Source organism: Heloderma suspectum, chromosome 3, assembly GCF_057233095.1.
Source record: "Heloderma suspectum isolate Gila_16-S chromosome 3, 16-S_ref, whole genome shotgun sequence".
NCBI classification, from domain to species: Eukaryota; Metazoa; Chordata; class Lepidosauria; order Squamata; family Helodermatidae; genus Heloderma; species Heloderma suspectum.
The window spans coordinates 309,652,634-310,806,066 of record NC_139460.1 but is presented as its reverse complement, the minus strand read 5'-3'; the positions used below and the strand labels follow the sequence as shown (position 1 = coordinate 310,806,066).

General features: G+C 45.5%; 1 protein-coding gene and 1 non-coding gene across 2 annotated transcripts; one reads left to right on the top strand and one right to left on the bottom strand.

The window, feature by feature from the left end:
* Nucleotides 1-200,106: 200,106 nt before the first annotated feature.
* On the bottom strand, nt 200,107-974,301 carry NLGN1 (neuroligin 1). The gene is made up of 6 exons (XM_084847507.1): nt 973,809-974,301; nt 727,102-727,161; nt 702,520-702,672; nt 223,930-224,115; nt 205,816-206,605; nt 200,107-202,871 (listed from the first exon to the last, which is right to left on the bottom strand). Exons 1-6 carry the CDS (start codon nt 974,299-974,301, stop codon nt 202,043-202,045), a joined length of 2,511 nt encoding a protein of 836 aa, XP_084703633.1. The 3' UTR covers nt 200,107-202,042.
* Nucleotides 833,674-833,792, top strand: LOC146351559 (U6atac minor spliceosomal RNA). Its single transcript, XR_014789746.1, has one exon. It is a non-coding gene; the product is annotated as a U6atac minor spliceosomal RNA (small nuclear RNA).
* Nucleotides 974,302-1,153,433: the final 179,132 nt, after the last annotated feature.

Below are 1,153,433 nucleotides of genomic sequence, written 5' to 3'. Positions count from 1 at the left end.
AGCCTGATGGGCGGGAAGGGATACGGAGAGGAAGAAAAGCAGGTGGCATAAAAAGCAGGTGGCTTTGGACTTGCCCATCTCTGGTGTCAGCCCCACCCACTGTCAGCATGCAGCACCTGACAGTTTACCAAGGAGAAAATGCAGCCCTCAGTAGAAAAAAGGTTGGCCATGCTGACAGGGGCTTCTGGGAGCTAAAGTCCAAAATATCTCGAGATCTACCTTCTGCCCACCCCTGCTTGAGATAGCCAGGCCCTAAGGATTGTACTATAAGTCTTTGAAAGCATTATTATACTGTTGACCTCTTCTTTTTTTAAGGGGGAGCAACAAAACCTATAGAATTTTCTGAATCAAAGTTAGTTTATTTCTTTATTATTTATATTCTGCTTTATCTGCTAAAAAGCCACCAAGGTGTTGTACAACAATTTAAAACAATAAAACCTGGCAACAATAAAAAAGTACATTAAAAACATTAAAACATGGGGAGCGCAATCCTCTGGCCACTAGACATTGTCTAGGTGGCCATAGGATTTTTCAGTTTCTGGAAACTGAGATCGGTTTCTGGAAACTGAGATCATCCAACCTCGGTAACCGCTCTCCACAACCCCTCCCCTGCCCCTTCGTAGCTGGCGCGGCGCGGTTCTTTCTGCGCCACTGCCAGCTCTGTGCTTGTAATGGACTGTGGAGAGGGCAAAAATGGACGTGGTCCTGGGGGTGGGGAGAGAACCGCCGAAGCTGCTTTAGACAGCTTCCCATTGGGCCTCCGGGCCCCTTCCCTCCCCCTCCCTGAAAATGTGTATATCTAGCCACAAATAGGGTGGCTGGAGCATGGAGGAGAGGACCCCTCTGAGTTCAGAGGCTGGCATCTATCTTGATAGGATTGCACTTTTAAACATTTAAAGCTGCACATTTTAAAAGGCTAAAAATCTCCACCATTTCTAAAGGCCAAGAGAGCAAGGCTAGTGATGTACGAAAGGCACTTACCTGGTCCCGCAGCTTGCTTCGCGGTGGGGGGGAGGCACTTCGGTTCTCCCCCCGAAGTTCAGGTCGGGGAGGGGAGGCACCCTGCCTCGTCCAGCCGAAATTCAGGTCGGGGGGGAAGCGCCCCGCCCTGCCTCGCCCGGCCGAAATTCAGGCCGGGGAGAAGCGCCCCGTCTCCCCGGCCGCAAAATAAAAAGTGAATGGGAAAAAGAAAAAGAAAACACCCGTGATAGGCTACGTAACGATTAACGTAGCCTATCAAGGCTAGATTTCCAAAGTCAGCCGTGATAGGCTACGTTAATTGTTATGTAGCCTATCACGGGTGTTGTTTTTTTTTTAACTTTATTTTGTAATGGCGGTGGCGGCGGCAGCCGGTCAGAAGACTGGCCGCCGCCCCTGCCCCCAACGAAACGCCGACGAAACGCTGCCGGGACCTGCCGCCGAGAGGGACATTCGCATAAGGTAAGTCCCATCCCGGGGGGGGGGGGTGGAGAGGGCAGAGAATTTCACCAACAATTTCGGGGGGCCGAATGCGTTGGCATTCAGCCTACCCGAGATTTGTGGAGAAATTCACGGCCATCCCTAAGCGAGGCCCAATCATAATTCTTGAGGGAGCACATTCCATAGTTTGGGGGCAACACAGGAGAAAGCCCTTTCACATGTGCCTGACAAACGGGCCTCTGTGGGAATTGGTGTCCTCAACAGGGCCTCTCCTGCAGATCTTAATGCTTCAGCAGGTTCATGGCAAGACAGGCAGTCCATTACTAGAACCTTCTTCTTCCTATGTGGGTGCATAACCCTCACAATTTTATACCATTTACTTTCCCTCTCCAGAACATTCAAGCGACGCACGTTGCGCCTTCAGTACATAAAACAACAGCAGGCAGGTTTTACCATTCCCCAAAAAGTAATTGTATAATTACATGAAGAAATAAAATTAGCTCAAGAAAGGGAAATTGTTCTCTTAGAGATGTGGGTTACATACATACACAATGGCTCACCCACTTTTAAAAGGAAAGAAGAAGAAGAGGAAGAGGAAGAGGAAATGCCTGCTTCATAATAAGAGAGCTCATTTTGCAACCTGACAAAATGTTCCCAAAGATAGCATTCTGAAGAAGATAAAATAAACAAGGCCTATTTGAAGTAGCTGTAAATGTTATTGGCAAACCCAAGAAATAATGCACGTGCACTTGTGTGTGTGGGAGAGAGGGAGGGAGATTTGCAGGGAATGGTATTTCACATACATCACCTACTAATTCAACCTTTCACAACCTGGTGCCCTCCAGATGTTTTGGACTTTGATCCCCATCAATCAGCCTGAGCCCACACATGGGTCAGGACTGCTGGGAGCTGTAGTCTAAAACATCTGGAGGGCACCAGGTTGGGGAAGGCTATAGTATCTGACTCTTTCTTTTTTTTTTCTTTTTTCTTTTTAACGGGAGAGGTTAGGGATGGAACCTGGGAATGCCTGCATGCAACGTATGGGTTCTGCGTTTAGGCTGTGGTCTCATCTCCAGAGGCTGTTGAATTTTGCAACCTAAGTCAGAGAAGAAAGGACATTTTGGAGATTGCTTGCATGGAGAAACAGAAATAAAAAAAATGTGTGTGAACTGTATTAATATGGTTTTATTGATGATCTTTACATTTTAATGTATTTTTTTGTTTTATTTAATTTGTTGTACCTCACCTTGGTGACTCTTGACCAAAGGCAATATAGAAATATTTTAAATAAATAGAATCCTAACCCCCAGGGCTAGCTCACCAGAGGACATTAGGATTAAGTGGAGGAGGTGGGGGCTCTGTGTACGTGGGGGGGGGCTCTGTTAACCATTCTGCCTACTGAAAGCTCCCCAGGTGGAAAACTACTGCCCTAACACACCGCGCTGGATCCAAACCCCCCACAGATTCCCTGAGGGGGGCCATGATAGGGGCCTCTCAGCTACACCAGCCCAGAGCTTCCATACCAAACCCCCTCCCATTGCTTATGGGTAAAAACAACAACAACAACAACAACAACAACCATTCACCACTGTGGGTGGGGGAGAAAAAGAAACCATGTTCCTCAAAGCCAGCAGGGCTTGGCATGAGGCACTGTATCCGCCATACGTCTCCTCCCCAACCATGCTTCGGACTAGATGTTTCCGGGTACCTAATATATGGGAGAAAACGGGGCACTGCTCAACCTGTTTTCTCCCAAATATTGTGTTTTTGGAAACTTTTGAAGTATCATTATATTATATTATATTATATTATATTACAGACCTCCCTTTAGAACAGGCATGGGCAACTTCTGGGGATGCAGGGGCAATCCCCACCCCCCAGAACCCCCACAGTTTACACTCGTGCCACATCATCAAACTGAAGCCCTTAGGGAGAGAAGAGAGACCTTTAAGTTGGCACCTACATATATGAGTCTAAAAGCACTTCTTCATGAACTATGCAGAGCTGGCATGGTGTTGGACTACAAAACAAGGGGATCCATATGGGAACTAGGGATGGGTGAGAAATTCCGTTCGGTTCATTTTTACTAAGAGTTTACTAAAATTTGGCAAATTTCTTCATATTTGGGATAGAAAGAACTTGACATTAAAAAAAATTAAAAGAATGTCAGCAAAAGCAAAAGTGACAGATTTGTCCATCCAGAGGGCTTTGATTGAATCATAGAATCATAGAACAGTAGGGTTGGAAAGGGCCTATAAGACCATCGAGTCCAACCCCCCTAAGATTGCTTAGCTCTCAGAAGTCTGGGTTTGGATCCCTGTATATTCTACCATGTTAGTGCTGAATTAGAGTCGCCACCTCTTTTTTTCTGACAAGCTCCCTATCTCTCACAGCTACCTGGCAGGCAGCTACAACATGGACCTCTCCATGCTGGGAATAGTGGTTTCTATTAAACTTGGTGTGTGCAGACGAATGAAAATTTAAGTTCAGTTCAGATAAGAATGTACTAAAATTCACAACATTCTTCATATTCGGGACAGAAAGAGCTTTACTTAATTTGAATGTGGGAGAAAGTGAAACTGACTGACTTGTCCATCCCTAGTTAAAATGCCCACTCGGCCCTGAAGCTGATCCCGGGTTAGTCACTCATGGCCGGGATTACCTGCCCCACAGGGTCATTCTGAAGATAAGAGGGTATTTGAATAAAACGTGCTATTGTGCGCTATTGGAGCAAGGGTAGCATCTGCACTTTAAAATGCACAAATTACAAAGTGGATGCTAGAGATCAAATAGCTATTTGTTTATTAAAAGTGGAGGCACAGATGGAGATAACAGAACCAACCTACCCTGCACTGAGCACGATAAATGTCTAGCTGGCTTTGTCACTGTTGTTGTTCTATCTGGAAAATAATATATTCAATATTTATTCTGTCCTCTCACAGGTTTTAACAGATCTCTTCTAATGCAAATTGTTCTTTTTAAATTTCAATTATGTGCCTCCACTAGTAGCCAAATCTATAGATATAGTAAGTGTAGATATACAGTGAATGAATAGAAATAAATTAGGTCAATGTTTCTTACTTGTGTTTTTCTTTTCTCTCCCTAAGAATAAGTTGGTACCAGTCCAATTAACTGTATAAAAATAAAAGCAGGTGCAAAATATTTGGTTCACTGGAGATGAGTTTTCCTTTCTTGATGCATGGAGAAGTAAAGTAATTAAATGCTCGTAGTAGGGTAGCATGAAATTTTTGCTTTAAGCACCGTTTACCTTTTTTTTTTTTTTAAGGATCTCAGTGGAGCAAATCATAGTCCCGTTGAAATTCATGGGAGTTCTGCCATTAAGTCATGAACAAAATGTTAAGAATTGTGCCTTAACAAAATCCCAGAGAAAAGCTGGCTGTCTTGCATCAAAGCCATCTAATCCTATCACATTTACTATGGAAGTATTATTCCTGTTGAAATGTACGCACCACGTTCTCTGCCACACCAAATGTTTTATACAACGATCTAAAACAACAGTGTCAGTTGTGAGAAAAACTCAGGTTTAGGCCAGCAACCTACATTTAAAATCCAATCCATAAAAACACAAACCACATACACACCACCGCCCTCCACACCAGCCAGCCAGCCCTCTCTCCCCCTTTCCTTCCTTTTCTTTAACCTAGCAGTGGAACATAGGAACTTAGGAAGCTGCCTTATACTGAGTCAGGGCATGGGTCCATCTAAGCCCAGTATTGCCAACACTGACTGGCAGCAGCTGTCCAGGGTTTCAGGCAGGAGTTTTTTTCCAGCCCTACCTGGAGATGTCAGGGATCCAACCTGGGACCTTGGGCATCCAAAGCAGGTGCCCTACCACTGAGCTACAGACATGCAGCTGGCCAGTGGAGCTTGCAAGCCCCATGTTGTTTGGATTTTAAAACAAAACCATTTTTTAAGTTATGTTTTCAGTAGCAGCCATCTGAACCAATCAGATGCTGCCTTGGTGGTGGTGGGGACACGGTCAATGAGGGTGCAGGAGCAGCAAAGGGGCAGTCTCTTCACCACTCCTGTGTCCTCACTGGCCCTCCTTCCCCAAAGGCAGAATCTGAGTGATTCAGATCACTGCTACTCAATGTTCAAGTTAAAAAAAAAGGCTATTTTAAAATGGCGCACCTCTGGCCTTTCAGGTTTGTCTAGCCAGCTGCTGCAGCACTTCCTTTCACCAGCAGGGCCGGCCAGCAAGCAGACACCAGTGCAGTAGTCTGACCTTGGTAGCAGTTGCAACAGGGTCAAGGCAGGGATGGCGCTTTTGAACACACACACACACCCTTTCCATAGCTGCTGCATCTCCCCACAATGCCGCCTTCAGGCAAGTTTTTCCACAATTGGGCTTATTTCCAGTTGGCTGGAGAGAAAGCGAGGGGTGGAGGTAGGTTAACCACCTTTTCCCCAGCTGTTGGTTACCCCCAGCAAATCCCCTTCCTGCACTGGAATTATTACCTGGCTGACACAGGTCTGGGAACCCTGCATTTGTAGCATGACATGTAGTTCTGGCCCAGAGCGTAACCCTTGCTTTTATTTAAATTATTTATTTAAAACATTTCTTGGCCACCTTTCAGGGCAGAAACCCTCCCAAGGCGCTTACAGCAATACAAATTTTTAAGATTTTCTACTTGCCAAGTACGGATGGACGAATCCATCAAGTATGATTTCACTAATTTTCTTCCGCCCCCCAAAAAAAAGTTAAGTACGTTCCGTTCTGTGTTTTGGCATCAGTATGTGATTTTTTAAAAGTCCACATGAAAATGCATGCGTATTTTCATGCACATTTGCCCAAATGTACACATTTAAGTCTTCAGCAAAGGAGATCGTTACCTTGTCGTGGTGCTGGAGCTTGAGCACCTCAATGATGTCATTAGAGATGTCAGAGAATTTTGCCACGAATCTCGGGGAGGCCGAATGCCAGCGCATTCGGCCCCCCGAAATTGGTGGTGAAACGGTCTGCCCCCCCCCCGGGATGGGACTTACCTTGGACGAGTCCTCCTGGCGGCAGCGGCTCCGGCGGCGGTGGCAGCGGCCGGTCTTCCAACCGGCTGCCACCGCCACCATTTCCAGTAAAAAAAAAAAAAAAAGTGATAGGCTACGTAAAGATTTACATAGCCTATCACAGCTAGATTTTTAAAAAATACCGTGATAGGCTACGTAAATGTTTATGTAGCCAATCACGGCTGATTTAAAGGGGAAAAAAATGCGCATACGCAAATGGCAGCGCCCATGGGCGCTGCCATTTGCGTTCCTTATTTTGACACATCTTAATCTACGTAAACATTTATGTAGACTAAGACGGCGAAAATAAGGGGAATGCAAATAGTGTAGACGCTACGCTATTTGCGTTCTCCTTATTTTTGCCGTAGTCTACGTAAATGTTTACGTAGACTAAGACATGTCAAAATAAGGAACGCAAATGGCGGTGCCCATGGGCGCCGCCATTTGCATACGCACTTTTTTTTTCTTTTAAATCAGCCGTGATAGGCTACGTAAACATTTACGTAGCCTATCACGGCCGACTGCAGGGACGCAAATGGTGGCGGCTACAGCCACCGCCATTTGCGCATCCGGCTGGCCAGGATTTGGGGGGGGAGGGATGGAGTGCCTCCCCCCTGGCCTGAATTTCGGGGGGGGGAGGGATGGAGCTCCTCCCCCCCACCAGAATTTCAGGGGGGAGGGACGGAGCGCCTCCCCCCCACCTTGAATCAAATTTCGTTAAAGGTAAGTCACTTTTGTACATCCCTAGATGTCATGAGCTAAACCGTGAAGGGACACCCAAGACGGGAAGGTCATTGCAGAGAGGTCAGACTAAATACGATCCCTGGGGAAGGAAACAGCAACCCACCCCAGTATTCTTGCCATGAAAACTAAATGGATCAGTACAACCAGAGATATGTCAGTATACCATCAGAAAATGGGACTCCCAGGTCGGAAGATGGTCAAAATGCTACTGGGGAAAAACAGAGGATAAGTTCAACTAGCCCCAGATGTGATGACGCAGCTAGCTCAAAGCTGAAAGGATGGCTAGCAGCCAATGGTGCTGGTGGTGAACGACGAATCCGATGTTCCAAAAATCAACACACCATAGGAACCTGGAATATAAGATCTATGAGCCAGGGCAAATTGGATGTGGTTATTGGGGAAATGTCAAGATTAAATATAGACATTTTGGGTGTCAGTGAACTGAAATGGACTGGAATGGGCCACTTCACATCAAATGACCACCAGATCTACTACTGTGGACAAGAGGACCACAGAAGAAATGGAGTAGCCTTCATAATTAATAATAAAGTGGCTAAAGCAGTGCTTGGATACAATCCAAAAAATGACAGAATGATCTCAATTCAAATTCAGGGTAAGCCATTTAACATCACAGTGATCCAAATATACGCCCCAACCACAGATGCTGAAGAAGCAGAAGTAGATCAGTTCTATGAGGATCTGCAGCACCTACTGGATAGTACGCCAGAAAAAATTGTTATTTTCATTACAGGAGACTGGAATAAGGCGGGCAGTCAAACGACACCTGGATGCATGGTCTGGGAGAACAAAATGAAGAAGGACATAGGCTGATAGAATTTTGCTAAGACAACTCACTGTGCATAACAAACACTCTCTTCCAACAACCTAAGAGACAACTTTATACATGGACTTCACCAGATGGTCAACACCGAAATCAGATTGACTACATCCTTTGTAGCCAAAGGTGGCGGACATCTATGCCGTTGGTAAAAACAAGACCTGGAGCTGATTGTAGTTCAGATCACGAACTTCTTATTGCACAATTTAGAATCAGACTAAAGAGAATAGGGAAGACCCACAGATCAGTTAGATATGAGCTCACGAATATTCCTCATGAATATGCAGTAGAGGTGAAGAATAGATTTAAGGGACTAGATTTAGTAGATAGGGTCCCAGAAGAACTATGGACAGAAGTTCGCAACATTGTTCAGGAGGCGGCAACAAAAAACGTCCCAAAGAAAAAGAAAACCAAGAAGGCAAGATGGCTGTCTGCTGAGACACTGGAAGCAGCCCAAGAAAGAAGGAAACCAAAAGGCAACAGTGATAGGGGGAGATATGCCCAATGAAATGCAAAATTCCAGAGGTTAGCCAGAAGATATAAGGAATTATTTTTAAACAAGCAATGAGCGGAAACGGAAGAAGATAATAGAATAGGACAAGAGACCTCTTCCAGAAAATTAGAAACATGGGAGGTAAATTCCAGGCAAAAATGGGTATGATCAAAAACAAAGATGGCAAGGACCTAACAGAAGCAGAAGAGATCAAGAAAAGGTGGCAAGAATATACGGAAGATCTGTATAGGAAGGATAATAGTATCGGGGATAGATTTGACGGTATGGTCAGTGAGCTAGAGCCAGACATCCTGAAGAGTGAGGTTGAATGGGCCTTAAGAAGCATTGCTAATAACAAGGTAGCAGGAGATGATGGTATCCCAGTTGAGCTGTTTAAAATCTTGCAAGATGATGCGGTCAAGGTGATGCATGCCGTATGCCAGCAAATTTGGAAAACACAAGAATGGCCATTAGATTGGAAAAAATCAACTTATATCCCCATACCAAAAAAGGGAAGCGCCAAAGAATGTTCAAACTATCGAACAGTGGCACTTATTTCACATGCCAGTAAGGTAATGCTCAAGATCTTGCAAGGTAGACTCCAGCAATTCATGGAACGAGAATTGCCAGATGTACAAGCTGGGTTTAGAAAAGGCAGAGGAACTAGAGACCAAATTGCCGATATCCGCTGGATAATGGAGAAAGCCAGGGAGGTTCAGAAAAACATCTATTTCTGTTTTATTGACTATTCTAAAGCCTTTGACTCTGTGGATTATAACAAATTTGGCAAGTTCTTGGTGGTATGGGGATACCAAGTCATCTTGTCTGCCTCCTGAGGAATCTGTATAACGACCAACTAGCAATGGTAAGAACAGACCACGGAACAACGGACTGGTTTAAGACTGGGAAAGGAGTACGGCAGGGCTGTATACTCTCACCCTACCTATTCAACCTGTACACAGAACACATCATGCGACATGCTGGGCTTGATGAAGCCAAGGCTGGAGTTAAAATCGCTGGAAGAAACATTAACAATCTCAGATATGCAGATGATACCACTTTGATGGCTGAAAGAGAGAAGGAGCTGAGGAACCTCATGATGAAGGTGACAGAAGAAAGTGCAAAAGCTGGTTTGCTGTTAAACCTCAAAAAAACCAAGATTATGGCAACCAGCTTGATTGATAACTGGCAAATAGAGGGAGAAAACATGGAGGCAGTGACAGACTTTGTCTTTCTAGGTGCAAAGATTACTGCAGACGCTGACTGCAGCCAGGAAATCAGAAGATGTTTACTTCTTGGGAGGACAGCAATGACAAATCTTGATAAAATAGCGAAGAGCAGAGACATCACACTGACAACATAGGTCCGCATAGTTAAAGCAATGGTATTCCCCGTAGTAACTTATGGCTGCGAGAGCTGGACCATAAGGAAGGCTGAGCGAAGGAAGATAGATGCTTTTGAACTGTGGTGCTGGAGGAAAATTCTGAGTGCCATGGACTGCAAGAAGATCAAACTAGGGACAACAGAGAATTTCTCCCCGAATCTTCGGGGGGCTGAGCACCAACGCATTCGGCCCCCCGAAATCAGCGGTGAAATTCTCCACCACCACCCCCGGGATGGGACTTACCGTAGCTGGATGTCCCTCCCAGCGGCGGGTCCCGGCGGCAGTTTGGCAGGCTTTCGGCAGGGGCGGGGGCAGCAGCCGGTCTTTCGACCGGCTGCTGCTGCCGCCATTACAGCTGAAGTAAAAAGAAACAACAACCCCGTGATAGGCTACGTAACGATTAACGTAGCCTATCACGGCTAGATCTCCAAAGTCAGCCGTCGTGATAGGCTACGTTAATCGTTACGTAGCCTATTACGGGTGACTTTGAAAAAAAAAAAGTGCGTACGCAAATGGCGGCCCCCATGGGGCGCCACCATTTGCGTTCCTTATTTGGTCCCGGTAGTCTACGTAAAGATTTACGTAGACTACGGCGTAGTCTACGTAAATCTTTACGTAGACTACCGGGACCAAATAAGGAACGCAAATGGCGGTGCCCATAGGCCGCCGCCATTTGCGTACGTGCTTTTTTTTTTTCAAAGTCACCCGTGATAGGCTACGTAACGATTAACGTAGCCTATCATGGCTGACTTTGCAGATCTAGCCGTGATAGGCTACGTTAATCATTACGTAGCCTATCACGGGAGGGGGGTTGTTTTTTTTTTTTACACTTTCGCGGCCGGGGAGACGGGGCGCTTCTCCGCGGCCTGAATTTCGGCTGGGCGAGGTGGGAAGCCTCCCCCCCCGGCCTGAATTTCGGCCGGGCGAGGCAGGATGGCTCCCCCCCCTTGCCTGAACTTCGGGGGGAGAAGCGAAGCACCTCCCCCCCACCGCGAAGCACCCCTGTGAAAAGGTAAGTGACTTTCGTACATCCCTAGATCAAACCAGTCCATACTCCAGGAAATAAAGCCAGACTGCTCACTTAAGGGAATGATATTAAAGGCAAAACCGAAGTACTTTGGCCACATAATGAGAAGACAGGAGACCCTGGAGAAGATGCTGATGCTAGGGAAAGTGGAGGGCAAAAGGAAGAGGGGCCGACCAAGGGCAAGATAGATGGATGATATTCTGGAGGTGATGGACTCGACCTTGGGGGAGCTGGGGGTGGCGACGGCCGCCAGGAAGCTCTGGCATTGGCTGGTCCATGAAGTCACGAAGAGTCGGAAGCAACTGACCGAATAAACAACAACAACAACAACAACACATTGAAGTATGTATCACTTTCTTTATGTGTAAACTTTGATTACAAACTTCAGAAAAGCGTGGATATCAAGTTTTAACTGCATTCTAGTTCATGTATGGGTTCAGGCAGTGTGAATTTGGTAGCTTCACATAAAAAGGTAAGTACACTAATTTCTCCTGCATCCCTATTGACAACATAATTTTAATTAATCCGTGGAGCATAACAGAATTTGGCATATCTCTTTCTTGGAAACAGATGCCTTACATTATGTAACAAAGAGAATCACTAAACTCTCTCTCTCTTTCCGTCTCTTTCTCTGCAAGTGTGTATAAAACAACTTTATGAGGATTATGGATCACAAGATGACAGTGTAGAAAAAATATATTTCCACTTTTCAAACAGCAAAGGATCTCTGGGGTTTCTTTGCTCCCAAAGAAATGCATCCACCTGTGATAGCCAGCTGGAAATAAACTCTGGCAAAAATGCAAAGGAATGAAAACAACAACAACCCCACACTCTTCAAGAAACCCTGCCAAAGAAACTTTTTAAAAGGCACAACCCTGGAGGGAAAAAAGTTTATTTTGATTTTTTAAAAAAACACAAAACTTTCATGCCTGTTTTATGTGGCACCAGCACCTCTTCCCTGTGGGAGCAACAACAGGAGGCAAAAATTAAGATTTGGTTGATCTATTTCTTTTCTTTTTTTGAAGTGTGATTTTTAAAGCTGCCAAATATTATCTTTTTCCTGCACAGCCACAAAATATTTGTAAGATTTTCTTTATTACCCTAGTCATAAAAAATTGATGGAATACACATTCAAGGAGAAAGACGTCCGCGACATTATATATTGAAGGGAGTATGTCTTGGTGCTATGTCACTATGGGGTTCATCACACGGAGCTAATTTTATCCTGCTACTGAGATGGCTCTCTCACAGAAGTTTGTGGGCTCTTTAGATGACGCCGTTACCCTCCAGGGTGTCTCCCGCAATTTCCGCCAGCCTATCCTATGTTTTCCCCAAATGCAATGTGGTATTTTTTCCACCCCACGGAACAGGAGCAGCATGACCTCCCCATGAAATTCTCCAGTAGTGGAAGAAACCGCACTATCTGCCTGCTGTGAGCGTTTCTTTTAAGTTGCAGGGGGCACGCACGGTCAGGATGATGAAGGTATTGAGGATGGGAGTGGGCATGCAGGAGCGGATTTGACAGGTGCGAGGGCAAGAATCACCTGTTGATTGTAACTCCTGTCTCCACTCACACCTTGTTGAGGAAGGACTCTCCTCGATTCCCAGATGTCTGCCATGTAAATGCTTGAGCACATTTCTAAGTTGGAGGGAGAAGAGGGTAAAATGCCTCCCTGCAACCAAGGGAGATACATCTGATCCCCTACCCCACCAAGCTCAGAAACAACATCCTCTGTTGATTCAGAGCACCCCATTAAGTTCAAAGGGGCTTACTCCCAAATAAGCGTGCCAAGGGTTGCAGACTTACAGGGTGATCTTAGGTCTACTCAGAAGTAAGTCCCATTGCGTTCAATGGGGTTTACTCCCATGTAAGCATGCCAAGGGTTGCAGACTTACGGCACAATCTTACATTTTATGTCTACTCAGAAGTAAGTCAGAGGTTTCCTGGGGGCTGCGAGAAAAGATGTTAAGCTACGGAAACCAGAACCACCACCCCTACACTCCACCCCACCCACCCCGCTCCTTTGCACACATGCCAGGGAAGGAGGAAGACGCTCCCTCATTTCAAACCACATGTCTGCCATGTAAAGGAGCCCTTCTGTCCGGGTGGAAACTGAGCCTATAGAGCCCCAGAGCAGTTCTGATTCTGAGGAGGAACAGCAATCCGTGGGAGAGGAGCTCACTCATCTCTCACAAGCGCAGCAGCTGGAAGAGATTCCTCCTGCCAGCATTCCTGGGATAGATAGTGACCCTGGCAGTGAGAGAGCGCTGGAGGGGGGCTTGCTGGATGCTTGGCGCAGACGCAGGGAGCGACGACAGATGGAAGGTGCGGAAAGGAGGCGTAGCACTCGTTTGGCGCACAAACAACGGTCGCGTCCCGAGGACCCAAGGGAAAGAGGGAGCATCTCTCCCTAGCCCATAAGTTCAGGGTCTTCCCATGGTTCTCCTTCAAACGGGGACCAACTGCCTTACCTGGAGCTTAGGCTACTCTGCTATCTTTCCCCAGTGCTGTTCCTTGCTTTGTCGTTAGTGATTAGTATCTGAAAGAGTCATAAAGGAATAAAGTCTCAGAAAGAATTGCTTGTCATCTGTGTCCTGAGTTGGCTATTGGTGGGGACTGCAAGAGGCAGCTAGGGCGCTCCTGACACCTTCCTAATCCTGGAAAGAAACCAAAAGCAGAAAGCTCCAGAAAGGATGTGGATTTTTTTTTGTGTGTGTGGGGGGAATGCTTAATGTAGAAACACCCTTAGAGTAGGAGATCTGGTTTTCTGCACTGGACTGGGAGAGAATGATCTGTGGGTAGGGGAGCTAATGGGGACTCCATTGGTATGGGCAGATCATTATCTGACCAGTTTTGACCTCAGGCTACCTGTAACCTCTGCAGGGGTGGGAGACCAAGTTTGATGGTCCACCCCCAGAGGCTGATGAATATTAGTACTCAGGATATTACTACTCAGATCCACTTCATACCTGGGCTGAGAATCGTCTTTGTGTGGAGGAGGAATAAGCATGTACCCTCTTTTTAACATACATATGAAGTATCTTCTCATTTAAGGGCTTCACACAGATAGCTGTATGAATAAAGGCCCAATTCAGGCAGACTTCCCCACCCTGTTTTCAAGGGGAAAGAATCATGCTAACTGGGCCTTTGGCTAAATATGTGGAGCCCTTCTAAACTTTACCATACTGCATATTGTGGCAGTATATATGTGACAATTCCTCCGCCACACAAATACAATTCACAGTCAAGGTTGGTTTACCAACCAGGCCTTAGTCAGTCATAACCTATCTATGATTTTGTACCACACTAGTACTGTACACAAGAAAAACCACCAGGATCTACGCCTGGTTAATCGTTTACAATTCCTTCCAACTCATGAAGGACTGATCACAGATGAGAAATAACGGTGCAGGATGACTGCATGACAGCCCTGAAGGCCATAGATCTCTCTCTCTTTTTGCTGCTGTCCATTAGCAGGCATTCAGTAGCATACTGGCTCTAAACATGGAAATTCCCTATAGCCATCCTGACTAGTAGCCGTTGATAGTCCTATCCTTCATGAACCAACTTGTCAAACTACATCTAATTTGTGACCATCATGATGACACAAAACAGAAGAAAAATATTCTCAGGTGCCTGAAAAAAAACTTTTATTATTATGCCCAACATATTTCAGAAAGGACTCTCCTTCCTCAGGGGCTGCTTACCTTTCTCCAAATATGTCGCACACCTAAGTGCCTTTCTCTCTTGCCGTTTCCTTGACACTTACAATGAGACTATTCTTTTTGAAAAATCACTTTTCGATAATTCATATTCTACTTAGTTGTATAATTGCTATAAGACGCTGTGAACTGATTCAGGTAGATTCGTCACCATAAATTACACATGCAAGGATGTTAGTATGCAGCCATTATACATTTTGTGAACATTTGAAGACATGGCTGACTTTCAGAAGTTAACATTTGTCCCATTTTTGCTGCTTCTTTGTAATCTGCTCTGACATCTAAAATGCCCCACACAGTTTTTAAGTACTTGGGGCTAAGTAAATTTTACAGTATAAGCAAGACATTACCAGTCACCAAATTACACTCAGGTTCTCCTCTGTGGTAGTTCAGTATTTTCAGTTTACTCTTTTAGGAAAGAAATTGACGACGTGACATTTGAAAGGCACTCATTAACAATTCAGCTCTATCACTTTAGCCAGAATTATCCCAAATCTACTAAAAATGACTGTAATACAAGGAAATAAGAGCATTTGGATGACTGATAATTGGATTTAAAAGCTTTTTGTTGGGTCAGTTCATTCTGGCCTAGGCCAATAATGAAGTTATCTGGTTATTACTGACTCATTACACTGTCTGATTATTAGTTTTACATGTAAAGTAAATCGCTGGCCTCATGTACCCAGATTGCAACAACAACAACAAAATACAAATAGTAATAATTCCTTACCTTTGTTTGGCAGACTACAGTGGTTGGGTAGCATGCTGAGGCTTAAATGACTGATCATTATCACTTGAGTATTAGCAGCTAAATGTGTGAACTGTCTCCTATGTTTACAGTGGTAAACATACTGGTGATATGAAAGGTCTGTCTGTGGTACATTTGTGATATTGATGAAGTTACCCAAAGAAAGAACATAAGGTGGACAGTTAGGACTGGTTCTCAGACATGCATGTCCATTGTGAAATGTTGTCTTGAATGTGTGAATGAGCCATCACAGACCTAACATCACAGACAGAACTCTCTGTCTCTATCACCGAGCGTCAACTCCACCATAACGTGCTTCAGTGGAAGCAGTGCACACTCAACTGCTAGTCATTAGGTATAGCCCTTTGCTCTAGGATCTGCGCACGTTCTGCCTGGGGAGTAGAACTGCATCTCCTAGCTCTGGCTTTCCTGTCATACTGTCTCCACTTGTAAATTGGTAAATAACAGATTTGCACTAAGGTACTACACGTGTTCCGTTAAAGGACAACAAGCAACGCCAAAACCGCATGTGCAAAGATTTATCAACACTTAAGAATGGAAAACTGAAACAGAGGTTCTTATATGTGAGATTCTTAACCCAGTACTGCATTTGCCAAGAAAAGTACAAAAGACAAGAGTTAACAGTTTCAGTATTCTTTGTACCAGCTCTGCAAAACAGTCTGCCATAAAGTATTCCTTCTCTAGGGATGGGAGAATCGGGGATGCTCGTCTCACCAAAATTCTCAGAACCTCACTTCAAAGCTTGGTTCTGCTTGCTCCAATTCTCGTTTCTGACCTGTTTTTTTCCCTTTCATTCACAGGGGAAAAGTGCACATTTTTCAAAGGCGCACACTTTCCCCCCATTGACTAAAGCGTGGAAATTCAATGTTTTTAAGTGTGCATTTTTTAAAGTGTGCTTTTCTAAGAAGTGTTCAGTTCTTAAAGTGCGCATTTGTTAAATGCAAATGCAGGTTTGAGAATTTGCAAACATTTTCGGAGAGCATGCACTCCCGCCCATGACTGAGGTTCTACACAGGGCATTTTTGAGTGATTTGCAAACAGAAATGAAATTCTTGTACCTCCCTATTCCAGAACTGGACTGACATCAGTCTAATGAATGGCACAGATACCATCTATAAATTGGTTGCTGTTAATTCACATAAACCTTCTATACTGAAGTAACCAAGGTAATCTTGTAATAGAATTATTCAAAGCACCCCATAATTTACATGAGATTCACAGCAGAAAGTATACACTCTCAGAGGAACATGTATTTACACCCCAAAGGCCTTTTAATTAAGCTTGGCAAAATGGACCAAAGATTCACCTTAGCTTCACTGCTGGGTCTCAGGTTAATTCCAGCTGGGTTCAAATGCAATTTGAAAATGTTATAAAGTTTTTATTGCTTCCTCACAGCTGAACAACAAAATGAGCTCATGCATGGATATTTAAAACAGGAAAGTAAAACTAAATCCCACCTTTGCTAGGACTCTCTCCTTCCTCACAACATTGTTTAACCAATTGGCATCCCCAGTTCTTGTTTATTTCGGGCCACTCACTATACTAGTTCCCTAAAATTAATTATCCCTCTAGAGCCGGGTGGGGTCAGGGAGATGTTAGATCAGGATCTACTGGCAGATTTCCAGGTGATCTGTATCCCAATCCTTTAACAATAATAATAACAAAAGGCCTGTTTCTAATCTAGTTGATTTGGCTTAGATTAACCACTGCCCTGACAGCATAAAAGCATCACTCTATATCTAAAATGGTTGAGCATGCATGCGATAGGAATATGAAAGGTTTGTCAAATGCAAAATAGCTAGAGAGACATGTTGCTCAGGAATCACGCTCATAATTCTTTTCCCCGCTGAAATATGTCAGTTCTACCTCAATTCGTTCTTCCCCCGGAGGAAAGGCTGCAGCTTCATGGAATTGCATATGCCTTGCATGCAGGGAGTCCCAAGTTCAATGTCCGGATAGGGCTGGGAAAGTCCCCTATCTAAGACCCCTGGAGAGCTACTGCATGTAGATGATACTGAGCTAGATGGACCAATGGTCTGACTCAGTATGAGGCATCCCTTCTGTGAACCTATCATGACCATAAGGATGAAGTAGGATGATCAAGGTACCTGGTTCCTAGCCCTTACGTTGGTTTAATAATTTGTGCAGTGTGGAAGGGGTGTGATGAGCCACATCTGGGACTCCTCAAAGTCCCAAGAGGTTCCTGCATCTTCTGCTTGACACCACATTACATAATGCTTTATCCCTCAAAACGATGATCTGCATGATCATTGGGTACTTCCAAGTCCATCAGTCTATGTACTTAAATCCTACTTTGCAGCATCCCTAATCTGATTTTTATGGGCGAGATCTTCCACTCCCAACGCTTCTCATTTGCATGCTTGTATGAACCAGCTATCTCCCACACGTAAGATTTCACTTAAACCTGAACACAAACTCCCTCAACTCTGGGCAATGCTGAGACAGGCAAATCTGCAGGGATTAACAGCTGTTTCCTCTTGCTTCCTACCGTAGCATGTGGTTGGGTCTTTACTTTAAGCAGAATATGGGGATTTTTTTCCCCAGAAGGACATGAAAGAGACCACCAGTACATACGCTTTCGTTCTGATATCTGTTCCCAGATTCCTTTCATGCACACACACTACTTCACACAACAAAACTTGTCAGGTGTCTAACTATTTTAAGCCTAGAACAGACTGAAGAACATTCTAGGTCTAAAGCAGCCTTCCCCAATCTGGTAGCCTCCAGATATTGTGGACTACAACTCCCAGCATTCCTGAACATTGACCATACTGGCCAAGGCTGATGGGAGTTGAAGTCTGAAACATCTGGAGGACTCCAAATTAGGGAAGGCTGGTCTAGGGGCATTCCATCTTTTCTAACAGCAGGGTCATGCAACTACATGGTTTCTTTTAGGTTTTCTGAACTATTTTGCATCACTATTTTGGGACCCACTTCAGAGAAGTGGGAACTCCAGTTTCAAGCCTGTGTAGCCCTTCAACTGGCGGCTGAGGACCCACAAGTGTGTCACACTGTAACTAAGCTGGGACATACCAGTAGCACTACCACCACTACCTGTTGTTGTTTAGAATATATTATTTGAAGAAAAAGAAAAAAGTTAAAAATGAAAAGTGGGTCCCATGTTTCAGGTTGAAGGAGAGTTCCAGGTTAAAGACCAGATAGGCAGAGTGTGCAGAAGGTAGGTTTGGGTCTACTGGTAGATCTCTGACAGATAATTAGGGAGAGGTATTCAAAACAAAAAGGTTCCATAAGGGGTGCCCAGCTGATGCTTTAACATGCTGATCCATCTTGAGATGAGGATGCGTCAGAATTGGACCACCTTCCCCACCCAGTGTTTAGACTGGCCAATTGGAAGGTACTCTTGTGGGCTGCTCAACTAGGGTGGAGACTTGTCAGCCAAGAAGGCATTTGCATGTATCTTATCTAATGTATTATTTGTATCCCACCTTTTTCCCTCTTGCAAGGAACTCAAGGCAGCTTACATGGTCTTCCTCCTCTCCAGTTTATTCTCACAACAACTCTGTGGGATTAGGCTGCAACTCAGTGACTAGCCCAAAGTCACCCAGTGAGCTTCATGGTTGAGAGGGGAGTAGAACCTAGATCTCCTGAGTCCTAGTCCAACAGTCTAACCACAACACCAGCTTTGCATACTGTGGGAGGGCAACTCCTCTTGGATTAAGTTACATCCAAGGACACACCAGCCAATCAACTTCAGTGACAATAAAGGCTGCTAGCCTATCATTCTACCATAGGTATCCTCTTGATTCTAGCTGCCGTGAGACCCTCATCCATGCAGCTTTTCCCAGAACAACAAAAGTCATATTGGACAAGGTGCGAGATGCCCACACAAATACAAAATACGTGTACAAAAGCCATCATGGCTGAGCTTCTGAGTAATAAATCCTAGGCTGGAATCTGATACAGACTTACTTGGGAGTAAGCCCCATGGAACACAGGGGGCTTGTTTCTGAGTAAACATACAATGGATTGTGCTGTCAGTCCAAATTCCTTCAATACAGAATTTTAGCTGCCAGAATGGCCAAGTTTAGTTGGTTGGATGGTTGGTTGGTTGAATTTACTAAATTTGTATGGCCTTCCCATAACACAAGTTCTCTGAGTGGCTCACAAAACAAATACAACAATTAAAATGCAATATAAAATGATGAATAATGATGAAAAACTAACAATACAATTAAAACACAGACTATGTCAGTCAGGAATTTACTTCCAGATATGATTGCTTAGGAGAACAACCAAACATACATATTGTCACTTGAATTATATTTCAGCCAGGATCACTGCCATAAGCCTGTAGAGTTTCATTACATTTGTGTGGTATCTAAAGAGAGAGAGAGAGAGAGAATACCCTATATTATCCTAGAGGATTAATGTATAGCCTTCTAATATTGTCATGCTGAGCTGTGAATTACCATGCAATCAGGAAAAATTAATTCACCCCTCTTTTGAATTAATATGCAATGCTAAAGGATTACATTATGGTTCCTTTTAATTACGTGTGATGCTCTACAGGAAAATAAACAGCTACTACTTTTGAGAAAAATATTGTGTTGCCTTATGGGTCCTTTTAAGGTGCTGCATTGTGGCATCTTTTGAATTGCAGCTTATCGCTTTTTTAAAAAATGAACCCATCACTTTAGAATTGTTTTATTCAAATTCTCCAAAGTAGCAGCCTGTGATTGTATCCCTGTTTAGAACAAGAGCAACCATTTACTGTTTCCACACCAATTCTCCTGAAAATAATTACGTGTGTGTGTTATATTCATGGTTTGCACTGCTGTCATCAGGACCTAGTATTTGCATTCCTTGTATTTTTAATTCTCACCTTATCTTGATTTCTCCAGTATAGCAGGGATGGGGAAACTGTGGCCCACCACATAATGTTGGACTACAAGCCTCATCATTCCTGACCATTGATCATGCTGGCTGGAGGTAATGGGAATTAGAGTCCAACCATATCTGGAGAGCCACCAGTTCCCCACTTCTGCTCTAGATGAGCAACTAGTGACCTCTGAGCTGGATCCAACTTCTACTCTGATTCTTTCTAATACTTGTAATACTGTCTGGGCCAAATGTAAGGCATGAGGGTACTGTTTCTGACATGGCAGATACCTCTTTCAGCTCTGAAGGAGAGGATGGCCTATAGCCCTGCTGATGGTGGATGGACATTCTCCAAAAATGCCGGCATAAAGCGATAGGGATGGAGCCAGGGAAGACTGAGTTGTCAGGTGCTCCTAGAGAAGACGCTGAAAGGTTTAAACTACCTGGCTGTGTTGGATTGTGTTCTTTCAACAGAAGGGAAGCATTATTACAGAAGTCTGCTGGAGCCGACCCACACCTGCAACTTCATTTGTGCCAGGTTGTGGCCTAGATGATTTCTAGTGCACACCACTAAAGTCATAAAAACTTATAAACTTCAACATGTCTTTGCACATGAGAACAACTGTGACAGAAATAATTAGGGCTTCAACTCTCTCTGTTTGGTTGCTTCCTCCAAATCTTCCTGTCCCCCACTGCAACTAAGTGCCATCACACTCTGGTATTTTATGTTTAACCTTCTTGGGCATTATTGAATGCAAGGATGACTAAAGGCAATAACAATGTGCTGATCAGCTAAAGAAGTGCTATCAATTTCTCCTTCCCAACTAACACCTCTAAAAACATCTAGCATTGTAGCAGTGTTCACAACACTGGCTGAACAAGAATAGATTCAGTTGCCCTGTTTCAGTTCACTTGCCACACATGTGGGAGATAACTTATTGGCCCGATAAAGTTGGAATGAACCCCAAGAGGTCATCTAGACTGACCCCCTAGGTTCTACATTTTTTTAAAAAATAAAGCTGACTACTTTTGTTTGTTCTTAGTGTTGCTTTTCTGTTTTTGTTGGTGGTTGAGGTTGTTACTGTGTGCAAGCCTTCCCCAACCTGGTACCCTTCAGAGGTTTCAGACTACAATTCCCATAATTTCCAGACACAGTAATCCTTTTCACATGATCACTGAACATGGAAGCAGAGAGGAAGTAAATAAACAAGTGTTCACAGTAGATTTCTACCTAGTGCTGCTATGGGTGCTTATTAAGAATGGAGGCTTGGAACAACACTACAGTGCTGCACTAAGGTTTCAGATTACACGGCACCTCATGGTGTATGAGGGCTGGTCATCTGGAGCTTAAAAGAGGCACTGATGAAGCAAGCAGGCAGAATGGGATGGGTGGGTGTTCTAAGAGCAGCTTGAATTCTACCCAAAGAATGAGTTCCTTAGCCAGAGGAATCAGGCCAGAGTCAGATGCTTTACCATTAGCCTCTTGTCTTAGCAAGTTTCCAAGTACGCAGAGTTCCCTACTTGTGGATAAGACACCAAGAACTCCTACCTACAAGCCGTTGCATTACAAACGTGGTGTATGAGTAGTGGTTGACAGGGTGCCTTCAGTTTGATCTCAAAGATCACGACTGGACATGGGGGAGAAAGTGGACAGTTGAGAGCAGCCTCAAGTCTTCTGAGACTGTGGTGGGAGTCAGTACAGAAGACAATCTTAGGGAGTTAGGTCCCTGAGCGTTTAGAGCTACACAAGTCAAAACCAAACAGGCTATGAGCTTAGGTAACATTCAATATTGAAATGTACATCAAATGTCAAATCAGCTGTACTAATAGATATTTCAATGTTCTTTAGGTAGACTTTTTGGACATGTTTTGCTGGTGGACCGCAAGGTAAACTTGGAGCTCTATGAGAAAAATGATCCATTTTAGAGAATAAATGTGAGCCCCAAAGTGAGCACCTCACAGGCAAATCTTACATTTATCACTGTAACTGAAACGTGGCAGTCACTTCATAACAATTTTTTTCTGTTTCTTTCAAAATTCAGTTTTGTTCAAGAGGCAATTCTGTAGACATACAGGATACAACAACACTAATTTTATTATCTCCTTTCCCCCTCCGTCTCCATGCTTTCTGCCATTGAACACGGGAAGTTGCATCATATCTGTCAGACTGTTGGTCCTGTCATGTTCTCCAGCTTTGATCCCCCCACATGCTCAAAGGGCAGGGGGGGAAGAGAGGCTCTATCTTGTAACCCATCATCTGCAATTCTGGGACTTTCCAGGCCAGAGGATGTGGCTTTACCAGACTTCTCAGACACAGAAGGAACCCCTCCAATGCAGTTCTCACTGTCTCCCACAACATAGCAGCCAGCAGCTGCAGAATCAGGCCATCACCCTTTAAGAAGCAGACAGGTCCTCAAAGGGAATGGAATTAACTATAGGTCCAGACCTGCCAGGCATCAGAAGGCTTCAGAAGACCTTTGCATGTTGCTGAGACAACTGTTCTTTTTGGGTGAGTTTCAACCAGAGATCTGTCCAAGGTCCTGATAGGCCTCATCTCTTTGGACCTGACCTTGCTATGGCAGACATGATCCAGCCTTTCCAGGCACCACCACCACTGCAACCCAGTCTCCCCTGAGAGCCCTATGCCGAACGAGGACCAGACAGGTCCATCTAACTCAGTATTGTCTACACTGACTGGCAGCAGCTCTCCAGAGTTTGAGGCAGGAGCTTTTTCTAGCCCTACCTGGAGATGTTGAGGATTGAACCTGGGCCCTTCTGCACCTTTTCAGAAAGGAGTCCTTCGGAGAGGATATTTCACCTGAAACCTTTTGCATGCAGCACGTGTACCCTACCGCTGAACCATGGCTCCGTCCTATGCCTGGAACAGCCTCCCTCTCTTTATCAAGCTGCCTTACCTTCCTTTTTTTTTTTTTTTTAAAGCAAAGCCTTCCCTGACCCTGTGTATCTTGGATCTCACCGTCCTATTTTTCTAATAACACCTCCTTGTTGTGAGGTATCTGCAGTCAGCTGCAGAGCTGACTATACATGTGCACAAGGATGTATGGATTGTGCAAAATCCACTTCATCTGTGTTTCACAGATTGTCAGGCACCTTTTGTTCTGTCAACCATTCACAGATGGATTCAAGTTTTTTTTTTGCCATGCAGAAAAATATGCAAATAATTCCATAAGAGGGTTTGCAACTATTTACAGAATTTACCTTATGTACATAACATTTAGAGTATTGCCCCCATTCCATTCATCTTTTCCCTATGTAGATTTACCAGAAATGTGCGTAATATCCTGCGAATAAATATGTGTACATTTCAGGAACATAAAGAAAAAGATCCAGAAGTCCACGGACTACACGCGACCTGAAGAGGTCGCTCCGCAGTTGATTCCACAGGTTGGGTTCTTAGTAACCCAACCTCATCTTGAATTTCTCCAGCATCCCTGCATGTGCAGAGCGGCCACTGGTGACATCCAAGACATCCAGTATGGCCACTGGCGACATCCAAGACATCCAGTATGGCCACTGGTGACACCCAAGGTGGTAGCACTATTAAGACTCTTCCAGCTTTTTTGTTTTACATGCATGGCTGACGTGCACCACTGACAGAAATCAAGTGGCGGTAGGCCTGCCGGAGAATTCTCTTCATCTTGTCAGTCAGCACTTTTATAAGGGTAAGGTGGACAGGATTGCCAGTGGATTATGGTCAGAACCGGAGTCAGATCGGACAGGAATTCAATTACGGCCGCAATAGGATTCCTCAGCCTTGACAACATGGACATGTTTTGAGATGTATAGGGGTCCTGACAAGATGCCCTTTGGATTATACACATAGCTTTCAATTTCGCAATTTTGCTTGAGCAGTGTGTACGTATCCTACAGCCCTTTCACATTGCTTTGGTCACATTTTCCATACCACGAATGAAGACGTTAAACTGTATGCATGGCTGTCATGTATGTATTTTGGGGATGCTGCATTTTCAAAGACACACAGGGAACATACATGGCACATCCCATCTCGTGTGCTGTTTTCTGTGCAAGGGATTCTCTCTTACTATCAAGGGAACCCTCTTTCAGATACTCATTTCAAGCTACCAAAAAGCCTTTTCTGTAGTCCTTTCTAGCTATTAACACTTTATTTGGAGGCCATAATTGGCTGTTAAAATCAAACCGTTGCTGTAAAAACATTTAAAATGTGTTTTATGAGTTATTAAAAATTATACTTGAACAAGCATTTGAAAATGAACATTGACAAAGATCAAATGAGCAAATCTAAACATGCAGCAATTGCAGCACAACTTATATCTTGTCAGAGGGATTCCAAACACAGTTTTGCTCACAAGCAAAATCCCACTTCTCTCAATGGAAGTTCCTCCAAAGCAAGCAGACTTCAGATCATAGCATATGACTTCACTGCTTTGCTCACACTACAAAATCTTTTTCTCCCCTTTGCTAATGGCTCATACACATGGGCATCACTAGGAAGGAGATAATGATAATTACGATGTCTAACATCACAATGGGGAAACCATGTTAGGCTGCTGTAGCAAAAACAACTTACTTCTACATTTATATCCTGACTTTCCTGCAAGACACTCAAGGCTCAGATATATGGTTCTTCGCCCTTCTATTTTAACCTCACAGCATCCCTGTGAGGTAGGTTAGGCCAAGTGGTAGTGACTAACTTCAAGGCTGTGTAGGGATTTGAACCTGGGATTTCGCAATCCTAGTCAGACATTCTAACCACCATGCCAGACTACTGTAGCACCTTAAAGACTAACAAATGTAGTGTGTCATGGCCTTTTGTGGACTAGAGTTGATGACTTTAAGGTGCATCAGATGCACCTGATAAAGCAGACTTTCTAGTCCACAAAACCTTATTATGCCATAATAAACTAATTTTGTCTATTAGGGCAAAATTCTATCGAGATAGGCGGCCACCTCCGAACTTGGAGGTGACCACCTATCCAAAGCAGGGCTGGAGAAGCACAGAGGGGATGGTTCCCTCCACACCTCTCCTGCCCTGCATTTCTGTCTAGACAACCGATTTTGGCTGTCTAGCCGCGGGAGCACAGAGCAGGAAAGGAGGCTACTGTACAACACATAGGATGTACAGGAAGTTACACCCTCCCTGCCCCGGAACGCCCCCAGCCACGCCCCTTTTCAGCCACTCTGCGCTCCTCTTGCAAGCGCGGAGGATGGAGCTGTTCCATGCTGCCTCCGAGGCAGTGTGGAAGTTGGGGGAGGTTGGTTCTCTGGGAACTGACCTCAGAGTGCGGGCTCCGAGGTCAGTTCCCAGAAAACAACATATCCTATGGTCATATAGCCACTGTCTAGCAGCCAGAGGATTGCTCCCTAAGTGTCAGGGTGGGAACTGAGCCCATAGAGTCCTAGAGCAGTTCCGATTCTGAGGAAGAGCAACAACCCGTGGGAGAGGAGCTCGCTCATCGCTCACAGGCACAGTGGCAGGGAGAGATTCCTCCTGCCTGCATTCCTGAGAGAGGTGATGACCCTGGCAGCGAGACAGCGGGGGATGGGGCCTTGCTGGACGCTCAGTGCAGATGCAGGGAGCGGCGCCAAATGGAGGGTGCCGAGAGGAGGCGCTCTGCCCGCTTGGCGCTAAAACAATGGTCGCGTCCCAAGGACCCAAGGGTAAGAAGGAGGACCTCTCCATAGCCCATAAATTCAGAGTTTTCCCGCCCTTCTCCTTCAAACGGGGACCAACTGCCTTACCTGGAACTTAGGCTACTCTGCTAACTACCCCAGTGCAGTTCCTTGCTTAGTCATTGGTGATTAGCATCTGAAAGAGTCATTAAGTGGTAAAAGGAATAAAGCCTTGGAAACAATCCTTTTCAACTGTGTTTTGAGTTGGCTGTTGGAGGGCACTGTAAGAGGCAGCTAGGGTACTCCTGAGTCCTGACACTAAGAGGCTACAAGTGTCTTCATTGTTTTTGCTAACATTTATAGGCACTGGCCAAAAATTAAACAACACAGGCCCTGCCCACAGGCTTACAATCCAACTGATACAATAAAAAGAGAAAGGGTATGGAGAGGAACAAAGATAATTCAAGAGAACCCAGATATGAATTCTCACATGAATATCTTTCTTACATAAATCCATATATAGCTCCTGCAGTAATTCCCAAAACAATTATCCACCTGTTAAGAAATAAATCACATATTGTTGGTATTTTTCTGCTAACATCAATGGCTTTAGGCTCTTCAGAAATTTTAAAATGATAAAATTATGACTATTAAATTAAAGGTATAGCCTGCCCTTCCCCAAAATATGGATGTCACAATAGCCATGGTTTTCTGATCCATGTATTACAAAGGTTAAGGCTTCAGTATATTTTTGTCATATTGATGAAGGAGAGCACCTTAATTCTTCAAAGTGTTGTGCAGTTAAGGGCACTGGCCATGCAATGATTCAGTGTCCATTATACAGCTTTAAAAGTATGTGCTTTTGAACACAGGATGATGCTCAGTTAAGCTAAATGACCATGTGTTACATAACCATCATTTGGAAATTTCCCCATACAAAAAAACGGAGAGGAACACACACAGGTTGGGCCATCTCATGTGCAGGTTGTCATGTGGAACACCAACATCAAATGCTACTTTGGAGTGGGTGGTGGTGGTGGTGAGGGATGTGTGGTGTGCTCACTCCTCCACCAGGCGACTGGTGGCACAATAAAATAGACATTTATGTCTCGCACATGCAATTTTCAGGAAGATGGGTGAAACCCTTTTGATTTTATTAAGGTTATAATTACCCCCCCCACCCCAGTGATTTTCATTTAACATGGCAGAATCCTTTTCTGACTGGTCGCCTTATCTATTGGAGGCACAACTGTGCCTCCAATAGTTAAAGGCTCCTTTCCTTTCCTTTATATCCCAACTTTCTTCTATCATGGTACTCGAGATGGCATACTTGGGCTTCCCATGTGTCCCATACAGGCACTGACAAACCCTAGGCCTCCTTAGCTTCACTCGTGCCTTCAGACCATGCCCTGGCTTGCAGAACGAACTTAAAGGAATGTGCGTATGTGTGAATGAAGTAGCGGATGATCTGCATCTTCCAAAGACACGTTGGCTCATGCTAGCCAGGGCAGGGGTTGTGGGATGGGTTTTGCCACAGGGCAGTCTGGCAAATTGGGGTTTTCCACCCAATTTCCCACCTTCCTCCCATTGGTTTCAATGGGGAGGAAGTTACCTACACTAACCCCAAGTTGGCACAGGTTGGGCAACAAGAGGCTTTGGATCCAGCAGGCCTACTGCTGGTGGAAAGTCTTGTTTCAGGCCTACTGCTAGCGGAAACACCACTGGTGACAAATCGACACCTGGGGAAGGTCATGTCTGCCCCACACTAACACTTTCCAGCCAACAGTTATAGGGGTTGCTGTATTTATTTTGGTTCCTGATTTTTCTTCATGACATGGTACTGCCCACTCTAAGAATGACTATAATGAGTGGAGTAACCTGTAGCTATAACAAAACCACATTACTTGCAAATGCAAATCAATATTACCATTTGCACCTTTCAGTTACCAAATCAGGGGTTTCCTTACTTCACAACAAAAATGCATTAAAATGCACCCCCCCCCGAAAAATGGATATCACCCATTTAAAATTTAAATCCAGCATTATCATTTCAAGCACAGCAGCTGCTACAGACCCCCCCCCCAACTCTGCATGGGTTAATCAAGTGTTTCTTCTGAGTGTGTGTGTGTGTGTGTGTGTGTGTGTTTCTTTTTAGTAAAATAATTTTCCTACATTTGGCTGCTAAAAGCAAAGACAAAAATGAATACGCTCCCTTTTGCACATATAACTTTCTATCGGCTGCAATCCTATACACACTTGCCTCATAGTAAGCCCCACTGAACATAGTGGAACTTACTTCCAAAGGAACGTGCAAAAAAGTTACATTGTTAGTATCCCACGTATTCTGTTTCCTTTAATTATTATTTCACCCGATACCAAGATTGTTATGCATTCTGTTATTTTCAATTTGTTTTTCTTCACAAAGAAAGGAGCTGCTTTGTTGACAATAGAGAGGCACTCTGGTAAACTCTCAGTTGGATTATTGCAATGCATTCTATATGTAAGGTTGCCTGTGAAAAGTGTTCGGAATCTGCTATTGGTCCAGAGCACAGAGAGCAGATTTCTGGCATACATTGCTTCTTCAGGAGCTGTGCTGATTGTTAATTAGTTTCTAAGCTCAATTCAAAGTGCTCGTCCCTAAATCAGGGGTGGGCAACTTGTGACCCTCCAGATGTTTTGGCCTTCAACTCCCTTCATCTCACAAAATTGGCTATGCTGGGAGTTGTCTCCCTTCATCCCACAAGTTGCCCACCCCTGCCCTAAATGGTCTGGCCCCATTAATATCAAAACAATAGCCCTCTATGGTACCTTGAGGTCATCAGGAGAGTCACTACTCAAGGCCTCCCATATCTGCATTTGGGCAATTGGGTTGTCTAGGATCTTCTCTTCCTAGTCAGGTCACTTCAACATTAGAGAAATCATAATTGTCACCTTTATAAGCCAGGTTATCGGAAGGATCATCTCCTCCCATATGTACCTGCCCTAAGATCATCTTCAGCAGTCCTTCCCCGGGAACCCCTGCCAAAGGAAGGGAGGTGGATGGCTACCGAGAACGCCTTTTCTGCTGTGGCACCCCAGTTGCAGAGCAAGCCTCCCCAAGAGGTTCACCTGGCACCTACGTTGTGCTCTTTCCGGTGCCGGGTGAAGGCCTTTTATTTTCCCAGGCATTTTAGTCTTTTATCTCTGTGGTTTTAAATCTGTTACTGTATTTTAAATCTCTGCAATGCTGCTAGGTTTTAATTTGGTTTGTACTTTTTTACTGTAGTTTTAAACTTTTATATTTTATATTGTATTTTATTATGTATTTTGTAGCTTTAATTGTTGTGAACCGCCCAAAGATCTTTGGCTATTGGGCAGTATAGAAATTTAGTAATAAACAAACAAATAACAGAGCAATCCTGTCATTCCAGGCAGGGCAAAAGGTCCACAGGGTGCCACCTCACAGAATCATAGAATAGTAGGGTTAGAAGGGGCCGAGAAGGCCATTGAGTCCAACCCCCTAACCTCCAGGGCTAGTATACTCCCTTGCCCCCCGTCGCCCAGTTCTGACAGCAGGTCAGGGTCTGTCCTGTTTTTGCCATTACTGTCAGGAGAGGTTGCTGTGCCTGCAATGGGAAGACTTGCAAAGACAGACGTCCTTCTCTTCCCATGGACCTTCGTCTCCACAGGTGGAGGGGGAGCTTAGATAAATCCTATGGCCCCTGGGATGCCCTTCCAAGGACTACAGGAATGCAGCCTTAGAAGAATTCTTCATGGTTCATCCAGCACTGTCTGTGTTTCTTGGAGCCGGCCTGAGTCTCTTCTGTCATGCTGTGGCCATTTTATTTTATGGGTTTTTTAATTTATGGATTACATTGGTATTTTTATTTTATGGGTTACATTGGTTTCTAACATTTGCAAGTCACCTTGGGAACTAGTCTGGCTGAAAGGCAGTAAGCATATAATAAATAAATAATAATTATGAAATAATCTATTTTTTTCTTTTCTGATCAAAGAGGTTTTTAATACAGCTTGCCCATCTACATTTTTATGGGGCATACAATGTACAGAACATTTTTTTCTATAGAAAAATGCACCGTAAAAGGATTACCAATAATCAAATTTGAAGAACCTGAATATTACACATTCAGGAATATAAAAGACTGCAATGTGATTTATTTTAACAAACAGCTGCTGCTTGCAATATTCCATAAATAAAACCTCTATTGCTTCAAAATAGGAAAAAAAACACCCGTTATGAAATATTATCATCTTTTGGGTAACATTTTTGCTACAAGAGCTGTCACTCTAAAGTCATTACCGACAATATTGCTTTTCTTTGGTTGATCCCGGAAGAGTCTAGGCCCAGGGAAAGCAGGAGAAAGTCTTCGCAGCAGTCCCAAAATGGTTAATTAGGTAGTAAACAAAAGGTCAGAGACAAAGAACTTACCCAGGTCAAATTTACAAGGTCCAGAACCATCAAAAGCTATTTCCCAATGTCCACCGGAGAAATCTGAAAGTGAAAGTAACAAAGACAGTTTGTGACAAAGCTGACATGCAGTCCTCCAAAAGGAGCAAAATCAATTGTGACATTTTTCATTTATTTGTAAATGCCTCTTTGGCAGGACGCTCACTCAGAACGACAGTTGCCTCTTACGGAATCGAGGAGGTGATGGCAAAATAGAGGAACTCTGGCAGTTGCTTTAATGAGATTCTGCGTTAAGACCACTCTAACACTTTTTTCTCCTCTGCTCATTCACTGTTAGCCTCCCAGCCACCCCTAATTTGGGGGGGGGGGAAGCAACTGATGTACAGAGCCCCCCACCTTGCCCTCTGTCAATTTCCTAGTCCATTGCGCCCTACTCCTGGCTCATCTTGTCTTCCTCTAATAATACTTTAAGAAAACCACAAAGTAGTATTTGTACATTAGTAATGTAAATAGTACAGAACACTGATTATCTTCTGGCACAATTCCACCCATTTTGCCGGTATGTGAGTTATCTTACTCAGTAAGTCATTCTGTTAAAGAAAATGAGATTGCTGGTCTGCAAGGAATGTACAAGCACACCTTGCAGAATAATCAGTGTCTGTGCCTTGTTCTCTCTCTCACTCTCCACTTTGGGTGTTGTCATGATTTTTTTAAGTGCCTGCCAAAACAACTCAGTTATGATTTAGTATGTGTGTTTTCAGTGTTCTGGATTGTTACTGGGGATATTACATTTCCCTTATGGAATTTCCTTTATGAGTGAGTACAGAGCACAAATCCACACAACAAAAATCACATTCAACAAACTGTGATTCCAGTGGTCGATACTTCATCATACACACACACAAATGCTGGTCACTGTGTGGTCAGGTGAATATTCTGTATTATATGTCAGAGTCCTTGCAAGACTAGTGTGGCATGCTTACTATGATGAAGGATCTTGGATTTGCCAGGCAACGAACCTTTGTTGTTGTTTTTGAGATGTGGAAACAGTTCCTTTTAAAAGCAAGCGTATATGAACTTGGAATCTTAGCTCAGAATAATGGAGCTGAGTCAAAACCTTTCATCCCATTCACAAAGGCCTCCCTTTTGAGAATGGGTGGCATGCAGTAGGGCTGAAAATACTTGCCCATTGTGTGGGGCAAGGATCCCAAGTCCTGCAGTGCATTTCTGCACCATACATTAAACTGCCCTCACAGTGCAGGATGGGGACATGGCAACTATCACTCTGTTACCATAGCAGCAAAGGGACACATTTCTCCTCCACCTCCTTGGGTGATGGGCCAGCAATGCTGTTTCATTGCTCAGTGAGAACCAGTTAAGGCTGGTGGCTCTGATTTCTGCAGGACTGTAATTCCCTTGTGGGTTTTAGTCTGAACCAGCCAGAACTCTAAAGGAGCTATCCAAGGTGCTGAACCCATTTTGGGGATAGGGTTCAGCACCTTTGATAGCTCCTTCAGAGTTCTGGCTGGTTCCAACTAAAACCCAGAATGGAATTACAGCCCCACTGAAATTAGAATCACCAGCCTCCACTGGTGAGAACCCTGTATAACCACATCTCATAGAACCATAGAATCATAGATTTGGAAGGGGCCTGCAAGACTATTGAGTCCAACCCCCTGCTCAGTGCAGGAAGCCTGATTCCCAGGCGGTCTCCCATCCAAGTACTAACCAGGGCTGACCCTGGTTAGCTTCCAATACCAGACAAGATCAGGCACATCCAGCCCTTGATCAGCTACGTACCATCATGATGCCATGTCACCCACTATGTGATCTCTGACATGGTAGGATCACACAATGAGTGAGCAAGAAATGTCAGAGAGAAAGAGCAGAAAGGGGAAAACAGACAGGCATGAAAAAGAGTCAGAAAAGAGTGAGGTACATCAAGGGAAAATTCCTTTTTGACCCCAAATGTTTGCAGACAATAGTTCTGTTGGATCAAAACCACATTGCCTTTTATACCAGCATCTTAATTTCAGGGATAATGGTAGAAGTGCACAAAAGCTTATTGCAACAAGGTACATCACCCACAGAATTTGACTTTATACTGCGCCTGCCATCTGGCCTGGATTAAAATATACATATATATATATGTGAAACCATGAACATTTGATATTCCATTATATATGTAGAGTTTTAGCATTGTTACAACCCTGAGTTTTCAGTGGTTTTCAAGCTGTGTTCCTAGGAACCCTGGAGTTCCCCAGAAGCTTATCAAAGCAAAGCTTTTCTCTGAGAGAAAATCAATGTCATGAAACAGCAAACCTTACTATTACTTATTTTTATGTCCGCTTCCCTGAATGACCCAACTTCCCCTCCAATGCCCAGCCACAAGAGTGCATTGGGGATGGTATAATGAATATTCTCACACTGTGCAGAGCAGTGGTGAGGTTTTGCTGTACTGAGAATGCATCTTAGAACATCTCACAGAGCATTCTAAAACATGCCGGGCATTCTCAGCAGATGCACTGGTGGTGGAAAGCTCTCCTGTGAAGACAGGAAGTTTTTAAACCACTGCATATGAAGTTCAAATGTTCAGTCACAATGCTGACTTCCAGCTTGGCTTTAATTACAAGAGTCTTAGACACCAGGTTCCTTCCAAGGACTTTATTTTACACTCCTCAAATAACATTGTTGCTAAAAATGCTGGATACTCCATCCAAAATCACTTGAAACATACAAAGACTATATTCTTCTGATATCATAGGACAGATTCGTTCTCCAAGCAGTTAAATGCTGTTTTATTCACCTTTTTTTATTCTAATAAATCAGTGATAATGCTTCCATGGGTTGCCTTAACATTCCTTTTTTTTCTGCAATAAATTCATAAGCCATCAATCTGAGGCAAGAAGGATGGGTTTTAAATTCTCATTTATTATTACTTTAACTGGTCCACAATTGGTCTTGACTAAGTATTGCACCTACAGGCCACTTATTAACTCAACTTATTTTAAAGGGGTTGGCTTTTGAAAGGAAAAAAAAGCTTTACTTTTGCAGTAACGAGGCCCCATTATAATGGCACTTTGATGTTTTTGTTCTCCCACTACACCCAGGACTATGGCTTGGTCCAAATGTAATGCCAACCCAAGGTTTAATGCTACTGGAATGAGCCCTGTTTCAAACTGGTCTACAAACGTGATTTGGAGAGCAAGTGCAAACCACTGTTTCTTAGTTTGGATGCAACAGCAAACTATGGTTTGCACTGCTGCAAAAAAAAAAAAGTATACTAGGACAGCCTGTGAGAAATAATAAATGCTAGCTACAGCTTAACAATCAATTTTCTTTTAACAGTCTTAAAGCTGGTTATTATAATTGCACATTACAGGGTTTTTTCCCCATGTTTCCTTGCAAGGACTTGCTACCAAATGACAAAGCTGTGTCTTGATTCATGGAAAGGTTGCCTCCAACTCTGAAAGGAGGACCTTGTATATTGCTCAGTAATCAACTGCCATTTGCTTGTATTAAGTTTAGAATTGTTATTTTCTTTAGGAAATCATTTCAAAAAGGAGCAGTTAAAAAAAAAAGACAAACCATGAAATTGAGCAGGCATATAATCAAAGTTTAGACAAGATACACATAATAATAACTTCCCCAAGGGATACAAATGACCTGGTAATTCAAGACTGGCAAAGTCAAAAGCAAGGTATATACTTGCGCTTCTTCCCCACCTCCCTTCTTTTTCTCTTGGCCGGGATAAATATAATTTCTCACGGCAGTGTATGTCTCTCTCTCTTAAGCCTCAGGTGGTTTAACTTAATGAGATTAGTTCCAGCAGGGAGTGAAATCCCATGAGATAGGATTAGTATTTTATCAGTTTTTGCCTCTTCCAGCAAGTTTACTGTAGTCAATCTTGATGATGTTCGGTTATGGTTGGTATTTGGACCTTGTTTGCAAATGTAACACCATCTCCTAACTCTGCCATCAAAAGCTCTGGTGGAATGTAAAGAGCTCGCTTAAAAATGTCTCAGGAGGGAAAGCCAGGACTCTATTATCCTTCCTTCGAAACTGATGATTCCATATTTCTGTACCCGAAAGCTATCCTTAGTGTAAACATCATAAAGCAAAGCAGGCAGGATGCAATGGAATACAAAATATATTGCCTTTCATGTCTGCAAGAATTCCACCCAACCACATTATGGTACTGAGTGCTAAAATACAGTACAAATGCTGGTGGATAACTTTACAAATTAAGACAGCCTTCAAAAATAGTAAAGCTGGTGTCTTTCATGGACTAATGTGATCCAATGATGCTGATGATGACAATTATGGTGATGATGATAATGCATTTACGTAGTGCTTTAGAGTGTTCATGTACTCTCCCTGTTATCCTTACACCACCCCTATAGAGTCGTTTACTGTTCTTATCAGGGCCGGCCCTACCATTAGGTCGCCTCAGGAGGCAGATACTGGGAGGTGGCAGAAAGGTGTTGGAGGAGACAGCTATGTGCCATGCAGCCCGCCCTGTGCCCCAAAGCTAGCCTGCTGCCTTCAGGTGCAGTGGAGTACACTCCCCCTACCACAGTACTGAAGTAAGATTCAACTGCCGGTCCAGTCAGCTTTGTACATGGAATTGGAGGGGGTGCCATCTTGTTCTTCACCTCAGGCAGAAAAATGTCTTGGGCCAGCCCTGCTTATTATCCCTATACTAGCTGATATACCCAGCATTGCCCAGGATGTAATTTTGTCATAGGCACAATTTGTTAGAAACACATTAAGGTAGGTTTACGCTTCTCGGAAAGGCTCCATAAGATAGGTGAAAAGTTGAATCCACCAGACTTGATTAAAAAAGCACAACAATTATAATGAGCAGATTGAATAAAAAATGCTACTAAAAATGCAAGAGACTGAATCTGTAAGCGCTACTACAGTATAATCCACACTGAATCTCATACCACTATTAAAATGTTCAGCAGAGGCTTCCTTGGTGGATAGTGCAGGAACAGGGGAGAGAAACTAAATGCTCTTCACAGTCAGAAAAGAAACCATGAGTAAAGGGGAGGAAACAAACAGCGGCCAGCCAATCCAAAGTGAAGGAAGTCAGAGTGAATGGGAGAGAGATCAATAGAATGAAAGATGGCCAATGGGATGACTGGTAGCTGAAATCAGAAACCTGGCCTGTACCATGATTGAGAGGGTGTACTTGTTAGTAAGGGAAAGTATAAACAAAGTAATAATGTAACCCAGTGACTCCTGTCATACACTCTGGCAAGTGAGAATGTGAAGGAAAAGGGGCAGCAACTGTAGGGCCCAAATGGCAGGCTCAGTGGCCCCTGCAGTGCGATTACACCCAAGGCAGCTCCCCCTTATTCCCTGCATTACAGACGGCCTGCAGCTAGGGGTGGACGAAAGTCACTTACCTGTCGTCGAAGCTTGTTCGCGGTGGGGGGGAGGTGCTTTGTTGCTCCCCCCGCGAAGTTCAGGCCGGGGGGGAGGCTTCCCGCCTCGCCCCGGCCGAAATTCAGGCTGGGGGGAGGCTTCCCGCCTCGCCCCGGCCAAAATTCAGGCTGGGGAGGAGGCTTCCCGCCTTGCCCGGCCGCGAACTCGAAAGTTTAAAAAAAAAAAACAACGCCCCCGTGATAGGCTACGTGACGTTTAACGTAGCCTATCACGGCTAGATCTACAAAGTCAGCCGTGATAGGCTACGTTAATCATCACGTAGCCTATCACGGGCGACTTAAAAAAAAAAAAAAAAAGCGCGTACGCTAATGGCGGCCCCCATAGGGAGCCGCCATTCGCGTTCCTTATTTGGTCGCTGTAGTCTACGTAAATCTTTACGTAGACTACGGCGAAAATAAGGGCAACACAAATAGCGTTGTTTTTATTTTATTATAAAATTTATTTATAATAAAATTTATTATTTTAAATAATAGCGTTGTTATTTACAACGCAAATAGCGTTGTTTTTATTTTATTATAAAACAATAAATTATTTTATTGTGTGCTGTTTGGTTTTAATTTTAATTTTAAAATTAAAACCAAACAGCACACAATAAAATAATTTAAAATATATAGAACATTAAAACCACAATATAACAATACAACCACAATAAAACCTAGTAGCAGTGCAGGAGTTTAAAATACAGATTTAAAACAGCAAAGCTAAAAGTTTAGAAAGCTAAAATGCTAAAATGTCTGGGAAAATAAAAAGGTCTTCACCTCGCGCCGAAAGGAATACAATGTAGGTGCCAGGCAAACCTCACTAGGGAGCTCGTTCCACAGCCGGGGTGCCACAGCAGAAAAAGCCCTCCTCCTAGTAGCCACCCACCTCACTTCCTTTGGCAGGAGCTCACGGAGAAGGACCGCTGACGATGATCTTAAGGTCTGGGCAGGCATATATGGGAGGAGGCGATCCTTCAGGTAACCTGGCCCCAAGCCGTTAAGGGCTTTAAATGTTAATACCAGCACTTTGAATCGGGCCCAGAAATGGACTGGCAGCCAGTGCAGCTGGAAAACTACCGGCGTAATATGAGCTCATTGGCCAGTCCCTGTTAACAATCTTGCTGCCCTATTTTGGACCAGCTGAAGTTTCCGGACCATTTTCAAAGGCATCCCCACGTATAACACATTGCAGTAATCCAGATGAGAAGTTATCAGAGCATGGATAACTGTACCTAGGCTATCTCTGTCCAGATAAGGGCATAGTTGGTATACTAGCCTAAGCTGATAAAAAGTGCTCCATGCCACTGAGTTCACCTGTGCCTCAAGTGATAGTTCTGGGTCCAAGAGCACCCCCAAACTATGAACCTGATCCTTTAGGGGGAGTGCAACCCCCTCCAGAACAGGTTGAATATCACCGAGCTAGGCAGACGAACCACCCACTAATAGTACCTCCATCTTCTCTGGATTGAGTTTCAGTTTATTGGCCCTCATCCAATCCATTACAGTGCCCAGGCCCTGATTCAGAACAGCCACTGCCTCACCTAGGTTTGATGAGAAAGAGAGGTAGAGCTGGGTGTCATCTGCGTATTGATGGCACCTCAGCCCACACCTCCGGATAAACTCCCCCAGTGGTTTCATGTAGACGTTAAACAGCATGGGGGATAAAATAGAGCCCTGTGGAACCCCATGGCACAATTGCCATGTCACAGAGCAATAATCCCCCAGCACCACCTTCTGGAGTCGGCCATCCAAGTAGGACTGGAACCACTGCAGTGCAGTGCCTCCAACTCCCAACCCAGACAACCTATCCAGAAGGATACCATGGTCGATGGTATCGAAAGCCACTGAAAGGTCCAGGAGAATCAACAGGGCCACACTCCCCCTGTCCCTCTCCCTGCAGAGGTCATCCCACAGGGCGACCAAGGCAGTTTCCATTCCAAAACCAGGCCTGAAGCCTGAATGAAATGGATCTAGATAATCCATTTCATTCAACAGTGCCTGGAGCTGTCCCACAACCAGCCACTCAAGCTACACGTTGTTGTTGTTGTTTATTCCGTCAGTCCCTTCCAACTCTTCGTGACTTCATGGACCAGCCCACACCAGAGCTTCCTGTCAGCCGTCACCACCCCCAGCTCCCCCAAGGTCGAGTCCATCACCTCCAGAATATCATCCATCCATCTTGCCCTTGGTCGGCCCCTCTTCCTTTTGCCTTCCACTTTCCCTAGCAGCAGCATCTTCTCCAGGGCATCCTGTCTTCTCATGATGTGGCCAAAGTACTTCAGTTTTGCCTTTAATATCATTCCCTCAAGTGAGCAGTCTGGCTTTATTTCCTGGAGTATGGACTGGTTTGATCTTCTTGCAGTCCAAGGCACTCTCACAATTTTCCTCCAGCACCACAGTTCAAAAGCATCTATCTTCCTTCACTCAGCCTTCCTTATGGTCCAGCTCTCTCAGCAATAGGTTACTATGGGGAATACCATTGCTTTAACTATGCAGACCTTTGTTGTCAGTGTGATGTCTCTGCTCTTAACTATTTTATCAAGATTTGTCATTGCTGTCCTCCCAAGAAGTAAACATCTTCTGATTTCCTGGCTGCAGTCAGCATCTGCAGTAATCTTTGCGCCTAGAAAGACAAAGTCTGTCACTGCCTCCACATTTTCTCCCTCTATTTGCCAGTTATCAATCAAGCTGGTTGCCATAATCTTGGTTTTTTTGAGGTTTAACAGCAACCCAGCTTTTGCACTTTCTTCTTTCACCTTCGTCATGAGGTTCTTCAGCTCCTCCTCACTTTCAGCCATCAAAGTGGTATCATCTGCATATCTGAAATTGTTAATGTTTCTTCCAGCGATTTTAACTCCAGCCTTGGCTTCATCAAGCCCAGCACATCACATGATGTGTTCTGCATACAGGTTGAATAGGTAGGGTGAGAGTATACAGCCCTGCCGTACTCCTTTCCCAATCTTAAACCAGTCCGTTGTTCCATGGTCTGTTCTTACCGTTGCTACTTGGTCGTTATACAGATTCCTCAGGAGGCAGACAAGATGACTTGGTATCCCCATACCACCAAGAACTTGCCACAATTTGTTATGATCCACACAGTCAAAGGCTTTAGAATAGTCAATAAAACAGAAATAGATGTTTTTCTGAACCTCCCTGGCTTTCTCCATTATCCAGCGGATACTGGCAATTTGGTCTCTAGTTCCTCTGCCTTTTCTAAACCCAGCTTGTACATCTGGCAATTCTCATTCCATGAATTGCTGGAGTCTACCTTGAAAGATCTTGATCATTACCTTACTGGCATGTGAAATAAGTGCCACTGTTCAATAGTTTAGCTCATGTCGTCACTGAGGTGCTCAAGGTCCAGCACCACGACAAGGTAACGATCTCCTTTGCTGAAGTCAAGCTACACGTAAAACTCCGCTATTTTGCCCTTCATTTTGCAATTGCCTTCCCAATTCCCCCCAGTTCACTCTTTTATGAATAAAGCCCCAAGTCTCCACTCCACTGTGTCATCCCAGCCCCCCCGACAGGCGAGCACACACTGCACCACATTTCACATTAGTGTTAATCACACCCTACTAACAGATACATCTGGCATTGAAAGGGGTAAAGATATTTAACACTACCTTGCTTGCTCACTGGATATTGCAGGAAGAGGGGAGAGAAACTAAATACTCTGCACAGTCAGAAAAGAAACCATGAGTAAAGGGGAGGGAACAAATGGCGGCCAGCCAATCCAAAGTGAAGGAAGTCAGAGTGAATGGGAGAGAGATCAATAGAATGAAAGATGGCCAATGGGATGACTGGTAGCTGAAATCAGAAACCTGGCCTGTACCATGATTGAGAGGGTGTACTTGTTAGTAAGGGAAAGTATAAACAAAGTAATAATGTAACCCAGTGACTCCTGTCATACACTCTGGCAAGTGAGAATGTGAAGTAAAAGGGGCAGCAACTGTAGGGCCCAAATGGCAGGCTCAGTGGCCCCTGCAGTGCGATTACACCCAGGGCAGCTCGCCCCTATTCCCTGCATTACAGACGGCCCTGCAGCCAGCCACAAACACACAAACCCACACACAATTTTTGACTTTTATATATATAGAAGATTACAGAGGTGTTCAACCTCTTTACTGCCCAGGGGCTGAATTCCATTTCCATGAAGGCGCATTCTGGGGCTGCGTTCCAGTGGTGGGTGGACCAAAGACAAAAGGCACAGGGCCAATATATCAGCAAATTATAGCTTAACACTCTTCCTGCTGGTAACGAAGCCTTAGGAGAGGCATTTCAACCTGTTAGAATAGGGGGGAAAACTGCACAAATGCCCGGAAACCACCAAATGACCCGTTCTCAGGGGAAAGGGGGTGGGGCCAGGGGAAGGAGGATGGCCATCTGAGGAATGCCTGATGTCCAGGTTGGGAACCCAGGAGGGCCATTTTTGCCCCCTGGGCCTGAGGGTCTGCACCCCTGCTATACTGAAAGGGGTCTGGGGATGGGGTGATCACTGGCACTGAGGGAATGGTGCCTTGCCAAAGACTTAATTAATCTGATTTTATGGCAGAGAATTAAGCACCCCTACCCATGTTAGACCAGGGGCTACCACTGACCACCTGGGCTTGCAAACCAATTGGACATATCAGAAAATCATTTCAGCTACCAAGCCTGGAGAAGGTGCTTTCCACCACTTTTGTTTCCACAAATCTGTTGCTTGATGTCCCATTTTCTATTGGACCAGAGTGTTAATTTTGCCATTCCACTGGACTCAGCCCTCTAGATTAGGGAAGTCCAGGAGTCCATCAGGCGTCCCCCCCACCTGCACCCCAAGACCATGCCCACTAAGTCCCTGGCCTTGCTTGCCCCCACTCATGCCCTCCAGGATGCTCCCTGCACTCACCTGGAACCATCTGCGAGCACCCACCATTTTGCTAAGTTTTTTTTAAACAATAAAGTAGCCAATTCAAAATGTGCATATTTAAATACACACACATTTGGGCTGGGAAAGTTTGATCTACCAATTTTAGAGGCATAATGCCTCTAATATTGTGTGGATCAAGCCTTCCCAGCCCAAATGTGCACATATTTAAATATTTGCATTTGAATTAGCTCCCTTTTCCATCAAAAAACCCTCGGCAAAATGGTGGACACTTGCGGATGGGACCCAGGGTGACTGCAGGCAGCTTGCTGAGCTCGTGAGGGCTCAAGCGCAGGTCGGGGGGGGGCTCGAGTGGGGACGGTACTTCACCAGGCACCTGCCAATACCAGGTGGGAGTGGATTTGCACATCCCTACTCTAGACAAGCAATAATATTGGCTTTAATCAAAGCATACTGTACATGCAGAACTGTTAAACTTCAGGGTAACATAACATTCCAAAAGTTATTTGGAAATATTAATTAATTCCTCACATTGTAGCATAGCAGCAACTTAGTATATTTGCATGTTAATAAATAGTAATTGCAGACTTCTGAACAAAGAGCAATTTCATTTAATTGTTAGGAAAGTCATTTTAAGTCATCAATACCCACAAAGAAGACAATGGTAACCATCCCTTCTTCCAAAGACTGCAGAGAGGGGTGCTGAAATTAGTACTTCCTTTATGTAATGTCTTTTGTCTTGGAGGCGAGGCACATGCACAGGAATGGAGATAAAAACCACAAGAGACAAAATCAGGCCAGTCTACATCTTAGTTCTGAATTCCCAAACCTGCTTAGGGGAAGAAGAACAACTCTGGGGATTTGAATAGTTTCAGCCTGTTTAGCTTCTGCACACAAACCCAATACTTGAAAATAAAGTAGCAGCACTGGGGAAATTGGTGGTAATGTCATGGCACAAGAAAGACCAGAGACATTACGGAGGGACAGCAAGGAACACTGAAGTATACAGAGGGGTTGGGTTGGGATCCGAATCAGCACTTACAGGGTGTGGACAAGTGGACCTCCCTTCTCAGTGTTAGAATAGGGGATGGCAAGGGGATGGCACTGGATAAAGGTGCAAGCCAGGAGTTAATGTGTTCCTGGAGTTTTAGGGAGCAATCCTATCGGGATAGGCGGCATCCTCAGAACTTGGAGGCAACCACCTATCCAATGCAGAGCAGGAGAAGTGCAGAGGGGATCATCCCCTCCACTCTTCAGCCACCCTGTATTTGCAGCTAGACAGCTGATTTCTTCTGCTCTTTCTAGTGGTGGGAAGGTGGAACAGGGGGGGCAGATGCCAGCCAATGCATAGGAAGTATCGAAACGGCACTTCTGCTCTCCCCACCCTGGCATGCTCCCAGGAACACCCCATTTTCGCTGCTCCGCGCTCCTCTTCCGAGCGTGGAGCGCGGGGCCATTCCGCGCTGCCTACAAGGCAGCACGGGAGGCAGGGGGAGGTTGGTTCTCCGGGAACTGACCTTGGAGTGTGGGCTCCAAGATCAGTTCCCGGGAACCAACCTATCCTATGGCCGTCTAGTAGCCGCTGACTAGCGGCCATAGGATTGCACGCTTAAAACCATTTTTTTATTATTATTATTATTATTATTATTATTATTATTATTATTATTATTATTATTATTATTTACAACATTTATATACCGCTCCACATCTGAACAGATTCTGGAGCAGTGAACAATAAAAGATAGTTATTAAACTGATTAACACCATTATTTAGTAACCAAGATTACAATGGCTTCTCACAGCGTCCAAGCTGCATGGTGAAGGAGGAAGAGGTAGTGTTAAAAATCTTCTTCTTTCTTGGAATAGAACTAGGGCTAGATACAGTCCTGCTCAGTATATCTTGATGAAAGAACTTCACTGTTGTGGGTAAGAAAGTCTTAAGGGCTTTTAGCTGGTGGGTTGCTCCTTTTGTTGTAAGGGATTTATTTTTTATTCTTTATTGTGGTGTGACAACCTGGGAATTTTTACCAGGCGTTTTGCCTTGTTATGTCTTAGGTACACGAGGAAATGTTTAGACTCCCTTATCCAGCAGACGTACGTACATACCACTTGGTGAGAAGCCAACAATCTTAGTAGTTTAATAACTGTTGGTAAACATACCTTTTATTATCCTTTAGTTATCTTTGAGCTATTTTACTAATTGTGTCAGTGTTAATGCTTTGGATATATTTAAACTTGCTTATTTTTGTTTTACAAGTTTTATGTAGAATCTTTGCCGTTATGAGACAGTATTTGTAATTGGTGATGATATGGGCTGGAACTTGTGTTTATTTCCCCACTGATGAAGACTGTTTAGGCCGAAACGCGTATGGGACGGGGTACTGTAAAATTTGTATAGCCCAGATATAGATACGAATTATTTGAGTACGTATGTAGGGAATATTCGAGGACTGTTTGTAGATCTTTTTAACCTGGTTTGTAATATTTTATTAAAATCTTGTTTTTAATTGTTTATTAGAATTGGCAGTTTCTTATAACCTATATTATTTGGTGGCTTCATATAGATGTTGAACACCATTGGGAACAAGATGGTACCATGAGGAACCCCACAGAGTAATTGCCAAGGGGCTGAGGAATAATCACCCAATGTTACTCTCTAAAACTGACCTGCAGGTTTAAGACTGGAACCCCTGTAACACGGTGCCTCAAATGCCCAACCCATCGAGTTGATCCAGGAAAATACCCTGCTTGATGACATCAAAAGCCAACAAGAGATTGAGCAGAATTAACAGGGTCACACACGCACACACACACACACACACACACCCTTGATAGAGGTCATCCATCAGGGCAACCAAGGCTGATTTGGTCCCAAAACCCATATTGGAATGGGTCTAGATAATCAATATCCTCCGAGAGTACCTGTAGTTGCTCTGCCATAATCCTCTCAAGTACCTTCTCTAAGGGGGTATTCACCATTCAGTCCAGAGTGGGGTTCTTCAGGAGTGGCTCTACTATTGCCCCCTTAAGGGCAGCAGGAACCACCTCTTCACACAAGGATGCATTTTCCATTCCCTGGGCCCACCCTCAGCTAGATTTTATTAGCCAGGAAGGGAAAGGATCAAAAGGGCATGTGGTCAGTTGCATTGCTGCAACCACCTTGTCCTTGTCATCAGGCTGCAGCAATTGAAACTGATCCCACAAAACTGGGCAGATGGTGGCATCAGCCATCTCATCCAGAGCTGCACTGTCTAACAACAGCATCAAGTTCACTGCAGAGCCAAGCCATGTGGTCCTCTAAGTGTGATGCAAAAAGGTCACAGCGAGTCCTTGAAGTGTCCAGGGCTCCATTTAGGGATGGCGGAGAAATCCGCCACGGACTCCAATGAGGCCAGATTCTTTAGAATTCTTTAGAATTCGGGCCCCCGGGGTCCATGGTGGAATGGACTACTCCCCCCTAGGGATGGACGAAAGTCCCTTACCTGTTCTCGAAGCTTGCTTCACGGTGGGGGGGAGGCGCTTTGGTTCTCCCCCCGAAGTTCAGGCGAGGGGGGGGAGGCGCCCCGCCACGCCCGGCCGAAATTCAGGCCGGCGGGGAGGCGCCTCATCCCTCACCGGCGAAATTCAGGCCTGGTAGAAGCGCCCCGTCTACCTGGCCGCGAAAAAAAAAGTAAACACACACACACACCCGTGATAGGCTACGTGTAGGGATGGGGGAGAATTTCTCCCCGAAACTTCGGGGGGCCGAGTGCCAATGCATTCGGCCCCCCGAAATTGGTGGTGAAATTCTCTGCCCCCCCCCCCCGGGATGGGACTTACCTTTCACAAATGTCCCTCCCGGCGGCGGGTCCCGGTGGCGGTTCGTCGGGTCTTTGTCAGGGGCGGGGGCAACAGCCGGTCCTTTGACCGGCTGCCGCCACTGCCATTACAAGGAAAGTAAAAAACAAAACAAAACCCCGTGATAGGCTACGTAACGATTAACGTAGCCTATCACGGCTAGATCTCCAAAGTCAGCTGTGATAGGCTACGTTAATCGTCACGTAGCCTATCACGGGTGACTTTGAAAAAAAAAAGCGTACGCAAATGGCAGCCCCCATAGGGAGCCGCCATTTGCGTTCCTTATTTGGTCCCTGTAGTCTACGTAAAGATTTACATAGACTACAGCGAAAATAAGGGAACGCTATTTGCGTTGCCCTTATTTTCACCGTAGTCTACGTAAATCTTTACGTAGACTACAGGGACCAAATAAGGAACGCAAATGGCGGCTCCCTATGGGGGCCGCCATTTGCGTAGGTGCTTTTTTTTCCCCAAAGTCACCCGTGATAGGCTACGTGACGATTTACGTAGCCTATCACGGCTGATTTTGGAAATCTAGCCATGATAGGCTACGTTAATCGTTACGTAGCCTATCACGGGGGTGGTTTTTTGTTGTTGTTTTTTTCGCGGCCGGGTAGACGGGGTGCTTCTACCCGGCCTAAATTTCGCCGGCGAGGGATGGGGCGCCTCCCCCCCCTCGCATGAACTTCGGGGGGAGAAGCGAAGCGCCTCCCCCCCACTGCGAAGCAAGCTTCGAGGACAGGTAAGGGACTTTCGTCCATCCCTAGCTACGTGACGATTTACATAGCCTATCACGGCTGACTTTGGAAATCTAGCCGTGATAAGCTACGTAAATCGTTACGTAGCCTATCACAGTTGTGTTTGGGTTTTTTTATTTTACTTTTTTTTTGCAGTGGCGGTAGCCGGTCGGAAGACCAGCTGCTGCCCCCGCCCCTGACGAAACGCCGCGAAACGCCGCCGGGACCCGCCGCCGAGAGGGACATTCGGCCACGGTAAGTCCCATCCCGGGGGGGGGGGCCGGCGGAGAATTTCCCCACCAATTTCGGGGGGCTGAATGTGTTGGCATTCGGCCTCCCGAAGATTCGGGGAGAAATTCTCCGCCATCCCTACTCCCCCCCCCGCCACCCCGCAAAGTTCTGTCAGGATGGATCCTACCTGCCGCTGGCTGGGTCCAGGTCCATCCTCTTCAGTCCGCAGCCGTCCGCTGCTGTGCTGCGGACACAACTGGCATCCGGCGTAGCAGACACCATTTGCGTCCCTGCTTTTGCTGTGATAGGCTATGTAAATATTTACGTAGCCTATCACAAAAAGAGCAGGGATGCAAATGGTGTCCGCCACACCGGACGCAATTTGTATCTGCAGCCTGGCAGCGGATGGAAGTCTGGTTGCGTACGGGCCCGGCTGGTGGCTCTGCGGACTCGCCGCAGAGCGGAGCTAGACAGGGAGGATTCCAGGGGGGAGGGATGGATTGCCTCCCCCCCCCCCCCGCGGACGCCCTGAACCGGACCAGCAAGTAGGGTTCGTACACTCCTAGCTCCATTCACTGTAGAGAGTGTTAGAAACCCCCGGACCACTCAAAAGCGTTCCACTGGATGGCTACTTAAGGACACAATGGAGGCAGCAAAGTAGGCCGTCTTTGCTGCACGCACCACCATGCAATAGGCGTGACTATGTGCTCTAGAGTGTGCTCAGTTGTCTTCCCTGCATATCCTCCCATTCCATTCCTTCACTGTTTCTTGGTTTTGCTCTGCCCACATGTATCATATGTAAGTGTGTTTCACTCTCTCAACAACCCACCCCTATATTGCCATAGCCTAAAATGAGAACACAGCTAATAAAAATAAAAGCTGTGACCCAGCTAATAAATAGCTGTTGTCTGTTCTGCCATCTCATAATATGATATATGCCAGGGGTACAGAACTATATTAGGGTGGGGGTCAAATGGTCCCCCATGCCTTTCTCTGGCCTAGGAAAAGATACTCGGTTGACACTGGAGGAATTGTGGCCCCTCCCAGTGCCAGCTGATACCCTGGCTTCTTAGGGTGCAATCCTAGGCAATATTGTCGACACTGACCAGCAGCAGCTCTCCGGGCTTTCAGGCAAGTTACCTTCCTGGCCCTACCTGGAGGTTCCTGGGACTGAGCCTGGAACCTTCTGCATGCAAGGCAGGTGTTCTCCCACTGAGATATGGCCCTTCCCCGCATGGGCCCTCAAGGCAGCTGGCCGCATCAACAATAATAAATCCACCAATACAACCACTAAAAACAAATTATGAACCACCCAAACTAAGCAGCGCAGAATCATGAGAGTGCAATCCTATGCACGTTTAGACAGAAAAAAGGCCTACAGCTCACAGCATGCCCCAGCCAGGTATGCTGGCTGGGACATGCTGGGAGCTGTAGGCCTTTTTTCTGTCTAAATGTGCATAGGATTACAGCCCTACAGATCTTTATCATTAAACTAGACTTAGACTGGACAGCCCATCAAACAGTCAATGCCTTCAAATAGAGGATTGTCCTCTCCTTCAAAAAGAGGACTGTTCTCTGTAATGTGGCTCTATGTAGCCACCATAGTCTAAATCCATATTTCTGTCCACTGCATCACCTTGGCCCTCAAGCACAGTTTGCACAATGCCATGAGTTAAGAACACTGTCCATGTGGGCGAGTGATTATGTCATGGCCTCACTCCCATACTTGAAGACTTGTTTGGCCCCACAGCAGGCTAGTGAAACCTCTTATACACAGAAAGAATGCAAGTTTAACATAATCAATTGTTTTACTTCAAAAATGGGACTGAGCCCATTTATCTTAACAAAGGACACATCTAAGATTCTGACATGCCCATCCACAAGCTATCTCAGAGGAAAAAGTCATGCTTGTATCTGATTTAACTTACACAGCTGACTTTAGCAAAATAAAAATCTGGGTGTTCTTTTCTTCTATTGGTTTTGCATTCATGAATATGCTTAACCTTTTTTCCCTTGACACCATATATTATTCTCTCCTATTAATTCTCACTTCTTCACTCTCTGAAGACTTTTCTGCATCTTAGTCTCAGCGTGCAGTAGCTGAGGGCTCACTGGATGATGTGTTTGATAGACCACAAAGGGAAGAACTTGTTTTGCAGCAGCCTTCACGGAAAACCACCAGAAAGTGAAATTGCCAGAATGTAACCTGTTTGTCAAAAGACTTAGTCTTAGGTGTTCTTGTTATTGTTGTTTTCCTTCTTGGCAAGTGATCCCAAATTTCTCAACCAGTGGGCAAGGAAATTCTTCTATCCATTGACATAAATGGATCTTTGCTGCAGAACATGAGCTGAGAATGCCATTATGTCTAGTAAGCACAAATTAGGGATGTACAAAATGACTCACCTGTTTCGTTTCGTGACATCCGCGGTGGGGGGGAGGCACTCCATCCCTCCCCCTGAAATCCTTGCTGGCCGGCTCCGCTCCGCAGCAACTCCACGGAGCCACCGGCCAGGGCTGCCTGCAGAGACATCTGGCCGCTGCTGGGCTGCGCAGGGACGCAAATGGCGGCTGCCGTAGCTGCCGCCATTTGCGTTCCCTTTTTTTGCTGTGATAAGCTATGTAAATATTTACTTAGCCTATCACGGCCTCTGCAGGGTCGCAAATGGCGTCCCTGTGTTAGCCGTGATAGGCTATGTATTTACGTAGCCTATCACGGCGAAAAATCATGAAGCGAATGGCGGCTGCAGATGCCATTTGCAAAGCAGCGTGAACGGCACCAGGTAGGTGCTCCGTTTCGCACACCTTTCGTGGGGTGGTGGGGCAGGGGGACTTCATTCCGCCATCGATTTCGGGGGGCCAAATGCACTGGCATTCGGCCTCACTGAGATCCGTGGTGGAATTCTCCACCATCCCTAGCACAAATGCCAGTGCTGTCCCTTGCAAGAGCAGATCTTGGAACCTTCACTTTCGAGGGCAAAACCTTTCATCCACTAGACACCTCGGAAGGGCTAGTAAGTGTTGAACGTCGTGATCTTTCCTTACTTGTGCAGGTTCTCACAGGCCTACGTTAGCTAGGTGCCCTTCAGAGTCAGTTCAATCAACCTTGCATGTTTGGGGGCAACGTTCCCCAATCTAGTGCCCTCCACATGTTTTGGACTAAAACTACCACTATCCCAGACCACTAGCTATGCTGGCTGTGACTGATCGGAGTTGTAGTCCAAAACATCTGGAAAGTACCAGGTTAAGAAAGGCTATTTTGGGTAGGGGTGTACGGATTGTACTCACCCTTGTCCGCCTGTGGGTCTGGGGGGGGGAGGCGATCCGGTCCTCCCCCCGGAATCCTCCCTGGCCAGCTCTGCTCTGCAGCGAGTCCACGGAGCTGCCGGCCAGCTCCGGCCACTGCTGGACTTCCAGCTGCGGCCGATCTGCGGCCACAAATGGTATCCGGCGTAGCGGACGCCATTTGCGTCCCTGCCTTTTGCCTTGATAGGCTATGTAAAGATTTACGTAGCCTGTCATGGCAAAGAGCAGGGACACAAATGGCTGGAGCCAGCTGGCACCAGACGGCCGGCGGTAGGTAGGATCCGGCCGGCACGGGTTCCCCCGGGTGGCGGAGGTGAGTCTTTCGTTCCGCGGCAGACTCCGAGGGGCTAGATTCTTAGAATCCGGCCTCATTGGAGTCCGTGGCAGAATTCTCCGCCATCCCTGATTTTGGGGTAACATATGCCCAGTGCTATGCCGAAAATGTCTCCCACATTTTTTCGACCATTCTCATACAATTTGATAGAAGAGAAATTCCATTCAAAAAGAAATTCAATGGGGAAGACATTTCAGAGAAATTCTCCTGGTTTGGGTTTGGGGTTCTTGGACTCACCTTACTTCAGAGGTGGCCAAGGAGTGAGCACAAGTGTCCTGTTTTTCATTGTACAATCAACTCTCTGGCCGCCTGTGGCCTCCTCAGCTTCCTACCCTTCAATTATAGCCCAGTTTAAGGCACCATGAGGTAATTCCTCCCATAGGGCTTTTTCAGATCAAGAAGTGCAGGCAGCCTGGGAGACTTGCTGTGATTAGGTAAGCTCAAAAACACCACAAAAATACATTATAAAACATCCTGAATGAGGAAGACAAGGGAAGCCTCTTTCATGGGGGGAGAAAGCATTCAGGAAATTGGAGGCCAGATTTTGCCAAAGCATTAACTCCACCGCATCCCTGGATCCAGACACAACATGGCCCCCGCCTGCATGGCAGTGGATGCAAACTGGGGGCCAAGACTGTTGATGCTATTGCAGCACAAAACCCCCAAACCCCTGACTAAAAAAGAAAGAAGCTGTGCTACAAGCCCTGCCAATGGGGAGCCCTCCTTGGGAGAAATGGTAGAGAATTTCTCCTCCCCCCTGGAGAAATTTGGTGAAATTGTCTCCCAAATTTCTCTGCCCACAAGTAAGGTGGAGAATTTCAAGAGGCCATTTGCACACAGCCATACCAGAAATCCAGACCTCATGGAGCTGAGAACAGCCAAAGGCAGATCACAGTCTGGACTACTGGGTTTATGCTGCCCTAGAACTGTCTTCCTTAATCTGGGGTATTAGCCCCAGTCAGGGGGAGGATGGAGAGGTAGGGCCTACCTGTGCACAGCCACTGTGAATTTCTATGATGAAAAACCCAAGATGGCAGAAGATTGCCGCGTGCCATTTTCTCTAATTCAATTACAGAAAACGTGTGGGGTTTTTTTAATGTCATGTGTGTGGCTGTCCATTCATGTTCAACATTTTATCCATAGTCCAAGTGGGAGCCTGAGACTTCAGGACTCACTCCCATGGTCCACTGAACATTTAATTTACAGAGTCAACCCCATGTAAACAAGCCTGCAGGAAGACGGGCTTTCTCAGTATTAGAGAAAAGGTGAAGGAGAAGTAGAGATGTACAAATCAGCAAAACTCGAGCTTGCCAAAATTCTTCGAGGTTCATCTCGACGCTCATTCGGACTTAAATCTGTATCAGATTGCGAGATTTGTTTTGTTATTTTCGCATGAAAATCTGTGTGTATTTTTGTGCATGTCTTTCTAAATGTACGCATCAATTGTGCGCCTCTTTGAAATGTACACATTCTTCTCCCATTGATTAAAGGGTATTTGTGTGCATTTTCAAAAGTACAATTTTTTTCATGTGTGTTTTTCATAGGGATGGGTTACTCACCCAAGTCCGCCTTGCGCACCGCTCGCCAGACCCCTGCCAACCGCCTGCCTCTGCTCACCAGGTGCAGCAAGCGGGTGCCCGGCCAGTGGCATGCAGCTGCCTGATCCCTCAGCGAGCTGCCATTTTGCATAAAAATCGCAGCTTGTTCTTTTACGTAAAGGGCCTTTTACGGAAATGGTGGATGTAAAGCAGCAATTCCCTCAAGACTGTAGGTGTAAATGGTCCATTTTCACCTGTAATCTTGCATAAATGGCTACTTTATAGCCACCATTTGCATGAAAGGCCCGTTATGTAAAAGAATGACCTGCCATTTTTACACAAAATAGTAGTTTGGCAGACCAGTGGGGACCGCCATGCTTGCCCAATTCGGCACGTGGACTGGAGTCTGGGAGGCTGAGCAGTGGGGAGTCCATCCGACTCCACCCCCTTCTCAGACTCCCATGACATCCCTAGGTTTTCAAATGTATGCATGCTGTCGTATGCCATGTTTTGGCGTCTGCAAATCACATTTCAAGCTGGGAAATGTATGCATCTGAGTTCAGTCTGTTAGATGCAAGATGGATAAATCCTCATCAAAAATGAACTGAAACAAATTTCTCATGCATCCCTCTAAGGAGAGGTTCAGGATAACACTATGCAGCAAGTATGAGGACTTGATAAACAATCCAGAGTTCAGTTACGAGAGGAAAATCAAAAGAGTACTGACAGGACAGGAAATGAAGTGAGGTTGAACTCTCATATTGTCTTGCCCATTCAGCCTTCCCCCAGTGCCTTGCTGAGTCAGTAGAGATGTGGTCCCATTCTTCCACAAGGGCACAGCTGATTAACCTGGCAAACTAGCAAGGACCATCTTTGGCAAGGAAGAAAGCTGCTGGCATCAAGATGATCTAATGAGCGCAGACAAGTTTTACAAATCTGAAGAATGTAGAAACTTTTAAACTTTTAAGAGACTTTTTTCATCCAAGACAGACAAGGAAAAGATAAAGAGACAAGGAAATGAAATGGACAGAAGTTGTCAAGAGACTATTCTCTATTCCCAATTTTACATACACTTTAATAGATATTGATTGATACATTCACGGTTGCATTGCAGTGCGCATTAGATTAGGGCTGCTGAACTGACTTGATATGCTGTATTATATGACAGCTTGGAAAATTAAAAGCCCTCAAGCTGCGATCTCATCAGATCTCAAAGCCAAACAACCCAAAGCATGTTAGCAATGGAGTGGGAAAGTTACTTTCAGGCTCAAGTGCTACATAAAAGAGAAAGAGCTGGGAGTTCTTCTATGCGCTTCAAACTAGCCATTCAAGTACAAGGTCTACTTGTGATTGTACATATAAGGTGGCATAAGAACACAGAAACTGCCTTATATTGGATCAGACTACAGGTCCAAGTCAGTCCACAGTCCATCTAGCCCAGCACTGTTGATACTGCCTGGCACTGGCTCTCCAGGGTTTCAGACAGGATACTTTCCTAGCCCTACCTGGAGATGCCAAGGATTAAATCTTCACCTTCAGGATGCAAAGCAGGTGCCACTAACCTATGGCATCATATGAAGTGACTCTTCTACCTCTGATCAAATGCATTTCTGAAACTAAGCAGGTACAGGCTTGACCCATACCTGGCTGGAAGACCACCTAGATGCTCCCTGGAGCTGTTTGGAGGAAGAGCTGTATGCACATGCAACCTGAAAATAGGTTCTACCGATAGGCCGTGGTTGTGATTAAGGCCTACTATTATTGTGATTTTAAAAGATACATTTATTATTAAGCAACCACTCTAGCATTTGGAATATTCATGGCCAACACAGTTTATTGGCCATGAATATTGAGATAGGCCCACAGCCCAGTGGGCCTAAATCCAGCTCTCCAAATCTCCAAACTTTTATTTGGTGCCAATAAATCCCAAAGCTGAGCAAGGAGTTCTTCCGCTACTGCTGCTGCTAAAAGGACTTTTAATAACAAAGCAAAACCAAAAACGCCTCTCTCAGCTTTCAGGCACTCAGCAGGCAGCCGCACTAGAAAGCCCCAAGGGAGGAAGTCCTGCCAAAGTCTTCTAGGGGGCTTTCCAAGAAGCTCAAGCAGCCGGAGAGGCTGCAAGGACAGAATGGGGGGAAATGGTGCAAGAAAGAGCACGTGCACACCTTACAGTAAGGTAAGCACTGAAGCACTGCATCCCAAGAAATTTCTCAAAAATCCTCAGCAACCCAATGAAAGAGGTAGAGAAAGAGGTAGAGACATTCTATCCATTCTATCCATATGAAAGAGGTAGAGACATTCTATCCATATGAAAGAGGTAGAGACATTCTATCCATAGTCCAAGTGGGAGCCTGAGACTTCAAGACTCACTCCCATGGTCCTGTCTGTTTTGCAGGAAAACAGAGGCTGCGAAAGGGCAGGTGGGGTTTCAGCACAGCACTAAAACAAAAGACATGGAGAAGGTCCCAGGTTAAGCTGTGTTTTATTGTTGGATTTTTTTAAAAAAAATGTGTTCAGTTCAAAGTTGTTTCTAGTTGTCTGTTGCTTGTCCGTATCTTTTAATGTAAATGGTTTTTAAACCTTGTATATTGTATTTTAATGTTTTAATTTTTGCAAACCGCCCAGAGAGCTTCGGCTATGGGGCGGTATAGAAATGTAATAAATCATCACCATCATCATCATCATCCCTGGAATCTTCAGGAAGGGCTGGGAAAGTCACCTGCCTGAAACCATGCAGAGCTGCTGCCGCTTCATGTAAACAATACTGACCTAGATGGATCAACAGTATGACTTCATATAAGGCACCCACCCATCTTCCTATTGCCAACCCAACCTGTATTTATAAGAAGGGAGTGCAAGTATTTTTCCTCTCTTCAAATCCTACTGTTTACATGGTGCTTTTAGCTCAGCCCCTGAATCCTTAAGTCCTCATCACATATACAGTGAAGCACATGGAATCACTTTTCCTCACATTGGTCCTTTGTTAAAAACAAAACAAAAACACTGCCCATCCCTTCCATTGTTCTTTTGTCTTTCTCCACCTTCCCCATCAAAATTGAGATGGTAAGTTCATTGAGGCAGGTATACTGATGGCAGGTATACTTAGAATCTAAGGCCCTCCTCCAAGTGCCTCCTCCAAGGGAAGCTCGGAAGGCAGCAATGAGGGAGAGGGCCTTCTCAGTGGTGGCCCCCCATCTGTGGAACAAGCTCCCCAATGAGGTCCACCTGGCTCCAACATTATTATCTTTTCGGCACCAGGTTAAGACCTACCTCTTTTCCCAGGCATTTGGCGGCATTTCATGAGTTTTAATCGGTCCTGGATGTGTCTTTAGCTATGTCTGATAGTTCAATGTTGTTTTTAATTATATGTTGTTTGTGTACATTGTTTGTGTGCTTTTTTGTAAATGGCTTTTAAACTTTTTATATTGTATTTAATGTTTTAACTTTTGTAAACTGCCCAGAGAGCTTCAGCTATGGGGCGGTATAGAAATGGAAATAATAATAACAATAACAACAACAACAATAATAATATACCAATAACAATGGACTGGATCCACAAAATCACAAGTAGAACTCTATTCATGCAATGGGGTTTTCATGCCTCCCTGTCTCCCTCTGCAACCCGTCTCCCCTCTCCCAAAAATGCTCCAGAGAGTTTTTCAGGGCCTTCTAGAACAGCAGGCAATGTAGTGAAGAATAACTGCATCAGGAGATGGAAATTGCTGGGAATTGCTGCTTGTGCAAACAGAAGTGTTTTCTTCTTGTGGAAGAGACCCTCTAGATTCTAGCCCACAAATATAACCAGTTTTGCAATATCATGCAGCTGGCTTTTTTCTCATCAAAGACGCTATCAAAATGAAAAGGGGGCCAGTCTGGTAAAGGATATGGTTTAGATATCACAACAAAAGTACACATCCAAATACAATAGTAAATGGAAACAACACATATAGTTTTATTAGCATTCAGTAGAGGAAAATGTCCTCCTGACAAATTTGGCTTGGATATTTCAATAGTCTGTCGCTGTGCGTTAATCTGCAACTAGATTATCACTGTAATCTACCAGTTTGAGTCCCATGCATACAGTTGGGGCTTCTCCATTTCCAGATATGGAATGGCAGTTTAGTTATTTGTTCATTTATTTATTCAAGGCGTTTATACCCCGCCTTCATAGAATTCCCAGGGTAGCTGGGGATTCTCCATGTAATCATGGAAGTTCTCCAAGCAAGGATGGAACTCTTGTCTTCCAGTGCCAACAACAGTTGCTATATGTACCCATAAGGGTCTGACTATGCCCTGTGTTCAACTAACCCTGTTCCCAGAGGAACACATAAAAGCTTCAAGTAAAGCAACAAAAAGCAGCTAAGATAACCCCCTGCTCAAACCTGGCCACATAAATTTGACCAAATAAAGAAGATGTGTTGCCTCCGGAAGAAAATTGGGCTTGGGCTTTCTAAAAAAGGGAAATTCCAAATCTTGGGAGAGACCATCCCAAACCTGCCCAGAACATTGGAGGCTACTACAAAAGACTGGCCTTAGTGACTCTAAGACAGTGAGGAATGAGATCTCCAAGACACACTGAGTCAATGCAAGTTTATAGGCTCATTGCAAGGGTGGGCAACGTGTGGCCCTCAGATGTTTTGGCCTACAATACCCATCAGTCCTAGCCAGGATAGCCAATGGTGGGAGTTCATGGAAGTGACAAGCCAAAATACCTGGGAGAGCCACAAATTGCCTAACCCTGGTTTATAGGGTAAATTAAGCACAATGCATTGTACCTAGAGAATACTGTTGATAGGAAGTGTTGGAGCACTCAAGCTAGCAACAGCCTACTGGTCAACTGGATCATCGCTTTCAGCAGTGGCTGAAGAAGTTGTACTTTCTAAACTAAGCTGTCAGGTATATATTATCTGATGTCCATTGTGAAGGTGAAATATTGCTTTAGAAGACATAATTCAGATATTTCCCTTCTCTCGTTCTCCTTCCCCTCCCGTTCAGATTTTATGTTCCATTGACTTTATCATTACCGTAAAGAATAGCACAGACTTTCCACTTCATTGCTATGAAAAGGATTCTTCTGCCCACTTTTAAGCAAATAAAGCTGGAAGCATCGCTTATTTTAGACATCAGATAACCTTGAGTATTAAAAACTTACCTGCCACTTCTTTGCTCTGGACTTTCCATGGCAAAAATAAATAAAAATAAACACCTATATGTGACCTTGGACAAAAAACAACGCTAAATTGGCCAGCAATTTTTTAGGAGGCATTGCTGTTATTAACTTGCAATTTTTTCATTTCAGCCTGCCACTGATGCTTAGCAGGTTAAAATTTTTCATTTTCACACTCGGATGGAGCTCATTGAAGTAGAGATTATGGAGATAGCGATGGTGAATTTGTACCGAGGGATCTTTCCACCTTTTCATTCTGTCACATCAGGATAAAAATACAGAACAGTTTCTCTTTAAGGAATGGTTCATGAGCTGGGTATTTCAGTATGAAGACTAGAAAACTTAACTGCCCTTTGTGCATTGCTGTAGTAAATGGACTGCTGCAGGTTTCATCCCAAACCTCAAACATCAAGAATGCAGGTAGCGTCCACCAGCTGTCATTCATTCATCAGACAGAAGCAAGCCTCTGAGTAAGATTTTGTGTTGGTTTTCATTAGATTTGAGATTATGGCTGCACATTTACTGGGGGAGTAAGTCCCAGTGAATTCATTGGCAAATATTACTGAGGGCTCTAAACAACACAATATGTTAAATATGTGATTACATTTACTGTGCCTGGATGTTGCTGGCGTGTGTGTGAGTGCTTTGCACCTGGGATAGCTTCTTTAGAGTTCTGTCTGTTTCTGACTGAAACCCAGAGCAGATTCACTGCCCCACTGACATCGGAGCCACCAGCCTCCACTGGTGCATGTGTTGTCCTCCCCCCATCCCCCTCCTTTCCCAAACTTCTATTTGCTGCAGGAGCAATGCTGCTATTGCCTCTTAGTAAGTGCCCTTTCATGGCAAACAGAAGCTTTGACATGGCTTTCATTGGGATCGCAGCATTGCTAGAAAGGGTTAACCTATCCTCCCTGTAGCCCTGATCTTGTTCATGCCCCTCACTCAGCATGGCTATATAGCAAAAAATAAAATAAAATAGCAACAATATCAGGCACATTAAATGCAATCAGGAAATCCCCACCTTGATGCCTTTTTGCAGATTTTATTTATTCATTCATTTCATTTCTATACCGCCCAATAGCCAAAGCTCTCTGATAAGGCAGTATATATAAATGTTAACAAATAAATGAAATTTATCATGTAGTTCGGCCCTTGGTAACAAACTATTCACAGGATCGTGCTGTGATCTACTTGCAATCTTTCACTAATATTCCAGGCAGTGCCCTTTCCTCCTTGCAACAGTGTTGGCTTCTTTATTTACATTCCCCACAGTCGCCACCAGCGATATCACTGAGTAGTCAAATCTTGCTGGCTACGTACTGTTGTGATCCCATTCACCCCATGGACTATGACTGGGTGGAATCACCCATGTCAGTAATTCACAAAGGAACGTGGCCAGATTAAACCACAGGCTAAGGGGGCTGCGGCCCCCAGTGCACCATTTCAGGAGACCCACTAAGCGAGCATAGATTCCCACCTTTCAAATAAAAAACAAAGCGAGTCTGTACTGTAGCCCTTGCAGAACCTGAGATACAAAGCAAAATGTTCAGATGCTATTCTGTCTAATTGCTCCCTAGCCTGCTGCCATAAGTGCAGACTGTTAGGGTATCATGTCAGAAGGAGTCAGTGAGCCAGTCTGTGAACACCTCTACACCAGCCTAAAATCCTGCATTTAAAATGGGGCTTCCTGCTTCCATTTTAAATGCAGGATCATGACAAATGCCCTTTACACGCGCTTACTCCCCCCCTTTCCCTTCCTTTTCCCCCTTATCTGAGTCTTCCATATGTTCCATTATACAGCCGCTAGATGGAGCTGTGGTCTAGCTCCTCTTATTGTGGGTTTTCCTCTTTTCATGAGGGAACTCAAGCAGAACTCAAGCACGGTAATTTGATAGCTCATTATCTCTGATCTTTTAAAAAATGGAATAAAGGTCATTTAGTGCGGGAGACTAACCTGGAGGTTGACGGCAGCATGGAAAGGACCCACAAACTTCTGTGAGTAACCAATCTCAGTAGCAGGATAAAAGTGCCGTGTGAAGAAGCCCTGTATCTCCTTCTGTAGCGTGTGCTAGTGTGTTTCTGAGAGAGTTTCTATGCGTGTTTATGTTTCCTGTGTCTGCGTGATGAAGCTCACCAAAGTCGAGATGATAAGTGGGACCTGCAACAAAAACCTATAGTGTTCAGAGGTGCTGTTCTGGATGTCAGACATTCCATTCTATTCCTCCTGCCAGCCAATCAGCACTCTCTGACCACCAAGTATGCTCAGTCCTGATTGGACTGATTTTGAAATCCCAACCCCTCCCCCTAAATATCATTTGTACTTCCTCTACGCCTGCTGAAACCTCCTCTTTTGGTGTGGGGTGGTGCTGTTTTGGCTATGTAAGCGACGGTACTCAAAGCCTGAACATCAGAAAGATAGTGATTGCAATTTTTTATGGGGGGGGGGGGTTCGTTCCACCTTTCATTTCTGTCACATGAGGATAAACTGCTTATTTCTCACCAATTGTCCCTATTCTAATTAACCTTCTGTCCTCTTCCACACTTTCGCTAAGGCTCTCCAAGAGAAAAACGTATATTCCTCCTTTGTCCCCAATAGTTGCTAAATACCCCATGATGATGCTGTCATTCTGCTGTAAGAGTAACAATTTTCCCACAGGCATGACCTGTAAGCCCCAGCCTGAGAGTAGAGATCCCATGGCACGCTGTGCGGGAGAGGGCTTCATCACTCCACCCCTATCTCTTTAAAACTAGGAGCACATCCATCCGGACTGGATGGATTCCCATTGGTCACTGGGAATAGGCGGAAGGGAATATTTTGTAGGGATGGCGGAGAATTTCTCCACGAATCTCGGGCATTTGGCCCGCCGAAATTGGCGGTGAAATTCTCCGCCACCCCCACCCGGGATGGGACTTACCTCATGCGAATGTCCCTCTCGGCGGCGTTTCGGCGGCGTTTTGGCGGGGGCGGTGGCCGGTCTTCCGACCGGCTGCCGCTGCCGCCATTACAAAGTAAATGTAAAAAAAAACACACACATGTGATAGGCTACGTAACGATTTATGTAGCCTATCACGGCTAGATTTCCAAAGTCATTTCCAAAGTCTGTAGCGTTGCCCTTATTTTCGCCGTAGTCTACATAAATCTTTACGTAGACTGCCCGGGCCCAAATAAGGAACGCAAATGGCGGCGCCCATGGGTGCCGCCATTTGCGTACACGCTTTTTTTTTCCCAAAGTCACCCGTGATAGGCTACGTAACGATTTACGTAGCCTATCACGGCTGACTTTGGAAATCTAGCCGTGAAAGGCTACGTAAATCGTTACGTAGCCTATCACGTGTGTGTGTGTGTGTTTTTTACATTTACTTTTTTATTTCGCGGCCGGGGAGATGGGGTGCTCCTCCCCGGCCTGAATTTCGGCGGCGAGGGATGGGGCGCCTCCCCCCTGGCCTGAATTTTGGCGGGGCGGGGCGCATCCCCCCCCGGTCCGAACTTCAGGGGGAGAACCGAAGCGCCTCCCCCCCACCGCGAAGCAAGCTGTGGGACCAGGTAAGGGACTTTTGTCCATCCTTAATATTTTGTAGAAACAACAGCCAAGGAATACACAGTAACAAAGAACAGAACGCTTGATGATCAACACCTGTCTTTTCACAATGCTTTAGAACGACAGAGGCAAACACCCACCAAGAATCTTCGCTTCGCTCCAGTAACTGTGGCGGGAAGGACAAACCACTTCACACAGCTACCTGAAAAAGGGGGGCTTACTAGGAAAAAGAAGACCATGCCTCAAAAGGACTCCTACACATCCTCTTCTATCTCTTCAAGCTCACCGGGAAATGGGTGTGCAGAACAGCCAAACATCCACAGTGATAGAACGATATGCACCCGCTTCAGTTAGGACTAGGAGTCCTGGCTAAACAGCCCTCCTTCACTCAACAGGAGCCACTGAATAACCCCCTGGAGGTGCCACAGCTCAGTGGTAGTAAAGCACCTGCTGTGCATGCATTAGACTGACGTTTCAGTCTCTGTCATTTCCAGGTAGGGCTGGGAAAACCTCCTGTCTGAAACCCTGAAAAGCTGCTGCTCGTCAGTGCAGTCAAAACTGAGCTAGATGGACCAATAATCGGTCTCAGTGTAAGGCAACAGCTTCCTGTGCAACAGGTTGCAGCAGTTTCCCCCACAGCTGTCCTCCGATTTGTTACTCTCCTTGAGGGATCAGGATCTACATATCTAAACGATACCTGCAGCAATCCTAGCCCCGTTCCCATTTTTTAAATTATTATTATTCACTTATACCCCACTTTTCAACCTCATTTGCATGTATAAATATAAATCGGTGTTTGCCAATTTTATGCACAGGAACATAGGAAGCTGCCTTATACTGAGTCAAACCATTTGTCTATCTAGGCCAATATTGTCGACACCGACCAGCAGCAGCTCTCCAGGCTTTCAGGCAAGTTACCTTCCTGGCCCTACCTGGAGGTGCCTGGGACTGAGCCTGGAACCTTCTGCATGCAAGGTAGGTGCTCTCCTACAGAGATACGGCCCTTCCCTGCATGGGCCCTCAAGGCAGCTGGCCACATCAACAATAATAAATCCACCAATACAATCACTAAAAACAAAATACGAACCACCCAAACTAAGCAGCACAGAATCATAAGCATAAGAGTGCAATCTTATGCACGTTTAGATAGAAAAATGTCCTATGACTCCTGGCTGGGGAATGCTGGGAGTTGTAGGACTTTTTTTCTCTCTAAACGTGCATAGGATTGCATCCTAAAACTTAAAGCTACACCCCAGGAGAATGAACCTGGTGGTATACAGAAGCTTTGACTTGCTTCGAAGCCAACATGGATTTGTCAAAAACAAGTCCTGCCAGACGAATCTGATCTCATTTTTTGATCAAGTCACCTCCCTTGTGGACCGTGGGAATGCTGTAGACATCATATACCTCAACTTCAGCAAAGCTTTCGACAAAGTGCCCCATGATATCCTGAAGAGCAAACTAGCTCAAAGTGGGCTAGATGAAACAACGATCCGGTGGATCCACAGTTGGCTACAGAATCGTACTCAAAGAGAGCTTATCAATGGGACCTTCTCACACTGGGGAGAGGTAACGAGCGGGGTACCGCAGGGCTCAGTCCTGGGCCCAGTGCTCTTCAACATTTTTATTAATGACTTGGAGGAGGAAGTGCAGAGAATGCTGATCAAATTTGCAGATGACACAAAATTGGGCGGGATAGCTAATACTTTGGAAGACAGAAACAAAATTCAAAGTGATCTGGATAGACTGGAGCACTGCGCAGAAAACAACAGAATGACATTTAACAGGGATAAATGCCAAGTTCTGCACCTAGGAAAAGGAAACCAAATGCACAGTTACAAGATGGGGGATACATGGCTCAACAGCGCTACAAGCGAGAAAGATCTTGGAATTGTTGTCGATCACAAGCTGAATATGAGCCAACAATGTGATGTGGCTGCAAAAAAGGCAAATGCTCTTTTGGGCTGCATTCATAGAAGCATAGCTTCCAAATCCCGAGAAGTACTAGTTCCCCTCTACTCAGCACTGGTTAGGCCTCATCTGGAGTACTGTGTCCAGTTCTGGGCACCACACTTTAAGAAGGATGCAGACAAACTGGAGGGGGTTCAGAGGAGGGCAACAAAGATGATCAGGGGACTGGAAACAAAGCCCTATGAAGAGAGACTGAAAGAACTGGGCATGTTTAGCCTTGAGAAGAGAAGACTGAGGGGAGATATGATAGCACTCTTCAAGTACTTGAAAGGTTGTCACAGAGAAGAAGGCCAGGATCTCTTCTTGATCATCCCAGAGTGCAGGACACGGAATAATGGGCTCAAGTTACAGGAAGCCAGATTCTGGCTGAACATCAGGAAAAACTTCCTGACTGTGTTAGAGCAATACGACAATGACACCAATTACCTGGGGAGGTGGTGGGCTCTCCCACACTGGAAGCGTTCAAGACAAGGCTGGACAGCCATCTGTCAGGGATGCTCTGACTTGGATTCCTGGATTGAGCAGGGGGTTGGACTCGATGGCCTTGTAGGCCCCTTCCAACCCTACTATTCTATGATTCTATGATTGTAAGCCAGCAAGGACCCAGCTGGTCCTTCCTGATCCCTTCATTCCAGGGAGGGGGTACTGGAAAGGTCAAAAGAGCAAAATACATGATAATGTGTACAGGCAGAGCAGTCATAATATCATAACCAGTTTACCTTTAAAGGTAGAGTTGGCATGCCTGATGTTGGGCCTTGTATTCTTCAGGTTATAAACCAACCCTCTGCCTCTGTGCTCTCAGTCAGGTGTTTGTAGAAGAAAACATTCATTGTTTCACCCCCTCGGGGGTTTATTTCATTGCCTGGCTAGATAACACTCCTACATCTTATCCTTTCTCAGCAGCTGAACCCTAAATCCAGCTCTCCAAATCTCCAAAATTTTATTTGGTGCCAATAAATCCCGAAGCAAGAACGCGGGAGACAACTTTCACTGCACTAAACAAAAGACGTGCATGACAGAGGGGACTCATTTTTTGATATTCCCAGCATGAACCAAGTGTTATAAAACTGTTAGGATTCTCCAGGGTCTGTTTAAAACTTTGGCATCCATGTTCAGATCAATGAAACCTTTTTTATTATTATTTTTTTAGAGCTAATTGGAAATTATTATGTATGCATGAAATTATCACCAATTCTCCTAGGGAATTCACTTCAGAGGCCAACCTCCCTAGGAAGATTGCTGGCAATGAAATTAGATACAGGGCTCCTTCACGTGGAGCTTTTATCCTGCTACTGTGAGTGGAAGTTTGTGGGCCCTTTAGATGTCGCCGTTAACCTCCAGGGCATCTCCCACACTAAATGTCCTTTATTCTGTTTTTCAGTAATCAAAGATAATGAGCTATCAAATTACCCCACTTGTGTTCTGCTTGAGTTTCCTCCAAGAAAAAGGAAAAGCTGCAAGAAGAGGAGCGAGATCAATGAAACATATGGAAAACTCAGATAAGGGGGAGAAGGAGGGAGAAAGGGGAGGGGGGAAAGGAAGCATTTGTAAAGGTGTCTGTTGTGATCCTGCATTTAAAACGGAAGCAGAAAGCCCCGTTTTAAATGCGGGATTTTAAGGTGGTGTAGAGATGCTCACAGAGCCCGCAATCCAAAACACAACGCCACCGTATTGTTAATAGCATAGGCCAAACTATCAATGGAGAGCAACATTTCTATAGTACTCCTTAGCTCCTAATTTACTAGTCCCAAGTCAACAGGCAAGGAACAAACACCCCCTTTCCCCCCCTCTGCGTTGATCAAGAGGGCAAAACATGTGTGGGGGGGAATGTGGGAACCGTCCATAGAACTTTGCCTAGTTTATCAAAACTTCCTTTGCTTCCCTTGTTAACATGCTGGAGATTTCAGCTGAGCAGGAGTAACATTTGCTTTGCAATAGGGATGGATGAATTAGCCAATTTCTGGTCTGTGTCAATATTCAATTATAAGTTTATTCTGTCCAATTTTCACATCCATCCACATTAAAAAAAAGGCACAAAAATACTTTCATACATAATGTTCCCTAACAACACATTTTGGACACAAATTTCCCTAATATACACATTTTTGTACGTGACGTTTGAGCCAAGGGCTGCACCATAACATTTTGAGAAGTGAGCAGTCCAAAGGATACTTGTGTTCCAAGCCGCATATTAGTCCTGGAAATCTAAATCAGACCAGTTCATTTAAAAATGCAGAGCAAACAAAATTCTCCCCTATCTCTCTTTTGGAAAAGTGTTGTGTTCAGGCACAGTGAATTTAGCGTGCGCTGTCATCCCAACCTGACTTCCAGACTACCCTCTTTGTTTAGATTTAGAGGAGCCCTGCCAGAGGGTTCTATATAACCTAATAAATAAATCAGTGAAGTTACCAACACCTCTGTGGGACCTGATTTTTTTGTTCCTAGTCTTAATAAAACTTTGTTTTCTTTTTTTGCTTCTTGTGAAATTCCACGCCCCCATTTGACTTCCTCATCCAGGCAAGCACTTCCAAATTTGCCTCAAAACTTTGCCTTAAGCAAAATTCTGCGCCAACTCTAAAATAATAATAATTTAAAAGGCATGGCATCCTTCAAGTAAGATGCTGGGAACTCATGAAAATGTGTTCTGAGCAGACCTGGGCAAGGAACTGAACGTTGCCTCAGTGCTTGAAAACAAACCAAACTCGCCTGCAAGACTGTGTAGCCTTTTTTTTAGCAAAAGGCCAGAGTGGCACCCAGGAAGCCAGCATGGCCAGAGGTCAGCGTGGCTGTGGCCACTGCACTTTCTCTCACACACGCCCTTCCTAGCCCCTCTCCTCAGTTGATCTCAAAATGCTGAATCAGCTCCTTCCTCACTTTCAGTTGAGCAATTTTTCAACTGAAGTGAGTTGTGTTCATGCCTAGACCAAAGGCCTCTCAAAACATAGAGACGGGGGAGAAATTTGTTTTGTTCACATTTTCATATGAGCCAACCAAATTTGCACTTCTGAAACTAATTCATGAACTGGAACACAATTGTTCTTTGTTTTTTGCACTTCTCTGAATTTTGCAACGCAGTTCTCTAATTCAGAAATGTGTCCCCAAACGCATACATTAGGAGAAATAGCATATTTTTAAAAAGCATGTATTAGGTAAAATATATGAGAACCCACAGTTTTTATTTATTATTACATTTATATCCTGCCTTTTTACCTCTTGCAAGGAACCCAAGGCAGCTTACATTATCCTCCTCCTCTCCATTTTATCCTCACAACAACCCTGTGAGGTAAGTTAGGCGGAGAGTCAGAAGAGGTAGGTTAGGCTGAGAGGCACGCATCCTCCATCTGCCTCTTTTTAATTCAACTGCTTCATTTGTAGCATTGTGTCCTTCTGTTTTGTCATCTCTCCAGCCTTCAATTTTCCATGTGGTCTTTCAAAATCAGGAGGCTTCCAACTCAACTCTCATCATTACAAAACAGCATGCAGTGCAGATGTGTAGAACTACATAATGGTCATGGTGGCTGAGTTGTAGTCCAACACATCTGGAGGAAACCAGGCAGCTAAAATGATCAGGGGGCTGGAGCAACTCCCTTATGAGGGAAGGTTGCACCTAGGGTGCTGGAGAAATTCGAGACCAACCAGAATGAGCTCAGATTTCTGAGGATCCGACCTGTGGAATCCATTGCAGAGCGACCCCCTCAGGCCATGCAGAGTCTGTGGACTTTCAGCTGTTTGGTGTTTTTTGTTTTTTGTTTTTACTTTCCTGAATTTTTTCACACATTTATTCATAGAAAAATGCAAATTTCTGCTGAGGAAAAGTTGAATGGAATGGGGGACAATACGCTGACTGGTACATACTAAGGTAAATTATGTAAATTGTTACAAAACCTCTTACATAATTATTTGCATATTTTTCCGCATGACCAAAGAAAACAATTCACATCCGTCTGTGAGGGGATGACAACAAATGGCGCCTGACAATCCATAAAAGTGGATTTTATACAGTCCACACATCCAGCATTCTGTTCACACAGTGGCCAACCAGCTGTCAACCAGGAACCCACAAGCAGGGCATGAGTGCAACAGCACCCTCCCGCGAATGTTCCCCAGCAACTAGCATACATAGGCTCACTGCCTCTGGTTCTGAAGGTAGCACATAGCCATCAGGACTAGTAGCCATTGATAGCCTTCTCCTCCAGGAATTTGTCTAACCCCCTTTTAAAGCCATCCAAGTTGGTGACCATCACTACATCCTGTAGTAGTGAGTTCCATAGTTTAACTATGTGCTGTGTGAAGAAGTCCTTCCTTTTATCTGCCCTGAATCTCCCACCAATCAGCTTCCTGGGATGACCCCAGGTTCTAGTATTATGAGAGAGGAAGAAAAATGTCTTCCTATCCACCTTCTCCACACCATGCATGATTTCGTAGACCTCTATCATGTCTCCCTTACCCTCCTGTTTTCCAAGCTAAACAAACTATTACAGGTTAAAGCTCTTATGTAACTAAGCCTTAGGGGAAGTAGGTGAACCTTGAAAATTTGGGGTGGGGGGCAACTGCACAAAAGCTGGGAAAGTACCAACCAATTTGTGGTTGGAGGAAAGAGGGTGTGGCCAAGGGAAGGGAGAAATCTAGGAGGGCAAGATTTTACCCCGAACTGGAGGTTCCACATCCCTGCTTTAAGATATGCATACAGGAACTTTTCAAAACATGAACTTTTTTTTCTATCAGGGTATTCAATATAACAGCTAGATCTTGATAGGGGTGTCAGAGAATTTCTCGCCAAAACTTTGGGGGGGCCGAGTGCCAACGTATTCGGCCCCCCGAAGTAGTTTCGGAGAGAAATTCTCCGCCCCCCCGCACCCCGCACACCCCCCCGGGATGGGACTTACCTTTCCCGAATGTCGCTCCCGGTGGCGGGTCGCGGCGGTGGTTCGGCAGGACTTCGACAGGGGCGGGGGTGGCAGCTGGTCTTTCGACCGGCTGCCGCCGCCGCCATTCCAAGAAAAGTAAAAAAAAAAAATGCCCCCGTGATAGGCTACGTGACGATTTACGTAGCCTATCACGGCTGACTTTGCAGATCTAGCCATTATAGGCTACGTAAATCGTTACGTAGCCTATCACGGGGTGTTGTTGTTTTTTTTACTTTCCTGTTGAAGTTCGCGGCCGGGGAGACGGGGCGCTTCTCCCTGGCCTGAATTTCGGCCGGGGGCGAGGCGGGAAGCCTCCCCCCCGGCCTGACTTTCAGCCGGGCGAGGAGGGAAGACACCCCCCGCTCGCATGAACTTCGGGGGGAGAAGCGAAGCGCCTCCCCCCCACCGCGAAAAAAGCTGCGGGACAAGGTAAGTCCCTTTCGTACATCCCTAGATCTTGATCATGGTAAATGGAACACATATGGGTTATTTATTCAAGTTCTCTCTATAAACACATTTTGAAATCTCTGAAATACAAAAACACCAGCTGTATATCATTCGGAGGGAGGGGGGGTTGACCAAACAAAGAGAAAATAACTTTTTTTAAAACGCAATATATAAGACAATGCTTTGTTTTGCCCTTAAAATCAAATATGCATGTGCACTCTTAATTTAAAACTTTGCATTCCCATGAATGTCTGCTCAGAGATAAACCCCACTTATGCCCAGGGAAATGAGTGTAGGACTTACCATCCTTTCACAGCAACTTTTAAAAAGGGAAATGAGAATATGAGGAGAGAGCCAGTGTGGAGCAGTGGTGAGAGTGCTGGACTGGGAGTCAGGAGATCCGGGTCCTAGTCCCCACTCCGCCATGGAAGCTCACTGGGTGACTTTGGGCCAGCTGCAGACTCTCAACCCAATCTACCTCACAGGGTTGTTGGGAGGATAAAATGGAGGAGGAGGAGGATTATGTACACCACCTTAAGGGTTCCTTAAGGAGGAAAAAAGATATGATATAAATGTACTAGATAATCAATAAATCAAAAAAATAATACTGTGTATAGAAAGTTATCAACGCCCTCCACAGCTCTTGCATCCTTAGGGTTCTAAGGTTGTTACAACCTGTGCCGAACCCTAAGATCATCTTCACCTTCTCCAGGAGCCCCAGCTAAAGAGAGGCAGTGGCTGCCAGGAAGAGGACCTTTTCTGCTGTGGCACCCCAGCTGTGGAATGAGCTCCCTAGAGAGGTTTGCCTGGCACCTACATTGTACTCCTTTCGGTTCCAGGTGAAGACCTTTTTTATTTTCCCAGCATTTTAGCATTCTAGTCTTTTAGCTCTGCTGTTTTAAATCTGTATTCTAAATCTCTGCATTGCTGCTAGGTTTTTTATTCTGGTTATACTTTTATACTGTAGCTTTAAGCTTTTGTATTTTATAGTGTTGTATGTTGTACTTTGTGGTTTTGATTTTTGTGAACCGCCCAGACAGCTTCTGTTTTTGGGTAGTATAAAAATACATACATACATACATACATACATGCATAAATAAATAAACAAACAAACAAACACAACCATCGATTTTCCGTTATGTAAAGTTCATTACCCCCTTCATGGATCACTGCCTTGTTGTGGCGAAGGGGCTTGCGTAACTCAGTGAAGCCATAAGCTATGCCGTGCAGGGCCACCCAAGACGGACAGGTCATGGCAGAGAGTTCTGACAAAATGTGGTCCACTGGAGAAGGAAATGGCAACCCACTCCAGTATTCTTGCCAAGAAAACCCCATGGAACGTATCACAAGGCTAAAAGAGATGACGCCGGAAGATGAGCCCCTCAGGTCGGAAGGTGTCCAATATGCTACTGGGGAAGAGCAGAGGGTATTTCCAAGTAGCGCCAGAAAGAGTGAAGCGGCTGGGCCAAACCCGAAAGGACACTCAGCTGTGGATGTGTCTGGTGGTGAAAAGAAAATCCGATGCTGTAAAGAACAATATTGTTTAGGAACCTGGAATGTCAGATCAATGAATCAAGGTAAGCTGGAGGTGGTCAAACATGAGATGGCAAGATTGAACATCGACATATTGGGAATCAGCGAACTAAAATGGACAGGCATGGGCGAATTTAATTCAGGTGACCATCATATCTACTATTGTGGGCAAGAATCCCTTAGAAGAAATGGAGTAGCGCTCATAGTCAACAAAGGGGTGGGAAAAGCAGTACTGGGGTACAATCTTAAAAATGATAGAATGATCTCAGTACGAACCCAAGGCAAACCATTCAACATCACAGTAATTCAAGTCTATGCCCCAACCACTGAGGCCGAAGAAGCTGAGGTTGATCGGTTCTATGAAGACCTACAACACCTTCTAGAACTAACACCAAAAAAAGATGCCCTCTTCATCATAGGGGATTGGAATGCTAAAGTAGGAAGTCAAGAAATCATCGGGATAACAGGCAGGCATGGCCTTGGTGTACAAAATGAAGCAGGACAAAAGCTAATAGAGTTTTGCCAAGAGAACATGCTGATCATAGCAAACACTCTTTTCCAACAGCACAAGAGGCGACTCTACACATGGACGTCACCAGATGGTCAATATCGAAATCAGACTGATTATGTCCTTTGCAGCCAAAGATGGAGAAGCTCCATACAGTCAGTAAAAACAAGACCTGGAGCTGACTGTGGCTCAGATCATGAGCTGCTTCTTGCAAAATTTCGGCTTAAATTGAAGCATGTAGGGAAAACCACTAAACCGTTCAGGTATGACCTAAATCATATCCCTGATGAATATACAGTGGAGGTGAGGAATAGATTTCAGGGATTAGACCTGATAGACAGAGTGCCTGAGGAACTATGGACGGAGGTCCGTAACATTGTTCAGGAGGCAGCAACTCAATCCATCCCAAAGAAAAAGAAATGCAAGAAAGCCAAGTGGCTGTCTGATGAGGCTTTACAAGTAGCTGAGGAAAGAAGGGAAGTGAAAAGCAAGGGAGAAAGGGGAAGATATACCCAACTGAATGCAGAGTTCCAGAGAATAGCAAGGAGAGACAAGAAGGCCTTCTTAAATGAACAATGCAAAGAAATCGAGGAAAACAACAGAATGGGAAAGACTAGAGATCTCTTCAAGAAAATTGGAGATCTCAAGGGAACGTTTTGTGCAAAGATGGGCATGATAAAGGACAAAGAAGGCAGGGACCTAACAGAAGCAGATGAGATTAAGAAGAGGTGGCAAGAATACACAGAAGAACTATACAGGAAAGATCTGAATGTCCCTGATAGCCATGATAGTGCGGTCACTGAACTTGAGCCGGACATCCTCGAGAGTGAAGTCAAGTGGGCCTTAGGAAGCATTAGTAACAACAAAGCTAGCGGAGATGACAGTATTCCAGCCGAGCTATTTAAAATCCTAAAAGATGATGCTGTTAAAGTGCTGCATTCAATATGCCAACAAATCTGGAACACTCAACAGTGGCCACAAGACTGGAAAAGGTCAGTTTACATTCCAATTCCAAAGAAGGGCAACGCCAAAGAGTGTTCAAACTACCGCACAATTGCGCTCATTTCACATGCCAGCAAGGTGATGCTCAAAATCCTACAAGCTAGGCTCCAGCAGCATGTGAACCGAGAACTACCGGAAGTACAAGCTGGGTTTAGAAGAGGCAGAGGAACTAGAGATCAAATCACCAACATTCGCTGCATCATGGAGAAAGCAAGAGAATTCCAGAAAAACGTCTATTTCTGCTTCATTGACTATGCTAAAGCCTTTGATTGTGTGGATCACAACAAACTGTGGCAAATTCTTAAAGTGATGGGAGTACCAGACCACCTTACCTGTCTCCTGAGAAACCTGTACGAGGGTCAAGAAGCAACAGTAAGAACCAGACATGGAACAACTGATTGGTTCAAAATTGGGAAAGGAGTACGACAAGGCTGCATATTGTCACCCTGCTTATTTAACTTATATGCAGAGTACATCATGAGAAATGCCAGGTTGGATGAATCAGAGGTCGGAATTAAGATTGCCAAGAGAATTATCAACAACCTCCGATATGCAGACGATACCACCCTAATGGCAGAAAGCGAAGAGGATCTAAAGAGCCTCTTGTTGAGGGTGAAAGAGGAGAGTGCAAAAGCTGGTTTGAAACTCAACATTAAAAAAACTAAGATCATGGCATCTGGCCCCATCACTTCCTGGCATATAGAAGGGGAAGAAATGGAAGCAGTGACAGATTTTACTTTCTTGGGCTACAAGATCACCGCAGACGGTGACTGTAGCCATGAAATTAAAAGACGCTTGCTCCTTGGGAGGAAAGCTATGGCCAACCTAGACAGCATAGTAAGAAGCAGAGACATCACCTTGCTGACAAAGGTCCGTCTAATCAAAGCTATGGTTTTCCCAGTAGTAATGTATGGCTGTGAGAGCTGGACTATAAGGAAGGCTGAGCGCCGAAGAATTGATGCTTTCGAACTGTGGTGCTGGAGAAGACTCTTACGAGTCCCCTGGACTGCAAGGAGGTCAAATCAGTCCATCCTAAAGGAAATCAACCCTGACTGCTCATTGGAAGGACAGATACTGAAGCTGAAGCTCCAATATTTTGGCCACCTAATGCGAAGAGAAAACTCCCTGGAAAAGACCCTGATGCTGGGAAAGACTGAAGGCAAAAGGAGAAGGGGATGGCAGAGGATGAGATGGCTAGATAGCATCACCGATGCAATGAATATGAACTTGAGCACGCTCCGGGAGAGAGCGCAGGTCAGGAAGGCCTGGCGTGCTATGGTCCATGGGGTCACGAAGAGTCGGACACGACTGAACGACTGAACAACAACAACAAAAGTTCATTACACTGTGAGAGCCAGTGTAGTGTAGTGGTGACAGTGATGGACTGGGAGCCGGGAGATCCGGGTTCTAGTCCCCGCTTGGCCATGGAAGCTCACTGGGTGACTTTGGGCCCAGCACAGACTCTCAGCCCAACCTACCTCACAGGGTTGTTGTTGTGAGGATAAAACGGAGAGGAGGAGGATAATGTAAGGCACCTTGGGTTTCTTGCAAGAGGAAAAAGGACAGGCTGTAAATGCAATAAATAAATAAATAAATAAATATTTGTGCAAATAAAATAAAAATCCGCTGAAATTAAAGGAAGACTCCCTTATTTCCAGCTGAAAGAATGACTTACTTTACAGGGAAATTTAACTCTGAGGATCTACGTATCTTGACAATTTGCTGTTTTTTAGTCAAGCAATTTGACTGTCTCTCTCAAATTGACTTAGAAAAAAGTATGCCAATGCTACAAAATTTGCAGGGAAACACTAGCCCCCAAATACAGCACACCCTTTGGCACTGTGAAGAATCAGAATTGTTACACACTTCCCACTTCCCTAGACACTGAGAAGTTCCAGCGGTGATGTTTATTACCAGGGCTTGGTTGCCTCTAGAAAGAGAGCACACTGGAGGCTTGTGGTGTTTTTGCAATATTTGGGTTTATTTGCAAATATTCCAGTTGAGCAGAGGTGGAAGCAAGCAGCTTAGGCACTCCTACAAGCAGCAAATCCACTGCCCCCACATCAGAACCTAAGAGAAGCAACCCAGCATCACCCTGAGATGCTAGTGCTCTTTAGATCTTGTGCTGCTGCTGGCGTAAACATTGGTTTTAACCCATTTCAAATGTTTAGATTTTTACAGTATGTTATTTACAGAGGCTTAGGGGGCAGCAACAAGGGAGAGGGCCTTGCTGGTGGTGGCCCCCCATTTATGGAATGATCTTCCTGATGAGGCCCACCTGGCACCAACTTTGTCATCTTTTTGGCACCAGGTTAAAGCTGCCCTCTTCTCTCAGGAATTTGGCCACATATAAGGAGTCTTTTGCTCAGGTCCTAGATTGTCTCTGACTGTATTAAATTGTTTTAGATATATGTAAGGATGTACGAAAATTCCGCCATGGATCTTGGGGAGGCCGAATGCCAGCACATTCGGCCCCCCGAAATCGGTGGTGGAACGGCCCGCCCCCCCTGCCCCCCCCCGGGACGAGACTTACCTTGGGCGGATCTTCCTGGTGGCGGCGGCTCCGGCGGCGGCTCCGGTGGTGGTTCGGCGGCGGCCGGTCTTCCGACCGGCTGCCGCTGCCACCATTTCCAGGTTAAAAAAAAAAAATGTGATAGGCTACGTAAAGATTTACGTAGCCTATCACGGCTAGGTTTTTTAAAAAAAAACGGGATAGACTACGTAAATGTTTACGTAGCCTATCACGGCTGACTTTAAAAAAAAACAAAAACGCGCGTACATTTACGTAGACTAAGACGGCAAAAATAAGGGGAATGCAAATAGCGTAGCGTCCACTCTATTTGCGTTCCCCTTATTTTCGCTGTCTTAGTCTACGTAAATGTTTACGTAGACTAAGATGTGCCAAAATAAGGAACGCAAATGGCGGCGGCCATGGCCGCTGCCATTTGCGTACGCGCAGTTTTTTGTTTTGTTTAAGTCAGCCGTGATAGGCTACGTAAACATTTACGTAGCCTATCACGGCTGACTGCAGGGACACAAATGGCGGCGGCTACAGCCGCCGCCATTTGCGTCTCTGCTAGCCAGCGGCTGGATGTCCAGCTGCTGGTGGAGCCGGCCAGCGGCTCCGCAGAATCGCTGCGGAGCACAGCCGGCCAGCCAGGATTCCGGGGGGGGGGGAGGAATGGAGCGCCTCCCCCCCGGTGAGGATTCCAGGGGGAGGGACGGAATGCCTCCCCCCCAACCATAAACATAATCTGCAAAAGGTATATCCTTAGATATATGTTGTTTGTGCTATCTGTTTTATATCCCAACATGAATGATTTTATAATAGATTTTAATGGTTTTTAATTTTTTTGAACCGCCCAGACAGCTTTGGCTATGGGGCGGTATAGAAATATAATAAATGAAATTAAATGAAATTTTATGTTTTTATATTGTGTGGTTTTCGGTTTTATTTTGTGAACTGTCCAGGGAGCTTTGGCTATTGGGTGGCATGGAAATGGAAGAAATAAACATACTTGCTAATATTTGAGTATTTATTTATCACTTCACTCACATGGCTGGTGTCAGACCTGGGTTCTATTAAACAAGAGTAGGTATCCTAGCCAAGAAGCTTTTATATGGTTAGGGGGATGTCACCTAACCTACTTTGGTCTCTTGCTGAAAGGAAGATTCCTTGAGTGGTGAAATTAATCACCCTGAAGTTCCCTCCTCTGACTGGAGCTGAGGGGTAGTGCGATTGTTGGATAATAGGAACAACTCCACATGCTTCCAGGCAGTAGGGGGCAATAAAGAATGTCCTATAGCTTGATCATTTCCTATTTTCTGCTCCCTCCCCTTCCGCTTCCTTCTCCCTCCTTTTTCCTCTTGCCTGTCAGGTTTCCCAGTCCCTCCACTGCATACACTCAAGCAATCTGACAACGGACACCCCAATCAATGAGGTTTCTTTATTGCAGGAAATCGAATGGCAAAAGCGTAATGGTTACACTCTTCAGAAATCATATAGCTGATGGTCAGTAGCTATAGGCTGTATGTAATTCCAGAACAGTCCAAAGCTAAACACTACTACCGTGACTGAGATCCCCATCAATGTGGTTTCCCCGTTGCCATTTCCACAGTTCTGAACACAAGAGAAGGGACTTGGGATTCCTGGTGTATCTAACCCAGGCAATCCATACATGGGATTCCAACCTGAGAAAGGAATGGGAATGATAACTGGCATGAACCCATCAGGCAATCAGGGGATAAATTCCTGAAAGCCCTAAACAAAACCACACCCATAAAGAGTCCAACTGTGAAACTTTTGTTGATAACTCCAGGCTACATGGTTGAGGCCTATCAAGATCAAGGGAACAGTAAACCCAGACACGCACGGAGTTCCGTGCCACAGCTTTCACATTGGTAACTCCACACTGCATGTGTCCAGGCAGAGGAAAGTCCAAAAGTCCTAGATCAAACCCAGCCTGCCAGTACGCCGAGATGACAACAAACAAAGACACACAATCCACAACAAACGAGAGTTGAAGTCTATGAAAAGCCTCACAGTACTTTTCATAGCAAGTCTTTAGCAATCCAAAGTTCCAATTAAGGGAGAGTCCATGTGCACAGTGCCTCCAAAAGCCCAGACGATGATGGATCCAAACAGAGAAGGCTTCAGGCAAAGAAGACGAGATGTTCCTAGCAAAGGCTCTTCCCCTTTGCATCAGCTTAAAAAGGACGGCGTAACTGTAAGACACCCCCTCCGGATCTCTTGAGAGACAAGGGCCTGTAGCCTTTCAACAAGACCCCTGTCTAAATAGGGCAGCACTGCTCAGCCCTCCAGCAGTGACGCTTCAATCTGGGCGACCCTTCTGCAAACCCCATCCCTCCTCTTTCAGGTTCTCACGGACAGCTTCCAGCCTCCTTGCCTGCCAAGGCCAGACCAGCAGGCGGACAGGGAGTTGGGTGACTCCCCGTGGCTCTGCTGTGAGATCACTGACAGAGATAAGCTCACACAGGCTCTGACATTCCAGAAACTGAATAGGCCCAAGCCCTTCCAGGCTACTTGTAATCCAAACCTGGCTATATCCTACAAGGCCTGCTGCAGTGCTTAAGCTGGGTCCTGACACTGCCTCTCCAACAAGCAGCACCATGCCGCTCTCTTTCTGAAGGAAGCAAGTAACCATACCTCATGCTTTCGCTCACTTACACTCACACACCCAGATTTAGGCAGCGCTTGTAGTTAAACAGTGTTAGACAGCCTTTTCTGATGATGTGCATAAAAGCACTAATAAAGTAACTTGATTTGAACTTCTTTTAAACTGGCTCTAGCCTGCGTTTATTGCCTCCAACACTAAATGCTGTGTTGCCACGCTTTCTCTGTATGAAGCAACTCTCTTGTAAGTCACACCAGGCTTTCCAACATTGACTCTTCCCTGAAATCTTGCAAATCTGGCTCTAGCCTGCGTTTATTGCCTCCAACACTAAATGCTGTGTTGCCACGCTTTCTCTGTATGAAGCAACTCTCTTGTAAGTCACACCAGGCTTTCCAACATTGACTCTTCCCTGAAATCTTGCAAATCAGCAGTTTAAGACTCATTCTACTTTTAAGTCCTGGCAGTCATCCACAACAACAGCACAGTTGTGCATTTAGAATGACTGCATGTACTCAAAGCTATATGGGAAAATAAAATAGGAATGTCAAGTAGTCAGACACACAAATCATATGGGGGGGACCCCAGAGCCAAAGGGTTTTTTACTCTGATGCTCTGATCCAAAAGCTAAATTTATCCACTGCACACAACACAGACTTGTTCAATGCACTGACGGTTACACATATACAATGAGGATACATGCAAAGGGCTGTCTCTGAGGTTGAAATAAACGGTAATGCCCTTTTTGCACAGACATTGTACTTTCAGGTTTGCATAGCCAATTTCCATCCATTTCCCATTTCCCATTTGTGCATTTGTTTTTTTTTTCTTTCATGTGTATCACATTGACTAGAGATAGTGGCTGAATCTACACATAGCAGTTATGCCATTATCATCCCGTTAATCATAACTACTGGTACACATGACACCAATGGGCACTAATAGTTATGAAAGCGGTATGATTACAGTATATCTGTTATGTGTAGATTCAGCCTGCATTGAATGGAATAAGAGCTATGGATCAAAAAGTTTTGTTACTTCAAGGTTTGCTACTTCAGCCCCTCATATTGATTTAATAGTACTGATCTTCCTCAGAGTTGTTGTCAATATTTATTTAATTAATTTAAAATTATTTCTAGGCCACCTTTAAGGAGAGAGCCCTTAACAGAGAAACTGTAGATGAAGGGCCTTGAACATTTACAGATGTTACATAGGTGGCTGTCATGCCCTACCTGGAGGAGGATTCGTCTGAGGAAGAGGAGGGGGAGAGCCAGCACAATGGGCCCCAGCCAGAGCTAAGCAAGGAACAGGAGGCCTTGGCTGACAGTCCTCCCCTGGAAACATTACAAGAGCATCCTGGCTCCTCTCGAACAGTTCCTGAATTCCCTGAAATGCTGGAAGCAGAGCCTGAGATAATCCATCCCTCTGAACGGCGTAGAATCAGACGCGAGCAGCAAAAGAACAAAAGGAAGTCACAGCGCAGGGCCTCCCTTAAAAAATGCTGACCTAATTAGCCAGCTGTGTTGATTAATGACCAGCTATGAATCAGCCCCGCTGATGCCAGTTCTCTGCTGCGAACAACAGCGCCCTAACCTTGGCACTGGATTTCAAGACACTAGACCTTGACAGGCTCCTAGACCCTCGGCTACCCACCTGCACGACACATTCAGACACCCCCAGACCAGGCTTGACGCTTGATAAAGCTGACACTTGTGAACTGACCTTTGGAGTGCTGTGACCTCATCTCTGCCTGTGCCTTCAAAAACCTCCTTGGAATTCCTGTGCATGACCCTGGACTGAACTGGTTGCCCTGTCGCTGCTACTCCTGGGACTCTCTGCGCCTTGCCCAAGGTGCTTGCCAGCACTGAAACAGGACAGTGGCATTATTAACACTGTACATTCAGGCTTGTTGAATGTCATTCTGTTATTATCCTCTGTTTACTCTGATTATTTCTCATTGTAAGTCTTAAATGGCAATATCCAACCGCACTGAATCTGGCAGTGGGTTGTATCCAATGTCAGTCCTACTTAGAGTTGACCCATTGAAATGAATGAGACATAAGCTAGACTAACGCTGAATGCATGGTGACTCCTGTTGAACACCATTGGATACAACTTTCCAATCTTTTATTGGTCCATTTATTATTATGCCTTTGCATATGGCCTTTGCAACTGCATTACAGTGGAACAGGTTGTCATACAGTTGTGTAATCTAGGACACATTTCTCAAGCTTTATTTATTTTATTGCATTTTTGTACTCCCCAATATCGAGAGCTCTCTGGTCTCATAACCAGTTCACAAAACCTAAAACCATAATTACAATAATATAATAAAACATAACACAAAACGCTTTATATGTATAAAACAGAATAAAAACAAAGTAAAAAACAAAGTAAAAAGACGTATAAGTTAGCATTAGTGTAAGATCTAAAAATACATTAAAAATAAAAACTGAAGGATTAAAAGGCCTGGGAAAATAAAAAGGTCTTTGCCTGGTGCTCAAAAGACCACAGTGTACAATGAGAGGTGGGCCTCTCTGCAGAGGGCATCCCACCACTGAAAAGACCCTCTCCTTAGTAGCTACCTGTCTCACCTCATTTGGCAGGGGCATCCAGAGGGCAGCCTCTGCAGGAGGGCATCTTAGGGTCTGGGCACATATATCGGAGAATGTGATATTTCAGGTTACCTCATGCAGCCCCCTCTGTTGGAGAGGCTGTGGGGCAATAGGCACATACTTTCATTTATGGTGGGAATGCCCACAAATACCGGGACTCTGGATGCCGGTACATAGAGAAATAATGGCTATTAGCAGAGAAACGATTGTATACAAACCAGAACTGTTTTTTTTATTATCACTGTATGAAGGATCTAACGGAAGTATTAAATGTAAAGATTTACTATCATTCTTGTTAATTGCCGCTCGCCAGATAATCACAGAGCAGCAGAAAAAATGGATAACCTGAATTTACCCGTATGGTATCGAAAGACATGGTCGGCGATATAAAAACAAACAAACATATGACTTACTTTTGATTCGGGGAAAGACAGAACCACTTGCATTTTATGCTGTATGGTGGAGTTTTATTCAACAGACATCACAACCAGATTTACAACAATATATGCCCGCTTCTGCTCTGAGCATTTAGAAATTGTAACAACTAAATGGAGATTTTACAGCACACTTATAATTAATTTTTTCTCTTTTTCATTGTATTATTTTAGTTTCTTGTAATAGCCCATTGTGACCCAGTTGTTAGGGGACTGTTCCCAGGGGTCTTTACTGTTACGTTGCTTTTGATTTTTTAAAATTTTCCTGATATATAATAAAAAATTGACAAAACCTTTCAGGTTACTTCTTACCAGGAAAGTAAGGATCTCATCAGCTTTCTTACAAGGTAAGTAGGGGTTAAATTAGGCTAAAGGCCTTGCCAAACTTCAGGTATATTATTTAGACTGCCTTCCCCTTGTCTACAAACCTTGGCAATATCCCATGAGTGGCTACGTACGTGATTCCATTGTGCAAGCAGCGCCTACCACTTGCACAATGGAGATTTAGTGCTTCCAGGGGCAACCCGAAATGCGCAAAAATGCTTGTTCCTGGAACAAGGCGGGTTGGCTCTCTCGCAGATGGGTGGCTTTGAATACTGCCTCTTGTTATATCATCAAAGAAGAAAACTAGATAAGGTATCCCTTGATTTCTGAGCATCGAGAGGATTTCTACTTAGAATCATAGAATAGTAAATCATAGAATAGTAGGGTTGGAAGGGGCCTACAAGACCATCGAGTCTGGGGATGTTGGAGAATTCCACCACGGACTCCAGTGAGTTCTAAAGAATCCGGCCCCCTGGAGTCCATGGCACAACGGCCTCCCTCCCCGCCACCCCACCCCACCCCAGAATGGACCTACCTGGTGGCGGATGTGGCCACGGCGGATGCGGCGGCAGATGCGGCAGCAGCTCCGGCTCATCTTCCGGCCGCTGCCGGGGTGCTGCGGCCGCAAATGGTGGCTGTCGTAGTGGCCACCATTTGCGTGCCTGCATTAGGCTGTGATAGGCTACATAAATACTTATGTAGCCTATAACGGCAAAGAGCAGGGGTGCAAATGGTGGCCGCTACGCCATTTGCACCCCCGCTCTTTGCCGTAATAGGCTACGTAAGTAGCGGCCGCCATTTGCGTCCCTGCCTTTTGCCGTGATAGGCTATGTAAATACTTATGTAGCCTATCACGGCCTAATGCAAGGATGCAAATGGAGGCCGCTACGACGGCCGCCATGTGCGGCCACAGCAGCCCGGCATCAGCTGGAAGTCTGGCTGCAGCCAGCCCCGGCCGGCGGCTCCACGGCCTTGCCACAAAGTGGAGCGGAGCTGGCTGGGGAGGATTCCGGCGGGAGGGACGGATCGCCTCCCCTCCACTGCAGATGCCCTGGACCAGAAGAAGGTAAGGGATTCGTACATCCCTAATCGAGTCCAACCTCCACTTACTGCTGTTCTTGCCACTATAAACTCAGCAGAGCACAATAAAGCCATGTTAATTAGGAAGCCAAATCATTTGCCCATATAGTGGCACATTTGGATGTCATAATGAATTATGAAAACCACCCTAGGTGAGTATCGGGCTCACCACCATCACCATTAGATCAGAAGCTTTTGCTTCTAATTTCATTTGTCCACAGTTTAGTATTATGCATTTAGCATTAATTTTAACCAAAGTTAGTTGAAACAAGCCACCTTCATAACCCATGGTTTCAAGGTGGCTTGTTTCAAACAAAGTATAGTTAAGGTAACCACAGTTTGTCAGTTAACTGCAAGCTGCAGTTAATCAAAAACAGAGGCTTCCGAAGTTCTCCTTTAGAAGAAGCAGGGAGTATGTGCGCCTGACTCTTGCCGAGGCACATGATAAACCATTATCATGGTTTATCATGTTATCATGGTTATCATGGTTATCATGGTTATCATGGTTATCATGATAACCATTGTTTATCATGAAGCCCAAATGCAGCCAATCACTCAATAGTAATTTGTACCTCAAGATAAAGAAAACTGAATTAGCAAAGGTGCTTGTCTGAAATGATTCCATAACCTCAAAATATAGATTCTGTTTCAGTTGGAATGATTGCTTACTATTTTAGGTTGGAATGACTAATTACTGAATTAATACCATCTTTTTCTGCTAACATTCATTTCTACTCAACGTTTTCTTAAATCTATCTTAGGAGCATTAGAAGTGCAAAGGGTGTATTAGAAACATGTCTTTTAAAAACCAGCCCCATGTAATATGCATGTGCAAAATTGCTAAGTTTAAATATTCATAACTTCAAAGCTAATGGCCAATTTAATTCAAATTTATATATTTAAAATCTCCATGTAGGACCACAAAGCAAGGCCAAAGTGAAGTGCTTACTTTCCACATTTTTTGAGTTATACAAGCATCTAGATATTACAGAATAGTAGTGGATGCTCTTCAATATTTACAAGGAGCACAAAACTCATTTAAAATACATTTACTCATAAAAATGATTTAAGAAGGAGCATAACAATTTAGAAACAGAAATCCTCAGCCAACATTCTCATGTTTTACAAATGTATCTCCCCCCGCTTTGAGGGACACCAACAAAGAACAGTCAACCAGATTTGTTGTTGAAAAAGTAATGAAAAAATAAAGAACTGTGTCCTAAACAAAGCTGCAGTTCATCTCAAGCAATCAGAGGCAAAGCACTAAAATCTTAATGACGCAGGGCCTCGTTTCTTTGTTGACTTACAAGAATGCTCACATGTACAGCATCTAGTGATGGCGGAGAATTTCTCCCCGAAACTTCGGGGGGCCGAGCGCCAATGTGTTCGGCCCCCCGAAGAAGTTTCGGGGAGAAATTCTCCGCACCCCCCACCCCCCGCACCCCCCCCAGGACGGGACTTACCTTTCCCGAATGTCCCTCCCGGCGGCGGGTCCAGCTGGCGGTTCATCGGGTCCTCGTCAGGGGCGGGAGCGGCAGCCGGTCTTTCGACCGGCTGCCACCGCCGCCATTCCAATAAAAGAAAAAAAAAATGCCCCCGTGATAGGCTACGTGACGATTAACGTAGCCTATCACGGCTAGATTTGCAAAGTCAGCCGTGATAGGCTACGTAAATCGTCACATAGCCTATCACAGGGGCATTTTTTTTTTAACTTTTTATTTCGCGGCCGGGCGAGGCGAGGCGCCTCCTCCCCGGCCTGAATTTCGGCTGGGCGAGGCGGGAAGCCTCCCCCCCCAGCCTGAACTTCGCGGGGAGAGCAGCGAAGCGCCTCCCCCCCACCGCAAAAAGCTGCGAGACCAGGTAAGTGACTTTCGTGCACCCCTAACAGCATCCCTTCAGAGTAACTATCACATGCTCTTTTCCACAGCACAGTGAGTACAAATGTAAATCGTCCCAGTTATGGAGATGACTGTTGAGAACAGGAGAAAGAACAGGACAAAGAATTTAAGCCTGTGGCAAATGTACCAGTACATTTGACCCATCTCAGGGCTTCATATAGATTTCTTCTGTTTCTACCAGAAGAGGTTCCGTAACATGGTCTCCATGCACCATAAGAAACCCTTTCATCTCCCCTACTTGGGTAGAAGACTACACTGTTTCAAGCTGATCCTCTGGTTCTCCGTACCCTGGCAACCAGGGAAATTGCCCCTAATATAAGAACACCAACAACCATTGTTGTCTTAGCACAACAGACATGGCCTGCTCTCAATTTCAGCCTGATAAGCGTTGCAGCAGTGTTCGCTTACCTATGGAAAACGCTTTTTACATACGTGCATGCACATGGCGATTACATTTACATCAACAAAACTGGCAGTGGATTGGCAGACATCAGGAACACCGGGGGGGGGGGTGAGGGGAGGGAGGCAGGAGTTGGGGAAGTGCCACCCAGACAACCAGGCTCCTAAGCTTACCTAGAGTCCTATCCCAGCAGACCAGACACAAATGTCTATGCCTATAAAAGCTCTCTGCCAGTAGCAACCTAGTTCAGACCCATTTGCTCAGCCAGCCTGTACGTGGTGGCCTACTGCTAAGATTGTGGTCCTTCTGGACACAGTTCTCTTTGACAAATCAGTTATTTGAACCAGCCATCAGATCACCATTTGGAGCGAGAGGGAAACACACTTAGCGGAGCATATTAAATATCAGAAGTCGGCTAATTCTAAGAATTTTCAGTGTGGGGTGTTACATTTCAAGATGAGGTGGCATGGGACTCTTCCTTTCTTCTGGTAGTTCCAGTCCTTCCTGGACGCGCAGTCTCGGGTGGTGCTGGCGGACTTCTGTTCCAATCTGTGGCTATTGGCCTATGGCATGCCACAAGGTTCCATCTTGTCCCCCGTGTCCTGGAGGCACCTGAGGCCTAGGGCTTTGTGAGAAATTAAAATGCCAGCTCAAACTACTGACTACTATCAGGTAGGTGTGAGGGCTTGCCCAGCAACGTAACAAGATACCCGCCATAGGACATTTTGCCCAGGGCCCCCTCAAACCTGGAGCTGGCCATGTGCTCAGCAGTTACAAGAACTGGTCCCATTAGCTGGGCCAATTCAAAAAGTGAGAACGAAATAGCCACATGCAGGCATTTGGCCTGCAGATGTGAGGGTTAAAAGGGGGCTGAGGGCACTTGGAGCCTCCAAAGACCTTTGCATGTTTAGCACTAAAGTCTACAGGAAGCACTTGCATTTCCAGATTGTAGGGAAGCTTATAAGCTCTTTCAACTGAACGCGTTCACAAACTACCTACAGAATACAGACCGGTCTGCTCATCATGCTAAGAGCTACAGAGGAGCCAGTGTGTGGAAATGCGGAGGGCGGAGTTTCTGCGAGTGCGCTCCTCCCCATCACGCTTTTAACCCTCACATGTGCAGGCTGGTTGCCTGCATAGGGCTAATGTTAAGACTCTTTTATGAAGGTTGTGGTGTTTTATGGTTGGTGGGCAACCACTTATTTTCTTAGGTAGAGAGCTAGTTAATGGGCAACGGTGGTTGGTTGATGTCTTCTCAATGGGAGCTAATGGTACCGGTAGGAGAAAACTGGGAATCTCTATGTGTGTTCCAGTCAGATACCCCTCGGAGCTTGGGAACGGAAACAAGACCCCATCTCAGCTAAGGGGAGAGGGCAGTGTGTTTATGCCTGTTCAGGCATTATGCCTCAAGAGGGATCAAGCAATGCAAGCACCCTGGGGCAACACACATTTGTCCCTAGTCCCACCCACTCAGACCCCAAGATTCTCATGTTCAGGGGGAATGTCTGAAGTGGACTTCTCACCTTCACTTGAAGGTGAGCAGAAGCCTCCATGCAATTGAGCACTGTGTGTTTTCAGGGCTCCTGATCTACTTGCATTCAAGGAAATGTACACAGAAGCCCCCTTTGGACTCCCTCATTGACACGGAACGGAGAAGGTGGGGGCAGTGCTCACAGAGATGTTGGGTGCAGGGCCGGTGTTCATGCCCACACATAGGGATGTTGGAGAAATCCTCAATGGAATCAAATGAGTTCAGATTTCTATGTATCCAACTCGTGGATTCCGCAGCAGACCCCCTTTTTCCAAGTCGCACAGATGCCTCAGAGTCGCAGACCATTTTTGTTTGTTTGTTTTGTTTTACTTTCCAGAAGTCTGTGCAAAAGTAGTTGTTGAAAACTACATAAAATAAACACCGGCTGAAAATGTGCATTTACCCCATAGGCTCAAGCATGAAAATCTGCATTTGGGGGGGGGGATTGGCACATTTTGGGGGGATCTCTGTAGTACCTGTAGCCTCCTCGGTTTCCCACACTTCAGTTAAAGCCATCATGAGGCAGACACATCATGAGGCAATTCCTCCCACTGGAGTTTTTCAGTTCAGAAAGTGCAGGTGGCCTGGGAGGCTGCAGAGCAATGGAGAAATGTGGAATAGAGAGAGAAAACACACACAGCATTCTCGACCACCTCGCAGTGATTAGGTAAGCTCAAAAATGCCACCAAAAGAAATTCAAAATTCTGCCTCAGAAGAGTGGAAGCCTAAACACGGTTGATTCTGTTGCCACCTACAGAAGCAGTGCAATAAAGCAAAAACCCTTAGGGAAAAGAAAGAACCTTTGCTACATCCTCTGCCAATAGTGAGCCCTATCTGTGAGAAACCATTGGAGAATTTCTCCCCCCCTTTCTCTGCCCACAAATAGGCTGGAGAATTTTGAGAGGCCATTTGTGCACAGCTCTACAAAATACCATAACTCTCCAGTGTTCTCTCATAAAAAGGACTCCAAACACAGACAGTGCTGTCTTGGAACTTCTCACCTCTGGAGGAAGTGGGGAGCACACAGCAATCAGTCATTTAAAAAGATGAACAACTCTCCTAATAAATGCATCAAAAAACCCCAGCAATTCTGACTTTTAACCACAGCATCCATACTGAAATCTCGGTAGCTATTTGCTGAGGGAAAAGGAAAATTTTGAAGAAGGAACAGAAGAGAAACGAGAGAGAAAAAACAACTCAAACAACCCCGAAAGCCAGCATTACAAACCAAGAACATACGTCTCCCATAAAGAAAGGGGAATTCAGGCCGATAATTGCAAACACACATCTGTCATTTATGATATAGAAGCATCACTGTTTCCACTTCCAGCAGAATGATGCAACTTTGCCAACCTACAAACGTTGAAGACTTCTCTACAAGCACCATCTGCTCTCGCTCTCTCCCTCAAATAATATATAAACAGTATATCTTTGGGGGGGGTGTGAAATAATACTCCTCCAGCCTCCTTCTCATCCTGTTTCTAGTGCAACCTTCCCCAACCTGGTGCCTCCATCCATACGTGTTCGACTACAACTCCCAGAATCCCCCAGCCAGGTATGCTGGAGGGTACCAGGTAGAGACGGGTGTTCTAGTGGAAGAGAATTATACACTTTACACAGAATACTGTGAAGACAGAAATATATGGTCAAATAAACTTTCCCTTCCTCCATGGTTAGCAAGCTAGCACACCTTTAAACAAGACCAGCAAGAGGCAGAGAAAATACACTTGACTCCACATGAGAACTGCTAAATACACGTGTGGTTTTTCCTCAAGCCGAAATCCCATTCCTCACTAATTATATTATGTAGATACCTAGTTAGAGTTTTGTCAAAGTAATCCTTTCCGAACCACTAACTATTCTGCAGGGGTTTAAAAATTCATCTTTATAATAGATGCCTTCCACAGCTCCTTTTGCAGTAGGAGAGAGCAAACTTCATCCTAACAGCTAGAATTTTCCCTGCTTTTGATATTATTGCATTACAATATATTATAAGATGCTGATGCTCACTGATTCACTCAAGGGGGTCCTGAAAATGGTAGGGAACATCCCGCTGAACTAGATACCTGAAAACAGGTAAATATATATAACACACAGCAACCTGCATATTAGACAAATCTGAAAATGGGACATTAGCACACCTCTCCCTCAGAAATGAGGGACTCAGGTGCCCCCCAACATAGCAGAGGTGCTTCCAAACCGCCAAAAAGAAGAAGAGTGCTGAAATTTGACACACAATCAAGTCTGAATGAAAAGTCTGAATGGGAGACAAATTTTATCTTTTCTGAGAAATACAGGGCCAGACATATCAAGAGACTGAAAACTTATTTGATTTGATTTGTTATCCTGCCTTTCTATCAAGAAAAATTGCACTCAAGATGGCCAAAATGAGACATGCTCACACCTAATAGTCAAGACTCAAGCAACAAAGTTTGCCTCATAAGCTCAGCTAGGGTTGGAGAATTGGTCTATGTACCAGCTTTTTTTTTTTTTAAGAAACATTATCCTTATTAACAAAATATCCAATACAAAAGGCAAGAAATACAATTGTAAGAAAGAAAATTAGATATTCAGCCATAAGAGACAATCCTTTAGATACTCTGGTCCCAAGCTGTTTAGGGCTCAAAAGTCAATGCTAATACCTTGAATCCAGAGGCCAGATAAATTTGTTCACAAGGTCTTATTTCCCAATGCACTTAGCATCCCTATTCTTTCAGCATAAATTCTTTTCACCTTACTTTTTGAACATTTTGTACCAACTAGCTCTTGCCAGACACATTTGAATAGTCATTCTCTTTGCTCTGTTGGCCATCTTCTGCATAATGTTCCTGTACAATCAGCCCTCTTCAATCACTGCCTGGTAATCTTAAGAGCTCAGAACACAAAAATGTCAGCATCACTTAGCAATCTGGGATGACCCAGGCACATTTCATTTATCTCAATGACCTTCTCCTTCTGCTTTTACTATGGCTGCTAAAGATCCTCTCCAGAGAGAAGGCGAGGAATTCATACGAGACACCTAACAGCTTATCTGACTTCACCTTTCAACTTGATTTCTGCTCCGCTTGTCAAACTTATATGTCAAGAAGCGGTTTGGTGATTCTTATTCATAGCTCTTTCATTTCTCCCTAATGCTGCTTGCATTTCCACCAAGTCAAAGACATTTCTAGTCATCTGCTAGACATATAAAAATGGATAGAGGTGAAAACAGAAGTACATTCCAATAGCTTATTTGCTAAAGTACTGAAAGTGCCTGATTCCATTCGATTTCTGAAGCACTAACAAGTCTGAGCCCTACCTATCACTGGAGTAAAGAATGCCTAGCTCTGGTCATAAGAACACAGGAATCTGGCTTATACCAAGTCAGATTATTTGCCCAGGTTTCACGAACCTTTTTGGACTCATGGATGCATTTGGGATTTGAGATACTGCTGTGGGCACCACCACAAAATGCCTAAACAGGGGATTGCTGCTTTGGCATCTACCTTTCACATCTATGGATCTTAAGCTGTGTCTTATTCAGCAAAAACTTTTGCTTCATGACTGTTGGACACCACAATGTCTCTTTCATAAGGGATTGTGTAATTCAGCTAATTGCTGGCAGTGCAATACAGCGAATGCTTCTTTTAAACATACGTTTTGACAATTCCGGTAGCTGCTTCTTTGGGGGAGGAGGTTATTACACAGATAAATATAACTTTAACTTTAATATTCACTGATGTACAGTCCTGGTCACCACACCTAAAAGATATTGTAGAGCTGGAAAAAGTGCAGAATAGAAAGGGCAACTCAAATGATCAAGGGGCTGGAGCATCTCCCCTGTGAGAGAAGGTTACAACAGCTGGGCTTGTTTACCTTGGAAAAAAAGGGTAAGGGGACACATGATAGAGGTCCACAAAATTTTGCATGGTGTGGAGAATGTGGATAGGGAGACATTTTTCTCCCTCTCTCAAAATACTAGAACCCATGGTCATCTTATGAAGCTGATTGGTGGGAGATTTGGGACAGAGAAAAGGAAGGACTTGTTCACACAGCGCATAGTTAAAACTATGGAATTCGCTACCATGGGATGTAGTGATGGCCACCAATTTGGATGGCTTTAAAAGGGGGTTGGAGATGGCAGCAGTACAGTTCTCTCTGCCCTGGCTATGATGGGGAGGGGAGGAGGTGGCGAGCACAGTTTCCCAGCTACAAGCTCGTAGTTCTATGAGCTCATAGCTGGGAAACCGAAAAATCCTATCTCCCCCAGATGCTGTCTAGGGGACACAGAATTGCTCTCTTAGATACCCAGGATGAACCTATCTGTACACTATGATCAACCTCTTAGGCCCTCCTCTGAGGACCTCCTCCAAGGGAGATTTGAAGGATGGCAACAAGGGAGAGGGCCTTCTCAGAAGTCCCTTCCCGCCCCCGATTGTGGAATGATCTCCCCAGTGAGGTCTGCCTGGTAGCAACATGGTCATTTTTCCATGCCAGTTTAAGACTTTCCTCTACTCCCAGGTGTTTGAAAGCATGATGATGGGGAGCTTTAATGTTAGTTGTTTAATCGGGTCCTGGGAGTTTATTGTTAATAGTTTTTAGCTGTCTTCACATTGCTTTTAATTTATGTATATTAAAGGTTTAATATTTTGATTTATTATGCTGTATTTTAGGGCTTCCTTTTTTGTGAACCATCCATAGAGTTTTGACTACCAGGCAGTACAGAAATGGAATAAATCAATAAATGAAGTGAATGATATAGAACTTCTCCAAGCCCCACCACTTTTAGAAGTGAGGTGGTAACTGGAGTGAGTGTCATTTCAGCGAGGTGCTCTGGCTCTGGAACTTCAGCTTGAGAGATGTCAACCTGTTATCAAGTTTGTTGTCTCATTGGTGTCAAGTGGGGAAACTCTCCCTGCCCCTCCACCCAACCCGACCTTAGACTTCTAGTCTTAATTTGGATTTTATCAAGCCAGGTTGTCATTACATTTTATTAGTGTGGTGAATTTGAAGTTGTATTGTTTGTTCTCTGTACTGGAATCCACTCTGAGGATGTTTTTAATTAAGAACAGAGTATAAACATCTAAATAAACAAATCAAAATAATGGGGATCTTTGGGATCAAAGGCTATACTGGGGATATAACACAAAGGCCAGATCTGGCCTCTGGGCCTCAAATACCTAACCGTACTCCTGGAAACACCATATACAATGTGATGTCCCAAGCTTCTTGAAGGAAAATAAAAAGAATGAGATACACTATTTGCTTGATCTTCCAGTATTGCCAAATACCTACATTGAAATCGATGCTTTGAAACCATTTCCCCTTTCTGTCATGTCTGCTTCTTGATCCAGAGTTACCCAGAACTAATTGTGGAGAACAGGGGTGCAGTGGTGGGGGGTCTCACCAGGATGGAACCTAGGACTTTTTTTGGAGCTGGGTCTCAGCCAGGTCCCTCCCACGCCCAGCCTACCGCTGTGGGGCAGGTGGCTGGAAGAGCATGAGATGCTGTTGCAAGCAGGAGCTGCTGCGAAAGCAGCTGGAGCAGCTCCCTGTGGCCGTGGGCACCAGGTTAGCAGAAGGCTACGAGGCAAGGGAGCCGGGAGCCGTCGGCACTGGGGAAAGGAGGAAGGGAGTTGGGGACTTGCATGGTATGTTTCCCTCCTTCGTCTTGGCTGTCTGCATGGAGAGCGTGCCCAACTTTGTACACTCCCCTTCCTCCATTTCCTTCCTTCCCCTCCTCTTGATCCTGCCTTTCTGAAGAAGCGGGGGGGAGAGGAGGAGGAGTCTCAGAAAGTTCCTGCAGCCTTTCTGTGTTTTTCCTTCTGCATTTTTTCCTGTGTGCTTAGTGGGAGGGAAACTGGGGAAGGTGGGATCTGTGTTGTGCCACTGCACAGTACATGGTCTTGAGGAGGTTTGGGGGCTGCATTAATAGAAGCATAGCTTCCAAATCCCGAGAAGTACTAGTTCCCCTCTACTCAGCACTGGTTTGGCCTCATCTGGAGTGTCCGGTTTTGTGTCCAGGTCTGGGTACCACACCTTAAGGTTGCAGACAAGCTGGAGAGGGTTCAGAGGAGAGCAATGATGATGATCAGGGGACTGGAAACAAAGCCCTATGAGGAGAAACTGAAAGAACTGGTCATGTTTAGCCTTGAGAAGACCGAGGGGAGATAGGATAGCGCTCTTCAAGTACTTGAAAGGTTGCCACACAGAGGAAGGCCAGGATCTCGATCATCCCAGAATGCAGGACACAGAATAATGGGCTCAAGTTACAGGAAACCAGATTCCGGCTGAACATAAGGAAAATCTTCCTGTTAGAGCAATACGACAATGGAACCATTTACCTAGGGAGGTGGTAGGCTCTCCCATGCTGGAGGCATTCAACATGAAGCTGGACAGCCATTTGTCAGGGATGCTTTGACTTAGATGTCTGCACTGAGCAGGGGGTTGGACTCGATGGTCTTATAGGCCCCTTCCAACCCTACTATTTTATGATTCTATGATCCTAGGTTACATTTTTTTTTTAAAAAAAAAAAAAGGCAGGTGCAGGCCCCTAGAAGTTAATGGGGTATAAACACTCATGGATTCCTTACAGGCCACCTTGATTTCTTTATAATAACAAAACAGCCTGTTTGGCTGTTGCAGCTGAAAGAGGCAGACTCAGGTTATGTCTCGTGTGTGTGTGTGTGTATGTGTGTGTGTGTATGAGAGTGCATCAATATGTGTTTATGTTTTCGGTGTCTGTGCACTGTATTTTGTAAAAGGAGAAGCTTGTGTCTGTATCTGAGTTTTCTACCATGGAAGAGATATAAGTCTTTGGCTTCCAGGAAAGCATGGAAGATGATTTCCACTGAAGTATGTAGTGAAAAATGGTTTTGCATTATTATTGTATATTGTTGACTCTGTGTGTGTGTGTGTGTTGTGTGTGAGTTCAGTACTGGGGACAGAGTAGGAGGCTCACTAGGGACAGCTACTCTGGGGCCCACCATGGTGTTGAGTTGGCCCTTGCTGTGTGGCTTTGAGGATATCATCATTAGCAGTGGCAGTAGCCGTTGTTTCTCAAACACAAGAACGTGGGTCCAGAGGAGTGCTTTTGTGTACTATGATTTCCCCAAGCTTGAGACATTGCTTAGAAGGCCACATAAAGGGTTGGATTCAGACTTAGTCTTGCTTGGAGTAAACTCACTGAAATCAGTGGGAAAAGTTAGTCACGACTTATGACTATCCTAAGGTTGTCTGATTTCAGTGAGTCTACTCTAAGCATGACTAAGTCTGGATCCAACTAAAACACCATAAGAGATGACTGAACTATGGATTATGGACTCATGAAAAAAAAAAATCCTATGAAGTCAGTGGTCGCAGAGGCCACTGAAAGAAACCAAAACAGTGATCAACAATCCAGACTGCTGCTCTAGGTAGAATATAACAAGATGTGTTTCTGGCACTGTGGGTGATCAATTGGAACTTCTGGAAGCTATTATTGCCGTCTCCTTGCTGAATCTCTCATCCTGCATGCATCACTCAACAGAACTCCAAAATGAGTGAAAGCTCATTTTTATTGTATAATCTTACAAAGTAGTATAATCTTGGAAGGGGGCGTATCTGCGACTATCATGAAGGGACCCTGCACTTCTGAATTGCCATGACACTACTGGTGGTAAAAGTTCCCATGACCCTTGCTTGTATCAGTCTTTCTATGAATACTGTGTGGGCAGCTACAGCCAAGATGGCAGTGGCCAAAGTTCATAGAGCCACCAACATCCTGGACAAGACTCGAGGACTGTAGTAATTTGCATCAAGTTGCAATGAACAATCTTACAATAGATTCAGGACAATTCTGTGATAATTTGTATTAGACAAAGTAGTCTCAGTGACATGACCTATTCAGGAGATTTCTGCAAGTTTTTACTACTGCTTCGAGTGACCAACGCATGTCAAGATCCCAACCTGCCTTATCTTGGTTCAAACTCACAATATGAAGTTTTTCCAAGATCTGGTGATGTTCTCAATATACATCTTCAAATTCACAAGATCAACTCACCATACCAAAAAGCTGCCACATATCAATGTCACCCTGTAAAATGGGTCACATGAATCAGCACCCATGTGGTCCACGAATGCCACTGTCTTTTCATGGTGTATTAAAATGCTCATCAGTACCTTTAAGGACTTCTAGATTTTATGGGGACTGTTGAACCTCTTGCTAGGTTTTTGTCAACCTCACACAAGGTTGGCTGGCCAATTCTGAGTACTAATTACACCCACAACAATTGCTAAAGTTCAATACATGATCTTGGTTCCTTCTTTTTTAATATCTTTTTCCCCCCTGGGTTCCATCTGGACTGATAGCCAGTGCTCTTTTTTCTCTTATGGGGATCGTATCTGTTTCTTGCCAGTGTTAATTCCTTCATGTCCTATGGCCATGCCTGTCCATCTGTCAGTTCCATAAGAAAACCAGCTCCCTGCTGGCTTGTTTGAAGTTACCTTCTGTGTCTTCCTTTATCTATTGTAATCATTCTGTTTTATCAGGATCTGCAAATGTTGTATTTTAGACAAAGCTCCCCACAGTTCCCTTATTTCTGTCAGCTTCAGTTCATTCTGTTTCAGGCAATAGCTGGCCATTTTCAATATGAGGAAGTTTAATAAGTAATGTCCTCAACACAGCAACATGGATTAGGAGCTGGGAGATCCGGGTTCTAGTCCCCACTCGGCCATGGAAGCTCACTGGGTGACTTTGGGCCAGTCACAGACTCTCAGCCCAACCCACCTCACAGGGTTGTTGTTGTGAGGATAAAATGGAGAGGAGGAGGATAATGTAAGCCGCCTTGGGTTCCTTGCAAGAGGAAAAAAGGTGGGGTATAAATGCAATAAATAAAATAAAAAATAAATTAAAGGAAGACTGAGGAAGAAGGGTAGGAAGGGAAGGGGGAACAAGACTAGCTAACTCCAAATCCAACTCCCAACTGCCTGCACTTCCTGAAGGAATACCTGTTTTAAAAACTAATTGAATAAGTTGGTTGTTTTGTCCATAAACAAGGGGGATCAAAGAGAATCTGGGTGCAAAACAGCATGGGGGCTACAGGCTGCAAATAATGTTGTGCATAAATATTGGCATATAGGTTCCTGTCCTTAATGGCTGTTAACAACTCCCAATGGGGCTATCGATGGTGGTAGCACTTCGTGAATGGAGCACTTTACCTGCCAGGGTTCTGGATTGACCAATTCAGTATGAACTGTGAGTAGCTTGACTTAAGTCAGCAATCAGAAAGACATTTACAAGTTCCAAAGTCCCCATTCCAGCAAGCACAAGTAGTAGTTCTTGTGCCCTCGCTGATCTTAAACCCTCACTTAGCCAGCCTTCCAAGACAAAATTGAGATTTGTAGGGTCAAAGTGCATGCCCAAATAAAAAGGCAACTGGACTTCTTGGTAACATTACGAAGAACCTCTTGACAGTAAAAGCTGTTTGACAATGGAACTGACTGTCCTGGAAGGTGGTTGACTCTTCTTCATTAGAGGTTTTAAAGAAGAGGCTGGATGGCTACCAATCAAGGATGCTAAACTAGAATTTTTTTCCTGCATTGGACCATTGATGTCCCTTCCAACTCTGCTTCTAAGGACCACTTCTTAAATATCTACATTTATTCATAATGCAAGAATACAGCTGCGATCCCATGCATACTTACTTGGGAGTAAGTCCCAACTTCCAAGTGAACATGCATAGGATAGTGCTTCAACACTCTCTCTCTCTCTCTCTCTCTCTATATATATATATATATATATATTTAAAAAAAAAATACCAGAGGTTGCATAATGCAATTTGTTTTAATGAAGAGAGCACCAAATATTGCAGTTGAGTGCCCAGATTCCTGTAAGTGGAAGACATTTACAAGGGCAAAAGATACACAATCTGTCTTGATGCAAGTTAAAGTCTCAATGTAAGATTTTGGTGTTTCTAAAGACCTGTTCCAGTAGACAAGAAGTTACGGGGGGGGGGGCATTTCTTAGGCATTCTGGATAGTATCATGTCTATTAAGGGTGCAATCTTGTGCATGTTTAGACAGAAAAAAAGTCCTACAACTCCCAACATTCACCACCCTAAATCATAAAAAAATAAGTACTAATGATGCTTATGAAATTACACTATGCTCTGTAAACAGCTGAAATCCTATATACACCAACAACAATGGGACTTCTTGGATGAAGCGTATAGTATTTATTATTTATTCTTAGGCCAAACCTAGGCATTCTTAGTCAGAAGTAAAGCCTTGTTTGGGCTTTCAAATAACTGGTGATGAGAACGGAGGAGCACCACATAGCCCCCACTGCCAACATGACCCCTCCAGCTTGTGTCCGTGCACACAGCATGGACGTCTGCAGAGAGAAGGCCTCCACATCAACAGCTGTACCCGTGAAGGTCTCCATGTGAGCTGGTACCCTGCTCTGGAAGTTATGGTCCAGCACATCTGGAGGGCATGGGGTTTCGGAAGGCTGCTTTCAGAAGATGAAAGCCCACTATGAGCAAACAAGATGAAACAGCGGCTGTGAACATCCAAGATGTCCTTTGTAAATGTCACGTGGCTAAGAGCTGAGTCACACAAGCACGCATGTGACCTGATTTCTCTCCGGTACACCTGATGACTGGCATCCAATTAACTAACTCCACCCAAAACACTGTGTTCATGAGAATATAGAAACTGCTTGGAGTGCTGGGTCAGGAAAAAATAATAATTTTTCAGAAGTGGGTCTCTGCCAGAGCCCGGCAGCTGCCCACAGATGCCTGGTGCTGAAGCCAACCCTGATGTTATTAAGGGGCCATGCTCCCTCTGCTACTTTGCAGCTCCCTGGATAAGAAGCCTCAGTATGTTACAAGTACTATATTGGACAAGAGTTGAGAAAGTATTCATAGTTAGCATTGTTCACCTCCTGGAAAGGTCCTCATAAAATGTGATTGGGTTGTTGTTTGGTGGGGGTTGTGGCACGTTACCGAAGACTAAATAAAATCTTAAAAGACAATCATGCTTAAGTGGTGGAAATGTCATAATGATCATTCAGAAGTTTACCCATAAAGCTGCTGCTGCCCTAGTATATAAACACATTAGAATCTAGTAGTTAGAGTAATATTCTAAATAAAAAGGCTGTGGTTAACACTGGCACATGAAAATCCTATTGAACTCACTACTTCTGACTAGACATGCATAGGATTGTGCTGTTACTTTTGCTTTGGGATGTTTGTGATGATGACCATCAAAGAGTTATGAATTTATTATTGCAAATTCTTTTGGCTGCGGCAAAGATTGTCTGGGCTCACAGCCCTGGAAAACAGCATCTACTCCAGCAATTGGGAGTGGTTAATCAGGGTTTGGGAAAAGGCTGAAATGGAAAAACTGACAGATAAAATGCACTGTAGCAATGCTTTGTTTATCCCAGCAAATTTAGCTGAAAATAATATATACTGGAATTGCTATTCTACACATGAGAGCCTGGACATACATTTTTGGTAAGCCATAATTCATATATATTATATATAAAAGGAGTAGAACAAGCCAGACTGACCTCCCTCCCTAACTAAGGATCCTATCTAGGTCTGTGTAGGAAAGCCAGTCTCTGACTGCTCCAAATGTCTAGCTGGATGGATTGTTTTTAAGGGGGCGGGGGTGAATGTTGGGGATATGATTCTGAGCATTACTTTTTTTCCCCTGTAAAACTTCACAGTACATCCCTCCCTGTATACTAATGTCTCTAGGAAATAATTCACATCTGCACTTCTTAGTTCCTTATTAGTATACAGACTAGATGGCTGCAACCAATGATTTGTCTGGTTGTATTTCAAATCAGGCTGTGTACTTAAACTCACGCTGTGAACTCCACCATTCCTCATCTCATCTCACACCATTCCCAGTGTGGGCTGAAGGTAGATCAGGATCTACTGGGAGATCTCTGGGTGATTTTGGAGTATATCAGCAAAGATTTCATTGTTTAATAATAGCAGCAACAAAATTGCTGCCATGTTAAATTATACTCCTAAAATGAAGAACAGTTGGGGTAACCAAGAATGGATTTTTGTAGAGAAGAAGTGTGGGCTCCATTCAGTTCTGGTACTCAAGACAAATTCCTTGGCTCAGAATTCTTTAATTCTAAGTGTACGTCTTACTGCACCGGCCTCTGGTTAGTGGATCTTGGGGTTCCAATAATTAAAAAAGCCAATCCTGCAAGCCTCAAGTTCCCCCATCCTCTACGTACACCACTCCTTCATATTCATTCATTCTTCCATTTCTCCTCCTCCTGGGTTTCTTCTCATTCCTCTGGAATACTCCTTGATCCAATCCATCTTTCCTAGCATTCTCCTTTGCTTTCCTAATTCTGTAATCCTATACATACTTACCTGGGAGTACATCTAAATGAACCTCTGATTTACTTCTGAGTAGACATGCATAGGCTTGCACTGTAAGCTTGCTGCCGTCTTAGGTGCCTGCCTCCTACTTTCCCAGGCTCAAGGTTGATCCATTCCTCTGTCCTCAAGCTCTTCTGCCTACTCTGCCCTCTTATAGGATCTTGGCCATTCACTGCCACAGGCATCACCACCACCAGTAAGACAAAGAAACAAAAAACCTTAGTGCATTACAGTGTAGATGGTCATTATGTTCCCTGTGCCACTAGGATAGGGTGGACTATTAAAGCTGACTGGCGGAAAACAGTGGACAATTTAATTTGTCCACATTCACAGAAAAACTTTCAATTCAAAAAGGCTATATTATCTATTCACCATTAATTGCACATGCATTTAAAAACTACATCCCTGACATGCTGAAAACAAATAATTAAATACCTTTCTGAATGAATAACTGAAGGTGATGAGGTTAAAAAATAAAGCAAAAATCCCTGTGACAATGCCACCAATCATACCAACGTGGAGCCTATTTGCAGATTTCCAGCTACGCTGCAACCATTTAATGAATTCAGGACGGCATTTAAGATCCAGTGAAAAATAAGGAAATCATGCCGAGTTAAAAATAATATGACTTTGTGTAGGATGAATCACCTTTTATTTGCATTATGCAGATAAAAATGTCAGAACAATTAATTTCCAGTTTTATCTGAATCAAATATACCATGCAACAGTGAGAACCAGACAAGCAGTGTGCTGAGTTGGTATAATTGGCAAACAAATTTAGCAGTAAATCGAATCCTGACATGGAAGCTACAAGCAATTATGGGCATGATCCAGACACTTGTAAGGCTGCAATCTTATGCACACCTACTAAGGGGGAATTCCCACTGAACTCAGTCATGCATAGTTACCTTTCTGAGTAAACATGCACAAGATTGGAAAGCTTGCTATTCCTTTTATTTCTTACAAATAGCCAAATTCAACCATCTTTTCAGAGCGTTGCCAAGGCCAACCCCGCTGGGGCCAATCCAAAGACCTCATAAACCCATCCAATCAGTAGCAATACTGGGCAGTTTGTACAGTGGACAGGAATTTAATCAACACAAGCGTATGGTCCGTACTTCATGGGATTTCTTCATTCACAGGGAATAATTGCAATCCTCAAACCCCATCAAAAATGGGGATCAACAAGTTTCCTGTACCAATCAGCACGGAGAGGGGTGTGTGCCTGAATTACATCCCAATCCTGTGCATGTTTACATGGTCTGTCAGGGATGCTTTGATGTGGATTCTTGCATAGAGCAGGGGTTGGACTCAATGGTCTTATAGGCCCCTTCCATCCCTACTAGTCTATGATTCTATGAAACTAAATCCCCTTGATTCCAATGGGTCTCAGTCCTACAGAAGGATGCACTACTGAGTTCAATGGGACTTACATCTTAGTAAGGCTGCAATCCTTTGTACGCTTACTTGGGGGGGGGGCAGTGAGCTCTATAGGCCTTACTTGAGCAACATGCATAGGATCCATCTAGATGCATCCACCGAATTGCACCCTACAATTGCCCAAGCCTCTGCAAATTTGCTCAGAAGTAAGTTCCACCGAGTTCACTGTACTTAGACCCAGAGCGAGAATTACAGTAGCCTTCTCCAACTTGGCACCGCCTCAGATGTGCTGGACCACAACTCCCATCATCGCAGGCAGCTTGGGATGATGGGACTTGTAATCCCACCCTTCTGGAAGGCTGGATACAGCCTCCATCGTTTGTTCATTTTTCTTGGAAAGTTTCTTTCCTGAGGCTGGGAGCCACTGCTCTGCGTCTGTCGCGTTTAAACCTGGAAAACGAACACATATAACCCAAGTCAAAAGATCGCGCTCAGAGAGGGCAATTTGGCGGTGCCAGAAAACTTTGCTCTCTCTTCCCTTTTTTCCCACCACCGGAGGCTGGCGGTTCCGATGTCGGTGGGGCTGCATTATCCGCTCTGGGATTCAGTCAGAACGCTAAGGAAGCTATCCAAGGTGCGGAACCCAATCCCCAGAACAGATTCAGCACCTTGGATGGCACCTTTAGGGTTCTGGCTGGCTACGACTGAAACCCAGAGCGGATTCACAACCCCACTGACATCGGAGCCACCAGCCTCCACTGCCTTCTTCTTCTTCTCCTCCTCCTCCTCCCCACCCCCCGCCCCCGTTATTTCTCTAGCTCTGCCCTACGGTCGCGGCTTGTCTGGAAAGGGAACCCAACTGGCTGAAATCCAAACAGAACTCAGCCGATCCGGCCGTGTGTGCCCTGGACTGGGTTAGAGATGACACAACTGCACACGGCTTGCCAAGAGCTGGGGGGGGGAGAGAAACCGAATGACCGCTCTGGGCTCTGCAGAGGCGCCTTCGAGAGCGCGGCTGGAGAAAGACGCGGCGTGAGCGAGCAGATCTTCCGGAGGGGCAGCCTGGCGACCCTGATATGTGTGTGTCGGGGGGGGGGGACCCCCGCTTCGCCCTTCCTTCGCCCCCGGAGCTCACCGGGGCGCGGCTCCTCGCCGGCTTGGCACTTGCCAACCCGCACCCCACCCACCCAGCCCCACACCTGAAGCCGCTCGGAGCCGCCCTCTCCGCCGCCGCCCCCGCCGCCCGCTCCCAACTTCTTCAGAGCTTCAGCCTCTGCCTCCCCTTGTTGCTTGGAGCAGCCAGGCCGGCCCGTTGGAGACGCTGGGGGACGGGGCGGGAGTGAGGAAGAAGGGAGGCGAAGACCGGGAGAGCGAGGGGAAGCGTTCCCGGGGAGGGAGCGGGGGAGCTCTCCGCGGCGAGCGCGGCAGCTGCGTTGGGACAGCTGCAGGAGCGGCGGCGTTGCGCGCCCGCGCGCGCTCTCCCCTGCCGGGCCGCCGCCTCGGAGGCCGCCGGCGCGCGCCTCGCCTGGAGCCCGCCAGCTTTCCCCCCGCCCGCTCCGCTCCTCCTTTCCCCCCTCCTCACCCTTTGCGGAGAATCCATTTACCTTGGAGAGGAGGGAGAGCCGGGGCGCTGTACGGCGGCGTTGAGCGCTCTCGCGCTCGCTCGCTCTCTCTCTCTCGCGCTCTCTCGGGGGTTTTCAGCAGCCGTAAAGCGGAGAGAAGCGCCGGCCAATTTCTCCTCTCTCTCTCCCCACCCCCGTGTAGCTGTTTGGGGGCTTATTGGAAGGGATCAACTGCCCCGTTGGGCGCTAGGAGGCCAGCCCGGGGGCGCGCGAGGGAGAGCAGGCGTGGGGCGAGATGGCGTCCTCCTTGTCCCGACGGAGCAGGAGCTGTCGAGCCACAGAGGAGGGGGGGAAGCCTGGGAGAGAGGGAGCTAGGAAGGGAACGAGGTTGACCAAAGGCAAGGAATGGGGGGGGGCAGCTAGAAAGCTGGGGGGCTTGGAAAAATGGGGCGGGGAAGAGAGAGGGGAGGAAGGACAAATCGAAGTTTGGTTTGGGTTGCTACTCCGGAGTCTGTAACACAAAGTAGTCAGCTTACCCTGACACAGTGGAGGCTGGGGGCTCCAATACAGTTGTGGCTGGTTCTGACTGAAACCCAGAATGGATCCACAGCCCCACTGAAATCGGAGCCACCAGCCTCCACTGCCCTGACATTATCCTCATAATAACCTTGCAAGGTAGGCTAGGCTTGGACAGTGACTGGCCCAAAGTCTCCCGGTGAACCCCGTCCAGCCAAACCCCAGCCGCCACACCACCCTTTGCCGACTCGCTGTTCTACGACCATCAGCTGACCCTGAGACATTAGGTGGGATCCTCTGTACTGATGCTTGTGGGTGGGGTGAAATAGAGAGGATCAACACAGCTGCCTGCACTTTTGAACTTGTGGGTGGTGGGGGTAGTTATGGACTCTCCTTGGGGCAGAGGGGGCTGTCATGCAGAGCTCCTGCACTACAAAATGTACCGTTGGCTTTCAGCTATGCGGAGATGCAATGATGGGGAAAGTTCCACCAGCTGGACTTGTACTTGCATGCAGTTTATTTATTTATTATATTTACAGCACTTCTTCCCTCCAAGGAAGTTTACAGGGTGGCCCAAGAGGTATATAGTTGTATATAGTTGTTTAGAGTGTTGATGGGAGGGGGGAGAATTTTCAGTCTTCCAGTACTGCTTTAGAATCCACTTTCTTTGTTCTTGACTCAAGTTCGCTGCCATCATTCACAATATCAGTAAAAAAAACAAAAAAAACTAAACAACTACTGTATATCTACTTAAGGACCTCACTCCCCTCACTCTCTACACTTAACTGATTTAACTCACTCCCTGTCACTCACACTTCCCAACTGTCATTCTGACTCCACCCACACATCTTCTACTCACACACTCTCCCCCTCCCATCAACATTCTAAACAACTGTATACCTACTTTTCAGGAAGGCCTGGCGTGCTATGGTCCATGGGGTCACGAAGAGTCAGACACGACTTAACGACTGAACAACAACATACCTACTTTTGGGCCACTGTATATCCAGCTTCAAGATGAAGCTGGACAGTATGCTTTGACTTAGATTCCTGCATTGAGCAGGGGGTTAGACTCGATGGTCCTATAGCTAGGGATGGACGAAAGTCACTTACCTGTCCTCAAAGTTTTTCGCAGTGGGGGGGAGGCGCTTCGCTGCTCCCCCCACGAAGTTCAGGCCGGGGGGGGAGGCTTCCCGCCTCGCCCGGCCGAAATTCAGGCCGGGGAGGAGGCGCCTCGCCCGGCCGCGAACTAAAAAGTTTTTTTTAAAAAAAAAAAACGCCCCCGTGATAGGCTACGTGACGATTAACGTAGCCTATCACGGCTAGATCTGCAAAGTCAGCCGTGATAGGCTACGTTAATCGTCACGTAGCCTATCACGGGTGACTTAAAAAACAACAACAAAAAAAGTGCGTACGCAAATGGCGGCCCCCATAGGGAGCTGCCATTCGCATTCCTTATTTGGTCGCTGTAGTCTACGTAAACCTTTACGTAGACTACGGCGAAAATAAGGGCAACGCAAATAGCGTTGCCCTTATTTTCGCTGTAGTCTATGTAAATCTTTACGTAGACTACAGCAACCAAATAAGGAACGGGAATGGCGGCTCCCTATGCGGGCCGCCATTATCCGTACGCGCTTTTTTTTTAAGTCACCCGTGATAGGCTACGTGACGATTTACGTAGCCTATCACAGCTGACTTTGCAAATCTAGCCGTGATAGGCTACGTAAATCGTCACGTAGCCTATCACGGGGGCGTTTTTTGTTTTTTTTTTCTTTTCTTGGAATGGCGGAGGCAGCAGCTGGTCAAAAGACCGGCCGCTCCCGCCCCGGACGAACACCCGCCGAACTGCCAGCCGGACCCGCCGCCGGGAGGGACATTCGCCAAAGGTAAGTCCCGTCCCGGGGGGGGGGGTGCGGAGAATTTCTCCCCGAAACTTGTTTGGGGGGCCGAACACGTTGGCGCTCAGCCCCCCAAAGTTTCGGGGAGAAATTCTCCTCCAACCCTACCTATAGCCCCCTTCCAACCCTACTATTCTATGATTCTGTGAATCTATGATTCTATATAGTTTTCTGTCCCTTTTATCCTTACCTGTGAGGTAGGTTAGGCAGAGAGATGGGTGACTGGCCCCAGGTCACTGTTGAGCTTATTGGGAAACCTTTGTCTCCCCAGTCTAGTCTAACTGCCACACCTGTTCCTGTTAAAGAAAATTGATCCTTGCCAGAAAAACACACAGACAAAAGATGACAACTCTGCATAAAGCTGAAACAGCATACAACAAAGTCACATTTCTGTTTCTCACTTCCCCCACCCCACTACTACTATGCATTTTTTCACCTCCCTTTCTTTCTTTCTTTCTTTCTTTCTTTCTTTCTTTCTTTCTTTCTACACTTACCAACTGCTACCACCTACACACTCCAAGCTGTTTCTCCTTTAAAGTCTTCCCTTCTTGCACATAATTGTTCAGATTCTGAAGAAAATGTATAATAAAAGGTTGGAAGGCAGCCATCCATAAGGCTTTGAGGCTGCAATCCTTAGCACACTTACTGGCGAGTAAATTTCTTTGAACACAGTGATACTTACTTCTGAGTAAACATGCATAAGATTAGTCTGCAAGTCAGTGGTGATTTATTTTTTAAAAATAAAATTGGGGCTCACTGCTTAATTTACTGGCTCTTACATAGGAAGACGCATCCAACCTGAATTTTTCATTCGGGTCAATGGCTGCCACATTTCTGTTGCTACAATTTGCCAATTTTGGCATTATTCTTATTAAGGGCACCATCCTATGCATGGTTGGACAGAAAAATTACTGTTTAGACTGGCTAGGGAATGCTGAGAGTTGTAGCACCTTTTTCTGTCTGAGCGTGCATAGGGTTGCATCTTAAATAAAGGAACCAGGTCGCTTACAGTCCGATCCTAATACTCCCAAGTAAGTGTATGTACGGTTGCAGTCTTAGGCTGCAGTCCTATGCACACTTACTTAAGAAGCTGCATTGAACACACTGGGAATTCTCAGAAAACGTGCATAGCATTGCACTGTTAAGTTAATACCGAAGGACATTCAGAGTAGATAAGGCAAGCTAAGAGCCATATGCTTGACATAACTAGAACTTATTCTTACTAGTTTGTGTTTTAAAAATACTTTTACTCGTTTCCTCTTTCCTCAAACATTAAGAACGGGGGGGCAAACTTTTTGGACCCGTGAGCACATTTGGGCATTTGAGAAACTGCTGTGGGCACCACCACAAAATGCCTAATCAGCGGACCACTGCTTTGGCACCTACCTGTCCCTTCTATGGATCTTAGGCTCTGTCTTATTCAGCAAATACTTTTGCTTCATGTCTATTGGACACTGCAACATCTCTTTCATAAGGAAATGTTCAATTTGGCTAATTGCTGGTGGTGCAATACCACTAATGCTTCTTTTAAACATATGTTTTGGCAATGTCTGGTAGTTGCTTCTTTTGGGGAGAAGGTTATTACATAGATAAATTTTGTACTGGAACAGTCTTTAATATTCACTGTTGTACACGCTCTTTTCAATTATTTACCTGCTTCATGGAAATTAACAAATGGTCAGCATAAATGGATTCTCCACACCCTGTTGATAGGGGTGCACGAAAGTCACTTACCTGGTCTTGCAGCTTTTCGCGGTGGGGGGGAGGCACTTCGCTGCTCCCCCCGGGAAGTTCAGGCCGGGGGGGGAGGCTTCCCGCCTCGCCCGGCCGAAATTCAGGCCGGGGGGGAGGCGCCTCGCCCGGCCGCGAACTAAAAAGTTTTTTTAAAAAAAAAAACGCCCCCGTGATAGGCTACGTGACGATTAACGTAGCCTATCACGGCTAGATCTGCAAAGTCAGCCGTGATAGGCTACGTTAATCGTCACGTAGCCTATCACGGGTGACTTAAAAAAAAAAAAAAGTGCGTACGCAAATGGCGGCCCCCATAGGGAGCTGCCATTCGCGTTCCTTATTTGGTCGCTGTAGTCTACGTAAACCTTTACGTAGACTACGGCGACCAAATAAGGAACGGGAATGGCGGCTCCCTATGTGGGCCGCCATTATCCGTACGCGCTTTTTTTTTTTTTTAAGTCACCCGTGATAGGCTACGTGACGATTTACGTAGCCTATCACGGCTGACTTTGCAAATCTAGCCGTGATAGGCTACGTAAATCGTCACGTAGCCTATCACGGGGGCGGTTTTTTTTTTTTTTTCTTTTCTTGGAATGGCGGAGGCAGCAGCTGGTCAAAAGACCGGCCGCTCCCGCCCCGGACGAACACCCGCCGAACTGCCAGCCGGACCCACCGCCGGGAGGGACATTCGCCAAAGGTAAGTCCCGTCCCGGGGGGGGGGTGCGGGGGGGTGCGGAGAATTTCTCCCCGAAACTTGTTTGGGGGGCCGAACATGTTGGCGCTCGGCCCCCCAAAGTTTCGGGGAGAAATTCTCCTCCAACCCTACCTATAGCCCCCTTCCAACCCTACTATTCTATGATTCTGTGAATCTATGATCCATAGACTCATAGAATAGTAGGGTTGGAAGGGGCCTACAAGGCCATCGAGTCCAACCCCCTGCTCAATGCAGGACTCCAAGTCAGAGCATCCCTGACAGGTGGCTGTCCAGCCTCGTCTTGAAGGCCTCCAGTGTGGGAGAGCCCACCACCTCCCCAGGTAATTGGTTCCATGGTTGTATTGCTCTAACAGTCAGGAAGTTTTTCCTGATGTTCAGCCGGAATCTGGCTTCCTGTCACTTGAGCCCATGATTCCGTGTCCTGCACTCTGGGATGATCGAGAAGAGATCCTGGCCTTCCTCTCTGTGACAACCTTTCAAGTAGAATCATAGAATCGTAGAATCATAGAATAGTAGGGTTGGAAGGGGCCTACAAGGCCATCGAGTCCAACCCCCTGCTCAATGCAGGAATCCAAGTCAGAGCATCCCTGACAAATGGCTGTCCAGCCTCGTCTTAAAGGCCTCCAGTGTGGGAGAGCCCACCACCTCCCCAGGTAATTGGTTCCATTGCCGTATTGCTCTGACACTCAGGAAGTTTTTCCTGATGTTCAACCGGAATCTGGCTTCCTGTAACTTGAGCCCATTATTCCGTGTCCTGCACTCTGGGATGATCAAGAAGAGATCCTGGCCTTCTTCTCTGTGAACTATCCTATATAGTTTTCTGTCCCTTTTATCCTTACCTGTGAGGTAGGTTAGGCAGAGAGATGGGTGACTGGCCCCAGGTCACTGTTGAGCTTATTGGGAAACCTTTGTCTCCCCAGTCTAGTCTAACTGCCACACCTGTTCCTGTTAAAGAAAATTGATCCTTGCCAGAAAAACACACAGACAAAAGATGACAACTCTGCATAAAGCTGAAACAGCATACAACAAAGTCACATTTCTGTTTCTCACTTCCCCCACCCCACTACTACTATGCATTTTTCACCTCCCTTCCTTCCTTCCTTCCTTCCTTTCTTTCTTTCTTTCTTTCTTTCTTTCTACACTTACCAACTGCTACCACCTACACACTCCAAGCTGTTTCTCCTTTAAAGTCTTCCCTTCTTGCACATAATTGTTCAGATTCTGAAGAAAATGTATAATAAAAGGTTGGAAGGCAGCCATCCATAAGGCTTTGAGGCTGCAATCCTTAGCACACTTACTGGCGAGTAAATTTCTTTGAACACAGTGATACTTACTTCTGAGTAAACATGCATAAGATTAGTCTGCAAGTCAGTGGTGATTTATTTTTTAAAAATAAAATTGGGGCTCACTGCTTAATTTACTGGCTCTTACATAGGAAGACGCATCCAACCTGAATTTTTCATTCGGGTCAATGGCTGCCACATTTCTGTTGCTACAATTTGCCAATTTTGGCATTATTCTTATTAAGGGCACCATCCTATGCATGGTTGGACAGAAAAATTACTGTTTAGACTGGCTAGGGAATGCTGAGAGTTGTAGCACCTTTTTCTGTCTGAGCGTGCATAGGGTTGCATCTTAAATAAAGGAACCAGGTCACTTACAGTCCGATCCTAATACTCCCAAGTAAGTGTATGTACGGTTGCAGTCTTAGGCTGCAGTCCTATGCACACTTACTTAAGAAGCTGCATTGAACACATTGGGAATTCTCAGAAAACGTGCATAGCATTGCACTGTTAAGTTAATACCGAAGGACATTCAGAGTAGATAGGGCAAGCTAAGAGCCATATGCTTGACATAACTAGAACTTATTCTTACTAGTTTGTGTTTTAAAAATACTTTTACTTGTTTCCTCTTTCCTCAAACATTAAGAACGGGGGAGCAAACTTTTTGGACCCGTGAGCACATTTGGGCATTTGAGAAACTGCTGTGGGCACCACCACAAAATGCCTAATCAGCGGACCACTGCTTTGGCACCTACCTGTCCCTTCTATGGATCTTAGGCTCTGTCTTCTTCAGCAAAAACTTTTGCTTCATGTCTATTGGACACTGCAACATCTCTTTCATAAGGAAATGTTCAATTTGGCTAATTGCTGGTGGTGCAATACCACTAATGCTTCTTTTAAACATATGTTTTGGCAATGTCTGGTAGTTGCTTCTTTTGGGGAGAAGGTTATTACATAGATAAATTTTGTACTGGAACAGTCTTTAATATTCACTGTTGTACACGCTCTTTTCAATTATTTACCTGCTTCATGGAAATTAACAAATGGTCAGCATAAATGGATTCTCCACACCCTGTTGATAGGGGTGCACGAAAGTCACTTACCTGGTCTTGCAGCTTTTCGCGGTGGGGGGGAGGCGCTTCGCTGCTCCCCCCGGGAAGTTCAGGCCGGGGGGGGAGGCTTCCCGCCTCGCCCGGCCGAAATTCAGGCCGGGGGGGAGGCGCCTCGCCTCGCCCGGCCACAAAATTAAAAGTAAAAAAAAAAAAAAAACCGTGATAGGCTACGTGATGATTAACGTAGCCTATCACGGCTAGATCTGCAAAGTCAGCCGTGATAGGCTACATAAATCGTCACGTAGCCTATCACGGGGGCGTTTTTTGTTTTTCTTTTATTGGAATAGCGGCGGCGGCAGCCGGTTGAAAGACCGGCTGCCGCTCCCGCCCCGGACGAAAACCCGACGAACCGCCAGCCGGACCCGCCGCCGGGAGGGACATTCGCCAAAGGTAAGTCCCATCCCGGGGGGGGGGAGAATTTCTCCCCGAAACTTGTTTGGGGGGCCGAACACGTTGGCGCTCGGCCCCCCGAAGTTTCGGGGAGAAATTCTACGCCATCCCTACCTGTTGACAGCTAGAAGACCGATATTACAACACTGGAAGATTAAAGACTCACCTCCTATAATGCAATGGATTGAAGACATTGCAACACTCTCAATATTTGAAAGGATGGCATATAGACATCACCTTCAAATGGATACTAGGGATGTACGAAACTTACTTACCTTTTCGCGGATTGATTCACAGTGGGGGGGAGGCACTCCGTCCCTCCCCCCGGAATCCTCGACGGGGGAGGAGGCGATCCGGTCCTTTCCCCTGGAATCCTGCCCGGCCGGCTCCGCTCTGTGGCGGCTCCGCAGAGCAGCTGGCCAGGGCCATCCGCAGCTGGATTTCCGGCCGCGGACGGGCTGGTGCAGACACAAATGGCGGCCGCCATAGCAGCCGCCATTTGCGTCCAGCCAGGCTGCCGTGATATGTTATGTAAGTATTTACGCAGCCTATCATGGCTAACCCCCCCCCAAAAAAAAACCCCAGCGTACACAACGTAAATATTTACATAGGGTATTACAGCGAAAAAAAGGGGGAATGCAAATAGCACCCACTATGCTATTTGCGTTCCCCTTTTTTTCGCCATTCTAGCCTACGTAAATACTTACGTAGGTTAGAACGGCGAAAAATAGGGAACGCAAATGGCAGCCGCTGTAGCCGCCGCCATTTGCTTACACCATTTTGTTTTTTGTTTTTTGATTGGCTTGCCATGATAGGCTACGTAAGTAAATACTTACGTAGCCTATTATGGCAAAGACCAGGACGACAGTGGCGGCCGCAGCAGCCGGTCAAAACACCAGCCGCCGCCGGACCCACCACCATCCAGAACATTGGCCCCAAGTAAGCCTCGTCCCGGGGGGAATCCGCGGGGGGGGCAGACCATTCCGCCATGGATTTCGGGGGGCTGAATGCCAGTGCATGAAATCCATGACAGAATTCTCCGCCATCCCTAATGGATACTCATTTGGATATTTGGTCTGCTTTTGTTGAAATCTGTGTATAACTGCTAGACAGTTGTATGCATTCATTACTATGGATATATACAAATGAATATATGTACAATAAAAAAAACAAAAATAAAATAATGTTATTTCTGGGTGTCTGCAAGTGCTGGATTGGGGAACCCTTTGGTATTGTAAACAATACCAAACTAGATGAACCAATGGTCTAACTCAGAATAAACCAGCTTTCTCTGTAGTATATCTTGCCCACCACCCTAGCTTCTGCCCCCACCTGGCTCTTAAAATAGTCCCTCTTCTCCACATCCCTGTAGAGGGGATGCTTATCGCATTTGCAGATGACATCGAGGTAGGGATGGCGGAGAATTCCTCCACGGATTCCAGTAAGGCCAGATTCTTTAGAATCCAGCCCCCTGAAATCCGTGGCGGAATGGCCTCCTGCCCCCCGCCCCCCGCGGAATCTCCCCGGGACAGCACTTACCTGGGGTGGATTCGGCGGCGGCAGTTGGTCTCCTGGCTGGCCGTGGCAGGGCTGCTGCTGCCGCCATTGCTGTCCTCGCACCGTGATAGGCTACATAAGAATTTATGTAGCCTATCACGGCTAATGTAAAGAAAAATAGCGTAGTGGACACTATTTGCATTCCCCTTTTTTTCGCCATTTTATCTTACGTCAATATTGATGTAAGATAAGTCAGCGAAAAATAGGCCACACAAAATGGTGGCCGCTGTAGCCACCGCCATTTGCGTACGCTGCGTGTTTGTTAGTGGTTTTTTTACGTTTGTTGCGATAGGCTACGTAAATTCTTACGTAGCCTATCACGAGTGTCTAGCTGGAAGCAAATGGCGGCCGCTACAGCGGCCGCCATTTGCATCCGCACCAGGCCGTCCACAGCCAGAAATCCGGCTGCAGACAGCCCTGGCCAGCTGCTCTGCAGCCTGGCCGTCAAGGATTCCGGGTGGGAGGACCGGATTGCCTCCCCCCCCCCGTCGAGGATTCCGCGAGGAGGGACGGAGCAAAGGTAAGTGAGTTTTGTACATCCCTACATCAAGGTGGGATGGATAGCTAACACTATAGAAGACAAAATGAAGGTTCAAAACCAGCTTGACAGGCTGTAAGACTGCATTGAAACCAGCAATACGAAATTTTGAGATAAATGTAAAATCCTGCATTTAGGTACAATTTTTTTTTTAAAAAAATCAAAGAATAGGACTGGGAAGACCTGTCTTGGAAAAGATCTTGGTGTCTTAGGGAATAGGCCTGTGCATGTTTAGACAGGAAAAAAATAATCCTACAACTCCTAGCATTCCCCTGCTAGGCTGCAATCTTAGGCTGCATTTACAGAAGCATCCACATCACAGGAGGAAAGAGTTCCATTCAATCCTGCTCTGGTCAGGCCACATCTGGAGTACTGTGTCCACTTCTGGATGCCACATCAAAGAAGGATGTTGACAGAAAAGCATGCTCGGAGAACACCCAAGATGCCGGTGGGCTCTGGAAACCTACTGCTTTGAGGAATAGTTGAAAGAGCTGGGAGAAGAGAAAATGAAGGCAAGACATGGTAGCAGTCTTCATATATCTTAAGGGCTGTCATGCAGAAGCTGCAGTAGACTTGCTTTTTGCTCCAGAGAGCAGGACGAGAACTAGTGGGTGGAAATTGCAGGAATGGAATATTGCAAGCTGGATGGTTCTGGCAGCAGGATCAGCTTCTTCAGGCAGTACCACTGCTCACACGGGCTGTGGAGAATGGGTCCACTTGCCCAGCTATTGTTCAGTCGTTCAGTCGTGTCCGACTCTTCGTGACCCCATGGACCATAGCACGCCAGGCCTTCCTGTATTGGACACCTTCCGACCTGAGGGGATCATCTTCCGGCGTCATATCTTTTAGCCTTGTGATACGTTCCATGGGGTTTTCTTGGCAAGAATACTGGAGTGGGTTGCCATTTCCTTCTCCAGTGGACCACATTTTGACAGAACTCTCTGCCATGACCTGTCCGTCTTGGGTGGCCCTGCATGGCATAGCTTATGGCTTCACTGAGTTAAGCAAGCCCCTTCGCCACAACAAGGCAGTGATCCATGAACGGGCTGCCCAGCTATACCTCTGGTTTTATTAACCTTGAATTTACTTGACGGCATACAGTCTGTGGAACCAAATAGAGCTCCCAGCTAGGGATGTATGGATTTTGTTAAATCTGTGATTCTCAGGTTGTCAGGCACCTTTCGTTCCATCATCCGCTCATTGACAGCTTCAGATTTTTGTGACCAGGATTTCATTCTACTTGCACTAATTCACCTTAGTGCTAATTTGCATTAACTAATGTGCATTTGTGGACATGTGCATTAGCACTAATGAAAACTAGCACGAATCCCCCCCAGTGAAAAACTGGTCCACAGAATCCACATGACTCAGAAAAAGCCAGTCCACTGTGGAATCTGGATGTTGGATTCATATAAATCCAAACTCATTTGCATCTGTTGTGGATTTCTCCACCAGCCCTACTACCAGGCCATGTGAGTGTAACTGGCTGGTGCCACTGTGTTAATGATGCTTGCTTGTACATGTGTGCACTCTGCAGGCCGAGAGCTTCACTCAGTGCCACCACCACCAAACTGAGCTAGGGATGTACAATAACCTCATGTCTGTTTGCCCCCTTCACACCCCCAAACACAAGCACATTTTGCAGGTTTCCAAGCTTATGATTTCTCTGTGATGGCCCCCACTCTGTGGAACTCCCTCCCTAGGGAACTCTGCCATGCCCCCTCTTTAATGAGTTTCTGCCATGCATTAAAAATGTGGTTGTTCAGGCAGGCATTTGGGGTGGGTTAGGGTATTTTTAGAAATATGATGTTTTAATGTGGAATTTTATTGTTTTTAACTGTTGTATTATTGTCCATCGCCCAGAGTGGCTGGGTGACCGGCCAGATGGGCGATTAAGAAATTTAATAAATAAATAAATAAATAAGCAAGCAAGCTTGTCGGCAGAATGCATACTTTTAGAAAAAAATGCATTTTCACACTTTAGTCAATGTGGGAAGAGTATGCACCGAGGTGTACAATTTTTAATAATATGTACCCAAGTGTGTGCTTAAGAACATAATTGAGCCATGGTGGATCAGACCAAGGCTCCATCTAGTCCAGCATTGTGTTCACATAGTGGCCCACAGGAAACCCACAAGCAGGACATGAGTGCAACAGCTCCTTCTCCCATGTTCCCCAGCAACTGGTGTACATAGCCATACTGCCCCTGATACAGGAGTATGTGTATAGTCATCAGGACTAGTAGCCATTGATAGACTTCTCCAGGAATTTGTTTAACCCCCTTTTAAAGCCATCCAAATTGGTGGCCATCACTACATCTTGTGATAGCAAATTCCATAGTTTAACCATGCACTGTGTGGAGAAGTACTTCCTTTTATCTGTCCCAAAACTGCTTCATGGGATCAGAAAAATGTCTCTTCCCATACTTTTCCCATTTGAACAGGGGTGAGGGAAGCCTAGGAATGGAAACGAGGCAGATGGAGCTTCTAGGAACTCTGGGAACCTTGACCAGTGCGAGCTTTGCTCATTCTGTTGTTAAGCTGAACCACAGAGGTGAGATGCAATGAATAATGGGCTGCAGACAGAAATATGTGAACGAACAAATGCAGATGTAGGGATAAATCAAGGCTTATTTACTCCAATTGTCTATGTCTCTATTAAAAATATGCTTTAAAAAACTTTTTAAAATGTAATGATTCTTAAAAAAGAGAAAAAGCAGCCTTTAGTTTTTGAAACAGGTACTCAGCCTTTTCTTTTTCACCGTAAACATTGCATCAGCCTCCTAAGCAATAAAAGTAGGGATGTACGAAAGTCACTTACCTTTTCGCAGCTTGGATTCGCGGTGGGGGGGAGGCGCTCCGTCCTCCCCCCCGGAATCCTCCCTGGGCCAGCTCTGCTCCGCGGCAGCTCTGCAGAGCCGCCGGCCAGGGCCGTCCGCAGCCAGAATTCCGGCCGTGGACGAGCTGCTGAGGACACAAATGGTGGCCGCCGTAGCGGCCGCCATTTGCATCTAGCGAAGTTGCCGTGATAGGCTACGTAAGTATTTACGTAGCCTATCACGGCAGGCCAAAAAAAACCCAACAACAGCGTACGCAAATGGCGGCGGCTACGGCAGCTGCCATTTGCATTCCCTATTTTTTGCCATTTTAGCCTACGTAAATATTTACGTAGGCTATTATGGCGAAAAAAAGGGAATGCAAATAGGTTAGTGGGCGCTATTTGCGTTCCTTTTTTCCCCCACCGTAATAGCTTACATAAATATTTACGTCGGCTAAAACGGCGAAAAATAGGGAATGCAAATGGCGGCCGCTGTAGCCGCCGCCATTTGCGTATGCTTTTTTTTGTTAGTTTTTTTGGTTTGCCGTGATAGGCTACGTAAATACTTACGTAGCCTATCATGGCTATGATGAAGAAGCAGGGCGGCCGCCATTCGCAAGTCAGTGCAGATGGCAGCAGGTAAGTTCTCCATTTCGCGTGCCTTTCTTGGGTTGGGGGGGCGGGGGCTTCGTTCTGCCATGGATTTTGGGGGGCCGAATGCACTGGCATTCGGCCTCACCGAGATCCGTGGTGGAATTCTCTGACATCCTTAAATAAAAGCAATCTCTGAAATAATCAAATGAAATATTGTCCCACTGGAGAATCGGAGGATAATGTTTAGCTGAGCCAGGTTTTGCTTGGTACTTGACAAAATGACCCATTCTTAGGCAATCATTAAAATCACAGGCTTCAAGCATCTGTCCTCCCAAGTAAATTACATGCTGCAGACTGTGCAGGTCGTCGTCTTTTTAACACACCAAATGGTGCCTTGGTCATCCGGACATTCTAGTCTTTTCCTTAGCACGTCATGCGGTCTTAAAAATAAAATGTTCCCAGGAACAAGATAAAATATATATTTTTAAAAGATACCCAGTTCAGTAGCAAGTCCTTGGACAGCTAGCTTTAGAAGCTATTTCACCTTTGATGCTGGGACTGATGATGACTAGGGCAGGGACCCCCTAGTCCAACTCGGAAATCACTTCATGGCTTCAGAGGTGGGCCTGATTTGGCTCGGGCTGATTCGGGGGCCTCCCGACTCTGCTTGGCCCTGAACCCGAAGCAGGATATGACCATCTGAATCCTACTTCACATGCACCCCCGGACGCCCCTGTGCAAACCCCCAGCTCCTTACAGGGGCCTCCTCCTCCTCCTCCACCACCACCACCACCATTGCTGCCACTGTCATCGCCACCTGCCGCCATCAGCTCCTGAACCCTGGACGCGCATCAGCTCTTGTAGGGAGTCGCCATTTTTAAAATGGTGGTGGTGGTGGTGACAGTGGCAGCAAGAACTCCTGTGAGTCACCTCAGGTAAGGAGCTGGAGGTGCCAGCACAGCTGGGCCAGGGTGCCAAAGCTCCAAAGCACTCCAAGTTCTTCGGAGAGCCCCTGACCCGCTTTGGATCACTTTTTGCCCATGCCACTTCACTTCAGAAGGGGCCCAAAATGGCCCGAAGTAGCCTGCTTTGACTCGGGGTTCAGGCCTTGTGCCGAAGCAGTGCGCAGCCCTAATGACGACCTGCTTTATAGGACCAAGATGACAAATCTTAGCATCAGGACTAGGCAGCCCGAAGACAGATAAAAGCAAAGAACACCAGTTCAGCCTGGGTACATGAATTCAGGACATTCCCAGGGCAGTAAAGAGCTCCTGGTAGGGATGGGCGAGACATTTGGTTCACCTTTGAGTGCAAACATACCAAATTTGCACTTCCCAAACCTGAACATGAGCCAGAACACCTTTTGACATCAAAATCCATATTTTTCTGAAGTACATTCAAAAAAGTGCGCACAAAAAAGTGTACATTTGAAACAGTGTATACAAAAATGCATATATTTGGGGAAATGTGCACAAAATCACTTTATTCAATGGAAAAATCACTTTGCAAAAATGTGCATTTGAACAGGTGCGGACAAAAAGTATTTTTGAAAAAATATGTACAAAACTATGTACGGATTTTTGTGCAAACTAAAAAAAACACTTGCAATGCAATGTGGAAACAGGATGGAATAAACTTCATGGAGAAATGAGAAATTGAGTGAATCAAGCCTGACAGAGTTGCCTGACCCTAGTTCTTGGCCTTTAGAGTAACTCTGCTTCTGGCTCCCCCTGACCAGGAAGTCTTCTGTGTCAGGGTTGTGTTGTGATGCCAGTATTTATTGTGTCTGGCTCTTTGACTTCTGATTGTTGGCTTCCTGTGCCTGTTGATTCATGTTTGCCCATGGGCCATGGTGACAGAGGCCCAGGGAAAGGCTCACAGAGGGGCAGAGACCAGCTAAAAGGCACAGCTAGCCAGCAGTCTCTGAGGGTCCTCTTTCTGAACTTGAGTTACCAGTGTCTTCTTTCTGAACCTGACAGGCAAAGGGTTAGCAGCTGAAGTCTTTCCTGCCATGGAGATAAAGAGCTATGGCTCTCCTTCAGCTGCTTCATTTCAATGTGTCAGGCTGAAGTAAAAAGCATGGGAATGGAACAAATAAGAAACTGGCAACTCTAGAAGTTGTCATAGAAACTTTAGAAGCTGTCTTATACCGAGTCAGAACATTGGTCCATCTAGGCCAATACTGTCGACACTGACTGGCAGTAGCTCTTCAGGGTTTCAGACAGGTAACTCTCCTAACCCTAGCTGGAGATGTTGGAGGATTGAACCTGGGACCTTCTACATGCAAAGCAGATGCTCTACCACTGAGCTACAGCCCCTTCCCTGAATTGCTATGAAATAACCTTAGTGTGAGTAGATGCAGAGGAGGGACAGTGTTCTTTAAGAGTTTCATGTCCGAGATGGTATTTCAGTAGGTGCAGCTTCTTCAGCAGGTGCATGGTAAGCAGAACCTACTACTAGGCAATCATCCAATTATTGACTAGGCTCCTAATGAGTCCTTTCCTCTTCCAGGGGTTGCCACCCAGGGCAGCCACAAAGTTTCATTTCAGGTTGGGTCCACACAGCTCAATTATGACCCAAATGAAATGCAGCACATTGACCACGTGTGGCAGTCCTCCATGGACTCAACAAACCTCCTGTCTTTTCTTGGTGTCCATGGTGTTAGGATGTTTAGCTCAGGGGTAGACCAGAGGCTCAATGGCCTGGGATTATGGGAGTTGCCATCCAAAATATCTGGAGGGCACCAGTTTGCTCTAAACAAATCCACCATTTTCCTGACACCTGCAGTGGGAGACAGAACCTTGATTCTGGGCGAGTCCTCAATGGTTCTCTAAGCCCTGACACCCACACTAACAACTCTTGATGAAACAAAGGAATTATGTAGCCTCCATTTGTACGTTTGCAGTATTTATCTGTTCTTGTTCCAAAACAGCTGGAGAGAAGGCTCCAGCTGCAGAATAGCTAAGTTGAGTTAAGAAATGTTACAACCCCTTTCCCTCCAATAGCTTTGAATGCCTACTGAAAAGGCAATGTTTGTATCTTCATCTGGAACCAATCACCCATCTAATTGTCAATGGGAATAGACATTAAAACAAAAACAAAACCTAGTAATGCTAACAAAGTGAAAGCTACGCTGCCTAATAAGATTATTAGCTGTTAAGATGGATCCTCCAAGATGTCAGTTGATCACTTGCAGTCCAGTTGGTTTTAAATTTTCTTCCTTAGGGTGGAAGATGATGTTGTACTTAAATATTTTATATGAAGAAATACAGGAAACAGTATGTGATGGATTCTCTCTTGTACCCTGATGCAGCAACAGCAATCCCCATGTGCATCAGCTGAGGCTCTGAGGAAAATGGGGAGAAAGTGAGATACTCTTTCAGAGCAAGCAGAGGACACCATGTAGCAAGTGGGATCTACATGTTTGTTCTTCTGTCTTCTACCTATAATAATAAAATAGGATGTGTGTCTGTCTGCACCATAGCTCCAAGGTCATGACGCATAGACGCGTGAAATGCACCATGCATACCAAGGAAACCCTAGGGGTGTGCATCTCTGGGTTATTTGGTTTTTAAAAACTGCATTAATTAATTTTAATGTCTCTGTGTGTTTGAATCCTGTGGTACCATCTTCAGTCACTAGATGACAGACTTCCCTAACCAGCACCTAACTTTGCAGTCAACACAGTTTGAAGACAGTGGGAGGTGGGGAGTAGTCCCAGAAACATGTGACTCTCGCACCTGCTGTGGGGCAGACCCCCTCAGGGGAATGGAGTGGTCAGATCCCTCCCTCTGGGGCCTACAGGTCGCACCATGACAGCAGCCAAACCTAGGCATGCCAGCTGGCCTGGATTCATTCAGATGGGGCAGCACAATGTGTAAAACACTGACAGCTGTGTAACTTTGCTTGAAACCTTCACTATATCAAGCTAAGGGCTAATCCAACCTGTGTGAAGTTAGATACCTTCACTAGTTTACAATAAAGTTAATGGAGGGATGTGATTTGCCCATGGGAGAAGCCAGAAAACAGACCATAGAGACTGTTGAAGGGTTCTTCTGGATCCTACTTCTCACCTGTTTGTAACTTTAAGAACTGGTGTCTGAGAGCTTGTTTTTCTTTCTTCTGCGCTCTCCATCCATTTTTCTTTCTGTATCATGTCATTTAGATTGTAAGCCTGAGTGCAGGGATTGTCTTGCTACTGGTCTTTGTAAGCTGCTCTGGGTGGCTTTTCGACTAAAGAGTGGTGTTAAAAAAAGAAACTTTAAATGAAATAAATAAATAAATGACCTTCAGCTATTGGGCAAATTGAAATGTAAATAAAGTCAAGTCTGAATTTGCTAGAATGCGCATTCACTTTACAAATGTTTCTCTTCCACATTCATTTGCATTAAGATGGATCAAGCAATTCCATACATAGCGGAGAAGAAGCATGTGGAATACTCCATAAGAGCCTTTGTCAGATGAGGTCTCTACAGTAGAGAGGGGGAGAGTTTCCTTTCCTAACCTTTGGCGTGGGGTGGAATAGGGCAGGGAGTTGCTAAGGAGAGGCAGTCATACAGGCGAAGCTTCCGAGGTTCCTGGTTTTAGACTGTCACTTCTCTTGCTAGTTCTCTTGAGTTAAACAATCCTCGCCTAACCATCACTTGAGGCAACAAAATTAAACTGAGCTTTATTTCTCTTTCTTATGGACTGCTGAACTCTGTAGCTAGCATGTTCAATTCAATGACTGGAATGGAGAACAAATTGCAGACTCAGGACAGAGTGAATGACAAAATGCTTTCAAGTAGAACTAAGTCATTAATCTGCCTTGAGGAAATGCTTTTCATACAAGTGGACTGTATTATAATGGAGCTCATTGGATTCAAGATCAAATTTTACGTACTGACATTAAGGGAGTTCTGGCTAAGCAATAAAAATCCAGCTTTCCATAGCATTATAAAGGCATACATAATCCATACAGCCGTGGGTGGCTGGCCAGTCTTATTGTTGACTTAATTAATTACTATTGGTGCATACTAAATTTAAGAGTTTTCAGGAGTTCTTGTGTAGTTGCAGGAACTAGATATGCATATACAGTTGAGGACATCCACAAGAGTGCAGAATTCACTGACAAGGTGTCCAGGCACATAAGGCATCCATCCCATTACATGATATATCAGCAGTCTAAAACCTGGCTCATAATTGATCAGTTCTCCACTTACATCATGAATGCAGGCAGACTGATACTGATTCCCCCATCCAAATTTGTCCCAGAAATAAAATATGGCGGTGGGGGGGGGGATCAAATCTATCAATGTTGACTGTTGACAAATTAATTGTTGTTGTTCAGTCGTGTCCGACTCTTCGTGACCCCATGGACCATAGCACGCCAGGTATTCCTGTCCTGCGCTCTTTCCCGGAGCGTACTCAAGTCCATATTCATTGCATCAGTGATGCTATCTAGCCATCTCATCCTCTGCCATCCCCTTCTCCTTTTGCCTTCAGTCTTTCCCAGCATCAGGGTCTTTTCCAGAGAGTTTTCTCTTCGCATCAGGTGGCCAAAATGTTTGAGCTTCAGCTTCAGTATCTGTCCTTCCAAGGAGCACTCAGGGTTGATTTCCTTTAGGATGGACTGATTTGACCTCCTTGCAGTCCAGGGGACTCGTAAGAGTCTTCTCCAGCACCACAGTTCGAAAGCATCAGTTCTTCGGCGCTCAGCCTTCCTTATAGTCCAGCTCTCACAGCCATGCGTTACTACTGGGAAAACCATAGCTTTGATTAGATGGACCTTTGTCGACAAGGTGATGTCTCTGCTTCTTACTATGCTGTCTAGGTTTGCCATAGCTTTCCTCCCAAGGAGCAAGCATCTTTTAATTTCATGGCTACAGTCACCGTCTGCGGTGATCTTGGAGCCCAAGAAAATAAAATCTGTCACTGCTTCCATTTCTTCCCCTTCCATATGCCAGGAAGTGATGGCGCCAGATGCCATGATCTTCGTTTTTTTAATGTTGAGTTTCAAACCAGCTTTTGCACTCTCCTCTTTCACCCTTAACAAGAGGCTCTTGAGATCCTCTTCGCTTTCTGCCATTAGGGTGGTATCATCTGCGTATCTGAGGTTGTTGATAATTCTTCCAGCAATCTTAATTCCGATCTGTCTGTGATTCATCCAACCCGGCGTTTCTCATGATGTACTCTGCATATAAGTTAAATAAGCAGGGCGACAATATGCAGCCTTGTCGTACTCCTTTCCCAATTTTGAACCAATCGGTTGTTCCATGTCCGGTTCTTACTGTTGCTTCTTGACCCTCGTACAGGTTTCTCAGGAGACAGGTAAGGTGGTCTGGTACCCCCATCTCTTTCAGAATTTGCCACAGTTTGTTGTGATCCACGCAATCAAAGGCTTTAGCATAGTCAATGAAGCAGAAATAGAGGTTTTTCTGGAATTCTCTTGCTTTCTCCATGATCCACAGAAAGTTGGAGATTTGATCTCTAGTTCCTCTGCCTCTTCGAAACCCAGCTTGTGTTTCCGGTAGTTCTCGGTTCGCATACTTCTGAAGCCTACCATGTAGGATTTTGAGCATAACTTTGCTGGCATGTGAAATGAGCGCAATTGTAGGGATGTCAGAGAATTCCGCCACGGATCTCGGTGTGGCGCAACAGCCTGCGTATGCGTTTTGTTTTGTTTTTTGACCCAGATGTGATAGGCTACGTAAGTCTTTACGTAGCCTATCATGGCTGAATACAGGGACGCAAACAGCGGCGGCTATGGCCGCTGCCATTTGCATCCCTGCTAGCCAGCGCCTCCCCCCCCAGCGGAACCCGGCGGAGCCAGGTAAGGGGGGTTTCGTACATCCCTACACAATTGTGCGGTAGTTTAAACACTCTTTGGCATTGCCCTTCTTTGGAATTGGAATGTAAACTGATCTTTTCCAGTCTTGTGGCCACTGTTGAGTGTTCCAAATTTGTTGGCATATTGAGTGCAGCACTTTAACAGCATCATCTTTTAGGATTTTAAATAGCTCAGCTGGAATACTGTCATCTCTGCTAGCTTTGTTGTTCCTAATGCTTCCTAAGGCCCACTTGATTTCACTCTCTAGGATGTCTGGCTCAAGTTCAGTAACCGCACTATCATGGCTATCAGGGACATTAAGATCTTTCCTGTATAGTTCTTCTGTGTATTCTTTCCACCCCTTCTTAATCTCATCTGCTTCTGTTAGGTTCCTGCCTTCTTTGTCCTTTATCACACCCGTCTTTGCACAAAACGTTCCCTTGATATCTTCCATTTTCTTGAAGAGATCTCTAGTCTTTCCCATTCAGTTGTTTTCCTTGATTTCTTTGCATTGTTCGTTTAAGAAGGCCTTCTTGTCTCTCCTTGCTATTCTTTGGAACTCTGCATTCAGTTGGATATATCTTCCCCTTTCTCCCTTGCTTTTCGCTTCCCTTCTTTCCTCAGCTGCTTGTAAAGCCTCATCAGACAGCCACTTTGCTTTCTTGCATTTCTTTGGGATGGGTTGAGTTGCTGCCTCCTGAACAATGTTACGGATAGGGATGTATGAAAGTTCCTCCATGGATCTTGGGGAGGCCGAATACCAGTGCATTCGGCCCCCCAAAATCGGTGGCGGAACGGCCCCCCCACCCCCCCGGGACGGGACTTACCCGGGGCGGATCTTCCTGGCGGCGGCGGCCCTGGCGGCAGTGCGGCGGCCAGTCTTCCGACCGGCTGTCACCACCACCATTTCCAAGTGTTTTTTTTTTAAAAAAAAGTGATAGATTTTAAAAAACACCGTGATAGGCTACGGAAATGTTTACGTAGACTATCACGGCTGAGTAAAAAAAAAACACGCGCGTACGCAAATGGCAGCGCCCATGGGCAGCGCCATTTGCATTCCTTATTTTGGCACGTCTTAGTCTACGTAAACATTTACGTAGACTACGGCGAAAATAAGGGGAACGCAAATAGCATAGACGCCACGCTATTTGCATTCCCCTTATTTTCGCCGTAGTCTACGTAAATGTTTACGTAGTCTAAGATGTGCCAAAATAAGGAACGCAAATGGCGGCGCCCATGGGTGCCGCCACTTGCGTACGAGCATTTTGTTTTTTGTTTTTACCCAGCCGTGATAGGCTACGTAAACATTTACGTAGCCTATCACAGCTGACTGCAGGGATGCGAACGGCGGCAGCTATGGCTGCTGCAATTTGCAACCCTGCTAGCCAGCGGCCAGATGTCTGGCCGCTGGTGGAGCCGGCCGGCAGCTCCGCAGAATCTCTGCGGAGCGGAGCTGGCCGGCCAGGATTCGGGGGGGGGGGGAGGGACGGAGCGCCTCCCCTCCCCGGCCAGAATTTCGGGGGGAGGGACGGGGCGCCTCCCCCCCAGCATCAGCATAAGCCGCGAACAGGTAAGTGACTTTCGTACATCCCTAGTTACGGACCTCCGTCCATAGTTCCTCAGGCACTCTGCCTATCAGGTCTAATCCCTTAAATCTATTCCTCACCTCCACTGTATATTCATAAGGGATATGATTTAGGTCATACCTGAATGGTTTAGTGGTTTTCCCTACGTTCTTCAATTTAAGCCGAAATTTTGCAACAAGAAGCTCATGATCTGAGCCACAGTCAGCTCCAGGTCTTGTTTTTAATGACAGTATAGAGCTTCTCCATCTTTGGCTGCAAAGTACATAATCAATCTGGTTTCGATATTGACCATCTGGTGATGTCCATGTGTAGAGTTGCCTCTTGTGCTGTTGGAAAAGAGTGTTTGCTATGATCAGCGTGTTCTCTTGGCAAAACTCTATTAGCCTTTGTCCTGCTTCATTTTGTACACCAAGGCCATGCTTGCCTGTTATCCCGGTGATTTCTTGACTTCCTACTTTAGCATTCCAATCCCCTAGGATGAAGAGGACATCTTTTTTTGGTGTTAGTTCTAGAAGGTGTGGTAGGTCTTCATAGAACCGATCAACCTCAGCTTCTTCAGCCTCAGTGGTTGGGGCATAGACTTGAATTACTGTGATGTTGAATGGTTTGCCTTGGATTCGTACTGAGATCATTCTATGATTTTTAAGATTGTACCCCAGTACTGCTTTTCCCACCCTTTTGTTGGCTATGAGTGCTACTGCATTTCTTCTAAGGGATTCTTGCCCACAGTAGTAGATATGATGGTCACCTGAATTAAATTCGCCCATGCTTGTCCATTTTAGTTCGCTGATTCCCAAGATGTCGATGTTCAATCTTGCCATCTCATGTTTGACCACCTCCAGCTTACCTTGATTCATTGATCTTACATTCCAGGTTCCTAAACAATATTGTTCTTTACAGCATCGGATTTTCTTTTCCCCACCAGACACATCCACAGCTGAGTGTCCTTTCGGCTTTGGCCCAGCTGCTTCAGTCTTTCTGGCGCTACTTGGAAATACCCTCTGCTCTTCCCCAGTAGTATATTGGACACCTTCCGACCTGAGGGGATCATCTTCCGGCGTCATATCTTTCAACCTTGTGATACATTCCACGGGGTTTCCTTGGCAAGAATACTGGAGTGGGTTGCCATTTCCTTCTCCAGTGGACCACATTTTGTCAGAACTCTCCGCCATGACCTGTCCGTCTTGGGTGGCCCTGCACGGCATAGCTTATGGCTTCACTGAGTTACGCAAGCCCCTTCGCCACAACAAGGCAGTGATCCATGAAGGGGGACAAATTAATTACATAATAATAAATAAATTATTATTACATATAGGTCAATTTTCCAAATACATTATCACCCCATACTTCCTAAGGTCTTTGGGTAGCTAACTATTAATTCAATAATAAAAAAACCTGCTGGTTTAAAGACCAGATGGTAAGACTATCTCACATTGGCCCAACTCCACAAAGTCAGGAAATGGGAAGCTAAGGCTGATGCCTTATCTGACATGCCCCGTTATCAGTCATGATGTTGTGCAATGTCACAAGTTGTGCTTGCTTACTCTCCATGCACCCACACGTTTCCTGAGTCTTTCAGTCCCAAATCCAGATTTGGAGGATGGAGTGCCTGGGTCCAGCAAAAATGAAGTCTGTGAATCCCTGGCCCACACAGAAGGAGAAAACTGAGGCACAAAACATGCAAAGGGTCGGGGGGGGGGGATCACATAACCACACAAAAGTACTCCTTTGCATCCACATTCTCCTGTTCTAGCAGTGACCCCCATTTCACAGAGCCAGGTGACTTTAAGATGATGAATGGGAGCAGAGAGTCCACACAGCCATAATAACAATGATAATAATTAAAATAAGATGTGATACTTTCAGACCCACATAGAAAAGCAGCCTTTGGAACATAGGAACAAGTTCTGAAAGCCTCCCAACATCCATGCTTTTGTTCAGAAAGCATCCAAAAATCCATTACAAAGCATCCCCAGAGCAGGCCTACTCAGAAGCAGCACAGCACAAATTTATTTATTGATAAATTTATTTATTTATTTCTGTATCCCCCAACAGCCAAAGCTCTCCAGATTATGCATATCTTACTTGTACGAAGTAAGGATTGGACTGCTCAGGAGAAAGTATAGGCATCATCCCTTTGTATATAATGATGAGAATGATTATATCCCTTGTAAGCCAGCAGGAACCCTTTGCAATTGCAACCTTCCTCACTTTCACACATACACAAAAACACCCCAAACTATAACGTCACTGATAATGATCATAATTAAAATAACGTGATGTTCTCAGAATCACACAGAAAAATAGCTTTTGGAATACAGGAACAAGTTCACACTCCCGCCTCACCAATCCATGGTGTACAATTGTTTGCCAACCCTGATTAAAAAATAATAGTATTCTGAGGATGTGTAGTTTTATACTTTAAATTCACTTACATTATATCACAACTATGCGTGCAGGAATAAAACAGAGCTTTCTTCTGCTGTCCTGATGCTGAACACATTTACTTCAGAATCAGCACCATTTTCTTGTAGAAAAAGATAATCTGTTTCAAAAATAAAATGTTCATTTAAAAAAAACCTGTCCATTTATATACTTTTGTATTGCTTATCCTGTAAATTCTACCCTTCAAGGCAGCCTAAAATTTCCATTCCAGCAGGCTGTGTTGAGGGAGATGAGAGTGAGAAGCAGCACCATTCCTACTGAAAGTCTGGCTGGGGGATGCTGGGAGTTGTAGAACTGATTTCTGCCTAAATGTGCCTAGGATTGCATCCTATTTTCCCCCTCATCTCTCCCTATTTTTTCCTTGTGTGTCATGTCTTTTTAGATTGTAAGCCTGCAGGCAGGAATTGTCTTCACTTACTGTTATTTGAGTTCAGTGTTCATGTGGCTTGTTGGGTTGTCAACTTGACTTGTCCAAAGCCTTTATCGCATGTTTGATTTGATGATCTTCCTTTTGCATTGTATGCACCATGGCATGTGTAATGAGAAACAGCTACGCCACATGCCTTCTCCATCTTGGCTCTGTGTTTCCTCCTCCCTCCCAATCCTCTTTCCTTTTGTGTTTTGTCTTTTAGAATGTAAGCCTGTGGACAGGGGCTGTCTTATTTCCTATCTTTGTAAGTCACCTTGGGAGACTTTTGAGCTAAAAGGAAGAATAAAATGCAATAAATAGATAGATAAATAGGATTGCATACAATTTCAATCTATATTTCTCACTCAAAAGTGGTTTTGAAAAAGTGTCTGACAGTGCTTCTGTGATAAAAATTAATGAAAATTTCTGAGTGCATGATACGGCATACTTCTGAATCTGATTATGTTGTACAAAGAATCCTGTGTAACTAGGAAGTTTGCACTTTTTGTTTTGAGTCTGCAGAAATTGCCCTGAGAAGATGTGAAATTACTGTCCTTATACAGTATTTGCCTAACTTGACCCAGAAAGTCATGAAGCGGCGGGGGAGGGGGACACTTTAAGAGTATGCTGAAACATCAGTGCCTTGTAGCATTTTCCCATCCCCTCAGCCAAGTCGATTCCTTTCCTAAATACCTTGGAATACATGGAATGTGGCTTTTTTCATGGCAGCTGCACAGTGGTTGACATTGTCACTGAAGTGTCAGCCATAAGCCCAAGATCTCTGTCTTGGTCAGTCACTAGCATACAAGTGAAGCTGGGATTCCCCCCGCCCCCAATGTGCATCACTTTACACTTGCATACATAGAACTGCATTTGCCATTTTGATGTCCATTTTCCCACTATGGAGTGATCCTTTTGGAGCTCTTCACAATCCCTCTTTGTTTTAACTGCCCTAAATAATTTGGTGTAATCAGCAAACTTGGTCATCTTGCTGCTTAGTCCTAGTTCCAGATCATTTATTATTATTACTATTATTATTACTACTACTACTATTATTACATTTGTTATTATTACATTTATATCCTGCCCTTTTCCCTCTTGCAAGTAACCCAAGGCAGCTTCCATGGGCATTCTCCTCCTCACAGCTACCGTGTGAAGTACCTTAGGCTCAGAGTCAGTGAGTGGCCCAAAGCCACCCTGTGAGCTCCATGGCTGAATGGGGACTAGAACCCATATCTCCCAGGTTCCAGTCCAACACTCTAACCACTACACCACACTGTCTTTATGAACAAGTTGAAAAGCATTGGTCCCAATACAGATCCCTGCTATCTAAAAAGCTATCTAAAAGTTCAGTATGTTTGAAGATAGATTTTAAAACTTAAGCAGGAAAACTGTGAATACCCTTTTAAGTTGTTAAACAAATGAAATCATGCCACACAAGAAGTCTTAAGATACAAATGGTGTATAAAGAAAATTAAATGCAGAAGAATATCATATACAGAAGTAAAATGTGAAACATCATGCAATGATTACAAAGAAAATACATGTGTACACTATGCAAAATACACAACAGTGTAACTCTTGCTAAGGCCTTTTTAAAAAAAAAAAAAAAAACAATGTTAGTAGGCCCAGTGTTATTAGGCTCAAAACAGTGTTAGTAGGCCCAAGTAAGCCCAGCAACAGTTTCAGTTATACTTAGTTGTACTTAAACTTCCACCAATCCAAACTAGTTAAATGCAGTGTTTGAAGCTTTCAGCTATATATAGCACTATGGTCCAAACTTAGAGAAAAAGGAAGAGAGTAAGGGACGGGGGAGGGGGGGATTAAAAGGAATGTATAGCTACCCCTGTAGATCCCAAGCAGAAATCTGAAGACCAGGCTTTCGTGGACCCAGATGAAGGTTGAAAGAGACCTCTCCTGGAATCCAGAGTGTAGAACTCAGCAAAGTCCAGGTATGGAAAATTAATCCAGGTAGAGAGTGAAGACAATATTTTAAATTGAAAAGTGTTGTGAAATTCCATTCCACCAACTACAATAGAAAGGGAATAGGAAAACTAGGGATGTCAGAGAATTTTGCCATGAATCTGGGGGAGGCCGAATGCCAGCGCATTCGGCCCCCCAAAATTGGTGGCGAAACGGTCTGCCCCCCCGCCCCCCTGGGACTTTCCTTGGGCGAATCCTCCTGGCGGCGGCGGCTCCAGCGGCGGTATGGCAGCAGTGTGGTGGCGGCGGCAGCAGCAGCCGGTCTTCCGACTGGCTGCTGCTGCCGCCATTTCCAGTAAAAAAAAAAAAAAATGATAGGCTACGTAAAGATTTACGTAGCCTATCACGGCTAGATTTTTAAAAAATACCGTGATAGGCTACGTAAATGTTTACGTAGCCTATCACGGCTGAGTAAAACAAAAACAAAAAAACCGCGCATACGCAAATGGCGGTGCCCATGGGCGCCGCCATTTGCGTTCATTATTTTGGCACGTGTAGTCTACGTAAACATTTATGTAGACTACAGCGAAAATAAGGGGAACGCAAATAGCGTAGCGTCTACGCTATTTGCGTTCCCCTTATTTTCGCCGTAGTCTACGTAAATGTTTACATAGACTACATGTGCCAAAATAAGGAACGCAAATGGCGGCGCCCATGGGCGCCGCCATTTGCGTACGTGCGGGGTTTTTTTGTACTCAGCCGTGATAGGCTATATAAACATTTACGTAGCCTATCTCTGCTGACTGCAGGGACACAAACGGCGGCGGCTACAGCCACCGCCATTTGCGGCCCAGCCGGCCAGAATTCAGGGGTGGAGGGATGGAGCGCCTCCGCCCCAGCCAGAATTTCAGGGGGAGGGACGGAGCGCCTCCCCCCAACCGCGAATCAAATTTCGTTCAAGTTAAGTGACTTTCGTACATCCCTAGAAATTAGCTGCCATCTCGGTGAAGCTCAGCTCCAGGCCTCAAAGTAGTTTTCATTTCACGACTATGGGAAGGCGTCTCCCAGAGGCTTGAAGCATGCATACACACACACACAACACACACACACACACACACACACACACAGGGCTTAGAATCATAGAATAGTAGGGTTGGAAGGGGCCTACAAGGCCATCGAGTCCAACCCCCTGCTCAATGCAGGAATCCAAGTCAGAGCATCCCTGACAAATGGCTGTCCAGCCTCGTCTTGAAAACACAAAGCTTACCAGAGTTTTGTCTTCTGGAGTCTTCGTGGGTGTAACCATCAGCAAAATACATGTGATCCCCCCATCTTGTTTTTGCCAGTTCCCTCCCATATGTTCCATTGATACTGCCAGCAGATGGTGCAGTTTTGCCACATGATTTAGGTTTATTAAGGTGACTTTTAAAATGGCGGATTATCCCTTGAAAACAACGTGAGAGGTATCGGAGGTTTACGACATCATGAGAAGGACCCGTGAACTTCCATGAGTAGGGTTGTTACAGAATTCTGCCACGGACTCCAATGAGGCCAGATTCTTTTGAATCCGACCTCCAGAGTCCATGGCAGAATGGCCCCACCTACCTCCGCCTCCCTCCGGACCCGCGTGGAGCCGGATCCTCCTTGCCGGCCAGCTCCATAGCGCCAGCAATACGGCTGCCATTGCTGTATCGCTGGCTGGGTGATTGACTCCGGATGCAAATGGCGTCCGCTATGCCATTTGCGGCTGGAAAGCAATTAGATTAAGCTAAATGCAGCCATTTATGACTGCATTTAGGCTAATCTACCAGCTTTATGGCCACAAGTGGCGCCCACTACACCACTTGCGTCCAGAGACTTACTTAGGACAGCGATACAGCACGGCAATGGCTGCCAGCCGTATCGACATTAGCCCGTGATGCGGAGCAGGTGGCCGGCTCTGCAGGATCAATGCAGAGACGGATCTGACCCGGACGGATTCCAGGGGGAGGCAGAGGCGGTGAGTGCTCCGTTCCGCCATGGGCCCCAATGGGGCCGGATTCTTGGATCCGGCCTCATTGGGGTCCGTGGCGGATTTCTCCCCCATCCCTAAACTATACACAAAATAGCACCATGAATCGCCCATATATGCAAGATTACAGGTATAAATGGGCTGTTTACGCCTGTAATCTTGTGTATACGGGCGATTCACAGTGCCATTTTGTATGTAGCTCTATGTGCGCATATTCACAATCGACAAGTTTTTCTTCGCAAAATGGCGATCACAATGCCAGAGGATGGGGCCCGGGTGAGTGTGGGTGGTTTGGCGAGCACGGCAGGGGGGTCAAGTGGGGGCAGGGGCTTGGCGAGAATGGTTCGGGGGGGGAGTCCGCTGGACTCCCAGACTGAATTGGGTGCCCGCACCATCCTTAAATGCGCGTTGACTATTGTAGCCTAAAGAAGGCATATATAACTGGATTTTGCTTGGTTCTATTCCAGTGGACCCTAGCCAATCCAGGATGGTGTAAACGATGCTGAAAATGAATTTGGGGGTTCCTGCATGGGTGAACCATCTTAGTAGTTTCAAGAAGTGTCTGCATGATAAGACTGGTGGGACTTCCATTGAGGGGGGAACGTTGTTGCTCTGAGGGCCTCTGCCAATACCAGACTCTCCCTGTGGAAAAGGAGAGGAGAAAGTGTTTTTTTCAATTCACCCATGTCCCCCTTCCAAAACTCAATCAAGCATTACACTTAAAATTCAGTGTGAGAACCAGTGTGGCATAATGGTTAGAGGGCTGGACTGGAACCTGGGAGACTCAAGTTCAAGTCCCCACTTGGCACTGGAGCACTGGGTGACTTTGGGACAGTCACTGACTCTCAGCTTAACCAACCTCACAGGGTTGTTGTGAGGATAAAATGGAGAGGAGGCGGATTATGCAAACCTTGGGTTCCTTGTAGGGAAAAAGTCAGGATACAAATGTAATTAATTAATTAATTAATTGATTATAATTAATATAATAAAAGTGAAGAGGATCTAAAGAGCCTCTTGTTGAGGGTGAAAGTGGAGAGTGCAAAAGCTGGTCTGAAACTCAACATTAAAAAAACGAAGATCATGGCATCTGGCCCCATCACTTCTTGGCATATGGAAGGGGAAGAAATGGAAGCAGTGACAGATTTTATTTTCTTGGGCGCCAAGATCACCTCAGATGGTGACTGGAGCCATGTATTTATTTATTTATTTATTTATTTATTGCATTTATATCCCGCCTTTTTTCATCTTGCAAGGAACCCAAGGCGGCTTACATTATCCTCCTCCTCTTCATTTTATCCTCACAACAACAACCCTGTGAGGTGGGTTGGGCTGAGAGTCTGTGACTGGCCCAAAGTCACCCAGTGAGCTTCCATGGCCGAGTGGGGACTAGAACCCGGATTTCCCAGCTCCTAGTCCAACACTCTTGCCACTACACCACACTGGCTCTTTTAATGAAAATGAAATTTTTAATTTGCTCCTTGGGAGGAAAACTATGGCAAACTAGACAGCATAGTAAGAAGCAGAGATATCACCTTGCCGACAAAGGTCCGTCTAATCAAAGCTATGGTTTTCCCAGTAGTAATGTATGGCTGTGAGAGCTGGACTATAAGAAAGGCTGAGCACCGAAGAATTGATGCTTTCGAACTGTGGTGCTGGAGAAGACTCTTACGAGTCCCCTGGACTGCAAGGAGGTCAAATCAGTCCATCCTAAAGGAAATCAACCCTGAGTGCTCATTGGAAGGACAGATACTGAAGCTGAAGCTCAAACATTTTGGCCACCTAATGCGAAGAGAAAACTCACTGGAAAAGACCCTGATGCTGGGAAAGACTGAAGGCAAAAGGAGAAGGGGATGGCAGAGGATGAGATGGCTAGATAGCATCACCGATGCAATGAATATGAACTTGAGCACACTCTGGGAGAGAGTGGAGGACAGGAAGGCCTGGTATGCTATGGTTCATGGGGTCATGAAGAGTCGGACACGACTTAACGACGGAACAACAACAAAAGTTAAAATTCCAGGTTCACCTGGACAAGGGCCCAACTATTTGTGTAGAAAAAAAATGTAATCATAAGAACATAAGAAGAGCCTTGCTGGATCATACTAAGGGTCCATCCAGTCCAGTATTCCGTTCACACAGTGGCCAACCAGCTGTCAACCAGGAAACCACTAGCAGGACATGAGTGCATCGGCACCTTCCTACCCATCTTCCCCAGCAACTGGTGTACATAGGCGTACCGCCTCAGGTACTGGAGGTACCACATAGCCATCAGGACTAATAGGCTTCTCTGGTCCATCAACTGAACCCTTCTGATTTTGAATGGCCACATGGAAAACTGAAGGCTGGAGAGAGGGCAAAACTTGGAAGAACACAACTCTACAAATGAATCAGTTGAATTAAAAAGAGGCAGAGGGAGGATGCGTGCCTTGGTGAGGGGTTATGCTTTTGGTAACCTCACTGCCAATTGCAAACTGAACCATGTGCAGGAGCAGAGATAATTAAAGAATATCTATAGAATTAAAATGTTCCAGTCCTTCAGGAGCTTAGACCATGTGGGCTGTGTAAACATAATCACAGAAAGCACAGCATTTAATCCCCTTCCATTTCATCCCAGCTGCAATAGAAACTCACTCTTCTGTATTTGTCTAGATTTGTATCTTTTTTTATTGTATTAAAATGTAAGCCCGCAGGTTCCAGTTATTCATGATGGAATAGTTTTCCTCTGCCCCCTCCCCTCTCACACGTGCACTCACACATCCCACACACTTTAACAATAGATATAACAATGGATGCTGAAATTTGCTAATTACTTTGGTTGGATCCAGACTTAGTAATACTTGAAGTCCATGGGAAGTTAGTCATGGCCAACATAAGTCCCACTGATTTCAATGGGTCTACTCTAAGCATGACTAAGTCTGAGCCCAACGCATTGTCTATATTATCCTGATAAACTTGTGGTTGGTTCACACACAGTAACCAGCAAAATCACAGGCTTAGAAGTAAAGATACATTGTTTTTTAAGTGGGATTTACTTCCAAGAAAGTCTCGTTAATAAGATTGGGGTCAGGCTAAATGATCTCTTTCGGTCCCTTCCAACTCTGTGTTTGTAAGAAGAGGCTGCTAAAATGGTCAGACTCGTTGGACAAGTTTAGCCTGGCAGATTCTCTTACATTATAGAGAGTCACCGATGGCTGACCTTATGGCCAGCAAATATTTGAATGGGATGCCTCTTTTCCCCATGCCCTAAGGACTGTGATAATTCATTGTCTGCATAAATGTAAGCAGCTTGAGTCAGTCCAAGGAAATGTCAGAAGCAGGGGGTTGCTTTGGAGCTCTGAAGGTGCTGGGTGTCCCCCTAGAAATCTCATGGGGGAGCATTGTTTGCTGTAGTGGGTTTAAACTGTAAGCCCCCACCTTTGATCAACCTGTATATTTGTAAATATAAAATAAAAATGCAAATGTTGCAAAATGCCTGTATGTCTCCTGTGACCTAATTCAATGGAAATCAAAGCTAGGGTAAGCACTAAACCCCTAAAACCATACCACTCAGAGAATGTGAGTTTTGATTGCAGCTTTAAATATAAGTGATCCTGGGACTGGTTTTGTCTACATAACATTTGCAATGCCTACTCCGAAATGGAATCTCAACTTTGATTTAATCCTGTCGTTATTCCTTTGCAGCTGTAATGCATGAACAGACCTCTTTATTCCCCAAGTGTGAGTTCTCTGATCCTGTCAGTAGCCATTATGATTTTATTTGGGATACAACAAAATCCTCTTTACTGACTAAAGGGTTCAGACACAGATTTTGCATCATACCTAAGTGGATTTTGCCCACTTCTATGTATGTCCTTCTCTTGCAGCAATGAGGAGAAGAAGAGAGGACAGTCCTTATGGAACCACTCAAAGTGGAGATAAGAAGCTACCAGCTAAAAACAGCATGCTACAATTCTTTTGCATGTGGGGGGTGTGAGGCAGGAGGGCCACAAAGAAATATCTACTTTGTCTACAAGACACCAACCCTCTTGGCTTAGTCTTTTGGTGTGTCTGGGACCAGGAATGTACAAGAATTTCATTTTGATTCATTTTTAACTTGCATTTTTTCCCCTTTTGCAACCCCAAATGTGAATGGGAGCACAATTTTCAGAGAAACTTCATGCATTCCAGAGCTTGCGTTTATGTTTACAAAATGCGCACTTTAGAAAAATGCACTTTTTTAAAAAAAAAAGAGAGAGAGAGCTGTTTCACACTTTAGTCTGTAGGGGGGAAGGGCACATTTGAGTGTGCGCTTAAAAAAAAAAGTGTACCAAAATGCACACCATTCTCGTTTGCATCACGTGAAAAAAACAGGTCGTAATTGAAAATGGGAGCAAGGTGAACTGTGTTTCAAGGTGGAGCTTGGAGAATCTCGACAAGCTTGAATGTCAATGATTTCCTCATCCCTATCTGGGACCATTTTTGCATTGCTGCAAGCTATAATTGGGATATTTGTCTGCTTTCAAAGTTGTCATTCATAAGCCAACTGGTTCTGACATCATGTAGCGTGAAGCAAGCAAGCAAGCATCCATTTTGAGTAGAAACATAAAACGCCTGTCCACCCAGGAAACCTTTAGCCAAAGCAGACAATGTGAGATATGCACAATTGGCTTTCACACATCTTGGTTTTAAAAGAAAGAAAGAGCAGGTAGGGGAGCAATCAGGATCAGGAACATAGTGACTGGGTTCAGACAACATGATAACCCACACTCAAGGTTTGAGTGTTGGTTGTCATTGAATTGTGGGTTGCTGTCGAAACGTGGGTTATCATGTTGTCTGAACCCAGCCACACTAACAAACCATGGTTTGTTAACCATGAACAACCCATGAAGAGAACCCATGGTTTGTTGCTGGGTTGTGAACTGTGAGTTGTTCATGCTTAACAAACCATAGTTTGTTATCATGGCTGGGTTCAGACAACACGATAACCCACGTTTCAACAATAACCCACATTTCAATGACAACCCACACTCAATCCTAACTCAAACCTGGAGTGTGGGTTATTATGTTGTCTGAACCCAGCCAGTATACAGGAACCCCATCCCCCACCCCCACATGCACTTTATACATCATCCTCTTCCTCCCACTTGCCAATTTCTCTCAGATAGTGTTCTTCAAGTATCCAGAGGACTGTCACACAGAAGTTGGAACAGGGTTGTTCTCTGTTGCTTGAGAGGACACGACTAGAAACAATAGGTGGAATTTGTAGGGATGCAGATTTCAGCCAAATGTTAGGAGAAACTCCCTAATGGTAAAAATCCTTCCCAGCTCCATGATACTATGATTATAATAACTAGAGGTGAAGGCAGAGAGGATACTTGTGCTCATTCCTCGGCCACCTCCTAAGTAAGGTAAGCCCAAGAAACCCAAACCTAACCCTTGAGAATTTCTCCGAAATGTATACAGTATTGAATTTCTTTTCAGAAGCAATTCCTCTTCTATCAAATTGAATGAGAATGGCTGAAAAAAATGTGGGATAAATTTTTGGTACAGCACTAATATAAACATAATAACAAGGGCTGGCCCTACCATAAGACGGAGTGAGGTGGGCGTCTCAGAAGGCATATGCTGGAGACTCCCCTTGGCTGTTTCCACCTGTTAGATAACAGCGCTGTATGCAGCCTACTCTCAGCCTCCCAAAGTATCCTGTTATCCCCAGGTGTGTGGAGGATGCACTCCCATTGCTAGTATTTGAGTAATATTCAACTCCTAGTCCAATTGGCTTCCATACATGTAATGAGTGGGAGGTAACTTCTAGACTTTCACCTCAGGGAGCAAAAGTTCACTGCCCAGCTCTGATAATAACCAATAATAAAAACTCACTTGTTTTAAATCTGAATCTCCATTAGGGATGTACAGACTGTGTTAAATCTGCTCCGGCTGTGTTTTGCGGATTGTCAGGTGACTTTTGTCCCATCGTCCAGTCCACACACAGACAGATGCAATTTTTTTTTTCATCATGCGGAAAAATGCACAAATAATTACGTAAGTATTTACATATTTACATAATTTACCTTAGTACATAACATTTAGTGTATTGTCCCCCACTCCATTCAATGTTTCCTCAACAGAAACTTACATATTTTCCTATGAATATGCGTAAACTTCAGGAAAGTAAAAAAAATCATCTGAAAGTCCACGGATTCCGTGCTGCCTGAGGGGGTCACTTCGCAGCAGGTTCCTCAGGTCAGATTCTTAGAAATGCAAGTTTATTTTAGTCCATCTCGAATTTCTCCAGCATCCCTAATCTCCATTAACTTCTCCGCTTAGAATGGATAGTGGATCAGGTTCTCCATGAAAGATTCCATTGCAATTTTTCAACAACACCCTAGCCTGAATCAGGCAGAGCTCAGTGGGATCAAAAGATGTTTTTTCAGCTAGAGCCATATTGCCTTGGACTATTTTTGAAAACCATGGACAAGGATACATATTCCTGATAGACAATAGACAGGTTTGATATGAGGATTCCTGTGCCCTCCCCCACCCCCACTTTCTGCAGTTTTCCAGGCTCAAGGTCTTTGTCTTTTGTTCTACCACTCCATTCAGAATAATTTACATGAAACCAACTGCATCATAAGCATTTACAAATTCCTTGGGGGTAAATTGATTGGTTCAACTCACTCTTTTTAAACATCAGCCAGAGATATTTGCATGCATCGGGGAACAAATATTGGCACTTGCATCGTTTATACGGCATGCATAATCACTTCCAGGGAAGGCCTAAGAGGCCAACCTGGTGGAAGTGACTCTAATTCTGTCAACTTTATTAGAGTTGCATCTGTTCGTGTCAGGTCTCAATTTGCTCCCTTCTTTCATCCCCCACCAACACCACCTTCTTTCTCCAGCCAAAATTAAACGGCAGCTTAGCCAGTTTAATCTGTTGGGGTTTTCTTTTCCCTGAACAGTCCTGAGTGTGACTCATTCATCCTAATGCAGTCTAAAGCAATTGAGCTATTATTAAAGCCTTATAATTTCAAACACACTTCTGTGATTGCTATTTAGATGAGAATGCTTGAGTCTGAATCCCTCATGATTTCTTTAGTGCTGGTCTTGGCAGAAAACATACTTTAAAAACCATCAAGATAAATAAATTACTTCCAAAGCTGATGATGAGCTAGAAGAAATGTCTGTTTTTAAGGCGAAGCCCTCTTCGATCTCCTCACCTCCTTTCTTCCCCCCCCCCACTCCAAAATGGTGGTCTTAAATGAGGAATTCTGGGGTTGGTAACTGGACACGTGCTGTGTTTCCAGATGGTGTGAACGAAATTTGAAAATGAGCTGAGATAAACAGAGAAGCAGGAGGTTTTCAAGACAGACCCGTAGGGAGTTAATCTCTTCTCCAAGTCTGATATTGGTTGGTAATGAGGATCATTTAGCAATTTCCAACATCCTCAATTCATTTTGGTTATAGTATTATTTCCTGTGGCTAAGAATACTCCAAAGGTGAACAGGCGAATGAATAGCATTACCACTATACATTAAGAACTGACTCCTTGGTTCCAACAAAAGGTATTTGTAGCTTAATTCATACCTACAGGAAGTCTTTGTGTACTGAAGAGCTTATTAAATTGTTTGATTTATTTACATAATGGGTGAGAGTGCATGCTACAAGATAACTATTATGGAATTAGCTGGTTTTGAAAAGTGGGAGACATATAGTAAGTACATGGAGAATGACGGGAGAACTTTTGATGGATTTCTGAAAATAACTGATGGATTTTAAGATGCATGCACATATCCTTGCAAATATCCAGTTTTCTAAGGCTGCAGTGCTAAAAGTTATGGGAAATAAGCCCCATTGAACACAGTGGGACTTTATTCAGAAGTAAATCCCACTGTGTTCAACATGCATAGAATTGCATTGCAACAGCCTAATCCTGTAGGGGCCGCGGTGGCTTAGTGGTTAAGACACTGAACTGCAGACTGGAAGGTCGGCAGGTCAGCAGTTCGAGACCTGAGTGCTGCGTGAGGGAGTGAGCTCCCGTCTTCAGTCCCAGCTTCTGCCAGCCTAGCAGTTCGAAAGCAAGAAATTGCAAGTAGGTAAATAGGTACCGCCTCGGCGGAAAAGGTAACAGCGTTCCGTGCACCTTGGTGTTCAGTCATGCCAGCCACATGACCATGGAAGCGTCTTCGGACAGCGCTGGCTCTTCGGCTTAGAAACGGGGATGAGCACCGCACCCTAGAGTCGGACATGACTGGTTGGGGACACCTTTACCTTTACTCCTGTATATCTTGAGTTCAATGGGACTTACTTCTGAGGAATCATTAATAGTATTGGGCTGCACAACTGAATCTCCATTAGGCATCCCAGGCAAGCTCCATTGAACATGGAGGGATTTACTTCTCGGTTAACATGTATATACTCAGTCTGCAGTTCTCTGACAACAAAGGAAAAATGAAAGAAATATCAGCTAATCAATCTTTTAACATGACAAAACAGTTCCCTTGTCCTATATTAATTTACAATGTCTGTCAGGGTGGACACTGAGCCCATAGAATCCCAGAGTAGTTCTGATTCTGAGGAAGAGCAGTCGCTCCTGGGAGAGGAGTGCGCTCCTCTTTCCCAGGACCAACAGCTGACGGAGATTCCTCCCACCAGCATTCCTAGTTTAGCTAGCAGTCCAGGGAGTGACCAAGCACAGATAGCAGACTTAGTGGATGCGCGACGCAGACGCAGAGAGTGGCGCCAGATGGAGGGCGCGGAAAGGAGGCGAAGTGCCAGGTTGGCGCGCAAACAACGGCTGCGCCCAGAGGCTTCAAGGGAAAAGGGGAGGAACTCTCCCTAGTCCTTAAGTTCAGGGGTCTGCCAGTAATTCCCTTTCAAACAGGGACCAACTGTTCCAACTTAGGGCATAGGTACTGTGCTGCTCAGATCTAGTTGCAATCGGTATAGTTATTAAGTCGTAAAAGAAGAATAAAGCTTTGAAAAGAATTCCTTTGTCTGTGTCTGGACTTGGCTACTGGTTTAGACTGAGAGAGACCTCCAAGGAGCCCTCGACAATGTATATTCTAGTATTGACTAAAGGGTGCCCATTATTCAAATAAAAAGTTTGTTTTCTGTCTTCCTTAACTGCACATAGTTTGTCAATTTAGACATAATCGCTGTGTCCCATAATTTGATTTACTATTGTTGTAAAGAAGGTATTTTATCTTGCTTCCAGTACAGATTTTTGAGAGAGGCACCAGTTTTCTACTAAGGGATGTGCAAAACCTTTGCTGTAATTTTTACCTGTAGTAGACATTTATCTGCAAGAATGAAGGTGGGATCTTGGAGAAGGCAGGATTTCCAATGTGTTAACTTGCATCCTAACATTGGTTGTTCCCCTTAGGGATGTCAGAGAATTCCGCCACAGACTCCAGTGAGGCTGGATTCCTTAGAATCCGCTCCCCCCCCCCGGAATCCGTGATGGAACGGCCTCCCCCCTCGCCACCCCGCGGAATCCCTCCAGGATGGAACTTACCTTGCAGCGGATGTGGTGGCGGCTTTGGCAGTGGCGGCAGCAGCAGCAGCAGCTCCGGCTGGTCTTCCGGCTACTGCCGGGTTGCTGCAGCCGCAAATGGCGGCCATTGTAGTGGCCGCCATTTGCGTGGCTTCCTTTTGCCGTGATAGGCTATGTAAATACTTATGTAGCCTATCACAGCAAAGAGCAGGGGCGCAAATGGCGGCCGCTACACCATTTGCGCCCCTGCTCTTTTCCGTAATAGGCTACGTAAGTATCTACATAGCATATCACAGCAAAAGGAAGCCAAGCAAATGATGTAGCGGCTGCCATTTGCATGGCTGCCTTTTGCCGTGATAGGCTATGTAAATACTCACGTAGCCTATCACGGCTTGACAGCCACGCAAATGGCAGCCAGCATAGCGGCCGCCATTTGCAGCAGCCCGGCCGTGGACGGAATTCCGGCTACAGACGGGGAGGATTCCATGGGGAGGGACGGAGCACTTCCTCCCCACCACTGATGCCCTGGAACAGATTGGTGAGTGGGATTCGTACATCCCTAGTTCCCCTACCCGCTTCATTTAAAGGCTCATAAAACCTTCTTTATTTCTTATATTCTTGGTTTATTTATTTTACAGAAATCCACATTCATGTGTGCATATTCTTTCCTTGGTAAAGGGGGGGGGGGTTAAACTAGATATGATATTAATTGTGTGAATGCAACTAACATGCACATTTTAAACAATGTAGATAGTAGTTGCTCAGGGCTGGGCGACTGAATGAGTAACATCAGGACCATGGTAGTGAAGAGGGAGAATTTATCTCTCCCCCAGCTGGGGTCCCCCAGCTGCCTGTTGAAAATCACCCCTGGATGCTGTTATGCATTAGGAAGTGTTGGTACCAAAATAGCAAATAGCAGCTTCAGGGGTGCTGGGACCACACCAGCAAGAGAAAGTGTTAAACTTTTCCACCCCATCTATGGCAGCCCTGATGCTGCTTGTGGGGGGCATCTGCTAATTACATTTTTAAAAACATGACTGTTAATTGCATTCACACAATTAGGGCACAATCCTATGCAGGTTAAGAAAGAAAAATGTCCTACAACTCCCAGCATTCCCCAGCCAGCAAAGCTGGCTGGGGAGTGCTGAGAGTTGTAGGATGTTTTTCTGTCTAAACCTGCATAGGATTGTGCCCTTAATGTCATATTGGCTTTGGCCAAAAAATGTCCTGTATTGTGAACAGAAAAGAGGAATGGCTTAATTATGCATAGTTCACTATTTAAAGTGCTGGCTGGCTTATGAGTGCTTATCTCATTCCTCGTTCTATACTCCAGTTGAATTGCTGATGCTCATGCATGACTGCATTCCAAATAGGGGGCAAGTGTCCTACTTTACAGAGAATAGCCCTCTGTTGTGGAGAGCTGGCAGAGAACAGTCCTCTTGTTTGAAGGTGACCTCTATTTGAAGAAGTGTCCAGTCCAAGTCTGGTTTAAAGTCAAGCAACAATAAGAAGGGAGAGCAAAAGGTCCTTGAAGACTAGGTACCAGCAAGCTGATTTATGAGAAAAATGCAAAGTAGTGGGTTTTAAGCAATACCAGTGCCATTAAAGTGAATGGGAAGAAACTGGCTCATCCCACAAAAATGACTTACTCAGAAACAATGTCTAATGAGATCCGTTTTGCTGTCCCAGGAAAGGAAGAAAAAATGTACTTTGTAGAACCAACCTGTACACTTGTGACCTACCAAATGAAACAGAGCCTCTCAGTCAGATATTGTGACCTATGAGATGCTTGTCGCACACCTCTCTACATTTGCAGAACCAGATGGGCACAACAGCAGCAGCAACAACAAAAAACAGGAGGGTTATTGAATCACAAGAGCTGCCCTACATGGTTGGTAGGCTGTTTGTCCTAGTGGATCCAAGAAAACAGAAGGAGGTGAGCGTCCAAAGTAAATCGCAAAGAAGAGAAACAGGTTCCCAGAATGCAAAAAACCAAAAACAAACATCATTGTAGGAAGCCCAATGCGTTTCGGCCTTTTTCATATTTTTAGGCCTTCTTCGGGGGGTAGAGAAAAAAGTCTGCAGAATCTTTTCAGCAAAAGATTGTTTTCTGTCTCAATCTACTAGCGACTGCTTGCCAATAGATTGACACAGGAGACAATCTTTGAAAAAATTCTGCAGACTTTTTTCTCTACCCCCCAAAGAAGGCCTAAAAAATAAAAAGGCCCAAACATGTTGGGCTTCCTACTATATATATATATATATATATATATATATGCATCCTGAGAACCTGTTTCTCTTCTTTGTGATGTCCTAGTGGATCGATCCCACATTGCTAGGGTGGCCACTTATGCATCGCCAAAAAAGAGGACACCGAGAGGTGTATCCGATGTCTTACTTGGAGATTACTCTAAGTAGGACTAACATTGGATACAATCCCAATTTGCAATGCATTTGCGTATGAAAAATTGTATGCATACATACAAATTTAGAATCAATAACTCTAATTTAAATAGAAATACAATACATCTCACCATAAAAGAGAAAACTGGCTTGGTGACCTGTGTGCCCGCTCAGACTACTGTGTCCCAGTGCTAACTGTTGATGATCGACTTGAAGGCCCCTGCTCTCCCTCTTTATGGTTCTTTGACTTTAAACCAGACTTGGACTGGGCAGCTCATCAAATACAGGACACCTTCAAATGGAGAACTGTCTTCTGACAGCTCTTCAAAATAGAGGACTGCCTTCTGTAAAGTAAAACATCTGGTCACCCAAGCAGGTCGACTTTTCATCATGGATGTGAAATTACCAAGGGCAAAGAAAGTCAAGTGGTAACATTTGGACTCATGAGAGCGTCATTTGAGATTTGCCTGGAGGGTAGCCCCAGCAGGCAAGATGTTTGTACTTGGTTTAATAGCATCCACAGCAGGGATAAGGAGACCTAATCGCTTCATTAAAATAACAAAATCATTAGAGGAAGATTTGGGAATGAAGGGAATATTTTTAGAAGAATTCCCTTGGATAACATGATGGCAGCCATCAAGATGAGGAGCAAACCAAAGTTGCAAAGGGCACAACTGTACAAAGCAGGAAAGTTGGCAGAAGGAAGGGAAGTTTTGCAGTACAATTCAGACTGGTATCTGAAGCACAAAGAAAAAAAATATTCCCATTAATATAGGGTGTGTGTGTGCATGTTTAAAAAATAACTTTAGAGGGGGTCCTAATTAGTGCTGATTTGGTTGCACTGAAACATAGCATCTCTTTGAAATGTAAATAGGGTATCAACATAATCTAACCACCAATTGGAGGCCTTACTGAAAAGTAAGTATGTGCTTGGGTTTTGGGGTTTTGTTTTTAGCTTTGTCTGCTGTACTTTTTCCCATGAAAAAAGTTGGGCCAGTAAAAACCCTATTAAATACAGAGCCCGTGGAGATGAGATCTGGTGAAGTAAATGCATATCCAGGTAGAAATGCTGCAAATATAAGCTATTTACAGATTTCTTTGGGAATACCATATATCTGCTTTCATAGATAAATATTTTGGATATATGGCAGCCTCAAGAATATTGTCGTAGTAACTGCAAGGAAAAGGAGAGAAAAAAACAATAATTGCACCTGCAGTTTCATGTGGAACGGAGGGAAACAGTAGTAATAGACTCCTTCCCAAGTGCTCCAGACTCTAAATTTCAAATCATAACATGTGCACTGCATATAGATGGCATTATCCAGTGGGAAACATGATGCACCTTTAAGCCAGTAACATGAACCTATGTTGACAACATGTAGAGATGTGCTACATGGTAGGAAATGTGATGGACATTTAAGCCAATTTCAGCTCAAAATGTGCATCTTATACTGGTAGGTGAGCTTCCCAATGGGAAAAATGATGATAAATCCATGCCTATGTGCTTGTGCATCTAGTTGCTCCTTTAAAATACACACATACACACCACAATTATTTCAATATGCCCTCACAATTCTGATGATTAGGCTGACCATGGAGGTTCAAAGCATCAGACAGCTGTCCAAGGCTAGCATGCAGAATGACTAAAAAATCTACAGAAATAAATACAGTCATCTACAAAAATCAATAAAGTGCAACAGTGCAGCACTTATTGGCATGAAACAGTGTCATCACTGCAGCATCCTTTGCCAAGCCAAAAAATAAAATAAAAATCATGTTATTTGTTTAGTTGATTTACATCCAGCTCTTCTTCACAAAGAGCCCAGATGCCTATATAAAACACAGGGTCTACTTGTGAGGAGAATGACCCAGCTATAGCCAATGAAGAAGTAAATCCAACTGCAAGTGGTGATTCAGGGACAGCAAGTATATAACTCCTCAGTCTTCTCCCAGGATTTTACCGGGTTAACACAGCTTTCACTGAGTTCTCTGCTTCTGCTACTTTGCTCCAGCTGCACTCTTCAAATATTTGAAGAGCTGTCACATAGTTGATGGAGCACATTTGACCCAAACCAATGAGTTGAAATTATAAGAATAGCTTTTTAAAACACACACACACACACACACACACACACTAAACATTAGGAAGAACTTCCTGATAGTACAAGCTGTTGGGCAGTGGAAGGGACTACCTCGAAAGAGAGTGGACTCTTCTTCATTAGAGGATTTCAATAAGAGGCTGGATGGCCACTTATCAAAGGTGCTGTCATAGTGGGTTTCCTGCATTAGCAGTGAGTTGGACACTTGGACTAGACAGCCTTTGAGGTTGTTCCAACTCTATGCTTCTATGTTTAAAGTGCCTGTCAGAGCTTTTAATATATAACATCATGGCAACTTAGACAAAGCTGGCTTAGGGCCAGGAGAGCTTTGGGAGAAAAAGACTGCTCTGTGTGGGCTGAAATTTATCATTAATCTAATCCCTTTCAGTCCATCACTGCAAATCAGCAAGTGTTGTCAGGAGATCACGACCAGCACTGTGCCGTTGAAGCAGTTCAGAAGAAGATGGCAGTGGACAAATGGACAGACAGACCTGTGGGCGAGTGGTACATTATTCTATAGGAACTGTAAGATTGGAGAGCTTGCTCAGGATTTGGGGCTCTCATAAATAGTACCAGCTTTCCAAAGAACTCCACTCAGTTTCAATTTTTCCTCTGCTGAACCTTGAGGGAGTGTATGAAGACAAAGGGAGCATAGAGTTTATGGCGGTATCTACCTGTTGCTTATCCTTGTTCTTCCCTGTGTAATGGGGAATGAAAGCACACATCCCCTCTCTACCAATCCAACATGCCTGCCCTTCCTCCAGCATCCGAACAAGACTCTCCCGTGGTGGTGACCTGCAAGGTGTGTGCAATGTTTGTTTTCTTGCCTGACAACAACATGGCCTACACGTGCAACAAGTGCAAGTTGATCACGCTGCTGGAAGAAAACGTAAGAGGACTGGAGCGGCGACTGTCGACCCTCCAGGGAGTAAGAGAACACAAAGAGTTCTTGGACAGAACGGTGGAACTACAGCAGCAAAGGGAAGACCAGAAGCTTGAAGAGCAACAGCAAGCTGAGGCAGAAGTGGGAAATGCTGAGGTGAGGAAAAATGCAGTAGAGCATACTCCTTGGAACCCCTTCATGGATCACTGCCTTGTTGTGGTGATGGGGCTTGTGTAACTCAGTGAAGCCATAAGATATGCTGTGCAGAGCCACCCAAGACGGACGGGTCATGGCGGAGAGTTCTGACAAAATGTGGTCCACTGGAGAAGGAAATGGCAGCCCACTCCAGTATTCTTGCCAAGAAAACTCCATGGAACGTATCACAAGGCTAAAAGAGATGATGCCGGATGATGAGCCTCTCAGGTCGGAAGGTGTCCAATATACTACTGGGGAAGAGCAGAAGAAATTTCCAAGTAGCGCCAGAAAGAGTGAAGCGGCTGAGCCAAACCCGAAAGGACACTCAGCTGTGGATGTGTCTGGTGGTGAAAAGAAAGTCTGATGCTGTAAAGAACAATATTGTTTAGGAACCTGGAATGTAAGATCAATGAATCAAGGTAAGCTGGAGGTGGTCAAACATGAGATGGCAAGATTGAACATCGACGTCTTGGGAATCAGCGAACTAAAATGGACAAGCATGGGTGAATTTAATTCAGGTGACCATTATATCTACTACTGTGGGCAAGAATCCTTAGAAGAAATGGAATAGCACTCATCGTCAATAAAAGGGTGGGAAAAGCAGTACTGGGGTACAATCTCAAAAACAATAGAAAGATCTCAGTACGAATCCAAGGCAAACCGTTCAACATCACAGTAATTCAAGTCTATGCCCCAACCACTGAGGCTGAAGAAGCTGAGATTGATCGGTTCTATGAAGACCTACAACACCTTCTAGAACTAACACCAAAAAAAAAAATGACTTTTTCATCCTAGGGGATTGGAATGCTAAAGTAGGAAGTCAAGAAATCACCGGGATAACAGGCAAGCATGGCCTTGGTGTACAAAATGAAGCAGGGCAAAGGCTAATAGAGTTTTGCCAAGAGAACACGCTGATCATAGCAAACACTCTTTTCCAACAGCACAAGAGGTGACTCTACACATGGACATCACCAGATGGTTATTATCGAAACCAGATTGATTATGTACTTTGCAGCCAAAGATGGAGAAGCTCTATACAGTCAGTAAAAACAAGCCATGGAGCTGACTGTGGTTCAGATCATGAGCTTCTTATTGCAAAATTTCAGCTTAAATTGAAGAATGTAGGGAAAACCACTAAATCATTCAGGTATGACCTAAATCATATCTAGGGATGTACGAAAATCACTTACCTTTCGCGGATTATGCTGATGGTGGGGGGGAGGCACTCCGTCCCTCCCCCCGGAATCCTGGCCGGCCGGCTGTGCTCCGCAGGGATTCTGTGGAGCCGCCAGCCGGCTCTGCCAGCAGCCGGACATCTGGCCGCTGGCTAGCAGGGACGCAAATGGCAGCGGCCTTAGCCGCCGCCATTTGCGTCGCTGCAGTCAGCCATGATAGGCTACGTAAATGTTTACGTAGCCTAAAACAACAACAACGCGCGTACGCAAATGGCGGTGGCCATGGCCGCCGCCATTTGCGTTCCTTATTTTGGCACGTGTTAGTCTACGTCAAGATTTATGTAGACTAAGTAGGGATGGACGAAAGGGTCTTACCTTGTCCTGCAGCTTGCTTCGCGGTGGGGGGGAGGCGCTTCGGTTCTCCCGCCGAAGTTCAGGAGAGGGGGGGGAGGCGCCCTGCCTCGCCCGGCTGAAATTCAGGCCAGGGGGGAGGCGCCCCATCCCTCGCTGGTGAAATTCAGGCCAGGTAGGAGCGCCCCATCTACCCGGCCGCGAAAAAAAAGTAAAAAACACACACACACAGACACCCATGATAGGCTACGTAACGATTTACGTAGCCTATCATGGCTAGATTTCCAAAGTCAGCCGTGATAGGCTATGTAAATCATCACGTAGCCTATCATGGGTGACTTTGAAGAAAGAAAAAAAAAAGCGCGTACGGAAATGGCGGCTCCCATGGGGACCGTCATTTGCGTTCCTTATTTTGGCACATCTAGTCTACGTAAAGATTTACGTAGACTACAGCGAAAATAAGGGCAACGCAAATAGCGTTCCCTTATTTTCACCGTAGTCTACGTAAATCTTTACGTAGACTAGATGTGCCAAAATAAGGAACACAAATGGTGCCGCCCAATGGGCGCCGCCATTTGCGTATGCATTTTTTTTCCAAAGTCACCCGTGATAGGCTACGTGACGATTTACATAGCCTATCCTGGCTGACTTTGGAAATCTACCTGTGATAGGCTATGTAAATCGTTATGTAGCCTATCACGGGTGTGTGGTTTTTTTTTACTTTACTTTTTTTTTTTTGCAATGGCGCTGGCGGCAGCCGGTCGGGAGACTGGCCGCTGCCCCCGCCCCCGACGAACCGCCGCCGAACCGCCGCCGGGACCCGCCGCTGAGAGGGACATTCGCCAAAGGTAAGTCCCACCCCGGGGGGGGGGCGGGGGGCCGGCGGAGAATTTCCCCAACACTTTCGGAGGGCGAATGCATCGGCGCTCGGCCTCCTGAAGATTCGTGGAGAAATTCTCCGCCATCCCTAAGACTAATACGGCGAAAATAAGGGGAACGCAAATAGCGTAGCGTCCGCTACGCTATTTGCGTTCCCCTTATTTTCGCCATCTTTGTCTACGTAAATGTTTACATAGACTAACACGAGCCAAAACAAGGAACACACGTACGCGTGTTTTTTTTGTTTTTGTTTTTTAAAGTCAGCCGTGCTAGGCTACGTAAACATTTACGTAGCCTATCACGGGTTTTTTTTTAAAACCTAGCCATGATAGGCTACGTAAATCTTTACGTAGCCTATCACATTTTTTTTTTAAAAAAACTGGAAATGGCGGTGGCGGCGGCCGGTCAGGAGACCGGCCACCGCCGCCACCGAACCACCACCAGAGCCACCGCCGCCACCAGGAAGATCCGCCCAAGGTAAGTCTCGCCCCGGAGGGGGCGGGGGGCAAGCCGTTCCGCCACCAATTTCGGGGGGCCGAATGCACTGGCATTCGGCCTCCCTGAGATCCATGGCAGAATTTTCGTACTTTCCTAGCAGTATGTGAACCAAGAACTACCAGAAGTATAAGCTGGGTTTCAAAGAGGCAGAGGAACTAGAGATCAAATCTCCAACTTTCTCTGGATCATGGAGAAAGCAAGAGAATTCCAGAAAAACGTCTATTTCTGCTTCATTGACTATGCTAAAGCCTTTGATTGCGTGGATCACAACAAACTGTGGCAAATTCTGAAAGAGATGGGGGTACCAGACCACCTTACCTGTCTCCTGAGAAACCTGTACGAGGGTCAAGAAGCAACAGTAAGAACCGGACATGGAACAACCGATTGGTTCAAAATTGGGAAAGGAGTACGACAAGGCTGCATATTGTCGCCCTGCTTATTTAACTTATATGCAGAGTACATCATGAGAAACGCCGGGTTGGATGAATCACAGACAGATCGGAATTAAGATTGCCGGGAGAATTATCAACTACCTCAGATACACGATACCACCCTAATGACGATACCACCCTAATGGCAGAAAGTGAAGAGGATCTCAAGAGCCTCTTGTTGAGAGTGAAAGCGGAGAGTGCAAAAGCTGGTTTGAAACTCAACATTAAAAAAACGAAGATCATGGCATCTGGCCCCATCACTTCCTGGCATATAGAAAGGGAAGAAATGGAAGCAGTGACAGATTTTATTTTCTTGGGCGCCAAGATCACCGCAGACGGTGACTGTAGCCAAGAAATTAAAAGACGCTTGCTCCTTGGGAGGAAAGCTATGACAAACCTAGACAGCATAGTAAGAAGCAGAGACATCACCTTGCCGACAAAGGTTCGTATAATCAAAGCTATGGTTTTCCCAATAGCAACATATGGCTGTGAGAGCTGGACTATAAGGAAGGCTGAGCGCCAAAGAATTGATGCTTTCAAACTGTGGTGCTGGAGAAGACTCTTACGAGTCCCCTGGACTGCAAGGAGGTCAAATCAGTCCATCCTAAAGGAAATCAACCCTGAGGGCTCATTGGAAGGACAGATACTGAAGCTGAAGCTCAAATATTTTGGCCACCTAATGCGAAGAGAAAACTCACTGGAAAAGACCCTGATGCTGGGAAAGATTGAAGGCAAAAGGAGAAGGGGACGGCAGAGGATGAGATGGCTAGATAGCATCACCGGTGCAATGAATACGGACTTGAGCACACTCCAGGAGAAAGCGCAGGACAGGAAGGCCTGGCGTGCTATGGTCCATGGGGTCCCGAAGAGTCAGACGCGACTGAACAACTGAACAACAAATACTCCTTGGAAAAGGGTGACAGTTAAGAGCAGAAGAACTAGAAGCCACTCTGCACCAGTGGAAGCAGTGCAGCTATGGAACCAATTCTAGGTACTTGAGGATGAGACTGGAGAACAGCCTGCAAAAGAAGAAATACAGGGGAACCTGCATGAGATCTTTTCAAGAAAATCAGAGATATCAAGGGAACGTTTTGTGCAAAGACGGGCATGATAAAGGACAAAGAAGGCAGGTCCTAACAGAAGCAGATGAGATTAAGAAGAGGTGGAAAGAATTAGGGATGTACAAAAGTCACTTACCTTTTCACAGATTCTGTTCATGGTGGGGGGGAGGCGTTCCACCCCTCCCCCCAGAATCCTCAACGGGGGGGAGGCAATCTGGTCCTCCCCCTTGGAATCCTCGACGGCCGGCTGTGCTCCGCGGCGGCTCCACGGAGCAGCTGGCCAGGCCCAGGCCAGGGCCGTCCGCAGCCAGATTTCTGGCCGCGGACGGCTCTGGGTTAAAAAAAAAAAGTGTATGCAAATGGCGGTGGCTGCGGCCACTGCCATTTGCTTTCCTTATTTTTCACTGTCTTAGTCTACGTAAATATTTACATAGACTAAGATGAAGAAAAGAAAGGGGAACGCAAATAGTGTACTGGGCGTTATTTGCGTTCCCCTTTCTTTTCTTCTTCTTAGACAGTGAAAAATAAGGAACGCAAATGGCGGTGGCCGTAGCCGCTGCCATTTGCGTACGCGTTTTTTTTTTTTTTTTACCCAGATGTGATAGGCTACGTAAGTCTCTACATAGCCTATCACATGTATGGGGGGGGGGAGAAAAAAACACAGACTGCAAATGGCAGCGGCGGCAGCCGGTCGGAAGACCAGCCACTGCCGCCGCCACCGCTGAAGCCGCTGCTGGAGCCACCGCCATCCGAAACATCTGCCCCAGGTAAGTCTCGTCCCGGGGGGGGGGATCCACAGTGGGCGGGGGGGTGGCAGGCCGCTCTGCGATGGATTTCCGTGGGCCAAATGCACTGGCATTTGGCCTCACCGAGAGCTGTCGCGGAATTCTCTGACATACTTCTCTGACATACTCCACCTAATTCTCTGACATACTCCACCTAATGCAAAGAGAAAACTTACTGGAAAAGACCCTGATGCTGGGAAAGATTGAAGGCAAAAGGAGAGGGGGACGGCAGAGGATGAGATGGCTAGATAGCATCACCGATGCAATAAATATGAACTTGAGCACACTCCGGGAGAGAGCGAAGGACAGGAAGGCCTGGCGTGCTATGGTCCATGGGGTCACGAAGAGTCGGACACGACTGAACGACTGAACAACAAATACTCCTTGGAAAAGGGTGACAGTTAGGAGCAGAAGTGGAAGCAATGCAGCTATGGAACCGATTCCAGGTACTTGAGAATGAGACTGGAGGACATCCTGCAAAAGAAGAATTACAGGGGAACCTGCATTACAGAGAGCAAGAGGCTGAAGGTCAGTCAAGCAGAGGCAATGAAACCAAGGCCTACAACAATAAGAGGAGGAGGAGTCTTGGGAGACTCCTTGCTGCATGGGATCGAAACCCAAGTATGTCACGAAGACCCGTGGACTCGCCAGGTATGTTGTCTCCCAGGAGGATGGATTAGAGACATGACTGAAGGGTTGCCTGCACTCATACAGCCCACTGACAGGTATCCCTTTCTTCTCATCCATGTGGGAGCAAATGATACTGCTAAGCGGAGCTACGAAGAAATCACGTCACGTCAGACTTAGGGATGGCGGAGAATTTCTCCACGAATCTTTGGGAGGCCGAGTGCCGACGCATTCGGCCCCCCAAAAGTGTTGGGGAAATTCTCCGCCGGTCCCCCGCCCCCCCTGAGATGGGACTTACCTTTGGCGAATGTCCCTCTCGGCGGCGGGTCCCGGCGGCGGGTCCCGGCGGCGGTTCGGCGGGGGCGGCGGCCGGTCTCCCGCCCAGCTGCCGCCGCCATTACAAAATAAAAAAGTACAGTAAAAAAAACAACACACACCTGTGATAGGCTATGTGACGATTTACGTAGCCTATCACAGCTAGATTTCCAAAGTCAGCCGTGATAGCCTACGTAAATCATCACATAGCCTATCATGGGTGACTTTGGGGGAAAAAAAAAACGTGTATGCAAATGGCGGCGCCCCATGGGCGCCGCCATTTGCGTTCCTTATTTGGATAGGGGAAGTCTACGTAAAGATTTACGTAGACTACGGTGAAAATAAGGGAACGCTATTTGCATTGCCCTTATTTTCGCCGTAGTCTACGTAAATCTTTACATAGACTAGACGTGCCAAAATAAAGAACGCAAATGGCGGCGCCCATGGGGCGCCGCCATTTGCGTATGCGCTTTTTTTCCCCAAAAAGTCACCCGTGATAGGCTACGTGATGATTTACGTAGCCTATCACGGCTTACTTTGGAAATCTAGCCGTGATAGGCTACGCAAATTGTTACGTAGCTAGGAGTGCACGAAAGCCACTTACCTGGTCTCGCAGCTTGCTTCGCGGTGGGGGGGAGGCGCTTCGCTGCTCCCCCCGAAGTTCAGACCAGGGGGAGAGGCTCCCCACCTCGCCCGGCCGAAATTCAGGCCGGGGGGGAGGCGCCTCGCCTCGCCCGGCCGTGAAATAAAAAGTTTAAAAAACAAAACAAAACTCCCCCGTGATAGGCTACGTGACGATTAACGTAGCCTATCACGGCTAGATCTACAAAGTCAGCCGTGATAGGCTACGTTAATCATCACGTAGCCTATCACGGGTGACTTAAAAAAAAAAAGCGCGTACGCAAATGGCGGCCCCCATAGGGAGCCGCCATTTGCGTTCCTTATTTGGTCGCTGTAGTCAACGTAAATCTTTACGTAGACTACGGCAAAAATAAGGGCAACGCAAATAGCGTTGCCCTTATTTTCGCCGTAGTCTACATAATCTTTACGTAGACTACAGCGACCAAATAAGGAACATGAATGCCGGCTCCCTATGGGGATCGCCATTAGCCGTATGCACTTTTTTTTTTTAAAGTCACCCGTGATAGGCTACGTGATGATTTACGTAGCCTATCACGGCTGACTTTGCAAATCTAGCCGTGATAGGCTACGTTAATCGTCACGTAGCCTATCACAGGGGTTTTTTTTTTTTTTTTTTTTTTACTTTTATTGGAATGGGGGCGGTGGCAGCCGGTTGAAAGACCGGCTGCCACCCCCGCCCCTGACAAAGACCTGATGAACCGCCGCCGGGACCTGCCGCCGGGTGGGACATTCGGGAAAGGTAAGTCCCGTCCCGGGGGGGTGAGGGGTGTGTGGAGAATTTCTCCCCGAAACTACTTCGGGGGGCCGAACATGTTGGCACTTGGCCCCCCGAAGTTTCAGGGAGAAATTCTCCCCCATCCCTATACGTAGCCTATCACGGGTGTGTGGGGTTTTTTTACTTTTTTTTTCGCGGCCAGGGAGATGGGGCGCTCCTTCCCAGCCTGAATTTCGCCGGCGAGGGATGTGGCGCCTCCCCCCCGGCCTGAACTTCGGGGCGAGAACCTAAGCGCCTCCCCCCCCACCGCGAAGCAAGCTGCGGGACAAGGTAAGTCCCTTTCGTCCATCCCTAGTCAGACTTCGAAGCTTTGGGAAGGAAACTCAAGAACTTTGGGGCCCAGGTAGTTTTCTCATCCATCCTTCCAGTAGTTAGAAGAGGGATAGAAAGGGAAAGAAAAATACTCTGGGTGAATGACTGGCTATGAATGAAGGTGGTGCCGAAAAGAGAGATATGGATTCTGGGACCACAGGCTATACTTCCTGGAAGATGGACTGCTGGCGGCTCTGTGGAATTGCCATGGAGCGGAGCCGGCCAAAGAGGATTCCGGGGGGAGGAACGGATCGCCTCCCCTCAAGGGTGGATTCCTGACCAGACCAGCAGGTAGGGAATCTGCCCATCCCTAGTTAAAATAAATGGAGCAAAGAATAAAAGGAACATGGTGGTCAGAGTCTACTACCGGACACCCAATCAAGGAGAAGATGAGGATGAAACTTTTGAAAAGCAAATAGCCAATGTTTCAAGGAAGCATGATGTAGTAGTAATGGGGGACTTCAATTTCCCTGATATTTGTTGGGAAACACAATCTGCAAAACATGGCCCCTCCAGGAAATCCCTGATGTGCGTGGCGGATAACTTCCTCCGACAAAAAGTAGAAGAAGGAACTAGAGGATCGACTATCGTTGACTTGATCCTATCCAACAGCGATGACTTAGTGGATAAAGTAGCAGTTACGGGAACTCTGGGGGAAAGCGACCATGTTATACTTGAGTTCTTGGTTCTAAAGGAAGCAAAAGCCGAGTGTAGCCAAATGCGTACCCTGGATTTTAGGGAAGCCAATTTTAATAAATTCAGAACAATGATAAGTAAGGTCCCATGGCAAGCGACTCTGACAAGAAAAGGGGTCCAAGATGGGTGGGAGTTTTTAAAAAAGGGAATTCTCAAAGCACAATTACAAACAATTCCAACAAGAAAAAAAGGTGGAAGACAACAGAAGAAGCCAATGTGGCTTCACAAAAAGCTTAGAGATGACCTGAAAACAAAAAAGCACACATATATGAAGTGGAAGGAAGGCCAAGCTACAAAGGAAGAGTACAGGTAGCACAGAATTGCAGGGATGGTGTCAGGAAGTCTAAAGCTGAGAACGAGCTGAGGTTAGCGAGGGATGCTAAAAGCAACAAAAAAGCTTTCTTCAGCTATGTGCATAGTAAAAGTCAGAGGAAAGAAGTGGTGGTTCAGCCATTAAATAAGGATGGCAAAATGATAACAGATGACAAGGAAAAGGTAGAAATGCTCAATTCCTACTTTGGCTCAGTCTTCTCCCAAAACAGAGTCCATGACGCCCCTGACAAAGGCAAAGTACAGGCTGAAGGGGCAGGATTACAGCTTGAGATTGATAGGCATATGGTCAAGGAACACCTAATTACTTTGAATGAGTTCAAATCTCCAGGGCCAGATGAACTGCATCCTAGAATAATAAAGGAACTGGCAGAAGAACTCTCAGAATCATTGTCTATTCTCGTTGAGAAATCATGGAGGACAGGTGAAGTGCCAGATGACTGGAGGAGAGCTAATGTTGTCTAATGTAAAAAGGAGGAGCCTGGGAAATTCAGACCAGTCAGTCTGACATCAATCCCTGGGAAAATTCTGGAGCAGATGATAAAGCAATCCATCTGTAAGCACCTTGAAAACAATGCAGTGATTACGCAAAGCCAACATGGATTTGTCAAGAACAAATCCTGCCGGACGGACGGATGTCTAAATGCAGTCAATCTGATCTCATTTTTTGATCAAGTAATCTCTTTGTGGACTGTGGGAATTCTGTGGACATAATATACCTTGACTTCAGCAAAGCTTTCTACAAAGTGCCCCATGAAATCCTGATGAGCAAACTAGCTCAAAGAACAGTTATCCTCTGGTCCATCCCCTTGATAGCAATCCACTTTCCTTTCAAGGAAACTGATCCTGCAAAGGCTAACTTGGCAGCGTCAGAGGGGGAGGTGAGATAGGAGGCCCCCTCCATCAGCTTGTTTCAGGGAGAGATGAGACTAGAGGCCCCCTCCATCAGCTTGTTTCAGGGAGAGATGAGACCAGAGGCCCCCTCCATCAGCTTGTTTCAGGGAGAGATGAGACCAGAGGCCCCCTCCATCGACTTGTCCCAGGGAGAGGAGACCAGAGGCCCCCTCCATCAGCTTGTTTCAGGGAAAGATGAGACCAGAGGCCCCCTCCATCGACTTATCCCAGGGAGAGTTGAAACCAGAGGCCCCCTCCATTGGCTTGTCTCAGATGCTGCCATTTAGTTCCTCCTCTCCTAAAACCTAACCAGGAGTGATTCAATCTGGGTGCTTTGAAAGGAGTGGCTCACCTGGGAACACCTGCCATTTGGCTCCTGCTCCTGCCAGAACAATCTCATTCAGTGGCCATGGCACCTGAATTTGCTTATTCTCCTCATTCCTCTCTACCCTTTCCCCCTTTTGTAATGTGTCCGTTAAACTCTATGCCATTATTTTAAACTGTGAACTGCATTGGCACAACCATGATGTCTAAATGCAATCAATCAACAAACCAACCCACAAATTTGAATTGTCCACTGCTGCTTGGGAAAGTGGCAAGTGAGGGTGTGGAGAGACATAGGGTCATTTTCCATATCTGAAAACTGAATGTGAACTCTATAATGGAGCAAAGCCAATTGGGTTTGTTTTATTTAATTTAATTTCCTAACTTCACTCTGAAATCTGTTAAAAGAGAGAGGATGTAATCCAGAATACTTTCTTGGCTAAATCAGAATTATTTGAGGAAGCACTGAATATACAACAAGCCTGGCCTTGCTATAATTTACAGCTGAGGCATTTGTTTACATGTTGATGTTTCTTCTGCTCAGTGAATTTTGCTCTCTGATGTCTTCAAGTAATTTCTCACCATACTGCAAATTATGTTGTTATTTTTGCAGTTAACAATGGCTCACATACACACACAGAGTGGGGAACCAATGCCAGGTTAGTGAGCAAGTAATACAATCATGATGATTTTGCTCCAGTCATCTATGTGGTGGTGGGAGTGGTATTATTTGATCAGCTCTACTAGAATAATATAGATGTCTTTTTGCCTTCTCTGCCTGGTCAATTTCTGTAAAATAAACCCACCTTCCTCCTGATTTTTGCACATGACAGTACTGTTCCAAAGATATTCGTCCAATCTTCTTAATTCTCTTTTTATTCAATGATTCTGTCCTGAAATCCACAGGCAGGCAACATAGCCACATAGGCCTCTGCTGTGTGACATTTCCAAGATGTCTTCATTCTCTTCTGTCACACTGACTGAAAAATGAAAAGAGGGAAATCTAGCCCTTGAATGCAGTAACCATACTTAGCCTCACCCATTTATTATTTATTCGTTTCATTTCTAAACCACCCAATAGCCGAAGTTCTCTGGGTGGCTCACAACAATTAAAACCACAAAATACACCAGAAAATACAATATAAAATTTAAAATCTTAAAACTATAATATAAAAGTACGAACCACAATAAAACTGAGCAGCAATGCAGAGATTTAAAATACAATAACAAATTTAAAACAACAGAGCTAAAAGACTGAAATGCCTGGGAAAAGAATAGTGCAGAAGTAAGGTTCTTGGCACCAGAACCAAATGGCTGACATAATTGCAACAAATTGGCTACTGCCTGTCCCATCTCCCATCCTCCCCACGGGGGAGGGGCTGTGTCCCAGTGGCAGAGCACATGCTTTGCATGCAGGAGATCCCAGGTTCAATCCTGAGCATCTCCAGGTAGGGATGGGAAAGACATGTGATTGAGAACCACTTGACAGTCAGTGCAAACAATACTGAGCTAGATGGACCAATGGCCCAACTTGGTATAAGGCAGTTTCCTACCCTTGGACAACCACCCTTGAGATATCCCTTTGTATCCCACAACTGTGCACAGGATTGCTGGCAAAGCAGCAACATTTCTGCATTAAGTGTAGAAGGGCTTCTCTACATTAAGCAAATATCCCACATCCTTACCAACCTTTCTTCTTCCAGAGTCTTTCTGAGCTGAACATGTGATTTGGAATTGAAAACTTCCCTTCTTAGCAATGTTCTATATGTTCAATGAAACTGCACCATCTACTGTAGGGATGTACGAAAGTCACTTACCTTGAACGAACTTTGATTCGTGGTGGGGGGGAGGCGCTCCGTCCCTCCCCCCGAAATTCTGGCGTGGGGGAGGCGCTCCGTCCCTCCACCCCCGAATCCTGGCCAGCCGGGCCGCAAATGGCGGCGGCCGTAGCTGCCGCCGTTTGCGTCCCTGCAGTCAGCCGTGATAGGCTACATAAATGTTTACACAGCCTATCACGGCTAAGTAAAAAAAAAAACCCACGCGTACGCAAATGGCGGTGCCCATGGCACCGCCATTTGCATTCCTTATTTTGGCACGTCTAGTCTATGTAAACATTTACGTAGACTATGGCGAAAATAAGGGGAATGCAAATAGCGTAGACGCTACGCTATTTGCATTCCCCTTATTTTTGCCGTAGTCTACGTAAATGTTTATGTAGACTAGACGTGCCAAAATAAGGAACGCAAATGGCGGCGCCCATGGGCGCCACCATTTGTGTATGCGCAGTTTTTTTTTTTTTACTCAGCCGTGATAGGCTACGTAAACATTTACGTAGCCTATCACGGTATTTTTTTAAAATCTAGCCATGATAGGCTATGTAAATCTTTACGTAGCCTTAGGGATGTTGGAGAATTTCTCCATGAATCTCCGGGAGGCCGAATGCCAATGCATTCGGCCCCCCAAAATTGGTGGGGAAATTCTCCGCCTCCCGCCCCCCCGGGACGGGACTTACCTCTGTCAAATGTCCCTCTCGGCGGCGGGTCCCGGCAGTGTTTTGGCGGCATTTCAGCAGTGGCAGGGGCGGCGGCCGGTCTTCCGACCGGCTGCCGCCGCCGCCATTTCCCAGTAAAGTAAAAAAAAAAAAAAAGTGATAGGCTACGTAACGATTTACGTAGCCTATCATGGCTAGATTTCAAAGTCAGCCGTGATAGGCTACGTAAATCTTTATGTAGCCTATCATGGCTGACTTTGAAAAAAAAAAAAAAAAAAGCATGTACACAAATGGCGGTGCCCATGGGCACCGCCATTTGCGTTCCTTATTTGGGCACAGGTAGTCTACGTCAAGATTTACATAGACTACGGCAAAAATAAGGGCAATGCTATTTGCGTTGCCCTTATTTTCACTGTAGTCTTCGTAAATCTTTACATAGACTACCCGTGCCCAAATAAGGAATGCACATGGTGGCGCCCATGGGCGCCGCCATATGCGTACGCGCTTTTTTTCCCCAAAGTCAGCCATGATAGGCTACGTAAAGATTTACGTAGCCTATCACGGCTGACTTTGAAAATCTAGCCATGATAGGCTACATAAATTGTTACGTAGCCTATCACTTTTTTTTTTTTTACAATTTACTTTTTTATTTCGTGGCCGGGGAGATGGGGCGCTACCCCCCAGGCCAGAATTTCGGCGGGGAAGGATGGGGCGCCTCCCTCCCAGCCTGAATTTTGGCCGGGAGGGGCGGGGCACCTCCCCCCCACCAAGAATTTCGGGGGGAGAAACGGAGCACTTCCCCCCCACACCGAAAACAGCTGAGGGACCAGGTAAGGGACTTTTGTCCATCCTTACATAGCCTATCACTTTTTTTGAGTTTTTTTTTTCCACTGGAAATGGCGGCGGCAGCAGCCGGTCAGAAGACCGGCCGCCGCAGCCGCTGCCGCTAAACCACCGCCGAACTGCCGCCGAACCGCCGCCGGAGCCGCCACCGCCAGGAGGATTTGCCCAAGGTAAGTCCTGTCCCAGGGGGGCAGAGGGGCAGACCGTTTCGCCACCAATTTCGGGGGGCCAAATGTGCTGGCATTCGGCCTCCCTGAGATTCGTGGCAAAATTCTCTGACATCCCTACCATCTAGTGGCTGAATTATAGTGCTATACCGGCATTACACACTGCCAATATCACGCCATTACCTTTTATTACAACTCATCTCCAATTTTTTTGAAAGCAGGATAAAGGAGGAAAAGTGTGGGAAACATCCTGGAGGTTGAGGTCATGTAAAGGATCCACACACTTCTGTGAGTGACCAATCATGAGTGTGCAATAAATCAGTTGTGTAGAGAACCTCAGAGTCTCTGTTCCCTTTGACCACAGGATAACCCAACAAGATGTTCCCTGATCCTTTGCCTTTTAAAACAAAATAAAAATAAGAAATGGCTTTGCTAAACAACCAGGAAAGTTCAATGTATGCTTATATATGCTGAGAATCTGAATTATTTTGTGCAACTTACCAAATTTTCCATATTACACGATTTATTGAGCTGGCATTACATGAATGGATGCTGGCAGAGAGTTCCCTCCATCTCCATCAGATGGGATGGAACAAGGCCACTTGTTCAGGAGAGCTGTGGCCCGATTCCATATATCATTATGGGCAGCTTTCGATGCTGGTCAAGCTAACAATTTGTTAGGTAATAAAATAAATTTTAATAAAATAAAATAGTATATAAAGCTAACATGGATCACTGTACACACCATTGCATTGTTTTCTACCCTCATAGCATAAAAGAGTTTTAACTCTTTTAACCTGGAGTTTTACTATTTTATCTTGTTGTTCACCATTCCAAAATCTTCTGATGTAGACTGGTATATAAATATTGTAATTAATTAATTAATTCATTCATTAATGTCTGTTTGCAGTTGTGGAACCTGATCCACTAAGATGATGCTAGTTCAGAATGCTGCTTCTGGAGGTGTGGTTCGTTCTTGCTTTACTAGACTAGAAATACACAAATAAATCAGTAAACTACATAAAAAAGCAGCATAACAAGCAAAGCCCAGTTAGAAGAAACAAATTAAAATGTCTGAGAATTAACATTTTTAAAAGTCTTTGCGTTGTGGCACCAAAAATGCATCAAGGCAGGTGCCAGATGAGCCTGTGTGGGGAGACCTTTCCAGAGCCAGGATGCCACCACTGAAAAGGCCCTTCCCCAGTAGCCATTTGCTACACCTCATCTGGTTGGGACACACAGAGAAGGGCCTCAGAAGGAGATCTTAATGTGAGTTGCAAATAAATAAATAACATTCTGCCATTCTAGGCCTCAAAATTCTATTGCTAATAAGAATGACAGCTGTTGAGCTAATAGCTCTAGCTGATGAGGTCTACAATTGTGCAAAATTTCATTTATAATGCCTTTATACCTGGAGTCTACAGTTTGGTGCCTATGGACACCTCTATTAAGAAATCTATTTCTTAAGATATTTATTGTTGTTGTTATTATTATTAAAAGTTGGAGGCTGGCATGCTGCAAAATGAAGTGCTGCCCTCCAACACCATATTTATTTTTGTTCAAAAGAGTGTTCTTGTCTTTTGATGGTCAGACCACTGCCTTGTACTTAGGTTCTTGGCCAAGTTCCTTTTTATTTAGTTAGTTATTTACAATATTTATATACCACTCCACATCAAAGATCTTGGAGTGGCAAATAACAATATAAAACAATAAAACTTTTCTTTCTGTTCTTTTCTTACAGTCTCAACAGTTTCCTTCCTCAGAAATTTGTGATTTTATGAGTGGCCTGTATGCCCTGGCCGTGGGCTGCCAAGATTTAGTGGTGCCAAGAAAGTGATGAGGCAGATCCAGGTTTACTTACAAGGAGACTTTATTGACTACTTACAGCACACACAGCTTACTGATTGGATCAGACAGCTTCTCTGAACCCAGAGCTGTAGTGCACAATGGGTTTTATATCACACATGAGGCAGTATGACAGGAGTAGGAGTTAATTAGGGTTCATCTACAACTTTCCCAGCATAGGCTAACATTGCTTAGTAAAACAAATTTGGCAGAAGCAAAACTATCAGGATTTTCCCTGCACAGACACCTGTAGCTTAGAATAAACATAACTTCACTTCTGAGGCACATCCAAGACTCTGATAAGATAAATGGTACCAGAGCCCGTGAGGTTGATCGGTTCTATGAAGACCTACAAAGCCTTCTAGAACTAACACCAAAAAAAGATGTCCTTTTCATCATAGGGGATTGGAATGCCAAAGTAGGAAGTCAAGAAATAACTGGGATAACAGGAAAGCATGGCCTTGGTGTACAAAATGAAGCAGGACAAAGGCTAATAGAGTTTCGCCAAGAGAACACGCTGATCATAGCAAACACTCTTTTCCAACAGCACAAGAGACGACTCTACACATGGACATCACCAGATGGTCAATATCGAAATCAGATTGATTATGTCATTTGCAGCCAAAGATGGAGAAGCTCTATACAGTCAGTCAAAACAAGACCTGGAGCTGACTGTGGCTCAGATCATGAGCTTCTTGTTGCAAAATTTCGGCTTAAATTGAAGAACATAGGGAAAACCACTAAACCAATCAGGTATGACCTAAATCATATCTCTTATGAATATACAGTGGAGGTGAGGAATAGATTTCAGGGATTAGACCTGATAGTTCCTGCCTGAGGAACTATGGACGGAGGTCCGTAACATTGTTCAGGAGGCAGCAACGAAATCCATCCCAAAGAAAAAGAAATGCAAGAAAGCAAAGTGGCTGTCTGATGAGGCTTTACAAGTAGCTGAGGAAAAAAGGGAAGCGAAAAGCAAGAGAAAAAGGGGAAGATATATCCAACTGAATGCAGATTAGCAAGGAGAGACAAGAAGGCCTTCTTAAATGAACAATGCAAAGAAATTGAGGAAAACAACAGAATGGGAAAGACTAGAGATCTCTTCAAGAAAATTGTAGATCTCAAGGGAACGTTTTGTGCAAAGACGGGCATGATAAAGCACAAAGAAGGCAGGGACCTAACAGAAGCAGATGAGATTAAGAAGAGGTGGCAAGAATACACAGAAGAACTATACAGGAAAGATCTTAATGTCCCTGATAGCCATGATAGTGTGGTCACTGAACATTAGCCGGACATCCTAGAGAGTGAAGTCAACTGGACATTAGGAAGCATTACTAACAACAAAGCTAGCGGAGATGACAGTATTCCAGCTGAGCTATTTAACATCCTAAAAGATGATGCTGTTAAAGTGCTGCAGTCAATATGCCAACAAATTTGGAACACTCAACAGTGGCCACAAGACTGGAAAAGGTCAGTTTACATTCCAATTCCAAAGAAGGGCAATGCCAAAGAGTGTTTAAACTACCGCACAATTGTGTAGGGATGTACGAAACCCCCCTTACCTGGCTCCGCCGGGTTCCGCTGGGGGGGGAGGCGCTGGCTAGCAGGGATGCAAATGGCAGCGGCCATAGCTGCCGCTGTTTGCGTCCCTGTATTCAGCCGTGATAGGCTATGTGATAGGCTACTCAACAGTGGCCACAAGACTGGAAAAGGTCAGTTTTAGGGATGGGGGAGAATTTCTCCCTGAAACTTCAGGGGGCCGAGTGCCGACGCATTCGGTCCTCCGAAGATTGTTCGGGGAGAAATAGCGTTGCCCTTATTTTCGCCGTAGTCTACGTAAATCTTTACATAGACTACAGGGACCAAATAAGGAACGCGAATGGCGGCTCCCTATGGGGGCTGCCATTTGCGTACGTGGGTTTTTTTTTTTCCAAAGTCACCTGTGATAGGCTACGTGACAATTAACGTAGCCTATCATGGCTGACTTTGCAGATCTAGCCGTGATAGGCTACGTAAATCATTATGTAGCCTATCACGGGGGCGTTTTGTTTTTTTTTACTTTTCTTTTGAAGTTCGCGGCCGGGGAGAAGGGGCGCTTCTCCCCGGCCTGATTTTCGGCCGGGCGAGGCAGGAAGCCTCCCCCCCCGGCCTGAACTTCGGGGGGGAGAAGCGAAGCGCCTCCCCCCCACCGCGAAGCAAGCTGCGAGACCAGATAAGTGACTTTCGTACATCCCTAGTCAGTTTACATTCCAATTCCAAAGAAGGGCAATGCCAAAGAGTGTTCAAACTACCGCACAATTGTGTAGGGATGTATGAAACCCCCCTTACCTGGCTCCGCTGGGTTCCGCTGCGGGGGAGGCGCTGGCTAGCAGGGATGCAAATGGCGGCGGCCATAGCCCTCGCTGTTTGCATCCCTGTATTCAGCTGTGATAGGCTTTACGTGATACGTAAAGACTTACGTAGCCTATCACGTCTGGGTTAAAAAAAAAAGCGTACACAAATGGCGGTGGCTATGGCTGCTGCCATTTGCATTCCCTATTTTTGGTTGTCTTAGTCTATGTAAATATTTACGTAGATTAAGACGGTGAAACTAAGGAGGAATGCAAATAGCATAGCGGCCGCTGGAGCCGCTGCCGTCCGGAACATCCACCCCAGGTAAGTCTCGTCCCGGGGGGGAATCCATGGTGGGGGCAGGCCGTTCCGCCACAGGGTTCGGGGGGCCAAATGCACTGGCATTCGGCCTCACCGAGATCCGTGGCGGAATTCTCTGACATCCCTACAATTGCGCTCATTTCACATGCCAGCAAGGTTATGTTCAAAATCCTAAAAGCTAGGCTTCAGCAGCATGTGAACCGAGAACTACTGGAAGTACAAGCTGGGTTTCGAAGAGGCAGAGGAACTAGAGATCAAATCGCCAACATTCGCTGCATCATGGAGAAAGCAAGAGAATTCCAGAAAAACATCTATTTCTGCTTCATTGACTGCGCTAAAGCCTTTGACTGTGTGGATCACAACAAACTGTGGCAAATTCTGAAAGAGATGGGGGTACCAGACCACCTTACCTGTCTCCTGAGAAACCTGTACGAGGGTCAAGAAGCAACAGTAAGAACAGGACATGGAACAACCGATTGGTTCAAAATTGGGGAAGGAGTACGACAAGGCTGTAGTCGCCCTGCTTATTTAACTTATATGCGGAGTACATCATGAGAAACGCCGTGTTGGATGAATCACAGGTCGGAATTAAGATTGCTGGGAGAATTATCACCAACCTCAGATATGCAGACAATACCACCCTAATGGCAGAAAGCAAAGAGGATCTCAAGAGCCTCATGGCATCTGGCCCCATCACTTCCTGGCATATAGAAGGAGAAGAAATGGAAGCAGTGACAGATATTATTTTCTTGGGCTCCAAGATCATGGCAGATGGTGACTGTAGCCATGAAATGAAAAGACGCTTGCTCCTTGGGAGGAAAGCGATAGCAAACCTAGACAGCATAGTAAGAAGCAGAGACATCACCTTGCCAACAAAGTTCCGTATAATCTAGGGATGTCAGAGAATTCTGCGACAGATCTCAGTGAGGCCGAATGCCAGTGCATTCGGCCCCCCAAAATCCATCGCGGAATGAAGCCCCTGCCCCCCTAACCCACAAAAGGCGTGCGGGATGAAGTCCCCACCACCCTCACCCCATGAAAGGCGTGCAAAATGGAGCACTGACCTGCTCCTGTCTGTGCTGCTTTGTGAATGGCAGCCGTCCTGGCCGCCATTTCCTTCCTCCTCTTCCTAGCCATGATAGGCTACATAAATACTTACATAGCCTATCACAGCTAACACAGGGATGCCATTTGCGTCCCTGCGGAGGCTGTGATAGGCTACGTAAGTATTTATGTAGCCTATCATGGCGGGGGAGGGGGAAACCCCAGTGTATGCAAATGGCGGCGGCTACCGCCATTTGCGTACGCTGGGTTTTTTCCCCCCTGCCTTGATTGATTGTACGAATCTCTTACCTGGCTCCGTGCAGGGGCATCCGCGGTGGGGGGAGGCGCTCCATCCCTCCCCCCGGAATCCTTGATGGGGGGGGAGGCACTCCGTATCTCCCCCCGGAATCCAGCCTGGCCAGCTCCGCTCTGCAGCCAAGCCGGGGAGCCGCCGGCCGGCTCCAGCCAGACATCCGGCCACTGGGCAGCCCTGCAGGGACGCAAATGGCGGCTGTCATAGCCGCCGCCATTTGTGTCTCTGTACTGAGCCATGGTAGGGTACGTAAATATTTACGTAGCCTATCACGGCAGGGGGAAAAACCCCAGCGTACACAAATGGCAGCAGCTACGACAGCCGCCATTTGTGTCCCTGCAGGGCTGTCCAGCGGCCAGATGTCCGGCTGTGGGCGGCCGGAGCCAGCTGGTGGCAACCCGGCTTGGCTGTGGAGCGGAGCTGGCTGGGCAGGATTCCGGGGGGAGGGACGGAGTGTCTCCCCCCCATCAAGGATTCTGGGGGGAGGAATGGAGCGCCTCCCCCCCACCGCGGATGCTCCTGCATGGAGCCAGGTAAGGGATTCGTACATCCCTAGTATAATCAAAGCTATGGTTTTCCCAGTAGTAATGTATGGCTGTGAGAGCTGGACTATAAGGAAGGCTGAGCGCCGAATAATTGATGCTTTCGAACTGTGGTGCTGGAGAAGACTCTTACGAGTCCCCTGGACTGCGAGGAGGTCAAATCAGTCAATCCTAAAGGAAATCAACCCTGAGTGCTCATTGGAAGGACAGATACTGAAGCTGAAGCTCAAATATTTTGGCCACCTAATGCGAAGAGAAAACTGCCTGGAAAAGACCCTGATGCTGGGAAAGACTGAAGGCAAAAGGAGACAGGGACGGCAGAGGATGAGATGGCTAGATAGCATCACTGATGAATAGGGATGGACAAAAGGGACTTACCTTGTCCCGCAGCTTGCTTCACGGTGGGGGGGAGGCACTTCAGTTCTCCCCCCAAAGTTCAGGAGAGGGGGGAGGTGCCCCGCCTTGCCCAGCCGAAATTCAGGCCGGGGGGGGAGGCGCCCCATCCCTTGCCGGCGAAATTCAGGCCTGGGAGGAGTGCCCCGTCTCCCTGGCCGCGAAAAAAAAAGTAAGAACAAAACAAAAAACACACAACCGTGATAAGCTACGTAACAATTTGCGTAGCCTATCACAGCTAGATTTCCAAAGTCAGCCGTGATAGGCTACGTAAATCGTCACGTAGCCTATCACGGGTGACTTTGGGGGAAAAAAAAGCGTGTTTTTCCTTATTTTGGCACGTCTAGTCTACGTAAAGATTTACGTAGACTACGGTGAAAATAAGGGCAACGCAAATAGCGTTCCCTTATTTTAGCCGTAGTCTACGTAAATCTTTACGTAGACTACCCCTGTCCAAATAAGGAACGCAAATTGCGCCCATGGGGCGCCGCCATTTACGTACGCGCTTTTTTTTTCTTTTCCCAAAGTCACCCGTGATAGGCTACGTGACGATTTACGTAGCCTATCACGGCTGACTTTAGAAATCTAGCCGTGATAGGCTACGCAAATCGTTACGTAGCCTATCACGGGTGTGTGTGTGTGTGTGTGTTTTACTGTACTTTTTTATTTTGTAATGGTGGTGGTGGCAGCTGGTCGGGAGACCGGCCGCCACCCCCGCCCCCGCCGAACCGCCGCCGGGACCCGCCGCCAAGAGGGACATTCGCCGAAGTTAAGTCCCATTCTGGGGGGGGGGCGGGGGGCCGGCGGAGAATTTCCCCAACACTTTCGGGGGGCCGAATGCATCGGCACTCGGCCTCCCGAAGATTCGTGGAGAAATTCTCCACCATCCCTACTGATGAAATGAATATGAACTTGAGCACACTCCGGGAGAGAGCGGAGGACAGGAAGGCCTGGCGTGCTATGGTCCATGGGGTCACGAAGAGTCAGACACGAGTTAACGACTGAAAAACAACAACAACCGGACCCCGTTAGCATGGAATGTGCTGAGGCGGCCATATCGACCTTTGACTCCTCTTACAAGCCAAGAGGCCCACCTGCAAGAAATCTGCAACTAATAATGAACCAAAGCAGAAAGCATTATGGATCTCTTAGCCTTTCTAAACTACTATTTGCCTGCTTACAGGCCTGGGGCCTTACATGGCCATGCCTACTGTGGCAGCAATTTTATGAATGGGCAAACCCCCTCCCCTGGGACCCATTTTCTGAGTGTGGCCATAGTGGTCTCTCAAAATTCCAAATATGCCCACTAACCCCCAAAATTGGGGAGTCGAGCTTTATATCCGTGGTGCAATCACCATAGAATACTTTGTACAGTTCTGGTTGCTGAATCACAAAAAGGATATGGTTGAGTTGGGAAAGGGCAGCCAAAATGGCCACAGAGGAGGGAGAGGTCCATCCCTCCTCTGTCACCCATTGGGAATTAGGGGCTCTCAAGTACTGTTCGGAACCTTGAACACTCCCCACCCCCATCTGAAGGATTTCAGAGTTTGATTGGAATGATCAAGGAGGCCAATAGCCCGCAGAATCATCTGCAATATGCAGAGTTCCATAACAGACAAGTCCACGTGGGAAGTGTTCCATGATGTTAGAATGTTTGAAAACCACTGTCTTTTTGTGCCATAGTCATCCCAATAATGAGTTTATAACCAAAATCATTACCTTGACGGTGGGGTTATACAGCTGTACAGTGGTGTATGCTGGGGAAATTCAGGATGGGGGAGTAAATAAAAGAGAGAGAGAATGAGAGAGAGAGAGAGCACATAATTTCTTCACCCCAGGAACAAAATTGAAGATCACATGTTTGATGAAGTGAATAATACTTCATCAAAAGAGGCAATTTTCAACCAACCTCTACCCCCTGCAGCAGTTAAAATAAAAGTTAGGTATCTGTTTTGTGAAATGGCTTTGCCCACTCTCACTTGAGCTCTCTGAAAGGCAAATGTAAAGATTTTTTTTTTGCAATTTCCTGTACTCACCAGAAAGTTGCCTATTTTTAGCAAAAGCTATTGTTCCCTCCAAAATAGGCAGCTGACTGATTAATTATCTCCATTGTACGTGCAAAGGGAATGTTCTTTGCTAGGTGAAAATGAAAGGCAGAAATGAGAAAGGAAAGTTATGAAAAATTAGTTGCCGTGCCAAGAAATAGCCAGAGATATTAAGCAGGAGAAAGATACATTTGGGAGAGGGGAGGCCAAAAAAGTTTTTCTTTTAATGATCTGTCATCTGCCTACGTCTTGAGGAATGTCAGTAGAGAATGTTTGGTCAGTAGACACTTGCCTGAGCATCATATATGTACAGTGGCACAGAAAGCTGCTCTCATCCAAAGCTGCTCCTAAACTGACCAGAGGCAAAGGAGAAAAGGCTCCTGTAAGTTTAATAATTGAGAAAAAAATGGGAATTGATTTATTTATTAAATTTATTAATCCCCCATCTAGCTGGTCACCCAGCCACTCTGGGCGATGTACAATGTGTATAATACAACAGTTTAAAACAATAAAATTCTACAGTAAAAACACCATATTTCTAAAAATACCCCAACCCACCCCAAATGCCTGCCTGAACAACCACGTTTTTAATGTGTGGCGGAAGCTCATTAAAGAGGGGGCATGGCGTTCCACAGGGAGAGGGAGTTCCACAGAGTGGGGGCCACCACAGAGAAGGCCCTCTCCATCGTCCCCACCCGTCTAGCTGTCCTGGCTGATGGGACAGAGAGAAGGAAAAAAATGGGAATTCCAGGAATGGGGCATTTTTCACCTTTTCTTTCCATTGGGCACCTCCTCTTTCCCCAGGGCATCCTTCTGACACCTCTCTGTACCAGTGGAGGCTGGTGGCTCCAATGTCAGTGGGGCGGTGAATTCGTTCCAGGTTTCAGTCAGAACCAGTCAGAACTCTAAAGGAGCTACCTAAGGTGTGAATCACTGCCAAGCGCATTGGATAGCTCCTTTAAAGCTGTGACTGGTTCTGCGTGAAAGCCGGAGCAGATTCACTGCCCCACTGACATCAGAGCCACCAGGCTCCACTGCCCTGCAGGTCTTCATTGTTGGGTTGGTTCCTGTTTGTTTTATTTGTTTGTTTGTTTGTTTATTTACTTACAATATTTGTATACCACTCCATATCTGGAACAGATTTTGGAGTGGTGAACACAAGAGATAAAACAATAAAATGATAAAAAGATTAAAACACCATATTAAAATTATGCTGTTTAAAAAAACAGAATACCAGTAGAAACCGTGAGTGGTCAATTAAGGAATACCTCCTGGAACAGCTGTTTTCAGGAGGCTCTGGAAACAGCACGGTGTTGGCGCCTGCCTGACCTCCTGTCACGTTTCTCTCAGGCCCCCCTTTCTTTATGCGCTCACACAAAGAAATAGAGAGGCTTCAGTCTCACGCTTTTAATTCATTATCAACAGGTTCATTATAGATGCAAATCCTCGAAGACTCTCAGGCTGCAAAGGAATGCCTCCAGGGGATTCGAATGGGAACACTGACATTGCCTGCAGTATGAAGTGAGGTTTGCTGGCTACGCTAACTTAGGGAGGGATGTCCCGCCCTTCCAGTCATGCTTCCCTACGTCGCCTCTCATGCATCGCTCACCAGGTCGACCATCTGAGCTCCGCCCCGATGTTTCCCTCTTAGCTCTGCGCCGCAGTCTAGCATCTCTTAGGTCACAGCCCCCACTCTCCTCCTCCTCCTCTTCCTCCTCGCGGCTTCTCACAGAGGGGGGCAAGGGCGGGGGGCTTCAAGCCCAGCCATCTGGGAGTTAGTAACCTGAGAAACATGCTTACCCATATCTGAACTGGCTTGGGAAAATGTATCCCCCGGTTCTGGCTGTTCTTTTTCTGAATCTGAGCTGCTATCTCCCTGTGCTCAGAATCAATCCTGACACCTCCAGGGGCAGGGAATTCCAAGGAATGGGGGCCACCACACTGAAGGCTCTTCTCCTGGTGGACTCCAATTGGGCCATAGGTCCTGTGGAACCACCAGGGGCAAGCCCTCCAATGACCTCAGTGACCGGGCAGTTTAGTAAGGGGGAAGGCGTAGGGATGTACGAATTGTGTACTTTCCATGCTGCTTGACTTCAGCAGTTTGTGGCCAGTGCTCCATACCGTCGTTCACAAGCCCCCAGAATTCTCCTCTTTTTTTTCCGCTCCAAGAATTACGAAGATGAATCCGTACCGGCAGCCGTAATTCTGCATTACTTCCGTAAGAAAGGCTATTTTTCATAGATATTTATGTATTTTTTCCCCTGCCCTGAGATGTGCAGTAATTACTTTCAGCCAAAACACTTCCTCCTCCTCGGGCTTCCCAAAACAAGGCTGCCCTAGGTGTGCCTGAGCGATGCACTCTTTGTTTAAAGCAATGCTGTTTGAAAGAAAGAAAGAAAGAAAGAAAGAAAGAAAGAAAGAAAGAAAGAAAGAAAGAAAGAAACAAAAAACCTTTTAAAATGACCATGCCGGTCTGGAGCCCTGCACGAGGTATTATTCCCCCTGCTAGGCTTTCTGTTTCCACATCCAGCCTTGTTGGTGACGTTGTGAGGCTAAAATGGAGAGGAGAACCAACTCTGTGGATGTCTACTCAGAAGTAAGTCTTATTGAGTTCAATGCGACTTACTCCTGCGCATGTCAGCACCCCACTTCCCCCAGCTCAGCTTTGTATTTCCACATCCAGCTCATTAGCAAACCTGTTAGTTATTTCACTGGGTGACTTTGGGCTGGACTCTAACCACTACATCACACTTCTGTTATATGAAACTCATGAAGAAAAAGAGACAGTATAATGGAAAGTTCTTTCTGAAGCAGTCACACTTGTACAAATGCAGCATGAAGGGAAAGATCAGCAACCTTCTCTTTGTTTGAATAAAAAGCACACTCTGCACATGCTCAGGGAATGGACAAACTGAGGAATAAACATACCAGGGAATATGAAGAACTATATTCTTCCATTATGTGCGTGTGTGTGTGTGTGTGGGGGGGAATCTCCCTCCATCCAGCTGTTCCCTGGGAAAAAAAACCCATTCACCCAAGGGTCTTCTGAGATAACTAACAGGAGGTTTGATAATGAACTGGATGTGGAAATACAAAGCTGAGCAGAGAGGAGAACCAACCCTGTGCATGTCTACTCAGAAGTAAGTCTTACTGAGTTCAGTGCAACTTACTCCTGCGCATGTCAGCACCCCACTTCCCCTAGCTCAGCTTTGTATTTCCACATCCAGCTCATTAGCAAACCTCCTGTTAGTTATCTCACTGGGTGACTTTGGGCTGGACTCTAACCACTACATCACACTTCTGTTATATGAAACTCATGAAGAAAAAGAGACAGTATAATGGAAAGTTCTTTCTGAAGCAGTCACACTTGTACAAATGCAGCATGAAGGGAAAGATCAGCAACCTTCTCTTTGTTTGAATAAAAAGCACACTCTGCACATGCTCAGGGAATGGACAAAATGAGGAATAAACATACCAGGGAATATGAAGAATTATATTCTTCTAGTGTGTGTGTGTGTGTGTGTGTGTATAATCTCCCTCCATCCAGCTGTTCCCTGGAAACCCCCCCCCCCATTCACCCAAGGGTCTTCTGAGATAACTAACAGGAGGTTTGATCATGAGCTGGATGTGGAAATACAAAGCTGAGCTGGGGGCAAGTGGGGTGCTGACATGAGCAGGAGTAAGTTGCATTGAACTCAGTAAGACTTACTTCTGAGTAGACATGCACAGAGTTGGTTCTCCTCTCTGCTCAGCTTTGTATTTCCACATCCAGTTCATTATCAGACCTCCTGTTAGTTATTTCAGAAGACCCTTGGGTGAATGGGGGGGGGGTGTTTTCCAGGGAACAGCTGGATTGAGGGAGATTCCTCCCCCACACACACACACATAATGGAAGAATATAGTTCTTCATATTCCCTGGTATGTTTATTCCTCATTTTGTCCATTCCCTGAGCATGTGCAGAGTGTGCTTTTTATTCAAACAAAGAGAAAGTTGCTGATCTTTCCCTTCATGCTGCATTTGTACAAGTGAAGTGTGACTGCTTCAGAAAGAACTTTCCATTATACTGTCTCTTTTTCTTCATGAGTTTCATAACAGAAGTGTGGTGCAGTGGTGAGAGTCCAGCCCAAAGTCACCCAGTGAGATAACTAACGGGAGGTTTGCTAATGAGCTGGATGTGGAAATACAACACTGAGCTAGGGGACGTGGGGTGCTGACATGCGCAGGAGTAAGTTGCACTGAACTCAGTAAGACTTACTTCTGAGCAGACATGCACAGAGTTGGTTCTCCTCTCCATTTTAGCCTCACAATGTCACCAACAAGGCTGGATGTGGAAACAGAATGCCTAGCAGGGGGAATAATACTCGTGCAGGGCTCTAGACCGGCATGGTCATTTTAAAAGGTTCTTTCTTTCTTTCTTTCTTTCTTTCTTTCTTTCTTTCTTTCTTTCTTTCTTTCAAACAGCGTTGCTTTAAACAAAGAGTGCATCGCTCAGGCACACCTAGGGCAGCCTTGTTTTGGGAAGCCCGGAGGAGGAGGAAGTGTTTTGGCTGAAAGTAAACAGAGACAGAGGATTTCAATTGAAAAAGAACACCCACAAACAAGGCAGTGAGCACAATTCATTAAAAAAAAAAAACACTTACATATTTATTATCGAAATATACTACCTTACGTTTTTATTTATGAAAATTTCGCGACTCTGTGCGGATGACCAAAAAAAAGCCACATGACTGCTGGCTCTGCAGGACCTCATGGTGCCGTTCCGCAGATTCCATCCCATTTCAGTCCGTGGCGGAATTCTCTGACATCCCTAGGAAGGCGCTGTCTCGGGTATCCTGGTCTCAAGTTGTTTAGGGCTTTGCACACTAGTACTAAAACCTTAAAACTGGCCTGGTAGCAAAGAAGGAGCCAATGCAGTTCCCTTAGCAAAGGAGTCACATGCAGAAAAGGAGCAGCTCCTGATAACAGCCGAACTGTTGCATTCTGCACTAGCTCCAGCTTCCAGACCAGCCTCAAGGACAGCCCCACATAGAGTGCATTGCAATAATCCAGTTGGAGCAGTAATTCCAGTTTTGGCAAATGGAAAGTAGGCTGCTGAAGCTGGTCTGTGATGCTTGTGCCCACAACCAGAAAAAAGAGATGAGACATGTACATTGTACTGAACTAGCACCACAGCTGTATTTGTTTTTAAAACAGCAACCCCCCCCCCCCAAAAAAAAAAACCAAAGATAGTTGTGCTGGTCCATGAGATTAAAAAAAAATCCACAATTGGGCAATTCTTTTATTAGGACAAACCAAAATACCACGAAAATGTGCAAGCTTCTGAGTTCTCCAGAACTCTTCATCAGGCTAGGTGGTACAAAAAGCAGGGGGTGGGAGTAGAAACAGAGAAGTCCCAAAATTTAGCCATGAAGTCTGCAGTTTAGATAGCCCCAGTCTATGGACTGGGAGACTTGCAGTCTGAATGAATTAGTCAGTGGCAGGTGTCGCAAGTATCAGATCACACCTAGCAATGCATTTGAGGATAGAGAAGCAATGGCGGAATCCTATTTCTGAAAACACAAAGGCTGGCTGTAACCCTGGCCTGTCTCTTACCTTCGGGAAAACAAGCTTCTGACTCGGCGCAGAGCCAAAATTTATTTACATTTTCCTTGGAGAACCTAACAACATGTGGGAATCAGGCAAGGGGGGGGGGAAAACTCCACCCACGCTACGCCTCATTGCGCATTTAAGGGTGAGCTCTACCTTGCCCACGGGCGAGCACAAATTTACAGTTTCTGCCTTGGCTGGCCCTTTTGACTCACTAACCCAAACTAGGGGTGCACGAAAGTCACTTACCTGGTCTCACAGCTTTTCGCGGTGGGGGGGAGGCGCTTCGCTGCTCTCCCCCCGAAGTTCAGGCCGGGGGGGGGAGGCTTCCTGCCTCGCCTGGCCGAAATTCAGGTCAGGGGGGAGGCTTCCCGCCTCGCCCGGCCGAAATGCAGGCCGGGGAGGAGGCGCCTCGCCTCGCCCGGCCGCGAAATTAAAAGTTAAAAAAAAAAAACACGCCCCCGTGATAGGCTACGTGACGATTAACGTAGCCTATCACAGCTAGATCTGCAAAGTCAGCCGTGATAGGCTACGTAAATCGTCACGTAGCCTATCACGGGGGCTTTTTTTTTTCTTTTATTGGAATGGTGGCAGCGGCAGCCGGTCGAAAGACTGGCTGCCGCTCCCGCCTCGGACGAAGACCTGACGAACCGCCGGCCGGACCCGCCGCCGGGAGGGACATTCGGGAAAGGTAAGTCCCGTCCCGGGGTGGGGGCGGGGGTGGGGGCAGAGAATTTCTCCCCGAAACTTGTTCGGGGGGCCGAACACGTTGGCGCTTGGCCCCCCGAAGTTTCGGGGAGAAATTCTCCGCCATCCCTAACCCAAACCCCCCACCCACAGCACCAAGACTTCAGGTGTGTGTTCTGGGCAGGTCTCAGGGGGATCCTTTGCCTGTCCCCAGGTCCCACAGCCCTAAAGGACAAGTCTATGTCTATGAAAAGTTGTTTCACCATAAAGGTGTTGTAGGGTGCTCTTCAATGATTAATTTATTTATATAACAATATTAGTGCTGTGCCGAAAATGCCTCCTGCATTTTTTTTCGACCATTCTCATTCAATTTGATAGAAATGAAATTGTGTTCCAAAAGAAATTCAAAGGCGAAGAAATTTTGGAGAAATTCTCATGGGTTGGGTTTGGGGCTCTTGCGCTTACCTTACTTGTGAGGCAGCTGCGGAGTGTGCATGAGTGTCTTGTCCATCATCGCACAATAATCTCTCTGGCGGCCTGTAGCCTCCTTGGTTTCCCACACCTCAGGTAAAGCTGTCGTGAGGAAGACATCATGAGGCAATTCTTCCCATGGGGCTTTTTCAGTTCAGGAATGGCAGGTGGCTTGGGAGCTTGCAGAGCAATGGAAAGATGTGTAACAGAGAGAGGGCCCCTTCAATCTGAGCTTTTATCCCGCAATTGAGATTGCTCCTTCATGGAAATTTGCGGGCTCTTTACATGATGCTGTGATCATTCAAAGCGTCTCCTGCACAAAATGCCTTCTGTTCTGTTTTTAAATACATCGCAGATAATGAGCTATCAAATTACCCTGTTGTGTTCTGCTTCAGTTTCCTCTGTGAAAAGATGAAAAGTGGCAAGAAGAGGAGCGATATCAATGGAAGATAATGGAAGACTCAGATATGGGGAGGAGGGGGAAGGGAATAGGGGAAAAGGAAGCATGTGAGAAAGGGAGTCGTCGTGATCCTGCATTTGAAATGGAAGCAGATAGCCCCATTTTAAATGCGGGATTTTAGGCTAGTGTAGAGATGCGCAGAGAGGAAACACACACAGCACTCTTGGGGCCGATCTACATTGCGCCCGCCATCACAATGAATTCGGTGTCCCATCGGGTTAAACGCTCTCGCATTAAAACGTGATTATCCACACTCACCCATTTTCCCCATTGCAGTGCTTCATCGAATGCACAAGCTCAGTTCGCACTCAAGCGCTGTTCTATTTTCCTGCTGTTTTCCTGCGCACGCTTGTCTGATCTCGGATGCTAAGCGGGGTCGGCCCTGGTCAGTAGTTGGATGGGCCATTTCCCTCCTGTCCAATCACAGCTCTCAACGGCCTTATGTCTTCTTCTAGCTACCCATCTCATAGCTTCCTCAGCAGCCCCCGTTTCCTCAGCAACAAGCAAAGGGCTGGATGCGCGCGCATTTGTCTGATCTCGGAAGCTAAGCAGGGTTGGTCCCGGTCAGTGCTTGGATGGGCGACCGCCTGGGAATCAGGCTTCTTGCACTGAGCAGGGGGTTGTTGTATCCCCTCAAATGAGACTAAGTTTTACCCCCTCCTATCCCCCGCTCTGGATGTTTTTTTAAAAAAATTAAGGCATTATCCTCGCAGAATCGGGGCTTCTCCGGGGTGTTTGTTTTTTTTTTCTGATTGAGGCATGATCTTCGAAGCTTCGAAGTTGTGAAGCTTCACAACTTCAAAGCTTCGAAGATCATGCCTCAATTAGGAAAAAAAAAAAACACCCCGGAGAAGCCCCGATTCTGCGAGGATAATGCCTGAATTTTAAAAACACACACATCCAGAGCGGGGGTTAGGAGGGGGTAAAATTTAATCTCATTTGAATGGATACAACAACCCCCTGCTCAATGCAGGAAGCCTGATTCCCAGGCGGTCGCCCATCCAAGCACTGACCGGGACCAACCCTGCTTAGCTTCCGAGATCAGACAAATGCGCACGCATCCAGCCCTTTGCTTGTTGCTGAGGAAACGGGGGCTGCTGAGGAAGCTATGAGATGGGTAGCTGGAAGAAGACATAAGGCCGTTGAGAGCTGTGATTGGACAGGAGGGAAATATAAACACCGCTGCATATGGACAGGCGGGGGAGGGGACTACGACTGGATATGGTAGCGAAAGTGGAAAATCAGAGCACATTAAAGGGAAATACTGGGATATTAGGGTATTGAAGGCGGGAGCACGGAAGTGAGAAATTCCAGTTCCAATTCGAGGCGGCTACTGCGTAGTGTGAAAGGTGGGCGGAGAAACCTCATTGGAAGTGAAAAAAGGTGGTAAGTGTAGATCCAGCCCTGGTCACCTTGCTCACAGTGATTAGGTAAGCTCAAAAACCAAAAGAAATTCAAAATTCTGCCCCAGAAAAGTTGAAGCGCCAACATAGTTGATGCTGTTGCCACTTGTAGGAGCAGTGCAATAAACCAACACCCCTTCGAAAAAAAGATCCTGTGCTACAACCTCTGCCATTAGTGGGCCCTATCTGTGAGAAACTGCTGGAGAATTTCTCCTCCCTTAGGAGAAATATGGTGAAATTGTCCCCCAAATTTCTCTGCCCACATATAAGCTGGAGAATTTTGAGAGGCCATTTGTACACAGCTCTAAACAATATTTATGAATTGCTTATATTATTTTTTTTTCCAAGTGATGTACAAAAGCAAGTCTTCATAGAGGACAAGATTACCTTCCTGGGAATGCCTGCTGGAAAAGCTGTGTTTTCAGTAGGCACCCAAACTTCGGAAAGCTGGTGCCTACCTAATTCATAATAGTAGGGTGTCCCAGAAAGTGGGCACTGTGACACTAAAGGCCCTTTTACCAGCCATCATGGACCAAGTTTCTGAAATCTTGAGTACCACCATGAAGGTATTTTCTGATGAGCACAGCAACTGACCACACCAGATCAGGGGACCGCTTAAGTATCCTGGTCCTGAGTTGTTTAGAGCTTTGTAAACAAGTACCAAAACCTTAAACCTGGCCCTATAGACCAGTGTACCATATAGGTAGCCTGTGTACTTCCCTCAACATAATATGCTGAAGATGCTCCTTTTACTAGCCTAGCTTGTTGATGCTTTGTTGATCTTAATTCTCAATTGCCATAGAGACCAGACTTTTTAAGTCGGCACCCCCTTGGGCCAATTTTCCTCCTATTGGATCAGTGTAGACTATGTGAAAACACTCCCATGGCTAATCAGGTGAACAAACAAACAAAAACCCGACTCTGTCTCCCTGGAGGTGATGCATAATACCTACACTGCCTCACTGAGGGGGAGCCACAAAATCTGGAGTGGGTGAGGGTGGGTGGTTTCATATGGTCCTAAGCCTATATTAGCAGAGAATGTGCTAATGGGGGGAGCCACTCATAGGAACATAGGAAGCTGCCTTATCCTGAGTCCGACCTTGGTCGACCTAGTCCAGTTTTATCTACACTGGCTGGAATTGGAAGTGGTTCTCCAAGGTTTCAGGCTGGATTCTTTCCTAGCCCTACCTGGAAATGCTCAGGATTGAACCTAGGACCTTATGCATGCAAGCTTGTGCTCTCTGCCACAGAGCTTACCCCCCCCACACACACACACACTCATATTTTCCCTCCCCTGAGGAATGGAGAAAAAGCCATACTGTCCTTGATAGTGGGATAGCTGGGGCTGCTTCCAGCAATGGTTTTCACAGAGTAAGTTTGGACAAGGAAAGCCTTTGAGGGGAGCTTGGGGATCTGTGAGATCTTCTGCACAAAGCATACTGTGTACTCATGATCCCTCACTCACAGTAGTTTCTGGGTGCTTTAGACAGCGGCAGCATCCTGGTCCTTTCCAATGCTTTTCAAGCATTTTCAGGGGGGACTGGGGGGTGTCTTGATCCAGGACTTGATCAAAACCGGTATTTTCAGGAATGGCAGAATGAAACACTAGTGTAGCTGCTTGTGAAGGAGCACTGGAACTAGTCCCAACTCCCCTGCATGGTATGACTGGCCAAACCTGGCCTCTGGTTCCCCAAAAGACACCCAGTAGCCACCCTCTTCAGCCCAAAGCCACTGAAATTAGCACTGAAGTTACTCTAAAGGAACCACACAAACCTAGAGGCGGAAAAGGGATGAGAGGGAAGGGAAGAGCGGAGGTAGGAGATTGTACAGAAGGGTACAAAGCTGAAATACTTAAACAAGGAAACATGATACAAAGAGAGCCTTTTAGCTGCACACCCAAGCAAAATAAGAAAACTGGCCAACTTTTCCTTGTACGTACTGAAGAAAGGGCCTCCCAGGATAAAATCCAGCCATTAGCAGGTTCAAAAATCACCACAACAAAGGGAGATGACACACCTCCAGCTCAGCCCCCTTTTAAGGCCCAGCCCTGGCAACCCAGGGCCAATTCCCCTTCACCAGGCACCAGCTCTGCCCCTGGGTTCACCACCTCACCCCCGAAGAGGAAGGATCTTCCCACCAAACCCAGCTGTTATCTCTTTCCTAGTAAACAAGGACTGAGCCTGATCTTGAGCAGCGGGGCCCAGGACCTTCCAGAGAGCCAGTGTAGTGTAGTGTAGTGGTGAGAGTGACGGACTGGGAGCCGGGAGATCCGGGTTCTAGTCCCCACTCGGCCATGGAAGCTCACTGGGTGACTGTGGGCCAGTCACAGACTCTCAGCCCAACCCACCTCACAGGGTTGTTGTTGTGAGGATACAACGGTGAGGAGGAGGATAATGTAAGCCGCCTTGAGTTCCTTGCGAGAGGGAGAAAGGCGGGGTATAAATGCAATAAATAAATAAATAAATAAATAAATAACACCCTCCCAGGTAGTTGCATCAGATGTGACAGCAAGGCCTAGCATCATGGTGGGAAAGCAGGCCCTCGCTCTTGACATTGCACAATTCTGCTATACCACAGCACCATGTAGACATTATATAACAAAACGTATAGAAAGGCAGGGAAGGAAAAAGCCCAGAAGAAAGGGTATAGAGGATTCGATCTTAATCCCACAAAGAATCCCAAAGCAGAAGCCACGATAAAGCGGCAGGTTAAAAGCCTCATCTAGAAAAGCCCTTAGTGTGAGGCTTTAGGGAGCATGATGGAGCACAGCTGCTATTCATGATAGACCCAAACTCTGAGAATTTTTCTCTTGTAAAAAGCTATCCAAGGTAGTGGTCCTTACTACCTCTGGCACTGAGTTCCAGAGGTTTATTGTGCATTGTTTGAAGGACTATATAGCTGGACATTGCACATAGGCCTTTTAACATGGGTGGAAAATGCAGACTTTCGTGCCAATACATTTAATTATAATTCCATTATAAATTTCATTATACTATCAAGGGTGTAGTGGTGGGGGGTCTCTCAGGGACGAAGACCCAGGACTTTTTTAAGAGCCAGGTCTCAGCCAGGTCCCTCTCACTTCCAGCCTACCACTGTGGGCCAGGCAGCCGTCTCCTCCCCTTCCCAGCCGCCAAGTGAGGGTGAAGCTTCCATAGAGTATCATATTTGGAAAACCTAAAATGTTTGTGTTTGAGTGAGTGAGTGAAAAAGATTTTAACACCCCTGCATTTTTTTTCCCAGATGTCCAATTGAAATACCATTGCCTTACTCTCAGCTGCACTGTCTTTGGATCCCAGTTGAAGGTTGTATATCTTACAAGGTTGTGTAATCTTAGAAGGGGGCATGGCTGTGACTGTCATGAAGGGACCCCGCCCTTCTGAATTTGCCACTACACCCCTGTATACTATGCCTAGTAATAAGAAAGGAGGGATGACAAAGACAGATTATTATGTCACACACCTCCACGAGCATTGTAATGTCATCTAATAATAGCTTCTGAAATGATGTGCCATTCACTTTTGAAACCAGACAACAGCAGGTGAAACTGGACAGGATGCTCAAAGGGAGGGCGGAGCCATGCAATTAAAGGAGGTTTCGGGAAGTGCGAAAATGAGGGAACGTGAGCAGTTTTGAATCAGCCCTCCTTAAGATCATAAAAAGAGAAGGTGAGATGGCATTTATGAGTAAAGGAGAGCTACACCACAAAACATGCTCACTACAAAACACGCAGCTCAGAGGTGACTTTTTCTTGAGTGTGTGCAGCCCTGATTCCAAACAGGGATGCTATGCACCAAGAGGAGCGGATTAAACCTCTCCCCCATCATTTGCTTCCTAAAACCCCAGCCCAGTTGACAAAAGTCCCCATTGATGCGAACGGAGGGCTGTTTTTCAAACCTGATTGCCATATGGAGGATTGAAAGGGCGGGGGGGGGGTCTGCAGCACACAGGGCAGGGAGCATTAACCATCTAGATTCAAGATAATGTCGTTGGTGCTCTCCCAACTCTCTAGCCATGAGCCTCAAATGCCAGAATGAGTTATACCGACTATCCTTATAGATTCCCGAGAGGCCGGAGAGCATGGTAGCAGCACCATTTCATTGTTCTGCCTTTACCATCCTCCATTTTCCTCCCGCAATGCTCAAGTAAATCACAAGTAATAGAGTTTATGAAACCCCAAGCAAATGCTGCTATCTGGAAGGGCATCACAATAGTATATGGATTGCAGTAAAATGCAAAAGTGCCCTGGAGTTTCTGTCAATAGAATATAGTAGAGTGCTATGATTAAGAGACAGTTAAGCTGCATCAAACAATGAAGAAAAAGAAAGCCGTATGACATGTTAATGGATCCCAGGGAAGTCTTGTTAATCTAGCAAAAAATGAGAAGCTATTTTCATGCAGTCTTAGGAGGCGGGGTGGGGGAGAAACTCATTCCTCCGTGTTATTTTCATGGCCTACTTTGCAAACAGACAGTACAAGGCAGGAAGACTTCAAATGGTTTTTTCATGAGGCTTCTGTGAGTCACAGACCTTAAGCTGAAGATGTGAAATTTTCACCCTGTTTGAGTTGTTCACTTATGATAGATTTGCAGGTCTGTTCTTTTCCTGATTGCACTCACCTTGGGGTGGTATTAATCCAAAGGTTGGTGATATGCTCTTTTTGCCGGACAACACGTATTTGGGAAATCAAGTCTAGAGTACATGTCTCAAAAAGTTACATTGCAGATTAGAGTTGTTTTCCAGAATCAGTCACTGCATGCTTTCCCTCCCAGCTTTTTAAATTACCAGCTTGTAATTTAAAGACTGTTTCACCAGTTCTTTAAAGCACAAATCATATAAGGTAGAGCTGAGATGAAATTTCTGAGAAGACTTAAAAACAAAACAAAAAAACCCCTCATTTTTCTTTTTCTTCCTTTTACAAAGATGGGTTTGGGGCAGACTTTTCTCCAAATACTGTCTGCCATTTCTCATGGTGGCCACCATTTTACCCCATAACTCCCTAGAATGATGCTAGGAATGTGGAGGATGCAAACACACTTTCAGTGGCAGCAAAACAACAGCAACACCTTTAAGGAAAAAAGAAAGGAGATGTACTACTCTACCACTTCTAATGGTGAGCTTCACTCCCAAGAAACTATTGCAGAGTTCCTTCTCCCCCGGATAGCATTGTTTTTGCCCACAGATAGGATGGAGAGTTTTAAGAAGCCATTTGTGCACAGAGCTAAGGATAGAGATTTATACCCAGGAGTAGTCATATCCTGGGAGATGCCTTTTAGGCCCCAATGGCCTCACCTGCAGACACAAATGTGCCACATTTTTTAGGCATGGCTGCAACAGAGAGGGTGATTCAGGAAAGCCAGTGTCATGTAGTGTGTAGAATGTTGGACTTTGACCATAGAGACCTGGGCTCAAATCCTCACCCAGTCTTGGAGATCTTTGAGTAACCTTGGGGCATCTGCCATGACTCAGTCGAACCTGTCTCACAAGCTTATTGCGAGGATAAATGGGGCAGACGTAGGCACTAGGCTAGTTCTAGATTTGAGTGCTCCCTCCACATGGGCCATCCTCACCCAGTGGGCTTACCTACCAGTGGCACACCTCCAATCAGTGCCAGGCAGTTGCCATTTAAACTTCCCACAATGCACCCTGTGAAGGAATGCTGGAACTAGTCTCAATGTTCCTGCAAGGTAGGACGAGCCGAAAGTGGCCTTAAGTCCCCAGAAATACCCGGTAGCCACCCTCTCTGGACAAGAGGCACTGAACTTTGCACTGAGGTTGCTCAAAAAGGATCTCACCAACTTGGAGTTGGATAAATGTTTATTATAGGGAAGGGGATAGAGGGAAAGGGAGAGTTAGAGGTGATAGGTTGTACAGAGAGTTACAAAGCTGAAATATTTAAAAAAGGAAACCAAAATACATAGAGAGCCTTTGTACCGACTCCCCAAAGCAAAATAACAAAACTAACTAGCCTATTCTTGTACATCCCTAAGTATGGGCCTCCCAAGATAGCATCCAGTTATCAGCAGGTCCAAAAAGCACCAGAATAAAGGGAGATGATACACCTCTACCTCAGCCCCCTTTTAAGGCCCAGCTCTGGCAACCCAGGGCAGATTTCCCTTAGCCAATCATTAGCTCAGCCCCAGTGGACCACCCTCACCCCAGAAGAGGCAGGAGCTTCCCACCAAACCCAGCAGTTATCTCTTTCCCAATTAGCAAGGACTGAGCATGGCCTTGAACAACAGGGCCAAGGATAGGGATGGCAGAGAATTTCTCCCCGAAACTTCGGGGGACCGAGCGCCAACGTGTTCGGCCCCCCGAACAAGTTTTGGGGAGAAATCCTCCGCACCCCCCCGCACCCCGCACCCCCCCCCAGGACGGGACTTACCTTCACCGAATGTCCCTCCCGGTGGCTGGTCCGGCCGGCGGTTCAGCGGGTGTTCAAGCGAGGCGGGAGCGGCAGCCGGTCTTTCGACCGGCTGCCGCCGCCGCCATTGCAATGAAAGAAAAAAAAACAAAACGCCCCCTGATAGGCTACGTGACGATTCACGTAGCCTATCACGGCTAGATTTTCAAAGTCAGCCATGATAGGCTACGTGAATTGTCACGTAGCCTATCACGGGTGACTTTAAAAAAAAAAAGAGTGTACGGATAATGGCGGCCCCCATAGGGAGCCGCCATTCCCGTTCCTTATTTGGTCGCTGTAGTCTACGTAAATGTTTACGTAGACTACGGCGAAAATAAGGGCAACGCTATTTGCGTTGCCCTTATTTTCGCCGTAGTCTATGTAAACATTTACGTAGACTACAGCGACTAAATAAGGAACGCGAATGGCGGCTCCCTATGGGGGCCGCCATTCGTGTACGCACTTTTTTAAAAAAATTTTTAAGTCACCCGTGATAGGCTACGTGACGATTCACGTAGCCTATCACGGCTGACTTTGCAAATCTAGCCGTGATAGGCTATGTGAATCGTCACGTAGCCTATCAGGGGGCGTTTTGTTTTTTTTTTTTTTACTTTCGCGTTCGCGGCCGGGCGAGGCGAGGCGCCTCCTCCCCGGCCTGAATTTCAGCCGGGCGAGGCGGGAAGCCTCCCCCCCGGCCTGAATTTCGGCCGGGCGAGGCGGGAAGCCTCCCCTCCTGGCCTGAACTTCGCGGGGGGAGCAGCGAAGCACCTCCCCCCCACCACGAACGGCCTTCGACGACAGGTAAGTGACTTTCGTCCACCCCTAGCCAAGGAGCTCCTAGATAATGCACAGTTCCAGGTGGTTGCCACGGACATGTCACCCGGGCCTAGCCTTATGGTGGAAAGCAGGCCATCAATGTAGCATCGCTCTAAGGCCCTGTGAGGAATTAAAACCAGAGGCCCATGTGGGAGAAATACAAAAGGAGGACAAAGTCCTGGGGTCCTGGCAGCTGCCTGAGAAGGCTGTGAAGCAACACCGGGCCTATCTCAACTCCTTGGGGAAAGGTGTGAACATTAATACATTCTAATTCAACCAACTGCTGTTTTCTTCCAGTAGGCGTCTTAAGCTGGAGTGTGTACCTGAGACTAACAACATTTTGCGAATGCGCTATTACAGACTCAAAATGAAGCTAAACTGTTCCAACGGGAGCACAGGAAGGAGCGCTTACCATCTGTGACTTGCCTAAAGCAGCGAAGAGAAGAGAGACAACAATACTATAATAGAAGCTTACTACCAAATCGCTCCAAGAAAAATGCTCGTAGCAAGCTTCCCAGACTACTGAGGTCTTTGTTTTTTTTATTTAGGTAAGGAATATGAATTGGTACTAGGACTGCACAATTAAAGCTAGCATTTTACAAAGTTGACCCTGTTTTAATTCATATATTGCTTCTCCAGACTGTGAACATAGCCTTGACTTGGGTTTTAGAAAGGCCATCAACATATTTTAAATAATCATAATATAGAAGAGCCTTCAGTGTGGTGGCCCCCTTTCTTTGGAACTCCCAGCCCCTGAAGGTCAGGCAGATGCCAACACTATGGTGCTTTTGGCGGCTTCTGAAAACAGCTGTTTTTCAGAAAGCATTCCTTAACTAACCAGCCACTTTTTTTTTAAATTGGCATTCTGTTTTTAAAAGAACAATTTTAATAATGGTGTTAATTTTTTTAATCTTTTTACTTTTTTACTTCTTATGTTCACTGCTCCAGAATCTGTTTAGATATGGAACAGTATGCAAATGCTGTAAATAAAAAAAAAAAAAAAATACAATTATATATTTATTTGTTATATTTAATTCCTGCCTTTCCTTCAAGGAACCCAAGGCAGCGTATGTGATCATCCTGTTCTCTATTTTATTGTCACAATGACCCTGTGAGGTAGGTTGGGCTGAGACTCAGCGACTGGCCCAAAGTCACCCGGTGAGCTTCATGGCCAAGTGGGGACTAGAACCTGGGTCTTCCAAGTCTCAGTCTAGCACTCTAACACTACACCACACTGGCTCTCATATTATTGTCCCACACATCTGAAAGTCTGACCATCCACTTTTGAGTTAAAACCATTTTATTTGACCTCTTTTATTTCTCAAATCATTTGATTTCCTTAGATTCTAAGCCTCTTGGGTATAGGATTACTAACATTTAGAAAACAAATGCTATAAGCAGTACTGAGCCCATGGATATAAATCCATGTAGCACATCTTTCGATAGAGCAAGATATAAATCTAATAATAAATAAATAAATCCTCAAAGGTAGGCTACATGCTTTACATGTACACAATCTCTGTTTAAGATTCTGAAATAGAAAGTCTGGCAAAGACCACTGCTTAAGGTTTTATTTCTTTGATTCATTTATTTAAAGTCTTTTTATCCTGCTCTCCAGCCAAAAGGATGCCCCAAAGAGTGACTTGGAAGATCAGAAATATGGCAGTCCCTGCCCACAGGCATACAGTCTAAAAGATGCAACACAAAAGGAAAAGGGATTGGGAGGGAGAAGGGGGGGGAGCAAACCTGGGCACTAGATTTTTAGTTATACATTTCTGTAGGTCATAGAGCTGGATTTAAACTGGTTCGCCAGCTACGGCCTCTCCTGGACAGGGATAGCTTGACCACGGTGGTATAGGCATTAGTAACCTCAAGACTGGATTACTGCAATGCGCTCTATGTGGGGCTGCCCTTAAGGCTGGTCCAGAAGCTGGAGCTAGTGCAGAATGCAGCAGCTCGGCTGTTGTCAGAAGCTGCCCCTTTTCAGTGTGTAACTCCTTTGCTGAGGGAACTGCACTGGCTGCCTATTTGCTACCAGGCCAGGTTTAAGGTATTAGTACTAGTGTACAAAGCCCTAAACAACTTGGGACCAGGATACCTGAGAGAGCGCCTCCTTCCTTACCAACCTGCCCAGTCACTGAGGTCATCAGAGGGCATGTTGCTGGTGGTTCCACATGGACCCTTGGCCCGGTTGAAGTCCACCAGGAAAAGAGCCTTCAGTGTGGTGGCCCCCTTCCTGTGGAACTCCCTGCCTTTGGAGGTCAGGCAGGCACCCACATTATGTTCCTTCCGGTGCCTCCTGAAGACGTTATTTCAAGAGGCCTTCCTTGCGTGACCAGCCGTGGTTTGTTAAATTCTACCTTGTTGGGGTTTGTCTTTTTGTTTTATGTTTTAACACTTTTAACCTGCTGTTTTATTCTTTTCTCATGTTGTTCACCACTCCAAAATCTTCTGATGTGGAGCGGTATATAAATATTGTAAATAAATAAATAAAATAAATAAAGACAGTGGAAGGGCTGCCGCTTCCTCTCCTTCTGATGGTTTCCACAGTGACAGCTGGTAGCTGGAGCTGCAGCCAGGTATGACAGAGGAATGCTAATCAGAGCAGCGAATTCTGGGCTCAAGAGGCCAACGATCTGACAGTAGAATGAACTATGCATCCCTTCACGGTAGCCCTTAGGTGAACCGTTCATTTCTCTCTGCAAAAGAACACAAAGCAAAGGGCTTTGCTTATGGGAATTCTCCCATAAGGCTTTTTCAGATCAGGAAGAATGGGCAGCGAGGGAAGCTGCAGAGAAATGGAGAGATGTGAAATAGAAAGTGGGGGGGGGAACGCACATGCTCAGCACCCTCAGCACCTTTGCAACCATACGGTGAGTTCAAAAACACTGCTGCAAGAAATTCTAGAGCATCCGATGAAAAAGTGGAGAGAAATGGAAGGCTCTTTCACAGGGGGTGGGGGTGGAGGAAATTGAAGGAAGGAAAAGTCAGGCCCACGCCTTTCCCACCAATTACCAGTGAGGTTTGCTGGCATCCACCCTGCCACATAAAGAATAGCCAATGGGAGCTTGACTTGGATCCAGGTATTTAAACCAGAAGGCCTTGGACTGTTATGTTTCTGGGGATTCCCCCCAGAATCCCCAGGGAGGATTCCGGGGGGAGGGACAGATCACCTCCCCCCCGCAGCTGACGCCCCCACCCGGAACGGGGTAAATAATCCGCCCATCCCTACTTGGTTGCTCTGACTGGTGACCTACTCCAGGTGAAAGACAGGGGGAGTGCTACCCTGTTGATCTTCCTGGATCTCTCAGAGGCTTTTGACACCATTGATCATGGTGTCTTACTGGATCGGCTCTGTGGGATGGTAGTTGGGGGCACTGTGCTACAGTGGTTCCGTTTCTACCTGCAGGGCCAATTCCAGAGTGGTATTGGGGGATTCCTGTTTTTCCCCATGGCTATTAAGCCATGGGGTGCCACAGGGTTCTATTCTATATAACCCGAGTTTTGGGGTGGGGTGTCACCAGTATGCTGATGATGCTCAGCTCTATTTCTCCTTGGCATCAGAGTCAGCTGAGGCGGTGAAGGTGCTGGACCAGTGCCTGGAGGCTGCAATGGGCCAATAAACTGAAGCTAAATCCTGACAAGACAGAAGCTCTGTGGATTGGTGGTTCCCGAGTCTGGGAATTGGATAAGCGACCTGTCCTGGACAGGGTTGCACTCCCCCTGAAGGAGCAGGTGTGTATCTTGGGAGCCCTCCTAGATCCATCCCTGTCACTGGAGCCCCAGGAGTTCTTGGGGCCACCTTCGGCTGATCCACCAGCTACGGCCTTTCCTGGGCAGGGATAACCTAGCCACGGTAGTGTGCTGGTAACTTCCCGGTTAGACTACTGCAATGCACTTTACGTGGGGGTGCCCTTAAAGACGACTCGGAAGTTGCAGCTAGTGCAAAATGCAGCAGCTAGACTGCTGACTGGAACATCATGTAAAGATCACATAACACCAATTTTAAAGGGATTGCACTGGCTGCCAAATTGCTTCCAGTCAGAATTCAAGGTTTTAGTGATGACATTTAAAGCCCTTAATGGCTTGGGACCTCGATATTTGAGGGAGCACCTCTCCCTATATATGCCTTTCCAAGGACTGAGATCTGTTGGAGGGGCCCTCCTCTGCATCCCACCAGTGTGAGACATACACTATGGTGGGACGTGTGGGAGAGGGCCATCTCTGCTGTGGCACCCTGGTTGTGGAATGCCTTCCCCTTGGAGGCCTGATTGGCACAGACAGTGCCAAGTAAAAACATGGCTTTTTACCAAAGCCTTTGAAGGCTAAATAATTCCCTAAAGTAGCACACTGTTTCAGCTGTTTTATTGGTTGAGATTTTAAATGGTATTAGCTTGTTTAATCATTTAATATGTTTTTAGGTGTTTAAATTATTTATTTTTTATACTGTTTAAACTGATTTTAGCTGTACGCCGCCGTGAGAGCTTAATGGTATAGGGAGGTATACAAATGTTTTAAATAAATAATAATACATAAACCCAAACCTTATAGGCCTGTTAATGGTGTCTTACCTGAGCCTTCCTCAATATATCTTGTAATGGTTTGATTGGGAGGGCCCAGGAACAGTACTGGCAAATATTTAGGGCATGGTGCAGTACCTCAGGCCCAGGATCCAAATCCTGTGCTCCTGAGCTCCCAATATGGCTCTCCCAGGTGGCCCTGCCCCCTTTCCCCCAACTACCAAACATTCAGTCATTTCCTGGCTTTTGTGCAGTTTTTTCCCCATTCTAAAAGGTTGAAATGCGTCTCTAACGCTTAGTTACTGGCCGTAAGAGCTTTAAGCTAAAATATCATGGTATTCTTAGTATTTTTGCTCCTGCCTCTTTTGCCTTTGTTCTCCTTTCCCTTCAGCTTTGCCTAGGAATGCTGGAGAAATATGAGACAGACTAAAAGGAGCTTGGATTTCCAAGAATCCAACCTGCAGAATCCGTTGTGGAGTTACCCCCTACCCCAGGCTGCTTGGCATCTGTAGACCTTTGGATTTTTTTTTTAATTTACTTTCCCAAAATGTATGCATATTTATTTGTAGGAAAATACTCAGGTTTCTGCTGAGGAAAAGTTGAGTGGAATGGGGGACAATATGCTAACTGTTGCATACTAAGGTAAACTATGTAAATGGTTACGAAACCTATTATGGAATAATTTGCGTATTTTTCCATATGATGGAAAAGATTTTTTTCACATCCGTCTGTGAGCCGACAATGGAACATAAGGCGCCTGACAATCTGTGAAACGCAGATGGAGTGGATTTTACACAGTCCGCACATCCCTAGATCTGCTCATCACTGAAGTGTGGCCCCCAAAAGCTTCTCTGAAATGGAATTCAGTCCTCAGGATGAAAAGGTTCTGCCCCCCTGAGCAGAACCTGAGATGTAGGAATGAAATGGTTAAAGGATGCCTACTACCATGATAGGATAGTACCTGGAATAGAAGATGGAGTTCAGTTAATTATGGTTTGTGTTACCCACTGCAGATCATGTTAATTAATAAAGCTAATGTATCTATGGAATTACATTCCCAGGGTGTAGAGGAAAATGCACCGGAAGACCATTGTATCTTGAGGAGTTAGAGTGACGTGGCACAAACTGTTCCTGCCATGCCTAAATCTCCTGAACGGCCTTAAGAACCAGGCCCCCTTAAGGGTTGTCAAGCCTCTCGGCCTGGCATTTTTTGTCTTTCAAGATTAGAAAGCCGCTTGCTTAGAAAGACACAACTTTGGAATATGGGAGGATCTCTGCATTTATTATGTTGGCTGCTGTCCACTTGTCTCTAGCGTATCTCTTGGGTGGTATGGGAATCATAAGACCTAAAAATCAGACTACCACAGCAGCTGATAGGGTGCTGGCCCAAACTGCACATAGCCAAATGAGATCTTAGGTATATAAGTCCCCAAGGTGTTGTCACCCAGGTGGAGCTTCAGTGCAGACCGGGACCATGGGGGTGCTGCACATCAGCAGACTGTAATCTCTCTGCTGTCGTTATCTGGGGCTCCTGACTGCAGAACGAAGGAGTAAGGTATTTTTTGCTTAGTTTCGCTTTATAACATCATATGCTTAACTGTAATACTCTGCCTGATATAGTTAATAAAGCTTTTTGACTCTTACTCCCTTGTGTAGTCATTGCTCTGAATCCAAGGAAGAACCTCTCTGCCTTTGGCAAAACACAAAGAGATCCACTTGGTGTCCTCACTGAATACGTTTAGATGCCAAGTTAAGACTCCCCCCTTTAGCTAGACATTTAACAGATTAAGGGCGCATTCCTATCAGGATAGGTGGCTGCCTCCTAACTCAGAGGCGACCGCCTATCCAATGCAGGGCAGGAGCAGCGTGGAAGGGATCATCCCCTCCACACTGCATTCACGGCTAGACAGCCGATTTTGGCTGTCTAGCTGCGGGAAGTCAGAGCGGGGGTGGGATGCCAGACGACACATAGGTAGCGTCGGAACGGGACTTCCATCCTCCCCGCCCTGGCACGCCCCTAGGAATGCCCCTTTTTCACCACTCCATGCTCCTCTCCCGAGTGTGGAGCACGGAGCTGTTCCATGCTGCCTATGAGGCAGTGATGGAGGGGGTGGAGGTCAGTTCTGAGGGAACCGACCTCCGAGAGCAGGTTCCGAGGTCAGTTCCAGGGAATCAACCTATCCTATGGCCATCTAGCTGCTGACTAGAAGCCATAGGATTGCACCCCAATTGAATCTATTGCTTTATTAATCTTACTGCTGGGTCCTCAAGATCTTCAATGTTTTTTTAAAATATTTTTAATGTTTAATATTGTATTATTTTGACATTTGTACTGCATTCTTATTCTTATTCTTATTCTTATTTCTTGTTTATTTTGTTGTTGTTGTTGTTTGGTTTTATGATTGCAAACCACCCCAAGGGCACTTGCCAGTTTGGCAGTATGCAAATCTAATAAATAAATAAATAAATAAATAAATAAATAAATATCTCATCTGCACTGGAGGATGGTGTTTCTGACTCCTCATACTTGTCTTTAAGCAAATAATTTCAGTTTAGGCATCTAAGGCAAACTGAGAGAACTTGGGTTTCACATTTAAACATGTAGGTGATTTCATGCACCCGCTTTTCTCCGTGCTTCGCTTTGCAGATGTCATTCCGTTCTTGCCACATCTCTCAAATGATCTCTCCCTCTCTCTGCAAAGAAAAAATCAATTACAAAACAGAATTAACAAAAACCCAACGCAAAAAAGGAACGCATCATGCACCGCTTGTGGTTTATCCGTTGATTCTTCTTGTTATGTTAGCTGAACAATTTATCAAACGTAGCTGATTGTTATCCCCAATTCCAGAGGAGCATCGTGCCAGAATTAAATCCAATCAGAAAATAAATCTGTTTCTACGATATGTGTTTCCCAAGAAGGCAAATTTCTTTGGAGACCACAGAAGGATGGCTAAATGATGTATTTTCATTTCAAGTGAAAGAAGAAATGTAATTCTCACCCACAGCTGCAGCAGAAATCTTGACAATCAAGCAGAAAGAGTGAAATTTAAAAATGTGGGGGGCGGGGGGGGCGTAGGCAGGAAGTGTCTATTCTTTAAAAAATTATTTTGGATTAGTGTGTGTTTAGAGTTATTTTTTTCACAATAATCATACAATTATATAATATGTGCTTATATTAGATAGCAACTGTCTATAACAGCTGATCAGAAAAGTGAAAAAAGGCTAATATTTTGAACTACTTTTGGAGGAGAAACAACGTACAACGAAATATTAAAAATTAAAGTGCCACAATGCTACACATCTTCCAGATATTTCGACATCTGTTGGGCCTTTTCAGGGTAATTCCAGTAAATGTACAGGCAAAACCCAAAGTAATGTCTTTGTTGTGTATTTAAAGCTGTTGCACATTTATTTTAGGGTTTTATTTACTCTCTGTGTGTATTGTGTATGTGCTTATCAGATGTTGAATAAATTACACAAGGAGAATTACACAAATTGGGGACATATGCAGCAACATCTATCAAAGCCTTTCCTCAGGTTATGGAAAATCTTTCCCATAATCTGAGGTTCCAATCCTGTGGTTCCTGGGAGAGCATCCCAGGGACCATAGGATATTTTGAATTCCCCCTCCTGTGGCCATAGATACTGCTATGGCCTCAGGAGGTGGGGGGGGGGATCTGATATTGGATCCCTCCCTCCCCCGCCCCCTCATAGCCATTGTGGACAGAACCACACTGTCTGCTTTTGGATGACCTCATAGAGGTTGGAAAGGGGGCATGGGGGGGCAGATAAAGGAGGGGGAGAGGAGAGTCCAGGATCCACAAAATCATATGGCCTCTCTGTTGCCTGTCACTGCTCGCCACCAGTAAGTGACAGGCTCAGAGACCCCTCTATCTAGGTTTTTTTTTTGGGGGGGGGAGGAAGAATGGGAAGCAAAATCCCCCCTGTCCTCTTCCTGCCCTGTCTTCAACAGCCCAGCAGGGTATAGGATTTTCGGATGCCTCCGAGCTCATATGCTTCCGTCTAACAGGCAGCAATCCCATAGAATTGTACCCTGAGGCTGCAATCCTATGCACACTTGCCAGGGAGTAAACCCCATTGAACACAGTAGGTCTTACTTCTGAGTAAACATGCATAGGATTGAAGTGACAATATAAATTGTTATTATGAAAACCATTAAGTAAACATCCAAGCACCCAATGGATTCCATCCATATCTTTGCTTCTAAAGTAAAAGGGGAAAATATGTTACATGCACTACCCTCTGTCAATTAGACGTAAAATGATATAATTTTCTTTAATTGTTAGTGTGTCTCTGCATTTGAAAAAATAATTTTAAAAAATGGGGAGGGGGATCTCTAAAAAAAAAAAGGTTTGTCAGGTTAGAACCCTCACATTTGCCCTGATTTCATTTTATGCAAAATGTGGTGGTAACTCAATTGCTAACCATGCTCTCCAGCTAAACACTGTATTCCTTTATTTTGGCTCCAAAGCCATCACTCTAGACAGCTACATGGATGGGCAGTATGACACTGAATACCAGCTGCTACAGTGCAACAAAATGGAGAGCCTTCGTCCCCCACTTGTCAGCCTCCTGGAGACATCTGGTTGGCCATTGTGGGACACAGGACGTTGGCCTGGATAGGCCCTTGCTCGGATCCAGCAGGGATCTTCCTGTGTTCTTAGAAGCCTACACAGAGCTTGAGGTGTTTTGAAAGTGTTTCGAGCAAGCCAGTCACTCAGTAGGCAGGCAACTGGGGCAAGTGGCTTTTCCAAGTAAAACAGGGTGGCCAGTTACACATTGCCAAAAAAGAGAAACACGTCACCCAAAAAGTGGACAAAAGAGGGCACGAATTGCATAACACTTGCACATGCCGATCTATACGTATAGGTGCAAATTTAGAAATAATGACTATGATTTCAATAGAAATTAGGATAGGCGAACTTACCATGGTCTGGGTCGCGCTCTGCTCACCGGACCCCTACCGGCCAGCTAGCCCTGCTCACTGGGTGGTCAGCAAGCACCTGCACATGGTGTGCAGCCGCCCAGTCCCTCGCCGAGCTGCCATTTTGCGTAAAAATGGTAGCTCGGCCTTTTTTGTAAAGGCCGGTTTTCTGCAAATTGTGGCCATAAAGCAGCCATTTGTGCAAGACTACAGACTTTTGCATAAAACCCGCCTTCAGAAAAAGGCCGAGCCACCATTTTTCAGCTCAGTGAGAGATCGGGGATCCCCGTGCTTGCCCAACTCAGCTTGCGCCAAGTCAGGCAAACATGGGATCCATGGACTGGAGTCCGGGGGTGCTGCTGAGGCGGCTATTTCTTGCTGGGTCTCTCGAGCTCCAGCGGGATGCCCATGACATCCCTAACAGAAATACAAGACACCTCGCTGTAAAGATGTAGACTGACTACGTGACCTGTGTTCCTGCTTGGTCTGCTGCCCAGGTGCTAACTCTTGGTGAGCAACTTCGAGGCTCCTGCTCTCCCTTCTAATGGATCTTTCTATTTAAACTGTACCTGGACAGGACAGTCCTTCAACTAGAGGACTGCCAGCCCTCCAGAACAGAGGGCCACCCACTATAAAGGAGGACACCTGGCCGCGCTAAATTAAAATCATCTTTTAGCCAGAAGATCTACTGAACCCAAAAGTGATGTCTGGGTGAATAAGTGCTTTACCTTTGCACTTGTCATGGCTCTTTAGGACTGATGGGTTTGGGTGAGGCTGGGGTAGGGGCAGGTAGCAGTTGCAGCAGGCTCTTCACCTGTGGAGTGAACTCAACTGTGCAGCTGGTGATGCAACAAGGAGAATACTGGATCAGCACACCCTCCAATATTTCTAGGGATGTACGAGCCCCTTACCTCTTTTCGCTCCATGGCATCCGCAGTGAGGGGGGCGATCTGACCCTCCCCCCGGAATCCTCCCCAGCCAGCTGCCGGCCACAGCTGGCCACAGCTGGACTTCCAGCCACAGCCGGGCTGCTGTGGCCACAAATGGCGGTCGACCTAGCGACCGCCATTTGCATCCTTGCATTAGGCCATGATAGGCTACCACGGCAAAAGGCAGGGGCGCAAATGGCGTAGCAGCCGCCATTTGCGCCCCTGCCTTTTGCCGTGGTAGCTTTAATGCAGGCACGCAAATGGCGGCCACTATGATGGCTGCCATTTGTGGCTGCACCAGCCGGAAGACGAGCCAGAGCCACGGCCGCCAGGTAAGTCCGTCCCGGGGGGATTTCAGGGGGTGGCAGTGGGAGGGGAGGCCATTCCACCATGGACTTCAGGGGGCCAGATTCCAAAGAATCCAGCCTCACTGGAGTCCATGGCAGATTTCTCCAACATCCCTAAATATTTCTAGGGATGTACGAAAATCACTTACCTGTTCACGGATTATGTTTATGGTGTGGGGGGGCGAGTCGTTCCATCTCTCCCACCGGAATCTTGGATGGGGGAGGAGGCGCTCCATTCCTCCCCCTGGAATCCTGGACGGGGGGGGAGGCACTCTGTTCCTCCCCCCCGGAATCCTCCGCGGCCAGATGTGCTTCGCGGCAGCTCTGTGGAGCAGCCGGCCAGGCCTAGCCAGGCCAGAGCCGTCCGCAGCCGGATTTCTGGCCGCATAGGGCTCTGGGGGGGGGGGAACATGTACGCAAATGGCAGCTATGGCTGCCACCATTTGTGTTCCTTATTTTTGACGTCTTAATCTACGTAAATAATTATGTAGACTAAAACGGCAAAAATAAGGGGAACGCAAATAGCGTAGTGGACGCTATTTGCATTCCCCTTATTTTCGCCATCTTAGTTTATGTAATTATTTACGTAGACTAAAACGGCCCAAAATAAGGAACGCAAATGGCGGCGGCCATAGCCGCCGCCATTTGCGTACACCTTTTTTTTTTAACCCAGTTGTTTTAGGCTATGTAAGTTTTTACGTAGCCTAAAACGTCTGGGTAAAAAAAAAAAAAGGCGTACGCAAATGGCAGCAGCCGTAGCTGCCGCCATTTGCGTACGCCTTTTTTAAAAAAAAGCCCAGACGTTTTAGGCTACGTAAAAACTTACGTAGCCTATCACGTGTGTGTAAAAAAAACCCAAAAACCTGCAAATGGCGGCAGCAGCGGCAGCCGGTCGGAAGACCAGCCGCCGCAGCCACCGCCGCCACCGCCAAAGCTGCCGCTGCAGCCGCCGCCGCCCGGAAGATCCGCCCCAGGTAAGTCTCGTCCTGGGGGGATCCGTGGGGGGTGGCGGGGGGTGGCAGGCCATTCCGCCACAGATTTCAGGGGGCCAAATGCACTGTCATTCGGCCTCCCCGAGATCCGTGGCGGAATTCTCTGCCATCCCTAAATATTTCTCAAAGAAAAACAAGGCATCTTTGCCTACAGATTTGGGGAGCAAGAGTTCCTCTCTTGCAATGGTTCCTCATCCTCCTTACCTCCATTGTTGCTGCTACCAAATTGTTTGCCAGGGAAAGAGGTGATGGATTAGTAGCGGACAGCAGCTCTTTTGTCCTTGCTGCCGCTGCTCACTGGCTCATCCATTCCAGGCCAGAGGGTGCATAAACAAAAAGGTGGTAGCAGCAAGTTGGAGGGCGAAACTTCTTTGTACCACACCTATTCTCACCACGAATCTTTGGCTGTGCACACCCCTCCCTGTATTATTACAGTTCTTCCCCACATGCTGTACACTGCGTCCAGTGCTTCTGTAGTAGCCTTCCCTGTGCTGGCTTATGAAGCAGGTGTAGTTCACTGCCCCCTCCCCTCCGGGGGGGGGGCATTTAGGCCCTCTACAGGGTTTGCAGGTTGGTTTGTTGGTTTGCCTGTTTGTTTTAAACTTCACAATCTTGAACATGAGAACATAAGAAGAGGCCTGTTGGATCAGACCAAAGTCATAGAATCATAGAATCAAAGAATAGTAGGGTTGGAAGGGGCCTATAAGACATCGAGTCCAACCTGCTGCTCAGTGCAGGAATCTAAGTCAAAGCATCCAGCATTCTGTTCACAAAGTGGCCAATCAGAAGCCCACAAGCAGGACATGAATGCAATAAAAAAAATGTTTTAACTCTTTTAACCTGCTGTTTTATTCTTTTACCGTGTTGTTCACCACTCCGAAGTCTTCTGATGTGGAAAGGAAAAAGGAAAGGTTCCTCCTCTGCAAGCACCGAGTCACTGCTGACTCCTAGAGGATGCCGCTTTCGCTGGCATTTTCATGGCAGACTACAGCAGGGTGGTTTGCCATTGCCTTCCCCAGTCGTGACTTCCTTTCCTCCAGCAAGCTGGATACTCATTTCACCGACCTCGGAAGGATGGAAGGCAGAGTCGACCTGAGCCAGCTACCTGGGACCCAGCTTCCGCTGGGATCGAACTCAGGTTGTGGGGAGAGTTTCAGTTGCAGTACTGCCGCCTACCACTCTGCGCTACACAAGGCTCTTATGTGGAGCGGTATATAAATATTGTAAATTTAGTAGCCATTGACAGGCTGATCCTCCATGACTTTGTCTAATCCCTGTTTAATGCTGTACAAGTTGGTAGCCATCGCTACATGTTGTGGAAGTGAATGCCATAGTTTAACTATTAGGGGTGGGCGGACGCCTTACATCCGGGTCCGGGGGGGCATCCGCAGGGGGAAGGCAATCCCTCCCTCCCTCCAGAGTCTGTCCAGGCTGGCTCCGCTCCGCAATTATCCTGCGGAGCTGGCTGCCGGCTCCACAATGCTGGCGATACAGCCGGCTGCTGTTGGCATTCCGTATCGCTATGTTAAGTATCCAGATGCAAATGGTGTATTGGGCGCCATTTGCAGCCATAAAGCTGCAAATTACGGCTGCATTTAGGCTAATCCACCAGCTTTACGGCCACAAATGGCACCCAATATGCCATTTGCGTCAGGATTAGGGATGGTGGAGAATTCCACCACAGACTCCAGGGGGGGCGGATTCTTAGAATCCGCCCCCCCGGAGTCCATGGTGGAACGGACCACCCCACCCTGCCACTCCGCCAAGTCCGACCCAGCCGGATCCTACCTGGCACCACCAGGTCCGGGTCCGGGCGGGTCCATCTGTGGCCAGACTTCGGACGCGAATGGCATCCTGCCTAGCGGATGCCATTTGCATCCCTTCCCCGTCCCGTGATAGGCTATGTAAAGATTTACATAGCCTATCACGGGAAGGGGAAGGGACACAAATGGCGTCTGCTAGGCTGGACACCATTTGCGTCCGAAGACTGGCCGTGGCCTGAAGTCTGGCTGCAGCCAGCCCCGGCCAGCGGTTCCGCAGAGTTGCTGTGGAGAGGAGCCAGCAGGGAGGATTCCGGGTGGGAGACCGGATCGCCTCCCCCCCACACAGAAACCCCAGGAGACTCCAGGTAAGGGGTTTCATACACCCCTAGTCTGGATACTTAACATAGTGATATGGCATGGCAATGGCAGCCGGCCGTAGCACCAGCATTGCGGAGCCGGTGGCCAGCTCTGCAGGATCACTGCAGTGAGGGAGCTGACCTGGATGGATTCCGAGGGGAGCCAGAGGTGAGTGCTCCATTCCACCATGGGCCCCAATGGGGCCAGATTCTTAGAATCCGGCCTCATTGGGGTCTGTGGCGGAATTCTCATAGTTAATCCCTATTAACTATGAACTGCAAAGACAGATACTTTCTTTGGGTCTCAAAATAGGCCTAGCTATAGTGAACAACATAACAACATAAGAAGAGTCCTGCTGAGTCAGGCCAAAGGCTTTCTGTTGCTACAGTGGCCAACCAGATGCCTATGGGAACCCAAAACCAGACCATGTGCACAGTAGTATCCTCCTGCTTGTTTCCTCCAGTGTCTGGTATTTAGAGGCACACTGCCTCTGGTCCAGGAGGTAGGCATATATCTATCATGACTAGTAGCCATAGAAGCCTTATCTTCCACAGGTTTGTCTAATTCCTTTATAAAGCCATTTAGGTTGGTGGCCAACATTATGTGGTAAGAAATTGCATTGTGTAACTATGTGTTGTGTGAAAAAGCCCGTCCTTTTGTCTATCCTGAATTGCATACCATTCAGTTTCATTGGATGACCCCAGGTTTTAGTATTATGTCAGAGAGAGCAAAATGTCTCTCTGTCCACTCTAAAGAACACCACCTCATTGAAGCCTAGCAAGTCTCAGACACATCAGCAACATTTATAAACTGGATAGGCAACCTTTGTAGTGGTGGGGAGGAATGGAAAGGAAGCTAGTGCATTCTCTGGTATACATGTGGGCATGCATGCATGCTAACAAAATGTTTTAAAAAGCATCCCCCAAATCTCCTCCAAAAGCAAAATGAGGGCAGGTACCAGGAAATACCTATTCCCTTCCATCAGTAGGGAGAGTTGGAGCATATGGATCCATGGACTGAGTTAGCCCTTAGCCTTTTTCTTTCCCTTGAGAAACAGGTTGACTCTCTGACTTTTAGAAGTTTATACATATACATAAACACACGTGTTTATGTATATCTTTTTTTAATTTATATCCCGCCTTTTCACCAAAAATGGTGCTTGAGGCGACTAACAATTAAATCCACATTAAAAACAAAATCTTAATTAAAACATCACACAAAAACAAATACATTTTGGGAATGGGGAGGAAGGGTGTGTTGTTGGTGGCATTACAAGCACTAGCCAGTATGCATCCATCACAACAGTAACACAATCTTGCATCAGAGGGGACTTTGCTTTTCTGTTGTTTCAATGTGAAATAAATAATGCAGAAAACCTGCAGATCTCCCTCTCCCCCTAAATCAGGGATAGGTAATTCATGGCAGTGACAAAAACATCGCCAGTTTGCTGCTGGCTTTTTCAGCTGCAAACTGCCAAGGAAATCCTAAAACATCCACATCTTGTTTTCAAGCAAGATTTGGCCATTTTAGGCTTCCTTAGCAGTTTGGGGGCTGGGGCAAACGAGCAAAAAATGTACAGCACCCTATGGAATGTGACCCATAAGGAGAGGGGATCCAGGGGGGCAAAAGTGGCCCCCAGACAGCCCCCCCAAAAGTTGCCCACCAATGCCCTAGAGCTTGCTCCATGACTGGGGGAAAAAAAGTAGTGCAGCAAAGTAGTTAATTGCTTCCACCACTCTTAAAATCTGTCTTTGTTCCTCCATTATTACATTCAGACCTGTGAGAACAATACGATGGACAGAGCAACCCTAGTATCTGCATTTATGGTGGCTGGAGGTGGCTAGATCTTCTGGTGAAGCAACTGCCACCAAATCCATCTTCAGGACAGGTGCCAAGGATGGGCATTCTCAGGCACCTAGCAGGGGCCACTAACAACAGCCCTTTAGAGCGGCTCTCCCTCTTCACCACTGCAACCTGATGGTTCACCTCTAGAGTATTAATAGACACTTTTAAGATTTATATTAATTGATTTTTGCCCAGGGGGCTTATTTTATTTTATGTTACATGCTATATCTTATATTCTTTTTACAACTTATTTTATCACTGTTTGGGGCCAAAAAGAATTGGGTACTGTTCTTACGAGAGTGGGGTAGAGGCAGCTTGGTTTAATTCCAGTGAGGGAAGATGTGGTGACTTATGTCAAGGCACAAAATCAGTCTAGGATTACTGATTTTTGTTGTTGTTAAAAATGAAGCTGACCAGCGAGGGGCTCCAGATAAGGAAGCTCCCGATGGGTCCATGGGTCCTTACTGTTTAATGAAGAATATTGTTATGAGGGAGGCTGGCGATAGTCTGGCCCAGGAAATAGCCTTTGTGGAAGGAGCGATAGGCTTAGATAGCTTAGATTCACATTTCTTTGGTGCTTTGCTCAGTTCTCCACATAGTAAAGACAATGAACCACCTAGCTCCCCTCTGAACATTTCAGAGAAGTTCATGAGTAATAATTTACCCCCATTTTCTCCTTCACATTGTAAGAACTTATCTGCAGCCAAAAAAACCAAGGATGTATACTCCTCCCCCTTTTTAACAGTAAAAGTAATCAGTATGAGCTGAGAAGACAACTGTATACGCTTTGGATAGAGGAATTTTCTCGCTTGTTCACCTGCCTCTCGCTCTGGCCCAGACCATGGTGGTGATGAGACGGAGAAGCAGCAGATGCCACTGTCTGCCTGCTCTCTAGTTCTCTGCCTGTCAAGCAAGGAAATGGTAGCAATGATGACAAAAAGGAGGAGGCACAATTGCAGCTGGTGGCAACGATGGTGAGAAGGTAGATTCACTGACGTAGGGGGGCCATTGAGGGTGTCTGGGCCAAGGGCCTTCAAAAACCTGGAGCCGGCACTGTCCATCACCTTGCCAATCCACTGTGGCCAGGAAGGGAGGTGGGCGGGGGAAGCTTTTTATTTTTCCCTCCCATTGACTGCAGTGGAAGGGAATATACCACACAGCTCCAGAGATAGTTAACAGCTTAGATTCAGGAGAGGAACAGCCAGAACCAGGGGATGCATTTTCCCCCAGCCAGTTCAGATATGGGTAGGTGTGCTTCTCAGGTTACTAACTCCCAGATGGCCGGGCCTGAAGCCCCCCCCTTGCCCCCCTCTGTGGGAAGCCAGGGGGAGGAGGAGCAGGAGGAGAGCGGGGGCTGTGACCTAAGAGATGCTAGACGAGGGCGCACAGCTAAGAGGGAAACATGACACAAAGTGGCTTAGGATGTGAGCTCTCTGCCCCATGCTCCCGACATGCCCCATACATGCCCCAAATCCCCATGGTCCATTGGTAGAACACCGCTGGTGAAACATGGAATAAGTATGATCCCAATGGTGTAACACTGCATGTGCCGGCAGAGTGGTTCTTACAGTCTGCCGTTTCCTGAGTCTCATCAGATAGCTACTGGCTCAGGTTAGGACTGCAGCCCTAATAGTTTTTTTCACTGCCACTAGGGAGTTGGAGAATTCTGCCACAGACTCCAGTGAGGCCGGATTCTAAAGAATCCGGCCCCCCAGAGTCCATGGTGGAATGGGGCAATCCCACCCACCACCCCGCAGAATCCCCCTGGGACGGAGCCTACCTACGGCAGCGGAGGTGGTGGCGGTGGCGGATGCGGCTCTTCTTCCGGCTGCTGCTGGGCTGCTGTGGCCGCAAATGGCGGCCGTGGTAGTGACCACCATTTGCGTGGCTGCCTTTTGCCGTGATAGGCTATGTAAATACTTACGTAGCCTATCACGGCAAAGAGCAGGGGCGCAAATGGCAGCCACTACACCATTTGTGTCTCTGCCTTTTGCCATGATAGGCTATGTAAATACTTACGTAGCCTATCATGGCTTGGCAGGGACGCAAGTGGCGGCCGGCGCAGTGGATGCCATTTGAGGCCGCAGCGGCCCAGCAGCGGCCGGAATCTGGCTGCGGCCTGCCCCGGCCGGCAGCTCTGCCGGGTCACTGTGGAGCGGAGCTGGCCAGGGAGAATTCCAGGGGGAGGGACGGAGCGCCTCCCCCCCACTGCAGAAGCCCCGCCCCCGTAACGGAGCCAGGTAAGGGATTCGTACATCCCAAACTGCCACACTACCGAATCTGTGCACAGGTTATATTTTCAAGATACAATAGGAAGCTGGGTAATATTATATCTTATTGGGAAACAAAAAGGGGGTGATTCCATAGTGTTAACCTTTGTCAAAGGATAACGTATTTTTTTCCTTGAATATGCCCATAAATATATTTACAAATATGCAAAAGCAGTAAACACAAGCTATAGTTTTCAATGAATTCCAAATATTGATGGTAAATATTCTTTGATCACATTGGAAAATATCTTAGTAGAATGATACAAAGAAGAAAATACTGCAACCAAATTAATGTTCTGAAGGTCTATTTTGGGGTGGAAAAACCCAAATATCAATACCTTGGACAGGACATAATCTCCATAAAACATCTGCAAAATAGTTTCATAAGTTTTTTTTACAGTTTTAACTATGTTTCATTTCATTACTTTTTTTTTTTAAAAAAGTACCATTCTTAATCTTGACCTTTTATAATTGTATAAAGTGTGGGAGATTCTTCTACTTTCAGTCTAGCTGCTCTTCAGTTATGGAGCAGCAAGTAAAACAGAGCTGTCCATGGCTTCTGAGGTCTTCCTGTTTCCTTCTATATGAGGGGATTCTCCTCTTGTATACAAGCATCTTGATCCACTGGCTTATAACAAGTTTGGAGAGCTTGTGTGTATAGCTCTTCCACTCACAAAGTCTTCCCCATTCATCACAATGGACAAAGTAGATCTGCAAATTAATCTGCTCTCCCTTCATGAAAATAAACGTGGTGCTTCATACACGCAAGACCTCCATATGTGCACTAGAATGTATGTGGGTCTCTAGAATGGACAAATGGAGCATGACCCTCCATGGAGATAAGAATGAGGAAACCCCTGTCAATGCATCTGAGCAACTGGATTGTACTACCTGTGACTGGTCCTGTGCAGTTATACATACATGTGTTCCATTGCCAACTGCAAGTTCACAGCCACTATCTGTGTCTCCTGGTTTTGTGAACAGGTAACAAGAAAGTTATATAGCTGTATTCATCATTCATAGTTATAATGCAATTATTGACTGTTGCAAATGAGGGGGAAAAGTATAGTGTCATGCTCAGTTTTACCTAAATAATTTATTTTTTAACTAATAGAAGTAACATTAATCAGAGACCATATATAGAGAGAACTATAGTATGATATATGACCACCATGAACCTAGCTTAGAAAGTTATTTCGTGCTGATAATGTTAAGAAACCACATCAAAATTGTTTCCTTTTTTCTTCTTCTTATTTTCAATGTGTAATCTTGGTTTATGGCCATCCATTTATAGTTTTGGGTGTCTTTTATCCTCTTTTGTTTTCATTAATCATATAGTAAAATACAATTTTCTGATTAAACAATAGTTACCCGATGGCAAACAATTCTTTTTATTGGTTTACATTTCGCAGGTCACAGTCACAACCACGTCAGGCAGAAATTGCACATAGACCATCCTGAATTTTGAAGACTTTCCCTGTTTGATCTTCTACGGGAAAAATTCTTTTGATATCTGGATGGGGGCATAACACTATGCTGAATTAACAGTTGTTGTTATTTTAAAAATTAAAAGTAAAGAAAGTGTTAGAAATGGGAAAAAAATGATCTATTTTTCAGTTTCATTTTTAAACTCCATGCTTGATGTGCTAAGAAGAACCGGCTTTATGAATATATATTTGCTGTGTAACCCTTTTTAAGTCATTGTGAAATGTTAATTGAAATAATTGTGTGTGTGTTTTAAACAATTCTTAAGTTGTTTCCAGGATCCACCAACTTTTTGCCAGACATATTGTAAATGTTGGTTGGAAAACATGAAGCCCAATCCTATACATGTTTACTCAGAAGCTAGTCCCACTGTTTTCTGTGGTGCTTACTCCCTTGTAAGTATGCAATGGATTGCAGTTTATGACTTATACGTTCACAATGTGACCATTTTTCAGAAAGATCTCAGTTGTGGGGCTGCAATTCAACAATAGGCAGACTTTTTTTTACCTGTAGAAGGCATACTGAAGTCTTCAAAAGCCAGACTGGCCTCAAGAAAAAACTCTTTATTCTGAGACAGTTACCATTACTTCATTTTTTAAAAAATGACAAAACAGCAATAAACATTTGAGCTCTTTAATGAGCAAATATCAGGTCTCTTAGCATTGGAATAATTATAATATTCATTATCCAGATTAGCTTTATTTTTCACTCAGTGGGGCCAACACGAATGGCCCAGAAGTACAAAGAATTTTTCCCCATCAAGTAGTATACAATTTGCTGTGTGTGTAATAAGCTTTCAATCTTGAAAAAGAGTAACTGAAAACAAACATTTCTGTTACTGCAGTTAGTTTGTCAGAGAAAGTTCTGCGCATTATCTTACAAACTATCAAAATTGCTAGTAATTTGAAAAAATGCAAAATAAAATAAAAATCACATAACTTTACTCTAATAGAAATATAATACAGGAAAAGAGAGGATGTATTCACCAGGGGTGTGCTCTTTAGTCCATCTCATTTTTTTTCTCTTTTTTTTATATAAATGTACATCTGATTACACATACAAACATTTTGTTTTTTAAATGACTGTGACATACCATTTTTTAAAATTCAAAAGTAACAGGGGGCACGGGACAACGGCCTAGTTGTTTTAGGCCACTTCTTTCAAATCAGGACAATGTTAAGTATGATGCAGAACTGAAACCTTTCCAGATGGTGACTTTATTTCTCATATAGCCTCTGTATCAATATTTGTACACTCTGCAGAGATCTCCTTTAAGAACTTTCCAGTGAGCTCACAGAAATGCCAAAGGTACGCAGAGCAAAAAGGAAATACCTTGGAAATACAATAATCACATGCAATATGAGTAGTCAAAAGAATAAACCAAGGCAGTAATTATTGTGATAATCTGTGTGGTGGTGGTGTGGGGGGAGGGCACCTTTACATATTGCAAAACATTCTTTGCAAATAAATCTTTGGACTTTTGTTGTTGTTTTTTTTAAAGAAAAGCATTACTGATATAAACGTAAGAGATTGTAATGGAACCGCATCAGAATGGAAAACACTTAATTGAAAGACTGACATCGAAAGTGCTATTAACTCATCGGTCGGAAAGAAAAGAGAATAATAAAAACATACAGAGATGTCTTTTGTTTTCTTTTGGGATTCCTATCTGCGTGCGTTCACTGGTGGGCACCTGGAGTAAGACTTTTAAGAACTACTGTAAAACCTTCTATTATTAGGAAGCTACTGGGAATTTAAGGGATGTCCAATACGTTTTTTCTCCTTGAAAATAAACCTTCTTTAGGTGGCACCAATTGAGGGAAGAAGCTGCTATTGAGAACTCCAATAGGATGAGAGGAATTTTAATTACGGCTTAATCAGCAGCACAGCCACCAAGCATAATAAATTATCATGCACTCCGTGCTAAAAATATCCAGTTCTCTTTATTCCCACAACGTTTATACTGACAGCACTTATGTGATAATGTTGTACCTGCCAGACTAGAAAACTCTTTTCCTTCTTTACTGGCAAATCTCAGCATATGAGCCCCTTTCTAAGGCCTTTAACAGCATTGGTGCTTTGTATACTTATACAAATACGTAAATATGGCCTACACAAGAAAACACTCCCAAATAAAAACTGGTGAAAATTATCTGACATTCCATTAATGTGTCCCTTGTGCATATTCATAGAACTTTTTTTTTTAATTTCAGTCATAGTTTTTTCCCCCCCACTTCTGTGTTGAACATGCCTAATTCCATTATGTAACTTAAATCCTCAAAAAATTAATACTTGAATGTGAATGTAAAAAGTATCATTCAGGGCAATTGCTTCAAGCAATTGCAAAAAGTTATACTTTTTTTTTTTTTAAGTTCATTTGTATATATGTACAATTCATTTTTTCTCCCAAAATCCCCGAAGTTCTTGATATGTATATTCACATAATATTCCTCCATATTTAAATAGTAAGAGTCTTGTAGGTTGAAAGCCAAGGGAAGTCTTCTGTAATTATAACCCACTATAATCCACCAAAAAATAAAAGTTTGTTTCATCTTGTTTGGCTATACCCTAGTTGTTGAATGTGAATGAGGATGGGGGTGGGGGTGAGGATGGGGCAGAGTGTTATTCTGTCCACCGGTAAAGGTATTAAATGTGTGTAGAGGCTGAATCCCAGGTATAGTGTTGGGAATCATTGTAATGGTGTTGGGGGTCATTAAAGGAATATCATCAGGTGACCGTCTCATAGCTAGTGTGTAGTCTGGGGGGCAGGCGGTCCTAAGAACCACCTCATGTGGATGGATGGATTCACATTCATGACCCAAGTCAGTGTGCTTCATTTGGAGGGACATTATTTCCTCTTCTTGTGCATGGGTAAGATCATTGGTGGTGGTACGCTGTGGGCTACATCTCCGATGGACATCATGTCTCCTCTTGTCCTTTTTGTAATATAGAGCTGCAAAGGCTAAAATGTTCAGGAACAGCAAAGATGCTCCAACAGCAATAGTTACACTCAACTCTGTGGAATAGTCTCTTTGATCTCCTGAAATTAGGCTTGGTGGTTGTTTGGGATCATCTTGCTTGGCTGTAGGAAAGGCTGATGTTACGGGTACCAAATTCTTCCGGGTTGGCCTGAAAGTAATATCAGTTGATGGCACTTTAGTTGTTGTAGAGGTATACTGTGAAATGTCATTAAGATTGTGCAGGTGAGGTACCAGTTCCAACCACAGGTTCACTTTGTTGGCCCTGTAATGTTCTTTCACTCGTGGTTTTAATCCAATGTGAAGGTAAAGTTGATCCTTCTGGGAATATCTGGTCCATGCTACTTCCTCAAAACGATTGGGCTTTGTGTGAATGAACTTAGTATCTTGTGGGACTGGTTGATTTGGATCCCTAGGAGGAAAAAGTGAGTATATTAAACCTTTTGGAAAATTGTTTCAATTTTGAAAAACACATATCAGCATTTACAAAACACGCTATGAAATTGGGCTGTATCCAGACTTAGTCATGATTTGAGTAGACCCACTGAAAACAGTGGGACAAGTTAGTTATGACTAACTTACATCCCACTGATTTCAATGGGACTAATTTAAGTATCACTAGACCTGGATGCAACCCATTGGCTTTTACTAAGCCCCAGAATGCACATGGAGCAAAGCCATGGTGCAAGGGTTCAGCTCTAGTAATTCCATACCCTTCATCACTTGGTAAAATACGTAAAAAATACAAGATGATCCCTGTTGGATCACACCAAGAGTCCATCTAATCCAGCATCCTGCTTCCCATTGTGGCAAATCAGATGCCTCCATCCCCAGGAAGCCCACATGCAGGGTATAAAGCCAATACCCTTTTCCATTCGACCTCCCTCCACCTATATGTATTCAGTGGGATAGTGGGCCAGTTCACATGACACGACAGCCCATGGGTTAAATAACCCACGGGCTGTCGAGGATGAGCAGGAGAGAGCAGATGCACCGCCTGCAGCATGCCTGCCATTTCTGCTCTTACTGAGCAACCCACAAGCGGCTCCTTCGTAGGTTGCTGAGCGTATCGTCTGAACCCAGACTGCTGGTTTGTTTAGGAGTTAAACAACCCAGCGGTCAACCCAACCAGAAACCATAGTTTAAATGCTGGGCTGTTTAGCCCCTAAATTAATTAATTAATTAATTAATTAATTGCATTTATGTCCCGCCTTTTTTCCTCTTGTAAGGAACCCAAGGCAGCGTACATAATCCTCCTCCTCTCCATTTCATCCTCACAACAACAATCCTGTGAAGTAGGCTGGGCTGAGAGCCTGTGACGGGCCCAAAGTCACCCAGCGAACTTCCATGGCTGAGTGGGGACTAGAACCCAGATCTCCCGGCTCGCAGTCTGAACACTCTCACCACTATACCACGCTGGCTCTGGTCTGGGTTCAGCCGACACACTAAGTAACCTATGAAGGAGCCCATCGTGGATTTCCAGAAGCAGAAGTGGTGGGTGTCCTGCAAGCAGTGTGTCCACTTTCTCCCACTTGTCCTCGGCTTGTCCTTGTTTAAGCTATGGGCATTGCAAACCAGGTTCCTGCTCCTGGAGACCGAGATTTCACTTAGCCATCGTGGCTAACAATGAATTAGTCCAAGTCCCCCTTTTAAAGCTGTTTAAGTAATTTTATGTTACGTGCACTCGGGATTCATGTCTTAATAGTGATTGACTTAAATGAACCGACAACTTCCATACTGTTCGTTGGCAATCATCATCTTAATTGATGTAGCACTTTTTGAGTGTTCAAAGCACTTAATATTCATAATCCTTCATAATCCTTACAATTACCCTGAAAAGTAGGGCAGAACTACTCCTATATTGCAGATGGGGAGGGGTGAGGTTGAGAGAGGAGTGGCTTTCCTAAGGCCGCCTAGTGTTTTCATAGCAGAGCTTCGGACATGCCCAGCTGAAGTTGTTTCGAAATGGTCTTCCAAAGATCAATCTCTTATAATTCAGTATAATAAACATGAATGTTTTCTCATCACACACCCTGCTCCCAAGACAGCTAAAATTTTCAAAGTGTGAGAAAACATTTTATTATTCACCAAGGGCAGGATTCATCCTTCCATGGTGCTGCTGTACATGTAGGATGCTCTCACCCTAGCACTCAGTGGGGGTCCTCTTCCAACCTTCCCCCTCCTGGTTGTCCTTTGAGTTTACATGTTAGCCATTACTTACAATAGGATGTCAGTATAATCCTTCCATATAGAGATCCAGCCATCCCCCACCCCACCAGTCTGTAAGATACTCCTCTCTGCCTGATGCAGAAGCCTGGACAGGGGACTGTATTCTTCTTGGTCCCTGTTCCTCTGCCCCAACTTCTGGGAAAGTGCCGAAAGTGCCGAAAGCACAAATACCCTAACCCAGGGGTCCCCAACCCCCAGGCTGCGGACCGGTCCCGGTCCGTGGCCTGTCAGCAACCGGGCCACAGGGGTGTGCGAAACCCCCTCACCTTGGGTCCGCAGGGGGTCTGTGGGGGGGATGTGATCCATCCCTCCCCCCTCCCGGTATCCTTGCCAGCCCCAGCCGGCTCCGCTCCACAGAGAGTCCGCAGAGCTGCCGGCCAGCTCCAGCCACTGGCGGACTTCCAGCTGCTGGGACACAAATGGCGTCCGCTATGCAGATGCCATTTGCATCCCTGTTCTACAAGTAATAGGCTACATAAATCTTTATGTGGCCGATTATGGCAAAGAATAGGGACGCAAATGTCGTCCACGTAGCGGACGCCATTTGCGTCCCAGCGGCTGGAAGTCCGCCAGCAGAACCCCCCCCCCCGTCCTTGGAAAAATTGGACCAGTCCCCAATGCCAAAAAAGTTGGGGACCGCTGCCCTAACCCATCCTTCCCCAACTTGGTGCCCTCCAGATGTTTTGGACTTCAACTCCCATCAGCCCCAGCCAACATGGCCAATGGTCAGGAAAAATGGGACTTGCAGTCCATAACGTATGGAAGATTGGAGAAGGCTGATTTTGTAACAGAATTCTGAGTGTGAGGACTGGATAAAGTAGAATTCTGGTAAGCTGGACTCTTGGTGGGGGAGCCAAGTTCCAGTTATGAACTTGCTGAAAGTGTTTAAGACATCCAAGGTCTCCAGTGTCCCTTCTTGACCATTCCACATGAGTTGCTCTTAGCTGAAGGATGGGTGATGTTTTGAGGTGCAAAAGTTTTACAGAAGACTACAATAACCAATGTCGAAACACTCATTTTTTAAAATATAAATGTTCCTTCTTTGTGCTCTGGGTGCCATGAGAAAGGATAGTCCTTGATTTGATCAAGTTCTTTATTATAAGCCTATGGTCTGATCAAGTACTCACCCGGTTTTTGCAAAGTTTGTCCAGTATGTCATCACCACTGCACTTAGCATGACGTCATTTTTAGAAAAGTTGCAAGGAAACAGTTCAGTAGGACCAATCATTGGGATTCCTAATACATAAGGAACCTCGTCCCCATGAGCAGCATCTGCCCATGCAGGTACCTGATCTGTTTGGCAATGATGGTAGAAGGCATAAAAATATGTGGGTGATCCGAAATTTGAATGAAGATCAGCTGTAGCCACTGCTGGTGCAACCCACTGATGATCGGTAAACAAAGCCAACAGTGTTTTTCTTCTTGTCTCAGGATTATGTCTATCTGCCCAGTCAGTGTACATAAATTTAATAGTTTCTCTCAGTATATCTTTGCCTTCAGGGTATCCATATAAATTATCGACAAAGTTGGAGACGGCAAAGTCAAAGTCACTAGCAGATATGCCATCTTCACTGTCAACGATGTTTTCAACGAATTTCAACCCTTCTCCTTGGTTAACTCCCAACATTATGTCATAGTTGAGAAACTCTCCTTGCTCCATCAATATCTGAGGGTCATCTGGTATCACATCCCCATCAATGACTGGACCAAAGGCTATGTGGTATCGGGCTGGTTGAATATCCTGATCGACAAGCTCTCTATATGGTTTCTTTTGTAGGCACTCTACTAGTTCTACAGTGTCTGACACATTGCAGCCGACTTTTGTAGCCAACATCCTGGCATACTTTGCAGGCTGAAAACTGACTGCCCAGCTGGAGAGAGCCGTTCCACTTTGAGCTATTGCCCTTTGGAAAAGTCCTGTGTGGGAAAGTAGAGGACAAGGTGAGAAGAGAGATACTAAAGCAATATAAGTGGATACGTGCTTAAAATATTTGAATTAAGGGAGGGGAAAAACCTTACCATTACAATATAGTTATTAGGCAATAATAAGGAGGAGGAGGAGGGGCTTATTGGTTGGCAGTTAAATCATATAATGCAGTTGTGTCCAAATATAAACTATGTATAATTTATTGCAGACTAATGAGGAAACAAAGCTACAGTAATCGGCAGTCTACTTATAGGCACCAAACAAAATGCTGATCCTGAAATACTAAACTGGGAAGAAAAAGAAGCATGAGAATTGTGTGCAACTACTTGCAGACCACTGCTCTAGACTCCTGCAGATGGGCCACTTTATTAATTGTTATACAAAACAGTGTGTTATTCTATTATATAGAAGTGTTTGTCTACAGCAGGGCTGGGCAAGATGTGGCCCTCCAGACGTTTTGGCCTACAACTCTTATGAGCCCTAGCCAACATAGCTAAGGGTGAGGGATGATGGGAGTTGTAGGCCAAAACATCTGGACGACCACAAGCTGCCCATCGGAAAACCTAATGAGTTTCTGTTTCAATTATTTAATCGTCCTGTTCATCTTCTCATTTGCTTCCTGACACATTGCTCATCTACTTTTTAAAAAAAAAATCATTAAAACACACACACCATGTATGTAACACAGACACAATCTTTTCACAATTCTGGATTAACACACAGAGCAGAATTGACTGCAATAGCTCTTCAGACACATAGAACACCAACTGCAGACCTTTTCAAGTATTGCAGGGAAAATGCTGAACCTAGTATTTTTCCCGGCATCACATGTGCATCCCTCTCCTTCCTCATGGGGAGAAAGTAATTACCAAAGGGACTGTACCCCATTTATTTGAACAAAGGTACCTGCTTTTAAATATCTACTATTTCAGGGGCACATCAGTCAATTATTATTTATTTACAACTCTCCCTAGAATGCAGCACTTGAAGAAATCTCATGGAAGCGTAACTGAAATGAACTAGATTTCTATAGAGTAATGCAGCCAATATACTTCATATTAATGATACTATTCAATTAATGTGACCTGTTTCAAACACGGCTTTGAATATTGCATTATGATACTGAATATCGCCAGCATCGTACAAATCAATATCTTTCTTTAATGGCATCCACATTCAACTTCTGAATGATTCTCTGAAATTTATTTATATGAATAGATTTGGGCAGGTTTTTTAAAATACATTTTGATAGAATTACACTTGATATGGACTAAGAGCTCTGCTTTGAGACTTGACCATCACTAAGTCAATCAGATCATATGGGGATGTTTTCCCCTCCTTCCTGTAATGGCTTTAGGGATGCATGAAGAATTTGATTTAAATCTGAATTTCAATTGAAAATCTTATTTAAATACATATATTGACAGAAAATACACATGTAAACATATATTGTTAGAGAAAGCGTGCATTTAAGTACACATCTTAAGACTTTAAAAAAAAAGAATCCTGGATGAATGTAAAAATTATGGGTTAACAGAATTATGGCTAAAAACAAGCAGAAGTCACACAGATTGGAAATTGACAGATTCACCCATCCCTAAGTGACTTTGGCAACTTGAGTGGAAAGGCCAGTGTCATTCATGGAAATTTAGAGGATTTCCCTTTCCATGGAGAATGGTCAGCCCAGTAGAACCTTCAGACAAACATATGACACCACTCTTTTCTCACTAGGAAAAAGTAACAAATGATCAATGCTGCACTTAGGTCCCATTTATTTCAGTGGTTCTACTCTGACTAAGTTTGGATCCAACCATTATCTATTTCCATTGATGGCAACAGGACTGGCAGAGTAATCCTTTGGGAGTGGAGGAACAATCTAGGGTGGAGGTACCAACATTTCTTAAGCCTTGGAGACTTGCACTAGATAGGGCTGAAGAAGGGGGAGCATCCTCCTTTTTGATTTTTGATTTCTTCTGTTGGGGAAATGAGGAGTCTCTGAATCCTGTGGATCAATGGCCTGCCCCAATTCACCCCAGAGACCACCAGCATCTAAGCCAATGGACATTTCAGCCAGTGTACTGGGGACTCATGGGGGCTCTTCTGAGGGTTAAAGTGCCATGCTGTTGGTGGTGCTCCTTCACCAGCAGAGCAACACATCTGCAACATCCTATAGACTAGTGGAGGACACAGCTGATGGGTTGTAGATAGGGATGTCGGACAAATCCATTTGAGTTGTGGAGTTCGATGAATTTTCCTAGGTTCAGCCCCCTGGACTTTGTATCATTTCCCGCTGTGGTGCCTGACCCAATATGAAATTCCACAATTTGCACACATTTCTGAGCAAATTTGTACAGATTTCTGAGCAATGTGTGCAACTTTCCACATAGTTGGCTGTAATTTGGGCAAATTGCTCAGAAATTTGCGCTAATTGCACAACCTGCTGGGAAGAAATGCACAAAAATGTTCCTGGAGTTTGGAGAAAAGACTGCAGCTGGGCTTGCAAACAGAAATCGAACTGTACATGTCATCATGAGTCAAAAAAAGGGACAGGATTTCTCAGTGACAGGTATTCCTAGTTGTAGGATTGCAGCCTAAATCAGCTTAAATCTTGGTTACTTCTGCTTTACTTGATGAGACTATAAGGAAAGCCACCTATTCCAAAAGTGCTGACATAAACAGCAGTGCTTGTTAAATGCTCCACTAAAGAGTAGATTGAGTTAAAAGTAGACGAAGTCCTCAAAACATAAAGCTCAATTCAGCTACTTTAAAGAAGAAAGTCTTTTTTTATTGAATGGTGATAGTGAAAAACAGATGAAAGGGATAGAAGTGATGTTCCACTTTACCCCTCAGAGCCACATTCTCTGAAGTTGTTTCATGAAAACCAGGGCACGACTTGAGAGTAAATGGTTTGGGAACAGTAGCCTTTGCACAGGGAGTAACTACGGTTAAAAGTAAAGGGCATGATCCAGCCAGTCTCAAGTGTTTTGAAGTCATTTTACTTTCAGCGGGAGAGTGCTGAAATCGGTGGATGATGAAGCCCAATCTGATGTATGTTTCATTAAAAGTAAGTTCCATTATGCTGAATGGGTTTTATTCTCTAGTACGTGTGTATAGGACTGCTATTTTAGAGGTGCTAAGCTTTGGCTGGATGATGCCCAAACACCAGGAGAATGCGCTGGTGTAAATTCAGGTCTAGATTTGTGGTTGATATTTCTATCATTAAGGGCGCAATCCTATGCATGTTTAGACAGAAAAAAGTCCTAAAACTCCCAGCATGCTGGCTGGGGAATGCTGGGATTTGTAGGACTTTTTTCTAGGAATGTACCATTACCGGCTACATGAGGCATAGGAAACCTATTTTGGTCCAGAGGGCGTATTGCTCCCCTGACCAATGATGCAGGCCAGATGACATCAGGGAGTGAGGCCACGGCACAAGGACCCTCGCATCAGTTGCACCACCCTCCCCCTGACATTATCCAAGCCAATATTTCCAGAACTCAGCTAGAGCTTTCTAGGATGTGGCATTCAGTCATTCCTCTCCAACTGGAGCCCAGGTTTCCAAACCAAATCCCACTTGGCCCAATAAGTTAACTGTGGGGATTGTTCATCAGGATTTTACGTGCACGAGGAACTATCCAACATACACGTTGCATTTTAAAATATTGCCTTCAAGAACTTGATGGCTGAAAAGCAGGATCCAAAAATAAATAATGCCTTCTCACTATACTGAGAGACTAATGACACGACTTTCTGGAAACACAGGTTGCTATGTGATATAGCAGTATACCAGAAGCACTGGAACTAATACAACAACAAAGGGAGTGAAAAGTTGCACAGGATTGTGTGTGACAATCCCTCCACAAGCCATTGTTTGGAGTATAAGGTTGGTTCATACATGCATATTCATCACTAGTTGACTACAGCATGAGGTGGTGAATTGCATGTGTGAATGAGCGATCACAGACCAAACACCACACAATTCCCCATGTCAGCAGTGGAGCCAGGGCCCAGAGGATCAAGCTACTAGGACTTTTCATTAGCACGGACAATGACATCAACAGCCACCTGCTCAAACTTCCCTGTTCCTTCTGAGCTTAGCTGCAGTCATAAGAACATAAAAAGAGCCATCCATCTAGTCCAGCATTCTGTTTACACAGTGGCCAACCAGCTGTTGATCAGGAACCCACAAGCAGGCCATGAGCGCAACAGCACCCTCCCACCCATGTTCCCCAGCAACCGGCATACACAGGCTCACTGCCTCAGGTACTGGAGGTCGCACATAGCCAACAAGACTAGTAGCCATTGATAGCCTTATCCTCTATGAATTTGTCCCATCTCCTTTAAAAGCCATCTAAGTTGGTGGCCATCACTACATCTTGTGATAGTGAATTCCATAGTTTAACTATGTGCTGTGTGACGAAGTCCTTCCTTTTACCAGTCCTGAATTCCCCATCAATCAGCTTCATGGGATGATTCCAGGTTCTAGTATTATGAGAGAGGGAGAAGATCCTTTCAGTAGCTAACGGAAAATGGATTTCCCAGAAATAATATATCGTTGTGAGGTATCCCTCCGAAGTATTTTGGGATGGCTTAGTCTTGAATGGACAATGAAGATACATTAGCTTTACAAAATACCTGCTTCCAGTGGAGATGAAATCTGCTAGAACTGCTTTTTTGATATGGATCAACACAGCTACCTGCATTTTTGGAGGTGGGGCTGAGGTGAAAGAGGGACAGGTGATTGGGAATCTGTGAATTTTGAGAAGTATGGAAACTTAACAGAGTTCTGTCACAGCTCCATTCGTCTGAAAGCCACCATCTCTCCCCCAGCCCCCATGCATGAATCTGACGGGCATTCTTGGAGGAAATTAATGGTGCCACAAAAAATGTGTGCCCCCTCCCCCACACACAGCTGTATGCCATTTTTGTGTGGTGGCTGCCATTTTTTCACAGTATTTCCCTCAGAATGAGGTATTTAGAGGACGAGAGATGGCAGCTACCAGCCCAATGGTGTGGCAAGAAAGCTCCAGTAACTGTCTTCCCCCTCCCCCCAAAATGAGCACCCCATCCTTGAAAAGCTTTCCTTTTCATGGCCTACAAATGTGTTGGGATTTTTGCTCAACTCTGCAATTTGCACTATATATATATATATATATATATATATACACACACACACACACACACACACACACACACACACTAAATGTGTTTACAATATAGGCAGCAACACAACACCTCTCTTAGCTACTTCCAACTCTCTTGAAAACAATTGTCTTTTTCCAGCCTCAGCTGCAAGCAATTGAGGATTAAGTAATTAAGAATTTTTGTAAAAACCCCAAGTGATGTGAATGTGTGCATGAAGTGAGCATATGCCACCCATGCTGTCCCTGCTAATTCTGTAGAATGCATCAACAAAGTCCCCATGTAGCTGGCTGTGCTGAATCAGGATGGTTTACACCCAAGAAATTGTGCATCTCAATATGCCCATCGCTTCTCAAAACATATTGGGAGTCCTATAACGGATTTTAAGAACAGAACATCAATCAATTCCTATCTTCTGCATATCAAACTGAGAATATCAAATGGGAGTGGTGGGTCCTCCATTAAATGGTGGAAGATCCAGGAAGAGGAGAATGGCAAAATCTATATTTATTATTTTAGCAATTTCAATGGAAGACCGCTAGATATGAACACATTCGGCCCATGATTTAGGGCAGGCATGGGGAACCTCAAGTCCTGTGGACCCTTCTAGGGTCCCAATCTGGCCCTCTGCAGTTCCCCAGATGGCAGTGCCCCCTTCATAAAAAATGTAAGAGTCCTGCTGAATCAGACCAAGGTCCATCTAGTCCAGCATTCTGTTCACACAGTGGCCAGCTGGCCGGCCCCATCACCTTTCCTCCAACCACTGGTCCTTTGGTGGTTTCCTGGCTTTTGTGCAGCATTTTCCCCATTCTAAAAGGTTGAAATGCCTCTCTGAAAGCTTAGTCCCTGGTAGTAAAAGCTCTAAGCTACAAAATGCTGGTATTTTGTTTGCATTTTGGCCCCACCGCTTCTGCCTTTGGCCCTGCCCCCTTTGCCTGTGGCCACACCCACCACTGGAATGTAGCCCCTGAGATTAGTGCTAGCCAAAAATTTGTCCCACTTTTTTTTCAACCATTCTCATTCCATTTGATAGAAGAGAAATTTCTTTCAAAAAGAAATTCAATAATGAAGAAATTTTGGAGAAATTCTCAAGGGTTGGGTGTGGGTTTCTTGGGCTTGCCTTACTTAGGAGGTGGCCAAGGAAAAAGTACAAGTCAGTCACCTGTCCTTCATTGTACAATCATCTCTTTGGCAGCCTGTAGCCTCCTCAGCTTCCTACCCTTCAACTGAAACCCAGTGGAAGGCATCATGAGGTAATTCCTCCCACAGGGCTTTTTCAGATCAGGACGTGCAGGCAGCCTAGGAGGCTAGCTGTGATTAGGTACGCTCAAAAACACCACAAAAATAAATTATAAAACACCCTGGGAATGAGGCCGAACAAGAGGAGCCCCTTTCATGGGGGAAGAAAACTTTCTGGAAGTCAGAGGGCAGATTTTGGCAAAGCACCAACTCCCCATCATCCCTGGAGCTTGACACAATACTGCCCCCCACCTCACACCTGCATTGCGGTAACTGCAAAATGGGGGCCAGCCTGCTGACAGAGTTGATGCTGTTGCAGCATGGAAAACCCAAAAACCCTTACCAAAAAAGAAAGAAGCTGTGCTACAAGCTCTGCCAATGGGGAGCCCTACCTGGGAGAAACTGTGGAGAATTTCTCCTTCCCCTGGAGAAATTCGGTGAAATTGTCTGCCAAATTTCTCTGCCCACAAATAAGGTGGAGAATTTTGAGAGGCCATCTGTGCACAGCTTTACCTGAGATCTTTTCCAAAATTGAATTTGGCCCTTGGGCTGAAGGAGGTTCCCCAGCCCTGATTTAGGACATTTTTTTCAAGCTTTCTACCTTAAGAGATCTCTTTCTGCACTGACTCATGTGTGAAGGGAGCCCTGTGCATCAGCCTAGGGAATCCCAGTGAATTGCAGAGATTCTGGGACATGCTTTAGGACATCTACTCTTGTTGAGCCTCCCTCTGGCCTCTCATGAAACAAGAAGTTGAACTCAGAACAACCCCAACACTCTCCTTCAGCCACATTTTGTATGGGTAAATTGGTAATAGTGGATAATTCCCTTTCTTTCAAGGAAGCTTGTCTGCTATTGTATATATTGTTAATGAGGAATCCCTGATAAGCTTCTAAGAAGTGTGGAATACAATTGTAAACAAGCAAACAAACAAATAATAGAAATAATATTCTAAATACTAGAATAAATTACATTAAACACTGGTTTAATAGAAGAGACCATTCAAATTATCTGTCTCAGAGCCTCACTCTTAGGGATGGTGGAGAATTCCCCCATGTATTTCAGTAAGGCCAAATGCACTAGCATTTGGCCCCCCGAAATCCGTGGCAGAACAGCCTGCCCCCCCGCCCCCCGGGGATTCCCCCAAGGACGAGGCTTACCTGGGGCAGATGTTCCGGACGGCGGCAGCTCCGGCGGCAGCTCCGGCGGCAGCGGCAGCTGGTCTTTTGACCGGGTGCCGCGGCCGCCATTTGCAACTTGGTCTTTGCTGTGATAGGCTATGTAAGTATTTACATCGCCTATCATGGCAAGCCAATAAAAAAACGGCGTACGCAAATGGCAGTGGCTATGGCGGCCGCCATTTGCATTCCCTATTTTTCGCCGTTCTAGCCTACGTAAATATTTCTTCCCAAGACCTTGACACACAGATGGCCCAGGCTGAACTGCTCCCCCATTTCTCTACCATGAGAACTACCATGAGAAGTTTCGGAGGGGGAGGGGCATGACTCAAGGGATGCTAGGGTCCATCACAGAGCGAAGCCGGAACAGTTAGGGGCAGAGCTCAGATGCTCTGCCAGGTTGGCCACTCGTGGAAGCCAACGTAGGAGGGGGCCACCCTATGGGAGCGACATCCCTGCAAAGCTAGTCTGGCCATGAAGTTCATGCCCAGAGTGCTGGCAAGTTCTCTAACTTCCACTTTGTCTCCGCTATTGATATTCGTAGATGTGTGTATTAGCTATTTCTTTGCAGTCTGAGAGTTTCCTAGAATCTGCATTTGCAAGAAGCTAGTTGTTAACTAATGAAGTAGTGTTCACCTGAAGTTTTGTTTCCTGGAGTGTTGTTTGCGAAGGGAGAGGACAGAAGAATATGACACACACACCCTTTCCCTGACCATACACGCTTTCCCCCAATGTTTGGGGGTTTGGGGGTTTGGATGGTTTGGGGGTTTCCCAGATTTTGTGCAGTTCTTTCCCCATTCTGAAAGGTTGCAGTGCCTCTCTGAAGGCTTAGCTACTGGCAGGAAGAGCTTTAAGCAAAGATATGCTAGTATGTTGGCCCTTCCCCTTTTGCCTTCAGCCCTGACCACCATTGGAATGCAGCCCACAAAAGCTTCTCCAAAACTGAATTCAGCCCTTGGGCTTAAAGAGGATCCCCAGCCCTACTTTACATGATCTGATTTCTTCCCTGACCATGTTTCAGGCAAACCATAGTTTCCATTATGTTCAAATTGACTAGGGCTGTATGAATTACTTACCTGCCATTCTGGTGTGTGTGGGGTGTCCGGGGGGGGGGCAATCCATCCCTCCTCCTGGAATCCTTGCCGGCCGGCTCTGCTCCACGGCGATTCCAGCTCCGAAGCCCCAGCGATACGGCTGCCATTGCCGTATTGCTGGCTGGACTGACAGACTGCGGACGTAAATGGTGTCCGGCATAGCGGACACCATTTGCGTCCCTGCTCTTTGACATGATAGGCTACGTAAATCTTTATGTAGCCTATCGCGTGAAGGAACAGGGACTCAAAGACGCCATTTGTGTCCCTGTTTTTTCACGCAATAGGCTACGTAAAGATTTACATAGCCTATCATGCCAAAGAGCAGGGACAGAAATGGCGTAGCGGATGCCATTTGTGTCCGCAGTCTGTTACTTCAGCCAGCGATATGGCAATGGCAGCTGTATCGCTGGGGATTTGGAGCCAGCGGCAGGCAGGATCCAGCCGGCAAGGACTTAGCGGGGAGGCGGAGGTAAGAGATCTGATCCTCCATGGAGTTCGGGGGCCCGGATTCAATAGAATCTGGCCTCATTGGGGTCTGTGAAGGATTTCTCCAACATCCCTAAAATTGACACACTAGGGTTTAGGGATGTCACAGAATTTCGCCACAAATTTCGGGGAGGCCGAATGTCAGCGCTTTCAGCCCCCTAAAATCGGTGGCAGAACGGTCTGCCACCCCCCACCCTGGGACGTGGATCTTCCTGGCGTTGGGTGGATCTTCCTGGCGGCGGCAGCTCCGGCAGTGGTTCGGCAGCGGCGGCCAGTCTTCTGACCTGCTGCCGCCGCCGCCATTTCCAGATTAAAAAAAAAAGTGATAGGCTACGTAAAGATTTACGTAGCCTATCATGGCTAGATTTTTAAAAAACACCGTGATAGGCTACGTAAATGTTTACGTAGCCTATCACAGCTGATTTAAAAGGGAAAAAAAACACGCGTATGCAAATGGCGGCGCCCATGGGCGCCGCCATTTGTGTTCCTTATTTTGACATGTCTTAGTCTACGTAAAAATTTACGTAGACTAAGATGGCGAAAATAAGGGGAACGCAAATAGCGTAGACGCTACGCTATTTGCGTTCCCCTTATTTTCACCGTCTTAGTCTACGTAAATGTCTACGTAGACTAAGACGGCGAAAATAAGGGGAATGCAAATAGCGTAGCGTCTACGCTATTTGCGTTCTCCTTATTTTCGCTGTCTTAGTCTACGTAAATGTTTACGTAGACTAAGACATGCCAAAATAAGGAACGCACCGCCATTTGCATACGCACAGTTTTTTTTCTTCTTTTAAATCAGCTGTGATAGGCTACGTAAACATTTACGTAGCCTATCACGGCTGACTGCAGGGACGCAAACGGCGGTGGCTACAGCCACCGCCATTTGCGTCCCTGCTAGCCAGTGGCCGGATGTCCGGCCGCTGGCGGAGCCAGCCGGTGGCTCCGCAGAATCTCTGCGGAGCGGAGCCGGCTGGCCAGAATTTCGGAAGGGAGGGACGGAGCACCTCCCCCCCACCACAAATGTCACCCTTCGAAAAGGTAAATGACTTTCGTACATCCCTACTAGGGTTTGCACTTGACCTCCAAACTGGAATTGGAACAAACCAGCTTCAAGCTGTAGTTTCAAATTCCGGTCTAGAGGTAGGGTGGCCATGCTTCCTCTTTCACAGAGGACCATCCTCTACTTAAAGGGCTACAAGAGAACTGTTTTAAAGGCATCCTCCATCTGAAGGGCTGTCAAGTCCTAGTCTGGTATGAACATAAAGAACCATCAGAAGGAAGAGCTGGACCCTGAAGTTGGCCACTAACAGCACCTGGGCAGCACACTGAGTGAGCACACAGGTCACCTGTTCACAGTCTTACCCACTATGTTGAAATGTGCTGTATTTCTATTTAAATTTTAATAATTATTTCTGAATTTGCATCTATACATATAAATCAGCAGATGCAAATATTATGCAAATAGTGGGTGTCCTCTTTTGCCCTCTTTTTTGGTGATGCATGTCCTCTTTTTTGGCAATTCACAAGTGACCACCCTATCTGGAGGGCAAGTGCCAAGCTAGTTTGCTGATTTGGTTGCAACAAGTTGTGGTTTGCCACAAACCAGGACGTCAGGACAGAATTAGAGTGCAATAGGGGAGGGGAGGAGGGGAAGGGACAGAGAATGGCCTTGAGGCTCACTCATGAAACAAACACTAAAATCTTCTGTGGAGGCCCTTCTGAGCAGCAACAGACAGCTAAGTGAAACAGGGCCTAGTTGTTCCTGGCACCCTGACAGTGGAATCATTTTGGCACTCAGCATCCCCCTTTTTATTTTCCAAAGCTTTCTAATCATTTGTACCTAGCTTTATTTCAGCTGTTATTTTCAATTATGCTGACTGCTTATATACTGCTCTTTCATATTGTGCTGCTTTAATATTCTGGTTTTAACTGAATTTGTTTTAGGGAGCAATCCTACGGCCACTTGACACTGTCTAGAGGGCCAAAGGATATGCTCTTTTCAGGAACTGACCTCGGAGCCCATGCTCCAAGGTCGGTTCCTAGAAATCCAACCTCCCCCCTCGTCCGTGCTGCCTTGGAGGCAGTGCGGGGAAGACCCATCCTCCGCGCTTGGAAGATGAGCTCAGAGCGACTGAAAAGGGGCAGGGCTGTGGGGTGTTCCAGGGCAGGGAGAGTGGAGCTGTGCTTATGACACATCCTATGTGTTGTATGGCAGCTTCCTCTCCCGGTCAGGCCCCCTGCTGCTAGACAGCTGAAAACCGGGCTGTCTAGCGAAAAAAAGCAAGGCAGGAGAGGTGCAGAGGGAATGAGTTACAGGTATATATTTTTGTCTGTGTGTGCATTTTCCTTTCATTTTTAAATAAATGTAAATAGCCAGTTGACTAGTTTTAAATTCTCTCTCTCTCTCTCCCTCCCTCTCTCTCCACCTACCTACCTACCTACCTACCTACCATCTATCTGTTTATCTTTTTGTAACCCACCCTTGGAAACTTTAAAGAGCAGGTTGTAAATAAAATAAATCTAATAAATAAACAAACAAAACAAAACATGGGAATGGAGTCACAGTTACCCTTCCTGAAAATGATGCTGGATGGCATAGGAGGGTGTGGCTAGGGGTGGACGAAAGTCCCTTACCTGTCCTCGAAGGACGTTCGCGGTGGGGGGGAGGCGCTTCGCTGCTCCCCCCGCAAAGTTCAGGCCGGGGGGGAGGCTTCCCGCCTCGCCCCGGCCGAAATTCAGGCTGGGGAGGAGGCTTCCCGCCTCGCCCGGCCGCGAACGCGAAAGTTTTTTTTTAAAAAAAAAACGCCCCCTGATAGGCTACGTGACGATTAACGTAGCCTATCACGGCTAGATCTGCAAAGTCAGCTGTGATAGGCTACGTCAATCGTCACGTAGCCTATCACGGGTGACTTAAAAAAAAAAGCGTGTACGCTAATGGTGGCCCCCATAGGGAGCCGCCATTCGCGTTCCTTATTTAGTCGCTGTAGTCTACGTAAATCTTTACGTAGACTACAGCGACCAAATAAGGAACGGGAATGGCGGCTCCCTATGGGGGCCACCATTATCCATACACACTTTTTTTTTTTTAAAGTCACCCGTGATAGGCTACGTGACGATTGACGTAGCCTATCACGCTGACTTTGCAAATCTAGCCGTGATAGGCTACGTTAATCGTTACGTAGCCTATCAGGGGGCGTTTTTTTTTCTTTTATTGCAATAGCGGCGGCGGCAGCCGGTCGACAGACCGGCTGCCGCTCCCGCCCCGCTCGAACACCCGCTGAACCGCTGGCTGGACCCGCTGCCGGGAGGGACATTCGGTGAAGGTAAGTCCCGTCCCGGGGGGGGTGCGGGGGGCAGGGGGGGGTCGGAGGATTTCTCCCCGAAACTTGTTCGGGGGGCCGAACACGTTGGCGCTCAGCCCCCCGAAGTTTCAGGGAGAAATTCTCCGCCAACCCTAGGTGTGGCTTCCTGCAAATGACAAGGGAGTGCCAAAAAGGGAAGGGAGAAAGTCTGTGTGTCTCAAGAGAGCAATTGCTTGATTTTTCTCTTGCTGCTTGCTTTTTCTACACTAGAGAAGAGAGGTGCTAGTTACAGAGCAGAAAAAGACATACTTGAGTGACCTTGATACTTTGACAATTTTGGATCACACATGCAAAATAACCCCACTCGCTTTTTCCTTGGGTGGCGCTGAGTGAAAAGCATAACAGATTCAGACAAAGGACTTCTGAACCAAGAGCTCATTTTCTTCACAGTTTGCAGCAGTTCTGCCCTTAGCTTTGAAACAGAGAGCTATGTTGTTTGAACTTTCCTCCAGACATTTCTACTCATAAAAAACTAAACAGGCACAAGACGACTGACGAAATAAAGTTGGCTTCATGTATACTGTGAATGTCACTGACTCACTTTCCAAAGAAGGCACCCTTAGGAGATATATATAGATATAGAAATATTAGTGTGTGTGTGTGTGTGTGTGTGTGTGAGAGAGAGAGAGAGAGAGAGAGAGAGAGAATTATACGTTCTGCTATAATGAAGTCTAGAGTACAAGTGTTTCCACCAAGTTCCACAGGAAACAGGAAGGAAGCTACTACAATTTAACATAAGTTGGACCAGACCAAAAACCTGTCTAATCTACCATCGAGTTTGTCACGTACATGGGATATGAGGGCAACAGCCTCTCCTGTTGTTGTTCCCCAGCATACTGCCTCCAGTAGTAGAGGTAGCATATAGCCGTCATGACTAGTAGCCATTGATAGCCTTATCCTTAGGGATGTACGAAACACTTACCTGGTTCCGGTCGGGGCATCTGATGGGGGGGGAGGCACTCCGTCTCTCCCCCTGGAATCCTTGACGGGGGGAGGCGATCCGGTCCTCCTCCCCAGAATCCTGCCTGGCTGGCTTTGCTCCGTGGCGGCTCCGCGGAGCAGCCGGCTAGGGCCGTCTGCAGCCGGACTTCCGGCTGTGGACAGGCTGCTGCAGACGCAAATGGCGGCCGCCGTAGCTAGGGATGTCAGAGAATTCCACCACGGATCTCGGTGAGGCCAAATGCCAGTGCATTCGGCCCCCCGAAATCTGTGGCGGAACGGCCTGCCACCCCTCCGACACCCCACGGATCTCCCCCAGGATGAGACTTACCTGGGGCGGATGTTCCGGGTGGCGAGGCTTCGGCGGTGGCAGCTGCAGCAGCTGGTCTTCCAACCGGCTGCCACCGCTGCCATTTGCAGTCTGGAGGGGTTGTTGTTGTTTTTACAGGGACGTGATAGGCTACATAAAGATTTACGTAGCCTATCATGGCTGGGTTAAAAAAACAACAACCGCATATGCAAATGGCAGCGGCTATGGCCGCCGCCATTTCTGTTCCTTATTTTTTGCCGTCTTAGTCTACGTAAATATTTACGTAGACTATTACAGCGAAAACAAAAGGGAATGCAAATAGCATAGCGGGCACTATTTCTGTTCCTTTTTGATTTGCCGTTTTAGCCTATGTAAATATTTACATAGGCTAACGCAAATAGAGCCCGCTACGCTATTTGCGTTCCCCTTTGTTTTTGCTGTAATAGTCTACGTAAATATTTACATAGACTAAGACGGTGAAAAATAAGGAAAGCAAATGGCGGCGGCTGTAGCCGCCGCCATTTGCATACACGGTTTTGTTTTTGTTATTTTTACCCAGAGCCCTCTGCGGCCGGAAATCCGTCTGTGGATGACTCTGGCCTGGGCTAGGCCTGGCCGGCTGCTCCGCGGAGCTGCCGCGGAGCACAGCCGGCTATCGAGGATTCCGGGGGGGAGGTACGGATCACCTCCCCCCCGTCGAGGATTCCGGGGGGAGGGATGGAACGCCTCCCCCCCCATAAATATAATCCACGGAAAGGTAAGTGACTTTCGTACATCCCTAGCCATAGCAGCTGCCATTTGCATCCTTCCAGGCTGCCGTGATAGGCTACGTATTTACGTAGCCTATCACGGAATACGCAAATGGCATATGCAAATGGCGGCGGCTACGGCGGCCGCCATTTGCATTCCCTATTTTTCGCCATTCTAGCCTACGTAAATATTTACGTAGGCAATTACAGTAAAAAAAGGGAACCGCAAATAGCGTAGTGGGCGCTATTTGTGTTTCTTTTTTTCGCCGTAAAAGCCTACGTAAATATTTATGTAGGCTCGAACGGCGAAAACAAAAGGAACACAAATAGCGCCCACTACACTATTTGCGTTCCCTTTTTTGTCGCTGTAATTGCCTACGTAAATATTTACGTAGGCTAGAACGGTGAAAAATAGGGAACGCAAATGGCAGCCGCCGTAGCCGCCGCCATTTGCATACGCTGGTGTTTTTTTTGGGGGGGGGTTAGCTGTGATAGGCTACGTAAATTCTTACGTAGCCTATCACAGCTGCAAGGATGGCAATGGCAGCCTCAGCAGCCCAGCTGCGGCTGGCCATGAGACCAGCCGCTGCCGCAGCCGGAACTGCCACGGCCGCCGCCGAATCCGCCACATCCACCCCAGGTAAGTTCCATCCTGGGGGGTTCCGTGGGGGGGGAGGCAGGGGGCAGGAGGCCGTTCTGCCACGGATTCCGGGGGGCCGGATTCTACAGAATCTGGCCTCACTGGAATCCGTGGCAGAATTCTCTGCCATCCCTACTTATCCTCCATGAATTTGTCTAATGCCCTTTTAAAACCACCTATGTTGGTAGCTCTCACTGCATCCTGAGGGAGTGCATTCTACTACGGATGTATGAAAGTCACTTACCTGGTCTCACAGCTTGCTTCGCGGTGGGGGGGAGGTGCTTCGCTGCTCCCCCTGAAGTTCAGGCCGGGGGGTGAGGCTTCCCGCCTCACCCGGCCAAAATTCAGGCCGGGGAGAAGCGCCCCGTCTCCCCGGCCGCGAACTTCAAAAGAAAAGTAAAAAAAAAAAAAGCCCCTGTGATAGGCTACGTAACGATTTACGTAGCCTATCATGGCTAGATCTGCAAAGTCAGCCGTGATAGGCTACATTAATCGTCACGTAGCCTATCATGGGTGACTTTGAAAAAAAAAAAGCGCGTACACAAATGGCGGCCCCCATAGGGAGCCGCCATTCGCGTTCCTTATTTGGTCCCTGTAGTCTACGTAAAGATTTACGTAGACTATGGTGAAAATAAGGGCAACGCCCCCGCCCCTGACGAAGACCTGCCGAACCGCCGCTGGGACCTGCCGCCGGGAGGGACATTTGTGAAAGGTAAGTCCCATCCCGGGAGGGGCGGGGGGCGGGGGGGCAGAGAATTTCTCCCCAAACAACCTTCAGAGGACTGAATGCGTTGGCACTCGGCCCCCCAAAGTTTCGGGGAGAAATTCTCCCCCATCCCTACATTCCACAGTTTAACTATGTGCTATGTAAAGAAGTCCTTCCTTTTGTCTGTCCTTAAGCTCTCACCATTCAGCTTCATTGAATGACACTGGGTTCTGTGGTATTATGAGATAGGGAGAAAGATATCTCTTCATTGTTTCATAATAGCAAAGAAGAGCTATTGCGGGTGCAGGGGTGGAGGCAAGCAATGAGTACAACCTGTTCGCAACCTCCTATGCCTATAAAAAGCACTGCAATTCATCAGGGGTCAAGTAGACCACAATTTAGTTATAATTTTGAGCTGAGTTCTGTTTGATAATGACTCCATTTTAATGAAATCAAACAGCCAGGAATGTTATAGCTTATAGGTCAGGGGTATCCAGCATTTGTTACAATGTTAATTCTTATGAGATACCATGCTGATATTTTATTTTTGCATTTATTTTATTTCATAAAACACCTTGAGGGGGCATTCTGCCTGGAAACCTGGTACAGAAATAAATAAATAATCCTTACCTTACATACCTTACTCATATATTTTCCCTTTCAGCTCAAAATATCCTGGAGGTATGAATAAAAATACTGAATGGTTAATACCTCCCTATTTTCACTGCTACAAGTATGGTATTCAGTACTGGAGCCTTTTAGAGCCCCCTTCATAGAATCATAGAATAGTAGGGTTGGAAGGGGCCTACAAGGCCCATCACTCAGTATGTTCAACATGCAGTTGTTCTTTTTCTCCCATTCACATTATTTTGGGTCTAATGTGACTCCAGTGACATTTTTATTAAAACAGGAGTACACAACCCATTGCCCATGGGCCACGTGCAACCTCAAGGCCTTACTCGCACTTCACGCACGCACACAAGTGCCCTGATCCCAGCGCTGCTAAATTCCAGCCCCTCATGATCTTGATATAGATTGCTCTTTCACCTCTCCCACACCCCCAGTGATTCTGATCCAGATTGCTCTTTCCACACTTCTGCTAGCAGCGAGGAAAGAGCGATCTGTAACAGTATCACTGAAATGTGTGTGTGTGCACATATCTATGTGTGCCCCTCAGATTAAAATGTCAAATTTATATCAAGCTCTTTATAGTAGGAGAATATCTGGAGGACAAAGTTGTACAGATTAGTGTGTGGGGTGGGGGTGAACATTTATATTTATGACCCCTAAAGTATAGGACAAGTATGATCGGTTAATTATTGAGTTGACTTTGGCATTCCCTAGACACATCAAGATACATATATACAAGAGCATCACAGAGAAGTCATGGCGGTGGCATGCAGACACCAAAATCGTCAAAATTTGCAACCTGCAATAATACCTTTGGTTGAATTGCTCCAACGGTTACCTTCAGAATAATGGGATAAAGTCAAGAGATTGACACATGAACCGCCAGCTCCAGATCCAAAAACAGTTATTCTCAGCGGGTCGCCCCCAAAGAACCCAATGTTTTCACTAGTCCACCTCAAGGCCTGAATGAGATCAAGGAGGCCATAGTTCCCTTTAGCTGCCTGATCCCCCGTGCTCAAGAAACCTGCAAGTTAAAACAGGAAAGAGAAAAGAAAAGGATTTAGAGTGAGTTATATTTCAGATTATGCTTGTTTTAGGCCGTTATCATTGGACGGCTGCTTTCAAATGTAACAGGAGCTAAGCGCTATGTAAATACATTATGTTCTTTATCCACTTGGCAACAATTTATAAGTGAGACATCATTCCCACTACAAATCCTTCGGTGTTTATTATAATAACTTTATGCATGATAAATGATTGCATACATTATGCAGGCCTTTTTGAGGAAGAAAGGCTGCTTTCAGTACAAAATGGAACACTAAATTCTCCTGCAATCTGTTTTACAGTGTGTGTGGGCCCCACGTCCAAACCCATTAGGCCCCTAAGGATCAGTTACATTATGCAACCGAGGATGGCAGAGAGATCTACCTAGTTTAGCATTTGGGGGTAAGAGTCCAGCAAAGATGATCCACCAAAACTGGTCTGAGGTGCACACAATAGACAAAATCGGATCACTATCTATCCTGTGCCCATCTAGGGATGCTGGAGAAATCTGAGACCAATTAAAATGAACTCGGATTTCTAAGAATCTGACCTGCGGAATCTACTGTGGAGCAACCCCCTCAGGCCGTGCGGAGTCCGTGGACTTTCTGCTGATTTTTTTACTTTCCTGAAATTTATGCATATAAATCCATAGAAAAATACATACATTTCTGCTGAGGAAACGGTGAATGGAATGGGGGACAGTACATTAAATGTTACGTACTGAGGTAAATCATGTAAATATTTATGTAAATATTTACATAATTATTTGCGTATTTTTCCGCACGATGAAAAAGAAATATTCGCATCCGTCTGTGGGCAGATGACGGAATGAAAGGCGCCTGGCAATCTGCGAAACACAGACAGAGTGGATTTTACACAGTCCATACATCCCTATGCCCAGCCCTAATTTAACATATTTATTTCCATCTATAGTGGGGATGGGGTGGGATCAGACAAATAAATAAACAAATACATACATAGGTTGAAATATTGCTGTTAGGAGCATAGGAAGCTGCCTTATGCTGAATGAGACCATTGGTCCATCTAGCCCTGTATTGTCAACATTGGCTGTTCAGTTTGCAGGAATCAGTTCGATTTTTATTTGCTTAAAACCAAAGGTCATCACAAAACAGGAGAGAAGAAAGGGGCAAACCCCCAAACAGACTCTCAATAAAGCATTACTCAATCTCCATCACTTATATATATAATTATACATCATTCCATTTAATTGTAAAAGCAGCTACTGCAAACAATGGAACTTCGTATGTAACATATTTGTTCTGATTAGCTAAAGATCTTCTCAAAATCCAACATCTCAGGACCAGAAAAAAACCCACACATGATAAAAATCTCTCCCTAGGTGCCCTATACAACAGGCAGTACAACAAATAATGACAGATATCTTCTATCTCCTGCTGCCCACAGATGCAGAGACATTTGTCTCATGGAACTATAACGAACCTTCCTTCCAAGTAAGTAGTAGGCATAGTTTGAAAATGCAGCTTGGTAAAAGCCTTTCGCAATAAAGGATATGTAAGCTTATGTAAATACTGCTGCAGGGTATGATTTATATAGAGCTGAGTGCAAATGGCCTCTCAAAATTCTCCACCTTATTTGTGAGCAGAGAAATTTGGGAGACAATTTCACTGAATTTCTCCAGGGGAAGGAGAAATTCACCACAGTTTCTCCCAGGTAGGGCTCCCCATTGTTAGGGCTTGTAGCACAGCTTCTTCTTTTGTGTGTGTAAGGGGTTTGGGGATTTTTGTCAGCAACATCAACTGTGTTGGCAAGCTGGCCCCCATTTTGCATTTACCACAATGCAGGTGTGTGTGGTGGGGCAGTGTTGTGTCTAGCTCCAGGGATGAGGTGGAGTTAGTGCTCTGACAAAATTGGTCTTCCAGTTTCCTGAAAATTTTCTTCCCCCATGCAAGGGACTTCTATTGTTCTACCTCATTCCCAGGGTGTTTTATAATGTATTTTTGTGGTGTTTTTGAGCATACCTAATCACAGCTAGCCTCCCAGGCTGCCTGCATGTCCTGATCTGAAAAAGGCAGCCCAGTGGGAGATATTACCTCATGATGTCTTTCACTGGGCTCTAATTGAAGCGTGGGAAGCTGAAGATGCTACAGAGAGATGGTGGTACAATAAACAAACAAACAACAACAACAAAAAACACAGGGCACTTATGCTCATCCCTAAGTATAAGCCCAAGAAACCCAAACCCCAACCCATGAGAATTTCTCTGAAATTTCTTCACCATTGAATTTCTTTTTGAAAGCAAATTCTCTTCTATCAAACTGAATGAGAATGGTCAGGAAAAAAATGTGGGAGAAATTTTCAGCACACTAGATTTACATGCCTATACCACAAAGAAAACCGGGTGCTTGCTAGATTGTCCATATCCCAGTTGCAGTCTTTGTTGAATACCATATCCTCGATCAATTTTTGAAGCCCTCCAAAATCAATTGTCCACAGTGTCTCAAATGTAAGGTCATACTCCTCAGACAATGCTCCAGTCCTCTCTTTCCAGCATTGTTCGGGGATAAAGCATTGTCATCACTGACTAGTAGCAGCTCTCCAGGGTTTCAGGAAGGAGTTTTTCCAGCCCTCCTTGCCCTACAACTCCAACTGAGAACCCCCTTTTTGCAGCTACCAACTGCCACTTTCAGCCCTACCTGGAGATGCCAGGGATTGGACCTGGGACCTTCTACATGCAGAGCAGGTGATCTACCATTGAGCTATTCTCCCATCATCTCTTGACTCCCTCCTGTGGTTCAAGCTGTGCAACACTGTAGTTTCTCCTACTGCTTTCCTTACTGGCAAAATGCATATAATTAGAGATAGGAGGTGTGTGTGCTTGTGTGTGTGCACAAGGAGGGTTTATAAGAAGATCACAATTATTGATCAATACTACATTTTTTACACACACACACACACACACACGGACCTACAGCTTTTGTTCATGTGAGTGTAGTTTAATATATGTAGGGAAGTGGAGCCAGCCGGGCAGGATTCCGGGGGGGAGGAATATTTACGTAGCCTAAGTATTTACATAGCCTATCATGGCAACCCCCCCAAAAAAAACAGCGTACGAAAATGGCGGCGGCTACGGCGGCCGCCATTTGCGTTCCCTATTTTTTGCCCTTCTAGCCTATGTAAATATTTATGTAGGCTGTTATGGCAAAAAAAGAGAGGAACACAAATAGCGTAGTGGGCGCTATTTGTGTTCCTTTTTTTTTTTTGCCGTTCTAGCCTACGTAAATATTTACATAGGCTAGAACGGCAAAAAAAAAAAGGAACGCAAATAGCGCCCACTATGCTATTTGCATTCCCCTTTTTTTCTCCGTAATAGCTTACATAAATATTTATTTCTTTAGAATCCGGCCTCACTGGAATCCATGGCGGAATTCTCTGCCATCCCTAAATATATGTGTGAATTCCTAGGTGATCCCAAACTTGGGTCCCTGTAGCTGGAAAGCTTCATCTGATAGTATTAGCTAACTTCATTTAAGTGGTGCAGATATAGCTGCGAAAATGGCAAATGTTGATCTTTAACCTTCTGGCTCATCAATCAAAGCCAAGGAGCACTTGGAATAAATTCTTCAACTTTTCCAGAGGGCACCAGTCTGCAGGATACTTTAGAAAGACCAAAAATGTGTAGACCTTTCATTAAGCTAAAATAAAAAAGGTACGGCTGTTCATAACTGGGTTTAATTACAGAAAATGGGGAAACAACCTTTAATTATGATGAGGACTGGACAAAATTCCCATTCCACTCTTTAATCAAAAAGGAGATGGCTTATCTACAGTGCCCTTTTCATAATGGGAGAGAGCAATGGCATCTTATTAACAAATCGTAATAGGGATTCGCTTCTCATTGCAATCAGGGTAAAGGAGAAAGCAGGGGGTGGTGGAAGGGGGGTTGGAAGCAATAGGCAAAAGTGCACACATGGGGAAAAATGGGGACGGAGCAGTAACTCCACAGAAGATTGCTGGGATGTGGCAACTTGGGGTGGGGGAGAGCCTTCAGATGCTGCACTGGAGAACTGGGGATTTTGGTTTCTTCAGGGAAATCTGCATGCATGGGGAAAATTAGTTGCTCTCCATTCATAATGTAGTAGCAGCGGTGTCAGGGTGGACACTGAGCCCATAGAATCCCAGAGTAGTTCTGATTCTGAGGAAGAGCAGTCGCTCCTGGGAGGAGAGCGCGCTCCTCTTTCCCAGGGCAAACAGCTGACGGAGATTCCTCCCACCAGTATTCCTAGCTTAGATAGCAGTCCAGGGAGTGACAGAGCGTGGATAGCAGACTTGGTGGACGCACGACGCCGACGCAGAGAGCGGCGCCAGATGGAGGGCACGGAAAGGAGGCGTAGTGCCCGGTTGGCGCGCAAACAATGGCTGCGCCCAGAGGATCCAAGGGAAAAGGGGAGGGACTCTCCCTAGTCCTTAAAGTTCAGGGGTCTGCCAGTAATTCCCTTTCAAACGGGGACCAACTGTTCCAACTTAGGGCATAGGTACTGTGCTGCTCAGATCTAGTTGCAAACGGTATAGTTGTTAAGTTGTAAAAGAAGAATAAAGCTTTGAAAGGAATCCCTTTGTCTGTGTCTGGACTTGGCTACTGGATTAGACTGAGAGAGGCCTCCAAGGAGCCCTTGACAAGCGGGGAGCCTGGACAGGGGTGGGAAACACGCCTCTCTCATTGAGCAGCCCCTGCCAGTTTGATGACATTTAGTTCTACTCCCCCCACCCCACCTAGAAGTCTGATCGTTTCAAGTGCTGAAAAACAGATTTTAAAGGTACGCTACATTTGGCTTATCTTGCTTCGTGTGTCCCTGATGGACCAAAGCCGATTCCATGAAAATCTGGGTAATATTCCACCGCACTTCTTATTCCGTTGTCGAGAAGATCTCCCCCCCCCAGTTGAAAATTCCTCCTTGAGAGGAGTGGTGGTGGTACCAGCCTCTTTGAAAGAGGCAGTAATCAGTCTGTTCCTGAAGAAATCTGAACTGGACACAGAAGTGAAGGAGAACTCTAGGCCGGTACCTAACTTGCCCTTCCTGGAATAGAAATGTCTGCTGTAAGAGAAAAGAATGGAGATGTCTTCACCAACTGGCGAAAGACACCCAGGCCCCATCTACATGCGCCTTTTACTCTAGGGCGGCTGCAAGTTGAGGTCCCTCGGGACAGATGACACAGTTGCCACTTCGAAACCATCTGTGGTTTTCTCCCAGAAAATGCAGATTTCTGAGGATGCGTTCTGCTGCAATTTTTTGTTTGTTTGCTGTGGGTTTCCCTGCAGTTGCAAGCCATCGGTCCCTTCCCTGAACCAACTTCACATTTTACAGTAGGCCTGCGTAGTGCTTGCATCACTCTGTGACACCCTTTTACTCCCGCCATCCCTTCGCAGCTGCACAGTTACAGAGGCACAGAGGGGCGTTTTCATTTATTTAATCACACTTTTGCCTATTTTTGCAGCTTCGTATCTTTGCAGCTTTGGTTGCTTTTGGACTCTGTGTCCAAGGGCTAGGGGAGGACCAACTTCGCTCCAGCCTCCATTTCGGAGCAATGGGTAGGCACGTACTGCTCACACGAACCATCATGAGAGTCTCAGGCTGGGGAACTGACAAACAGATGACGTGGAAATGAAGGAGCACAGAACACCCACTTTTTACCTAACGAGGGATGGAAAGACACAACAGAACCCCTAAAATACAAAACAGCCACTGCAGTGTCATGGGGCTGCACAGCTGTGCATTAAAGTATAATGGCAAAAAAACGGCATGGCGGAGTCTGTTAGGGAAGCGTGCAGTAAATCACGAGCGTATGCCACCAGAGGTGAATTCGAAGCTGCAATGCTGTGCAGTTGCTATGGGGCGGAGTGTGTGAAAGCGGTGTCATGTAGATGGGGCCCCAGAGAGCTAGACTAGAAGTGATCAGCTAAGTGGTTCAGACTAGGGATGGCGGAGAATTTCTCCCCGAAACTTCGGGGGGCCGAGTGCCAACGTGTTCGGCCCCCCGAACAAGTTTCGGGGAGAAATCCTCCACCCCCCGCCCCCCGCAGCCCCCCCGGGATGGGACTTACCTTCGCCGAATGTCCCTCCCGGCGGCGGGTCTGGCCAGCGGTTCAGCGGGTGTTCGTGCGGGGCGGGAGCGGCAGCCGGTCTTTTGACCGGCTGCCGCTGCCGCCATTCCAATGAAAGAAAAAAAAACAAAAATGCCCCCGTGATAGGCTACGTGACGATTAACGTAGCCTATCACAGCTAGATTTGCAAAGTCAGCCGTGATAGGCTACGTAAATCGTCACGTAGCCTATCATGGCTGACTTAAAAAAAAAAAAGCATGTACGGATAATGGCAGCCCCCATAAGGAGCCGCCATTCCCGTTGCTTATTTGGTCGCTGTAGTCTACGTAAAGATTTACGTAGACTACGGCTACCAAATAAGGAACACGAATGGCGGCTCCCTATGGGGGCCGCCATTAGCGTACGCGCTTTTTTTTTTTAAAGTCACCCGTGATAGGCTACGTGATGATTAACATAGCCTATCACGGCTGACTTTGCAGATCTAGCCGTGATAGGCTACGTTAATCGTCACGTAGCCTATCACGGGGGCGTTTTTTGTTTTTTTTTAAACTTTGGAGTTCGCGGACGGGCGAGGCGGGAAGCCTCCTCCCCGGCCTGAATTTCGGCCGGGCGAGGCGGGAAGCCTCCCCCCCGGCCTGAATTTCGGCCGGGGCGAGAAGCCTCCCCCCCATCCTGAACTTCGCGGGGGGAGCAGCGAAGCGCCTCCCCCCCACCGCGAACAAGCTTCGACGAAAGGTAAGTGACTTTCGTCCACCCCTAGTTCAGACACAACTTAGGGTGCATTCTAAGGGTCCTATTCATGTTTAGAAAAATGTCTAAACATGAATAAGATTGTGCCCTTAGCTGACTTCCCACACTGTTCTTCAGGGTTCCACTCCTGAACAGAAATGAGAGCAGTATAGTTTTGTACATGGAGTTTTATTCTGAAATAAAGTTTTTTTTTTTTTTAAGTCAAGACAGCAAAAAGAAAAAGAAAAAAAGAGCATACAAAATAATATGACAAGAACACTAACATAATAAAGAAACACACTAATTATAATTCTTAGTCTATCAGCAATATCTTTGCAGAACAGTTTTGCACCTGACAGCTCTACCTTCTAATTGCAAGGGGTGGTTTTTAACAGGGCTGTCCAGTGCTTTGGGGCAGGGAAGTGGAAGTAATATATCGCAGGACTCTTTTCTTGTTCTTTCTTCCAGGAGCAGGAAAGTTAAAAGAGTGTCCGTGAAATCTGTGGGGCCTGGGAAGATGTAGCACTGGGTGCTTACTTGGAAAATGCTCAGTGTTCAAGTCCTTCTTCCTCTGCCACTGTATGCTCACATCCATCACCCACCCTTGGCCTGTTGAACTTTCTGTGACTTTGGAGCCAATTCAGCAGAAAACAAACACGTCTTGAACTGTTTCTTTCATCGTACCTCCTTAGGTTCTGCATCTGTTCTTCTGACATTTTGCAGGTTTACTACCTACAGACACTTCTATGATCTCTGCCAGTCTTCCCCAACCTGGTGCCCTTGAGATGTTTTGGACTACAACTCCCAGAATGCCTAACCACTGGCCATACTGGTTAGGGCTGGTGGGAGTTGAAGACCCAAACATCTGGATAGCACCAGACTGGGGAAGGCTGATCTATCCCACTTTCATTCAGGGTTTATTAGGTAGATCGCCCTACTGTGAATATTAAGGCACATATTTCATTCATTACAGAAAGAAGTGCTTCACTTTACTGACTGTGCCACTTGGGAAAAAAAATCCCACCTGCTTGGCATGTCATTAATATATTCCACTAACAGACAAGGGATGAGGCCATGAGTAGGTGCATCTCTACACCAGCCTAAGATCCTGCATTTAAAATGGGGCTTTCTGCTTCCATTTTAAATGCAGGATCGGGACCGACTCCCTTTTCACAAACTACCTTCCCCAACTTTCCCCACTCCTTTCCCCACTTTTCTGAGTCCTCCATATGTTTCATTATACAGCCGCTAGATGGCGCTGTGGTCTAGCTCCTCCTATTGCAGCGTTTCCTCTTTTCATGAGGGAGCTCAAGTGAAACTCAAGCGCTGTAATTTGATAGTTCATTATCTCCAATCTTTAAAAAAATGGAATAAAGGTCATTTAGTGCGGGAGACACCCTGGAAGTTGATGGCGTCATCTAAAGGACCCGCAAACTTCCATGAGTAAACATTCTCAATACCAGGATAAAAGCTCTGTGTGAAGAAGCCCTAGGTATCAAAATGAGGAACCTTATGCACCATTAGGTGCCATATGCACAGTTCCGTAGCCTGACTCTGCAGCCAAGGCTGTGCACACTTTGCATGCACTCAGCGGAATTGGAGAAAGAAAGAAAGAAAGAAAGAAAGAAAGAGAAAAGCCCAACACATCGTTCAAGTTTCCAGTTACTCAACAGAATTGTCTTTGGTATATATCTAATCTCTGAATGGCTTTCAAAGAGAAAAAAATAAGAGACATGCATGGTTCCTTTAAACTGTAGCCTTCGGCTTGGGAGATTTGTATGATCAAAAGCTCAACATAAATCATGCGATTAATTTCAAGGAACACATTTTGTTTCTGCGATGGGCATCTATTGGGAATGTAGACCAACTTCCCCATCAGGGTTTATTAGGCAGATAGCCCAGCTGTGAATATTAAGGCGCACATTATATTCCTAATGGAGAAATGGTGTGCCTCATTTTGCTGACTATGCCACTTGGGGGCTGGGGGGGGAACCACGCTGCTCAGCATGTCTTTAATATATTCCACTAACAGACAAGGGATGGAGCTATGAGTAGGTATCAGAATAATGAAAATACAGGAGGGCATAAAGCACTACCTGCCCTTTCACAGCTAAGTGCGCATTGAAGGCAGCATCCAGTTTTGTTTTAGTTTGGGTGCCTCCAGAGGCCTGTCAGTCAAATCCCTTTCCCTCATCCCATCAGGATCACCTTGAAAAATGCACTAAGGTTACATCCAAGCAATCATTGTTGTTTTGCTTCATTCCATAGAGATGAAAGAGGTCCAGACAAATACCTAGCAAAGGTTAATGCCCACCAAGAGGACAATAGGACAAAACAAAAGAAATAAAATAAACCTTCTATTCGTGCTGTAAAATTCTTATAAAAAGAGGCACAAGCCTTAAAAAAAAAGTAAAGAAGCAGCCGTCTCTTAAAGGTGGTGAGATTTTTTTGCACCTGCACTTAAGAATAAAGAGATGAGACACGGATCATTGAAGTAAACTAGGGCCATGGCTTTATTAAACTTATAATTAAGTTGCAAACAAGAGCTGCAGCAGCCTATCCCGTGCAGGATTTATTCAACTGCAGTAGCCAGAAAGCTGCTAAACCTGCTTAGAGTGAGGGTGAGCCATACTTGGCCCTTCAGGTGATGAGTCTTATTTACTTACTTACTTACTTCATTTATACACCGCTCCAGAGTTGTGAGCAATACAAGATAAAAGGATAGAAAGATAAAAGAAATAAAATACCATATTGAAAACTGTGATATTTAAAAACAGAGTACCGATAAAAACTGTGGCTGGTCAGTCAAGGAATAAGGATGTTTTCAGGGGGCGCCAGAAACAGGACAATGTTGATGCCTGCCTGACTTACAGAGGCAGAGAGTTCCATAGAAAGGGGGCCACCACACCGAAGGCTCTTCTCCGGGTAGACTTCAAGTGGGCCATCGGTCCATGCAGAACAACTAGGAGCATGGACCCAAAGGGGATCCTTATCTCACCCCTGTGCCCCACAGCTCTGAATGGCAAGACTCAGGAATCCCCAATCACCTTAAATGTGCTTTGGCGTGCTCACCTATGTTCTAATGCTCACCTATGTTCTCAGTTCTAATGTCCCTCACACAGCCCTGCTGTTCTAACCAGCCTATGTCCTATTCATCATTCTGCTCCCTTGGCATGATCAGCTATTCCCCCTGATTCACAGTGTAGAGCAGGGGTGGGCAAACATACGCCCTGCCAGATATTTTGGGCTACATCATCCTTCACCATTGTCTATGCTGTCTAGGGCTGATGGCCAAAACTTCTGGAGGGCCACACACTGTCCATCCTCAGTGTAGAACAGGACTGGCAATCGCGGTGGCCCTGGGGCCAATTTCCCTCCTGGAACCCACCAGAGGCCCCACCCCTCTCTACTGAACTGGCCACCATGGTTCCGATGCCACAATTTTCCTTCAAACCAAGGTGCATGGGGAGGAGTCTTCCAGGAGCGCAATTTTACTTTGAAACAGGGGTAGGCAATTTGTGGCTCTCCAGATGTTTTGGCTTACAGTTCACATCTGCCTGACCCAGTGTAGCCAATGGTGAGGAATGATGGGAGATGTCAGCCAAAACATCTGGAGGGCCACAAATTACCCACCCCTGCTTCTAAACAAGGCGCACTCCCCTTCTTTGCTGCTGCTATTGGATTTTGGTCCATTGGCAAAGCAGCTGATTGTTTTTCTGTAGCAAAAATTAGTGGCACAGCAGTGGCAAGGGGTGCTGCCCCCAGTTGGTTTGGAGGAAAATTGGCCCCGGGACTCATTGAACTTGTCTACCCCTGTTCTACACTGAGAGTAGACAACTTGTGGCCCTCCAAATGTTTTGGCCTCCAACTCCCATCAGCTGCAATAAAAGTCAGAAGGTCATGAGGCCTGCAAGACATGTGTTGTCCACCCCTGGTGTAGAATTTGTGTGTGTGTGTTGGGGGGCAGGGACTGGAAACCACAGCCAACTCGTTTACCTGGTAAAAAAGTTTCTACTTGGCCCAGATGCAACCAGCAAAGCCTACCCCATGAATGAAGGGTGGGAGGGCGTGTGCAGTGTAGAGATGTGAAAGCCTGGGGGGGGGGGGAGGAATTTGGACAAAAACACAGTTTTTCCCTGTTCCTCCCCCAAAGGACCGTTTTTGTTTTCCTGTAAAATTGGAAAAATTGAACAGCCTTGGATTATGAAATATTTTCTTTTAGAATTTAAGACAAAGTATGTATATATTGCTACCCAGCATTTACTCCCCCCAAATGATTTCTAAAAACTATTGTAATAAGAACACTTGCATAGAAAGACTAGAGATGTAAAGTATCTGGAAATAATGAAGCCATGGGGGAAAATATTTGTTTTAATCCTCTCTGTAAGATTCCCAGCATAGTTAGTTCTTTCATTCCTTATTAAAATTATTTATCTAAAGTATAGTTTACTGACAGACATTTATGCTCAGTTTCCCAACATGTGAGTAGAGCCACCACTGTGCATTCTTGACAGTAAATGTGTGTTCTTGACAGCTTGGATTTTGTTCTACAGAGTCCTGTGTTTCCAGTGCTGAAGCAGTCGTTCAATGTAGTTCTAATCTAGTCAGACAATAATTACAAATTTACTGAGTTTATTTTTAAAAGTTTTAAAAGACAATGATGATTTTATGCACAAACTGAGTCATATATAAAACAAGTTTAGGAACAGAAAGGCTGCTTTATGTTCCTAAAGCAGCCCTCCCCAACCTGGTGCCTTCTGAATGTTTGGGACTACAGTGTCCAGCATTCCTGACCATTGGACATGCTGCCCGACACTGATGGGAGCTGAAGTCCAAAATATCTGGAAGGCACCAGGGTGGGGAAGGCTATCTTAAAGCAATGCAGTGATTTTAGATCTGTAAAGAGTGATATATATATATATATATATATATATATATAATTTTTTAATTTTTCAAAAATATCCAATTTTCCCGAAATCAGCCAGAAAAAGCCCATTTTTTCCCCCATGACCTCAAAATTTCCAGAAATTTTACATCTCTAGTGCAGTGGTCTAGCCAAGGGCAGTATACCTAATCTGCCCAGCTTCAACCTATATCTGCATGTAATACGATGCTGAGCCTCTTTCCTGATCTCTTTCCTGGCGTAGCAGCAATGTAGAGTGTCCGGAAGTAACTGATACTGCAGTTCTATACATGTCAACTCAGAAGTAAAACCCATTCAGTTCAATAGGGCTTCATTCCAGGTAAGTGGATTTAGGATTTCAGCCTTAGGCATTTGTCCCCATGGGTCAGACCTTTGCATTCGAAAGTTCGGTCCTTACCTGGCAACTCAAACTAAAACACCTCAGGTAGCAGGGCTGCCTCAGTCCCTGGAGAGCTACTGCTAAGTCAGAATAGATCAATATGTAGGAGCTTCTAAATCCATGCAAGTGCATATTTACCAGGGCCAGCCCTCTGTTAAGCAGACTGAGGTGGCTGCCTCAGGGAGCTGGTTTTAGGGGTCACAAAAGGCCAGCAAACCTTTGGTTATTTATGATATTACTATTGCATGTTTACACAAGGCGCTTGTGGGATTTTCTGCATTAAGGTACAACATAACTTGTCCTGCCTGAGGTACTATATACTTTGATTTGGGGCGGGGATGGGGGCAGGATTTGATGCTCCACCTCAGGCAGCAAAATCCCTTGGACCAACCATGATACTTACATCTCTTCCTTTCAGATCCACAGGACCTAAAAGTGCTTGAATCATGTCTAGAATCTCCAAAACAGGCTAGAATGCCCAAGGTCCTCTCTTGAGAACTAATCTCTGTTAAGTAGTTTGACTAATTGACAGCCTGCATGCTCCTTTGCAATCACAAAAATCAAAAGTTGAATACCAATTTCTTTGGGGGGTGGGGGTACTCATTCCTTTCCATGTTGTGGGATTTAAAAACCCAAAGGTCTACCCTACTGCTACTCTCTTAGAAGCAAAGAGAGAAGCATCCCTTCCTGGGATTCTTTCCTAAGGAATCTCCGATTCTCAGAACTAATGTACACTGTGTGTGTTCTTATTATTTCTTTTTGTGCCTCTGCGGCTGTGTAGCCAGCAGTGTAGATACAACAATTCCAAATCACTGGTGGAGACCTGGTGTCCCAATGCAACCTACATCTGTTTCAAAGCAATATCGATCTTGCTCACTTCAGGTGCAGAGGAACCCAGTACAAACAATCTTGCCTTCTTTAAACATTGCACAGGTTCCCTTCCCAGAGGATCTGTTGCCATGTTTTCTGAACAGACTGTTACTCTTCTCCTAAGTGACTTCCATGTGCTGTCTGGACTTAGAGATTTCCCCTGCGACTGGGGGTGGGGGAAGGAAGCTCCCCCCTGCCCTGGTTTATCGAGACAGGTACTAATACATTAACACCACAATTACGGTTAAAATGAAACAAATAAGTGGAAAACTACAGGCTATATTGTATCTGTATCTAACAAAGCCCCAAGGATCCCCTTTCAGTCGGGCTTCAGGACTGGGCATGGGACAGAAACAGCCTTGGTCGCCTTGGTAGATGATATGAGGAGGGCTCTGGATAGGGGTGAATGCTCCTTCCTTGTTCTCCTCGACCTCTCAGCGGCTTTTGATACCGTTGACCACGGTATCCTCCTGGACCGCCTGGAGGGGTTGGGCATTGGGGACACCGTATTGCGGTGGTTCCGGTCCTTCCTCTCCGGCAGGTACCAGAGGGTAGCACTGGGAGAGGAGGTTTTGGACCCGTGGCCACTTACTTGTGGGGTGCCACAGGGTTCCATCCTCTCCCCGATGCTATTTAACATCTATGTGAAGCCGCTGGGGGCTATCATCAGGAGGTTTGGGGTGTAGTGTCATCAATATGCAGATGACATGCAGCTCTACCTCTCGTTTAAATCTTCACCAAGGTTGGCCGTAGAATCCCTGTCCAAATGTCTGGAGATGGTGAGTGGCTGGATGGGGAGGAATAGGCTGAAGCTGAACCCTGACAAGACCGAGGTACTTTTGGTGGGAGACAAGAGGAGGCTGGGGGATGTTGACCTGGTGTTGAATGGGGTACGGCTACCCTTGAAAGACCAGGTCCGCAGCCTGGGGGTCATTTTAGATCCCAGCTGTCCATGGAGGCTCAGGTGTCAGCTGTGAGCCGGACAGCGCTGTATCAACTCCATCTGATACAGCGGCTGCGCCCCTTCCTTCCCGACCATCTGCTCCCATCGGTAGTACATGCCCTGGTCTCCTCTTGTTTAGACTACTGTAATGCGCTATATGTGGGGTTACCCTTGAAGACGGTTCGGAAACTGCAGCTGGTACAGAACGCGGCGGCTCGCCTGATTAAAGGCAGCCGCCGGCGAGATCACATCACTCCAGTGCTGAAGGAGTTGCACTGGTTACCAGTTGTTTTCCGGACCAAATTCAAGGTGTTGGTTTTGACCTTTAAAACCCTATATGGTTCTGGCCCAGCCTATCTTAAGGAGCGCCTCCAGCAGCACCAGACAGGCCGCTTAACAAGATCAGCCTCGGATGACCTTCTCTCTGTCCCATCAGCCAGGACAGCTAGACTGGTGGGGACGAGGGAGAGGGCCTTTTCTGTGGTGGCCCCCACTCTGGGGAACTCCCTCCCTAGGGAACTCCATCATGCCCCCTCTTTAATGAGCTTCCATCGTGCATTAAAAATGCTGTTGTTCAGGCAGGCATTTGGGGTGGGTTAGGGTATTTTAGAAAATGTTTTTATTGTAGAATTTTATTGTTTTAAACTGTTTTTATTGTGTGTTGTACATCGCCCAGAGTGGCTGGGTGACCAGCCAGATGGGCGATTAATAAATTTAATAATAAATAAATAAATAAATAAATAAATTTCTCCCTTGAAAAGTGCCTTCAGGAAGGGACAATTTGCATCAGATATATTGAGTATCTCTACACCAGCCTAAAATCCCACATTTAAAATGGAGCTTTCTGCTTCTGTTTTAAATGCAGGATCACAACAGACTCCCTTTACACGTGCTTCCTTTCCCCCGGCCCTTTCCCTGCTCCTTTCCCCTCTTATCTTCCATATATTTCATTATACAGCCACTAGATGGCACTGTGGTCCAGCTCCTCTTATTGTGTTTTTTCTTCTTTTCATGCAGGGAACTCAAGCGGAACTCATGCGCTGTAATTTGATAGCTCATTATCTCCGTTTTGAAAAAAAAATGGAATAAAGGTCATTTCGTGCGGGAGACACCCCTGTAAGTTAACAACATCATCTAAAGGACCCGCAAACTTCTGTGAGTAACCAATCTCAATAGAAAGATAAAAGATCTATACGAAGAAGCCCATGGAAGTGGGACAGTGTAGTGTAGTGGTGAGAATGACGGACTGGGAGCCGGGAGATCCAGATTATAGTCCCCACTTGGCCATGGAAGCTTACTGGGTGACTTTGGGCCAGCCACAGACTCTCAGCCCAACCTACCTCACAGGGTTGTTGTTGTGAGGATACAACGGAGAGGAGGAGGATAATGTCAGCCGCCTTGGGTTCCTTGCAAGAGGAAAAAAGGCGGGATATAAATGCAATAATAAAATAATAATATTCACCCAGCCTCTCCCAGTTGCTTTCTGTTTGAGCTTAGTGGGCATTTTGTACTTCCTAGTTCAGAAACATAAATTTTGGCAGCTTGTAGCGCTTGTCTCAAGTATGAGGAAAGCATTACAGGCTCTGAAATTTCTTCTCCAGCTTATGTTTCAATACAAGTCAAAGAATAAGCCAACTCCTCTCTCCTGGAATAAATCAGATGATTCCAATCCTGACTGGGGGACTTCCTCCCATCACTACTTGGGTTGCTATTTGGGCACAGATTATTACACCAATAGGGTAGATGTCATCAACTAATGCCCCCTAAGCCAAATCTGCCCCCATCAATGATGTCAATTGGGCCACACCTGCCAAACCAGAATTGGAAGGAAGGTGTGGAGAAAGAGGTGGCTGTGGAAATATGGACGTTTTATGATGTGGGGGTGAAATTTAACTCTGCAGACTTTTTATCTATGTGGCACTCTGACCAAAACCCCACAAAAAAACCTTGGTGCTGAGCAGGGCAACAAATAGTTACTTCTTTTGTCCATTTTTATGGTCTTTTATTTTGTACTAGCATTAAACAGGACCCCTTAAGAAGAGGTAGATTTCAAATATAAATGCATGCGCACTATCCAACTGTACTGTTCAATATAAGTCATTCAAGCTGACATGTGTGTGTTTTCTCAGAGCCATCTGAAATATATTGTGCTATAATGAATGAATATATAGGGATGGGTGGGTTTTGTTTGTTTGTTTGTTTTGCAGAGCAAACCCTTCAGAGAGAATCCATGGTAATATTTCTATCTCTGTGGATTAGAGCACAAACTCTCCTACTTTAAAAAAACAAACAAACTCACTAGCAAATTTGTCTTTTATCAAAAATCTTGCCTTGTTGGCAGTTGCTCTGCTTACGGCTATTTCAGTTTTCACTTAAGGAGAATGGGAATCACTTTTCATAAAGCAAGGGAGTAGATAAAACCTTGATTCAATTTCAGCTTCTCTCATTTTAGAAATAATATATATCAAGGTGAAAGATTCACAGAGCTTCATCGTAAAAAGAAGGCAAGTTAACGGAGGTACTCAAAGCAGAAGCCCAGCTGTGCCATTGCTGTTGTTGGCACAGAGAGGCATTTGAACGTGATCTCAGATCTTTCTCCATTTGAATTTTGAAGGGCTCCTTGATCCCATATTAACTTGCCTATGCCTTGAAACCTTCTTTTGAGGCCCTGTTTGGAGTGCCACCACCTCCTGAGATTAAAAAGGATGTGACTGTGGACGGGGCCTTTCCTCTGGTGGCACCCAGTTTGTAAGAACGTAAGAAGAGCTATGCTGGATCAGATCAAAGGTCCATCTAGTCCAGCATTCAGTTCACACAGTGGCCAACCAGCTGCCCACAGGAAACCTTCAAGCAGAACATGAGTGCAACAGCACCCTCCTGCCTAAAACGCTTATTTGTTTTCCCCCCAGCAGAAAGGAAGGAAAGTTCTAATATCTAAGCTTAAAATTCTGTGCAACTTACCTACTGAACTACCACTGTTCAGTAAATCCCACTGAACTCACTTCTGGACCCACTTGGACTTCTGAGGAGACTTGCATAGGTTTAGGCTATAAACAGCCAACACTGCAAACCTGCACATTGTGAACCGCCCAGAGAGCTTCGCCTATTGGGCAGTATAGAAATGCAATACATACATAATTAAATAATCAGAAGTCTCATTGAGTTCAATAACACTTACTCCCAGGTAAGGGTGTAAATGGATTGCAGCTTCAAAAAAACAAATAAAGGCTCTGTATGTATTGCTTTTCCCAAAGGAGAAACTCTGTGGGCATTTAAATTCCTATGTAGAATTGTGAAGGATTTAACTACCTCTATGGATGAGCAGACTGCTGCTATTCCATTCCTTTATTGTTCCATGGCTTTGCTGTGCCCTGCATCCCACTCCTCCTACATTACTCAAATTAAGTCTGGAACTGGAGCACTTTGCTGCAGATTCTAACTTCTTTAGTTCTTATTGCATCTTTCCCCACTCCTCTAGGGTACTCATGTAAATGCTACACAGCACTGTGGTAAGATACTGCACAAAAATAATCTTAAAACAACCATAACAACTGTGTGTGGGGGTGGGGGGTGGCACTTTCTTCACATTCTTGGTAGTTTGCAGAAATTCTGAAGGACGTATTTCAGGGGCCAGGAGCAATTTTTAGGAGTGATTAGCATTCAGAAGCTTCTCCTTTTTCTCTCCCCCCCCCCCACGTTTCTTGCTTTCTTGTTTTTATTTAAATAGTTTAAATGATCCTCTGCTGGTGTCTTGTGTTGTTGTTTTTAAAGCAGCAAAGCACACAGAATGGAAGGAAGTGACAGCCAAAGGAGATCCTGGGGCTTTGAAGTCCTGAACTTTTTTTTATCTGAGATGCTCGAGGGCTGGGCGGACTAAGGTTGCAAAGGAAATGTGCTCTGCATATGCTCAGAAGCAGCTTTCTCTTTGGTTCTATGCATCTTACTGTCCTCTGCTACTGGAAGAGCTCACCTGGAATCAAAGCATCTCAGCACATTGCTAGCTTTCAAAGGTTTGTAGAACCCAAGCATACAGGCACTAGACATGTGAAGCCTGGGGCAGGGGGGCAGGGGAATGGAAAAAAATAAGAAAAAAACATTTCCCTCAAAAAACATTCTCTGGAGAAAACATAGGGAAATTTATTTTTTTTAAAGAAAAAACGTTGTTTTCTCCATTTTTTCTGTGCCCCGCCCCCAGGCCTCACATCTCTTCCAGACAACCCAGCCTCTAGGCAACACATGGCCCATGGCCTCAATGCAGTCCCTGCAGCCCACCACTGCAATGTTGCCATTCCCAGCAGCAGCAGAAAATTGGCAGCGAGCAAACTGGTACAGAACACTACAGTGACCAAAGTTTAGCCAAATTTTAGATTTTAGCCACCACTACCAAATTCCATGGGACAGCAGGAGTGTGAGCTGTGTGGGGTTGGGGGGACAGAAATGGCCCTCAGACCTCCCAGAATTGTCTATCCCTGATGTACATATGGAAAGACCACTGCTCTGGCGTCATTAAAACTAATGCAGACCATCTACATCACTTCCCCTACCCCTCAAATTTCCTTCTGAGAAAGTGTGGGATTCACCTTCTAGAGCAGGAGTGAATTCAAGACATGTTTGAGCCACAGAGCCTTTCATGTTCAAAATGAAGCTCCATGTGCCTTTAAAAACAGGTGCGGCATTTCCCCAATATGAAAGTGGAAGTGATGGGGAAGCTGAACCTGTTGAATTTCTGCCTGGTACACAGCTGCTGCAGAGCCCCTTTCAGGGAGGAGTGAGGGAAAGTCGACAATCCTATTATGGTAAGTCAGAAGGGTGATCTCCCCCAAAGTCAGAAGTAGAGCTGGGCGCAAATGACCTCTTGAAATTATCCACCTTACTCATGGGCAGACAAATTTGGGGGACAATTTCCTGCATTTCTCCAGGGGGAGGAGAAATTCGCTACAGTTTCTCCCAGATAGGGCTCCCCATTGGCAGGGCTTATAGCACAGCTTCTTTCCTTTTTGGTACGGGTTTCTGGGTTTTTCGTGCTGCAACAGCATCAACTGTGTTGGCAGGCTGGCCCCCTATTTGCATCCACCACAGTGCAGGTGGGGGCAGTGTTGTGCCCAGCTCCAGGGATAAGGGGGAGTTACTATTTTGCCAAAAGTTTGTCCTCCACTTTCCTGAAAGTTTTCTCCATGAATGAGGTTTCCAGTCTTCTGCCTCATTCAGGATGTTTTATAATTTCTTTTTGTGGTGTTTTTGAGCTTACCTAATCACAGCAAGCCTCCCAGGCTGCCTGCACATCCTGATCTGAAAAAGCTGCATGGGAGGAATTACCTCATCGTGCCTTAAACTGGGCTTTAATTGAAGGGTAGAAAGCTGAGGAGGCCACAGGCTGCCAGAGAGTTGATTGTACAATGAAAAACCGGACACTTGTGCTCACTCCTCGGACACCTCCTAAGTAAGGCAAGCCCAAGAAACTCAAACCCAACCCATGAGAATTTCTTTGAAATTTCTTCAGTATTGAATTTCTTTTCGAAAGCAATTTCTCTTCTATCAAACTGAGTGAGAATGGTCGAAAAAAATGTAGGACAAAATTGTCGGCACAGCGCTAGTCAGAAGTGTGATCTTCCCCATCAATTCCTAATTAAATGTAGGGATGGACGAAAGTCCCTTACCTGGTCCCGCAGCTTGCTTTGTGGTGGGGGGGAGGCGCCCCATCCCTCCCCGCCGAAATTCTGGCTGGGGGGGAGGCGCCCTGTACCTCCGGCCGCGAATCCTCCTGGCCGGCCGGGATGCAAATGGCGGCGGCCGTAGCCACCGCCGTTTGCGTCCCTGCAGTCAGCCGTGATAGGCTACGTAAATGTTTACATAGCCTATCACAGCTGACTTTGGGGGGGAAAAAAAGCGCTCGCCGCCATTTGCATTCCTTATTTGGGCATGTGTAGTCTACGTAGACATTTACGTAGACTACGGCGAAAATAAGGGCAACGCAAATAGCGTTGCCCTTATTTTCGCCGTAGTCTACGTAAACGTTTATGTAGACTACACGTGCCCAAATAAGGAACGCAAATGGCGGCGCCCATGGGCACGCCATTTGCGTACGTGCTTCCCCCCCCCCCAAAGTCAGCTGTGATAGGCTACGTAAACATTTACGTAGCCTACCACGGTGTTTTTTGAAAATCTAGCCGTGATAGGCTACGTAAATCTTTACGTAGCCTATCATGTTTGTTGTTGTTGTTGTTTTACTTGGAAATGGCAGCGGCGGCAGCTGGTCGGAAGACCGGCCGCTGCCCCGCCGCCGAACCGCTGCCGGGAGCCGCCGCCTCCAGGGACATTTGCGCAAGGTAAGTCCCATCCCGGGGGGGTGGCGGACCATTTCTCCACCAATTTCGGGGGGCCGAATGCGTTGGCATTCAGCCTCCCGGAGATTCGCGGAGAAATTCTCCGACATCCCTAAAAATGTCTCCAGAAACAACACATCACTGTGGAATATTGCTAATAATACATACATACAATTTATTTGTATATAAATAATACAACTCAGCCAGAATCCATTCATGGAGGTAAAATGTGCCTCTATCACAGCCTGAGTGAGAGTTTCAGCTGCCTAAACCCACATGAAAACAAAAGAAGTAAACATTGACCAGAGTCTATTGCAAAAAGGGGTCAATAACCAGGTGATAATAGTCAGCCTGGACTTGCTAAAAAGTTTCACTGCACCTAAATGCTTAATAAAGATCCAAATTCAAAAGCTGGGGAAGCCAAAGGAAAGAAGGAGACTTGATGGCTACTTTCTCCAAACTTTCTCAATTTCTCCCAGACAAAAGAATCTGACAAAAGATGTAACAAAGATAACATTTAGATTAGTCTTGCCTGCACAACAGTCCTGTCAAGACTGACATTTGTGGTGTTTTAATGTCAAAGAAGGGGAGAGACCCAAAGAAATGGAAAGAACTGAGAAATATGGTAAATTCTACAGCTTAGTGCTCCGTTGAAAATTAAGAATATTTGTTTTTTTAAAAAAATGGAGATGCAGTCTTAATGTAAACAAGGGACAGGTATTTAAGAACTTCAAAATCTGAGTAGGAATGGATGAGGAGTATATCAGAAGGATCCCTATTTCATGTAAAATTGAAAAAGGTATACAGAGACATACACACCAGGGTGGCCACTGATGCATCTCAAAAAGAAGAGGAAATGCATCACCAAAAATAATAAAAAAGAGATGACAGAATGAAGGCACCAATTTGCATAAAATTGGCATGTGTGAATGCAGGGGTGTCCACAGGCACCATTCCAGTCCCAGACACCTTTCTTGGAGCCCACTAAGGTGCCCACCCATTGTCTCCTTTTTAAAATTAACACATTTTCTTAGCAGCAGCTAGGATTGCTGTGAAATAGATATTTGTTGGTGCTGAAAACTGTAGGTTCAAAAGAATTGCTTAGTGCATTAAGGCTAGAGATGCTGGAGAAATTCGGAGTAAAATAAGTTTGGATTTCTTAAGAATCCGATCCTTGGAATCCACTGCGGACTGACCTCCTCAGGCCACACGGAGCCCATGGACTTCCAGATTTGTTTTTTACTTTCCCAATATTTACGCATATTTATTCGTAGGAAAATATGCAAGTTTCTGCTGAGACATACACCATACTGGAAAATATTTGAAGGGAAAAAGTGAATGGAGCGGGGGACAATATGCTAAATGTTACATAACATAAATTAGATAAATTGTTGCAAATCCCCTTACAGAATTATTTGCGTATTTTTTCACATACAAGGAAAAATAATCGAATCCATCTGTGAAAAGATGCTGGAACGAACAACACCGCACAATCTACGAAACACATACAGGGTGGATTTTACAAACTCCGGACATCCCTAGTTGGGGCCCAGGCCCCACCTCTGCACTCAGTACTTGCACTCAGTCTTTTGGGTAGGGCACTTGTCCTTTGCCATGCCTCCCATGGCAGCCATTTTGTGGTGGTACCCAAGACAGTTTCTCAAATTGCCAAATGTGTCCTTGGCCCAAACAGGTTGTCTGCCCCTGTGCTAATTTATGTGTGTAGCTGCACATTTAGAAATCAATAATCAACTTTAAATAGAAATACAATAAACAGAAATACAATACACCTCAAGTGGGGAATTATGACCAGGTGACCTGTGTGCCCGCTCAGCTTGCCATCCAAATGCTAACTGTTGATGGGCAACTTCAGACTCCTTGCTCTCCTTTCTTGTGGTTCTTTAGCTTTAAATTAGACTTGGACTGGGCAGCCCTTCAGATAAAGGATGCTTCCAAATAGAGGACTGTCCTCTGACAGCCCTTCAGATAGAGCATGGTAAAGTAGGATACTTGGCCACTGTAACACACACACATACTATAAGTATTAGATAAGACCAAAGGCTTATCTAGTCCACCATTTTGTTTCTCACAGTCAGCAAATAGATGCCTGAGGGAAGCTCACAAGCTGTACATAAGGGAAATACCCCCCTTCTGTTGTTGTTCCTCAATGACTGGTATTCAGAGGCAGGGCCAGCGTCAAGGGTAGGCCCACACCTTAGCAGGGTCCTACTAACAGCCCCACTGGAGCTGCTCCTCCTCTTCACCCTTGCAACCCACTTGTTCACCTGCCTCTCACTCTGGCCCAGGCGATGGGGGTGGTGAGCAGGAGGAGGAGCAGGAGACACCACTGCCTGCTTGCTCACTGGCTCTCTGCTTGTCAAGCAAGCAAGTGGTGGCAATGATGAGAAAGAGGATGAGGAGCAACTGCAGCCGGTGGCAATGGTGGTGAGAAGGTCAACTCACTGAGGCAGGGGGCCCACTGAGGGTGTCTTGTCCAAGGCTCTCAAAAACCTGGAGCCACTGAGCCAGCACTGTTCAGAGGCATGACACCACCGATCCTGGAGTTCACATATAGCCATAACGACTTGTAGCCAATTATAGCCTTATCCTCCAGGAAACCTGTCTAATCCCATTATAAAGTTATCAACCACACCTATATGAATATACATATCTATATGCACAGCATACACAGCAGCTCCAAAGTACATGTTAATACATCGTAATACAGGGCCTACCGTTATATTTAAAGCACCGTGTTTTGAAACTGACTTTTACTGTGTCCAGACCTCCCTCTTTCTAATTTTCTGTGACCATTTAAATAAATACAAGATGTCAAACAATACTCCCTCATTCAGGGAGGAAGTGAGAGAAAGCAAAATGGGGGGGGGGGAGGTTTCAATTCCATTGCAGTTAATTGAAGCTACAATCATTCCTGCTACGTGTATGAAAATTTCACATTGGTGCACTTCAATTAAAGAATAATAAGAGTGCAAAGTAATTTATACTCACAGATTAGATGTTGTCTGTGAAAAATTACCGATTAACTCAAAGTGGGCCTCTGGAGTACTAGTGAGCTATTTAGTGAGGATCTCAATTTGCTGGTTCCCCTCTCTACTTGATTTTTCTCTATCCCCTCCCCTCCTCTGGGACTACATTCTGATTCCCTCAGAAATCATATCATAATATTACGCTCTCCCAGAGACCATAGGATTGCTCTGCTCAGTACTGAACCCCTAATATAAGATATGATTGGAATTTAGTACATTTGAAATTATTTCCTTAAAAAAATCCTCAAGGTTCTCCTCTGGAAATTCTGATGGCAAATATTCTCCAGATACTCTTATAATTTTTACACATTCTGCAGATGTTGAATATCAGTCTTTGACAGTCTATGATACCGGGTTTCAGAATTTAATATCCAACATTTTGCTGCATTTGATAGTTGACATGCAGTGGTATTTAGTAGGGCTGCAATGTTTATCAGTTTCTCAATACAATTACTTCGTCAATATTCTCGGGATCCATTAAAATTCTAGGTCCAATTCATTTGGCAGTGCACCTGTGCCAGTCCATGAGACAACCTCTCCCTTTGTCAGCCATTGTATTTTTCTCTTGGCATTCCTTACCTTGCCTGTTAATTGGTATAGCTGGAGGAGAGATCCCTTTTCTGAGGCTGATAAATTCACCCAATTGTCAGTAACTACTAGCGGGTGGCTTTGTCAATCTCAACCTTGACAAGTCAAGCCTGTTCCATCACATTTCCACGAGTTTGCTTTAAAAAAAAAAAAAGGGTGCAGCAATGTGCACTTTTTGTTGTGCTTTTCCCTCAATGTACACATTTTTGTGTGCATTTTAAAAACATACATATTTTCCCAAATACTTTATACTGCTGAAATATTTCTTTGTAAACTCTTTTCCAAAATATATGCATCTGTGCACACTCCCATAATATGCATGGCTGTGTGTGTATTTTCCCTGAGATAAGCTCCATTGGAAAGCTTGCAAAAATGCAGGTTTCGAAATGTAACTCTGTCTCATTTCGCCCATCCCTGCTGGTAACTAGTCTTCAAATTGCTGGGAAAGGTCTGTGCCAGGCACACCGAAGAATCACTGACAGTCAGAGTAGTCAGTCGTGGGCTAGATGTTTTGACTCTGTATAAGACAGCTTCATATCTTCACTTTGCTAAATTTTGATAATTTCTTTCAACCAAAGGTAAAATGGGTTTCCTTCAGGATCCTGTCTTAAAGGTACCTTGGCTGTGTACAGGTCGTATTCCATTTGTGCTTATGGCGGTTGCCATCTGAGCACAGGTGAGTATTGATTATGAAAAATGAAATTAATAACTCAAGACCACAACTTCATTGTAAGGACATGGATGTGTCCAGGAAAGGTATAACAATTTGTACTGGGACACTGAGGGACAAAAATGATCTGTGACAAGCATATTGATCTGTAGGGAGGGCACTAGAGATCCAGACAAATTAAGATGCTGGGATTTTCTTCTGCTGTCAGCAGATCTATTTCCATCAGAATCAGTGACCTGAAGCTGCTGCAGCGTTGCCCAGTGGAAAGCATCCTGCATATGACCTATTTTTTATCTATAACGTTTGAAGATCAGCAAAGCCAGGACACCCTAGACACAGAGCAGTGAACACCAACATGAAAGGGGGAAAAATACCACAGGCTGTGACAGCTCAAAACAAACTCTATGTTGTGAATTCCATAGTAGAACTGATGTTTCCAGCATCTGTCAGTCCATGAGATGACCAGAGGCTGCAATAATGTGCTGCACATGGCCTTTGTAAAAACAAGCCAGTGTAGGAGCTAAAGACAAATGATTGCAGATGGCCTTTATTTCCTAACAGATCTGTCCATTTCAAAGCTTTATGTTCTCAGGATACCTAAAATGAAAAGTGCCCACTATTGTGGTGAGGGAAATCTGAACACATATCAAAGCACAGGGTTGTGATGTTTACAGTCAGGGGCTATGGATTTGATCAGAACCTGGGAGCCATCTGCTCCATGGTATTATTAGCTCGATTTGTTCAGCCATCATCGGTCAGAGAACACCAGTGCTTAGCTTCTGACATCCAGACTAGATTACCATAATGCATACTATGCCTTTAAAGATACCTTAGAAACCCCAGCTGGTACAGAATGCAGTTGCCAGGATAGTTATGGGGGCCAGGAATCTGGATCATGTTACAGTTGTGTTTGTTGCCTATCTATTTAATTTAATTGAAGTCTATAGAGGCATGAGGTCTAGGATCTTGCTTTTTAAAAACAAAAATTTGATTATTTGGAACTGAAAACCTGGTATAATTTGTCATTCAAAATCTGGATCAAATACCACACTCCCCACAGAATTCTGCACATAATGAGTAATGAAAAGCAAGCATTCCAAATTAAACATAGTTAGCAGAGATTTTTGCTATCACAACACCTCATTGTTTCAACCGGCAAGATTGCAAATGATGCAGTCTAACCTACAAATTATATTTAAAATGACACCTACCAAAAGGCCCAGTTGTCTGATCATCAAGAAAGATTGCAAGCAGTTAGAGTGACTAAACTGAAAAGCAGCACTATGCCTGCCCACCTTGCAAAAGAAGCCACACAACAACTGCGGGTTTTCTAACGGCGCCAGAAAAGAGAGCTGTGAACAAAATTGCAAATGAAGAACATCTAAGGGTGCAACTACATTGCAGGTTGCAAGCTAGGATTCTGACTCCCATGCCTAGATCAGGGCTGGGGAACCTTTTCCGTACCCCTGCTATAGGTCCCCCCCCCAATATTTTTGTACTCCTGCAGACCTCGAGGTTCCCTCCTGCTGACACCTCCCTCTGGAGTGTGGATGGTGCTATTTTTGATGCATAATGACTGGCACTTGGAGAATGAGTTCCTTATTAGCATGTGGGATGATGCCAACTGCAGATAAGCAACAACAACAAAAATGAAATCGAAGAGGAAAGATGAGAGTGCTGGTTTGTTAAATAACCTTGCATGGGCATGGTTGTTAAAAATTATAGCTGGATCAGTTCTCATCCTACCAATTCCCAGCCTACCAGGATTTCATACAGAAACACTTCCATTGTACTAGAGAAAGAGTTCCCTTTTATAGCTGAAATAGGTCTCAGATGCGATATGCACACCACACCAGTGTAACCCTGTTAACCAAGCCCTCAAGTATCCTGGAGGCTAATAGAGTCTTTGCATTGGCAGGTGAGTGGAAGCAAAATTTCATCTGTTCTAATTGGCCCCAAACAGATGGCACATGAATTACAGTATGCAATGGCTGTTCTACGGGGTCTCTATTTAGTCTCTTCTGAGATTATTTAGATTAATTATCTAGTCTTTAATCCTGCCCTGCTTACCCTAACTGAAGCACAAAACGTGTTTGCAGCAAAGTATGGATCCTTCTGGAGAAATCTTAACTGTCTCATTAAAATAGCTAAGAAAGTATTATCCTGGGACACTCCTCTTTGGACTTTTCAGAGTAACTCAAGGAATGGCACATATCCATTTCAGTTATTACTTAAACTGCAAAAGCAAAATCACTGAACTATTCCGCAACAGCATCCAGTTTTCCCATCTCCTTAAAAATGCTTGTTCAACCCCTTCCCATTCTTAGGGAAAAATCCTATGGCTGCTAGTCAGCAGCTAGACGGCCATCGGATATCTGGTTTTCCGGGAACCAACCTTGGAGCCTGCACTCTGGTGTCGGTTCCTGGAGAACTGACCTTCCCCACTGCATCGCAGGCAGCGTGGAACAGCCCTGAGCTCCACGCTCAGAAGAGGAGTGTGGAGCAGCCAAAATGGGGTGTTCCAGGGTGGGGAAGGCAGAAATGCCAGTACGACACATCCCGTGTGTCATCCGGCAGCTTCCTCCCCTGCTCCACCTTCCTGTGGCTGGATTGCTGGAATCGGCTGTCTAGCTGCAAATACAGGGCAGGAGAAGCACGGAGGGAATGATCCATGAATCGCTTGCTGGTTTCTTAGCATTTGCACAGTTCTTTCCCCACTCTGAAAGTGCAAAATGTGCAAAATGCATCTCCTAAGGGTGGAATGCCTCTCCTAAGGGTGGAAGTAAGAGCTTTAAGCTAATATATGCTGATATTTTAGCCCTACATTTTTATTTTTATTTTGTCTTTGGTCTGACTCCTTTTGCCTTTGGCCCTGCACACCACTGGAACACAACCCCCAAGATCTTCTCTGGAATTTGGCCCCTCGGGCTGAACTTCTGAAAGAGGTTTGATACCCCTGCTATATGGTATTGCTATCCCCCATATTGCAGCTGGGGGTGGGGAGACTGAGGCTGAGAGAGACCTCCTGATTCATAGCTGGTCTCTTTAGCCATGCTGCTACCCAGCACTACAAACCTTACACTGTACCAGTGATATAAATGTTACATTCATGACTAATCTTGTTATAATACACAAAGGACCGGTTCACATGCTTTCATTTTTTTCATGCTGTACTTTGCCAACCTTCTTTTAACATGGGGAGCCATTTGTCAGAAATAGCCCTGTGAGAAGAATGGAAATGTTATCAGCTCAGAGGGAATGTGGGAAATCTTAGCAGTTCCTCCCTCACCACCCTCAAAGATAAAGATGAACTCTGCCACACAGCGAACCCTTAGGTGATGCCTGAAGCTATACAATATTATCATGCCTTACAATGGAAAGAGGACCAAGTTTAAAATTGTTCCCTTGGATTTTATAGCATTGGCATACAGTATAGAAATATTGTCTTAGTTTGTGAAATTCTCAAAAGGGACAAGGTCAGGTTTCCTTGGAAACCTTAACTTCTGACCGGAACAATATGTTTCCTATAATAACCATTGTGGTTAACACATGCTCAGTGGCACAATATTATTATTTTGTGTCATACCCTCACTGAAGGAATCTTCCTCCTGTGAGGAGCTAGAGATTCCAGAGAGAGGTTACGCCATGGAACCACCCATATCAGAAGACCTGGGGGAGCCTGGGCCCTCAGTGGGGAGAACCACAGGACCATCTCTGCAGGAGGAGGAACGTTTTGCTTCAGAGTCAGAGACAGAACAACCACCCAATCCTAGAGATTGTTGTCACCTTAAGAGGCAAATCAGTAGGGCTCATGTAAGAAGAAGCACCTGAGTCCAAAGAAGGACTCCTCAAGAAGAGGGAAATCCTCAGAAGCAAGGTGTGTAATTTACAGCAGCTGAGTCTAGGTGGGGCTCAGGAGGCTCTGGTAACTTGCTCAGTCTAACCTTTGTGGGAAACAACACTGTTGCTACAGTTCCTGTTTCTTGAACCCTGACCTTGACTCTTGTTTAGATCTCTGTGTGATTGACCTTTGGACCTCTGCCTGATGCTGCTTTTTGGAGCTCTGATTATACTTGGCTGCTATCTCATGTGTTTGGCCTTGGCTACATTTCTGACTTCTCTCTAGAAAATCCATGTTTGCCCAATAAACTGTGCTTGACTATTGGCTTGTTTTGACATCTCTATTGCAATTAACTTTGTGTTTGCATAACTAAGAATTGAAGTTAGTCGAGGCAGGCAATTTTTGTTTTTTAATTGTAGGCAGTCTTGACCTTATGGCTGGGTTGGGCAACTTCCCTGGGGTCAAGGGCTGCATAGGGTTGGGTGGATGGATGGGGGGGGGGCCTACCCCCATACACATGTATCCACACACTTATACACATACACACACAAATGCATACACACATCCTACAAAACCGTGGATACATTCACACACACGCATGCATGTGTGTGCACACACACTCCCCCACTCCCCATCCTACTGCAGATCGCAGGGGTGTGGGGGAGGCTTTAGCTTTGCCCCCATCCCAGTCATATTGAGTAGGATCGCTAGAACTGGGGCAAGGTTAAAGCAGGGGAACGTGTGGAGGGCTGCACAAACAGCCATGGAGGGCTGCAGGTGGCCCGCATGCCATGTGTTGGCCACATCTGCCTTAAAGCCTTAGAGGGAGAATATTTATTATTTAAGCGTGCGATCCTATGGGGATAGGTGGCCGCCTCTGAACTCAGAGGCAACCACCTATCCAATGCAGGGCAGGAGAAGCACGGAGGGGATCGTTCCCTCTGAGCTTCTCCTGCCCCGCATTTGCGGCTAGGCAGCCGATTTCGGCTGTCTAGCTGCAGGAAGGCAGAGTAGGGGAGGAGGCTGCTGGATGACACATAGGATGTGTCGTACTGGCATTTCCACCTTACCCACCCCGGAATGCCCTGTTTTGGCTGCTCCGCGCTCCTCTTCTGAGCGCGGAGCACAGGGCCGTTCCGCGTTGCCTGTGAGGCAGTGCAGAAGGGGGGGGGGCAGGTTGGTTCTCTGGGAACCGACCTCCGAGCGCAGGCTCCAAGGTCGGTTTCCGAAAAACCACATATCTTATGGCCATCTAGCCACTGACTAGCCGCTATAGGATTGCTCCCTAAAATGTTTTTATTCTGTCTTTCAACAAAACTTGCAACAGATTAATAAAATAAAACATACAATAATAAAGAATAAACATTTACTTCACTAGCTGTTTTCTCTGAAATGACCATTCTTTGGTTCACATACTTCTAACAAGGAATTAAGAGGATGTCAATGCCAAATAATTGCATTCCACTATTTTCGGTATTGTCCTCTGTGTGTGTATGTGTTTTTTCCCCCAGAGATGATTTGAGGTGATACTTTTTATGCAGTAAAACACAGTTGCAGTGCCAATCTGACACTATCCTTCAGTACAAAGCTTCCTCTTTGCTACTTCACTACTAAATGTTATTACTATTTTTCTATAAAAGAAAGCGAAGAAATAAATAATGGAAGGAAACCAGTAAATAAAGCCCCCTTCCTTCCCAGAATAGGAACAGAATAATTAAGAGTGAATGAAGAGGCTATTCATTAGTAATGTTGCGCTGTGCTGAAAACGAAGCAATAAAAGGTGGGTGGGCGGGTGGGGACCTGCAAGAAAGAAGGTACTAATTAACACTGTAGGGGAACTCTGCTGAACTTGACTTAACTTGTGAGTAAATATTATAGAAAAATCCGTCTCACGGGGAAGGGCATTGCTGGGTAATACAACGTGATATGTGCCACATCACATCAGTCACATTGTTAAATGCACTTCCAGCTGATTATAGAAAAGTAATGTCTCCAAAATGCTAAAGGATCCTAGTGTGAATGTAACCTCTATGGGACCCATTCCTAAGTCTAATCAACTTCGGCTAAAACTAAAACAGATTTTTCCTGTAGTGGTTCACGTTACCTCAGTCGAAACTAGGCTGGCCATGTGCCCTCTTTTTCTAGCAATGGTTGTGGCCAGGGCCAAAAGTGGAAAGAGCTGAAGCCAAAGGGATCAGAGCCAGAATCACACTGATCAGAGCCGAAGCCAAAGTGGGTGAAGTTTGCAAACCTGAAGTTTGAGGCCAAGGTCTGCATGTGGTCTTCGGACTACAGGTTCCCCACTCCTGAACTGCACATTGGTGTGTGTGTGTGTGTGTGTGTGTAAATCATGATAGAGAGCCAGTGTAGTGTAGTGGTGAGAGTGACAGACTGGGAGCCGGGAGATCCAGGTTCTAGTCCCCACTTGGCCATAGAAGCTCACTGGGTGACTTTGGGCCAGTCACAGACTTTCAGCCCAACCTACCTCGCAGGGTTGTTGTTGTGCGGATAAAATGGAGAGAAGGAGGAGGACAATGTCAACCGCCTTGGGTTCCTTGCAAGAGGAAAAAGGGCGGGATATAAATGCAATAAATAAATAAAAATAAAATGATATCTCTCAAAAATCTATCTGGAAATCCAAAATATCATCCAATATTAGTTGTATTGTTATACTGTGGTTTTAATGTTTTTATATTTTAATGTTTTTATATTTTATCTTGTTTTACTGTGCGCTTTTTGGTTTTAATTTTTGTGAACCACCCAGAGAGCTTTGGCTATTGGGCGGTATAGAAATGAAATCAATCAATCAATCCAGGGGATGATAGCAGATAGAAAGAACCACAATAAGATGTCCTTCTTTAGAATAAAATGTGTCTTTTCCATTCCACTGCTATGTTCTACTTAAAATCAGGAATGAGAATTTGTAGTCCTCTGGATGTTTTGGCCTACAGTTCCCATCTTCACTCATCACTGCCTATGCTGGCTAGGGATGATGGGAATCATAGAATCATAGAATAGTAGGGTTGGAAGGGGCCTATGAGACCATCAAGTCCAACCCCCAGACTATCAAGTCCTACCCCCAGGCCATCGAGTCCAACTTTTGGAATTGTAGGCCAAAAGATCTGAAGGGCCACACGTTGTCCACCCCTGCTTTATACAGGGTACTAGTGCAGCCTCCCCCAACTTGGTATTCTCCAGATGTGTTAGATTGCAACTCCCATAATTCCCAGCTAGCATGGTCAATGGCCATGGTGGCTGGGAATTATGGGAGTTGCAGTCCAACGCATCTGGAGAGTGCCAAGTTGGGGAAAGCTGTATGAGTGACTCTGCCCCTCCTTGCACATGAAAGAGAGCATTGGCTATGAAAAACACTGCATTTCTAACATGCTTACTAGGAGGTAAGGGCTACCGGATTCAGCATGCGTAACCACTTCCAGGAAAACAAGTTGGGCTTCAAAAGTCGTTCCCAAAGAAACTGCGTACTTCCTCATAATGCTACAAAGCATCGTTTATAGCACCAATGGATTGCATTCATAATCCCTCTCCATTCTGGTTGCAAATCTGTGTGTAAAACCTTTGCAGCGCCATTCCTTTGGTTGATTTTAATGCGTTCCATACCAATAAAAATGATACTCACTGCTGCATCAAAAAATGTAGAGGCCAGTTTAATTTGCTTTGTATTTCACTGAAGAAATGCATTTTCATGGCTGATAATAAAGGGCAAGGCAGCTACTCTGCCTGTCGGGGACTCTTTAATTTATTAATAAATACTGCTTGCTTTTGAGAAGCCCGAGTTGTCCAGTGAACCCTGTGCCAACTTTCACAGTTTTGCTTGGGGAACTGGGGGGGGGGGAGGAAAGGGGGGCTGGCAGTAAGGATAGATGGATCAGTCTGTTTCCAATCCATATCACTTTCACATACGTTCCCTTATAACTTCATTCTGTCCTATTTCTGAATTTATTTATTTTTTTACAAAAATATATGCATGGATATTTGCATTTAAGTGCTTTTTAAGGTATATTCTCTCAAAATACAAATTTCTAAGGCTGTAATCCTATATATATATACTTACCTCAGAGAAAGATTCATTGAGTTCAGTGGGAGTTATGTCTGAATAGGTATGCATAGGACTCCACTGCATATATATTGCTCTTAAAATATACATTTTAAGGAGCAATCCTATGGCCGCTAGTCAGAGGCTAGTCAGCGATAGGATATGTGGCCTCCACTGGAGACAATCCAGAATTCCCAGTTCAGATGTCATGCTGAACAACCTAGGGATGGCGCATACCTGGGTTGTGTAGCTCTTCCCACTTGCAGTGGGAGTGGTGGAACAGCATGTGCCAGCATGCTCGTTCCCTCCCACTTCATTCACAACAACCCAGAGTTTTTATTAAACAACAACAACAAACACCTGGTTTGTTGTGATTGGCCATTGCCAGTCAGTGTAGACAATACTGAGTTAGATGGACCAATTGTTTGATTCAAAATAAGGCACCTTCCTATGAGATACTGGGCAGATTCGCACCATCATGGAAATATAAGCCATGTTGTCTTATTTTCCCACTGTGATCATGTGAACTTGGTCATTGTGAGGATAGAGTTAATTTTCTGGTTTGAGATTAACAGCAGATTCCCTGAAAGCAGAGTGGATTTTGGCATAGCCGCTAGCTATGCTGAATCCAGCATTTTGGTGCCTTCAGGGCAAAGCACCCTCCATGGGTCCCTTTAACCTGGAAGTGGTAGGGTGTACAAAGTGAGAATTCTTACAGGCTTCCTCTAACCTTCTCAGGTGTCCCCTACAAAGTGAGAATAGTGGCCCTGTTGGGGTGGCAGGCCCTTTGCTGCTCTTGGGATTGTGGCCAATCATGCCACCCTTTGGAGCAAGCTATCATTACCAAAACTTCTGGAACAAAATTCAAGCGTGATGGAATTGTAACATTCAACCCAAATTCTTTTTGTTGTTGATTTTGGCAACAAGTACTTCGTTACAAAAGCCTGACACGAGCTTGTTATTATTGAACCTGATTGCATGATTCACTCTTAGTAGAACTCAGTGTGAGACCAAGGCCTATATTTGGGTCAGGCCAAATTGGAAAAGGTGTAAATAGTTTCAGATGAGGGCCAGAAACACGTTTCCTGCTCAGAAACCAGTGCACCTCCTAATGTTTGCTGTTCCATAAATATTTCTTGAATGTATTTTATACCTAAGCCCTGGAGCAATTTTCTGACGTGATTAATAGATTTAAGAGAGCATTCATTATGAAATGAATCATTTATCACTTCATAGCCAATCCACACTGCATATGTTTACCGTATCAAATTATGCAGTGGTGGTGGTGAGGCGGTGGATTCATCAAGGTAGTGGTCTATTGCATCCATTTTTAAATTACTGTAACAGCTGCCTGTGGTATTGACTATATGTGGGTGTGGGCATAAGAATGAACTTTTCACCCATGGCTCTTTTTGTATTCAAAACATTTAATTTCCCACAAGCCACAGTAAAAGAAAAATCTTGAGGCTTTGCTGCCACTGCAGGTACCTAATAGGGGTTTCAATATAATAAATGCATTTGGGCAAAGCTAATGTACTATAAAATCAAGTCAACTGTATCGTACTTGGAAACAGATATTGGATGTCCTATGGTAGAAAATAAACAGCAATTGTTGCTAATAGAATAATTTTGCTTAGTGGGGAGGGCAACACGTTATTCTGTGGTGGTTAATTTCCAAATAAAACTAGATTCCAGGGCTAAAACTTACTGGGAAACTGTGCCATTTGATCCAGGATATATGGGTTAAGTCATGGTTGCACAATGAAGGAAATAAACTCGTTACATGCTCAGAGCCATACTCTGTTGCTTCTCAAGGTCAAGGGATGAGCCATGGCATTTAAAAAAAGTCACTGGGTATCCATTTCCATGGAATTCCATAAAAGTGGGCCTTGCATAGAAAATGCTTCCTTTGGGCTCACCCAAAAGGGGCATAGAAGAGGATGCTCTCAAAGGGTTGCCGGGTAGCCAGCCAGATGGGTGGCTAATAAATCAAATAAATAAACAAACAAACAAATAAATAGGGTGTTTCCTTGAGGAGGAAACCAGTCTCAGTTTGGTCTGGAAGAGCCATTCCTGAACAAGATGCTTTTAACTGGTGCTGTGTTGAAAATTTCTCTCACATTTTTTTCAACCATTCTCATTCAATTCCTGTTTCGGGGATCAGGGTGGCTGTTATACCAATATCCATTCTGATCTCAATCATCCTGTCCCACTGCACCTTGATTTGGGATAATTTTGTTTTGATGACCCGGTCTAATGAATGCTCTGACACAGAATCAGCTCCGCCATATGCTGGTTTGAGACTCCGAGGGGAAAGTTTTAAGACATTATTAGAGGGTAGGACATGGTTTGTTTTAGTAATAAGTTACATTAGTGATAACTGGAAGCTCTCTTTTATTGGTCTAAACCAGTGCTGTGCCAAAAATTTCTCTCACATTTTTTTCAACCATTCTCATTCAATTCGATAGAAAAGAAATTGCCTTTGAAAAGAAATCTTTTTAGTCTTTTATTTCTGTTGTTTTAAATCTGTTATTGTATTTTAAATCTCTGCATTGCTCCTGGGTTTTATACTGATTTTACTTTTAAACTGTAGTTTGAAACATTTACATTTTACATTGTATTTTATACTGCATTTTGTGGTTTTAATTGACAGCTTCAGCTCTTGGGTGGTATAGAAATGTAATTAAATAAATAAATGAATCTGGAAACACGGCCCTCCATTCTTCACTAGTTCATATAATGTATTGTTTGCTCAGATTTTAGCCAATTTTATAATTTGCTTCCCTATGGATCAGGGCGGGAGTGAAATGGCTTGTCCCAAGGTCACACACTGAAACAAGGCCATTGCCGGATCCAGAACTAACAGCAGTATTGTGAAATCAATCCCCTTGGCAGACATTTTGTCTTCTTATTTTGCTCTTAACATGGCTCAGTTCCGTTGAGCAAAAAAAAAAAACGGGCGGGGGGAGAGCTCATCCTATAAATCCTGGATGCAACCAACGTTTAGGAAGTGGCAAGGAATCCTGAAGGGGATTAGTTGGTTTTGAGAACCAGGGGCTTCTTCACATGGAGCTTTTATCCTGCTATTGAGACTGCTCACTCACGGAAGTTTGCAGGTTCTTTTCATGCTGTCATCAACCTCCAGGGAACATCCAGAAGTATTTCCTGGTTATTCCATCTTATAGAATCATAATAGGACAGTAGAGTTGGAAGGGGCCTACAAGGCCATCGAGTCCAACCCCGTGCTCAATGCAGGAATCCAAGTCAGAGCAGCCCTGACAGATGGCTGTCCAGCCTCATCTTGAATGCCTCTAGTGTGGCATTCTTAAAAAGATCCAGAAATAATGAACTATTTATTTAAGTCAGATCATTATGCTATTAAAACAGCCACTACATGGTGCTGTTTCATTGAGCTCTATGGAAACTTGAAAATTAAAAACTTCCCCTCTCAGCAATCACATGGGCACCGACCGGGAGCCCACTGTAAATGCGGAAAGACTCCACAATGGGAGGACTGCAGTTTTTTTTCTTAAGTGTAAAGGCAGCCCAGAACTTCAGACAAATGCCCCGCCCTCCAGATTACTAAACAAACTGAAGGCCTACTTGTCCATTTCAAAAAAAGTAGAATTTCTCCTCCATGCAACGAAGGAAGGCACTGATGCCAAGACCATGAAAGAGTAAGCAGCGCAATGTGTCTGCCATATTGTGAGGGCGGACTAGCAAGGTGGAGGGATATCGCCAGAAAAACACAGACTTGCAAAAAGTTTAAGTTGCTGAGAAGGCTATTCATCTGTACTGCTGCCCTCACCATTAAGAGCATGAACAGCCTCCCTGCAGTTCTAATTGGATTTTCCTGTGCTGTATGCAACCCATGGGGCTCAAGACAGATAAATCCTACTTTTGCTTCCTATTTATTCTACATGAGTGACTTTTAGATTTATCTGTAAAAAAAGGAAAAAGAAGAAAAAGCAATAGACAAAGTAAACATACAAATGGTCTTCCAGTGCTCTTTGCTTACTCTTACTTTCGCAAAACAAACCCAAGCCATTAACACAATATTGCTTTTTCAGTGGTCACCTGGATGTTTAACAGTGGGCCGAATAAGACAGTACTTTATCTGATCACTCGGCTATGCATGCTGGTGAGCAAGATTGAGAGAGCACTTTGCTTTTCCACCCACTCACCCACTGCCTGCCCTGCCTGGCCACTAGGGTGGCTGTTTACCCATCGCCAAAAAGGAGGAAACACATCCATCACCAAAAAAAGAGGACGCTCAATTGCATGACATTTGCATATGCACACATATATTGGTCAGGCACATTTTAGAAATAATTACAACTTAAATAGAACTGCAATATCTCTCCCTGTAGTGGAGAAGACTGTCTAGGTGGCCTGTGTGCCTTCTCAGTCTGTTCTGTCTAGGTTTCCCCTCCTTATGGTTCTTTGACTTTAAACCAGACTTGGACTGGGCACCCCTTCCAACAGAGCACACCAAATAGAGGGCTGCCCTCTGACTGCTCTGCGAAATAGAGGACTTCCTCTGTAAAGTAGGATCCCTGGCCACCCTGCCTACCACAGATGCCACCAGCCATTCATACATAATTGTGTCATTCCAGTGGGGCCTAATATGTGTACACACTAGCCAATGTGCATTGCCCAATTCATGCAGTTGATTCCTGGACTTTATCTAAGAAATTGGTCATGTGAAATAGACCTACGCTCATTGGCCTGTATCTACGTAGGCCCCATTTGACTATTATGCCCTGCGTGATCAGCCGGTGGTGTTGGAAGCAGGGCACGTGTACTGGCTGAACACTGAGATATGGACACTTGCTCCATATTATGCATAGTGGAGCAATCAGAGAAGTGTTATCCAAGCCACCCCAATAATTTGGACCCAGAATGTAAATGTTACAGAAGAAGGGCATATTATCAAGGAGTTGAGGAGGGGTGAGTTACACTTTTCACCATGACTCAGAGCTTCATCTGCACTTAGGTTGTCACAGAGAGGAAGGCCAGGATCTCTTCTTGATCATCCCAGAGTGCAGGACACGGAATAATGGGCTCAAGTGACAGGAAGCCAGATGCCGGCTGAACATCAGGAAAAACTTCCTGACTGTTAGAGCAGTACGACAATGGAACCAATTCCCTAGGGAGGTGGTGGGCTCTCCCACACTGGAGGCATTCAAGATGAAGCTGGACAGCTATCTGTCAGGGATGCTTTGACTTAGCTTCACAACTTCCAATCTTCAAAGATCATGCTTGAATTAGAAAAAAAAAAAATCACAGAGAAGCCCCGATTCTGTGAGGATAATGCCTTTATTTATTTATTTTTAAACAGGAGTGGGGGATAGGAGGGGGTAAAACTTAGTCTAATTTGAAGGGATAGAACAACCCCTTGCTCAATGCAGGAAGCCTGATTCCCAGGCAGTTGCCCATACTGACCAGGGCAGACCCTGCTTAGTATTCGAGATCAGACAAGCACGCACAGGAAAACAGCACAGCACTCGAGCATGAACCGAGCTCGCGCATTCGATGAAGCACTGCAACGGGGAAAATAGGTGAGTGTGAATAATCACATTTTAATGCAAGAGAGTTTAACCCGGCAGGACACCGAATTCATTGCAATCGCGGGCGCAATGTAGATCGGCCCATCTAGTTAGTGGGGTTTGTTTATAGGATTTTAGAAGGGGTAGAGTAGGTAGGAAAGTTAGGACCAAGTATTAATGAATAATAATAACATATAACTTGCCATGCATGAAATTATTTTTTGTTTTTAAAAATCCAAATTCCCACATGTTGATTGAGTCTAAGGCTTCCTTTATTATAGCTGTTTCCTGGTTACTTCTCCTGTATCGGGTTGAGAGAACCCATTGAACATACTGAGTTTGTCTGGAACCCAGAGAGAGGAAAAGGGCTGAAGCTTGTGGGACAGAGGGTATAGCCATCCCAAAGTGAAAGCAGGCGTTCCTGAGGGGTTTGGTTCCCAGTTTCTGAGGAGGAAACTCGGGGATAAGGTGGAACCCAGACAGGAATGCCAGAGATGGCATTCTAATATGTGTAAGTAGGGGTGTACGGATTCCCCACTGTCTGTTCCAGTGGGGAATCCGTGCGGGGGGGGGAGGCAATCCATTCCTCCCCCCTGGAATCCTCCAGAGCGCCTCCACTCAGTGAGGATTCCGGGGGGGGGGACCGGCTTGGGGCCGCTTACCTTCCTTCCTGGCAGCCAGAACCATTCGCCTCCTCCCTGTCCCTGCCAACTGCCATGTCTGTTCTTAATTTTTTTTTTTAAAAAAAGTGGCCATCGGCAGGATGTGCCCATAGACTTAGATGCAAATAGAGTCATGAATCTTGCATCTAAGTCTATGTGTCCATAGGCTTATATGCAAGATTCGCGGCTCTATTTTGCGTATAAGTCCATGGGCACATCCTGCCGATCACCATTCATAGCTCTATTTTGCGTATACGTCTATGGGCACATCCTGCCGATCACCATTCATGGCTCTATTTTGCATATATGTCTATGGGCACATCCTGCCGATCGCTTTTTTTTTTTTTAAAGAAAAGACATGGAGATTGGCAGGGACAGCTCTGGCTGGCAAGAAGCAGCAGAGTGCCGTTCCGCCTCCAGTCCTCCTGGAGCAAAGGTAAGTGGTCCCGATCTGCTGCAGATTCCTGAGGCAGGATTCCGAAGAATCCAGCCTCATTTGAATCCACAGCAGATTTCTCTGACATCCCTATGTGAACACATATTCTACATGCAGTGCTACCAGAGCTGGGATGGCCATCGTGGGGAAATCTGCCCTTTTTGTGCTCGCTGGATTTCCCTGGAGCTGGGATTTCCACCCCCAAATCTGGGAACTTTCTTGGGGGTGGGGTGTGTGTGTCCCATTAATTTGCCATTTACACAAATTGCAATTTGTGTAATTTGAGCACATTTTGGCCATAATTTGTGTAATTTGAACCAACTGTGGTTGTGATATGCTTAATATTGCACAAATTGCAGCCAAAATTTGCACAAATTATAGCCGGAATTTGCGTAAATCACACAAATTGAGGCTGCAATTTATGTAAATGGTGATTTAAAGCGGGCAGAAATTGAAACTCCATGAAGTAGCAGATCAAGTTGGGCTAGTTTGCGGGTAAGCAAGCCAGAGTCGGGGGGCAGGGAGCTGCTGAAAGCTCAACGAGCTTCACCCCCCAGATGTATTCCTCCAACATTCGAGCACACTCCAGGAAAGAGCGCAGGACAGGAAGGCCTGGCGTGCTATGGTCCATGGGATCACGAAGAGTCGGACATGACTGAATGACTGAACAACAACAACAACAGCCAACTTACAGCACAGGTACCAGAAGAGGCAGAAGCCTCAACTGAGTATTTGTGGCACAACTTCACACAGTGGGTCTGGCCATAGCACAGGATGAGACCTACACCCCTGCCTGCCTCTCTGGCACTGCGATGCACTCAGTACACTAGAGGAAAAACCACTTCAATCCACAGAGAGCTTTTTTTATTTCAAAATAGATATGGTATGCTGTATTTACATTTATTGTTTGAGGGTATATTGTGTACTTATATATCTAGTATAAAATATATTACTGACTGTTGAAGGTTTATTTTGTTTTGTTATTATATAACACTATATTATTATTATTATTATTAATAATAATAATATAGGCTTCTGGGTATGAATTGTAGACCTGTTTCTTTGATATAAGATTGATGATAAGATACTGAAATGTAAGGTTGTTTATTAAATTGTAAGATTGTTAAGGTTATAGATATAGTTTTTAAAATAGAATGACATCGGAGGCCAGGGGGTATTGGAGTTTAAACTTAATTCTTTAAAGGGGAGGGAGAGGGGGAGGGAAGGGGAAAGACTCTTCTTTTTTCTTCACTTCCTTTCCTCCTCCCTTTTCCTCCCCCCCCTTTTTCCTTCTCTTTTTGTTATTGTGGTGTCCTCATCAGAATATTGTACTGTTGGGAAATTGTAGTATTGATCAGGTTGTTGATATTTTTGGTATTGTCTATTTCATTTATAAAGATAAAATAAATAAAAAATATATTAAAAACAAAAACAAGCTGAACGTGAGGCAACAATGTGATGTGGCTGCAAAAAAGGCAAATGCTATTTTGGGCTGCATTAATAGAAGAATAGCTTCCAAATCCCGGGAAGTACTAGTTCCCCTCTCCTCAGCACTGGTTAGGCCTCATCTGGAGTACTGTGTCCACATATTAAAAAACACACACAAAAAACCCACAGAGAGCTTCAGAGGTACTAGAGTGCACAGTAGAGCAGTGCTATCTCACAATTTGGATTTGGCATGTGGCTCACTGGATGAATGATAAGAAGGACAAGAAAGCAGTGAAAAGCATGTTGATGTGAATTGGCACACCATGATCGATGCAGAGGCAAAGTGGACAATGATGAGGGCAGAAAAGAAAAAACAATAACGAAGCACTATTGAGCCAGATCACTGGTTTAGGATTAGGCAACTTGGTGCCTTCAAGATGATTTGTTCAAATTGAACTACAACTATGCCCCCGCCATCATGGTCAATGGTCAGGGTTTATGGGATATGTAATCCAAAAAACTGTCAGGCGAGGACCAGGTTGCTTACCCCTACGTAATACTGTCTAGTACTCTGGCTGGCAATGGATTCCCAGGATCTTTCCCCAGCCCGCTACTTGACTGGAGAGACCAGAGATTGAAACTGGGACCTTCACAGAATCACAGAATAGTAGGGTTGGAAGGGGCCTATAAGACCACTGAATCCAACCCCCTGCTCAATGCAGGAATCCAAGTCAAAGCACCCCTGACAGATGGCTGTCCAGCCTCATCTTGAATGCCTCCAGTGTGGGAGAGCCCACCACCTCCCTAGGTCATTGGTTCCATTGTCGTATTGCTCTAACAGTCAGGAGGTTTTCCTGATGTTCAGCCAGAATCTGGTTTCCTGTAATTTGAGCCCATTTTCCCATGTACTGCACCCTGGGATGATCTAGAAGAGATGCTGGCCTTCCTGTCTGTGACAACCTTTCAAGCAGGTTGCTTGGCCACAAAGCAATCTCCCCCATTCCCTGACCTGAGGTCCCCCACATTTTTGGACCTGTGGGCATATTTGGGAATTCGAGAAACTGCTGTGGACACAACCACAAAATGCCTAATCATTGCATCACTGCTTTGGCGTCTGCATGTTGTATCTTTGGATCTTAGGGATATGCGTCATATTCAGCAAAAAACATTTGTTTCATGTCTCTTTAATAAGGGATTGTCTAATTTCTCTAATTGCTGATGGTGCAATACAGTGAACGCTTCTTTGAAACATATATTTTTGGCAATGTCCAGTAGTTGCTTCTTTTTTGGGAGGAGGTTATTACACAGATAAATTTTGTACTGGAACAGTCTTTAATATTCACTGATGTGCACATTCTTTTAAATTCTTTACCCACTTCATGGAAATTAACAAATTGTCAGCATGAATGGATTCTCCACACTCTTTTGACAGCTAAAATACTGATGTTAGAACATTGGAAGGATAAACATCACCTGCTATAATGCAATGGATTGAGGACCTTACAGTGTTTTCAACACTGGGACAGGTGGCATATAGATGCCATCTTCAAATGGATACTTATTTGGATATTTGGTCTGCTTTTGTTGAAGTCTATCTATAATTATTAGAAAGTTGTATGCATTTCATATGTATTCATTGCTACAGATATATGCAAATCCATGTACATATATTTAAAAAACAGAAAAAAATAAAATTAAAATAACAAAAAAAAAGTTTTGTGGATGCCTGCAGGTGCCACATTGGGGACCCCTTCATGGGTGTAATTGGAAGAACCCATGGGCACTGTCTTGGGGACCCCTGCCCTGACCATTAGTGCTTAACACCCCAAAAGCTGTAGTGTAATGTTCAGATCAATTTCTAAGGTGATGCTGGTATTGGACACTTGGACGCTAAAATATGTTGTATGGGGGATGGGGGAAAGGGTTCTTATTAAACCTGAAAAAGGAAATCATTCATTATTTTCAACGTGTGAGAGGCTCCTTGAGAGCAGCGATATTGAAAGGCACCTAGAGCAGTAATGTTAGACCCCAAACTTGGCACAAAGTTCAATATGTATTGCATACATAACCTTTCCTTACATACCAGCCATGTGTGACAGCAGCTGAAAGACTGGGCAATCCAATCCCTGAGCAAACCATCCGAACTGGACAAGGGGGAAAGAAAATTAAAACAAAAACAAAAAATATAGGGGATGGATAGAAAGGTTATTAGTACAATCTATTGGTTCAGTGAAGAAGATTTCTGGCATGGAGTATCTTAGGTTGAAGGGAGCAAGCACCGTGATTGATCTCCTGTCACTCTGTGGTTTTCTCCTATCATAAAGAACTGCAGGGTGTCTGGGAAAGCATCACTACAGACAGAAGCTGTAGTAACCTATTAGTGTCCTGTGGTCATTTCTGTTAGTGGAAGGCCAACAGGGCGGAACAGAAATGAATAAAACACATTCTCTTCACTTCTTGGTACCCCTGGATTGATGGTTTCACACCATGCGCTGTTTTCAAGATGCACTAGAAGAATTCTGGGGAGGAGACATAATGGGATTTGGTATATGGTGTATTCTTCTTGGTGTACACATTGAATCTTCTACAGACATTTCTCTCCCTCTCTCATAATACTAGAACCTGAGATCATCCCATGAAGCTGATTGGTGGGAGACAGATAAAAGCAAGGACTTCTTCACACAGCACACAGTGAAACTATGGAATTCACTGCCACAAGATGTACTGATGGCCACCAATTTGGATGGCTTTAAAAGGGGGTTAGACAAATTCCTGGAGGAGAAAGCTATCCATGGCTGCAAGTCCTTATGGCTATGTGCTATCTCCAGTATCAAAGACAGTATGCCTAAGTACACCAGTTGTTGGGGAACATGGGTGGGAGGGTGCTGTTGTACTTGTGCCCTGCTTGTACTTGTGTCCCAGTTGACAGCTGGTTCACCACTGTGTGGACAGAATACTGGAATAGATGGATCCTTGGTCTGATCCAGCAAAGCTTTTCTTATGTTCTTAGTGTTGCAGTCTAAGGTAGACTTAGATGTTATGGAATGCATGGAGATGCTTCCAAATATAGCATCCTTGTGTCGTGTAATGTTATCCCCATCCTCTTCCACAAATTATTACTTCATGTTGTTATATGACCTTGTACATTTCCCAATTTTTCCAGCACAAACCAATGATGTGGAGCATGGCTGTAAAAATGTACAACATCACGATGTCATGACATAGAAAGTAGTATCCAATGGGTTGTATCCAATGTTAGTCTGACTGAAGTCCCATTCATTTCAATGGGTGTGCTGTAAGTGGGACTAACATTGGATACAACCCAGAATAAGCAACATGGCATATTATGGAGTGGGAGGGGAGAAGTCAAGATAGAGATGCTATTCAGCAGCAAAATAAGAAGCATCAGCTCTCATCTCTTGGACATGGTAAGTCACAGAGATCACTGTCTGAACTGATGAGCTTGGAGCAGGAAAAACCAGATTCACCTGGAGGGTCGAACACTAGTCATACCACAGAAATGATCTGGGACACCCTGACTGGCAGAAACACTTTTTGACAATGCAGATTTCAAGAGTGGTGATGGGCTTTCAGAAAGAATTGGATATATCCAAGGACAGGTCTATCAGTGGCTATTAGTCATGGCAGCTAAATGGAACCTCCATGTTTAGAAACCATATTACTCTGGAAATGAGTTACTAGAGATAAACAATGGGGGATAGGGTTGGAGGGGTTATTTTCATGCCCTACTTGTGGGTTTCCTGCAGCCACCTGGCTGGCAAATGTCAGAAAGAGAATGATGAGTATATAGATCCTTGCTCTAGGCAGCTGGACTCTTCTTTATTTCTTGTTTGTTTGTTTGAACACTTATGAGTGTGATAAACTTGTGGACTAATTTCTGCTTTTGCTGAGAGCAGTACCCATATGCAAGACTCAAGGATAGGAAGGATACCATTTTGTCCTACAAGAAAAGTACAGAAAGGTCCCTCTTGGCTGTGATCAGGTGGGATAAATAGATGTAGGCCGGACCTACATCTAGAATAATCCCATCATGGTAACGCTATATCCCTCTTATGCATTTATACCTCATAGGACACACAATGACATTTGTTGCGGTATATGGGATAATAAAAAGCAGGAAACAACACTACGATAGTGGTATATCAAATGTGTAATGTGTTCCAACACTTATCAGTGCACTTCAATACTGCTATAAAACAGTAGTGTAGATCTAGCCCAGGTCTCAGGATGGTGAAAAAATATGGTTTTATTCCAAGAACTAGCCCTACATGTTTCAGCCCTGAGTACAGGTCTTCGTCAGGGGTCAGGTTTTATTTTTATAATAAACACCTGTAGAGATTTCTGAAAAAGACAGTCTCCAAGATGAATCCTATGACCCTTTTTCAGAGATCTCTGCAGGTGCCACCAGAAGGATTTTTTTCCTCTGCTTAACTGCATTGCAGGAGGCAATTTTCAAGGGGGATTGCAGCCCATCCAGTTCTTTCTATTTATGAATGAGACTGAGTCATTCACAGACGCAATGCCAAATGGCTTTGTGGCAAATTCTTCATTTATGAGCCATATGCTGCAACACCCCCTTCCCACCCCCACCCCCAAATCTTAGGGGAAAAAACCCTTTTTCTATTTCCTTTCAGATGATCTGGGGCAGGGTGCATATTAACTGAAGAATTTGTTCTATCTGAGACGATTTGGATGAGAGATTAATTGGCTGGATTTGACTCCTGTAATAAATCCTCCCAATTGTTTCTACATTTGTATATGTAGATATAAAGTAGCAAATGTGGATTTGGGTCCTACGGGCCTGGGTCCCAAATCATTTAGGTTCCTAGCAACCAGAGCCCATTGCTAGGCTCCCCATTTCCCCCCTCTTTATGGTTTTCTTTTGCTTTGTTGAAATTTTACAATAAAAAAGTAATTTTATATATACCAATAGTGCCAAGCTGCAGGTTTCGGAGGGCCCTTGAGCAAGACACCCTCATTGGGCCCCCTGCCTCAGCGAGTCTCCCTTCTCACCACCATTGTCACCAGCTGTTTTTGCTCCTCATCCTCTTTCTCATCATTGCTCCCACTTGCTTGCCCGTTAGGCAGAGAGCCAGTGAGCAAGGAGGCTGTGGCACCCACTGCTCCTTCTTCTCGCCAGTGTCGCCACCACCATTGTATGGGCCAGAGCAAGAGGCAGGTCAACCATCAGGTTGCAGTGGTGAAGAGGAGGAGCAGTTCCTTGGGGGGCTCTTGTGAGTGGGCTCCATGGACCCTCAGCAGTTGCCTGACCATGCCTACCCTTGATGCCAGGCCTGCTAGCAACACCCTTGACTGTGGTGGAGTACTTAGGCACAGCTGCAACTTGCCTGGTGCAATGATGGCCTGGGGAATGGGGTGGGAAAGATTCTGCTTCTTAATGGGGAGCCGTTCAATCATCTGCTTTTGGAGTGTGCAAAAGGATGCAAGGGGAGCAGGGTTGCCCCCTTGGGGTGTCTTTGACAGAATGTGGCACCCATGCAGATTGAAACAACCATGATGATTTCTGATTATGAATGAAGCTCATGCCGCCCATCCAGTTCTTTCTATTTATGAATGAGATTGAGTCATTCACAGACGCAATGCCAAATGGCTTTGTTGCAAATTCTTCATTTATGAGCCTTGGGAGCGATGGCTGCAGATCTGTAGCACAATTGAATAGCTTTACTGCCAATTAGCCGGCACTTAAAGAAGTTGTTCTTTGGCATGCAGCCTTTAAGCAGCATCCTCAACAACCCCTTGCACCAAACTGTGAATTGCTGCTGTACCATACAGCACTGGCATTTGTGAGCCACTGTAAGATGTTTTAAAGATAGCTTGCTCTCTGGTAAGTGTGATTGTTTCATTTTTAAAGTTGTATCTTGCCGCAGAAGGCCCCTCTGGTAGAAAGGCAATACATATATATTTTAATAAATACATTACAGAAAAATGCACCCCAACTTTGCTTCCAGTCTTTTGTTTTGCTTTCATTTCACTTAATCGGATGTTCTCTTTGGTCAATACAGGTTGAGTGTGCATATTTTATTCCAGTGATGTGGGGATGGCTGGCTTGTAATCTCACCAACAGCCAATTTGGGCAAGCAGCGAAAGCAAAAAATGAACAGGAAACTGCTGATGCACACAGCTTAGATAGCTGTAAAAAGAGTTCAAAGGCAGAGGCATTATAACTGGTGCTAAGTCTGGACTGGTCACATTTTTACACAACTATTAGCAGTGCTGAAATTTGTGTACCCCTTTTTAGCACTCCTTGTGAAAATGTTCACTTCACTTATTCATTTACATGGCTTTCGCTTGCCCTCACTCTCAATAGTATTCACTTGCCCTCAGAGACATCACCAATCAAATTTGATTGGCTGGCTCTTCACATTATGACATAATCCCACTCATTCTGTGATCTCTAATTGGGTGAGATCACCAATGTAACTAATCCAGTAAAGAGAAAGAAGTGGCAGCTAGGGGGGAAATGGCACCAAAGCAGAAGAAACCAGCAAAAAGAACACAGCTGAATAATATGATTGAATAAAGGTGAACATCTGCACAATATCGATGTGGAGAGGGGGAAATTTCTACCCATTCAAAATCACTATTTTCTACCTGAAAATTGAGAATTCGGAGAATACTTTACACAGTAATAATTGCAACAGTTACAAAGAGGACTGAAGGCTGATCAGCCCCCATAATGTATAGAGGACTTCCAGCAAGGGCTGAAACAAAATGGCCACCCCAATTTGTCACCCATATTTGCGGATAGGGATGTTAGAGAAATCTGCTGTGGATTCAAATGAGGCTGGGTTCTTTGGAACCTGGCCTCCGGAATCTGTGGCGGGACGGCTCCACTTACCTCCGCTCCAGGAGGATTCTGCGTGGAACGGCTCTTGGCTGCTTGCTTAACCGGAGCCGTTCGCTTCTGCGCCAATTGCCATTTTTTTAAAAAAAAAAATATTTATTTTTTAAAATGGCGATCAGCAGGATGTGCCCATAGACTTATACGCAAAATAGAGCCATGAATGGTGATCGGCAAGATGTGCCCATAGACCTATAGGCAAAATAGAGCTATGAATCCTGCGTATAAGTCTATGTGTCCATAGACCTATGTATCCATATGACCTATATGCAAGATTCATGGCTCTATTTTGCCTATAAGTCTATGGGCACATCCTGCTGATCGCCATTTTTTTAAGCAACATGGCAATCGTCACAGAGGCAAACAGGTCCAGGACGGACCAGGTAAGCGGCCCTCAAGCCAGGCGGCTCCACAGAATTCTCGCAGAGCAGAGCCACTCCGGAGGATTCTGGAGGGGGGAGGAATGGATCATCTCCCCCCCCCCAGGCAGATTCTCTACCAGAATGGATGGTGGGGAATCTGTACATCCCTATTTGTGGATAGTGAATAGGGATGGCCATTTCAGTTACACTTTTCCTGTTTCAGGAGGGAGGGGAAATCATACCCAGTTTGGGGGATAAATTCCAAAATTGAGCAAAATAACCCCAGGCCTACTCCCATCAGAGCCTTCAACCCCTAGTATTTTGAATGAAAGACCAGCTTTGGTTGGTCTAGCAGGATGGGTGAGATGTTGATTCTTCTGCTTATAAGCTCAGTGTTCACTAGTTCCAGTGCCAGCGCTGGCCCATTTTTGTCCACCATAGTTGAGTGCTACATGAATCCAGCAAGACAGAACATTGGTTCCGGGGTGAATTAAAAATATAATAAATAAAAGGAGACTTGGGTACATACGTTCCCCACTCCCTTCCCCTTCTGAGGTGTAGCCACAGAGAGAGATTTGAAGCATCCAGTTCCTGTTTTTCACTAATAGTGATTTATCATTACATCTGAAAAGGAGAAACTGTGATTAGTTTAAACTATGGTTTATTGAAACATGCTAAAATAAACAATGGTTTATGATCCTGACTTATTAATAAACCCTAGTTAGACTAACCTAGTTAAACTAACCACACTCTATACCTATCTATATCCAGCTCTCCCTGTGTGTATATATATGCTCACGTGTGTGTGTGTGTGTGTGTATATATATATATATATATATATACACATACATATATATTTTGTAGCAACAAAAATAATGTGCCTAAAGCTTCTGCTACCTGACACTTCACCCAGTCATTTCACACACACACACACACACACACACACACACAGTCTTTCTACAGGAGGCTTTTATTGTGTGCTCCTGATTGCTCACTAATGGTAGTTTGTGGGTCCTTTACACAAAGTTGTCATAGAATCACAGAATAGTAGGGTTGGAAGGGGCCTATAAGACCATCGGGTCCAACCCCCTGCTCAGTGCAGGAATCCAGGTCAAAGCATCCATGACAGATGGCTGTCCAGCTTCATCTTGAATGCCTCCAGTGTGGGAGAATGCTGGAAATTATAGGACTTTTTCCTGTCTAAACTGCATAGGTTTGTACCCTTAAAAGCTTGTGCTGGGCACAGGTCGTCTTTCCATAGCTGAACTCAGGCAAAAGATTAATTTGTTATCAAACTGCAAACACAGCTCTGACTGTGTCTGTCTTGAAGAGCTTCCTGAGCCAATTAGCAAACCAAGTGGTAGAACAATTATTAAAACATATGTAATTCTAAACTTCTCCTTTTTCCAATTTGAAAAACCATAGTGGCGAGGGGGGGGGGGAGAAGCCTTAGATTCACCCTCAGGCTAATTGCAATTTGAAATGGCTTATAGATGATGGGATTGTAGTGAAAAACTCAAGTTGGAATCTCAAGGCGCTCCTTAAAGGAAATCACTGAAGGTTTCTACAATTTAGAGAATAAATTATCAGTGTTTTAATATTATTGTTTCTGGTGTGACTATGAACAAAGCCATAGAACTGCTTGCAAAAGGCCATTAGATGGGTGCTCTGATTTTGTAAACAAAGCTATGATATATGCAGGACTCCCTTGAATTCAAAACAGTTCTGCCGTATCAGATGTGATCATATGGATTATTTTCAAAATGCAATTCCTACTGGCCCTTTCCTCCCTGACACACTCAAATCCTTCCTTAATGAACCCCTACAAGGCTTGGAAATTATGTCCAGGGGCTGGTAATCCTGATGGATTTGAAGAGCAATCTGAAATAAATCTGCTTGAAGTTGAATTAATCTGCATTTTAATAGTTTAAAAGCCTGGAAAAGTCAAGATTTGGAAAGTTGAAGGCAGACTGGTGCCTACTATAACTGAAAGCCTGTAAACTTAAAAAAGAAAAGAAAAAAGGACTGACTTTACAGAAAGAAGCGCTGGCTGCACAAACGTTGTAACTAACGTAGCCCACAATTGTTTTAGAGATCCCAAAGCTAAGAAATTAAAATTATTTGTATTGATCGAGGTATGCATGCAGCTTTTGGGACTTCCTGTTTTCGTATCTATGATTCATGCAGCCCTCCTTTTGACTAGGTTTGCTGGTTCATTGGCAGCTGGCAACCGGAAATCCGATAACTGCAATGGGGTTTGTCAGATGTCATGGAATGTAAGACGCCTTTATATAGCTGATTGGCAATGCAGCAGCCTGCCAGGGGTCCATAAAGGATTCCGTACAGGTGTTTCCCACTGAGGTTCATAAATCCAGCCTTAGTACAGATCAGCTGCTAGGCTTTTAAAATTGCTTTGTGGATGCTCAGGGCTAATGTTGGCCTTTCCCTTTCCATCTGAAGGGCTCAGTACTAAGGATATATGGACTGTATAAAATCCGTTCCGACTGTGTTTCACGGATTGTCAGGCACCTTTCGTTCCATCATCCGCCCACAGACAGATGCGAATATTTTTTTTCGTTATGCGGAAAATTATGGAAATAATTATGTAAATATTCATGTATTTACATAGGTATTTACATAATTTACCTCTTAGTGTATTGTCCTGCATTTCATTCAACGTTTCCTCAGCAGAAACATACGTATTTTCCTACGGATTTATATGTGTAGATTTCAGGAAAGTAAAAAAATAATTCGCAAGTCCATCGACTCCACACTAGGGATGTCAGAGAATTCCGCCACGGATCTCAGTGAGGCCGATTACCAGTGCATTTGGCCCCCTGAAATCCATGGCGGAACGGCCTGCCACCCCCCCTGCCCCCCACGGATCCCCCCTGGGACGAGACTTACCTGGGGCGGATGTTCCGGATGGCAGCGGCTCCAGCGGCAGCGGCGGCTGGTCTTCCAACCAGCTTCCACCGTCACCATTTGCAGTCTGCTCGCTTCTGTTTTTGTTTTTTGTTTTTACATAGATGTGATAGACTACATAAAGACTTATATAGCCTATCACGTCTTTTTTTTAAAAAAAAAAACACGTACGCAAATGGCAGCAGCTACAGCCGCCGCCATTTGCGTTCCTTATTTTTGGCCATCTTAGTCTGCGTAAATATTTACGCAGACTAAGACGGTGAAAATAAAGGGGAACGCAAATAGTGCCCGCTATGCTGTCTTAGTCTACGTAAATATTTACGTAGACTAAGATGACCAAAAATAAGGAACACAAATGGCAGCAGCCGTAGCTGCCACCATTTGGGTTAGGGTTGGCGGAGAATTTCTCCCCGAAACTTCGGGGGGCCGAGCGCCAATGTGTTCGGCCCCCCGAAGAAGTTTTGGGGAGAAATTCTCCGCACCCCCCCGCACCCCGCACCCCCCCCGGGACGGGACTTACCTTTACCGAATGTCCCTCCCGGTGGCGGGTCCCAGCGGCGGTTCGTCGGGTCTTCGTCGGGGGCGGGGGCGGCAGCCGATCTTTCGACCGGCTGCCGCCGCCGCCATTCCAATAAAAGTAAAAAAAAACAAACGCCCCCGTGATAGGCTACGTAACGATTAACGTAGCCTATCATGGCTAGATTTGCAAAGTCAGCCGTGATAGGCTTAGGGATGGCGGAGAATTTCTCCCCGAAACTTCGGGGGGCCGAGCGCCAACGTGTTCGGCCCCCTGAACAAGTTTCGGGGAGAACTCCTCCACACACCCCCGCCCCCCGCACCCCCCCCGGGACGGGACTTACCTTCCCTGAATGTCCCTCCCGGCGGCGGGTCCGGCTGGCGGTTCGTCCGGTGTTCGAGCGGGGCGGGAGCGGCAGCCGGTCTTTCGACCGGCTGCCACCGCCGCCATTGCAATGAAAGAAAAAAAAAAAAAGTCCCCTGATAGGCTACGTGACGATTCACGTAGCCTATCACGGCTAGATTTGCAAAGTCAGCCGTGATAGGCTACGTGAATCGTCACGTAGCCTATCAGGGGGCGTTTGTTTTTTTTTTACTTTCGTGTTCGCGGCCGGGCGAGGTGGGAAGCCTCCTCCCCGGCCTGAATTTCGGCCGGGCGACGCGGGAAGCCTCCCCCCCGGCCTGAATTTCGGCCGGGCGAGGCGGGAAGCCTCCTCCCCCGGCCTGAACTTCGCGGGGGGAGCAGCGAAGCGCTCCCCCCACTGCGAACAAGCTGCGAGAAAAGGTAAGTGACTTTCGTCCACCCCTAGATAGGCTACATAAATCGTCACGTAGCCTATCACGGGTGACTTTAAAAAAAAAAAAGCGCGTACGGCTAATGGCGGCCCCCATAGGGAGCTGCCATTCACGTTCCTTATTTGGTCGCTGTAGTCTACATAAAGATTACGTAGACTACGGCGAAAATAAGGGCAACGCTAAAAAAACAAAAAACCGCCGCCATTTGCGTACACGTGATGTTGTTGTTTTTTTAAGTCAGATGTGATAGGCTATGTAAACATTTACATAGCCTATCACGGCAGACTGCAGGGACGCAAATGGCAGCGGCTACGGCCGCCGCCATTTGTGTCCCTGTTAGCCAGGGGCCGGATGTCCGGCTGCTGGCGGAGCTGGCTGGCGGCTCCACAGAATCCCTGCATAGAACAGCTGGCTGGCCAGGATTCCGGAGGGAGGGACGGAGCGCCTCCCCCCCCCATCAACGTAATCCGCGAAAGGTAAGTGATTTTCGTACATCCATAAATAGCCTACGTAAATATTTACATAGGCTAGAACGGCGAAAAATAGGTCGCCAGGTAAGCTCTGTCCAAGGGGGATTCTGCGGGGTGGGGTGGGCGGCCGTTCTGCCACGGATTCTGGGGGGCCGGATTCTAAAGAATTTCTAAAGAATCCGGCCTCACTGGAGTCCGTGGCAGAATTCTCTAACATCCCTAGCTCATATTCAGCTCGTGATCAACAACAATTCCAAGATCCTTCTCGCTTTTAGTGTTGTTGAGCCATGTATCCCCCATCTTGTAACTGCATTTGGTTTCTTTTTCCTAGGTGCAGAATGTGGCATTTATCCCTATTAAATGTCATTCTGTTGCTTTCTGCCCAGCGCTCTAGTCTGTCATGATCACTTTGAATTTTGTTTCTGTCTTTCAAAGTATTAGCTATCCCGCCCAATTTTGTGTCATCTGCAAATGTTATCAGCATTCCCTGCACCTCCTCCTCCAAGTCATTAATAAAAATGTTGATGAGCACTGGGCCCAGGACTGAGCCCTGCGGCACCCCTCTTGTTACCTCTCCCCAGTTTGAGAAGATCCCATTGATAAGCACTCTTTGAGTCCGATTCTGCAGCCAACTGTGGATCCACCTGATCGTTGTTTCATCTAGCCCACTTGGAGCTAGTTTGCTCATCAGGATATCATGGGGCACTTTGTTGAAAAAGCTTTGCTGAAGTCAAGGTATATTATGTCTACAGCATTCCCACAGTCCACAAGGGAGGTTACTTGATCCAAAAATGAGATCAGATTCATCGGCAGGACTTGTTCTTGACAAATCCATGTTGGCTTGGAGTAATCACTGCATTGTTTTCAAGGTGCTTACAGATGGATTGCTGGATAATCTGCTCCAGAATTTTCCCAGGGATTGATGTCAGACTGACTGGTCTGTAGTTCCCAGGTTCCTCCTTTTTGAAGATAGGGACAACATTAGTAGGGATGTACGAAAGTCACTTACCTTTTTGACTGGGTGATTCGCAGTGGGAGGGAGGCGCTCCCCACCTCCCCCCGAAATCCTAACCCGGCTAGCTCCGCTCAGCGGAGATTCCATGGAGCCGCCGGCCGGGGCCGCCCGCAGCCGGACATCCGGCTGCTGGGCAGCCTGCAGGCAAAAAAAAAACAACAGCATACGCAAATGGCGGCGGCTACAGCGGCTGCCATTTGCGTTCCCTTTTTTTCGCTGTTTTAGCCTACGTAAATATTTACGTAAGCTATTACGGCGAAAAAAAAGGGGAACGCAAATAGACTAGTGGGCGCCATTTGCGTTCCCCTTTTTTTTGCTGTAATAGCTTACGTAAATATTTACGTAGGCTAAAACAGCGGAAAAAAAGGAACGCAAATGGCGGCCGCCGTAGCCGCTGCCATTTGCGTACACTGTTGGTTTTTTTTAAGCTTTCCGTGATAGGCTACGTAAATACTTACGTAGCCTATCACGGCCTCTGCAGGGATGCAGATGGTGTCCCTGCATTAGCCGTGATAGGCTACGTAATTATTTACATAGCCTATCACAGCTATGATGAGGAAGCGAATGGCAGCTGCAGCGCGGCCGCCATTCTCAAGTCAGCGCAGACGGCAGCAGGTAATTGCTCCATTTTGCACGCATTTCATGGGATGGGGGGGCGGGGGCTTCATTCCGCCATGGATTTTGGGGGGCCGAATGCACTGGCATTTGGTCTCACCAAGATCCGTGGCGGAATTCTCTGACATCCCTAAACATTAGCCCTCCTCCAGTCATCTGGCACTTCACCCAGTCGCTGCACTAAGCAGGCAGAGCAAACGAAGGAATTAAGGTGACTAGTAGCTATTGAGAGTCTTATCCTCCATGATTCTTGTCTGATCTATAGCATGATAACTTTGGATGTGGTCACCAGAAGTTGCATTTTTGAGAAGTGTTGCCATGCTGACACGTTTATTTATTACAAAATTGCCTTTCAATTCTAGGTATTCCTAAGGCAGCTCTCAACACTGTTTAAAAAGCCACGATAAAAACAAAGGCAATTTTCTTTAAAAGAGAAAAGTGGAATTACAGCAACAAAAATAATGAAAGATGAAAAACCAAATGAAAACCACCACCACCAACAACAACAACATACAGAAGCAATCGTAGCTGCAGCTAAAATCAATAAGGAAGCCCCCAAAGTCCTCAGTGATGTCTCAGTGGTAGAGTGCATGGTTTGCATGCAAAAGGTCCCAGATTCAATCACTGGCATCTCCAGGTACAGCTGGGAAAGACCCAGTAGAGAGACTGGTGGCTCCAATTTCGGTGAGGCTGTGAATCCACTCTGGGTTTGAGTCAGAACCAGCCAGAACTCTAAAGGAGCTATCCAAGGGGCTGAACCTATTTTGGGGATAGGGTCCATCACCTTGGATAGCTCCTTTAGAGTTCTGGCTGGTTCTGACTGAAACCAGAAGGGATTCACAGCCCCACTGAAATTGGAGCCAGCAAACTCCATTGGAAAGACATCTGCCTTGAACCCTGCAAACCCACTGCCAATCAGTATAGGCAGCGGTCAGTTTGTCTCAGTATAAGGCAGGAAAGGACTATTTTACCTAAAAAAACCAACAGGGAAGGAGCAAGACCAACTTCCCTAGGAACAGAAATCAATAAATGTGGTGCCACTGTTAAGAAGATCCTGTCCCAAGCAACCACCCATCACATGTCCAACACTGGGGACTGAAAATACAAATGGTGCCATCCCATACAAATGCAGATCATCCAAGTGGCAAATTTTAGACCTGGGCTTTTGACCCTCTTTTACCTCAAGGGCTAAAATAAAATTTTGGAGAAGCTCGGGGGGGGGGGCACCACAGGCAGGGCCCAAGATACCAGCGTATTGTAATTTAAAGCTCTTAGTTTTAGTCACTAAGTCTTCAGAGAGGCATTTCAGCCTTTTAGAATGAGGGAAAAAACTGCACAAAAGCCAGGAATCACCTAATGATCCATGGTTAGGAGAAAGGGAGTGGGGCAAAGGGAAGAGAGTATGAACATCTTGGGTATTCAGGAGGGCTGGATTTGGGCCCTGGGCCTGAGATTCAAGGTTTGTAGTTTAGACTAGAGCTATGTGCAATGGGCATCTCAAAATTCTCCAGCCTATTTGTGGGCAGAGAAACTGAGGGAACAATTTCCGTGAATTTCTCCTATGGGAGGAGAAATTCTCAAGCAGTTTCTCACAGACAGGGATCACCATTGGCAGGGGTTGTAGGACAGGTTCTTTCTTTTTTCCTAAGCATTTTTGGTTTATTGCACTGCTCCTGCAAGTGGCAACAGCTAGGGGTGTACGGATTACTTACCCCATTCTGTTGGGGCCGTCTGCTGGGGGGGAGGCGCTCTGTCCCTCCCCCCGAAATCCTCGACGGCTGGCTCCGCTCTGTGGCAACTCCGTGGAGCCGCCAGCCGGGGCAGCCCGCAGCGACATCCGGCCGCTGCTGAGCTGCGCAGGGACACAAATGACGGCAGCCGTAGCCACCGCCATTTGCGTTCCCTTTTTTTTTTGCTGTGATAGGCTAAGTAAATATTTACGTAGCCTATCACTGCCTCTGCAGGGATGCATATGGCGTCCCTGCATTAGCCGTGACAGGCTACGTAAGTCTTTACATAGCCTGTCATGGCTAAAATGGTGAAGCGAATGGCGGCCACAGACGCAGCCGCCATTCGCAGAGCAGCGCAAACGGCAGCAGGTGAGTGATCCGTTTCGCACGCCTTTCGCAGGGTAGGGGGCGGGGGGCTTCGTTCCGCCACGGATTTCGGGGGGCCGAATGCACTGGCATTTGGCCTCACCAAGATCAGTGGTGGAATTCTCTGCCATCCCTAGAATCTAAGGCATCCCATTTGGTTTAACCTCATGGAATAGTGTTATATATGCTGGGATTAATGTGAGTTGTTTGGACAATGTGCATTAAAATTGTGCACATTCATTCATAGGGATGTCAGAGAATTCTGCGACGGATCTCAGTGAGGCCGATTGCCAGTGAATTCGGCCCCCCCAAATCTGTCACAGAACGAAGCCCCCACCCCCCCAACCCACGAAAGGCACGCAAGACAAAGTCCCCGCCGCCCCCACCCCATGAAAGGCGCATGAAACGGAGCACTTACCTGCTCCTGTCTGCGCTGCTTTGCGAATGGTGGCCGTCCTGCGGCCGCCATTCGATTCCTCCTCTCAATAGCCGTGATAGGCTACAAAAATACTTACGTAGCCTATCACGGCTAATGCAGGGATGCCATTTGCGTCCCTGCGGAGGCCGTGATAGGCTACGTAAGTATTTACGTAGCCTATCACGGCGGGGGGGGGGGGAACCCAGCGTACGCAGACAGCGGCAGCTACCGCCATTTTCATATGCTGGTTTCCCCCCCCGCCGTGATAGGCTACATAAATACTCACGTAGCCTATCATGGCAGGGGGGGGGGGGAACCCAGCGTACGCAAATGGCAGCGGCTACCACCATTTGCATATGCTGGGTTTTCCCCCCTGCCGTGATAGGCTATGTAAATATTTACATAGCCTTATCACGGCTCACTATAGGGACACAAATGGCGGTGGTACGACAGCCACCATTTGCGTCCCTGCAGGGCTGCCCAGTGGCCGGATGTCCGGTTGCGGGCGGCCGGAGCCAGCTGGCGGCTCCACGGCTTGGCTGCAGAGCAGAGCCGGCCAGGCAGGATTCTGGGGGGAGGGACAGAGTGCCTCCCCCCGTTGAGGATTCCGGGGGGAGGGACGGAGCACCTTCCCCCCCACCACGGATGCCCCTGCACGGAGCCAAGTAAGGGATTCGTACATCCCTATAATTCATTTATTCATGCATTATATTTCTATACCGCCCCATAGCTGAAGCTCTCTGAGTGGTTCACAAAAATTAAAAACCATTAAATATATATTATATAAAATATAAATACCATTCACATGACAGAAAACAAATAGCACATGCAACAACAACATATATTTAAAACAATTTAAAACAATCAGCCAGAGACAATCAAGAGACTCATTATACACTGCCAAATGTATGTATGCCAAATGTCTTCTCTGACAGAAGGGGGCAGTTTTAACCTGGAGCTGAAAACATTACAATATAAAAGATTACAATAAGGAGAATCTTGGAATCGTTGTAGATCACAAGCTGAATATGAGCCAACAATGTCATGTGGCTGCAAAAAAGGCAAACGCTATTTTGGGTTGCATTAATAGAAGTATAGCTTCCAAATCAAGTGAAGTACTAGTTCCCCTCTACTCAGCACTGGTTAGGCCTCATCTGAAGAACTGTGTCCAGGTCTGCACTTTAAGAAGGATGCAGACAAGCTGGAGAGGGTTCAGAGGAGGGCAACAAAGATGATCAGGGGACTGGAAACAAAGCCCTATGAGGAGAGACTGAAAGAACTGGGCATGTTTCGCCTTGAGAAGAGAAGACTGAGGGGAGACATGATAGTGCTCTTCAAATACTTGAAAGGTTGTCACAGGGAGGAAGGCCAGGATCCCTTCTTGGTCATCCTAGAGTGCAGGACACGGAATAATGGGCTCAAGTTACAGGAAGCCAGATTCCGGCTGAACATCAGGAAAAACCTCCTGACTGTTAGAGCAATACGACAATGGAACCAATTACCTGGGGAGGTGGTGGGCTCTCCCACGCTGGAGGCATTCAAGATGAGGCTGGACAGCCATCTGTCAGGGGTGCTCTGACTTGGATTCCTGCATTGAGCAGGGGGTTGCATTTGATGGTCTTATAGGCCTCTTCCAGCCCTACTATTCTGTGATTCTATGAATGTTGGTGCCAGGCAAGCCTCATCAGGGAGATTATTCCATAAATGGATAGCCTCCACTGAAAATGCCGCCTCCCTTGTTGATGTTGGACATCAAGGAGAATGTGAACATGTAGTGAATGTACAGAGCCTCCAGATGCAAAATATGCATATTGGGTTAAGTGAAATACTCTACCGACACTAAGATCCTCTGCATATTCTCCATTCTCATTTGGAGTCTATGCACACTCACTGGGCAATGGGCACGGTCACATCAGCGCTGCAGATGTACACACATTTCCCATGATGTCCAACAGATGCACATAATGGCTGTTTTTAATGCACATTCTCCACACAACTTGCATTCATCGTAACATATGCACTTAGATTGTAAGAGGGAGAAATGAAAGACCTCCCACTGAGTCATTTTGTAATTTAATTGTAAAATTGAATTATAATTCTGTGATCAGATATGTTGCACCTTTTTGACCCAGACTGTGTCCCAGGAGTTGTTATGTTCTCATTTACTAAATCCCCTTGATATTAAAGTCACCTAGCTGTAAATTGGCTTCTCTCCCAACCTAATAACTTAGAGTCCACCTCTAAAACAAATGTAATATTAAAATACAGACAACTGACCTAAAAATGGTTCTCGAGGGCAGGTCTGCAATTTCCTGTTCTGCACTTTCTTTATTCTCTCATTTGTTAAGCTTTGCAAGATCAATTTTTATACTGTTGCTGTTTTATTCTCTCCAAATGGTTGTTGAATACTAACGAGCTGTCCCCTCTTTGACAAATGAGTTATTGTTTGATGGATTATGATGACGGTGGGATGAGAACAAACTGCTTACAGATTCTAATATTTGTGTTAGTTACATCTGCCTATTATCACTCGATTAGCATTATGACTTAGGGAGGCTCGGTATCACAAAGACTGAAAACACCTTTATTGGGACATTGGTTTTTACCTGGTGGGTTATGAAGCACAACTGGGATAGAATGCAAAATAGAGTGCAATAGCCTTGCACCAGAAAGAGAGGAGGTCTTGTCCCATTATATATGTGGCTGGCTGGGAGGAATCTGGATCATGCCCAATGATCCTGCTCCGAACTCCATAGAGACCTTGCAAGCACACGGGTTGTACGCCTGTAGGTTCTGTTTATGTGGAGTGGAGGGCAAAATGCGGGGTCTGAATTGCATGGAGAGAGCAGCCCTACCCATGTGTTACTCACATGTAGGGCACTCATAGCAACATAGGAGCCAGACCATTGGTCCATCCAGCCCAGCACTGTCAACATTGGCTAGCAGGGGCTCTCTGGAGTTTCAGGAAGGAGATTTTTCCAGGCCTACTCAGAAAGGCCGGGAATTGAATGTGCATACAAAGCATGTGCTCGACTACTCAGCTACGTAGCCACAGGACCAGAGTCATGCTCCTGAGCTAGCTCCACCCCTGACTAGGGATGTCAGAGGAATCTGTCCAGGGCTGTCAAGTCCACTGAGCTTTTGGAGGCTCAGCCCTCTGGACTCTGGCTCGCTTGTCCGCGAGCTGGCCCAACTCGCTCTCTGCTGAGTTGGGTCACGTCGCAGACCTCTGTCACCATTGCTGGCTGCTCTGCACAACTCTGTCGCCAATAGTGGTGGCAGCGACAACAACAGGCGGTGGGCAATTCCAGCGCCAGTTTTCGTGTGCAAAAGTCTCCCTTCTCCCTGCTGGCGCCATGGTTGGGCACCTGCTGAGGACCCACACCCGAGCAGTGCCCACTGACAAGAGCTCCTGGACCTACTCTTCTTCCTCCTCACCACTGCAACCAGATGGTTCACCTGCCTCTCCCTCTGGCCCAGACAATGGTGGCGGTGAGAAGAGGGAGCAGTAGATGCCACTGTCTGCTTGTTATCTGGCTCTCTGGCTGTCAAGCAAGCAAGGGGTAGCAATGGTGAGAAAGAGGATGAGGGGCAATAGTAGCTCGTGGGAAGGTAGATTCACTGAGGGAAGGGGCCCATAGAGGGTGTCTGGCCCAAGGGCCCTCAAAACCTGGATCTGACAGCTCTTGAATTTCAAAATGAGTCATATTGTGGGAGTGGCAAAGTTTGCTTGGAAGTATGAATCAAAATCCTTGCAGGGTGCACTGAATTCATCATGGTTTTCTCTGGATCATGGCTTTTGCCCTTTAAGAATTGTATTTTTGAAGAAGAAGAAGAAGAAGAAGAAGAAGAAGAAGAAGAAGAAGAAGAAGAAAAAGAAGAGATTTTTAAGCTGACGAATGTTTGGAATTCCACACTTGCCCAGTGATTCCCACCAGCAACTCCTGAAATGCTTTTAATGCCACCTTAAACCCTTAGAGCTCAACATCACCGGGATCCCAACAGGTTTGCTATTTTGAAATCACACTTAAACAAAGTATATCGGGAACACATTTCCCCTTGCTAGCTGGTGTTGTGATGAGGCCATACATCATCACGGGAACGGGCCCTCCGATGATGAACTACCACAGTATATCTTCAAAGTGCTATTGTGTGCTGTAATGCATGCTTGCTATGATACATCAACAACGGCATGCTTGGCCAGAATGTGAGTCCAATGAACAGATGTTATACTGTGAGCATTTTTACTAGCCCGCCATGGGATGGCTTTCAGTATAAACCTGAGAAATCCACACCTAACCACCAAGGGCCATAGGGACTGGGAAATATTTTGCTGAAGGCAGAAATTTGCCCTTGGAGAAGAAGTCACATTTTATTCAAATGCTATTTATTTATATATTAGCTGCTACAGACATCCTCTGGCCTGGGTAGAGAGGTATGTATTTTCACTATAAGTAATGAAATCATACACCTGTCTGTACTTCTTTTAGTATTACCTCACCAACATTTCAAGGTATGCTAAAATCCAATTATATTCAATTATGCTAAAGGTCAAAATTAGGTTTGGGTGCAATCCTATGGCCACTAGACAGTGGCTAGACAGCCATAGAATTGGTAGGTTCCTGGAGAACCACCTCCCCACTTGTAGGTGGTGCAGATCGTCCCTGTGCTCCGTGCTCGTAAGAGTGGGGCAAAAGGGGGTGTTCCCAGGGGTGGAGAGTTTGGAAGTGCTGGTACAACACTTCCTATGTGTCATCCGGCCTCCCCACCCCACGCTCCGAAATCAGCCGTCTAGCTGCGAATGCAGGGTTCCTGGAGTGTGGAGGAGATGATCCCCTCCACACTCCTCCCACTATGCACTGGATAGGCCGTGGCCTCAAAGTTTGGAGGCGGCCATCTACCTGCATAGGATTGCTCCCTTAGAGGCTTGAATTAGGATAATGGCTTTTTTTTTTTTTTTTTAAGCACACGACATGTCTTCATTGGCTTACATAGTGCCAATGTGTTATAGTCTGTTATTAGCAACAACTGGACTGTGAATGACCACTATTAATAACATGATTGTCACTTTCTGCTTTTAATTTCCTTCTGACCTTACTGTTCACAATTCTTCCCCTCCAGCTCCCACCATATGTACTGTAGAAACAGCTGGAAATCTCCACAACACTCCATGCATCGGATAGTGGGCTATTTTGTCCACAAAATCTTATGCCAGAATAGATTTGTTAGTCTTTGTTGTTCAAAATTAAATTAATTCAACAGCTTGAAGTATTACTACTGTCTTATTACCGACATCAAACATCCCTGTAGAAAGCCAAGGATGCTAACTAAGGGTTCAGGTGGGAAAGGAGAAGGTCCCTATCTCAGGTCTCCATCACTGGAAGAGCACCCGATACCCGTGCTGGACACTAACTGGCAAGGATCAAATCAATTCTCTATTCCCCCTCCAAAGACACATACAGCATACTCAAATCAGCTTCACACCACTGGATCTTGCTGATGTGAGAACTTAGACTCCTGAACCAGTCATTGATCTAAGAACATAAGAACATAAGAAGAGCCCTACTGGATCAGACCAAGGGCCCATCTAGTCCAGCATTCTGTTCACACAGTGGCCAACCAGCTGTCGACCAGGAAACCACAAGCAGGACATGAGTGCAACAACAACCTCCTGCCCATGTTCCCCAGCAACTGGTGTACATAGGCTCATTGCCTCTGGTTCTGGAGGTAGAACATAGCCACCAGGACTAGTAGCCATCGATAGCCTTCTCCACCATGAATTTGTCCAACCCCCTTTTAAAGTCATCCACACTGGTGGCCATCACTATACCCTGTGGTAGCGAATTCCATAGTTGAACTATGCGCTGCGTGAAGAAGGACTTCCCTTTATCTGTCCTGAATTTACTGAGATGTATGTGTATATTGGATGGGGGGGGGAGGATTTTCAACAGAGGTGTGTGCATATGTGGGACAGATGTACTTAACCCTTCCCCACCCACCATTTCCCCGCTACCCCCTCCCCACTGCAGCTTTCATATATATGTACCTGGATTCTGGAACCCTGAGGAGAGGAATGGAGAAAATGTGGAGCTGCGAGTGCAGCAGAAGTAGAAGTATTGGGTGAGGAAAGCGGTAATTACTCAACACACACACACTTTCTCACTGACTTTCCCCCTTCTGAAGCAGGTTTCCCCCCCCAGGGGGGGGATAGCAATTGTGGTTTAAATGCATATGTTTCTAGGTAGTATGTAGTTTAACAAAGCTGGGATCATGCCATGGGAGAAAGACCAAGCCTGCTAACCATCAATATACTGAATCTGTGTTCAGGCTTAGACAATGAGGGTTGCATAAGGGTAGTTTTAGTTGACTTCCCAGTAACCTCATTCTATAATTTTAGTTTGACATTCCGTATACATGAGCCATCAGTACAGGGCTGGCCTACGCATGAAGCAGGGTGAGGCTCCCGCATCAGGCGGCAGAGCGGGAAGAGCGGTGAATTGCTGCAGGCGGCGAGGGACTTTGCACCAGGCCTGCATAAGCGTAACACCCAGTCATCCCTAATATTTGTCCTGGAAAAGTATCTGACTGACTCACAAAAGCCTCATACACAAAAGCCCCTTTGACACCCCACCCCCGGACAAATGCTCTGCAGCAAACTAACAATCCCCATCCTTCGCTGTTGCTGCCGCTTAAAAAATTCATACCATCAAATGTTCTGCCTCAAAGACAGGAGTCTAGCCTTAAAAATGCCAAATATTGTAGCCTAATAAAATTTTTAAAAGCCTGAGACCTTCTCCCAGGAGGAACTGTCAAACATCTTTTGAAAGAAGAAACACAAACTCCACCCTAGGGTATGAATACTTTTGGCTTTGAAGGGTGGGCGAAATACACAGAAAGGCAGAGAAACGGGGTGGTTTTCATTCTCACTGAAATTTGAGGGAGGAAAATGGAATTCAAAATAAGCTTTTTGATGTGAAAATGTCAGGAATTTCAATCTGCTGTCAAAGATGATGGCTGGCATAGTCATTCAGACTCTGGTATCCCAACAACAACAACAACAAATCACAGAGCAGCTCCATACATATACAATCTTCTTTTTACAAATCCACGGTTTTGCTTGATTGTTCTATAGCGTCCTTCCCAAACTGGGTGCCCTCCAGATGAGTTGGACTACAACTCCCACAATCTCCAGCCAGTATCGACTCGAGGCTGGGATGGTGGAGCTGTAATCCAACACATCTGGTGGGCATCAGGTTGGGAATGGCCATTCTAGAGAACTGTGTAGATATTTTCAGAAAGAAAAGGGAAAACCTGCAGTAACCTGCTTTAAGCTTCCTTTCTCCTGTCAAGTAGCCATGTTTCATTAGGTCTTGGCTGCCCTCGAGAAAGAGCAAGGTTCATTTTAGTTCAGCAACACTTCAGATTCCTCATTCCTTCTAATCAAACCTCACCAGAGAACCTTTATTCTTCCGTGTGTGTTTTTTAAATGTTCCTTGTTGTGCTCAGCACTGGATTAGAGGATATAACGCCCTTTCCTGAACCGTATTCTGTGGTTTCACACCTCATCGACCCCTATGTCACTCTCATTCCCCTCCTCTTTAACATTTATATAACAGTGAAGTACCTGCCACTGTGACAGACTGAATGTATTTATCAACATATTATTTATTTTAGAACTTTTCTATACCGCTTCCCATTTTTAAAATCCTGAAACAGGTTCACAGCATATTACAAACAATACATCATTAAAAGCAGGACAGCATTTAGATAAGTTAATGGTTGGGAAAAGCCAGGGTAAACCAGTTTTTAGTCATCAATGAAAGCACATGATCGCTGGTGGCTGACGTATTGCAGAGGAGAGGTCATTCTAGCGGGAGGTGCCACCACAGAGTATTGTTGCCATACTGTGGAGGTGCCACCACAGAGCCTGTTGCCATATTGTTGCCAGATGTAGGGATGTTAGAGCAATCTGCCACAGACTCCAATGAGGTCAGATTCTTTGGAATCCAGCCTCCGGAGTCTATGGCGGAACAGAGCACTCACCTCCGTCTCCCTCTGGAATCCATGTGAAGCCGGACGGCGACCCCGCTAGGCTAGCCTATCACGGGAAAAACCACAAATGGCGTAGCGGACGCCATTTGTGGCTGTAAAGCCCTTAGTTTAAATTAATTGCAGCCATTTACAGCTGCATTTAGCTTAATCTAAGAGCTTTAAGGCCACAAACGGCATAGTGGACGCCCTTTGCATCCGGATCCAGACCTCACTCAGCCAGCGATACAGCACGGCAATGGCAGCCGGCTGTATCGCCAGCGATACGGAGCCAGCGGCCAGCTCTGCAGGATCAGCACAGAGAAGAGTGTGCTGGCAGAAGAGGATTCCGGGGGGAGGGACGGATCGCTTCCCCCCTGGGCAGATTCCCCACTGGGACGGAAGGTAGAGAATCTGCTCATCCCTAGCCAGATGGGACTCAGCAAGGTGTGGCACAGACAGCAAGGCCTCTCCTGAAGATCATAGTGGTCTAACAGGTCCATATAGGGGGAGAAAATATTTCAGGTAACCTGGTCCTAAGTTGCTTAGGGCTTTATATGTCAACAATCATACCCTGAACCTGGCTCAGTAGCAAACCGGCAGCCAGCACAGCTTTCAGCGCAGGTGTTTTGGGCCCATGACAAGGCACTCCATTCAACAGCCTTGCTGCAACAATCTACACTAACTGCATCTTCTGAGCCAGCCTCAAGGGCAGCCCCACATAGAAAACATTACAGTAGTCCAGTCTTCAAGTTACCAGTGCATGGATCACAGTGGTTAAGCTATCCCTCTCCAGAAACGGGTATAGCTGATGTACCAGCCGAAGTTGCTAAAAGGCGCTCCATGCCACAGAAGTCACTCATGCTTCTAATGACAAAGATGAACCTAGGAGCACCCCCAAACTGTGTACCCATTCTTTCATGGGAAGTGCAACTTTGTCATATAAAAATGAATGGCTTTTATTGAGAGCTATAGGCAAAAGTACAGGGGATACATCCTTTGGTTTTGAAGAGGTTGGGGCAAGGGTAAGAATTGAATGGGCCCTAGTGGGAGAGACTCAGTGCAGAGCCATGGGACTCATGGGATCAGAGGCCGTCCCGGACAAGCCACTCTTGGGGAAGGGGCTGCAGCTCAATAGTAAGACACATGATTTGTATGTGGGAGGTCCCAGGTTCACCTCTCTGGCATCTCCATTTTTAAAAAAGAAGGGTCAGATGGCAAGAAACAAGTAACAGGGAAGCACTCTGCCTGAGACCCTGAAGACCGGCTGTCAGCCAGAGTAGACAATACTGGGTGGTACAGAAATGTAATAAATAAGTAAATAAACAACAGAAGCCCAAGAAGTCTTATTGAGTACAGCTCTAGCTCTCCAGGTGGGTCGGTTTCTGAGCGAGCCCTTGACAAAAGCTTCGGCTATTGGGCGGTATAGAAATGAAATGAATAAATAAATAAATTAATTAATTAATTAAAAAGGCCTGGTCATGGGCTCACCTTGTGCTCAGCCATTGGCCATTTCCCACAACTTTCCCGACAGAGCTTAGCAGACCTGGGCCCACAACGCAGGAGGCAGCACTGCAAGGGGGCATTGGGGCCCAAGCAGCTGCCCAACAATGCCAGAGATGGAGATGGTAAAGATGGAGAGACCAGCATAGGTGCCTCAACCAACAGCACCACTGCTTAGGGAGCTTGGATGCCCCACGCAGCTTGTTAAAAAGATCCAGCAGCCATTCCAAACAGATGGAGCCAGTGAATCCACTCCGGGGTTCAATCAGAACCAGTCAGAACTCTAAAGGAGTTATCCAAGGTGCAAAGTTAGAACTCTGACTGGTTCTGACTGAAACCCAGAGTGGATTTACTGCCTCACTGACATCAGAACCACCAGCCTGCACTGGATGGAGCTGACTGTGTGATTCAAACAGATAGGGCCAGAAAAATCCAGTGCAAGTGTAACCCTTTTCTTCAGGGTCTCTTAAGAGACTCACAGCACAGGCCTTGTACGGGGACAATTATCATATATCATTTTAATTTCTTAATTAAAAACAATAATGCAATGTAAGAATTTTACATGCATAACAATTCACATTTCACCAAAAACAATAAAACAGAGCACAGCCCTCCCAAAGTCCTGTCTTTCAGCTTGAATCCACAACAACAAACAAACAGACAAATAAATAAAACCTCTCTCTGAAGCTTGATTTTTCTGCTGGCCAAAGATGGAAAACAGTCTCTACTCAGTTCACTCCAGCTCCACAGCAATCTTCTCAAAATGGATTGGGATCCAGCAACACAGGAACAACTTGTTAAACAGCCCTGTCTCAAGGCTTCAGGGTCTTACAGAGAGGAGAAAGCAAGCTTCTTCCACGTAGCTGCATTTTGGTAACTGCCTAAAACGATGGCCACTCCCTATCTCACACCTTTACTGAGCATGTGCAGGAATATTCCCACTCAGAATTCTTAAAGAAAAATATACTAGTGGGTTACACAAGGACCTAGCCCTGACACTTAGTAAGAGAGAAATTCTATGGCTGCTAGACAGCGGCTAGACGGACATAGCATATTTTGTTTCCTGGGAACTGACTTCGGAGCCCATGCTCCAAGGTCGGTTCCTGGAGAACCAACCTCCCCCCGCTTCCACGCTGCCTCCAAGGCAGCACAGAACAGCCCTGTCCTCCGCGCTCGCAAGAGAAGTATGGAGCGGCCGAACAGGGACATGTCTGGGGGTGTTCCAGGGTGGGGAGGGCGGAAATGCCTGTATGACACATCCAATGTGTAGAACAGCAGCCTCCTTCCCCACTCAGCCCTCCCGTGGCTAGACAGCTCTGCAGAGCCGCCGGCCAGGGCCATCCGCAGCCAGAGTTCCAGCCATGGCCGGCTGCTGAGGCCGCAAATGGCAGCTGCCATAGCAGCCGCCATTTGCGTCCTGCCAGGCTGCCATGATAGGCTATGTACGTATTTACGTAGCCTATCATGGCAAAGAGCAGGGGTGCAAACGGCGGCTGCTATGCCATTTGTGCCACTGATCTTTCCGTGATAGGCTACGTAAGTATTTGCGTAGCTTATCACGGTAAAGGCAGCTCGCAAATGACGTAGCGGCTGCCATTTGCGTGGTTGCCTTTACCGTGATAGGCTACGTAAATACTTACGTAGCCTATCACGGCAGCCTGGCAGGACGCAAGTGGCGGCCGAGAGACCAGCTGCAGCTGCCAGAGCCGCTGCTGCCGGAACATCCGCCCTAGGTAAGCTTCGTCCCGGGGGGATTCCGTGGGGTGGCAGGAGGCCGTTCCGCCATGGGTTTTGGGGGGCCGAATGCCAGTGCATTCGGCCTCACTGAAATCCGTGGCAGAATTCTCTAATATCCCTAGTTCAGAGGCAGCTGCCTATCTGGATAGGATTGCGCCCTAAATGCACTAAAGAACAGCCTGAATTCTTAGTTTATGCCAGGCAGCGCAGGACCAAGCAAAATCAGTGCAAGAGATTCCTAAAGGACCCAGAAGAAACAAAACAAAAGATGCCTTGGTTTAATGGAGCTCATAATGATGTAGCTTAGAAAGGTGCCTTTTGTGAGAACTGAGTGCATTGGTTTTTTTTTTGGTTTAAAAAAAAATCCAATCCAATCTGTCATGAAGAAAAACCCAACACTTAACCAATACATACACATACAAGCTGATGGAGCCAAACAGTGTCCTCTGTGTTTGTGGTTTCTACATTGCAGTGAGAAAATGACCAATCTCTCATATTTAGCAAAGAATGGGCTGGGGGGGTGGGGTGGGGGAGTTAAATGCAAAGAGAAAGAGAAAGAGAGAGAGAGAGAGAGAGAGAGAGAGAGAGTCTGCAGACCGAGGATAAGATTAGAAAGGACTATTAAAACTAGCATATTTTTGACACAAATGTTGACAATCATATGGCACATTGCACAACAGGCACAGTTATCCTGGAGTTATGACTCAAAAAATGGCTATTTCATACAATGGTGTGATGCAGAAGTTCATTGGCCTCATGCGAGATGCGATTATGGCTTGAACAGACTATATATATATATATATATATATATATGCGCGCGCATTCTGTTTTTTTAATTTGACTGGTTGTTTACGTACACAACATTAAGGCACTGACTAAGCTTCAGTAGTTCAGGGCTTCAATCAAACTGCACACTTCATAGCATGGATGTGCAGAAGAATAACTGTTGAGCCAAAACTAGCGCTGAGTCAAGAACACCTCCCTAATTTCATGCCCCCTTCACAGGCCATGAAAAAGAGGACCCATTTTTGCACATAGCAGGGAGAAGAGAAAAAAAAATGGAGGGGTAAAGGGGGGGGTTACCAGGAAACAAGTGCTTCTTCGTTGTTCATTCTTAAACTAACTGTTCCGTTACCCCAGACAAGTGCCACTACATTGTCTCTGTTGAACGAAGCTACATCATCACATAGTATCATTCTAGAGGCTGTGTGTGTGTGTGTGTGTGTGTGTGTGTGAAAGATGTCTGTTCCCAAGGATAATTTTACCATTCCCTTCCAAACACACACACTCCAGCCCATGAATGTGGAGAACAATTACTTGAACGAATTTTGAGCACAGTACTTAGAAGAATAAAACAGGCATATGTAACGCACAAAAAGCTAAACGTTCACCAGTAAGGGCGAGTCAGTGCTGTGGTTCTTCTCCAGTTTATTGAAACTTCAGTTTATTGAAATGACAAAGCAAGTTTTCACTTGAAGCAGGTCTGGAAAGTTTCGAGATAAGTGATTTGGTGAAGGGCAAAACTAGAAATGAACACCGATGACTGACTGTTGGCTCTCAACTTGATCTGGTGATTTAAAAGAACATGAGAGAAATTTTGAGGGGGAAAATCTCTCAAAGCAACTGTGTGTGTGTGTGTGTGTGTGTGTGTGCGTGCTGGGGCGGGGGAGGAAATGAAATCTATTCCATCCTATTACCAAACACCAATCCTTCAACACAGGTGACTGGAAAGAGCAGCCAATGAACATGGGGCCAGGCCAAAAGCTCAGGTCCCCCTGTTATCTCCAGTCATCAATCAGAGATAACAGGGGTCTCCCCTGACTAAGCACACTGCTCATGCTCCCAATTGGAAAGAGAAGTGGGAGCTAAGTACTTGTTTATTTCATTTCTATACCGCCCAATAGCCAAATCTCTCTGGGTGGTTCACAAAAATTAAAACCACGAAGTACACCATAACCATATAAAATACGAAAGCTTAGAACTACAATATAAAAGTACAACCAGAATAAAACGTAGCAGCAATGCAGAGATTTAAAGTACAGATTTAAAACAGCAGAGCTAAAAGACTAGAATGCTAATATCCTGGGAAAATAAAAAGGTCTTCACCTGTCGCCGAAAGGTAGGATTTCTGGCTGTGGACGGCCTGGTGTGGACGCAAATGGCGGCCGCCATAGCAGCCGCCATTTGCGTCCAGCCAGACAGCCGTGATAGGCTATGTAAGAATTTATGTAGCCTATCACGGCTAACCTCCAAAAAAACAAAAATGCAGCGTACGCAAATGGCGGTGGCTACGGCGGCCACCATTTGCGTTCCCTATTTTTCGCCGATTTATCTTACATAAATATTTACGTAAGATAAAACGGCAAAAAAAAGGGGAATGCAAATAGCGTAGTGGACGCTATTTGCGTTCCTTTATTTTTCGCCGTTCTAGCCTACGTAAATATTTACATAAGATAAATCGGCGAAAAATAGGGAACGCAAATGGCGGCTGCCACATCCACCACTGCCACATCCGCCACATCCACCGCATCCACCCCAGGTAAGAGCCATCCCAGGGGATTCCGCGGGCAGGCAGGGGGGCAGGAGGCCATTCTGCCATGGATTCCGGGGGAATCCATGGCGGAATTCTCCGCCATCCCTACCGAAAGAAGTACAATGTAGGCACCAGGCGAACCTCTCTAGGGAGATCATTCCACAGCCGGGGTGCCACAGTAGAAAAGGCCCTTGTCCTGGTAGTCACTATGGTAGCCACCAGCCTGCACCATGGCTTCCCCATTGGGTGGTGAAGCCAAATAGCAAAGTGTCCCTGGTTGAGGTAGCAGCTGGAATGTTCCACTCACCTCAGTTGGGGCAGCTTCACCCACTCCACATGTTATTCCCTTGGGGAGAACATGGCATAGGCAAAACAGCCAAACTGAGGTGGCAGCTGGAGTGTCCCTCCAGCTGCTTCCTTGGTTGGGGTTGCTTCAGTTCATGTGTGCTTTCCCCAGTTGGAGAAAGCCCAAATGCAGTGAAGCCACTCCCTGGTGAACCACTGGCTGGACTTCTAGGGGCTGGACGGCGTTAGAGATGTGGCCCTGACACACCCTGTCATTATCTCCCCCACAGAGGGCTTGGGGGGTCATTCATCCCCCCCATCCATAATATGTTCCCCACTCCTGAACTAGGGCCAGGAATTAATGTGTTGCAAGGGCCCAATCCAAGGGTGGGTGGAGAGTCATTCTCTGCAGCATTTCTAATCCACTCCTCATTGCTGGCCCTTCCATTACATGGCCTCATACCGCTGCATCAGGCAGCAGAGTGGGAGGAACAGTGAATTGTGCTGCTCTGTCCCCATGACCCTGACTGGAGGGCCTGCTGCCACCTCCAGCAAGTGCTCTTGAGAGCCCGGCCAGCTGCTCTCCCATTGTGGCATTTGCTGCAGAGACAGAATAGCCAGCAGGGCTCTCTGGAGCAGCCGCCTGCCCTACCGGCATGCGCCCCCACTTGCCTGAACTCTCACAAACTCTCGCGAGAGGCCAGGTCTTTTGCGAGACTTCCGGTGAGCTCTCATTAGATGTCACCCAGGTCCTGTGAGACTGCAGCTGGGTCCCACATGAGACTTTGGGCATGCGGGGGCATGTGGTGGGAGGGCAGGTGTCTTCTCCACAGCCAGGAAGGAAGGTGGTGGAGGTGGTGGGCAGGTAATGGCAGCTTTTGCTTCAGGCAGCAAGGTAGGTTAGGCCATGCCACCCACCCCTATTCAGACCAAGGGACCAGCTTCATTCCATTTGTTTATATAAGGACAGGTAAAGACAAGAGGCTTTGGAGTCCTAGGACTGGTTTGGGAAATTACTTGATTTCTTTCTGGATGAACTTGGGGTAATTTCTGAGTTAATCCAAGTAGCATTTCAGATAGGCCACCCATCTCTAGTGAGGTTGGGATTTGGTTCGCCCAGTCTTTAAGCAGGCCAAGGGATCTTGAAAAGAGTTGTTATGATTGGCCTAGAATGACTGAATAATTCAGGTGCCACATGCAGAAATGTCTCACTCCAGTGGTGCGGTGTGATATGGTTCAAAGCTCTCACCTACCCTCCTGCAGGTGCTGTTTCAATGTTCTGGAGAATGTGACAATACTCTAAAATGGCCTGCTTCTGAAATGTGGCAGCATGGGACAAACTCTGGACATTCATGCCGTTCCCCAATAAATGATCTCAGATTGCTTTTTCTGCTTAAAACATTCAAAGCTGAAATGACTGCTGCCAAAAGCGATCCATCTCTTCTTCTCCTTCTTCTAAATAATGGGAGGAGGCCTGCCATTTAGGGGAAATTACTAACTTCAACCCATTTCTAAAGACAGTGGCAGAAGGTTAGGTGTGATCTGCCTATAATCTGCCATAAAGTATGAAGTCTGTCTATAACTCCTCCAAAGACTTATGCCATTGCAAGAATAGGATGAGGAATTCACAGCAAAGTGCCTAATAACTAGTGCTATGCTGAAAAGTTTTCACTTATTTTACCATTCTTATTCAGTTTGATGGGAAAGAAGTTGTTTTAAACATTTTGAAGAATAAATTTCTTGTGGATGGGATGGAGGTTCTTGTGCTTACTTTAGTTATGAGGCGGTCAAGGCGTGTGCATGAATATCCTTTCTTTCACTGGACAATCATCTCTTTGGTGGTCTGCAGCCTCCCTGGCTTCCTGCACTTCAATGAAAATCCAGGGGAAGAGGTCATGAGTTAACTCCTCCCAGGGGGCTTTTTTTCAGATCAGGAAGTGCAGGGAGCTGGGGAGACTGCAAAACGATGAACAGATAGAAAAATACACAAATCACCCTCGACCACCTCGCAACAATAAGGTAATCTCAAAAAATCACCCAAAGAAACTGAGATTTTGGCACAGCACTACATATGTATCAGATTATTTTTAGGGCTGAAATGAAAGTTTTGTCATGAAAATGTTCATCTCAAAATTGGGACGGAGCAACCCCACCTCCATCAAATTTTGGGTGTAGGTTGGAACTCATCAGGAATGGAGTGTTCCTCCAGGTGATTTCTGCCCTGGATTTCATTACCCACAACCCCTTTAGTATAACACTATATGACAATATAGTATCCCTCCACATGATGATATAGTATCTCTCTGATAGGGGCTTCTGGGTAAAAAAAGAAAAGAAAAAAAGGTGCCTGCCAGCTAGCAGCTGCCAGGAGGAACTCCCTTCACCAGTGAATTTCACCTCTCACCCCTGAATTTTGCCAATAACCTCTAAAATCCCTGAAACTTTCCTCAGCAATTCACAACCTGCAAATGCAAATGGGGCCGCAAAAATGAGAGGGAGCATTTCAATCCAGGCTTTTTGTTTTTTTTACAAACTTTTCTGTGTAAGTATTCTAATACTAAAGATATTCAAGCTACAGGTGACTGCAGAGTATGTATTTTGCATCTTTTGGACTGGAAGCTGTAGGTACTGTGGTGGAACAATTCTTTTTAAAAACCACTACCAGCATGCTTGTTTGTATACATCTAACATTGGCCTATGCAAAATTAATAGTCCAGTATTATTGTCTAGTACTTTTCTTCAGAATAAATGGGGCAAGTCTTCTGGCAATGTCATATGTCACTAGTGACCAAGATTGTGCGGAAATCTCCCCATACACAACTTTACTGTGAAATTCTTTGTTTGTTTGACTCAAAATTTATCTTATGTTTTGCCTGTACAGGAGCCTCTAAATTTGCCTTGAAAGCTTGCTTTAGCCAAAATTCTGCGGCAACTCTAGGCCACATCCGAGACCATCTCAAATAGGAGTGGTCCATGCTGTCAATACTTCCTCTGTGTGGCACATCTATAGTAATATAAAAGTCTCTCACTCAGGAATACCTGCATTTAGGGGTGTACGAAAGGTACTTACGTTTCCGTGGATTATGCTGATGCTGGGGGGGAGGCGTCCTGTCCCTCCCCCCGGAATCCTGGCCGGCCGGCTCCGCTCCACAGCTATTCTGCGCAGCCGCCGGCCGGCTCCACCAGCAGCCGGACATCTGGCCGCTGGCTAGCAGGGACGCAAACGGCGGCGGCTGTAGCCGCCGCCGTTTGCGTCCCTGCAGTCAGCCGTGATAGGCTACGTAATGTTTACATAGCCTATCACGGCTGATTAAAAAAACAAAAAAACAAAACGCACATACGCAAATGGCGGTGCCCATGGGCACCACCATTTGCGTTCCTTATTTTGGCATGTCTTAGTCTACGTAAACGTTTACGTAGACTAAGATGGTGAAAATAAGGGCAACGCAAATAGCGTAGATGCTACGCTATTTGCATTCCCCTTATTTTCGCCGTCTTAGTCTACGTAAATGTTTACGTAGACTAAGACATGCCAAAATAAGGAACGTAAATGGCGGCGCCCATGGGCGCCGCCATTTGCATACGTGCGTTTGTGGTTTTTTTAATCAGCCGTGATAGGCTACATAAACATTTACATAGCCTATCATGGTGTTTTTTAAAAATCTAGCTGTGACAGGCTACATAAATCTTTATGTAGCCTATTACTTTTTTTTTTTTTTTAACCTGGAAATGGTGGCGGCGGCAGCTGGTCAGAGGACCGGCCACTGCCGCCGCTGCCGCCGAACCACCACTGGAGCCGCCACTGCCAGGAAGATCCACCTAAGGTAAGTCCCATCCCAGGGGGGGCGGGGGGGCCATTCCACCACTGATTTCAGGGGGCCGAATGCGCTGGCATTCAGCCTCCCCGAGATCCGTGGCGGAACTTTCGTACATCCCTACCTGCATTTATCAGTAATTCATAATCTTTTAGGAGGCTAATGGAAAAGTCTGAACTTTTACCATGTTTACCAAGCTTGTTATGGGTATGTATATTTATGGCTGAGCTGAAAGTAACCAACTGAGAAACTATTGGTCCCTCCGGGTAGAATCCAACTAAAGTCCTATTTAGAGTAGATTCACTTAAAGAAATGGGATTTAAGACAGTCATGACTAAGTCCCATTCATTTCAATGTGTCTACTCTTAGTAAGGCTTTAGTTGGATTCTACTCTCTGTCTCATCCCATTTTAAAGAATCAATTGCTTCTTCTCTTTTCTGTGGATGCTCACGACCTTCTCTTCACTCCGCATTTTGAAATGAACCAGGCTGATCACAGTGGCCTGGTATGCACCAAAGTAACATGCCGATTGGAACACATTTCCCTACCAATTTTACATGTTCTTGAATGTTGCAATACAGTTTCGGGCTTTAAAAAGCTACCAAAATATAAATTGTGTACTTTATGCTTAAATGCACATAAAATATGTATTTTATGCGAACATGCTTTTTTAAAAATGTGTTTTATGATAAAATGCATATGAAATGTGTAATTTATGATAAAATGCATATACAACGTATTTTACAGTGAAATGCAAATAAAATGTGTACAAATGTTCATACAGATTCCCCCCCTAAAATAAACACTGATTACTGAGTAAGTGGATTGGAATGGATTTATGAATTAACATATGCAAAACTGACATGGACTGAACACAGATTCATCCACACATCACTACTCTTTCCCATCTCCTATACAAAAATCAATGACAGTATTGCTTAAAGTGAGGAAATAAGTTATATATTATGGCAACTTGGAAAGACAAAGTAACAACCAGAAAGCAATATGTCTCTCTTGCAAATGACTGGCACTGAATTGGCTAAGATATTTCCTCTCTCAGCATTCACTAAATTTATACTGAAATAGATTTGAGGCAGGACCAGGGTGGGGTGTGTGGGGCTGTCATGATTAGCTTCTCCTGTAATTCCAGTATCATGCACAATTAATTCTAAGTCCTGAAGACTGAATAAAATACATTTTAGAAATTATGAGAAGGATGAAAAGGAATAAGCTACTTGTCAACGTGCTAGCTAGTATTTCAGTAGCACAGGGGATATCCCTATGGTGAAGATGAGTAAACAATTCTTATAGAATTATACTTCAGCTTCTGTTTATTATAAAGCTAGATATTGGTCAGATGCTGAGCTTTGTTGAATACTGACAATCCAGTGGGCTTAGAATGAAGAGTTTTTTTTCTGAGAATGTTCCCTTCCTCAAAGAAAGGCCAGGCACCTGTAAGCAACCATGGAGACAACCTAGATAAAAGTTAAGAGATGACAAAATAGGAACACACCACATATAGATGCTTGATGGACGACTGGTTTTTACCTAATTCCTCATTTCTCCATCCTAGCAGCAACACACAGTTTGCACCCCACCTTGTCCCTAAGTCCTGTGTGAAGTTTTCCCCACCCTCATCTTCCACCTGCTTATTTCATCCACCAAACTGTTGGTCTCTTCCCTCACAAGCTCTTAGTCCCTTTCAGCTCCATCTGCTTCAGCGCTGATGCCCATCACAATACCACCCTGTTGCCACACCGCTACACCCTTCCCTTCCCATCCTGCCCAGCCCCATTTTTATAAGCATGTCCCACCCCGTCACTGCCATCACTGCACTGTCATTGCCTGTCCTGTGGCAGCGAGCCAGAGGGCAAGCTCTCTGAAGAGCCACATCAGCCATTCTGGCTGGCAAGACTCTTTGGTGTGCCTGGCTCTGAGGAAGGACTCCATTTAGGCCTGGCCAGCTTTCTGAAGAGCTACACCCGCCACTTTCTCTGGCTGATGTGGCTGTACAGAGAGCCTGCCTGCCCTCTGGCTCACTCTGAGATTCTCAGAACAAGCCAGAGGGCGGTTGGCTGCTTTGGAGAGCCCTGCTGGCCACTCTCCCATGCCTGCCTGGAAGCACTATAGTGGGTGCTCTGGGTGGCAGCTCCAGAGAGCCCTGCCAGCCATTCCCTCCTGCGGCAGCAAATGCCCCAGCAGCTAGCAGGGCTCTCTGGAGCAAGGCAGCAGTGTGTGGTGGGTGGGTAGGAGCACCCAATTTGCTTCTCCCCACACACTGCTGCCTGAGGTGGGGGATTAACTTTGCCTCATGAGAAGGCTGGCCCTGATCTCCATAGGCCTTGGGTTTTTCTCCCAGTGAATTTGACTTCTTACAGCACCACGGTTTGCCGATGGAATATAACTAACCCTTTGAAGTCACAATGGCTATGGATATCCCAGCCCTGTCTTCAAAACAGCTCAGTCAATGACTGAAGAATGGGGTAGGAACTTCCAGTAAAGGCAACTGGTGATGCTCGAGGATTCTGTTCAGTCTGCATTTTAAAATGAACTGACCTGATTCTCATTTCCCAGACTAATATGTGGGTTCAAATGCAGTTATCCTTCAGTTTTTGTGCTTCTCTGAATTTTTCAATACAGTTCTCAGATCAAAAACTAGCATACCAAAATATGTATAAACTTTTATATTTTAGGTTAAAATGCATACACATATGTTTAATTTACACTGAAATGCATCAAATGTATATTTTGTGTAAACATACATTAAAGTCGTGCGGTTTTTTGTACATTAAAAAAAAACTCAGATCAGTGCAGAATGGAACACCATGGATTTATGAATGAACACATGCAGAACTGACATGAAGGCATGGATGAGTTACCACCTTAAGCCTACTACTCTTGAGTAGGTGAGGCAGCCATGCCTCAGGCTGGGTTCCTGTCCCAGTTCCTCCAAGCCCCATAGCTCTGGTAGACAAGTCTGAGTATTCCCTCTTCACCTTCCAAAGTATGGCCCAGGGTGGTTGCCAATACAGCCATACTCTCTCTGCACCATAACATGCCCTGATGCTGCAAGATGCAACCAACCTGGGTAAATCTGACATACACAATCGACTGAATATGCCAAGGGATACCCTCTGGCATTGCAACGCAGGGCCCACAGCCCACCTTCCATTGTCCCATTCAAACAAGGCAAGAAGAGTCAGCAAGCTCTGCTCCAGTTGCTTGTGTCTTCTCTAGGGCTGTGTGCACAGTTTCCCTCGCCGTCACACCCACTGCACCATGAAGCTGGCAGAAGGTCCAGGATTTCCTACAAACATCGTATGATCCCCGCAGAAAAATGTACCAGGTTTTATGCAGAATACGCTGCCATACAGCAGATATTCTAATGGCCAAGTCATGGAAAAGAGATTCTCCTTCTTCATCTTCATCTTCTTCTTGTTGTTCTTCTCCTTCTTATTCTACTACTACTAAATGCTAGATACAACTGCTTTCATTCATATATAAATAATAGACAGGAATTCACATGCAACATTGATGGCTGAATTGCTGGTGAAATCCAGGCCAATATGCCATGGCACTGACTGCGAAAATCAGGTTTGACAGAAGCTAAGCCCTCTTCAGCCTGATGGTTCAGGGTTCCCTTCATCATGTTGTAAAGCCTGCATGTGCCAAAGCTGGTTCCTTTCAGACTCAAGCCAATCGCGCCCTGGCTCAGGGGCATTTCCAGCATGCAGACATCATCAAGGATGTGGAACCAGCTCTGCATATTCTTACAATCCCTTCATGCAGTCCTAAATGGAATGCCTGAAGAGGGTTGCAGTTTCCACTGATAACCAAGAGTTCTAAACAGCACGGTGGCAGGCCAATGCTTAGCAGAGGCTGATGGCTCCGATTTCAGTGAGGCTGTGAATCCGTTTTGGGTTCCATCAGAACTAGCCAGAACTAAAGAAGCCATCCAATGTGCTGAGCCTATTTTGGGGGGAATATGGTTCAGCACCTTGGATAGCTCCTTTAGAGTTCTAGCTGGTTCTGACAGAAACCTGGAATGGATTCACAGCCCCACTGAAATTGGAGCCACCGGCCTCCACTGCTAATGCCTGCTTTTTGCCTCTGACTGTCAGTAAGAATGAGCTTCATGTCAAGCTGCAAAAGCAAAAATCATGAAAGCCAAAACATCACAGGATGAGTAGCTATGCCAGCGTTAAAAATGACCTCTTGGAGACCCGACCCACCCCAAATAATGAGACCTTGAATGAAAATAATCCTGATAAATGAAACCAATAATAGTCATCATTCCTGTCATAACAAGTTCTGATATCTTGAGATTAAAGGCAATGGCAAACCACCCCGCTATAGTCCGCCATGAAAACACCAGTGTAAGCAGGAATCCCTCTAGGGGTCAGTAATGACCCGGTGCTTGCACAGGAGGAACCTTTCCTTTCCTTTCCTTTCCTTTCCTTTCCTTTCCTTTCCTTTCCTTTCCTTTCCTTTCCTTTCCTACATCCAGTACAGATTCAGATGCTAACTAAAAACTGCAGGTGATTTTCTGACCCTGTCGGATGTTCCCTTAGATTTGTCACTACCTGTGACTATACTGTACGATGGCAGTATTAAAATGGGTTAGTGCACTCTGGTATTTTACAAAGGTTCCTGTCACTTTTTATTTCAGTGTATCACTTTACTGCATGACATAGCACAGTTTGATTATAACATGATGTGGTTTCATATAATATGAGGGCTGAATGTGTGGGGAATTCTTTTTCTTCAATCAAGAAGCCACAACCTGGCATTGCTGCTGTAACCTCTTGTAATCTATAACCTGTTCCATCACCACCACTAGTACTACCCAGAAGTAGGGATGTACAGACTGTGTAAAATCCGTTCCATCTGTAGGGATGGCGGAGAATTCCATCACATACTCCAGTGAGGCCGGATTCTTTAGAATCCAGCCCCCCAGAGTCCATGGCGGAACGGAGCAATCCCCCCCGCCACCCTGCGAAGTCTCCTCGGACTGGATCCTACCTGCCTCTGGCGGTCCGGATCTGGCCGCTGCTGGCTGCTGCTCCGGTGTGTGGCCAGAATGGCGTCCTGCATAGGGGACGCCATTTGCGTAGGGATGTTGGAGAATTTCTCCACGAATCTCCGGGAGGCCGAATGCCAATGCATTCGGACCCCTGAAATTGGTGGAGAAATGGTCCACCCCCCCCCCCCCGGAATGGGACTTACTTTAGCCGAATGTCTCTGGCGCTGGCGGCTCCCGGCGGCGGTTCAGCAGCGGCGCGGCGGCGGCAGGGTGGCGGTGGGGCGGCGGCGGCAGCCGGTCTTCTGACCGGCTGCCACCGCCGCCATTTCCAAGTAAAAAAAACAAAAAACACAAGCAAACGTGATAGGCTACGTAAAGATTTACGTAGCCTATCATGGCTAGATTTTCAAAAAACACCGTGATAGGCTACGTAAATCCTTACGTAGCCTATCACAGCTGACTTTGGGGGGGGGGAAACGCGTATGCAAATGGCGGCGCCCATGGGCACCACCATTTGTGTACGCGCTTCCCCCCCCAAAGTCAGCCGTGATAGGCTACGTAAGGATTTACGTAGCCTATCATGGCTGACTGCAGGGATGCAAACGGCGGCAGCTATGGCCGCCGCCGTTTGCATCCCGGCTGGCCAGGAGGGTTCACGGCCGGAGGGATGTGGCGCCTCCCCCCTGGCCAGAATTTTGGCCGGAGGGATGGGGCGCTTCCCCCCCGGCCAGAATTTCGGCGGGGAGGAACGGAGCGCCTCCCCCCCACCGCGAAGCAAGCTGCGGGACCAGGTAAGTGACTTTCGTCCATCCCTACATTTGCGTGGCTGCTGTAGCTGTGATAGGTTACATAAATATTTACGTAGCCTATCATGGCTAAAGCGGGGACGCAAATGGTGCCCCCTATGCAGGACCCATTTGCGTCCGCAGCAGCCTGGCTGCGGATCGGCCTGGCCGGCAGCTCTGCAGACATGCTGTGGAGCGGAGCCGGCCAAGGAGGATTCTGGGGGGGAGGAACGGATCACCTCCCCCCGTTGAGGATTCCAGGGGGTGGACCGGATCGCCTCCCCCTGCTGCGGATCCCAGCAGAGCAAGGTCCGCTATGCCATTTGCGTCCCTGCTTTAGCCGTGATAGGCTACATAAATATTTATGTAGCCTATCACGGCTACAGCAGCGTCTCAAATGGTGTCCCCTGTGCAGGACGCCATTTGCGTCTGCAGCAGCCTGGCTGCAGATCGGCCTGGCCAGCAGCTCTGCGGACATGCCGTGGAGCGGAGCTGGCCAGGGAGGATTCTAGGGGGGAAGAACGGATCACCTCTCCCCCCCATCGAGGATTCTGGGGGGACGACCAGATCACTTCCCCCCCCGTGGACCCCAGCAGAGCAAGGTAAGTGGGGTTTCGTAAACCCCTATCCATCTGTGTTTTGCGGATTGTCAGGAGCCCTTTGTTCAATCATCCGCCCGCAGACGGATGCGAATATTTTTTTCGTCATGCAAGAAAATGCATAAATAATTATGTTAAGTATTTATGTAAGTATTTACATAATTTACCTCAGTACATAACGTTTAGTGTACTGTCCCCCATTCCATTTGATGTTTCCTCAGAAGAAACATATGTATTTTCCTACAAATTTATATGTGTACATTTGGGGAAAGTAAAAAGATCACCTGAAAGTCCACGGACTCCGCGTGGCCTGAGGGAGTCGCTCTGCAGCGGTTTCCGCAGGTCGGATTCTTAGAAATCTGAGCTCACTTTATTCCATCTCGAATTTCTCCAGCATCCCTACCCAGAAGCATGTGTTTAGTCTTGCATGCTGTGTGTGCTACTCAAAGTAAGGTTGGGCTAGGAATGGGGGAGAAATTCATTCAGTTCACATTTAGTGCCAACCTCCCCAATTTTGCAGAGTGGTTGAAAATTCCTTCAAAATTAACACTTTCTGAATTTTGCAATGCAGTTGTCCAATCTAACAAAAAGTATATATTAGGGGAAAATAATGTTCAAGAATTCATTATGTTAGGAAAACCACTTCCATAAATGTGTATATTAGGCAAAAATGCATAAGCACATGTATGTATTACGAGGAATATGCACAAAAATGCTTATGAATTTTCATGTAAACTTTTTTTTAAAAAATCTCAAAGTTCAGGATGAACCAAAATTAAGACTAGAGAAACTCTCAAAGTTCAAGAGAAACTCAAGATTAGAAACTTAACCTACCGCACATGAATATTGTGAGAATAAAATGGAGAGATGAGGAAGACCATGTAAACCATGTTGGGTCCCTTGCAAGATGAAGAAGGCGGGTTTTAATGTAATAATAAATAAATAAATAAAATGTTGTCACCTCTTCTCTCAAGGATCAGGTGGCCTGAAAGCTTTTATTTCTTTATTGCATTTGTATTTTGTATCTCACCTTCTCTCTGTGGTGTTCAAGGTGGCATATATGGTTCCCACACACATAACACTGTCCTCACAACAACATGTGAGGTAGGTTAGGAAGAGAGGAGAGTGACTGGCCCATGGTTACCCAGTGAGCTTCATGGTTGAATGAGGATTTTAAGTGAGTGGGTCTCCCCGGCCCTAGCTGACACTCGAGCTACTACCGAAAGCCATCTCTATGGAACCAGAAGGCCAAGCCAGATGACACATGGAGCATGGAAAGTGGAAGGAAAGGGAGACACAGAGAGAGTGCCCATTCTCTCTCTACTCTGTCCCATGTGACTTATTTCATCAATAGACACTTATTTTATTGCAGTTACTATAGTTGCATTGTAAGTGTACTTAGCAGCTGTTCTAATAGTAGTGGTTTGCAGACCCTAGAGTCCGGGCAAAGTAGCAGTTTCCCAGCTTCATTACAGCCCCCTCCATCCCAAATACTAGAAACATGGATTCTAGTCTCACTATGCAGAAAATTATATTTCATGGTATTATTTTCATGGACATTTCTACCTTGCCAGAAAGTATAGGTTATATTTGGGATCTTTATCCCTCCAAAAGCAGATACATAACTTTTGCAAGGGTTGGGACTTTACAATGGTTAGTTCACATGTTAATTTTTATCCTAACATAAACGCCTCACTTCCTGTCTAAACTGCTGGCTGGCTAGGTATGGCTCAGCATTTAGGGATGTGAGAACCCATCCCACCTTGGGTTCTCTGGGTGCCAGCTGAGCTCTGCCCCTGCTTGCTGGCCCACTGGGTGCAGTCGAGCCCCCACTCCGTGCTTGGTAAGCAGCCCGCAACTTACCCAGGCCTGTTCGTCTCTGTTCCGATCAACATGTTTTTTAAACATAGATTTGTGTATAAATCTTGCCCATAGATTTATACACAAAATAGCACTGTGAAACAAGGGTATATGGGTGATCCACAGCACTTTTTGTGTATAAGTCTATGGGCAAGCGCTGTGTATAAGTCTGTGGGCACATAGACTTATACACAAAAAGCACTATGGATCACCCATATACCCTAGTTTCACAGCACTATTTTGCGTATAAGTCTATGGGAAGTGCTGCCGATCGCCATGTTTTTTAAAAACATGGTGATCGGGACAGAGACGAAAAGGCCTGGGTAAGTTGCGGGCTGCTTACCGAGTGCGGGGGGGGGGGGGGCTTGACTGCAACCCAGAGGGCCAGTGAGCAGGGGGAGAGGAGCTCAGCAGGTGCAGCTTGGGTGGTGGGGGCACCAGTGGTCCAACAGATTTTGGGACCAAAATGGGCGCCCGCACCATCCCTATCAGCACTGTCCCTCATCAAAGTCCTGATGAGCTAGTGCTGTTTGTCATGGTTCCTCCCCAAATGCTTGCTGATCAAATTGCTGTTGCTTTAGCACCATTCCTTGTCAAAATGATGACTGGCAAGCTATTGTGGCAGTGCTATGCTATTGCCCCAAAGACCAGACTATGGCACTTACTTCTCGAGCTGCCTCCCCACTGCCCCATCATAGAGCTGCAATGTTAGAACACCTATTGCTTTTTTTGGAACACTTACCCCTAGCTCCAAATATATTATTTTCATTTTAGCGGCCTTGTGATTTGCCCTGCTTTATTAAGCTATATATTTTTAAAGTATATTTTATTAGGATTGTTTTTCATTTTGAAGGATTTAGGCAGGATACAAATGTCGTCATAAATAAATAAATACATGTAAAACCTCAGTGCATTCATTTCATCCCTAAGCTTGACTGAGGAGCTTTTTATCAGATGCAGTTTGCCCCATTACTGAAGCTGTACATGTTCAACATCTTTTGTTCCACATAAATATTAAAGCCCCAGAAGCCCCAGTTGAGCCAGGAGTTGGTCATTGTACTATGTGGAGACAAAAATCTGTCACAACACCATTTGTCACAGAAGAGGGAGAGGTAGGGTAGCCAAATGCAAACTAGGATACAGGAACATAAGAAGCTGCCTTGCATATAGGGCTGTCAGAAGAATCCATCCGGGGTTTTTATTAGCTTGACCCCCCCAGACTTCAGCTCATTTCCCTGTAAGCTGCCATGACTCAATCTGCATAGAGTCAGGCCAGCTCTCAGATTTTTCCAGGTTTATAAATTTTACATAAATAGAAATGTGTGCAGATTGTGGGGGTGCAATTTGCATGATTTACGCAAATTTTGGCAGTAATGTGTCACGGCCATAATTTGCGTAAATAACGGCCATAATTTGCATAAATAACACAATCTGCAGCCAAAAATGGTGTAAATCATGCAAATTCCACCCTGCAATTTCCACACATTTCTATTTCTGCAATTAAAAAAAAAACACACACCAGAAAAAGTTCCTGGATTTTGGGAAAAGCCCTGTGGCTCGGCCCACAAATGCGAGCCAAGTCAGATGCTCATCGGGACTCTGTTGAGCCCCAAAAGGGCCGGATTCCAGGGTGACAGACATCCCTACTTAGATGTGGTCCCTGGGGCTGAAAAGGTTGTGCTTCCTGATGCGTTATGTGCTCTACCATTGACCTGTTGTCCCTCCCCAGGATTGGTTTCTGTGCCTTTAATAACTGTGCAGATTTCAGCAGGTGTAGCTTTTCTCATCTCCTTTGCAGATTTCACCACTGTTGAGAGGGGAAATCACAACAAAAGCAAAAGACAACATGAAGTCTTACCATCTTCCAAGTTACCATATTCCTTGGAGCAGCCTGGTAAATCTTACAAGCATTTGTCTTTTTAGCCTGTAAACAGTGATAGTTTTTAATTGGGTCTCCTACAGCACCACATGCATCACCATAATGAAATCATAATGGGCCAGTTGTGCCTTTAATGACACCGGCATAAATCTCGAGCCATTTCATAGACTTCAGAGGGGTTGCTCTAATTTATATCAAAGGAAATGTAATACCATCACCACATTTCAGCATGCATAAATGCAGTTGCTGAAGTTAAGGTTAAATTAGAGAGAAGGAAAAAAAGCCTTCAGCTCTGCCACTAAGCACACATTTGCACTTCATTTCTATTTTGCACAGCAGCACGATGGATCTTAAATGAAGAAATAGCACACAACGTTAAAATCTGTTCACATCGCTGCCAAATTGGCTGTGCACTGTTGGATTTTGTACAGTGTACAGACAACATAATAATGCAGCTTAGCTACCCTTTCGTATCCTTTAATTAGACTGGTGCAGAAAATTCTCCCAATTCCAGTTTTGGCTAGAAGCTAGCAACTTTGGTAGGGTAGAATGTTTCTTGCAAAGCACTTAGGCTGCAATCCTGTGGTCCATGGGAGGTTATCCCAGGCACTGTAGGATGCTTGGGATCTCTCCCTCTCAACGTAGAGAAAGAGATTTGCCCATGGAGGGAGAGACCCAACCTCAGAGCCCATTCCCAGATGCAACAGAAACCACCAGGGCCCTTGCCTCACTAAGGCCGGAGCTCTGATAGCATAGTGGGGATTCTGTGGGGAAGGCTTTCATCTGCAACAAATCTACACCAGCCCTGGACCTGGTATATATTAATCCCCTCCCAGTGGAGTCAATGGGAGGGACTCAGAAGGGGGAATGGAATGAAAAGGGGAGGGGAGGCAAAATGTCGCTTCTCCCTCCATTTGGATATGGTGGGAACTCTGCTTTCAGGCCTTCCCCCAATAGTAGGATTGCTTTAAGATACTTCCACATAGCATAGAATCATAGAATAGTAGTGTTGGAAGGAGCCTACAAGACCATCGAGTCCAAACCCCTGCTCAATGCAGGAATCCAGTTTGTACGTACCAGCTTTCAATCCCATTCATCCCCATTGTCCCATCATCACCACCCCGTACACAAAGCTGATGCTTTGGTGCCATTTTTCTCCTCGCTTCTTCTTTTTCTTGGATTAGTCACAACATATGTATGTGATCCAACCCAATCAGAGATTACACACTGAATGCCATACCATCACAATGCTGTGCAGCCAATCAGAGCTGGCAACATGATAACATAACTGAGGGCAAGTGAGGGGAAATGACAGTGAGAGCAATTGAAATCAATCAACACGATTTTCACAAGGAGCACTGAAAAAATGCCCCCAAAGGGGATGGGGTGGCGATTTTTGGCACTGCTGAAAATATTCCAAAAATGTGAGTAATTTTAACCACCTAACAATTGGAGTACTTTAAAACATGGATTTTTATTTCCCTTTTCCATGCCCACCTGTGGCAGAGGCAGAGATCCTAATCCACATTAGAATTTGAACTGAGATGGCCCAAGGTATCTTGACACATGAGAAATAAAATACAGCCGTTTCCCCACCTCGGGTGGTAAACATGTAATAATCTAAGGGCGCAATCAATATTAATTGTGCTGTTGCTGCTTGGAAGCCCCCAAACTCAGCACCTTCGGAGGTTCCTATGTCCTTCTGGGCAGCAGGGCCAGCAGGCAGAGGTGCACTGGAGGCGATCTCCGCTAACCTGTCCCCCAGTTTTGGTGATTATTACTAGACAGGCTTTTCAGCCCATCTAGTGAGGGTGCTTTGGAGGGGGGAGGGAAGGAGGCTCAGGATAACTCATAGCCTGGCCTCTCTGGTCTCCTCCCCTCCCTGCCCACTGAAATGCCTGCTTTCCTCCTCCTCCTCCTGCAAGGTCACTTTTCCAACCTCAGGGGGCAGCCAGCATGGTTCTCTCCGCACCGGCTGCAAGGGGGAGGGGACGCAGATCTCCAGCTTCCCCTTCTGAGGTCAGAGCACTGTCGGAAGGGTTTTTTCCAAGTGATCCTATGGTGCCCAGGATGTTCTCCCGGGGACTATAGGGTTGCTCTCTCCATAACTGACAGCTTGTTGCCCTTTAATGGCTCCCTTGAGTAATTCAATAGCGGACCTTGCAAAAATAAGGGGGGGGGAAGGGGGGGGTCGGTGCACATTGTGCAGTTGTCAGAATTTGAATTATACATAACATGGTTGTAACTGTAGCTCAGAATAAGAATATGTCTCTATAGTACCCACTTTATAATAAATTTTAAAGTATCAGCTTCTCCTTCTGAAGATGATCTCGCTGAAATATTTCCCCACTTCCTGGTCTTGAATAATTCACTTCCAAGTCAGTAAATATTTCAGAATACACTTCCCTCACACTATGCTTTTACTATTAAAGTAGCATTAATTTTCCCCCTTTTTCCAACCAGATGATTACAGACAAAATTAAGAGACTCTTGCTGGAGCCAAGTGTGATGCTGCGGGCAACATACAATCTGTGGAAAGGTCACTGTCCTTAACATCCCCATTGAGGAATATGCTAGTTCTGGCAATGACCGTACGGCCATTAAAGTGCCAAGTGATTCGGTGAGCACATCCAATTGCCTAGTGCCAAATGATCTTCTCAGATCTTTTCTTGTTTTGTTAATGTAAAAATGAAATTCAGTCACTGGTAGGGTTACTACTTCTTCTCATGCTCAGAGATGGAGTACAAACTCTGCCAGGTTTTAGGTCCAATCCCTGACATCCCCAGATAAAGGATCTCAGGTTGAAGGGCTAGAGAAGATGAGAACTTTGCCTGAGACCATGGAGAACCGGTCAGCAAAGACCCACTTCCCACCAGAAATTTTGGAATTCAACTCCCATCAGCCCAACCACCTTGGCCAATGGTTCGGAATCCTGGGAGTTGTAGTCCAAAACCTTTGGAGGATGCAAGGTTAGGGAAGGCTGATGTAGGCAATATTGAGCTAGGTGGACCATGGACTGACTCAGTATAAAGTAGGGATGTAAGAAAGTGACTTACCTTTCCACGGATTATGTTGATGGGCGGGGGGAGGCGTTCCGTCTCTCCCCCCGGAATCCTGGCCGAGGGAGGGGCGCTCTGTTCCTCCCCCCCGGAATCCTGGCCAGCCGGCTGTGCTCCACAGGGATTCTGTGGAGCCGCTGGCCAGCTCCGCCAGCAGCCGGACATCCGGCCGCTGGCTAGCAGGAATGCAAAGGGCGGCGGCCATAGCCGCCGCCGTTTGCGTCCCTGCAGTCAGCCGTGATAGGCTATGTAAATGTTTACGTAGCCTATCACGGCTGATTTTAAAAACACACAAAAAAATGCGCGTACGCAAATGGCGGCGGCCATGGCCGCCGCCATTTGCGTTCTGTATTTTGGCACGTCTTAGTCTACGTAAACATTTACGTAGACTAAGATGGCGAAAATAAGGGGGACTCAAATAGCGTAGTGTCTACCCACCCCAAATGCCTGCGTGAACAATAACATTTTTAATGCATGACGGAAGCTCATTAAAGAGGCAATGATGCCTCTAGGGCTTATGGACCGGCACTAAGAGCTTTAAGCTAAAATATGCTGTCATTTGTGATATTTTGCTCCACCCCACCTCTTTTGCCCCCCCCCTGCTGGAATGCAGCCCCCAAGAGCTTTTCCTAAATTGAATTTGGCCTTCAGTCTTAAAAAAGGTTCTGCACCCCTGCTCTGTGTGAAGTCATTTGCAATGCACCACTATTTCTCCTCATTTTCCCTCTGTTGCATCAGAACTAAGACGTTTTTGCAGCAGGACCTGTCGTCCAGACTTTTTCATCATGCAGCAATCATGGTTCTTGGTCAGTCTACAGCTGCCTTCTAGCTGTGCTGCTGAGCTGCTCATGTGAATGCTGCTAATAGTCATGGAAGCCAGCACAGATTGGCTTCCAACCTGGCATTGACCAAAATTCAAAAATCTGTGGTTGTGATGATGTGCTAAGACTGTAGACCCTGAGCCTGTTTCTGCCCCTGCCAAACAGGCACTTAAAATGGGGCTGCCAGACGCATTGGAGACGCATGGAGAAGCTAGGGATGGCAGAGAATTCCGCCACGGAACTCGGTGAGGCCGAATACCAGTGCATTCGGCCCCCCGAACTCCATGGCGGAATGGCCTCCCCCCCTGCCCCCCCATGGATCCCCCTCGGGTCAAGACTTACCTGGGGCAGATCTTCCGGGCGGCGGTGGCTCCGGTGGTGGCTTCAGCGGCGGCGGCTGCGGCAGCCGGTCTTCTGACCGGCTGCTGCCGCCGCCGCCATTTCCAGTGTTAAAAAAAAAAAGACGTGATGGGCTACGTAAAGATTTACATAGCCTATCATGGCTAGGTTAAAACAACAACAACAACAACGTGATAGGCTACGTAAATCTTTACGTAGCCTATCACGTCTGACTTAAAAAAACACACATGCGTGTACGCAAATGGCGGCGGCTACGGCTGCCTCCATTTGCGTTCCTTATTTTAGCCCATCTTAGTCTACGTAAATATTTATGTAGACTAAGACGGCGAAAATAAGGGGGAATGCAAATAGCGTCCACTACGCTATTTACGTTCCCCTTATTTTCGCCGTCTTAGTCTACGTAAATATTTACGTAGACTAAGACGGGCCAAAATAAGGAATGCAAATGGCGGCAGCCGTAGCCGCCGCCATTTGCGTACGCGCGTGTGTGTTTTTTTAAGTCAGTCGTGATAGGCTACGTAAAGATTTACGTAGCCTATCACGGCTGACTACAGGGACACAAACGGCGGCGGCTACAGCCGCCACCATTTGCGTCCCTGCTAGCCAGCGGCCGGATGTCTGGCTGCTGGCGGAGCCGGCCAGCGGCTCCACGGAATCCCCGCAGAGCGGAGCTAGCCGGCCAGGATTCTGGGGGGAGGGACGGAACGCCTCCCCCCCCCCCACGGAACCCAGCGGAGCCAGGTAAGGCCAATTTCGTTCATCCCTAGGAGGAGCATATGAAGACCCACCCACCGCCTCTACAGAGATACCAGCAACCAGAGATACTAGCAGCAAATAGCAGCAGTAGAAGGCAGCAGCTTTAAAGACCAGGAAGAAAGGGGCAAACACAGATCTTATCTGCTCCTTCTTAGCTGCTGCTCTCTTTTATAGTCTTTTATACTGTTTTATATTTTACTTCTTAACATTTTAATATGTAGCTGGGAAGTCAATTGAGCAACTAGGGTGTCGGGGAGGTGCCACCATAACTGTGGTCATGGGTAGGGGGAGGTATGGCATTGGGGGATTAACAGGCCAGCTGAGGAGAAGAGGTGCTAGACACCTTATGGTTCTCCCCTCTTTTAGTTCTTCCCCCAACCTGATGGTTCCTGGCGGCCTTTACAGTTTACCCTCAGGTCTGGTGGTGCTGCTGCTGAATGCCAGGTCAGTCCAAAATAAAACTTCCCTCATCCATGACTTGTTTGTGGATGAGGGGGCTGACCTGGTATGTATTACTGAGACCTGGGTGGGGGAACTGGGAGGGGTTATTCTCCCCCAGCTGTGCCCCCATGGGTACTCAGTGCAGCACCAACACCGACTCGAGGGTCAGGGCAGGGGGGGGTTGCAGTGGTCTATAGGAATTCAATCCCCCTCTCTAGGCTTCCTGCTCATTTGAGTGCAGATCTTGAGGGTTTGTACCTTGTGTTGGGTACCCGGGACAGATTAGGGATTCTGTTGGTGTACCGCCCACCCCGTTGCCCATCAGACTCCCTGCCTGAGCTGACATAGGTGGTCTTGGACTTAGTGTTGAGGACCCCTAGGGTGATGGTCCTGGGGGTTCTCAACTTCCATGCCGAGGCCGCCTTAACTGGGGTGGCTCAAGACTTCATGGCTGCCATGACAACCATGGGGCTGTCCCAACATGTCATCAGCCCAAAACATATAGAAGAACACAGACTTGATCTGGTTTTCTTGACTGGGCAGGAGGATGGTGATCTGAAAGTGGAGGAATTAACATCTGTCCCTTTGTCATGGTCACATCACTTCCTGTTGAGGTTTAGACTCCTAGCAGCCTTCCCCCTCTGCAAGGTGGGGGACCTCTTAATATGGTCCACCCCCAGAGGCTAATGGATTCCGATGGATTCCAGAGGGCTCTGGGGGATTTTCCTGCTCGTATGGCTGGTGCTCCTGTCGAAGCCCAGGTTGCTCCGTGGAATGCAGAGATGACTCCGGCGGTTGACACGATCATGCCAAAGCATCCCATCCCCCTAGGCAGAGCCTGGCCAGCTCCTTGGTATACACCTGAGCTGAGGGCAATGAAGCAAGAGGGGAGATGGCTGGAACACAGGTGGAGGAAAATGCATGGCTGAACACAGGTTAGAGGTCATTATCTAGGGTTGTACAAATCCCCTACCTGCCAGTCTGGGGGGGGGGTCCACAGGGTGGGGGGAAGGTGATCCATTCCTCCTCCTTGAATCCTCTTTGGCCAGCTCTGCTTCTCAGCAATTCCATGTAGCCACCAGCCAGCTCTGAAGTGCCAGCAATACAGCCGCAATGCTGTATCACTGGCTGTAAATGGCTGCATTTACCTTAAACTAAAGCCTTTACGGCCATAAATGGCGTCCCGGATGCCATTTGTGTCCGCAGTCAATCCCCCTCAGCCAGCAATACGGCACGGCGGCTGTATCGCTGGCAATCCAGAGCTGGAGGATCCGGCCAAAGACGATTCCGTGCGGAGGCGGGGGTAAGTCTTCCATTCCGCCATGGATTCCAGGGAGGACAGATTCTTTAAAATCCGGCCTCATTGGAGTCCGTGGAGGAATTCTCCACCATCCCTGTCATTATCCAGCCTACTCTGTGGCAGTGAGGGTGGCAAAGAGACAGTTCTTTTCCATCAGCGTTGCATCTTCTCAGTGTCATCCAGTGGAGCTTTTCTGAGTGGTTCGTGGCCTGTTACATTCTAGGCCAAGGAGAGAGACTGTGGAACCCTTGGTAGCACACTGTGATGAGTTTGCATGGCACTTTGAAGACAAAGTTGCTCAGACTCATCATGAATTGGACACTGCGATTAATGCAGTTCCATTGGTAGAGGCGTTCAGAGCACCGTCTGGTCCAGTTTTATTGAATGAGTTTCAGTTATTGAGGCCTGAGGATGCAGACAAGGTGCTTGCCCAGGTCTAGGGATGTCAGAGAATTCCGCCACGGACTGAAGTGGGATTGAATTCCCTTCAGTCCATACCACGGAATCCTCTGTGGAATGGCTCCACAAAGTCCTGCAGAGCCAGCAGTCACGTGGCTTTTTTTTCATCGTCCGCAAAGAGTCGCAAAATTTTCATAAATAAAAATGCAGTGAAGATATTCCAATAATAAATATGTCAGTTCTTTAAAATAAGGAATTGTGCACACCGCCTTGTCTACGGGTGTTCTTTTTTAATTGAAAGCCTCTGTCTCCATGTACTTTCAGCCCAAACACTTCTTTTTCCTAGGCGCTTCCCAAAAGAAAGCTGTCTTAGGTGTGCCTGAGCAATAAACTTTTTATTTAAAGCAATGCTGTTTTAAAGAAAGAAAAATTCTTTTAAAATGACCATGATGCTCCAGGACCAGCATGGTCATTTTAAAAGATTTTTTCTTTCTTTAAAACAGCGTTGCTTTAAACAAAGTGTTTATCACTCAGGCACACCTAAGACAGCCTTCTTTTGGGAAGCCCCTAGGAAGAGGAAGTGTTTGGACTGAAAGTAAATGGAGACGGAGGATTTCAATTTATTTAAAAAAGTAAATATTTACGAAAAATAGTGATTCTTACGGGAGTTATGCAGACTCATGGAGATGGCTGGGCAGCGGAATTACACTTGTCGGTATGGATTTATCCTCATAATTTTCGGAACAGAAACAAAAGAGAACTCCAGGAGCTAGTGAACGGCAGAACGGAGCACTGCCTGCAAACTGCAGAAGTCAAGCGGCACTGAAGGTACACAATTGAGTATGCGCATGTTTTTTTTAAAAAAAGTCAGACGTGATAGGCTACATAAAGATTTACATAGCCTATCACGTTTATTTTTTAAACTTAGCTGTGATAGGCTATGTAAATCTTTACATAGCCTATCACGTCTTTTTTTTATACGGGAAATGGTGGTGGCGGCAGCCGGTCGGAAGACCGGCCGCCGCAGCCACCAAACCGCCGCCGGAGCTGCCACCGGAGCCGCCGCCACCTGGAAGATCCGCCTCAGGTAAGTCTCATCCTGGGGGGATCCGCAGGGGCGGGGGGGGCAGGCCGTTCCGCCACAGATTTTGGGGGGCCAAATGCTCTGGCATTCGGCCTCCCTGAGATCTATGGTGGAATTCTCTGCCATCCCTAGGTAGGATTGGGAAACAGTCCTGTCTGTAGGGGTGAACGAAAGTCACTTACCTTTTCTCGCAGCTTTTTTGCGGTGGCCTTTTTTCAGGCCGGGGGGGGAGGCTTCCCGCCTCGCCCGGCCGAAATTCAGGCCGGGGGGGGAGGCTTCCCGCCTCGCCCGTCCGAAATTCAGGCCGGAGAGGAGGCTTCCCGCCTCACCCGGCTGCGAACACGAAAGTAAAAAAAAAAAACAAAAAACGTCCCCTGATAGGCTACGTGACGATTCACGTAGCCTATCACGGCTAGATCTGGAAAGTCAGCCGTGATAGGCTACGTGAATCGTCACGTAGCCTATCACGGGTGACTTTAAAAAAAAAAAAAAAAAACGCGTACGCAAATGGCGGCCCCCATAGGGAGCAAATAGCGTTGCCCTTATTTTCGCCCTAGTCTATGTAAACATTGACGTAGACTACAGCGACCAAATAAGGAAGGGGAATGGCGGCTCCCTATGGGGGCCGCCATTATCCGTACACACTTTTTTTTTTTTTTTAAAGTCACCCGTGATAGGCTACGTGACGATTCACGTAGCCTATCACGGCTGACTTTGCAGATCTAGCCGTGATAGGCTACGTTAGTTGTCACGTAGCCTATCACGGGGGCGTTTTTTTTAAAAAACTTTTTAGTTCGCGGCCAGGCGAGACGAGGCGCCTCCTCCCCGGCCTGAATTTTGGCCGGGCGAGGCGGGAAGCCTCCCCCCCCCGGCCTGAACTTTGCGGGGGGAGCAGCGAAGCGCCTTCCCCCCACTGCGAAAAGCTTCGAGGACAGGTAAGTGACTTTTGTGCACCCCTACTGGTCAGTGCTTGGAGGGGAGACCACCTGGGAACCACATGTAGCCACCCTGAATTCCCCAGTGGAAGGAAGGTAGGATATAAATGTGATAAATAAATAAATAAATAAATAAATAAATAAATAAATAAATGTGCTGAATCTATTTTGTGGGTTGGGTTCAGCACCTCAGATAGCTCATTTGGCATTCTGACTGGTTCTGATTGAAACCCAGAGCAGATTCACCACCCCACTGACATCAGAACCACCAGCCTCGACTGCTTGTAGTTGAAGCAATGGCATTTTTTCAGTTAGACAACAGTGCTTTAATACTCTTCTTCTCTGATGGTTTTTCTCTGTACACACAGGGAATCAGTAGGACCTGGTTGGATCTTTGTGATCTTCATTTCACGGTGCAAAAAGCACATACTTGCAACTACAGATAAGTGTCCTGAATAATGTAATGGTTCTGAACAATTATCACAGGTCCAGGAAGAAAAGAGGGGGAGAGTGATTTATTGCTCAAGATATTGTACAATTAAACCAATTTCACAGAATGATGAAGTCCAATTTTTTCAGCAACAGCTTGGCACCATGTGAATTCCAAACCAATCAGCATGTATGATGGGAACAAGGTTATGGAATGGCAGCCTAACATTAAAAGAGCAGAGAACTTTTTCAGACAAATTGTCTGTTTCCGTGAAATTAAGGGTGAGAAACATTAAAAAAACAACAACCCAGCATTATGTGGGTTGATAAGAATGGTAGCCGATGTAATGACATTTGGGGGAATAGCATGGATAATCTTAGAATTTTGGCAGAACATTAAATTGCCCTTTCATAATGAAAATGACTAACCAAGTCTCTTCAAAGATAGAACAGGCCAATTAAGCTGGGGAAGAAATGGTTCAGGTTTGCAATTGCATTCGAAAAGATGACTCAGGTAGTGCTGACCAAAATTCCAATAACCGTTCATAGAGCTACAATTCTCTTGCTCTGAGAAGTCCCAGCTTGGTTTCCTGGCTGGAAGTTCCATCTTATTGAATTAAGTTAGCAAAAGTTAAGAGTTTGGTACTGATGGTGGAGTAAGCTACTTGGAAACTGAGTGGGAAAGCCGTGATGGTCCTCTGACCCCTTGCTACTCCCAGCAGCCATTTTTAATTCCCCAGAGCACCCTAGAACAACGATACGCTGTAACATAGTTCTGAGGGGCATTCCCCCAATTTGCCTCATAATGATGCTGCTATACCACTATGTGGCATTATTCTACAACATTCTGGGGTACTAAAAATGCTGGCAGAAGAGGTTCCCCCTCTTCTCAAATTCCTCCCAGGGGGCATGGTTTCACCACCTCTTTCACCACCACACCCCTGCCCCCCAATTTGGGTCAGTCTTTCCCCCTCTCAACAGTTCGACCCAATTCTAGGATGTCTAGGCCAGTCCTTAAAGGAGCAAGAAATTGCAGATCAGACTGAACCCACGGGGAACAAAACATCTTAGTATGTCAGGGCAGGATACAACATCCTTCTCCATTTGAGAAAGTAATAGTTCTTCTGGGGAAAGAACGAAATACCTCATTTTTCATTTTACTGTCCACTTCCTTTGCATTTCAGGTGTATAATTTCCTACCTTCAAACTTGTTTCTGTCTCTCAGCAAAGACACCGTGTTTGAAAGACCGGAGAAGGGAAAGATCAAAATATGTCTATACAATACTTCTCTCTCTCTCTCTCTCTCTCTCTCTCTCTCTCTCTCTGCCCACAGGCCAGGGTAGCAGCACAGAAGCAAAGGTCTGCAGTAAGCTATACCCAGGAGGTCTAATGGAACATTTTTTAAAATTTCTTTATTCCAAGAGTGACCATTTTTAAAGCATAATGGAGCATGGTAAAGGTAAGGCAGGGGCAGAGCACGATAAAATGTCAACTCCACTATGTGTACATGCTAGAGGTGAAGAACTGCCTGTATAGGTAGATATTTACAGTAAAAGGAAGCACCAACTCCCCCTTGCACATGGAAAGAAAAATACTGGCAAAGGCATTTGAGAATTATTATTTTAGCACTACGGTTTGATATCTTGGATGGTAGTCAGCAAGTAAACCTCAGTTTCCCAGTTCAGTTGGAATGGGAAATGCATTTAAGAAACACCTGAAGTTTTCCACTATGCTGTGAGAAGGGAGGGGAGGAGGAAGCACAGGGGTGCAACACTGGTTATGTCTGAACCAGGCTGATATGATTTCCAAGAGGGCAACTTTGGCTATTATAATCCAAGGAGAATTTGGATGTAGGAAGCTGTAGCAGTCTTTCTCTCTTAAATTTTGTAAAGGTATGAAAAATCTGAGATGCTGATTCATTTATTATCTGCTACATGCCTGCTTATAAGCAAAACATGGAAAAACCAATCCTCCCTCAGTTGATAAGAGTATCTGAATGTTTGGGAAATTGACTACATGGTTAAACCCACTAAGGGAGCAATCCTATGTCTGCTAGTCAGAGGCTAGACGGCCATAGGGTATGTAATTTTCTGGGAACCGACCATCCCCCTTTCCGCGCCGTCTTGCAGGCAGCGTGGAATGGCCCCGTGCTCCATGCTCGGAAGAGGAGCACGGGGCAGCCAAAATGGGGTGTTCTGGGAGGCGTTCTGGGGAAGGGAAGGGGAAGTATGACACATCCTATGTGTCGTCGGGTGGCCTCCTCCCCCACTCTGCCTTTCTGAGGCTAGACAGCCGAAATCGGTTGTCTAGCCAAAAATGTAGGGCAGGAGAAGTGTGGTGGGAATGATCCCCTCTGTGCTTCTCCTGCCTTGCATTGGATAGGCGGTCGCCTCATAAGACTGCACCCTAATTGTGAATTTAACCATACAAATGGACCAGTTTATTGAATGGACCAGTCAGATGGACTAGTTTATTGAAAGATGGAGCTTGTTTATAATGTACTTGAATTATAAGGTTTGGATCCACTTCAGCCATATACATGGTTATAATTTCTTCTTCTTTCTGGAAAACCTAAACATGGATTGATGTTATGAAATATTGTGTTACTCTTATTTTGTATGGATGGGGTTTTTTTTTGTAATTTTCATTTTAAAAAATAAACAATGTGCAAATACAGTGCCAATGAAGTATGCACTGTTTTACTTAAGAGCCACCCTAGGTAAGTCACATCACACAACGTCTCTTATGTCCATTGCCTGAAAGGGTGATGCTTTCATCCTGCAGTAGTTCTTAAAACAGGTTTGTGTGAGTGATCTTATTGTCAGGGTGGAAACTGAGCCCTGAGAGCCTCAGAGCAGTTCGGATTCTGAGGTGGAACAGCAATCCATAGGAGGGGAGCCAGCTCATCCCTCACAGGCTCAGCACCTGGCAGAGATTCCTCCTGCCAGCATTCCTAAGATAGATAGTGACCCTGGCAGTGAGGGAGTGCGGGAGGGGGGCTTCTTAGATGCTCGACGCAGACGCAAAGAGCGACGAGCAATGGAGGGCACGGAAAGGAGGCGTAGCACCCGTTTGGCGCGCAAGCAACAGCCGCCTCCCATGGACCCAAGGGAAAGAGGGAGGATCTCTCCCTAGCCCATAAGTTCTGGGTCTTCAAGTGACTCTCTTTCAAATGGGGATCAACTGCCTACTTGAAGCTTAGGCCACTCTGCTGTTCCTTGCTTTAGTCGCTGGTGATTACCATCTGAAAGAGTCATTAAGTTGTAAAAGGATTAAAGCTTTGAAAAGAAATCCTTTCGTCTGTGTCTTGAGTTGGCTATTGGAATCTACTGAGAGAGGCCACCAAGGCACTCCTGACACTTATCAACCAAGTAGGCAAGTGGGTAAATGCCTCACTCTTCACAGTTGTCAGTCACATATTAATCTGTCCTTTGTCCAACACCCTCTGAAAAGCCTTCCAGCTGCTTGACTTTGATTCCTTGGAGTACGTAAAAAAACAAATCTGATTATATACTAAAATATTCAGATGAGAAAAAGGAACATTTAGCAACTTCTCTTTGGCCATGACCTCACCCTGTGTGACAACATGACCTCATATCTGGGTTGTACCCACAACATGATCCATCAACTGTGATGCTGGATTCCAACAATCACAGAATCACTTAATTGGGGTGGAAATCCTACAGAATATAATTTATGAAGACTGATTCTTAATACTAAGGACATAGGTAGTTGTGATACTTAACATTCATTCATTCATTCATTCCATTACATTTTTATACCACCCAGTAGCCAAAGCTCTCTGGGAGATTCACAAACAATAAAACCCTAAAATACTACATAGAAAAGACATAACGTACAATATTTAATACAAAAAAAGTAAAACAGTTTGTAAGAACTAAAAGCAATTAATAAAATCCCAGGACCTGATAAAACAACTAACATTTTAAAGCCCTATCATATACTATCAATGCCTGGGAGTAGAGGAAAGTCTTCACATGGCACTAAAAAGATGACAACTCACAGGGGTAGCATATCAGAACTGAGGAACCACCACCAACAAAGCCTTTTCCCTTGTTTGCATCCTCTGAACCCACCTCAGAGGGCCTCAGATATTGATCATAGTCTACAGGTAGGTTCATACTGGTTCATATAAGGCTTTATAGGTCAAAGTCAGCACCTTAAATTGGGCTTAAATATGGGATGCCTACAGGCAGCCAATACAAGTGAGGCTGCTGTCATTTTCTCCCCCACCCCACTTCTTTCCCCATAATGTTTTGGTAGACTTAGGGTGCAATCGGAGCCCTTAGGGCAAACTCAGAGGCGACTTCCTACCCAATGCAGGGCAGGAGCAGCACGGAGGGGATTATTCCCTCCATACTTCTCCTCCCCTGCATTTTCAGCTAGACAGTCAATTTTGGCTATCGAGCCGTGGGAGGGCAGAGCAGGGGAGGAGGCTGCCAGACAACACATAGGATGTGTCGTACTGGCATTTCCACCCTCCCCACTCTGGAATGCCCTGTTTTGGCCGCTCCGTGCTTCTCTTGTGGGCATGGAGTATGAGGCTGTTCCGCACTGCCTGTGAGGCAGCGTAGAAGAGGGGGGAAGGTCGGTTCTCCAGGAACCAACCTCAGAGCGCGGGCTTCAAGGTTGGTTCCCAGAAAACCAGATATCCTATGGCTGTCTAGCTGCTGACTAGCAGCCATAGGATTGCTCCCTTATCCATGTAATGACAACATCAAAGCATTTGTTTCCCAAATCTTGTTGCTCCACACCATTGGCTTCCATTGACAGGGGAATGTGATTAAGTTTGCTTAGACAGTTCATTCAGGAAGAGGGGGACAACCCTTTAAAAGTAGGACAGCTTCAAAAAGAGGACTGCCCTCTACAAGCTTTCCAAAATAGAGGACTGGCCCTTGGTAAAGTAGGACACCTGGCCACCCTACCTATGTGCCAGTTCAGTGAACATGGCTTCCCCCAAAGAATTATGGCAACTGGAATTTCGCAAAGGTGTTCTTAGAGACAGCTAGTGGCTTCTTCATAGAACTGTGCCTCCCAAGGTTCCCTGGCAAGAGACAGCTGCTATTAACAGATTTTAAAAATTGTGGTTCAGAAGGGCCCTATGCTATGGCATGTGTGTGCTGGAGGATAACTTACAGACCTGTAACACCATTTTCAGGCCACACACACACACACACACACACTTCCACTGCTGTATCTCATCCTTGCTTGTATTAAGCAAATGTCCACACATCCATATTGTTTAATTGAATTTTGTCATACTTTTGAAATACAAAGGAGTTTGGATCACCTATGCCCTATTGCCTTGGGCTTCTCTCAGTGTGAGTATTCTGTGTGCCATTCTTGGTGTGAATGGCTGTGTTCCCGTGTGGAAAGAAAGCAGAGAGTGGGCCTTATTGAACAAAATGGACTCATTTCATGATTCATTACACCTCTTTTTGTCCTCCTGAATAAGCAGACTTCTTTCAGTTCCACACGAGGGACAAACACACAATGGGGGTGCACAGAGCTATAAAGAAGGTTCTGCAAACTCTTGCTCATACAGTAAAAGGCAGGATACATTCTGCATATGATTTTAATATATATACTTTCCCACTTAATTTCCCCCTAATATTCTGGACTACATATCATTCATTTTTTATGAATCAAAATAACAGACCTACTGTATGTATTAAAGATGTTTGGTGCTCTTTACTACTGTTTCATTAACAACGTTTGTCATGAGACTCAACAACAGGAAATGAGCATCCCTAAGATCTTGATCTACCAGATTTCCATGTGTTCTCCAGTGTGCAAACAGGGGTCTCGCACATAGAGCAGCCCTCCTCAACCTGGTGCACTCCAGATATTTTGGACTACAGCTCTCAGGATTCCTGACTATTAGCCATGCTGGCTGGGGCTGATGGGAGTTGAAGTTCAAAACATCTGGAGGGCACCAGGTTGGGAAAGGCTGGTCACTGTGTGATCTGTGAGAAATCTACAGTGCAGTTACTCCCAGTCATTGCAACACTTGTGGTTATTCTCCCACGGTTGTAACAAATCCAACCTCCCTCCCTGCCCCCACTTTTTTCTGGAAAGGCCTCTGAACAGTGACCATGGCCAGACTGCAATAGCCCGCAAATGTACATCTATAAATGTTCCTGGCTGACTCAGCATTATGCTAAGTAGGTACTGTAGAAATCACCTGTTCCTCCCAGGGTACTGAAAGTTTGAATTTCCCTCTCTGGGAACTACCCAGCCCCACAGAAATATTTTTGGTCTTTGAAATTTCCCTTGGTCTTTGCACACAATGCCGTCTTAAGCTATACCAGGAGTCCCAGGTGTGGGCCTCATCCTTCCTCCACCTGAAAGCTGTTTTGGTGAATTATTGTTAGAATCCTGATCAGTGAGTGCCACTGAGCTAGTTTGATGTTTCCTTTATGTTTCAAATCAACTGACTGTGTCAGAACTTCTCTCCACTTGGGTCTTTACCAAATATATCAAATTGCAAGCTGGAGTTGATGCGATTCTCTGGTCTAGTCTGAGGGCTGGTGTCACCCATGCAGAAGACTGCTTGACCAACGTGATAACGAGCTTGCTAAAGAGGTTAAAGGAAACTCTAGAAAGTGGTCTAACTTTCTCCATATAGAAAACCCATAAGTCTGTATTCTCACATGGGCAAGCTAAGGAATATTAATAATACACACTACCTCTGAGCAATATAGACAAAAAGGTGTCTTGCAGCCTATCTCTCAGGATCCTCTTAGCCCCCACTTCACTTCAACACCCAAACAGACAAGAGGCTTCAGTGTACAGCTGATCCTTTACTACACAGGGTCATACAGATGCAAATTCTCAGAGACTCTCTGTCTACAAAGGAATGCCTTCAGGGGATTCAACTGGAATTTATGAGAGTTGCTCGTTTGAAGAAGGAGGTGGTTTTGCTAGCCTAACTTAAGGGGGGGAGGTCTTTCTCTTGTTGTGAAGCCTCTAAGTGCAGCCTTTCATGCAAGGCCAATCAGGTAGACCGTCTAAGTTCTGCCCCTGCCTTCTCTCTCTTTGCTCTGTGCCTGCGCCTGGCATCTATTAGGTCATCCTCCTGTTCGCTGCCTCTCACGGGGGGCAGGGGTGAGGAGGGACCCTCAAGCTCACTCATCTGGATGTTTGAAACCTGAGAAGCAGGCCTAATCCTATCTGGACTAGCCTGGGAAAACACCTCCCCCATGTCTGATGGTTCTCCTTCAGAATCTGAACTGCTATCCCACTACCTGCACTCAGAAACACCGCTGACATCATCTTACTTTGCAGAGTTTGAAGTGCAGACACATCGGTTTGTCACAGTAGCTGTGTGTGTGTGTGTGTTTGCTGAGTACAGGAAAGAGACAATTGGATTATGGCTATGAGATCCCTGCAGAATATATTCCCAGCTACAACTGTGTCAACCCAGAAAAAGGGTACGGAAAGTGTCTTGGAGCTGCCTAGTAATGGCAATGTGTTTGCAGTCACCTCTACCAGCTCTGGGTGTAGCATACTTTTTTGTTGTTGTTTAGTCATTAAGTCATGTCCGACTCTTCGTGACCCCATAGACCATAGCACTCCAGGCCTTCCTGTCCTGAGCTCTCTCCCGGAGTGTGCTCAAGTCCATATTCATTGCATTGGTGATGCTATCTAGCCATCTCATCCTCTGCTGTCCCCTTCTCCTTTTGCCTTCGATCTTTCCCAGCATCAAGGTCTTTTCCAGTGAGTTTTCTCTTCGCATTAGGTGGCCAAAATATTTGAGCTTCAGCTTCTGTATCTGTCCTTCCAATGAGCACTCAGGGTTGATTTTCTTTATGATTGACAGCATACTTTTTACTTATTATTTATTATTACATTTGTATCCCAACTTCTTTCCTCTTGCAAGCAACCCAAGGTGGCTTACATGGTCCTCCCCCTCTCCATTTTATCCTCAGAACAACCCCGTGAGGTAGGTTGCTGTTAGAGTTGCCAGCTTAGAGTTGCTTGGAAACTAGAGGCATATGTTTCAATCCCCCTATGTAAAAGGAAATGAGGGAGGCATAGTTCCTTCTACCATTTCCCTGCCCAGTCTCATGGTCTGCCCCCACTCCCTCAGTAGGATTTCAGTTGCGCCACACTGAAGGCAAGGTTAGGAAGAAGATGACACGACTAGAGAAGAAACAAGCAAATGAAGGCTAGACTCCCACAGTAAAAGGATTTTCAAATATATTACCCTGGTCTCCAGGTTACAAGATGGCCACATTATCTGTGGCATGCTTGAGACACCAACCGACAGCACGTAAATAGAAAAGGAAGAAACCAAGGATATGCTGAAGGTAGCACAAACCCTTACAAGGACAGCTGGTGGTGCTGTACTAAAAAATTCTTCTGACTTTTTTTTAACCATTCTCATTCAATTTGATAGAAAATAAAGTTTTCTTTATTTAAATAAAGTGCTTTTGAAAAGAATTTAAAAGGAGAGGACAATTTGGTTAAATTCTCACAGGTGGGGTGTTAATGTATTTATTTCATTTATATAACACCTTTCTTCTGGAACTCAAGGTGGCTACATGTGGTTCCCAAGTAGTCTCCCCTCCAAGCACTGAGCAGACCTGCTCAACCTCAGCAAGGTGAAAGACACACGTGTTATGGAAAGAAAAATACACATAGCACCCTTGGTCGCCTTGCAACTCAGCTCAAAAGTAATTCAAAAGAAATTCTAAACCACCATAAGAATAACGCAGAAAAATGGAAGCCTCTTTCATGGGGGAAGAAAGCTTTCAGGAAGTTGGAAGACAGATTTTGGCATGCTACTAGGGAGTCACTTCTGGCGCCTCGAATACAAACCCTTTTGTCTGTATGTCTTCCTGAGTGCGTGCAGAGCCAAATATTAAAGGGCTGGCTCAGCATATACTTGAAAGGTTTGGCAACTCAGACTTTAAAATGAGCTGCAATGTAAGTCTGTTTTCCATAGTGCTCTTTTAATAAACATTTGATTGTTGGCTGCAGTCCTGAGGTTTGATCTCATGTGAAACAGAACCGCAGACAAGCTGATATCAAAATGGAATTAACATAATGTATGTCGTTACCAGGATATTCATAGCAATACCCTTTATAAACCTGACACCTGTTCGATGTTTCTTATGAAAATGACTTCTACTGAGTCAGATTATCATCCAGCCAAGTCCTATGACTAGCAGCAGCACTCTAAGGACTTGGTTAGAAAGAGGTCATCATTCCTAGCCAGGGATGAGCAAACAAATCTGTCATGCTCAATTTTACTCAAGCTCTCATTTGCCCACTCCTAAATTCATTCCATCCCATTTCTGCATCGGGGTGTGATTTGTTTGTTTGTTTAGTCTTCATGACAATTCATACATATTTTCATGTGTATTTTTCAAAATATATGTATTTCTGGTGTGCATTTTTTCAAATGAATGCATTTCTGTGCACACATTTTACAAATATTTCCAAATGCTTTTTCCACTGAATAATGTTTTTATGTGCATTTCCCCAAATATATGCATTGTTATGCACTGTTTCAAATGTATGCATTTTATGGGCATTTTTTTCAAATGTACACGTGTGTGTGTGTGTGTGTGTGTGTGTGTGAAGTGCATTGCAAAATTCAGATTTCAACATCTAACAGTATTCCAGGTTCAGGAAGTGCACAATTGGTAGGTTCGCAATGAAATCTGAACCAAACAAATTCCTAACCTGTCCATATTTCCAGCCCTGCTATTCCAGGACCTTTGCTGATGGAGGTGGTGGTGATTGCACCAAAGCACATACATTACTATTGAGGTATGGCCTCTCCCTAAATTTTCTACATGATATCTGAAAGCATGCCAGTTCTAATGATCCCATCTAGTCTGGAATTGCATAATCAAAAAAGGGGCACAAAAGAGGGCATAGATTTGCATACTTGTTGCAAATTCATATAGATGCATATGTGGAGTAACTGATATAGTTTAAATGAAATTCAATAGATCTCACCATAGTAGAGAAAACTGCAACCAGGTGATGGGTGTGTCTGCTTTCCAGGTCCCAACTGTTGATAGTCAACATCAAGGCCCTTGCTTTCCTATCTTATGGTTCTTTAATTTTAAGCTGGACTTGGACTGGACAGCCCTTCAATGAGAGGATGGCTTCAAATGGAGGGCTGTCATCTGTAAAGCAGGACATCTTAGCTGTGAGTGCCATTTGTTGTGATGGTCATGTGAAGGCTGACACTTAAGCACAGAACTTTTCATATAATTAAAAACTTGAGTTCTGTTGGATCTAGTCCACCATCCTGTTTCTGATTGTCACACCAGATGTTTACAGGAAGTCCACAAATAGGGCATCAACACAACAAGTCCTCCATTCCATTATGCCCTCAAACAACTCATATTCTTCAGAGATATACTGCCTCTGAACCTTTAGCTATCATGGCTATATACTGCCTCTGAATAAGGAGGAGGTTCCATTTCATTTTGTTTGACATTATTTAAGCAAGACTTCCCCAATCTAGCACAGCAGGCTGGATTATGGTAGTTATAGTCCAACATAACTGGAGGGCACCAAGTTGGGGAAGAGGAATGGCCATTGCCATATCTTTTGGGCAATGAATACCACAGCTATTTCCCTTTGTCTGTCCTGAACCTGCAGCCAGACTGTTACAGCCATCCTGTTGACTGGGACCAACTCCCCTGTTACAGCAGCTTCACTAGCTACCGGTCTGTTTCTGGGCAGAATTCGAAGTGCTGGTTATGACCTATAAAGCCCTGTATGGATTGAGACCAGGCTACCCGAAAGATCGCCCTCTTCCATATGAGCCTGCCTGGTTCCTAAGATCTTCTGGAGAGGCCTTTCTTTCAAGATTACCACCTTCAGAGGCATGTTTGGTGGCAACCCAAGAGGGCCTTTTCAGTGTCCACTCCTAGGCTGTGGAAATTCCTCCCAAGGGATGGATGCTAAGTTTGCTCCCTCTCTGCTGTCCTTTCACTGGCAAGCAAAGACCACTTTATTCAAGAAGGCCTTTGGCCGTTGGGTTGGGTGCTGTTCTTAAGGTTTTTTTGTAATTATGTTGTTGTTGTTGTTGTTGTTGTTGTTACAACAACAACATCCAGCCTTTTTTCCCCTTGCAAGGCACCCAAGCCAGCTTACATAGTCCTCCTCCTCTCCATTTTATCCTCACAACAACCCTGTGATGTAGGTTAGGCCAAGAGTCAATAACTGGCCCAAAGTCACCCAATGAACTCCGTGGCTGAGTGGGGACTAGAACTCATATCTCCTGAGTCCCAGTTCAACACTCTAATCACTGCACTACACTGGCTCTGTTTGTTATAGAATCATAGAATAGTAGGGATGGAAGGGGCCCACAAGACCCAACTCCCTGCTCAGTGCAGGAATCCAAGTCAAAGGCAAAGCATCCCGGACAGATGGCTGTCCAGCTTCAACTTGAATGTCTCTGGTGTGGGAGAGCCCACCACCTCCCTAGGTAATTGGTTCCATTGTCATATTGCTCTAACAGTCAGGAATTTTTTTTCCTGATGTTCAGCCGGAATCTGGCTTCCTGTAACTTGAGCCCATTATTCCATGTCCTGTGCTCTAGGATGATCAAGAAGAGATCCTGGCCTTCCTCTCCATGACAACCTTTCAAGTACTTGAAGAGCGCTATCACGTCTCCCCTCAACCTTCTCTTCTCAAGGCGAAACATGCCCAGTCCTTTCAGTCTCTCCTCATAGTGCTTTGTTTCCAGCCCCCTGATCATCTTCATTGCCCTCCTCTGAACCCCTTCCAGTTTGTCTGCATCCTTCTTAAAGTGTGGTGCCCAGAACTGGATACAGTACTCTAGATGAGGCCTAACCAGTGCTGAGTAGAGGGGAACTAGTATTTCATATGATTTGGAAGCTATACTTCTATTAATGCAGCCCAAAATAGCATTTGCCTTTTTTGCAGCCACATCACATTGTTAGCTCATATTCAGCTGTGATCTAAACAATTCCAAGATCCTTCTCGCCTGTAGTATTGTTGAGCCCAGTATCACCCATCTTGTAACTGTGCATTTGGTTTCTTTTTCCTAGGTGCAGAACTTATGTTCTCTGTTGTGTTTTTATTATATTTTATTGTATTATTTATTGTTTCAATCAATTTTAATTGTGCCCGTAAGCCCCCTTGAGCACCATTTATGATAGAGAAATCAGAATAAATAAATAAATAAATCTACTGCAAATCGTCTTTATAGGGATGCCTCTGAGTTCTGGTATTATTAGGCAGGGAGAAAAACATCCTCCATTTTTTTTGTTCTTACTTTCACTGTAAGACATGGGCCCAATCTATTTCATTCATATATATATATATATATATATATATATATATACACACACACACACACAGGCCATAGCACATTTGATAGGGTACACTGATAATCAAAACCAATAAATAGGCTATTGCCATGTTGGTTTGCCCCTGGCACTGTGATCACCTGACCTTTTGCATTTCATTCTCTAGGTTCCGTGTTAGAAGATGCTTTTGATTCCAAGTTACCTGTTCAATCTTGGTTTCATTCCATCTCCACTCTGTAGGTTTATTAGCTCTTGTTCTCATTAAGCTAAGTGAAACCCCTCTGTGGCCTTAGCATACTGAATGCCCCGTGGTGTGGTGCATCCTTCCTGGCAGGTTCCTTATAGTTAAAGGAGCAAAACTGTTCTCTTATAATATCAAGGTCATACACTGATCAAGGGCAGCTGATGAAATGTGGTCCTTGTCTCTCTTTTATGAGCATTAATGATCATCCATATGAGAAGTGCAAAAACTACAGGGCTTGCATTGCTTTGGGAGGTCTAGCCCCTTCTAATGGCTTAAAACAAAGTCAACGCTAAGCCTGAAGGACAAATGTGGCACACAATAGTCACGGGGGTATTACAAATTCCACGCCACCCCCCCTCTTTTCCTAGGAGAGGTTATTACTGAGCAAGGCTGCAGGATTATCAACGGGGATGTTAATGGAAAGAAAGAATCACTCCCTTAAGGTTGACAAGAATGAGAAAAACCATACACATTATTCCATCTCTTCGCTTCCATCTGCATGTGAATGAGTCCTAAATCTGGTCAAATTCATATATGAAAAGAAAGGCAAGGGCTGGATGCATATGCACTGGTATATTTTTCTTTAATAATTCTGGGGAATATGCCTGCACATGCTCAGTAAAAGAGTGAGCTAGGGAGTGGCCACCAGTTTAGGCAGTAACCAAAATTGCAGCGTGGAAGAAGCTTGTTTTCTCCTCCCTGGAAGACCCTGAACCTTTAAGACAGGTTTCCTTTTGAGATTTTTTTTTAAGAGTTATGATTTCCCCCACCAAACACTATGAGTTCCTTGTTTGTTTTATGTTCTTCTATACTGTATAAAGGGTTGTTTAATAAAGTTTCCGTGTTGCTGGATCCTGATCCATATTGAGTTGATTGCTGTGGAGCTGGAGTGAGCTGAGTAGAGACTGTTTCCTTCTACGGCCAGCAGAAAAATCAAGCTTCAGAGAAAAATTGTATTTATATTTTTGCTGTGGAGTCAAGCTGAAAAAAAAAATAGAAATTTGGGAGGGCTGTGCTCTGTTTTATTGTTTTGGTGATAAGTGTATGGTTATGCATGTAAAACTATTACATGTGCATTATTATTGTTTTAGTTAAGATATTAAAATATATGTTAATTGTCCCTGTACAAAACCTTTGCTGTGAGTCCCTTTAGAGACCCTGAAGAAAAGTATTACACATACTTAGGCTGCAATTAGGGATGGGTGAAATTATTGCTTCAGTTCAGTTTTGATAAGAATTTACCAAACTTTGCAAATTTCTTCATTTGGGGGATGAGAAGAACTTGAGATTAAAAAAAAAAAGGAGGAGGAAGAAACTGAAATGGACAGAATCCTCCATGCAGGCCCAGACCTTTGAGTGCTTAGTTCTTAAAATCTGTGTTTGAATTCCGCAGGGTGCTGAATCAGGGTTGTCACCTGTTGTTGTTTTTCCGGACAGGCTTCTCATTTTTGAGAGCTACATGGCAGGCAAATTCAACATGGTCCTTTCTGTGCTGGAAATAGCTGTACCTATTTAATTTGGCCAGCACAGATGGATGTGAATTTTATTTCAGTTTGTTTTTTATAAGAATTTACTAACATTCACAAATGTCTTCATATTCAGGAAAGAAAGAACTTGAGATTTAAAAATTTTGAATGACAGAGACAGCAAGACTGGCAGCTTCATACATCCCTGCCTGCAATCATATGCTTACCTACCTGGAACTAAGCCCCATTCAACTCAGTGGGGCTGACTTCTGAGTAGACATGTATAGTAGACTTGTGCTGACAATCACTGCTGAGTAGCTAGATTATGCTGCTAAATCCCATTGAGTTAAATGGGGATTACACCCAAGTAATCCAGTTTAATTCAGGTAAGTGGATATATCCATTGAAATCAATAAATTCAATGTGTGTAACAAACTGAAATCAATTGGGGTAATTTTTCACATTGATTTCCATGGGGCCTGAAGCACAGCTAAGTGCGGTTAGACTCAAACCAACCCAATTGCCCAACTTGCTGTTTTGCAAGAGTCTCAGAGTTGAGAGAAAGGTGTTCACATCTGCCATGGACTGATTATACACTCACTCTGTGGCCTTGGGCAAGTCGTATGATCTCATCCACCACACCAAAATGAAAAAGAGTGGACTAGTTCACAACTTGGTTGTGAGGATCACTGAGTAAGGATTCTAATGAACACCCCAATGGAATGTCAGAATCATTAATTTCTAGAGCAGTTTCTAGATGTTTTGAGTGGGAATTTCACTCAGCATATACCACCTCTTTCATACTCACTGTATGCATATTCCACCTACGTTACCTTGCATGCAGTACTCATGTTGGGTCCCCAGCTTGGTGAGTGTGTGAATTGTCCCTTTGACAGATAAGCAGGAATTCCACTCTCTACATTTTACAAATATCACCAGTGCAGAAGAGAATATTTCAGGATATCTGGGGGGTAAAAATCACAATTCCAATTCCCACCCACACCTGCACACAAAATTGATGTAGGAGTGTCTTAGGACGCATGCTGGCTGGGGAAAGCTGGGACTTGAAAAACTTTTTGCTGTCTAAATACACATCAGATTGTGCCCTTAAAAACTGGATTTTGGGAAATGTCCAAAAGTAAGATGGGGACGTTGTTTTATTTTTCCCTGCCACAGTTCTGCATCTGGTGAAACAGCCTCAGGCAGTCTGACTTTTCAGTTAACCTGTGGGGCAGACTTCAGGGTTGGCTGAATTTATTTTACAAGGAGAAAAGCTGGGATTAATTCTCTGGTACTTCTGAAAATGTCCTTAAGGTTCTGAACTGCTAGTTCCTCTATTAGTCACCCAACAGGCTTCAGTGTCAATCAGTTTATTTTTACAAGGTTGATTGATGCTATACTCTACTCCAGTAACTACCTGGGGAACTATAGTTTCCCTCCCCTTCTTTCTTGCTAGTGAAGTCAGAATGGCATTTAATACTTGACTCTCTCTTTCCTGATACAGCTAGGCTGGTGCCGAGCCACCCTTACCAAGGGTTCCAAGTCTCACATAAAGCTCATACATGTTTGCTGAGATGACATCTTTGAAGTCTCCATAGTAGATTGGAAGGTCAGCTTGGGAAGCTTGGCTCAGTGACAGCTTTAGTCACAAAGGAAGAAAATTCTTCCACAATTACCTATAGCAGGCCTCACAAGTTGTAATCCATCAAGCCCAAAGCACGAGCTGATCACACACAGAGATCTGTTTTTTTCCGATCCCAGCTAGTTAGCAAACAACAGGAGATTTATTGAATCCACGGTGATCGGCCATACATGGCTGGTAAACAGCAGTTGGCTTGGTGAGTAGTCAGAAAGAAAAACAAAACGGCCGGGCCATGTTTGCTTTGGTTTGAAGGGGTCATTGAGATTTCTGATATGATATGACCTGATAGCTCAAGAGGTGAGAACTATCGGAACTTGGCTATCAACCAGATTTTGAACTTCTTTGAACACTGCAATGCAATTCTTGGCAATTTAAATATAAGAAAATGCACATCTGTGTTTTGAGAGCAAGTGCACATTTTCAATTCAAAATTCTGATTAATGTGTACATGGAATGGAATAGAAGTATGGGTAAAACATGGAAAAGTGACACAGAGTGGAAATAGCTGGATTCCTCCATCCCTATTTCGGTTGGTTGGTTGGTTGGTTGGTTTTAGGGGCAGTTTCCAGAAAAACAAGGGGGAACCTTTTATATCTATCTGTCACTGTACACTGCTACGCTTAGTGATGGTGTGGGTGCCTGGTTGGGGCTTGAAGCCCAGTGAGAAATCGCCCGCTCGGTTCCCTGAACGCCAGTCCACAGACCCCAGCGCCTGCCTGGCTCAGTGCACAGCAAGTTGGGCAAATGTCTGCTCCCTCAACGAGTACCATTTTCCATTCCAATGCAGTTAATTTGTTTGTTTTTCAGTTTCTCTCTTTTCTCCCCCCAATCTTAACTTCACTTTGACACATTCCCATATCAGTTTGATCCCCCCCCCCAAAAAAAAAGGTTTGTATGTATTTTTGTATTGGAGAACTCTGTGACCAAATTTGAAGAAATGCAAGTTTGCTGGATCAGGAAGCTTCTGTTCTGGATGAAGAGAACACACTACATCCTATATCTGAAGCCTTTAGATCCAGCAAGCAAAAGTCAGTAAAAAATACACCCCCTGCTGAACTGGAGTCCTTCAGATGCAGGGGTGTTGTTGGCCTGTGCTAGACTCCCTCCCTGTTGCATCAAAAGCTCTCTGATCCACTGGAAAGTGTGCTTTTATTATCTTCCCTTTGCTGAATTGTAGAAGCTAGTCCGGTTCATGCTAGAATTTTGGTGGAGCGGAAGGACATCTTTTCACTCTCCACCAGACTTCAGCAGAGCAGAACCCAGGGGCTTGTCTCATCCCGAGACACAAATTGTGATTGACCAACAGACTTGCCAAAGTACATAATCAAATATTCTAATATCCATGCAAGATCTGGGGAAACAACAAGTATCCCATCTATGCAAATGGGGGCCTTAAAAGGGCAATGTCTGCAACATTACAGGCACGTAGACGGGTTACTTAGAGAAAAGAATGAGCAGCCATTTGAGTGGCAAATGTTACTCAACGAGGGAGTGATTGGCTGTGTGCCACTGCCAAGGACTCCACGAACTGCCCGGCAGCTTGCCCCACACTGCTCACCTGGGTTGGGCAAGTGCTGGGGGTTTGGCGAGTGGCGAGTGCTGCACATGGCAGGCAGAGGGTAGTCCGTCCATCCCTAGCTGAGCTCAACCTATGAACCTACCAAAAACAGTTGGCTCCACCCCCTTACCTAGAGTGTAAAACAAATCCCACTGCCATTGCCCCAGGTCCTTCTATGTTCCCCTTTTTGGTTTTGCATTGTCAATAGTTACTTTTCATGGGCAGGGAAACAGATTTGGTCAGGAACATAGGAAGCTGTTTTCTACTAAATCAGACTACTTGTCCATCTATCCCAGTATTGTCTATTCTGACTAGCAGCAGCTTTCCCGGGTCTAAGGCAAAGGTATTTCCCATCAACTACTACTTGATCCCCCTTTTTTAAAATGGGATATTTATTTATTAAATACCTCATAAAATTAATTCCTCCAAGCATTTTAAAATAACAATAAAAATACAACTGAAATGATAAGAAAACCATCAATATCAAACCTATAAATGTGCCAAAAAAGATAAAGGTAAAGATGTCCCCAACCAGTCGTGTCCGACTCTAGGGTGTGGTGCTCATCTCCATTTCTAAGCTGAAGAGCCAGCGCTGTCTGAAGACGCTTCCGTGGTCATGTGGCCATCATGACTGAACACCGAGGTGCACGGAACGCTGTTACCTTTCCCGTCAAAGTGGTACCTGTTTATCTACTTGCAATTTCTTGCTTTCCAACTGCTAGGTTGGCAGGAGCTGGGACTGAAGACAGGAGCCCACTCCGTCACGCGGCAGTCAGGTCTCGAACTGCTGTTCTGCCGACCTTCCGGTCTGCAGTTCAGCGTCTTAACCACTAAGCCATAGTAGCCCCTATAAATGTGCCAAGCCAACACAGCATCAAATACTATATCACATTGCAGGAACTAGGATAATAAACAACTGTGCAGGGACTAAGATAAGAACACACAAAAATACTAACGTATTTTAAAAGACTTTTGAAGGAAGTTGAAGAAGCCTGGGAGAACAGGATAGTCTTTGCCTGGCACAAGAAGATAATAGGGTGGGCACCAGCCATGCTTCCCTTCAGAGAACAGTTTAGAGGTAGAGGGGGCCACTACAGAAAACGCCCTCTCTCTCGTTGCCACCTGCCAAGTCTGAGAATGAGGGGGCACTGGAAGAAGGGCTTCTGTGGTTGACCTTAAAGGTAGGGATGTCAGAGAATTCTGCCACGGATCTCGGGGAGGCTGAATGCCAGCACATTCGGCCCCCCGAAATCGGTGGCGGAACGGTCTGCCCCCCCGCCCCCCCAGGACGAGACTTACCTGGGGCGGATCTTCCTGGCGGCGGCAGCTCCGGCGGCGGCTCTGGCAGCGGTTCGGCGGTGGTGGCTGCGGTGGCCGGTCTTCTGACCGGCTGCCACCACCGCCATTTCCAGTTTTTTTAAAAAAAAAAACGTGATAGGCTATGTAAATGTTTACGTAGCCTATCACGGCTGACTTAAAAAACAACAACAACAACGCGCGTATGCAAATGGCGGCGGCCACGGCCACCGCCATTTGCGTTCCTTATTTTGGCACGTCTTAGTCTACGTCAAGATTTACGTAGACTAAGACGGCAAAAATAAGGGGAACGTAAATAGCGTAGCGGATGCTACGCTATTTGTGTTCCCCTTATTTTCACCGTCTTAGTCTACATAAATCTTGACGTAGACTAAGACGTGCCAATATAAGGAACGCAAATGGCGGTGGCCGTGGCCGCCGCCATTTGCATACGCGCGTTGTTGTTGTTGTTTTTTAAGTCAGCCGTGATAGGCTATGTAAACATTTACGTAGCCCATCATGGCTGACTGCAGGGACGCAAACGGCGGCGGCTACGGCTGCTGTCATTTGCGTCCCTGCTAGCCAGCGGCCGGATGTCCGGCTGCTGGCGGAGCCGGCCGGTGGCTCCGCAGAATCCCTGTGGAGCACAGCCAGCCAGCCAGGATTCCGGGGGGGGGGGAGGAACGGAGCACTTCCCCCCCATCAACATAATCCGTGAAAGGTAAGTACCTTTCGTACATCCCTACTTAAAGGAGATGACACAGATCGAATCTGGTATCATTTGCATGTAAAACACGTGCTCTACTACTGATCACCAGTCCCTCCCCATGAGGGGCTTCGTAAGAACATAAGAGAGCCCTGCTGGATCAGACCAAGGGTCCATCTAGTCCAGCATTCTGTTCACACAGTGGTCAACCAGCTGTCAACCAGGAACCCACAAGCAGGACACAAGTGAATGAACTTGTCCAATTCATCTGTCCAATGAATTGGACACCACTATTAATGCATTTCCATTGGTAGAGGCGTTCAGAGCACCGTCTGGTCCAGTTTTATTGGATGAGTTTCAGTTACTGAGGCCTGAGCATGTGGACAAGGTGCTTGGCCAAGTCCGATCGACCACTTGTGTGCGTGACCCTTGCCCTTCATGGCTTATTAAATCAAACAAGGAGGGGTTGTCTGGCTGGGTCCAGGAGGTTGTAAATTCCTCCTTGAGAGAGGGAGTGGTGCCTGCTGCTTTAAAAGAGGCAGTAATTAGACCACTCCTGAAAAAGCCTAACCTGGACCCAGAGGATGTTAACAATTATAGGCCAGTGGCCAACATCCCCTTCCTGGGCAAGGTGCTTGAGCGGGTGGTTGTAGGACAGCTCCAGGCACTCTTGAATGAAATGGATTATCTAGATCCATTTCAATCGGGCTTCAGGCCTGGTTTTGGAACGGAAACTGCCTTGGTCGCCCTGTGGGATGACCTCTGCCGGGAGAGGGACAGGGGGAGAGCGACCCTGTTGATTCTCCTGGACCTCTCAGCGGCTTTCGATACCATCGACCATGGTATCCTTCTGGATAGGTTGTCTGGGTTGGGAGTTGGAGGCACTGCACTACAGTGGTTCCGCTCCTACTTGGATGGCCGATTCCAGAAGGAGGTGCTGGGGGATTATTGCTCTGTGCCATGGCAATTGTGCCATGGGGTTCCACAGGGCTCTATTTTATCCCCCATGCTGTTTAACATCTACATGAAACCGCTGGGGGAGGTTATCCGGAGGTGTGGGCTGAGGTGCCATCAATATGCAGATGACACCCAGCTCTACCTCTCTTTCTCATCAAAACCAGGTGAGGCAGTGGCTGTTCTGAATCAGTGCCTGGGCACGGTAATGGACTGGATGAGGGCCAATAAACTGAAACTCAATCCAGACAAGACGGACGTACTGTTAGTGGGTGGTTCGTCTGCCCGGCTAGGTGATATTCAACCTGTTCTGGAGGGGGTTGCACTCCCCCTAAAGGATCAGGTTCGTAGTTTGGGGGTGCTCTTGGATCCAGAACTGTCACTTGAGGCACAGGTGAACTCAGTGGCATGGAGCACTTTTTATCAGCTTAGGCTGGTATACCAACTACGCCCTTATCTGGACAGAGATAGCCTAGCTACAGTTATCCATGCTCTGATAACTTCTCGTCTGGATTACTGCAATGCGTTATATATGGGGCTGCCTTTGAAAACGGTCCGAAAACTTCAGCTGGTCCAAAATAGGGCAGCAAGATTGTTAACAGGGACTGGCCTGCGAGCTCATATTACGCCAGTACTTTTCCAGCTGCACTGGCTGCCAGTCCATTTCCGGGCCCGATTCAAAGTGCTGGTGTTAACATTCAAAGCCCTTAACGGCTTGGGGCCAGGTTACCTGAAGGATCACCACCTCCCATATGTGCCTGCCCGGACCTTAAGATCATCATCAGCGGCCCTTCTCCGTGAGCCCCTGCCAAAGGAAGTGAGGCAGGTGGCTACTAGGAGGAGGGCTTTTTCTGCTGTGGCACCCCAGCTCTGGAATGAGCTCCCTAGTGAGGTTCGCCTGGCGCCTACATTGTATTCCTTTCAGGGCCAGGTGAAGACCTTTTTATTTTCCCAGGCATTTTAGCATTTTAGCTTTCTAAATTTTTATCTTTGCTGTTTTAAATCTGTATTTTAAACTCTTGCACTGCTGCTAGGTTTTATTGTGGTTGTATTGTTATATTGTGGTTTTAATGTTCTATATATTTTAAATTGTTTTATTGTGTGTTGTTTGGTTTTAATTTTTGTGAACCGCCCAGAGAGCTTCGGCTATTGGGCAGTATAGAAATTAAATAAATAAATAAATAAATAAGTGCAACAGCATCCTCCCACCCATGTTCCCCAGCAACTGGTGTACATAGGCATACAGCCTCTAATCCCTCTTCCATATGTTCCTGAAACCTGAAACATGTGCTTAGATTTCCCAGTACAGTTTCAACATCCCCCCCCCCTCCAGCTATCAGGAGCACGTATTGAAGCCAATCAGGCAAATTGACCTATCATCCATGTCTATAAATACTTATTATTGGTGAATAAATGTGCAGGGTTTTAAACAGGAATGGAATAGGGGACTGGATTGGTTTTGGATCCATTTTGCCTAATCAATGGATCAACACCTTGGTGCCTGTATCTGATGCATCTATGGATCTCAGGTTGCACATTAATCAGAAAAAAAATCTGTTTCATGTCTATTGGAGGCCACAAGGTCTCGTTAATAAGAGTTTTGTCTAAGTCGGCCAATTGTTTGAGGTGTTACATGGCTAATGCTTCTTTTAAGCAAGTTTTGGCAATGCCCAGCTGTTGCCCCTTTTTTGGTAGGAGGTCATTATATGGATACATTTTATATTGGAACTAGGGATGCCCATTGCTGTGAAATCTGGCCCTTTGGGGGCTTGACAGACTCCACTGAGCGCCTGACTTGGCTCACATTTGCAGGGTTATTTTCCTGAACTCCAGGAACTTTTTCTGTGCTTCTAAAAATTGGCATAAATAGAAATGTGCGCAAATTGCAGCCACATTTTGCATAATTTATGCAAACAGCGGCCACGATTTGCACAAATTATGGAAATTACCACCAAAATTTGCAATTTGCGCATTTCTATTTATGCAGTTTCTTTTTAAACAATGAAACATCCACAAGCTGGCCCGATCCAGATTGAGTCAGACCAGCTCCTGGGGATGCAAGCTGAAGCCCAAAGGGCTAAGCTGATGAAAACTTTGTGAGTTCCACGCGCTGGACAGATTTCTCCAACATTCCTAATTGGAACACTCCATAATATTTCCTGATATTTTCTTTTAAATCATCTATGTGCTTCCTGGAAATTAACGCATGGTCAACACGAATGGATACTCTGTGCCCTTTGACAGCTAAAAGACTGATAGTGCAACATTGGAAGGATAAACACTCACCTCTATAATGCAGTGGTTTCATGACTTTACAGTGCTTTCAGCATTTGAACAGGTGGCATATAGATACCACCTGTGAATGGATGATTATTTGGATATTTGGCCTGCTTTTGTTGAAGTTTATGTCTAGTCCTTAGGAATCTGTATTTCCATATATATATATATATATATATATATGTATGTGTGTGTGTGTATGTGTGTACACACACACACACACATATATATGCACTGAAACTGATATATTCAAGTCTATGTTGCCACATTTTTCTTCCTTTTTCTTTCCTTCCTTTATCGAAATTTTATAATGCAAAATGAGTTTTAAAAAAAAGATTTCTCAGTTTCTGCCTATTCTGTTACCAGGATAAAATATTAAGAGCTGCAACAAAAAGAACAATGCATCTCATTGACAGAGGTTCGGAACAAAATGTTAGCATGGCAGGAGATGGAGTCTCCCTATGCATTCCCTCTATGTCTTTGATTCCCTTCCCCTGACAAAGGTTCGATCTTAATATGAAAGCAGACACACTGCAGGATAGCCAAGTGGTATGCTGACCTCAATTCATTCTAGTTTGCTAGGTATTCAGCATATTTAGCAGAATGCTAATGCTAGTCACATCAAAGAAATAACACACTCAGTATGATGGACTGGCAGACTTCCAAACATCTAATCCACGATGTGGCTGACAGCAGTTTAGTCCCCAAAGGAGAATGCATTGTTCCTCTAAAACACCATTTTCTTTTTTTCTGTGAAGCTATCTTTGGATTCAATTCAGATTGTATTCTGTTTGAAATAACAGAAGAAGTTATTTTCATTGAATGCTTAAAAAAAAAAGTCCTTGTATTGTTTTCCTGTCTCAAACTGGAAAAGATATACCTATGCTATGAAACATGGGAATTCTCTTTGCAGATTTTTTTTTCCTTCGAAGAAGAAGAATGAATGAATCTTAATTAGCAAGCACTCACATAGAACCAAGTGGGTAAACATTCTATTGCAGGGGCCAAATTCCCTCTGTAATTTAATTAAGCAGTGGTAGAAGACTCGAGCTACAATTGTATACACCAAGGATGGGAAACCTCTCACCTGTGGCAGTTCTCTATCCAGCCCACCAGCTTCCATCTGTCTCCCAGGCCACACCCATCTCCTGTTCAGTACTGGAGAAAAGCAGGTTTGTCTAGCCCTGAGAAGCGACAGGCAGTCCCTTTCTCCATGCAGAGAGGGGCATAATGCAATGAAATGAGGGGCAAAGGCTTTGGGAGGGTTGGAGCCATGCCTTGACATCATCTGGCCTCAGGAGGAGGGTGTCCTAAGAGACAGTCCAGCCCCTGGGCCAGAAAAGCCACCTGCCTGGTATACACACTTACCTGGGAGGAAGGTCCTAGGTTTCAGTGGGATTTACTCATGAATTGACACGCACAGAATGAATCACCTCCATCAGCAAATAATTTTGAAGAGGCTCCATCTAGTTAGGGATGTCTGCGGAATCCGCCGCAGACTCCAATGAGGCTGAATCCCAGTGAATTTGGCCCCTTGAAGTCTGCAGTGGAACGGACGCACTGTGCCTCTCCGGACCGAATATCTGCCCCGGCCGGTTCCATTCCACTGTCTGTGTGGAACCCAGAAGTAAGTGATCGGATGCAAATGGCATCCGCTATGTCGTTCGCATCCCCATTTTTCCTCGCGATCAGCTATGCGTCTCTATTTACATAGGTACTTAGATAGCCTATTGTGAGAAGAAACGGGGACGCAGATGGCATAGCTGACGCCATTTGCATCCGGAGAGCACCATAGGAGCCGGGATGGAGCTGGCCAGCATGGTTTCGGGGGGGGGAGGAACGGATCACCTCCCCCCCATTGAGGATTCCAGGGGGAGGAACGGATTGCTTCCCCCCCGGCAGACCCCCCCTGCAGACACGAGGTAAGGGGATCTGTACATCCCTACATCTAGTCCAGCATTCTGTTAACACAGTGGCCAACCAGCTGCCAATGAGAAACCCACAAGCAGGACATGTGTACGATGGCACCCTTCCCACCCAAGTTCCCCAGCAACTGGTGTACTTAGGCTCACTGCCTCTGGTACCGGAAGTAGCATATAGCCATCAGGACTTCGAGTCATGGTAGGTTCATCTTCCATGAATGGACATTGGCTCCTTGCCATCCTTAATTCACACATAGACAGCAGGCTCTTTAGTCCTCCCTCACAGGGTGAGCAGCAGCAGAGGTTCTGCTGGAAGTCTGTTCTTATGCACCTCAGCTGCTCACTTCCCATACAAGTCCACTCCAGAAGAGAAACCTGCTAGAAGTTAGAACATCTGTTGCAGATTACATTGGGGAGAAAGGAGTTAATGAGGGTGTTTCTTTGCTTATCCAGAGGAATAAAGCGGAAGGGTCAGAGCTGTGACTGACGGCTATGCTGACGCCCAGAAGTGACTCCTATGAAGGCCTGACTGAGCCCCCTGGCTGTCAGCTGCCTATCCCTTAAACGATGGGGTGATAATCTGTTTTACTTTACAGGAGACAGTCCTCTGTTTCAAAGCATCCTCTGTTCAAAGGGCTCTCCGGTCCAAGTCCAGCTTAAAGACTGAGAACCATAAGAAGGCAGAGCAGGGTTCTTGAAGTTGCCCATCCACAGTTAGTATCCGTGCAGCAGACTGAGCAGACGCACAGGTCAGCTGGCACCAGTCTTTCCCACTGCAGTAAGATAGTTTGTATTTCTATAGCAATTATTTATATCTAAATTTGCATCTACACCTGCAGATTAGAACCTGCAAATGTTATGCAAATCTGTGCCCTCTTTTTTTGTGATGCATAAGTAGCCACCCTACTACTATATCAGATGCCTTTTTATACTCCTAAATGGCCTGGAACAGGTTTATCTAAAGGAATGCCTTCTACTGTATAGGACCTACACTAACCATAGTGCCAGATGACTGGAGGGGGGCTAATTTTGTCCCTATCTTCAAAAAAGGGTAAAAAGGAGGAACCTTTTTGTCAAAAAACCTTTTTGCCAGCTATGGCCGCCACCATTTGCGTTCCTTATTTTTGGCCATCTTAGTCTACGTAAATATTTATGGGGGGGTGGCAGGCTGTTCCGCCATGGATTTTGGGGGGCCGAATGCACTGGCATTCGGCCACACCAAGACCCGTGGCGGAATTCTCTGACATCCCTAGCCACCGCTGCTGCCGGAGCCGCTGCCGTCCAGAACATCTGCCCCAGGTAAGTCTCATCCTGGGGGGGATCCGTGGGGGGCGAGGGGGTGGCAGGCCGTTGTGCCATGGATTTCGGGGGGCCGAATGCACTGGCATTCGGCCTCACCAAGATCCATGGTGGAATTCTCTGACATCCCTACTCGATGCCAACATGGATTTGTCAAAAACAAGTCCTGCCAGCCAAGTCTGATCTCATTCTTTGATCAAGTAACCTCCCTTGTGGACCGTGGGAATGCTGTAGACATCATATACCTCGACTTCAGCAAAGCTTTCGACAAAGTGCCCCATGATATCCTGATGAGCAAACTAGCTCCAAGTGGGCTAGATGAAACAACAATCCGGTGGATCCACAGTTGGCTACAGAATCGGACTCAAAGAGTGCTTATCAATGGGACCTTCTCAAACTGGGGAGAGGTAACGAGTGGGGTACCGCAGGGCTCAGTCCTGGGCCCAGTGCTCTTCAACATTTTTATTAAAGACTTGGAGGAGGAGGTGCAGGGAATGCTGATAACATTTGCAGATGACACAAAATTGGGCGGGATAGCTAATACTTTGGAAGACAGAAACAAAATTCAAAGTGATCTGGATAGACTGGAGTGCTGCGCAGAAAACAATAGAATGACATTTAATAGGGATAAATGCCAAGTTCTGCACCTAGGAAAAAGAAACCAAATGCACAATTACAAGATGGGGGATACGTGGCTCAACAACACTACAAATGAGAAGGATCTTGGAATTGTTGTCGATCACGAGTTGAATATGAGCCAACAATGTGATGTGGCTGCAAAAAGGGCAAATGCTCTTTTGGGCTGCATTAATAGAAGCATCGCTTCCAAATCCCGGGAAGTACTAGTTCCCCTCTACTCAGCATTGGTTAGGCCTCATCTGGAGTACTGTGTCCAGTTCTGGGCACCACACTTTCAGAAGGATGCAGACAAACTGGAGAGGGTTCAGAGGAGGGCAACAAAGATGATCAGGGGACTGGAAAAAAAGCCCTATGAGGAGAGACTGAAAGAACTGGGCATGCTTAGCCTTGAGAAGGGAAGACTGAGGGGAGATATGATAGCACTCTTCAAGTACTTGAAAGGTTGTCAAAGAGAGGAAGGCCAGGATCTCTTCTTGATCATCCCAGAGTGCAGGACACAGAATAATGGGCTCAAGTTACAGGAAGCCAGATTCCGGCTGAACATCAAGAAAAACTTCCGGACTGTTAGAGCAATACAACAATGGAACCAATTCCCTAGGGAGGTGGTGGGCTCTCCCAAACTGTAGGCATTCAAGACGAGGCTAGACAGCCATCTGTCAAGGATGCTCTGACTTGGATTCCTGCATTGAGCAGGGGGTTGGACTCGATGGCCTTGTAGGCCCCTTCCAGCCCTACTACTATATGATTCTATGATTCTAACCTGTCCAGTTGCTAAGATCCTTCCCCAAGTGCTTCTGCCATCTCAGGTTCAGGAGGATGGTACTGGAGAAAGAGCCCTTTCTGTGATGGAGCCTAAATTCTTGAACTTCCTAAGTCATGTTCTCCAGGTGCCTTCATTATTATTTATATGCTGCCTTTAGTATTGGAGGCCGTATGCCTATATATACCAGTTCCAGGGGAACCTGCACTATTGCGGGATGGTGCTTTTGCACTCGTGCCCTACTTGTTGGCCACTGTGTGAACTGAATGGTGGCCTAGATGTGTAGTAAATTATTCGAGTTGCGCGATAAGCAGCAGCTAGCATTAGTCATTAAATAGTCCAAGGTCAAGAAGCCAAGAGTATTGGTCTGAAGCCAAGGGAAATAAAACCAGATATAGGGATGCACTGAAGAATAGTTGGAGTCATTCTGGGTTTGTGAATAATCAGAGCTGGGTCCAGGAGGTGGCAGGAACATTTTCTGCTATGGGTGAGCATCAACAATTGCTTCCAGCACCTGAACTGGGCTTGAAGCTTGTCTTTTATGCCAAGGCTGATTGATATGTGAGGCCAGCTGGGTCAAGCTGCAGATGTCTTCCGCCTGCCCATGTGCTGGGCCCGTCCCCAAACACTCTTCTGCTGAGGTGTTGTCCTCCTCCATCCCAAACGGAGGCCCAACAGGATGGATCCTTAGCCTGATCCAGCATGGCTCTTTTAGACGCCTGGCCAAATTTGCCCTCTTCTCACAAGCTATTAAGGACCTTTAGGGCACAATCCTATGCATGCTTTAGACAGAAAGTGTCCTACAACACCCAGCATTCCCCAGCTAACCATGTTGGCTCAGGGAGTTGTCGGGCTTTTTTTTTTTCTGTCTAAAGCATGCATAGGATTGCACCCTTACTTGATTGAATGATTTTGGCACTCCCGCTCCCCACCCTGAATTAGTGTTGACTCTTCTTGGCTGCTTTAAATTCTGTTATTATCTGCTGGTTTTAGTGGGTTTAAAATGTGTATGTGTGTTGGTTTGTTTTATATTTACTATTGTTAGCTGCTTGGAGGCTTTAGCAATAAAGGTGAGACATGCATTGAGAAATGAATGAATGACTAAAATTCTGCTTTCTTCTTTTCCTCCCCAGACACTTGCTAATTTGACGAATGGTTGTACTGGCCCTGAGAGTAATGGAACTAATTTGCCTGAATACCTACTTGGTAGATGCTCCATGTTGTCATCATTCAAATCAATATGAATGTTTGAATTTCTCCTCCTGTTTTGTGCACATTAGATCATCTACTCCAGACCCACTGAATTTCCTTCAAGCTTCCAGTTCTGTGCACTCCTCTAGATCTCCTCTAGCCCATTTTCATAATTCAATGTAGTTTCCAATTATCTGTAGTTTTAGATCTTTTGAAAATATGTTTTAAAAATCAGCACACAATCAGGTTATGGAAAAAGCATTCAATATCTATAGACTTGGGTTTCTGGGGAAAAGAAAGGCTAGCAATCTCCTTCTGTATTCTCAAAGAAAGCATGATTGCTTTAGAAAATAAATGGGTGGGGGGAGAAAAAATGAAGCATGACATGCAAATCTTGTATTTCCAGTACAGAGTTTGAAATGTAATAAACTACTATAAACTAGAGCTTGGAACCAGCAAATTACCTCAAGAGAGTACCCCTGGCCATGTCCTAACTAGTGATGGGTGAACTTACCGCAAATGAATTCATTATTTCATCACAAAGTAACGCATTCTTCTGTGCAATCTCAGACAAGAGTTCTCCTTTAATTTGAGATCTCATTCTGTGTATATGAGTTGCTGCGCATGCACAATATCAAAGTGAGCTGTAGTCTGTGATTGTATAATGTGTCATGATGTCATGCATCACCACATTATGTACCCCTTCACGATTGGTTGTTTCCTTGTGGCCTTCCATAATGTTGGAGAAAGGTTAAACCAACCAACTCAGCACATATGCAGAAATGCCATAATTTTACATACTGTGCATGCTCCAAAGCTTGCAATCCAAATTGCTCCAAAATTAATAACAAACTCATAAGATCATGATCCAAGCTAGATGGTGACCACTATGAACACATATAGGTGAGCATTACAAACACAAGAATTTCAACCAGCAAGCTGACTAACAACGAAGTTCAGTGGTATCTCTGCTTCTAGTAATCAATAGGGCCAAAGTAGATATTTATTATGTCTGCAGTATCGATCCACTAAGAGAGTCTTCTGTACAAGTACTGGGTGCAGTGCTGTTCTTGCACAATGCCCATTTCATTTCAATTCCAGGTAGATTGTGATCTCTGTGTTCAAAGACGTCAAAATTCATACAAGTGTAGCACTAGAATCATAGAATAGTAGGGTTGGAAGGGGCCTACAAGGCCATCGAGTCCAACCCCCTGCTCAATGCAGGAATCCAAGTCAGAGCATCCCTGACAAATGGCTGTCCAGCCTCGTCTTGAAGGCCTCCAGTGTGGGAGAGCCCACCAGCTCCCCAGGTAATTGGTTCCATTGTCATATTGCTCTAAGAGTCAGGAAGTTTTTCCTGATGTTCAGCCGGAATCTGGCTTCCTGTAACTTGAGCCCATGATTCCGTGTCCTGCACTCTGGGATGATCAAGAAGAGATCCTGGCCTTCTTCTCTTTGACAACCTTTCAAGTACTTGAAGAGTGCTATCATATCTCCCCTCAGTCTTCTCTTCTCAAGGCTAAACATGCCCAGTTCTTTCAGTCTCTCTTCATAGGGCTTTGTTTCCAAGGAACATCGTTCCTTGGCATGTCAGTGCTACACTTGTTTTGCATATTGTCTTTCTAACGTCACTCCCACTAATAGGGGGATGTGAGATGGTTAGTGATGATGGGAGTAGAGCCAATCTAGGGCCAAAGAAACAAAAGGGAGGTATCAGCGTGCTTGGGGAAACTGATGTAGAAAAATTCTGGGAGAAAAAACCCCATAAGGGGGCAACACCTCCCAGACTGAGCATGCCCAGTAGTCATGGAATACTGAGTGTCTGCTGGAAAAGAAAACTAGGGAACTGGGATGGTGGTGGGGTGTGTGTGTGTCTGCAACACCTTGCTTTGAAGGAATGCTGGCAGGAGCCCTGAAGAGGAACACTCCATTTGGGAAGGAGGGTATAACACACTGTGTTGCAGGTTCCACTTGCATGTATTTGATAACCAATTCCCAACATTGTATTTTTGTGTCTGGATCTAATGATACTAGTGCTGTGCTGAAAATGTTGACTCTTCCATTTTCAGCATTTTGTGGAAAGGAGAACGAAAACTCTGGCAAAAGAGGCTGGGAGAGGTGAGAATTTCAGAGAATTCTCTCTTGGGGAGAGGAACAGGTTTCCACATACCTAGAATCATAGAATCATAGAATAGTAGGGTTGGAAGGGGCCTACAAGGCCATCGAGTCCAACCCCCTGCTCAATGCAGGAATCCAAGTCACCTTTTTAAGTGTAGGCAATTCTTGAGGGAAATTGCCTACAAATTCAAGAATTGTAAGCAATTCTTTCTTTTTTATTTTTGTAAAAACACCCCCTGCCCTTGGAGGAGCTCAGACCTCTTCTCTAGCCGGGTAGTTCTTCCTGAACTCCTGGGCAACCATGTGACCTCACCCTTTCCAATAGGCATTCAGTAAGAACTCCCAGCTGGTGAAGAGGCCTCAGCTCCTGGAAGTGCAGGGGGTGTTCTTAAAAAAGTAAAGAGTAGACAGAAGTCCCCTCAAGAATCACCTACACTTTAAAAAAAGGTAAGTGGAATCCCTGTCCCCCTCCCCAAGGCAAAAATTCTCTGGAATTCTCACCCTCCCTGCGAAAGAGGCAGAAAAAACAATGCCTCTTTTGTAGGGAGAGAAAAAGTTCCAGAAAATAGGGGGCAGGTTTCAGCACAGCACTAAATGATATACCCCTAGGTTGCTCTCCTATGAGCCTTGTGTGGCGCAGAGTGGTAAGCGGCAGTATTGCAACTGAAACTCTCCCCACGACCTGAGTTCGATCCCAGCGGAAGCCGGGTCTCTCGGGTAGCCAGCTCAGGTCGACTCAGCCTTCCATCCTTTCGAGGTCAGTAAAATGAGTACCCAGCTTGCGGGGGGAAAGGTAGTCACGACTGGGGAAGGCAATGGCAAACCACCCCGCTACAGTCTGCCAAGAAAACGCCAGCGCAAGCGGCGTGCCTTTAGGGGTCAGTAATGACTCGGTGCTTGCACAAGAGGAACCTTTCCTTTTCTGTTCTCCTATACATGGTGGAGAGCGAGACTGTGCCTTCCCCTCACCTCGTCCGTCCACCCCCCAGGGAGTGCACCTGTTCCAGTCCAGTTCTAACTTCACCAGATAGTGAGATGTAGGTGTAATGTTTGAATAGGATGTACATGTGTGTACATGTGTGTGTAGGCCAAAGTGTGTAGGCCTGAACAGCATCCCAGATATAATTCAGGAGGCTATGAATGTCTGATGTTCTGCTCTCCTCCCGGTATCTGGCTGTGTCAGGGCTGGGAGAGGAGGAAGGCGATGTATCAAGCTCAGTTCAGTGGGGGAGACAATACTGTGTATTCCAACCTTCTGGGGGGAAATAATGGCAGGGGGAAGAGGTGGCATTCTCCTACAACCACCCCCCCCCCATGAAATTTTATGAGCTTTTAAACAGTTCATAATAAAGACATTAGACAATATTTGCAATTTAAATTATATTACTCTCATGGTATCATTTTGCCTTCAGTCTTTTCAAATGTACTATCCTGAAGTCAAATTCAAGGTCAGAAGAAAAAGAAAAACCCTTTCCAGAATGGACATGGATTGCTGCCAACCTCCAAGAATGTCGCATATGTACCTGAGCACTAATAAACTGAATTGCATTAGGCATTACCTAAAGAGAATGTTAACTTATAAAGATTTAGCTCAATGCACCACACCTCCTTGTCTGATGCACAGCACGATATATGGCATTCAGTGGCACATGCATTCAGATAAGCATAATGAGATGGAATTTATTATTGTATATGCAAATTGATGAAACTCTTGGATTATTATTTTTAACCATCAGGACACTTTTTATCCTCTTAAAACTTTCCCTCCTATGTGGCTGAAGAACTACAAGTGGAATATAGCCTAAATTTAAGTACCACTATATCTGTTGATGTAACATCCCTGCAATGCTGAAATGATGGTATATTTCAGAATACTGCATTTTGGAACACTGCATTCATAGAACAGTTACAATGCTCCGTAATAAGGCCACAATCCAACCCATAATTAAATAAGCTTCACTGAACTTATAAATAGGCTTAACGTTGTGTTCCATTGTGGACTGTCCGTTTGCACAGAAAGTAAGGTTAGGATCATATCATTACCATTATAATTGTACAATCCACATCAAATCACATTTTATTTGCATTCAACTGGACTTGAATGCCCTGATTCTTGTCAGTAATGGGATCCTGGGCCCTAGATCCCAACTTTATGTTTCAACGACATTTTTATGAGTTTATTTTTTCATGTCAAAAGTTGACATTTTGCCATATAGATTTTTGGTTGAAAAAGCAGGCAATGTCTGGTGCAGACCCACAAAGCTTTGGCACAAAGGGCTGTGAAGTCCCCAGCCAGCTCTGAAAGTTGTGTTCAGTTCTTGGAAGCTCCCCAACCTTGGGAACAGGCTGGCTCAGGAACTTCCTTTTCCAAGGCTTGGAAGTGTCTTTGGACGTATCTCTTGAGCACTCAGCAGGGACTGCAGAAACTTCTGGGCCTATTTCCTTAGGGTAGAGTTGCCACTGAATTTGATTTGAGTGGAAACAAAACGCAAGGTAAATTTAGGACTACCTGAAAACCTGAAGAATTCTGGGCTGCTAAAAGTAGGGATGTATGAGAATTTCATTCCTGTTCACAAACTATGCAAACATTAGCAACCCCAAATGCCAATGTGAGCAGGAATGTACATTTTTGGCAATTTTTTCATGATTTCCAGAATTTGTGCCCAAATGTGTACATATGCATGAGTGCACCCTTCTGAAAATACACATTTGCACACTTTCCAAAAGGTGCACAGATCCCCCCATCTGCATTTTCACGCTTGACTCAATGAGGGAAAATGCACATTTTTTTTTCCCAACTGGAAAAAAGCCCCTTGTTTGGGGGAATGCAAATGAGGTGAAACAATCTGCGGGGAAGAATTCAGAACACCTCAATGAGCTTGAACATCACTTATTCACCTACCCCTAGCTAAAAGAGGTTTGTTAAGACTACTGAAATTTCCTGGGGGAAATGGTTAATACACATGTACTTATGTGACTCACTTGGGAATTCCATGGCTGCATACTAAAATTAATGAATGGGGAGAGGAGAGAGAAAACCAGGAAAAAATAGTTTGCATGAAACCCAAACTGTCAAATATTTTAAACCAGGTATGGCTGAAAGTTTGTGGATAGAGATGGTGAAGGTACAGGTTTGGCAGGAATATTTGCTCCTCTCCTGGAACTCTCCTATGGCTTTTAAAAGCTACAAGGCAGAGGAATGTTAGCAATCTGATGGGAGAAGCTAGGCCTGCTCAAATTTTCTCCAGCTTTTCAGCGATTAAGAAGCACAGAAGCTCACTTTGGGTCAAGAGTTGGTATCCCTCGAGGCTGAGAAGTGTCATAGGCTTTATTGGTTCACTGCAAGTGTGTCCCAGTGCAATATAAAATGACAAATTGTGTAAGGAAAAGAGTCAGGGTTACACAAAGTAGATCAGAGCAAACAACTTCTTAAAAGAGCTACTCATCTCCCAACCTTTCCTCTGAGAACTGGCCTCTGAACCCAGAGAGATTGTCTCTATAAGGAGCAAAGAGCCCCAGTCTGAAGTAAACTCACAATAACATGGTAACATCTTTTAATGCAGGGTGGTTTTTAAGTACAGCCAGTAATGGAAGCAAGTAACAGAATAGATTACATAGTGTCAGAGCAGCAGGGGTTTTGATATGAGAAAAAAGCCAGTGGAACTCTACGTAGAGATAAACCCCAATAAAATACAATGCCCAATGGAATTGAATTTAATAACTTCAAAATAAGGGAGAAGCTCTAGTGAAGGGAAACCTTCCGAGAAAGCATTTGTAGCTTTAAAAAATGAAGTATGAAGACTCTTAGAGATTTACCTGGCCTACAGTTATATAGTCAGGGGCGGGGGGAAGAGCAGTACAATAATAAGTACCCATGTGAATCCAGGGAATGGAAGGAATTTACTGAAAACAGGCACAAAAGGGGAATAGAATATAAGAAATTCTTAACATATTTTTATACATACAGTATTTTTCAACAAGTCTTACAAATATAAGAGATTGCATACACGAATTTTGTTCATTATAATTATGGCACATCCATGAAAAAGTGTTCCTACTTCTATGGAGTCTTCCCTATCTAGTTTCCCAAATACTTTCATTTCCCCCAAACCTCTCAGATTTTGCCCCCGCTATGTATTTCTTTACCTTCACGGGCCACGTTTCTACAAGGGTTGAGCTTCCAATTGAAGCCTCCCAGAAACATATTGGAATAAATAAGGATAATCAACAGTGTTTGAGAGTATCCAAGCGCTTCTCCCAGTCAGTGGTCAGCATTATTAGCCCCCATATTATAGATAAGAATGCTCCAGGAAGCAGGGTTAGAATGAATGGATGGAAATATATAATGAAGAACATTTCAGCACAACTTTAGGTAAGAGCTGCCTGAAGTGGCAAACAAAATGGTGCCTTCTCCCATTCCACATACAAAACCCAACTGGACAAGCAGTTGAATCTTTCTTCAGTAATGGTATTGGGACTGCACCTGAAGGCAGGCCACTTGGCACACTACTCTGTCCTCCAACACCTTGCTGCCAGCTCCCAGCACTGTACATGACCGCGTCACTCTGCCTAATGGTAGGGCCGTCCTTGGACTTTCTGAGTGTTTCATTAGAATGCTAAAAAGGCCCCTATGGTACATGCTGTACTGCTGCCTCCCCCTCCATCCTCCCTCATGGGGCCTCCTCACTGGGAACTCATGGCGATTTTTCCTGCTGGGGATCTTGGGACTTGTGGTCAAGTCTCAGTTGTTTGGCTAGAAAAAAAGATGGTGCTCTACTATAGGAAGAAATGATGGGAATGATTCCAAAATAAATCCCAGCTTTGGAAATGTCCACTGCCACTATCAACATTAAATGCTTTTAACAAGGGATTCATCTAGCTTTCTTTAAGAAAAAGCTGCCTGAAAATGCTCAGTGGGCTATTACAAGATCGCCTGTCTACATGCATTAGGGATGTACAGATTTTGTAAACTCCATTCCATCTGTGTTTCATGGATTGTCAGGTGCCTTTCATTCCATCGTGCACTCATTGACAGACACAGATTTTTCCAAATTCACATCTATGCAAATTTGCACTTGCAAAAATGTGCAAATCTCCCCCAAATGCGTAAATCCCCCCAAATGTGCATTTTTATGCTTTAGTCTATGAGAGAAATGTGCATTTTCATCTGGTTTTTTTTTTTACTTTACCCATCTTTCTATGACTAAATTTGTGTAAAATTCCAGAAAGTAAAAAAGGAGAAGAAAAGAAGAAGAAGAAGAAGCAGTCTGCAAGTCCACAGAATCTATGTGACTTGGGGAAAGCTGGTCTGCTGCAGGATCCACAGGCCAGATTCATAGAAATCTGAACTTATTTGATTCAGATCAGATGTGAGGATGTCTCCAGGATCCCTAACATGCATAAAGAGCCAGTGATGAGAGCCTGTGTGGTGTAGTGGCTAGAGTGTTGAACTGGCAGCCATGAGATCCGGGTTCTAGTCCCCATTTGGCCATGGAAGCTCACTGGGTGACTTTGGGCCCATCACAAACTCTCAGCCCAGCCTAACTCACAGGGTTGTTGATATGAGGATAAAATGGAGAGGAAGAGGATAATATAAGCCACCTTGGGTTCCTTGAAAGAGGAAAAAAGGTGGGATATACAGTCAGGGCCAGAAATATTGGAACAAGGATAACTGTTTTGGCAGTTGGCCTCTGTATACCACCACATTGAAGTTGAAAGGAAACACACCCAGATGGGACCAAAGTCAGGACTTTCAGCTGTAATTCAAGGGGTGAGACAAAAGTGGGGCACTAACCATTCAGGAAGTACAGCCAGTGGCATACACACACACACATCATTGGTGGCTCATAAGTAATGGAATGAATGGCTGACAAGCAGCTGCATGGCCAGGTGTGGCCTGTTTCCTGGGTACCCCATGACCAATCAAGCAGATAAAAGGCCTGGAGGTGGTTCTGAGCATTACATTTGCATTTGGTAGCTGTTCACTGGAACTCCCAACATGAGGTCCAAATAGGTGTCCATGCGAGTGAAGGAGGCCATCATTAGGCTGAGGAAACAAAATAAACCCATCAGAGAGATAGCAAAAACATTGGGAGTGGCCAACACAACAGTTTGGAACATCCTGAAAAAGAAGGAATTAACTAGCAAGCTCAGCAACAGCAAAAGGCCTGGAAGACCACGGAAGACAACTAAAGTGGATGACCGAAGAATTCTGCTCATGGTGAAGAGAAACCCTTTCACAACATCTAGCCAGGTCAAGAATGCTCTTGAGGATGTAGGCATGTCACTATCAACATCTACAGTCAAGAGAGGGCTTTATGAATGTAAATACAGAGGCTTCACAACAAGGTGCAAATCACTGGTAACAGTCAAGAACAGACAGGCCAGATTAGCCTTTGCCAGCAAACACCTAAAAAAGCCTGCCCAGTTCTGGAATAAGATTCTTTGGACTGATGAAACCAAGATGAACTTGTACCAGAATGATGGGAAGAGAAAAGTATGGAGAAGCAAAGGAACAGCTCATGATCCAAAGCATACCACATCATCTGTCAAACATGGTGGAGGCAGTGTTATGGCATAGGCATGTATGGCTGCCAATGGAACGGGGTCACTGGTGTTTATTAATGACCTGACTGCTGATAAAAGCAGCAGGATGAATTCTGAGGTGTATAGGGCTATACTTTCTGCTCGGTTTCAGCCGAATGCTGCCAAACTGTTAGGATGCCGCTTCATATTGCAGATGGATCATGACCCAAAACATACAGCAAAAGCTACCCAAGAGTTTCTCAAGGCAAAGAAGTGGGATGTTCTTCAATGGCCAAGTCAGTCACCTGATCTCCACCCAATAGAGCATGCTTTTCACTTACTGAAGACAAGACTGAAGGCAGAAAGACCCACAAACAAGCAGCAGCTGAAGGCAGCTGCAGTAAAGGCCTGGCAAAGCATCTTGAGGGAGGAAACTCAGCATTTGGTCATGTCCATGGGTTCCAGACTTCAGGCAGTCATTGACTGCAAAAGATTTTCATCCAGGTATTAAAGGCGATCCTTAAGTTTGAAATGATGTTGGTTTGTTCCATTCCTTATGAGCCACCAATGATGGGGGGTGTGTGTATGCCACTGGCTGTCCTTCCTGAATGGTTAGTGTCCCACTTTTGTCACACCCCTTGAATTACAGCTGAAAGTTCTGACTTCGCTCCCATCTGGGTGTGTTCCTTTCAGCTTCAATGTGGTAATGTACAGAGGCCAAGTGCCAAAACAGTTATCCTTGTTCCAATATTTCTGGCCCTGACTGTAAATGCAATAAATACATAATAAAGCTCAGTTATACAGAAGGGTCATGTGGATGTCATTTCATGCATGGAAACCCATACACATCAGAAGTGGTACACTGTTGTAACCTTCAGACTTCTGCAAAGAGGCTAACGTTGTTGCATGAAAGGGCCCTTAAAGCATCTTGAAGGGGGAAACTGCCTTCTCCCATTGCAAAATATACCCTGCTGTTATTTCTAGGGTGACATCAAGCATGTTTTAATGGCAACCAGGCTTTCCAAGTCTATGTCCCCTTCTGTTACCAAGCTTTGGCAATTGGAAACCAATTCTGGAATAAACAACGCTTAATTGTAAATGTTTGTTGGAGGGGGGTGAACATAAAACTCAAGAAACTGTTCAAAACCTCCCAGAGGAAAGCTTAACACCACCAGGTGATTGAACTGCTTTAAACGTTGTTGAACTCTAGAGACCGTGGGTTCATTTGGAAGCACCAAAAGTATTAATATTACCATTAGCCTTGGCCAGTTCATTATTTCTCATCCCATTTCCCCCACCCCAATGGCAAAGTCAGGAAGGAAAAAAAGGAAGAGGAAGTAAGTGAACCTTGTGCTATTGGACTGACTTGCTAGGGTTGTGTGAGAAATTAGTGCTGTGCCAAAAACTTATTCTACATTTTTTTAGCCTATTCTCATTCAATTTGACAGGAAATAAATTGCTTTCAAAAAGACATTCAAAGGAGGAGAAAAATTCAGAGAAATTCTCATGGGCTGGGTTCAGGTTTCTTGTGTTTACCTCACTTATGAGGTGGCCAAGGAGTGTATATGAGTGCCCTGTCTTTCATTATACAATTGTATCTCTGGCAGCTTGTAGCCTCCTTGGCTTCCTGCACTTCAATTAAAGCCCAGGAGAAGCCATCATGAGGTAATTATTCCCAGGGGCTTTTTTCAGATCAGGAAGTGCAGGCACCTGGGAGACTGCAGAGCAATGGAGAGACGTATAGTAGAAAGATAAAATGCATACAGCACCAATGGCCACCTTGCAGCGATTAGGTAAGCCAAAACACCACTCAAATCAATTCAAAATAAATTAGAAAATGCCCTGAGAATGAGGTGGAAAAATTGAAGCCTTTTTTTATGGGGAAGAAAACTTTCAGGAAATTGGAGGGCAGATTTTAGCACCTGTTCCACCTCTTCCCTGGAGCTAGACACAACTCTGCCCAACCCCCATACACCTGCATGAAATGGCAGCCAGCCTGCCAACACAGTTGATGCTGTTGCCACTTGCAGTGGCTGCACCAAAAATCCAAAAACCCTTACCAAAAAAAGAGAAGAAACTGTGCTACAACCCCTGCCAAGGGTGAGCCCTTCCTGTGAGAAACTATTAAAAATTTCTCCTCCCCCTGGAGAAATTCAGTGCATTTGTCCTCCCCCCCATTTCTCTGCCCACAAACAGGGTGAAGAATTTCAAGAGGCCATTTGTGCACAGCTTTATGAGAAATCCACTCCGTCTGATCTACTTTTTCTTTTTGGTGGATTTCTCCAATCCACACCTCCTGGAAACAGATGCAGACTAGAGACAATCTGTGCCTGCAAATCTGTACTTTTCCAGACCTACACAGCATTCTGCAGACCAGGAAACCATATCCCCCAAAATGTGTACATTTGAAAAGTGCACAAAGAAAAATGTTTAAGGGCGCAATCCTATGCATGTTTAGACAGAGAAAAGGCCTACAACTCCCAGCATGCCCCAGCCAGCAAAGCTGGCCAATGCTTAGGAATGTTGGGAGTTGTATCCAACAACATCTGGAGGGCCACCGGTTCCCCACCCCTGTCTTATGGGAAATATTCCTTCCATGTTTCATCCCTCATATTTCAAAATGTTTTTTTTAAAAAACAACAACAACAAGCAACCACTTTGCAGGGCAAATTCTGCATTTGAATGTTCTGAACCACCCTCTGCAGCTGATCTTTGAATGCAAACCAGTGTCCATCTATTCAGAATGTCAGTTCTCCCCATTCAAGATGCCCTGGTCAGTAGTAAGATGAACTGAGAACGCTGTGATACAAGATTTACAGTTACCTTCTCTACGTTTATTTTATAGCTGCCATATGAGATTTTATTTCAGGGAAGAAGCTGCATTGATAAAGAGGTTTAATTGTCTGTCAGTGTGCCTTATGGTGCAGTTGCTTCATTTACTCCAAGACGGAATCTCATTACTAGTTCAATTCTCCAGGCAACCACCCTCCATCTTAAGACTGGTGCTTAATTAGTTCAGCCTGGGCAGTAGGAGGAAATCCAGGGGTCTCCCTCCTTCACTCCCCCTTCCCCTTCTGTCCTCCCTATGAATCTAATAGACCATTGATTTTCCATCGTCAAAGAGATCAGACTTCAGTTCTACCATTCAATCATCATCAGATTAGTTGTCCATTAACTTGAATTCCCCAGCCTGACAGCTTGTTGACACCTCCAAGGCTGCCCAATCAGCCAATCAACACATCGCTAACAACTTCAATTATGTATCTCTCTGAAAACCCAGTAAAGCCCACCCCCTTCATACGTGTGTATATGCTTCTTCCACTGCCTTTCACAAGGAATGTCTGTTCCATCCTTCATCCCCCCCCCCTGCTGTTTAGCATCTGAATGGGCCTTTCATACCTTAACGACTGTACTTGAAAGGAGATATGCTTGTGATTGAAAGCAGGATTGGGTTATCTGTTGGCAAGGCATAATTTTGTGCAAAGCTATTTCTACCTCTTTTCTGCGCCTGTAATGTTTGAAAATAAGCTGACACCATAAACATTTGGTGCCTGTCAAAGCAAACAAATTCATCAAGTTGTAGAAAGTTCTTTATTAATTTCAGTTGTGCAATTTTTCTGCCATGTCAAAAAATAAATACATAATACAGTTTCATTCTCCCCCCCTTTTTTCTTTTTAAAGGGATAAATGGCATAGAATTACGATGCCAGAAGAAAAGAAATGGCAATCGCAGACACTAGCTCTTTCTCACCTTACTTAGGAAGCAGTGTGTGTGTGTGTGTGTGTGTGTGTGTAAAAACAACAGCAAATAAAGGGATGAGGATTGTCCTGACAGCTCTCATTCTGCAAGACATGAAGAGGGCTTATTTACTTGATTTGGATCAAGGACCTTTTTGGGGTATGGATCTTAGGGATGTTGGAGAAATTCGAGATGGACTAAAATGAGCTCAGAGATTTCTAAGAATCTGACCTGAGGAATCTGCTGCGGAGCGACCCCCTCAGGCCACACGGAGTCCATGGACTTTCGGATGATTTCTTTCCCAAGATTTATGCATATAAATTTCTAGGAAAATGCATAAGTTTCTGCTGAGGAAACATTGAATGGAATAGGGGACAATACATTCAATGTTACATACTAAGGTAAATTATGTAAATATTTATGTAATTATTTACGTATTTTTAGGGATGTACGAATTGTGTACCTTCTATGCCGCTTGACTTTTGCAGTTTGCGGCCAGTGCTCCGTTCCACCATTCATAAGCCCCCTGAATTCTCCTCTTACTTTTCCACTCCAAAAATTATGAAGATAAATCCATACCGACAACCATAATTCTGGTGCCCAGCCATCTCTGTGAGTCTGTATAACTTCCATAAGAATCACTATTTTTCGTAAATATTTATGTTTTTTTAAAAAAGGAATTGTGCTCACCACCTTGTTTGTGGGTGTTCTCTTTAAATTGAAATCCTCCATTTACTTTCAGCCAAAACACTTCCTCTTCCTAGGGGCTTCCCCAAAGAAGGCTGTCTTAGGTGTGCCTGAGTGATAAACTCTTTGTTTAAAGCAATGCTGTTTTAAAGAAAGAAAAAAAACTTTTAAAATGACCGTGCCGGTCCTGGAGTGGCATGGTCATTTTAGAAGGTTTTTTCTTTCTTTAAAACAGCATTGCTTTAAACAAAGAGTTTATCTCTCAGGCACACCTAAGACAGCCTTCCTTTGGGAAGCCCCTAGAAAGAGGAAGTGTTTTGGCTGAAAGTAAACGGAGATGAAGGATTTCAATTTAAAAAGAACACCCACAAACAAGGTGGTGAGCACAATTCCTTTTTAAAAAAAACTTATGTATTTATTATTGGAATATACTGCACTGTGTTTTTATTTACTAAAATTTCGCGACTCTTTGCGGACAACGAAAAAGGCCGCATGACTGCTGGCTGGGCAGGACCTCGTGGTGCTGTTCTGCAGAGGATTCCGTGGCATGGACTGAAGGGAATTCAATCCCATTTCAGTCCGTGGTGGAATTCTCTGACATCCCTATGTATTTTTCTGCATGACGAAAAAAAAATTTGCATCCATCTGTGGGCGGACAATTGAACAAAAGGCACCTAAAAATCTGCAAAACACAGGCGGAGCAGATTTTACACAGTCTGTACACCCCCAATGGATATTTGTGCATTTAAGAATAAATTCCCATGCCGTTCCAGCCAACAAAGAAAAAACAATGAGGAAAATGGCCACTAGTGTGATCACTGAATCAAGCTATAGGTTTGGGACCAGTGTTAACAGAAGTGGCTGAACAAAGCCGACTTTGTTCCCTTATGAATCCATAAAATGAAGAGCTTGGCAAACTTTACTGAGTCATAAACAGCCAAGCTGCCAGAAGTATAAAACCACAGAACAAATCAGACCAAGCTTCTAACAGAATGAAACCACCACTACTGCAGAACACATTGAACATGCTAGTCTTCTTATCACCAAAAAACAAAAAAAGCAAAATTAAATCCCAGGCTAAAAAGGAAACTTGTTTGGCTTCATCTGGCTACTAGGCATCACCCCCTCCTGGTTGTGACCCTTCTTTGCACCCAAAGTTCTTTGTAGCCAGACCTGTTAATTAGCTCTGCATCCTGAGTGGCCCTTGTTACTGCATCCTCTATCTGTTTTAAAAACCCTAAGAACATATTAACCCTTAACTTGCACCTTTATATGGTGTGACCTGCTGCCATTGCTGTTCCAACAAGCAATACACTTCATTTGAATATTCTAATTGAAAATTCCAGTCCTCTTGAGATAAGAAAGCTAGGGAACCTACTTCACAAAGGAAGTTTGGGTTGTTTTTGTTTGCAAAGAAAAAGTAGATTGTTGTTAAGATTTTGCATATATTGATATTTAATTATTCAAATAATAGTTATTAATTTTCAGTGCATCACAGTTAGGTATGTTCGAGAAATCCACAATGGATTCAGATGACTTTGGATTTCTATGTATCTGTCCTGCGGATTTCACAGTGGACCAGGTTTTTCCAGGTCACATGGATTTGTGGACTTGGGGATAGGGATGTCAGAGAATTCCGCCATGGATCTCGGGGAGGCCGAATGCCAGCGCATTCGGCCCCCCAAAATCAGTGGCGGAACGGTCTGCCCCCCCGCCCCCCCTGGGACGGGACTTACCTTGGGAGGATCTTCCTGGTGGCGGCGGCTCTGGCGGCGGTTCGGCGGTGGTGGCGGCGGCGGCGGTGGCCGGTCTTCCAACCGGCTGCCGCAACCGCCATTTCCAGTTAAAAAAACAAAAAAACAAAAAAAGTGATAGGCTACGTAAATGTTTATGTAGCCTATCGCGACTGATTTAAAAGAAAAAAAACACACGCGCGAATGCAAATGGGGCAGCCCATGGGCACCGCCATTTGCGTACGCGTGGTTTTTTTCTTTTAAATCAGCCATGATAGGCTATGTAAGCATTTACGTAGCCTATCACAGCTGACTGCAGGGACGCAAACGGCAGCAGCTACGGCTGCCGCCATTTGCATCCCTGCTAGCCAGCGGCCGGATGTCCGGCCACTGGCGGAGCCGGCCGGCGGCTCCGCAGAATCCCTGCGGAGCGGAGCCGGCTGGCCAGGATTCCGGGGGGAGGGATGGAGAGCCTCCCCGCCCCGGCCAGAATTTCGGGGGGAGGGACGGAGTGCCTCCCCCCCCACGAATGTCACCCTTCAAAAAGGTAAGTGACTTTCGTACATCTAGGGGTGCACGAAAGTCCCTTACCTGTACTCGAAGCTTTTCGCGGTGGGGGGGAGGTGCTTCGCTGCTCTCCTGCGAAGTTCAGGCCAGGGGGGTGAGGCTTCCCGCCTCGCCCGGCCAAAATTCAGGCCGGGGAGGAGGCGCCTTGCCTCGCCCGGCCGTGAACTAAAAAGTTAAAAAAAAAAAAAAAAAACGCCCCCGTGATAGGCTATGTGATGATTTACGTAGCCTATCACGGCTGACTTTGCAAATCTAGCCGTGATAGGCTATGTTTTTTTTTTCTTTTCTTTTATTGGAATGGCGGCTGCGGCAGCCGGTCGAAAGACCGGCTGCCGCTCCCGCCCCGGACGAAGACCCGCTGAACCGCCGGCCGGACCCGCCGCCAGGAGGGACATTCGCCAAAGGTAAGTCCCGGCCCGGGGGAGGTGCGGGGGGTTGGGGGTGCGGAGAATTTCTCCCCAAAACTTGTTCGGGGGGCCGAACACGTTGGCGCTCGGCCCCCCGAAGTTTCGGGGAGAAATTCTCCGCCAACCCTACGTACATCCCTACTAGGGATGTCAGAGAATTTCTCCACGAATTTCAGGGAGGCCGAATGCCAGCGCATTCGGCCCCCTGAAATTGGTGGAGAAACAGTCTGCTCCCCTGCCCCCCCCGGGATGGGACTTAACTTGCTCGAATGTCCCTGGCGGCGGCGGCTCCAGCAGCGGTTCGGCAGCGGTTCGGCGGCAGCGGCCGGTCTTCCGACCGGCTGCCACCACCGCCATTTCCAAGTAAAACAAACAAATAGGGATGGGGGAGAATTTCTCCCCGAAACTTTGGGGGGCCGAGTGCCAACGCATTCGGCCTCCCGAAATCAGCGGTGAAATTCTCCGCCCCCCGCCCCCCCCGGGATGGGACTTACCTTTGCCGAATGTCCCTCCCGGCGGCGGGTCCTGGCGGCAGTTCGGCGGGTTTTCATCAGGGGCGGGGGCGAGAGCCGGTCTTTCGACCGGCTGCCGCCGCCGCCATTACAAGTGAAGTAAAAACAAAACAAAAAACCCGTGATAGGCTACATAACAATTAACGTAGCCTATCACGGCTAGATCTCCAAAGTCAGCCGTGATAGGCTACGTAAATCGTCATGTAGCCTATCACGGGTGACTTTGAAAAAAAAAAAAAAGCGCGTACGCAAATGGCAGCGCCCATAGGGAGCCGCCATTCGCGTTCCTTATTTGGTCCCTGTAGTCTACGTAAAGATTTACGTAGACTACGGTGAAAATAAGGGCAACGTAAATAGCGAATCCAGGGAATATGTGGTGGAATTCACTGACATCCCTAGCTTGACCCTTGCCCTTCATGGCTTATTACATCAAAAAAGGAGGGGATGTCTGCCTGGGTCCAGGAGGCTGTAAAGTCCGCCTTGGGGGGGGAGTGGTGCCAGCCTCCTCAAAAGAGGTGGTCATCAGGTAATTCCTGAAAAAGCCTAACCTGGACCCGGAGGATGTTAAAAACTATAGGTCGATGGCCAATATCGCCTTCCTGGGTGGGTGCTTGAATGGGTGATTGCAGGACAACTCCAGGCACTCTTGGATGAAATGGATTATCTAGATCCATTTCAATCAGGTTTCAGGCCTGGTTTTGGAATGGAAACTGCCTTGGTCACCCTATGGGATGACCTCCACCAGGAGAGGGATGGGGGAGTGCAACCCTGTTGATTCTCCTGGACCTCTCAGCGGCTTTCGATACCATCGACCATGGTATCCTTCTGTATAGGTTGTCTGGGTTGGGAGTTGGAGGCACTGCACTGCAGTGGTTCCACTCCTACTTGGATGGCCGACTCCAGAAGGTGGTGATGGGGGATTATTGCTCTGTGACATGGTAATTATGCCATGGGGTTCCACAGGGCTCTATTTTATCCCCCATGCTGTTTAACATCTACATGAAACCACTGGGGGAGGTTATCCAGAGGTGTGGATTGAGGTGCCATCAATATGCAGATGACACCCAGCTTTACCTCTCTTTCTCATCAAACTCAGGTGAGGCAGTGGCTGTTCTGAATCGGTGCCTGGGCATGGTGATGGACTGGAGGGCTGATAAACTGAAACTCAATCCAGACAAGATGGAGGTACTGTTAGTGGGTGGTTTGTCTGCCTGGCTAGGTGATATTCAATCTGTTCTGGAGGGGGTTGCACTCCCCCTAAAGGATCAGGTTCATAGTTTGGGGGTGCTCTTGGACCCAAAACTGTCACTTGAGGCACAGGTGAACTCAGTGGCATGGAACGATTTTTATCAGCTTAGGCTGGTATACCAACTATGCACTTATCTGGACAGACATAGCCTAGCTACAGTTATCCATGCTCTGATAACTTCTCGTCTGGATTACTGTAATTCCTTATACATGGGTCAGTCTTTGAAAACAGTCCAGAAACTTCAGCTTGTCCAAAATAGGGCAACAAGATTGTTAACAGGGACTGGCCTGCGAGATCACATTAAGCCAGTACTTTTCCAGTTGCACTGGCAGTCCATTTCCAGACCTAATTCAAAGTGCTAGTATTAACATTCAAATAGGGATGGCGGAGAATTTCTCCCCGAAACTTCGGGGGGCCGAGCGCCAACGTGTTCGGCCCCCCGAACAAGTTTCGGGGAGAAATCCTCCGCACCCCCCCGCACCCCGCACCCCCCCCCCGGGACGGGACTTACCTTCGCCGAATGTCCCTCCCGGTGGCTGGTCCGGCCGGCGGTTCGGCGGGTGTTCGAGCGAGGCAGGAGCGGCAGCTGGTCTTTCGACCAGCTGCCGCCGCCGCCATTGCAATGAAAGGAAAAAAAAAAAAACTTCCCCTGATAGGCTACGTGACGATTCACGTAGCCTATCACGGCTAGATTTGCAAAGTCAGCCGTGATAGGCTACGTGAATCGTCACGTAGCCTATCACGGGTGACTTTAAAACAAAAAAACAAAAAGAGTGTACGGATAATGGCGGCCCCCATAGGGAGCCGCCATTCCCGTTCCTTATTTGGTCGCTGTAGTCTACGTAAAGATTTATGTAGACTACGGCGAAAATAAGGGCAACGCTATTTGCGTTGCCCTTATTTTCGCTGTAGTCTACGTAAACATTTACGTAGACTACAGCGACTAAATAAGGAACGCGAATGGCAGCTCCCTATGGGGGCCGCCATTCGCGTACGCGCTTTTTTTTTTTTTAAAGTCACCCGTGATAGGCTACGTGACGATTGACGTATCCTATCACGGCTGACTTTGCAGATCTAGCCGTGATAGGCTACGTGAATCGTAACGTAGCCTATCAGGGGGCGTTTTTTTGTTTTTTGTTTTACTTTCGCGTTCGCGGCCGGGCGAGGCGAGGCGCCTCCTCCCCGGCCTGAATTTCGGCCGGGCGAGGCGGGAAGCCTCCCCCCCGGCCTGAATTTCGGCCGGGCGAGGCAGAAAGCCTCCCCCCCAGCCTGAACTTCACGGGGGGACCAGCGAAGCGCCTCCCTCCCACCGCGAACGGCCTTCGACGACAGGTAAGTGACTTTCGTCCACCCCTACATTCAAAGCCCTTAACTGCTTGGGGCCAGGTTATCTGAAGGATTGTCTCCTCCCAGATGTGCCTGTGTGGACCCTAAGATCATCCTCAGCCGTCCTTCTCTGTGAGCCCCTGCCAAAGGAAGTGAGGTGGGTGGCTACTAAGAGGGGGGCCTTTTCTGCTGTGGCACACCGGCTGTGGAATGAGCTCTCTAGAGAGGTTTGCCTGGCACCTGTTGTATTCCTTCTGGCACAAGATTAAGACCTTTTTAATCTGCCAGGAATTTTAGCTTCCTAGTCTTTTAGCTTTGGTGTAGGGATGGGGGAGAATTTCTCCCCGAAACTTCGGGGGGCTGAGTGCCAACATGTTCGGCCCCCCGAAGTAGTTTCGGGGAGAAATTCTCTGCCCCCCCTCCCCCCGCCCCCCCCCCCCGGGATGGGACTTACCTTTCCCGAATGTCCCTCCCGGCGGCGGGTCCCGACGGCGGGTCCCAGCGGCGGTTCGGCAGGTCTTCGACAGGGGCAGAGGCGGCAGCCGGTCTTTTGACCGGCTGCCGCTGCCGCCATTCCAATAAAAGTAAAAAAAAACAACAACGCCCCCGTGATAGGCTACGTGATGATTAATGTAGCCTATCACGGCTGACTTTGCAGATCTAGCCATGATAGGCTACGTTAATCATCACATAGCCTATCACAGGGACTTTTTTTTTCTTTTTTTTTTTACTTTTTATTTCGCGGCCGGGTGAGGCGAGGCGCCTCCTCCCCGGCCTGAATTTCGGCTGGGCGAGGCGGGAAGCCTCCCCCCCGGCCTGAATTTCAGCCGGGCGAGGCAGGAAGCCTCCCCCCCAGGCCTGAAGTTCGGGGGGAGCAGCGAAGCGCCTCCCCCCCACCGCGAAGCAAGCTGCGAGACCAGGTAAGTGGCTTTCGTGCACTCCTACTTTGGTGTTTTAAATCTGTATTTTAAATCTCTTCATTGCTGCTAGGTTTTATTCTGGTTGTATTGTTATATTGTGGTTTTAATGCTTTTATATGTTACATTGTTTTATCCTGCGCTTTTTGGTTTTAATTTTTGTGAACCGCCCAGAGAGCTTCAGCTATTGGGTAGGGATGTCAGAGAATTCCGTGACGGATCTCGGTGAGGCCGAATGCCAGTGCATTCGGCCCCCTGAAATTCATCGTGGAACAAAGACCCCACCCCCCAACCCACGAAAGGCACGCAGGACAAAGTCCCCATTACCCCCAACCCACAAAAGGCGTGCAAAATGGAGCACTTACCTGCTCCCGTCTGCACTACTTTGCGAATGGCGGCCGTCCTGCGGCCGCCATTTGCTTCCTCTTCATAGCCGTGATAGGCTAAGTAAATACTTATGTAGCCTATCACGGCTAATGCAGGGATGCCATTTACAGCCCTGCGGAGGCCGTGATAAGCTACATAAGTATTTACGTAGCCTATCACAGCAGAGGGGAAAAAACCCAGGGTACGCAAATGGTGGCGGCTACCGCCATTTGCATACACTGGGTTTTTTTCCCCCTGCTGTGATAGGCTACGTAAATATTTACGTAGCCTATCATGGCTAAATACAGGGACGCAAATGGCGGCAGCTATGACAGCCGCCATTTGCGTCCCTGCAGGGCTGCCCAGCGGCCAGATGTCTGGCTGCGGGCGGCTGGAGCCAGCCGGTGGCTCCGTGGCTTGGCCGCGGAGCGGAGCCGGCCAGGCAGGATTCCGGGGGGGAGGACCGGATCGCTTCCCCCCTCATCGAGGATTCCAGGGGGAGGGATGGAGCGCCTTCCCCCCCAGGCGGAAACAGAACGGAGTGGAAGGTAAGTGTTCCATCCATCCCTACTATTGGGCGGCATAGAAATAAATAAATAAATAAACAAAATTATTGGCTATTGTTGACTGCCTTGAAGAAGTCTATAAAGGCAGGATATAAATTCAATAACTAACTAAAATCTTATTCCCCTCCCCTTTACCAGTTTACCCACCAATGATATTCAGAGTTTCTCATCCTTTATGAAAACTTTCCACCCCACTCTCTATCCCAAAATGTCATTAGGTACATCTGAGCAGCTGGTTACACCCTTCCATTTCATCTCAGCTCATAATTGTCCCAATGCCACTTCCCTGCCTTCCCTTGCACCACATAGTTATTTAGCTATCGATTTAGGGAACTTAGAAGTAGTACCTGCCCTGTTTGCAAATTGAACTGACTTTCGCATTAGGTTGTCCTTTTGATATAGAATCATAGAATCATAGAATAGTAGGGTTGGAAGGGGCCTACAAGGCCATCGAGTCCAACCCCCTGCTCAAAACTTGCCCAATTCTTTCAGTCTCTCTTCATAGGGCTTTGTTTCCAGTCCCCTGATCATCTTTGTTGCCCTCCTCTGAACCCTCTCCAGTTTGTCTGCATCCTTCTTAAAGTGTGGTGCCCAGAACTGGACACAGCACTCCAGATGAGGCCTAACCAGTGCTGAGTAGAGGGGAACTAGTACTTCCCGGGATTTGGAAGCGATGCTTCTATGAATGCAGCCCAAAAGAGCATTTGCCTTTTTTGCAGCCACATCACATTGTTGGCTCATATTCAGCTTGTGATCGACAACAATTCCAAGATCCTTCTCGCTCGTAGTGTGGTTGAGCCACGTATCCCCCATCTTGTAACTGTGCATTTGGTTTCTTTTTCCTAGGTGCAGAACTTGGCATTTGTCCCTATTAAATGCCATTCTGTTGTTTTCTGCCCAGCGCTCCAGTCTATCCAGATCACTTTGAATTTTGTTTCTGTCTTCCAAAGTATTAGCTATCCCTCCCAATTTTGTGTCATCTGCAAATTTGATCAGCATTCCCTGCACCTCCTCCTCCAAGTCATTCATCAAAATGTTGAAGAGCACTGGGCCCAGGACTGAGCCCTGCGGTACCCCGCTCGTTACCTCTCCCCAGCTTGAGAAGGTCCCATTAATAAGCACTCTTTGAGTCCGATTCTGTAGCCAACTGTGGATCCACCGGATCGTTGTTTCATCTAGCCCACTTCGAGCTAGATTGCTCATCAGGAGATCATGGGGCACTTTGTCGAAAGCTTTGCTGAAGTCGAGGTATATGATGTCTACAGCATTCCCACGGTCTACAAGGGAGGTTACTTGATCAAAAAATGAGATCAGATTTGTCTGGCAGGACTTGTTTTTGACAAATCCATGTTGGCTTCGAGTAATCACGGCATTGTTGTCAAGGTGCTCCCAGATGGATTGCTTTATGATCTGCTCCAGAATTTTCCCAGGGATTGATGTCAGACTGACTGGTCTGTAGTTCCCAGGTTCCTCCTTTTTACCCTTTTTGAAGATAGGGACAACGTTAGCTCTCCTCCAGTCATCTGGCACTTCCCCCGTCCTCCATGATTTCTCAAAGAGAATAGACAGCGGTTCTGAGAGTTCTTCTGCCAGTTCCTTTATGACTCTAGGATGCAGTTGACAGGTAATGTCAACTTGATATGGTAGATTGATATCAGCAGATAATGGAGGGAGCAATTTTATGGCTGCTAGACAGGGGCTAGATGGCAATAGGATATGCTGTTTTCCAGGAACCGACCTCCCTCCACTTCTGCGCTGCCTTGGAGGCAGTGCAGAACAGTCCTGTCCTCCACGCTTGCAAAAGGAGCAAGGAGCAGCTGGAAAGGGGCGTGTCTGGGGGGGCGTTCCGGGGTGGGGAGAGCATAGCTGCCTGTATGACACATCCTATGTCGTACAGCAGCCTCCCTCCCTGCTCCATGCTCCTGTGGCTAGACAGCCGAAAGCGGCTCTCTAGCTGAAAAGGTTGGATAGGTGGTCGCCTCCAAATTTGAATGCAGCCATCTATCTAGATAGGATTGTGCTCTTATACTTCAATGAATTGCACACTCTAAGTCTTCATTCAAAAGAAGATTGCATTATCTATCTTACAGGTAGGTAGTAGTGATGCAACATTTCTACATTAATCATTGTTTGTCCCAGCAAGCATGCTAGATAGATATGTAAATTTTATTTCAGAAACAAAAGCTTGTGATACTGATAGTGTAGGTCTGTCTGAAAAATTGGCTCTGGCTTCTTCTGCACCTATTATTAGGGTTCAGAGGAGGGCAACAAAGATGATCAGGGGACTGGAAACAAAGCCCTATGAAGAACAACTGAAAGAATTGGGCAAGTTTAGCCTTGAGGAGAGAAGACTGAGGGGAGAGATGATAGCGCTTTTCAAGTACTTGAAAGGTTGTCACAGAGGGGAAGGCCAGGATCTCTTCCCAATCGTCCCAGAGTGCAGGACATGGAATAATGGGCTCAAGTTACAGGAAGCCAGATTCCAGCTTAACATCAGGAGAAACATCCTGCGTTAGAGCAATACAACAATGGAACCAATTCCTAGGGAGGTGGTGGGCTCTCCCATGCTGGAGGCATTCAAAATGAGGCTGGACAGCCACTTGTCAGGGATGCTCTGACTTGGATCCCTGCATTGAGCAGGGGGTTGGACTCGATGGTCTTGTAGGCCCCTTCCAACCCTACTATTCTATGATTCTAGGATTCTAGGATCTGCAGTCTCACTTAGATAACAAGTTGGGGCAGAAGGAGGCCCATAGCAGATGCTGACTTCATGGCTCAATATTTTCCGTTGCTTGCAGAGAGGGATGGTAATGAAGTTCTCAGTGTAGAAATTTCTCAGTTCTCCGGGTCTGAATGAACTGATCTTGCTTGTAAAGCAGTGCCACTGAATGAGTGATCCTCAGTTCTTGCATTTTTTAAAATTATTTATTTATTTATTTATTATTATTAAATTTATTAATCGTCCATCTGGCTGGTCACCCAGCCACTCTGGGCAATGTAAAACATACAATAAAACAGTTTAAAACAATAAAATTCTACAATAAAAACATTTTCTAAAATACCCTAACCCACCCCAAATGCCTGCCTGAACAACCACGTTTTTAATGCACGACGGAAGCTCATTAAAGAGGGGGCATGACGGAGTTCCCTAGGGAGGGAGTTCCACAGAGTGGGGGCCACCACAGAAAAGGCCCTCTCCCTCGTCCCCACCAGTCTACCTGTCCTGGCTGATGGGACAGAGAGAAGGCCATCCGAGGCTGATCTTGTTAAGCGGCCTGTCTGGTACTGCTGGAGGCGCTCCTTAAGATAGGCTGGGCCGGAACCATATAGGGTTTTAAAGGTCAAAACCAACACCTTGAATTTGGCCCGGAAAACAACTGGTAACCAGTGCAACTCCTTCAGCACTGGAGTGATGTGATCTTGCCGGCGGCTGCCTTTAATCAGGCGAGCTGCCGCGTTCTGTACCAGCTGCAGTTTCCGAACCGTCTTCAAGGGTAACCCCACGTATAGCGCATTACAGTAGTCTAAACAAGAGGAGACCAGGGCATGTACTACCAATGGGAGCAGATGGTCGGGAAGGAAGGGGCGCAGCTGCTGTATCAGATGGAGTTGATACAGCGCTGTCTGGCTCACAGCTGACACCTGAGCCTCCATGGACAGCTGGGAGTCCAAAATGACCCCCAGGCTGCGGACTTGGTCTTTCAAGGGTAGCCGTACCCCATTCAACACCAGGTCAACATCCCCCAGCCTCCTCTTGTCTCCCACCAAAAGTACCTCGGTCTTGTCAGGGTTCAGCTTCAGCTTATTCCTCCCCATCCAGCCACTCACCGTCTCCAGACATTTGGACAGGGATTCTACAGCCAACCTTGGTGAAGATTTGAATGAGAGGTAGAGCTGCATGTCATCCGCATATTGATGACACTGCACCCCAAACCTCCTGATGATAGCCCCCAGTGGCTTCACATAGATGTTAAATAGCATCGGGGAGAGGATGGAACCCTGTGGCACCCCAGAAGTAAGTGGCCACGGGTCTGAAACTTCCTCTCCCAGTGCTACCCTCTGGTACCTGCCGGAGAGGAAGGACCGGAACCACCGCAATACGGTGTCTCCAATGCCCAACCCCTCCAGGCGGTCCAGGAGGATACCGTGGTCAACGGTATCGAAAGCCGCTGAGAGGTCGAGGAGAACAAGGAAGGAGCATTCACCCCTATCCAGAGCCCTCCTCATATCATCTACCAAGGCGACCAAGGCCGTTTCTGTCCCATGCCCAAGCCTGAAGCCCGACTGAAATGGGTCTAGATAATCAGTTTCTTCCAAGTGTGCCTTCAACTGCACCGCCACCACCCGCTCAATCACCTTGCCCAAAAATGGCAGATTTGAGACTGGGCGAAAGTTGTTCAGAATTTGAGGATCCAAGGAGGGCTTCTTTAAGAGCGGTCTTATCACTGCCTCCTTGAGGGCTGATGGCATCACTCCCTCCTCAAGGGAGGTGTTCACCACCGCCTTGATCCCCTCACCCAGTCTCTCTCTGCAGCCCATAATGAGCCAAGATGGGCAAGGAGCAAGTAAGCAGGTGGTCGGCCATACACATGAAAGCACCTTGTCCACTTCATCAGGAGGAAGAAGCTGGAACCGATCCCACAAAACCGGTTTGCCACAGGCCACCTTTTGCTCACTAACTGTATCCACAGCGTGCAGAGTAACACACCTAATCTGATCAATTTCATCTGCAAAGTGCCTTGCCAAGGCCTCATAGGAGGCCTTAGAATGCTCCAGTGGTTCCAGAGCCACAATTAATATATGTACTTTGTTAGGATCCCTTTGTATGCACAGTTTGGTCCAATTTTCAGATTATACCTTTATTTTTCCTTACAGGTTAGGGATGTACGAAAGTTCCACCACGGATCTCAGGGAGGCCGAATGCCAGCACATTCGGCCCCCTGAAATCGGTGGTGGAATGGCCCGCCACCCCCCCTCCACCCCCCTGGGACGGGACTTACCTTGGGCAGATCTTCCTGGCGGTGGCAGCTCCGGCAGCAGCTCCAGCGGCGGTTCGGCGGCGGTTTGGTGGCAGCGGCGGCCGGTCTTCTGACCGGCTGCTGCCGCCACCACCATTTCCAGTTAAAAAAAAAAAAAGTGATAGGCTACCTAAAGATTTACATAGCCTATCATGGCTAGGTTTTTAAAAAAAAGACGTGATAGGCTACGTAAATGTTTACGTAGCCTATCACGGCTGACTTTAAAAAAACAAACAAATACGCATATGCAAATGGTGGCGGCCATGGCCGCCGCCATTTGCGTTCCTTATTTTGGCACGTCTTAGTCTACATAAACATTTACGTAGACTAAGACGGCGAAAATAAGGGGAACGCAAATAGCGTAGACGCTACGCTATTTGCGTTTCCCTTCTTTTTGCCATCTTAGTCTACGTAAATGTTTACGTAGACTAAGACGTGCCAAAATAAGGAATGCAAATGGCAGTGGCCATGGCTGCCGCCATTTGCATACGCGCATTTTTTTGTTTTTTGTTTAAGTCAGCCGTGATAGGCTACATAAACATTTACGTAGCCTATCACGGCTGACTGCAGGGACGCAAACGGTGGCGGCTACAGCCGCCGCCATTTGTGTCCCTGCTAGCCAGCAGCCGGATGTCCGGCTGCTGGTGGAGCCAGCCGGCGGCTCCGCAGAATCGCTGCGGAGCACAGCCGGCCGGCCAGGATTCCGGGGGGGGGGAGGAACGGAGCACCTCCCCCCCGTCCAGGATTCCGGGGGGAGGGACGGAGCGCCTCCCCCCCACCATCAGCATAATCCGCAAAAGGTAAGTGATTTTCGTACATCCCTATTACAGGTTACAAAGATGTAGGAGCACATAGGATGCCCATTGATTAGAATGGGTGAATGCCATCTCTGGTTCCTTGCAAGAGGGAAAAAGGGGGATAAAAATGTAATTAAAAATAAAATAAATACATGTTTGTGTGTGTGTACACTGATTAAGTCACAGGGGGGAAAAGAATCTTCAAGAGCCATGTGGACACTGAGCAAGCCTACAGAAAATAAAGGGGAAAGACCCAACCTCTATTACATCTTTGTAACATGCTATATCTTGCATTTTGAACAAAGAGCTGTGTAACTGTGGACCTAATGTTATCAGAGAGCAATCCTACAGCCACTAGACACTGTCTAGACGGATATAGGATTTTTCAGTTTCTGGGAGCTGAGGTCGCCTGACCTCGGTTTCCAGAAACTGCGCTCCCTGCTCCCTCCCCCGCCCCCTCGTAGCCAGCGCACCACCTCCATGCTTGTAAATGGAGTGTGGGGAGGGAGAAAAGGGGGTAGTCCTGGGGGCAGGGAAGGGAGGAGATCATGGAAGCCACTTCAGATAGCTTCCTATCAGGTTTCCAGGCCCCTTCCCTTCCCGGAGCCTGTGGCTAGATGGGCAAAAACACATGCCTAGCCACAAATGCAGGGCAGCTGGAGCACAGAGAAGGGGATCTCCTCCATGCTCCATCTGCCCTGAACTGGATAGGAATCAGCCTCGGTGTTTGGAGGCTGACCTCTATCTTGATAGGATTGCACCCTAAATCAGCTATTATGACGTTGTGTTTTGTTTGTTATGATTGGTTGAACAATAAACTACGCTTTAAAAAAAGTTTGCTTTTTGCCTTGTGATTGAATCAGGGCACCTATGGGCTCCTGCACATTGGTAATCAGTATGAGCATGTACCCCTTCATGGATCACTGCCTTGTTGTGGCGAAGGGGCTTGCGTAACTCAGTGAAGCCATAAGCTATGCCATGCAGGGCCACCCAAGACGGACAGGTCATGGCAGAGAGTTCTGACAAAATGTGGTCCACTGGAGAAGGAAATGGCAACCCACTCCAGTATTCCTGCCAAGAAAACCCCATGGAACGTATCACAAGGCTAAAAGATATGAGCTGGAAGATGAGCCCCTCAGGTCGGAAGGTGTCCAATATATTACTGGGGAAGAGCAGAGGACATTTCCAAGTAGCGCCAGAAAGAGTGAAGTGGCTGGGCCAAAGCCGAAAGGACACTCAGCTGTGGATGTGTCTGGTGGTGAAAAGAAAATCCGATGCTGTAAAGAACAATACTGTTTAGGAACCTGGAATGTCAGATCAATGAATCAAGGTAAGCTGGAGGTGGTCAAACATGAGATGGCAAGATTGAACATCGACATCTTGGGAATCAGCGAACTAAAATGGACAAGCATGGGCGAATTTAATTCAGGTGACCATCATATCTACTACTGTGGGCAAGAATCCCTTAGAAGAAATGGAGTAGCGCTCATAGTCAACAAAAGGGTGGGAAAAGCAGTACTGGGGTACAATCTCAAAAACGATAGAATGATCTCAGTATGAATCCAAGGCAAACCATTCAACATCACAGTAATTCAAGTGTATGCCCCAACCACTGAGGCCGAAGAAGCTGAGGTTGATCGGTTCTATGAAGACCTACAACACCTTCTAGAACTAACACCAAAAAAAGACGTCCTTTTCATCCTAGGGGATTGGAATGCTAAAGTAGGAAGTCAAGAAATCACCGGGATAACAGGCAAGCATGGCCTTGGTGTACAAAATGAAGCAGGACAAAGGCTAATAGAGTTTTGTCAAGAGAACACGCTGATCATAGCGAACACTCTTTTCCAACAGCACAAGAGGTGACTCGACACATGGACATCACCAGATGGTCAATATCGAAATCAGATTGATTATGTACTTTGCAGCCAAAGATGGAGAAGCTCTATACAGTCAGTAAAAAGTAAAAACAAGACCTGGAGCTGACTGTGGCTCAGATCATGAGCTTCTTATTGCAAAATTTCGGCTTAAATTGAAGAACATAGGGAAAACCACTACATCATTCAGGTATGACCTAAATTATATCCCTTATGAATATACACTGGAGGTGACAAATAGATTTAAGGGATTAGACCTGATAGACAGAGTGCCTGAGGAACTACGGACGGAGGTCCGTAACATTGTTCAGGAGGCAGCAACTAAATCCATCCCAAAGAAAAAGAAATGGAAGAAAGCAAAGTGGCTGTCTGATGTAGGGATGTACGAAAGTGACTTACCTTTCCACGGATTATGTTGATGGTGGGGGGGAGGCGTTCCGTCCCTCCCCCCGGAATCCTGGCCAGGGGTGGAGGCGCTCCGTTCCTCCCCCTGGAATCCTCAAACGGCCAGCTGTGCTCTGCGGCAGCTCCACAGAGCAGCCGGCCAGGCCTGGCCCGGCCAGGCCAGAGCCGTCTGCAGCCAGATTTCCGGCCGCGGAGGGCCCTGGGTAAAAAAAAAATCTTTACGTAGGCTAAAACGGTGAATGAAAAAGGGATGCAAATAGTGCCTGCTATGCTATTTGCGTTCCCCTTTCTTTTCGCCGTCATAGTCTACGTAAATATTTACATAGATTAAGATGGTAAAAAGAAGGAACGCAAATGGTGGCGGCCGTAGCCGCCGCCATTTGCGTACGCGGTTGTTTTTTTTTAAATCCCACCCAACCATGATAGGCTACATAAAAATTTACGTAGCCTATCATGTCTTTTTTTTCTTTTTTTTAAAACCCAGCCATGATAGGCTACGTAAATCTTTACGTAGCCGATCACGTCTTTTTTTAAAAAAAAATTATACAGAAGCCTGGAAATGGCAGTGGTGGCAGCCGGTCGGAAGACCGTCCGCTGCTGCCACCGAAGCCGCCGCCGGAGCCGCTGCCCGGAAGATCTGCCCCAGGTAAGTCTAGTCCCGGGGGGGATCCACAGGGGGTGGCAGGGGGGTGGCAGGCTGTTCCGACACGGAGTTCGGGGGCCGAATGCACTGCATTCGGCCTCACCGAGATCTGTGGCGGAATTCTCTGACATCCCTAGTATATTACAAGTAGCTGAGGAAAGAAGGGAAGTGAAAAGCAAGGGAGAAAGGGGAAGATATATCCAACTGAATGCAGAGTTCCAGAGAATAGCAAGGAGAGACAAGAAGGCCTTCTTAAATGAACAATGCAAAGAAATCAAGGAAAACAACAGAATGGGAAAGACTAGAGATCTCTTCAAGAAAATCGGAGATATCAAGGGAACGTTTTGGGCAAAGACGGGCATGATAAAGGACAAAGAAGGCAGGGACCTAACAGAAGCAGATGAGATTAAGAAGAGGTGGCAAGAATACACAGAAGAACTCTACAGGAAAGATCTTAATGTCCCTGATAGCCATGATAGTGTGGTCACGGAACTTGAGCCGGACATCCTAGAGAGTGAAGTCAAGTGGGCCTTAGGAAGCATTAGTAACAACAAAGCTAGCGGAGATGACAGTATTCCAGCTGAGCTATTTAAAATCCTAAAAGATGATGCTGTTAAAGTGCTGCACTCAATATGCCAACAAATTTGGAACACTCAACAGTGGCCACAAGACTGGAAAAGGTCAGTTTACATTCCAGTTCCAAAGAAGGGCAAACGCAATGCCAAAGAGTGTTCAAACTACCGTACAATTGCTCTCATTTCACATGCCAGCAAGGTTATGCTCAAAATCCTACAAGCTAGGCTTCAGCAGTATGTGAACCAAGAACTACCGGAAGTACAAGCTGGGTTTCGAAGAGGCAGAGGAACTAGAGATCAAATTGCCAACATTCGCTGGATCATGGAAAAAGCAAGAGAATTCTAGGGATGGGGGAGAATTTCTCCCCGAAACTTCGGGGGGCCGAGTGCCAATGCATTCGGTCCTCCGAAGGTTGTTCGGGGAGAAATTTTCCACCCCCCCGCCCCTCCCCCTGGGATGGGATTTACCTTTCCCGAATGTCCCTCCCGGTGGCGGGTCCCGTCAGCGGTTCGGCAGGTCTTCGGCAGGGGTGGGGGCGGCAGCCGGTCTTTTGACCGGCTGCCGCCACTGCCATTACAAGAAAAGTAAAAAAAAAAAACACGCCCCTGTGATAGGCTACGTAACAATTAACATAGCCTATCACGGCTAGATTTGCAAAGTCAGCCGTGATAGGCTACGTTAATCGTCACGTAGCCTATCATGGGTGACTTTGAAAAAAAAAAAAAAAAGCGCGTACGGCTAATGGCGGCCCCCATAGGGAGCCGCCATTCGCGTTCCTTATTTAGTCACTGTAGTCTACGTAAATGTTTACGTAGACTACGGCGAAAATAAGGGCAACGCAAATAGCGTTGTCCTTATTTTCGCTGTAGTCTACGTAAATCTTTACGTAGACTACAGGGACCAAATAAGGAACGCGAATGGCGGCTCCCTATGGGGGCCACCATTAGCCGTACGCGCTTTTTTTTTTTTTTTCAAAGTACATGCTTTTTTTTTTTTTTAAAGTCACCCGTGATAGGCTACGTGACGATTGACGTAGCCTATCACGGCTGACTTTGCAGATCTAGCCATGATAGGCTACGTGAATCATCACGTAGCCTATCAGGGGGCGTTTTTTGTTTTTTTTTAAACTTCCGCGTTCGCGGCCGGGCGAGGCGGGAAGCCTCCTCCCCGGCCTGAATTTCGGCTGGGGCGAGGCAGGGAGCCTCCCCCCCGGCCTGAATTTCAGCCGGGGCGAGGCGGGAAGACTCCCCCCCGGCCTGAACTTTGCGGGGGGAGCAGCGAAGTGCCTCCCCCCCACCGCGAACGTCCTTCGACGACAGGTAAGGGACTTTCGTCCACCCCTAGGTAAGTGACTTTCGTGCATCCCTAGAGAATTCCCGAAAAATGTCTATTTCTGCTTCATTGACTATGCTAAAGCCTTTGATTGTGTGCATCACAACAAACTGTGGCAAATTCTGAAAGAGATGGGGGTACCAGACCACCTTACCTGTCTCCTGAGAAACCTGTACGAGGGTCAAGAAGCAACAGTAAGAACCAGACATGGAACAACCAATTGGTTCAAAATTGGGAAAGAAGTATGACAAGGCTGCATATTGTCACCATGCTTATTTAATTTATATTCAGAGTACATCATGAGAAACACCGGGTTGGATGAATCACAGGTTGGAATTAAGATTGCTGGGAGAATTATCAACAACCTCAGATACGCAGACGATACCACCCTAATGGCAGAAAGTGAAGAGGATCTCAAGAGCCTCTTGTTGAGGGTGAAAGAGGAGAGTGCAAAAGCTGGGTTGAAACTCAACATTAAAAAAATGAAGATCATGGCATCTGGCCCCATCACTTCCTGGCATATGGAAGGGGAAGAAATGGAAGCAGTGACAGATTTTACTTTCTTGGGCTCCAAGATCACCGCAGACGGTGACTGTAGCCATGAAATTAAAAGACGCTTGCTCCTTGGGAGGAAAGCTATGGCAAACCTAGACAGCATAGTAAGAAGCAGAGACATCACCTTGCCAACAAAGGTCCGTCTAATCAAAGCTATGGTTTTCCCAGTAGTAACGTTTGGCTATGAGAGCTGGACTATAAGGAAGGCTGAGTGCCGAAGAATTGATGCTTTCGAACTGTGGTGCTGGAGAAGACTCTTAGAGTCCCCTGGACTGCAAGGAGGTCCAATCAGTCCATCCTAAAGGAAATCAACCCTGAGTGCTCATTGGAAGGACAGATCCTGAAGCTGAAGCTCCAATATTTTGGCCACCCAATGCAAAGAGAAAACTCCCTGGAAAAGACCCTGATGCTGGGAAAGACTGAAGGCAAAAGGAGAAGGGGACGGCAGAGGATGAGATGGCTAGATAGCATCACCGATGCAATGAATATGGACTTGAGCACGCTCCGGGAGAGTGCGCAGGACAGGAAGGCCTGGCGTGCTATGGTCCATTGGGTCACGAAGAGTCGGACACGGCTGAACGACTGAACAACAACAATGAGCATGTAATGAACACTGTGGGAAACTGTGACATACCATTCCAATCTTCATCTTAGAAATTCCATAAGTTAAAGCATAAGACAGAGAGAGCAGGCTGGAGGGCACCATCACCCTATGGAATAACAATGAAATGGAATGAGAACACCTGCTTCTCCTGTCAGGGCCTGCTAGTACTCAGATTTCACATTCAAGAAGACTTCCTCCTCCTTCTCCTCCAAAGAGGAAGAGCCAGATCCTGTGACATCCCCCAGCATAACATGAGTTTCTGGAGACTCCATGCCCCCTAAGGTACAACCAGAAGGCACTTCCCCATATGATACCCACCCACCTGAGGGAGCTCCAAGAATGGTTACCCCACTGTCCCTTATCAGGACTGCATCCCAGCTCTGAACCCACACACCCTTCATCACCCCTAAGACGTTAAGAGTTATGATGGTGACCTGCCTGGACTGAAGCACAGGTGAAGCAGGGTCTGGTTAACAGCTCACAGACTCCAATCCATTCTAGAAAAGTCTAACACATACTTGGGTCCTGGCCCTGAGCAATTCCAGGAATGGGTGATGCCACCAGGCTGGACATAAGAACCACCCATCCCTGGCTACTCAGTGCTGGTGCAACAGTTCCATGAGGCAGCACCTGACCTAGCCTCATGGCTCAGCTCCACAGACTTACTCTTTGCCTAATGCACTGTGGACCAGCTTCTGCCTGTCTGGGAAGGTGGGGATAGGATATCCACCTTCAGAGCAGCAGGGCTTAATGCTCAAAATGGTGGCTCTTTGGAATCCCTGTTGTATTTCACTGTTATTTTGAAATGCATATGAAGTCTGCTTAAGTCCATGTAAGTGAAACAGGGACTATTTCGGTGCAAACAAGGGCCAAAGTGAGACATCTCAATACTGAAAGAAGCAAAGGGGTAATTAACACTCCCATCTTTTATCTGTAGGGGAGTTTTCATTTCTAAACACTTCTGCACATAATCCTTTTAAGAAAAATCTTATTTGACCATAGGGAAAAACTGCTGGCTATCTTTTAATAAAAAATTATGCTTCTCATTTGCAGACTCTCTGTCTCTTTTAATCACAAGCTATTCCATGTGTTCCCTTCAGAGCTCTTTCTTTAGACCCCTAATTAGCTAGTATTGCTTTCACCAGTCTTGCCAGACTTAGTTTATTATTCTTAATATTAGGACGACTATGTGTGCACTTGATCCATCACCTACAAAGAACCTTCATAGCTTCCCCTTAGAATTTGCACCAGTAATTTCAAGATTAATTTGTCTTTAATGTCATGCTCTGTTCCAACTCCTCTTAAAGCTGCTACCTTTGTACCTTTTGCTAAAGAAGTCAATGTCATTCCTTGATGAACCTACAAATCAATGCTGTATAGCTCACTCCCCTGACTTTTTGATTGTAGGGAATAAGGCAGTACTTAGAAAAATTGCTGGCTAACTACCATCTATTGTTGAAGGGTCTCTGTTTTGCTTTCTGATCTAAATGTTCTGCAGGTATAATGATAACCAGGCTCCTGAACACTTCATGTTATTACATACCTCTGTCCTGATCAGATTATGGTGAATTGGCTTCAGTAGGCATGGGCGGACTGTAGTCTTGTTGAATCTACATTTTTTTCTCCCAACTGGAATGATGGAATCAGGTGCAAAATAGTGGTTCAGGGGGATGGAGCCAGGTGCCAAATGGTGGCTCATACATTTGGATAACATCCAAATGTGTGAAGCATTAATTTGATAATAAAATGTAGGAGCCATACATCTATATCTGAGTTACTACAGATCAGGGATTCTAATGGGCTAATGTTTTATGTGTATTTGTGTTGGGGGGTACGGCATTTTTACTGTTGGTATTGTTAAAAATTAAAAAGCAGAAACTGTTGCCAAACTACTTTGAATCATCCAGTAATCTACTAGTAGATCCTGATCTACATTTTGCCCACCTTTTCCTTACAGCAGGAAGGGGAGCAATCCATAGCTTGACACACAATATGTCAACATACTTGAGGAGGTTCACTAGAACCCAGTGAAGACCAGACGTGTGGCTCTATGTTGATGCATGCTGGAACTCTAACTGTTCCAGAAATGCAGAGGGTTCCCTGTTCTCTGTGCAGTGACAAAACAAAAACAATTGTTTTGTGCAGTGGGAAATTACTATGTACATGCAGGTATTTTCCTTGCATAGAAGAGGCTGTAATGTTCCTACATATGCAAAGTTTGGGTTATTGCTGAATGGTAAGAAATCTGCATTTAGACCTCATCTGAACCTATGCAAGGTGCTCTTTGAAGAGGACAATCAACTCTGCCCAAAAATGTAACTGAAGTTACCACAAAATTTCTACCTGAAGTGAAATTTTGAGATGAACGTGGAAGTTTCTGCTTGGAAGAAATGCCCAAGGAGGTTGTTGTGGTTGTTATGTGTTTAACTGAAGCAAAACAGAGTTTAATTTCCTTGGGCAAGTGCTGTACATCTCAGAGGTGTCCCATTACTTGGAGGTAAGCTCCTTTGAAATCAAGGGGACTAACCCCCAATTAAATTGTGCAGGGTCAGGAAGTTAGATTTTTAAAAATCCTACAGGAAGGTGCTTCATCAAAATAAACCTGCACGGGGATGTGTAAATAAGGACTGGATAAATCTATGTTGAATAGAGGCTCTTAAAGTCAAGTTATCTATTTTATTGCGTAACACTTAACTTCTTTTGCGTTATGGCCTGAAGTTAAATGAATGCCGATCATGCTCTGGGACTAGAGCACCATGAATTTATATTAAAAATGCAGAAAGTACAGTATACACCAAGGTGCAATCTATTGACTATGTCAGTAATAGCAGCTTTTTCATTTTCCCCTTGTAATAGAAGTCATCGCATGCATTCAGAATGGATTCTCAGCTTTTATTAATCTCATCAGAGACGCTGCTGTGGTTTGGAGTGCTATTGATTCTTTTTTAAAGAGACAGTCAGTATTCCTATTCATGAGTCCTCACTGAAGTCTATTTCAAATCTGCATTTTTATTTTTTTTTAAAAAAGAAATGAATCTACAAATAAAGGGCAACTTAACCAACCCTCAGTGATGAATGATGGATTTAGAAGTTTTTGAAAGATTCAGAGTGGGACAAGATGCTACAAGAGATGAGTGACTGCCACAAAAACTAGACCTGTGTCTCTTCTTCCCTTTGCTCCTACAACATCTGGCAAGCAAAAACACATGCAGAAATAGTGAACATGTTTTCTAACCAATGACCGGTGTGTGCGTGTTTTAAAAGGTGTTGAAAAATGTTATATGCTACAAAAACACAAAAATGTGGACAAACTTGGCAAAACAAAATTTTAAATTCTATGGGCAGTATACAGCGGTGTCATTTCACGAACTCAAATAGCACTAGCAGACCTTTGCTGAATCTTTCTGTTGTTGCTAGGGTGTACGAAACCCCGCTTACCTGGCTCCGCCGGGTTCCGCAGGTGGGGGAGGCGATCCGTTCCTCCCCCCGGAATCCTCGACAGCGGGGGAGGTGATCCATTCCTCCCCCCTGGAATCCTGGCTGGCTGGCTCCACTCCGTGGCCAGGCCGCAGAGCCACTGGCTGGGCCAACCCACAGCGGGGCCTCCAGCCGCTGCTGGGCTGGTGCGGACACAAATGGCGTCATACGTAGGGGACGCCAGTTGCATCCCTATGCAAGCCCTTGATAGGCTACGTAAATATTTACATAGCCTATCACGGCTAAAGCGGGAACACAAATGGTGTAGGGGACACCATTTGCATCTTTGCTTTAGCCGTGATAGGCTATGTAAATATATACGTAGCCTATCACGGGCTGGCGTAGGGACGCAAATGGTGGCCACTATGATGGCTGCCATTTGCAGCCACAGCAGCCCGGCAGCACCCGGAGCCGCTGCTGCCGCTGCCGCCACCAGAGCCACAGCCAAGTAGGCTCTGTTTCACGGGGCTTTCTTCGGGTGGTGGGGTGGGGGGCTCCGTTCTGCCACGGATTCTGGAGGGCCGAATTCACTGGAATTTGCCCCCCCCCAGGATCCATGGCGGAATTCTCTAACATAGTTGTTGCAAGTGCTTGTGCATTATGGTTGTGCAGCCGGTTGCCCAAACAGCTGTGCTGGTGGTTGTACAGGTGGATGCAGAATCTATTGCACAACTGGCTGTGCAACTCCAGTTGCACAAACATGACTTTAGCTGGATTCTCCTCTTGCACATAGATCGGAACCTAGTTTCCACTAGTGCAATGTCATTTGTCTTAGTGGAATGACACAGTCGGATATTGCCCTCCATAAAAATATGTTACCGCCCATAATATAACAATGTTCCAAGGGGGCATTGTGGGGAGAAATAATAACTCTGTCACACAAACCAATGTTTTAGAGGAGAAGGGGGGGGGGAGAAAGAAAATGCTACTGCTGTGATTTAGTAAGCTACTGCTCCCCAAATTAATGTAGAACCCCCCCTGTTAAAAATAGCTGAAATGGCTCCTGATGTTCACCACCTCTAACCTGGGGAGTGCAACTGCATGGCCAGTTTCAACTCAGCAGTCCTCAGGAAACTCCAGTTGGTGCAAAAAGTTTCTGCCAGACTACTGTCTGGTGCTCTAAGATCAGAGCATTAAACTCCATACTCATTCCATCCACACTGGTCGCCCATGTGTTGCCATGCTTGATTTAAAGTGTGTTACTGGCATTTAAATCCCTTAAATGGCTTAGAATAGTTTACCACTGCTCAATGATAGAGAAAAGCTTTGCATGCAAAAGTTCCTCAGGTTCGCTCCCCGGGATCTCCAGATAGGACTGGGCCAGTCTCAAACTAGGGATGCTGGAGGAATTCAAGATGGACTAAAATGAGCTTGAATGTCTAAGAATCTGACCTGCGGAATCCATTGTGGAGCACCCCCCTCAGACTGTGCGGAGTCCATGGACTTTCGAATGATTTTTTGTTTACTTTCCCAGAATTTATGCATATAGATTCGTAGGAAAATACATAAGTTTCTGCTGACGACACACTGAATGGTTTGGGAGACAATACACTAAATGTTACGTACTAAGGTAAATTATGTAAACACTTACGTAAATACTTACACAATTATTTGCGTATTTTTCTGCATGATGAAAAAAAATTGCATCCATCTGTGAATGGACGATGGAACAAAAAGCACGAGACAATCTGCGAAACACAGACGGAGGGGATTTTACACAGTCCGTACATCCCTATCTCAAACTCCTCTCTGAAATCCTGGGGTGCCGCTGCCAGTCAGTGTCAACAGTACTGGGCGAGATGGTCTGACTCGATATAAGTTAATTTTCTATGTTTTGTTCCTATGTCACTCAGAATTTGACCTACTCCCATTCCAGACACATCCCAATCTGGCTTTCGACCTGGGTTTGGGATGGAGGTTGCCTTGGTTGCCTTGACTTACACTGAAGAAGGGATGGGGTACCGTGTGACCCTGTTGATTCTCCTAGACCTCGCAGTGACTTTCAGTGCTATCAACCATGGTATTCTTCTGGATCATCTCTTTGGGTTGGGACTTGCGGGCACTGTATCGTAGTGGCTCTGGTACTACTTGGGGGATATGGTCCAGAAGATGGTGCTAGGAAACCTCTGTTCCATCCCTCACCCATTGACTTTTGGGGTATCTCAAGGTTCCATCTTGTCCTCCATGCCTTTTAACATCTACGTGAAACTGCTGGGTGAAATCATCTAGATGTTTGGGCTGAAGTGTCAGCAGTATGTGGATGACACACAGCTCTATGTCTCTTTGCCATCTTCTGATCTCAAGGATGCACTGAAAACCCAAAATAGATGTTTTGGGACAGTTTTAGGATGGATGAGCACAAACAAGCTGATGCTTAATCCAGACAAGACAGATGTGTTGTGAGTCAGGAAAGCTGCTAATCTGGATGTTGGTGTGCAACTAGTCTTGGTTAGGGATGGCGGAGAATTTCTCCCCGAAACTTCGGGGGGCCAAGCGCCAATGTGTTCGGCCCCCCGAACAAGTTTCGGGGATAAATCCTCCGGACCCCCCCGCACCCCGCCCGGGACGGGACTTACCTTCCCTGAATGTCCCTCCCGGCGGCGGGTCCGGCTGGCGGTTCGTCCGGTGTTCGAGCGGAGCGGGAGCGGCAGCCGGTCTTTCGACCGGCTGCCGCCCCCGCCATTGCAATCAAAGAAAAAAAAAATGTCCCCTGATAGGCTACATGACGATTCACGTAGCCTATCACGGCTAGATTTGCAAAGTCAGCCGGGATAGGCTACGTGAATCGTCACGTAGCCTATCACGGGTGACTTTAAAAAAAAAAAAAAAGTGTGTCCGGATAATGGCGGCCCCCATAGGGAGCCGCCATTCCCATTCCTTATTTGGTCGCTGTAGTCTAAGTAAATGTTTACGTAGACTACGGCGAAAATAAGGGCAACGCTATTTGCATTGCCCTTATTTTCGCCGTAGTCTATGTAAACATTTACGTAGACTACAGCAACTAAATAAGGAACGCGAATGGCGGCTCCCTATGGGGGCCGCCATTCGCGTACGCGCTTTTTTTTTTTTTTTTAAGTCACCCGTGATAGGCTACGTGACGATTCACGTAGCCTATCACGGCTGACTTTCCAGATCCAGCCATGATAGGCTATGTGAATCGTCACGTAGACTATCAGGGGACGTTTTTTTGTTGTTTTTTTTTAACTTTCGTGTTCGCGGCCAGGCGAGGCGGGAAGCCTCCTCCCCGGCCTGAATTTCGGCTGGGCGAGGCGGGAAGCCTCCCCCCCGGCCTGAATTTCGGCCGGGCGAGGCGGGAAGCCTCCCCCCCCCGGCCTGAACTTCGCGGGGGGAGCAGCGAAGCGCTCCCCCCCACCGCGAACAAGCTGCGAGAAAAGGTAAGTGACTTTTGTCCACCCCTAGTCTTGGTTGGGATTTCATTCATTTCATTTATTATATTTGTGTATTGCCCCCTGGCTGAAGCTGTCTGGGTGGTTGCCCTTCCCATAAAGGAACAAGTACACAGTTTGGGAGTATTCCTGGAATTGGCACTCTCTGTGGAAGCGGAGGTGTCATCGGTGGCCAGGAATGCTTTTTATCAGCTTTGGCTGGTTCGTCAACGGTGGCCTTATCTAGAGAAGGCAGAGCTCACCTCATGACACATGCATTATTTACATCCAGGCTGGATTACTGTAATGCACTGCCCTTAAAGATGCCTTGGAAGCTTCAACTGGTGCAAAACATAGTAATGCTCATAGGAACCAGGCATTTTGATCACATTACACATATTCTCTGCCAGTTACATTGGCTGTCTATTCATTTCCAAGCCCATTTTAATATGCTGGTATTAACCTTTAAAGCGCTAAACAGCTGCACTCATATGTACCTGTCTGAGCCTTAAGTTTGGCATCTGATTCCCTTCTCTCTAGACCATGAACAAGACCTGTTAGGATGGAGAGTACCAGGGGCAGGGTCTTTTCCATGATGGCCCCATATCTCTGGAATACTCTCCTCAGAGAAATATGTTTGCCCCCTCCTTGTTGCCCTTTAGGTAGGTTCTAAGGACCTTTTCATTCCAGTCAGTTTTTGAATGATTGTGGTGCTGTAACTGTTTCATCTGCTGCCATTATGTTAATTATGCTAATTCTTTTGCTGCAGTTCTTTTTATCTGATTGTTTTATCTGATCTACTGGTGTATGTGGTGGGGTGGTGGTTTTATTGTGTGATTTTATTATGTTTTAATATTTTAATGTTGTTTTGTATGATCTTATTATGTACTTTTTAAAAAATAGTGTAAACTGCCTTGGGAGGATACTCTGTCTTGAAATGCAGTGTAAACTTCCATTAAATAAATAAAATAAACCTGCCCATACTGGCCCTGGAGGCCCTGCTCTATGTTCCTTCCATATGTAAGATCAGGTAGGCAGGTACAAGAAACAGGGCCTTCTCGCTGGTGGCTCTGTGATTATGGAACTCCCTCATACTGGAGATTTGAGAGGATCCACCTCTTTCAATCTTTAGATGGGTAGTAAATACTTTTTAAAATTCAAGCCAGCTATCAATTGGTGGTCTGCTGTTTTATGAAGTGTTAGTATCACTGCCTCTTGATTAGAGTTGTCTGTCTCAGGGAAATCCAGCCCTGGCTTTGGGGGCCTACTGGATCCCTGTGGTTACCCCAACTCGGCTCACATTTGAGAGCCAAGCGACAGGTCAGTTCCCAAAACTCGGGAATTTTATCTTTTTTAAAAAATTGTGGAAGTCGCTATTTGCTCACAATCACAGATGTAAATAGCACAGTTTTAGCAAAATTGTGAGCATAAATGGTCTAATTAGACCATTTATGCCCACAATTTTGTGCAAATTGTGCTATTTACAGCCAGGATTTTGTGCAAATGGCTATTTGCGCAAATATTTACAACTGAGATTTGTGCAAATCGCAGCTTTCACAAATTAAAGACCCCCCCCCCCAAAACCGAGTTGGCCCTACTCATCGTATGCTGAATCAAGCCAGCTTGCAGTTGAGTGAGTCAGAATTCAGGGGGCTGAGCCAGTGAAAACTCACAGAGCTCCACCCTGTAAATCAATTCCTCTGACATCCCTATTCGTGATGTGTTAATTATCTTGACGTTTAAGGCTGCAGCTCTACGGTCTTGTGACAACATCCCAGGGGCTATAGTGCAGATTGGAAATCTCCCTCCAAAGTTGGAGTCAGAGCTCTGATCTCAGAGGAGATCCCTGGCACAGTGGGAAGATGGACCCCGCCCTCTCCAGTGTCATAGCTCTGATATCAGAGAGGGGGCAAAGTGGGAGGATCAGGGGCATGGTGTGGACAGACTGTTGGAGTTTGTGGATCTGCAGCATCTGAAGCCCACCCCACTTTCAACTATACACTTGATTGAGACCAAAAATGACTCTATTTATTTATTTAATTTTATTGCATTTATATCCCACCTTTTTCCTCTTGCAAGGAACCCAAGGCGGCTTACATTTTCCTCCTCCTCTCCATTTTATCCTCACAACAACAACCCTGTGAGGTAGGTTGGGCTGAGAGTTTGTGACTGGCCCAAAGTCACCCAGTGAGCTTCCATGGCTGAGTGGGGACTAGAACCCAGATCTCCCGGCTCCCCGGAACTCACCAAAAAAACTTTCCCTTTCACTGCTTGGTATGGGAGGAAAATGGCTTTTTAAAAACACAAGAACTCAGAAAGAAGAGTGGTGAACGCTGCTTCTCCCTTCCTTCTGGCCAGACAGCAGGAGCCCAGCAAAGTGTTGGATGTATCTAGTTCTCCAACCTTGCAGCACTCCAATGCCATCTACAGTATTGCCCTGTCCTAACACAGCAATAATCATATACCAAAACAATAAACAAAAATAGCTAAACAATAAACCATTGTTCTTTCTTGTCAGTGTATTGTTCTTTTATGTTGTAATACCATATTTTGTTTTTATCATAGCCCACTTTGTTTATATATATGTTAAATATTAACTAAAATAAATGAAAACTAACCTGTAAACCTGAATTAAAAACACAGACATTAAAATCAATAAAATGTTTTTAAAATGTTATTAAATGTTACAAAAGATTACTGTTTCATGCAGTATGGGGTGGGTGGGTTATCACAGTTTATCTTGAATGTTCTGAATATTTCATAAAAATTTGTTTCCAGAAATCAAGGGAGGGATTGGATTGCAGGGGAAAAAAAAAATCCTTCATCATTTATCTCTTAGAAAATAACACAACGTACCAGAAGGTTTCACTCGCTGTTCTTAAATTAATTAGGTTTTGCTGGAAACAAATCTTGACTGATGGGAGATTTGAATCCTCTAAGAGGCATGAATCTATTACAATGAGAAAAAAAGTGCTCCAAAGTGGCTGACAATTAAAGCTCAATAAGCATTTATGCAAAAATCGGTAGCATTATCATAGACGTGATTTCAAAACTGCTAAATATGGCGGTTAACTTCACAGTGTAATCACGGCAATGCCTACCATGTGGATGGCAATAAGGCAAAGACAAAGCAAAGCATGGGGAGTGGCTATCACTCAGTCGTAAAGCTCGCTCGTTCAGTGGTAACTGGTGACTCCATTTCCAGAGGGGCTGTGATTCCATTCAGGGTTTTAGTGACCACCAGCCAAAACTCTAACGGTGCTATCCAAGGTGCTGAAAGGTGCTATCCAAGCTGCTGAACCCTATCCCCAAAATGGGATTGGGTTCCCCTCCCTCCCTCCCTCTTCATCATCTTCCCAAGGTTGGAGTTCACACCTTGGGAGAGGACCTGTTGTGGAGCTTTCCATGGTGGTTGGGAATGGGAGTGGGGGGATCCATGATCAGATCTCCTCTGAGGTCAGAGCTCTTGTCTCCAGCCTCAGAGGAGATCTGCACCATCCTGTGGCCCCTCAGGTGCTGTCTAGGGGGCATAGTATCGCTCTCTTAATTGGTTTGGCAGTATAAACTCTGTTCATGTGGATTAAGTACCACTCTTCTGTATTCTCCCATGCCTTACATTGGTAGAACAATGCTATAGAAGTTTGGTATGCGGTTCTGGCAGTTACAAACTTAGGACCCATCTTCTAGACATTATAAAAATAAAACTCATACATTTGAAAACAAGATTGAGTGGCCTGACAGTTCTGTAGAAGAGGGATGTCTTGGCTGGCCAAGGGAGAAATTAGGCCAGAGGAACAACTTCAGAGACTGCACCATAGACTTACAGTTCCAGAATTTTGTCGACATGAAACAACTCTCCAAAGAAGGCATTTCTGACAGAAAAGCTCAAAAGGTCACTCAGTGCCCAGCGGCAGTTAAAGCCTTCACTGAGTTGGTTTTATCCAGGGTAGTGCCTCGATACCACTGCAATGTGGAAGGAATCAGATACAAGGTAATCTCAGCAGGCATATCCTGTGCAAGGCAAGTCAGAGGTTTTAAAGGCATCTGGGTGAACTGTGCGTTCAAGCAAAGTTATGAATTAATCTCCAGAAAGCAAAGGAAAAAAACTATCACTACTGTGACCTTTGTCAGGGTTGGAGGCCAGGCACCAGGAACAAAAGGTTCAGGGTTGTATTGTGCCAACCCTTCAACTTAGCAGAGAGATCAGAGGCTGGAGAAGAGAAGAGCACCTGGTTGTTTGGGACAGTACATTAACTATGTGCTGGTGGTTGGGTTCCAAAGGATGGCTGCTATAAAGCTGCATGCATCTTAACTATTGTAGAGATACAGTTTCTCATGCAGAATTCACACATCATAAAAAGATGTTTTGCAAACGATGTTCACACCCTGCGAGCAACAATAGGCAATTAATTAACACCCCGTGTTGTGTAGAAATTCGGATTGTTTTTGTCTTCTGCATTTCCCCCCTCCTGGATCAAAGAAGATAATACTGATGAGTAAATACAGCTTGGCTCACATCTTAGCTCTGCTGCCAATTGAAACTATGTCCCATGAATTTTCCATGTCTTCAAGTCTTTTATGGGGAAACTAAAGCCTTCAGTGAGGAGCCTCAGGCTGTGATTCCCTAACAGGCTTGATCCTGTATTTAAATGTACCTTATGCTGTGCAAACTGGCTATCCATTGTTAGATATTCACCCCATTCTAAGCTTCGGCTATCAGGCGGTATAGAAATAAATACATAAATACATAAATACATAAATACATAAATACATAAATAAATTCATTCTAAGGGCAGAGTCATGATTAAGATACACAGAAGACCTTGATCCTCAGTTGGGGTGATCAGTGGAGATAAACTACATCTATTCCACAACTTTTAGGGCACAATCCTATCCAGATAGGTGGCCGCCTCTGGACCCAGAGGCGACTGCCTATGCAATGCAGGACAGGAGAAGCACGGAGGGGATCATTCTCTTCGTGCTCCTCCTGCCCTGCATTTTTGGCTAGACAGTCAGTTGCAGCTGTCTAGCTGCAGGAGGGCTGAGTGGGGGAGGAGGCTGCTGTATGACACATTGGATGTGTTGTACAGGCATTTCCACCCTCCCCGCCCCAGAACTCCCCCTGGGAACACCCCATTTTGGCCACTCTGTGCTCCTCTTGAGAGCAAGGAGCACAGGGCTTTTCCGTGCTGCCTGTGAGGCAGCGCAGAAGTGGGAGAAGGTCAGTTCCCGTAAAACCAGATATCTTATGGCCGTCTAGTGTCTAGTGGCCATAGGATTGCTCCCTCCATGGATCATGGCAGTGAAGCTCAGCTGACTAATATGCACTTGTTCCACTACTAGCCTTTGAGAAGAGACGAAGATCCAGGTGATCCATCCTAGAATCCTTCTCTGTTAACAACCCAACTCTAGGGGTAGGTTTCTGTGCTCACCTGTTCATTGAAATCAATGGGGCTAACTTCTGGGTAAACTGGTTTTAGATTGGTGTGACAGGTTTCTTTTATCAGATCCTAATGTCTCTGGTTCAGGGGTAGATAATCCTTATATATCCATCATTCAAAGCCTTATCCGGAAGCATGTTATGGCCAAACTACGCATGATGTTAAATGGTGCAGATAGAGGATTTCACCGCAAAAGCAAGTACCAGCTTCAGAGGAGTGATAGCCCTCAGGACTGCAGCTGTAGAGGAAAGGATTAAATTCCCCCTCCAAGCCTGATGGGATCCTGATAATTATCAGCCCCTGGCCACAGCTGATAATTCTGGCATTTCTTTCAAAAAACCCTGGAAGTTAAATGCAAAGGCACATTTGACACCATGTGTCATTTGGCCCTCAGTGTCTCTATCATGTATGCCTATTAGAGAGTGTGCCTGTGGGGTATGTGGGCATAGAACATCTAATGGCTGTGCTCTGTATAGTACCTAATACATAGTTGATGGTGGATAAATGCTCAGTAGTAGCAGCATTAAATTAATGCAGTATAAAGACGGTGGAAACACCTTCAGCAATGTGTGATAATAACACTATGAGAGAGTTATGTGACAGGAGAGGTAGCTCAGTCACTTATTATTATGTCTGTGTGTTCTCCCATTTTTATACGTATATACCTTGAAATTAGCATGCCAAGGCAAAATACAGCAAAAGATCTTGATGAGCATATGGCTTGCATCAATGCAGTTCAGTGCTCTTTTTTCCCATGGTGGCTTCTTCTCAGTACCATTTCCCTTTTTCTTCTTTGCCCTCACTGCCTTGGCTTCACTTGTCTACATTGACATTTAATCCAACTGGCTGTGGCTACAAATATATTGGTGTTCGTGATGCTGTTAAATCAGACATCTATTATTATTATTATTATTATTATTATTTGCATTTCTATGCTGCCCAATAACTGAAGTTTTTTGGGCGGTTTACAATGACTAAAAACCATTAAAAATACAGTATACAAAGTTTTTTTAAAAAAACATTTAGATAAAAGCACACAAACACACAGTACACACAGAAACAACATATATCTAAAAGCAGCTTTAAGCAATCAACTATAACCATAAGACAAATCCAGGACCTGATTAAAACTCATCATATGCTGCTAAATGCCTGAGAAAAGATAGGTCTTAACCTGGCACTTAAAAGATAATAATGTTAGTGCCAGGTGGGCCTCATCAGGGAGATCATTCCATAATTTGGGGGTCATCACCTAGGGATGTATGGATTGTGTAAAATCCGTTCTGTCTGTGTTTCACGGATTGTCTGGAGCCTTTCGTTCCATCGTACACCCAGCGCCGGAATCAGATTTTTGGGTTCCTGAATTTGTAGAAATGCAAATTTGCGCAAATATACATTTGCAAATTTCACATGTGTGAAAATGCACATTTTCTCCCTTCAGCTTATGGGGGAAATGCACAGTTTTGGTCAGGGTTTTTTTTTTGGGGGGGTGGCATATTTTTCTATGGGTTGGATTCATGAAAATCTGAACTCATTCAGTTCCATTGTGGATTTCTCCAACTTCCCTACCACCACTGTGAAGGCCCTCTCCGCTGTTGCCACCTTCCGAGCCTCATGACAATTAAGTAGCCACATAACAAATGACATATGACAATCAGCCACATGACAAATCACCACAGCTAATTAGATTAAATAGTGAAGGGAAACCATGAGGCCAAGGAAAACAAGGGTCTAGCTATAGCAGCAAAACGCAACAAAGGGAACAAGATGTTATTTATTTATTTATTTATTTATTTATTTATTTGCTACATTTTTATCCTGCCTTTCCTCCAAGGAGCCACAGATGGCATGCATGGTCTTCTTCCTCTCTACTTTATACTCACAACAACCCTGTTAGGTAGGTTAGGCTGAGAGTGAGTGACTGGTCCAAAGTCACCCAGTGAGCTTCACGGCAGAGTGGAGACTAGAACCCAGGTCTCCCCAGTCTGAGCCCAACACTCTAAGCACTACACCACACTGGCTCTCAAAGCACTGTGAATATGTTCGCTAGTGAGTGTCAACAATTGCCAATTCTGGGAGGTGGTTTTGTCACTTGTGAAAACAACATGAAACAAGGCCAGTACTTTGGCTCTTCCCTACTTCCTACCCAATTCTTTCTATTTTGATCTGTGAAAAGTTGGGAGGCTATGAAAGGAAGAAAATGCACATTTCGAAATGGTCTTATGGCATAACAAACAAACAAACAACCCGGGGCAAAATCCAAAGAGTAGCTGATGGCATGAGGATGGTTCTGAAGTTATTCAACCACAGAACTAGTTATTGGCAATTGTAAATACATAGAGCAAGAAGCAATTTCTGAGCACAATAGCCTTTGAGTGGAGTGAACGTCATATCAAAAGACTTCTCTGAACCATTAGAGTCTGTACAAACGGGGGGGGGGACCACATTCTTGTCTTCTGACAAGCAGCAAGTTTCAAATTAGCTACATGGTGGCATTTCATCAACACCACAGTTGAATTACTTTGTTTATGCCATTACTGCTAACGGCACTTAAGACCGACTGAAAGCTGGTTTACAAGTGGATGAACACTTGTAGCTCTCATTGACCACACTTTTCCATCTGCGGAAATTCTCGCTTTGTTTGATGTGAACCTTCAGGGCATCTTTATGTGCTACAATGGTCTACATGGAGGTTAAACTAGGGATGCTGGAAAAATTCAAGATGGCTTAAAATGAGCTCGGATTTCTAAGTATCCAACCTGCGGAATCTACTGTGGAGGGCCCCCCTCAGGCCGTGCAGAGTCTGTGGACTTTTGGATGATTTTTTAAAAAACTTTCCCTAAATTTACACATATAAATCCATAGAAAAATATGTACATTTCTTAGGGATGTCAGAGAATTCCGCCACAGATCCGTGGCAGAACAAAGCCCTCCACACCCCCACCCCGCGAAAGACACGCGAAACGGAGCACCTACCTGCTGCCATTCGCGCTGCTTTGCGAATGGCGTCTGCGTCTGCAGCCGTCATTTGCTTCTTCATTATTACCATGATAGGCTATGTAAATACTTACGTAGCCTATCACAGCTAATGCACGGACGCCATTTGTGTCCCTGCGGAAGCCATTGACAGAGCCCTTTGCGCCTCTGTCTTTTGCCATAATAGGCTACGTAAATATTTACATAGCCTATCAGGGCAAAAAAAAAAAAAAGGGAACACAAATGGCAGCCGCTGTAGCCGCCGCCATCATTTGCATTCCTTTTTTTTTTTTGCCGTGATAGGCTATGTAAATATATACGTAGCCTATCACAGCAAAATACAGGGACGCAAATGGCAGCGGCTACTGCGGCCGCCATTTGCGTCCCTGTCCAGGCTGCCCAGTGGCCAGATGTCCGGCTGCAGGCGGCCCCAGCTGGTGGCTCTGTGGAGTCACTGTGGAGCAGAGCCGGCCAGGGAGAATTTCGAGGGGAGGGACGGAGCGCCTCCCCCCCACCGCGAATGTCACCCTTCGAAAAGGTAAGTGACTTTCATACATCCCTAACATTTCTGCTGAGGAAACGTTGAATCTAATGGGGGTACATAAATGTTATGTCCTGGGGGAAATTGTGTAAATGCTTACGCAAATATTTATGTAAATATTTATGTAATTATTTCTGTATTTTTCCACATGACAAAATAAAATATTCGCATCCATCTGTGGGCGGATGACAGAACGAAAGGCGTCCGAGAATCCACGAAACACAGATGGAGTGGATTTTACACAGTCCATACATCCCTAGGTTAAACTCCATGTAAGAAAGTGTACATAGATTGTATTTATGAAGTATCACGCAAATGTGTTCTCTTTTTCACCATAAGTACAGAAGTCCAATGTCTGCTATACACAATGGCTGCCTGTTCTGTGAAATTGTGGAGAGGTAGGAGAAAACATTTGCAGCATAATTTATACTTTAAAGCAGGGATGTTAATCAGTAGCATCCAGCCTAGGGTTCCTACTACATTTCAAGCAAGGTGTAGGATGACCATGTGTCTTACTTTACAGAGGACAACCCTTTTTTTACAGGGCTGTCAGAGAACAGGGATCTATTTGAAGGCATCCTCTGTTTCAATGAGGGGGGATAAGTGGTCCTCCAGGTGTTTGTTGGACTACAGTTCCCATCTTCCCCAACTTTTGGCTATGCTGGTTAGAGCTGATGGGAGTTGCAGTCCAGCAACATCTGGAGGACCACACGTTCCCCACTCCTGCTCTATTTGAAGAGCTCTCTAGTCCAAGTCTGGTTCAAAGCAGAGCTGTGTGAAAATGGCCTCTCCAAATATTCTCCAGCCTATTTGTGGGCAGAGAAATTGGGGGGACAATTTCACCAAATTTCTCTGAGGGGAGGAGAAATTCTCTCAATAGTTTCTCACAGATAAGGGTCACTATTGGCAGGGATTGTAGCTAGGGATGGTGCGGGCACCAGATTCCATCCAGGGATCTGCTGGAACCCCCGTGCTGCTTGCACCCCGAGCCATGCTTGCCGAGCCTCTGCCCCTGCTTTCCCCTCCTGCCTCTCAGAAAGCTGTCCACACTCACCCAGGCACTGTTCTCAAGGTCTGCCATCACCTTTGGGGGGGGCGGGAATGGCAAGCGCGAAAATACAAATATTTAGATATCTGCAAACTGGGGCTGCAAAACAGGTCCGTGAACAGCCCATATATGCAAGTTTACGGGTGCCATTTCCCAAAATGGTGATCATGGAGCTCAAGAACCTGCCCCGGGTGAGTTTAGGTGGCTTGCCGAGCAGTGGGGAGCTTGAGCACAGATTCGGGGCTGTGTGCAAGCAGGTGCAGGGGTGGGAGGGCACCTTGAGAACCTGGATGGGGGGTACGCACGTCCATCCCTAGTTGTAGCACAGCTTCTTTCCTTTTTTTCCCTGAATTTTTTGTTCATTGCACTGCTCCTGCAAGTGGCAACAGCATCAACTATGTTGAGAACTCCACTTTTCTGAGGCAGAATTTTGAATTTCTTTTGGGTTTTGAGCTTACTTAATCACCCCGAGGTGGCCGAGGATGCTGTGTGTGTTTTCTCTCTCTATTACACATCTTTCCATTGCTCTGCATCCTCCCAGGACACCTCCCATTCCTGAACTGAGAAAGCCCCATGGGAGGAATATATCCTCATGATATCTTCCTCATGATAGCTTTAATTGAAGTGTGGGAAGCTGAGGAGGCTACAGGCTGCCGTAGAGGCTATTGTATAATGAAAGACAGGACAATCACACACACTTCATGACCACTGCATAAGTAAAGTAAGGACAAGCCCACTCCATGAGAATTTCCCCCAAATGTCTAGGGATGGCGGAGAATTTCTCCCCGAAACTTCAGGGGACTGAGCGCCAATGTGTTCGGCCCCCCGAACAAGTTTCAGGGAGAAATCCTCCGGACCCCCCCCGCCCCCCGCACCCCCCCCGGGACGGGACTTACCTTCGCCGAATGTCCCTCCCGGCGGCGGGTCCGGCCGGCAGTTCGGCGGGTGTTCGAGCGGGGTGGGAGCGGCAGCCGGTCTTTCGACCGGCTGCCACCCCCGCCATTCCAATAAAAGAAAAAAAAACGCCCCCATGATAGGCTACGTGACGATTAACGTAGCCTATCATGGCTGACTTTGCAAATCTAGCCGTGATAGGCTACGTTAATCGTCACGTAGCCTATCACGGGGGCGTTTTTGTTTTGTTTTTTAAACAATGGCATTCGCGGCCGGGCGAGGCGGGAAGCCTCCCCCCCGGCCTGAACTTCGCGTGGGGAGCCGCGAAGCGCCTCCCCCCCACCGTGAACAAGCTTCGACGAAAGGTAAGTGCCTTTTGTCCACCCCTACAAATGTCTTCTCCTTTGAATTTATTTTCTATTAAATTGAATGAGAATGGTTGAAAAAAAATGTGGGAGAAATTTTCAGCACAGCACTAAGGGAAAGGAGTAAGTGCAAAGTCAGGGCATGAAACCTGTTTTGAGCTGGGTTTGTCTCAAAGGGGGTTGGGCCTGACCAGATACTTGACTGGCAGTGGTGGGGAGTCCACATCATGGGCTGTCCCCCAGTTGAAATCTAGCACACTCCCTAGCACGATATGTGGATAATTAGTGACGGTCGAGTTTCCCTGGGCTATGTTCAGAATGAGTTCACCAAAAAAAGGAGATGATTACGTCTCAGTTCAGATCAAGCCCAAATTCATTATTTTATGCTTAGACTCATTCTGAGTTCCAAGTCTTGTTGTGACCCCAGTGGCAGCATGGAAAGCAAGATGAGGCACAGAAGCTGCTCCACTCCTCAAGAATATGCCACTATCTCTTTATTTGGCACAGCACAGCAGTAGTCTAAAGATCAAGATTCTGGCTGAACATCAAGAAAAACGTCCTGACTGTTAGAGCAATACGACAATGGAACCAATTCCCTAGGGAGGTATTGGGCTCTCCCAGACTGGAGGCATTCAAGACGAGGCTGGACAGCCGTCTGTCAGGGATGCTCTGACTTGGATTCCTGCAATGAGCAGGGGGTTGGACTCGATGGCCTTGTAGGCCCCTTCCAACCCCACTATTCTATGATTCTATGATTCTAAGAATCATAAGAAAGGAGAGCAGAGGCCTTGAAGTTGCTCATCAACAATAAGCAAGCACACAGGTCACCTGGTCACAGCCTTCCTCATTATGGCTGGATAACACTGCCTTTCTATTTAAAGTATAGTAATTCTTTCCAAATGTCCACATGCATGCACTTTTATATGCTATACATAGAAATTAGCACATGCAAATTTTATGCAAATCAGCACCCATTCTTGGCCCCCCCTTTTTGGTGCTGATTCTGGGTGATGTGTAAGTGGCCACCCTATTAAGGCACTTACACAAGTGCTTGTGCATGCCATTGTGCAAAGCTGTTGCACAAGCACTTTCACAACTCATTATGAGTTGATTATGCTAAGTGTTGCGTGTACTAGTTCCACGAGAACTTGTGGAACTGGTTGTTGTGGAACAACCCCACCTCTTGTGCTTTTTCGTCTAGTGTGGCATTAGATAAAGCCCTATAGATGTGGTTTATCGACATTATTTGTGTTGGTAGAATAATGCGTCCAAAGAAATTTAGATCAGTCCTGCTTCCTTTAGGCAGGAAAGAACATCAGATGTCTGCATCTTGCCCCCTTCACCATGTTAAAGAGCAATGGTTTGTCTTGTACAAATATAAAGCATAGAGGTGTCATTTTCCAAAAAATATAAATTGCTGTATTGAATACAAGGGGCTGTGGTGACTACTGGACAATAGCAACCTCTTTTCCATCTCCATATTCCATCTCCAGGAGCTGTAGCTCAGTGGTAGAGCACATGCATTTCATGCAAAATGTCCCAGGTTTAATTTCCAGCATCTCCAGGTAGGGCTGGAAAATGTCAGTCAGCACTGCACTGATGCTACTGGGGTAGATGGGCCAGTGGTCTCAATATAGGGCAGTTTCTGATGTTGGTCTACTTAGTAATCCAGTTTTTAAAAATGATTCAGTTTTTACCTTTGTAGTACATGTTTTATTTTTCATTTTTAAACGATACGGCTAGAAATGTCCATGATGCTGCTGACACAGTATGCCCCTTGATGTCCTATTTGTTCTGTCCCATTGACATGGTGAGTAGCAGGGCTGTCCCTAATTTGCGATTTCAAATTATTGCAGCCCTTACATATGGGCTGAGATTAACAATTTACCATGTCTAGATTCTCCAGAAAAAGAAAAAAGACATTGCAGAGAAATTGGCTATCTTTTCATTGGATTAGGTCAAACTGCTGAAAAGTTTTGCTCAGAACTTGCTTGAGTAAACCCACTGAAGACATTGGAATAACTCCAGTGTAAGCAGTTTTGGGGTCACCACTCGGATCACTCAATGTTCCATAACTGATTACCTTACTCTGTTAAAGAAATTGCAGGTTTTAATCAGGGTGCCAGCAGACCATCACTGTGATCTGTTATATCTTACATTGACAAATGGCTTATTTTCTAAGCAATTTGCTACTTAAAAGTTTTATCAGAGAAATCTGTCTTGTTTTTTTCTTTTTTTTCTTTTCTGAAGGCTGCTTGCTTGCCAATTTTGAAAAAAAGAATCCGTTCTGGGTCATCTCACTGCCAAGTTTGCATGCCTCAAATGACTTTTGTGCTTTTCATAGAGTTTTGAATAATTGGTCGCCCGTTAAGTGAACAGCTGCATCATCTTTGTTTATACATTTTTTATAGAAATGTCTGTGGCTGCCTTCCTGAGATCTGTCAGTCAAGGGAAGATGCGAGTGTAATCTATTTGAGAGTGCCTCGAGCGCTGCAAATGAGGTTCTCTCTTTCCTCAGCACTTTCTCTTTGATATCTTCAAGCCTTCAGTGTAAACATAGGTCCTTTGTGTGATAAGTGTGGAAATTTGAGTGATGGGGATAGATATCTTGTCACTGGAACAACAGCTGTGATGTATTTATGGTTGAAAGCCATTTTAATAGTGCGTCACTTTGCATTACATGCGCTAATTCCTTAATGTTAATATGCTGTCTAACTGAGCACTCTTGAAGCAGTCAAATCATCTTAGTTTTGGGCATAGAAGTCTAAATCCTGCAAGGTCAAAGGAACACTCTTCCCCTCCCCCCTTCAAATCTGCACTTACTATATATAAGTAAGATCTATAGAAGTTACAAAATTAACTATGTATGTTGAGGATACTATGACACAAAGTCCAATCGCAAGGCACATCCAGATGGCCCAAATTACCCTTCCCCAAGTTGGCACCCTCCAGAGGTTTTGGACTTCAACTCCCAAAAGCCCCAACTGGTATGGACAATTGTCAGGGGTTGTAGTCTAAAACATCTGGAGGGCACCAGGTTCAGGAAGGCGGCTACAGACCAGAGTTGGGCAGAAAGTCGATGTCCAGATATTTTGGACTTCAACTCCCAACATTCCTCACTATTGTCCATGTTCACAAGGGCTTCTGGGAGTTGAAATCCCAAACATTTGGAGAACTACCTCCCCCCACCCCATCTATAGAACATTGTTCCTGCAAAAGGCCTAGCAGCTGAAATGACACTTTGGATGCTTATAGTCCCTATGTACAGGTTGCTTCAGTCTACAGTGATCTCTCTGAGGGGTCAACACAACTGACAGGGCGATCATTGTGTAGGGATGGGTGAGAATTCTGTTTCAGTTCAGTTTTGATAAGAACTTACCAAAATCTGCAAAGTTCCCTATATTTGGGACAAGAAGATGAGGGTTTTTTTGAATGAATGTGGGAGAAACCCAGACTGTCAGATTCATACTTCCAGGCCTGGGGTTTAGAGTACTTGGCTCTTAAAAGTCTGGCTTTGAATCCCTGTCTGGTCTGGACTCAACCATGTTCGTGCTGAATTAGGGCTGCCAGCTCTTTTCTGACAGGCTTCTCATCCTCAACAGCTATATGGAGGGTAAATACATCATGGTCCCCTCCATGCTGGGAATAGCTGTACCTATTGACTTTGGCTGGTGCAGAGGGGTGAGAATTTCAGTTCAGTTCATTTTTATATATATATTTACCAAAATTTACGTTGATCTTCACATTTGGGAGATGAAAAACTTGAGATTTTAAAAATTCAACTATGGGAGAAAGTGACAGATTCGGTGTCCTGTACTCTGGGATGATCGAGAAGAGATCCTGGCCTTCCCCTCTGTGACAACCTTTCAAGTATTTGAAGAGCGCTATCCTATCTCCCCTCAGTCTTCTCTTCTCAAGGCTAAACATGCCCAGTTCTTTCAGTCTCTCCTCGTAGGGCTTTGTTTCCAGTCCCCTGATCATCTTTGTTGCCCTCCTCTGAACCCCTTCCAGTTTGTCTGCATCCTTCTTAAAGCATCTGTGAACTGTAGCTTATTTTTTCCCCATTGTTTCCTCCAAGAGGGAAATAATAAGAGCATAGATAATATCCACGGCTCCACCAGAAGAACTATGCAGAACAGAGCTTGGGATCATGTGCCACAGGTATTTTATCAGAGCCAAACTCCTGCAAAATTATGTGGTGTAGAAGTTCTTTGAGGAGAAAAGAGATACCAAAATATTGAGAGATTAATTGGTGAGATTAAATCACAAATGACAGATTTGTTCCCTGTAAAATGATGGTTTGATGCTAAACAGCATTTCTGTAAACATCTTATGTAAATGTTTTTTATTCAGGAAATGTATTGATGATAATTTTCAAAACTATAATGTATAGTCTGTGTTCTCCATTTATTGAAATCGGCAGATCCATCACTAAGGCAGGTAGCAAGACTATCTTCCTTGGGATCAAATTCAAATACTTCAGTTTAACAAACCCTTAATATGCTCACTGTTGTCATTACAGAATGTCATGCATGGTTGTTTAAAGGTGGTGAAATGAAGGTGGAAGATTTTAAGTTTGTACTTGTTCAGCTATTTTTGATCGAACTCTTGTTCTTGTGATGATTAGATTTCATAGGGGTAGCCATTTTAGTCTGTTGCAGAGTCTTGTGCAACATCTTGAATGCTAAAATTAACAGTGCAATCCTACACATGTTTACTCAGAAGTAATTTGTATTGTGTTCAATGGGACGCATTCACTCGTGAGAGTGCAACCCTATGGTTGCAGTGGAGCACTCTGAGATCAGAGTACTCTGTTCCTTTCTATGCCCTCCTGGCAAGAGCCAGGCAGGGAAGGGTAAGGATGGAGGTGATTTTGCCTTCAGTTCCTTCAACCCCCCCCCCCACAATTACAAGGAATTCTCCAGCCTCCCTGGCCTCCGTCCCTCCCCCTTCCTGACGCCTAGCTAGATGTGCAAAAAAACCTCTCTAGCTGAAATGGAGAACAGGAGGAATGCAGAGGGAAAGAACCCCCCACTCTGCAGTGGATGGCCATAAGCCTCCAAATTTGGAGGCTTATGGCCAGTCGGCCATTCCCATAGGAGCACACCCTATGTGTGTTTAGGATTGTATTTTGCAGGCTTAATGAAGTACACATTTTCATGCACTGAACTGCATCAGTTGTGTTGTTGTTGTTGTTGTAGTTGTTGTTATTGTTTTTGCCATTTTCCAAAAAACAATGACCCTACCTTCAGAGTGGCTTACAATAAAATAATTGGCCACTTTTAGATTACCAGAAGAGGGAAAGAGCTGCAGAATAACCATCAACTAATGCAGAACAAGCCAATAAAAGAGGAATCAGCCAAAGGCACAAGAAAAACAGGGTTTTCTTTGCCCAATGCCTCCAATGAATATCTAAGTTAAGGGGCACATATGGGAACAGGCAGTCCTTCAGATTCCTCGGACCAGGTAGGGAAGGCAGAGAAATCTGCCGCGGAGAAATCTGTAGCTGGTAAAGGCAGCTACGCAAATGACGTAGTGGCCGCCATTTGCGTGGCTGCCTTTACTGTGATAGGCTACGTAAATACTTACATAGCCTATCACGGAAAGAGCAGCAGCGCAAATGGCGTAGCGGCCACCTTTTGCGCCTCTGCTCTTTTCCATGATAGGCTACATAAATACTTACGTAGCCTATCATGGCAGCCAGAGCTGCCGCCGCTGGAACATCCACCCCAGGTAAGCTTCATCCTGGGGAAGATTCCGCGGGGTGGCGGGGGGTGGGAGGCCGTTCTGCCACAGGTTTTGGGGGGCTGAATGCCAGCACATTCGGCCTCACTGAAATCCGTGGTGGAATTCTCCGCCATCCCTACCGGAATCCTACGGAGCCGGCCTCTCTCTGTGGCAATTCCGCAGAGCTGCAGGCCGTCTCCGTATCACTGGCCTGGCGAATGGATACAGCCACAAATGGCATAGTGGATGCCCCTTGTGGCTGTAAAGCCCCTTAGTTTAACCTAAATGCAATGGCCTGGCGTGCTATGGTCCATGGGGTCACGAAGAGTCGGACACGACTGAACGACTGAACAACAACAAAAGGGCTTTACGGCCACAAGTGGCATCCACTACGACATTTGTGTCTGTGTTCCCCCCCTCCCCGATAGGATAGCCGGCAGGTAGGAAATCCACTCATACCTAGGACCAGGCCATAAAGGATTTTATACGGTAAAACCACCATTTTGAATTGCACTCATAAACAGACTTGAAGTCCAAACAGTCATAATAAATTAGGACACATCACTGTTATCAGCATTTTGAACCTTCTGAACTTTCTGGGTGGTCTTCAAAGTACAATGCATTACAGTAGTCTCACTTAGATGTGACCAGAGCAAGGATAACTTTAGGTGTTCCCTTAAGTGTCTCAATCTACCATAGAGGGAACAGCTGCTCTTCCTCTCTGGACAGCAGAGGATAGGGGAATTCTGGACTCTTTATATTTGTACTTAGTATGACATGAAATGTTCTATAGAAATAATCTCTCATTGATACATTTTTTAAAAGTCTTTTGGTTGAAGAACCTATATAAATTACAATCCAGACATTATGAAACCCAAGAAATACTGCATATTCCAATAGATGCAGATATAAAGGTTCCGCCTAATGTCTGTGTTGATATTTATTCTTTATTACATTTATATCCCACCTTTTTTCCTCCTAAGGAACCCAAGGCAGCGTACATAGTCTTTCTCCATTTTATCATCACAACAACAACCCTGTGAGGTAGGTTGGTCTGAGAGTCTGTGACTGTCCCAAAGTCACCCAATGAGCTTCCATGGCTCAGTGGGGACTAGAACCTGGATCTCCTGACTCCCAGTCCAACACTTTCACCACTACACCACACTGGCTCTGGTATTGTTGAAGAGTGCTGATATCTGTTTTTTGTGCTGTGGTTTTGTGTAGTGGATTCATTGCATGGTGCAGGCGTGGTATTATTTATTTATTTATTTATTTATTTAATTACATTTATATCCCACCTTTCTTCCACCGTGGAACTCAAGCTGGCTACATGTGGTTCCCAGGTGGTCTCCCCTCCAAGCACTGACCAGACCTAGACCTGCTTAGCTTCAGCAAGATGGCTGCCTCATGTGCCTTCAGACCATGCCCATTTTGTTTGTTGGATATGAGGGAAGCTTGGCATAGTGCTGCATTTGTAGTCGTGTTTCCCCTTTTATGAAGAATTAAGTTGCAACTGTTGATAGTTTCATATACATAACAAATTGTGCAGAATTTATTGAGTTTATAAAAGACAATTCCCAAAGTCCTGTCACATAAGTTTAGCCAAAATACAAACTCAAGGTGAAGCTTTGCAGCTGAAGGGATGGAGCTTTTGCTTGATGAAGTGGACTTCAGTCCATCTACGCTTATGCCATAATAAATCCGTTAGTCCTTAATGTGCCACAAGACTCTTTAGCCCTCTTCAGGCATTCACATTGTGCAGGGTTCCCAATCATCTTCAGACTTCCAGTCAAAATGGCAATAGTGGGGGTAGGGGAATTGGGGCCAGAGTGTATGTTTCCATCTTTTCTCCCTGGTTAGGTGGTTTTTTTTAATGCCGGAAGAAGGATCCGCTGTTTATGCAAAGAGAGTAGATTTAACACTCTCTGAGGTGTTGTTCCATCCTCATCACATCACCACCACCACCGCCACCACCACCATTTCTAATCCTATGGGAATAAAGGAGGCTGAGACAAAATTCCTCCACCCCCATTTCACCAACCCAGTTGTTGGTGGCAAAATGGGAGAGAATTTTAGCTGAGTTTTCAGCAGGATAAATTTGGATAAATTTGTCATCTACTAGAGCTTGTCCTTGCAATTACCACCTGGTGAGTGCCACTTCTCCCTTGCCAAGCCCCTGAGAGCAAGGCTGCCATTTCCCCCAGAAATCTGGGTCAGAGTGACACCATGCCATCAGCTAGCAGCCACCAGGAGGATCTCTGGTAGAGGGCAATTAGTTTCATCGCCCTCTAGCCTCCACATTTGCCTCAGGGGGTTCAGCCCCTACTTTAGCTCCCTCACTCACCCCAAAGGTAAAGCACTACATTGGTGAGGAGGTTGTAGTGAGGGCAAAGCCTTCTCTCTGCCCTTGAAACAGGGTGGCCAATCCGTCACTGACAGTTTCAGTTTATTATTATGTAAGATTATTGGCATATTACTGGCATTAATGGCTGTTTTCTTTCAAGATGGTTAACTTTTTATGTGATATTGTTAAGAATGATAGTTTGCAGAAAAGCAGAGTCTCTCTCACACACACACACACACACCTTACACTGTATCAGTTGGTGGCTGTAATACCTTTTTATTTATTTGTTAAATGGAGGGAGCAATCCTATGGCCACTAGACACTATAGAGGGCCATAGGATATGCTGTTTTCTGGGAACCAACCTCGGATCCCGCACTCCATAGTCAGTTCCTGGAAAACTGACTTCCCCCCATGTCCGTGCTGCCACACCAAGCCCCGTCCTCTGCATTCAGAACAAGAGCGTGCAGCGACTGAAAAGGGACGTTCCGGGGGGCGTTCTGGGGTGGGGAGAGCGGAGCTGCTTCTACGACACATCCAATGTGTTGTACAGCAGCCTCCTCTCCCCGTTACCCCCCCCATGGCTGGACAGCTGAAAACAGCTGTCTAATGGAAAATAGCAGGGCAGGAGAGGTGTGGAGGGAATGATCCCCCCCGTGCCTCTCCTGCCTTGCTTTGGATAGGCGGTTGCCTCTGAGTCTGGAGGTGGCTGCCTATCTTGATGGTATTAAGCTCTTATTTATTTGTTACTCAGACAAGCCCAAGGTGGTGTATAAGTCCCTATTTTATCCTCAGAGCAACCCTGCTGAGGCTGAGAGTCAGGGACTGGCTCAAGGTCTCCCAGTGAGCTTCACGGACAAGTGGAGACTTGATCCTGGGTCTCTCATGTCCCAGTGCAACACTCTAACCCTGACACCACTTGTACTTGGGTCTTGTAACTTGTACTTTCCTGTTGTATTGTATTTTTAGGGTGGCTTATTCTCTGTTAAATCACCTGGTGAGTACAACTTATCACAAGGGCACATATATTGTATTTTAAAGGTTTTGATCTTTTGTAAGCCACCCAGACAGCATAGCCTAGAAGGGGATTTAAAAATGTAAATAATTATAATAATAACAACAACAACAAATTAATAAAATGCCCCATCATGATGATAAATAAAATAAATAGAATGACCCATCTTCATGATTAAATAAATAAATGAATGAATAAAATGACCCATCATAATTTTTCTTGAAGAGCAAGTCATAGATTTGTTTTGGCTGTCCAATTTATTTACTCAGACCATTTCAGCTGAGATCAGTGCTGAACTATTTCATTCATCAAGCAATGCTGGCCACTCTGAAGATACCAGCAAGCAACAAGCAACATCCCTCCTGTTTGCCTTGTGTCTCTCTGCCGATGAAGCATTAACCACTTCCAGGGGCTTTCCTGAGAAGTGTAATGACTTTTCCTGTACTCCGGTAAAAATATATCCTCACAAATCAAGAAGAAGCAGACTTCGACTAAGTGGCTGAGAAGATTTACATTCTATTGCTAACCCAGTTATTACTCTGCTGAAAACCCCACAGCATCAATATAATGAATCCCTCAACCTCTGCTGCCAGCTCAATTTTTCTTCCCAACCTCATTGGCTCCCAACTTTCTGCTTGACCTTTTACAATCTGTGTGCGGCAGAACATCATTACAACCTTTTAATGATGCACAAATGGCACACAACACCAAGGTCACAGCAGATCCCGGGCGAGAACTTTTCCAGTACTACTAGAATAGAGAGCAACGAGACTTCATTTAAAGAGCTAGAGAAACCCGATGGAGGAATCATTTATAAAATCATTGCATTTAGCTATGATCCCATGAGCTACTCATGCAAAATGGGAGAGGGAATCTTGAGAATGTCATTGGTTAGCTATCTGTAATTGAAAGAATGTTTTAAGGGAGGGGGAACTGGGATTTCTCATTCTGTCAGGAGCTAATAAATGCAACGGGTCATTTAAGAGAACTATCTGAATGGCAGAAAGATGATAAATCTTGGTATGGGAACATTCAAATCAATGTACATACAAATGAATGTACGAGGTGCTTAAGTTTACATTAATCTTCTAGATTTTACAGTCCTGATTACCAGTTTAGTTTGACAGTGACAGTAAGAAAAGAGCAGGCTTAGGTGAATATAATTATCTGGTGTTTGGGCTCTATGATTCATGTTCAAGAATAGATTTCCTTCACTGATTCAAAATAGGATTTTGGGAACCAAGAAAACTGTTACATTTAAATAATATCTTATTTGAATATGACACTGTGTTCAATAAGTCACTTTGTATGTAATAAATGGTGTGTATGTCATAGTCAAGTGGACAGACATGAGCGCTAGGGATGTATAAACCCCCCACTGTCCAATCGGGGGGGGGGAGGTCTGCTGCAGGGCAATTCAGGCTGCTTGGGGCCTGTGGAGTCCTCCAGAGCCCTGCTGCATCCATCAGAGTTGGCGGAGCAGCTCTCCAGCTTTCTAAAAAATGTGATGCACTAATGGCAGCTTCCATTAGCCTATCATGGGAAAATTACAGCCATAAATGGTATATTTTACCCCATTAGCGGCCGTAAAGCACCTACTTTTACCTAAATTGCAGCTGTTTATGGATGTATTTGGGTAAAAGTAAGTGCTTTATGGATGCAAATGGCATGCAATACTCTATTTACAGCTGTAACTTTCCCACGATAAGCTAATGACAGCTGCCATTAGCGTACCACATTTTTTGGAAGCTGGAGAGTCACCCTGTGGGAACTCCTCCACACCCGGAGGTAAGTACAGCTGGTCCACCATGGACACTGAAGGTTGGATTCTTTGGAATCTGGCCTTATTTGAGACTGCCATGGATTTCTCCAGCATCCCTAATGAGTACACATATTTTCTCCAGCCTGGTAATAGCTGGGTTAAGTTCATAGAATTCTATTACATTCATAGAATTGAACAAAAAAGGAGAATATGCTATATCCCAATCCAGCATGCACTCACTGACCTACTTCTTTAATTTGCATAATTATAAAAGAAAAGGAGGAAAAAATGGAGTGGTGAACTCCACTCAAAAATTCAGAGAAGTATGAATTGCAAAAGTTGTCTGAATTTTGGTTTGCATAGGGGTTTGAAAATGTGAAATTAGGTAAATTCGCATTAAAAGGTCAACTGAACAATTTCCCATCCCTAAAGCACACAACACATTTCTTGTAGCCATCTTGATCTCTGCCACACAAATGCCATACAGAAAGATATTCCACATGGAAGCTGAAGTCAACTGGCTGAGCACAGGAGCTCCTGTCATCAGTATTAAAATTGGTAGTACTTCTGGTCCAGGAGACACAGTTTTCAAACCCATCATCAAATATTTGCCTCACCACAGATTGCAAAACAATTCACTAGTATTCAAGCAGCAGCTGTTTCTGCTGTGGGGATCAGGAGGTTTATCAAATCCCATTCTGCTTTCACATAAAGGAAACTGCTACTGTGATTTGCATAATAGCCTAAATTACTGGATAATATACTGGTGGAGGTTTCTCTGTTGCAAAAAATGCAAACAGTTTGAAACAGCTAAAAAAAATTAACAATAAACTACCCAAAAGGGCCCATACTATTATTATTATTATTATTATTACATTTATATCCCACCTTTTTTTCCTCCTAAGGAACCAAAGGCGGCATACACAATCCTCCTCCTCTCCATTTTATCTTCACAATAACAACCCTGTGAGATAGGTTGGGCTGAGAGTCTGCGACTGGCCCAAAGTCCCCCAGTAAACTTCCATGGCTCAGTGGGGACTAGAACCCGGATCTCCTGACTCCCAGTCCAACACTCTCACCACTACACCACACTGGCTCATATGCCAACAAATGCCTGGGAGTAGAAGCAAGTCTTAACTTGGTGCCAAAAAGTTAACAATGTTGGTAACAGGTGGACCTCACTAGGGAGAACATTCCACAATCCGGAGGCAAACCATCTCTGTTTCGTTGCCATCTTCTGAGCCTTGCTTGGAGGAGGAACTCAGAGAAGGGCCTACATTCTTTTCTCCCACCTCTTGTCTGTCCCTCTGGGTACTTCTAGACAAGGCTTTTTATTATTGAATTTCCCTGCCTCATTTATGGAATTTTAGAGGTGTCCAGGTAATGTCATCTTCCATTCGCAATCCTTCTATGCTTTCCCACCACTTCTTCTGACTTTTCCTTACCACAGAAATTCAATTAAAGAAAAAAAAAAAGTAGGGATGTGTGAATCAGCAAAACCCAAACTTGCCAAAGTTCTCTAAAGTCCATCTTGAAGCTTGTTCTGACTCAAGTCCATATCAGATTGTGAGCTTTGGTCTTTGTTTTTGTTTTGCATGAAAATCCATCCATATTTTCATGTGTATTTTTTCCAAATGTATGCATAAATTGTGCACATCTTTGAAACATATTTTTCTCTCATTGACTTAAGCACGTTCATCTACATTTTTCAGAAGGATGTATTTTTTCATGCACGTTTTTCAAATGTATGGATACAGATGAACGCATCTTTTGGGAGTCAATGAATCACATAGTGTTCAAACTACCGCACAATTGTGCTCATTTCACATGCCAGCAAGGTGATGCTCAAAATCCTACAAGCTAGGCTTCAGCAGTATGCGAACCGAGAACTACTGGAAGTACAAGCTGGGTTTCGAAGAGGCAGAGGAACTAGAGATCAAATCGCCAAAGTTCGCTGGATCATGGAGAAACCAAGAGAATTCCAGAAAAACGTCTATTTCTGCTTCATTGACTACGCTAAAGCCTTTGATTGTGTGGATCACAACAAACTGTGGCAAATTCTGAAAGAGATGGGGGTACCAGACCACCTTACCTGTCTCCTGAGAAACCTGTACGAGGGTCAAGAAGCAACAGTAAGAACCAGACATGGAACAACTGAGTGGTTCAAAATTGGGAAAGGAGTACGACAAGGCTGCATATTGTCACCCTGCTTATTTAACTTATATGCAGAGTACATCATGAGAAACGCTGGGTTGGATGAATCACAGGTCGGAATGAAGATTGCCGGGAGAATTATCAACAACCTCCGATATGCAGACGATATCACCCTAATGGCAGAAAGCGAAGAGGATCTAAAGAGCCTCTTGTTGAGGGCGAAAGAGGAGAGTGCAAAAGCTGGTTTGAAACTCAACATTAAAAAAATGAAGATCATGGCATCTGGCCCCATCACTTCCTGGCATATAGAAGGGGAAGACATGGAAGCAGTGACAGATTTTACTTTCTTGGGCTCCAAGATCACCGCAGACGGTGACTGTAGCCATGAAATTCAAAGACGCTTGCTCCTTGGGAGGAAAGCTATGGCAAACCTAGACAGCATAGTCAGAAGCAGAGACATCACCTTGCCAACAAAGGTCCGTCTAATCAAAGCTATGGTTTTCCCAGTAGTAATGTATGGCTGTGAGAGCTGGACTATAAGGAAGGCTGAGTGCCGAAGAATTGATGCTTTCGAACTGTGGTGCTGGAGAAGACTCTTACGAGTCCCCTGGACTGCAAGGAGGTCAAATCAGTCCATCCTAAAGGAAATCAACCCTGACTGCTCATTGGAAGGACAGATACTGAAGCTGAAGCTCCAATATTTTGGCCACCTAATGCGAAGAGAAAACTCTCTGGAAAAGACCCTAATGCTGGGAAAGACTGAAGGCAAAAGGAGAAGGGGACGGCAGAGGATGAGATGGCTAGATAACATCACTGATGCAATGAATATGAACTTGAGCACGCTCCGGGAGAGAGCGCAGGACAGGAAGGCCTGGCGTGTTATGGTCCATGGGGTCACGAAGAGTCGGACACGACTGAACGACTGAACAAGAACGAATCACATAGCAAGCTTGAAAATGTACTTAACCACAATTTGCATCTGAGTCCATGTTTCTATATCCTATATAAGCCTAGTCAAAATAAGTTCTGTCAAATTCCATGGGGCTTACTCCCAGGTAAGTGGGTATAGAATTGTAGCACTGCAATCTGTATTTCTGACTGTATTTCATTAATTCATCATAGAGAGACAGTGACGGAAAGGAGATATATATATATATATATATATATATATATATATAGTCTGTTGCATGGTTATTAAAGGCATAGGAGCCCTTGGGGGGGGGTGTCTTTAAGTATCCTGCTCATGCTCAGAACTCTGCTGGTGGTCCCTTACACTATAGACAATAGCATTCTTGGGCAGCCTGTAAAAGCCTGTACTGATGTACAATTTTCTGTCCCTCTCTCTTTTTGTTTTTGACCCAACACAGCACAGCCAATTATTCATCATTACTAAATGTCAGATCAACCCGGCTAATTTTGTTGTGAGAAAAAAACAAAACAAGTTATGACTTACTTCACTTCTGTTCTAATTATAATTTAAGACCAATTTAAAACCAATTATGTTCATGGTGGGTTTCCTCTCCATCACTAATAAGCACTAGATTGCAATAAGTGTGTATGTGTATATATATATAATTGTGTGTGTGTGCATGTATACATATATATATATATATATATATATATGTATATATATACACACACACACACATACAGACAGAGAGAGAGAGATACAAGGAAGCCGTTTACAATCACAATGCCTTCAGCAATGTTTTCATGAAATTATAAATTATACATTTTTTACAGAATGATTAAGGGAGCAGTCCTAATGCATGTTAAGGCAGAAAAACAGTCCTACGTCTCCCAGCATGCACCAGCCATCCATGCTAGCTGGGGAATGCTGGGAGTTGTAGGACTTTTTTCTGTCTAAATATGTATGGGTTTGTGCCTTAAGTGTAATTAAGCAAGAGGAAAGTAGAACTAGGCTCAAAATGTCAATCAAGTAATTCATCTTAGTGCATGAAAAAAAAAATTTATTTTTAAAATATTTATTAAACACACATACACACACACACTGATGGAAATCAACCACTGCAGGACAAATTAATTGCTGTTTTGATTTATCTATTTCCATCTTTACCCTGATACAGCCAACATTGTTACAGTGCAATCCAATGGTCCCCAGGACAGCGACTTCAGTTCCCCCTTCCTGGCCCCTGATAATTATTCATCCCCCTTACCTCTCCAGTGTTGCAACTCTAATCTCAGAGAGCAGGGAAAAGAAGTGTGTTGGGGGGGGGAGCTGTTGGGGCTAGGGGTGGACGAAAGTCACTTACCTGTCCTCAAAGGACGTTCGCGGTGGGGGGAGGCGCTTCGCTGGTCCCCCCGCGAAGTTCAGGCCGGGGGGGAGGCTTCCCGCCTCGCCCTGCCGAAATTCAGGCCGGGGAGGAGGCGCCTCGCCTCGCCCGGCCGAAATTCAGGCCGGGGAGGAGGCGCCTCGCCTCGCCCGGCCGCGAACGCGAAAGTTAAAACAAAAAACAAAAACGCCCCCTGATAGGCTACATGACGATTCACGTAGCCTATCACGGTTAGATCTGCAAAGTCAGCCGTGATAGGCTACGTCAATCGTCACGTAGCCTATCACGGGTGACTTTGCAAATCTAGCCGTGATAGGCTACATTAATCGTCACGTAGCCTATCAGGGGGTGTTTTTTTTTCTTCTTTCATTGCAATGGTGGCGGCGGCAGCCGGTCGAAAGACCGGCTGCCGCTCCCGCCTCGCTCGAACACCCGCCGAACAGCCGGCCGGACCAGCCACCGGGAGGGACATTCGGTGAAGGTAAGTCCCGTCCCGGGGGGGGGGGCGGGGGCAGGGGGGGTGCGGAGGATTTCTCCCCGAAACTTGTTCGGGGGGCCGAACACGTTGGCGCTCGGCCCCCCGAAGTTTTGGGGAGAAATTCTCCGCCATCCCTAGTTGGGGGAAGTCTGGAAGAACTGTGGATCCAAAGAACCCATCACTGTCCTGGCTCCTGCTTTGCCTGCAAACCAGCCAGTAATCGACACCAGCCCTGGTTTCAGTGGGAAGGAAGTGGTTACAATAAATTAAAACACTGGCCAGAGAGGAGAAAAGGGGCTGAAAAGCTGCTCTTCCTGCCCTGCCAGCAATTATGTTCAAAAATGCATTATATTAGGAAAATAGTTTGGGGAAAAATGTGTACATTAGCCAAAAAAATCCATGTATTAGGAGAAATGTGTGCAAAAATGTGTACAAATCTTCACGGGAACTTTTTAAAAATTCTCAAAATTCTTGAAATGAAGATCTGAAAAAAGGAGAAACTGGGAGAAACTGAAATTGACAGATTCATCTAGCCCTAGGGCAGAGGTGGCCAACTTCTGGTGGTCTTGGAGCCAATTTCGAGCCCCCAGAGTCACCTGGGAGCTGCAGTGCTTTTGCTGCACTGCCTGCTGTGGCAAACAAACAAACAAACAAACTGGCAAACTAGTACAAAGACTCCAAAGGGTCACATTTAGCTTGAAAATAGTCTACATTTGGCACTTTTGAGTCTACATAGGAGTTTGCTGCTGAATATTTTTGTCACTGTATGGCTGAATTTCAGTAGTGTGGGTGCAACAGCAAGGGTGGGGCACATTTAAGGCCCGCAGGGGCTGCATGTGGTCCCCAGACCATATGCTGCCCACCTGTGTCCTACAGAGAAATTGGAAGAGGAGATGTCTTGCTGTGGCGAAGGAAAGGCACTGAGCCAAAATTTAGAGTGGGGTTAGGCCCAGCTTGTAAATGTCCAGGGATTTAAGAAGTAGGGGAAAACTCCCATTTTCCAGAATTCACCACTATAACTATGGGAAAGAGCTCTGGGCAAGGATAAACTGAGCCCCTTCTTGGATATTGATGGGAGTGGTAGATGTAGATGAGTGTTCAGTGCAGGCAGTGTTCAGTGTGGCCTATTTCTTGGGTGAGCAGAAGATAGATTGGGATCTACAGCTAGATCTCTGGGTAATTTGCAGTAGATCAGCAAAGATTTCAGATTGCACTGGTTTAACAACAGCAAAACCAAAATACCTTTCCCCCCTCTAAATTAGGCTGCTAACATCAGGAAAGCATGGAGGGAGGGGAAGAGACATAGATTTTGTTAATAGCCTCCATTAATAAGCATAATAAAGTAATTATCACTGTCCATACTTTCTGCATGTCATTTCCCTCTGACCTTGCTGTTTACTCCGCACCCACAGGACACTGCATGTTGGAATAACACTTGATGCATCTGATTACGTAGACTCCAGTACACAAAAACTAATGTTGTAATAACTTTTCTTAGTCCTTAAGATGCCACAAGGCTCTTTTGTAGTTTTTCTTGCAGCTGACAATCACGGCTACGCTTCTGTGTTCTGGTACTGAAAACAAATTCCTGGGCCAACCATGTGCTCAGAGGCACCATGTTCCACAATTCTGTGTCCGTCTTCCTGAGCCACTGTTTTGTGCCTCTTTCCAGTTGGTGGATATCAGTAAAAAAACAAAGTAGATCCCACAAGCCTAAAGTCTGACCAGCCCTGGTTTATTTGACCCCACCCCCCATTGCTCCTCAGAGCCCTGTAGACTCTTGTTCCCTCTTAGAGGTGATGTGCTTCAAACAGAGTTTCATAACTGTAAGGCATCCACTGGTCACCTCTCTGTAGACCCCTTGCTATATATAACATGAAAAAGGATGGTATTGCTAAGAGGATTGTCCTCAACGGCTCTTAGAGATCACAATGGCATACAAGTAGACTTGTTGAAAGAATAGAGGAGGTATGGTATTTTTCATGCTAGCGTGCCTAATAACGTGCCCCATATTAGTCTCTGAAACTCTATTCAGTCAGAGGAGGGCAACAAAGATGATCAGGGGACTGGAAACAAAGCCCTATGAAAAAGACTGAAAGAACTGGGCAAGTTTAGCCTTGAGAAGAGAAGACTTTGAAGGTTGTCAAAGTGAGGAAGACCAGGATGCCTTCTTGATCATCCCAGAGTGCAGGACACGGAATAATGGGCTCAAGTTACAGGAAGCCAGATTCCGGCTGAACATCAGGAAAAACTTCCTGACTGTTAGAGCAGTACAACAATGGAACCAATGACCTAGGGAGGTGGTGGGCTGTCCCACACTGGAGGCATTTAAGATGAGGCTGGACAGCCATCTGTCAGGGATGCTCTGACTTGGATTCCTGCATTGAGCAGCGAGTTGGGCTCGATGCTCTTGTAGGCCCCTTCCAACCCTACTATTCTATGATTCTATTATTCTTTTTAGCTCCCCCACCCCCCATCCCTTCATCTTCTCCCAAACCGGAATTGTAAGATGTGTTTTGATACTCTTTTCATCTTCTTCAGAACATTGACCTGTTGTATTCCTCAGCACTTCAATCCTGTCCAAACTTTGCACATTACTCATTTTAAATTACAAATCCATCCCAGGAGCATCTCTTTGTCAAAGAAACTAATAGAAGGAATCCTGTTAACCCTCTAATGAAGTCCCTAGATGGGGCTGTGGTATTCTGAAGAACAAAAGGAGAAACTCTTCTCTATGCTGGTGCACTGTAGCCGGCATGGTGAATTTGTGTCCTGCCCTGTTATAAATGAATGCTTTGGGTAAATTAGCCCTAATCCTGACAGACAAGATAGAAAGGAGCTTTAAATGGCATCCACACTTTACATTTCCCTGCTGGCCCCACCATCAATGCTTTGAAGGAAGCACGGTAATATCTCAGTAAGAGCATGCAGCTGCAAGTCAAAAAGTGAGATTAATAAGCCACTGTGGATCTGCTTGGGTGGGATCCCTCAAGCATCAAGCAGAGTTCATATAGAAAAGGTGTGTGTTTCGAGGTGGGGAAGATACTCTGGCAAGAGAACGGGAGAGTATCAGGCTACCCTTTGTGGCATACTGGCCAGTTGTACACTCACCATGGGCTGACTGCAACCCATATGGGGCCGTGTTCTGACAGTCCCTTTAGCAGCTGTGGGGCTGCTGTGGGGGGGGGGGCTTCTTCCCATGCTGCTCAGAAGTCCGAAGTTGCCTTGGAAGAATCCACACTGTGGCTCTTTCCCAAGCCAGCATTGCTCCAGAATCCAGAAGGAGCACAGATGGGATTGGAAGACGGTGCAGCATTGCACTACCTGGCCCACCAACTGGGACCAGGCCACATTTCGCAAGCCCTCACTAGTCTTGCTCTAAAATTTCAAGAAAAACTGGGAACATCTTGACACCAGCTGAAAATCCCACATTTAAAATTAGTGATGTGCGAAATCATCCCTGTCCGGCTTCTCTGGACTCCTGGCCAGCTCCTGCCCCTTCTCACCAGTCCCCGACTGTGCTCAAGCCCCTCCAACTCTTAGGGATGTCAGAGAATTCTGCCACGGATCTCGGTGAGGCTGAATGCCAGTGCATTTGGCCCCCCAAACTCCGTGGCGGAACGGCCTGCCACCCCCCCACCTCCCCGCGCATCCCCTCCAGGATGAGACTTACCTGGGGCAGATGTTCCGGGCAGCGGCAGCTCCGGCGGTGGCTTTGGCGGCAGCGGTGGCTGGTCTTCCGACCGGCTGCCGCCGCCATTTGCAGTCCTGTCGTTTTGTTTTTTTGTTTTTTACAACACATGATAGGCTACATAAAGATTTACGTAGCCTATCATGGCTGGGTAAAAAAAACAAAACCGTGTACGCAAATGGCGGTGGCTATGGCCGCCGCCATTTGCATTCCTTATTTTTGGCCGTCTTAGTCTACGTAAATATTTACGTAGACTATGACGGCGAAAATAAAGGGGAACGCAAATAGCGTAGCGGGTGCTATTTGCGTCCCCTCTTGATTCGCCGTTTTAGCCTACGTAAATATTTTTTTACGTTAACGTGCAAACGTTACGTGCAAACGCTATTTGCGTCCCCCTTTATTTTCGCCGTCATAGTCTATGTAAATATTTTCGTAGACTAAGACGGCCAAAAATAAGAAACGCAAATGGCGGCGGCTGTAGCCGCCGCCATTTGTGTATGTGTTGTTTTTTGTTTTTGTTTTTACCCAGAGCCCTCCGTGGCCAGAAATCCAGCTGTGGACGGCTCTGGCCTGGGCCTGGCCGGCTGCTCCGTGGAGCTGCCGCGGAGCACAGCCGGCCATGGAGGATTCCGGGGGGGAGGAACGGATCGCCTCCTCCCCTGTCGAGGATTCTGGGAGGAGGGACGGAACGCCTCCCCCCCATCAACATAATCCGCGGAAAGGTAAGTGACTTTCGTACATCCCTACCAACTCTTGGCAAGCAGCCTGCACTCACCCCAGTGGCCTCATCAAGCTCTGCAGTCACTATTTCTAAAAAAATTAAAATGGTAATCACAAAAATGCGCATGTTTTTGTATGCGTGAAAATGTGCATTTTTGGGAATGTACATAATCTCATGTGTGAAATGCGCATTTTTGTGAAGGCATACATTAGTGTGTGTACAAAAATGTGCATTTTTCATAAAATAAGCGTTTTCATGAATACATACACAAATATGTGCATTTGTAATATGCGCATTTTCACGTGTGGGCAAATTTGCACATTTTTGCGATCATCATTTTATCTCACAGAAAATGGAGACCGTGAAACTCGACAAGGCTACTAGGCTGAGTGCAGGCCATTCGCTGAGTGCGGACAGGGGGCAAGCAGGGGCTCGGTGAGTGGGGCTCAGGGGTTCAGGCAGGAGCAGTTCTGCCGGATTCCTGGACTGAATCGGGCACCTGCACCATTCCTATTTTAAATGCAGAATCACCACGGACTCCCTTTACATGTGCTTCCTTTCCTGCGTTATTTGAGTCTTCCATATGTTCCATGAAACAGCTGCTAGGTGGCACTGTGGTCTAGCTCCTCTTATTGCAGCTTTTCCTGTTTTCATGGAGGTAACTCAAATGGAACTCAAACGCTGTAATTTGATAGCTCATTATCCCTGATCATTTAAAAAATGGAATAAAGGACATTTAGTGCAGGAGATGCCCTGGAGGTTGACAACATCATCTAAAGGGCCTACAAACATCTATGAGTAACCAATCTCAATAGCAGGATAAAAGCACCATGTGAAGAAGCCCTGGATATCTGACTTCTCATGAGACCTGGGCTGGGCTGAACTCTCGCATTGGCTGAGAGTACCAGCCAACGCAAAGCTTCCTTTTCCAGCAACTAGGGTTGCTTCCGAAAGCAGTCCAATACGCTAGTGAAGATTCAATGAAGTGCTGCCTCACCTAACCCCCGCTGGAGTGGAGGTTCGGGGGGGCATGTTCCAGTTCCAATGATCCAAACCCATCAGGGGGGTACCAGGTGGAGCTTATTCAACAAGTGATTAGGATGCCACATGCAAGAAGAGGAGTCCACTTGAGAGGCAGTGTGGAATTCCACTTGAAAGCAGGTACAGGAGAACCATTGTGAAGCAGGAAATAAAATCACAGTCAGATACAGTATATCTACAGCACCCGGAGCAATCCTTGGTCAACACATAGCTGCCTCTGACTAGTTCCAGAGGCAGACTGGCCCTTATATCTGCTGCATCGGTCATGCTACCTAGCTAGTCCACACTCCTCCACCACTCTCTGAGATCTTCCAAGGGGCAGCTTCCTAACCTGCACCCTTGCACTCCATCACCATTACATTGTTTCCAGACAAATCCATTTGTGTCTCTGGGAAGAAGGAGCAAGAGATTGTGAGGTTTTATGTGGAGGGTATGATGGCTCCTCTGGACGTCCAGTTCCAGAGGCCTCCAGCAAGATCCTAGCTACAGAGTAAGTATCCATGTCAGAATCTATGCCTCCACAGCCTCCCAGAGCATTCTGATGCCAACTCTTAACAGTCTGTGTCCCATTCATTGCTCAAGGTCAGAGGTCAGGGTGGCATGGGCTCCTCCCATGTCTCTGATGGCCCACTTTACTGAGAGGCATGGGAAGGATCCAAGTTGCACCAGGCCTCATGTTGCTGAAGGTATTATCCAAAACACCCCCTGGTTGTCTGTAGAATCTGGCAAGAGGTCAAGGCAAGTTTTACCACATGTCCACTTTGCCACATCTCAGTTCCATTACAAATGGCACAGTAAAGCTCCCCTCACCTTCTGGCAGGACGCCATAAAGGGAGTAAATAAAAAAACAGGTACCATGCTACAAATAGCATTCATCATATGCAAAATGCTCAAGAGGATTTTGCTGGTCTCATCAAATTCTTTGAGTTTCCCTCAAAATTTCACAGGTGTTTTTGCTCAATGGGAAATCCCCAATTTCCAACTTTGATTTAAATATGGCTTCCCAGATGGACTTTGGTGGTATCTTAAAGATGTGTGAGACCCCCTCACCAGTGAAATTTTGCTCTTTTTATCAAAGGGAGTTTCCCACCTGGGAGGAAACGTGAGAGGACGGAATTACGTCTCTCTCTTGCTTCTGTTCATCAACTCTGGCTCTCACATTGGTTTTTTTGCTTTCTAACTCTATGTTTGATAGATATAAACTTTCCTGTGTGTTTATTTTGCGCTTGAGTATTCATATTACTGCTCGTGGGAGTTACAGGCATGTGCTAGGGTGGCCATGTGGCATCTTTTACAGAGGACAGTCCTCTCTTTCAAGGATTACCAGAGGACCATGATCTCTGTTTGAAGGGCTGTCCTGTCCAAGTCCAGCGTAAAGAGAAAGAACCAAAAGAACTGTTGCCCATCAAATGTGCACACCTGGGCAGAGGACTGAAGAGGCAGGCACACAGCCACTATGGTGACTATGTACTATATTTCTATTTTAATAATTATTATTATTTCTAAATCTGCATCTATACATATAAATTAGTACATGTAAAATTTTATGCTATGTGTGCTCTTTTGGGGTGATTCCTAAGTGGCCACCCTCGCATGGCTTGTGTAAGTATAGGTCATTGGGCCCACACACCCTTTTGTTCTGCTTCTTTCCATGTCATTTTGCACTTCATTTTTCATTCTTGATCTGTTCTGTCTCTCCACCTGTCTCTTTAGTGCTGCAGAGCGAAGCAAAGCCTCGCTTCCACTTTACTTACCTAAAATATTTATGTTTCTCCTTTCCTAGAACCATCATGTGCAATTTAGGCAGCTGGATATCAAAGAATATTCTGTTCCATATGGCTCCATCCTCAGCCCTGACTTCATTTAGCATTTCGTTTCATCAGTGGTGTTTGCCTTGTCTGTTAAACACTGTATTACTCTCCCAGACCATTGCTTATAGTATGCGAGATTATGCATAGTTGTCCACATGTTTATCCCACAGAATGTCAGTGGGATTCATTCATGTAGGGGATGTATGAGAAATTAATTTCAGTTCATTTTTAATCAGGATTTTACCCAGTTTGCATCTCCCAGATCAAATCTGTGGTCAAAGGCTGTAAATTTCTGAGCTTACGATGTGATTTACGGACCAAAAAAGACCCCCCCTCAAAAAATGTGTTCGACTGCATGCATATATTCAAACTAAGTACATTTTTTAAAATGTGCACAAATACGCTTTAAGCATGGGAGAAAAATGCATACATTTAAAAATGCATACACTTCAAAATTAGTGCATTTCCAAAATCAGTACCTTCCAAAATCAGTACATTTCCAAAATTCACATAGTTGGTGCCCGCATCTGGGGAAAATACGCATGGAAATATGCATAGATTTTTATGCAAAAAAACCCCAGCTCGCAATATGATACGGACTTGTGTTGGAACGACCTTCAGGATGGAATTCGGAGAGCTTTGGTGAGCTCGACTTTATGCTGATTTGCACATCCCTAGATTCATGTGGAATATCAGGTTTGGGTACAATCCTATGGCCTCTTGGGAGGGCACTCCTAGCAACCTTCCCCAACATGGCGGCCTCCAGATGGGTTGGACTGAATAGCTGATTGGGGGATTATGGGAAATGAAGTCCAACACACCTGGAGGGGACCAGGTTGTGGAAGGGTGGACTATATGATATTGTGGACCTCCTTCTCTGCAGAGGAGATCTTCCCCCCACCCTCACTGGCCTCCTTGTTGTAGCAGTAGTAACCTCTGCCACCTCCTCTGCCAGTGCTCCAGCAATGGTAGGAGAAAAAGAGGTTCTGGATCTGCAGGATCCAGACCTCTGCCATTCTCTCAGCATGCCCCCCCCCATATTTTTCCCTCTGGCCGCCCCTCCAGCTTCTGGTGTGGCCAGCATGAACTCGGCAGGGCTTTGGAAATGGAAGCTTCTCCACTGCAGATTCTCCCTTGTTCCCTGGCTCTGCCTGGCTGCTGCTTGGATGTGGAAACAGAATCTAGAGGTCATGAGAAAGGAGGTTGCCCCTTGGGGGACAGGGAGGGGAGGCATGATGTAGAGGTTAATCCAGCACTTATCCAGCTCCTAAAAGAATGGAGACATTTGTAGAGACTAGGCTGTGGATGCAAAGCTATACTGCAAACCCCACATGTGATGGCTCCTCTGGGAGCAGAAACCATCTACTCCCAACTGAATTCTGCTCAGCCTTTGAGATCAGCTTCAGAGGGCTCATTTTTGTGCTGCCCATATGTGAATCAGGCAGGCAGACAAAACAGGGCCTTCTCAGTGGTGGGGTCATGATTTTGGAGCTCCCATCCCAGTAGAGATTGCCAGGTACCTTCTTTTTCCATCTACAGATGGCTGGCCAAGATCTTTATGCTCCAGCTGAGTTTTATCCCATGACCTGCTGCTCTGTAGTTTTAATTCTGTTATTTGCTGGCAGTTTTAATACTGTGGCTGTGCTGTTTTTGAATTCTTCTTGTTGTAATCTATTAGCCAATGTGTTGTTTAAATTGTTCATGTTTTACTTGGTCATTTTTTTTTACTACTGTAAATGTGCTTTGTTAATTATTGCAATTGACAAGTGGGATATAAGCAATAAGCAAACTTATTTTAGTGGCACCATGGGCATGGCACTGATGCAAACATGCTCTGTATTTGCAGCATCGTACTTCTGATGGCCCAGTCTGACCAATCACCCTGTTGATGGCCCTCTGGCCTGTCAAACCATTCTCTGCCAGCATGACTGATCTTCTTCCCTTTCGTATCATCATTGCCCCTGCTGTATTCTTCCACGGGCTCCCAAACCTGCACTCCTTGCTTCTACTATAGCTATGCATGCCTTGCAGAAATGACAACCCCAGAGCTATGGGTGTGGCTGGTCTGTCCTGAAGCTTACACCATGCTGCTCCCATGTAGTGATGCACAAAGAAGTTAGTCCTTTCTTTGGATTAAGATACATTACTTTCCTACTACTTCTTAATAGTAAACAGATTCTCATGAAAAATATATCTTCTCGTCTCCTGCATTTAGTTAGTGCTAATGAAAGAATGCTAAGTTTTCTAGGGAATACTGAAATCCAACAGTTGCTGCCAAGTGAGCTTAGTATCAAGAAACGGCTATGTTATAACCTCACACAGAGAGAAGAAAGTATAATGGATTTCTGGGTTCAGCTGGGGGCACAGGATTGTAATGTTCAAAGGGGAGGTTGTACAGGACGGTTGCACAGACTACGGGCAGTATCCAACTGTTTCATTCCATTAGCGCAAATAATGTTGCACTGGTGGAAACTAGATTCTGAACTACGCGCAAGAGAAGAATCCAACTAAAGTTACATTTGCGCAAGCACAGCTGCACAGTTGTGCATTATGCTTGTGCAACCCATTATGCTGTACAATGTGTTGTGCAATCCGTCGTGCAACTAGTTGTGCACTGTGCTTGCACAACTGCTTGTGCAAGCATAATGGGCAACTGGTTGCGCAACGGAAACGTTTGGTGAAACTCTGCTAGCGTTACTTCAGTTTGTGGAATGGCACTGTTGCATACTGCAATCTACAGCCTGTGCAACAACCCTGTGCGACCTTCGGTGGATGGGCTGTAGCTCAGTTACCTATACTACTCCTGACATAGGTTGCCCATGAGCATACATTGACTGTACAATGGCCCAGATGGTCGTAGCAATCCCACCAGGCTCTTGTACTCTAGCGAAGATTCATTTTATAACTAGTTCAATGTTTTGTGTTGGGTGAGGCATAAACAAAGGCAGAGAGCCTTAAATGTTTATCCAAGCATGGACACTTACGCACTCTAATCAGCAATAGTTGTTTTTCCAAGTTTGCCTTGGAAACGCTCTGCTAGCCAGCTGTATTGCAGAAAACCACCGAATGTTCCAGGCATTGTGTTCTTAGCTTGTAACACCTTCAACCATTTTCATAACAGATATGTATATTTTTCAACTGCTGGTTATGAAATTCTTCTAAATGCTTCTGAATATCAAACACACCCAACACAAATTGAATCACTACTTCAGCTTTAATTGTATCATTTATTTTAATGCATTTGAATATCATGCTTCTGCTAGAAATAGAAATCAACCTGGAATAAGAAAGGCCTATTTTTCAGACATACTGAGATCCCACAAGCCTTTTGATAGTCACCTGGAGTTGCAGGTGTTCAGCTTTCTAAAAATTAATGCTTTCTCTTTTTTCAGTCATGCCATGAAAAGAGCTCAACACATTGTCATTGTGCTGCTTATTATTTAGGCAGTTATTGTATATTTTCCCGAAATATCGAATTCCAATGTTAGAGCTCCTGTCTCTAATAGAGGTTTTGTTTGTTTGTTTTTGTTAATCAATTTGAAATCAGGATTTTATATGGCAACAGCAAGCAGCCTTATAATACTGTCATGGTGGAATGACAAACTGCTGAAAGTTTTCTACTGCAATTCCCTCACTTGTAGTAATTAGTAACTAGTGTTTTTGCTGGATAACATTATTTAAACTCCATTGCTCTGCAGGCTGTTGCATTATTAAACCTTCATTCTCCTAGGGATTTCTTTCCATTTCTGGTGCCACTGGCAGAAAACAGCACAATCCACGCTCTCTGCTGTTAAAGGCCCAAACTTGTTGAAGTTCAGATTGGCTGCCAAAGGTCAGTCCACTGAATGGAAAGTCTCTATGTAGTCGCCAGCAGTGCTACGGGGAGTATGGTTAGAGACTGGCTGTTTAGGGACACTGTGGATGGGAAGAGGGGGAAAAAAAACCATGCCACTGATGGTGAGTTCCTTTAAGTGGCATTGCTTAAGGAGGAGAACATATAATGATTAGGGATGTGTGAACCCACCCCTGTCTGGGTTGTCTGAGCACCCACCCAGCCCCTGCTTGCTGGTCCCCAGACTGCACTCAAGCCCCTCCCAGCCTTGGCGAGCAGCCCACACTCACCCCAGTGGCCTTGTTGAGCTCTGCAGTTGCCATTTTTAAAAAAATAAAATGGTGATCGCAAAGAAGCACATTTTTGCGATCACCATTTTATTTTTCAAAAATGGCGACTGCGGAACTCAATGAGGCTACTGGGGTGAGTGCAGGCTGCTTGCTGAGAATGGGGGTGAGCAGGGGTAGGGGCTTGGTGGGTGGGTCTCAGGGGTGTGGGCAGGGGAGGTTCCGCCAGATTCCCGGATGGAATCGGGTGCCCGCACCATCCCTAATAATGATATTTCAGGAGAAGGCAGGAGAAGATTCTTCCACCTCTGTGCTAGACTCAAGAAAGGCAACATCAGTTTCATACAGTCTTCCCCTGGCCCCTCCATAGAATCTACTCCATGGTTGGGCCAAGCTCCAGGTATTGGGGGGGTCCTCCTGACAAGCTGGCCTGTATAGGCCTCCTTGGCAGTCCCTACTCCCCACCACTTGGTGGGCAGACCCTACCACTTACCAGTAGGTGGAGTTCTGGGCTGGGCCAGCATGTCTGTACTAATTGGTACTACCCTCTGAATGCTTCTGCCCCTGGCGTACACACGTTGGGGGCAGCATCATTCAGAGGGTGGTGCCAATGAGCTAAGGTGAACAGCATGGGGTCAGCCACCTACCTGGCTCCTGTGGCCACCCAGCTTAGCCACATGAGTTGCAGTGGTGCCAGTTGCATCTTGGTGGCCCCCTGCATTTGCCAGATGATATATTCTGCATCAGCTGAAATTTCCAAACCATTTTTAAAGACAGCCCCATGTAGAGTGCATTATAGTAGTCCAGCCTGGATGTCACCAGAGCATGAATAGTGGAGGCAAGATCCTCACTCTCCAGATAGGGTTGCAGTTGTTGTATCAGCTAAGCTGGTAAAATGTATTCTTTCAGGGGCAGTGCAATCCCATCTAAGACCGGATATATTCCTCTATCCAGATTGCTCCGGAGAGTCCCCCAACCCCCTGGAGCAGATTTTGGATGTGCTCAGAGGGCTGCAAGATGAAGGGGAATTGTCTCTTCCCCACTTTGCTGATGGGAGCTGTTCAGTCAGCAGGATGAATTAATTGGATTCCTACTCCTGTCCTCACCGTCACAGTGTCAGTATCAGGACCATACTACACCTGTCTTAAAAAAAGACCTGCACTGGTTGCCAGTTGCTTTCTGGACACAATTCAAGGTGTTGGCATTAACCTTCAAAGCCCAAATGGTGTAGGACTTGGTTATCTAATGGACTGCCTGTCTCACTATGAACCTGCCTGAGTAATAAGATCTTCAAGAGAGGCCCTTCTGAAGGCACCATTACCCATGGAGGCCCATTTGTCAGGCATGTGTGAAAGGGCTTTCTCCTGTGCTGCCCAATGGCATGTGCTCCCCCACGAAGTATGATTGGCCTTTCACAGGTTGGGGGGGGGCATTTTCAGTTCCCAGACCTCCCCTGTGGGCCACCACACCACCCTGTGGACTTCTGCCCTAATGTAGCTTAAAAACAAGATAAATTGGGCCACTGGAACATTCTGGAATGGCTTGCCACTGATTTTCGTTGGCAGTTGGGTGATTTTATTTTTTTTTGCCACTGTGATTTTTGGTGGTGTGGCAGCAGTGGTGGGCTACTTTCTCTCTCTCTCTCTCTCTCTCTCTGTCTCCTTCCTCTCATCTTTCACCTTATTTTTATTTTTAGATAATAATCTTTAATAGCTGGGATTTATTTCATTTTTCGAAGCACCACCACACACACAAATGTTGTAATTTCCCAAACAAAGGGTATTATGCATTGCTGAATGGATAATGTGGCAGCCACTAAATGTTTTTTATCCTCAAACAAATAATGTTTTTATAGTAAACCTGGTGTTAAAATACTCTCTCCACATTGGCATGAACATAAAAATTATGTGCATTTTCCTAGCACTTTAAATATAAAACTATGTGCGTGTTTCCCCTTAGCGTTTTGTTCATGAGGAATCAATTAACAATAAAGATAATTGCTACCTATAAAATTGTTAATTGAGTCAAATTACAAGTGATGGCATTTTAATTTGGAGGAATGATTGGCTGAAATGGATACCCCAACGATGTATATAGGATCCTGTATTAGATTTTATGGACTGCGCTCCTGGAAATACATGCATGGGCGCGCACGCATGCGTGCGACATCAGTACTTGTAGATGCTTAACAGGATGTTATTCTGATCAGCTACAAGGAAAAAGTGCAGAACTGTCATGTCAAAAGATTTCCTGAAGGGGAATGCCATGAAGTCATTCATGGCAGAGACAAGACGCTTTCATAGGAAATGTTCAAATCAGTTTTTGAATTCTCCCATGGCTGAGCAATGATGCAAAGCATACCCAACAGTTAAGTCTGTACTGTACTTCTGACACAGAGTGCCTATCACTACCTATTGAACCAGGGGAGGGGGGAGAGTTCAGTGGTAGAGCACATGCTTTGCATGCTAAAAGATCCCAGCTTCAACCCCTGGTATTCCGAGTGAAAAAGACCACTGTCTGAACCCGTGGAGAGCTGCTGCCAGGCGCGTAGATAATACAAAGCCAGATGGACCAAAGGCAGCTTCTTATGTTCCTTCCTTACTGGGAAGGCCTACAGTCAAACCAGTGATCAACCATGATGGATACTGGGTGACCTTTGGTCAAAAGGACCTAGGAGTTTTAGTAGACCAGAAGCTATTAATCAACAGTGTCATGCAGTGGCTAAAGAGTGAAATGCAATTCTAATCTGCATTAACAGAATTACAGTGTTCAGCTCAAGAGAATTACTGGTACCTCTCCATTCTGCTTTGGTCAGACCTCACCTGGAGTACTGTATCCAGTTGTGAGCACCACAGTTTGAGAGAGATATCAACAAACTGGAACATATCCAGAGGAGAGCAACAAAGATGGTGAGGGACCTGAAGCTGGGTGTGTTTGGCCTGGAGAAGAGACAATTAAAAGGTGATATGAAAGCCATCTTCAAATATGATGGAACAAAATTCATTTTCTGTTGCTTCAATGTGAGGGGCCTGATTCCATTGACCAGAAAAGGGATTGCAACTAAACCCTAGGAGGAACTTTCTGATGGAATGAGGTGCTCAAGAAAGATGAAGGTGTCTTTCCTTTGTTAAAGGTTTTTAAGCAGAAGCTGGATGGCCACCTGACAGGGATGCGGTAGGAGAGGTTTTCCTGCAATAGATGGAGTTTGAATTAGATTACCATTGAGGTTCCCTTCCAACTCTATGATTCTATGCTACCTCACAGGGTTGCTGCGAGGACAGAGTGGAATATCATCAGAGTGGAATATCAATTCCTCCTTGGAGGAAGGATGGAATACAAATGTGGGAGAAACTCTGCTCATGTAGGTATACACAACATGTGCATTGGGGAAGTGAGATTGTGGTGCCACAGAGCCTGCCTATTTATTTATTTATTTATTGCATTTATACCCCGCCTTTTTTCCTCTTGCAAGGAACCCAAGGCGGCTTACATTATCCTCCTCCTCTCCATTTCATCCTCACAACAACAACCCTGTGAGGTGGGTTGGGCTGAGAGTCTGTGACTGGCCCAAAGTCACCCAGTGAGCTTCCATGGCCACATGTGTAAAAGTAAATATCTGGAATGAGGAATGGGGGAGAAATTTGTTCACACTTTTGAACCACTATTCAAATCACAACTCAGTTACCCTTCAAGATGCACACTTCTCCAAATTTCACAATGGACTTCTCCAAATAAAAAAAATAAGTGTGCAAAAATGTGTTTATTAGGGAAAATAATGGTTAAAGAATGCATTATATTAGGAAAACTGCTTGCAACAAATGGATATACTGGGCAAAAATACATAGCAAAATGCATGTGTAACCAACTGGTATATTTCCCTTTAAGAATTCTGGAGGGCTGATATTCCTGCACATGCTCAGTAAGGGAGTGAGTTAAGGAGTGGCCACCTAGGGATGGCAGAGAATTCCTCCATGGATTCTAGTGAGGCCGGATTCTTTAGAATCTGGCCCCCTGGAATCTGTTGCGGAACTGCCTCCTGCCCCCCCACCCTCCCCTGCATAATCCCTCCGGGACAGAACTCACCTGGGGCGGATGCGGCAGATTTGGCAGTGGCGGCGGTGGTTTTGGCAGCGGCGGCAGCAGCTCCGGCGGCGGCAGCTCTGGCGGCTGGTCTCCTGGCCAGCCGTGTCTGGGCTGCTGCAGCCGCCATTGCTGGCCTTGCAGTTGTGATAGGCTACGTAAGTATTTACGTAGCCTATCATGGCTAACCCCCCCCCAAGAAAAACAGTGTATGCAAATGGCAGCGGCTATGGCGGCCGCCATTTGCATTCCCTATTTGTCACCATTTTATCCTACGTAAATATTTACATAGGATAAAATGGTGAAAAATAGGGAACGCAAATGGCGGCTGCTGTAGCTGCCACCATTTGCGTACTCTGGGTTTTTTTGTTTTTGTTTTGGGTTGCCATGATAGGCTACGTAAATACTTACATAGCCTATCACAGGAGTCTGGTTGGACCAAATGGCAGCCGCTACGACGGCCGCCATTTGTGTCCGCAGCAGCCTGTCAGCGGCCGGAAATCTGGCTGCAGATGGCCCTGGCTGGCTGCTCTGCACAGCCGCCGTGGAGCGGAGCCGCCTGGGCAGGATTCCGGGGGGGGGAGGACTGGATCGCCTCCCCCCCAATCGAGGATTCTGGGGGGAGGGACGGAGCGCCTCCCCCTCCACCGCGAAAAATTCCACAAAAAGGTAAGTGGGTTTTGTAAATCCCTAAGGCCACCATTGTGGGCAGTTACCTCAATGCATTTTGGAAGAAGTTGGCTTTCTCCTCTTTGTAAGGCCCTGAACCCTTGAGACTAGGGATGGTGGATAAATTTGAGGTGGACTAAAATGAGCTCGGATTTCTAAGAATTTGACCTGTGGAATCTACTGTGGAGCAACCACCTGAGGCCACGCGGAGTCTGTGGACTTTCGGATTATTTTTTTTTTACTTTCCCAAAATTCACGCATATCTATTCATAGGAAAATACTCAAGTTTCTCCTGAGGAAAAGTTGAATGGAATGGGGGACAATACGCTAAAAGTTATGTACTAAGGTAAATTATTTAAATGCTTACAAAACCTCTTCCGTAATTATTTGTGCGTTTTTACACATGATGGAAAAAAACATTGCATCCATCTCTGAGGGGATGATGGAACAAACGCGCCTCACAATCCGTGAAACACAGATGGAGCAGATGTTATACAGTCCATACATCCCTACTTGAGACAGGTTAATAGCGAGGTTTACTTTATTTATTTTTTTAAGTCATGATTTTCATAAACAGTATGAGTTCCTTGTCTGTTTATGTTCTCTTATATTATATAAAAGACTGTTCGTAAAGTTTCTTCCTGTGTTCCTAGATGCTGATCCACTTTGAGAAGATTGCTGAGGAGCTGAGGTGAAATGAGAAGAGACTGTTTTCCCTCTTTGGCCAGCCGAAAACTCAAGCTTCAGGGACAAGTTTCTGTTGTGGATCCAATCTGGAAGACAGGACTTTGGGAGGGCTGTGCCCTGTTTTATTGTTTTGTGATATGTGAATTGTTATTTATGTAAAATTCTTATATCTGTATTATTATTGTTGATAATTAAGAAATTAAATGATACATGTTAATTGTCCCAGTATAAGGCCTTTGCTGTGAGCCCCTTTAGAGTCCCTGTAGAAAGGGATACATGTGTATTAGAAGAAATGTGCATAAAAATGCTTACTGCTTTTTATGTGAATGTTTCTTTTTTAAAAAACCCTCAACGTTTAGGACAAATCCAACTTAACATGGGGAAAATGTGAAACTGAGAGAAACCGAAGCTGACAGATTTGTTCATCACTATCTGGGGCGCAGTGAAACAGCAACGTTCCTGACTGTACATACAGAGCCTATGCACATGAAACTTGAAGGCTCCTAGGCTTTGTACAGAAAATGCAATGAACACATGGAGGCGGGGGGGAGGGATTATCAGCACAATATATGTAAACTGAATTTCAGTGGATGGGAGGGGAAACAGCCAATGGCCTTCTGGATTCACAAGGCTTCTTGTGGTCAAAGGAAGCTTTGATACTTTGAGGGTTCCTACCCCTCCCACTAGGTTACTGTGCAACCCCTCCCTCTGCATATAGTTGGTCTGTAGGGATAATCTTTCTGCCCTTAATGCATAAACTCCTATGCAGACCTTTGCGCGCAGTACGCAACAGTCTCTGAGGTAGCCAGGTGTGTGGGAATGCTTGGGGGAGGGGCATGTGAGGGACATTTAAAACTCTGATGCAAAATTTGGAGAAGTGTGATAGCCAAAGGATAATTATATTCTGATCAGTGTGTTAGTCTGGGAAATGCAAGTCTCATTGGTTCGCTTAAAAATGAGGCTGAAACAAAATCCTCGAGCATCCCTACCATAGATCCAAGGAGATCCCCTCAGTTCACAGTCATGAAGCTATTTTTTCTGCCACCACCACCACCTCCCACAACTTTGCTGCGGGTCCCCCAACAATGTTGGCCCCAACGTTGATGAACCTCATTGACTGTGGCTCTGGCCACAACACCAACTAACTGCTCATGCATCCTGCCTATCAGTGCTTATTTACCCATAGTGCAGAATTTGGACTTCCTGGGTATAGAATTTCAAATATTTTTCAACATGGTGGTCCACATGCTCCAGCTTGGAGGATAAACAAAAGAAAATTTGGAGGATGAACAAAATAAAAGGAGTACATTTATAAGAATAAATTAAAAGACAGGCACTTCCTTTGATAAAAATTGTTCCGGGTTTAATACCCCAGAAGAACAATCAGGGGCTGATATATTAGATCACATACCAATGGAATCACTGCTTAGTATACCTGAAGGACCACCTTCTCCCATATGAGCCTGACCAGCTCTTAAGACCTTCTGGAGAAGGTCTTTCAAGACCACCACCTTCAGAGGTGTGTTTGGTGGCAACATAAACGAGGGCCTTCTCAGTGGCCACTCCTTGGCTGTGCAACTCCCTGTCAAGGGAGGCTAGATTCACTCCCTCTCTGCTATCTTTCCACCAGCAGGCAAATACTGCTTTATTCAAGCAGGCCTTTGGTATGTAAGTGGGTCTGTTGGGCTGGAGGCTGTTTTTACCGCTTCGTAAAAACAGCCTCCATAGCCAAAGTTTTTAGAGGTTCGGCTAATGGGCGGTGTAGAAATGAAATAAATAAATAAATAAATTTTTAATTTGTTATTGTTGTGTTTTTAATTTTGTTTAATGTACTTGTTTTATTATTGTTTTATAAGTGATTGTAATCCACCTTGAGTGCCATTTTTTGTAGAAAGGTGGGGTACAAGTCGAATAAATAGTCTTCTGAATGAATTTAGTATGGTTCTTGCATGAACTGGAAAGTTTGTTCCTGCCATTATTTGCCATTCTTAGAAAGGTTGGTTCAGTCAGCTTGTATTTCTTTTCCTATTTGTCTGAAGACCGTTATTAGGGTTATCTGTGCATATATTTGGACAATTAAATTCCCAGCAGAAACTACAGACTGTGAAGAAACTTCACTGATTCACAGCATTTTTAAACACTTCCTCAATAAGCCCTGGTGGATCAAATTTGCTTCTGCTAGGTAATGTCCAACCGCAGTGCTTGTTACACCAGAAAGAATAAGCAACTGCTTCCAAGTGTTAAGATCTGGGCCAAGTAATCCCATTATTTTGGTCTAGGATAGCTGACACAAAGCCCAGGCTGTCATCTTGTACAACCTGCCCTCATTTTTCCAATAGATCAGAGTTTTAGTAGCCACGCTGATTCTATAAAACAAGTAACACAGAGGAAGAAACATGTTAAAATATTTGTTTATTGGGCCAGCTAATGTTTAAACTACTTAGGGTGCAAACCTATGGATGTTTAGACAGCAAAAAGTTCTACAACTCCCAGCATTCCCCAGCCAGCATGGTGCCTGGGGAATACTAGATGTTGTAGGACCTTTTTCAGTCTAAACATGCATAGGATTGTGCCTGTAGGCTGCAATCATATGCTCACCTATTCAGGAGTAAGCCCTATTGAATTCAATGGGGCTTACTTCTGAGTGGACATGTATAGGACTGCGCTGTTAGCTTTGAGACAAGAGCAACTCTGTTCTTCAAGTATTAATATGCAGAGCGAATATAAATGAATAAATGGAAAACAGTAACACGCATACAGGCGGAACTTAAACTTACTGATTTAGGTGTGCCTTCAAAGAGAAGATAAAGGTTTTATCAAAGTTAGACTAACTGCAGGTAGTCCATTTCTCAGCCTTTCTGCTCCTTTTTTTCCTAAAGTACAATTATCCATATAATCAATTGACTCAACCTATATTTATAAAGTTGTGCTTTGGACATGTATACCAGAAGGTGAAGTCTGTGTAACTGGAAATTCTCCTTCCTTACACATTGGTTAATTTGAAAGTGCTGGTGCTTACTGTCAAATCCCTAAATGGCTTGGGACCTAAATGTCCGCTGGAGCACCTCTTCCCATACCAGCCTGTCCGTGTTTTGTGATCAACTTTTGCTGCAGCCTTCCTTATTGGAAATACAGTATAGGACAACAAAGAAGAGGATGTTTTGGGTGGTGGAGCCTTAAAGCAGTGCATGTAGCATCTACATTACATTCTTTTCAGTGTGAGATTCAACTGTGCCTTGGCTTGATGCATGTATGTTTTTAGTTGCTGCCTCATTTAAGTGTTTATACTATTGTTTTATTGTATATTTTATGATATATTTACTTCCCCACTCTGGAATCTGTTGGATGAAGGGTGGTATACAAATGTTTTAAATGAAATACACAAATATATAAGGCATTTTGGGGCTCAGATTGGGTTTGTGACTCCATTACAACTTTGAACTTCAAATACCCCAGGTTTCTCTGAGCCGAGAAGATTCCACATTATGACACACACAACAGGTTGTGTGCTGGAAAGGCATTCAGCTAACAATGGTAGTAGCTTCCCTGTCCATCCATGAAGCATTCGTTATAATCCCATCAGACTTGGAAAGGAACCTGGAAAGGGCTCTAGTAAATATAATGGATTGCTGAAGGTTTGATGAGAATTCCACAATGGTGGCTGCTGTCTTCAATATGATTAAGGACTGCACTCCTCAGTCTCCCCACCATAAATTCCCACAAGCAACGCTAATTGGAGGGAACACCTGCCATGCTTTGGAGGCAACAGCTGCTACTGGTAATCACAAAACTGTAGAGGTCGAAAGAAGCAAAGGGCATTGATTCCAGTTCCGAATTCTGAGACAGGGTCATCCTTCCAGTCACCCCAACACACATCAGCCTATAAATCCGGAAACGCAGTAGCCATGGGAGAGAAACTGGTTTCTAATTTTACATTTTCAAACCAGTATGTGAACCAAAACTCAGTTATCCTTTGACATTTGCACTTTTCCAAATACTGCGACTGAGTTCTCCAAACAAAAAAGTACAGTATATGATAGGGAAACACACATACAAAGATGTGTACGTTAGTTAAAATAGCAGGCAAAAATGCCTTGTATTAGGAAAATTGTTTGCAGAAAATGCATATGTTACGGAAAATCGTGCATAAAAATGCATGTGTTAGGAGAAATGTCCACAAAAAAGCATCCTATTAAATAAAAAATCTCAAAGTTTGGGATGAACCACATTTAAGATTGGAAAAATTCTCACGTTTTGGGACAAAACTGAACTTGAGATTGGAGAAATGAGAAAGTGAGAGAAATTGAAATGGTCAAATTCATCTACCTTTAGAACACAGCATGCCACAGGTAGGAAAGCTTGAGAATTCTGATACAATCTAACCTGATCCACCCATGGGCCAATGTGAGGATAAGAACAAAGTTATCCTTCAGATTATTTCTCCAAGTTTTGCAATGCAATTCTCAGCTCAAAATATGTATCAGAATGCCTTTAAAAATGTAGTTTCTCTCAAAATATACATTTAGAAATGCACATTTTTAGAGAAAATATGTTTGTAAATGTGTATTTTGAGAGAAAATACATTGGAAAATATGCATATACATATATATTTAAATGTGAATTTTCATGCAGATGGATAATTTTTTATCCATGTATGGTAATCAGTCAGACCTTGAAGATAATCAATCCACCAGCCCTCTTATGGGCCGTTTAATTGGGCATGTCTTCTCCAGTCAAATGCTTAATATCTATAAAACCTGGCTCAGACTCCAGAATGTGCATCTGGAAGGAATGAGACACGAGTATCATTCTGAGTACAGTTCATTAACATTTTTGAATAAAGCTTACATGCATCTGTTATGAACTCAACTCCTATTTCACCTGCATCCGGTTTCCCTGCTAGAAAGATCATGCAGCTGTCTCCAACTGACAGTTCTCTGGCCTCATCCATTGGCTGGAGAACCGAGGGCCACTGGGGGGCTGCACCTCCTGCCTCCCAGGAAGAACATCATCACAGGGGGGAGACCAACCTGGTCCTATACAGTCATTGGTGTATTTGCTTTCCTTCCCCTCCTCCCTCCCAATCCCTTTTCTTTTTGTGTTGTGTCTTTTAGATTGTAAGCCTGAGGGCGGGGACTGTCTTAATGTTCATCTTTGTAAGCCACTCTGGGAGCCTTTTTCTGCTGAAGAGTGGGGTCAAAATGCCACAAATAAATAAATAAATAAAGCAAGCAAGCAAGCGGCAGGACACAGGTATCGGATGAACTACAGCCAAAACTGCATTACCTTATTACATGAAGATCTATAGCAAGCCAACTAGTGTGCAGGAATAGAATGAGGCAGGAGTGTCCTTGCAACCTTGTCCCCACCAGGGTATCACTGCTGAGCCATGCTGCTTCTTGTGCAAGCAGTATCACACCTGTTTATGTCCAGCCAGTCACCTTTTGGTTGAGGGAACCCTCCCCAAGGGAGCTCTCAACTGACCAGCCCCTCGAGCCCCTAAATTAAAACTGGGTGCTCCAAGTAAGCCTCAAAGGGGTTCCTTCCCCCACCTCTGGATCCCACTGCCTTAAGAGCCACAGTTCCCATTAGCCTCAGCTGGCATGGTCAATGGTCAGAAGATTCTAGTATGAATGAAGGCGGCCGATGGGAATTGTAGTCCATAACTACTGCAGGGCACTTGGCTAAGGAAGGCTGCTCTTCTGTGAACCAGTTGCTCCTCAAGAAAGCCCAATTCTTTGGAGGCCTACTTCATGAGATGCTGTAGCTCAGTGTGACAGAGCAGTGCACATGCTTTGCATGCAGAAGGTCCCAGGTTCAATTCCCGGCTTCTCCAAGTAGGGTGAGGAAAGAATCCTGCCTGAAACCCCACAGAGCCACTGCCAGTCAGTGTTGACAATACTGGGCTAGATGGACCCAGGGTCTGACTCAGTATAAGGCAACTTCCTATGTTCTTCCACAAAGCAGAAGATGGATGTTGCAGCAGAGTGCCCAACAGCTCACACTTTATGTTTATCGGAATGTGGAAAGCAATGAGCTCATTTCTCCACTACGGGAAGAGAGTAAGGATGTGTGAACTCCCCCTCGTCTGGGTTCTCTGGACACCCGCCGGTCCCCTGCCCCCTCTCGCCAGTCCCTGGATTGTGCTCAAACCTCTCCCATGCTCAATGTGCAGCCTGCACTCACCCCAGAGGCCTTGTTGAGCTCCAACATTGCCATTTTTTTGAAAAATAAAATGGCGATTACAAAAATGTGCATTTTTATATGCGCAAAAATGCGCATTTTGTGAAAGTGCATATTCTCATGTGTGAAATGCACATTTTGTGAAGACACACATTGGTGTGTGCACAAAAATGCACATTTTTTGGAAAATGCACATTTTTGAGCACACGCAAGTAAGTGCATTCATGACATGCACACTTTCGCATGCACAGTCGCAAAATGCACATGTTTGTGTGTGCGCAAATATGCGCATAATTGCAATCGCCATTTCATTTCTCGAAAAATGGTGATCTAAAGCTTGATGAGGCTGCTGGGGTGGGTGTAGGCCATTCGCTGAGCACAGCAGGGCCTCAGTGAGTGGGGCTTGGGGGTGCGGGCAGGAGCAGGTCTGCCAGATTCCCAGACTGGATCGGGTGCCCACACCATCCCTAGAAGACAGCAACAACCCCTGTGAAGGTATGAATGAAGGATGAATGGTCCATTTCCAACAGTCCATTTCCAGTTATTCATTCCCAGGAGAGCGACCACCTTCATTCATACTAGAATCTTCTGACGTTGGCTGCCTTTCAATGGATCTGGAAAAAGTGCTGTGTAGGTGTGTAAAGGGGAAAGAAGGGGTGATAATGCTCGTTATGTGTTTATAAATATAAATGTCTAGTTTAAAGATAAAGGACCATAGGAGGGAGGATGGGGCACTGAAATTGCTCCTGAGCACTTAGCCCCCGGACAGCAGACGAAACTGGCCATCACACAGATCACCTGGTTACTGCCTTTTCGACTATGGTGAGATGTCTTGTCTTGCTATTTCAATTATAGTTGTTATTTTTAAATGCACATCTACACATATAAATTAGCATATGCATTTTTTTTCTGCAAATCTGTGCCCTCTTTTGTCTTCTTTTTGTTTTGATGATGCACTAGCAGTCAAAAGGTAGAATCATTTCTTTCTGAAAGGGAGATTCAGTGGTCACTTCTGACTTTGTAAAGGGCCATGATTTGAAATGCAAATATGCACAGAAGCACAGAGATCCCAAAATCCAATATGAGAAATCAAAATGGGCCAGTTCATTTCAACTTTATTGACCAGCCTGTATTGATTTGTGCTCCAGAACAGCTCCTCAAACATTTTTTTTAAAATGTCAAAAACTTAATAAGAAGGCATAAAGCTTGCATTCTGTTACAGGCCATTTTTCATGAATAACAAGTGATGGGGGCAACATTCCAGCCCTCTGTAGGAGTGCTGTTATGGACCTTAGAGGAGCAAAACTTTTTTTGTCCCTGCTGTGGTTAATGTGGTCATGGTTTCAAGGGTGATTTGTATTCATTTGAACATATAAACTGGAATAGAAAGAAACACAGGAAGCAGTCTTATCTTGATTCAGAACATTGGGCCATCTAGCTCAGCACTGATAAACCAGCAGGAGCTCCCCAGGATTACCTAGAGATAGCAGTAGGGTGGCCCTGTGTCCCACTTTACAGTGTTTCAATAGCACAGCTGTTCTGACCAGCTTAGGCATCCACAGATCACTGTTTCTCTATGGAACTGGAAACTTCATCATAGTTAAACTGTTAAAGTCCTGATATTGTTTTTGTGGTAACCTCTCCAGGGATGAAAGAAGCTCTAATTTTGCATGTTGATTTTCTTTCGATTCACTCCAGCTTCAGACTTATTCCATTGGATGTGTAAACAAATCAAAGGTTGAACTGAGTTCAGGAGCTGTTCTCCTAGGATACATGATGACATAAACAAGTTCCTACTATATCATCCGAGACTTCAGTATAGATAATGCAGGCATCCTTTAATACAAAAGGAAGCCAGACACATGGGCAACACATAATTAAAACAGTACAGAAGCTGAGATTTAGTAGATACTAATTGATGTGTTTGGTTCTTAATTACTAGACTGACTGACTTGCTTGCTAGCTCTTGATTTCATGTTAGAGATTAGCATAAAAGCCTTTTCATGTACTTTAAGATTTAATCAAGCAAGCAGTTGCCGAAGAAGCTTCTTTCTAGAGCAAAATTCACTACAGTATACTAAGCAACACATCTGTACAGATTGACCAGTTAAAACAATCAGGAATTTGATGTATTTAAAAGTAGTAATCTGGGTCTATCTTGGCCAACCAACACCAGACTTTCTAAAAAACTAAAAAAAGCAGACATGGTCTTAGAAAAAAGAAAAAAATAATAACTTCCACAAGAGGTTCAATAGCTTTGTTAAAGAGCCTTTGTTAGCTGTTGTTAACTCTGCATGCTTTCCTGCATGCTGATTGCTTTCTTGTTGATAAATATTCAACATATCTAAATTTTAACAACATCGAATATTCAGTCTTGTGGGAATAATTGCTCGATGGGTTTATGTAGATACCTCTGTAGAAATGGGTCTCTTCCATAAACCAGGCACTAATGAGCGAGCAGGGGGAGGGGGAATAAAACCTCGAATAACTGAATATTCTTCTTTTATATGATCATTTTGAGCCATGGTCATCAGGAAGTTGCCACATGGGAAAACTGACAAGTTTGTGACCTGCTGCTCCATCTGCTGACCAAATGCTCCTACAGCAGTCATAGGAAAATTGAACAGAAAATCAATCTGAAAAGCTTGCTTAGCTAGTTACAAACAGTATTTAAAATGTGCACTCAAGCAAAATGTGCACTCAAGCACTGCAGCCCAGATCTGGGACAACCTGCCTACCTTAATATAGATGTCATGGCAGAGAAATACAAACAGAAGAGGGTAGAGTATAATGGAGGCCATTGTCAACATTCCAGAAACAAGAGGCTCTCTCAGAGTCTGTTCCATGGTGCTGTATTTCTAAACTATGGGATATCTCCATTATGTCGCAGAGGCTTATTATAATGTAACAGTGCAGCTAAGGGACCAAGCGGTAAACCACAATATCCCTGGTTCAATTGTTGCTGCTTCCATGAATTTGCTCAGCCTTCCATCTGCAATGTGGATAATTAGTGATGGATGAGTTTCCCTGGCATGGCTGGGGATGATGGGAGTTGTAGTCTGCCACATTTGGAGGGTGCCAGCTTGGGGAATGGCCCCCTAGTAGGAAAGGGAAGGGGAAGAGGGGGGCCTCACAAAGTGGACAGGGTGGAGGAAGCCAAATGAAGTACTGGAGTATTCTTGAAGAGTAGAGTGGCTTGTGCGCCTCATCATGTTTTCAATGCTGCCACTGGGATTGCAACAAGACTTGGAACTCAGAATGGGTCTAAGCATAAAATAATGCATTTGGGCTCGATTTAAACTGAGACATAATGATCTCTTATTTTGATGAGCTCATTCTGAACTTAGCCCAGGGAAACTTGACCGTAGGGATGTACGGACTGTGTAAAACCCGCTCCGTCTGTGTTTTGCGAATTGTCAGGCACCTTTCGTTCCATTATCTGCCCACAGACGGATACGAATAATTTTTTTTTCCATCATGCGGAAAAATATGGAAATAATTACGGAAGTATTTACATAATTTACCTCAGTACGTAACATTTAGTGTATTGTTCCCCATCCCAGTCAATGTTTCCTCAGCAGAAACTTATGTATCTTTCTTTGGATTTATATGAGTAAATTTTGGGAAAGTAAAAAAATCATCCAAAAGTCCACGGACTCTGCACAGCCTGAGGGGGTCACTCTGCAGCGGATTCTTAGAAATCCAAGCTCATTTTAATCCATCTTGAATTTCTCCAGTATCCCTACTTGACCGTCGCTAATTATCCACATATTGTGCTAGAGACTGTGCTAGATTTCAACTGTGGGGTGACCTATGATGTGAACTCCACCCTCACCCCCCAATCAAGTATCTGGTCAGGCCCAACACACTTTGAGGCAAACCCAACTCAAAATGTGTTTCTTGTCCTGGCTTTGCACCTACTCCTTTCCATTGGTGCTGTGCCGAAAAATTATCCCGCATCTTTTTCAACCATTCTCATTCGATTTGATAGAAAAGAAATTGCTTTAGAAAACAAATTCAAATGAGAAGACATTTTGGGGAAATTCTAATGGGTTGGGTTTGTCCTTACTTTACTTATGAGGTGTGTGATTGCCCTGTCTTTCATTGTACAATATTCTCTATGGCAGCCTGTAGCCTCCTCAGCTTCCCACACCTCAATTAAAGCTATCATGAGGATAGATTACATCATGAGGTAATTCCCCCCCCCCGGGCTTTTTCAGTTCAGGAATGGGAGGCATCCTGGGAGGCTGCAGAGCAATGGAAAGTTGTGTAGTTGAGAGAGAGAAAAAACACACAACACCTCACCATTATTAGGGAAGTTTAAAAACCAAAATAAATTCAAAATTCTGCCTCAGAAAAGTGGAAACCTCACATAGTTGATGCTGTTGCCACTTGCAGGAGCAATGCAGTAAACCAAAAACCCTTAGGAAAAAAGTAGGGGTGGACGAAAGTCACTTACCTGGCGTTGAATGCCGTTCGCGGTGGGGGGGAGGTGCTTCGCTGCTCCCCCTGCGAAGTTCAGGCCGGGGGGGGAGGCTTCCTGCGTCGCCCGGCCGAAATTCAGGCCGGGGGGGAGGCTTCCTGCCTCGCCCGGCCAAAATTCAGGCCGGGGAGGAGGTGCCTCGCCTCACCCGGCCGCGAACGCGAAAGTAAAAAAAAAACAAAAAAAAAACGCCCCCTGATAGGCTACGTGACGATTGACGTAGCCTATCACGGCTAGATCTGCAAAGTCAGCCATGATAGGCTACGTGAATCGTCACGTAGCCTATCACGGGTGACTTGAAAAAAAAAAAGCGCGTACGCGAATGGCGGCCCCCATAGGGAGCCGCCATTCGCGTTCCTTATTTAGTCGCCGTAGTCTACGTAAATGTTTACGTAGACTACGGCGAAAATAAGGGCAACGCAAATAGCGTTGCCCTTACTTTCGCCGTAGTCTACGTAAACATTTACGTAGACTACGGTGACTAAATAAGGAACGCGAATGGCGGCTCCCTATGGGGGCCGCCATTATCCGTACACTCTTCTTTTTTTTTTTTTAAGTCACCCGTGATAGGCTACATGACGATTCACGTAGCCTATCACGGCTGACTTTGCAAATCTAGCCGTGATAGGCTACGTGAATCGTCACGTAGCCTATCAGGGGAAGTTTTTTTTTTCTTTTCTTTCATTGCAATGGCGGCGGCGGCAGCCGGTTGAAAGACCAGCTGCCGCTCCTGCCTCGCTCGAACACCCGCCGAACCGCCGGCCGGACCAGCCACCGGGAGGGACATTCGGTGAAGGTAAGTCCTGTCCTGGGGGGGGGTGCGGGGTGCGGGGGAGTGCGGAGGATTTCTCCCCGAAACTTGTTCGGGGGGCCGAACACGTTGGCGCTCGGCCCCCCGAAGTTTCGGGGAGAAATTCTCCGCCATCCCTAGAAAAAAGAAAGAAGCTGTGCTACAACCCCTGTGAGCCCTCTCTGTGAGAAACTGTTGGAGAATTTCTTCTCCCCTCAGAGAAATTCAGTGAAATTGTCCCCCCAATTTCTCTGCCCACAAACAGGCTGGAGAACTTTGAGAAGCCTTTTTTGCACAGCTCTCCTTTCCGTAACACTCTCCTTGCCTCTCCAAACCCTAAAAGTCTGAAAAAGGCTACTGCTTGTTAACCCGCACCATTTCCTTGAGGTAAGGCTTTTTTGACCCAGCGAAAGTGGGGGAGGACCAGCAAGGAAGGGGGAAATGGTGGGAAACTGGGTTGTCAAATGTGGGTATTGGATGCACCACAAAGGCCATGAGGTTATCTTGAGCAGTCAGCTGGAGCATTTTTAGAGCCCAATTAATTTTCAGGGTGATCCAGAGTGAGTTAGTACACCCCTGTTCTCTGCTAAATCTTACTTGCAGTGGAGGCTGGTGGCTCCAATGTCGGTGGGGCTGTGAATCCATTCTGGGTTTCATTCAGGACTCTAAAGGAGCTATCCAAGGTACTGAAGCAATTTGGGGGATTGGGCTCAGAACCTTGAATAACTCCTTCTGAGTTCTGATTGTTTCTGACTGCAATGCAGAGCAGATTCAGAGCTCCACTGACATTGGAGCCACCAGCCTCCACTCAGCAATGAGTAGGCCTGCTGCTGTGGTCTATATTAGGCCCTGGATGAGGACCACCACCACAGCATACCAAAAGCTGATACTCATGGGCACTCAATATGCCCCAGTTACAAAGGAAATTCCACTATGCTGTTAAGAACATAAGAATATAAGAAGAGCCATGCTAGATCAGACCAAGATTCCACTTTGTCCAGCATTCTGTTCACACAGTGGCCAACTAGCTGTCAACCAGGAACCCAAAAGCCAGGCATCAGCACAACACCACCCTCCCACCCATGTTCCCCAGCAACTGGTGTACATAGGCATACTGCCTCTGATAGTGAAGGTAGCTTATAGCCATCAGGACTAGTAGCCACTGATAGCCTTGTCCTCCAGGAATTTGTCCAACCCCCTTTTAAAGCCACGCAAATTGGTGGCCATCGCTATGTCTTGTGGTAGCGAATTCCATAGTTTAACTACGCGCTTTGTGAAGGAGTCCTTCCTTTTATCTGTTCTGGATCTTCCAACCATCAGCTTCATAGGCTGACCCCTGGTTCTAGTATTATGAGAGAACATAGAAGCTCACTCAGGTTAACATTGCATGCCTCGTCTCAGTTCTTTTTACAGGAGGCTTGAAAAAACAAATTACATTCTAGAACAATTAGTGGAGTAGGAAGGTAGGAAAGGTGATAGTTTGGTTTGTATTGGAATGCTAAACTTTTTTTCTTAAAAAAGAAAAGTAAAACAATGCTTATACAAATTGACTGAAGAGCTGGTTATCGTGGGGTATTAGAGCCATGCCAATCAATCCAACCTTCATGTATAGTCAATATAGCTCTGGCATACGAGAAGCTGGGACCAAAAGAGCGGGGGGAAGCCATTCCCTCCATGTACTACTTATGATTGCTCAGAGGCAATATGGGTGGCCACCACTGGAAATGGGATACTGGAATCCATGGAATTTCAAACATGGATTTGCCATTCCGAGCCAAGTACAAAATGTCAGGTGAGCAAACATTTCTGGTTTCTTAGCTTCTTTTTCAGAATAGTACTTGACACTGCACAAAATATCATTTAGTACTACTATTAAACGTTCCTGTTAAATATCTCTTTATTCATCCCATTCATTCCAGTAATATCCCTTCAGTGATCTCTGAAGCCTGCAAATGCTGTTTATAACATGAGTCGTACCCCCAGTTAATCATGATTTGGTTGAGCTATATATACACACCCACAATTTCTTATCTTTCTTCATAAGTCACTCTCTCCAGATTCATAATTATGTTAATTGCTCTTCTCTCATTCCCTTCAATTTACCAAGCACTTCATAATAGTAAAGTAAGCAGAAATGAATGCCTTATCCTAGATGTGCAATTATACAAGAGCTGTATTAAGAGGGACTATTGATTTCCCAAATCCTTAATACAATGATTGCCTTTCAAAACCATTGCAGGAGATGCAGTGCACATGGAAAAAAAAAAGTATGCAATGTTCAACACAGGCAAACTTTTGCACTCCAAATATATTTATCTTACTTTTCTTTATGCTTGCTACCAAAGTGAGGCAATTAAAATTAATGGTGATATAGTTTAATGGGACAAAAGGATCTCCAGTCCCTGTGGATAAAGGATTTCTCAGTGCAATTTAGTTTTCCTCCTGTTTCTTGTTAAAATATGTAAATAAGCATAAGACACCCTGCAGTTATTTTCATTAGCTTTTTTGGTGTCACCAGAAATATGTTATCATTGTTATGATGAGTGACCTACATGCAGTATAGAAGTAACCCATCAGTAATTGTGCATCAAAATCTAGAGTGATTGCTACAGCAGTGGGTCAGAACATTAGCAAATAAACAACTATTGTTTATTGCTCAACTCATTAAAGACATGTAAAGTTTGAGGGGGGGGAACTCTTTGCTTTGTTTCAAATAACCTAATGGGAGTCACTGAATATTAAATCAATCTCTGTTTGCATAGCTCCACCCAGGGTTGTGTTCCTATTGAGAAGTGTGTGTGTGTGTGTGTGTGTGTGTGTGATGCTCACGTAAGTGAAGTAAAGGGCTGAAGTATTTAGTATTTATTCTAGCCTCTCTTTTTTAGAGTTGGGGTGTGGTGGCAAAAACTCCCCCAGTGATTGGATTTATTTTCAAGGGGAGGGATGAAATCTAAGGCCTTTCAGGTAGTCATGCTTTATGGGAGAAATGGCTGGCGTAGGGTGGGGGAGCTTTACTGCAACTTCAAGCAGTGGCTTGTCTGCTCATAATCCAGAGGTGTACAAAATTATGCACGGTGAGGAGAATGTGGATAGGGAGACATTTTTCTCCCTCTCTTAATATACTAGAACCTGGGGTCTTCCCATGAAGCAATTGGTGGGAGATTCAGGACAGATAAAAGGAAGGACTTCTTCACACAGTCCTTATGTAGAAACAGTATGGCTCTAAGCAAACTACAGTCACTGGCTATCTCTATCCAGCTTGTGAACTCCTATAGCAGGAATGTGGAACCTCTGGCCTGCAGGCCTAATCTGGCCTGTGGAGGTCCTGCATCCAGCCTGAGGATACTCCTTGGGTTTTTCCCATGGGTGAAGCTTGGCCTCCAAGCCCTGCCTGACCCCTGGAGGAATCTCTCTTGCACCCCCCCCCCCAATGGTTCAGCACTCCTGTTCTAGATCTGTCTTTTGAAAATTTTATGTCACTCTACATGGACATAAGAACATAAGAAGAGTCATGTTGGATCAGACCAAGGCTCCATCTGGTCCAGCTATCTGTTCACACAGTGGCCAACCAGCTGCCCCACAGGAAACCCACAAGCAGGACATGAGTGCAACAGCACCCTCCCACTCATGTTCCCCAGTAACTGGTGTTCTTAGGCATACTCCCTCCAATACTGGAAGTAGCATATAGCCATCAGTACTAGGATGTGCATCAATAGCCTTATCCTCCTTTGGGCCTATCCAGTAAAGCTATTGTTAAAATCATATGTTCCTCATAAGTGTATTCTGCTGTGTAATGGGCATGGATTATGTACCTTAAGGGGGGGGGGGGTTGCCAGCTGTTGTAGCTATGTACCGGTGTTCACTAGCTCTAGTCTGCCCCTCCATTGCATCCTCACTGTCCTCACCTCCTGCCATCCATGTGTTTGCGGAGCGAGGTCTGAAATGGGGCGCTTGCTGTATGTGTGTTGTTTCCATGCACATATTTAGAATCCTGATCATGCAGTGTTCCAAATCATGCAGGGAGTCTATGTGTGCACAGCAGGTGCCCACTTCAGACCTTCCCACCCCATAATGTGTGGATTGGGGGTGGGGAGTGAGGATGCAACAGAGGGAGCAGGGCCAGTGAACCCCCCCCCCTTCTGGTTAGTGAACTCTTGAATAGAGCAAGTATAAGGCAGTGAATTACCGGATAACCAACCAAGATTCTAGGAATTAGAATCAATTGTTAGTATATATGAATCGACGAGCACACATTGTTTAACACTGCGACGACTGTATATTTGCTCTTTATTCAGTAAATCAGGACTTCTAAGGTCATCATGATTTATCATTTAGGTGAAATATGAGGTTCCCTCTACCAGGATGTGCAAAATTATTCTAAATATGGGGACATACTTGCAGTGACATACAAATCAGGTCTAGCATTCCATGTAGAATGCCTCTGTGATGTGAGCACTTGGAATACTTGGAAGTCTTAGCAGCCTAACTGACTGTTTCTTTTTCTTAAAGGTTCAGTGGAGAAGTGCTTGGTTGAAGAAGACTTAATGAGGCATGGCTGGTCTGATTTCTACTTTTAACTTGCTGACCACCTGGCATTTTAACCCCAAGTGCTACTGGTGAAGACACCTTAAAGGATCTCCAAATTCAGTTCATTTGGAAGAATTGCTATGTCATCTGTGGAGCGGTATGTCAGGGCACATATGACATCAATGTGGAAAAATAATCTTCAGACCCTACAAAGCTGGGGTCATTCCTTCGGCAAGGTACCGATGAAATACTTTGATATCCATACCCCAGCGTGATGCCACAAAAGTATAAGGATTTGTAGGTGCAATAATCCTTATGAATTTATGGAGCTGCCTTATGCTGAGTTAGACTATTGGTCCATCTAGCCCCCTTTTTGTCTATTGTGGGTGGTAGGTGGCTCTCCAGAGTCTCAGGCACACTTCTTTTCCTGCCCTTCTACCCAAAATCCTTCTAACTAGAGATGCCAGTGATTAAACCAACACCATATGCATGCAAACCTTTTACTCTACCCCTGAGCTATGGCTCATCCCCATGTGACAAAGTTTCATCTGAATTCAGATGGCAAAGTAGTGTCCATGTTCTACTGGATCACAAAGACTTTCAGTAAGTGAGTGAGTTTATTTCAGCACTGGCATCCATCACACATTGCACCATGTCAATCAGGTGGTTTGTTTCTGGATTTGATTGCAGGACAGAAGAAAGAAACAAAGGAAGGAAATGCTTGTGGAGGATCCAGTTTGTGGCTTGATCCTTTCTTGGCCTAGGCTCAGACTTGGAAGCATAGGTGAACAGCGCATGGTACCACGATCCTGGGGGTTTGCAAATGAATGATTGGGTAATATAGGCCACATTAGTTGTATTAATCCATCTATCCATTTATTTAAATATTTGTTTGTTTTCTATACTGATGTTCCCATACCTACTTTAAAATTAATCTTTTACTACAAATCACAATAATTATGTATGCCTGACCTGATATTGTGGATTAGTGGGAGAGGCAAATCACTGAAGAGGCCCTCTCAAGCGAGTGGGGTAATTTGGAAACTGGTGGGAGTTTAATGTTTTGCATCAACAATCCCCATTAGAAGTAGTTGATCTTCTGATATCAGGAAAGGTATCCCAAGGAATGAAAATATATTCACAGAGCCATCCTATACATGTCTACTCAGATGCAAGCACAAATGAGTTCAATGGCAATTACTCCCATGAAATGCATATAGGATTTCAGCCTCAGATTGGCATACCTTGAAAATAATTCACAAACAAACTGTCAAAAGCCAACTGTGTTATTTGCTAAACATCTATTTACAAAATGTCCTTTGCTTGTTTCCACAAAACAAAATTAATAAAAAAATTGTTGCGGTATGAAATATTCAAGATTACAAACCCATTTTGCGCCAAGCACAGCTATGGAATGTTTACTGATTCCTGTTTCAAATCAAAGTGCCATTATCTCAAGAAGCCTTCTGTATTGTTATGTATCTACCCTGAGAAGTGTGATTAATCAAGTTGCCAACTGCACAGACAATTGCTGTGATATTTGTAGAATCTACTCGCAGCAGACAACCAAGATAAAAAGCATGATTAACATATTTCATTCACTTTCTTATATACAGATATGCCTCTCCACATCCCTCTTAACAGGAAGAGACACACAAAAATAAACAACATTGTCAGAAAGCAGCCTGCAGAGGAAGGAGAGCAACTGGCTCTTGGGAAAAAGTGGACGGTGCCCTTAGTCCAGTAGAACCTGCCTCCTCTTGGATGGAATGGGAGGTCACCCAATCTCAAGACACTGGGTGGCAACAAGTAGGGAGAATTTAACACTTTTACTGATTTTATGTGTCCTCAAGTCATTGTGGTGAATTATACTTAAGAATAAACAAAGAAAACAGCAAATAAAGTCTGAGAATGAGAATTAGACCAGAAAATGCCCTGGCTTTGGCTTCTCGTTCATACGCTAAATCAACATGTTATTGTGATTCATACACGCATGTAAATCACTTCTTGATTAAGGCTGACCTCTGAAATGCATTGTTCTAATAACAATGAACTAATTCTCAAAGTATAAATCCTCACGTAGCCAAAATGGCACCCAACCAAGAGGAAGGTATCAGCAGGCTAAAGGAAATTCCAATGTTTCAGAAATGATAGATGATAGATAGATAGATAGATAGATAGATAGATAGATAGATAGATGATAGATAGATAGATAGATAGATAGATAGATAGATAGATAGATAGATAGGAAAACAAACCCCTCTAAGTCTGAGGGGCAGGGGAGGGGGATGGAGATTCCAAAACAGCTCACTGAATACTGGGTATGCTCAGCTCAGTGGGCACAAAATGCAGACTATCTCTTTGAGAGGGGAAAGCCTGATAACTGAGGGAGGAGAAGTGGATGGACTGGACTGCCCCGGAAAAGGGCATGGTTGGCTGGTTGGCTATGAACAAGAGAACTCCACATTTCAGGATTTTGTTGCATGTCACATTTGTATGACCCTAATACTCAAGACACATACACATGCAGTGCCCAATACAAGAGGGCCCTTGGCCAAGACACCCTCAATGGGCCCCCTGCCTCAGTGAGTCTACCTCCTCACTGCCATTGTCAGCATGTGCTGTTGCCCCTCATCCTCTTTCTCACCATTGCTACCACTTGCTTGCTTGACAGGCAGAGAGCCAGTGAGCAAATAGAGGCAATGGCATCTCCTGCTCCTCCTTTTCACCACCGCTGTTGTCTGCGCCAGAGCGAGGGGCAGGCGAATAAGCAGTTTGCAATGTTGGAAGGCAGCAGCAACTCCATGGGGCTCTTGTCAGTGAGCCCATGCTGGGATGTGGACGCTTGGCAGGTGCCTGACCATGCCTACATGCGTATTTATACAGATATGTATAAATATTTACTAGACTCAGATTTACATGTTGGATACAAAGTGGCGACTATTTGCCATAGATTATAATGTGTTGGTTCCAGATGTAGTCATGCTTGGAGTAGACCCATTAAAATCAGTGAAACTGAAAATAGTCACGACTACCTTAAGTAAGTCCCATTGATATGACTAAATATGGAGCCAACCCAATGTTTAAAAAAGCGCAATGCAGGATTTCCCCCCACCCCCCTCTGCACTGGAAATCTACCCAGGCTCTTCCATCCTACCTACCTACCTACCTACCTATACCTTCCTGGGCTTAAGGTCTATTTGCTACAGGTAGCCAGCATGTAGGGTTGGGCTTTCAGGCCACCTTGAAGTACCATATAGTGGAAAGTCAAGATACTAAATTAACAAATACATGTCAAATAAATCATCCACTTGCCTTCTACCCCATGTTCTGGATAAAGGAAAGACTGAAGGGATGGGATGTATACATTGTGTACATAGTTCCATGGGCACATCTCCTTCTCTATGCGTCTTTTGTCCCTGTGTCCTTTGTAACATTTTTCACAAAAACGGCACTGTTTATCCACTTCCACTGGTGGCAGCTTTCCCTTGAATCATTGCAACAATGCTTACATTCCAAGGCAAGGACAGCAATCCAGCCAGTGGATGGGAAGGCTGGACAATGCAGAAGGCATAAATAAATGTAACAGGAGCTGACTTCAGCTCACACAATGAGATTTCCTTGTCCTCTCCTTCTCCCTGCTTCCACCCTCCGATCTTCTCCAGGGGGTTACCCAAACCTCTGGAGCAAAACTGAGGTTGCACAGAAGTGCGGGGTGGGGTGGGGATCCAATTCAACAGTGCTGCCCATTCTGTTGGCAGACAGACACCACTGGATACAGCCCAAAGTCATTCTATGTCATAATATTACAAAAGATTTGTGTGTGTGTTTCTTTAAGAATCAATATAGTCCCATAGCAACACACTTCTGCATTCTTCATAAAACAGAAGGCGAGGCCTTTTGTTTAAACACTGTAAGAAAGAACTCAAGAAACATACCTTTCAGAAATTATTCTCTTTTAAAACTCTCATGATTGCTGGATCACATTTTTGCTTATTTACCCTTAGGCTCCATAATAGATTTTAACTTGTTTTTCCACAGTTGTAATTACCATATGTTTTCATTAATCTGATTCTGCTAGCTCTCTATGTGCTTAAGTGATCATGGTGTCAATCAATTATTCTGCTAGCCCATGCATCAACCCAATTAGAAGAGCTTTTGGATTCTCTTGCTCAAGTCCTTAATTCTGAAGATTAGTTGTCTGTACGATAATCAGCATCATTAACGGATTTGAGGGATGTTTAAGAGAAAGGAATCACTGTTTTTAAACATTTCGGTGAATATTTAGGTGACTGCAATCACAAGCAAGCTTGTACCATGGGGTTTAGTGGCAGGATCCGTCAGTCTTAGCTGAAATAAATAAATAAATAAATAAATGAATAAATAACAGAATCTATTGATCTCATTGTCACATTTAGGCTGCTCTGCTATACACACTTACTTAGAAAGACTTAGTTCCGAGCAGACATGTATAGGATTGAACCATCAGATATTATAAACCTGTACTTTTTTTTAATTGATGCTCACCTCATTGCTAAAATCTAGGATTTCAATATGAATTAATGTAATCAAGAGATGGAATACCATGGAAAACAAAAATGGCACGGACCAAAGCAAATGAGGTAGCAGGTAAACTGCCTCAATATTAGTAACAAAAGGTAAACACCAGAAAATGGTACTGTATGTGTACTGAAGAACCAGCTGTGTCCCTAATAAATAGAGAATATTGACAGTGTATGCACCAGTGGCTACCTATCTAATTACATGACTATTGTGTCTATACAGATGAAATACTGTATAAGTGCCTATGCCAAACAACTTTTATCCTTAGATTTGCGGTACCAGCAAACAAATCCTTAACATAAAAAGCCACATGCCCCCCTCTGAGCCAGATCATCTTTATAAGCAAGGGTCCTCCTCATTCTGTAATTACAGGCAGTTACACTAACCATTAAACAAATTAATACAATGCACAATCTGCCTTACAATCCTTATTTTATTCATCTTTGCAAGTGCTTTGTCCAGCATTTAGAAAATTTGGGGTGCAATCCTATGCTTCAAGATGGAAAAAAGCCCTACAGCTCCCAGGAATGCTGGAACTTGTAGGACTTTATTCTGTCTAAACATAGGATTGCACCCTTAGGGAGTTTGTAAGTGTTAAATAGCAACCACCACCTTGTGAGGTCATTGACATTCCCATTTTACAACCCAACCCAGAAAACAGGGGTTGTCAATATATAAAGTACTCCTGGAAGTTTTACATCTCCACTGAAGAATACTTGACAAAAATAACTTTCCTTTCTATGAAGGCATGAATAGTACTTCTTTTTATTTAGCACAAATTATTGTGGGGAGGGGAGAGATTTCAGGGAAAAATGGAATTCAGGCCCAGATCTACACCTCATGTCATGGTGATATGATCCCATCATGATGACGCTATATCCCTCTTGAGCATTTATACAATGCAATCTGTCACAGTATTTTGTATAATACGGGATAAAATCACACTGGGCCGAATCACACTGCAGGGGCCACTGAGCCTGCCATTTGGGCCCTACAGTTGCTGCCCCTTTTACTTCACATTCTCACTTGCCAGAGTGTATGACAGGAGTCACTGGGTTACATTATTACTTTGTTTATGCTTTCCCTTACTAACAAGTACACCCTCTCAATCATGGTACAGGCCAGCTTTCTGATTTCAGCTACCCGTCATCCTATTGGCCATCTTTCATTCTATTGGTCTCTCTCCCATTCACTCCGACTTCCTTCACCTTGCATTGGCTGGCCGCCATTTGTTCCCTCCCCTTTACTCATGGTTTCTTTTCTGACTGTGCAGAGCATTTAGTTTCTCTCCCCTGTTCCTGCAATATCCAGCAAGGAAGCCTCTGTTGAATATTTTAATAGTGTTATGAGATTCAGTGTGGATTATATTGTAGTAGTGGTTACAGATTCAGTCTCTTGCATTTTTAGTAGTGTTTTTTTATTCAATCTGCTCATTATAATGGTTGTGCTTTTTTAATCAAGTCTGGTGGATTCAAGATGACTCCAAAAAAACGGAAATACATTTGACAAGTTTCTCCAGAAGCAAAGATATCAAAACTACTTCCTAATATTTAACTTTAGGTCCATAGTTGGCGCCATCGCCGTCATGTCGCCCATCATGCTGCTTGGGAATCTCCATGTTCTTCCCATGTACAGTTATAACTTCCAGAATTAGTTTGTGACAATAAGCAAAAATTGTGTTGTGTCCTCTTTATAAGATTTTTTAAAAATAAATAAATAAACAAACAAACAATCTAAATTTTCCTTTTCACCTTTCTTACAGAGCCTTTCCGAGAAACGTAAACCTACCTTAATGTGTTTCTAACAAATAGTACTTATGACAAAATTACATCCCGGGCAACGCCAGGTATATCAGCTAGTTTCTCTTATAAAGCCTAAACAACCCATTACCGCTGGGTTTTGCAAGCACAAGCATTAGAAAGGAAACACCACTTCAATGGTCTTTGGAAGGCTGCACATGAAATATTGGCAGCCCCAGACAGAAACAAAATTCAAAGTGATTTTGATAGGCTGGAGTGCTGGGCAGAAAAGAACAGAATGAAATGTAGTAGGGATAAATGCCAAGTTCTGCACCTAGGAAAAAGAAACCAAATGCACAGTTACAAGATGGGGAATACATGGCTCAACAATACTATAAGACAGAAGGATCCTGGAATTGTTGTAGATAACAAGCTGAATATGAGCCAACAATGAGATGTGGCTGCAAAAAAGGCAAAGGCTATTTTGGGCTACATTCATAGAAGCATAGCTTCCAAATCCCGGGAAGTACTAGTTCTCCTCTACTCAGCACTGGTTTGGCCTTATCTGGAGTACTGTGTCCAGTTCTGGGCACCACACTTTAAGAAGGATGCAGACCAACTGGAGAGGGTTCAGAGGAGGGCAACGAAGATGATCAGGGGACTGGGAACAAAGCCCTATGAGGAGAGATGGAAAGAACTGGGCATGTTTAGCCTTGAGAAGAGAAGACTGAGGGGACATAGGATAGTGCTCTTCAAGTACTTGAAAAGTTGTCACAGAGAGGAAGGCCAGGATCTCTTCTCGATCATCCCAGAGTGCAGGACACGGAATAATGGGCTCAAGTTATGGGACGCCAGATTCTGACTGAACATCAGGAAAAACGTCCTGACTGTTAGAGCAATATGAAAATAGAACCGAGGGAGGTGGTGGGCTCTCCCACACTGGAGGCATTCAAGACGAGGCTGGACAGCCATATATCAGGGATGCTGTGACCTGGATTCCTGCACTGAGCAGGGGTTGGACTTGATGGTCTTATAGGCCCCTTCCAGCCCTACTATTCTATGATTCTATCTCTCTGCTGTCCCCACCCCTGCTGATCAGCCATGGTCCATGCAGGGGCTCTGACAGAGAGCTCATCAGCAGCATAAATGCTTTGTGCTTCACTGGCACATGACAGTGCCACTTCCCAGGACCGTATTGAAGTCCTGTGCAGGCCTTGGGATTCCACTGTGGTTCCACAACTAAGCAGAAGTTAAGACTGTTAGTGTGTGTGTGTGTGTGTGTGTGTGTGAAAGACAGAAAGACTAACAACAGAGTATCTATCTATCTATCTATCTATCTATCTATCTATCTATCTATCTCTCTCTCTCTGTTGTTAGTCTTTCCATCTTTCTTATACATTTTACCTCAAGACTGGCTGCATCCACAGTGGATCCACAGCCTCCTTGTTGCTTTGCTGTTGTGCTGCTTTACACCATCTTCTCTCTCTCTCTCTCTCTCTCTCTCTCTCTCTCGTGATTTTTTAGGGGCAAAATTCACACTTAATTAATAATAATAATGTAACAGTTACTACTGATTAGCATACATTGCAGAAATGTAGCAAAACAACTTTTGTGTTCAAATGAATAGTCAAAATATTTATTTCTCTATCAGTATCAAGTTATTTCAAGCCTTACGTTAGAAAGAAGCAACTAGAGCACATCAGGTGTGACTGCAACTTCTCACTCGAGATTAGAAACAAAATTATAGATGACACAAAACAGTAAGACTGTACTTGACTCATTTAATATAAGCCAACCGCCCCAGCCCAAAGACTAGCTGGGACAGTAAATAAATGGAAGACATGGGGTATTTCAGTCACTGAATCAGCACACCAACAAATTATGTCCTGTTTGTAATGTGGTGATGGCACTTAGGCTGGTTGAGATGTTTAAAAGAGAGGCATGGAGCTCCTAATGCTAAACAGTCTAAATCCACATAGTCTTTACTAAGGAAAGATTTCGTGGAAGTAAATAGGGCTGCAAATAGGGATGTTGGAGAAATCAGAAACAGATTGAAATGACTTTGAATTGCTATGAATTCAGCCCACGAATTCTGCAGAGGACTGGCATCTTCTGAGTCATTTGAATTGCATGGAATTGCGGCCAGTGTTTTAAAGGTTCCAGAACGGTATGTAAATTTAGTTTATGAAAATATGAAAGTTACTGAAAAATACGCTAATATACATGCCTTAAGAGGAAGCACAAGTTGTTATACTTCTCTGATTGCTCTTCAGCCTCTGCTGTGTAGCTCCCATTTTTTGCACACTCTGCTTATCGATTGCATGCTGAGCTAAGAAAGATATGCAAAGTGTTACATGCCAACAAAAGTTGTGTAAATTGAGGATGACTTTTTGCATACTTTTCCAAAGGGGGGGAAAAAAATCCAATTCCATCAGTGAATGGACAACAGAATGAAAATGCCTGACAATCTTCAACACAGACAGAACAGATGATATTGTGGGCTGCATTAACAGGAGTATAGCTTCCAAATCCTGGGAAGTACTAGTTCCCCTCTACTCAGCACTGGTTAGGCCTCATCTTGAGTACTGTGTCCAGTTCTGGGCACCACACTTTATGAAGGATGCAGACAAACTGGAGAGAGTTCAGAGGAGGGCAACGAAGATTATCAGGGGCCTGGAAACAAAGCCCTATGAAGAGAGACTGAAAGAACTGGGCATGTTTAGCCTTGAGAAGAGAAGACTGAGGGGAGATATGATAGTGCTCTTCAAGTACTTGAAAGGTTGTCACAGAGAGGAAGGCCAGGATCTCTTCTTGATCATCCCAGAGTGCAGGACATGGAATAATGGGCTCAAGTTACAGGAAGCCAGATTCCAGCTGAACATCAGGAAAAACTTCCCGACTGTTAGAGCAATACGACAATGGAACCAATTCCCTAGAGAGGAACCAATTCTCCCACACTGGAGGCATTCAAGACGAGGCTGGACAGCCATCTGTCAGGGATGCTTTTTGACTTAGATTCCTGCATTGAGCAGGGGGTTGGACTCGACGGTCTGTAGGCCCCTTCCAACCCTACTATTCTATGATTCTATGATCCCTCACTACAGTGGAGTAGGGGTGTTCCGCAGGTTGGGGAAGGCAATCCGTTGCTCCCCCTGGAATCCTCAATGGGGGGAGGTGATCTGTTACTCCCCCCAGAAATCCTGCCCGGCCAGCTCCGCTGTACAGCCAGGCCACAAAGCTGCCGGCCGGGCCAACCCGCAGTGGGGCCTCCAGCTGCTGCCAGGCTGCTGTGGCTGCAAATGGCATCCTGCATAGGGGACGCCATTTGCGTCCCTACACAAGCCCATGATAGGCTACATAAATATTTACGTAGCCTATCACGGCTAAAGCGGGAACGCAAATGGCGTAGGGGATGCCATTTGCGTCCCTGCTTTAGCCGTGATAGGCTATCTAAATATATATGTAGGCTATTACGGGCCGGCATAGGGACGCAAATGGCGGCCGCTACGATGGCTGCCATTTGCGGCCGCAGCAGCCTGGCAGCGGTTGGAGCCACCGGTGGAGCTGGAGCCGAAGCCAGGTAGGCTCCGTTTCATGGGGCTTCCGCAGGGTGGTGGGGTGGGGGGCTCCGTCCCTCCACAGATTCTGGGGGGCCTAGTTCACTGGAATTCGGCCGCCCTGGGATCTGTGGCAGAATTCTCCAACATCCCTACAATAGAGTAAAGGCAGACCTGCACAGTAACGCACCAAGCCAAATGCAGCCAACCATCTCACTATAGGTCTGAGGCTGCAAAATGAGGGAGAGATGTGAAAGACCAAGGGGAGGAACACGTGGCACCCTTGACCACCTTGCAATGATAAGGTAAGTTCAAAATCACGATCAAAAGCAAAACAAAAGAAATTCTAAAGCACCCTGAGAACGAGGGAGAAAAACTGAAGCTTCTCTCATGGGGGAAGGAAACCTTTGGGAAACTGGAGGACAGATTTTGGCATATTGCTAGCAGGAACTTCCAATTTGCTTTGAAATTCAAAGAAATTCAAAGAACAGCAACTCTATTCTTTACAACTAGGGATGACGGAGAATGTCTCCATGAATCTCCAGGAGGCCGAATGCCAACACATTCGGCCCCCCGAAATTGGTGGAGAAACGGCAGGAATAACACAAATAGCATAGTCCCCCTCCCATCACCAGTTGGGAAAGGCATTAAGTCCATTCCGTCCTGTGTCCTGAACTCCTGATCAATCTATGATTTGTTTTTAAATCACATTATTCCCCCCTAAAATATGCATTTTTGTATGCATTTTCTTTACAGTATTTTACAGTATTTGTATACCACTTCACATCCAAAGATCTCAGAGTGGTAAACAGCAAACAGGATAAAGAGTAAAAACACCATGTTGAAATAATTTAAAATTATTTTATCCTAACAAGCATTTTTGTAGAAATTTTAACCCAAACCTTTTTGCATGTATTTTAAACTGGAATATTCATTCTTATATGCATTTTGGTAGATTTTTGCGCAAAACCTATATGACAAAATGAATGAATGAAGTTTATTTTGGTCACAAACCAGTATAACAAAAAAGGCAATAAAAACGTATCAGTAAAATACATAACATTGAATGAAATAAATAAAGGAATTGTATTAAACACAACCATCCCAACCTAGATCCAAAATATTATTATTCAATGAAACTGTTCAACATCAATTTCTGTTGACTTATGGCAGCTGCACAAAAGCTGGCCACTTTTAGAGTAACTTGAGGAACATGATTCGACAATAGATACTTTAGATAATATTCATTGGATTTACCAGGGGTTCATTGTAAGATTGGAATAATAAAGGGGCAGTGCAACAGAACATGACCTACCATTTCCACTTCTCCCATCACACAGGGACATACCCTTTCTTGATACTTCCAAACCTTCCATCCAACAGGGCTGAAGGCAGGACATTATATCTGGCCAGAGTGAAAGCTGTCCTAAATTGGGGAATATTCAAATCAGCCAAATAATTTGTGTTCACAAATATCATCCCATTGTCTCTGAATCTGGGATACACTGAAGCCAGACTCAAATAATTTTGTAATTCCACATATATGACAAAATTTGGATAAGTGCCAATAAAGTGATATTTCAAGGTAGATTTCAAGGTTCCCACAGGAGAGAGAAAACTGAGGCTTTTTTTTCAAAGAGAACAAAGAGAATTTCATTATGGTCCTTCTTGAGAGGTTCCTCATGCCCCTCAGAAATGGGTAGTAGCTTCTGAAGATGTGTTTATCTGGACAGGGATACTTCTCTGAAATTGTAGAAACCCATTCCATTTAAAGTAACTCTGGGAAGCGGTAAAGATGTACGAAAGTCACTTACCTGTTCGTGGATTATGTTGATGGTGGGGGGGGAGGCGTTCCGTCCCTCTCCCCGGAATCCTCGCCGGGGGGGAAGGCGCTCCATTCCTCCCCCCCGGAATCCTCTGTGGCCGGCTGTGCTCTGCGGCAGCTCCGTGGAGCAGCCAGCCAGGCCCGGCCAGGCCAGAGCTGTCCGCAGCCGGATTTCCAGCCACTGAGGGCTCTGGGTAAAACAAAAACAAAACACCCCGCGTACGCAAATGGCAGTGGCTACGGCCGCTGCCATTTGTGTTCCTTATTTTTGCCCTCTTAATCTACGTAAATATTTACATAGACTATGATGGCGAAAATAAAGGGGAACGCAAGTAGCGTAGTGGGCGCTATTTGCATCCCTTTTTGATTCCCCGTTTTAGCCTACGTAAATATTTTTACGTAGGCTAAAAATATTAGCCCTGTAGGCTAAAACGGGGAATCAAAAAGGGACACAAATAGTGCCCGCTACGCTATTTGCATTCCCCTTTATTTTTGTCGTCATAGTCTACATAAATATTTACATAGATTAAGAGGGCAAAAATAAGGAACACAAATGGCGGTGGCTGTAGCCGCCACCATTTGTGTACGCAGGTTGTTGTTTTTTTAACCCACCCAGCCATGATAGGCTACGTAAAGATTTACGTAGCCTATCACATCTTTCTTTTTCTTTCTTTCTTTTTTTTTTCAAGAGTGGAAATGGCGGTGACGGCGGCAGCCAGTCGGAAGACCAGCCGCCGCCGCCGCTGCCACCACCACCAAAGCTGCCACCGGAGCTGCCGCCACCCGGAAGGTCCACCCCAGGTGAGTCTCGTCCTGGGGGGGATCCGCGGGGCAGTGGGGGGGTGGCAGGCCGTTCCTCCACGGAGTTCGGGGGGCCGAATGCACTGGCATTCGGCCTCACCGTGATCCATGGTGGAATTCTCTGCCATCCCTAGGAAGCGGATCCTCTCTGTCTTTCACTATAGCCCTCTAGTCATCACTCTTTTTGCAGTCACGAAGTATACAGACAGTTGAGTACTTGAGATAAGTGTTAAATGCTTCACATCCAAATGAACAGAAGATGTTCACTGGGTGCCACTAACTTCCATGGAATCAAGTCTTGAAGTGCTCATGATTAGTGAAGTAGCAACAAAAGCTAATGAAGTGAACACAGAACTGAAAAAGACATAACATAAGTGATGCAGATCAAAGTAGACACACAGGGCTTGCCAGCACTAACACATATTCTTCTGGAATGGTGGGTATGTCTTTTGTCTTTTTAAACATCTGAAGAGAATAGCTAATGGGAGATAAGTATCAATATGCTATTTTGTTCAATAGATCAAGCCCTTTATTTGATAGCATTCAAACATACTAAAAGAAATGTAAAGGCTAGGATTAGGAACGTCAGAGGAGTCCATCGGGGGGTGGGGGGTGGAGCTCACCAAACTTTCATCAGTTTGCTCCTCCTGGACTTCGGCACGCTTCCCTGCCAGCTGGCACCAAACTTTCATCAGTTTGCTCCTCCTGGACTTCGGCACGCTTCCCTGCCAGCTGGCTCGACTCGAGCTGCATGGAGTCAGGCCAGCTCACAGGTTTTCTGGGTTTTTCTTCTACTCGTAAATAGAAAATTGCACAAATTGCACCCACAATTTGTGTACTTTGCGCAAATTCCAACTTTGATTTGTGCCAATTGTGCCAATTGTGGCTGCAATTTGCACAATTTTCTATTTACCGGGGGGGCTGAATAAAGTTCCTGGATTTCAGGAAAAACCCATGGCTTGGCTTGCAAATGTAAGCCGAGCAGGGCTGGCAGAGGGAATCCATCAGGCCCCAAAAGGGCTGAATTTACCAACGACGGACATCTCTAGCTAGGATGCATTTTCCCTGTGAAATATATGAATATTGCTGACATTGTAATTCCAAAACTATGTGGCAGGCATCTTAGTGTGCTACAAGAAATATTTATTTATTACATTTATATCCTGTCTTTCCCCCATGGAGCTGAAGGCAGCGTGCCTGGTCATGTTCCCTGTTTTTTATTCTCACAGCAGCCCCTGAGTTAGGTTAGGCTGAGAGATAGTGATGAGGCCAAGGTCACCAAGTGAGCTTCATGGTAGGGATGTACGAAAATTCCACCACGGATCTCGGGGAGGCCGAATGCCGGCGCATTTGGCCCCCCGAAATCGGTGGCAGAACGGCCTGCCACCCCCCCCACCCCCCCGGGATGAGACTTACCTTGGGCATAACTTCCTGGCGGCGGTGGCGGCTGCGGCGGCAGCTGCGGCGGCGGTTTGGTGGTGGTTTGGCGGCGGTTTGGCGGCGGTTCGGCAGCGGTTCGGCGGCGGCCAGTCTTCCGACCAGCTTCCTCCGCCGCCATTTCCAGTTTTTTTTTAAAAAGTGATAGGCTACATAATGATTTACATAGCCTATCACAGCTAGGGTTTTTTTAAAAGAGGTTGCCCACCCTTGGACTAGACTGACTGACCGAGCCTCTCCACATTTTCAGAGACAGGTATTTTCCAGCCCTACCCAGAGATGCTGGGGATTGAAATTGAGATCTTTTGCTCTCACTGAGCTACAGCACTTCCCCTAAGAGCTCTTTCTCTCGCATACTCTAAAAATAAACCATTTCTGGTGTAAGAGTGAAGTCACAGAATTATAGAACAGTAGGGTTGGAAGGGGCCTATAAGACCATCGAGTCCAACCCCCATTTAAAGTGTGCCTCCCATTTTAATTTTCCTGGCACTGGAAGTTTTGGAAACACCTTGCTACTGATCATGATTTTAAGAGGATACACAGACACTTCTGTAAAGGGGAAATCTGTAGCCAAAACAACAACAACCCATAAGAGAAACAGAACAAAATAGATCTAGTACTTTCTGTTCTTGGCATCTCTTTAATAATAGATCTTTTTCCTCATTTTGTGACCTCTTTCCAAAATGCTGAAAAGTTTTTGCAACTCTGTATTAGGTCTTAGAAATAATAGAAGAATTTCTAGGTCATCATGCTGAATAAAACATGCTCCACTGTAGATTTGACAGGGCTCATTATGCAAGCCACCTAGTCTGACATTAGTGGTAAAAGAAATCGTGAAATTCATAAGCTCACATGTGAGTTGCTCAGGAAGCATTGCTTGCTGTCCCTTTGCATTCCTATACCTTGCATGCCAGGCGCCAGAAGCAAAAGGCATCTCATGCATAAAAGATTCCCCCCCCCCCCGATTCAGGACACCTTAAAAATGTATATGCTCATGGGTAACAATCATAAATTGACATGTCACATCCAGAAGACTGTGGCTGTAGTCTGATATTTACACGAAACCCAAGAATTGCTACAGAAAGGTACTCCAACATGATGTACTGCAATGTAAACAACACACAAACAGTGAAGTTATCACACATGTGTTATTGATGTTGTGTCATGTTTAGTGCTAATAATAGCAGACTGACAGCAATAATCAAAGATGGGAGCAAAGGAGACCACAGAGTTGAACAGAAGACACATTTATTGCAATGTGGTTTGAGAATTAAAACTTTTATTTGAAGGACAACCAAAGCTATCTTCCATGCCATCTCAAAACAGGGTTATTTTTTAGTTGGGTGGGAGTCAACTTTGGTTTCTTTGCAAAGGGGTTTAATACCTGAAGTGTGTTTAGCAATACTTTGTCTTCTGTCCACCTTTGAGGTTTCCTCCCCTTTCATTCTACCATTTGGTGATGCCTTCCCTTTTGTCCTCCATCAATAAACAACAACAATAACATGGGCAAATGGTCCAACATATATCAAATCCTACAGAACAGCTACAGCGCTACACTAATACATTACAATAGTAAAGGGGATTAGGATGCACCTGGCATGACCCCTGGATGTCTGCTGAGCTCTTCAGCTCTAGTTACCAGAGTCCAATCCACAATCAACTGAAAACAGTATTCTCCATGCTCTTGCTTTTTCTAAGGTGGCCACATGTCCTACTTTACAGAGCACAGTTCTCTATTTAAAGGTGTCCTCTATCTGAAAGGCTACTTAGCACATTTTAGAGATTGTTGTTCAGTCGTTCAGTCGTGTCCGACTCTTCGTGACCCCATGGACCATAGCACGCCAGGCAAAAGGGAGAGCAGGGGTCTTGAAGTTGCTTATCAACAGTTAGCATGACAGACTGACAGTTGTATCCAATGGTGTCTTTCCACCAGTAGAATGGATACCGCTGGCAGACTGAATTTCCCCTCCCCACAAATGTGCTCCAGAGTGTTGGGGAGGGGGCTCTAGATCAGATGCAAAGTGTGTGGGGGGTTGCAGGGGGAAGGATGGGAAGGGAAACTCCTATTGCATGAGTGGATGTTCACTTGCATAACATTGTACGTGCACAGGTCAACTAGACTCAGTCTTCCATGCTATTGTGAGATGTAGTGGGCTTCTCTTACATTATAGTATTATCATTATCATCATTATTTGGTCTTGCAGAAGTGGCCAGCCTAACTGTTCACACACAGAGACACACATGCTGGTGTGGATAGAAGAATTCTGTCTCAGACAACCTGTCCACAATTCATGCTGGCTACTAGCCTCCTCAGCCATTGAACTGCAGGACTTTGAACTGGATTTGAATACTGTTTCTTCAGTGCATCTCTGTCAACTGCCTTGCTCCTCCCCAAAACAAAACCAAGGTTCTTGTTGCTCAAGTAGCTTCAGTGGCTCACTGCCTTATTTCACCCCTCCCCATGGAGTTTGGCCACTGCCCTTTCCCAATTTTATACGTACATCCTCTTCCCGTTAGCAGATTTTGGCTGCATCTGCAGCATAATTAAATAGGAATGAGGTGGCACAATTCGGAGATGACAGAATGGATTCTGCCACTTCAGATGGCAGATGAGGCCAGGCGATATCATATTTGAATATCCCTGTATGTAAAAACAACAAACAAACAAACAAACACCTTCCCAAAAGACAGAGGGCTGGCTAGAACCATTCTCCTGTCCTTGGTGAGCTAGTTTTCTTTCCTCACAAAACCTTTTACACCAGGGAGCATTTAAAAATGCTCTCCCCACCTCCTATCTGAAGTGGTGTGGCTCCCTATTCTGTGTGTGTCTGTCGCATTTGCGGACCAGGCCTATGTCCGTGCAACAAAGGTGCACTCCCTGCCTTTTCCTGCTTTGCTCCTTGGCCTTGCTAGCTTTCACCTTGATTGTTATGCCCACCAGAGCTTTTGTTTGTATCCCTCCCTGAAACTGGCCTATGATTTCATCTTGCCCCTTAGTCAGACACTTTGGCTGGACTGCTTGCTGTGCTGGCCCTGTGAACATCCACACCTTTCTCCTCTCTCCCCGAGAGGCAGTGATCCTCTGCAGTGCACAAAACTGTTATGCAGGGTTGCCACATCAAAATCCTTGTGTAACTTAAAGACTGACCTGTCATTCAAATATGTTCTCTACAGATGCGATCTCTCACACTTGTTCTTCACAGCAGATTTGATTGGCAGCTTGGAATATGGAATATAAGCAGAAATGCTTTGCAGCACAGTCAATCTAACTTTGGGCTGTGTGTGAAATGTAACTGATGTACAGTGATGCGTCATGTGGCCAAAAGGAGCTAAGCACGTAAAAAAGTTCCATCTTCTTATGGGTATACACACACACCACTTTTATCCTCAAAGTGGGAAAAGCCATATGTAATGCCACTATGCCAGGGACTGAGGCGACTGTTTACTTTATCTCTTGCTTCCATGTTGCACATCATAAAACACAAAGGGTCTAGGAAGAACTTTCCCAACAGTAAAATGTCTGCTAATGGACCCTCAGGCCTTTCATTCATGGCTGTGTAAGGTGCTACTCACCCCCATGGGAACAACTGGTGCTGGAAGTAGGTAGTTTTAGACCTTGGACATAATGGTGTTGGGGGGTGGGGTGGACTTAATGGTCTTACCCCCCCCCTTTAGATGGTGATGCATATTGCTTCACTTACTTCAAAATGTGATAAGCTAGGCCTGTTGTGTTTGGGGGCCCTCCTGTTCATTCTGGACTTCAGTCCCTAAATCCTGCCCTCAGTACACAACTGGGCATGGCTGCAGTGAGGTAACCCAGGGCCTGAGGCAAAGCTTAGTTATGGGGTGCACCTCTTACACCCCTCCAAATGCTGTCAGTAGATAACATCATTTATTAAAGTACATGGAATATACTTAATGACCTGTACACACCAGTTCAGTGATCAATCTTTCTGTGTTGAGGGGCATGGTCTAACTGGGACTTCTTGCATTGGCTTGAATGTGAGTACCTCGAGTAGAAACCCACATGTGATCAGGAACCTGGCTTTATCAAGGTTGTGTGGAAGCTTCTTCTCACATTCAGGAACCACACTTCAGACCTTCCTGCTCCATGTAGGAAGCTCAGGAACTCAGGGGACAAGTATGGGGACATTGGGGATGGGGTTTGTATGTATGCCCACATCCCCTCCCCACTTTTAGCCCTTACATGAGTAGGCTGAATGCTTGAGTATGGCTACACAGATCCCCCGTACTCCAAGGCATTGGTTTCCAGGACAATGAATAGGCATCAATACCACTTCCACTGCATTTTACGATGTGTGCCTTTCCTGTACTCACCCCTAGCCAACCATCTCATTCATTTTTCTCAGCTAATTTCGATCTCTAATTTAGCCCATGAACCTGAAAACACATCAGAAATCAAGGTGAGTTCAGGGGTTGTTAACCCTGGGCAGTTCACCATGTAAACAGGCCCTGAACCTGTCCAGTTATGAACCGTCCATTTCATTCTGTACAAAGTGGGAGATGCCTTTGAATGGGGACATAGCACTATTCACCCTAATGAAGTTAATGAATGGATGGAGGTAGAGTGGTTTGTGCCTGCAAGAACACCATGTATTGGAAACTTGTCTCCCTTTCCTAGAAAAGTAAAGAACCCCCCCCCCTTTTTTTTCTGCATTAATGGTCATTAACGTTCCACTAGACCTGAATTTGCCAAGGCTGCTCTCAGTCTTTCTTGTATTATTTGATAAATTAATGCACTACTCCTGCCAAGCCTGCATCTATGATCAACAATTTAATTGCAGCACAGTAAATAATATTAAAACCCAGCCTCTTGTTGTTTGTTAGTTAAAAAAAACCCAAACCAAACAAAAACCTTTTGAATGGAACTCAAATAATTACTCATCTTTGAAAGTGTAATCATCTTCATAGCAATTTTGCATTAGCCTCTGTCCCTTTTTTATATTTCTGATTCTGATTGAACCCCCTGGGCGTGTGTGTGTGTGTGTATGCACATGCACAAACAGCAGTTCTGCCTCACTTTTGTCAAGATGAACACTAGAGATGTTTACGATCATGAATAAGATCACATTCCCTTTATACTTCATACTAAAAAGGTCAGAATAACTGCTATTCCTTCCTTGTACAATCTTATGAGACACATGCAGCACAATGAGATGTGCGAGTCCTGACATCTCTCATAGTACACAGACAGGATTGTATGTATCACTGTAGGGTGATGAAGGGGAAGAACATTTTTGGAAGAAGGAAAATTCCCTGCAAAATCAGGGAGATAATTTCTAGCCCAGCCAACTTTGTGAGCGCTGGGCTACATTGCTACTTGCACGGAGTATTTTAGTTTTTGTTTCAGCATATTATAACATTCAGATATAGTCTGGGGAAAGACTACTATAGTCTGGGAAATCTGTAGTGCTCGATTCTACTGAATGCAAATAAATAAACAGATGATAAGAATCTCCCAAGATTTGATAGACTAGAATTTCCCCAAAGCATGCACTGAAATAGTTGGAAAATATCCTTCGCATTGTGAAAACAACAACATGGTTAAAGAGATGTGTTAAGACATGATCAATTAGCATTATGATTCTCAAATGTAGTTCCTAAGAAAGAATATCCATTACTGTAGCAAGTTGAACAAGGCTGCTTGTTTTGTCATTTATTTATTTATTTATTTATTTCTATACTGCCCAATAGCCGAAGCTCTCTGGGCGGTTCACAAAAATTGGCCTTTCTTCACAAACAGCTTTTATCCTGTGATTGAGATTGCTCCTTCGTGGAAGTTTGTGGGCTCTTTACATGATGCTGTGTCCCTCCAGGGTGTCTCCTGCACTAAATGCCCTTTGTTCCATTTTTAAATAGATCACAGATAACAAGCTATCAAATAACCCGCTTGTGTTTTGCTTCAGTTTCTTCCGTGAAAAGAGGAAAAGTGGCAAGAAGAGGAACAAGATCAATGAAAGATAATGCAAGACTCAGATACGGGGAGAAGGAGGGGGAAGGGGTGGGGGGAAAGGAAGCATGTGAAAAAGGGAGTCGTTGTGATCCTGCATTTAAAACAGAAGCAGAAAGCCCTATTTAAATTCAGGATTTTAGGCTGGTGTAGAGATGCTCTCTCTGTGTGTGGGGTGTGTGTGTGTGACCAAGAGGGGTGATAGGGAAGAGGAATGACCGGGGGGCTGCAGTGTATGTCCAGCAGATCAGTGTATGTTAACAACACTTTAAAATACAAACACACACACTTTGTATTCATCCCTCAACCTCAACAGTAATAAAAAGCAGGAAATAAGGATGTTCATGTATTAAAATGACTTTCTGCCACTTTAGCATTGGGAGCTCACATTTCTTTTCACCTCACATTACCAGAACCTGTGAGTCTTCAAAACTAAATTCAAAATGCCAAGGTCAACTATTGGTACTGCTTTTTAAAAAAATTATTTGTCTAAAGTATTAAACAAAATTAGACAGCCATTTATATCTTCCGTTGCCTTCCATTTAATAACCACTGGGTCAAACATCATTTCACATCCCTGTAAATTAAAACCTCCCCACAAATGGATGGCTAACATCCCTCAACAGCAGGAAATAGAATTTATTAGAGTTCTTTCTTAAATGGCATGCTGAGCCAGGTAATTGATGAAGCAATATAACGGATTATTAATGGTGCTGCCTCTGCTAATTCTATTGTATGCACTTTTAAAGACTACAAAGGTAATTTCATTTTTTCTTTGTTTGGGGTTTCCTTTTGTGCGTGTGTGTGCGTGCATACGCCCACACGCACGTGTGATTTCTTTCAATGCTTAATCTGGTAGTTTTCTTTTAAAATGTATCAAGATTAATAGAACCATAGAGCTGCAAGAGTCTCAAGGTTCATGTAGGGGAACTCTCTGCCGACACAGGAAATCCTCCTTCACAACATCTCATCAGTGGCAATTCAGCCTCTGCTTGAAAATCTCCAGTGAAATAGAGTCTACCACTTTTGTGTGTGGTATTTTACCAGCGCACAAGAGAAATGTACATATCGGATTGATAAAACTGGACGTAAAATCACACGAGGGCTGGATCCCAAGATATGGTCTGAAGGCACATGATGCAGTCACCTTGCTGAAGCTAAGCAGGTCTGGGTCTGGTCAGTGTTTGGAGCGGAGACCACCTAGGAACCACATGTAGCCACCTTTAATTCCACAATGGAAGAAAGGTGGGATATAAATGTAATAAATATATTTTTTACAGTGTTTCATCAATACACACACGTGAGGCAGTAATATAGAAGGTAGAAAAAATGTACATGAACTGAAAGCTGCAGCACATTGTGCATGTTCCGATTCCATAATTAATTTTAGGAAATCTCCTGCTGAAATTGGAATTCGGGAGGAAAGGAACAAAGGGAAGACTGAACCCATGGAGCAATGGGTTCCTTGGGTTCATGGAGCATGAACCACCAGAGACATCTGCAGATGGTGGGAGATGGTGGCATGGCAGAAACAAGCATGGTGTCAGCATCCATCATGGGCATACTGGGGTTGACACCAGTCCTGGCAACATTTTTTCCCCCTACCCCTCCTTCATATATTTATAGAGTTTGGGAGCCCAGGGTGTTGTGCCAAGCCCAGGCTCTAGGTGTGCTCACCATCTTCATCTTCAGGAGTATAACAGTATGGATGGCGTAGAAAAAGTGCATAATAGTAATAATATTTATTTATTTATTTACAACATTTGTATATTGCTCCACATCCATACAGATTTTGGAGCAGTGAACAAGAGATAAAAAAGAATGAGATGTGATAGTAAAATTATGCTTTAAAAGAGTGCCAATAAAATCGAGGATGGTTAGCCAAGGAAGGCTTCCTGGAAAAGAGCTCTTTTCAGGAGGGGCTGAAAATAACCCAGTATTGGCGGCTGCCAACAGAGGCAGTGAGCGCCGTAGGATGGAAGCCACCACACTGAAGGCTCTTCGCCAGGTGGACCAGTCAGGCCATTGGTCCATGTGGAACCACTAGTTATCTCATACAACCCAGAGACATTCAATGAAGCTAAATAATGAGAGATTCAAGACAGACCAAGGCAGTACTTCTTCTCAAAGTGCATAGTTAAATTATGGAATTTGTGCCAAAGGATGTAGTGATGGCTTTAAAAGGGGATTAGACAAATTCATGGAGAATTATTACTCGACATATGGCTATATATTACCAACAGTATCAGAAGCAAAGTGCCTCTCGATACTAGTTGAGCAAGAGGGCGCTATTGCCCTCATGTCCTGCTTGGGGGCTTCCCATAGGCATCTGGTTGGCCACTGTGGGAATAGAATGCTTTACTAGAGGGGCATTTGGTCTGATCCAGCATGGCTCTTCTTATGTTTTTATTTCCCAAGAGTAGCTCTGAGCCCACGTGGGGAAATGACAATGGTGGTGCATTTGGAGCCTTTGCATTTCACTGCACAGCACACCCAGCCTCCCAACTCCTCTAAATGTTAAAAAGAGAAAGAAAAAGGAATGTCTTCTGGGCTACCGCTTTCTTTCCTTGCAGCTTTCTTCACCAACCACTGTCCTGGTAAGCTGGGGAGGAGCAGAGATACTAGGACAGTGTTTGGTTGTGAAGAAAGCTGCAAGGAAAGAAAGTGGTAGTGGGGTGTGTGTGTGAGAGAGAGAGAGAGAGAGAGAGAGAGAAGTAGCTGAATAGGGCAGAAACCCAGGCAGGGGGTGGCATTTTGCCCAGGGCCCCCTCAAACCTGACAGCACTCCTGAATGGAGATCTGCTCATGCCTACCCCAAAGTGTTCCGTGTTGCTTGCTTTATAGTAAACCAACCCAAAGCATGGCGGGAGAAGGGTTGAGGTTTTATACTCAACAGAGAGCCAGTAGAGAACATTGAAAGTGCACTTTGTCCCAAACGTATATGTGCTGTTCTTTCACAACATTGCCAGAATTCCTGCAGCAGGCTGGGGGAAACAGTTTCAGCAATGGAGTTTTAAGGTGCTGTCAACCCATTGTGAATTAACCCCTCAGAATCATGAGCTGTGTTAAAGAATCAAAGCTGAACATAACATGATGTAAGTCAGCCTGGTGCCCTGCAGATGTGATGAAGACAGCTGATGGAGGCTTTTGAGTATAAGAACATCCCTGGTGGATCTCCATCTATCCCAGCACCCTGCCCTCAAACAGTGATCTGTCAAATGGGAAGCCTACAAGCAGGATATCAAGGCATTAGCTCTCTCCCATTTGCTTCCCTCTGAACTTGGAGGTTCCATGTAGCTTCCCATCAAACATAGTTTGTTCCCATCCAAACATGGAGGTTCCATATAGCCATCATGGATAACAGTCATTTGCAAAACACTGATTTGTCCACCCATTTGTCTAATCCCCTTTTCAGGCTATCTAAGCCAGCCACCATCTCAGCCACATCCTTTTGCACTCCATTCCATAAATGAAATAATGCATGATTTTAATTGCCCTGTGGATTGTGAGGTTTGGGGCACATGCTTCAACTGCTGTGCATTTAATTCACTGGCCATGTGGGCAGAATCCATTTAGTCTCCCTCTGTAAGCCAATTGTTATGTTCTTAACTCCAACTTGGAGCAGGTTAGGAGTTAGGGCACCGACTGATTTTGACTGTCAGTCAACAGCCATTTAGAGATGCTTGAGACTAATTAAGCATATCAGCCTGGATGCCAGTCTTCAATAAGACAAAGGCTCCCTTAGCTTGATAAGGCGCTGTTAGGAGGGTTTAAAATTAATTCGTAATTTTCTTTTGTGTTTGTCATGTTTTGTGAAAATGGAGTGCCATTCAATTTTTCATAAGCTGTGTGCATGCAGCAGAGGCTTAATTTCAGGCACTGCTCTGACAGGCCTGGGTAGTTTGGTGAACAAATTATGATTACACACAGTGATCGAGTCTTGGATAATTGGAGCGGCACGCTGAACTATCCAGCATGCAAATATTAACTGACATCCCCAAAGTCTCTCTGAATCTGCACGATCAATCAGAGGAAATCTGACTGTCTTATTCAGCTTAACATTCTTATTCAGCTTAACTGTCTTATTCAGTCACCATTTTCCATATAAATAACTTAGAAATTCTGTCCAAATACTCCTTCACCATTAAAGATATCTCCATCTTCCCAAGAATAATTAAAACAGCTGAATGAATGAGATAATAAATTTAGGTTCTGATATTCTGACAGTTCAGAATAACCAGCATATGGTTATGGCACTCATTATCCATAATAATATAACTAGGAAACACACGGTGTTGTATTTTCACATACACACAGGGTGTGTAGTCATTGCAGGTTTGTTATTGCATAGCTGTTATCTGAAGATGGTAAACTTTGTATAGGACTATGTGGTTCTTGGATTATAATTTTTCTATCGGCATTGTTAACCAGGGTGGCGGTGGGGGGATCTACAGTGCAAACCTATGCTTGTCTATAAGAAGTAAGACCCACTGAGTTCTATGGGACTTATTCTGAGATCGTGCATAGCATTGCAGCCGTATTTATTCTAAAACTCCGATTACTCTTAAATTGTCTATTTGTTTTACCTGTACGCACCTCAGAAGGATGTAAGACAAGAATAATAACTGGTCGACACATCCATCAGAATGAGGTGGTAGAATCCTGAGGTGGATGATTTGACTGCACTAGTTCAGAATGGAGGTTGGGTACCATTTTTTGAATATTTCCTTTTGAAAACAAACAAATCTGCAAGTAAAAACTAGCACAACGAGGAGAAAAGAAAGAAAGAAGAGTATAAGAATTACAATGAACTGCAGTATATTATTTTTAAATTAGAGAACCTTTCTCATATGTTAAATTACAGATGGGAAATTACAAAATACTAACTCATATAATATACTAATAAATTATTTATGTAAAATTGCTAATGATTACTGAGATAAAATATAATGATAATGCTAGCACTTAAAAACCACTGTATACTGGTTGTGTTTTACACACTGTATCTCAGTTACCCTTACTGCAGATCTGTAAGTTAAACCAGTTTTATTATCCCAACTAGCAAAATGCCCATATATATGATGGTTAAACTGAACAAATGTCCCAACATTGCTGAGGCAGCTCGGTAATGGACATTCTCACCAGAATCTAAGCGAGCGTCCCACAGTGGAAGCAAAATGGATCATTGTGGCTACAGAATAAACATGGCAGGGAGGGGTACATTGGGAAAGCTGGGAGATTTTGTAGCCCAGAAACCCTCAATTTTGCAAGGTTTTGTGGTTGATACTTTGGCCCAGCTATATACATCCTTTGTTTGTTTTTGTAGCACTAGGCCACTGTGAGTATAGTCTTTAGTGCTGCTATATTCATAGCATTAACCAGCAGGTTAATTAATCACACTGAAATCCGTAGAACTGACTTTAATATCCCAGTCTAAACCACAGTTGGCTTAAGCTGCAGTGAAAATTAATAATGTAGTTGTCACTTTAGAAACTGAAAGAAAACCAAAACGACAACACACAAATGTGATATCCTCTAGGTAACAATGGATGCTATTTTTTGACCATTCATTAGCAAATTGGAAGGGTAGTTTTTGGGGAGACAACAGTGTCTAGATGAACATAGGATTTTTCGGTGTCTGGGGATCGCTCTTGGAGCCAGGGCTCTGCATTTGGTTCCCAGAAACCTCACTCCCCTCCCCCTCATAGGCAGCACAGTTCATCCCCGTCTCTGCGCTTATAAGTGCAGTGCAGAGGCAGTGAAAAGAGGGCATTCCAGCAGGGCGGGAAGGGGAGGAGACTATGAAAGCATCATCACAACATTTCCTACGCGCTGTCAGGGTTGGATCAGAGCCCATAGAGCCCCAAAGCAGCTCTGATTCTGAGGAAGAGATAGAAACTGTGGGAGAGGAACCTGCGCGATGTTCAGAGGCGCTGCCTGAGGGTGAGTCCCTCCCTGCTCACATTCCTGAAAGTGGTAGCGACCCTGGCAGGCAGGGGGAGGGACAACTGGAGCTTCAGGATGCTAGGCACCGGCGCAGGGACAAGCAGGAGATGGAGGGTGCCGAGAGGAAGTGCTCAGCCCGCTTGGTGCGACAACAACAGCTGCACCCCAATGCCCCACAGGAAAGGGGTGGACTTTTGCCTCCTAGCCCTTAAGTTCAGAGGCTTCCCGCCTTTACCCTACAAATGGAGATCAACTGATTCACTAAGGCTAGAACCCCTGAGCAGGCAGCTCTCTTAAGTTTCCCTCATCAGGCTCCTGCAATGAGTAGGGGTGGACGAAAGGCATTTACCTTTCGTCAAAGCTTGTTCGCGGTGGGGGGGGAGGCGCTTTGCGGCTCCCCCCGTGAAGTTCAGGCCGGGGGGGAGGCTTCCCGCCTCGCCCCGGCCGAAATTCAGGCCGGGGGGGAGGCTTCCCGCCTCGCCCGGCCGAAATTCAGGCCGGGGGGGAGGCTTCCCGCCTCGCCCGGCCGAAATTCAGGCCGGGGAGGAGGCTTCCCGCCTCGCCCGGCTGCGAACTCCATTGTTTAAAAAAAAAAAAAAAACGCCCCCGTGATAGGCTACTTGAAGATTAACGTAGCCTATCACGGCTAGATCTGCAAAGTCAGCCGTGATAGGCTACGTTAATCGTCACGTAGCCTATCACGGGTGACTTAAAAAAAAAAAAAAGCACGTACGGATAATGGCGGCCCCCATAGGGAGCCGCCATTCGCGTTCCTTATTTAGTTGCTGTAGTCTACGTAAATGTTTACGTAGACTATGGCGAAAATAAGGGCAACGCAAATAGCGTTGCTTTTTTCTTTTATTGGAATGGCGGCGGCGGCAGCCGTTCGAAAGACCAGCTGCCACTCCCACCCTGCTCGAACACCTGCTGAACCACCGGCCGGACCCACCGCCGGGAGGGACATTCGGCGAAGGTAAGTCCCGTCCCGGGGGGGGGGGTGCGGGGGGCAGGGGGGGTGCGGAGGATTTCTCCCCAAAACTTGTTTGGGGGGCCGAACACGTTGGCGCTCGGCCCCCCGAAGTTTCGGGGAGAAATTCTCCGCCATCCCTAGCAATGAGCATCTCTAAGCGTCATTAGGTTGAATGGAAATAAAGCCTTGGAAAAGAGCCCTATCGTCTGCGTGTTGATTCTGGCTACTTGAGGATTTCAGAAGGCAGCAAGGGTGCTCCTGGCATGCGCAGTCCAGCATCCCCTGCCCCCAAGTCTGATGTGCCCCAGCTAGACAGCTGAAATCGGCTGTCTAGCCACAAATGCAGGGCAGCCAGAGCACGGAGGAGAGGGTCCCCTCTGTGCTCGCCACCTGCATTTGATAGTCGGCCACTATCTCCATAGGATTGCACCCTAAACCACTGGGAATGGTCATCTGGAGAGGTTAAGGGCACAATCCTATGCATATTTCCTTACCTGGAGTCCACTGGGTGGTCTGTGGGGGGGGAGGCAATCCGGTCCTCCCCCTGGAATCCTCCCCGGCTGGTCCACTCCGTGGCACCCCACCCTGCAGTGGGGTCTTTACCATGATAGGCTACGTAAAGATTTACGTAGCCTATCATGGTAAGGGGAAGGGATGCAAATGGTGTCTATTAGGCAGGACGCCATTCGCATCCGAAGACTGGCCACGGATGGACCTGGCTGGACCCGGACCCGGCGGTGACAGGTAGGATCCAGCTGGTTCAGACCTTGCGGGGTGGTGGGGTGGGCTGGTCTGTTCCACCACAGACTCCGGGGGGGCAGATTCTAAGAATCCGCCCCCCCCCGGAGTCTGTGGCAGAATTGTCCGCCATCCCTAATATTTGCACAGAAAAATGTCCTACAACTCCCACCATTCCCCAGCCAGCATAGAGTTGGGTGTTGTAGGACTTTTTTCTGTCAAAACATGGATAGAATTTTGCCCTAACTCATTAGTACACTGACCCACTGCTCTATTTCTCCTTGGCATGTAACAGTGCAGTTCTATGTTTTTACTCAGAAGTAATTCCTATTGATTTCAATGAAGCTTACTTCCAGGTAAGTAAGTATAAGTTTGCAGATATGAGATGGAATAGAAGAGCTGAATCATCATCTGACCTGACAATAAACTGAAAGTCAGTCCCAATAAGATGGAGACACTATGGTTACGTGGTCCTCATCTGGGAAAAGGAAACATTTCCTCTGAAAGATCAGGTTTGCAGCTTGGGAGTACTCCTTGATCCAGCTTTGTCCCTTGGGGCACAGGTATCCTATGTGGCATGGAATTCTTTTTACCAGCTTAAGCTCTAAGTCAACTGTGACCTCTCCTGGACAGGGATGATCTGGCAATGGTGGTGACACATTCTCTGGTAACATCCTGTTTAGACTATTGTGATGCATTGTACACATGGCTCCCCTTGAAGCCTAGGAAACACCTTTTTCTCATACCAATGCCCAAACATTAAGATTTTCCACTTGGCCATTCTCAAAGTGCCACCACCATCGGATATCAACTGGATGGCAAGAGAGAAGAGGGTTTTTTTCATCGTGGAACTCATTCCCCAAGGAGGTTTGGTGGTGTCAGGTTGAAACATTTTAAATCTGTCAGGCATTTTAGGCTGAAATCCTATCCTATACACTCTTAGCATGGAGTTAGTCCCATGGAACTCAGTGGGACTTCCTTCTGAAGAGACACGTATAGAAATGCAGTGTTGATTGGAGTGGGGGTGGTAGGTAACTATTGAAATTATGTATTTTAAACATCGGAAATGAATTTTTCCATTCTGCCATTTTAATTGAAATGTAGTTGTGTGATTGTATTGATTGTAATTGTTTTCTTGTATATGTTGTTGTTGTTGATGTCCTCGTCATTATCCTCCTCCTCCTTCTCGTCTTAGTTTGCATTGTAAATGGTCTTGGGATACATATTTATTAATGGTGATGTATAAATGCCTTCCAATCTATCCATCAATCAAAGTTTTAAAACCACAGCAAGATTAGTAACAGCTTTAAAGGAAAGCTGTCTTTAATGCTACCATGAAGTAAAAGGAAGAAGGAAGGGATAGATTTAACTCCTGCTGTGTGCAGTGGTGGAGCTGACGGGCAGGGGAATAGAGGCTTTACCTGGCAATCAAAAAGGGTGTTTGTTTTCATAACCATTTTCACTCCACTCCACAAAGAAACAACCCTTCTGGTATCTTATCGTTAAGAACTTCACGAGCCCTTGTTATTGATTGCTTCCTGTGGCACCTAGAAACCTCACTGCAATTTTGTGCTACACAGGGAAAAACTGTTGTGTGCAAACAAACAACCACAGGTGATTAGTGATCAATGAATTATTTTAGCTGAGAGGATAAATGCAACCAAACATGAACGCTCATGCAAAGTGCTTCTTGGATTTCCTTCCCTGTAGGGCCTCAAAAGTGGATTGTTTTCCATTAAAGACCGGAAAATAAACCCCCACAATGAATCAATATAGTCTGTTGAGTTCATTTCCGAATGTTAAGCAGAAAGAAGCCTTCATATTTCCATTCACAATTATAATCTTCATACGTGCCTTCAATTCAGATTTGTTTTGTATGGACAGTTACAAGTAAGGCAGCTAAGAAGAGACTCTGCTCTTTCCATTCGTCCTGATGACCATCCTGCAGCTAGCCCAGTAACAACAAATGGAAAATGGATGCTGATGCTGTACTCATACTAAAAGAAACAGTGTGAGGCACTTCTGAGGGATTCTTAAGAAATTCAAGCTTTGTAAATTTAGATACAAATAACCTGATCTTAGACTAACGTGCAGATCAGAACTTAGGTCTCCATTGGATTTTGCACTTCCCTGAATGCTGAGATGCAATTCTCTGCAGTCTAAATGTATTTGTTTTGATTTGCTTTTGAATTTATCCAATTCGCACCTCTTGGACCCAAACATCGACCTGAAAACAATCTGTGGTCTGAAGTCCATACATTATGAGTTTTTGATGCAACTCATGGAACAAAAAAAAAAAAGTGTTGAAAACTGCATACATTTAAAAAATGTGCCTGAAAAATATGGAGATATTTGAAAAATGCACACATTTCCCATGTGAATAGGAGAAAAAGCATAAATTTCAAAAATGGATGTGCGCATCAATTGACGCAGACATTTGGCAAAATCTGCACAAAAATATGCATGAATTTTCATGTAAAAACACACACAAAAACCCCCAAAGCTCATAATCCAATACAGACATGGGTTGAAACAAGCTTTGAGGTGGAAATTGGAGAACCATGATGAGTTCATCCCTGATTACAATATACATGTGAATATGTATTTTGAGAGAAATAACACATTTAGGGTGCAATCCTATGCATGTTTAGGCAGAAAAAAGTCCTACAAATCCCAGCATTCCCCAGCTTAGCCATGCTGGCTAGGGAATGCTGGGAGTTGTTGGACTTTTTTCTGTCTAAACATGCATAGGATTGCACCTTTATTTTTATTTCTTTATGTACTCTACAAATTTCAGAGTTCCCTCAAGCATGCTGACATCTCCTCTCTTTTATTTTTCAATAAGCCAGGTTTTGCATTAATCCTGTTGGTACACACCACCTAAGTTCACTATTAGAAGGAGTGACAGGATCAGCCTGAAATAAATGACTATTCTGAACACTGGATTATTTTATACAAGGAAATCTACATAGACAAGTACTCTCCTTATAATCATTTGGTGCTGAATTATGCAAACATGGATAATATATATTAATAATTTTGAAATAAATCTGATTATGTTACATGCAAACTGTATCATGACAGTGTATTTTTGCATTAAACTCATACCCTCTGGTTCAAAGTGCTGCACAAATGTGATACAAGTGTAAGTATTTCCTGTCAGAGGATTTAAAAACAAAATGGAACAGTTTATTACTTTTGATTAAGGGCATCACCCAGTTAAAGAAACCTTAGTGACTCATCTATTTGGAGTGTAATCCTAATCCTATGCATATTTAGATAGGAAAAAGTCCTACAACTTTTGTAGGACTTTTTTCTGTCTACAGAGGATTGTACCCTTAAAATGCAATTTATTTATTACATTTATATCCCACCTTTCTTTGTCTTGAAGGAACTCCAGGTGGCTTATATGATCCTCTAGCTCTCCATTTTATTCTCACAACAACCTGGTAGAGTAGATTAGGTTGAGAGTCAGTGACTGGCCCAAAGTCACCTAATGAGCTTCATGGCTGGGGACTAGAACCCAGATCTACTGAGTCCCAGTCCAACGCTCTAACCACTACACCACACTGGCTCTCAAGCTGGTGAAGTGGTGGTGTTGTTTTAAACAAATGCAGATACATGTGGAAATGGAACAGAAAGCTTATACCCTATCTATTTCCCTGAAAGGTTGCAAACAGCAATGATAATAGGTTTATAAAACAGCAGTTAACCATACAGGCTATCAGACACTCAAGGCCTATTAAAATTTTGAACCAAATGACTTCTCAAAGAGCCATATGTTTACATACCACCTAAAACAGTGCAAGGTCAAGGCACAACAAATCTCTGTTGGCATTTCAGAAGGTGAGTACAACCACCCAAGAGGCTCTAGAGCAGCCCGCCCCAACCTGGTGCCTTCCAGACATGTTGGGACTGCAACTCCCATCACTCCCCACCAGCATGGCCATGCTGGTGAGGAATGATGGGAATTGCAGTCCAACATGTCTGGAGGGCACCAGGTTGGAAAAGACTGTTCTAGAACTTGTGGCTGCACATTTACAGTAGAATAAAGTCATAAAATAGTGGTAAGGTTGGAAGGGGCCTACAAGGCCATCGAGTCCAACCCCCTGCATAATGCAGGACTCCAAGTCAAAGCATCCTGGATAGCTTGAATGTCTCCAGTGTGGGAGAGCCCACCACCTCCCTAGGTAATTGGTTCCATTGTCGTATTGCTCTAACAGTCAGGAAGTTTTTCCTGATGTTCAGCCAGAATCTGGCTTCCTGTAACTTGAGCCCATTATTCAGTGTCCTGCACACTGGGATGATCGGGAAGAGATCCTGGCCTTCCTCTGACAACCTTTCAAGTACTTGAAGAGTGCTATCCTGTCTCCCCTCAGTCTTCTCTTCTGAAGGCTAAACATGCTGTAAGGCCCCAAGCCTGAACCAAGCTATTAGTAGCTTTAAAGGGGCTTAGATGATTCATAATGCTCTATGACTTTGGTTCAGAAGACTGCTGTTTTCCCTAACAGGCCTCTTGATTTACCAGGATGAGTCAAAGGCCGATAGTGCAGCCTCAAGCACATTCCATGCTAACGAAGGCTAGTATCTTATCAGGGCCTAGTATGTGCCTGGAAAGTAAGGCTATGTTTATGCTAAGCTGCAGGTGTCTATGCTGGGAATGTTTCCTTCTGACCAAGCACCGTTAGTCTATGGTGGGAAAGTTGTAGATGAATGCTAATTATTGCTTGCTGTTGTTGTGCTGCATCACTGCTAACATGTATGGTATAAAACCCATTTTACCTCATGGCTCTGGGTTCAGAGAAGCTGTCTGATCCAACCATTGGGTATGCCTGTGTGCCGATTTTACTCAATAAAGTATCTCCTTGTAAGTAAACCTGGATCTCATTTATCACTATCTTGGCACCTCTAAATTAAGAGTTGGAAGCCTACTACAGGGTCAGTATAATTGGCACAGTGAGCAGGGTGCCAAGAATATTGCTATGTTCAGATTCAAAGGGAAGGAGGATGCGGGTGTCGGCGTGTTAAACCAACTCCCGGGCTGGCCACAGGAGGGGCTGTGGGGTCCAGACGCAAAACAGTTAGAGGTCCTGAGCAGACCGGGAGCATGCCCAGAAGCCAAGAAGGACTGCACGCCATTGGCTCTGGAAACTACATTGGAATCTTTGCAGCTGGAAAAGTGGTCAGCTAAGGAGGTGCAGGGTGCAGGAACTCTGGCATGGCTTGTGCTGACAGCATTGCAAACTGTCAGGCAGAAGGAGTCAGAATGGAGACAGAAAGCAGAAAAGCTCAAGGACGAGCTGGGAAAAGAGCAAGATTTAAGGCTGTTAATTGGAGAAGTGTGTGCAAGACAGCCTGGCCTCCAATGAGGCATGGGAGCATGAGGCTGAAGAAGTAGCCATTAGACTGATACATTGAGCTTGGAAGAATTGCCCAAAGACTGCCAAAGTGTGCAACGTCATCATCACCTCGCCTGATTGGGATGAAATCCCTAAGAAGTGGAAACCGAAGATGAAGAGCAGAGTAAAAGTGAAGAATCAGTGAGCTCAGGGCACAGGCTAGACCCCCTCCTAGAGTGGAAAGTGTGCCAGAGGACAGTCCCAAGGCAGAATGAAGCAGAGTAACCAAGTTGAAGATCTCAGTCACGGTCATAGCATTTAACTTTGAACTGTTCTAGAATTACGTAGAGCCTGTAGCTATTGAGCATTAGCTATATGATTTCTGAAGACTATAACCATTAAGCTTTTGCCATGGGATTCCCTGCAATAAAAGAATCTCACTGATTTGGGTGTCCAGTGTCGGACTGCCTGAGCATGTGCATTGAAGAGATCAAGAAACCAGACAGCATGTTCCTGGCCAAGCCAAGACGCTACTACCATGCTCCTGCAAGCTGCAACAAACTGTGTAAGCTGGGAGACCCAACCTGATTGAGAGAAAAAGAAGATATCGAAGTAGCTGTCTCCAAAAACAGCGAGACCTGTGTAGCCGGCTGGCTGACGCTGTAAGTGATTAAAACTGCACACCTAAGACTGTTTCCCTGTTTGAGAACCCAGTGGAAAAAAAGCTGACCTGAGTTATTTGTCGCCCCTGACAAAGCAAACATTTGGTTGCCCTGTATCTCATCGTGGCTTGTTTCGAACTTGGGATTTACAAATATAAACTGTGAAGCTTTGCTGTCAAGTCCTGCAAATCAACCCGCCACCTCCCAAAGAAGAACGATGGCTGCGTAAAGAGTGCAAGTATAAAGCGACCCCCAACTTTGTTTTTGTGTGCCAGGTTCAAGTTGAGGAAAAAGAAGAAAGGTGTGTGTGTCATGTTGTGAATCCCTGGCTAGCCTGTCCAGTAATTGATAGCCCCGGGAGTTTTTCCCCTCACCCAAGCCTCTGTTTCCTTAGTCCTCATTTGAGAAGTGTTTGAAAGTACAATTGTTGTTCCCTTGCTGTTAAGAGCCGTGCAGTTCAAAAGTTTACTTCTGCAGAAGGGGACGGGATGGGATCATAGCCAATCTCTCCTTTTCTCCTTGCAAAAGAGATGGTTTTGTTGTTTTAATGTGTTTGAAATAACTTAGATTTAGATTTTCAAGTAGACCCATTGAAAGCTCAGAAGCACTGGCAATGTTTTTGCAAGCTCCCTAGTTTAGACAGTTGCTTCGCCTCAGCAATCTCCGAGCCACCAAGCCAAGAAAGTGTGAGGGGAGGGGAGTAAATTTTTAGAGTAAAGAGAGGTTATGAGAGCAAAAATAATGTGAAGGCTCAGCATCAGTAATGCAGTGAGGTCTTGTAAGTTATAACCAAGATTTGATTAGAAGTAGCCTGGAAGCATTTAAGCCTATTCAGTTTTTAGAATGTCAGGTCTGTGTGAGCTTGTCTCTGTCAGTGTTCTCAGAGAGAGGGAGTCACCCAACTCCCTGTCCACTGCTGGTCTAGCCTTGGCGGGCAGGGAGGCTGGAAGATGTCTGTGAGAACCTGACAGAAGCAGAGTGAGATTTGCAGAAGAGTGGGCCAGGTTGAAGCATCATGGCCGGAAAGCTGAGCAGTGCCGTTCTGTTTACACAGAAACCTTGCTGAAAGGCTAAAGGGCCTTGTCTGTCGAGGGATCTTGGAAGGGGTGTATAGTCACACCTTCCCCCTTAAGCTGATGCAGAGGCGGGAAGCCTTTGCTGGAAACATCTCATCTTTGTTGCCCAAAGCCTCCTCTGTTTGGATCCATCATTGTCTGGGCTTTTAGAGGCACTCCGCACATGGACTGGAACTTTGGATTGTTAAAGACTTGCCATGGAAAGTACTGTGAGACTTTTCATAGACTTGAACTTGCATTGCTGTGGATTGTGTGTCTGTGTGTTTGTAGTCAGCTCAGTGTATGGCAGGCTGAGTTTGATCTACAACTTTTGGACTTCCCTCTGCCAGAACTCATGCAGCGTAGAGTTGCCGATGCGAGAGCAGTGGCCTGGAACTCTTTGTATGTGTGAGTATGCCCTTCCTGTGATCTTGATGGGCCCTGACCATGTAACCTGGAGGAGCAGTATAATTGCTAGATCTGCTGCATCAGGCCTCACCAGGCAAGAGGTGTTTTCCAGTCATGGTGTTAGATTTTCAAGAAAGTTTGTTGTGTGCATTTTATGATTTCCTAAATACTACGCGATATTTGCAAACATCTTTACTGTCAGTTGCAACTCCGAATGACACTGAGTGTGGTTCCCAATGATTTGATGTTAGTGCCATCCGGGACAGAGCCTTCAGAGTTAACATGCAGAAGGCAAACAAATCTAAATTAATTAACTCTAAATTAAGAGTTTGAAGCCTACTGCAGGGGCAATACACATGCCCAGTTCTTTCAGTCTCTCCTCATAGGGCTTTGTTTCCAGTCTCCTGATCATCTTCGTTGCCCTGCTCTGAACCCCTTCCAGTTTGTCTGCATCCTTCTTAAAATGTGGTGCCCAGGGAATCTGAAGCACTGTCCCAAATGATGACTGGAGCATGTGGGATGGAACAAGGAGCCAGTCCTTAAGTTATGCAGGACCCAGGCTGTTTAGGGCTTTAAAGGTTAACTAACACCAGCACCTTGAATTAAACAAACCAACAACCAGAGCAACTCAACTAAATGGTCATAACATGGCCAAACTGCCTAGCTCCCACCAGCAACCTACCTGCTGTATTTTGCATCAATTGCAGTTTCTGGGCAATTTTCAAGGGCATCTCTGGAATTAAGGGTAAACACATGCAAAAGTGATACAGACTAGAAATAAGCAGATTTCCCCATTCCTGTTATTTCTGTAGGGACACCATGCCTTAGCTCTGAATGGTTCACAACTGTTTTAAGAACAGGGGTAGATCATGCAGGACTTTTCCCTCAGGAAGCTCACATTCATGGTGAAAACAAGATAGGTATACAGTGTATGAATGGTGGAGGTGATTTTCACTAAGGATGGGGAGACTATGCAAAGGTGAGTTGAAACGTCTTGCAACAGGCTGCACCAGCTTTTTGGTAAGCAGCCTGTTGCAAGACATTTCAACTCTCCTGAACATAGTCTCTCAGATTTATAGATTCTTCCAACAGAACAAACACAAGACACTGCTGTGCTTGACAAAAAGGATAATTTCTGGATCTATAGACTGAGGACTCTTAGTCCAAATGGCCTTAATCTGGAGTACAATTTGTAAGCATTACACCAATCCTACATCTGTTTTTTCTGCTAAGGAACTTCTATCTCCAGGCATTCCTAACTACAACTCCTAATATCCAGTTAACAGCACAGCTGCCAATGAGGGAGGAAGCTGAAACATTTAGTTTAAAAAATATTTTCGAGTACTCTGTTGTTAGTCTTTCTTTCTTGGATGCTTCTACAATAAGCATTTCTAGCAAAATGCCTATTGTTTTGATGATGGTGGTAATGGTGGGGTGTGTGTCTGTATTAAAAGGATTCTCTTCATACAGAGACATATTGCACCCCTCCCTACCCCCCGTGGGATCATTGATAGTGTGGGTTGGGCTATTCACATCTATGTGAAGCAGTAAAGGGTACAGTCGTGAATCCATTGAGGGGGGAAGAGAAAACACCCGCTGCCCCTGGTGATCCCAACCATTGAATCAGGCGTGATTCCATCTGAATAATCCCATCGTACGTGGCGCACCATCAAGCTTTAATGTAATTGTTACAGTCTGCACATTTTGCATTTCATTTCTCTTTGACCTCATTGCTTAAAATCACCCCCTGACACACACAAGACAACTGTGCGTATATATACCTGCAACTTAGGATGCATTTGATGAAGTGGACTGGATATCGGTAGAGGAGGATAGGAAAAACAATATTACCCACTCTTTCCTTCAAGGAGCTTAAGGCAGCATTGATGGTTCTCCCCCCCCCCATTTTTTCATCACAGGAACCTTGTGTGATAGTCTGGGATGAAAGCTAATGATGAGCTCAAGTTTACTTAGGATGTTTCGTGGCTAAGTGAAGATTTGAACCCAGGTCTCCTTGGTCCTATGGTAACCTCTAGCAACTGCCAAGTTAGTTTACTGCAATGTGTTCTATGTGGGGCTGCCTTTAAAGATGGTTCAGAAGCTGCAGCTTGTGCGAAATGTGAGGGCCAAACTGATAGAAGAGACCTGAAGGTCTAAATAGATAACAACAATTTTGGCCTGCTTGTACTGGCTGTCTGTACATTTCAAGGTGCTGTTTTTGATGTATAAAGCCTTGTATGACATGGGACCACAATACCTGATGGAGTGCGTCTCTCAGTATGAATCTACCAGCATACTCCAATCATCATCCGAGGCCTTCCTCCAAGTGTCTCCTCCGAGGGAGGTTCAGAGGATGGCAACAAGGGAGAGGGCTTTCTTGTTGGTGGACCCCAATTATGGAACACTCTCTCCAGTGAGGTCCGCTTGGCTCTGACATTGTCATATTTTCCTCTACCTTTCCCTATTCCTAGGCATCTGACCGCATATAATAAGGTTTTAACGGGTCCTGATTGTTTAAAACTGTTTCATATTTTTGTATGTAAATGATTTTACATTATGTTATTAAATCACATTTTTAGGGTTTTAATCTTGGTAAAGCACCCAGGGAGCTTTGGCTATTGGATGGTATAGAAATGTAATTAATGAAATGAAATACCATACTGACTTTGTACTAGGAATGGGTGAACTCACCATGGTCTGGGTCACGCGCTGCTCACCGGACTCCCACCGACCACCACCCCTGCTTGCTGCATGGTCTGCAAGTGCCCTGAGACCAGCACATGGCTGCCCGATCCCTCACCAAGCCACTATTTTGCATAAAAATGGCAGCTTGGCCTTTTTTTTGTAAGGGGCGATTTTACACAAATGGCGGCCGTAAAGTGGCCATTTATGCAAGATTACAGGTGTGAATGGCCATTTATGCCTATAATCTCATGTAAACTTATTTACAATCAGCTTTTACAAAAAACACTGAGCTGCCATTTTGCATCTTGGCGACAGATTGCGAATCCCTGTGGTTGCCTGAGTAAGCATGCGACTGGCACCTGGGGGCCAAGCTGGCAATTTCTCAGGCCTCGAGCCCCAGATGGACGCCCACAACTGTATACAGTACAATAGGGATGATACAGTATCATCAGTGAACATGGTTATTCATAGAGTAATATATGTAGGGATGTTGGAGAAATTCAAGATGGACTAAAATGAGCTCAGATTTCTAAGAATATGACCTGCGGAATCTGCTGTGGAGTGACCCCCTCAGGCTGTGCGGAGTCCATGGACTTCCAGATGATTTTTTTTTTTACTTTCCCAAAATGTATGCATATACATTCATAGGAAAATATGTAAGTTTTTGCTGAGGAAATGATGAATGGAATGGGGAACAATACACTAAATATTACGTATTAAGGTAAATTATGTAAATACTTATGTAAATACTTACATAAGTATTTGCATATTTTTCCGCACGACAGAAAAAATATATTCGCATCCGTCTGGCGGACAATGGAACAAAAGGCACCTGACAATCCACGAAACACAGATGGAGTGGATTTTACACAGTCCGTACATCCCTAAATATAAGCAACGGTTGCAGGGTGGGGGAAAGAGGTCCCTGACTTCAGGAGCTTACAGTTTAAGTTGCCAGCTCTAAAGATATGATATGTTACAAAATAAAGACATGGGAAGGCCAGGTCATACACAATCTCTTTTTGATTGTGCCTTATGATAGCCTAATTGAGAAGGTGATTTGGCTGTACTGTTCCCTTGGCTTGTTACACCCCCTGGATGCATATTGCAGTCTGTTAGCCTGAAACATTTGTGAACTGCTGATCTAACTTTTTTATTTTTTTTTGCTAGGTGCCTTTGGCAAAAGCCACTTCACTATAACAATTCTTCTCGCTTTTACTAGGCCAAACCCATTCTGACAGCTGTCACCGGAGCAAACACATAGCCTCAGCTCCTTTGGGTACCTTAACAATTTTCACAGGGTGAGTGCTTCAAGTCAGTAGGGCACCTTATACTTTACAAGCCTAAATGAAGCTCATTCTAATGACACCTGCAGTTTAATTACTATAATAAAATAAAATGTAATCAGATTTTTATCCATGTGGCACATGAAATAAACTCAGTTAAATATACTGCAGACGTGTATTTAACTGCACTGTTATTTGTTTTTCTGTGCATACTTTTAAACTTGGGCAAGTAAAAATCTTTTCTTGTATTAATGGCTGGTTGGTTAAGTAAATTCCTTTTTTATTAGCTCCTGCTTTGAAAGTTTGGCAAGTATATTAAGAGGAAGAGTTTCCTGAGCCCAAGGCAATATATTTGCCGATTTAATAGTCAATCCAGTCCTAAAGTTTTGGCTAATAAGTCCAGCTAACAAAATCACCCAATGAATCTAGAAATGTCTTCTTTGGACATTTCAATCACTACTGCAAAGATCTGAGCTACCATCAGTAGAATGGTACTCCTGTGCAAGTCTTGCTGAAATAAATAAAAGTGCTACACCAGAAGACCTTTGTAGATTGCAGCCTTAAACATTTTACTTCTCAAGCAGCTTTACTGATTATTTTTATTCCGAGTTGTAATTTTAGGTTACTGTCACATGCTGAGACTAAAATGTGGGGCCTCATAGGAAAAAAAAGTGGCTATAACTAAATAATAATCTACCGCAATATACTTTACAGCATGGCGCTGATCAATGCTTATATATTGCTTGTACCAACCATGTTATTGTCATAATGCTGGTTAAGATCTCAGACAGTGAAGCAACGATGTAGCTTTCAAGCTAATCCTGTCCTCCTAGAACAGGAATGGACAAAAGGGAGATTGGAATCTATTGGTAGATCTCTGGGTGATTTGCAATAGATCAGCAAAGTCTGACTCCCTATTGTTTTACAGCAGCAGGAAGAGGTGGATTTTGCCCCTAAATTAGGCTGCTGACTGAAATGGAGGAAGCTTAGATGAAAATCAGGACTGAATTTGTGTCTGAAAGGTCTGAAACAGGGATGGGGACCTTCAGGGCTGGGGGCCAAATCCGACCTGCCTGGGGTCCCACTATCCAGATGATTGGGCCCATCCCCTTTCCCCCATCCACTGATAGTTTGGTGCCATTCCAGCTTTTGTATCATTTTTCTCCCCAATTTTAAAAGGTTGAAATGCTTCTCTTAAAGCTTTGTAATTGGCAAGAAGAGCTTTAAGCTACAATATATGTGGGTATTTGTGTTGTTGTATTTTTGGCCACATCTGTTTTGCCTTTGGACCTGCATCCTTTGCTTTTGGTCCCACCAGCCATTAGAATGAAGCCCCCAAGAGCTTCTCTGAAATTGGATATGACCATTGGGCTGAAAAAAGCTCCCCACCCCTGGACTACAAGCTCTTTTCTGATGCTAAAATAAATCCCCGAGCTAAGCAAGTTCTCAGAGTCATCCTGTTCCTTAATTCAAAGTGTACATCCTTCACCCACTCCCAGCCTCCCTAGTCATGTTTTTGCACCTGATGGACCTCAGAGTTCTAGTTAAAATCCCTAGTAGATCTAGCAAGCCCACCTTGCTTCAAAGGACACAAATAGGGACAGCACAGCAAAATCTCCTTTGGCTTAGTATATCAGTACAACACCAGTACAATATTTAACCAAGGTCAACCAAGACCATTGTTTGTGAACTAACTTCAAGTCATGCTTTGACATCTTGGTTGATGGCGAGATCGTAACCATGATTTAGGAATTCAGAGGTTTACACCCAAACAAACCATGGTTAAGCATTATATATGTATAGGGCACATGTGGATCTATCTTTGATTACTTTAGCGGCTAGACAACATCACTGCCTGCCTGAGCCCTTATGGAGGTAGATTACCAAGAGCAGAATTCACCAGTGTGAGCTGATGTACAACAGAGGTTAAGAGCCCATTCTCATTTCATTACCTCAGTAGCAAAGCTTCTTCCTACACTATTCTGGTAATGTCAGTATTGTGAACCTGTGTATTTGAAAGGCTTCACCAATCACCTCAGACCTGAGTTGCCTCAGATTCAGAGGTCTGACTATCTCCAAAATGATTCATGCCTTGTCTGAGGCATTTGCACAACCTAAGTAATCACCTTCCTGAGCTTTCAGAATTGAGTGCACTAGAATCACCAATCGATAAAATATAGTGTCAGTACAATTATAGACTTTTTAAAAAAATTAAGAAAAGTCGATTTTGTTACATAACACATGGTGGTAATAACATAATGCAGTAACGAGTGTACCAATTTCTGGGCTATAACTGCACTGAGGAGAGCAAAGAATCTCTCAAGGCTATAACATCATTACAGGAATGGCATAACAGAACTGTGCACATACCTTAAAGGCCTGCAAGAATGATAGATGCAATGTGCTAATTCCTGACGGCTAAAGAATGTTATTGCAATGTAAAGGTCATTTCTTCAGTCTTGTGGAACATCCTCAGCTGAGAATGGCAATTTAGAAACTTTAGTTACACGCTACGAGGAAAAAAAAAATGTCAAGGACTTGGTATTTTCAAGATTTCTCATCTGCATAAAGGAAGTATTAATTGAAATGATGTTTAAAAGAACAACAAAAAAGCTAATAATGCAATTTATTTATTTATTTATTTATTTTACAAAAAATATCCTTAAGTTGGTTTACACTTTAAAATAAATGCACATTCTACTCACATGAGTGCTAATTCACAATTTGGTATATGAAAAGGCTAGATTAATAAAGGATGGCACTTTATGTGGGCTGTGTGAATTCTCCACTAAAACAAAACAAAACAATAAGAAACAAAACACACAAATCCAAATTCTACACCAAGGTAATTAAACACAGTGACATGGATGAACCATGACGATTACACAAATTCCTATTGTTTTTCTTACTTTGCATAATTCTTTTTCTGGCCATTTGAAGTAACAATGGCCACTTTCCTCAGGTCCAACCCATCAGTATTTAAACAGGGTGCATTCTTCTGAGCTAGCAGTTTGGTGAAGTGCATTTGGAAATGGACCAAGGAACAAGTGGTATTGAATAGGGGCAGGCAAACAGCTTCGTGCTCACCTGAAAATGAATCAGTTTCTTCTGAGCATCCCATTCAAGCACCTGGACCCCTTGAGGGTGGTTTCAAGCATTCAAAACAAAAACAACATACATACTTGACGGGGTGTAATTCTCTTTGTTAATCCATCCCCAAGAGTGTAAATTCTGGAGGGAGTTCCATGAACTTTCTGAAGTTAATTTACGTTACGATCCATGCCATTATGTTATATTCTCACTCTCAGGAAGTCTTCTTTGGAGATTACCTCAGCCTCTACAAAAATCAGTGGGATCGCATGTGCAAGCATTCTGTTTCAGGAATAAAGCCATAGCTAGTCTTTTAGTAACACATACTTCATCCATGTTTATTTCTTTAAATATATTTCCCAGTTTTTCAGAAGAGTGTACCATGTACTTCTTTGCTATGGATGCCACATATTAATTGAGCAGTGGGTATTACCTTGCCTTTGGCATGTGAGGAAGAAACGTAGAGATGGTGGAGAATTTCTCCACGAATCTCGGGGAGGCCAAATGCCAAGGCATTCGGCCCCTCGAAATTGTTGGTGAAATTCTCCCCCCCGCCCCCCCCCCGGGATAGGCCTTACCTCCCTTGAATGTCCCTCTCGGCGGCTGGTCCCGGCGGGAGTTCAGCAGCGTTTCGTCAGGGGTGGGGGCAGCGGCCGGTCTTCCAACCGGCTGCCGCCGCCGCCATTACAAAATAAAGTAAAAAAAAAAACACACACACCCATGATAGGCTACGTAACGATTAACGTAGCCTATCATGGCTAGATTGCCAAAGTCAGCCGTGATAGGCTACGTAAATCGTTACGTAGCCTATCACGGGTGACTTTGAAAAAAAAAAAGCGTGTACGCAAATGGCGGCACCCATGGGCGCCGCCATTTGTATTCCTTATTTGGTCCCGGTAGTTTACGTAAAGATTTACGTAGACTATGGCGAAAATAAGGGCAACGCAAATAGTGTTAACTTTAGCAATCTACGCAAATAGTGTTGACTTTGGCAATCTAGCCGTGATAGGCTACGTTAATCGTTACGTAGCCTATCACGGGTGTGTGGGGTTTTTTTTTTTTTACTTTTGTATTTCGCAGCCGGGGAGACGGGGTGCTTCTCCCCGGCCTGAATTTCGGCCGGGCGAGGCGGGGCACCTCCTCCCCCGGCCTGAACTTCGGGGGGAGAACCGAAGCGCGTCCTCCCCACTGCGAAGCAAGCTGCGGGACCAGGTAAGTCCCTTTCATACATCCCTAAAGAAATGGACCTACTGGATCTGAGCCAACTAGGGATGTCAAAGAATTCCGCCACGGATCTCAGTGAGGCCGAATGCCAGTGCATTCAGCCCCCCGAAATCTGTGGCGGAACAAAGCCCCCACCCCCCCTGACGAAAGGCGCGCGAAACAGAGCACTTACCTGCTGCCATCTGTGCGGCCACCATTCGCTTCCTCATCATAGCTGTGACAGGCTACTTAAATAATTATGTAGCCTATCACGGCTAATGCAGGGATACCATTTGCATCCCTGCGGAGGCCGTGATAGGCTACGTAAGTATTTACGTAGCCTACCACAGTAAGCTAAAAAAACAAAAAACAGCATACGCAAATGGCAGCGGCTACGGTGGCCACCATTTGCATTCCCTTTTTTCCCCGCTGTTTTAGCCGATGTAAATATTTACGTAAGCTATTACGGCGAAAAAAAAGGGGAACGCAAATAGTGTAGTGGGCGCTGTTTGCATTCCTTTTTTTCCCGCCCTAATAGCTTACATAATTTTTTTCGTAGGCTGAAACGGCAGGGAAAAAAGAATGCAAATGGCGCATTTTATAATATAACTATTATATTATAATATAATAGCATATAATTATGCTATTTGCGTTCCCCTTTTTTTCGCTGTAATAGCTTACGTAAATATTTACGTAGGCTAAAACAGCGAAAAAAAGGGAACGCAAATGGTGGCCGCTGTAGCCGCCACCATTTGCGTATGCTGTTGTTGTTTTTTGCCTGCAGGCTGCCCAGTGGCCGGATGTCCAGCTGCAGGCAGCCCCAGCCGGCAGCTCTGCAGATTCTCCGCGGAGCAGAGCCAGCCGGGTTAGGATTTCGAGGGGAGGTGCGGAGTGCCTTCCCCCCACCGCGAATCACCCCGTCAAAAAGGTAAGTGACTTTCGTACATCCGTAGAGCCAACCCACATCAGAAGATTAGGAAAGAGAGAAGTCGAAAGGCTTGCAACTCCCTATTCAGTTGTAAAAAATACTCCAGGGCCTACATTCAGCTAGGAAAAATAGATAAATAACTTTTACATTTGGTGATGTATTCAACTTACATTGGAAATTGTTGCCACATGGCAGTGGTAATCTATGAATAGGGATGTCGGATCGGCAAAACTTGAGCTTGCCAAAGATCTCCAAATTCCATCTCAAAGCTCGTTCTAACTGGAGTCCGAATCAGATTGTGAACTTTGGGGGGGGGGGTGTTGCCTGAAAATCCATATGTACTGTATTTTCATGCATTTTTTTTCCAAATGTACACATCAACTGTGCACCTCTTTGAATGGTACACATTCTTCCATTGATTAAAGCACATTTGTGCACATTTTTCAAAAGTATGCGTTTTCCCATGCACATTTTTCAAATGTACGCATGCTGTCAAACACATACTTTTGGGTCTGCGAATCACACTGCAAGCTTGGGAATGAACGAATTTCAACTGCAAATTGTGTCTGAGTCTGTGTTCGGTCTGGAACGTATGAAATGGGTAGGGATGTACAATTCCCTTACCTTGTGGCGGGGGGGGTTCACCGGGGGGGGAGGTGATCCATTCCTCCCCCCCAGAATCCTCGCTGGCCAGCTCCACTCCGCATTGACTCAGTAGAGCCGCCAGCCGGCTCTGTTCTGCCAGCGATATTGCCATCTGTACTGCTGCGGGGCGGAAACAGGAAGTGATCCAGACACAAAAATGTCCACTATGCCATTTGAGTCCCTGCTTTTTCACGTGATAGGCTACACAACTATCTATGCAAATTCAAATGCGTAGCCTATCATGAGAAAATACAGGGACGCAAATGGCATAGTGGACACCATTTGCGTCCAGTTCACTTCCCGAATGGAGCTACCGGGAGGGAGGATTAAGTCTGTGTGGGTCTGGGAGGCAGAGGTGAGTACATTTGTTCCACCACGGACTCTGGGGGGAAAAATTCCATTGAATTCGGCCTCATTTGAGTCAGTGGCGGATTCCGGGGACATCCCTAGTACTGGGTAAATCCTGTTTAAAAATGAACTGAAATGAATTTTTCAGATATCCCTACCTAAGAATCTTCAGCCTGCCTGGATGAGTTGGTGGCTGGCTGCTCAGGCAGAGCCACAGCTTATGTTGCAGTAGGTGGCCAGCAGGGATGTCACAAGAGTCTGAGAGGACTTGCCCCACTCAGCCTCCCAAATAGGGATGGGATGGGTGTCTGATTCATTCTGGGAATCCAGCAGACCCACTCCTTCCCTCACCCCCAAGCCCCATTTGCCGAGCCTCTGCCCCTGTTTGGCAAATGGCCTGCACTCACCCCGGCAGCCTTGTCAAGCTTGGTTGCCATTTTCTGATAAATGAAATGGTGATCGCAAAAATGTGCAAATTTCCGCATACATGAAAATGCACATTTTTGCAAATGCGCATACTCATGTATGCGCAAAAATGAATTTTACAAAAAATGCACATTTTTGTAAACACACTAATGTGTGCCTTCGCAAAAGTGTGCATTTCACACATGAGAATATGCACATTTGCAAAAATGCACATTTTCACACATACAAAACATGCACATTTTTGCTATTGCCATTTTAGTTTTTTTTAGAAATGGCGACCATAGAGCTTGACGAAGCCACTGGGGTGAGTATAAGCTGCTCATTGAGAGTGAGAGAGGCTCAAGTGCAGTCCAGGGACCAGTGAGCAGGGGCAGGTGCTGGTCAGGAGTCTGGAGAACCTGGACAGGGGTGAGTTCACACATCCCTACTCCCAGATCCCGCTCGCCGAGCTGCCGCACTCACTGGACCCGCTGGTTGAGCCGGCATGGTCCACGAGCACCCGGCAACCACCCATTCCCTCAGTGAGCTACCATTTTGCAAAAAAATGGCGCCTCAGGTTTTTCTGTAAATGTAATCTTAACGTAACGGAGCCTTCCTGGGTCAGTAAGTTAGACTCTAATGGCCGCATCCATAATTGGTTCATTCCAATGGGACCAAACAATGGACCATTTCTCCAGTTTTACATATGCTTTTTATCCATTCTTGAGTCACAAGTAGGGTTGGCGGAGAATTTCTCCATGAATCTTCGGGAGGCCGAGCGCCGATGCATTCGGCCCCCCAAAAGTGTTGGGGAAATTCTCCGCCGGCCCCCCGCCCCCCCCAGGATGGGACTTACCTTCGGCAAATGTCCCTCTCGGCGGCGGGTCCCGGCGGCGGTTCGGCAGCGTTTCGGCGGGGGCGGGGGCGGCGGCCGGTCTCCTGACCGGCCGCCGCCATTGCAAAAAAAAAAGTAAAGTAAAAAAAAAACCACACACACCCGTGATAGGCTGCATAACGATTTACATAGCCTATCACGGCTAGATTTCCAAAGTCAGCCGTGATAGGCTACGTAAATCGTCATGTAGCCTATCACGGGTGACTTTGGGGGAAAAAAAAAGCGCGTACGCAAATGGCGGCACCCATGGGGCGCCGCCATTTGCGCTCCTTATTTTGGCACATCTAGTTTATGTAAACATTTACGTAGACTACGGCGAAAATAAGGGAACGCTATTTGCGTTGCCCTTATTTTCGCCATAGTCTACGTAAATCTTTACGTAGACTAGACGTGTCAAAATAAGGAACGCAAATGGCGGTCCCCATGGGAGCCGCCATTTGCGTATGTGCTTTTTTTTTTTTCAAAGTCACCCGTGTTAGGCTACGTGACGATTTACATAGTCTATCACGGATGACTTTGGAAATCTAGCCATGATAGGCTATGCAAATCGTTACATAGCCTATCACGGGTGTGTGTGTGTGTTTTTCTTTTTACTTTTTTTTCGCAGCCGGGTAGACGGGGCGCTCCTACCTGGCCTGAATTTCACCAGCAAGGGATGGGGCGCCTATCCCCCGGCCTGAATTTCGGCCGGGCGAGGCGGGGCACCTCCCCCCCTCGCCTGAACTTCGGGGGGAGAACCGAAGTGCCTCCCCCCCACCGCGAAGCAAGCTTCGCGAACAGGTAAGGGACTTTCATCCATCCCTAGTCACAAGGGACAAACCTTTCATTCACACAATACTACAGGCATGAATGGTCCATTTAGGCCTGTAATGTTGCTTGAATTGCCCCTTACGGCTGCCACTTATGCAACATTACATTTATGGAAAAACCCGAGCCACCATTTTGTGAAAAAATGGTGGTTCACTGAAGGAATAGGTGGCCACTGGACACTGTCTGGGTACCCGCAGACCTTGCAGCACCTTACACAGTGCAGCGAGCAGGGGCGGACGGCAGGGGTTCAGAGAACAGGTGGCGGCATGGATGGAGGTGAGTCCATGCATCCTAGTTGCCATTTCTAGCCATGCTGCAAAGGAGAGTGATGGGTTATATCTCTGGGAAGGGCTATAGTTCTGTGGCTGAGCACATGCTTTGAATGCAGAATGTCCCAGGTTCTGTCCCTAACATCTCCAGGTGCAGCTTGGACAGACCCCTTTCTGAAAACCCTGGACAGCTGCCAGTGAGTTTAGATTAAGCTAGATAGACCAATGATCTGACCTGTAATAAGGCAGCTTTCTGCGTTCTTAAGCCATGGAACATATGGGACAAGCCCATAATGCCCCATGTCCCCTCCCCATTTGAAATATGGTGGAGGGTTACAAAGTATAGGGCCTTCTTAACAATGGTGCCAAAATTCTCGAATGTCTTCCAGGGGAATTCACCCCTTGCCTGCTGATCTTTTGACACCGAGCAAAGGCTGCAATCTTTATTAATTATTGTTTGTTTTTATGTTTTAATGTATTGCCCAGAAAACTTGGGGTATAGGGCAGTTTAAAAGTGCAATAAATGCACATACATATATACTTCTTTCAAAATGTATTTTGACTTTGAAATTATCTTTGATCTTTGACTTTGAAATTATCTCCTTCCTTGGCTGCTCTGCTGAATTTTTCTTTTCTTTTTTTTTTTGCTGATCCTTGAGACTCCAGTGTGAAATCGCTGAATTAGAACTAATCAAGAAGTTTGGTTCTATCTGCATAGGTTTGGAAAGAGAAAAGGTTTTCCTGGCCCATACAGTTTATAAGTAACATAGCAAAATGGGGATGATTGTGTTATATTATGAATGAGTGCTGTTGCAAATGGTCACAGCTTATTTTAATCTATACACAAAGTTGTCCCAGTCTGTACTTAAAAAAAACAAAAATTCATTGAAATAGCTCATTTCATTTCTTTCTACTTGCATGTGCATCTGTGCTGTTAACAGAAAATACCACTTCATGCATCTTGCTATAATAAAACTGTTATTCTTTAAGGTACTATAAGACTCTTTTTTTTTTTTTTGGTTATTGCTGTTTAGCTTACTGCTGATTAGTGATTGCTTGATTGTTTAGTATTTTCCCCTAACTGTTGTTTTAATGTATATTTTTATTCTAGTGTTGTTAGCCTCCTCTTATATTCTTTTGGTTCAAAAGGTCAGGATGCTGCCATCCAATATGGAGCATGCCTTCTGATTTTACCTTCACAACTTGAGAAGGGGCCATACTGCAGCATCTCTGGCACCATGAATGCCACATGAGAATACATGAGCCCGCAGGATCTGTCCCAAGTTCCATCTAGTCAGGGCCACCTTCAGCATCATTGTTTAGCTGCTGGGGTCCAGGCCACCTAAACAGGACCCACCACTGATGCGTGCCCTGGACTCCATTTCACTTTTTCCCCTAGCCTGCCATTTTGACCAACACCAGGTGGCTGGTTTTAGCCACCATTTAATTTTCCCACAGTGCCCCATGTAGTAGCACTGTGGGGAAATTGGGGGCTAGGTAGGGGTGGACGAAAGTCACTTACCTGTCCTCGAAGATTTCCCACAGTGGGGGGGAGGCGCTTTGTTGCTCCCCACGCGAAGTTCAGGCCGGGGGGGGGAGGCTTCCCGCCTCACCCGGCCGAAATTCAGGCCAGGGGGGAGGCTTCCCGCCTCGCCCGGCCGAAATTCAGGCCGGGGGGGAGGCTTCCCGCCTCGCCCGGCCGAAATTCAGGCCGGGGAGGAGGTGCCTTGCCTCGCCCGGCCGCAAACTAAACAGTTAAAAAAAACAAAAACGCCCCCATGAAAGGTACGTGACGATTAACGTAGCCTATCATGGCTAGATCTGCAAAGTCAGCCGTGATAGGCTACGTAAATCGCCATGTAGCCTATCACGAGTGACTTAAAAAAAACAAAAAAAGCGCGTACGCAAATGGCGGCCCCCATAGGGAGCTGCCATTCGCGTTCCTTATTTGGTCACTGTAGTCTACGTAAATGTTTACGTAGACTATGGCGAAAATAAGGGAACGCTATTTGTGTTGCCCTTATTTTCACCGTAGTCTACGTAAATCTTTACGTAGACTAGACGTGCCAAAATAAGGAACGCAAATGGCGGTCCCCATGGGAGCTGCCATTTGCGTACGCACTTTTTTTTTTTCCAAAGTCACCCGTGATAGGCTACGTGACGATTTACATAGCCTATCACGGCTGACTTTGGAAATCTAGCCATGATAGGCTACGTAAATCATTACGTAGCCTATCACGAGTGTGTGTGTGTGTGTTTTACTTTTTTTTTTCGCGGCCGGGTAGACGGGGCGCTCCTACCCGGCCTGAATTTCGCCGGCAAGGGATGGGGCGCCTCCCCCCCGGCCTGAATTTCGGCCAGGCGAGGTGGGGCGCCTCCCCTCCCTTGCCTGAACTTCGGGGGGAGAAGCAAAGCGCCTCCCCCCCACCACGAAGCAAGCTGCGGGACGAGGTAAGTCCCTTTCGTCCATCCCTACACTGGAGTCCGTGGCAGAATTCACCGCCATCCCTAGTAGGGACCACTGCTAATGCCTGCCCTGACTAGGGATACTGGAGAAATTTGAGGCGGATTAAAATGAGCTCGGATTTCTAAGAATCCAACCTGCAGAATCTACTGTGCAGCGCCCCCTTCAGGCCATGTGGAGTCCATGGACTTTTGGATGATTTTTTTTTTTACTTTCCCGAAATGTATGCATATAAATCCGCAGAGAAATAGAGAAGTTTCTGCTGAGGAAACGTTGAATGGAATAGGGGCCAACACGCTAAATGTTGTGTACTGATGTAAATTATGTAAATTATTGCGTAAATACTTATGTAATTATTTCCGCAATTATTTCCATATTTTTCCGCACGACGGAAAAAAAATTGCATCTGTCTGTGGGAGGATGATGGAACAAAAGGCGCCTGACACTCTGCGAAACACAGACGGAGCAGATTTTACACAGTCCGTAACATCCCTAGCCCTTACTGCTATCAGCATACTTATTATTTTTCTGGCTCTGCATTCCAAGTCATGCCAGGTGACTGGATTTTCCACAGTGCCCCAGGCCTAACATCAGCCTGGGAAATTCAGGGTGGCCAGTCACAGCCACTCAGCACCGCTCGGAGTATGGCCACAAGAGCCATGTTAACTCACTAGGACCCCCTTAGTTTTCACAGTGCCCCCTCAAACCAGGAACTACTTATGTAGAAAGAAGGGCAACCCAAAGATTTCCTTGACTCTAATAAGAGGAGGCATTTAAGTACATGATATATCCGTCTCAGTTCCTTTAACCCTATAATAATGTGAAATTCAGGCTTGCATCTGAAAATGTGACCAATGTTTTTCTCCATCTCCTCTTTGTTTGTCTCCTCCTGAGCCTTCTTTTCCTAGCCTATGTGAAACAGCATTCCACCCACTTTTATTCCATTATTCTAAGTACTTAAATTTCATTTTCAATGAAGCAGGACTTAATGAATATTTATGAATAGGTCCTGCAGCGTTCACTCAATGTGTAGACTTCCCCTCGCAGCGGGCTATGGCTTTACATTATGCCTTTTATTACTAAAATGTTAGCCATACAAATTGATGTCACGAAGAAGAGAATAAGAAAATAACAGCTTCTCCTGTAAGTTTAACACTTTTGTCTGAAGAGTTTCATGCATCACAGGGTCTCAGGCCCTGGAGCGCCACTCAGATTACACTTTTAAAATGTGAGATATTTAACTATTAAAGCAGGGTTTCGAGTTGCAACTTCTGAATAGCATCTTGCAACATGCCATGAAAAGTGATCTAGGAGAAGCCAGTATCTGCTTAAATTTATTCCTAAAAAGTATTTATTTCTGAAGTATACCCTGAAACAAATAGTTAACATTCTCGGATTCCAGGAACAAAATCCTGCCTTTGAATTCTGGAGAAAGGCAGAAGTGGGACAGGCAGAAAGAAACATCTGCCATATGAAAATCACATTTGAAACTTGTACAAAAAGCCCCCCCCCCCACACACACACACCTTCTTATAGAAAATTTAAGAAGATAACTACATGAGCTGGGGGGGGGGGGAATTACTTGATATCAGACAGGTAGATGGGCATATTTGAATATTCTTTCTTTCCATATTCCTATATCAAATAACTGACTGAAGGAGGGAGGGATGGCCAGAAACACGTTGAGACCTTGATCACAATTTTAAGATTAATGCATTTCCCCTGCAACTTTATAATGTTGGCTAGTAACACCATCCACTTTGGTGGCTTGAAATCTGAATTGCTGCAATGGATTAACATTCCTGGAATTAAAAAAACTATTGGTGGATTTCAGCAGCGCAAACATCAGTCTTACTCCCCTTTTCAAATTTGCTCAGGAAAAATAAGGGTATTTGCATGATCTGTAAATGGGGTGACATTCTGGCCTCTAGATCTAGAGAGAGCTGGATTTTTTTTTTCTGCTGCTGAGGGCAGCATTATCTTGGTGAAAACCTGTTGGGGTCAGATTCCAAGAACTTGCAGCCCCAGACTCCAGAATGGGTGGGGCCAGACCCAAAACTGGGTGAAGTAATGAATGTGGCTTTTGCCTTTGCTCAGTACACTAGATTTCAGTCTCTGTCTCAAAAGGTTTATTTAAAATCACAGTTCAAGGTACACATTCCAGCCAGGAAAAGACACAAAGTTTTCTTTCTAGACTTTTCCTGCACCTCTCTTCCCTGCCCTCTCCCAGTTATCATAGTTCAAGGACACATTCCAGCTGAGGAAAGACAAATATATTTTTGGGGTACTTCACTCTGCCCCCTCCTGATGAGCCATACAAGTAGTTTTCTTCAGTGTATCTTCCATCCAGGACCTTCATCTCACCAGCCCACTCCCATTACAGAACAAAGACCACAACTTTTTCAAGGTAGGGATGGACGAAAGTCCCTTACCTGGTCCCGCAGCTTTTTTCAGGGGGGGAGGCGCTCCGGTTCTCCCCGTGAAATTCTTGGCGGGTGGGGAGGCACCCCGCCCCTCCCGGCTAGGGGTGGACGAAAGTCACTTACCTTTTCTCGCAGCTTGTTCGCGGTAGGGGGGAGCGCTTCGCTGCTCCCCCCACGAAGTTCAGGCCGGGGGGGAGGCTTCCCGCCTCGCCTGGCCGAAATTCAGGCCGGGGGGGGAGGCTTCCCGCCTCGCCCGGCCGAAATTCAGGCCGGGGAGGAGGCTTCCCGCCTCGCCCGGCCGCGAACACGAAAGTAAAAAAAAAACAACAAAAAAAAGTCCCCTGATAGGCTACGTGACGATTCACGTAGCCTATCACAGCTAGATCTGGAAAGTCAGCCGTGATAGGCTACGTCAATCGTCACGTAGCCTATCACGGGTGACTTAAAAAAAAAAAAAAGCGCGTACGCGAATGGCGGCCCCCATAGGGAGCCGCCATTCGCGTTCCTTATTTAGTTGCTGTAGTCTACGTCAATGTTTACGTAGACTACGGCGAAAATAAGGGCAACGCAAATAGCGTGCCCTTATTTTCGCCATAGTCTACGTAAACATTTACGTAGACTACAGCGACCAAATAAGGAAGGGGAATGGCGGCTCCCTATGGGGGCCGCCATTATCCGTACACACTTTTTTTTTTTTTTTTAAAGTCACCCGTGATAGGCTACGTGAATCGTCACGTAGCCTATCAGGGGACGGGTTTTTTTTTTTTTCTTTCATTGCAATGGCGGGGGTGGCAGCTGGTCGAAAGACCGGCTGCCGCTCCCGCCCCACTCGAACACCGGACGAACCGCCAGCCGGACCCGCCGCTGGGAGGGACATTCAGGGAAGGTAAGTCCCATCCCGGGGGGTGCGGGGGGCGGGGGGGTGCGGAGGATTTCTCCCCGAAACTTGTTCGGGGGGCCGAACACGTTGGCGCTCGGCCCCCTAAAGTTTCGGGGAGAAATTCTCCGCCATCCCTACTCCCGGACAAAATTCTGGCCAGGGGGGAGGAGCCCTATCTCTCCCCGCCGAAATTCTGGCCGGGGGGGAGCGCTCCGTCTCCCCGACCGTGAAAGAAAAAAGTAAAGTGTAAAAAAAAAAAAAGTGATAGGCTACATAAAGATTTACGTAGCCTATCATGGCTGACTGAAAAAAAAAAAAAAAGCGTGTATGCAAATGGCGGCGCCCATGGGCGCCGCCATTTGCGTTCCTTATTTGGGCACGGGTAGCGTATGTAAAGATTTGCGTTGCCCTTATTTTCGCCGTAGTGTACGTAAATCTTTACGTAGACTACCCATGCCCAAATAAGGAACGCAAATGGCGGCACCCATGTGCGCCGCCATTTGCATACGCGCTTCCCCCCCCCCAAAGTCAGCCGTGATAGGCTACGTAAAGATTTACGTAGCCTATCATGGCTGACTTTGAAAATCTAGCCGTGATAGGCTACGTAAATCTTTACGTAGCCTATCACTTTTTTTTTTTTACACTTTACTTGGAAATGGCGGTGGCAGCAGCCGGTCGGAAGACCAGCCGCTGCAACGCCGCCGCAACGCCGCCGGGACCCGCTGCCACGAGGGACATTCACGCGAGGGAATTCGGCGGGGAGGGATGGGGCGCCCCCCCCGGCCAGAAGTCCCATCCTGGGGGAGGGGTGGGGGGGTTGCCGGAGAATTTCCCCTCCAATTTCAGGGGGCCAAAAGGGTGCATTCGGCCTCCCAGAGATTCGTGGAGAAATTCTCCGACATCCCTATAATGCAAGGTTTTGTTCATAAGGGTGCTAACCACCCTTTCCTCACTGACAGTCCTTGGTTTTTTTGTACTACTTTTCATTTTAGATTAGGGGTGAACGAAAGTCACTTACCTTTTCTCGCAGCTTTTTCGCGGTGGGGGGGAGTGCTTCGCTGCTCCCCCCGCGAACTTCAGGCCGGGGGGGGGAGGCTTCCCGCCTCGCCCGGCCGAAATTCAGGCCGGGGGGGGAGGCTTCCCGCCTCGCCCGGCCAAAATTCAGGCCGGGGAGGAGGCTTCCCGCCTCACCCGGCCGCGAACACGAAAGTAAAAAAAAAAAAAAAAAGTCCCCTGATAGGCTACGTGACGATTCACGTAGCCTATCACGGCTAGATCTGGAAAGTCAGCCGTGATAGGCTACGTGAATCGTCACGTAGCCTATCACGGGTGACTTTAAAAAAAAAAAAAAAGCGCGTACGCGAATGGCGGCCCCCATAGGGAGCCGCCATTCGCGTTCCTTATTTAGTTGCTGTAGTCTACGTCAATGTTTACGTAGACTACGGCGAAAATAAGGGCAACACAAATAGCGTTGCCCTTATTTTCGCCGTAGTCTATGTAAACATTGACGTAGACTACAGCGACCAAATAAGGAAGGGGAATGGCGGCTCCCTATGGGGGCCGCCATTATCCGTACACACTTTTTTTTTTCTTTTTTTTTTAAGTCACCCGTGATAGGCTACGTGACGATTCACGTAGCCTATCACGGCTGACTTTGCAAATCTTGCCGTGATAGGCTTCGTGAATCGTCACGTAGCATATCAGGGGACTTTTTTTTTTTTTTCTTTCATTGCAATGGCGGGGGCAGCAGCCGGTCGAAAGACCGGCTGCCGCTCCCGCCCCGCTCGAACACCGGACGAACCGCCAGCCGGACCCGCCGCCGGGAGGGACATTCAGGGAAGGTAAGTCCCGTCCCGGGGGGGGGGCGGGGGGCGGGGGGGTGGAGGATTTCTCCCCGAAACTTGTTCGGGGGGCCGAACACGTTGGCGCTCGGCCCCCCGAAGTTTCGGGGAGAAATTCTCCGCCATCCCTATTTTAGATGTAACTCAGGAAGACTCCTCAAAAGAGTCTCAGCAGCAAGATCAAGGAGATGTGGTTGGAATGCTTGCAGGAGCACTTCCAATAATAAGGAGCAGAGTGGAACCTGAGCTGCCAGAGACCGAGGGCTCAGGGCCAGGGAGGATCATCTCCCCAGGTCTAGGGGAGGGTCTAGGGGGCCAGACTGAGAGACCTGGCAGGCCACATTCAGTCTGCAGGCCAGACGTTCCCCATCCCTGCTCAAATGTTTACGTAAAAATGTTTACGCAAAAAGCCGTGATAGGTTACATAAATGTTTACGTAGACTACACGTGCCAAAATAAGGAATGCAAATGGCAGCGCCCATGGGCGCCGCCATTTGCATACGTGCTTTTTTTTCCCCCCAAAGTCAGCCGTGATAGGCTACATAAACATTTATGTAACCTATCACGGCTGACTGCAGGGACGCAAACGGCGGCGGCTACGGCTGCTGCCATTTGCATCCCGGCAGGAGACAAGGTTTCGCGGCTGGAGGGACAGGGTGCCTCCCCCTGGCCAGAATTTCGGCGGGGAGGGATGGGGCGCCCCCCCCGCCCAGAATTTCAGCGGGGAGGGACGGGGCGCCTCCCCCCCGGCCAGAATTTCAGGGGGAGGGATGGAGCGCCTCCCCCCCACCGCGAAGCAAGCTTCAGGATCAGATAAGGGACTTCTGTCCATCCCTATTTGGACTACCACTACGCTGATTTGGAATTAATTTTCCATTGGGAGCACGCCAGAGATGGGTGGACTTCCCCAAAATTCGGTGGGGGCAAAGCAAAGAGTGGAAAGCCACCCCACTCTCATTTTTGCTTTCTCTCACACAGATGCATTCATACACATCCATGAGAACACACAAGCACACATTTTCACATATAACAACATACAACACACATTCATACAGAGATATAGCACTCACCCATTGTCACACATAACACATACATGAAAATGTCACTCCCCCAGTGTAGCAGTTAGATTTGGGGAAAGCCTTCCATTTGAGTCATGCCCCTTTTACTGTTAACAACAACAACAACAACACAGGCCTCCACCTCTTCTTTGTATGTGATTGAAGCAAATCCATGGTTAAACACAGGCCCTACTGCTGCTATATCAAGTTTGGCCCCAAGCCTATAAAGAGAATGCCTAAATGAGCACAAGCAAAAAATGATTAGCGTCAACGGAAATGTATGGAATTTGTAAATTAGACCATAAAATAATTTGCATAAATGCCTTTTAAAAAAAGAAGCCCTATAAAACTTTCCAGCAGTGGCTCATTTACCATCAATACTGCAACTTTTATGATCGAGCCCTGCTGTACTACCACAGACAACAGATGGCATATACAGAATCATAAGCAGGTAACAAACTAATTAGTTATTATTGGATGGTATAATTTATTTATTTTAGATTCAAACACTATCCTATCAGTAAAATGTGTTCATCCTCATAGCGACCTGTAAGATAGGCAGAGGCTTACTTCTCTAAAGACAGGCTGTGATTCCACAGCAGCTGGGGGTAGGGATGTACGAAAGGCACTTACCTGGTCCCGCAGCTTGCTTCGCGGTGGGGGGGAGGTGCTTCGGTTCTCCCCCCGAAGTTCAGGCCAGGGGGGGAGGCACCCCGCCTCGCCAAAATTCAGGCCGGGGGGGAGGCGCCCTGCCTCGCCCGGCCGAAATTCAGGCCGGGGAGAAGCGCTCCGTCTCCCCAGCCACGAAATAAAAAAGTGGGAAAAAAACACCCCCGTGATAGGCTACGTAACGATTAACGTAGCCTATCACGGCTAGATTTCCAAAGTCAGCCGTGATAGGCTACGTAAATCGTTACGTAGCCTATCACGGGTGACTTTGGGGGGAAAAAAGCGCGTACGCAAATGGCGGCGCCCATGGGCACCACCATTTGCGTTCCTTATTTGGGCTCGGGTAGTCTACGTAAAGACTTACGTAGACTACGGCGAAAATAAGGGCAACGCAAATAGCGTTGCGTTCCCCTTATTTTCACCGTAGTCTATGTAAATGTTTACATAGACTAGACATGCCAAAATAAGGAATGCAAATGGCGGTGCCCATGGGCGCCACCATTTGCGTACGCGCGGTTTTGTTTTTTTTCACTCAGCCGTGATAGGCTACGTAAATGTTTACGTAGCCTATCATGTTTTTGTTTTGTTTTTTTTTACTGGAAATGGCGGTGGTGGCAGCCGGTCGTAAGACCGGCTGCCGCCGCCGCACCGCCGCCGGATCCGCCGCCGCCAGGGAGATTCGCCAAAGGTAAGTCCCGTCCCAGGGGGGGCGGGGGGGCAGACCATTTCACCACCGATTTCGGGGGGCCGAATATGCTGGCATTCGGCCTCCCGAGATTCGTGGCGAAATTCTCTGACATCCCTAATATTTTCCTACGAATTTATATGCATAAATTTTGGGAAAGTAAAACAAAATCATTCGAAAGTCCACAGACTGTTCGCAGCCTGAGGGGGTCACTCCACAGTGGATTCCGCAGGTTGGATTCTTAGAAATCCAAGCTCATTTTAGTCTGTCTAAAATTTCTCCAGCATCCCTAGGTAGGGCTGAAGCACGTTTAGTCTTCTTGGGCATAGCACACCAGAATAGGGCTGATGGCTTACTGTGATGTGTGAACAGGCTCGTAGTGTTTAGTACTCTAATTTTTAACTATGCTGGTGCTCTTCACCCTGATTCTCATGTTATAGTTGGATTAGTGCTGAGCAAAAATGTCCCTTTTGTACTTCCATTTCCAGACTGTGAATGGGGGAGGGGCAATTATTGGGAGAGATCTAAAATTGCAGGATGCAGTCGGAAAACTCACCACTGCCACCTGGTTGCAGAGTTCCTCCGGGTGACCCCTGTCCAGGACCCATTTTCCTTTCCTCAAAGCTCTCAGGAGTGATGCTACATTGTGACATAGCCTTAGTCCTGGGTCTCTTGTAAAGAAAAAAAAAAATGATCCCTGGCAGCCACCCAGAAGACTTCCAGAAGGTGGTATTCATCCTCTGACTTCTGATGCTCCCATTTCCAGTTTCCCCTTCCCCTTTCCTCAGTTTCAAGCTGAAAGGTCTCTTCAGAGAATTCCCAGCTCAGCACTACTTTGGATGCAGCTGCATCAGGACAAAGTGATTTTGCAACATCAGATACACCTAGTGAATATTTCATTGCAATATACTCATTTGGGGAGAACTGGTATTTAGCCCACCAGAATGAAGCTTGGTGTTGTACACAAATCTTTTGGATTCAACATGAGATTTATTTTATTTCATTTTATTCATTGTATTTTTAATCCACCCAATAACACGCATTCTCTAGGCAGATTATAAAAAGCTAAAAGAATAATAATAGCAAATGCAATACAATACTGTATTAAAGATGACTTTAAATTATGTTGTTAAACCATACCGGTGTGACATTCCTGTAACAGATTTACTATGTCACGACGAAGAATGCTTCTTTTTAGTGTTTTTCAAGATGCCATCACTTGTAATCCTGCCATATGGAGGCTATTGCAAAGGGCAACTAAAATGATCAGGGGGCTGGAGAATCTCCCCTATGAGGGAAGGTTACAACAGCTGGGATTGTTTAGCTTGGAGGGTAAGGGGAGACATGATAGAGGTGTACAAAATTATGCATGGTGTGGACAACATGGGTAGTTTTTTCCCTCTCTCATAATACTAAACTCCGGGCTCATCCCATGAAGCTGATTGGTGAGAGATTCAGAACAGATAAAAGGAGATACTTCTTCACACACCAGATAGTTAAACTATGGAATTCACTATCACAAGATGTAGCGATGGCCACAACTTTGGTTGGCTTTAAAAGGGGATTGGACAAATTGATGGAGGAGAAGGCTATCAATGGCTACTAGTCCTGATGGTTATGTGCTACCTCCAGTATCAGAGGCAGTGTGCCTATGTACACTCGTTGCTGGGGAACATGAGTGGGAGGGTGCTGTTGTGCTCATGCCCTGGTTGTGCATTCCCAGTCGACAGCTGGTTGGCCACTGTGTGAACAGAATGCTGGACTAGATGGACCCTTGGTCTGATCCAGCATGGCTCTTATGTTCTTACCTCTTTAGCATGTGAAAGTTACCTCATGATGACCTTCTGAAGTAGCCTGACATGATTTGATGTGGCCTAATTCTATAAACCCATCCACGGGTTTACAAACTCAAATACTGAGCTATCGAACCATGTGTGAAGGGCTTCAAAACTTTCAGTTGTAAGCTGTTTAGGGTCAAGGATCTGCCTTTACATTTTCTTCCTAAATGATCAAACACACTTTTGAATGCTCCTAGTGATTGATGTAGGATTCCTCACTTTTCCAAATGACAGGCTTCAGAACTGGGGAGGGGGAAAAGCCTTTCCTCTGCATGCTGTTTTCTTGAGTTAAATCCCCCCAAGATGTTATTTGCCCTGCTGGAAGAATTCCTCAGGATGGCAAAAAACAGCTTCAGGGGATGGAAAATGGTGCTGAGGGATGGCTTGACCATGCACTCAGCTGGGGGAGCAGCCCTGATCTAATTCAGCCTCCCCCTCACCCAGCCCCCCAGTTGCTTTTTTGTTTTTTAAAGAAACATCCAAAGATCTTATCACAGATCTCCCAGATTGCATTTAATTTGACCCTCTTGTTAAGCTACAGATATCATAAATTAGTCTGGGAATTAATAGAGATCAGGTAGAAATTTGTTCACTTCTCATTTTCATGAGAACTTATCAATTCCACACTACCCAAACCTGTACACAAACTGGAATGTTGTTAAACATCAATACCTGCACTTTTACAAAATTTGCTATCAAGTTCATGCATCAAAACAATGTGTCAAAAAACAGTACAGAAAAGTGTGCAAAAATGTGTATACTATAGGAAACACACACAAAAACACTTTATCTTAGGGAAAATTTCCTGAAAACATGCACATAATTTGAAAGATGCATTAAAATGTGTACATTTTGAGAAATGCACAGAAAAATAACAGCACATTTTCATGTGGATTTTTTTAAAAAATAATAATAATAACAAACTGATGTGGGAATGGGAAGGAACAAATTTCATTTTGAAAAAGTAAGCAAAATTGAATTTGGCAGATTCATCCATCCCTAGCGATAAACAGAACACAATCATACAAGTAACATATTAGGAGATCTGAACCTTCTGTCTATCCTGTGCCCAGCTGGCAAGAACTAGTAGGCAGAGTGGGAGGAGGATGGAGGCTATTTTGCCTCCCACACCTCTCTAAAAATAAAGCATTCAGCTAGATGGACCTCTGAGCCAGTTTAGCTGACCTAACTTATTGTAAATGGAATAGGTTTGCTTGAAGATTGCTCAGTGTATAGAACTTGCCAAGACACTTGGTGTTTTTCAGCTTCTATCACATCAAATCCAACTGTCTCATGTCACCGAGTATCAGTAAATGCTTTTTAAAAAGCTGACAGCCAGAGGCTTTTCAGGTGACCGACCCAGAAGGTGAAGAAGTTGGTGAGAAGATGGGTAGTGGTCCACAGGCTCACACACTCCTTCCTCGCTCTTGTCCCCACTTACAAAGACATTCATTTCTTCTTTTCAGTTTTTAAGCTGTTCTTAGCGTTGTCAACCATCGTTAGTCCAAACCACAGTTTGCAAATCTGCCGATGATTGGCCACCTCATGCAAAGAGAAAAGGCACTGGAAAAGACCCTGATGCTGGGAAAGATTGAAGGCAAAAGGAGAAGAGGACAGCAGAGGATGAGATGGCTAGATAGCATCACTGATGGGATGAATATGAACTTGAGCACACTCCGGGAGAGAGCGCAGGACAGGAAGGCCTGGCGTGCTATGGTCCATGGGGTCACAAAGAGTTGGACACGACTGAACGACTGAACAACAACTACGATTTGATGGTAACTATAGTTAGCAAAAAAGTTGGTGCCAATAACATTGCCCATAGCTAGCTCTAAAATTGAAAGGGGGAGAGAAATGCTTGTGCAAGAGGGGCAGACAAAGCAGGAGCGTCAGAATACATGGGGTGCTCCTGATTTCCCTGGTTATCAGTGCCAATAGTGTCAACATCTGTACCTCTCTGCATAATGTTTTGGCAGAATGCAGACAGCACAAAATCATCTATTTGGGGGCAGGTCTAAGACTGATTTTGGCAATAGAATAATATCCTCATCCATTGTCAGAATCCAAGCCCAATATTGTATTTCCACCACTGCTCTAGCTAAATGCCTTCCAAGGACTCACCACCAAATTGAGCGGTGCTACTGCTTCATCAGGATTACAGCATTCATGGCAACCTCCTTTTGAAACAGGAAATGTGAAGGGAAATTGCAGCCAAAACAATGAAATCATCTTCACTGCTTAATTGGGATCATTTTAACACGCTAAATATTCTGGGGGAGAGAGGGAAAAGTTAATTTTAAGCACTTACTGTCAGCAAGGCTGCATAAAGCATCTTGTTGAGATAAGGCAAAGATTCCTTTTCAGAACACTGCCCTCGAGACGTTTGATTTAATGGATTACTCTATTAAACTGAGTTACTAAACATCTATCTTCCAAGCCTGCAATTTCTCTTGTGCACAATATGCAAACATTATTTGTGTTGCAGAGTCATATTTCCTACTTGACAACTCCCCTGAAATACCTTGAAGTCCTCTGCTTGCACAATTCTCTGCACCTTACAGACTAAAACTGTCCAAGGAGCTGCAAGAACAACACCAGCAACTCTGCCGGGTTTCCATGCTCCTTGTTAAGACAGGAACCGAACTGTGTTTTCCCCCAGGCAATGCCTTAAAAAACTTTAGGCCATACGTTGCTGAATTATTTAGCAGAAGTTACTATGCAAACAAGGACTAAATAATTCTCTTTGAGCTTCTTGTGGTAAACATGGAAGCCAGAGGCAGATTGCCTATATGACATCTACATGCTTTACCATCCTTCCTGGAAAAACAAATTGTATTTTACTTTTTTTCCCATCAGATTTGACAATACCCCAGTCCATCTGAGACTCTGTATCTGCAGGTGTGGGGAGGTTGAGGATGATTTTCATTACTTACTAAGATGTCCTCTCTCTGGCCATCCTAGGCATAAATTTCTTGCAATCATTCTTCAGCACCTCTCAAACAGACCACCCTTAGAACAGATATGTGTGTTCTTCTTTCTGGCACTGATGCTTTTACCACTCTCCAGGTTGCAAAAGTTGCCTTGGCAGCAAGGAAAATACATCCCAAAGCCCAAACAGCCTAGTGGGGATGATTCTGTTGGATGTGTGAATTTATGTCTGTATAAATATGTGACTGCTGTACTGATTTTTTCTCCTTTTTTAATGTACATTGTGGTGGCCTATGGCTTTAAGCAATAAAGTATCTATCACTCCCATCAGAAATGCAGAGCTTGACTTTTACCCATTCTAAAAGATGAGTAAATGGGCAGACGGTGCATTTCCTGGGTTGTTTTGTTTTTCTTCTGGTTTCCAGGCTTAAGTGTGCAATGGGTGTTGAACTGGGGATGTAAAAGGTATCAGGGAGTATCCTGAAGTGTGCACCAACATCTAGGTCTGGCAAAGCAGAGTGTCAGGAATGAATCTGACCATGTGGAGATAGTTAGCAGCTCAGACTCAGAACAGAATGGGAACACCCAGAACTGGGAGAGGCTCCCTCCCTGGTGAGCTCAGATATGGTGAGGCGTTCTTCTCAAGACCTTGGCACACAGATGGCTCATCCTGAAGGGTGCCCCCTTTCCTCCTCCATGAGAACCCAGGTCTCAGGGGAGGAGGAGAGTGAGAGGTGTGACTTGAGGGATGCTAGGGTCAGTCACTGAGGAAAGCAAGAAAAGTTAGAGGCAGAGCTCAGATGTTCCTCCAGGTTGGCTATGTGTGATAGCCTGCATAGGAGGAAGCAACTGTAAAGGAGGAGTGTCCCCCTAAACTAGTTCTGGCCAGGAAGCTCTTGTTCAAACTGCCAGCAACTTCTCTAACTTCCACTTCGGCTCCTCTATTGATATTTGTAATTGTGTGGAGTAGCTGTTTCCTTTGTAGCCTGAGAATTTCCTAGAATTTGCATCTGTAAAGAACCTGGTCATTAACTAATAGAGTAGTGAGCCTGAAGCCTGGAATCTTGGGGAGTGTTGATTGCAAAGAGAGAGGATGAAGGAACTAGGGATGTACAAAAGTCACTTACCTTTTCGACGGGGTGATTTGCAGTGAGGGGGAGGCGCTCTGCACCTCCCCCTGAAATCCTAACCTGGCTGGATCTGCTCCGCAGAGATTCTGCAGAGACGCTGGCCGTGGCCGCCTGCAGCCGGACATCCGGCCGCTGGGCAGCCTGCAGGAAAAAAAAAATGCGTACGCAAATAGCGGCGGCTAAGGCGGCTGCCATTTGCATTCCCTTTTTTTGGCTGTTTTAGCCTACGTAAATATTTACGTAAGCTATTACGGCAAAAAAAAAAAAAAAAGAGGGAATGCAAATAGCGTAGTGGGCGCCATTTGTGTTCCTTCCCCCCCCCACTGTTTTAGACGTAAATATTTTGTCCCACACAAAGCACATTACAATAGTCCAATCTTGAAGTTACCAATGCATAGATCACTGTAGCCAGACTATGCCTGTCCAGGAATGGTCACAGCTGTTGTACCAGCCTAAGCTGGTAACAGGCACTCTTTGCCCCTGAGGCCACTTGGGCATGACGTGACAGAAATTAATCCAATAGCAACCCTATCCAGGACAGGCAAATTACTCAGTTCCCATACTTGGAATTTACACCATGCACACTCGCTGAACCCCCACCAGCCCTCCGGCCTGTTCGCTGAGCCACACGAGCCACTGCGCGGTCCATGGGCACCTGGTGAGCAGCCACCCAATCCCTCACCGAGCTGCCAGTGTGCGAAAAAATGGCGGCTCTGTTTTCTTCATAAATTGAATAATGGCCCGTAAAGGGGCCATTTATGAAACACTGCAGGTAAATGGACCATTTATGCCTGAAATGTTGCATAAATGGCACCTTTATGGCTGCCATTTATGCAACATTACATTTATGAAAAAAACAGAGCTGCCGGGGTTTTTTGCAAAATGGTGGCTTGGCGGACCAATGGGGACCACCGCACATGCCTGACTAAGTGTGTGCCAAGTCGGACAAGTACGGCGATCTGTGGACTGGAGTCTGGGAGGCCGAGTGGGGAAGGGGAGTCTACCACACTCCCATGATATCCCTACCCACAGAGCCTCCATCTTACCAGCATACAATTTCAGTTGGTTGGCCCTCATCAAGACCACCACAACACCCAAACACTAGTCTAGATCATGTACAGCCACACCTGACTCAGATATAACAGAGAAATACAGCTGGGTGTCATCTGCATATTGATGTCACTTTGCCCCAAATCCCCTGATGACCACATCCAACAGCTTCATATAGATGTTAAAAAGTGTTGGTGTCAGATTGTGCCCTGTAGCACCCCACAACACAGTTGCCAGGGGGCTGAGACACAATTTGTCAATGCCACTGTCTGAAACTGACCATGCAGGTAGGAATGGAAACACTGCAATACAGTAATCCAGCCTCACAGAGCTGGTTCAGGGGAATATCATGGTTAATGGTATCAAAAGCTTCTGAGAGATCAAGGTGAAGGAACAGGGTCATACTCACCTTGTCCCTCTCCTGATAAAGGTCAGTCATTAGGGAAACCAAGGCCAATTCTGTCCCCAAACCAGTCTTGACCTCAGATTGAAATGGGTCCAGATGCTCCATATTCGCTAAAAGTATCTGCAGCTGTACCATCACCACCCTCTCAAGCACCTGGCCGTAAAAGGGGATATTTGTAACTGGGTGGCAGACCTATGAGAAGGGGTGGCTTTTTCAAGAGTGGGGTCACACAATCATCTCTTTAAAGGTGGATGGTACCATTCCCACATGTAAAAGATACATTCACCACTCCCTGGACCCACATGGTCAGATCTCCCCAGCTAGACCTAATAAGCCATGATGGGCAAGGGTCAAGGGGGTACATGGTCGGCTGCATCACTGCAAGTTTCTTGTCCGCTTCATCCGGCCTCCTCAATAGAAAGTGATTCCACAAAACTGAGTAAGTTGGTGCATTGGACACCTCAACAGACTTGTCGGAACATTAGTGTTCAGATCGCTACAAAGTCAAGTGGTTTTGTCCTCAAGATGCCTAGCAAATTTGTCACAATTCGTCTTTGATTAAAGCATGTTTCAAAAGTACACACACACATTTTTCAAATTTGTTTTTGTTTGTTCCATGAATTGCATCAGAAGCTCAAAAGTATATGGACTTCAGCTGCAGATTGTGTCCGGGTCTGCGTTTCGTTCCAGGAGGTGCAAACTGAGTAACTTCTGCTCAAAAATGAACTGAAAAAAAGGCCTCATGCATCTCTACAAAGCTGAGCAATGAAGAGTTCTGCAAGCTCACCATCACACTCACCCCTTCCTCTGCCCAATGTTTTTGCCTCACTTTATCCTTGACTGAACAAGAGCTGCCTGCATCTGACAACAGAATAGTTGGTGAAGAAAGCAAGCCACTCTCTGTTACGTGTCTCCAAGTCACTTAAACAGGTTAGATCAGCCTTCCCCAACCTGGTGCCCTCCAGATGTTTTGGACAACTCCCAATAATTGGCCATACTGGTGGGGCTGATGCAAGTTGGAGTCCAAAACTTCTGAAGGTCACCAAGTTGGAGAAGGCTGGATTAGAGGGGGGGTTGGCTGCGATGGCCTTGTAGGCCCCTTCCAAACCCTGCTATCCTACTATTTTATGATATCACTCTAGTCTTGAGAATATCAGGGGGATTTATACAACCAGCATGACCCAATATTGAATCAACTCATGCCAGTCATATGTGTTATTAGGTGGAATATACTACCACAATAAGTACTTATATATTACTTATATAATAAGTATTACACAATAAGACACTACCACAGGCAGCTAATTTTGGGTGTTATGAAAGGAGAACAAATTGTTAGTTTTTAAAATGTATTATTATTGCATTTTTCAGTGCCAGGGAGCGAGATATATTTTCTGCCTCAGGTGCCCAAAGACCTTGGCCAACTTTGCGTAGTCTCTAGCTTGGCTGGGGTGGGGTGGGGGGCGTTGGGCACCATTTGCTGTTCCACCTCAGGCAGCCAAATGTCTTGGGCTGGCCATGATATATGTGCATCGTATTTTCATGAATGATGCAGTTGGCAGCACAACTCTGTTCCAGCAATTAAAGCATTGATGTTGAAAATGAACAAAAAAGGGTTGATTAGCCTTACTTTCATTTGTGGTATTACTTCTAAACCAACACTATCCTCACTCAGGTTTTACTTCATCACAGTCAAGATAGTATAGAAAAGGGATGGAAGAATCTGAATATGTCAAGTCTGAATCCTCTCCATTGCTCCTTTAAGTTCATTCCATCCCATTTCCGCATAAGTTTGTGATTTTTTTTTTTAAAGTCCACATGAAAATGTGTACATATTCTCATGCACGTTTAGCTAAATCAGGGATGGGCAACATGTGGCTTGTGGCCAGTACGTGGCCCCCAGTGCTGAATGTGGCTGTGGCAAGGAGGGAATTAGTGATTTTAGCATTATGGGGTGCTAAAAGGGACCAATTTTGCTTGAGAACAAGCAAATGTGGTCCCTTTTAGTGCTCTGCAGCAGTTTGCTGCCAGATTTTGATGGCAAACAGCCAATACTTTTTTTCTGAGTGCCCCATAGAGTGAGGCCTATGGGGCAGTGTCTGAGGGGCAAAAATGGCCCCAGACCCCCCAAATTTGCCCAGTCCAGATCTAAATATATACACATTTGTATGCATTTTTCCACATATACATGTTTTAATGTGTACGTTTCTAAATATACACATTTTTGAAAGCGATTTTTCTATAACATAATGCGATTTTGTGTGCATTTCCCTTAATATGTGCCTTTTGGGTGCATTTTCCCTATTATACAAGTATTTGTTCATGTTGTTTTATTTGTGAACTGCATTGCAAAATTTAGAGAAGTGTCAGTATTGCCATATCACTGCATGCCAGTTCAAAAATATAGGTTCAAAAATGTAGGTTCAAAAGTGTAGGTTCAAAAATGGTGAATTATTTGGTACGATTTCAGCCTGTGCATCACTTCGGCCTGAGGCTCGAGCCCTGAGTTGAAGCAGGCTGCTTCGGGTCACTTTGAGCCCCTTCCAAGGTGAAGCGAAGGGGGCACGAAGTGACCCGGAGCAGGTCCGGGGCTCCGCGAAGTGCTTGGTGCACTTCAGAGCTTCGGCATCCCCAGCCCAGCTGTGCCAGGTCCTTACCTGAGCTGCCCGCCTCTGCCTCAGCCACCACTGCTTCTGCCTCCTTGCTGCCTTCTCCGACGCCACCTTCTCCGCCACCTCCTTCTCCTCGTCCTCTGCCTCCACCACTGTCATCACCACCGCTGCCTTCATCGCTGTCATCTTCTGCCAGAGCCGTTGTTGCTGCTGCCACTAACATCGCTGCCACCACGTCCTAAGGCCTGGACACGCACTGGCTGTTATTGCAGGGAGTCACCATTTTTTAAATGGCAACTTCCAGGAACTTCCAGGACGTTACCAGTTTAAAAATGGTGAATCCCTGCAATAAGAGTCAGTGTATATCCACGCCTCAGGAGCTGGCAGAAGCAAAGGCGGAGAAGTCGGTGGCAAGTAGAAGGTGGCGGAGGCAGAGAAGGTGGTGGTGGCAGCAGCAGAGAAGGCAGCGGTGAGAAGAAGGCGGCGGCAAAGGTGTTGAATGAAGCAGCGAAGGCAGCAGCAGAGAAGGCGGCAAAGAGGAGAAGGCAGCAAGGAGGCATTGGCATCAACAGTGATGGAGGAGGAGAAGGCGGCAATGGAGGAGGAGGAGGAGGCAGCAGCAAGGTCAGGAGCTGGGGGGTTACACCGGGGCATCGGGGGGGAGACCCAAAGTGGGGTTCGGCATCCAAATCCCACTTCAGGTTCAGGGCCAAGTCATGTTGGGGGCTCCCAGAATCATCCCAAGCCAAATCAGGCCTGCCTCCGAAGCCACAAAGTGGTTTCCGAGTCAGATCGGAGGGTCCTTGCACAGCCCTAGTAAGTTTGCATTAAAATGTAAACCCAATTAATTCTCAGCCATCCCGCACAACCAACTGATTTTTTCCACTTTTCAATATATTGATTATGGAGTGTTCTCAAATCATATTATGTATGGGCCCCTGCAAATGTTTGTTAATTCCACCTATTGCCAGAGGGAAGGCACGGAGTGCTGGTGGGTTCATGACCTGGCTAACAATACATAGAAATGCCATTTACTTAAAGCTTGTACAAGGAATATCATCTCATCTTCAGTGATCATTAATTAATTAATTACATTTCTGTACTGCCCAATAGCCAAAACTCTATATACCAGCATACCCCAACCTGGTCCCCTCTAGAAAACTTGTGAACTGCAACTCCCAGCCAGCATGACAAATGCTCAGGAATTTTGGGAGTTATAGTCCAAAATATCTTGAGGACACTAAGGTCAGATCAGATCTACACCTTGTGTCATAATGATAAGATCCCATCGTGGTGATGCTATATCCCCCTGTGCATTTATACCTCATAGTGCACACAATGACATCTGTTGTGGTCTTTTGGATAATATGGAATAGAAAGTGGGAAATAACACTAGGAAAACGGTACACAGAATGCATAATGTCCCCCAACAGTTATCAGTGCATTTCAATACCAATAAGAAGCACCAGTGCAGATCTCACCCAGGGTGAGAAAGGAAAATGTCAATGGAAATTCCAGAAATAGAGTTAGTATTGCCATCCACATAGGAACACTCAGGGATACCTCTGTCCTTTAGTCAAGCTTTGTTTCCTCTTCCAATATGACAAGAAACAGCACTATTTCAGACTTATATTGCTGAGGGCATTTTGCCATTGAAACCACTCCTTAGACTCTGAGACGGATCATAACTGGGGGTCTAGTTCAGTGCAGGCAGATTGTGGTCCAAAATGGTAGAGGTAGATGGTTAAGGGTAGGCTGGGAGCCAATTCTGGACTGAGCAGACAAGAAAAGGGAGGTAACCAAAGGAAGCTGTGTGGCTATTCAGTGGGATGAGTTATTCTGGCTGAGAAATCAAGCCTGAAGCAACAATACCCTGACCAATTGGATGGAACTGCAGCACAGGAATGATCAGGCTAGCAACTCCCTCAGCCTACCTTGGAGGCAGTGCCAGCTCAAGGTTTTTGAGGGCCTTTGGGCAAGACCCTCTCAATGGGCCCCCGCCCTCAGTGAATTTTCCTTCTCATCACTAGCTGCTATTGCTTCTCATACTGTTTCTCATCATTGCTGCTATTTGTTTGCTTGGTTGACAGGTAGAGAGCCAGTGAGCAAGCAGGCGGTACTTTTTACTTGAAAAACAAAATCAGAAAAAAGGGGGAAATGTGTGTGTTTTTTAAAGTCAAAATACAAGTAACTGATGGTCTGTAGATAGGGGGGAAAAATTGTGAAAAATTGCTGGGCAGAAAACAATTCCTGGACATCGACGAGAGAAAACAATCATTTGTAGCTGTCTAAGCCAAGCACAATTCTACCTTTATCAGTTTGCATTACTTGTAAAGCTGAATGTAAAATTGGAGTCACGATTAGCTGACGTGAACTCCCCATAAGGATGGAGATTGCTTTTTGGATTCTTCAGGCTTAAACCTATTTGGAAATGTCCACACTTACAGCTTTTAAGCATGACAAGGGAAAATAGTCCATTGCTTTACCAATGGGGAATGGAAATGCTAGGACTCCATGATGTCAGTAGGGGTGGGCAGATCACTCACCATCCATTCCGCGACAGTGTCCACAGGGGCGGGAGGCAATCCATTCCTCACCCCTGGAATCCTCCAGGGCTGCTCCACATCTCGAGGATTTAGCGGAGCCACACTCCTGCTCTACAGCGCTGGCGATAACGGTAATGGAGTCTGCCATTACCGTATTCCTTGGGTTAATACAGCAGCAAATGGCGTAGTGGACACCACTTGCAGCTGTAAGGCACTGGTTTTTATGTAAATAGAGCCAGAAATGGCTGCAATTAAGGTAAACTCAGGGCTTTACAGCCGCAAGTGGCGTCCAATACACCATTTGCATCTGTGTTAAAAACACAGATGCAAATGGCGCATTGGACTCCACTTGCAGCCATAAAGGCCTGTGTTTACCTTAATTGCATCCATTTCTGGCTCTATTTACATAAAAACCAGCGCTTTACAGCTGCAAGCGGCATCCACTATGCCATTTGCAGCTGTATTAACCCAAGGAATATGGTACTGGCAGATGCCATTACCGTATCGCAAATGCTGCAGAGCCAGAGTGTTGTTTTGCAGGGGATCCTCCGGACTCGGAGGTAAGTGGGGCCATTCTGCCACGGAGTCCGGAGGCCAGATTCCAAAGAATCCGGCCTCATTCGAGTCTGCAGCAGATTTCTCCAACACCCCTATATGTCAGAAAGATGGTGAGACAGGTGGAGACAATGGTATAATGTTCCTCAGCTTAGTGTTTGCATTGACACCTCATGGCACTGAAGGAAGGGCTGGAGCTAAGTGGCACTGTAGGGATGTACGAAAGTCCCTTACCTGAACCGAAACTTGATTCGCGGTGGGGGGGAGGCGCTCCGTCCCTCCCCCTAAAATTCTGGTCAGGGGGAGGCGCCCCGTCCCTCCCGCCGTGAATCCTGGCCGGCCGGGACACAAATGGCGGCGGCCGTAGCTGCCGCCATTTGTGTCCCTGCAGTCAGCCGTGATAGGCTACTTAAATGTTTATGTAGCCTATCATGGCTGAGTGAAAAAAACAAACAAATGTGTGTACGCAAATGGCGGCGCCCATGGGCGCCACCATTTGCGTTCCTTATTTTGGCATGTGTAGTCTACGTAAACATTTACGTAGACTACGGCGAAAATAAGGGGAACGCAAATAGTGTTTTGTTTTGTTTTTTCCCACTCAGCCATGATAGGCTACGTAAATCTTTATGTAGCCTATCACGTTTGTTTGTTTTTTTACTTGGAAATGGCGGCAGCGGCAGCCGGTCAGAAGACCGGCCGCTGCAGCCGCAGCCGCTGCCGCCAAACTGCCGCCAGAGCTGCCGCTGCCAGGGACATTCGCATAAGGTAAGTCCCGTCCCAGGGGTGGCGGGGGGGCAGACCATTTCGCCATCAATTCCGGAGGGCCGAATGCGCTGGCATTCGGCCTCCCCGAGATTCGTGGCGAAATTCTCTGACATCCCTAAGTGGCAGAGTGCATGCTTGGCATGCCAAAAATCCCAGGTTCAATCCCAATGGTTTAGTTCATCCAGAAACCATTCTCACATGGTGACCTGCTTCCAGGAGGCTCACAAGGAGAGTCTGATGGTGGTGGCCATCACTCCCACTTTGTTCATTATTTCCTAAATCCCTATGGGTTGGATCCAGATTTAGTTGTGTGCAAGTGGACAGGTGGATGTGAACTTCCCAGCACTTTGATCCCCATGGCAGCCCCTCCAGCCCCTGACTGGTGACTCAGCTAAATGGGATAAGCTGTTAGCGATGGGCAAACGAGTGATGTTTGAGCTTGTCAATATTCTCTAAGCATCAGCTCACTGCTGGTCTCTCCTCGCTTTGCACTCATGTTTGTGATCTCTGTTTGTTTTGCATGAATGGGAAAATTGCGCAAAATGAATTGCTATCAAACGTGAAAGTTGTGCAAGCAATTCCCACAATTGTGCAAATTTCCCCCATAGATTAAAGCATGGGTGGTTTAAAATGCGCAGATTTTGAGAAAGTTATGCATTTTTCAAGTAGACATTTTGCAGAAATGAAGGCAAGTTCAGGGATTTGTGAACATTTTCAGAGAAAATTTCAGAGAACATTTTTTTGGAGAAGATGTGCCCCATTTGCATTCAGGAGCATTTTCGTGTGATTTGTGAACTGGAATGAAATTCTCAGACATCCTAGCTGTGGTGCCTTCTTGTAAATCAGGTGGAGGCATCTTCCATGAATGGTGCCCTTCCATCCTAGATCCTAGATCCAATCCCATGCATCCTTTTTGTCACCCTCAATTTGCTAAGCTTTTCTTAATTTTTTTTATTTCTTTATTTTATAGATTTATTACCCCACCCTTTAGGGCAGGGGTGAGCAATTTGCAGCCCTTAGCCTCATTTCACATGGCCGTCAGCCTCATTTCAAAAGCCCTGCTCTGCATGCAATCAGTTCAGACCTGTGGGAAGAGTCATCTGTCTCTTCCCAGGCAGCCTGGTACGGGGGAAGGAAGAGGGACAGAGAGAAAAGGGGATGGCAGAAAGAGAAAAAAAGGGAGTGGGAGAAAGAAGAAGAGAACAGGGGTGACCCACCCCTTTTTGGCTCTGACCCACTACAGGCTTCAGCTCCTCCCATCGCCAACATGCAGCCTCTGACAGATTGCCCATGAGGTAAGGTGGCCTTCAACAGAAAAAAGGTTGGCCACCCCTGCTGTAAGGTATCTATACTCATGGTCTGGCTTATCATAACCAACACGCATTTCAAATTATTAAACCACCAAAGCAGTCACATAGCAATATAAGATGGATAACCAATATAAAATAACAACAGCAGATAAAATAGTTATATAACTGACCAGAATTTAAAAAATGACCAGAATAAAAACATGTTCATAAAGTTGCTTCATCCCCAGATCATTTTAATTGTATCTGTCTGTACTTGTTTGAGCTCTATATTTTTCAAGTTGGGGGTGGACAAAACTGCACAGAGTAGTCCAAGTGCGGTCAAACCAAAGCTAAGTATAAAGTCATCATGATATCTGCTGTTATGTTTGTAAGCCCTTTCCTAATAAATCCTGATAGTGCTGTGCTAAGAGTCACGTTGACATCTGTATGTTAAATGAAGCAACACTGAAATAGAAAGTGTTTCTCTACTTTTCCATCCAAGTCATGGAAACGAAGTCATTGCTTTTTGCAGGGTCCCTGATAGTGTGGAAAGAGCCCATGCCCTGATGGTTTGTACAAACATAGGCTCTTTCACAAAATATGCTGAATGCAAATTGGGAGAAGCAGTGAGCATGATTCCTCTCCCCGCTATGGCCAGGCCTGGCGACAGCTCCCAGAACACTGGGATATTTGCCAGTGTCTGCACAGCCTGGCTGGGCCTACTGGGGTAACACATTGCCTGGCATCCCCAGTTGTTGTTGTTTATTTGTTCAGTTGCTTCCGACTCTTTGTGACTTCGTGGACCAGCCCACGCCAGAGCTTCCTGTCGGCCGTCGCCACCCCCAGCTCCCTCAAGGTCGAGTCCATCACCTCCAGAATATCATCCATCCATCTTGCCCTTGGTCGGCCCCTCTTCTTTCTGCCTTCCACTTTCCCTAGCATCAGCATCTTCTCCAGGGTATCCTGTCTTCCCATTATGTGGCCAAAGTACTTCAGTTTTGCCTTTAATATCATTCCCTCAAGTGAGCAGTCTGGCTTTATTTCCTGGAGCATGGACTGGTTTGATCTTCTTGCAGTCCAAGGCACTCTCAGAATTTTCCTCCAGCACCACAGTTCAAAAGCATCTATCTTCCTTCGCTCAGCCTTCCTTATGGTCCAGCTCTCGCAGCCATAGGTCACTATGGGGAATACCATTGCTTTCACTATGCGGACCTTTATTGTCAGTGTGATGTGTCTGCTCTTAGCTATTTTATCAAGATTTGTCATTGCTCTCCTCCCAAGAAGTAAACGTCTTCTGATTTCCTGGCTGCAGTCAGCATCTGCAGTAATCTTTGCCACCCACCCCCCGCCGCCCTCCCGGTGACTGCACTGTTTCAGCCACCAGCCTCCCATTCCCACTCTCCCTTGTGGGAATACTCAGCATGGGCAATGCTATAAAACGCCAGGGAATGAAGCCCATTACAGCAGTGCCTCCAGATAATCCCATGGGTTCTTTCTCTGGCTTCTGGGCTGTGTGTGAATTTTGTTTCAGTTTGCAAATAACTCGAAAATGCCCATTTATCAACCCTTAATATGAACAGGAACACATATTCTCTGAAAATCTTAGCAAATTCCTTAACATGTTTACATTCGCAAAATGCGCACTTTAAAAATGTGCACTTTAAAAAATGCACGTATTAAGACTAGGGATGGCGGAGAATTCCGCCACAGATTTCAGTGAGGCCGAATGCACTGGCATTCGGCCCCCGGAAAACCGTGGCGGAACGGCCTGCCACCCCCCGCCACCCCCCGCGGATCCCCCTGGGATGAGACTTACCTGGGGCGGATGTTCCGGACAGCGGCGGCTCCAGCGGCGGCTGCGGCGGTGGCGGCTGGTCTTCCGACTGGCTGCCGCCGCCGCCATTTGCAGTCTGGTCATTTGTGGGTTTATTTTTTTTTACATAGAACGTGATAGGCTATGTAAAGACTTATGTAGCCTATCACGTCTGGGTAATAAAAAAAAAAAACGCGTACGCAAATGGTGACAGCGACGGCCGCCGCCATTTGCGTTCCTTATTTTTCGCTGTCTTAGTCTACGTAAATATTTACGTAGACTATTATGGCGGAAATAAAGGGGAACCCAAATATCGTAGTGGGTGCTATTTGCATTCCTTTTTGATTCGCTGTTTTAGCCTACGTAAATATTTACGTAGACTGTTGTTGTTCAGTCGTTCAGTCGTGTCCGACTCTTCGTGACCCCATGGACCATAGCATGCCAGGCCTTCCTGTCCTGCGCTCTCTCCCGGAGCGTGCTCAAGTTCATATTCATTGCATCCGTGATGCTATCTAGCCATCTCATCCTCTGCCGTCCCCTTCTCATTTTGCCTTCAGTCTTTCCCAGCATCAGGGTCTTTTCCAGGGAGTTTACGCAGACTATTACGGCGAAAATAAAGGGGAACACTAATAGCGCCCACTATGCTATTTGCGTTCCCCTTTATTTTCGCCGTAATAGTCTACGTAAATATTTACGTAGACTAAGACAGTGAAAAATAAGGAATGCAAATGGCGGCGGCCGTAGCCGCTGCCATTTGCGTACGCTTTTTTTTTTTTTTTTAACCCAGATGTCTTTATGTAGCCTATCACAGTTGAATACAGGGACGCAAACAGCGGCGGCTACGGCAGCCGCCATTTGCATCCCTGCTACCCAGCGGCCGGATGTCCGGCTTCTGACGGAGCCGGCTGGCGGCTCCATGGAATCCCCGCAGAGCAGAGCCGGCCAGGCAGGACTCCGGGGGGAGGGACAGAGCGCCTCCCCCCCCTGTCGAGGATTCCGGGGGGAGGGACGGAGCACCTCCCCCCTCACCGTGAAGCAGATCCGCGAAAAGGTAAGTAACTTTTGTACATCCCTAATTAAGACATGCACAAATTTTAAATTGCGCAGTTTAAAGTATGCATTTTTAAAGTATGTATTTTTAAAATGCACACTTTTAAACATGCATACCTTTAAAGATTAACATTGCTACACCTTTGTCAATGGGAGGAGAAATGTGCACTTTTCCCATTTGAAATGTGCACTTGACTTTTCCCATTCAAATTAACAACAACAACAGAACAAAAACAGGAATGGGAGTGAGCCAAACTGATCTTTGATTCTATCATCCCTATGGAGGAAAGACAAGCCAGAGGATGTGGTTCAGAAAAAGCAATGAACTACTTGGAGATGGAGTGTTCCTGGGTTTAGGGATGTACGAAAGGCACTTACCTTTCCTGGATTATGTTGATGGTGGGGGGGGAGGCGCTCCATCCCTCCCCTGGAATCCTGGATGGAGGGGGAGGCGCTCCGTTCCTCCCCCCCCCCGGAATCCTGGCCAGCCGGCTGTGCTCCTCAGGGATTCTGCGGAGCCGCCAGCCGGCTCCGCCAGCAGCCGGACATCTGGCCACTGGCTAGCAGGGACACAAATGGCGGCTGTAGCTGCCGCCGTTTGCGTCCCTGCAGTCAGCCGTGATAGGCTATGTAAATGTTTATGTAGCCTATCACGGCTGAATTAAAAAACAACAACAACAACACGCGTACGCAAATGGCGGTGGCCACAGCCCCCGCCATTTGCATTCCTTATTTTGGCACGTCTTAGTCTATGTCAAGATTTATGTAGACTAAGACAGCAAAAATAAGGGGAACGCAAATAGCGCAGACGCTACGCTATTTGCGTTCCCCTTGTTTTCGTTGTCTTAGTCTACGTAAATCTTGACATAGACTAAGATGTGCCAAAATAAGGAATGCAAATGGCGGCGGCTGTGGCGTATGTGCGTTGTTGTTGTTTTTTTATGTCAGCCGTGATAGGCTACGTAAACATTTACGTAGGCTATCACAGGTTTTTTTTAAAACTTAGCCGTGATAGGCTACATAAATCTTTATGTAGCCTATCACGTTGTTTTTTGTTTTGTTTTGTTTTTAACTGGAAATGGCGGCGGCGGCAGCCGGTCAGAAGACCGGCTGCTGCACCCGCCGCCGCCGAACTGCTGCCAGAGCCGCCACAGGAACCGCCGCCACCACCAGGAAGATCCTCCCCAGGTAAGTCTCGTCCCGGGGGGTGGTGGGGGTTGGCACACTGTTCCGCCACTGATTTCGGGGGGCGGAATGCGCTGGCATTCGGCCTCCCCGAGATCCATGGCGGAATTCTCTGACATCTCTACCTGGGTTTAGCTGCTCCTGCTTGCAGTGGGAGTGATCAGGCAGTGTGCACCAGCATGCTGTCTCATTCAAGACAATGCACAATTTTAAACATTTCTGAGTCACCGTGATGTGCGAACCAGAGCACTGTTTTGAATTTTCACAGAAAGAGGGGCTTTCAGGAGTGACTGTAAAGAAGAGAATCACTGATGAGTAGCAGAATAGAGCAACCACAAAAATAATTAAACAGGCTTCTGTGCTAGAGGCAGCCCCCTCAGCTATGTTATGTAGCATGACCATCAAAGCCAAAAGCAGGCCTTGTTTTAATAAAGCTGTGGTGACGGCTACCTACATATTGGGGCCTTGTTATTCCGTGTGTGTATCTGACAGGTTGATTTGACCTTAGTGGCTTATTTGTTGTAATTTTAAAAGCAGCCTTAGTGGAAACTGTTGCTTTTCTCTCTCTTTAACAGGGAAGACTTCTGAAAGATTTTGGCTCTGACCCAAAAATCTCTCTGCCAGCAAATCTTTCATTCATTTCAATTGGGTTTATGCGGGTAAGTTCACAGTTCTCATTGCACAAGCTACAGAGCATTCCAGTGAAATGGCTGCGATTCGCGAAGCACTGAACAGTTTCCAAAGTCCCTCCAGTGATGTCAGTCATATGCCACTCTATGGAATGAGATATAGCATTCATTATTTCTTCTGTGCCAGTTCTTGGATTTTGGGGCCCTCAGCCAAGGCATCCTCAGTTGCCCTCTTGAACCTGCAAGAGGCAGGGCGTGAAAACAGATAATTCTGACATTCTTGAGTGTTCCGGGTCAAGTGAGAATGGCAGTGCTGCAGAGTGCTGGGTGCTTTGCTGGCTTGGGCCCAGCCATGCCACCCTGTAGAGCCAGCATTATATATCCAATACATATAGTATGTTCTGTTCATTTCTGCTGCCACTGAAGTATCTTTCAAAAGTCCATTGCATACTGGCTTAGAGGAAATGGTTCACTTTACCAGATCATGGACCTCAGAGATCAGAGTCTAAGGGTGCAATTCTGTGGCTGGCTAGGAAATCCTGAGAGGTGCAGGACTTTTTCTTTTCTAAACATGGATAGGATTGTGCCCTACAGAGTGCATCCAATGGTATTATTCCACCAGCATAAAGGGAACAGCCTGCAGAATGGATTTCCCCTCCCCATTTACCCACCTATGCACCCTCCAAATCTGGTCCAAAATGTTGGGTGACCAAGAGGGTTGGAAGATGTCGGATCCAAGTGTATGTCTCCAAAACCCAAGGCAGTAAACTGCCTGCCCTCAGCTTGGGAAGCCCCTCTGTGACTTCAGTGATCTAAGCCAATGGCAGCCAGAGGGACCATGACACACATAGTCATATTGGCAGTCAATTTATCTGCATGCTGGGTTTCCCTCAATCCATCGTGCTCAAAGTGGTTCACATAACAGATAACAAAGTGGTTCACGTGACCATAATTCTAGTACATTACAGCAATCTTCCAGAACCCAGTGACCTCCAGATGTTTTAGACTACAGCTCCCATGACCCCTGACTGGCTTGGGCTGATGGCAGCTGTAGTCCAAACCAAGCTCAAGGCTCCAGGTTGCAGAAGGCTGCATTTCAACATAACAATAACAATTCAATTATAGTTCATTTAAATGTATCAAAAGTTTAATGGGCATTACTGATAGGGGTGGGCGGATCACTTACCCCGTTCTGGCTGGGGGGGTCCACGGGGAGGGGAGGCGATCCATCTCTCCCCCCAGAATCCGTCCAGGCTGACTCTGCTCTGTGGTGATCCTGCGGAGCCGGTCGCCGGCTCTGCAGCACTGGCAATACAGCCGGCCGCCATTGCCGTGCCATAGCGCCATGCTAAGTCCGGATGCAAATGGCGCCCACTACACCACGTGTGTCCTTGTTTTCATGCAATAGGCTATGGAATTTATATTTACATAGATATTTGCATAGCCTATCGTGTGAAAAAACAGGGACACAAATGGCATAGTAGATGCCATTTGTGTCCGGAGAGAGCACAGCGATACGGCGCGGCAATGGTGGCTGGCCGTATTGCCAGTGCTGCAGAGCTGGCCGCCAGCTCCGCAGGATCACCGCATGGATGAGCTGGCCTGGATGGATTCCGGAGGGGCACAGAGGTGAGTGCTCCGTTCCGCCACAGTCCCCAATGGGGCCGGATTCTTGGAATCTGGCTTCACTGGGATCCATGGCAGAATTCTCCAACATCCCTAATTACTGAACATGTCACTTAACAATATCCAGTCCCAATAATTTCCACAATATACTCACATTAAGTGAGTCACTAAACAGTTCATATTAAAAGACCTCACAGTTGGGGATATCCATTGCCGGGAAATCTGACCCTTTGGGGGCTCACCAGACTTCCACAGTGTCTCACCAGAGTTCCACACCAGACTTCCACCCAACTTGGCTTGCATTTTTTTTGTCTCTACTGTAATTTGTACAAATTTTATCTGCACAAGTTGGGCAAATTGCAGAGGAAAGTTGTGCAAATGTTCTTTTACACACACACAAATAATAATTTACAGAAATTCAGCCAGCTGGCCCAGTTCATTGTATGCCAAGTCGGGCCAGCTGGCAGAAGATGGAATGGAGTCCAGAGGGCTGAGCCTCCTAAAGCTCATTAAGCTCCACCCCCCAACTGGATTCCTCTGACATCTCTACTCACAATAAGATAGCCTGCCCACATCAAACTCACAGCCAAAAAAAAAAAGGAAAGATAAGAAAAAACCACAAGGCACTTCAGACAGCCCTCCCTCAAGTAACAGAAAGATGCAGTGCCAACATACAGTGCCAACCTAGACCCTCAGTTACATCACAGCAGATCAGATAAAGTCATCTAGAGAAGGAGAACATGAAGAAATATCAAAGTGGAGACTGCAAGAATAAGAAAAGGAGAGGATTAGGAGAGAAGTTTGGACAAAACTTGGATAATATACATGCCTGGCAAACTGAATGGCACTTTGGTAGTTGTTGTTGTTGTTCAGTCGTTCAGTCGTGTCCGACTCTTCGTGACCCCATGGACCATAGCACGCCAGGCCTTCCTGTCCTGCGCTCTCTCCCGGAGCGTGCTCAAGTTCATATTCATTGCATCCGTGATGCTATCTAGCCATCTCATCCTCTGCCGTCCCCTTCTCCTTTTGCCTTCAGTCTTTCCCAGCCTCAGGGTCTTTTCCAGAGAGTTTTCTCTTCGCATTAGGTGGCCAAAATATTGGAGCTTCAGCTTCAGTATCTGTCCTTCCAATGAGCACTCAGGGTTGATTTCCTTTAGGATGGACTGATCTGACCTCCTTGCAGTCCAGGGGACTCGTAAGAGTCTTCTCCAGCACCACAGTTCGAAAGCATCAATTCTTCGGCGCTCAGCCTTCCTTATAGTCCAGCTCTCACAGCCATACATTACTACTGGGAAAACCATAGCTTTGATTAGACGGACCTTTGTCGGCAAGGTGATGTCTCTGCTTCTTACTATGCTGTCTAGATTTGCCATAGCTTTCCTCCCAAGGAGCAAGCATCTTTGAATTTCATGGCTACAGTCACCGTCTGCGGTGATCTTGGAGCCCAAGAAAGTAAAATCTGTCACTGCTTCCATTTCTTCCCCTTCTATATGCCAGGAAGTGATAGGGCCAGATGCCATGATCTTAGTTTTTTTAATGTTGAGTTTCAAACCAGCTTTTGCACTCTCCTCTTTCACCCTCAACAAGAGGCTCTTGAGATCCTCTTCGCTTTCTGCCATTAGGGTGGTATCGTCTGCATATCGGAGGTTGTTGATAATTCTCCCAGCAATCTTAATTCTGACCTCTGATTCATCCAACCCGGCATTTCTCATGATGTACTCTGCATATAAGTTAAATAAGCATGGTGACAATATGCAGCCTTGTCGTACTCCTTTCCCAATTTTGAACCACTCAGTTGTTCCATGTCTGGTTCTTACTGTTGCTTCTTGACCCTCGTACAGGTTTCTCAGGAGACAGATAAGGTGGTCTGGTACTCCCATCACTTTAAGAATTTGCCACAGTTTGTTGTGATCCATACAATCAAAGGCTTTAGCGTAGTCAATGAAGCAGAAGTAGACATTTTTCTGGAATTCTCTTGCTTTCTCCATGATGCAGTGAATGTTGGCGATTTGATCTCTAGTTCCTCTGCCTCTTCGAAACCCCGCTTGTACTTCCGGTAGTTCTCGGTTCGCATACTGCTAAAGCCTAGCTTGTAGGATTTTGAGCATCACCTTGCTGGCATGTGAAATGAGCGCAATTGTGCGGTAGTTTGAACACTCTTTGGCGTTGCCCTTCTTTGGAATTGGAATGTAAACTGACCTTTTCCAGTCTTGCGGCCATTGTTGAGTGTTCCAAATTTGTTGGCATATTGAATGCAGCACTTTAACAGCATCATCTTTTAGGATTTTAAATAGCTCAGCTGGAATACTGTCATCTCCACTAGCTTTGTTGTTAGTAATGCTTCCTAAGGCCCACTTGACTTCACTCTCTAGGATGTCCGGCTCAAGTTCAGTGACCGCACTATCATGGCTATCAGGGACATTAAGATCTTTCCTGTATAGTTCTTCTGTGTATTCTTTCCACCTCTTCTTAATCTCATCTGCATCTGTTAGGTCCCTGCCTTCTTTGTCCTTTATCACGCCCGTCTTTGCACAAAACGTTCCCTTGAGATCTCTGATTTTCTTGCTGAGATCTCTAGTCTTTCCCATTCTGTTTTCCTCGTTTTTTTTGCATTGTTCATTTAAGAAGGCCTTCTTGTCTCTCCTTGCTATTCTCTGGAACTCTGCATTCAGTTGGATATATCTTCCTCTTTCTCCCTTGCTTTTCGCTTCCCTTCTTTCCTCAGCTACTTGTAAAGCCTCATCAGACAGCCACTTGGCTTTCTTGCATTTCTTTTTCTTTGGGATGGATTGAGTTGCTGCCTCCTGAACAATGTTACGGACCTCCGTCCATAGTTCCTCAGGCACTCTGTCTATCAGGTCTAATCCCTGCAATCTATTCCTCACCTCCACTGTATATTCATCAGGGATATGATTTAGGTCATGATATAAATTGTAAACTTCCTATGTGCAGCAGTTGCTTCCTATGTACTCCACCTTTTGGAGAACATGGGTGGGAGGGTGCTGTTGCATTCATGTCCTGCTTGTGGATTTCCCATGGGCAGCTGGTTGGCCACTGTGTGAACAGAAGGCTGGACTAGATGGACCCTTGGTGTGATCCAGCATGGCTGTTCTTGTGTTTAAATGTTGGGGGCATCATCATTAATTCATGGAGGTGAAGGCTGCAGTGGCTACTAGTCCTGATGGCTATGTGCTACCTCCAACTTCAGAGGCAGTATGCCTATATACACGAGTTGCTGGGGAACTTGGGCAGGAGGGTGCTGTTGCACTCATGCAGTACTTGTGGGTTTCCCACAGGCAGCTGGTTGGCCACTGTGTGAACAGAAAGCTGGATGAGATGGACCCTTGGTCTGATTCAACATGGCTCTTATGTTCTTAAATGGTAAAGACAGCGTGTATCTTTTGACCACTCCACTGTAGAGCTGGGTTTCTGCAAAGGTGGTGATGGTAGTGGTGTGGGGGTTCAGCCCAGTAATACTCTATTTTAACTGAGGAAATGCAGATACTGAAGCATGATTCCCAAATTTAACTCCAGTGATGTGGTTGCTGCCTCTTCAACTACTACCCCTATGCTGCTCCAGGCAATGCTAATATCTTCCACCTGTGTGATTCAGTTGTATTGTTTGCTGACATGCCCACCTGGGTAGTAGCAACTACACTACATGTGTTTAGGGTACATGTGGTCAAAGACAAGTTCCTAGTCCACACTGTTAAACATGTTGGTCTTTTATCAATCACAAGCACCACAGAATTGGAGACATATACCTCCCAGTAGTGATGGATAGTGATAACCTCCCAGTAGTGATAACCTTCATTCATTTCTTTTTTTCCATATGAATTTACCAAAGTTCACAAATTTCTTCATCAATGGGATGGAAAGAACTTGAGATTTAAAACAACAACAACAACAACAATAACATAATCTGTGGGAGAAATCAAAATGGGCAGAATTGTCCATCCAGGGCTAGAGCTTTGACTGCTTAGCTCTTAAAAGTCTGGGTTTCAATCCATGTGAATTCAATCAGTTTGTGGTAGTGAATAAGAGTTGCCATCTCTTTTTTTCTGAGAGGCTCCTCATTTTTTTTTTTGAATTTTTGTAATTAACCTTCCCCCCGCAATATAAGCCATACAACAACAAACAAGCCTTGATTTCCAGTGTCTAGCAATGACTAGACGTGCCACAGCAAGAAGCAGTGCAAGCATATCATTATTTAATATTGGCTTATGGGTGTCAGAATAAAGAGACGGCAGCTCTGCTTGAGAGGTGGGCAACGCTTCCTGACTAGTAATCCAAGAGAGCAAGCACCTCAAACACTTTTTGCCAGAATATCCACCATACGTGGAGGAATGATCCTGGTGCATCACATTCTCTCTGACATTGAGAGGACAACGAAGGATTGATGTGATGCAGCTTCAGTGGAGTGTAGTACCAACAAAAAATAATTTCAGCATGGACAAGAACATAAGGAGAGCCATGCTAGATCAAACCAAGGTTCCACTTAGTCCAGCATTCTGTTCACACAGTGGCCAACCAGCTGTCGACCAGGAACCCACAAGCAGGGCATGAGTACAACAGCACCCTCCCACCCATGTTCCCTAGCAACTGGCGTTCATAGGCTCACTGCCTCTGGTATTGGAGGTAGCACATAGCCATCAAGACTAGTAGCCATTGATAGCCTTTTCCCAGATTCCTAGATTCTTGCTAAAGCAATATGGAGAGGTTGTCTGTTCCACAGACTATGGGCAGTATCCAATAGGTGGCGCCCCTTCCAGAAACATGCTTTTTTGCACATGGCAATGCTTGCCCCATAAGTGCCCATGGCCGCACGTGAACCTGGGCTGGTGGGGCTGTGCATTTATTTATATATTTATTTAGCCCCTTTACTCCAGGTCTAACTATTGGATACTACCCAGAGATTCCCATGAGACTTTATTGATCTTTTGCCCAAGATCCACTTCCCATACAATTTTAATCCTTTGTGAGCCACCATATTTGCTGGTTACCAGGGTTCTGTAGATCTCAGAAAGTAGCGCCCTGGCTCCTCAATAACTATATGGCAGCCAGGTACGTCATGTTCCTCTCCATGCTGGGAATATTTATTTATTTATTTATTTATTTCATCATTGATTTATTTCATTTCTATACTGCCCAATAGCTGAAGCTCTCCGCTGTCCCTACTAAATTTGTAGTTGTCCCTACTAAATTTGGCCAGTGAAGGTGGGTGAGAATTTTGTTTTGGTTTCTTTTTGAGAAGAATTTACTAAAATCCACACATACTGTATACAGGACAGAAAGAACTTGAGATTAAAAAACAAAACAAAGAACAAAAAGGGAGAGAAAGCAAAACTGACAGATTCATTCATCTTTGCTCCCAGCGTTGCCGTTTTCCTTTTTAATAATCTCTTAATTCAGCCCATTTGCCTGAATAGCCCATTTCCCTGTATTCTGTTTAGTTCAAACTCAACAAAACATTGATCAAAGGACGTTAAGAACAGTCGGCATATTCAGAGCAAACTAGTATCCATTCCTAGCTGCCTAAATAGGCACATACTCGCAAGCCACTTCTCCACTATTTGGTCTAACAGGTGATCATATCTCAGCAACTGGTTTACATAATGGGGAAACAACGACTGTAGCTACACGTTGCAAGGTATGAACGGGTTTTCGATAGTTGGGGCAGGCGGTTTTGTGGCCTTGCCGCTGTAGTTGACATTCCTTCTCAGTAAGCAAAGAAACACATTTTTAAAGGGTGAATAAATAAGGGGGACTTTGTAGAGGCGGCGGGGGGGGGGGTTCCTTTAAGCTTAACAGAAACAAACACGGCCAAGACAAAGAGATGCTTTCATATGCTACAATTTCGTGCCTTTTCAACAAGTATCAATGCGAGAGCCTTCCCTTTCACTTGGTAAACAGAGGAACCTTTGCTGAACTGATAGTGAGTCAGAACCAGTCAACAGAAACTGCCTTGGGTCACATGACTGCCAAGAACTGTTGTTGCCATGGCAATGACACTATGACAAATTAGTCCTGTCTCTGCTAAGCATTCTGTTTCCCTAGATGGCTTAGAAGGTGCTGTATTTATTTATTTATTTATTTATTTATTTATTTATTTGCTTGCTTGCCTGCTTGCTTGCTTACTTACTTATTTACACCCCCCCCCCCAGCCTTTTCTTTACCTCTCTCTTTTTCATCACACCCCGTTTTGGAAGCTTCTAACCCGAATGAACTTATTCAGAAGGCTCACTGACATTTGCCATCTTGTAGTGTTGTAAGTCCACACGCAAATATGTTATTTATCTCTGGTTGGATGCTCTTTGCCGTTTTAATTGCCAACGTGTTGAAGGGATGACTCTTTTATATATTTTAAACGCATCTCCCCCTCCCCTCCCTGCATACTGATGAGGTTTGGTTCCTTGTTTTAGAAGCTATTCCTGCAGAGGTTAATATGGATTTATTTCAGGTCTATTTTCATATTGGTTAATAATTGAGACAAACTGCTAAACTTTACAGTGCCAGAAGGAGGGGGGAGCTACTGGTGAGAGAAGCAGCAGACCTTATAATGGCTAAAACAGTTTCGTAGAAATGCATACATCCGTACATTTTCACTCACTTTTCTTCCTAAAATGTAAGACTGTTTAATATGTTGCCTTATCCAATATGTTATTACAAGACCATCAAGGTATTTAAAATGATACACCTTTTTAGAGAAGTGAAATCGTGCAACCTTTGGAATTCTTCCTGCTTGTGCAGAACGTGCCCCAATTTTAATGTACACAAATACTGACAATCATTTCTATGGAACCTGTTGGTGCATAACAAAAATGGGAAATGTGTGGCGCTCCAGATGTGGTTGGACTACAACTCCCCTCACCCCTCACTATGGGCTATGTTGGCTATGGCTTTATACATCCCCCCAGCATATAAAGTGCTTAACAAATGTAATATGATTTGCTTTACGATTTTCAGAGAAAAGGTTGTCCAGGTTGTAATCCTCTGCACTCTTGCCTATGAATGTCTGATTTAGGGCCATGAGATTTAGGGCCAAACGACATGCCACATGAATAGAGTGTTTCTTCTTACATGCTTAGCACAGGGTTTTTATTTTCTTTTTAACCGAAAACAACCACTGGTGGGGGGGTGTCTAGACTGAGACTGTGGTGCAGGTGTGTGTGTGTGGGGGGGTTGTCTTTCCCTTCAGTGCCATTTTCCAGGAACCCCCCCTCACACACACACACATACACACAAGCTTCTATTTGTCCCCAAAAGTCCTATTTGCTGAAAGTGAGGGGGTGGGACTTGGTTCAGCCCACCACAGAACAGTTTTTTGTTTGTTTGTTTGTTTGTTTGGAATAAGTCATGTCAGGTGAGCTGATGTATGAAATTACCCACCATCTTTCTGTCAGGACAATCCCAGAACTAGATGAGACCTTGCAGGAAGAGAAGGACCCTATGGTTGGCCCTAGTATCTACAGGGTTCAAGGGGAGTCAGCAAAAATTGACTTCCCTGAAAGCACCATGCAGAAGGAGGCCATATTTGTAGGGGACTGGTGTCTAGACTGGTCGCATCCACTAGATCCAGATCTTCCAAGATCACCTGCAGGTACACAAGAGCAAAGGCAGTGGCATCTGATGGCGCAAAATAATCCCTTGGGGCAATAGTCATTACAAACATTATAAGCTGGTGTATGCATGCGTGTGCGTGTGTGTGTGCACGAGCACATTCCTGTGTGTGCGTGCACGCGCGCGTATGTGTAGTGTGTTTAAACAGAGAAAAAAATGGTGAAGATGTGTATTCCAAATCTCAATCCCCTAAATATATAGTGTACCTGGATTTCTGTAGAAAAGGTCCAGAAAGTTTTTTATTCAAACTCTGTTTGATGATGGAGAGAAGAGATGAACAGAGCATGAACTGACATTATTATTTTGCTTAAAAGGTAAGGTAAGAAGCCAGTCTTAATTATCTATTAAAGTTTCAAAGTAGACCCTGTACAGAATTGTAGTTAACTTCCTGATAAAATATTAGTTTTTATTTAATTATCTTTCTTGAAAAGGTACTATAATGACATTTCAAGACACAGATCACTCAAGTTTAATCTCTGATAAATGTCCCCTACTTTGCTTTTGTATATGGGTATGATAAATTATATTTCCTGAGTTTTGAAGATAAAAAAAGACTTCTTCCTCAGTTAACAGGTACTCAAGCCTCCCAGTGGCATTAATACAAACCAAGAAATGCATGTCAAGGGGCAGAGTGAAGCTAAATGTGGAGAGCCTCTCTTAATTAGAGTATTTTAATAAAAAATTACATTGACATTTGTGCAGTGGTAGCTAAAAATAGCACTTTATTGCTTTAGACAGATCTAGGACTTCATCCTAAAAGGGAGCAAACCTTCCTTGAGCAAAACCTTTCTTCTGCAAATAGATCCCTTTGCAGTGCATGGAGACAACTTCCAGGGAAAACTCATCATTGCGTGCATGATCAGATGAGCACATTTTTAAAAGATATATTGTTGCATTTTAGGTCCACTTACAAAGCTTAAAGTTATTTCCTTGTTATAACATTTGTATTTGCATTTGATTTCTGTGATTTCTTTACTGTCTTTCCAGCTCCAGGCACTCAAGATTGTACATAGCAAAAATAGTAATAACAATAATTACAAAGTTTATGGGTAAAAATACCAAGCAAATGAACTGTCAAGGGCTCCTTGGAGGGCTCTCTCAGTCTCATCCATTAGCCAAGTCCAGACACAGACAAAGGGATTCTTTTCAAAGCTTTATTCTTCTTTTACAACTTAACAACTCTACAGGTAGCAAGTAGATCTGAGCAGCAGAGTACCTATGCCCTAAGTTGGAACAGTTGGTCCCCGTTTGAAATAGGGGAGGACGAAAGTCACTTACCTTTCGTCGAAGCTTGTTCGCGGTGGGGGGGAGGTGCTTCGCTGCTCCCCCCGCGAAGTTCAGGCCGGGGGAGGAGGCTTCCCGCCTCGCCCGGCCGAAATTCAGGCCGGGGAGGAGGCTTCCCGCCTCGCCCAGCCGCGAACTCGAAAGTTTTGTTTTTTTTAAAAAAAACGCCCCCGTGATAGGCTACGTGACGATTAACGTAGCCTATCACGGCTAGATCTGCAAAGTCAGCCGTGATAGGCTACGTTAATCGTCACGTAGCCTATCACGGGTGACTTTTAAAAAAAAAAAAGCGCGTACGCTAATGGCGGCCCCCATAGGGAGCCGCCATTCGCGTTCCTTATTTGGTTGCTGTAGTCTACGTAAATCTTTACGTAGACTACAGCGACCAAATAAGGAACGGGAATGGCGGCTCCCTATGGGGGCCGCCATTATCCGAACGCGCTTTTTTTTTTTTTTTAAGTCACCCATGATAGGCTACGTGACGATTTACGTAGGCTATCATGGATGACTTTGCAAATCTAGCCGTGATAGGCTACGTTAATCATCATGTAGCCTATCACGGGGGTGTTTTTTTTTCTTTCTTTGATTGGAATGGCGGTGGCGGCAGCCAGTCGAAAGACCGGCTGCTGCTCCCGCCCCGCACGAACACCCGCCGAACTGCCGGCCAGACCCGCCGCCGGGAGGGACATTCGGCGAAGGTAAGTCCTGTCCTGGGGGAGGGTGTGGGGGGCGGGGGGGGCGGAGGATTTCTCCCTGAAACTTGTTCAGGGGGCCGAACACGTTGGCGCTCAGCCCCCTGAAGTTTCGGGGAGAAATTCTCCGCCATCCCTAGTTTGAAAGGGAATTACTGGCAGACCCCTGAACTTAAGGACCAGGGAGAGTCCCTCCCCTTTTCCCTTGGATCCTCTGGGCGCAGCTGTTGTTTGCGCGCCAACCGGGCACTACGCCTCCTTTCCACGCCCTCCATCTGGCGCCGCTCTCTGCGTCTGCGTCGCGCGTCCACCAAGACTGCTTCCTGCGCTTGATCACTCCCTGGACTGCTTTCTAATCTAGGAATGCTGGTGGGAGGAATCTCCGTTAGCTGCGGGCCCTGGGAAAGAGGAGCGCGCTCCTCTCCCAGGAGCGACTGCTCTTCCTCAGAATCAGAACTACTCTGGGATTCTATGGGCTCAGTGTCCACCCTGACATGAACCACAGAACACATTCCCAGAACATTTTTCCTTCATCTTTTTGGGCAATGTTAATGCCTTGATAGTCTGAGTTAAGGATGCTGGAGAATTCTGCCATGGACTCAAATAAGGCTGGATTCCAAAGAATCCAACTTCCGGAATCCACGGTGGAGTGGCTGCACTTACCTCCAGATTCAGAGGAATTCCCGCAGAGCAGCTCTCCAGCTCCCTATAAGACATGATATACTAATGGCGGCTACCATTAGCTTATCACAGGAAAGTTACAGCCATAAATGGCATATTGTACGCCATCTGCGGTCATGAAGCACTTACTTTGGCCTAGATGCAGCCATAAACAGCTGCAATTTAGGTCAAAGTCAGTGCTGTATGGCTGCAAAGGGCATACAATAACTATTTATGGCTGTATTTTTCCCATGATAGGGTAATGGCAGCCACCATTAGCGTATCACATCTTATAGGGAGCTCGAGAGCCTCTCCATCAACTCTGGCGGACACGGCTAGGCTCAGGAGGATTCTGTGGGGGGCTCTGAATGGCCCAAATTGCCTCTCCACAGAGCCCCCCCCCCAGACCTGACTGGGGGTTCATACATCCCTATTTTGAGTGGGCCTCTGATGATACAGTTCTGTCACCAGTCGCAGCAATGAAGCAGTTAAGTTCAAAGGAATAAGGGGGAGAAGCCACCACACTGCTGCTTGTCACAATAAGCTACCCTTCCTGAAAATTGCTAGAATTTCTCCCATGCTCACAGAAGAAATTACTGAAATGTCACCCCATTTTTAAAGGCTGAGAATACTAGGGATGTACAAAAGTCACTTACCTTTTCGACGGGGTGATTCGCGGTGGGGGGAAAGTGCTCCGCACCTCCCCCTGAAATCCTAATCCGGCCAGCTCTGCTCCACGGAGATTCCACAGAGCCACCGGCCAGGGCTGCTCACAGCCAGACATCCGGCCACTGGGCAGTAGGGGTGAACGAAAGTCACTAACCTTTTCTCGCAGCTTTTTCGCGGTGGGGGGGAGCGCTTCGCTGCTCCCCCTGCGAAGTTCAGGCCGGGGGGGGAGGCTTCCCGCCTCGCCCGGCCGAAATTCAGGCCGGGGAGGAGGCTTCCCGCCTCGCCCGGCCGCAAACACGAAAGTAAAAAAAAAAAAAAAAAAAGTCCCCTGATAGGCTACGTGACGATTCACGTAGCCTATCACGGCTAGATCTGGAAAGTCAGCCGTGATAGGCTATGTGAATCGTCACGTAGCCTATCACAGGTGACTTTAAAAAAAAAAAAAAGCGCGTACGCGAATGGCGGCCCCCATAGGGAGCCGCCATTCGCGTTCCTTATTTAGTTGCTGTAGTCTACGTCAATGTTTACGTAGACTACGGTGAAAATAAGGGCAACGCAAATAGCGTTGCCCTTATTTTCGCCGTAGTCTATGTAAACATTGACGTAGACTACAGCGACCAAATAAGGAAGGGGAATGGCGGCTCCCTATGGGGGCCGCCATTATCCGTACACACTTTTTTTTTTTTTTAAGTCACCCGTGATAGGCTACGTGACGATTCACGTAGCCTATCATGGCTGACTTTGCAAATCTTGCCGTGATAGGCTACGTGAATCGTCACGTAGCCTATCAGGGGACGTGTTTTTTTTTTTTCTTTCATTGCAATGGCGGGGGCGGCAGCCGGTCGAAAGACCGGCTGCCGCTCCCGCCCCGCTCGAACACCAGACGAACCGCCAGCCGGACCCGCCGCCGGGAGGGACATTCAGGGAAGGTAAGTCCCGTCCCTGGGGGGGGGCGGGGGGCGGGGGGGGCGGAGGATTTCTCCCCAAAACTTGTTCGGGGGGCCGAACACGTTGGCGCTCGGCCCCCCGAAGTTTCGGGGAGAAATTCTCCGCCATCCCTACTGGGCAGCCTGCAAGCAAAACAAAGAAAAAAAGCAGCATACGCAAATAGCAGCGGCTATAGCGGCCACCATTTGCGTTCCCTTTTTTTCGCTGCTTTAGCCTACAAAAATATTTACGTAAGCTATTACAGTGAAAAAAAAGGAACGCAAATAGAGCCCACTACGCTATTTGCGTTCCCCTTTTTTTCGCCGTAATAGCTTACGTAAATATTTACGTAGGCTAAAACAGCAGAAAAAAAGGGAACGCAAATGGCGGCCGCTGTAGCCGCCTCCATTTGTGTATGTTGTTGTTGTTGTTGTTTTAGCTTGCTGTGATAGGCTACATAAATACTTACGTAGCCTATCACGGCCTCCGCAGGGACGCAAATGGCGTCCCTGCATTAACTGTGATAGGCTACGTAATTATTTACGTAGCCTATCACAGCTATGATGAGGAAGCGAATGGCGGCCACAGCGCGGCTGTCATTTGCAAGTCAGCGCGGACAGCAGCAGGTAACTGCTCCGCTTCACGCACCCTTCATGGGGGGGCGGGGGCTTCGTTCCGCCATGGATTTCGGGGGGCCGAATGCACTGGCATTCGGCCTCAGTGAGATTCATGGCAGAATTCTCTAACATCCCTAGAGAATACACCCATGCCAGATGGGCAGCATTTTCAGCTCAGTGCTAAGTGAGTCTGTCTGCAAGGTGGCCAGCCCAAACTTTTGCTCATCACTGTCCCTGCCCCTCCTGCAATGGAGAGGGAAAGGGTCTTGATTCTGATGTTAGTTGTATGTAAATGTACATGTGGGTGCAGGGATATGAGTGCATGTGTACATGTGTCACTCCTGCCACCCCAGCAGGCATATGATGTGGCACTCGGGCCCCAAATGTTTGTGCACCCCTGGTCTAGAACCACACTTGAAGTGGTAGACTTGGAGCCCAATCTTCAGATCCTGAATCTTTCAGCCTCAAAGACAAATTCAATATATGTGCTGATTTTCAGACTGGTATTTGCACATGTTTTTGAGAACTTGCCTATGATAACAGAGCTGGATTTTGCTTGTCTATGAAGCCGTCACTTTCTCCAGCACACGTAATCATTAAAATTGGATAAACACGAAAGCAGCATTCAGTTTGACAGATTGAACCTCTATAGTCACCTCACGGGATAATGATTTGAGACAAATGACACAATTTGTGATGGAAGCCACTGTGTATACGCACTCTGAGCAAATCATCACCAGGCTTATGTAGGGCAGCATTGTAGCTCTTTGGGCTTTCAAAGTAATTGAGTGAAACTCCATAAGAGTTGGTGACTGCGTACACAATCTTTAAAATACTTATTTTTATCTTAAACTGCCAAATTTGGTTCCCTGTATCAATTAATCTAATTGATTTGGTCTTAAAGATTTCTCAAAATCTTCCTGTTTGCACTGTTTTTGTTAATCAAAGAGGGAAAACACTCAATGGTACAGGACCTCAAACAGGAAAAGCATCTTTAGTTCATCTTACATACCGAGCAGGTATTCATTACGGCAGTTTCTTAAAGGAGCGACAAGGGTACAACTCAGAGAGAATTTTTTAAACAGATTTCCTTTTTTTAAAGCCCCTAATTATTCATATAACCAGTAGCCTAATCCTGGATGTGTCTACTCTGATGTAAGCCCAGGTTCAATGGGCTTATTCCCACACATGTGTGCATAGAAATGCAGACACAGACTGGGTTCGCACAACACCCTAACCCACACCCAGTGGTTGAGTGTGGGTTGTTGTTGAACCCTGTTTTTGTTGTTGTTGAACTGTGGGTTATCGTGTTGTCTGAATGTTTTCTGCAGGGTTGCTCACTAACCATACAGTGTGGCTTGTTAACCACCCTGAACACCCCAACAACAAGCCATGGGTCCTCAAGGCAGCTTATTCGAGAAAAATAAGCCACACTGTGTGGTTAACAAGCCATCCTGTGGAAAATGCACTGCATTCAGACAACACGCTAACCCACAGTTCAACTAACATCCCACGGTTCAACAACAACCCACACTCAACCACTGAGTGTGGGTTACCGTGTTGTGTGAACAGTCCCTTAGACTGACTACAAGTATAATAAAGGATGTATGTAGGGACAGATTAAATGTAGGGTATATAACAGAGATGGGGAATCTGGTTCTCCTGTAGTCCAAATCCAGCCCTCTGGGGTTCCCCAAATACCCATGCCTCCCTTTCCTAGCCATAACCCCTTTCCCCTGACCACTGATAATTTGTTGCTCTTCCTGCTTTTCCATGGGTTCCCCCCACCAACTCCATTCTAAAAGGCTGAGATGTCTCTCCTAAGGCTTAGTTACTGGCAATAGGAGTGTTGTATTAAAATATACTGGTATCCTTGGTATTCTGGTGCCACCCCACCCCTCTTGCCTTTTGCCCCATCTATGACTGGAATGCTGCCTCCATTCCAAAGACTTCTCTAAACTGAATTAAGTCCTTGGGCTGAAAGAGGTTCCTTGTCACATTCCTCCACCCTCTTCCTTCACAATCAACACACTCCAAGAAACAAAGCTCCAGGCTAACACTACTTTATTGTTAAGGACTAGCTTCATTACAAATGCAAATTCCAGGAAACTCTTAGACTGCAACGAACTGGCTAATCCACACATCTACAAATATCAATAGAGGATACAAAGTGTAAGTTGAGAAAGTTGCCAGCAGTCTGGACAAGAACTTCATGGCCAGACTAGCTTCGCAGGGAAGCTCCTCCCTTAGGGTGGCTCCCTCCTATGTTGGGTATCACGAGTGGCCAACCTGGCGGCGTGTCTTAGCTCTGCCCCTAACTTTTCCCACTTCATTCTGCAACAGACTCTCTTGTCCCTCAAGTCATGCCCTTGCCCCCTCCCACTTGCGTTCTCTTGGTGGAGGAATGGGAGAGCCATTCAGCCTGTGTCATATGTGTGTCAAGGTCCTGGGAAGAAACTCTTGGCCATATCTGGGCTCACCGGGGAGGGTGCCTCCCTCTGTTCTGGCTGTTCCCATTCTGATTCTGAATCTGAGCTGCCAGACATCTCCACATACACAGATTCATTCCTGACATTCCCCACCCTTGGTGTATAAGAACATCTTTTCTCCACCAGAGATACCCACCCATTTATTATTTCTTTAACCGAAGTATTCCTTGTAGGAGACATGAGTAAATAGGAGCCAGATTTAAACAGTACAAAATATAAACACACAATACACTACAATGAGTGTTGAATGCATCCAAGGAGCTTGGACTGGCATTCATGTGCAAATAAGAAATAATGAGGAAGCATTTGCTCCAAGGTACTTCTCATGTTGCAATGATTAACTTTCATATCTAATAACATAGGTTAGGTTCATATCCATGAGGAAAAACATGAACATGCTAAAATGCTCCCACATTCCTGGCATATCCATGTCTTTCTCTAAAGTGGACTCTTCATAAGATTAGGGCTGGGCCAAACTTTCAGCTGTTCAAAAGTTCACCCTCTAATTAGGGATGTACGAATTGTGTACCTTCAGTGCCGCTTGACTTCTGCAGTTTGCGGTCAGTGCTCCGTTCTGCCATTAACAAGCCCCCGGAATTTTCCTCTTTTTTTTCCGCTCTGAAAATTACTATCATAAATCCGTACCGACAACCGTACTTCTGGTGCCCAGCTGTCTCCGTGAGTCTGCATAACCTCCATAAGAATCGCTATTTTTCGTAAATATTTACGTTTTTTTTTTTAATTGAAATCCTCCATCTCCATTTACTTTCAGCCCAAACACTTCCTCTTCCTAGGGGCTTCCCAAAAGAAGGCTGTCTTAGGTGTGCCTGAGCGATAAATTCTTTGTTTAAAGCATCGCTGTTTTAAACAACACTCCAAGACTGGCATGGTCATTTTAAAAGGTTTCTTTCTTTCTTTCTTTCTTTCTTTCTTTCTTTCTTTCTTTCTTTAAAACAGCATTGCTTTAAACAAAGAGTGTATCGCTTAGGCACAACTAAGACAGCCTTCTTTTGGGAAGCCCCTAGGAAGAGGAAGTGTTTTGGCTGAAAGTAAACAGAGACGGAGGATTTCAATCTAAAAAGAACAGCCACAAACAAGGCGGTGAGCACAATTCGTTTTTTAAAAAAACTTACATATTTATTATTGGAATATACTACACTGCGTTTTGATTTACAAAAATTTCGCGACTCTTTGCAGACAACGAAAAAAAAGCTGCATGACTGCTGGCTCCACAGGACCTCGTGGTGCCGTTCCGCAGAGGATTCCATGGCACAGACTGAAGGCAATTCGATCCCATTTCAGTCCGTGGCAGAATTATCTGACATCCCTACCCCTGATTTGGAGAGGATTCCAGGGTGATACTTCTTCCCCTCTTTCACATTTTCTGGAGCACATGGTTTTGGAGGTCCACTGGTACCCACCATTTGTGGGCATTCTGCCATTCTACTTCCAGGTAACCAATGCACTTTGCTACCACAAGAGGTTATATATTAAATTATCTTATACATTGGGGGGGGGGGAATCAAGCATGCTGTGTACAGAGATTACAACCTGGGTCCAAAATCAAGAAGCAGACAACTTAGTCCTCATCACATATGCTGTAAACCAGCCCATCCACCCCACACAAACGATTATTAGAATTAGCTTGTAGCAAGCCCTGACTTTGCTTTGCCAGCACAGCTTGCCTCATGGCAGGAAAACAACAACGAATTTTTGCTTTATAAAAGCACTGCATGCATGGCCCATTCCAGCTGCAAATAAGATCCTCTCCTTCTAAATGATTCACAGGAACATATTCTGTTATCTAGTGCAGAGAGTGCATCTGAATTCACTATCTGCTATCAGCTATGTACTTTTCTTCACCCTTGCTCTGTGGAGGCATCTTTTCAGTGCTGCTAAGCTGAATGAGAAGTGTTATAGCACTGTTGCTATGTTGGTTTGATTACATTCTACTTACTGTACTGCTGAAGATTTATTTAGTAACAGTTGTTTGCTAGGCAATGCACAAGACACAAGAGTTACAGAATCTCTGCCCCAGAGGGATTGCAATGTATGACTGACAAGCTAAGAGTGGGGTAAGAGTAGGACGTTCTGAACTGAGAATGGCTAATAAGGGAGATACGTTGGGATGATCAAACAAGCAAGGTAAAGTGAGAGTATTTCAGGGTTTTTTTTTTAAAGAAATAAATGGGTTTTGAGGGTGGATCTAAAAGAGGAGAAGGAGACAGAGAGAGGGAATCTGCACCAAGGCTTTCCCCAACCTGGTATCCTCCAGATGTTTTGGATGATAACTCCCAGCATTCCTGACTATTGGCCAGGCTGGCTGGGGCTGATGGGAGTTGAAGTCAGTAACTTCTCAAGTCCAAAACATCAGGTTGGGGTAGGCTGCTGTACCAGGAATAGGGAGTGGTATGACAGAAGGCACGGGGACCAGTGTTATATCAGTTCTGCCCCTCTCTTGACACCAATGTTGCTGAGATGGTAACATCCCATACCAATAGAGTGGCCATTTACACATCGCCACAGAAGAGGAAACAAAAAGAGGGCAAAAGAGAGCACATATTTGCATAAAATCTGCATGTGCTAATATAGGAGTAGACAATGCAGTGTGCACGGGCACCCATGTGCCCCCTGACACCTTTCTTGGTGCCCTCCAAGAGACACTTCTCCTCCCAGTTTTTATATTTTCTCACTGGCAACTGGGATTGCTTCAAAGCAAAGCACGAGCCTCTAGCTGCTCCCATCTTAATTTCCCATGAATGCCTCTGGATGGCTTGGAATGCCTTTGTGACTAGCCATGCCCACCCATGGCAGCCATTGAATCGCTGTGCTATGCAGTTTCACAAATTTCCAAATGAGCCCAAAAAGTTGTCTACCCCTGTACTAATTCATATTTATAGTATGCACATTTAGAAATCATTACTATAATTAAAACAGAAATACAGTACTCCTCAGTGCAGCGGGGAAGACCAGGACAAGGAGACTTGTGTTCCCAGTCTGTTGTCCAAGTGCTAACTCCTGATGGCCATCTTCAAGGCCCCTGCTGCTCTCCCACCTTGTGGTTCTTTATTTTTAAACCAGCCTTGGACTGGACAGTCCTTCAAAGAGAAGATGCCTCCAAACAAAGGACTAACCTCGGATGGCCCTTCAAGTCCAGGACTGTCATCTGTAAGGTAGGACAAATGCCCACCCTACATACCAACCACCTGTGTCTTAAGATCTTCTGCTGAGGCCCAACTCCAAGTGCTTTCCTTATTGTAAATAATAAGTAATTAATTTCCTTATATGTAATAAGGAAATTCAAAGCGCCCTGCCTTTGCAATGCCCCTGAATCTCCTTTAGAATGTTTTTGGCAGCAGTTTCAGACATTTCTATTTATCCATGCATTTTAGTTTGTATAATCTTTAATCTCTTAGTTTGCCTTGGAACTTTTATCTGATGTCTTTTGCATCAGATAAAAGACAACAACCATTACAATTACATTACAATGGTTGCTGATGTTATTGTTTTATTATATTAGAATTTTAAGAATTTCTTATTTAAATATGTCAAACAGAGGGAGGGTGGTATAAAAATGTTTTAAATTAATAAATCAAGGCAAATTCCTCTGCATGTTTAGACAGAAAAATGTCCTACAGCTCCCAGCATGTAGGACTTTTTTCTGTATAAACATGAATAGGATTGCACCCTAATTAACTTGCCACATGTAATAGTATGGGATTTAGGGGAAAGGCAAACATCAATACACTACAGCAAAATATGTATTATAATATTAGATAACATATCAAGGGGTCTGATAGGAGATCAGTTGGAGTGGAAGGAAGGAAGGGGAATGGGAGGGAGGGAGGGAGGGTGGGAGAAAGAAAGAACCCAGTTAAGTTAGAGAATTTTAAATGCAAGAACTACAGCCCTGAATCTAGCTTTAAGGAGAGCAAAGACGTGGAGGAAAGGGAGGGGCAAAAGAGTTTAGTGGAGGTTAAAAGAGATGAAACTTTCCTATCCAACCCAAATGCTGAAGGTTCAGGACAACTAACATCTTTAAATTATATATCCAAACTGGGTTACACTACTGCCAGAAGCCTGATCAAAATATCAAAATCATTGAAAATTGTGAAAATATCACAATGACATTGGTCATTGTGGCACCCATGATGTTATTTCAGCTGAAAAGCTCACATTCTGGCAGAGCCCTGGACTGGTTGACAAAGGATGGCCGAGGCTGATGATTTCTGAAGGGAACAGATAATGGGCCGGCCTCTCCGACCACAAAGCCCAGCGTAGCAGGTGGACTCTGTGCAAGCCAGCAACTGTGAATTGTGTTTTGGCCTGGATAGACTCTCTTCAGAGGTGAAAATCTCACACTTTATTTTGGTGCCCCCCCCAACCAACAAAAAAGGTGTTGGTCAAATAAAAATACCAGCCAGTTTCCAGATGTTCTCTGTATCCCATTCTGAACTCAGCATAATATGATGTGAAGGTGTGAGCAGGGTCACAGAGGCTTGGTACAGGGCTGAAATGAAACAGCACACTAAAAAAAGAAACACAGGCCAAACCTTGCCCCCACAATTCACACAGGGCCCCCAAATTGCTGGACTAAGGGCAAATAGTTTTCTCACACAACTCTGGTTTCAGTTTGCTGAAATGAGCATGGACAGATACAGGGTCGACTCCTGCTGAGCCCTTCTGTTCACAGAATCTAGCAGAGGGCTCTGCTGATGCAACAGGCGGGAGACCAACTTCCCCTCTCTCAGCAGCTTCCAGTCCCCACCCCCAAATCTGCTCCAGAGGGTTGGGGGACCTTCAGGACAGCATGGAGGGTGGTGCAGGGGGAATCAGCAAAATCGCCACCCCTCCCCTCCCATTTGCAGATTCTTTCCATTCGTGAAAAGGGCACATTGGCTCTTGCGCAGGCTCTTTGAAATCATTCCTTGAGCAGCAGTTCACCACACGGATTGGGAATGTTTGTCCTCGCTACCTCAAAATACTACAAGCCTTCAATGATGTGCATGATCACTTCCTAATCTGCGTAGTGAGCCTCTGCACAGTAAGTGTTCCTTGTGCACTCACAGCCACCATGTGGACTGAATTAAAGTACCCAGATAAAGCAACTGCCCATACCCACACATGACCATGAGAAACAATCTAAAGGTCCGGGTAAAGGACCTTGGAATATTTACAACAATCTATTCAAACTGAACAGAGAGCGTATTTAAGCAAAAGCCATGGGTAAGAGGTCGAACAGGCAAATGTGTTTTGACCACACAGTCTTCTTCAGTGGTTGAAGTATAAAGGCTGCCACACTTAGGGATGCTGGAAAAATTCAAGGTGGACTAAAATGAGCTTGGATTTCTAAGAATCCCACCTGTGGAATCTGCTCCACAGAGACCCCCTCAGAGTCCGTGGGCTTTTGTATGTTTTTTTTTTTAATTTTCCTGAAATTTACGCGTATAAATTTGTAGAAAAATACACAAGTTTCTGCTGAGGAAATGTTAAATGGAATGGGGGACAATACACTAAATGTTACGTACTAAGGCAAATTATGTAAATACTTACATAAATACTTACGTAAATACTTATGCATTTTTCCGCATGACAAAAATAATATTCACACCCATTTGTGAGTGGACGAGGGAACAAGGGGCGCCTGACAATCCGTGAAACACAGACAGAGCAGATTTTCCTAGGGGTGTACAAAATACTCACCCCACTCCAGTTCGGGCATCCACAGGGTAGGGGGAGGCGATCCGTCCCTCCCCCCGGAATCCTCCCCGGATGGATTCGCTCTGTGGTGAGTCCGCGGAGCCACTGGCCGGGCCCGTCTGCAGCTGGACTTCTGTCCACTGCTCTTTTCGTGATAGGCTACGTAAATATTTATGTAGCCTATCACGGAAAAGAGTAGCGACGCAAATGGCATCCGCTATGCCATTTGCATCCCTGCTTTTTGCCGTGATAGGCTACTTAAATATTTATCTAGCCTATCACCAAAAAGAGCAGGGACGCAAATGGCGTTGGCTATGCCAGGCGCCATTTGCATCCACAGTCCGGGGCATTGGACGGATGGCAGCGGATGGCCCCGGACTGGCCAGCAGCATATAGGGTCCGTCCAGGGAGAATTTCAGGGGGGGGGGAGTAGTCCGTTCCACCATAGACTCCAGGGGGCCGGATTCTAAAGAATCCAGCCTCATTAGAGTCTGTGGCGGATTTCTCCGCCATCCCTAGATTTTTCACAGTCCGTACATCCCTAGCCACACTTGATCCCACTAAAGAAAATCACATGGGCAAAACATGCTATTAGACCTTTTACTATGAAGGATGACATAATAAGCAGAAGCCAAGTATGCCTGCAGCCAGTGTAAATCTGACTGGGGATGAAAACAAAAAGAGAGAAGACAGTGGGGCACTGCAGACCCCAACTCTGTATAAAAGGGGTAACATGTTCTAACTGTTGGCTGACTGCCACAAACCACCAACCCCTGCCCATCCAAGGCATTTTAAGGACAGCAAGAATTCTGATAATTCCTCAGGGGACTTCTGCAGAGGTGTTGCCAGGTTTAGGGGGGCCTTGGTGAGGTGCTGTCCACCACCCTCTCTGCCAGCCCCCCCCCCTTTGTTAACCTACTATTTATCTGATGTATTTTATCATGGTAGTTGAAGTTATTATTTTATTTTATTAGAATTTTAAGAATTTCTTATTTAAATGTGTTGAACGGATGTAGCGTGGTCTAAAAATATTTTAAAGCAATACATCAGGGTGCAATCCTATGCATGTTTAGACAGAAAAAAGTCCTATAACTCCTAGCATTCCCCAGCCAGCCATTGTAGCATTTTCTTAAGTGTGAGTAGCACACAGTGAACCGAAGCAGTCAGTTACTGCCTTCAGGGGAGACGGGGTGGACAATGAGGGAACCACAGCAGTGAGGAGCCGGACTTCTTGCCACTCCAGTGTCTTCACTGGCTGCACCCCTCCCTGAAAGGCAGTGTTTGGTAGGTTCAGTTCTCCGCCTGCTACTCACAAGAAAATACTTCAGTTTAAAACAGTGCCAGACTCTGCAGTTTTGAGCGGCCATTGCAGCACCTTCCTTTATACGGTGTGGTGGGGAGCACCCCATTGCCATGTGTGAGGGAGTTGGAGGGGGACAGACCATGCTCTGGATAGCCATTTGATTTCTCTCCCCACGCGAAAAGTCTCCTTGTTCATTTGGTTCCAGAAGATCAGTGATGGCAAGCCAAAGTAAGCCATCTGATATGGTGCCTGACTATCTCCTGCTGCTATCAGGCTCCTGGCCAACTGAAACCCAGAGACCTCTTTGGAAGAGCAGAATTTTGATTCCTCAGAAAACCCCACTGCTACAGAATATATGGGGCAACCTGAGGAGTCCTGTTGTAGGGATGTCTCACCTGCGTTTCCAAAGAACCCCTTTGGCTCCATCCTGAGCCCTGCTGGGGGGGGTTCCTGACTTTTCTCCCTCGTCCCACAGCTCTCCAGAGCACCAGTGATGACAGACCAGGTGGGATGCTCAGAGTCATCATCAGAGCACCTACTTGTTTACCAGACGATCCTTTCAGTTGACTCAGGAAAAAGGGTCTACTAGGGAACAAGTGTCTACTCATGAGGTGGAAGACCTACTGTGGCCAATGAAGAAGCAACCTCAGCTGCAAGTGGTGAATCACAGACAGCAAGTATATAAGGCCTCAGTCTTTACCCAGACCTTTGCTAGGTTTGGTTGTTGTTGTTGTTCAGTCGTTCAGTCGTGTCCGACTCTTCGTGACCCCATGGACCATAGCACGCCAGGCCTTCCTGTCCTGCACTCTCTCCCGGAGCGTGCTCAAGTTCATATTCATTGCATCCGTGATGCTATCTAGCCATCTCATCCTCTGCCGTCCCCTTCTCCTTTTGCCTTCAGTCTTTCCCAGCATCAGGGTCTTTTCCAGAGAGTTTTCTCTTCGCATTAGGTGGCCAAAATATTTGAGCTTCACCTTCAGTATCTGTCCTTCCAATGAGCACTCAGGATTGATTTCCTTTAGGATTGACTGATTTGACCTCCTTGCAGTCCAGGGGACTCTAAGAGTCTTCTCCAGCACCACAGTTCGAAAGCATCAATTCTTCGGCGCTCAGCCTTCCTTATAGTCCAGCTCTCACAGCCATATATTACTACTGGGAAAACCATAGCAAAGCTTTGATTAGACGGACCTTTGTCACCAAGGTGATGTCTCTGCTTCTAACTATGCTGTCTAGGTTTGCCATAGCTTTCCTCCCAAGGAGCAAATGTCTTTTAATTTCATTGCTACAGTCACCGTCTGCGGTGATCTTGGAGCCCAAGAAAGTAAAATCTGTCACTGCTTCCATTTCTTCCCCTTCCATATGCCAGGAAGTGATGGGGCCAGATGCCATGATCTTCATTTTTTTAATGTTGAGTTTCAAACCAGCTTTTGCACTCTCCTCTTTCACCCTCAACAAGAGGCTTTTTAGATCCTCTTCGCTTTCTGCCATTAGGGTGGTATCATCTGCGTATCTGAGGTTGTTGATAATTCTCCCAGCAATCTTAATTTCTACCTGTGATTCATCCAACCCAGCGTTTTTCATGATGTACTCTGCATATAAGTTAAATAAGCAGGGTGACAATATGCAGCCTTGTCATACTCCTTTCCCAATTTTGAACCACTTGGTTGTTCCATGTCTGGTTCTTACTGTTGCTTCTTGACCCTCGTACAGGTTTTTCAGGAGACAGCTCTCATTGAGCTCTCTGCTCCAGCTATTTGGTTTAGACATCTGCTCACTAATTGAAAGCTTAAGATACAGCCATTTTAAAAAAAAAAGTGAATGGAAGTTACTATAACAATGAAATGACAAAAAGTATTCACCTTCAGATAGTGCTGCATTGAAGGCTTATTACAATAGAGTCAGCTCTTCTCATTTGTTAAAGGTCTGACAGCATTTTCTTTACATGACATGTACTGGGTGGCTCAATAAACTTGTTTTGATGACTTCGATGCTTCTAGTACGTGTGGCTGTGCCCGAGGGTTGTTATCCTTATGGCCCTGTTTTATCTCTTTCTTTTTAATATGCCTGGCTTTGCACTAGGGCAAGAGTAAACCAACCTGCCTGTTCAGGTTTTGTCCCGGATAATCCAAAAAATATCCATGGGGAACTTTTGTTTGAAATTCAGGGTTGGGGCAAATGTGGGTGATTGTTGGGGGAAGTGAAATCTGCCAAAGTATTGGGCTGTTTCCTCCATTATGAAGGCAGCAGGGAGGTCTCTCTCTTCATCCCCCCCCCTTACATTTGCAATGTCACTGCCAATGGCAGCAGTGCACCAAATATTTTTTTTAAGAAGTTAGGGAACTACCTTTGCAATAGGATAATCAGCTGCAAACTTTAACCTGCCCCCCCAAACACCAAACCATCTCTCTCCCTAATTTGTTTCCTGCAAAGCTGACAACACATTTTGAAGGGTTGTTTCTGATCCACAGTAGTTTTGCCCTATATTTAGGCAGACACAAAACTGCTTATATTTTTCCTTTCTTTTTGGTTAGGTTCATTATGACAAAAAAAGTCAAGCCCAAAACATAATAAAGAAGCAGCCCTGTTGCTTCTTCCCCGCTTCTCCCTCCATAATGTGATGTCATTGCACTGCAGCTAGGAATAGAAGAGGCTGCCTTATACTGAGTCAGACCATCTAGCTCGGTATTGTCAACACTGACTGGCAGTGGCTCTCTGGGGATTCAGGCAGGAGCTTTTCCAGCCCTACCTGGAGAAGCTTGGGATTGAACCTGGGACCTTTGGCATGCCAAGCATGTGCTCTGCCACATCTCTGCTCCACTTTATTGCCTGCTGCTTGTGGCAGTGAGGAAACTTACAAAGTGATGATGTTGCATCATGTCTTCTACCTTACCAAACATTACAAAAGGAGGAAGAGATGCAGGGCTCCTGCATTCACTATCAGCCACAGGTCATCTGGAACAACTAGTTCCAGGTTTAGAGAGCCATGCTCTCCTTGAGATGCATGTACATTTAATTTATGGCTCACTGGCAGCACACATTCATTTTGAATGAAGTGAAGACAAGACAGATTCTTGTCACACATCATTCTTAAGCTCTCAAAGTGGTAAGTTATGTGCACAACCCTTTGCTCACTTGAGCCTTGCCCTCTGCACCTCCCCAGACTTTTGGAATAATGAAGCTGACCTACTTCACATGGGTGACAAAGAGATTAATTACATGTTAATGAAATTCTTTGGAGATTTTCACATGAAAGGTAGTTTGTAAGTGCACACATTTACAAGCACATTAACTTCATGTTCCCAGTTGCTGTTAGAGAACCCACATGAAAAGCGTACTGTGGCTCAATCATAAGATTTGCTTTGCAAGCAAATTGAAACTTTTAAGTGGAGATAATTCTATGATATCATCAGGACACCATGCCAGAAAAATATTTTGAAATGGGACATTTAGTACATTCCCTCCCTCCCTCCCTCCCTCTCTCTCTCACACACACACACACACACCCCTTCCTATCCTGGCTGAAAGAACTAGCAGTCAAGGCACCATATTGCCATCTTTGGGGGAGCACAGAGCCCTTACCTCTGCCTCAAAACTTCCAGTGGCTTCAGGGAACTACATGTCAGCAACTGACTTGTGGGCAGTCTTAGCAGGCTCATGTCATGGGATTTGATGAGCCATGAAAGGGTTGAATGTAGAGAGTACAGAGATGTGTCATGGAGGTAACTTGGGAAAGCCAGGGTATTCCTAATAGGGATGTACATATAAGAAATGTGCTTCAGTTCATTTTTGATCAGGATTTCCCCAGTTTGCACTTTCTGGATTGAACATGGATTTGGATGCAACCTGTGGTCAAAGTCTGTAAATTTTCGAGCTTGCGATGTGATTCACAGACCAAGGAAAATACATCTGACAACGTGCGTACTTTTGAAAAATGCACGTTAAAAAAATGTGTACTTTTGAAAAATGTGCACAAATACACTTTAATTAATGGGAGAAGAATGTGCACATTGTAAAGATGAGCCAAAGATTGTAAATCGATGCCTACCTTTGGAAAACTATGCATGGCTTTTCATGTGAAAAGAAAAAAACAAAAAAACAAAGCTTGCAATCTGACACAGACATGAGATGGAATGAGCTTTGATGTGGAATTCGGAGAACTTTGGTTAGTTCGAGTTTTGCTGATTTGCACATCTCTAGATATATGAGGGAAAGTTGCATAAACAAATGTATATGTTAGGAGAAATTGTGCATGGGAAAAAAAGCTAATTTTCATGAGGATTTTTTTTTTTTTAAGACATTTGCAGACTGGTGAAGAAATTGAACCAAACGGATTTAAGACTGAATACAAGCGAAACTGGCACAGACTGGAAATAGACTTATTTATTTATCCACCCCTTTGACCACACCTTGGGATAGTTCACACAAACATAAGCCGTCCTTATTTTCTCCTCATGCATATGTGCGTACACAACCACATGGAAAACTATAAGAATGAACCAGGTAAAATACATAAGGACAGATAAGGCAGCCATTTCAAGACAGCCACTCTTTTCCAGTTGTTGTGAGCAAGAGAACAACTCCAGCAATTTCTTGCACCATCTACTTCATGTTCTCCACAGGGTCATGTACACAGATGCATGCAGAGAAGTTACATAGGCCTTCTGTGTGTGACCCCTGCCCTATGACATAACCTCTTGAATCAGCCCATATGGAATAGAGTGACACATAAAGGGTCGGAATCATCCCATTTCCTGCCTGTCTACATTTTTTAACCTTCAGAAACAGGAAAAATGACAAATCAACGCAACTAACCTCCTCTTTCCGCTTTCCTACACAATGCATAAACACGGATTCTGCAACTCTGTCTTTAAAAAAAATCTTAAAATGATACTGTGGCAGGCTTTGCAAGAGAGGCTTTCACCCTGAAATACAATTCATAATATTAACATGTGCCACACTTAAAAAATACAGGGTAAAATCCAATGTAAGTCCTACTTAGAGTAGACCCATTGAAATGAATATGACTTAAATACATCATGGCTCATTTCATTTCAGTGAGTTTACCCTAAGTAAGATTTATGCTGGATTGTACCCCAAATAAAGCAAAAAATGGAAGGTCCCTTTTATTTCATAGCCTGCAAAAACAACTGCTTGATAATAACTTGTTTCTGCTTCACTGCTGGAGTTTACAGAATACAAAGCAAGACCCTCCTGGGGACCTGACCTCCAATATCTTCCTTCCTGCTCTGATGGGCAAGATCTCCTCAAGGAGGATGAATACATCTGAATAAAAAATGGTGTTACGCAGCAAGCAGGGTCAAAGTAGCAAGATGGCTGCCAGGATAGGTTGACGCACCTGCCAGGAATTCACCATTTCCCCAACTAAGCATCTTGTCATGTGGCACTGAATGCAAAGCATAACTTTGCTGACATGCTTCTGCTGCAAGTGATGTATTCACTAATACATGTCACCTTCTTCTGAAAGGTTTCCCTTTTTTCACATCCTGGATTCCATTTGTCAGCGGGGCATCAGGGAATAACTGTATTCCATGTCACAAAGAAAGAACCATTTTAAGCAGAAGAAGGGCAGGACTGAGATGGGATCAAGTCCTACATGCCCAGGCCTGCCTGCTGGTCACCCTGGTGTACTGAAATGAAAAGTGACAAGGTGGAAAAAGGCTATGATGTTGGATGCAATTAAAGACCCTGCCTGGACACGTTAAGATTTTACCTTATCAGAATTTTTTTTGGGGGGAGGGGGTCTGAACACTCCTGCCTGCAGAAGAAATTCAAAAATTTTGAAGACCTAGCTGACTGAGCCATTGAAATGCATTTGCTCTGCTCTTTATACCAAATAAGACATGCACACAAATTTCCTTAAGTTACACAATTCTGGTAATACAATTCTGCCCAGCAAGCATGGCAATTCCCAAGAGAATGATCTATGGTGAAACAAATTATTTGTAAGTAAGTACATTATTTACCTTGCACTTTAAATGCAATAATGGTATCATGTTTATATTTTATATGAATGTAATTATAATTATATTTATTTATTTATTTATTGTATACATATATAAACAGTCGGCTTGTTTACATAAGTAATCCACAAATACATTTCCCTTACCAGACACTAAAACACAACTAACCAAGTAAATTATATTGTTCAAATTATAAAGCAGAACCATCCACAGTAAAAATAATATCCTATTTAACTCCTAATAGAGAAAAGGAGTATCTTTCACTTCCTTATTCCAAATCATTACACAAATACTTCATTTCCCAGTGAAGCAATTGTCTATGAGCTACCTTCTCTTACTGTAATGATATTATTCAATTTAGAGAGCAATCCTATGTCCCCTAGACAGCGTCTGGGGGACATAGGGTTGGTCGGTTTCCTGGCTTTGAGGTCGGAAACAGGTCTTCAAGACAGGAAACCACATTCCCCACTCCTTCCTCCCCTCTTGTAGCCGGCACGGGGAGAACCGCACTGGCTGCCTCTCCATGCTCAGAAAATGGCACGGAAAAGGGAGCATTCCTGGTGGTGGGGAGGGGAGCAGACTGTGGTGCCAGCCCCTTTCCCTCTCCCTCCCCGAAATCTCCACTAGACAGATGAAAATGCTGTGTAGCTTAAATCCTCCTGCTCTGCACAGGATACTCGTGAGCCTCCAATATCGGAGGCTTACAAATACCCAGGGCAGATCACAGAGGATTGCCCCTTTAGTCATGGCCCATAACTGCCTTCCCCAACCTAATGCCTTCCAGATGTGTTGGATCACAACTCCCATAATTCCTATGTGTTTAGTCAATCCCCCCTCCTTCAGAAATAACTGGCTGATGAGAGTTTCAGCATGGTGTAAATCAGCTTTCCCCAACCTGGTGCCTGGTTTAGATGATAAACCTGGTTTATCAACTAAATATCGGACAGCTATTGAAGGAAATAATTATTAAAATCTTGTCAGTGATTTTTAATAGTCATTAAAAATCTATAAAAAAGAAGATTTTTAATCATTAAAAATAAAAAAATCTTGATGAGCTGGAGGCAAAGCTGTTCTGCTGAGGGGGCTGAGCTCAGTGATGTGGGGTGGATTTTGCAGCAGAGATGAAAGCAAAATGTATTTATCTAATACGTACATCTAAAAACAAAGTCATGTTGAGAGTGGGGTGGGGGAAGACCCCACCTTATTTATTCATTCATTTATTTAGATTTCTATACTGCCCAATAGCCAAAGCTCTCTGGGTAGTTCACAACAATTGCCATGCCACTAGCTTTTCTGGCAACTGCCCCCAACTAAAAGGGGCTTAACTATTTCCTGACCTCCCCACCCCCCAGTCACTGGCAATCCTGCTTTTGGAATTCCCTTCCTCCTACTTTTCTTCCCCAGCCATTTGTCAGGAGAGTTTTGACAATCAGCAGGTTCAAACAGGAAAACCTTTCCCGGACTATTTAGACTTCCAGGATGGGAGTGGGGAGGCTGTGAATGCTCCCCCACCAAAAAAAGAAAAACAAAACAAAAAACCCTCCCTAAACACAGAAAATTAACATTAGAGAAATGGCTTGAGCCTAACCTTCTCTCTAGTGTGCATTTTTCTACATGAAAGGATCTTTTTTCTCTTTTTTTTTTCCCTTCTTTTAAGGAGGATCATTCAAAAATACACCCCCACCCGCTGCTGCCAACCTGTAACCTAAAGTGGTACAGTTAATGGAAAAGCTCTCACACTTTAGTCTGCTGATTGCAAAAAAAAGTGGCCGTCACACTCCAGATAGAAAGTGACAGGCCCCCTCCACTCCACCCCTACAACAATGAGTATTCCTGGGTTTGGACTGGCATCGTTATGCAAGGGAAACTCATTCCCTCCCTCCACCCCACCATAAATCAGGGCTCAATTAGGTGTTACATGGGAGATCTGTGACTGACTGGAACTCTCCATGTCTTTTACATTTTCATAAAGCAGCCTAGGGTCCTTCCAGTTTGGATGTGAGTCACGGTGGTGGTGGTGGGGAGATGGTATGACCCATTGCCCATGTGCTGATGTCCTGATTTAAATCACAACCCCCCCAACCCCCCCCCCACGATTAGCCCTAGAACAAAAATTATCCTTTCTGTGACGGGCGGGGGGAGAGATAATTCTCATCAGAAAAATGGCATAGGGTGTGTGTGAATATTAATCTTCCCCCTCCAACGGTCCTAATCCAGAAGGCACAATCCCACAACTGCTGTTTGAAAGAAAGAAAAAGAGATGTAAATACATGGAGAGATCTCAGTTGTAACTTGTAATGTGTAGTTTGGCCTTCAGAGTAGGGATGTACGAAAGACACTTACCTTTTCGAAGGGTGACATTCGTGGTGGGGGGGAGGCGCTCTGCCCTCCCCCCGAAATTCTGGCTGGGGTGGGAGGCGCTCCATCCCTCCCCCCTGAAATTCTGGCCGGCCGGCTCCGCAGGGATTCTGCGGAGCCACCAGCTGGCTAGCAGGGACTCAAATGGCGGCAGCCATAGCCGCTGCCATTTGCGTCCCTGCAGTCAGCCGTGATAGGCTGCGTAAATGTTTACATAGCCTATCACGGCTGATTAAAAAAAAAACAATGCGCATACGCAAATGGCGGTGCCCATGGGCGCCGCCATTCGCGTTCCTTATTTTGGCACATCTTAGTCTACGTAAACATTTACGTAGACTAAGACGGCGAAAATAAGGGGACCGCAAATAGCGTAGCGTCTACGCTATTTGCGTTCCCCTTATTTTCGCCATCTTAGTCTACGTAAATGTTTACGTAGACTAAGACGTGCCAAAATAAGGAACACAAATGGCGGCGCCCATGGGTGCCGCCATTTGTGTACACGCGTTGTTGTTTTTTTCTTTTAAATCAGCCGTGATAGGCTATGTAATCATTTACATAGCCTATCACGGTGTTTTTTAAAAATCTAGCCGTGATAGGCTACGTAAATCTTTATGTAGACTAACACGTTTTTTGTTTGTTTTTTTAACTGGAAATGGTGGCGGCGGCAGGCGGTCAGAAGACCGGCCGCCACCGCCGCACCGCTGCTGAACCGCCGCCGCAGCCACCGCCGCCAGGAAGATCCGCCCAAGGTAAGTTCCGTCCTGGGGGGGGGGGGTGGCAGACTGTTCCGCCACCGATTTTGGGGGGGCGAATGCGCTGGCATTCGTCCTCCCTGAGATTCATGGCAGAATTCTCTGACATCCCTACTTCAGAGAATCACCATGATAAGGCATGCAATCTGTAGACTAGAGGACACATCAGATAACTGCTAGCATGGACAGGAATAATAATGAAGCATGCAGTTAGGGCTAGAGCTGGCCTTTCCCTTGCCTCAGTGCTTCTTGTCTTTTGCACCAGCATCTGGCTTTTAAAGATGAATTTCCTCATCTTCTTCCTTAAATCTTTATTCCTGAAGGCTCGTCAATCCCCACATGCTTATTTAGTTTGAACGCCCTTGTTGTATTTACTTCCTCTTTGCTTTGAAAAAGTTGCTGGAATCAAAGATGTGACTCCTAAACATGGCTGACATGCAAAACTGGCATTTTTTTTTTCCTTTTGACACTTAATTGCGATGTTGCATGTCAAGATCAATTAGATTTGTTCCCGCTGGCTCTGGTGGTAATGCCATGTCATGCCATATGGAAGATTCAAAGCTGGAAAACAGTGCTGGGACCTTAAATTTTTGTGCCAGCAAAGGCAGAACAGCAGTGAATATAAGACTTGGCTCTAGAGATTGCAAAACACAGGCTACATTTCTCTTTGATGTCCCCTGCTGGCTCATCCATGAATGGCATTAGGGAGTCTTCGCAGGCATTTGTCCCTCATAGGCATATAGCATCTCCTAATGAAATCACAGCTATACTTAGAACGCAAGCTTAGATTCCCCCCTCCCACACATATGCAGCAAGCAACGTAGAAGCAAGCATAGAGGTGGAGGCAGCCATACCACTCCAGGTGATAACGATGATCATTTCATTTCATTTATTATCTTTCTATACCACCCCATAGACAAAGCTGTCTGGGCAGTTCACAAAAATATGTTAGAGATGTTATGAGAATAACAGTTCATTTTTCACCAGAATTTATCCAGTTCATACCTCCCAGAACCAAGTGTGGACCTGAATGCAATATGGGATTGAAGTCTTTTCATTTTTGAGCTTGCAATGCAATTTGCAGAACAAAATGCTGAGAGAGGGGATTTTTTATCATTGTTGGTGGCAATGCACCAACATCAATTGATTCTTAGGCATCAATTGATGTGATCGTGGCTGAATCTACACTAGGGATGGGGGAGAAATCCGCCCATTGGGGCCCGTGGCGGAATGAAGCACTCACCTCCACCTCCCCATGGAATCCTTCTGGGTCGGATCCATCGCTGCCTTTATCTTGCGGAGCCGGCCGCGTCCCTGGTGAATGTCGATACGGCCAGTAGCCATTGCTGTGCCATATTGCTGTAAGTCAGGCTCCGGACGCAAATGGCATAGTGGGTGCCATTTGCGGCCGTAAAGCTGGTAGATTAGCCTAAATGCAGCCGTAAATGGCTGCATTTAGGCTAATCTACCAGCTTTACCGCCGCAAATGGCGCCCACTATGCCATTTGCATCCAGAGCCTGACTTACAGTGATATGGCATGGTAATGGCTGCCAGCCATATCGACATTCGCAAGCGAAGTGGAGCTGGCAGCCGGCTCCGCAGCATCAAGGCAGAGCGGAGCAGGCCTGGACAGATTCTGGGGGGGAGGAACGGATCGCCTCCCCCCACCGTGCCCCCCCCCATGGAACGGGGTAAGTGATCCACCCATCCCTAATCTACACATAGCAGTTATACTGTTTTCATCATACTGTTATCATAACTATTGGTACACATGACACCAGTGGGCTCCAATAGTTATGATAATGGTATGATAACAGTACAACTGCTATGTGTAGATTCAGCCAAAGTTACCTCTTGACCCTAACACCTTCTTATAAACATATTTTAAAGGACAGGTACATAAGGACAAAGGAACATGTTATGCCTACTAGAGCATTGCATATGAAGTATTGCAAACCTAAACAAATCCCAAGAATTACAGAATGGTTCATCAAGTTATGGGACTTCACAATTCTAAAGAGATTAATTTGGATTATATTTTGGCCAGTCAGGGAGGGAGGTCTTGTACCACCTTCAAGCAAGAATGGAAGTGGTTTGACCAATTTTGGAATGATCAACAAATTACAAATTACATTTCTTTTTTATACAAGACAGAGGTGTTGTATTAACATAAGAAAGAAAAGAAGCTTCAGTTAAAACTCTACAAAAAAAGAGGAAGGGGGATATACGGATCATTATGTTTTTTGTTTTGGGTTTTTTTTTTCCTTTCTCCTATGTCATTCTTATACAAATTGTTGCACTTGTTTCTTTCTTGCTCGTATTCAATAATTTATTGGAAATGCTAGGATGGTGTAATTGTTTTGCACACTTTATCCACCTTTGGATGTTTTTAATAATAGGAAGGAAGGAAGGAAAGAAGGAAGGAAGGAAGGAAGGAAAGAAAGAAAGAAAGAAAGAATGAATTAGGAACCTTTGGGTATGCCCAAATGTTCAGCCATTTAATGCTAATAAGTCACCATTCACATTTCTTTAAGAACTTTGGCAAACTAGAAATTCAGCACGTTTCAGTCCACAAAGGTGTGTTCCCCCACTCCAATATATGTTTTGAACAAATCGAAACAGAGTTTCAATGCCAAGTATTTGACAACTATATTATTGAAGTAGTTACCAGCAACCATGCTTCTTAATAATAATGAGAGATTTCTCTCTCATAATTTGAAAATAAATGGGTTAGTTATAACAATGTGTTGTTGTTGTTGTTTTACTTAATTACTTCAGTTTTCTGCAGAAAGTCGTAAGTGGGTACGAATAGATGCTTTCCTTTTTTCCAATTATTTTCCATGAAGTAGGAAATTAATTTTTGCACATCAATTTCTTTGTTCCTTTTATAGTATGATTAACAAGTTTCAAAATCATTACTTGCTTAAACCTGTCTGTTTCAATAAATGGAAGATTCATTGGGTTACATTTTTGGTTTGGGATTTCACACCCTTGATGGAACCACACCGCCCCATTGCCTGATGAGACACATACATGGCCCAGAATTAGGCAATTAGCTAATGAGGCTAACTGAGTCATCCATTTACCACACCATCAAGACTTTGAAGGTACCTCTTTAAAACAGGCCTATATGACCTTTGATCCACCAAAAGGAATGCATGCAACCCATGAGCCATGTATTGTGGCCTACCAGGTGCTTGACCATTTCTTGATGCAGTTCCAGGATGTTGCAAAAACAAAAGGGTTATCGAGGCCTTTGTGGACTACTACCCATGACTTGGTAGGCCATGTTTGTAGAGTGGCCACTTATGAATCACCCCCAAAGAGGAAATGCATCGCAAAAAAAGAGGATACAGGTTTGCATTACATTTGCATATGCTGATGTATACACAGAGATGCAAATTTAGAAATAATTATAATTTTAAATAGAAATACGGTACATCTCACTATACCATGTATGACTGTGATCAGGTGACCTGTGTTTCTTGCTCAGTCTGATGTCCAGTGCTGTGGATGGGCAACTTCAAGGGCAACGTTTTTTTCTTCTGGTACTTTAAACCATACTTGGACTAGACAGCCCTTCAAATAGGGGACACCTTCAAAACAGAGGATGTCCTCTGTAAAAGAGGACACATGGCCACCCCACATGTTTGACTTAGTAGGCCACAAGTTGTACAGCCCTGGCCTAAACTTCTTTCATCTGTCCCAATATGACTGCGAACCTTCCTGTCACGTTGGGAACAATGTAAAAAATAATACATCTTAGGGGGCCCAATGTGTAGTCACATTATATTGATTCCTGAACTCATGATTTGTTCACACAGGAGAGGGAAAGAATCGCCATTAATATGATCTGCCATATCAGAAAGAAACTTAAGTCACTAAGAACTTTGCGAGTTATAGCTGAATAAACATTATTTCTAGTACTGGCTTGAGGATATGAAAATGAAGAGCTAAATACAGTGTAAATTGGTAATGATAGACAGACCATCTGTCTATCTCCATGAATTTCTTAACACTGGGCAAAGGGGGAAAATATGAGTCCCCAGTCTATCCACATGTCTCTGCATGTCTTGTGAAAGTTTCAGCAAAGCAGCACCTGAGGCCTTCCCTAATGCAAAAACTTCACAGAATCACGATATCCAGTTTTTCAATGTGCCAGTTTATGCTCCTTTAAATTAGACATATGATTAATCTCTTTGCTAGATCAGTGCCATAACAAACCCATCACATTAAAAAAAAAAAATCATGTCCAGAGGCTTAGAGCTAGGGATGTACGAAAATCACTTACCTTTCACGGATTATGCTGATGGTGGGGGGGGAGGTGCTCTGTCCCTCCCCCCTCCAGAATCTTGGACGGCGGGGGAGGCGCTCCGTTCCTCCCCCACCCCCAGAAACCTGGCTGGCTGGCTGTGCTCCACAGGGATTCTGCGGAGCCGCCGGTCGGCTCTGCCAGCAGCTGGAGATCCAGCTGCTGGCTAGCAGGGATGCAAATGGCGGCGGCCGTAGCCGCCGCCGTTTGCATCCCTGCAGTCAGCCGTGATAGGCTACGTAAATGTTTATGTAGCCTATCACGGCTGACTTAAAAAACAAACGCGCGTACGCAAATGGCGGTGGCTGTGGCCGCCGCCATTTGCGTACGCGCGTTGTTGGTTTTTTTTAAGTCAGCCATGATAGGCTATGTAAACATTTATGTAGCCTATCACGTCTTTTTTTTTTTTAAACTGGAAATGGCGGCAGTGGCAGCCAGTTGGAAGACTGGCCGCCGCCACCGCCAAACCGCCGCCGAACCGCTGCCGGAGCCGCCGCCGCCAGGAGGATCCGCCCCAGGTAAGTCTCGTCCTGGGGGGCGGGGGGGGCAGACTGTTCTGCCACCGATTTCGGGGGGCCAAATGCTCTGGCATTCGGCCTCCCTGAGATCCATGGCAGAATTCTCTGACATCCCTACTTAGAGCCAACCTTCCCTTCCATTAATGGAGCAGAGTTCATGTTTGCAGAAAAGGACTCTCCTACATCACTCTAGGGTAGCCATGGGGGGATCTTCATGACAACAGAATGAGAAGCGTTGGAGTATTACACAAATTTCCATGGAATGGGCTTTGGTCCATCAGGGACATACGAAGCAAGATAAGCCGAGTGTAGCGTACCTTTAAAATCTGGTTTTCAGGGGTCACACAACACTTCAAAGGAGCATACTTCTGGGTGTGGAGAGTAGAACTGAACATTATCAAACTGGCAGGGGCTGCTCAACCAATGAGAGACGCTTGTTTCCCATCCCTGTCCAAGCTCCTCCCTGCTACTACATTATTAGGAACAGAGAGCAACTAATTTTCCTCATGTGTGCAGATTTCCCTGAAGAAGCCAAAATCCCCAATCTGAAGGCTGCCCCTGAGAGTTTTCCCCCATCCCAATTTTGCCACATTCCTGTAATCTGCCATGGAGTTATTGCTCCCACCCCATTTTTCCCCATGTGTGCACTTTTGCTTATTGCTTCGAACACCTCCCTTTCTCCTATCTCCTTCTCCCTGCTCACAATGAGAAGCACCTGTAAAGCCAAAAGATCATTACTGCGATAAAGTGGAGAAGGGATTTTACATCAGAGAAACTACAGAACATCAACAAAGCACAACATCGCAGTAGCGATTTAAGAGAGCAATGGAGAAGCGAAAGAGTGCTTTAGGGCAAGTTACTAAAGTTAGCCTTTAACCCTTTCACTGCAGGGGAGCAAGATTTATTTCTTACTTTTGAGTTAATATGCACAGAAGGGGGGGATATGTTAAAGATTAAAAGCAGGCAAGCTAAGGTGAAAGAGTATCCCCACTATTGTGGTAATGTGAGGGGTCGCTGCTGCGCTCCTGGGGATTTTCTCAATGGGAAAAAATACTTCAATTGGGGAAAGAAGAGGCAATGGCACATCCCACACCCTTGATCACATCACTGCATGGCACACAGTGGTAAACCTTCCAGGGAAGTGGCTGGTTGGCAGTGGATTGGTGACATCATCTGTCGCAAAGGAATTCAGACTGCTCTAACTTTGTACTAAATTGCTCATGAAGATAGCCCCCCCCATGTGTCCTATTTTCCGAGGGCAGTCCTTTATTTGAAGGGCTGTCCAGTCCAAGTCCAGTTTAAAGATATACTAAAATATAGTATAATGTACTATATTATTATAGTAATTGTTTCTACACTTACATCTACTCCTCTAAATTAGCATATGCAAATGTAACGCAAATTGGTGTCCTCTTATTGGTGATGCATTTCTTCTTTTTTTGGGGGGGATGTGTAAGTGGCCACCCCAATCTTCCCTCTGCAGCCCCTGGCCCTGTGCCTCCCCCAAATCTGCTTGCCTCTTCTATGTGAATGGAGGTTGGAGGAGCACATTAGGATCCAAACCACTGCAATTTTGGGTCACATTCAGATCAGAAACCAAGCACTATGATTAGAATTCATCTCACAGAAGCCTCATGAGCATACACAGAATGCAGTTTGATAATAATCATGCACCACAAAACAGCCTTAAACCACTGGGATGGTGGCGCAGTCCTATAGAAAAGAAAGTTTTTCTGGCTCTCTTGAAAATTTGCAATTCTCATTGGAGGCAGCACCTTCAGGCAGTGGAGATTGCTGTGTTTCAAAAGGAGAGTTTCAATAATTCATAGCATGCCGGATGCAGCACAGAACACTATGAGGTCATACTTTGAAATGGCGTTCTCTTTCTGCTTTTCCTGTGCTGCTTCCAACTCAGCGTTGTGGGCTTAGCCTTTGAAAGTGAACATTTCTGGCTGCAGCAATTCCTTTCAACAGCTGGCAATTTGTAAAATAAATGACAACAAAACGTGTGCATAATTGTTGAGAATTCTTTCAAATGTCACCAGATATCACAATTTCAAGTCCTGCAGCTCTCACATATAAATAGAACAAGGGAGGGAGAAAAGATTTCTTTAAAAACTTGGCTGAATAGCGAGCCACACGAGCTAGAGGCAAAAGTCTCAGATGACATGGGGGGGGGGAGGCAGAAAAGAAAAAGGAAGAAAGAGGGAGAGCAGAGAGTGGCCTTGGGCTGTCCAACTGGGCACGGGCTAGTAAAGGCAAAACACAACAAAAGAAAGATGGAACACTGTATGAGCCATCCTGCCTGGAGCCCCCTGTGCTCTGCTTGGCTCAGAGAGAGGAAAGACTAGGAGCTAACGCTTTCTTCATCTCAATTGAAAAGGTCTTCTGGGTTCTGGCACAAAAAAGAAACATGGCTTAATTTTAACTGGAGTTCATCCGTAGCAGTTGCTTTCAAAGTCAGGGTTCATCTCTGGAATATGTAATGCAGCCTAGTCGGCCATTGCCATCATCTGCTGTAGATCATTAATTCCTCAGGCCTCGCGCTCTAATGGAGCTACACTTTCCTAGAGATATCTGATCTGGCCATGGCCACGCATGACTTAGTTACACCCCATTTGGACTACTGTAATGCACTCGATGTGGGCTTGCATTTGCAAGCTGTTCGACAACTTCAGCTGGTCCAGAAGGCTGCAGCCAGACTGCTGACCAGAGCCGGTGACAGGGAGCATGTGACTCCCTTGTTACAACACCTTCACTGGCTACCAGTCTATATCAGACTGCTAGTTATGACCCCCTAAAGCCCTATACAACTTGGGACCAGGCTACCTAAAAGACTGTCTTCTTCCATGTGAACCTGCCCACGTTTTAAGGTCTTCAGAAGAGGCCCTTCTTTCAGTACCACCACCTTCAGAGGCGCATTTGGTGGCGGCGCAAGACAGGGCCTTCTCCGTGGCTGTCATCCAGGTGGTGGAACTCCCTCATGAATGCAAAATGACGCAGAACCCTCAGGACTAAAGATTCCAGTTCAGAACGCAGAACTGCCCCTAGCTTGGCACACAGAGGGGACCACATCAACACTGACAAACAGTACTAAGTAAATGCCATTGCTGAACACTAACACTTCCAGCTTTGCAGCAGCAGAACCAATAAAGAATGTAGTGGGGGGGGGGTTACAAATCAACAGTCTGCCCCTATAAACCTATGCATATTTACCTGGGAGTAATCCGGGTACCGGGACTTACTTCCAAGTAAACCTGCATAGGTTCTGTCAGAGCCTTAAACAGGGCCTGTACAGGGCTGTATCCCGGCCGGTACACGTGGTTTTCCATGTGTGGTCCATGTGTTGTTTTCCAATTAAAGCACCAGAAATATATAGCCTTCTTATACAACATACTTTGCAGAAGACTCTCTCTGAAGAAAGTGTTGTTATCCCTTCCTCTTGATATGGATACCTATTGAAGAGTTGTTGCTGGGTTTGGGTTAATGTAATTAAAGGCACAATCCTATTTGTGCCTAGTCAGCAGCTAGATGGCCACAGGATAGGTCGGTTTCTAGTAGGGATGGCACGGGTGCCCAATTCAGTCTGAGAATCCAGGGGACCTGCTCCTGCCCACACCTCTGAGTAGGGATGTACGAATCCCTTACCTCGTTCTGGGTGGAGGCATCCGAGGTGGGAGGGAGGTGCTCCGTCCCACCCCTGGAATCCTCCCCGGCCAGCTCCACTCCGCGGTGACTCCATGGAGCCGCCGCCTGGGGCCGGCCGCAGCCAGACTTCCGTCTGCTACTAGGCTGCGCCAGCCACAAATGGCGGCCGCCGCAGCGGCTGCCATTTGCATCCTTGTGGAGGCTGTGATAAGCTACGTATATATTTATGCAGCCTATCATGGCAAAAGGCAGGGATGCAAATGGCAGCCGCTATGCCATTTGCGTCCCTGCCTTTTGCCATGATAGGCTACGTAAATATACATGTAGCCTATCACAGCCTCCGCAGGGACGCAAATGGCGGCCGCTATGCCATTTGCATCCCTGCCAAGCCATGATAGGCTATGTAAGTATCTACGTTCTGCCACGGACTCCTGGGGGCCGGATTCTAAAGAATCCAGCCTCACTGGAGTCTGTGGTGGAATTCTCCAACATCCCTACCTCTGAGCCCTGCTCGCCAAGCCCCTGCCCCTGCTGTTCCCCTACCTGCTCTTGGTGAATGGCCTGCACTCACCCCAGCTGCCTTGTGGAGCTTCGCAGTGGCCATTTTCTGAGAAATAAAATGGTGATTGCTAAAATGCACAAATTTGCACACACACACAAATGCTCGTTTTTGCAAATGCACAAATTCACGTATGCAAAATTGCACATTTTGCGACTGTGCAAGTTTGCGTATGCATGAAAATACATATTTAACAAAAATGCACATTTCCACACACGCACTAATGCATGCCTTCGCAAAATGTGCATTTCACACATGGGAATATGCACATTCGCAAAAATGCACATTTTTTGTGCATACAAAAACATGGGCATTTTTGTGATGGCCATTTTATTTTTTTTTAGAAATGGAGACCGCAGAGCTCGACGAGGCCACTGGGGTGAGTGCAGTCCGGGGACTGGTGAGCGGGGGCAGGGGCTGGGCAGGAGTCCAGAGAACCTGGACGGGGGTGAGTTCGCACATCACTAGTTTCCGGGAACCAACCTTGGAGCCCGCACTCCAAGGTTGGTTCCCAGAGAACTGACCCCCCCGGGCCACTTCGTAGGCAGTGAGGATCAGCCCTGCGCTTCACGCTCATAAGAGCAGCGCAGAGAGGTGAAAATGCGGCATTCCTGGGGTCAGGCCAAGGCAGGGATGTCGGAAATGCTAGTACAACACATCCTATGTGTCGTCCCGCTGCTGTTTCCTGTGCTCCAAGGTCCTGTGGCTGCGGCTAGATAGCCGAAATCGGCTGTCTAGTTGCGAAAGCTGGGCAGGGGGAGCGAGATCTGTTCCTCATCATTCCTCCCACCCCTCACTGGATAGGTGGTCGCCCTCGGGCTCGGAGGCAATCATCAATCCAGATTAGGATTGCCCCTGTAAATCATCAAAAGGGGTTAAATCAACAAAATGTTCCAGAATTCTGGCTTTGGAGCAGCAACATCAGTGTTAATGGGGCTACTTTGCAATAACTAGTTTTCTGATTAAAGGCATATAGTGTTATCAACAAATCTTAAATGTGCACATTAGCACTTGTCAGTCTAAGGTATGTTTGGATATTTGTCAGGGGTTGGAAGCATATGTTCAATGCATTGACCGAGCTGGGCTGACACAAGCCATCCCCATGGAAGAGGGGGACCATTCCAGTTCACAGGGCATCACCTGCCCTCTAACTCTGAAGTATAGCTGTGTATGCAACCTGACAAAGAGAGGCGAGGAAAAAGGACATGTAGGTGCACATAGGGTTATGCTTCATGACTAAATGTAAAGGAACAAGCTCAAAAAGGCAGGGGGGAGAAACAGAAGGAAAAGAGAATTCTGCTAGCTGAAGGAAAAGGGCAGTTGAGCAGCATTAGGAAATGTCCTGCCTGAAGCAGAAACAAGCAGAAAAGGTGGGGGAAAAGATGCCTTATTTCTTGGAGTATTAGAATGCTTCCCAATAGCATGTAACCTTAAATAATTTACTTGATCAGGAGACGTGCTAGATTTGGAATTCACACTTCAACCTCCTCCTGTAGCATCAGTGACTTCCAAACCTGAAAAAAAAAGAGTCAAGTCCCATGAGAAATGCCTTAAATCTGATCTTGTTTTACAAAGTGAGCACTCTGGTATCCTCTCTTGACTATCCTCTGGATACCATCATATCCATCACTTCTTGTATCCATCTCTCGTTTAGAGTTGCTCTCACCACCTCCCCTCTTGATTGTAATCTCCCAAACTGTCGTATCCACCACAGATTATGCTGCAGACAGCAACAACATGAGCTGAATGGAGCTTTTCTTGTATACTTTATGAACAGAAGTGTCTGGCACAGTCTGCATAGGCTTAGCAAGAGATAAAGGCCTGCTCCCTACATTATCCTTTGAAGGCAATTCTTGCAAGTCGCGGCTTTATCTAAGGTCTGGTTCATGTTCACCCTTTAAGTGTCTTCAGAATGTGCTGGGGCCATGGAGAGACTCCACTCACACAAAGATACCGTTTATGAGGACTGGGACCTCCACATGGGGGCTCCAAATGCATCATCATCATCATTTGCCCTCTCCCCCAGCTACTGCAATTGCACAATGGCTGCCTGTATAGCCCCTCCCCCTTGAGGAGAGCTAGTTCCCACAAGCTTCTTCACTGGTTATGATCACTGGTTATGATCACAGAAGTGACCCTGGAATGCTCCTGCAGTGTTTACAGGATATTGCAACCAGCCTGAAGATATATGAAAACATAGTATAAAATGTCTCATATTTATGATCGATAAACTCGAGAGACGTGCCTTAAACAACTCTGATCTCAGAAACAAAGGCATGTATTCTATGCTAGCTTGAACATTTGGAAAAAAAAAAAACACCTGGGTGGACTTGTGAGCTAAGCAGATAGCCATCCATGCACCATTTTTAGGGATCTCTCATGCAATGATTCCCTTGATACCTTTTATAGTGGAATACTTTTCACTTCCACTCTAAAATCCATACCATAAGTTCTTAAGAGCTCTGTCAGATCAAGTCCACTTAGTCCAGCATCTTGTTTCCATTCCAACAGCAGCCAAGCAGATGCTTCCGTGGAGCTCACATGAGGGACATGAAGGCCACAACTGTTTGTACCCCTAGGAACTGGTGTTCACATTGCCTCGGAACCTGGAGCTCTGCTTAGTTGTCATGGCTAATAGCTGTGGGGTAGACCTGTCCTCCATGCATTTGATAAAATCATCTTTTTTAAGTAGTGGTGGGTAGGGATGTATGGACTGTGTAAAATCTGCTCCGTCTGTGTCTCGTGGATTGTCGGTTCCGTTGTCCATCCACAGACGGATGCAAATACTTTTTTCCCCATCATGCAGAAAAATACACAAATAATTGCCTAAGTATTTACGTAAGTATTTACATAATTTACCTTAGTACGTAACATTTAGCGTATTGTCTCCCATTCCATTCATTGTTTCCTCAGCAGAAACGTATGTAATGCGCAGCCTGAGGGGGTCACTCCGCAGCTGATTCTGCAGGTCAGATCCTTAGAAATTCAAGCTCATTTTAGTCCACCTTGGATTTCTCCAGCATCCCTAGTGGTGGGTTAACTTACTCTGAATGAATTATTTACTCGGGAAGTAACAAATTCATCCACGTGAGTTCTGACCTGAGTTCTCCTTTAATACAAGATCTCATTCCGTGTATACGAGTTTTTATGCATGCACAGTATCTGATGCATGGATTTAACTGTAATGTAACAGGAACTGCAACAACAATGAAACTGTCTGGGATAATACTAAGGCAGAAGTCACCTAGCACTTCTCCCTGCCTTGAATTAGGGCAAGCCTTAACTAACCCCTCCCCACTAGCCACAACTCTTCAGACACTTTAATTGTAACTGTTACATTACAGTTAGCCCATGCGTAAGATATTGCATTCTTGAACTACCCCGCTCCCCATCCTAGGTGGGTGAGACTGGTTAGCCCCAAAGATGTTCTTCATCCCAACTCATGGTCCTTCCACTAGGGATGTTGGAGAAATCTGCAACGGAACCAAATGAGTTCAGGTTTTCATGAATCCACCCCACAAATTCTGCAGCAGACTGGCTTTTCCCGTTGGGTGGATTCCATGGACTTGCGGGCCGTTCTTCTAACTTTCCTGAATTGTGCACAAATTTCAACATAGAAAAATACGCAAAATAAAAAACCTGGCCGAAAATGCACATTTTCCCCATAGGCTAATGTGTGAAAATGCACATTTTAGGGGGAATTTGCACATTTTTGTATGTATGATTTATTTATTTTTTATGTATTTCATTTCTATACTGCCCAATAGCCAAAGCTCTCTTGTGCAAACTTGGAAAACTTCCACCTTGAGAAGTGTGTCTCAATCTCCCAGCTCCTTAAAGGTGCCTCAGAGCACTTGTCGGTGTTTTTACCTGTCTATGTTACTTTCTGGGCCCTGCCATTGTGAGCAAAGAAGGTGCCACATGGCTTCAAATTCTAATCAATAATTGTCACACCAACCAGGCAGACAGTGTGGAGTAGGTGATAAAACATGTCAATGTGTGCCAAACTGGAAACTGGCAAAAATTCCCACTCTGTACCAAAGTGACCAGCTAATCCTACACTGTAACCTTAAAGTAGGAGGGTGGGAGCTGAGATGATGATAAGACAGGGCTGCAGAGGGCAGACTGAAACAGTTCACCCAGGCTCTGCCCGGCTTCCCCTCAGCACCAGGACTACCTCAGGATGCAGCGTGTGGCCACACATTGGCTCCTGCATGTGCCCTTTGCAATATCGTGTTGCCTTTCCCAACAGTTCCCCACCTCACAGATAATGGATACTTAACTGCTACTTCTGGCCTGATCTCTGGGACAAATGTTCCATTTGTCCAATAGATGAGCTGGTCCTGATCAATAATATGTATATCAGCTAGAAACATTTTAAGACAGTCCTTTGGCCTGTTTTTAATCTGCTGCCGCTAGTTTTTGAGACCGGTTTTAATTGGCTGCTGTTTCCATGGTCTATGTTTACCTGTTCTTGTTCTATATATTGCTATATCTTTTATAAGTCTGTTTTATTTCATACTTTATCTTATTTGTCATTAGCCACGCTGGGCACCCATTAGGTGGAATATACATGTTTAATCATCTTCATCATCTTCACTTCATGTGCCATTTTTCATCTCAAAATCCTCCCCCAAGCTGCTTTTTACCTGTACGCCCTACAGTGTAGGGAAAACAGTATCTTTTGGTAGGAAAAATGGCCCTGTACAATCTTCCACTTCAGGCTATAGCTTCTTTGCGGAGTGGGGGGAACTTTGAAGAAACTGAGTGTCACAAGTAATCTGAGCCTCATTCAAAGGGGTATGAGTTGTTTTCCATTGTGCTTTTTTTTTCTTCCTTCAAGTCATAAAAAGTAACCAGAGACATCACATTGCACCAACAGGAGTAACAGAAACATGGCAATAACAGCTGCCATCTTCACCTGCTCCAGTGACCCTGGTGTTAATTCATTTAGCTAATTAGTTTTTTTAAAGCCCCCATGTGCCCCCTTTTGTTACAAAGGAGGTTGCTCTTCTGTATGGTTCCCTTCACATTAAATCAGGACCTTTTTGGAGGGTCTAGCTAAGCTCATATAAAGAACAGAGCAATTAAAAGTGCACATAATGGACAGACTATTTAATCAAATTAAGCACTTCATTAAGAAAAATAGTTATTTTCACTTGCTGGTGGTTTGGGGAAATTAATAATGGATGGCAGCACATGTTTCTCAGCCCCTGCATAATCTCTCTCTCTCTCTCTCTCTCTCTCATACACACACACACACACCACATACACACACCCCAAATCAGTGTCAGTGGTGGCTTTCTAAACACATACAATCTGTGGTGGACTAACACTAAAGCCCTATCCCAGAGATCTTTTAGGCTGTTTTCCCATATGTCATGGAATGGTTGTGCATATTGTAACACACTGTGGGAAATAGATGTTCAGGTGTGCTCACCAATCCATTTAATACTGCATTTAGTAACCCATTAAGTCATTTTGGAGAAAACATAACCTGTTGAATTTTTGCTGTTGTGCAGCTATTAAAAGCAAGCAGTCTTGCCATGAGAAATATGAACAACCATGATTTTCTGATATTTAGAGTTGCAAAGCAAAAGTAAAAGCAGAAACCAACCTGGCCTGTTCTTGTGACTTTCAGAGGAGTATGGATCTGGATTTATACAAGTGCAAACTGCAACAAAATGTTGCAGTGTATTATGACCCCTAATAGGAGTGCTCCTGTTCAGGGTTCCAGACAAACAGGCAGCCATGCCCTTCTCCAGGACACTGTGAAGCAAGGTGTAAACATTACATTACATTTGCCACATTTTAGGTGCTGGAATCAGAAGTGGCTTGTATATTGCCACATATGTTGCTCGCTCTAGACAGATGCATAGTTAAAAAAAAAAAGCCAGGTTTTTTGGTGCTCTTAAAAAGCTGTGCTGGGAAGAATCAGGCACAGTTAGCAGTGAAATTGAAATCAAGACTGCCATATCCATGGTACAGCCTTCCCCAGCCTGTTGCCCTCCAGATGCGTTGGACTACAACTCTCAGCATCCCCCAGGTAGTCTGGCTGGGGGATGCTAGGCCCCATCTGGAGGGCGCCAAGTTGGAGAAGGCTGATATTGTATCTGCCTTTTACAAATATGGCCCCTCTGCTCAGGCGGACTAACTTCAGCTGTTTGTGCTAGTACATGGAATGAAACCACAGAAAAACAACTGCTCAATTGTTTCCATGATATCAGTTACTCCGGCTGCCAGACAAGCTGTTCCAGTGGGCAAATAACTTTCACTTGAGCCATGTCCCATGTGAATTTAATGTAAATGTCACATTTATCATGCAACCAGGATAGCACACCAAGCTATCACAGAGTCCCCGAGGTAGATTTCTGAGGTGGCAAAGAGGAAACCGGACACACCACCTCCACATCACACATTAGAAATAAGCAAAAGCATTACATGAGAACTGCATGCATTGCAAGGCTGAGCATAACATTTAGACAAGGCCTACACTGTAAGGGGTACAAGCAGGACATTCCACTTTCCCCTCCCAATTTTCTGTTTTTCTTCCTTTGTGTTCCCCTGAGCATGCTCCTATGTCCCTCTTGTTTCTCAGTGGCCCTGTTCGGCTCTAATTCTGTCATCCCTCACCACCCAGTTTTGGTATTAGAAGGAGTGATTCTTTTGCTGTATGTTCATATTACATTTGATCATAACACTTTGTGATCCTCCAACTAGCCTCCTAAATATGACATAAGAGATGTGTGAATGCAATCTTTGAACATCTGGATGGGGAGCAAAGCAGGGGAGCATTTTGGATTGGCTTTGCAATGTGGGGGAGAGGCTGAACCTTTTGTCTCTGCTTCCTGGATGCAAATCACCTGCCCCCCCAACACCCCCCACCCCCAGCCCCAGTGAGGGAAAATATGTAGGTGCCCATATTGAGCCTGAAAGTTTGTTCTTATGTAGCTTCTGGCTAATACCAGTTCCAGAAAAGCAATTTGCAGTAGAGAATAACTACATGGGCCCAGTGTATTGACCCTCCCTCCCTCCCTCATGGTACAGATCCAAGCTAAGTAACCCCCCCCCCAACACACACACACACACACACGGCTGCTTTTAACCCCCAACCCCAACCCCATCTCATCGCAGCAGATGAATTCATGCATCTCTCTCATCAGGTGCAGTTTGGTCCTTGGTCCAACCTGAAGCTACAGTTTTCTAGTTTGCCAGTCAGAAAGACTTACAGGATGCTTTCCATGCCAGATAGGTATCCATGTTAGGCTGTTCCAGCAAAAATAAAAGAAGTCCTGAAGGTGCCACAAAACTCAGCAGATTTAAGGTGCAATCCTATGCAAGTTTAGACAGAACAAAAAGGTCTATAACTCCCAGCATGCCCCTGCCAGCATGGCCAGCTGGGGCATGCTGGGAGTTGTAGGCCTTTTTTCTATCTAAACTTGCATAGGAATGTGCCCTTATTGTGACATAAGATTTTGTATACAAGAAGAACTCACTTCATCAGTTGAAGTGAGCTGTTGGACACAAAGTCTTGGGCATGATAAATCTGTTTGTTTTTAAGGTGCCACAAGACTCTTTTTTTGTTTGTTTTTATGGTATGAAGAATTGGAAGTTTGTGTCAAGCACACAAGGTCCACCGTCTGTGTAATCAAAGTTCACTTTAGCTGCAGATATTGTTTGCTAAAGAGAGATGATGGTAGCTGTTTTTTGCAGAAACTGTTGCTGGAGAGACACACAAAGAGAGAGAGAGAGAGAGAGAGAGGGAGAGAGAGAGAGAGCACTTTCCTAAAGCCATGCACTGATCAAAGGTGTATTTAGGGAAAGAAAGCATGAGACAGGACTCTTCGAGTCTTTTAGCTAGTTAAGGAGTTAAGAATTCTTCCACTACAACCATGTATAACAATGCTGGTCAGCAGAAAGCATTGCCTATCTTCTTACTCCTGGATTTGAAGCTGTCTCATAAACTCTGCAAGAAAAACCCAGGTAAAGGATGTTTGAGTTAGGTTCAGTAACTTCACACTTAGGTATCTGAACACTGACAGGTAGGGTGGCCATTTATGCATTGTCAAAAAAGAAGAAATCACCCCAAAAGAGAGCAAAAGGGGACACAGATTTGCCTGAAATCTGCATATATGTATAGATGCACATTTAGAAATAATGACTATAATTTAAATAGAAATTCAATAAATTTCATCATAGTGGGGAAGACTGTGATCAGGTGACCTATATGCTACCTGTTTGCTGTCCAGGTACTAACTCCTGATGGGCAACTTCAAGGCCTCCTGCTCTCCCTTCTTATAGTTCTTTATTTTTAAACCAGACTTGGACTGGAGAGTCTTTTCAAATAGAGGATGTCTTCAAAGGGCCACCTTACTAACATAACATTTTCTATATATGTATTAATAATGTATTTCTTATAGGCCCATGAATGGAATGTAATACTACAGGAGATTAGATAGATAGATAGATAGATAGATAGATAGATAGATAGATAGGGCTATGATTTACTACCTCTTCTCTGGGATGAAGAGATTTCTGTGGGAATGTAGTGATGCATCAGCAGTCCTAGCTGTGCCACCTCCTCAGTGATCTCACCAGGTGAAGCTTTTCATTGCTTGGAGATTAACGTTAGCTTCTGCTAATGTCTGCACATTAAGTTTCTGGCACAGACAGATACAATGGCCAGCTAGAAAACTGACAACTAATCTATCAGGGGTGCATTGTAACTTGGGGTAAATGCCACAGAAACAGTTTTACAGAGAAATCACATCTCTACAAAGAAATAGGTCCCATTGAGTTCAATCAGAAATACAGTATCTGTTTACAGCCTTAATTTTATAGTGAAGATGACCTTCCATAAGAAGATAAGAAGAGCCCATTGGATCAGACCAAAGTTCAAACTAGTCCAACACCCTGTTTCCTACAGTGGCAAACGAGATGTCTATGGGAAGCCCACAAGCAGGGCATGAGGGCAAAATCTCTCTCCTGCTGTTTCCTTGCTCATTCTGATCCTGGGTTATGACTAGCAATGTTCTCTGGCATGCAAACATGTCTAATATCAATACAAATTAATCTGGCAATAATTCCCAGGGGGAAAAAAATAGTTTCTTTTTTTCTATTGAGAGAACGTATTATATCTATTACAGCCCAAGATGGTTGCTTTATTTTATTTTATAGTTAGGAATATCTTTCTGTATTTTAAGGAGATACTCATCAGAGTTTTGGGAAGATGATGCAGCCACTACCCCCAGCTAAACAGAGTGGGATGTTGAGTGTATCTCTCTCTGTGAAAAGAGCAGAGAGGCAGAGATAGACCTGTGAAGGCCCGTTGGGGGGCAGGGCCTCTCTCTGGGAGTTGTAGTCCAACACACTTCACTCCTTCATGAGAGGAAAGGGTGAAAGGGGCTAACATTAACAGAGGATTTATCCCACCACCCAGATACCTGGTTCCAATGTCAAACTCCTCTTACCATTAAGAACTTTCTCCAAAACAAAAATCTACCCTATTCCTAGATTTTTAATATTGTTTTGCACTCCCCACTTCACATAGCAGTAAGATATTCAGCACTGGAGATTTACAAGGGGTGGTCATAGGATACTCCACCCCTTTCATGTGTTCACGGAATCCCTCTAGATTTCTTGCATCAAGAAGGGTTTTGGATTAGCTGGCCTCAAACTCTTTGATACTATGATTCTGCTTCTATGAAAAAAATCTATGCACAAAATAAATCTATGGATGCAGTTTTTAGCAGGGCACAGAACATGACTGTATTTATGAGCATCACTCTTTAAATATTAACACACAGAATGAAACACAATACAAACCTCCTATTTGCTTGCTAAGCCCTAACATCAGCAGCAGCAAGAGACCAAGGACCTGGAAGCAAGCTGTAGGGCTTTCAGTGTGACAAGAAGAATTTCTCACACATGCCCAAAGGCTAAGTTCAGTTAACCCCAACCATTTCAGCAGAACCACACAGAGGGGTCACCTCTGAAGGGTCTCAGGAAACTTTGGGGCCTCTCTGCACACATTTTAATTCAAGCTGAGAGAACATTTCCCTGTTATTTTTGGAACAGAACCCAGGTATAATATATGACAGTGCCATCGAAGTAACCTTTCCCAGACATCCTCTATAGAATGACAAAATGTCGAGAGCATTGGAGGGGTGGGTTTTCCCCATAAGACACCAAATATTTGTAGAACAGGCTGTGCCTGTAATTCTCCAGATGCGTCACTCATGCACGACCCATTCACTTTTAAGCAGCACAAAATGCCAGCTTGCTATGGGTCATCAATCAATTCTGGGTGAAATTCATTCAGAGCAGCTCCTATTACCAGATCCCAAAATAATTTGGATGATGATGAGTGCTAAGCTTTTAGATACTTTAATGGATGGCGTATGGGTGGAGGTTAAATCTGGAGAGGCTCACACCTTTGCTTCTTTAGTGTCCCTGTGATTCTTATGATCCTTGCCATGCTGAAATGCAGGGGCTTGTGTGAATAGAATACTAAAGGATATACATGGGGCAGCATATGTAAGATATGCATGGCCTGGATGACAGATGCATACATAGCTTCTAGCTGTGATAACACACTGAGGTTTTATCCTGTGATTGAGATTGCTCCTTCATGGAAGTTGGCGGGCTCTTTACATGATTCCGTGATCATTCAAAGCATCTCCTGCACTAAATGCCCTGTGTTCTGTTTTTAAATAGATCGCAGATAATGAGCTATCAAATTGCCCCATTGTGTTCTGCTTTGGTTTCCTCCGTGAAAAGAGTAAAAGCGGCAAGAGGAGGAGTGAGATCAATGAAAGATCATATAAGACTCAGCTACGGGGAGGGGGAAGGGGGTGGGGGAAAAGGAAGCACGTGAAAAAGGTAGTTGTTGTGATCCTGCATTTAAAATGGAAGCAGAAAGCCCCATTTTAAATGCAGGATTTTAGGCTGGTGTAGAGATGCCCTAAACAGAAACTCCATACACAGATTTCTGGAGGGGTAGCTGCACTGGTCCGTTGCAGCAAAACCAATAAAGAATCTTGTTGCACCTGATTTATCGCATTTACTGTAGAATACAATTTTGTGGACTACAATCCATTTCATCAGATTAATTAAGTGTTATGCTCAGCTGGCATTTTGTGGATTTCACCCCTTTTTTTCTTTCCCCTGCCCTCTCTCTCTCTCTCCCTCCCCCAACCAAGGGTGGGAAGACTATAGGCTTGCAGGATCGACTTCATTTTCTACCAGAACCCAGAGGTCCACCAACCAGCTGCAAAATACTAGCGGGTCAGGAAGGCAGAAATAGAACTGTGGGATTAGGTGTGCCTCTGAATGCAAGTTCAGCCCAGGAACTTGTTTTCAGTATCGGAGCTGTCATTCATATGCAGATCCTTTAACAGAGAGATCTACCTCTGTTTTCTTGATTACAGCAGCCTAATTTAGGGTAGGGGAGGCTTTTTGTTGTTGCTATTTTTAAACCACTGGGAGTTGGAAACCCTGCCAGATCTACTGCAAATCACCTGGAGATTTCCCAGTAAATCCCAATCTACCTTCTGCCCACCCCTGCTCTATACACACACACACACACACACACACACACACGGGCTGCTCTTTTGTTTCACTTCGGAGATACAAAAATTGGTGGAAGAGACATTTTGGCCAGACCCTAGAGTGAAATAAAAGGGACAAGACGATTTTGGGGGAAGCAAAATTACTTGGTGGGAAGGGGTTTACAATGGCATCAGAGAAGGGGTCCTTCCTTCTTTCCTTTTAAAACCTATTTCTTTTTCTTAAGACAATGGCTTTGGTGGTGCAGTAGCAATGGCAGAGCACTGGCTGCCACTACTGCCATTCTTCCTTCCCAGAGGCCCTCTGGGAAGGATGGTGATGAATCCACACATGCTTATGACCTTCCCAAAAGAATGGCAACAGCCAGTGCTCCACCGTTGCTGCCACACAGCAGCTGTTACAAGTCTTTTTTTTAATGAAAAGTAGAAACTACGATAAAAGAAGGGGAGAAGAAAGAACCTCCCGCCTGGCACAATTGTACCGTCCTCCCCCCAGAACTATACTGGCTGGACTGAATTGCGATCCCTGTCATGGAACCAAAATGGCTTCCCTAAATTGGCAACCCACAGCCATTTACCCACATGTCCCTAACACACACGCACACCCCACCCCCTATCTATCTATCTATCTATCTATCCATCCACACACCTTTGCCAAGTGAGGATAAAATTCCATGCATCTGGTCCATGAAAATAGTACAAAAATTGTTAGTCTTCAACGTGCCTCAAGAATCCCTTGGTTACTACATTTCAGAGGCAGTATACAAGGGGGGGGGGGGTAGACAAAAGAGAAGGCCCAATACCTTTATGCCAAATTATTTATTTATTTGGAAAAATTTCTAATCTATGCCTTCATCCAGAAAGGATTTCAGGATGGTGTACTCACCTGGTGCCTACATGGTGCTCTTTTCAGCACCAAGTGAAGATCGTCTTATTTTCCCAGGCGTTTTAGTCTTTCAGTTTCTGTTGTTTGAAATCTTTGCATTGCTGCTAGGTTTTATCTTTATTTTATACCATAGCTCTAAATCTTTACAGTTTTCTATTGTATTTTATTGTGTTTTCATTGTTGTGAACTGCCCAGAGAGGTTTGGCTATTGGGCAGTATAGAAATGTAATAACTAAATAAAACAGCCTAAACAAATACAATACAATACAACACAGTACAGCAAAATCTAAATCTAAACTTTAAAAGAAGAAAGAATTGAGGGGCATAAAATTATTTCAACCAGCTTAAAAGCCACCACTGCAGAAAACTGGCAGGCAGACATGAGGACACAGAGGAAATGTTGTCCCAACCTTGGGCACAACACTGTGTGAAAGGATGGGGAATGACAAGGAAAGCAGAAGAAGCAGCAGGTGTGGAAAATGATGGCGGCAGGGTGAGATGAGGGCTACAGGAAGGAGAAAAATTAAGATGAGCAGCAGACAGACAAATAAGAAGTAAGATGAACCCCCTGATCAGCAAACAACTGACTATAAGGGTTGTCACATGGGAGGTAGAAGATGCTGTGGACCTACCCTCCCTTTGTTTCTCTCCCAGCTGAGCCTTCCTATTGTCCCCCTTCTGGTAGAGGTGGGGGACCATAGCTCAGTGGTAGAGCACATCTTTTGCATGCAGAATATCCCAGGCTTAAACCCCTGGCAAACCCAGCTAAAAGGATCAGCGAGCAGGTGATGTAAAAGTCCTATGAAGAGGCATTGCCATTGCTGAAGATGACATATGTATAAATGACAGTGCATGGATACTTTTCAGGCTCACCTTTCCCCTTATGGAATGGATGTTCCTTTCTCTCAGTGGTTCCCAACCTTGGGTCCCCAGATGTTGTTGGACTATAGTTCCCATAATATCTAGCCAGCAAGGCCAATCATCAAGGATGATGGGTGCTGCAATCCAACAACATCTGGGGAACCCAAGCTTGGGAAGGTAGTGCTGCCTTTACCTGAAGCTGCACTGTGAAGCTTTTTTCCTTGCGTAGAAAACCCCATCAGACCCACAGTTCTCCCCAAAACGGAGGAACATTTCTCATTGCTTGCCCTTCTCATTTGTGATTCTTCTTGCCTTAAGCCTTAACTCCACTAACTTCTAACTTCTGACACTGATTCAATTACTGTGGTTAAATGCCTTCATAATGTCGGCGTAATTAAATCAGGAAAAATTATGAAAACACAGTATTAGTCATCAAAATGAGGGGCTGGGTTTGTTTGCTGCCTGCTGCCAAATCTCACTTTTGCTCACTGCAAGTGACAGATATTTCACTTTGCGTCCACTTTATTTGCTTTATTGTTCCTCATCAGTTATTGGAGCATTTAACCATTCCAGATTTTCACAAAGTAAGCAAATTGCATTTCAGAAGGAAGTGTAATGGCAAGTTGGAGGAGAATTCTATATAATGGATTAAGTATTACTCACTTAAAATCCATCACTCTCGTGCCTTAAAGGCGGAAATGTGTACTTCAGAAAAATGGCCACGAGTTGGCTGTTTGGTTTATGCTTGCAGGTTTTCAACATGCCCATAAAAGGTATATGATTGAGGACCAGTTCCTACATTAACGTTTTTAGGCACTCATGCTTTTGGTGAACACCAAAAATATTGAATATATGAACACATAAAAAGCATATTTGAAAATATAAATATTATATGACTATCAAGGGAGTTGAACCATTAGAATTTTAGGCTCAGTTCTGGTTCAAGATATCAGTTGCTGGTTTTTAACTCTCTGGTTTTGTTCTGGTGGGTTGTATCCAATAGTGTTGTTCTGCCAGCAGAAGAGAACTGTTGGCAGAATTGATTTCCCCTCCCCCCAGCAGCCCCCTCCCTGTTCTCCTACCCCAAATCTGCTCCAGAGAGTTGAGGGACCCTCCAGAGCAGATCTAGGGCATACACGGGGAGCTGCAATGGGGAGAAAAGGATGGAGAAGTCCTGTCACACGAGTTGACATCTGCTTGTGCAAGGGTTGATTCCAACCCACAAACTTTGAAAAGTGTTTTGGTAACGACTTCAGACACTTTGTGACTGGTTTTGAACTGGTTTAGAATACATTTCATGCAGTAGACTATGATGCTTTTTCTGTGGAAAGGAACTAAAAAGTTGAAGGCCTGTGATTCTTACTAGGCTTTAAGGGTCCCCCCGCCACTCCCCCAAGCATTACTTTGCCTATACTGTATATAGTTTAAATACCAGCTTCTGCACCATGAAGCTGCAAACAAACCTAAATAAAAATAAAAATAAACCAAGCAGTAAGGAGTTAGTCTATTTTGGGAAGACAATCTCTTCTTAGCTAGTACCTGCCCATAGGGAAAAAAGATCAGACACTCAGGGGTCCTCAGGCAAAATAACAAAGTGTTTTAGGGTACAATCCTATGGCCCTTAGACATTGTCTGAGGGGCCACAGTATACTGGGGATTTCCCCCTCCAAGGTTGGAGGTAGTGCTCTGACCTTGGAAGGGAGAGTTGGAGATCCAGTCCCTGCACCATCCCCTCGCAGCTAGCATGGAAAGAACCATACCAGCTGCCCTCTGAAGTTGGAAAGTTGACCTCAGAGAGGGGGAAGGGGCTGATCTGCTGGTTGGGGAGGGCAGGAGACCAGACAGGCCAGGATATGAGTTAACCTGAGCCTCTTCTAGCCTCCTGTCCTCCCCCAATGTAGTGCCATTGCTAGACGGGTTTTTAAGCCCATCTAGCGAAAAATGCAGGGTGGGAGGAGAGGGAGGCAAAGATCGCTTCCCCTGCTCCTCCTGCCCTGCATCGGATGATTGCACACCTCCAAGTTTGGGGGCCTCCAATCATCAAAGGCCCAGTTGATAGACGTACGTGAGGAATTTGATCTTTTTGAATATCTATACAAAATATTTTGAGAAAAAATACATTTAAATACATTTTAAAATATTGACATGTCATGTATAGATATTTTGAAAGGATTTTTTTTATGCAGATCAGTGCAGAAATGGAACATAATTATATGTGAAAGTGACATGAACTGGGAATAGAAAAATTAGCTCATCCATAGATTTAATCAAGTTAAAACTGCTAAGCACCATCTCTCCCTCTGCTCAAACTAAGCTTTCTTTCCTCCTCTGCTCCAGGCTTTCCCAACCTGATACCCTCCTGATGTGTTGAACTGGTCCCATAACATTGGCCATGCTGGCTGGGAATGATGGAACTTGCTGTCGAACACATCTGGAGAGTACTACGTTGGAGGAGGCTGCACTACTTCACCCTACCTTTTAAAAAGATAGATAGATAGATAGATAGATAGATAGATAATGTCCCTTACACCGAACTTCTTGGGGCTCTAAATTTTCTTTCACAAAGCCCTACCAAATTAGCAAAAAAGAAAATAACTTACCTTGCTTAGAAGGAATGGCAGAATGGGAGCAAGGAGGAACCACAGAGCCAAGGAAACCCAAGAAATTTCCAGCCTCAGTTCAAAAACCCTCTACTCTGAGGCCTCGTTGACAGACAGCAGCCAGTGGGTGGTGAAGCTTCTACTGAAGCACCAGGATGGGACCACCAGTGCCGGGCCCTGCCTACCAGTCTCTCATCCTCCTTCTCTTCTTTTCAAATGGCTCACTGAGAAATATATTTTCTCCAAATACAGCTGGAGCATAGAGGAGCCCGCAACTTGCCCCCACAAAGAATCTCCTAATTGCTTGATTACTGAACCACTTGAACCGATTATCTCTTTTTTTCTGCATAGGGACTCTATTCTGGCTCAGGTTCAAGGTAACCAAGTTATGTTAGGTTCAGTTTTGGCTCACTGAAAGAAAAAACAAAAATACCTCTTTCTGAATGGAGTTTTGGGATCAGGTTCAAATTCAGTTCAACTCCTTGGCAGATATGTATGTACTACACTGCTGAAAACACCACTGTATTACTTTCCTGCCTTACTTAAAAATTGGCACCTACATACATCCCATCTTTTCAATGGGTAGATGCAATGTAGAGAACTAGTGTACCAATACCATAATGCCCAACAAACTGGCAGTGAATGAAGAAGTTGCATGTATACATTAGTTGGCCTTTGAGAAGGCTTTCTCACTCTCAGACCCTTAATGCATCTGCAGTATTTAGGTATTACTTCAGAGTTCAGAGGGTTGTTGTACATAGGAGGGGCCTACCAATGCAAGCCCTTGCTTACCAATCTCCCTGCTCCTTCTTCTCATCCTTGTACATACTATGCAATAAAGCAAAGAGTTTTGAACACTTTGAAGCACTATACTAATGCTAAACATTATGATTATTATATTGGAGCAAACACACCTTTCCTCACCTTCAAATTGACTCAGCTTCTTCTGATAAACTTTCTGACTGCATAAACAAGCCAGAAATGTAGGCGAATCAAGAGTTTTTGCATGATAAATGGTTGTGTAGAGAAACCCTTAGTCACTTCTAACCAAGAAGAACTTCCTATTATCATTTTTGGCCTTTTCCAGTTACACAGCAGTGACTGCAGCAAAGCAGTTTGTTCTGAACCGTCTATGATAGAGATCTGAAGATTCAAAGCAATTACAGTACATGGGTTATATTTTGTAACTGCTGCAAAAGGTTAGAACTGCGAGAAGAACTAGTGCCCTGACAACGATGATAAATCAGCCATTTAAAAATCTGTTATTGCTCCCAAGTGAACAGAAGTCAAATACTTACAACGCTGGGGTTTCCCCTTTAAAGTGTGTAACGGTTAGAGTAAAAATCATCTTGCGATAAGAGAATACAATGCCTAAGGAGAAGAAATTTGTCACCCGTGATGCAAATAGATTAAAGACAATGGAAGATCACATTCTAATTAAAAAATGTGACAGTAAATGATAATCTACTAAGCAAATTGCCAATATGTACATCTATTAGCTGTCATGGCAATGAACTGCAACAAATTTCTTCAACATTGCTTACGTCTCATTTCCACAGCAAAGACAAAGGCAACAGATTAGTGTGTACTTTTTCCACTAAGGGTGAAAGTAGATGTAACATTCTTAAAAGCAGTCACAGATTCCTCATCTGTGCTGTGAGCTCAGATCTCCAACATGCCTTACAAACTGGAACATATGAAAGTAGAACACTGGGTCACCTTTTCTCTTCCCCATGCTTCAGGTGAGTGAGGGTGTCAAATCTTTGTTAATGGTTTAACATATAATAATATATATCCTCCTGTACCTGTGTGGTTATATTTATGGCTCAATCCTATGCATGTTTATCCAGAAAAAAGTCATACAACTCACAGTACCTCCAGCCATGACCTGGCTCGGCTTGCATTTGCAAGCTGAGTGGCAGGTTAGTTCCCAAAATTTGGGAATTTTGCTGGCCTTTTTAAAAATTTGTGAGTCATGATTTGTGCAAAATTGCAGGCATAAATATTTACAGAAATCGCAATTTGCACAAAATCGTGGCCATAAATAGTGCAATTTGCACAAAATTGTGGGTGTAAATGGTCTAATTTGACAATTTATGCCCACAATTTTGCACAAATTGTGCTATTTATGGCTGCAATTTTGTGCAAATCGCAATTTCTGTAAATATTTACACCTGCAATTTTGCACAAATCACAATTTGCACAAATTAATACCCCCCCCCCAACTCCACGAGCTGGCCCAAATCATTGTGTGATGACTCAGGCCAGCTTGGGATGAGCGAAATGAAGTCTGGAATGCTCAGCTGGCAAAAAGTCACTGAGCTCTACCCCTCAAACTAATTCCTCTGACATCCCTGCAGCTGCCAGGCAGTATTGACAATATCAAGCCAGATGGACAATTCGTCTGACTTGCTATGATCTGGGAAATCCTTCTGTTATCATTATTGTTTTCAATTTCAACAATTTTTCATTATACTGTCTAGCTACCCTCAAATGTATGTAATCTGTCAATTCCTACATATTTGCTCTTTCCCAAATCCTTAAAAAAAACAACCCAGCAACACAGTCATACAATGTAAGTGCTTGTGGCTTTTCACAACAATAAGCTGTAAGTTTTTGGTTTGGTGGTTTCTTTCTTATTGCAGTGATTTGCTAATGAATTCTTATAATCACCAAGTTAATCCAAGTCTTCTGCAATTCTACTGATTTGATGTATTCAGTCTCAGTTTACTGCTGGTTACTCCCACTGAAAAATTCATTAATTAGTTAATTGCTCCTATCTATATATATTTTTAGAAGTGTTAATATTAATGTAATCCATATTCACTCTATCAGGCTTCTTAATTTGAAACTCTCCCCAATACATCTCTTTGTTCACTCATTCAGTTTGCTCATTTCACAGGTGGTTTTCAATCTGCAGGCCAGGCTCTGCTCCAGCCAGCTGTTCTACCTATCTGCTCCAGAATTCAGAACAATATTCCAGAATTCCGGCATACACAGATCTGGCTGTGGTTGACCCTTTGCTATGTTTTTCATGGTGTACAAAGACATGAGCAACTCTTGCATATGCCAGTACTTTCAAACCGCTAGATCAGCTCTTTGAGATGAACATAGTAGCAGGCTCTGTAGAGAATTCAACATGCTTTTAACAGAGAGACAAAGACAAATAGGTGTAGTGTATTTGTCTTATTGTTGTTTCTACATGGCTTGTCTTACAATAATGTTGAAATGAGCCTAGTTGGGTGCTAAATTCCTTTATGTCAAGTAAAATGAATTGCCGAAACTGATTTTCCAGTATGCCAATCACATTCACAATGTTCAAGTTTTGATCTGAAAATCATCTTTACACATCACGAAGAGTGAATGCATAATCAAATCCTTTAGCTGCGTTAAAATCATCGTCGTCATCATGGTTCATTTCAAAGAAGGTCTTTGGAGAACTGCTCCAAGGCTTTGGGACAACCTACCTAGGGAGTATTGGAGCTACTCTGCTCTGATGGCCTTTCAGAGAGGATGTTCAACTCATCCTTTCCGGAAAGCAATACCAGCTCCAGGTTTTTGAGGGCACTTGGGCAAGACATCCACAGTGGGTCCCCTGCCTCAGTGAGGCTCCCTTCTCACTAGGGATGTACCAAAGTCACTTACCTTTGTGGAGCTTGGATTCGCGGTGGGGGGGAGGCGCTCCGTCCCTCCCCCCGGAATCCTCCCTGGGCTGGCTCCGCTCCGCGGCGGCTCCACGGAGCCGCCGTCCAGGGCCATCCACAGCTGGAGTTCTGGCCGCAGATGGGCTGCTGCGGGCGCAAATGGTGGACGCCGTAGCGGCCGCCATTTGCGTCCTGTGAAGCTGCCATGATAGGTTACGTAAATACTTACGTAGCCTATGACGGCAAGCCAAAAAAAACCAACAACAGCGTACACAAATGGCGGCGGCTACGGCGGACGCCATTTGTGTTCCCTATTTTTAGCCGTTTTAGTATTTACGTAGCCTATCACGGCAAGCCAAAAAACACACAACAGCCTATGCAAATCGCGGTGGCTACAGCGGCCACCATTTGCATTCCCTATTTTTAGCCGTTTTATCTATATAAATATTTATGTAGGCTATTAGGGCGAAAACAAGGGGAACACAAATAGCGTAGTGGGCGCCATTTGCGTTCCTTTTTTTCCTCCCCCATTTTAGCCTACATAAATATTTATGTAGGCTATTATGGCGAAAAAAACAGAACACAAATAGTGCCCACTACGCTATTTGCGTTCCCCTTGTTTTCGCCGTAATAGCCTACGTAAATATTTACATAGGTAAAACAGCTAAAAATAGGGAACGCAAATGGCGGCCGCTGTAGCCACCGCCATTTGCGTACGCTGTTCTGTGTTTTTTGGCTTGCTGTGATAGGCTACGTAAATACTTACATAGTCTATCACGGCCTCTGCAGGGACGCAAAAGGTGTCCCTGCATTAGCCGTGATAGGCCACATAAGTTTTTACATAGCCTATCATGGCTATGATGAAGAAGAAGCGAAAGGTGGCCGCAGGGCAGCTGCCATTCGCAAGTCAGTGCGGACGGCAGCAGGTAAGTGCTCCGTTTCGCACACCTTTCGTGGGTTGGGGGGGCGGGGGCTTCGTTCCGCCATGGGTTTCGGGGGACCAAATGCACTGGCATTCGGCCTCACTGAGATCCGTGGCGGAATTCTCTGACATCCCTACTTCTCACTACAATTCTCACCAGCTGTTCTTGCTCCTCATCCTCCTTCTCATCACTGCTACCCCTTGCTTGCTTGACAGATATACAGCCAGGGAGCAAGTTGGCAATGGCATCTACTGCACCTCGTTCTCACTGTTGTCTGGGCCAGAGTGAGAGGCAGGTGAACAAGCAGGTTGCAAGGGTGAGGTGAAGGAGCAGCTCCAGGAGCTCTTGTTAGTGGGCCCCTGCTGGGGTATGGGCCCTTCACAGGTGCCCAATCAAGCCTACCCTTGATGTCGGCCCTGCTGGAAAGCCTTGGGGACTTTTTAAATTGCTGCTGCTAATGAAAGAGCAGGTTGCTCATGACGATTTTTTATGGTTTTGATTATTGCAAGCTGCCTCAAGCATTGGAAAAGTGGCATACACATGCTTAAAATAATAATATCACATGGAGATGAACAAATCTCACCAAGGTCAGTTAAGGATTGTTCTCGGCTATTATGAGCAAAAATGGAGTGTGCTTAGAGGGGACTGACCTGTTTTCTCCAGAGTTCTAAATTTGGCTGTCATTGCCTCCCCCCCCACACACACACACACACACCAGTTAGGGATGCATGAGGGAAAAAAATCATGAGGTCAATTTTTATTAGGAGTTTACATAGTTTGCACCAACCAAACTGAACATGGATTCAAAGAAGTCCGTACATTTCCAAGCTTGAAATGTGATTGATGGACCAAAAAAAATGTTTGACACAGTACAGTATGCATACATCTGGGAAAAAAAATGCATGAAAAGATGCCTCCTTTTAAAAAATGGACACAAATACACTTTAATCAATGGGCGAAGAATGTGTATATTTTAAAAATGTAGAAAATCGATGTGTACATTTGGAAAGGTATGCACTAAAATATGGATAGATTTTCACGGAAAAAGAAAAAAAGCAAAGCTCGCAATCTGATACAGACTCAAGTCAGAACGAGCTTCAAGATGGGGTTCGGAGAACTTCAATGAGGTTATGTTTTGTTGATTTGCCTGTCCCTACCCTGAGTGGAACCACCAGGTCTGGACCACAGGGCACAGGTCTTGATAGGGATGGCATGGGCGCCCAATTCAGTCTGAGAATCCAGCGGATCTGCTCCTGCCCTCACCCCCCCAAGCCCCGCTCGCCAAGCCCCTGCCCCTGCTTGCCCCCGGCCCGCGCTCAGCGAATGGTCTGCACTCACCCCAGCAGCCTCATTGAGCTTCGTGGTCACCATTTTCTGAGAAATAAAATGGTGATTGCAAAAATGCGCAAATGTGTGGACACATGAAAATGCGCATTTTCGTGAATGCGCATATTCGCATATGCAAAAATGTACATTTTGCAAATGCACATATTTGCATATGCACAAAAATGCGTATTTTATTAAAAATGCATGGTTTCGTACATACACTAACGTGTGACTTTGCAAAAATGTGCATTTCGCACATGAGAATATGTGCATTCGCAAAATGCGCATTTTTGCGCATACAAAAACATGCACATTCTTGAGATCACCATTATTATTATTTTTTAGAAATGGTGACCGCAGAGCTTGACAAGGCTGCTGGGGTGAGTGTGGGCTGCTCATCGAGTGTGGGAGGGGCTCGAGCACAGTCTGGGGACTGGCGAGTGGAGGCAGGGGCTGAGCAGGAGTCCGAAGAACCCAGACGGGGGTGAGTTCGCATATCCCTAGGTCTAGGTCCCCATGATCTGCGAGGGCCCACAGGCAACTCCTTGACAAGTGGCCAGAGGAAGGCAGAGAGTGGCAGTGGTGGCTGCTGCTGCTGCTCCTCCTGCCAACTCACTGGTAAAAGGAAACACCACAGAGCCAGCTGGCTGGTTAAGCCTGCAGCCACACGGAACACCATTTTCACTGAAAGGGGTTTTTGTTTCTGTCTTAACTCTGAGTGGCAGTGAGATGAGCCAATCAAACACGGCCTTTGACTGTCCTTCTGCCACTCCTGTGTGATCATTAACCATGCCCGCAAACATGCTTCCCTTGCCAGTCAGTCAGGAGGGGGAGGGGGAGGAGGAGCATCCCTTTCTCCCCCGAGGTAGAAAAAAGGAGGGCTGGCTGGGTGGGGACCAGGGAAGTGACGTAGTGGTGCCTCTGCCCTCCATGAGCCCCCATCTCTAGTAAGTTCCTAATCTCCTCTATGTGTGACCCCTTCGGCTGCTGGGCTCCTGCAATGCTCTGGTGGTTTCAACCTAGTGTCTCCAATGGCCCCTCTCTCTTCCTCCCAGTGGAGGCTGGTGGCTCCGATGTCAGTGGGGTGGTGAATCCGCTCCAGGTTTCAGACAGAACCAGTCAGAACTCTAAAGTTCTGCACCTTGGCTAGCTCCTTTAGAGTTCTGACTGGTTCTGACTGAAACCTGGAGCAGATTCACCACCCCACTGATGTCAGAGCCACCAGCTTCCACTGCTTTCTTTCTTTTTCTCTTTTCCTCTGCCCCGTTGCTGCTCCCCCAGCTGCTCCAGCAGCAGCAGGGGGGGGGTGTCTTGGTCCCTCCCCACAATCAGCCTCTCTCCCTGTTCTCTAAAATATCTCTGGCACATGAAACCCTTCTAGGGCACCGTGTGCAGAGAGCCCTGGGGATTTGATTCCTGGTGCATCATAATCCTTTACTTCAGCAAGTAGGTAAGAAGGAATAGAAAAATCATGGTCTCTTCTGTTGTCTCTTCTACTTTCTAGGCATTTCCCCATAACATCCTTCCTCCTTTTCCCTCCAAGGCCTGTTTACTAGGAACTGTGCTGCCCAGATCCATCTCCTATGGAAGTGCTGGTGTTGAACCACTTGAGATGTAGCTCCCTCATGCTTGGATGCAGCTCCAGCTGAGAACCCTCATCTCTCCAGTTACTGTCTGCCACTACTTTCCAGATACCATCTGCCACTGTTGAGGCCATCAGAGGGAGAGGAAGTAGCAGTCAAGCAGTCATGACTCCATCATGCCTAGATATAGATCCAGCAGAAAGCACCCCCCTCCCTCCATCTTCCAGCTGCCTTCACTGAAGCCACCAGAATGAGAGGAAGAAACAGCCCTTGCATTGTGCTTAGATCCAGCTTTGGGATGTGCTGAATTACTACCTGCTGAACTTTGTTACTAAGAATCTAGCACCCGAGTTTGCTTCCTCCTCCCTTCCATTCACCTTTCCTTTTATACCATGTCTTTTAGATTTTAAGCCTATGAGCAGGGACTGTATTATTTCTGATCTTTGTAAGCCACTCTTTTTTTAGCCTTTTTGGCTGAAGATGAGGGTTAAAAAAATCCTTTAAATACATGGATAAACAAACGTGTGACCCATTGTATGAAGATACTAGATTGTCTGCCATGAGCAAGTGACAGAAGTGCAAACCTGCCTCTCTCTCTTAGAATCATAGAATAGTAGGGTTGGAAGGGGCCTACAAGGCCATCGAGTCCAACCCCCTGCTGAATGCAGGAATCCAAGTCAGAGCATCCCGGACTGATGGCTGTCCAGCCTCGTCTTGAATGCCTCCAGTGTGGGAGAGCCCACCACCTCCCTAGGTAATTGGTTCCATTGTCGTATTGCTCTAACAGTCAGGAAGTTTTTCCTGATGTTCAGCTGGAATCTGGCTTCCTGGCTTCTTTCTCACCCTGGCACAGAGGGAGTGAGAGAGAGGAAGGGATTGTGTGTCTGTGTGTCGATATTCATTTGTAACTATGGAGCCTATTAACTCCAAGAGGGCCTTTGATAAAAAATTCATTCTCAATATTTAAAGCTTTAAATCTGACATTCAAAAAGGTAATGAAAAAAGACATGAAGGGTGAGGATTACTGTAGAAATTCAAGTAAGAATACACCTCTGAAAATTAAAGTGTGTGAGGTTGGGATAACAATCAGCAATAACATTCTTAACCATTTTTGCCAGCTTAGTCACATATAATAGCCTATAAGATTTCATCAGAATACAACACATCTGAATGGGAAAGGTTTGGTAACAATTCTGTTTTGGTTGTGTGTGTGCATGTGTCATTTTTGTCATCCTTTGGAGTCCTGTGGAGAATCCAGAATAGGAAATAACAAAGTTACTTTGTCTTTATGAAGTGTGTATAGAAGATAATATTCTGTAGCTTCAGAAGCTAAAACTGCAAAATGTATACACTTCTAAAACTACAAAATGTGGAAAGAAAAAAAAGATGGAAGATGTGGTGGGAAAACATGGGAGATTATGAATGGAGGACTGTGCTATCTCCCCCCTGCCCCACCCCGGCCATAAAATTCTGTGAATGAGGCAGGGCGATTGCATAATGAAAGCATCATCTGGAAGCATCCTAAATCCAATGTATGGCAAAGATTTATAAGGTAAATCACCATCCACACGCAAGAGGGTGGTATCAGCAGGCATGGGGGAATCCTCAAAGTTTGCAGAAGTACAAACATACTATAGGGGAAGAGAACCCTTGGAGGGGAACACCATCCCTCAAAGACTGAGAAGGCTCAGTGGGCACAGAAAGCTGATTGCTGGGGGATTAAAAAAAGGGGGGGCAGGGATGGAATAGTATATTCTGAAAAAAGACAAGTCTGGCTGGCTGGAACCCTGAACCCAGCATGCCACACTGCAACATTTTGTTTCAGGCCCTTGTTGTCACCTACTCATGTCTGTAGATCAAGCTGCTGTTGAAGGGACAGGAGCAGCTGGCATAACAATGGAATAATAACCTCAGAGGGTTGCTGACTGTGATAGTGAGTCCAAATTTTAGGGGAGGAAACCTCACTATTATCTCTTTTTGCATATTAAAAGCGCTACATACATTATTTATAGTAATAGGTGGCTGGCACAGCAGTGGGCTTATTAGGCCTACAAAGAGGCCAACGGCCTGCTGGGTGAGTTTCATGTAACAAAGTGGGAGATAAGCCAGTTTTCCCTCTCGGGAACCCCTGTTCTGGCTTGAAATGCTTGCAGGGAAGGGGAGGTTGACAGGAGGCACTGCCTTTCGCTCAAATTCTATACTCTGCCAGTGCCTAATCTCTAAAGAGATTATCTCATGCCCTATGTAAGAAACATACTTTTAGAATATTAAAGAGTGAAGGCCACATCAGAGCAACTAAAAAAAGACTTAAAGGGAGGAGCAGTAACCTTAGTGGATATGGAAAAGAAAATCTCTGCTCAAGAAGAGATTGCTGAATATTCTGTTTGAGCCATTATTATATTAATGAAAGAAAGGGAGGGAGGGAGGGAGGGAGGAAGTGAGGAAATCCTTGGTGTCTCAAACCGCTCATCAAATTTTAGTGCACTCTGGTCTAATAACATATTTCTATATTAAAGGCACTTGCATTAAAAGTCATGAAAATGTTCCATATTTACAAGTCCCCTTCATGCAAGTTTTCCTCCCTATCCACACACATTTTTAATGCATTCAGAAATGCCAAATAAATTTCACATACTGGTTTCTCTTGCTGTACCAGTTAATGCACACCAGCTTCCTATTAAAAACAAAACAAAACACCACTCCTAAAGGGTATAGGTCTTGAGCTACATTGGCTATCTTTACTCGGATGTCACCTGCAACTGGGGATCTTCCCCTCGCATTGTACCTCACATTGCTGGGTGACAGTCTTTGATACAACAGTCTCTTCAGGGGGCAGCTAAAAGGGTTGAGTTGGTCACTTGCTTCTCAGCATTACTCCCACACACACACACATATATGTTCTCTGGGGTTCCCAACCGAGTCATTACACGTGTGGTAAGAAGCGCTGGGAGCTATATTCTAGCATGCGGGATGTTGTTGCAAGCATGTGTTGGAGTATCCAGAATACCAGAAACCCTAAGGAAATTAGTTCCTAGGGTTTGTGATGCCCCTTGTAGAGACTCAGGAGGCCAGGTAACTATGTTTTCCAGAGCTCCTAGTGTCTAGGATATGGCATTCTGGAGCATAATGGAACTTCTGTCACCGGCCCTCCCTGTTGCTGTCCCCAGGTAAGTTCAGGTGAGAAAGGAAGGGGCAGTGATACTAAGGGAGGGCTGACATCAGGGCAAACCTCTTCCAAACTGGAGCCAAATATGGGAAGAGGTTGGGGCCAATTTGGATTGGGTTCCGGTGGGCCCAAATGCATCTCTGTGGATACCAAGCTCTCCCTATTCTGAAATTCAGCGCCATACCTAATTGCAACTTGCAGCCCTGAACTCACTTTGATGTCAGCATGTAATGGTGGGATTACATCATGCCTGCATGTCTGTCATTTGCTATCCTGACCCACATGGCAATGTATGATAATCCAGCGAGGCAACTACGTCATGTATTAACCACTAATGTCACATCACTCCTGACATGCTACATAATATCACCTGATTACAAAGAATCTAAAGCACTGTGGGAACTGCTGCAGGGAAAGAAAAGGCCATCTTTGAAATGAACCATGATTATTATTATTTTAAGCAGCTCAGGGATTTGATTATGCATCCACTCTTGGTGCTGTGTAAAGACGATTTTCAGATCAACACTTGAACATTGTGATTGGCATACTGGAAAATCAATGTCCATTTCGGCAATTTATTTTACTTGACATAAACGAATTTAGAGCCCAACTAGGCTCATTTCAACATTATTGTAAGACAAGCCATGTAGAAACAACAATAAGACAAATACACTACACCTATTTGTCTTTGTCTCTCTGTTAAAAGCATGTTGAATTCTCTACAGAGCCTGCTACTATGTTCATCTCAAAGAGCTGATCTAGTGGTTTGAAAGTACTGGCATATGCAAGAGTTGCTCATGTCTTTGTATACCATGAAAAACATAGCAAAAGGTCAACCACGGCCAGATCTGTGTATGCTGGAATTTGGAATACTGGAATATTGTTCTGAATTTTGGAGCAGATAGGTAGAACTATGCATTATGAGAAACACAGGACTGCCATTAAAAATGGCAGCTCTGTGCTGAGTTTTCCTCTCCCCTTCTGTAATTTATCACAACATACCTCCATCATTTTGCTGTGCATTTTCCCATCTGAAATTCACATCATTGGTGGTTACCGGTAGGCACAAGGAGACTCACAATATGATGTCATCAGGCCATGGGCTAATGTTACTATGCATTACTAAATGGGTAACTCAGAGCTGCCATTTTTGATGGCAGCCCCATTATTTTTATAATGCACAGTTCAACTTCGTTAACACCTGAACTGTTTGCAACTTCAAATACTTTAAAAAATGCAACAGGGTCTACTTAATCTGCAGTTTTGGTGTAACTCACACTACTATCCTAGAATTTGTTTTCCTTGTTTTTACTTCCATTCACCGACATAATCTGCAAGACAGATGAAGCACTAGACAGCCAATCAAATGTTAATTGATGCAAAAATGCTTTAGATGCAACATATATATATATATATACACACACACACACACGCACACACACACACACACGATTCTAAATTAACAGTTAAAGTGAAGTCTTGATGAAAACAGAATCAACAGCAGGTGATTAGTTTATTAATGCCTATTTTTAGGACAAATTGTTTTTATGCCTGCAGGAGACTATCTACCTTTGTTCACTTTGCTGAGAATAAAGTGGAGAAAGAAAGTAAGGAAGAAAACATTAGTTACAGATAAGGGCAGTTTTCATTCTGAACACTGCAGGCAAATTATTATTTGGAACACGAGAGATGGGAAGTATTAGGATAAATCTAAAAAAAAAAATGAAGACCAGGTCAGCCTACAGTCAGGGCCACCATCTTTGGTTTCAAGATGGGCACATATTTCAGTGTGTATTTGGGGGTGGGGGGAGGGCAGACAGGAGTGGGAAGCCTCTCATAAACTTTAATGACCCATTCTTTGAAGAGTTCAATTCTCTACTGAAATATTCATTTATTTACCAATATTTATGAATTGCTTATATTAAAGGAATTTCTAAGTGATGTACAAAAACAAGTCTTCCTTATAGAGGACAAGATCACAGTTCTGGGAATGCCTGTTGGAAGAAGTATCTTTTCAGTGCCTACTGAAAACTGAGAAGGGTTGGTGCCTGCCTAATTTCTAGTGGCAGGGAGTTACAGAGTGTGGGTGCTGTGACACGAAAGGCCCTACTCTGAGCCATGATGGACTGAAACTCTGAAATCTTGGATATCACCAGCAGGGTATCCCCTGATGAGTGCAGCAACCGATCCAGCCAGTAGGGGATCAGGCCTGTTTAGGGCTTTTTGATGGTAAACCCATGATTTTTATAATGCACAGTTCAACTCTGTACCAAACAAGTACCAAAACCTTAAACCTGCATCATATAGCACTGAGTCAAGCAGATCTTACAAATGTGAGATCCCATGTGCCTCATGCCCAAATCACTCGATAAGGGTGACTGCTAGGGATGTTGCGAGTGTCTGGTTTAGGGCTTGAGCTTGGCAGGTTCAAACCAACTCAGCCCCCCAGACGCTAGTCTGTGGACCCCCACACTTGCCCGACTCAGTGCATGCTGAGTCAGGCAAACACACCAGTCCCCACTGCTCTGCCGAGCTGCCCTTCCTGTAAATTGTGATTCTGTGCAAATGGTGGCCAGAAAGAGGCCCATTTATGCAAACCGGGTCAGGGATCTGGCAAGCAGTGTGCAGCATGGGATGGGGTGAGTTTGCCCATCCCTAGTGACTGAACCCATGAGATAGCCCTGCAGCTTTCTGAAGACTGCAAACACACAAAAGATGGAGCAGACTCATTCTCTGTTGCTCCAAGATCTGGACTAGAACTGATGGGTGGAAATGGAAGTGGAGCAGATCTTAGTTAATCATTTGGAGGAACATCCTGATGGTAAGAACTGTTCGACAGTGGAGCAAACAGCCTCAGGAGATGGCAGGTTCTCCTTCACTGAAAGTGTCTAAGCAAAGGCTGGATAGCCAATTAGCCATTTGTCAGAGATGCTGTAGTTGCACTTGGATCACAGTTCCAGCATTGTGCATTGGATTGGAGTAGTTCACCTCCAAGATCCCTTCCAACCAGTGGAAGGCTCCAATGTCTGTGGATTCACCACCCCAGTAACATCATTGCCACCAGCCTCCACTGCTTCCAACTCTGTGATTCTATGAATTTGTGGAGGACGCCCACGTTGAACTCATAGACATAGAATTATAAGGTTGGAAGGGGCGTACAAGACCATCGAGTCCAACCCCCTGCTCAATGCAGGAAGCCTGATTCCCAGGCGGTCTCCCATCCAAGTACTAACCAGGGCTGACCCTGCTTAGCTTCCAAGATCGGACGAAATCAGGTGCATCCAGCCCTTAGCTCAGTCGTGCTTCCTTCTCAACAGACAGTTATAGGTTTGTGCTGTAAAAATTCTCCGTGCTTTAGAATAGAAATAGTTTAGTATATTAACACAAAAAAGGTTGTGTGGGTAATAAAAGAAAATAAAACCTCCCCAGTCTGTCCAGTTCAAATGAGAGGTATCAAAAGAAGAACAGGGCACAGACATCAAACATGACTCTTTGTCAGAGCTGGCTGGTCTGAGCATGCTGTTTGGATGGATTCCACTGCGATTGAGTGTGCGTATGTGTGCATGTGTATTAAAAAATGAAAATTAATCACAAATGAAGTATTTCAAAAAGAACAAAATAGTTTAAACATCTTGCCCAGAGAATTTCTTAACAGCATGTTAAGAATCTCATTAAAGCAGCTGCTGCAAGCAGAGCATTTTCCTTATGAGAACAGATTAAACTTCATTCCCTATCTCTGTGCACAGAGAGGAAAATGGAATTATCTGGTCATGGATCTGGCCATCGATGTTATACATCCGATTCACACACACACACAGTTGATCTGGCCATGGATCATACCCATCCTATTCATACACACACACACACACACACACACACACACTGTCTCTTCCTCCATTGCCAGATGGCTTGTATGACTTTCTATGACATGTGTAGGAATGGTGCATGTGGATGCATGTTCATGTGTGGGTGTGTATGTATGTGTGCATGTCTGTGTTTGTGTGCGCGCGTGTATGTATAAATAGGATGGGTGTCTATCAATGTGTGTGTGAATGGTGTGTGTGTGTTTGTGGGTGTGTGTCTGAGAGAGAGAGGGGAGGGTAACGCTACCCACTTTGGGCTTTCATCTCACCCACTTCTCTCATGTCCCTCCCCCCCATCCCAGGAGGTGACCAATGAGCCAATCCATCCTTTGGCCAAAAAAGCATGCCACCCCTTGAATTAATGCATTTGGGTGTTTTAATTTAGATACAGGAGCATAATAGACATGTGTACATTTCTGCAGGGTGGAGAGAGGGGGGGGAGAGAGGGGGGGGAGAGAGAGAGAGAGAGAGAGAGATTTTCTCCCTCCTTCCTATCACTAGAACTTGGGGTCATCCAGCAATATCCACTGGCAGCAGTTTTTGGACAGAGAAAAGTAGTACTTTTTCACACAACACATGATTAACATATAGAATTTGCTGTCATTAGAAGTGCTGATGACCACCAGTTTAGGTGGTTTTAAAAGGGGATTAGACAATTTTACGGAGGATTAGTTATCAATAGCTAGGGATATATGGACTGTGTAAAATCCACTCCATCTGCGTTTTGCAGATAGTCAGGTGCCTTTCATTCCATCATCCGCCCACAAATGGATACGAATATTTTTTTTCGTCATGCGGAACGATACGGAAATAATTATGTAAATATTTCCATAAGTATTTCCGTAAGTATTTCTGTAAGTATTTCCATAATTTACCCAGTATATAACGTTTAGTGTATTGTCCCCTATTCCATTCAATGTTTCCTCAGCAGGAACCTATGTATTTTTCTACGGATTTATATGTGTAAATTTCAGGAAAGTAAAAAAAAATCATCCATGGACTCCATGCAGCCTGAGGGGGTCACTCTGCAGCAGATTCCGCAGGTCGGATTCTTAGAAATCTGAGCTCATTTTAATCGTTTTGAATTTCTCCAGCATCCCTAATCATAGCTAATAGCCATATGCTTCTCAATACCAGTTACAGCTGCACTAACTGTTGGTTAATGCTAAACAAGACTATCCATGTAACCAGAGTGTGAAACCAAAGTTAGAAGCGGTTTTTGTTAATGCTGATGCAGACATAACATTAAAACATGGTTAAAAGCATAATATGGAAGTGATACATTTGCAGGGGAGGGTTGGGTGCAAGGTACAGGGCAAGGAAGCGGCTCACAGAGACTGCAATAATCTAGGGGTATACAAAATCCCGCTTACCTGGCTCTGCCAGGTTCCAGAGGTGGGGGGAGTCGATCCGTTCCTCCCCCCGGAATCCTCGACGGGGGGGAGGCGATCCATTCCTCCCCCCCAGAATCCTGCCTGGCTGGCTCTGCTCCACAGCTAGACCGCAGAGCTGCCGGCCGGGCCAACCCGCAGCGGGGCCTCCAGCCGCTGCTGGGCTGGTGCGGATGCAAATGGCATTCTGAGTAGGGGACGCCATTTGCATCCCTATGGTAGCCTGTGATAGGCTACGTAAATATTTACGTAGCCTATCACGGCTAAAATGGGAACGCAAATGGCGTAGGGGATGCCATTTGCGTCCCTGCTTTAGCCATGATAGGCTACGTAAATATTTACGTAGCCTATCACGGGCTACCATAGGGACGCAAATGGTGTCCCCTACTCAGGACGCCATTTGCGTCGGCGCCAGCCCAGCAGCAGCCAGAGCTGCTGCCGCCACCAATGGAGCCGAAGCCACAGCCGGAGCCGCAGCCAAGTAGGCTCCGTTTCACGGGGCTTTCGCGGGGTGGAGGGGCGGGGGGCTCCGTTCTGCCACGGATTCCGGGGCCCCGAATTCGCTGGAATTCAGCCCTCCTGGGATCCATGGAGGAATTCTCTAACATCCCTACAATAATCCATTAAAAACAACCACTGCTTCATTCCATGACTGCAGCTGGTTTCTCTTACCATCTCAAGCAATGCTACACTGGCTTGTCTACATTATTCTTCCACCTCATTATGCTGCATGTGTAGTCCTAGCCTCCATTACCATGTATTGGGGAACTGCCTTGCTATCCAGTAGAGGCTGGTGGCTCCAATTTCGGTGGACCTTGAAAGCCATTATGGGTTTCAGTCAGAACCAGCCAGAACTCTAAAGAAGCTCTCCAAGGCACTGAACCTATTTGAGGCTAAGGTTCAGCAGCTTGGATAGCTCCTTTAGAGTTCTGGCTGGTTCTGACTGAAACCCAGAATGGCTTCCAAGCCCCACCGAAATTGGAGCCACCAGCCTCCACTAGTTATTATTATGCCATCACCATTCTCCCTTCAATTCCTAGTGGTTCTCCGTTTCTACTGCCATGTTTGTTTGAAATATTATGCACACAGACATTTTACATTTTTTAAATGATACCACGTTCATCCAAAATTAAGTGTGGAGAATGCCCTGGCACAAAGCTTATGATTCCCTAAGGTACAGCACAATTCATTACAAATTGTACTCTTGCATTCACATCACAACTATGGTTGGGGAAGAACTCTGCCACGGACCCCAATGAGGCTGGATTCCAAGAATCCGGCCCCATTGGGGCCCATGGCGGAACGGAGCACTCACCTCTGCTTCTCCCCGGAATCTGTGCAGGTCAGCTCCCTCTGTGCCATTTATGGCTGCATTTAGGCTAATCTACCAGCTTTACGGCCGCAAATGGTGCCCACTATGCCATTTGCATCTGGAGACTCACTTATCCTACCCCAGTTAGGGGTGGACGAAAGTCCCTTACCTGTCGTCGAAGGACGTTCGCGGTGGGGGGGAGGCGCTTCGCTGCTCCCCCCGCGAAGTTCAGGCCGGGGGGGGAGGCTTCCTGCCTCGCCCCGGCCGCAAACACGAAAGTTAAAAAAAAACAAAAACGCCCCGATAGGCTACGTGACGATTCACGTAGCCTATCACGGCTAGATCTGCAAAGTCAGCCATGATAGGCTACGTCAATCGTCACGTAGCCTATCACGGGTGACTTAAAAAAAAAAAAAGCGCGTACGCTAATGGCGGCCCCCATAGGGAGCCACCATTCACGTTCCTTATTTAGTCGCTGTAGTCTACGTAAATGTTTACGTAGACTACAGCGACCAAATAAGGAATGGGAATGGAGGCTCCCTATGGGGGCCGCCATTATCCGTACGCGCTTTTTTTTTTTTTAAAGTCTCCCGTGATAGGCTATGTAACGATTGACGTAGCCTATCACGGCTGATTTTGCAAATCTAGCCATGATAGGCTACGTGAATCGTCACGTAGCCTATCAGGGGAAGTTTTTTTTTTTTCTTATATTGCAATGGCGGCAGCGGCAGCTGGTCGAAAGACCGGCTGCCGCTCCCGCCCCGCTCGAACACCCGCCGAACCGCCGGCCAGACCCGCCGCCAGGAGGGACATTAGGCGAAGGTAAGTCCCGTCCCGGGGGGGGGTGCGGGGTGCGGGGGGGTGCGGAGGATTTCTCCCCGAAACTTGTTCGGGGGGCCGAACACGTTGGCGCTCGGCCCCCCGAAGTTTCGGGGAGAAATTCTCCGCCATCCCTAACCCCAGTGATACGGCACGGCAATGGTGGCCGGCCATATCGCCAGCGAAGCAGAGCTGGCAGCCGGCTCCGCTGGATTGCTGGGGAGCACAGCCAGCCCAGATGGATTCCGAGGGTGAGGGACGGATCGCCTCCCCCCATCGCAGACCCCCTGCCAGACCCAGAGGTAATGGATTCGTACATCCCTAATACAACCCACAAATGTATCTCCTGTAAGGATGGGTGAGAAATTAATTCGGTTTGCAATAATATCAATAAGTGCACTTTCCCAAATTTTGAGATGCAGTTTTCAAATCAAAAACTGTGCACAAGAATACATATAATATGAGAAAGTGGATACAACAATGTGTATTTTTATATATATATATATATATATATGTGTGTGTGTGTGTGTGTGTGTTTGTTTGTTTGTTTGTTTATTTCTATACTGCCCAATAGCAGAAGCTCTCTGGGTGGTTCACAGAAATTAAAACCAAAAAGCGCAGGATAAAACAATATAAAATATAAAAGCATTAAAACCACAATATAACAATACAACCAGAATACAACCAGAGTAAAACCTAACAGCAATGCAGAGATTTAAAATACAGATTTAAAACACCAAAGCTAAAAGACTAGGAAGCTAAAATCCCTGGGAGAATAAAAAGGTATTCACCTGGCGCCAGAAGGAATACAACGTAGGTGCCTGGCAAACCTCTCTAGGGAGCTCATTCTACAGCCAGGGTGCTACAGCAGAAAAGGCCCTCTTCCTGGTTGCCACCCTCCTCATTTCCTTTGGCAGGGGCTCACAGAGAAAGACTGCTGAGGATGACGTTAGGGTCTGGGCAGGCACATATGGGAGGAGGCGGGGAGGAGGCAATCCTTCAGATAACCTGGCCCCAAGCAGTTAAGGGCTTTAAATGTTAATACCAGCACTTTGAAATGGACTGGCAGCCAGTGCAGCTGGAAAAGTATGGGCGTAATGTGATCTCATTAGCTAGCCCCTGTTAACAAATCTTGCTGCCCTATTTTGGACCAGCTGAAGTTTTCGGACTGTTTTCAAAGGCAGCCCCACGTATAACGCATCCGAGTAATCCAGACGAGAAGTTATCAGAGCATGGATAACTGTAGCTAGGCTATCTCTGTCCAGATAAGGGCGTAGTTAGTATACCAGCCTAAGCTGATAAAAAGTGCTCTGTGCCACTGAGTTCACCTGTGCCTCAAGTGACAGTTCTGAGGCCAAGAGCACCCCCAGACTATGAACCTGATCCTTCAGGGGGAGTGCAACCCCCCACAAATAGGTTGAATATCATCTAGCCAGGCAGACAAACCACCCATTAACAGTACCTCTGTCTTGTCTGGATGAGTTTCAGTTTATTGGCCCTCATCCAGTCAATTACTGTGCCCAGGCACTGGTTCAGAACAGCCACTGCCTCACCTGGTTTTGATGAGAAAGAGAGGTAGAGCTGGGTGTCATCCGCATATTGATGGCACCTCAGCCCACACCTCCGGATAAACTCCCCCAGCGGTTTCATGTAGATGTTAAACAGCATGGGGGATAAAATAGAGCCCTGTGGAACCCCATGGCATAATTGCAATGGCATAGAGCAATAATCCCCCAGCACCACCTTCTAGAATCAGCCATCCAAGTAGGAGCGGAACCACTGCAGTGCAGTACCTCCAACTCCCAGCCCAAGCAACCTATCCAGAAAGATACCATGGTCGATGGTATCAATAGCCGCTGAGAGGTTCAGGAGAATCAACAAGGTCGCACTCCCCCTGTTCCTCGCCTGGAAGAAGTCATCCCACAGGGCGACCAAGGCAGTTTCCATTCTAAAACCAGGCCTGAAGCCCGATTGAAATGGATCTAGATAATCCATTTCATTCAAGAGTGCCTGGAGTTGTCCTGCAACCACCTGCTCAAGCACCTTGCCCAAGAAGGGGATGTTGGCCACTGGCCTATAATTGTTAACATCCTCCAGGTCCAGGTTAGTTTTTTTCAGGAGTGGCCTGATTACCATCTCTTTTAAAGAGGCCGGCACCACTCCCTCTCTCAAGGAGGAATTTACAACCTCCTGGATCCAGGCAGACCGGACTTGGCCAAGCATCTTGTCCACATCCTCAGGCCTCAATAACTGAAACTCATCCAATAATGTATTTATTTAGCATATGGTACACATTGCCAGGGAGTCTATAATGTTTTTACTAGGGATGTACGAAAGTCACTTACCTGAACCCGAAAGTTGATTCGCGATGGGGGGGAGGCACTCCATCCCTCCCCCCGAAATTCTGGCCGGGGGGGAGGCGCCCTGTCCCTCCCACCTCAAATTCTGACCAGGGGGGAGGCGCCCCGTCCCTCTGGCCACGAATCCTGTCCTGCCGGGACGCAAATGGCGGCGGCCATAGCCGCCGCCGTTTGCGTCCCTACAGTCAGCCATGATAGGCTACGTAAATGTTTACGTAGCCTATCATGGCTGAGTGAAAAAAAAAACCGTGCGTACACAAATGGCGGCGCCCATGGGCACCGCCATTTGCATTCCTTATTTTGGCACGTGTAGTCTACGTAAACATTTACGTAGACTACGGCGAAAATAAGGGGAACACTATTTGCGTAAACATTTACGTAGACTAGACGTGCCAAAATAAGGAACGCATATGGCGGCGCCCATGGGCACCGCCATTTGCGTACGCGCGGTTTTGTTTGTTTGTTTGTTTCACTCAGCCGTGATAGGCTATGTAAACATTTACGTAGCCTATCATGGTGTTTTTTAAAAATCTAGCCGTGATAGGCTACGTAAATCTTTACGTAGCCTATCACATTTTTTTTTTTTTAACTTGGAAATGGCGGTGGCAGCAGCCGGTCGGAAGACCGGCAGCCACCATCGCCAAACCGCCGCCGAACCGCCGCTGGAGCCGCCGCCGCCAGGGACATTCGCACAAGGTAAGTCCCGTCCCGGGGGGGGCGGGGGGGCAGACCGTTTCTCCACCAATTTCGGGGGGCGAAATGCGCTGGCATTCGGCCTCCTCGAGATTCGTGGAAAAATTCTCTGACATCCCTAGTTTTTACACGGTAGATGTTCTGGCGCCGGTAGCTGCTAGTCTTTGTTGCACTGATGCACCACAAAAGGGCGAGCTAGCTTTGTATCAGCTTGCCAGCAGCGTTCTTAGGGAACTAGTTGGCTCATCCGGGCTTTTTCTCTACCGCTCCTCCACTGATTGTGTCCAGGCAGGTCCAGCCCCGGTTCCTGCTCCCTGCATAGAGTGCTGCCAGCGATTCCCCCCACCAAAATGGGAGTACCTATTTATCTACTCACAGATGGTATGCTTTCGAACTGCTAGGTGGGCAGGAGCTAGGAAGGAATGACGGGAGCTCACTTCCATCACACGGAGCTGGGCTCGAACCGTTGGAGTGTTAACCATTTCTGGCTGGCAATCTCCAGCGTCATTCAGCCGCCGCTGCGCCACCGCATCCCCTCATCCCATAAAACTCGACCAGATGGTGCTCTGATCACCTCTACGAATGGAACTGCATTAATCATGGTGTCCAATTCATGACGAATCTGAGTGACTTTATCTTCAAAGTGTCGTGCAAACTCGTCATAGCGTGCTACCAAGGGTTCCAAAGTCTCTCTCTCTGGCCCAGAATGAACATTAGGGAAATGTTCCCTAATGCCGCCACCACCATTCCAAGAAAAGTAAAAAAAAAAAAAAACACCCCTGTGATAGGCTACGTGACGATTAACGTAGCCTATCACGGCTAGATTTGCAAAGTCAGCCGTGATAGGCTACGTAAATCGTCATGTAGCCTATCACGGGTGACTTAAAAAAAAAAAAAAAAAGCACGTACAGCTAATGGCGGCCCCCATAGGGAGCCGCCATTCGTGTTCCTTATTTGGTCGCTGTACTCTACGTAAAGATTACGTAGACTACGGCGAAAATAAGGGCAACGCTATTTGCGTTGCCCTTATTTTCGCCGTAGTCTACGTAAAGATTTACGTAGACTACAGTGACCAAATAAGGAACGCGAATGGCGGCTCCCTATGGGGGCCGCCATTTGCGTACGTGCTTTTTTTTTTTTTTAAGTCACCCGTGATAGGCTACGTGATGATTAACGTAGCCTATCACGGCTGGCTTTGCAGATGTAGCCGTGATAGGCTACGTAAATTCTCATGTAGCCTATCACGGGGCTTTTTTTTTACTTTTCTGTTGAAGTTCGCGGCCAGGGAGACGGGCGCTTCTCCCCGGCCTGAATTTCGGCCGGGCGAGGCAGGAAGCCTCCCCCCCCGGCCTGAACTTCAGGGGGAGAAGCGAAGTGCCTCCCCCCCACTGCGAAGCAAGCTGAGAGACCAGGTAAGTGACTTTTGTACATCTAGGGATGGGGGAGAATTTCTCCCCGAAACTTCAGGGGGCCGAGCGCCAACACATTCGGTCCTCCGAAGGTTGTTCGGGGAGAACTTCTCCGCCCCCCCACCCCCCGTCCCCCCCCATGATGGGACTTACCTTTCACGAATGTCCCTCCCGGCGGCGGGTCCTGGCGGCGGTTCGGCAGGTCTTCGTCAGGGGCGGGGGCGGCAGCCGGTCTTTTGACCGGCTGCCGCCGCCGCCATTACAAGCAAAGTAAAAAAAAACAAAAACGCCCCTGTGATAGGCTACAGCGACCAAATAAGGAACGCGAATGGCGGCTCCCTATGGGGGCCGCCATTTGCGTATGCAAATGGCATACGCAAATATGTATGCCATTTGCATACGTTAATCGTATACGCATACGATTAACGTAGCCTATCACGGCTGACTTTGCAGATCTAGCCGTGATAGGCTACGTAAATCGTCACGTAGCCTATCACGGGGCGTTGTTGTTGTTTTTTTACTTTTCTGTTGAAGTTCGCAACCCGGGAGACGGGGCGCTTCTCCCCGGCCTGAATTTTGGCCGGGCGAGGTGGGAAGCCTCCCCCCCGGCCTGAATTTCGGCCAGGCGAGGAGGGAAGCCTCCCCCCCCGGCCTGAACTTCGGGGGGAGTAGCGAAGCGCCTCCCCCCCACCGCGAAGCAAGCTGCGAGACCAGGTAAGTGACTTTCGTGCACCCCTACGTACATCCCTAGGAAATGGTTTGCAAAAAATGTGTATATTAGGAAAAGTGCTTACAAAAATGTGTATATTAAGGGAAATGTGTGTGAAAATGCGTACACATTTTTGTGCATTTTTTTTAAATCACAGACTGATGTGGAAATGTGATGGAATAAACTTAATGTTGGAAACATGAGAAACTGAACAGAATTGTACTTGACAGATTCAGCCATCCCCACTCTGCTGTCACAGATGTAGTTTAGGAAGAATAAGAGGAGCCAGATTTAATGCTTCATTATTTGCTACTTTATATTCAAACTTGGTTGGTTAAAATGGCCAACCAGAACTGAGCGTGAATCTCATAAATCGCAGACACAACTCAAAGAACTTTACTTACCTGACCTGTCTAACTGAGAGACCAACGAGCTCTTTCTTTTCTTTAAAGCTGCCCATGAATTTTATTACTCTCTCTATGACCCAAAGTCAACAGTAGCTTAGAAACAAAAACGATTTCCAGAGACTGTTTCTGCACAGATAACACAAAAAGAACCATGTTTCTTTATATAATGGACAATTGCATCTTTTTACCTATCAAGTGTTGAGAAAATGGGAAGAGGGGAATAAAAGACAGTAATAGGTTAGCGCATGGATTCATTAGGGCAGGGCTTGTCGTCCATTGAAATCAATAATAAGAACCAATTCACATGATCAGCTCCCCCCCCATTACAGCCATGTCTAATGTCATAACATTTTAGTGTTTATTAGCCCTAAGAGCCTCTGCAATATTAACTATAAAATAAAAAGGTAAAGGTGTCCCCAACCAGTCGTATCTGACTCTAGGGTGCGGTGCTCGTCCCCGTTTCTAAGCCGAAGAGCCAGCGCTGTCCGAAGACGCTTCCGTGGTCATGTGGCCGGCATGACTGAACACTGAGGTGCATGGAACGCTGTTACCTTTCCCGCCGAGGCGGTACCTATTTATCTACTTGCAATTTCTTGCTTTCGAACTGCTAGGTTGGCAGAAGCTGGGACTGAAGACGGGAGCTCACTCCGTCACGCAGCACTCCGGTCTCGAACTGCTGACCTGCCGACCTTCCAGTCTGCAGTTCAGCATCTTAACCACTAAGCCACCACGGCCCCACTAACTATAAAATAGCTGGCAATAAAAAAGTCAAAAGCAAAGCCAATAAATGAATGTAAACAACGACATGTTATGAGGAGCCTGAGGAAGAACCAAGGTGTGGCTTGCTAAATGGGTGGGGTGAAATCTCGACATAAGAACAGGGATTACGTGAAATGACAGACTATCAAGCAGCAAGGACGTTTTGATGATAGCAACGCCAGCTTTTTTGCACTCTGGGCAATAGAGGGTGTTTGGACCCTAGCACAAAATGAAAACATACATGACTATTGTAGAATGTCTGCAAATAGCAACATGGCCATTATGGCAGGTTATGTGATGGGTGGGTTGTGTGTGAAGGAAAGGCCTATATATTGCAAGGCCTTTCCTTACATCACTTACGTTCTCCCACAGACACTCCTAGTGTCAGGGGTGGTGTCAGGCATTGTAAAGGATATCACACTTTACTGTTCCTCACAGGAATTAATGGAAACCATTGACTTATATCGGGGGTGGGCAACTTTCTCGGTTTCAGGATGCATGAGGAGTGGGGATACCAGTGAGTAGGACAGCAGTGGGTGAGGCCAGGGCACACATACACACATTAATTCTCTCTCTCTCTCTCTCTCACACACACACACACACACAGGGGAGGGGGGAGATGCTTCAATCTCGCTCCCCCAGTGATCTGGGCAGGGGAGCGAAAGCCTACCCCACAGTGATCCCAAACAGGATCTCTAGGGGGCATGAGGTTAGAGCCTATCTCCAGGGTTCCTAATCAAGAAGATTGCTTTAAAAAAAAAATCAGATCAAGACCTTTTTTAATTCTTCCAAGAAAAACTGCATTTAGATCTTCACACCCCATTAATTTCTGGATTGTTTTTAATGTGCTGCATTGTTTTTAGCCCTTGCTGCTGGTTTTATCTTGGTTTTCTTATGTGCTGTTTTATTGTCTAGTATTTTATCTTTTTTTATTTACCTATACATGTACACTGCCCAGAGAACATCAATTATTGGGCAGCCTAAAAGCATGATTGATAAACAAACAAATAAATAAAAGATGAAGAGCAAAGGGGAAAAAAAAACAGGCCTCAAGCTCATGCTAGAAAATAGGAATTTATTTTATGAAGAATGGCTGAAGTGTTTTGGCTGTAGCCTGTAAGTCTCCTCAGGGGCAAAGGGTCTTCAAATGTATCTTATACTAGTATAGCAAAAACAGCTCAATTAGGAATATAACCTTCAGGCCGTAATCCTGTATAGACTTACCAGACAGTGGGCATCATAGAAATCAATGGAACTTAGCACTGAGTAAACCGGCATAGGATTGTGCTGTAAGTAATGCTGAATGCTGCAAATAAACCAAAGGGGATGAAGAATGGATAGTTGAAGTGATGTCTCATTTCTTCTTGGAAAGTATTGGGTATATACAAACAAAGTATATACAAACTTGGTATATACAAACAAAGTTATGTTTGTATATACCAAACATAACGTATATTAACAAGTGTGAGTCTGAACACCAGGCAGGCAGGGTAGATCAGAGAAAAGATGGATGTGCACTTAAGGACAAATTAGCTATTTGGTAGCTCTTTTCTACTTTTGTAGGTGTTTTACCTGTTGTGTGCGTGTGGCGTGTGCATGCTGAAGCTGCTTCTGTGTGTGTGTGGGGGGGGGGATACCTCAGTCAGCCCAGTCAGGAGCAGGAGAAACTCCACACAGAGGAGAATGCCTGTGACCTGGGATTCATTTACTGAGAATAGTCCCTAATTTTACAAGTATGTGTGGGGTCCCAAATCAGTTATCTCCTTGATAGGAACTATTTATTTACTTACTTACTTACTTACTTACTTACTTACAATATTTATATTCCGCTCCACATCAGAAGATTCTGGAGCAGTGAACAAAGTAAAACAATAAAAACACCAGGTTAAAAGAGTTAAAACATTTTTTTAAAAGACAAATCCCAATAAGGTGGAATTTAATAAACCGCGGCTAGCCACGCAAGGAAGGCCTCTTGAAATAACAGTGTCTTCAGGAGGTGCTGAAAGCAACACCACGCTTGGCCTCCAAAGGCAGGGAGTTCCACAGGAAGGCGGCCACTACACTGAAGGCTCTTTTCCTGGTGGACTCCAGTCGGGTCATGGGTCCATGTGGAAGCACCAGGGATATGCCCTCTGATGACCTTGGTGATCAGGCAGTTTGGTAAAGGAGAAGGCGCTCTCTCAGGTATCCTGGTCCCAAGTTGTTTAGGGCTTTGTACGCTAGTACTAATACCTTAAACCTGGCCCGGTAACGAATAGGCAGCCAGTGCAGTTCCCTCAACAAAGGAGTTGCATGCTGAAAAGGGGCAGCTCCCGACAACTATTATTAGTTTATGTTATAGGGAGAAAGGGATATTTTGTTGTCAAAAGTATAAATTAATTACTGTGCTGAGGCCTACAGGCCCACATTTATCTTTTATTTAAAATATTGTTTAATGGGTATGATGTACGTTTTGTTTTATTACGTAACAAAAAACTTCTCAGTCAGCCCAGTCAGCAGCAGCAGTAAAAACGCCACATGGAGAAGGCCTGTAGCCTGGGATTTATTTACTGAGAATTGTCCCTAAATCTATAGATTACAGGCCCAAACTGCAGGACCAGCAAGAGGATCTGTCTTCAGTGTCTTTGTGAAAGAAGAGGATTTATATTGGACTGAGAACTCCTAAAGCACCTTGTGGGTTTTTTTCCCCTCTTGCTTTGTTACTCTGGTGGATTACACACTCACATCCTGCTTTTCTGCATGCAGTGAACCCTCTTGGAGAGGTCCTGAAGAAACTGGAATCGTACTATTGTTTAATACATGTTGCAAGTTATCTTGTTTTACAAATTTGTGCTAACATATCTGTTTGAATATTTGATCTGTCTGATTTTGTTTTCCTTGAAGCAACTTTATGATTTTAGAGCCACACAGTGTAAAATATGTGAACTAATCTGTGACTTGTGTTAGCCAGTTGGCAGGGTTACATGTATGTGTGTGTCGCTCTTTCTTAAGCATCACAGTTTGCCTTCTAAAAAAATGGTATTTTGTTTTTCTTTGTGGAGGCAAACACGCAATTTGGCATTTGGTGCACAGACTCTACCTCTATGCCTCATACTCAGTTTCTTGGCCAAGTTACGTGTCTCTGAGCCTCATCAGTTTGCTTCTCTGAAATAAGTGTTAGAGCAGAAAACTATGGGATCAAATTAATGGTTTTGTGTTTTGGAACTCAGACCCCATCTCTGCCTTGCTCTGGAGCAACTCACTTTTCTTTTAGCCTCACCCTTTTGCCATGTGGGAAATGGGTGTTGTGCGATGGGCCATGCCAACCTTGGCAGACATTTTGTGAGAGAACCTATGACACTAAATTCCAAATGTGCCCACTGGCCCAAAAAGATTGGGGACCCCTGTTCTGTTCCATCTATTATCTGCTGCATTGTGTTTGTCGTATACATGTGGTGTATAACTGTGAAACCCTGACTGGTACGTGGTTCAAACTTTTCTATGAAGCAGACCAACAGATAGCCAACATAAGCTAGCTATCCGTGATATAGTTCATGTTAAGCACAGAATCTAGTTCTTCTATTCATCTGTGAGTGATCTGACCATATAAATAGATCTGTAGATTACATTTGCCTTGAGCCTTTTAAGAAAGGCTGGATCTAAATGGTTTAAATAAATACATTTATATATTTGTATTATCTAGTTGTGAAGGATGGCGGGCTTTGTCATTACCACAAAAGTGTTGCCAGGTACAGCACTTATAGGGGCCGCTACTGGGGAAAAGACCCTGATGCTGGGAAGGATTGAAGGCAAAAGGAGAAGGGGACGGCATAGGATGAGATGGCTAGATAGCATCACCGATGCAATGAATATGAACCTGAGCATGCTCCGGGAGAGAGCGGAGGACAGGAAGGCCTGGCGTGCTATGGTCCATGGGGCCACAAAGAGCCGGACATGACTGAACGACTGAACAACTGGGGTAGAAGGAAGCAATGATGTTTGGTAGGTAAATTCTACTCTGAGGAACTCTTTACACTGTAGTTGGAAACCAAGATTTGCTAATGAAACATCACTTGACAGGTAGCCACAGCTGATATGGCTCCCTAATAAGTATGGGAATGTCCATGTTAAAACCCTAATGGGTTTAATGAACACAAGAAGGGATGGTGGCAACATGGCCATGTGTCCTGGTTAGCCATGTATCTGGTATTAATTAAAAAAGCCATGCACACGTACCGCATAGCTGTACGCCTGTACAGTTCTTCCATGTGACCAAGAACTGTGATTGGCCCAGATTCTCCAATCATGAGGAACAGCCCTAAACACATCTTTTTTTAATTGCATTTCTATACTGCCCCTAGCCAAAGCTCTCTGGGCAGTTATGCACATACAACTATACATGCATAGGGTGCTTTCTTATTGTACGGATGGCATATGGGGGGTATGCCTAGTGATTACACTGACATTTGGAGGCATGGCCAATGGGTGTGATTTTGCTTCTCCCTCACATGTTTAGTGAATGTGTCTGTGGGTGGTAGCAGTGGTGGGGGTAATGCGTACAGCTCTTCTATCTGCATGTTATATGTATTTGCAAACACACATTTGTCTGCAGTTGTTCACATGCCATACTTTCAAGTGTACACGGATATCTAGCTTCTGTTGGCTGTCTGTTGGTCTGCTTCATAGACAAGTTTGAACCATGTACCAGTCAGGGTTTCACAGTTATACACCACATGAGTGCAGGCTATTGGAGATGGAACAAACACAAAAAAATTCTGAGATATACATCTAAAATGTAATGTGTGAATCAGCCGTTAAGTGCATATATTTGTGTAAGAAAGAAGTTAGAAAATGTTTTCACTTTTGCATTATATTATCAATGCAAACGCAATGAATTGGGACTTGAGCACGCTCCGGGAGAGAGCGCAGGACAGGAAGGCCTGGTGTGCTATGGTCCATGGGGTCATGAAGAGTCGGACACGACTCAACAACTGAACAACAACAAAAATCAATGCGAACACTGATATTTGGAGTGCAAACCCTTCTGTGTTTTGGGGAGACTGAGCCCTGGATAACCCCAGGCCTCAGTTAAGCTCTGCATTCCATGTATCTTGATGTGCGTAAAAGCCCAATAAATCAGGTAGAAATCTAATACTGTATCAACAGAAACACACATCACCCTTCTCTCTCTTCTTCATATCTACTGCTAATTTCATAAAGTACTGTAATTGAACTAAAAGGGTAAAAAAAATCATTGGATAAATGATAAATTGGAACAGGATGGAAGTTTAAAAACAACAACACTGATATTGTTTTTTTTATATTTTTTTCTCAATCTCATTGTATGCCTGATGACATATTTCACATTGGCAGCTTGGCGTAATGCTACCATTTCAGGTAGCCTGAGGTGCTTCAATTTAAGTACTATCCAAACCAAATATTGAAATATTATTATTGGTATAGATCATTACTGAGCTCTGTGTGTGTATGTGTGTGTGTGTGTATATATATATATGAGAGAGAGGAAGCATGAAGAAATAAACAAGATGAGAACACAATAATGCTTATTGTTCTGTCAGTTAATTAGGATGCACTTTGGCAGAAGCTTCTCTTACTCTGAGTTTACACGCAGACTGAGAAGAGTGCTGGTCTTAGACTGGAGAGACATGGGTTCAAATTTGCAGTCATTCATGAAGCTTAATAGATGTGTCCAGTCACAGGCTAATTTCCAGGATCGTTGTGAACGTAAAGGGCAGAAAAGTATATATGCCAACTTAAGCTCTTTGGAGGAAGGACAGGATTAAAATATAATAACAACAACAACAATAGTAGTAGTAGTATAGTAATAAGAAGGAGGAGAAGGTAGAATGCATTGGGAAAACACTAGTAGCAGCACAGATAGCAAATCATGCGTTTGCTCACTCAGGTCTTATTTCATGATGATGATGAGTTTGTAATCATTTTTTAAAAAAATAATGAATGCCTCCCATGATATTCTATAATGTTGGGAGTTAAAATCTAGGCATTTGGTGCTACAAATCGACAGGTAAAAAGATGATTCCTCTGATACTTCCTCAAATTTGGGTGGTGGTTTCCCAGAGCAGACACAAATCAGCTGGACAATGCCACAATTAATATGCTTGATTTCCATAATATGGCCATTAGGTCCACCATGATTATGGCCATATTATGGAAACTGGGGGGTGGGGGTTCAGACAAGGGCATGTGGGGCCGATTGGACTAGGCCATGCCCCTTGCTGCCAACATGCTTGGAGGGCATGATCCTACCATCTGTGTGTTCGGAGCCTGTAAGAACGGGCTCTGCACACATACTCATGCATACAGAGGTCCTGTACACAAGGGGAATTCTGACTTGGCCATGTGAAATAGCTCTACATGCCTAAAAATCAATACATGCATAGAGCCCCTTACAGCACACACTTAATGCACACACAGGAGGAGGTGTGGCTGCTGGGGAAGGGGTAAGGAGGGCTAGTCCATGTGGCCCCATGATCCCCCTCATGAGTTCCTTGCACACATGGGGGGGGCTGTCTGAACCTCCTCCTATCTTAATCTAATCTGCCTCAAAGAGTCATTATAGGAATCAACAAGACAAACAATGCTATAGTAGTTTGTGCGACAAAGATATATGACCATATTGGCTCTCTCTGGACTGAGTTTCCCATTCTCTGGTTCTCTGACCACATTTGCTCACATAGATCAATATGTGAGTTATACTTAGGAAGGGTTACATTTTTCTAAACTATGGCAGCAAGCTATATAAAAAGAGCTCTTGAAAAGCAGATGGACTTTAATTTGGTTCCTTGGACATATATTGCCTTTAAGGAAAAAAGAAAGCTAGTTTATTGAGCCCTCCCATGCACTACCTTTCCTCGCTCACTCCCCTCATGACACACAATTCAACATAGTATTCCAGGCCTGTGACAGAAAATCCTAGATTACAGTCTCAAAGGCCGGTGCTGTACTTCTTCTTTTGGGGCCAATGTTACACATTCTCTAGTGTACTGTGTAAATTAGGAAAGCTAAGTAAAAATGGAACACCAGTGCTGTTAGCTTTTCCAGTACAAATCAAGGGAAGGAAAAGCTAGTAACATCCCATCTCGTTGGGCTGTTCACATTTCTGATGGACCCCAGAGGAGCATCTGGGGAACAGCAACCAAGCACCAGTAAGGATGTGTAAATCAGCAAAACCCGAGGTTCTCCAAATTCTACCTTGACGCTTATTCTGACCAGATTGAGAGCTTTTGTTTTCGTTTTGCCCCCAAATTGTGCATATTTCCATGTGCATTTTCCCAAACATACACATCAATTGTGCACATTTTTGAAATGTACTGATATCTCCATGGACATTTTTCAAATGTATGCATTTTTGAACACATGTTTTGTTATGCAAATCGCATCAGAAGCTCAGAAATGTACAGACTTCAACCACAGGTTACATTTGGGTTGGGTTTGCATTTGGTTCTGGGAGGTGCAACGTTCTGGTCAAAAACAAACTCAAATAAATTTCTCATACATCCCTAAGCACCAGGCTCCTGCCAGGCTACACTCATGAGAGACACTATTTGTGGAAAGAGCACCTTCTCTTAGGGACTAGAAACATGCCGACTGTGGTTTGCCCAACCTCAACAGTCAGAAAAGGGCTGCTGCAACTGGACAAATCGTAGCCGTTGTAGGTATCACTCCCATGTGGAAGCTCCAGTTCTCCCAAACAGCACCTCCATGTGAGTGCTGTTCTGCTACAAACCCAGTGACAGAGCTCTCCTGATCCAAAGATGTTTGATTAGGGACTTTGCATATGTGAATGAAGAAAGCCATTGTCCCTTTTCCATAGAGAAGGAAGCAGAATTTTCCTCTCTAATTTTGTCACAAAGAATCAGTGACATGAAGTTCAGGTAAAAATGCACAGAACATTTTAGAATAACTCACATCTTGTCCTTTGAAAAGCAGATCAATGAGCTTCTTTTGGTTTTTCTAGTTTTCACAACCACATAAAAACAACAATGAACAAAGTAAAGGTCAATGGTTATACAAGTATCATTAAGAAGCACTTGGACAAAAAAATGTGCGGTGACATTTGGTCTAGCTAAGGGAGCCCAAGAAAAATTAATACAGTGTTTTTCGATCCATTGTCCCTTTCTCCAAGCTGTTTACCAATATTTTCAGGCCAACAATCCATTTTTTGCCACTTCAATTTCTTTAATATACCATCCATTCATCCATCCATCCATCCATCCATCCATCCATCATCTTAGTTATGCAATCACACGTCATGGATTATGTCATGGTATTCTACTGTTTTTGTCATGGGATTAGGGATGGGGGGACCTTATCTAACAGAACAAAAGGGGGGAAACAATTAGGTGTTTGAGAGCTGGTTCGTACCTGGCAGTAGGGAAAGCAGACAGACCCACACTTCTGACTTGTCCATTTCTTTATAAGGTCCACATGGGCTGTCAGTTTACAACCTACTGATTTATGCTGCATCAATTATGACTTATATTGGTTCATCATTTGCTGCACATTTGGTATATTAGCATGAAAAAGAGTATGGGACTCCTTCACACGATCAGGAAGCCTGATTTGGACATAGTTCCTAGTTGCATAGTTCCCAGAGCCTCGTGTAGCACAGAGTGGTAGGCAGCAGTAATGCAACCGAAACTCTCCCCACGACCTGAGTTCGATCCCAGCAGAAGCCGGGTCTCGGGTAGCCGGCTCAGGTCGACTCAGCCTTCCATCCTTCTGAGGTCAGTAAAATGGATACCCAGCTTGCCGGGGGGAAAGGTAGTCATGACTGGGGAAGGCAAATGGCAAACCACCCCACTATAGTCTGCCATGAAAACACCAGCATAAGCAGCGTCCCTCTAGGGGTCAGTAGGGATGTACGAAAGTCACTTACCTGTTCACGGATTATGCTGATGCTGGGGGGGGCGTGCTCCGTCCCTCCCCCCGAAATTCTGGCCAGGGGGGGAGGCGCTCCATCCCTCCCCCCCCAAATCCTGGCCGGCCGGCTCCGCTCTGCAGGGATTCTGCGGAGCTGCTGGCCGGCTCCACCAGTGGCGGGACATCCGGCCGCTGGCTAGCAGAGACGCAAATGGCGGTGACCGTAGCTGCCGCCGTTTGCGTCCCTGCAGTCAGCCGTGATAGGCTACATAAATGTTTACGTAGCCTATCATGGCTGATTTAAAAAAAACAACAACGCGCATACACAAATTGCGGCGCCCATGGGCGCCGCCATTTGCGTTCCTTATTTTGGCACGTCTTAGTCTACGTAAACATTTATGTAGACTACGGCGAAAATAAGGGGAACGCAAATAGCGTAGACAAGTATTTTGGGACAAGTATTTTTTATCATAGCATCCACCAATGCTATGAATTTCAGCATCCAGCAAATGCTCTGTTTGAAGTATAGAATTTTTTTTTCTTGAAATAAAGCTGCATACAGTCCTGCCAAGTGTACATTGATGGAAGAAATTTACCATCTCGGGTTTGGGAGGAAATGTTTTTACTCCTCTGTTCAGCAGACATACATACCTCTTGGTGAGAAGCCAACAACCCTACTAGTTTAAAAATTGTAGGCTTTATGTAGAATCTCTGCAAATATGAGATATAACCTGTAATTGGTGATTATATGGGCTGTAATTTGTGTTTATTTTTCCCACTGATGAAGACTGTCTAGGTCAAAACGCGTATGGGATTGCAAAACTTCTATAGCCCGGTATTGATACCAATTATCATAATATGTACGTAGCGAATACTTGAGGACTGCTTATAAATCTTTTTAACCTTGTTAGTAATATTTTATTAAAACCTTGTAGTTAATTTCATAATTAGAATTGTTGTAATATGTAACACACTATATATCACGTTTCCTATGACCTATGCTGTTTGGTGAAGTATCCAAAGGATCAAATTAAATTACACAAAGTCTTCTCTGAATAGCAGTTGGAATAAAAAGACTGAATCCAAGCAACCTAATCCAAGCAACCATAAAACCTGGTTTCTTTATTATTTTGATAGTTACTGCGTCTAAAAATTTAATTTATTATTTCTTTATTGAAATGTTTTTTAAACCACTTTTCATCTTTGCAGATCCCAGGTCAGTGTACAAGTATAATTAAAATAATATATAGTACAATTAAAAAAAACCCACTAAAAGCACATCATCATATTAAAAACAGAGAAGGCAGCAAATACAATAGAACAGACAAAATAAATCAACTGCATGGGTAAATCAAAAAGTTTTGAGCTGGTACTGAAGCTATTACCATGTTGGTGCTAGTCTAGGGATCTGAAAAACAGCAAAACTTGAAATTGCTGAAGTTCTCCAAATTCCATCTCAAAGTTTGTACCAACTCAACTCTATATCAGATTGCAAACTTTGTTTTGTTCTTTTCTTTTCCAGATGAAAATCCATGCATATTTCCATGCGTATTTTTCAAATGTACGCATCACTTCTACAAATTTTTGAAATGTATGCATTTTTCTCCTATGTTTAAAGCATATTTGTGCATATTTCTGAAATGTACACATTCTTGAAATGTATGCATGCTGTTGAACACATTTTTGGGGGCCTGCAAATCGCATTGCAAGCGTAGAAATGTACAGACTTGGACTGCAGATTGCATCTATTTGGGGTAGGGATGGCGGAGAAATCCGCCACCAACTTCACTGAGGCCAGATTCTTTAGAATACGGCCCCCTGGACTCTGTGGCAGAATGGACTACCCCCCCGCCCCCCTGAAATCCCCCTGGGACACACCCTACCTGTCTGCAGCGGTTGCTCTGGGTCGTTGTCTTCATTCCGCAGCCATCTGCTGCTGGGCTGCGGAACGAAATGGCGGCCACCATTTGCGTCCCAGCCCATGGCTGTGATTGGCTACGTAAATATATACGTAGCCTATCGCGGAAAGAGCAGGGACGCAAATGGCATAGCGGCCGCCATTTGCGTCCCTGCTCTTTGACGTGATAGGCTATGTAAATATATACATAGCCTATCACGGCCTAAGGTAGGGATACAAATGGTGGCCACTACACTGGCTGCCATTTGCAGCTGCAGCAGCCTGGCAGCGGACGGCAGTCCCACTGCAGATAGGCCCGGCCGGCAACTCTGTGGACTTGGAGCGGAGCCGGCCAGGCAGGATTCCGGGGGGAGGGACAGATCGCCTCCCCCCCCAGTGGACGCCACCACCCGGAACGGTGTGTGGGGTTCGTACACCCCTAATGTGGGGTCCAGAAGGTGCAAACTGGGTAAAATCCTGATCAAAAATGAACTGAAACAGATTTCTCAGATATCCCAATGCTAGTGACACCCATGGTCTATATTCAAGGCACTGCAAGTGAGAAGGCTCTCTCCCTTGTTGACACATAATATACCTGAGATACTTAAAGATCAAGTGCAATATATTAATCAATTTCTGACTTAGATTTGAAATCTATCTTCCTTTCTTTTTTAAACAGCACTTATTTTACTTTCCTTTGGAAATGGTAAGCTTGATATCTTCTGCTGATGATGAAGGATTTTTGACAGATAACTCTAAAGCAATGATCAGAACCTATATGTCTTAGCTCAAGAAGACTTCCTTCAAGGGCTAAATGATATTATCCTTGAAATATGGATCTGGGCTCCTTGATATATTCTGTCAGGTCAAACCAGACTGATGTAATTAAAGGATATTGGCATATTTAAAAAGGGTTCCAGGTTTTAACAGCCATATGTCAATGAAAATCATCTTGATAGAAACATGTGTATATACACATCAAGGGAAAGGTCTGATGAATAGGAGATCACAGAGATGTTGAACAGAATTTCTCAACTCTTAAAAAAGGAACGCACACATGTACACCAAAGGACAAGGCTTATGTGCATCACATCACAGGTGCAGCAGTTTACTGGGAGATTCAGTTGGTACCCCATGTGGGTTCCTTGTTATTTCTTCTGGCTTGGTGCAGCTGAACCACACAGGGGCTTGTATTCTCCAGTTGGCACCATATCCAGTGTTCTTCCAGATCAGGCTTACACCCTACCATCGCCCTGCCTCCATCACAGAATTTGATGGAAGGGGCCCAGATGATGTCATCTTCCAATTGTAACCCTCCAGTGTTTTCACACTACATTTTTTCATCTTTGTTCTTACTGTGGAAAATCCGTTGAGGAAGAAAAGCAGGATAGATGCACAATTCTGATTATTAGTGCTAGGAGTCTTCCATCTAGAAGCACCCTTAGGGTGCAATCCTATGCATGTTTGGAGAGAGAAAAAGTCCAACAACTCCCAGCATTCCCCAGCCAGCCATGCTCAGAGTTGTAGGACTTTTCTCTCTCTAAACATGCATAGGATTGCATCCATAGTTATTTTATACTCAACTTGTTGAGCTGATCCAGACAGACCTTCAAGGCAGCTTGCAGGCCTGGGACCAGAAATGTCCTCTTACCAAGGTTTATAAACCAACATAATCAGAATGATCCTAGCCTGTTTGATGTTGTTTCTGCCATTTTAAAAGGATTTCCCAGAACAACAAGTTGTCCGAACCAAGAGAATACCACCTGGCCAACCTCACCTCTCTCCCCATCTCTTCTTATTTGCCATTGCAGAAGTATTGCACCACAGTAATACAGCAGGGTGCCACCACCAGCCCAGGGAATGCTGACTTTATGTGATCCCAGATTGGCTAAATGAAATCATCCATGTGATTAACCCAGGACAGAAAATTAAGCAATACCTAGGGGAAAATTGGCAGCGAAGCAACAGCAATCTTGTATATACTTTGGAACTATAAGCACGACTGAACAGAACTGGAAAAGGATTTGCATAATGGGGAGAAATATTTTTTAAAACACTTTATCACTATTTTTAACTTGGATGATATCCAACAAAACCCTAAAAGGTTTAACAAGAATTCTCCCAATTTTTAAATAAAATACAGGTATCATTTAAAAAATAAAATAAATACAGATAACAGTCTCACTATTCGTATTGGATCTGGTTTTAAAAGAATGGCAGTCAGTCAGGTGTGAATTGACCCAGAGTCAAGTGCAATGTTTAATGGCATAACCATTCTGATTTGCTAGAGCAATTGGCAATGTTTATGATTTTAGAGTTGGTTCTCACAGCTGTATTCACATACAGTGAAGGCCACACTTTTGTTACTAACAGAAACTAACAGACAATGCACAGTAGTTACTTTGCACAGCTCTGCATGGTCTGTACTTTCTGAACTGATAAGGATACTCCTTTCCCTGTTCCAAAAGGGAAAGGTCTTTGTAAAGGGGGCAGGGGTGGCGGCTGCAGTGTGGGTGTGCTTCCTGATAGCTTTCTAACTCAGTGAGACATGCTCTATAAAACCCTGAGCAAATTGGCCTGTTATCTTTTCTCATCTGAGAGGAGGAAGGTGCACCACCTGCTCAGATAACCAGCTCCACTGGACAGTGTCTGTCACTTCCCTGGGAACCAGAGTGACTGAATGAGAGTTAAGGATGTGTAAGCCTTCTTTGCTTTTATTCTATCTGCATCCATTTTCCATCAATAAACTCTATCATTTTTTCATACAAGTGGACCTGAGTCATATTGGTATCCTCAAATCGGGTTAGTGTGGGTCCTGGTTGGACCAGGCCCCAGTTTAAGACACTATTTTCAGATCTTTATCCAGGCCCCTGCCCTTTGTCACACCTCTGTTACAAATTCAAGTGTGCAGGTTGCTACTGTTCATTTTTCCCCCACAAGAGAAATTTTACATTTCATACTGAAGTGGATTATTAATTATCCATCCAAAGGTCCGAAACCAACTCAGGTGGTCTTTTTTTTAATGTACTGTATAGACCAGCCTTCTCCATCAAAATTGTACTGCAGCCTTGGCTTATAATGCTCTTAACCTTTCAACAACTCCTACCTAGTGTACTTCGAAGCACTTCAAGAAATATAGCACAGAAGTGCTTCAGAAAGACTTATTGCTAAGAAAAGATCCTTCCTTTTTGCAAACACACAAGCTAGGTTTTTTTTCCCCTGTCTTGGGTGGTTTCTCTCAACTTTAATTATACAAATTCATCCTTCCCGCAAAACGAGCAACTTAATAGGCAGAACAAATTTGGGCGAAGAGAGGAAAACTACATTTTAGTTGGGTTCATTTGATCCAGTTTGTCAACATCTGTAAATGCATAACCATTAGTGGGAATACTTAACAGTATATTGCAGGCTTTTATCTCCCCAAGCTAGGCTTTCTAACTCCCCACCACCTTCTTCTCTTTAATGTTGTAGTGTGGTTTTGGAGGACCTAAAAGGTGGGTCTTTGAAGAAACCTGTGAATGTAGGATCCCAGATAGATGGATGGATGGATGGATGGATGGATAGATAGATAGATAGATAGATAGACAGACAGACAGACAGACACTCCCTGACTTGGGAAAAATGAAAGTATCTACTCCTTAAATGTTTCTTCTTAATGAAATCAACAGTTATTTTTGTGTTTGGGTCTTTAGCAAGGATAGTGAGTTGTATGAAACCCAATAAGACTTTGTTCTCTTGGTCCAGGTAGACCTGAGCTTAGGGATGTATGAAAGTTCCACCATGGATCTTGGGGAGGCCGAATGCCAGCGCATTCGGCCCTCCGAAATCGGTGGCGGAACGGCCCGCCCCCCCCAGGACGAGACTTACCTTGGGCGGATCTTCCTATCGGCGGTGGCTCCGGCGGCGGTTCTGGCAGCAGTTCGGCGGCGACGGCTGCGGTGGCCAGTCTTCCGACCGGCTGCCGCCGCCGCCATTTCCAGGTTAAAACAAACAAACAAACGTGATAGGCTACGTAAAGATTTACGTAGCCTATCACGGCTGGATTTTAAAAAAACACCGTGATAGGCTACGTAAATCTTTACATAGCCTATCACGGCTGACTTAAAAAAAAAACACACGTGCATATGCAAGTGGCGGCGGCCATGGCCGCCACCATTTGCATTCCTTATTTTGGCACATCTTAGTCTACGTAAACGTTTATGTAGACTAAGACAGCGAAAATAAGGGGAATGCAAATAGCGTAGACGCTATGCTATTTGCGTTCCCCTTATTTTCGCCATCTTAGTCTACGTTAATCTTGACGTAGTCTAAGACGTGCCAAAATAAGGAACGCAAATGGCGGCGGCCATGGCTGCCGCCATTTGCATACGCTCATTTTTGTTTTTGTTTTAAATCAGCCATGATGGGCTACATAAACATTTATGTATCCTGTCACGGCTGACTGTAGGGACGCAAACGGCGGCGGCTATGGCCACCGCCATTTGCGTCCCTGCTAGCCAGCAGCCGGATGTCCAGCTGCTGGCGGAGCCGGCCGGCGGCTCCACAGAATCACTGCGGAGCACAGCCGGCCAGCCAGGATTCCGGGGGGGAGGAACGGAGCACCTCCTCCCCAGCCAGGATTCCGGGGGGAGGGACGGAGCGCCTCCCCCCCACCATCAACATAATCCGTGGAAAGGTAAGTCACTTTCGCACATCCCTACCTGAGATGCAATTTTGTGGCAATTCTGGGAATCATCTGATATATCAGAAAACCAACCCCATGTTACTGCTTGCTATAAAGCTCCTCGCTCTGCAGCACATTCTTAGTCTGAGCCACTTGTTACTCAGGAGGGCCACCAGGCTAGCAGTTTATGGTACCCACCCACCCACCTGCTCCAGGCACTTGACAACATTTTGACGTGAGCATCAGTAAACCCTAGGCTACACATATCTAGCCCATGAGCCATAAATTGTCTATCCCCAGGCTCTGGTATGAAGAGCCCTTAAGTGTGCACAAACACAGAGTCCCTATTTTTCTCCTATTTCCAGATCATCTTACCATATTGGAGGCCACTCCCAAAGGTCCCCAAGTTCTGCCAATAGGTCAATTACGAATGCCTCCTGGAACAGCGGTGTTTTCAGGAGGCGCCGGAAACAACACAGTGTTGGTACCTGTCTGACCTCCAGGGGCAGGGAGTTCCAAAATAATGGGGCCATCACACTGCAGGCTCTTCTCCTGGTGGACTCCAATCAGGCCATAGGTCCATGTGGAACCACCAGGAGCATGCCCTCCAATGATCTCAGTAGCCAGGCAGGTTGACGGGAGAAGGCACTCTCTCAGGTATCCTGGTCCCAAGTTTTTTAGGGCTTTGTACACTATATTGGGGAAAGCCAGGCACTGATCTTTATCTGTAAGTTCAAATTCATGGTCTTTGGATGCTTTCAAGTGTAATGCAAAAACATTTCTTCACTTTTGCCAGTTTTCCTTAAAGGGCCAAGATCTGAGTAGCCAATCAAGCACTTTAGCCTCTCTTTAAGGCTTCAGAATTGGCACATTTTCCCTGTGAGATAGTCAGTTTGGGCAAAGAGATGCTCTGAGTGATCAAGAAAATAATTCCCTGGTGCTGGTTGAGATCAGGGAAGCAATCTGCATCTAAAACAGGGCCAGGTTATATTAGGGATGTACGAGAATTCCATTTCAGTTTGCAAATCCCTCAAAAATGTCCTGTTCGCAACCTGAACACAAATGGGAGTGCATGTTCTCTGAAAATGTTAGCAAATTACCAAACCTGTATTTGCATTCATAACATGTGCACTTTAAAGAAATGCATACTTATTAAAAGGCACAACTTTAAAAATGCACACTTTTAAGAATGCATGATTTCATGCTTTCAAGCGGGGAAGTACGCACTTTTAAGAAATGCACTCTTTCAAAATGCACACTTTTAAAATGCACCTTAGTGTGCATTTTTAAAAGTGTGCACTTTTAAAGTTGTGCATTTCTTTTAAATAAACACTTTAAAAAAATTGCATTTGAAGGCTTTAGTCAATAGAGGAACAGTGTACACTTTTGAAAAATGTGCACTTTTCTCATTTGAACAACCCTCCCCCCCACCCCGCCAAAAAAAAAACCCAGGTTGCAAATGAAAACAGAAGCAAGCCGAACTGAGCTTTGAAGTAAATTTCAGAGACTTGTGGTGAGTTCGAGCATCTCTGGTTCTTCCATCCCTAGGTTCTCCATCCTCAATGTGTTAGGTTCCAAGCTGCTGAATGTTGAAGGTATGGCTGCTGGAGACGAGTTCAGAGGAACCACTTTGGAAACTCCTGCAATTTTGGAACCACAAAAATCTCAAGATCTGCTTCATCTCCTTTGAACTCTTAAGATTCTCATCCACCAGTATCACAAAAGGGGACCCTGTGGTGTCCAGTGGGGGCTTCCTGATTCCAATGGACTGACAAACCAATTCAAAACTGTAGTAAATGAGACAGTGCTTGAATTATATGGGAAAACTTAGGGGACCATTTATGAAACTCACAAGTCTTAATCCCTGACTCCTCCCAATTTCAACCAAATCACGGCTTCCCTATATTCTCTCTCTTTTTTTTTTTTTAACCCAGTACCTAAGGGGTTTGCCTCAAAAGATAAAGGAGCTGCCCTCTGGTACTCCCATCCCTGCAGTCTGAACACTGAGCTGGAATGCAGCCTACTTGGCTCACTGAATGCAATTACTCCAGCTGTAAGTCTACACCAAAGTTGCCCTGTGTGTGTTCTCCAAATTACTAAGTGCAAGTAGGGATGTCAGAGAATTCTGCCACGGATCTCAGTGAGGCTGAATCCCAGTGCATTCGGCCCCCCGAAATCTGTGGTGGAACAAAGCCCCCCACCCCCACCCCACGAAAGATGCGCAAAACAGGACACCTACCTGCTGCCGTTCGCGCTGCTTTGCGAATGGTGCCCGTGGCCGCAGCCACCATTCGCTTCTTCACTATAGCCGTGATAGGCTACGTAAATACTTACGTATAGGGATGTACGAATCACTTACCTGGTTCCAGTCGGGGCATCCGCTGGGTGGGGGGAGGCACTCCGTCCCTCCCCCCGGAATCCTCGATGGCAGGGGAGGCGATCCAGTCCTCCCCCCCGGAATCCTGCCTGGCCGGCTCTGCTCCATGGCAGCTCCGCAGAGCAGCCAGTCAGGGACGTCTGCAGCCGGAGTTCTGGCTGCAGTCGGGCTGCTGCGGATGCAAATGGCGGCCGCCATAGCGGCCGCCATTTGCGTCCTTCCAGGCTGCCGTGATAGGCTACGTAAATACTTCTTAATCTGCTTCCTGTTGCACATTCTCCCTTATACACAGTGTTGACAACTTGCTATTGCACAGGTTATCAGGATATTCAGAATGGGATATTCAACCCATTTGGAGGGCCAAACTACACATTTTGCTAATTGTGTAGCTGAGGCTTGTGCTTCATTTTACCTAGGGATGTCAGAGAATTTCTCCACGAATCTTGGCCAGCGCATTTGGCCCCCTGAAATTGGTGGAGAAACGGTCCGCTCCCCCCGCCCCTCCCCGGGATGGGACTTACCTTTGGAGAATGTCCCTCACGGCGGCGGCTCACGGCATGCCCAAAACAAACAAACAAACAAACAAACAAAACAACAAGCAGCCGCCATTTGCGTTCCCTATTTTTCGCCATTCTAGCCTACGTAAATACTTACATAGGCAATTATGGCAAAAAAAAAGGGAACCACAAATAGCGTAGTGGGCGCTATTTGCGGTTCCCTTTTTTTCACCGTAATTGCCTACGTAAATATTTACATAGGCTAGAATGGGAAAAAATAGGGAACGCAAATGGCGGCCACCGTAGCTGCCGCCATTTGCATACACTGGTTTTTCTTGGGGGGGTTAGACGTGATAGGCTATGTAAATTTTTACATAGCCTATCACAGCTCGAAGGACGGCAATGGTGGCCGCAGCAGCCTGGCCGCGGCCAGCCAGGAGACCAGCCGCCACCAGAACCGCCGCCACCGAATCCGCCACATCCGCCCCAGGTAAGTTCCATCCCGGGGGATTCCGCGGGGGGGTGGGGGACAGGTGGCCGTTCCACCATGGATTCCAGGGGATGGAATCTTTAGAATCCGGCCTCACTGGAATCCATGGCATAATTCTCTGCCATCCCTACTTACGTAGCCTATCACAGGGATGCATTTGCATCCCTGTGGAAGCCATGATAGTCTGCGTGAGTATTTACATAGCCTATCATGGCAAAAAAAAAGGGAATGCAAATGGCGGCGGCTACAGCAGCTGCCATTTATGTTCCCATTTTTTTGGCCGTGATAGACTACGTAAATATTTACGTAGCCTATTACGGCAAAAGAGAGGGGCGCAAATGGCAGCGGCTACGGTGGCCATCATTTGCGTCCCTGTGCAGGCTGCCCAGCAGCCAGATGTCCGGCTGAGGGCGACCCCGGCCGGCGGCTCCACGGAATCGCCGCGGAGTGGAGCCGGCTGGAGAGAATTGCCTCCCCCCCACCACAAATGTCACCCTTCGACAAGGTAAGTGTCTTTCATACATCCCTAAGTGCAAGACAGAAAAAGGCAACCAAAATGATCTGGGGGCTGAAGCAACTCTTTCAAAGGGGATTAGACAAATTCCTAGAGGATAAGGCTATCAATGGCTATTAGTCATTTTGGCAATATACTACAGGGGCAGAGGCAGCGTGCCTCTGAATACCAGTTGCTGGGGAACAGCAGTGGGAGCTGGCTATTGCTTGCATGGTTCTGTTAATGGGCTTCCCACAGACATCTGTTTGGCCAGTGTGAGAAACAGACAGGAGAGGTTGGTGGCTGCCATTTCGGTGGGGCTGTGAATCCATTCCGGGTTTCCGTCAGAACCAGCCAGAACTCAGAAGGAGCTATCTAAAGGTGCTGAACTCTATAGGTCAGAGCCACCAGCCTCCACTGGAAACAGAACACCAGACTAGATAGGCCTTTGGTCTGATCCATCCAAGTTCTTCTTATATACTTACTAGCAAACAGACCCAGCTTGACAAGGGTGGGAGTTGTGTAGCCCTCACGTTAATACACTGAAGGCTTCAAGCAAACCTATGCAGCTGTCAGAGCTGGACGCATGGTGTGTGCCCTGTCTGAGTGAAGCCACGCCAGCTGGCAACCCTAGACATGGACCTTGCCATGGTGCACCCCATAGTCCCCTGAGGGAGTGGTCTTCCCACTCCAGTCCCCTGAGAGGGGTCTGCCCCACGGCGGGGTGGGAGTGAATAGGCATTCAACTCTGTCCCTTGGCCTACTAATCTCCTCTCCTTCCAACTGTATGCACTGCAAAGCTATGTGCTGGTTAGGGAAGTCTGCCCCTAGTGACTGAAGATGTTACTGCAGGCTACAACCACACGGACACATTTAAATTAACTAAAATTAAATCAGTGTTTTTAAAACAAAATAATGCTGAGGTGACCATGCCTAGGCTCCCCTTAGTATGCATGGCAGGTTTAAGGTATCTAGGTTTCCCAGCCTTAGTGTTATGGAGCTGACGGTTGGACAACGCACACCCTCTTTTATTATCATAGATTTTTAACTTGCATTTTGTAGCTGCTTCATATTACAAAATGTCATAGTACTATGCACTTAGAGTGGACTATTAAAAGCTTGCTTCATGAATGTCATTTTCAAAACATTATCAACTCTAATTGGCCAATTTAATTCCTTTCTGCTTCTGACTGATGCTGCACTAAGTGACATCTTTGGCATTGTGAAAGACATGTTGCAAAGGATTGAGAATTTTATAAATGAATTTTGAGCGAGCATTTGCCTACTGAGTAGGCAGATTTCAGATGGCATGTAGTTGTCTTTGCCCACAACCTGAACCTAACTCCAAACATGATCACCTTTTTTTAAACACCCACGATTCAAAGATGCCTTGAATTAGAAAAGCAAGTCCTTGCAGTGGGGGGAAAACAGTTTTACAACATAGAGTTATAAAAAGTCCCAGGTTCAGTCAAAGCTATCATCAGGTGAGATGCCTATCTATGATATTCTTTTCCCAAAGGGGAGAAAAATGCACATTTACCACAACAGAGTGTCTCAAACAGGCAAAAGGTTTCCAAAGAGCTATCTAGCTTCTCCAGAAGAAAACAATGTGTATAAAAGTATGCACATTGTAGAGAATGTGGATAGGGAGAGAGTTTTCTCCCTCTCTCATAATTATAGTACCCAGGGTCATCCCATGAAGCTGAGTGGTGGGACATTCCGGACAGAGAAAGGAAGGACTTCTTTACACAGCGCATAGTTAAACTATGGAATTCACTTCCACAAGATGTAGTGATGGCCACCAGGTTTAGATGGCTTTAAAAGGGAGTTAGACAAATTCCTGGAGGAGAAGGCTATCAATGCCTACTAGTCCTGATGGCTATATGCTACCTCCAGTATCAGAGGCAGTGAGCCTATGTAGACCAGTTCCTGGGGAACATGGGTGGGAGGGTGCTGTTGCACTCTTGTGCTGCTTCTGGGCTTCCTGGCTGTGGGCAGCTGGTTGGCCACTGTGTGAATAGAATGCTGGACTAGATGGACCCTTGGCCTGATCCAGCATGGCTGTTCTTATGTTCTTAACCTTTTGAACAAGAGTTTGAGCCAAACTACCATTTATGCTAATCACATACATGTAGCTGAGGCTTGTGCTTTGTTTTACTTCAGTGTAGCTGCGCATGGTCCTGGCTCAGACTGGGACTAGCATGCTTCAGAAGAGGAGGATTAAATCTACCTCTCCGGTTTTCAGCAGAATTCCTCTCCCCCTGTGGAGAGGGGGATTTAAAAAAATAAGCATCCCGATCTGAATAAGGACCACGTACATTAAGGTAAAACGAAGCACAACCCTCAGCTACACAATTAGCAAAATGTGTAGTTTGGCCCTCCAAATGGGTCGAGTATCTCATTCTGAATATCCTGATAACCTGTGCAATAGCAAGTTGTCAACACTGTGTATAAGGGAGAATGTGCAACAGGAAGCAGATTAAGAAGTATGCATAAGCCCATGTACAGTGCACATATGAGCCTTTGGAAAGAAGTTGTGATGGTGGTGGTGTGGTAGTAGTCATAGTAAGCTAGGCCTCTTTTCCCTTAAATGGGGACTACTAGGATCCAAACTAACATGCAACATTATAATTCAGAGAATCATACCCCTGTAAAGATCAATAATGTACTATTTATTTATTTAAGGTGCAATCCTGCCGGGTTGGCCATAAACCTCTGAACTTGGAGGCTTATGGCCATCCAATGCGGAGTGGGAGAAGAAGCTAGATGGAGGGGAGGGGAGGTGCTCTGTGGGGCATGAGGGAAGGAGGCTGGGGACATCTGTGAATGTATCACCCTTCAACCACCTGCGATGATTATCTCATCACCACTCTTCATATATATTGTTTTCAACATCAGGTACAAATTCTAACTCCAGAATTTCAGTACCTCAACCTCTTCAGTACTCAACCTCTTTCTTGAGGCAAAACCCTAGAGAGAGTGTGTGTGGAAGGAATACATCAGATATAACCTCAACAACCACCACTGTTGTGTTTTTCTACTCTTCCTGAGAAAACCTTGGAGTCGGGTAGGACCTGAAGATCTACCCACCTGCCTCTCCAGAGACACCAGCAGCCACAACACCAGCAGCAAATAGCAGCAGCAGCAGAGGGCAGCAGCTTTAAAGACCAGGGGAAGGGGCAAACTTGGACTATCTGCTCCTTCTTAGCTGCTGTTCTCTTTTATCTTTTTTATATTCTTTTAAACTGTTGTATATTTTATATCTTAATATTTTAATATGTGCCTGGGAGGACTATTGGGCAACTCAGGGGGTGGGGGAGGTGCCACCATAACTGTGGTCACGGGCAGGGGGAGGTATGGCGTTGGGGGATTAACAGGCCAGCTGAGGAGAAGAGGGGCTAGACACCTTACAGCTGTCCGCTCTTCTGGTTCTTCCCCCAACCTGATGGTTCCTGGCAGCCTTACCAATCTGCCCTCGGGTCTGGTGGTGCTGCTGCTGAATGCCAGGTCGGCCCAAAATAAGACCTCCCTCATCCATGATTTGATTGTGGATGAGGGGGCTGACCTGGCATGTATTACTGAGACCTGGGTGGGGGAACTGGGAGGGGTCACTCTCTCCCAGCTGTGCCCTCCTGGGTACTCGGTGCAGCACCAACACCGACTTGAGGGTCGGGGAGGGGGGGTTGCCGTGGTCTATAGGAATTCAATCTCCCTCTCCAGGCTTCCTGCTCATTCGAGTGCAGATCTTGAGTGTCTGTACCTTGTGTTGGGTACCCGGGACAGATTAGGGATTCTGTTGGTGTACCGCCCACCCTGCTGCCCATCGGACTCCCTGCCTGAGCTGACGGAGGTGGTCTCGGACTTGGTGTTGAGGACCCCCAGGATGATGGTCTTGGGGGATCTCAACTTCCATGCTGAGGCCGCTGTATCCGGGGCGGCTCAGGACTTCATGGCTGCCATGACAACCATGGGGCTGTCCCAACATGTCATCAGCCCAACGCATATAAAAGGACACACGCTTGATCTGGTTTTCTCGACTGGGCAGGAGGATGGTGATCTGAAAGTGGAGGAATTAACATCTGCCCCTTGGCATGGTCAGCTCACTTCCTGCTGAGGTTTAGACTTCTGGCGGCCTTTCCCCTCTGCAAGGGTGTGGGACCTATTAAAATGGTCCACCCCCGGAGATTAATGGATTCCGATGGATTCCAGAGGGCTCTGGGGGATTTTCCTGCTGGTATGGCTTGTGCTCCTGTCGAAGCCCCCGTCGCTCTGTGGAATGCAGAGATGACTCGGGCGGTTGACACGATCGCGCCCAAGCGCCCTCTCCCTCTGAGCAGAGCCCGGCCAGCTCCTTGGTATACACCTGAGCTGAGGGCAATGAAGCAAGAGGGGAGACAGCTAGAACGCAGGTGGAGGAAAACTTGTGCTGAGTCTGACTGAACACAGGTAAGAGCCCACTATCGAGCCTACTCTGTGGCGGTGAGGGTGGCAAAGAGGCAGTTCTTTTCCACCAGCATTGCATCTTCTCAGTGTCGTCCGGCGGAGCTTTTCCGAGTGGTTCGCGGCCTGTTACATTCTGGGCCAGGGAGAGAGACGGTGGAACCCTCGGTAGCACGCTGTGACGAGTTTGTGCGGCACTTTGAGGATAAAGTCGCTCAGATTCGTCATGAATTGGACACCACCATTAATGCAGTTCCATTGGTAGAGGCGTTCAGAGCACCGTCTGGTCCAGTTTTATTGGATGAGTTTCAGTTACTGAGGCCTGAGGATGCGGACAAGGTGCTTGGCCAAGTCCGATCGACCACTTGTGTGCTTGACCGTTGCCCTTCATGGCTTATTAAATCAAACAAGGAGGGGTTGTCCGGCTGGGTCCAGGAGGTTGTAAATTCCTCCTTGAGAGAGGGAGTGGTGCCTGCTGCTTTAAAAGAGGCAGTAATTAGACCACTCCTGAAAAAGCCTAACCTGGACCCAGAGGATGTTAACAATTATAGGCCAGTGGCCAACATCCCCTTCCTGGGCAAGGTGCTTGAGCGGGTGGTTGTAGGACAGCTCCAGGCACTCTTGAATGAAACGGATTATCTAGATCCATTTCAATTGGGCTTCAGGCCTGGTTTTGGAACGGAAACTGCCTTGGTCGCCCTGTGGGATGACCTCTGCCAGGAGAGGGACAGGGGAAGAGCGACCCTGTTGATTCTCCTGGACCTCTCAGCGGCTTTCGATACCATCGACCATGGTATCCTTCTGGATAGGTTGTCTGGGTTGGGAGTTGGAGGCACTGCACTACAGTGGTTCCGCTCCTACTTGGATGGCCGATTCCAGAAGGTGGTGCTGGGGGATTATTGCTCTGTGCCATGGCAATTGTTCCATGGGGTTCCACAGGGCTCTATTTTATCCCCCATGCTGTTTAACATCTACATGAAACCGCTGGGGGAGTTTATCCGGAGGTGTGGGCTGAGGTGCCATCAATATGCGGATGACACCCAGCTCTACCTCTCTTTCTCATCAAAACCAGGTGAGGCAGTGGCTGTTCTGAACCAGTGCCTGGGCATGGTAATGGACTGGATGAGGGCTAATAAACTGAAACTCAATCCAGACAAGACGGAGGTACTGTTAGTGGGTGGTTCGTCTGCCCGGCTAGGTGATATTCAACCTGTTCTGGAGGGGGTTGCACTCCCCCTAAAGGATCAGGTTCGTAGTTTGGGGGTGCTCTTGGATCCAGAACTGTCACTTGAGGCACAGGTGAACTCAGTGGCACAGAGCACTTTTTATCAGCTTAGGCTGGTATACCAACTACGCCCTTATCTGGACAGAGATAGCCTAGCTACAGTTATCCATGCTCTGATAACTTCTCGTCTGGATTACTGCAATGCGTTATACGTGGGGCTGCCTTTGAAAACGGTCCGGAAACTTCAGCTGGTCAAAAATAGGGCAGCAAGATTGTTAACAGGGACTGGCCTGCGAGCTCATATTACGCCAGTACTTTTCCAGCTGCACTGGCTGCCAGTCCGTTTCCGGGCCCGATTCAAAGTGCTGGTGTTAACATTCAAAGCCCTTAACAGGCCATATGTGCCTGCCCGGACCTTAAGATCATCATCAGCGGTGCTTCTCCGTGAGCCCCTGCCAAAGGAAGTGAGGCGGGTGGCTACTAGGAGGAGGGTTTTTTCTGTTGTGGCACCCCGGCTCTGGAATGAGCTCCCTAGTGAGGTTCGCCTGGCGCCTACATTGTACTCCTTTCGGCGCCAGGTGAAGACCTTTTTATTTTCCCAGGCATTTTAGCTTTCTAAATTTTTATCTTTGCTGTTTTAAATCTGTATTTTAAACTCCTGTACTGCTGCTAGGTTTTATTGTGGTTGTATTGTTATATTGTGGTTTTAATGTTCTATATATTTTAAATTGTTTTATTGTGTGTTGTTTGGTTTTAGTTTTTGTGAACCGCCCAGAGAGCTTCGGCTATTGGGCGGTATAGAAATAAATAAATAAATAATAAAACCTTTATTAGGGCACTGCCACCATCCTCCTCCTTATGAGGAGAGAACCTTCAGTTTCTCTCTGTGCATGTGGGTGTAGATTCTGAGATTTTGGCTTATTTCTTTCCTAGTTACACTTAACCCTATTCTGGGAACAAACAAGCCTGGGTAGGGCATGGTTTGAAAGAACAAATCAAACATAAAACTTCATTGACACAGTATAAGATGTTTCAATACAGTTTCAGTTCCATATGGTAAAAATTGTTTCAAATTTTTATTAATTCCTTGCCTATCTACCCCTACTAATAATAAGACTTTAAGATAATAAATATACCTCCCTCTACCTTCCAGGGTATAAGCTGACCTCCCCAGTCCCCTCCCCGCCCACCGGCACATCCCCTTTCTCCCTTCTCTGAACTTGAGTTTGCAAGCGCGAAGAGGCAGTCAGCGGAGGAGCTCCATGCCAGCTGCGAGGCATCTCCGACCTCAGATCCAGGAATCCGACTCTGTCTAGGGGCCATAGGCTTGCTCCCTTAGGGTGCAATCCTATGGCCACTAGACAACAGCTAGATGGCCATAGGATTGGTTGGTTCCCAGAGAACCACCTCCCTGCCTCCTCCCCCACCACTTCGTAGGTGGCACGGACGTCCCTGGGCTCTGTGCTCATAAGAGCAGCATGGAGTGGGGCAAAAGGCGGCATTCCCAGGGGAGGGGAGGGGAGGGGAGGGGAGGGGAGTGCAGAACTGCTGATATGATGCTTCCTATGCGTCGTCCGGCTTCTCCCCCCTGCCCGCTCTAAGGGCTTTCAGCTAGCCGCAAATGCACAGCAGCCAGAGCGCAGAAGAGAAGACTCATCTGCACTCTGCCCGTCTTGCATTGGATAGGTGGTCACCTCCAAGTTTGAAGGCTGCTGCCTATCCCAATAGGATTGCTTTCTTAATGTATTTAAGCCCGACCTTTCAGGATAGATTCCCACAAGGAATCTTACACACACACACACACATATACACACACACACACACACACATACATACATACAGTACTGTGCAAAAGTCTTAGGCCACCACCAGCTTTGTTGTTTTAGCAAAGTTTTAATGACCATCCATAATTATTTTTTGGTCTCTGTATTAAGATACAAACAGAAAATATAGGAAATATGTACAAGCAAAAGTCAATATTTAGTGTGACCTCCCTTGGCTCTAAGCACATCTTGAACTCTTTTGGGGAGACCGTCCTGAAGTTTTCTGAAGTAATCTTCTGGTATATTTTACCAGGCTTCTTTTGGCACTTCCCAGAGTTCTTCTTTAGATGTAGGTTGTCTTTTATTTCTTTCTCTGTCCAGGTGATCCCATACTGCCTCTATAATATTCAGGTCTGGACTCTCTGGTGGCCAGTCCATGACTGTCAGTGTTTTATTGGCTGTTTTCCTTGCTAAATATGATTTCATTGTGTTAGCAGTGTGCTTGAGATCGTTATCATGCTGAAAAATGAAACCATTCCCAATCAGGCACTTTCCAGAAGGAATGGCATGATGAATTAAAACCTGTCTGTACTTTTCAGCATTCATGACCCCATTAATATGGACAAGATCGCCAACACCACTGGCAGAAATGCAGCCCCACACCAGGACAGGCCCTCCACCATGTTTCACTGAAGGCCACAAGTACTCGTTCATCCCTCTCTCTTCAACTCTTCTTCTCACATATTGTCGACAATTGGACCCCAAAATTTCAAACTTGGATTCATCACTCCATAATACTCTTTTCCACTGATCCTCATTCCAATCTTTGTGAGCTTTAGCATATCTTAGCCTTTTCACCCTGTTCCCCTTCCATAAAAGTGGTTTCCTGGCTGCTAGTGCCACCGTTCCACGAAGACCATTCCTGGCCAGGCACCTGCTGTTACTCTAGTGTAAGGGGAGGTCACACTAAATACTTGCCACTTTAGCCTATGGAAGCTGTTTTTTTCTGATTTTTTTTCTATTGTTGAATACTGCATAGAAATTTCCTGTATTTTCTGGTTGTATTCTAATGAAGAGACTGAGAAATAATTATATATGGTCATTATACCAATGCTAAAAAAAAAATCTAATGGTGGCCTAAGACTTTTGCACAGTACTGTATATTCAATAAATATAATTGAAACAGGCCAATAAAACTGTGAAGAATTAAAAGCATGAGAAGCTAAAAGGTCAAACCCGCATAAACTCCACAGAAACTCTCAATAAAGAGCTAAATCTAAATGACACAAAAAAGGTGTTCCAGGTCTGCTTAAAGATCACCAATGTGAGGCCCATACTTCCCGGGTGAGAAGTGTCCTAAACATGCAGTGTCACTTTTTTCAATAACACTGACATACATGCACAAATAACACAAAGAAAACTTCACTTCCCTCTACTAGTCTGTTAAAGGCTGCCTGGCTCCAGCCAGGGTTCGGAAAGAAGATCCTCTGCCAGCCAGGTTACATCATGCCAGGCAAGGTGGACCATTAGTCTAACCAGGTATGCAATAGCTCCTTATTATAGTCACAACCAAGTGCACAGAAGAAATGTAATCGTAATTATATGATGATATGCCACGGTCATGACCTTGGGCAGGGGCAGGAGGCCACTACAAATGAGAATCCAAAGTAGATGTCTGGGAGAGCAAAATTTTGCAAATTTAGCATGAGCAGGAAAGAAGGTTAATTGATTATTTGATCTAATAAATCAGCCCAGTGCTGTTCAGCATCAGTAGGCGTGGTGGGTAGTTTAGTACTCTTGGAACAATAGCAGATATAATGCACTAGAAGAACAGAAGAGGGACAAAGGTGTTTTACCTAGAGCTGTAAGCAAATGGCCTCTCAAAATGCTCTACCCTATTTGTAGGCAGAGGGTGGGTGGGGGGATTTCACCAAATTTCTCTGGGAGAGGAGAAATTCTCCAACAACTTCTCGCTGTTAGGGCTCACCACTGGCAGGGTTTTGTAGCTCTGCTTCTTTCCTTTTCCTAAGGATTTTTGTTTTCTTGCACTGCCACTTCAAGTAGAAGTAGCAGCAGCCGTGTTGGCAACCTGGCTCCATCTTGCATCATCCATCAGGAGTATGTCTTCTGTAAAGCTAATGAGTTTAATTGCCCATTCAAGACCAAGGCACTACAAAATACTTTGCATTACAATAGGGAACAATATATTGCTGTTGGGAAACTTCACCCCCTACCTTCCACCCCCAACTATAGTGATGATTGCAGCTAAGTCCAAAGGGAACAGGAAAGCCTTAGATGGATGGCAAAGAAGTCATAATACTTGCTAATCAAAGAGTTCTGGCGCTTTGACCGTGTGAGCCCTGGCTCCACTACACAACTGATTAGGGATGGCCACATCATAAGAACATGATCCAGCATGATCCAGCCATTCTGGATCAGACCAAGGGTCCATCAGACCAAAAGTCTAGAATTTTGTTCACACAGTGGCCAACCAGCTGCTTATGGGAAATCCACAAGCAGGACATGAATGCAACAGCACCCTTCCGTAGGGATGTATGAAAGTCACCTTTTCGAAGGATGACATTTGCGGTGGGGGGGAGGTGCTCCGTCCCTCCCCCCAAAATTCTCTCCGGCCAGCTCCACTCCACAGAGATACCATGGAGCCGCCGGCCAGGGCCACCCACAGCTGGACATCTGGCCGCTGGGCAGCCTGCAGGGACGCAAATGGCGGCGGCCATAGCCGCCGCCATTTGCGTCCCTGTATTTTGCCATGATAGGCTACATAAATATTTACGTAGCCTATCATGGCAAAACAAAAACAGCGAACGCAAATGGCGGCGGCTACGGCAGCCGCCATTTGCGTTCCCTTTTTTTTTTTTTTACCGTGATAGGTTACGTAAATATTTACGTAGGTTATCACGGCCAAAAAAAAAAAGGGAATGCAAATGGCGGCCGCTGTAGCTGCCGCCATTCGTGTTCCCTTTTTTTTGCCATGATAGGCTATGTAAATACTTACGCAGCCTATCACGGCTTATGCAGGGACGCAAATGGCATCCCTGCGTTAGCCGTGATAGGCTGTGTAAGTATTTACGTAGCCTATCACGTCTATAGTGATGAAGCGAATGGTGGCCGCGGCTGCGGCCACCATTCGAAAGTCAGCACGAACGGCAGCAGGTAGGTGTCCCGTTTCGCACACCTTTCATGGGGCGGGGGGGCTACGTTCCGTCACAGATTTCGGGGGTCCAAATGCACTGGCATTCAGCCTCACCGAGATCCATGGCGGAATTCTCTGACATCCCTACTGTTCCGTCATGTTCCCCAGCAACTGGTATACAGAGGCATACAGCCTCTGATATGGGAAATAATATATAGCCATCATACATAACCATTGATAGCCTTCTCCAGGAATTTACTTTTGCTTTCTCCCACATCCAGTTTTTTAAAACCTCAATTTCTTTTTCTCCCAAACATCAGCTTTGATAAATCCTTACTAAAAACCAACCAAAATGAAATTCTTACCAAAACCCACCCAAAACTGAATTTTCACCCATCTGAACCAGCCAAATTGTATAGGTATGGCTATTCCCAGCAAGGATAGGATCATGATGTGTCTGCCTGCCATATACAGTCAGGGTCAGAAATATTGGAACAAGGATAACTGTTTTGGCAGTTGGCCTCTGTACACCACCACATTGAAGTTGAAAGGAAACACACCCAGATGGGAGCGAAATCAGGACTTTCAGTTGTAATTCAAGGGGTTTGACAAAAGTGGGGCACTAACCATTCAGGGAGTACAGCCAGTGGCATACACACACCCATCATTGGTGGCTCATATGTAATGGAACTAACCAACATCATTTCAAACTTAAGGATTGCCAATGCCTGGATGAAAATCCTTTGCAGTCAATGACTGCCTGAAGTCTGAAACCCATGAACATGACCCAGTGCTGAGTTTCCTCCCTCGAGATGCTTTGCCAGGCGTTCACTGCAGCTGCCTTCAGCTGCTGCTTGTTTGTGGGTCTTTCTGCCTTCAGTCTTGTCTTCAGTAAGTGAAAAGCATGCTCTATTGGGTGGAGATCAGGTGACTAACTTGGCCATTGAAGAACATCCCACTTCTTTGCCTTGAGAAACTCTTGGGTAGCTTTTGCTGTATGTTTTGGGTCATGATCCATCTGCAATATGAAGCGGCATCCTATCAGTTTGGCAGCGTTCGGCTGAATCTGAGCAGAAAGTATAGCCCCTATACACTTCAGAATTCATCCTGCTGCTTTTATCAGCAGTCAGGTCATCAATAAACACCAGTGACGTGGTTCCATTGGCAGCCATACATGCCCATGCCATAACACTGCCTCCACCATGTTTGACAGATGATGTGGTATGCTTTGGATCATGAGCTGTTCCTTTCCTTCTCCATACTTTTCTCTTCCCATCATTCTGGTACAAGTTCATCTTGGTTTCATCAGTCCAAAGAATCTTATTCGAGAACTGGGCAGGCTTTTTTAGATGTTTACTGGCAAAGGCTAATCTGGCCTGTGTGTTCTTGAGCGTTACCAGTGGTTTGCACCTTGTTGTGAAGCCTCTGTATTTCCATTCATAAAGCCCTCTCTTGACTGTAGATGTTGACAATGACATGCCTACCTCCGCAAGAGCAGTCATCCATTTTAGTTGTCTTCTGTGGTCTTCCAGGCCTTTTGCTCTTGCTGAGCTTGCCAGGTAATTCCTTCTTTTTCAGGATATTCCAAACTGTTGTATTGGCCACTCCCAGTGGTTTTGCTATCTCTCTGATGGGTTTATTTTGTTTCCTCAGCCTAATGATGGCCTCCTTCACTTGCTTGGACACCTCTTTGGACCTCAGGTTGGGAGTTCCAGTGAACAGCTACCACATGCAAATGTAGCACTCAGAACCACCTCCAGGCCTTTTATCTGCTTGATTGGTCATGGGGTACCCAGGAAACAGGCTGCACCTAGCCACGCAGCTGCTTGCCAGCCATTCGTTCCATTACTTATGAGCCACCAGTGATGGGTGTGTGTGTATGCCACTGGCTGTACTTCCTGAATGGTTAGTGCCCCACTTTTGTCAAGCCCCTTGAATTACAGCTGAAAGCCCTGACTTCGCTCCCATCTGGGTGTGTTTCCTTTCAACGTCAGTGTGGTGGTGTACAGAGGCCAACTGCCAAAACAGTTATCCTTGTTCCAATATTTCTGGCCCTGACTGTAGCTTTTAAAGATGAGGAGCCTGGGAGTACAAAAACAGGTGGCAACCCTAATTGAGCCCCAACATGGTATAATATATAGGGATTCAAACCAGGACTTTTAAGAGCCAAGCACTTGAAGCCTTGGGCCTGGATGGACAATCTGTCAGCTTTGCTTTCTCCACCACCATCATCATTATTTTAAAACAAGGTCTTGTTGACCTGAAATGGTGATCATTGCAGACTTTGGTAAATTCTTATCACATGCAAAACTAAATGGAATTTTCACGCATTGCTACAGCCTAAAGCTCAGTGGTAGAGCTTTTGTATGCACGTCCTCAGAGTTTCACTCCCTGGCATCTCCAGTTAAAGAATCTCAGAGAAAAGGCCCGGGGAAAACATCTTCACCTGAGGGCTTCGAGAGCTGCCATGAATCAGAGTAGAGAACACTGGCAAAATAGAGCAGTGAGCTGATTCAGCATAAGGCTGCTTGACACACTCACCTGTGTGGAGAATACTTAGGGGTGGTGAACCTCATGATGAATGGGGAACCCCAGTGCTTTGGCACACCCACTGAGGAGATATCTATTTTCAACATGTATTAACACTTCAAAAGGTGCTGCTGGTTGCTCTTAGTGATCAAAACAGAATGCAGGGGAAGGAGGAGGCCTTTTAAATTACACTGGGCCTCAGCATTAAGAAGTGGCGCGCCCTCATCTCCCTTTTAGCACCAAAAGCGCATTAAAGTGCATTCGGAAATTGAGAAGTATGCTAAAATGTACTTTTATTGGTTTTAAAAGTGCTTTAAGACACTTAAAGGACTTTTATTACCCAAGCAACAAATCAATACACTCTTTCTTAATTGGGCTTTGACTATCTCCTTAACTGATTCGAGAGAGGGCAATTTCTTAGTCCTGGCAGCATAGACTAAACTGCATTGTAATGCCCCCTAGTTTTAAAACGTTGATCTGGTGATTCAACTCAACTCGCATGGTGTCTACAAGCATCCAGTAAGAGCCAACAAAAATAGCATTGTAAAAGTTTAGGATATGTGAAACCCATCCCAGAGATTTCCACTTTTCTGCATGGTGGTTTGGAGAATTGATCTGCCAAAAGAAAGGAAAAGGATATGCAATTGTTACCCTGTGGGTCAGGGTCATTGCACATTGCATGCTCTAATATTATCCATGTTGCTAAAATGAGTATCCCTTTCCCCACTCACTCTAAATAATGACTGTGTATTGTATGTAGGGGGTATGATGAGCATTCAGGGCAGTGATGCAGGCGCCCCTGGTTTCATTGCTGCAAGCAGAATCAAAGTGGGCCCAGCTGACCTGTAGCAGGCCCCCACCTTGATACTGTTCTCACCCACACAGACTTCCTTTGTCTGCTACCTGTCTCCCTTTCCAAAGGTGGAGGGAAGCCTCACCTCAGGGAAGGGGGACATAAGAACTTAAGAGCCCTGCTGGATCAGACCAAGGTCCATCGAGTCCAGCATTCTGTTCACGCAGTGGCCAACCAGTTGCCCAAGGGAAACCCACAAGCAGGGCATCATCATCATCGTCGTCATCGTCGTCATCATCCCGCCTTTTTCCTCAATTCCTCAGACTCAAGGTGGCTTTATAACATCAAAAACTCATACAGGTAAAACATATAAATAGAAATATACAAAAGTTAAAAATATGATTAAGTCATCAATAATATTAAAATTGTATAAAATATCAGAATTTAAAAGACAACAACAATATAAACAATGGTACCAATCCATCATATTCTCACAGGTCCAGACTAGCTATCCCCAAAGGCCTGCCAGAACAAAAAAGTTTTTACCTACCTGTGGAAACATACCAAGGAGGGTGCCACTCTCGCCTCCCTGGGAAGGGAGTTCCAGAGCCTTGGGGCAGCCACTGAGAATGCCCTCTCCCATGTTCCCACCAGGCGAGCCTGTGATGGTGGCAGGACCACGAGAAGGGCCTCCCCTGAAGATCTCCAGACACAAGCAGGCTCATGGGGGAGAATACAGTCTTTCAGACAACCTGGACCTGAGCCATATAGGGCTTTATAGGTCATGACCAGCACTTTGAATTGTGCCTGGAAACAGACTGGGAGCCAGTGAAGCTGTTTTAGTAGGGGAATTGTATGCTTCCTGTAGTCAGCCCCAGTCAACAGTCTCGCAGAAGCTCTTTGAACCAGATGAAGTTTCTGAATACTCTTCAGAGGCAGCCCCACATAGAGTGCTACAGTAATCCAAATGGGATGTAACTAAGGCATGTGTCACTGTGGCCAAGTCAGACATCTCAAGGAATGGGCACAGCTCGCACACTAGCTTTAACTGTGCAAATACACTCCTGGCCTCCTCTGACACCTGGGCATCCAGGCTCAGGGCTGAACCCAGAAGTACACCCAAGCTGCGAACCTGTGTCTTCAGGGGGAGTGTAACCCCATCCAGCACAAGCTGAATCCCTATTTCCTGACCTACCATTTGACTGACCAGTAGCACCTCTGTCTTGTCTGGATTATGCTTCAGTTTGTTTACCCTCATCTAGTCCATTACTGCCAACAGACACCAGTTTAGCACCAGAACAGCTTCCTTGGAATTAGATGGAAAGGCTGGGGACACCAAACCCCAAAGCTCCAGACAACTCTCCCAATGGTTTTATGTATATGTTAAATAGCATGGGGGACAAAACAGAACCCTGAGGAACCCCACAGGCCAATGGCCAAGGGGTCGAACAGAAGTCCCCCAGCACCACCTTCTGGGTCCGCCCCTCCAAGAAGGAATGGAGCCACTGTAAAACACAGTGCCTCCAAGTCCCACCCCAGTGAGGCGGCCGAGAAGGATATCATGGTCAATGGTATTGAAAGCCACTGAGAGGTCCAGCAGAACCAACAGGGACACACTCCACTTGTCTAGTTCCCAGCTAGGGATGTCCGCGGAATCCACCATGGACTCAAATGAGGCTAAATTCTATTGAATTTGGGTCCCTGGAGTCCATGGTGGAGCGGATGTACTCATCTCTGCCTCCCGGACCCACGCGGCTCCGTTCGAGAAATTATCCGGACGCAAACGGTGTAGTGGACGCCATTTGCGTCCCTGTTTTTCACGCAATATGCTATGTAAATATCTATGTAAATACAGATGTGTAGCCTATCGCAAGAGAAACAGGGATGCAAACGGCATAGTGGACCCATCTGCATCCGGATCACTTCCTGTTTCTGCTCAGCAGCGATATGGCAAGGCTGTATCGCTTGCGGAATGGAGCTGGTTGGTGGCTCTGCGGACTCACTGCAGAGCAGAGCCGGCCAGCAAGGATTCCGGGGGGGAGGAACAGATTGCCTCCCCCCACTGTGGACCCCCCCCCATGGACTCCAGGTAGGGGATGTGTACATCCCTATTCCCAGCATAGGTCATCCACCAAGGTGACCAAAGCTGTTTCTGTCCCATAACTGGGTCTGAAGCGAGATTGAAATAGGTCTAGATAATCTATCTCATCCAGGAATCCCTGAAGTTGGGAGGCCACCACGCACTCCAATATCTTGCCTAGAAATGGAATATTGGGGACTGGCTGATAAATATCCAATATGGTGGGGTTCAGGGAGGGCTTTCTTAATGGAGGTCTAACCACCGCCTCCTTCAGGCAGGCTGGAACTCTACCTTCACCAAGGGAGGCATCATTAACCACTCTACTTACCCACTTGGCCAGTCCACCTCTGGCTGCTTTTATGAGCCAGGAAGGGCAAGGATCTAGAACACACATGGTGGCTCTCACCTCTCCCAGGATCCTGTCCACATCCTCAGGCTGTGACGCTAACACTAGAGAACTTTGGCTATTTGGGTGGTATAGAAATGAAATAAATAAAATAAAATAAAATAAATAAACACTAGACAAGCAGGGGCCAAAGTTACATCCACTGGGTCTGTATCAACTATAGCATCCAAGTCAGAGCGGATCTGAGGGACTTTGTCTGCAAAGTGCTGAGCAAATTGTTCACAGCGGGCTGTCGAGAGGTTTAACTTCTCCTCTTGTGGGCTAGTGTATAAAAGACCCATGACCACTTGAAACAGCTCTGCTGGATGGCTCTTTGCAGATGCAATAGTGGCCGAATTTTTTTTCTTTTCTGCTGCCCATATTGCCACAGAGCAGGCCTTCAAATAGTCTCTAGCCCATGTTTGATCGGATTCACTTTGAGTTTTCTGCCAATGTCGCTCTAGTTGTCTTCTCACTTGTTTCATCGCCGCCAGCTCCCTAGATAACCAGGGTGCTGGTGAGGCTCCACATTGTGAGAGAGGACACTCAGGAGCAATTGTGTCCATGGCCCTGGTCATTTCTCCATTCCAGAGATCGGCCAGGGCTTAGACAGAATTGCCTGCTGAGGCAACAGGAAAATCCCCAAGAGCCATCAAGAAACCATTCGAATCAACCAGCCTCCTGGGGCAGACCATCTTAATTGGCTCACCACCTCTGCAGAGGTTCTGAGTGCCAGCAAGTCTAAACCCACCAGGTAGTGATCTGTCTGTGACAACAGAACTATAGAGAGTTCCTCCACTCTCAGATCTCTATCACGCACACCATCCAGCACAGAAAATGAGGTCCCGAGTGTGCCCAGCAACATGGCCAGATTCCTTTTGGGACAGACCCATTATTTTCATGACAGACGTGAAGTCCTGAGCCACTCCCGACAGGGCAGTCTCAGCATGGATGTTGAAATTCCCCAGCACAACAAGCCGAGGGGTCTCCAACACTAACCCCGAGACTATCCCGGTTAGCTCAGGAAGGGAGACTGTTGAACAGCAGGGTGGACAGTACACCAAAATAATCCCTATTCTGTCCTGGGCATCCACCTTCAAATACACACACTCAAACACAGCAGACTGTGGGATAGGGCACCTGGTCAGGGGACCAAATCCCGATAGACCACTGCCACTCCACCTCCCCACCTGCTGCTGCTGTACAGAGAACCCTGGAGGACAGAGCTGAGAGAGCTGAGAAACATGAGTGCAACAGCACCCTCCCACCCATGTTCCCCAGCAACTGGTGTATAGGCATATTGCCTCTGGTTCCCGAGGTAGCACATAGCCATCAAGACTAGTAGCCATTGATAGCCTTTTCCTCAGGAATTTGTCTAACCTCCTTTTAAAGCCATCCAAATTGGTGGCCATCACTATGTCTTGTGGTAGCGAATTCCATAGTTTAATTGTGCTGTGTGAAGAAGTCCTTCCTTGTATCTGTCCTGAATCTCCCACCAATCAGCTCCATAGGATGACCCTAGGTTCTAGTGTTTTGAGAGAGGGAGAAAAATGTCTCCCTATCCACATTCTCCACACCATGCATAATTTTGTTACACCTCTGTCATGTGTCCCCTTACCCTCCCTTTTTCCAAGCTAAACAATCCCAGTTGTTGTAACCTTCTCTCACAGGGGAGATGCTCCAGCCCCTTGATCATTTTAGTTACCCTTTTCTGCATTTTTTTTCCTATCTTTTTTTAGGTGTGGTGACCAGAACTGTACACAGTATTCCAAGTGTGGTCACACTTTGTATAGGGGCAATATGATGTTGGCAGTTTTATTCTCAATTCCTTTTCTAATTATGCCTAACATAGAGTTTGCCTTTTTTTACAGCGGCTGCACACTGGGTTGACATTTTCATTGAGCTGTCCACCACAACCCCAAGATCTCTGTCCTTGTCAGTCACCGCTAGCTCAGATCCCATCAGGTTATACTTGAAGTTGGGATTGTTTGCCCCAACGTGCATCACTTTACACTTGCTTACACTGAACCTCATTTGCCATTTAGATGCCCATTCTCCCAGTTTGGAGAGATCCTTTTGGAGCTCTTCACAATCCCTTTTTGTTTTAACCACCCTGAATAATTTGGTGTCATCAGCAAACTTGGCCACTTCACTGCTCACTCCTAATTCCAGATCATTTATGAACAGGTTAAAAAGCATTGGTCCTAATACAGATCCCTGTGGGACCCCACTCTTTACTTCCCTCCATTGGAAGAATTTACCATTTATTCCTACTCTCTGCTTTCTGTTCTTTAACCAGTTACTGATCCATAAGAGGACCTCTCTTATTCCATGACTGCTAAATTTGCTCAGGGGTCTTTGGTGAGGGACTTTATCAAAAGCCTTTTGGAAGTCCAAGTAAACAACTTGGGTTGCATAACAAGCAGAGGAGGGCTCTAGCAATGTTGGAATGGGGCCATCTGGCTTCTCTTCTGGTGATGGTCTGAGAGAGAGAGAGAGAGAGAGAGAGACTCTGAATCTCTTTTCCCACAGGGGGTGACGGAGCTTACTACAAGCCCCAGCCCCCTATGTTATATGTCATAACGTTATTTCCTCCTAGGGATATTTGAGGAATTTGATATTTGTGATTTCCAGTACAAACCATCCTGATGATCCATATCTCCTGAACTAATGTGCAGATTGGAATATACCTACCCACTGGCTTTCGCACTTCCTGAATGTTCCAACAGTTTTTGGCTCCTAAGAACTTCAGTTTATAGTTTAAAGAAAAGGATCAAATGTGTATTTTAAAATAATTTTGAGCAGCGGTGACATGGTAAATCTTGAAGTGAAGGAGCTCATTGTGATAGTCCCCATAGTCACTCCCCGCCCCAAGGAGAGACCCCAAATGCAGGCAGCTCTGTTGATCCAGATCAGCAAACCCATTCTAGCAGCTCGTATCCCCTCCAGGAGCAGGTCTTCTGTAAAGGTAATGGGTCATAGCTGCCCATTCAAGATCAAGCCACCTCAATATACTTTGCATTGCCACAGTGGTAGCTCACAACTCTGTAGCACTGCTGAGAAAATTCATCTCTCCCCCACCAGCAGCAGCTACTGTGAAGATCGCAGCTAAGCTCGGAAGGAACGGGGAGCTCTGAGGAGGGGGGAAGATGACGTCTGCATCCCTGCTAATCAAGAAGTCCTGGCGCTGCATCCCTGCAAGCCCTATCTCCACTACTCCAGTGATTTTGAAAGCAAATACATTGAGAAATATGTATTTTGAGAGAACATGCATTTAAAATATATATTTAAATACATATTTAAATGTTAATTAAATTGCAGATTAATGCAGGATTGGGATGGAATGGATTTATGGGTGAACAACACCTCTGAAAGTGGCACAGACTGGAAACAGACTGATTCACCCATCCCTTCACACAACTATATCACCATAAACAGATGCAACTGGAACATAACTCAGGCCAGGCGTTTTTCCTCAACCACTACACACTGAGGCGGTCATTCATCATTTTGCGTAGTTAGCAAAATGAAAATGGTGCAGGGCAAGACAGACACAATCTAGATGTGAGATATTTAAAGAGCACTTTCAAAATCCAGCTAAGATCAAGACAGCAAAGTAAAATGTTATTCTCCATTTATGGAACATTTCTCTTTCCAGCTCTCCTCCAGTTGTGCTGCCTACTTGGTTAAAAGCAATGCAAAGTGTGAAAAAGAAAGGGCTGTTTTTTTTTCCCCTTTTCCCTTTCAAAAGCCTATGTAATAATAAAGGTCCTTATTATAATAGCATTAAGAGGCTCCTGGGTATTTTTACAGCATCATTAATACAGTATGTGGGCAGTTGAAAGTACATGGCCTTTGGCCTTATGTTTCCCAACACACATGAGGCATGCATTAATGGATCTATAAAGTATGCCCGATAATGTCCCTGTGCCTTAATAAACACTTCATGCTCAAATGCTCAGCTACTTTCAGTTATGCCGTAGTGTTTCCCATTCAGCTCTACCAAAGCCGCAAACAGAGAGCTGCACTAGAGACAAAATGCACTGCTATCATGCTTCCTATACACCAGCGTTCCCCTAACTGGTATCCTCCAGATGCGTTGGATGATAACTCACATAATTCACAGCCAGCATGCTCAGTTTTATGTACAGCAGGGATGGGAAACCTCAGGTGGTCTGTGGACCAATCTTGCCCCCCTAGGACCCACCCACAGGCTGCACTTTTATTTATTTATGTATTTATGACATTTCTTGGCCACCTTTCAGGGCAGAAGCCCGCCCAAGGTGGCTTGCAACAATAAAATACATAAAAACAGTTAAAATATTAAAAGTAATAAAAACATAAAACAATAAAAACCAACAATAAAAACAGCAACAATGTTAACAGCAGTAACAGCAGCAGTAACAGCAACAATAGCAGTCATATGAAGAGAAGGCCAAGGTAAAATACTATGTTTTCAAGGCCTTTTTAAAAGCCTGCAATGGTGGACCTCCGATGGCAGCTTGTTCCGAAGGTATGGGGCCACTGCAGAGAAGGTCTTAAAGTGGTTGTTTATTTTAATTTTTTTAATGGCAGTTTAACTGCTACACAGGGGGAAAAATGGCTTAGGGATGTACGAAAGGTGCTTACCTTTCGCGAATTATGTTTATGGTTGGGGGGGAGGCGTTCCGTCCCTCCCCCCGGAATCCTCACCGGGGGGGGAGGAGCTCCGTTCCTCCCCCCCCCCCGGAATCCTAGCTGGACGGCTGTGCTCCGCAGCGATTCTGCCGAGCCGCCGGCCGGCTCCACCAGCAGCTGGACATCCGGCCACTGGCTAGCAGGGAGGCAAAAGGCGGTGGCTGTAGCCGCCGCCGTTTGCATCCCTTCAGTCAGCCGTGATAGGCTACGTAAATCTTTACGTAGCCTATCGCTTTTTTTTTTTAACTGGAAATGGCAGTGGTGGCAGCCGGTCGGAAGACCAGCCGCCGCCGCCGCCACCGAACTGCCACCGGAGCCACCGCCGCCAGGAAGATCTGCCCAAGGTAAGTCCCGTCCCGGGGGGGGGGGCAGGCCATTCCGCCACCGATTTTGGGGGGCCAAATGCGCTGGCATTCGGCCTCCCCGAGATCCGTGGCGGAACTTTCGTATATCCCTAAAATGGCTTGAAAACAAGCTACATCTGGCCTCAGTAAGCCTCTGTAGCGTTGTGCTGCTTTTCAGTGGCAAACCACAAATTTTTGTTTTTTTTAAAATCTGACTTTTGGAAATGACGGGGGGCAGATGGGGCTACACTGGGAGGTGGCAGGGGTCTCATGTGACCCATGGGCCACTTGTTTCTCACCCTTGATATATAGGGAAGCATTCATTTAGGGAAGCATTCACATGTGCTAGGGTTGAACATCCATGACCTCAAGAGGGGTTCTGTGCCTTTAGTAGCTATGTGATAGGGGGAAATCTGTCATATGATTCCTCATTTCCCTGAAGAACAGTGATAGGAGGAGCTGCATATACATTACTGTTAGGGAATTTAAACATTTCAATTCATCCTGTTCAGTATTCAATTCCCTCTCCTTTTGCTCATGTCAGTGCAGTAGGTCAGCATATGGGGGTCAAGAAAATGCTTGTAAAGATTTGTCTTTCCTTAATAAGTCCAACCCAATGTTCTAGTCTGGTATCACACTCATGTAGTGACATAGCCCAGAACTGCATAATGTGTATCTGTTGAGTTGGAGCCAGGAACCAGGGTCGCAACAGAGATCAAGTCAGGAATTAGAGCTTGCGGGAGAAGTGTTTCTCAGGCCAAATCTCAGGCTTAACCAGGAAACCTTCCTAGCCCCTTCCTTCCTGTCAAGGAGAGTCAATCATAGCCAGGCTGGGAGGGTAGAGCCAGTTACCTGGGAACCCTTTAACATGCAGGCAGCTGCTCTAAACTGCAGCCCTGGTGGGTCACCCATGTGGGGCAGCTGGGCACACCATGGATTCCCAGGTCCAGCCGCAGCAGCTCCTGATAGGAGCCATGCATGACTGAATTGACAGTGTAGAACAGCTTTCCCCTACCTGTTGTCCTCCAGATGCATTGGACTGCAGGCCCCAGAATTCCCAGCCAGTAGTCCAACACATCCAGAGGATACCAGGTAGGGGGAAGCCTGGTGCATAGGGAGTATGACAGGGCCAGCACAGAGGAGGAGTAATGCATTTTGTCTCTGGTGTAGGCAAATGTATGCATATGAACACCCATGCAGCACATTGCCTGACATTTCATGTGCTGCAGCTGCTGAGGTATATTTTGAACTATCGACAACATGGTTTAGGACAATTATATATATGTATTTTCTAGTCTATCTTTAAGCACACAATCTGGGCATTTAAATCTGGGGAGGACATGGCTATTGCAGAATATAAACAAATACAGCATGCATCCTGGTGAAAGAGTCTGTCAGGGTTGTATCTGAGCCCACAGAGTCCCAAGGCAGCTCTGATTCTGAGGAGGAGATACAATTCATGGGGGAGGAACTCTCTCAGACTTCAGAGGCGCAGCTGGAGGGGGAGCCCGCCCCACTCACATCCCTGGGAGCGACAGTGACCCAGGCATGGAAAGGGAGGGACAACTTGAGCTTTTAGACACGAGGCACAGGCACAAGTGAGAGATTGCAGGAGCCAAGCTTAGGCGCTCAGCTTGATTGGCTTGATGTCAACAGCTGTACCCAGAAGCATAATGGGAGAGGGGGAGATCTTCCTCTCCCACCCCCTAAGTTCAGAGAGTTGCCGTCAAATGGAGATCAACTGACGTCCTAACCCTTAAAAACCCCTAGATGGCTGTTCCTTTGTAGTTCCTCTGAGTCTCAGGCAATTAGCATCTGTATGCTTCACTAAGATGAATGGAATTAAAGCCTTGGAAAGCAGCCCTTTTGTATGAGTGTTGATTCTGGCTATCGAAGGATTCGGTAGGCAATAGGGGCATCTTGACAGCTTGATCTCCTTTTGGGAAAAACACAGCAACTCTCTGAACTTAAGGGGTGGGAGGGGAAGATCTCCCTCTCTCCTGTGATGATTCTGGGTGCAGCTGTTGACATCGAGCCAATCGGGCTGAGCGCCTAAGCTTGGCTCCTGCAATCTCTCGCTTGTGCCTGTGCCTGCGCCTCACATCTAAAAGCTCAAGTTGTCCCTCCCTTTCCATGTCTGGGTCACTGTCGCTCCCAGGGATGTGAGCAGGGGGGCTCCCCCTCCAGCTGTGCCTCTGAAGTCTGAGAGAGTTCCTCCCCCACGAATTGTATCTCCTCCTCAGAATCAGAGCTGCTTTGGGACTCTATGGGTTCAGATACAACCCTAACAGAGTCCTCAGCAATGTGTGGTGATGGAGAGGCTGGGACTTGTCATCTATTGAAAAGAGAGTTGGTAGAAGGCAAAGCCTCATTCTTACCTGTTAAACGTTAGAGAACAGGGGTGGGCAACTTGTAGGCCAAACATCTGGAGGGCCATAGTGCCCATCATCCCTTAAGCCATTGGCTATGCTGGCTAGGGCTGATGGGAGTTGTGGGCCAAAACATCTGGAGGACCACAAATTGCCTATCTGTGCATTAGAGGATACCCCCCATGTCCTGGTTGTAGACACCTAGTTGTGAACAGCATGCTGAACGAGATAGGAGTTTGGTCTGATCCACCCCAGTTCCTATGTTCTTATGTCCACTTAGTAAGCTAGTCCAGGAAACAAGTTCAGTCATTTAAGGGGACTTTCAGAAATAAGTGCTTTTAAGCTATGTGAAAAAAATACCTTTTCCCAACCTGTTTTTGTGGTTGTGTAAAGAATCCATACTATCAGAGTTCCACATGGAAGGGATCATATGAGAGCCAGCGTGGTTTGAGTGTTGGACTGGGACTTGGGAGATCCGGGTCCTAGTCCCTACTCGGCCATGAAGCTCGCTGGGTGACTTTGGGCCAGTCACAGACTCTCAGCCCAACCCACCTCACAGGGTTGTTGTTGTGAGGATAAAATGGAGGAGGACTACGTATGCCGCCTTGGGTTCCTTAAGGAGGAAAACAGGTGGGATATAAACTAAATAAATAAATAAATAAATAAATCATATAAAGCTACCTTCCCCAACCTGGTGCCCTTCAGATGTTCTGGACTACAACTCCCACTATCCCCAGCCAGCATGGCCATTAGGTATGAGGTTGACAGTGGCGAACATAAAGGCTCCCTGTGTTAAGTCCTCTTCCATCTAAGTAATGGCTAACATTTGGTAAAGCCACACCAAATCTAGGAGAATGATTGTGTTACCCATCCTTAAATTATTAATGTCGTATAGCTCCATAATAGGGCTCTTCCTTCCCCCCTCCCCCTCATTTTTATAGAAGTGCTTTGCTTCTTGCTAGCATTTCCATCTGCTTCTTACACGACTCTGTGAACTCCTTTGGTAAAAACATTTCTGTTCATCAGCTACAGTGTATTTCCCTGCGATCCTGGTAATACGAAATCCCTCACAGTAAGCACTGTTGAAAGGCGTGAGAAGGAGAGGGGGGAAATGTAACCATTTCTGTTGAATTTCAAATGAGTTTGGGAAGTCAAACTTGCTATAGGTGATAGAAATACACAGCAGGGAAAGCTATTTCTTGTATCAGTGGGGCTTTGCATGTGATGTAAATCACTCAGAAGAGGACTGCTTGCTCACCATATTTTCATACGCTCTCTTAGGAGCCCTGTGATATAGGCCAAAAAAAACACAACTTTTGTACAAAATCCATTGACTCAGCAGTCGCCATTTCTCTTTCTGAGCAATGGTAAAGGCAGCTGTGTGAATTCTGTACCTTGCAAGTGTGAAATTTCTATTGGATGTGGAATGTAGCATCCTGAGACTCTCATGGGCTTTTTTAAAGCATATATATACACAAGTTTCTAGCCCTTATGGATGCAAAGATAGGCCCACAAACATGGCAAAGACAGCTTATGTGTCTTTAAATTGTAAGCGTGGCAGAATTCAGACCATGACTTTTAAGTATTTCAAATTATATTTGGCATATATAAAAGATGATAATGGGATATACTGAAATGTGTTATTAGCGTTAACTCATCTCTTACTGATGCTCATTTTATGTATAGCTTTTAAAAGAAAGAAAGAAAGAAAGAAAGAAAGAAAGAAAGAATCAAAGAGCTGTGTTTTGTTTTGTCTAGGTAGCGTTTGGCCTGCCAGTGGTAGAAGCACTATGCTAGTGATCTTCAAAAAGCTTCAGAAAGAGGTGTTAGTGCTTATTATGTAAATAAGCCTTTAGGCAATTTTCATAACATGTACTAGAGGGACTCTTAAAAATATCTGCACGTAATTTACCCCACAGAATCAAATAAATTCTTTGGTATTCTAACAGCCTGTCATGTAATTATACATTCGAGGTCACTTCTAAGCAAAAAGTGTATTATTTCCTTGACAGGAATTTGAGGGGTGCAAGTTAAGAATAAGGCACGTCAAGAAATTGCAGACTTGTTTATTCTCAGCTGGAGTTTAATGCAAATTGCTCCATTATGCTGTACAATTTCCCATCCCCGACTTCTACAGCAGACAGTTACCCAGGGACCACCCATCAAAATGCAGAAAATAATTCAGGGCTCTGCTTTGCCCTTAGCACCGTCAGGAGAGTCTGGGGTCCTGGAACGTATTAATCTATTGTCTAATATATGACCTGTTTGAAGCCAATAAGAGGCATCATTATGGGCTGTTAACAGAGTACAGACAGCTAAGATTTCAAAAGACGCCACTTTGAACCAGTACTTCATGTATCTTCTCAGGGTGGTGTTGCTACCTGGATCGACAAACACTTGTGCATATGTAAAATATTTATTAATCTACCACTGAGGATTCCATTCTCCATTTGATTCAGCATGCTAAGGCTAAGTAAGAAGCCATCTTTCTCTCTGCCTCCTTCCCTTCCTGCCTTTTTATTTTATTTATTTTATTTATTTATTTCATTTCTATACCGCCCAATAGCCGAAGCTCTCTGGGTGGTTCACAAAAATTTTAACCAAACAACACACAATAAAACAATTTAAAATATATAGAACATTAAAACCACAATATAACAATACAACCACAATAAAACCTAGCAGCAGTGCAAGAGTTTAAAATACAGATTTAAAACAGCAAAGATAAAAAATTTAGAAAACTAAAATGCCTTCACTGTACTTCAGCTCATCCTCTCTCTCTCTCTCTCTCTCTCCCTCCATCCCACACACATGCTCCTTCCTTTTGGGATGTCCTTCCGACTTGTACTTGTGTCAAGTACACTTATGTGTTCCACTTATGGCCTGGACCCCCTGAGCAACTCCTTAAGGATCTCTTGCCTCCTTCAGAGTCCCACCTTCCTTCTTTTAAACTTCCCCTTCCCAGTAACGTGAGGTTTAGGCTGTAGATGTGGGGTGACAGACACTCTAGACACAGGGTTTAACCACAACAGTTTACTTAGTAGATTTAAAACAAGTGATTTCCAACTAAAGGTATTTACACAATAGAGCTGAGTGAATCAAAAGGCATTAAAAGAAAACAAAGGTTGCAAAATGTAAGTTCCTTTAGCCTAGCGGTCCTTAGACTTTTCTAAGCTGGTTCTTCCTGCTTACTCTTCAGACTCTGCTCTCACTTTAGATTCTGGCTGTCTCTCTCCTCTTACTGGCTCTCTTGCTCTCTTTATATACCCTCCTCCCTCAAAAGTATTGCTTCAAACCTGAAGAAATGAAACTTAATTGGATAAATGAAAGTGACACTTAGCCGGAGAAATGAAACTACTCATCTCAGGGTTACCCCCTCCCAACAGAACACTTCAGGCCTCCAAGCTTGACCCTTTCCCCCTTTGCCTCTGTAGGCCTCAAAACTTCACAACTTGTAAGGGTTCATAAACTGATCCTTCTTTTTCCTTTCTTCTAATAAAACTTCACTTTCTTCTAATAAAACTACAGTGACACTCCAGTGCTAGACCATGGTTCCTGTGTTATACATGATAGCTTCACTATATATGGAGACGGTGCTAGTTTTCTGCCTACCCCGCACCCAGGAATGCCCCCTTTTCCCCCGCTCTGCACTTCTCTTACAATTGAGGAGCCAGGGATGAACCGCGCCACCTACGAAGCAGCGAGGGAGGGGAGCCGGTTTTCTGGGAACCGACCTCCGAGTGCTAGCTTCAAGCTCAGTTCTCAGAAAATGAAAAATCTTACAGCCATCTAGCCACTGTCTAGAGGCCATGGGAGTGTACCATTAATGTTATGTTTTAATTAAGATTCTGTTTTTAATCTGGATTTTATTAGGGATGGCGGAGAATTCCTCCACGGATCTCGGTGAGGCCAAATGCCAGTGCATTTGGCCCCCCGAAACCCGTGGCAGAACAAAACCCCCTGCCCGCCCACCCTGCGAAAGGCACGCAAAACGGAGCACTCACCTGCTGCCGTTCGCGCTGCTCTGCGAATGGCGGCCACGTCTGCGGCCGCCATTCGCTTCACCATTTCAGCCATGATAGGCTATGTAAATACTTATATAGCCTATCACGGCTAACACAGGGACACCATTTGCATCCCTGAGGAGGCGGTGATAGGCTACGTAAATATTTACGTAGCCTATCACGGCAAAAAAAAAAAGGGAACGCAAATGGTGGCGGCTACGGCGGCCGCCATTTGTGTCCCTGCGCAGCCCAGTAGCGGCCGGATGTCGCTGCAGGCTACCCTGGCTGGCGGCTCCGCGGAGTTGCTGCAGAGCCAGCCATCGAAGACTTCGGGGGGGGGAATGGAGCGCCTCCCCCCCACCGCGGGTGTGTGAAACGAAACAGGTAAGTCATTTTGTACATCCCTAGATTTTATCAGCTGCCTTGAGCACAATGTTTTGGTGGAAAAGCGAGATAGAAATTCATTAAATAAATAAAAATGAAACCCTGTCTGGGTGCTTTGTAGTAGATCTCCAGGGGTTTCTGATTCCTGGTGTTTCAGTGATGGCTGCCCTTGCCCTAATTGACTGTCTCTCACCCTCAGTGTTCTTCACCTGTAAAATAGATATTAATTGGTTGCCTTGGACCAGGTCTTTGCAGATCTCTGCTGGCCTGGTTTACATTTTTATGTTAGAATCCATGATGATCTGTAGCAGATGTAGATCTGTACTTGTATATGCAGGTTGTCCCCAGAGTATAGCTCATGGGGGTATGGTAGGTAATTGACCCTGCCTCCTGAGCCCCCATTTTGCACCTAGCTCTGATAGGTGGACCTCGGGTTAAAAAAAAAATCAAAGTCGATTCTTCAAGCCTTCTGCCCACCCCGGCAAATATCTTTGAGAAATAACTGCTCAGCCAACCAAGCAAAGGCACAACTCTTGTGTCACTATGCTATGCCTGAAAAAATTAAACTGTAAAAGCATTAGCCTGTCCATCATTTAAAATAAACTGCTGAACTTCAGTGCCGTATGCCCAGAAGGTGGAGTGAGAGTGTGTGTGTGGGGGGGGGGGGCATGGGAGGCACAGAAAAAGAATTCTAGGAAAAGAAACATTTCATTTTCCCAGCACACAATACATTCAGGGTGTCCATTTCTCAAGTATTTAGCCTGCAGCGCTCAGCCGTTGCCCCCTTAAGCATCTCTGGTCAATAAGCTATTGTTTACTGTAAGCCCATTTTGTCATTTTGATGGTACAGATTTAAGCATGGCAAACTTTTCTTCTCGTTCCACTTCCCTACATACATGACTCCCTTTGGCTAGTGTCATATCATAAAGACCCACTTTAATGTCATGAATTAAATCAGGTCTGAGAGCTGAATGCTAATCCTATTAACTGACCTATGAAATCGTGGCATTGTAAATCTAGGTGAGCAATGGCTGAAGCTTCATATGATCTGGGTTATCCCGAGGTTGAGTCTTACATTAAAGAAAGAGGGGTCACATCTGTGCTCAGCATTTCAAAGGAGTTTCCTTTTAAATAAACAAAGAACACAGACACAACTAGGTAGCTACCAAGATGAGACAGGAGGAGGAGGATTGCCACCTTTTGGTATATTTAGGGCCCAGCCAGCTGGCGGGTTTGAGGAGGGTGGATATGTACCCAAGGCCTTTGAACTTCAGCTGTGCTACAATTTCATCCCATGCTGGTTATCCCATGCCAACTGTTGCCCTTTCACTCTGCAATTCAGGGATACTATCTGTCTGGGCCTTGAACGCACAATGAAAGATCCCTGCTTTTCCCTAAGCAGCCTTGCAAATACATCTATGAAACCTAGCCCACAAAAAAGGAAGATCCAACTTTTTCAATATGCCAAAGCTTCCCTGCCGGAAGTGATTCTTACAATAGGCAAGTGACTACTTGCAAGCCTGTTATATTTGATTAATTCTACTTCCTATTCAGTGCACAAGTGCCAAAAAGCAAAAGCAAAACAAAGAACAGCATGTAAAGTTGGATGCATCCTTAACTCTAGGAGAGATTTATACTTTGTCCCCTCTATGGAAGGCTTAGAGGACACACCAGCGAGGAAGCTAGACAATATTGGCTTTCTCTAACACAAACAGAACAACAACAGGCAACTTTTGACTCTACCCAGATACAACTATGTTCAGTGTCACCTAGCGACTATATAATGATACTATCCACACAAAGGGGCATGTAGTTTCAAGTCAGCAGAAATGACATCAGTTCAGTGCTTGAATAACAGGGATGTCAAGAGGTCCCCTGGCCTCCCTACATTTTGTGAGATCTCTTTTAGCAATTGTTTTTACTAGGGGTGCATGAAAGTCACTTACCTGGTCTCGCAGCTTTTTGCGGTGGGGGGGAGGCGCTTCGCTGCTCTCCCCGTGAAGTTCAGGCTGGGGGGGGGAGGCTTCCCGCCTCGCCCGGCCGAAATTCAGGCCGGGGAGGAGGCGCCTCGCCTCGCCCGGCCGTGAAATTAAAAGTTAAAAAAAAAACAACGCCCCCATGATAGGCTACGTGACGATTAACGTAGCCTATCATGGCTAGATCTGCAAAGTCAGCCATGATAGGCTACGTAAATCGTCACGTAGCCTATCACGGGTGACTTAAAAAAAAAAGAAGCGCGTACGCAAATGGCGGCCCCCATAGGGAGCCGCCATTCACGTTCCTTATTTGGTCGCTGTAGTCTACGTAAATCTTTACGTAGACTACGGCGAAAATAAGGGCAACGCAAATAGCGTTGCCCTTATTTTCGCCGTAGTCTACGTAATCTTTACGTAGACTACAGCGACCAAAGAAGGAACGTGAATGGCGGCTCCCTATGGGGGCCGCCATTAGCCGTACGCGCTTCTTTTTTTTTTTTTAAAGTCACCCGTGATACGATTTACGTAGCCTATCACGGCTGACTTTGCAAATCTAGCTGTGATAGGCTACGTTAATCGTCACGTAGCCTATCACGGGGGCTTTTTTCTTTTCTTTTATTGGAATGGCGGCGGCGGCGGCAGCCAGTCGAAAGATCGGCTGCTGCCCCCGCCCCTGACGAAGACCCGACGAACCGCCGCCGGGACCCGCCGCCGGGAGGGACATTCGGGAAAGGTAAGTCCCGTCCCGGGGGAGGTGCGGGGGGCGGGGGGTGGAGAATTTCTCCCCGAAACTTCTTCGGGGGGCCGAACACGTTGGCGCTCGGCCCCCCGAAGTTTCGGGGAGAAATTCTCCACCATCCCTAGTTTTTACAACCCTATGAGGGTGATTTGGTTAACATGGTTGAGGGAGTCAGGCAGAGGGTGAGGCTTCTGGGTTTCATTAAGGGCTTCTCCACTCAGCAGCTCCCTTTCTGTCTTCCTCCCGCTCTATCCAGGCTTATGAATGATTATGAATGGAGCAGGATGCAGAATACGAAGTTCCCCTTTTCCCCCATTACCCATTCAGTGTAATATAGGCAGCAGCTATGAAATGCCCCATGCTAATGTAACCCACTGGTATATTTCCTTTTAAGAATTCTGGAGGGGGGTGGATTAAAAATCTGTCTAATGATGTAAAATTGTCTATTGTTGTGGATAAACTTTTGCATGAGATACTCCCTATCCCATCTGATTATTTACTTGATATTGAGTAGGGATGTACGAAATTGACTCACTGTTTCATCCGGAATCATTCACAGTGGGGGGGAGGCGCTCCGTCTCTCCCCCCGAAATTCTCCGTGGCTGGCTCTGCTCCATTGCAACTCTGCAGAGCCACCAGCCAGGGCACCCACAGCCAGACATCCAGCCACTGGGCTGCGCAGGGACACAAATGGCAGCTGCCGTAGCCGCTGCCATTTGCGTCCCTGTCTTTTGCCATGATAGGCTACGTAAATATATACATATCCTATCACGGCAATAGGCAGGAATGCAAATAGCGGCCACCATAGCCACTATTTGTGCCCCTGTCTTTTGCTGCGATAGGCCACGTAAATATATATGTAGCCTATCATGGCAAAAGACAGGGACGCAAATGTGCTATGGCAGCCACCATTTGTGTTCCCGCCTATTGCCATGATAGGCTATGTATATATTTACGTAGCCTATCACGGCCTCTGCAGGGATGCAAATGGCGTCCCTGCGTTAGCCGTGATAGGCAACATAAATACTTACGTAGCCTATCACAGCCATTCAAAAGGAGGTGAATGGCGGCCGCAGATGCGGCCGCCATTCAAGGAGCACCGGAACGGCTGACAAAGTTAGGCTCTGTTCCGGGCCCATTTCGTGGGGTGGTGAGGCAGGTGGCTTCGTTCCACCATGGATTCCAGGGGGCCGAATGCACTGGGATTCGGCCTCCCTGGAATCCGTGGCAAAATTTTTCAACATCCCTAATATTGAGCAGGCATTTCGTGTGCCAAATGCTAAAGGGACTGATTACACGATCATAGTTCAATTTGCAAAAGTCTCCACAAAGAATTATATCTTGCATTTGGAAAGAGAGGGTGGAAGCCTTTCCTGGAAACAAGATAAAGTTATGTTATTTCCAGACTACATCAAACAGGTGGCAAATAAAAGAAGGCAATTTATCAAAGCAAAAAATATGGCAAAACAAATGAACTTACAATATTACTTAAAATATCCTGCTACACTTTGTATTGTGCCTGAAGGTCAGATGAAGAAGTTTCAAAATCATGAAATGGCGGAGGCATGGCTGAACGTAAAAATGCGTGAGAATTCTGTTGCAACCCCATAAACTGGAATATTTAAACAAGCTTTGTAAACTGTTTGTGTTTAGTCTACATGATCCAGGGTAGCTCAGAAGATAAATGATTATACATATATTCGTTTACTCTCTTTCATCTTTTGTTTTTTTCTTTTCTTTATATATTTTTTTCAAAATAGATAATATATCTAGTATAAAATATATTACTGACTGTTGATGGTTGATATTAAGTTTTATTATTATATAATACTACATATATATTTATTATTATTAATTAATTAATAATTAATAATAATAATATAGGTTTCTGGGAATGAATTGTAGACCTGTTTCTTTGATATAAGATTGATGATATGATATTGAAATGTAAGGTTGTTCATTAAACTGTAAGATTGTTAAGGTTATAGATATAGTTTTTAAAATAGAATGGCATCAGAGGCCAGGGGGTATTGGAGTTAAATCTTAATTCTTTAAAGGGGAGGGAGGGAGAGAGGGGGAGGGAAGGGGAAAGAATCTTCTTTTTTCACTTCCTTTTCTCCTCCCTTTTCCTTTTTTTCCCCTTCTCTCTTTGTTATTGTGGTGCCCTCATCAGAATATTGTATTGTTGAGAAATTATAGTATTGATCAGGCTGTTGGTAATTTTGGTATTGTTTATTTCATTTATAAAGATAAAATAAATAAAAATATATTAAAAAAAATTCTGGAGGGGGGATATTCCTGCACATGCTCAGTAAGGGAGTGAGATAAGGAGTGTTCTTACTAAGTTGGTCCTGGGGGAGGAGGGAAGAAGGGCGCATTTCCCATTATCTTATGCCTTCTCTTCCCCCTGATGCAATAGTGCCAGTGGATTCATTATAGCCGAGGTACAGATCCTTTTCCAGCCAAAGGGGCAAATTCCATTTCGGAGAAGGTTTTGGGTTCTGCATTCAAGTGGTGGATGGGGCCAAAGTAAAGGAGGTGGGATCAAAAGCAAAAGGATCAGGGCCCCCAGTACCAGCATATTTTAGCTTAAAGCTCTTACTTTTTTAGATTTATACGCAAAATAGAGCCGTGTATCTTGCGTATAAATCTATGGGCACATCCTGCCAATCACCATTTTTTAAAGCAACATGGTGATCGGCATGGAGGTGAACGGGTCCAGGTAAGTGGCCCTCAAGCTGGGCGGCTCCGCAGAATCCTCGCGGAGTGGAGTCACTCCGGAGAATTCGGGGAGGGGGAGAACGTATCACCTCCCCTGCCCCCCGGGCGGATTCCCCACTGGAATGGATGGTGGGGAATCCGTACATCTGTACCTGTACGGCTGCTGTTCCTGCCAACATAACACACCTGTCACTGCAGCAAAGGTGGCATCCTGCTCTTCTTGCATACTGCTAGTTTATTTTAGAGACGTTTGAGCAGCACTACCTGCCACAATGGCAAGCGACATGTAGGTGAACCCTCAAAGGCTAGAGGAAAACTTAAGGGCCAAACTTGATGTGGTGTTAAATGTGCTTTTTAAAAAATGCACAAGCCATCAGCTGGGGAAGGTGACAGTATTATTTATTTATTTATTTATTTCATTTCTATACCACCCAATAGCCAAAGCTCTCTGTAGTAACTGAGGCAACACCCAATAGACATGAATAACTATTAGACACAATGAACAGCATCCCTTTAAGAAACAGAATAATAACTACAAAAACAATTAATCAAATCAAACATAAGACGCAGAAGTGAACATCAAGGCAGTTAAAATACTGCCACACAATGCCAGGAAAATTCCCACTATTGCACTTTTCTGAACAGCCTGTTCCAATTATGTGCTTCCCCACATGCACCCACAAAACTGACCAAATGCATGGAGGTGGACAAGGACACACAGCTCCTCCCTGTCCACCTGGTGGACCACCTCTGGCACTGCCATTGTTACCTGTAGGGACAGATCATCCAGTTGCCTCCTATGTGTGCACAAACATATGGGATCATATGGTCCATTTTTCCTGATTACATTAGGTCTATCGTTTCAGGCTGCTGGGCACATTTTGAGTTTTGAGAGGTTGTTCTCACAAAATGGTTGCCATGTAGGGGCTGGCCCATTCCAAAATGGCTGCCATGGTGAGTGTCACCACTCATTTCCCAGAAGGCAATGGGTGAGGCCAAAAGAAAAGTAACTTGTCCAAAAACCTAAGCCTAAAGCAGAGGTGGGCTCTTCACCACCCAAGTCTTCATTTGCTGATGGAGCATGATCAACAAAGAGACCAGGCAGTCTTCCATGGGGTACAAATGTAAAGGCCCTAGCTCTTCCCTGGAAACAGGATGCTGGAGTAGATGCACTCACAGTCTGATCCAGCAGGGATCTCCTAATCTTCTTATGAAGAGAACAAGAGGGAACTTAGGAGTAGGGATGTGAGAACACATCCCAGCTCAGGTTCTCCGGGTGCCCTCCGAGCTCTCCCCCTGCTCACTGGACCTCCAGGCTGCAGTCGAGCCCCCGCTTCCACTCTCGGTAAGCAGCCCACAACTTTCCTGGGCCTGTTCTTCATTATTCTGATTGCCATGTTTTTAAAAAACATGGTGATCGGCAGCGCTTGCCCATAGACTTATACACAAAATAGCGCTGTGAAACTAGAGTCTATGGGCAATTCACTGCGCTTTTCACATGTAAGTCTATGGGCAAGTGCTGCCAATCACCATGTTTTTTAAAAACATGGCGATCAGGATAATGACAAACAGGCCCGGGTAAGTTGCAGGCAGCTTACTGAGCACGGGGGGGGGGGGAGGCTCGACTGCAGCCTAGAGGGACAGTGAGCAGGGGAGAGCTCGGCGGGGGACATGGGTGCCAGCAGTCCAAAAGATTTGCGGACCAAACGGGACCTACACCATCCCTAGTTATGAGTGAAGGTGTTCCCTAAGATACAGTGGTCCAAACCCAGTCTGAGCATAAATACCAACATGGTGAAATGGGCCTGGAAACTTATAGGCAGCTGTGGAGGTGAGCTACAGTAGGATTGCTCTTTCAGGCTTCTCCTCAACAGAGGTGAGCTGCACGAGTTGCAGCTTCCGAGCCCTCTCTGAAGGCAGCCCTGCATAGAGCAGACTGCAGTAATCTAGACCAGAGCAGAGGCAAGATTCCTGATGGTGTTGGGTCTACTGGTTGTCTACTGGAAGGCAACTAGGGATGGCAGAGAATTCCGCCACGGATCTCGGTGAGGCCGAATGCCAGTGCATTCGGCCCCCCAAACTCCGTGGCGGAAAGGCCTGCCACCCCTCCGCCCCCCTGCGGATTCCCCCTGGGACGAGACTTACCTGGGGCGGATCTTCCGGGTGGCGGCGGCGGCTCCGGCTGCAGCAACGGTGGCGGTAGCTGCAGCGGCTGGTCTTCTGAACGGCTGCCACCGCCGCCATTTCCAGTCTTATTTAAAAAAAAAAAGAGTGATAGGCTACGTAAAGATTTACATAGCCTATCATGGCTGGGTGGGTTTAAAACAAACAAACAAACCACGTATGCAAATGGCGGCGGCTACAGCCGCTGCAATTTGCGTTCCTCATTTTTGGCCGTATTAGTCTACGTAAATATTTACGTAGATTATGTAGGGATGGCGGAGAATTTATCCACAAATCTCCGGGAGGCCGAATGCCACCTCATCCGGCCCCCCGAAATTGGTGGAGAAATTCTCCGCCGCCCCCCCCCCCGGGATGGGACTTACCTCGTGCAAATGTCCCTCTCGGCGGAGGGTCCTGGCAGCGTTTCGGCGGCGTTTCGGCGGGGGCAGCAGCTGGTCTTCTGACTGGCTGCCGCCGCCGCCATTGCAAAATAAAAAAGGAAAGTAAAAAAAAAAAAAAAACACCCATGATAGGTTACGTAATGATTTACGTAGCCTATCACAGCTAGATTTCCAACGTCAGCCATGATAGGCTATGTAAATCGTCACGTAGCCTATCACGGGTGACTTTGAAAAAAAAAAGCGCGTACGCAAATGGCGGCGCCCATGGGGTGCCGCCATTTGCGTTCCTTAGTTTGGCACGGCTAGTCTACGTAAAGATTTATGTAGACTACGGCGAAAATAAGGGCAACGCAAATAGCGTTCCCTTATTTTCGCTGTAGTCTACGGAAATGTTTACGTAGACTAGATGTGCCAAACTAAGGAACGCAAATGGCGGTGCCCCATGGGTGCCGCCATTTGCATACGCGCTTTTTTTTTTTTCAAAGTCACCCATGATAGGCTACGTGACGATTTACATAGCCTATCATGGCTGACTTTGGAAATCTAGCCGTGATAGGCTACGTAAATCGTTACGTAGCCTATCACGGGTGTGGTTTTTGTTTTTTTTTACTTTCCTTTTTTTTCGCAGCCAGGTAGATGGGGCGCTCTTCCCCGGCCTGAATTTTGGCGGCGAGGGATGGGGTGCCTCCCTCCCTGCCTGAATTTCGGCCGGGCGAGGCGGGGCGCCTCCCCCCCCTCGCCTGAACTTCGGGGGGAGAACAAAAGCGCCTCCCCTCCACCGCAAAGCAAGCTGCTGGACCAGGTAAGTCCCTTTCATCCATCCCTAAGACTATGACGGTGAAAATAAAGGGGAACGCAAATAGCGTAGCGGGCGCTATTTGTGTCCCTTTTTGATTCACCGTTTTAGCTTACATAAAGATTTACGTAGGCTAAAACGGTGAATAAAAAAGGGACGCAAATAGCGCCCGCTACACTATTTGCGTTCCCCTTTATTTTCGCCGTCATAGTCTACGTAAATATTTACGTAGATTCAGACGGCCAAAAATAAGGAACAGAAATGGCGGCAGCCGTAGCCGCCGCCATTTGCGTACGCGGTTTTTTTCCACAGAGCCCTCCGCGGCTGGAAATCCAGCTGCAGACAGCTCTGGGCTGGTCTGGACCTGGCCGGCTGCTCCGCAGAGCTGCCGCGGAGCACAGCCAGCCATCGAGGATTCCGGGGGGAGGGACGGAACGCCTCCCCCCCACCATCAACATAATCCGCAAAAGGTAAGTCACTTTCGTACATCCCTAAAGGCAACAGACCAGCCATCTGTTATTCACAAGCACTGTTCCAAGAGGCGCTCCTTAATTGACCAGTCACGGTTTCTATTGGTATTCTGTTTTTTAAATTAGGTTAATTTTAATCTGGTGTTTTAATCTTTTTATCCTTTTACTGTTTTATCTCTTGTGTTCACTGCTCCAAAATCAGTTCTAGATATGCAGTGGTATAGAAATACTGAAAGTAAATAAATAAAATATTTAAAACCATTCTGAAAAGCAAGAAAATGTATATTTGGTGGGAGGAAAAGAATAATCATGTAGAATAAATAACTAGAATTTCATAGACTGCTCTTATTTATCATCGGTCGATCTATATATACTTATTCTGCATAATATATTCCACTTCCAAAAGGCTTTTCCATGGTGGAACCCCAGTTATGGAATGCCCTTCTCAAAGAGGTTCATCTGGCATCTACGTTGTGGTCTTTGGCAACAGGTGAATACCTTCTTATTATCCCAGGTATTTTAGCCTTTCAGATTTTATTGTTTTAAATTTGTTATTGTATTTTTGAATCTTTACACTGCTGCTGGTTTTCACTTCGGTTTTACACTGTCGTTTTAAACTTCTAAAAGTTTTATATTATGTTTGATCATGCTGTATGTTATGGTTGTAATCTTTGTGAACTGCCCAAAGAGCTTTGGCTATTGGGTGGTGTAGAAATGTAATAAATAAAGCTCAAAAGAGGGGTCTGCTACAATCACATGGTTGAGAGTAATTTTTTCAAACAAACGGAGCCACAAATGAAAGGAACTGAACTCTCCCAGCACCCACCACTTCCCCAAAGCCTCTCCCCTAGTCACTTTTCCCCTACATGATGTCAGGAAGTAGACTGCGGTGAGGAAGTCCACAGATACAGAGAGAATTTGGCTCCTCCCTCCAATTTTGCACCCAACTTTTTCTTCCAAAGTGGAGCCCTGCCACTTGCATTGGTTTTTAACAAATGGATTTGCTGCCATTACAATGCAGTATGAGGCTAGGTTTCCAGTCAATATGAAGGCAAGGGCAGAGGAAATGGAGGGAGAGCAGTATATGGGAGGAAAATAGGGGCTGGGCCAAAGAATGGCAGTCATGGTGGAGGCACAAGGAGGTGAGCTGGTAAGCTTACTGCTGAACAGCCATTTGTCAGGGATGCTCTGACTTAGGGATGGACGAAAGTCCCTTACCCGGTCCCGCAACTGTTTTCGATGGGGGGGAGGTGCTCCGTTTCTCCCCCTGAAATTCTTGGCAGGTGGGGAGGTGCCCCGCCCCTCCCTGCTGAAATTCTGGCCGGGGGGGAGGCGCCCCATCAGTCCCCGCCGAAATTCTGGCCAGGGGGAGCGCCCCGCCTCTCCGGCCATGAAAGAAAAAAGTTATGTAAAAAAAAAAAAACACGTGATAGGCTATGTAACGATTTACGTAGCCTATCACGGCTAGATTTTCAAAGTCAGCTGTGATAGGCTACGTAAATCGTTACGTAGCCTATCACGGCTGACTTTGGGGGGAAAAAAAAGCATGTACACAAATGGCGGCGCCCATGGGCGCCGCCATTTGCTTTCCTTATTTGGGCACGGGTAGTCTACGTAAAGATTTACGTAGACTACGGCAAAAATAAGGGCAACGCTACTCTGACTTGGATTCCTGCATTGAGCAGGGGATTGCACTCAATGGTCTTGTAGGCCCCTTCCAACCCTACTATTCTGTGATTCTATGAACACCAGTGGGAAATCCTTCACAGCATTATTATCCACCTTTGAATCCCCTGTGTTTAATCACCGCCCACACTTTTCTGAATCGTTCTTCAAAGTATGGCTCAGCAACTGGAGATCTGGAGGCCAAATATCCCTGCAAATGTGGTAAGGCAAATGTGGCACAGCAACAAAACCTGCTGGAAGGAGAATATTAAAGGCTGGGAGCATGGACCTTCAATCCCTTCCCAGTCACACTGTCTATGAAAACCAAACAGGGCCTGCTTATCCATAACCTACCACGCTGGACCCAAATCATTAGGAGCCTGGTGGCGTTTTGCAGCCTTCCTGGGACAACAAGAATGAGTGCAATGGGTGGAGGGGTGTCATGCACATGACAGGCTGTGGCATGTGGTTGTGTTTTGTTTGATGGGTCACATATTGTACAGGCCTGAGATCTTATCCCCACCTACCTGGGAGTAAGCCCAGCTGAACTCAATGGAACTTGTTTCTAAGTAGGCATGTATGGGATTGTGCCATCAATCTGTGATTCTGAGGAGGACAAATCATACTCTAAACTTTTGATCCTGAGATAGATGGGATCTGTGGCTGCTGCCAATCAACCTCTCCCCCATCCATCTCTCCCCAGTCAGTTTTTTTCTAGTAAAAAAAAAAAAAAAAGTGTGATGGGGGCCACTGCCTTCACCATTTTCCTGTCACGTGGACGTGGCAGCCAATGAACTGGAGGAAGGGTGGGGAAATGCCAGACAAGGAAATGCCACCCATAATGACATCACATTAATCCTTTCTAAATTTGCATCTATACATACAGATCAGCGTATGCAAATTTTACGCAAATTGGTGCCATCGTTTGTCTTTACTTTTTGGTGATGAAATTCCCATTTGGGGGTGATTTATATGTGGTCACCCTAATGTCTAGTTAGTCCCCAACCTTACATGGCAACCCTAAGGAATACACCCAAACAGGCCCACCTAAGAAGCCTTGCAAGCACAATACTGAGAACATTTTCTCTGAATGACTCCTATGTTCCAGAATAACTCTTGTCCCAAGTTAAATAGAAAGGTCCTGGTCAAATCAAGCAGGTTGCAGAGTTAGGCAAGTGTGCAAATAACGAAGAAAAAAAGATGTTCAAATGCCATTGTTAACGGATCCCTGACAGAGTTGTAAATTGCAATTGCTGCCTGCTCTTGAAATGCAAGAAGCTCAAATAAGACAGTTTCTATTACTGCTGCATATTGATGTGTTTTGCTATTAATTTCCCATCTTTACTTTCACTTTAATGTACCTTTAATTAGGCAATAATATATAATCTTCCATTCATTTATCATTTCTGCTCAAAGTGGAGGGTGGAGAGCCTAGGGTGGCACTGTAGCAAGAGACTAAATAAAATGCCAGCTCTTGACAGCACCTTTAATGTGTCATAAAAGATAATGGATGTGCCAGTCACTCACATGCTAATGATCTAACATTTTTCTAAGCTTTACTTCATATTATAGTATGAACTGTAAAAAAAGAAAAGAAAAAGGAAAGGAAATTCTAAATCTAGAGAAAAACACTGTTATCAGAAGTCTAATCAAGGACATGGGGTCAATATGCTGCAAGTAGGGATGCTGGAGAAAATTGAGACAGACTAAAATGAGCTCAGATTTCTAAGAATCTGACCACAGAATCTGCTGCAGAGTGACCCCCTCCGGCCATGAGGAGTCTGTAGACTTCTGGATGATTTTTTTACTTTCTCAAAATTTACGCATATAAATTAGTAGGGAAATTCATAAGTTTCTTCTGAGGAAACATTGAATGGAATGGGGACAATACGCTAAATGTTACGTACTGAAGTAAATTATCGAAATATTTATGTAAATATTTATGTAAATACTTACATAATTATTTGCGTATTTTTCCACGACGAGAAAAAAAAATTCACATCCGTCCATGGGCGGATGATGGAACGAAAGGCACCTGACAATCTGCGAAACACAGACAGAGAGGATTTTACACAGTCCGCACATCCCTAACTGCAAGTAAATATAAAATGGAATGCAAAAAACAGAAACACAAACCTTTGAAAATTGACAAGCAAGGAAACTTGCATCCTTGAAGTTGTTCAAACAACATATTTCAGCAAACTGTAATATTTCTTTTCAGGCAGGTAGCCAATTGTGGAGGCAAGATAGTTGTAAAACCAAAATGCTTATTCTACAAAGTACAACTATCAAACATAATAACAAATCTTATCCAGACTCAGGCTGTGCCAAACTCCTATCCAGTTTCCAGTCATGTGGTACATCTCTTTCCTAGGAGGCCTTCTGAGAGTTGCCCTTAAAGTGAGCATACTTCATGTACTACAGGCTATCTGTGGCAGAAACTGGACATACATGGCAGGGAGACTGTCAGGATTGAGTTAGTGTTGTGGGCAACCATACCTGAATCCAAAACTGAGTTGTGTGTCCTCCAATAGGACCCACTTTCCAACTCAGAACCCAGGTCTTCAAAAACAAAGACAACAAAGAGCCTAAACTGAAGCTCAGTCAAGATTTGGAATGTGCGAATAAGCAAAACTCAAGCTTGCTGAAGTTCTCCAAATTCATCTCGAAGTTCGTTCTGACTTGAATCCATATCAGATATTGAGGTTTGTTTGTTTTTTCTTTTCGCACAAAAATCCGTCTGTATTTCACATCAACTGTGCTCAATTTTTAAACTTATGCCTTCTTCTTTCATTGATTAAAGTGTATTTGCACACATTTTTCAAACATATGCATTTTTTATGCACATTTTATAAATGTACACATACTGTCGAATGCTTGGGGGGGGGCACGAATCACACTGCAAGCTCAGAAACATATGGACTTTGACTGCAGCTTGGGTAAAATGCTGCTGAAAAACAAACTGAAACAAATTTCTCATACATCCCTAGTTAAGACAGGGCAGCGCTCACTTTGTGGAACAAGTATCCCATGTCCAAGTCCTTCTTGAGAGGAATAATCATGGCCAAAAGGATGGTCAGAATCAAGGCCCAACAAGTATACCTGGAGAGGTGGAGCAGCCAGACTGAGTTCATAACCCTTACTTGCTGCCTAGAACCTCCATAGATCTCATCTTAGCCTAGCTACCTTCTGAACACCTTCTATCCTGCTCAGCCTTGCGGCCTCTACTGCTGGACAGCTCCCCTGCTTTGCTCCAAGACCAGAAAAGGAGATCATGACAGTAGCAGGTGTGTGTGTGTGTGTGTGTGTGTGTGTGTAGACTTACTTTAATGAGAAGGACACTGGACCCACCCTATCCCATGCCTCACTGCCCTCAATCTGTTGGTGCAGCCACTTTTCCCCATTCCTGGCTCACTTCTGGTATGGGAGCCAAAGGAGGAAAAAGTGATTTGGGCAACTTCCTGTGGAGATGAAAGGTGCTGAAGGGGAATGGCTCAGCAAGCAGGTTAGAGGTGCAGAATGCTTCCCCTCCAGCACCCCTCTCTTGCGCACTCCTTTTACTGATAAAGAGAGAGATTCACCCTCCATTTTGTATGTAAGGGTTAGGAATGGAAGGATCAGTCTATTTCTGGTCTGTGTCAGCTTCATCTGACACAGATGAAACATTGTCTGTTTCCCGCCTCCCAGCTGAGCAGAGCAGAGCAGAGCAAGCTGCTCCAGCTGGTCCAGGGACTACAGAAGCAGGCAAGCTCCCAGAGAGCGAGCGAACAGAGCGAGCGAACAGGGGGAGCAAACAGGAGTTGGCCAGGGGAGTTGCAGTGGTTGAAGAGACAAAGGAGACAAAGGAGACAGAGGCTAAGAGGTAAGTGGGTTGCAGGAAGCCCAGGGCGCTGCCCTTTATCCTTCTGACTGGCTGTGAGCTCACCAGGAGCTTCTGAGAGCTCCAACTGAATTGGAGGGGTGTGGCCTGAGTACTCCCAGCAGCTGACTGGGCGGGAAGCTTCAGTCTGTTTCCCGCCTCCCAGCTGAGCAGAGCAGAGCAGAGCAAGCTGCTCCAGCTGGTCCAGGGACTACAGAAGCAGGCAAGCTCCCAGAGAGCGAGCGAACAGAGCGAGCGAACAGGGGGAGCAAACAGGAGTTGGCCAGGGGAGTTGCAGTGGTTGAAGAGACAAAGGAGACAAAGGAGACAGAGGCTAAGAGGTAAGTGGGTTGCAGGAAGCCCAGGGCGCTGCCCTTTATCCTTCTGACTGGCTGTGAGCTCACCAGGAGCTTCTGAGAGCTCCAACTGAATTGGAGGGGTGTGGCCTGAGTACTCCCAGCAGCTGACTGGGCGGGAAGCTTCAGTCTGTTTCCCGCCTCCCAGCTGAGCAGAGCAGAGCAGAGCAAGCTGCTCCAGCTGGTCCAGGGACTACAGAAGCAGGCAAGCTCCCAGAGAGCGAGCGAACAGAGCGAGCGAACAGGGGGAGCAAACAGGAGTTGGCCAGGGGAGTTGCAGTGGTTGAAGAGACAAAGGAGACAAAGGAGACAGAGGCTAAGAGGTAAGTGGGTTGCAGGAAGCCCAGGGCGCTGCCCTTTATCCTTCTGACTGGCTGTGAGCTCACCAGGAGCTTCTGAGAGCTCCAACTGAATTGGAGGGGTGTGGCCTGAGTACTCCCAGCAGCTGACTGGGCGGGAAGCTTCAGTCTGTTTCCCGCCTCCCAGCTGAGCAGAGCAGAGCAGAGCAAGCTGCTCCAGCTGGTCCAGGGACTACAGAAGCAGGCAAGCTCCCAGAGAGCGAGCGAACAGAGCGAGCGAACAGGGGGAGCAAACAGGAGTTGGCCAGGGGAGTTGCAGTGGTTGAAGAGACAAAGGAGACAAAGGAGACAGAGGCTAAGAGGTAAGTGGGTTGCAGGAAGCCCAGGGCGCTGCCCTTTATCCTTCTGACTGGCTGTGAGCTCACCAGGAGCTTCTGAGAGCTCCAACTGAATTGGAGGGGTGTGGCCTGAGTACTCCCAGCAGCTGACTGGGCGGGAAGCTTCAGTCTGTTTCCCGCCTCCCAGCTGAGCAGAGCAGAGCAGAGCAAGCTGCTCCAGCTGGTCCAGGGACTACAGAAGCAGGCAAGCTCCCAGAGAGCGAGCGAACAGAGCGAGCGAACAGGGGGAGCAAACAGGAGTTGGCCAGGGGAGTTGCAGTGGTTGAAGAGACAAAGGAGACAAAGGAGACAGAGGCTAAGAGGTAAGTGGGTTGCAGGAAGCCCAGGGCGCTGCCCTTTATCCTTCTGACTGGCTGTGAGCTCACCAGGAGCTTCTGAGAGCTCCAACTGAATTGGAGGGGTGTGGCCTGAGTACTCCCAGCAGCTGACTGGGCGGGAAGCTTCAGTCTGTTTCCCGCCTCCCAGCTGAGCAGAGCAGAGCAGAGCAAGCTGCTCCAGCTGGTCCAGGGACTACAGAAGCAGGCAAGCTCCCAGAGAGCGAGCGAACAGAGCGAGCGAACAGGGGGAGCAAACAGGAGTTGGCCAGGGGAGTTGCAGTGGTTGAAGAGACAAAGGAGACAAAGGAGACAGAGGCTAAGAGGTAAGTGGGTTGCAGGAAGCCCAGGGCGCTGCCCTTTATCCTTCTGACTGGCTGTGAGCTCACCAGGAGCTTCTGAGAGCTCCAACTGAATTGGAGGGGTGTGGCCTGAGTACTCCCAGCAGCTGACTGGGCGGGAAGCTTCAGTCTGTTTCCCGCCTCCCAGCTGAGCAGAGCAGAGCAGAGCAAGCTGCTCCAGCTGGTCCAGGGACTACAGAAGCAGGCAAGCTCCCAGAGAGCGAGCGAACAGAGCGAGCGAACAGGGGGAGCAAACAGGAGTTGGCCAGGGGAGTTGCAGTGGTTGAAGAGACAAAGGAGACAAAGGAGACAGAGGCTAAGAGGTAAGTGGGTTGCAGGAAGCCCAGGGCGCTGCCCTTTATCCTTCTGACTGGCTGTGAGCTCACCAGGAGCTTCTGAGAGCTCCAACTGAATTGGAGGGGTGTGGCCTGAGTACTCCCAGCAGCTGACTGGGCGGGAAGCTTCAGTCTGTTTCCCGCCTCCCAGCTGAGCAGAGCAGAGCAGAGCAAGCTGCTCCAGCTGGTCCAGGGACTACAGAAGCAGGCAAGCTCCCAGAGAGCGAGCGAACAGAGCGAGCGAACAGGGGGAGCAAACAGGAGTTGGCCAGGGGAGTTGCAGTGGTTGAAGAGACAAAGGAGACAAAGGAGACAGAGGCTAAGAGGTAAGTGGGTTGCAGGAAGCCCAGGGCGCTGCCCTTTATCCTTCTGACTGGCTGTGAGCTCACCAGGAGCTTCTGAGAGCTCCAACTGAATTGGAGGGGTGTGGCCTGAGTACTCCCAGCAGCTGACTGGGCGGGAAGCTTCAGTCTGTTTCCCGCCTCCCAGCTGAGCAGAGCAGAGCAGAGCAAGCTGCTCCAGCTGGTCCAGGGACTACAGAAGCAGGCAAGCTCCCAGAGAGCGAGTGAACAGAGCGAGCGAACAGGGGGAGCAAACAGGAGTTGGCCAGGGGAGTTGCAGTGGTTGAAGAGACAAAGGAGACAAAGGAGACAGAGGCTAAGAGGTAAGTGGGTTGCAGGAAGCCCAGGGCGCTGCCCTTTATCCTTCTGACTGGCTGTGAGCTCACCAGGAGCTTCTGAGAGCTCCAACTGAATTGGAGGGGTGTGGCCTGAGTACTCCCAGCAGCTGACTGGGCGGGAAGCTTCAGTCTGTTTCCCGCCTCCCAGCTGAGCAGAGCAGAGCAGAGCAAGCTGCTCCAGCTGGTCCAGGGACTACAGAAGCAGGCAAGCTCCCAGAGAGCGAGCGAACAGAGCGAGCGAACAGGGGGAGCAAACAGGAGTTGGCCAGGGGAGTTGCAGTGGTTGAAGAGACAAAGGAGACAAAGGAGACAGAGGCTAAGAGGTAAGTGGGTTGCAGGAAGCCCAGGGCGCTGCCCTTTATCCTTCTGACTGGCTGTGAGCTCACCAGGAGCTTCTGAGAGCTCCAACTGAATTGGAGGGGTGTGGCCTGAGTACTCCCAGCAGCTGACTGGGCGGGAAGCTTCAGTCTGTTTCCCGCCTCCCAGCTGAGCAGAGCAGAGCAGAGCAAGCTGCTCCAGCTGGTCCAGGGACTACAGAAGCAGGCAAGCTCCCAGAGAGCGAGCGAACAGAGCGAGCGAACAGGGGGAGCAAACAGGAGTTGGCCAGGGGAGTTGCAGTGGTTGAAGAGACAAAGGAGACAAAGGAGACAGAGGCTAAGAGGTAAGTGGGTTGCAGGAAGCCCAGGGCGCTGCCCTTTATCCTTCTGACTGGCTGTGAGCTCACCAGGAGCTTCTGAGAGCTCCAACTGAATTGGAGGGGTGTGGCCTGAGTACTCCCAGCAGCTGACTGGGCGGGAAGCTTCAGTCTGTTTCCCGCCTCCCAGCTGAGCAGAGCAGAGCAGAGCAAGCTGCTCCAGCTGGTCCAGGGACTACAGAAGCAGGCAAGCTCCCAGAGAGCGAGCGAACAGAGCGAGCGAACAGGGGGAGCAAACAGGAGTTGGCCAGGGGAGTTGCAGTGGTTGAAGAGACAAAGGAGACAAAGGAGACAGAGGCTAAGAGGTAAGTGGGTTGCAGGAAGCCCAGGGCGCTGCCCTTTATCCTTCTGACTGGCTGTGAGCTCACCAGGAGCTTCTGAGAGCTCCAACTGAATTGGAGGGGTGTGGCCTGAGTACTCCCAGCAGCTGACTGGGCGGGAAGCTTCAGTCTGTTTCCCGCCTCCCAGCTGAGCAGAGCAGAGCAGAGCAAGCTGCTCCAGCTGGTCCAGGGACTACAGAAGCAGGCAAGCTCCCAGAGAGCGAGCGAACAGAGCGAGCGAACAGGGGGAGCAAACAGGAGTTGGCCAGGGGAGTTGCAGTGGTTGAAGAGACAAAGGAGACAAAGGAGACAGAGGCTAAGAGGTAAGTGGGTTGCAGGAAGCCCAGGGCGCTGCCCTTTATCCTTCTGACTGGCTGTGAGCTCACCAGGAGCTTCTGAGAGCTCCAACTGAATTGGAGGGGTGTGGCCTGAGTACTCCCAGCAGCTGACTGGGCGGGAAGCTTCAGTCTGTTTCCCGCCTCCCAGCTGAGCAGAGCAGAGCAGAGCAAGCTGCTCCAGCTGGTCCAGGGACTACAGAAGCAGGCAAGCTCCCAGAGAGCGAGCGAACAGAGCGAGCGAACAGGGGGAGCAAACAGGAGTTGGCCAGGGGAGTTGCAGTGGTTGAAGAGACAAAGGAGACAAAGGAGACAGAGGCTAAGAGGTAAGTGGGTTGCAGGAAGCCCAGGGCGCTGCCCTTTATCCTTCTGACTGGCTGTGAGCTCACCAGGAGCTTCTGAGAGCTCCAACTGAATTGGAGGGGTGTGGCCTGAGTACTCCCAGCAGCTGACTGGGCGGGAAGCTTCAGTCTGTTTCCCGCCTCCCAGCTGAGCAGAGCAGAGCAGAGCAAGCTGCTCCAGCTGGTCCAGGGACTACAGAAGCAGGCAAGCTCCCAGAGAGCGAGCGAACAGAGCGAGTGAACAGGGGGAGCAAACAGGAGTTGGCCAGGGGAGTTCGGCAGGGGAGGTCAAGGGGGAGGCCCCTAACATTTTTTTTTTTTAACTAACTTTTTCCCATTTATTTGTCTTGTAACACACACTTCCACACCAGTGGGACTCTGCTTTTAACCTCTACTGAGTAGAGGAGCAGGCACAGGCTAGTCTAGAACAATCACAAAGCTAGACACAAAAAGGGAAAAGGGGCTATGGAAGGACAAGACTCTCCAGTGGTGGTGACCTGCAAGGTGTGTGCAATGTTTGTTTTCTTGCCTGAGAACAACATGGCCTACACCTGCAACAAGTGCAAGTTGATCACGCTGCTGGAGGAAAAAGTAAGTGGACTGGAGCGGCGACTGTCAACCCTCCGGGGAATAAGAGAACACGAAGAGTTCTTGGACAGAATGGGGGAACTACAGCAGCAAAGGGCAGACCAGAAGCTTGAAGAGCAACAGCAAGATGAGGCAGAAGTGGGAAATGCTGAGGAGAAGAAAAATGGAGTAGAGGATACTCCTTGGAAAACGGTGACAGTTAGGAGAAGAAGAACTAGACGCCACTCTGCACCAGTGGAAGCGGTGGAGCTGTGGAACCGATTCCAGGTACTTGCAGATGAGACTGGAGGACAGCCTGCAGAGGAAGAATCACAGGGGAACCTGCATGAGAGTGAGCAAGAGGCTAAAGGTCAGTCAAACAGAGGCGATGAAACCCAGGCCTACAAGAAGAAGAAGAGAAGAGTGGTAGTAGTGGGAGACTCCTTGCTGCGTGGGATCGAGACCCAAGTATGTCGCGAAGACCCGTGGACTCGCCAGGTATGTTGTCTCCCGGGAGGACAGATTAGAGACGTGACTGAAAGGTTGCCTGCACTCATAAAGCCCACTGACAGGTATCCCTTTCTTCTCATCCATGTGGGAACAAATGATACCGCCAAGCGGAGCTACGAAGAGATCACGTCAGACTTTGAAGCTTTGGGAAGGAAACTCAAGAACTTTGGGGCCCAGATAGTTTTCTCATCCATCCTTCCAGTAGTTAGAAGAGGGATAGAAAGGGAACGAAAAATACTCCGGGTGAATGACTGGCTACGAAGGTGGTGCCGACGAGAGAGATTTGGATTCTGGGACCATGGGCTATACTTCCTGGAAGATGGGCTGTTGGCTAGGGATGGGTTGCACCTCACAAAGGCTGGGAAGAATGTGTTTGGACACAGCATGAAGAACTTCATCAGGAGGGCTTTAAACTGAATCCTACGGGGAAGGGAGATGTAATGTTGGGGGTAACAATGGACGTAGGCGCATGCACTGCAATGGAGAGAACAGCGCTGATAGCGCCCAATAATAGTCTTCAGACACAGGTAGGAAGAAAGCCAGACTATGAAGCACATGGTCTTCGATGTCTATATACTAATGCCCAGAGTATGGGAAACAAACAGAATGAACTTGAACTCTTAATACAGGAGGGAAATTATGACTTGATAGGTATAACTGAGACTTGGTGGGATGACTCTCATGACTGGAATACAGCAATTGAAGGATATAACTTGTTCAAAAAGAACAGGAGGAACAGAAAGGGAGGCGGGGTTGCACTGTATGTGAAAAATACATATCTCTGCACAGAAATACAGGAGGAGGAGCTTGGTAGCCCCATCGAGAGCATCTGGGTTGAAATAAATGGAGCAAAGAATAAAAGGAACCTGGTGGTCGGAGTCTACTACCGGCCACCCAATCAAGGAGAAGCCAAGGATGAAACTTTTGAAAAGCAAATAGCCAATGTTTTAAGGAAGCATGATGTAGTAGTAATGGGGGACTTCAATTTCCCCGATATTTGTTGGGAGACAAATTCTGCAAAACATGGCCCCTCCAGGAAATTCCTGACTTGTGTGGCGGATAACTTCCTCCTACAGAAAGTAGAGGAAGGAACTAGAGGATCGGCTATCCTTGACTTGATCCTAACCAACAGAGATGACTTAGTGGATAAAGTAGCAGTTACAGGAACTCTGGGGGAAAGCGACCATGTTGTACTTGAGTTCTTGGTTCTAAGGGAAGCAAAAGCCGAGTGTACTCAAACGCGTACCCTGGATTTTAGGAAAGCTGATTTTAATAAACTCAGAACAATGATCAGTAAGGTCCCATGGCAAACAATGCTAGCGAGAAAAGGAGTCCAAGATGGGTGGGAACTTTTAAAAAAGGAAATTCTCAAGGCACAATCACAAACAATTCCAACAAGAAGAAAAGGTGGAAGACAACAGAAGAAGCCAATGTGGCTTCACAAAAAGCTTAGGGATGACCTGAAAACAAAAAAGGACACATATAAGAAGTGGAAAGAAGGCCAAGTAACAAAGGAAGAGTACAGGCAGGTAGCACAGAATTGCAGGGATGGCGTCAGGAAGGCTAAAGCGGAGAACGAGGTGAGGTTAGCGAGGGATGCTAAAAACAACAAAAAGGCTTTCTTCAGCTACGTGCATAGTAAAAGGCAGAGGAAAGAAATGGTGGTTCAGCTATTAAATAAGGATGGCAAAATGATAACAGATGACAAAGAAAAGGCAGAGGTGCTCAATTCCTACTTTGGCTCAGTCTTCTCCCAAAAGAGGGTCTATGACCCCCCTGGCAAAGGCGAAGTACAGGCTGAAGGGGCAGGATTGCAGCTTGAGATCGACAGGCATATGGTCAAGGAACACCTCATTACTTTGAATGAGTTCAAATCTCCAGGGCCAGATGAACTGCATCCTAGAGTAATAAAGGAACTGGCAGAAGAACTCTCAGAACCGCTGTCTATTCTCTTTGAGAAATCATGGAGGACCGGGGAAGTGCCAGATGACTGGAGGAGGGCTAACGTTGTCCCTATCTTCAAAAAGGGTAAAAAGGAGGAACCTGGGAACTACAGACCAGTCAGTCTGACATCAATCCCTGGGAAAATTCTGGAGCAGATCATAAAGCAATCCATCTGGAAGCACCTTGACAACAATGCCGTGATTACTCGAAGCCAACATGGATTTGTCAAAAACAAGTCCTGCCAGACAAATCTGATCTCATTTTTTGATCAAGTCACCTCCCTTGTAGACCGTGGGAATGCTGTAGACATCATATACCTCGACTTCAGCAAAGCTTTCGACAAAGTGCCCCATGATATCCTGATGAGCAAACTTGCTCGAAGTGGGCTAGATGAAACAACGATCATGTGGATCCACAGTTGGCTACAGAATCGGACTCAAAGAGTGCTTCTCAATGGGACCTTCTCAAGCTGGGGAGAGGTAACGAGCGGGGTACCGCAGGGCTCAGTCCTGGGCCCAGTGCTCTTCAACATTTTTATTAATGACTTGGAGGAGGAGGTGCAGGGAATGCTGATCAAATTTGCAGATGACACAAAATTGGGAGGGATAGCTAATACTTTGGAAGACAGAAACAAAATTCAAAGTGATCTGGATAGACTGGAGTGCTGGGCAGAAAACAACAGAATGGCATTTAATAGGGACAAATGCCAAGTTCTGCACCTAGGAAAAAGAAACCAAATGCACAGTTACAAGATGGGGGATACGTGGCTCAACCACACTACGAGCGAGAAGGATCTTGGAATTGTCGTCGATCACAAGCTGAATATGAGCCAACAATGTGATGTGGCTGCAAAAAAGGCAAATGCTATTTTGGGCTGCATTAATAGAAGCATCGCTTCCAAATCCCGGGAAGTACTAGTTCCCCTCTACTCAGCACTGGTTAGGCCTCATCTGGAGTACTGTGTCCAGTTCTGGGCACCACACTTTAAGAAGGATGCAGACAAGCTGGAGAGGGTTCAAAGGAGGGCAACAAAGATGATCAGGGGACTGGAAACAAAGCCCTATGAAGAGAGACTGAAAGAACTGGGCATGTTTAGCCTTGAGAAGAGAAGACTGAGGGGAGATATGATAGCACTCTTCAAGTACTTGAAAGGTTGTCACAGAGAAGAAGGCCAGGATCTCTTCTTGATCATCCCAGAGTGCAGGACACGGAATAATGGGCTCAAGTTACAGGAAGCCAGATTCCGGCTGAACATCAGGAAAAACTTCCTGAGTGTCAGAGCAATACGGCAATGGAACCAATTACCTGGGGAGGTGGTGGGCTCTCCCACACTGGAGGCCTTTAAGACGAGGCTGGACAGCCATTTGTCAGGGATGCTCTGACTTGGATTCCTGCATTGAGCAGGGGGTTGGACTCGATGGCCTTGTAGGCCCCTTCCAACCCTACTATTCTATGATTCTATGATTCTATGATCTATGTTCATTCGTAAGTCCATTCAGTCCCATTTCTTCATTAATCTTCATTTTTTTAAAAAAAAAATCCGCACGGTATATTTTTTCACAAAACAGACAATTCTAAAAATATTTTCTCTTGAAGTCTGCACCTCCAAATGTATTTTGTCCTAAAATGTGTATATTAATACAAATTTGGGAACTTTTTTGAGCACAGAACTGCATCACAACATTTGGAAAAGTGAAAAATATGAAGAATAACTACAGTCTCATCTGCATATTTGTATGGGAAAAGAATTCACAAAGAACAAATCCCTCAAGCCTCCCTACAAAGGGTGCAGACACACAAATGATCCCCTGCCACCTCAACCACAACATCTCTGGCCTTTTAAAAATATGTGATTTCAGTACAGCAAAGAGGACACGAAAGGGCTACTTCTTTGCGCATAGGCTTCAAATAAAATCCATGAGAAACGTTAATAAAATAAATGACAGAGGCTTCAGTTGACAACTATTTCATAAGCACATGCCATGTGGTGGTGAGATTAAATCCAACTAAATTGCTCCTCAGGACTGAAATACCCATTCAGGCCATATTAACCAGCCAGTGCTCAAGGCCTCTTGAGCTGCCATATAAAAAATGAAGATTCCTACAAGCTGTTTGTTCATTTCATCAAGCACAAAAAGACTGGGTAAGGTGTCTGGAGACATTTCAGAAAATGACAATACCTACCTCAGCTATCTTGTTTATTAACATTAATATATGTAATCTTCTGAAGCACCTAGCTGAAATAATACTAGAACACAGCAGTTGGGCATCATTACTGGGGGATGGGGCGCCTAAAGGGGAGCAAACTATAGTTGTTGCTGTGTTCAGAGAATTCCCAGAATACATTTTGCAAGTGACTCTGAGGATCAGAGAGTTGATCCTCCTGACTGGCAACTAATTTCTAAAAAGGGCATTAATTTGAATTGCACAAGGGCTCAAAGGCCAGCAACAGCAATATGGACCCATGGCCTGGTTGGAGTCCACCAGGAAAAGAGCCTTGCATGTGGTGGCCCCCTTCCTGTGGAATTCCCTGCCTTTAGAGGTCAGGCAGCCACCAACATTGTGTTCCTTCTGGAGCCTCCTGAAGACGTTATTTCAAGAGGCCTTCCTTGCATGACCAGCCGTGGTTTGTTAAATTCCACTTTGTTGGCATTGGTCTTTTAAAAATTTTTTTTAACTCTTTTAACATGGTGTTTTATTCTTTTACCATGTTGTTCACTGCTTCAAAACCTTCTGATGTGGAGCAGTATATAAATATTGTAAATAAAATTAAAAAAATAAAATAGAACAGGGATTTCCTGAACCAAAGCACATAAAGAGCTCCTTTCACCTTGAGTGAATGGCAACACTTGTTTTGGTGAAGTTCTTTCCTTATGTAGGGATGTATAAGAATTTCAGTTTTGTTTGCCAAACATGTGAGCATGTCCAGTTCGAAGCCCCAAAGATGAGCACGAGCACATGTCTGCTGAAAATATTCATAAATTGCCAAACACATGCTCATGTTCGTCTCGTTTCCAATTCCCAGTTCAATTGGGGCAAATTTCCTGATTTGCAAATTTCCTCCTTAGACTGACTCAGCCCTGCTTGTTCAAGGAAAGTTGTATAGCCTGCTACACAATTTGTGTAAGAAATTTGTGTAAGAAATTTGTGTAGATTTGGGGAAACTTGCACAAATCTTCCATTCAATTGCTGCTCAATTTGCTCATGTTTTCCATTCATGCAGAGCAAGCAGTGATCACAAATGGGAATCAGGCACGAGATGAGTGGCAAGAAAATGTTCAGAGAATCCTAGTGATCTTGAACACTGCTCATTCAACCATCCCTAGATGTATGAGGACTTTGTTTCTGTTTGCAAATCATGTGAACAGACCGTGTCCGCAATCCCAAACGCGAATGCGAGCAGGAGTGCTTTTTTTTCGAGAAATGTTTGCAAATTCCCAAGCTTGTGATCACATTCAAAAAATTAATTTTTTGAAAAATGCACATTTTGAAAATGCACAAAAAATGACCACTTTTTTCAAAAATGTCCGTTTTCTAGGGATGGCGGAGAATTCTGCCACGGATTTCAGTGAGGCCGGATGCACTGGCATTCAGCCCCTCGAAATCTGTGGCAGAACCGCCTGCCCCCCCGGCCCCCACAGATTCCCCCCGGGAGGAGGCTTACCTGGGGCGGATGTTCCGGGCGGCAGCAGCTCCGGTGGCGGATGGCCTTTCGACCGGCTGCTGCAGCCGCCATTTGCATCCTGGTCTTTGCCGTTATAGGCTACATAAGTATTTACATAGCCTATCACGGCAAGCCAACCAAAAAAAAAAAATGGCATACGCAAATGGCGGTGGCTGCGGCAGCTGCCATTTGCATTCCCTATTTTTCGCCGTTTTAGTCTACGTAAATATTTACGTAGGCTATTACGGTGAAAAAAAAGCAGAATGCAAAGAGCATAGTGGGCGCTATTTGTGCTCCCCTTTTTTTTGCCGTAATAACCTACGTAAATATTTAGGTAGGATAAAATGGCGAAAAATAGGGAACGCAAATGGTGGCCGCCGTAGCCGCCGCCATTTGCGTACGCCTTTTTTTGCGGGAGGGTTCGGTTGCCATGATAGGCTATGTAAATACTTATGTAGCCTATCACGGCAGCCTGGCTGGACACAAATGGTCCATTTGCGTCCAGGACAGCAGCCTGTCTGTGGCCGGAAATCCGGCCGCAGACAGGCCTGGCCGGCTGCACCACGGAGCCGCCGCGAAGCGGAGCTGGCTGGGCAGGATTCTGGGGGGGAGGACCAGATCACCTCCTCCCCGTCAAGGATTCCGGGGGGAGGGACGGAGTGCCTCCCCCCCCACCGGGAAAAATTCCACGAAAAGTTAAGTGAGTTTTGTACATCCCTAGCATTTTCATGTTTTAGTCAATGGGGGGAAAGTGCACAGTTTTGAAAAATATGCACAGAAATGTGCACTTTTCCTGTTCAAAATGGACATTTTTCCTGTTCGAACAAGCAAAAAACAACAACAGGTCAACAATGAACATGTGAGTGAGCTGAAATGGGATTAAAGTGAAGTTTGGAAATCTAGGCGAGCTTGAAAATTGCTGGTTCTCCCATCCCTATCCCTAGGCACCTCAGTAATTGCTCACTCCCACTGGCCTTCACCTTGGTTTACTCATGCAAGTATAACTCTGAGGTGTGTAAGAGGAGAACTCTGGTGGAGACTTCCTTGCTATTCACATTAGTGAAGAACAAGATAAAGAGTCCTTTGTGTGTACCTCAACAAATAGAGCAGGGTCCTTGAAATAAGGGGCTATACTCACTCAGGGCCACATGGGAAACCTCAGGCTTCCAGTTGCATATCCTTTCTCCATAGGGATGTATGAAATTTCCTCCACGGATCTCAGGAAGGCTGAATGCCAGTGCATTCAGCCCCCCGAAATCGGTGGCGGAACGGGCTGCCCCCCCCGGGACGGGACTTACCTTGGGTGGATCTTCCTGGCAGCGGCGGCTCCGGCAGCAGCTGCGGCGGTGGTTCGGCGGCTGCGGCGGCCGGTCTTCCGACCGACTGCCACCGCCGCCATTTCCAGTTAAAAAAAAAAGTGATAGGCTACGTAAAGATTTACGTAGCCTATCACGGCTAGATTTTAAAAAAAAAACACACTGTGATAGGCTACGTAAATGTTTACGTAGCCTATCACAGCTGATTTAAACAAAAAACAAAAAACGCGTGTACACAAATGGCGGCGGCCATGGCCGCCGCCATTTGCGTTCCTTATTTTGGCATGTCTTAGTCTACGTAAACATTTACGTAGACTAAGACGGCGAAAATAAGGGGAACACAAATAGCATAGTGTCTACGCTATTTGCGTTCCCCTTATTTTCGCTGTTTTAGTCTACGTAAATGTTTACGTAGACTAAGACAGCGAAAATAAGGGGAACACAAATAGCATAGTGTCTACGCTATTTGCGTTCCCCTTATTTTCGCCGTTTTAGTCTACGTAAATGTTTACGTAGATTAAGACATGCCAAAATAAAGAACGCAAATGGCGGTGGCCATGGCCGCCGCCATTTGCATACGCGCATTTTTTGTTTTTTGTTTAAATCAGCCATGATAGGCTACGTAAACATTTACGTAGCCTATCATGGCTGACTGCAGGGACGCAAACGGCAGCGGCTACAGCTGCCGCCATTTGCGGCCCAGCCAGCCAGGATTCGGGGGTGGAGGGACGGAGTGCCTCCCCCCCAGCCAGAATTTCAGGGGGAGGGATGGAGCACCTCCCCCCCACCGCGAATCAAATTTTGTTCAAGGTAAGTGACTTTCGTACATCCCTAATTTGGGATTTGGTCCCCTGACCAGGTGCCCTATCCCACAGTCTGCTGGGTTTGAGTGTGTGTATTTGAAGGTGGATGCCCAGGACAGAATAGGGATTATTTTCGTGTACTGTCCACCCTGCTGTTCAACAGTCTCCCTTCCTGAGCTAACTGGGATAGTCTCGGGGTTGATGTTGGAGACCCCTTGGCTTGTTGTGCTGGGGGTTTTCAACATCCATGCTGAGGCTGCCCTGTTGGGAGTGGCTCAGGTCTTCATGTCTGCCATGAAAATAATGGGTCTGTCCCAAAAGGTATCTGGCCTCACCCATGTTGCTGGGCACACTCTGGACCTCATTTTCTGTGCTGGATGGTGTGCATGATAGAGATCTGAGAGTGGAGGAACTCTCTATAATTCTGTTGTCACAGACAGATCACTACCTGGTGGGTTTAGACTTGCTGGCACTCAGAACCTCTGCAGGGGTGGTGAGCCAATTAAGATGGTCTGCCCCAGGAGGCTGGTTGATTCGAATGGTTTCTTGATGGCTCTTGGGGATTTTCCTGTTGCCTCAGCAGGCAATTCTGTCTAAGCCCTGGCTGATCTCTGGGATGGAGAAATGACCAGGTTACGAGTCCTTGGACTGCAAGGAGGTCAAATCAGTCAATCCTAAAGGAAATCAACCCTGACTGCTCATTGGAAGGACAAATACTGAAGCTGAAGCTCAAATATTTTGGCCACCTAATGCGAAGAGAAAACTCTCTGGAAAAGACCCTGATGCTGGGAAAGACTGAAGGCAAAAGGAGAAGGGGACGGCAGAGGATGAGACGGCTAGATAGCATCACCGATGCAATGAATATGAACTTGAGCACACTCCGGGAGAGAGCAGAGGACAGGAAGGCCTGGCATGCTATGGTCCATGGGGTCACGAAGAGTCAGACACGACTGAACGACTGAACAACATGGATACAATCGCTCCTGAGCATCCTCTCTCACAATGTGGAGCCTCACCAGCACCCTGGTTTTCTAGGGAGCTGACGGCGATGAAACAAGTGAGAAGACAACTAGAGCAACATTGGCAGAAAACTCAAAGTGAATCCGATCGAACATGGGCTAGAGACTATTTGAAGGCCTGCTCTGTGGCAATATGGGCAGCAGAAAAGAAAAAAAAAATCGGCCACTATTGCATCTGCAAAGAGCCATCCAGCAGAGCTGTTTCAAGTGGTCATGGGTCTTTTATACACTAGCCCACAAGAGGAGAAGTTAAACCTCTCGACAGCCCGCTGTGAACAATTTGCTCAGCACTTTGCAGACAAAGTCCCTCGGATCCGCTCTGACTTGGATGCTATAGTTGATACAGACCCAGTGGATGTAACTTTGGCCCCTGCTTGTCTAGTGTTTATTTATTTATTTAAAATTTAAAATTTATTTATTATAAATTTTTGCATCCCTGCTAGCCAGCGGCCGGATGTCCGGCTGCTGGCAGAGCCGGCCGGCGGCTCCTCAGAATCCCTGTGGAGTGGAGCTGGCCGGCCAGGATTCCGGGGGGAGGGACGGAACGCCTCCCCCCCCATCAACATAATCCACGAAAGGTAAGTCACTTTCGTACAGCCCTACTTCTCCAGACAAATGCAGGTGTGTGTGGGTTGTTTGTGTGCTGTCTGTGTGTGTTGGAGGGTTAATGCATCTCAGGGATGTACTAATCCCTGTTCCCAAGTCCTCAGCATGCTCCTTGAGTCATAATAAAGCTTTCAAGAGACTTTGGCATTTGGCTTCCTCACCCCATTCAAGATTAAAACATTGATGGAAATGTCCTAGGAAATGATCCCTTGAGCCCTGCATGCATTATTTACCAGAAGTACCGACAACTGTAAATGAGTTGCAGTGTCGCTTTTTCTTCTTCCACTGTAATATCCAAGGCAGAACTCATGCAAGGGAGATGCATAGGACGGTATGTTAGTCAATCGACTGGTCAAACGTTGTCAGTTATTCTGCCTTGCCAAGAATGTCTTTGTGTGGGGGACAGCCAATATTTTAATTCCATCATGGGGTCAGGTAGTAGCAAAGGCAAGAGTGAAAGTTATGTGCTCCTTCAGCCTTCCAGGTGTCCGGACTCACACACAGTCGTACTTTTGGAGTCACTTTTGGCCCTCCCCATAACCAAAATTTCATGATAAAATGGATGTCTGCCTTTTATAGTTGCTCTGCATGCTGTATTTATTTAATGTTCATTTAATCATATTCTGTATGTCTGGACTGCAGTTGTGTTTCCAGGATAAAAGCCATCTGTGCAATTCTAATAAATGCTTGCTTTAAATCCTTGATCATTATTTGGCATTAGCCATATTCAGGTATTTTCCCAATTTCCCCCTTTATGCATGGGGGTCAGCAAGGATGAGCCCTTTAGCCCCTCTCCCTCCCCCATATCCATCACCATTCCTCCTGCCTTTGACATGTTGGGGCCCAAACTTCTGCAGCCAGGGTGGCTGCCTCTGAAACACACACACACACACACACACACACACACACACACACAAAGAGAGGAAATGCATCCCCCAAAAAGAGTTCAAAAGAGGATACAGATTAGCATAAAAGTTGCATATGCTAATTTATATGTATGGATGCAAATTTAGAAATAATTATTACAATTTAAATAGAAATATAATACACCTCACTATGGTGTGGAAGACTGCAACTGGGTGACCTGTGTGTCTGCCTGTTCAGTCTGCTGTTCAGGTGCTCACTGTTGATGGGCAACCATTCTTAGTGTCAGGGTTGTATCTGAGCCCACAGAGTCCCAAAGCAGCTCTGATTCTGAGGAGGAGAGACAATTCATGGTGGAGGAACTCTCTCAGACTTCAGAGGCGCAGCTGGAGGGGGAGCCCCCCCCCACTCACATCCCTGGGAGCGACAGTGACCCAGGCATGGAAAGGGAGGGACAACCTGAACTTTTAGATGTGAGGCACAGATGCAGGCACAAGTGAGAGATCGCACTCAGCCCAACTGGCTTGATGTCAACAGGTGCGCCCAGAAGCATCACGGGAGAGGGGGAGATCTTCCCCTCCCACCCCTTAAGTTCAGAAAATTGCAGTGTTTTTCCCAAATGGAGAGCAACTGACATCCTACCCCTTAAAAACCCCTAGATGGCTGTTCCTTCGTAGTTTCTCTGAATCTCAAGCAATTAGCATCTGTATGTCTCATTAGGATAAATAGAATTAAAGCCTTGGGAAGCAGCCCTTTTTTCTGAATGTTAATTTTAGGGATGTACGAAAGTCACTTACCTTTTCGAAGTGTGACATTCACAGTGGGGCGGAGGCACTCCGTCCCTCCCCCTGAAATTCGCTCCGGCTGGCTCCACTCCACAGCGATTCCACGGAGCCGCCAGCCGGGGCCGCTCACAGCTGGACATTCAGCCGCTGGGCAGCCTGCAGGGATGCAAATGGTGGCCGCCATAGCCGCCACCATTTGCGTCCCTGTATTTTGCCATGATAGGCTACATAAATATTTACGTAGCCTATCACGGCAAAACAAAAACAAAAACAATCAGCGAATGCAAATGGTGGCGGCTACGGCGGCCACCATTTGCATTCCCTTTTATTTTTGGTCGTCATAGGCTTTGTAAATATTTACTTAGCCTATTACGGCAAAGGAGATGGGTGCAAATGGTGGCCACTATGCTATTTGCGCCCCTCTCTTTTGCCGTAATAGCCTACGTAAATATTTACATAGGCTATCACAGCCAAAAAAAAAAAAGGGAACGCAAATGGTGGCTACTGTAGCTGCCGCCATTTGGTTTCTCTTTTTTTTGCCGTGATAGGCTATGTAAGTATTTACGTAGCCTATCACGGCTATAGTGAAGAAGCGAATGGCGGCCATGGCTGCAGCCACCATTCGCAAAGCAGCGCGAACGGCAGCAGGTAGGTATCCCATTCCATGCACCTTTCGCGGGTTGAGGGGGCGGGGGGACTTCGTTCGGCCACAGATTTCGGGGGGCTGAATGCACTGGCATTCGGCCTCACTGAGATCCGTGGCGGAATTCTCTGACATCTCTAGTTAATTTTGGCTATTGGAGTATTCAGTAGGGAACAGGGGCACCCTGACACTTAGGTTTATTTATCTTTAAACCCGAACTGGACAGGTAAGCCTTTCAAATACAGGATATATTCAAATAGAGGACCATCCTCTGTAAAAGAGGTCACATGGCCACGCCATCTGCAGCAGGGAGACCTTTCTTCTCAAGTTGGCTCCCTGCCCCACTGAGAACCCCGGAGGATCACTCCGCAGCACTAAAGCTATGTTGGGTGCTCTGGGTCTTGTGAGAAATTCAAAATGGCCAGTGGCTTCCCAGACCCAGGCTCTGTCTCCAGATAAGCCAGCAGCTATGGGAATAAGCAGGTGGGAGGGTCAAAGCAAGTGTTTAGTATCTGTGGAGCCAAAGCAGCCATCTGTCCTGGCAGGCTTTCCGGAGGGCTTGAGCACCAGCAGATGCCCAGGGGTGCCCACGTTAGCTCTTCCAGTGGCATGTTTCCAGCCCAGTCCAGTAAGCCACTGCTGGGAACTGAATTATGAACAAGGTCTGATCCAGTAGGGAAAACGGTATGTTCTCATGGCCAACCACAGAGATGGCAAGCAGAACATGCATCCTGCAAGGGGGTACATTGCACAGGGTTAGAGAAGCTTGTGTGTTTTCCCCCATGCCAATTCCCATTCCAACATCACAGGGGAAGAAATGTAATGGAAGCACTCCTGCAGCTGTCTTTGAGCCCGTCAACTTACTTCCGAGTCCCAAGTAAACTAGGGATGGTGGAGAATTCCGCCACAGACTCCAATGCAGCCAGATTCTAAAGAATCCAGCCCCCCAGAGTCCATGGCAGAATGGATCACTCACCTCCGCCTACCCTGCAGGATCCGTCCGGGTCGGATCCCTGTCCACGTTGGCCCTGTGGAGCTGGCCGCCAGCTCCGCAGGGCTGGAGAAAGTCGATACGGCCGGTAGCCATTGCTGTGCCGTATCTCTGTATAAGTCAGTCCCCCAGATGCAAATGGCATAGTGGGCACCATTTGCGGCCGTAAAGCTGGTTGATTAGCCTAAATGCAGCTGTAAATATTTGCGTAGCCTATCACATGAACAGGGATGCAAATGGTGTACTGGACGCCATTTGCGTCCCTGTTCACACGATAGGCTACGCAAATATTTGCGTAGCCTATCACAGTCAAAAACAGGGATGCAAATGGTGTAGCGGACGTCATTTGCGGCCGTAAAGCTGGTCGATAAGCCTAAATGCAGCCGTAAATGGCTGCATTTAGGCTAATCGATCAGCTTTACAGCTGCAGATGGTGCCCGCTATGCCATTTGCGTCTGGGGGACTGACTTACACAGAGATATGGCATGGCAATGGCTGCCAGCCATATCGACTTTCTCCAGCCCTGCGGAGCTGGTGGCCGGCTCCGCAGGGTCGAAGTGGAACTGACCTGGACAGATTCTGAGGGGGAGGAACGGATCACCTCCCCACCCTGTCGAGGATTCCAGGGGGGGAATGGATTACCTCCCCCCGCCCGGCGGACGGCAGGTAAGGGGGTTCGTACATCCCAAAAGTAAACTGGTCAAGATCAAGGTGTTAAACATTTGGGAGATTGGATGTAGTTGTGTACTCGGCTAAATCTGTAATGATTTGCAGGAGAGAGAGGAAAATCCAAAACCAAAACAAAGGCTTGAATTAGGCCTGTTTGCAATGAGAAAAACAAAATTCCCATGAATCACCCCGGTAACTACAAAGCAATTTACTGATGAGTTGGAGTAAAGGCTTCCTAAACATTATTTTCCTTGTAGTCCCATTACAGGCCTTAGAAAGGGAGAAATTCATCCAAGAGCTGCATAATTGTAACGCAAGAAAAGAAGGCTTGATATTGAGTAGTCAAGGCCAATAGGTATCAGTCTTCTTGGCAGTGCCAGGTTAGACAGATGGCAAAGCTTAACACCAAAGGATGACAACAAATTTTAACTATTCCTTTTCAAATAGGAGAGTTGAAACAACACTGTACACAGATACTCACTTAAATGAATATTGGTCTAAGAAAGGATATATCATTATACCTTCAATAGCAAACTCAGGTGGTGAGTGCCTATCAGTTTGGAAGCAAAATGGGGACACCCCAAAATCAGACAGTGATTTCTACATGCTTGTGGGATGCCCTAAGTATGCCAAAAAATGTATTAAAAGAAAATTACATTTTAAAAAGCCTTCCTGGCTGGCTGTGGGCTTACAGAATGTTGACAGCAGTTGATCCTACAGAAGGAGAGAGAGAAGGAACTAAAGCAGTGGCACCCAACTGTAAGTCCCCAGAAGCTGTTGGACTACAACTACAATCACCTGTGACCACTGGTCATGGTGGTTGGGGATGATGGTAGTTGTAGTCCAGCAACATCAGGGAACCCATAGTTGGGAACCACTGGTCTAAAGAAAAGCGTAAGTCAGGCAGACTATACCACCCCTCAGAAATTAGGCTCTATGTGTTCACAGAATGTGAGGAGGGGGTGCAGGGATGGATGCAGTAGCCCCACCCCCAATGTCATCCTCCCCACCAGCTCCACTCCCAGGTGTTCATGTGTAGGGTGGGAGGTCTGAAGGGGGGGAGCAATGTGCGTTCAATTGATTGTGCAACAGATAGCCCATGTAAATTATTGGGAGCCTTGAGCTTCTGAATGCACGCGCGAGTCTATGCGCATTCAGCCGAATATGTGTGTGTGTTTTTAAAATATGGTGTATATGTTAGTGTTTTCTCCAATAACTTCTGTATTTTCATATAACGACATCTGTGTACAACTCCAGAAATTAAAAAAAGAAAAAAGAAAAGATCCACAAGTCCAGGCAACTTGGAAGATAACAGTCTGCTGTGGAATCCACATGTCAAATGCATAGAAACCTAACGTCATCTGAATCAGTTTTGGATTACTCTGACATCCCTAGCTGAGAATCATTTGGGAAGTAGGAATTGAAAACAAAGCCCAGGAAAAAAAGAAAAGAAAATGGAGGGCAGAGGAAGAGAAGAATTGATGAACTAAAGCTCCTGACAATTTATAGCAGCCTTCTCCAACATGGTGCCCTCCAAGTGTTTCGGACTTCAACTCCCATCAGCCCCATCCAGGTGTTTTGGACTTCAACTCCCATCAGCCCCAGCCAGCATGGCTGATGGTCAGGAACATTGGGAGTTGTAGTCCAAAACATCTGGAGAGCACCGAGTTGGGGGTGGCTGGCCTATAGTAAGTGTCCTGCAGTGAGAGGTTAGGGTTGGTGGAGTGGCTTGCCCATCTCCTGAACTGCATGCCCCATGCTAGAAAGCTATAAATGTCCAGTTTTGAGGCTAGCACTTCTCTACAGCACAGCAGAGGAAAGCTGGAGGCAGGGGAGGAGGAAAACATGCGCTTCATCCCTTTTTCATTCCTGAATCTCACCCCAACCCCTGAAAGGCTCGAACAGCAGCACAAAGTTCCTATTGGAGTCATGAGCGGGAGCACTCCTCTGAGGGGGTGTTGATAAACTGCAATTTATTTATTTGTTTGTTTTGTTGTTTCTTTAGAAAGATCTCACTTGTGTGTGATATACACCCGCAGGCATCCCCTTTACCAATTCGAATGTTCTGAAGGCAAAACATTGGGTTTCTTGCTTTCTTTCAGTGGAGGCTGGTAGGTCTGAGGTCAGGGGGGCTGTGAATCCACTCCAGATTCCAGTCAGAACCCTAAAGGAGCTATCCAAGATGCGGAAGCTTCTTTGGCGTTCTGATGGGTTCTGACTGAAACCAGAAGCGTATTCACCACCCCACTGACATCGGAGCCACCAGCCTCCACTGCTTGCTTGCTTTTTAATGAAAGAAAGAACCCTTCCTCCTTGCGCTTTCTAAAATTTCATTCTGATATAGCAGAAATTTGAAAGACCTATCAAAGGGCTTCAAGCAGTTGGCCTCAACATTTCCCCCATTTCTCTGCTGATGACCTTTTGCAAGTCATTTTCTATTTTAAACAAGCAAACAAACAAAAAAGCCATACAATCATCTTAACTCTTAATGCAGAGCTTTTCTTCAGAGACCTGGGGGTTCAAGGATATCAGGCTTTCCCCTGTATCACTGAAACAGACAGCTTGCACAGGGCTTGCATTTCAACACAACAGAGTGGTCTCAGAGGCATAAAAGGTACATATTCATTTGCTTATCAATGTGTCCCCTCTCACAAGTTTCTGGCAGGGGATGAGCTAGGAGTCAGTAATAAGTGTAGAGGTAGGTGGACAGCAGGGCTCAAAACTAAGGTGACCACTTTTCTGGGCGGGGGGGTGAGGTATGGTATGTTCATAGCCCTAAGTCCGTTAATCGCCTGCATTAATGAGCCACTGAATAAGCACAGCAGCTAATACTATAATAGGAATTCACAATGGGTTCCCAAAACAGAGATATGGCCATGACTGGTGCCCTCAAGTGGGCACCTGAATTAGGCTCCAGTCTGCCACTGGCACACTGCACTGGTGTCTTTTCCTGCCAGTACAGTTGGTTAAAAACGAAGGGATTCAAAGAGCTCCAAAAAGATCTCTCCAAACTGGGAGAATGGGCATTAAAATGGCAAATGCAGTTCAATGTAAGCAAGTGTAAACTGTAAAGTGATGCACATTGTGGCTAAAGCCCCCAATTTCATGTATACACTGATGGAAACTGAGCCAGCAGCCAAGAAAGAAATCTTGGGATTGTGGAGAATAGATCAGTGAAAACACTGTTGTGAAAAAGGCAAATTCCATGGTGGGCATAATCAGAAAATGAATTGAAAAATAAAACTGTCAATATCATACTGCCTTCCATAAATCTATGGTGCAACTACACTTGGGACACTGTGTACAATTCTGGCCATTGCACATCAAAAAGGATATTGTAGGGTTGGAAAAGGTATAGAAAAGGCAACCAGAATGATCAAGGGGCTGGAGCACCTCCCATATGAAGAAAGTTTTCAGTATTTAGGGTTGTTTAGCTTAGAAAAAAGGTGAGTAAAGAGAGACATGAACATGATAGGTGTACACAATTATGCATGGTGTAAAGAAAGTGAATAGGGAGACATTTTCTCCCTCTCTCATAATACCAAAACTGGGTGTCATCCCATGAAGCTGAATGGTGGGAGATTCAGGACAGATAAAGGGAAGGACTTCTTCATACTGCACACTACACTAGAGATGGTGGAGAATTCTGCCATGGATTCCAGTAAGGCCGGATTCTTTAGAATCCGCCCCCCCCCCAGAATCCATGGCGGAACGGCCTCCTGCTCCTGCCCCCCACCCCTCCCGCGGAATCCCCCCGAGATGGAACTTACCTGGGGCAGATTCGGCGGATTCGGCGGCTCCAGCGGCGGCGGTGGCGGCTCCGGTGGCAGCGGCTCCGGTGGCTGGTCTCCTGGCCGGCCACGGCAGGGCTGCTGCTGCCACCATTGCCGTCCTTGGACCGTGATAGGCTACGTAAGAATTTACGTAGCCTATCATGGCTAACCTCAAAAAAAAAAAAAAAAAAAAAACCCAGCAGCATACGTTTTTTTTTGGGGGGGGGGGTTGAGGTTAGCCATGATAAGCTACGTAAATTATTATGTAGCCTATCATGGCTGTCTGGCTACGGCGGCCTCCATTTACGTCCGCACCAGGCCGTCCGCAGCCGGAAATCCAGCTGCGGATGGCTCTGGCTGTGGATGGCCCTGGCTGCGGAGCAGAGCTGGCCATCGAGGATTCTGGGGGGGGGGGACCGGATCACCTCCCCCCCCTCAAGGATTCCGGGGGGAGGGACGGAGCAAAGGTAAGTGAGTTTCGTACATCCCTACACTACACTACAAGGTGTATTGACAGCCACCAGTTTGGTTGATTTTAAAAGGGGATTAGGCAAATTCTAATGGCTATCTATGATGGCTATACTTTCCTTCCAGGATCAGGGGGCAGCATACCTCTGTGTATCAGCTGCTGGGGAACATGAGCAGGAGTGTAGCTCATGTCCTTGTGACCTTCCCGCTGGCATCTGGTTGGCTACTCTGTGAACAGAAAACCTAGATAGGTCTTTGGTCTCATTTAGGGACGGCATGGGTGCCCAACTGGGACTGGGAGTCAGTTGGGCTCCCCTGTCCATACTCCTGGACTTTGTCCAGCTGGGCCCCTGGCCTTGCTCACCCCTGCTTGCACCCCCCTGGACATTCTAGGGATGTTGGAGAATTCCAACATGGACTCCAGTGAGGCCAGATTCTTTAGACTCTGGTCCCCAGAGTCCGTGGTGGAACGGATTACCCCACCACCACCCCGCAGAATCCCCACCGGAATGGACTTACCTGGGGGCTTCAGCAGCAGTGGTGGTGGCTCTGGGTTGTCTTCTGGCACTGCTAGGCTGTGGCCGCAAATGGCGGCTGCTACGCCGGCCGCAATTTGCGTCCCTGCCAAGCCATGATAGGCCACGTAAGTATCTACGTAGCCTATCACGGCAAAGGGCAGGGACGCCAATGGCGTAGCGGCCGCCATTGGCGTCCCTGCCTTTTGCCATGATAGGCTATGTAAATACTTACGTAGCCTATCACGGCCTAATGCAAGGACGCAAATGGCAGTGGCAGCAGCCTGGCAGCGGCTGGAAGTCTGGCTGTGGCCAGCCCCAGCCAGCTCCGCGGCTTTGACACGGAGTGGAGCCGGCCAGGGAGGATTCCAGGGGGAGGACCGGATCACCTCCCCCCCCTGTGGACCCCAGTGGAACAAGGTAAGTGGGGTTTTGTACACCCCTAGAACATTCCCCACACTCACCAGGGTCTGTACGCAAACACCCGCCATTTTCCCGAGCTTGCTTTTTTCTTTTTTCTTTTTAAAGGAGGTCTTTAAAAATGCACATATTTAAATATGCACAAATGGCTGATCTATACAATTTTAGAGGCATAAATGGCTCATTTCCACCTCTAATATTGCATATATCAACCTTTTCCAGCCCGAATTTGCACATATTTAAATATGCAGACTTTTAAGGACCTCCTTTTTCATAAAAACAAGCTTGGCAAAATGGTGGGCAATCGTGGACTGGATCCAGGGTGAGTGCAGGAAGCTTGGTGAGCTTGTGGGGACACAAGCGGGGGTCCGGGGGGCTCAAGCGGGGGCAGTGCTTCCGTGGGGGCCCGCCAAAACCAGACAGGGTGGGTCCATCCATCCCTAGTCTCATTCAGCACGGCTCTTCTTTGTTCTTATGTACATGTTATGTAGAGTCTACACAGCCCTTCTTATGTTCTTATGGACCGTTGTGACATGTAAAGGAAGGAAGAGAGCACCCTTGGTAGAGTAGTCTCCTCTGTATAGCATCTTTTGACCCAGCCGGATAGGAATAGCAGGTTTTATAGGACAGTTCGTGACAAATCTGTCCTCGCCCAGGAATTCTTTGAGATGGAATTCCAGTATTGGGGGAGGGGGGCTAGACCACCAGGTAACTACTCCCACTCACATTTCCCCAGGAAATGCAGGTTTTCACTGACTTCTAGTATTAGACACACAGAATTTTAGTTTAGAACAAATCTCTGGGACCAAGCTATTGTCATTTACTTATTTCAAGTAGATCCCTGGTACAGAATAAACACTAAGCATACAATGCTGGTACAGGCAAAAATCAAAACAGCATCAAGATACATTTCAAGGCCTATGAAAAGCAAAACATGTTACCGAATCAGACATCTTACCAGACTTCTCAAATCAGGCAAAGAAAGTGAGTTCTCCCATGGAAAATTGACATCTATGATCACTGGACTGCCTCTTATACATACTAAGCATTTTTACATGTTTTACATACTAAGCATGTTCATCTGTGTCTGTACATTCAGATTTTATGTTTCCTCTTAATACAATGGAAACACCAACATGATACTAAATATACTCTTAAGAACCTGTATCTTCTGGTCTTAAAACCGGATTTCTAGCTACAAAAACATGTCTTTGAGACAACGGCTGTGATCGTCATAATATGCAACTGATATGTCAGTGACAAATTAATCAATTTTCTCAAAGTAGTTATATTTGTGTTTTATCCTGGGAGACCCGATGTTTCCCATTTCAACCAATCCTTCCCAGGTTGATAACATCCCAAGTTTATGGCTGTTATTTCTCATGACCTAATACCACTGAGATTCCCTTGATTTACCCTGTCCAGTTTTGACACTAGAACCTCCTTTGTCAGATATTCACCACTCTACATCTTGACACAGATGTTTCCCAGAATCTTAAGCATCACAACAAGATTCTAGGTACAGGACTGTACCTAGAAAAACACTTGTCTAGGTGTTTCCGAGGTGTCTCGGCCTCAGAGACCCAGTTGTGTGGGATTGGGTGCTGGAATAAAATCATGCAGAATATCCTTTGAGGCACTTCATCATGTGAACTCCCAACTGCTTAGCTAGGTCAGGTTGGATGATATGAGTCTTCATATTTGCCACAACACAAGACAGAATTTGGGGAGTGGGGATACAATGCTTTGTGGCCTTGCTCCACTTGTCAGGAATTAGATCAGGCACTGATGATAAAGGTGGAAGTCATTGTTCGTGGCATACATAATGGAAACAACTATAGCACTTGGTGGCACATGGAAATAAGATCCATTGATTCCAGTGGGATAGATTTTCATGTAATGACCGCAACCCAGAGGAATTAGAGTGAGGTTTGCATGCAGAGCACAGCCTTGTTCTCTCCCAGATTCTGTGGTATGCAGCCTGCCACTGCTCACTGCAACCTGCTTTTAAAACACCCCTTATAATGATGACGAGAAAAAGATCAGCTTCACATACACATAAAGAGGTTTGCTATTATTTAATTTAGAATATTTGTAGGCCACTTTTAAGGGTAAAAATATTCTCAAGGTGCCTTCCAATAGTTAATATAGGCTGCCTTTACACTAAATAAAGCCCCTGCAGTCCTCTCGTTTTGGAGCCTTTGGGCATTTACACCAGGCTCCCAGACAGTGACCACATGATTGCTGAGAGGGGAAGCTTTTAATTTTCAAGGTTCTATAGAACTCAGTGAAATAACGCCATCTAGTGGCTGTTTTAATCGTGTAACATTCAAATTTTAAAAGATAGTTCATTAGTTCCGGATCTATTTGAGATGAAATAACCAGGAAATACCTCTGGATGTGCTCTGGAGGTTCATTCACGATGTCATCTAAAGGATCTGCAAACTTCCATGAGTGAGCAATCTCAATAGCAGGATAAAAGCTCTGCATGAAGGAGCCCATAATCACCAATCACAACAACGAAATCAACAATAAACATCCGATAGAAATTAATCACAAATAAAAACCTACAATTAAAAAAATGCCTTAAAACATCAACACAATAAAGCACCCCAAAAGTCTGATAAATGTGTACATAATTGCAGTTGAAACCATTTCTATTTGACAGCTCGTGAAACCTGTTTTAAGAAAAAGCTAGAGAAAACAAAAACATCTTTAAGGGTGCAATCCTAGGCATGTTTAGACAGAGAAAAGGCCTACAACTCCCAGCATTCCCCAGCCAGCATGGCTGGCTGGGGCACGCTGGGAGTTGTAGGCCTTTACTCTGTCTAAACATGCCTAGGATTGCACCCTAAGGCTCTTTTCTAATGGCCTGAAATGACAGGGCACGATGCACCTCGATGGACAATGTGTTTCACCGCCCGTGGCACTGCAGCTGAGACAGCCCTCTTGTGTTCACCCGCCTGGTTATTCTCAGAGGTGGGCGTATTAGTAGGGCTTCGGTGGCTGAGCTCAAAGTGTGGGCAGGCTGGTATGGGTGAAGAAGGCAGTCCTTCAAGTCACTTGATCCCCAACTGTTCAAGACTTCAAAGCAGGGATGGGCAACAGCAGGGGGTCTGAGGGCCATTTTTGTCCCCTCAACCACCCCCTCAGGTTGCACCGTAATGTGGGTGCCATTACTGGCATCTGTAGTGACTCTGGAGGGTTAAAAGGGCCAAAGTTAACTCGAAAAGAGCCTCGTGTGGCGCAGAGTGGTAGGCGGCAGTAATGCAACTGAAACTCTCCCCATGACCTGAGTTCGATCCCAGTGGATGCTGGTTTTCAGGTAGCCGACTCAAGTCGACTCAGCCCTCCATCCTTCCGAGATCGGTAAAATGAGTACCCAACTTGCTGGGGGAAAGGTAGTTAGGACTGGGGAAGGCAATGGCAAACCACCTTGCTAGGTGTTTTCCTAGTATGCCAGGAAAATGCCAAGGAAAAATGGCGTCCAGCTAGGAGTCAGTAATGACTCGGTGCTTGCACAGGAGGAACCTTTCTTTAACTTGCAAACAAGCTAATTTTGACCTTATTGCTGCTCCATAGCTACTATGAATGCCTTTTTAAACTAAAAAATAATAATTAGTTACCAAACTAGGGGTCAACAGGGGGCGACAGGGGCCTCATGTGGCCCACAGGTCAAGTATTTCCCATCCCTCCTTTAAATGTCAAAACCAATATTGTAATTGGGCTCAGAAGCACACCGGTAACCAGTGCAGCCAGTGTAGTATAGGTGTCACATGATCCGCTTGCCTAGTCCTCGCCAACACTCAGGGGGCCCCATCTGTACCAGCAGATGTGCTCAAACCATCTTTAAAGGCAGCGCCACCTAGAGCATACTACAGTATTCCAGCCTGGGCATCACTGGAGCATGGATCAGGATAATTGAGGCAAGGTCTGTCCTCTCCAGCTAGGGCCTAAGCGGATAAAAGGTGCTCCTGACTACCATGGCTATCCAAGCTTCCCCAGAGAATGCAGAGTCCAGGAGGACTCCCAAACTGTGCACTTGGTCTTTCAGGGGGAGTATAACCCCACCAAAGACCAATTGTAAACCTCCATCCAGAGTTGTTGTTCCCCTATCCACAGCAACTCCATCTTTTCTGGATTAAGCCTCAGCTTGTCTGCCCTTTTCCACCACAAAACCACCTGCTAACACTGGCTCACGGGTTCCACAGCCTTCCTGGGACAACTAGATGGAAACATAGAGCAGAGCTGAGTATCATCTGTATATTGTTTAGGATCACAGAATTCACAAGGCCATGGCAGTGCTTAGGATTGTCACGAGTAGGGATGTCCATCGCCAGGAAATCTGCTTCTTTTTTGGCTTGGCAGAGTTCCGCAGCATGCCTGACATGGCTTGCATATGTGGGCCGAGCCAAGGTCTTTCCCTGAAATCTGGGAACTTTTTGCTTAAAATAGCCAAAACCCTGTGCAAATACAGATTTATGCAAATTGCAGTGGCAATTTGCGCAAATCTCTATTTGTGCGAATTGTAAAAAAAAAATATGGAAAATCTGCAAACTGGGTGGGGGGTTGGTGGGGGAACCAGAGGAAGCTTGTCAAGCTCCACCACCCCCAACAGATTCCTCCAACATCCCTAGTCATAAGAAATCAATTGGGGAGCTCGCAAATGTGAACGCCCCCAACTGATTATTCATAAGGAGGACCCAGAGCGCAAGGAGATTATCATGGCTGTGTTCACTTGGTCCTCAAGCCACCTACATTGCCCCCGCTGCTTCCTTGGGGAACCTGGCTTGGCCAGGGGGAGACAGAAGCAGTGGTGGTAGAATGGAGGCAGTGGTTTCAGAGATGCATATGCATATATTTTTAAAACATGAAAAAATACTTTAAACATTGTCTTTCTTTAAAAAAAAGACCTTTTGATGCTTCAGTGATCATTTAAAATTGCATCGCTATACTCTGAGATAGCAAAAAGTATTTCAAGGACTGTAGTTCTGTTAAGCAGTATCTGCTGAGAGCATAATGAGGCAGGGCGGAGCAGAAAAGTGATGATGGTTATTTCCTAAATCACCAGACTGCAGAAGTAGTAGCATGAGCCCCCATTTCTTCTAAAGATCATTCTCATAAGAGTTACCCAGGAACATTAACCCTGAGCCACAGATCAGGAAATCTGTCATATTATAGGCAAGAAAATATGTCTCTTCTCACATCACAGGGACACTTCCGACTCGATACTTCGTCAATTTTTAATTAACAATCTAAACACGTCCTTATATACAGTGTGTGTGCGTGCATGTCTGCATGTGTGTGTGAGTGTCTGGTTGTGTGTGAGTAGGATACATAACTTGATCAATTAGACAAACATTTCATACTTTGGCCACATGAAAAACCAGAATTGGGACAAAAGAAGACACTGGATAAATGTTAGAAATGAGTTTTACATGACAGCACCTCCAAGGTTGGCTCCGCCAAATGTTGAGAGAATAATCTTGGTGTAAAGCATTTTACTCCATGATAACCTACAGCCCGTTCTCATGTAACCAAGGGCCGGTTCTCATTTTCCACTTCATCCCTAAGGGGACCATGGAATAAGCAGAAGATGGCTGTGTCCCACATGATAAAATGGTGGCTCATTCCACTGTACTTTGAAAGAGTTCCTGATCAAGTCATTCTGTTGATCCTACCCACGTCTCTGTCCTCAGAGTCCTATCAGGGAACCATCCTATCCATTCACAACAAGTTCTTCCCATGTTGAAATAATCACATGGCATAAGGCTGTGTTTGTCCTTAGGGTTGAGGATAGGTTTAGGGTTAAGAGAGGGGAGGCTTGTGATCTTCACCTGTGGCTGGAGACTACCGATTTTGTTTTCTGTATGGAGGCATATGTGCCAGCACATGCCAATACCCACAATATGCCAACAAATTAATGTAAAAACAAATGCAGCAGTGGCAATAGCAGCAGGTAGCTGGTAACCCTTAGAGAGGACATCCTAAACTTTGGATGACACCAAAAATGGAAAAATATCTATGACACATCTTCTTTGCCCTTCCACCAAGGAACTTAGAATGGCACACATGGTCCCACACCCTATTTTATCCTCACAAGAACCATGAGAGGTAGGTTGGGCTGACAGTGACTGACTAAAGGCTCTCTAGTGGCTGAAGAGGGATGTGGGGGGAATCTTCACGACAATGGAATGAGACGCATGTTGGAGTATATTAGATTTTCATGGAATTGGCATCAGTCCATCAGGGACACACAAAGCAAGATAAGCTGAGTATGCCAAACCTTTAAAATCTGGTTTTCAGGGGTAACACAGTGCGTGAAAGGAATGTATCTTATTTATTTGTTTGTTTATTTATTTAAAACTTTTATATCCCACCCTATATCATTAGGATCTTAGGGTGTACAGATAAAATCAATATAGAACAATAAATAATTTAAACAGCTAAAACGTATCAAACCATTAAGCAAGCTAATGCCAATGTAAAATCTAAACAATAAAACAGTTAAAACAGTGTGCTACTTTAGGGAATGCATTTAGCCCTCAAAGGCTTTGATAAAAGCCATGTTTTCACTTGGTGCCGGAATGAAACCAATTTCTGTGCCAATCAGGCCTCCAAGGGGATGATGGCATTCCACAACCAGGGTGCCACAGCAGAGAAAGCCCTCTCCCACGTCCCACCTTAGTGTATGTCTCACACTGGTGGAACGCAAAGGAGGGTTCCTATAACAGATCTCAATCCTCAGGCAGGCATATATAGGGGGAGGCACTCCCTCAAATATCAAGTTCCCAAGCCACTTAGGGCTTTAAATGTCATCACCAGAACTTTGAATTCCGACCAGAAGCATATAGGCAGCCACTGCAATTCCTTTAAGACTGGTGTTATGTGAACTTCGTGAGATGTTCCAGTCAACAGTCTAGCTTCTACATTTTGCACTAGCTGCAACTTCCTACTTGTCTTAGAGGGCAGCCCCATGTAAAGTGCATTGCAGTAGTCTAGCTGGGAAGTTACCAGCACTTGCACTGCTGTGGCTAGGTTATCCCTTTCCAGGAAAGGCTGTAGCTGGTGGATCAGCTGAAGCTGGCCCCAAGTACTCTGGGCCACAGACTCCACCTGGGCCTCCAGTGACAGGAATGGATCTAGGAGTACTCCCAAGCTACGCACCTGCTCCTTTAGGGGGAGTGCAACCACATCCAGGACAAGCCGCTTACCCAATCCACAGAGCTTCTGACTTGTCAGGATTCAGCTTCAGTTTATTGGCCCTCATTCAGCAACTTCACTGCCCCAGCTGACTCCAACAACAAGGAGAAATAAAGCTGAACATCATTGGCATACTGGTGACACCTAGGGATGGTGCGGGCACCCAATTCTTTCTGGGAGTCTGGTAGAACCCCCCCTGCCCGCACCACTGAGCCCCGCTCAACAAGCCCCTGCCCCCGCTCATCCCCTGCCCACACTCAGTGAGTGACCCGCACTCTCCCTGGTGGCCTCGTTGAACACCGCGGTCACTATCTTGGAAAAATAAAATGACGATCACAAAAATCCACATATTTGTGTATGCACGCAAATGTGCATTTTGTGAATGGACATATTTACGTATGCGAAAATGCGCATTTTGTGAAAATGCACATTTTCACGCATACGCAAATATGTGCATTTTTGCAATCGCCATTTTGTTTTTCAGAAATGGTGACCGCAGAGCTCAACGAGGCCGCCAGGGTGAGTGTGGCTCACTCACCGAGCGTGGGCGGGGGGCGAGCGGGGACAAGGGACTGGCGAGCAGGGGCAGTGGCTGAGCGGGTGCCCAGATAACCTGGATGGGGGTGGGTTCACACATCCCCACTGACACCCCACCACAACACTCCTCTATTGACCTCGCCCAATGGCTTCATATAGATGTTGAATGGCATGGGGGTAGAATAGAACCCTGTGGCACCCCACAGCTTAATAGCCATGGGGTAGAACAGGAATCCCCCAGTACTACTCTCTGGAATCGGCCCTGCAGGTAGGAGCGGAACCACTGTAGTACAGTGCCCCCAATCCTCATCCCACAGAGCCAAACCAGTAAGATACCAAGATCAATGGTATCAAAAGCTGCTGCTGAGAGACCCAGGAAGATCAACAAGGTAGCACTCCCCCTGTCTTTCACCTGGAGTAGGTCATCAGTCAGAGCAACCAAGGCCATTTCAGTGCTGTACCCTGGCCTCAAACCAGACTGAAATGGGTCCAGATAATCAGTTTCCTCCAAGAAAGTTTGACGCTGCCCAGCCACCACATACTTCTGGGTGGGAGGGGGGAGTAGAACTGAATGTCATCAAGCTGGTAGGGGCTGCTCAACCAATGAGAGAGTCTTGTTTCCCACCCCTGTCCAGGCTCCCCTCTGCTACTAAGTCACTCATGAAGACAGCCCCTTGAACACAGGTTTCCTTGGTTTAAGTCAATATCCTCTACATCACACTGGAACTTCCTCGAATGACCCAGGATGCTCTCTTTGGGGTCTTAATTGAAGCAAGGATGCACAGCTCTCTAATTTGGAATCACTGAGACAGGAAAATTATGATTAACCTTTTTATTCTTTTAAGAAAACATACTGAGAATGGCATTGTTTTATCTGAGCAGGGACTAGCCTGCTTAGTTTACTGATCAGAGAATTGGATCAAGGCAGTTACATAGACCAAATAGTGGCAGCAAGTGATTGAAAGTGGGAGCTTCACATTTCAAACTGAATGGCCATCTTTAGACAATTAATGATGGGTGAGCTCCTTCACTGTAAGTAGCTAGATTTTCTGGAGCTTTCTTAGAGAACACTTGGTTTCTTTTTTAAGAGAAACGTCTCCAAGAAAGCTCAGAATGTTGACATACCTAAGGGAGTCCCCTGCCAGCTCTCCCTATCGGTCCCCCTTCCTGAAATACACTTACACATACAAAGTGGGGGAGGGCTTGCTGGTAATGGCAGAGGCCTTGTAGTCATTCTTAAGGCCTGGACACTGATGACCATGCAGAGTTTCCACTGCCTCCCAGTCAATTTCATTGAGCTGTAGCACTGGGCCCATGCATTCCAATGGCAGCAGATGTTCCTGAGCATGCTCAAAAGCAGTTAGGTCCTAAGGATAAATCCTGTATGGCCTCTGCCTTCACTACCCAGCCTTTTCTGCCACCTGCTGTTCTCTACTCAAGAGTAAGCTTGGTTAGAAATGGGGGAGGAAAACCAGCAGGTGCTGGTGGTGAGCCCATTATGAGCTGGGTCTGAATGTCAGTAGAGTTGTGGCTTGGCTCATGATGAGCTCAGAGGGGAAACTCTGAATTCACTGTTACAAGCTCCCCCCCACCCATTTTCCAAAGTTTGGCAACATTACTACTGTTAATGGGTACTTGATTCAGTGAGTCATGGAAATCAAGGCTGGTCAGTTGGATTACTGATTTTCTCACCATCTTGTGCATTACTGACCATGGGTAAGGAGTTGCACCAGCCATGAGCTGCTTCTGAATTTGTGATTAGCAATGCGATCATCAGGAAACACACTATTCGATTGCCCACCCAGTGTAATATGTTAGAAATGTAGCAGGGAGACACATCATAAGTAGATCCACTACACACACATATGCACACAAATCAGAAACAAGACATGTATGCTAATCACAAAGCTGATCTAGCATACTGAAGACAAAAGTGAATTGTAAATTAATGCACAACATGGCCATAGAGATTCCAAGTCAATACTTAATTGCACTGAGAAAGCAAAGAAGATACCAGGTAGCAATGTGAAGGAATCTGATATAAATCAATGCAGGGTCCGGACATTGAACGTTGTGTCACAGACAGCTATTAAATTGCACCGCTCCATGTGCAAGTGAAATGGGGAAGGACTCTCAGCTGAAGCGACAAATATTACACTGCATTTCAAGGACTGGAGTTTGATTGCATTCAAAGCCAACAACGACCAAGAGCGCCAAGGAAGTAAAATTAATTTTCTTGCCAGTGTATCATTTCTTTTTAATCACTAGGTGAAAGCAGATTAATGTTTTCCGCTAAAAAGCCAATAATACAAAGTACATTCTGAAGACAGGTTTTCGAGGAAATTATATTATGACAGAAACGGAGGGACACAAGCTAATGACCAAGAAGCCCTCTCTTAGTACTAAGAAAATTAAAAGTTCCTGTAAAGCAAACTGCAGCTTATAAATCACACACCACCTTTTGCCCAATCTGTTCTGGGGAACTGTTTCACTTCTGCTTCCATAAAATGTTGATAACATCAGACTTTAGAATTAGATAAGTATTTTGAGGGGAATATTTGGAACAACACAACAGTTCACATCAAACTCGCTTTTTGCCAAAATCTACAACAAACAAGCTAAACCATAAAATAATTTCATTGTTGCAACCTTTTTGGAAATGAAAGTTTACCAGAAACAAGATTTTGCATTAAAATGCATTTGTGTGTGTTGTATAAACAACATTCACACAATATATTCCTCCTAGACCAATGCTACAAAGTATTTTCTCCCTTAACTAGCTAATCTTCTCTGGAAATATCTTAAAATGGGCTAATGCTTTCTGTTTAAAGGCATCAAGCTAAATGTAAAAACAGAAATTGGCACTGGATAACATTTTCCAAATATGCTTACTATTCAGAAGTCCAGAAAAGCGTAATGAATCTGTCAGCACAATATCCAGGCTTCTGTCTCCTTGCTAGCAGAAACAATTGCATCTCAGTTTGCACTTGCCATTTGTTTCAAATCCCTTGACAAGATGTACAACTAATTACTGTAATGTTAATACAGGATACATGGAGACAACAATGCAGTGTACCATTCCGAGAGCATCTGCAGTGTATTTCTGCCATCAAAGCGGAGTATAATTGCAGGTTAGTCTGCATAATAACAAATTGAAATGCACAGAATACAAACCTTTCCTCTTTTAAAAAGAAGAAGCCTTTCCAAAAAGAAAAAAAGGCAGACACATTTATACATAGACTTCTAACCAATAGACAGAGTGTTGCACAAGGCAAGAACTAATTAAAATCTGATGCATTCTTACCAAGTACCCCAAGCCGGTAGTTGACGGTGATGACTATGACATTGCCATAACTTGCCAGCACACTGCCATCATATAAATTTCCAGTGCCTTCCATGTAGGACCCTCCATGAATATACACCATCACTGGTTTGGGCCCCCCACTATCTCGAATGTCTGGAAGAAAAATATTGAGAAACATGTTATCCAAAGAAGGTTGTGATGCACATAAAATTCCTAGTTTGTTTTCCTTGTTTCCTAAACTGTTTTTTAAAGTGTTTCCCAAGCAACACATATGAATTACCACACCATCAAGTAGCATCGTTCAAGGGAAATTGTGAGTGAAAGCGGAAAAAAAAGGCAGCTGCCACTGGGCCAAACATTCAAGTTATGAAAGGTTATGGCTCACTTTCCAAAAGTACCCAGCTCTTGAGGTTGGCAGCATTTGCAAGCTTTAGGCGATGCCATTTTCAAATCAGCTTAGCTTTTGTTTGACAGCCATGGTGCTTCCCTTTAACATGGTCATTAGATTAACCATGGCATTTCCATGATGTTATACAAGGTCTAAACATGCTATCCAAGTGACTCTGTGAAGAAGGCATTGTGGGTCAGTACATTTTGAGCTCATTCAGTTTGCAGGTCCGTCCCCCCCCACTATTAGAGTGTGCAATCCGAAGCATAGAATCATAGAATAGTAAGGTTGGAAGGGGCCTACAAGGCCATCGAGTCCAACCCCCTAGGAAGTATCCCACAGAAAAGCCAACAACTTTTGGCTGTGTGGTGAGAGCCAGTGTGGTGTAGTGACTAGAGTGTTGGACTGGGAGCTGGGAGATCCGGGTTCTAGTCCCCACTCGGCCATGGAAGCTCGCTGGGTGACTATGGGCCAGTCACAGACTCTCAGCCCAACCTGCCCCACAGGGTTGTTGTTGTGAGGATAAAATGGAGAGGAGGAGGATTATGTATGCCTTCTTGGGGTCCTTAACGAGGACAAAAGGTGGGATATAAATGTAACAAATAAATAAATAAATCCCCCCCTCCCCAGACTTCCTGAACTGAGTATTCAGATATGCAAACTGGCTATTGTCAATAGCTTAGAAAAACTTAATGCTATTGTTGGAGTTTTGGAGGGAGGTGGGGAGGATTAGATAAACTCATCGTAGGTCTTATCACATGATAGCTAATGATGGACTTCTATGGTTAGAGGCAGCATGCTTCCAGTTATCAAATACTAGAGGAAATCGATAGGATCTGTTAACACCCTGCTTGCAAGATTGATATGGGCACATAGTTCACCATTTTTAGAGACAGAGTGATGGTCTAAATCAGCCTTCCACATCCTGGTGCCCTCAAGATGTTTCGGACTGAAACTCTCAGCATTCCTGACCATTGGCCATGCTGGCTGGGGCTGATCAGAGTTGAAATCCAAAACATCTGAGGGCTCTAGATGGACCTTTGGACTTTGGTATGATCCAGCAGGTTTGTTCTTACATTATGTTTTTAAATTTAAGTATCTCTAGAAGTAGGTTTACATTAGCAAAAATATTCTAATATAGCAATCAGCTATTTTTTAAAAAATAATGCAGTACAAATAGCAAAATGTTCGGCCAAAACCAGGCATTTAGGGTAAAAAAAACCCTGAAAATTGCCAAGCATGTTCATTTGATAGCTGTGATAAATATACTGAAAGTCCAGAAAAATCCAGCTGGGCAAAAGCTGCCATTTTGGAAAATGGTGGATTTCTGTCTTTTTAGCTAAAAGCACCAATATCGCTGAAACAAATCTGAAGCATATCTGAAACTAATGAACCAAAGTGTAAGTTCCTACACTCAAAATGGTCAAGAGGTTTCACAGAACAATTTCAGATAGGATTTTAAACCCTAGGACTCTGGTTTATCATCATGGTAGGCTCTGATGGGCAGAATAAGGCAGCTGCCTTAGGCAGCAGATACTAGGGGGCAAGAAGCAGCAGCATTAGAGGACACTGCTGTGTGCACAAAATGCCTGCCCTGTACCCCCTAAGCTAGCCTATTGCCCTCAGGTTTGCCAAGGGTCTCCTGCAAGCCTATGGAAAACAATGGAATTCCAAAACTATCGCATTCACTTCCACAAGCTGTAGTGATGGCCACCAATTTGGATGTCAACAGCATGGAAGTAAAATTCACCAGCCAGCCTTTGTACATGGAACCAAAGGGAGGGCGCCATTTTGTCCTTCCCCTCAAGCAAAGATTCTTGATCACAGAGCAAGAGATCTTGGGCCAAACTTGTTTATCATGTCTATCAAAGGCACAGAGCCTGCCATTTTCAGCTTCTTATTCTAAATATCCAGGTATTTCCCTGGACTAATCTTGGGAAACATTTGGCTCTGAAGGCCAGCCTTGAAGTGTGAGGTCCTTCTATTTTCAAGTCAAGATCCTTAATTCAACTGGGAGAAACTTGGTTGTTTTCAAATTGGATTTTGATGAGGGATTGCTAGAGTTAGCACTGGACTGTCCATCTTTGAGCTTGAACTGGCATTGCCTCCCCAGCATCCACCTCCTGGTTATGTGCAGGCCAGGCCCAGAATTAGCACAAGCTCCCACAGACAACTTCTAGGACTCAAAAGCCCCAAGCAGGGCCCACCAGCACTCATGCCTGCCCGGGACAAAAGGCGGGGGCATCCTCAGTGGCTAGATCTGCAAACCACCATTTTAAATTTTCCACAATGCCCCAAAGCAATGCTGTATTGGGGGCATTGTGGAAAATTTAAAATGGTGGCTCATAGGTATCTCCTGCTACCATCAAGTAAGCCCAAAGCTGGGGTTCAAGTGATGTAGGAGGGGCTCACCAAAGGGCACTTTGCCAAGGGTCTCCTGCAAACCTGTGGAAAACAATGGAATTCCAAGATTAGAGTCTGGTAGTGAAGACCACCAATTTGGATGGCTTTAAAAGGGGATTGGACAAATTTATGGAGGAGAAGGCTATCCATGGCTACTAGTCCTGACCAGTGGCAGCTGGTGACTCCAGTTCTGGAGGGGCTGTGAGTCCATTCAGGGTTTTAGTTACCAGTACTCAAAACTAATGGTGCTATCCTCAGTGCTGAACGGTGCTATGCAAGGTTATGAACCCATGTTGGGATAGGGTTGAGCACTCTGGATAGCACATTTCAGTACCTTGGATAGCACCAGTAGAGTACCTCCAGTACCAGAGGCAGTATGCCTATGTACACCAGTTGCTGGGGAACATGGGCGGGAGGGTGCTCTTGCACTCATGTCTTGCTAGTGGGTTTCCTGTGTGCAGCTGGTTGGCCACTGTGAGAACAGAGTGCAGGGCTAGATGGAGCCTTGGTCTGATCCAGCAGAGCTCTTCTTCTGTTCTCATGTAAACCTGATGTCAGCCCTGCCTCTTGGCAGCCTCTCTGCAAATCAAAATGGCAGACAACTGCAGTTACCCAGATAGGCCACAGCTGATCAAACCATAGCTGTCATGATAGGTATGCTCAGGGCACTGAAAGAAATAAGTAGCTTGATCTCAGTGAGGAAGGGTGATCATATGAATTAAATTAGAATTCTGGTCCCTGGGCAAAGCAGGACAACAGGATTATTAACAATCCACCCTATAAAATTATTCATGGCTTTGGAAGCAGTGCAGCATTTTAAGGTGTGTAAATGTGTGACACACATGTAAAATATTTCCCCCATGTTTGTTCTTTTGTAATCTTCCATGTTGTAAGAGCTTATATAAGCAAAACTGGATTTCCCCCCTCCTATTCAAGCTCATATTATAGAATATGAATGGGAAAGGCCAATTTACAATAGGTTTAGCAATAGGTTAAAAGGGGGAAAAGGTTAGCTAGTAATTTTGTAACAATAAATGTAATTCCACTTAATAATGACTACACCACCAATAGAATCACATTCATCTAAGGTGTCACCGAATTAATCTCAGGAGTTAAGGCAAGAGCATACCAAGGCAATAGTTTACAGGCGAGGGAGAGAAAAAAGCAATTGAAATTATCTAAAATAATCTATAACTAGGAATTATGTGACGTTAGATCATGGCTTGGCATTAATGGTGTGGTGGTAGGATTCAATTCCCCAGATATATTGTCATGAGGGTTGCCAGCTGGCTAGATTAACACCCACATGTAACTGGCAGAGAGTTGGTTGTTTTCCTTTAGTGAAGGATTGATGGTCAGTGATTATAATGGAGGAAAGCTTACATAGGGTTTTTTATTTATTTTTTAATGGATCTGATAATGCCGACAAGGTTGCCCTTTGAGATGTATGCACTTAACGTGCAATATTTGTTATTACAGATTTAAAAAAAAAAATGGGTCAGGGACTGAAGCTTAACCAGCCAGGTAAAAAAGAAAAAGAAATGTTTGGCTGGAAGTGGGGAAAAAGGAGAAGAGATGAACATCCAAAGGCAGATAAATATTTGCCTAGAACTTGTGCTCATCATCTGAGGTCCTGTCATGTGTCTTACCTCCTAGAGAGACAAGGTTGGTGGGGACTCGAGACAGGGCCTTTTGTGTAGCGACATCTCAACTGTGGAACTCCTTCTCCAGGAAGTCTAATTTGGTTCCTCCCCTTATTGGTGATTACACAGCTGGTAAAAATAAAAAAACTTACACCATTCTGCTGAGTTTTCAATGACACTCCTTGATTTTAGAAGGTTCTGCTTTTTGCTTTTTGCTTTGCAATGTATGTATTTTATCTGTTTTTTTTAGTTTTTTGAAATGATTGTATTTTATTCTTTTTATAGGCCTATTGGAAATCCACATGAGCACTCAATGAGTGGAGAGGCACTTGAAATATATAATAAATAAATGAATTGCATCTGGACAACAGACTGCCTGGGCACACAGGTCAGCTGTTCACCATTCTCCCCACTATGGTGAGATATATTGTATGACTATTTAAATTATAGTAATAATTTGTAAATTACTATAAGCAAGTTTTATGCAAATCTGTCTCCTATGCATTGGCAAACAGGAGGATAACAGTGGCCACCCTGGGGGCTGTTGAAGGTTGGGACACGTGGCTAAATGTTCCACATTTGTATTTCAAGCTGAAATGCGAGTTAATTTCCTCTGGAATCAAATGCTTGTTTCTGAAATTAAAATGTAAGTAAAGTGCTTGCAGACCCTTTCCAGTTCCTTCCAAGGATAGCTATTGATGGCTATTTAACCACAGCGTTGGCTTCTTATTTTGCTACCATGGACGCAAAATGAAGGACCCAATAATAAATTATTAATTTGAAACGGCTAAATGACTGTTCGCAGCAGAAACTGTACACAGCTAATTGTATGCTTGGAGGTAGCACAGGAGGAGATTGTTTAAGAATTCATCTTTAATTAAAATTACATAGAATTACAGAGCACCAACTGTGAATAGAAATGAAAACTTGGTAGCACAGTTTGGTTTATCTGGACAATTTTTTTAAAAAAAATACTGGGGTATTTTGAAGAAATGGGGCAGCTTTCCTCAAAGAAAATAATATCTATACTAAGCCTTACATTCCAATGTAAGTTCAAGGTACAAAAGATTCTCTGAATAAATCCAGCCTACATAGTGCCTTTTTTATGACTTCCTTCTGAATATTATGCTCCAAAAGGTTAAGGACAGGCAGTACTGCAAACTCCTCTCAATTTATCCACATGCCACAGCAGATAAGAATAGAGATGATATAAATTTTCTCCATGCTGCATTGTCAAAGATCTCAGCACTGACCTACAGGAAATCCACTTCTTTTGTGAACAGAGTGGTTCTTTCCACTCAGAAAATGTGAACAGTGAAAACTTTACTCTTGCTGTTGCATTTCCCCGGAGGTTTGGAAGAAGATGGAGGCAGCACGCAGACTTAAACTTAAACCATGGTGTATCATTATGAACGCAAGCCCTTGGTCTCGTTTGCCCCCTCTCCAAATTCCCCCTCACTCTCTCCCTCGTGCAGCAAAAAAAAAAAAAAAGCTTCTGAACCTTGATGGGATGGAGAACTGGGCCAAACCTAAACAAAATGATTTTCAACAGAGATAAATATACTTCTGCATTTAGATAGGAGGAAATACAGAGTGGGAGACACCTGGCTTGACAGCAATACATATGAAAAGGATCTAGAGGTTTTTGTACACCACCAACTAAATATGAGTCAGCAATGTGATATGGAAGCTAACATGCCAATGCAATTCTAGGATGTGTCAGCAGATGTATAGTGTCCAGATTGCAAGAAGTAATGGTACCACTCAATTCTGCTTTGGGCAGATCTCGCCTGAAATATTGGGTCCTGGAAATGGAACATGTCCAGGAAAGGGTGACGAAGATGATGAGCAGCCTGGAGACCAAGCCCTATGAGGAAAGGTTGAAGGAGTTGAGTACGTTTACCCTGGAGAAGAGATTATTAAGAGGTGATATACCAGCCATCTTCAAATATTTGAAATACTGCCACATAGATGATGGAGCAAATTTGTTTTCTGTTGCTCCAGAGAATAGGATCCAAACCAGTGGGTTCAAGTTACAAGAAAAGATTCCGACTAAAAATTAGGAAGATATTTCTGACAGTACGACCTGTTTGATAATGGAAAAGATTTCCTTGGAAGATGGTGGATTCTCCTTTGTTCAAGGTTTTTAAGCAGAGGCTGGATGGCCACCTATCAGGGATGTTGTATTAACTGATATCCTGCATTCACAGGGGTGTGGGGTAGATTACCTTTGAGTTCCCTTTGAATTCTGTGATTCTATGATAAATATAAATTGTTATATAGGTAGAGGAAATGACTGTAAGACTCAGCAGGCCTCAAACACAACTGTCCTTTATTTTTCACACAGAGAACTCAGAACTTAGCAGAAGCTCCACCCACTGCTGCTATTCCCAACTCTATAGGAACTGCCAAGGTTTAGCAGCAAACCATACCTTGCCCTTTCATCCAAGCCCACCAAATTACTTCAGAAAAACCATAGTTTACTTGGTTCAGACAAAACAGCAAGCAATGGTACGGCTGCCCTAAAATGGATTCTCTAGTGCGTAGGGATGGATGGACTCACCTGAGTCCATGGTCGGGAGGTGCTTGAAGAGCCACCACTGCTGCCCGCCCGCACAAGCTGTGCCACATAAGACCCTGGAGGGCTCAGTGAGAGGTCCAGGAGTGCCCCGCAGATGCCCACTCCTCCATGCGAGCCGCCATTTTAATGTAAGATGGGGACTCTCTAGTTTCATATATCTAATGTTCTGCACAACATTGGCCATAAAGGACCATTTTTGCAATGTTAGAGGCTTTGAATGTTGCGGAAATGGCCCTTTACGGCCACCACTGTGCGCAGCATTAGATATATGAAAATGTAGAGCCCCCATTTTGAATTAAAATGGCAGCTCGCATGGAGGATGGGTGGCTCCTGGGCACGAGCAGATGTATCCAGTAAGTCCCAGCTGCTCATGCCGTGCAGCAGGTAGGCCCAGCAGCTCTCCGTGCTGTGTTGATGGGGACGAGTGGGGATGAGTTCAATGGTCTCCCAGACCCAGTTGGGCACCCGCGACATCCCTACCAGTGTGCCGCTCACATTTGTGGGCAGCGAATTAGGGAGGTAATTCTATTGCTCTTGGGGTGAGGAACCGTGTAGGGGGTGCTTTCCATGGTGACCTTTTTTCTCCCTTTTCTTTTCCCCATTTAACACTTTAAAACAAAGCTGCTAGGTTTGGCAGCTCTTTTTTAAATTTCTTTTTAAACACCTTCCTTTGCAGTTTCAAAAAAACTCCACAGATGCCAACAGTGGCAGCCTGAGCATTGCTCTCCCACCTCACACATGCTCTGCCATTTCATCCTACTGAACATATAAGTCATATATGTGTGTTCTTTGTGAATTCTATGTATGTGCCTAAGAGGTGGGTGTGGCATCGCAGCGGTGGCAGCAGCCCCCAAGATATGCACGTTCATCAGAGTGGCACAGAGGACTCTTTCCACATGACTGGGAGCCTTCGACAAGGAGGAGAGAGAGAGCCTTCTCATGTAGACACATGGGGTGTTCTCTTCTTGTTGTTGTTGTTCAGTCATTAAGTCATGTCCGATTCTTCGTGACCCCATGGACCATAGCACACCAGGCCTTCCTGTCCTCCACTCTCTCCCAGACCCGGAGTGCTCTCTACAGACGTTCTAATGAAGTTATGTAAGTTGGGGATGTGAAGTTGTAATGAGCATTTAGTAGGTTGGGTGTCTGACTTCTTTCCCAGTTCCACTTACATTATTATCAGATGTATATACAGATGCTCTCTAGAGTTGTTCTAAAGAGCATGTAGAGGCCAGGCGCTGTGATCCCAACCCCCCTTCCATGTACATCTGTTGAGTATGCCAATGATGTGTGGTCTGGTTGTGAACTGTGTCCTTGAGTGTGACTGGGTGGGAAGGGGGAATTGCTTGTAGAATGGGATGTTAAGGAAAAGGGAAGGGAAGTCTTTTGGAGGGTGGGATGCTGGGGAAAGAGCAGTTGGGATTTGTCAGTTAAAGAAATTAGTGGGTCTGGGACCAGGGTAGAGGGTGGATATATAAAACCTTACACCAGGGATGTACAAAATGACTTACCTGTTTCGTTTTGTACATCTGTGGTGGAGGGGGAGGTGCTCTGTCCCTCCCCCCAAAATCCTTGACGGCTGGCTCTGCTCCGTGGTGACTCTGCAGAGCCGCTGGCCGGGGCAGCCCACAGCGACATCTGGCCGCTGCTGGGCTGTGCAGGGATGCAAATGGCGACCGCCGTAGCCGCCACCATTTGCGTCCTTTTTTTTTTTTTTTTGCCATGATAGGGTACGTAAATATTTACATAGCCTATCACAGCAAAAAAAAAAGGGAACGCAAATGGCGGCAGCTACGGCAGCTGTAAATATATACGTAGCCTATCACAGCCTCTGTAGGGACACAAATGGCGTCCCTGTGTTAGCCGTGATAGGCTACATAAGTATTTACATAGCCTATCATGGCTGAAATGGTGAAGTGAATGGTGGCCGCAGATGCGGCCGCCATTCACAGAGCAGCGTGAACGGCAGCAAGTGAGTGCTCCATTTTGCGCGCCTTTTGTAGGGTGGGGGGGCAGGGGGCTTCGTTCTGCCACAGGTTTCTGGGGGCCGAATGCGCTGGCATTCGGCCTCACCGAGATCCCTACCTTACACTGCTCAGGATTGCCATAACAGATGGAGCACCTTTCTTGGAATGAACCTCCCCTTACACTATGATTGTCATCTGAGGTATTTCTCCAAGTGCCTCCTCCAAGGGAGTTTCAGAGCATGGCAACAAGGAAGAGGGCCTTATCAGTGGTGTCCCTTCCATTTTGGAATGCTCTCCACACAGTGAGAACCTGCCTGGCAACAAGATGGTCATCTTTTCGGGATCAGGTGAAGACCTTCCTCTACTCAGGAATTTGACAGTACATGATAGGGTTTTTAACGGGTCATGAGATTTCTTATCGTTGATTGTTAAAATAGTTGATATTCTTAGTATGTATAAATTATTTTTGTATGATGTTTTTATATCATATTTCTGTGGTTTTAATCTTTGTAAATCTCCCAGAGAGCTTTGGCTCTTGGGTGCCATATAAATGTAAGAAATGAAAATGAAATGGAACGTGGTTCTTAGGTTAGGATTAGGTCCAAGAGATAAGATCCCTGGTTTTGAAGGGCTGTGTGTGTGTGTGTGTTTTAAAAATGTACCATAAGTAAAACAACACCAGTTAGCTTGATACTGATTTACATGTTATTTTCTCATGAATAAAATCTGCTTAATTGTTGTAAGGGACGGAACGCGCACCCCAGAGCAAAGTATTCATGATGGGACAATGGTAGTACGTATAGGGTTCAGATGTGACCTAATGCAGCCCCAGAAACAGAAATTTAAGTGCAAGCGGAAAATCTTGTTCATTCAGGTCTTCGAAAGGGCAAACAGAAGATGAGGTAAAATGCCTTTCCAGCTGTGATTCTTCAGTGTGTGTGCGGGGTGGGAATCAGAGATCTTTAATGTGCTTCCACCATGCATTGAGAACTTGGCTGTTCAGGCAGGCATTTGGGATGGGTTAGGGTATTTTTAGAAATACGATGTTTTAATGTTTAATTTTATTGTTTCAAACTGTACTACTGTACATTGCCTAGAGTGGCCGGGTGACCGGCCAGATGGGCGATTAAGAAATTCAATAAATAAATAAAAATGAATAAATAATCCCTTTGTGTGTTAGTGCAACAATTTATGGGAATTAGGACTGTCCAGTAGCTAGCTGCTTAATTTTGCCAACTAGATAGGGCTGTAGGGGAAGGTTGGTATTTGCCCCGATGGAAATGTTTGTAACAGGTAGATTATATGACCAGCTGGGCACAGGATAGAGAGTGAAAATCTGTCAGTGGAAATTTGGGGAATATTGGAGGAAAAGTCGTAATTTCTCTTTGAACATGATAGTGTGAGAAAACTGCTATACAATTATGACAAGGTGATATTTCACAACAGTTTTTATAGGCAAAATAAAAAAAAAATTCTCCTATTTGTTGGAAGTGTAAAGACAAAAGTTAAAACAGATTATTTTCATCTACAGTGGAAATGTTCCATAGCTCAAAAATAATGGAGAAGAATGAAATTTATTATAGGAAATATTTTAGGTTATGAAATTCCTTTAGACCCAGTATTTTTTTATTTTTAAAAAAACTTTATTGAGGGGTCAGTAGTTCAAGAGTACCAGAATTAGTGTCTTATATGTTTGCTGCTGCTGCTGGGATATTGTATGTGAAGAACGGGCAATCTCAAAAACTTCTGTCTGTGAAGGACTTACATGACAGAATGTGGGACCTAGCAATGATGGCTAAGTCAACCATTATATTAGAACAAAAGAAAATAGATAGAGATGGGACACCTTTAAAGAAAAGTGGAAATCCTGTGTTGGTTAGTGGGAAGGGAACTTATTATATCCCAGTGTGAATTACTATTTGTCTCCACATTTTTCTTCTGCAACATTCTGCAATGTTTCCCCCTTCATGTTTCATTCAAGTTCATTCTGAATGTATTCTGACCATATTGAAAGAAGACTGTTTTTCTGCATATTGTATAATATAATATAATGAACTGTCATTATTTTTAATTACAATAAAATGTTTTTGTTTTGTTCTGCTTTTCAAAAGAAATGTTGGTGGGCCTTCATTTGACTGGAGGAAAGAATGTTTCATCGTTGTTGTTTTTGTTCAAAAAACTGGAGCTGGATCAGATTGGCAAGGTTATCCCTTGTGAAGTGATTATGCTCCCGGTTACGGGGAACATGTTTGAATGAGTGAGATTTCTTCCATTTACTTAGGGTGCAATACTATGGCTGCTAGATGGCCATAGGATAGGTTGGTTCCCAGAGAACAGACCCCCACCCACTCCCGCACCACCTCGTAGGCAGTGTGGATCGGCCCCACGCTCTGCGCTCATAAAGGCAGTGCAGAGTGGCAAAAACAGGGTGTTCCTGGGGGTGGGCTGGGCTGGGGAGGTCGGAAATGCTGGCACAACACATCCTATGTGCCATCCAGGCGCTGCTTCCCATGCCCCGAGGTCCCATAGCTAGACAGCCGAAATCAGCTGTCTAGCTACGAAAGCAGGGTGGGCGTCTGTCTCCTAATACACCCAACATCTTGGAAATATATTTTGAAATGTCAAGAGCACAATCTTGTGATGTGACACATAAATGTATTCTTGAGTTGCTACCTCAGAGTGAGGAGGAGATCCACTCCTCACCACTCCTTCCACCCTGCACTGGATAAGCCATCTCCCCCGGGCTTGGAGGCAACCGTCGATCCACACAGGATTGCTCCCTAAATGGACTACTCATGCCACCTCCCTTCTACCTCATTTTCCCCAGCCTATCAGTACAGACAGATTCTGTCAAGAACTTCCAGGATCTGAGGCAACAACGCAAGGATACATTTATGTGTCACAGGACAAGGTTATGCTCTTGACATTTCAAAATATACTTCCAAGATGTTGGGTGTAATTAGGAGACAGACGCCTGCATTACTGTAAGAGCAGCAGAGCTCTTCCCACCAGATTGTATGTCAGCAGAGATCCATGGGACTCTTGATGTTCCCCTCTTCATTTTAATAGCCACTGCAAATGTGTCTCTGAAAACTTTAATTAAAAATCACATTACATATCTTTCAGAGATGTCAGTACTGACATCCCAAGAACTTACCTCATTTAAATCTCAGTGTGTTGCTCTTGCATTTTAGATATATAGCCTGTGTGTATATCTTAGGGATCTGTATAATGTAGATTGGAAGCTCCTTATGGCAGGGACCTGACATCATCATCAACATAGCACTTCCAAGTCTTGAAAGCACTTCACGTCCAGGCACTAGCCATAACCCTTTTAACCAGTAGAGGCTGGTGGTGGCTCTGATTCGGTGGGACTGTGATTCCGTTCTGGGTGTCAGTCAGAACCAGGCAGACCTCTAAAGGAACTATCCAAGGTGTTGAGCTCACTTTGACAATAGGGTTCAGCACCTTGGATAGCTCATTGGAGTTCTGGCTGGTTCTTACTAAAACCCAGAATGGACTCACAGTCCCACTGAAATTGGAGCCATCAACTTCCACTGCCTTCAACACCTCTGTAAGTTAAGCCAGTATTACTGTTCCCCTACAACAGGGGTCCCCAACCTGTTAGGAACCAGGCTGTACAGCAGGAGGTGAACATAGGGGTGTGTGAAAACCTGTTACCTTGGGTCTGCGGGGAGGGAGGCGATCCATCCCTCCCCCCAGAATCCTTGCAGGTCCCGGCTGGCTCCGCTCAGCGGCAAGTCTGCAGAGCTGCTGGCCGGCTCCAGCCGCTAGCAGACTTCCGGCCACTGGGACACCATTTGCATCCCTGTTCTTCAAGTGATAGGCTACGTAAATCTTTACGTAGCCTATTACTGCAAGTAATTAGGGATGTTAGAGAATTCCGCCACGGATCCTAGGGGGGCCAAATTCCAGTGAATTTGGCTCCCCGGAATCTGTGGCGGAAAGGAGCAACCCGCCCCACCACCCCGCGAAAGCCCCCCGGAATGAAGCCTACCTGGCGGTGGCTCTGGATGCGGCTGCGGCTCTGGCGGTGGTTCCAGTGGCGGCGGTGGCTCCAGCCACTGCCGGGCTGCTGCGGACGCAAATGGCGTCCTGAGTAGGGGACGCCATTTGCGTCCCTATGGTAGCGTGTGATAGGCTACGTAAATATTTACGTAGCCTATCATGGGCTACCATAGGGACGTAAATGGCGTCCCCTACTCAGGACGCCATTTGCGTCCGCAGCAGCCCAGCAGTGGCTGGAGGCCCTGCAGTGGGTTGGCCTGGCTGGCAGCTCCGCAGCCTGGCCGTGGAGTGGAGCTGGCCAGGCAGGATTCCGGGATGGAGGAACGGATTACCTCCCCACCCGTCGAGGATTTCAGGGGGAGGGATGGAGCACCTCCCCCCCCCCACTGCGGATGTCCCTGGACGAAACCAGGTAAGTGTTTCGTACATCCCTACAAGTAATAAATGTAATGCACTTGAATCATCCCGAAACCATCCCCCCCCCCCGGCCCATGGAAAAATTGTCTTCCACGGACTGGTCCCTGGTGCCAAAAAGGTTGGGGACTGCTGCCCGACAATACAGATGGGAGGACTGAGGCCGAGAGACATTGGCTTGCCTAAGGCCATTCATAGCTCAATCTTAGCGCAAACTGATAAACAATAAATTATTGTTGTTGCTGCTGCTACTGATGATGACAGTGTCGGCTCCAGGTTTTTGAGGGCCCTCAGGCAAGACACCCTCTACGGGCCCTTCCCTCAGTGAGTCAGCCTCCTCACCACCATTGTCACCAGCTGCTGTTGGTCCTCCTCCATTTCTCATCATGGCTGCCACTGGCTTGCTTGACAGGCAGAGAGCCAGGGTGCAAGTAGGCAGGGGCATCTACTGCTCCTCCTCCTCACCACCTCCATTGTCTGGGCCAGAGCAAGAGGCAGGGGAACAAGCAGGTTACAGTGGTGAAGAAGAGGAGCAAGTCCAGGGGGCTCTTGTCAGTGGGCCCCTGTTGGGCTGTGGGCCCTTGGTAGGTCCCAAATGGGCTTTTGATTGGTGCTCCACTGCCACTTCAAAGATGGGCAAACCTTTTTTGTTTGTTTAAAACAGGGGTGGGCCACTCAGGCAAAGGGGCCAATCCCCCTCCCTGCAGAACTCACTGGGAGCCTAAGGGAAGCCCTCTGCTACCTCACGCGTGTAATCTCCTGGCCCTAAGAATGTATCAAATTCTGCCCATGAAAGTGGCAGAACATGCTCTCACACATTTCTGTGGGGCACCAACGGCACAACAACTGTGGAGGGAGAGCTTTGGCCCAGCATGTAGGATGACTAAGGTAATGTAAGTGAATGGCTTTGAACCCTCAGGGAAAGCGGTACAGAAACGTTAAGCATTTTTATTGCCGTTCTAGTCAAGAGACGTGACTTCTCGGCAGGCTATGGCTGTGGGACTCAAGCTGGGTCCTGGGACCTAAGGTAGAATCTGGCCAGGTAAAATCAGTGCAGAGACAAGGCAGGAGAAGGAGGAACACCAAGGGAGCCACTGGAGGGAGCCAAACCGACAAAAAGAGGAAGGAATGGGCTTTAAGGTTATGTGGCAGAATCAACAGAAAAGTAGTGGGAGCATCGAGAACAAATTCCAAATTCAGCCAGACAGGTAGGTAGGCGGGTAGAAGAGGTGCCACTAGGTTTCAGGGGGCCCTGGGCCAGTCGCTTCCCCATGAGGCCCCCAGCCGTGCCAGCTTTCTTCTTTTTACCTGGTGGAGACCCACCAGTCCCCCTTTTTCTTATTTTTACCTGTGCTGGCTCCTCTTCCTAGCCAACTCACTTGTAAAAGGAAGCACTGTGGCAGCCGGTCAGCCAAAGTTGCAGCCTGGTGGCATGCCATTTTAAGTTGTGTGTGTGTGTGTGTGTGTGTGTGTGTATAGACACACTCTGAGTTGCTGCAAGCTGACTGGTCAGACGCTGCCTTTGTGGGGGACATGGCCCATCAGGACACAGGAGCAGCAAGGGGGCAATCTTTATGCTGCTCCTGTGCCATTATTGGCTGTGTTCCCTCAAAGGCAGGTTCGGATCACAGCTACTCAAAGACGGGGGGGGGGGAACCCTTTCATTTAGAGCGATGCACCACATGGCAGCAGCATTTCCATCTGCAAGCAAGCTGGCAAGGAGGAGGAGGAGAGGAGGGCATCATAGAAGCATAAAATAGTAGGGTTGGAAGGGGCCTACAAGACTGTCAAGTCCAACCCCCTGCTAAATGAGGGAATCCAAGTCAGAGCATCCCTGACAGATGGCTGTGTCCAGCCTCGTCTTGAATGCCTCCAGTGTGGGAGAGCACACCACCTTCCCAGGTAATTGGTTGCATTGTCGTATCGCTCTAACAGTCAGGACGTTTTTCCTGATGTTCAGCCGGAATCTGGCTCCCTGTAACTTGAGGCCATTATTCCATGTCCTGCACTCTGGGATGATCGAGAAGAGATCCTGGCGTTCCTTCTGAGACAACCTTTCAAGTACTTGAAGAGCGCTATCATATCTCCCCTCACTCTTCTCTTCTCAAGGCTAAACATGCCCAGTTCTTTCTGTCGCTCCTCACAGGGCTTTGTTTCCAGTCACCTGATCACCTTCGTTGCCCTCCTCTGAACTCTCTCCAGCTTGTCTGCATCCTTCTTAAAGGGTGGTGCCCAGAACTGGACACAGTACCCTAGATGAGGCCTAACCAGTGCTAGTAGAGGGGAACTATTACTTCCCGGGATTTGGAAGCTGTACTTCTATTAATGCAACCCAAAATAACATTTGCCTTTTTTGCAGCTACATCACATTGTTGGCTCATATTCATGTGATCTACAACAATTCCAAGATACTACAGCCACTTGTCAGGGGGTTGGTTGGGGGCCCACCTGAACTGCAGGGCCCCAGACCTGTACCCTGTCATCTGACAACAGTGGTGCCACTGGTAGGCAGGATAGGTCCAGGATAACAGAACATTAAGTGAGACACTGTTAAATTGTTCTCTTCCTGATCCCTGTTTAAGTGTCTGAAAAATCTTGCACCAATGATGCCAAGGTGGCCAAATTAGACCCAATAGTAGGGATGTGCAAAATCAGCCCTGTCCAGGTTCTCTGGACGCCCGCCCATCCCCTGTCCCCACTCACCAGTCCCCGGACTGCACTCAAGCCTCTCCCACATTTGGTGAGCAGCCCGCACTCACCCCAGCAGCCTCATTGAGCTCTGCTGTCACCATTTAAAAATAAAATAAAATGGCGACTGCAAAAATGTGCGTTTTTGTGCACGCAAAAATGCGCATTTTTGCAAATGCGCATATTCTCATGTGTGAAATGTGCATTTTGCGAAGGCACACATTAGCTTGTGTGCAGAAATGTGCATTTTTCAGAAAATGCATATTTTTGTGCATACACAAATATGCGCATTCGCAAAAATGTGCATTCTCACATGTGCGCAAATTTGCACATTTTTGCGATTGCCATTTTATTTCTTAAAGAATGGTAACCGCAAAGCTCAATGGAGCTTCTGGGGTGAGTGTAGGCTATTCGTTGAGTGCGGACGGGGGGCATACAGGGCCAAGGGCTCGGCAAGTGGGGCTCGGGGGTGCAGACAGGAGTGGGTCCACCAGGTTCCCAGACTGAATCGGGCGCCTGCACCATCCCTACCAAGTGGTGGCTCATTTGAGCTTAGCAGGTCATGATGAAAATGATAGACAAGAGATTACTTATGGGCAATTGGAACTTGTTAAATTAGTTACTGGCTGGTTAATAGTGCAGTTGAGCTCTGGGTGTGTCTGCTGGACAAGCTGGGCCTACCCTTTTCCTAGATGAATAATACAGAACGAATTTAAACTGTGGAATATGCCAGGGAAGAGTTCTAGACTCTTAAAAGGAAGCTGCTGCAGAAGTTTTAATTACACTGAGGCAAGACCTCTCATATAACTTACCTGCTGCTGGAAACACAGGCTAGACAATGGAAATGCTGACAGCCCCTTCATTGCATATAATTATATGGAAGCTCCTTCCCTGAAAGCTTTGTCAGGGCTTATTCTCCCCATATTTTCAAGTGTTACCAATACAATTATGATAATTTAGTATAAGCTCTATCTTTGTCAGAGGGGAAAACATAACTAAGCGCAGAACTGAAAGCACAAATAATTTGGAATTTTAACTTGGATTTTTTTATGGTCATAAAATGGGAGACTAAAGGCTCTTTTGTGTGATCAGCTCACACAATATAAATGTGTACTCGAAGCCTACAACCAAGGACTTTCCTACCTATCTCAACGTAATATATAAATTCAGCCCCACCACTACCATCTACTGCTTCGTGGTCCTCGTGGCCATCTTAGCATTGCCAGGTGACCCAGGTATACCTTGAAGTGCCAAACCTGCCTATTGTGTGGACCTAGAATATCATCCCTGTCTCTGCTGTCTCCAGCCATCCATGAAGTGATGGCCTGTTTGAATATGGCCTACATGTGTAAAACAGCAAATGCATGTGTAGGATGCAATTGAATGCAGAGGGGAGAACCAATACAGTTGGGGCAAGCAACCCACCCAGCCTTCCATGTGCCACATGATGTCACAGGGTGGGTCCATTCCCCATGACTTCATTAGATTCATGGCAACTGCATCAGATGATCTGCCAAAAATGGCTGCTGGGAACCAGCTTCCCCTGCCCCATACCTTCTCCCACTGAGGAGAAATCCAGTCTCTGCTTTCATGAGACTGGATTTTTAAACAGCCATCCATTTTACCACCCATTTTAGAAATGGTAAAATAGGGAGGGATGTTAACAGTCTGGTGGCTCCCATCTGACAGAACTCCTTGCCTCTGGACATCAACACAGCTCTTTTCCAGGAAGGCTCCCTTGGTTAACCAGCCTCAGTTTTATTGGCACTCTGTTTTTTAAAGAATAATTTTAATATCCTGTTTCATTCTTTTTATCTTTTGCTTATTTTATCTCTTGTTGTTTACCACTCTGGAATCTGTTTAGATGTGGAGTGGTATACAAATGCTGTAAGTAAGTAAGTAAGTAAGTGCACAATCCTATTCATGTCTACTCAGAATTAAGTCCCATTGAATCCAATGAGGCTTACTCCCAAATAAGCAAGTATAGCATTGCAGCCTGAGTGGGTTTTTTGGGGGATATGTGTAGATAAAATGCGGGGGAGACCTCCCAGAAGTGGCAAGGACAGTTCTTCCTTGTGGCTGACCTTCCACTCCCCCCCCACAGCTCAACTGTGGACAATACTATGTGATGACATAGTCTCATTCATTTCCAAGGGACTTCTGGGGCTGAGAACGGTGGCCTTCAGAAAAGCTCTCCTTGCTGCTTCTGCAAAACTGCCAACAATGGCAAACACAGCAAAGAAAGATGAGTATTCCCACCCACCCCCTTGTTTAATTATTTAGGCTTTCATTATTCTATGATGTATTTATGTTACTAATGATCGGTAGGCAAAGAAATGGATATAGCTACTTTGTACACGCTTTTTAAAAAAGAGTAGGGGAGGGGGTTACAGAACTGTAGACCTACACTTCATTAGCTTGTAATGTGCACTAGGTTCCTTTGGGGTCTTTGGAAAACAAACATGAAAAATGATCTAATTAGGGCTGGGTTAGTGGTAGAGCCCCAGGTTCTGTTGCCAGTCCATGCTATATGGATTGGGAAAGATTGGACATGGGGCAGTGGCCATAGTTTTTCTTTTAAAAAAAAAAATGCAAAGGAACATTGGAAGGAAAATGGTTCACCTTTTATTATTACAGATGTGGTTGAAGTACCCTTCATTGCTAGAGTGGTGCTCTGAAATAGGCTGAAAATATAATACCTGAGTGATCTACTGATATGAATTTTATTACAGAGCTGGATTTATGCTCCTTGAATTTGCTAAGCAGCTTTAGTTAGTTTCCTTGCTGTCATCTTTTATGATTTATTAGCTCAGGGTCTCATTTCTCCTTGGAAGTCAGACATTCGATTTTCAGTTTCTCAGGGCAGCGCTTGATGCTGCAAGAGGCATGGGCCACTGACAAAAACAGTACCTTTGCCTCCCTTTTCCCTCCATAACAGGGGTGTTGAACCTCAGTTCCACAGGCCAAATCCAGCGCTCGGGGTTACCCAGATGGCCATGCCCGCTTCCCCTGGCCACACACCCTTTTCCTTGACCACTGATCATGTGTTGGTTGCCCAGTTTTCGCTTCCCATTCTAAAAGGTTGAACTGCCACTCTTAAGGCTTAGTTACAGGCAGTAATATCTTTAAGCCAAATAGGCTGGTATATTTAGGTAGTTAAGGCCCACTGGAATGCAGCTCTATAGCCATGAGTAATAACTGAATAACTAATAAGGAAGTTTGCGAAATCACTAGCATAGCTTCCCCAACCTGGTGGCTTCCAAATGTGTTGGGATGCAACCCCTGTCATTTCCAGCCAATGGCCATGTCGGCTGGGAATGACGGGGGTTGGACTCCAGCACACCTGGAGCAGATGGTGGAAGAAGAATCCATGGTCTTGTAAATCTCACTCCTCCTTTCAGAAAGGCTTTTTACAAGCCCCTGAATGTAGAATCTGAGCCCAGCTCAGGAGAACTCCTCCAGCATTCCTAGTTTAATGGGAAGGACACAATAGTTATCCATCACAAGCAGAAGAGATGCCTTCCACCTAATTTCATGCAAGCTATGCACTTGCCCTCTGCTACTTACCAACCTATCACTGCCAACTGAAGCTGGATTTCAGCTGATGTGTTTGAATGTTCTGTTTTTTCAAAGAGTGAAAGGTACTGATTAACTCAACAGATTTTTAGCTATTAGGGCCTGCCCCAGCAATTATGTGGCAAATTAGGGGAACTACAAAGGTCTGTTGAGTGAATAGCTTGGGTCTGAAATGATTCCTCAAAATTATCTGTGAGTAACACTGGCTTTCCCAGCTGCTAATTGAATAAAAACTGTGCTTATAAACCTCTAAGTGAAGCATCACACAATATTCCTTTATTAATTTCTGATGATACCACAATTGTGGAGGGCCACAATTAATGAATGAACTGCTGTCATGGCTTTGAATGTTAATAGGGTCACAGAAACAACTAGTAACATGTAAGAGAACATATATGAACATATGGTTGTGGGTCAAAAGCATCAGACAATTTGTTCAAAAAATTAATGGGTTGGATCCAGGAGGTGCTTTTCTACATGCAAAATGGACTGTTTTAGACCTCATGCTATAGCAGGCCTGCACTCAACAAGACAAATGCACTCCCTATCCATGTATGCCAGACAGGGTGTTTATGTATGAGATTTTTTTTTCTATTTGCAAACCATTTGAACTTGCCCCGTTCACAATCCTGAATGCAAACGGGAGCTTCTTCTTTTTTAAAGTGTGCACATTCCTGAACCTGTAATTACATGTTTCAAAAAAAAAAGTGAAATGTGCATTTTTTAAAAAAATAAATACACATTTTCACTGTTCACTCAATGGGAGAAAGTGAGGGCTTTTGAAAAGTGCACACAAAAATGCACACTTTTCCTGTTCAAAATGTGCACTTCCCCCTTTGAATCACAAGAAAAGTGGGAGACAAATGAGGAGTGTGGTGAACTGAGCTACAAAGAGGAGTTTGGAGAATCTTGCCAACTCAAGCATCCCTGGTTCTCCCATCCCTAAACAAAGTGTGTATGAAAGAAATGTGTTCATGTTTGTTTTTGTTTTTAATTTTGAGGAGAATTCATTTAGTTTGCAGTTGACATCACTGAACGCATATCCAAATGCAATCTGCAGTCAAAGTCCATACATTTCTGAGCTTGCAATGTGCTTTGCAGAACAAAGAAGTATGTGTTCAAAAATCTGTACATTTAAAAAATGTTCAACTCATTTTAATCAAGTGGAGAAAAATGTCCACATTGGGAAAAATGCTCATTTGGGAAACTGTGCATGAAAATCCACGCAAATGTTCACGCGGAAAGAAAAAAATCAAAGTTTGCAATTTGCAATATGGACTTGAGTCAGAATGAGATTCAAAGTGAAATTCCAAAAAGCTCAGCCAGCTTGAACTTTGTCAATTCCTACATCCCTAATGGCAGCCACCCAGCAACTGGCTAAAATACCTTACACTTGCTACTTGTGTGGGACTGCAAAAACAGGAAGGCTTTCAAACAACCTCACAGGCCTTGCTACATGGCTTCATTAGCCTCAGAGGGTCACAATTTGTGCCAGCCTGCACTTAAGTGTTGCACAAGAAAAGTGAAAAAAAATCCCAATATATTATTCTGCTTGAGCACACTTTTATAGAAAAGGGAAGCATGAGAACTGCTATGCAACCTATCTACATCAGAGGGTGGCAACAAGGGAGAATGCCTTCTCAGTTGTGGCCCCCTAATTATGGAATGCTCTGCCCACTGAGGTCCACCTGGCACCCAGATTGTCATCTGTCCCGCACCAGGTTAAGACTGTCCTCTACTAGGGATGTATGAAACACCTACCTGGCTCTGCGCCAGGCAATCCATGGTGGGAGGGAGGCACTCCATCCCTGCCCCCGGAATCCTTGACAGGGGGGAGGCGATCCGGTCCTCCCCCCCGGAATCCTGCCTGGCCGGCTCTGCTCCGCGGCCAAGCCGTGGAGCCGCCAGCCGGCTCCGGCCACCCGCAGCCGGACATCCAGCCGCTGGGCAGCCCTGCAGGGACGCAAATGGTGGCTCTCGTAGCTGCCGCCATTTGCATCCCTGTATTGAGCCATGATAGGCTACATAAATATTTACGTAGCCTATCACGGTAGGGGGAAAAAACCCAGCATACACAAATGGCAGTAGCCGCTGCCATTTGCGTACGCTGGGTCCCCCCCCCCGCTGTGATAGGCTACGTAAATACTTACGTAGCCTATCATGGCCTCTGCAGGGACGCAAATGGCATCCCTACGTTAGCCGTGATAGGCTACGTAAGTATTTACATAGCCTATCATGGCTATGAAGAGGAGGAAGCCAATGGTGGCTGCAGGACGGCCGCCATTCGCAAAGCAGTGCGGATGGGAGCAGGTAAGTGCTCCATTTCGTGCGCCTTTCATGGGGTGGGGGCGGCGGGGTCTTCATCCCATGCGCCTTTCGTGGGGGGTGGGGGCTTCCTTCCACGACAGATTTCGGGGGGCCGAATGCACTGGCATTCGGCCTCACCGAGATCCGCCGCGGAATTCTCTGACATCCCTATCCTCTACTCTCAGGCATTTGGCAGCATATGATGTTTTTATCAGGTCTAGTATCTTATTGTAACTGTTTTTAGCTTTTTAAAATTGTTTTTAATTTTTTTATGTTAAAGATTTTATATTCTGTTTTTATTATCTTGATTTTGTGGCTTGACATTTTTGTGAACCACCCAGAGTGATTTGGCTACTGGTGGTGTAGAGATGATGATGAAGAAGAAGAATAGCACTGCATGGATGCTGGTAGAAGAGTACAAGAAGCAGTTTCCCTTCTGCTCAGGATTCTGAGCACTATTTGAGGGCAGAATACATGGTGAAAGCATTTGTGGTGAAATGCGGGTGGGCAGCCAGAGGGATTCCAAGCACAAGGGCCAGTTTTACCAATAGTTTCCCCAAAGATGGGGGAAATGGCTGAAGATGCCATTCTTTGCAGTATCGGAATGGTTAATCGTGTGTCTGACAAACCCAACCAGTGAATGAGTAATATAAAGGAGCATCAAAAATCATTTGTGATGATTCTAACACCGAAGATTCCTTTGTGTCTATTTTCTCCTTGCTTCTCTATTTGAATCTTGAGACCAATGAAACTGTGCAGAAATGGACACAGTACAATCCCTCTTGTAGACTGTACTACTTCAAGTTTCACATTTGCAGAGGAATTATTTCTCTAAAAGCCCCATAGCATGGAAATAAATATGTCATGTTAAAGGCACAATGTTACATATTGTAGGTTTGTAGCCTAGCTTCTGTTCTGATGTGTAATTTTTTTAACTTAGGGAGTGATTATCGCATGAGGCTGTTTTTAAACAAGTAACCCTCTTCCACATGAAATCCTAAGTGGTACAGTCACAAGAGGGCTGTCCCACTCCAGATTCTGCACATTTGAAACTCTATCCTTAAAGATGTAAGGAGGAGGAAATAATGTTAGAACCAGTCCTGAATGGAAAGATAAGGGGATTAGGATAAGACTAGTCCAAATGGTTGCATGCATGGGAAAATGAATGTAATGTACAAGTAACTTCTTCCTTTGACCCTAAGTTGAAGCTTTAATAATCCTTGTTTCAAGGAAGAAATTACTCAAAGGTTGCCTTTTCAACCATGGGCACATTCAAATAAATGGATGCAGTTGGAGAGCCCAGTTTGAGGGCAACTTCAAAGAAATAACTGTGTTAACAGGAAAATGTTGACCTTTTATGGAAAAGGGGGATGTTTAGGGATTTCCAAGTGATATCCAAGTACTAAGGGTAAACAAATGCCCTGGGCATCTACATCATGTATTAATTGGCCATTGGCCATTTTTTTCCCCATGAAGTTAAACAAAACAGCTGGGCAAAAACAGCCGGCCCAACATCTTTTGCTGCTTGATAACAAGATGGGACCAGCATTGCATTGGCAGTGAAATCTTAACTTCCACACAGATTCTGGGTTAACTTCCTCTACTGCTCCTGGGGGCAGCAGGCTACCTTAGGGTGAGCAGGGCTTAGGGGACTCATATGCAAGTGTTTGCAAATTGGTGTCGTCTTTTTTGGTGATGCATTTCCTCTTTTTTGGCACTGTGTAAGTGGACACCCTAAAGGAGATTGATAGCTAGGTGGCTGGCTGGGGAGGAGAATATAAGGCTATGTCAAACATTTGTAGAATTGCGAAGGGAAACTGAAATAATTTCAGTAAGAAATGCACTGGCATCAAGCTGAAATAAACAATCAGTGTAATTTATAAAATCCACGTTGTTCACAACAACCACACTCCAAAATGAGGTGGTTCTATAGATTCCATGTAAATGTTCCCAAGTCACAAAACGGTGAGCATCTGGTGTCATGATTTTATCTCTTTCTCTCATTCTATTATGTTTTTACCGAGTTCAGGATATCACTTTGGGATTTGAAGAAAAAGTAAACAGCTGCAGTCAGAACAATTCAGTTGCTTGGGATACACTTTTATATTTATCCCTTCTTCCTCCTCACACACAACATTTTCATATTGGTTAAATGGAGATAAGTAGGTGACAAAAAGAAACAAAAACACATCATCTTTGTATTCAGTAAAATATATATCAAAATAGAGGTTAGAAAACATGCAAGAAGGTGTACAGAGAGACTATTTCCAAAGCGTGTTAGTTAAATGGACAAAATTCAGTCAAAAGTGGGGATGAAACATATCAAGAGTCTGTTCCAAGGAAACAAAAGTAAAATGCTCTCCATTTCTTTTAAACACTGTTATCGTAAGAACTTAACATCATTTTTTTAAGAAAAAATAAAATATGTAACAACAAGCAAGAAGACAAAACACATCAAAAATGGGAATTAAAAAGCAAATCTTCAAAAGAAGACAAGAAGTCAAAAAACAAAAAAAAGAGGGGAGAAAAAAGATTTTTCAAGGGGGTCCTTGTCATGCAAATCAGTTTGGCTGGAAAAAAAAATACCTTCATCCTCCGCACCTTCATTATCACCTAAATCATCTGTCTGTTTCTTTGTTAGGGGACCTAGGATTGAGAACGGAGAAAATGGAGGAAAAAGACAATTCAAGAATATACAAGACTGAGGAAAAAAATAGTCAATATTAAACTTGCAAGGACGTTTCAAGAAAAACACTCAGGGGGAGTATTTATTTTCGATTTTGAAAAAGGATTTTCCAGCAAAATATCCCTTACTGAAATACATATATATTCTTTGCAAGTATCTAATGTAAAAAGTGACTACGCAACCCATATATTATATTAAAAATTAACAAATCAACATCCAATATTATATTGATTTTATATAAAACAACAACACACAAACCAAAACATACCCACTATATGCAAAAATAACTAAGGAGTGTGTTAATCTACTTAGTCTACTGTTTCATTTTCTAAAATGTAAGCCAATGATGGGGGGGAAATATTGTTCTTGGTTTTGATTGGGGAGATTTCTGATTCGAAAAAAAGGGCCTTCATGTTTGCCTCAAAATAAATGTTATCTGAAATGCAAATTGAATTTTGTAAATCCAGTTGTACATGGTAGCTACTGCTTTCCAGTGAGAAGCATGGACTGGGTTTTGTTTAGTTCACCCATTACTTTATAATTTAAACACAAGCCTGAATAGAAGAATCCTTTCAAACATTTGGATACCCGCTGACATATGTGTTAAAAATAAGAGGTACCAAAATGGGATTAAAACCCAGATATTAGAAGGGCTCCCTTCACTGAGTTGATTACAGTCTCAGCAGGTCAAGGTATTATACAATCGATTCTTAAGAATAAAGGAATTACGACTTAATATCATTCCATGCCCAGGACAGAGATACTATACTATTAGCAAGTGTTAGGACATTAATCACACTTTGCAGGGTGGGGTGGGGGTGGCGATCCTTCTCATTGAGCACACAGCATAGTCAGTAATTCTTTTTTAATGCTCCAGAAAGGAAGTCAAAGGCCATCAAAAATACCATTTCCATATGTCGTGTATTTCTCACACTTTAAAGCACAAAGAAAAACAGCATTATATTTCCTTCTCTCTCTGAGTCTTAGAACAAGCATCATTCCATGACATTCTGTAATCTGCATGCAATACACACACATGCTGACCCAGGCCCCCTTTGAAATCAAGTATAACCCTGGCACTTCTAAGTTTAAACAGTCAGCCGAGCACAAAGCTGAAAGGAGAAGAAAAGAAGAGCATCTCATGCATAAAATAACAGCAGAAGGAAACAAGGGGACTAAAAAAAACAAAAACAACCCACCCCAAGATGAAAGGTGTATCTTGATACCTAGAGCATGGTTAGGCAAGAGGCATGCATCAGCTCAGAGAAACGTTGAAACATTTGTATTTTAAAAGCTCTGCTTCCCTTGTGATTTTTATGTGATTGTACGCCATGAAACCAACAAGAAATCTGCAATGTGAAAAAAAGAACACTACCAGTGGAGGTTGGTGGCTCCAATGTCATGGGGCAGTGAATCTGATCCGGGTTTCAGTCAGAACTCTAAAGGAGCTATCCAAGGTGCTGAGCCATATCCCCAAAATAGCTTCTTTAGAGTTCTGACTGGTTCTGACTGAAACCCAGAGCACATTCACCGCTCTACTGACATCGGAATCACCCGCCTCCACTGAGTGCTACCTTTTCAAGTAGAGACCTCTATGGAAATCAAGAGATGTGCCACCAACATTGTCATGGGTGTTTGAGAAACGTAACCAACCCATGAGTGATCATGAGATGTTACCAGGGCTGGCCCAAGACTTTTGGCTGCCTGAGACAAAGGACGAGGTGGCATGCCCCACTGTCAGCTCCACGGACAGAAGCCGACTGAGAGCCAATCCTTCTTTCAACACTGTGAATAGCACACCTGGGACCACAGGCTCATTTGGAGGACGCAGGGCAGCCTGCGTGGCAGACACAGCTGTATCCTCCGACAACTGGCTGGTACTCCCCACTCCCCAGCATCTGCTGACACAGGCAGCCGCCTCACTCTGCTTAATGGTAGGGCTGGCCCTGAGCAGAACAGCCATCACACGATGAAAAAGAACATCAGTTGAATACCTGTCTGTGTGCTTCCAGATGAGGCTTTTAATGTGCCACTGCTTTGCCTCATGTACGGAACTTTACAGAGGGTGTAGATGATGACATCTTCTACTCCCAAACCTCCCGTGTTTTATTTGTTTGTTTGTTTGTTTGTTTACAATATTTATATACCACTCCATACCTAGAACAGATTTTGGAGTGGTGAACACAAGAGATAAAACAGTATGAGCATAAAAAGATTAAAACACCACATTAAAATTACACTTGTTTAAAAACACAATGCTGATAAAAACCGTGACTGGCCAATTAAGGAATGCCTCCCGGAACAGTGCTGTTTTCAGGAGGCACCAGAAACAACACAGTGTTGGTGGCTGACTGACATCCAGGGGAAGGGAATACCAAAGAAAGGGGGCCACCACACTGAAGGCTCTTCTCCTGGTGGACTCTGATCAGGCCATGGGTCCATGTGGAACCACCAGGAGCAAGCCCTCCAATGACCTCGGTGACTGGGCAGGTTGGTAAGGGAGAAGGCGCTTTCTCAGGTATCCCGGTCCTGAGTTGTTTAGGGCTTTCCTACTGCTTCTCCCATCTGTTCCCTTTTCATGGAAATTCCATTACAGAGAAGAAGGCGGAATTGCTGCACAGTGCCTTCTGATTGGTAGCGCTAAGAAAGTTCTGCTGGAAGCATCCTAAGGCACTGGGGAAGGGATGGGAAAGATCTTTCAGCCTGAGGGCTCAATTCAGTTTTGGAGATGCTCTCTGGAGCCGCATTCCAGTAGTGGGTGGGGCTGAAGGCAAAGGGGCAGGGTGAAAATGCCCCAAATGCCAGCATATTGTAGCTTAAAGGCTAAGCTCTCATTGCCAGTAACCAAGCCTTAGGGGGGAGATTTGAAACATTAGAATTGCAGCAGAGGGCAGGGGATGTGCAAAATCTGAGACCCACCAAATAATTGGTGCTCGGGGGAGAGGGGTGTTGCCAGAGAATGTTGGCATGGCCTTCCAGGAAACCACAGAGGGCCTCATTGAGCCCCGGGCCTGAGGTTCTCCACTGCTGCATTAGAGGTCTCAAAACAGAGGCTCTGGCAGAGGGATCCAGCTATCTGACCCTCTGCCCTACTGTACTAGTGCACTACTGCACTTCAGTGCCACTACTGTGGGTGGCCATAGGGTGGTCTTGCAGCTATCAGCAGATACAAGGAACCAAGAGGAGTCCACCGGGTCCTATAAAGATACTGACTTTGGCCTGGCTCCTTGGCTTGAGTAACTTGGTTGTTCAAGGTCTGGGTGAACAGCCTTCAGGATGCTCAGTCCCACTTACCTGCATGACTGCAGCTTCCTGTCTCGACTGCCAGGTTGCTCCCAGACCACCAGCTTTGACAATACCTTATATTATATTATATTGACAATACCTCCAATGGTGCCCATGAAGCTCTCCCGTCCTCACACCCTTAAAAAAAAATGCTGTTAAAAACCCTTGGAAAATATTAGGACAGTCTTGTTTTTCTCCCTTTCTGGCCTCTAGCATTGCTCTTTCTTCTCTACCTCTTTGCCTTGCTATTTCCCCTCCTCTCAGCCTCTAGCCTTGCTCTTTCTCTACACCTTTGCCTTTCTATTTCCCTTCCCTCCCAGCCTCAAATTTTGCTGTTTCTCTCCCCATCTCTTTACCTTGCTGTTTCTCCCCCATCCCAGCCTCTAGCCTTGCTCTTTCTCTCTCTCTTCTACCCCTTTGCCTTGGTATTTCCCCCTCTCTCCAAGCCTCTAGCCTCACTATTTCTCTCCCCCCACCTTTATCTAGCCAGGCCACCACAACAACCATTATGTGACTAGCCACATCCTATGTGGAAGCCATTTTGTGGTGGTGCCCGAAGAATTTTCTCACGTTCCCAAATTTGTCCAGCGATCCAGAAATGTTGGAGACCCCTGCCCCATACAAACAGGGCCCAGCGGGAGTGTGGTTTCAACCCCATTCTAAGCAAAGCATAATATGCGTAATGAACTAGCCTTACCAGCAACAGTTCTTAAAACAAAGGTGCTTTGACTATGGATTCAGTCCTATCCATCTCAAAATCCGCCCTACCCTTTTAAAGCAGGGCTGGTAACCACATTTTCAAAGTATCAAAATATAAAGTATGTTGAAACTTGTGTTCAAACTGGGATTGGATGAAGGGGCTCTTAATTAATTCCAAAAGCCTCACCCCGACTTCTCCCAAATCTAGCCAAATCAGTCCACTAGATAGCCTTTTAAAAACACTAGCTAAGGGGGACACCATGAAAGGTCAGGGCGTGGATCACCTCTCCCCCTCCGACTACAACTTGAGCACTGCTCCAAACCACACACACCTAAAGCGAAAATGCCATCAGACAAACAATGGGAATAAACAAAGCCATGTACATCTCCAACAACTAGATGTCTGCTTTAAACGAATTTATACTGCCTTGGGAAAATGCCAGGCTCAGACTTGGCTAGATTATTGGTGGGAAAAAAATGCAGCAAATGCAAGGCAAGATAATTACATCTTTAAAGAATATATGTGTGGTTGTTAACTTCTCTCTCTTTCTCCCTTTTGCCGTGGAGGATCCAGACATAACAGCGTTGCCAGGATATTGTATTTTCCAGCACTCAAACGACATTACATGTTTTGGCTCTGAAAATGTGATTCTGTATGTGTGTGCGTGCGCACATGCGCGCATGCACAGGGTGGTATGTGTGAAAGCATGATTGCCACCATTTTTCTGGCTGGGCTCCTCTGCCTTTTACAGCTGTACAACTGGCAAGAACCCCTCAAGTTAATTCCTTTCACTGCATTGTCACGCTAGGAAAAGCTGTACCTGTTGACTGTGTGCCTACGCTGCAGCTGGTAACACCACAGAACAATTGCCAGAAACTCTAGACTCAAGAGGCACAAACCGATCTGTTCCTTCCATGTCCCCACCATCAGTTCTCCTGTTTGCTGCTGAGACATAATTCGATACCAACTCAAAACTCCTCATTGATCATAGAAATCTGGAAACAAATTAGCTGGTTATTTGAAGCGTTCGGCCTCAATGGGTCTCAAAGGACAGCATTTTAAACCAGGGGTGGGCAACATGCAGCCCCCGCCATGCACTGCAAAAAAGTTTTTTGGGTTTTTTTTTTTAATGGCAGACAGAGCACTTTGAAACACTGAAAATGTCAAATTTAGCTTGTTTGCAAGCTAGATTTGAACCTCTTCGTGCTCCATAGCTCCTACAGAGCCCTAAAAGGGTCAAATTTAGCATGCAAACAAGCTAGATTTGACATTTTCAGCATTTCAGAGTTCTCCGGACAGATTGTTTTTCTTTTTCTTTTTTTAATTAGTCACTTTTTGGTAGAATGCTGTCCACAGGGGGTGGGGTGGGATCTGGGAGAGGTGAAAATGGCCCCTAGACCTCCCAAAATTTCCCACACCTGTTTTAAGCAGTTGTGTTGGTGGTATAAGACTCCAGTAAAATGAAAGAAAATGTACTTGGTTCAATGCATTCATGGCTGGAAATGCTGTATTCAGATGTGTAGGTGATGGGCTGCAATAAAGCAAAGGGATTTCAAAACAGGTCGCTGTTCATATAAATTAAAGAACTGGAGGGCTACAACCTCCTGTTAGACCCATTAATCATACTTTCAGGACACATAAAGGATGTTGTTGTGAGCCACAGGAACAAACATTAAAAATTATACGCATGTTACTGCTCAAAGGGAGTGAGGATCTAAATTGAAATCAAGTGATATTTCAGTTGAAGCCTTGATCACCAAACCACAGACACTCTTTTTGTTGATAATGTGAGTGCATTTAATTTGGCATTAATGGGAATATGTTTCAAGAAAAATTGAGCCCGTTTTGAATTTCTGGAAGAAGACACCCAGACTAGGGATGCCCAGTTTGATCTGGCTCTTTTGAGGCTTGACAGATTTCCCCAGAGCCCCAGCTTGGCTTGCGTTAGTGAGTTGGGCCTCAGGCTCCCCATCGGAACTCATGGACTCCCAGACACTGTGTCCAAATGGCTCCTTCTCTCTCCAGGGTCCTGGGAGGGAGAAAGAGCCATTTGCACATGGCACTGGGGTCGCTGTGTGCAAGTCTTTCCTTCTCCCTCTTGGGGCTCAGGAGGGAGAAGGCAAGAGTGGCGCACAGAGAGCAGTGGTGCTGGCGGTGGTGACTCCTGCTTCCACCACCTGCCGCCACTGCCACTTCTATGCACAAACTCCTCATGCTCTCCTCGCCGGCATTGGCAAGGAGAGTGCGAGGGGCTTGTGCACAGTGGTGTCAGTGCCGGCGGTGGCAGGAGGCAAGTGGAAGCAGCAGGGACTCCTGCCATTGCCCCCTGCCACTATGCGCAAACCCTTTGCGCTCTCCATCTGCTGTCAGCATCAGTGAGGAAAGTGCGAGGGGGTTGCGCATGACGGTGCTGAGGGCAGTAGTCTCAAGCTGGCCCGACTCACGCAGATCAAGTCGGGCCAGCTTGTGGACAAGCAAGCTGGAGTCCAGGGGGTGAAGCTGCCAAAAGCTTGACAGGCTTGACCCCCACAGACGGATTCCTCCACCGCCCATACTCTGGGCTGAATGAGCCTCCAGCTGTGCAGCGTAATGCTATAGATCAGGAGTACGCCCCACTGAGTCCAAAGGGACTTGCTCCTAGTTCACTGTGTCTAGGACGACAGCCTTATCGTCATGTTCAGAACCGCTTACACTGCAACTCTCAGAAGTAATCCCTACTGAGTTAAATAGGACTTACACCCAGGTCAGTGTGTACAGTATGGGATTACAGCCTTAATGATATAATATGTGATGAGTGAATGAGAATTCCTGTTAAAATAAAAGCTGTGCCTGTTTGTAAAGCAACATAAAAAGCTGCCTTGTACTGATCAGATCATTGGTAGGTCTAACCCAGCTTTCTTCACCCTGGGGCAAAATCCAACAGACGTCCGACTTAGAGTTATGCCACTGAAATGAATGGGACCTAAATTAGTCATAACTAATTTAAATCCCATTCATTCCACTGGGTCTAATCTAAGTAGCACTTGCATTGGATTTTATTGCCAGTGTCCTTCAGATGTGTTGGATCACAACTAGAGCTGTGTGCAAAGGGCCTCTCAAAATTCTCTGGACTACACGTGGGCAGAGAAACTGGGGGGACAATTCCATGGAATTTCTCCCAGGGGAGGAGAAACTCTCAAACAGTTTCTCACAGAGAGGGATCACTATTGGCAGGGGTCATAGAACAGCTCCTTTCTTTCTTCCTAAGGGTTTTTGGCTTATTCCACTGCTCCTGCAAGTGGCAACGGCATCAACTATATTGAGACTGCCATTTTTCTGAGGCAGAATTTTGAATTTCTTTTGGTTTTTGAGCTCACCTAATCACTGCAAGGTGGCCCAGGGTGCTGTGTGTGTTTTCTCTCTCTGCTACACATCTTTCCATTGCTCTGCAGCCTCCCAGACCACCTCCTACACTTTCTGAACTGAAAAAGCCCCATGGGAGGAATTGCCTCATGATGTCTTCTTCATGATGGCTTTCACTAAAGTGCAGGAAGCTACAAGCTGCCAGAGATTATTGTGCAATGCACCTCTGTATACTCCATGGTCATCTCATAAGTAGATTAAGCTCCATGGCCACCTCATAAGTAAAGTAAGCACCAGAACCACAAACCCAACCCATGAGAATTTCTCTGAACTTTCTCCTCCTTTGAATTCCTTTTCGAAAGCAATTTCTCCTCTGTCAAACTGAATGAGAATGGTCGAAAAAAAATGTGGAGACATTTTTGGCACTCATCACAACTCCCACCATCTCCACCAGCATGGTCATCTGGAGGGCATCGCAATGAAGGCAGTCTAACACAATATTGCCTACTATGGGTGGCTGCAGCTCTCTGAGAGGGTCAGGTCAGGCAGGCATCTTTGGGTTGAGATACTGGGAACTCATCTGGGACATTCTGCATATGAAGCACTGTGCTTTGTTTCTGAGTTATGACTCCCCCCCTTCAAATCCTTTCATGCACACCTGACCCAGAAAACAGCTGTTGTGCCAAATCATTTTTTTAATTAAGTGATATTCTGCAATGCCATGCTATATAAATGTTCCATGATGTATCAGTAAACTAAGCAAGTGGGCTAAACGATAAATAAAATGATGACTCTCAGTTAGGGACTGTGTAAAATCTGCTCCCGTCTGTGTTTCGCTGATTGTCAGATGCCTTTTGTTCTGTCGCCGGCTCAGAGACAGATGTGATTTTTTTTTTCCCGTCATGTGGAAAAATATGAAAATAATTATGTAAGAATGTACATAATTTACCTTAGTACTTAACAGTTAGCATATTGTCCCCCATTTCATTCACCTTTTCAGCAGAAACGTGCTCATTTTCTTATGAATAAATATGCATAAATTTCAAGAAAGAAAAAAAGAAAAAAATCTGGAAGTCCACAGGCTCCGTGTGGCCTGAGGAAGTTGGTCCACAGCAGATTCCGCAGCTTGGATTCCTAGAAATCTGAGCTCCTTTTAGTCCATCTGGAATTTCTCCATAGGGATGTACAAAAGTCACTTACCTTTTCGCAGCTTGGATTCACGGTGGGGGGGAGGCACTCCATCCCTCCCCCTGGAATCCTCCCTGGGCCAGCTCTGCTCCGCGGCGGCTCCATGGAGCCGCCAGCCAGGGTCATCTGCAGCTGGAGTTCCGGCCGTGGACGGGCTGCTGCAGACGCAAATGGCAGCCACCGTAGCGGCCGCCAATTGCGTCCTGGGAAGCTGCCGTGATAGGCTATGCAAGTATTTATGTGGCCTACCATGGCAAGCCAAAAAAAAAAACAGCCTACGCAAATGGCAGCAACTACAGCAACCGCCATTTGCGTTCCCTATTTTTTGCCGTTTTAGCCTATGTAAATATTTACGTAGGCTATTACGGTGAAAAGAAAAAGGGGAATGCAACTAGCATAGTGGGCTCCATTTGCGTTCTGCCCCCCCCCCCCCCGTTTTAGCTTACATAAATATTTATGTAGGCTATTATGGCGGGAAAAAAAGGAACGCAAAAAGTGCCCACTATGCTATTTGCGTTCCCCTTTTTTTTCGCCGTAATAGCCTACGTAAATGTTTACATAGACTAAAACAGCTAAAAATAGGGAACGCAAATGGCGGCCGCTGTAGCCGCCTCCATTTGTTTAAGCTGTTTTTTTTGGGGGGGGCTTGCCATGATAGGCTAAGTAAATACTTACGTAGCCTATCACGGCCTCCGCAGGGACGCAAAAGGCGTCCCTGCATTAGCCATGATAGGCTACATAAGTATTTACATAGCCTATCATGGCTATGAGGAGGAAGAGAATGGTGGCCGCAGGGCAGCCGCCATTCGGAAGTCAGCGCAGATGGCAGCAGGTAAGTGCTCCGTTTCGTGCGCCTTTCGTGGGTTGGGGGGGCAGGGGCTTGGTTCCACCATGGATTTTGGGGGGCCAAAAGCACTGCCATTCGGCCTCACCGAGATCCGTGGCGGAATTCTCTGACATCCCTATTTCTCCAGCATTCCTACTCTCAGCCTCCACACAAGGCAGATCCAGAGGTGATTCCTCTTTTAACCAAGCAACCGCCACCACAGCATGCTCATGATTCTCATTAGTGCTGATGGGAAAATGGACCCTTATGTCAGCTGTGGGGGTGGGTGGGAAATGGAGCAAACAGGGTTACTGCATTTTGTGTCTCATCAAAGCAACGAATAGCCTCAATGCAGAAACAAGAGGACTACGGTATGTGAATGGGAAACTCCTGATGAACTCTGAACTCATTTAATTTCAGTGTGCTGCTTGGTCCACCATTACTAAAAACATAACTCAACCTTTTTACTCTAGCTTCTAACCAGTGTTAGACAGGAGGACATGCCACATTTTAACCTTTCAGTACTTGACAGTGGTTCCTGCAGGAACACATTCAAGGCCCTAAGCACATACGCAAGGTATCTCAATTGTGACATGAATTGACTTTAATTATTTCAGAGCAGACAATTATTTTCCATTTCATGATACAGAAAAGCAGACATTTTTATTCATGCAAAGGACTGAAAGTCTTGCTTAAAAGCAGTGCATGGTCAGATGGAGAGAGATTAAAATACACTGATCGCTGTTTATCAGTTGCCTTACAAACAGAATAAGCCAGCGGGAGCTGTTTTTAATCAGTGCTTCCCCTTTACACTCATGACTCTATCCATTCCCATGCCTCAAATAAAAAGGAAATTAATAATTACAGCAAATTTGTATAGGGTTTCTGTTACACTAACTCCAACAGCCAATTGGCAGTCAGAAGGGATTTGATTTTATTTTATTGCCACTTTTGTCAGAACATACATCATTGGTGTTTACTCAAAAGGCAATGGCTGAACAATCAGAACAAAAACAATTAGGGCACAATCCTATGCATATTTAGGCAGGAAAAAAAATCCCAGCTGGGAAGTGGGACTTTTTTCTGCCTGAACATACTTTCATTGGCTTGGCCCCCTGGACTCCCTTCTGTCTTCCACCAGCTGGCCAAACTCGGTGCCCCAGCTGGTGGAAAAACATTTGCATAAAACAACATCTGTGCAAATTACAGTCACAAATTGTGCACCTTTTGCCTGTAAATTGCACAAATTTGGATAATTTGTGCACATTGCAGCCATAATTTGCGCAAATTAGACAAATTTGCTCAATTTGTGGCCGAACTTGGTGCAAATCTATATTTGCACAAATTAAAGCCAAGATAAAAAGAAAACATCTCTGGAACTCAGGGAAACCAAACGGCTCAGCAAGAGGAGTTGGCCGCCCAATGGAAATCCGGTGAGCCCAAAAAGGACTGGATTTCCTGACAACAGGCATCCCTAAATGACCCTCAGAGCACCAATATGCTAACTGGACAATAACACCAACAATAAAAGCAATAAACAGAAATAGTGTTGTGAAGTTCAGGTTTCAAAAGCTTTGGTGGTATGGGGCGGGAGTGGAAAGGGCAACACAGGGAAGTAAGTATGATATCAATCCACCTTGCCATATTTTTGTACCATACCTGGGGCTAGAGATGTGCAAATAAAAAAAAAAAACGGAGCTCAGTGGCATTCTCCGAATTCCACCTCAAAGCTTGTTCGGACTCATATCCATATCAGCTTGTGAGCTTGGGTTGTTGTTGTTTTTTCACACAAAACTTCATGCATATTTTCATGTCTACTTCTTCAGATATATGCATCAATTGTACACATTTTAATGTATGCATTTTCCATTGATTTAAGTATGCTAGTGTGCATTTTTCGAAAGTACACATTTTTCATGTGCATTTTTTCCAAATCTATGCATTTCTGAATGCACTGCTTTGTTGCATGAATCACATCATGAACTCAAAAATGTATGGACTTTGGCCACGTATTACATTCAGAGTTCCATCTGGTTCTGGAAGGTGCAAACTGGATAAATTCTGGTCAAAAATGAATTGAAATGAATTTCTCATACTTCCCTACTTCTGTGTGTTTGAAAAATGAACACCAAAAAACTTAAATCAATGGGGAAAAGGCATACATGTCAAATGTGGACAATTGATGCAGGGATGAACCACAACCAAGAACCCTAGAGTTTCATTCAGGACACATCTGGACTTACTACACAAGGGTATTAAATGTTTACTACTCTTCCTGTATAAGGATGGTAGAATTTTTATGATCAGTTGATAGGAAGCTGTGATGTGGGAGTGGGTGTACAAATGGTTGTTGCTATGTTTCATCAGAATTCTGAAGGCCTGGAGCCAGAATTCACTCCTTGTGGTGGACAGAGATGTCCAAGAATTCCACCATGGACTCCATTGAGGCCGGATTCTTTTGAAGAAAGAATCCAGAGGCTGTGGCGGAACTCCTGCCGGACCCACGCGGAGCTGGATCTTCCTCGCTGGCCGGCTCCATACAGCAAGCAATACGGCTGCCATTGCTGTGCCATATCGCTGAGCACTCACTGCAGGAAGGGATCCAGATGCAAATGGCATCCGCTATGACATTTGCGGCCATAAAGATCTTAGATTAAGGTAAATGCAGTCATGAATGGCTGCATTTAGCGTAGTAGACGCCATTTACATCCTTGTATTTTCATCCAATAGGCTATGCAAATATCCACGTAAATACAAATGCGTAGCCTATCGCATGAAAAAATAGGGGCACAAATGGCATAGCAGATGCCATTTGCATCCAGATCCCTTCCTACAGTGAGTCCTCAACAATACGGCATGGCAATGGTGGCTGTATCGCTTCCTGTACGGAGCTGGCTGGCAGCTCCATGGAGTTGCCGCGGAGTGGAGCCAGCCAGCGAGGATTCCAGGGGAAGGAACAGATCGCCTCCCCCCCCCTGCAGACTCCCCTCCCCGGACTGGCAGGTAGGGGATTCGTCCATCCCTAGTGGACCTAGGGATGTCAGCATGCACCAGAGAAGAATACTACCATATATAACACTGCAGAATCCTAAATAGAAATAGTTTGATATTTTAAAAGTAAAATCTCTCAGCCTGCAATCCTGTGTATCCTTACTTGAGAGTAAGCCCCACTAGACACCATACAACTTAACAGGTCTTTGTGTTTATTAGGGTGCAATCCTATCTAGATAGGCAGCCGCCACCGAATTCAGTGGTGACCCCCTATCCAAAGCAGGGCAGGAGAAGCACGGAGGGGATCATTCCCTCCACACTTCTCCTGCCCTGCATTTTTGGCTAGACGGCTGCAATCGGCTATCTAGCCACAGGAGGACAGAGCGGGGAAGGAGGCTGCTATATGACACACTGGATGTGGCGTACAGGCATTTCCACCCTCTCCACCCCAGAACACCTCCAGACATGCCCCTTTTCAGCCACTCCATGCTCCTTTTGCTGTTCCTCAGAGGTAGCGTGGAAGTGGGAGGAGGTCGGTTCCCAGAAAACCAGATATCCTATGGCCGTCTAGCCGCTGTCTAGCGGCCATAGTATTGCTCCCTCCATCACATTTGAAGCCAACCCTTCTTCAAAAGAGCATAGGGCGATGTGTATTAGGCTATTCTCTTTTATCCACACAACAACCCGGGTTAGGCTGAGAGACAATGACTAGCAGAAGGTCACCCAGTGACCTTGTAGTGAGACTGCCATCTTCAGAGGTATGTTTGGTGGTCTCTCTTTTTGGTGGCCACTACCAGGCTGTGGAACTCCCTGCCAAGGAAGGCTAGGTTCGCTCCCTCTGCTGTCCATCCACTTTATTCAGGAAGGCTTTAGGCCTGTGAGTCTTTTGGGTTGGGTGTTTTTAATTTCTTTTCTGTAACTGTTATGTTCTTATTGTATTTTAATGTATCGTTTTATTGTTTTCATTTATTTTTGCCTGTAAGCCACCCCGAGTGCCATGTTTTGGTAGAATGGTGGGCTACAAGTCATATCAAATCAATAAATAAAGAGGGACTAACTTATAATGAATCAGTCCAGTGGCCCATCTAGGCTTGTAGAAGCTCTTCAAAGTCTTGCACAAAGGCTTTTCTTAGCCGTGGTGGGCTAGCCACAACTGTTTCACTTAACCATTGATCAGGTAGAGCTTTCAAAGTGTTTGGGTCAAGTGATGCAAACAGCCATCAAACAATCATGAAAGAGGGGATTAAAGGGACATCACGATCCCCTTGAGAACACCTTTTTTCTTTATGTATCAAAAATGTTCTCCTATATGCATTGGGCTCTACTACTTAAGATTCTTCATCATTAATCTGGGGTGCCTTTCAGTTATAGCCTCCCAAACCTGGAAGACATTTCTCCATGATGCAGACTCAGGTGCTATGGATTGGACTGTTTGCAAATGATGCAGCCTTCCCATGACAAGATTCACCCATTTCTTGCACATCAATTTATTGTTAGGCACACCTGGAGAAGCTGGTCAAAAGCCACTGTCCACTCTGTCTCAGTCATTCCATCTACAATATGGGTATAAAAATATTGAGTTACTTTACCAGGTTGTCATAAGCCAGTCTTCTCCTACCCAGCACTCTCCAGATGTGTTGGACTTCAACTCCCATCATTCCCAGCCAGCATGGGAATGATGGGAGTTACAGTCGAAGACATCTCGAGACCACAAGGTTATGGAAGGCTGTTGTAAGGATTGGTGAGTTAATGTACATGAACAGACAGAATACTGCATGTTCTGAAGCTTTCCCAATCAGAGGTTGCTGAAATTTAACTCCCTTGTATCTTATCCTGTGCACTTGACTAGAATGAAAACAGAATGAAATTTAATAGGGATAAATGCCAAGTTCTGCACCTAGGAAAAAGAAACCGAATGCACAGTTACAAGGTGGGGATACTTGGTTCAACAATACTATAAGCGAGAAGGATCTTGGAATGATTTTAGATCACAAGCTGAATGAGCCAACAATGTGATGTGGCTTCAAAAAAGGCAAATGCTATTTTGGGCTGCATGAACAGAAGTACAGCTTCCAAATCATGTGAAGTATTAGTTCCCCACTACTCAGCACTGGTTAGGCCGCATCGTGAGTACTGTGTCCAGTTCTGGGCACCACACTGGAGAGGGTTCAGAGGAGGGCAACGAAGATGATCAGGGGACTGGAAACAAAGCCCTACGAGGAGAGACTGAAAAAACTGGGCATGTTTAGCCTTGAGAAGAGAAGACTGAGGGGAGACAGGATAGCATTCTTCAAGTACTTGAAAGGTCACAGAGAGGAAGGCCATGATCTCTTCTCAATCATCCAGAGTGCAGGACATGGAATAATGGGCTCACGTTACAGGAAGCCAGATTCCGGCTGAACATCAGGAAAAAAATCCTGACTTTAGAGCAATATGACAATGGAACCAATTACCTGGGGAGGTGGTGGGCTCTCCCACACTGGAGGCATTTTAGATGAAGCTGGACAGCCATCTGTCAGGGATGCTTTGACTTGGACTCCTGTATTGAGCAGGGGGTTGGACTCGATGGCCTTGTAGGCCCCTTCCAACCCTACTCTTCTATTATTCTATGAGACCATTGAGAGAAGAATGGTGAAAACCAGCGGTGGAATGTGAATCTACTCTCAGATCTGATTATCGTAAAAAAAATAAAAAATAAAGCCCTAATAAACACTTAATGGATGTCACTGAGTAAAACAAAAAACAAAAACCTCTCTGAGTCTGCATGTCTTGAGGGTGGTGATGCTAAAATGTTCTAATGTCTTATGACTGAGCTGAGACATGTCAAACCTTATGCAGGTGGTAGCTGTGCAGACAGAGTTGCATTTGCAAATGTATTTAGCTCTCCCAAGTCACTACCTTTCCTTCCAACTTGCATGAAAACTCCAACCCATAATCAGAGTTAATTAAGCTAATTGCTGGCTGTGACTGTATTATTTCACCATGCTTCACCCCCACCCCAAATATTTTTTTTCCAACAGGCAGGAGGAGAATAAGCTGCAAAGAATAGTGTTCTCATGTTCTTGAGTGCCAAGAGAGCAAATAAGCATTAAGGTAATATGATGAAGCACAGGATGAGCAGCCCAACAGTTTTGGAGCAACTTTGTACACACCTAAAGACAGATATAACTAGGTATGTGTGAACTCACCCCTCTCCGGGTTCTCTGGGCACCAGCCCAGCCCTTGCCCCCACTGGCTGGTCCCCGGACTGTGCTTGAGCCCCTCCCGCTCACCCTGGCGGCCTCATCAAGCTCCACAGTCGCCCTTATAAAAAAATTAAATGGCAATCGCAAAAGTGTGCATATTTGCGTATGTTCGAAAATATGCATCTTTGTGAATGCATGTATTTGTTTATGCATGGAAATGTGCATTCCACTAAATGTGCATTTTGCGCATACGCAAATATACGCATTCGGAAAATGTGCATTTTTGCTCATTTCGCTCAAAATGTGCATTTTCATGCATATGCAAATATGCACATTTTTGCACTTGCCATTTTATTTTTTAAAAAATGGCAACCGCGGAGTTCGACGAGGCCGCCAAGGTAGGTGTGGGCCTCTTCACCGAGCGTGGGCAGGGGGTGAGCAGGGGCAGGGGCTCAGTGAGTGGGGCTCAGGGCAGGGGGGGTTTCCTCCGGATTCCCGGATGGAATCAGGCACCCGCACCATAGAAACCATTGCTCTTAGAATACACTACTTTGGGGCGATAGTATCTTCAATATATCCTACCCCTGGAACCTTGATGTGAAACTCTCCTTCCCTCACCCCAAATTTCTACCCTCCCCCTACTGGAGGCCAAACCAGATGTGATGCACATCTTTAGTAAATCCATCAGGGTTTTTGATGAGGGTGATGATAGTAGGAGTAGGAGTAGTAATTGTGGAGCCCATCAATTTTCATCAGAACCACAGGGCATAGGGGATTGGAACAAGATTTACACTAGATGAACTGCATGATGGAAGTGGACTTCCTTCCCACAGTAGCCCCCTGAAAATTCTACACAGAAACCCAATAGAGTCTGAGGAATGGGGGAGCTGTGGTGTGTGCATTGGAGGGAGAGGGGATCCCCAAAAATCTCTTCGAGCCCTTCCTCTTGCAGAAGGCAGATTCTGGTAGGGATGGCGGAGAATTCTGCCACGGATTTCAGTGAGGCCGAATGCACTGGCATTCGGCCCCCTGAACCCTGTGGCAGAACGGCGCCCCCCCCGCCCTCCCCGCAGAATCCCCCCCAGGACGAAGCTTACCTGGGGCAGATGTTCCGGAGAAGGAGGTGGCTCCGGTGGCAGTGGCAGCAGCTGGTCTCTTGGCCAGCCACTGAGGATTCAAATGGCGGCTGCCATAGCGGCCACCATTTGCGTCTGGCCAGGCTGCCGTGATAGGCTACATATGTATTTAGGTAGCCTATCACGGCGAAGGCAGCCACGCAAATGGCTTACGTAAGCAAATGGCTTACGTTATATTTACGTAGCCTATCATGGCAAGATTAAAAAAAACAGCATACGCAAATGGCGGTGGCTATGGCGGCCACCATTTGCATTCCTTTTTTTCACCATAATAGCTTACGTAAATATTTACGTAGGCTAAAACGGCAAAAAAAGGGAACGCAAATGGTGGCCGCCATAGCCGCTGCCATTTGCGTATGCAGTTTCCCCCCCCCCCCCGGAACGTTGCCCAGCGGCCGGATGTCCGGCTGTGGGCGGCCCTGGCCAGCGGCTCCACGGAATCTCTGTGGAGCGGAGCCGGCCGGATTAGGATTTCGGGGGGAGGTGTGGAGCGCCTCCCTCCCACCGCAAATCACTTCGTCGAAAAGGTAAGTGACTTTCGTACATCCCTAGATTCTGGATCCAAGCCATAGAAGGGAGATTTAACCCTTTCCCCCCTGCCATGGTCCTGACAAAAATCACTCCTCCCATGGGTGCTATTAGCTTTAGGAGGCTGCTACTGGTGCCATTAGGGATGCTGGAGAAATTCGAGACAGATTAAAATGAGCTCGGATTTCTAAGAATCTGACCTGTGGAATCTTCTGTGGAGGCCTTGTAGAGTACATGGACTTTCAGATGATTTTTTTACTTTCCCAAAATTTACACATATTAGAAGAGTATGTAAAAGAATACGCAAGTTAAGTTTCCGCTGAGGAACGTTGAATGGAATGGGGGACAATACACTAAATGTTACATACTGAAGTAAATTATGTAAATACTTATGTAAATACTTACATAAATATTTCCATATTTTTCCGCATGACAAAAATATATATTTGCATCCATCTGTGGGTGGATAATGGAATGAAAGGCACCTGACAATCCATGAAAGACAATCCACGATCCACAGTTCGTACATCCATAGGTGCCAGTGAGCTTTCTTTCTGGGTTAATAGCAACCTGGGGGGTGGGGTCAGGACTGTGTGGGAAGCAAATCATTAAACCTCTCCTCCCTCCAGTCTGCAGTCATGATTAAAACACACGCACACACACACACCTGGTATAAATTTAAACAACATCAACATCAACCCTGATCTAGTTGCTCAAGATGTCTTTAACATCACATCTATTTTGGCCCTGGACCTTGAAAGAGCACCCCTACTGACACACCCCTCCATTGGCATCTAAAGGACTGTCGAGGGGCCCTGCCACTCCAGTACTGGTAAAATGTTCTTCTAGTGACTGTAACTGAACAGTGGAAATCTGGGATTATAAAGGACAAATGAGACGGACTTGTGTAATGGCCCCAGGCCTGTAACCAAGTGACCAGTAGTTTTAGAGGGTCCTAGAGATCCATAATGCTCTCATGGGCTGCAATTCATGGGTTGCAATTCCCTTGCTAGTGCGCCTCTTGGCTGGTAAGATGAGTCAAAGGTTGATATCGCCACCTCAGCACATTCCATGCTAATGAGCACTGGTCTTATCGGGGCCTAGGATGTGCCTGAGAAGTGAAGCTTGTTTGCCTTAAAGCTGTAGGTGTCTGTGCTGGGAAAGTTCTGATTGTTTTCCTTCTGAACAAGCACTGTTAGTCTATGCTGGGAAAGTTGCAGACGAACGCTAATTAACGCTTGCTGCTGTCATGCTGCCTCACTGCTAACATGTATGGTATAAGACCCATTGTACCCCTTGGCTCTGGGTTCAGAGAAGCTGTCTGATCCAACCATTGGGTACGCCTGTGCGCTGTAAGTACTCAATAAAGTCTCCTTGTAAGCAAACCTGGATCTGGTTTATCACTATCTTGGCATCTCCAAACCTTAGCAGCCCACAACCGGGGCAATACAACCTGCATGGAAAAGGCACCAAAAACTGGGGTGGGGGGAGGGATCCACCCATTACAAACAGTACAAAATGGTATGAACAGAGCTGCTGGCATCAGAAACTGGTTCAAGACATTCCATACCACCATATTGTCTGTAACCAAGACAGGAGAGGTACGGCTGTAGTTTGGCTTAAAATAGAGCTGAGATGAAATGATTTATCTAGGTTAGTTTTCTTTTTCTTTTTTCCCTCCTGTCCAAACACACCTCCACAAAAACAAAAACCTAGACAAAAATTCAGCTCAGCTAAAAAACATAAAAAACATAGAACTGTCATTTATATTTTTCTGAATATAAGGTGAAAACAGCCCCTCTTCAAAAACTGCTGCGACAGAAGCAGGAAGCACCAGAATCTGCCCTTCATAGACTAATAAATCATTATAGTGGAATCATTACGATAATCATTCTTACAATTTCAATAGTGGTTGAAACCCAGTGTGGGGCAGCAGTTCGAATGTTGGACTGGGAGATGGGAGATCCAGGGTCTAGTCCCCACTCGGCCATGGAAGCTCACTGAGTGATTTTGGGCCAGTCACAGACTCTCAGCTAGGGATGTCAGAGAATTCCGCCATGGATCTCGGGGAGGCCGAATGCCAGCGCATTCGGCCCCCCGAAATCGGTGGCGGAATGGTCTGCCCCCCTGCCCACCCCAGGACGGGACTTATCTTGGGCAGATCTCCCTGGTGGTGGCGGCGACTCCAGCGGCGACTCCAGCAGCGGTTCAGAGGCTGCGGCGGCTGGTCTTCCGACCGGCTGCCGCCGCCACCATTTCCAGTAAAAAAACCCACACACACGTGATAGGCTATGTAAAGATTTTTAAAAAGCACCGTGATAGGCCACGTAAAAGTTTACGTAGCCTATCACGGCTGATTTAAAAGAAAAAAAAACACACGTACGCAAATGGCGGCGCCCATGGGCACTGCCATTTGCGTTCCTTATTTTGGCACATCTTAGTCTACGTAAACATTTACGTAGACTAAGATGGCGAAAATAAGGGGAACGCAAATAGCGTAAACGCTACGCTATTTGCATTCCCCTTATTTTTGCCATCTTAGTCTACGTAAATGTTTACGTAGACTAAGACGTGCCAAAATAAGGAACGCAAATGGCAGTGCCCATGGGCGCCACCATTTGCGTACGTGTGGTTTTTTTTCTTTTAAATCAGCCGTGATAGGCTACGTAAACTTTTACGTAGCCTATCACGGCTGACTGCAGGGACGCAAACGGCAGCGGCTATGGCCGCCGCCATTTGCGTCCCTGCTAGCCAGCGGCCAGATGTCCAGCCGCTGGCAGAGCCGGCCGGCAGCTCCGCAGAATCTCTGTGCAGAGCAGAGCCGGCCAGCCAGGATTCGGGGGGGAGGGACAGAGCGCCTCCCCCCCCACGAATGTCATCCTTCGAAAAGGTAAGTGACTTTCGTACATCCCTACTCTCAGCCCAACCTACCTCACAGGCTTGTTGTACGGATAAAATGGAGAGGAGGAGGAGGAATATGTACGCTGCCTTGGGTTCCTTGGAGGAAAAAAGGTGGGATATAAATAAATAAATAAATAAATAAATAAATAGTATTTTCAGTATGCAAAATGTTTCAATGTATGTCTTGTTTATTTTACCACAGAAACACACACACACACACACAAGCTGTGTGTCATAAGTGAAAGGTGAGTTGCCCAAATTGGGGCTGAGTTGATAATCTTTGCATAATTCTTTGCAATATTTTTGGTAGGACTGCAAACCACCTACTTTCAGTGATTTCTCAGGAACTGTATCCAAAGGGGATGCAAGTATTCACTGCCACAGAGTGCATATCAATGATCCAGTTAGCTAGAATCACATGTGGCTGATGCAGGAATCTTTGCCTGAAAAGTTAGCATTGTTTAGCATTTAGCATTGTTTAACATCAACAATGTTGCCATGCAACCACATCTGATTGGCTACATTGTGCCATGTTGTCATCATAATGTGATCCCTGATTGGTTGGATCTTTTTAGAAAGGAGAAGGGTCCCAGGGAGTGAAGATCTCCTGAGTCATTCACATCGGCACATAATACATAAAAGAAAATAAATCAGTGCCGGCTCTGCAAATCCAACAGCAAAACATGGAAGTGGGTGGCCAGAGCTGAGACTATGCTTTGTCCACAGCTCCACTCCTAATTCTTATCCTATGTTCAGGAAAGGGAAAGGAAAACGTCGAGAAAGCCACACACACAATTCTAACTCCCCTCCATGAAAAACAAGACAAAACAGGACTCTTCGATGCTGAAGCAGAGAGTGAAATGGATGCACTTAACCAAGTTTAGCTGGAATTAATCCTACTCAAAAGGGGACAGCATTGACATAGGGCTCAGTGACCGGTGTCACCTGCTCCAGTAAACTATGCTGGGAATTCCCTAATAGAAAGATCAGGTATGTGCCTTCACCCGCCTCCCTCTCCAGGGATAGTTATAGTATTGTTTTTGCTAGTGACTGGAGTCCAACCTGACTTACCAGAACTTCAGGAGATGGCAACACCCTGCACTTAGGGATGTCAGAGAATTTCTCCACGAATCTCGGGGAGGCTGAATGCTAGCGCATTCAGCCCCCGAAAATTGGTGGAGAAACGGTCTGCCCCCCGCCCGGGACGGGACTTACCTTGTGCAAATGTCCCTGGCGGCAGCGGCTCTGGCAGCGGGGCGGCGGCGGCCGGCCTTCCAACTGGCTGTCGCCGCCGCCATTTCCAAGTTAAAAAAAACAAAAAAACAAACGTGATAGGCTACGTAAAGATTTACATAGCCTATCATGGCTAGATTTTTAAAAAACACTGTGATAGGCTACGTAAATGTTTACGTAGCCTATCACGGCTGAGTGAAGAAAAAAAAAACCCGCGCGTACGCAAATGGCAGCGCCCATGGGCGCCGCCATTTGCATTCCTTATTTTGTTTATTCCTTATAAACATTTACGTAGACTACGGCGAAAATAAGGCGAATGCAAAAAAATGTTTACGTAGACTACACGTGCCAAAATAAGGAACGCAAATGGCGGTGCCCATGGGCACTGCCATTTGCGTAGGCGCGGTTGTTGTTGTTTTTTACTCAGCCGTGATAGGCTACGTAAACATTTATGTAGCCTATCATGGCTGACTGCAGGGATGCAAACGGCAGCGGCTACAGCCACCGCCATTTGCGTCCCGGCAGGACAGGAGGATTCGCAGCCGGAGGGATGGGGCGCCTCCCCCCCAGCCAGAATTTCGGGGGGAGGGACGAAGCGCCTCCCCCCCACCGCGAATCAAGCTTCGGGATCAGGTAAGTGACTTTCGTACATCCCTACCTGCACTATCTTCGTAGGTATTACAATATTATATTATTTTATATTATTTATCATATGTATTATAATTAAGAACTTATAATGAAAATAATTAATAGAATTAATTAATAGAATTGATCAAAACATGTGTGGCCCCAATTGATTATTTTTTGAGGCTCAATGGCTCTTCAATGGAAAAAAAGTTCCCAGACTTGGATACAAAACAGCCCAGTCTGAGGCAGCAGTAAGCCTCGGACTTGTGTCTTTTCTATAGCAGAGGAAAGTTTCAGAAGGATGGGAAAGGGGAAAAGCCAATTGGTCATTGGGAAGAGGGCTTTGGGAAGTGGTCAGTTTCCCGCCTCCCCTCCCCACAACCAATGTATCCCATCCCTCTCTGTCCTGCAAAATTTATGCTGGTCCACATATCCCTATAAATACCAGTGCTATACTCCAGCAGCCATATAGACACAACAGCATCCAATGTCATTCCTCCACTGCCTATATTTTCAGATGTTTTCCAGCCTCTCTCTCCAAGCAACTCATTGCATGTTAATGTCACTTCTGGCTAAATGCTTCTCCAGTCATAGCATTGCTCAAACAAATACGAGAAGTACCTCAAAGTGTTGCCCAGTCTCTAGGGTTGACTCAGGAGTTGGTTCTCCTCCAGATGTCATGCAGACTGCATTAAGTCCTGGAATCCTCAAGTTAGATGGACCACACCTGCACAGTTGTTTCTGAATTGCTGCATTCTGCAGCTGCTGCTGCTCCAAGAATGAAGCAAGAGATGTTTCAGGCCAACAAAGGCATTTTATGGCTAAACATAGCCATTGGAAACCAACATTCATAGGCTTTCCTAAATGCTCACCTCACCCTGCCCCTATAGTATTGGAGGATGCAGGCACAGCCTCTTCATTTTGTTGTTCACCATTGGAGTGTATCCAATATTAGACCTACTTTGAGGAGATACACTGAAATGAATAGGACTTAAGTATGACTAATGTTAGACATGACCCCATGTGTGCAAGAACCCCTTGACTTCTCAGAGAGGCAGTAGGCACTTGAACTCATGGAAGACAATAACCAGGTAGTCTCAATTGTGTTGGGTTGACCTGTGTGGGCTCGAGGGGGGGGGGAGCTGCTGTAGCTCAGAAGAAGCCCTTTGGGGAGAGTCTATAGCTGAGTAGTAGAGCATATGCATGAAGAAGGTCCTGGGTTCAGTCCTGAGCATCTCCAAGTAGGGATGGGGAAGACTCCTGTCTGAAATCATGGGGAAAACTGTCAGCTGGTGCAGGCATACTGAACTAGAGGGACCAGTAGTCTAACTTGCTATAAGGCTGCTTCCCATGTGTGGATAATAGTGCTTTGTGGCAGGGAGCTTATAAGACCAATGCAACAGTAGTAATTCTTGTGAATGGTTGTGTTGTTTTCTATTCTGTGTGTGTGTGTGTGTGTGTGTGTGTGTGTGTGTGAGAGAGAGAGAGAGAGAGAGAGAGAGAGAGAGAGAGATGGGCTCAGCTTCCTGCCCATCAGGTACCACTTCTAGCATTTCAGGGTCTAAACCAGGTGCGCACAACCTTTTCAGCCCCAAGGGCTGCATGTGATGGCTTGGGTGTTGGGTCCCCATGCGCATACACACACATATACGCATGTACATATTCATGCATGCACACACACATGCATGCACACATCCCAGCAATCTTGACACAGATTGCTCTATCTTCATTGCTAGCAGCAGCAGCACAGAAAGAGTGATCTGTATGAAGACCTCTGGGGGAGTGAGTACAGAGTAGAGGAGGGGAGAAATTCAGTGGCGGCAGGTCAGGGCACCCTTTGGGGGCCACAGTAATGGCCTTGGGGTGGGCAGCATGTGGCTCCTGGGCGGCAGGTTGTGCTCCCCTGGTCTAAACATTAGGATACCTGGCAATCAGAACGAGGAGTGTGGATGGAGATAGAACATCAGCAGTACGACAGATGGTTTAGCACTGCTACTTGTGCTGACCATCGTCTGCGCATTGGGACGAGTGGCAAGGATCAACACAGTCCTTCTGCAGACTCCAGGTGTCAGAGACGCTGATTCAAAGTCTGCTAAGCTCCACCTATCTAGAACAACCTTACAGAAGATGTTTTCGTTCAAGCTAAGCCCCCTATCCCTACTGTGCCGCTGCCCAAAGACATCTATTTCAACACAGAGGCAGGGACATAATTATACTATGTTTACGTTGTATTTAAAAGGTAATGCATTAAGTGCATGGCTGCAAGGCAGTTTTCTGTAAATACATCACTCTTGGATAATGCTATTAAATACAAACACACACACAAAACCCCGAGAGCTACTGTAATTACGTTGGGATTATTATTATTATTTTTCCAGCAGAATGTTGTGATATGGGATAAATTATTTGATCCCAAACTGAATTTCTTTCAACTTTAGACCTGGAAGGGGTGGGGGGAATGAAGCCACTTCATCTCTTGAATGGAAGAGTCCTCTAAAAGAAGCATTGCTCTCAATAATTTTAATCTCTTTATTGGAATGTTGGGGTCAATACAAAATAAGAGTCAGCATGCTGTGGAAAGATCTATAGTAGATTGGATCTGTTTCACTTCCCCCCACCAACTCTCCCCTGTCCTGTATTGTTTCATGTTCCATTCAACTGTAACATGAAAGCACCAAATGTTTTCAAGCTGGAAGAATGGCAAATGGGGAGAGATGTATTCATTTCAAATAACTGTTCATGAATCATAGATGCAGTTCAAAATTGAGATAACTGACATTTAATTATTTCATCAATACACTGGACCTTTTCTAGCATTTGAATATTTCAATACAACCTCTTTTCTCTTCTCCCCTCCCCCAATTCAAGCCAGTGTGATACTGGGTAGTGATGTATGAAACACCTACCTGGCTCCGCACCGGGCAATCCGCGGTGGGGGGGAGGCACTCTGTCCCTCCCCCCAGAATCCTGCCCGGCCAGCTCCGCTCTGCGGCCAAGCCACAGAGCCACCGGCCGGCTCAGGCCACCTGCAGCTGGACATCCGGCCACTGGGCAGCCCTGCAGGGACGCAAATGGCTGCTGTCGTAGCCGCCGCCATTTGCGTCCCTGTATTGAGCCGTGATAGGCTACATAAATATTTACATAGCCTATCATGGCAGGGGGAAAACCCCCAGCATACGCAAATGGCGGTAGCCGCCATTTGTGTATGCTGGGTTCCCCCCCCCCATCATGATAGGCTACGTAAATACTTACGTAGCCTATCACAGCTATGAAGAGGAGGAAGTGAATGGTGGCCGCAGGACGGCCGCCATTCGCAAAGCAGCACGGAGGGGAGCAGGTAAGTGCTCCGTTTCACGCGCCATTCGTGGGGTGGGGGCGGGGGCTTCATTCCGCTACAGATTTCGGGGGTCCGAATGCACTGGCACTTGGCCTCACCCAGATCCGTCGCAGAATTCTCTGACATCCCTAATACTGGGCAAGGTTTCCTTTCCCCAGGGCCAGCATCAAGGTTAGGTATGGTTGGGGACCTGCTGAGGGCCTACACCCTAGCAGAGGTCCACTGACAAGACTCCTCCAGAGTTGCTCCTCCTCTTCATCATTGCAACCTGCTTGTTCACCTGCCTCTCGCTCTGCCCCGAACAAGGGTGGAGGTGACAAAAAAGAGCAGTAGATGCTACTGCCTGCTTGCTCACTGGCTCTCTGTGTCAGGGGTGTTTCTGAGCGCAGAGAGTAGGATAGCAGTTCAGATTCTGAAGGAGAACCGCCAGACATGGGGGAGGTGTTTTCCCAGGCTAGTCCAGATATCAGTAGGCCAGCTTCCCAGGTCACAAACATCCAGCTGGCTGAGGATGAGGGTCCCTCTTCACACACACACACACCCCTGTGAGAGGCAGCAAACAGGGGGAGGCGGGGTCTGGGGAGTATGACCTAATAGATGCCAGACGCAGGCGCAGAGCAAAGAGAGAGAAGGCCGGGGCAGAACTTAGATGGTCTACCCGATTGGCCTTGCGTGAAAAGCTGCACGTATAGGCCTCACAAGAAGAGAGGGACCTCCCCCCCCTTAAGTTAGGCTAGTCAGACCGCCTCCCTCTTCAAACGGCAGGCAACTCTCATAACTTCCTTTTGATTCCCTGAAGGCATTCCTTTGTAGGTGGTAGGGATGGGCGGATTCCCTACCGGTCATTCCAGCCGGGAATCCACCCTTGGGGGGAGGCAATCTGTTCCTCCCCCCAGAATCCTCTTTGGCCAGCTCTGTGGTGATTCCATGGAGTTGCCAGCCAGCTCCAAAGCATCAGTGATATGGCTGCCATTGCTCTATCGCTGGCTGAGAGGGATTGACTGCAGACGCAAATGTCATCCAGTACGCCATTTGTGGCCGTAAAGGTCTTAGTTTAAGGTAAATGAAGCAGTAAATGGCTGCATTTAGCTTAAACTAAGACATTTACAGCCGCAAATGGCGTAGTGGACACCATTTGCATCCCTGATTTTTTTTCACACAGTAGGCTACGCAAATATTTGTCCTATCTGTGAGTGCCCACCATTTTGCCGAGGTTTTTCTTTTTTTACGAAAAAGGGAGCTAATTAAAAATGTGCATATTTAAATATGTGCACATTCAGGCTGGAAAGGCTTGATATACAGTACACAATATTAAGGGCATTATGCCTCTAATATCATATATATCAAGCTTTCCCAGCCCGAATGTGTGCATATTTAAATATGCACATTTTTAATTAGCGCCCTTTGTCATACATTTTTTTCAGCAAAATGGCAGGCAGTCATGGCTGGGTCCGGGTGAGTGTGTGGAGCATCTGGGATGGCACAAGTGGGGCAAGCGAGGCCAGGGCTCGGTGGGTGCAGTCCGGGGCTGCAAGCGGGGGGGGGTGATGGGCTCCCGGACCCAGTTGGGAGTCTGCGACAACCCTACTTTGCCTGTGCTGTACCTAGGGGTGGACAAAAGTGACTTACCTGTCGTCGAAGCTTGTTCGCGGTGGGGGGAGGCGCTTCGCTGCTCCCCCCGCGAAGTTCAGGACGGGGGGAGGCTTCCCGCCTCGCCTGGCCGAAATTCAGGCTGGGGAGGAGGCTTCCCGCCTCGCCCGGCCGCGAACTCCAAAGTTAAAAAAAAAAAAAAAAACGCCCCCGTGATAGGCCACGTGACGATTAACGTAGCCTATCACGGCTAGATCTGCAAAGTCAGCCATGATAGGCTACGTTAATCGTCACGTAGCCTATCACGGGTGACTTAAAAAAAAAAAGCGCGTACGCTAATGGTGGCCCCCATAGGGAGCTGCCATTCGTGTTCCTTATTTGGTCGCTGTAGTCTACGTAAATCTTTACGTAGACTACAGCGACCAAATAAGGAACGGGAATGGCGGCTCCCTATGGTGGCCGCCATTATCCGTACACGCTTTTTTTTTTAAGTCACCCGTGATAGGCTATGTGACGATTTACGTAGCCTATCACAGCTGACTTTGCAAATCTAGCCGTGATAGGCTATGTTAATCGTCACGTAGCCTATCACGGGGACGTTTTTGTTTTTTTTTCTTTTCTTGGAATGGCGGTGGCGGCAGCCGGTCGAAAGACCGGCTGCCACTCCCGCCCCGCACGAACACCCGCCGAACCGCCGGCCGGACCCGCCGCCGGGAGGGACATTCGGCAAAGGTAAGTCCCGTCCCGGGGGGGGGGTGCGGGGGGAGGGGGTTGCGGAGAATTTCTCCCTGAAACATGTTCGGGGGGCCGAACACGTTGGCGCTCGGCCCCCCAAAGTTTCGGGGAGAAATTCTCCGCCATCCCTAGCTGTACCTTCCCCAATGGCTGAAGGTGTAGCATGGGTGAGTCCCCAGCTTTGGGCAGTGCATGAATTGGCTCAGCTACCACTGAGCGGAGCAATTCTCCCAGCGCTGGCCAAGTCCCCCAGTGTCTGCAGCCCTGCTGTTACCTCTGAACTGATGTCAGATATGAGAGTGAGGATTTCTTCAGGGGGCAGGACTTGGAGGGCAGATGGGGAACCTCTGTGGGCTGAAGTAAGGCTAGAGGTTCTCCATCCTTCTGGCCAGGCAATAGCTGTGCTGATCAGGCAACCCTTTAGCACTGGTAGTCTGGGCTAGGATTGCCATCGTGAGCTTGGAATGTTCTAGAAAAGAAGACAGTGGGAAACGACTGGATCACTGGCTGCTTATGTCACAACTGCCTAACATATAAATAGGGGAGAGGGTGGGGTTTGGTCAATTGCCCTCGCTCCCACCTACTCCAGACTGCTGTCACCCTTTGCACTGTGTACTGAGAGAACCTTTTCCTTATCCTCTATGTAAGGTGATGGGGCATTTATTGGAAAGGCTCTGTACTGTGTGAGAAATCATAAGTTCCTGAAACACATTATATTCTGTTACTTTTTCATACTTACCAACAGCATCCCTCCTACCCATATTGGGAAGGCAGTATATCAAGTAGACAGGTGCACATACGTGCACACATTTGGAATGATAATAATCATGTACACTTAGGGGTGTACGAAACCTTGCTTACCTGGCTCTGCCGGGTTCCGCAGGTGGGGAGAGGCAATCCGTTCCTCCACCCGGAATCCTCAACGGGGGAGGAGGCGATCCGTTCCTCCCACCCAGAATCCTGCCCGGCTGGCTCCGCTCTGCAGCCAGGCAGCGGAGCCACCAGCTGGGCCAACCCACAGTGGGGTCTTCAGCCGCTGCCGGGCTGGTGCAGACGCAAATGGCGTCCTGTGTAGGGGACACCATTTGCATCCCTACACCGGCCCATGATAGGCTACGTAAATATTTACGTAGCCTATCACAAAAACAAAACAGTGAACGCAAATGGCGGCAGCTACGGGAACGCCCATAGGGAACAGGAACGCCGCCATTTGCATTCCCTTTTTTTTCCTCCATGATAGGCTACGTAAATATTTACGTAGTCTCTCACGGCAAAACAGAGGGGTGCAAATGGCAGCCACTACACCATTTGCACCCCTCTGTTTTGCTGTGATAGGCGACGTAAATATTTATGTAGCCTATCACGGAGGAAAAAAAAGGGAACGCAAATGGTGGCCGCCATAGCTGCTGCCATTTGCGTTCCCTTAGTTTTGCCATGATAGGCCATGTAAATATTTACGTAGTCTATCATGGCTATATGGACGAAGCGAATGGCAGCCACCGCCATTCACTATGCAGCGCGGACGACAGCAGGTAGGTGCTCTGTTCCGGGCCCATTTTGCAGGGTGGGGGCAGGTGGGCTTCATTCCACCATGGATTTCGGGGGGCCAAATGCACTGGCATTCGGCCTCACCGAGATCTGTGGCGGAATTCTCCGCCATGCCTAGTACACATACTACTTTCAGTCAACTACTGTAATGCATGGTACAAGGGGCTGCCCCTGAAGACTTCTCATAACCTTCATTTGGTCCAGAATGCATCAGCTAAGCAGTTAACTGGATCACACTTAAACCTGGGCTGAAAGTTCTCAAATGAAAACTTCCAGCTGAAATTTGGGAGTTAAGGTGTGTGTGTGTGTGTGTGCGTGTCTGTGTGTGTGTGAAATGTTCCCCCAAATAACATCCCAGCTCATCTTTTTGTGTGTGTGTCATTGCTAGCTAATTAATAACAGTGGTTGCAGTGCTCATGCTGGTACTCTTCCTGGTACAACTATATATATGGTACCGCCATACATATACATAGAGTCTTGGCAATGGGAATTATCCATCCCATAATTCCCATTGCCAAGAACCTATGTCTTAATGGCAGCTGCCATGAGGAGTTCCACCACTGTGTTTCATCCAACTTTTGTCCCCGCACTTGAAAATCCCCCAGATGACTGCTTCCAACTTGGCTGCCTGTGAAAGGCATGTTGACCAAATATGTACACAGTGGTGCCCTTCAGGAACTAGAATCCAGATCTTCCAAAGCCAACATGATACAACCTAAATCAAATAAAGTACAAATTCTAGAGTGGGAGAGGTGCCTGGAAACTTGTTTATGGGCAGTATATACAATACACAGACACAGAACACAGACACACATATAGATACATCCCTAAAATAAAAAATTAAATAGATTCAAACAGTAGGTGAGTTGAGTATCAAAATGCTCCTGCAAGCACAATTGGTTCTTGAAATATTCAGACAAGGTAACAGACACATATTCATTTTATAGGGTATAAAACAATGATGCATCTGCAATCACTTTGGGGCTGTAAATCCATAATCCAGGAAGACCGATTGCCATTTGCATTTCCATTACCTTTTGCCAGTCAGTGACTGGAAGAGTCTGTTGTTCAGCGGTGGAGTGCATGCTCTGCATGAAGAAGATCCCAGGGTCAATCCTTGGCATCTCCAGTTAAAAGAACCACAGAGCAGGTGATGGGAAAGAGCTCTGCTGGAGACCCTGGGAGGCTGCTGCAAGTCAGAGTATACAATATTGGGCTAGATGGACGAATGGTGTATGATAGGGATGGATGAAAGTCACTTACCTGGTCCCGCAGCTTGCTTCACGGTGGGGGGGAGGCGCTCCGTTCCTCCCCTCCGAAATTCTGGCTGGGGGGGAGGCGCCCCATCCCTCCGGCCGCGAATCCTCCTGGCCGGCCGGGACGCAAATGGCGGCGGCTGTAGCCGCCGCCATTTGCGTCCCTACAGTCAGCTGTGATAGGCTACGTAAATCCTTACGTAGCCTATAATGGCTGACTTTGGGGGGGGGGGAAGCGCATACGCAAATGGCCGCTGAACCCCTGCCGAACTGCCGCCGGGAGCCGCCAGCGCCAGGGACATTCGCGCAAGGTAAGTCCCATCCCGGGGGGGGGGGCGTACCGTTTCTCCACCAATTTCAGGGGGCCGAATGCGTTGGCATTCGGCCTCCCAGAGATTCATGGAGAAATTCTCCGACATCCCTATGTATGGAATGTTCCTATTATCATACTTAGGGGTAGGTGAATCTGTGAAGTTTTATTTTGCTCAAGTTCTCATTTTTTCACTGCTAATTTTGTTCCATCCCATTCCTTCACATTTTTTATTTCACATGAAAATTTGTACATATTTTGGTGCACATTTTTCTCAAACTATATGCATTTTTTCTGAATATGTATTTTTTTCAAGTGTAAGTGATTTTTTGTAAGGGTATTCTCCACTGAATAAAAAAATTGTGTGAATTTTTTTCCAAATATACGTTTCTGTGTGCACTTTTCCAAATGTACACATGTGTGTGCATTTTTCCCAAATGTATATACTTATGTGTCCATTCTTTTTCAGATGCACACATTGTGTGTGTGTGATTTTTTTCAAATATTCAAATTTTATTTTTAAGTATGGATCCCGACATCTAACTGCGTTTCAGTTCGTGTTCATGTTCTGGAATTGAAAATTTCGTACGTTTGCACAGAAATGCAAACCAAACAGATTTCTTACCCATCCCATCCTTAATTGTACTGACATTACAGCAGGTGCTTATAGCCACCTACTGAAGAAAGACAAAAGAATCTTGTACTTAAGACAACAGAAGGTGAATTTCAACTTTTCTGCTGGAACTTTCTTTTAACGATGTTTCCTCTGTGGGATGAATGGATCAATCCTATTGTTCTAGCCCAGCAAGGAGTTGATTTGATTAAAACAGCATTAGCCACTCTACGTATGAATTAGCCATATGATCTGCTGATGTGTCCCTTTAATAACGAAAACTACATTAACACACCATGAGGTAAAAGAATTGCTTTATGTAATAACCACAGACATAAAAGCATTAAGCACATCATTAATAACCATCTGTCTTGGAAAATGGTGCCCAGGGTAACATTGGGATATCTTCTGTTTAGTACATAAAAAGTACCAACACTTTTTTCTTTTCTTTTTATACCCCAAATGAAGTTTGTATTTAAAAGGATTATCCCTCAAGGGCTTTATATGGGAATGTAAAAGATTCTCAGAGGTTTCAATGAGCTTTTATTCAGATTCTTTATATATTTTAATTGAAGTGAGAAGAACTCCTGGAGCAATTTCTGGGGTAAGGAGCAAAGGTAATACTCAAAATGCCGTAGGTGATAACTGGGGCACTGAAGCCACCAAAGTTCACCCTTTGGTTGACAACATACCCCAGATCAGCAGTGAGGAATCTTTTTTAGCTGAGGGTCACATTGACTCCGGGCAAGCAAGTTGAGGGCTGCATGCTAGCAGTGGGCATAGAATCATAGAAGAGTAGGGTTGGAAGGGGCCTAGGCCATCCAGTCCAACCCCTTGCTCAGTGCAGGAATCCAAGTCAGCAGGGGCACCCCTGTACTGGCATGAGACTCCCATGTGTCTTTGACTGAGCACACATCCATTTCCAAACACATGCACACACACATATACACATAGTGGGCAGACATATAGTGGGAAGCATGGGGGTCATGATCTCCCCCTTATTGTTCTACTCAGCTCAATGGAACCATAATACCTTAAAATGAGGGAGGGACCTTTGCAGACGCCTTCGCAGGCCATATTGAAAGGCCGGGATGGCTGAATTCAGTTTTTAAATCTTTGCTATGGACTGAAAAGTGTTCAGTGTTTAAGTGTGTCCTTGCCCTCTTTCTGCATCATCCAGTTGGAATCGTCTCCACAGCAAATTATACGTGTCCATAGTTCCTACAAATACAGCTTTGGACCTCTTGAGTGACTGGACAGGACAGCCTGGTATCTTATCAAGATTCTCATTCTTTGAAAATGTACATGGTAGTAAATGGACTGGATGGGTCTCTGCCCCCCAATCCTAGAGGAGTAAGAAATAGAATATTTTTGAGAATTTCCACAATAAATATTTGTACTGCTGATACAATTTCTTTGTCCTTCTTTCAAGACATAGGAAGTTGCTTTCTCCTGATTAAGGTCATTGGTCCATCTAGGACAGTATACTGTCTACAGTGACCGGCAGTAGCTCTGCAGGGTTTCTGACAGGGGTCTTTCCCAGGCCTGGTGATGGAAGCTGTAGTCCTCTGCATGTAAAGCATGTGCTGTCCTACAAGAATTTCATTTTGCTTTATTTTTAATGGAATTTGCCCCATTTGCACCTTTGAACATGAACACAATCACAAGGGGGCGGGGGGAGAGATTGCATGTTTCCAAACTCGCATTCATATTTGAAAAATGTGCACTTTAAAAAAATGTGCACTTTTAAAAGTATTAATTGTTCAAAAAACACACATTTTCACACTTGGTCTATGGGGGGGGGGAAGTGTGCATTTGGGTACACATTTTCCAAAAATAAGTTCCAGGATGCATACTTTTCCTGTTCGGATAAAAAGAAAAACAGATCTTAATTGAAAATGGGAGCCAGGCAGACCAGGCTTTGAGGTGGAACTTGGAGAACCTTGACAAGCTTCCGCCTCAGTGATTCCCTCGTCCCTATCTATCCAGCCCTTCCTTCATGCTCAGTAAAGGTGTGTACATGTCTCTTCATGTCTCCAATCCAAAGTCTGGATTAGGCTTCCAGAGCTACCACACTTACCTATATCTCTGCCTGTACATAAGAACATCCTTGCTGGATCACATCACAAGCCTATCTAGTCCAGCATCCTATTTCCCACAGTGGACAGCCAGATGCCCATGGGAAGCCCACAAGTAAGACAGTGGAGCAATAGCACCCTCCCACTGTTCCGAGCAACTGGTATTCTGAGGCATGCTGCCTCTGAACCTGGATGTAGCACAATGGCTACTGGCCATTGATCCATTATCTTCCACACATCTACCTAATCCTCTTTTAAAGCCGTCTACACTGATGGGCATCACGACATGCCATGGCAGTAAATTCTCTAGTTTAACTATGTCTGCCAAAACACTAGTCTTAGAAGCTTGCACATCTCGGAAACTCAACGTAACTGGGAAGTGGGCAGCTGATTCCCTCCCATCAGATTTTCTGACAGTTTTTTTTTTTTTTAAAGACTCCACTGCCACTCGCCCACTAAAAGCAGATGCCAATTCTTCTCCTACATCATGCAAAACATGTATAGCATGATACTTCACATGCCATATGCCACCTCCCTTCCATGCTTCCAGTTTGCCAGACGATGGTGAGAAAAGAAGAAAACCCAGCAGAACTCTAAGTGAATGCTGATTAACACAACTAAAACACCTGTAGGGCACAATCTTATGCACGTTTAGACAGAAAAAAGTCCTACAACTCTCAGTATTCCCAAAGCAGCATAAAAAGTGTCCTGCAACTCCCATACTGGGAATACCAGGAATTGTAGGACATTTTTAAGGCTGCCTGCAGAATCCTGGGAGTTGTCTTTTTTTTAGGTCTAAACATACATAGGATTGTGCCCTATATATTGTATTTTTCAAAACTTATCTGAATTTACAGAAGGAAGAGGAGGGGGGTAGGTATTTAAAAACAAACAAACTAGAAGGTAGCTAATGAAATAAAAAACCTATCATCATCGTCATCATATCACCAGCCATCCACTGTGACCATTCAAATCAATAACAATTAATTCCAAATTAATTGTTCACGGCTGATTTCTACAGGAAAATATATGAGCAAGGGACAAGCTTCTGGGGATCTAATATCATAGACTGATAGAGACACTCTCTAGAACTATCAGCCATCTGTTACAGGTAATCTATTCTTGATGGATGTTTATCCAGCCTCACCTTAAAAACCTCTAAATTAAGCAACGTTTTGTAATTTCCCAAGTAGCTCCACTCAAGGGGCAGAATCCAATGGGGTGCTTATGCCCTGCCAATTCCTGATTCCACTGCATAAATAGGGCCCGCCACTTAGGCAAGGGAGATTTAGTGCTTCCTAAGGGAAGCCCCAAAATGAGTGGAAATGCTAATTTCTGGAAGGAGGCAGGTTGGCAGAGCTTCCTTATGTGAGCTCCACCAACCTGCCTCCTTCCAGAAATGAGTGTTTCCGCTCGTTTTGGGTTGCCCCAGAAGCACTAAGTTGCCATTGTGCAAGCAGTGGGGGCCGCTTGCACAACGGAATTGGTGAGGTGTAAGAGAATCAACAGGGGCATAAGCACCATGTTAGATCCTGCCAAGTGTTCCTACATTTGAAAGGACCATCCTAACGTACATTTAGAATTAACTTTCCATGGTTTGTGTTTTGTTGTAAAGGAAAAGAAAGCTCTATCAGCTTTATGACAGCCTATTCAATAAAAGTTGCTTCCCTTTAACCATCTTATGTTACAGAGTAAGAGCTCAGTCTAGAAAATTTGGGCTTTGCAACCCTTTGTAAGAACTCTTGATTATTTCAAAATCCAGATTATTTCCAGTTTGTCTGTGGTGTGGAGGGGCAAACCCATACAGTAAACCATATGTGAAAACCACACATGCAAGTGGTTCTTTCAGAGGTAAATAGAGGTGGGGAGATTTGGGGTGGGAATCCACAGCACAGTGCCAGGGGCCCCATCCCAACTGTAACAATATGAAAGAACTGCTGGATTTGGCCCCAATGGGGTGTGTTACCCGGGAGGAGCCAGAAAGCTGTTAAGTACAGCATCCACTACTTCTTAGAGGTGTACGAACCCCCCTTACCTTTGGTCCGCGGGAGTCCGCGGGGCCGGAGGCAATCCATTCCTCCCCCCGGAATCCTCTCTGGCCCTGGCCAGCTCTGCTCTGCAGTGAGCCTGTGGAGCTGCTGGCTGGCTTTGGCTGCTGGGATGCAAATGGCGTCCGAGTAGTGGACGCTATTTGCGTCCCTGTTCTTTGCAGTAATAGGCTACGTAAAGATTTACATAGCCTATTACAGCAAAGAACAGGGATGCAAATGGTGTAGCAGACGCCATTTGTGTCCCTGCTCTTGGCCATGATAGGCTACGTAAATATTTATGTAGCCTATCACAGCTAAAGCAGGGACGCAAATGGCGTCCGCTACGCTGGACGCTATTTGCAGCGGAGCAGCAGATGGTGGCAGTGGATGGACCCCACTGGCCAGTGGCAGGTAGGTTCCGTCCCAGGGGGATTTGGGAGGGGTGGCAGGGGGGTAGTCTGTTCCGCCACGGACTCCGGGGGGGGGGCGGATTCTAAAGAATTGGAGTCCCACTGGAGTCTGTGGCAGATTTCTCCGCCATCCCTACTACTTCTGGCCTGAGAAGAGAGAGGCCACAGCCAGAGAGAGCTCTGTGGGAAGCCTTTGTTTAATAAACTTATGTTTATTTGGAAGGCAGAGTCTGTCTGAGTCCATGGGGTGCAGCTGTCAACCAGCTTTGAAACACCAACTGGGAGCACAGTGCCAGATTGGGGTCCCGCAAGCTGCTTTTTCTTCAGAATCAAAGTGGCAGTGTTAATCACACTTAAACAAAAATAAAGTAAGGGAATATGTAGTTTGACCCCAAAGGATGCTGCCAAAGAAGAGTCTGGGTGTTTCTGGGGCTTTCATGCTGGGCAATATCTCATGACTTGCTATTAGGGATGTGTGAATCAGCAAAATCTAAACTAACCAACTTCGAATTCCATCTCGAAGCTCATTCTGACTGAAGTCTGTATCAGATTCCAAGCTTCCCCCCTTTTTTTATTTTCACATGAAAATCTGTATGTATTTTCATGCATATTATGCCAAATGTACACATCAATTGTGCACATCTTTGAAATGTATTCAATCTTCTCCCATGATTAAAGCATATTTGTGGGCATTTTTCAAATGTGCGCCTGCTGTTAAACACATTTTGCGGGGTCTGCAAATCACACTGCAGGCTCAGAAATGTACAGACTTCAACCACAAATTGTGTCCAAGTCCATATTCAATCTGGAAGATGAGAACTGGTTACATTCTGATAAAAAAACAAACAAACAAACAAACCTGAAATGAATTTCGCATACATCCCACTCGCCACACCTGGAAGGACTTTATTTTTATGAGTTGCTTTTATTTCTTGCCAAGATAGCCAATCACGATAGCATCATCGTGTTTACATGACTTTGCTTGATGGAGAGATACCTGCAAATAAGCCAGAGATACTCCAAGCTACTAGCACTAGTAGGACATTCGATAGTTTAGGACAGGGATGGGAGCATATGGCCTTCCAGATGTTGTTGGACTGCAACTCCCATCATCCCTCACCATTGGCTATGCTAGCTATGTCTAAGGGTGTCCACAGAATCCACCACAGACTCAAATGAGGCTGAATTCCATTGAATTTGGCCCCCCGGAGTCCATGGCAGAATGGATGTACTCACCTCCACCTCCCAGACCCACGCAGACTGAATCCTCCCTCTCGGCGGCTCCGTTTGGGAAGTGATCTGAACGCAAATGGCATCCGCGATGCCATTTGCATCCCTGTATTTTCTTGTGATAGGCTACGCAACTATCTATGCAAATTCAAATGCGTAGCCTATCACGAGAAAATAAAGGGATGCAAATGGTGTCGCGGATGCCATTTGTGTCTGGATCACTTCCTGTTTCCGCCCAGCAGCGGTACGGATGGCAATGGCAACCATATCGCTGGCGGAATGGAGCTGGCCGGCAAGGATTCCGGGGGGGAGGAACAGATCGCCTCCCCCCAGCAGACCCCCCCACGGACGCAAGGTAAGGGATTTGTACATCCCTAGCTATGTCTGATGGGAGTTGCAGCCCAACAACATCTGGAGGGCCAAACGTTTCTCCACCTCTACTTCAGCAGAGAAAGCCATGACTCAATGTTACATCAAATGTCTTGCACACTGAAGGCCTGGCGTGCCCAGCTCAGCTAATTGAACTGAGGTAGCAGGACAGGGAAAAACCACTGCCTGAAGACCTGGAGATCTGAAACCAGGCCCAATCCAGTGGCTACCAAATTTGTGTCCCCAGCTTTGTGATGGACTACAGATTCCATCCTTCCTTACCATTGGTCATGCTGGCTGAGTTGATGGGATTCATAGCCAACAACACTGCCTGAGGAAATAAGATTGGGAATCACTGTAATAGACAGCACTGGGCTAGACAGACTGAATAGTTTGACTAAATAAAGCTGTTTCCTCGCTTTATTAGAATCACAGAAACAAAGAATGGAGCCTAATTACAGCTGTAGTCCTATGTAGTCTTAATCAAGAGTGAGCTCTTTTGAACCCAGGTGGACTTACCATGCATTGGATTGTGTTGCAATGCTTGCAAATTTTGCACCCAAAACGTTAGTTGAAAAATGAATGTTAATTTCCCACAAGGGAAAATTGTGTATTTCACAGCCTCCAGTTTCCGGCAAAATGCACATTTTGCCGGGTTGATGGAGAAAATAACTACCATTTCCATGATGAATCATACTGAATGCCTATCAGTAAAGCTATTTTGAAGTTTATTTCCCACAAGTCCTGTCTTGCTAACCACATTTCTAGAAGATGAGAAGATCTATAGCTCAGTTAACATCTGGGCATATCAAGGGTCTGTATTTGGAACTCAGATTATAGAATGAAGTAATGCAAAAATAAAATAAGTAATGTGTGTGACAAACTGACTGGACCCTGTCAGTCAAATTCAATTTCATCATTTAGTACATATTCAAAATAAGACCTCCAACCTTTGGAGAACTATAGATACCAGGGCTGGCCCCGCCATTAGGAAGAGTGAGGCAGTCACCTCAGGCAGCAGTTGCTGGGAGGTGGGAGCAAAAAGTTGGAGGAGAGAGCTGTATAGCCCATGCCCTTCCCTGTGCCCCCTAAGTTAGCCTGCTGCCTTCTGGTGTGATGGAAGACATTGTCCCATTGCCAGTGTTGAAGAAAGTTTCAACTGCCAGCCCAGTCCAGCTTTTGTACATGGAGTGGGAGCGGGCACCATCTTGTTCTTTGCCTCAGGCAGCAAAACGTCTTGGGCCAGCCCTGATAAAGAAATGTCTCACATCAAGGGTGTTGAACCTCAGGCCCATGGGCCAAATCCAGTCAGCCTGGGGTTCCAATGTGGCCCTCTGTACTTCCCCAGATAATCATGCCACTTTCTCCCAACTGCCCGATGTTTAATTGTTTCCCAGCTTTTGCACTTTTCCCCCATGTTCTAAAGGTTGACATGCCTCTCTGAAGGCTTAATGACTGACTGTAAGAGCTTTAGGCTAAAATACGCTGGTAGTTTCGGCATTTCTGGTATTTATGGCCCCACCCCTTTTGTCTTTGGCCCCGTCCACCACTAGAATGAACCCCCCTGAGACCTTCTCTGAAACTGAATTCGGCTCTCAGCAGGGGTGTTGCAAAGTACCCAAAAGATCTGGGGCCGGGCCCAGTGACAAATTGTTGCATATAATTTGCATATGCTGGTGTGTGTGTGTGTGTGTGTGTGTGTGTGTATGTATACAAATTTGGAATAACTAGAATTTATATTTCATGAGGCAAGCCAACTCATTCAAAATATGCATGCAAATATGCACGGATTTTCATGCAAAAAGGAAAAAACTAAGTTTGCAATCTGATATCGACTCAAGTCAGAACGAGCTTTAAGATGGAATTTAGAGAACTCCAGTGAGCTCAGGTGTTGCTGATTCACACATCCCTAGCACTGCAGTGGGCTTCCTGCTGCACTGTGGACTTCAGGATGTGCCAGCGATGCCTCCCCAATGCAAACCCTGACTGTGGGTGTGCAGCAAGAAATACATTTATTAGTTAAAGTGTCCTCCAAGCTCAAACTACTCTCCCACAGGGGAGGGACACTCTGAAAAGAAACTCATGGAGGAACGCAGCTGGACCATAAGGACGGACCATAGCTCACTGGGAGAGCACAGGATTTGTTTGCAGAAGGTCCCAGATTCAATCCTCCCCACCCCACCCCACCCCACCCAAACTCCATTAAAAGAACTGGGTAGCAGCTGATGGGAAAGACCTCTGCTTGAGAACTTGTAGAGTCCCTGCCAGTCAGAGCAAACACTATTAGGCTAGATGGACATATAGTTGGGTCTAGAGCAATGAGGGGGGGAATCAGGACTGTGGTGTCAAGAAAGTGGGCTTTAACCTTCCCTCCCCCTCAAGCTGCAGTCCACATGCATGGTGTTAAATGTGTCTAAACATTTAATATGCCTGGTTTTTGTTCTTTAAATAGAAAACACAAACAACAACAACCTCCCCCTCTCCCCAAAAGTATCCATTAAATGAGTTTTGTTGTTGTTGTTTATTCGGTCAGTCACTTCCGACTCCTCATGACTTCATGGACCAGCCCACACCAGAGCTTCCTGTCGGCCGTTGCCACCCCCAGCTCCCCCAAGGTCGAGTCCGTCACCTCCAGAATATCGTCCATCCCAAATAAACTTTCAATAGCATCTTGGGATGTGTGCTCTCCCTTTCTGGTGGTTCTTTAAACAGAAACTCATGTAGGGGGGGCAAGTGGCACCAAGACCACAGCATAGTCCCCACAAGCTGCAGTCTAGGAGTGTACGGCTTCTCCATCGTCTGTTCTGGTGGGGAATCCAGGGGGGGAGGCAATCCGTTCCTCCCCCCTGGAATCCTCCAGAGTGGCTCTGCTCTGCTCAGATTCCGGCCTCCCACCCCCCACCACCCTGTGGAATCCCCCCGGGACGAAGCTTACCTGGGGCAGATGCGGAGGTGGCGGCGGCTCCGGCTCCAGCGGCAACAGGTCTCTTGGCCAGCTGCTGCGGCTGCAAATGGCGGCCGTCATAGCGGCCGCCATTTGCGTCCTTCCAGGCTGTCGTGATAGGCTACATAAATATTTACGTAGCCTATCACGGCAAAGAGCAGGGGAGCAAACGGCAGCCACTATGCTGTTTGCGCCCCTGCTCTTTACCGTGATAGGCAACGTAAGTATTTACATAGCCTATCACAGTAAAAGTAGCCATGCAAATGGTGAAGCGGCCGCCATTTGCACCCCTGCTCTTTGCCGTGATAAGGCTACGTAAATACTTACATAGCCTATCACAGCAGCCTGGAAGGACACAAATGGCGGCCGCTACAACGAAGGACACAGCTGCAGCCGGAACTCCAGCTGTGGCTGGCCCTGGCCGGAGGCTCCGCAGCCCTGCCGCGGAGTGGAGCCAGCCTGGGAGGAATCCAGGGGGAAGGACGGGAGCACCTCCCCCCCCCACTGCAGATGCCCCAGCATGGAACCAGGTAGGTGTTTCGTACATCCCTAGTCTATGGGCACATCCTCCTGATTGCCATTTTTTTTTTTTAAAGACATGGCAATCGGCAGGGACAGGGAGGAGGTGAACGGCTCTGGCTGGCAAGAAGCAGCTGAGTGGTGTTCCACCTCCAGTCCTCCTGGAGCAGAGGTAAGTGGTCCCGATCCACTGCGGATTCCCTCATTTGAATCCGCAGCAGATTTCTCTGACATCCCTACTGCAGTCCTAGTGAAAATCCCCCCCCCCGCCCAGCTGCACGGGAGGGAAGCCACCATTGGTCTCAATTGAAGCATCTTGCCCAGAGTGAACAGAAGCTTCAGAGGGGGCAATTTCTGGCAGGACTGCAGCACCAGGAAAAAGAACAAAATCCAAGCACAAATGCTTTCAAATATTTCCATGTCTTGTCTGCTTTGGCTCTCAGATGCTATTTAACCTTACCAAAACAATTATCAGTGAGCATTTAGAAGTTGAACAAATGCTTCTGCAGAGATTAATATAGTTATGCAAGAGAACAGGTGATCAGAACAAACACACACACGTTTAACTTAAGAAGAGATTTCAAAACAGGAAAAGATGAAGTGATGGCCACCAGTTTGGATGGCTTTAAAAGGGGGTTGGTTAAATTCATGGAGGAAAAGGCTATCAATATCTACTAGTCTTGATACCTATGTACTATCTCCAGTACCAGAAGCAGTATGCCTATATACACCAGTTGCTGGGGAACATGGGTGGGAGGGTGCTGTTGCGCTCATGCCCTGCTCGTGGGTTCCTGTTTGACAGCTGGTTGGCCACTGTGTGAACAGAATGCTGGACTAGATGGGCCCTTGGTCTGATCCAGCATGTCTCTTCTTATGTTCTTATGTTCTTCTAAAATATCCAGCCTCACTGGAGTCCGTGGCAGAATTCTCTGCCATCCCTAGCAGATATTCCAAGCAATAGTCATGATGCCAGTTGATAACTAACCTGATCTAGTCAAATGGGATTATTATTAGAGGGCTAATAGCAGCAGAGAACACAAAAGAAAAGTTCCTGAGGAGTGTAAATGAAGACTATCCTCAGTTTATAGAAATTCATTATAGAGAACATGTTAAGTCCCAACAACTGAATTCTATTTCCATGTAGCTGAAAGACACCCTGGTGCTAGTGAATATAACTTGAAGACCGCAATCCTGCACGAAAATAAAGAGGGGGTGACAAAGAATGGTTTGATTCTGAGAAATATCAAAGTCAAAATATCCTGGCCTAACACCAGATCATAGCAGGTCAGTACAGTTTGATAATGTGCCACATTCTGCAACCTTATTTGAGGATTTTATTAATCTAAAATACAAAGTAGTGCTAAATGTCAAACCCAAAGCCCACAGAACAGTCATTTAGAAAGAATTAAAGATCAGAGCAGTTCTACCACTTTTGCCTGAGATTAAGTGAAGGAAATGACTAGAAATAAATAGGTAGAATTTCACATATTTGAACATGGTTTAATTAATCCAGCTTCTGATTTATTTTGTGCTGCTGGCTTAGCCATTCCATTTCATAAGGATTCATTAAAACCTTGCTTGATTTCAACATCAGAAAGGATTGCTCAGTCCAGATGTTGCTCTATTGAAAGCTACTGCTTCCCATAGCTATGTACCTTGACCCAGCAAAGGAGTTCTATGTGCAAAAAGCAGACTTCTGCATGTACAGACAAAATATATGCATATTGCAATGTGCAGTCACATCTGTTATTGCAGCGTAATGCTTATCTGGGCCCCACTGAACTAACTGGATGTGTCTTTGATAGAGATGCTTCCACGTTGGATGCCGCTACTCATCACAGACAACGATGTGATGGAAACCAGGAAGTCCATGGGCTAATTCTTTTCCTCCACAAAAGATTACCTATACTTAAGACTGCCAGGTCTCACAGCCAGAATTTTAGCCTTCTCAAAGTGAATGAATACATTTTCAGGGTGAGGTGTAGGAATCTAGGAGGCAGACTATTTTGTGCATGGCTTAAGAATTTCTACTATTCACTCAGGCTCTGCTTCATGTTCATAGGGTTTGTCTTAAGGAGCCATGCTCTACTCCCAATCCAGCCTTCCCCAACCTGCTGCCCTCCAGGGCTGTGCATGCATTAGCTCCACCTCCAATATCATCCTCCCCACCAGCTCCACTCTCAGGCCTTCATGTGTAGAGTGGATGGTCTGAAGGGAGAACCTATACACATTAGGGATCTACAAATCCCTTACTTCTGGGTCCGGCGGGGGGGGTCCGTGGGGGGGTCAGTGATCCGTCCCTCACCCCTGGAATCTGTCTGGGCCGGCACTGCTCTGCGGCAATCCTGAGGAGCCAGCCGCCGGTTCCGCTTCATTGGCGATACAGCCGGCTGCCATTGCTGTGCCATATCGCTGGGGTAGGGTAAGTGAGTCTCCGGATGCAAATGGCGTAGTGGGTGCCATTTGCAGCCATAAAGCTGGTAGATTAGCCTAAATGCAGCCATTTACGGCTGCATTTAGGCTAATCTTCCAGCTTTACGGCCTCAAATGGCGTCCACTATGCCATTTGCATCCCTGTTTTTTGACACGATAGGCTACACAAATATTTGCATAGCCTATTGCGTGACTAGGGCTGCAAATGGTGCCCACTACGCCATTTGCGTCCGGAGACTCACTTACCCTACCCCAGTGATACAGCACGGCAATGGCAGCCGGCCGTATCACCAGCGAAGCGGAGCCGGCTCCACAGGATCAACACTATGAGGGAGCCAACCTGCATGGATTCCAGAGGGAGGCAGAGGTGAGTGCTCCATTCCACCATGGGCCCCAATTGCAATCCCAATCGTACATGTGGAGGAGCCATTGCACGTTCAACTGAATGTGCATTAGGGATGGGGGAGAATTCCGCCACAGATGCCAATGAGGCCAGATTCAAAGAATCCCTAATGCACATTCGGTTGAACGTGCAATGGCTCCTATATACGTACGATTGGGATTGCAATTGGAGCTCTGTGCAATTGGAGCTCTGGAACGCATGCGCAAGCCTATGCACATTCAGCTAAATGTGTGTAACTTCCCCCATCAAACTTTTTTCCCAGTGTGTGGACATCTGGGGTGTGGAGCCAGCCATGGAGGGTAGGGATAGCAATACTGGAAGCAGGTCCAGCATATACTAACACAAGTTTGCTAATCAAACCTATGGCCGAGAGGCATTTGAGATGCAGAACGTTCATGTCTTCATTAAGAACAAAGCCCAGAAGGAGGAGGCGGAGGAGGAGGATGACAGAGGAAGTAAAGACTTGACTAGCTGAAGTTCCTGACCGCTTATAGTAGCCTTCCCCAACTTGGTGCCCTCCAGATGTTTTGGAATTCAACTCCCATAAGACCCAGCCAACATGGCGAATGGTCAGGAATGTTGGGAGTTTTAGTTTAAAACATCTGGAGGGCACCAAATATAGGAACATAGGAAGCTGCCTTACACTGAGTCAGACTATTTGTCCATCTAGCCCAGTTCTGTCAACACTGTCTGACAGCAGCACTCCAGGGTTTCAGGCAGGATTCTTTCCCAGCCCCTGTACCTGAAGACCCTGGGGATTGAACCTGGGGCTTTCTGCATGCAAAGCGGGTGCTCTACCACTGAGCTACAGCCCCTCCCACTGAACTAACGTCCCTCCCTGCTCTTGTTCCCTTGACTTTTTTCCTTGGTTCCTCTGCTCCTTTTTTCCCTTTGCTCTCTGCGCATCTCCACCTACTCTATTCATCAGTGGGGCAGCACTCTGGCGTGCCTATCTACCTGCAGCTGTATTCCAGGACTCTGGATATTAAGTAGTTGTCCTGTTCTATGGTCCCTTGCGGGGAAGGTGGTAGCAGCAAGAGCAAGGAAGGAAGGCAGATCAAGGCACAAAGAATAAGGACCTTGGATAGCTCCAAGTGGGTCCTGCTGCTGGGAACTCTCCCCTACTAGGTCAATAGGAGGATGTTGCTCCATCAGGGATCTAAAGCCAACCAAAGCTGATGTAGGCTGAGAAAACTAGGGTTGGCGGAGAATTTCTCCCCGAAACTTTGGGGGGGTTGAGCGCCAATGTGTTCGGCCCCCCGAACAAGTTTTGAGGAGAAATTCTCCACACACACCCGCACCCCGCACCCCCCCGGGACGGGACTTACCTTTGGCAAATGTCCCTCCTGGCGGCGAGTCCGGCCAGCGGTTCAGCGGGTGTTCATCCAGGGCGGGAGCAGCAGCCAGTCTTTCAACCGGCTGCCGCTGCCACCATTCCAATCAAAGAAACAAAAACAAAAACGCCCCTGTGATAGGCTACGTGACAATTAACGTAGCCTATCACGGCTAGATTTGCAAAGTCAGCCATGGTAGGCTACGTAAATCGTCACGTAGCCTATCACGGGGGCGTTTTTTTTTTTTAACTGTTTAGTTCGCGGCTGGGCGAGGCGAGGCGCCTCCTCCCCGGCCTGAATTTCGGCCGGGCGAGGCGGGAAGCTTCCCCCCCGGCCTGAACTTCGCGGGGGGAGCAGTGAAGCGCCTCCCCACCACCACGAAAAGCTTCGAGGACAGGTAAGTGACTTTCGTGCACCCCTAGAGAAAACCTCGAATGTGATCAGCACTGCATTTGCATTTCTTGGAGCTGCTGACTGGATTGTTAAGTTGGCAATGCAATGAGGCAGAGGTGAAGGCAGTTTGGAACCAGCAGAACAAGGAGCAAGAGTGACGTCTTCTGGGAACATAAGTAGCTGCCTTATACTGAGTCAGACCATTTGTCCATCTAGGCCAGTATTGTCAACACTGACTGGCAGCAGCTCTCCAGGGTTCCAGGCAGGATTCTTTCCTCACCCTACCTGGAAAAGCCAGGGATCAAACCAGGGATTTTCTGCATGCAGAGCACGTACTCTATCACACTAAGCTATGGCCCCTCTTTGGAGGAAGCTGCCCTAGCCCACCAGGTGTTATACTTGCCTCTACCAGGTGCCACTAAGATCTGCCCCTATTCCACCAGGCTCCAACCCCTGATCTGCTAGGCACCACCCCTTGTACACCCCTTGTAGGCTCTTTTCCCTACTGTATCTTAGAGTCTGATCCTATTAATCCTACCCTTAATTATTGGTACATAGATAATATTGACTGGGAAATTTGGTAACAAGGCTAAACGGTGGATCTCTTGAATGAACAGGGGGCTAAACAAGATGGGGTCCCTTCACGACAAACTGCACACTCATTACTGGAGCACAAAGTGCCATGCTGCAGTTAGATTTTATAATATTTTATTGGAGAATAAAGTTGAGAATCCGGAGCCTCATGTTTTAGACCAAAAGAACTGCTGTGGTGGAACAAAAGGCAATGTAGAAGCATTCCAGTAAAATTTGACTTAGGGAGGTGTAGGGTTAGAAATGCAAGGGCTTGAGCCAGCCAATGCTAAGCACATACTCTGAAGTCCTATAGATTTTGATGGGAGAGTTGATCATCTGCTTGCATCGCTCCCACGACTGAAATCCATGGAACTTAACTTTGGCTGGATTATACTTGTACTCCCCCCACCCCCCAGCAATGAGAAATAATGACAAGCATGGGGGGAAAGGTGTAGTTTAAGAAGTAAAAGCACCACTGCAGCAAATGGTACCCCTGACCCCAACACCCTCACCCTCACGTTATTTTTGTGGTTAAGCAGCAAGTGAATTAGTCAAAAGCTTAATTAGTATCACTGTAAAGAAGAAAACTGGAGTCTTTCCAACAACACTTTGAAATCTGTTCTTCTCTCCTTTTTAACGATTGGAAACCACATTAAGGTGACTAATAAAAATGTGTTATGGATTTTGTTTCTGTGCTGGCCAATGGTAATGATTGATATATTCATCAAAGAGAAATATAGAATTTTTATGAGGTTACACTCATTTGTCCTCTGGTCAAATTTAAAAACAAGCAAGATGGGCAGTTACTGGTACAGAGCCACTAAATTATAAGATACTTCTATTTTCTTCTTCTTCTTCTTGTTCTTCTTCTTCTTTGACGAGTTAGCATTTGGATCACATTGCCATATTTGAGAGGGCATTACCTGTCATGTCTTTGTTGCAAAATGCATTATTATTCCATCCTTCCTCCAAGAGGTTCAGGGCAGCACACATGGTCCCCTCCTTTTAACTTAGCAACAACCCCATGAGGCAGGCTAGTTGGAGTGACTGCGACTGGCTTAAGGACACCCAGGGAGCTCCATAGCCAAATGGGAATTTGAACCCAACTGCTCCTGTTCCAACACTCTCTCCACCATACCATGCTGAAGTTGATCTTCTAGGGTTGATGGCAACCCTGGGAAGGCCTTTTGAACAGTAAAGGGTCCTAGTCCCAGGCCATGGTCTGAAGCAGGGATGGTCAACATCTGACCCTCCAGATGTTGTTGGACTACAACTCCTATCATCCCTTACCACTGGCTATGCTGGCTAGGGCTGATGGAAGGTGCAGTCCACCAACATTTAGACAGCCACACACATTCTCCACCCCTGGTCTCAGTGGTGTACTGGTTCATTTGAAAGTGGAGGCATTCATCATGACAGTCTGCATCGCCACAGCCCAAAATAGTATCCAAAAATGCAGGCAACTGTATTGATCGTTGCCAATAAACCAGTTCTAGCCATTTTCATCTCCAGTAGAAGCAGGTCTTTTGTAAAATGGTCTTACTTGCCCATTCAAGACTAGGGATGACCAAACCCACCGCCGTCTGGGATCGGCACGCGCTTGCTGAAGCACTGCTCCTGCTCAAGCCCCGCCCCCAGCCCCCCGCGCGAGCCAACACAAGCTCAGCGAGCCACCTGCCATCACCCCAGGCCCCACCCAACAATCATCTGCCATTTTGCTGACTTGATTTTTTACAAAAAAAGGGAGCATAAAAAAACCTGTGCATATTTCAATATGCACATATTTGGGCCAGGAAAGCTTAATCTGCTCAATGTTAGAGGCATAATAATATGGGCAAGAGGAGGATGTGGCATGGTGCACACCCCAGGCACTAGCCATCTCCTCCTCAAGGACAGCTCAATGGGCAGGAGGAGGAAGTGCCATGCATGCCCCAGCTGCTCTTGCCATTGGGGCGCGCACGGCGACAAGCCCGAGCTGTTCCTGGCTGTCCGCTGAGCTCCAGTGCACTCATTGGCCAGGTCCGTCAGTGCCCTGGAGTTTGGTGAGTGAGGTCCAGGGGGGCAGGCATGGGGGATTTTGCCAGCCTCTGGACTAAGTTGGGTGCTCGAGACAACCTTATTCAAGACCAAACTTTGCATTACATTAGGGAACTATATTGCTGCTGGGAAAATTGATGTCCCCCAGCTACTGTGAGTATTGCAGGTAAGCTCTGAGAGGGGTGGCAGATGATGTCAGCATCCCGACTATTTATTTTTTTTTTTTAAAATGCCAGTGCTGTGTCCCTGCAAGCCTGGCTCCACAACACCACTGTCTGGTCTAAAGAAACACGATACTCAACTTTTCTGCAGCTAAGCGGATCTACATCTGCTCAATGTTGGATGGGAGATCACCTGGGAACCCCAACCACACCACATTAAGAAAGGTGAGATGATAATAAATACATACATACATACATACATACATACATAAATTGCTTGTTCTCTAGCTGTGGACACACAAGACACACCTACCTTCTGCAGCAGAGATGCCACCATGGCTATGTTCCACACAGGTTGGTCAGAATGAATAGGAGTAGGGATGTAAGAACTCACCCTAGTTCAGTTCTCCGTGCACTCACTAAAGCAGAGTCCCTGTCTGCTTGCTTCTCCCCCGAGCCTGTGCTCGAGCCACCCACAAGTTCGGTGAATTCCCCAGCACTCACCACGAACCCATTTGGTGAGCGCCACCATTTTCATGCCTTTGCTTTCTCAGAAAAACAGGAAGTTTAAAAAAAATGTGCATATTCAAATATACGCTGTTTGGAGCTGGGGAAGCTAAATAAGCACAATATTAGAGGGATTATACCTCTAACATTGCGCTTATTTAGCTTTCCCAGCTCCAAAATGCACATTTTTTAAACTTCCTGTTTTTTCCTAGAAAGCGAAGGCGCAAAAATGGCGGCATTCACCAAACGGGTTTGCAGTGAGTACTTTGGAGCGCAAGTGGGCATGAGAGGGGGCGAACAAGGACAGCGTCTCGGCAGGTGCAGTTTGGGGGTCACAGGCAGGGGATGCTCGGCAAATTCCTGAACCCCGAACTGCACTCGCAACATCCCTAAATAGGAGATATGAACATAAGAATATAAGAGTATAAGAAGAGCCCTGCTGGATCAGACCAAGGGTCCATCTAGTCCAGAATTCTGTTCACACTGTGGCCAGGTAGCTGTCAACCAGGAAACCACAAGCAGGACACAAGTGCAACACCACCCTCCTTTCTCTCTCTCTCTCTCTCTCTCTCTCTTCCTTCCTTCCTACATTTTAGTTATGTAGGAAAGGATATCTCAGTAGGTGCAGCACGTAATGTGCTGATGGGTGCATTTGTGGATCGGGTAAGCAGAAAGTAGATGTCCAGATGTTTTGGACTTGAACTCCCAGCATTCCTGTCCATTGACCATGCTGGCTAGGACTTCTGGGAGGTGAAGTCCCAAATATCTGGAGATCTACCTTCTGCCCCCACCTGCTATATAATATTGAAAATAATATTTCAGATTAAGCCTGTGCAATGTGTCACCTACCAAGCTGAACACAATCTAGTACGACATATAGCAGCCTATCTGAGGTACCCTCAGAATCTTAATGCCGGCCTGAGACAGGGAAAACTGAGGGTGGGGGGTCATTAACAAGCATGTGGAAGACACAACACATAGCAGATGGGTTACATTTGGCTTAGTGGTTTACAGCTTGTACAGGCCTAGTTTAGAAGACGTCTGCTCATCTTTATATATATATACACACACACACACGCATGCACGCAGTCGCGCACACGTGCACACACACATATGCAATCAAAACAAGTTGAGCAATTTTGTAAAGTATCTTAGTCACGGTCACGCACTTTGCATTGGGATCTCCCCGTCTTCTTGGGCAGTGTTTTGACAAGATCAGGAGTCTTAACACTTTTGTGATAACTTTTGGGGCCCTTTTTTGCATCCAGTAACGAGATAATATTTGAAGTACTTGTTTGCAGTTTTGGCAGACAGATTTTAGGAAGCATATTGCAGAGTCTGAAAATATGCAACAGATGTCAACCAAAGTGACTCAGGGCTAGGAATATAAATTGGAATGAAACTGTTCTAAAACGAGAGCCTAACTTCAGAGAACAGAAGGCTAACAAAGTATTTGATACAGACGAGAAAAGAAAGATATATACGAATTAACATTTTAAACAACAACAAAAACTAATTCTAAGCCTGAACCGAAGCCCTCAAACACATGAAGTGTTATAAATTAAAAACATGTAGATGGTAAAAGCTGATTTAAGGGGGGGGGGGAAATCAACCAAAATTGTAAATGTATTCATTAGGGTGAGACTTGGGTGTTAGGCGTGTGTTTTTAAATCATCAACTTAATTAAAACGGGGGGGGGGACATATGGCCAGATGTTGTTGGAGTAGAACTCCCATCATCCCTGACCATTGGCCATGCTGCCTGGGGCTGATGAGAGTTGTACTCCAACAACATCTGAAGGGCTGCTGTTTCCCACCCCTGAATTAAAGGAGTAAAAAATAAAATGTCACCTCAGAGAAATTAAGCAATGATATCCTCACTGTATTGTGCTTAGGTTGAAGGCAGTCAAGGCTTCAATCACAGACAGACTGATTGACAGGCAAAATGGGCCCCAATCCTGAAGTGAAAGAGTGGACTCTACCACTTCAGACTGCACATGAGGAATGCCATTCTGGAATGCTCTTCCATGTGTAAAAAAACCCAAACCCAAAACCTCAAACAACCCAAGAAGCAAAACAACAACAACAACAACAACAACAGTGAGAAAAGATTTTAGCACAGCCTGCCCCAGTTGTGGTAGTTTTCTGTGTGTGTATATAAAAAAAAGACACATGATCATCCTTCTAGTAGTTAAGTACTGTCCATTCTACGAACTCGGGAATCCATAGGGATGGCGGAGAATTCTGCCACGGATTTCAGTGAAGCCGATTGCACTGGCATTCGGCCCCCCAAAACCTGTGGTGGAATGGCCTCCCATCCCCTGTCCCCTGCAGAATCCCCCCCAGGACAAAGCTTACCTGGGGCGGATGTTCCGGTGGCAGCGGCTGTGGCAGTGGCAGCGGCAGCTGGTCTCTCGTAGGGATAGCGGAGAATTTCTCCCCGAAACTTCGGGGGGCCGAGCGCCAATGTGTTCGGCCCCACAAACAAGTTTCGGGGAGAAATCCTCCGCACACCCCCCGCACCCCACACACACCCCCGGGACGGGACTTACCTTCGCCGAATGTCCCTCCCGGCGGCGGGTCCGGCCGGCGGTTCGGCGGGTGTTCGAGCGAGGCTGCCGCCGCCGCCATTGCAATGAAAGGAAAAAAAAAAACCGCCCCCTGATAGGCTATGTGACGATTCACGTAGCCTATCACGGCTAGATTTGCAAAGTCAGCTGTGATAGGCTACGTTAATCGTCACGTAGCCTATCATGGGTGACTTAAAAAAAAAAAGAGTGTACAGATAATGGCGGCCCCCATAGGGAGCCGCCATTCCCCTTCCTCATTTGGTCGCTGTAGTCTACGTAAATGTTTACGTAGACTACGGCGAAAATAAGGGCAATGCTATTTATGTAAGATAAATCGGAGAATGCAAATGGCGGCCACCGTAGCCACCGCCATTTGCATACGATGTTTTTTCCCCCCCTTCCGGAAGGACGTTGCCCAGCAGCTAGATTTCCGGCTGCAGGCGGCCCCAGCCGGTGGCTCTGCAGAATCTTCACGGAGCGAAGCCAGCCGGAGAAGGATTTCGGGGGGAGGTGCAGAGCGCCTCCCCCCCACCGCGAATCACCTCATCAAAAAGGTAAGTGACTTTCGTACATCCCTAGTCTTTCATTGTACAATCCTCTCTCCAGCAGCCTGTAGCCTCCTTGGCTTCCTACACTTTGATTAAAGTCCAGGTTAAGACATCATGAGGTAATTCCTCCCTAGGGATGGTGCGGGTGCCCGACTCAGTCTGGGAATCTGGTGGAACCACCCCTGCCCACACCACTGAGCCCTGCTTGACGAGCCCCTGCCCCTGCTCACCCCTTGCCCATGCTCAGCAAATGGCCTGCACTCAACTCCGGTGGCCTTGTCAAGCTTCATGGTTGCCATTTTTTGAGAAATAAAATGGCGATTGCAAAAATGCGCATATTTGTGCACACATGAAAATGTGCATTTCTGCACATGCGCATATTTCCATATGTGCAAAATGCGCGTTTTCAACAAATATGCATTTTTGTGCACAAACAAATATGCACCTTCACAAAGATACTCATTTCACACACAAGAATATGCACATTCATAAAATACGCATTTTTGCGCATGCAAAAACATGCACATTTTTGCAATTGCCATTTTATGGAGGTGAGTGCAGGCTGCTCGCCAAGCATTGGAGGAGCTCGAACGTGGTCTGGGGATCGGCGAGCAGGGACAGGGGCTGGGCGGGCATCTGGAGAACCTGGACAGGGGTGAGTTTGCACATCCCTATTCCTCCCACAGGACTTTTTCTGAGTAGGCAGCGTGAGCAGCCTGGAAGGCTGCAAAGCAATGGAGAGATGTACAGCAGAAAGATAAAACACGCCCAACACCCTTGGCCACCTTGCAATGATTAGGTAAGCTCAAAAACACCACCAAAATATTTTTTTTTTAAATTATTAAATGCCTTGAGAATGAGGCAGAGAAATGGGAGCCTTTCATGGGAGAAGAAAACTGTCAGAAAATAGAAGAGATTTGGGTACAGAGCTAGCTCTATCTCTTCCCTGGAGCTGGATACAACATTGCCCCTCTCACACCTGCATTGTGAAGGATGCAAAATGAGGACTGGGCTTCTAACACAGTGCAAATGCTGTTGCCACTTGCCATGGCAATAGAAAAAAACTAAAATCCCTTAGGGAACAGGTTGTGCTATAACCCCTACGCATGGTGAGCACTGCCTGTGAGAAACTGTTGGAGAATTTCTCCTCCCTTGGGGAAATTCAGCAAAATTGTCCTCCAAATTTCTCTTCCCCATATAGGGTGGGTAATTTCAAGAGGCCATTTGCGCGAAACTCTAGCCTCAAACCATATGGCCAGAGACGTTTCCAGATATTTTTTTCTCTGTTCTGATCCTTCAGCATTTGAAGGATCAGCATATGGTACCAGCTCTGAAGGCACATGAGGCAGCTACCTTGCTGAAGCTAGGCAGGTCTGGGTCTGGTCAGTGCTTGGAGGGGAGACCCCCTGGGAACCACATGTAGCCACCTTGAGTTCCACAGTGGAAGAAAGGTGGGGTATAAATGTAATGAATAAATACATAGGCAATCCCCAATATACCCACTTCTCACTTAGAACAGGCTGGAAAAACATCAGTATGGATGCAAACTGGACTTCTGATATTTTGAAAGCATTGAGATTTATAGCATTATTTCAGCCTGCAACAAAATCATCCTGGATTTGCATACACCATGGTTCATATCATGACACCATCTATATTCCTAGGTGGAATTTGGTTGGACATAGTGCAGTTTTCTCCACAAGATTCCAGAGTGAAATTAAGAATATGCCTTTCATCAACATTCCTCCACATTCATTGAATATACATGACTTGTGTTCCATACGAAATAGACATGAACCTTATCCACACCTGCAGACTTTGATAACTGAACACACAGTTGGGATGGGGGCGAGGGAGATCACGCGCACTGTTGCTGCCCCAACCTTTGCTCATTAAGTCAATGGTCTCCATAGACTGTATATGCACAGGGTCAATGCAGACCTACATCAATGAGCATGCACAGATCAGGGACAGGGTCAATGAAGACTGAATGTATGGATAGGGCTTTTGTTTTTTGGACTCTCCTGTGTTGGGCCAATGGGATGAATATTTGCTAATGTCTTTTGCTGTGTAGGCTGTGTACAACACATTATGTCCAAACCAGATTGCCATGGAATGCCAATATTCCAGGGCACAAGCTGTATATTCAGCCCCCTACTGTAATCAACCCTAAGCGCCGAATCAGATGTCACTTTAAATCCGTATATAGCAGCAATGCCTTTCCTTTAATTTTTACTCTAGAGTAGGTGCTAGGGTCCTGATCTGGCTATTAAAAGCCCCTTACCCCCCCATATACTAGGGTCCCTGCACCTACTCTAGAGTAAAAATTAAAGAACGATGTAGCAGCTAGATATAGATTGAATGCAGTGTCTGGTTTGGCCTTCAGTACTTGTAACTGAGCGAAGAGAAAACTCCCTGGAAAAGACCCTGATGCTGGGAAAGACTGAAGGCAAAAGGAGAAGGGGATGGCAGAGGATGAGATGGCTAGATAGCATCACCGATGCAATGAATATGAACTTAAGCATGCTCCGGGAGAGAGCGCAGGACAGGAAGGCCTGGCGTGCTATGGTCCATGGGGTCACGAAGAGTTGGACATGACTGAACGACTGAACAACAACAACAACAACTTGTAACTGAAATAATTTTCCCTTGCTGCCTCCACTTCCTTTCTCTTCATCTGTTTCACCAGAGTTGGATTTTACACTGGAAGCCCCTTGGGGCAGAGACCTGTCCTGCTGTTTTCTGTAATGTGCCAAGCACATGGATGGTGCTGCAATAAGAATACTAACAACAACAATGGTGTGATGAGTTTTGCACATCACTTTAAAGGCAAGGTCACCTAGTTTTGCCACGAATTGGACACCACGATTAATGCAGTTCCATTAGTAGAGGCATCCAGAGCACTGTCTGGTCCAGTTCTATTGGATGAGTTTCAGTTATTGAGGCCTGAGGATGCGGACAAGGTGCTTGGCCAAGTCTGGTCGACCACCTGTGTGCTTGACCCTTGCCCTTTGTGATTTATCACATCAAATAAGGAGGGGATATCCAGCTGGGTCCAGGAGATTTTAAACTCCTCCTTGAAAGAGAGAGTGATGCTGGCATCTTTAAAAGAAGTGGTAACGAGGCAACTCCTGAAAAAGCCTAACCTGGACCCAGAGGATGTTAACAACTATAGGCCAGCAGCTAACATCCCCTTCCTGAGCAAAGTACTTGAGGGGTGGTTGCAGGACAACTCCAGGCACTCTTGAATGAAATGGATTATCTGGATCCATTTCAATCCACTTCAGGCCTGGTTATGGAACAGAAACTGCCCCAGTTGCCCTGTGGGATGACCTTTGCCAGGAGAGGGACAAGGGGAGTGTTACCCTGTTGATTCGCTTGGACCTCTCAGCGGCTTTCGATACCATCGACCATGGCATCCTTCAAGATAGGTTGTCTGGGCTGGGAGTTGGAGGCACTGCGCTGCAGTGGTTCTGCTCCTACTTGGATGGACAATTCCAGAAGGTGTTGCTGGGGGTTATTGCTCTGTGTCCTGGCAACTCAGCTATGGGGTTCCACAGGGTTCTATTTTATCCCCTATGCTGTTCAATATCTACATGAAACTGAGGTTATCCAGAGGTGTGGGCTGAGGTGTCATCCATACGTGGATAACACTCAGCTCAGCCTCTTTTTTTCATCAAATCCAGGTGAGGCAGCGGCTGTTCTGAATCAGTGCCTGAGCACAGTAGTAGATGAGATGAGTGCCAATGAACTGAGATGCAATCCAGACAAGATGGAGGTACTGTTGGTGGGTGGTTCGTCTGCCTGGCTAGGTGATGTTCCACCTGCTCTGGAGATGGCTGCACTCCCCCTAAAGGATCAGGTTCATAGTTTGGGGTGCTGTTGGACCCAGAATTGTCACTTGAGGCACAGGGGGACTTGGTGGCATGGAGCACCTTTCATCAGCTTAGGCCGATATGTCAACAATGCCCTTATCTAGACAGAGATAGCCTAGCTACAGTTATCCATGCTCTGATAACCTCTAGGGATGGTGGAGAATTTCTCCCCGAAACTTTGGGGGGCCGAGTGCCAACGTTTTCGGCCCCCTGAACAAGTTTCGGGGAGAAATCCTCCGCACCCCCCCACCCCCCACACCCCCCCCCCCGGGACGGGACTTACCTTCGCTGAATGTCCCTCCCGGCGACGGGTCCGGCCGGCGGTTCGGCGGGTGTTCGAGCGGGGCGGGAGCGGCAGCCGGTCTTTCGACCGGCTGCCGCTGCCGCCATTCCAATAAAAGAAAAAAAAAAATGCCCCCGTGATAGGCTACGTGACGATTAACATAGCCTATCACGGCTAGATTTGCAAAGTCAGCCGTGATAGGCTACGTTAATCGTCACGTAGCCTATCACGGCTGACTTAAAAAAAAAAAAGCGCGTACGGATAATGGCGGCCCCCATAGGGAGCAGCCGTTCCCATTCCTTATTTGGTCGCTGTAGTCTACGTAAAGATTTATGTAGACTAAGGCGAAAATAAGGGCAACGCTATTTGCGTTGCCCTTATTTTTGCCGTAGTCTACGTAAACATTTATGTAGACTACAGTGACTAAATAAGGAACACGCGAATGGCGGCTCCCTATGGGGGCCGCCATTAGCGGATGCTTTTTTTTTTTTTAAGTCACCCGTGATAGGCTATGTGACAATTAACGTAGCCTATCACGGCTGACTTTGCAGATCTAGCTGTGATAGGCTACGTTAATCGTCACGTAGCCTATCACGGGGGCGTTTTTTTTTTTTTTTTTTAAAAATGGAGTTCACGGCCGGGCGAGGCAGGAAGCCTCCCCCCCAGCCTGAATTTCGGCCGGGGTGAGGCGGGAAGCCTCCCCCCCGGCCTGAACTTCGCGGGGGGAGCCGCGAAGCGCCTCCCCCCCACTGCGAACAAGCTTCGACAAAAGGTAAGTGCCTTTCGTCCACCCCTAATAACCTCTCATCTGGATTACTGCAATGTGGTATGCCTTTGAAAATAATCTGGAAGCTTCAGCTAATCCAAAATAGGGCAGTGAGATTGTTAATGGGGACTGGACAATGTGATCATATCATGCCAGTACTTTTACCAGCTGTACTGGCTGCCAGACTACATGCGACCCTGATTCAAAGTGTCAACATTCAAAGCCCTAAACAGCTTGAGGCCAGGGTACCAGAAGAACTGTCTTCCGCCATATGTACCTGCCCAGATCCTAAGATCATCTTCAGGGGTCTTTAAGGCAGGTGGCTACTTGGAAGAGGGCCTTTTCTGCTGTGGCACCCTGGCTGTGGAATGAACTGCCTAGAGAGGTTCGCCTGGCACCTACATTGTACTCTTTCTGGCACCAGGTGAAGACCTTTTTTATTTTCCCAGCATTTTAGCATTATAGACTTTTAACTTTGCTGTTTTAAATCTGTTACTGTAGTTTATGTATTTTTTACTGTACTTTTAAGCTTTTATATTTTATACTGTTTTTATTCTGTGCTTTGTGGTTTTAATTTTTGTCAACAGCCCAAAGAGCTTTGGCAATTGGGTGGTATAGAAATGTAATAAACAAACAAACAAACAAACAATAATTCACACTGTCTGCAGTAGTGAAAACAGTGTTGCTGGGTGTCTGTTTTTAAAGTTTATTTCTTCAATACTGGATAATTCTTTAATTCCTTTTCACCTTGGAGCAAAATATTTTTTTATATCTCTCATGAAAAAGCAAACTGCTACTCACACAGCAAGGATTTGTTGCTGGGCTTGATACTTCATTATCATTGACATCCCCAAAGCAAAATGAGTTTTATGAAGCCACTAGGACTTAGTGAGGTGAGAAGCCCTCATTCTTTTCTGCTCTCTTCCCCCTCTGCTGGCTCTGCTTCTATTTTGCCTTGAATAATCACAGAAAGACTGAAAGCCTTTTATGTATTCCTTTTGAACTAGAACACTGGGGGGGGGGAGGTTATTACAAAATTTACTGTGATGGTGCTCATCTACCTTTCTTCATAGAATTAAAGCAGCTAGTGTGAATATGTCTGATGCAACGGACTCCTCTTTTATACCCCTTGCTTTCTTGACTCCAACAAGGTTTTGGTTCACTGCCACAAAAATGTCTGTGTTTGAGTAGACAGAGTCAGACTGAAATCTATCTTTCTAACAAAGCTGAATGCTGGAGTCAGCTCAGTCTTGATGCACCATGAACATCTGCATCATACAGGCTTTTTCTCAGGCTTCTCAACCTGCAGGAAGATTTTAATTTGGGAGGGGGAGCATTTACACACATATCTGACATTGTGCAATTCCACAAGGACTATGCCACATGCTTGGGTCAGCTTTTTCTGGCAGACGGCCTTGGGACAGGCAGTTCTTCCTATGTAACATGGGAATTCAAGAAGTGTAACACACATGACTGAAGGAGAGGCACTGAACCTTATAGCAAGTAAGAACCGAGAGGTTATTCTACCAGGACTCTTCATACATTATGTTCACACCTAAAGATTTATAAATGTACACTTAGAAATGAAAAGTGTGAATGTGTCTGGTGACCTGTGCATCACACAGGTGGAGCAGGCTTCCCCAAGATAGCACCCAAGAAGAATTCTGTAGTCAAGCAGTAGGAACACATTTTGAACGTCTGCAAAGGCTAGGGCTCTCAATTGATTAAGTGCTTTGCTTGATTAATCATCTGCCTTTGTGTTGCTTAAGCTAATTAAATGCATTTTCATGTTGCCCAAACCTCAGTACAGAGGTATTATGAGATACTGAAATGAGTGGAAGATAACTGAGGGCTAAACTGGAGTAGACCGGGAGTCTACTCCCAACATTTCTTTTTAACTGAAAGGCAACTGTGGGAAACTGGATTTGACTGAAGCAGAGACGGGAAGGGGAGGAGTACTTAAACTCTCATTCTAAAGGATGATCAGGTCCCCCAGAGGCCCAGGATCTTTCCCTCCACAGGTTAGAAAGCAGATAAGGGGAAAGATTTTGATTGGAAAAATGAACCAACTAAGTAAGAATTAAGCACACCTCCCCTCCCACTGCAGCTCAAATTTGCAGCTCCCCACAGCTTTTTCAGCAAAAAGGAAACATGAGAAGATTTACTCCTGCATCTAGGGCCACATCTACACGGCACCGATTTCATTGTTCACTCCGTAGGAGCTGCGCAGTATTAGCACTGAGAATTAACAACTGGGGCAGTAGATGAGAGGGTGTCAGGATTCCTTTAGCCCCCACTTTATTTCAACACCAAGAACAAACACAGACGCGAGGCTTCAGTCTACAGTTTTTAATCCATTACTTCAGAGGGTCATACAAATTCTCAGTGGCTCTCAGTCTACAAAGGAATGCCTTCAGGGGAATTCAAAAGGAAGTTAAGAGAGTTTCCCACAATTTGAAGAGGAAGGCAGTCTCACTAGCCTAATTTAAGCGGGGGGAGGTCCCTCTCTCTCAAGGCTTCTGAGCGCAGCTTCTCATGCAAGGCCAATCGGGTAGATTGTCTAAGTGCCGCCCCTGCCTTCTCTTTCCTTGCTCTGCACCTGGCGTCTATTAGATCAGACTCCCCAAACCCCGCCTCCTTCTGTTCACTGTCTCTCACAGGGGTGTGTGAAGAGTAGGGGTGTACGAACCCCACTCACCAATCCACCATGGGCATCCGCTTGGGGGGCAGGCAATCTGTCCCTCCCCCCCCCCCGGATCCTCCCCAGCCAGCTCTGCTCCGCGGCAAGGCTATAGAGCCACCGGCCAGGGCTGGCCGCAGCCAGACTTCCGGCCGCTGCTAGGCTGCAGCCGCAAATGGTGGCCGGCGTAGCAGCCACCATTTGCATCCCTGCCTTAGGCCGTGATAGGCTATGTAAGTATTTACGTAGCCTATCATGGCAAAGGCCAGGGTCGCAAATGGCGTCCGCTACGCTGGCCGCCATTTCCATCCACAGACAGGGATGAGGCAGCTGAGGACAGCTAAATACTTACGTAGCCTATTACAGCCTAAAGCAGGGACGCAAATGGTGGCTGCTATGCCAGCCGCCATTTGCATCTGCAGGTGGGGATGAGGCAGCTGAGGATGGACCGGACAGCTGACGACCAGGTAGGATCCGACCGGGGGGGATTCCGCGGGGTGGTGGTGGGGTAGTCCATTCTGCCATGGACTCCAGAAATCTGGAGTCCGTGGCGGATTTTTCTGCCATCCCAAGTGAAGAGGGACCCTCATCCTCAGCCAGCTGGGTGTTTGTAACCTGAGAAGCTGGGCCAGTCATGTCTGGACTAGCCTGGGAAAACACCTCCCCCATGTCTGGTGGTTGTCCTTCAGAATCTGAACTGCTATCCCACTCCCTGCACTCAGAAACACCCCTGACAGAGGATTAATGCAGACTTCCCAAGCCAGGCGGGCAGGCAGGCAGCCGCCAGCTCCGGTGATTGAGCAGGCGCTGACAGCAGAGAGCGCAGAGCACAGAGCTGGGGAGGAGGAGAGAGCGAGTAGCATGTAGTCTGCCCAATCTGCCCAATCAATGGGCTCCCCCCCCCCCGCACAAACACAGGCTCAATGAAGAAGTGCGTCTGAGTACATGTTTATGAAAATCATCCGCCCTGGCACCCACCCTTTCTCAACTGCGCAGCTTCGAATCCACAGGCATCCAGCTTTTCTCAGCTGTGTTCCTTTGTAGCTGCATGTCTCCACTCTCAAGCTCGATACTTAAAGTGAGAGGCAGCAACATGGAACTGAAGGCAATGAGTTACTTCCTGGTAGTCAGGTTTACCCCTGTGCTGTCCCCCCACCCCACTTTCTTTCTTTCTTTCTTTCTTTCTTTCTTTCTTTCTTTTTCTTCCTCATTCCATAATGAGGTAGGGTGGCCATGTGTCCTACTTTAAAGAGAACTGTCCTCTATTTGAAGGGATGTCTGGTCCAAGTTCAGTTTAAAGATGAAGAACTATAAGAAGGGAGAGCAGGGGCCTTGGAGTACTTCTCTCCTTCCTGCCACTGCTCCTATCAAATCTGCAGGTTCCCATAGTTGCTTTTTAGTTAAAAGCAAATGTTGCAAGAATGTTACCATGCCTTGTCCAGTTTAGCCCTCAGTTATCTTCTACTGACTTCAGTATCTCACCTGGGCAGCAGAAGTTGCCCATTTGCAGGTCACCTGGCCACAGTCTTCAGTCTTCCCCACTATGGTGAGATGTATTGCATTTCTATTTAAACTATAGTCATTATTTCTAAATGTGCATCTAAACGTATACATTAACATATACATTTTTATGCAAATCCTGGTCCTCTTTTGTCCGGGGTGGCGGTGAGGGTGATGCATTTCCTCTTTTTTGGCAATGCGTAAGTGGCTGCCCTCTAACGAAGTAACTCACCAGATCTAAAAATAGCTCCAAAGCATAAAAAAAGTGTGGCCTTAACATACATCCACACCAATTACAATTTGCCCTCACTGGTCCAAATTAGTTTTAGTATTTAATCAAGGAAAGTCTTCACTGATTAATCCCTCACAAAAAACAAGGGAAAAAACACTGTCCTTTCAAAAGGTTGGTAATCTTCTCCTTGATTCCTATTCCCAGAGTTGGGCCCATCTTCTGCCATATTTCACCAACTGAAAGCCTTTTAATCTGGTTTCCTGTTCTTGTTGGATCCCCAGCCTAAGCTCATGGAGAACATATTGTCTTCCACACATCCTACTTACATCCTTCAAACACTACAAACCAAAATACCATATTTTGCATTCAAGTATCACTGTTTGTTCTGTTTCTCAAAAGACCATGGGTGGGTGGGGCTGCAGAGAGAAAAGGAAATAGATAATGGGACTTCAATCTAGGTTTTTATCAAGGCAATTGAATGACAGACCACCACCCTGTGACTTTCTTATGGAAGAGTTACTTCCTTTTCTTTGTTGGGGGTGGTGTAATAGCTTCAAAAAACTGTTCCCTTTATAGGGCAAAGGGAATCGTGTGTGTGTTTATTTCTGTTTCTTTTGTCTGTTTAGGGCCTGATTTTAAAGGTGATCAAATTGACTTTTACAGGGACAACTACAGAACAATGGGGAAAACAATCCTATGGCCATTACACACTGTCTAGACAGCCATAGGATTTTTCAGTTTCTGGGAACCGAGCTTGCCCGACCTCAGTTCCCAGTAACCGTGTTCCCTGCCTCCTTGTAGCCAGTGCAGTTCTTTCTGCACCACTGCTGTCTCTGCACTTGTAAATGAAGTGCAGAGAGGGCAAAAGGGGGATGGGGAGGGGAGGAGAGCATGGAAGCTGCTTTAGGCAGCTGCTTTAGACAGCTTCCTATCAGGTCTCTGGGCCCCTTCCCTCCCCATCCCCAAAGCCATGGTAGACGCACAAAATCATGCATCTAGCCACAAATGCAGGGCTGCTGGAACACGGAGGAGAGGAGAGGATCCCCTCCATGCTCTTTCTGCCCTACACAGGATAGGTGTCAGCCTCCGAGTTCAGTGGCTGACATCTATCTGGATAGGATTGCACCCTAAGATAGGTAATATACCTAAGCGTGCTTCCAGACAGATAGTTTCCGAGTGCTACCCATCAAAACGTGTTGCACAGCTATTCCCTCTTTTCTTCCTTAACTGATATTTTTGTGTGAAAAGAAAGATGGATAAATAAGGCCTACCCTGTGTAACTGTGTTTGCATGAACAAACCATTCAGAAACAATTCAGTATAGGCTCCTCTTTAAAGAGGTATCTGTACGATTCCCTTTTGAGATGGTTCCATTAGGACTCTCTGAAGCTTTGGTCAAGGGTTTGGGAGTGGGATGCAGGATCGTAAACTCTCTACCCACAGCTCCTTCCCAGAGCAAACTATAGTTAACTGTCCTAAGTGTAGTTAAGGAACATTGGCCCTGATGTTATCAGTGTCTAAAAATAACCATATTCCACTCATCCAGGGTTCTTAATATGCTTCAAGCTCTGCTTAAAAGCAAAGAATGAGGTTAGCTTTAAATATGGTTAATGCCAGTGCTTCCAAACCCCTTAACCATGGCCAAAGCAGGAGGGGGAAAGCTTTAATCCTGCAGCCTATTCCTAACCTTAGTTAAGAGATCTCTGACATTATGTCTGTGCCAGCCATGAAACTACTTTCTCTGAAAGAAAAGGAGTTAACAGCTGTAATCCTATGCATCTTTCCAGTCCACTCCCACTGTTTTCAATTGGGTTTACTCCCTTGTAAGTGTGTTTAGCACTACATCCTAAAGGCGCAATCTTACGCATGTTTAGACAGAAAAAAGTCCTACAACTCACAGCATTCCCCAGCACAGTGCTAGCTGGGGAATGCTGTGAATTGTAGGACTTCTTTCTGTCTAAGCATGCATCGGACTGCGCCCTACATCACATTAAATCACATACAATGTATGGACTTTTAAAAACTTTTTTTTTAATTGAGGACAAAACAAATTACCCACGAAAACAGCAACAAAAGCAAAACGATGCTCAAGTGGACTCCAATAAAATCTGGGAAAGCAAATGTGTCATGGCTTTAAAAAAAATTGTCTGTCAACGTCCAGCCTGAAGCTCACTGCAAGGGTTCCAAGCCACGGAAATACTGAGCATTCTGGAAATGCTGGCAGCCTCTTAATTAAGGCATTTAATTGCACATAATACCTGTACAATCAACCCCCCCCCCCAGTAAACTAGGTAAAGTGAGTAGGAAGAAACACAGTGGTAGAAAGACACCTTAGGTCATAACTGGCAAAATGACAAATGGATTCTGACAGGCAGTCCTTTATGCATGTAGGATAAATATCTAAGCTTATTATTATTCCTTCCCTATTCTATTTCTCACAGATCCATGTGGAAGCATCTAATGTCAGGAACATATTTAGTTAGATTATGTTCATGTCCCCCCCCCGCCCCCTACACCTGAGCCAAAGTGGTTAGGGGAGAAAACAGGCAGCTGAGAGCAGAAAAAACTGGATATCCACCTACATGTATGATTTAAAGCTGGCATTTTCAAGCTCCCGTACCACCCACATTGACTCTTTCGCTCAAGAGACTTTGCACTTCAGTAGCCCCACTGATCTGTTAAGAAAAAAAAAAAAGCTCCTCCTTGTCCTGGTAAACTCTCTGACCTTTCACTCTCTTGCAATCTATCTTTGAATTGTGAGAGACAGGTAGCATACTCATGAAATACCATCTGACACTGCTAGAACGTCTGCAGTCTGTTATCAGTGTAATGACCTGATTTGAGGAGCAGCTCTACCTGCCCATAGGTAAGATATACTAACTTGCTTATACCATTGGTCAATTGAGACTGGAGTTGGTACAGTCCTGCACAATGTGTGACATAGGACCCAGCCAGATATTTGTGGCCTGTCAGGGGTTAGATAAGCCTGCCATGTTTTCGCAGCAAAAGCAGGAAGGCTAATAGACCCCTGAGTTGCCACCATACATGACTGCTGGAATGTGTTCAGCTTAACGGTTCACAAGTAGGATGGATGACTCTGACAGTTTTGCTTTCTCCCAAATGTAATTTTTCGAGGGGGGGGGGAAATCTCATTTTCCCCCATTCTATTTATGAAGAAATTTGTGAATTTTGATCAATTCTCGTCAAAAAAATGAACCAAATGAAAGCTCACTCTTCTCTAGTCACAAGTCAAAAGGGGAACCTACTCTAAGGCAAATAGTAGAGGTCCCAATCTCAGTAGCGTTACTTGGGATTCCTCAAACAAGAGATGCTAAGAACTAACCCCAGAAGCTTATACATGAAAACAACGTGCTCTAACATATATCTATGTCTGCACCCTAAAATTTGAGTTGATCAGGTTTCCCTCATTCCGTAAATGTTCTCAATCATTTGTGGGTGTAGTTATGGAGCCCTATGACATGGGTTACATCCCCCTCCCCAAAAAACAAGCCCCGCAACAACAGGTCCCACTTGTAGCTTTGAATAACCAACATAGAGACTGAGCTTGCTATCTTGCCAACTGCTGTTAGATGCATTTTCTAACAACATGGTAGCATGAAAATATATTATCTCTCTTATATAAGCTGAGCATCACTGTGTACAACTCATTATAATGCCATGCATTTTTGTTTCTACCTCTTCCCCCCCCCCAATACAGAGATATAGAGATCGCTTTTTTAGCTGTTTTATTATGTTTGGTGAGAATAAAGTGCTTTTCAAACCCATTATCTGAAAACCTTTTGCCTCCATTTTCTATTGCGCCACTTTGAAAGCTGGAATTCAAGACTCTCCCCTCCTCCTTCAAAAGACAGACAAAAAGAGTAACACAACTACAGCAGGGGGCAAAATATGGAGTTGTTGTGTTTCCTGGCAGATAGTTAGTGTAATCACTAGTTCCGCAGAAGGTGAAAGTAATGGGTCAAATCCTGCAATTCTTATGCATTTTAATGGTCTGGGTCCAACACATGCTGCAAGACCGTTGCTGTTTCTGTGTGCTATTGCAGTCTTGAAAAACGGCTTCTGGGATGTGCTCCGAGCACCAGGGGAGGGCCATGGCTCAATGGCAGACTGTGTGCTTTGCATGTAGGAGGTCCTACGCTCAGCCCTTGGCATCTCCAGTTAAAGGACCACAGGCGGCAAGGAGACCCCTGCCTGAGACCCTGGACAGCTGCTGCTACCAGTCTCACAGCACACAATACTGGAATAATAAATGGAACAATGGTCCCGTTGGTATAAGGCAGCTTCATCTGTTCCATCGATGTGATAATTATTTCAGCAGCAAAGGCAAAGGGACATATTTTCCATTTCTCACTCTCCAGAAGCAACGTGCCCTCATAGAATCATAGAACAGTAGGGTTGGAAGGGGCCTATAAGACCATCGAGTCCAGCCCCTCAATGCCACTTTATAAAGCAATAAAATATTCAGGTTTAGGGCTGGCAGCAGCGCAACCCAATATTGACCCGTCTAATAATATATATTGCAATGAGGGAGACAGATTTAGGGGGAATCTGACCCTTTGTTCCTCCCTCTCCCCCCACCCCACTGAGAGGTCAGAGGCCTGAACAGGAGGACTAATTTCCCCCCCTCCTTTTTTTGCTGGTCCCACTTCTATCAATAGAAATAATGATGGTGGTGGTGGGATTGACAATGCAAAGAACCTGTAGAACGCCCCATTCAATAAGTGTTTACCACATGTAAGGGAAACCAACATGACAATCACTCAAGCCTAATTAACAGCATTGATATTCACATCTGCTTTCCAATAAAGCCTAGTAACTGTAGCAGTTCAGATGGCAGGTAGGGGGATCTCATGCTGGAATGCTCCTCTGCACAAAAATAACCCCCCAAATATAGAAAACATTCATATCAAGGATAAGGCTGGGCTACACCACTTCTCCCTGACATGCTTGCTTTCTCTGTGCTGGAATTTTATTGATTGATTGATTCGTAAAGAGGAACATTTGGTCATGTGAGCTCCCACCTGCACAAGGCACAAGTGATGATGACTTCTGTTTTATTTATTTACCCTGCTTTTAAACCACCCAGTAACTGAAGTGCTCTGAGCAGTGGACAATACACGAAAAACATAAAATGCAATCATTAAAGCAAACAAAAAACAGAAGGGAAAAGACTCTCAAAGGTGTGTGTGTGAGGGGAGACAGTCTTTCTGCTTTTCTTTTGCTTGTGGAGCCCTGGTTCAGCTTCTTCTGCTTCTCACATATATCACTGCAGTGATAAATTCTGATAATCTCTACTACTCTGTAATTAGAAAAGGAAATGAATGGCACATCTCAGATGTCACAGCCAGGCCATTACTAGTAAATTTAAGTCTAAAAAAGCAACTGCTGGATATCCATAGAGTGACTTAGCTAGAGCTTAATCAGGTGCCACTCAACTTAAAGGTAGGAAGTTAATAGCTTAATTACTCTTTAGGAAGTGCCTGCTGGATGGGGGCTGGGTGCCAACTTACCACCTAAAGCAAACAATGTACTGCTTTAAATACCTTGTCTCATCTTTTCCCTGAAATATATATATATATATATATATATATATATATATATATATGGGGCACCAAATTCCACCCCAATAAATCTTTGTACCTCAACACATCGCATTGGGGACAGGTGGCACAGAGAGAGCTATAGATGCCTTGGTGGTAGAGACAGGGGCAGAGGAAGATTTATAGAGCCTTCTGCCGCCGGGACAAGCAACCCAGAGAGATTTATATGATGCCTTCCAGAGAGAATGGGCAACATGGGGAGATTTATCGGCACCTTCCCAACAGATGAGGAACCGCCACTACAAGGGTGCTTAGTCAATCTGCAAATCAGAGTAGCAGGCCCTGGTCTCTGCTGTCATGACAGCTACAACCTGAACTGTAAGGAGCAAGGAAAGGATGTTCTCTGTCACCTGGGCAATTGCATGGGCTGGTCCGTTGTTGGCTGGCACAATCCCAGCCTCAGGAATATAGCATCCTGCTGTATACTGAGTCAGACCATCAGGATTGGCTACACTGACTGTGAACACCTCTCCAGGACTTCAGAGAGGGCTCTTTCTGAGTCTTACCTGGGGATGCCAGGTATTGAACCAAGGACCTTCTGCATGCAAAACATGTGTTCTACTGATTGCGCCTTCATGCTCCAAAGGCTGTTTCACCCTAGTCCTCAAAATGTGGACAGTGTACTTCCATCAAGCATTTTTGCTCTTTGACCGGTCCGTAGATGCTCCTACTTTCCATCCCTTCTTTTCCTTGGCCCTCTGCCTCGTTCATCTAAGCTTCACTCAGGTTTCTGAGCTCACTGCCTACTTGAACTCACTTTAGATGCCCACCTAAAAAGGCAAAATGCAAATGTGAAAAAGAGGCATTTTCAATTATGTGTATGACAAAAAAAAAAAAAAAAAACACTCATTAGAGAGCCAGGATTGGCTGCAGCTCCCTGTTAGAAGATACACGCTGCAGCAAGCCGTTACTGTTGCTGAATAATGGTCCTTCAAGTCACCACCTTTTCCCTTACAGTGAGTGTGTGTCTAGCCACTGCATGGCAAAAAAAAAGGTGTACATGTTCAATGGTGTTGTTTTCCCCATTGTCATTTCCCCATGACAAGCTATACTTGTCACATTTTTTGCCTGTGTCATACAGCCCCTTGTCATGTATCATCCCATAGCATGGCTTGGGCCTGTCAGATATCTCCCATCCAGGTTTCTGATTAGGTTTATACCCACTTAGCTTTTGGAATTTTGCAACATCAGTTGCTCCCAGGCCATTCGCTGAGGCCTTGTCATGCTGGTATCTGGTCTGACATGAGGCAGGTGACTGGGGCAGACAGCCTAAGAAAACTTGCCTTTATACTGATCACTGGTCTATCAGATGGATCATTGGTCCATCTAGCTCTGTATTGTTGTCCCAGAGCTTGACAACTTGAGGTCCTCCAATTGTTCTGGACTGCAACTCTCATCAGCCCTAGCCAGGATAGCCAATGGTGAGGGATCATGGGAGCTGTGGCCCTTCAGATGTTTTGGGTGGCCTACAAGTTGCCCACCCCTGGTTTATATGGACTGGCAGCACCTCTCTAGGGTTTCAGGCAGGTTCTTTCTCCTGAAGAGACATCTTTCACCTGGAGATGTCAGGGATTCAACCTGTGACCTTCCGCATGCAAAGCTTGTGCTTTGCTACAGAGACAGACATTGTTGATTCATTGTGGTGTCTTCCTTATGGAACCCCACCCTCCACCCCAGGGAGGCTTGCCTGACACTTATGCTATTGTCTGTTCAGTACATGTTTATTTCCCCAGGCCTTCTAACATCTGATGGAGTCTGAACACCCAATCAGATTGTTTTAATGCTGCTATTTTGGTCTGCAGTTTTATTGACTGTTGTCATGTATTTTATTGCTTCTTTGTGAACTGCCCTGGGAATACTCACTGAAGTGTGGGATATAAATCTATGAAATAAATTGTTGTTCAGTTGTTAAGTCATGTCCGTCTCTTCGTGACCCCATGGACCATAGCACGCCAGGCTTTCCTGTCCTCTGCTCTCTCTCGGAGTGTGCTCAAGTTCATATTCATTGCATCGGTGATGCTATCTAGCCATCTCATCCTCTGCCGTCCCCTTCTCCTTTTGCCTTCAGTCTTTCCCAGCATCAGGGTCTTTTCCAGGGAGTATTCTCTTCGCATTAGGTGGCCAAAATATTTGAGCTTCAGCTTCAGGATCTGTCCTTCCAATGAGCAGTCAGGGTTGATTTCCTTTAGGATGGACTGATTTGACCTCCTTGCAGTCCAGGGGACTCATAAGAGTCTTCTCCAGCACCACAGTTCGAAAGCATCAATTCTCCTGCACTCAGCTTTCCTTATAGTCCAGCTCTCACAGCCATACATCACTACTGGGAAAACCATAGCTTTGATTATACGGACCTTTGTCAGCAAGGTGATGTCTCAGCTTCTTACTATGCTGTCTAGGTTTGCCATAGCTTTCCTCCCAAGGAGCAACCATCTTTTAATTTCATGGCTACAGTCACCGTCTTCGGTGATCTTGGAGCCCAAGAAAATAAAATCTGTCACTGCTTCCATTTCTTCCCCTTCTATATGCCAGGAAGTGATGGGGAAGTGAAGATCATGGCATATGATCTTCAGGAAGTGAAGATCATATGCCATGATCTTAGTTTTTTTAATGTTGAGTTTCAAACCAGCTTTTGCACTCTCCAATTTCACCCTCAACAAGAGGCTCTTTAGATCCTCTTCGCTTTCTGCCATTACGGTGGTATCATCTGCGTATCTGAGGTTGTTGATAATTCTCCTGGCAATCTTAATTCTGACCTGTGATTCATCCAACCCGGCGTTTCTCATGATGTACTCTGCATATAAGTTAAATAAGCAGGGCGACAATATACAGACTTGTCGTACTCCTTTCCCAATTTTGAACCAGTCGGTTGTTCCATGTCTGGTTCTTACTGTTGCTTCTTGACCCCGGTACAGGTTTCTCAGGAGACAGGGAAGGTGGTCTGGTACTCCCATCTCTTTAAGAATTTGCCACAGTTCGTTGTGATCCACACAATCAAAGGCTTTAGCGTAGTCAATAAAGCAGAAATAGATATTTTTCTGGAATTCTCTTGCTTTCTCCATGATCCAGCGAGTGTTGGTGATTTGATCTCTAGTTCCTCTGCCTCTTCGAAACCCTTCTGGTAGTTCTCGGTTCGCATGCTGTTGAAGCCTAGCTTGTAGGATTTTGAGCATCACCTTGCTGGCATGTGAAATCTAGGGTTGGCGGAGAATTTCTCCCGGAAACTTCGGGGGGCCGAGCGCAAACATGTTCGGCCCCCCGAACAAGTTTCGGGGAGAAATTCTCCGCACACCCCCGCACACCCCCCCCGGGATGGGACTTACCTTTCCCAAATGTCCCTCCCGGCGGCGGGTCCCGGCGGCGGGTCCCGGCAGCGGTTCGTCGGGTCTTCGTCAGGGGCGGGGGCGGCAGCTGATCTTTCGACCGGCTGCCGCCGCTGCCATTCAAATAAAACTAAAAAAAAAAAAATGCCCCCGTGATAGGCTACGTGACGATTAACGTAGCCTATCACAGCTAGATTTGCAAAGTCAGCCGTGATAGGCTACGTAAATCGTCACGTAGCTTATCACGGGTGACTTTAAAAAAAAAAAAAGCACGTACGGATAATGGCAGCCCCCATAGGGAGCTGCCATTCCCGTTCCTTATTTGGTCGCTGTAGCGTACGTAAAGATTTACGTAGACTACAGTGACCAAATAAGGAACGCAAATGGTGGCTCCCTATGGGGGCCGCCATTTGCGTACGCACTTTTTTTTTTTAAAGTCACCCGTGATAGGCTATGTGACGATTTACGTAGCCTATCACGGCTGACTTTGCAGATCTAGCTGTGATAGGCTACGTTAATCATCACGTAGCCTATCACGGGGGTGTGTTTTTTTTTAACTTTTAATTTCACGGCCAGGCAAGGCGAGGCGCCTCCTCCCCGGCCTGAATTTCGGCCGGGCGAGGCAGGAAGCCTCCCCCCCCCGGCCTGAATTTCGGCCGGGCGAGGCGGGAAGCCTCCCCCCCCGGCCTGAACTTCGGGGGGAGAGCAGCGAAGTGCCTCCCCCCCACCACGAAAAGCTGCGAGACCAGGTAAGTGGGTTTTGTGTACCCCTAGAAATGAGCGCAATTGTACGGTAGTTTGAACACTCTTTGGCATTGTCCTTCTTTGGAACTGGAATGTAAACTGACCTTTTCCAGTCTTGTGGCCACTGTTGAGTGTAGGGATGTACGAAAGTTCCGCCACGGATCTCGGGGAGGCCGAATGCCAGCGCATTCGGCCCTCTGAAATCGGTGGTGGAACAGCCTGCCCCCCCGCCCCCCCCCCCGGGATGAGACTTACCTTGGGCGGTCTTCCTGGTGGCAGCGGCGGCAGCTCCGGCGGCGGCTCCAGCGGCGGTGCAGTGGCGGCGGCTTCGGCGGCTGATCTTCCAACTGGCTGCCGCCGCCGCCATTTCCAATAATAATAATAAAAAAAGTGATAGGCTACGTAAAGATTTATGTAGCCTATCACGGCTGGATTTTTAAAAAACACCGTGATAGGCTACGTAAATATTTACGTAGCCTATCACAGCTGACTTTAAAAACAAAAACAAAAACGCGCGTACGCAAATGGCAGCGGCCATGGCCACCGCCATTTGCATTCCTTATTTTGGCACGTCTTAGTTTAGGTAAACATTTACGTAGACAAAGCGGCGAAAATAAGGGGAACGCAAATAGAGTAGACGCTACGCTATTTGCGTTCCCCTTATTTTCGCCGTCTTAGTCTACGTAAATGTTTATGTAGACTAAGACATGCCAAAATAAGGAACGCAAATGGTGGCGCCCATGGCTGCCGCCATTTGCGTATGTGCAATTTCTTTTTTTTAAGTCAGCCATGATAGGCTACGTAAACATTTACGTAGCCTGCCACAGCTGACTGCAGGGACGCAAATGGCAGTAGCTATGGCCGCCGCCATTGCGTCCCTGCTAGCCAGCGGCCGAATGTCCGGCTGCTGGCGGAGCCGGCCAGCAGCTCCACAGAATTGCTGCGGAGCACAGCCAGCCGGCCAGGATTCCAGGGGGGAGGAACGGAGTGCCTCCCCCCCGTCCAGGATTCTGGGGGGAGGGACTGAGCACCTTCCCCCCCACCATCAGCATAATCCACGAAAGGTAAGTGATTTTCGTACATCCCTAGTTGAGTGTTCCAAATTTGCTGGCATATAGAGTGCAGCACTTTAACAGCATCATCTTTTAGGATTTTAAATAGCTCAGCTGGAATACTGTCATCTCCGCTAGCTTTGTTGTTAGTAATGCTTCCTAAAGCCCACTTGACTTCACTCTCTAGGATGTCCAGCTCAAGTTCAGTGACCGCACTATCATCGCTGTCAGGGACATTAAGATCTTTCCTGTATAGTTCTTCTGTGTATTCTTTCCACCTCTTCTTAATCTCATCTGCTTCTGTTAGGTCCCTGCCTTCTTTGTCCTTTATCATGCCCGTCTTTGCACAAAATGTTCCCTTAATATCTCTGATTTTCTTGAAAAGATCTCTAGTCTTTCCCATTCTATTGTTTTCCTCGATTTCTTTGCATTGTTCATTTAAGAAGGCCTTCTTGTCTCTCCTTGCTATTCTCTGGAACTCTGCATTCAGTTGGATATATCTTCCCCTTTCTCCCTTGCTTTTCGCTTCCCTTTTTTCCTCAGCTACTTGTAAAGCCTCATCAGACAGCCACTTGGCTTTCTTGCATTTCTTTTTCTTTGGGATGGATTTAATTGCTGCCTCCTGAACAATGTTATGGACCTCTGTCCATAGTTCCTCAGGCACTCTGTCTATCAGGTCTAATCCCTTCAATCTATTCCTCACCTCCACTGTATATTCATAAGGGATATGATTGAGGTCATACCTGAATGGTTTAGTGGTTTTCCCTACGTTCTTCAATTTAAGCTGAAATTTTGCAAGAAGCAGCTCATGATCTGAGCCACAGTCAACTCCAGGTCCTGTTTTTACTGACTGTATAGAGCTTCTCCATCTTTGGCTGCAAACTACATAATCAATCTGATTTCGATATTGACCATCTGGTGATGTCCATGTGTAGAGCTGCCTCTTGTGCTGTTGGAAAAGAGTGTTTGCTATGATCAGCGTGTTCTCTTGGCAAAACTCTATTAGCCTTTGTCCTGCTTCATTTTGTACACCAAGGCCATGCTTGCCTGTTATCCCGGTGATTTCTTGACTTCCTACTTTAGCATTCCAATCCCCTAGGATGAAGAGGACATCTTTTTTTGGTGTTAGTTCTAGAAGATGTTGTAGGTCTTCATAGAACTGATCAACCTCAGCTTCTTCGGCATCAGTGGTTGGGGCACAGACTTGAATTACTGTGATGTTGAATGGTTTGCCTTGGATTCGTACTGAGATCATTCTATCATTTTTGAGATTGTACCCCAGTACTGCTTTTCCCACCCTTTTGTTGACTGTGAGTACTACTCCATTTCTTTTAAGGGATTCTTGCCCACAGTAGAAAATATAATGGTCACCTGAATTAAATTCGCCCATGCTTGTCCGTTTTAGTTCGCTGATTCCCAAGATGTCGATGTTCAATCTTGCCATCTCATGTTCGACCACCTCCAGCTTACCTTGATTCATTGATCTGACATTCCAGGTTCCTAAACAATATTGTTCTTTACAGCATCGGATTTTCTTTTCACCACCAGACACATCCACAGCTGAGTGTCCTTTCAGCTTTGGCCCAGCCACTTCAGTCTTTCTGGCGCTACTTGGAAATACCCTCTGCTCTTCCCCAGTAGTATATTGGACACCTTCCAACCTGAGGGGCTCATCTTCCGGCGTCATCTCTTTTAGCCTTGTGATACGTTCCATGGGGTTTTCTTGGCAAGAATACTGGAGTGGGTTGCCATTTCCTTCTCCAGTGGACCACATTTTGTCAGAACTCTTCGCCATGACCTGTTCATCTTGGGTGGCTCTGCACAGCATAGCTTATGGCTTCACTGAGTTATGCAAGCCCCTTCACCACAACAAGGCCTTACCATCACATGGCATGAGCTTTGTGTGGTTGCTTTGTTTAGGTTGTTGTTTCCCCCCTCCCCCTTTTCTTCTGTAAATGTATCAGTTAATCAAAGGTTGTAAACTTAAAATTCCCATCCTGCCATTTCATCCCACTGCCAAACCATGAGAATAGTAACCCAGCACCCATATTTGATTGCTTCTGTCATCTAGATGAAATGAAGGAATATATAAGACTTATTTGAAGGAGAAAGATGAAGCTGGAGTTCCTATAGTACCACTGGAAGGATTATATGCACAGAAATAAATGCTTATTTTTTTATTTAGTATATTGATATCTTGCCTTTCTTCCATAATGGAACTCAGGGCAGTACATGTAGGGTGCCCAAGCAGCTACCCACCGACTAGTTCTAGACCTGCTTAGCCTCAACAAGGCTTAGCCTCATGACTAACCTTCAGACTATGCCCTGCAGTGTCCTTTCTGTGAATGCCCTTCCTTTTGTGATAGCCTGAGCAATGGACTAGAACAGCAGTAGGAAACCTTTTGGGGCTGTGGACACATCTGGCAATTGGAGTAACTGTCCTGAGTCCCACCACAAAATAACAGCCGCAGGAGGCATGTCGAAGGACAAGTAACCCACAACAAAGACTGAGTCCAAGGCAGAGGTGGGGTCTGAGCCCCCATACACTAAACAACTCATTTGAACCAACAGTTTTCAGCATCAACAAAAACATATTTCAATCACAGCTGCTGGTAAGAAAAAACACTTTTTTTGTTTGTTTCAAGTGGAAGTATTCCAATTCATTCAGTTAATTAGAACTAGTAAGCCTTTGGTGATTCAGGATAAGCATTTATAGGAGAAAGATAAGGAGTCTACTAGAAGCTTGCAACCAAAAGTGGTTAGTTCTTCCAAATCAATATGTGGCTGTTGGTTGTCTTTACCTCTGCATCTCATGTTCATCTTTCCTCTCTACCCATCCTCTTGGCCAACTTACTTTCCTTCTTATGTCCCTCTCTCTCACTCTCTTTCCTCAGTATTCATTTGGGCCACTCTTCTTTCCCCTCATCCAACTCTTCTTTCCTAAGCCCCCTGCTTCCTTTGCCTACTGCCCTTCCTCCAGCCACCACCATCTTTCCTAAATCTTCTAGCTCTTACTCTTCCTTCCATAGTCCATTCTGCTTACTCTGTCCCTCTAAAGCAGGGTGTAAAATGTGTAGGCTGCAGGCAGCACTTCCCTGCCCTCATAAGCCCTGTCAGTCAGCCCCTGCCCTGGGAGCCAGCCCCAGCATCTGCTGAAAATGAAAAAGGGAAAAGGGGAACAATGCTAGATGAACAGGCTCTATGGTTCATGCCACTGAAGCCTCATTCCTAGAGCATCCCAGGAAGCAGTGCTTGAAGGTTCATGCCTGCTTCCTAAGAAGCTCTGTGAACACTCTAGGAATGAGGCCTTTAAGGGAGGAACTATAGAGCCTGTTCCTAGAGCACGTTTTATTCTCCCCCCCCCACCCCCGCACTGCCACCACCAGCTATGAGTGTATGAGTGACTGGGTGAGTGAATGGGGAAAAGTGAACCTTTGTGAGTGTGTGGGAGTGTGTGGGAGGGAGGGAGGGAAGGGAGTGGATGTGAGTGAGGGTAGTTTGTGTATGAGAGGGAGGCATAGGGGGACCTGGCCCCTGACAGATTACCTCCACATGGTGGAGTCTGGTGGCTCTGATGTCAGTGGGGCTGTTAATCTGCTCTAGGTTTTCAGTCAGAACCAGTCAGAACTCTGAAGGAGCTTTCCAAGATGCTGAACCCATTTGGGGGATACAGTTCCACACCCTGGATAGCTCCTTTAGAGTTCTGACTGGTTCTGTCTGAAACCCAGAGCGGATGCACAGCCCCACTGAAATCAGAGCCACAAGCCTCCACTGCACCTAAGGGAATGCAGCACAAGTTGCCCACCTGTCTTAAAGACAAGAACAGTGTGTGTGTGTGTGTGTGTGTGTGCGTGCGTGCATGCGTGTGTGTGTGTGTGAGAGAGAGAGAGAGAGAGAGAGAGTTGTGTGTGAATGTGCATGTATGTGCAGCCCCCGCCACACCAGCAGATTCCTGATGCGGCCCTCAAGGCTGAAAAAGGTTGTGCACCCCTGCTCTAAAGGATCACTGCAGCTCAACCAATAAGAAGCCAGCGATTCTTCTGCCTACGCTTGCCCTTGTGTGGCATCAGGGCAATTCAGCCAATGGTTTCCAGAGGCTTGATCACTGCCAACACAAAACTCTGTAGTGTATTACAATATAGATTGTAATAGCCTGTTATTCAGATATAACTAAGTCTTTAATCAAGTGCGGACTTATAATTACCTGCGGGGAATATTTCAGTGAAATATACCCACCTAAGACAAATCTAACAATAGTAATTCACTACTGCTGCACAGTGACAGAGACTAACACAGCACTACAGGAGAAACCAAAGATAAGAGCAAATTCCAGCATTCATCTCTGGAGTGCTTAAACAAGCCAGTTTGTATTCTGTTCGTTCATGCTCAACTCTTGTTAGGTATTATGATTTTAAATATTAACACAGACATAAAATATTAATGAGAAAAATATATTCAATTAATGCTCAGAAGACAATTGTCAGTTTTGTACTGCTCAATGAAGATTTTTGAGTAAAAGTGTTTTTTTTTGGGGGGGGGGGGTTAACTCCAAAATGTGAAGATTCAGCCACTGAGCAATGGAAGTTCTACAGATTTATAGTAGCACTTTACTAGATAATTCCGATTATAATTATCTAGCAAATTATACTAACACTGTAATAGATAATTCAGGTTACAAAAAAGTGTACACAGTAAGTGGGTTGCAGTGTAGCCTGGCAACCCTTAACATATTCACAGCACAATCCTATACATGTCTACTCAGAGGTAAATCCAACTTAATTCAATGAGACTTACTCCCAGATAAGTCTGCATTGGATTGTAGCCTCCATTTATTTTCTTACTCTATTTATAGTTTGCCTTTCAGTCATAATGGCTCCCTAGATAGTTTACAACCAAAATAAATTAAAACAATTAACAATTAAAACAATTCAAGTCTAAAGAATAAATCCAAAAGGAAATAGGCCAAAAGCCTAACCGAATCTCAGCAACAGCAGGGCAATCAAAATAGAGTGTCAGATGAACAAAAGTTGCTTATAGACACTCATTATCTCCAAAAGATAAAGCCTCTGTTTCTTAATCATTTTCCCCAAGTTAAACATTAGTGTTTTTCACAGTGAAGTTCCACATAAAGTGTACAGTTCCATCCCTATTTGTTCCTTAGTCTTTTACTCTGCAATGCACTTCAAGGCTGAACCAAAAAGGAAGTGAAGTGTGTGTCTGTGCATGTGCGTGTGTGCGTGCATGTGTGGGGAGAATAATTCCTGTGATTTTGCAGGGTGGAGCACAAAAGGGGGCTCATGTCAATGGCAAACTTGCTGCCGGCAGTGGTAGAGCTCCTCAGAGTTTCGGGGGCTCGCAGCTGCCATTTTCAAAGTCAAAGAACCATAAGGAGGGAGCTCAGGTGCCTTTAAATTGCCCATGAACAGTTAGCACCTGGACAGCAGACTGAGGAAGAACACATAGTCTTCTCTACTAGGTTGTGATGTATTGTATTTCTAGTTAAATTATAGTAATTATTTCTAAATTTGAACCTATACCTATCTATTTGCATAAGCAAATGTAATGCAAATTGCTGCCCTCTTTGGTTCTCTTTTTTGGTGATGCAATTTTGGCCACCCTACTGACATAGTATACCTTGGAACTTCCCCCATACTCCTGCAGAGTCATCTGGAGTATCCGGGAAGAATAGACAGAGAGAGAGAATAGGCAGTAAGGAGGACTCAACTTTTATCATGCAGACCACCACTCAAGGGCAATACAGTTCTCACAATTAGGGATGTTGGAGAATTTGTCCACGAATCTCTGGGAGGCCGAATGCCAACGCATTCGGCCCCCCGAAATTGGTGGAGAAATGGTCTGCCACCCCACCCGCCACCCCCTGGGATGGGACTTACCTTTGGCGAAAGTCCCTGGTGCTGGCGGCTCGCGGCAGCGGTTTGGCGGCGGCGGCGGCCGGTCTTCCGACCGGCTGCCGCCACTGCCATTTCCCAGTAAAAAAACAACAACAACAAACGTGATAGGCTACATAAAGATTTACATAGCCTATCACGGATAGATTTTAAAAAAACACTGTGATAGGCTATGTAAATCCTTACGTAGCCTATCACAGCTGACTTTGGGGGGGAAAAAAAGCACGTACGCAAATGGCGGCACCCATGGGCGCCGCCATTTGCGTTCCTTATTTGGGCATGTGTAGTCTACATAAACATTTACGTAGACTACGGCGAAAATAAGGGCAACGCAAATAGCGTTGCCCTTATTTTCGCCATAGTCTACTTAAATGTTTACGTAGACTACACGTGCCCAAATAAAGGAACGCAAATGGCGGTGCCCATGGGTGCCGCCATTTGCGTATGCGTTTTCCCCCCCCCCAAAGTCAGCCATGATAGGCTACGTAAGGATTTACGTAGCCTATCACGGCTGACTGCAGGGACGCAAATGGCGGTGGCTATGGCCGCCGCCATTTATGTCCCGGCAGGAGATGAGATTCGCGGCCGGAGGGATGGGGCGCCTCCCCCCCGGCCAGAATTTCGGCTGGAGGGATGGGGCGCCTCCCCCCCAGCCAGAATTTCGGCGGGGAGGGATGGAGCGCCTCCCATCCCGCCCAGAATTTCGGGGGGAGGAACAGAGCGCCTCCCCCCCACCACGAAGCAAGCTGCGGGATAAGGTAAGGGACTTTCGTCCATCCCTACCACAATGGCATATGACCCCAAATGCACTGCACCCTTCTGGGGGATCCAAGCTAGTCACAGCTGTTGTAGCCCGCACGTTGTGGATTGGGCCTGTCTGCCCATCTCAGATGAGTTGAAAGACTGTATCTAAAATGTGCACCACCACATCACATCAAGACCTCTGGACTGTGGCAACCTTTATTTTATTTTATTTTATTTTATTTTATTTTTCATTCACTACTTTGTTTTTAAAGAGCCTTCACAACTAGACAACCAGTCACGAAAGCCTATCTATTTGTAATTAGGGATACGTGAATCAGCAAAATATGAGCTCACTGAAGTTCTCTGCATTCCATCTCGAAGCTCGTTCTGACTTGAGTCCATATCAGATTGCGAGCTTTGTTTTTTCCTTTTTGAATGAAAATTTGTGTGTATTTTCGTGTGTATTTTCTAAATGTACACATCAATTCTGCACATCTTTGATATATACACATTATTCTTCCATTGATTAAAGTGTATTAGTGTACATTTTTCAAAAATGCACATTTTTTCATGTGCATTTTTCAAATGTACACATGCCGTCGAATGCATTTTTCTTTGGTCCATGAATCACATTGCAAGCTTGGTATGGACTTCAACCGCAGATTGCATCCGAGTCCATGATCGGTCCAGAAGGTGAAACTGGATCCTGGTAAAAAATGATGAACAAATTTCTCATAGATCCCTATTTGTAATCCTAATCCAGTCAATTTATAGAGTTTTATCCAAATTCCTCCTTCAGCAGATAGCAGTCAAAGCAGGAGGCAATACAGTCTGCACTAGTTCCCATGATCTGTCACTCATTTTTCCTGCTTAGCACTCCACTTCCAGGTTCTTGAACAAAGCCCTGCACTTCATTAAAGAGGTACAAACATTCCTGTGATTGGTCTGGACCAAAGTTTCATGCTGTGTTTATTGCTAGCCACTGCCCCACATACCCTAAATTGCTAGAACCCTTATTTTAAGGCTAAATGTGTACCATCTTATTCATTATGCGTAGAGACCTTGCTAAATCTTTCTAATATCTTTTAGATAAATCTGGTTACTTTGCAATCAGCTTTACAGTTCCATTTCTTAGTTCCCTGCTCTTTTGCCACAAATATAGGACAGAACAGCATTTAACGGCCTTCTTCCATATGAACCTGCTTATAATTTATGATAACTTACGTAATTTACCTAGAGAAAATAGTATCAGGACATTGATCAACAAAAGACAAATTAAATGTAAGAGAAGTTACAAACTATTTTACTTTTTATGTAGAATGAAAGGAAATTGAGTTGGTAGAGGAAATTCAAAGATAAATATGGGGTAATGGGCATCTTTTTTTACTTCCACATAAAATGTTTTTAATGCAAGTGAGTATTCAAAAATATGAGTTACTGCCTGCAGTCTGAAATCATTTCAGAATTCCACCACCACATTCTGTGTAATGTGCAGATCATCTCTAAGACCCTTGGCCAATCAGTCATTTGGAGAAAATATTCTCCCTAGGAGATTGTCCCCCAGGACAGAGAATTTGATTGCAAGGAAAAATGTATCACACACATCAGCAGTGCAGGATACACACACCATCATTTCTATTCTAGCTCCAGGAAGTGCCAAAGGAATTCTAGAGAACACTGTTAACTATTTCTGGTGTGATGGACAAATCTATCAGTTTCACTTTCTCCTGCATTCAGATTTTCAAACTCTTAAATTCATTCCACCTCATATTTTTGTGAATATTGGTAAATTCTTATAAAAATGAACTGCAACAAAATCCTCATCTGTGTGCAACAGCCAAATGCATTGTGTACAGCTTTTCCCGGGATGGAGAGGACCATGGTGTGCCTGCCTGCCATATAGATGTTAAGGATAAGGAGGAGCCTGTTGGAAAAAAGAGGTGGCAACCCTAATTCAGCACTAATGTGGTTGAATGTACAGGGATTCAATCCCAGACATTTAAGAGGCATGTGCTCAAAGCCCTGGACACATCTGTCGCTTTCCACATGATCATATTCCCAGAGATAGTCCTGATGGAGAAGGCAACACAGAGTGAATGGGTGAACTGACTGTGTGATTGCCACAATATACTCTGCATGCCATTTTAGCAGATATCCCTCTTTTCTCCTTAAGCTATACAAAGTTTTCAAATGTCTGTTTTTCTACTACAGCATGATATTCAATTATGAATTCTTAGGAACCCTTTTTTGGTCTAACTCAGAAAGACTTTCTCCAAAAGGGATTTGACATCATCATGGCTCCCCTGGTCCTTCTTGTCTGCCTAGTATTAAATCTTGAGCTACAGAAAAGCTAACCTGAAGGCTGTCAGAATCAACAATTCAATTTTCCTTCTCTTTCTAATTATGGAATGCTTTACCACCAAAGCACATTGACAGTGGTTTGGAATTATGTGTTACTTCATGTTGCCACTGGAACTACTCTTGCCTCATTCCTCACCACCTTTTCTTGTGGCACAGAACTCTAGAATCTGACATAATCCCTTCTGCTAGGTAATGGAATTAGGGATAGGGATGGCGGAGAATTTCTCCCCGAAACTTCGGGGGGCCGAGCGCCAACGTGTTCGGCCCCCCGAACAAGTTTCAGGGAGAAATCCTCCACACACACCCTGCACCCCGCACCCCCCCCCCCCCGGGACGGGACTTACCTTCGCCGAATGTCCCTCCCGGTGGCTGGTCCGGCCGGCGGTTTGGAGGGTGTTCGAGCGGGGCGGGAGCGGCAGCCAGTCTTTCGACCGGCTGCGGCCGCCGCCATTCCAATAATAAAAAAAAAAACCACCCGCGTGATACACTATATGACGATTAACATAGCCTATCATGGCTAGATTTGCAAAGTCAGCCGTGATAGGATACGTCAATTGTCACGTAGCCTATCATGGGTGACTTAAAAAAAAAAAAAAAAGAGTGTATGGATAATGGCGGCCCCCATAGGGAGCCGCCATTCCCGTTCCTTATTTGGTCGCTGTAGTCTACGTAAATGATTACGTAGACTACGGCGAAAATAAGGGCAACGCTATTTGCGTTGCCCTTATTTTCGCCGTAGTCTACGTAAACATTTACGTAGACTACAGCGACTAAATAAGGAACGCGAATGGCGGCTCCCTATGGGGGCCGCCATTCGCGTACGTGATTTTTTTTTTTTTTAAGTCACCCGTGATAGGCTACGTGACGATTGACATAGCCTATCACGGCTGACTTTGCAGATCTAGCCATGATAGGCTACGTGAATCGTCACGTAGCCTATCAGGGGGCGTTTTTTTTTTTTTGTAACTTTCGCGTTCGCGGCCGGGCGAGGCGGGAAGCCTCCCCCCCAGCCTGAATTTCGGCCAGGCCGAGGCGGGAAGCCTCCCCCCCTGGCCTGAACTTCGCGGGGGGACCAGCGAAGCGCCTCCGCCCCACCGCGAACGGCCTTCGATGACAGGTAAGTGACTTTCGTCCACCCCTAATTAGGGATAGCATGGGCACATGATTCAGTCCAGGAATCCAGAGGACCTCCTTCTGCCTGCACCCCCGAGCCTCGCTTGCCAAGCCCCTGCCCCTGCTCGCCCTGTCTGCATTCGGCGAATGGCCTGCACTCACCCCAGCAGCCTTGTCGAGCTTCACAGTCACCATTTTCTGAGAAATAAAATGGCGATCGCAAAAATGTGCAAATTTGGGCATGCGAAAATGCGCATTTTTGCAAATGTACGTATTTGCATATGCACAAAAATGCATATTTTGCAAAAAATGCTCATTTTGTGCACAGACTGTATGCTTTTGCAAAAATGTGCATTTCACACACAAGAATATGCGCATTCGCAAAAATGCGCATTTTGCGCATACAAAAACATGCACGTTTTTGCGATAGCCAATTTATTTTTTTAGAAATGGTGACCATGGAGCTCAATGAGGCCCCTGGGTGAGTGCAGGCTGCTCGCCGGGTGTGGGAGGGGCTTGGGCACAGTCCAAGGACCAGCAAGCGAGGGCAGGGCCTGGGCAGGTGACCGGAGAACCCAGATGGGGGTGAGTTTTCACACTGCTAAATGGAATGCCCCGGTTAAACTAGAGACAGAATTCTCAGGAGCCCTATGGATGGACTATGAATTGCTGCTGAGCCTCATTAAATCACACATGCACACTAAACCATTGTCCCTGCCTCCACTATGACTGCCATTAGCTGGAGGCAATCTCACTTGTTAAACTTGCTGCACATCTTTAAGTCTACACTAGGATTGTCTTTATCCTATTGTTTGGCTGTTGCTGGGCCAAAGTGAGTGCAAAGCAAAAACAACTTAACATTTTCTTTCATTTTTACTTACACACAAAAAGAAAGACTATTCAGCTACATTTACTGTACTAAGGATTCAACATTACATTCTGAAAAATTATCTGTAGCAGATCAGCTAAGCAATTTAGTATCATGCGATTCCAAATTACCATCAGTAACATTATTTACATATTTCAGTTGCCCTAAAACATCAGAGTCAAAATCAAGAGATACAAGCATGTATGCTTGCTTTTGCTTCCACAACAGCATTAGGGCTTCCTTAATTATTTTTTCTAGTGCAGTTCAAGTACCAACACGTAGGAAACTTCAGGGATCTTCAGTAAAACCTCAAGTAGCTATTGTGAGTTCCTTAGCATCACACAAAATCCCCTCTTTTTAGGTTTTTGTAAGTTAGAAGACAATGACTACACTTCAAAGGTTATAGTGCAAATACATCACCTATAAAACTTTACCTGTGATCCATTACTTCATTTGTACACAGTTGGAGATCACATGAACTTTCCAAGGCAAATTGTATGGATGACCCATTTACATTCAACGTGACCATCTCTCTACAGCAGGGTTGGGGAATGTGTGACCCTCTGGATATTGTTGGACTGCAACTCTCAACAGCCCTAGCCAGCATAGCCAATGACAAGGAATAATGGGAGTTGTGTGGTCCAACAACATCTGGAGGGCCACAGGTTCCCCATCCCTTGTATACAGCAATGGGAAATCATATCCAGTAACACGCCTTGACTGCAAAATGTTATACTGGAACTACTCCAGCATTTTACAACCAGCATTATTACAAGGACTACAATTACGCTACCCATGAGAGTTTATTAATAAACAACAAATGTCCTCAGAAACTACTTTGTTTCCAAATGTGTAATATATTTCCTCCCGCAACTCCATCTTATAACAACAACTAGCACTTACCATGGCTTGAAAGTGGCTCTGCCAGAATCATCTAAGGCCTACATAGACTGTGTATCCTAGGCAACCAAGCAATGGCTAAAGCTCCACAGTTTTTGTTAGGAACGTGATGTGGAAAATAATCAGAGGGGTTTCATTTCAGGAAAAAAAATTTTTTCCCAGTGTAAGGGTTGGATCCAACAGTTGCACAAGCAGAAGTTCAGTCCTCTAACGGGACATCTCTGTCCTCTCCTCCTTCCTGAAGCCCCCTACATGCTCCGAAATCAACTCTGAAGGGTCCCAGGTAGGGATGGTGTGGGTGACTGATTGGGTCCAGAAGTCCAGGACTCCATCTCCACCCGTGAGCCATGCCTGCCAAGCCTCTGCCCCTGCTCGACTACCCCCCGTGCTTGCCTAGCTGCTGAAACTCACCCGGACCCATCCGTGAGCACCATTTTGCAAAAAAAAAAAAGCGATCATGAATATGTGCACATCTAGTTGTACGCAAAATGGCACTGTGAATGTGTCCCTCCTCCACCCAAAGTACTTCAGATGGTGCTAGGATATCAATGTGCAGATAGGTTGGACGGACCTAGAAATCTTTCAGATACCCTGGTTCCAAATTATTTAGGGCAGGGAGGCTCCAGGCTTGCAGGATTGACTTTATTTTTTTTACTAGAATGCTAAGATCCACCAACTGGAGCCAGTGCAAATGAAATGCACTTAGAATTAAAGAATGCTGAACACAGAACTTTGTTTTGAACAGTCTCACAGTCCTTCCACACAATCTTCCTTCCCTGACTTATGGCTTTGAAAGCAAGAACCAGGTCTTTCAATGAGTTTTGGAAACAAATCTGGAGCAGATGAAGTTGTCATAATATGTTTTTTTTAATGGTCTGAGAGATGTGGTCCCATCATAACTCTACTGCCACGTTCTGTACCAACTGAGGTTTTCAGACACTTCAAAGGTAGCTCCAAGTAAGCAACTTGCAGCCACTGAAACTAGATGTGTCCAAGGCATGTGTGATGGTGGCTGGTGAAAAGTGCAGCTGGTGTACCATCTGAAGAGGGGCAAAAGTGTCCCTGGCCACTGCAGCTATCTGGGTGCCAAGAAACAGAGAGGAAGGCCAGCATCTCTTCTCGATCATCCCAGAACGCAGGACACGGAATAATGGGCTCAAGTGACAGGAAGCCAGATTCCGGCTGAACATCAGGAAAAACGTCCTGACTGTTAGAGCAATATGACAATGGAACCAATTACCTAGGGATAGGGGTGCACAAAAGTCACTTACTTGGTCTCGCAGCTTTTCACGGTGGAGGGGAGGTGCTTCGCTGCTCTCCCCCCGAAGTTCAGGCTGGGGGGAGAGGCTTCCCGCCTCGCCCGGCCGAAATTCAGGCCGGGGGGGAGGCTTAAATCGTCACGTAGCCTATCACGTAAATCTTTACGTAGACTATGGCGAAAATAACTATGGCTATTTGCGTTGCCCTTATTTTCGCCGTAGTCTACGTAATCTTTACGTACACTACAGCGACCAAATAAGGAACGTTAATGGCGGCTCCCTATGGGGGCCGCCATTAGCCGTACGCGCTTTTTTGCTTTTTTTTTTTTAAGTCACCCGTGATAGGCTATGTGACGATTTACGTAGGCTATCATGGCTGACATTGCAAATCTAGCCGTGATAGGCTACGTTAATCATCACGTAGCCTATCACGGGGGCATTTTTTTATTTATTTACTTTTATTGGAATGGCAGCGGCGGCAGCCGGTCGAAAGATCGGCTGCCGCCCCCACCCCTGATGAAGATCCGACGAACCGCCGCCGGGACCCGCAGCCGGGAGGGACATTCGGGAGAGGTAAGTCCCGTCCTGGGGGGGGGGTGCGGGGGGTGGGGGGGCGGATAATTTCTCCCCGAAACTTTTTCGGGGGGCCGAACACGTTGGCGCTCGCTCCCGCAAAGTTTCGGGGAGAAATTCTACGCCAACCCTACCTAGGGAGGTAGTGGGCTCTCCCATGCTGGAGGCATTCAAGATGAGGCTGGATGCTCTGACTTGGATTCCTGCATTGAGCAGGGGGTTGGACCCAGTGGTCTTGTAGGCCCATTCCAACCCTACTATTCTATGATCCTATGAAACAGTGATGGCCCCAAGGGTTTGTAGACAGGTTGTTTGCATTAGACTGCCTTCAGCACTTGCCCTCAGTCCATGTTACATAGGCACAATACTGACTTGTAATGTATGCAAGGAGAATATAACACTTCAGAAAAAGCATAGGTTGCAACTAAGGACATACAGATTTTGTTAAATCCATTCCATCTGTGTTTCACCAATTGTCAGGTGTTTTTCATTCCATCATCCACTCATTGATAGAATCATATTTTTTTTTAGGAATGTATGAGAATTTTGTTCCATGCACTTGCTGTATTGGCCCCAGGAGCGTAGCCAAGTCATTTGTAGTGTTAGAGGGGCCTAGAGATCCATAATGCTTGCTTAAGTTCATTATTGGTGCAATTCCCTTGTTAGTAAGCCTCTGAACATGTGCAGATGAGTCAAAAGGCTGATAACAGCCCCAGCGCATTCCATACTAATGAATGATAGAAGGCCTTATCAGGCCGTGTCTGGGAAGTGAAGCTATGTGTCTATGCTGAGATACAGGTGGCTGTGCTGAGAACCAAATGCTATTAGTCCTGAGAATGAATGCTATGGGGTGCTTGCTGGTGTTTTGCTCCCTCATTGCTAACATGTATGGCATAAGACCCATTGTAACCCATGGCTCGTGGTTCAGAGAAGCTGTCTGATCCAACCATTGGGCACGCCTGTGTGCTGTAAGTTACCCAGTAAAGTCTCCTTGTAAGTAAACCCTTGAATCTGATTTATCACTATCTTGGCACCTCCAACCTAAGAGTTCAACGCCCATGGCCGGGGCAACACACTTGCTCTAATGTGCATTAGCACAAGTGTGAATTTGTGCAGCCCCTCCCCTGGAAAAAAGTAAAAAGCCGGTCCACAAGTCCACAGAATCTGCGCAACTCAGAAGAAGCTGGTCCACTGCAGGTCAGATTCATAGAAAGAAAAACTCATTTAAATCCATTGCAGATTTTTCTGAGATCCCTAGTTCCAACCTGAAGGAAGTTGCAAGACCTCAGAAACAGAGTGGACAAAGGCCCCAATCATATAGTAAAGCATGTAGGGTTGTATCCAATTGTGTCCTTCTGCCAGCAGAAGGGAAACCACTTGTGGAATGAATTTCCCCTCCCCCTGCAGCTTCCCACATGCCCTGGAAATAGGGATGGATGCACCCCCCCCCCGGTCTGGGTTCTCTTGGTGTGCGCCCAGCCACTTTCCCTGATTGCAGGCCTGGACCAGGGCTTGAGCTCCTCACTGCTCAACAAGCCGCCTGCACTTAGCCAGGACCCTGCACAAGCACGGAGAGTGCCATTTTGGGGGAGGGGGGAATGGTGATCGCAAATATGCGTACATCTAGTGGTATGCAAAATGTGATCTTGCGTATATGGGCCATTCACAGTGCCATTTTGCAGATTGTGTGGAAGGACTGTGAGCCCATTCAAAACAAAATTCTGGACTCAGAATTCTTTAATTCTAAGTGTGCCTCATTTGCACCAGGCTCCAATTGGTGGATCTCAGCCTTCTAGTAAAAAAAAAAATAATAATAAAGTCGGTCCTGCAAGCCTGGAGTCTCCCTGCTCTAAATAATTTGGAACCAGGGTATCTGAAGGATTTCTAGTTCCAATCTATCTGCACAATGAGATCTTACCACCACCTGAAGTACTTTGGGTGGAGGTACAGATGAGGGACTATTTGGAGGGGTGCCAGGTGTTGTAACCTGCTGAGCTAGGAGACCCTCCTAGCTCCCTCCTTGCTTGTTTTTAGGTGCCAGGTTAAGACACTACTGTTCAGGTGAGCATTTGTCTTGGGAGTGGATGACTGTCCTAGGTGATTTTATTCTACTTCTCCTGGTGCATTCTTTTATTACTTTGGCAGAGTTTATTGACCTTTCCATTGATTGCTTTCATTCATTTTTTATGTAACTGTTGCTACTATAATGTTTTATCTGTATTTAATTGTATCTATGATGAGCCACCTTGATTGCTGATATTTCTGCCTTCCTGTGCCAATGTCACATGTTGGCAAAACTTACCTGTGACAACTGAGAAATGCAATTTTCACAATGCAGATCCAAATCACTGTGAATTATGACTTTGGCAACCTTTATATGTAGCAGGTTACCTATTACCCTGGCTTAAAAGAAAACCATTTGCTTTATAGTCTGGGCCTCTCAGTTTAAAATCTGCATTTTAATTGTGTTTTAGTTTAAATGTTGTTTTTAAATTGTTTTATATTGTATTTTAATGCTGGGTGTGTTCCATGAGAAACCCAGAGAACTTGTGTGATGGAGCAGCTAAATAAATGCAGTAAACAAACACTGCAAAAAATAGTGCTACATATGCCTGGGCAGAAAACAACAGAATGAAACTTAATAGGGATAAATGCCAAGTTCTGCACCTAGGAAAAAGAAACCAAATGCACAGTTACAAGATGGGCAATACGTGGCTCAACAACACTACAGGCGAGAAGGATCTTGGAACTGTTGTCGATTACAAGCTGAATATGAGCCAACAATGTGATGTGGCTGCAAAAAAGGCAAATGCTCTTTTGGGCTGCATTAATAGAAGCATAGCTTCCAAATCCCGGGAAGTACCAGTTCCCCTCTACTCAGCACTGGTTAGGCCTCATCTGGAGTACTGTGTCCAGTTCTGGGCACCACATTTTAAGAAGGATGCAGACAAACTGGAGAGGGTGCAGAGGAGGGCAACAAAGATGATCAGGGGACTGGAAACAAAGCCCTATGAAGAGAGACTGAAAGAACTGGGCATGGTTAGCCTTGAGAAGAGAAGACTGAGGGGAGATAGGATAGCACTCTTCAAGTACTTGAAAAGTTGTCACAGAGAGTGTTGTCAATCTCCTGACTGTTAGAGCAATACGACAATGGAACCAATTCCCTAGGGCGGTAGTGGGCTCTCCCACACTGGAGGCATTCAAAGCGAGGCTGGACAGCCACCTGTCAGGGATGCTCTGACTTGGATTCCTGCACTGAGCAGGGGGTTAGACTCGATGGCCTTGTAGGCCCCTTCCAACTCTAGTATTCTATAATTCTATGATTCTACGATTCTACCTTATTATTCCGACACAGCTGCACCTACTCAAGCTTCATGATGGATAGACACTCTTAGGTCAGGAGATTGCATGATGCATACAACAGTATTATGGAGTACTTAAACATACATCATCATGTAAGCAGCCATGTGGAAGTCAACACTTCTTCAGCATGCATGAAACGAAGCAAATCAGAACTCCCAGACAGCACAATATAGGTTGGTCCTAGGGATGTACAAAAGTCACTTATCTGTTCACGGATTATGCTGATGCTGGGGGGGAGGCGCTCCGTCCCTCCCCCCCCCCCGAATCCTGGCCGGCCGGCTCCGCTCCGCAGGGATTTTGCAGAGCCACCGGCCAGCTCCTCCAGCGGCCGGACATCCGGCCGCTGGCTAGCAGGGACGCAAATGGCGGCGGCCTGCAGTCAGCCATGATAGGCTACGTAAATATTTACGTAGCCTATCACGGCTGATTAAAAAAAAAACACGCGCGTACGCAAATGGTGGCGCCCATGGGTGCCGCCATTTGCGTTCCTTATTTTGGCATGTCTTAGCCTACATAAACATTTACGTAGACTATGGCGAAAATAAGGGGAACGCAAATAGTGTAGACGCTACCCTATTTGCGTTCCCCTTATTTTCGCCGTAGTCTATGTAAATGTTTACGTAGACTAAGGCATGCCAAAATAAGGAACGCAAATGGCGGCGCCCATGGGCACTGCCATTTGCATATGCGCGTGTTTTTTGTTTTTTTTTAATCAGCCGTGATAGGCTACGTAAACATTTACGTAGCCTATCACAGTGTTTTTTAAAATTTAGCCATGATAGGCTACGTAAATCTCCACGTAGCCTATCACGTTTTTGTTTTGTTTTTTAAACTTGGAAATGGCGGTGGTGGCAGCCGGTCAGAAGACCGGCCGCCGCAGCCGCTGCCACCGAACCGCCGCCGGAGCTGCCGCCGGAGCTGCCGCCGCCAGGAAGATCCGCCCCAGGTAAGTCCCTTCCCGGGGGGGTGGGGAAGCAGGGGGCCGTTCCGCCACTGATTTCAGGGGGCCGAATGCACTGGCATTCGGCAACCCCAAGATCCATGGCGGAACTTTCGTACATCCCTAGTTGGTGCACATATTTATGTTGGGCCTGCTTGAGGATTTTCTTCGGTTCAATCTGATTTTCAGTTCTTGATTAATATGCAGTTTGGAACAGTTATCCTTCAGTTTTCTCACTTCTCTGAATGCTGTGATGAAGTTCTTGCTTCAAAAAAGCCTTATGAAAATGTGTATAACATTTTGCATTTTAGGGTAAAATGTGCACAAAATGCATATTATAGGGTAAAAGGCATACAAAAAAATGTGCATTTGTGGGAAAATGTCTACAAAAACGTATTTTGTGAAATGTATCTTCAAAAATGATGTGTTACAATTTTGAAGAAGCTTGCATATTGATGCGGACAGGATAGGACAGACTACTGAATGAATACAGGCAAAACTGACATGGGCTGTAACGGACTGATTCATCCATTACTAATTTTTATTTTTCTAACTCAGGCTCAGTTCAGTCACCAGCTATGATAGTACAGGAATCCACCACGTCAGATTTTTCATGGATTGTTTCATGTTTGTAAAATACCTGCACATGAATGTCAGGCCCCATTCAAGACTAGAGAAGAGCAGGTTTCCCCCTGTTCCATTCAATTAGCATTCTGTAGGTTTGGTCTAACAATGCTTGACGAATTTGATCTATGCAAACTCCAATACAAACTGAACTAATCCACACTTTTTGGCGAAATGTGCAGATCTAAACTTAGTTTAGCACTTCCCAAATGTACTGACGCAGTTCTTGACTCAAAATAATTTTAAAATGTGTATTTTGAGATAAAATATGTTTCCAATAAATATTTAAGTGTAGAAACATAGAAACATAGGAAGCTGCCTTATACTGTGTCAGACCATTGGTCCATCTAGCCCAATATTGTAGACACTGACTGGCAGCAGCAGCTCTTGAGAGGTTCATTCATTCATTTTCATTCATTTATTATCAGTCCAGGGTTGGACTTGATGGTCTTACAGGCCCCTTCCAACCCTACTCTTCTATGATTCTATGATTTTATTTCTATACTGCCCCATAGCTGAAGCTAGGGATGTCGGAGAATTCCGCGATGGATCTTGGTGAGGCCGAATGCCAGTGCATTCGGCCCCCCAAAATCTGTCGCAGAACAAAGCCCCAACCCCCAACCCACGAAAGGCGTGCAGGACGAAGTCCCCGCCGCCCCCAACCCACAAAAGGCGTGCGAAACGGAGCACTTACCTGCTCCTGTCCGCGCTGCTTTGCGAATGGCGGCCGTCCTGCGGCCACCATTCGCTTCCTCCTCTTCATAGCCTTGATAGGCTACGTAAATACTTACGTAGCCAATCATGGCTAACGCAGGGACACCATTTGCGTCCCTGCGGAGGCTGTGATAGGCTATGTAAGTACAGCAGGGGGGGAAAACCCCAGCGTATGCAAATGGTGGCAGCTACGACAGCCGCCATTTGCATCCCTGCAGGGCTGCTCAGAGAAGGACAGATAATGAAGCTGAAGCTCCAATATTTTGGCCACCTAATGCGAAGAGAAAACTCCCTGGAAAAGACCCTGATGCTGGGAAAGACTGAAGGCAAAAGGAGAAGGAGATGGCAGAGGATGAGATGGCTAGATAGCATCACGGATGCAATGAATATGAACTTGAGCACGCTCCGGGAGAGAGCGCAGGACAGGAAGGCCTGGCGTGCTATGGTCCATGGGGTCACGAAGAGTCGGACATGACTGAACGACTGAACAACAACAAGGGCTGCTCAGAGGCCAGATGTCCGGCAGCTCTGCGGCTTGGCCGCGAACCGGAGCCGGCCGGGCAGGATTCCGGGGGGGAGGATCAGATCGCCTTCCCCCCCGTCGAGGATTCTGGGGGGAGGGACGGAGCACCTCCCCCCCCACCGCAGAAACAGAACGGAACGGAAGGTAAGTGTTCTGTCCATCCCTAGCTGAAGCTCTCTGGGTGGTTCACAAAAATTAATAAAACATTAAAATACATTCTATAAAGTACAAAACCATTCCTGTAAGGACATAAAACAGACAACACACACAACAACAAGATATATCTAAAACAATTTAAAACAATCAGTCAGAGACCATCCAGGACCTCATCAAAAGACTCCTTATATGCTGCCAAATGCCTGAGAAGAGGGCAATTTAACCTGGTGCCCAAAAGATGACAGTGTTGGCCCCAGGCAGGCCTCATCAGGGAGATCATTCCATAAATGGGGGAGGGGGTCAGGTAGGATTTTTTTCCGTGCCCTGCCCCTGCGTGGAGAAGCCAGGGATCGAACCTGGGACCTTCTGTATGCAAAGCATATGCTATATCACACTGAGCTATGGCCCCTCTCCTGTGATTTTTTTCCTTCAAATTTCAGACTGATGCAGAAATGGGATGGAATGGGTTTATGACTTAATTCATGCAGCAGTGAGAAGGACCAGAAAAAGTCTGATTCACCCATCCCTAGTTTGTGCTGCCCTTCATTCCAGTCCTCCCAAATTCCAGTTTGAGGAGAATTCCTAAAATTAATTCCAGAGCTAGAACATTTGCTAACACTTTCAGTTCCTTCATCTTATTTGCATCTTCCCCCACCCACGGCTGTTACCAAGATGTATGTAAGCATTGTCAAACACTGCAAAAAGCAAAGACAAAATCCAATCTTAATATATGAACAGTTAATGTTTAGCAGTGTTTTATATATGCTGTTCGCAGCATTTGTCACTGTACATGTGAATATACTTGATGTGGAAAGGGGACGATATGAATGAACTGAAGGACATGAATGCTGCATCAAACTGTGGATGTACAGCTCACTGCACAAGGCCTGGAAATTTAAAAACTGGAACAATAGATGATTTCTAATACACCAGTTCCACTTTGGAAATGTGGTAGAACTCCAAAATCTTGCGAGAAATTCATATGGAGAGAATTTTGTAAGCATTTCCTAGTCAAAATTGACTATACCAGGGATTAGGCTGATTAACAGAGCAGAAGATGCTGGTGTAAGACATTAATTTTCATGTGGAGGCCCTTGAAAGCAAGCAATCCTCACACACACACACATACCTGAAACTGAAGTGGTAAAGCTCCATGAGAGGATGGCATAGTCTCAGCCAGTGATTTGACCAGAGGAGGCTGGTAACTCCGATTTTGGTGGGGCGATGAATCGATTCTGGGTTTCTGTCAGAACCAGCCGGAACTCTAAATAAGCTATCCAAGGTGCTGAACTTATTTTGGAGGTAGGGTATTATTTTGGATAATAGCTTGGTGTCAAAATAGGTTTATGAACATTTGTCATCCACAGTCCAACCTGCAGATGTCTTTTTGTCTCTAAAAGGGGGGAAAACATACACTTAAAATTGTTTTTCTCTCTGGAATGCACCTGGAAATACCAGATGGCATGTATATATTTAAGTTCTCCTGGGGGGGGGGGACACGCCTGCACATTCCTTATAATAGAGTTATCCCTATCCTAATCTCTTAAATGTTATTGGAAAACACAAGGACAGCTTGTGTGGAAGGAGGATCTCTGCAACATGCTGCCAGTGTAGCAGCTATTTTGAAGATGTTTTGATACAGCACTTGTCTATTTAGACTACCCAAGCTACAAAAGTCTTCTAACCAGGGCCGGCCCTACTATTAGGCAGAATGAAGCAATTACTTCAGGTGGCAGATGTTGGGAGGTGGCAGCAAGATGGTGGAGAGAGACCTGTGTGCAATGTGGCCTGCTCTGCATGTTAAGATTGCTGTCTTCGGGTGCAATCAAGGATGCTGTCCCATCATTAGTGTTGAAGATGCCAGTCCAGTCAGCTTTTGTGAATGATGGGAGGGGTTGCCATCTTATTTGCCTCAGGTAGAAAATGACTTGGGCCAGTCCTGCTTCGAACATACCAACACTGTGGGAGAGATAAAAGACTGATCTAGAAAAAATCATCTATCACAGCATTACTGGGATTACAGGGTGCAGATGGGGGATCTCATGTTTGAATTGTTTGGAGTACTAGTTCCCCTCTAGTCAGCACTGATTAGGCCTCATCTTGAGTTTTGTGTCCAGTTCTGGGCACCACACTTTAAGAAGGATGCAGACAAACTGGAGAGGGTTCAGAGGAGGGTAACAAAGATGATCAGGGGACGGGAAACAAAGCCCTAGGAGGAGAGACTGAAAGAACCGGGCAAGTTTCGCCCTGAGAAGAGAAGACTGAGGGAAGATAGGATAGCACTCTTCAAGTGTTGCAGAAATATTGCAATATATTGCTGCTACACAAGTACTTGAACGGTTGTCACAGAGAGGAAGGCCAGGATCTCTTCTCGATCATCCCAGAGTGCAGGACACGGAATAATGGGCTCAAGTTACAGGAAGCCAGATTCCGGCTGAACATCAGGAAAACCTCCTGACTGTTAGAGCAATAAGACAATGGAACCAATTACCTAGGGAGGTGGTGGGCTCTCCCACACTGGAGGCATTCAAGATGAAGCTGGACAGCCATCTGTCAGGGATGCTTTGACATGGATTCCTGCACTAAGCAGGGGGTTGGACTCGATGGTCTTATAGGCCCCTTCCAACCCTACTATTCTATGATTCTATGAATTCACCTGCATAAAAAATACTGCCTGCATGTAAAAACGGTGGTATCAGTTCTATGTCACTTTATTATGTGTTCCCCATAAGTCGATTCTGTCCCATTTCTGTATTAATCTGCATTTTAAAAAATCTGCACAAAAATGGGCATATAATTACATATTGTAAACCTATTTTTTTCTCAAAATGCACATTTCAAAACATTTTTTCCTCTCAAAACACATGTTTTAAAATGTATTTAGTGGCTGCTAAAAAAGCTAATGCAATCTTGGGCTGCATTAAAAGAAGCACGGTGCCCAGATCATGCGAAATAACAATTCTGTTCTATTCTGCACTGCTCAGCTTGCACTTGGGAGTGCTGTCTCCACTTCTGGCTGCTATATTTTAAGACAGACACTGACAAACTGGAGATGTTCAGAGAAGGATAACCACTACCAGGATGGTGAGGGGTCTGGAAACCAAGTTCTACGAGGAATGGTTGAAGCAGCTGGATATGTTTAGCCTGGAGAGGACATGAAGGGGAGATATTGTAGCAGTTTTCATACATATATTTGTATCTTCAAATATCTGAACAACTTCATGCAGAAGATGGAGCAGAATTGTTAGCTGTTGTTGCAGATAGCAGGACTAGAGCCAATGGAGGAAATTGCAGGGGAGCAGATTTGGGCTAAACATTAGGAGAAACATGGCGGTAATTGCTGGTTGACAGTGGAACAGACTGCCCCAGGAGGTGGTGGGGACTCCTTCACTGGAGGTATTTAAGAAGAGGCTGGGCAGCCATCTGTCAGGGATACTGTGGTAGCATCCTGAACTGCTGATCCTGCATTGAGCAAGGGCTTGGACTACATGACCTCCAAGGTCCCTTCCAACTCTTTGATCCTAACCCCTATCTCCAAAATAGTTTTAGCACCTTGGACAGCTCCTTTAGAGTTCTGGCTGGTTCTGGACGAAACCCAGAATGGATTCACAGCTCCACTGAAATTGGAGCCACCAGCCTCCACTGGCAGCCATGTGTCCTCTTTTAAAGTCCTTTATTTGAGGGTGTTCTCTGTTGGCACGGCTGTCCTGTCTAGTTCCAGTTTAAAGGCAAAGAACCATAAAAAGGGAGAGCAGGGTCTCATCCACAGTAAGCACCTGGGCAGCAGACAGAACAGGCTACCCAGTCACGGTCTTCCCCACTATGGTGAAATTGAATTTCTATTCAAACTATAATAATTATTTCTAAATGTGAACAAACACACACACACACATACATGCATATATATATATATATATATATATATATACACACACTGCATAAAGGGCACATATAAATCAACATAAACATATATATATATATATATATATATATATATGTTGATTTATATGTACCCTTTATGCAAATTTGTGTCCTCTTTTGCTCTCCTTTTTGGGGTGGGGGTGATGCATTTTCTCTTTGTTAGCAATGCATACCTATTTTTGCTACATTTGACCTTTTCAATGTTCAACTTAAAAAGCTGCTAGCTACAAAACTCACAGCAAGACATTGAAATATTTCCAAACTTTATAAAGTTGATGATGGTCTCTCGCTAGTGCAAATTACAATATGTGCATGTTTTTTGAGATATTCAGGTATAGGGCATGCCACCCCACTCTAGATATATATTTAAAACATATAGACACACACACCCTAAAATACTTGGAGCGTTCACTCATTTTTAATTATCCCAATTATAGGTGTAAGAAATCTGTTTTTTCCATGTGTGCATTTAAAAAAGGAAAAAAAGAGGGCCTTGTATTGATGTACATCTGTCGCAAAAAGTACAAATCAGAACTACAGAACGCATTTGCATTTCCTTCAGTGACACCATGCACGCAGGAGAAAGGAAGAACTATTAGCAGATTTCAAACAGCATGTGGATTGCTTTTATAACACAGCCTGATTGCCTGTCTCTTTACACCTACACAGCTTATGTTCTTTGCTGGAACAATTTAAATAATTTTTTTTAAAAAATGCCCTCCGGATTTCAACTCCTAAAGAAAAACTTGCTGAAAATATCTCTGCAGTCAGTACCTACAAAACCATTGTGAAACTAATGCTGTGGTCCTTTCAAACACAAACACTGCTGTCTTTGATCAGTGTTTACCAAAAGCTCCCTCCCCAAAGTTGTTCACCTGGCACCTACTTCGTACCCCCATGCTTTTTAATCTTTTCCAGCTCTCATTTGTTTTTTGAGTGTAGGAAGTGGATTGCCAATATTTTTGTGCTTCTTTTATCTTTTACTGCTGATCAGTTTCATACTATATATTTTTAACTTGTTTTTATTCTTGATATAAACCACTCTGAGAACTTGGTTATAATAAGGTGGCATATTTTATCTAAAATAAATGCATCATGCAAAAAATAGTGGCATTGCATCAGCTAGGCCCAGCCATGGAGGGTGTGGGAAATAGGTACATTTGATGGAGTCTGAGCTCCTGCCATGAAACGTGGCCCAGAAATATTTTAAATAAAAATTAAATAAATTAATGGCCAGAGCTGCAAGCCTACTATACAGAAATATGACCTGAGAATTGTTATGCAAACGTCTTTCCCTGTATCTAGACCAGTCTTCCCCAACCTGGTTTCCTCCAGGCATTTTGGACTGCACAGGAACATAACAAGCTGCCTTATACTGAGTGAGATCATTTGTCCATTAAGGTCAGTATTTTTGACACTGTCAGTGGCTCTTCAGGGTTTCAAGCAGAATTCTTTTCTAGCCCTACCTGGAGATGCCAGGGATTGAACCTAGAACCTTCTGCATGCAGAGCAGGTGTTCTACTGCTGAGCTACAGCCTCTTCCCCATATCCTTTCAACTCCTTCAGTCCCAGCCAACATGGCTAATGGTCAGAAACGCTGGGAGTCATAGTCCAGAACATCTGACGGGCACCACGTTGGGGAACACTGATATACCAGGTGGCCCAAAGGTATGTAGTTGTTTAGAATGTTGATGGGAGGGGGAGAGAATGTGTGAGTAGAAGATGTGTGGGTGGAGTCAGAATGACAGTTGGGAAGAGTGAGTGACAGGGCGTGACAGTTGATGGAATACATTTCAAGCACTTACGAGATTAAACAGTGTTAAAAAATGTAAATGTAATAAACAATGTAATAAAATGCAAATAAACTATACTGTATACCTACTTTTGGGCCACTCTGTATATGAATAGTCCAGATCTTATAAGAACGGATCTTAGAAAAGAATAAACATTTTGGACAGTGAGTTGCTGGATGAGGCCCTCCTCAAGCATAAAGGGAGTGGGAGCATGGAGAGATAGAGATAGAAGGAACAAGGAGAGAACAGAGAGAGGGAGAGGGAGGGGAATACTGGGAGTTATAGGCCTTTTCTCTATCTAAACTTGTATAGGATTGTGCCCTAAGGGTTCATTTTAAAAGTTTTTTTCTTTCTTTAAAATAGCATTGCTTTAAACAAAGAGTTTATCGCTCAGGCACACCTAAGGCAGCCTTCTTTTGGGAAGCCCCTAGGAAGAGGAAGTGTTTGGGCTGAAAGTAAACGGAGACGGAGGATTTTGATTTAAAAAAATATATAAATATCTATGAAAAATAGCGATTCTTACGGAAGTTATGCAGACTCATGGAGAAGTTATGCACCAGAATTACAGTTGTTGGTACGGATTTATCTTCGTAATTTTTGGAGCAGAAAAAAAAGAGGAGAATTCCGGGGGCTTGTGAACGGTGGAACGGAGCACTGGCCGCAAACCGCGGAAGTCAAGCGGCACCAAAGGTACACAATTCGAATATCCCTATTTCAGCCTAGTGCTGTGCCAAAAATGACACCCCCATTTTTTTTACCATTCTCATTCAATTTGATAGAAAAGAAATGGCTTTCTAAAAGAAATTTAATGGTGAAGACATTTGGGGGAAATTCTCATGGGTTGCGTTTGGGTTTCTTGGGCTTACCTTACTTAGGAGGTAGCTGAGAAGTGTGCGTGAGTGTGCTGTCTGTCATCATACAGTAATCTCTGTGGCATCCTGTAGCCTCCTTGGCTTCCCACACTTCAATTAAAGCCATCATGAGGAAGACATCATGAGGCAATTCCTCCCATAGGGCTTTTTCTGATCAGGATGTGCAGGCAGCCTGGGAGGCTAGCTGAGACTGGGTAAGTTCAACAACACCACAAAAATTATAAAACCTCCTGAAAGAGGCAGAACAAGGGAAGCCTCTTTCAGAGCGGGGGGGGGGGACTTTCAGGAAATTGGAGGACAGATTTGGGCAGAGCACGAACTCCACCTCATCCCTGGAGCTGGACACAACAGGGCCCCTACCACCTGCATGGCAGTGGATGCAACCTGGGGGCCAGCCTGCCAAGAAAGTTGATGCTGTTGCAGCACGAAAAACCCCAAACCCCCTAGGAAAAAAGAAAGGAGCTGTGCTACAAACCCTGCCAATGGGGAGCCCTACCCTGGAGAAACTGTTGAGAATTTCTCCTCCCCATGGAGAAGTTCAGTTAAATTGTCTCCAAAATTTCTCTGCCCACAAGTAAGGTGGAGAATTTCAAGAGGCCATTTGTGCACAGCTCTATTTCAGCCGAACCACTCCCCCCACCCGCCCTCTGAGAAGAAACAAAAGGGAAGGGGTGAAATGATTCAGGGGGAGACAAAAGAGTTTAGGGTAAGAGAAGGGGAAAGGACATCCAATTCCAGCATGAAGGTCCATACCTTTCCCTGTTCCTTTCTTTTGAACTAGGGGTGTTGAACGTATTTCAGCCAGAGAACCAAATTCCATTTCAGAGAAGCATTTCAGCCTTTTAGAATGGGGAAAAAAGCCACAAAAGCAGGATAACCACCAAAGACTTGGTGGTCAGAAAAAGGGTATGGGGCTAGGGGAAGGTGGCATGGCCATCTGGGGAGCCCTGGGGAGCCAGAACTAAGGCCCCAGGAGGGCCCCAGGGAGGATTTGGCCCTGGCCCTAGGGTTCTGATTCCCTGTTTTAAACCTTTATGACTTCTTCCATTTAACAGATGTTTTAAGACAGCAGCTTCACTGCCAGCTTTGGCCGACAGCATGGCCACAGCAGAGGGGCATGGGATGCCACCAACCTCCATCCCAGAGTGCCTCTGCACCTGTCCAAGGATGCCATACAATGTTGTTATGTTCACTGAGCTTGCAGCATGGCACACTAACTTGAGTGACTTGGAGGCACGCATTCTGGAGATGCCTTGATACGATGCCCTTGGTTTGCTCCTACACTCACAGTTAGGGGTGTCGCAAGAGTCCGAGTTGGGGGTGGAGTCCAGGAGACTCCCCGCTTCGCGGCCTCCCAGACTCCAGTCTGCAGATCGCCCCACTTGCCTGACTCAGTGTGGGCTGAGTCAGGCAAGCACAGTAGTCCCCACTGCCTCGCCGAGCCACCATTTTGCATAAAACGGCTTGCAATTTTGCATAAATGGCCCCTTTATGCCCACTGTTTAAGTAAAGAGTCTGTTTATGTGAAAAGAACAAGCCACCATTTTACACAAAATGGCAGTTCAGTACTCACCAGGCACCCACAGACTGTCCAGCAGAGAGTACAGGTGAGCGGCCAGTGGCGGTCCATCGAGCAGTGCGTGAGGCAGACCCTGGTGAGTTTGCCCATCTCTGCTTACAGTTCTTGACTTCCTGTGGTCTGAACTGTAAGTACTAATCTGAAGGGAGAAGGAGAATGGATGTATAGAGGACCCTGCCTTGGATCAGAAAGTTATAATTATAATTTTCTAGTCCCTTCCAGTCCCATAACTCCATATTATATCTTAAATCTAAAGTTGCCATCTTTCATAATTAATTTGAATTTCTTTTCTCAATGCACCTCCACTTTTTGCAAACTTTGATTGCAAGAGGATAAGAGATAAAAAAAAAAATTCTGCTGTTCTGCAAAGCGGGGGAAAAAACATTGTTTTTTCTGTGCCAAGGCATAAAGCTTCTCTGTTCCTCTGGAAGGAAGGTAAGGTGAATACAGCTGCTTCTCTGCAATAAATGTATCTTTTATTTTCTGTTCTGTTACTGTACATTGGTTGCTATTAATTTTAAACTTTCCTTGCATTTTGTAGGCAATAAAAAGAGCAATAAAACTGTTCTTTTCTGCAAAATGTGCAGTTCTAATGCCCTGTTTTTAATAGAGACCTGCGTGCTTTAAGAGGTATGTGCAGCTATTTCCCTGCTTTTAAACACAGTTGTATGTAAGCCATGACAGCCACATATTCCATAAAGCAGAGCGCTAGTGTATTACATGGGCAGTGCCGCACTCCATTATCCCTAGCAGCCTTGGTAATTGGCAGTGCAATGTGGATGAGCCAAGAAATTCATAGCAGAGCCATTAAAGTAATTCAAGAGTCCAGGTCTGCACACCCTGCTGGTATGATGCTGCCAGAAAGAGGGAAAGGGGTCACAGAGAGGTTTATATCAGAAAAGCAAAGGGGTGGTGGTGGGGCTGCTAACACCACTGGGGCTCCTGGAAGATATCAACACTAATTTTGCTGGGCTGCAAGCAGCCCTGGCCGTGGCTCTGGTTGTAAACTAAAGTGCCATCTGGATCAATGGGGTGATTGTGCTTGGTCCAAAGCCAATGTTCAACTGCCCCGGTGAAAACAATAAAACCCTTAATCATCCAATTTGAGCACCGTACTCAGCAAGCTTGCTAAAGTTCTGTGACCCCAATTATTTGGAAAAAAACTTCCGTCGTTTTCCCGACCTAACCCAAAGGCTCAGGAAAAAATGCCGGCACCCTTCCCAGTTGGACCCTCGCATCCTTCAAAGCCCACCCTATCAGCCGGCCCTATCACCCAAAACACACTCCTCTCTTTCCCTTCACTTACCTGTCAACTGGCAGTGGTGGCAGAAGCAGCAGCAGAACCCAGTGAGATGGGAGGAGTGATACTGGGCATGTTTCGCCTTGAGAAGAATGAGGGGAGATATGATAGCACTCTGCAAGTACTTGAAAGGTTGTCACAGAGAGGAAGGTCAGGACATCTTCTCAATCATCCCAGAGTGCAGGACACAGAATAATGGGCTCCAGTTACAGCAGGCCAGATTCCAGTTGACCATCAGGAAAAACTTCCTGGCCATTAGAGCAATACAACAATGGAACCAATTACCTAGGGAGGTGGTGGGTTCTCCCACACCAGAGGCATTCAAGATGAGGCTGGAGTCTGGACAGCCATCTGTCAGGGATGCTCTGACTTGGATTCCTGCATTGAGCAGGGGGTTGGACTCGATGGCCTTGTAGGCCCCTTGCAACCCTACTATTCTATGATTCTATGATTCTATACCCTTTCCCTCCACCTTTTTCCATTCTCCTGTCCTGACACACTGCAGAATGTCATGCTGGGGGATGAAGTGTGAGGGATCACAGGAGAACTACACCTCCCATGAGCCCCCAGACATTATGCCCCAGCACGCTCTTACCCAGTGAGTCAGCGTGACTGAGAAGAAAGGAGAGACACAAAAAACCTTCATCTTCCTCCTCTTCTTTCCCCATATTCCACCACGGCTGCTTCCACCACTGTTGGACTGGACAGACAAATAAAGTGAAGGACGGGTATGTACAAGAAGCATACAGGGAGAGCTTTCATGGACACGGAGGATTGACAAGAACAAAGAAGGTGAAGCCTTGTGTATGTTGGGCATTGATGAATCTGTCAGGTTTGGTTTCTCCCACATTCAGTTCTTTTTAAATCTCAAGTTCTGTCCCAAATATGAAGAAAATTGCAAATTTGGGTAAATTATTGTCAAGAACCAACCGAAACAAAATTCTTGCTTATCTCTAGATGTAGCTACTACGAGACTGAGCTACCAGTTAGAAAGTCCCTGGTTTGGATCTTTCCTCTGCCGCAAACTCAGTAGGTATCCTTAGAGAAATCACTCCCTCTCTCGGCCTCAGCCTCTGCATCTGTAATATGGGGGTAATAATGCTCAATCGCTGCGAAAAGGGAACTGGTTCCAGGTTTTAAGATGTACTCAGCAAACTGCCTTCTGGTGCATTCTCTGGTGGGTGCCGGGTAGCAGTGCTCCAATGGAGACACCATTTTAAATTCCCACAGTGCTCCCAGCATGTCCAGGACACCTGTTGCTCATTGGATCAGAGTGCTGGTCAACAGGGGGTCCATGGCAGGTATCAGTGGTGGGCCCTACTGGTGCTCTGGGGGCCCTGGCAGCTGCCGGATTATGTTGTGTGCAGATGCCAGGACTGCTTATAGGTAGAGATGTCTGTCACTAGGAAATCTGTTCCATTCAAGCCCAACATGTTTCTGCAGTGTGTCTGTTCTGGTAATTGGGGGCAGACTGAATTGGATTTTTTTTCAGCTTCCAGGAAACTGAAAAAAGTACAGGCTGAAGGGGCAGGATTGCAGCTTGAGATCGACAGGCATATGGTCAAGGAACACCTCATTACTTTGAATGAGTTCAAATCTCCAGGGCCAGATGAACTGCATCCTAGAGTCATAAAGGAACTGGCAGAAGAACTCTCAGAACCGCTGTCTATTCTCTTTGAGAAATCATGGAGGACGGGGGAAGTGCCAGATGACTGGAGGAGGGCTAACGTTGTCCCTATCTTCAAAAAGGGTAAAAAGGAGGAACCTGGGAACTACAGACCAGTCAGTCTGACATCAATCCCTGGGAAAATTCTGGAGCAGATCATAAAGCAATCCATCTGGAAGCACCTTGACAACAATGTCGTGATTACTCGAAGCCAACATGGATTTGTCAAAAACAAGTCCTGCCAGACAAATCTGATCTCATTTTTTGATCAAGTCACCTCCCTTGTAGACTGTGGGAATGCTGTAGACATCATATACCTCGGCTTCAGCAAAGCTTTCGACAAAGTGCCCCATGATATCCTGATGAGCAAACTAGCTCGATGTGGGCTAGATGAAACAACGATCCGGTGGATCCACAGTTGGCTACAGAATCGGACTCAAAGAGTGCTTATCAATGGGACCTTCTCAAGCTGGGGAGAGGTAACGAGTGGGGTACCGCAGGGCTCAGTCCTGGGCCCAGTGCTCTTCAACATTTTTATGAATGACTTGGAGGAGGAGGTGCAGGGAATGCTGATCAAATTTGCAGATGACACAAAATTGGGAGGGATAGCTAATACTTTGGAAGACAGAAACAAAATTCAAAGTGATCTGGATAGACTGGAGTGCTGGGCAGAAAACAACAGAATGGCATTTAATAGGGACAAATGCCAAGTTCTGCACCTAGGAAAAAGAAACCAAATGCACAGTTACAAGATGGGGGATACGTGGCTCAACCACACTACGAGCAAGAAGGATCTTGGAATTGTTGTCGATCACAAGCTGAATATGAGCCAACAATGTGATGTGGCTGCAAAAAAGGCAAATGCTCTTTTGGGCTGCATTCATAGAAGCATCGCTTCCAAATCCCGGGAAGTACTAGTTCCCCTCTACTCAGCACTGGTTAGGCCTCATCTGGAGTACTGTGTCCAGTTCTGGGCACCACAATTTAAGAAGGATGCAGACAAACTGGAGGGGGTTCAAAGGAGGGCAACAAAGATGATCAGGGGACTGGAAACAAAGCCCTATGAAGAAAGACTGAAAGAACTGGGCATGTTTAGCCTTGAGAAGAGAAGACTGAGGGGAGATATGATAGCACTCTTCAAGTACTTGAAAGGTTGTCACAGAGAAGAAGGCCAGGATCTCTTCTTGATCATCCCAGAGTGCAGGACACGGAATAATGGGCTCAAGTTACAGGAAGCCAGATTCCGGCTGAACATCAGGAAAAACTTCCTGAGTGTCAGAGCAATACGACAATGGAACCAATTACCTGGGGAGGTGGTGGGCTCCTCCACACTGGAGGCCTTCAAGACGAGGTTGGACAGCCATCTGTCAGGGATGCTCTGACTTGGATTCCTGCATTGAGCAGGGGGTTGGACTCGATGGCCTTGTAGGCCCCTTCCAACCCTACTATTCTATGATTCTATGATTCTATGAAACGTTTGTGCATTTTGTTTGTCCTGGGTTCTACCATGTGTGCAAATTGTAATTTGTGCAAATTCAATTGTAATTTGAACAATTGGGGGGGGGCAGGTCAGGAAAAGGAGACCAGATTGCCCACTTAGCAAGCTTATCCTAGGGTTTTGAAGTATTGAACTGACATTTGTGAGTCCCCTGATTCCTGTCCACACATCCCCGAGTCTCAAGCAAGTGTTTTTCACACAGATCTAGCCTCCACCCCCTTTTGAGGGCCCTAAAATGGGAACTGCAAAAGGTGGTGAAGACTAGATCTGTATTAAAAGCACTTGCTTGAGACTCAGAAAGTGTTGACTAGAATCAGGGGACTCACAAACGTCTGTTCAACACTTCAGACCCTGAGGATAAGCTTGGTAAGTGGGCAATCTGATCCCCTTTCCCTGACTTGTCACCCCCGGAGTTGCACAAATTTCAACTTGTGCAAATGATGGAAGGGCAGGAGGAAATGTGCAAATTGCCAACATTACAAAAAAACCACAATGGAATAGGCATATTGGCTCGACTCGCTACCAAACAAGTTGATTCCAGAAGGGGAAAACGGAACGAAACCCACAGGGCCAAGCTGGAAAATATCTGTCAACCTTCACCCCCCAAACAGAATCTTTTGAAAACTGAAAAGTGTTATACAAAGGCTGAGTGTTATTAGTTCTCAAAGCAGAGAACTGCAACCGTGCCTCAAGATACTAAAGAGTTCCTGTAAGTCTCTGGATTAGGGATGGCGGAGAATTTCTCCACGAATCTCAGGGAGGCCGAATGCCAACGCATTCGCCCCCCCGAAATTGGCAGTGAAATTCTCCGCCACCCCCCCGCCACCCCCCCGGGATGGGACTTACCTCCCTCGAATGTCCCTCTCAGTGGTGGGTCCCGGCGGTGGTTCGACGGCGGTTTGGTGGGGGTGGGGGCGGCGGCCGGTCTTCTGACCGGCTGCCGCCGCTGCCATTACAAAGTGAATGTTAAAAAAAAAACAACACACACACGTGATAGGCTACGTAATGATTTACGTAGCCTATCACGGCTAGATTTCCAAAGTTGCCCTTATTTTCGCTGTAGTCTACGTAAATCTTTACGTAGACTACCCGGGCCCAAATAAGGAACGCAAATGGCGGCGCCCATGGGCGCCGCCATTTGCGTACGCGCTTTTTTTTCCCCCAAAGCCACCCGTGATAGGCTACGTAACGATTTATGTAGCCTATCGCAGCTGACTTCGGAAATCTAGCCGTGATAGGCTACGTAAATCGTTACGTAGTCTATCACGTGTGTGTTGTTGTTGTTTTTTACATTCACTTTTTTATATCACGGCCGGGGAGACGGGGCGCTTCTCCCCGGCCTGAATTTCGGCGGGGCGAGGCGGGGCGCGTCCCCCCCGGCCTGAATTTCAGCTGGGTGAGGCGGGGCACCTCCCCCCCGGCCTGAACTTTGGGGGGAGAACCGAAGTGCCTCCCCCCCACCACGAAGCAAGCTGCGGGACCAGGTAAGTGACTTTCGTACATCCCTACTCTGGATGACCCATTGTCCTCTTCTTGCCTCTACTATGTTTCTACGCTGGATGTGGTTATACCATTTCAGGCACAATCCTATGCATGTTTAGAGAGAGAGAAAAGTCCTACAACTCCCAGCATTCCCCAGCCAGCACTGTACTGGGGAATGCTGGGAGTTGGAGGACTTTTTTCTGTCTAACTATATAAGGTTTGCGCCTTTAATTACTTCCAGTGCAGAGATCCAGTAGGATGACCTATGCTCACACAGGAGTGTATGTTGCAAGTTTGCAACTCTTTGTGGATCACTACTTTGTGGGCTTCCCTCCTCCTCCTCCTTGGTGATTCAACTAAAATCACCAAGGAGGTGAGTGTATAAAAGGAGAGAAAGTTAGCACTCCCCTTGATAAGAATGGAAGAGGTCCCAGTGGCCTCTTACAATTAAGGCATTGCCACTTACTTCCTGGCATCTAACCAGGTATTTTTTTGAGAGCCAGTGTGGTGTAGTGGCCAGAGTGCTGGACTGGGAGCTGGGAGATCCAGGTTCTACTCCCCATTCGGCCATGGAAGCTCACTGGGTGACTTCGGGCCAGTCACAGACTTTCGGCCCGACCTACCTCACAGGGTTGTTGTTGTGAGGATAAAATGGAGAGGAGGAGGATTGTGTACGCCACCTTGGGTTCCCTAAGGAGGAAAAAAGGTGGGATATAAATGTAATAAATAAATAAATAAGCCAGCCAGCCACTGATACCCTGGCTTCTCTGTGCTAGACCACCCCATCTGAATACCAAACAAAATACCACAGTATGGCAGGGGTAGACAAACCTTTGGGGCCTGTGAGCATATTTGGCAATTTGAGAATTTGCCATGGGCTCCACCACAAAATGGCTGCTGAGGAAGGTGTGGCTACCCACAAAGGAGAAATAACCTGCCCAAAAGACTGAGTAGAAGGCAGAGGTGGGCTCTGACCCCTAACACACTAAATAACTGCTTTGAACCCTCCGTTTTCAACACCAATGGAAACCTATTTCATAGAAGGCAAACTCTCTCTCCCTGCCCCACCCCCCACTCTGCCAGTCAACTCATTCCCCCTAATTCTTTCTCTCACATCTTGGCTTACCACCCATAGATACTCTCTGTCTCTCTCTCTCACACACACACACACACTCATATACTCCCAGCCAGCCATCCTCCATCTATTCACACACATGCACAGAAGCAACCTATTGTTGTTGTTGTTCAGTCGTTCAGTCGTGTCCGACTCTTCGTGACCCCATGGACCATAGCACGCCAGGCCTTCCTGTCCTGCGCTCTCTCCCGGAGCGTGCTCAAGTTCATATTCATTGCATCCGTGATGCTATGATAGATAGATGGCTAGATAGCATCACGGAAGCAACCTATGCACGCATGCAAAATACATCTCCCCCCTTCTCATCACTGAAAGCACATGAAAAACCTCACTCACTCTTTTTCAAGCCCCCCCTCCACCCCAAACCCTTTCTCCTTCCCTTTTTCTCAGACACATGCAACCCCCATCCATTCAGACATGCAAGTACACAACCTGCCTTCAGCCACATGGGTTACTCTCCGCCTGCAGCCACCCACCATCCATTCCTAAGAATGTCTCTGAGCCCCACATCTCTACCAGAGGCATTCATGGAAAATGAAGATGGCAGTGGCGGGAGGCCCTCACTTTGCTTTGAAGCAGTTGCAAGTGCCGTTAAGAATATTGAATTAATTATTATTGTGTAAAAAAAAAAAAAAGTGGCAAGGGTAGGCAGGCACCTTGGCAGGTACCACGAAAAGTGCCTGGTGCCTGTGGGCACCATGTTGCCTACTCATACCTTATGGGGACAAGGAACAAATGAAGAACAAAAATGGAGTATTGTGAAAATGCTTGCTCTCTACTGGAAAGCCCTCAGCAAGAAACAGCAATATCATTTGGCTCATGGAGGAGAATGCTATCAATGGCTACTGGTCCTGATGGCTAGATGCTACCTCCATTATCAGAGGTAGTATGCCTATGTACACCAGTTGCTGGGGAACATGGGTGGGAGGGTGCTGCTGCACTCATGTCCTGCTTATGGCCTTCCCATGGGCTGGTGGTTGGCTACTGTGTCAACAGAGTGCTGGACTAGATGGACCTTTGGTCTGATCGAGCATGGCTCTTCTTATACTCTTATATTCATATGTACTTATTTGATGTTACTGTTGTTGTTTTTCGATGTTGCTGTTGGTAACACTTCCCTTTTATTTTATGTTTAATTTCTGGAAGCTGTTTTGCCATTCTAGAGATAAAACTAGCAACTCAGCCCAGGTGACTTGGAGTCCAATGAATGAATCAAGCTTATCAAAGGTGATCTGTAATGGTAAGAATTCTGGTGGGTGCTGCAAGCGGTGGGAGATCCACCAGAATAGTACTCCTTACATCTATTTCCCCCCTCCCCCCGAGTAGTTTTTATTTTTGCTTAATAGCCTTCTCTTTGGAATAATGCTGCAGAGCAGCAGGAATAAGGAATGGTTAAAGCCATCTGTTCATTGACAGTCATTTAATAAAAAGTTACTTGCAGTAACTTGCAGTGGTAGCTGGAGGGGAAATCAAATAATAGAAATGAATTCAGACCAGCAAATCAAAGCAGTAGTTTCATTAGCGCCCATCAAAACAAATGGTTGGGCTGAGGGGCTTTGCGGTCATCACTGCCTCTCCAGTCTTCTGCAGCCACAATAGCCTCCAAAAGAAATGTGGCAATTACTCATATTAGGCTCTGTCATAACCAATCAAACATGGCTGTGGAAGGGAAGATTCTGAAGATATACATGAACAAATTATGTAACCTAGAGGACACTCCTGAATGTGAGAACGGCCTGAAGACATTCAAAGTATGAAGCTAAGCAGCCCTCGGTATATATGCAACACCTATGGGAGACCCCAAAGTAGGGATGTGCAAATCAGCAAAACTCAAGTTCGCTGAAGTTCTCCTAATTCCATCTTGAAGCTTATTCTGACTCAAGACCATATCAGAGTGCGAGGTTTGGGGGGTGGGGGGTTCCGCATGAAAATCTGTGTATATTTCCATGTGTATTTTTCCAAACGAATGCATCTTTGAAATGTACCCATTTTAGAAATGTACGCTGTTGAACACATTTTTCTTTTTGGTCCACGAATCACAATGCAAGCTCAGAAATGTATGGACTTTTACTGTAGATTAAGTCCGAGTCCATGTTCAGTCTGGACTGTGGGAACTGGGTAAAATCTTTATCAAAAATAAACTGCAATGAATTTCTCATACATCCATACCAAAAAGCAATGACATTTAAGTCAGCCAGAGTGCTTTGGAGTAGGGATGGGAGAGAAATTTGCTCGGTTTGCATTTTAATGCCCTTAACTAATTTCACACTTCCAAACCTATACTCCAAGGGTGGGCATCTTCCAAACCTATACTTCAGATGTTTTCACCTACAACTTCCATGATCCTTCACTATTGGCAGTGGTGGATAGGGCTGACAGGAATTGTAGGCCAAAGCATCTGGAGGGCCACAAGTTGCCTACCCCCATTATACCCCAACCAAAATTCAGATCTCCTTTGAAATTCATGCTTCTCCTTTGTGATGGAGTTTTTGTACAGATTAAAAAAAATGTGTACAAAAATGCAGGTATCAAGAGAAACTGCACACAAAAATGTGTATATTCATGAAAGTAACGTTCAAAAATACATCATATTAGAGGAAATTCTTTGCAAAAAAAAATGTATATTAGGCAAAACTGAACACAAAAAAGGTGTATTGGGAAAAATGTGCACAAAAATGTGTACACATTTTGGTGTAAATCTTTTTTGGGGGAAATCCCACACTGATGTGGAAATGATAGAAACTGAGTATATAATGGAAAAAAGAATAGAAATGGAGTGAAATGGAAATGGACAGATTTGTCTAACCCTCCTTTCGAGGAAATGCAGGGTATAAATATGACAGATATAAAATCAAAATCTATATCAGGATTCCCTTAGCCCCCACTTTACTTCAGTGCCTAAACATACACAGACGAGAGGCTTCAGTCTAAAACTTTTAATCCTTTACTTCACAGGGTCATACAGCTGCAAATTCTCAGAGAACTCTCCATCTACAAAGGAATGCCTTCAAGGGATCTAAATGGAATTTACAAGAGTTGCCCACCATTTGAAGAAGGAGGCAGTCTCACTAGCCTAACTTAAGGGGGAGAGGTCCTTCACTTGTCGTGAGGCCTCTAAGCACAGCTTTTCATGCAAGACCAATCAAGTAGACCTTCTAAGTTCCACCCCTGTCTTCTCTCTTTTTGCTCTGCACCTGGCGTCTATTAGGTCAACCTCCTGTTTGCTGCCTCTCATGGGGGGAGGGGGAAGAGGGACCCTCAAGTTCAGCCATCTGTACGTTTATAACCTGAGAAGCAGGCCTACTCCTATCTGGACTAGCCTGGGAAAACTCCTTCCCCATGTCTGATGGTTCTCCTTCAGAATCTGAACTGCTATCCCACTCCCTGCACTCAGAAAAACCCCTGACAATCTATTTCTACAATCCGTTGTAAAAAAAGAAAGAAAAAGTTTTGCTACTCCTAACGTTTAAGGCAATCACAGAAAGATAAGAAGCTGTGTTATAACAGATCAGACCACTAGGATATTAAAGCTGCAATCCTGTGCATGTTTAGACAAAGGCCTGCAACTCCCAGCATGCCCCAGACAGCTTGGCTGGCTGTGCATTCTGGGAGTTGTAAGACTTTTTTCTGTCTAAACGTGCACAGGATTGAGCCCATAGCCTAGTCTGTGTTTTTTCCTCTGGCTGACAGTAGCTTTCAAGGATCTCAAAAAGAAATTTCAGGGATTGAACCCGGAACCTTGTGCATGCAAAGCGTGTGCTCCTTCAACGAGCCTGTGGGAATTGAACAGATTTAGGGATGGGTGAAATTTTCATTTCAGATTAGTTTCAATACAAATTTACCAAAATTGCAAAGTCCTCTATATTCGAGACAAAAAGAAATTGAGGGTTAAAAAAATCAAATGTGCGAGAAACCAAAACTGATAGATTCAGACCCAGAGCTTTGAGTGCTTTGCTCTTAAAAGTCTGGGTTTGAATCCCTCTTCAACCATGTTTGTTGTGCTGAATTATGGTCGCCACGTCTCGTTTCTGACTGGCTCCTTGTCTTTAACAGCTATATGGCAGACACATCTTGGTCCTCTTCATGTGGGGAATGTCTGTGCTTCTCGAATTTGGCTGGTGCAGATATTTGGCTGGTGGGTATTTCACTGGATATCTCTTTTGATAAGAATTTACTTAAATTCACAATGTTTCGGAAATAAAATATCCGCGATTTTACTTGCGGTACCAAGGACTTAATCAAAAAGCTATTACAACTTATTACTAGTTTAATTCTGGGCCCATAAAGCACTGTAAACTCTCCTGTGCTATTTATAACATCCAGCCTTTCTCTTTCACTCCCTGTATTTGTTCCAACATGAAGGTGATGGGAAAATGCATAAACAGGTTGGGTCGAGCAAAACTGGCGTTTCGTCCAGGTGTATATTGTAGTTCTGCAACAATATAAGAAAAAGCAATAATTACTACAGAAAGTGAGCACAGAGTAGGGATGTACGGACTGTGTGAAATCCGCTCCGTCTGTGTTTCACGGATTGTCAGATGCCTTTTGTTCCGTCGTCCATTCACAGACGGATGCAAATATTTTTTTTGTCACGTGGAAAAAATACATAAATAATTATGTAAGTATTTACATAAGTATTCACATAATTTACCTTAGTACATAACATTTAGCATATTGTCCCCCATTCCATTCAACGTTTCCTCAGCAGAAACTTACATATTTTCTTACGAATATATATGCGTAAATTTTGGAAAAGAAAAAAAATCATCCAAAAGTCCACGGACTCCACACGGCCTGAGGGAGTCGCTCCGCAGTGGATTCCGCAGGTCGGATTCTTAGAAATCCGAGCTCGTTTTAGTCCATCTCGAATTTCTCCAGCATCCCTAGCAGAGAATTTCATGAATACTTCAATCCAATCCTCTGGTAGTGTCTAGGGATGGGTGAGAAATTTGTTTCAATGGTTTTCATAAGAATTTCCCCATGTTTGCAAAGTTCTCCATATTCAGGACCAAAAGAACTTGAGGTTAATACATTTCGAATGTGGGAGAAACCAAAACTGGCAGATTCATTCATCCTGGCCCAAGGATTTGAGTGCTTGGCTCCTAAAAGTCTGAGTTTGAATCCTTGTGTATTCAGCCATGTTAGTGCTGAATTAGGTTTGCAAGCTCTTTTTTTCTGACAGGCTCCTCATCTTTAACAGCTCTATGGAAGGCAGGTACATCATGTTACTCTCTATCCTGGGAACAGCTGTACCTACTAAGTTTGATTGGTATCAAGAGGTATGTGTATGAAATGAGAATTTCAGTTCCATTCATTTTTATCCAAACTTAACAAAATTCACAAAGTTCTTCATATTCAGGAGGAAAAAACCTTGAGATTTAAACAATTCAAATGGGGGAGAAAGTGAAATTGACAGATTTGCCCATTCTTAATTGGATTGTACCCATAGATTTTCTTATTGAATAACAGAAATAGTATCAATAAAAATGTATTGATAGACACTTTTAATAACTGTCACCAGATTGGGGGGGGGCGGGCAGTGGGAGAGAATATTAATAAAACATAACAGTATCCCTGTAAATGATGTACAATTAACTTCCTTTAAACTGGCACAAATTATACTAACTGCTTATGTGTAAAAATTTACATGGCAGATTCCTGAATAAATGGCCACAGTTTCCAAGGGGCATCAAAGTCCAATGTCTTTTGGCAATTAAACTTGAGAAAATATTCCTTCCAGTAAAATGAGCTGTGGAAAATGTACCACTTCAATGCTGTTTGAGAGGTCATTTTCGCACTACAGCAATTCGGTTTTCAAAAGAAGGAGAGTAATTTGGAGAGGTTAAAGGATTTTTTAAATTAATATTAATGCATACTCACTACAAAGTCAGACACTGACCCAGCTCAGACATAATGGGAAACCACAGTTTCCCACTACATGAATATACACATCCCCTCTCCCTGAGAGGAGGTTGGAAGCTTTCACTTCCAATTTCAAATCCTTCACACTGCCCTGTGATCCCTGAACACAGGGAACCATGGTTTGTTTAAACTGTGGTTTGAGAACAAGCCACAGTCTGAAACCATGGTTTGATCCTGGCTTGTTTTCACTAACCAGAGGGTTGTGTGTGTGTTTTCTCCACCATATTGGTTTGACAGGTTCTTTGAGGAAGAAATGGTGGTCACGAGCCAGTGGGTGCTGGGAGGAGCGTTCTGGATGGCAGTTTATGAGTTCTTCCCACTCCCAAATAGCTGGAAATGGTCCCAAATATGATATCACCACTTACAGATGGCCTAGTGAAATGGGTGGTGGGGCGGGGGGGGGGATGCTTTTGATGCAGCACTACTTTAAACTATCATGGCTTGCCCAAAAGAGAAAAAGGAGCTAGAAATTGTTTACAGGTCAGGACCTTATCAACTGCTGTATTAACAGTATGAAATGCCCCGTCAAGGGAAGCTTATCTGGTCTCTTTTTGCTTCCTCAATAAAATATGGCATCTGGGGGAGGCTTTGGAGACAAAGTGACAGCTGCTGGCTCTTTCTTGTTACCTTTGACGGAGATGGATTCCCACTTTTTTTTTAATGCTGCCCTTTGTTGTATTATTGCTGTCCTATTTTATCTTGGATCCACTGGCTTCTTATTATTATTGCTGTTTTTATGACTGCATTTATTAGTTGTATTTTTTTGTTTTATTTTAAGCAGCTTTCATGTTGTTTGTTTTAATAAAGGAAAATGAGGTGAAAATTCTTAAAATCAATCCATCCATCAGCCAAGAAAAATAGGTTTCTAAAGGAACTGAGGATACTTTCCTTCTTCACCCTAAGCCCTGTCACATGACAAGAGCTCCCAGGACTCTTCCTCAGAGAATCATGAAAGCAGAATAAGTTTGAAATGGGTTTACATTTCTGATAGTCTTTAGCAAGTCTATAGGACTTCAGCTTAAGTTTCCTTGGGGTCCCATTGACTCAAATGGGAGGGAAATAGCTATACCGGCCCCAGGGCTCGCATTGTTTGGGATCACTTTGGGGAGGGTGTTCTGGGAATGAGAGGGCTTTGGATCCTGTGGATCCACAACCAGTGGAAGCTGGTGGTTCCGCTTGCAGTGGGGCTGTGAATCCATTCTGGGTTTCAGTCAGAACCAGCCAGAACTCTGAAGAATCTGTCCAAGGAGCTGAACCTTATCCCCAAAATTGGTTCAGCACTTGGATAGCTCCTTTAGAGTTCTGACTGAACCCCAGAATGGATCACAGCCCCACCACAATCAGAGCCACCAGCCTCCACTGTTGATGACCACACCGAAATGCCCCCAGAACACCTGATTTTGTCCCCCAACACCAGGAGAAGACTGCCAGTGGGGCATCTAACCTGGAAGAGATTTCCACAAGCATACTGTGTGTGGGGGGGCTCCAGTATCGTTCAACCTGCAGACCTCCATCTTGGATGATGGAGCAATATTTACATCCCACTTCTTACACCCCCTCACCCAGTCTCCCAACAAAGGAAGGGTTGCTCCCAAAGTCTGGAGTTCCTTGCTCATAAGTTCGTCTCGGTTCAACAAAGGAGCTGCTTTTAGCATCAGCCGATGACAGTGTTCCCAAATTTCCCCCCCTCCATTGGGCTAGGATTCCTCAGAATATCTGAAGCACTGGATCCCTACAGATTACACTGTAGTTCATGCCATGTCTGTTTCACACTTGCCAGCACAATTCTAACACGATTTTCAATAAGCTAAAGAACAACAACAGAGCCACATCTATTATCCATGAACTGCATATTAATACATAATTTATAAACGGATCCCTTTATTTCAAAATGTTACCAATTAACTAAACAACCACTGCATTTGCAATTAAACCACAGTCCCCACAAAACTGTCAGGCACAAATTACCAATGCTGTAACCTTTTGCAAAGCTTAATGCATAAAAAGCGAGGGAAAGGAAGAGGCTACATAAAATGGGGTGGGGGGGAGGGGAGAAAGACTCTTAACAGACTAACTTCAGGATGGCATGGATATTCCACAGATTTGCTGACAGACTCTTATCTTGGGAAAAGCAATTTTGAAGCCCTTAATGTAAAATCTACGTGCTTTGTTTTCATACCCCACAGCTTTTTAGAAAACAACAACACCCCACATAAATGAATCTTTAAATACAGCAGCACAAATAGGTTACTGAGCATCTTTGTAGGTCCTGAATTGAACAGCACATTAAACAAAATCAAGATTTGCTCTCCAATGGCTTGGCTTTTTTTTGTGTGTGTGGCAACTCCCCACCCCAGGAAAATACAGAATCACAACTAGTAATAACATAAGAAGAGCCACGCTGAATCAGATGAAACTCCTATCTAGTCCAACAGCATTGCATCCACGCAGTGACCAACCAGCTGTCTGTGGGAAGCGCAAAAGCAGGACATGAGTACAAGAACATTCCCCCTCTCACTCATGTTCCCCTGCAACTGGAATACTATATATTGCCATTATGACTAGTTGTCATTGATAGCCTTTTCATCCATGACTTTGTCTAATCCCCTTTAAAATCCATCCAAGTTGGTGGCTATCATACATCTTGTGGTAGCGAATTCCATTATTTAACACTCAGGCAGAATCCATCCTACAGAAGGCTGTCAGCTGGTCCCTGGTAGAATTCTTCCACTTAATGTCAAGGGAGGGAAAGTAACAGCACTGAAGGTGGCAGCATAACTTTCCAGCCATGTTCATATCATTTGGGCAGTCAAAGGGTGGGAAGGCAAGGGAGAGGAAGGGGAAATTACATGGCAGGCAACTTCTTAAGTATCCTTTATTACTTCCAGATTAAAGGAAAGCTACACGAAGACTCTTGGGTGGTTGCCAGGCAGCCACATACATAATTCTACATAGCTCCCCTTCCCCTCCCATCCAGGTTTAATATTTCATCAGACCAGTTGGTATGACATCAGCTACACAATTACGCCACGGCCTCCACTGTGGTTTCCACCACTCCTACCTACTAATACCATGATGACAGTGAGAGCAATGGCAACAACCTTTCCCCCTCAGCAAGGATGCTGGTAGTATATGTACCTGGAAGGAGGAGCTTTGAGCACTATAAGAAAATGGTTTATCCAATGGTTAGGACTACCATAATCCTACTGGCTAACCTAGTTATTGTCCAGGGCATTAAATTCATACATTCACTAAGCCTTAGAGATGTCTGTCAACTAGCCGGACATCTGTGGTGCACCTGACTCAGCTTGTATTTGCAAACTGAGCTGTGTGCTTTACACAAATTCCAGGGATTTCTTCATTTTTTTTTAATTTATGGAAATAGACATTTGCACAAACTTGGTCACAATTTATTTGCGGTTGAAATTTGTGCAAATTATGCAAAATTGCAGCCACAATTTGCACAAATGTCTATTTCTGGAATTTTTTTTAAGAAGGAAAATCCACAAGCTGGCCCAACCTGCTGTGAACTGAGTCAGGCCAGCTGGTGGAAGATGGAGCAGAGTCTGGCCTGAGCCAATGAAAGCCCATCAAGCACCACCACCCCATCCGCATTTCTCTGACATGTCTACTCTTCCTTCCATCTTGAAAGCAGGCCACTTATCAACCTTTACCAAAAAATGAATCTCCTAATCCTGCTGATCTGCTGATATAAAAATGTACAGTCTGACGTCTTGTATGCCAGAAGTTCTTTTTAAAATGAAATGAAAGACACGAATAAAAGCAAACACTTTTAACAAAGGAATGCACCACTGAAGTCACGGAGAGATGTTTTGGCAACAGTAAGAATGGGAATTTTTGCTAGCCTCGCATGAAATGGTTATTAAGTGCCATGGCTTCTATGCCTGCCTTGAAGTAAGCATTCCTGGGGTGAGGAAGAAACAGCATCCAAATACTGGGTCTGTGCATGAGGTTCATCTCACAGTGTTTGGGAGTACGCTTTTATCTCTGAACATCAGCAAGGAAGATGGAACCATGCTACCAAATGCCCGAATATGGTGGTGTTATTATTTACCTTACTGAGGATCATGATAGACAATGCATTATTTCCACCTCCTGGTAGCGGAAAAGGAATATAACCAGTTCCACAATGACACAAGCAGCTTGATCCTATTCCCTGCTGTAGCTGTTGAAGTGGAGGCAGATATAAAGCTAACAAATAAAAAGTAACAAATAGGTAAAGAAACTCTCTTACTACAGCTTTTGGACAGGGGCAAGAAATGAGGCACTGTTAGGATTTGGGGGGGCACTCTGGCAGCCCTTTTAATGGGGGTGCAAGTGCCTCACACACTTTTCCATCCCTTTCTGCACTGAAAAAGATCCTTTTGTGGCATGTTTGTGTCATGAATAGGTATAGACTTCCTGTAAATGGTAGGCCCCAGCAGTGGTCAGGGTCTGTACAGGGGCAAGCCACAGGGCTCTTTTGCTTCTCCCACGTCATGGTGGTGCCTTGGTGTGGCAAGGTCTTTCCTCCTCCACCTTGCTTGATAGTGGCCATATCATGGGCCACTTTGATATGGCCCTCCAAAGCCACGTCACTAAAATGTGTGTGTAAATAGACATATTATTTAGACAGTGCCTTCGATGTACATAAGCACTCTACAGAGTAACATATGCAAGGTTCAGGTCCCTGTCCCAAGGACTGTACAGCCAAATCTGTCCTATTTTATCATCATCATCATCTACATAGCATTTGTGGCATGGACATACTTTTTACACTGTGTGAGTATATGTGTGTGTGAGAGAGAGAGTGTATGGGTGTATGGATCTGGGCAGTCACATTAGACAGCCACATGCCAGCAGTGGGGTAGCTCCATTCAATCTGGGATGTGGCCCCACTCACTGCTGGCATTCGTTCCCCAATGTGCTTGCCTGGAGCCAATTTGTCCCTCGGGTCAAAAAAATCTCCTCAACTCTGTTTTACAGTATTACACATTTTCACAATGCCCCTGTAAGGAAGACGCTCATGTTACAGGTGTGAAATGGAGGCTGAGAGATTGCCAGTTATCACTTAGAGATGCCTGAACTAAACTGGGACCTAAAATCAGGTCTCAGAAATTCTAGGGTGTTTCTGGGCAAGGCTAGGGATGAAAAACAAAAACTGGCAGGTGCAGTTATGCACACATTTATTCTTCCACAAAATGGTGCTGTGGATGGCCAATATATGCAAGGTTACAGGTGTAGATGGCCCATTTACGCCTGTAACCATTGCAATTTTTTTTTTTTGCAAAATGGAGGCACAGAGATTACCAGACCGGCCCAGGGTGAGTACAGGCTGCTTGGCAAGGGGGGGGGTCAGGTGTGGGTCGGGGCACGCAAGCAAGGGCAGGGGCTTGGTGGGTGCCTGGAGAACCCAGACAGGGGGTTGCCCATCCATCTCCACTTTTATCATGTCATGACCCTGCTTCTTTCATGGCATTTTTTTTACCAGGGCTCCAGATGTCATCTTCTGCTCATAACCATCCTGTATTTTCCCACCATTTCTTCCATTAAGGAAAATCCAGAAAAGCTCCATAATTCCTTCTGATTGCTAGCACTAGGAGCTCTCTGTCTGGAAGCATCCTTAGTCTCCCCCGCCCCCACAACTATTCTGGTTTTCCAGTATGAATTATACAAGTGGAAAAAGTGCCAGCTTTGTTTTTAAGTATATAAAAGAAAGCAAATCAGCAGCCAGTGTTCCTTTAAGACTGTTATTTATTTTTATAATCATATTTCAGTCACATGCGCACACACACACACACTCAACAATGCAAGGCAAGCAAGTGAACTAAGCTGAACCCTACCCAAACAAACTAAACTTAGTAAATGGCTGCAGGCTGACATCACGTCCACAGTCTCCATCAACATGCAGCTGATGGATGTGCTAAACTGATGACAGATGATAACACAAAAATCCATTCTCAAACACCATTTTTGCTAAAGTTGGTATATGCTTCACATCACTATTACCTGCACAAGTAGCTGAGGTGGTCCTTGAAATCCTTGAAGAAGCAGGTATCAGGTCAGGTTATGGGAAAGAACAGTCCTTGAGTGAAAGAGTCGACTCACAGGATGTTAAAGTTAGATGCAAGCTGGGTAAATGTGCCACTCCAAAATGAGGAGGCAATGCTAGCCGATAGTGTTCAATGGTAAAACACATGTTATATGCTGTTTTAGATCGGTTAAAGGAGCAATGGGCAGAAAGTAGATCTCCAGATGTTTTGGACTTCAACTCCCAGCTTCCTGGCCATTAGCCATGCTGGCAGGGGTATCTGAGAACTGAAGTCCAAAACATCTGGAGATCTACTTTCTGCCCATCCCTGGGTTAAAGCACTTAACATTAATTATTTCTTTATGATATTTAAAATAACAGTGAAAGCCAGGTCAGGTAGACTAGACCTTAACAGTCAGCTGATCTGTTCACCTTCTTTTTATACTGTCAGCTGACTCCACAAGCCAATCAGCACACACCAGGCCCCACAAAAGTATGTGACCAAGCTAATTTTTCAGTCTGAGCAACTAGTTGACAGAGAGTCCAAGAGGACTAGCTTTCCTCACCTCCTGACCATGAGCTTGATGTTGACCACACTTTTCACCCTCACAAGTTTTGACAGAACCAGTCCTTTCCCCAGCTGCAGCCTGTCCCAGCCCACTCCCTCACCCTCGATCACAGAGGAACAGGGGAAGTGGCTTCCATGTTCCTATCTTCTGCTACAAAAAGCAGTTGGACATTTTGTAAAGTGAGCAGAGGAGGGTGACGACGGTAGTACCAAAGCTGCTGAGAGAGGGAAGGAAGAAAGCTCTAGTAGCTATCCTTGGCTTCCCATACTTCAGTTAAAGGGACAGACTTCATGTGGTAATTCCTCCCATAGGGAGACAGGAGCAGGCGAAAGGAACATCAGGGTCTGCTCCAGTTGGATTGCCCCCACCCCCAGGAGATGAGAATGGAAGCGGGGCCATTCCACCAGCCCTGCTGACAGTCTGCTTTAGTTTTTCTCTTCCCTCTCCACCACTTTTTCCTTGTGTGCCATGTCTATTTAGATTGTAAGCCTGTGGACAGGGACTATCTTTTTTGCAGACTGATTGTAACCTGCTCCAGGATCCTGTGTTGTCTAAGGAGTGTCATAGAAATAACTACCATTCTGCTTTTGGAGTACAATTCCTTCAGAGACTTTATTTGGCCGAAATCAAATTAACTCAACAACTGTTGAGGACGAAACCAAGGCAACACCAAAGGTCCAGGTTGCAGAAAAAGACTCCTCCCACACCATTCACAAACAGCATATTATATAGTCTTTCAAACTAACATATGAATTAACGGAATCATTAGGAAAAATAAGGAGGGATCAATAAGTTATAGGATGGATCAAACAAACAGTCATGGAAGAAAATGTTTATCAGCACCAGACAGCTTTTTCTCAACTGGTCTGACCCGACTACTAAAAGTTGCAAATCGCAATTTGTACTTCCTTCTTTCTAAAATGTTTAACATACAGCATATTTCTTCCACCCTTGCCCCTTTTATTGCAAACTGCTTTTCCAGCAACAAAGCCTAGCAGCCTTTACAGCCTGAACTAAAGCACTGAAGCTTGAACCACTATCTCTTTATCTCTTGCTTTTTCTTCTTCTTCTTCTACAGGAGCAAGATAAAAATATTTTTAAAAAATAAATACATCTTTTAAACTCTGATGGACTGAATATTGTGTGGCATCACTGCTTTATCACTTAACCTCAGATTGTAAAAACAGTTTTCCCTTCTGAATGGACCAAAGTATGTATATGCAGCCCTGTATACTGTAGGCCCCTGTGAGATTCCTCTTTGGGGGCCTTAGGAACCACAGTATGGATGTACGCCCAGACTTACATATATAAGATTGGGTAGTGCTGTGCCAAAAATTTATCCTATATTTTTTTCAACCATTCCCATTCAATTTGATAGAAAAGAGATGGCTTTCTAAAAGAAATTCCAAGGAGGAGAAATTTCAGAGGAATTCTCCTGGGCTGGGTGTGGGGTTCTTGTGCTTACCTTACTTATGTGGTGGGTGGGTGAGGAGTGTGCGTGAGTGTCCTGTCTGTCATTGTACAGTAATCACTGTGGCAGCCTGTAGCCTCCTCAGCTTCCTACACTTCAGTTAAAGCCATCGTGAGGAAGACATCGTGAGGCAATTCCTCCCCTGGGGCTTTTTCAGTCCAGGAAGAGCAGGTGGCCTGGGAGGCTGCAGAGCAATGGAAAGATGGGTAATAGAGAAAACATGCACAGTGCCTCGGCCAGCTTGCAGTGATTAGGTAAGCTCAAAAAGATACAACCAAAAGAAATTCAAAATTCTGCCTTGAAAAAGTGGAAGCCTCAACACAGTTGATGCTGTTGCCACCCACAGAAGCAGTGCAATAAACCAAAAATCCTCAGGAAAAAACAAAGAACCTGTGCTACAACCCCTGCCCATAGTAAGCCCTATCTGTGAGAAACTGTTGGAGAATTTCTCCTCCCCTAGGGGAAATTTGGTGAAATTGTCCTCCCAGTTTATCTGCCCACAAATAGCGTGGAGAATGTTGAGAGGCCATTTGTGCACAGCTCTAATATGGAGCATCTTCTCTGTGAACTTCATGCATCTGATGCAGTAGTAAGCTCTTGCTTATGAAAACTCACACTGAGAGATGTTAGTTGTTTTTTAACTGTGAATGGACTCTGGGTTTTTGATACAACAGGCTGATAACGCTACTCCTTTGAATGCACTTGTAAATTAAATAATTTGTCAGGCAATGAAAAAATATATATCCACAGCTTCCGAATGCACATTGTTTTCACCTGTCAACTCTTCATTCAACCTGCCCTTTGTCAACATATGATAAGTCAACTGTTGTAGTAAAAGTACTACACTACAAACCGCTCACAAATTACAGACCATAATTGCTAGGGTTATTTTATTTCCAAGGGCAGGTGGCAGAACCACAGTAAAAGTCACCAGCAGTGGGACAGTTCCGGCAGCTCCATTCCAAAATTATCTCACAGCCCATTGGATTTAAGTATTGGCAGCCGGCAAGCTATAGTTTTGCAGGTTGCTAATTAGATTTATCCATTGATTTAACTATTCTGTCATATGGGCAGAACAGTGTTTCCCTCTGTTTGCCTGTCCCTACCCCTCTCCATTTGATTCCCTTTGTGAAGCATATGATAAATGCACCAGGAAGCAAGATACTTACCCAGTTGCCAACAGACTGATAGCGGCAGGAACCCTTCGCATCATCCAAAGACAATCTACATTCTGGCAGAAACTACATTCTGCACCAAGCGAACCCAAATTCTATACCCCAAAGAGATGAATTTCTGCACCTGCATACATTGTACAAAGTAAGCCAAATTTGCATATTTTTTTTTATGCTAGTCATAGAGAGGGATAGAAAGGGCACCAAAACCTGCTCCTTGGTCATTATCCACAGAGCTCACCTCTGCCATACACATAGCTATTTTGCTATGTGGTTCTGACAACTCTGTGTGTGAGTGTGTGCGTGGGGGGGGGGGTTCAGGAGTTTCATAGCCTGACAAAACTTTATGATCACAACTCCTGCTGCTTCAGAGCATTTGAACATTTAACCTGAGCAAATCCAAAGTTCTCCCAAGAATACTGTCCTCAGTGATAGTTCAGCCTGATACCCCAATCACTTCATTAGCATGTGTCCCATTGAGTCACATCAAAACAACAGGAAAAATTGAGGAGGGAATCTTCCAGATGCTCCAGATGCTCAAGCTGCAGAGATACTCTTGAACAACTAATTTCAATCCTGGTCTGCCAGGTACTATCTTTGAAACACATCGGGATCAATTAAAAGCAAACTCGTGCACTTGGAGATTTCCTCCTTTTCTTTTTCCTGTTCTAAGAAGAGCCCTGCTGGATCACACCAAGGGTCCATCTTGTCCAGCATTCTGTTCACACAGTGGCCAGTCAGCTGCCTGTAGGAAACCCCCAAGCAGGAGATGAGTGCAACAGCACCTTCCCACCCATGTTCCCCAGCAACTGGGGTACATAGCTATCCTGCCTCTGATACTGGAGGTAGCATATAGCCATCAGGACTGGTAGCCATTGATATAGCCTTCTCCTCCATGAATTTGCCTTACCCCCTTTTAAAGCCATCCAAATTGGTGGCCATCACTCTAAGACTGTGATACATACCTCCTGCTTTTATTTAGCGACATCATCAAGACAGCAGGCCAATGTGTTAGATAAGAGAGTTGGCCTTGAATTAGAAGAGACCTGGGTTTAAACCCCCAGTCAACCATGAAGCAGGCTGACTGTGGGCCACTCAGTGTCTTTCAGCATTGCCTACTCACAGCTTTGTTTGAGAATATAACAACATAATTGCCAAATAAGGTCTGTCACTGGGGGCAGGAAAGGGAAAGTTGGAATACATGGGATTGCATTAGAAGTGGAATGCCACAGATCACAATATAATTCTGGTGCTATTCTAATTGTGTTTTTCTTCTTGCATGCAGAGGGACTCTTTCAGATTTTAAGAGGTAGGTGGGGGAAGATTCACAGCAAAGTTCAAAGGTCTACTATTGAATACATTCCAAATTAAATTGCAGAACTGGGAATCTCAGAAGCCTCCAAGTTCGAAGGCTTCCAAGTTGCAAGGAAATAATCGATAGGACTGTGCCCTAAAAAGGCTAATGCAATTATAGGTTGCATCAACAAAGGTATCGTGACCACATCATAGGAAGTAATGGTATCACTCTACATAGCTGGATTAACCACAGGGCTAAGGGGGCTGCAGCCCCCAGTCCCTGAGCTCAGGGGGGCCACTGGCTAGCCTAGATCTCCAGCTTTCAAATTAAAAAAAAGAGAAAGTCTTGCAGAACTTGAGATATGAGACAAAAAATTCAGGCACATTCCAATTGTTTTGTGAGAAACGGATAATCATTTTGTCCAATCATTTTGTGAGAAATTAACATGCTACCATCTTTCAGTGTGTTTAACCAATGAGTGAAGTCACAGCTATGAACAACATTTGGCCATACATTTAGAGTGACCACATATCTGCAGAAGGGATTTCCTGGTTCATTTGCCCCTCCCCCTTGTTTGTTGTTTGTGTGTGAGTGCACACAAGGAATTTGAAATGGTGGTCTTTCTGAGCTTTTTTGCTGGCTTAGCTACTGGTGATAACAGAGGTGCCCAGTCACCTATTCCTCTCTGGACCCCTTCCCTCTCCCACCCATTGCAGCAGGCCCACAGCAATATACCAATTCCCCAGTAAGTAAATGTGTTTGGCATTTCAGACCACATTTCTTTATCCATTGAGTTATTTTGTGCCTTACAACAACCTGAAGAGGCTGCAATCCCATACACACATACCTAGGTGTAAAACCAATTCAACAAAGTGGTACTTCCTTCTGAGTAGACATGTATGGGATTGTGCCATTAATAAACACTGTATTTGTCTATTGCAGCAAAACCAGTCTCATGCCACCTCACTGTTTACAATCACACACACACATACACACAGTAGGTACTGTATATAAATGTGAAACTCTCCATAATACTTCATAAATCTGATGAAGTGGACTACAGTCCACCAATGCTTATGCCAGAATAAATGTGTTAGTCTTAAAGGTGCCATAAGATTTGTTGTTGTTTTATTTGTTAACTTCTCTTTGAGTTTATTTTCATGCAAAAGCTGGAGGCATACGGGTGGGGTGTATGAGAAGCAAGAGGATGTTCTTCAAATGTTTCAAGTTTAATATGAATTATAAGAGTTAGTGTCAGTCTTCAGGGTCCCTCCCCAGGGTCTCTGTAAGATAAATTTCCAAGTGAGGTAATGGATGCATCTTGTCTCTAGTGCACTTGCATGCACTCATTTACATGCAAAGAGAGCTTCAATGTGTGTTTATGTTTTCTATGTCCATATGCTGTAAAAGGGGAAACTTGTATTTGCATTTGAGTTTTATAGTTCTACCGGCATAAAGCCTTTTGCTAAAGGCTTTAACAAAAGGCTTAAAGGCTTCTCTCTACCATGGAAGATATATTAATATTTTGCTTCTAGGGAAGCACGGAAGATGACCTCCACTAAAACATGTAGTGAAAATGTTTTTGCATTATTGTGGACTGTGTGTGTGCATGTGTGTGCATACATAAGTGCCATGTGAGTTCAATACTGGTGGCAGAGAGAGTGCCCTCTACCGATGGCTAGCCCCGGGGCCCACCATGGCCTTGATCCAGTCCTGCCACTCTAGTCTGCTTTAGTCAGACCTCACCTGGACTACAATGTCCAGTTGCAAGAACAAGAGACGCACTTTCCCACAGCCTCCAAGGCAAAAATAAATTCCCCTTGTTCTCAAGGGATGGGACACACACATTTTAATCAATGTATACCGGGGTGGGAAAACGCTGGCCCTCCTAATGTTGTTGGACTCCAACTTCCATCAACTCTAGCCATCATAGCCAATGGTCAGGAGTGATGGGAGTTGTAGTTCAACACTATTTAGAGGGCCACAGGTTCTCTTCCTCTAATGTAAAGGAATTGTCCATAGCTTACGCAATGCCTAAAAAATAATCACCAGCTGTTTCAAGTACAAGGGGGTGGGGGGAATCCAAGCCAACAAGACTACATCTGAGCAACAAACAAAAGGCAAAAAATGGTCCTTAACAGAAATCCATGCCACCAAAAACCAAAGTTAAGGAGAAAAAACAATATAAACGATGTACAGGATACGTTATTATAAGATCTATCAATTACATGAATAAAATCACAAATAACAATTTACAATCCTGTTGGGAATTGCATGCTTTACCATTTCATCTGTTTTTCTCTTTCATTAAACTGTGCAGCAAATCCCTCATTCAAACTCAAGGAACGTGTTCTATTCCCAACTACACTGAACAACCACAGATTCTCACTTTATTAAGAATCATTCATAGAGATCTTGATTCCCTATATTGGCTATTTAAAAAGCCAAAAAAAAAACCAAAAACAGGAGAGAGAGTTCAAGGCTAGATGGTAGGGAACTGGAAGGTTTATTTTACGGCAGCGACACAATGTGTATGTGATTTAAGAAAAAGTGTTAGCACGGCTGCTAATTGCTCTTAGGATTTCAATTGGGAAAACCAGAAGGCATTTTAACAAAAGGCGTTATGCAGGTAGAACTATAAAACCTAATTATTTCTCAAAAAGCAGGCCATTCCACTTAAAATAAAAGAAAGCTATGAGCAATAAGGCCATGCCATTAACAATTAGTCTTCTGCACACATGATTAGACTCGCAGAGATAAAGCAGCCTCTAAATTTAATGACAAATCCCATATTTCTGGCCAGGTTCAATATTTTCTGCTAATTTCATGGAAATACCTCCTGCTACTGAAAAAGTACAAAGGCTGCAAATATGACACCCCTCTCTATAGATTCACAGTTAGCACTTAACATTTAACACTGAGTATTTTTTTAAAAATCCACAGGAATTAATATTGGCATTCAAAGGTTTCTCGCCAGCCTGCCAGCCCCCCTTCCCCAGCCACCTTGTTGATAAAATAGGGTCATTCCGAGAAGCTTTGAGTGATACAGTTCTAAGAGCTGTTTGCTAATGAGGATCTTCTAAGACACAGGCTGTACATACATTGCCCTAAATTAAAAATACGATGGAGCATGTCACAAAATAAACTATCAGTGAAGGAGGAGGCAGTGGGGGGGGGGGTTGATAGAATCAAGAGAGACAGTTGAGGAAGTGCCAAAGACCAGCACTCAGCAACAAGATCAAGACCAAGGTACAATTTAGTTCTACCTAACAACAACAACAACAAAGATTCTAGGATGTATGAGAATTTCGTTTTTACTCGCAAAACATGTGAGCGTGCTCCTTTCAAAGCTCCGAGCATGAGCACGTATTCACTAAAAATATTTGAAAATTGTTGGACACGTGGTTGCGTTTGTCTAGTTCCTGATTAGAGGTGTAAAATTTCCAAAAATTATGAGGCCATGGGGAAAAAAAACTTTTTTTCTGCGGGTTTTCGGGAAAATTTGAAATTTTGGAAAAATGAAAAAATACGCAATACTTATTTTTTAGCACTCTTTACAGATCTCAAGTCACTTTGTTGCTTTAAGACAGCCTTCCCCAACCTGGTGCCCTCCAGATATTGTGGACTTCAGCTCTCATCAGCTCAGGCAGCATGGCCAATGGTCAGGAATGCTGGGCACTGTAGTACCAAACATCCAGAGGGTACCAGGTTGGGGACGGCTGTTTAGGAAATTAAACCAGGCTTTCTGCTCCTAAAGTTATTTTATGTATGACTTTGTTTGCTCATAAAATTATCCTTGTATTTTAAAACTTAAAAGTAAACTCAGCAAATTTGTAATTATTGTCTGAATAGAACTACATTAAATGACTGCTACAGCACTGGAAACACAGGACTCTATAGAACAAAACCCAAGCTGTCAAGAATGCACATTTACTGTCAAGAAAGCACAATGGTGACTCTATATGTTGGGAGAATGAGCATAAATGTATATCAGTAAAATATACTTTAGATGAATAATTCAAATAAGGAATGAAAAAACTAACAGGAATCTTAAAGAGAGCCATGGGGAAATATATATATATAAATATATATATATATATATATATATATATATATATAATTTCCAGACATTTTATATCTCTAGTCTTTCTATAAAGTGTTCTTATTACACAGTTTTTAGAAATCATTTTGGGGGGAGTAAAGGCTGAGTAACAATATATAAATACTTCATCTATTGTTCTGAAAGAAAATATTTCATAATCCAAGGCTAATCAATTTTTCCAATTTTTTGAGGAAAAAAAAATCGTCCCGGGGGGGGGGGGGGACAGGAAAAAAAGATTTAAGCTTCTCACCTAGCTTTTTTTCCCCATGAAATTCTACCCCCACTCCACCATGAAGGGCTTAAAAAAGAAAAAAAATATCCAGTGGAGACGTCTTTTTATTGTTAACCCATTCCCCCTGTCTGCATGTGTGTGTGTAATTTCATGAAAGAAAGAAAAAAAACAGGTGGGGGGAGGTTAAATCCTACTCTCCTGGAGCCCCATGGTCTCAGCCCAAATTGGGGCTGTGCACACTTACAGAAGAGTAGACAAAGCTAGCACACAAATTGCAACATTTGGAAAAGTGTGAATTTCAAGGGATAATGGAGTTTCAGATCACATAGTGGTTCAAAAGTGTGACATTTATGAACTGAATGAATTTCTCAGCCTTCCCCAACTTCAGCAGCATCATGGGTATGGGTATGTCCGAAATGCAAAACCCAGATACTTTAGAATTAAGAATACACCCAGCCCCAGAATAAATTTCTGACATACTCATGTGATGTCAGTCCAAAGCAGCTGTGACAAAACTCAGATCCTGTGCAGGAAGACTAACGAAAGCTCTGTACGTACGGTGCTATATGCATTGATGAGACTGCACAAATGTAAATTAGCAAATGCTCCAGTCATGCAATGCTTTCTACTGGGAGTAAATTGCAAAAAGGTTGACAAGGGGTGGAAGAACACCATTGCAGAACTTCTCCTATTCACTCAGGAATGGTAGATTTGGGTTGTGTTATCTAGTTTGTACTTCCACAGAGGTCAGCATTAGTTTCTTCTGCTTTGTAACAAGTACTATAAAAGGGTGGTTGTTAGAACACCATATGTAATTGCTGAACATGTTTCTGTCTCTGCAGAATTTCATTTAATCCAAATATATGTGATCTGATAGGAAATATCTGATAGCCAACTATTCCTTTGCTAACACAGAAAAGCAGAAGGAGACAGGAGGAGGGAGAGAAGTATAGAGTAGCTTATAGACTGATCTATGAACCAAGAAGTCACCATTCAAATCTCACCTCTGCCATGAATGTAGCAGATGGCTTTTGGCATGCTATTCTTGCCTTAGCTCCCTCCCACTCCTCACCACCTGCAGTACTGGTATACTGATACTGAACTATCATACAGCGTTCTTGTACTGTTTACAGAGACAATGTATGCAAAGTAGTTTCAGAAGTCACAATGTTTTACACAAGGACTGCTACTGATGCAAAATTGGACTCCATTAGAATTTGGTTTCCAATTCCACAAACATTTTGTGCCCTTTCTTCATGTTGCTGGGTGGTTTCCATAATGCAATTTCAGCTGGGTGTTTTTCTTCTTCTTTGTATCACTGCTTTGGTTGACAGCACTGTAAGAGAGATTAGCCTAATTCTCTAGACAAGAATCTAATATCAAAGCAGCCATCTACACAACGTTAGTCTGATTTTTCAGGCTCAGGAAGTGTAGTCCATCATGACCTACATTCCTGACCTGATATTCTTGCTCCCAGGTGCCAAACAGTGCAGTCAGATGTCCTGCTTTATTTTTATCAGGATTAAGTTCTTGAAGTTGCTTTCCTGAGGATAGTTTTATGTGCATTGTGAAAAATTGCAAGAATGCTCAAATCCTTCCCCTCCTGAAGTTCGCAAAATATTATATTTCCCAACTATTATATTTCTATGCATTTTAGCATAGAAAGGGATTTACAAAGCAGTCCTTAGCTCACTCATCTAGTGGGAAGTCATTAAGATTTCCATTTTTACCAGGAAATGAAGCTGGAAGGGGGAGAGAGAGAGAGACCTGTCAAGGCCACCCATGAATTATATAAGTTTGTGATTTGAATGGAGGCATACCAGTTCCAGGTTTAATGCTATCCACTAGAATAGAATAGTTTACTGAATTAGTCCAAAAACCATATCAAAAACAACAAGGTAAAATACATGTAAAATTCCATGTACAAATAAACAAAGGACCACAGACCATATTGAAAGAGAACAAAATAAAATACACTTAAAACTCCATATAAAAGTATTAATAGGACAGAATTTAATATTTGGGCTTTATTAAAACAAAAATAAGAATTAAGGTTAAAAGTATTCTAAAAGCAATAACATTTTAAAAGTGAGGAAGTGCATACCAACATAAGTTTTATATCCTCAAAGCTCAAAATTTCCACCACAGGTAACTGAGATGGATTCCAAATAGCTTTTTCTAAGGCTGAAAGCCTTTATGGCAAGGGAAGCAAATCTCTCCGAGTTACATACTGATTAGTTCCTACAGATGCATGAGGATTTTGTTTCAGTTCACAAATCACTCAAAAATGCCCCATTTGCAATCCTGAATGCAAATGGGAACACATTTTCTCTGAAAATGTTCACAAATTCCCAAACTTGCGTTCATGTTTGCAAAATGCATACTTGAAAAAAATCGCAGCTTTCTCAAAATGTGCAACTTTTAAATCACACATGCTTCAGTTCATGAGAAAATTTGTGCAATTTTGGAAATTTGTGCAACTTTGGTTTTTTTGTGCAATTTCCATGTTGGATAGCCATTTGCTTTGCATGATTTTGCCGTTCATGCAAAACAAATAGCAGTTGTAAATGCGAGTGCAAATCAAGGGGAGACAAGCAATGAGCTGATGTTTGGAGAATCTTGGAAAGCTCGAACACTGTTCTTTCTCCCATCCCTATTACTTCCTTGTAGGAGAAAACTTAATTTTTCTTTCACATTCCAGTGCATTGTTTCCTTTAATAAAACTATCCACTAGGGCTATTTCCAGTTCCAAGTCTAATGGTATCTATGAGACCAGGCTTCCCCAACCTGGTGCCCTCCATATGTCCTGGACTACACCTCCCACTATTCCACCTAGCTTGGCCATTGGACACACTGGCTGTGGACTACGGGAGTTGTAGTCGGACACATCTCAACTGCACCTGCTTGGAGAAGTCTGCATTAGACCATGCTGCCATTGAGAAGAACCCTTCACAAATGAAGAATTTCCTGCACATTTGTCAAGACTTGAGCCCAGAGCAAGTCTTGAACCTGAGGAACTTGGCCTGTGAACAGTCACCCAGCTCTGGCAAAATGAGGGAACTGCAAGAAGACCAGCCACAGCAGCCAAGGAAGTCTTCTTGAATCAATAGGTCAGTGCAGGTCAGATGAGAGTCATCTGAGTTCTATGAAGACTTCAGCCTTTAGCTTGCTCACTGGACCTGCTCACTGTCACTGCCTGTCACTGCCTGTCACTGATGGGGGGGGGCTGTAGCTCAGTGGTAGGGCACATGCTTTGCATGCAGTGGGTACCTGGCATATTATTCAGGTAGGGCTGGAAAACCTCCAGCCTGAAACCCTCGAGAGCTGCTGCCAGTCAGTGTTGGCAATACAGGGCGAGAAGGACAGATGGTCTGACTAAGGCAGCTTCTAATGTTCCTAGGAGACTTCACTCTTGCTTCTTGTTCTGCTGGTTCCAAACTGCCTTCACCTTACCAACTTAACAGGACCAGAGTGCAGAGTCTGACCAAATTCCACCTTCAGATCAGAAATATTTCTACTCATTCAGCCCAGTCCTGTGAGGCTTATCCATGTATAAAAGCAGGCTTCTGCAGTAGGATGGACTGATCCGATTGCTAGATTTTCAGGCTTAAGCTTATTCCATCCGATTTCCACATAGGTTTACAAGTTGTGATTTAACGTCTATGAAACTTTAAAAGAAACATGGAAATTCACAAGTTTCTTTTCCCAGAATACACACTTTTCTATGCTCACTTTTTCAAATACGCACATTTTTCCAAGGACATTTCCATTCATGTCCATTGGCAGTTTTGTGCACACTTTTCTCCAATGCACACATTTTGTGTGCTGTGTTTATTTTTGTGTGCAGTTTTTCTCCACTGAGCTGCATCGCCAAGCTTGGGGGGGAAATGCTGATTTCAGCACCCCAGCTCACTTATCAGCCTGGGAGGTGCGAATCTGGTAAATTTGTCTAAAATTCTCCACAGAACTAATTTCTCACCCATCCCTCTTCTGCATGCAGATCTTGTTCTGGATCAGGAGTCACACGTGCAAAGAGTAATGGCCGACAGCTTAGATGGTTTTAAAGGGGGATTAGACAAATATATGAAGGGTAAGTCTATTGATGGCTATTAGTCCTGAAAGCTCAATGGAATTTCCATGTTCAGAGGCAATATGCCAGAGAATACCAGTTACTGGGAAGCAACAATGGGAGAGGGCTTGCCAAAGACATCTGATTGACCCCTGTGGGAACAAAGATGTTTGACTACAAGGATCTTTGGCTCCATTAGCAGGGCTCTTCTCAGGGTTCCCATGGCTGAATCTTTATATTTTATTGATTTATTAATTTAGATGCTACCCTTTCTCTGAGGAATGTAGCACTACATACATTCTTCGTCCCTGCCTGGCCCGCCCTCTCTATTTTATCCTCACACCAATCCTGTAATCATCTCAGCGAACTCATGCAGCATAATGATTTTTGGAGATCAGGCTAAATCATTGGCAAGCAGAGCATCTCTGGGAGAGGTTTTGGTTAAATATTCAACACTGGGATGCATTCAACCTTAGGAGCTGTGATACCAAAATGTCATGCCTATGAAATCCTTCCCCTCCAAGAGAAAGAGAATTTTGTGAAAAGCACAGTGTATTCAATAGGTCCTCCTATATATTTTACACCACAATGGAATCCCGAAGTCGTTCATTTAAGTTGCTCTACAAAGAAGTACAATCCAAATGCAACCCTCAGTAGGGATGATGTGGGAGTCTGAGGAGAGGGTGGAGTCCAATAGACTCCCTCCCCCAGGCCTCCTGGACCCTGCTTGCCATGCTGCAGGTGGCTTGCTTCCCACTCGGCGACCCCTTACTGAGCCGTGATTGTGCACACAATCGGGGCTCGGTGACTTCCACATATTTAAAGTTGAGCCTATGGTTGCTTTAAAGGGCAATGACTGAGGATTACAGCGCAAAGGGCTCTTATGCCTGTAATCTTGAGTCACTGCCTCTTTAAGGCAGCAATAGACTCAACTTTACATATGCTGAACTACCCCGAGCCATGATTTCTGAGCACAATCGCGGCTCAGTAAGGGGGCGGCCAGCCCCACAGTGCTTTTGGGGTGATCGCCAAGCCATCCTGCAGCTCCTGCTGTGCAGCCCACACAGGTGGGCAGCGAGGACAGCTCATCGGCCACCCAAAAGGAGCAGACAGAGGTGCGTCTGTCCATCCCTAACCCTCAGTCTCCTACATCACACATATCTTGCCCTCCTACATTAAGGCTGCAATCTTATATCATGTTTCCTGGGAGTGAGCCTTACTGAACTCAATGGGACTTACTTTTGAACAGACATTCATAGGATTGCACTGTAAGACTGCAGTCCACCAGCCTTCCCCCCCACCTGGTTCCCTCCAGATGTTTTGGACTGCAATTGCCATCTGCCTCTGCCAGCATGGCCAATTGTGAGGCATGTCAGGCAGACGTGCTTGCCTCACGCTTGTGTTCAGAGTTGCAAACATGGCATGCTTGCATGTTTTCCAAGCAAAAACTAAATTCTTATACAGCCCTAATAACAGCAGGGAATGCAGGCAGTGAGTAGTCTAAACCCAACAAGAAGTTGCTGGCTCAGTCCCCGAACACCGGTCCGCGAATCCCCCCACTTGCCTGGCTCAGCATGAGCTGAGCCAGGCAAGCACGCAGCCACCCGCTTCCCATTTACGCCTGTAATCTTGCATAACTGGCCCTTTTATGGACGCCGTTTACACAAATGGACATTTACAAACAAGGACAAGCCACCATTCTTCTGCCAAATGGCGGCTTGGTGAGAAAGCACAAGAACTGGACCATGGCGAGTTCACCTATCCCTAGTGGTGAGCGACTGGTGCTGGGAGGAGTGGCTGCTCTTCCTACTTCCAGCCAAGTCCTTTTGTGTGGCATGTGCTGTATGAAGCCAAGATCCAGCTGCTGCTGGGAGGAGCACCAGTTTGATGCCTCTCTCAGCATGGAGAAAGGTAAAATGGATGGCGTGATGACATCACTGGGTGTAGCCACACCCACTGAGGTCATCCAGCCCACAAAGGACCCAGGGCGGCAATTCGACACCCACCCATAAATGGTTCAGGACCCCTGCCTAAGTTCTCACAAGACTCTGTTGTTAAGGTTGCTGAAGTCAGCAATATCCATATTTTACTATTTACTATTTTTTTACTACGCATTTTTTTTTATTTACTACACATTTTACTATTGATTGGTTGATTGATTGCATTTATATCCTGCCTTCTTTCCTCTTGCAAGGAACCCAAGGCAGCTTACATTATCCTCTTCCTCTCCCTTTTATCCTCACACCTGCGAGGTAGGTTGGGCCCAAAGTCTGTGACTGGCCCAAAGTCACCCAGTGAACTTCCATGGCCAGGTGGGGACTAGAACCCGGATCTACATTATTATCCTGCCCTTTCTCTAGGTTACTTAAGGGAGTATACAGAGTGCTCCCCCCTTTTTTTATCCTCTTAAACCAGTGAAGTAATTTAGGATGGAAGAGAGAGTTTTGCCCAGGTTCATCTGGAAAGGTCCATGGGGGAATAGGGATTTGAATCCAGGACTCTTTCTAATTTCAACTCTCTGCCCACTAGGAGTTCATGAGGAAAGGTGGTAGTGGTACCGCTCAGTGGTAGAGCGCATGAGTCACATTCAGAAGGTCCCATGTTCAATCCCAGACATCTCCAGCTAGAGGAGTTCAGGTGGCAGAGCAGGAGACATCTGCCTGTGTCCTTCGAAAGCCACCACCACCCAGTGTAAATAATACTGGGCGAATGGTCTGATTCAATATAAAGTAGGGTTTTTTTAATTTTTCTTTACCATAAAAGCATTTTATGATGCTTTTTAGTCCAAACAACGCCCCAAAAAGTGGTTTACATAACAGAAAGAAACAAACAACATAAGAAACAACACTGAATAGCAGATATTAAAATTAAGGCCTTTAAAGTAAAAGATCCCCACTCCCGCCCCCCTCACAGCCACTGCAGAAAGCTTTGTGGTGGCTCCTTATCCGAGGTCAGTGTCACAACCCTGGGGAGAGGAAAAAGGGGGAGTGCCAATGGGCGGAGAGGGGAGGGAGGAGGAGAGGACAGGATATGCTGTATCCTGGGGTGTCTCCAGCCCCAGGCCTGGCCCCACTAGCGCAACTCCGCTAGATGGGCTCAGAGGCCTATCTAGTGGGGGGAAATTAAAACGAGGACAGAGAGGCGAAAATCACCTCCATTGCTCCTCGTACCATGCCGGCAGCAGCTTGGCAGGGCACAGGATACTTGGAAGCCTCCAAGATCAGAGACTTACATCCAGCAGGTACCAATCCAATAGGGTCGCATCCTAAAAGCGAGAAGAACAAGAATGAATTCACTGCCCACCTATATGTCATTAGGGATGCGGCTAGTCTCAGTTCCTCTGGGAGGGAATCCCATAACTGCTGCCACATAAAAATCCCTGCCTTGCATTCTGACAAACCAAACCTCTTTTGGTAGTGGATCACAGTTATTATTTACTTACTTACTTACTTACTTACTTACTTACAATATTTATATACCACTCCACATCAAAGTGGTGAACAGCAAACATAAATGAATAAAACACCTTGTTAAAACAAAACATTTTAAAAGAAGCAAATTCCGAATTTAATAAACCGTGGCTGGTCACTCAAAGAAGGCTTCCCGAAATAACAATGTCTTCAGCAGGAACTAGACGGAACACAAAGTTGTTGCTTGCCTGATCTCTGATGGCAGGGAGTTCCACAGGAGGCTCTTTTCCTGGTGGACTCCAGCCAGTCATTCACGTGGAACCACCAGGGGCATGCTGTCTGATGACATCAGTGACCGGGTATGTTGGTAAGGAAGAAGATACAACAGTAGTGGAACAACTAAAAGGGCTTCATACATTTCTTACAGCATACTGGTTCTCTTCAATGAGATAATGGAATCCACACAGCCCTCAGTGTAGGAGTCTGAAGTCCAAGGGAATCCCAAGAAGGAGTGGGTAGAAGCGTATACCGAACACGATGTATGTCGGTACTTGTGTCTGAGGCAGGCACTTGCATATAAAGGTTGCAATCTACCAGTGAGAACTTGATTATTGAATGCCCGCCTCAGAGAGGCTCACCTGGTACCTACCTTATGGTCTTTTCAGTGCCAAGGGAAGACCTTTTTAAAAAAATTATTTATTCATCTTCTCGTTTTTTAAAAATGTATTAGTGACTAGCTTTTATCTTCAACAGAACACTAGTTTCATTTTGTTTTTAAAGTTTGCAATGTTATTATGTTATGTTTTATTTTATTCTGCTATTGTATGGTTTTAAATTTTGTTTTATTTTGTTTGTAACATAGCTTCAGTTATTGGCTGGTATAGATATCTTACATACATACATACGGGCAGTTCTACCAGATAAGCCTCATTAAACTGAATGGGACAAGTACAGTATGACTGCATTAATTTCTATGTGCCCGATTTAGAGAAATGAAAGTGAAATGTCGCTTTATGTGGGGGATTTAAATACTTTAAGGAGAAAAGAATTCTGGAGACCCATTTCTGGTTAGTGTTTCTGGAGAATGCACAGTGCAGTCTTTCTTACCTATGACTAACATCTTTCTTAAAGAGGGATTTTTTTTATCACTCCACCACATTGTTTATGCTCACTATAAGTTTGTGAGTGCCTGCTTATCCATCATCTGCGGTTCACAATACTGCAGAGGTACAGGCTGGTCTGCAGGTTTGTGTTCCTTTATTCATTTAGCTGCCTGCAAAAGAAATTCAAGTCTTGCTGTTAATTGAGAGCCAGTTTGATGTAGTGGTCAGAATGTTGGTCTGGGACTCAGGAGATGCAGGTCCTAGTCCCTATTCAGCCACGGAAGCTCACTGGGTGACTTTGGACCTGTCACTGACTCAGCCTAACCTACCTCACAGGGTTGTTGTGAGGATAATATGGAGAGGAGGAGGGCTATGTGAGCCATCTTGGGTTCCTTGTAAGAGGGGAAAAGGCAGAATATAAATGTAATGATAAATAAAATAATAAATAAAATAACTTTATAAGTACTTATTTATTTATAAGTAAAGAAGTATTTATAACCACTTTGTGAAGTGCATTAGTGTGTGTGTGTGCACGCGCGCATGTGCGTGTCCTTGGTGAGAAGCCATGAATCATAGTTATCCAGAGTTAATGTGGTAGCAATAATGTAGGTCACTAGAGAGCAAAATCAGGACCACTGACAGCAGACATACACAGCACTTTCTGCCTCTCCACTTTTGTCATAAATAGCAATGGCCTTGAACAGGTGGAGTTTGGTTGAGGCCGTGAACCTGAGCAGGGCGCAACATCTCTGTTCTATGCAATGCATACAGTGCAAGAATGGGGGGGGGCCCCACAGGGCAGGCTGGGATGTCATCTGTCAGTACTGGATCTCATGACTAAAACGATGTGGTGACTTTTCTAAGCACAAGACATGTAGAGTTTGCTGACAGATTTGCTTTGGGTGAATACAGAGAGAACTTGCTTGGTGAAATCAATACCGACAGTCATTCTCCCATATGTGTGGTGCCAGAATGCAAGGTTGTGGGTGCCCAGACCCATTTAAGAGTTTGCTGATCCTTAACGATTGATTCTTGTTAATATCTTCCACCTAAGAATGTTGTATTTGCCTAAGAGGCAATCAGTGTGCCTTACCAGGGTTGGGGAGCTTGTGGCACTCCAGATGTTTTGGCCCACAACTCCCATTATTCCTCACCATTGGCCATGTTGGCTAGGGTTGATGGGAGCTGTAGGCCAAAATGCCTGGAGGGCATCAGGCTAGGGAAGGTTTTCCATGGGGGATTGGAGTTGCAAAGATGCATGATCAGATCTCCTCCTCTGCAGTCATAACTCTGTCTGTGGCTCCAGAGGAGAAGATCTGCAGGATCCTATAGCTCCCCAGACACCATGTGGGAGCCGCAGGGTTGCTCGAAAAGTCATTTTTAGTAAATGCTTTAGTAACTTTCAGTTCGTAATAAAAATATTGCCCTGTTACAGTAAATTGTTTGACTCATGCAGGGTTCCTCTCTGAATTATGTATGTATTTGTTCAATTTGTACTCTTGTGTTACAAAGCAGTCCCACCCTGGCAAATCTATGTATATAGAGATCTATGTTCTTTGCTCTCTGCCACATATATCTGACAAAGTGTGGCACAGTCTATGACAACCTCTACCCCTAGGATGCTAAGGGAGAGGTTCTCAAATCTGGGTCTTTAGCAGCCAGTTTCCAGAGCTGTATCTCCTGCACCGTCACCACTCAGGTTCCTCAAGAAACCAGGCAGAGTAGGCCTTGGGGAGAAGAGTGCAGTCTAACGTACAATTCCAGCCTGAAGAGAGATCTCTCAGTTTGAACACTTCTCTTCAGTGTGAGAACTCTGCCTGCTCCCCTTTCCAGACTGCCTTGAATTGTGACACCCAGCAGATGGCCTTTGACCTCACATCTGCTTCTGTTCTTCTACTCAACCCTCTATTCCTGCCTTGGAACTTGACCTTTTGCCTGGCCCTTACTCTACAGTTGACTCTAGCCCAGGGGTGGGCAACTTCAGGGGATCCAGGGGGCATTTTCACACACTCATGACCCCTCTTCCATGGGCCACATTCTGTGGGGTGCTACAGCTCCCCCTCCCAATTAGTGGCTTGTCACCAAAATTTGGCAAAAAAACCCCCACTACTGAGTGCTAAAACGGGTAAATTTATTTCTCAAGCTACATGTGACACTCTTGGCTTTCTGTTAGTGCTAAAACTGCCAGGCGTTGTATGTAAAAAAAATACAAACTGTGCCACTGCCACTGATTCAGTGGTTAGGCAGGGGCTGTGTGTGGCCCACAGGTTGTGTGTTGCATACCGTTGCTCTAGCCCTTTGATCTTCATATGCCTAATCAAGTGCCTGACCAGCAGCCTGTTTACGACCACTTCTGCCACTTTTTTCCTTGTCTGCCAGATGCAGTAACTAACTTCCCAGCCCATCTTTCACCACATCTATTGCCCTTCTGATCTTTGTCTGACTACTAAGACCGGATTCCAGCTACGGTCTGTTTCAGAGCTAGGCTAAGGCATCACAATATTATAATAAACATGTTCAGTCTTTATGGTGCCAGAGGGACAGATGTGAGAACCCATCCCAGCTCGGGTTCTCTGGGCGCCCACAGAAGTACAGCCCTTGCTGGGGCCCCCAGACCCGCACTTGGGCCGCCCACATGCTTGGTGAGTTGCCCAGGTTCACTGCAATCCTGTCTGGTGAGCGCCCGCCATTTTCCCACCTTTGTTGTGTGAGCAAAAAGGAAGTAAAAACAAATGTGCATATTTAAATATGCACAGTTTGGGGGCCAGGAAAGCTTAATATGCACAATATTAGAGGCATTATATGGGATCGCGGTGAGTCCTGGAGGACACAAGCGATGGGTGAGTTAGGACAGCGTCTCGGTGGGCACAGTCTGGGAGTCGCAGGCAGGGAGGCCCAACGGACTCCCAGACCCATTTGGGTGCCTGCAACGTCCCTAGCCAGAGGAATCTTGGTTTTGCTGCAAAAGATTTACAAATGTGGAACATGCTCAGCTGCTGCATTTCCCAGCAATATTTGACAATATCAGCAGTACTTCAAACATTTGCTGAAGTTTGGGGGAGAGGAGAATGAAGCCAATGGCAAGAAAGACAAGAAAGAAAGATAGATGAAAGATCAGATGTAGATCAGCTAGGAAGAGCCTTAAAGCCTATGCACTGTTGAACGTTAAATATAAATCTTCTGCTAACTCATGGCCAATTAGATAGAAAGCATTTTGTCAATAATTTGTGTGGTAGCTATGACATGTGAATTCAAGCACAGATGACTTTGTTGTTGTTGTTGTTCAGTCGTTAAGTCGTGTCCGACTCTTCGTGACCCCATGGACCATAGCACGCCAGGCCTTCCTGTCCTCCGCTCTCTCCTGGAGAGTGCTCAAGTTCACATTCATTGCATCGGTGATGCTATTTAGCCATCTCATCCTCTGCCGTCCCCTTCTCCTTTTGCCTTCAATCTTTCCCAACTAGGGATAGCTGAGAATTCCGCCACGGATTTCAGTGAGGCCGAATGCACTGGCATTCGGCCCCCCAAAAGCCGTGGCGGAACGGCCTCCCACCCCCCGCCACCCCGCAGAATCCACCCTGGGACGAAGCTTACCTGGAGCTTATGTTCCGGTGGCGGTGGCTCCAGAGGCGGCGGCAGCGGCGGCACCTGGTCTCTCGGCCGGCTGCTGCAGATGCAAATTTGCGTGGTTGCCTTTACCGTGATAGGCTACATAAATACTTATGTAGCCTATCACGGAAAGAGCAGCGGTGCAAATGGTGTAGCGGCCGCCATTTGCGTCCCTGCTCTTTGCCGTGATAAGCTACGTAAATACTTACGTAGCCTATCATAGTAGCCTGGCAGGATGCAAATGGTGGCCGCTACGGCGGCCACCATTTGCGTCCACAGCAGCCCGGCCACGGCCGGAACTCCGGCTGCGGACAGCCCTGGACAGCAGCTCCGCAGAGCCGCTGTGGAACGGAGCTGGCCAGGGAGGATTCCAGGGGCAGGGATGGAGCGCCTCCCCCCTGCACCGTGAATCACACCGGCAAAAAGGTAAGTGACTTTCATACATCCCTATTCCCAGCATCAGGGTCTTTTCCAGTGACTTTTCTCTTCGCATTAGGTGGCCAAAATATTTGAGCTTCAGCTTCAGTATCTGTCCTTCCAATGAGCACTCAGGGTTGATTTCCTTTAGGATTGACTCCTTGCAGTCCAGGGGACTTGTAAGAGTCTTCTCCAGCACCACATTTTGAAAGCATCAATTCTTCGGCGCTCAACCTTCCTTATACTCCAGCTCTCACAGCCATACATTGCTACTGGGAAAACCATAGCTTTGATTAGACGGACCTTTGTCAGCAAGGTGATGTTCTCTGCTTCTTAATATGCTGTCTAGGTGTGCCATAGCTTTCCTCCCAAGGAGCAACCGTCTTTTAATTTCATGGCTATAGTCACCATCTGCGGTGATCTTGGAGCCCAAGAAAATAAAATCTGTCACTCACTGCTTCCATTTCTTCCCCTTCTATATGCCAGGAAGTGATGGGGCCAGATGCCATGGTCTTAGTTTTTTTAATGTTGAGTTTCAAACCAGCTTTTGCACTCTCCACTTTCACCCTCAACAAGAGGCTCTTTAGATCCTCTTGGCTTTCTGCCATTAGGGTGGTATCATCTGCGTATCTGAGGTTGTTGATAATTCTCCCGGCAATCTTAATTCTGACCTGTGATTCATCCAACCTGGCATTTCTCATGATGTATGTACTCTGCATATAAGTTAAATAAGCAGGGTGACAATATGCAGCCTTGTCGTACTCCTTTCCCAATTTTGAACCAATCGGTTGTTCCATGTCTGGTTCTTACTGTTGCTTCTTGACCCTCGTACAGGTTTCTCAGGAGACAGGTAAGGTTGTCTGGTAGTCCCATCTCTTGAAGAATTTGCCACAGTTTGTTGGATCCTTAGCAGCAGCAGCAACAACAAAGATAAATTTTCCTGCATTTTAAGATCATGGCCACATGAGCAACTTTTACATTCCAGAAGTGTTTGGGCACTGTTTGGATAAAAGCTGAGTTATTCATACTGGTTTGTGGATCACAGCCAAATTTTCAGTTCTAGGAAAAAGGTTGGTGTGGCAGAGTCCTCAATTAGCTGCATAAAGCCAGCAACAGTAACACAAGAGATGAGGACAAGGAGCCTCTGGGATGGAAAGGATGTTTTAGGGATACAATAGTGTGATTACTACAGCAATACATTTATAGAAGCCAAGTACCATGCCGTTACCTGTATATTTCCCCCCAAATAGCCTAGAAATAGCAGCTTTGAGGAGGTTTCAACTGGGGCAATGGGTAATCCCCCTCATCTTGCACTGTGGTCCCAATCTAAACTATGCCCCCTGCCCCCGGCTACATCTGCCATATTAAAATATTCATAGGAGATCTAACCACAGATCTTTCACTGCCTCGTCTTGTTGCACCCTACAACTGGGAACACACATTATTCTTGCCTCAGAAATGCTGGAGCAAGTCCTCTACGAGCTCATACCATTTGGAATGTGCCCATCCCGCAACCTGATGGGAACACTGCGCTACATAAAGTATGTGCATGCACATGCATGCTCCCTATGAGGATGCCATTCTCAGCAGCATTCCTGACGGCCAAAGTAACTGTTCACTCTAGCTCAGGTGTGAACAACCTTTTTGGGCCATGGGCACGTTTGGCAATTTGAGAAACTCTCCTAGACACCACCATAAAATGGCTGCCATCAGAGGCATGACAAACGACAAGTAACCTGTCCAACAGACTGAGCCCAACAGACCAAGCAGAGGTGGGACCTGAGCCTCAACACACTAAACAACTCCTTTGAACCCATGGTTTTCAATAATAACAGAAACTTATTTCACAGCAACCCCAGCTACCAGTAAGAAAATGTGTTGTTTTTTAAAGTGAGAGGGGAAGGGCACTTTGGGGAGCTCCAAGGAAGGTTTCTGGGGGTGCACTGCTGCCCATGGGCACCATGTTGCCTACAACTGCTTTACTTACACAAGTTACAAGAGACAGTAGCAGTACTCTGATCACATATTCGGAGCTGGAACTTACTGTCATTGCTGAAATCATTTTGTGATTATTTATTATTGTAAGCAGACAGTAATATAATGTTAGTTATACAAAGTGCCATGATATTATAACACAGCTATCAAATGCAAACAAAGGTCACGTGACTGAAAATTAAATGGCAACACGCCTGGTTGGAATTCAATAGTGTTTTGAGGGTTTATATGAGGGTTTGAGGGTCTTTGGTCAAAGCTTTGATGTACTGAACTAGAACATCCCATTTCCACAAACTAACTTGATATTGGTGTCAGTCCTTGTGCCAATTCCTGATAATCCAAGCAGCAAAAAGTAGGAATGCGGGCAGTGCCAGCTCCAGGCTTTGCAGGGCCCTTGGGCAAGACACCCTCAGTGGGGCCCCTACCTCTGTGAGTCCCCTACCTCTGTGAGTCCCCTACCTGTGAGTATCAATTATTATCAATTCCTGATAATCCAAGCAGCAAAAAGTAGGAATGCGGGCAGTGCCAGCTCCAGGCTTTGCAGGGCCCTTGGGCAAGACACCCTCAGCAGGGCCCTTACATCTGTGAGTCCCCCTACCTCTGTGAGTCCCCTACCTGTGAGTCCCCCTACCTTCTTAGTTCTTACCACCATCATCACCAGCTGCTGCTGCTCCCCTTCCTCATCATTGGCACCACTCCTTGCTGCCTGGCAGAGAACCAATGAGCACATAGGCAGCGGCATCTATTCCTCCTCCTTCACAGCAGCACTACTGTCTGGGCCAGACCAAGAGGAAAGTGAACAAGCAGGTTACAAAGCTGAAGAGGCACAGCAAGTCCAGGGTGCTCTTCTCAGTGGGCCCCCTGATAGGGTGTGGGCCCTTGGCAGGTGCCCATCAATGCTGACAACACTGGTCTGGTCCTGAAGACGGGAATAAGCCGTATTGTGTGGCCGGCACAGTCAACATGGAGGGACGTTGTGCCAAACTTCACCTAACACACCATCTCTCAATTGCTGCTCCCTACGTGACCCCCTTAACTCTCAAGCCCCTCACAGGTGCTGTAGGAATCTCCTTCCTACATTCCTTTAGAAAAACGAGCTATGAAACTGAAGGAAATCCAACAGAGACATTGAAAAAGTTGTTCAATATTACTTGAATTATCCCAATCTTGATGTTCCACGTAGCTTTCAGATTTGAATCTTTGAGTCTCGCCTTCCCCAGACTGGGACTGTAAGAGCAGGGGTTTTAAAATGTATTTGGCGGCTTTGCCCCCAAATGAAGAATTTTAGGAACAATTTACAGACAATGACCAGGTCTGCAGCATTGGCAGGCAGTTAATAAACCACTATGGCTTGTTAATTACACTGCAGTTCACAGTCACATGCCAGGGAAGGATTTGCGCAATTACCCTCAGTAGCGTGCCTTGTTGTGTTGTGCAAACCCCACCAGGGTGGTTTGTTGCCATGGGTAACAAGCCACCCAGAACCCTACAACAGCTCATGGGTGCAGCTCATGCATGACATTACAAACCCTGCTGCCGAAGGTAATTATGCAAATCCCCCTGTCATGTGACCAGCATGTGCAGTGTAGTTAACAAGCCACCCTGGCTTGTTAACTGCCTGCTAATCATGCAATATATTAACCCCGGGGTGGGGGTGGGGGATCCTTATGGACCTAGTAGTTATTTTATTAGGCTATTTGAACAGACTAGTTTCTAGATCAGGTATTTGAACTAATATTAATCAATCAATAACTGCCAGGGTGAGAAATTGGAAGTCAAAAGAAATTACATCAGTAAAGCAATAGCTAATTAAAGTTTGGCATGCTTTGGATGCACTGAAGAGTAGCAAATTGTTTGAGAATTAGAGAAGGCAAATGGAAAAGTATTAATCTGATTCATGGGGCAATACAAGTTATTTATGCAGTCTTGAGGAGTACATTATGATTCTACCAGTATTGACCTATGAAAAATTATCATTGCTTTATTTATGATACAGGGGTAGAATTGACTAAGGAGTAACTATTGAACTGATAGCTTTATTTTTCTAATTTGAATATCTCGTATTTTGTTTTTCTGGATACATATTGTTTAAGTGGGTGATTAAACGTTGCTCCCCCTAATGTAAGACAAAAGGGTATAACATAAAATCAAACCTTGAAAAACAAATTGTATATAAATGGGATTATCTGTCCAAAGCAGTTCACTATATAATCTTGGTAATCCTCACAACGTTGCTGTAAAGCAGGCCTGTGATATTATTTTCATTTTACAGAGAGAAGGGGCACCCAGGCCAGGAATATCGTCACTTGCCTAACCTCACCTCAGGGCTGCCAAGTCAAGGTGTTTAGTACCCAGTTCTGGCCAAGTTATCTTGGCACCTGAGACAGAAAAGCCCACAAATGCCTCTTCCAATAGCTTGTACAGAAATGTAATACATAAATGCATAAATAATTAAGGGTGCAATCCTATGCATGTTCAGACAGAGAAAAGGCCTACAACTCTAAGCATACCCCAGTCAGCCTTGCTGGTTGGGGAATGCTGGGAGTTGTAGGCCTTTTCTCTGTCTAAACATGCATAGGATTGCACCCTAAATCATTAAGAATGTTCTGCCTTTACCTGTCACTCAAAATCTGCTGCCTGAGGCAGCTGCCTCACTCTGCCTAATGGTAGGGCTGGCCCTCACTTTATGAAGCTGAGGTGACATTTGTACTGGATACATTCTGGCTCACAGGTAACACTTCTAGCTATGATGCTCCACTAGCTCAAAAGGAGTATGTGTTCTGGAATGAGTCACAGAATCACAGAATAATAGGGTTGGAAGGGGCCTACAAGGCCATCGTATTGCAACTCAGCTTTCCCCAGCCTGACATTCTCCAGATGTTTTTGACTACAACTCCCAGCATTCCTAACCACTGGCCATGATGGCTGGGGTTAACAGAAGTCCAACACATCTGGAGGGCACCACGTTAGGGAAGGCTGTTTTAACTCCTTCTCCCTCAGAAAATGAGAGTGCTCCCTTTAAAATATATCTATAAGCACACGTGCACATATGCACATATGCACACACATTTTCAGATAAGTTCTGGCAAAGTTGGAGACATCAGATCCTGGGTTTTTAATGCAAGAGTCAATTTTAAACAGCTGCCATACTTCCCCCTCATGATGCAAACATCAACTGTCCCATGGGCATCCTAACTTCTGAATGACATCCTCCACACCACTCTGCTCCTAATATAACAAGACTGCTTGGCATCTCTTTGTGCAGAAGGAATTAGAATTAAACACACTGTGTCACTATTAGGGGTGGACGAAAGTCACTTACCTTTTCTCGCAGCTTGTTCGCGGTGGGGGGGAGCGCTTCGCTGCTCCCCCCGTGAAGTTCAGGCTGGGGGGGGAGGCTTCCCGCCTCGCCCAGCCGAAATTCAGGCCGGGGAGGAGGCGCCTCGCCTCGCCCGGCCGCGAACGCGAAAGTAAAAAAAAAAATGCCCCCTGATAGGCTACGTGACGATTCACGTAGCCTATCACGGCTAGATCTGCAAAGTCAGCCGTAATAGGCTACGTGAATCATCACATAGCCTATCACGGGTGACTTTAAAAAAAAAAAAGCGCGTACGAGAATGGCAGCCCCCATAGGGAGCCGCCATTCGCGTTCCTTATTTAGTTGCTGTAGTCTACGTAAATGTTTACGTAGACTACGGCGAAAATAAGGGTAACGCAAATAGCGTTGCCCTTATTTTCGCCGTAGTCTACGTAAACATTTACGTAGACTACAGCGACCAAATAAGGAATGGGAATGGCGGCTCCCTATGGGGGCCGCCATTATCCGTACGCGCTTTTTTTTTTTTTTTTTAAGTCACCCGTGATAGGCTACGTGATGATTCACGTAGCCTATCACGGCTGACTTTGCAAATCTAGCCATGATAGGCTACGTGAATCGTCATGTAGCCTATCAGGGGACTTTTTTTTTTTTTCCTTTTATTGAAATGGCGGCGGCGGCAGCCGGTCGAAAGACCGGCTGCCGCTCCCGCCCCGCTCGAACACCCGACGAACCGCCAGCCGGACCCGCCGCCAGGAGGGACATTCAGGGAAGGTAAGTCCCGTCCCGGGGGGGTGTGCGGGGGGCGGGGGGGTGCGGAGGATTTCTCCCCGAAACTTGTTCGGGGGGCCGAACATGTTGGCGCTCGGCCCCCCGAAGTTTCGGGGAGAAATTCTCCGCCATCCCTAGTCACTATTCAGGCACTCCCTCCGCCGCCATCTCAAAGCACAGAGATAGATTTGGGGAACATGGGTGAGAAGTGTTGTGCTCATGTCCTGCTTGTGGGTTTCCCATGGGCAGCTGGTTGACCACTGTGTGAACAGAATGCTGGACTAGATGGACCCTTGGTCTGATCCAGCAGGGCTCTTCTTATGTTCTTATGTTCACTGTCCCAAGGAGAGATACATGCCCAACTAGCCAAGTCTATTTTTTGCAGCTTAGTATCACGGGAAAAGTCATCCCAGCTCTGTAGAGTCATAGGCACACCAAGAAAATCAAATGCTACCAAGGAAGCTTACTGTTATTACAATAGATTCCCTGTTCCCTTACTTTTGGAGTCATGATCTAGTTTCTTTGGGAATAATCTATCTGGATCAGACATGGAAATGAGGACATGACTATGTACAACAGGGGAACCTCTTTCAGCTGGAAGGGCCAAATTCACTTTCAGAGAAGCCCTCGGAAAGTGCATTCCAGTGGCGGGTGGAGTTGAAGGGGAAAGGGGCAGGGCCAAAATAGCAAAACTATCTGCCTATTTTACCTTAAAGCTTGTGCTGCCAGTAAATGAGCCTTAGGAGAGGCACTTCACCCTTTTAGAATTAGTGCTGTGCTGAAAAGTTCTCCCACACTTTTTTTGACCATTCTCATCCAATTTGATAGAAGAGACATGGCTTTTGAAAATAAATTCAGTGGTGAAGAAATTTTAGAGGAATTCTCCTGGGTTGGGGTTGGGTTTCTTGGGCTTGCCTTACTTAGGAGGTGGCCAAGGAGGGAGCACAGATGTCCTGGCTTTCATTGTACAATCATCTCTCTGGCCATCTGTAGCCTCCTCAGCTACCTACACTTCAATTGAAGCCCACTGGAAAGCACCATGAGATAATTCCTCCCACAGAGCTTTTTCAGATCAGGACGTGCAGGCAGCCTGGAAGGCTTGCTGTGATTAGGTACAATCAAAAACATTGCAAACATAAATTATAAAGCATCCTGAATGAGGCGGAACAAGGGAAGCCTCTTTCATGGGGGGAGAAAACTTTCAGGAGAACTCCACCTCATCCCTGGAGCTGGGCACAACAGGGCCCCCACCACCTGCATGGCAAGGGATGCAACCTGGGGGCCAGCCTGCCAAGACAGTCGATGCTGTTGCAGCACGAAAAACCCCAAACCCTGTAGGAAAAAAAGATGGAAGCTGTGCTACAAGCCCTGCCAATGGGGAGCCCTACCTGGGAGAAACAGATGAGAACTTCTCCTCCCCCTGGAGAAATTGAGAGAAATGGTCTCCCAAATTTCTCTGCCCAAGGTGGAGAATTCTAAGAGGCCACTTGTGCACAGCTCTATTTAGAATGGGGAAAAACCTAGGCAAAAGCTGGGAAACCACTGAACACACGGCAGTTGGAGGAAAGGGGGTGTGGGCAGGGAAATGGGGTGCAGCCATTTGGGGAATCCCAGAGAGCTGGATGGGACCCCCAGGTGGGCCAGATTCTTCACCCCTGATGTTGAACATAGTCAACGGTTGGGCCTTTCTCAAGCCACCTTTGTGCATTGGAGCTGCTACACTGCAAGAAGCCCTTACAGGCAGAGGAGCTGTTTTATACCAGGCCAAGCTATTAGTCCATGTAGCCCAGTATCATCTACTCTGATTGGCAGCAGCTCGCTAGGAGCTCAGGCACACTGTTTTCATGTCACTCGCTACCTGGTCCTTTTTAACTGCAGATGCCAGGGATGGAACCTGGGATCTTCCGCATGCCACGTCTGTGCTCCACCACTGAACTATGGTCCCTCCCATTTCACATGGGAAGACTCAGCTCTGAGGTGCCTCCACGCCTCACATCACCCTCATTTCCTGGAAGTGAAGCTATTGCAATCTCACAGCAATCACAGCAATCTCTTCCTCCCTCTGTCTTCTCTGCTGGGTGCTGAGAAACAGACTTCCCTTTTTCAGGGCTCAGCTCGGGGACACAGTGGGATGCCAAGGGAGGGGCAGAGTGATTGTGTCCTCTACTGGCAACTTACTTGGCTTTCACAATGGGCCTTCAGAAAGAGGCTTACTCAGTGCCCAGCACAGAAACATGCCCCCATACCACCCCCCAATCTACCCCCCTTTGGGGTCTGTGTTTCCATGCTGCCTGCCTGGGTCACTGGGAGGAGAAGAAGCTAAATCCCCTTCCTCTCCTCCTCCAGTGACCCTGAAGCAGCCTCTCATCCAGTAATCTTGCACAGGATCGCTAGGGGGGGGTGAAGTTAAAGCCTCCCCCCACCCCAGTGTGTGTGTGTGTGTGTGTGTGTGTATGTGTATGTGTGTGTATTTGCCCCTACCAACACCAGATGCAGGCCTTGGAGCCAAAAAGGTTGTGCACCCCTGCTCTAGAACATCTCTATTGTACCCCTTCCTTCTTTCCTTTGTTCCCAAACTGTGACTTGTATACTTAGCAACCACTAGTAGCTATCCCCTTCATACCTAGTTTGTTTCCATGGGAACGGCTCATCCCAAACCTGAGCTCAAAACCTGTCCCCATCTGGGAACACAATTTTATTCCACCTGAATCCCCAGTCCTGCTACATTAGAAGCCATTGTTAACTCTAGATTATGGTCCAATTTATTTTTGTGCAGTTTTCCATCTTAGCACTTACAATTTTATACTGACCCAATTGGGGGGGGGGGTTCTTTTATTGCAAAGGCACAACATTGCAATCTGGAGGTGGGCTAAAAATCCTACCTCCATTATTTAATGTACAAGAACATTTTCTCAGTAGAATCCATTGTAAAACTTAGGCAGGGAGTCTCTTTGAAATCAGGTGGAAACATTGACCGATGGTCAGCTCCCCATCTAGAGAAGCATGCTGCTTTCACTCTGGCAATGATTTATGAGGCATCGCAATTAGTGGCACTTTCATCTTCAGGCCTTCTGGGCTTACTGGAATCAGGAAATGACAGGAAAGCAGATTAAGTCCCCATCTTAACAAGCTTTACACATTTCTCTGTGCCCGTTCCCTGTATCTCCATTGCTTCCATTTATACAGAGTACCAAGGGTGAGCCACAGTTCAATGTTAGAGCACACGCTTTACATCACCAAAAAAAAACCCAAAATGGTTTTGCTCGCTGAAGTGATGGACAAGATGTTTCCTGTCACCATTCCACATACAAAAGCAAACTGGAATTTCCATCTTAACACTGGTGAAGGGAGAGCATCCCCCACTCCACCTGAGGGCAGCAGGCTAGCTTAGGGGGCACAGGGAAAGCTACATGGCACACAAAACTCTGGCCTCCAATATCTTGCCATGACTCCCCCACCCCCAGCATCTGTTGCCTGTAGCATCCACCTCACTCTGCCTAATGATAGAGCCGGCCCTGCTGAGACCCTGGAGAATTGCTGTCAGTCAGAAGAGTAAGTACTGGGCTTGGTGGATCAATGATCTGAAATGAACACGTTTGAAACAGGATAACACAATGATGTTTTGGAAAAGCCGCATCTGTTCTAATTAGAAACTGTTGAGTACAGCTTCACCTATTGTTGCATTAGCAGCAACTTCTCTATTGATTCTCTGTTGAGAAAATAGCTAGCAATCCCAGCGTTATCTTAGTGCTGTGATCATCTACGAGCAGAAATGAACCACCAGAGAAATGCTGTCAGCAGGCTTTACCACTTCAGCTTGTACATACGGGGCTGCATGTTCGAATGTTCCCCTATAGTTATGTTATTTTTTACACTGATTAAAAATGTCCAAGATGACTAACAGCAATAAAATCCACAATAAATATATTTAAGAAAATACACATAACAACGAAGCAATATCAAACAACAGAAATTACACATATTCTCACTTAGGGATGGTAAAAAAAATGCATATTTAGTGAATGCGCATATTTGCGTATGAGGGGAATGTGCATTTTTGCTAATGCACATATTTGTGCATGTGTGAAAGTGCACATTTTGAGAACATGCACATTTTGTGCATATGCAAATATGAGCATTCACAAAAATGAGCATTTTCAATTGCCATTTTATTTTATTTTTTAAAATGGCAACTGTGGAGCTTGACGAGGCCACCAGGGTGAGTGTGGGCAGCTCCCAGAGGATGAGAGGGCCTTGCGGGCAGTCCAGGGACCGGCGAGCAGGGGCAGGGGCTGGGTGGGTTTGCACATCCCTATTCCTAGTACAAATAAATCTCATATGTCACATGAAAGAGGTCTAGTCTACCCTACTTCCTGACATATTACTTCTATTGGTTCAAAGTTATATAGCTATATAGATATATAGAGATATATATTAAAATGAGTAAGATTAAAAGCTTAAATAAAAATCAAACATGCAATTCTCGTATTCTCCAACTTTAGGCTGAAATGGTACAGGCCCATCCAAAGATATGCCGGGTCCAGTCATTTGCTTCTGCTCTCATACTGTTTACCTAAGCTTTTTTGTTGATGGGTCATGCCCTGCTTAATGGGTTGTGACCTATTTGTTAAGGGTGCCTACCAGTATGGGGGCTGCATCTGCCCTGGAGGCCCCAATTACACCTACAGCAATGGTGGTGTTCCTGCTGGAAGTAGCCTACAAAACAGGGTATTCCGTGGCAAGACAAAGAGGGCCTCAGAATCCAGAACCTCTTTGTTCACTAGAAAGGCCTCAGGATCCTCCCTACATGCACCTCCAAAAATGCCAGCTGGAGCAGATATAACTGTTTTCACTCCATTGGAACCAATTGGGGTGGGGTGGGGTGGGGAATAAAAAACCAAAGAACTGCAAGAGATAAAAAGATACGTAACGTCCCCCTCCACACATCCCACCCTGGCCAGTGCAAGCTAGCAGGGTTTGGGAAGTGGTGGACAACTCGCCACTACACCCTCTCGTCCGCCCACTTAGAATTGCACTGGTAGTTATTATGGTAGTTTGTTTATGAATATGGTTGCTTTTTTCTTATGGTCTGTGGACTGCTGGCACTGCTTTGCTTTGCTTTGCTTTTACTTGCTGCTTCGAGAAACTGATTGGTTTTCTCTCAGTTTTGGGTTTTTATTGTTCCTGTATTTTTGTTTTATTATTATTTCCCCCCGAAAATCATACTGTCAGTGCCATAAGTACTTCTGCGTGACAGAACAGTGGCATAAAAATATTTCCAAGCTATCTATTAGACCACCATTTACAACAGTTCTAATACATCCACATTCTTTTCAGTTACAATCGGAGGCATACTTCACAAGAAGCTTTAGACTGCAATACTGAACACAGTGTGACCTACGTTTGGGTAAACACAGGCATGGTACTGCCTGGTTAAGACCATGTGAGAATAAGAATTGTCGATGTGGATTTGTTAGATTGGTGCCTGGCTGCAATGATGGACTGGATGTGGGTTAATAAATGGAAACTCAATCCAGACAAGGCAGTGGGTGGTTCTTCTAACCAGATAGAGGGTATTTAACCTCTCTGGGATGGGGTTACACTCCCCCTGAAGGCACAAGTTCTTAGCTTAGGGGTTCTCCTGGAGTCATCATTGTCACTTGAGGTTCAGGTGCCTCAGTAGCATGGAGTGTCTTCTACTAGCTTTTGCTAGTGGCCCAGCTATGTTCCTATCTGGACAGGGATACCTTGCCTTCTGTAGTCTATACTCTGGTAACCTCCAAGTTAGGTTACTGCATTGTGCTCTGTGTGGGGCTGCCTTTGAAGATGGTTCAGAAGCTGCAGCTTGTGCAAAATGCAGTGGTCAGATTTCTAGCAGGGACCATGGGGGCTGAACATATTACACCAATTCTGGCCCAGGCCCAAGCCCAAGACCAGGTGTGGTTTTGACTTATAAAGCCTTACACAGTTCAGAACTGCAATACCTGACAGAGGACCTCTCCCAGTAGGTACCTACTCATATACTATAATTTGTCATCTAAGGCCCTCCTCCAAGTGCCTTCTTGGAGGGGGGTTCGTAGGATGGCAATAAGGGAAAGGGCCATCTTGGTGGCAGCCCCCTGATTATGGAACACTCGCCCCAGCAAGATCCTCCTGGTGTCAATGTCTTTTCAGCTCCAGGTTGACTTTTCTCAATTCCTAGGCGTATGATAAGATTTTTAATAGGTCCTGGGATTTTTACTGTCGATTGTGCAAAATTGTTTTATATTTTTGCATGCAAATTGATTTATATTATGTTATTATGTTGTATTTTAGGGTTTTTATTTTTGTAAACTGCACAGAGAGCTTTGGCTGTTGGGCGGTACAGAAATGCAATAAATGAAATGGAATGAAGAAAGAACTGGAGACACATTCATAAGAGTCACTGTTTTGGGCATGGCTCTTGACTGGAAGGAGTCCAGCTCAGAGCAATTACCCATGAAGAGGTGTGGAGTGCAGTCCCCTCTAAGGACACATCATTGTGCTGGGTCTCTTCAAAGATCACAGCAGAATTACTGCTGTGGCACAAGGAATAAGAAACCTGAGAGCATCACTGGTAGAGTCTGTGATTTGGGACCATTGGTGCATTATAGGTTTACAAGTCCAGTTTTTGGACAGGGGCCACAGCTTTGTGGTAAAGCATCTCCTGGCATCTCCCATTACAGGATATAATGACTGGAAAGGACCTCTGCCTCAGCCCTTAGAAAACTGTTCCCAGTCAGAAGTCAGCATGGCTGAGATCTAGGGATGTACGAAAGTTCCGCCACGGATTTCGGGGAGGCCAAATGCCAGCACATTCGGCCCCCCGAAATTGGTGGCGGAACGGCCCCCTGCCCCCCTGCCCCCCCGCCCCCCCAGGATGGGACTTACCTTAGGCGGATCTTCCTGGCGGCGGCGGCTCCAGTGGCGGTGCGGCGGCGGTGGCTGCGGCGGCTAGTCTTCCGACCGGCTGCTGCCGCCGCCATTTCCAGGTAAAAAAAAAAAAAAAAACGTGATAGCCTACGTAAAGATTTACGTAACCTATCATGGCTAGGTTTAAAAAAAACACCGTGATAGGCTACATAAATGTTTACGTAGCCTATCACGGCTGATTTTTTTTTAAAAAAGCGCGTATGCAAATGGGAGCGCCCATGGGCGCCACCATTTGCATTCCTTATTTTGGCATGTCTTAGTCTACATAAATATTTACGTAGACTAAGACGTCGAAAATAAGGGGAACACAAGTAGCGTAGCATTTACGCTATTTGCGTTCCCCTTATTTTCGCCATCTTAGTCTACGTAAATGTTTACGTCTACGCTATTTGCGTTCCCCTTATTTTCACCATCTTAGTCTACGTAAATGTTTACGTAGACTAAGACGTGCCAAAATAAGGAACACAAATGGCGGCGCCCATGGGCGCCGCCATTTGTGTATGTGCATGTTTTGTTTTTGTTTTTAATTCAGCCGTGATAGGCTATGTAAACATTTACGTAGCCTATAATGGCTGACTGCAGGGACGCAAACGGTGGTGGCTACGGCCGCCGCCATTTTCATCCCTGCTAGCCAGCGGCCAGATGCCCGGCTGCTGGCGGAGCCAGCCGGAGGCTCCGCAGAATCGCTGCGGAGCAGAGCCGGCCGGCCAGGATTCCGGGGGGGAGGAACCGAGCGCCTCCCCCCCAGCATCAGCATAATCCGCGGAAAGGTAAGTACCTTTCGTACATCCCTACTGAAATCAGGGGTGGGCAAGTTATTTGAATTTACTCCCATCCTCCCTAATAAATTAGGGGTGCAATCATATGTATGTTTAGACATAAAAAAGTCCTACAAGTCCCAGCATTCTTTTTGGGGAGATGTAGGACTTTTTTCTGTCTAAACATGCATAGAATTGCACCTTAACTGACTTCTTGCAGCATCAAGAATACTGCATTAAACAATCAAGAGATTAAGACAGTGACCACTTAAATAATCCAATAAAGATATCTTCTGTGACTGCAAACATTTCAGGACATGATATTAGATGATATAGATGATTCTGCCATTATACCACCATTAATGTGTACCATTCTGGTGTATCTCGCCATTTAATACAGAAAATATTTCCATAAAATAAAACCTTGCCTCTGTGTTGTTGTTTTTTTGTAGGTTGGCTGGACCTACAAACTTGGGTGTGGGGAAATCTTTGCCATGGTGTTTATATATTGCTTCATTATTCATTGTTATAGATATCTCCTTAAAACTGGAAAACAGAGACAGAAGGAATAAAAAAATAATTTTAAAAGACATCAGAACAAATGGGCTTGTCTACTTTTACCAGTTTTTTTTTTTTAATGAAGCAGTGCGAAATGTGTCAAAATGCTGGCCAATCATCTTAACATTTAAAATTCCATCACTGCACTTTAGTTAAGTAATGGGGGGTAGGGACAGGAGGAAGGGGAAGCCCTCTAAACATTCAGCACATAAGAATAAGAGACATTGAACAGAGTTCCCAGTTTTCTGAGATCTACTCTTAATTGGCAAGTCATGTGATTAGCAAGAGATGATTACACATTAAAGGAATGAAGAAGTGTGGACATCTTTCAATGTGGCTGCTATGGCCTACAGTTTCAAAATGTCATCTCAGGAAAGGCCTAATTGCCCATGAGTAAAACTGGAGTGGCAAACATCTTTTATATCCCATTACTCTAGGGAGACCCACTATATATCTAGCAACAACTCGAGCAGAGGTGAGTATATTAAATGCATCGTGACCAGTGACTATCAAGCTTATACCCTTCAGTGTTGCCTAGACAGTCTGTAGGTAATGCTAAGGATGTACAAGAAATTCATTCCTGTTCACAAATCATGCAAATGCATCCCATTTGCAACCCCAAATGAGAATACCAGCTGGACACAATTCTTGGGAAATTTGTGCAATTTCCCAGACTTGCATTTGCATTCGAAAGTGCGCACTTGCACAATACCCCCCCCCCCAACTGCATTTCCAAGTTTTAGCCTATTGGGGGAAATGTGTATTTTCAATCGGGAAAACTGCACACTTAAAAAATGTGTATTTCTTTTCCCCACTGGGAAAAAAATGTGCAGTTTTAAAATGCAAATTTTCCTCACCTGAAAAAAAAGATGGTTGTGTTCTAGAATGCAAATGTGGCAAAATTAGCTTTGGGGAATAATTTGGAGAACCTCAGCAAGTTCAAATATTGCATGTTTTTCCATCCCTGGCTAATGCCTGGGGCCTTATACTGGTGCGGAACGGGAGGATGCTTTGTCCTAATCCCATCTGCTTTAAGGTCCATCTGCACTTTGGGTTTGTATGCAGTGGAAATTGATCCATCCCCTGTAGTCTGCTAGGGCTGATCCAAACACTCTCAATGGAAACTATCTGACATGACACTATTGCTAATGTAAATGACTTTACACTAGCATAAACTAGCTCTAGAAGAATCCCCTAGTCCATGTGGCCACCCAGAATATCTCAGATGCATAGCAAGGCCCTTAAGAAAGATTCTAACATGCAGTTAGGCTCATATGGAAGAAGGCAGGTCTGTCCGGTTCCACAGGTTTCAGTCCTACACATTACTTTCAGTGTCAAGGCTCAGATTTTTAATAGGAATGCTTAGAGAATCCATCTCAACTGGATTTAGGGATGTCAGAGAATTCCACCATGGACTAAAATGAGATCGAATTCCGTTCAGCCCATGCCAGGACCAGCATGGTCATTTTAAAAGTTTTTTTCTTTCTTTAAAACAGCATTGCTTTAAACAAATATTTTATCGCTCAGGCACACCTAAGACAGCCTTCTTTTGGGAAGCCCCTAGGAAGAGGAAGTGTTTGGGCTGAAAGTAAATGGAGACGGAGGATTTCAATTTTTAAAAAATACGTAAATATTTATGAAAAATAGCAATTCTTACAGAAGTTATGCAGACTCACGGAGACAGCTGGGCACCGGAATTACGGTTGTCGGTACGGCTTTATCTTCGTAATTTTCAGAGCAGAAAAAAAGAGGAGAATTCCAGGGCAGCTTGTGAATGGCAGAACAGAGCACCGGCTGCAAACTATGGAAGTCAAGTGGCACCGAAGGTACACAATTCGTACATCCCTAACTGGATTACAACTCTGAAGGGGCCCCAAAACAGCTCACTGAGCATGCTCAGTGACTACAGAGTGGCCATTATTGTGTGGGCAGAGCAGAAAACCAGTGGGAGATGGAATCAATGGGAGGGAAAATAGAAAAATAAACCCACCAATACTAATGAAAAGTCACCTGCCCTGGCTGGTGCAAGCCAGCAGAGCTTTGGAAGTGGTGGATGATCTGCAATTCACTTCTGTGGCCCGAGCCCCACTCAGGATTACTCTACCTGTATGCATTTAGGAGCTTCTTCTCCAGAGGTGCCATGTCACTGGTTGTGTTTAAGGATTCTATAAACATTATAGCAGAGGTGGAGAACATCGGGCCCAGGGGCTTAGCTGTTATATCTTCTTTCTGCAATATTGTGAAAGAACAAAGGGATACTTGGGGAATTTGATCTTTGTGAGTTCCAATAGGAACCGACCGATCCATGCCGCCTGGACTAATGTATGGATCAGGGCATAGTTATCCATTGGCTTTCACCCTTCCCCAACGTTCCAACATAGTTGTTGGCTCCAAAAAATACTTTTTCAAAATGGGTGCATTGAGAGAAAATTCACATTTCGAAATTCACAGGTAAATACTACTTCAATGCAAATTTTCATGCAGACTGTTCATTTTAAATTGTAAATAGATGTGGAAGCAAGACAAACACAAATTGGTGAAGTGAACACAGGTGAAAGCGACAGAGATTGGAAACAGAATGGTTCACCCATCCCTAAATCAATAATTCTGAGTAGGACTATGAGATTTTGTTAACGGTGGAACACATTATAACCTGGGGTCTTCTGAACCAGAGGGCAATCTGATCCTGGGGCAGAAGGATGCACATGAATATCTAAATATCCATCCCTATGCACCTTTCTCCAAAGTTTCAGTAGGCCTTACTTCCAAGTAAGCATGACATAAGATTGCATCCACTGCAATCTGCCTGAGGTTAATGGGCAGTGATTACCACTAGCAAAGCAGATGCATTTCAAGATACTAATTACCTCAGAAGATCAGCAGCAAGAAAGGATTTATCTGATAGGTTTACCCACATTTCCCCAGTGCTTGACCAAGCTACATAGACTTTTCACATGTGTAAACTGAGTATGATAGCAGCCTTTGTAAACCGGGTTACAGTCAGGGTTGCCAGTTTTTCAGCCAGCCTCTGCTGGGGGCAGGGGAACTAACTCTACCAAATTATTCATGTAGAGTTAGTCCCACGCCTGCCCCCCACCCTACACACACAGTTTTTCAGACCTTTAGAAGTTTTGTATTGCTGAGTGGTAGATCCTAAGATGCAGATATTTAAAGTCTTTTTTCTTTGGGTTGTTCTGATCAAAGGACCTTCATCCTGTAAATGTTTGATGTGCATATTAGTTACAAATTGCAAGAGCATGACTTTTTGTTATTACAAAAGAACTGTTTTAACACTTACTTACGCCTTTTAAGCTGTATTAGAAATGTTTCTATATCAGTTTTTAACATTTTGTTTTTAACATGGTTGGAAATTGAATATTGCCATTTTTTAATTCCATTCTCTTTGGTGTACTCTGTATAATGCCGCTGAAGAAGTGTTTTAATACCTTCTTGAACCTTTTAAGTTGCATTAGATATTTTTGTATATCAGTTTTTTTTAACATTTTGGTTTTAATGCTGTTGGATTAGAAATTTGTCATTTCTTATTCCATTTTCTTTGTATACAATCTAAAATGTGTTGGGCCAAGAATTAAAGATAATTTGCTAGTAGCTTCTGGAGTTTGTGCTGCTATCCCTCTTTTCATGTTTTCAGCCAACCTCTGCAGTGATGCCTTTAACAACTGTTCGATATGCAGATACTAGTGAACGATAATAAAGAATGCCCCCCTGTGGTTTTCTGCAGATTAGCTGCTATTAAAGACACAAGAGCTGGCCAAGCTATTTTTCTGGTCAGTTGGCAACCTCAGTTACAGCTAGGGACCAGCAGGTTCCTCCTGATCCATTCCTTTATTGTTCCATAGGTTCATTTTGCCCTGCATTCCGCTATTCCTAAATACCAGTCTAGCTTGGAAAATCACTCCTTCCAATAGTGAGCTGAAGCCAAAACATAGGCGAATAGGAGTTTCCCCCTGCCTCAATGCAAATAGCAGGCATGTGGGGCCTGGTCAGGACTGAATAATTAAAGCCCCCTACAACTCCATGCCATGATTCCCAATCTGGATCAGGGCCCAGGCAGCTGCAATTTGCTTTTAAACACTCAATAGCTAATAGCACAAATGTTGTCTTGTCCGGATGGTGGTGAACACCGCCAGGATTGTAAGCAAAATAGGGCCACTGTGAAACAAGAGGGGAAAATCTATATGCTGTGGGGAATGGTGAGGTTTTCAAAAAGCACAAAAAAGAATAATTTAAAAACCCCTAAAAGGGCAACTCTTCCTTCTCCAAAAACAACCCCAGTCCACTGAGGACTGAGCATTCTCAGTAGGTACAGAATGTTGAGTAGGGATGTCAGAGAAGTCCATGGGTGGTGAAGTTCAATGAGTTTTCCGAGGCTCCCCTCCCCTCCCCCCCAGACTTCATTTCAGTTCCTGACTCACTCTGCAGCGAGTTGGACTAGTTTGTGGATTTTCCAGGAATTTTGCTCGGGGGGGGGGGAAGGTTCTTCAATCTGCACAAATTTGTGAGCAATTTGCACAAATTATGGCCAAATTTGTGCAAATTACAGGACCTTCCAAAAAATGCACACAAAAGTTCCCTGAGTTCAGGGAACAACCCGGAGCTCAGATCACAGATGCAAGGCAAGTCATACATGCCATGAAATTCCATCGAGCCAAAAAAGAACTGGATTTCCCAGCAACAGACATCCCTAACGCTGAGTGACCATTGAAAAAAGAAACACGGAACATGGAGAAGGAGTGGAACGCCCTGTTTGAAGGGAACAGCTGGCTGGAGAACAGCACTGCTTTTGAGAGGGAGAATACATGACAGCATTTTGTTTCAGATCCCACTGCACTGGCTGATGTGCATTTGCACTTGTGTGTATTCATAAAGGAGTGCAACAGAGCAATCCTGATGCCATCATATGTATGATGGCATCGAGATGCTTCTTGGGTGGTGTTTTAGTGTAAAGCATCACAGAAATCAGAACCTTGATACAGCCATATATACTACAATCACATCATTATTGTGTGTGTGTTTTGAAGTTTTTTATCACAAGTGCACAAATGCATCAGGCTGGCAACACAACACAAAACAAATCTTCATGCAATCATACTTTGGATTATGTCAAGATTGCTGTCGTTTTTCCAGGATATTTTATCATCGTGCCCATGTGCAGTATTGAGGTAAAAGGAAGAGTAAAACATGAAGAAACGAAGAGCTGATGCACACTGTGTGCACACAATGCTGCGCACAAAAATCCACAAATTAAAGAACATAGGAAGCCCCTTCATACTTCAGACCACTGGTCCATCTAGTCCAGTATTGTCAACACTAACTGGCAGCAGCTCTCCGAGGCATCAAAGAGATTTCTTTCCCAGCCCTACCAGGAGATACCTGGGATTGAACTTGGGGCCTTCTGCATACAAAACTTGTGTTCTAGCACTGAGGTGCGGTCCCTCCCAGGACAATGGCAAATTCCTTAGGTATTCATTCCACTTCAGAAACCAGGCCAAATAATTCAGAATGCCAAGAGCCAGGGAGAGATTCAGATGAGTAGAATTTTGGGAGCATCCCTAGTTACAGGTCCCCTTCATGGATCACTGCCTTGTTGTGGCGAAGGGGCTTGCGTAACTCAGTGAAGCCATAAGCTATGCCGTGCAGGGCCACCCAAGACGGACAGGTCATGGCAGAGAGTTCTGACAAAATGTAGTCCACTGGAGAAGGAAATGGCAACCCACTCCAGTATTCTTGCCAAGAAAACCCCATGGAACGTATCACAAGGCTAAAAGAGATGACGCCGGAAGATGAGCCCCTCAGGTCGGAAGGTGTCCAATATGCTACTGGGGAAGAGCAGAGGGTATTTCCAAGTAGCGCCAGAAAGAGTGAAGCGGCTGGGCCAAACCCGAAACGACACTCAGCTGTGGATGTGTCTGGCAGTGAAAAGAAAATCCGATGCTGTAAAGAACAATATTGTTTAGGAACCTGGAATGTCAGATCAATGAATCAAGGTAAGCTGGAAGTGGTCAAACATGAGATGGCAAGATTGAACATCGACATCTTGGGAATCAGCGAACTCAAATGGACAGGCATGGGCGAATTTAATTCAGGTGACCATCATATCTACTATTGTGGGCAAGAATCCCTTAGAAGAAATGGAGTAGCACTCATAGTCAACAAAAGGGTGGGAAAAGCAGTACTGGGGTACAATCTTAAAAATGATAGAATGATCTCAGTACGAATCCAAGGCAAACCATTCAACATCACAGTAATTCAAGTCTATGCCCCAACCACTGAGGCCGAAGAAGCTGAGGTTGATCGGTTCTATGAAGACCTACAACACCTTCTAGAACTAACACCAAAAAAAGATGTCCTCTTCATCATAGGGGATTGGAATGCTAAAGTAGGAAGTCAAGAAATCACCAGGATAACAGGCAGGCATGGCCTTGGTGTACAAAATGAAGCAGGACAAAAGCTAATAGAGTTTTGCCAAGAGAACATGCTGATCATAGCAAACACTCTTTTCCAACAGCACAAGAGGCGACTCTACACATGGACGTCACTAGATGGTCAATATCGAAATCAGATTGATTATGTCCTTTGCAGCCAAAGATGGAGAAGCTCCATACAGTCAGTAAAAACAAGACCTGGAGCTGACTGTGGCTCAGATCATGAGCTGCTTCTTGCAAAATTTCAGCTTAAATTGAAGAACGTAGGGAAAACCACTAAACCGTTCAGGTATGACCTAAATCATATCCCTGATGAATATACAGTGGAGGTGAGGAATAGATTTCAGGGATTAGACCTGATAGACAGAGTGCCTGAGGAACTATGGATGGAGGTCCGTAACATTGTTCAGGAGGCAGCAACGAAATCCGTCCCAAAGAAAAAGAAATGCATAGGGATGGCGGAGAATTTCTCCCCGAAACTTCGGGGGGCCGAGCGCCAACGTGTTCGGCCCCCCGAACAAGTTTCGGGGAGAAATCCTCCGCCCCCCCTGCCCCCCGCCCCCCCCCCCCGGGACGGGACTTACCTTCCCTGAATGTCCCTCCCGGCGGGGGGTCCGGCTGGCGGTTCATCCGGTGTTCGAGCGGGGCGGGAGCGGCAGCCGGTCTTTTGACCGGCTGCCGCCCCCGCCATTGCAATGAAAGAAAAAAAAAAAACGTCCCCTGATAGGCTACGTGACGATTCACGTAGCCTATCACGGCAAGATTTGCAAAGTCAGCCGTGATAGGCTACGTGAATCGTCACGTAGCCTATCACGGGTGACTTAAAAAAAAAAAAAAAAAGTGTGTATGGATAATGGCGGCCCCCATAGGGAGCCGCCATTCCCCTTCCTTATTTGGTCGCTGTAGTCTACGTCAATGTTTACATAGACTACGGCGAAAATAAGTGCAACGCTATTTGCGTTGCCCTTATTTTCGCCGTAGTCTACGTAAACATTGACGTAGACTACAGCAACTAAATAAGGAACGCGAATGGCGGCTCCCTATGGGGGCCGCCATTCGCGTACGCGCTTTTTTTTTTTTTTAAGTCACCCGTGATAGGCTACGTGACGATTCACGTAGCCTATCACGGCTGACTTTCCAGATCTAGCCGTGATAGGCTACGTGACGATTCACGTAGCCTATCAGGGGACTTTTTTTTTTTTTTTTTTTACTTTCGTGTTCGCGGCCGGGCGAGGCGGGAAGCCTCCTCCCCGGCCTGAATTTCGGCCGGGCGAGGCGGGAAGCCTCCCCCCCCGGCCTGAATTTCGGCCGGGCGAGGCGGGAAGCCTCCCCCCCCGGCCTGAACTTCGCGGGGGGAGCAGCGAAGCACTCCCCCCCACCTCGAAAAAGCTGCGAGACAAGGTAAGTGACTTTCATTCACCCCTAGAAATGCAAGAAAGCCAAGTGGCTGTTTGATGAGGCTTTACAAGTAGCTCACGAAAGAAGGGAAGCGAAAAGCAAGGGAGAAAAGGGAAGATATACCCAACTGAATGCAGAGTTCCAGAGAATAGCAAGGAGAGACAAGAAGGCCTTCTTAAATGAACAATGCAAAGAAATTGAGGAAAACAACAGAATGGGAAAGACTAGAGATCTCTTCAAGAAAATTGGAGATCTCAAGGGAACGTTTTGTGCAAAGACGGGCATGATAAAGGACAAAGAAGGCAGGGACCTAACAGAAGCAGATGAGATTAAGAAGAGGTGGAAAGAATACACAGAAGAACTATACAGGAAAGATCTGAATGTCCCTGATAGCCATGATAGTGCGGTCACTGAACTTGAGCCGGACATCCTAGAGAGTGAAGTCAAGTGGGCCTTAGGAAGCATTAGTAATAACAAAGCTAGCGGAGATGACAGTATTCCAGCCGAGCTATTTAAAATCCTAAAAGATGATGCTGTTAAAGTGCTGCATTCAATATGCCAACCAATCTGGAACACTGAACAGTGGCCACAAGACTGGAAAAGGTCAGTTTACATTCCAATTCCAAAGAAGGGCAACGCCAAAGAGTGTTCAAACTACCGCACAATTGCGCTCATTTCACATGCCAGCAAGGTGATGCTCAAAATCCTACAAGCTAGGCTTCAGCAGTATGCGAACCGAGAACTACCGGAAGTACAAGCTGGGTTTCGAAGAGGCAGAGGAACTAGAGATCAAATCGCCAACATTCGCTGCATCATGGAGAAAGCAAGAGAATTCCAGAGAAACGTCTATTTCTGCTTCATTGACTACGCTAAAGCCTTTGATTGTGTGGATCACAACAAACTGTGGCAAATTCTTAAAGTGATGGGAGTACCAGACCACCTAACCTGTCTCCTGAGAAACCTGTACGAGGGTCAAGAAGCAACAGTAAGAACCAGAGATGGAACAACCGATTGGTTCAAAATTGGGAAAGGAGTACGACAAGGCTGCATATTGTCACCCTGCTTATTTAACTTATATGCAGAGTACATCATGAGAAATGCCGGGTTGGATGAATCAGAGGTCGGAATTAAGATTGCTGGGAGAATTATCAACAACCTCCGATATGCAGACGATACCACCCTAATGGCAGAAAGCGAAGAGGATCTCAAGAGCCTCTTGTTGAGGGTGAAAGAGGAGAGTGCAAAAGCTGGTTTGAAACTCAACATTAAAAAAACTAAGATCATGTCATCTGGCCCTATCACTTCCTGGCATATAGAAGGGGAAGAAATGGAAGCAGTGACAGATTTTACTTTCTTGGGCTCCAAGATCACCACAGACGGTGACTGTAGCCATGAAATTAAAAGACGCTTGCTCCTTGGGAGGAAAGCTATGGCAAACCTAGACAGCATAGTAAGAAGCAGAGACATCACCTTGCCGACAAAGGTCCGTCTAATCAAAGCTATGGTTTTCCCATTAGTAATGTATGGCTGTGAGAGCTGGACTATAAGGAAGGCTGAGCGCCGCAGAATTGATGCTTTCGAACTGTGGTGCTGGAGAAGACTCTTACGAGTCCCCTGGACTGCAAGGAGGTCAAATCAGTCCATCCTAAAGGAAATCAACCCTGAGTGCTCATTGGAAGGACAGATAATGAAGCTGAAGCTCCAATATTTTGGCCACCTAATGCGAAGAGAAAACTCCCTGGAAAAGACCCTGATGCTGGGAAAGACTGAAGGCAAAAGGAGAAGGGGACGGCAGAGGATGAGATGGCTAGATAGCATCACGGATGCAATGAATATGAACTTGAGCACGCTCCAGGAGAGAGCACAGGACAGGAAGGCCTGGCGTGCTATGGTCCATGGGGTCACGAAGAGTCGGACACGACTGAACGACTGAACAACAACAACAACTAGTTACAGGTAATTGTGAAAAGGCTCAATAATAACAAAACGACCTTCGGCTATTGGGCGGTATAGAAATGAAATAAATAAATAAATAAATAAAACAAGTGTTGTCCAAAAAAACTCCTTTTGGGTGCTCTTCTTAGATGCTTATCTGCCAACCAAACAGTTAAAGCTTCTTACCCAAATCAACTGAGCTCTTCAGTCTCCACAATGGGAAAAACTAACTTAAAATGATAGATAAGTACTTGAACCTCAAAAATATATAATTTAGAATGACACCAACAGTATCAGCATTGTAAATTCATCCTTGCTTTTTAGTTACACTGGAAGACTGAGAGAAACTAGGTGTCAATTATTAGTCATCAAGCCATCAGTCCCTTTCCAACCTCTTTTTAGAACTTCAAAGACAGGCCATAAAGACGTTTTATGTCATCTTGCCACCAGCTAAAGTTTGGTGTTTTCATTTATTTTCTTGGCATTTTTTAAGCACTCCTTGGCACATCAAACAGGATTTCCTGATCTCTGTTAGACCGGAAGAAAAAGATATGCCAACCATAGCTCTCCCAGCAAAGCAAACCCAAAGATCTTGTACTAAGTAGCCCCTTATCATCATTATAGTGAACGATTTTAAAAAATGGTGAAAAGTGGCCTTGCAAGAACTCTCCATTGCCAGCTATTAATTTGCTTAGAAGGGACAAGACTTGTTGCTGACGTTTGGTACTGAAGAATTCATCAGGATGTATAGGTGTTCTAAAGTGGAAGTATTTTCCAGGTTACTTAACTAGCATTAAGTAATCATAGTGGATAAGAGTTATAGAGTGCTTCACATCACTATTGGGTGTTTGTTTTTGTTTTTAAGGTGGGACAGCTCCACTGAGTCAAACCATTGGTACATCTACTCCAGGGCTGTCTGCTCTGGCAACATCTCTCCAAGTTTTCAGGTTAAGGTCTTTTCCATCCCTACTGTCCGAGCTCCATTTAAGTGGATACCAGGAATTGAACCTTGCATTTCCTATTACTCTAGGGGTGGGGAAACTTTTTTCTGTCAAATAACATGTTCTCCCAGGGATCATCTGTCGGGGGTATGGATGTACAGACTGTGTAAAATCTGCTCCATCTGTGTTTAACAGATTGTCAGGTGCCTTTTGTTCTGTCGTCTGCTCACAGACAGATGTGAATTATTTTTTTTCCATCATGTGGAAAAATACGCAAATAATTACGTGAGAAGTTTCATAACAACTTACATAATTTACCTTAGCAAGCAACATTTAGCGTATTGTCCCCCATCCCATTCAACTTTTCCTCAGCAGAAACATGCATATTTTCCTATGAATAAATATACATAAATTTCAAGAAAGTAAACAAAAAAAACCATCTGGAAGTCCAGGCACTCCGCGTGGCCGGAGGTCACTACATAGCATATTTTGCAGGATAGATTCTTAGAAATCCGAGCTCATTTTACTCTGTCTCAAATTTCTCCAGCATCCCTAGTTGGGGGCTGCTTGCCACAAGTGGAAAAGAGCCAGGGCCAAACATAGGTGGGGTTTACAAAATGAGCAGAGGTTGAAACTAGGCCTCCAGTTTCTGCTGAACCCCCCACCTGGCATTGTCAGCAGCCCAAAGGTCGAATTCAATTTCAGAGAAGCTCTTAGAGGCCAGATTCCTGTGGTAGGTGGGGCCAAATGAAAAGTAGGGTGGGGCCAAGGGCAATGGGTAGAGCAAAAATATCAAAAATACTAACATACTTAGCTTAAACCTCTTATTCCCCATAACTAAGCCTTAGGAGAGGCATTTTGAATGTGTGAAAAAAATGCACAAAAGCCAGGAAACCAGCAAACTATTGGTGGTGGGTGGAAAGGGGTGGGGGCAAAAAAGGAGTGTGCGATCTGAGGAACCCCAGGGGGTCATACTGGAACACCAGGAGAGCAAGATTTGGCTCCAAGGCCTGAGGTTCCCCACCCCACCCGATGGATGTGCGAATAAGCAAAAATTGTGCTCGCTGAAGTTCTCCAAATTCCATCTTTAACCTTGTTATGACTCAAGTTTGTATCAGATTCTGAGCTTTGTTCTCCCCCTTTTTACTCGACAATCCATGCATATTTTCCCAAATGTAATATGCATCAGTGCTGTGCATCTTTGAAGTGCATGAGTTCTTCTCCCATTGATGAAAGCATATTTGTGTGCAATTTTCAAAAGCATTTTTCATGACCATTTTTCAAACATAAGCTATCCGTTGAACACATTGGGGGGGGGGCTGCATATCACATAGCAAACCTGGGAATGTATGAACTTCGACCGCAGGTTGCATCCGAGTTCAGGTTCAACCTGAAAGGTGCAAACTGGGTAAATCTTGATAAAAAATGAACTGAAACAGATTTCTCATACATCCCTAGCCCAGCCTTGATCTAGCGCAACCCTATACGCAGGAATGTTCTTGCTCTGTCATCTTTCATGGCTGTAGGGGAGGGCAAAAGGAGCCTTACCACTGTTGCCTACCTAATGAACTAGGCATCCAGTCTTGAAGTTTCCTCCATGTCATTCAAAGAGGGCTTAAGGCAGCTTTCCCCAACTTGCTGCCCTCCAGATGTGTTTGTACCTCAATTCCAGCAGCCCTAGCAGCATGGCCAATGGTCACAAATGCTGGGAGTTGTGGTCCAAACCATCTGGAGGATGCCAGGTTGGGAAAGGCTGGCTTAAGGAATTTCACTTCCCGACTCCACAGTCATAAAGCCCTATACAACTTGGGATCAGGCTACCTGAAAGACTGCATTCTCCCACACAAGCTTGCTGAGGTTTTAAGATCTTCCCAGGATGCTCATCTCTCAAACCCAGGTTGGCCTGGCCGCGGAGCGGAGCTGGCCAGGCAGGATTCCGTGGGGGAGGAACAGATTACCTCCCCCCCCCCGTCGAGGATTCCGAGGGGAGGAACGGATCACCTCCTCCCACCTGCGGAACCCGGCGGAGCCAGGTAAGTGGGGTTTCATACACCCCTAATCTTGAGCACCATTTTGTGTGGTGGAAAGCTGAGGTATAAATCAAATCAATAAAGAAGATGGCATGGCCTGTTCCTGTTTGCCAACCTGGAGTGGATATTTTCTGACCAAACTGCTGGCCAGTCAAGGACCAGCCCCGCAGCCCAACAGAGAAGGATTCCTTCTTTTTGTTTCAAAGGTGGAGAACCCACTGCTGTTGAAGCAACCAGGTCAGCAGAGCAGAGAGATGGCTAAATTCTTAGCTTGATCGCTGCACAAACACTGTGCTGGGTTTGGGAATCGGTAAATACAGTGTAGTGGAACAGTCCATGAGACATAGTCCTCCGCTGCCTCTTGTCATGGCCGCTTGTCGTCGTGCTGGTTCGAGCTGACACATAATGCTGCTGCATTAAAAGCTAAGGTGAGCTTTCTCCACCTGCCTGCTTATTAGCAAGCCTGATACAGCAGGGGGTTTCCCTTCAAACCTTTTTCTTCATGCTAAGGTCCTCTGACATTTTAAATATCAACCATAATGATGAACATCTCTCCTGTATGCCAGAAACAAAAAAACAGCAGGCAGCCACCCATGGTGACAACCTTTAAACATGCAAACACTCCAGCAGCTACTCATTTTCCAGCCAAATACCTGGATATGGCATTTATGACAAGACAACAGAAGCATTTGCTAAATCATTTGGCACTTTAATATATGATGAAGCCCACACTGAAACTCAAATAAACAGGATAATATGATGCGGTAGAGCTCTGCACAACATCTCTGTCCGTTCCTGGCAACAGGCTTTGCTGTATGGGATGCAGGACTGGAACAACATTTACTCTCTGATTCAATTCTCCAGCACTCCCAATACCCATTAATCCAAGGATGGTCACCTGGGTTTTAGTGGCCTCGGACATAATCAAGGTATATCAGGGGTGGGCAACTGATGGCCCTACAGATGTTTTGGCCTACAACTCCCATGATCTCTCACCATTGGCAGTGCTGAATAGGGCTGATGGGAGTTGTAGGCCAAAAATCTGGAGGGCCACAAGTTGCCCAACCCTGAAGTATGCTGTCAGATTCATGTACATTATCTCAGTCCTCCTGACATGACAGCCCTGCAAGGTAAGTCAGTGTTGTTACCCCTCCCCTCTGTAAATGAGATGATGATGGAGCAGAAATGTAAACTGGGAATTTTCCAGCTCACAGCTCAGGCTCTTAGCAACAAAAAATATAAACAGGTTCCAGGGCAAACCCTTTACAACCCTGAAAAGCAACAACAAAGGAAATAAAAGATGAACATAGGGTTATGCAGATGACCATAATGCATACACAGACAGGAACATTCAGGGTTGGTATGAAAGGGGTCCTCCACCCCTAAAGATGTGAGAGGCACCTGCATAGGGAAGATGAGCAGTAACCTATTCGACACTACCACTGATGTAAATTATGTTGACAAGTAACCTCTAGGGCAACGCCAATGGCATTTTTCTGGGAAAAACCATCACAACAGCAAACACTATAGGCATCGCACTACAGGTGACAGTGGCAGCATCAAATAGGATACTGTCCCAAGTCTTCTTCCAATCCCAGCAAAGTTAGCCTTACCATTAGCTTTAGATTGGGGTGTCCTGAAAGGGCAGCAAATTGCAATTATTATCATCATCATCATTGATGGGAAGGGGGATTGGTGCTTGTGGGATTATCCGTCTCAGGTGCCAAAATAACTTGGATGACCTTGTGTTAGGGATGTCTGTTGCTGGAAAATCCAGTTCTTTTTTGACATGATGGAGTTCTGTGGCATGTATGACTCGATTTGTGTTTGCAAGCCAAGCTGCAGGCTTTTCCCCAAACTCCAGGAACTTTTTTTTGTACATTTTTGTCTCTCGCCTTCTGCAATGTGTGCAAATTTCTGAGCAATTTGCGCAAATTACAGCCAAATCTGTGCAAATTCAGCTGAATTTGTGCAAACTTGGGCATAATTTGCACAAATTGCAGAACCAACAGGGAAAGAATGCACAAAAGGCCCAGAAAACCCACAGACTTGCCTGGCTCACTGTAGACTGAGTTGGGCACCACAGCAGGAACCAGAACAAAGTTTGGGGGGCCGACCTAGAAAAACTCGTCAAACTCCATCTCCCAAACAGATTTCCCCAACCACCCTACCTTAGGTCCTGTGCACCTTGACTTTCAGGGAGTGGGCACCATTTGCTGCTCTGCCTCAAGCAGCAAATGTCTTGGGCAGGCTCTGGATCCCAGACTAATGCTCCAGTGCTTAGCTAAAGGGCAACTACATATCACAATTACATTTAGATACAAATGCATGTAACTTAAGTCCTGCCTTTTTTCAACTGAAAAGCAGCCTCAGGATGCTGAAAGGTTAAGCAGGGAAGTCCTGCTCCTTTACTCCAAACTGCAGACTCCTGAGGCAACTTTTCAATGTAAAAAATGCCTGGGCTTCATTGCATGCATTTGCAAGGCAACATCTCCAAAGGAGGTATGATGTGACATGGCAGTGACACAAGACAGACAGTGTGGTGTAATGGTTAGAGTGGAAGACTAAGATTGAGGAGACCCAGGTACAAATTCCTAAAAGGTAAAGGTAAAGGTGTCCCCAACCAGTCGTGTCTGACTCTAGGGTGCGGTGCTCATCCCTGTTTCTAAGCCAAAGAGCCAGCGCTGTCCGAAGACGCTTCCGTGGTCATGTGGCCGGCATGACTGAACACCGAGGTGCACGGAACACTGTTACCTTTCCTGCCGAAGCGGTGCCTGTTTATCTACTTGCAATTTCTTGCTTTCGAACTGCTAGGTTGGCAGAAGCTGGGACTGAAGACGGGAGCTCACTCCGTCACGCAGCACTCGGGTCTCGAACTGCTGACCTGCCGACCTTCCGGTCTGCAGTTCAGCGTCTTCTTAACCACTAAGCCACCGCGGCCCTTGCTGGGTGATGTTGCATGGGTTATTTATTATTAATACGTTAATTTTCTTATCCACATGGTGCTCAAGGTGGCTAACAGCAATAAAGTACACTCACCCAGCCTGGCATCTCCCACCAGGTTGCTGTGAGGATTACGTTAGAGGGTGAGGTGCCTATGTACACAGCCTTGAGCTCCTTAGAAGAAAATTGGGATATAAGCTTAATAACATATGGGAGCACCTGATGCTAGCATAATGGGCAGAGTTGCACAACCTATTTTAAAATTTTATTTATTTCATTTAATGTATTATTTACTGTACTTTTAGACTGCTCAATAACCAAAGTTCTCTGGGCAGTGTACAATACATTAAAAACATATAGTACAAATGATAAAACAAGAAATAAATAAAATAAAAACAGCACAGGATAAAACCAGGATAAAACCAGCAGCAAAGAATAAAAACATTGCGACATCATAAAACTAGTTTAAAGCAGAAGAATTGAGTAAAAAAAAAGCAGTTCTTAAAATGCTTGGGAGAATAAAAAGGTCTTCACCTGGTGCTGAAAAGACCATAATGCAGGCACCAGGTGAGCCTCCCTGGAGAAAGCATTCCACAAATGGGGTGCCATCACTGAAAAGGCCTTCTTTCTTATAGCCACCTGCTTTACCTCATTTGGTGGGGGCACCTAGAAGAGGGCCTCAGAATATGATTTAATGTCTACCCACCATGTTTCCCATTGCAGATGGGCAATGCAAATGGATTTCAAAGTGCCTTCAGGTATTTTTGCTCAAAACAAGCAGAAATTTCTGCTCTTCTGTGTTTGTTCTCATTTGGAGTCATTTCTGCATTTATTCAGGCATATCCAGATGCGTTCCAAGCTCAGAATTCACCCGTTAATATACACATTGTGATGTGCCCTGAAGCTAACCCAGAAATGCATTATTTCCACTTCAAAGGCAGGGTACTCTTCTCAGATGTGCCTGGGCACGTCTGTGGATATCCACTGTTTTGGGACTAGCTCATCAGATATACATACACTGCTACATCTCTGTCCATATCAAATGCATGTCGTTTATGATGAAACAATGCCATTACTCTAATGTTTGGAGCTGCTCTGACCATATTCCCTGGGAGTTTCATCTTGCTATTTTTATGCCATACACTAATATGCTTTGTGAAAATGCCAGAGATCAAAAGAGATTAGTATTACAAGCTCTCCTCACAGGGGGAGGGGGAAAAAAACCCTCAGCCCTTCTAACATGAAAAATAAGTCATTTACGTCTAAACCAGAAAGTGCAGGCACAAAAAAAGTATAATAATGAAGCAATGTTGATCAAAGTTGACGTTTTTAGATAATACAGAGCCTACCTTCCCTGAGCCTGTGAACCCATGTGAGTTATCGAGTGGTGTATTATTCATATACAATTCATCTTCCATTTTAAGCCATAATGATGTTTACATTTATAGATGATGCTCTTTTGACCACCGTCCAATTTTATTTATTTAAACTCTTCAAACTGAAAATAGGTTCAAGGTCTGCAAGGGGAGGGAGAGGGTATGTTGTTGCTCATTCCAAATTTATTGCCCACCTATATTCAGGTCCTGAAATTTTATATCACTATATTTCCAATACAATTAAATAAAATTCCAAAATGAAGCACAAGCTATAGATTTAATTTATCTTTGCCTGTTTCAAAATGAATATTATTTTTATACTGTCTAATATTGGGGTCGAGCCATTAGTCTTAATTGGCCCTATTCATCAATTAATGCTTAAAATAATAAGTTCACTGAAGAGTAAAAATACCAATGAATTATGTCATATAAAACTGTATTTATGTTCTGCTAGATTTTGTGTAATTGATTTATTGGTCAATTAATACTGAATGCAATACAACTGAATGCAATACAATTAATCTTTGATGACTAAATCCCTCAAAGTAACCTGATCTAGATTAATTCTGGAACATTCCCACTTATCTAAGTCTGGAACGTCTTTGAAAAATATATTTGAGGACTGAGGTCTATGACTTTTATTCAGTTGCCTCCTTAGCCTGTATCTTGCAAAGCAGTCACTAGTAGTTTGTGAAACTCCCTTTATGGTGCAATTCCATACAGGTCTACTCAGAAGAAGGTCCCACTGAGTTCAGTGAGATTTACTCCCAGGTAAATTGGTTCAATTTAGGTGCAATCCTATGCATGTTTAGACAAAAAAACATCCTACAACTCGCAGCATTCCCTAGCCAGCATGGCTAAGCTGGGGAATGCTGGGATTTGTAGGACTTTTTTCTGCCTAAACATGCATAGGATTGCACCCTTAGAAGTTCATTTTAGGTTAAACATGATGGCAATTTGGATAAGGGCTAGGGATGGGTAAGAAATGTGTTCGGTTTGCATTGTAATTTACAAAAAATGACAATTACAATATTTTTTTTTACAAAATTTGCACCTCCAGAGCCTATACATGAACTGCAAGGCAAATTTTACAATACAGTTTGCAATTTGTTTAAAAACAGTACAAAAATATGTATAATAAGGAAAGGTGTACACCAAATGCATGTATTCAGGAAAATGAGTGCACAAAAAGCATTATAATAGGGAAAATCACAACTATGAATGCCTGCTCCTATGCATCACTACTAAGCATTTGCTGCCATGCTGGCAGGGGCTGATAGGAGTTGTAGTCTAACGCCAGGTTGGGGAAAGCAGCATTATAATAATTTCTATGTTCCAGGGACTGCCATCTTTTTTAAAAAAAAAAGTGGGCGACCATCAGGGATTTTACCATCCACAGTTTCTAAGGTCCTAATTATACCTTATTTTAGTTTTATTGCTTGCAGTGTGTGTGGAGGTTTAAGCTAGGGCTGTGCATTGCTTTGGTGCTGAATCCGAATACCAAAGTGAATTGGGCTGCTCCGGGGGTGCCTCGGTGAGATCCAAAGTGGTTCAGACCAGCACCGAGGTGCTCCAAAGCAAAGTGGGTCACCGCCAAAGTGCCTCAGTCCACCTCGAAGATTCGGAACTATTCTGATGCCTTCTGAAGCCCAGACAGCCTGTCTCTAAATGTATCAACTTGTGAAAGACAGGGGTGAGGAGGAAGAGGGAAAAGGGAGAGGAGGAGGGTGGGGGAGCTTTGGCGATTGGCAATTCTAGTTGCCAAATTAGGGCTAAACTGAACCCAGCAGTCTCCAATCAGTGATGGGGGGTGGATACTGTATATTGGAGATCAGCCTGTGTTTGTTTCATTGTGTGAGAGAGAGATGGTTAGAGTTGGTTAGTTGGCTAGATCTGTGTGTGTATGGGGGAGTGTTGTACTGCAGTTTTGTTCTTTTTCTTCTTTCCCACCCGCCCCTACTCAATTCAACTATTCCCTTTCTTTTCTAGATTCTTTATTTAAAAAACAAAAAACACTTAAGAAGTACTTTAGTTTCCTCCTTTCCTTGCCTTGTTCTTTGGCTCCCCACCCTCACCCCCAGCCATTCGCAATTTAGCCATCCTTATTCGTTTTCTCTTTCTTTCTTTCCTTCTTTCTAGATTATTCATAATAAAAAAATAAAAAGTACTTTAGTTTCCTGCCTTGCCTTGTTCTCCCCACCACCACCACCCTTCTCAATTTAACTATTTGTTAGTAGGTTTCCCTTTCTCTGTAGATCCTTTATATAAAAAAGCCCAATATTTATAAACATATAAAAATAATTACTTTCCTTATTCTTGGCTCCTCACCCCCCGCTCTTCTCAATTCCTGCATTGTTTCCCTTGAACTTTATATCTCCCCCACCCCAGGGATGTCAGAGAATTCCGCGATGGATCTCAGTGAGGCTGAATGCCAGTGCATTCGGCCCCCTGAAATCCATCGCGGAATGAAGCCCCCGCCCCCCCAACCCATGAAAGGCATGAGGGATGAAGTCCCCGCCGCCCCCAACCCACAAAAGATGCGCGAAACGGAGCACTTACCTGCTCCCATCCACGCTGCTTTGCGAATGGCGGCCGTCCTGCAGCTGCCATTCGCTTCCTCTTCTCTTCATAGCCATGATAGGCTATGTAAATACTTACGTAGCCTATCACGGCTAATGCAGGGACACCATTTGTGTCCCTGCGGAGGCCGTGATAGGCTACGTAAATACTTACGTAGCCTACCACAGCAGGGAGAAAAAAACCCAGTGTACGTAAATGGCGGCGGCTACCGCCATTTGCGTACACTGAGTTTTTTTCCGCCTCCCGTGATAGGCTACAGAAATATTTACATAGCCTATCACGGCTAAATACAGGGATGCAAATGGCGGCAGCTATGACAGCTGCCATTTGTGTCCCTGCAGGGCTGCCCAACGGCTGGATGTCCGGCTGTGGGCGGCTGGAGTCGGCCGGCGGCTCCGTGGCTTGGCCACAGAGCAGAGCCGGCAGGGCAGGATTCCGGGGGGGAGGACTGGATCGCCTCCCCCCTTGTCGAGGATTCCGGGGGGAGGGACGGAGCGCCTCCCCCCCCACCGGAAACAGAACAGAATGGAAGGTAAGTGTTCCGTCCATCCCTACCCCCCCACACCAAATTAAAAACCCTTTTCTTTGCATGTAGGTAGTTCTGTATTTGCTTTTCTTTTGCTCGTGTGTGTGCGTGCTTGTGCTGTGGTCAAGGAAACAGTGTGTGGCAAAGCACTACACAGAAGTCCACATTTCAAAATACAGTGGGCAAAGCACCACAGACATTAATATATATTATTTAAAATTAATACCAAACTGTGTGGAAAAGCAAGCCCAATTTGAGGCATCTTCGGGGTCTTGGCATGGGGGCTGCCCACTGCCCAGATTTCATGCATTTCCGTGCAACCAGTGAAAAGTTATAGTTCTTTGCTTTGAGAGTTTGTGTTGAAAAAAGCACATAGCACAAAACTTTTCTGCCAGCCTGCCTGCCAGCCTGTTTTCCCAGGTAACGTCTATTCTATTCAGCCAAAGAGAGCGTGAGATCATCCACTGTAAAGCTGAATAGGAAAGTAGTATTAGGGGAGAGGGGTTATTTGCACTTCAAAGAAACCTACAGCAGAGATTAGGGATAGTGACCTCCTCCTAATCACCGCTTAAACATCTTAATTCTCTGATTACCTTTGGTTTGAGTTTCTGAGAACAGCACATTTTACCTGTGCCTAGCACAAAAACTACTAGGAGAAACTGTCTGAAATTTGGCAGATGGAATCAGCTCCATGGGGGCCAACAGGTCCCCAAATTTCATGCACTTCTGTGGAAACAGCAAGAAGTTATAGCTCTTTGCTTTGAGAGTTTTTGTTAAAAAAAATCAAAATTTACCTGTGCCTAGCACAAATACTACTACCCAAACTGTCCGAAATTTGGCAGGTGGGATCAGCTCCATGGGAGCTGCAATTTCCCAAAATTTCATGTATTTATCATGAAAACTGAAAAAGTTATGGCCATTTCTGCTTTCCAATGCAAGTCACAGGGAAAATGTCAAATCCAAATAATTCGTATACCGAATCTTGCTTCGGCTCTGAATCCAAAGTGAGGTGGACTGGGTCCAAATCAGTCCGAGGAGAAGCAGGGCTGCTTCAGAAGGCCTGAATCAGCATGCGAAGCAAAGCGATGGGGCCGTGCAGAGCCCTAGTTTAAGCCTTCCCTCCTCTGCTGTGATTCTAACAAAAAGCATCCCTGTGCTGCAAATAGCGATGGGGGGGCGGGAATGTTCCAGAAGGTTTTCCAGTACTTTATTTTTCTGTGGGAAATTTTCCATTTCATAAGTTCATTAGTAAACATGAACGTGTGCCAATTGCAAATGCAATATTAAACAAGCTTGGCAGTTTCAAAGTTGTCATTAGTGTTTTTCAGATGATGCTCCCGAGCAAATGTGTGAGAGAATACATATGCATCCTTGAAAAACATATATGTTTCAGAGCGAAATGGAACTAAGTAGCGACAGCAAAACTGACGGTGCCTCAACAACCTTGGTGGGAAAGTGTTAAATTTAACTGTTTAAATAGATGAGTGGTTGTCAGTAGGGATGTGTGAACTCACCCCAGCTCGGGTTCTCCAGGCACCCGCTAAAGCACCACCCCTGCTCGCCCCCCCCCCGGACCCACGCTCAAGCCCCCACAAGCTGAGTGAGTCACCCGTACTCACCTCAGGCCCATCTGGCGAGCGCCCACCATTGTGCTGCCTTTTTTTGCCTCTAATATTGTGCATATTAAGCTTTCCTGGCCCCAAAATGTGCATATTTAAATATGCACATTTTAACGTTCCCCTTTCCATAAAAAAGGCGGCACATGGCGGGCACTCACCAGATGGGTTGGGGTGAGTCTGGGAGGGCGCGAACAGGGGCAGGGGGTCGGTGGATGTGGGCAGGGGGTTGCAGGGGGGCAAAGGACTCCTGGACCCAGTCGGGCATCCGTGACATCCCCAGTTGTCAGGATATCATGCACAGTTCTTTGGATTGCTAAAATTAGTGTGTCAATAGTTTTCAGTACCTTGAGGGGGGGTTCTAAAATTTAAACAATATAAGGGAAGTACATGCTATTGTCTTTAATTTTTTTACAAGTATTCCAACAAAAAATCTACATAATATAACATTTAAATCACGTTACGTGTACTTTTATTTTTCCCCTCAAACATTTCAGGACAAATGCTTGTGGTGTATTGGGCCAAAAATTAACATGGGGTACTTTTCTTAAAGCTTTGGGTTTTTTTTACTAAATACACATGAATAAACATGATGCGGCATTAGATCTCTCTAGGGCCTCAGAAGATTTCCCTATGCAAATTTGCATTGGAACATTTTCCAATGCAAAGGTTTCCAGAAAACCCACATCACTTGTTAGGCCCTGAGTTGGTGAAAGAAATGAATTAAGTAACATGTTTCTTTGGTTGGTGTTGATACGCTGAGGCTGTTCTGGGAATGCAATTTGACTACATTCTTAGTCCATAGCTGAATACAGCCAAAATGTGCTGAAATGTTAACTTCCCATTTCTATCCCAACATGCTTTCCTTAAAGAGAATCCTATCATTTCTACCTGCTTCCACCTGGCTTTTATTTTTAAAAAGTGAGAAAGAGAAGATAATTTTTCAGATCAAAGAGATTGTGGTATTTTGAATACTGAATCAAATTACTTATTAATAAATCAGACTATTTTAGATAACATTGCTCCAATAATGTAAGGCAAATGTAGGGCACACCTCCATCTCAGTACCACAGAAATGAAAGTATAAGGTAAAACCTGCTTGAGAAGAAGGGGGATTGTAAATCCCTAAAATTCCATCAGGTACTAGGTAAACCTTCCTGTGCTTGTAAAAAGCACTTTATCAATCTGATATTGGAGCGAAATAGACCCCAATACTGTCACAATTTTTAAAAAACCTATAAAACAAAGATGAATTCGACAATGGCTCCTATTTCAGGTAAATATACAAAATATTATTTATTTTATTTGAAAGATTTATTCGAACTGAGTGCCTTTTTCTTGGTGGAAAGGCAGGGTATAAATTGAATGAATGGATAGATGGATGGATGAATAAATAAATAAATAAATAAAAAATACAGTCATTCAGTAAGCTTCCGAGGACAGTTTACCAAAAACAACCAACCAACCAAAATAGCAAGATACGATACATGGACAAAATATAATAACTAACAGCATGTTTAATGAGCATATTAAGACTGCAATCCTATGGTTCCTGGCTGGGCAGCCCAGGGGCGATTTGGATCTCCCCCTCCAAGGCTCACCTTCAGAGAGGGAGACACAACCTCACAAACCTCTTCTGTGAGGCTGCAGAAATATCCACAGCCGGAGCTTCTACAACAGGAGTGGGGAACCTCTGGCCCAGGGGCCTTATTTGCCCCCCCCTCCCAGAGTCCCAATCAGGCCCTTCAGGGTTCCCCAGATGCCCACACTCCTTTCCCCAGGCCCCAAGCCCTTTTCCCCAACCACCAATCATTTGGTAGTTTCCCGGCTTTTGTGCAGTTTTTTCCTCTGTGCTAAAAGGTTGGAATGCTCCTCCTAAGGCTTAGTTATTAGCGATCAGAGATTTATAATATGCGGGTATGCTTTAATATATATTTATAAAATATAAATTCCACAACTGGAATGTGACCGCTGATGCTGAGAGCTTCTCCAAAACTCTCCAAAATCAAATCCAGTCCTCAGGCTGAAAGAGGTACCTGACCCCTGTTGTATGACACTTGAAAAGCAAAACCCCAGACACACTCCTGGAACAGGGGGAGAACAACACCAGCTCCAGGACTAGTTCGTTTCCCTTCCCTTCCATTGGTTTCAATGGGAGGAGAAAAGCTTAAGAAAGGCAACAGGGAAAAGGAAAACAGGCATACCACTCCTCCTTCCCTTCTGTCCTGTGAGTGTGAGCCCAGCAGGATATAGGTGAACCTATTGTAGGGACATCAGTTTCTGGCAGGTAGAGGGGCTCTCACATGGTCCAAGATCATACCTCATAACTTAATGGCCTAAAAGATCCCTTTGGGAACAAAGAACAAATGAGCAGCTCCCTCATCTGGCAAACTCCATGGGTCGCACAGAGAGTAACATGCCTGGGTCCCACTGCAAGAGTTCCCGATTCAAGAAACCCAGCATCTTATACAAAGTTACATATTACAGAGCCCGATTTATTTCAGTGAGACATACATGCATGTTACTGTGTATTGGATTGAGCCAGGGAGTTTTCACAAACTCCATGCCAAGATTGAAAGACAATGATAGCTGTGTAACCAACTAGGGTTTGGATCCAAACAAAATGGCAGAATAAGTATTTCACCAATACTGGGGGAAGGACAATGCGGGGGACACCACAAGTCTGCAAACTTACTTAAGTCCCAACAGATTTATGCCTTTAGCCATCAACCCTCAGTGGAATTTAATTAACAGGATGAGGATCATATCTAATTAGCAGAGAACTAAACCATAATCATATGCTTCTGGCATTTATTATGCCCTTTACCCTGACAAAATTGGCCACGCATCAATTTCGCATTAACCTTCTCTTATTGCTAAAAACACAGGTTCAGTACTTCAGGGAGGGGGGCCATATCAGGGGAATAGTCTCAGTGACTGTTCATTTTCCCTCATTTTCAAACACATGTAGATATGTCATTATTACGGCAAAGTAGTCTCTTAGCAGGGATACATTCAAACAGAAGCAAAACATCGGAGCAAGGAGACATATGAATGAACTACCAAGTGTGACCAGTGGAATACATATGAGGAAACTGATTATCCAAGTAGTAATACATTATTTGGAGTGATAGATAAGTGCCCCAGCTCATTTTTTTTAGTTCTTTCAAATCCAGCTCTTATACAGTTTCTCATAGTATGATACGATTAACTCATATTTACAAAAATGAAGCAATTCTCCCTACCACCACTCAACTTCTCACATATGTAATTAAGATGTTTGCATACTTGGCTAGCAGCTGAATTAAGGACTAAACTAAATGTAACATGGCTGGGATGACGCTACACTTAAAAATTCTGCATGCTGTCTGTCTACTGTCACATCTACTGTGGTCTAAGGGCTGTTCAGATATTCATCTGGTACAGCACTTCCAGGAAGGTACCACTGTAAACTGCAGGTGGGGGATCATAAACTCTCTATCCACAGAAAATGAGCAAGTCATGGAAAAGGCTAGATTAGGAGCCTTCTCCCTGACATGCTGGCTTTCTACAGACAAATTCAAAACAAACACTCCAAGTTTAAGAAACCTGACAATACTGCACTGGACCAATTTTCATTTTTGCAACGGTTATAATAGTTGATGGGACAATTATGCTAAATGGTTTTTCAAAACACCCATATCAATTGTAGACAATCAGTCAATTTCTCAAACACAATAATATCAGTTATACCTGGCAGTCATTTTTTTCAGAAAACTTGTATGTAGCAGTCTGCAGACTGCAGGTGTGATTCTGTTTCGACTACGAAAAGTCTTCCTCAAGCGCTCCTGTAGACCCAACACATTCAAATAGCAGTTTACAGAGACTGATAATGCTGAGAAGTAGTTTCACTTTCCTGAGTGATAGAATTCTTTCAGTGAACTTGTTGTTATTGTTCAGTCGTTCAGTCGTGTCCGACTCTTCGTGACCCCATGGACCATAGCACGCCAGGTCTTCCTGTCCTGCGCTCTCTCCCGGAGCGTGCTCAAGTCCATATTCATTGCATCGGTGATGCTATCTAGCCATCTCATCCTCTGCCGTCCCCTTCTCCTTTTGCCTTCTGTCTTTCCCAGCATCAGGGTCTTTTCCAGAGAGTTTTCTCTTCACATGAGGTGGCCAAAATATTTGAGCTTCAGCTTCAGTATCTGTCCTTCCAATGAGCACTCAGGGTTGATTTCCTTTAGGATGGACTGGTTTGACCTCCTTGCAGGCCAGGGGACTCGTAAGAGTCTTCTCCAGCACCACAGTTCGAAAGCATCAATTCTTCGGCGCTCAGCCTTCCTTATAGTCCAGCTCTCACAGCCGTACGTTACTACTGGGTTCAGTGAACTACCAGTCTGTAAAGGCAAAATAGCCCACTAAATTTGTGGGTTAAGAGTAAGGCTGTGCACTGCTTCAGCATGAAGCCCAAGCTCCGAGTCGATGCGGGGAGCTTCAGGGGGCTTTTGGCCGCTTCCAAGGCAAGGTGGAGGGGGCATGAAGCAGCAAGAAGCAGATCAGGTCACTCCAAAGCACTTTGGTGCACTTCGGCACAATCTGGAAGCCCAGCCGGCACCCCGGCACTGCCCAGCCCCCAGCAACTTACCTGGGTCCTAGAGCCATGCGCCAGCAGCCGTCTTGTGTTCTGGAGGGGAGGAGCCATTTTTTAAAATGGCAACTCCTTGTATTTTGGGACATTCAGGGAGTCGCCATTTTAAAAATGGCTTCCTTCATCCCCGGAACAAGACAGCTGCTAGCACATGTCCAGAGGGCCTAGAAGTTGGCGGGAGCAGTGGCTCCCCCAGTGGCACTGGTGGCAGCATTGGCTTCCCCAGCAGTGCCGGCAGCAGCTCCCCAGCAGCACTGGTGGCAGTAGCAGCTCCCCCACACACACGTGCAGAACAAGATGCCTGGCAGCCTAAAGGCCCAGGCAAGGAGCTAGGAGCTGGGCAGCATGTTGGGGGGGGGGAACAAGAGGGATTCAGGTGTCCAAATCCCGGCTCCGTAGACTGAAGTGGGTCGGGGGAGGCCTGAACCAGCCCAAAGTGAATTGGGCCTGCCTCAGAAGCCCCGAAGAGGCCTCAGAGTCAGATCGGGGCATCCATGCACAGCCCTAGTTAAAAGTGAGATAATCCATCTATAGACAAGCCTCTATAGGCTTTCTATAGACAACATTTTTGGGATTCGAATATGTGATATCGAGTATGCAGTCTAGAGACCCAGACAAACTAGACCACAGGCATAGACTCTCCATGCCATCTGGAATCCAGAGTAATTGGGCTTCTTGATCCTGTTCATACATGCGTAGGTTTCACTCGACAGATGTCCCACCATCACAATAAATTCAGGCAATCTCCAGCAGTCACCCTTCAACATTATAGAAAAGGAAGATCTTCAATTTCCTGAGCATCTAATCTGAATTTATTAATTAAGACTCAGCTTGTCTTGTACTTACGCATTTATCAAATCTACTTTAATTATATAATGAACTCATTAGTATGCCTCCACACAGCATCGATGTTACTTTCTGTATCCTTCCCAAGTGATGTGCAGTTAGCCCTTTCAATTGCAGTATTTTAAAAGGGGCTTTGAAAATTCACATATTTTGAATGGTTTTTATTTTATTTGGTTATTTTATCGGCCATGCTGCTACTTAGTTGCTGGAGCAGGAATAAATCAAGAGTATCTATTCCCATTCTTTGGCATTTTTTATAGAAAGGTAACCTGGGAATCTGAAAATGCTGACAGTTTTCTCACACACACAAAATAACCAATGGTAATACACCTATTACAGGCCAATTACAACGAACAATCTCTCTGTAGATCATATGGGGTAACTGGTCTTCTACTTCCGTGTTTTGAATTCTACACTTAAGCCAGGACTATCAGACAGTGTAAGCAGTCCTAGTGCGAATTTGTATTCGTTCTCCTGGAAAATAAAATGGTGGAACCAATTCTAAGTTGAGCGCTTCCTAATCTTACTAGTCTTGAAGGTGTTTGGCAGGACCAGCCCTATCTGCCTCAGACAGATGCTGGGGATATGGGAGCTATCCTCCCCTAAACTAGCCTGCTGCCCTCAAATGTGGTGGAGGATATTGTCCCATTGCCAGCGCTGAAGTAACTTTCAACTCCCACTCCAGTCTGATTCTGTACATGTACTGCACCACCTTGTCCCTCGTCTCAGTTAGCAAAATGCCTTAGGCTATCTCTAGTCTTTGGAGAACTTCGGACTAAGACTAGCTACTTAACACATGGTCATTTCCCATGAGGTTTACATGCCTAACTGTCTCTCAATGGGTGAAGTTTCCGTAGGTAATATAGACTAATACAGTCCATGAGTTGTTTTTCCTAATGGTGGCTAAACCCAACTACATCCTCTTTACAGCGTTACAGCATTGCCATGATATTTTCTTAAGGAAAAGAACCAGCAGAACAACTCTGTTTCTCTAGGAAAGTCACGACAAATATTTTGTCTAAGGCCTGACAAACGGAAAGGGCATTGCTCAGCCAAGATGGCCACAATCTGTCCTGGTTAGATAAGTGGCTTCCTCCAACTAAAAAGGTAAAGGTGTCCCCAACCGGTCGTGTCCGACTCTAGGGTGCGGTGCTCATCCCCGTTTCTAAGCTGAAGAGCCAGCGCTGTCCGAAGACGCTTCCGTGGTCATGTGGCCGGCATGACTGAACACCGAGGTGCACGGAACGCTGTTACCTTTCCCGCCGAGGCGGTGCCTATTTATCTACCTGCAATTTCTTGCTTTCGAACTGCTAGGTTGGCAGGAACTGGGACTGAAGACGGGAGCTCACTCCGTCACGCGGCACTCGGGTCTCGAACTGCTGTCCTGTCGACCTTCCGGTCTGCAGTTCAGCGTCTTAACCACTAAGCCACCGTGGCCCCATTTCCTCCAACTGCTCTGCTGTAATATCTGCAACAAACGTTCTGCAAGTATCAATGGAGACTTGCAGAGTGATTCATCGTATACTGGAAAACTGCTTTGCGTTCTTCGGGTTTCCTTTGGAGCACAGGAAGGATAAAGGCCCATTTAACAGGAAGCCTGGTGTAGCCTTTCCTTAGTCACCTGGTATAGCTACCACAATATTGTCCAGGCACTGGGAAAGTGGCTAAATATTGGCATTTATATACATCTGTATGTACGTATTAGTACAAAAAACCTCACTATTGTTTTGTGCCCACTGCATCCTAGGGACTCTTACAGTGGGACTGAGCCTTTCCTTTGTCATATGTGTGTGCGAGCGTGAGCACAAGTGCGAGTGTCTTAGCACAGTGCTCCATTAACCATCAGAACAAGCTTCAGGCAGCGAGACCTTGGCTCAAAATCAATAAAGTATACTTCAGCCTATTGCTTTTTTTCTTTTTTCTTTTTGTTTAACAAGGGGGAAAAAAGAACAGTGGGAATTGAGAAGCAAGGAAAGAAGGAAAAGAAGATCCCTTGCCTTCCTATAACATGTGATTTAGTCACTTACCGAAGGCTCAGGTGGTGCGTAAAAAAGCAAGTGAGCAAACTAACTATGAAGTCCAGAAAAATCGCTATACCATATACCTTTTTGTATCAGATTTGCGGAAATTGTAATCCTCACTGGAGCCAAAACATCATACAGATATATTCCCCTGTGATACCTATACTTCTCATAGAGATATGTCTGTGTTGTTTTTCTACTTATATATTTATATTATTTCTATTTATCTATATACTTATTCATCTTCAGCAGCAACAGTATCTAAGGGTGCACTCCTGCGCTTGTTTAGCTGTAGTGATGGCAGAGAATTCTGCCACGGATCTCCGTGAGGCCAAATGCCAATGCATTCGGCCCCCCGAAACCCATGGCACAACGAAGCCCCCCACCCCGTGAAAGGCAGACAAAATGGAGCACTCACCTGCTGCCGTTCGCGCTGCTCTGTGAATGGCGGCTGCATCTGCGGCTGCCATTCGCTTCACCATTTTAGCCATGATAGGCTATGTAAATACTTACGTAGCCTATCATGGCTAATGCAGGGACGCCTTTTGTATCCCTGCAGAGGTGGTGATAGGCTACATAAATATTTACATAAATATTTACATAAATATTTAAATATTTACATAAATATTTACGTAGCCTATCACGGCAAAAAGAAAAGGGAATGCAAATGGCGGCAGCTACAGCAACCGCCATTTGCATTCCTTTTTTTTTTGCCGTGATAGGCTATGTCTACCCGCCATTTGCGTTCCCTTTTGCAGGGGGGGGCATGATAGACTAAGTAAAGATTTACATAGCCCATCACAGCAAAAAAAAGGGACGCAAATGGCGGCAGCTATGGTGGCTGCCATTTGTGTCTCTGAGCGGGCCAGCAGCGGCCGGATGTCGCTGCAGGCTGCCCTGGCCGGTGGCTCTGCGGAGTTGCCGCGGAGCAGAACCGGCCATCGAGGATTTTGGGGGGAGGGACGGAGCGCCTCTCCCCCCACCGTGGATGTACAAAATGAACCAGGTAAGTTGTTTTGTACATCCCTATTATCTGACTGGGGAATGCTGGGAGCTGTAGGACTTTTTCCTGTCTAAACATGCATAGGATTGCATTCTTAACAGGGGGAACCAAAGGAAACTGGAGAGCCACAGAAAGCTGCCTTATGCCAGGTCAAATTATTGGCCTGGGGATCTAGCCCAGTGGTGTCTACTCTGACTGACAGTGGTGCAGTGGCCAGGTGGCCAGCTTTACAAAGGACAGTCCTCTATATTGCAGACTTAGAAGAGGACAGTCCTCTATTTGAGGGTGTCCTCTATTTGAAGAGGTATCCAGTCCAAGTCTGGTTTAAAGTCAAAGAACCATAACGAGGAGAGTGCAGCAGAGGCCGTGAAAGGGCCCATCAATACTTTGCACCTAGATAGCAGACAGAGCAGGCACACAGGTTACCTGGTCAGTCTTCTCTATGGTGAGATGTCTTATATTTCTATTGAAATGACAGTTACTATTTTCTAAATTTGCACCAATAGATTTGCATATGCAAATGTTATGCAAATTTGTGTCCACTTTTTGGGTGATGTGTAAATGGCCACCCTAGGCAGTGGCTTTCTGGGGTCTTAGCAAAGGTCTTTCCCATCAGCTGCCACTTGAACCTTCTTGAGTGGGAATGCCAAGGATCTAACCTGAGTGCTTCTTGCATGCAAAGCATCTGCACTGCCTCTGAGTAGGGATGGGTGAGAATTTCATTTCAGTTTGGTTTTGATAAGAATTTACCAAAATTCTGGGGATGTACGAAAGGGACTTACCTTGTCCCGCAGCTTGCTTCGCGGTGGGGGGGAGGCACTTCGCTTCTCCCCCCGAAGTTCAGGCAAGGGGGGGGAAGCGCCCTGCCTCGCCCAGCCGAAATTCAGGCTGGGGGGGAGGCGCCCCGCCTCGCCCGGCCGAAATTCAGGCCAGGGAGAAGCACCCCATCTCCCCGGCCACGAAAGAAAAAGTGAAAACAACAACAACAACCCTGTGATAGGCTATGTAATGATTAACGTAGCCTATCACGGCTAGATTTCCAAAGTCAGCCATGATAGGCTGCGTTAATCATCACGTAGCCTATCACGGGTGACTTCGGAAAAAAAAACGCGTACACAAATGGCGGTGGCCCATGGGCGCCACCATTTGCGTTCCTTATTTTGGCACGTCTAGTCTACGTAAAGATTTACATAGACTACGGCGAAAATAAGGGAACGCTATTTGCGTTGCAATTATTTTCGCCGTAATCTACGTAAATCTTTACGTAGACTAGACATGCCAAAATAAGGAATGCAAATGGTGGCGCCCATGGGCCGCTGCCATTTGCGTATGTGCTTTTTTTTTTTTTCCAAACTCACCCGTGATAGGCTATGTGACGATTTACGTAGCCTATCACGGCTGACTTTGGAAATCTAGCAGTGATAGGCTACGTAAATCGTGACGTAGCCTATCACAGGTGTGTGTTTACTTTTTTACTTTGTAATGGCGGAGGCGGCAGCCGGTCGGGAGACCGGCTGCCGCCCCCGACAAAACGCCGCTGAAATGCCGCCGGGACCCGCCGCCGAGAGGGACATTCGGCCACGGTAAGTCCCATCCCGGGGGGGGCGGGGGGCTGGTGGAGAATTTCCCCAACACTTTCGGGGGGCCAAATGCCTCGGCGCTTGGCCTCCCGAAGATTCGTGGAGAAATTCTCCGCCATCCCTACAAAATTCACAAAGTTCTCCATATTCAGGACAAAAAGAAATTGAGACTAAAGGAGAAAATGAATGTGGGAGAAATTGAAACTGACAGATTCGTCCATCCATCCCTAGTTGCCACCTCACAGCTATATGGCAAGCATGGTCCTCTCCATGCTAGGAATACTTTTACCTGTTGAATTTGGCAGGTACAGATGGGTGAGAATTTTGTTTCAGTTCATTTTTAGAAGTATTTATCAAAATTTGCAAAGTTCTCCATGCGCAAGGAAGAAAGAACCTGAGATTAAAAAAAAAAAAAATGAATGAATGTGGGAGAAACTGGAACTGAGAAATTTGGCCATCCCTAGCTCTGAGCTATGATCCTTCCCATAACACCGTTATTTCCTGTACAGGAAATAAATTCCAAATACAAACGACATAAAATACCAACAAGCTTTCAGATACGTACATTTATCATACAACACATGCACAAGCACACGCATGCACCCTGCCAAAATACATTTGTCAACAACAAGAAATTATAGAAAACAAGGGTGGTTGGTTTTGCTTTTTGTCTCTTTCCAAACAAATATGTTAAAAACAAGAGTAATTCAATAAGGATTGAAATGGGCGCATTTAACAATTTCCCTTCGCGCCTGTAAAGTTGTTGTGCACAGAGTACATCAATAGCTTTCTTTAGGCTTTCGAGAGAGAAAGGTTCCCAGCTTAGCAGATAAATAAACAATATCAGCAGGGTACAGCTTTGTCCCCTTAAAAGCAGCACCAGTATTTAATTTCTCCATAGCCCCTAAGGCTTGTTTGTCACGAGCTTGCTTAGTACCTTTTAGCAGTTATAGCTAAATTCCTCCTCCAACAGACGTACAGGTAGCTCTTCATTTCTTACACATGGAAGATGCAGAGTTAGAATTAGGGATGTCAGAGAATTTCGCCACGAATCTCGGGGAGGCCAAATGCCGGTGCATTCGGCCTCCTGAAATCAGTGGCGGAATGGTCTGCCACCCCCACCACCACCACCACCCCGGGACGGGACTTACCTTCGGCGAATCTTCCTGGCAGCAGCTCCAGCGGCGGCTCCGGCAGTCGTGCGGCAGTGGCGGCTGCAGCAGCCAGTCTTCCGACCGGCTGTCACCACCGCCATTTCCAAGTTTAAAAAAAAAATAAAACGTGACAGGCTACGTAAAGATTTACGTAGCCTATCACAGCTAAATTTTAAAAAACACTGTGATAGGCTACGTAAATGTTTACGTAGACTAAGACGTGCCAAAATAAGGAACGCAAATGGTGGCGCCCATGGGCGCCGCCATTTGGGTATGCGCTTTTTTTTTTTACTCAGCCGTGATAGGCTACGTAAACATTTACGTAGCCTATCACGGCTGACTGCAGGGACACAAACGGCAGCGGCTGCGGCCGCCGCCATGTGCGGGCCCGGCCGGCCAGGATTCAGGGGGGGAGGGTCGGAGCGCCTCCCCCCCCGGCCAGAATTTTGGGGGGGTAGGGACGGAGCAGCTCCCCCCCGGCCAGAATTTCCGGGGGAGGGACGGGGCGCCTCCCCCCCCCACAAATCAAATTTCGTTAAAGGTAAGTGACTTTCGTACATCCCTATTAAGAAGATGTACACCTAGGGATGTTGGAGAAATTCGAGATGGACTAAAATGAGCTCAGATTTCTAAAAATCCGACCTGAGGAATCCGCTGCGGAGCAACTCCGTCAGGCTGCACAGAGTCCGTGGACTTTCGGATGGTATTTTTACTTTCCCAAAATTTACTCATATATAAATTCGTAGGAAAACACGTATGTTTCTGCTGAGGAAATGTTGAATGGAACGGGGGACAATACGCATAATGTTATGTACTAAGGTAAATCGTGTAAATACTTATGTAAATACTTATGTAATTATTTGTGTATTTTTCCGCATGACGAAAAAAAATATTTGCATCCATCTGTGGGCGGACAACAGAACAAATGGCACCTGACAATCTGCGAAACACAGATGGAGTGGATTTTACATAGTCCATACATCCCTATGTACACCAGCCTGAGCAACTTGACTCCAGTTCTTTTATGGTTTTCATTTTTATGTCATTATTTCTATTGTTGTTGTTTTTTATGGGAGCTGCCTTGAATATTGACTTGGTTTCTGTTGAAAAGCGGTGACCATAATCATTGTCATCATCATCTTCATCATACCACTCTAACATTCCACAACGCCGCCAACCTAGTATAGTGGGAAATTGTGATGGTGTCTTAGACCCAGCCTCCTGGTGCTAATTGCAGCTGTGTGGCTGTCAAGCCACCGTTGCTAAGCCTTCTGGGGCCCAGCAGAATACAGGGCTCTATGCTGAGGTCCCCCCCTCAAACCTGAAGCCATCCCTGGGAAGAGGGAAAGGAGGATTGTGGCAGCAGGTCCTAAACCTAACCCTAACCCTGTCTGTAGGGTCTGTGCACATACAACCTGTATGGACTTGAAGCCCTGTTTGGGTGTTCCCCTCATGTTTTCCCCATCACATGAGGGAGGCAACCACTACCCTTACCCCCTCTATCACATTCTCAATTGCATGGCCCCACCACCCTCCATGCACAGAGGCTGAACTTCTGAAAAGGGGAACCTGCTCTTAGGAGTGCACGAAAGCCACTTACCTGGTCTCGCAGCTTGTTCGCGGTGGGGGGGAGGCGCTTCGCTGCTCTCCCCCTGAAGTTCAGGCCGGGGGGGGAGGCTTCCCACCTCGCCGGCCGAAATTCAGGCTGGGGGGGAGGCTTCCCGCCTCGCCCAGCCGAAATTCAGGCCGGGGAGGAGGCACCTCGCCTCGCCCGGCCGCGAAATAAAAAGTTTTTTTAAAAAATGCCCCCGTGATAGGCTACGTGACGATTAACGTAGCCTATCATGGCTAGATCTGCAAAGTCAGCAGATAGCGTTGCCCTTATTTTCGCCGTAGTCTACGTAATCTTTACGTAGACTACAGCTACCAAATAAGGAACGCGAATGGCGGCTCCCTATGGGGGCCGCCATTAGCCGTACGCACTTTTTTTTTTTTTAAGTCACCCATGATAGGCTACGTGACGATTTACGTAGCCTATCATGGCTGACTTTGCAAATCTAGCCATGATAGGCTACGTTAATCGTCATGTAGCCTATCACGGGGGCGTTTTTTGTTTTTTTTTTACTTTTATTGGAATGGCGGCGGCGGCAGCCGGTCAAAAGACCGGCTGCCGCCTCTGCCCCTGTTGAAGACCTGCCGAAACGCTGCCGGGACCTGCCGCCGGGAGGGACATTCGGGAAAGGTAAGTCCCGTCCTGGGGGCGGTGCGGGGGGCGGGGGGCAGAGAATTTCTCCCCGAAACTTCTTCGGGGGGCCGAACACGTTGGCACTCGGCCCCCCGAAGTTTCGGGGAGAAATTCTCCGCCATCCCTACCTGCTCTACGCTGGGTTCCAAGCTGTGCAGGGAACCTACATGCATAGAGTAAGCTCCTTGTGCAATTTAGGGCAGTTTCCAGTGGAGTCATTCTGCAAACTCAAATGCCACTAGTGGAGCTCCACAGAAACTTTCAGTCACACAAGCGCTTGTGCATTGCACCAGCGGAGCATGCACTAGAGGAGCACATGACCCACTCCTGAAAATAGTTGTGTAATCTCTTGTACAACTGGTTGGGCAAGGGGTCGTGCAAGTGGAACTTTAGTTGGATTCTCTCCTTCCATATAGTTTAGAACCTAGTTTCCACTAGCGCAACATCATTTGCACTAGCAGAATGACACAGTTTGATACTGCCCTTAGAACCCTAGGTTCCAAATTGTGCAGGGTGAATAAATGCATAGTTCAGCCCCAGCACGTGGAGAACAGTGAGAGTGGACCACCAGGAATGTGACAGAGGGGGCAGCACTAGCCAGCATATCCCAGTCTCCCCCTCAAGTGACAGAGAATGTGTGAAGCTCAAATTTCCAAATGGGGCTATAGATTCGTTGCAGAAGATACGATCTATGAAGTTGTTCACACAACGCTCTAACCTGCACTCCGTGGTGTTGTTGAACTACAGGTTGTGTGTTGAACCGTGGGTTAGTCTGCTGTCTGAACCCAGGACATTTTCCGCAGGACGCCTTGTTAACCACGCAGTGTGGCTTTTTGACCACTGTGAACAACCCAACAACAAACCATAGATTCTCAAGGAGGCTTGTTCAAGAAAAATAAGCTGCACTGCATGGTTAACAAGCCACCGTGCAAAACTGTCTTGGGTTCAGACAACATGCTAACCCACAGTTCAACAACCCACACTCAACCACTGAGTGTGGGTCAGAATGTTGTGCAAACCTAGTCTATGTGTGGAGGGGGGGGGCTTGTTGCCACTCTCTCACTCCCCACCCCCCATGCATTCATTCACTCTTAATACCCATCTCCATAGGGCTCAAGTGTACAATAATAACGTATAGAGCAATCAAGAGACGTATATCCATGGGTAAACAGCACTTAGTTGCTTTCCCAATTCCTAAAACAATAATTAGTTGGCTGCAGTCCCGACTAAGTTAACTATTTAAGGTGTTGCTTATATATCATATATGTGACATAGCAGTGCTTCCACAAAGAGGTGGAGCTATGGAATGACATCACAATTGACACCACTTCCTTTTTAGCCATGGAAATCCTCTAGAGTTTAAGCTCAATCATTTTCCAGATATGTTTTTGGCAGGCAGGGTTAAGCTAAGGCAAGGGTAGAGGAGCTGCTGTCTAGATGAGGGATTCTAGGAGACTGGAGTCCTTGGATAGCAGACTGGTTCCGTACCTCATTCCCCTGGCCCTTAGGGCTTCTCTACATTATGGAAAAACCCTGCAGCTTTACCAGGGCTTTCTGCTTCCATTTCCCTGGCATGATTAGGATGGGCTCCTTTAGAAGATAAGCACAACGTGGAATTGAAAATGCCCTTTTTCTTGGCAGCCTCTTGGCTTTCTATATTTTCATTGAAACAGAGCCATCTAGTGGCTGAATTATATCCTGCTTTTTTAAAAAAAAATCCAGTTTATCTGATCTTTTTGAAAGCGGGATAAACAAGGGAAAGTGCAGGAGACATCCTGGAGGTTAACAACATCGTGTAAAGGACCTGCGAACTTCCATGAGTGGCCAATCATGAGTACGCAATGAATCGCTCGTGTAGAGACACCCTTAGTCTCCCTTGCCTTCCCCAGTCTCCTTCTACTTTGGATAGATAACAAATGAAAACTCCCCTCCTGGAGCAAATAACAGCCATGGCAGGGCCCATTTTCATCTGGACTCTGGTGGGAGAAAGGGATTAACCCCCCTCATACTGCTCCATGGTGCCAAACTTGCTCCCCTCTTCCCAACTGCTATTTTTAAAGGGGGGGACTACAGACATATTAAATGCATTCACACATTTAACGTCACGTCTGTTTTGACTGGAGATATGTTTAGGAGTGCTGATAACTGATATTGGCTGCCTTTTAATGGTGCCCCACATCTTCTGCCTCATGCGCCCTTGCTCATATTGTCTTAGGGTAAGGCTAGCCCTGAAGAATTCCATACTGCTTAGAGGCCAACATTGGAAGGCCCTGCTGCTGTGCCCTTTCCCCCTCCTCCCAAAAGATTTTATCAAATGAAAGAAACCCTAAAGCACCATCTCTCTGGAAGATCTTAAACAACAGCTGGCCTGCTAAGCATGGGAAGATTTAGGCCAGGGGTGGGAAACCTCTTCCAACCCAAGGGCTGAATTCAGCTTCGGAGAAGCGCTCGTGAGCTGCATTCCATTGGAGGGCAGGGCCAAAGGCAAAGTGGGTGGTGATGAAGGTGAAAGGGGTGGGAGCAAAAGTACAAAAAATACCAGCATATTATAGCTTAATGCTCTTACTGCTGTTAACCAACCCTTAGATGATGCATTTCAACCTCTTAAAATGGGGAAAAACCTGCACAAAAGCTGGGAAGTGACCAAACAATTGGAGATTGGGGGAAAGAGAACTTGGCCACTTGGGGTCCTGGAGGGCCAGATTTGGCCACTGGGGTTGGGTTCCCCATCCCTGGTTTAGGCAGTGTAAGGGGGGCATGAACCAGGGAATACAGCAACAGGGCCCCGGTGCTTTACTTTCTGCACCACTGGGGCAGCTGTATGGATGCTGTTTGCTGCTCTGCAGCACTGCCCAGATAATGGCCAGAGAGGGGTACTGCAATCCTTAAGCCCAAGCAGATCTGGAGATCTGGTTGAACCAATAAATAGGCTTCATATAGTGCTGTCTCAAGCTTGGATCCTTAGTCTGAGCAATTTTTCAGATACAGTAGATGTTCTAGGGACCCCTCTGCCTCTCTTTATGTCTTTTGGAAGCTGAACATCTGCCTGGGGTTGACTATGTAACTCCCTCTGGCCCCTTTGACCCCCCCCCCTGAGTTGCTTTGAACCTTCACTCCTGCCTGACCTGCACTACATACTTGCCTCTACGGATGGTGCGGGCACCTGATTCTGCCCTGGAATCCTGCAGAATCCCCCCATGCCCGCACTCCCGAGCTCTGCTCACCAAGCTCCTGCCCCTGCTCGCCCCCACCTGCACTTGGCAAGTGGCCCATACTCACCCCAGCAGTCTTGTCAAGCTCTGTGGTCATCATTTTTTGAAAAATAAAACAGTGATTGCAAAAATGTGCATATCTGTGTATGCGCAAAATGTGCATTTTTGCAAATGAGCATATTTGTGTATGCGTGAAAATGCGCATTTTTGTAAAAATGCTCATTTTCATGCATACGCAAATATGTGCATTTTTGCAATCGCCATTTCATTTTTCAAAAATGGTGACCACAGAGCTCAATGAGCCCACCAGAGTGAGTGCAGGGCTGCTCGCTGAGCACGGGAAGGGCTCGAGCATGGTCCAGGGACCAGCAAGAGGGGGCAGAGGCTGGGCAGGCACCCGGAGAACCCAGGCAGGGGTGGGTTCACACATCCCTACTTGCCTCCTGCCTATCCAACTGCTCACTTACCTGCTGGACCCCAGAGGGCCCGAACAGACAGGATCCATTCCATGCTTCACCCAAATCCCCTGCCTATATAGCAGCTTAACCTCCCTAAGGAGGGGAATGTGCTGAGACTGCTGCCTCCTGAATAGTTTTTAAACCCCGGTTGCCAACTTCATTTGCTTTGACTTTTTGACACACGCTTTGGGTTCCATTGTGTGAATAAGTGTCTGGCCCACAATCCTCCAGAGCAGATTTTGGGGTGTGTATAGGGGTTGCAGGGAAGGGGGAACACAGCCAGTGGTGTCTGTTCTGCTGGCGGACAAATGCCATGAGATACAATCCTTTAACTTCACATGAATGGAAGGCAAAGAGCAATGTAAAGTCTGTGTTAGTTTAAACAGATAGATATAAGCATCTCCTGGGTTTAAGCCAGACATGTTAGCAGAACCAACTTTGCCTAATCATGTAAATACTTCAGAGGAGGCAAACTCCCTTTCCTGGGCAGTAGGTGTAAAATGGCATCTGCAGATGAAAGTGGAAAACCACTGAATGAGTACCGAGATGATCTCCAGTGGGATCGATATATATCTGGGACTCTCTAAAATGCCAATCAATAGATATGTGTGGAACCACAGATAAAACTGGGAATCAGTCAGTGTCTCAGTACCATTTGCTGGGTTGGAGCAATTTTCTTTTCATAAAGGGGGGATCATATCATGTTCTTTGGCAGGTTTATCTCTTACAAATGGCCATTTCTTTATTGGCTACAATCCAAGTGAATATTTGCAGTACATAGTTGTTTTCTATTTAGTTTAGCTTTAAACTAGGGTTAACTCATTGTGGGTGATCAGAATTGTAGAGTTTGTTGTTGCTTGCTTTAATCCAATGCTAATAATAAAATGTTGAAGAGAAGGTAACTCTGTATCACCCAGTTTGAGAAGCTCAGAGATGGTTAAAATTATGAGCAAGATGCAAAGAAACATTTTGCAGAATTAAACTCACTTTAGGGTAGGGTTATCTCAGATGAGGAGGAAGAGACTTATCACCAGGGGTTTGTTGATGTGGTGGCTCTGCAGGAGCAAAGCACAGAGTATCTGCAGAACAAACTTGCCTGTGGCTGCAGAAAATTACTTCTACATGGTTTTATTCCATGCAGCGGCAGCTAACACTTTCTGGCCAGTGTGGACATAACATTCCTAACCATAGTTATGAACCATGCTGATAATACCCAGATGTAATCATGGTTAAGAGATTGGAAGCAGTTTACAGGTTTGTGGACTCCTTCCCTTTCCTTCCTGAAGCTGTTTTCAAACCCTGGTTAAAACTAAACATGGTTAGTGATAACCTTTGTGCAGAGGTAAAGCTATACCATGGTTACTACTGACAAAGGAAGGGAAGGCAGGACATTTCTGAGTTAAAGGGGATGCTGGAAAAGGTGTGTGTGTGTGTGTCCACCAACCACTCTTGATCTCTTAACCATGATTACTGCTGGGCTATTTTTGCATGGTTCAGAACTGTGCTTATGAAATGTAAGGTTTGCATCATCTCTAAAAACAATTTTTTGCTTTTTTAACCTAATTTTGTGAAAAACCACCAGAACTATGCAGCCTTGGTGTGGACACTAACTATGCAACTTTGGCAAGCCCTGGTCACTGCATTACTGTGATCTTGTTTGGACCATTGTTTGAGGCTTCATAAACCATTTGCATAGAATGAGTGTCAGATCTATGCACCCCTCCCTCATCCTCCCTTCGCCTCCTCCCGTCACATGCCAACTTCAGAATGTTCCCAATTTCTATTAAGCCAGATCCCCTGTTACATCTGAACCAGGAAACTCTGGATTAATGTCAGTTAACAAACCAGGAAAATAAGGCAGGGTACACCAGTTGTTTTATTACGTGTTTTTATGGTTCTGACCTTTAAATTGTGTAAATTGCTCTGGAACCAATTCAAGCAAAGAGTGGTATAGAAATATGTAAAAGAAAGGAGAATATTTGCACGGAAGCAGACACATGGCAGGAGCAGGGAGAGGAGGGGCGAAGGAGGTGCTCTCAGCCATGACACTTATTTATGGCTTCATAAACCATGAGTTGTGACACCCCGACCAATTCTCTAAACTAAACTGAGCCAGTGTTTTATATCATTCCTAGACCCATTGAAAACAGATCAAGCTGCAGTTTGGCCTTTTGTGTGCTGAGCAATGTATGAAATCTGATTCCAATATCTCCATGTTCAAGGGAGACCTAACCCTACCTCACCCATGGAAGATACTGAACAGATGAGTTAAACCAAATGGGTTAACAAGTTTAACTTCACTTCTGAGTAAACTTGCATAGGATTGGGTTATATGCTCCTCAGCTCCATCCTGCCTGAAAATACCAGGTCACCTGAAGACATGGGGCCTCACCTCCTCTCTTTAATTCCAGCGGCCCCTGTAAAAGGAAGCATGGTGAAGTTGCTGGAAAGCTGGTCTACAACTCCTGGAAGCTGCTTGTCCATCCTGCTCTTTGCTTTGCCCTTACGACGCCCATGTGTTCTACTTAACAGAGGACAGTCTTCTGTAGGGTTGTCCAGCCCAAGTCAACTTTAAAGATGAAGAGCCATAAGAAAGGGAGAGCAGGGGCCTTGAAGTTGCCCATCCAGTTACATCTGGACAGCAGACTGGCTGCTATAAGGGACACACAAGCTGCCGCCTTCTTCACTATGGCGAGATGTACTGTATTTCTTTTGAAACTATAGTCATTATTTCTAAATGTGCATCAGTACATATAAATGAGCACATCCAAATTGTATGCAAATCTGCATCCTCTTTTGTCCTCTCTTTTGGGGATGCATTTCCCCCTTTTTCAGTCTGTTTGTAAGCAGACACCCTATTTGCCCTCCCTGAATGTTTATCTGCTCACATTCCTGTCTGTTTCCCCTTAATTCTTCTGATCCTCATAAGAACAGAAGAAGAGCCCTGCTGGATCAGACCAAAGGCCTACCTAGGCTAACATCCTGCTTCCCACAGTGGCCAGCCAGATGCCTCTAGGAAGTTCAAAAGCAGGACATGAGCGCAATAGTCTTCGCCAATTGTTTTCTGTCACTCACTGGTATTCAGAGGTATGCCGTCTCTGATCCTGGGTGTAGGATCCCCCCTTGAACCTATTTCTTCTGTCTCCTAATCTAGCTATGCTGCCCATGACCTGGCTGGTCCCCTAACATTATGAATCATGAGACACAGCATAGCCCATGATATGCAAGAATAGATAATGCAGGTATGCACCCATCTAAATATCTGTCCATTCAGGTAAGCATTCAGTGGTGGGCCTCCTAGATTGTATTTAAGGCAGCGGTTGGACATGTTCCAGTAACAGTGATGCAGAGTTAACATCAGATCTGCATCCACTTTAAAACCAGGTATGTATACGTGTGTGTGTGTGTGTGTTCATGAACAAAACAGAACAAAAAGCCATTAAAGAAATATGACTGAAAGAATATTCACCTCCCAAAAGATAGAGAAGAACTTTGGCCCCCTGAGGCAGTCAAAGTGGTTTTCTTTGAGCAGTGGTAGTGTTTAAGTGCCTTTATGAACAGGAGTAAGTGTGCATTCCCTTTTCACTGGGAAAGAGTGAGATCTCATCAGAAATTTAGGCTACATCAAAATGACAGCATAGTAAAATCAGTTCAGGATTAGAATAGAAAATGAACATTAGAATGGGGAAAGCCAGGGAAAGGATGCAAATATTACTGCCTGACATGCATGAGCTCTATTCCAATATCCTAAGAGCTCTATGAACCTGGATATTATATCATCCAGTCATGTGTAGCATGCAGAGAGAGAGAGAGAGAGAGAGAGAGAGAGAGAGAGAGAAGTTAAACAGATTTCTATGATTTTCTATGGCATCTAAATTTTTAATGAATATTACATTGCTAACTGGAATGAGATGAGCTTTCAGTATGGCTCAGAGGAAGAAGAAAGACATTCATCTCTTGGAGAGTGAAAAAACTGGAACAAGTGAAGGGCATGAATCATAATATTGGTACCTAAATGGAACTCAGACATAAACCCAGGCTGAGTTGGAATGATGTTAATATTTCCAGCCTGACCTCATGCATGCTAACTCAGAATTAACTCCCACTTAGTTGAAAGGGGCTTACTCCAAAGTAAGCATGCACATAATAACACTGTAAGTGTAAAGCATTCTTGATTGGAGGGACAAGCCACCATTCCCCAACATGGGTCCCTCCAGATCAGGGGAGGGGAACCTCCAGCCCACACTGGGACCCAATCTGGCTCACAGAGGATTGAGCAGCCTCCATGGGCCCCACCCCCTACTGTCCCAAGCCCCTCCCCTCCCCAAGCCTCCACCCCCTGGAGAAGAGGAATCCCCGAGTTATTTCTAATTAGAGGTAACAAAGGGACTCCCCTTGGTGCCACCTTCTATCAGAGAACAAGCAGCACAAAAGGGAATCCCTTCGTTCTCTCCAGTCACAATCAGAGGTTGGATATAAGATGGAGATTCTGCTGCACCGTTTGGCTGGGGCTTGTAGGAATCGGCTCCTGCAAGCCCTGCCAAGTTCCTTTCCACAAGACTTGTGCCACACTGGGATCCCAGGAGGGCCAGATTTGGCTCTGAGGTTCAGAACATAGGAAATTCCCTTACTGTGAGTCAGACCCTTGATCCATCTAGCCCAGGACTGTCGACAGTGACTAGCAGCGGCTCCCCAGAATGTCAGGCCCTACCTGGAGATGCCAGGGATTGAACCTGGGACTTTCTGCATGTAAAGCAGGTGTTCTGCCACTGAGCTACAGCCCCTCCCCTCCAACCTTTGTGTATAGGAAGAAAGGGGAGAGAAGGGAGCAGGCAGTCGTAGCAGCTGCCGTTCCTTCAGCTCACGCCTGGGAGAAGAGCCTGCTGAGTAGAGGGCCTCCAGAGGTGCCAACAATGCCACCCTGAGCCCAGTACTGTCTACTCTGATTGGGAGTACCAACTGAGGGTCTCAGGAAGAGGGGAGGATTTCATACCACTTCCTACCTAATCCTTTTAACTGAAGATGCCAAGACGGAACCATCTGCACAAAAAGGATGTGCTCTGCCAATGCGCCTTGGTTCCTCCCCAGCTGATGAACATAGGAAGAATAGATTTATATATGCCCTTGGCTGGTTTTCATGATCAAGCAGCCCACCATGTCATATTTAAGCCATGCTGGGCTGTGTGGTGTGTGCAGGCTGCCATTTTGAATATTCAAGCCACGACCAGGGCTTGTTGTGTTGTCCGAAGCCAGCGAAGGTGGGTTGTTGCCATGGTTAACAAACCACGCACAACCCTAAAACAGCCCATGGATTAAATAAACCGCAGTGGGCTGCAGTGATCATGCAAACCCGGTCACTGAGTCAGGCTATTGGTCCATCAAGTCTCAGGTGGGAACCTTGTGGTCCTCCAGATGCTTTGGCCTACAACTCCCATGCTCCCTTGCCCTTGACTATGCTGGCAAGGGCTGATGGGAATTGTAGGCCAAAACATCTGGAAGGCCACCATTTGCCCACCCCACTCTGATTGACAGCATCGCTTTTCCAAGATCTTGGGTCCAAATCCTAACAGAGGGTATTTTAAAACTGGAGATGTAAATGATTGAACCTGTGGCTTTCTGCATGCCAACCACATGTTCTACCTCTGAGGTGCAATAATGCCTTCCCTGAGCCCTTGGTCATGGGGGCCCTCATCAGAAGAGTCAATTGGCTGGTTCGTGACATGCTGTAATCCATTCTTCTCTAACCTGGTGCCTTCCAGAGGTTGTGGACTACAACTCTCAGAATTCTGGACCACTGGACATGCTGGCTGGGGCTGATGGGAGGTGAAGTCCACAACATCTGGAAGGGACCAGGTTGGAGAAGGCTGCTATAAGCCATCTGGTAAGGACAGTTCCACTTCCATCTTGTATATACCATTGGGACTAAATACAGGATAAGTGGTAATTATCATTATATAGCAACTGTAAACCTTCAGGAGCTGGTAGGATTAAACCTGAAATGTAACAAAGAGACTGCCACAGTGTCTTGTGGATTGGTCTATTATCCAAATGCCACATATTAGCCTCTTTTAGAATCCCCCCAGGCACAAGACATCCCCTGTTTCTTGCTCTTTAACAGCTGTTAGGCTTCAATCAGGGGAATGATGGATGTGCTGCAGCTACCAACACTAAATAGCAGTATAAACACCAATAACGCTGATCAGCTGTTAGCTGCCAACTGTGCTGATCAGCTGGTAAGTGTTCTGAAAAGTGATGTCAGCACTGAAAGCCTCAGCCCTGCTTGTGCCGGAGGCTAATTGGGTTTCAACTTGTGCCTCACACTTTGTTGTTCTGTATGCAAATGCAGTGCATGGCCAGATTCTTGCGGTACTGAACTCATGGGGCGGAGGGGGGGAATTGAATTTTCTTAAGAGCTTAGATTACTAGGATTAAAGTGTGTTCACTTATGTACTCTGTGCAAGAACATAAATGTATGTCTAGGCATGAATCAACTTCCTGCTGAGGTAATTGCATCAATCCCAAACACATTTATTTGGAATTGGAACCAAGGGCCTATTTTTCAAGACCATTTTGGTGTATGGCAGCTGGGGGCGGGACTGATACATAACCCATGTTGACTTACAGGTAGGTTTCTTCCCCCGCCCACACAAAAAACAATATTCTGCTGGGGATCCTGTACTGTTAACAGCTGGATTTCAGACTGAAATTCAACAAGTGCAGCAATTCCTGGCAAGGAGATGCAATCACTTGGTGAATACCTACTTCTCATGAAGATGTGAAAGGCACAAGAAGCCTTGCCTGGAAAAAGATGGATTGCCCAATTTTCAACTGGCCCTTGCAGCTGTGCCTTTTAAATAGTGGCGTGAGCTTGCAGCATGTAGCAGCCAGGTGAGCAGCAATTTTCGTGGCTTGGAGATCATTGTTACTGACAGCCGCCAGTCAAGCTGCTGTGACAGACATTGCTTCTGGGTCCATTTGAAAAGGCAGCAACTGTAGGAGAAGGCAAACAATAAATCAAGGGTGTGGAACCTCTTTCTGCCTGAGGGCTGAATTCAATTTTAGAGAAGCTGGGGGGGGGGGAGACATACCAATGGTGGGTGGGACCAAAATACCAAAAATGCCAATGTATTTGAGCTTAAAGCTCTTACTGCCTGTAACAAAGCATTAGAAGAGGAATTTCAACCTTCTCGAATGGGGGGGTATTGTGAAAAGCCAGGAAACCATCAAATGACTGGCAGTTGGAGGAGGGCGTGGGGCCAGGAGAAAGGAGTGGGGCTTTCTGGGAAACCCTGGAGAGCCAGATTTGCATTTAACAGGGCCTGGCCAAACTGCTTTCTTGCATCAGGTCATCAATGGGTCAAATGTGTTTAGAGTGAGTGACCAGGTTTAAAGGAGAGAGTGGGGAGGGCTTATGTACTTTTGATATCTGTGTAGAAGTACATAAGTACGCATGACCAGCTGGACCAGCCAAATGTTCCTCTTTGACACCATTCTAAATTGTGAAGTTATAGGACTTCGCAGATCCCAAACTCACACAAATGCAAATTGTATCTTGCATAAGAAAAAGAAATGGGGGGCAGGGGAAGGGGAGAGAATTTGCACTTTTGCCAGAAATAAATTAAAAAGAAACTCAGTCTCACAAAGTTGGAGACAATGTGAAGTGTTATCTCATTTGGGCACATTGGACTGAAATGTCCCCCAGTGTTACGTATCATCCCAATGGATTTATTTAAAAGCTCTAATTATTCTTCAAAATATCCATCTATTTAGGACTCATTGAGCTCAAACCATTTCCATAGAAACCAGTGTTTCATATGGCATGTGTACATCAAGAATTGCTTTTAAAATTAGCAGCAAGCTGTTAGCAGCTTCAGTGGAAGGTTAGCATGCATGGGCATTATGTACGAGCATATGAAACAGTCTTACCCTGAGTCCAACCATTGGTCCATCTTGCTAGAGCACTATCTTACTCTGCCTGGCAGCAACTCTGCATGGTCTCAAGCAAGAGTCACATACTAGAGTTAGAGATGCCATGGGTGAACCTTGGACTTTTTCCATTCAGCACATTCATTCCACCTCTCTTTCACTTTCTATGGGCTTTTCTGCACAACGCTGTTAATGTGCTGTATCTACTTTGTTTTGAGATCTGAGAACTACATGAAGAGTGTTTCCTTTCCTGTTTTTCCACTACATAACCTCTAGGTGGCATCAAAGAACAGGGCAAATACACACATGAAAAAAGCATTTCATTTCACTTTTACAACTAATGCATTTTCCCTGCTCTAAAAAAAAAAAAAAAAACCTCACTGAAAGTGCTCTCCAGAAGTGAAACTGGAGGGTCACAACATCATCTAAAGAACCCATAAACAGCCATGAATAGGGAATGATGAGCACGTAGTAAATGCCTCATTGTAGAAAAGCTCTACATTTTTCAAGCACAAGTTCATTTCATTGTATTCAGCACAGTTTGTGAACAGTTTTTAAAAAGTCCTCATGAACATTTGTATGCTTTTGTGTGCACAAAAATTGTACACATTCTTGTACATAACTTACAACATAACTAATATGTGTTATTTGCAAGCACTTTCCCCAAATGTATATGTCTTGAGGTGCAATTTTCCCTAATGTATGCATTTTTTATTGGAAAACTGCATTGCAAAATTCTGAGAAGGGCAAGAACTGGAGGATAATTGCATCCCGGTTAACGTCTTCGTTTGGGAAGTATGAATTTGGTTAGTTTGTATTAAAATGTGAGGCAAACAATTTCTCCCCTATCCCGATCTACCAGTGAGCTGTGGCTATTTGATGTTCTCAGTGTACATAAACTAAAAGACAGGTCCCTGTCCCAAGGACCTTACACAATCAAAATATCAAGAATGGGGAGACACAAGGAAAGGCAACATGAGATGGATGTTACATGCAGGTAAGCTTTGTTTCAGTTTCATGAAGAAGCTAAATAAAGGTGAAGAAACCCCAGTTCTTTCTGGTCTCTGTGTTGTCTTGTTTATCTGAACTATCTTCTCTTTGACCTTGCCCAGTTTCTCAAATTGAAACCTTGCAGCTTAAAGGGCAAGGAAACCATATGGGGTTGAGTACAAGAGACAGCTGGAGCCTGGCCCTAATCTGATCAGCACTTCCCTCCCTGCTACTGTTAGCTCCATCAAGGCAACATCTCACGGAGGAAAATAGGGGCATGAGTCTGTGATGTTGTGAGCCCAATCCCTCCGCTGTCACGTATTGTTGACAGCTCTTTGCCATTGGGTTGTCCTTGTTTATTCTGCAACAGCCTAATCTCCTGCGATTAAAAAGTAAAGGGTATGTTTGCAGCAGAAAAACAAAATTGTTCTGCAATATGCTACCATCAGCTGAAAATATACTTCGCGCGGTATCTCTAGTGTGTGAAATGGAAGGTGCACATACACTGCGATGCATGCAGCCTTTAGGTATTCAGGCACATGCATTTCCCTACATGTGCACTAGAGACAAGAGGTACCCGCCCTCCCACTCAGACAGTGGGGTGAGATCTCATGGTCCCTGGGAGGGCATCCGAGGGACCACAGGATATGGCAAATCTTCCTCTCCATGGGGAGAGAGGGAGGTCTGACCTCGGATGCATCGCCATAGCTGTGGGGAAAGGCTGGCTGCTGTTGCTGCTCCACTTTTGGTGCCCTGATAGCACACAGGGGAAAGGGGCATTTGGGGAGGGCATTCCAGGGGGGTGTCAGGGAAAGCTCTGGGGAAGCTTTGGATCCAAAGCCCTGTCCTTCCCTCAACAAGCCCTGGAACAGGGGGGCAAGCATGCCAGCCCTGGGGCCGGAGCAGGTGTTCCAGTTTTCCCTCCCGTTGGATCCAATGGGAATTCACTCAGAAGTAAGCCCCCTTTGTTGACTCCTCCTAGGATTTCAACCCTAGTCTCTAAGGATAGTATCTAATGTTAGCCCTACTTAGAGTAGACCCACTGAAATAAATGGGACTTAAATTAGCCATGCTGTTCACCTGGCACCTACTCCTTTCGGCGCCAGGTGAAAGGAGTACACCTTTGTTTCCCTAGCATTTTAGCATTCTAGTCTTCTAGCTGTGCTGTTTTAAATCCGTATTTTAAATCTCTGCATTGCTGCTAGTTTTTTTTTCTGGTTGTACTTTTATATTGTAGTTTCAAGCTTTCACGTTTTATATTGTTTTAATTTTTGTGAAGGCTGCGGTGGCTTAGTGGTTAAGCCGCTGAACTGCAGACTGGAAGGTCAGCAGTTCGAGACCCGAGTGCTGCGTGACGGAGTGAGCTCCCGTCTTCAGTCCCAGCTTCTGCCAACATAGCAGTTCGAAAGCAAGAAATTGCAAGTAGATAAATAGGTACCGCCTCGGCGGGAAAGGTAACAGCATTCCGTGCACCTCAGTGTTCAGTCATGCCGGCCACATGACCATGGAAGCGTCTTCGGACAACGCTGGCTCTTCGGCTTAGAAACGGGGATGAGCACCGCACCATAGAGTCGGACACGACTGGTTGGGGACACCTTTACCTTTACCTTTAATTTTTGTGAACTGCCCAGACAGCTTCATCTTTGGGTAGTATTAGCGATAAATAAATAAAATAAGACTAACCTAAGTCCCATTCATTTTAATGGGTCTACTCTAAATAGGACTAACATTGGATACTACCCTAAGGTCCCACAACACTTACTTTATTTATGTGCAGTATTTTTATACCACTCTTCAGCGGCAAAGCCTCCCAGAACAGTTTACATGAGATAGCCACAAACAAGACAGTCCCTGCTCATACACCTACAGAGTCTAAAAGACAGAACGCAAAAGGAAAAGGGGGTGGTGAGGGAAGAGGCCAGGAGAAGTAAAGTCAGGGACCAGTTCCTAGGAACCAGATATGGTTTGGCCTCTCAGCAAAGCTGATTAAGAAGCCCTGCACTCCCATCTCTCCCTCTGCTGCAGCCTGACACGCCCTTTGGGGTGGGGCTGGGATTTTTCTACCACAGACTAACACTGTTGCTCTTCTCTATTTATAGTATAAGCTATTGTGAAGAGGGCATATCCATGTGATGAAAGAGAACACGGCAAGAGCATGCACATAAGTAGAGGAGAAGCATGGGGGGGGGGGAGTATCCCAAAGGCTGTTGGGTTCCACAAGGAAGCTCAAACCGGGAAGCAAGGAACAAGCAAATGCAGTGAAAACATTTATAGTAGTTAGTAACTTTAATTTATTTATGGACCTTTGTTTTATCATGCTTCCTTGGCAGACATCCAATCTCTCTGGAGTGTTGAGGAAAGCAATTCACTAGTTATTTTTGTGTCCTTACACTAGCACTGCTGACAACTCTGGATGCCAAAGTGATTGAATAATACACTTCAAGGCAGCAAGGAAGGAAGGAGCTTTCATAGGGCCTGAGTGCTGTTGTTGTTGTGTGGGTCTCACTTTGTCTTCCTGAAGTTATTTGTCCCTTTCCTTTTTAATGGCTAAAAGAAAAGAAAAGAAATCCTTGTAATTTTGAAGTACAGAATGTTGGTATGGCCATTAGAAGAGCTATGCTGAATCAGACTAAAGGCCTACCTTGTCCAGCATTCTCTTTGCACAGAGGCCAACCACCTGCCTGTGGGAAGTCCAGAAGCAGGACATGAGTGCAACAGCCCCCCCCCCCCACTTGTATTCCCGAGCATAGTGCCTCCAATACTGGCTGGGTGACCAGCCAGATGGGCGATTAATAAATTTAATAATAAAAATACTGGAGGTAATATAGAGCCAGCATGCCTAGTAGCCACTGATAGCTTTCAATTTGTCTAATCCCCTTTTAAAGCTATCCAAGTTGGTGTCCATGACAACATCTTATGGTAGTGAGTTCCTTAGGTTAACTATGTGTTATATGAAGAAGAACTTGCTTTTCTCTGTCCTGAATCTCCCACCATTCAGGTTCATGGGCTCTAGTATTATGAGAGCAGGAGGACATCTCATGGATATTCTCCAGATGGGAATAGGGGCACATTTGCATTCTTCTAACGTGCTGACCACCCAATATGAAGAAGGTTTATTAAGGCCTACTGAATTTAATGGGATTTACTTGCATGTAAGTATATTTAGGATTGCAACCTTAGGCTGCAACCCTGTGCACACTTACCTGGGCATAAACCTCACTGAATATAATGGGACTTACTTCTGAGTAAATGCACAGGACTGCGTCGTTATTGTCTCACCAGGATTTCTATCTGAGCACTATCCTATAGCTGGTGGAGAACTGACTTCAGCAATATTTCACTGGTTTCTGAAACTGTTACATGTTTCATGGTAAGAGTTTATGTTTTATTTCTTGAACACACCAGTCAAAAACAAAAAAACAAAAACCCCAAGAACCCCCCCCCCCAAGAACATTTAATCCAACCTTCCCCAACCTGCCTGGGACTGTCCAGATATTTTGGACTACAATTCCCATCATTCTTGATCATTAGTCATGCAGACTGGGGCTGGTGGGAGTTGTGGTCACATCTGGAGGGCACCAGATTGGGGTGGGCTGGTGTAATCTCTCAGCAGAACTGTTCATAGTTATCATAGAACAACTGCAACTCACACTCAGTAAAGTCCTAAGGGGTGTTTCCACGACAACGGAAGGAGAAGCGAAGGGCAGAGAATGGGATATTTTTTTTAAGGAATCAGCTTTGCTGCACTTCAGTCCACGCAGGGCTCCATGAGTGAGTGATCCGCACCAGTAAAAATCACTTCACCAAACATACTTGGGGATGGGGGTTGGAGTGAACGTCATCTGACTGGCAGGGGTTGCTCAAGAGAGGCTCCCCCCCTCCCACCCCCTTTCTCCTTAACCCTGAAAGTCCAGATGCACCTGCCTTTCAGGAACAACCCTCATTGACTACAGTGGGAGTTACTTCTGAGTAGACACACATATGTTTGTGCTGGGAAATGGCAAACACCTTTTGTCTCCATAAAAATTCACTCCTTCTCCCTCTCCCCTCCCTGCACCTGCATTAAGTACTTTCTTAAAGCGACAATCATTAAAAGAACAGAGTGTTAAATAAACAATCACAGTGTTCCAGCTGCCATGCTGGATCAATCAAAGCTTCGACATTAAGGCTCCTAAATGTGTTATTTCAGTTCATGGGAATCTCAGTGACTCCCTGGAGTGTGCATTTGGGGGGCAAGCCTCACTGAACACAATGGGAGTTTCTTCCAAGTAGACACACATATGTTAGTGCTGGGTAAGACGGGTAGGGGAACACAGGGATGGGAAACTAGCCCCCTTTCTAACCCGATGCTGTGGAGGATCCGTATAATGAAGGTGTACAACCTAAGGCGATAAACCAAAACCAAACAATGGAGAATCGGAGCCTTTTGGAACTTGTGCTTTAAACTGTGCCATTTCATTTGAGGGGGATCTCTGTAAATACTGATGTGAACATTCAGAGGACAAGCCTCATTGAGCACAATGGGAGTTTCTTCTGACTAGACACTAATTGGCTGGTGCAGGGACGGGAAACACACAAGAAACACCCCTTGACCGCGGTCACAGTGAAAGGCGCACCCCTGGGCAGGGCTAGCATACCCAAGGTCAATGCAGGGACTGGGGCACACAGCAACTATACCAGCAAGAACCCAACTTAAGGAAAAGAATTGGACTTTAAGCAGTTTCAGGAAATCCGGTTTTTCCTTGATAAGCTCCGGAGTGGCTGCTGGATGGCCATGACGTCATGTAACCTTAATGACCTCCAAATGCAGCCGGCTCAGAGTAAATCCCCCTAGATCCTAGCAATAAACTCATTCTCGGAGCGCCAGTTCTTATAAAGGCAAAATGGTCCCATCCATGTACGAGAGGGAGATCTATCAGCAGGCTTGGGAAAATCCCATGTCTGTGCATTAGAAGTTCTGTAGGTTTGTAGAAGTACCAAAAAAATTAAAAACCTTGAGGGGAAAAAACTCTAAGAGGCTGGATAAACCCCCCAAAGCAGCCCAATGAGGACTGAACGTGCTCAGGGGCCATAGAATCTGGCTAACTATTATGGGGTGCAGGGGAGGAGAGAATTGAATGGAATATCCCAGAAAATGGCATTGCCAGCTGGCTGGCTAAAAGCCTGAACAGGAGCACTAGAAAGCCAGGCCGGGCAGAAAGCAAAGCTCTTGGACTGAGCTGTTCATGGCAGCCTGAAGGGCTTAGATCAGGGATGCAGAACCTAAAGCCCAGGGGCCAATTTTGGCCTTCCTGGAGTTCCCCTGATAGCGATGCCCTCTTCTCTTGGATCCACCCCTTTCCCCCAATCACAGATCATTTGGTGGTCTCCCAGCTTTTGTGTAGTTTTTTTCTCCCAATCTAAAAGGTTGAAATGCCTCTCTAAAGGCTTCATTTCTTGCAATAAGAGCTTTACACTAAAATGTGCTGGTATTTTTGGTATTTTGTCCATACCCATTTTGGTTTTGGCCCTGCCCCCTTTACCTTCATCCCCACCCACCACTGGAATTCAGCCCCCCAAAGTTTCTCTGAAACCCCTGGCTTAGGGAAGGATAGAAAAAGCAGAGGGAAAGAAAGAAGCAGTGAGTGAGCTAACAACAGCCAAGAGAAGCAGGGGAAGAGGAGAGCTGGTAGAGGGACCTTGCAGAAGAACGACGTTAAAAGAAGATGGCCAGAGGAGGCATGGGGTCAGTGGTGGGGAAAATGGGAAAGAAAATAAGCAAAAAGGAGATTGTCATGTTCCAGGTGGCCATGAGATACCTGACTCAAGCCAAATCATTGGTCACAGGCCTCTAATACATAGAAATGGAACTGAGGGCAGTACATAGGCCCTTTTCCCATTAGTGAACAGGAGTTTAGCATGTTTGTTGGACTCAAGTGATTGTGTTTGTCTATTCCATCTCTCTCAATGTGTGAGACGGCGGGGCAGGTCCTACCATTAGGCAGAGTGAGGCAGCCGCCTCAGGCAACAGCTGCTGGAGGGTGGGGAGTTCTGGGGCAGTGTTGGGTGACTGAGCTATGCATGCCACACCGGCTGCCCTGCACCACCTAAGCTAGCCTGCTGCCCTCAGGTGTGGTAGAGGATGCAGCCCTTTCGCCAGTGTTGAAATAAGATTCAACTGCCAGTCCAGTCAGGTTCTGTACCCAGAAAGAAGAGGCATCATGTCCTTTGGCTCAAGCAGCAAAATGACTTGGGCTGAGCCAGTGTGAGTAACAACTTGGACACAAACCGGGAGCCTCCTGAAGTTTGGACTGCCTTTGTGCAAGAACCAGAAGACTACAGAGTGAAAAAGGGGCAGCATTGTTCGCCCAGGCCCCAAGCATTCATCTTGGTGGGACACAGGATTTGCAAGGTTGAGTTAGGATTGCTTTGATCAATCATAATCAACTCTTGTGGAAGGTATAGGGCAGGGGTGGTGAATGTGTGCCCTCCAGAATTTAGAGTGCCCAGGTGTCCTACCATATAGAAGGCAGCCCGCTATGTTGGAGACCTGGCAGAGAACAGTCTGCTATTTGAAGGTATCTTCTATTTGATGGGCTGCCCAGTCCAACTCTGGTTTGACATCAAAGAGCCATAAGGAGGGAATGGAGGGGACTTGAAGTTGCCCATCTAGACTTAGCACCTGCACAGCAGACTGGGAAGAAGACACACTGGCCTCCTAGACAGTCTTCTCCACTATGGTGAGATACATTGTAGTTCTATTTAAATTATAATTATTTGTAAATATGATCCTATACATATAAATGTGCATAAGCAAATGTTATGCAAGTTGGTGTCGTCTTTTGTCCTATTTTCGGTTGATGCATTTGCTTGGCAATTTGTAAGTGGCTACCGTACTCCGGATTTTTTTGGACTGCAACTCCCACCTGCCATAGCCAGCAAAGTCAATGGCGAGGGATGGTCTGCTGCAGTCCAACATCTAGAGGACAGGGCCACAAATTTCTAAATGCTGCTATAGGGCCACTATAGCATCCAGTTCCCAAAGTGGGTTCCTGGTCAACAGCTGGTTGGCGACCGTGTGAACAGAATGCTGGACTAGATGGACCCTTGGTCTGATCCAGCATGGCTCTTATGTTCTTAGGAAGCCTACAGCCCAACCAGACGTGGCTGCCTACACCAGTGCTGGAGAGGGATAAGTGATAATGAGGGATGTATGAGAATCTTGTTCTCATTTACAAATCATGCAAGTATGTCCCGTGCGCAACCCCAAACACGAATGTGAGCAGGAGCACCATTCTCAGGACACTTTTGCAATTCCTCAAACTTTCATTCACATTCAAAAGTGCACACTTCCAAAAATGTGCACTTGTACAAGTGTGCATTTCTCCCCAAAATCTGCATTTTCATGCTTTACCCTATGGGGGAAAGTGCTCATTTTGCATGCACACTTTAAAAATGTGCATTTCTCCCTATTGAAAATGTGCATTTCTCTAGATTGGCGATGTCAGAGAAATCCATTTGGAGGATGGAGTTCAACAGGTTTTCCTAGGTTCAGCCCCCTGGACTTCGTTCTGGTTCCTGCTGTGGCACCCAACTCAATCTGCAGCAAGTTGGGCCAGTTCACAGATTTTCCAGGCATTTTGCACATTTGTTTTCACAGCTTCTGCAATTTGCACAAATTTCTGAGCAATTTGCAGAAATTACAGCCAAATTTGGGCAAATTACAGCCAAATTTGCACAAATTGCTCAAAAATTTGCACAAATTGCAGAACTTCTGAAAAAATGCACAAAACAGTTCCCAGATTTTGGGATAAAGCCCACAGTTGAGCTCGCAAATGCAAATGGAGTCATGCACACTGTAGAACTCTGCTGAATCAAAAAAGAACCAATTTCTCAGCGATGGACATCCCTATTCTGGATCTGCAAAAAAAGATGCTCATGTTTGGGAATGTGAACGAGGCAAAACAAGCTCTGAGGAGGAATCTGGAAAGCCTCAACAAGCTCGTACATCACATGTTTGCCTATCCCTAGTAACAGTCCAGCCATCTATGGCTCACCTCCTTGATATATTATAAACGAATTAGCAAGAAAGCATTTTTCTTCAATATATGGCCACCCTTTCATCCAGCACAGTAATTTGGGAGAGTTGGAATGAAGCTTGGCAATATGCAACAGATTTCATTTTAGAAAAATAGAAAGGCACCGTCTTCATTCTCTTATATTTGCTCACCAAAGCTATATTGTACAGGTCAATATCACGAGGTAGTAATTTTACTGTAGCAATGATTGTAAATTGTCTCAGTCCTCCAGGGCAAGTCTGAAAATTGAAGCACTTTGTCATTGTAATCTTAACCTGAGCTAAGAAAAATCAATAAAATATAAATTTTTGGAGTGGGGAGGGGAGGAGTGGGCGGGAATACATGTGGCAGTACGATAATGTCCACTGTTTTTATAAATATTGTTTAGAGCTCTTCTGTAAGAGTATATTTCTGTCTGGTCATTTACATTGTGCTACTGAATATTAGAACAACTGTGAAAGTGAACTTGAAGGCAGAACTGCTGAGGCCCCGGGCCTCCCGAAGTTGCCCATCCTTATTCTGTTATATAAACCATTGGCCATATCTGATTGAAAAGGCAGTCACTAATTGTAATTGGTTTGTTGATAACCACAACTGGAAGCTTCTATTCTCCTTCTCTAATGCACAAAGGAGCAGGGAGGAAGAAAGGAGCATGCGAGCAGAAGGTCTGCACCTGCTGCTTGTGCTGACTTGCGCAAACCATGGTTTGTTATGTCTCAACCAGCCAAAGTGTATAATGAAAGCAGATGGCCAATTGTTTATTCTACTTTCCGTTCATCCTCTATACTCACACACCCCTCAAAGCAACTTCTGAAATGTTGGCTTGGAGTTTATGATTTTGTCCAGCAGAGAGAGGAAAAGGTTTATGATTTTCACAGCATGTTTGCAGCCAGTCCACACACAGCCTGTGCTGATAATTTCTGACATTTCCATTAAAATAATGTACTGGGTTTTAGAACTGCACCAAGTTCGCCAATGCCAGTTCATGAAGGATTTTTGTAATGTGCTCCAAATACATCATTATCACCTACAATTATGTTATAATTGCAGTTTTTAATGAAATAATTATAGGCACACCACAGCAGATGCATAGATATAATTATGGTAATTGCATAAATACCTGATTTTCAGTGAACACTTGCTTAGAAGGAGCCTCTTGCAAAACTGGTAAAATGTCATCTACAGAAGCTTGTCAGCAAATGAATGATATACATCTACATGTATGGATATGGTGCATGATTTCATCCTATTAAATCTGCCCCCCATCTTTCCCCACCTCTAACCAAACTGGGACATTTTATAACAAGCTGTCAAAAACATATCAGATTTGTTCAGATTTTATGTCAATATGAAATCTATCACTCAGCTCTACCAGGGACCTAAAAATGAGCCATGAATCCAGTACTTTCAAACTGTGTTCGAATGGACCGTTGGTTCTTTGTAAGCTTATTAGGGTATTCTCCACACGAGGATCAGTGGAAGTCACATTAAAAAGGTAAAGGTGTCCCCAACCAGTCGTGTCCAACTCTAGGGTATGGTGCTCATCTCCATTTCTAAGCCGAAGAGCCAGCGTTGTCCGAAGACGCTTCCTTGATCACGTGGCCGGCATGACTGAACACCGAGGTGCACAGAACACTGTTACCTTTCCCGCCGAAGTGGCACCTATTTATCTACTTGCAATTTCTTGCTTTCGAACTGCTATGTTGGCAGAAGCTGGGACTGAAGATGGGAGCTCACTCCGTCACGCAGCACTCGGGTCTCGAACTGCTGTCCTGCTAGGGATGGTGGAGAATTTCTCCACGAATCTTGGGGAGGCCGAATGCCAACGCATTCGGCCCCCCGAAATTGGCAGTGAAATTCTCCATCCCCCCGCCCCCCCCTGGGATGGGACTTACCTCCCTCGAATGTCCCTCTCGGTGGCGGGTCCCGGCGGCGGTTTGGCGGCGTTTCGGCGGGGGCGGCAGCCAGTCTTCCAACTGGCTGCTGCCGCCACCATTACAAAGTGAATGTAAAAAAAAAACCACACACACACGTGATAGGCTACATAATGATTTACATAGCCTATCACGGCTAGATTTCCAAAGTCAGCCGTGATAGGCTACGTAAATCGTTACGTAGCCTATCACGGGTGACTTTGGGGGGGGGGAAAAGCTCGTACGCAAATGGCGGCGCCCATGGGCGTACGTACGTAAATCGTTACGTAGCCTATCACGTGTGTGTGTGTGTGTGTTTTACATTCACTTTTTTATTTCACGGCCGGGGAAACGGGGCGCTTCTCCCCGGCCTGAATTTCGGCCAGGCGAGGCGGGGCGCCTCCCCCCCCGGCCTGAACTTCGGGGGGAGAACCGAAGCACTTCCCCCCCACCGCAAAGCAAGCTGCAGGACCTGGTAAGTGACTTTCATACATCCCTATGTCCTGCTGACCTTCCGGTCTGCAATTCAACATCTTAACCATTAAGCCACCACGGCCCCACCAGGAAGTCACATTACCCACCAATAAAAGGAAAGTTGGGTATGCTGTGGGGGCAAGTTCTCATGTCATGCAAGGGGGCGGGGGACAATGAACATTTGATAGAACCAGTTTATTTTTATTCTTATTAATTACGTCTATATCCCACCTTTTCCCCAAGAAGCTCAAGGTGATGTACATGATTCTCCTCTCCCCCTATTATCCTAACAATCACCATGTGAGGTAGGTTAGGCGTACAAATAGTGACTGGCCCATGGTCACCTTCATGGCTGAGTAGGAGGTTAAACTTAGATCTCCACAATTCTAATCTGACACTCGAACACACACAACACTGGCTCTCACACCAACTCTCTCTCAGCCAAGAAAGGTTGGGAGGAGCCATGCACCGATTGGAACATTCTCATTGCTTCCATGCTATTTGCCTCCCTTTTGTCTCCCTTGATGGTGCATTTTCTCAGCACCATCTTCCTTCTTTGCCACCAGTACTCTGCCTCTTTGCCCTATGCTGTTTCTTCACCAGAGTGGCTGAGGCGAGCCACATTATTTTGCTAACAAGCTGTAGGCAAGGAACTATGTTCCACTTCCACACCATCTTAAACTGTTTCCCTAGCACCTTGATTCCCCAAAGTCTCCATTATGGCCTGAAACGCCATGTTCAGAACTGGCCATGCAGAGCAAATCAGGCTGCAAGTGTTCAGCAGTTCTTCTCTATTGGCATGGACAAAGGGAAGGACTGCTACATTCTGTTCAACATGCATGGAAACTCTAATAATTAATAAAGCATAAATGCCCTATATCCCCACCTGGCTCCAATCTAATCAATCCTCACAGTATGCCTATTACAAGGATAGGCAATGTGGTAGCCTCAATATGTTTTGTACTACAATTCCTATCATCCCCAGCCATCACAGCCAATGGTTGGGGATTGTGGGAGTTGTAGTCCAAAACATCTGGAGGGTGCTAGATTATCTACCAAAAGCCAATCTAATTGTTTTTCAAGAGCCAAGAGAAGTAAAGAGCATGGTACAGAGAAAGCACTATGAAACCCACAGTAAGAACCAGGGCCAGCCCTACCATCTGCCAAAGACAAGAGAAGCAACTGCATCAGGCAGCAGATACTGGAGGGGGCAGCAGTGGCAGCCCCACATCTGTCCTCCTGAGTTCTCTGGTCATTCTACTCCATTAGAGCTATATGTGGGACACAGTCACACCCCCTAAACTAGCCTGCTGCTACCCTCAGCTGTGGTGGAGGAGTGGAGGACACTGCCCCATCACCAGTTGAAGTAAAATTCAACTGCCAGCCCAGTTTGCTTCTGTACATGGAATGGGGTGGGCACCATCTTGTCCTTTGCCTCATCCACCAAAGTCTCTTGGGCCAATCCTGGTTAAAATGATACACTCAATGCCTTACCAGCCACTGCCACCCATCAGGGTTAGGACCCTGCACCAAAACCAAAAGATGCACATGAGCGTCATTTGCATCCAACACCCATGAAGTGTGGGGAGGGAAATGCCATTAACACCATCTATACCATACCCTTTTTGTATTAATAAAAGCTCTCCCTCAAGACCTGAGTCTTTAAGAAAGGCCTCCACTTGAAGCTGTGAGCTTAGGGGTTAGCTTTTGTTCTAGTTTTGCATTGCCTTCTTCTCTCCCATCATTCTGTTCTGTTTTTGCATGCCTTTATGAGGGTCTAAGGAGAACCTGTGGCCCTTCAGTGCACATGATGCCCTATTTTGTTGACTCTGTGCCATAAAGGCCTTGGGGAAAATCCAAAAGCTCATCAGCGCTTGAGCTCTCCCATCACTGCCTTTTCCCTGGATATTTGTAAGTAACAAGCTGCAGCTTGTTGTTTAAAGGCTAAGGTGTCCTAGTCATTGGTAAATTGTAAGATCCTGGTAAGAACAGAAGATGAGCCATACTGGATCAGACCAAAGGCCTGTCCATTCTGCTCCTGCAGGAGCCAACCAGATGCCCATGGGAAGCCAAAAAGCAGGGCATGAGTGCCATAGTACCATCCTGCTCATGTTCCCCAGCAACTGGTATTCAAGGCATACTGCCTCTGACACTGGCATACTGCCTCTGGTACCAAGCATCCTGATATAAAGGATAATCTCCCAGGTCACAAGAGACCCCTTGAGGAACAGCCCCCTTTCTACCCCCTCTGTCTTGAAAAGGGTAATAGATTTTACTTCTTTCTTAATCCTACCCTTCTTGTATCTTTTTAGCCCTCCAAGCAGCTATCCATGCCACCTCAGGTAAAGTTGTTATTTACATTTTGGTTCCTTTTCCCACCCTGATTTATGGATGGGTGGATTCCCTACCTTCCGGTCTGTGGGGAATCTGCCCACAGGGGGGAGGTGATCTGTTCCTCCCCCCAGAATTCTCTTCGGCCAGCTCCGCTACACAGTGATTCTGCAGAGCTGCCAGCCAGCTCCGAAGCACCAGCGATACGGCCGCCATGCCATATCACTGGCCGAAGGGGACTTGACTGCAGACGCAAATGGTGTCCAGGACGCCATTTGCGGTGGTAGAGACCTTAGTTTAAGGTAAATGCAGCCGTAAATGGCTGAATTTCGCTTAAACTAAGACCTTTACGGCCGCAAATGGCGTCCTGGATCCCATTTGCATTCATGCTTTTCATTCATGCAATAGGCTACGCAAATATTTGCTTAGCCTATCAAGTGAAAAAACAGGGTCGCAAATGGCGTCCTGGATGCCATTTGCATCTGCAGTCAGTCCCTTCAGCCAGTGATATGGCATGGGGGCCGTATCACAGGGAATCCAGAGCCGGAGGATCCAGCCGAAGAGGATTCCGCGGGGAGGTGGAGATAAGTGTTCCGTTTCACCACGGACTCCAGGAGGCCAGATTCTTTAGAAGTCCATGGCGGAATTCTCCGCCATCCCTACCCTGATTTGGCTTCTCCCCATGTTCATCTGACTCCTGTCTCCTTATTTGCCATTAGTTCCCCATTCCCAGTCTTCGTATAACACCTGAATGCTGCTTCATCCCATCCAGTCTTTCCCATCTCGTACCGTCTCTATAGTTTTAGCCAAATCATTGCCAATCCAGTCTAAACACTACCTATGCTCTGTTTATCTAAATAACAGCATCCTAATTCAGGTGCCCTCGACTCTGGCTCATTGTCTTGTCTATTTCTGGATCATCCATTTTGTTGTGGCACACTGTGGCTACCTTCAGACTGAGCTTTTATCCTGTGATTGAGATTGCTCCTTCATGGAAGTTCATGGTTCTTTACATGACAGCGTGATCATTCAAGGCATCTCCTGCACTAAATGCCCTTTGTTCCATTTTTAAATAGACCTCAGATAATGAGCTATCAAAGTGGAATTTGTGTTCCACTTCAGTTTCCTCTGTGAAAAGAGCAAAAATGGCAAGAAGAAGAGCAAGATCAATGAAAGCCAATAGAAGACTCAGATATGGGAAGATGAAGGGGGAAAGGGGTGGGGTAAAAGAAAGCATGTGAAAAAGGAAGTCATTGTAATCCTGCATTTAAAATGGAAGCAGAAAGCCCCACTTTAAATGCAGGATTTTAGGCTGGTGTAGAGATGCCCTGTGACTCAAGGTTAACGATCTCAACATCTGCTGTTCAGGTAACAGAAGTGTGTTGTTATCATGCACATGTAGATGAGGACATGTGGTAACAAAGCATCCATGACATCATATCAGATGTAGCACTGTAATGTCATCAACAAAATTCTGCAGGGTACACACGGCCAAGTAAGGCCCACATTACCCTTGCCCCCAAATTTAACCTTTTCCCTTGGATTCCTGTGTTACATTAGTAACATTTACATCTCTAAAAGCGAATACCAGTATGAGAAGAAACCACATAATCCATATGACTTTTGCTGTTACAATATAAAAAAAATATATCCTAGAGATGTTGCCTAAGAGCCTGACCATGAGGTAAAAGGGTCTGGGCAGCAACCACGCTGCTGAAATATGAACATTGGGACCAGCACCTTACCTGTCACAAACTACTGGCTATTCCCACAACCAGTAGGGATGCCTTGTCTGAATGAGTTTTCTTCCTAGTCAGGGTGAGCAAATATTCTTCACAATTCTGGTATCAAACTTGACTAAGGGAAAAACTGGTTCACATTAGCCATGGTTTCTGCAGAAGCAGATCCATGGCTAAAGTCAAGAAAGGGAAGGAGGAGGAAATTCTTGCCAAAGAGCGGAGAAGAGAGTGGGAAACAGTACATGATCCTGAGGCTAGCTCCTTATATCCCAGCCAGCCCTTAATGTCCCTGGAACAAACTACACTGACATTAAGCTTAATGGAACAATGAGTTTATGAATAAAAAGTACAATTAACAACACTGCAGATATCAACTTGAGGAAACAGAAAGCGCATGGAAAGGAAATGTGAAACATGTACTCTACAACATACAGTGAAATGGACTAAAAGAAGCAACCATTTTTTAATTAAGGATTTTGTGGAACTGGTTAAGCTGTAAGTAGATTATTAACAACATCTGAATAATATAGATGTTCTCAAAGAAAGGGCTTATTAGAATATTTAAGCCATGTTCCCCCATACTTAAAGAATTGCTAAGAACAGTGCCCATCTTGACAGAAAGAACTAAGGGAATTAAAAGTTTGTACTGGTAAATTGTTGTTTTTAGTAACATGGGTCTTTAAAAAAGAATGTTAGATGTGTGTACATGCAAATAAAGAATGATTTAATGGATATACTCCAGTTCAGAGACATGTTTTAGGTGGTTACCTCAGGATAAAAACAGACCAGTATCTAAGAATATAAATCTACCTCTTATATTTTCAAATGATAGTAGTAGGACCGGGCATTGGAGTCTGGATAAGAGTACCATTGCTCCAGCCATCAAAAAGTCCTGATCCCAAAGAAATAATTAAGATGGAAGACTACAGTTGCAAAAATCACAAAAAAGGCACCAGGGATGATGGGTAAATAGAATGTAAGGTGTTTTCCTGATCCAAATCCTGATCCAAATCCAAATCACTTGCATCATAGGAATGTTTATTGGAATTCTACTACCAACAAATGGATTCTGAGAACTTAGAAAAATTTTGTGAATGTAGTTTCATTACAACACCAAAACAGTTTTTCCAACTGGGAACAGATGTTCCATAGGTGACAAGCAAGATACACAAGGCAACAGATAGGCTTTTAATAACCAAACCTATTAGGTTGCATCTTGACTTAGTCCCACTTAATGTTCCATTTATTTCAAAGGGTTTTCTCAAAATATGACGAAGAAGGGGTAGTATCCAACTGTGTCATTCTGCTAGCACAAATGATATGCCAGAAGAAACTAGGTTCAAAACTATGTGCAAGAGGAGAATCCAACTAAAGTTACATTTGTGCAATCACGGCTGTACAACCGCTTGCGCAACCGCTTGTGCAAACACAACGAGCAACTGCTTGTGCAACAGAAATTTTTGGTGGAGCTCCACTACCACTATTTGAGTTTGTGGAATGACACCTTTGGATACTGCCCTAAATCTGGATACAACCCATTATGCATCTATTATGAGCATAAAGTCTTAAATACAAAGGTTTTCCCCCATGTGTGGCTCTAGTTAATAGACACAGGATTACATTTTTTATAGAAGTCAGCAAGAAGGTAAGAAGCAGAGAGAGAGAGAGAGAGAGAGAGAGAGAAGCATAAGTTGAATTAGTACAGATTTCATTCTCAATCATGACATCATTTAATGCAGTCAGAAAAGACAAATGGCTGGCATTTTCACATTTAATGTTTGGCAGAAGTACCATCAAGTATTACCTTTTCTAGAAAGATGACTCCACAAAAGGATGCTAGTTAAAGCATTTTATGTTATTTCAAAAATGTGACATTAAGCTATCTCAGGTCTGTTGGAAAATGCTGCCAACTGTCTTGTCACCAAAGGCTTCAAATTGTGTAGGGATGAAAAGTCCTGCAGTAGACCGTGTTTGGTTCATTATCTTACTGTGTATATTACTAGCAAAAAAGCTTGACAGGGAAGGCCTCTGTGGTATTTAAACAGCAAAAAAGAAAAGAAAAACCTGGAACAAGCAACACTTGAAACTTCAACAACAAAATAGATATGCCTGGTAGTTTGCCGCAGTGCTGCTGGAGATTACGAGGCCAAATTTATTTTTGATGATCTTCCAGAATGAATTTGGCTCCAGAGTTTCAAAAAATAAATAAACAACCTTACAGAGAAAGACATGAAACTTAAATGGTGGGTCGGCTGCAGTGGTGTAAATTTTCAGTGCGAGAGCTCATCGTGACAATCCCGATAGCCGTGTCCCAAAGAAAGGTGGTATCCAATGGTACTCCTACATCAAGAAGACCTGTTGAAGTGAATGGGCCTAATCTAAGTAGGACTACCATTGGATACTGCCCAAAGAGTCCAAAAAGCAGGCAGCTGTGTCAAATCATTTTATATATCCAAACAGCAGTATTATTACTGCACTAAGGCCTGGCGTGCTATGGTCCATGGGGTCACGAAGAGTCGGACACGACTGAACGACTGAACAACAACACTCTGAACAGGTAACATGGGTTACTGTGGCCAAGTTATTTCAATCCAGGTATGGTCGCAGCTGGTGTATAAGCCAAAACTGGTAAAAGGTGCTTTGAGCTACAATCAATAAACAACCCCAGACTGTGGATGTGACCCTTTACAGCAGCCTTCCCCAACCTTGTGCCTTCCAGATGCTCTGGACAGATTACAAATTTTTAAGATCATGTGACAATTGGCTGGGAAGATCTGGGGTCATATCACTGATCAACCATGAAGTTCACTGGGTGACTTTGGGCCGGTCACAGTCTGAGCCTAGCCTATCTAAGGAAGGGCTCATGTGTTAGGCCAGACCTGACCTCCAGGCTTACAATACTGTCAGATACAACTCTGGAAGATGACGTCATCTTTCTTGCTGTGAAAATAATACTGAAGCCGTGCCCCCCACCCACCCATGTTGTTCCTTCTGCATGAGACCACTGATGGGCAGCAAGTCCAAAATCTCCAATCCTAAGTTTTACAAACCAAGGCCCTTTCCAGAAGAAAAGCAGCATCTGGGTGGGTGCACCTCCCCTCTCCTGCCATTTTTCCTCTGCCCACCAGCTGTGACCATGCCTAGATGGAGGTAACTTGGCCACAGTAACCCAGAGTCTATCCCTCAGCATCTGTCCCCCACTGGATTGAGAAACATGGTCTTGGAGCCCAGTTGGGATGGGAAAGGTGGCTAGGGTGGACATGTGTCTTACTTTGCAGAGAGCAGTCTTCTACCTTGGAGAACTGTTAGAGAACACTCTTCTATCCGAAGGTGTCTTCTGTTTGAAGAGCTGTTCAGTCCAAGTCTTGTTTAAAAATAAAGAGCCATCCGACAGTAGATGGCCTTAAAGTTGCCCATCAGCATTTAGTAGTTGGACAGCAGGCTGAGCAGGTCACAGTCTCTCTGCACTATGGTGAGATTTCTATTAAAATTATAGCCATTTCTAAATTTGCATCTATATGTACAAATTAGCATATGCAAATGCCATGCAAATTAATGTCCTTTTTTCTCCTCTTTTTTGGTGATACATTTCCTCTTCTTTGGCAATGTGTAACTCAGGGGTCCACAACCTTTTTGGACCCGTGGGCACATTTGGGAATTTGAGAAACTGTTTTAGGCACCACCACAAAACAGCTCCGATGGAGGAGTGGCTAGTCAAAAGTGAGCTAAAGAGGTGCATGGGAGAAATAGTGAAACTAGAGGTGGCTGGGAGGGAGGAAGAAACAGCAAGGCAACGGGGGAGAGGGGAGAGAAAGAGCAACACTAGAGATAGGCTGGGATGGGGGAGAAACAGCAAGGTAAAGTGGTGGGGAGAGAAATAGTGAAGCTAGAGGCTGGGAGGGAGGGGGAAACAGGAAGGCAAAGGGGTAGAGAATAAGCATGGCTAGAGGCTAAGAGGGAGAGGTACAGTGAGCTAATGAGAAACTGGGTGGCTAGAAAGGGAAAGAAGACTGTCCTAAAGTTTTCCAAGGTTTTTATCTTAATTGTTTTTAAGGGGGCAGGGAGTGGAGACCTTTGTGGCACCCTCTCTGCAGGTGCCATGGCATGCATGGGTGCAACATTGGAGACCACTGATGTAACTGGCCAACTTAAAGGTGGCAAGGGGAAGAGATTGCAGGTACTATTGCTGGGTGGTTCATCCACTTGGGTAAGTTGTATTCAACCCGTTCTGGAAGGTGTTGCACTCCCCTCTAAAGCAGCCTTCCCTGACCTGGTGCCCTCCAGTTATTTTGGACTACAATACCCATCATTCCTGACCATTAACCATGCTGCCTGGGCTGAATGGAGTTGTAGTCCACAGCTTCTAGAAGGCACAAGGCTGGAGAAAGAAGGCTGCCACAAAGGACCATGTCTGCAGTTTCGGGTTGCTTATTGGTCCAGTGTGAGGCTCAGGTGGCCTCTGTGGCTCACACAGAGATGTAAAATTTCCAGAAACGTTGAGGCCATGGGGAAAAAAACAGTTTCTTTCCGGGGGGGGGGGGATCCAGAAAAATGGAAATTTTGGGGGAAATGGGAAAATAATCAATACCTTTTTTTTCGGTCTTTACAGATCTAAAGTCACTTTGTTGCTTTAAGACAGCCTTCCCCTACCTGGTGCCCTCCAGATGTTATGGACTTCAGCTCCCATCAGCCTCAGGCAGTATGGCTAATGGTCAGGAATGCTGGGCACTGTAGTCCAAAACATCTGGAGGGTACCAGGTTGGGGAGGGCTGCTTTAGGAAGATAGAGCAGCCTTTCTGTTCTTCAAGTTATTTTATGTATGACTTTGCTCATAAAAAGATCATTGTATTTTGAAACTTTTAAAAGTAACCTCAGTAAATTTGTAACTCTTGTCTGAATAGATTAGAACTACATTAAATGACTGCTGCAGCATCAGAAACACAGGACTCTATAGAACAAAACCCAAGCTGTCAAGAATGCACATTTACTGTCAAGAATGGTGACTCTACTCACATGTTAGGAAACTGAGCATAAATGTCTATCAATAAAATATACTTTAGATAAATAATTTTAAAAAGGAGTGAAAGAAATAGCTATGATGGGAATCTTATAGAGAGAATTAAAAACATTTTCCCCCATGGCTTCATTATTTCCAGACATTTTACATCTCTAGTCTTTCTATAAAAGTGTCCTTATTACATAGTTTTTAGAAATAATTTAGTATAGACATACTTTGTCTCAGGGGCATTGCTAGGTTCTTAAAAGATCTGGGGCACAGGCCCATAACACAACTTTGTGTGTGTGTGTGTGTGTGTGTGTATGTATATACATATATGTATGTATGTATGTAAGTATACATATGTGTATATATATACAGTGTCTAACAACACCTCTAATATATATATACGTGTGTGTCTGTGTGTGTGTATGGTGTGTGTGTGTGTGTGTGTGTGTGCATGTGGTGTGCTTGCCTGGTGTAAAGATTACATATATGATTAGATAGATACATGCACAAGAAGTATGCAGTGACCCCCGCACCCCACTTCAACTCAGACCCTGATTCAACATTTTGGAAAACATCCCGCTTCTGCTCAGGCCAATTTGTAGTCGGTCTACTTCAGCTCAGCACCAAACCTGAGTCAAGGTTTGGAAAAATGGAACATTTTTATTCTTTGGATGAATTGGAGAAACATTTCAGGATTCACTGCCACATTAGAGGAGGTCATGTCTGCCAAATTTCAGAATGATAGCCACAAGGGTTTTTGTGCAAGGGTGGCCTGGAGATTTTGAGGTCTCCAAAACAGGACATACTTCTGTCCTTATTTTCCTTGTGGACCATTGTTCTGAAATTACAGACAGCCTAGAGGTGTCCCTAAGAAACCAGCAAAGTTTCAGAAGGATAGGTGCAGCAGTTCATGTGGAAGGGGTGTACTCCAATTTGTGGGGGGGAGTGATTTGCTTTCCCTTCCCCCCTTCCCCAATAGTTATTTGGATAAATTTGTATGAAAACGCACAGGTCATTAGAGATGTCCCCCAGGTAAGAAACCTGAAAAATTCCTGAAGGATATACATGCATGCAAATTTAGAATTATTAGAATTTATTTATATTTCACCCATGTTTGCAACAGGGGAACATGGGTGGGAAGGTGCTATAGCACTCATGTCCTGCTTGTGGGTTTTCCTGTGGGTATCTGATTGGCCACCGTGTAAACAGAGAATGCTGGACTAGATGGACCTTGGTCAGATGCAGCATGGCTCTTCTTATGTTCTTAAAGAGAAAGGCCTCTGAGCATATGCAGAATGCTTTTCTTTTACCACTGAGCACTCACATTCTCCCCTACCAGTTCTATTCCCCTCCATGCAACCATCCCTTCTTATCCTACCATCCTCCAGCAACTCTTCATGAAAACAGATGTCTTGTTTCTCGCAACTCTCCTCTACCACCTCCTTGTTATGCACAAGCTCTCATTGTATCTTCCTCCCCATAACTTCATTTGTGCCAAGACTTCACCAGGATCCAGGCAATGAGTCTGTTTTCAAAAGTAGGGCTAAGTTATGGAGAAACTCTGGGCATGTACTAAGTGCCTTTCCCTCCCCATTGAAACTAGAGTTCATGCAAACACACACACACACATGCCAAAACATGGACGCAGGACTGACCTGAAAGGGTAGTCAATTCATTAGACAGAATTGGTAAGGCACCGTATTAAGCTTGCAGTACCATGCTCACAACTCAGGACTTATTGCCAAGAGAACACGCTGATCATAGCAAACACTCTTTTCCAACAGCACAAGAGGTGACTGTACACATGGACATCACCAGATGGTCAGTATCGAAATCAGATTGCTTATGTACTTTGCAGCCAAAGATGGAGAAGCTCCATACAGTCAGTAAAAACAAGACGTGGAGCTGACTGTGGCTCAGATTATGAGCTTCTTGTTGCAAAATTTTGGCTTAAATTGAAGAACGTAGGGAAAGCCACTAAACCATTCAGGTATGACCTAAATCATATCCCTTATGAATATATAATGGAGGTGAGGAATAGATTTAAGGGATTAGACCTGATAGACAGAGTGCCTGAGGAACTATGGACGGAGGTCCGTAACGTTGTTCAGGAGGCAGCAACTAAATCCATCCCAAAGAAAAAGAAATGCAAGAAAGCAAAGTGGCTGTCTGATGAGGCTTTACAAGTAGCTCACGAAAGAAGGGAAGCAAAAAGCAAGGGTGAAAGGGAAAGATATATCCAACTGAATGCAGAGTTCCAGAGAATAGCAAGGAGAGACAAGAAGGCCTTCTTAAATGAACAATGAAAAGAAATTGAGGAAAACAATAGAATGGGAAAGACTAGAGATCTTTTCAAGAAAATCGGAGATCTCAAGGGAAAGTTTTGTGCAAAGACGGGCATGATAAAGGACAAAGAAGGCAGGGACCTAACAGAAGCAGATGAGATTAAGAAGAGGTGAAAAGAATACACAGAAGAACTATACAGGAAAGATCTTAATGACCTGATAGCCATGATAGCGCAGTCACTGAACTTGAGCCGGACATCCTAGAGAGTGAAGACAAGTGGGCCTTAGGAAGCATTACTAACAACAAAGCTAGTGGAGATGACAGTATTCCAGCTGAGCTATTTAAAATCCAAAAAGATGATGCAGTTAAAGTGCTGCACTCAATATGCCAACAAATTTGGAACACTCAACAGTGGCCGCAAGACTGGAAAAGGTCAGTTTCCAATTCCAAAGAAGGGCAACGCCAAAGAGTGTTCAAACTACCGTACAATTGCGCTCATTTCACATGCCAGCAAGGTGATGCTCAAAATCCTACAACCTAGGCTTCAGCAGTATGCGAACCGAGAACTACCGGAAGTACAAGCTGGGTTTCGAAGAGGCAGAGGAACTAGAGATGAAATTGCCAACAACATTCGCTGGATCATGGAGAAAGCAAGAGAATTCCAGAAAAATGTCTATTTCTGCTTCATTGACTACGCTAAAGCCTTTGATTGTGTGGATCACAACAAACTCTGGCAAATTCTTAAAGAGATGGGAGTACCAGACCACCTTACCTGTCTCCGAGGATCAAGAAGCAACAGTAAGAACCAGACATGGAACAACTGATTGGTTCCAAATGGGGAAAGGAGTACGAAAAGGCTGCATATTGTCGCCCTGCTTATTTAACTTATATGCAGAGTACATCATGAGAAACGCCGGGTTGGATGAATCACAGGTCGGAATTAAGATTGCTGGAAGAATTATCAACAACCTCAGATACGCAGATGATACCACCCTAATGGCAGAAAGCGAAGAGGATCTAAAGAGCCTCTTGTTGAGGGTGAAAGTGGAGAATGCAAAAGCTGGTTTGAAACTCAACATTAAAAAAACTAAGATCATGGCATCTGGCCCCATCACTTCCTGGCATATAGAAGGGGAAGAAATGGAAGCAGTGACGGATTTTATTTTCTTGGGCTCCAAGATCACCGCAGATGGTGACTGTAGCCATGAAATTAAAAGACGCTTGCTCCTTGGGAGGAAAGCTATGGCAAACCTAGAACGCATAGTAAGAAGCAGAGACATCACCTTGCCGACAAAGGTCTGTCTAATCAAAGCTATGGTTTTCCCAGTAGTAATGTATGGCTGTGAGAGAGCTGGACTATTAGGAAGGCTGAGCGCAGAAGAATTGATGCTTTCAAACTGTGGTGCTGGAGAAGACTCATATGAGTCCCCTGGACTGCAAGGAGGTCAAATCGGTCAGTCCTAAAGGAAATCAACCCTGAGTGCTCATTGGAAGGACAGATACTGAAGCTGAAGCTCAAATATTTTGGCCACCTAATGCGAAGAGAAAACTCCCTGGAAAAGACCCTGATGCAGGGAACGATCGAAGGCAAAAGGAGAAGGGGACGGCAGAGGATGAGATGGCTAGATAGCATCACCGATGCAACGAATATGGACTTGAGCACACTCCGGGAGAGAGCGGAGGACAGGAAGGCCTGGCGTGCTATGGTCCATGGGGTCACGAAGAGTTGGACACGACTTAACAACTGAACAACAAACATGCAGAACATCGGGGTGCAAACCTCCCTGCAAAAGTAACTTTTGCTTGAATCCTATGCACACACTTTCCTGAGGGTAAGCCTCATTAAACATAGCGGGGCTTCTGAGTAGGCATACATAGACATGTATAAATGAGTAGTATTTATCTCCCCTCCACTTAAAAAAACAAACCTCAAACTCCTATTTTTATTAACACTTTCTGTTGATAGGAACATAGGAAGCTGCCTTATACTGAGTCAGACCCTGGGTCCATTTGGCCCAGTATTGTCGACAATGATTGGCAGCAGTGGCTTTCCAAGGTTTCAGGCCGGATTCTTTCCTAGCCCTACCTGGAGATGCTGGGGATTGAACCTGGGACTTTCTGCATGCCAAGCATTTGCTCTGCCACTGAGCTACAGCCCTTCCTATTGCTGGATAATGGCAACTGGCAAACAAAACAGCCCCAAATTTGTTTCTCTGCAACCATGTGAACCCACTTTTCTCAAAGGCTTGAGTGAGGAGAAGGAGAAAAACAAACCCTCTTGTCTGTGTGTATAAAGTCAAATACAGTTCAGAACTTCTCTTGCCCACTGAAGAGAATTCTCTTTAAGAATTCCCCAAGATATGCTCTGGGTGGAATAAAGAAGAGAAGAAAGAACAGGATAGGGGTGGGAAGAAGAAAAGAATGGTGATTGGAAATGCATGGGGGGTGGGGGAGAATTCCCTAAGCCAAGTGGCTCCTTTCAGAGAAGTAGTACTTCAGAGGAATTTAGGAGGCTGTACAGGGTTTGTAAGGATTGCATGTACTTAAATTAACTTTATGAGGTGAGGTGGCTGAGGGCTTTTTCTAGCTTTTTTTAAAACTGTAGAACCTATTCAAAAGCCTCAGCTATTTAAAAGCCTCCTCGATCATGATGCCACATAGTCTTAACCCTCCTTTTGGAATAATTTGAGTCCTACTCAAAGAAGAAGTTTGTGGAGGCTGATTGGATCCTTTGCTGTACTGAAGCTACTAAACTAGGGCAGAAGCCAAAGGTTCCAGTTTAGGGAAGTAAAATCAGATGCTGTGTGAAATACCAGTATTTCACATGGAGCTCTTTCTTCCCTTCCATCTCCCTCTTCAAAATGTCATTGCAAGCAAGCTCCCAACAGTGGGCATGTAAGAGCAGAAAAGTAGAGGGAGAGAGGCTTTTTGCACCTCAAAAAAAAAAAAAACCCTCCACAAGAGATTAGGGATAGTGACCTCTTAATGGTCACCTTAAACACCTTCTGATTAATCCCCTGTGTGGCTTGACAGTTTTTTTACTTTTTGTTTTAGTCTTTGAGAAAAGGAAAAGGCACCACTTATGGTGCCTTGTCCAGTGACTCCCCACCAAAACCTGGAGCCAGTACTCTAGAAGAGTATATAGAGATCATACAATACATCAAAAATATTTGTTTAAAATCCAAAAATATCCAATATCAATAAAACAAATGCAGGAAAAGCTGTATTCCAGGGGTGGGGAACTTCAGGCCAAGGGGCCAAATTCTGCACTTCTTTGGTCCCAATCCAGCCCTCTGAGGTTTGCCGGATGCCCCCCCTTCCCCTGGCCCCATCCCCTTCCCCCAAACCACCAATCATGTGGTGGTTTCCCAGTCTTTGTGCAGTTTTTCCCCCATTCTAAAAGGTTGAAATGCCTCTCCTAAGGCAATGTTACTAAGAGTAAGATCTTTAAGCTAAAATATGCTGGGGGTGGGGTTGTATTTTTGCCTCACCCCTTTTGCTTTTGACCCTGCCCCCTTTGCCTTAAGCTCTGCTCACCACTGGAATGTGGCCCCTGTGAGATTTCACACCCTTAGGCTGAAAGAAGCTCCCCACCCCTGGTTTAGACTATTAAAACCAGTAAACAGAGGACAATACATCCTTACATGCCTGCAATGTGCCTTCCAATGGCATATAAATACATGCAGGGAAGGACAAGACACAGCCCCCCAGACTTTAGGGGTCACCATAGAAAAAGACCAGATCCGTCCTGCCACCCACCAGAATTGTGCGATCAGAGATACCTGGGCAAACTAAAGCCTCTGATTATTGGGCATGGTACAGGATGGTGGCATGTAGGAATACTGGTGCTCCCTAAGGTAGTGGGGTCTATGTTGTTTGGAGCTTTATAGTTTCAATTTCTCCCTCACTGGAATGAAAATCAGGCAAATTGCACATTGACGTGTTATGCAGACTGGCACTTAAATGAGCAGGTGAGAAATATTAAGCAGCAAAACAACATTATCAAAACATTACATGAACTCTCTGCATGAAAGTCAGGGAACATAATAGACTATGACATATTTACCAGACTATTCTGATTCTGACAGCAAATCAAAGGATGCCAAGGAATGTAAAACCAACAGGCTGGAGAAGACAGAGAGAAGCAGACATGACGCCACCAGGTTAAATAATGGATTTTTATGCTGACATGCATTGCTAGAAATACTAACTTTCCCATCAGGTTTATGTTAAGGCCAGATAGGGTCCTTGCCTTTCTGCAGCTGAAGTAATTGCTCTCAATATTTTCCCCTGGTGTTAATACAAATATCATTGAGCCACACAAGAGAGACATACAGTTTCTCTACAAACGTTCACTTCGGTGCCAGATAGGACTTATCATCTTTCATTAAAATATTAACTGACTTTTGTTGTTCATGAACAGCAATATCTGGTTTCAACCTGATGCATAGGTAAGGGGAGGCATATATACACATGCATTACTCCTCACTCCCAAAATTATCATCATCATCCCACCCATACTCCAAGGGTCTCATGCTCTCCCCTCCAATTTTGTCCTCACAACAACCTTAGTTAGCCTGACTAGGTTAGAAAAAGTGAGTCACCCAATGAGCTCAATGGCTAAGTAGGAATCTGAACCTAGGTCTGCCAGGGCCTAGTTGAACAGCACTGCACTCTGCAGCTAAATGGGAATATTGCATGCATGGTGGTGTGAGCTTAGGATCCTGTCTGCTGGCCCCACCCCTACTTGAGATCCCATTGTGCCTACTGCGTATACCTTGCGTATTAAGACTCCCTTCACACAATCGATACCCTTTGTATAGGCTGCATAGTTGATGTCTTGGAGGTAGGCACATAGGCCTTCTATGGTTCCATAGGACCTCCATGGAACCATGGGAGGTTGGATGCAGTGAGGAGACAGAGCAAGGATGTGGCATCTTGAACCACTACCACTAAACATATAAAGTACCACTAAGCATACATTGGATATAATGTACAATGTTCATACTTCAGACCTGCTAAAGTTGGTCTAAAGAGAACCAGCTTGCAGTGTAAGTTACTCCATGTTTTATGATTATTTAACTATCTCCATAAAATAGGAATTGTCTGTTATTGTTGCTGTTGTTATCATCATCATCTTCATCGTCATCATCATCTTCGTCATCATCATTTAGACTGTGCCTTCTTCTCTCCCTTACTCCTCCCATTCCAACTACAGAGGAGGAATAGAATGACAATAATAGACCTATACTTCTCACTGGCATAAAAGTCTATGCTTCTAGACAGATGTTAAGGGACACGTGTGCTTTCATTTTCACTGAAATCCAGCAGCAAGATCACCGAAATGGAAGTGTTCAGCATCTCTCTGCAGCTACACCAGTGCAAGAAGCAAGCTGTTCTCTTGCACTGACACTGGAGGTTGCACCAATGACAGCGGCAAGCAATCAGTATGACTGTATGAGCACTTCCTCCAGGCTCATGAAGGCATACGCTCAGCTGTTCTAGACAACATGCATTAGGGGACCATCACAGACAAGAAGACAGGGCCACAGATGGTCCTTACACAGGTTTTAAAGGGTCTCTGGAATGGCTCCAGATCTGCTCCATCTGCACTCATTATTTGCTGTAGGAAAAACAGCAGCAGACAGATTCCCACTTCATCATTTGCGGTCTTAACGTAGGTCTGAATAATTAAATATTGCTGGCCAAATGTTATCTGGAATTGGAACAGCGAAGTAGACACAAGAGATACATGAAGGGGAAGAAAATATGTTTTTGCTGGCCATCCAATGGGAGGGGGTCTTTTGAGTTTATGAACTGGTTCCTGGGTATAGTCATATACTAGAGCCACAGTAATTGTCAGAAGAGTTTGCATCTCATTCTTGCTTATGGTCTTGGATCTTGTTATTGAGCTTTGGCTAAACCCCAACATTTACCTCTCTAATCCTCTGAGGCTATTGCTTCTTTTTAATATTTCATGTAAGTACTAACTAGGGATAGAGCCAGGGTTCATCTTTCAGAACCTAGTATCTGTATTTGTGTGCACGTACCAGAATGCTGAAGAAGAGATGGTCAACCTCTGAATGACAGAACACAAAACCAATGATCACAACCTCCAATACATCCACATTCTGTGTAGCTGTCCTTATCTATCTATCTATCTATCTATCTATCTATCTATCTATCTATCTATCTAATTTCTATACTGCCCAATAGACAAAGCTCCTTGCACTTCCTGCTTCTGTTGCTACCATTTCCCCCAGTTTGTGATGTCTCCCCATGGATTGGAAGCATGTGTGAGAGCAGCAGTGGACCCCGGACAATGATATAGGCACTGGGCACACCTTCCCATCAACATGTTTCGCCAACATGTGAAGGGGTACTACATTGGTTGCGGGGGAAGGAACCTGATTGGTTCTGATCTCTCTTCGCATGGAGAAGGACTCCATGCGTACATTGATACATGCATAAGGCTGCTTCAAACACAGGGTATGTATATGGACAGCAGGGAAAGGGATGTGGCTTCTGTGTGCATTGAGAGCAAGAGTGCTAGGCTAGGCCACCGAGCCCTGCAATCCCCTCAAATGTTCTTTCAACATGGGGTTAAAACAAAAAGGGATTGTGAAAAGCTCCAAAAGGATCTCTCCAAACTGGGAGAATGGGCATCTAAATGGCAAATGCAGTTCAGTGTAGGGGTGTATGGATTCCCCACCGTCTGTTCCAGTGGGGAATCCATGGGGGGGGGGGGAGGCGATCCATTCCTTCCCCCTGGAATCCTCCAGAGCAGTTCCACTCTGCTCAGATTCGGGGGGGGGGGACTGGCTTGGGGACGCTTACCTTCCCTCCTGCCAGCCGGAGCCATTCACTTCCTCCCTGTCTCTGCTGATTGCCATGTCTTAAAAAAAAAAAAAATGGCGATTGGGAGGATGTGCCCATAGACTTATAGGCAAATAGAGTCATCAATCTTGCGTATAAGTCTATGTGTCCATAGGCTTATACGCAAGATTCACGGCTGTATTTTGCATATAAGTCTATGGGCACAACCTGTTGATCGCACCTGCCCATAGACTTGTATGCAAAATAGAGCCGTCAATCTTGCGTATAAGCCTATGGACACATAGACGCAAGATTCATGACTCTATTTGCGTATAAGTGTATGGGCACATCCTCTCAATCGCCTTATTTATTTATTTTTAAAGACATGGCAATTGGCAGGGACAGGGAGGAGGTGAACAGCTCTGGCTGGCAAGAAGCAGCCAAGTGCCATTCTGCCTCCAGTCCTCCTGAAGCGGAGGTAAGTGGTCCTGATCCGCTGCGGATTCCTGAGGCCAGATTTCAAAGAATCTGGCCTCATTTGAATCTGCAGTGGATTTCTCTGACATCCCTAGTTCAATGTAAGCAAGTGTAAAGTGATGCACGTTGGGGCAAACAATCCCGACTTCAAGTATAGCCTGATGGGATCTGAGCTAGCTGTGAATGACCAGGAAAGAGATCTTGGGGTTGTGGTGGACAGCTCAGTGAAGATGTCAACCCAGTGTGCAGCTGCTGTAAAAAAGGGAAACTCCATGTTAGGCATAATTAGAAAAGGAATTGAGAATAAAACTGCCAATATCATACTGCCGCTATATAAATCTATGGTGCAGCCACACTTGCCATACTGTGTACAGATCTGGTCACCACACCTAAAAAAAGATATTGCAGAGCTGGGAAAAGTGCAGAAAGGGGCAACTAAAATGATCAAGGGGCTGGAGCATCTCCCCTATGAGAGGCAGTTACAACAGCTGGGATTGTTTAGCTGGGGAAAAGGGAGGGTAAGGGGAGACATGATAGAGGTACACAAAATTATGCATGGTGTGGATAGGGATGGCGGAGAATTTCTCCCCGAATCTTCGGGAGGCTAAGCGCTGAGGCATTCTGCCCCCCGAAAGTGTTGGGGAAATTCTCTGCCGGCCCCCGGCCCCCTCCCGGGATGGGACTTACCGTGGCCGAATGTCCCTCTCGGCAGCGGGTCCCGGCGGCGGTTCAGCGGCGTTTCATTGGGGGCGGGGGCAGCGGCCGGTCTCCCGACCGGCTGCCGCCGCCGCCATTGCAAAAAAAAAAAGTGCAGTAAAAAAAAACACACACACCCGTGATAGGCTACGTAACGATTTATGTAGCCTATCCTGGCTAGATTTCCAAAGTCAGCCGTGATAGGCTATGTAAATCGTCACGTAGCCTATCACGGCTGACTTTGGGGGGTGGGAAAGCGTGTACGCAAATGGCGGCGGCCCATGGGCGCCACCATTTGAGTTCCTTATTTTGGCACGTCTAGTCTACGTAAAGATTTACGTAGACTACAGCGAAAATAAGGGAACGCTATTTGCGTTGCCCTTATTTTCGCCGTAGTCTACGTAAATCTTTACGTAGACTAGACGTGCCAAAATAAGGAACGCAAATGGCGGTCCCCATGGGAGCCGCCATTTGTGTATGCGCTTTTTTTTTTTTTCAAAGTCACCCATGATAGGCTACGTGACGATTTACATAGCCCATCATGGCTGACTTTGGAAATCTAGCCGTGATAGGCTACGTAAATCGTTACGTAGCCTATCACGGGTGTGTGGGGTTTTTTTGTTTTTTTTTACTTTTTTTTTTGCGGCTGGGTAGATGGGGCGCTTCTACCCAGCCTGAATTTCGCCAGCGAGGGATGGGGCTCGCTGAATTTCGGCCGGTCGAGGCGGGGCACCTCCCCCACCTCGCCTGAACTTCGGGGGGAGAACCGAAGCGCCTCCCCCCCACCGCGAAGCAAGCTTTGAGGATAGGTAAGGGATTTTCGCCCATCCCTAGGTGTGGAGAATGTGGAGAGGGAGACATTTTTCTCCCTCTCTCAAAATACTAGAACCCGAGGTCATCCCATGAAGCTGATTGGTGGGAGATTCAGGACAGATAAAGGGAAGTCCTCCTTCACACAGCTCAGAGTTAAACTATGGAATTCTCTACCACAGGATGTAGTGATGGCCACCAATCTGGATGGCTTTAAAAGGGGATTGGACAAATTCACGGAGGAGAAGGCTATCAATGGCTATTAGTCTTGATGGCTGTGTGAGCTACCTCCAGTACTAGAGGCAATAAGCCTATGTACACCAGTGGCTGGGGAACATGGATGGGTGTGCTGTTGCACTCATGCCCTGCTTGTGGGTTCCTGGTTGACAGCTGGTTGGTCACGGTATGAACAGAATGCTGGACTAGATGGACCCTTGGTCTGATCCAGCAGGGCTCTTCTTATGTGGGGAGGGGTCATCTGAGCCCTTTGGCCCCCATCCAGCCCTCCGAGGGCCAGCTGATGCAGCAGGGGAAGCCAAGCTAGCCCGGTGCCTCCTTCATGAGCTGCTCACCATTCCTATTGGGGCTATGAGTGGCATGCAAAGGGAAGGGACTCTGATGGCACTTGCAGAAGCTCCTGCAAGCCCTGGCTGAGTGCACAGCTGGCTTTGCTCATCCTTCACCTTCCCCACGAAGGTAACAAAAACTGGGAGCAAAGCGCAACTGACATATCAGCTGCACTTGCAGCACTTAACAAGCCATTCATGTGGGGAAATCCCCTTATTATCTCTGATCTGCGAGTCCCCTTCTGTGATTCCCATCGAATCCCCATATCTCCAATCACAGATCAGAGACAACGGGAATTTCTCCCCCTGCCAGCTCCCCAAACCCTCAGTAGCCTCCAGGCTGGGGGGCAGGGCTCGGGGTGAGGGAGGAGCCTATGGGGAGAGCCCAAGCCACTGCAAGCCAGATGGGAAGCAAAATGGGAAGGCTGGATTAGGCCTGTGGGCTAGAGGTCCCCCTTTCCTGCATAATATTCACCATAATTCAATAGGGTGGTAACCATTTGGAAATAATGAGAAGCCCCACTTGGGAGTTCAAATTGCACATTCAATGAATGGATATAGGGAAAGGGCAGCAGGTTCTACTCATCCCCCTACACAGGTTGAATGAATGCTTGAATGGAGCCCCAATGTGTACCGTTGTATGCATAGAAGTATACAACGTATACTTCATAGAAGTATACAAAAAGGAGAAGGGGTCGGCAGAGGATGAGATGGCTAGATAGCATCACTGATGCAATGAATATGGACTTGAGCACGCTCCGGGAGAGAGCGCAGGACAGGAAGGCCTGGCGTGCTATGGTCCATGGGGTCACGAAGAGTCGGACACGACTGAATGACTGAACAATGCATAGAAGTAGGGTTCTGTCCACAGATCTGAAACCCAATGTGTCACAGGGTTGTTGACCATGTGGACAGAGGCCTCCTGCCCTCCTGTTACGTATGTTCACTGAATGTGTAATCCAGATGCCTGAATGGGGCTCAGCTTTATCTGAAGCTGTATGCATATATCCTTAGCACTAACAATGGTTTATGAAGCTGGGTTTTTGCAACAAACCTTACTCAAAATTTTATTTTATGTATTTATTTATTTAAAATATTTCCAGGCTGCCTTTCAGGGCAAGAGCCCACCCAAGGCAGTTCTCCCATTAACCACAGTTTAGGGTTTGGATGACACAGTAAACTGTGGTTAATTGAAAGTGAAAGCTTCCCATTTCCATGCCAGAACGCTGGGGGGGGAGGGGGAGAATGGCACAAACCTGAGATTTACTGTGACTCATTCTTGCCACATCAACCTATGGTTTAGAGCAGGGATGGGCAGACTTCAGTCTTGCAGCAAGAATGAGCCACACCAATCTACTGTGTTTTTACTAGAACCCCAAGATCCACCAACTGGAACCTGATGCAAAGGACATACACTTAGAACGCAGCGGCTCGCCTGATTAAAGGCAGCCGCCGGCGAGATCACATCACTCCAGTGCTGAAGGGGTTGCACTGGTTACCAGTTGTTTTCCGGGCCAAATTCAAGGTATTGGTTTTGACCTTTAAAACCCTATATGGTTCCGGCCCAGCCTATCTTAAGGAGCACCTCCAGCAGCACCAGACAGGCCGCTTAACAAGATCAGCCTCGGATGGCCTTCTCTCTGTCCCATCAGCCACGACAGCTAGACTGGTGGGGACGAGGGAGAGGGCCTTTTCTGTGGTGGCCCCCACTCTGTGGAACTCCCTCCCTAGGGAACTCCGTCATGCCCCCTCTTTAATGAGCTTCCATCGTGCATTAAAAACGTGATTGTTCAGGCAGGCATTTGGGGTGGGTTAGGGTATTTTAGAAAATGTTTTTATGGTAGAATTTTATTGTTTTAAACTGTTTTATTGTATGTTGTACATCGCCCAGAGTGGCTGGGTGACCAGCCAGATGGGCAATTAATAAATTTAATAATAAATAAATAAATAAAATTAAAGAATTTTGAGCCCAGAAATTTCTTTGGAGTACCAGACGTGAACCACACAAATCCATACAAAAATCCACTCCTGGTTAACTGCCCCCCCCCACCCCATGTTCTTATTTCAGCTGTATAATGGGGTGTCTTTTTATTGTTACCATTATTAAACAATTAGAAATCTTTTGCCAATCTCCTTTAGATCACCTCCTGAGTAGATCCCAATCTGTCTTTTGACCATCCCTGAGACATGAGTATGATTTTAAGTTTACTGTTTCCAAAGATTTGCTATTTTAGGTGGATTTATGGATACCATCATTCTTCAGAGACCAATATGTACTCTGTTGCACACATGAAGCTCATACAACATAAGCAACCTAAAGAAAACTTATGATGGGCATAGTTTGCCCATATTTTTGTCATCATGAGCTATTTCCTTTTTTAAAAAATGGAAGGAAAGTGCTTTATCTGAAGGCAAAAAAAATGCATCTCTGAACAAACTTGTATCAGTATTATCTTCATCTTCAAATGTATATTTGAGGGAAGAAAAGAGGCTTGCACATGCAGCCAAGAGCACCAGGAAGAATGTTTAAACACACACACACACATACACACACACACACACACACCAACTAAGGAGGGCAAATGGCTTTGTTGAAATATATTGCATAGTGGTGTTTGTCGCGCCAAGTCTGAAAACTGAAATTGAAAACATAGATTTGAAATGATCATTAGATTTTAATGATCTGTTTTCCAGCTCCATATTTAATAATCAAAATGAAGATGTGAGTAGTTGCTCATGATGATAGGGTGCTTGCAGGAAGCCTCTTGATGTTTTTGACTCATTTTGCTTCACTTGACTCACTTTGCCTCACTGGTGTGGGAAATAGTTACAGTAGCCACTAACTGGGATTTAATGAAGTTGCCTTATGAGAGGTTATAATATCTGTCCATCTAGCCCAGTGTTATGGATTGCAATTCATAGTCTCTGTCTGGGGTGTTACTCAGAGGCCTTTCCCATCCCTTGCTACCTGATCCTTTTGTTAAAAACTGCAGATGCCAGGAATTGAACCCAGAACCTTCTGCAGGTGAAGCATGCATATGGTCTACCACTGAGCTATGATCCCTCCCTTAAATTGCCAGTTCAAAGGTGGCAACCGAATATTTGCAGGCACCTCCAATCAATGGAGAAAATGTTGTGAGTCGCCAGCCACACTCTGATCACCACCAACCAGGGCCATAAACAGGTGGCAAAAAGGATGAACAGGGGGCATTTCATGCAACCTTTCCCCTAAAAAGCCCTCTTTTGAGCTGAAAGAGTTCACTAACGAACATTCAGCTTAGCCCTCTGTAGATGCAATAAAAAGACTAGAAGAACATTTAGAAGAAAAGCCTCTTTATTCTCTCCCCCCTCACACCCCAAGTTCAACTGCTACTCAAATACACACATATCCTGTTCAACCTTCTCATTTCCCTATTGCTTTGGGGCATTTTTTAAAAAAAAGTCTGGTAGGCTTTTGTACATTTAAAAGCAACGGAACCCTGCATCTTTATTTATGACTATGTAAAATCAATGCCTGGTAATAGAAGGCGAAAGTCACTCAGCTAATTACACATGCTTGATGAACCGCATAACAACAGGCACTACTGCACTGCATGTTAGTCAAGGCATGTAAATTACTGCAGTTATTCTCATATGATGAAGATACAGCAATGTGATGGTGCTGTTCAGAAGAGCACCCTAATTTCCCTTGGCACACATTAGTATGGTCATCTGCAACCCTGGAAGGTAATCAGTGACATCTTCACAACACCAAATATAAAGGGAAGGCCACAACAAAATTAAGTTTTGTCAAAGTATATATAATTTATTATCTTACTTGTAAAATCCACTGAAGTTCAGTTAAAACCAGCCTTACATTCTGCTTCTAAAACTATGATCAGGAAGGTTGATAAGAAATGGACAGAGGTTTATTTCACATAGAAGACCTTTAAAAAAAGCTTCAAGGTGGTCAGAAACCTCTGCCTGGCTGGCAGCAGCTATTGGTTCTTCAAACAAATGGGGAGACCCATCTCAGCAACCTCCCCATTCATCCCTAGTGCTGCAAGATGAATCCTGTATAGCTGGAAGATGAGCAGGTAGGCTAGTAGCAGCAGGACAGGGAGATGGCTGGAACAGTTGTGCCTAAGGATGGACGGAAGTCCCTTACCTGGTCCCGCAGCTTGCTTCACGGTGGGGGGGAGGCGCTCCGGATCTCCCCCCGAAATTCTTGGCAGGGGGGAGGCGCCCTGCACCTCCCGGCTGAAATTCAGGTCGGGGGGGAGGCGCCCCATCCCTCGCCGCTGAAATTCAGGCCAGGGGAGAGCGCCCCGTCTCCCCGGCCACGAAATAAAAAAAGTAAAGTTTTAAAAAAAAAAAGTGATAGGCTACATAACGATTTATGTATCCTATCACGGCTAGATTTTCAAAGTCAGCCGTGATAGGCTACGTATATCATTACGTAGCCTATCACGGCTCACTTTGGAAAAAAAAAAAGCACATACACAAATGGCGGCGCCCATGGGCGCCGCCATATGCGTTCCTTATTTGGGCATGGGTAGTCTACGTAAAAATTTACGTAGACTATGGCGAAAATAAGGGCAACGCAATAGCCCAAATATGCCCAAATAAGGAACGCAAATGGCGGCGTCCATGGGCGCCGCCATTTGCGTACGCACTTTGTTTTTTTCAAAGTCAGCCGTTTTAGGCTACGTAACGATATACGTAGCCTATCATGGCTGACTTTGAAAATCTAGCCGTGATAGGCTACGTAAATCGTTATGTAGCCTATCACGTTTTTTTTTTTTTAATTTACTTTGTAATGGCTGCGGCAGCAGCCGGTCAGAAGACCGGCCGCCGCCCCCACCACTGCCGAAACGCCGCTGGGACCCGCCGCCGAGAGGGACATTCACATGAGGTAAGTCCCATCCTGGGGGGGGGGCGGGGGGGGAGAATTTCCCCAACAATTTCGGGGGGCCAAATGCGTTGGCATTCGGCCTCCCGGAGATTCGTGGAGAAATTATCTGCCATCCCTAGTTGTGCCTGTCAGAACCAATAGCAGCTACCATTAGGTGGAGGCTTCTCACTATGTGGAGACTCTGGTTAGACCTCCTAGGCCTGAATTTAAAATTCTGGTAATTGCTCACATCTAATAAAAAGCAGTAGAAGTTCAAGGTAGGGATGGCGGAGAATCCGGCCCCCTGGAGTCTGTGGCGGAACGGAACACTTACCTCCGCCTCCCTGTGGAATCCTCTTCGGCCAGATCCTCTGGCTCCAGAGCACTAGCGATACGGCCGCCATGCCGTATCGCTGGCTGAGGGAGATTGACTGCGGATGCAAATGGCGTCCAGAACGCTATTTACGGCCGTAAGGTCTTAGTTTAAAGTAAATGCAGCTGTAAATGGCTGCATTTACCTTAAACTAAGACCTTTACAGCCTCAAATGGTGTCCCGGATGCCATTTGTGGCCCTGTTTTTTCACGCGATAGGCTACACAAATAAAAAAAAACAAGGACGTCCAGGACGCCATTTGTGGCCGTAAAAGTCTTGGTTTAAGGTAAATGCAGCCAGTTACAGCTGCATTTACCTTAAACTAAGACCTTTATGGCCACAAATGGCATCCTGGATGCCATTTGCGTCCGCAGTCAATCCCTCTCAGTCAGCGATACGGCCATGGCGGCCGTATCGCTGGTGCTTCGAAGCCGGCCGGTGGCTCCACAGAATCGCCGCAGAGTGGAGCCAGCCAAAGAGGTTTTCCAGGGGGAGGAACAGATCACCTCCCCCAAAGGGTGGATTCCTGGCCGGACCAGCAGGTAGGGAATCCGCCCATCCCTAGTTTCAGATGCCTTACACCTGGGGATGCTGGAGAAATTCGAGACAGATTAAAATGAGCTCAGATTTCTAAGAATCTGACCTGTGGAATCCGCTAAGGAGTGACCCCCTCAGGCTGCACGGAGTCTGTGGGCTTTCGGATGGTATTTTTACTTTCCCAAAATTTACACATATAAATTCATAGGAAAACACGTATGTTTCTGCTGAGAAAATGTTGAATGGAATGGGGGACAATACACTAAATGTTACATACTGAGGTAAATTATGTCAATACTTACGTAAATACTCATGTAAATATTTACGTAATTATTTCTGTATTTTTCTGCATAATGAAAAAAATATATTCACATCCGTCTGTGGGCGGATGACAGAACGAAAGGTACCTGACAATCCGCAAAACACGGAGCGGATTTTACACAGTCCGACCATCCCTACTTACACCTTTAATAGCCAAGGGTAGAATCACATGGCTATTTATACCATGTGGCAGCCCCTTAAAAACTCTATGTGTGGCAGCTCCTCAACCCCATGCTCTAGAGCATTTGGCCATGTGGTAAATCAGATCATTAATGTGGCTCTGCTTCCCTGGATTACCATGTGATTTCAGGAACATATGAATCCCTGGCTCACCCCCTGGGTAGAGGCTGCATATGAATGTCTCCCCACGTGGTTAGTAGGACCACCACCATGTTTAGGCAGCATGAGGTAACACAACATGGATGGCACACTTTGGATTACCATCATTTAATTTATTATATTTTTACTACTGAGAACACTATTTGACCTTTTTGCCTCAGGTATCAAAAGAACTTTAACTATTTCTAAGTAGAGCACTGGGGGAGGGGGCTAGTGAACACACGCCCATGTGTTCAAGGAATGCATGAGGGAGGTCATAAGGCCACAGGGCCTAGTCATGCTCACCAACATGCCCAGTGGCCACAAAACAACTGCCATCCATTCTTTCAGTACATGGGGAAAAGGGCTGTACGCATGTACCAACATAAGCACGTAGAGATCTTCTACCCATGGGGAGATCCTGGCCCAATCAGAAAGGATCCTCCTCATGTGGAGGATGGCTTTAGGCATACGCTGGTGTGTATGTGCAGCCCCTACTCATGTGCGCCAAATGCATGGACAGTGGGATGTGTGTACTCTGGCTGGCACAACTAGCTGTTGGAGCCCCATGATGCCCTCATGGCTTCTGTGAAGATGTGCGGGGGATTGTCTAAACCCCCTTTAGGTTTCAGTTTTTAATTTTTGAGTGATTCCAACATCACTGACTTGCCGTTGGATGCTGTGGGTGCACTCATGCTGCAGCCATGCAGCAGCTTGCTCCTTAAGGGAGCTGGGAAGGGCTACCTGGAAGCCAACCACATACAATTCACAGCCTACGCAGAAACCCTCTTTCATGTACTGAAGGACATGGAACCAATACAGACACCAGGCTTAGCACTGACATTTTTCATAGCGACACTTTTTATAGCTCTCGCATAAACGCACATGCACACACTATTAGTTCAGCCAGAAGTAAGACTGAAAGAGTATTACGTAGGGTGTATCAACACATCCAGAAAAAGGGAGTGGTGGTGCAGCCCTCTTTGGGCAGTACCACTTCAGATCAGAACACAGGTGTGGATAAAAATGAAGGCTAGAAAAACCTACCCCAAAGCCTTCCTAGAAAAATTAGAGTTTGGGGTGTGGGTAATTAAAAACAAATATGAAGCCCCCTTTCAGAATTAAAAGAGAAATAATATTGTTATAGATCAGCCTTCCCCAACCTGGTGCCCTTCAGATGTTTTTCACGACAACTTCCAGCATTCCTGAGCATTGACCATGCTGGCTAGGATTGATGGCAACTGAATTCCAAAACATCTGGAGCGAACCAGGTTGAGGAAGCTTATTATAGATCATTTGTACTGCTGCAAATCCTTTATATCCAAGATTCAAAGATAGTAATATTAATGATATCACTGCTGTTGTGTTTAACTGAATTATTGGACAAGCAACACTCTTAGGTCTTAACGTTGGCGAAGTATTTTCAAATGATGCAGAATGGAAAACATCTTCAGATGCAGCTGCAATATGATGGCTAATCCTTTCTGTAACACTGCCTGCCTTTTACTTCTCTTCCTTCAAACTTGCCCCAAACTCTTCCATATTCTGCATCCAGTGAAATTAACTGGTGAAATTTTGAAAACACATACACAGTGGCCTGGTTCAGATGATCATTTGAGGCTTAGGGCGCAATCCTATGTATATTTAAACAGAAAAAAGCCCTACAACTCGCAGCTGGCTGGGGAACATTGGGAATTGTAGGACTTTTTATGTCTAAATATGCATAGGATTGCACCATTAATAAACCACAGTTTATGAAGGTTTGAATGAGCATCAGGGCAAAGCGTTCCTCCCTCATCTCTCCTCTCCCAAATGTTGCCTTCAGTACAAAGATCCTGGCTTGCATTAAGCCAGAGTTCCCCATTATGCCCAAACTGGGCGACTCTGGCTTAATGTTGGCTAACAAACCTGGAAAATAAGCCACAATGTAATGAGGAAATTTGGCTTAATACAAACGAGGATCATACTGAAAGCAGCCAGTGAAAGAAGGAGGCGAGGGAGGAGTATTAGGCCTCAACACTCACTCCTAGCTTCATGAACCATGGTTTATTACGCCTGAAATGATCAAGGAACAAACCAACAAGTGAAAAATATGAGACATTTATTTAAATTCATGCAAGCTGTCCATTTCTCAAGCCCATGAAGCTCAAAATGAAAGAGAAGAAGCTATGGATCTTTTGGACACGGATTTTGATTTGAGAAACAAACTTGAATTTTTAAAGGAGATATTTACCAGAGTGGGACAGGATATCATTAAATAAATATGGTCTTGGAATAGTTAATTGTGTTTATGGCTACTCTGACACTTGTGTCAGATGCTGCAGATGATATATTATTGAAAAGTGTGGTGTTACTGTAAAGTTTATCCAGATGTCTGGACTTATTACTACTCATTTTATAGAGATTGTTATTTTCTGAGACTTTCCCCTAAAAATATGAGCTTAAGGCAAGCCACGATCTCTGTATTGAAGGCAACATTTGGTGAGAGGCGAGATGAGGGAGGAACGCTTTACCCTGACACTCATTCATGCCTTCATAAACTGTAGGTTATTAATGGTGCAGTCCTATGCATATTTAGACATTAAAAAGTCCTAGAACTTCCAGCATTCTTCTGTTTCTGCATTATAACATGGAGGTCTATACACTGTCTGGGATCCAAGTTGCTATATTAAGTGTGAGCATGCCTAGTGGGTCATCCACGCTGCCCCCATCCCCATTTTCAGGGCAAACTCCAATACCATATCACAAAGTGCAGTTTCAAGAGAGGCTTGCCCAGAAGCATCAGTCCAAGTCTCCTTAGGTACACAAGCAAGTCCCAAAGTCTTTTGGATCTGGGCAACTATTTCCAAGTCTAGATAACAAATCCTTCATTTTTTACCGTAATTATGATGCTTACTATTTTTTCATTGTAATCCAATTTTCCCAGCTTTCAAAAGGTAGGATATACTTAGCCACCTCCACCTGTAACTTCAGGTATATGTGCAATTACTGTTTAAATAACATGAATGCATTTATAATTTTAAATAGCATAAAGATATCTGCTAAGGCTGAAATCCTATGCACATGTACATGGAAGTAAACCCCATGGAACACAGCAGGATATATTTCTGAGAAACTTGCATAGGCTTACACGGCTGATTATATGTAATACGTTTCATGTTCTTAAAGGTGTTAAGCAACATTACATACATTTCATTTCCCACCCACTCAAAGTCCATCCCCATAAAAACAACAATGGGGGTACATTCTTGTGCACAGCTTCCACATTTCTGAAATGTTGCACCTCTAGCTGTGGGAGCTGTGTGACTGACTGTTCTCGAACATCAAATGTACCGCTTATTGACAGCATGTTAGAGAGAAGGGACTTTAACTACTTTATATAGGGCAACATTCCAATATGCAATCATCCACCCACATTCTGAAGTAGTACAGTCTCAAGGTGACTGTACTATGTGCTTCTTTTGAATGTGCAGATTGACATTTGGTAGTCCCTTTTTCGGACAGGCTCTTTCACACTTTTAAGTTTCTAGAGAAGTGATTTAAGTTGCTATAGAAATGGATGCTTTGGTGATAGGTTCAAAATTACAGTAGCTTGTGAACAAAAGATAATTTAACTGACCTGTTTCACACATAATGCTAACCCATGGTTTATGTAACCCATGGTTAACCCATGGCTTGTTCTCTTACCCAGGATTTGTCTGGCAGACGTTAAAAAAAAACTGTAGTTTGCTTTCTCAGTTCCTGGGTTGTTTCCTTCCTCCTTCTCCCACTCCCTCCCTGTATGCCAATTGCCAAATGCCTCTGCGGCACTACAGTATTGGAATTTACAGCAGCTCGGGGGAGGGGGGTACCAGTCTTGCCCACTACCTTTATAGCCTGGTGAAACAACCCATGAACAACCCACAGTTCTGGGTTCACATGTACTGACAACCCATGGTTTAAACAACACAGAATTCACAACCCAACAACAAATCATGGGTTCTCCTTCTCAGTTGTTGGTGGTTAACAAACAATTGTTTGTTAGTGTGGCTAGGTTAACACATGACAACAATCCTGAATTCAACAACCCATGGGTTAAATAAAACATGAGCTATCATTATGTGACAACCAGATCACTGTTTGTTTTTAAATAAAACATGTACATAAACAATTGTGATGTTACTTTAGCAATCTGCATGCATAGTCAAAAACATTATTTTTGCAAATATATTTTAGATAGATATCTTCTAAAAAATGTGCACAGCACAAATAATTTAAATGACATTGTCAGCTATGTGCAAGGGAGAATTACTTTTCACAGTAGTTAGACCACCTGTGGGAAAACACCAGTTTTACTTATTCCCATCAATTGTGCCTACCTAACCACAATAGTCTATAGCACAAGGGTAAAATTATTAATTCCTTTTCTGCTGCAATCTATGCACAATTAATCCACCAGCCTTACATGGTTTAAATTCATACTGAGATTTCACTGGCAGGACACTCCAATCCCCAGTAAACACAAATATTCATATTATTGATGAATCCTAGTTCTGAAGTTTTGCATCCCAAATCTGAATACACAAGGGGCCTGGAAAATATGAGGAGATTCAAGTTTCAAATATTAATTGTAATTCCTTAATATACCCTTAGAAATCTGAAACATTCCCTTCTGAAACATTCTGAACTCTTGAGATTCTCTCTATTGTGGCTCTACAAGTGATAACTGTCTATGTATCCATCTAACATACCCATGGCCTAGATTTAGATACATAACTGCATAGTACTATCAGTACTAAAGGCTGGCATAAAGTATCATGTACGTATGTTACTGTTCCTGTATAGATACTGCTAGCAGTACTGAAGCCCAGCATAAAGTGCCATGTCCATCACTGTTGCTATATAAATACTACTCACAGAATTGTAGCCCAGCATAAAGTGCCATGTACAGCACTCTAGCTCTATAAATAATATAGAATAACAAACATAATACCAACATATAATCACCGTGTGTGTGTGTGTGTGTATGTGTGTATATGTATGTATGTATATGTATATGTGTGTGTATGTGTATATATGTGTATATATATATAACTTTTTTTCTCCCAGCAGACTATAACTAGTATTCTACCCTTCTGAAAACAGTATTCAACCTTTTCACCAGCTAACAAGAAAAAAAAAAAAAAAACCGACATGTGAGCAATCATTGATCAACCATATAAGCTCTCATATAGCAACTGCAAAAAATTGTTTCTGCTGGGATCATGGAAATCCAAGGCTTTCAATGTTTCAACTCACTGGATGTTATGCTACATCACATATGAAACACACAAGCTACAGCTGGGTGCCAGTGCTGTATCAGACTAATGCACAAAAAAACTTCTAAATCCACCAGTACAAGAAAAAAGGAGGGATGCTTAGTCTTTATGGTTTGGGGGAAAACAGTTATTCTTTCATTCTCTTGCATTTTAAACTTTCCCCTATTTTACTGGTTTTCAAGCTCATTAATTACAAACCGTGTTTTCCTTCCTGCACAACAACCATCAACAATAGTACCCTAATTTTTCTTTAAGATGTGTTAACTTGTTGTTCCTCTGTACGGTTGTCATGTTTTGTTTTGTTTTTCCAACCCAGATTTCGTTTTGTATCCAATTTATACATACCTCCTTTTCTACAAATTTTCTTGCCGGGTTTTCTGGCACATTCCTTGGATATTCTTTTGACTGAAAAATGAATAGAAGACTAGAAAATAACATGGAGCTCCGTGACAGACAGTAGGAGCATGCAATACCACTAGCTAACTTCAAGATGGCCTGCTTATTGATTTATTGGTTAGGTGCAGAAGAGCCTCAACTCCTTTTGCCTACCCATGCAATGGATCAAGATGTTGAAGGCATCTTTCCCAGAAGTCAATGGGTGGGAATGAGAATTAGGTACCAACTTTGACCTAAGAATACACGTGCTGAAGGACAAAGAAAATGAGTATAGACAAGAGAAGAGGAGAAGGGACAGTAGAGGCTAAGAACTGATGCATACATAGAAAAAGCAACATGCAGACATCTAAAAAAGGGGGGGGACGCTGGCATGCGGACGAGAAAGCCGTGCTGGCTACCAGTAAACATGATTTAATAGTAAAAAACTTCAAATAGGAAAGTAAAAACAAAAGATCTCCCTGCTTCTCCTGTAAGTAACTCACCATCTTCAGTTGGGACATATATATTCAAATAGAGGCAGTCTTCATTCTGATCTTGTACATAGGTAGAAACTATATCCAAGTTATTAGTAAACCAGACAGGAAGCATGACTTCAGGTAACCTGCCCTCTATAATGTTCTGGGGACACACTGGCGCGAACTGTGTAGCATTTTGGATATCTGGCCAGGGAGATGGTGGTTCGGGAGGTTGAAATCGACGCTCCCCAACTGGCGGGGCAGCATAAGGAACTCCGAGAAACTGAACGACAGGCCCCAAAATTTCATTGTTCAATTCCTTCTTCATCCCTCTGATCTTCCCAAAGTTGGTGGTCACCACTGGGTCGGTATCATCCAATTTTTGGGATGACACAGCAGCAGCGTGAAGCAAGAACCCAAGTACGCAAAGAGTGAACGTGGCATCCAATCCCATGTGCAACAGGCGGACTAGCATCGCTCGCCACATGCAGTTCAGCCACATGGATCTTGGAAAGGCCATGGTCCCACATCAGTTGTATAGCTATGGTTACAACAATCTTATTTGTATCCACTTGATGGGGAGGCGGGTGGTAAAACAGTGCTCTTTTCAAGGGACCAGGGATATGAAATGTATGAATTGGGCCTCCAAAGGGTGAGGCCGTCAGAACACTCTCAAAAGGCTCTTCACATGACAAGCATCTTCCATTGATTTCATTCTCTCCAAGGCAGCATCTTCACTCAGCCCTATTTATCAGACTACATTCGATTGACAATTCTGTTTTCCACAGTAGGGATATGAAGAGAGCATCCATTTACTGCAGATTCCCCACTTATAAATCAATTCCAGTTAGCTGCAGGTCTATATCCTGAAGAAAATGAAAAATAAATCATTAGTATGAAAGAGCTAATATAAGCAGAATAAGAAGTCAATGTTTTACAAGTTACTGTACATATACAAATACTTGCCAGAGCCATGTAAGTAAAATTATACAATAAGTAGTTTATGGTTCCTTGAGATGACGGGTAAAATACTGATTACCAGATTATTTATGATGTCACCTGCTGAGTTTATACAGACTTCACAGAAATGCAGCTTTAAATTTTACTTTTCTGAAACAAAACACATGGATTCAAAAACCAGATTAAATATGTGTGTTTTAATGTTGCATTTTTTAATATGTCTCAAAGGGACTTGCAATCAATTTTAAACTTGTTACCAGAGGACAGTTTAATAGGAACCACAAATCAATTATAATTTTATACAACCTTCAGAGATGCAGTAAATACAAAGTGGACTGCAGAGTTCCATAGAGAGACCCAGTGACCTGTGGAAAGTTCTGAGGCCATCCGCAAAGAGGTATGACTGAATTTTCTCTCTGTGTAGCTAGCTGTCTCAGGATAACAATTCTGAAATACCCTCAGGAATCACAATTACGATTGTAAAGAATTAGTATGATATAACTCAGCACACATTCTAATATGAACATAGGGTAGTCTTAATTGCTCTTCTCTGGCTCCTTCATGCACACACACAGAGAGAGAGATGCTTCCCCGTGGAATACCACACTACTGATGAGTGTCTGTGGGAGTCTACAACCATGGGGGTGGAACCAGTCATATGGGCCTCTCCCACTTTTCTTCTAGCAAGTTAATGGAGGACACCCGTGGGACTGGAAAGAACTGTACTGTTGGTGCAGCACAGATAGTTAAATACACACATACACACACACAAACACACACACTGCAGCACCATGGGATTGCACCACATGGAAGCAACTCCCACACTGCTATGTGCATGTGAAGCAGGTGCTTCAGATTTAGGGTGGCCTTGTGTCCTAATTAAAGAAGACAGTCCTCTCTTTGAAGGCCTGTCAGAGGCAGACCTCTGATTGAGGGGCTCTCTATCCGAAGGGCTAACCAAGTCCAATTTGAAGATAAAGAACCACAAAAAGGGATAGCAGGGGCCTTGAAATTGCCCATAACAGACTGAGCAGGCACATGGTTCATCTGGTCAGAGTCTTCCCCACTACGGTGACATGCATTGTATTTCTATTTAAATGGCAGTAATTCTTTCTAGATTTGCAACTATGTATTCAAATTAGCATACGTAAATGTTAGGAAAATATCTGTTCTCTTTTTTGGTGAAGCATTTCCTCTTGGTGATTCATAGTAGCCATCCTACTCAAAATGTACTTAGGGCGCAATCCTATCTAGATAGACGGCTGCCTCCGAACTCAGAGGTGACCACCTATCCAAAGCAGGGTAGGAGATGCACAGAGGGAATTGTTCCCTCTGTGCTGCTCCTGCCTGGCTTTTTTGGCTAGAGAGCCGATTGCAACTGTCTAGCCATGGGAGCATGGAGTGGGGAAGGAGGCTGCTGTATGACACATTGGATGTGTCGTACAGGCAGCTATGCTCTCCCCACCCCGTAATACCCCCAGACACGCCCCTTTTGGACCACTCCATGCTCCTCTTGTGAGCACGGAGGACGGGGCTGTTCTGTGCTGCCTCCGAGGCAGCACAGAAGTGGGAGGCGGTCAATTCCCGGAAAACACCATATCCTATGGCCATCTTCTAGCCGCTGTCTAGCGACCATAGGTTTGTTCCCTCCTCCTCCTCCTCCTCCTTATTATTATTTATTGGTCACCTTTCTCTTTTAAAAGACCCATGGTGATGTTTAACACAATTATTAAAACATACAAAATGTAAAATAGCTAAAAACACTTTCCATAAAGAATGCCAAAACATAATAAAACAACTAAAACTTAAGTACAGACCACAACCAAAACAACTGATGCATAATTAAAAAGCACATCATATGCCTTCAAATGCCCAAGAATATGCAACTGCGAAGTATGGTGCTGCAGTGTTAGACCACCCAGCTCAACCTCTTTTGGTAGACAGGCGACCATTATTTGAGATGACGTAGTCCCTTGGCAACTTTTGAATCTTATCTCCTTCTGGTAGGATGTGCCCACATTTATCTTCTGAAACAGAAGTCTTTGCCCCCACCCCACCCCACACACACATTAACTTCATTAGTACTTCAGTTCAACGCTTTTTGCTTTTCCCTCATGTTAAATAGAAAGCAGTGGTTCTCCCAAATGTCTTGGAAGGAGATTTCGGTCTTCCAAAAGTACAGTCTGACTATTTCTGTCGCCAAGAAGACAGTAGTTATTTTCTTCTTCAGAATCACACACAAACACTTAGTCATATTCAACACATAAATGCCGATGTGGAAATATGCAATCATACCTGATTCAACACTATGGAGTGTTTAAGTTATTACTAGTACTGTCTCCCAATAAACTGTCTCCAGGACAACTAACTACTGTGTGTGGATCATTTGTAATCATCTGCATACTCCATATGACCATTTCCAATACAGCTGTTAATTACAATGTAATTCTGAATTCAAGGAGAGGGAGGCAGGCAGGGAAAGACCACCTCACATCCCTGCTGCTCCAGCTCCACTTGCCCTTCCACCCAAAGGACCATTATCACCAACTGCCCTGTGGGAAGGATTCCAGAAGAGAGGTGGAGGCAGGCAGGCAAAGGTCACCTCAGCCCCTTGCTCTAGCTGGACTGTTCCTCCCTTCTCCCACAGGGTTTCTGCCATCAACTGCCCAGTGGGACGCATCCTTATGAGTTGCTGTTTTAAAATATTTATAGTGTTTTTATTAATGTATCTTTATCTTGCATGTAAAGCATCTTGGAAGGATTTGTATCCTGAAAGGTGGGATATAAATAATTTAAATAAATACATGAATTAAACACATAAATATATACTCTCCTCTTTTTCCATAATTTCCACTATGGCTATTGTCATTCTCTACCAGGGTGTGCCCATTTTGTTGTTAAAGGCTAATTTGGTAATGCTAATTCCTTCCTCACAGGGCCGGCCCCACCATTAGGCAAAGTGAGGGAGCTGTCTCAGATCAGATGGCAGATGCTGGGGGATGGGGAACAGCAAGAAGCTTTCAGAGATGTATGTGATATGTGGCCTGCCTTCTAAGCTATTCCACTGCCCTCAGGGTAGGGGAAGACACTGTCCCATCACCAGCAATGAAGAAAGATTCCCCTGTTAGTCTGGTACACTCCTCTACATGGAATGTGGAGGGCGTCATCTTGTCCTCTCCCTCAGGCAGCAAAATGTCTTGGGCCAGGTCGCTTTCCCCTCTTGGTGCTCTGTGCCTATCCAGCTGCCTGCTTCTCAGTTTTCCCCATCCCGACCACAGATTGCTGTTATGGTTTGATATTAGAGCTGCCAACATGCTTCACATAAGTTTACCCAATCTATCTTGGTCACCTGAGATCTCTGTTATTGCTAGGGCTTGTTCTGGCCTAGATCCCAGATGCAGAGCCCCGATACAGCTCATTTTAATGGCTTTACTTTCGGCATGGCCTAGAAGGCAGATATAGAAACATTTCTGTCACCACATGGGATGTTACATTTGCCAAGAACGTTCCACAGAAGATTCACAGCACTATTTGCTCAGTATATAATGCCCTAAAATCAAAATACTCAGGTCCATTATTTATTGTACAACAAACGGCCAGTGGCTACCTCAGTAGACGTCTGAGGTTTTGTTTACTGAGCTGGTTCCCGAAGAAGTGGATTCCTTTGCATATGCTGCTGTAAAAGAGCTTCAAATGTTTATATCGGAATATGTAGTGGACTGCTTTATGATAACCGACACCTTTGATTTTATAAGGCTGCCATTCTAATAGTTTAACTTTTTAAATAATTTGCATGGGCTCTGTTTATGAGCTTATTGTTTTCTGGCATAAGATCTTCTTGGTATTTTGTCATGGCTGTCAGTTTGGACGGCCATGTAAATAATTCTGTAAATAAGTAGGCCTGGATCAACAATAACACCAATATTCGTGTGAGTGTTCAGCTTCTTTCAGATTAATTTATCAAGGCACCCAAGGGGGCTGGTTTGATAGATTTAAGAGTGACAGATATGTCCAGTCTAACATGGGCCAGATATAGGTGGTGAATACTACAGCGGGCAGAGACTTCCAAATTAGGGAGCATAATTTTCAAAGATTGGTATGGAAAGGGGTCAGCACAGAACCCCCATATAGTTTGCGGTCTCAGAAGCTGTTTTACCCATTTCTAACCGGTAGGTGGTCATGTATCCTACTTTACAGAGGACAGTCCTTTATTTGAAGGGCTGTCCAGTCCAAGACTGAAGTAAAGATAAACAACCGTAAGAAGGGAGAGACAGGCCCTTGAAGATACCTAGTTAGCTCCTGAACAGCAGACTGAGCAGGTCAGGGCCTTCCTACTATTGTATTTCTATTTAAATTATAGTAATGGTTTCTAAATGTGCATCTAAATGTTTAGTAATGATTTCTAAATGTGCATCTATATGTATAAATTGCCATATACAATTTACATGCATACCTGTGTCTAGGGATGGGTGAAAATGCAATGTTCAAGCTTGCTGAAGTTCTCCAAATTCTTCCTCAAAGCTTGATTCGCCTCGCTTGAGTTCCCGAACATGAGCATATTTTTTATTATTATTGAGAAAAATGCACATTTTTTGATCTGGGGAAATACATATTTTTAAAAAATGCACATTTTTCCCCAATCAAAGACAAACATTTCCCCAATCCCTAGCTGAAAATGCAGATGGGGGTGGGGGGTGGGGGATTTTCACAAATGCACATATGTGCAAGTGTGCATTTGCACAAATGCACATTTTCTGAAGTGTGCATTTGTGCAAATACACACATTTGAACATGAACACAAGTCTGGGAAATGGTAAAAATTTCCCGAGAATTGTGTCCCTGCTCGCATTTGCATTGAGGGTTGTGAACAGGACATATTCGCATGATATGCAAACAGGAATAAAATTCTTGTTCATCCCTACCTGTATCCTCTTTTGTCCCCCTTTTTTTGCAATGTGTAAATGGCAACTTAAGCACAGCCTCATCACAGATTCTGTTTCTTGGTCACAGTAAAAATGTGACAGAATATTGGTAAAAGAGAATGGAACTTTGAGGGCTGGCTACCCCCAAAGGCTTACAATCTAATGTCCGACAGCGAGAAGCGATCAGAGACAGGGGAGCCCCCCCGCTTATAAAAACTAATGTGTGTATACAGAAAGTGCAGTTGGGGGGGGGGAGCATGGCAGAAAGCCCTTCCCAGACAAGTAGACTTGTCAGTACAGATCCTAGATCAGATCCTGTTCTACCAACGTTCTGTCGCACTCTTACCATGGCCAAGAAACAGACCCTCCCAATGGGGCTATGGTAAGGTGGCCATTTATACACCACCAAAAAAGAGGATCTCCATCACCAACCAACCAAAAAAGAGGATACAGATTAGCATATGAAAATATGCAAATTTATATGTATAAATGCAAATTTAGAAATCATTACTATAATTTAAATAGAAATACAATAGAGTTCACCATAGTGGGAAGACTGTGACCAGATGACCTGTGCGCCTGTCTGCTGTCCGGGTGCTAATGGTCAACTTCAAGTTGCTTCATGTTCAAGCAACACGAAGGCCCCTGGATTCTCCCTTCTTATGGTTCTTTGTACCTTTAAACCAGGCTGGGATGGGACTGCCCTTCATACAAAGGATGGCTTCAAATATAGGACTGTCCTCTGTAAAGTAGGACCCATGATCCCTAGGCTATGCAAGCAAAAGCAGGCTAGATAAGTTTCTTAATGGCTGGGGTTACCGGAGTCAGGAACAACTTTGGTTCCTATCATATCCTTTTTGAAAGTTATCCTGTAAGTAAGTGGCTACCATTAATTCCTATAGGAAAAATAAAACACTGCATTTGTGACAATTCTGCAGATAATATTGCTTTAGGGCAAGGGTAGGAAACCTCCAGTCTGGGGCCAAATGCAGACCTCCAGGCCTTTTGGTCCAGACACCTGGACTGTCCCCAGAACACACCTAATTTAAACAAGCCACAGCTTCTCGGTCAGCCACACTCTGGATTATTGATGTTATCCATGCCATCCTGCTCTGTCCCCAACTATAAAACTTGCACACACTGGGGGCGGGGGGGGGGGAGAGTGGCTGGATGCAAATGTCTTTTTTCCCACTACATGCTGAACAAAGATTGGAATCACCTCCATAACCCAGTCCATGTTTGGCTCTGGCTCCCACACGCGCGCGCGCGCACGCACACACACACTTTGGGAGGTTTTTTAACCGCAAGTTAGCAGCTTCTAATAAGAATTTATTTTATCACTTCTCTATATAATTCTGCAGAGGAAATTCAAAGGGCAATCTGCCTTACATGCCAGCTGCCCTACGTTTAGGTTATTTAAAAAAGGAGATCGTAAAAGCTACATAGAACAGCAGATGATTTGGGGCATATTTAGTATTCAGAGTTGAACAATCTATCTCGGAAAGCAATAAGGAGATAGATGGAGCTTTTTGACAATTTCACTCATGCTCCATCTCTCTTCTAATTTTAATAAAATCTTTGCTGTGAGACTGTATTAAGGCAGGCTTATGTCCTTCATTCTTCCACACTGGAGGATTTGTCAGGAAGACAGAGATTTAGCTGCACAAATTCTTTTTTTCTAGCTTTCTTTTTTAATTTTGCAAGTTAGTGCATGCATTTAGATTCAACTTCACACACTTGTGTAGAGTACCAGCTGGACACCGTTTCATCTTCAAGGATATTTCTCTTTCATAAATTTTCAGATTTTGAGCACAACAAGCTCATTATGGGGAAACAGAGAGAAGGCAAATAGTGCATTCCAATTATAAAAAAATTCAGTTTGCTCCAAACATTTTAATCATTTTGTGATGCTCTTGCATCACATTCTGGCATGGCTGGGAGCCAAGCAATACTAATCACTCAGTGTATAGTTGAAGGTTAGCTTTTTATTTACTCTAGTGTAGGCCCTGATTCGGACAGGGATCACCAAGCATAATTAAACCTTCCTTACCACCATTTTGTTCCTGAAATTTCTCCCCACCCCACATATACACAGGAGGGTTAAAAAAAAGAAATACAAGCCAATGGAGACTTCCCCCCACTTTTTTTTAACCCCACCCCCAGGGAGGGGTGATTTCAGGAAAAATATTGTAAAGGAAAATGTTTCACCCTCCCCTCCTGATAAGCAGTGGTCATGATATGAATCGGGGATGTGTGCATTTACACTAGAGTCAATAAAAAGCTATCCTTCAGCTACATGCTGCTCAATTCGCATGTGGTTTAGCTTTGCTCTAAGGCTCACAGAGAGACAGAACCCCTCCATGGTGAGATCCTGATAACACTGTGATAAGCAGCTAAATACAGGGCAGAGCCATGTGTTCAAAGACAGCCATTTGAGTTCTTCCCACCTGATTGTCACCCTCCAGCCAGGAGGGAGGATCCCACATGACCATCCCCCAACAATATGGCCCTGAGAACCTAAAGATTAACCGTAGCAGCATGGCATCACCACAGAGAAGCAGTCCCCAAAAGGGAAAAGTGCTTCTCCCCTTCACCCCACTTCCAAGTTGGGGAAAACTAGATCAGTTCAAGCACAAAGCAGCTGTCATGGTGCTTAAGAAACAGTTTCTTTAAGTCAATTTACTGCTCTTTAATTCTCAAAGCAATTATTTCAGTTCTGATTTTCCATAGTCTATTGGAAGAATTCCATGGAACCTTTGTAAATTGCAGAGGATACTAGGGGATACTGTAGGTAACACACTTCGTTTTCACACAAGACACTGGCCAGGCCTGTAAGCCTCATTGCCACCCTGTGTTGTGCACTCTAGAATGGACCCAATAGTATACTCCCCTATACCTATTACCTACACATTACAAGGGGAAGATGGGTAGTGGGTGGGCACACTCGCTTTTAGGGAAGCTTATCCGCCACTGCTGATCATCTCAAAGGAATCCAGAGAAGCTTCCAGAGATCTCCAAAAAGTACACCGGCCTCTTGTTTGGATAAAAACTAGTATATTGCTGTATGATTATGCCTCTGCAAATAGGCTAAGGGGGGGGGAAAGGAAGGACTCAGTGATAGAACACATGCTTCTCAGGTCATGGGCTCTATTCCTGGCATTTTGAAAAAGGATCTCAGGGAGCATATACTGAGAAAGGCACTATCACTACCACTGCCGCCTGATGCCCTGGAGAGTCATCGACTGCCAAAGTAAATAATATTGGGCAGGATGGACCAATAATCTGACCCAGCTACATATGTTATGGTTTGGGACCAATGATGATCCCTTTGCACATGGCAGTGAGTGCATACAGTGGGAGGGATTGTGTCATATTGTACGTGTCAAATCTAAACTATATATATACGCACACATACGCACACACAACCTACCTTCTCATCCTAAAGCCATTATACAAAAAGTAATCACTTCAGGAAAAAAAAAAGTATAACTGCTTATGTCATATACGTATATTCCTCCTTAATTATTATTTGTTTCTTTGTTTCAATGGGCAGTGGCCTCCTGTGCCCGTGCACCAGTCGGAACAGCTGCTGGCGCAACAGGGATTTAGCGCTTCATAAAGCAAGCCCCAAAACAAGTGGAAACACTCGTTTCCAGAACAGGGTGTCAGGAATGATTCTGAGCATGTGGAGATAGCAGCTCAGACTCAGAATGGGAACAGCCAGAACCAGGGGAAGCTTCCTCTCTGGTGAGCTCAGATATGGATAGGCGTTCTTCTCAGGACCTTGGCACACAGATGGCTCATCCTGAAGCCTCCCCACTTTCCTCCTCCATGAGAACTCAGGTCTCAAAGGAGGAGGAGAGTGTGGGGTGTGACCTGAGGGATGCTAGAGTCCGGTGCAAAGCAAAGCAGGAAAACTTAGAGGCGGAGCTCAGACATTCCACCCAGTTGGCTATGCATGATAGCCTATGTAGGAGGGCACAACTGTAAGGGAGGGGCTTCCCCCCCTAAGTTATTCTGGCCAGCAAGTTCTTGTTTCAAACTGCTGGCAACATCTCTGATTCCCACCTGGCTCCTCTACTGATATTCGTAATTGTGTGGAATAGCTGTTTTCCTTTGTAGCCTCAGAGTCTCTAAGGATCTGCATTTGTAAAGAGCCTGGTTGTTAACTAATAATGTAGTGAGCCTGAAGCCTGGTATCCTGGAGTGTATGATTGCAAAGGGAGAGGACCACACTGCCTTTTTATTGTAAGCCACTTTGGTCATTATCTTAATAGAAGGAAAGTAGGGCATAAATATTAAATAAACTAAAGGAACAATCCTATGGGGATAGGTGGCCATCTCTGAACTCAGAGGCGACTGCCTATCCAATGTAGGGCAGGCAGAACATGGAGGGGATCTTTGTCTCTGCACTCTGGTCACCCTGCACTTGTGGCTAAATGGCCGATTTCGGCTGTCTAGCTGCAAAGCTATGGAGCCGGGGGGTGGCCGGACTATGCATAGGAAGTGTCATACTGGCCCCTCCCCACCCCCGGGAATGTCCCCTTTCCTCCTGTCCACACTGCTCTTACGAGTGTGGAGCCTGGGACGATCTGCACCATCTATGAGGCGGCGGGGTGGGGAGGTGGTTTTCTGGGAACTGACCTTGGAGTACGCACTCCAGGTCAGTTCCTGAAGACCAAATAATCCTATGGCCATCCAGCCACTGTCTAGCGGCCATAGGATTGTGCCCTAAATTAATAACAAAATACAAGGCTATAATGAAAGCTAAATGAGATTATAATAGACATTAAGACTAACATTACTAAATAAGAGCCCATTCTCTTTGTTACTAACATACCCTTGTTATGTTGTGAGTATTCCTTATCTTTACATTCCTACCTTGATAGGGGGAAATGTCACACCCTACACAGGCTACTACTGTATATCCCTTTCCCTCTGGCTAAGCCATTGTGCTGGTAGCAGCCAAGTTGCCACATAACTCAAGGAAATGAATGTGTGTAAAGAGAGCATTGCCCTCACATGGGCAACAGCAGAATGATGTAACGCAGCAGCCATATAAGTTAAAATGAGCCCATCCGACTTGACCTTCAAGCCTCAAAATTGGGTTTTTGTGAATCACTTACACTGGCAAAACACAGCTCATGAAAAGCCAATGCATTCATGGAAAACCTATATGAATGCGGGCATGAAAAGTGCCAAAGCCATTCCACATCATATCTCAAGAGAGATTTTAAGAAGAAAAGAAGTTGCTTGCTGGAGCCTCCATTGCTTCAGCTCTTTAACAGCAGAAGGGTGTTACTCTGAAATTACTTTTGCAAAGCAGAGGAGTCTTCTCAATAGGAACTTGGCAAGCAAATTACATGAATCCAGCTACACACAATATAATAATAAATATAATAAAGAAATAACGCCCTGAATTCATTACACCCTTGCCCTTCTTAGATATAATGATATGCTGTCAAATGTGATACTCAGAACAGAGGCCATATCCCTATTTAAAGATGTTCAATTAGTAATTGGTAAACTGTGTCTCCCCTTCATGGATCACTGCCTTGTTCTGGCAAAGGGGCTTGCGTAACTCAGTAAGCTATGCCGTGCAGGGCCACCCAAGACGGACAGGTCATGGCAGAGAGTTCTGACAAAATGTGGTCCACTGGAGAATGAAATGGCAACCCACTGCAGTATTCTTGCCAAGAAAACCCCATCGAATGCTAGGGATGTACGAAAGTCACTTACCTTTTCACGAAATGTGATTCGAGGTGGGGGGGAGGCGCTCCATCCCTCCCCCCGAGATTCTGGCAGGGGGGAGGCGTTCTGTCCCTCCCCCCTGAAATTCTGGCCAGGGGGGAGGCACTCCATCCCTCCCCCCCGAAATTCTGGCCGGGTGGGAGGCGCTCCGTCCCTCCCCCCCCGAATCCTGGCTGGCCGGGTCCGCAAATGGCAGCGGCCATAGCCGCCGCCGTTTGCATCCCTGCAGTCAGCCGTGATAGGCTACGTAAATGTTTACGTAGCCTATCATGGCTGAGTAAAAAAACAAACAAACAAACGTGCGTACGCTAATGGCGGCGCCCACAGGCGCCGCCATTTACGTTCCTTATTTTGGCATGTCTAGTCTACGTAAACATGTACGTAGACTACAGCGAAAATAAGGGGAACGCAAATAGCGTAGACGCTATGCTATTTGCATTCCCCTTATTTTCGCCGTAGTCTACATAAATGTTTATGTAGACTAGACGTGCCAAAATAAGGAACGCAAATGGCGGCGCCCATGGGCGCCGCCATTTGCATACACGCGTTTGTTTGTTTTTACTCAGCCGTGATAGGCTACACAAACATTTACATAGGCTATCACGGTGTTTTTTAAAAATCTAGCCGTGATAGGCCACGTAAATCTTTACGTAGCCTATCACGTTTTTTGTTGTTGTTATTTTTTTACTGGAAATGGCAGCGGCGGCAGCTGGTTGGAAGACTGGCCGCCGCCGCCGAACCGCCGCCGAACTGCCACAGCCAGTAAGATTCGCCCAAGGTAAGTCCTGTCCCGGGGGTCGCGGGGGGGCAGACCGTTTCACCACCAATTTCGGGGGCCGAATGCGCTGGCATTCGGCCTCCCCGAGATTCGTGGCGAAATTCTCTGACATCCCTAAACGTATCACAAGGCTAAAAGAGATGACGCCGGAAGATGAGCCCCTCAGGTCAGAAGGTGTCCAATATACTACTGGGGAAGAGCAGAGGGTATTTCCAAGTAGCGCCAGAAAGAGTGAAGCGGCTGGGCCAAAGCCGAAAGGACACTCAGCTGTGGATGTGTCTGGTGGTGAAAAGAAAATCCGATGCTGTAAAGAACAATATTGTTTAGGAACCTGGAATGTCAGATCAATGAATCAAGGTAAGCTGGAGCTGGTCAAACATGAGATGGCAAGATTGAACATCGACATCTTGGGAATCAGCGAACTCAAATGGACAGGCATGGGCGAATTTAATTCAGGTGACCATCATATCTACTATTGTGGGCAAGAATCCCTTAGAAGAAATGGAGTAGCACTCATAGTCAACAAAAGGGTGGGAAAAGCAGTACTGGGGTACAATCGTAAAAATGATAGAATGATCTCAGTATGAATCCAAGGCAAACCATTCAATACCACAGTAATTCAAGTCTATGCCCCAACCACTGATGCCGAAGAAGCTGAGGTTGATTGGTTTTATGAAGACCTACAACATCTTCTAGAACTAACACCAAAAAAAGATGTCCTCTTCATCATAGGGGATTGGAATGCTAAAGTAGGAAGTCAAGAAATCACTGGGATAACAGGCAAGCATGGCCTTGGTGTACAAAATGAAGCAGGATAAAGGCTAATAGGGTTTTGCCAAGAAAACACGCTGATCATAGCAAACACTAGGGATGGACGAAAGTCCCTTACCTGATGCCGATACTTGCTTCACAGTGGGGGGGAGGCGCTCCATCTCTCCCCCCAAAATTCTGGCCGGGGGGAGGCACCCCGTCCCTCCCCGCCAACATTCTGGCCAGGGGGGAGGCGCCCCATCCCTCCGGCCGCAAAACGTCGTCTCCTGCCGGGACGCAAATGGCGGCGGCCATACGTAAATGTTTACGTAGCCTATCATGGCTGACTTTAAAAAAAAAAAAGTGCGTACACAAATGGCGGCGCCCATGGGTGCCGCCATGTGCATTCCTTATTTTGGCACGTGTAGTCTACGTAAACATTTACGTAGACTATGGCGAAAATAAGGGCAACGCTATTTATAAGGGCAACGCCTATCACGGTGTATTTAAAAGTCTAGCCGTGATAGGCTACATAAATCTTTACGTAGCCTATCATGTTTGTTTGTTTTGTTTTGTTTTTACTTGGAAATGGCGGTGGCACCAGCTGGTCGGAAGACCGGCCGCCGCACCGCCGCCGGAGCTGCCGCCGCCAGGGACATTCAAGAAAGGTATGTCCCGTCCCGGGGGTGCAGACCGTTTCTCCACCAATTTCGGGGGGCCGAATGCGCTGGCATTCGGCCTCCCCGAGATTCGTGGAGAAATTCTCTGACATCCTTAGCAAACACTCTTTTTCAACAGCACAAGAGGCGACTCTACACATGGACATCACCAGATGGTCAATATTGACATCAGATTGATTATGTCCTTTGCAGCCAAAGATGGAGAAGCTCCATACAGTCAGTAAAAACATGACCTGGAGCTGACTGTAGCTCAGATCATGAGCTGCTTCTTGCAAAATTTCAGCTTAAATTGAAGAACGTAGGGAAAACCACTAAACCGTTCAGGTATGACCTAAATCATATCCCTTATGAATATACAGTGGAGGTGACGAATAGATTTAAGGGATTAGACCTGATAGACAGAGTGCCTGAGGAACTATGGACGGAGGTCCGTAACATTGTTCAGGAGGCAGCAACTCAATCCATCCCAAAGAAAAAGAAATGCGAGAAAGCCAAGTGGCTGTCTGAGGAGGCTTTACAAGTAGCTGAGGAAAGAAGGGAAGTGAAAAGCAAGAGAGAAAGGGGAAGATATACCCAACTGAATGCAGAGTTCCAGAAAATATCAAGGAGAGGCAAGAAGGCCTTCTTAAATGAACAATGCAAAGAAGTCGAGTAAAACAACAGAATGGGAAAGACTAGAGATCTCTTCAAGAAAATCGGAGATCTCAAGGGAACGTTTTGTGCAAAGACGGGCATGATAAAGGACAAAGAAGGCAGGGACCTCACAGAAGCAGATGAGATTAAGAAGAGGTGGAAAGAATACACAGAAGAACTATACAGGAAAGATCTTAATGTCCCTGATAACCATGATAGTTTGGTCACTGAACTTGAGCCGAACATCCTAGAGAGTGAAGACAAGTGGGCCTTAGGAAGCATTACTAACAACAAAGCTAGCGGAGATTTATTTATTTATTTATTATTAAATTTATTAATCGCCCATCTGGCTGGTCACCCAGCCACTCTGGGCGATGTACAACATACAATAAAAACAGTTTAAAACAATAAAATTCTACCATAAAAACATTTTCTAAAATACCCTAACCCACCCCAAATGCCTGCCTGAACAACCACGTTTTTAATGCACGACAGAAGCTCATTAAAGAGGGGGCATGACGGAGTTCCCTAGGGAGGGAGTTCCACAGAGTGGGGGCCACCACAGAAAAGGCCCTCTCCTTCGTCCCCACCAGTCTAGCTGTCCTGGCTGATGGGACAGAGAGAAGGCCATCCGAGGCTGATCTTGTTAAGCGGCCTGTCTGGTGTTGCTGGAGGCGCTCCTTAAGATAGGCTGGGCCGGAACCATATAGTGTTTTAAAGGTCAAAACCAGCACCTTGAATTTGGCCCGGAAAACAACTGGTAACCAGTGCAACCCCTTCAGCACTGGAGTGATGTGATCTCGCCGGCGGCTGCCTTTAATCAGGAAAACAACTGGTAACCAGCGCAACTCCTTCAGCATTGGAGTGATGTGATCTTGCCGGCGGCTGCCTTTATGACAGTATTCCAGCTCAGCTATTTAAAATCCTAAAAGATGATGCTGTTAAAGTGCTGCACTCAATATGCCAACACATTTGGAACACTCAACAGTGGCCACAAGACTGGAAAAGGTCAGTTTACATTCCAATTCCAAAGAAGGGCAATGCCAAAGAGTGTTCAAACTACCGTACAATTGCACTCATTTCACATGCCAGCAAGGTGATGCTCAAAATCCTACAAGCTAGGCTTCAGCAGTATGCGAACCGAGAACTACCGGAAGTACAAGCTGGGTTTCGAAGAGGCAGAGGAACTAGAGATCAAATCGCCAACATTCGCTGGATCATGGAGAAAGCAAGAGAATTCCAGAAAAACGTCTATTTCTGCTTCATTGACTACGCTAAAGCTTTTGATTGTGTGGATCACAACAAACTGTGGCAAATTCTGAAAGAGATGGGGGTACCAGACCACCTTACCTGTCTCCTGAGAAACTTGTATGAGGGTCAAGAAGCAACAGTAAGAACCAGACATGGAACAACTGATTGGTTCAAAATTGGGAAAGGAGTATGACAAGGCTGCATATTGTCACCCTGCTTATTTAACTTATATGCAGAGTACATCATGAGAAACGCCGGGTTGGATGAATCACAGGTCGGAATTAAGATTGCCGGGAGAATTATCAACAACCTCAGATACGCAGATGATACCACCCTAATGGCAGAAAGCGAAGAGGATCTAAAGAGCCTCTTGTTGAGGGTGAAAGAGGAGAGTGCAAAAGCTGGTTTGAAACTCAACGTTAAAAAAACTAAGATCATAGCATCTGGCCCCATCACTTGCTGGCATATGGAAGGGGAAGAAATGGAAGCAGTGACAGATTTTATTTTCTTGGGCTCCAAGATCACCGCAGACAGTGACTGTAGCCATCAAATTAAAAGACGCTTGCTCCTTGGGAGGAAAGCTATGGCAAACCTAGATAGCATAGTAAGAAGCAGAGACATCACCTTGCCGACAAAGGTCCATCTAATCAAAGCTCTGTTTTTCCCAGTAGTAACGTATGGCTGTGAGAGCTGGACTATAAGGAAGGCTGAGCGCCGAAGAATTGATGCTTTCCAACTGTGGTGCTGGAGAAGTCTCTTACGAGTCCCCAGGACTGCAAGGAGGTCAAATGAGTCCATCCTAAAGGAAATCAACCCTGACTGCTCATTGGAAGGACAGATACTGAAGCTGAAGCTCAAATATTTTGGCGACCTAATGAGAAGAGAAAACTCTCTGGAAAAGACCCTGATGCTGCGAAAGACTGAAGGCAAAAGGAGAAGGGGATGGCAGAGGATGAGATGGCTCGATAGCATCACTGATGCAATGAATATGGACTTGAGCACGCTCTGGGAGAGAGCGCAGGACAGGAAGGCCTGGCATGCTATGGTCCATGGGGTCACGAAGAGTCGGAAACGACTGAACGACTGAACAACAAACTGTGTCTATCGTAATTTGCTCATGGAGTTACAAATCCAGCATTATGGACTCAAACAAAAGTTCTCCATTATGATATTTTGAAGTGTCTTCAAAGTTTTGCACATGTGCATCAATGAAGTGCATCTTGGACATGTGGTCTGCATAATATGGTGCTCTTTTCTGCCCCCTTTCTCTGAATGGAAGCAGCATCTGCAGATGCAGAACAAGCAGAAGCCACAACAATAATGCCTGTTTGTCGCAGGCAGGACTCAGCATACTGCTGACACTGTCAAGGGGGAGATAGCAGAGTTTGGCATTAGTAATGCAGAACACGCAGACACAGAAAAAAAATTAACTCGTAAACAATCTTGGTTTAAATTACTAAAATATTAAAGTTCATTGGATCCACTTCAGAGCACGTTATACGTTTGAGAATTACAAACTTTCTAGATTTGACTTCTGAATAGACTATCTCAGCAGCATCGCTACTTTAAACAAAAGTTTGCATTCTTAAACATTTTGTAGACCTTAAGAAAAATAATGTTATACTGCTGATTGTGCTATAAAATGCAACATATCACATGCATTGCAAGATAGCATTTGAATAGATATCCACTAATAATATGTTCTCTGCATTTGGATGTAATAATAAACTATGGGTTTTTTGTTACATGAACAAATCTCAGGTTCATGCACTTCCCCCATCCTCTGATGTGGCCACAAGAAGGAAATCAGAAGCTTTCACCTTCATTTTCAATTAACAGCAGCTTAGCATGACGTCCAAACTCTAAACTGTGGTTAATCTTAACTAGCCAACTTGGTTTATCAAGTTGGTTTATCAAAGTAAGCCAGCTTCACAAACCAAGATTTGAAGCTGGCTAGTTTCAGTAAACCATATTTAAGAAGAGCCATGGTTTGTCTGAGTTTGGACATAATGCTAAACTGTGGTTATTTAAAAATGGAAGCAAAAACCTCTGATCTCCCTCTTGCATCTGCACTAGGAGAAAAGAGTTGTGGGGGGCATACGAGCCCATGGTTTGTCTATACTGTTCATATAACAATAAACCTTAGTTCATTATTACATTTGCCTGTAGCCGTTATGGGAATCCAAATGAGTGGTTTTACAAAGAGTAATTACTCAAAGAGTACTTTTACACAAAAGTAATTATAGAAATGCAAAATATTTGGACGGTAAGCCTGAAGGCAGGGCTCTGGGCCTCTGGCTTTTTTTTAAAAAAAAAATTCTTTTAAGAAATAATATTACTACAACTACTGCCACCATCATACTAGTAAATGAAGCTTGCATTTTGCAAGCTAAGGGTTATGTCTCTGGTTCCTATTGGATGTAAACCAAGTTGCTATAGCATGCAGATACCAGTTTGGAATTCTATGTTTAAGAGTGCCCCTGAGGAAGAACAATTGTTCAAGACATGTTGGGCTTAATTTAAAAAAAAAACAAACTTTTTTCTTGTGCACCTAGATATTTCCTCCCTTCCATTCCCTTGGAAGGAACTTAACCATTTGGGGGTTCACCTTTGCAACCCATCTGGATAATGTGACCATGTTCAGAGAGGGCAGTGGAATCTTCCGTTGCTCTGGGTTTTTTTCCCAACTTGAATTTTAGACTGTAAGCTCCTCGAGGAAGGGACCTGCGCTCTTGCAATCTGTAATGCATTATGCACACTAAAGCAACAAAGGGGAATGGGTCAATTCACAGGAAAACTCGTCTAGCAATACAATAAAGTTCAGACACTTCAAAAAGCATAACAAGATGGGGGGGGGCTTTTTGCTGGTCCTAGGCACTCTATCCTCCCCCATCTGGATTTGGGCCTGAAAGACCAAGAAAAAATGGGGATGCATGGAGGGTAAGTTGTAAGCAAACACAATTTGTGCCATTGCACAACTGATCATGGGACACATCTGTTAAGGTATCAGCCTTTGCTTATAGTTTCTGGGTTTTATGGAACTTGAGTGACCATGGGAGAGCATTAACTAGGGGTGTAAGAAATCCACTTACCGTTCCAGTCTGGGGCATCCGCGGGGGGTAGAGGCGATCCGTCTCTCCCCCTTGAATCCTCCCTGGCTGGCTCTGCTCTGCGGCAAGTCCACGGAGCCACCGGCTGTGCCCATCCGCAGCCGGACTTCCGTCCGCTGCCGATCTGCGGCCACAAATGGCATCCGGCATAGTGGACGCCATTTGCGTCCCTGCTTTAGCTGTGATAGGCTACATAAATATTTACGTAGCCTATCATGAAAAGAGTAGCGACGCAAATGGCGTAGCGGACACGATTGGCAAATAGCGTTGCCCTTACTTTCGCCATAGTCTAAGTAAATCTTTACGTAGACTACAGGGACCAAATAAGGAATGCAAATGGCAGCTTTTTACGCACTTTTTTTTTTTAAGTCACCCGTGATAGGCTACGTGATGATTATCGTAGCCTATCACAGCTGACTTTGCATATCTAGCCGTGATAGACTACGTAAATCGTTATGTAGCCTATCACGGGGCTTTTTTTCTTTTTTTTTTACTTTTCTGTTGAAGTTCGCGGCCGGGGAGATGGGGCACTTCTCCCCGGCCTAAATTTCGACCGGGCGAGGCGGGAAGCCTCCCCCCCGGCCTGAATTTTGGCCGGGCGAGGTGGGAAGACACCCCCCCCTTGCATGAACTTCGGGGGGAGAAGCGAAGCGCCTCCCCCCCACCGCGAAAAAAGCTGCGGGACGAGGTAAGTCCCTTTCGTACATCCCTAGGTATACAGAGGCCAACTGCCAAAACAGTTATCTTTGTTCCAATATTTCTGGCCCTAACTGTAATTCTACTTTTAGCATAAGTAATTATTTGTATTGCTAGATGGGTTTTACTTTCTGAGTTTCCCAATGTGCAGCAGAACTGTGACATTTTGCCCAGTAAGTAGGCAGCAAAAAAATTGTGATTTCCCCCGTAACAGAAAGAATGGATAACTCTTGTCACTTATGTGCAAAGTTTTAGACAGCTAAGTAATACAGATTTAAATTAAAAATGACAGATGCACTGGCTTGGAATATAACGGGTACTGAAGTGAATGTTTATTCCTTTTAGCAGTTTGTGGTTAACCCCTGAACGGTCCAAATATTATAGTTAATGTTCAGATTTGTAAATGTGCTACTCGCTGCAATATACAGCGGGGTCAGCGTGTGTGTGTGGCAATAATGCTCCTGGTCATACAGAATACTGGGGATAATCTTGAAAAGTAGAGAGAATGTATTTTAAAATACGCCCTTTATGAGTGTGTGGAGCGGGGGGGGGGGGGGAGAGATACCGTGCAAGTCTCCTTGATTGGAGATCTTATGAATGGGGAATTCCAAATGATGTGGGATCTGGCAGTGTATATATAACATTTCCTGGAAACCAAGACTATATATATATGTGTTTGTGTGTGTTTGTGTGTGTGTGTGTGTTTCTAGCCCTCATGCAATAAGCTAAACATGATGAAAGCAGTATCTTTAAGATCTGATACCAGAAAGGATCTAGGAGAGGTTTCTAATGGCCAAGGTAAGGAATTTATTTTCCTACTCATTCACCATCCTATTCCAAATCCCAGTTCCACCTTCTCTCCCTGCTCATCAGTATCCCAGGAACCTCCCCGCAAACACGTTGCCAGGGCCAGGCAACAACCTTGAATATGTAAAGAAGAGAGTACCTCTGAGGTTGTGCAGAGTGCACATCCCTCAATACAATCTTTGCCAATAGAACAGAGAACCAAACCTAGCATGAGTGCCTCTATCTCAAATCAGCTATCACAACTTTTCCTATTACTAAACATTGTTTATTTTAAAATGGTATATCGTGCTTTGCTTATGGAGAACTCTCCAACATGGCTCACAACGTCTCTAAAGACAATAAACATGGATCGAATACAAGCATCAAAAGGACATAAACAGCAGAACAACAAATAGAATTGTTTCAACAGAACTCCTAAGCTACTAATAGCCCAAACAGAAATGTAACCCCCTCAGCAAAACAACAAATTCTGCTGACCCTAAAGGCCTTCTTGAAGAGCCAGGTTTTTGTCTGACATTTGAAGGCACTCAGTGTTGGGTCCAGGGTTCCTTGGGAGGGTATTCCACAGAATTGGTGCCACTGCTGAGAAGGCCCTGCTCCACGCTGCCATACCGTGAGCTTTGGTCAGCAGGGGCACATAGAGTAAGACCCCTCCTCCATGTATTTAATGTAGCACATGAAGGGATACATGCAGGAAAAAGTGGTCTGTAAGGAATCTACAACCCAAGCCATTTAGCCTTAATATGTACATCTAATAAATCAGATGAAATGATTATGTGAAGAGTATACTTTTGCACCACTTATAATGCTTATAATCTCCATGCAGAGCTTGGATTCCTGGACAATGAATTATTTTTATTAATCATAAACTTAGGCCAGCACAGGTCAATAGTGAAGAACTTATATTTCAAACATGAATCACCTTGCATTGGGAAGCATTCCCCTCTTGTTAGAAATCAGTCGAGTCCTGTTTTCCTGGGGAATAGAATTTAAAAACAGAGCACCCCTTGAAGTTGCTAGAAATTTTAGCCACAGCGGTGAGTGAAGGATTAAGTGCTATAATTAGAACTAAATTTAGTCAGACCATGACTAATCATAGAATAGGGTAAGCAGGATCTGACCCTCTAATATGCCATTCAGCAAATAAATCCAAGCGTTCACTTCAGAATTTAGGAAACATGCCAAGCAGGTTAGTTTTCACTATCCCCCGCTCCCCTGGTAATATTAACAGGGAGGAAACACTGATGGTGGAGGCTGGGTTGCCCTGTGAATCCGCCCTCCCCACCTACAGAACTGGGCCAGCCGTGCACAGAGCCACATTAGGGAATTCCTGTAGGAATATCTCTCTTGGACTCAGGAGTAACAGGCTAGACCACAGCTTTCTCATACTCACAACATTTTGTAGATGAAAAAACAGATATGTTTGTCATACTCGATTCTCACTCCAAGATCATTGTTTAATCATACGCTCACACGCTATTCCACTTGCTGTAGGTTTACAGCAGTATGCCTCCACCCATTTAAAAGCCAAGAGAAAGCCCCCCCCCATGTTTTTGGTTAAAGATGTATTTGAACACAATTGTCCTACAATGGCAGTATTTCCATGTTATGCTAGTGTGACATGAACAAGCAGGAACAACCTGCAACAAGCCTCAGGAACAGATGCTCCTCCCTCTCCTTCCACGCGGCTGCGAGGAGACTAGAAGTTTTCATTTCCGCTTAACAACAGTTTGTTGTGTCATCCAAACTGACAAACTGTGGTTAATACTAATGATGTTCGCTTCAAACAAGCCAACATTAAAACAGAATGACCGAAGCTGGCTTTTAAAAATTAACTATAGCTAACATTAACCATAGTTTATGACGATGTGAAAAGTTGCATTTCAACAAAAGCAAAAGCTTCCGAACTCCTCTTCCCAGTCACGTGAAAGGAAAAGAAGGGAGGGGGAGTTCATTTGTACTTGTTCATGTCACACCAGACTATGGTTTAGCGTGACATACAAACACCACCAACATGTTAGCAATGTTTCAAAACAGCTGCAGTGTGGAACTGAACGAGAACTTAAGAGTTTGTGCATACTGTATGTGCTACAAACAAGATGCATCCATTACTCCAACGTCCTCTGTTGATTCAGAGCACCCATTTAAGTTCAGTGGGGCTTACTCCCAAGTAAGTGTGCTGAGGGTTGCACACTTACAGTGTGTCAGTCCCCAGCCACCAGTAACTTTCAAGTGGAGGGAAAGGGGCAGGAACCAGGGAGGAATTATCAGTACACGCCAAGCGGCATCACCATCCCCCGTGAGAAGGAAAGAGATGAAAAATAACACGACCAGGGACAGCCATCTCAAGCGAACAACCCAGTCCTCCAAAGATACCAGATGGGGAAAGAACCAGCATTGATGTGGAATTCTCTGCCCGTGTGATGGAGCCCTGAGTCCATCTAGCCCAGAAGCATCCACTCTGAGTGGCATCAGGTTTCCAGGATCTGAAGCCAAGGTGTTTCCCTCCACTTGCTGGTGCTTTTAAGGAGAGATGCTGAAGACTGAACCTGAGATCTTCAGCTAGAAAAGCTTGTGTGCTCTGCCACTGAGCAGGGCCCCATCCATATGGCACCACTTTGACCCCCCACCCCGTCGCAACTGCGCAGCAATGCAGCCTCGAGTCGGCATGCCCTGCGATACACTCGCAATGTACTGCGCGCTTCCCTAAGAGACTCGCCATGCCTTTTTTTGCCATTGTACTGAAATGCGCAGCTGTGCAGTCCCGCGAGTGTGGGGGTGCGACACTTCAGTGGCTCTTTTATATTTGAGGGACTCTGCTGTGTCTTTCTCGCCCTGTTTTACGTAAAAATTGGGTGTTTTGTGCTCCTTCATATCCGCACCATCAGTTTGTCAGTTCCCCAGCCTGAGACTTCCGCGATAGTTTGCACTCCCAAGCGTGAGCACTACGTGCCTAGCCATCGCTCCGAAATGGTGCCCGGAGCGATGTTGTTCCTCCCCCAAGACCCTCCCCGGCCCTTGGGTACTGAGTCCAAAAGCAACCGTTGCGAAGATATGAAGCTGCAAAAATGTGCAAAACTAGGATTAAATAAATGAAAACGCTCCTCTGTGCCTCTGTAACTGCACAGCTGCAAAAGGATGGGGGAGCAAAGGGGCGTCACAGAGTGATGGTACTACGCATGCCTACAACACGCCCACTGTAAGATGCAAAGTCAGGTCAGGGAAGGAACAGACGACCCGCAACCACAGGGGGAACCCACAGCAAACCCCCCAAATAGAGGTAAAACGACTCCTTGGAACTCCACTTTTTCCGGGAGAAAACCACGGATGGCTGCGAAGTCACGACTGTGTCATCTATCATGAGGGACCTCGCCTCGCATCCGCCCTGGACTAAAAGCCTGGTGTAGATGGGTCCCAGGAGTCCCTTTTGCTTCTGTAGCTGTAACTTCACTTGCGTTTGTTCCACACACAAAAATGAATTTCGTGCTTAGCTGGTTTTCCTTAATTAAAACCTTTTAGCCACCTCTAATACGTGTATTATTAAGTCTCATTAGCCCCATTCACTCTTCACTCTTGTCTGCCATTTCTAGGTTCAATTTTGTGTGTGCGCGCGCACACGCATGTGAGTGTGTGCGTGTGCGCACGCGCCATATATATTTATTCCTGGATGCTTTATGCAGGGAGAAAATTAAATAATAAATATGGAAGCCAGAACGATTTTATGAGTTTCAGTATGAGAAAGTAGCTGCAAGGCCCATAAGATTTCACACAAAAAGGCATTACAGCTAAAGCTAACATGCTGACACATCTCTGATCTATAAAGTCTGCAGTAATGACGGCGGTAAAGTGTTGTGCCACAGACTGGGAATTTTTCTTTCTCACATGAAAATACAAATAGGTAGAGAGGAGACGGCATTTATTATTGCCACAAAAAAATTCAAATAAAATTTCCTCAAAGCTTTTATATAAAACGTCGACAATGATTTACTATTTCCAACTGAATTCATGCTAAGATCTTATTATCCAAGCGGGCTGCCTTGTTTTCCAGTTCCTCCACTTCTTGTGTGACAAAAGACCCCCATTTAAAGAGGCAAATAAACTAATCTCAAGCCATATTATGGTCAAGTTTTGCAGGTCTTGTTCATTATTCCTCCAGGAAGCCACATGGCTAGGGCTCTTGATGCTGCCATTTAGGGGCCTTCGGGACAATTCACCCGCGTGCTGGTGACTCAGTAAAGCTACTATAAATCTTTTTGCCAGAGAGACTGATTTCTACAATGACCAGATACTTACTATAGCATAATAGCTACAGCTATAGTCCTATGCACAATCCTATGCACAATAGCTAAGGCTGCAATCCTATGCACATTAGCTAAATCTGCAAGCCTATCCACAATCCTATGCACAAATCCATGCACAACAGCAAAGGCTGCAACCCTTTACACAATCCCTAGGAGAAAGAAACCAAATGCACAGTTACAAGATGGGGAATACTGGTCTCAACAATACTACAAGCAAGAAGGATCTTGGAATTGTTGTAGATCACAAGCTGAATATGAGCTAACAATGTGATGTGGCGGCAAAATAGGGCAAATGCTATTTTGGGCTGCATTAATAGCAGCATAGCTTCCAAATCACGTGAAGTACTAATTCCCCGCTACTCAGCACTGGTCAGGCCTCATCTGGAGTACCGTGTCCAGTTCTGGGCACCACACTTTAAGAAGGATGCAGACAAACTGGAGAGGGTTCAGAGGAGGGCAACAAAGATGATCAGGGGACTGGAAACAAAGCCCTATGAGGAGAGACTGAAAGGAACTGGGCATATTTAGCCTTGAAAAGAGAAGACTGAGGGAAGATATGATAGCACTCTTCAAGTACTTGAAAGGTTGTCACACAGAAGAAGGCCAGGATCTCTTCTCGATCATCCCAGAGTGCAGGACACAGAATAATGGGCTCCAGTTATAGGAGGCCAGATTCTGGCTGAACATCAGGAAAAACCTCCTGACTGTTAGAGCAATACGACAATGGATCCAATTACCTAGGGAGGTTGTGGGCTCTCCCGCACTGGAGGCATTCAAGATGAAGCTGGACAGCCATCTATCAGGGATGATCTGACTTGGATTTCTACATTGAGCAGGGGGTTGGGCTCGACGGTTTTATAGGCCCCTTCCAACCCTACTATTCTAGGACTTTATGCACAATCATGTGAATAATACATAACAGGAGTTACTTTGCCGTAATCATAGGGCACGAATGACAGCCGGAAGTACCCACTAGGTGGCTTTAGGCAAACCTCTGTTCTCCCAACTCTCCCACACCCTCCTCCCAATTTGCTAAGTGAGAACAATTAGGCTGGCCTACTTCATAATTATGTTGTGAGAAGTTTGCTGACATGATGAATTTGAATTACTTTGAACACTTGCAATGCACTAATTCACCCTTCCCCAACTTGGGGCCCTCTGGATGTGTTGGACTGCAACTCCCATCATTCCCCATAGCCATGCTGTCTGGGAATGATGGGAGTTGCAGTCCAACACAGCTGGAGAACACCAGGTTAGGGAAGGCAGGGCTATATCACTTCTCAAAGTGCTGTTGCTATTGAGATGGTGGCTTTCATTCCATCTGACCTTTTCTGTCCTTGCAAAAGGTGTCTTCAAAAATGTAACTAGTTATACTAGTGTAAAGTCCATGTTGCCATGGGCGCTAGTAGTCCAGTTCCTTTCCCACTTTTTTGGCCCTCAGTCCCCTCACCACAGAGGGGCTCATGAATAATGCAAATGTGGCTCATGCATAGTGAATCCCGTCTCTGAAATTTGCATGAGATGCGCCCCCCCATGCATGCACCAATTCACCACTTCTGTCCCCTTCCCATTCCCTAATCAAGTGGCTGTGCTCAGGGCCCACCTTCACACCACAATGATTGGCTGAGCACAGCTGTCCATCATCCTGCTGGATAAGGGGCTGTGCTGCCTGTTTGGTGGGGAGGAAATTAATTGCTATTAAAGCTTGAACTTTGAACTTTTTCAAACTTTCAAAATTTCCTGCATGTCTACACTGCTCATGCATCAGTTTAAAACAAAAATGAACAAAAGCAGTCTGGTAGACCTTGAGTAATAAGCCTTACAGTACCATATTCTTATATAGATAAGCTTGCTTTACCCTGCCTCAGATGTCAGCTCTCTATCATTGCCAAGTAAACTGTTAGATGCCCTTCTTCTGCTACCACCATTGATGTGCAGCTCAGTCATGTGGCTAGACCTGGGAGGGGTATATTGCACTTGCTAGGAAACCACCACTAACCAGGGCTAGCATCAAGAGTAGGCATGGTTGGGCACCTCCTGAGGGACCACATGCCAGGAGGGCCCCACTGACAAGAAGCCCCTGAAGTTGCTCCTTCTGTTCACCTTTGCAACCTGCTTGTTCACCTTGCCTCTCACTCTGGCCCAGACAACGGTGGTGGTGAGAAGGAGGAGGAGTGGATGCCACTGCCTACTGGCCCTCTACCTGTCAGACAACTATGTGGTAGCAATGATGAGGAAGAGGATGAGAAACAACAGCAGCTGGTGACAGTGGCTGTGAAGAGGTAGACTCACTGAGGGAGGGTCCACGGAGGGGGTCTTGCCCAAGGATCATCAAAACCTGGATCCAGCACTGCCATTAACCCAAATAATCTCCAAGCCAATCCAGAAGTCCTGGGCAAACCACCAGCATTCCTACTGCCAAGTGCAGTGTTAGGGTCAAACAACGTGTTATTTTGAAGGCATAGCTAGCAGCTATGTCCTTTTTCTTTTGTATTTTACTCAGAAGTAAGCACAGGAGATCTGATCTGGATTGGGACCCTAGTGTGGGTGGGGGCAGGGGCATTAACCCTTTGCTTGATCTGTATCTGTCCCCACTATGCCTGCAAATTACATTGACAAAATGTGACACTTTGATTTTTATTACTTCACTTTTTGGCAATGTAAATTGCAGGCATGCTTCCCATGAACCACCCCCCTGCCCAGGTCCTGATCTGGATTGGGTCCAATGCACTTGCTTCTGAGTAAAAAATGAAGGGTAAAAGCATTATTGGCAAGACTAGAAAAGGTCAGCTAGAATGAAAGTCACAATCTTAATGACTGTAACTTAGTATTTATATAGCCCAGCTTTCCCTAACCTAATACTCTCAAGATGTGTTGGACTGCAATTCCCATCATTCTCAGCAAGCATGGCCTGTATAGCAAAGATAGATCCACTCAGCAACTGGTTGCTCAGTTCCCTTTAATGTAATAAGACCTGGGGTGGATGCCATGTCCTCTCTGATTGATGTAGAGGCAAAGAAACTGGGCTACAAATCAGAAGTCCCCCGTTCAAGTCTCACCTCTGCCCTGGGATTTAGGCAAGCGAACCACTGTCTCTCAGCACCACATCCACCTCCAATATGGGGAATAATAATACTGACTTACCTTACAGGGTTGTTGTAAAGATTACAACTAGAGACTCTATGTGAAGCACTTTGAAGATTTGAATGCTTTAGGCGCCCATTAAAAACCACACTCTTTACCCATACTAGTCTGTTAATTATGGTACTGTGAATATTTAATGTTTTTACAAAGATATTATTTTGATGTATGTTAATGTATTCTAATGTATTCTCTTTGTAAACTTTCTAAAATTCTTTTTAAAATATCTCTAAATCTCTCTCTAAATCTATTAAATAAATAATTCATTATTGTTTTTGAGGCTCAGTGTGATCATTTAAGGAATGCTAGTTGGAGGATCAGGGTTACATTATTAACAAGATCTGCATGTAAAGAAACCCCAAAGCCACCCACGCAGAATTAGCAAAAGAAAGGCTCAGCACATAAATGCTGAGTGAGTCAGAAAGCTGTTGGAGCCGAATTCGAATTATTCTTTGATAATAGGTTTGGAAAAAATATACTTGGGCTATAACCTAATAACAGAAGGCAAATATATATTACTAATAGGTGAGCTGATAACATAGGAACAAATTTATTCTTTCTCTTCCAGAGAATTGTAAACCTGAAGGGAGACTTGTATGCTATTCTAATCCAACTTTTTGCTTGATGCAGGAAATTCAGATGCTAGTGCCAGTAGCCCAGGTCACATGTAATGAGAAGCCGCCGTGGGTGAATGTCTTTGCGGATTTTCATCATGGAAGCAGCTGCCATTTTGAATATTCAGGGTGTGGCGGGGGCACACTATAGTTTCTCGTTACGTGCAAACCCAGTGAGGGTGAGTTGTTGGGGTGGTTGACCAAACAGCCCATGGATTCTGGGTGGCTTGTCAACCACCCCAGGAACCCACCCTCGCTGGTTTCCCACATAAAAAAAAGATGCGGTGGGGGCTTGGATTGGCAACCTGGCGCCTGCAGACGCTGCAACCCACCATGGCTAATAAGCCACAGTGAGCTGCAGTGATTGTGTGAACCAGGTCAGGTTCTGTTTGATGACCTCCAGTGAGGAATACCACCCCCCAGTAACTAACTGGTCCCATTGGTAATTGATCCCATTGTTCAATTGCTCTTACAGTCAAGATGTTTGTCCTAATGTGCAACCAAAATCCACCCTCCTCTAACTTAAGCCCATTTGATATCGTCCTGCTCCCTGGGGCAGCAATGGATAAGTCCTTGCCCACTTCTATGAGCTAATCCTTCAGACATTTGAAGAGCGTCCTCATGTGTCTTCTCTTTTCCAGCCTAAACATACCCAGTTCCTTCAACCTTTCCTCATAGCATTTGTTTCCCATACCTCTGACCATCTTTTTTGCTCTCCTCTGAACCTTTCCAATTGGTCCATAACTTTCTTAAAGTGTGGTACCCAGACTTAACAACCAGCTATACACTGAGGAACTTTCAGTGCATATCTAGTCAGAGCAAGCTAGGGGGTGGGTGGGCAGGAGTAGTGGCAGAAGCTGGAGGTGTCACAGAGGAGGCTGGGGGCATCGCAGTGGCTTTTCTCCCACCGCCAGAGTCTGTGCACCCACTGTAAACCAGCGTGAGGGGTCTCCGTAGGACAAGCGTGTCAGGTCTCCCTAGGACAAAGGGGGGGGGGAACACTTCAGGCTTGCAGAATCTATTTCGTTAATAAAAAACCTAGAACCCCACATTCTACCCACTAATGCCAGATGCAAAAGATATACACTTACAATTAAAGACGTCTGAGCCCAGGAGTTTGTTTTGATCACCAGAAAGGAATTGAGCTTACAATCCTTTCACACATTTTGTCGTAGAGTCAATTTAGTCATCAGAGGCACAACCCTGGCTGGGGCATGCTGGGAGTTATAGGACTTTTTTTTCTGTCTAAATGTGCATAGGGTTGTGCACTTGGTTGCTGCCATTGTTGAACAACTGGGAATCAAAAATCCTTGCCAATCTACCTTAAACCACCAGTAAAACTGGATCAACCTTTCCTGCCCTACATCACCACTTTGCAGCCGAATCCTTTATGCTGCACCTCTTGATTGGCAGCCACCGAAAAACGAAATCATTTATCCATTACAACAAAGGGAGGTTGACCGGTGCAATCCTATCAACATCTCCTCAGATGTAAGCCCCATTGAGTTCAGTGGGACTTACTCCCAGGTTAGTGAGTATTGAGTTGCAGCGCATGTGAGGATAAATAAAAACAGGATTGTGTTAAACACCACACGTGAAGGCTTTGTTCTATACACTTACAATTTTGGACTCTCCTTGGGGGTGTAGCTACGGGGAGTGTCATGATGAGTGTCTGCACTTCAAAATTTACCACTACACCACTGCATAGGACATGCACTGTAAAAGAGTTACATAAATAATACCACAGAAGATCAACTGATTCAGAAATAATTCTCTCTTCACTAACTTATGGTTTCCAGACTTTTAACACATTGACTTTGGTAGAATACCAAATATTTGGTATAATACATTGATCAGTGTCAATATTGATCAGTACCAATCAACATCAATATTGATCAGGACCGATCAACATCAATATTGATCAGTACTCATCAACATCAATTGATCAATATCAATATTGAACATATTGATCAATATTTTAATACACTGACTTTGGTAGAATATTTTCAGGCAACTGGACTAAAGTATATGCCTCATTGATGGTGGGAGCTTTATTATTGGGGGTGGAGTAGGGATGTCAGAGAAATCTGCAATGGATTCAAATTAGTTTGGATTTCTACAAATCTGACCCACGGATTCCACAGCAGACAAGCGTTTTCTGAGTTGTGCAGATTCTATGGACTTGGCTGGTTTTTTACTTTCTAGAATTGTACGTAAATTTATTCATACAAAAATATGGGGGGGGGGGCACTGACAAAAAATGTGCATTTCCCCCATAGGCTAAAGCTTGAAAATGCAGATGAGGGGGATTTGTGCATGTTTCCTTTTTTTTCACTTTTGGGGACATTTGCACAAATTTTCATTAACGAATGTGCATTATTGCTAATGCACACTAGTGAATGCCAATTAGCGCAAGTAGAACAAAATTTTCCTACCAAAAATCAGATTCCGCCAATGACTGGATGACAGAATGAAAGATGCCCTACAATCCATGAAACGCAGATGGAACGGATTTAACAAAATTCATAATCCCTAGGGCAAGGGGACACAGACATTCCTACTAGTTTTATGTTACTGTACTGCCTAAAAACTGGAACACTTTTTTTTTTTGCTTTGTAGACAGCTCCACCCACTTCCTATTGCTGCCTGAAGCTTCGATGCACAGCACAGCATTAGTGATTAAGTCAATAATTATGGAAAGCAGAGTGTGTTGGGAAAACATGTAGATCTTCAAAGCCAGGTGCAAAAGGCAGAGCCGAGTCACTAAAAAAGTCAACATGATTTCTTCTCAATACCAGTAATTTCACACTCAGTTGTTGAAGGGGATTCAGTCCTGCTGGTTGTCATGAAAGCCATAGGAAGGCCTTTCAGTTTGCTGCAGCTGCTGAAGTTTCCTGCACCAATGCATTCTTCTTCTTTCTGACACATTGCATGAGATGTGCATTCTATTCCGAGAAATGGAATGCAGACTGCATCCTCACCCAATGCACAGTCCTATGCATGTCTACTCAGAAGTAAGCCCCATTGTGTTCAGCTGGGCTTACTACTCCCTCGTTAATATGTCTAGGATTGCACTCTATGGGTGCAATCCTGTGCATATTTAGACAGAAAAAAGTCCTACAACTCCCGGCTAGGGAATGCTGGGAGTTGTAGGACTTTTTTCTGTCTAAATATGCACAGGATTGTGCCTTTAGGGGCTTATCTAAATGTACATCTGATTTATGCACATGGGTTCCTATCCAGACACTGATATGTGTGCATGCAAGACTATTTACATGTACATAATCCTATTTACACATGCAGATCTCCTTCTCTGAATCACCGCTTTCTTTCTCCACTAACTTCCTTTCCTCCCTTTTTGGCAAAACTGGCAGAGAAACCTAGTTAAAGTGCACATCTTGCTTTTTGTTTTATAGGATAGGAAGCAATGCATTTCTTCACCACATCTGTACAAGAACAGTAGCATGTATGTTGATTTGATTAAGGCTGGACAAAACAACCACCACCACCACGATTTCAATACCTAAACCTTTCTTTTTATTACTGTATTTTCCTTGAGCATGAATGGTTGCAATCCCAGATGGTTGTGTGAATTGTTAAAATGCTGAATAATGGAGCATGGTGCTGTTTACTAGGAAAGATTACACTGCATTTGTGCAGCTTTCCTTTCCATTTAAAGAAAAGGATCTCCGCCCATAGTATTTTCTAATGAATCCATGACTATCTACTGCTGTCGTTTCAATGGCTCGCCGCTTCATGCTGATCCTCTCTTTTATTCAGTATTAAAGAGTTCCCGTTTTATGTATCCAACAAAGCACTATCAATAGGGCATCTAACACATTATTCGAATGAAGTCAGACAATTGCAGTAAAAATACTGCACATTATTAAAAGCAAATGCGCATCATCTACAAATGAAGGAAATAATCGGCCTTTAAACATAGTTATAAGCAAGTATCAACTCTTGGATGCTGCACACTGCTCTGTATTCCTCCCCTCTCCCTCCTCCTGCCATACACTCAGGTCTAACAATGCCACTGCTTGGTGCCTCCTGACGAGTCAGTGGTTATGAAATGTGCAAATAGATCTAAAAAAAATTAGCACCATCATCCTGTAGTGCCATGAACTCCCTTGTCAGTTTCTCAGCCACCTGCTCTACTTTGGTCTTTAAAAATCAGTCCCTTCAGGATTGTTCATCTACCTGCAATCCAATAATCCAAAAGCGTCCCTCTGAGCCCCACCTCGAGCTTGTTTGCAATACCGAACGTGATATTAGCAAAATGTTGTCACAGCACCGGCGTGACTGAAAGAGTGCCCCCTTAGTCCATTTCAGCCAGGCCTCACACATAGAATCTTGGACTGTTTAGACATTGGCACATCAACAACATTGATATCAGGCAGCTGCAAATGAATACCCATTAATCCGCTTCTTGAATTAACTTTTTACCACACACAGAATCATAGGGTTGGATGGGGCCTACAAAACCATCAAGTCCAACCCCCTGCTCAATGCAGGAAGCCCGATTCCCAGGCAGTCTCCCATCCAAGTACTAACCAGGGCTGACCCTGCTTAGCTTATGAGATCAGGCGAGATCAAGCACATCCAGCCCTTGTTCTCTCGCTCTTTAATTATGGTTTTTTTTGCTAGATCTCTTTGGGCATCTCTACACCAGCCTAAAGTCCTGCATTTAAAATGGGGCTTTCTGCTTCCATTTTAAATGCAGGATCACGACAACTCCTTTCTCACATGCTTCTTTCCCCCCCACCCCCTTCCCCCTCCTTCTCCCCTTATCTGAGTCTTCCATTCTCTTTCATTGATCTCGCTCCTCTTCTTGCCACTTTTCCTCTTTTCATGGAGGGAACTCAAGCAGAACCCAATAGGGTAATTCGATAGCTCATTATCTGCAATCTATTTAAAAACGGAACAAAGGGCATTTACTGCAGGAGACACCTTGAATGATCACGGCATCATGTAAAGAGCCCGTAAACATCCGTGAAGAAGCCATCTCAATCGCAGGATAAAAGCTCCTTGTGAAGGACCACTTTGTTTCAGTTAATCTTCCCAAACAGAGGTCAACAGCTACATGCTCCACTCAAGCACACTTAATACAATCATCCCCAAATGTATCATTTTTTTTCCTGGTCAATTTCCACATATGGTTCACATTCCAGAAATAAAGAGGTCCTTTTACATTTTCTTCCAGGGCAGGGATAACTATTTTGTAAGTATGATGCAGAATAGGAATCAGGCACTGGTGTTGCAGAAATCCCATTCCTTTCAATGAAGGTTATACAACAGCAGTGTCTGGTGGGTTTCGAATCTTTTCGATCAAGGACCCCAGTTAAGCAACCCAGTAACTTTCCAATATTTTGGAATGTAGCACCCACAGTCCACCATCACTGCCCATGCTGACTAATGCTGATGGAAGTTGTAGTCCAAAAACATCTGGAGGAAACCAGGCTGACTACTCCCAGTAAAACCTCTGTTCTAGTTTAAGCATCTGACATAGCATTTGTGTGAAAAAGCAAGGGAGAAAAACACTTCACTCAAGTACTGAGACTGAAAGGCATGAGATTTCACAGGCAACAGTCTGCTTCTATCGAGATGTTTTGTAATGATTTAGTATAACACCCTCAGATGGTGTCATCACCTAAACATGACTGTAGATTCTGAGATGGCAGATCAAGACAAAGCTTTCTGCTAAAACTCACTGCAAATTAATCCTGAAAAACTTGGCTAAATAAGTCACTTTCAAAAGAGACTTAGGGTGCAATCCTATGCATGTTTAGAGAGACAAAAGTACTACAACTCCCAGCATTCCCCAGCCGGCTATGTGTAGTATTGTGCCTTTAATGACCCATTTTGCACATAATGACTAACTATGGGTTAAACAACCCATAGTTAGTTGGGCCCACACTGGAGCAAGCCCACCACTAGGGGTGTACGAAACCCCCTTACCTTGCATCTGCGGGGGATCTGCAGGGGGGGAGGTGATCTGTCCCTCCTCCCCGGAATCCTTGCTGGCAGGCTCCACTTTGCGGCGAGTCCGTGGAGCTGCCAGCTGGCTCCGAAGTGCCAGCGATATGGCAGCCATTGCCATATCGCTGGTGGACCAGAGTAACTGCGGCCACAAATGGCGTCCGGGATGCCATTTGCAGCTGTAAAGGCTTTAGTTTAAGGTAAATGCAGCCGTAAATGGCTGCATTTACCTTAAACTAAGGCCTTCACAGCCACAAATGGCATCCTAGAAGCCATTTGCGTCCGTGCTTTTAATTAACATGATAGGCTATGCAAACATCTGCGTAACCTATCACATAAAAGCAGGGACGCAGGGATATCCCTGCTTTCACGTGATAGGCTACACAAATATTTGCGTAGCCTATCACGTTAATCAAAAGCACGGACACAAATGGCATCCAGGATGCCATTTGCGGCTGTAAAGGCTTTAGTTTAAGGTAAATGCAGCCATTTACAGCTGCATTTACCTTAAACTAAGGCCTTTACGGTCGCAAATGGCATCCCGGACGCCATTTGCAGCTGCGGTCAATCCGCTTCAGAGCCGACTGGTGGGGAGGATCTAGCCAGTGAGGATTCCTCTTGCAGGTAAGAGATCTGATCCTCCACAGACTTCGGGGGGCCGGATTGAATAGAATCTGGCCTCATTGGGGTCCGTGGAGGATTTCTCCAACATCCCTACCCACCACCCACTCGCCACTTCTGCACAACTCAAGAATGCCCCTCTGAAATTGGAACTCTGGGTTGTTCAGAGACAACCCAGACTTTTCATCCAACAACAAACCACAGGTTCAATTTCTGGGCTGTTTGTCCCTCAACAACGGAACAACCTAGAGTTCTGGCTTTGAACATCACATCAAACAACCCAGGAACAGGGTTTCTGGGTTGTTTGCTAAAGAAGAAGCAAAGTGAAAGCAGTGAGCACACAGGAGGCACTCACTCTGGTGTGGCCCCGACTATGGGTTGTTTAACCCATAGTCATTATATGCAAACTAGCATGTGTGTACACACACATTTCCTACATCTGCTTCATTATATTATGTCCACCCACAATATACATTTGCCTGAATTTTAGAATAGTACGCCACAATTTTCTAATTTTCTACTAGTCTAAGGTGGTGCCCTCCAGAAGTTTTGGACTTCAACTCCCAACAGCCCCAACCAGCATGGCCAATGGTCAGGAATGTTGGGAGTTGTAGTCCAAAACGTCCGAAGGGTACCAGGTTGGAAAAGGCTGTTCTATTGCAAGAGAACTCATCATTATTTTCCCAGGCATTTTAGCATTTTAGCTTTCTAAATTTTTATCTTTGCTGTTTTAAATCTGTATTTTAAACTCCTGCACTGCTGCTAGGTTTTATTGTGGTTGTATTGTTATATTGTGGTTTTAATGTTCTATATATTTTAAATTGTTTTATTGTGTGTTGTTTGGTTTTAATTTTTGTGAACCGCCCAGAAAGCTTCGGCTATTGGGCGGTATAGAAATGAAATGAAATGAAATAAATAAATAAATAAATAAAATCACAGATCATCATCACAGATACAACTTTCATTTTACTTGGTATCAGTTCAGATGCAATACTTTTAAAGTGAGTCCAGTGACACATTCATCAGTCTGTGTGTACGCAAACTGCTGAGAAATATTTATGCAGGTATGAAACAGCTGTATCTCACAGTGCAATCATACATGTCTCCTCAAAAGCAACACCCACTGAGTTCAATGAAGCTTACTCCCAGGTAAGCAGGTATAGGATTGTAGCCTCAGTGTCACAGGAATAGGAAAAGATCCACCAGATAATTTAAATCTGGGATGGCGAACTTACAGCCCATGGGCTGCAAGGCCATTTGACCTGATTTCATGTGGTCTCTGGCCTGATTTCATGTGGGGTGGCAACGAGAAAGAGAAAGATGGAGTGGTCCAGAGGGGAGGATAAGGCTGTTGCTTGCAGGAGGCAGCCATCAGTAGTTGGGCACTGTGAAAACAGAATGCTGGACAAGACTGGTATTTTGTTTGATCCAGCATATCTCTTCTTATGCTTTTATATCCTTAAAGAGAGAGAGATGGAAGATGGGGTGGCCCAGAGAGAAAAAGGGAGAGGGGCTATGCAATCCTGCAAACTCCATCCACTTTTTGCTCTGGCTCTGCCCACTTTTGGCTCTGACTCTGCCCACCATCAGATATAGCTCCACCCACCATTGGTTGCAGCCCCAACTGACTTGGCCCTGCAAATCTTATTTTTAACACAAGTGCTTAAAAACAATGAGAAGTGGTGATCTGATCACCATCTTCAGAGAGGCCTCTTCTGACTGAGATAGCGCCTGCTATGATATAACAGTCAAAAGAAAGCATACCCTTTCCCCCCAGAAATATTGCTTTATTAATATGCACATTTATGCTCCTTTGATTATTCTATGAAGAATTCTTTAATTGTGAGATATATACCATGTACCTATGCTCTTGGATTTTAATTTGTCCTAATATTTTAGTGAGGTTTCATGGTTTATGGCAAAACAAATACATTTATTTACTACTTGAGTGACAACCTGATTTAACTAAATACAAGGTTCTTCTTGTATTTCATCCCATATTCACCATATTTAAATTATATAATATAAATTATATAATATACAGTATATACACAAACACACATTTATATATCTAAAAAGTAAGTTAAATATAAAATGGAACCACTATCATCTCTTGTAAAAGCACCTAAATTGGTGTTAAGTTCTGGAAATCAGGGTAAACAAGTCCCCTCTATGTTCTTCTAATACAGCTCAGTATTTATTTTTTCTCTACTGCAAACTAGCCATGAGAATGTTTGTGTGGAATTCATTGCCCTTCTTTCAAGGAACCTGTTGATGTTATCTGTGCAGCAAATAACAGTGAGAAATAAGTAAGCCTTTGAGCTATAAGGTTGTCTCTTTCTCAAAGTAGGGCAGCTTGCATTAACTTGCCAGATAAAAAAAGAGGATCTTTTGAAGCAGGATTCTAAATAGCCCTCACCTAGTTGTCTGTAGTAGGGGTGGCAGAAAAAAATTGTTTAATTCATATTTTAATGCCAACTTATATAATTCTTACCTAATTTAATGCTTACCTAATTTGGCAATTTTGAACCAATATTTGAACCCAAATTAAGTTATCCTTCCCACAGCTCTGAATTTTTCTGTGGAATTCTCCAATCAAAACAATACATACAAAATTGCATATATTAGGGGAAAATGTGTATATAACGCAAAATTGCATACAAAATGCATACAAAATGCATGCATCAGAAGAGGTGTACACAAGAATGCCTAGCAATTTTCATGTGAAAAATTCTCAGTGAAAAATTGGGCCAAACCAAACCCAAAGCTGGAAAAATTCTCAACATTTGGGACAAACAAAATTTAGGATTAGGAAACGGAGCAAAACCAAAATTGAGACAGCCATCCATCCCTATTGTAGTAAGAACTCAGAACTGCCTTCTAGAGACCAAGCTAGGGCATTTTTCAAGTTTCTTTCAGGCCCCAAATGGCTAACACAGGTTATATGTAGGCAAGCAATCAGGGGAGTATAGGTTTTCATGGGATGCTAACTGCTGTGGATTTAACTGAAGTGCTGAGCACCCACCAGAGGATGGGTGCAGAGGACATTCAGTTTGAGATGGCAAGCTCCTCTCGGCAAGGACCAAAATGTCCATGTTGATGTTATTCTGGACAGTGCTTGCCATATACGTTGATGATGACATAGGAACTGATTACAACTTTTAACTTCTTAGGACTCTCGCTTAAGATGTCAAGCTTCTAAAACATTATTTCATAAGGTTTTAAAACCTAGGTGATAATTTGGGGAAGGAAATCCTCAAGGAAAACACACTACAAGGAAAAACTGGCTGTGGTGGGGTGACACAATAAACTATGGTTTATTGCAATGGGAACAAGCCTAGTCTCCTCCTATGCTTGCACACTCCCTCCTTCTTTCTTCTTTTCTGGCACCGCCATGAAGAAGAGGAAGATCTCCTTTCCAATTTCAGTTAATCACAGGTTAGCATTTTATGCAAACCATAACTTGAAGTTGGCTTGCTTCAAACAAACCACAATTAAGATTGACCACAGTTTGTCAGGTGTGACTGACAAGCAGAAGGGACAGCTTCCATACTCCAGCCACTCGGCCACACGAGAGTGTGCACATTCAGGGGGAAACTAGACAAATTCCTGTCATGATAAAGCATGGTTTATTGTTATGTCCATTATAAACCATGTTTTATTGTTATGTCCAAATACAGCCATTATAAACCATGGTTTACTGGGTATGTCCCAACACAGCCATTAGATCCCCAAATCTGTGTTTTCCTTGTAACTCTAACACAGGCATGGGTGGGCATTAGCAAGGCAAGGGGGATGCTTCCTTGCCTGCCAGTTCTCTGCTGCCGATTGGAAGAAACCTGACCACTGGGGGGAAATGGCCTTGGGGACCATTTTCAGGGGCGAATTCAGGTATGTGAGAAGGGTCCACCTTCCTGCCAAATACTGGTATCTGGCAAATGCCATCTGTCCACCCCTACATTCATATTCACTGGCAGATGAGTTTTTAGTAGATGCGTTTGCGAGTATAACATGTACTTCTACCCATAGGGCCAAAACAAATATGATGTGGGAGAGTCATGATATCATATTCTTCCAGAAGCCATTAACAGCTTCAAGTAGGGGAAACAGGTTAGGAAAGGTTAAAATATCCCCTCCCCCAGCATGACTGCTCCAATCAAAATTGAAATCTGTCCCACCTCTGCTGCTACTTTAAAGTAAACACAAATGTTGGGAGATCTCAACCATACATTTCCATTGTCACATGTCTTTTGGTTCTCAGTTGTGTACGGAATAAGCATATAAGGAGCTGCTTATATTGAGTGAGGCCATTGGTCCACTTAGCCTAGCACTGTCTCCTTTTATTCGCAGTGGCTTTCCAAGGTCTCCGCCAGAGATTCTTCCCAGGTCTCCAAATGCCTGAATACAAAAGCTTAGATACTGTTCAGTGGGATGAATACAGCTTCAAAATATTAGATTGAATCCATATTACATTGGCCATGCTTTAGTTCCATTGAAATTAATGGGATAAGTTAGTCATAACTAAGGTACAATCCTATGCAAGTTTAGACTGAAAAAAGTCCTACAACTGCCAGCCAACATGGCTGGCTAGGGAATGCAGGGAGTTGTAGGACTTTTTTCTGTCTTAACATGCATAGGATTGCGCCCTAAGTTAAGTCCAATTGATTTCTAATGGCCCTCTCCAACCTTGTGCCCCCCAGCTGTTTTGAACTACAATGCCCAGCATTCCTAATTATTGGCCTATGCTTGCTGTGGCTGATGGGAGTTGCAGTCCAAAACATCCGGTTGGCACCATGTTGGGAAAAGGTGGACTAAAGCAGGTCTAAGTCTGGATCCAACCCATGGGTTTTATTTGAAGGAGAATGAAGAAAAAAGTATGTAAAATTTGATGAGATCTCAGAATTGCTCCTCTCCTCAATATTTAAAGTGGCTAGTTGATTGCCTTTGCTTTCAATTATAATGGGAAGTCAGAGGCTGAGGGTGGTGGTGAGCCACCCTTGTGGCCAAACAATGACTGGATTCCAGATCTCCATAAACGAAGTCCAACCTTCTACCCTGTTGACCAAAATAGCTACAACAATCAAGCAGCCAGATGTTCAACATGGTTGAAATGTGGTTTGCAATCTGTTCATGAATAAATGTTTTCTAGTGTGAATTACCTATGTTTATTTTCAAGGAACAGGCAGCTGTATACATGCAAAAATGGTAATAATAAATTATTTTTGAACAGAACAGCACTGCCTGAAAAATATTTGCTAAATGCAACAGCCAAGTGTCTCATCTGAACATCGCAAAGGAGCTCAAACATGTCTAAAGCATCTTCTTTGATACTGAGGGCAACCCAAAGGATGCATTAAGGCAATGGCTGTATTTTTAAAGGAGGGATTCTCAAATCTTAAAGAAAAACCTTTTACTGAAATCTTTAAAATAAAAACGATGCTAAAAAGAGTCTGAGAAGGAACATGGTGGTTTATGAAGGTAATGTTTCCTGAAGGAAGAATATTGCCACAGTTAAAATTGAACTACTTAAATAAATAATTTTAAGTTAATTGCTCTGCAACCGTATGCACCCTTAAAATGATTTGAGATAATGCCCCTTCTCCAGATTCCAAGGTAACTTTTAGCTTTAATTAAAAGTCAATTAATATTAAGTAACCTGACTAATTTTAATTAAACCTGCTGAAAATTGATTTTCCTTCAGCTAAGCAAAGATGAGGTTCTAATACAATCTCCAGCGGGAAAGAAAGAAACTGCCACTAAACACTTCCATTTCTGGTGCAAACTAATGTCTGCTTTTGTTTGTTTTAAAAAGAGAGTCTGAATTATCTTATATATAATGGAAAAGATGAAAATGCAAGTGGTCAAAAATGTATCAAAATTAAAATGTAGACACATGTGACCATGTCTTAAAAGAAATATATTTACAGAGGTTTATTCTCCCCCCCTCCCTCTTCCCACCCACCTGCCTGTAAGACTTAGAGATTAATACTGCAAAGGCTGGAATCAGTACAATTTTCAAGCATGCGATGCAAGCTAAATTCAGCCCTGTAGTCTTGCACCTTGATCCTACGCCAGTACTCCAAAGTAAGTGTCAAAGGATTACACACCCCAGCAGCCTATTCCTCTCTAGCAGTAAGTTCCACCAAATTCCAAATTTAGTTCCATGTAAATGCACACAGCATTACAGTCCAAAATACCTGATTATTTCTTGACCAGAGATATTGTCAAACATGGTTGTCAGACTCATCATTTTAAGCCTCACTCTTTTGCAAGGAAACGTTGAAATTAACTACTCATATAAAGACCAGTAAATAACTGCTAAACCATATGGAGTAGATCTGAACTCATAACTTCTGGCCAATTTCATAAGTTGGAAGTAGGAACTGGGAGGAAGCAGAAGGGAACTACAATTCCCATTTCAGGTGCTTGCTATACAGTTCCTATGTGTTCCAGTTTGGATCCTTATGCTGCATTCCTCATAGGCACTCTTTAACCTGTTGATAACATCCTTGGTTCCATGGAAACCTATTGTCATTTCATCTTTCTCACACACACACACGCACACACACACTCCTTTCGCCACAACTGCATCCTACTGTCATCCCTGTTCACTCGGTGTTTTAATCCCAATTTAGATTTGCACCTTCGCAAGCCAGTGGGGTCAAAGGGCAAAACATGACCAGGGTCAAAGACCACAAGGTGACTGCAAGGGTGCAAATTTGAACTCAGATTAGACCACTGAAGTAACAACTGCCTCAACCCCCATGTCCCCACTGCAATCTCTGGGCCATTCCCCCTTCTTTTCTTGACCGATACATGTCCCACATCGCTTTCCCCAATGGCAGCCTGACTGCCGCGCATCCCTTCCCATTAAGGACCAGGAAGGCATTTTCCCCCAACCCTCCCTTCTTCCCAGGCCACCACCCCACGGCACTTCCCAGTCTCCTGGCGGTGACTACCGTGGCATCCTTCCCCACGCCAAAGACGCCCCTCTCCTCTCCTCTCCTCTCCTGAGCACTGCGCGAGATTGCAAAGCCGCGCATTTGGGCTGATGCGTTAAGGAGGCGCATCCGGCTCTTCGGGGGTCTCAGAGACACCGCGCCAGGGAACGGAAGAGCTTGAAAATCTTTGTCTATGCAATGCCTAAAAGCCAGTTCCAAACATTGCGTCTGGCTCCGGCGTGACCAAGAAACAGAAGCTGGGATGAGCTTATGCAGATCAGATGACGGGGCGGGGCTGGGAGGATAGGCATCGCTGTTTTTCAGTGGCTGGGGTAACCAGGCGCAGGAAGCCGGTTCAGCTCACCCCCCCCGGGGGGGCCCACGTTGTCCCCGAGTTCATCCACGGACTCTTTCCTGTGTAAGTGAACGGCTGCCGTTCACCTCTATGGAACGAAATTAGGAGGCGCGCTCGAGGGACATGGTTGCCAAAGCTGCCAAGCCACCTCTGACACTGTGCAGCCCAGGCCCGATTGCCGATGAGTGCGCGTGTGTGTGTTCCTGCATGTATGCAATGTTTATTTCGCACAAACACCCCACACCCACCCCCGATCCTTGCAGTAGACGAGCCCTATGTACATTTTTACACACACACACAACCACCAGTTATTCACAAGGACGGACATTTGCCTGCTCGTAATAACAACAGCCAGACTGCGGCCCCCGACTTACTGGCAAGCAAAGTTTAACTGCATCTGCAAGCAAGGAAAGCAAACAATGGCAAAAGAAAGGCCAGAACGCCGATCCTGGTGGGCTCCGGCTTCCCCTCCTTTCGTTCCACCTCCCACCCCTGCACCCGCGAAGGGGGGCCTGTCTATTAAGCAGCCAGCCCCCTCCACCCACACAGCCACCCACCCACCATCCCACGCTTGCAAAGACTTCTCTAAGCAGCAAGAGAGCAGGAGACCAGAGCCCCGCCAGGCAAACCTCGCTCCCGCCCCCCGTGTGTGTGTCTCTCTGTCCTCCCCCCCGCCCCCAATCCCTCTCTGTGTCTCTCTCGCTCTTGGGTCAATTACACACACGCCAGATATCACACGCACACACACAGATCAGCGGGTGCAGATGCGAAACCAGCCTGGATAGCTTAAGAACAACGCAAAGTTGCGGGAGATCGGATGCTCTTCCTTGCCACCCACCCACACCCCCGTTCCTTTCAGCCCCCGCTTCAGGTACCGACAATGTTTTGCAAGTCACAAGCACTGGCCGACGACTGACAGTTCTGCGCCCCCTTTCAGTGCCCCCCACCCCTCGCGTCCTGATCGGAGAAATCACCCTCTATTTCCAATCCCCCTACCCACCTACACGTCTGTCCTTGGTGTGTGTGTGTGTGTGTGTGTGTGTGTATGTATGTATATATATATATATATATATATATATATATATATATATATGAATGACATTTTCCCTTTGCAAAAGAAGCAGTAACTACACACACACTTTTTCCCCCCACTAGGAAAAAAAAAAGAAAGCAAGCAAAGTATTTACCAATTCACAAAGGGTCGCTTTTCCCCCCCTTTAATGCAAGTCCACCGCTAAAACTGTAATTCTCTGGATTCTAGGCGTTATCCTTCTTTAAGCAGCTGTAACCCCCGAGGTTCTTAAATCATCCCTTGGACACTTCCAAATTGTATCGATTGATAGAATTTTATTCTCCCTCTCTCCTCTTCCCAAGACTGCGAAAAAGCAAAGCAAAAAAATCCCATCCGGAATTCATCAGCTTCAGGCATCTGAACCAAGCCGCCGCCACCTCCATTTAAATCCGACCATCACGCAAGAACTCGAAATGATCAAACGTTACTTCTTTTCGGCTGCAATCAGATAATCCGACTAATCCAACAGATTTATCTCGATTTGAAATTGCCCTCCGGATGAATCTCCTTTGCTTGATGTCCAGTTGTGCGATTTCACAGCGCACGGGACTGAAGAAGAGGTTCTGTCCGTGTGTGTGTGTGTGTGTGTGTAGGTGTTGTTGTTTTTTTAAATCTTTTCTTCTTCTTTTTGGATCCTGGATGCACGGCTCGCTACAAGAAAAAAAAAAAAATGCCGAGAACCTTGGTTTTCCCCTATTATAGGTTTCAACTCCAAATTGCTGCTAGATGAAAAATGGTACAAAGATTCCCCTAGTGGCCAAGAGGCGAACAACAAGGTATCCCACTTCCCTTCCCACCCCCCACCCCCCTTCTTTCCTCCTTTTTCTTCTTCGACTTCTTTTCTCGGTCTTCTTCTTTCAAGAATAGCCGTCTGCTCAGAGGAATCACTGTAAGATGGCTATCCTGCCTTCTTAAGGAGCCATGTCTCTGGATAGAAGAATGAACCTGAATAGCACCAGGCCTGGAGATTAGAACGAGCACCTTGAGATTTCTTTCTTGCTACTTTGCTGTGCAGGTAAAAAAAAAAAAAAAAAAGCATATTGCGTTTAACGCTAGGGACTAATCGAAAAGCTGCAGCCCCAACGCACCCACGAGGAAGTAAGAACCAGAGATTATACGGCCAACATAAGGCTGAAGGGTTCACCCTAGCCTTTCCTTGGACACACGATTCGTTTCCCCCTCCCTGTGTGGAGCTGTTGCTCTTCAAAGCAAAGCATGCAAACCTGCAACACCCCCACCTGCACCTTGCAGTGGTACAGTCCACAGGGAAAACAAAACTTTGCAAATTCAATCTGTTGAATAACTAAATTGAATAGAACAGTCCTCTTCAACACAGAGGTATAATGGACCAACTGCCTGCAACTTAACACTGCGGTGTGTCTTCTGTCTTCGCAGGAATGCTCCTGTTCAGCAATCCAATCAGCCCTTCCCTCCAAGGACGGCATTTTACTCCCTCCTCGCTTTCATTTTTCCTTTTCCAGTGGTCACTCTATATTCTGTGGCTAGGTTACTGAGCACGTTCAGTTTTCATTGGACTGTTTTCTGGGACAGGTTGGCCTTCTTAGCGTGCAATCCTACGCATGTTTAGACAGAAAAAAATGCCCTACAAGTCCCAGCATGCCCCAGCCAGCCAGCAGGATGCTGAGAGTTGTCAGCCTTCTCTCTGTCTAAACACGCATAGGATTGTGCCTCTATTTTTTTTTTTTTTTATGTTCTCTACAAATTTCAGGGTTCCCCCAAGCATGCCAACACCTCCTTCATTTAGGGCACAATCCTGTGCATGTTTAGACAGAGAAAAGGGCTACAACTCCCAGCATGCCCCAGCCAACAATGCTGGCTGGGGCATGCTGGGAGTTTTAGGCCTTTATTCTGTCTAAACATACATAGGATTGCGCCCTTAGTTTCTCAATGACCCAGGTTTGGCTATACTCCTTTTGGCACACACCACCTAAGTTTGCTATTGAAAGGAGTGATAGGATCAGCAGGAAAGAAATGACTATTCTGAACACTGGGTTATTTTATACAAGGAAATCTACATAGACAAGTACTCTCCCTATAATCACTTGATGCTTCATTATGAAAACATGGATAATATATATTAATACTTTTGAAATAAATCTTATTATGTTACATGAAAACTGTTTCATGACAGGGGTTTTTGTTTTGGGTTTTTTTGCATTAAACAATGGGTTCATGCCCCGTAGTTCAAAATACTGTGCAGATGTGATACAAGTGTAAGTATATCCTGTCAGAGGATTTAAAAACAAAATGAAACAGCTTATTGCTTCTGATTAGCAATAAGCTAATGAGATGAAAGAAACCTTAGTTGGTTAACCACACAATCATATGGATATTTACTCAGAAGTAAGTGCAACTAAGGTCTTACTCCCAGATAAATGTGTACAGGATGTCAGCCTTGTTGTATGAGTTTTTGTTGATTGATTGATTCATTGAATGATTGAGGGTGCAATCCTATGCATGTTTAGACAGAAACAAGTCCTACAACTCCCAGAATTCCTCAGCCAGTTGGCTGGGGAATGCTGGTAGTTGTAGAACTTTTTTCTGTCTTAACATGTGTAGTATTGCGTCCTAAAGCTGCATAAATTTGCATATTAGGATAATAATAGCCTTACAGGGGGGAGCATACTTTCTTCCCTGTCACAACCAACATAACCTAAACAGAGGCATTCCCACCTGTGTGAGGCAGAAGGGGAATGCCTCTTCTCACATGGTGTTTGCCAGATGAAGTTTTTGTATTTGTATTAAAACTAAGAAGAAATGTATTATTAAAAACTTCTGCTTGGTTAATTAGGGCCACCTTTTTAGTCAACCAGAGTGATTTACACAAACGGTTGTCACCCCAGTATTCAGAATTTGCCACTTTTCTTACTGAAATCAAATACCTGTCATGTACATTATTTGCCTGCTAGGAGAACTGGGGATGGGGATTGGCAACGAGGGTGTCCTTGGACAATGCAGGCTTCTTCTGGAGAGAATTCCACCTGGCCTACCAGGTGTGAATCTAGAGCTGAAGTCAGTGTAGCCAGCTCCGATTGTGGTGGAGCTGTGGATCCTTTCTGGGTTTCAGTCAGAACCAACCAGAACTGTAAAGGAGATATCCAAGGTGCTGAAGCCCAGACAGAAAATAGGTTCAGTATCTTGAATAGCTCCTTTAGTGCTCTGGCTGATTCTGACTGAAACCCAAAATGGATTTACAGCCCCACCAAAATCAGACCCTCCACCTTTTGTCTTGGGTGTGGTGGAAGCCAGCAGTGGGCATGGCCAGAGCAAAAAGTGGATGGGTCGACCCTTTTTTCTTTCTGCTACCTTATTCTCTCTCTCTTTCTCTCTTCCTCCCTGACCAGCAGGTTGCCAGGGTCAGGACAGATGGTTCCTACCAGAGGTCTGTATTAGGGGTGCTGGAGAAATTCGAGATGGACTAAAATGAGCTCGGATTTCTAAAAATCCGACCTGAGGAATCCACTAGCCACTGGAGTGGATCCACTGGAATCCACTGGAGCGACCCCCTCAGGCCGCATGGAGTCTGTGGACCTTCAGATGATTTTTTTACTTTCCCAAAATTTACGCATATAAATTTGTAGGAAAATATGTAAGTTTTCGCTGAGGAAACGTTGAATGGAATGGGGGACAATATGCTTAATACCGAGGTAAATTATGTAAATGCTTACATAAATGCTTATTTGCGTATTTTTCCACATGACCAAAAAAAAAAATTGCGTCTGTCTGTGGGAGGACGATGGAACAAAAGGCACCTGACAATCCACGAAACACAGATGGAGCAGATTCTACACAGTCCGTACATCCCTAGTCTGAATAGATCACATGCAGAGGGCTTTTGAAATTAGGCTGAGGGCCGAAAGTGGCCCACCCCTGTTCTAGAGACAAAACTAGAGCACGGGAGGGACTTGTTAGTAGGCCCTTGGGGAAGGAATCTTACTCCATGCAACCCTGAACCTTCTGAAAGTGCGTCTCCAATTAAACTAGTTGCTGACAAGCGATATGTGTGCACCACCAGCTGGCTGCAGAATACAGCTGAAATAGATCTGAAGCCCTGCTCTATTTATATCTCCAGCATGGGTTTGGGACTTCAACTCTCATCAGCCCCAACCAGCATAGCCAGTAGTCAGGAATGCTGGGACTTGTAGTCTGGAGGGCCCCAGGTTGGGGAAGGCTAGGTTAGACTTTCATAGGTATTGGGCTTTTTGCCAGTTGGAGAAAACAGCGGAAATATCTGTGAATATTTGTTGTTGTTCCTTCTTTTTCTTTATCCTGAACACTGATAAGGGATTAGACAAATTCAAAGAGGATATAACTCTGCAGCTATTAGCCATGTTTTCGAAATGGATCCTCCATGTTCAGAAGCAGTATATCTTGGAATGTCAGGTCCTAGCGAAAAGTGGGCTAATAAAGACTGAAATTTATTTGTTTGTTTTATTTATTACCTTTATATCCTGCTTTTTTCCCTCTTGCAAGGAACCCAAGGCAGCTTACATAGTCCTCCTCCTCTCCATTTTATCTCCACAACGATCCTGTGAGGTAGGTTAGGCTGAGAGTCAGTGAGTGGCCCCAAAAGTCACCCAGTGAGCTTCACGGCCGAGTGGGGACTAGAACCCAGATCTCTTGAGTTCCAGTCTAACACTCGAACCACTACACCACACTGGATGCAGACTTAGTCAACTTTAGAGTTATTGTCAAGTTATTAGTCAATCTCATTAAAATCACTGGGACTTCAGTTTAATTGTGGCTAAAGTCCCATTGGTTTCAATGGGTCACTCTGAGCATGACTAAAACTCCCCTGCCTCCACCTCTTACTGAATAAAGGGAAAATTTAGGATGGATGAAAGGAGGGAAATAACCTTCTGAATTCAGAACAAAAGAGCTCCGCTGGATCAGGTGCTTGGTCCATTTGATCCAATATATTCTTTCAAGCACTGGCCTCTAGGAAGCCCATAAAAGAACCACCACCACCCACCCCGCTTTTCCCTACAACCTGACATTCCAAGATATACTGCCTCTGAACATGTAGGATCCATTTAGAAATCATGGCTAATAGCCACAGATGTGCTAAAAAGTAGCTATTAAATAGCCCTGTTCTGGGAAATCACTAATATATCATGCCCATGGAGGGGCAGGCTTCTTTCTCCTGCTCACACACTATAAGTTATAGATTTTTTAATTTTATTTTACTAAACTGTCTCGACTTCAAGCTACTCATGTTCAGTCAGGCATCCCAAATGCATTCACAATTACAAGTCCAGTGTGCACAGAGCCCCGGGCAAGGTCTAAAGGTGCCAGGAAATTTGATAAACCCCTTTCTTCTTCTAAGATTTGGTGGCAGACGGCTGCAGATTAAAGTATATGGCAGTGACTACAGAATTCTGTGCAAAGTTTGTCTAGCTTTATCAAAATATTGGAATCACAGTGCCCTGCATGTATTTTGAGTGCAGCATGCTCCGGTAAAGATTGCATTCTAGGGCTGGTTTCTGTACATTTTGAAGCATTAACAGTTTACATTGGTGCTGAAATGTTTGCAGAAATCAGAGGAAGTTACACACACATACTTCCTGTTGGTCTGACTATACCAGCATTCCCCAAAATGGTGGTCTCCAGATGCTTTGGTAGTCTATGACTCCTGTCACCTCCAGCAAGCATAGCCAGTGGTCAAGGATTATTGTAATCCAAAACACCTGCATGGCACCACTTTGTGCTAATACAAACTGTTCTGTCATTCTTATTGGGTTTGACCAGTAGAAACAGTTATTTTGCTAACAATAAGGTAAGTCACATAAGAACTGCTTTGCTGGAAGAGGCCAAGGTCCATCAAGACCAGAATGTTTAGGAAGATCACAAGTAGACCATGATGTGAAAAAAAAACACCTCTCCCTTATTTTTATCCCAACCATCTGGTAACCTGTCAGTGAACATAGAGGTCCCATTTAACTGCCATGGTTCATAGCCCTGGCTTTGACTTTGGATTTGTCTAAACCTAAACCTTCGTAAAGATTTACGTAGGCTAAAACGGTGAATCAAAAAGGGACACAAATAGCGCCCGCTACGCTATTTGCGTTCCCCTTTATTTTTGCCATCATAGTCTATGTAAATATTTACGTAGATTCAGACGGCCAAAAGTAAGGAATGCAAATGGCGGCAGCCACAGCCGCCGCCATTTGCGTACGCAGTTTTGTTTTGTTTTTTTCCCCAGAGCCCTCTGCGGCCGGAAATCCAGCTGCGGACGGCTCTGGGCTGGGCTGGGCCTGGCCAGCTGCTCCGTGGAGCTGCTGCGGAGCACAGCCGGCCATCGAGGATTCCAGGGGGGAGGAACGGATCGCCTCCCCCCCGTTGAGGATTCCGGGGGGAGGGACGGAACACCTCCCCCACCACCATCAACATAATCCGCAAAAGGTAAGTCACTTTCGTACATCCCTAATCTGAATGTCTGCAAACCCTCCTCCTCCATATCATGTTAAGACTCTGACTATGCAGATATCCTGACTAACATCCAGTGAGCCCCCACCCCCTTATTCTCCTACTAACCTGCTTTTTGTAACATATTCCCTGATGAAGAGATCTGGAGATCTCAAAGCTTGCACAGTTTTTGTGACCTTTGAGTTTCCTGGTCATATTTTTCAGTGCTCTCTTGTGTAAAAAGCTCCTTGCATGCAGTAAGATATACATCAGCAAGAGGGCTAAATGAAAGCTCTCTCCATGTTCGCTAATTTACTATATGCAGGGATTTATGGACGAGCATTCAAAAATGCAGCCCCCCTTCCTGCCGCTTTTGATGTGATATAGTCCTCTACCCTCTAGCACCCCATTCTGCATGATTTGTAGGCTACTGCTCAGTTTCATTGTGTAACACACACACACACAAACACACAAAATTCTAGTGTTATTCAAGTTGGAGAAATAGGGTGGTCACTTAAGCATCATCTAAAAAAAATTCTAGACTAGAATTCTAGATTCAAAATTCAAAACTTTAACAATTCAAATATTCAAATTCTAGAGTAGTGTTCAGTTTCATGGTATAACCCCCCAAATTCTAGTGTTATTCGAGTTGGAAAAATAGGGTTGTCACTTAAGCATCATCTAAAAAAACCCATATAGACTAGAATTCTAGATTCAAATTCAAAATTCAAAAATTCTCAAATTCAAATTCTACATTAGTGCTCAGTTTCATGGTATAACCCCCCAAATTCTAGTGTTATTCAAGTTGGGAAAATAGGGTGGTCACTTAAGCATCATCTAAAAAAACCCAACATCATCTGAATAGGATGGCCACTTATTAATTGCCAACAAAGAGGAAATGCATCACCAAAAAAAAAAGAGGACAAAAGAGGACACAGATTTGGAGGAAAATTACATATGCTAATTTGGATAGATGGATGCAAGTTTTTAAAAAAAGGAAATGGAAATCTATCCAATCCATCTCACCAACATCGAGAAGACTAGGTCCCAGTGGCCTGCGTGCCAGCCTGCTCTATCTGCCGTATGGGTGCTAACTGTGGATGGGCAAGTTCAAGGTCCCGGCTCTCTCTGCTGATGGCTCTTTATTTTAAAACTGGACTTGGACTGAACAGCCCATCAAATAGAGGACCCCTGCAAATAGAGGACTGTCTTCTGATAGCCCTTCAAATACAGGACTTTTGTAAAGTAGGACACAGGAACACCCTAGAAAAGTATCTTTCTGCCCACTTTCTCCACACCATGCATAACATCATAAACCTCTATCATATCCACTGTTGACCATTTCCCCCCCCCCAAACAAATCCTGGTGTGGGACCATTTCAAGGCATCCACCTTGGTGTTATTTCTCTTCAGGGCTTGGAGTTGGCTTTACCCCTGCCCCGCCCGGCACACAAATAAAGTAGGGCACATACTGAGTTTAATTTTGGAAAGCCTTTTTGATTCTTGGAATTCAAAGATGTGTAAATACCACACGACTGGGTAATAAATTGCCTTGGAAGCAGCGATGGGTTTTTGTTTGTTTTTTACAGGAAGAGTCAGCTATGCAACATCAATAAGGTGCTTAATCAAAAACGAACAACTAAGCACTTGGCTTGTATTGATTGTCAGGTGGGATTTTCATCTTGCAGTGCCAAATATTCCAGAAGTCCTGCACGATATATGAGAATGAGCCTGTGTCCAATTTGATGGACATGGGAAGCGCATGCAATGCTAACCTTAGAATCCTCAAACATTAGAGCATTTGAATTCAAGTGCACCCTTTAACTAATCCTCCTAGCTTCTTCACCTCTACAGATGCATTATGGAATTTCTGCGCAAATAACACGCGCACGCACACACACACACACATTCCCATAGTTCTACCACACTCCAGCAAAGCCAAGAAACAGACTTAAGGATGGTTATGCAGATGAACAGGTACAGCTAGATGCACAGGTGCAAGTTTGATCACCATAGTTTCAAAGTTTTATGAGACACACAACAAAAACAGCCTTCAGTCTGGTGCACAGTTGTAAAGGGACAACACTTGTCTCTTGTCTCAGACTCTGTATTCATCAAGAGCAGGTTTAACCTCAACCCAATGGGAGCCCCCCCCCCTGCCGGTTTACTTTCTTCTATAGAAACAAATGGGTGTCATTCATTCCTATGATTCAGGGGGATAAATGCTGCCCTTACAGCCAACATTGTAGCTAGTGCTGTGCCAAACATTTCTCCCACTTTTTTTTTTTTTACTATTCTCATTCAATTTGGTAGAAGAAAAATTTCTTTTGAAAAGAAATTCAATGGTGAAGGCCACTGAAGACCATTGAAGACCAATGGTGAAGACCTCCTGGGTTGGGGTTGGGTTTCTTGGGCTTACCTGACTTAGGAGGTGGCCGACGAGTGACCACAAGTGTAGGGATGTCAGAGAATTCCGCCACAAACTCCATTTGCGTCCCTGCTTTAGCCGTGATAGGCTACGTAAATATTTACGTAGCCTATCACGGGCTAGCGTAGGGATGCAAATGGCGTCCCCTACACAGGACGCCATTTGCGTCCGCAGCAGCCCGGCAGCAGGTGGAGGCCCCACTGAGGATCGGCCCAGCTGGCGGCTCCTCAGACTGGCCACGGAGCAGAGCCAGCCGGGCAGGATTCTGGGGGTGAGGAACAGATCACTTCCCCCCCCCGTCGAGGATTCTGGGGGAAGGAATGGATTGCCTCCCCCCACCTGCAGACCCCAGCAGAGCCAGGTAAGTGGGCTTTCATACACCCCTACACAAGTGTCCTGTTTTTCATTGTACAACCACAACTCTGGCTGTCTGTAGCCTCCTCAGCTTCCTACACTTCAGTTAAAGCCCGATTTAAGGCACCATGAGGTAGTTTCTCCCATAGAGCTTTTTCAGATTAGGACATGCAAGCAGGTTGAGAGGCTTGCTGCGATTAGGTAAGCTCAAAAACACCACAAAAATCAATGATAAAACATCCTGAACGATGCAGAATGATGGAAGCCTCTTTCATGGGGGGAGAAAACGTTCAGGAAATTGGAGGACAGATTTTGGCAGAGCGTTAACTCCACCTCATCCATGGAGCTAGGAGCAACACGGCCCCCAGCTGCATTGTGGTGGATGCAAACTGGGGGCCCGCCTGCCAAGACAGTCGATGCTGTTGCACCACAAAACCCCCCAAACCCCTTACTAAAAAAGAAAGAAGCTGTGCTACAAGCCTTGCCAATGGGGAGCTCTACCTGGAAGAAACGGTTGAGCATTTCTCCTCCCCCTGGAGAAATTTGGTGCAATTTCCTCCCAAATTTCTCTGCCCACAAGTAAGGTGGAGAATTTCAAGAGGACACTTGAGGCACAGCTCTAATTGTAGCTGTGGCAAATCCTGCCCTCCCACTTAACAAGGACCCCATGGAGGGCAGTGTGTCACCATGCTTTATATCTCTGCATTGATAGCAGTCAGAAATAAAATCAGCTCAAGGAAGTGATGAAACTCTTTCTGTACTCTTGACAAGATAGGAATTGGGGTCTCGTTTAGCAAGAAAACACTTTTAAAAAATCTTGGCTTGTGATAGACCTATAAATGAGACCACTGTGTAAAATAATAAGAAAAAAGAAAAGCATGTAGCAAAAAACCCAGAACAGATTCAAACAAACCTATCTGTCCCTGAGAAGGATGAAACAACGTATGGTTTCTGTGTCACTCAAGAGAGGGATCAGGTGACTTAGCAGGTGGTCAGATGATCTACAGTAGGGATGGGGAAACTGTGGCCCTCCAGATCTTGTTGGATTGCAACTGCAACTCCCACATTCCTCACCATTGGCTACTCTGGTTTAGGCTGATGGCAGTTGCAGTCCACCAACATCTGGAGGGCCACAGTTTCCCCATGCCTGATCTAGAGGAACTTCACATGAGCCCATTGTTGGAACTACAGAGACACCAAGGGGTTGGGTTCTGCGTGTTGTTGGGGGCAGACCTGGATTTTCATACAATTCCTGAATGAAAATCATCATCCCACGAGTTCTTATACCTATGTCCACTTTTAAGCTCCCAGTCAGGCTTCTCAATCTTGGCTTTTAAAAATATTCTTTGTAAAAATCATTTCCCTTTTTCTTTCTTTTCTCCCAACTTTTAAAAGCTGCCACCTGTGTCACTGTCCTTCCTTCCTTGCTGCTGCCACACCACTGAAGGAATAATAATAATTATTATTATTATTATTAGTTTCATGTCTACACTGTCCAACAGCTGAAGCTCTCTGAGCGGTTTACAAAAATTCACAAGACAATAACATACAGCATGCAACAATGCTCCATAATAATTTGGAACTACGGCTCTGTTGATGGCTTTTTCAAAGTTAAAAAAGGAAGTGAACATGTTTTGCAGGTCGAATTACGGTCCCCAGATATATTAATAATAATTCCTTCAGTATTCCTTCAATAATAATAATTCCCAAAACAACCTCCCATGATTCTCTACCTGCGAAGCGTGACATGACATCAAATTGGGGGATGGCCATTAAAATCCATGCTTCCCCCAGTTCGCCAGCCGACTTCATGCAAGACATGGAGACGTTTAGTTTCACCAGCCAGTCCCGACTCCAAAATTGTGCACCCCATTGGCCCTGCATGTAGGTGCTCACACAGTCAGGACCCACACCTGCAATTGTACATGAATGTTGTACTGGCAGAGAGCGTAGAAGCATATAGCAGTGGAGGCTGGTGGCTCCAATGTCATGGGATGGTGAATCCGCTCTGGGTTGCAGTCAGAGCCAGTCAGGACTCTGAAGGAGCTATCCATGGTGCTGGTCCAGAGCAGATTCACTGCCCCAGTGACACTGGAGTCACCAGACTCCACTGTAGGTGCAGGCAGACGCTCCCCTTTCAAATGCCTTGCAGGCAGCAGTGCACAAACGCTGGGGCTGGTGGGCTTGGTCCTGCTTCCCTTGCACCTGTTATTTATTTATTATTTTATTTTATTTATTTCATTTCTATACCACCCAATAGCCAAAGCTCTCAGGTCCATTGATTTAGCATTTATTTATGTATTTAGCATATACTTCACCTTTCTGCTCAAAAAAGGTCGCTCAAGGCAGCTAACAGTAAAGTACAGATTAAAAACAAAAAGTTTAATTAAAACATACCATAAAAGTAAATAAATTAAAAACAAAATTAAAAAAAAAAACAAGAAAGGAAATGAACAACACCCAGCCAATTAAAAACCCATCAGCAAGCAACAGACCAGCTTAGGAACGCAGGGAGCTGCCTTTATACTGAGTCAGAACATTGGTCCATTTACTGTTGACACTTACTGGGCAGCAACGGCTCTCCGGGGTTTCGGGCAGGATTCTTTCCCAGCCCTGCCTGGAGAGGCTGGGGATTGAAACTGAGACCTTCTGCATGCAAAGCAGGTGCTGGACCACTGAGCTATGGCCCCTCCACATTTTGTATGCCAAAGGCCTTTGTTTGCTGACAGAAGGACAACAGGTGGGTTTATATGTGGAGGGGGTTGTTTGAACATGTGTACGCCGTGTCTATTACTCTGCCCGCGTTATCTTTAACTGCTTTGCTGACATGGTGGAAGAGACAGGGCCACTGTGACTAGGGGTGTACGAAACCCCACTTACCTGGCTCCACTGGCTTCCGCGGGGGGGGGTGTGTGGAGGCGATCTGGACCTTCCCCTGGAATCCTGCCGTCCTGCTCCGCTCCATGGCCAGTCTGCAGAGCTGCCGGCTGGGCCAATCTGCAGTGGGGGCCCCATCCGCTGCCGGGCTTCTGCAGACGCAAATGGCATCCTGCATAGGGAACACCATTTGCGTCCCTACGCTAGGCCATGATAGGCTACATATATACGTAGCCTATCACAGCTAAAGCAGGGATGCAAATGGTGGCCACCATGATGGCTGCCATTTGCGGCCGCAGCAGCCCGGAAGATGACCCGGAGCTGCTGCTGGAGCCGCTGTCGGCGCCGCAGCCGCATCTGCTGCCAGGTAGGTCTGCTCTGGGGGGGGGGGGCGGCGGGGTGAGGCTGTTCCACCACAGATTCCAGGAGGCTGGATTCTATCTGGCCTCACTGGAGTCCGTGGCGGAATTCTCCAACATCCCTAACTGTGATGTAACCCTCCCTCAGGTCCATCTGCCTCCACTTTGGGGCAGCTGTCCTCACTGTCCCACAAGCTTCAGCCCCTAAATTCACCAGGTAAAAGAGACACCAAATATGCTTAATTGGTTCCCTTTACCCAACCTGGAGAAGTACCCAGGAAATATGAACGCTATTGGTAGCACAGAAAGATGAGCAAGATGTGGGATTTTATAATTTTAAAACAAACTAAAGTTTATTTAATACAAGGGATGTTATATCTTATAATTAATCACTCAGTTCTCATTCTTACCCTGCCTGCTCTACCCCTCCTAACTCCTATTCCCACAAACCCACTATCTAGATGTAGCTTTATCAAACCCTAAGGCCCTATCTAACCAACTAACTGTCTGCTCCTTCCTTTTATAGACACAGTCTACACACACACACACACACACACACACACACACACAGAGGCACCCAATCAGGTCCAGGGATCCAGCAGAACCCCCCACACACACCCGCTGCCCCGAGCTGTACCTGCTGAGCCCCCTGGCCCTTCCGTATATTGGCCATTCAGGGCACCATTTTGATTAAGAGCAAATGTATGCATATCTGCAGGCACCTTTCCCCCCCTCAAAATGGTGGCTGCAGAGATCACCGGACAGGCCCAGGGTGAGTCCGGCAGCTTGGCAAGTGGGGGGGGGGGTCAGGCACGGGTCCAAGGGCAGAGAACCCGGACCGGGGGGGTGCCCATCCATCCCTACCAAGCCCCTCCCACTTTTCACTCACTCACTACCAAACAGTTGACCCTAACTTACCTGGGTTCTATTTAAAACAGCAAATGCATATAAACGTTAATATAGACTCCATATGGCAAGCATTGTGACTTTATCACAGCCACCCCAAGCTATTTTCTGCCTGAGGCAGAGGACAAGGTGGCTCCCCATCCCCACTGCATGTACAGAAGCTGACCAGACTGGTAGCTGAATCATATTTCAGTGGGAGATGGGACAGCATCCTCCACTGGCAATGGGGCAGCATTCAGTCAGCTTCTGTACATATGGCAGCAAGGGGAAGCCACCTCACCCTTTGCTACAGGCAGAAAATATATTTGGGGCACCTGAGGGCAGCAGACTAACTTAGAGGGTTCAGGCCAGGGCAGGCCACACAGCTCTGTCCTTCAACACCTTGCCAACGCTCCCCATCCCTTAGCACCTGCTGCTTGAGATGGCGGCTTCACTCTGCATAATGGTAGGGCCAGCCCTGGGAGGTTTCATTGGAAAGCTGGAATGGGGAGGACGGCAACAGAATGTTTGGAAAAATTGTTTTCTTTTGCCTGGTGTGGTGGAACGGGGGCCATGAACCAGAGTGACGCCATCTTGTGTCTTGGCCTCTGTGAGCCTCCCCTCTCTGGCCTGTATTCTGGTAAAAGCTGGGGAAGCAAGGGAAGCCTTGCTTAGAAACTCACCCACATTGTCTTCCTCATGCATAACAGGATGCTCTAGCTCTCACCACAGGCTTGTGGTTAAGCCATATCCTATGCAGCTGGAATGTACCATTTGCCTAATCATAGAATAGTAGGGTTGGAAGGGGCCTACAAGGCCATCGAGTCCAACCCCCAAGCTCATAGAGTTGCATTATATTGCCTAACGACCACAGGAAGATGGGAGAGGGAGTGATGGAAAGAGGAGCCTGTGATGAATGTTGGGTATAAGAATGCAAAGCACCATGTGACAAAGTTCTCTCATGCCTATGTGCATTGAGAGATGCACTACAGGCTACAGCTAATCTGTTTTTGCTGACCATTGTGAAATAAAGAGGCTTTTGCAAGTGTGGACTGGCCTGTGTGGTAAGAATTTTTTAATTCCCACTACTCCACCATGACATTGGGAAAGAACCTCTCCCCCACTGCCCTTTTTCCCCTCTAAGAAGTACATGGAACATAGGAGGTTGCCTCCTACTGAGTCAAACCAATGGTCTGTCTCATTCAGTCTTGTCTCCACCAGCCTTCCCCATCCTGGAGCCCAGATGGGAGTTGTAGTCCAACCCACCCTCTGGATAGGTTGGACTACAGATCCCACTATCCCCATCCATGGTTGGGGAAGGTTGGCCTGTACTGATTGGCAGTGGTTTTCTAGGGTTTCAGACAGGAGGGACCGGGAATTGAACTTGGGAGCTTTTATGTGTAAAGCCTGTGCTCTGCCTCTATGCTAGTGCCTGTATACTGGGAAAGAATCATTACTTTTTCGCCCTCTTTAGGGAGCCATCAGTTAGATGGATCCATCAGTTGCTTTCTGATCCATGGTACTTTTGCATATGTTCATCCATAAATCTGATCCGTCCCTTTTCTGCATGAAGCTGCAAATGCCTTTTTAATTTAAAAAGGTCTGCATTCAAATCTGAAATGCATACTCAGTTGCATATTTCTAAATGTATTTTCTCTCAAAATATGCTTTTCTAAATGCCTTTTGATGCATTCTTGAGGTGAGAATGATGTTGGGATATTTGGAAAGTGCAAAATCCAGTGCATAATTAAGTTTCAGTCTCTGCATCTGTCCAGGGTCAGGTCAGTTCATACTGGTGTTCATCCAAGATGGAATTCCTTGAACATCCCTAGCCATCACTGCCTTCGAAATATTAGCAACCATTACAACCAAACTCCACCCACATGAAAGACCTACTTATATACCTAGCAACCAGCAAAGCTGAAATTAAGGAAAGGGGCAAAACCTTCCATGCTTAGTAAGCCTGAAAGCAAAGAGTCAGGAATCAAGTGGGCATATAGGGAGGTGAGCGACAACAACAAAACAGCTCAGCTCCTCCATACACATCTTCACAATTTGGGGAGAGTTTGGACTGCATCCAACCTGTTTTCTTGGATGAAATAATCTGCTTCGTGCTTTATTTAGAAGGACTGAATCATATCTCAAAGTTCACGGGTGGTTACATAACAAACCCTTCACCATCCTTCCTTAGCCTCTTCCCTGTCTTTTCTTACCAGCTGTGTGTTGCAGTCAAAGACCAGGTCTGCATTACAAGCCTAAATAAGCATGGCTTCCCTCCCATCAGCTCTGGCAGAGCCGGCCCTACTGTTAGGCAGTGTGAAGCGGCTGCCATAGGCAGCAGATGCTGGAGGGTCGGAAGAGGTGGCAAGGGGTTGGTGGATATAGCTGTGTGTGCCACACAGCCTGGCCAGTGCCCCTAAGCTTGCCTGCTGCTCACAGGTGCAGAGGAGGATGCTGTCCCATTGCCAATGTTGAACTAAGGTTCCACTGCCACTGCTCAGGTGTAGTGGGGAGGGGAGGGTGCCATCTGGTTGTTTATCTCAGGCAGCAAGTTTCCTGCAAGGTTGCAGAACAGTTCTAACATAGGGGCGGGGAACTTTGTTTTCCTGCCAAGGGCTTCATTTCCTTGGGGGTAATGTATCGGGGCCACATACCAGCAGTGGTTGGGGCCAAAGCCTATTGTGGTTAGAGCCATAACCAAAAATGGGCAAGACCACCCCCTTTCTTTCTGCCACCCAATGCTCTCTCTCTCTCTCTCTCTCTCTCACTCTCTCTCTCTTACTGGCATTCCATTTTTTTCTCTCTCTCTCTTACTGGCACCCCATTCTCTCTCTCCCTCTCTCTCTCACTGGCACCCCATTCTCTCACTCTCTCTCTCTCTTCCTCTCTTCCTGACTTCCCAGTGCCAGCTCAAGGTTTTAGAGGTCCCTGGGGGCAAGATACCCCCAATGCCCCCCCTCCCTCAGTGAGTCTACTTTATCACTGCCATTGTAGGGGTGGATGAAAGTCCCTTACCTGTCCTCGAAGGTTGTTCGCGGTGGGGGGGAGGCGCTTCGCTGCTCCCCCCGCAAAGTTCAGGCCGGGGGGGGAGGCTTCCCGCCTCGCCCCGGCCGAAATTCAGGCTGGGGGGGAGGCTTCCCACCTCGCCCCGGACGAAATTCAGGGTGGGGGGGAGGCTTCCCGCCTCGCCTGGCCGCGAACTCGAAAGTTTTTTTTTTTTTTTTTAAGCCCCCTGATAGGCTATGTGACGATTAACGTAGCCTATCACGGCTAGATTTGCAAAGTCAGCCGTGATAGGCTACGTCAATCGTCACGTAGGTAGCCTATCACGGGTGACTTTAAAAAAAAAAAGCGCGTATGCGAATGGCGGCCCCCATAGGGAGCTGCCATTCGCGTTCCTTATTTGGTCGCTGTAGTCTACATAAAGGTTTACGTAGACTACGGCGAAAATAAGGGCAACGCAAATAGCGTTGCCCTTATTTTCGCCGTAGTCTACGTAAACCTTTACGTAGACTACAGCGACCAAATAAGGAATGGGAATGGTGGCTCCCTATGGGGGCCGCCATTATCCATACGTGCTTTTTTTTTTTTTTTTTGAAGTCACCCGTGATAGGCTACGTGACGATTGACGTAGCCTATCACGGCTGACTTTGCAAATCTAGCCATGATAGGCTACGTTAATCGTCACGTAGCCTATCAGGGGGCGTTTTGTTTTTTTTTTCCTTTCATTGGAATGGCGGTGGCGGCAGCCGGTCAAAAGACCGGCTGCCGCTCCCGCCCCGCTCGAACACCCGCTGAACCGCTGGCCGGACCCGCCGCCGGGAAGGACATTCGGCGAAGGTAAGTCCCGTCCTGGGGGGGTGCGGGGGGCAGGGGGGTGCAGAGGATTTCTCCCTGAAACTTGTTTGGGGGGCCAAACACTTTGGCGCTCGGCCCCCCGAAGTTTCGGGGAGAAATTCTCCGCCATCCCTACGCCATTGTCACCAGCTGCTATTGCTCCTCATCCTCTTTCTCATCATTGCTACCCCTTGCTTGTCAGTGAGTCAGTGAGCAAGTACACAGTGGCATCTAGTGCTCCTCCTTCTCACCAGTGTGGGGGAAACTAGGCTGGGGGGCACAAGGCAGATGAACAGGCAAGTTGCAGTGGTGACGAGGAGGAGCATGCCCACAGGGCCCCTCCTGCAGTATAGCCACTTGGCAGTTGCCCAACCATCATTAAACTACGTGCATAGTTAAATAGTGCATAATTAAACTAGGGAATTCGCTACCACTGGATGTAGTGATGGACACCAATTGGATGGCTTTAAAAGGGGGTTAGACAAATTCCTGAAAAGGCTATAAATGGCTGCTAGTCTTGATGGCTATGTGCTACCTCCAGTACCAGAGGCAGTGAGCCTATGTACACCAGTTGCTGGGGAACATGGGTGGGAGGGTGCTGTTGCACTCATGTCCTGCTTGTGGGTTCTTGGTCAACAGCTGGTTCGCCACCATGTGAACAGAATGCTGGACTAGATGGACCCCTGGTCTGATCCAGCAGGGTTCTTCTCATGTTCTTATGTTCTTAACCATGCCTACCCTTGACACTGGCTCCATAACGCCCCCTTCTGCCCCTTCTTCCTCCCCATCCAACACATTGCTGGAGGGAGGGACAGATCACTCTTGCCAGATGTCTGAACTGATTGACTGAGGAGGGCTTTTAAAATCAGCTTGAGGGCTGCATGTGAGCACAGCTTGCCCACCCCTGGAATCTAACCCAATTCCCCACAACCTCACAATATAACTCCCAGAGTTCCAAGGAGGGCAAGGGCAGCCATGATCACTTTTACTGCTGACATTATTGACGGGCAACAAATATAATCTGGAACTCTTTATGAGTAGAATCCTTTGTATTTTGAATGTATACCACACATTTAATAATCCATCCAGGTTGCAATTTTTTAAAATGTGACTGTCACTGTTGCTCTGAAAGAGATGTTGATTGCACCTCTCACTCTGTTATGTAATTTCAATCATTCTCCCTATGTTCCTCTTCCTGCCGAGAGAGAGAGAGAGAGAGAAAGAGAGAGAGAGAGAGAGAGAGAGGGAGCGCTTTTCACAGTCTTCAGTTCTTGGGAAAATTTAAGCTTATGCAAACCATTTGGCCCTCGCACTCCCTGCATTGAGGGAAATAGTTCACGTACCCATTTTTAAAAGTCAGTCTAATATGACTTGGCAAAAGAAAACTGGTTCTGCTTCCAGTCTCTTTGCCTTGATTGGGATCTGTTGGTCTTCAGTTAGAAACCTACTGACCCCTCTTCTAAGCCTGGCTGCCATGATGGGTACATTCCAAAATGAGTAAAACTGAACAAATGTCCCAGTGTTGTAATATTGCATTTACATTCTCAGCTCTAAGCTTTTATGGTGGGTAGTGGCAATTGTTCACAACTCGGGATGTACGAAAGTCACTTACCATTTCGAAGGGTGACATTCGCGGTAAGGGGGAGACACTCCATTTCCCCCCCCCAAATTCTCTCCGGCTGACTCCGCTCCGTGGAGATTCCGCAGAGCCGCCGGCCGGGCCACCCACAGCCGGTAGGGATGTACGAAAGGTGCTTACCTTTCAAGAATTATGTTTATGGTTGGGGGGGAGGCGTTCTGTCCCTCCCCCCGGAATCCTCGCAGGGGGGGGAGGCGCTCCGTTCCTCCCCCCCCAGAATCCTGGCCGGCCGGCTGTGCTCCGCAGCGATTTTGTGGAGCCGCCGGCTGGCTCTGCCAGCAACCGGATATCTGGCCGCTGGCTAGCAGGGACTAGGGATGTACGAAAGTCACTTACTTTATGATGAAATTGATTGGCGGTGGGGGGGAGGCGGTCCGTCCCTCCCCCCAAAATTCTGGCCGGGGGGGAGGCGCCCCGTCCCTCCCCCCCAAAATTCTGGCCAGGGGGGAGGTGCCTTGTCCCTCCCCCAAAAAATTCTGGCCGGGGAGGAGGCACCCCGTCCCTTCCACCATGAATCCTGGCTGGCCGGGAACGCAAACGGCGGCGGCCATAGCCGCCGCCGTTTGCGTCCCTGCAGTCAACCATGATAGGCTACATAAATGTTTACATAGCCTATCACGGCTGAGTAAAAAACAAACAAACGCGCGTACGGAAATGGCGGCGCCCATGGGCGCCGCCATTTGCGTTCCTTATTTTGGCACATCTAGTCTACGTAAACATTTACGTAGACTATGGCGAAAATAAGGGGAACGCAAATAGCATAGATGCTACGCTATTTGCGTTCCCCTTATTTTCGCCGTAGTCTACGTAAATGTTTACGTAGACCAGACGTGCCCATGGGCACCGCCATTTGCATATGCGTGGTTTGTTTTTTTTTACTCAGCCGTGATAGGCTACGTAAACATTTACGTAGCCTATCACTTTTTTAAAAAAAACCTAGCCGTGATCCGCCCAAGGTAAGTCTCGTCCTGGGGGGGGCGGAGGGGCAGGCTGTTCCACCACCGATTTTGGGGGGGGCGAATGCGCTGGCATTCGGCCTCCCCGAGATCTGTGGCAGAATTTTCATACATCCTTAACAGCCAGACATCTGGCTGCTGGGCAGCCTGCAGGGACGCAAATGGCGGCTGCCGTAGCCACCGCAAATTGCGTCCATGTATTTTGCCATGATAGGCTATGTAAATATTTACGTAGCCTATCATGGCAAAAAAACAAACAAACCAGCGGATGCAAATGACGGCAGCTACAGCGGCCACCATTTGCGTTCCCTTTTTTTAATGGCAAAATTATGCAAAATACAAGGATGCAAATGGCGTAGTGGCCGCCATTTGCATTCCCCCCCCCTTTTTTTTTTGCCGTAATAGCCTACGTAAATATTTACGTAGGCTAAAATGGCAAAAAAAAGGGAACACAAATGGCGGCCACCATAGCTGCCACCATTTGCATTCCCTTAGTTAAGCCATGATAGGCTATGTAAATACTTATATAGCCTATCACGGCTTCCAGGGATGCAAATGGCGTCCCTGCGTTAACCGTGATAGGCTACGTAGGCATGTCAGAGAATTCCACCATGGATCTTGGTGAGGCCGAATGCCAGTGCATTCGGCGCCCCGAAATCTGTGGCGGAACGGCCTGCCACCCCCCCGCCCCCCCGCGGATCCCCCACGGGATGAGACTTACCTGGGGCGGATCTTCCGGGCAGCAGCGGCTCCGGCGGCGGCTCCGGCGAAGGCGGCAGCGAAGGCGGCCGGTCTTCCAACCGGCCACCACCGCCGCCATTTCCAGGCTTGGGGGGGGGAGACGTGATAGGCTACGTAAAGATTTACGTAGCCTATCATGGCTAGGTTTAAAAAAAAAGAAAAAAAGACGTGATAGCCTACGTAAATCTTTACGTAACCTATCATGGTTGGGGGTGGGTTAAAAAAAAAAGCGTACGAAAATGGTGGCGGCTATGGCCGCCGCCATTTGCGTTCCTTCTTTTTGGCCGTCTTTATCTACATAAATATTTACGTAGACTATGACGGTGAAAATCAAGGGGAACGTAAATAGCGTGGCGGGTGCTATTAGCGTCCCTTTTTCATTCACCATTTTAGCCTACGGAAATCTTTACGTACGCTAAAACGGGGAATCAAAAGGGGACGCAAATGGTGCCCGCTACGCTATTTGCGTTCCCCTTGATTTTCGCCGTCATAGTCTACGTAAGGGACTATACGTAAGGGACATAGTTTACGTAGATTAAGACGGTAAAAAGAAGGAACGCAAATGGCGGCGGCCGTAGCCGCCGCCATTTGCATACGCGTTTTTTTTTTTTTTTTACCCAGAGCCCTCTGCGGCCAGAAATCCAGCTGCGGACGGCTCTGGCCTGGCTGGGCCAGGCCTGGCCAGCTGCTCCGCGGAGCTGCCACGGAGCACAGCCGGCCGTTCGAGGATTCCGGGGGGGGAGGAATGGAGCGCCTCCCCCCCCTGCCAGGATTCCGGGGGGAGGGACAGAATGCTTCCCCCCCACCATCAACATAATCCGCGAAAGGTAAGTCTCTTTCGTATATCCCTAATACGTAAGTATTTACGTAGCCTATCACGGCTATATGGAAGAAGCGAATGGCGGCCGCAGGTAGGTGCTCCGTTCCGGGCTCATTTCGCAGGGTGGGGGGCCGGGGGGCTTCGTTCTGCCACAGATCTCAGGGGGCCGAATGCACTGGCATTCGGCCTCACTGAGATCCATGGTGGAATTCTCCGACATCCTTATTCACAACAGATACAGAGTGGTGAACCAGTTTTCTGTTGGTGACCACTAATCCCTCAATGCTAATATGTTGGGGGCTGCATGCCAGAGGTGGATGGAGCTCATTCATTCATTCATTCATTTCATTTATATCCCCCCTTTCTTCCATTGTGGAACTCAAGGTGGCCAGGTGGTCTCTCCTACAAGTACTGACCAGATCCGGACCTGCTTAGCTTCAGCAAGGTACCTATCTCATGTGCCTTCAGACCATGCCTGGCTTAAGCCAGTGGTAGGCAGAGCCAGAGTGGAAAGTGGAAAAGGGAGCCACCCCTTCTCTCTCTCTCTCTCTCTCTCTCTCTCACACACACACACACACACACACACTTTCCCTTTCTGTCACCCCTTTTCACACAGTGCATAAGTTACACTATGGAATTCGCTATAACAAGACATAGTGATGGCCACCAATTTGGATGGCTTTAAAACAGGGTTAGACAAATTCATTGAGGAGAAGGCTATTACTGGTTACTAGTCTGATGGCTATATGCTACCTCCAGTATCAGAGGCACTATGCCTATGTACCCCAATTGCTGGGTAACATGGGCAGGAGGGTGCTGTGGCACTCACGTCCTGCTTGTGGGTTTCCCGTGAGCAGCTGGTTGGCCACTGTGTGAACAGAATGCTGGACTAGATGGACCCTTGGCCTGATCCAGCACAGCTCTTACATTCTTATGTTCTCTCCCCCAGTCTTCCTCTTCCTCCCTACTCAGTCACCTGACAGGAAAAGGACAGATCAGAGGTCTGAACTGATGGCTTGCAGAGAGCTTTTGTAATTAGCCCAAGGACCGCATAAAATTAGTGCAGTCCTTGGGCCACAGGTTGCTCGCTGCTGCAATGGATTTGGGGTGGGGTTCCTCTCCCTCGCAAATGGGCTGAAGATTTTAAGACGAGAAACCCACTGTGGGAGGTGTCACTCTTTGCTCTGCTTTACAGAGGAGAGTCTTCAGTTTTGGAGAGTTGTCAGAGGACAGTCCTCTATTTGCAGGTGTCCTCTGTTTGAAGAAATGTCCCGTCCAAATCTTATGTAAATGAAAAGAACCATAAGGAGGGAGAGCAGCTTACAGGTCAACTCTTAGTACCTGGACAGAAGACTGAGCAGGCTACAGGTCACCTGGTCAGTCTTCTCCACTATGGTGAGATGCGTTGTATTTCTATTTAAATTATAGTCGCTACTACTTCTAAATTTGCAACACACACATATTGGACTCAGTGGACGATGGTGGCCCCAATGTCAGTGGGGCTGTGGGTCTACTCCAAGTTTCCATCAGAACCAGTCAGAACTCTAAAGGAGCTATCCAACCTTGGATAGCTCCTTTAGAGTTCTGACTGGTTCTGACTGAAACCCAGAGTAGATTCACCAGCCCACTGACATCAGAGCCACCAGCCTCCACTGATTGGACTCAGAACAGCAGTTCCCCCCTGGAGGGGTGGGTGGGACCCATTAGGATAGCTCACCCTTGGAGACTTATGGAACCTGATGGGTTTCTGAATGCTCTGGGACATTTTCCAGTGGATAAAGCTGGTGATTCTCTTGAGGCCCTTGTTTTTCTGTGGAATGGCGAGATACAAAGGGCCATTGACATGATTGCTCTTGAGGGACCTCTCCGGCACTTCAGAACCCACTCTGCTCCATGGTTCTCTGCAGAGTTACGGGCAACGAAGCAGGCTGGATGATGGCTAGAGCACAGGTGGCAGATGCTTTGCTGCAAGGCCAGTTGAATTCTGCTTAGAGCACAGAATCGTGCCTACTTTGTGGCGGTGTGGGCTGTGGAAAAGCCTTCTTTCGCAATCTCGAGTGGCCACCCAGCAGAGCTCTTCAGAGTGGTTCTGAGGTTGCTAAGCCCTGAGGCAGCTCCTGAAGAGCCTTCAGAGGCCCACTGTGAGGCTTTTTGTAGTGAGATATACTGAACTTTTATTTAAATTACAGCTATTCTTTCTAAATTTGCACCTGTACATATACATTTCCATATACAAACATTATGCAGATTGGGGTCCTCTTTTGCCCTCTTTTCAGTGATGCATCTCCTCTTTTTTGGCGATGCATAAGTGGCCAGCCCCACTCTTCAAATCCATGTTCATAACAAGTTATCTTACTTAAAATCAGTTCCATTTTTTAAAAGGGTAGTGTAAAGCTTATAATGGTGTTTTGTTTGTTTGTTTGTTTGTTTGTTTCTAAATGGAACTACATTACATTATAAGCAAATGCACGTATCCAAGCCCCAACCATTTTTTCTCTTAAGTCAAAGCAGCATCAGGAGGGGGCAATTTGAAGCAGAGAAGCAGCGGGAGGACACTGTTAACCCTTCCCCAGCCTGCCCATTTCCCACTAGCTGCTTTCCCCCCTTTAAAGTGCTACACATGTAGCTGAGGACATGTCTTCAATGCATGTAGATGTGAGTAGAAAGCAGCTGGGGAAAGGAGTCGTAATGGAAACCCAGCCGGTGGGAGAAGGGCTAAGCATCTTTTCCCATGGTTGTTTCTCTATTGCAAATTATGGAGCTTTGGGGGGACTCCAAAGTTCTTTTGCCTGGGAAGAGCAGGGATGTGTAGCTCCATTGGAAAACATATGCTTTGCATGCAACAGGTCCAGCTTTAATCCCTGGTATTGCCAAATTTGAACCTACCCATATACTACATTCTTCATTTGAGGCCCTCCTCAACTCCAAGGGAGGCTTGGAAGATGGCAACAAGGGAGAGGGCCTTCACGGTGGTGGCACTCCGCTGATGGAACACCCTCCCCAGTGAGGCTTGCCTGCCACCAACACTGTCATATTTTCAGCACCAGGTTAAGACTTTATGCCCAGGCATATGCCAGACAGCATATTATAAGGTTTTTAATGGGTCCTAGGATTTCTGTTGATTGTTTAAGAACAGAAGAAGAAGAACTGAAGAGGGAAAGAGCACCCTGAAAGATGGTGAAGAAGGGAGAGACAAGCTCTAGTGCTTGAGAAAACAGTATTTACTGCACTCAGTGCATTTCAGAATGCTTCCTTCCACAGGAGCTTATACAAGCCATTTGAGCTCTTGCTCGAAATACACAAATATTCTTACTTCTAGATACTGGCAAATGCTATAGTTGAAGTGTATTGCTGTCTCCACTATACTTCTTGCCAGTATCCAGAAGTAACAACATTTGTATATTTAGAACAAGAGATCAAACGGCTTGTATAACCTCCTGAAGAAGGGAGCATTCCGAAGCACGTTGAGCGCAATAAATTCTGTTTTCTCGAGCATCGGAGCTTGTCTCTTCCTTCTTCACCACAATTGTTTAAAGACACAGTCCTATCCAGATGCCCATTAGCCTCTGAACTCAGAGGCTGATGCTGTGCAGAGCAGGAGGGGCACGGAGGCATTTTTGCTAGATGGGTGTTTTTGTCCATCTAGCTAGGGCTCTGCAGAAGGGAAGGAGGCTGGGGAGGGCTGGGGATAGCTAATATCCCCACTTCCTTGGTGTCCTCCCCTGTGTGCCCACAGAACCACTTCACCCACAGAACCGTTTGCAAGCTCATAGAGGCAGCTGGCACAGATCTCTCCATGCTGGCTACAAGGCAGAGTGGGGAGGAAGCTCCAGTTCCCAGCTCCAAGGTTGTAGCACTGTCTCTGACCTCAGCTCTGGGAATCCGCACTATTCTATAGGCCTCAGATGCTATTTAGGATTGCTCTCTAAAATGGTTATACTTTTGTACTTTGGTTTTATGTTATTGTGCTGTATTTTTAGAGTTTTCTTAAACCTCCCAGAAAGCTGTGGCTATTGAGCAGCGTAGAAATGAGATAAATGAAATGAATATACTCATGTCTGAAATCTTGGCCAGCTGCTGCCCTCCAGTGTAGACAACATTGCACTAGATAGACTGATGATCAGATACAGTCAGTGGTGGCTGAGGACTCCAGTTCTGGAGGGGCTGTAAGTCCACTCAGGGTTTTAGTTACCACCAGCCAAAACTCTGATGGTGCTATCCAAGGTGCTGAACCCATTTTGAGGATGGGGTTCAGCACCTTGAATAGTACCTTTCAGCACCTTGGATAGCACCATTAGAGTTTTGGCTGGTGTTAACTAAAATCCTGACTGGAGTCACAGCCTCTCAGGAATTGGAGTCACCAATCACCACTGGACACAGTATAAGGCAGCTTCCTATGTTCCTAAGAGATGTGGCAATCAGAGCTTTGTACCCACATTTGTGCCTAACATGTAGTTCTTTCCCCTATGTAATCCATGCAAAGGAAGAATTCCATTGGCACAGACGAAACCCGGCACAGTTAAACCAAGCACCGTTCATTGCATTAACTCTTTTTTGTACAAAAAAGTTAGAAGAGCTCTCTCTCTCTCTCGCTCTCTCTCTCTCTCACACACACACACACACACAAACATAGCAAGGTTCTATATCAACATGGAAGAATGTAATATAGTCGATGACAGGCACTGTGGAACATGAAGGATCCCCTTCATGGATCACTGCCTTGTTGTGGCGAAGGGGCTTGCATAACTCAGTGAAGCCATAAGCTATGCCATGCAGGGCCACCCAAGACGGACAGGTCATGGCAGAGAGTTCTGACAAAATGTGGTCCACTGGAGAAGGAAATGGCAACCCACTCCAGTATTCTTGCCAAGAAAACCCCATGGAACGTATCACAAGGCTAAAAGAGATGTCGCCGGAAGATGAGACCCTCAGGTCGGAAGGTGTCCAATATGCTACTGGGGAAGAGCAGAGGGTATTTCCAAGTAGCGCTAGAAAGAGTGAAGCGGCTGGGCCAAACCCGAAAGGACACTCAGCTGTGGATGGGTCTGGTGGTGAAAAGAAAATCCGATGCTGCAAAGAACAATATTGTTTAGGAACCTGGAATGTCAGATCAATGAATCAAGGTAAGCTGGAGGTGGTCAAACATGAGATGGCAAGATTGAACATCGACATCTTGGGAATCAGCGAACTAAAATGGACAGGCATGGGCGAATTTAATTCAGGTGACCATCATATCTACTATTGTGGGCAAGAATCCCTTAGAAGAAATGGAGTAGCACTCATAGTCAACAAAAGGGTGGGAAAAGCAGTAATGGGGTACAATCTTAAAAATGATAGAATGATCTCAGTACGAATCCAAGGCAAACCATTCAACATCACAGTAATTCAAGTCTATGCCCCAACCACTGAGGCCGAAGAAGCTGAGGTTGATTGGTTCTATGAAGACCTACAACACCTTCTAGAACTAACACCAAAAAAAGATGTCCTCTTCATCATAGGGGATTGGAATGCTAAAGTAGGAAGTCAAGAAATCACCGGGATAACAGGCAGGCATGGCCTTGGTGTACAAAATGAAGCAGGACAAAAGCTAATAGAGTTTTGCCAAGAGAACATGCTGATCATAGCAAACACTCTTTTCCAACAGCACAAGAGGCGACTCTACACATGGACATCACCAGATGGTCAATATCGAAATCAGATTGATTATGTCCTTTGCAGCCAAAGATGGAGAAGCTCCATACAGTCAGTAAAAACAAGACCTGGAGCTGACTGTGGCTCAGATCATGAGCTGCTTCTTGCAAAATTTCGGCTTAAATTGAAGAACGTCGGGAAAACCACTAAACCGTTCAGGTATGACCTAAATCATATCCCTGATGAATATATAGTGGAGGTGAGGAATAGATTGAAGGGATTAGACCTGATAGACAGAGTGCCTGAGGAACTATGGACGGAGGTCCGTAACATTGTTCAGGAGGCAGCAACAAAATCCATCCCAAAGAAAAAGAAATGCAAGAAAGCAAAGTGGCTGTCTGATGAGGCTTTACAAGTAGCTGAGGAAAGAAGGGAAGCGAAAAGCAAGGGAGAATGGGGAAGATATACCCAACTGAATGCAGAGTTCCAGAGAATAGCAAGGAGAGACAAGAAGGCCTTCTTAAGTGAACAATGCAAAGAAATCGAGGAAAACAACAGAATGGGAAAGACTAGAGATCTCTTCAAGAAAATTGGAGATCTCAAGGGAACGTTTTGTGCAAAGACGGGCATGATAAAGGACAAAGAAGGCAGGGACCTAACAGAAGCAGATGAGATTAAGAAGAGGTGGCAAGAATACACAGAAGCACTATACACGAAAGATCTGAATGTCCCTGATAGCCATGATAGTGCGGTCACTGAACTTGAGCTGGACATCCTAGAGAGTGAAGTCAAGTGGGCCTTAGGAAGCATTAGTAACAATAAAGCTAGCGGAGATGACAGTATTCCAGCCGAGCTATTTAAAATCCTAAAAGATGATGCTGTTAAAGTGCTGCATTCAATATGCCAACAAATCTGGAACACTCAACAGTGGCCACAAGACTGGAAAAGGTCAGTTTACATTCCAATTCCAAAGAAGGGCAACGCCAAAGAGTGTTCAAACTACCGCACCATTGCGCTCATTTCACATGCCAGCAAGGTGATGCTCAAAATCCTACAAGCTAGGCTTCAGCAGTATGCGAACCGAGAACTACCGGAAGTACAAGCTGGGTTTCGAAGAGGCAGAGGAACTAGAGATCAAATCGCCAACATTCGCTGCATCATGGAGAAAGCAAGAGAATTCCAGAAAAACGTCTATTTCTGCTTCATTGACTACGCTAAAGCCTTTGATTGTGTGGATCACAACAAACTGTGGCAAATTCTTAAAGTGATGGGAGTACCAGACCACCTTACCTGTCTCCTGAGAAACCTGTACGAGGGTCAAGAAGCAACAGTAAGAACCAGACATGGAACAACCGATTGGTTCCAAATTGGGAAAGGAGTACGACAAGGCTGCATATTGTCACCCTGCTTATTTAACTTATATGCAGAGTACATCATGAGAAATGCCGGGTTGGATGAATCAGAGGTCGGAATTAAGATTGCTGGGAGAATTATCAACAACCTCCGATATGCAGACGATACCACCCTAATGGCAGAAAGCGAAGAGGATCTAAAGAGCCTCTTGTTGAGGGTGAAAGAGGAGAGTGCAAAAGCTGGTTTGAAACTCAACATTAAAAAAACTAAGATCATGGCATCTGGCCCCATCACTTCCTGGCATATAGAAGGGGAAGAAATGGAAGCAGTGACAGATTTTACTTTCTTGGGCTCCAAGATCACCGCAGACGGTGACTGTAGCCATGAAATTAAAAGACGCTTGCTCCTTGGGAGGAAAGCTATGGCCAACCTAGACAGCATAGTAAGAAGCAGAGACATCACTTTGCCGACAAAGGTCCATCTAATCAAAGCTATGGTTTTCCCAGTAGTAATGTATGGCTGTGAGAGCTGGACTATAAGGAAGGCTGAGCGCCGAAGAATTGATGCTTTCGAACTGTGGTGCTGGAGAAAACTCTTACGAGTCCCCTGGACTGCAAGGAGGTCAAATCAGTCCATCCTAAAGGAAATCAACCCTGAGTGCTCATTGGAAGGACAGATAATGAAGCTGAAGCTCCAATATTTTGGCCACCTAATGCGAAGAGAAAACTCCCTGGAAAAGACCCTGATGCTGGGAAAGACTGAAGGCAAAAGGAGAAGGGGACGGCAGAGGATGAGATGGCTAGATAGCATCACCAATGCAATGAATATGAACTTGAGCACGCTCCGGGAGAGAGCGCAGGACAGGAAGGCCTGGCGTGCTATGGTCCATGGGGTCACGAAGAGTCGGACATGACTGAACGACTGAACAACAACAACTGTGGAACTGTATTGTTCCATGTGTGATATGGCTGTATTACTGCATGTATAAGGGACACTTTTCAATCAGTCTTTTTTCCTGCCCTTCATAATCAGCCTGCCACAGGAGCCTGAACAATGAAACCAGCAGGAATGCTTTTAAAATATATCTCTATGGCTAAATTGGTTCCCACTTCCAGAAAAGGCGTGACAGACACCTTGCATTTACAAATGTTTAGAAAGGCAGCTTTTGGCTGTGGAGCAACATTTTTAAGGATACTAATTTTCACAGCTCATGCTTGCCCAATGAGCAATGTTGTTACACAATGCTGGGCCATTCTTTTAGAAGCACTGCTCTTTGGGGCTTCCATGGCTGTCAAAAACTGACCCAGCATTTCTCCCCCCCCCCCAAAAAAATATTGCTTTTAACACAGAGCAGCAAGCATCTCCAAGAAGACGAACACATGCATCCGTGTTGCTTCTTTGGCCAATATTCTGTATTCCTTTATTCTTCTTCCCACCTCCCTTCCCATTCTAAAAGCAGAAACACCAAAGAGCCAGGGCAGAAAGACAGCTGAACTCAAGGAAAAAGGCCTCACACAAAACTCTCCACCTTACCCACATAAGGCAAAATTGGGAGGGGGTTGAACTTTCTTTGGGGTCAAACTTCTCCAACAGTTTCCAACAAAGGGCTCACCATTAGAGGCAGCACCCTAACCTCTTCTTGATTCCCAAGGGTTATGGGGGTGGGGGGGATCAGCACTCCAAGGATCAGCAACAGCAAAATTGATCAAGCATGAACATTAGATATCAGATCAGTCTTCAGGGTTAGAGCTAAAATGAATTGTGGGTAGGAAATCTCCAACAATGTGTCTCTCTTCAGTTCACAGGTAAGATTTCAGAAGTGTGTATATTTATTTATTACATTTCTATACCACCCTACTGCCAAAGCACTCTGGGTGGTTCACAACTCTCTCTCTCTCCCCCCTCCCCATATATATATATATATATATATATATATATATATAGGTGTGTGTGTGTGTGTGTCTGTCTGTCTGTCTCTCTCTCTCTCTCTCTCTATATATATATATATATATATATCAGCACAGCTACTGATGAGGATGAAAGCTGAAACATTTAGCTTAAAATACATTTTTAATACTCTGTTTTTAGTCGTTCTATCTTTCTTACATATTTTAATCTAATACTGACTGCATCCATAGTGGATCCAGAGCCTTCTTGTTGCTTTGCTGTTCTACCACTTTACACCAGCCTCTCTCCCTCTCGCTCTATTTATATTTGTTTATTTTATATATATATATACCACCCATTAGCCAAAGCTCTCTGGATTAAAATTAAAATTTTAAAAATTAAAACCGCAAAGTGCAGCATAAAACATGAAAGCTTAAAACCACAATACAACTGTACAACCAGAATAAAACCTAGCAGCAATGCAGAAATTTAAAATACAGATTTAAAACACCAAAGCTAAAAGACTAGGAAGCTAAAATACTAAAATACTGGGAGAATTAAAAGGTCTTCACCTGGCACCAAAAGGAGTACAACGTATATCGTGTGTGTGTGTGTTTGCAACAGCAGATTTTGCATGCTATGTAGAAACATAGCAAGCGCCTTTATTTGGACCAGGGTCGCACATGCGGGGTGGTTAATAAGCTTGGCATGCATGGGAGTGGTAAATAAAGCACCAGGGATTATTAATAATCCACGCGCATGTGAATTGGCCCACTGGTTCATACCACTGGTCCATTTGGCTCAATATTGTCTCTACTGACTGTTAGCAGCTTCCCAGGATTTCAGATCGGAGTCATTCCCTCCCCTACCTGGAGATGCTGGGGACTGATCCTGAGACCTTTGGCCTGCAAAGCATGTGCACTACCACTGAGCTATGGTCCTTCACCCATATTTGACCAAGGGGGAGGTCTCTTAACTGCCTTTCTAAAGCATTCACATAGCAGATCAGAACAGAGCCTTCAGTGTATTGGCTCCTTCTCTGTGGAACTCCCCGCCTGCTGATGTCAGGCAGGCACAGATGTTGTTCTGTTTTTGAGTGCCTATTGAAAAAAAATTGTATTTAAACAAGGCTTGCTGGACTGACCAGCCATGGTTTTATTGGCATAATTTGATTTTAAATATTCTAATTCTGTATTTTAATTTTTTTTTTCTTCTTTTTATTGTTCACCACTCAGGAAACTTACTAGATACAGAGTGGTATATAAATCCTGTAAATAAATAAAAATACATAAAATAAATCAATAAATAGGGAATTACTTAGGACGTTCAATATGAGAAGAACATAAAGCTATGATCTCCTTCCCATGTTATTCAGGTATGGTTGGCATGCTTGCATATTATATATTTGTTCCACAAAATCTTGTACACAAAGACAACTGTTTTCCTTGAGGTTTTTTTAAAAATCTAATTCAGATTTATCATTGCAAATTATTTTTCTTTAAGCATATCCTGGATATGAGATAATACTGAAGTTCTATTACAATTTTGTAACAGTGACACACATGAAATAACTCACCATTTCACAGATCTGAACTGGGCCTTGACATGTTATGAACAAAATCGTTTAGTTTAGAAGCCTACAGACTGAAACAAGATATTCCGATACATTCTGGCGCCAGAGGCAAAACAAAATCCAACTGGCACCATCATAGTGCTAAAATATATATAAACTAAATAATTGATCACTGGCTGCCCTTTAATGGTGCTCCAGAACCTGCTACCTGAGGCAGGCTGTGTGTCACCGTGCCTAATGGTCATGCTGGCCTTGGATTAAAGGTTGCAGCCCTAAGGGGAATAAATAAACTGTTTGAACACTTGCAAGCTGTGTCAAGACTTCAGTGTTTAATGAGGAGCAGAGCTGAGCCTTACCAATATTAGGTTTGCAATAAAGCATGGGACCTTTCTTGGGAATAATATGTTACAGGAAAGGGCCCTAGCTTAGTGGCACCACACCATCTTTGCATGCAGAAGTTTCCCGGTCCAAACTTGGGCATGTCCAGTTAAAGCCATCAGGGATCAGGTGCTGGGAAAGGGCTGGAGAACGGTGGTAGAACTCATGTTTTGTATGCAAACGGTGGTCCCGGGCTCAGTCCCTGGAATTTCCCAGTAGGGCTGGAAAAGACTCCTGTCTGCAACCAGCAGAACTGCCTGCTGGGCAAATGCAGTGGAGGCTGGTGGCTGCAGCATCAGCGGGCTGTGTATCTGCTCTGATTTTCAATCAGAACCATTCAGAACTCCAAAGGAGCTATCCAAGGTGCTGAACCCAATCCCCAGAATAGGCCCAGCACTTTGGAAAGCTCCTTTAGCATTCTGGCCAGTTCTGACTGAAACCCAGGGCTGACTCACAGCCCCACTGACATCGAGGCACCAGCCTCCACTAGTCAAGTGTGATGATGAGAGAGAGAGCTGAGCTAGCTGGATTAATGGTCTGACTTGGTCTAAGGCCCCTTCCCATGTTCCGCATACATGGCTGCCCCTTGATGTGGTAGCGGCGGCTAGTTCCATTGATTTAAAAGAGGATGGGAGCAAAAGTCATGGAGGATTGTGACTCACAGCCTGTCCCTGGCTGTGAGTCACAATGTCTGAGTGACCCCTCCATCTTCACAGTTTCTACACCCCACTGCATGCCAGTTATTATGATTATTTATTTCATTTCTATACCACCCAATAGCCGAAGCTCTCTGGGCAGTTCACAAGAAACACGTCACAACGCATGATAATAAAAGCATAATATAAACATCTCTAATGTACAAAATTTCAAACAATTGAAACAGATTTTACTTTCTTGGGCTCCAAGATCACCGCAGACGGTGACTGTAGCCATGAAATTAAAAGACGCTTGCTCCTTGGGAGGAAAGCTATGGCCAACCTAGACAGCATAGTGAGAAGCAGAGACATCACTTTGCCGACAAAGGTCCGTCTAATCAAAGCTATGGTTTTCCCAGTAGTAACGTATGGCTGTGAGAGCTGGACTATAAGGAAGGCTGAGCGCCGAAGAATTGATGCTTTCGAACTGTGGTGCTGGAGAAGACTCTTACGAGTCCCCTGGACTGCAAGGAGGTCAAATCAGTCCATCCTAAAGGAAATCAACCCTGAGTGCTCATTGGAAGGACAGATAATGAAGCTGAAGCTCCAATATTTTGGCCACCTAATGCGAAGAGAAAACTCCCTGGAAAAGACCCTGATGCTGGGAAAGACTGAAGGCAAAAGGAGAAGGGGACGGCAGAGGATGAGATGGCTAGATAGCATCACGGATGCAATGAATATGAACTTGGGCATGCTCCGGGAGAGAGCGCAGGACAGGAAGGCCTGGCGTGCTATGGTCTATGGGGTCACGAAGAGTCGGACACGACTGAACGACTGAACAACAACAACAAAATATTTACAATAAGACACTGGACCTCATAGAAACAACTGACATAAATGACCCATCAAATTTAGGAGTAGAGGACAATAGAGTAGAGCCTGGCTAAAGTTTAAAAAGCTTTAAACCAGTAAATAAAATAAAATAAAATAAACTCCTGCAGTACAGAATCTGAGTTTCCTGCTTATAACAGAAATAGTATGGGAAAGAGAATCTCAAAACACTAGCTTACACACATCACAAGAACAAAACTCAGCACATATTGGTCTGGCCCCACAAACAAGGAATAGGATACATATAAAGTTTAGACTTCAACTCCTCCAAAATTATTATTATTATTACTACTACTATTATTATTATTAAGCAAAAAGTATCACTAATTCTGCTCTGAGACAGCCCTATTAATAAAAGACGAGGAAAATTGTCAGGTCCTGATGCACATTTTACATAATTTATGGTAGGCAGAACAGCACACAATGTGCCTTTTAATCATAAATTACTGTTTTAAGATAATTAATCAGGCTCTTTACGTCTTAGGAGAGAAGATGACTCATTTATGAGAAATTGGGCTGCGGCCGGTGGCACATGAAAAGGGGAGGAGCCAGACATGCTAATAAGCAGGGGGAGTGTAAGTCATGCTAGCAGAAAGTAGCAGATTAGCCATTTATTTTTAAAGGATCTTCTTGTGACATGTGTTCTTCTTGGGCAAGAATTCCAGCGGCTCTCTCTCCCTGCCACCTCAGATTCAAAGCTTGTTGCATAGCAGGGCTGGGAAGAACCTTTCTGCCTGAACTACTGTCAGTTAGCATAGAGTGGGATAAATGGACCAAAGTCTCACTCAGGGATTTAGGAAGCCGCTTCCCTTCCTTCCAAGCCCAAAAATCTATCCGTCTGCCCATCCATCCATCCATCCATCCATCTATCCATCTAGTTCAAGACTGATTGGCAAGGGCTGTTTGGGGTGTCAGACAGGTCTGTTTCCTAACCTTACCTGGAGATGCCAGGAACTGAACCTAGGACCTTCTACATGCAATGCATGCACTCTGCTCGTGAGCTATGGAGCCACCCTTATAAGGCATGCTAGGAACGATCCGTTCTGGGGTGTTGAACCTCAGGTCTGTGGGCCAAATTTCCTTGCCCAATTGAATATAGCAATATATTGCTACAACCTCAAGGTGCTATGTTTTGAGAGATACTGACAAATAGATTTAATCCTGCTTTGACCCCATTAACATTCCCTTGAGATATCTATACCCTGAGCCAGCTAGGTGAGCATACACATAGAGAAGGAGGCTTCTGGGCATGCATCCCTAGCAAGATGAAGGACAGTGCTCACAATGGTGCAGCGCGTATGGTTCTGCTCCTTGATCCAGCTGCCAGGACTGTGTTGAGTGCCGACCAGCCCATCGGGAGAGGGAGACCTGCTCTGTCCTCCTCCCAAAGTGCTGATTGGCATGGTCACTAATTATCTGATCAGGCAGAGCTGGCCGATCAGTGTTGCCTGGAGCAGAATACCAGACGCTCCCCACCCCGCGTGCTTGGGCCAACACAGCAGTCTTGCTGCACCGTTCAGACACTGATTCCTTCCTTCATCTATCCCCCTAAATGCCACCAGCTGAAGCCACCTGCTTCACCTTGTTGCATGGTACAGCCAGACCTGTGAGCAGGGCTCCCTCTCCCCAAAAGCTGACCGGCATTATTACTGATCATCCGGCCAGGGCAGCTACACACATGCAACCCCAGTTGTAGCATATGCGAATAGCTGCATCAGGGTACATGTCCTGAATGCAAGGAAGGAAGCAAAACATAGTCTAACAGAATGGAAGAGCCATATTCAGGAATGGTATGAGGGATAAAGAGAATCTAATACTATCATTGAACCTTGAGGCCCAAATGACACATTACACACAGATGCATATAATGGCAGTGCATTTAGATCTGATAAAGCTACTTCCTGTCATGCTTCCTCTGGAAGGATGCTCCTCCTCCAAGGAGCTAGAACTCTCAGAGACAGACAATGCCACAGAGTCACCCCTGTCAGGAGACCTGGGGGAGCCTGAGGGGAGAGGACCACTGATCCATCCTTGCAGGAGGAGGGGAGTTTTGCCTCTAAGGCAGAAGCTGAGTGACCACCCAGTCACTGAGAGTGTTGTGGCCTCAAGAGGAAGGCCAGTAGGGCTCCTTTAAGAAGAAGGGCTTGACTACAAAGGAGGACTCTCAAGAGTAAGGGATTCCTCAGGAGCAAGGCCTGTAATGAACTGCAGCAGAGCCCTGGGTGGGGCTCAGGAGGCTCTGCAGTATCCATCTAGCCACTGCTGGAAACAATGTTGTAACTTCAGCTTCCTGTTACCCTGACCTTGACTTGTGTTTGGGCCTCTTTGCTACTGACCTCTGGACTCCTGCCTGTTGCTGCTTTTGGACTGTGTTTCTAGTTGACTAATCTCCCATGTGTTTGCCCTTGGTTGCACCTCAGACCTCTCTCTGGAAAATCCCAACTTGCCTGGAAAAACTGTGCTTGATTGTTTGCGTGCTAAATTGACTTGCCTATTGTATGCATCCCTGTATTTGTATAGCAAAGAGCTGGAAGCTGGGGGGGAGGAAGCAAGCTTTTTCCCTGCCTGCTATCCTTTCCCCCACTTAAATGTGAAGAAATATATATTTAAAACGGTATGAGGGGAAGCTGCTTGGCGGGGGTGGCAGCATCTGGGGCAAGGAAACAACAAGTAAAGAAAATGTTGGGTGACACTCCTCAGCACTGCTTCTCCATTCTCAATTTGCCCCACCAGAAATGGCTTTTCCCTGATACAAATTGGCGATCACTCTCCCATTTCACACATTTCTTGAGCAATGTGCAGTTTGGGGTTGACAGCCATTGGAGGGAAGTTTCTGGAGAAGGAAACTAGGCAAATGATGAAAAAATCAAAGAAAAGCCAAGCTGACACAAGGTGCCTCTGGGGAAAACCCCTTCTTGGGCAAGATTTCGTTTATCAGGTAGATAATGACCCCATACCTTCTTGCCAGCACTCAGAGTACATTTGCCCAAATAAAGGCCTAAGAAGAGCCTGGGGAACTAATTAGGATGAAGCAGCTCCTGAGATGTCCAGACTGGAATCCAACTGAAAGGACAATATACATAACTGATCCAACAGAAGCAGTTCCAGTCTTTTGAGGGTCTTTTGTGAGTCATGGCATGCAGGAAAACCTGATGTATTGAGAAAGCATCAAGTCTGAAATTTGGAAGACTGTTTCTCATCCCATTTGCTTATGGTTGCAAGCTCCTGGACTGACAGGGGCTCTTGCACCTTTAAACAGCTTCATGGAAGGGAGAAATGGATGGGTAGGAAGATAGGAAGCTCCTTTATATACCAACTCAGACCACTGGTGCATCCAGGTCAATATTGTCTATAACAGCCTTCTGTAACCTGTTGCCCTCTAGAGGTTTTGGACTTCAACTCCTATCTGCCCCTGCCAGCATGGTCAGTGGCCATGAATCTTGGGAGTTGTAGTCCAAAACATCTGGAGGGCACCAGGATGGGGAAGGCTCATCTACACTGACTGGCAGCAGCTGTCCAGGTTTCAGGCAAGAGACTCTTCCAGTCCTACTTGGAGGGCGCTACTGCGCTCATGTCCCATTTGTGGTTTCCCAGAGGCATCTGGTTGTCCACAGTTAGAACTGAATGTTGCAATAGGCCTTTGGACTGATCCAGCAGGGCTCTTATGCTCTCATGAGATGCTGTGGTTTGGAACTGTGACCTTTAGCATGCACTTTACCACCAAGCTATGGCCCTTCCCAGGAAATTCAGCAATTACTACTTTTCCTGTTGGTTCTGAAGCTATTGATGCTGCTACAGCAACTACTCTTCACTTGGTGAAAGAACAAGAGTGTCCTTCAGACCATGAGTTGAAGACAACAGGGCTGGTGTCAAATGTAGGCATAGGCAGACACCTGCTGAGGACCCACACTCAAGCCATGGCCCACTGACAAGAACCCCTGGAGTTGCTCCTCTTCTTCACCATTGCAACCTACTTGTTCACCTGCCTCTCACCTTGGCTCAGACAAGAAGGAGCAATAGATGCCACTGCCTCTACTTGCTCCCTGGCTCTCTGCCTGTCAAGCATGTAAGTGGTACCAATGATGAGAAAGAGGATGAGGAGCAAGAACAGCAGGTGACAATGGCAGTGAGAAGGTAGACGCACTGAGAGAGGGGGCTCACTGAGGGTGTCTTGCCCAGGGGCCCTCAAACACCTGAAGCCAACCATGGAAGCCTTTATTATGGACCTAACAGAAGTGGCCTGCTATGGGGCAAGATATATCCAGCAATCCACATCCTGATGCTTGCACAGGTCAGTGTCTGAAATGAAGGGTTTTCAACCATCCCAAGATTTCCCAGATGTTCAGGCCCAGCATATGGGGCAGGGTCAACTTGGAACACACACACACACACACACACTTCAAAGTGGTTTGGAAACACTTTGACCACAAATTATAGTAATTATTTCTAAATTTGCATCTATGCATTTATATTAGCATGTGCTCATTTTAAGCAAATCGGTGTCCTCCTTTGTCCTCTTTTTGGGCGATTCATAAGTGACCATCCTACAGCCCCATGAAGGGACCACCACTCCCTGTGTGCTTTCCTTCCACCCTCAAGCCTTCTTCCATCACCTCTGCCCTATATGTGGGGGCTTTGTCCAGGTGGGTGCCGCTGGACACCCACATTTGCCATCAGATTCCCAGAAAACCAGCATCAAGCTGTGGTTTCAGAGCCTGGGTTTAAGTCAGGAAGCTTGGTTAGTCCTAACTGTAGCTAATGTCCTTGCTGAGGAAACAGTTAGCCAGGGGTAAGCCCGGTGTGTGTGTGTGTCTGTGGGAGACTTCCACCCCATTCCAGAAGGGAAGGGGAAATATGTGCTTAGTAATGGTTAAATAATTGTCATCATTCCATCTGCACTAATCCTTGGTGATTCAGGAACAAAATTGCTGTGATAAAAAAAAAATGCTCACATATATAAGCTCTAAATGTGAAAATGTGCATTCTGCATAGCAGGGAAATGTAAATTTCAAAGATGATAATATTTCTAAAGTTCTTGGAGTATGCTGCCATATCCTGCAGAAGCTCATTTGGCTCGCTGGCTCTCCTCTGATGAGTCCCTTGTTCACTTAACATAAAACCAGTGCACTTACTTTCCTCTGTCAAATGTTGGAGGAGATGCTATTATTCCTTCTCAGCCTGTACATTTGTAAATAAACAGATTTTTGCAAATGTGCCTTACATCTCCAGTGTTCTCTTCTCCAGAGGAGATGCTTACTGGCAAGCCTAGCCTGAACTGTTCTCTGTTCAGGGAAGCAGGAATGTGGAATAGGGCCATGTCATCTCCTCTGATGCACATAGAAGTCAAATGTCAGCTTTATACTCTTGGCCCCCAAATAGTAGGTGGCAGAGCTGTGCACTAATGCCGTCTCCAAATTATGCAGCCTATTTATGGGCGGAGAAACTGGGGGGGGGGGTCACCAAATTTCTCCTAGGGGAAGAGAAATTTTCCAGTAGTTTCTCACAGATATGGCTCATTTTTGACAGGGGCTGTAGTACAGGTTCTTTCATTTTCCTTTTTGGTTTATTGCACTGCTTCTGTAGGTGGCAACAGCATCAACTGTGGTGAGGCGTCCACTCTTCTGAGGCAGAATTTTGAATTTCTTTTGGTGGTGTTTTTGAGCTTGCCTAATCCCTGTGAGGTGGCCAAGGGTACTGTGTGTGCTTTCGCTCTCTCTCTATTACACATCTTTCCATTGCTCTGCAGCCTCCCAGGCCACTTGCATTTCCTGAACTAAAAAAAGCCCCATGGCTTTTTCATTGCCTCAGGACATCTTCCTCACCATGGCTTTAATTGAAATGCAGGAAGCTGAGGAGGCTACAGGCTGCCACAGAGATTACTGTACGATGACAGACGGGACACTCACACACACTCCTCAGCCACCTCGTAAGTAAAGTAAGCACAAGAACCCCTAACCTAGCCCATGAGAATTTCTCCAAAAATTTATCCTCCTCTGAATTTCCTTTCAAAAGCAATTTCTTTTCTATCAAGTTGAATGAGAATGGTCAAAAAAGATGTGGGAGAAATTTTCGGCAAAACACTAGTAGGTACACATGTTGAAGGGAATTCAAAGACAAAAAGATATCATCATCCTTTGCAGTTATGTGAGAAATGAATAATAACTAACAGAGCCGCCCCATAATCCTTAGACCTAGTGTCCCAGGGACCACAGAACTCTGCAGGAAAACCCCTTAAAGGCTGTAGACAGAGCTGCTGCAACCTCAGAAGGGTTTTCCCGATGTCAGAGCACTCATGTTGGCTCTGCCGAGCCACCCTATGACAGGGGTGAGGAACCTCAGACCTGGGAGCCAAATCCGGCCCTCTGGGGTTCCTGAGATGGCCACACATCCTTCCCCTGATCTCGCCCCCTTTCCTCCAATTAGCAATTGTTTGGTGGTCTCCTAGCTTTTCTGCAGTTTGTCTCCCAACCTAAAAGGTTGAAATGCCTCTCCAAAGGCTTGATTACAAGCAGGAAGAAGAGCTTTCAGCCAAAATAGGCTTGTCTTTTTTGTAATGTTGGCCCCACCCCTTTTTCCTTTGGCCCCTCCTGCTTTGCCTTCAGTCCTGCCCACCACTGGTCCCTCCAAGAGCTCCTTGGAAATTGGATTCAGCCCCTGGCCTGAAAGAGCTTCCCCACTCTGGCTGATGATGGGGTGGGATGGGCATGTCAGGGCTGTTCTGGTAGGTGGGGAGGGATTGGCTGACATCTGAAGGATCCTAAGCACTCCCAGCTGCTGAGCATGCCGCCCACCATCCCTGGAAGATGTGTGACCATGTCCCTCCCATTGCCCTCCTGGATCCTGGGAGCCCTGGCATTTGTCCAACCATGCCATGTGCCGATACTCGGCCTGCCTGTATGAAGTTCGAAATGCTAGTAGATGAGGCAGAACTGTTTTGGTGGCAGAATCCGCCTTTATGGAACACTCTTCCCAGGGCATTCTGGTCAGCTACCTAGTTACTTGTCTTCCACCAATGAGTGAAACCATGGACTACTCACTAAGGTTTTTAAGATGTACCCCTTGGTGCTGCTCTTAGGGATGTACGAAACCCCCCTTACCTGGCTCTGCCGGGTTCTGCTGGGGGGGGCGCTCGGTCCCTCCCCCCAGAATCCTCCCCCTGGAATCCTGGCCAGCCAGCTCTGCTCCGCGGGGATTCCGCAGAGCCGCTGGCCGGCTCTGCCAGTAGCCGGACATCCGGGCACTGGCTAGTAGGGACGCAAATGGCGGCGGCCGTAGCTGCCTCCGTTTGCGTCCCTGTATTCAGCCGTGATAGGCTACGTAAAGACTTACGTAGCCTATCACATCTGGGTTAAAAAAAAATGCTTATGCAAATGGCGGCAGCTGCGGCCGCCATCATTTGCGATCGCCTACTTTTGGTTGTCTTAGTCTACGTAAATATTTACGTAGACTAAGACGGCGAAACTAAGGGGGAACGCAAATAGCATAGCGGACGCTATTTCTCTCTCTTCTCTGATGTTCCCCTGAGTTTCTTGGTCTGCCCTCTCCGCTTCCCCCACATGCCAGGTGTTTTTTTTTGGGGGGGGGGGGTTACCAAGGTGGGTCACTTTTAAGATAAGTGAAGGAGGAGGATCATAGAAGAGTCGCCATTAGCAAAATTGAAGAAGGTGTAAGCACCAAGAGGCAGAAAGTAATTTAGGACATTACTCATAGGAAAGGAAAAATAAATAACCCAACAGGGAAGTTTGGTTGACTGCGAGCATTGCCTTCTCATAATGAGATCTGTGATTCAGCATAATAGTGTCCCAAGGGAATGGCAGAAGCGCACTTCTTCAGACGTGTACGAAGAGACTAAAGGAACAGTTAAAACATCAGCCAAAGAGAAGGATGCAGGCAAAGAAATGACCTTTGACCAGACTCAACCCTACCCCCTTGGCGTGATCCTCATTCAATCAAACAATCAATCAGTCAATCAATTTACAACCCACCTCTATACAAATACCCTAGGCCAGTGTCACCAACCTTTTTGGCGCCAGGGACCGGTCCAATTTTTCCACGGACGGGGGAGGGGGGGGTTCCGCTGGCGGACTTCCGACTGCTGGGACGCAAATGGCGTCTGCTGCACTGATGCCATTTGCATCCCTATTCTTTGCAGTAATCAGCTATGTAAAGATTTACATAGCCTATTACTTGTAGATATGCTGAAAATCCTACAAGCTAGGCTTCAGTAGTATATGAACCGAGAACTACCGGAAGTACAAGCTGCGTTTCGAAGAGGCAGAGGAACTAGAGATCGAATCGCCAACATTCGCTGCATCATGGAGAAAGCAAGAGAATTCCAGAAAAACATCTATTTCTGCTTCATTGACTACGCTAAAGCCTTTGATTGTGTGGATCACAACAAACTCTGGCAAATTCTTAAAGAGATGGGAGTACCAGACCACCTTACCTGTCTCCTGAGAAACCTGTACGAGGGTCAAGAAGCAACAGTAAGAACCGGACATGGAACAACCGATTGGTTCCAAATTGGGAAAGGAGTATGACAAGGCTGTATATTGTCTCCCTGCTTATTTAATTTATATGCAGAGTACATCATGAGAAACGCTGGGTTGGATGCATCACAGGTCAGAATTAAGATTGCTGGGAGAATTATCAACAACCTCGGATACGCTGACGATACCACCCTAATGGCAGAAAGCGAAGAGGATCTAAAGAGCCTCTTGTTGAGGGTGAAAGTGGAGAGTGCAAAAGCTGGTCTGAAACTCAACATGAAAAAAACTAAGATCATGGCATCTGGCCCCATGACTTCCTGGCATATAGAAGGGGAAGAACTGGAAGCAGTGACAGATTTTACTTTTTGGGCTCCAAGATCACCGCAGATGGTGACTGTAGCCATGAAATTAAAAGACGCTTGCTTAGGGATGTATGAAATTGGCCATACCTGGCTCCGCTGGGTTCTGCTGGGGGGGGAGGCGCTCTGTCCCTCCCCCTGGAATCCTGGCTGGCCAGCTCTGCTCCGCGGGGATTCCGCAGAGCCGCCAGCCGGCTCCGCCAGCAGCCGTAGATCCTGCCGCTGGCTAGTATGAATGCCAGCTGAATGCCAGTTTGGCCCAAAATAAAATCTCCCTCATCCATGATTTGATTGTGGATGAGGGGGCTGACCTGGCATGTATTACTGAGACTTGGGTGGGAGAACTGGGAGGGGTCACTCTCTCCCAGTTGTGCCCTCCTGGATACTCGGTGCAGCACCAACACCGACTTGAGGGTCGGGGAGTTGGGGTTGCCGTGGTCTATAGGAATTCAATCTCCCTCTCCAGGCTTCCTGCTCATTTGAGTGCAGATCTTGAGTGTTTGTACCTTGTGTTGGGTACCCGGGACAGATTAGGGATTCTGTTGGTGTACCGCCCACCCTGCTGCCCATCAGACTCTCTGCCTGAGCTGACGGAGGTGGTCTCGGACTTGGTGTTGAGGACCCCTAGTATGATGGTCCTGGGGGATCTCAACTTCCATGCCGAGGCCGCTGTATCCGGGGCGGCTCAGGACTTCATGGCCGCCATGACAACCATGGGGCTGTCCCAACATGTCATCGGCCCAACGCATATAAAAGGACACACGCTTGATCTGGTTTTCTCGACTGGGCAGGAGTATGGTGATCTGAAAGTGGAGGAATTAACATCTGTCCCTTTGTCATGGTCAGATCACTTCCTGCTGAGGTTTAGACTTCTGGCGGCCTTTCCCCTCTGCAAGGGTGGGGGACCTATTAAAATGGTCCACCCCCGGAGATTAATGGTTTCCGATGGATTCCAGAGGGTTCTGGGGGATTTTCCTGTGGTATGGCTGGTGCTCCTGTCGAAGCCCAGGTCACTCTGTGGAATGCAGAGATGACTCAGGCGGTTGACACGATCGCGCCCAAGCGCCCTCTCCCTCTGAGCAGAGCCCGGCCAGCTCCTTGGTATACACCTGAGCTGAAGGCAATGAAGCAAGAGGGGAGACGGCTAGAACGCAGGTGGAGGAAAACTCGTGCTGAGTCTGACCGAACACAGGTAAGAGCCCACTATCGAGCCTACTCTGTGGCGTTGAGGGTGGCAAAGAGGCAGTTCTTTTCCACCAGCATTGCATCTTCTCAGTGTTGTCCAGCGGAGCTTTTCCGAGTGGTTCACAGCTTGTTACATTCTGGGCCAGGGAGAGAGACGGTGGAACCCTCGGTAGCACGCTGTGACAAGTTTGCACGGCACTTTGAGGATAAAGTTGCTCAGATTCGTCATGAATTGGACACCACCATTAATGCAGTTCCATTGGTAGAGGCATTCAGAGCACCATCTGGTCCAGTTTTATTGGATGAGTTTCAGTTACTGAGGCCTGAGGATGCGGACAAGGTGCTTGGCCAAGTCCGATCAACCACTTGTGTGCTTGACCCTTGCCCTTCATGGCTTATTAAATCAAACAAGGAGGGGTTGTCCGGCTGGGTCCAGGAGGTTGTAAATTCCTCCTTGAGAGAGGAAGTGGTGCCTGCCGCTTTAAAAGAGGCGGTAATTAGACCACTCCTGAAAAAGCCTAACCTGGACCCAGAGGATGTTAACAATTACAGGCCAGTGGCCAACATCCCCTTCCTGGGCAAGGTGCTTGAGCGGGTGGTTGTAGGACAGCTCCAGGCACTCTTGAATGAAACGGATTATCTAGATCCATTTCAATCGGGCTTCAGGCCTGGTTTTGGAACGGAAACTGCCTTGGTCGCCCTGTGGGATGACCTCTGCCGGGAGAGGGACAGGGGGAGTGTGACCCTGTTGATTCTCCTGGACCTCTCAGCAGCTTTCGATACCATCGACCATGGTATCCTTCTGGATAGGTTGTCTGGGTTAGGAGTTGGAGGCACTGCACTACAGTGGTTCCGCTCCTACTTGGATGGCCGATTCCAGAAGGTGGTGCTGGGGGATTATTGCTCTGTGCCATGGCAATAGTGCCATGGGGTTCCACAGGGCTCTATTTTATCCCCCATGCTGTTTAACATCTACATGAAACCGCTGGGGGAGGTTATCCGGAGGTGTGGGCTGAGGTGCCATCAATATGCAGATGACACCCAGCTCTACCTCTCTTTCTCATCAAAACCAGGTGAGGCAGTGGCTGTTCTGAATCAGTGCCTGCGCACGGTAATGGACTGGATGAGGGCCAATAAACTGAAACTCAATCCAGACAAGACGGAGGTACTGTTAGTGGGTGGTTCGTCTGCCCAGCTAGGTGATATTCAACCTGTTCTGGAGGGGGTTGCACTCCCCCTAAAGGATCAGGTTCATAGTTTGGGGGTGCTCTTGGATCCAGAACTGTCACTTGAGGCACAGGTGAACTCAGTGGCACGGAGCACTTTTTATCAGCTTAGGCTGGTATACCAACTACGCCCTTATCTGGACAGAGATAGCCTAGCTACAGTTATCCATGCTCTGATAACTTCTCGTCTGGATTACTGCAATGCGTTATATGTGGGGCTGCCTTTGAAAATGGTCCGGAAACTTCAGCTGGTCCAAAATAGGGCAGCAAGATTGTTAAGAGGGACTGGCCTGCGAGCTCATATTACGCCAGTACTTTTCCAGCTGCACTGGCTGCCAGTCCATTTCCGGGCCTGATTCAAAGTGCTGGTGTTAACATTTAAATCCCTTAACGGCTTGGGGCCAGGTTACCTGAAGGATCGCCTCCCCCCATATGTGCCTGCCCGGACCTTAAGATCATCGTCAGCGGCCCTTCTCCGTGAGCCCCTGCCAAAGGAAGTGAGGTGGGTGGCTACTAGGAGGAGGGCTTTTTCTGCTGTGGCACCCCGACTCTGGAATGAGCTCCCTAGTGAGGTTCGCCTGGCGCCTACATTGTATTCCTTTCGGCGCCAGGTGAAGACCTTTTTATTTTCCCAGGCATTTTAGCTTTCTAAATTTTAATCTTTGCTGTTTTAAATCTGTATTTTAAACTCCTGCACTGCTCCTAGATTTTATTGTGGTTGTATTGTTATATTGTGGTTTTAATGTTCTATATATTTTAAATTGTTTTACTGTGTGTTGTTTGGTTTTAGTTTTTGTGAACCGCCCAGAGAGCTTCGGCTATTGGGCGGTATAGAAATGAAATAAATAAACAGCAGGGATGCAAATGGCGGAGGCCGTAGCCGCTGCCGTTTGCGTCCCTGTAGTCAGCCGTGATAGACTACGTAAATCTTTACGTAGCCTATCACGTCTGACTTTAAAAAACAAAACAAAAACGCACGTACGCAAATGGTGGCGGCTACGGCCGCCGCCATTTGCGTTCCTTATTTTGGCCCATCTTAGTCTATGTAAATATTTACGTAGACTAAGACGGCGAAAATAAGGGGAACGCAAATAGCCTAGCGGACGCTATTTGCGTTCCCCCTTATTTTCGCCATCTTAGTCTACGTAAATATTTACGTAGACTAAGACGGGCCAAAATAAGGAACACAAATGGCGGCGGCCGTAGCCGCCACCATTTGCGTACGCGCGTTTTTGTTTTGTTTTTTAAAGTCAGACGTGATAGGCTACGTAAAGATTTACGTAGCCTATCACGTCATGTTTTTTTTTTAACACTGGAAATGGCAGCGGCGGCAGCCGGTTGGAAGACCAGCCGCCGCAGCCGCCGCCACCGCCACAGCCACCACCGCCCGGAAGATCCGCCCCTGGTAAGTCTCGTCCCACGGAGGATCCGCGGGGGGGACGGGGGGGCAGGCCATTCCGCCCTGGAGTTCGGGGGGCCGAATGCACTGGCATTCAGCCTCACCGAGATCCGTGGCGGAATTCTCTGCCATCCCTACGCTTGCTCCTTGGGAGGAAAGCTATGGCAAACCTAGACAGCATAGTAAGAAGCAGAGACATCTCCTTGCCAACAAAGGTTCATATAATCAAAGCTATGGTTTTCCCAGTAGTAACGTATGGCTGTGAGAGCTGGACTATACAGAAGGCTGAGCGCCGCCGCCGAAGAATTGATGCTTTCGAACTGTGGTGCTGGAGAAGACTCTTACGAGTCCCCTGGACTGCAAGGAGGTCAAATCAGTCCATCCTAAAGGAAATCAACCCTGAGTGCTCATTGGAAGGACAGATACTGAAGCTGAAGCTCAAATATTTTGGCCACCTAATGTGAAGAGAAAACTCCCTGGAAAAGACCCTGATGCTGGGAAAGATCGAAGGCAAAAGGAGAAGGGGACGGCAGAGGATGAGATGGGTAGATAGCATCACCAATGCAATGAATATGGACTTGAGCACACTCTGGGAGAGAGCGGAGGACAGGAAGGCCTGGCATGCTATGGTCCATGGGGTCACGAAGAGTCAGACACGACTGAACGACTGAACAATAACAATTACTTGTAGAACAGGGACGCAAATGGCGTCCGCATAGCAGATACCATTTGCGTCCCAGAGGCAGAAGTCCGCCAGTGGCCGGTGTTGGCTGGCAGCTCTGCAGACTCGCTGCAGAGTGGAGCTTGCCGGGGCCAGCGAGGATTCCAGGGGGGGAGAGGGACGGATTGCCTTCCCCCCCCCCGCAGACCGTCCCCCGGACCCAAGGTGAGGGGGTTTCGCACACCCCTGTGGCCCGGTTGCTGACAGGCCACGGACTGGCACCAGTCCATGGCCCAGGGGTTGGGGACCCTGCCCTAGGCGGCATACAAAGTTTAAAATAATTTAACAAACAAACAAAAAATCCCACAATAAAAACAACACAGCTTAAAAACAGTATACAAGAGTCCGCACAAGGAACAAGAGTTCTAAAAAGGGAAGGCCTGCCAGAACAATAGAGTCTTCAGTTTCTGCATAAAAACCTTCAGAGAGGGCAGCAGGCACATTTCAACCAGTGGGTCATTCCACGACTGAGGGGCGGCAAAAGATGATCTCCAAGCACACTGCTAAATACTTCCCCCCGCCATCCCACCCCAGTCCTGGTTCGGTTCTTCTACTCTGGGGAGCCTTTAATGTAGGGCTGTCGAACCTCTTTCAACCCAAGGACTGAATTCCCTTTCAGAGAAGCGGGGGGGGGGCACATTCCCCTTGTGGGTGGGGTGAAGGCAAAGGGGGCGTGGCCACAATATCAAACATGGAATCCATAAGCTCCACCCCCGGCTCTTCCAACTAAAGGTACATCATGCTTCCCACCCCTTGGTGGCCTCCTAAAGCAGCAGCTAAGCAGGAGGGGTGGTCACAAAAGTCAAGCGGGCTGGGCCTGAAAGCACCAGGCAGTACACTGCACATTGTTCAAAGGTGAACTGAGTGCTGATAACCATGTTCCCAATCACAACCCAGCCACATCAGAAGAGCCCTGCTGGATCAGACCAGGGGTCCACCTAGTCCAGCATTCTGTTCACACAGCCACTGACCAGCTGTCAACCAGGAACCCACAAGCAGGGCAGGAGGGCAACAGCAACAGCACCCTCCCACCCATAGCAGAGCTGTCACACACACAACAGGAGGGTTCAGACAATCCTCCATGCATTGAAAGAAGACATATGGGGAAGAGGGCATGGTACAGTTTAGCCCTGCCTCCACCACTGAAACACAGCAGCCACCCCTCCCCACCATCTGCACATTTTGTATCACGGGACATTCCAGTGGAGGCTGCCCTGTGTGGGAACGCGCCTGTATATAGAGATGTGCCTGCACAGAAATGCCCACACAGCTCCTCCTGAACCAATCAGGCTCCCCTCTTGTGCGGAAGAGCTCTACGCGTGGGGGAGTTGTTTGAACCCCCAGGGCCCCCCCCTTCTTTTAGAAGCAAACTGGGGAAGGGGAAAACAAGCAGTTGCACATTCAGGTGTCTGGTGCCGTGTGGCTCAAGTCAGTGCCAACTCCAGGGGGGGTTTTCGGGCCCTGGACAAGACAGCCTCCATGGGCCCTCTCCCTCAGTGAGTCTGCCTTCTCACCTGCATTGTCAGCAGCTGGGGATGGCATATACAGCCACCTGGGTCCGGGAGTCTAGCAGACTCCCCCCCGCCTGCACCCCTGAGCCGCTCTCACCAAGCCCCTGCTCGAATGCCTCCCCCTGCCCGCACTCGCTGATCCACCTGCGCTCACCAGGGACCCAGCCGCGAGTGCCAAATGGGCCATTTATGCCTGTAATCTTGCGTATATGGGGGATTCACGGCACCATTTTGCAGAAGTCAAGATGTGCGCATATTTCACGATGGCCATTCTTTTCCTCAAAATGGTGCTCGTAGCACTGGCAGACAGGTCCCTGGTGAGTTGGCTTGGCAAGCACAGGGGCGGGTTGAGCGTGGGCCCAGGGGTGCGTGGGCAGGGGCAAGGGCTCGGTGGCGCCCAGAGAACCCAGATTGGGGGGAGGGGCATTCATGCCTATCAGCAGCTGCTATTGCTCCTCATTCTCTTTCTCTTCATGGCTACCAGTGCCACTTGCTTGCTTGACAGGTACAGAGCCAGAGAGCAAGCAGACAGTGGTGTCTACTGCTCCTCTTTCTTGCCACCACCATTGTCTGGGCCAGAGTGAGAGGCAGGTGAGTAAGCAGGTTGCAATGGTGAAGAGGAGGAGCAACTTCCAGAGGTTCTTGTCAGTGGACCACTGCTGGGGTGTGGGCCCTCAGCAGGTGCCTAACCATGCCTACCCTGGAGCCTGGAGCCCTACAGATCAGGTACTCCTGGTTCTCTGCTGGATGGAAGAGGGAACTGCAGGTAGGTGTCAGGGTGGACACTGAGCCCATAGAATCCCAGAGTAGTTCTGATTCTGAGGAAGAGCAGTCGCTCCTGGGAGAGGAGCACGCTCCTTTTTCCCAGGGCCAACAGCTGACGGAGATTCCTCCCACCAGCATTCCTAGCTTAGATAGCAGTCCAGGGAGTGACAGAGTGCGGGAAGCAGACTTGGTGGACGCGCGATGCCGACGCAGAGAGCGGCGCCAAATGGAGGGCGCAGAAAGGAGGCTTAGTGCCTGGTTGGCGCGCAATCAACGGCTGCGCCCAGAGGATCCAAGGGAAAAGGGGAGGGACTCTCCCTAGTCCTTAAGTTCAGGGGTCTGCCAGTAATTCCCTTTCAAACGGGGACCAACTGTTCCAACTTAGGGCATAGGTACTCTGCTGCTCAGATCTAGTTGCTAATGGTAGAGTTGTTAAGTTGTAAAAGAAGAATAAAGCTTTGAAAGGAATCCCTTTGTCTGTGTCTGGATTTGGCTACTGAATTGCCAGACAGGCCGCTTAACAAGATCAGCCTCGGATGGCCTTCTCTCTGTCCCATCAGCCAGGACAGCTAGACTGGTGGGGACGAGGGAGAGGGCCTTTTCTGTGGTGGCCCCCACTCTGTGGAACTCCCTCCTTAGGGAACTCCATCATGCCCCATCTTTAATGAGCTTCCGTCGTGCATTAAAAACGTGGTTGTTCAGGCAGGCATTTGGGGTGGGTTAGGGTATTTTAGAAATGTTTTTATTGTAGAATTTTATTGTTTTAAACTGCTTTATTGTATGTTGTACATTGCCCAGAGTGGCTGGGTGACCAGCCAGATGGGCGATTCATAAATTTAATAATAAATAAAATAAGTAATAAATAAATTAGACTGAGAGAGACCTCCACGGAGCCCTTGACAGCAGGATACTCACAACAGCCTAGAATCCTCCTCACCCAGCCACCAGACAATGCTATAGGGCCAGTATGGAGCTGGTGTCTGATACGAAGCTCTCCAATCTGCTGCTTTCCTTAGTCCGGTCAACGTTGCGAAGGGAGGCCACCAGGTTCTCCATCTGCTACACCAGCCTACTTGACTACGTCCACTCTCCTCAGTTGCCTGCCTATCCAAGGGACTTAGCAGGTCCGGTGTGCTCACGCATAGGCTTTCGTGATGCAAGCAACCCATGCCAATGCATGGACACCTGGGGGTACAGCCAGCAGTGGGGTGGAGACCAACAGCAGAGCTCCACTGCTCCCTCTCCAGGTGCAGAAGCAAACTTTTCTTCTTCCTTTTCCTCTCTCCGACCTGCTCTGCCACATCCATGTTCCCCCGATCTTTCGATTCTGATTCCCAGGCAACTAAGACAAATACCATCCCCCAACAGGGGGGGGGGAAGGTAATTCCAAAAGATTACCTGACAGTCAACCATTCCAGAGCCTCTGTGAGTCAGTCTATGATATTAATAATGTAAGAACTCCAAACACATTTTCTCCTCTGGGCTTCTCGGGGCATCATGCATGTTCACCGTCTGTCTAGTTTAGATTGGCAGCTCGTCTCCTTTTGGCAGGGGCTGCTCCGGTAGTGCATTTCATGCTTTCAGCAGCTCTTACAGACAAAGCCCAGCATTTGTCATAAAAGGGCCTTCTTCTTCCTCCGCCCTTTCCATTCCTGCTTTGTCATAAATATTTTGAGCGACAGTTCAAGAAGGAGCTCTTCAGTGCCAGCCAGGTATGATTGTTCAGCAGCCCTCTTCTTCTTGCTTTTAGTCCATTCACAGATTAACGTAAACATCCTTGTATCCCGACAGAGAAGTGAGTTAGGAGGATACCCTGTACTAAGAACAAGTCCTGCTTCGATGACATTTTGACAAGGGCAAATCATTTAACGTGGCAGTATCATAATATGCACACCCTCTAATTGAAAAGATGCATATAGCAGAGGGACGGTATAGCAGAGGGTTTGCTTTGCATGAGGGTGGCCATGGATGAATCACCAGAAAAGAGGACAAAAGAAGGCACACATTTGCATGAAATCTGCATGTGCTCATTTATATGTAAAGATGCACATTTAGAAATAATTATTATACTGTCAATAGAAATATATTAAATCTCACCATAGTGTAGAACACTGTGACCAGGGATACTTTGTGCCTGCCTGTTCAGTCTGCTGTCAAGGTACTAACTGTTGATGAGCAACCATTCTTATGGTTCTTTATCTTTAACCTGGAATTGGACTGGACAGCCCTCCAAATAGAGGAGACCTTCAAACAGAGGACAATCCTCTGGCATCATTTCAAAAAGAGGGCTGCTGACTCTAAAAGCGGACAACTGGCCACCCTACTTTGCATGCACGTGGTCCTAGATTCCATTCCTGATGTCTCCAATGTATCCAGCTAGCAAGGCTGGGGAAGACCCCTGCCTGGGGCATTATAGAGCCATTACCAGTTGGAATACACAGTACTGGGCAATATTTTGTATAAGAAAGTGTCATATCTTTGGCATAAATTAATAAGTAATGCAATCAGTGAGGTCTCCCCAGCCTCCACAACTGTAGCTTGCAGGCAGAGAGAGGTTTGTGACATCCTGAAGGGAAGATTGATTAGGTCCTTGAGATATCACAGAGCTAGTAGTGTGCAATGGTGAAAATGTTGCAGTTGGACTGGGAAGGCAAAGGTTCAAATCCCCACTGAACCATGAAACTCACTGCCTGACCTTGGGTCAGTGATTTTGTCTTTCAAGCTAATTTAGCTCATACTGTTCTTGTGATGGTAAAATAGGGTTGGTGGTCAGATATGCTGCCCTACAGTCATTGACCGATCCACTGATTGATTTCTAAGATTTATTAGAATTCTTATTATTAGACAGCTTCAGCTATTGGGTGGTATAGAAATGAAATAAATAAATACAATACATACATACATACATATTGTCTTAGGGCAACATACAATCAAAACCAAATAAAATCCCAAATCTATACAAATCAAATAAAAAACAACATAATAAATCAACCAATTAAAAAGCATCAATCAATTAAAAAGAAGCAATCAATTAAAAGCAGCAGGAACTAAAACTGGCATCACAAGAAGATCTAAAAATACCAACAGGGATCAAACTACTGGAAAACACAATATAGCAGCAGAAATGGATAGAGGATTAAAAGGCCTGAATAAAAATGGTCTTTGGCTAGTTCCCCAAACATAAGAAACTAGGTGTCAGGCACACCTCTTTGGGGAAGGCATTTCAGAACTGGAAGGCTACTACTGAAAAGGCCTGCTCCTCAATAGCCAGCCCCTTTACCTCAGCTGCTCAGTTTACAAGGGCTCTTGGACCAGGGCCTCAGATGACAATCTCAGGGCTTGGGTAGGAATGGAAGAAGAATAAAAACCTAGTAAATGGTAAACCAGTGGATCTCAGGCTCCCTTTTGTGTGTACACTGATAAGAACATAAGAAGACCCATGCTAGATCAGACCAAAGGCCTATGTAGTCATAGAATAGTAGGGTTGGAAGGGGCCTATAAGACCATCAAGTCCAACCCAACATTCCATTCGCCAACCAGTCACCAACCAAATGCCCATGGGAAGACCACAAGCAAGACATGAGTGCAACAGCACCATCCCACTGGTGTGCACTATCAACTGGCATTCAGAAGCATACTGCCCCTGATACTGGATGTAACATACGTCCATGATGACCAGTAGCCATTGATAGCCTTATCCTCCATGAACCTCATCCGTGATGGAGTACAGTTAACCTAGTTTCTCTATAACCAGGCCTTCAAAGCCATTAGACAATGCAGGAGGCCTTTGGCTGACATTTCATATTGGGGTCAGGTAATTATAGAACCTTCAATTGCATTGTCCTCACCAGCAGAATTGTATAATAATTTTCATAATATTCTGTGTAGGAAATATTATTACATGGGAGGAGGAGGAGGAGAGCAACTGCCACCCAGGTTCAGGTAACTTTGAGCTAGCAACGGCCCCTGCCTCAAATCTCACTGAGTGCCCCATGAGTCATAAGAACATAAGAAGGGCCCTGCTGAATCAGACCAAGGGCTCATCTAGTCCAGGCCAGCATTCTGTTCACACAGTGGCCAACCAGCTGCCAGTGGGGAGCCAACAAGTCAGACACAAATACAATAGTGCCCTCCAACTCATTGCCCCATTGCTTTATAAGGATGAATGCCATTGATCTGAACACCTCCAAACACTTGAGATTGAAACAGGCACAAGTTCAATCATCATTTATCAGGCTAGGAATGGAGACTTATATCAGGTCCTCCTCGCTAGTGGCAGAAAAGACCTTCAGAAGAGAGTGATTGGCGGTGCAATTTGCAGGCTAAGAGGAGCATCATATGGTGACCTGATATATCACTTTGGTATATTGCTTATAGGCTCCTCCTGGAACATCAGTCATCACTAACGATCTATCTAAGGCTACCATCTTTCACAAGATGTTCATCATCGCCAGCTTCTGACATTATTATTGTTCCTTTTTGACCACAGATCCATTGGCCATCCAAATTCATTATTCTCAAGTTTTAACAACTTCCATGCTAGTTTCCAGAAAGCAAAGTTCTCCTAAAAACCTGGATAAAGAATTATGGAATTGCACTATTCGTTTCAGTGGACAACTTGAGTGATCAAGCTCTAAACTTTCAGGAGACCTTCAGCCAGCCAGCATTAGGGCTGTTGTTGCTGTCGGGGGTAGTGAGAACTCTTTGTAGAGTTCAGTTTGAGTTACAGCTTATATTGAGCCAAAAATATTCGATCGTCATGACTGCAGGAGCTTCCTTTCCTTGGCTTTACTGGTCTCATATTTCTATTGTTTTGTATGTCAGATTTCTGGAAATGATTGATACTTTTAGTACACATTGCATACGTATATTGTTATTCACTCTGTTCATATGCACATTTGCACATCCTTTTTCTTGCAGTCCAGATAGATAAGAAATGCTGTATCTACACATGCAGCAGAATGAAATGCAAAATTCGGATGTAGAGTTCCTGAGTTGGTAGAATGGACTGCACCACTGTACCCTGAGTTTATAGAAAAATCAAAAATGGTATTTGTTTATATCTTTTTGGAATAATAAGGTTCAAGATACCACACATCTATACACATTGTTAGGGAGGGATGGTTTAAGATGTATTTCTTACTTAGAGGAATATTTATAAGTATGTCAATGGTAAATTAGAAGGCATCAGCAAGTGGCATGTCAAAGCCCAACAGATATGTTCTTCTGACAGTCTCACTTAATCCAATATGAATCAAATATTTTCATTCAGAAGAATCTCATGGACTAGTATGGAAGGCAGTTGCCTATTCCAGGGCAGACAGAGTACACAACACCTGTGGTTTCAAAACCACAGAATAGGATGACGCCTATCCTGGAGAAGATGCTGATGCTAGGGAAAGTGGAGGGCAGAAGGAAGAGGGGCCGACCAAGGGCAAGATGGATGGATGATATTCTGGAGGTGACGGACTCGACCTTGGGGGAGCTGGGGGTGGCGATGGCTGATAGGAAGCTCTGGCGTGGGGCTGGTCCACGAAGTCACGAAGAGTCGGAAGCGACGGAATGAATAAACAACAACAAACTATTTGCGATCCTCACTCAGGACATGAGGCCCACTGGTGCCTCACTGAGCCTCACGCTCACCTAATTAACTGCTTTTCAAAACTATGTTCAGTGACAAGATCAGTAATGGAGGAGCTTGACTGAAATACCATTGCCCTCCGCAACTGATCTTCTGAAAATATGCGGCTGCAGGGAAAAAAGCATCCCCAGAATGGTTCCCCGGGGGTGGGGGGACTGCTCCAAATGCTGCAGCTGGGGTAGCTTCAGGGAATATAAGAGTTGCTTCCTCACCTTGTACTCCCCAGATCTTTAGAGAAATATTTTTGTTGATATGTGTTGTTGTTGTTAAAAGAATGGACTGTACCACTTTAGACTGCAGGTGAACAATACTATTTTTGAATCCTACTAATATAGCAGCTCTTGTAGGCTTTGCTGATGCTTAGCTTAAGAGAAGCCATATTGGTTTTTGCAGGAACCTGTATGAGTGTGTGTGTGTATAAGAGAGAGAGGGGGGGGCAAGATTGAGAGAGAGAGAGAGAGAGAGAGAGAGAATATGAGGCTGTTTACCTAGAAAACTTGCTGACACCAAGAATTGGTAAAAGACATCAGCTGTATTTCCAAACACTTGCTGATGCAGAGGATGAAGAGGAGCTGTAAAATCAGTCATAAGAACTACAGGCCAAGGGCATCCATGATGAGCTGTCCATTATGAGCAAAACAGGGAAATCAAGCAGGAGAAAAACAGGAGGATCCTGAAGACAGAGGACGAGGCCTGGCTCCAAAGACAATGCTGGCTGGGGGTCAGCAGCAGGGGTCAGGGAGAGAATAAAAGGCAGCAGCCACTATTCCAACAACAGGAACTCTTGTTCCAGAGTAACTTCCATACAGCTGAATCTCCCTGACTACTCTGGTTGGCCACTGGGAGTTAGGAGGCCACAGATTGGGCAATTATGAGAGAATGAGTGGCAGTGTGGATGTGGTACTGAATCGAACAAATATACCAATAAACGTGGTGTCTTGCCTCCCCCCCTCCAATAAGATCTTGGACTGGTTATTATGAGATTAGTCACAACAATAAAAACAACAACACAACTCCTTGCAATTTAGAAAACTAGCCCATCAACATGGGGCCCAGCATGCTCCCTGCTATGCTCTGTACTTGCAGGGAGCTTAAATTTAATCATGTGGGACACACACACCCCGCTTCATTCTTACTTTATTCTGTTGTGTGGATCCCTCAGAGAAGTGGGGATGAATGAGGTGCAGGTATTTTTGTTCTTGTTGCTAGCCATTTATTCTATATTATAATAATATACATACTTTATCCCTCAAGGACTGCCTTTTTCCACACAAACCTGCCTGGGCATTAGATCCTCATTCGAAGCCCTTGTGTGGGTCCCTGTGCCTTCTAAGTTAAGGCACTCTACGACCCAGGACAGGGCCTTTTCTGTTGTGGCCCCCCACCGCTGGAATTCTCTCCCCCAGGAAAGCTCACGTCTTATTCCACAACTGCCAAGTTTGCTCAGGAGTCTTTGGTGAGGGACTTTGTCAAAAGCCTTTTGGAAGTCCAAGTAAATGATGTCTACCGGCTCACCACTGCCCACATGTTTATTGACACTCTCGGAGAACTTTAAAAAGTTAGTGAGCCTAGTGGTGTAATCCTATACATTTCTACACAGAGGTAAACCCCTTTGACTTCAATGGGACTTGATCCCAGGGGAGTGAATATAGCAGGGGTGAGACTTCCTCAGGGGTAGTCTTCTGGGGGCCGCATAAAGGTGGTGGTCGTGGGAGTGTGTGGCCTCCCATTCTATCTCTCTCCCACCCCTTTTTCTCTTTCTGACAACCCTTTCTCTCCATCTCTGCACAGCAGGCTGTGGGGAGAGAGACAGATGCCTCTTGCCAGAGTCCTGGACTGATCACTTTCAAGGGGCTTTTGAAATTAGGCTGATGGCCATGTTGAGCGTGATGGCAGCTCTAAGGTCACAGGTCACCCACTCCTGGTGTTTAAGATTGCAGTCTCACAGTGCAATCCGATATATGTCAACTCAGAAGTCAGTCGAATTGCATCCAGGTAAGTATGCATAGGATTGTTAGCTCCAATTACTTACTCCAGACCTTTCTGCTTGTTATTTGATTACCCATCAATATAATTCAATAGCAGAAGAAGCTGCATGAGGAGTGGAGCCTAATATATTATGATGCAAATATTCTTTAAAAAAATGCTGACCAGGTTTGTTCAAATTCTCATTTTCCCTGCTTTCTGAAAACACTTTTCCCAAGAGGCCAATACATACATTTCAGAAATCTAGTCTTGTGTATTAGGAGGGAAGAAAGCCTCAATGAAGCTAAAGATATTGTTCATCAGGCAAATGGCAAAGCCCATGTTTTCTAGAAAATGTACAGGGAATGGCCTGCAAAAATGTACAGATGTACAAATGTACATGTGTGTGTGAGAATGTGTTGGACAAAAGACGGGTCCATTTCCAAACCCTCAATTTTATCATCACTGACATCTACACAAGGTCTTAAGATGCATTTGTCATGCCTTCAATATGTGCACTGGAATATTACAAATCCATTCTGACTTCAGTCCAAATAAATTAAAGGGTGACCTCAGTGACATAAGCACTGGGCACACTGCAATAGGTTCCAATAAATCTTACTGTCCTGTTGAAGGCTAAAAGGGGAGAAACATTTATACACCTCTGTGGCAAAGGAGATCAGATTATGCGACAGGTATAATGAAGTGCACATCTTCCTTTTTTGACGTGTACAAGACTCTGATTTAAATGACAGCCATGCAAAAAGTTGGGATGGGGGGAGGGACTGCGGATGTGTTCTCTGACAAGATTTTTTAAAAATAGGTGAGATGGCATCCTGTTTTGTATCTTTTAGTTTCTGGAAACGATACGTCAGCAAATATCTCTACCAAGACGTCATAAAAGTCAGTGATGTTAAGCCACAGAAACAGGAGTCCAGTCTGAAAACCTGCACTTTTCCTTCCTCTCTGAAGTCGACTTTCTCTCACTTTCTGGTTCCTGAGCTAGGGTTTATACCTGGCACACATCACTGCCAAGGATATACACTGCAGACATGGAGACACTGCTCATGATTGGGAAAAGGCACAGAGCGAAGAGCTGTTCACATTTTACATCCACGGCACAGAGAGGAAGGTTTTTCTGCAGTGTCCATATGGCGGCTGTAGCACTGAAATTGGCTTTGCACTTAAACACACACTGAGAGAATGCTGTGTGCCCCTTTTTATCCATGAAGCTAAGTTCAACTGAAAATCTCTCAACACAGACAACAGAGTAGGCAGTGGTTGATGCCTAGAACACTGAAGATACAGACCAATATTTGTTTCTTCTTTTTTTAGCCTTGTGTCCTGCCTTACAGAAGACAGTGTTATTATATTGTTGCTTTATCAATTGGTTTGTAAGCCGCCTTGGGAGGGTGAATAGCCTAAAAGGCAGGGTCAAAAGGTATAAATACAATAATAATACAAATTATGCCATTTTCTTTTGGAGGTAGAGAAGTTACGAGAGTGATGAAATTAACCAAATGTGTCAGGGAGAAAGGGCTACTGCTGCCTTTGGTTTCTCTATGTAATGCTGAGGTAAGTCCTGCTTAAAGTAGACCCTTTGAAATGAATGAGACTTGAGTGAGTATGATTCACTTGCCCATTCATGTCAATGGGCCTACTCTAAGTAGGACTTATGTTGGATTTTACCTTAAGAGTACAGGGGGAGTTTCCAGGTTGCAACATGGTAACTCAGCTTGTTCCCACCCCTAACGATAACAGACTTCAATGTATTTAATATTCCAAACCAAACCGCTATAGAAAATGCCAGCGAAAGTGGCGTCCCTCTAGGAGTCAGCAACAACTCGGTGCTTGCACAGGAGGTAATTGCTTTCCTTTCCTTTTTCCTAGAAAGGGCCACTTTATAGAATTCCTTAGCTAATTTCCTAGCTAATCTTGAACTACAACTTGCAGCATTCCTGATCATTAGTCATGTTGGCTGGGGCTGACTGGAGTTGAAGGCCAAAACATCTGGAGGGCACCAGGTTTGAGAAGGCTACATTATACATATTCAACTGGTCACCATGGAGACCAGCTGATACAGTGAGCATAGATCTGCCAAAAGACTCGCATTTCCATGTATTCATTTCCTTGGAGTTTCTTGAAACCAGTAACAAACCTTTTTAAAGGTATGCTTTTTTTTTTTTTAAGAGAAAGATAAAAGAAAACAATGCTGTGCTTCTCAGACAATGATCAATACTGCAAAGCTAGTGTTATAAACGGTGTGTCCTACCCCGAAGCAAAGGTTGCACCACAGTATTTTTGCTTCCTGATGAAAAGTCAGAAGCAAAAAATGACTGACCCGACCATTAAACCAAACAGCCAGCAATCTAGGGAGCTGTTAATTTCGCCTCTCAAAAAGACAAGACCCATGTGGAGTCATGCCTTTAGGCCTACTGTCTGCCCTCTCCATTTCCAAAGGGTGAAACTCCACATCTTTTATCACAGCCAGAGGACTTCACTGGTGTACCTGTAGACTGCACTTCCCCCTCCCCATTAGCTCAAAAAGAATCGCTCCTATTTTGCAGCAAACGACAGTCGTGGACTAGGGTGGCCACTAATGAATTGCCCCCCCCCCGCAAAAAAAGAAGAGGAATTGCGTTACTAAAAGGGAGGCCAAAAGAGGACCCACAGTTGCACAGAATTTGCATGTGCTAATTTATAAGTATGGATGCAAATTTAGAAAGAATTTAAAGAGAAATACAGTGCGTCTCACCATAGTGTGGAAGACTGTGACCAGGCGAATTGTGTCCCTGTCGATTTAGTCCGCTGTCTAGGTGCTCACTTTAACAGCATCATCTTTTAGGATTTTAAATAGCTCAGCTGGAATATTGCCATCTCTGCTAGCTTTGTTGTTACTAATGCTTCCTAAGGCCCACTTGACTTCACTCTCTAGGATGTCCGGCTCAAGTTCAGTGACCGCACTATCATGGCTATCAGGGACATTAAGATCTTTTGTGTATAGTTCTTCTGTGTATTCTTTCCACCTCTTCTTAATCTCATCTGCTTCTGTTAGGTCCCTGCCTTCCTTGTCCTTTATCATGCCTGTCTTTGCACAAAACGTTCCCTTGAGATCTCCAATTTTCTTGAAGAGATCTCTAGTCTTTCCCATTCTGTTGTTTTCCTCGATTTCTTTGCATTGTTCATTTAAGAAGGCCTTCTTGCCTCTCCTTGCTTTTCTCTGGAACTCTGCATTCAGTTGGCTATATCTTCCCCCTTCTCCCTTGCTTTTCGCTTCCCTTCTTTCCTCAGCTACTTGTAAAGCCTCATCACACAGCCACTTGGCTTTCTTGCATTTCTTTTTCTTTGGGATTGATTTTGTTGCTGCCTCCTGAACAATGTTACGGACCTCCGTCCATAGTTCCTCAGGCACTCTATCTATCAGGTCTGATCCCTTAAATCTATTCCTCACCTCCACTGTATATTCATCAGGGATATGATTTAGGTCATACCTGAATGGTTTAGTGGTTTTCCCTATGTTCTTCACTTTCAGCCGAAATTTTGCAACAAGAAGCTCATGATCTGAGCCACAGTCAGCTCCACGTCTTGTTTTTACTGACTGTATAGAGCTTCTCCATCTTTGGCTGCAAAGGACATAATCAATCTGATGTCGATATTGACCATCTGGTGATGTCCATGTGTAGAGTCGCCGCTTGTGCTGTTGGAAAAGAGTGTTTGCTATGATCAGAGTGTTGTCTTGGCAAAACTCTATTAGCCTTTGTCCTGCTTCATTTTGTACACCAAGGCCATGCCTGCCTGTTATCCCGGTGATTTCTTGACTTCCTACTTTAGCATTCCAATCCCCTATGATGAAGAGCGCATCTTTTTTTTGGTGTTAGTTCTAGAAGGTGTTGTAGGTCTTCATAGAACCGATCAACCTCAGCTTCTTCGGCCTCAGTGGTTGGGGCATAGACTTGAATTACTGTGATGTTGAATGGTTTGCCTTGGATTCGTACTGAGATCATTCTATCATTTTTAAGATTGTACCCCAGTACTGCTTTTCCCACCCTTTTGTTAACTATGAGTGCTACTCCATTTCTTCTAAGGGATTCTTGCCCACAATAGTAGATGATGGTCACCTGAATTAAATTCGCCCATGCCTGTCCATTTTAGTTCGCTGATTCCCAAGATGTCGATGTTCAATCTTGCCATCTCATGTTTGACCACCTCCAGCTTACCTTGATTCATTGATCTGACATTCCAGGTTCCTAAACAATATTGTTCTTTACAGCATCGGATTTTCTTTTCACCACCAGACCCATCCACAGCTGAGTGTCCTTTCGGCTTTGGCCCAGCCACTTCACTCTTTCTGGCGCTACTTGGAAATACCCTCTGCTCTTCCCCAGTGGTATATTGGACACCTTCCGACCTGAGGGTCTCATCTTCCGGCGACATCTCTTTTAGTCTTGTGATACGTTCCATGGGGTTTTCTTGGCAAGAATACTGGAGTGGGTTGCCATTTCCTTCTCCAGTGGACCACATTTTGTCAGAACTCTCTGCCATGACCTGTCCATCTTGGGTGGCCCTGCACGGCATAGCTTATGGCTTCACTGAGTTACGCAAGCCCCTTTGCCACAACAAGGCAGTGATCCATGAAGCTATTATAAACAGCTGAGCTATTTAAAATCCTGAAAGATGATGCTGTTAAAGTGCTGCATTCAATATGCCAACAAATTTGGAACACTCAACAATGGCCGCAAGACTGGAAAAGGTCAGTTTACATTCTAATTCCACAGAAGGGCCATGCCAAAGAGTGTTCAAACTACCGCACAATTGTGCTCATTTCACATGCCAGCAAGGCGATGCTCAAAATCCTACAAGCTAGGCTTCAGCAATATGCGAACTGAGAACTACCGGAAGTACAAGCGGGGTTTCGAAGAGGCAGAGGAACTAGAGATCAAATTGCCAACATTCGCTGCATCATGGAGAAAGCGAGAGAATTCCAGAAAAACGTCTATTTCTGCTTCATTGACTATGCTAAAGCCTTTGATTGTGTGGATCACAACAAACTGTGGCAAATTCTTAAAGTGATGGGAGTACCAGACCACCTTACCTGTCTCCTGAGAAACCTGTACGAGGGTCAAGAAGCAACAGTAAGAACCAGACATGGAACAACTGAGTGGTTCCAAATTGGGAAAGGAGTACGACAAGGCTGCATATTGTCACCCTGCTTATTTAACTTATATGCAGAGTACATCATGAGAAACGCCGGGTTGGATGAATCAGAGGTCGGAATTAAGATTGCTGGGAGAATTATCAACAACCTCCAATATGCAGACGGTACCACCCTAATGGCAGAAAGTGAAGAGGCTCTAAAGAGCCTCTTGTTGAGGGTGAAAGAGGAGAGTGCAAAAGCTGGTTTGACACTCAACATGAAAAAAACTAAGATCATGGCATCTGGCCCCACCACTTCCTGGCATATAGAAGGGGAAGAAATGGAAGCAGTGACAGACTTTACTTTCTTGGGCTCCAAGATCACCGCAGATGGTGACTGTAGCCATGAAATTAAAAGACGCTTGCTCCTTGGGAGGAAAGCTATGGCCAACCTAGACAGCATAGTAAGAAGCAGAGACATCACCTTGCTGACAAAGGTCCGTCTAATCAAAGCTATGGTTTTCCCAGTAGTAATGTATGGCTGTGAGAGCTGGACTATAAGGAAGGCTGAGCACCAAAGAATTGATGCTTTCGAACTGTGGTGCTGGAGAAGACTCTTATGAGTCCCCTGGACTGCAAGGAGGTCAAATCAGTCAATCCTAAAGGAAATCAAACCTGAGTGCTCATTGGAAGAACAGATACTGAAGCTGAAGCTGAAATATTTTGGCCACCTAATGCAAAGAGAAAACTCTCTGGAAAAGACCCTGATGCTGGGAAAGACTGAAGGCAAAAGGAGAAGGGGACAGCAGAGGATGAGATGGCTAGATAGCATCACCGATGCAATGAATATGAACTTGAGCACACCCCGGGAGAGAGCGCAGGACAGGAAGGCCTGGCGTGCTATGGTCCATGGGGACACGACTGAACGACTGAACAACAACAACAACAACAACCAGGTGCTCACTGGTGACAGGCAACAGTTCTTCCCTTTAATCTGGAATTGAACAGGACAGCTCTTCAAAAAAGGGACTGTCCCTTGTAAACGAGGGCACATGGCCAACCTGTTCTGGATTCCTGAATGACACGGGCCTAAAAGTGGCTGGAGAGAGAGAGGACATGGTCCTGTAGCTGAAGCATGTGGACTGCTAGGGTGGCCCTGTGTCCTACTTTACAGAGGACAGTCCTCTATTTGATGGCATTTTCTTTTGAAGCACTGCCCAGCTGCCCAAAGACAGAGAACCAGAAGAAGGGAGAGCAGGGCCCTTGTCCATCCACAGTTATCACCTGAACAGCGGACCGAGCAGGCACACAGCTTACCTGGTCACACACAGCCTTCCCCACTACGGTGAGATGAATTGTACTGCAATTTAAATTATAGTCATTCTTTCTAAATTTGCATCTGGACATATAAGTTAGTATCTGCCAGTTTCATGCAAATCTGCATCCTTTTTTGTCCTCTCTTTTGGTGATAGATGCATGTCCTCTTTTTTGACAATTCGTAAGAGGCCCCTTTCTAGGCTGCACAGTTTGTCACTGAGTGCCATCTGGTTGTCATCTACTGTGGCCTTTTCCTGTTTCGTAAACCCAGGTGGGCAACAAAACTAGGGAGTTGAGTGAGTTCCAGACAGACTCTGTATACGTTGGCAGGTCACTTCTTATCCAGGCATGAGCAGAACAAAAGGAGATCAGCCTGTTTCTGCCCATGTACCTGTAGAAGCTTCAGCAGGTGTTCCAGCTTAGTCCACCTGGTTTCAACCATTCCAGCATGAGCCAACACAGGGGAAACGGGCAAGGGCTGCCCTTTCATCTCTGGAGGCCCTTGAAACAGCAGCAAAGGGAGCTGAAGAACAGAATCCCGGAAGGCAGAAACTCACTAAGAGCAGCATTTATCAATTCATTCATTTATTCGTTTATTGGCGTGCAAGGCTTACGTCGCCTTTGAGCCTCTCACATCACTGATGATAGTGCCCGATTGTTGCCGTGGAAAAGAAAATAGAAAAAGAGATACTTGTCATGTGGATCAGCTATTATTTATTTATGTTTTACATTTCTGTACCACCCATTCGCCGAAGCTGTCTGGGTGGTTTACAAGACAAAACTTAAAACCATAAAATACGATAGCCTAGTAAAACATTATATAAAACCATTCCTTTAAAAGAGAATAAACCCAAAGCAGTAACTAAGATAAAAGCCAGCAGCAATGCAAATCTCTAAAAATGCACTAACAGCATTGTTTTAAACTGAAGGGCTAAACTGCCTGGGAAAATAAAATGGTCGTCACCTGGAGTTGAAAAGATCACAATGTATGTCCCAGGTGAGTCTCTCTGGGGATGTCAATTCACAACTGGGGTGCCAGCACTGAAAAGGCCCTCTCCTTAATAGCCACCCACCTCACCTCATTCAGCGGGGGCACCCAGAGAAGGACCTCTGAGGATGATCTTAGGGTCAGGGCAGGTATAGATGGAAGGAGATGATACTTCAGGTAACCTGGCCCCAAGCCATTTAGGGCTTTGTAGGTTCATACCAGCCCTTTGAACTGGGCCTGGAAATAATCTGGCAGCCAGCACAGATCATAAAGCGCTGGTGTAGGGCCGTGGTGGCTTAGTGGTTAAGATGCTGAACTGCAGACCGGAAGGTCGGCAGGACAGCAGTTCGAGACCCGAGTGCCGCGTGACGGAGTGAGCTCCCGTCTTCAGTCCCAGCTCCTGCCAACCTAGCAGTTCGAAAGCAAGAAATTGCAAGTAGATAAATAGGCACCACCTCGGCGGGAAAGGTAACAGCGTTCCGTGCACCTCGGTGCTCAGTCATGCTGGCCACATGACCACGGAAGCGTCTTCGGACAGCGCTGGCTCTTCGGCTTAGAAACGGGGATGAGCACCGCACCCTAGAGTCGGACACGACTGGTTGGGGACACCTTTACCTTTTCAATATGTTCATATTAGCCAGTTGCCATTAACAATCTTGCTGCCCTACTTTGAAATTTCCAGACCATTTTCAAAGGCAGCCCCACGTATGATGTATTGCAGCAATCCAAACAAAATTACTTGTTTCCAGCTAATGTCAGCTTTACATCGGGACTACAAACCCAACTGAAGCAAAGAGACACTTTTCATGTGTGAAAATGCCCTATCAGCAGAAAACTGAGGGTGGCAAAGATATGGGGTTCAGCCCCAAGCAGAAGCCAGGCTAGAGCCACATGAAAGAGAGCCAAAATGGATGTGAGGGGCAGGGATATGCAAATCGGTAAAACGTGACCTCGTCAAGCTTTTTCAAATTCTACCATGAAGCTCATTCCACGTCATGTCCATATCAGATTGCAAGCTTTGGTGTGTGTTTTTTTCTTTTCACACAAGAAGCTGTGCATATTTTCGCATGCATTTGATTTCCCCAAATGCATGCATTAAATGCACACATATTTGAAATGGACACATTTTCCCCATTCATTAAAGCATACCTGTGGACATTTTTCAAAAGCGAGCATCCTGTCATATGCATTTTTCAAGTTCTTGCATTTATTGGAAACGTACGGGCCCCAACCGCAGATTGCATTTGAGTCCACATTCACTTCCAGGAGGTGTGAACTGCACACATTACATTCTGGTCAAAGAGAAACTGAAATGAATTTCTCACACATACCTAGTGAGGAACAGTCACATGGATCTTAAGCATAAGTGTACCCCATTCACATATCATGCAGTTTTCTCCTAGCCTGGCTCTGCTACTGAAAATGAGGCAGACAGACAAGGTGGAAATTACAGAAAGGAGTGGCGAGCTCCCCTCCCCTGCACATTCCATTTGTGTAAGTAGACCCCCACTGTCCCAGCACACGCACACACATACACGCACATGCACGCATGCTTTATACATGAGCAGGGAAGCACATGGTTAACACAAACACAAGTAAGATGGAATTCCTTCTGGGGCAGACCCAGGGTTCTTGGCATGCTTTAAAAATAACATGGGGTCGAGGGTTCTGTTCATCCCTAATTATGGGTTTCTAAATAGTTTACAGGGAAAGGGGGCAGGGAAACCACATTTGCATTCCAATGTGTTATTGTAAGGCACCTTGGAAGTATGCTTTTAAAAGCAGGTCAAATTTTTCAAAAGAACATCAAGGTAATTGTGTCAGAGAGCATTAGCGTCTTTTTTATTTATTTTTTTACAAGCCAATAACACTGGCAATATGGTAACATTTGCTGAATGTAAATTCAAGTATGGTGCTCAAGAGCAAGTGGGATTACTACTTTATCTCCATTTCAGTGATCTATTCAGCGAGAAGGATTGCCTCAATGCTATGTTCAAACAGCGTAAACAGGGTGTTACCAGCTTCAAGGAATGTTCCCTGCAAACCTTCCCCTAGAATTTCCAGGATGGATTATTGTTCTGGGCTCTCAAAAAGCTAAGATGGACCTCTTGAAGGCAGACAGACCCTTTCCAATGTTATCTTTAATAGCAGTTGCTGCAGTGTGGGTTCTTCCTGCGTATCTCTGTAATATTGGAAGTCCAAGACCATGTGGGAGCAGACCTAGGGTGGCCACTTGCGTTTCCTCTTTTTTTAGTGATGTGCATCACCAAACAAGGGAACAAAAGATGATGCAGGTTTGCTAGTTTATATGTACAGATGCACATTTACATAGAATTACTATTATTTAAATAGAAACACGATAGATCTCATGCTAGTGGGGAAGACTCTGGCCAGGTGACCTGTGTGCCTGCTCCGTCTGCTATGCAGGTGAAAAGTATTGGTGGGCAACTTCAAGGCCCCTGTTCTCCTTCCTTAGGATTTGTCTTTAAACCAGATTTGGACTGGACAGCTCTTCAAATAGAGGACACTTCCAAATAGACGACTGCCCTGTATAGCCACCCTAAGCAGATCAGACTGTGTCTCCTCTCGATCAGTATTGCTCCAGTTCCTGAGAGAAGCAGATCTGGTGTGGAAAAGAAATGCATTGTGGGCCTTCCCACAATGACCTTAGAGATAGGGAGGCTATTTCTGAGAACAGTCCTCTAATGGCTGCTAGAGTACCATCCCCTATTTGAAGGAATCCTCTATTTCAATGGCTGTCCTATAATCATAGAATAGTAGGGTTGGAAGGGGCATATAAGACCATCAAGTCCAACTCCCTGCTCAGTGCAGGAATCCAAGTCAAAGCATCCCAGCCTCGTCTTGAATGCCTCCAGTGTGGGAGAGCCCACCACCTCCCTAAATAAATGGTTCCATTGTCATATTGCTCTAACAGGAAGTTTTTCCCGATGTTCAGCTGGAATCTGGCTTCCTGGGATCAATGGAGTTCCCAGCAATTTGTTATGTTTGAAAGAGTATGGTGGCATGCCAATAATTCTTGCATCCACACTACCTAAGTAAAAAGTGACATCCAAATCAGCTGCCGGTTGAACATTGCATATGTGAAGAGTTTATGCTCTTGTCTCAGAGAAGTGATGACACAGTTTGATAGGATTGTGGAAATCAGCAAAACTCATAGAATCATAGAATAGTAGGGTTGGAAGGGGCCTATAAGACCATTGAGTCCAACCCCCTGCTCAGTGAAGGAATCCAAGTCAAAGCATCCCTGACAAGTGGCTGTCCAGCTTCATCTTGAATGCCTCCAGGGTAGGAGAGCCCACCACCTCCCTAGGTAATTGGTTTCATTGTCGTATTGCTCTAACAGTCAGGATGTTTTTCCTGATGTTCAGCCGGAATCTGGCTTCCTGTAACATGAGCCCATTATTCCATGTCCTGCACTCTGGGACAATCGGGAAGAGTTCCTGCCCTTCCCCTCTGTGACAACCTTTCAAGTTCTTGCAGAGCGCTATCCTACCTCCCCTCAGTCTTCTCTTCTCAAGGCTAAACATGCCCAATTCTTTCAGTCTCTCCTCATGGGGCTTTGTTTCCAGTCCCCTGATCATCTTTGTTGCCCTCCTCTGAATCCTCTCCAGTTTGTCTGCATCCTTCTTGAAGTGTGGAGCCAAGAACTGGACACATTACTCTAGATGAGGCCTAACCAGAGCTGAGTAGAAGAGAACTAGTACTTCACGGGTTTTGGAAGCTATAGTTCTATGAATGCAGCCCAAATAGCCTTTGCCTTTTTTGCAGTCACATCATATTGTTGGCTTATATTCAGCTTGTGATCTACAACAATTCCAAGATCCTTCTCACTTGTATTATTGTAGAACCAAGTATCCCCCATCTTGTAACTGTGCATTTGGTTTCTTTTTCCTAGGTGCAGAACTTGGCATTTATCCCTATTAAATGTCATTCTGTTGTTTTCTGCCCAGCGCTCCAGTCTATCCAGATCACTTTGATTTTTGTTTCTGTCTTCCAGGGTATTAGCTATCCCACCCAATCTTGTGTCATCTGCAAATTTGATCAGCATTCCCTGCACCTCCTCCTCCAAGTCATTAATAAAAATGTTGATGAGCACTGGGCCCAGGACTGAACCCTGTGGTACCCCGCTCATTACCTCTCCCCAGTTTGAGAAGATCCCATTGATAAGCACTCTTTGAGTCCGATTCTGTAGCCAGTTGTGGATCCACCTGATAGCTGTTTCATCTAGCCCACTTTGAGCTAGTTAGCTACTCAGGATATCATTCATGGCTGGGGCACTTTGTCAAAAGCTTTGCTGAAGTCAAGATATATTATGTCCACAGCATTCCCACAGCCCACAAGGGAGGTTATCTGATCCAAAAATGAGATCAGATGCATCTGGCAGGATTTGTTCTTGACAAATCCATGTTGGCTTGGAGTAATCAGTGCATTGTTTTCAAGGTGCTGACAGATGGATTGCTTTATAATCTGCTCCGGAATTTTCCCAGGGATTGATGTCAGACTGACTGATATGTAGTTTCCAGGTTCCTCTTTTTTGCCCTTTTGAAAATAAGGACAACATTAGCCCTCCTCCAGTCATCTGGCACTTTACCCATCCTCCATGATTTCTCAAAGATAATACACAGTGGTTCTGAGAGCTCTTCTGCCAATTCCTTGATTACTCTAGGATGCAGTAGGGATGTATGGATTCTCCACCGTCCGTTTTGTGGGGGGAGGCGATCTGTTCCTCCCCGACCCCGAATCCTCTGGAGCGACTCTGCTCCGCGAGGATTCCACGGAGCCGCCCTGCTTGAGGGCTGCTTACCTTGACAGCTAGAGCCGTACTCCTCTGCACGATCGCTTAAAAAAAAAAAAAAAAAGTGGGATTGGCAGGATGTGCCCATAGACTTATAGGCAAAATAGAGCCGTGAATCTTGCATATAAGCCTATGGACACATAGACTTATATACAAGATTCACAGCTCTATTTTGCGTATAAGTCTATGGACACATCCTGCTGATTGCCATTTAAAAAAAAAATGGTGATTGACACGGAGGAGAACAGCTCCGGTGCAACAAGCAGCCAAGTGCTGTCCCATGCGGAATCCTCCTGGAGCGGAGGTAAGTGGGGCCGATCCGCTGTGGATTCCAGAGGACGGATTCCAAAGCACCTGGCCTCATTTGAATCTGTGGCAGATTTCTCTAACATCCCTAAGATGCAGTTCATCTGGGCCTGGAGATTAAACTCATTCAGAGTAATTAGGTGTTCCTTGACCATATGCCGATCGATCTCAAGCTGCAATCCTGCCCCTTCAGCCTGTACTTTGCCTTTGCCAGGGGGGTCATAGACCTTCTTTTGGGAGAAGACTGAGCCAAAGTAGGAACTGAGCACTTCTGCCTTTTCTTTGTCATCTGTTATCATTTTGCCATCTTTATTTAATAGTTGAACCACCATTGCTTTCCTCTGTCTTTTACTATGCATGTATCTGAAGAAAGTCTTTTTGTTGCTTTGAGCATCCCTCACTAACCTCAGCTCATGCTCAGCTTTAGCCTTCCTGACACCATCCCTGCAATTCTGTGCTACCTGCCTGTACTCTTCCTTTGTTGCTTGGCCTTCTTTCCACTTCCTATATGTGTCCTTTTTTGTTTTCAGGTCATCTCCAAGGTTTTTGTGAATCCACATTGGCTTCTTCTGTTGTCTTCCACCTTTTTTTCTTGTTGGAATTGTTTGCAATTGTGCCTTTAGAATTTCCTTTTTTAAAAACTCCCACCCATTTTGGACTCCTTTTCTCTTTAGAGTCGCTTGCCATGGGACCTTACTGATCATTGCTCTGAATTTATTAAAATCAGCTTTCCTAAAATCCATGGTACGCGTTTGGCTACACTCGGCTGTTGCTTCCTTCAGAACCAAGAACTCAAGTATAACATGGTCGCTTTCCCCCAGAGTTCCCGTAACTGCTACTTTAGTCATCTCTGTTGGTTTGGATCAAGTCAAGGATAGCTGATCCTTTAGTTCCTTCCTCTACTTTCTGTAGGGAGAAGTTGTCAGCAACACAAGTCAGGGATTTCTTGGAGGGGCCATGTTTTGCAGAATTTGTCTCCCAACAAATATCGGGGAAATTGAAGTCCCCCATTACTACTACATATTGCTTCCTTGAAAAATTGGCAATTTGCTTTTCAAAAGTGTCTTCTCTTTGATTGGGTGGCTGGTAGTAGACTCCGACCACCAGGTTCTTTTTATTCTTTACTCCATTTATTTTAACCCAGATGCTCTCGATGGGGCTACCAAGCTCATCCTCCTGTATTTCTGTGCAGAGATATGTATTTTTAACATATAGTGCACCTCCTTTTCTGTTCCTCCTGTTCTTTTTGAACAAGTTATATCCTTCAATTGCTGTATTCCAATCATGAGAGTCATCCCACCAAGTCTCAGTTATACCTATCAAGTCATAATTTCCCTCTCGTTATCAAGAATTCAAGTTTGTTCTGTTTGTTTTCCATACTATGGGCATTAGTATATAGACATCGAAGACCATGTGCTTTACAGTCTGGCTTTCTTCCTACATGTTTTTGAAGACTATTGGGTGGCATTAGCGCTGTTGTTGTGTCCATTGTGGTGCATGAGCTTTCATCCATTGTTATCCCCAACTTTACCACCACCACCCCCCCCCCGTAGGATTCAGTGTAAAGCCCTCCTGATTAAGTTCTTAATGCTGTGGCCAAACACATTCTTCCCAGACCTTGTGAGGTGCGACCCACCCCTTGCCAACAGTCCATCTTCCAGGAAGTATAGCTCGTGGTTGCAGAAACCAAATCTCTCGTGTTGGCACCACCTTCGTAGCCAGTCATTCACCTGGAGTATTTTTCTTTCCCTTTCTATCCCTCTTCTAACTACTGGAAGGATGGAGGAGAAAACTATCTAGGCCCCAAAGTTCTTGAGTTTCCTTTAGGGATGTCAGAGAATTCTGCCACGGATCTCAGTGAGGCCGAATGCCAGTTCATTCGGCCCCCCGAAATCTGTGGCGGAACGGCCTGCCCCCCCGCGCCCACCCTGCAGATCCCCCCCCGGGACGAGACTTACCTGGGACAGATGTTCAGGGCGGCGGCGGCTCCGCTGCTGGAGCCGCTGCCGTCCAGAACATCTGCCCCAGGTAAGTCTCATCCTGGGGGGGATCCGCGGGGGGGCCATTCCACCACAGATTTCGGGGGGACGAATGTCAGTGCATTCAGCCTCACTGAAATCCATAGCGGAATTCTCCGCCATCCCTAAAGGAAAGGGATACCTGTCAGTGGGCTTTATGAGTGCAGGCAACTTTTCAGTCTCATCTCTAATCTATTCTCCTGGGAGACAACATACCTGGTGAGTCCACGGGTCTTTGCGACATACTTGGGTTTCAATCCCACAGAGCAAAGAGTCTCTCACAACTACTACTCTTCTCTTCTTGTTGTAGGCCTTGGTTTCATTGCCTGTGCTTGACTGACCTTCAGCCTCTTGCTCACTCTCATGTAGGGTGCCCTCTAATTCTTCCTCTGCAAGCTGTCCTCCAGTCTCATCCTCAAGTACCTGAAAACAGTTCCATAGTTCCAGTGCTTCCACTGGTGTAGAGTGGCTTCTAGTGCTTCTCCTAACTGTCACTGTTTTCCAAGGAGTACTTCATTTTTCCTCGCCTCAGCATTTTCCTTTTCTGCCTCAGCTTGCTATTGCTCTTCTAGCTTCTGTACTTCACTTTTCCATTGTAGTTCCATCGTTCTGTCTAAGAACTCTTCATCTTCTCTAATTCCCTGGAGGGGTGACATTCGCCGCTCCAGTCCTCTTACCTTTTCTTCCAACAGCAAGATCAACTTGCACTTGTTGCACGTGTAGGCCATGTTGAGCTCAGGCAAGAAAATAAACATGGTACAGGCCCTGCAGGTCACCACCACTGGAGAGTCTTGTCCTTCCATAGTCTCTATTCCCTTTATATTTCTAGCTCTCTGATGGCACTGGGATAGCCTGTGCTTTGTCCTCTATTCACTGGAGGTTAACAAGAGTCCCGCTAGTATGGAAGTGTGTTACAAGAGAAGAAATTGAAAACAAAATTTGTTAGGGACCTCCTGCTTGACCTCTTCTGCCAAACTCCTGTTTGCTCTCCCTGTTCGCTCACTCTGATCACTCATTCTCTGGGAACTTGCTTGCTTGTATAGCCCCTACACCAGCTGGAGCAGCTTCTTCTGCTCTGCTCAGTTAAGAGGCGGGAAACAGTCCAATTCCTGGACAATCCTGTCCAATTCCATTTTAAAGATAAAGAACCATAAGATCTGTTGCCTATCAACAATTTGCACCTGGACAGCAAATGGAAGAGGCAGGCACACAGTTTTCCGCACTATGGCAGGAGACACTGTATTTTTATTTAAATTATAATAATTATTCCTAAATTTGTATTTATACATATACGTTAGTACATGCATATTTTCTGCAAATGTGTATCCTCTTTTGTCCTCATTTTTTGGTGATATGTTTCCTCATTTTTGGTGATTCATACGTGGCCATCCTAATTATCTGGTACCATGGAAAGAAAATCCATGCTACACAGGTTCCTATGCCACCTATAGAACATTGATTGATTGATTGATTTTATTACATTTCTATACTGCCCAATAGCTAAAGCTCTCTGGGCAGTTCACAAGAGTTAAAACCACAAAATACAACATAGAACAATATAAAATATAAAAGCTTAAAACTACAATATAAAAGAACAACCAGAATAAAACCTAGCAGCAACACAGAGATTTATACAGATTTAAAACAGCAGAGCTAAAAGACTAGAATGCTAAAATGCTGGGAAAATAAAAAGGTCTTCAGCTGGTGCCAAAAGCAGTATGATGTAGGCACCAGGCAAACCTCTCTAGGGAGCTCATTCCACAGGTGGGGTGCCACAGCAGAAAAGGCCCTCCTCCCGGTAGCCACCTGCCTCACTTCCTTCAGCGGAGGCTCCCAGAGAAGGAGATTAAAGTCCAAGCAGGTACATATGGGATGAAGCGATCCTTCAGCTAACCTGTTTAGTGCTTTGAATGTTAATAGCACTTTGAATCGGGCTTGGACGTGGACTGGCAGCTGGAAAAGTACTGGCATAATATCTCATTGGCCAGTCACAGTTAATAATTTTGCTACCCTGTTTTGGACCAGCTGAAGTTTTCAGACCTTTTTCAAGACAACAATTGCAGTAATCCAGATGAGAGGTTACCAGAGCATGGATAACTGTAGCTAGGCTATCTCTGTCCAGATAAGGGTGTAGTTGGTATATCAGCCTAAGCTGATAAAAGGTGCTCCGTGCCACTGACTCCACCTGTGCCTCAACTGACAGTTCTGGGACCAAGAGCAGCCCCAAACTATGAACCTGATCCTTCAGGGGGAGTGCGACCCCCTCCAGAACAGGTTGAACGTCACCTAGCCAGGCAGCCGAACCACCCACCAACGAACCTCTGTCTTGTCTGGATTGAGTCTCAGTTTATTGGCCCTCATCCAGTCCATTACCGTGCCCAGGCACTGATTCAGAACAGCACCTGCAAAATGTTGCAAGGGGGCCTAGAGAGGCCTTGAATATTTCATATAGGGACATCTCTTGAGACGAAGAATGGACGAAAGTCCCTTACCTGGTCCCGCAGCTGTTTTCGGTGGGGGGGGAGGCGCTCCGTTTCTCCCCCTGAAATTCTTGGTGGGTGGGGAGGCGCCCCATCCCTCCCCGCCAAAATTCTGGCCGGGGGGGAGCGCCCCGCCTCTCTGGCCGCGAAAGAAAAAAGTTATGTAAAAAAAAAAATGTGATAGGCTATGTAACGATTTATGTAGCCTATCATGGCTAGATTTTCAGTCAGCCATGATAGGCTACGCAAATAGCGTTGCCCTTATTTTTGCCATAGTCTACGTAAATCTTTACGTAGACTACCCGTGCCCAAATAAGGAACGCAAATGGCGGCGCCCATGGGCGCCGCCATTTGCATACGCGCTTTTTCTTTTTTTTTTCAAAGTCAGCCGTGATAGGCTACGTAAAGATTTACGTAGCCTATCACGGCTGACTTTGAAAATCTAGCCGTGATAGGCTATGTAAATCGTTACCTAGCCTATCACGTTTTGTTTTTTTTTTTACTTTCCTGGGAAATGGCAGCGGCGGCAGCCGGTCAGAAGACCGGCCGCCGCCGCAACGCTGCTGAAACGCCGCCGGGACCCACTGCCGAGAGGGACATTTGCACGAGGTAAGCCCCATCCCGGGGGGGGCGGGGGGGTGTCGGAGAATTTCCCCACCAATTTTGGGGGGCCGAATGTGTTGGCTTTCGGCCTCCCGGAGATTCGTGGAGAAATTCTCCGACATCCCTACTTGAGACTAAGGGGCCTTTTGAGGTTACCGTGGCACTATGGGAGCCATTACAACTTAACATGTTCTTACATTGCTGGGGAACCATGAGAAGCTCAAGGCCAGATCATTCATTTTATTTTATCTTATCTAATACATCTCAGGGCCATCCTTCAGTAAAAGCTGTGAGGATGGCACACAATAAAAACAAAACAACAACAGTGCATGTATGTGTGTACACACACACGTGTGTGCGTGGACATGGACACACACACACACACTTAAAACAGACTCAATCAGAATAATCAAGGTAGTGTAGCAGCCATATCGGGGGTCAGACTAAGTAGCCTCATGCAGTCTCATGCTTCATGTTCTTGCTGAGCTCTTTCTCCCTTGAATATATTGTTGTAAGCTGATGAGACACAGGAATTCCTTATCTTGTCAAAGGTCATACAATTGTATATCTTGTTCTCTGCTGTTCTCTTCTGTTCTCTCCTTATCATGGCTACCCTATAACCCAGTTCTTGTATTATAAACAATGGTGCTAAGAGGAGAAATGTTGAGGACTGCAACCCCACACGGGAGGGGGAGGAGGAGCCATTTTATATGTGTCACAATGTCTATAAAAACAATGTGCTAATGTAAATCGGGGCTTCTGGCTCTTTGGAAATGATTCCAGCCTTAAGCCTGCGCGTTAAATAAAGAATCTCTTTTTCCTTCACTCCGTGGTCTCTCTGACTCTGGGTTCTGTAACATAAATGGTGCCGTGACTCGGATGTGGCAGGCTCTGAGCCAGACAGGTGGCATTTGCCTGCTCTTGATCGCCGCACCGGGAAGACGAGCTCGGCGCATGCCTCCCTTTCTTGGCGCCACCGACCTTTTTGTCGAGTGAATGGGAGAAAGCCTGCACCGGGATCGCCCAAACGGCAGCGAGCAGCAAGAGAACCTTGGGAAGCGGAGGAAGGAACTTGAGCCCTGCCTGTATCGCAGCTGCAATTGAGTTGAAACCCACATTGGAAGCCTTCAGGAGAAAGGCAAGTATATGGGAAAAAGAGGGCCCCGCCTTTAGGGAGAAAGGCCACTGGGCAGAAAAAAAGAGGGCCCCGCCTTATGAAGAAGGTCAGTGTTGGTGGTATACGTATACAAAAAGAACCTACTCCTTGCGGGCAGAAGGGGGGCCTGATCACACCCCCGAGTGGGCGCCAGTACCCAGCAGGCCAGTACTCAGTAGGAAGCTGAGGAAGCTGGGGAAGCCGCTTTCCGCTCTGATAAAAAGTGGGAAAAGTGGGTGGCAGGGACATATGGATGCAGATTGATGATTGTGTGAGTGGCTACTGCGGTTTCTGACGCATACCGTTGACCGTCCAGGTGCCCAGGCCAGTAGCAAAATGCGTGGTGTGTAAAATCCTCCTGTGTCGGCCAGTGAGACCCCTTACTCACTGACCAATTCCCATTCCCTAATTGTGTCTGTCTTCAATTTAGGAGGGAGGCTATGGGTGGTGGGGGAAGCAAACCTTGCACCCCCTTGGGATGTATGCTAGCAAATTTTAAGAAAGGTTTTAGTGGAGATTATGGGGACCCCCCCATGAATCCTCAACGGTTGCAGACTTTGTATGAAATAGAGTGGCGGTCTTTTGGTGTAGGATGGCCTACTAAAGGCTCTTTAGAGCCCAGCAAAATCAGCCGTGTATATGCCATTGTGGTTGGGAGACCTGGGCACCCCGACCAATTTCCCTACATAAACACGTGAGATTCCATAGTCCGCGCTTCTCCTCCATGGCTAAAGAAATGCCTAGAATCCCAGGCAAAAGTTTTGGTGCTCAGAAAAGAAAAATTCGCCAAGAAATTACAACCAGTGTTAGAAGCCTTGTGTGAAGACTGAAGATCTGGCAGATCTAACGGCGTTTCCACCTGCTTATGCCCTGCTTCCACCACGGGCCCATGTTACTGTAAGACCGCCCCGTCGAGATCCAGATCCTGTGGCTCCTGAGCCCCTGCCATCCCCCCTACAGGGGCATTGCCCCTCGCTTTGACTTAGAACTGTCGCCATCAGTTTCAAGCCCCACCGGCAGTAATTCGACGATTTCAGCTATGGTCCTCAACTCCCAGATATTGTCTGCTGAGACTTTCATCTCTACGGGATCGGGAGGTTCCCCTCTTACACCTCAATCAGCATTAATAAAAGAAACTGAAAAATTGAAGTGTTGGGCACAAGATTTAATAAAATCGGCAGTGACCCTTAAAAAGATGTGTTCTCACAAAAAAGAGGAGGCAAGCTCGTCTACTGCTCAAGACTTGCACCCCCTTGAGATGTATGTCAAACAAAGAAGGAAAAAGGTTTTTTAAAAAAGATTCAGAATAAAGAGAGAAAACAGCAAAAAGCTCAAGGTCGAGCTGAGAGAAAAAAAAGAACAAGATCTGAGGCTGTTAATTAGAAAAATGTTGCAGGACAGTCTGGCTTTTAACAAAGCGTGGGAGCGTGAGAGTGTAAGGCCGAAGAAGTAGCTGTTAGCCTAGCGCGCCGAGAGGGCGGGGGGCAGGAAAATTGCCCACAACGTTCTGAGTTGTGCAACATCATCACCTCACCTAATTGAGATGAAATCCCTAAGAAATGGAAACTGAAAATGAAGACCCAGAAGATGAAGGCAAAATAGAAAATAAAGGTGAAGAATCAGCCCCCAGAGCACAGGCTAGACCACTCTTCGAGTGAAAAGTGTGCCATAAGACTGTCCCAAAGCAGAATGAAGCGGAAAGACCATGATGAAAATCTCTGTCAAGGTAGCCGTGTTTAGCTTTGAACTGTGTTAAAATTGCATAGAGCCTGTAGCTACTGACCATCGGCTATATGATTTCTGAAGAGCGTAGCCATTAAGCTTTTGCCGTGGGATTCCCTGCAATGAAGAAATCTCACTGATTTGAGTGTCCAGTGTTACACTGCCTAAGTGTGTGTGCTGAAGAGACCGAGAAACCAGACAGCATGTTCCTGGCCAAGCCAAAATCATGCTATTACCATGCTCCTGAAAGCTGCAATAAACTGTGTAAGCTGGGAGATCCAACCTGATTGAGAAGAAAAGAAGATATTGGAGCAACTGTCTTAAAAAACAATGAGATCTGTGTAGCTGGCTGGCTGATGCTGTCAGTGATGTTACAACTTTAAATTAAGACTGTTTTCCTGTTTGAGACCCCAGCGAAGAAAGCTGACCCGAGTTATTTGTTGCCCGTGCCAAAGCAAAGATTTGGCTGCCCTGTACCTCATCGTGTCCTGTTTTAAGCTTGGGATTTACAAATACAAGCAAACTGAGAAGCTTGCCTTTGAAGTCCTGCAAATCACCCCACCGCCTCCCCGAAGATAAATGGCTGCCTGAAAAATGCAAGTATAAGGCGATGCCCATCATCCCCCAGCGTCCTGAGTTTCGGCACTCAGTGTTTCAGTGCTTTCGTGTACCAGGTTAAAAAGAAAAAAGAGTAAGTTTTTAAAATGTCTGTAAAAACCTGACAGAAGTAGAATAAAATTTACAGAGGAGTTGCCCCGAGGGTAAATTAAAAGCAGCTGATTGTGCCTGGAGCTTCTTACCTGGGATAAAGTAGCCACAATAATGTAATAGTTCTTTAAAATGAAGAATATGTAACTAGAAAGAGAAGAAGAGCCTATCCCAAATGTGTGTCATTGGGACTAGTGTAAGGCAGAAAGGTTTAAGTAAGTTTAACTTGAAAAAGACAAATAAAGAGACAAGGCTGGTGCATGGAGCAGAAAGTTTTATGTAAAAAGTTTGAAACATGATCTGCAATACAGGCAGATCAGCAAAGAAAAAGAAAGCAAAAGAAAGAGAAAAAAATTGTCTTCCCATACTAATAAATAAAAGTGTTATCAAGCACTTTGAGAAGCGAAGTTGTTTACAGGAAGCTGTGCCTGAGAACCAAACACTTCTAGCCTATGCTAAAAATGCTTGCTAGTGTTGTGTTGCCTCATGGGTAACATGTATGGTATAAAACCCATTTAGACCAATAGCTCGTGGTTCAGAGAAGCTGTCTGATCCAACCATTAAGTACACCTGTGTGCTGTAAGTTACCCAATAAAGTCTCCTTGTAAGTAAACCCCCCCACTGGAAGGAATCCCAAAACACAAGTTGGGCTAGAGCGCCTCACCCAGTATCAAACCCTGCTATTAAAAGCCATGAAAGCAGGTATGAAGAAGTCAGTTAATATGACCAAAGTGTCTAAAGTGCTGCAAGGTGCCACCGAGGCCCCAGAGCGTACTTGGAGCGTCAGATGCCTATCGCCAGTACACCCCCCTTGACCCAGAGGCCCAAGAAGACGTGGACAAAAGAAGAAAAGAAGAAGACCCGGCAGAGGCAAAAGATTCTTTAAAAAGAACCAGTGTGGACAAGATGGACATTAGTGGCATGAATGCCCAAATAAAATAAATCAAATACAAAAGAGATAACCAAAGGGGCCAGAATGGGCGAAGAGGGAGACAGCTTGAGAGGGGCCGTGACATTGACTGTGAGGGGCCGTGACATTGACTTCATAATTGACACTGGAGCAGCATCAAGAGCAAGCAAATGTTAGCCTTAAACAAGAAGTCCAAACACTGAGCGAAGTTCTTCAAGCCCAGGGTCGCTTTGTCTTAAAAAATAAGCCATTCCCATCACAGAAGTTCATCCTTTCCAACCAAGAGTTAAAGTATGAGTTAAAGAGAGAAAAATAACCCTTTGACTCCCAGATGGAGAAGACTAAAAACTGTCATACTTTCCACCCCCGCAGCTATGAAAGCAGCTGGAGTTAAACCCTGGATACATTGGACACGAGTCAAGAGAGCGAGAGGGGGAGAGTAGACTGTTAACAGAAATCCTGAAAATCCTTTAAAAATCATTCTGAAAAAGCAGTAAGAAGACTCAAGCTAGACCTTACTGTGGACACACCGGGAGACTGTCCCCCTGCGTACGGTCAGACCTGCAACTGGAGAATTGAAGAAGGGGACTAGACCCTACTGCAGCTTGCCAGGTGAATAGCTGCCCAGCGTACGGTCAGATCCCAAAGAAGATCAAACATGCGTGTTGTAGTGTTAGTAGTGTTGCATTGTGTTTCCTTAATAAGGTGCAAAAAGGGGGGTCTGCCCCTGGAAGGAAAAGTTTGTCCCAGTGATTTGCTGATAATTACTGGCTTCACCTGGCTAACATCACAAGAGTAAAACATTTTTGTTTGCCAAGAGATATACCTGTAAACAGGCTTATTAGCTCTTGCCTAATACCTGTCTGTAGACATCCTAGGAAAATTCAAAAAGATACCATGTTAAGAGTTTATGGTGTAAGTTTAACTTATTCCCCAAATGCTAATTGGGGCGTGGTTGCAAAGATCCTACCCCCTACACAGTTCACTCTACGCACCCCCATCATTGCTGAAACAAATACTACGTGTGCATGAATGCTTAATTGTCAAAAATTTTCCAGAAAATATAAAGCTATCCCTGGCCCCCTTCCACTGTAATAAAATTCAAAACCTATCTTTTAATGATGCCCACATACTTTTGCCTCATAGATGGTTTTAGACATGTAGTTCCCGCACTTGGTCATTCATTCCTGCCAACTTGTCTAATAACCACCCATGTGGCCTCAGCCGCCAATTAAACTGGTGCCAATTCTTCCCCTGTGGCCCGAGAAAATCCGTCGACGGCAGCCTCGAGCACTCCAACTAACTAAAAATTGTAATAGTCATGTGCATTTATATTCTGACTCAGAAAAATTGGCCTTAGCAATGTCACTGGTTGGGGTTCCAGGTTTAGCCTTAGCTGAAGGTCTGGAGATCAACCGGTTAGCTTGCAGCTTAGCCAAAAGCATAAATGCCACCTCATGAGCATTGTCATTATTAAATAAAGAGTTGCATGATCTAAGAGGTGCAGTTCTAAAAAATAGAGCTGGTATAGATTACCTCTTCCTTCTTCATCATTTAAGTTGTGAGACACACCAAAAGCTCTGTTGTTTTAACTTAACTGATAATGGCAATGCTGTAGATGAACAGATCAACAAGCTGCACAATATAGTAGCTAACAAAACAATAAGACAAAACAATTAGCTCAATTAGTTAACCCCTTGGCTTCCAGATCTTAGCTGGCTTGAAGCATTGTTCATCCTAATTCTACCAGTGTTGTTCATAAAAGTTCTGTTATGTCTCTGCGGTCCTTGTCTTATGCGCTGTTTAACCAATCTGTTTTATGTCTCAGCTAGTAAAACTGCTGCCCTCCACGCTCTAATAGCCCAACAAGAGGCTAAGTAATATGTATGTCACAAAAAGCTTTGTATGGTTATCAGAAATGCTATAATTGTAATGAAATATGCATTTAAGGGGGGAATGTAGCAGCCATATCGGGGGTCAGACTAAGTAGCCTCATGCAGTCTCATGCTTCATGTTCTTGCTGAGCTCTTTCTCCCTTGAATATATTGTTGTAAGCTGATGAGAGACAGGAATTCCTTATCTTGTCAAAGGTCATACAATTGTATATCTTGTTCTCTGCTGTTCTCTTCTGTTCTCTCCTTATCATGGCTACCCTATAAACCAGTTCTTATATTATAAACAATGGTGCTAAGAGAAGAAATGTTGAGGACAGCAACCCCACGCGGGAGGGGGAGGAGGAGCCGTTTCATATGTGTCACAATGTCTATAAAAACAATGTGCTAATGTAAATCGGGGCTTCTAGCTCTTTGGAAATGATTCCAGCCTTAAGCCCGCGCGTTAAATAAAGAATCTCTTTTTCCTTCACTCCGTGGTCTCTCTGACTCTGGGTTCTGCAACAATAGCACTAGACGTTCAACAGAGCAAGTAAAATCAATGCTGAATCTAGCTGAATGCAACTCCTGGGTGGGAGAATTGTTTGTTTGTTTATTACATTTTCAGGTCCCCTGATTAACCAAAGTTCCACCCAGCTGATAAACCAAAGTTTTATATTATATCATAGGAGAAAGCAATAAAACAAGATAAAGCAGCACCTGATAAAGCCAACAGCAGGAATAAAAACAATGCAGCAAATAATTAAACTACAAGTAAAATCGGCAGCAAGGATAAAACAGTGCAAAAACCTAAAAGCACTAAAATGCTTCCCTAAAATCCCTGGGAAAATAAAAAAAGGGCTTCAGCTGGTGCCGGATAGACCATACTGTAGTTACGAGGTGAACCTGTCTGGGGAGGGCATGTCACAGAAGGGGCACCACTACTGAAAAGCCCTTGTAGCCAACTAGCTCGCCTAATTTGGCAGGAGCACCTGCAGCCAGGGCAGGCATCAATGGCAGACATGGTAGGGCTCTTGCCAAGGGTCCACACTTCAGCGGCGGCCCACTGACAAAAGCCCCTTGGATTTGTTCCTCCTGTTTACCACTGCAGCCTGCTTACTCACTTTCCTCTTGCTCTGGGCCAAAGAAGCAGGTGGTGAGATGGAGGAGCAGGAGACGCCACTGCCTGCTTGCTCACTAGGGATGGCGGAGAATTTCTCCCCGAAACTTCGGGGGGCCGAGCGCCAATGTATTCGGCCCCCCGAACAAGTTTCGGGGAGAAATTCTCCGCACCTCCCCCCGCACCCCCCCCCCCGGGACGGGACTTACCTTCGCCGAATGTCCCTCCCGGCGGCGGGTCCGGCCGGCGGTTCGGCGGGTGTTCAAGCGGGGCGGGAGCGGCAGCCGGTCTTTTGACCGGCTGCCGCCACCGCCATTCCAAGAAAAGAAAAAAAAAACACCCCCTGATAGGCTACGTGACGATTAACGTAGCCTATCACGGCTAGATTTGCAAAGTCAGCCGTGATAGGCTACGTCAATCGTCACGTAGCCTATCACGGGTGACTTAAAAAAAAAAAAGCGCGTATGGATAATGGCGGCCCCCATAGGGAGCCGCCATTCCCGTTCCTTATTTGGTCGCTGTAGTCTACGTAAAGATTTACGTAGACTACGGCGAAAATAAGGGCAACACTATTTGCATTGCCCTTATTTTCGCCATAGTCTACATAAAGATTTACATAGACTACAGCGACCAAATAAGGAACGCGAATGGCGGCTCCCTATGGGGGCCGCCATTTGCGTACGCGCTTTTTTTTTTTTTTAAAGTCACCCGTGATAGGCTACGTGACAATTGACATAGCCTATCATGGCTGACTTTGCAAATCTAGCCGTGATAGGCTACGTTAATCGTCACGTAGCCTATCGGGGGGCGTTTTTTTTTAACTTTCGCGTTCGCGGCTGGGCGAGGCGGGAAGCCTCCTCCCCGGCCTGAATTTCGGCCGGGGTGAGGCGGGAAGCCTCCCCCCCAGCCTGAACTTCACGGGGGGAGCAGCGAAGCGCCTCCCCCCCACCGCAAACGTCCTTCAAGGACAGGTAAGGGACTTTCATCCACCCCTATTGCTCACTGGTTCTCTGCCTCTCAAGCAACCAAGTGGTAGCAGTGATGCTGGTGACAATGGTGGTGAGAAGGCGGACTCACTGAGAGACAGGGCCCATGGAGGGTATCTTGCCCAAGAGCCCTCGAAAACCTGGAGCTGGCACTGCTTGGAGGAGGGCAGCCTCATATAATGAACTTAGAGTCTGGGTAGACACATATGGGAGGAGATGCTCTTTCAAGCTGGAAGATGTTGTGCAATGCAACATATCTCCAGTTGTCTTCCCCCTGAGCAGCAGCATTCAGTAGCTGAATGTGTTTTGCTGTGTCAGGCTGGAGGTACAGGGCTAACGAAAACCTGCACAGCATTCCTCTGAACAGCCTACTGCCCTTACCAAGACTGCAATAAGCTGAATCACCTGCTTAATTAACTGTTGTGTACCGGAAAGAAAATATCACATATTTGATCATTAATTTGTTACAAACATCATTGTACCACATGATCTCAGATATCCATTTAGTATTCTTTGTGTCAGGGCTGCCTCTGAGCATATAGAGTGTCAGAGCAGTTCAGAATCTGAGGAAGAGCTGGAAGACGTGGGGGAGGAACTTTCCCAGGCTTCAGAGGCACAGCTGGATGGAGAGGCCCTCCCTCCACAAATCAATGTGAGTGATAGCCAACAGGAGGAGGCGAGGGAGGGACAGCCTGAACTCTTAGATGCAAGGCGCAGACGCAGGCACAAGTAGGGATGGCGGAGAATTTCTCCCCGAAACTTCGAGGGGCCGAGCGCCAACGTGTTCGGCCCCCCGAACAAGTTTCGAGGAGAAATTCTCCGCACCCCCCCTGCCCCCCGCACCCCCCCCCCGGGACGGGACTTACCTTTGCCAAATGTCCCTCCCGGCGGCGGGTCCGGCCAGCGGTTCGGCGGGTGTTCGTGCGGGGCGGGAGCGGCAGCCGGTCTTCCGACCGGCTGCCGCCACCGCCATTCCAAGAAAAGAAAAAAAACCAAAAACGCCCCCGTGATAGGCTACGTGACAATTAACGTAGCCTATCATGGCTAGATTTGCAAAGTCAGCCGTGATAGGCTACGTTAATCGTCACGTAGCCTATCACGGGGGCGTTTGTTTTTTTTTAAAAAAACTTTGGAGTTCGCGGCCGGGCGAGGTGAGGCGCCTCCCCCCCGGCCTGAATTTCGGCCGGGCGAGGCGGGAAGCCTCCCCCCCCGGCCTGAACTTTGCGGGGGGAGCAGCGAAGCACCTCCCCCCCACCGCGAACAAGCTTCGAGGACAGGTAAGTGACTTTCGTCCACCCCTACTGAGAACTCCAATAGCCAAATCAACATTCAGACAAGAGGCTGCATTTCCAAGGCTTTAATTCCATTTACCCTAATGAGGCATACAGATGCAAATTGCTGGAGACTCACAGACTACAAAGGAAACAGCCTTCAAGGAGTTCAAAGGGAAACTATGAAGGTTGGTCTCTGTTTGGGAAAAAGGCGGCAAACTCTCTTAACTTAAGGGGTGGGAGGGGAAGATCTCCCCCTCTCCTGTGACACCTCTAGGCGCAGCTGTTGACACCGAGCCAATTGGGCAGAGCACCGAAGCTCAGCTCCTCCGATTTCTCGCTTGTGCCTAGGGGTGGACGAAAGTGACTTTACGTAGGTAAATTCTCCGCCATCCCTAATTCTCAGCAGGGCAAAAGAGAATCCTGACACTTTGTGACCATGTTGCTAATCCTAATGATATAATGATATTGCTGTGTGGAGCACACGGTAATTACAGTAGACCTGCGGAAATGATGGAGACTTAAGTTAGACTAACATAGGATACAACTCAATATTTGTTGCTCTAGATCTGTTTTGTTTGCTCTGGTACATCAGATACCAGAGATCCTCAAGCATCTCACTTTGGTCCATCGATCTTAGAGAAGCAGTTAGCCTCTTAGGTCAAATGAGAAATGAAAATAAATCAAAGAGTGTGACTTTCCTGCAGCCAGCAATAACAGCTCAACAATCCCTGGAACCACTTGAATTTTATCCAGTGTTTGCTGATCTTAAGCTTATGGTACAGAGCCTTCTGTGGCACCAGTAAATATTACAGCATGTGGGTGCTGGCCGTTAGCTCTGGGTAATAACCATATCTGAGATGAACAAAATTGTGAGGAAGGAAGCCAAAGTGATACAGCCCAAGATAGCAGCATGCAGGAACATTATGTTACTGTTCCACTGGAGTATTTAATTAGGCACTCGGGCAGAAAAGCAAAGAAAAATAAGTTTCCAAATAAGCAAATGAAATCAAATCCCGTCTTTTCCATGTCTTTACTGCTCATTCTCCTCCTTCCTTTTGCAGCCCATTTCGATCTGCCAGGACCAGATCCAGCTCTTCATGAGCCCCTGGATAAGAGACCTTTTAGAAAGGTGTGGAGGAAAGGTCTACCCATGCCTATTCAGCAGGATACCTAAATGGAACCTCCATGTTCAGATGCAGCTTACCTCCGAACACCAGATGCTGTGGACAAACAACAGAGCATAACCATCAGGCCTTGCTTTTGAGCTTCCCAGTGTTGCCTGCCTGCCAGCTTTTGGAAACAAAAGGCTGGATAAGGTGGTGGGGTTGATCCATCTCAGATGATTATGTTCTTATAACCTGGATCACATAAGTGGATCACATTAGCTGCCTGGCTCTATTATGTTGGGTTGGAATAGTGGCGAAGCAGATGATCCTCAATGAGAGAGGGCTGACCGCCCAGATGGACTGTCTCTGCAGTGGTCATGGAAAAGCCTTGCCAACAATGATATCCAGGTGCTCTCATCCCATGCCAGGCTGGTTGCATGGCTGCTATAGCTGAGCTCATTTGTTTTTTGGCAACCACTCCAAACCTACATTTAATCAGTGCATTTAGCCCAGGGGTGATGAACCTTTTTCAGCGCAAGGGCCAAATTCCATTTTGGAGAAGCTCTTGGGGGCCACATTCCATTGGTGGGCAGGGCTGGAACCAAAACTACCAGCATATTTTAGTGTAAATCTCTTACTGCACTAAGTCATAGCTAGTTTTTAAGCTTCTTTGTGTGAAGGATATGGATTAGCTAGCAGACGGTTGCCTTGTCTCTTGCTGCTCTGTGGATCTGTTACATGGAGAGATGATATAATAATGGTGACCGTGGGAACAGCTCTAACCATCTTAGGAGGCTTCATCTTTCTCTCCAACATAAACCTTCCATTCCATTCTTCACATCTTCACCTGACTCTAACATTATCTTGACTACTCAGGCCAGATCTACACCTTGGGTCATATCATTACAATCCCATCATGGTAATGCTATATCCCTCTTGTGCATTTGTACCTTGTAGGTCACACAGTGACATTTGTTGCGGTATTTTGGATAATGTGGAATAAAAAGCTGGAAATAATACTACAAAAGCAGTATATTGAATGGGTAATGTGCCCCAACAGTTACCAGTGCACTTCAATACCACTATAAAGCAGTTGTCAGGAATGAATCTGAGCATGTGGAGACAGCTAGCAGCTCAGATTCAGAATGGGAACAGCCAGAGCGGGGGGCGGCTCCTCCCTAGTGAGCTCAGCTATGGCAAGGCATTCTTCTCAAGACCTTGGCACACAGATGGCTCAGCCTGGAGGCCCCCCTTTCCTCCTCCATGGGAACCCAGGTCCTGGGGGAGGAGGAGAGTGAGGGGCGTGACTTGAGGGATGCTAGGGTCTGTCTCAGAGAGAAGTGGGGAAAGTTAGAGGTGGAGTTCAGACGCTCCACCGGGTGGGCTATGCGTGATAGCCTACATAGGAGGGAGCAACTGTAATGGAGGGGCATCCTCCCTAAGCTAGTCTGGCCAGGAAATTCTTGTTCAAACTGCCAGCAACTTCTCTAACTTCCACTTCGGCTCCTCTATTGGTATTCGCAATTGTGTGGAGTAGTTGTTTCCTTTGTAGCCTGAGAGTTGCCTAGAATTTGCATTTGTAAGGAACCTGCTCATTAACTAATAAAGTAGTGAGCCTGAAGCCTGGTATCCTGGAGTGTGTTGATTGAGAAAGGGGGAGGACGAAGGAACGTGACAGCGGTACTGTAGATCTAGCCTCAGTCTCCTTGTTGAGCAAAGCTGGAAGTCTGATTGCATGAAATAAGCAAATTTCTTCTTCTCATTGATGAAACTGATCTGCCCTGCCAAATGTAGCCCATGGAAAGTTGCTGAAGCTAAGCCTTAAGAACAGAGAAAAATCACAGCTGGCCCTACAGTATTAAATGATCAAGGGTGATAAAATAGCCTCATAATGTAACCACTGGTTTTTCAGGTTGGTGTGAGGCAGGGCGGGACGTTGCAGACATCCAAGCGAATTATTAAGGAGGAGCAGCTGTCAAGGATGAGTCCTTTGCAGATGTCTGCCCACTCAGATTCTGAGTCAGAGTTAGAGCTGCTAAATCAAAGCATGGGGGAGGGACCCACCCTAGAGCACCTAGACCCTGGGAGAGATTCTTCCAAAGGCCTTGACAAAGAAATGGCCCAGGCTCAGCCCTGCTCCCTCCCTCCACTGTGGGAACTCAAGTTTCCGAGGAGGTGGAGGAGGAGGAGGAGGGGCATGACTTGAGAGATGCTAGGGCACGTCGCAAAGGTAAGCAGGAAAAGTCAGGGGCAGGGCTCAGATGCTCTGCCTGGACAGCCACTTTTGGAAGCCAATGTAGGAGGGAGCCACCTTAAGGGAGGGACATCACTGCAAAGCAAGCTAGGCCATGAGGTTCATCTGTGGGGCTGCCTTCGAAAATGGTCTGGAAACTTCATCTAGTGCAAAATAGGGCAGCAGGATTGTTAACAGGGACTGGCCAATGAGATCACATTACGCCAGTACTTTTCTAGCTGCGCTGGCTGCCAGTCCATTTCCAGGCCCAATTCAAAGTGCTGGTGTTAACCTTCAAAGCCCTAAATGACTTGAGGCCAGCTTATCTGAAGGATCTCCTCCTCCTCCCAGATGTGCCTGCCTGGACCCTAAGATCATTCTCAGGGGTCCTTCTCCAGGAGCCCCTGCCAAAGGAAGCGAGGTGGGTGGCTACCAGGAAGAGGATCTTTTCTGCTGTGGCCCCCCGGCTATTAGAATGAGCTCCTGAGCTCCCTGGAGGAGTTTGCCTGGTGCCTATGTTGTTCTCCTTCTGGCACCAGGTGAAGACCTTTTTATTCCCCCAGTATTTTAGCTTCCTAATCTTTTTGTTCTGGTGTTTTAAATCTGCATTTTAAATCTCTACATTGCTGCTAGATTTTATTCTGGTTGTACTGTTATATTGTGGTTTTAAGCTTTCATATTTTATATTGTTTTATGCTGCACTCTGTGGTTTTAATTTTTGTGAACCTCTCAGAGAGCTTCAGCTCTTGGACAGTATAGAAATGAAAGAAAGAAAGAAAGAAAGAAAGAAAGAAAGAAAGAAAGGAAGGAAGGAAGGAAGGAAGGAAGGAAGGAAAGAAAGAAAGAAAGAAAGAAAGAAAGAAATCCTAAACTGCCAGCAACTTCTCTATGCCCTGATTTCATCTCCTCAGTTTAGAGATTGTGGATTAGTTGTTTAGGGCCTGGGGCAGTCTAAGAGTTTCCTGGAATCTGCACTTGTAGAGAGTCTCTAGCAAAATGAAGTCCTATCAGCCTGAAGCTTTGTCTATTGTGGTGTTGATTGAGATGGGAAAGGACAATCCAATTCTGACAGCAGCATTTCTACAGAGGGGAGGGGCAGAACCTCAGACCCAGGTGCCAAGTCCAGTCCTTTAGGAGTCCTAAACTGGTCCTAGATAGTTCCCTTTCCCCTGGCCCCACCCCCTTTCTTCCAACCACCAATCATTTGGTACTTTCCCAGCTTTTCTGCCATTTCCCCCCATTCTAAAAGTTGAAATGCCTCCCCTGGGGGTTAGTTGCTGGCAGTAAGAAGAGCTTTAAGTTAAAACAGCCTGGCATTTTTAGTGTTTGGGGCCAACCCTTTTTTGCCTTTGGTTCCACCCACTTTTCCCTTTGGTTTCTCCAAAACAGAATTCGGCCCTCGAGCTGAAGAGGTTCTGCACCCATGCTGTAGAGGCTACTTTGGATTTTGGAATGTGTTACCAAAGATAGTCACCCAAATACTTTCAAAAGTAATACTCCCCCCCATCCCACCCCACTGACTTAAAACAAGCTGCCTCTTATTCCCCCTCCTAAGAAATGAGGCTGAGAAAATTGATATGAACCAGTGCTGTGTTGAACATTTCTCCCAGATTTTTTTCGACCATTCTCATTCAATTTGATAGAAAAGAAATGGCTTCCAAAAAGAAATTCAAAGGAGGAGAAATTCTGGAGAAATTCTCATGGGTTGGGGTTGGGTTTCTTGGGCTTACCTTACTTATGAGGTGGCTGAGCAGTGTGCATGAGTGTCCTGTCTGTTATTGTACAATAATCTCTGTGGCAGCCTGTAGCCTCCTTGGCTTCCCGCACTTCAGTTAAAGCCATCGTGAGGAAGACATCGTGAGGCAATTCTTCCCATGGGGCTTTTTCAGTTCAACAGGTGGCCTGGGTGGCTGCAGAGCAACAGAAATATGTGTAACAGAGAAAATACACACAGTACCCTCCGCCACCTTGCAGTGATTAGGTAAGCTCAAAAAACAAAACAAATTCAAAATTCTGCCTCAGAAACGTGGAAGCCTCAACATAGCTGATGCTGTTTCACCACTTGCAGGAGCACTGCAATAAACCAAAAACCCATAGGAAAAAAGAATGAACCTGTGCTATACAACCCCTGCCAATAGTGAGACCTATCTGTGTGAAACTGTTGGAGAATTTCTCCTCCCTTAGGAGAAATTTGGTGAAATTCTCTCCCCAATTTCTCTGCCCACAAATAGGCTGGGAAATTTTGAGAGGCCATTTGTGCACAGCTCTAATATGAAATAAACACAGTCTAAAAGCCAAGTGCAGTAAAAGAGAATATTACAATCTCTCCTTGTCCCAATAAAATGCCAGCAGTATTTTTCACAACGGAGAAGTGAATGAGAGACTGAAGGAAGATGAAGAAGGAAGAAAATGATATGAAGGATAAAAACGACAACTGTAAAGAGCACAGAGGATCTGGGAAAACAGGAGGATTATGTAAATGATGCCAAGAGCCTGAAGCGATCAAAAATACTTGAAGAAGCCAAATTGAAAAATGAGCATCAAATAGTGCTGAGAATCTCAACTAACACCAAATAACATTTTAAGCATAATTATACACCAAGCGGCTGACAGTAGGAATGAAAAGTGATGGACTGTAGAGGAAGGCTCCTTTACAGCAATTGTTTCTGCACCTGCCTTTTGAAACAGAAGAGGGCACCTGTTTCTGCCTAAAGATGCAACATGCAGATATGAATGAAGACTCAGAGAACAGAAGGAGTTGAAACCTGCCATTACCTGGATTGTTCTTCATAAAGAAGATCAGTCCGAGAGGGAAAATACAAGCCTCTTCCAAAAGTTCAAGTAACAAAAGAAGAATGAAGTCAAACGTCACATCTTTAGAGCAGTGGAGGCAAAATGGAAGCACCCAAAAGTGTTCAGTCTGAATACACTTCTATCAGTCTATCTCTCCATCTCTCTCCCCCTCCATATCTATCTCTCCAAGGTAAAGCACTGAAAAAGATTCTGCGAGTTTGCAGTGAAACCATCTATAGATGGTGTCAATTGGCTGGCCACTATGGTGTAAAAAAAAGGGGGCGGTGGGAAGGAAATACTTATTCACACAGCGCATAGTTGAACTATGGAATTCACTGCCACAAGATGTGGCAATGGCCACCAACTTAGATGGTTTTAAAAGGGGGTTAGGAAAATGCATGGAAGATCAGGCTATTTGCTTGCCACCTTCACAATGACCCAGGGTTAAAAAAAAAAAACAACAATCATGCAAATGTGCAACATACACCCCTGGCAAATATATTTTAAACACAACAAAATAGACAAGAGTTGCAATGATGCATACGATTTTTCCTCAGACTTCAGATGTCCCAGCTACTCCTCTGCTTCTGAATCTCTGGGCCGCCATGGCAGATCTCAGAGCACCAGGCAGGGCTTCCTCACCCAGACTGCTGATGTCTCTCATAATTTTGGCTCCAGCTGGCAAATATACTGAGGGTGTTTACAAGCCTCCCACATTCCTCACATGTCCCAGCTGCTAGTAGCTACCCTGCTTATCTGGTCCACAGAAGGTCTTGAAGGAGAATGAATCTGGCCTCAACATGGCTGCCAAAGCACCAGGTGTTAGTCTAGAGATGCAGAACCTCTGGGCCACAGGCCTCATGTGGCCTCCATATTCCACACCTGGCCCACATAGTCCTCTTGGGTACTGCCAGGGTTGGGGCTTGGCCTCCAAGCACTGCCCCTAGAGGAATCCCAGCACAGTTTTCCTCACCCAGGCTGCTGGTGGGCATGGCCTTGCCCACTGATGTCATCCAGCCTGGAGGGGGCCTAGTGGGAGGGGAAGGGTAGGGATGTCAGAAGAATCCACCCTGGCCTGGAGTTCACCATGCTTTCATCAACTTGGCCCCTCAGACTTTGGCTCATTTCTCCACGAACTGGCCCAACTCAATCTCCATCGAGTCGGGCCAGTTTGTGGAGTTTCTTGGTTTTAAAAAAATGGTGTAAGTAGAAAGTTGCACAAACTGCAACTGCAATTTGCATGATTTGTGCAAATTAAAGTTGTAATTTGTGCAATTTGCATCCACAATTTGAGCAAATTATGCAAATTACAGCCAAAATTTGCACACATTTCTATTTACACACATTTTTTAAAAAAACGGGAAAAGTTTCCGGATTTGGGGAAAAACTGCAAGCTGAGTCAGGGGCACTGTGGAAATCTGGCAAGCCCCCAAAGGGCCTGGTTTCCTGGCAACAGATATCCTGGGCAGCGGGGGAGGCAATAACCCCATCTTCAATGAGTTCTGCAGTCCTGTGGTAGCCCTTTACAGAGTATGGCTTCCTCACCTGGGTTGCCTCTGCTGGTGTCTTTTGGCTCCTGGTGGCAGACACAAGAGGTAGTTCTCATGACACAAAGGGAAGCAATCAGACAAAGTATTATCTGATCCAACCGCTGCTCTGGGCAAGATAGGTCCTAACCTTCCTCAGCAGCCCACGCAATGCTCGCTGTCTCAGAATACGCCTTACGTCCTCATCAAGGCTGTGTGTCCCTACCCATAATGTCCCCCTTTCTGCTATCATTCCCTTGGTGGTGTACAGTGGATGTGGAGTTGTAGATTCTTGACAGCCAGAGACTCAGTGGTGGGGTTCCTTCCACCACTATCTGCAAACCTTATCACTGAAAACAATGGAAATTGGGTGGCTCAAAGACATTGTATAATCAGTAAAAAGCCTGTTCACAAAATCACATCTGCTCATTCTGTTGCTTTTTTTGAGCCCGCGTAAAACTCTGTTCATCATGAACGGGTTGTCTGAACTGTTTTTCAGGAACACAGAAGGCAATTTGGACTGTCATCAGAAGCCTTTCTAAACTTGATGGAGTTGTGGTTTGCTAAACTGTGATCCATGCTTGTGACGAAAGGGTGGATAATGACGACTTGATCATGAACAGAATTCCACCTGGCTAACAAAACAGAGGTACTACACAGTTCTGTGCACGTGGGAACTGTCTCTATGTTACATTTCACTGAGGCTTTTACTCTCTATGTTGGCAAAGGGAGAAATGTCAAATGCATTGATTATTTATATTGTCCAAAAACAACAACAAAGCAAAACATTTGGCAAGCTAGGAGGAAACAATACACAGTACAAATTCTGAAGGGCCCTTTAATGCATTCTTTCAAGGTTTGAAATACATTTATTCCATCAAATTACTTTAGAGAATGGCACTCCCAATCAACATGACATATGAGCCCCAAATGTAGGTAACGAAAGGCACACAGTAGGGGGAAAGCAACATAGAAATAGGGAGGCACCAGAATTTTGCCCGTCTTTTTGTGCACTGTTCAATGCCTGTTCACAACTGCTTCTTTCCCCTGAAGACTCTGTGCCATTTTTTAAAAAGCCCCACTAGGAATGACCTCCTGCACTGTTAGCAGCCATCAAGGATTACACAGGCAACATCACTTCATTATGTAGCTAATCAGATTTGATTATATGATGATGTCATAAACCAAATGTGAATGGAATGGAGGCAATTATTCCTGCCTTCCCTCAGAATGGACAAATATTTTGCTTGTTTTACAGCTGCCCCAATCACCAAATGGGGCGGGGGTGTTTTGCAGAGCATTCTCTCTCTCTCTCTCTCTCTCTCTCTCTCTCTCTCTCTCTCTCATATCACACACACATACTCACAAACCATTTCAGCTCAACCTTAAAACACCTTTCACTCTTATTCTGAGCAAAAATGTAATGGCATACCACCATTAAACTGTGAGAGTCCTGGCCTCTGTGACATGATTGGTGCTGTAGTGTTTGCGATGGATCAATTCCTCAATCTAATTCAGAATTCCAGAATTCCCCGGGTTCATTACAGGCTAATCAATCCCATGATTTCTACAAGATTGGCAGTACAGAGAGCAATCTGGGAAAGAGAACTGCAGAGTACCTTCCAGAAATATTAAGATCTACATCTTCATACAATGCAGTCTGTTACACACAGGAACGAAATGTGTGGATTTATCCAGTCTGCCTTCCCTACTGGGAATCTCAATTAAAATGTTAATCAGTTTGCTACCCGTCGGTGATGAAGTTATTCAGGTCTAATACATGATGTCATTCAGGACTTTCCCAACCCTGACTGGCCCAGAAAGCTAACAGTATGGAGGCTAACAGTAATGAAGGCAAGACACTGGGGATTTTAAAAGGAGGCTCTGTTGGTGGATTCTAGACTACTCATTTGTTGCATAGGAAACAATGGGTGCTCCAGGGCAGCCTTCTCCAATCTAGAACCCTCCAAATGTGCTGCATTGCAACTCCCATAATTCTCAGCTAGCATGGCCAATGGCGCCAGGTTGGGAAAGGCTGATCTAAATCATGGGTGTGTTGGGAAGGGACATTGTCCTCCGGCTTCTTCACATGGTAGGGATGGCGGAGAATTTCTCCCCGAAACTTCGGGGGGCCGAGCGCCAACGTGTTCGGCCCCCCGAACAAGTTTCGGGGAGAAATCCTCCGCACCCCCCCGCCCCCCGCACCTCCCCCCGGGACGGGACTTACCTTCGCCGAATGTCCCTCCCAGTGGCTGGTCCGGCCGGCGGTTCGGCGGGTGTTCATGCGGGGCAGAAGCGGCAGCCGGTCTTTCGACCAGCTGCCGCCACCACCATTCCAATAAAAGAAAAGAAAAAACGCCCCCGTGATAGGCTACGTGACGATTAACGTAGCCTATCACGGCTAGATTTGCAAAGTCAGCCGTGATAGGCTACGTCAATCGTCACGTAGCCTATCACGGGTGACTTTAAAAAAAAAAAAAGCGCGTACGGATAATGGTGGCCCCCATAGGGAGCCGCCATTCCCGTTCCTTATTTGGTCGCTGTAGTCTACGTAAACATTTACGTAGACTACAGCGACCAAATAAGGAACGCGAATGGCGGCTCCCTATGGGGGCCGCCATTAGCGTACGCGCTTTTTTTCTTTTTTTTTAAGTCACCCGTGATAGGCTACGTGATGATTAACGTAGCCTATCACGGCTGACATTGCAGATCTAGCCGTGATAGGCTACGTTAATCATCATGTAGCCTATCACGGGGGCGTTTTTTTTTTTAAAAAAAACTTTCGAGTTCGCGGCCGGGCGAGGCGGGAAGCCTCCCCCCCGGCCTGAACTTCGCGGGGGGAGCAGTGAAGCGCCTCCCCCCCACCACGAACAAGCTTCGACGAAAGGTAAGTGACTTTCGTCCACCCCTATCACATGGAGCTTTTATCCTGCTATTGAGAGTGGTTACTCATGGAAGTCTGCGGGTCCTTTAGATGACATCATCAAACTCCAGGGCATCTCCTGCCTAAGTGACCTTTATTCCATTTTTTTAAAAGATTGGAGATAATGAGCTATCAAATTACCCTGCTTGTGTTCCATTTGAGTTCCCTCCATGAAAAAGGAAATGCCGCAATAAGAAGAGGTAGACTACAGAGCCATCTAGCGGCTGTATTGAAACATATGGAAGACTCAGATAAGGGGGGAAAGGAGGGGGAAAGGAAGAGCATGTAAAGGGCATCCGTCGTGATCCTGCATTTAAAACAGAAGCAGAAAGCCACGTTTTAAATATGGGATTTTAGGCTGGTTTAGAGATGCTCCCAAATTCAGGGGGGCAGAATTCATGAATAAAAGAAAATAACACACAATATCTGTCAGACGTTTAGCCAGCCCTTCCTTGTATCCAATGAAGGTCCAGGGGGAATGGCTTCCAAGACAATAAAAGACATCCATAAAACCAAGTCAAATGACTGCAATATGAAAAATGCACAATAGCTCTTTTTACCAATATATCACAGCAGCAATATAACAGTAGGCAGCCTTCAAATTTCCTGGAAAGCTTGCTTGAATTTGTGTGTGTGTGTGTGTGCGTGCGTGCGTGCGTGTGTGTGTGTTTAAACCTTACCATTTTCCCCAAAGCTTAACAAAGGGGTGCAATAATGTTCTCCACTCACAGGGAAATACACTCCAAAGACTGCAGGCTTTCTTCTGTCCCACAGCAGCTCTCATTTCTCTCAGTGATATGATCTAGACAAGGCCTCCAGCCCAAACTAACCTGACTTGAAACACTACTGTTTTGTAAAGAGGGTATTCCATCGTAAGGCTCATTCAGACATCCCATGCAGCAGACATCCCATGTCCCCATTTATTTACTTACTTACTTACTTACTTACGTACTTACTTACTTACTCACTTACTTATTTTTACATGAATATCCTGCCTTCTTTCCTCTAGTGAGGAACCCAAGGCAGCTCACCTTACATAGTCCTCCTCTTCTCCATTTTCTTCTCACAACAACCCCATGAGATAGGTTAAGCTGAGAGTCAGAGACTGGCCCAAAGTCACCCAGTTAGCTCCATGGCCGAGTGGGATCTCCCAAGTCCCAGGCCAACACTCTAGCCACTACACCATGCTGGCTCCAGACCAAATGTGCGGCAGGGCCTGAAGGACTGCCGCCATTGGCAACCACCCTTGACATTACCATATCCTGTTGACCCCACCGCAGTACCCAGATATTCAGCAGGACATCTGAAAAGTAGCATCTTCATGTGCCCGCACATAGATGCCCTTTTTCAGACATACTGCTGAATGTGTGAACATCAAGCGAAGTGCCATTGGGGCTCGGTAACGTCAGGGGTGAGACCAGTAGGGAGGACCGCAAAAGCCCTGTTGCATGAGCGGTCGCTCCCACTGGCACACAGGCACAATAGGACAGATTTGTTGTTCAGTCGTTAAGTCGTGTCCGACTCTTCGTGACCCCATGGACCATAGCACGCCAGGCCTTCCTGTCCTGCGCTCTCTCCCGGAGCGTGCTCAAGTCCATATTCATTGCATCGGTGATGCTATCTAGCCATCTCATCCTCTGCCGTCCCCTTCTCCTTTTGCCTTCGATCTTTCCCAGCATCAGGGTCTTTTCCAGTGGGTCTTCTCTTCGCATTAGGTGGCCAAAATATTTGAGCTTCGGCTTCAATAGGACAGATACTGTGTGCTTATTTATTTATTTAAAATAAATCTCTGTGCGCTTATTTATTTATTTTATTACATTTTTATACCGCCCCATAGCTGAAGCCCTCTGGGCCATTCAAAACAGTTAAAACCATAAGACACAGCAATGTAACACTTTTAAAAGTTTAAAACCATGGTATAAAACCAGACTAACCCCCTCCCAAAAAAACAGCAGCAGTGTAAAGACCTAAAAATGCAATAACAGATGTAAAACAATACATCTGGGAGACATTTTTCTCCCTGTCTCAAAATACTAGAACCCAGGGTCATCCTATGAAGCTGACTGATGGAAGATTCAGGACAGATAAAGGGAAGTCCTTCTTCACACAGTGCATAGTCAAACAATGGAATTCGCTACCACAAGATGTCATGATGGCCACCAATTTGGATGGCTTTAAAAGTGGGTTAGACCAATTCCTGGAGGAGAAGGCTATCAATGCCTACTAGTCTGCTACCTCCAGTACTAGAAGCAGTGAGCCTATGTATGCCACTTGCTGGGGAACATGGGTGGGAAGGTGCCCTGCTTGTGGGTTCCTGGTCGACAGCCACTGTGGAACAGACTGCTGGACTAGATGAACTCTTGGTCTGGTCCAGCAGGGCTCTTCTTATGTTCTTATGTTAATAAAAACTGAAGAACTATTGTGTATGTGCCAGTGGAGGCTGGTGGCTCTGATGTCAGTGGGGCAGTGAATCCGCTCCAGGTTTCAGCCAGAACCAGGCAGAACTCCAAAGGAGCTACCCAAGGTGCTTGTTTCTGGAATGGTCAGGTCAGCAGAGCTTGCAGAAAGGAGCTCCACTGACCTGTCCCAATCTGGAAATGAGCATTTCCAGAGTTATTTTTAGAACCACAAAATCTTTGGTGTGTGGGCGGCCACTCCTGCTGGTGCAAAGGAAACAGCAGGAGTGCAGTGGCATTGTAGGATACTGCCCATTTTATGCAAATATGCATCTTCTGTTCTCCACTTTTTTGGTGATGCATTTCCTCTTTTTCAGCAATGTGGACTTCAAAGAGTGGACTGGCATATGGCAGGCCTTCAGATGTCATGTAAAATAGGACACATCTCCAGCCTAGGATGTTTAGAGTGCAGTCCTATTCACAATGACCCGGGAGTACATCCCATTGAACTCAATGATACTTACTTCTGAGTAGACGTGTATAGGATTGCACTGTAAAAGAAACAGTGTAGGGGGGCAAATCTTGAAGAACTACAGGATACATAGATTAACGCTAATCAAAAATGTTAAAGTCATCTCCGAATTTTAAGGTAAAAATCAGAACAAATCAGGGCCACTGTTTTTCCAAGGACCAGAATGATCCCACCTGGTGAACAGGGGAAACTGGAGAGGAGAGTATGTAACAATGGCTCTACTGTGTAACACGTTCAACATTGTAATGTGGATTTCCATCAGCCAAGCTGTAGGCCCAATTTCTTAAATTATGCTGGCATTCCATGCAATAGTGATGGGTGTAATTTGTAATGATTCAGCCTTACGGTCTGTGGTCTTCTTTTTAAACCACAGCAATAACACAACAATAGCCACACACACACGCACAAAAGGTTACGTTAATAACTCAGTCCCTTGACAGGTTTATTGCTGAAAGAATCTCTAACAGTTTGCATCATAAAACACTCCCCACCCCCACCCCGGAAACTGGTGAGGGAACCAATATATGACTACCTGAGCCATTTCTATGATGGCATCAATGCACGATGATGTATACATATGTATTCTGATTTGACTCATCCTCATTTAGACTAAAACCATGTAAATTGGGTGGATGATGATAACGATGATGATTACATTTATACCCCCCCGCCCTTTTCCCCTCTTGCAAGGAATCCAGTGTGGCTTACATTTTACCCTCACAACAATCCTGTAAGGTAGGTTAGGCTGAGAGTCAGTGACTGGCCCAAAGTCATCCAACATAATGGCCGAGTGGGGACTAGAACCCGAATCTCCCAAGTCCCAGTCTAACACTCCAACCACTCTACACCACACTGACAATCTTAATAAGGCTTTTAAAACATATGCCTGGACAGCACCCAGGACTCCCTTTTCCTTTCACAATATTTCATCCTCGCATCTCACAATAATGGTCTGGGAATGCCTATTTTGCATAAGAATCCCTCCACTTTTCTTCCCTTGAGACTGGCATGCCTGGGTGGGAGGAAATGAGGATTTGCCTTTCTGTTGCAAACGATTTAGTGCAGCCGCTGAAGTGCAGAGATTTAATCCTGTAAAACGTAGAACAAGTTGCCATAAATCATTGTTCAATTAATTTAAAAGGATTTCCAGATCTGTGCTGTGATCTTTCCCATTATCATCATCATCATTATTTTGAAAATATTTAAACATGGCTCATGTCGCTGTAGATGAATGACATAGGCCACTTTTTGAGGTGGCTGTGCTCTGGGATTGGTCAAAATCTTCCAGGCCCATCACAAACATGGAGCTCTGCCCCCCTCCCATATCCACCACAAACTGCTCATATATGACATGGCTGCACTGCTAGACCCCGAAGATTTAAGGCGAAAGCCCCACCCAGAATTTGATGTCAAGTATCAGAACCCTCACCATTCAGCTCGGCTCCTTGTAACTTCCAATACTATTCATTCCCAGACCATTCATTCTATATTGACAATCAGTAGAATTATCAGTATTTTTTTTTAATTTAAAAAGACAGAACTTTATACAAACACTGTTTTTTTATTTTAGAATGCCCTCTTCTTTCCTTTTAGGGCATGATGCTCTGAATAAATGGTTAGAGCAAATTGGCCAGGCTTTATTTGTTTGTCTTAGTTATTTATTTACTACATTTCTATACCTCCCAATAGTTGAAGCTCTCTGGATGGTTCACAATTGAAAACCACAAATACAACGTGATAAAATACAATATAAAAGTCTAAAAGTTTAAAACTACAGTATAAAATAAAAATAAAATGTGTTTGTTAGCTGCCTTGCCCTTCTTATGGAAAGAAAATGGCAAAGAGTTTTTATCTGTCCATTCATCCATCCAAATACACAGGGCAGTATCCAACAGGGTAAAAGCAGTAATGTACATTTCTTTGCACTAGAGTAAACTAGCTCAATGCCAGTAGCATTAGCTGGTGGGGTGATTTCTCCTGGAATATCGTCCAAACATACATAGATCCATACAGTTCTTTTCTTTCAAAAAGAAAATCTCCACAAAGGAACATTTCGAATATGGTGGTGCCCATAAGAGTTTCTCCCACCCAGGCATGCCAGTCTCATGCAGGGAAATAAAAGTGGAGGGATGGTTTCAGAAACAGTCCTACATAGAAAAAGACAATTCTGGGTTGGATCAAAACTTAGTCATGCTTAGAGTAGACCCACTGAAACCAATCCAAATAAGTCATGACTAACTTACCTCCCAGTGATGTCAATGGGCCTGCTCTAAGCATGACTAAATCTGGATCCATTCCATTACTATGTGGAAACCACCAGAAACCCAACCCCCAGTTTCCTTTTCCAGACTCTCTGCCCCTCCCAGACTACAGACCTGACAGCACATAGTCAGATCATCCACCCCAAATTAAGGTTTGCTTTCACTGGGAAAGTGGTATGGCACAGTTCTAAGCATGTTTACTCAAAAGTAAGTCCTACTCAATAGGATATAATCCCAGGTAAGCATGAATAGTATTGCAGCCAGACTGAGCAATTCTTTACATGCCTACTCAAAAATAAGTACCACTACATTCAATGGGAATTAGTCCCATGTAGATTGGTATAGGACTGCTGCTTAAAACACTTGCTTAAGGCTGCAATCCTATGCACACTTACTTGTGAGTAAGCCCCACTGAACTCAATGGAGCTTACTTATAAATAAATAGGCATAGGATCAGGCTGCATCTCTCCCACTAAAATCAGAGGGGCTTCATTTCTGGTTGTGGATTTTGCCTGTTGTTTTAATCTTTTAACAGTCTAACCTTATAATGAACTCAAGAGAGAGAGAGAGAGAGAGAGAGAGAGAGAGAAGTATATATACTGAGGGATGCTGAAAAAGAAAAGAAACAAGGAGCAATTAATTAATTTCATACATATTGCGAATCAACTGCCTTTCCACCTTCAGCCAAAATTTAATGAGCACCATTTCTCTAGCTTAGCAGGAAACAAAAGAAAGGAGAAAAGGGTGATGGTGGTGGTGGTGGGGAGAATGCTTTGTTCTTCCAACCTAATCGATTTGTAAACTCAGAAGGAAAAGTGAATCTGAAGTTCAGTAACCTTGATACTTGAAAAGGGTGGAGTGTGCCATACATCCATTGTGCAGGACTGTTGCGCAACCTTGAAACGTAGCCATGAAATCAATTCCCCATTTGCTAAGTGTGCACACAGGAAACATAGATTTACACGGCTCGCATGCAAAAGCTCTTCTCATAATTAAGACACTGAATCCTAATTTTCCTTCCACTTTACTTCTGCGTGCCTTTGCATTTGAACCTTTGCCACAGTACCCACTAAAGAGAGACTTCAGTAATCTTTTAAATGACCCAAAGCATTGTTTAAAAGGTACGTCTATCTATTTCTAAAACATCCTAGGCACCTTTACAGCTATGGGCCCCAGAAAGGAATACACACCATTGTTCTAAAAAATGATACGCAAAATAATAAAATGGCAACTAAGACCAGAGCAGCTAAAAAAATGCTCTGAAACTGGCAAAATCCAGTAAAGTTCAATTTTCAATTTATTCTGTTTCAGTTTGTGAGAAGAAGCCATATAATGAAGGGGGTTTCCTCTCGTAGAGAGGGAGTACTTCGGAGTGGGTGCCATCATGACAGAGAGGGCCCTGCTCTGCAGTCGCTCAGACTGAACTATAGTAAATGGCAGAATGCAGAGCAAGCAGGCCTAGTGTCAATGCATGTCATCCTCAGACAGCCGCTGGAGCCCTGACATAGCCCACCATTGCTGTCTGGGGCATGCTGGGAGTTGTAGGATTTTTTTTTTCTGTCTAAACATGCATAGGATAGCATGTTTATGAAAGAAAGAAAGAAAGAAAGAAAGAAAGAAAGAAAGAAAGAAAGAAAATAAACAATGCCTAATCTGAAGCAATCTGAAGCTATGTTTGGCCTTGGGAATGAATAGAGTGAGTTTCTGCCAGTCCTGAGAATGAATTGAACACAGTGCAGTCTGTGGGAGAAGAGGTGCTCAGCTAATCTCCAAAAAATAAAGCAATTTCAAGGTTGTATTTTAATTCTTCAAGGAGCCAGCTGTACCTATCACTTTTCCCCCAAAGGAAAGATTTAGCGTCCATATTGTTCAATATGTAAATTCCAGTTACAGTCTAATGAGATTCCTACAAAATATCCTATTAACACTAAAGGCCCTGTGAGAAGATTGTACTTAAGGCATGTTGCTTATCTCTTTCCCATCAGGGAACTTTTGTGCTTTTGGATGTGTCGCTCCACTAAACCATCCTCAAGTATACAAATTATGAGGTTGCTCACCTGCACTTAGGAGGGATTAGCTCCGGAAATTCAACAGCACCTCCCTATGCTGGCTGTGGTAGTGCAGAAACATCTTTAGCTGAAATGTGCACCAGCCTTGTCCCATTGTGGGGGGAGGTTGTTAGGGATGCTTGCTTCCGATCGCTGTTCCTTCCAAAGACAGCTGCTAATCAGGTGGGGCTAGTTTACAATGGGGGGGGGGACATCACACATGCCAAAAGTTAAGCATCTTTGTTTCCTGCAAAACTGGCTTATGTTGAATTGATCTATCTTAGCACAGTATTATTGCCAGTTCTGACTGGCAGAACTGGTAGCCTTCCCCAAACTGGTGCCCACCAGATATTTGGGACTACCACTCTCATCAGCCCCAGATAGCTCCCTCTCTACGTCCTTCTGCTGCAAAGATATTTTTATTCAGAACTGTGTAAGTGGGGTTGTTGGGTTGAGTGCTGTTTTTATTCTGTTACTGTTGCTTTTAATTGTGCTCTTAAGGTATTTTTATTGTTGTTTTAATCAAGTTTGTATTAATCTATGATTGTAAGCTGCTTTGAGTGCCATTTCCTTAGTAGAAAGGTGTGGTACAAAGGGCAGTATCCAACGGTGACATTCCGCCAACTCCGATAGTGCTAGTGGAGCTCTGCTGAATCTTCCCGTTGTGCAAGCCGTTGCCCAATAGTCTTGTGCAACCAGTTGTGCAAGCCGTTGCACAACCAGATGCACCACAGGTTGCACCACAGGTGCAAAGCAGATGCAGTAGGTTGCCCAACGGGTTGCACAATGGGTGCAAAGTGGTTGTGCAACCAATTGCACAACAGGTTGCACAATGCCTTGCACAATGCCTTACACAATGCCTTGCACAATGGGTGCAAGATGTTGCATAACCCAAACAGAATGGGCAACCGGTTGCACAGTGGCTTGAACAGCGGGTTGCAGAATGCATTGCACAAGCATAATAGTTTGTGCCACTGTGCTTGCACAAACATAACTTTAGTTGGATTCTCCTCTTGAAAATAGTTCAGAACCTCATTTCCGCTAGCGCGACATCGTTTATGCTAATGGAATGACACAGTTGGATACTGCCCAAATCAAATAAACAAACAAACATCTGGAGGACACCAAGTTAGGGAAGGCTGCTCTAGGGTCTCAGGGAAAGGGTGTTCCTGTCACCTGTCTGCTACTTGATACTTTCAACTTGTTTTGTTTATTTTGATCTCATGTACGCCCCTCTTGGAGTCTTTTTCAGCTGAAGAGTGGTGATGGGGGGGATGTTTTCAATAGCAAGATTGTTAACAGGGACTGGCCAACGAGATCACATTACACCAGTACTTTTCCAGCTGTGCTGGCTGCCAGTCTGTTTCAAAGTGCTGGTATTAACATTTAAACTCCTTAACGGCTTGGGCCAGGTTATCTGAAGGATCACCTCCTCCCATATGTGCCTGCCTGGACACTAAGCTCATCCCCAGCGGTCCTTCTCCATGAGCCCTTGCCAAAGGAAGTGAGGCAGGTGGCTACCAGGAAGAGGGCCTTTTCTGCTTAGGTGCCCCGGCTGTGGAATGAGCCCCCTAGAGAGGTTCGCCTGGCACCTACATTGTACTCCTTCCGGCACCAGGTGAAGACCTTTTTATTCTCCCAGTATTTTAGCATTTTAGTTTCCTAGCCTTTTAACTTTGGTGGTTTAAATCTGTATTTTAAATCTCTGCATTGCTGCTAGATTTTATTCTGGCTATATTGTTATATTGTGGCTTTAATGCTTTCATATTTTATATTGTTTTATTCTGCACTTTTTGGTTTTGGTTTTTGTGAACCGCCCAGAGAGCTTTGGCTATTGAGCAGTATAGAAATGAAATGACTAAAATAAAAAAAAGAAAAGAAATAAATGCACACATGCATACAGATGCTGGGGACATGGGATGCTGTGCATTCTAAGCATGTGCCCTACTCAGCTATGCCTAAGAATGCTTGAGGGTTTTGTTTGGTCCGCATTTCAAAGTAAAATGACCTGATCCACATGTCCTATACTGTTGTGTCAACTGGAATACAACTATGCTTCAGATTTTGTACCTCGCCAAATTTTTAGGGATGTACGAAAGTCACTTACCTTTTCGAACGGTGACATTCATGGTGGCGGGGAGGCGCTCAGTCCCTCCCCCCAAAATTCTGGCTGGCTGGCTCCGCTCCGCAGAGATTCTGCAGAGCCACCAGCCGGGGCCGCCCGCAGCCGAACATCCGGCCGCTGAGCAGCCTGCAGGTATGCAAATGGCGGCTGCCATAGCGGCCGCCATTTGCGTCCCTGTATTTTGCCGTGATGGGCTATGTAAATATTTACGTAGCCTATCATGGCAAACAAAAAACAAACAAACAGCGGATGCAAATGGCGGCTACAGCAGCCACCATTTGCGTTCCCTTTTTTTTGCCGTTTTAGCCTACGTAAATATTTACATAGGCTAAAACGGCAAAAAAAGGGGAACGCAAATGGCGGCCGCTGTAGCCACCGCCATTTTCGTCTGCTGTTTGTTTGTTTTTTTGCTTGCCGTGATAGCCTACGTAAATACTTACGTAGCCTATCTAGGGATGTACGAAAGGGACTTACCTTGTCCCGCAGCTTGCTTCGCGGCGGGGGGGAGGCACTTCGCTTCTCCCCCCAAAGTTCAGGTGGGGGGGAGGCGCCCCGTCTCCCCAGCCACAAAAGAAAAAGTGAAAAAAAAAAAACGTGATAGGCTACGTAACAATTAACGTAGCCTACCAGGGCTAGATTTCCAAAGTCAGCCGTGATAGGCTATGTTAATCATCACGTAGCCTATCACGGGTGACTTTGGGGGGGGGGGAAGCGCGTACACAAATGGCGGCGGCCCATGGGTGCTGCCATTTGCGTTCCTTATTTTGGCACGTCTAGTCTACGTAAAGATTTACGTAGACTATGGAGAAAATAAGGGAACGCTATTTGCATTGCCCTTATTTTCGCCGTAGTCTACGTAAATGTTTACGTAGACTAGACGTGCCAAAACAAGGAACGCAAATGGTGGCGCCCATGGGCCGCCGCCATTTGCGTACGCGTTTTTTTTTTCCAAAGTCACACGTGATAGGCTACGTGACAAGTTACGTAGCCTATCACGGCTGACTTTGGAAATCTAGCCGTGATAGGCTACATAAATCGTCACGTAGCCTATCACGGGTGTGTGTATGTGTGTGTTTTTTTACTTCTTTATTTTGTAATGGCGGCAGCGGCAGCCGGTCGGGAGACCCGCCACCGCCCCCGCTCCCAACGAACCGCCGCCGAACCGCCGCCGGGACCCACCGCCAAGAGGGACATTCAGCCATGGTAAGTCCCATCCCGGGGGGGGGCGGGGGGCCGGCAGAGAATTTCCCCAACACTTTCGCGGGGCTGAATGCCTCGGCGCTCAGCCTCCCGAAGATTCGTGGAGAAATTCTCCGCCATCCCTAAGCCTATCACGGCCTCCGCAGGGATGCAAATGGCATCCCTGCGTTAGCTGTGATAGGCTACGAAAGTATTTACATAGCCTATCACAGCTATAATGAGGAAGGGAATGGCGGCCGCAGACGCAGACGCCATTCGCAAGTCAGTGCAGACGGCAGCAGGTAAGTGCTCCATTTCGCGCGCCTTTCATGGGGGGGGCTTCGTTCCACCATGGATTTCGGGGGGCCAAATGCACTGGCAATTGGCCTCATCAAGATCTGTGGCGGAATTCTCTGACATCCCTACAAATTTTGTGATAAAGTTCTTGGCTCAAAAAACGTACCAAACGAGATGGTGCATACAAAACGCACATTTCAATATGTTTGTTAATACACATTTTCATGTGGAATTAACAAGAAATTGGCATGTTAATATGGCAACAGGATAGAATGGACCTATGAGTGTGCAGATGTGACCAGTACACTGCTCCATCCATCCCTAGCTATGCCCCCTCCCTTCTGTTCATCTTTGTTAGGGGTGTATGAATCCCACTCACCCGTCCAGTCCGGGGCATCCACTGGCGGGGGAGGCGATCCGTCCCACCCCCTAGAATCCTCGCTGGCCAGCTGCGCTCCGCGGCAATTCAGCCAACTCTGAAGTGCCAGCAATACGGCTGCCATGCCATATCGCTGCCTGAAGAGACTACAGCCTGAGGATGCAAATGGCATCCAGGACGTCATTTGCGGCCGTAAAGGCCTTAGTTTTAGGTAAATGTATCCATAAATGGCTGCATTTACCTTAAACTAAGGCCTTTACGGCTACAAATGGCGTCCTGGACGCCATTTGCATCTGCACTTTTGATTAACACGATACGCTACGCAAATATTTGCGTAGCCTATCACATAAAAGCAGGGACGCAGTGGCTATGCAAATATTTGCGTAGCCTATCACATTAATCAAAAGCACGGATGCAAATGGCATCCCGGACACCATTTGCGGCTGTAAAGGCCTTAGTTTAAGGTAAATGCAGCCATTTACGGCTGCATTTACCTTAAACTAAGGCCTTTAGGGCCACAAATGGTGTCCGGGATGACATTTGCATCCTCCGTCAATCTGCCCAGCCAGCAATATGGCAATGGCAGCCATATCGCTGGCACTCCGGAGCTGGCCGGCGGGGAGGATCTGGCCAGTGAGGATTCCTCATGCAGGTAGGAGATCCGATCCTCCGCAGACTTCAGGGGGCCAGATTTAATAGAATCCAGCCTCATTGGGGTCCACGGAGGATTTCTCCAACATCCCTGATCTTCGTGTCAGGAAAGCTACACGTATGCATTGTGTCAATCAGTGTTGATAGAAATGTCATTTTAGCCTGCAAAGCAACATTTGGAATAAGAGTGCAGTAATGAAAATGCTGACAAATGGGATCAAGGTCATGTTTCCACATTAGAACAATGTTGTCCTCAGAATATCGCTGCACATCTATACTGCTAAAGCAAACAAACACAGCTAATTTGGGGGGTAGCAAACTAGGTAGAGCTGTGTCAATTTCCTGCCCTAACTTTGAAGGCTTCCTGGTAATATCTGGTTGGCTGCTGTTGAAAAAAAAACAGACATTCAACCAGTGGCATTGTTAGGGAGGTCACCTGGGCATGGGCCCTGGATCTTTTTTTTTTAGCAGTGCCCCAGATCTTTGGAGCTGTTCTAATTGCCATTTTTTAACATTTTCCCATTCACTTGCATTGGAAAATAGAAATGGCCATAACTGTTTTAGTTTGTAGGATAAATACATGACATTTGGAGATCTGGTAGACCAATGGAGCTGACTGAATCTATCAAATTTCAGGCAGTTAGGTCCAGTGAATTTTGTGCTAGTAACAGGTAAAATTTGCTATTTTCAAGAAAATCTGTCAAAGCAAAGAGCTATAATTTTTTGTGCTTCCACATAGGGATGGCAGAGAATTCCACCATGGATTTCAGTGAGGCCGAATGCACTGGCATTAGGCCCCCCGAAATCCATGGTGGAACGGCCTGCCACACCCCGCCCCCCTGTGGATCCCCCCCCAGGATGAGACTTACCTGGGGCAAATGTTCCGGACGGCAGTGGCTCCAGCAGCAGCTTCGGCGGCAGCAACAGCTGGTCTTTCAACCGGCTGCCGCAGCCGCCACTTGCAATCTGGTCTTCTTTTTTATCCAGATGTGATAGGCTATGTAAAGACTTATGTAGCCTATCACATCTGGGTAAAAAACAACAAAAAAAAGGCATACTCAAATGGCAGCTATGGCGGCCGCCATTTGCGTTCCGTATTTTTCGCCGTTTTAGTATACGTAAATATTTACATAGACTATTACGGCGAAAAAAAAGGGAAATGACAATGGCATAGTGGGCGCTATTTGCGTTCCTTTTTTATTAGTTGTTTTAGCCTACGTAAACATTTACATAGGCTAGAACGGCGAAAAATGAAGGAACACAAATAGCGCCAACTATGCTATTTGCGTTCCCCTTTTTTTCGCCGTTTTGTCTTACGTAAATATTTTTGTAAGATAAATCGGCGAAAAATAGGGAATGCAAATGGTGGCTACCATAGCCACCGCCATTTGCGTATGGTCGGGTTTTTTTGGGGGGGTAGCCGTGATAGGCTACGTAAATTCTTACGTAGCCTATCACGGCTGCCTGGCTGGACACAAATGGCGGCCGCTACGGCGGCTGCCATTTGCATCCACAGCAGCCCGTCCGTGGCCAGAAATTCGGCTGCAGACAGCCCTGGCCAGCTGCTCCATGGCGTGGCCACGGAGCAGAGCCGGCCATCGAGGATTCCGATAGGGACGTAGGGATGTATGAAAATCACTTACCTTTCGGGGATTATGCTGATGGTGGGGGGGAGGCGTTCCGTCCCTCCCTCCCCCGGAATCCTGGCCTGCCGGCTGTGCTCTGCAGTGATTCTGTAGAGCCGCCAGCCGGCTCCGCCAGCAGCCGGACATCCAGCCGCTGGCTAGTGGGGACGATAATGGCGGCAGCCATAGCCACCGCCGTTTGTGTCCCTGCAGTCAGCCGTGATAGGCTATGTAAATGTTTACGTAGCCTATCATGGCTGATTTAAAAAAAACAACAACGCGCATATGCAAATGGCGGCGGCCATGGCCGCCGCCATTTGCATTCCTTATTTTGGCACGTCTTAGTCTACGTAAACCTTTACGTAGACTAAGACGGCGAAAATAAGGGGAACGCAAATAGCCGCCATTTGCATACGCACGTGCTTTTTTTGTTTTTTTTACGTCAGCCGTGATAGGCTACGTAAACATTTACATAGCCTATCGTGGTGTTTTTTTAAAATCTAGCCGTGATAGGCTATGTAAATCTTTACGTAACCTGTCATGTTTTTTTTGGGGGGGGTGTTTTTTTAACCTGGAAATGGCGGCGGCGGCAGCCGGTCGGAAGACCGGCCACTGCCGCCGAACCGCTGCCAGAGCCGCTGCCGGAGCCGTTGCCACCAGGAAGATCCGCCCAAGGTAAGTCCCATCCGGGGGGGGCGGGCCGTTCCACCACCGATTTCGGGGGGCCGAATGCGCTGGCATTTGGCCTCCCCAAGATCCGTGATGGAACTTTCGTACATCCCTAGGGGGAGGACCAGATATCCTCCCACCCATCCCACCCCACCGCGAAAGATTCCGTGAAAAGGTAAGTGGGTTTCGTACATCCCTACTTCCACATTAGGGATGGCGGAGAATTCCACCACAGACTCTGGGAGGGCGGATTCTAAGAATCTGCCCCCCCGGAGTCTGTGGCGGAATGGACCACCCCACCCCACCACCCCACGAAGTCCGACCTGGCCGGATCCTACCTGGCACTGCCAGGTCTGAGTCCAGCCGGGTTCATCCGTGGCTGGTCTTTGGAAGCAAATGGCGTCCAGCCTAGCAGTCGCCATTTGCATCCCTTCCCCTTCCCGTGATAGGCTACATAAAACTTTACATAGCCTATCACGGTAAAGACCAGGGATGCAAATGGCGTGCGCTACTCCATTTGCATCCCTTCCCCTTCCCGTGATAGGCTACATAAATCTTTACATAGCCTATCACGGGAAGTAGAAGGGATGCAAATGGCGTCCGCTAGGCTGGATGCCATTTGCGTCCAAAGACTGGCTGTGGCCGGCCCGAGCCAGCAGCTCTGCAGACTTGCCGCAGAGCAGAGCCGGCCGGGGAGGATTCCGGGGAGGAGGACCGGATCGTCTCCCCCTCCACAGACCCCCCAGCGGACTCCAGGTAAGGGGGTTTTGTACACCTCTATTCCACATAAGTGCATGGAGTTTATTTATTTGTTTATTTACAATATTTATATACCACTCCACATCAGAAGATTAGGCCCAGTGGCTTTTGTGCTAGTCACAGGTAAAATTTACTTTTTTTCAAGAAAATCTGTCAAAGTAAAGAGCTATAATTGTTTTGTGCTTCCACATAAGTGCATGGAATTTGGGGACCTGACCCCCATGGAGCTGATGGAACCTGCCAAATTTCTGATAGTTAGGTCCAGTGACTTTTGTGCTAGCCATGCATAAAGTTTCCTTTTCTCAAAGACTGAAACAGAAAGTAAAAACTGTGAAGCCACACAGGGGATTAGAGATCTTATTCAGAAGTTGTTTAAAGTGACCATTAGGTTAAACCCCCAAAGATTAACCCCAAAGATACTGGAGGCCAGTAACCCTAATCTTTGGTGTAGGGGTTTTTTGTTTGGGGGGGGGTTGACATGCAAAAAACCTCTCTCTCCCTCTACTTTTCTGCTCTTACATGCCCACTATTGGGAGCTTGCTTGCAAGTAAATTTTGAAGAGGGAGATGGAAGGGAAGAAAGAGCTCCATGTGAAATACTGGTGTTTCACACAGCATCTAATTTCATTGCCCCAAACTGGAACCTTTGGGTTCTGCAGAAGTTTAGTAGCTTCAGTACACTAAATGATCCAGTCAGCCTCCACAAACTTCTTTCTCCCCCTCCACTTTAATTTCTCCTAATAGCTGAAGCTCAGATATTTTGGCCACCTAATGTGAAGAGAAAACTCTCTGGAAAAGACCCTGATGCTGGGAAAGACTGAAGGCAAAAGGAGAAGGGGGTGGCAGAGGATGAGATGGCTAGATAGCATCACCGATGCAATGAATATGGACTTGAGCACACTCCTGGAGAGAGCGGAGGACAGGAAGGCCTGGTGTGCTATGGTCCATGGGGTCACAAAGAGTCGGACATGACTGAACGACTGAACAACAACAACAATAGCTGTAGGACTCAAATTATTCCAAAAGGAAGGTTAGAAGTATGTGGTGTCATGATCAAGGAACTGCTGGGGCTTTTAAATAGGTTCTAGAGTTAAAAAAAGCTAGAAAAAACCCTCAGCCACCTCACCCCGTAGTTAATTTAAGTACGTGCAATCCTTGCAAACCCTGCACAGCCTCCTAAATTCCTCTGAAGTACTACATCTCTGAAAGGAGCCACTTGGCTTAATGAATTTCCCCCCGCCCGCCCCCTGCGCATTTCCAATCAACATTCTTCTTTTCTTCTTCCCTCTCCTATCCTGTTCTTTCTTTCTCTTCTTTATTCAACCCAGAGCATATCTTGGGGAATTCTTAAAGACAATTCTCTTCGGTGGGCAAGAGAAGTTCGGAACTGTATTTGACTTTATACAAACAGACAAGAGGGTTTGTTTTTCTCCTTCTCCTCACTCAAGCCTTTGAAAAAAGTGGGTTCACATGGTTGCAGAGAAACAAATCAAGGGCTGTTTTGTTTGCCAGTTGCCATTATCCAGCAATAGGAAGGGCTGTAGCTCAGTGGCAGAGCACATGCAGAAAGTCCCAGGTTCAATGCCCAGTATCTCCAGGTAGGGCTAGGAAAGAATCCTGCCTGAAACTCTGGAGAGCCACTGCCAGTCAGTGTCAACAGTACTGGACTAGATGGACCCAGGGTCTGACTCAGTATAAGGCAGCTTCCTATGTTCCAATGAACAGAAAGCTTTAATAAAAAAGTAAGAAATAACTCCTGAGTTGTGAGCATGGTACTGCAGGCTTAATACAGAGCCTACCAGTTCCACTTCCAGCTAATGAACTGACTACCCTTTCAGCTCAGTCCTATGCGTGTTTTGTCATTTGGGGAGCGGGGTTGCATGAACCCTAGCTTCAGTGCTGAGGGAAAGGCACTTAGTACATGCTCAGAGTTTCTCCAAAACTTAGCCCGTCTTTTGAAAACAGACTCATCGGCTGAATCCTGGTGAAGTCTTGGCACAAATGAAGTTAGGGGGAGGAAGAGACAATGAGAGCTTGTGCATAACAAGGAGGAGTTAGAGGAGAGTTGCAAGAATCAAGACATCTGTTTTCATGAAGAGTTGCTGGAGGATGGTAGGATGAGGAGAGATGGTTGCATGGAGGGGAATAGAATTGGTAGGGGGAGAATGTAAGTGCTCAGTGGTGAAAGAAAACCACTCTGCATATGCTCAGAGGCACTCTCTGTTTAAGAACATAAGAAGAGCTGTGCTGCATCAGACCAAGGTCCATCTAGTCCAGCATTCTGTTCACACGGTGGCCAACCAGATGCCTATGGGAAAACCTACAAGCAGGACATGAGTGCAATAGCACCTTTCCACCCATGTTCCCCAGCTGCTAACATTGGTGAAAAGTAAATAAATTCTAGTACTTCTAAATTTCATGTATGTATGACCTTCAGAAACTCTGCAGGTTTTTTTGCCAGGGGGACACCTCTAATGATATGTACATTTTCATACAAATCTACCCCCAAACTATTGGGGATGGGGTGAATGGAAGGGAAAGCAAATCACTCCCTCCCTCAAATTGGAGAACTCCACTTCCACATGAACTGCTGCACCTATCCTTCTGAAGCTTTGCTGGTTTCTTACTTAGGGACACCTCTAGGCTGTCTGTAATTTTCAGAACAATGGTCCACAAGGAACATAGGGAGAGAAGTATATCCTCTTTTGGACACCTCAAAATGTCAAGGGCACCGTTTCACACTATCATTCTGAAATTTGGCAGGCATCATCTCCTCTGATGGGACAATGAATGCTGAAATTTGTATCCAATTCTTCCAAGGAATAAAGATGTTATTGGCAGTTCCCTTTAAAAGAAAATCAAAATACAAACCCTGCACCTATTTTTCTGACATTGGGCAGATGTAATCCCCAGGGGCTATTATGCCTGAAATTACCATCCAGTTCTGACAAAGAGAAAAAAGTTACAGTCTTTTTCTAATTTCCCACGGTAGTCAACAGGAAGCATGAAGATACATTTTTCCAAATGTTGACTCAGGTTTGGTGCTGAGCTGAAGTGGACTGACTATAAATTGGCTGAGCAGAAGTGGGATGTTTTCCAAAATGCTGAATCGGGGTCTGAGTTGAAGTGGGTGGTGGCAGCAGTGCACACTTCTTACATATGTATGTATGTATATAATGTATGCACACACGTAAGCACATGACATGCGCACACCACACACACACACACACACACACACACATATATATTAGAGGTCCGCTTAGACTCGGGGAGGAGAGAGAGAGAGAGAGAGAGAGAGAGAGAGAGAAAGAGAGAGAGATGCACACAGAAATTTGTGTTGTGGGCCTGTGCACTGGAACTTTTATTAACCTAGCAACGCCCCTGCATTCAACTACATGGACTTTGGTTTAACCCAGCTGGGGTCTTCTGTTCTGAAGAATCTATACAGACTAGCTCATTATATGTTGCTGTTGTTTTTTAATCTTTTGGTCTTTATAAGAATTTGATCTTTCGATAAAGACCAGCAGGTACAGGTGTATGAACAGGTATAAGTGGATGAACAGGTACAGGTAAACATCTATCACCCCCCAACCCCCCCAGATCCAGATGTAGACTCTTTTTACATATAGAATTCTGATAAAGCACCTGGGTAGCACCTCTGTAGGTGTGGTTTTAAACCTCAGAGTAGGGGTGGACAACATATGGCTCCCTGTCCTGCCGCTAGGGATGTTTGAGAAATCCGCAAGTGATTCAAACAGGTTTGGATTTCAGTGAATCTGACCTGCAGATTCTACAGCAGATGGGCTTTTTCCAAGTCATGGTGATTCCATGGGCTTACAGACTGGTTTTTCACTGGGGGGGGGGGATTTGTTCTGACTTGCATTAGTGCTAATCTGCATCAGTGATAATTCACATTAACTAATGCGCTAATGCGAATTAGCGCAAGTAAAATGAAATTCTGCTTAATAAAAAATCTGATTCCATTGGATGATGGAGTGAAAGATTCTTGACAATCCATGAAACACAGATGGAATGGGCTGAACAAAGATTTGTATTTTTAACAAAAGACATATATCTTTCCTGCCATTGCTGAACATCAGCATTCTGAATCGCATGGAGAGCTTCTATGGAGACAGGAGGCTCTCCTCTTCAGAAAGTCACCCTCCAAGGGTTCAGGGTGACAAACGGGATGATGGAGGGGGTGGGGCTTGCATGCTCCCTCTCCTCATGTGTTTACACAGAATCAAAATGCCTGAATAGGGCTTGAGAGAAACCAAAATTGACAGATTTGCCCATCTATCCTAGAAGCTACATCTCTAATACTTTGTGTCCACAAAACAACAGAAACAGATCATAGAACTCTTTGCAATATATATTATATACAAATGATGCACACAGCATACATTACTTCTGTCTTGTATGACTCATCTTTTGCCCATGGCCATGGCTGATCTGGATGCATTATTGCGTCCCAAGTAAAAGCTGAGGTTTTGACACAAATCCTTTGGTACAGTCCTCCCGAAACTGTACCACTTTGCAGATGGTTTATAAAGGAGAAATGGCTCCTAAAAATGCCATTGTTGAAGACAGCGTGGGAAACAGGTGCTTTACATTTCATGTTCATCTGCAATGTCATAATATTCAAATTAAAAGCTTTGTATCTCCCCATGGTGGGAAGGCACAAATAGTCAATTTCAACCATTATAAGAATAGGGAAGGACAAGAGAGTGGCTTATTACAATTCTATTCCACCCAATAGCCAAAGCTGTCTGCTTGTCTAAACATGCATCCTATGCATGTTTAGACAGAAAAAAGGCCTGTAAATCCCAGCATTCCCCAGCCAGCATGGCTGGCTGGGCCATGCTAGGAGTTGTAGGACTTACTTCTGTCTAAAACTTCGTAGGATTGCACTCTAAGTCACTCTGGGCATGTTGCATAATCAGCAATGAATGTGGTATTTCTGGACCCACCCACCACTGGAATGCAGCCCCTGAAAGCTTCTCTGAAATGGAATTTGGTCCTCAAACTGAAAGAGGTTCTGCATCCCTGTGATGAAAGATAAGCTTGATCCGGACCCTCTCTGAAAGCTTCATAGTGTGCTAGGTTTTCATGAACCCTTGTATGCTTCTTCCATGCGAACAGTGTAACATGTAATGAGGCCATCTATGAATGGATGATTTACACAATTCCCCTTTCCCTTTCCTTTTAGAGTGAAGGATCATGCAAATGATCCTCACATGAGGTTGCATCACTTGTTCTGTTGCAAATATGGTGGGAGTGTTCACGCATTTAGAATTCCACACAGGCCACTTTAGGGAATCCAGTTTCAAAAGGCACACAACAAAATGCATGATTTAGCATGCATCAGCATTCATCCAACACACATCCACCCAGTGCTGCTAGTCTTTTGCCTTGTCAGCATAATGCCTAATCCAGCCCTGATTTTATTTATGTACTGCCTTCAAAATTGATTGGGACCCATCATCATTCCCTCTATTTCTGAGGTGCAGGATGTGAGTGCCATTACATACGTGGCCCAAACAGGACCACCGCCATACAAGAGCAAAAGATCTCCTCAGGTTTGGGGAAAACATTTGGAGATCTTTGGGTCAGAGGGAACCCTAGGGAGGGAAACCTCCCCAAAACAGCCCAACAAAGACTGAGCATATTAAAATGCTGACTGACTGCTGGAAGGGGGAACAGAAAAATGGGAGTGGGGGGTAATGTGTCTGGAATCCTGAATAAAAGCACTCCATGCTGCAACATTTTATTGCAGTTCCCAGTTGTCATTCCCTGTATCTCCTATCTTCAGGCATGAGTGTCATTGCTTATGTAACCAAAACGACACCACCCATACAGAAGAGAAAGGTATCAGCAGGCTTGGGGGAACCTTGACATTTGCAGATGTACAAAAAAAAAAATATTTAAGGGGGGTTGGAAACCCTAAAGGAGGAAATTCCCCCAAACACGACAGTGAGGCCTGAGCATGCTTAGTGGCCACAAAATGCTGACTGATGGTTGGGGGTGGGGATGGGGGGTGGGAGGAATGGGAAACCAGGGGGAGGGGAAATGGAATGGAGGGGCCAGAAACCTGAACAACAGCACTCCATGCAGCAACATTTAATTGCAGATACCACTTGTTTGTTACTACTACTCCCTGTGGAACAAGTCTATAGTTTGCATTATTTCTATTTTGTACAAAGAATATTGTGTGTGCTTTGCTTCCTTCCATGATCGCTACCCACTTTTCAACATATGCTAACTCCCACTTCTGAAATGCCAAGTTTCTCTGAGGCATTAGAGGCATTTGAATAAGATAGGTGTGCTGTGAGCCATCTTGTTTTCCATTGTCCTGGACTGAAAGGCAGAAATCCCAAAAATGATTGAGAAGCAAAGAGGCCACACAAAGCAGAATGAAAACGGTGACTTGCAGTGCCAACTGGGGAAAATGGGAAACTGATGCACAAGGCCCTAAAAAAAAAAAAAAGCTCCCCAAACCAAGCATCTCCACATTACAAACATTGTCTATGAAAATAAGCTAGGGTGGCCAGGTGTCCAACTTCACAGGACAGTCCTCTATTTTGGAGACCTGGGAGGGGACAGCTCTCTGTCTCGATGTATCCTCTATTTGAAGGGCTGCCCAGTCCAGCTTTGGCTTAAAGAACCATAAGGAGGGAGCTCAGCGGCCTTAAAGTTGCCAATCTACAGGTAGCATCTGGACTGCAAACAGAGCAGACGTGCAGCTCACCTAATCCATCTTCACCACTATAGATGTCTTGTATTTGTATTTAAATATTAGTGGTTATTTCTAATTTGCACACACACACCCAAACACACACATAAGTTTTCATATGCAAATGTTATGTCATTGGCATCCTCTTCTGTCATCTTTTTTTGGGTGATGTGTAGGTGACCACCCTCCAATAAGCAATGATGCTGTAACAGCAACAACAGCGTAACTAGTACTAACAAGACTGACAATACTACTCATCATGTTTCTCTTTTCCTATCTGGACTAGTAAGAAGGCCAGCTTCAAGACTGAAGGAGTACTCAGCTAAGTGCCTACCACTGGGCCTTCTTAGGTGAACCCTTGGTGGGCAGAAATGGCTGCAGCTCTTAGCTGCAAGTTCCTGTTGGGCCCCAGGAGAGGTGTTGGAGAAATCTGCAATGGAACCACATGAGTTTGGATTTTCATGAATCCAACTTGCAGATTCCACAGCAGACTGGCTTTCCCCCTGCCAAGTGAGTTCCAGGGATCTGTGGACCAGTTTTCTAACTTTCCCAAATTTTGTGCAAATTTCAGTGTAGAAAAACATGTACAATAAAAATAAAAACAGCCAAAAATGCACATTTCCCCCATAGGCCAAAGTGTGAAGATGTGTGTTTGAGGGGAATTTGCACATTTTTGAACATGCAAATTTGTGTAAATTCAGAAACAAAAAATCTGATTCCATCAATGGGTGGATGATGGAACAAAAGGCACCTGACAATCTACGAAACACAGATGGAACAGATTTTACACAGTCTGTACATCCCTCGCTCCCACTGGTGGTCTTGGAATCATCATTTAAATGTCCCATAATGCCCTGGAATTATGGTACAGCAGGGGCTTTGTAGGAAATTAAAATGGACAATTCCAGACCTTCACTGGTGGTTGTCCTGCATTCTGCTGAGTGGAACTGGAGTGGGCATCAATGGTGGGCCCCACTAAGGAGCCGAGCCCTGGCAGTTCCTGTGTGCTAACACCAAGCCTGAGTAGTAATCAAGATGCAAGATTACCAGGATGCAAAAAGAATTCCAGGACCTAATGAATATTGTCAGTTGCTTCAGAACAGTGCTGAACTGCACACAACTCATGGACCAGCTCTGACTCCAAGTGTGACCCCCAACCCCTTGCTACTGAATTTGCCATCGCTGCTGTGGCAACAGTGGCAAAACAGTCCACACTTTGCCACCAAATTTTGACACCCCTTGTTTTAATGCTACATTAGGCCTTTTTAGGCCACCACTGTGGTTTGCTGACAAAAATTTGGCCAGATTTCAGCAACAGAGGGGATGGGCCCCTTGGGCCTCTCTCTCTCTCTCTCTCTCTCTCTCTCTCTCTCTCTCTCTGTTGAAATTTGCCCCCAGAGCCCCCAAAGTTGCTAACCCCTGTTTTAAGAACTGCAAAAATAGAGCTGTTATACTACGGATAGATTAGTCCAGGAAGTCCTCAGAATGTAAGGAAGGGACTCGTCCTTTAAGAAACAGATAGGAAGTAATAAAGTGAAGCAATACTAAGCATGTACAGAATGCCTTTCTTTCCCACAGTACTGAGCAACCACAGCTGGCCGCCTAGCTACACACAGAACTAACAAGCAGGACTCTGTTCCAGGGCAGATGGTCAGGTTCTCACCTCTCTTTATGAAAAAAAACCCTAAAAACTAGCATTGCTACCACCCGCCTACCCATCCTTTTGACAACATTGAGAACACTGTCCAAAAATGTATTGGAAGAGTTTTAAAGCTTATAGCTTGACCTTAACTGCTCAGTTTTACCACCATCTGGTACACGCATGTCATTTTTTCTCTCTGAGTTTTCTTTCTGGCAGCTCTAATGCCAGATACATTTCAAAAAGCAGTTCAGGGATGGAGCTTACAGAAATGGACCATCTCAAAGGGGCAGATCAGATGATACCCTTGCCCAGATCTAGGGATGCACGAGAAATTTGTTTTTATTCATTTTTTACTCAAATTTGCCTGCTTGCAACCCCAAACAGAAATGGGAGCATAGTTTTCTGAGAAAGCTCACACATTCTCATGCTTGCATTTCCAAATTGCATCTTTAGAAGAAGAAGAAGAAATGTGCACTTTAAAAATGCACTTAAAAAAAAATACAAATTTTCATGCTTTAGTTTATGGGGGAAAGTGTGCATTTGGGTGCAAACTTTCAAAAAATGCATACTGAAATGTTCACTCTCCCCATTCAAACAAAAAGAAAAACAGATCTCACTCAAAAATGGGAGCAAGTCAATCCAAGGTTTAAGGTGAAGTTTTGAGAATCTCGACCTGTCCTGACCCAGATCTGCTCTAATACACATGGTGAGGGAATGCAAGCACACCTTCTCCATAACCCATATGGTGCACCAGTCTTGCCCCCAACATCACCAGCCTTCTACAGGTAGATATAAGGTTCTTAAAGATGCTTGTACATACAGTCAAGTGTGGAGGGACTCAGATGGCATGGTGGATATTCCAGATACAGTCCAGGGATCAGCTCCACAATCAGGGCTCATACACTGTAGTATACTTTATACTTGTATACCTTTAAGAGTGTTATGTCCATGCTTAGATGACCAGTAGTATTGGAGGTGGAAGAAGTATGCTTGGTGGGTGGAGATGGAAGGCATGCTCTTGGTCCCAACTATGCTTAGGGGGGAATCTGTGCAAAGACTTCATCTGATCCGGCCCCCAATTATCTCAGCACTTCTGTCTCTAGACTGCATGCTGTCATAAGGATGCTGGAAGAATCTGCCCAGCTTGAAATTTTGAACTGAATGAATTTGCAGTGGAACAATGAGCAGACTGGGCAGTTGTTTTCTGTGAGTTTGAGTGCAGCTTCAAGTCCCAAGATGCAGTTGGTTAGGTCAGGCCAGCACCTATTGGGTTAAAACCATAGAGGAAGCACATGTCTTGGCTGCCAGGTGAGAAGAAAGAGCAAGCAGGAGATGTAGAAAATTATTCAAGGGAGTTAAAGCAGATGCCAAAAATGGAGGTAGGTGCAGAGAAGTTAGATAGGCACGAGGGAAGATAAATCTGCTCAGAAGAAGAGACTAGGATTCAAATATCTCTCTTCCCACCAACCGGTATGGTTAATCTGTCAGAAATGGTCCATCACAAACTCAGTGGAGGCTGGTGGCTCTGATATCAATGGGGCAGTAAATCCACTCTGGGTTTCCGTCAGAACCAGCCAGAACTCTAAAGGAGTTATCCAAGATGTCCATAAGGTTCGGCACCTTGGATAGCTCCTTTAGAGTTCTGACTGGTTCTGACTGAAACCCAGAGCAGATTCACCACCCAACCGACATCAGAGCCACCCGCCTCCACTGCACAAACGAGAAGGACATGGTGCAAATGATAGGGTGACCATTTATCCTGCTTTACAGAGGGCAGTCCTTTCTTGGAAGGGCTCTCAGAGGACAGTCCTCTTTTTGAGCATGTCCACTATTTGAAGGGCTGTCCCATCCAAGCCTGGTTTAAAGATGAAGAACCATAAGATGTGAGAGGCCCATGGGTTACCCAGTCACAGTCTTTCCACGATGGGGAGAGGTGTTCTATTTCTATTTACAATACATTATAGTAATTCTTTCTATATTTGCAACTATGCATATAAATTAACATATGCAATGTTCATGCAAATCTATGTCCTCTTTTTGGATAATGCATTTCCTCTTTTTTTGACAAGGCATAAGTGGCCACCCTATAAGGGAAGAGTATAAAGGTTCACATAACATCTGTATATATAAAGAGCCAGTGTGGTGCAGCGGTTCGAATGTTGGTCTGGGAGTCAGGAGATCCGGGTTCTAGTCCCCACCTGGCCATGGAAGTTCGCTGGGTGACTTTGGGCCAGCCACAGACTCTCAGCCCAACCCAGCTCACAGGGTTGTTGTTGTGAGGATAAAATGGAGGCGGAGGAGGAGGAGGACTATGTATGCCACCTTGGGTTCCTTCAGGAGGAAAAAAGGCGGGATATAAATGTAATTAATTAATTAATTAATTAATTAATATAACTCCCAACTACTATACATAATTTAGTGAAACATAGGCAAAACAAGAAAATTGAGATCTGCCTATACCTGGGCCACTGCAGTAGAGTGCCACAAAGCCCTTGTTTTCCAAAAATGTTGGATCCAACTCCATTTTTGCCCTTTCAAAAAAAAGCACACCCACCCTACAGAGTTAAAAGTTGCTTCTCCTCCCTCCCTTTCTGGAGACCCAGGGAGCAATATAGAAGCCACACCATATCAGCAGAATCTCTTAAATCCCCCAAATGGTAAGCATTCTACCTCCACTAAAATTCCTGTTTACAGCATGTTAAAACTGAAGTGAAGTCAGCAAGTATGAGAGGCTTGGCATGTATCAGCAGAAAGAAGTTCTGCTTCTCAATGAATTTAAAGGCAGCCTCGACAAAAGACCACTTTTAAAGTCACCCGGCACAATTACTTTTTTTGAGGCCACAGGAAGAAAACCTATTAACATACTGTATATTAATTAGGCCAGACACTCCGGCAGCAGCAATATCTAAAACTGAGGGGAAGTCTAGGCCATTAAGAGTTGAAATGCAGTTTTGGCCTCAGCATAACCCATTGTTAAATAAGGAGAGGAATGCTGCATCTTAAGTGGGCTGACATCTGGAAAATGCAATTATTATTAACTTACAACGTTGAACAAATTTGCACCAGAAGAATATGTGCATTGATCATGTTTAGTGGAAATGGGTAAACACTCTGTGGCTGCATATATTTGGGATATTAAGGCAGCACATGTCAGAGTACGATGCTGACTCAGACATTTTTGTAAATAAAATAAACCTCTCACAGTACAGCATCTCAGCTGCACAGAATGTAACTTAATTTATATCCAACACGCCATTGTACCCATGATATTACAGCCAGGAGGCTGTTACTGCTTTGGATCATTTCACTTTGCAAAAACGTCCCTACTGAGTCCAAAACGAGGCTTTTGTAAATAAATGGTGCTTAAACAGGGTCTCTAGCAGACATTTTTTTATAAGGGGGGAAATGGCTGGGATAAATTGCTATATTGTGTAAAAGGTCATGAATAAAGCCACATTGTAATATTCCTCACCATTCATCCTTGGACTTCTAGTTTTTTACAAGATCAGAGCTCTCTGTACCAAAAATGGTGGGATAATAACACAGCCCATGAACCAACTCAGAAATGAGTAATGCCCAGCAAGGAACCAAAGTCTGATTCTTTCACACAAATAAAACGACAGCGCCTTTTATGCACACTGACAAAGATTCTTCGGAACACATATTTTGCTGGTGGAAAATATGAGTAAATATCTCTGTTCCTTTCTTCATCTTTTTTCATAGCACTTTCTGACCAGGAATTTGAAAAATGTTGAAATGTATCTGCATTTTACCAACTGTGTAGATGCCTCATGTGGTAGAACCCTGAATTTCAGATATTGAACATTGTCAGTGCCTGAAACGTGTGGCTGTCATTTGATGGCTAAGAGCACAGTTACATGACCCTTAAACATGGAAGGATTATAGGGCTGCCTTGCCTCATTATTAAAATGTACTACATTATTAAAATGTAGTTCGTTGACAGAGCACATGCTTTGCATGTGGAAGACCCCAGGTTCAGTCCTGGGCATCTCCAGTTAAAAAAGGATCAGGTAGATGGTGAGGGGGGGGGGGGAACCTGCATGAGACCCCAGAGAATCACTGCTGCCAGTTAGAGTAGACAATAGACCACGTCTCTTCAGTCCTAGGCTGACATCTAGACCAGATTGGTTCTCTCAGAGATCACCAAGCATGGCTGTTGGGCTGGGTTCTGCTAGAAATCTTGTTCTTTCAATCAAGGCACAAATATGTATTTAAAAATCCTAGTATTGTGGTGTCTCCTCATATTAATGCAAATGTACGGTTGGATCCATGAGCTGTCTTCCATGGATGGAAGGACTCTACTCACAGAAAGTTCCTCTGGCCGGGTTTTGGAGATTCCTCCACCTCTCCCATGCCTGACAGCTCACTGCATTCTGCAGGGTCCCCCCACCCTCTGCGGAGTGTTTTCAGGAAGCTGGGCAGCTGCTGTGAGGAAGAAGGGGCAAGGAAGTCTCCTTCTGCCAGCCCAGTCACACATGCCTAAATCTGGAACCAACCCATAGCGTAACACCAGGGTTTCTGACATTAAATATGTGAAGTGTGAGTGACATGCATGCATCTTGAACATAGGAAGCTGCCTGACAGCAAGTCAGAGTATTGGCCCATCTAACTCCATAGCTCTGTGACTGGCACCAGCTCTCCGGGGTTTCAGACAGGAGACTATCCCTGTCCTATCTGGAGATGCCAGGGGTTGAACCTGGGATCTTATCCATGCGCAAAGCATGTTCTTCTCTCTCCCACTGAGCTTTCATGTTCATGCATCTGGAAGCCCTGATTGGGCCAGAGCTCTCCAGTGTATGTGCATGACTGTTGGAAGCTCTGTGTGGATTTCATTCATACTTTGGCATTGTACCACAAGACAAAGTGATGGCCACCAACTTGGATGGCTTTAAAGGGGGGGTTAAACAAATTCCTGGATGAAAAGGTTGTCCATGGCTACAAGTCCTGATGGCTATATGCTACCTCCAGGATCAGAGGCAGTAGGCCTATGTACACCAGTTGCTGGGGAACATGGGCGGGAGGGTGCTGTTGTACTCATGTCTTGCTTGTGGGTTTCCCATGGGCAGCTGGTTGGCCACTATGTGAACAAATTGCTGGACCAGATGGACCCTTGGTCTGATCCAGCATGGCTCTTCTTATGATCTTATGATAAGTTTGTAACATCATAGCCTGTTTCACACAGTCTAAGAAATATGCAGTAGTGTGTGTGTGTGGTGGTACTGCAGTGGCAGGTTTGCTCCCAACCTATGCACAATCATTACAATATCTTCAGAGAGCCACTACAGAAAACCAGGATTCCCAATCATGCGGACAGAGCTTTCTGCGCATGCAGTTGTTCACATGGCAGCTCCCTACATATGTTCTAATGAATGCGTGTAGGTCAGAGATGGAACTTGTTACCACGCTTCCACTCCCCCCATCGGTACACTCATTAAAATATGCAAAATAGGTTCATGTTTTCCCTGTAAAGTGTGGAGCCACCCTAACAATAAGGTTTTTGTACTTGTGTTTTGGTCACAGGAAGTAGCGACAGTGAGTTGCACGCCATTTTGTACTTGGGAATGAAAGTGCTATTCTGAGTGTAACATGGATCTCAGATTCAAAGTCATTGCTATAGCATCATGGATGTAAGTAACAATATACAGTGCTCTGATAATTATGAATTTGGTGGTTCTGTTTTTAGGACTGCACTGCTAGATAAAACTGCAAGCCCAGAACAGGTTTTCCGGATTTTAGAACAGAAATCCACCTTTCTTCCACTGCTGTTTCCCATCTACCTGTGACCTGTCATCAGGGAGTTGGCTATACTGCTGCCCATGTATCAAGTGGGGGCCCAGCACAAAGTCAGTGATGACTCATAAATTTCATGCAATTGGAAATGTATGCAAAGTAGATTCACCCTCTTGCTTTCGCCACATGGGGTTCATTTCATCAGTGCAGAGAGTGTTAGGCATATCAGACACTCCCTTAATTGACTCATCTCTGGCTGTGCATTTTTATTAAAAGACTGGCTGAAGTCACAAAGTCAAAGACTCAATCTGCATTTGGAACACAGAATAGACATGTATCTTGTGCTCGGTCAGGTCTCACACTGATGGGATGATATTTATTTATTTATTAAAAATTCTATGCTAGGCTCCAGTTGCAAAAAGAAAAAAAAGAAAAGAACAATTGCAAAATAGATCAACACTACATTAAATCAGAAGAACAATATCAAATGTTTCACAACAGAAACAGTAAAATCCAGAGAATTATCAGATTAGAAACAGCTAGATGATGTGCTGGAAGGCCTGGGCAAATTAAAAAGCTTTTTTTTTGGATGGGTGTCAGAAAGTTATCAGAGTCTGTGCCAGATGACCTGTTCATCTCATCTGTTGAATCTCTCAGACAAATGCTCTCTCCACAGCTGCATGTTTGGGAACCCATGTACGCTAAGCTAACTTGCAAACATACCAGGTGTAATGAGATGAGACATGTGTCCTTGGGTTAACTAGGGCCACAAGTTTATTTAACTTTAACATAATAGGATCTGCAAAACTCATAATACCTCACAGCTATCCCTGCCTTGTATTAGGGCAAGGCATTCCTGGCTATGAGTGGGAGATACTGTAACAACAACCCCCTCCCCAATGGCCACACATCTTCAGGTGTTGTGGGAGTCTGTCCTGAGTCATGGCCCCTCAACCCTAGGTGGGTGAGGCCAGGTTGGCCCCAAAGGGGTTCTATATGCTGATCCATGGGTCCCACTGCCCAGAGTAGTGAGTCACAGGAAACTCTCATCACCTTAAATGTACGTCCAAGTGCTCACCAATTTTCATACCTGTCTGTGCTACTTTTTCCCACACAGCTCTCCTGTTGAGACCAGAGTAGACATGGGTGGATCAGTCAAGTCTATTTCTGCTGATTTCCTCATTTTCCCACCTCCAAGTCTGTTCCCTGCTAATTCCATGCAGATCTCCTTCCTTTCTTTACACAAAAAAATCTGTACGTATTTTTCTGTTCATTTTTCAAATGGACGTATTAATGTGCATCAGTGGATGCATGCCTCCATTGACTAAAACATGTTTGTGCACATTTTAGAAATGTATGCATTGTTTTGTGCATTGCATTTTTTTTCTTTTGCAGAATGGAGCACAAACATGGACATGGACAGATTTCCATCCGCAAATTGCTTCCCACATAAGAACATAAGAGTCCTGCTGGATCAGACCAAGGGTTCATCTAGTCCAGCATTCTGTTCACACAGTGGCCAACCAGCTGCCCATGGGAAAACCACAAGCAGGACATGCGTGCAACAGCACCCTCTTACCCATGTTTCCCAGCAACTGGTGTGCATAAGCATACTGCCTCTGTTACTGGAGGTAACATATAGCATTTAGCCATCAGGACTAGTACATTGAAGGCAAAAGGAGAAGGGGACGGCAGAGGATGAGATGGCTAGATAGCATCACCGATGCAATGAATATGAACTTGAGCACAATCTGGGAGAGAGCGGAGGACAGGAAGGCCTGGCGTGCTATGGTCCATGGGGTCACGAAGAGTCGGACACGACTTAACGACTGAACAACTAGTAGCTACTGATAGCCTTCTCTTCCATGAATTTTTCCAATCCCCTCTTAAAGCCATCCAAAATGGTGGTCATTTCATTTCTGCATTCAGTTCTTGGAGGTGCCAATCAAATAAATCCATTTTTAAAAGACGAAAAGCTCAATGGAACTAATTTCTCATCTATCGCTACATCAAGATGACTTGAATAAAACATTTAGACACTCCACAGGCACTAAATGCTAGGGATGTACGAAAGGTCCACCACGGATCTCGGGGAGGCCGAATGCCAGCGCATTCGGCCCCCCGAAATCGGTGCCGGAATGGCCCGCCACCCCCCCAGGACAGGACTTACCTGGGGTGGATCTTCCTGGCGGCAGCAGCGGTGGTGGCGGTTCAGCAGCGGTGCGACGGCGGCGGCGGCCAGTCTTCCTACCAGCTGCCACCGCTGCCATTTCCAGGTTTAAAAAAAAAAAAGTCCGGCTGCTGGCGGAGCCGGCCGGCTTCGCAGAATCGCTGCGGAGCACAGCCAGCTGGCCAGGATTCTGGGGGGGAGGAACAGAGCACCTCCCCCCCAGCGAGGATTCCGGGGGGAGGGACGGAACACCTCCCCCCGCACCATCAGCATAATCCCTGAAAGGTAAGTACCTTTCGTACATCTCTACTAAATGCCACAACTCAACCTGGTAGACAATGTAGAGTAGGAGAGAAACCTGTCACCTCCTGCCAATCTGATTAACAGGAAAAAATTCCTACCCAGCCCCAACGGGACCACCTAATCCTACACTGTAAAGCTAGGCTGGGTGGGGTGCCAAGACTGCATCAAAAGAGGTCTGCTTTAGGGGCAGGCACACTTACATACCCTTCTTTGGCTTGGTCCCCACAGTTGTCAGGCTGGGGCATTCTTCTTCTTGTCCATATCCACCATCTTGATCCAGGCCAGCTGCAAAACCTCCCCAGCCTGAACCTGTTTGGATCAGGTAGAAGGGGTGTGCACATCATACTGTTCCCAACTTTAGGAAAACATTCCCAGATCTTAGTCACTCTCTATGTCTAGATTGAACCTGTTTCATGGCCCCTCCTAGCCCATCATCCACATCTCTTTGCTTGAAATTGCAGGGACTTGACCTTAGCAGTAATGGTGTAAAGGTCCCATTTTATGAAGCAAAGTCCATCTTCTTAGAGGGATGGAACAAGCTGTGCCTAACTGTCAAGGCCCAGTGAGATAATGGAGAATGTATCCATGAGACCATCTGGAGGTAATACCAGGAATTAGCTCTCATAATATGCCCACCAAGTTCCATAACATCCTAACCCAAACCTACCTAAATCAGAAGATAAGACCTGAAGCCTTTCTTTCCACTATAATTGGGTAAAAAAAATGTCACTGGGGTAAGATATGGGGCATGGGGGGTGGAGGGGTGGTAACTAGAGATGGGTGAGAATTTTGTTCAATTCATTTTTTGATAAGAACTTACCAAATTTCTCAACTTTCTTCATAAATGGGAAGGGAAGAATTCGAGACGTTACAAAGTCAAATGTGGGAGAAACCAAAACTGACCGATTCATCAACCCAGTCCCAGGACTTTAAGTCTGGGTTTGATCCCTGTGTGTTCTGCCATGTTTGTGGTGCTGAGTTAGGGCTGCCACCTCTTTTTTTTCCTGGCAGGCTCATCTTTAACGGCTTTTTTGCAGGCAGGTACAACATGGCCCTCTCTCCTGGGAACAGCTGTATCTACTTGAATTTGGCCAGTGCCGATGGATAAGAATGTCTTTTTGGTTCATTCTGTAAACCAGAATTTACCAAAAATTGCTACTTCCTTCATATATGAGATGGCCGCTTAACAAGATCAGCCTCGGATGGCCTTCTCTCTGTCCCATCAGCCAGGACAGCTAGACTGGTGGGGACGAGGGAGAGGGCCTTTTCTGTGGTGGCCCCCACTCTGTGGAACTCCCTCCCTAGGGAACTCCGTCATGCCCCCTCTTTAATGAGCTTCCGTCGTGCATTAAAAATGTGGTTGTTCAGGCAGGCATTTGGGGTGGGTTAGGGTATTTTAGAAAATGTTTTTATTGTAGAATTTTATTGTTTTAAACTGTTTTTATTGTATGTTGTACATCGCCCAGAGTGGCTGAGTGACCAGCCAGATGGGCGATTAATAAATTTAATAATAATAATAATAATAATAATAATTAATAATAATAATATGGAAAGAACTTGAGATTTAAGACTTTGAATGTGGGAGAAAACAAAACTGACAGATGTGCCTGTCTGTCTAACCATCCCTGTACCTGGTTCATAAATATTGCCATTCGGCTAGCAAGCTTCTGTGTTCAGACATCTGATGCTATGAAGATGCTTCAGGACATGAACCCCTCAGGGTTGGTCTTCCTGCCAGCAGACCATTGGCTCAGCCTGGAGGAGACCCCTGGAAAACTCCACCAACTGCATGGATGCTTATCTCTTTGTGAATAGTTCTCCATCAATTAGCTTCATTACTCTAGCAGTATGCAACTGTGTTTGCGCTGTTTGTGAGCTGTGCCCTCACTGACTACAGTTTCCACCCCGTTTCTGGCTAACACTCCCCCCACTAGTTGAAGGACAGGGAGAGATTTCTGGCCATTAAGGAAAATTAAAACCTTTTGTGAAGTCTCAGATTACCGATTCGTTGCCAGGCAATAGGGTCATTCACAACCATCAAGGCAGTTCAAAATTTTAACAGTACTTTCAGTCATCTATATCTGCAGCAGGATTACTCCTTAGAGTCATCTTCAGGCATTGTCCTATTTCTTTTGCTTTGACTGATCCATCTTGGCTTGTAAGGGTTCACCCATTAGAACCCAAACGAAATCTGCCTACTATGCAATTCTGTTGCCTCCACAATTGGAAAAGGTTTTGTGTGTGTGTTCATATCCTTCCAGATGAGAAATTTCCCCAGCAACCAAATCAGTTATCTCTCACACAAAGCTGAAATGACTTGGATGTGAGAGACACTAGCTTAACATGTATTTTTATGGGGGCTGTTTCCGCTCCTGGTTTGTTTGGGGTTTTTTGACATTTAACATTAGGTTCTTATTGGCAGCTGTCCTAATAGAACAAGACTGGCTGTCCAGGTAACTTGCCCAAATGACATGAGACAGGGACTTCGCTCCTAGGGCTTTATCCAATTGTATCATTCTGCTAGCACAACTGACGTTACTCTAGTGGAAACTAGGTTCCAAACTATGTGCAAGAGGAGAATCCAGGTTATGTTTGCACAAACAGATCTGAAAGTCACTGGCTCCTAGAAGCAATGGCTGCCATCTGCCAAGCCCAGCCAAACTTTGTGGACCCCTGTCCTTATTACGTTTGCCAATTATTCATTCATTGTAGTCTTTCTGGTGCCAGATGAAGACCTTTTTATTTTCCCAGGAATCAAAGTATCATGAGAAATGGCTACATCTCATGAATGAACCTGCTGGTGGGGATATCTAACATGATACAAACCACCTCACAGGATCAGAGAAGCTGTTTGGCAGCATCAAGATTCTCTGGGGCTGTTCTTATGTTCCTAAATCAATTACTTTTGTAATTGTCAAATTAAAATTAATTGCAAATCAAATGCTCCATTATAACTACAATCTCTAATTTTCCTGCCATATTCCAGATTCACAGCTGGGGAAGACAGGCCGCCTGGCTGCTATTAGCATTCCAAACATGCTTGCGTGTTACCTATTTGTTTTCAAATATTCTAATATGGATGATCCTTTTCCTGTTAACCCCAAGGCTTTGTTTACATCTACCTGGCACATGGATGGACACTTTACCTACTTTAGATGGGGTTCTTCCCCCACTCCTCCTTTTTTTTTTTACAGTGATGGGCTTGTTATACTGATGTGTATACTGTGTACACAGGCTTATTTGGAATTCACAAGTGTGTTCTACTTTATTAGCTCAATTTGTCTTCACTGTAATCCTGCTCTGCTGACCAGTAAGGTATATGACACCATCTGGTGCATAAGCACCACTGAGGGTACATGGGACCTCATTCATTAGTGCATTGGACACCATTTACAACCATGTGCATAGAAGAGGAACCCCAAGGATCCAAATGCTCCAGTTTTACAACTCGCTAAAGACTTCTTACTCTGTAAAACCATCAATAACTCTTCCCTTAACTACTAACCAGCAGTGTCCAAGTCCACTGAGGTTACTGGCAAAACTATCACTGTAAGTCCAGCAAGGGTAAGGTTTTGTGCTCGAACGCTCATTTCTCCCATGAATTCACCACCTGGAGGATGCTGGATATTCCACTTGGAGCTCTAGTCATCTCACCTCACCTCACCAAACCCAGCTGGTAACAGCTTGTCATTGTTTACAGATGGGACCTGGCTCATGGCTAATACAGTCAGAGGACCACCTGTTCTGGGATCAAGACAATATCAAGATTTACTGTTTATCCTTACATGATCAACGAGCATGATCTGATAGGAACAGTGGTGGATCTGGATGTAGGAGTCCTGGATTTAAGCAATGTTTCCCTGCCACAGATTTTCTGTGTGTCCTTGGCAAGACACTCTCTCTGAGACAGTTTTCATCTGCAAAATAAGACTATTGGGGCAGCATCCTGTACTGTTGCTGTGCTTCTTCTCATTCTGTTGTGCTAGTAGGACCCACTGCTAGTGAAACCAGGAGTTAGCACTACCTAAAGCAAGCCCAGAAATGAATGGAAATGCTATTTCTGGATCAGGACCAGCCAGCGAATCTCCCTTCTGTGAGCTCTGCTGACCCACCCGATTCCAGAAATAAGTGTTTCTGTCCATTACTGGTTACTTTAAGAACTGTTAGCTCCCCATTGCATTAGTGCTAGGTCTGCTGGTGTGCAGGCAGCATAGGATACTGCCCATGGCAGCCCACTTAATTGCCCTCAAGTAAGGGTAATGACAGTAAAGTACTTCATAAACATAAAGCACTATTGTTGTTGTTCAGTCGTTCAGTCGTGTCCGACTCTTCGTGACCCCATGGACCATAGCACGCCAGGCCTTCCTGTCCTGCGCACTCTCCCGGAGCGTGCCCAAGTCCATATTCATTGCATCGGTGATGCTATCTAGCCATCTCATCCTCTGCCGTCCCCTTCTCCTTTTGCCTTCAGTCTTTCCCAGCATCAGGGTCTTTTCCAGAGAGTTTTCTCTTCGCATTAGGTGGCCAAAATATTGGAGCTTCAGCTTCAGATGTATATTAATTTGTATGTAGCAGTGTTTGTTTGTACACCATTTTTAAATGCCACCTCTTTTACATCCTTCAGACTCCTCCACAAAAACCCACATTTTCTGTGAAGCTTTTGCTACAATCCCCTTTTTCTTTCCTTTCCTTTCCTTTCCTTTCCTTTCCTTTCCTTTCCTTTCCTTTCCTTTCCTTTCCTCATTCCTTTCACTGCCTACTATATTCTTCACTTTAAATTGTTTCTGTGTGCAATTTTTCTTCATTTTTGGTTTTCTTCCTTTTCTTTTGTTTGTAGGATATTAGTTTATTGTACTATATTATTGCTCTTATCATTTTTTATTCTAATTTTGCAAACTGCTGTGGGATATTTATGCATAGAAATATATACAACTTTTAAAATACATAAAATTATTATACTCTTTTAGCTTTGTAATATGCCCAGAGAATTTTGTTACTGGGTGGATTACAAATCAAACAAGCAAGCAAAGAAACAAATAAAGAAATTAATCCCCATATCCTACTGTAAGCAAGTCTAAGTATGTATAACTGAAATAAATGCATATGGTTAGTTACAGTGCAATCCTATACATGACTACTCAGAAGAAAGTCCATTAACTTCAATGGGACTTACTCCTCCTAGATAAGTTTGTATAGAACTGCAGTCTTATTTCGTTATCCTGCAATTCTATACACACTTAAACATTGTGTATACACACCCTTACATTACATATACACACTTGCATTACTGAGGTGTTTTTATTTGTGTTTTTAGTTGAGGAGTTTTAATGTGTTAATTATGACTGTTATTTTATCTGCATTTTATATCTAGCTGCCTTTAGTACTGTTTTTAGTGGAAAGGCAGAATATAAATGTAATCTATAATAATGGAAGAGGATGTGTGTCTGTCTGTCCATCTGTAGGGAAGTATGAGAATTCCATTTGGGGGGTAAAATCTCAACCAATTTTTCTGGTTCGGCCCTGGGGGATTTCATTCCATTTCCCCCTGCGGGCATTGACTCAACTAGTAGCAAGTTCATCCAATATGTGGATTCCAGGTTTTTTTAAATGATGCCAATTTGCACAAATTGGATCCTTCTTTTCTGGGGGGGGTTTGAATTTTGTGCAAATGGGGTCATACTTTAAAATTGATGGTCTTGCGCAAGTATGCATGATCACAAGTCTGCTTGCCTGTTATGTAACCCCACAAGAGCATATCCCCCCTTCCTTGTTAGTTTCTTCCTCTCCACACACTACTTCGTTTAGCTGAGCAGAGCCATATTCAGTACCTGTCGAAGAACTTCTCCATTTCATCCTCCTCTTCGGAGCTTCCCAAGAGAAGGGAGGGCAACGGGCTCTGATTGTGGTGGGGCTCTGAATCCATTCTGGGTTTCAGTCAGAGCTAGCCATAACTCTAAAGGAGCTATCCAGGGTGCTGAAACTATTTTGGGGGTGATTCAGCACCTTGGATAGCTCCTTCAGAGTTGGGGCTGGTTCTGACTGAAACCCAGAATGGATACATTGTTGTTGTTGTTGTTCAGTCGTTAAGTCATGTCCGACTCTTTGTGACCCCATGGACCATAGCACACCAGGCCTTCCTGTCCTCCGCTCTCTCCCGGAGTGTGCTCAAGTCCATATTCATTGCATTGGTGATGCTATCTAGCCATCTCATCCTCTGCCGTCCCCTTCTCCTTTTGCCTTCAGTCTTTCCCAGCATCAGGGTCTTTTCCAGAGAGTTTTCTCTTCGCATTAGCTGGCCAAAATATTTCAGCTTCAGCTTCAGTATCTGTCCTTCCAATGAGCAGTCAGGGTTGATTTCCTTTAGGATGGACTCATTTGACCTCCTTGCAGTCCAGGGGACTCGTAAGAGTCTTCTCCAGCACCACAGTTGGAAAGCATCGATTCTTCGGCGCTCAGCCTTCCTTATAGTCCAGCTCTCACAGCCATACATTACTACTGGGAAAACCATAGCTTTGATTATACGAATCTTTGTCAGCAAAGTGATGTCTCTGCTTCTTACTATGCGTTCTAGGTTTGCCATAGCTTCCTCCCAAGGAGCAAGCGTCTTTTAATTTCATGGCTACAGTCACCATCTGCGGTGATCTTGGAGCCCAAGAAAATAAAATACGTCACTGCTTCCATTTCTTCCCCTTCTATATGCCAGGAAGTGATGGGGCCAGATGCCATGATCTTAGTTTTTTTAATGTTGAGTTTCAAACCAGCTTTTGCACTCTCCACTTTCACCCTCAACAAGAGGCTCTTTAGATCCTCTTCACTTTCTGCCATTAGGGTGGTATCGTCTGCGTATCTGAGGTTGTTGATAATTCTCCTGGCAATCTTAATTCCGACCTGTGATTCATCCAACCCGGTGTTTCCCATGATGTACTCTGCATATAAGTTAAATAAGCAGGGCAACAATATGCAGCCTTTTCGTACTCCTTTCCCCATTTGGAACCAATCAGTTATTCCATGTCTGGTTCTTACTGTTGCTTCTTGATCCTCGGAGACAGGTAAGGTGGTCTGGTACTCCCATCTCTTTAAGAATTTGCCAGAGTTTGTTGTGATCCACATCTATCATCTGCATATCTGAGGTTGTTGATAATTCTCCCTGCAATCTTAATTCCGACCTGTGATTCATCCAACCCGGCGTTTCTCATGATGTACTTAGGGATGGCGGAGAATTTCTCCCCGAAACTTCAGGGGGCCGAGCGCCAACATGTTCGGCCCCCCGAACAAGTTTCAGGGAGAAATTCTCCGCACCCCCCCTGCCCCCCGCACCCCCCCCCAGGACGGGACTTACCTTTGCCGAATGTCCCTCCCGGCGGCGGGTCCGGCTGCCGCCGCTGCCATTCCAATCAAAGAAAAAAAAAAACGCCCCCGTGATAGGCTACGTGACGATTAACGTAGCCTATCATGGCTAGATTTGCAAAGTCAGCCGTGATAGGCTACATTAATCGTCACGTAGCCTATCACGGGTGACTTTAAAAAAAAAGGGCGTACAGATAATGGCGGCCCCCATAGGGAGCCGCCACTCGCGTTCCTTATTTGGTCGCTGTAGTCTACGTAAAGATTTACGTAGACTACAGCGAAAATAAGGGCAACGCTATTTGTGTTGCCCTTATTTTCGCCATAGTCTACGTAAATCTTTACGTAGACTACAGCGACCAAATAAGGAACGCGAATGGCGGCTCCCTATGGGGGCTGCCATTTGTGTACGCGCTTTTTTTTTTAAAGTCACGTTAATCGTCACGTAGCCTATCACGGGGGCATTTATTTTTTTAAAAAAAACTTTTGAGTTCGCGGCCGGGCGAGGCGAGGCGCCTCCTCCCCAGCCTGAATTTCGGCCGGGCGAGGCAGGAAGCCTCCCCCCCCCGGCCTGAACTTCGCGGGGGGAGCAGCGAAGCGCCTCCCCCCCACCATGAAAAACTTCGAGGACAGGTAAGTGAGTTTCGTCCACCCCTAGATGTACTCTGCATATAAATTAAATAAGCAGGGCGACAGTATACAGCCTTGTCATACTCCTTTCCCAATTTGGAACCACTCAGTTGTTCCATGTCTGGTTCTTACTGTTGCTTCTTGACCCTCGTACAGGTTTCTCAGGAGACAGGGAAGGTGGTCTGGTATTCCCATCTCTTTAAGAATTTGCCAGAGTTTGTTGTGATCCACACAATCAAAGGCTTTAGCGTAGTCAATGAAGCAGAAATAGACATTTTTCTGAATTCTCTTGCTTTCTCCATGATCCAGCGAATGTTGGCAATTTGATCTCTAGTTCCTCTGCCTCTCCGAAACCCAGCTTGTACTTCCAGTAGTTCTCGGTTCACATACTGCTGAAGCCTAGCTTGTAGGATTTTGAGCATCACCTTGCTGGCATGTGAAATGAGTGCAATTGTACGGTAGTTTGAACACTCTTTGGCATTGCCCTTCTTTGGAATTGGAATGTAAACTGACCTTTTCCAGTCTTGTGGCCACTGCTGAGTGTTCCAAATTTGTTGGCATATTGAGTGCAGCACTTTAACAGCATCATCTTTTAGGATCTTAAATAGCTCAGCCGGAAGACTGTCATCTCCGCTAGCTTTGTTGTTAGTAATGCTTCCTAAGGCCCACTTGACTTCACTGTCTAGGATGTCCAGCTCAAGTTCAGTGACTGCACTATCACGGCTATCAAGACATTCAGATCTTTCCTGTATAGTTCTTCTGTGTATTCTTGCCACCTCTTCTTAATCTCATCTGCTTCTGTTAGGTCCCTGCCTTCTTTGTCCTTTATCATGCCCGTCTTTGCACAAAACATTCCCCTGAGATCTCCAATTTTCTGGAAGAGATCTCTAGTCTTTCCCATTCTGTTGTTTCCCTCAATTTCTTTGCATTGTTCATTTAAGAAGGCCTTCTTGTCTTTCCTTGCTGTTCTCTGGAAATCTGATATATCTTCCCCTTTCTCCCTTGCTTTTCGCTTCCCTTCTTTCCTCAGCTACTTGTAAAGCCTCATCAGACAGTCACTTTGCTTTCTTGCATTTCTTTTTCTTTGGGATGGATTTAGTTGCCACCAGCCTCCACTAAGTCCAACATACTGTTTACACACTTGCCAAACAAATGTCTATATCCATCCATCCATCCATCCACCTATCTACTGTACTTCTGTGCCACCCCATAAGCAAGACTCTCCCACAGATGCATATGGGAAACCCACAAGCAGGGTACAAAGTAACAGCCCTCTCTACAGCTTGTCCTCAGCATCTGATAGTTAAAGGTACAAGTTCTTTGACAAGTATGGAATACGGCTCTGCTGGGCTAAACAAAGTAGTGCATGGAGAGGATGAAACTGACAAGGATATTAAAAAGAAGGGAATATGCCTCTGTGGGTCTGTCCTCTAGTAGGCCACTTGGCCACCCTAGACTGTTTGTGGGGGGGAAATATACACTGCAGCTTTCAAGTGGGACTTAAACATCTACAGTGGAAGGAACTAAGAAAGGCACAGAGATAAAGAGCTGGGTTTGGGGGCTCTGTAAGCTAAACGCATTTTGGGAAGCTGCCTCTCTCTGGAAATCTGGTGTGGGGAGAGCATGCCTTGGCAGTCTCTTGGACTGTCAAAGTTGTGTTCCTTCACCTGTACATTTGTAAAGAAGCTCAAATATTAGAAAACACCAACAAGCTTCCAGTGACCTGCTTCCAAAGGGAACCAAACCTGAGGAAGTGCTGACCCCTGGAACTTCTAATTTCTCACCACATAGAGAAGTGGTGTGTGCGTGCGAGAGAGAGAGAGAGAGAACGCAAGAGAAAGAGTATGTAGACACCCATGTGAAGGTGCATACATTTA

Excerpts from the sequence above, each read along its gene's own strand:
- NLGN1 (XM_084847507.1), bottom strand. The coding sequence starts at position 974,301 with ATGGCCTTTCCAAGATCCATGTGGCTGAACTGCATGTGGCGAGCGATG. Across the intron at positions 702,673-727,101 it reads TGAAGGTGCGGAGGATGAAG|ACATTCGAGATAGTGGGGGG; the intron begins GTATTTTTTTTT and ends TTTTTCTTCCAG. Across the intron at positions 224,116-702,519 it reads CTACCGGCTTGGGGTACTTG|GTTTCTTGAGCACGGGGGAT; the intron begins GTAAGAATGCAT and ends TTTAACTTGCAG.